The sequence below is a fragment of the Hemitrygon akajei genome, chromosome 5 (assembly GCF_048418815.1).
Source record: "Hemitrygon akajei chromosome 5, sHemAka1.3, whole genome shotgun sequence".
Classification (NCBI taxonomy): domain Eukaryota; kingdom Metazoa; phylum Chordata; class Chondrichthyes; order Myliobatiformes; family Dasyatidae; genus Hemitrygon; species Hemitrygon akajei.
The window spans coordinates 177,155,331-178,308,763 of NC_133128.1; the positions used below are offsets into that span (position 1 = coordinate 177,155,331).

Below are 1,153,433 nucleotides of genomic sequence, written 5' to 3' on the forward strand. Positions count from 1 at the left end.
TTTATCAGTAATAGTGACACCCTTGGAACTGATGTCTAACCAGTACTAAAGCGCCGGCATTGATTAAATCTGCAATCGCTTGACTGAGATGTAAGTATTACCACAGATCCAAGAATAATACAAAAAAAACTGTGAACATTTTCATTTAAAATGTATTTTTTAGAATATGTACTTAGTTTGCTTAGTGGCTTTCATGCTAAGTTGATAGTGTAAACCGCAGTGAGCCTGATAGCATTGACTGGTGGAAAATATCTTTGTTCTAAATATATTCCCTTTGTTTAATATGCCAGGAAAAGGAAACAATTTGACTTGACCAGCTCCAGTGTACACATACACCCACTCATTATTTGTGGAGTTTCACAAAAGTTCAAGCAACTAATCATAATTAATGAAATGTAGGTGACATTTTAATTGCACTAATCAACACTCTTGTAGACACAATTGCCCAAAGGTCTGTTCATTAATAATTAAAGTTAATGTCATTCTGTAGGAAAAACAGAACCTTTTATTACTGCTTCCCATACATGATGTTTTTGATGGTTTTTTAACTTGAAATGAAAACATGGAAACTATTATGACTGATGCAAGATTATGTTGGATGCAGTTTAAGATCTGGCCTGCATCTCCAGACATGAATCAGTTGAGGGTTCCCTGGAGTGTGGCAACATTTAATACCCCCTGCAGCCACACCATGCAGCACAACATTGTTCCCTTGCAGATATCTTCTTTAAAACTATCCACTCAAAAACCAATATAACCCTGTGGGATAGATTTATGATTTGTGTCAAGCATTCATGTAGGGTGCACAAAAAAATTTGGAGGAATTCAGCAGGTCAGGCGGCACCCATGGAAAAGAGTAACCAGTCGACATTTCAGACTCAGACCCTTCTTCGGAGCTGAGAAGGAAGGGAGAAGATGTCTGAATAAAAAGTGGGGTGGGGGAAGGGAAGAGGCTAGCTGGAAGGTGATAGGTGAATCTAGGTGGATGGGAAAAGTCAAGGGCTGGAGAAGAAAGAATCTGACAGGAGAGTGGAGTGGACAACAGGAGAAAGGGAAGGGGTCAAGGGACCCAGGAGGAAGTAATAGGCAGGTGAAAAGAAGTGAAAGGTCAGAGTGGGGAATAGAGGGTCTATCATTGTGGGTGAGAGATCCCTTATTACATGTATAATAAAGAGAAATTGATGAGAATGCCTTGGTATCACTTGCTTTCCATTTCTCCCTCAAAATATCAGTTTAAATTTCCAGATGAAAGAAATATTCTCAACAAGTTAACATTCAACAATATCAACATTTATGACTTAAAACAGAGCATGTTATCATAACTTTCACTGAAAATTGGAGCGAGATGGTCAAGCTTCCACCATTACTCTTCCTGAGCAGAAGCATTTCAATGTTTTTATCTGACGGTATAATTGTTTGGAGAGTTGAGTGCAGATGATAGCGTGCTCCATTCACAACACTCCTTATTTTCCAATTACAGAAAGATGACAAATTTGAATAAGTGTGGCAATAAAGGATGCTGTTGAGCATCTGAAGGAAACTTTCCACTGGTGGCTATCATATTTGCCACCAAGAAAGATGGTTATAGTTGTTAGAAGTCAATTACCTTCAAAGACAGATAAGGAAATGATTGCTAGTAATATTCTTGAACATTTTGGAGCAGTTCTCTTGATACACACGCACTCCACCATCAGCCGACTATGAACAAGTTACAGACCTCTGGCTAGGGTTCTTCAATAATTCCTTCCAAATGTCCAGTCCCTTCAACATGAAAGAGGCAGATGAAAACATCACTATCCTCGTGTTTGCTTCAAATTACACACCACCTTGAATGAGAAGTGCATCCTTATCATTTGTTCAAAACTCTGGAGCTCCCTCCCCTTCAGCATTGTGATATCTACATCACACCGGCCAAATGCATGAGGGCATTTGGGAAAATTATGTTGGACTTCAAAGAACACAAACTATTCATGAACATCCAAAAGATATTGTAGTACTGAACTCTGCACTGATTATCTGATCAGCTCTCTCATCAAACCAGTTATCCATGCCAGGAATGTGATGGTGCTCTTAAATGATAGAAACACAGAATGTTTTGCAGTGATGGTGACCTCCTCTAGGCCACAACCCCTCCCCCCCAAATCACACTGCCAAGTGAAGATGGAATATGTGTGTTCAGATATTTTTTCCTGTTCTTAAGGTTGGGTATCATTATATGTTTGTTAACTTTTTTTGCTTCTCTATTTTTCCTAAATGCTTTTCTTTCTCACAGCTGTTACTTTCCAGTAGCTGTGTATGTGGTATCCATCCATCTATCCCTCCCTACCTCCCTCCCAGAGCAGGCCCTTTTGGCTCTTTGAACCTCTGATTTAACTCCAGCCTAATCACAGGACAATTTACAATGACCAATTAATCTACCAATTGGTACGTCTTTGGACTGTGGGAGGAAACCGAAGCACTCGGAGGAAACCCTCACGGTCATGGGGAGAACATGTCAACTTCTTGGAGGTAGTGGCAGAAACCGCTTACCGTTTGCAGAGTCACAGAAGAATTACAACACAGAATATTCCTACCTGAAATCAATACTAGCTCTGTGGAAGAGCGCTCCCTTTCCCCTGCCTGTTCTCCTTAGCTTGTGAAGCTTTCAGTTTACCTGTTAGGCATAAACTGTTTGCTTTTGGTTTCAGTGAGAAACAAAAGAGCAGCTGTAACAATTTTGAAAAATTAATTCAGCTGTCTGTTTGCCATTTATTCCAGCCTTTCAAAATATTTCTTTCTATTGGCCCCAACTGCAACATGAAGTGAGTCAAATATTTAACTTTAAATAAGAGATAAGTGATTGCCTGATTTTGCTGTTATACCTCGTTTGATTGTGGTGGTTATCCCTATAAATATACAGAAGAATTTTATTTTCTGTTGACTGAGAGAATAGTCGATATTATGGCTTAAAATAAAATGGGAAAATCAATCTGTTGTCTATTCATTCCTACTCAAATCAATGGAACTGAAAATCTGAATTAAATTTAATGGCTGGTCTGATTGTGTCAGTTTACACTGCTATCCAAGGACAAAATTACCCTCCAAGAAATCAAAGATGAGGTTGGCACTGTGCCATATATATTCAGGTACATGTTTAGGAGCTATGACTGTGTGGCCAGGTATAGGTCTAATGCCATCTATAGATTTGCTGATGATACAACCATTGTATTCAGAATTTCAGATGGTGACAAGAGGGTGTACAGGAGCGAGATATATCAGCTAGTTAAGTGGTGTCGTAGCGGTAACCTTGCACTCAACGTCAGTAAGACCGAGGAACTGATTGACTTTTGAAAGGGTAAGACAAGTAAACACACACCAGTCCACATAATTAGAAGTGGAGAGAGGGAGCAATTTCAAGTTCCTGAGTGTCAGGAACTAACTTATCAATGCAGCTACAAAAAAAGGCGTGACAGTGGCTATATTTCATTAGGAGTTTGAGAAGATTTGTTATGTCTCCAAAAACTTTTGAAAGTGTACCGTGGAGAGCATTCTAACTGAGGAATCAGCATCCAGTATGGGGTGGGGGCTACTGCACAGGATGAAAGTAAGCTGCAGAGACTTCTAAACTTAGTGTGCTCCATCATGAGCATCAGCCTCCGTAGTATCCAGGACATCTTCAAGGAGTGATGCCTCAAAAAGGTGACGTCCATCATTAAGGATCCCCATCACCCATGCCTTGTTCTCATTGCTTCCTTCAGGAATAAGGTACAGAAGCCTGAAGGCACACACTCAATGATTTAAGAACAGCTTCTGCTCCTCTGCCATCCAATTTCTATATGGACATTCAATCCATGAACTACTTTTTTATTTCTATTTTTGCACTATTTAATTTAACTATTTTATATACTGTATACTTACTGTAATCCACAGTTTTCTCTATTATTATGAATTGCATTGTACTGCTGCTGCAGAGTCAACAAATTTCACAACAATTTCTTCCTGAAAATAGAAGACAACTAAATATTTGCTGAGGATTGTCGCTACCTTTTGCTTTCAGTCACTTCATATCAGTGATGACAATCCTTTAACAGAACCCACACCGACGAAGGGTCTTGGCTCAAAATGTCGACTGTTTATTTCCCTCCATAGGTGCTGCCTGATTTGCTGAGTTCCTCTGGCATTTTGTCTGTTACTCACACAGCTAACATAATTTTGAGGCTTACAGGAATCCAGGTCTAAACACAGTGGATATTCAGCCTGTTGAATGCTTGCTGTAAATTGCAAAGAGATATTGTCCCACTTTGCAACTATGGATATTGGACCATATGGTTTGTGTTAAGTAGACAGTTATTTCTGTTGAGATTGTCAGTATTTGAGCAAACCTTTAAAGCACAAGGATATTAAATATTGAAAATGATGAATTGGTTATAATTTAACAAATGACTCATTTATTTGTAAAGAGGTACTGCTGTATGCTTTTTATTATCCAGATAAGATCGCTGCTCAAATACTAACAAAGCGTATAGTCATTTAATAGCAAAACAGTAAAAGAGTAAAGCAACCAGCAATTCCAAGATAGTAAATCATTTTGATGACCATGAAGGTTGTAAAAATGCCCAAACTGAAGGCATAGTGACCACGAGCTGCTGAGGTGAAACTGAAAAAGCTGGACATAAGTCTTATATTGACATATTTTCTTGCAGCAAAGGCAGCTGCTGTATGTAGCACTCCATCAAAAATACACACATCTGAGGAATGAATAAATAAATTTTCCTTGCAATACAAGGTCATTTTCAATCAGCTTCTCATTGAGAATGAGTTCCGGGTGTCTATTTTTGACAGAATGTATGGATTGAAAAGGTGTCTTTGCTGCTAGAAGATGCTGCAGTAATTTTACAAGGTCAAGGTTTTGACAGATCCTTTCCATTTGGAGCACATGGAGTGAAAGTATGTGCTTCTATACCTATTAATAGAATCCTTTCTAGAACTTAGGCTGCTTGAGGTTGTTAAATATGGATCTCGCCAACCAGTGGGGATTCAGTTTGTTAGGTTTGTTTGTGGGACCACAAGGACCATTAGTGCGAAGTTGACAACAATTCATCTCTACATGGATATCTGAAAAATTGCCCGTGGACGTGCAGTACGCAGTCACATCATACACAGAAGATTTAGGTCAGACCCTGAGCCAATTTCTGGCCTTGTTGTCGTGGAAGCTCTGCCTGGTTCTGATAGCTGTGTTTGATAAACTGCTGATGTTCACTGCCTAAATGCTTGTACAGAAGGGCTCTTGGACTGGTAAAACCACAGCTCAGTATAAACCAAGACAGTTAAGAAATAGTGGAGGTAAATTAACTTTGTTCACAACAATAGTCATTCTAGATTGGGACATCTTTTTCCTTCCATAATACAGTATGCAAATGTCTTAGGTACATATATATAGTTAAGGTCCTAGTATTTTGGCAGAGTACTGTATTTGTCAACGTGGAATGGAGAGTGAGTTTTTAAATTTGGCTGGAGTAAAGGATGCTGAGAATGGTGAGGATTAAGTGCTGAGGATGGCACAGGTGTTGACACCAGGGCAAAGGTTACTTGATTCCAAACAATTGGTTTTTTGATCATTAGAGAATGTGTAATCATAAACAAGAGAAAATCTGCAGATGCTGAAAATCAAAGCAACACACACACACAATATGCTGGAGGAACTCAGTAGGTCAGGCAGCGTCTATGGAAAAGAACGGACAGTCCGGATGAAGGGTCTCGTCCTGAAACATTGACTAATTACTCATTTCCATGAATGCTGCCTGGCCTGATAAGCTCTTCCAGCATTTTGTGTGATGGGTGAATTACAGAATGTCTCTTCGGTGCTTCCCGTCCCTACCCTCTCTCTTTCTCTTTTCCCAACCATGATTCCCCTCTGCCTACCCCCTTCCCACTCTCAATTCACAATAGATACCCAGTTCAGAATCAGATTTATCATTACGTGTCATGAAATCTGTTTTGTTTTTGTGGCAGCAGTGCAATGTAATACATAAAATTACTACAGTATGTGCAAAAGTCTTAGGCACCCAGCTATATAGATATGACTAAGACTTTTGCAAGGACTGCTCAGCTTGCTCTGCCATTCTGTCAGATCGTGATTGACCTGGCCATAAACTCATCTTCACCCTTTTCTCCATAACATTTAATCCCATACTATGCAAAAAAAATTATCTAATTGTATCTTAAGCATATTTTATGAAGTAACATCTCATGTTTCCCTGAGCAAAAACATTCCACAGATTTACTACTCTCTGGGTAGTATAATCTATTCCCCCAAACCTTGAGGTGATGTTTCTTTTGGTGACCTTTTAGTTTGTTGCCTTCCTTTATTTCCATAATTATCCAAGGTTGACTCTCCCTACCTTTAATGTCCTTGCTTTTAACTATGTTGAGTACGGTAAAAAAAAAATCTCTTTGAATGTCGTCCTCTGTTCCTCAACTCTCCCGCTCTATAGCCTGTGTTCCTGATATCCTTGGATATTCCGTTCCCAATAATCTCCACCCTCCAACCATGTTTTTGCAATGGACACTAAATCATGCTTTTTCGTACTGATTTGTGCCACAAGCACACTAACTTTGTCTAAAGTACTGCAGATATTGAGCTGAAGTTCCATTACACTCATTGGTCTTTTAGAATCTAGTAACTTTGTCTCATTTATATTTGACTTAGTAAATAGCAAAACTTGTTGTTACTTTAAGCTCATTATATTAAAACAATCTGTGTTACTCCATAAATAAGAAAATAATTAACCTCAGCACTGAAACTGGTGTTTGTGGGGTCACATGCACCAAATACGGACCCCCATCTTATCCAGTTTATTGCAAAATAAATATGATAGTAATCCACAATTATTAAATATCATTCTATATTTTAAACTAGTCATTTATACTAGAGATGGGCTTTTTGAAATATTTAAAATATAACATTTTGAAGTGTTCTGGGATCTTTAAGTTCTCACTTGGCTGCTACACAGCTAAGCCCCACCCTGTGTACATGCGCCCAGCCCTGCCTACAACCTCCAGCTTTCCTGTATTTCCTAGTAAACAATAAATGCACACATTGCAATTCTGAAACAAAGACAAAAACACACCAAATTTATGTATTACTAAAATGTGTACCCTTTTTCCCATAGTCTATTAAAATTGCTTCTTTAAGATCCCAGTTAAGATGAAGGGTTGGATGTTGGTAGAATTTTCTGTAAATTTTCTTTCAAACCTGTGGCAAATGTACCTCAGCTGTGGCGATCTGCAAAAGGACAGCTCCGGTGTCATTCCAGATTCAGTTTCACATTAACCCTCGCACTCATTGAGCCTCTTTAAATGTATTTTCTAGCTTCTCATCTGCTTGTTGTTCTCCCTGCTTTTGTCACTCTGCTTATGTTTTCTGTCTGTCCTTCCTCCCATAACTCTCGATTCTGGTTTTAATGTTATGTGTATTACTAATGTGAACCATAAAGCACATCAGCGAACCCTACTCTTCTGTATTAGTGGCTATGGCAGAGCCTTGTACAATGTTTATGGGCAGCACATAAAATGCAATATATGAAACAAAATTTTGCAAAGGAAAGTTAATCAGAATGGGTTAGTAGGTTCAGGGGCAAAAAGTTATGGTAAAGATACCCCAACTCCTTTGCCCTAAAGTTTGCATATCAGCTATGTACAAAGATTTAACGAAGAACATTAATTATCAATGTATGTATCCTGAGATTTGTCTTCCCCACAGACAGCAATGAAACAAAGAAAAACCATGAAACCCATTCAGAGGAAAACACCCCCCCCCCCCCAATGTGCTACAAAAAAATGCACAAACAGCAACCAAAAAAAAGGAGTATAATTACACAAAAATGAGAGACCAGGCATGTTCAGCTCAGCTCAGCGCTCGTTATCTGCAGGTCACCCTGAACCAAAATCACCCAAAATAGCAACAAAAAAAGAGCAACCAGTGTTGTGTGTGTACAACTACATGTGAAATAAATAAAAGCACGCACCATGGAGATGGCTGTAACTGGTGTATTCACATTGCAGAGAGAGAGAGAGCGCATGTGTAGAGAACAGATCAATGTGCATGCACAGTTATCAGCGCTAAGGGGAGTCATTGCTCTGAAAGAAATAGATCCATACATTAGATTTCCTCCCCATTTAAATTAATATAACATAAAACTGTATATGTAACAAAACATTCAATTTCCCTTTAACAAACCAAATTCAAACAAACATGCTTTCACAATAACAGTCCATAACTAACTTCACTACCCTAAAGATTCAATCTATTGAATGGCACTCTGTTTCTTTCAGGATAGCGCCTCTGAACCTGTGGAGAGACATCAGGTTTGGTAGGAGTCTTGTCAAAGACAACTTTTTTATTGCAGGTGTCATGTTGCTGTTAGTGACATGGTTATCACTGAGAGGTAAGTCCGGTGACTGCAATGTGTCCTATTTGTTGGATGCAGTCAACTCAGGTGTGTTCTTTGGCTGTGCATCCACTGTCTGGTCCATATAATGTCTCCATGTCTTAAGTCCAACATCCACTGTGTACATTGATGGTCCAGTTCTTATAGTTATCTGACCAGATGTCCATTTCTTCTCCTGGTAATCACACTCTAGGACTTTCTGTCCAACCTCGCAGCTCCTTGCTGATTTACTTGGCAACTGGCTGAACTGTTTATTCTGCACTTCCCTCTGTGGATCTGATTTCAGGGGGTCTATGTGAGATTCCTGCACATGAACATCATTGCAGGTGTTTGATGTGTCATTGCATGAACAGAGTTCCGATACACAAAAAGAAAATTGTCCACCTTGTGCTGTAGAGAAATGTCCTCCTTGTCTATCATTGTAATGGACTTGTTGAAGGTTTGGATAAACCTTACAGCTAACCCATTCATTACTGGGTGGTGAGGAGCTGACTTGAAATGGTTGATGCCATTTTTCTTCGTGAATTCTCTGAACTCTTCTGATGTGTATTGTGGTGCGTCGTCGCTCACAATTTGTTCAGGCAAGTCATTTCTGGTGAAGATAATCCTGAGAGCAGAAACAGTCTTTTCTGATATTCTTCTGATGTGTATTGTGGTGCGTTGTCACTCACCATTTGTTCAGACGAGTCATTTCCGGTGAAGGTAATCCTGAAAGCAGAAACAGTCTTTTCTAATGTGGTTGACTTCATTGGTATGACCCCAGGCCACTTCAAATGAGCATCTGCATCTATCAGAACCACAAAGTCCATAACAGGCCCAGCAAAGTCATTATGCACTTATTGCCCTGGTGAAGACGGCCATTCCCATGAGTATAATGGTGCCTGTTGGGGTGCATTTTGAACGTTTTGGCATCCAAACAGCTTTTGGTCAAGTCTTCAATCTGTTTATCTACTCCTGCCCACCACACATAGCTCTTCATCTTGACTATACCCAGGTGTCCTCCATGCAAATTCTCTAACATTCTGGTGCGCAGGTTAGAAGGAACCACAGTACAAGATCCGCAGCGTTCTTTGACACTGCAGTTAGTCTGGTATCACTAAGAACTCAGAAAGCATAGGATTACCATGAGCTGGCCATCCTTGCCGGTGATTTCATAGACTTTTGACAATGTCAGGTCATTTCTTGTTTCCCTTTCTGTTTCAGAATTTGTTACTGGCAACGGGTCCACTAGTGCTGTGTTAAACACCTCTGTTGAGTCACAGTGTAAAGACCTTTCTTCTTCAGTTGCCAACAGTTGAAGGTGTGATGACCCATCAGCATTGTTGTATTGTTTGATACCCTTGAAATCTATGTCATAAGAGTGGGCCCCTCAGAAAAGTGCCCAACGTTTTAACCAGGTAACAGTCACCACAGATTTCCTTCTTGGGATTGAAAATGGACACAAGTGGCTGGAGGTCTGTCACTAGAGTAAACTTTAGTCCGTAGAGGTAGTGGTGGAATTTCTTTATTCCCCATACTAGACTAAGGACCTCTCAGTCAATCTGTGCATTGTTGTGTTCTGTGTTTATCAGTGATCTTGAAGCAAATCCAGTCAGACGTTCAGATTCATCTTTCATAGTGTGTGACTAAATACCGCAAGAGGATGCATCATGCACCTGTCTGATGGGCAGAGATAGGCCATAATGGGGGAGCAGTTCATCTGATGTTGTTTATCTTATTGTTTCCTTGAATGCTCTTTGACAGACAGACAGACAGACATACTTTATTGATCCCGAGGGAAATTGGGTTTCGTTACAGCCGCACCAACCAAGAATAGTGTAGAAATATAGCAATATAAAACCATAAATAATTAAATAAAAATAAGTTAATCATGCCAAGATGCTTTCACATCTTTCTGACGATTCCCACTTTGCTCTTATCTGCAACAGTGCTTTCAATGGGTGCAGTACTGTAGAAGTGTTTGGGAGAAACCAGTGGTAGTAGTTTACTAGGACTAAGTATGACTTGAGTTGTGACGCATTTTCCAGTTTGGATGCCCGCAGCACTGCTTCAATCTTCTCATGTGACTTATGTAAGCCCTGCTTGTCAATAACATGTCCACAATATCAGATTTCATTCTTGCAAAACTCATATTCCTCTCTCTTTGCACGCAGACCATACGTACTCAGCCTGGTAATCACTTTACCAAGGTTCTGGAGGTGCTCTTCATCGTTCTTGCCAGTCACAACGATGTCTTCAAGGTAATCTTGTATTCCTAGGATATCTTGGAGCATCTTGGCTTTTTCTCAACTATTCACATCCGAAAAGTGTTGGCCCTCCACGTTTCAACATATTAAGCTCTAACTGCTGTGTTTGGCCTCCATATGTCACACTTACTTTCATTTTGCCTTTGGGAGACATGTTTTTGCCTGTGTAGTTCTTCAGCATCACCAAGGTCTTTTCTAATGGTAGCTCACAAAATAATCTTTTGGAGTCAGCCTCTGAAATTACAGTATAGACAAAGCTGACACTGTATCCAGCTGCATTTTCAATTTTACACCAGACATATCTATTGTGATCCATATGATCTGCTTCAGTAAAGCTATGCCATTCCAGGCATGACAGATCACCTTTGTCAGACTCTGTGTTGTCTGATTCTGTTTCACATTTAGTCACTTTATGCATTTCTTTAGTGTTGCGTTTGAAACTTTTCACTCCGTGTGGTTTTTCTCATTGGTTGTGCTTTTTGTCTGACTTTCACACTCTCTATGTGACTCTGTCTGTGACACTTCCTGCAAACTTTTTCTTTGAAGCAACAGTCATTTGCATCATTGGAGGTCTTGTAACAGAAGATGTTGGCCAGAGGAAACTTCAGTCTTATCAAGGACAGACAAGCCAGTTGTCTTTGCTCCCCCCACCCCCCCCCATTTTGTGGACACCGAACAGTTTCTTTTGGCCAACGGAGGACTTGCCATACCAATAACATCTTTGGCTTTTTGCACCATTCAGGGACATATTATGTCTGTTCATATTCTAAGCTCCTTTTTCTGCAGTTCTGCTGCATCCTATGCTGCAGTCTCTAACAATATTACAATGGTCAATGCTTGTTCTAAGGTCAGGTCTCTTTTGAGTTCTTTGACTATGTATGGCACATACAAGCCTGTCCCTTAATGTGTCAGAGAGTCCATCTCTAAAGTCACAGAATTGGGAAAGTTGGTGCAGGTCTGCAATATATTCAGAAATCATTTCATCTTTTGACTTGTTCCTTTTGTAAAATCTAAATATCTCAGCTATTACCAGCAGTTTAGGGCTCAAGTGATTCTGTAAAATTGTAACAATTTCGTCGAATATCTTGCTTGCTCATCCACATTGTTTGCATTACAATACAGTTCAACCCTCTCGTTATACGATTCCCAGTCCTCATTAGAGCTATCAAATTGTTCAACTTTTCCGACTATGGCCATCGTCACGTTATTTTCACTTTAACTTTGCTAGTTGTTCATCTTTCACCATGTACGATGCAGTTAGTCACACGTCCCTTTGTTCACCAGGTCTTGATAACTTAGTATCAAATTTCTCTGCTTTGAAATGTTCCTTAAGTTAATTCTCAATTTTGTTACAGAAGCTTATGAAAAACAAGGGAAAAATCTTGCAGGAATATTTTTTGTTACATCTATATAAGTACTCTGGGTATTTAGTATAAATTGTTGAATTTTTCTTACGTATTTTGCATTAATCGAACCTAATTATGAATTGAAATTCACCTTAAAACCTGACAGCTGGATCATGAGCAAGAGCGATGACTTTTGCATGGATGAAGTAAAGCAGAATCTAATAGCTGTAATTTAATCTGACAGATGTACACTTTAAGAAAGCAACAGTAACACTGATCTGACATTTAGAAACTGCAATCATTCAGACAGCTGTTCTTGAGCTGACAGAATATCAGAAACATGTTTTCCTTATGGGTGGGGTGCTCCGCATCATCTTCTGTAACAAGGTGCTCCCTACACCGTCTTTATTTGGTTAGAGTGCTCTCCAATTCCTCCTGAGCTACACTGACAACTGTATTGGTGCTGCTTTATGCATCCATGCCGAGTTTGTCAATTTCATCAACTTTGCCTCCAACTTCGACCCACAAGGAGAAAATAATGTATCAACAAAGTTAAACTGAAACCCAACAATAATTAGATGAAAAAGTACTATAGTCAGATCACAAAAAGACTGTCAGGGAATAACAATATAACACATTTTTAAAATGTCAATTAAACATTCTTATGATCTCTCTGTCAGAAATAAAGATCTGGTATCGGCCACAAAATGCTCTCTCTAATTGCTGATTAGTTAAATTCTAACATCTTAAGGGAATAATGCTTTGCAATTGTAAATAATCTGCAAGGAAGTAAGAAATAATTTTACCTTCCTTAGTTTTTAGAAAGAAGTATTTCTAATTAGGGCTCTAAGGATTGATTAGGACAGTTTTTATAAATTTTACATAAAATCTGCAGTTTATCTGGCTGACAAATTTCATAACTTTAAAATTGAACATTACATTCTGGCAAGAATGGAAAACATATGTGACAAGGTTTCGCTTCCAGACGAGCCCAATGCCTTTTATGCTCGCTTTGACCATGAAAGCTTGGAGGCACTTCCAAGAACTCCCGCAGTCTCCTTCAGGAAGGTGAATTCATGGAAAACATCTGGCTACATGGGGTACCTGGCTGAATACTAAAGACCTGTGCTGAACAACTGGCTGGAGAATATTTGGAGTATTGTCTGATATCTTTATCCTCTTGATTTGTTGGTCTGAGGTGCCCACCTGCTTCAATCATACCAGTGCCCAAGAAGAACGTGGCAACCTGCCTCAATGACTATCACCCAGTAGCACTTGCCTCCACTGCGATGAAGTGCTTTGAGAGGTTGATGATGAAACTTGTCAACTTCTGCCTGAGGAGTGACTTGGATCCACTCCGATTTGCCTACTGTCACAACAGGTCCACAGCAGATGCCATCTTCACACAACCCTGAAACATCAGGAGAGTGAAGATGCATACATCAGGATGCTCCTCATTGACTATAGCTCTGCATTTAATACTATCATTCCCTCAAAACTAATCGATAAGCTCCAAGATTTTGGCCTCAATACCTCCTTGAACAACTGGATCCTCAATTTCCTCAGTCAGTTTGGATTAGAAACAACATCTCCTCCACAATCTCCATCAGCACAGGTGCACCACAAGGCTATGTGCTTAGCCCCCTGCTCTACTTGCTTTATATTAATGATTGTGAGGCTAAGCACAGCTCCAATGCCATTCTTGAGTTTGCTGATGATACCACAGTCATAAGCAGAATCAAAGGTGGGGATGAATCAGCATATAAGAGGGAAAGTGAACATTTAGCTGAGTGGTGCCTCTCACTCAATGTCAGCAAGACCAAAGAGCTGATTATTGACCATTTGGAGAAAACTGGGAGGTCCATGAGCCAGTACTCATCAGGGGATCAGTGATGGAGAGGGTCAGCAACTTTAAATTCCTTGGCGTTATTATTTTAGAGACTTTGTGCTGGGTCCAGCATGTAATTGCCATTACAAAGAAAGCACAGCAGCGCCTTCACTTTCTTAGATGTTTGTGAAGATTCAACATGTTGTCTAAAACTTTGATAAACTTCTATAAATGTACATTGGAGAGTATATTGGCTGGTTGTATTATGCCCTGGTATGAAAACACGAATGCCCTTGAATTAAAAAGCATACAAAAAATAGTGGATACATCACGAGTAAAGCCTGCCGCACCATGCAGCACATCCACACAGATCACCATCACAGGAAAGTAGCATCGATCATCAAGGATGCCTAGCATGCAGCCCAAGCTCTCTTTTCACTGTTGCCATCAGGAAAGAGGTACAGGAGCCTCAGGTTCCCCATCACCAGGTTCAAGAACAGACATTACCCCTCAAAACTTCATTCAGCTTCACTCACCCTAACACTGAAATGTTCTCACAACCAATGGACTCATTTTCAAGGACTCTTCAACTCATGTTTTCGATATTTATTGCTTATTTATTTATTCTTATTATTTTGTCTGGTTTTTTTTGCTTAATTTCTTCATAAATTTAATGAGACTTAGCAATTGTTATTGATTTTGAAAAATATGTTTAGTACATTAAAATAAAAAGAAATCAGACAAAGAATTGACAAGGAGACCAATTAACCCTAAGAGTCCATAGATTGGCAAAGTTTTGGTAAAGAAATTATAAATATATTAATAATAAGAGAATTATTTTGACACTGTTTTCTCATAACTACTTTATGTTTTAATCTCTGATTTGTAGTGGTAGAAGTTCCCCACTTTATTTTTGTTTCTGGTTGTGTAGTATTATCTTCTGTTTTTGTTGCCTTCTTCCCTGTGTGTTACTCTCAGATGAAGGTTTTAAGGGACTGTTGTTCCTCTGTTCTTTCTGCATTATTGCGCTTCATGGAACATTTCCACTGCTGTGTCATGAGCTCCGCTGCTCAAGATTGAATGAAAGTTCTTCTGCTACTAATGAACAACAATACCCTGCAGCATAGTCATTACGTTGTGTCAAACAGTCACGAAATACACTTATGAATGCAGGGCATTTCTATTCAATCCAGATTATCCAATAATTTTCTTGATGGCTGGAGGTTACAAGATTTCAGAGTCCATTATTACAGATGAGATCTTGAGGTTCCAGTAAGATGGCTGTGCGTTTGATTGCTGTGGTTTCTATGGATTAACCAAGAGTGTTATTGCCTTTTCTAATTGTATTTTTTCTAATTGCAAGATCCTACTGGACATGAAGTACCTCAGGATTACCCCATCAGTGAGTTGCTCGTTGGCAGAGAAACTGAAGGAGGTGGACTTGGTGTAGATTGTGCTGCTGCCTGCACCGGGGGAGTCGGTGCGAGAAGGAGGTGCGCAGCCTGTAACAGCGAGTGATCATCTTAGTTGCTTTTCTTATGATTGCAAGACCCTGTTTGACATTGTTCATGTGGAAATCTGTAAGTCTGATTCACTGACTTATTGGCAGACAGCAGGGGGAGCTTCATGGCCTCAGTCTTAGCCAGGACTAGGCCTCAAGCTGCAGTGTCACCTCTCACCCAGGTGAGAGGTGTCAGAGCTGGTGCTCCACCGGAGGCGGTGTCCAGTCTGGAGACGGTGCAGTCCCTGTGTTCGCTCAGCGGAAGATGAGCTGTATTGTGGTTGACTGCAGATTTCCATAACATTCGTGGATTCAGGGTCCTGGATTTTTTGTCTGTTTTGGTGTGATTGTATTTTACTGTTATCTTACGTGTCCTTGTTGTGTTATATGTGCTTTGTGCTGTGTGTGACTGTAGGTACTGTGTTTTGTATGTTGCTCCAGAGTAACACTGTTTTGTTTGGCTGTATTCATGAGTACTCATGTGTGGTTAAATGATAAACTTGAGGCTGAACTTGAAAAGAGAACTTTTATTGCAACAGTGACATTATAGTGCAAAATGGAAATTAAGAAAAACCTGAAAGATACAAATTTCATTGTCTTGTGGAAGACAGGGATTCCTTGCTGTAACCGGAATTAGAATTTATTTCTTACATCCCTCTCATAACATGAAGGAGTAAAAATCTTTGTGTAACGTCTCTGTCAATATGTACAAGCAATAAGGAAGGGAATTACGGGAGGATATTGCCCAAACACTAAGTTGTATACATAATTGTTTTGTACACATGCATGTACAGTCAGATACACAATCAGATCAATGTGTATTGATCAGTCTGATGGCCTGGTGGAAGAAGCTGTCCCAGAGACTGCTGGTTCTGTCCTTAATACTGTGGTACCATTTGCCAGATGGAAGCAGCTGAAACAGTTTGTGGCTGGGGAGGCTGGAGTCCCTGATCCTCCAGGCCATTTATACACACCTGCTGCTGTGTCCTGAATCCACAGATGCACTGGGCTGTCCGCACCACTCTCTGCAGTGTCCTGCTATTAAGGGTAATACAGTTCTCGTACCAGGCAATGACACAGCCAGCCAGGATGCTCTTGATGGTCATGAGGATCTGAAGACTCATGCCAAACATCTTCAGCCATCCGAGGTGAAAGAGGCATGCTTGTGCTTTTCTTCACCATACACCTGGTATGTACAGTCCAGAAGAGATCCTTGGTGATGTGTATACTGAGGGACTTGAAACTACTCACCCACTGAAATACAGTCCCAATGATGTCAATAGGGGCTAGCCTGCCTCTGTTCCTCCTGTAATCCACAATCAACCCCTTCGTTTTTTCCACATTGAGGGAGAGGTTGTTTCCTTGGCACCACTCCGTCCGGGCGTTGACTTCTCCTCTGTAGGCAAAAGAGTTATTGTGAGATTCACTACCTACTTTTGTTTCATAAATAATAGTAACAGTGTGGTGAAGAGGAAAAATTTGCTTTGCAGTTAATTGTCACAAGTGAAGATTAGTGACAAGCATTTGCATGCTCAGGTTAGAATAGCATACCAAAATCATTTTATTCAGATAATTCACAATATAATTTTCTTGATGCCTTTTCCAAGGCAATTTTATTATCATGATTTTAATAAATTAAATTAATTAGTGAAATAATGTTTGATAGCTCATGTGGATTATATTGAATACTATACAAATAAAATTTTGACAAGTATTAAAATTACTATGGCTGATTTATGCTACTGTTGCAAATATGAATGCATCTTTATTGAGTAAAACCAATAATATAAAAGAGGATACCAAAAGTTTTTTCATACTTATAAAGAATAAAAGAGAGGCAAGAGTAGATATTGGACTGCTGGAAAATAGGGAACAAAGAAATAGTGGGTGGATTAAATAAGAAGTTTACATCAGTCTTCACTGTGAAAGGCACCGGCAACATGCCAGAAATTTGGAGAGTCAGGGGATAGACGTGAGTGTAGTCACCATTATTAAAGAAAAAGTATTTAATTGGGAAACAGAAAGGTCTAAAGGTGGTTGAGTCACCTGAGTGGATGTACTACACACCAGGGTAATGAAGGAGGTAGCCAAAGCGATTATAGAAGCATTAGTAGTGATCCTTCAAGAATCACTAAAATTAAATGACAGGAAATTTCAGGCTGGTTAGCCTAACTTAAGTGGTTGGTAAGATTTCCAAGTCCATTTTTACAGATGAGGTTTTCAGATACTTGGAGGCACCTGATAAAATAGGTCAAAGTCAGCATGGTTTCCTTAAGTGTGAATCTTGCTTCACATACTTATTAGAATTCGATGAGGGAGTAACAGGCAGGAGGGACAAAGGAGAGTCAGTGGATGTCGCTAACTTGGATTTTCAGAAGGACTTTGAAAAGCTGCTGCACATGAGGTTGCTAAATAAAGCAGAGCAGTAAAGGTTGTTTCCAGCTCAAACAGGAAAGATTGGATGACTGGCAGAACACAAGGAATTGGAATAAAAAAGGCCTTTTCTGGTCGGTTGTTGGTGACTATTGGTGTTCTTGTGTTCAGTGTTGGGTTTACTGCTCCTCACATTATATGTTAATGATCTGGATTATAGAATTGATGGCTTTGTGGCAAGGCTTGTAGAAAAAGCAACGTAATGGACTTTTAACGTCGTAAACCAGCGAGTTGTTTGCTATGTCTCCCCTCTTGCTAGTGAAAAATGGAGACACCTCCTTCTCCCTTATTAGGGAGAGAGAGAATCTGTGGTATATTGAATTCCAGATGAAATGCAAAGTCTTTGGGGTAATTGCAAGTCTGTATCTTTGCTATTGCCTTGCTCACACTGGGTGCTCAGTGGTGGTACTGATGCTTTTTTTTTGCCTGTGGGGGGAAGGGGGATTGTTGCTTGCTGCCGCTTACGCGCGGGTGGAAGTGGAGCAGGAGGGGGCGGGACTTTGGGGTTCTTGTGTTTATCCGCCGTTCATTCTTTGAGCCATTTCTCTGTTTTCGTGGGTGTTTACAAAGAACAAGCATTTCAGAATGTATATTGTATACATTTCTCTGACATTAAATTGGACCTTTGATACAAAGATGGGTGGAGGTGCAGCTAGTATTGATGAAGCAGGGAGGCTGCAGAAAAACTTGGATAGGTTGAGAGAATGGCAAAGAAATGGCAAATGAAATATATTTTATGGAAATATAAGGTTATGCATTTTTGTAGAAAGAATAAGGGCAGAGACCATTTTTGAATGGGAAAAGCGTTCAGAATCAGAGGTGATAAGATACTTGGGCGGTCCAGTGAAGCATTTCCAAAAGGTTAACTTGCAGTCTGAGTTGGGAGTAAGGAAAGCAACTCCAATGTTAGCGTTTATTTCAAGAGGACTAGAATATAAAAGCAAAGCTGTAATGCTGAGGCTTTATAAGATGTTGATCAGACAACATTTGGAGCTTTGTATTTGGGCTCCATGTTTTAGAAAGGATGTGCTGGTGTTGGAGACGAAGAGGTTTACAAGAACGATCCCAGTATTAAAGGGGTTAGTTTATGAGGAACATTTGATGGCTCTTGGCCTGTATTCGCTGGAGCTTTGAAGAATGAGGGGAGATTTTGGAATGAGGAACCAAATATTGAATGCCTGGATAGAACAGACATGGAGCGGTCATTTCTGTACATGGGAGAGTCTAGGACCAGAGATTTAAAGTACATTTGTGCAGCACAACTGGCAGGCATTTTTAATCTCTCTCTCTCCCAGTGTAGTGTGCCCTCCTGCTTCAAATTATCCACCATTGTCCCTGTACCAAAAACGACCAAGATAACATGTCTGAAAGACTGGTGTCCTGTCATACTCACCTCAATAATAAGCAAATGCTTTCAGAGGCTGGTCAAGAATTACATCTGCAGCTTGCTACCACCCAATCTGGACCCCCTACAATTCGCCTACCGACACAAACAATTGACAGATGACACAATAGCCACTGCTCTACATACAGTCCTTATGCATCTGGAGAAGAAGAAAGCTTATGTGAGAATGCTGTTCTTGGACCACAGGTTAGCATTCAACACCATAATTCCATCCAGGCTCAACAGGAAGTTCAGAGACCTTGGCCTTGACCCTGCCTTGTGCAGCTGGATCCTGGACTTCCTGTCAGAACGCCGGCAGGTGATAAGAGTGGGCTTCCTAACCTCTACGCGTCTGACTCTCAGCACAGGAGCCCCTCAGGGCTGTGTACTAAGTCCTCTCCTTTACTCCCTGTATACCCATTACTGGGTTGCCACCCACAGCTCTAATCTGCTAATTAAATTTGCTGACAACACTACATTGATTGGCCTAATCTCAAACAATAATGAGGTGGCCTACAGGGAAGAAGTAATCTCTCTGACACAGTGCTGTCAAGAACACAACCTCTCCCTCAAAGTTGCAAAAATAAAGGAGCTGGTTGTGGATTACAGGAGGAATGGAGACAGGCTAACCCCTATTAACATCAATGGATCTGGGGTTGAGAGGGTAAACAGCATTAAGTTCCTTGATATCCACATCACCGAGGACCTCACATGGTCTGTACACACCAGCTGTGTGGTGAAAAAGGCACAACAGCACCTCTTTCACCTCAGACAGTTGAGAAAATTTGATATGGGCAACCAAATCCTAAGGACTTTCTACAGAGAGACAATTGAGACTGTCCTGACTGGCTGCATCACTGCCTGGTATGGGAACTGTACCTCCCTTAATCACAGGACTCTGCAAGGTGTGGTGCGGACAGCCCGGCACATCTGTAGTTGTGAACGTGCCATGATTCAGGATATTTACAAAGACAGGTGTGAAAAAGGGCCTGTAGGATTATTGGGGACCCAAGTCACCCCAACCAGAATCAATTCCCACTGCTACCATCTGGGAAATGATACCACAGCATAAAAGCTGGTACCAACAGGCACTGGAACAGCTTCTCCACCAGGCCATTAGACTGATTAACTCACACTGATTTGAGTGTATTTCTATCTTACATTGACTGTTCTATTTATTATAAATTATTATAAATGACTATGATTTCATATTGCACATTCAGATGGAGACGTAATGTAAAGATTTTTGCTCCTCATGTATGTGAAGGATGCAAGAAATAAAGTCAATTCAATTCATTTATTATCAAAGTATGTATGCAGAATACAAACTGGAGATTTGCCTTCTTCACAGACAGTCACAAAACAAGGAAAACCATGGAACCTCTTCAAAGAAAAACATCAAACAGCCACAGATCCGCAAAAAGAAAACAAATCATGCAAAAGCCAACAAAATAATCCTGAGAAACACAGAATTTAAAACATAAAATCAAAAGAGACCAGGCATATTCAGTTCGGTTTTGTGTTTGTCATCTGCAGGCCAGCCAGATTTAAAATCTTCCAAATAACAACAGAAGAATGAGTGACCTAAAACCAGAAACACGTTATAATGTGAACTACGGAGTCCAATCCACCAACCACATCAACTAAACCTTGCCCCAGACCCAGGACTCCGGCACCATCTTCTGACGACATTGAGGAAGAGAGACCATTTGAATGCAGGGACTTTCCTCTGACAGCAGTAAGTGAGAGGTGGAAGAGAGAGACTGTCTCACACACAGACACCTTCCTCTGGCAGCAGCGAGTGAGAGGCTGGTAGCTGGTGCTAAACACCCACTCGCCTTCTGCACTTGCCTCAGTGATTTCAATCTTCTTTGGCGCTTTAATTGGTGAGACCAGCGAGAAATGATTATAAGAGTATTAAGGGATTGGACAAGATAGAGGCAGGAAATATGTTCCAGATGCTGGGAGAATCCAGTACCAGAGGGCATGGTTTGAGAATAAGGGGTAGGTCATTTAGGACAGAGTTAAGGAAAAACTTCTTCTCCCAGAGAGTTGTGGGGGTCTGGAATGCACTGCCTCGGAAGGCAGTGGAGGCCAATTCTCTGGATGCTTTCAAGAAGGAGCTAGATAGGTATCTTATGGATAGGGGAATCAAGGGATATGGGGACAAGGCAGGAACCGGGTATTGATAGTAGATGATCAGCCATGATCTCAGAATGGCAGTGCAGGCTCGAAGGGCCGAATGGTCTACTTCTGCACCTATTGCCTATTGTCTATTGTCTAAATGCAGTCGATCATGGGCTCGGACACTGTCTCCAGGCTGCACACTTTGCCCAGAACCTCACTAAACTCCCTTGGAGACAGCAAAGCGTCAGGTTGCTCATTCTGCCCAAAAACACACCACCAAAGTATAGATCACAGGCTCCAACAGTAGCAGAACCATATTGGGAAAAGAAGATGTAAAAGAAGTGAAAGAAGTAGTTTCGTGAACTGTCCGGTGGATGTTGCTCTTGGTTGCATTGTTCAGTGGCACCATCTCAGAATAAAAGGGAAACCTTTGAGACAATAAGGCTATAAGATATAGGAGCAGAATTAGGCCATTTGGCCCATCGAGCCTGTTCCACCATTTCATCACAGTTGATCCATTTTCCTTTCAGCTGCCATCTCCCCATGTCCTGTCATGCCCTGACTAATCAAGAATCTATCAACCTCTGCTGTAAATATACAGTACCAATAAATAACTTGGCCTCCACAGCCGCCTATGGCAACAAATTCCACAGATTCACCACATTCCACAGATTTAGAACAGAGATGAGGAAGAGCTTCTTTAGCCAGAGGGCTGTGAACCTGTGAAATTCATTGCCACCAGCAGCTGTGGCGGCCAAGTGATTGGGTGGATTGAAAGTGGAAGTTGATGGGTTCTCTTATCAATAGGGGTGTCAAAGGTTACAGGGAGAAAACAGGAGATTGGGGTTGAGGGAAAAATAAATCAGCCTTGAATTGATGGGCAGACTTGAGGGGATGAATGGTCTGTTTTCGCTTCTGTATCTTATGGTCTGATAATCATTATGATAAGAGGATCAATGTTCATGCAGCATTTCCATCAGATGCGAATGAACCTGAGTATTCTGCAGTAATCTACAGTATTTTCCATTTCCTATTGAACATGGAACTGCACAGACAGAAAATTATTAATAACTAGACAACTGGGTGACCCGTTGGGGCACCCTTTGAGAGAAAGGTAGTGCAGTCTGATGTGACCAGAATGAACATTAAATTTTCCCGAATGCTTTTGCTATTGCTTTGCTTTGGAAATTGAAGAAGAAAAACTCAATTTATTAAAGAAGAAAGACCATATAACCATATAACAATTACAGCACGGAAACAGGCCATCTCGGCCCTTCTAGCTCGTGCTGAACGCTTACTCTCACCTAGTCCCACTGATCCACACTCAGCCCATAACCCTCCATTCCTTTCCTGTCCATATACCTATCCAATTTTACTTTAAATGACAATACCAAACCTGCCTCTACCACTTCTACTGGAAGCTCGTTCCACGCAGGTACCACTCTCTGAGTAAACGTGTAGCAAGGGAAATATAGCTCCTCCTCGTTTAACGAAGGACACTTTTGATGGCAACATTTCTGGTTGATCTGCCACCCTCTATGCCTTTCGTTGTCATCTGGAGACGTGCAGTCCTTTCACCCCCCCCCCCCCCCCCACCGTCTCTTCACCTCTTCTACCATTTGTTCTTTCTCTTTGATCCTGGAGTCGTGTGGCCCTGGCCTCATCCGATTTTTGTTCTCTTCTCCTTCCATGCCGATTGTTGTCATTTTGGAGACGTGGGTGCCTCTCCTCCTCTGTCTCTTCTTCTCTCATCTTTTTTGTCCTGACTCTTTGATCCTGGAGTCTTGCGGCCCTGGCCTCATCTGATTCTTGTTCTCTCCCTCTCCTTGCCGCTTCCCGATGACCTTTGGCATCATCTCTTGACCATAAAGTCTCCCTTCTCTTTCCATGCAGCTGACCATATTTTTTTACCTTAATGCTGGATAGAAGATACGAACCAGTAACACCAAAGCTTCCAGGATGCTGATTATTCTTGATGATGTGGTTGGCGCTCTCCTAAATGGACGTGATATAGTCACCGCTGTCCTTTGACTGCAGCAAAGGGTTTGATGAGTGTTTTGAAGTACGTCATTACAGTAAGATTTAATTATCTCTTATTGAGGGGTGGCAGTTTGATCTGTCCCAATGCTGCACATGCTGATGGTGATTAGCGGAATGTGACTGCTCGAAATAGAGCTGCCCTGCCCTTTTGCTCTGCTTGATGTGGCTGCTGTGAGCATCGTGAGGTGCTGCTGAAGCTGGCCGTGCACGTGCGTTGTGATGTCGCGTCGCAGTTTCCATTAAAGCTGGAATCGGCTCGGGTTGTGGAAAGCGGGGCCTGTTGATGGACAAGTGAGCAATTTTATACGAATATATAACCCTGAACTTTGTATGTATTCTGTGAGCTAGCACATTTTAAGTCGATTTAGTCAAAAAAAAAGTGCCACTGTAATGCACAATTTGGGCTAATTGGAGGTCACAAACAGACAGAATGAGAGTTTTAGTAGTATATAGATTAATTGCATCAACCTAAAGCATGCTTCCGTTTCTTTGTGTCCATCCACTCAATAAGGTTTTCGAGTTCTGCTACCTGTCCTATTGCAGAAATGTCTGGTGAACCAGATAATGTGATTAATGAAAGCTTTGTAAAGTCATTACAGCTACATTATTGTCTCTGCAGTGGTCTTTTTACACATACTTAATCTGTGAGCAACACTCACAGCTCAGGCATTAAAACTTGCTTTGAAATCATTGCAATATCAGCAAGCATCACAAAAAAACATACGAAAAATATTAAAATCTAAAATATTTGTACATCATTGATTTAAGTAAATTAGCTGGTTTTGTGCTAGTTCAAAGATTTAGAGATTAGTAGTTCATTTGCAATGTCATAAAGATTGACTGTCCTCCTTCAAACCTTATCTTAAGTTCCAGGCATTCCTGCAAACAATGGGAACATTTTCTCCTCTGCTTCTGCATAAGTCAATATAAAATCGTCAATAAATGATTCATTTCTGTCGACCACAGATAGACAGTTACCAATCAAAATTCCAGAATTAAATTGAAAATATATTTTATGTATGGTTTACAATCCACTGGAATATAGTTTAGGAATTAATCAGAATTAAAATTGCTTTTTCCATGTTAGTTGTTGTTTGTGGCTGGAGATACAGATGCACTGATTTCAGAACGTAGCTGAACCAGGAACATGCCATAAAATTATCTGCAAAGGGCAGTTGTGTTAACTGTTTCCTATTGATCATTGAGCCCCCATGTTTCACTGATAGTTTACATAGTGATGCCGAGTTTGAACTGGTAAGCTTAGGCAGGTGTTACTGAAAGCCAACATGCATAGAAGGCAAATGGTATATTATCCCAGTAACATACACAAAATGCTAGATGGACCCAGCAGGCCAGGCAGCATCTATGACAAAGAGTAAACAGGCGATGTTTCGAACTGAGACCCTTCAAAAAAAGAAATGAGAAGTCGGAGTAAGAAGGTGGGGGAGGGGAGGTTGTAGGTGGTTGGTGAAACCGAGAGAAAGGGAGGGGTGGAGTAAAAAGCTGGGACATCGACTGGTGAAAGGGGAATCTGATAGGAGAGGACAGAAGGCCATGGAAGAAAAGGAATGGAGGGAGGCAGTGGGCAGATGAGGAGATACGGTGAGAGAGGGGAATGAAGAATGAGAGAGAGGGGGTTCCAGTAACTGACAGAAATGTTCATGCCATCAGGTTGGAGGCTACCCAGACAGAATGTAAGGTGTTGCTCCGCCAACCTGTGTTTGGCCTCATCACGGCAGTAGAGGAGGCCATGGACTGACATGTCGGAATGGGAATGGGAAGTAGAATTGAAATGGTGGCCACAGGGAGATCACGCTTCTTCTGGCCTGGTGCTCGGTGAAGCAGCCTCCCAATCTGCATCTGGTCTCACTGATATACAGGAGGCCACGCCCAATAACACCGGATACAGTAGATGACTCCAACAGACTCACAGGTGAAGTGTCGCCTCACCTGGAAAGTGTTTGCGGCCTTGAATGGTAGTGAGGAAGGAGGGGTAGGGGCAGGTGTAGCACTTGTTCTGCTTGCAAGGATAAGTATCAGTGAGGAGGGTAGAATGGACAAGGGAGTCGCATAGGGAGTGATCCCTGTGGAAAATGGGAAGTGGGGGGAGGGAAAGATGTGCTTGGCGATGGGATCTCATTGCAGATGGTAGAAGTTACAGAAAATTATGTGCTGGATGCAGAGGCTGGTGGAGCAGTAGGTGAGAACAAGAGGAACCCTATCCTTGGTGGGATGGTGAGTGGATGGGGTGAGGACAGGCATGCATGTAATGGAAGAGGTGCTGCTGAGGACAGTGTTGACGGTGGAGGAAGGAAAGCCCTTTTCTTTGATGAAGGAGGACACCTCATTAGTTCTGGAATGAAAAGCATTATCCTGAGAGCAGATGTGGTGGAGACGGAGTTATTTAGAGAAGGGGATGGCATTTTTTCAAGTGACAGGGTGGGAAGAGGTATAGGCCAGGTAGCTGTGAGAATCAGTGGGCTTATAAAATATATCTGTGGATAAATTGTCTTCAGAGATAGAGACAGAGAGATTGAGAAAGGTGGGGAGTTGTCAGAAACAGACCAGGTAAATTTGAGGGCAGGGTGGAAGTTGGAGTGATGAAGTCAACAAGCTTGGCATGGGTGCAGGAAGCAGCACCAATGCGGTCGTCGATGTAGCACAGGAGAAGTTGGGGAGTGGCTCAGAGTGGTATAGGCTCAGAACATGGACTGTTCCACTTAGCCAACAAACAGCAGGCATAGCTGGGACCCATGCAAATGCCCACGGTTCCCCCTTTTGTTTGAAGGAAGTGGGAGGAGCCAAAGGAAAAATTATTGAGGGTAAGGACAAGTTCCACCAGGTGGAGGAGAATGGTGGTGGAGGGAATTCACTGGGTCTGGTGTCCAGAAAGAAGTAGAGGGCTTTGAGGCCTTCCTGATGGGGGATGGAGATGTATAGGGACCAGAGTGAAAATAAGATGACCAGGGCCAGGGAACTTGAAGTCTAATTATCCTTTTCTTTGAGAAGATTTGGGTGCACCAATAAATATGTCTTTCAGAGAATGGAAAATCCTACCAGAAGTCATGAGCATGGCCCAGTCCATCACATCCTCCTCTCCATTGAGTACATCTGCATGGAACGCTTTTGCAGGAAAGCAGCATCCATCATCAGGGACCCCCACCATCCAGGCCATGCTCTCTTCTTGCTGTGCCATCAGGAAGAACACATGCTAGATTTAGGGTTCATACCACCAGGTTCAGAAACAGTTATTACCCCTCAACCATCAGGCTCTTGAACCAGTGGTGATAACTTTATACAACTTCATTCACTCCATCACAGAACTGTTCCCTTAACCTGTGGACCTACTTTCAAGGACTCTTCATCTCATGTTCTCGACATTTATTGCTTATTTATTTATTATTATTTTTTCTCTTTTGTATTTGCAGTTTGATGTCTTTTGCACACGAGTTTGTCCACAATGATGGGTGAAGTCTTTCATTGATTCTATTATGGTTCTTGGATTTACTGAGTATGCGCCCGCAAGAAAATTAATCTCAGGATTGTATATGGTGACATATATGTACTTTGTTAATAAATTTACTTTGAACTTTGATAGCACCGGGCCTTGGTGAGAGTGCACCATGAATATTGTGTACATTTGTGGTCTTGCCCAAATATGATAAATTTGCTAAATAGAATAAAGAAGGATATTTTTCATCGAGAGTTTGAGGAGATGTGATAAATCACTAAAGACTAGCAAATTTCTACAGCTATACTGTCTGGTGGAGATCATTCTGACTCGTTGCATCACTGCCTTGCATGGAGGATCCAATGTGCAGGATTGAAATAGGCTGCAGAGTGTTGTAGACTCAGACTGTTCCATGGGCACAAGCCCCACTTGCCCCCCATTGAGGACATCTTCAAAGAGCGATGCCTCGTAAGGCCACATCTTTATTAATGTCCCTCATCATCCAGGACATGCCCTCTTCTTCATTAATACTATCAGAGAGGAGATACAGGAGCTTGAAGGTACACACTTAATAATAGGCACAAGAGATTCTGCAAGTACTGGGAATCCGGAGTAACACACACAAAATGCTGGAGGAACTCAGCAGGTCAGGTAGCATCTGTGGAAAAGAATAAACAGTCTATATTTTGGGTTGAAACCCTTCATCAGGAAGGGTCTCCGCCTGTAATGTCAACTGTTTATTCCTTTCCATAGATGCTACCTGACCTGCTGAGTTCCTCCAGCATCTTGTGTGTGTTTCCCACACTTACTGTTTAAGAAACAGCTTCTTCCTCTCTGCCATCAGATTTCTGACTGGTCCATGAACCCAAAAACCATTCAGAAATCTGATGGCAGAGGGATAGGTATGTCATTATTTATGCATTATTAGTGATTTATAGTAATTTTTATGCACTATTTATTTATTTATTGTAATTTATAGTGATTTTTCTGTCTTGCACTGTACTGCTGCAACAAAACAACAGATTTCACAACATGTGTCCATGATAATAAACCCAATTGATTCTGCTATTGGAGTACAACAAAGGTCCATGGATTGTGAGTGGCCTTAGGAGATGAGATGAATCGTCTCAACTTGTATTCTCTGGACTTCACAAGAATGAGAGATGATCGTATTCAAGACTGACATTTCTGACAGGGCTCAACTACATGGATATAGGGAGGATATTGTACAATGCTGAGGAGTACAGGATTAAGAGTTACAATCAAAAATAAGAGGAATGCCATTCTGGGCTGTAAAGAGGAGAAATTTCTTCATGCAGGCATGGTGTGTCTTTGGAATTCTCTACCCTGGAAAATTAGTCACTGAGTACATTCTAAACATGGATTGCTAGACATGGATTGAGACAGCCACTATCTTGATCAGTGGCAAAGGAGACTCAAATGATGAGATGCTGCACCTCTAATTCTAATTCTTATGTTCCAATGCAAAAAAAAAACAACATTCTACTTTTCTGGACATTCAGAAAGATCATGGCTGATATTTTACCACAGTGACATTCTCTTCTATCTCCCCAACATCCCTTGCTTCCTTTAATATTCAAAAGTCTGTTCATCTCTGTCTTGGATGTTCTCAGTCATCAGGCTGCCACAAGTATCTTTGGGAGACAGTTCCAAAGATTTACTACTGTCTGTGGAAATAAATTTCTTCTTGTCTCAATATGCCGCCCTTATTAGGAGATTACACAGAATATAAAACAATATAGCACAGGAACAGACCCCTTGGCCCTTCATGTAGTGCCAAACTAATTAACCAAATCAACCAAACTATTTAATGAGTTGCTTCTGCTTACACAAATCCATATCTCTCTACTCTCTGCATATCCATCTGCCTAAGAACCTCTTAAATCCCTCTATCATATTTACCTCCACCTGGCAGCACATTTCAGGCACTCTGTGTAAAAACATTGTCCTGCACATTTCCTTTGAATATACCTCCTCTCAACTTAAATACATGCCTTCCAACGTTAGATATTTCGAACCTGGAAAAAAATTACTGGCTCTTTATTTTAGGCCTTTTACAATCTTCTATCAGTCCTTTCTCCTTTCAGTCTTCGACACTTCAGCAAAAACAATCCAAGCTTGTCTCACCTCTCCTTACAGCACATGCTCTCTAATCCAGGCAGCATTCTGGTAATGCACTCTGCACCCTCTCTGAAGCTTCCACATCCTTCCCATAATGAGGCGACCAGAACTGAGGACACAAAGTTGTCATAGTAAGAATTGAGTGTTATACTCCAAATGAGGCCTAACTAGAGTTTTATAAAGTTTCAATGTAACTCCTGTGAACTCAGTGCTTCAAGTAAAAGGCACGCATGCACCTCTTTACTCCCCTTTTAACAAGTGCAACCACTTTCGGGGACCCATGGACTTGGACAACAAGATACCTTAGTATATCACCACTGTTAAGTGCCCTGCCATTAACTATGTACTCTTCCTTTATATTGAAGGATATTGCAGGAAACCGAGCAAATTGTCATCTTCCCCTGTGCTCCCTACCCATGGCCTCGGTGATAGAATTTGGGCACTTTAAATATCTTGTTGGAGAGGACTGGGCAAGTAGGAACAACACATTTTGTATACTATAGAGAAGTCAGACGCAATTGCTAACGCACAGAGGGAACAGATGTTTAAGGTGGTGGAGGGGATCTCATTTAAGCAGGGTGCTTTGTTTTAGATGATGTTGAACATCTGGAGTGCTGTTGAATCTCCACTCATCCAGAAAAGTGGAGAGAGGTCCAGCACGCTCCTGTCTGTGCAAATATTGTTGAGGGTTTGAGATGTTAGGACAGGGGTTCCCAACCTTTTTTTATGCAATGAGCCAATGAGGAGTCCATGGATCCCAGATCGGAAACCCCTATACAATTAAGAGGTGATTCATTAGTTACAGGACTACCAGCTTTGACTTGCTCACCAGCCATTGTATTTATGAATCAGGTCAATGGGGACCACCCCATAGTCGTTGATGCTAGCAGACCAGGTCTTCCAACATCAATAAAGTGAAATATGCTTTACTGGAGAGGGCAACTGCTGGGCACTAGTATGACACACTTGTAATTTGCGAAGGCCTAAATGTTGTCAAGGTCTTTCTGCCTGCAGACATGACCTGCTTTTTTTTCCTGAGGAGTTGTGTTTGAAATCGAACATTGTGCAATCACCAAAGAACATTCCCATTTCTAACCTTAAGATGGAATGTAGGTTATTGATGATGATAATTCTGAGATATATAGCACAAAAAAGTTCTATTTAAATCTGTATGAAAGTTTTGGCATACATTCTCGATATCATTACATTCCCAGTGTTTTTTACAGCATATCTGAATACTTCATAAGTGATGTAAAACACTAAATCGATGTGTTCTGTCTCCATAGCAACACTCCATTCTACTCTGGTAAATTGACCTCAAGGATCCATTATTTAAATGAAAGACGTCCCCCGTAGCCTAGGCAGTATTTTGCCACGGGGAATCCCTTACATTGCAGACTGGAGAGAATTGCTGATTGCAAATCTTCAAAGTTTCACTTCACTGAGTTACATAATTAGACCATGATTGTGACCAATGATCTGACATAAAAGAAGTCACTAACAGCCCATACTCTATATCCCAGTGCCTTGCAATCATTTCTCAATAATGCAGAAGAACGGAGATTACCGGTAATTAATATAAAATAAGATGATAAATATCTTGTGTTTTTTTTTCCTGTGGGCTTTCTGCTATATTGTGACATATTGTTGACACTGCCCAGAAGAAGGCAATGGCAAACCAGTTCTGTAGAAAAAATTGCCAAGAGCAATCATGCTCATGGAAAGACCATGATCACCCACATCATACGACATGGCACATAACAAACGATTGAACAATTGTTGATTTTATTTTATTTTATTGAGATATTGGCCCTTTGAACCTTGCCGCCCAGCAACCCCCCCCCCCCCCACCACCCCCGATTTAATCCTAGCCTAATCATAGGGCAATTTTCAATGACCAATTCACCTACCAACTGGTATGTTTTGGACTGTGGAAGGAAACTGGAGCACCTGGAGGAAACCCATGTTTTCACAAGGAGAACGTACAAACTCCTTCCAGGCAATGGTGGGAATTGAACCTGAGTTGCTGTTACAGAAAAGTGTTGTGGTTACCTCTACGCTGCCATGCCGTCGTATTGACAACATGCTCTATACTATCACAGCCATTCAGTGTAATTTTTTGAAGACTAAAGCACTGTATATTAGAAGAATAAATTACAGTCTTTATCAAAATAGAATAACAAAGCTTGGCCAATGTCTTCTCTTAATCAATTGGAAGCACTCTGCTCATCTTTATCTTATTGAATATTATTGACACCACAAACACAACTTAATCATTGTAAAGAAAATAAAACAAAAGTATTTTTAATGTTAATTTATTTATAAATTTTCTTAAAGGTGAGTTAAGGCCAATGCGATGTTAGCATTTATTTCAAGAGGACTAGAATATGAAAGGAAGGATGTAATGTTAAGACTTTATATATCACTGTGAGATCTCACCTGGAGTATTGTGAACAGTTTTGGGCCACTTATCTTATAAAGGATGTGCTGAAACTGGAGAAGGTTCAGAGGAGGTTGACGAAAATGATTCCAGGATTGAATGGCTTGTCATATGAAGAGCATTTGATGGCTTTGGGCCTGTATTCACTGAAATTCAGAAGAATTAGGGGTGGCCTAATTGTAATGTATTGAATGGTGAAAGGCTTTGATAGAGTGTGTGTGGAGAGGATGTTTCCAATGGTGGAAGTCTAAGACCAGAGGGCACACCCTCAGAATAGAGGGGTGTCCTTTTAGAAAGGAGATGAGGAGGAATTTCGTCAGCCAGAGAGTAGAGAATCTGTTGAATATTTTGCCACAGGCAGCTGTGGAGGCCAAGTCTTTATGTATATTTAAGGCAAAAGTTGATAAATTCTTGATTGGTCAGGGCATGAAGGGATACAGGGAGAAGGCAGGAGATGGGGGCTGAGAGGAAAAATGGATCAGCCATGATGAAATGGTGGAGTAGATGATGGGCCAAATGGCCTAATTCTGCTCCTATATTTTATGGAGTTATGGTCTCAAATATTATTTGAAAGTGGAACATTTTGGTCACCTACCTTCAGGAAAGATGTAAATAAGGTTCAAAGATTAGAGAGAAAATTTAAAAGGATGTGCTGGAACTGAAGGACATGAGTTTTTAGAAAGGATTGAATAGGTTAGGACTTTACCCCTTGGAATGCAGAAGATTGAGCTGAGATTTATACAAAATTATAAATAAAAATTATAAATATTATAATTATAATAATTATTAAAATTATAATTATTATTAAAATTATAATTTATAATTTATATTATAAATAAAAGAGAGGTATACAAAATTATGAAGGGTATAGATAGGGTAAATGCAAACAAGCTTTTTCCACTGAAATTGGGTAGGACCACAACTACAGATCATGGGCTAAGGGTGAAAGGTGAAAAGTTTAAGGGGAACATGAGGGAAAACTTCTTCACTCAGAGGGTCATGAGAGTGTGGAACGAGCTGCCAGTGCAAGGGGAGCATGTGAGTTTGATTTCAACATTTCAGAGAACTTTGGATAGGTGGACATTAGGATTATGGAGGGTTATGGTCCCGGTGCAGGTGATGAGAGTAGTCTGTTTCAATGGTTCAGCATGGATTAGATGGCCCGAAAGCCCTGTTTCTGTGCTGTACTTCCTATGACTCATTGCTTTCTCAGGTACATCACTGGAAGAGGCATTATTTATCTTTGCTTCAGTTCCTGTGAGCCTCCTTTACCAACTGAAATTAACTATTTTTAGACATAGATTGCAGAAAAATGCAACTGAATATTATGGTAAAAAGAAAAAACAACACACACAAAATGCTGGTGGAACACAGCAGGCCAGGCAGCATCTATAGGGAGAAGTGCTGTCAACGTTTCGGGCCGAGACCCTTCGCATGGTAAAAAGAAATATAGTTTGTAAGTCACAGCTCATACTCAAACAGTAATATAAATGTAACAAAAGGAAATACCGGTAGTCACTCTGGCCCTTTGCCCCACCAAGTCTGTGTCAATTATTTAGTAACCATTTACACTAATTCTACACTAATCCTGTTTTAATCTCTGCTCAACTGCTATCAGAGTCTCCTTCCATTCACTCCGCTATACACCAAGGCACTTTACAGTAATTAATTAACCTTCTAGCCTGCACAGAAAAGAACCCAGCTATGACTGAGTCACGGAGCAGATTGGATAGATCGATCAGCCCAATTCTGCTCCTAAATCTTACGATCACATGATCTTTTGAATACAAGATAAAGCCCAGACAGTAACACGGAGTTTGGGAAAATTCTGCAGAGATGAGGATTGAGTTTGGACTTGAGCTGTGAGTCTGACGAAGGTATATTCTACTATAAAAAACAGGATGGATTGAGACTTGAAATTGCATTATGTGGAATGCACACTATGTTTTCACTTCTATTTTAATGCAAATAGTGAAGAAAGTAGTGGGTGACATCCTGGCCAAAGAGCTGAAAGAATGGTTACAGAATGCACGTAATTTTATATCCTGCAGTGCCTTGGATGTGTAGCATTGCAATGGACAGCAAACGACAGATAGAATGGGGTCAAGATGCTGGATTTTAAGGGGAGCAAGGCAAAGACCAGAAAGGGCATTGAGACTGAATTCCAGGGTGACGGGCTGAGAAAAATAAGGCATAGCTGTTGATGATGGAGCAAAAGGAAGAGAAGTGCGGCAGAGTAACAGAGTTAAATGGGATATCCTGCTGTTGGCGAGAGAGGATTACAGATCTATGACTCAAAATTAATCGCTAGATGTAGCACTAAATGATCTGTCTGATAGTGCATGTGCATTCAATTCCACTTCCAAAATTTGATTGAAGGGATTTTCATACAATGATGGAACTTTTGGAGGGTTTAGTGGATCAGAACAATTAGGGTTTACTTTGGAATGAGATGCGTCCAGCAGCATATGAGAACAACCGAAGGTATCACCAGAAGGTGGACAGTTACGGAACGATAATATATATGACTCTCTTAGAATTCAATAATGCAAGGTTGAACCTGGGTGACCAGGTTGGGATTCATATCTGTGTCTAAGACAGAGTTAGTGATGGGGTTTCAGAATTTAATTGAACTTCAGGCTCTGTTTTCCATCACATATGTAATGCTATTGATTAATGCACACTGTAAGTTCAATACTTTATAGCAAAAATCTTATATTATTGAATTGGAATCTGTGATAAAGTGAACAAGCAAACTAAATAGATATAGAAACTAATAATTCCATCTAGTTGTAAGAAAAATTTTTCTTGTACAGTGCTGTGCAAAAATCTTAGGCACGTATCAAAGCTAGGGTGCCTAGTGCTTTTGCCCAGTACTGTATTTGTTGATGTGGAGCAGAGAGCGAGTTTGTAAATCTGGTGACGGTAAAGGATGTTGGGAATGGCGAGGGTGCAGTGCTGTGGGAGAATTTTGGGACAGGCAGCAGAGAAGGAGTGCTGGGGCCAGGGGAGTGGGGGGTGTTGGCAGTGGGGGCAGATACACATGGCCCTGAGGCACTGGGCAAAGCCATTTGATTGCAAACAGTTGGTTTATTGATCATTACAGAATGTCTCTGGTGCTTCCCGCTTCCTCCTCTCTCCCTTCCCCTTTTCCCAGATATGATTCCCCTCTCCATGCCCCCTTCCCACTCTCAGTCCACAACACAGACCTATATCAGAATCAAGCTTTTCACCATTCACCTGTCATGAAATTTGTTTTTTCTTGTGACAGCAGTACAGTGCAAAACATAAAATTACTACAGTATTGTGCAAAAATCTTAGGCACCCCAGCTCTATGTGCCAAAGACTTTTGCACAGTAATGTAGATCCGACAAGTGAATTCACTTGTCTCAAAGTATTATAATCCTTGTCTTAATGAAGAAAATAATTAAGAATGAATGCAGTAATATTCACAGTGAAGTTCACACGAGCTTCCAATTCTATATACAGTACTTAGCAAAATCTTTTTGTGGTATGATCACTACAGTTCTCATTAAAAGCAAGGTTGTTTCTAAACAAATAACACTTCGATGCAAAACTGGTAAAAGATACAACATCTAAGTTTTTATCATCATTTATCTTGAAAGCAGATGCTTGAAGCATGTGTCACTAGGTTGGCATATGTATGGCAGGATTTTTCCGTTATTTGACAGTTATTTGTTATGATTGTTTATCGTAGTATTAACACAGGGTAAATTTGTGACAAGCCAATACAATGCGGTATTCTTCCTAATAAACGTGAATGATCTTGACAGTAAAATTAAATTACTTGCACTAATGACTGATTAAATTATAGATGACACTGCAAAGATAAGATTATACTTAATCTTTTTTTTCCTTGAGGATTTGTTTAAGAAATATTTAGAATACCCAAAAGGTTAAATTGAGAAGCGTCCAGTGCATCCTTAGGACTTAGAACACTACAGCACAGTAAAGGCCCTTCAGCCCACTATGTTGTACTGACCTTTTAACGTACTGTAAGGTCGATCTAACCCTTCCCTCCTATATAACCCTTGGTTTTTGTATTATCCATGTGCCTATCTGGTCGTATCTAACGATGATAGGAAACTTGCACAAGAGAGTTTTTAAAGTAGAAAGGCAGTTGCACTGGGACAGGTCCACTCTCTTGACCTTGAAGGTCCAGGTTCAATGGTACGAGTAGACATCACAACTAAGGTCTTCCTTGGTTTCAGTGGATGACCATGACGTCTTCTGTGCCTTGTCATGCCCTTTGCTCTCCACGGAGTGTTGCCGAACCAGTTTCCTGGCTTTTGGGTCTCACTGTAGATTTAACCTTCCCAGTCCGCCGGAGCTGACTTCACGTGCTAGGTCGGGAGTGGCCTTACCTCGCCAGGACACGAGGCCCGCCGGCTACCCTCACCCATCGAAGCGGTGTGCCGGGATGTGCTGCTGTCACATGCAAAAGGCTACTTCTAGCCACAAATGAGAGCAGTGCGTCCAGTAGGGATGAAAGATGAATGAGCTGTCCCAGAATCGACATGACAAGCTGCTTCACCAGAGGTATTACCACTCCCTTGACACCCCATACATCCCATGACAGAACCAAAAGGTTCTTAAATGCTACTAATGTATCTGCCACACCACTACCCCTGACAGGGCATTCCACACATCCACCACTCTGTGTGCCCAATTCAGGTAGGACACAAACTTTGTGTTACGTGACACTTTCTAAAATTAAAATATGGACAGTATCTGAGATTAGCTGCACCAGTCATTGATGGCTTGTCCCAGTAAGAGCTCAATTTTCTCCATGGCTAGAAGCATTTGAAATTAGAGTGCAGAAACTTTGTGGTTATCGTGGGCACACAGGAAAATATAAAATGACGAAATATGGGAACGAGCAATCCAAAACTTTCCAGTGCCGGATTGGAGGTCTTTTGCAGAAGGGGAGCGATGCATAGTCATGAGGCCATTCAGCAAACACTCATTTCAGTGAGATTGGAGAGCTTAGGTGGTCACTGGCAGGAGACAAACCCAGAAGACCAAAGTGCAACTATCACAATATTTCAATGACCTCACGGATGCAAGGCATCTCAGTTTTCCATAACCCTTCAGCTGTACCTTTGGCCCCTAGACTCATGGACAACCACTGTGTTTAACATGCACAGGTTACCTCAGCCTCACTCAGTTGGTACTATTGCAAGCCTCACAACGGTGTTTGTTCAGACAGCGTGCCCATAGATTACTCATCCAAGACACATTCCTGCAGGCAAAGCCTAGCTGAAGGCTATAACTCTAAAATGGTTGGTGGTATGCACAGAAACCCATTATTACCCTGCAGGACTATTTGGTTCTCAACATCACTGAAGCAGCCCTAGCTCAGACAGTGGATAAAAGAATTTCTAAAGTGATAGGTGAATCTTAATTTTTCTTCTCAGATCCCATCCGCCCACATCAGCTCACAAACCGCTCTGACTTACAAGTTGCAGATGATGTAACTATTCAGGTTTTGCTTTCCACCCTCACTGCTACCATTCAGTTTTTCTTTCCGGTTTCATTTCAGATGCCTAAGGAAACGAATAGCAACGGGGGGAAAATTAAAGGGACGATGAGATCAAAAGTGAGGCATCGGCACAACACATAGATTAGTAGTGCTCAAAAGCAGGACCTGCACATGATGAGATAAGTGATCTTTAGACATTGCTGGGAGACTCGAAAAGGGCCACAACCTTGTCGTCGTTTGGACGCTTAGAGACTCAGAGAGCTGTGTTGGCTGGAGTCAGAGCTTTATGCTTTGGCTCTTGGTATGGCCACACATGCCAAACAGGTCAAAAAGAAGAGGCCAGACTAAGAGAGGTCCACTGGTTCTCCAGGTTTGGAGGTTCAGCTCAGGGCTAACAACCCTGACTAGTCTAACAAAACTGTTATGGAAACAGGAATATCATAACACTCAGATGTAGAAGGATTACTGAGGCCCCACCCAGGACTTGCATGACTGACAGTCCTGAAAACCGAACTACTGACATGACGAAGGAAGCCCTGAACACTGGCAGAGCCGGAGGACCCTCATTGCTGCCCGAAATGCCAGCGGCGTAAAGGGCAGTTAGTAAGATTTTGCTGGGAGCAGGTGAGCACATGCCTTCAAAGGGTCAGAACCCCCATATGAATTCTGCTGAGGAAGACTCGCTTAAGGATTTCCACAGAACACCGAGGATGACCTTTGGTTTGTGCAGTTTGGACAACATTCCTGCCAACATAATACTGATGGACAACTCCATTTGTCTAATGGCTAACATCTCAGCCTCCATTGCAGAATTCAGCCAACCATTTTGATGTGGAGGTCAGGTCATATTGCTGGCTTTGAAGCTCTGCCAATATCCTTCAGGAAGTGAGAGTGTAGAGTAAGTGGCAGGGCAATATAGAAGACCGATAACTCTCCTGCCAATAAATTACCAGGATTGCAGAGACACCACTCTGATGGAGAAGGAGTGTCTCTGTGGTACATGAACCAGGTTTTATTTTATTTTTATGACATATGGGGCTTGGGTAATGTCATGCTACTTCGAATCAATTCAAATCGAGTTTAATCAACACACACAAAATGCTGGAAGAACTCAGCAGGCCAGGCAGATCTATTGAAGAGAGTACAGTTGACGTTTCAGGCCGTGACCCTTTCGGTCGACTGTAGTCTTTTCCATAGATGCTGCCTGGCCTGCTGAGTTCCTCCAGCATTGTGTGTGTGTGTGTGTGTGTTGCTTGGATTTCCAGCATTTGCAAATTTTCTCTTGTTTGAAATCAAGTTTAATTATTATTCACAGACACAGTCGAACAAGACGGTGTTCCTCTGGGCCCCAGGTGCATAAGATACATTCAAAATACTGAGAGAGAAAAAAAAAACATGCACACATTGTTATGCTAGAAAACACACATATAGTCCAAGTCTCAGAGCGACATGCAAATTGATAATACAGCTCCCGGCAATCTGGTCTGTGCTGCGACCCATCGAACACTGACTCCATGCTACACCACCTCCAACATCGTCTCACCTGGACTGCAGTAGCAGGTAAACACACTTGAGGCCTGGTCCTGGCTACAGCCAAGGCCATGCTGCAGCCTCGACATCTGTCTCAAGAAATGGCCAAAACAGTTACTCACAGTTACACTGGCTCGCTGCTTTCATGCACCAACTCTGATGTCTTCAAGTAGCAGACAGCACCCAGGTCACCTCCTCTGAACCTTCTCCGGCCCGTCTCCCGGCTTCACCTCCTCTGGCCTGTCTCCCGGCTTCACCTCCTCTGGCCTGTCTGCCGGCTTCACCTTCTCTGGCCCGTCTGCCGGCTTCACCTTCTCCGGCCTGTCTCCCGGCTTCACCTTCTCCGGCCTGTCTCCCGGCTTCACCTCCTCCGGCCTGTCTCCCAGCTTCACCTCCTCCGGCCTGTCTGCCGACTTCACCTTCTCCGGCCTGTCTGTCGGCTTCACCTTCTCCAGCCAGTCTGTCGGCTTCACCTTCTCCGGCCCGTCTCCCGGCTTCACCTCCTCCGGCCTGTCTGCCGGCTTCACCTTCTCCAGCCCGTCTGCCGGCTTCACGTTCTCCGGCCCGTCTGCTGGCTTCACCTTCTCCGACTTTGACCCGCCAGCCAGTGGCTCAAAACAGCAAACAAATCACTGATGTGGTAGACCTGCTGTACGCGTTGTTCTTGGAGTACAGTACAGTCTTATAATCATAAAAAACACTTTTAAAAAAGAAAAGTGCACCTTTGGTTGGCCCCCGAAAGGTCACTGTGTTCAAGTCCGCCACCATCCTACCAGAAGTTATCACATGATTTATGATAGCTCAGACTGATGGTGTTCTCTGTTACTGAGTCCTTTCTCTGCAATACGTGTCCAGATTCCTGGTGGGCTGCTGTGCTGCAAAAATTCACACTCCTGAGAGTGCAACAGCTGCTATTGGCAGGGAACAAACAGCTCAGGAGCAGGAGAAGGAGAAGGTACCGATGACGTGTTCTCTTTAATACCGTTGGCCATGATGACTATATGCCCCCTTTTTGTCCTCCTAACTGTTCCTTATGATCTATATTCTTTATAAACTTTCAAGGACTCATTTGATAGCAATTTCCTATATCTGACATGTGTTTCCTTTTTCCTGATCAAACCTTCAAATCCCAAGGTTCCCAAATCTTACTAATTTTGCTTCTTGCTCTGACAGGGACATACTGACCCTTACCTTTTCACTTTTATACACGTCTCACTCATCAGACATCGTTTATCCTTCTTACAGCTGCTCCCGATCTACATTTGACAAATCCTATCTTGCAGTAATGGATTCAGCCCTCCCTCAATTTAAGAATTTAACTCTAGATCCAAACTTATCCTTTTCTAGGATACCCTAAAGCTTACCAAATTCTGATCGCTGCTCACGAAGGGTTCATCAACAGACACTTCTACCACCTCATTATCATTATGTGCCATGTTGTATGACATGGGTGATTAAGGTATTTGATCATGATTGCTCTTGGCAATTTTTCTACAGAAGTGGTTTGCCATTGCCTTCTTCTGGACAGTGTCTTTACAAGTCAGTGAGAACAGCGAGAAGAGTTTAAAGGGAGACGGTTATTTCTTCAGCAGTTTGATCGGTGCACAACTGCGCAAGTGCGTGGACATCAGCCAGTGAGAAATGCGAGAAGAGTTTAAAAGGAGACAGCTTTATAGAGTGGGCATCAGAGTAGAGGGAGACAGAGTAAGAAGGCTTTGGCTCAACAGGGCTTCGGCGATAACGGGTCGAGGTGAGGTAGGTTACCTGTGTAGAATACAGACAGGAAAACTGTGTGTGAGGCCGGTGTTCTGTGCTCAGTGCCAGATGTGGGAAGTCTGGGAGACTCCCAGCCTCCCCGACGGCCAAATCTGCACCAGGTGTGTCGAGCTGCAGCTCCTTAGGGACCGTGTTAGGGAACTGGAGATGCAGCTCGATGACCTTCATCTGGTCAGGGAGAGTGAGGAGGTGATAGAGAGGAGCTATAGGCAGGTAGACACACTGGGGCCTGGGGAGACAGATAGGTAGGTAACAGTCAGGAGAGAGAAGGGCAGGAGTCAGAGGCTAGAGAGTACCCCTGTGGCTGTCCCCCTTGACAATAAGTACTCCTGCTTGAGTACTGTTGGGGGACGGCCTATCTGGAGGAAGCAACAGTGACCGTGCCTCTGGCACAGAGTCTGGCCCTGTGGTTCAGAAGGGTAGGGAAAGGAAGAGGATGGCAGCAGTGATAGGGGACTCTATAGTTAGGGTGTCAGACAGGTGATTCTGTGGACGCAGGAAAGAAACACGGATGGTAGTTTGCCTCCCAGGTTCCAGGGTCCAGGATGTTTCTGATCTCGTCCACAATATCCTGAAGTGGGAAGGAGAACAGTCAGAAGTCGTTGTACATATTGGTACCAATGATATAGGCAGGAAAAGGGAGGAGGTTCTGAAAGCAGACTACAGGGAGTTCAGAAGGAAGTTGAGAAGTGGGACCACAAAGGTAGTCATCTCGGGATTACTACCTGTGCCACGTGATAGTGAGTATAGGAATAGAGTGAGGTGGAGGATAAATGCGTGGCTGAGGGATTGGAACAGGGGGCAGGGATTCAGATTTCTGGATCATTGGGACCTCTTTTGGGGCAAGAGTGACCTGTGCAAAAAGGATGAGTTGCACTTGAATCCCAGAGGGACCAATATCCTGGCGGGGAGGTTTGCTGAGGCTATTGGGGAGAGTTTAAACTAGGATTAAACTGAAGAGACAGAGAAAGAGGTGGTTGGCTCACAAATAGAGAAAGCTTGGAGAGGGAGGATAGGCAGGTGATAGAGAAATGACGAGCTCAGACCGATGGTTTGAGATGGGTCTATTTTAATGCAAGATGTATTATCAACAAAGTGGATGAGCTTAGAGCGTGGAATAGTACTTGGAGCTATGATGTTGTGACCATTACAGAGACTTGGATGGTTCAGGGGCAGGAATGGTTACTTTGAGTGCCAGGTTTTAGATGTTTCAGAAAGGACAGGGAAAGAGGCAAAGGACACTATTGATCAGAGATAGTGTCATGGTGGCAGAAAAGGAGGGTCATGGAAGGATTGTCTATGGAGTCTCTGTGTGTGGAAGTTAGAAACAGGAAGGGGTCGATAACTCTACTGGGTGTTTTTTATAGACCACCCAATAGTAATAGGGACGTCAAGGAGCAGATAGGGAGACAGATTCTGGAAAGGTGTAATAATAACAGGGTTGTTGTGGTGGGAGATTTTAATTTCCCAAATATCGATTGGCATGTCCCGAGAGCGAGGGGTTTAGATGGGATGGAGTTTGTTAGGGGTGTTCAAGAGGTTTCTTGACACAATATTTAGATAAGTCTACAAGAGGAGAGGCTGTGCTTGATCTGGTATTGGGAAATGAACCTGGTCAGGTGTCAGATCTCTCAGTGGGAAAGCATTTTGGAGATAGTGATCACAATTCTATCTCCTTTACCATAGCATTGTAGAGAGATAGGAACAAACAAGTTAGGAAAGCATTTAATTGGAGTAAGGAGAAGTATGTGGCTATCAGGCAGGAACTTGGATGCATAAATTGGGAACTCATGTTCTCAGGGAAATGTATGGAAGAAATGAGGCAAATGGTAAGGGGATATTTGCATGGAGTTCTGCATAGGTACATTCCAGTGAGACGGGGAAAGGATGGTAGGATACAGGAACCATGATGTACAAAGGCTGTTGTAAATCTAGTCAAGAAGAAAAGAAGAGCTTATGAAAGGTTCAAAAAACTAGGTAATGATATAGATCTAGAAGATTATAAAGCTAGCAGGAAGGAGCTTAAGAAAGAAATTAGGAGAAGCAGAATGGGCCATGAGAAGGCCTTGGAGAACAGGATTAAGGAAAACCCCCAAGGCATTCTACAAGTATGTGAAGAACAAGAGGATAAAATGTGAGAGAATAGGACCAATCAAGTGTGACAGTGAAAAAGTGTGTATGGAACCGGAGGACATAGCAGAGGTACTTAATGAATACTTTGCTTCAGTATTCACTACGGAAAAGGATCTTGGTGATTGTAGGGATGACTTACAGTGGACTGAAAAGCTTGAGCACGTAGATATTAAGAAAGAGGATGTGTTGAAGCTTTTGGAAAGCATCCAGTTGGATATGTCGCCAGGACCGGACGAGATGTGCCACAGGCTACTGTAGGAGGCCACGGAGGAGATTGCTTAACCCCTGGCGATGATCTTTACATCATCAATGGGGACAGGAGAGGTTCTGGAGGATTGGAGAGTTGCAGATCTTGTTCCATTATTCAAAAAAGGGAGTAGATATAGCCCAGGAAATTATAGACTAGTAATTCTTACTTCAGTGGTTGGTAAGTTGATGGAGAAGATCCAGAGAGGCAGGATTTATGAACATTTGGAGAGGCATAATATGATTAGGAATAGTCAGTATGGCCTTGTCAAAGGCAGGTCATGCCTTACGAGCCTGATTGAATTTTTTGAGGATGTGACTAAACACTTTGATGAAGGTAGCGCAATAGATGTAGTATATATGGATTTCAGCAAGGCATTTGATAAGGTACCCCATGCAAGGCTTGTTGAGAAAGTAAGGAGGCATGGGATCCAAGGGGACATTGCTTTGTGGATCCAGAATTGGCTTGCCCACAGAAGGCAAAGTGTGGTTGCAGACAGGTCATATTCTGCATGGAGGTCAGTGACTGCTGGTGTGCCTCAGAGATCTGTTCTGGGAACCCTATTCTTTGCGATTTTTATAAATGACCTGGATGAGGAAGTGGAGGGATGGCTTAGTAAATTTACTGATGACACAAAGGTTGGTGGTGTTGTGGAGGGCTGTCAGAGGTTACAACAGGACATTGATAGGATGTAAAACTGGGCTGAGAAGTGGCAGATAGAGTTCAACCCAGGTAAGTGTGAGGTGGTTGCTTTTGGTAGGTCAAATATGATGACAGAATATAGCATTAATGGTAAGACTCTTAGCAGTGTAGAGGATCAGAGGGATCTTGGGGTCTGAGTCCACAGGACATTCAAAGCTGCTGCACAGGTTGACTGTGTGGTTAAGAAAGCATGTGGTGCATTAGTCATCATCAATCGTGGGAATGAGTTTAGGAGCCTTGAGGTAATGTTGCAGTTCATGGAGTACTGTGCTCAGTTCTGGTTGCGTCAATATAGGAAGGATGTGGAAACCATAGAAAGCGTGCAGAGGACATTGCCTGGATTGGGGAGCATGTCTTATGAGAATAGGTTGAGTGAACTTGGCCTTCTTTCCTTGGATGAGAGGTGACCTGATTGAGCTGTATAAAATGATGAGAGGTGTTGAATGTGTGTATAGTCAGAGGCTTTTTCTCAGGGCTGAAATGGCTAGCACAAGAGGGCACTGTTTTAAGATGCTTGGAAGTAGGTACAGAGGAGATGTCAGGGGTAAGTTTTTTACACAGAGAGTGGTGAGTGCAATAGGCTGCCAGCGACGATGGTACAGGTGAATACGAAAGGGTCTTTTATGGCTCTCCAAATGTTCATAAATCCTGCCTCTCAGGATCTTCTCCATCAAATTACCAACCACTGAAGTAAGACTCTCTGGTCTGTAATTTCCTGCGCTATCTCTACTCCCTTTCTTGAATAAGGGAACAGCATTTGCAACCCTCCAGTCCTCCGGAACTTCTCCATTGATGATACAAAGATCATTGCCAGAGGCTCAGCTATCTCCTCCCTCACCTCCCACAGTAGCCTGGGGTATATCTCTTCCAGTCCCGGTGACTTAGCCAACTAGATGCTTTCTGAAAGCTCCAGCACATCCTCTTTCTTAATATCTACACGCTCAGGCTTTTCAGTCTGCTGTAAGTCAAACCTACAATCGTCAAGGTCCTTTTCCGTGGTGAATACTGAATCAAAATATTAATTACGTACCTCCGCTATCTCCTAGAGTTCCATACACACTTTTCCACTGTCATACTTGATTGGTCCAATTCTCTCACGTCCTAACTTCTTGCTCTTCACATTCTTGTAGAATGCATTGGGGTATTTCTTAATCCTGCTCACCAAGACCTTCTCATGGCCCCTTCTGGCTCTCAATTCTTAAGCTCCTTTCTGCTAGCTGTATAATTTTCTAGATCTCTGTCATTACCTAGTTTTGTTGAACCTTTCCTAAGCTTTTCTTTTCTTCTTGACTTGATTTTCTACAGCCTTTGTACACCATGGTTCCTGTACCCTCCCATCTTTTCCCTGTCTTATGCTTCCCTACGTTACCTCCACTTTTAGAAATGCTATATCTTAAAATCCTTTCGTAGCCCTATTCCTCTGAACTTTTGTTGTTTACTCCAGCTCCACAACCCCACTGATATGATTCTAGTTCCTGCCTTTTAAGCATTAGCAGCCATGAATTTAGCTACTAAGGGCCTAAGCACTTGACTTCTCATTATCTGTGCATTTCACTTGTCTCTAATGAGACTCCCTTGAATCTACACATTAGGCCAAACCTTTGGTTATCTCTCATAAAACCTTTTGTGACTCACTGTCAAACTTCATTTGATAATTCTCTCAAGAGTTGCCTTGGGGTGCTTGGTTATATGAAATCTCTTGTATAAAAATAGATGATCAGTGTTTTTATTTCCCAGATGGGTAGAGACTGAAAATTGGACAGAGAGCCTTAAAGCTTAGCAAAAAAATCTTTGTAGGAAACACCATTTAGATGGTGCAATCCTTTCCTGGGAGTCACTTTAACTTATGAAAAATGAATTTAAAATATACCTTTTCCTTTCTTTTCTTCCTGTACAATGATGTAAAGCATATACTGTATATATAATGAAAGGACTAAATTCCATTACTTAGACCATAAGACCATAAGATATAGGAGCAAAATTAGGCCATTTGGCCCATTGAGTCTGCTCTGCCATTCCATCATGGTCGATTCATTCTCCCTCTTAGTCCTAATCTCCTCCTATCTCCCCGTATCCCTTCATGCCCTGACTCACCAAGAATCTATCAAGCTCTGCCTTAAGTACACTTAATGGCTTGGCCTATTAAGGTGAACTGCAAATAGATATCATCCTCCAATTTGACGCAGGTAGTTGGTGGTTTGACTGCATAAAAGGTCATTGGATGACATAATCGAGGACAAGGATGATGACTACCTGCAATTTAGATTTCAAAGAAAAGATTTGGAAATGTGAGCTTTGGATAAATTGTTCAATATCTACTTTTCTGCAGCAGAAATCACTGTTGCTCTCTATTCAACAGAACTTGGGGTCATGGGGTTATAGAACACTACTGCTCAGAAACAGGCCCTTTGGCCCATCTAGTCATGCTGACCCAATCTTCTGCCTCATCCTATCTATCTGCATCAGACCATAGCGTTCCATGCCTCTCTCATCTATATACCTGTACGAAGTTCAACTTAACCAGATGCCTTTTTCTCTGACCGGAGAACATCAGGCAAAGTGAACACGCAGTTATGTAATGATTCCCTTTAGTTCAGGCTTACCACCTTGTGTACATCCTATGTGAACTCTGAGCAAAATTACTCGTGAAAGGGATTTCATTCTCAGTGTTCAACTGGTAATGGTCAGCAGAGAAGGTCGGTAAGTTTTGGGACTGTTTGTGAATCTGGAGTTACATTTGCATTAGTTACTATCACAGTCAGGCATTCAGCTGGGAAGGAGACTTCTAGGTGTGTCGGCAATGAGATGCCCTTGGCTTTCCAATATATAATTTGAAGAAAATACTGTTCATCCCATATAGCCTTATTATGACGAAAAGAGACTTTGGATACCACAGGTGGATCGGTATTTGATTGCACCTCTCCCAACTGGTTTGGACTTTCAGACTCATTGTTCATCACTCTCATTCTACTGGTACAGAGCTTGCATTGCATATGGAATGAGATCAGTGACTTTCCCTTCCTGAACAGAATCCTCTCTGGATCTTTTCCATTTAGTGCACAAACTCTCGCTAGCTTTATGTTTCCATCATTTCCATCGGGCATTGACTGGAGCAGCAGCTTTCTTCCAGAGTTGTTAATACTAAGGCTAGTTTCACAGCAATCTTACGTTTAACTGCTGCTTTTTACATGGCGGATGCTATACATTCCACCCGCCCACCCACTCCCATGTCATCTCAGCTAGAACTTATCCTTGAGAATTGTTATATATAACCCACCCTTTCCGCATCGTCTAAGTTAGCAATAAACATTTCATATCCTCCGCCTATATCTGGTTACACATTTAACTGGAGTAAGTAAAATGTAATGCATTGTGTGATGTAATGACTTTTGTGATGCCATGCAGTGTGCATGATGTAATGCACAGTGTGTAACTGCACAGTAATGAAGAAATATGTTTAACTTGCAGATGAAATCACCAAACAGTAGCACATCAGCCATGATCAAATGGGGGAAGCAGACTTGATGGGCTAAATGACCCAATTCTGCTCCTGTGTCATGATCTTATAATAGATGAGGAGAAGAAAGTGGAGAGGTGGGGGTTGTTGGTGGATACCTGTCTTGAGCTGCAGGAGGAGGAAGAAAACCCTTGAGGTGACTCTCTGGTTACCAATGGATGGGAAGGAATGGAACAAGGCAGGAGAAGTCTTACCATCTGGGCAACAGTGAGAGGAACACTGGAGGAAAACAGTATAGTTGGCTTTGTAAAAGGCTGCTGACAAGTTGAGAAAGATGAAGAATAAATTTCCATTGTCTTTCTTTCAGACAATACTCTGCGATTTGAATAAGATCCCTTTCATTACTGTGGCAGGGTTGAAAGACGCAGTGAAGAAGAGGAAGTAACATCATATTTGAAGAGGAGCAGGAATAGAGTTCAATGTTGGTTCTTTGAAAACAGGGATGTTAAGGACAAATTCCAGGGGGAGCCCTACCTTTGTTATGCCATGCACCAATACCATTAAGCAAGGGGTCCATGGGCCCCAGGTTGGGAATCCCTGGATTAGAGGAAAGAAGAATTAAATTATAAGCTAATATGATGGAGGATATGAATTTATGTGGCCAACACTTAATAGTGTTAAAATTGGGAAGGTAGAGGTGACATCTTAGGGACACAATAGTTTTGGCATGTTCATGAGTAATAGGAGAGAAATGCCTAGGAATTCGGAGGTCATTGCAGCCAGTGATCTAGAAGAGAAGGACATAGCAAGGCAGCTGAGCAGGTGGCAAAGTTATTATTAGTTAGTTGGCAAACTAACTGTTACCGGTAAAATGGTGGCACGCTCGGTCACAGTGTCCTCTCTGGATCCAAACGAAGATGTGATAATTCATCCTTTATGTCTTTGTTATGATCACAAGAAGCTGCTGGATGCGAAGAGCATCAAGTACTGCAGGTCCACCCCATCAGCGAGTTGCTCATTGGCATAGAGCTGAACTTCTTGTGTATTGTGTTGCTGTTTGCAACAGTCACCCAATCGGAAAGGCACTAGGGACAGTGCGTGGTCCAACAAGTGGTGCGTTGATTGTCTTGGACATGTTTCTAGTGACCGCGAGACCCTGTTAGACATTGGTAATGTTGACTACTGCTAGTCTGGTTCACTGGCTCACTGGCGAGAACAACGGTGGGGGAGCTGCATGGCCTTGTTTGTTGCACGAACCAGGCCCTTGCGCCATGGAGTCACCTGCGCCGTGGCATGGTGGGCATATTGGCAGAGCCCTCACTGTACCCTCCCCACCCCCCAGAGTTCACTTGGTGGAAGAGAAGCTGGATTAGTTCTTCTGCGGCTGCACTAGCATGCGATGAGAATAGCTACGCGCTTGTTCTTGACTCAAGGACAGCATCCCATGCAACATCAATCTACACGCCATGACTATGTGCGCCTTGTGCTGTGTGTGACCGTTGGTGCTGTGCTTTGCACCTTGGCCTCGACTGTTCTGCTTGGCTGTATTCATGGGTACAGTTGAGTGACAATTAAACTTGAACTTGAAATGCCACCTGAAGCAAGATGTGCCACAGTTATTAATGGTGAATTTTAGTTTCATATATTCTCACTCCCAGTAGCTAGCTCTCTCATTTCTCACAATCACAATGATGACATTCATCTCATGTGGACACACACAATTATGTTTTCACTGCACCAAATAACCCAGGGTAATGCAATCTTTCTTTCGCAGCAATTCATTACACTGTTACATCTTGTTTTTCCTGCATGCCCCATCGTGTTGCATTACTGCTGAGATTTTGCCACTGCTGCATCACTGAGGCTGCTATATCTTATAATGCAGGGGCTCCCAACCTGGGGTTCCCGGACTCCTTGCGGTCCAAGGCTTAAACACCAGTTACTGCATTCCACGAGGTTTGCAAGACTCCTTTCTCTTTTTTCTTACTGGGAAAAGCATCCAGAATGATACTGTACAACTATGGCCTACAAAATGCTGGAGGAACTCAGTAGGTCAGGCAGTATCTGTGTACAGAAGGAAACAGTCGACGTTTCCACCTGATGAAGGGTCTCGGCCTGAAACATCAACTGTTTACTCTTTTCCATAGAAGCTGCCTGGCCTGCTGAGATCCTCCAGCATTTTGTGTGTATTACTTTGATTTCCAGCATCTCCAGATTTTCTTTTGTTTATGGTACAACTATTCATTAACTTTATTCCAGTCAGAGTCAATCATTCCTATCCCAGTGTGCAGTGAGACTAACACTTTCCTAATTTTAAAATGACGAGTTCTGGGAATAATTTAAAAAAAACGTGCCAGCCACTTTGTTTCTAAATTAACCTCTATGCTAGGGTTTAGCTGAAATAGTTGAACTGCATTATCTTATCTTTTCCTTTGGATGCTGATGAACTACAGTGTGACTCCAGCATTTTTATTGTCTTTGAATCATATCTTGTTTCAAAAGAGGCTGCAGAGCTTGTGGACACAGCCAGCTCCATCATGAGCACAACCTCCCCCCCCCCCCCCCCCCACTATCGAAGACATCTTCAAGAGGTAGTGCCTCAAGATGGTGGGGTCAATCATTAAGGTTCCTCACGATCCAGGACATGCCCTTGAGAAGGAGGTACAGGAGCTTAAAGACCACACTCAGTATTTTGAGAACAACTTCTTCCTCTGGTGTGGGAAAGCAGGTTCATGGTGTTGTGTTTTGTAACTCCTGAACATAAAACTAAATGAAAGAAAAACACAAGTCCAGGATGCATGTGCTTAGTTTTGTTTTTATTTTAGTGAGGTGTGCACTTATGATGTGGTGCTGTAATGCCTTGTATCACTCCCGTACTTCTTCCATATAGCCCACAATGAACCATGTAAGCAAACTAGGAATGCTTAATGAAACAATATTTTACTGAAATATTAAATACACAACACTCCTCCAAATCAATATACAATGCATCTATAATATAACTACTATATAGCCATCCACAGCATAGTAAATTTTAAATTGTCCCATTCAGACTTAAGGATTTAATATCTGAAGAGGATTTCTTATTTTTGTGGGATAACGTCCTTCCTGACACTTCATTTGACAGGTGAAACTTGTGGCTGTGAAACAGTCTGAGGTTCTGGGACCTCCTCCATGATGGCTTTAGGAGTTGACTCTGGGACTCAGAAAATGGTTCTGACTGCTCTGAATACCTTTCTTCTAGGTATGTTGGCATCCCGAACAGCACCTGGCAAGCTGCTTGATCTGATGATCTATCCCAGGGCGACAGACAAAGCTTTGAGCCAATGCTTTCATCTTGACCATGCTTGGAAGACTGGCATGTAGCTCCTCCAACACTTTGGCCCTCAACTTGGATGGTGCAACAATTCTCAATCCCAACATAAGGCAACCCCTGTCAAGGGCAAGTTCATCCCAGTGCTGGTAAAAATGGGGGAACTGGAGATTCTGCTGCATGTTCAAGCCATTTTAGGTGGTAATGTAGACATGACACAGTGTGGGGTCTTTACCGGTTTCTTTTTGGATTATCCCTGCCATAATAGAGACTTTAGATTTGCATTTAGGGAGACTATGTCAAGAGGAGTGTCAGGTATTTCATTTTCCAAGAGTAAACAGGATAATCCATCAGCATTTCCATGATTAATTATCCTCTTGAATTTGATCTTCTACTTGACTTCTCCAAGAAACAAAGGCCATCTCTGCATTCATGCAGCTGCTGTTGGTGGAACAGCCTTCTGTAGATTGAGGACATGGTAACATGATGGTTAGTACAACAGGTGACCTGAGCTCAATTCCTACTGCTGCCTGTAAGGAGTTTGTAGTTTGTCCTCAAACCGCATGAGTTTCCTTCAGGTGTTTCAGTTTCCTCCCACGGTCCAAAGATGTAGCAGTTGATACGTTAATTGGTCCCATGATTAAGTTAGGATTAAATAGGGGGATTGTCGGGTGGCATGGGTCAAAGTGCCGGAAAGGCCCATTCCACACTGCATCTCAATGAATAAAGGAGAATCTCACCTGATCCCTCAACAGCAGCTCCATAGCAAAGAAAGCCCAGCAGCGTCTCTACTTTCTGCGAAGGCTGAGGAAACTCCATCTCCCACCCGCAATCCTCATCACATTCTACAGGGGTTGCATTGAGAGCATCCTGAGCAGCTGCATCACTGCCTGGTTCGGAAATTGCACCATCTCGGATTGCAAGACCCTGCAGCGGATAGTGAGGTCAGCTGAGAAGATCATCGGTGTCTCTCTTCCTCCCATTACGGATATTTACACTTCACGCTGCATCAGCAAAGCAAACAGCATTATGAAGGACCCCACACACCCCTCATACAAACTCTTCTCCCTCCTGCCATCTGGGAAAAGGCACCAAACATTTGGGCTCTCACGACCAGACTATGTAACAGTTTCTTCCCCCAAGCTATCAGACTCCTCAATACCCAGAGCCTGGACTGACACTAACTTACTGCCCTTTACTGTGCCTATTGTCTTGTTTATTATTTATTGTAATGCCTGCACTGTTTTGTGCACTTCATGCAGTGCTGGGTAGGTCTGTAGTCTAGTGTAGTTTTTTTTTCTGAGTTGATTTTTACATAGTTCAGTCTAGTTTTTGTACTGTGTCATGTAACACCATGGTCCTGAAAAAAGTCCCATTTTTACTATGTACTGTACCAGCAGTTATGGTCGAAATGACAATAAAAGTGACTTGACTTGAAATAATGGACACTAGTGGTAGACAGTCAGTAATGAGGGTAAACTCTCTCCCATACAAGTACTGATTGAAACATTCCCAGACTCAAGTAATTTCTGTCAACCTCTGTGAAAGTTTTCTCTGCAGCAGTGAAGGGAAAGTGATGGAAATGCTATGGGTTGTTCACTTCCATCATTCATAACATGTGACATGAATGCACCTTCTTTCAGATGATTCCCAAAACTTACATCGTTGACCAACCCTTTAGTCATCTGCCCTAATTACTTGCTTCTTTATCAATTTCTTGCTCCCGTGCTTCACCGTGGAACATTTTTTTCTAAGTTATGAGCACTGGATAATGGTTCTAGAAAACAATATTTCTAGCTTAGGCTCAGCATATTTTGCTAACTTCTTTCTATTCAACTGTAGCAGAAAAAGATTGTATGATTAAATATATCATAATATCATCATTTATATAACTATTAATGTTATCATTAGCAAACTTGGACCATATATTTAAACAATTACATTCTTAAAAAGTTTTTTTTTTGATCATGTTATAAGTTAATATTGTCACTGAATTTCTAAAAGAACTATAGTTTGTACTTGCAAATCACCTTTAACATCAGACACCAGTAATAACTCCTTCGCCCCTCTTCAATATAAATCAACGGGAAATGTTTACAACTACCTGAAAAAGCCGTTAAAACTGACTTAATATCACCTTTCAAAGAGATCACCCATGAGTGTATAACACGCAGTGAGTGCTGCTGACTGGATTGTCAGCTTGAATTTGTCTGCTCAAGTTAGTCTTCTTTTCTCTTAGGCAATCTCTTAGGACTAAGAGTGACCTGTTTTCATTCCAGTTTTAAGGAGGCTGCCAAAAACAGTGCGGGAACCAGATGTGAAGGAGGTGCCTGAACGAGAAGATGGGTAGTGTGTCAGGAGGTGTGTGGCTTCTGCCAATGACACTGGGTTTCTGTGTACTTTTAATACACAGATGCAAGGTTCTTCATACCACTCCGAATGCTGCTTCTGCAATTAGGTCGGAAATTCCCAGTGGGATATTGGTATTTTTCAAGGAGGCCTTAAGTACATTCTTGAAGCGTTTCCTTGTCTGCTGGTAACTTCTATTTTCCTTGACACTGAAGGATTTCCTTTGTCTGCAGGTAACTTCTATTTTCCTTGACATCTTGGAGTGGAGTGTCCACTTTGGGAGTCTGGTTATGGGCATGTAAGCAACATCAGTGAGTGTGTGTCATTTGGCCTTATTACTAGGGGGAGAACACTGACATTCGTTTGCAAGCCCTACCAGTGTATCTGGAGGATATAGGGACAATCATGTTGGAGATTCCTCTCCAGCACCCTGAGGCCCAAGTTAGTGCAGTGTGACGAGCACTCTGCTCTAGCCTACTGCCGGATCATGGGGCGGCTTGCTAGCATAGTAGTCAGCACAACACAGTACAGGCGACCTGGGTTCAATTCCCGCTGCTGCCTCTAAGGAGTTTGTCTGTTCTCCCTGTGACTGCAGGTTTCCTCCGGGTGCTCCGGTTTCCTCCCACAGTCCAAAGACATACCGGTTGGTAGGTTAATTGCTCATTGTAAATTGTCCGTGGTTAGACTGGGGGTTGCTGAATGGTGCAGCTTGAAGGGCCCGTTCCACACTGTATCCCTGAGCAAACAAACAAACAAGAGCCTGGCTTAGAGCTAGGAGAACTTGCCATTGAATTACTATTAACCCTCCAATTATTATCACTTACATAGGAAAAACAGAAGATTAAAAAGAAAATGAATTTAATTTTAATTGCAGCACTGACAGGTGTAATAATCATTCACTTAATATTAATACCCATTTCTGCGATCGCAGTTTTCACAAATCTTTATTCTTTGTTCTATCTGCTGTTGAACTGCTTACAAAATCCACCAACACAGTTCCAGTGGTTAGTGTTCTGTTTCAGCAATTAACTGATGGTCTGAGGTTAGCAGACTAATTGGAGCCTGCAGTCAGTTTGTAAGTACCCTTGTTATTAGATTTATGTGCTTAGCAAAACTTGGCATTTACAATTCAACTCAGTTTTATATGTCTTCTCCCTGTATGGAAAAAATATATATACTTATCTTTAATGATCATAAGTCACCGAAGAAATCAAAACATGAAATACCACTGTTACTTTATTATCCTAATTTGATGTCTGTAGTTGGCTTTTGAGAGGGGAAAGCATAAGTGGTAAGTGGAAATATACAGTGCATCTGTAAGTAGATGACACAAGCAAGTTTTCCAAGAGTTGTCACTTTATTTTTGATTTAGAGTTTCATCTACAGAGCTGCAAGTTGTCACCAGCAAAATCATCCTGTGTACAGTTATGGTGTCTATTTAATTGAAATTATTTGCAATTGTTGCCTAAGTGAAAGCACCCAATTTACCTTTTTGTGAGTTTCAATTGATCAAATTAAGCCATTAAATGTAACAATATATGCAATCACTCTAACAGCAGGAAAACAAGCCACCCAACTTTTCGTAATGTGTCTGAATTTATTTATTCAGCATTGGCTAAAGCATCATGACACGAAAAAGAAAGAACCATCAGGTTGGCTTGTTTATAGAAATTCAATTCATCTGGATAGGCCTTGGACTCATTATTGGCTTGGCTTGTTTACAGAAACTCAGTTTGTATAGACAAGCCTTGATTTCAAATTGCAACCTGGAATCCATTAGATTACAGGTTGCGATGTACAATATGATAGATCCGCCTGTTCATGAATGGAGAGTTACAATGTAAGGTCATAGTGCAGATGCATTAGGAAAAGATATTTTGAAGTGACCATATTATTCCAATCACTTTGATAATAAACTTACTTTGAACTTTGGAGCAACCAGTGATTAGAGGAAATCAACTGAGTTATCCAGTCCTCTTGCTCTGCAAAGTATTTTCAATTTGTTATTTTCCATTATGCACGACTTTAAAATATTCATATGGATCCTTCTATAGCTTGTAACATAGTCATGTCACATGTCACACGACTACAAGAATTAATTTCTAATCTTTCTCTCTTTCAAAAGCTTCCTACAAGTTTTCTAAAAATATGCAGTGCAGTGAATTGACCATAAAGTTTTAGCTGTGCTTTATATATTGTTAAAATTTGATCAGTGAAGACATCAGTTTCTCTACTCCAGAGGCAGATATGATTAAAACTAGGCAGAACAGGTAATGCCACATAGTTCCATTTTATTTGTTATTTAGCTTCAGTACATTTGGGTTCTAGAGGGGAAAATCATTTACAACTTGTGCCTAGAAAGTCATGAGGGGTGTACGTGTGATTCTCCACTTTGTATTGGCAGGAGCTGAGGCTCCACTTACTAATGAACATACAGAACGCAAACTCTTCAGAACCCTCCGGAAGTTAGCTTGAAATGCTCTAAGCTGAAGGAGTTCATAACACACTCTTAATGGAGCGTCTCCTACACACCATGTTATCGCCAGCATGATGGATTGTAGATATGAATTGAATTCATGAGCAGCTGAGTAATGACCTGACAGAGGTCCTCAAAACTGTGAAGGATTTTGATAATGTTTCCATTGGTTGGTGAGAAGGTCAAAACAGGAGATAACCATAAAAAACAAAAAGAAAAGATTAGAAAATTTATTTGAATACAAAAAGTAATTGGAATGTTAAATGCTTTGTCCCAAGAGTCCATAACATTTAATAATGGGAATTATTAAACTTGAACTTGAATTATTTAAGTTCAAGTTTAATTGTCATGCAACCACATATGAGCACCCATGAATGCAACCATGAGTTTAAGGTGCAAAACACAGTACCAACAATCACACACAGCACAAGGCACCGATAGCACACTTCAGACAGCAAGCACATATAAGATAACAGTAAAATGCAGTCACACAGAAAAATACAGTTCAAGACCCTGAGACTATGAATGTTACAGCAGCTTGTCTTCTGCTGAGTGAACACTAGGGGCAGCACTGACTCCAGCTTGGATGACATCCGCATCACCTCCTGTGGAGCACACATTTCTGATGCCTAGGTGGCTGTAAAAAGCTGTCACCACAGCTTGAGGCCTAGTCTTTGCCATCACTGAGGCCATACTGCTCCCTATCTATCCACCCCTACTGCCCACCAATACATCAGTGAATCGGAGTTTCAGCATTCTACAGTAACAATATCCAACAAGAAGTGGCAGATGGAGTTCAACCCGGAGAAGTGTGAGGTGGTACACTTTGGAAGGACAAACTCCAAGGCAGAGTACAAAGTAAATGGCAGGATACTTGGGAGTGTGGAGGAGCAGAGAGATCTTGGGGGTACACGTCCACAGATCCCTGAAAGTTGCCTCACAGGTAGTTAGGGTAGTTAAGAAAGCTTATGGAGTGTTAGCTTTCATAAGTTGAGGGATAGAGTTTAAGAGTCGTGAGGTAATGATGCAGCTCTATAAAACTCTGGTTAGGCTACACTTGGTGTATTGTGTCTAGTTCTGGTCGCCTCACTATAGGAAGGATGTGGAAGTATTGGAAAGGGTACAGAGGAAATTTACCAGGGTGCTGCCTGGTTTAGAGAGTATGCATTTTGATCAGAGATTAAGGGAGCTCGGGCTTTACTCTTCAGAGAGAAGGAGGATGAGAGGACACATGGTAGAGGTATACAAGATATTAAGAGGAATAGACAGAGTGGACAGCCAGCGCCTCTTCCCCAGGGCACCACTGCTCAATACAAGAGGACATGGCTTTAAGGTAAGGGGTGGGAAGTTCAAGGGGGATATTAGAGGAAGGTTTTTTACTCAGAGAGTGGTTGGTGCATGGAATGCACTGCCTGAGTCAGTGGTGGAGGCAGATACACTAGTGAAGATTAAGAGACTACTAGACAGGTATATGGAGGAATTTAAGGTGGGGGGGTGTTATATGGGAGGCAGGGTTTAAGAGTCGGCACAACATTGTGGGCCGAATGGCCTGTACTGTGCTGTACTATTCTATGTTCTATGTTCTAATATAGTTAAATATTAAAGGCAAGGTAATCACATAAACATAAGATTCTCCAGTCCTGCTGAAGGGTTTCAACCGAAACAGTGATTGTACTTTTTTCCATAGATGCTGCCTGACCTGCTGAGTTCCTCCAGCATTTTGTGTGTATTGCTCAGATTTCCAGCATCTGCATATTTTCTCTTGTTCGTAACATATGATTATGGTTAATTGCAGTGGGATAATGTAGAGGGTACAATGGTAATGTAGAGGGTGGCACAATAGCATGAGCAGCATGGTTGTGTAGTGGTTAGTGTAAGACTTTACAGTACCAGTAATTACCTTTACAAAGAAAGCAGCACCTCCACTTTCTTAAAAGTTTGTGAAGATTAGGTATATCATTTTAAACTTACACAACCTCATATGGAGGTGTGGAAAAGAGTATATTTACAAATTGCATCATAGCCTGGTATGGAACCACCAATGCACTTGTATGGGAAATCCTATAAGAAGTAGTAGATACAGCCCAGTTCATCACGGGTAAAGCTCTCTACGAGGAAAGCTGTTGCAGGAAAGCAGCATCCATTATCAAGGACCTTCACCATCCAGGTCATGCTGTTTTCTCGCTGGTGCCATCAGGAAGAAGGTATAGGATCCCCAGCACTCGCACCACCAGGTTGAGGAACAGTTATTACCTCTCAATCATCAGGCTTGTGAATTGGAGAGGATAACTTCCCTCAGCTTCACTCACCCTATCACTGAACCGGACTCTCTTTCAAGGTCTCTTCACCTCCTGTTCTTTGTACTTATTGCCTATTCATTTCTTCTTATTATTATTCTTATTTTTTTCTCTCTTATTTTGTATTTGCAGAGTTTGTTGTTTTTTTTTGCCTCAATGATTGTCATTATTTTTCGTTTTCTCTTTGCTTAAGAGTTAGCTTTATTAAAGATTAACTGTGTTTGTCACATGTACATCGCAACATTGAAATATGCAGTAAAATGCGCCGCTTGCTAACTGTAAGTTAGCATCCCTGGAGAAGTGCTGAAACTGCAGAGAGTTCAAAGGAGGTTCACAAAAATTATTCCAGCATTGAATGGCTTGTCATATGAAGAGTGTTTGATGGTGCTGGGCCTGTATTCACCAGAATTCAGAAGAATGAAGGGTGACCTCATTGAAACCTATCGAATGGTGAAAGGCCTTGATAGAGTGGATGTGGAGAGGATGTTTCCTATGCTGTGAGAGTCTAAGACCAGAGGACACAGCCTCAGACACAGAACTGGAGATGAGGAGGAATTTCTTTAGCCAGAGTGTGGTGAATCTGTGGAATTCTTTGCCACGAACAGTTGTGGAGGCCAAGTATTTATGTATATTTAAGACAGAAATTGATAGGTTCTTGATTGGTCAGGTCATGAATGGCTACGGGGAGAAAGCAGAGAATTGGGGCTGAGAAGGAAATTGGATCATCCATGATGAAATGGCAAAGCAGACTGGAGGGTCAAATGGCCTAATTCTGCTTCTATATCTTATAGTCCTATGGTAACCTGTATTTTATTGAAATGTGGGAGGAAACCCATACAGTCATGGGCAGAATGTGCAAACTCCTTACAGACAGCAGTGCAAACTCAAGTACCCAGTTGAAGGTAAATTTATTATGTAACCCCCTGGGTCACCTCAGGCTCGCTCAGCTCGTTCTCGTCTAGGGGGAGCAGCCTTCGGCCCCGCCAAACTGGGTAATCAGCTGGTGTGGATGCTGTGTGATGTCCCCGCCTCGCCCAAAAACAGACAGTACACCATATGCGATTAAATGAGTACAATTTATAAAGGTTACTATAACTTAGTGATTAATAACGATTCAGTATATATGAAGGAAAAACAATAAAGAAAAGGCGCCAAACTTATCAAAGTCCAAACCACTTCGTGCACAACCGTTGGAGCTCAATTACTGAAGTCTTCTGGCCATCATTCGATCCCCTCCGAACTCCTCAACTCGCAGCTCAGGACCACCCGAAGTGGTCAACCAAGCACATCTATCATTGTCTCCTCCCCTCAGGGTACCTCCTGGCCTTGGACCCCCCCCCCCCCCCCGGGTCCGTTCCTCGCCCAGTTTACAGCATCGCGTCCACTCTCTCTCACCCCCTCGCGCCAATCTGCCCAAAAGCCTGCCAACAATAGCTTACAGACTCAGAAGAAAGAACAACATTAATCCCAATTGGTTTACAAAGGAATACAATTCTCGTTATCAGTAAATTTTAACCCAAACAAGCTTCCAGCACTCTCTCGCAACAAAGAAGCATTCCTACTTTTAACAAAACGAAGCCATTTTGATTACATACACAGTAACAAAGAAAAAGAAGAAATCCCCTTTACAATTATCAAAGTACATATAAGTCATCATATACAACCCCAAAATTCGTATTCTTGTGGGCATACTCAATAAATCCAATAATCAGAATAGAATCAATGAAAGACCACACCAACAGGGCGGACAGCCAGTGTGAAATTGACAACAAACTGTGTAAATGGAAAAGAAAAAAAAGGAAATAATAAAAAATAAATAAGCAATAAATATTGAGAACAACAACTTCACTTGTCCCATCATGGAACTATTCCCACAACCTATGGACTCACTTTCACAGACTCTTCATCTGAAGTTGCGTGAAAGTATCCCCTCTGGTTCAAGAGCCTGATGGTTGAGGGGTAACAACTGTTCCTGAACCTTCTTCCTGATGGCAGCAGAAAGAAGAGAGCATGACCCCTGGGTGGTGGGTGTCCCTGATGATGGATGCAAAGTGACGCTGTGTTGTCTCCCAAGATGGACAATAAGAGCAATTTTTTGAGCATTAGCATATGTCAGTAGCAGATTAAGAACGTGTGACATGAGTCATTGCAGATCCTTATGGATCTACAGTGTATCCTGATTGTATAATGTCAGAACAAACGTGGAGGTTTCTAGAATTGAGTGTGTTTATATCCTCAAATGAATAGTTATGGTGCCCTTGTTATTGACGTGTGCATCAAAGTCTTAAACACCAACTTGTGTTTTGTTGTGCTTCTATTCTCGGGTCTATGACTAATGGAGTTAAGACCCAAAACAGATGGACAGAAGTTTCAGAAGTACTTACACACAAGAATATATTTCATGCCCAGCAAAACACAGCAAACTAGAGGTGGGGTTTTTTAGATTAAGGTTCACCCGGACATTAGAGTTTGTCTTCATGTCGGAAAGACTGTGCACCAACATCCTGAGATAGAAGGTAATTACAATTTGGACCACATAGCAATGGTTTCTTCTGGTGGTACTCAATTGAAGATTGTTCTTACCTGGAGTAGATCACAACGCAATAACTTCTGGATTGCATTATATCACTTGGAAACCTGGCAAGAGACTGTGACTTAACCTTATGTCCCTGGCATGATTTCTGTGTCAGTGGCACACAAGATTGCTTCATTCCATAAGTAATGTTTCTCTTGGAGCTGTGAAGAGGAACTTGGAGTGTGTTCTCCGAGACGAGCCTTGTATCTGTGCACATAGGGATAGCGTGATTTATTTGCACACATGCTGAATGCATTCTCCCCCACCCCTAACTCCCTCCTCCAATCTGTGAGCCCCTGAATGCAATGAGCACTCTAATAGCTTGCACGCTATGCCCATATCTCTTGGATAGCTAGGTAGAGGCGGCACAGTATCAGTACAGGTATAGCAGCTCTCTCACACCTTGAGTCAGGGGCTCCCAACCTGCGGTCCACGGACCCTCTGCTTAATGGTGTTGGTCCTTGGCACAAAAAAGAGTTGGGAATGCCTGGCCTAAGTGTTTGATTCTGACCACCACTGCCACTGGCGTGGAATACTCATGTTAACTCTATGACTGCGAAAGTACCACACATCTGTTCCGGTCTCTTGACAAAAATATGATGGTTCTTAGGTTAATTTGCAGATTTGCAGAGTGTTAAATCTGTGCCTCCCATCCTTCAGCATGCGCCAATGGGAAGAGTTTTCCGGTATTTACTTTTAGTCACCTCAATCAAATCTCCTCGCAGCATTCTTTGTCCGAGAGAGAACAGCTCATTCTAATATTGCAGCTCAGATATTAAATGTTTTTCATAACTATGGGAGGCAGGCGAGAGAATTGTGTCTGGGGGCAGGGAGGGTTTTGTTAATAGGCCGAGAAGAGAGATTAGGTTGTGTGCCCCCCAATAGTCCGATGTCGGTTCTCAATGACAGCAGTTCTGCTGTGGCGGGTGAAGTCAAGAGTTGTCCCTTCCATGCCGGCATACACCCTAAGGCGATGAGCCTGTAATGGTCGCAGTAAGTGTAGGTTCCCCGTGATCTGCAAGAATAGAATTTCCAGGGAAGCTCCAGAGCAGTGTGCCTCAGATTGATTTTTAACATTAGGAAGAACACCCACGGGACTTGCTTTTTTCCCTAAATTATATTCGTTTATTAGCTTTGTAAACAAATGTAAATCCCACCAGCTTCAATTTGTGCTGCAATAATTAAGTTTTGCCTCCATGCTGTGAACTGTACCCTCTGAATTATATGTGAACATAAAACAGATATGTAATGCATTACACATCTTTCATATGGGCACAGTGTACACATGGTCTATATTTAAAATCTCTTTTCATGTTGCTGGATGACTTGATTTTCTTTTAGTGTTTGGCTACTTCCAGAACAGATTATTTTTCTAATTGGGTAAATCTGTCAATTTAAATTTTCCATTATCAGCCTGAAAATTACATCACTGTTTAAATAGGTCAATGTGATGAAACCACTGTTTAGTCTCCTGTTTAACCTAATTTGGATTCTTTTTGGAGAAAACCAGGGACTCAATTAAATTATTTACTTCCAAAACAGAAAATGAGAGGAAGCACAACAAAAGCTTTCTTTTGATTCCCAATAATAATTTAAAACCCTGAAATAAAGGAGTTAAATGATAAATGATGAGGTAAAGTGAAAAAAGTGAATGAAGCAAAATAAAACTAGAAGATCTTTGTACAGAATTTTAATCTTCACTGTTCTTAGATTCATATCACAGTTATGAAAAAGTTTTAATATCTGAGCAACAATATTAGAGTGAGCTAGTCTCGCTTGAACAAAGAAGGCTGTGGGAGATTTGACTGAGGTGTGCTACAGGTAAAGTCAAAAGTGAGATCTTCCCATCAGTGCGTGGTTGAAAGACAGATACAACATTCTGGATAAAAAAAAATAAGAGCAAACAGGAGGAGATACTCTTCTTTTACTTAGTGAGTAGATAGGCTCCAGAATTAATTCTCTACAACTGCCTTCAACAAAGGCACGTGAGAGAAAATAATTTAGTTGCCCATAGGGAAAAAGTTGGAGAATGGAATTGATGGGACTGTTCTGATAGAAATCACAATCGGCATATTTTCATATTTCTTCACTTTTCTAAAATTTCCTTCTGATAGAAGGAGGCTGTTGGCCTACACTTAGAACAATTCCATCAATCCAAATTCCAACCCAGGGTCCACAGGCCCTTTGATTAATGGTGAGAGTCCATGGCATAAAAGATCATAAGAACATAAGGCAGAAAAGCAAAATTATGCCACTTGATCCATCGAGTCTGCTCCGCCATTTCATCATGGCTAATCCAATGTTCCTCTCAGCCCCAAAATCTCCTGCCTTCTCCCCATGTCCCTTCATGCCCTGACCAATCAAGGATCTAACAACCTCTGCCTTAAATATATATAAAGACTTGCCCTCAACAGGTGCCTGTGGCAAAGAATTCTACAGATTCACTACTCTCTGGCTAAAGAAATTCCTCCTCATCTCCATTCTAAAAGAATGCCACTCTATTCTGAGGCTGTGTCCTCTAGTCTTAGACTCAACTGCCATTGGAAACATCCTGTCTACATCTGCTTTATCAACTTTCAATGAGGTCACCCCTCATTCTTCAGAATTCAAGTGAGTTCTGGTCCAGAGCTGTCAAACGCTCTTCATATGACAAGCCATTCAATCCTGGAATCATTTTCATAAACCTCCTTTGAACCCGCTCCAGTGTCAGTACATCCTTTCTAAGATAAGGGGACCAAACGTGCTCACAACACTCCAAGTGAGGCCTCACCAGTGTTTTATAAAATTTCAACATTACATCTTTGCTTTTAACAGTATATTCTAGTCCTCTTGAAATGAATTTTCATTTCACTAACACTGAATTTTCCTTCCTCACCACAGACTTGACCTGAAAATTAACCTTGATTCATGTCATAAAAAGTAACTAGTAAATACAAGGTATATCAATTGCAAATTTGCTCCAAAACTCTTTGAGACCTCTGTGATGTATAATAAAAGTGTGGTTTGGTAATATGAAGCGAATACAAGACCAGAAATTATACCCAGTCTGATTATTCATGATGATCATATTTTAAAATAATGTGGGCCTTGCCACAACTTAAATCAGCTAGTGTCTCCTTTCTCAGAACAAACTAGAATTCTTAAGGGGTAACAGCCGTAGAAGCTATAGTGTATTCATACCTTTCAGTAGTTTACTTCAAACAAAATTAAATCTCAATTTTAAACTGTTTATTTTCCGCCATGTATGATTTATCTTCCAGCTTTCAAAATTTTACGCTGAACCTTGGTCATACAACTTTGCCTAACGTTGACTTATCTTGTATCATTAAAATAACTTTAATGTGTATTTTTAAAATGTACAACTTGAGTATTTTTCTCTTTGGGAGGAAAATAACAGAAGCAAACTTGCCACGTTTTACTCTTAACATCCCCGTCAACAACAATATATCACTTTGGATACAGTTGGGGGAATGACCTAAGTGAGGAAAGTCACAGTGGTCCGGTCTCTGGCACTGAGTTTGCCTCTGTGGTTCAGAAGGGACAGGGTGGGGGGGGGGGGTAGAAGAGGCATGCTGTGGTGCTAGGGGATTCGTTAGTTAGTGGAATGGATGGGAAGCTCTGGGCAGAAATGAGCTCATGGTGGTATCGGTGATTTCACTTGATAATTTAGCTCATTTCTCACAAGATCTAGCATTTTTATTGATTGTCTCTTGAGGCCGCAAGAATAACGATTAAAAATAAAGTCCATTCTTTCAGTCAGATCTTTCCTGGCAGTTCATCATCTTTCTCTCTTCCTCTATGATATTTAAATAGTTAAATGTCTTAATGTACGTAGAAAATAATCCAAACTGAGCTATTCTGAGCTTGTTTGTTCAATTAACATTTGTAATCCAAATTTCACTCTTCAGATTCAGAATCAGGTTTACTATCACTGACATATATCATGAAATGTGTTGTTATATGGCAACAGTGAGATGGTAACAATGAGAGGAGGGCATATTCTGGGTGCTGGGGGTCATTAACGATGGCCTCTCCCCCACAGACGGGATGGTGATACAACCAGTTTGAATGCTTTCCACGGTATATCTGTGGGAATTAGCAAGTCTCTTGGTTGCATTTTTTTTATTGTGTCCTGCTACTTGTGGTACTATATTTAAACAGTTGTGTATGTACTTTGTATCCAAGCCAGCAGGAGTTCAGAGGGATTTTGAAGATAATTTTATATCTTTGTTTTGTTATTTGCAACTTTGGTTAATCTCCATTGTCGACATATGCTTTCAAAGATTCAAAGTGCATTAATTATCAAAGAATGTGTAAATTATACACCCTTGAGATTTGTTTGCTCACGGGTAGCCACAAAGCAAGAAACCTGAATGAACCCAATTAAAGAAAAGAATAGAAATAAAAATGAAAGACCAACACCTGATGAGCAAGAGAAAGAAAAAAAACACAAATCATGCAAATAATGGAAGTGAACGACAACATTCCGAACCTAAATTGAGCCCTCAGATCCGAATCCCGGAGCAGCCCAGAGTAGGCCCAAAGCCTCAATTATCTGTTTAGCATATTAACAGGCACGGCACATAGCAGCCGGGGCAGCCTTCATAGTCTCAGTGCCATGGAGAGAGGAGTAACCATTGTGGAGAACGAGTGAAATCGGCTCTTTCCCTGGATCCCAACACCTTGTCTTTGCACAAACAATAGATTCATAAAGTTGTAGCCATGGGTACTCGCAGTTCTGCCTGCCTGTTTGTCAGCTACATGGAACAGATTATGATCCAAGCCTGCACTGGTACCTGTCCCCCGCTTTTCCTACACGACACTGACGAGTGCATTGGTGTTGCTTCCTGCAACCACGTGGAGTTCTTCTGACTTCATCAACTTGGCCTCCAGCTTCTACAATGCCAACAAATTTACCTGGCCCATTTCCGACACCTCCCTCCCCTTTCTCAACCTCTCCGTCTCTGTCTCTGGAGACAGCTTATCTACCAATGTCTATTATAAAACCACTGACTCTCACAGCTACCTGGACCATAACTCTTCCCATCCTGTTATGCTATCTCCTTCTCGCAATCCTTCTGCCTCCGCCGCATCTGCCCTCAGGATGGGGGTTTTAATTTTAGAATGAAGGAGATGTCTTCCTTCTTCAAAGAAAGGGGTTTCCCTTCCTCCGCTATCAATACTGCCCTCAACTGTATCTCTTTTATTTCACGCACATCTGCCCACACCCCATTTTCCCGCCACCTCACAGGGGTAGAGTTCCTCTTGTCTTCACCTACCACCCCACTAGCCTCCTTGTCCAGCACATAATTCTCTGGAAATTCTGCCATCTCCAACAGGATCCCACCACCAAGCACATTTTCCCTCCCCTCCCCACTTTCTGCTTTCCACAGGGATCGCTCCCTAGGCGACTCTCTTGTCCATTTATCCCTCCCTACTGATCTCCCTCCTTACAAGCAGTACAAGTTCTACACCTCCTCTGTCACTACCATTCACGACCTGAACCAGCCCTTCACTGGTGAATCTGTTGGGGTCATCTACTTTATCCGGGGTACTCACCGTGTGGCCTTCTGTATATTGGTGAGACCCAACACAGATTGGGAGACTGCTTTGCCGAGCATTTACGCTCCACCCCGCCCCCAGAAAAAGCAGCATCTCCCAGTGGCCACATATTATAACTCCACTTCCCATTCCTATCCCAACACGTCAGTCCATGGCCTCCTCCACTGTCGTGATGAGGCCACACTCAGGTTGGAGGAGGAACACCTTATATTATCTGGGTAGCTTCCAACCTGATGGCATGAACATCGTTTTCTCGAACTTTCAGTAATGCCCCCCCTTTACAATTACCCTCTCACCTTAACTCCTTACCTGCCTATCACCTCCCGCTGGTGTTCCTCCCCCTTTTCTTTCTTCCATGTCCTTCTGCCCTCTCCTATCAGATTTCCCCTTCTCCAGTCCTGTATCTCTTTCGCCAATCAACTTCCCAGTTCTTTACTTCATCTGCACCCTCCACTTCCCAGTTTCACCTATCACCTTGTAGTTCTCCCTCCCCTCCCCCACTTTCTTCCTCTGACTCTTTGTCTGTTTTTCCAGTCTTGATGAAGGGTCTCAGCCCAAAATGTTGACTGTGCTCTTTTCCATAGATGCTGCCTGGCCTGCTGAGTTCCTCCAGCACGTTGTACGTGCTGCCCTGGCTTCTCAGTCAATCTCGGTCAGTGTTTAAATTGACCAGACAATGGAACAGCGGAAGTCTCCGGCACCCTGGTGAGAGAAGTGAGCATCGTGGAGAGTGAGTGAAATTAGCTCTCACCTCCGATCTGCGCTGGCATTTAAATTGTCTGAACAGCGGATTGTACCTGGCACTGGGACACAGCCACTGCGAAAGTCTCCGGGCCTAGACCATACCACCCCGTCACTTGCTCCAGACCCAGATTTTGCCGCCCAGCCTGAAGCCACTCTGCAGCTCTTGAGATGAGCTCGGTACCTAGAGTGATCCAATCTCACACCTGGGCAGATGTTCTCTGCCCCGACTTCGCTTCTCAGTATCCACTTAAAATAAGACACAGCAGTAGTAGGAATTATAATTATTTTGAAATTCTGCATTTTCTTTGTTAATATCCTGATTTGTTAAAGGAATGAATTAAGAGTTTAAAACATTTGGGCAATTTGCAATTAAATTGATTCACTGTAAGCATCAACATAAGCGGATTTAGAAATCAGGTTGTTTGATACTTCTGAATGCTTTTTGAGACATTCATAATTCACTTTCCACACCTCACTAATAATAATGAACTAATGCATATTAGCTCAGTTTAGATTACTTTCTATGCACAGTAATAGCATTTCTAGTTTGTTCAAAATCGCAATGCAAATATATAATTCAATAAGGTTTCACTAACTCTTTTGTTACATTATATAATCACCAGGATATTAAAATGCTGATGAGATTTAAATTCTTTGATGCATTATGGAATGGAGTTTTCTTTTGAAAACATAAAATTGTTTAATTTTGATGGGGTATTTTTAAATACCTTCTATCTCAGGTCATTAAAAAGGAATGCAAATTTCTGCAATAACAAATCATGCTAACATTTATCCTAATGTTCATTACCACAGGGCAGTTATTAAAGTCTCTGGACATAGCTTATGATACACAGAACACGGTGCTGGTCTGTTTTTATTTTGAATCCACAGGATAAAGTCTGCAGGGCAATCTTTATCATTGTGTCATAATCAAAATAAGATTGTTCTGAATTTACATTTCAGGGTATTTTTATCATTCTGTACATGACTTGCCTGATAATTTTGTCACGCCTACTGCAGTTCATGTATTTGAGATAGGTCGGGGGGGGGGAGGGGAATGGATGAACCTGCTTGTGTCGTCTTTTTTGTAAAGGGATGGATGGGAAGGTGGAGGAGAGGACTCTTCTGAGGATCTGCAAGTCACCTACTTGTTCTCTTTCAATTTTTCCAATAATTTATGACATTTTCAGGATTCCAGCAAGTTGCATTTGAACTGGGATCACTGCAACATTTCAGGCAGAGGTTGATTGATTCTTGATTGGTCAGGGCATGAAGGGATACAGGGAGAAGGCAGGAGATTTGGGCCGAGAGGGAAGATGGATCAGCCAATGTGAAATGGTGGAGCAGACTTGATGGGCCAAATGGCCTAATTCTGCTCCTATATCTTATGGCCTTTTGGTTTTATATATACATATATTGTGTGTGTTTGTTTACTTTTAAGGTGTTACTTGGAAAGCAAGTGTCAAAAGTGAGTGAATGGTGAGATGAAGTGGTGCTTTACCACAGAATGAATATACCCTTAGTTTTGATTTGATTTGCCATCTGTACAATCACCCAGCACAGTGCAGTGGCCCTGCGCCACCTTCATCTCCTGTACTATCCGATCCTTCGTCCTCTGCGATCAAATTCCCCCTTCTCCAGCCCTTTATCTCTTCAGCAATCAACTTCACAGCTCTTTACTTCTCCCATTCCTCTCTCCCAGTTTCACCTAACACCTACCACCTTGTACTTCTTCCTCCCCTCTTCTCCCCCACCTTCTTACTCTGACCTCTCCTCTTTCTTTCCAGTCCTGATGAAGGGTCGCAGCCCGGAACATCGACTGTTTACTCTTCTCCATAGATGCTGTCTGACCTGCTGAGTTCCTCCAGCATTTTGTGTCTGTTGCTTCTATTTCCAGCATCTGCAGAATTTCTTGTGTTTGTGATACCACCTTCACCCATCACCGATACACTGGGAGTTTGGGCCCTGTGACCAAGTGGTACACCCACAACATGGCAGATACTCTGGTTCAGTGACCAATGTTAGTTATCTTAAAGTTGTATCAGACATTGGTGAGGCTGGATTGTGTGCAGTTTTGGTCACCTACCTACAGAAAGACTATCAATAAGATTGAAACAGTACAGAGAAAATTTATAAGGATATTGCTGGAGCTGGAGGACCTGAGTTATAAGGAAAGATTGAGTAGGTTAGGATTTTATTCCTTAGAATGTTGAAGATTGAGGGGAGATTTGACAGAGGCATACAACATTTTGAGGGGTATAGATAGGGTAAATGAAAGCAGGCTTTCATTGAGGTTAGTGGGACTACTAATAGAGGTCATGGGTTAAGGGTGAAAGTTTAAGGGGAACATGAGAGGAGACTTCTTCACTTAGAGGTTCATGAGAGGGTGGAATGAACTGCCAGCACAAATGGTGTATGCAAGCTTGATTTCAACATTTAAGAGCCATTTAGATAGGTACATGGATGGTAGGGGTTGTCATGGTCCCTCCTGGCAATCGCCCACCTGGGTACTTACCTCAGGAATTGGGCCTCAATCACCTCGTTTAGTGAGTAACCTTGTTTCATAGTTCTTAGGATTACCAGTTCTGGGTCAAGCATCAGTCCTGGGTATCGACTCCATGCTCCCTATGTTAATAATGCCTCCTGACTCTGCCTCCACGCCTGTGTTCTGCACTTGGGTTTGTTCCACCGCCACGTCCTTGCAACAGGGGTATGAGGGGCTATGGTCCTCATGCCGGTCAATGGGAGGAAGCATTTTAAATAACTAAGCATGGACTAGATGGGCTGAAGGGCCAGTTTCTGTGCAGTACTTTCCTCTGTTTCTATGACTATTGGGAGCCTCTGTGTGTGCTCATGTCCAGGTGAGTTAAACCTGAAAATTCCTAAGTATGTTGAGCTGAGCTGGCATTTATTATCAACCATTTTACAAAACTAAAGCTTTTTCAAATGGTTAGAAATTAAACTAAACAAATCAAGCATACCAGTGTGTGACATAAAAGTCCATTCCTGCATCCAGTTACCATTGAATTATTTCTTATAAATCTGAGCTGTGTTCATGACACAATAAATATTAAGAGTGCTTAATGAGTTTACATTTAAATTCATTTGATTTTAAATTCATTATTATCTAAGTTGTGTCCAAAATTACGATAGCATTGCATCAAATGGATTTGTAATGCAATAAATTTTATTGAACACTTAAAGTGGCCAATTATAATTTCTTTTATATAAGCAATGGAAGGAAAGTAGAACCAAGGGAAATCAACAGTGTAGTACAAATATCTGTGGTGCAGCAACATAATGGCTAATGGTAATGAACTTTTAGTTTTGGAATCTGGGATGAATAGGATAGTGTTGTAAAGCCCAGAAGTTTATCGTAAGCCAGTCCTTGTCAGTCTTAACCTAAGGTATAAAAATTCAAAAAGAAAATATTCAAGCAACATGTATAGAGACAGAAATAATATTTCCACTAATAAGTGACAGATCACTGGCCTGAAATGTTAATTTTATTTCTCTTTTCACAGATGGTGTCTCATCTGTGGGGTTTTTTAAAAAATATTTTGTTTTTTTAAAAACGAAAAATTGTATTTGTGTTATTGGGATACAGCATGGTGTAGGCCCTTCTGGCCCTTTGAGCTGTGGCGCACAGCAACCCACCAAATTTAACGCCAGCCTAAGCATGGGACAATTTACAATGACCAATTAGTGATATGTCTTTGGACTGTGGAGGGAAACCGGAGGAAACCCATATGGTCACAGGGTGAACGTACAAACTTCTTACAGGTAGCACCCGGAACTGAACCTGGGTCGCCTGTACTGTAAAGTGTTGTGCTAACCACTACACTGCCATGCTGCCCCATACTTTGCTTATGTATAGATTAAGTCTTACAATCTCACCTAAAGATGATAGGTGGAGTTGAGCTTTGATTTTAATAAAAAGTCTGTTCTGGATAAAACTGGAAGTCCATTTAATTGACAATCAGTTCAGCTGACCAGCGTTTTTTTTTTTGCTTTGATGCACTCATTTCATGAGACTAGCAACATATACGATACTCCAGCACTTGTGTCCAACAGTCATGAAGAGATTAGATATATGATTTTCCATTTGCACCTCTGTCTTATCACTCAAATCCACTCACACTTAGCTCCTCTATGATTGAATCAGCTCACCAATGCACTTCTTACTCTGGATGCCTTTATTATGCCGCAGATGGCTAGCAGCCTTCTCCCTGTTCTCTAAATCCATCATCCAAATTTCTGTGGCCCAACTCACACCTCATACTAAATTCTCTTCACCAATCACTAATGGGTTTGTTGACTTACACAGGCATCTAGTTACGTAGCACCTCAGTTCTAAAATTTTTACCAAGTTATTCTGTGCTATTGCCCCTCCAGCCCTATAAGTTACCAAGATCTCTAAGTTCCATTTTGATTCTGGTCTCAGAGCTACCCCAGATTTAATGACTCCACCACTAGTAACTGTATTTCGATCTGCAAAGACCAAAAATATGAAATCTCCACCTCCTTATTTATTTCTTGCTTTGATGAGTGTGACGGTTAGTGCAACACTGTTACATCTCGGGGTGTCGGAGTTTGGAGTTCAGATCTGGCCTCCTTTGTAAGCAAGTTTGTACTTTCCTTCCCATGTGCACGTGCATTTCCTCCCAGTTCCCTCCCACAGTCCAAAGATCTATTGGTTAGTAGTTAGCCCTTGTGGCTAAAGGGATCGGGGGTATGGAGAGAAAGCAGGTACAGGGTTCTGAGTTGGATGATCAGCCATGATCATACTGAATGGTGGTGCAGGCTCAAAGGGCCAAATGGCCTACTCCTGCACCTATTTTCTATGTTTCTATGTTTAGTAGGTCATTGTAAATTATGATGTGATTAGGCTGGTTTAAATCGGTGGGTTGCTGGGCAGTGTATCTTGAAGGGCTGGGAAGGCCTATTCCACACTGTATTTTTAAATAAATTAAACAAATATATTTAACATTCAACTGTTTGACTAAGCTGCTGTGCCTGAGAACACATATTGTCAGTCTCAAGCACAGCTTTTATCCTGCTGTTATCAGACTCTTACACTAAAATACGAACTCTTGATCTCCCCATTTACCTTGTTGAAGCTCTTGCTCTTCATCTTTCAGCCTGCATTGCACTTTCTCTGTAATGCAACTCTATTCTGCATTCACTTTTTCCCTTTACTGCTCCAGCATATCTGGTTGATTCATTACTGTCACATGCAGCAAGAGAAAGTGAAAAGATTGTCTTGGATACTGATCATACTGGCCAAATCATTACACAGTGCATTCAGCTAGAGTTAGGTAAAACAATGACAATGCAGAATAAAGAGTAAAAACTACCAAAAAAGTGCAGTGCATGTAAATGACGGAGTGTAAGATCGTAATGAGGAAGATTGTGAGGTCAAGAGTCCATCTTATTGTACAAGACGACCGTTTAACAGAAGTTTGTGTGGACAGTGCCTTGTCAAGAAGCATTTGAAAAATTGAAAACAATGATATGTCAACAACCTGTGCTTAAGGCACCTGACTTTGAAAAACCTTTTTCATTAGCTGTAGATGCTAGTGATGAGGCTGCGGGAGCAGTATTAATGCAAAGGAATGAGGGTGATGAGGTTGATCATCCAGTAGCTTACTTTTCTAAGAAATTTAATAAGCATCAAAGAAATTATTCGACAATAGAGAAAGAATTGTTATCTCTTGTTTTAGCTTTAGAATATTTTGAGGTATATGTTGGTACAACTCAAAAACCACTTATTGTTTACACTGATCATAATCCATTAGTTTTTCTGAGTAAGATGTAAAACAAAAACAGAAGATTATTAAATTCGAGTTTGATGTTACAAGAGTACAATATTGTGATAACTCACGTTAAAGGTAAAGATAATGTGATTGCTGATTGTCTATCTCGATGTTGAATGTACAATGTAATTTTTTTTATGGAGTGGTTTTTTTAAATTGTAACATTCCTACTGTATTGTGAGTTGTAAGATGTTATATGATGGTATTGTATATTGTGTATGTTATATAATTTATACATTTGTTTTTCTTGTAAGTAATTGTTAAAATTTTTGTTCTTGTCAGACCAAAAATGTTTTTTTGGAGGGAGGTGTTACATGCTCGTGACATGTGACAGTGGTACCCTTGTCACGTGACTGGGGTTGAAGCTATACTGGACTTGAGGTAATGGTCTTGTGATGGTGGAGTGACATCATTTTCCCACCAGTAGAGGTCATGTGACAGTTTTTTTTTTACAGGGTATAAGAGGAGGACCCCACCCTATGGGGAGGGGCAGTTCGTGGCTGGATTTGCCAAGCTGACTTCATGCCACTGCGTGATTTAATGTGATGACGCAGTTTAGTTGAAAAATGATGTTTTATCTAATGCCTATAGTTTAAAAGGTCATTGCCAGCAGTTTCTTTACTGTGGAGAGTGAAGATAAAAGTTCGGGAGTTAAAGATTGAGGAGAATCGAATTTCGACGGTGGAATGGGTTTGACCTTGTGTGATCCTCATTCGGAAGGATTTTGTTGACTGTTCTCGTGTTAATCTCTGCGGGATAGCAGAAGGTTGAGGACAGTGTGGAAGAAAAGGTCAGTGCCTTTAAGCCGTTACGTTTCATAAAAATTCTTCGTGGGAAGAGTTTGACGCCGGGGATCGAAGGAAAATGACGTGGAAGAGAATTTAAATCACCTTAAAAAGTCTCTCCTTTTAAATGGACTGAACATTTTGAACTTTTGGCAATATCACTTTAAACAACTGTTTTTGCAACATCGCTTTAAGAACTATTAGAGCTGCATCGCTTTAAGGACTGTTTAAGCTGCCGCACAGCAGCTGTTTTCCGGTTACGTTAGTGTTTGTTTACTTTTGGGGGGTTTGTTTTCAGTGTTTAATAAACGTGTTATTTGTTATAAAAACCCTTGCCTAAGTCACATATATTTATTGTTGCCTGAATACGTAACAGTGCGGTCTCACCAAGGCCTTGTACAACTGCAGTAGAACTTCCCTGCTCCTGTACTCAAATCCTTTTGCTATGAATGCCAACATACCATTTGGCTATTTCACCGCCTGCTGTACCTGCATGCTCACCTTCAATGACTGGTGTACATTGGTGTACATTGTACATGTAAACTAAAGCTTTTTGCTGTATCTTCTGTTATGATACCAGCCCCCTCCTTTGTGAGAATTGCAAGAGCCCTAGTGAAAGGGGGGTCAATGACCCGAGAGAGAGAGAGCAAGAGAGAGAGAGAGACAGGCTGAATGGACACAGGAAATGGAAAGACAGCGACGTGCTGGATACCGCATTCCACTGGGACAAAAGCTGGTGACTGTGGCATTGTTCTCAGGAGACACCTGGGAACTGCAGACGTGCCAACTCGCAGGGACATTGTAAAGCCCTCGGGCAAAGTGGGCTGGTTGAGAGAGATTGCATCACCTGCAACCTGATTGACACCTGAGATCCCGTGAGGCAGTATAAAGAAGGGTCTGAAAGAGGACGACCCTCAGACGCACCAAGGAGACACCGAGAAGCACGATACCGCTTCCCGTGGGAACGGGAAGCCATTTTGAAGTAAGCCACGTGCGTTAAATTCCGAATGCGGGGTTTGTGGCTGGAACCAACGGAAGATCGCTTTTAACTAACAACGGGGAAGATCGCTCCCCTGATTCCATGGATGTTTTGGGCAAGTTTTTCCGTTTATCTCTCTCTCTCTCCAACACGTGAAACCAAAAGGGAAAAGCCTGCAGACTTCAGAGTGACTCTTTATATTTCCAATTGGACTCAGTATTATACCCTAGACAACGAAAGAGCTTATTTCTGAGTGATTATTAATGTACCTGCGTTTTAGATTGAGTATTGACGCATGTTATCTGAATGTTTGTATTAACCTTAATTTTTGTGCCCCTTTATTAATAAAACTTTTGAAAATAGTACCATTGGACTTCAACTGACATATCTATCTTTGCTGGTAAGTGAAACCAGTTACAGGTTTCATAACACTTCATACATATGACAATAGTAAACCAAATCAATTCCACTTCAATCTGCCGAGAAGTCAAGCTTTGTTTGGTAATTCTCCAATGAGGCAGTTTGGGACATCCTGATCTGCTGGAGTTGGTTAGCACTTTATTGTCCTTGCAGAGGACAATTAGATTGCAGTGCCACTCTATTCAGTGCAAAGCAGTGTCCTGGAAATTCCTTAAAAGCAATTGAAACATAAGTTCTTCTATTGGATCAGAAATTCCACACTTAATGCTAGGATTTATCTAGATGTGCCATGGAAGCCTTGGTTCCCAGTACTGGTGTCAGACTAACACAGCCTTGGCATCACGCAGCCCCCAGCTTTTCCTGTGTTGAATAGCACAGCCTTGGCATCACCCAAGCCCCCAGCTACTCCTGTGTTGATCCACTGGACCTCAATTTGGATGGAGTAGAACTAACAGGAGTTTTTGCATGTGCTGCGTCAGTGGGGCACCTGATCAAAGACATTCACAAACATCTCTGACTGAAGTGATACCTTTGACAGCCAGTGGGCCTGGGGATGACTTACCTACTGTCAACGTCATCCTGGGAATGCTGTGGGCTGCTGTTCTCAAACAGTTGCTGCGCATATTGGGTCACATTAAAATGGTGGGGGCTGGGATCTCAGTGGAAGACTACATGAGAAGCCATGCTGGAACAAAGAACTTTGCCTTGGAGAAAATGGACAGCCACTCTGGCACAGTGGATGACTTGTGCTTAAAACTTAGGTGATACATTAATGTCAGATACTAAAAACAAATGGCCAGCTGACTTCAAAAATCATTTTCTGAGCAATTTCAAAACAATTTTATGTAATTCACCAGAAGTTAAAAGGTCAAGGGGTGGTCTGCAGATGACGAACAACATAGTGCTACATTGAACTAGAACTGAGCTGAACTGAATAAGCCTGGACTCTTTTGATTTTGTGTTTTCCCTTGTGTTTCCTGCTCATTTTTTTATTGCCGTTTGTGTGATTATTCCTTTTGCGTTGTGGGTTGGGGTTTTGGTGTTTTTCTTTGAACAGGTTCCATGGTTTTCTTTGTTTCATGGCTGTCAGCAGGAAGCCGAATCACAGAGTTGTATACTGCATACATACTTTGGTAATAAATACACTTTGAATCTTTGAAGGTGACTTATCGCCAACATAAAAACAGTGGCTTACCACCATCATCTCCCAAGCAGAATTAGGGATGGGCAGTAAATGCTGGATTAGCAAGAGGTGCCCAGATATTTAAAAAATAAATTAATTTAAAGTATACTTCCATTTTGTGGGCCCTATACTGTATGGCAGGAAATGGAGAAGGTGTGCTCCAGAAATTTGTCTGCTTCTAGACTGTTGCAGGAAATGAGCGGCATTAACCACCACATAGAATATAAGTGGAGAGGGGAGGCAAGCCAATCATGAGAACAGAAAACCCAGTGGAAAAGTGGGAGAAATTACACACATCTATGCTGTACACTCAGATTAACTCAATGGTCATAAGGCTGAAGCACCACAATATTTAAAATCATTTTCCATGACAGAGGGTTCTGAAGTAGATATGGGGATTGAGTTCTACTTGTCCTTACCACCCCATGAGCCTCCGCACATCACTCTCTGTAACTTCTGCCATCATCGTCGGGATCCCACCACGAGACACACCTTAGCCTCCACCCCCACTCTCCACTTTCCACAAGGATGACTCTCTTCATGACTCCTTTGTCTACTCATCCCTCCCTTCTGATCTCCCTCCTGGCACCTCCCCCTGCCAGTGGGACAAGTGCTACTCCTGCACCTACACCTCCTCACTCACCATCATTCAGTGCCACAAATAGTCCTTCTAGGTGAAGTGACACTTCACCCACAAGTCTATTGTGGCATCTACTGTATCTGGTTCTCCCAGTGTGGTCTTCTCTGCATCGGTGAGACCCGACATAGATCGGAGAAATGCCCTTGCTCTGTATGTCACAAAAGGCTGGCTTTTCTGGTGGCCACCCACTTTAATTCTACTTCTTATTCCCATTCTAACATTTGGTTCATAGCCTCTTCTACTGGCACATTGAAACATAGAAAAACCACCAGCACAATGCAGACCCTTCGGCCCACATTGAGGCTACTCTCAGGTTGGAGAAGCATCTCCTCATAATCCATCTGGCTGGCTTCCACCATGATGATGTGAACATTGATGTCTCTAACTTCCAGTAATTTCTCCTCTCCCCATTCTCTCCTTTTCCATTCTGCATTATGACTCCCCTCTTACCCATTCTCTTCTCCAAGATTTCCCTCTGGTGTCCCCCCCCCCCTTCCCTTTCTCCTGGTAATTTCTCCCCCCCCCCCCTTCTCTCCTTTTATATTCCCTATTCTGTCTCCCCTCCAGCCTCTTCTCCTCACCTGCCCATCACCTCCCTCTGGTGCCCCTTCTCGTTCCCTTTCTCCCATGGTCTACTCTCCAGTCCTATCAGATTCCTCCTTCTTCAGTACTTTACCTTTTCCACCTATAATCTCCTAGCTTCTTAATTCATCATCACTCTCTCACACACCTACCTTCCCCCTCACCTGGTTTCACTGTCCACTTCCGGCATGCACTCCTTCCCCTCCTTCCACCTTCTCACTTTGTCTCCTTCCCCCCCTCCTCTTCAGTCCTGATATACCGCCAAAGATATGTACTGCCTGACTTACTGACTTCCACCAGCATTTTATGTTCGCTCCACTGAAGTATTATGATAATTTCTATTAAGTGATTAAATTTCTTTGTCAGATTTTATTAGTTTTGAAAGAAACAGAATATATTTTTACTCTGTGTTTTTAGTGTTGGATTTTATCTGGTTATACTTCCTTTGATGCGAGGGACAGCTTTTGTTTCTCAATTATTGAATTATCAGGGAATAATGTTTGACATATTTTGTATTTTGAGAAGTATGTGTGCCCCATGGTGTGTTTATTAGCATCTTCCATCTCTGTGACCGAAGGTCGCCCATTTCTCTGATATCACCTGATTCCTCTTGACAGCACACAGTATACACAGGCAGGAAGAACATCAAAAGGTTGACAGGCATGTTCAATCTGTCAAGAATAAATTCAAGAACTTGGGTTACTCAGTGAAAATAATTGCCAGGAGGGACATAGATTCAATGTGTATGCAAATTATTGCAATCTTCTGAATAGATCCCAAAGAACATATGAGACCATTTATCAAAAATAACCCCTTTCATTTGGTCAATACGTGTGCCTTTCTTCTTCACATTTTATGCAGCCATTTTAATTTGCAGCTTTCAGCATTCCCTGTGAATTATTTTCTCTGCATGCTATCTGTAATGAACTGCTAATTAGTGATAGTAAAGAAGATCTTTGCAGTTTCAATTATAAATAACAAACAGAAAATAACTCCCATCTTCTGAGTTACAGCCTTCTAGAAATACATAATATTAGGGTTAAAGTAGGAACAATAAAGTGGAAAAATTGCAACTAATTGGAGATTTTGCAAGATACCTTCTGCAAAAATAGGCCAGAAGCAACACAGACATGGTAAGAACTGACACTGCTCAACTATGAACTGAAGGGCATAGAATCACAGTAAGAAAGTCACCATTAAGTTGAAGGTGAAGAAGTATTAACTCCATCAGAGGCTTGCAGATCTTCAGAATTTCTCAGACTGTTCTGTCGTGGAAGCTGAGCCTTGAGTACTTTCAAAGTTGAGAGGGCTAGATCTTGGAACTGAATGGGTGCCAAAAGTTACGGGGATCAGGCAGGAGAATGGATTCAGATCAGATCAACTATGATCTTTTTGGTTTCCACTCATTCCGATTTCCTATATTCCTGGGTGCTGCACATTCTTGCTGCCTATCCTCACGTTATCTCACTGAGCCTGTTAATGACTGTTTTAATATGCAAATTTGAACATCTGAGAGCTATTGATTCTCAATTTATGTTTGGGAATAGGATTGGACAGCACATGAAATGTGCCTGCTGAGATACTTTTGATAGCTGCACAGCCAAAGTGAATCCAGGCAGGTAAGTTTTAAATTTTTTATTGTTGGCTTTAAGGGACAGTCTCCACAGAATCACCTTGGGCCACATCAAGTCACTCTTACTCAACAAATCATATCCTGATCCCAGATCTTGGGGCTAACTGGTACTCCTTGTAGTCTGCAGCCTGTTGGTATTTTTCTATCCTGACCCAAACTTCAAAGTGGAACTGATTTGTCACTGTGATTGTGTTTTGCCAACAGCCCACAATTCCCAGTCAAAATCTACTTCAGGTTAATCCAGTCCTTGTGATGGGATATTGTTCACAAGCTAATTTGGATATGACTCATTTTTGGCCCAAAACTGCACATACAGTTCTCGAATGAGGAGTTAAGCATTCAAGTAGTACCTTGCATGCATTTGATGACAGAGCGAAGACTATGTGTTCTTAGCCTGCAGTGATGGAGTACAACAATCGAGTTTCTTCTCTCCACCAAGGTGAAGTATTCTTGGGGTCCCGTCGCGTCCAGTCTAATGGTACCACTGAATACCCTACCTCCTTTTACTGTTAAGGTTCATGCCTTGCTCCCTCCTGATGCAAATCCTTTGGGATAAGAAATCATTAAAGCGCTTGCTTTAAAGGCTCTTTTTTTTCTTCTAGGATGCACATGTCCTCTGTGGATATGCACACCCAAAACATGTGTAATATTGCGCTGAATTGCTTCACCGAGCACCAAAATGCTCAAAAAATATAGTATTTCATTTTGGATGAGAATGAAGTGCTCCTGTTATTTTCACAAGTAAACACACTTGGGAAAAAAAGGAAAAATGATTCATTTCTGGACCATAAGATTTAGGAGCAGAATTAGGCCATTCAGCCTTTTGAGTCAAATTCACCATTTCCCTGTCAGCCCCAATCTCCTTCCTTTTCCCATATCCCTTCATCCCCTGACCAACCAAAAATCAATGAACCTTCGCCTTAAATTTAATCAAATTTATATCCAGATACCCAAATTCTAAATCTGTATTAGAATATAATATTTTGTGTGGTATTTTAAAATGCACATTAAATAATTATAATGAAATATGAATTGAAGAGTAGCACATGCAAGTGTCTGGCATCGGAGCCTTGGACAGCCACAATCTTAATAAATGGTGGAATACACTCAGTGGGTCAGCCTCTGCTGCTGAATTCACACAGATTTTTCGGTTGCTTGTTGTTTTCATCCACTCTTTGCCCACTGCCTGAATCTCTCATAGTTCCTCCTGTCTCCACCTCCCATTAATTACATCCATCAGCCTCCTTTACTACTTTTCTCTTCTCTCCCCTCCTGGCCTTGTCTTCCCTGAAATTTTCTTGCTCCTTTTCCTTTCTCCTCTCTTTACTTCTTGTCCTTTCTACCTCTTTCCTTCTCTCTTCTCCAACCCTGACATCATTAGAAACATTGAAAGCATGTTTAAGATTTTGCAGCTGTTAATATACTTGGGATATATTTTCCATTTCGAGGATAGTTTACCACGGGTGATTAGATATACATTTTGCAGTGACGTCTGTGGAAGAGCACAATTCAGATGAAATTTTCCAAAGCCGTCTCATTAATCATTGTAATCCAAATCCCAGGAGTAGCTTTAAATGTGTACAGAGTACATTTATGGTGAAAATACAAAATGACATAAGTAAAGCAAGTCGAAGATAATTTTAGAGAAGATACCTAAAATAATGCAGGAAAAGATTGTTGAAGTCTTTGGAACAGCTCAAATTGCAACACATCACATAAACAAATGTAGGCAAGGGATTAGGAGGAGACAGACAAGGGGACTAGCAACCCTCCAGCGAAAGATGTTAATCTTTAGGGAAGTCACAGAGCAATCCAACACCTGATCACCTGCTCACTGGAGTAAATAGTGGCAGTACAACATATGCTGCTTATGTCTAAGTAGCACTCACTGCCTTCAGATCCATGACTTAGCATTTCTACCTATCACGAGGGAAATGAACCCCAGTTTCAGACCACAGCTGGGTGCTACTATCACTTTATGTTCCAGTTCTAATCCCATAACAACTTTCTCATGTTCATATCCAATACGTAGCTTGATGCCTGACTAATATTATTCTTCCAGTGATAAAAATAACAATTGAATAGCTGTTAAGTGTAGGCATAATCTCAAGGGTCTGGAGACAAGTATCGACCAAACCAAGTAAAGATAGCGACATTGTTGATATCTTTTTAAAAAATCTCAGATTATTTATGACTGATTTCAATTTTTTTAACTGCTGTTGTGAGATAATCATATTATATGTTTAAACATATGAGGAGCATTTGATGGCCCTGGGCCTGTACTCGCTGGAATTTAGAAGAATGATGGAGGGATCTCTTTGAAATCTATCAAATGTTGGAAGACCCAGATAGAGTGGATGTGGACAGGATATAGTGAGGAGTCTAGGATTGGAGGGTGCAACCTCGGAATCGAGGAACATCCATTTAGAATGGAGATGAGGAGGAATTTCTTTAGGCAGAAGGTGGTGAATCTATGGAATTACAGAAACTTGGACAGGAATGGTTACTTCAAGCGCCAGGCTTTAGATGTTTCAGAAAGGACAGGGAAGGAGGCAAAAGAGGTGGGGCATGGCACTGTGGATCAGAGATAGTGTCACGGCGGCAGAAAAGGAGGGTCATAGAAGGATAGTCTATGGAGTCTCTGTGGGTGGAAGTTAGAAACAGGAAGGGGTCGATAACTCTACTGGGTGTTTTTTATAGACCACGCAATACTAACAGGGACATCAAGGAGCAGATAGGGAGACAGATTCTGGAAAGGTGTAATAATAACAGGGTTGTTGTGGTGGGAGATTTTCATTTCCCAAATATCGATTGGCATGTCCTGAGAGTGAGGGGTTTAGATGGGGTCGAGTTTGTTAGGTGGGTTCAGGAAGGTTTCTTGACATAATATGTAGATAAGCCTACAAGAGGAGAGGCTGTACTTGATCTAGTATTGGGAAATGAACCTGGTCAGGTGCCAGATCTCTCAGTGGGAAAGCATTTTGAAGATAGTGATCACAATTCTATTTCCTTTACCATAGCATTGGAGAGAGATAGGAACAGACAAGTTAGGAAAGCGTTTAATTGGAGTAAGGGGAAATATGAGGCTATTAGACAGGAACTTGGAAGCATAAATTGGAAACAGATGTTCTCAGGGAAATGTATGGAAGAAATGTAGCAAATGTTCAGGGGATACTTGCATGGAGTTCTGCATAGGTACATTCCAATGAGTCAGGGGAAAGATGGTAGGATACAGGAACCATGGTGTGCAAAGGCTGTTGTAAATCTAGTCAAGAAGAAAAGAAGAGCTTATGAAAGGTTCAAAAAACTAGGTAATGATAGAGATCTATAAAATTATAAGGCTAGCAGGAAGGAGCTTAAGAAAGAATTTAGGAGAGCCAGAAGGGGCCATGAGAAGGCCTTGGCGGACAGGATTAAGGAAAACCCCAAGGCATTCTACAAATATGTGAAGAGCGAGAAGAAAAAATGTGAGAGAATAGGACCAATCAAGTGTGACTGTGGAAAAGTGTGTATGGAACCGGAGGAGATAGCAGAGGTACTTAGATGAATACTTTGCTTTAGTATTCACTACAGAAAAGGACCTTGGCGATTGTAGGGATGACTTACAGTGGACTGAAAAGCGTGAGCATATAGATATTAAGAAAGAGGATGTGCTGAAGATTTTGGAAAGCATCCAGCTGGACAAGTCACTGGGACTGGATGAGATGTAACCCAGGCTACTTTGGGAGGCGAGGGAAGAGATTGCTGAGCCTCTGGCGATGATCTTTGCATCATCAATGAGGATGGGAGAGGATCCAGAGGATTGGAGGGTTGCGGATGTTGTTCCCTTATTCAAGAAAGGGAGTAGAGATAGCCCAGGAAATTATAGACCAGTGATTCTTACTTCAGTGGTTGGTAAATTGATGGAGATGATACTGAGAGGCAGGATTTATGAACATTTGGAGAGGCACAATATCATAAGGAAAAGTCAGCATGGCTTTGTCAAAGGCAGGTCGTGCCTTATGAATCTGATTTAATTTTTTGAGGATGTAACTAAACACATTGATGAAAGTAGAGCAGTAGATGTAGTGTATATGGATTTCAGCAAGGCATCTGATAAGGTACCCCATGCAAGGCTTATTGAGAAAGTAAGGAGGCATGGGATCCAAGGGGACATTGCTTTGTGGATCCAGAACTGGCTTGCCCACAGGCAAAGAGTGTTCGTAGACGGGTTATATTCAGCATGGAGGTCGGTGACATGGAGGTGCCTCAGACATCAGTTCTGGGACCCCTTCTCTTCGTGATTTTTATAAATGATCTGGATGAGGAAGTAGAGGGATGAGTTAGTAAATTTGCTGATGACACAAAGGTTGGGGGTGTTGTGGATAGTGTGGAGGGCTGTCAGAGTTTACAGCGGGACATTGATAGGATGCAAAACTGGGCTGAGAAGGGGCAGATGGGGTTCAACCCAGATAAGTGTGAGGTGGTTCATTTTGGTAGGTCAAATATGATGGCAGAATATAGTATTAATGGTAAGACACTTGGCAGTGTGGAGGATCAGAGGGATCTTGAGGTCCGAGTCCATAGGACACTCAAAGCTGCTGCGTAGGTTGACTCTGTGGTTAAGAAAGCATACGGTGCATTCGTCTTCATCAATCGTGGGATTGAGTTTAGGAGCCGAGAGGTAATGTTGCAGCTATATAGGACCCTGGTCAGACCCCACTTGGAGTACTGTGCTCAGTTCTGGTCACCTCACTACAGGAAGGATATGGAAATGATAGAAAGGGTGCAGAGGAGATTTACAAAGATGTTGCCTGGATTGGAGAGCATGCCTTATGAGAATAGGTTGAGTGAACTTGGCCTTTTTTTCCTTGGAGCGACGGAGGATGAGCGGTGACCTGAGGTGCATAAGATGATGAGATGCATTGATCATGTGGATAGTCAGAGGCTTTTTCCCAGGGCTGAAATGGCTAACGTGAGAGGGCACAGTTTTAAGTAGGTACAGAGGAGGTGTTTTTTACACAGAGAGTGGTGAGTGCATGGAATATTCTACCGGCGATGGTGGTGGAGGTGGATACAATAGAGTTTTTTAAGAGACTCATGGACAGGTACATGGACCTCAGAAAAATAGAGGGCTCTGGGTAACCCTAGGTAATTTCCAAGGTAAGTACATGTTTGGCACAGTTTTGTGGGCCGAAGGGCCTGTGTTGCGCTGTAGGTTTTCTGTGTTTCTTTATTTCTTGCCACAGGTGGCTGTGGAGGCCAGATCATTGAGCGTATTTAAGGTGAAGGTTCATAGATTCTTGATATGTCAGGGCATGAAAAGTTAGGGGAGAATGCAGGAGAATGGGGTTGAGAGAGAAATGGATCAGCTATGACCAAATGGCAAAGAAGACTCAATGGGCTGAATGGCCTAATTCAGCTCCAATGTCTGAAGGTCTTATGGTCTTATAGTTGTTAATTTAGGCCTCTATGACCCTATCCTGGAATGTCTCCATTTCCACTTCGGTTTCTATTTCAGATTCACAGTGTTTGCTGTAGCTTCTTGTTTTACTTTGTAATATCTAATTAGAAACCTGATAAAATGAAAAATCCTACAGCTGCCCAGTAATTGTTTTGAAGCTACGCATTCTTGATCCTGATCTGGCCTGGCGGTGAAGGCAGGAACCTGGCTGGTAAGTGCCAGTCATCGGTTTTGAACTATGTTGGGGACCACTGCATGAAGCCCAGCTACAAAGCTCCATCGTGCTGATGTTCCCAGAACTGGCATTTTCATATTCTGTGCTGGTTTAGACCTGGCACAGAATCCATGGATTCCTTGGCGGTTGATGGCCTCTGGAAAGAAAGACAGGGAGACAAGATGTTATAAAAAATCCTAGAGTTTCAACAAACAGTGAAATGGAGGGAGGGGATCTGCCAAAGTCTTGCAGAAGAGTTACAGGGGAGAGGCTTCTCACATTCACGACTGGAAATGTTACTGTTGCTCTGGTCTTGTCACTGGATCAGAAACCAGGCACATCTAGATTCAGTGTGAGGAGACCAGGGTGCGAAAGGAGGTGTTGAGACGGTGGGTGTTGATGACTGCAAGTAACAAATCGGACCCACCGAATATCAGATTTGTTTCTGCATTTATTATGAGTCATACCCAAATGTTTGTAATTTTCACACCAAATGCAGAATTCAAAAAGAGAGGCTAGACCCTCTGTTCGTACTCTGTTAATTGTTTGTGATTAGTAGGTCCAACTTGATGACAGGTGGGATATTTGAGTACAGTTGGAAACTTTCAATGAGATTTCTACCTTAAAATATATGATTAAGTAGTCAGTCTATTCACCCTTTTCTTTATGTCTCCATTTGAATTTATTCTCACATCTGCTACACATGTGATAGCAGTGAAACCTGTTGACTGTTGTCCCAAAGGTACCTGTGTTTCTTTAATACTTTATAATCTTATCCTAACAGAATGTCAGGTTGATGCTAGCAATAATTCACTAATACTTCTCTACATGACCATTCTTTACCTGTAACATCAAACAGTACTCCATTGATGTGTACATGCTAACACAATTTATAGTAATTTTATAAATGTAAAATCGTATAAATAAAAGATACATAGACAAATAGATGGATAGATAGAGATATCGATAAACAGATAGAAAGATAGATAGCTAGATAGATGGATAGATAGACAGACAGATAGATGATAAATAAATAGATAAATAAACCGACTGGTTAGTAAATAGATACATAAATAAAAATAAAATGATTCATAAAGATCATTCATTTTTGGCCAATACTTCTGTGTTCGCATTTTTTAAAAAGTTGATGCTCTGAGAAGCTGTCTACTGAAACTACATTGACAAAGTACAAGCCTGTGTTTGGCCAAGTTTAGCAGATACCTGTATCTGGCTGAGGTAAACTGAGCATGTTCTGAGAGTACAGGTCTTGCCAACACATCAGGTGAGACTGAATCTATTTCCACTCTCCATTAAAATAAAATAAACAGCTGAGATTTCGGGCAGAGACCCTTCATCCTGACATACTGAGTTCCTCCAGCATTTTGTGTGTGTTGCTCAAGATTACCAGTATCTACAGCATCTCTTATGACTACATGGAGGAAGATAACTCTCATATTCTACGCCAGCTCGGATCTAGTGCAGACACAAGTAACTGGAGATGCTGGAATCTGGAGCAACAAAAATAAACCTCTGGAAGATCTCAACTGGTCGATTAGCCTCTGGAAGCAAAAAGATAGTTGACATTTTGTGCGTGGAGACAGTGGCTGTTAGGTCACCTCTGTTTCATTTTATTCTTGGTCTAAAAGTTCAGAACGAGGCAGGTAGGATGTTTGAAAGGTATTTGTATTTTTTTATCCTGGACGTGGATGTTCCCAAATTTGCACCCATAATCTTTGTATGCCTATCTTCACAGTCTCCTCACCATGGGACACGAAGTGGGGGACGTTGATCCCACTGCTCCTCTGCACACCTTGTCCCTTGGCGATGACTGCGAAGTGACCAGAGCCCAGGAAGGGCACTTCTGAGACCCTTCTGCAGCACAGGATCAGAGTGAAAATGCTGGCAATCTCAGCAGGTAGTTTGGAGCTCTGCACTTGGTCTTCATGCAGCCTTCTGAATTTGTGATGGTACTGGAATGGTACCTCCTCCCTCACTAACGTCCAGAGACCTAATCAGTCCTTCCAGGTGAAGCATGTATTCACCTTAAACCTCGTCCGCTGCATTCAGTGCTCAGTGTAGCCTCCTCAACATCTGTGAGACTGAGCGTAGAACAGGAGATGATTGAGCAGGCCACATGCACTTGGTCCACATGTAGCCACCCTGATCCGCTGGCTTCATAGCAACCCTACACTACTCTGCCTCCAATTCACATATGTCAGTGTTTGGCCCGATCCCTTGCCATGGTCAAGCCGAGTATAAACTGGAAGAACAGTACCTTACATTCAACTCGGGTACCCTACAGCTGAATGGTATGGACACTAAATTTTACAATTTCAATTAGCTCACTCCATGTGTTTGTTCCCCCCCCCCACCACCCCAGTACACGTTTGTTTACTTACTCTATCCCTTTCCCCATGTTAGTGAGACTCATCACCCTCCTTAATTGGTCCATTTGCCCATCACACTAATAGCTGCCACATGGTTTTCTTCTGCCCTCTGGCGGGGTTTTCAGGGGTACACTTCTTGAGGTCTGATCCTCGCTATGGGCCACGGGGCTACCGAGTGGCATCATGATCAGCCCCCCCCAGTATCTGCCACGTGGGTGCGCGGGAACCCGAGGGTGAACTTGGCCGTAGCCATGACCAAATCCAGGTCAAAATATAAAAATACTCTGTCTTCTTCTAAGAGAGAAAATGAAATAGCAAAGCAGCTCTGTGGAACTCAGCGACTGAAGGGTGAGCGAGTATAGACATGGCAGGGGGTACTTTTCAAGTGGTAGCTGAAATTTGCCAAAGTCATTGGAGCATGAATTCCTCCTTCTAAACTATAAGAGCAAAGCTTGAGCTTTTAGCGCATTCCTGGCACTGAGTGGGATTCTTTTCTTAGCCATCAATACACCAGGTCAGCTAGCAAGGCCGGCACTGATCAAAATCAAAGTAAATTTATTTTCAAAGTATCTGATTGTTAACCTTGAGATTTATTTGCATGCAGATATTTACAGGAGAATAAAGAAATACAATAGAATTTATTTAAATAAAGACTGACAAACAACCGATGTGCGAAAGAAGGAAAAAAATGTGCAAATAAAAATGAGAATAATAATACAAAGCTGTAGAGCCCTCGAAAGTGAGTCTGTATGTTGTGGAATAAATTCAGAGTTGTGATGAGTGAAGTTATCCACACCAGTTCAAGAGCCTGATGGTATTGTCCACCCCTAATTAATATGGTGGTGAATCACCTTCTCGAACCATTGCAGTCCTCCTGCGAAGGTACCCACAGTCTTGAAGATCAGGAGTCCTATGATTCAGACCCAGTGATGCTGCAGAACCAGTGATACATTTCTGCACCAGGGTGGTGCAAGACATGGTGGTGACTTGCAGGTAGTGACACTCCCATATCACTGCTGTCCTTCTCCTTCTTGGTGGCAGAGGTAATAGATTTTCTGTTTGCTGGCGATACTGCTAAGCAGCCCACTTGAATAACTATCCTGCATATTGTAGATGGTATACACTATAGCCATTTGTAGGCTAGAATAATGAATGGGTACCAGTTAACCTCCTAAATGTCCTAAATGATATTGAGATTCTTGGGAGTTTTGAAACTAGACCCATCTAAGTAAGTAGTGGATATTCACCATACTCCAGACTAAATAGTGGTAAGATCCTATACAATCAGGAGATGAGTCACTTGTCTTAAGATGGCAGTCTCTGATCTGATTTTTACATGACAGAGTCCAGATGAGTTTCTGGATAATAATGGCCCCACCCCAGGTAACGGATGGTGATGTCCCAGCCGTGGAAGCCTAGATGTTTGGACTTGGTGTTGCATGAAGGTCAATTGCCACTTGTCAACCCATACTTCCAGGAATGGGTTGATGTGTAGGCTGAGGAGTTGCAAATGGTGCTGAACATTGCACAGTCATCAGCAGACTTCTGTCCATGTGACGGAAGGAAGGTCAGAAATGTAGCAGTGTAGGACGTTGTCGTGAGAAACTCGCACAGTGAGATTGGGGCCTGGGATGAATGACCTTCAACAACCACAATCATCACTTTTTTGTGTGAGGCAGGGGTTCCCAACATTGTTAATGCCATGGACCAATACCATTGAGCAAGGAGTCTGTGGAACCCAGGTTGGGAAATCCTGCTGTGATGTATGTTTACAATGCTGGAGTTTTTTCCACCAACTTCAGTTTGATCTTTATGTCAAGGGTAGCCATGCTTACTGCTTTGATATTTAGGTATATGGTCAAGATTTTAATTGGTCTTGAGCTGGGTGGTCCTCAAGAAGTGTAAACTGGGCATGAATACAGTTACTGATGAGTGGATGCCACTTGATAGTATTGTCGACAACACTTAGGAGTGAATGGTAGATGCCAGTGTTGGACGAGGGCCAGAGATGCAGCTGGTCCCACAGCATGAGATTTCAGTACTGCAGCAATGTGCTCCACTAGCCTTTGCTGTCTCATGGTATTGCTTGGACTTAATCAAGTTCAATAAATAGCAAGTCCCTGAAATGAGCAGTTGGAAGGAGGATGGGAGAAGTGAGAGCAGAAAAGGGTGTGAAAATGGGCAGAAGATAATCTCTGGGTGTGGAGAAATCACTTGAGCTAATAATCATTTTGGGACTTCTACAAACATCTGAAAAATTTTTGACTCTGTAGTAAGTAGGATCAGATTTTGATAAACAAGGCAATCTCCCTACTTCAGGCAGCTGAATCTTTGACCACTTCCAGCGCACCTTTAGTCATTAGTGCCTGCTTTCAATGCTGGTTGTTAGTGCGTATTCTAGAGTCGGGGAATAAAGTAAATATTGAGTTCAATAGCAGCCATTCTTCAGATTTGAATGTGGATTGCAGATGGAATTTAAAATGCTGCTCAGAACAATGGGTTTCCTGGAGCTGCAGGCTGAGGTCAATCACCAGCAAACAAACACTCCAATTAGACCTCAGATGGCCTTGAGTCAGTGGGCATTTTGGGTTCTGGAGTGTGGGTGCGAAGAAGAAGGTGTATGTAAACTATATGTAATTCAAAGGAAGAATTTTAGATACATTGTAACTATAGAATTGTCCTGCTGTTACCTTTGATCATTAGCATATAAAAATCTCATGTGATGTTGGATCTCTTCTTACAAGAATGTCTCAACATGATAGATAGATAGATAGATAGATAGATAGATAGATAGATAGATACTTTATTCATCCCCATGGGGAAATTCAACTTTTTTTCCAATGTCCCATACACTTGTTGTAGCAAAACTGATTACATACAATACTTAACTCAGTAAAAAAAAAGATATGCATCTAAATCACTATCTCAAAAAGCATTAATAATAGCTTTTAAAAAGTTCTTAAGTCCTGGCGGTAGAATTGTAAAGCCTAATGGCATTGGGGAGTTGCTCATTGGTAATGGATGCTCGTTGCTCATTTTTTTGCTAAATGACGTATTTCTATATCCACTAGCTTCAGTGTCTCTGTGGTGACTTTGTTCATAGTTACAACACTGGTCACTCACTTTCCAGAAAATGCACTGTAATGTGTGCAGTGGATAGAGGGGAACTGATGGAAGTTATTTACTTGGATTTCCAGAAGGTGTTCGATAAGGTGCTGCATAAAAGATTTATCTATAACATAAGGATGCATTGAGTTGGGGTGATGTCTTAGCATGGATAGAAGATTGGTTAGCTAATAGAAAGTAGAGAGTTGAGATACATGGGTGTTACTCTAGTTGGCAATCAGTGGTGAGTGGTGTGCCACAGGGGTCGGTGCTGGGCCCACAACTATTCACAATATACATTCAAGATCTGGAAGAGGGGACCGAGTGTAGTGTATCTAAGTTTGTTGATGATACTAAATTGAGTGGAAAAACAAATTGTGCAGAAGATATGGAGAGCCTGCAGAGAGATATAGATAGGTTAAATGAGTGGGCAAGGGACTGGCAGATGGAATACAATGTTGGTAAATGCTAGGTCATCCACTTTGGAAGGAAAAATGGAAGAGCAGATTATTATTTAAATGGTAAAAAATTGCAGCATGCTGCTGTGCAGAGGGATTTGGGAGAGCTTATGAATGAATTGCAAAAGGTTGGTTTGCAGGTGCAGCAGGCAATCGAGAAGGCAAATGGGATCTTGGCCTTCATTGCTAGAGGGATTAACGTTAAGAGCAGGGAGGTTATGCTGCAACTGTACAGGGTACTGCTGAGGCTGCACCTGGAGTACTGTGAACAGTTCCGATCTCCTTACTTGAAGAAGGATATACTGGCTTTGGAAGCAGTGTAGAGAAGTTCACCAGGTTGATTTCAGAGATGAGGGGGTTAGGCTATGAGGAGTGATCGAGTCACCTGGGACTGTACTCACTGGAATTCAGAAGAATGAGAGGAAATCTTATAGATACATATAAAATTATGAAAGTGATAGATAAGTTAGAGGCAGGAAAGTTGTTTCCACTGATAGGTGAGACTGAAACTTAGGGACATAGCCTCAAGATTCAGGGGAGTAGATTTAGGATGGAGATGAGGAGGAACTGCTTTTCCCAGAGAGTGGTGAATCTGTGAAATTCTCTGCCCAATGAAGCAGTGGAAGCTACCTCAGTAGATATATTTAAGACAAGGTTGGATAGATTTTTGCATAGTAGGGGAGTTATAAGTTATGGGGAAAAGGCAGGTAGGTGGAGGTGAGTCCATGGCCAGATCAGCCATGATCTTATTGAATAGCGAAGCAGGCTTGACCTGCCAGATAGCCGACTCCTGCTCCTATTTCTTATGTAACAAGTCAGTAGTTTCTTTCTTTCTGAGGTTTCCTACCTGCAATCACATTGTGTGAAATGAGATAATCACAGCACAAAGTTTTTTCCCAAAGTTTAGACAAAAATGTTGTCCACATTTTTCCCCTGAAAATAGTCATCTATTTGTGGAAGTATCTATGTAGCTCCTGTTGTTAGTTCATTGGCTGTTGTTCTTGAATGAAGATTAACTTCCTAAATAGCCTCTTACATCTATAATTGCCATTGTCCCACCAAAATATCTTAAGACCCCTCACAAGTTAAAAGGGGCTGGAATTCTATAGTACAAATAAGAATTTTGTTATTAAGTGCTTCAAAACTCCAACCGCCTGTGTTTGATCTTGACCTTTGAAATGTCTGCATGAAGCTTGCATGTTCTGCATGAGTTCTCCCTGTTGCTCCAGTTTCCTCCCATCACAGAGATGTTCTGGCTGCTCTGTGAATTAGCACCCTCTAGGTGGATGTGCATATGAAAGAAAATTGGTTTTAAGGATATATGGGGGTGAATGGAATCGATGGGATAGCTTTGCAATCTGGCATAAATATGATTAGTCAAATTGCCTCTATATATCTTGTAAGAAAATAAGAGGAGTTTCACTTCCTAGCTTGTCACACCAGTCAGCCATTCTTGCCTGGTGCGTGGTGTCAGGATTGGTCTCCTTTCAGATTAACTGGTGGGAACGTTCTTGACTCGACCCTTTTTTTTTACAAGGCCGAGTGGCTAGCTCACCGCACAACCCGGTACGGGTGGGAAGCGGAATAAGTAAATAAATAAATAAGAGGAATAAATATAAATGAGAAATCCTGTTTTATTTTGATTTTTCTTAAATTATTTGTATTATTTCAAAGTAACACTGAGTGAAAATGCCTTAATCTGAGGACTAAACACATATTCTTTAAAATCTTTTATAATATTTCACCGACTCATTTAAACAGCAAATCATTTTTATACTGCCTCCCTAATGTGCTCCAGGACAGCAAGATTAAAGCCTAGTCTGTTATACATTACAACGTACTGTGCAATGTGTGTCATAGCTTGATAAGAAATGACAGCCTGGTGACAGCACTAATGAACGCAGCAACAGAGAGGAGGTTCATGAAGGTCAGTGCACAATCTGTTCTTCAGAGAAACTAATTTAGAACAGTGGAGAGGGATTATAGGAAATAGAATACATCTGTAAGGACACACTCTGATTGTTGTGCTCAATTGACTGTGAGATGTACATCAAAGGATTTGTGGCAGTTACTTGTGATTTTTTAACAACATGTAAAAATGCAGTGCAAATCTGTTTGTTTCATGTTGCCATTTAAGTAAGTTAATTTAAGCAAATCAAAATGGGGCATTTGGGCAGATCAGTGCTTTGTTCCTCTAAAGATGTGGTTGTCATGACTTCATGCTTTAAACTCAAAGAAAGGGAGTCAAAGCAATTGCTTTGTCACAGGATAAGAAAATTAAATAGATGTTTTATGTTGACCGTTTCACAAGCATCCTTCAAATCATTTCCTTAACAGTTTTGTTGCATGTTAGTAGCAGTTTTACCGTCTCACTGTAATGAGATTTTCACACCTGCATGGGGCGCCAGAGAGCATTGGGCTCTGATGTTTTCTTGAGCACCTAATTGGTTAATTGTTGTTTAATGAGTGTCATTAATCATTCATTGTGTGCTTCTTGAGAGCCTCCCTGTTTGTAATATAGTCTTCTGGTGCTTTCCACTTAAACTTGTTAAGTGTTTCTTGATAGGCTTTAAGATTTCATGTTGCTTGTATTATTTAAGCAGACTCCTGATTAGCACTAATTGCAGGGTCCTAATTTTGAGAATATGACATCTTACGGTGTCGCTCGGCCGAGCCGCTGACGTTTTGTTAGAATCCTTATGAATAAACTCTGGTTTGCTATTTCTACACTGGTATCTGCCTTTCCTCTGCACTTGGGTTCCATCACGGCCAGCGCTCGTCGTGACACTGACATACATGCATGAAGAAGTCTCAACTTAGTGAGATCTGCTTATTGGGAGTTTATTGAGGTGAACGATGTAGCAACTTGTGCATTATACAGGTCGTCCCAGGAAACCAACTGAAAATAAAACTGGGGCACAAATAAAATGAGCAGATTAAACCCCGCCTCTTTAAAATTATTCCCAAATTCTTCACCTTATTCAACATTTGCATCAGTGGGAGGGAGGAAGTGGGTTGCTTGCTGTGCTCTGTGTTGTTCTGCCTTAGGCTTGTGGTCATGCTATACTGATGCCAGAATGTGTGCTGATAAGTGCAGGCCATGCCCAGTACATCCTTAGGTGTACAAACAAGCTGGAGGAACTCAGCAGGTCGGGCAGCATCCGTTGAAAGGAGCAGTCAACGTTTCGGGCCGAGACCCTTCGTCAGGACTGAAGAAGGAGGGGGCAGGGGCCCTGTAAAGAAAGTGGGGGGGGGGAGGGGGGAAGGTGCCAGGTGAAAAATCAATCAGAGGAAAGATCAAGGGGTGGGGGAGGGGAAGCAGGGAGGGGATAGGCTGGAGAGGTGAAGAAGGAATGAAAGGGGAAAGCACTATGGGTAGTAGAAGAAGGCAGAATCATGAGAGAAGTGATAGGCAGCTAGAAGAGGAGGCAGAGTGAAACTGGAATGGTGGAAGGAAGAGGGAGGGAATTACCGGAAATTGGAGAATTCGATGTTCATGGGGTTGGAGGCTACCCAGACGGTAGATGAGGTGTTGCTCCTCCAACCTGAGTTTGGCCTCTTCATGGCAGTAGAGGCCATGTATAGAAATATCTGAATGGGAATGTGAAGCAGAGCTGAAGTGGGTGGCAACCAGGAGATCCTGTCTGTTGTGGCGGAGGTGCTCGACGAAGCGGTCCCCTAATCTACGTCGGGTCTCACCGGTGTAGAGGAGGCCGCACCGGGAGCACCGGATGCAATAGATTACCCCAACAGACTCTCAAGTGAAGTGTTGCCTCACCTGGAAGGACTGTTTGGGGCCCTGAATGGTGGTAAGAGAGGAGATGTAGGGACAGGTGTAGCACTTATGCTTGCAGGGATAAGTACCAGCTGGGAGATCTGTGGGGAGGGACATGTGGACGTCTTGATTTGACCACAGCATCTGCAGTATACTTTGTGTTTACATCCTTGGGTGTGTTGGTTGTTAACCCAATGACACATATCAGTACAATTTCAATGTGCATGTGATAAGTAAACCTGAATTTGGCTCTGACATTGTGTCCAAGCCATCAAGCTCCTGCCGGTTTCACGTGGGAGGAACATCCTTCACAGGATGGGTGGAAATCTACTAAATAAACGCCGGAGGGACTCGGTAGGTCAGGCAGCATCGATGAAAATAAATAAACAGGTGGCATTTCCGTCAGAGACCCTTAAGCGGGATTGGAAAGGAAAGTGGAAGATGCCAGAATGAAAAGGTGGGGGTGGGAGGGGGAGGGGAGAGGGGAGGGGAAGCTGGAAGGGGATGGGTGAAGCCAGATGGGTGGAAAAGGGAAAGGGTTGGAATAAAAGGAGTCTGATAGGAGAAGAGAGTGAACCACAGGGAAAAGGGAAAAAGGAGGGGCTCCAGGAAGAGGTGATAGGCAGGTTCGGAGGAGAGTGGGGAATAGAAGAAGAGGGAAAGGGGGAGGGGAAGACAAAAAATTAGCAGAAGGAGAAATCAATGTTCATGCCACCAGTTTGGAGGCCACCTAGATGGAATATGATGCACTTCCTCTTGACTCTGAGAGTGGCCTCAGCATGGCAGAAGAGGAGTCCAAGGAGGCCGAAACATCGACTGTTTATTCGATTTCATAGATAATGCCTGACCTGCTGAGTTCCTCCAGCATTTTGTACATATTGCTCAGGATTTTCAGCATCCTCAGGGTCTCCTGTGTTCATTATTACATATCTCTGCCCCTTTATTCTGAAATATAATACACACAGAGGCCGAAGCAAACATGAAATTTGTCCCTAATGTATCTCAGCTGTCCTTTGAGAATCTGCTGTATAGCACATTACATTGTAGCTGGCTATTTGCTTGCAGAACTGGAGAGTGAAATACTAAACAGCAGAATTGACTTAAGTAGATGGAGTCAAAGCAGCAGATCAATTTATTCAGTGATTCAGTTGACATATTAGTAATTTCCAGTAAAACTTTACTTTCCTTGCTGGGCCCTTGTACTTCAGGGAGGACCAGAAGCATTACAACTGTCACCAGTAAGAGAACTAACATTTCTCTGAAACAGAATTGTACTGTTAAATTTGTCAATTACTGTAAATGATACAGTGGAGCACGTTACTGAAACCAAGTAGAACTTAGACGAAGAGTTTTACATAATCAGTTAGTTTTGTACTTCATTTGATTCTGCCAATTTTAATCAACAGTGTTTTTGAATGTGAAATCTCCAGCAAATCAAATCAAAATCTGAAATCAAATTCAAGTTTAATTATCATTCAACCGCATTTGGATGTAGCTGAACGAGACAGCGTTCCTCTGGGGCTAAGGTGCAAAACATACACAGCACATTCAAAATAGTAAGAGAGCCCAACACCCTGAGTGACGTGTCCCGCAAATTGCTGGTACAGTGCCTGGCAATCTAGCCCGTGATTCCGCCAATCGAACACTGGAGGGCAGCACTGATGGGAGAGGCCAGCCCCCAATGCTGCACTACACTGCTTCCGGCATCTCCTCACCTGGACTGCGGAAACGGGCAAGCCCACGGTTTGAGTTCTAGTCCTCACTACAACCGAAGCCACGCTGCTGCCTCACCATCTGTCACACCACCAAACAAGGGAAACAAGCCTGCTGCACCTTGTATTATCAACGTCCAACGAGGACTTGCGATTGCAAGAGAGAAACATCCAAGAAAGTTACTCTTGTTACACAGCACACCGCTTTCACGCACCAACTCTGACACATTCGAGTAACAGGCAGTAACACGGTCTGCACCGAGGTGAGTTCATCTGAACCCAATTCGGCACTTCTGACCTGCTGGTTTCTCCTTCTCTGACCCAACAGCCGGTTCCACCTTCTCCAGGCTGCCGGCTGGCTTGTCCTTCCCTGACCGGCCGGCTGGCTCCTATGACACCCCAGCCAGTGACTCTGAACACCGATGGACAGACCTGTTGTTCCCATAGTTCTCAGAGTTGTATGGTTGTACGAGACAAATCCACCCATCACATGCTCTGACTTATTCTTGCTGGTAATATTGTTATTTCCAAATAATGGGAACCTCCTGGAGGGATCCTGTCACTAGAGGTGATATCCTGAGGGAATTGATGGGATGACTGCATCCCAATGATCAGAAACAGTGTCACAGAGGCAGGAAAAATAAATTTCATGCCAAAGATCTTCAGCTGCTAAGGTTTAATCTTCAGCTGTTCAGAGCGAGCCTCTTCGAAAACACTCTTGCACCATGAGGGGGCTTTGGCTACACTTTGTCTTTCTTTAGACTTTTCCCAGGCCTTTGCAAGGCAACTGTGAGTTGTCGAGGTCAGGGCAATGGGAGTGGGATGACTTTCTGATGGACCTTCAGGTGCAGAGTAAGAAAGAAGTCAGCAGCCTTGGCTGGAGTAGAGGAAAACAAATCAAGGCTGCCTTCATTTAGGGTGGCATCGTCAGGGGAAGTTCAATGCTCACTGTCACCTCAGAATATTCCTAGCTGAGATGGTTCCCAAAATAAATACAAAGGAATCATTTCAGTCAGTTCTAATTGCCAGACTATCTCTCATACAGAAGGATTTGTTCTACTTGAAACACCTTTGGCATCAATTTCATGAAGGGTTCTCTTTCAGCTTGGTTAGGTGTCTCTGCTTCTGAATTGAAAACCTGTATTTTAGGCTAATAGCGTATCTATTGCAGGTACAAGACCTCCTAAGTGTAGTGCATTCCTTTAAAAAACAAAAGCGGTTTTGTTTCTTAACTGAGAAAATATTTCCATAGAGTCATAGAAAAATACAGCACGGAAGCATGTCTTTGTCCCATTTAATCTGTGCCAAGTTATTGAAACTGCCTACTTCCATTGACCTGCATCAGGACCATAGACCTCCATAGCTCTACCCTCCATATACCTATCCAAACTTCTTTCTTATGTTGAAATCCAGCTCACATGCACCTCTTGTGCTGGCATCTCGTTCCACACTCTCACAACCGTCTGAGTGAAGAAGTTTCCCCTCATGTTTTCCTTAAACATTTCACCTTTCACCCATAACCCATGACCTCTAGGTGTAGACCCACCCAACCTCAGTGGAAAAAAGCCTTCTTGTATTTACCGTGTCTATACCCCCCATAATTTGTATGCCTCTATCAAATCTCCCCTCAAACAGAATCAGAATCAGGTTTATTATCATCGGCATGTGTTGTGAAATTTGTTAACATAGCAGCAGCAGTACAGTTCAATACATGATAATATAGAAAGTTAAAAATAAATAAGTAAATCAATTGCAGTAAGTATGTATATTACATTAAGTAGTTAAATTAAAACTAGTGCGAAAATGAAAATAATATAAAATAGTGAGGCAGTGTTCATGGGTTCAATGTCTATTTTGGAATCGGATAGCGGAGGGGAAGAAGCCATTTCTGAGTTGCTGCGTGTCTGTCTTCAGGCTTCTGTACCTTCTGACAGTAACAACGAGAAGACGGCATGTCCTGGGTGCTGGGGGTCCTTAAAAATAGATGCTGTCTTTCTGAGGCACCGCTCCTTGAAGATGTCTTGGGTACTACGGAGGCTTGTGCCCAAGACGGAGCTGATTAATTTAGCAACTTCTGTAGCTTTAAATGTCCAATATAAATATGAAAATAAAAGAGAATACAATATTAAAATTGATGTCAGAAAATATTTCACCTGCTATTGTTTTGTGTAAGAATGCAGTTTTTGAGGTAGATTTAGTCACCCAATTGGTGGATATCAGATTGATCGATTTAAAAAAAAATAAAGTAAGTCTCTCTAGGTTATTTTTTGATTATTTAAAGTGCTCCAAAAAGCTCCACTGTTTATTGAAATATTGACGTTTTCAGGAGATTGTAGCAGATGAAACCGATATAACATCATTATCTAAACGTGTAGCATATTATGTCCCACTTTCATTCATCTGCCACAATTGCAAACTTGTAACGATTCAACACTCTCTCTCCTATGTTGTCTGTTGCAGTAGCCATCAATCATTTGCTATGTATCTGATATCTTGTACTCTGGAGCAACCAATGCTTGGTTTTCTGAATAACTATGATAACTATTATTAAATCAGAGCCAAGTATTAAAGTTGCCTTGACTCAGTCTGTTGATAATGATCACTCAATGTTAATTTGTCACCCTTACCTTTTACTCATCTCTGTGAGGAGGATTGACCGTGGTGATGATTTGAGGTAGTAGGGATGACAAGTGTCCCAGAGAAAGCCTGTGCAGACCATGGAGGTGGAACCTCTGTCACAGTTAGCAGCCGGATCAAATTACAAATCTTTTTTTCCCTATTTCCTGCACGGCAGCTGAGCGAGTGAGCAGACCAGTCAGCCGCCAGATGGCAAAGCAGCATCAGGAGCCCTGGGGATAGGATGTGATAGAGAGGAACGGTTAGAGAGATGGGGATGGATCTATGACTGATGGGAAAAAGGGAATAAGAGCAGGGTCCTGGTGCAAGTTGGCGAACAGAGCGAACAGAAGTGAGTTTGGAAGGGTTATGTTGAGGGCAGAGAGTGATAGTGCAGGGATATGTAACTATAACTAATGGAAATGAAAGGCTCCAAAAGAAAGAGGAGGTGCCAAAATCTTCTCTTAGGCATCAGGGGAAATACACCTGGCTAATGTGCATGCAATAAAAAACAATCTTCTATATACATGGAAAAGTCTGCAGATGCTAGAAATCCAAAGCAACGCACACAAGATACTGGAGGAACTCTGCAGGTCAGGCAGCATCTATGGAAATGAATAGATAGTCAACGTTTCGGGCTGAGACCCTTCTTCAGGACTGAGAAGGAAGGGAGACAATGACAGAAAAAAAGGTGGGGGAGGGGAAGGAGGCTAGCTGGAAGGTGATAGGTGAATCCAGGTGGGCGGGAAAGGTCAAGGTTGGAGAGGAAAGAACCTGATAGGAGAGGAGAGTGGACCATAGGAGATAAGGAAGGAGGGGGGGTGGGGACCCAGTGGGAAGTAATAGACAGGTGAGAAAAGGTAAGAGGCTAGAGTGGGGAATGGAGGAAAGGGAGGGAGGGCAAAATTTGTTTACCGGAAGAAGAAATCGATAGCTGTACCATCAGGTTGTAGTGTATCCAGAGGGAATAAAAGGTGTTGCTCCTGAACCCTGAAGGTGACTCCATCTTGACACACCAAAAGGCCATGGACCAACATGGTGGAACTGGGAATAGCCTTTTCTACCACTAAAATACCAAGGCTTAGTGAAACACACATGAAAGCAATTTCGAATCAGACTCCAGCTTGCAATGCGTGGCTCAGATTTAAGCATATTAATGAAATGTTCTGCCACTTCATGATGTGACGGCCATACGGTTGGCAACATATTCCCAATTTAACAACTACAACTCCTCCTCCACTTATATCTTATTGTATCTTATTTCAACATGACTTTGACAAGGCATTGACTTCAGCTGCACTCCCCTGACTTTACATGGACAGATGATAGGTATCTGTTTTTCAACTGTCTTGCCTGATGGAAATTCTTCACTTGATATCTCCTGAACTTCTGCCATGACTAAAATGAGTCCATCCCTAGCCACACACCAGCTTGCTCTTAACAAGTATTTCCATTTCCTTATAATATTAATCGTGTTGTCATGAAATATGAACCGAAACGACCATCACAAACTCAGCTAAGATAAGCTGATCTGAGTAAAGTTTCTTGACATTGATAAAAGATTCAAATTCAAAGCACATTTATTATCAAAGAATGTATAAATTATACACCTTGAAATTTCTCTGCTTGCAGGCAGCCACTAAGCAAGAAACTCAAAATCACCCAATATACAAAAAAAGACCAATGCCTAACGCGCAGAGAAATAGAAAAAACCCCAGCAGAAACCATGCAAACAATAGAAGCGAAGAACAGCATTCCAAATCAAATTGAGTCCTTAGATCTGAATCCCTCGAGCAGCCCAGAGTAGGCCCAAGCCCGCGGTCTCACTTCACCATATTAGCAGGGCAAATATTTGTTTTAATGAAGCTGAGAAATTAAAGTAAAAATGACAGAAAAAATGTTTTTGAAACTGTTGCTTTATAAGCATTATTTTTAAAGAAAGCAGTGTAGCTTTTCAATTTGAACGGCTGATGTGAAAAATGAAGCAATGCTACAGTTTATGATGTTATTAAATTCTCATTAACCTGGAAACAACATTTCTCCGAATACAGTGATGCAGTCAATAGATTATCCAGTTACACGTTGCCAATCGCCTTTAACTCTCTCTGTGAAAATTGTCATCTAATGCAAGCAATACATGTTTTTGTGTTCTTTCTAGATTCACTGATGATAACATACTAAGATTGCCAATGGGATAAAGTAAATAAATACTTCTGTTATAAAGATGTTGCCTTGAAGTTCATAACTTACTTACTGCCTGTTATGCCGCTGGTGTTTAGGGCAGCAATGGAGGTTCTCCATCTCTGTCTGTCCTTGGCTAAATTCTCTACAGGTGTGCTTCAGGGTCCTCATTTTTGCCTCTATGGTTTCGCGCCAAGTTGTGTTTGGTCTCCCACACTTCCTCTGCCCTTCAGGGGTCCAATGAAGTGTTGTCTTGATGATGGAGTTGGCCTCCCTTTTCATCACGTCCCAATCCACCTGCAATGTTTCCTTATGATGATTGTGCTCATGTCCTCTTGATGGCACTGGAGGAGAAGGGCGTGATTGGAGATCCAGAGGACCTCTTGGAGGCTCATGGTGTGGAATTATGGCATCTTGGCAAGGCCATTCTCTGTCATGTGCCAGCATTCCAACCTGTACAGGAACGTGGACAGAGCACAACTCTGGAACAGCTTCACCTTGGTGTGGATGCTGTACTTGGTTGATATGTTGCCTATTGATCTGATGGTGTTTCTAGCTTTGCTGAATCTGCACTGGATGTCATTCTTGGTCCCACCACCCTGCCAAATGACACTGCCCGGGGTAGGTGAATCTGCTGGTGCTTGGTCAGCCGTTGCTGTATGCCTTGACGGGAAGGTGAGACTCTATATTGAGGGTCATGGTCTCAGACTCTCTCTGGCTGTCTCTTATACCAACATGTCCACCAAAGATACACAGGCACTGAGTTTTCTAAGACTGGTAGAATTCTGTGTCTTCAACAATCTGGTCATAAGAGGGACTCTCTTTCCATACTGTGAAATCCACAAACTGACATGGTGCTCACCCAATGGAAGCAACAAGATCTAGATCGCCCATTTGTTGATCAATGGTATGTGGAGAGGATACTTGCAGGTGTGAAGGTGAAGAGAGAAGTGGATAGAGGAAGTGATCACCACCTTGTTGTAGTAGTGATGAAACTCGAGCTGAGAAGCACTGGGACCAGAAGACATGAACAAAGACGTTTTGATGTTGAGAAGCTCAAGGACACCAGTGTGTGAAGATCATAAGGAGGGACTAAATTAAATACCATTACTCATGTTTCAGAAATTTAAAATAGAAGCAGCAGTGATAAATGTAATGGTGGTAAGTCCTGGCCTAATTTGGGCAATGCTTGGACACTGATTATGAGGTCAACATCAATGACAGAATAATAGCTGAGATTTTATACTGGATGGATCCCACACTTATGCGAAATATCATAAAGCTCAAATGAAGCCTATCAAAATCTGTTTTACTTAACATTATGCCAGAGAAATGCAAGATATTAAGTTGCTTTTTATTCAGCCAGATGTTATTCCTTAATGCAGTGATTTGATCAATGAACTCTTCAGAATCTTCCTACCCCTTCAGAAAACCCTTAATCACATTGTAAGCACCTATTGATGTAAAGGGTAAATTTACGAAGAAATCCGCTGAGCATGCAGTTAAGATTTAAAAATGACACTCAGTTTGACTAGAACAAGAAGCTGTTAAAGGAATTCAAAGCTTCTTGTGACACCCTATCCCCCAATTTTGCTGAACTTTGTAGTTTCACATGATAATGTTGAAGGAAATGCTAACAAATCACTTCTGCATGAAGCTTGTAGTTTGCAAAAAGTTCATAGAGCTTGCCGTAAATGTCATAAATAAAAAATGTGTGGTGGCACTGGAAAGTGAAACTATCACCACAACAGCAGGAAGGTGACAGCAACTGCTGAGAAGGGAGTTACCCTTTCCCAAGAGTGCAACAAGGCCAATTTTGGCAAGTGACAGCCAAACTTACCTTCTCTGAAGGGCTTTGGTGTATGAATTGAATGTGATGGTCACTATATGCATTAGCTGCAATCACTAATGGAATTAGTAAGGACATGTTCAGCAGAGCTTTGTGGGCTGAAGGGCCTGTATTGCGCTGTATGTTTTCTATGTTTCTAATTGGAATTGGTTTATTATTGTCACATGTACTGAAGTACAGTGAAGAATGTGTCTTGCATCCAAAGGCACAATTGAGTTTGAAGCATGCTCCACTTACTGTATATTATTTTTGTCAAAGCTTTAGTGTTATACATGTAAAAATATATTATTTCTGTTATATAGCTAAGATCATATTTTCCTTTTTCTCACAAAGAACAAACTTGTCTATGGTTTGCACTTTCTGTTATTACCAATGGTTTGTTTCTAAATTGATCATTCATTTTCTTGGGAGATGATTATATGAATAACTGAAGCAGTGATAACTGATGTATCAATGCCAGCAGTAATGTGTTTTCCTACTCTGGTCAAGAAATAAGCAATTTTATCAAGCATTCAGTCCAGCTGTGCAGATTTGGTAAAGTACGGTAACGGACCGAGAGTTTGAAATCAGCTTCTAGAGCTGATACCAAAATTAGAATGTATAGGTATGTACAGATATCTCAGCAGTGCTCTGGCATTTCTCCTGTTAAAATGACCATTGGCATACGAGAGAAAGTGAGGGAACGTGAATCAAAGACTGAGAAATTACAGCCATTACAGGAGTTGAACTTTTTTTAAAGAAAGTTTGATATTTAGAGGTGACCTGATTGTGGTTTTTAAAATGGTAAATGAGTTTGATTGTACAAATATAATGAGATTGTTTTCATTCGTACAGGAACCCAAAAACAGGGAACTATATTACCAGTTACTAATACCTTCTGCAAAGAAGCAAGATTTAGAAACTTTGGTTGAGAACGACAATAATGTGGCTTGCTTTATCGTGTCATCGTTGAGATACTTTTGAAAGGAAATTGAGCAAGTAGATGTGAGAAAAGGAAAGGAGATATGGTGGCAGGCTGAGATAAATGGAAAAAGGCAGAGATTTATGTACATAGAACATGGATTAGTAGGCCAGGTGATTTATTTTATAGTGTACATTTCTATTCATTCATTAGTTTGCTGTGTTGTAAAACTTGGGGTGATCATGATTGTACTTGGGCAAATTTTTCTACAGTTGTTTGCCATTGTCTTCTTCTAGGCAGTGCTTTTACAAGACAGGTGACCCCAGCCATTATCAATACTCTTTACAGATTGTCTGCCTGGCATCAGTGGTCGCATAACCAGGACTTGTGATATGCACCAGCTGCTCATAAGACCATCCACTGCCTGCTCCCATGGCTTCACATGACCCTAATTGGGGGTGGAGGGGGGGGGGTGCTAAGAAGGTGCTACACTGTGCCCAAGGGTGACCTGCAGGTTAGTAGAGGAAATGCCTGCCCTACCCCTCCTTTGGTATCTCCAACCCGCCAACCAACATTTCTATTGGCTTCCCCAAACAACATGGAAGTCTTCCAAAAGACTTTCATGCTTTGAGGGCATTTTTGGGGTGGCATGCTATCGTAGTGGTTAGCACAACGCTTTAGAGTACCAGTGAACTGGGTTCAATTCCTGCCACTGCTTCCTGTAAGGAGTTTGTATGTTCTCCCCAGGGTTTCCTCTGGGGGCTTCAATTTCCTCCCACAGTCCAAAGATGCACTGGCTGGTAGGTTAATTGGTCATTGTAAATTGTCCTGTGATCAGGCTAAGATTAAATTGGGAGTTGCTGGGTGGAACAGCTGGAGAGGCCTATTCTGTGCTGTACCTCAGTAAAATAAAAAAATGTTCAGCTAAAAAGTAGAAGGAGAATTTTACTGGAACAATAAGAATACTGCTTCTCAATATTAAGAAAGTGGTAAGTAATAACATATATATGCAGCATTACAAATTGGCGTGCACAGTAAGGAATATATATGCCAGAGTATAACAAGTGACAAAGTGTCTCCAGAAAGCTTTCAATGACATTGGTAAACCTTTAACATCTGTTGTAAAATAATCCCTATTATTTGAATCAATCAATATGTAGACCAGCTGGTTAATATTATAATACACATGGGGTAAATTGAACTTAATTGATAATATTTTATGTAACTATATAGTCTAGGGCATAACAGCTAAAATATTCATGAGACTGGATGGTGGGAAGGAAATAGTTCAGGAAGTAATATCAGAATTTGCTTGTTTCAACTTCTTGTCAATCTTCCTCACCTGCTTAAACCCGGGGGATATACAGCCAGCACTGCCAACCTACACTAGGTCATGAGCTGTTGCTATGCAAATGTTGCTACGTCATTGTGGCTAATTGCTCCCTTAAGATATTCTGATGTATTCTTAAGAACAAACAACATTTAGTAGAAATGTTTTAGCATTCAATTGCTCTGTGTGGTGTAATGGACCCACGAAGATATATAATGGTTGAAGGCATATTTTGTCAATCTTTTATAACCCCAAAGCTATGCAAGGTCATGGTTAATGTTTAATTTATTTTCTTATTACAATTGAACCCTATCCTCCACCTAATATTCTCCTGAAGGAATTGAGTTTTTATTTATATATAACACCACTTGGGATTTGTAGATCTTCCAGCACCTTGCCATTATCCAGATGGGAGCTTTAACAGAGTGCTCCAGCAGGTTATTTAGTCGAGAAATTGTAAGTCAGCCCATTTTTGCCTCACCGGATACCCGTACATCAAAACATGCAGCAATCAAAGGATTACAAGAACTTGATTTTTTTCTCTAAACCCAGTACGCCAAAGTTATTCCAGGTGTTGTTGCTGCTTCTCTGATATCGGAGAAGTGTACAGAAACCGAGGAGCCTGAACTCTTTTTTTAATTGTCATTTTCCCTCCCTGTTCTGAAAATGATAATGAAATGGAACCCAGTGTATGAAATATGAACAGTTGTTGGTAGGATGGGGATCAGATATGGTTATACACAGACTATTATTATCAGTTAACAATGAGGTCTGATTACACTTCACTATTAGCAATTAAGACTGGCATCTCAGCTGATTTTGGTTTCTCTCTCCAGCTAAGTAGTTAAACCCGAACAGATTTAATGTTGGACTTAGTGTAACTAAGCCAAGAAATATGTGTTGCATTTGATTAGGAATTGTCTTTAGGTCTATATAGATTATTATGTCAGAAACCAAAGTTAACCCCATTTACGTGACAAGACCATTCCACTGACATAATGCGATCTATCAGAAAGTTCAATAAAATGATAATTAAAATCATCCTCATTATACAGACGAAATAGAATCTGAAAATGCATCTGACAGTGCAAAATAAATGAATATGCAACTTATTCAATAAATATACAAGCTGGAAGGAAAATTTTAAGGTTAGTTATATATTAGCTGTCAAAGAAACACATCCTTAAGTTAAATCATTAATTTCCAAGATAATTTTTCTACATTCTGCGTGCTCTACACATCATTTTTTATGCCCATGGAGGCTTACGCCACTAAACAAAAGCCGCTGTGTGGGAGAAGAATGAAATAATAAAGAAATGTTTTATTGACAGCTGAAGAATAAATGTAAAATGTGCGAATCTGTTGGCTGATTTCACAGCACAATGAACGCATCAGGCTCTGCAGAAGCATTCATTGGAAACGACAGTGATTTATGTTGTTCTCCCCAGCCCTCCAGGGAATGTGTTTATTGCACCGATATCTCAGACGAGTAGAAGAAGTAGCAAAAGCAAATATTACCAAACTGACACTGTAGGATATAAATTACATTTGGCTTGATAAATTGTCTTTATATTAAAATCTTACATTACCACTAACAAGCCTGAAGTTTGCAAATTATATTTTCTGTCTAATGATTGATAAGCTTGAACATCAGACAAGCCTTAGTGAATAGGCGAGAGTGCCACATGGAACGGCAGCAATATGAGGCTTGTACAAGTCCAATATAAAAACATTGCAGCTCTATGCTGCTTTTGAATCACTCAAAGAGCTTCTCAGCTTGCCCCCAAAATGTAAACACCAGTATAGATTTTGACTTTGTTTGATCAGTTTTTCTTCAAGCTTGCATGTTTTTATTGATTTCAATAAAACTAAAACTTTACATCTGACATAAAAGCTCAGGCCAATTAATATGTTTTACTTCTTGCTATATTGGGAACATAACAAATCATAGAGCCTAAATTATAGCCCTTAAGTTCCATGGCTTAAATTGCTTTGCATTTGGATTATTTGAAGACTTGTCTCAGGCATCAGTCTGGAGAGCGGTATGCAGCAGATTTGAGTGGGCGAGTTTACCTGCTTACTGATTAAATACAAATCCCATAAAGAATAAACTCGAGATTCTGCAAATGCTGGAAATCCAGAACAACACGCACAGAAGCATGGTGGCATTTTCGATCTGCCCCCAGCACACCTTCAGGCTAAGGTGATCATTGATGCAAATGACACATTTCACAATCTCCCTCAAAAGATAATTGGCAGGTCAGGGTTTTTGAACGACAATCCTCAACTGTGGGATTCAAGGAGTAAAATACAAGGGATGCAGACTCAATTACCAGCTCAAGAACCTATTTATTTGACCTTGCTTTTAACTGACACCTTTTTGTATTTTATTTTCATGTTTGCACTTTATCCCACTGTTAAGCACTTTGAACTTTGAACTTTTAGAGCTTTGACCAGCAGCCAATCGGACATCAGAAGTTTGGAGAGGAGGGGACTTCAAACAGGTTCACCACCCGAGGATAAAAGGTAGGAGCAGATTGTGGCAGCGTAATAGAACTTTGACCAGCAGTCCATCGACGTTTGGTTGGGATTGACTAGTAAGAGCAAACTAAAGGGAGGCAGGGGCCGTTGACTGAGTGGACAGAGTCAGAACGGTGATCTTGAAGCTTTAGCTTTGAAGGATTCATCAAAGAGTGGCTTCACTCAGAGAAAGCAAAGGAAAGAAAAGCTCAAGTTTTTTCCTTCTCTCCTTTATATCTGCTCAGCTAGGACAGTAGAGATGCCCGGCAGGTTAGTGAAATGCTCCTCTTGTGGGATGTGGGAAGGCAGGGAGACCTCCCAGTGTCCCAAACGACAACACCTGTGAGAAGTGCATCCAGCTGCAGCTTCTAACAAACTGCATGAAGGAGTCGGAGCTGGAACTGGATGAACTCTGGGTCATTTGGGAGGCAGAAGGGGTGATAGATAAGACATAGAGAGAGGTAGTTATACCCAAGGTGCAGGACACAAGAAATTGGGAGACATTCAGGAAGGGGAAAGGGGTTAAGGAGCCAGTGCGGAGTACCCCTGTAGCCATTGCTGTCAGCAACAGATGTATCACATAGGATACTGACGGGAGAGATGACCTAACAGAGGGAAGTCACAGTGGTCCGATCTCTGGCACTGAGTTTGCCTCTGTGACTCAAATGGGAAGGGGGTAGAAGAGGCACACTGTGGTGCAGGGGACTCATTAGTTAGGGGAACAGTCAGGAGGCTCTATGGGTGAGAACAAGATCCCTGGATGATATGTTACCTCCCGGGTGCCTGGGTCTGGGATATCTCAGACAGAGTCCTCTACATTCTTAAGTGGGAGGGGGAACAGCCAGAAGTTGTATTCCTTGTAGGGACCAATGACACGGGTAGGATGAGTGATGAGGTTCTGCTTAGGGAATTCAGGGTGTTAGGTGCGAAGTTAAAGGGCAGGACACCCAGGGCTGTGATCTGAGGATTGTTACCCGTGCCACGTGCCAGTGAGGCTAGAACTAGGAAGATTATACAGTTCAATAAGTGGCTAAGGAGCTGGTGTAGGAGGGAGAGCATAAAATTTTTGGGCTCTCTTCCAGGGAAGGTGGGTCCTATACAAAATGGACAGTCTGCACATGAACTATAGGGGGACTAAATTCTTAGTGGGAAGGTTTGTTAATGCTGCCTGGTGGGGTTTAAACTAGAGTTGCAGGGAATGGGAGCCAGAGTGCCAGAACAGTTAGTGCAGAGACTGTAGGGACAGGTGTTGGTAAGACCTCTGACAAAGTTAGAAATCAAAAAATTGAGCATGGTTGAAATTTGAGCAAAATTGAACAAAAATCGAAAAAGGTGAATACAGGACTGAAGGTGTTGTAGTTGAATGCACGCAGAATACAGAATAAGGTAGATGAATTTGCAGCGCAGTTTTGCAGATTGGCACGTATCATGTTCTAGGTATCACTGAATCATGGCTGAAAGATTATAGCTGGGAGCTTAATGTCCAAGGATACACATTGTATCAGAAGGATAGGCAGGAAGGCAGAGGAAGCGGCATTGCTCTGTTGGTAAAAAATGAAATCAGATCATTAGAAAGGGGAGACATAGGATCGGAAGGTGTTGAATCATTGTGGATAGAGATAAGGAACTGCAAGGGTAAAAAGACCGTGATGGGAGTTGTATACAGACCCCCAAACAATGGTAAGGATGTGACCTACAAATTAAAGGGGAAATAGAAAGTGCATGCCAAAAGGGCAATGTTACAATGGTCATGGGGGCCTTCAATATGCTGGCAGATTGGGACAAGCATGTTGGTGTGGATTACAGCAGGAGGAGTTTCTAGAGTGGCTACAAGATAGCTTTTTAGAGCAGTTTGTGGTTGAGCTCACTAGAGGATCAACTACTCTGGATTGAGTATAGTACAATGAAGCAGAATTGATTAGAGAGCTGAAGGGAAAAGAACCCAGAGGGGACGTGATCACAATATGATCAAATGCACCCAGAAATTTGAGATGGAGAAGCTAAAGTCAGATGTATCAGTATTACAGTGGAGTAAATTACAGAGGCATGAGAGAGGAGTTGGCCAGAACTGATTGGAAAAGAACACTGGCAGGGACGACGGCAGAGCAGCAATGGCTGAAATTTCTGGAAGTAATTTGGAAGGCACAGGATATATATCTCCTAAAGAGGAAGAAGTATTCTAAAGGAATGATAACACAACTGTGGCTAAAACCAAAATAAAAGTCAAACATAGGGCATATAACAGAGCAAAAATTAGTGGGAAGATAGAGAGTTGGGAAACTTTTAAAATCCAACAGGCAACAAAAAAAAGTCATTAAGAAGGTAAAGATAGAATACAAGAGTAAGCTAGCCAATAATATTAAAGATGTTATTGAATTTCTTCAGTTACATAAAGTGTAAAAGAGAGACAAACTGGAAAATGATGCTGAAGAGGTAGTAATGGGGGACAATGAAATGGCAGATGAACTGAATAAGTATTTTGCATCAGTGTTCACTGTGGAAGACACTGGCAGTATGGTGGAAGTTCCAGGTGTTGGGGGCATGAAGTGTGTGTAGTTACAATTATTAGAGAGAAGCTCTTGGGAAACTGGAAGGCCTGAAGGTAGGTAAGTCACCTTGACCAGATGGTGTTCACCCCAGAGTTCTGAAAGACGTGGCTGAAGAGTTTTCAGAAACATTAGTAATGATCTTCGAAGAATTACTAGATACTGGAATGATTCCAGAAGACTGGAAAATTGCAAATGTCATTCCACTCTTCAAAAAGGGCAGAAGAAACAAAACTGTAGGCCAGTTAGTCTGACCTCAGTGGTTGGGAAGATGTTAGAGTCGATTATTGAGGATGTGGCCTCATGGTACTTGGAGGCACCTGATAAAATAGGCTGTAGTCAGCATTTCTTCCTCAAGAGAAAATCTGCCCTAACAAATCTGTTGGAATTCTTTGAAGAAATAACAAGCAGGATAGACAAAGGCGAATCGGTTGATATGAACTTGGATTTTCAGAAAGCATTTGACAAGGTGCCACTCAAGAGGCTGCTTAACAAGTTACGAGCCCATGGTATTACAGGAAAGATTCTAGTACGGATAAAGCAGTGGCTGATTGGCAGGAGGCAAAGAGTGGGATGAAGGGAGATGTTTCTGTCTGGTTTCTGGTGATTAATGGTGTTTTGCAGAGGTCTGTGTTGGGACCGATTCTTTTTACATTATTTGCTAATGATTTGGATGATGGAATTGCTGGCTTTGTTGCAACGTTTGCAGACAGTACAAAGATAGGTGGAGCAGCAGGTAGTTTTTGAGGAAGTAGAGAGGCTACAGAAGGATTTAGACAGATTAGGAAATTGGGCAAAGAAATGACGGATTGAATAAAGTGTATGGTTGTGTATGGGATGTGTATGGTTTTGCACTTTGGTAGAAGAAGTGAAAGGGTTGACTGTTTTCTAAATGGAGAGAAAATACAAAAAAAGCTGAAGTGCAGTGGGACTTGGGAGCCCTTGTGCAGGATTCCCTAAAGTTTATTGTAGGTTGAGTTTGTGGTGAGGAAGGCAAATGCGATGTTAGCATTTATTTCAAGAAGACTGGAATATAAAAGCAAGGATGTAGTGTTGAAACATTATAAAGCATTGGTGAGGTCTCACTTGGAATACAGGTGTCCCCCACTTTATGAATGTTTGCTTTATGCCACTTCACTTTTACAAAAGACCTACATTAGTAACCTGTTTTCGCATTACAAAGAGAATTTTTGCTTTTACGAAAATTTTTCCTATATGTATTAATGGTTCTTCGCTTTACGCCATTTTGGCTTAAGAAAGGTTTCATAGGAACACTCTACCTTTGTAATGGGGGGGGGGGTGGTACACCTGTACCGTGAGCAGATTTCAGCCCCTTATCTTAGAACGGATATGCCAAAACTGGAGAGAGTTCAAAGGAGATACATGAAAATGATTCCTTGATTGAATGGCTTGTCATATGAAGACCGTTTGATGGTTCTGGGCCTGTATTCACTAGAATGAGGGGAGCTCTCATTGAAAGCTATGGAATGGTGAATGGCCTTGACAGAGTAAATGTGGAGAGCATGTTTTCTGCGATCAGAGAGTCTAAGACCAGAGGACACTGCCTCAGAATAGAAGGGTGTCCTTTTAGAACAGAGATGAGGAAGAATTTCTTTAGCCAGAGTATGGTGAATCTGTGGAATGCTTTGCCATAGGCAGCTGTGGAGGCCACCTTTGTGTATATTTAAGGTAGAGGTTGATAGATTCTTGATTGGTCAGGGCATGAAGGGATACAGGGAGAAGGCAGAAGATTGGGGCTGAGAGGAAAATTAGATCAGTCCTGATGAAATGCTGGTGCAGACTTGATTGGCCAAATGGTCTAATTCTGCTTCTCTATCTTATGGTATGAAAGGTGCTCTATAAAAACATTATTATTACTACTGCATGTTTCAATATTTCAATATATGGGTGACAAAGCTAATCTTTAATAATGATTGATGACCACCGGGCAGTAGTCATTAAGACATGTTGCCTTGCTTTTCTTAGATACTGGGTTGATCTTTCTGAAGCACCATCAATAACTCTCGGAGATGTGAGACGAGAGATAGGCTTTTATTAGCTGGAAGAAAGCACTGTCAGCAGCAAGAGACCACCACACAACATCCTGGAGATTGAGGGAGGAGCAGTGCCTTCAATTGCCTTTATACAGGGGTCTGTGGGAGGAGCCACAGGAGCAGTCAGCGGGGGGGGGGGGGGGGGCGTGTCCAGTTCCACACCAGTTTCACTCTCCGCAGGACTGACCTCAGACCCCAGATTAATGCTTCAGATAATCTGTTAGGAAGACAAATATCCAAATGGAAAGCAGAAAGATAGGTGGCATTATAAGTATTGTATAAGGAAGTGGAGAAATATAATTAACCTCTGAAATTAATCGAATAACCAATGAATTTCAGTGTATGCAATTGTGAGGGTGTTCACTGGATCTATGCAAAAAAAACCCAAAAGTAATAATACATAATGAGAACTTTGAATCTACGAGGAACAAAAGATATTAAAGGCTTGTGCATGTAGATCGTTACAATGTGATGTAGGGACAGAATATAATCAAAAAGATGAATAGAATGCTGCTCTTTTATCTGTAAGATTGGTAAACAAGGCCACGGAAGTTACACAGCAGCTACACAAATCCCTGATTAAATCACTCCGAAGTATTATGAGCTGATCTGGGCAGCATAATTTAGGAATGACAATGAAGGGAGATGGAAGCAAGCTGTACCTGAGGGTTAAGTTGAAAGGAGAAATTAATTGGAATTGGTTTATTTTTGTCACATGTGCTGAAGCGCAGGGAAGAGCTTGTCTTGCGTCCTGTACAAACTGATCAGATCATTACACTGCTGAACAACGTAAACCAATAACACGGGTACCACGGTAGTGTAGAGGTTAGTGCGACACCATTACTGCTTAGGGTGTCAGAGTTCAGAGTTCAGTTCCGGTGCCATCAGTAAGGAGTTTGTATGCTTTCCCTGTGTCCACGTGGGCTTCCTCCAGCTGTTCCGGTTTCCTCCCACAGTTCTAAAACGTACCAGTTAGTAGTTTAGTTGGTCATTGTAAATTGTCCCATGTTTAGGCTAATGCTTGCTGGGTGTTATGGCTCATTGGGCAAGAAGGACCTATTCTGACCTGTATCCCTAAATACAATCCCCATTATCAGAAAAGTTGGGATATTTTCCAAAATGCAATAAAAACAAAAATCTGTGGTATGTTAATTCACGTGAACCTTTATTTAACTGACAAAAGTACAAAGAAAAGATTTTCAATAGTGTTACTGACCAACTTAATTGTATTTTGTAAATATACACAAATTTAGAATTTGATGGCTGCAACACACTCAACAAAAGTTGGGACAGAGGCATGTTTACCATTGTGTTACATCACCTTTCCTTTTAATAACACTTTTTAATCATTTTGGAACTGAGGATACTAATTGTAGTAGATTTGGAATTGGAAATTTTGTCCATTCTTGCTTGATATAAGACTTCAGCTGCTCAACAGTCCGTGGTCTCCATTGTCGGATTCTCCTCTTCATGATGCGTCAGACATTTTCAATAGGAGATAGATCTGGACTGGCAGCAGGCCAGTCAAGCACACGCACTCTGTGTCTACAAAGCCACTTTGTTGTAACCCGTGCAGAATGTGGTCTGGCATTGTCCTGCTGAAATAAGCATGGATGTCCCGGGAAGAGACGTCGCCTTGATGGCAACATATGTCTCTCTAAAATCCTAATATACGCCTCAGAGTCAATGGTACCTTCACATACATGCAACTCACCCATGCCGTGGGCACTGATGCACCCTCATACCATCACAGATGCTGGCTTTTGCACCTTTCGCTGATAACAATCAGGATGGTCGTTTTCATCTTTGGCATGGAGAACTCGACGCCCATTTTTTCCGAAAACTAGCTGAAATGTGGACTCATCTGACCACAGCACACGATTCACAGTCTTTCGGTCCATCTGAGATGAGCTCGGGCCCAGAGAACTCGCCAGCATTTCTGCATAGAGTTGATGCATGGCTTCCTCCTTGCATAATACAGTTTCAAGTTGCATTTCTGGATGCAGCGACAGACTGTGTTAAGTGACAATGGTTTTCCGAAGTACTCCCGAGCCCAGGTGGCTATAATTGTCACAGTAGCATGACGGTTTCTTAGGCAGTGCCGCCTGAGGGCAAGAAGATCACGCGCTTTCAACAGTGGTTTCCGACCTTGCCCTTTACGCACTGAGATGTCTCTGAATTCTCTGAATCTTTTCACAATATTATGTACTGTAGATGTTGAAAGACCTAAATTCTCTGCAATCCTGCGTTGAGAAATGTTCCTTTTGAACTGACTAACAATTCTCTCACGAATTTTGGCACAAAGGGGTGAGCCATGACCCATCCTTGCTTGCAAAGACTGAGCCTTTGATGGACGCTACTTTTATACCCAGTCATGATACCTCACCTGCTACCAATTAGCCTGCTTAATGTGGAGTCTTCCAAACCGGTGTTACTTGAATATTTTGTGCACTTTTCAATCTTATTTTAACTCTGTCCCAACTTTTGTTGAGTGTGTTGCAGCCATCAAATTTTAAATTTGTGTATATTTACAAAATACAATTAAATTGGTCAGTAAAACTATTGAAAATCTTTTCTTTGTACTTTTGTCAGTTAAGTAAAGGTTCACGTGAATTAGCATATCACAGATTTTTGTTTTTATTGCATTTTGGAAAATATCCCAACTTTTCTGGAAATGGGGTTTGTAAATAAATAAATAAAAATACAGAATCAAGTGTGACAGCTACGGTGGAGTGCAGGTAAGCAAGATCATACTGAGGAAGATGCTGAGGTCAAGAGCCCATATTATTTTACTAGGGAACCAGTTATGCATGTAGAACGTATACGAGTGAACCTTGTGTAGAAACTGTCCTTGAGCCTGGTGGTACGAGTAATCACACTTTTGTATCTCTAATTTCAGTCAAAAGCTGGAAGGGATGTCTGACCATTTTTAAGCATTGGAGTTGGGCAATCTGCTTTGAAATATTAGCTAACGTTTATTCAGTTGTAGGTAGAGCTAAAAGCCATTAGGGATTTGGGGGGGATTAATTTTGAGGGGAATTGGCATAAATGGCTTTGAAAACATACTACTTGTTCCACTTGTAAACTGAATCAATGCCAAATATGGTATGGAATTTTGTATCTGTCTACCAAAAGCATTTCAAAGCCAGCTGCCTGTAACAGATGGAGAAGGTTTTCTGATCTGGCAAGTTACCAGAGGCTGTATAGGCCTTGACATTCTGCAAAGTTTCCAACCCATATTTTTTACGAGCAGGGAAATTCCACTGAATTTCAGAAAAATGCTGAATTGGACTTGGAACTTGCTAGTGTGAATAACCTGCATACTTTGAGTGTAAAGCTGGCAGTATGCTAACTAGGTAGTGATTGCATGTTTGATAGATTTCTGCATCTAGCCAAAGATAGTTGTGCCATTCATTCATCCGACACATCAGCTGGACTTCAGTGTTGTTTCTGGTTAAAAATGATCTATATCTCTTGAAGTGCATTGAGACCAGTGCACACGTTCCCTGATGGTGGCAACCTTACTGGAATGAAGAATTTCTTTGAGATGATGTACTGAAGACCTTGGTGGAAGAAATGGAAAATAGAGCAGTAGTAGTCACAAAAGAGAGGATGTTCTCCAGGCAAGGGCAAGAGATAGCCATGGAGTTCAACACCAGGAATCAAGCCACAACACGCTGAATGCAGTACCTCAAGCTGTTCAGTGATTGCCATGAGTGATCAAGGCAATAAACGGTAGCCTGCAGCACTAGCCCCAGAGACTTTGCTGTGCAGAGCACCACTATTACTAACGAGACAATGGGAGAGAAACACTCAGTGGCCACTTCATTAGGTACACCTACAGACCTATTCATTAATATTCAGTTATATGGTTATTCATACAAATATCGAATCAGCCAATCATGTGGCAGCATCTGAATGCATTAAGGCAGGTAGACATGGTCAAGAGGTTCACTTATTGTTTAGACCAGGCATCCGAATGGGGAAGAAATGTGACCTGTGTGGAATGATTTTTGTTTACAGGTGGGGTGGTTTTGAGTATCTCAGAAACTGTTGATCTCCTGGGATTTTCATGCACAACAATCTCTAGAGTTCACAGAGAATGCTGCAAAAATGAAAATGATCCAGTGAGCGGCAGCTGTGTGAGCGAAAATGCCTTGTTAATGTGAAAGGCCAGAGGAGAATGACTAGACTTGTTCAAGCAGACAGACGGGTGACAGTAGCTCAAATAACCACACATTACAGCAATGGTGTGCAGAAGAGCACCTCTGGATGCACAATGACAGCTATCCAATAAAGTGGCCACTGAGCCTAACAGTTACCGTAATCCTTCAGCATTGCTGAAAATCTCACATTCTTGTGCTGTATCTTGCAAGCACTGCCCACAACCCATGATTGACAGATACGTCAACCAGTTGTGTGGTACTGAGCAATTCTTCCTCTCCTCTGAAGGGTGATGTGGCACTGATCTGGAGATGATTAAAGGGGGATGATTGGTAAACGTCAATAGAAAGGACAGTGTTGACTATCAATAGAATATTACTTGTTAAACCTGGGGCCTGTGGCAGGACTAAAACCATTAATGATGGTGGTATTGTGTCTGATTCATTTCCTCATCTTTCATTTCTTGCTCATCCCACAGTCTGCTCTGACTTACAAGCTACAGAAGTTCAACATTCACTGTAGGCAGCTCAGGCTGAATAATTCTGAGGTGAGTACAGAGACAGGGCCTTCACAGAGTGAGCAGCAAGGCATGAATGGCCCATAGCTAGAGTGGAAACATCAATGCCTTTGATTGGAAAATCCTACAAAAGGAAGTAGATTTGGCCCAGCACATCACGTAAAGCCCTTCCAACCATTGAGCACATCTACCTGAAATGCTGTTGTAGGAAAGCAGCATCATCTTTAGAGTTCCCCATTGCGCAGGCCATGCCCTTTTCTTGCTGCTCCCATCAGGTGAATGGTACAAGAGCCTCAGGATTTACACCACCAGGTTCAAGAACAGTTTCTAGCCCTCAACCATCAGCTTCTTGAACAAAGGGGATAACTACACTCACTTGCCCATTCATTGAGATGTTCCACAACCAATGATCTCACTTTAAGTATCTTTAAATCATCATCTAATGTTCTTGTTATTTATTGCTATTTATTTGCATTCACACAGTCTGTTGCCTTCTACGCTCTTCTTTCATTGATCCTGTCATAGTTCTATCCTATGGATTTGCTGAGTATGCCCACCAGGAAAATGAACCTCAGGGCTGTGTATGGTGACATGTGTGTACTTTGGTAACATGGAAGAAATAGGTACCAGGTCACTGGAAACAGAGTCACACACGAGTTCTATTCAGTGACTCGGATGAGGACAGTAGGGCAGGGTAGAAGAGGCTAAAGGTCAAGAAGGCTATCAGAAAGCCTGAGTTTATTGTCAAGAAGTGCAGTGTAGTCAATGCACCAGATTTCATGTGCAGCAGTTGGAACTTACACTTTGTAGCTTGCCTGATTAACTGCATTGGCACGACATTGAAAAGTGCCAGATGATCAGTGTCATAGCTTCCACACTTGAAATCTAAAGCTGCCATGGAGGCTTAGACTGCTTTTGTGTAGGATTAGTTTGGTACTCATACAGCATTAAAAAAAAGATCCATTTGGCTGGTCACAATGCCTAATGATTCTAGTCCCCCTTGCCTGCATTAACTCCAGATTTTACAATATCAAGTACCAGTCCTGTTGCCTCTCAAATGTTGTATACTCCTGCTTCCACCTCCTCCTCTTGCAAATCATTCTAGGTTCCATCCATTCCTGGTTGGAAGATTTGTCCCTCATACCACTTTCAAAGGATTCAAAGTACATTTATTTTCAAAGTTTGTTGCAGTATACAACCCTGAGGTTCATCTTTTCTGTGACCAGTCACGAAACAAAGGAAGCCAAGAATGAAAACCATGGAACCCGTTCAATTAAAAACTATCAATCCCACCCCCCCCCGGTACAAAAAAACAAATCGCTCAAACAACAACGTGGGCATCAACTCCTCCGCACGAAGAAAACAAATTGCATAAACAGTACCAAGAAAGAACGAGTGAAAACACAGAATATAAAACTCAAAATTGAAGAGCCCATATCCAGTTCAGCTCAGTGTTCATCATCGGGAGGCTGTCCTGATTCAAAGTCACTTAAAAGTAGCAACAGAAAAGGAAATGACTATAAACCAGAAAGCACGTTATAATGTGAATTACAATTCAATCCACAAACCGCTTCAATTAAACCTTGCTCCAGCACCATCTTCCAACACTGGTTTATTCCTCTTAAACACTGTACCTCTTACAACTCTATATACTGTGTCACTTCACCTCTCAGCCCCCTGAGCTCAAAAGAAAATAGACCAGGTCTATCCAATCTCTGCTAGAAACTCAAGCCTTCCAGTCCAGACAGCTTCCTTGTGAAGGCATAGTCAGTACGAAGAATGGATATAGAAAGAACGATGGTTTGGTATGAATGGAATTTTGGAAAATTTGAATGATCTGCATTTGCCTAAACCTTTTGCTAGAAGAATTATGGGAAGAGATTGATGAGTACTTCCTGAAGGTGGATAATCAATGCCCTTGACTCTGGATGGCTTGGTGAAGGAAATGCTCGGGAAGGGGTGGCAGAAATTGAATAAGTCTGAAATGCTTTTATTGATTAAATTGTCCTTTATTCATTGGAAGCACAGAACTGCAGATTGGTCCCTTTGTTCTCTATTTTTTTTATTCCAGTACATTCTTATGAGATGTCCTAATAGCATTGTATATCTGCGCCTCCTTGATTGCACCGCCACTTTCTCAAGGTAAGAGCAATTAAATAGCAGCCTAGCATGCAAAACCCATATCCCCAGAATGAATAAAAGAAGGCTAAAAATTCTTCTGTTCTGAAATAACATTTAACATATAAAACTAATTTGCCTCACCTGAGAAAATCGGAACATTCTTCACATTGAACTGACTTCAAATGTTAAATGTTTTCTTCACCCAGTGTGCAGCTTCAAACTTTGTGAATGTGCTGTTCCCATGGAAACATTGTCAATCTTTACCATGCCTTCATTCTCTCAATTAGACATATCAAAAGCTTTCAGCGAAATTTATCTTCATTTTGTTCTATAAGCAATCAGCAAAGTATTGCATCAAGTTGGATCCTGTCTGTCCATGTAGAAAGAATCATTTGTAAATTACCCTCTGTGGTTGCTATTTGAGGCACTAAGCTTCTCTGACACACAATTATATGATGAAAGATACATTAATCATACTTTTATTAGAGCTTGCATCATTTATCTAGTTTTATTGTGAAGGTGGCTGTGTTTGGGTCCATTCCTCCCTTTTTGAACATAGAAATATACAATTGTGAAGAAAAAAAATCACAAAGGATGTAAATGTTGGCTTGCCATGACAATATTGAATGCATCCTGGTTAAAGCAGTGAGAGTTCCTGTCAGAAATAAGCAGGAATTAAATTAATATCTGAGAATCAGAGCCATGTGATTTTTATCTATGCATGTACTTAGTTCTTTATATCTTCCTTCCGTTCCTCAACAAAGATACAGGAGGATAGTCATTTAAACTGACAATAGTGTCTTATTTATGACATTAGTTACATTGTGCAAAGCATCATTCCCTTGAGATTATCTGTACTCAGACAGACTTTCTCTATACTGAAACTTGGAACCAACAACACACAGCCAGGTTGGCCATCTGCTGCAGTTCTGAAGCTGGGCCTAACATTACATATGTTACATTAAACACAAGATCCCCCCCCCCCCCCCGCCCCCCCCCCCCGCCCCCTGCCTAGAAATGAAATTTTGGAAGTAACCAATTCCAGGGATATGTAAGATTTTAAGCTGCTCTTTGGCAACATTACAGAAAGAGTCATCCAGGATTCATTAGCTAGTAATTAATTTTTACTCCTAAAATCATTTCAAGGTGCATATAGTTGCTATTGGTCCTGAAACAATGAGGATGTTTTTACAGAGGCTAAGTTTTAGTGTCTTGCTGGAATTCCAGAACAACAAGAAAAGGAAGAGTACCTGCAGAAAGAAAGCAGCAGCAGATAACGGGAGAACAAGAATTAGGATCTATCCTCATTTTAAGATGGCTCTGGGCCTGTCTTCACTAGAATTCAGAAGAATGAGGGGTGACCTCATTGAAACCTGTCGAATGGTGAAAGATCTTGATAGAGTGAATGTGGAGAGGATGTTTTTGATGTTGGCAGAGCCCAGGACCAGAGGACACAGCCTCAGAATAGAGGGGTATGCTTTTAAAATGAAGATGAGGAGAAATTTCTTTAGCCAGAGAATGGTAAATCTGTGGAATTCTTTGCCACAGCAACCTGTAGAGGCTGAGTCTTTATGTATATTTAAGGCAGAGTTTAATAGATCCTTGGTTGGTCAGGGGATGAAGGGATATAGGGAGAAGGTAGGAGATTGGGGCTGAGAGGAAAACTGGATCAGAAATGGTGGAGCAGGCTCGATGGGCTGAATGGCCTAATTCTGCTTCTATATCTTATAGTCTTATGGTTATTCTTATGCTTGTCCCTCATAACAGTCTGAAACCTGCTAAGTGAATGCTGGCATAACAAATTGTAGCTATATGACTCTGCAATATGCATAGCAGCATTCGTAGTGTTTGGGGTTTTTAGGCAGCTTCTAATATCTTGATCAGTTAAGATGGCGCTGGTGAACCTCAGCGACTTCTTGCTAGTGGCTGTTGAAACAGGGAAAACATCTAAATATTTTGTTCATCACTTTGTTTCTGCTAAATGAACATCACAAACTAGTCTATAACTTCCCTTTGGACTTGGAGCCAATTCAATGCGGCAGAACTGAGGCGAGGTGAGGCAGTGGACCCATCGCCAAGAGCAAGGAAGACAGGAGGTTTGACTGCTTTTGTGTCGTGCTGGATTGGAAAGATCGAGTATAGGCTGAATCAAGGCAGCAGTGTCCAGGCCCCAAAGCCTCTGAACACAGTGTTTGGATGATGATATAGATGCTGGGCCCAATTGAAAAGGTTAGGGTGTCCGAGGCAAGGGCCAGGCCGGTTTAGCTCACTGGTCTGATCTAACTGTCTGGGGACGGATTCTCTGATGGGATAGCAAGTTGGAGAGACAATTGTCATCACAGGATCGTGTAGATCCTGCAGCTAATGAACAACTCGGTGCTAGGCTGACCTGAACTGAGCAGAACTGAGTAAGCCTGGACCTTCTTGACGATTTTGTGGTGTTTTATTTTCCGTGTTTTTTGCTCTTTTTTGCTGTTTGCGCTATTTGTTCTTTGTTTGCGTTTTGAGGATTTGAAATTTTCCCTTTAATGGGTTCCATGGTTTTCTTTGTTTCATGTCTGTCTGTGGGAAAGAAGAATCTCAAGGTTGTATACTACATTCATACATTGATAATAAATGTAATTTGAATTTTTGAATCTTTGAGTGTAGCGCAAATGTTAGTAAAGGATAATTTTGCAATGTGGGAAACTCCATAACCACTTTCATCAGAGCCATTCTGTCAGTCCCTTTTAGTGCAATCTCACCAATCCCTTGACCCTTTTTCTTATTTCCTTGTTGACCTTCAATCTATTCTCCCTTTAAAATCCTTTATTGAATCTCTTGCCATTTACCTACACTAGAGTAATTTGCAGTAGCCAATGAATGCACCAGCATGTCTTTTAGATGTGGGAAGGAACTACACCAGGCATTCACAGCTAGCAAGTGCAATCTCTACACGGACAACATCCAAGGTTCAGGATCTGCTGCAATTCCACACCAAACAGATGGTAAAACACTCAGCAGGTCAGGTGTATTCATGGAGGGTGTTCTGCAGAGAAACCCCAGCATTAACTTATAGCAGATTTCCAGCAATTGGGATTATTTTGATTTTTAATGGAATAACATTCAAATATTCATATAACCAAAATAATCCATTACTTTTGAAGCAACCATCTATCAGTAAGCAGTAATAATTTTTTTTCAGTAAATTGAAGATAACGTGTTGAAAACTTAGGATTCTTACTAGGTATTTATATACATTTCATAGTAGTGGATATTTAAATCAACGTCTGATAAAATTCAGGTTATTAACTTTAGTTAAGCATATATTCAAGCCCTTTTGTAATAGCAATAGGTATGTAGAAAATAAACTGCTGCTTGAATTACCAATAATATTGGCAATGCATTGATTTAAAATTAAGAATGATCAAAATCAGCAATAAGCATAATTGTAACTTCACATAGTTTTCAATTAATTTCATGGCTCTGTCTCCTTTCATCTTGTTTATACATTAAACTTTAGCACTTTCTGAAAAAACAGAAAAGAAAAATAAAAAAAATAAAAAATAGAAAAAGGGCAAAATTGCTGGAAAGCAGCATCCATCATCAGGGATCCCTACTACCCAGGCCATGCTCTCTTCTCATTGCTGCCATCAGGAACAAGGTACAGGGGCCTCAGAACTCACACCACCAGGTTCAGGAGCTGTTATTACTCCTCAGCCATCCAGCTCCTGAACCAAAAGGGATAACTTCTCTCAACATCACTTGCCCCATCACTGAACTGTCCCGACAACCTATGGACTCACTTTCAAGGCCTCTTCGTCTCACATTCTGGATATTCAATGCTTATTTATATATATTATTGTTTCTTTTTTCTTTTGTATTTTCTGTTTATTGTCTTTTACACGTAGTTTGTCAATCCTGTTGAGTGTGGTCTCTCATTGATTCTATTCTGGTTCTTGGATTCACTGAGTATCTCTTCAGGAAACTGAATCTCAGGGTTGTATATGGTGACATATATATGTACTTTGATAATAAATTTACTTTGAACTTTGAACTAGTGAATGAGTAGAGTGGATTCAAGTGAGAGTGTTCCTATTAGAATTTGCATTCAGTGCGGACGGCATGCCCTGAGTGTGTACTATCAATTCAATTGTCATAGTAAAACTCGTGATTTAATTCGTGATAAATGTGATATTAACCACAATGTGTATCCTGGCACAGCTCCAGGTCTTAAATGCACAGGGTTAGCTTACGTAAATTTATCATGTTTGCTCTGTTTTTCATCAGTTATGGCTTATTTTAAAATGGTTCAGTCTTAAAACAATTCCACCCGTTAACTTCTGTGGTATGTACAGCTGTAAAATGCAGCAGAATATATTGACCTCGTAACTTGGAGCCGTCTTTTGTTGTAAATATTATGTTTCCTGCTTTAACTGGTAGTCTGCGGAGTGCATCCAATATTGAATCAGGGAGAGCAATACTTCCTTCTGCTGCTCTGTCTGAGTTAAAGCCTTGAAGAAATCTAAAACAAGTATAAAACGGTGTCATCAAAATTCTAGTCAAGTGCCTTCCTTTCTGAGCATTTTATTTCATTTCAAACAGTTTTTTTGCAACTGGAAACTACTTGCATGTAGCATGTTACATATGCTATGTAACCTATGTTAAAAGTTCTTTTGATATCACAGTCTGCTGTTTCCTGAACTACACAGGTTAAAATACTTACTCTGAAATTGAAATTTGCTAATTGAAAACAGAAAATTTCAGGTCAATAGACTGCCTGTTTAACAGTCCTTCCACAGACACCTTCTTTCAAGCTATTGCTGGTCACAATTTACAATCTTCAATGCATTGAATTTTTAGACTAATATTTTATACGATTTCATTTCGTTTTTTGCTAAACCTCCTGTGTCTTTTCTTGTATTAAAGCCTACATCTCAGCTTTTTCACTACAATATTTTTCACCAAGCACAAACCCAATTTGCACTGCTCAATTTATATTTGGAAATGTTCTGAATATGATATCCTATCTTTAAAAATGGAGTCATACTGGTCACTGTGAGTTGCTATTCTATTAGCAAGTCATTAGCACAGTATCCCGTTACATTTCAAAGTATCCCATCTGCTCCCTATTGTGTAATTCAATTATCTGATTTGTTTCAAAGAAGTCAAACATTGCACTGAATTCCAGCTAGCCTCCTTCCCCTCCCCACATCTTTTTATTCAGGCATTGTCCCCATTCCTTCTCAGTCCTAAAGAAGGTTCTCAGCCCGAAATGTCAGCTACCTTGTTCATTTCCATAGATGCTGCTGTGTTACTGAGTTCATAGCTAACTTCTGATCATCATAAAAACTGAATGTTTTGCCCCAATTAGAACAGAAGACTGCAATATCTTCTGGCTTTCAACCAGGTGATAAGAGCTCCATTTAAACCAATTTCCTCCAATACAGAAAACTTTCACAGAGAAGCAAGCATTTTTCTCAAATTTTAAAAAAACGGCAATAAAGAACATGCTTTAAGATAGATTTTTCTCACATAATGAGACAAATGAGAGAGAACAGAGATACACAAACATAAGACTAAAGCAGGAGGTAATTAAAACAAACTAATTCCCTGTGTACATCCAGTGCAGGCAAAGAATTAATGCAATTACTGCTTTCACATTACAGAGCACAATACAGCTGAAATAATTAAGATTATTAGAATAGAAGCAAAATTAATCATACAGTTAAAATAATAATATTAAGCCACCTCAAATAGTGCAGAACAAAGTAAACTAAACTAACTGCATTTTGCTCTACCTTGCTTTGATGTGAAAGATCTCCATAGATTAATTACATTTATGTATAAATTTTGTTAAAAATGCAGTTTTGCACACAACAATAATAATATATCTGCTGCTAGTTTTCTAGTCAACAGGGCTTTTGGCCCAAGAGTAACAGAATGTCCAAAATAACCCAGTAGATCATCTTGTGTAGAGCACATGTAGAAAGAATATATGTCAAAACTCTGAAGAACACTATATGCCTTTTGAGCAAAGAGTTTGAATACCTTCTGTTCATTTGGTGCTTCTGTCTACTTTTATTCACACAGTTATCTACTTTCACCTTCATGCATTGATGAAGACTATTAACCTCAAGTGTTAACTCTGCTCTGTTCACTCTACATCTGCAGTCTGGTCTGCACCATACCATCAAATCATAAGGCCATTAGAAAGAGGAGCAGAATTAGGTCATTCGGCACATTGAGTCTGCTCCAGTATTTCTGATCCATTTTTCCTCTCAGCCCCAATCTTCTGCCTTCTCCCCATATCCCTAATTCTAATCAAGAATTTGTCAGCCTCTGCCTTAAATATACATCAAAACTTGGCTTCTATGGCTGCCTGTGGCAAAGATTTATACAGATTCACTACCGTGTGGTTAAAGAAATTTCTCCTCATCTCTGTTCTAAAAGGACGTCCCTGTGCTCTGATGCTGTGTCCTCTGGTTTGAGACTCTCCCACCATAGGAAACATCCCTCTTCACATCCACTCTATTGTGGCCTTTCAACATTTGATAGGTTTCAATGAGGCCACCCTCGTTCTTCAGAATTCTAGTGAGTAGAGGCCCAGAGCCGTCAAACGCTCTTCATATGACAAGCTGTTCAATCCTGGAATCTTTTTTGTGAACCTCCTTTGCACCCTCTCCAATATCAGTACATCCTTTCTAAGATGAGGGGCCCAAAACAGCTCACAACACTCCCTGAGGCCTCACCGGTGCTTTATAAAGCCTCAATATTACATCCTTCCTCATGAGTGAAGAGCTGGAGTACCTTCCATTCATTTGTTGCTTCATCCACATTCTAATCTCACCTTTATAGTGTGATGAAGACCATTAACCTCAAGAGTTAGCACTGCTTTGTTCACTCTACAGCTTCAGTCCAGCCTGCAGCATACCTGCAATATTTTCCATTTTCATTTAAAACATGTAGAATCCACAGATTTTGCTTTTCCAATCTCAGATATTGACAGAAGCCTCTTCTTAAGGAAAAGGCAGGTGGGCATGTGGTTCAAATCACCACTGGCACTGACCTAACGATGTTCCACGTTCGACCCGGAGCTGTAGTTGTGATGAGAAGATGGTGGGTGTTCAGAATGATGCAGGGCACATTTTTGAGCATCACCTTTTGAAGCTAGCCTTGATAGTGAGGAAGCCAGTGCCCATGATGGAGCTGGCAGAGTTTACGACTTTCTGCAACTTTTTCTGATCCTGATACCAGATGGTGATGCAACCAGTCAGAATGCTCTCCATGGTACATCTGTAGAAATTTGCAAAAGTCTTTGATGACATACCAATTCTCCTCAAGCTCCGAATGACATATAGCCTTCTTTGTAATTGCATCAAGTACGAATCAATAAGCGTTAAAACCTGGGCCTCTGTACCTCTCTCTGCAACTGGATCCTTGACTTCCGCTTTGTGAGACCACAAACAGTGCAGATCAGCACCAGTGCGCCTCTAAGATGTGTATTTAGTTTGCTGCTCTACTCTCTCTACAAACAGCATCTAAAAATTCACCAATGATAGTGATGAAGGACGTGTACTGGAGGGAGATGGATAGGCTGGTTGCAGGGTGTCACAACAACCATTGTGTATTCAGCATCAGTAAGACCAAGGAATTGATTGTGGACTTCAGAAAGGGGAAGTCGAGAGAACACACACTAGTGCTTATCGAGGGATTAGCAGTGGAAAGGGTGAGCTGCTTCAAGTTCTTGGGTGTCTGAAGACCTATCTTTGGCCCAACACATCAGTATTTACATTTCTTTAGGAGCTTGAGGAAATTTAGTACTTCACCAATGACTGCAGTGAATTTGCACAGATGTACCGTGGAGAGCATTCTAACAGATTGAATCACTGTCTGCACAGAATCGGAAGAAGTTGTAAACTCAACCAGCTCCATCATGGGGACTAGCCACTCCACCACCAAGGACATGTTCAAAGGCAATGCCTACCAAAAGGTGGCATCCAGCATTGAGGACCCCACCACCTAGGGCATGCATTCGTCTCATCACTACCAGGTACAGGAAGAAACACACTCAGTGTTTTAGGAACAGCTTTTTCTCCTTCACCGTCAGATTTCTGAATAGAAAATGAAGCAATGAACCCAAGGACACAACCTCACAATTTTCGCTCCCCTTTTGCACTCTGCATTTAATTTTTATATACTGTAAATTTTTATTATAAATTATAGTATTTTTATGTACTGCACTGCATTGCTGCCACAAAACAAACAAATTCATGACATATGTCAGTGATAATCAACCTGATACTAACTCTGATTCTGTCCTTTTTTGGCCATTATTTCAGGCCAAAGTGAGGCTATTTATGCAGGCTGTATCTGCTGAATACATAGAGGGATCAGAAGTGGAGAGAGGTTGAGTAGTTTCAAGTGCCTGGGTGTCAAGATCGCTGAGGACCAAATCTGGTCCCAACATATCGATGCAGCTACGAAGAAGGCAAGACAGCGTCTTCATCAGGAGTTTGAAGAGATTTTGTATGTCAACAAAAACACTCAAAAACTTCTGTGGATATACCGTGGAGAGCATTCTGGCAGGCTGCATCACTATCTGGTATGGGGGGTGGGGCGGGGTGGGGGCTACTGCATAGGACTGAAAAAAGCTGCAGACGGTCATAATTTTAGTTGGCTCCATCTTGAGTACTAGCCTACAAAGTACCCAGGAGATCTTCAAAGAGCGGTGTCTCAGACAGTTAGTGTCCATTACTAAGGTCCCCCAGCACTCAGGACATGACCTTTTCTCATTGCTACCATCAGGAAGGAGATACAGAAGCCTGAAGGCACACACTTAGCAATTCAGGAACAGCTTCTTCCCCTCTGCCATCTGATTCATTCAACCCACGAACACTACCTGGCTTTTTAAAATATATATTATTTATGTTTTGGCACGATTTTAATCTATTCGATATGTGTATACTGTAATTGACTGATTTATTTACTTATTTCTTCCATATTATGTATTGTATTGAACTGCTGCTGCTAAGTTAACAAGTTTCACGGCACATGCCTGTGACAATAAACCTGATTCTGATTTGAAGTTTGTACACAACATATAATGAGACCCATACTTTCAGCAGCAGTATCATAGATTATACAGTTTATGTACACATATAGGTTGAACGGCACCGTAGCTGATTAGCAATACATTGCAGGACAGGTGACCCTGGAGTAGCATTATTCCTATGCCACTCAGTTGGCGTCTCACACTTGGGAGGTGTTCACACACTGTACAAGCAGTGTTATCAATAAAGTTTAGTTGAATATCCTGTATGCTGGCTTCCTTGTGTGCTCTGCTCTTGCCCTCATAATGAACACAACAAGTTGTAGATATACGCAGAGCTGTTGGGGAGAGTTTATACTAATTTGGCAGGGGGGTGGGAATCAGAGTGATAGGGCTGAGAATGGGGTAGTTGGTATACAAGTAGTTGCAGTGTGCATTGTGATTGCAATGAAAGATAGGCAGATGATAGAGCATAATTGCAGACGGACGTGTGTTGAATTGTGACATGGGGGCAAAATTGAACAAGGGTGATGAATGCATTACTGAAGTGCTATATTTGAATGCATGCAGTATACAGAACAAGGTAGGTGATCTTGGAGCAGAGTTAGAGACTGGCAGGTATGACACTGTGGACATCACTGAGTCGTGGCTGGAAGAAGATCACAGTTGAGAGCTTAACATCCAAGGATACACATTCTATCCAAAATACAGGCAGGTACGGACAGGAGAGCAGGGTGGCTCTGTTGGTAAAAAAAATGAAATCAAATCCTTAAAAAGAGGTGACATAGGATCAGAAGATGTAGAAACCTTGTGGGTAGAGTTAAGAAACAGCAGGGTTAGAAGACCCTGATGGGACTTACACACAGGCCTCCAAACAGTGGCAATGATGTGGGCTACAAGTTACAATGGGAAATAGAAAAGGCATGTAAAAAAGGGAAATGTTACAATGTTTATGGGGCATTCCTACATGCAGGTAGATTGGGAAAATCAAGTTGGTGCTAGATCCCAAGGGATGTAATTTGTAGAAAGCCTATCAAATGGCTTTTAAGAGCAGCTTGTGGTTGACTCCACGATGGGAAAGGCAACTCTAGATTGGGTGTTGTGTAATGCACCAGATTTGATTAGGGAGCTTAATATGAAGGAACCCTTGGGAGGCAGTGATCACAATATGATAGAATTCAACCTGCAGTTGGAGAGAGAGGAAGTAAAGTCAGATGTATCAATATTACAGTGGAGTAAAGAGAATTACAGAGGCCTGAGAGAGGAACTGGCCAATCCTGATAGGAAGGGGACACTAGCAGAACAAGATGATGGCAGAACAGCAATGGCTGGAGTTTCTGGGAGTAACTCAGAGGGCACAGGATAGATACATCCCAAAGTTGAAAGAAGTATTCTAAAGGGAGGATGAGGCAACCGTGGCTGTCAAGGGAAGTCAAAGGCAACATAAGAGGAAAAGAGAGGGCATATAATATTACAAAAAATATTGGGAAGTTAAGAGGATTGGGAATATTTTCAAAAACCAATAAAAGATACACAAGAAGCCAAAAGGAGAGAAAAGATTAAATATGAAGGTAACCTAGCCAATAATATAAAAGAGGAGACCAAAAGCTTTTTCAGGTATATACAGGGTAAAAGGGAGGTGAGAGTGGACATTGGGCCATTGGAGCTGGAAAATGACACTGAAGTGGTAGTATTGGGGGACAAAGAACGGATGGATGAACTTAATAAGTATTTTGTGTCAGTCTTCACTGTGGAATATATAGCGGAATGCCAGAAATTCAAGAGTATCATGGACAGAAGATTGTGTAGTTGTTATTTCAAAGGAGAAGCTGCTCGGGAGGCTGAAAGATCTGAAGGTAGATAACTCACCTGGACCAGATGGACTACACTCCAGGGTTTTGAAAGAGGTAGCTGAAGAGGTTGTGGAGGCATTAGTAATGGTCGTTCAAGAATCACTAGATCCTGGTATGGTTCTGGAGGATTTGAAAATTGCAAATGTCACTCCAAATTTTAAGAAGGGGTGAAGCAGGATAATAGAGTTGAGAGAGATAATAAAGTTTGCTGACAGCATCATTGTTGTAGGCCAAATCAAAGGTGATGATGAATCAGCATATAGGAGGGAGGTACAGGAGCCTTATGACTCACATCACTAGGTTCAGCATCAGTTATTTTCCTCAATCATCAGGCTCTTGAACCAAAGGGGATAACTTCACTCAACTTTATATCCCATCATTGAAATGTTCCCACAACCTATGGACTCATCTTCAAGGACTCTTCTTCTTATGTTCTGGATATTTAATGCTTATTTATTTATTATAATTATTTATTTCTTTTGTCTTTGCACTGTTTCTTGTCTTTTGCACACTGGTTGAATGCCCAGTTGGTGCAGTCTTTCATTGAGTCTATCAAGGTTATTATTCCATTATGGATTTATAGAGTATGCCCATAAGGAAATTAGTCTCAGGCTATGCAGTTTGATAATAAACTTATTTTGAACACTGAGCTTTAAATCAGCCATGATGGAATGGTGTAGCAGATCCGAAGGGCTGAATGACCTAAGTTTGCTCCTCTGTTTTATGATCATATGGTCTAATTTACAAGGTTTTAACCACTTCAATGAGTTTCTTTTCATTGCCTGTATACCTTTCACAAAGATCAATTTGTTCCTAAATTGCTCAAAGTTAAACAGAACTTGGAAGTGTGTTTAGGAATTCAGCAACTTAATTATTTAAACAAAGCATTTTTTACAACCCCAAAAATGTTCTACTTCATGAGAATGCCTTGAATAAAAGACATTTTCCTGGACTTATTTTCTTCTTTAAATGCTCTAGCTGAATAGTGAATATGAGAATGTTACCACATGTTAGCGCAGTGAAAAGTTTTGATCTTCTTCAGCTTGATGATATGCTGTGTCAAAGACACTGGATGAAGATTTAGTCACCTCGTACGACAAAAGAAAATTGTTAATGTCATCATTGGTAAATTACCAGACCATATCTTTATTTCTTTACATGATAAATACCAAAATTTGGGTATAGGTTGGCATATCATAAACATGAACAGATGTGATTTTGGTATATTCAGTTCAGTTTTCAGTAAAAGTGTTATGATTTCAAAATTTTCTACATGTTCGCACTGCTTCCTGCTCCTGTGCAGATTTCTTAGATGTCTATTTAGGTTATGAAACTTTCTAGGCCTTTCTTGTAAATTTTAAGTAGTGAAGTAGATCTATGCAGTGTCCTTATCTATCCTTGACATGAATGGTGCAGAGATGCATCTTAGGATGTGCTGGGACACATCATTAATCATGCAATCTGGGGTCATTGGGTGTTTCTGGTCTTTTAACATCAGATACCCTTGACCAGCTTGACCAGTGGCATTGGTCCATGGATCACACCTCTTGATCCATTGCTGTCTTGAAGCATGCTTAGTAGCCTCTTTGACAGACCTGATGGCTCTTCTCTTTGCAGCTCTGTAATGCCAAGGGGAGAGTAGGTTCTGTAGAGCGAGCAGCCAGCAAAATCTCTACACCACACCTCTGTAAGCTGGCAATGTGCCCTCCATCCCTGTCTCTGGCTCTGCTGTACCAACTCCTGGTACTTGGCCTTCTTACGCTCGAACACCTTCTCAATCTGGTCTTCCCAAGCCATGATCAGTTTTATAATGAGCACCTGCTTCAAGGTTTATGACTGAATGTCCACGTCATGCCTCAGGGATGATGTTGTGATGACAAAGATACTGATAAAAGTTCTTTAACTCGAAATATTAATTCTGTGTATCCACGGGTGTTGACTGTCCTGCTGGGTATTTATAGCATTTTCAGAAGAGTATCCTGCTGATTTTAGCAGGAGCTTCATTTTCTCTCGATCAGAATACTATCTGTGGGGAGCTACCATTGAGCTTGAGGATTATTACATTTTGTTCTTACTGATCGTCAGCCGGACGTTTTCTCCTGCTAGAGCCTGTGACAGCTCCTTGGCATGTCCTGATGAAAGCATAATGCATTCTTGTCCTTGACAATCATTGCCCAAGGAAGCAATGGGGAGGATTTGGTCCAGAGAAGGAACCCTGTTTCAAAGGTGACCTAGGCAAGACAGCACAGAGTGTACTTATGCAAATAATCTGCAATTTGCTGCTTGCATTACTCACAATAAACATGCTATTGTTGAAGCAAGAATGAATCATTTTCAGTGATTCCAGTTATTTGGGACACATCAGGATCAGTACAATTTGCCCTACTTAAGTGGCTGCCCCAATTAGCTAAAATTTCAATGAAATAGTTAAAAAAGTATTAAAAAAAAGACAAACTTTCATTTAACTGAGAAATAAATGATGTATTTAAATGAAAAACAGAACATAGTAGAACACTACTGAAACTACTACAGTAGTATAAAACTGTGAACTAAGTCCAAATAGTTAATGATGGAGGAATTCATCCAGGGTACACGGACATGTTCTTTTGATTGTAACTGAACAAAATCAGATAATGGACTGCCTTCAGACAATACTTTCAATGATTGCATCCGCCAAATCTTCATTTTTATTTTGTAACATTTAAGATGATTGTTGATACCTTCAAACTTTTTGTAGTTCCAAACTTGTTGAAGTAGTAAAATTGTACCTTTTTCACTCCTGGCTGTTTCTGGCTTCTCCAAGCCTGAATGCTTGAAACAGCAGTGAGCAAAACTGTTCTGTACTGTCTTATTGCTTATTTCTTGTGAACTATCAATGACAAATATCACTGCTTTTTGAAATACAAACATAGCAACTGACAGTATCAAAAAAACTGTTCACTCTAAGCATGGTGAAGTGTCTAAATGCCAGATGTCCATGCGGCTGACGGTAGTTTAAAACTGTTCAGCAACAGTCTCCTGTCCCATTTAACTGGCATAGTGTCCCAAAAAATGAAGAGAATCCCAACTATTTTCCTATTTGTGTTTGCTCTTTAAGAGTTGTTCCCTATAAGTGGTTGGCCAGATTAACCGATAGCCCAATTATCAGTATTGAATTGATTTTATTTGAATTGAATTGAAATGACTTTTTTTCTTACATCCTTCACATACATGAGAAGTAAAAATCTTTATGTTACAACTCCGTCTAAATGTGCAATCATAGTAATTTATAATAATTTATGATAAATAGAACAGTCAATGTAACATAGAAATACACTCAAATCAGTGTGAGTTAATCAGTCTGATGGCCTGGTGGAAGAAGTTGTCTTGGAGCCTGTTGGTCCTGGCTTTTATGCTGCGGTACTGTTTCCTGGATGGTAGCAGCTGGAATAGATTGTGGTTGGGGTGACTCAGGTCCCCAATGATCCTGCGGGCCCTTTTCTCACACCTGTCTTTGTAAGTTTCCTGAATAGTGGGAAGTTCACGACTACAGATGCTCTGGACTATCCGCATTACTCTCTGCAGAATCCTGTGATTAAGGGAGGTACAGTTCCCATACCAGGCAGTGATGCAGCCAGTCAGGATGCTCTCAATTGTGCCCCTGTAGGAAGTTCTTTGGATTTGGGGGCCCATACCAAACTTGCTCAACTGTCTGGGGTGAAAGAGGCACTGTTGTGCCTTTCTCACCACACAGCTAGTGTGTACAGACCACGTGAAGTCCTCGGTGATGTAGATGCTGAGGAACTTAAAGCTGTTTACCCTCTCAGCCCCAGATCCATTGATGTCAATAGGGATTAGCCTGTCTGCATTCCTCTTGTAATCCATGAACAGCTCCTTTGTTTTTTCGACATTGAGGGAGAGGCTGTTTTCTTGACACCACTGTGTCAGAGAGATGACTTCTTCCCTGTAGGCCACCTTGTTATTGTTTGAGATTAGGCCAATCAATCTAATGTCGTCGGCAAATTTAATTAGCAGATTAGAGCTTTGGGTGGAGATACAGTCATGGGTATACAGGGAGTAAAGGAGGGGACTCAGTACACAGCCCTGAGGGGCTCCTGTATTGAGAGGCAGAGGGGTGGAGGTGAGGGAGCCCACTCTTACCACCTGCTGACGATCTGACAGGAAGTCCAGGACCCAGCTGCACAAGGCAGGGTGAAGGCAGAGGTCTCTGAACTTCCTGTCAAGCCTGGATGGAATTATGGTGTTGAATGCTAAACTGTAGTCCAAGAACAGCATTCTCACAGAAGCATCCTTCTTCTCCAGATGTGTAAGGACAGCATGTAGAGCAGTGGCTATTGTGTCGTTTGTTGATTGTTTGTGTTGGTAGTCAAATTGTAGGGGGTCCAGTTTGGGTGGTAGCAAGCTGCAGATGTAATCCTTGACCAGCGTCTCAAAGCATTTGCTTATTATTGAGGTGAGTGCAACAGGACGCCACTCGTTCAGACATGTTGCCTTGGTCCTTTTTGGTACAGGGACAATGGTGGATAATTTGAAGCAGGAGGGCACTCCACACTGGCAGTGAGAGAGATTAAAAATATCTATAAACACACCTGCCATTTGTGCTGCGCACATCCTGATTACCCGCCCTGGGTATATTGCACTGTATACACCTTTTGCAAAAAAAGCTTCATATTAAATACAGTTTTTAATAAATTATTTTAGTTTGTGGGAAACTTAACAATATTTATTTTTCAATTAAAACATTGTTTTCCTTTAATTAAATATAAAATCAAGTTGATTTTTTGTTTCTGTTTATTCTATGTTTTATCTGTTTTTAGAATGTAAATAAATAACCTATACAACCCTGAGATTTATTTTCTTGTGTGTAACGTTCCCCAGTAACCGGGTGACTTATCAGCAAAGATAGATAGGTCCGCTGAAGCCTGATGCTACTATTTTCAAACGTTTTATTTATAAAGGGGCACAAACGTATGGTTAATACAAAACTTTCAGATCATATACGTCGTCACAACTCAATCTAAAGCATAGGTATAGTAATAATCAATCAGAAATAAGCTCTATCGTTGTCTAGGGGTAATGTAGATATATATTGTTTACTGGATATCTAAAAGTCTTTTGCGGTCACTGCAGTTCCATCAGTTGCCGTCGTTGTGGTGTCGCGTTGGTGCACTTTTGTTAGAAAGAGAGAGAGAGGTGGGATGAAAGAGTTACCCGACCGGTTTTCCAACCTGGAGGAGTTCGGTTTGTCGGAGCCTCGTTGGGAGAATGAACGCTCATCTGTGGCCTCCCCTGTAGCTAAGCCATTCTTCCGTTGTGGGGTCGCCAATCCCAGGCAAGGAAAAGACGCACACGAACCCCACCACCGGCTGTCGCTATCAAAACGCTGTCACAGGATCTCTAGCGTGTCTTCTGGTGCGTCTGAAGGGGTCCTCCCCCCCAGACCCTCCTTTATCCTTCCTCACGGGATCGCCGGTGTCAATCTCTCTCTCAACCAGCCCACTTTGCCCGAGGGCTTTACACGTGGTCTTCATGAGACAATAGTCAAAGAGTCGCTTTATTCGGCTTCCCGGGGGAACGTGGTCTTCAGCACGTCTCCCTCTCTCTCTTGGGTCATTTGACCCCCCCTTGACTAGGGCTCTTGCGAATCTCACAAAGGAGGGGTCATAACAGTGGGCATACTCAATCAATCCAATAACCATTATAGGATCAATGAAAGAACGCACCAACAGGTGGATGACCAGTGTGCAAAAGACAACAAACTTTGCAATACAATAATAATAATAATAAATAGTTAAGCAATAAATATTGAGATGAGATGAAGAGTCCTTAAAAGTGAGTCGATAGCTTGAGGGGACAGTTCAGTGATGGACAGGTAAAGTTGAGTGAAGTCATCCTCTCTGGTTCAAAAGCCTGATAGCTGAGGTAATAACTGTTCCTGAACCTGGTGCAGTGGGTCCTGAGGCTCCTGCACCTTCCTCCGAATGATAGCAGTGGGTCGAGGGAATGACCTGGATGGTGGGGATCCTCGGTAATGAATTCTGCTACCTGCGACAGTTCTTCGTATAGATGGTTGCTGTGCTCAGTGGTTGGAGGGCTTTATCTGTGATGGACTGGGCTGTATCTAATACTTTTTGTAGGATTCACCATACAGGAGCACTGTTTCCATACCAGCCTATGATGCAACCAGTCAATATACTCCCCACCACACATCTATAGAAATCTGTTAAATTTTGGATGTCATGTCTTCACTAAGAACTTCACTTAAGTTGAAGATTTGTTTGCCAGAACTGAATACTTCAATGTCCTGAACAGACAGTTCTGCAGGTACTCCAAAAACTACACAGGTATTGCAAGCAAATCACGTTGCTCAAAACAAGATCATATAGCTAGGAGCAGAATTAGGCTATTTGGTCCATCAAGACTCTCTACCATTCTATCTTTGGGAGACTTCGGCGTAGAGTCTTTCAGAACTGGAGCCTTCATCCCTCCACAAAGGTTGTTGTATACCAAGCAGTCTGTGTCACCACCCTCCTATATAGCCGTGAAGCTTGGGTAACCTATAGCCATCACATCAAGTCCTTGGAGAACTTCCACATAAGCTGCCTTCAGGGCATCCTGGGAATTACGTGGTACGAGCGGTTGCCTCACACTGAAATAATTGTAAAGACCAACTGCAGAAGTATTGAGGCCATGATCACCCAGCGTCAGCTGCAGTGGCTGGGGCAGATGATAAGGATGCCCCCATGTTGGCTACCCCGCAGAGTGTTATACGGCCAGCTACATCATGGTCAACACTCAGCTGGAGGGCTGAAGAAACGCTATAAGGATCAGATGAAGAATGCTTCAAGGAAGTGCAAGATCAGACCCGAGGACCTGGAGGATGTTGCTGCTGACCGTAGCACTTGGTGACAGATGTGTAGGGACGGGGCTCATATTCTGGAGATGGAAAGAATAACCAGAAGACAGCAGACGAGAGCCAGGAGAAATGCAGCCATGGTTGCCATCACTACCACCACTACCACATATACATGTCCCACCTGCAGTAGAACTTGTGGGTCCAGGATAGGACTGTATAGTCATCAAAGATCTCACTGTTAAAGGAGTGGACGTCATCATCGGATTCCGATGGACAACTGAAGAAGAAGACCATTCTATCATGGCTGATTTATTATCCCTCTGAACCCATTCTCCTACCTTCTCCCCATAACCTTTGACACACTGTCTAAAAAGAGTACATCAACCTCTGCTTTAAATAGACCCAATGACTTAACCCCACAGCTGTCTGTGGCAATGAATTCTGAAGATTCATCCCTCCCTGGCTGAAGAAATTCCTCTCAGGACTGTGTCCTAAGCCCCTTTCTTTACACCCTGTATACCTATGACTGTGTCAGCACCCACACTCCAATCTGCTAATTAAATTTGCTGACAATACCATATTGATTGGTCTGATCTCAAATAATATTGAGGCAGCTTACAGAGAAGAAATCATCACCCTGACACAGAGGTGTCAAGAAAACAAACTCTCCCTCAGTGTCGCAAAAACAAAGGAGTTGGTTGTGGACTACAGGATGAATGGAGACAGGCTAACCCGATTGACATCAATGGATCTGGGGTTGAGAAGGTGAACAGTTTAAAATTCTCTGGCATACACATCACCGAGGATCTCACATGGTCTGTACTTTCCAGTTGTGTGGTGAGAAAAGCACAACAGCATCTCTTACACCTCAGATGGTTGAAGAAGTTTGGCATGGGCCCCCAAATCCTAAGAACTTTCTGCAAGGACACAATTGAGAGCATCCTGACTGGCTGTATCACTGCCTGGTATGGGAACTGTCCTTTTCTCAATTGCAGGACTCTGCAGAGAGTGGTGCAAACAGTCCAGTGCACTTGTAGATGTGAACTTCCCACTATTCAGGACATTTACGGAGGCAGGTGTGTAAAAAGGACCCGAAGGATCACTGGGGATCCGAGTCACCCCAACCACAAACTGTGCACTGGGTTTTTGACCATCAGGAGAGTGGAGGGTGGAGGCAGTGGATCAGATACTACACCTGCATCAAGGCTAACACATGCTGCTGAATTGCACTGTGGAATTCAGGGCTTTTGCAGCACTGAGTGACTGGAATGTAGAAACACTGCAGCCCAATTAACATCGTGGTCCCTTGGAGTGCTTGAAAGATGAGCTGACTACAGAGGAGATACCCACCGACCTTGAAAGCCTTGTCTCTCTGGCCCTCTGTATTGACAAGCATCTTATGGAATGGCCTTCCAGGTCACCAGCTAGACCCCCAGTCTACAGGACCCTCCCTCATTATGCAGAAGGGAGAGTTCCCTTAATCCCTAAGAGCTTGAGAGACATCTTGTGTGCTTACTACAGCCCAGCTGATCACCCACACATAGACACCCGCTGTGTCCAGGAAATGGCACCTCTGGGTGAAGACGTGGGATATTCTTTCTGGTAAGCTCCCCCCCGACCCCTCGTTCCAGATAGTGCCATTCACTCACTCTGTCCTGTTCCACACCCCAGCCATTCTACGTGCACAAGAAGCTCTGGTGGATTCCAGTGTAACAGACAGTTTTTGGGCAGGATTCTGTGAGTACAGCTTGGCCTCCCTAATGAGCCCATCTCTCACCCCTTCTGCATCACAGCCATTGGTGGATCTCCTTTGGAGTCCGGGATGGCCTGTGCCCATAAGCAGTGGAGAACACTGCAAGTCCATCCATTTCCTCCAGCTCAACTCACCCAACACTTCTCTCATCTTGGGCTCTCAACTCATAACCCTCACTTCACCTAGTTTGCTGTTGAGTTGGGGACCCACCTGATGGGCCACCTAACTGCAACCTTAGTTGACTTCGCCCCATAAATCAGTGGAGACCAAGAAATCCCTCAATCTCATCAAACTTCTACAGGAATACCATGACTTATCTATTGCCTTCAGTAAAATGGAAGCCAGCTCCCTGCTGCCTCTCAGACCACACAACTGCGCAGTTGACCTCCTTCCAAGCACCCCCACTATCTGAGGTAATCTGTTCTCCCTCTTTCCTCCTGAGACCTAAGCATGAATTACTACATCACCAAAGTCCTTCAGCACCATTTCTTTTGACCATCCCAGTCCCCAGCTGTTGCAAGATTCTTCTTTGTCAAAATGAAAGATGGGGTCTTCATCCCCGCATTGACTACTGTGGACTCAACAGAATTGCCTCTAAGAACCACAGCCTTGTCCCCTTGATGGATAGCATGTTTGAAACATTCGATGGGGCTCAGATTTTCACTAAATTGTACAGGTATCTACAGAGTATGGACAATCTGGTCTGTATTGACTGGGGGGGGGGGGGATGAGTGGAAGACTATGTTAACAACTCCCACTGGCTGATGCCTTTGGACTTGACAGCTGTCCAGCCATTTTCCAAGCCTTCTCTCTTGTTCTGTAGCTCCTCATGATTTGTTATTATTAAAATCATCGTTCATTGCTGAATCCTGTCTGCTGTTCTGCTTTTGGGTCAAGCCTCCTCTACATTTCTTCACATCATATCAGACCCAGGAATATTATTGAGAACCTCCTTTGGGCCCTTTCCAAAGGCAGCAGGTTCTCTCTTAGATAAAGGGCCCAAAACTGTTCACAATCCTTCAAGTGCAGTCTGGCCAGTGCCTCATTATACCTCAACATTACATCCTTGCTTTCATATTCTAATCCTCTCAAAATGAACGCTAACATTGCATTTGTCTTCCTTACCACTGACTCAACCTACAAGTTAACCTATAGGGAATCCTACACAAGGATGCCCAAATCCTTTTGCATCTCTGATTTCTTAATTTCTCCCTGTATAGTAAATAGTCTATGCCTTTCTTCCTTCTACCAAATTGCATAAGCATACAATTCCCTACACTATAGTCCATCTGCTACTTGATTGCCCGTTTTCCTAATCTCCCTAAGGCTTTCTGCAGACTCCCTGCTTGCCTAACTCCTAACTTTGTTTCATCTGCAAACCTGGCCACAAAGCCACCAATTCTGTCATCCAAATCATTGATATATAACGTGAAAAGAAGCGGACTCAACACCAACCTTTGCGGAACACCACTAGTCATTGGCAGCCAACCAGAAAAAGTTGCCTTTATTCCCCACTTCTTCTACTTTTCTTGATTGTCAGACCTGAACACAATAAATCTTAGCAGATTGCAAATCTCTTGGTTTATCCAGGGCTTCTGGTTTGAGAAGATCCTGAATGATTTTGGGGGCACATACTTGCGCTCAAGTATCTTTGTAAAGTCCGTGACAACCATGGCATGTTTATCAGGTCCTCTGAGTCCTTGAACATGAGTCTAAGAAATTCCATAGCCGCTCCTGTACCTCCCATGACCACCTCTTTGTTTTCTTACCTCTCAAGCCTTATTCTTCAGGCTCTGCCTGTATGCAGACAGGAGGCAGATAGACTGATGATTCGGTGTGTGTCTGTATGCTCCTTCTCCACTTCGAAGAGTTGTGATCCTGTGATTCCTATCAGTTGATGGATGTGTTCCACAATTCCAAGGATGTTTTGAGCATATCCTTGGATTATTTCCTTTATCTACCAGATAACCTGCTCCAGTGACAGAGCTGAGAATAGTGAGTCAGTTTCAGCAGTCTATGTCAGATATACAAACAGCATAGCCTGCAGATCAGAGTCAACGGAATATAATTAGTCCTCAGAGTGTGGATTCTCAGGGGGCAGTGCTGTACTGCAATAGAGACTTCTATTTATTCGCTGTTCAAGATATGTGTACAACTGGCAAGGCCAGGTTTTATTGTCTATCTTTAATTCCTTTTAACAAATGACTTGTTGGACCATTTCAGAATCATCTCTGGAATAACATATAGGGCAGGGGGCAGATTCTCACCCTTAAGGCAGCATTTACAATGATCAGCTACTAAGGTTAACAGTACTTTTGTATATTTCCAGATTATTGATGTGAATGTAACTATTTGAATTCAATGCTGGAATGAAATTTGGGAAGATGACAGATTACATTCCATATTCCTTCTTCCCTGCCCTTCCCTTATAGGAAACCAAAGAGGAAATCGAGAAGGCCCTTGCTTCAACCCAATGTTTCTAACCCAACGTTTCCACTTTTCATTAGAAAAAGCCATTACGGCTGCAAAGGGTAACTCTCATTTTATTTATCTCTTTAGTGCTACAGTGTGAAGTAGCCACGCCATATTAGCAACCCCTGACAAACCCAATTAACCCTAACTTAATCACGGGACAAGTTACAATGACCAATTAACATACCTGGTATGTTTTTGGACTGTGGAAGAAAGCTGGTGGACCCAGAGAAAACTCATGCATTCCTACGGGAAGAAGGTACGGATACTCCTTGCAGAATAGCCCAGGAATTGAACTCCAAACTCCAGACCACCCCGAGCTGGAATAGTGTCACGCTAAACATTATGGTACCATGGTGCCCTTATTGGAGTCTTTACAAAATGGCGCTACGAATCACTGCTGAAATCTTGTCTGTTTTCCTCATCCATAAGCCTATATGTCAGTTATCAGATCCTATGAATAATTGAGTTGATGATTCATCATCAAAGGTAAAATTCGATATCATTGTCCTTGACATACAACAGCCTGGAAACTAGTGTAATTGGCAGGCTTCTTGATTGCTAATGAACATGCAGAAGATCAGATGACCTGAGAACTGTGTGTGTTTCTGGACATGGGTGGTGACATCAGTGGTTGGTGGCAGGGGTTCCCAACCATGGACCAATATCATTAAGCAAGGGGTCCATGGACCCCAGTTTTGGGAGCCCCTCGTGTAGGGTTTGGGGAGGGTAGATATGGTATGAAAGATAGAATATAATTGTAGTACCCACCTTAGTATCTGGCCAGTGGAGTGGTTGTAAAATCTAATCAAGAGCATAAAGAAACAGGAGAATGGATAATGATCCAACCTATGAACCTCTTTATTTTTGTTCTCTCTTTGCACAACTTACTTCTTATTGGAATTTATAGCCTTTTTATGTAATGCTGCTGCAAAACAATAAATTTCATGACATACGTCAGTGATATTAATTCTGAAACGAGTGAAATACGCAGATCCTTAGCCCTCCTCCTGTATTTGATAAGATCGTGGCTGATTTTGGTCTCTGTTTCACTGACCTGTCTGTTTTCCATTGGCCATAAATCTGCCTATCTTGGCTTTGAAATATGCTCAGTAATGCAGACACCACAAGTAAGAGAATTCTAAAGATTCATGACCCTCCCCCCAAGAGAAGATGGTCCCCTTAAATACTGAGATTCTGCAGATGCTGAAAATATTGAGCAACGCATACAAAATGCTGGGGGATCATAGCAGATCAGGCAGCATCTATGGAGGGAAATAAACAGTCAACTCTTCACGTCAAGACTCTTTTCAAAACATTGAATGTTTATTCCCTTCCATAGATGCTACCTCACTCGCTGAGTTTAGGTTTTTTTTACAAACGTTTGTACAACACAAGCCAAATGAAAAAAAACATTTCTAGGCTATAAACTAGTTTTACGTCATTTCAGCTATCATTAACAGCGGATCATCCACTTTGCCTAGCTCCACCAACTATAGTTGATTGGAAAGAGGCTCTTTTTCTCTTTGTGTTGATAGGAAAAAGGGTAATTTAGTGAGGCAATTAACAAGTCAAAACGCATTTCCAAACCTCCCAAATAGTTGCTCTCCTCCCTGCTAACATTTGTCACGTCCAAAATACGATATTTTTAATTCGTATAGATATGATAATAATTTATGTAAAGATTCAAGCTTCTTTAACTTTTTATATATTTAGAGACTAAGCAGGATCTGTATTGGTCTAACCATGTAATACCCGACGTGTGAGGATATTGTAAGTGTCGACACTTTCAGGAACACTTCCTGTCCAACCATTTCTGAGAGAGAGAAATGGTACGAGGCAGAGTTTCCAACTTACCGCTTTTGATACTAATATTCAGCAATATTTGTGGCTTTAGCAATAGTTTATTAGACGTTCTTTTTTCACACTTGATTACTTGGTTTCAATTTAGGTGGCTAGAAGTGTAAAAAGCTTATTTGCTTTATTTCTGTTATTTTTATACCTGCTTAGGAACACTGCTAAGTGCTGCGGGCCCTGCTGTCTGCTCTGACTCAGTCGTATTAGTAAAGCTACATCTGTGGTGGTCCGTGGATTACTCACTAATACAAAAGTAAATTTTTCTCACTAACAACCCTATGGCTTCTAAGCAAACAATGTTAACTTCTTTCTTTCGTAAACTAACTGAGGAGTGTAACAAGAATAACGAACAAGAGATTGATAACAGTAACAGTGACAAAAGCTGGGTTTCACCTGCTTCTAGTTCAAATTTCCTAACGGGTCCAAATGCAGTTCTGAAAGTAATGGTCCTTCCAAGTCAGGCTTGTATCCTTGTTCAGGTGTTCGGACTGAAGAAATGTGGAAGATAAAGAAGGAAACTTATCCCTGGTTTGACTTCAAGGATGATAAACTCGGGTGTAAAGTCTGTGCAACTACAAACAAAACCAGTCTGACACTTTTCACTTTGAAGGTTTGAGGCTGTCAAATGAATGGCAGATGTACCAAGTATCCTATTATGGAGCCGATCGAAGTACACGCTTAAAGTCTCTCAGAAAAAGAATTGTTGATCACAAACTATCAAAAGCTACTGCTCTGAGTGTTGAAAATATAGCTAGTGAAGATGCTGTCTTTTTCTTTACTTGCTTGATAATTATATTTTATGATAATTAGTGAGTGCAACCGTGCAATACTTTGTCATATTATTAAATTAAATATTATATGATTTATTGTACCAGTTATACACTGTAATGTAGTGATAGGCTATAATCTTGTTAATGTCTTAACTATCACTATATTTCTGTGGTGCTCTGGAATTCATATACTTCTTTCATCTTGGTTTAGTGCTACACATTATAAGAAGCTCTAAGTTTGTGGCCTAAGGTGGAAGGAGTCAATTTTAGAAAACCTAGCAATTATCTGAAACAGAAATACCACAGAAGTTATTAACTTCAAACTTCCTGCATAATCACTCAAAGAGTTGAACTGCGCATGCATGTAATGATAACTGTATAGCCTTTGGCCTTCTACCTTAGGCCACAAACTTATCAATCACCCCTCGTACAGCCCCGGCACCTAAAAAAATTGGCACTGCACCCCTGAGTAAAACGACACAGAAATATTTGTTACTGATCTTCACTCCAGGGCACAAATTTTGAATTGTGCGATAATGAAGGAAATGGTATTTTTAAATCAATTTTGGACAATTTCCTGGCATGAGACATGTCACCATGAACTTGGAAGGAGCTGTTACTGGAAAAAATATTATGTTCTGTTAACCTTCAGATCTTCGGGAACAGCTATTAATTTTGTATGGGTAGTCTGCATATCATCCCACAGCAGATGGCATTACTTTATTACAACACTGGCCAAATCACTGGCAAGGACACATTTAACTCATGATACACCAATTATGATTAAAGTTTTCCCTAGTTCTATGTTCCACCCTGCTGTGAAGAACCTCGAGGCTTTTAAATGAAATTTCAAAACTGGTGATGAACTCCCATTTTTCTTGGCTCTTTATAAGACTTACAAATCTTTTAGAATCAGAATCAAGTTTAGGATCACATGCAGATGTCGCAAAATTTCTGGTTTTGTGGCAGCAGTACAGTGCAATACATTAAAAACTATAAGTAAAAAAAAGTAAGAAATACATGTATGTACATTTAGTTTCATGCAAAAAGAGACCAAAAATACAGCGACAAACAAGAGAAAAGCTGCAGATGCTGGAAATCTGAGCAACACACACAAAATGCTACAGGAACTCTGCAGGCCAGGCAGCATCAATGGAAAAGAATACAATCGACATTTCGGCCGAGACCCTTCAGCAGAAATATATTGAGTCAGTGTTCATGAGTTGGTTCATTGACCATTGATACATCTGATGACGGCAAGGAAGAAGCTGTCCCTCAAACATTGAGTGTGTGTCCTCAGGCTCCTGTACCTCCACCCTAACGGTAGCAATGAGAAGAGGGCATGTCCTGGGCGATGGGGGTCTTTAATGATGGATGCTGCCTTTCTGAGGCATCAGCTTTTGAAGATGTCCTTGATGCTGGAGATGCTAGTGCCTATGATGGAACTGGCTGAATGTGCAGCCCTCTGCAGTTTTTTACTGATCTTGTACAGGTGGCTCCTCCATATCAGATGGTGATGCAACCAGTTACAATGCTCTTCATGAAACATCTGGTGAAATACCAAATCTGCTCAAACTCAAAGGTTTCAAAGGTACACTTAATGTCAGAGAAATGTATACAATATACATCTTGAAATTATTTTTCTTCATTCTCCAAATGAAATATAGCCGCGGTCCTGCCTTCTTTGTAATTGCATTAATATGTCGGGCCCAGGATAGATGGCCAGAGATTGACACTCAGGAACTTGAAACTGCTCATCCTTTCCACTGCTGATCCCTCAATGATGACTGGTGTGTGTTCCCTTGACTTCACTTTCCTGAAGTCCACCATCAATTCCTTGGTCTTACTAACACTGACAGCAAGGCTGCTGTTGTGACATGACTCAACCGGTTGATCTTTCTAACTCCTGTACACCTCCTTGTCACCACCTCAGATTTTGCCAGCAACCGTTGTGTAATCAGCAGATTTATACATGGTGGTCGAGCTGCGCCTACCCACACAGCCGTGGGTGTAGAAAGTAGAGCCATGGGCTAAGCACACATCCTTCAAGAAGAGGTGATATTTCTGATCCCCATTGACTATGGTTTCCTGATAAGGAAGTCAAGGAAATAGTTGCAGAAGGAGATACAGAGGCCCAGGCTTTGAAGCTTGTTGATTAGTACTGAGCGTATGATGGTATTGAATGCTGAGCTGTAATCAATAAACAGTAGGCTGATGTAGGTATTGCTGTTGTCTAGGTGATCCAAAGCCAAGTGGAGAGCCAGTGAGTTTGCATTTGCTGTTGACCTATTGTGGCAATAGGCAAATTGCAGCTAGTCATAATCTATAGCAAATTAGTAACATGGTTCCTCCAAGTCTAGATTCAACCTTTGTAAATGTTGATATGGCGAGAAGGAACATTTTCGCTGACTTATTGCACAGATAAGATGGTCCAATCAAAAAAGGAGGCTGTTTAGGGGATTGGATGAAGTTGTATTATTCAAATTGTCACAGATATGATTTTTCTATGATAAAATAAGAAAAATTCCGGGTAAGTTTTGGCAACCTACAAGAAACTGTGGAGTGGTCAGTTCCCCGATACTCATGGGAACGGACACAATGGGACAGTGATCAATGGACCTGGTTATATTTGAAATTGTCCTGTGCTAAACAAACCAATCCATGTAAATAATGCTTAAAATTAAAGGATATCTTGAAAGGGAATGGCAAATCTGTACAGATGGAAACAAGCTCCTATGAGTAATCACTGGAGTGATTTGCATTCAGAATCAGAGAGAGAGAGCGGGAATCTGTGATTTGAAGCTACACTTATGGTTAAAAGTTAAAGTTGCGTAATGTTATTAGAGCACAGATATCATATATTCCATGCTATTTTGTAGCAATTTATATCAAATAATCGTTGGAAGTTTCTTCTGGTATTTTATGTTGCATTATTTGTAGTGCTTGTGTTTATTTTGTTTCATCTGTAGAGTTTGTTTAGTTTCAATAAACTTTTGAAGGAGTTCTAGTTTGAGCTGCTCTGTGAACCTTGACTAAGTTTAAACCAGTTATGGCTGTAAGAGACAAAGATGCACACAACCTACCATGTAAAGTAAAGCCAATATGGTTGGGTTGGGTCCAATGTGTTCATGTATTTTATATATGAAAAAGTCTGCAACTACTATTCCATCAATTGTAGGTGAAGCCAAAGTTCTTCTAATATTAATCCATTAAGGTATTAATTGACTTTCAAAAGTTCTCCTCACTACCTCAGTAAGTGCATTTGAAATTCTCAATGGAATTTCTGTTGTTATCTCTTTACATAATGTGAGAGCCAAGAACAATAATGGAATTCACAGCTCAGGTCAGCTGGAAGTACATAGAAATGAATAAAGAATAGATATTACTTACATATAATCAGGTTAGCTACTCAGATCATACAGGAGGCTGACTGACAAAGTAGAAAGAGCAAAAAAATCATAATAATACCAAGAAGAGGTATGATTTTCCCTTCCTTCTGCTGACCACAAGATCAAGAAGGAACAGCATATTAAGCTCTAGAGAATATGTCATTTTTTTATAGTGGGAAGAAGCAAGGATGAGTGGAAAACATTCAGTTGCATTTTCTTTCCATATAAGTTCAAAGTTCAAAGTAAATTTATTATCAAAGTACATATACAGTATGTCACCAGGTACAACCTGGAGACACAGTTCCTTTTGTTGAGGGCATACTCAATAAATCCGTAACAGAATAGTAACCATGATCCAATTAAAGAATGACCACATCAACGTGAGTGGCTGATCCGTTTTCCCTCTCACTCCAATCTCCTGCCTTCTCCCCATATCCCTTCATGCCTGACTAATCAAGAATCTATTAACCTCTGCCAGTGACTTGGCCTCCACAGCCACCTGTGGCAGTGACTTCCACAGGTTCACCACTCTCTGGCTAAAGAAATCCCTCCTCATCTCCATTCTAAAAGGATGCCTCTCTATTCTGAGGCTGCGTCCTCTGGTCTTAGACTCCCCCACCAAAGGACATATCCTCTCGACATCCACTCTAGCGATCCACTCTTGAGTTACTGGCTGCAAGATACCAAAACTTTGATCACCTCTTGTAGCCATAGTATTGCTGATTTGATCAATAAAGTTTCAGGTCACTGCTTCTCCCAAGATGTTGATGATGGAGGGTATGGTGACCCATTGAAAGTTAGGGGAAGTGGTGCTCTGCGACTAAAACTATTACATCTCCATATGATATAAAGTGCAATTCCAGCAGTTTCATTAATAAGAAAATAATTCTGCAAATTCTTTTCTATGGGATGATATATGCCACTTCACCTATTACTGAAATGTAACATGGCTTTCAGCAAGAAAACATTAATTTTAAAAATATATTTTAATAAATAACAACATCAAAACACAAGGAAAACATATGTTGGGAAGTTAAAATAAATTAAGAAAATATTCAGCAGATCTGTATCGAGAGAATCAAGAGGTAATGTTTTTGGTTGCTGGTAGGCAAGATCTGATCAAACTGATCTGTTAACTGTGTTTTTCCCTCTCCACTGCTCCCTGATCATTTTCTGTTTTTATCACACCAAAGGAAAATTATTGTCTTCTCTGTGCACAGTGAAAACCTTTCAGCAGATGGTGCTTAATGGAACTTACATGATTTCAGGTCTGCAAAGCTGATTTAGTATTTATAGGGTTAACAAGGAAGCACACTTCATTTCAACATTTTAATTTGTTTCTTCAGATGAACCTCCAGCAGTTTAATCAAGTGAAAACTATTAGATTATTTGGATTAAGTATTTAATTTGCGCTCCCTGCAGTGAAATAACGCAAGACTTATTTTGGGGAAGTACTTACGTCTGAGCTTATATGAAGTACAATTCTGGGGTCTTTGATTGTGGAGTAAGTTGACAGGTATACATTTTGCATATCTACTTTGGATTTATAAAGACCATAACACATAGGAGCAGAATTAGGCCATTTGGTCTTTCCAGTCTGCTTCACTATTCTGTCATGGCTGATTCATTATCCCTCTCAACTCAATTCTCCTGCCTTCTCTCTGTAACTTTTGGCACCCTGACTAATGAAGGACCTAACAACCTCAGTGTCTTGGACTCCACAGCCATCTGTGGCAATGAATTCCACAGATTCACTAACCTCTGGCTGAAGTAATTCCTCCTGATATCAGCTCTAAATGGACATCCCTCTATTTTGAGGCTGTGCCCTCTGGTCCTAGCCACACCCACTATAGGAAACTTACTCTCCACGTTCACTTTATATAGCCTATTCAATACTCAATAGGTTTCAATGAGATCCCCCATCATTCTTCTACACTCCAGCGAGTTCAGGCCCAGAGCCATCAAAAGCTCCTTATACATTAACACTTTCATTCCCAAGATTATTGTCATGAGCCTCCTCTGGATCCTATCCAATGCTAACACATCTTTTTTTAAATAAGGGATCCAAAACTACTGATAATACTCCAAGAGCAGTCTGACCAATGCCTTATGAAGCCTCAGAATTACATCCTTGCTCCTATAATCTAGACTTCTCAAAATAAATGATAACATTGCCTTCCTTACCACTGACTCAACCTGCAAGTTAATTTTTAGGGAATCCTGTGCAAGGACTCCCAAGTCCCCTTGCACCTCTGATTTTTAAAAAAAATTTCTTCCAGTTTAGAAAATAGTCTATGCCTTTATTCCTTTCACCAAAGTGCATGGCCATACACTTCCCTACACTATATTCCATCTGCTATTTCTTTGCCCATTCTCCCAATCTGCCCAAATTCTTCTGTAGACTCCCTGCTTCCTCAAAGCTACCTGCTCCTCCACCTATCTCCATATTGTCTGCAAATTTTACAAAGCCGTCAATTCCATCATCCAAATCATTGATATATCATAGGAAGAAAACAATCCCGACACCAGCCCTTGCCGGAACACAACTAGTTGCCAGCATTCAACCAGAAGAGGCTCCCTTTATTCCCTCTCTTTGCTTCTTGCAGTCAGCCAATCTTCTATCATACTACTATCTTTCCTGTTATACCATGGACTCTCAGGTTAGTTTAAGCTCTCCCATCAGCTCTAGAGAACCTGCCTGCAGGGATATTGGTCTTCCTCATGTTCAAGTGTAACTGCTCTCTTTGTACAGGTCATACCTTCCCCAGAAGAGATCCCAGTGCTCGACCAACATGAAACCCTGCCCCCTTGAATCAGTTCCTCATTAAAATATATTATCATTCTATTCCTGCCCTGACTAGCAGATGTCACAGGACCTCTTCCCCCTTTCTATCTATGTTATTGGTGCCAATGGCTGCTCAGCCTCTCTCTTGAGAATATTTTTCAGCCACTCTGAGATATCCTTGATCCTAGCACCTGGCAGGAAACACATCATTCTGGTGTTTCTTTAATGGCCACAGAATTTCCTGTCTCCCTCACTATCAAGTCTCCTATCACTATCACTCTGCCTGACTTCACCCTTCTCTGCTGAGCTTCAGAACCGGTCGCTGTGTCACTGGCCTGGCTGCTGTTGCTGATAGGTCAGCCCCACCCGGCAGTATCCAATGGGGTATACTCCTAGCTGAGGTAAGTGGCCACAGAGGAATCCTGCACCAACTGCTCACTCCTCTTCCACCTGCTGTGGTCACCCATCTACTATCTGAAGCTGCTCTCTGCATGTGAACACTTCAGCAGAAGTCTCATCTAGAAGGTTTCTTTCTCCAAAACGGTCCTGAGTACATCCAGCTCCATTCCAGTTCCAGGGGCTGACGTTGGGTGCACTTCCTGCAGATGTAGTCTTCAGGGAGACCGTTAGGTACCCTGACATCCCACATCTTACAGGAGGAGTATTCCACTGACTTAGCTACCATTCTGCCCACACTTGTTATACCTTTGGCTCTAACTTTTTAAGTTTTACAGTCAACTAACTGATACCAAACGACCCAGCACCCTTTGGTCTGTTCTCACCAAAGCCTGTTGAGCCAGAGTCAGACAATTCTAACGCTTTACCCCACTCCAACAATGGCCACTCTGCTTACACCTGACTTCTTTTTATTGGCCCTTGCTAAATTCATCTTAATCCAAGCAATATCCCACTTAACAGACAAGTCCTGACAGGCTGTGGTTGCTTTTTTAACCTTGCATGTAAAGTCCACGAGGAACTGTCTTCAACTCAAGTCACGATCTCCTGCTCTGCAGACAAATCCTGACAGGCTTATGTAAGTAACAGCCACACAAGCACATGCAACTGATGCTAGTTAGAAACTGTCTGGCAGCAGGCTCCTGACCCAGTTAAATGCCACAGTGTCCCAAAGGGAATTCCGGCTGTTTTCTCAATTAGTCTTTGCTCTTTAAGAGTTGTCCCAAATAAGCGGCAGCTCTGATTAACCGATAGCCTGACTAACCAGAATCCTCTGTATTTCCAATATTCTGACTGCAGAGTGATGGGAAGTGGCTTGAGAAACATGAAGGGTAATGATGCAGCACTCTGGGTAAGAGGAAGCATGAAGGGAGAGCAAAGTGAGGTGAAGCGGGTTGCAAGGAGAAGCAAGAAGGCAGCCGGTTGATTTGGATTGGATCTCGTAAACCTGGTGCAGCAGTGGTCAGATGTAGGGTAACAAGGTGATTGGAAGTGATCTGTAAAAAGTTAAGAGGGAGCAGATGAGGGCAACATAGACACAATGGGCCAAAAGGCCTGTTTCTGGCTGCATAATTCTGTGTGTAAAAAATAAATATATTCCAAAATTCGGACAAAACAATATCGTTGATGCTTGAAGTAAGAAATCTCTCTGTCTGACCTAAGTTCTGAATTCAGTAAAAGCTGTGATATTTCCAACATTGACCCTAACTTTAATTTCTACACCCACTGGAGTGTGCAGTGCAGACAAGTTGAGTGGGCTTCTGATAAGGAGTAGAAAGCACTGACACAGATTATCCTACCTGTCCATATCAGTTGGCACAGTAGTGCTGTGGTTAGTGAAAGATTTGCAGCAGCAGTCACCAGGATTTGATTTTGGAAGGAGTTTGTATATTTTCCCCCGTGGTAGCAAATTGGATTAGACATTGGCTGCTCAGGAGAGGCCAGAAAGTGATAGGAGATGGTTGCCTCTCTGACTGGAGGCCTGTGACTATCGATGTGCTGCCAGCCAGGTCCGTTGTTGTTTGTCATCTATATCAATGATCTGGATGATAATTGGAGCGTAGAAGGTTGAGGGGGGACTTGATAGAGGTATTTAAAATTATGAGGGGGATAGATAGAGTTAACGTGGATAGGCTTTTTCCTTTGAGAGTAGGGGAGATTCAAACAAGGGGACATGAGTTGAGAGTTAAGGGGCAAAAGTTTAGGGGTAACACGAGGGGGAACTTCTTTACTCAGAGAGTGGTAGCTGTATGGAACGAGCTTCCAGTAGAAGTGGTAGAGGCAGGTTTGATATTGTCATTAAAAAAAAATTGGATAGGTATATGGACAGGAAAGGAATGGAAGGTTATGGGCTGAGTGCAGGTCGGTGGGACTAGGTGAGAGTAACCGTTCGGCACAGACTAGAAGGGCCGAGATGGCCTGTTTCCATGCTGTAATTGTTATATGGTTTATATAATTTTGTGAAGTGGATCAGCAAATTTGCAGATGACGCCAAGATTGGGGATGTGGTGGACAGTGAGGAAGACTATCATGGCTTGCAGTGGAATCTGGACCAGCTGGAAAACTGGGCAGGTAAGTGGCACATGGAATTTAATGCAGATAGGTGTGGGGTGAGAGGACAAATCTGGGTAGGACTTACATGGTAAGCAGTAGGGCAGTGAGGAGCACGGTGATCTGGGAATACAGATCAATAAGTCCTTGAAAGTGGCACCACAGATAGATAGTGTCATAAAGAAAGCTTTTGGCACGTTGGTCTTCATAAGTCAAAGTAATGAGCACAGGAGTTGGGACGTTATATTAAAGTTGTATAAAGCATTGGTGAGGCCTAGTTTGGAGTATTGTGTCCAGTTCTGATCATCTATCAACAAGAAAGATATCAGTAAGATTGAAAGTGTGCAGGAAAAAAATGACATAGTGTTGCCAAGACTAGAGGACCTGAGTTATAGGGAAAAGTTGGAAAAGTTGAATAGGTTGGGAGTTTATTTCCTTGAACATAGGAGAACATAGGGGAGATTTGATAGAAATGAGAAAAGTCTGAGAGGTATAGATAGGATAAATGCAAGCAGACTTTTTCCATTGAAGTTGGGCGAGACCACAACTCGAGTTGAGGGTGAAATGTTAAAAGGGAACATGAGCGGGATCTTCTTCACTCAGAGACTGGTGAAATTGTGGAATGAGCTGCCAGTGTAAATGGTGAATTGGGGCTTGATTTTAACATTTAAGTGCAGTTTGGATAGGTACTGTACATCAATGGAAGGGTTATGGGCAGCTGTGATCCAAGTGTAAGTCAATGGGACTGGGCAGCTAAATAGTTTGGCATGGATGAGATGGGCCAAAGGGCCAGTTTCTGTGCTGTAGTGTTCTACGATTCTATTACTCCATGACGTCTTAATTTATTTGCTCTGTTTTGATTTTCAAAGTGCATTTCCTATCCTATCCATTGCAAAGGTTCAGCCACAGTTCTCTGGTAATACTGCAGGAGTGAAAGGAAATGTGGTGGTGACAGAGTTAGTCAAGTTGTTCCTCTCTTGGCATGGATGCCAGTACACTGCTGGCTGGCCGTTACTCAAATTGTAGGGATATTTAATGTTCCCTATAGCCACAAATGTGTGAAGTGAACCTTGTTTTGTCTGCTTAGGTACAGTGCATATCCTTGCATGGAAAGAAGTCTCTGGACCTGGATGTTGAAGATCCAGTTGACACATTGAGCTATAACAAAAGTAGAAAGAGGAATGAACAATTTCTGGGGAGGGTTCCAAGTTAAAATTGAAATACAGTACCTTATAGGTAATTATCCTTGGAGGTTTACCTGACCGGTGTCCAAACTGGTTTGGGACCGAACAGATTAAAATCCTGAAAACATTGTCCAAAAAATGACATACAAGAAAATAAGTTTGATTCATTAGTGCTGCCACCTGTACAGGGCAAATAGGGAACACCTTTTTAAAGAATATTTCCACATAAGTTTGATTGAGGCCAGTGGACTGTTGACCAAGGATTAAGCAAAGGAATTTAAATTAAGTCAAAATAATGGCTGTGGATTTTGGCACATGAGTTTGATGGCAGGTTTGGGAAGATGGGTTGGAGATGGCAGAGCATTCTATTTTAGGTGAGGTGAAATTATTAACTTTTTTTAAAATACTTTTGAGAAAAGTTAGAATCTGGGCAATGATAAGCAGAAGAACCTGCCTCCATTTAACAGTAACATTGGATAACCAAACTGGATCAAATTAAGGAAAACTGGCACATCTGAGTACATACATGGAGTCTGTGTAGCAGATTAGATGGAAAGATGACACAGGGATAAATTAATTTAATTTAACCCCCATTAATGGTAAATGATTATCTGGTAACAGATCTGGAACTAAATATTCAACGGTACTTGATATTTCAAAAAATACAGATTTAGGGTTAGGAATGAGAGTGGATATCCTAGATCAGGGGTTCCCCATCTTTAACTGAGGGGGCCATGGATCCCAGGTTGGGAACCCTATCTAAGATCAAGAAAAAAGGTATAACAAATTAGATAGAATTGATCTTGTTTGGGTAGAATCAGTATGGATGATGGTCAGACATCCCTTCTGTAAATTATTACAAGACAGAGTGTTCATTTCTGAAATAATCATGGAGGACTTTTATTATCAACCTATTGAAACAAAACAGATATAGAAAAATAATCTAGATGGCCAATAAATAATCTGATATCTTGCTCTGTATAACACCATGAGACATTGGAACAAAATTAAATCATTCGGCCCACTGAGTCTGCTCCACTATTTGATCATGGCTGATCTATTTCCCTCTCAACCCCACTCTCCTGCCTTCTCCCCATAACCTTTCATGCCCTGACTTATCAACAATCTCTCAACCTCCTTTTTGAATACACCCAGTGACCTAGCCTCTACAACCGCATGTGGCAACCAATTCTACAGATTCACTAAACTCTGTCTAAAGAAATTCTTCCTGATCTCATTTTTAGATGAATCATCTGAGTCTGTACAAAATATATAAATAGAACCAATTGAAACAAATACAAATATTTTAAGAATGAGTTATCTGAGGAAGATTGGGGAATTAGATTAAAGTAGTGGATAAATAGTGAGAAGCATTTGAAGTAAAATTCCATAACTCGTAAAAGATATACTGTCCATTGGAAGATAAAGAAAAAAAGACACCTCTGGGCTTGGTATCAGGTTTGGTAGGTGTCTTGTCTAAGACAACACTTACAGTTTCTGGAGTCACGTTGCTGTCAATGTCATCATCACTGAGAGGTAAGTTCAATGACTGTAATGTATCCGTCTTGTTGGATGCAACCAACACAGGTGTGTTCTTTGATTGAGCATCCAGTATCTGATCTACATGACGAGTCGATGTCTGATCTCAAACATCCACTGTATTCACCAGTGGTCCAGTTCTTGTAGCTATTCTACCAGGTGTCCACTTGTCTTCTCGTTAAGCGCACGTTAGGAATTCCTGTCCGATCTCAAAGCTCCTTGCTTCTTCACTTGGCAACTGGTTGAACTGTTTATTCTGTCCTTCCCTCCGTAGGTCTGGTTTTAGGAGGTCTATGTGAGATCTGATTCCTGCTCATGAACAGCATTGCCGGTGTTTGATTTGTTGTCACATGAATAGAATTCTGATACACAAAAAGGAAGTTATCCACTTCATGCTATTGAGAAACGTCCTCTTTGTCCATCACTTTAACGGACTTCTCAAAGGTTTGGAGAAACCTTTCAAATAACCCATTCATTGCTAGGTGGTGAGGAGCTGACTTGAAATGTTTGATGCCATTTTCATTCATGACCAGTCTGAATACTTCTGATGTGAATTGTGGTCCATTGTCACTCACAATTTGTTCCGGTAACTTATTTCTGGTGAAGATAATCATCAGAGCGGAGACAGTCTTTGCTGTGGTGGTTGACTCCATTGGTATAAACTCCAGCCTCTTTGAATGAGCAATCAGAAAGATGGAGTCCATGAATGGCCCAACAAAGTCAAAAGTGTGCTCTGTGCCATGGTGAAGTCTACCACTCCCAGGGGGTAATGGTGCCGGTTGGTACGTGGTTTTCCTCAGTAAATAGATAAAAACTGCAGATGCTGTAAATCTGAAATTAAATTGGTGAGAAAGAGAACTGAAAAAATGCACATGTTTCTAACTGATTTCTATTTTTCCCTCTCAGTTTTCTCTGCCTTTCTGCTGAGGTGCCTGTTTCTGGCTTTCCTCCTCCCATCTTTTACCTAACCTCCAGTTGCTACTTTCTCCACTTTCCACCTGCTTTCTTCTGAAATGCTGGTCTGGCCACTTTCTACTGAGCAATTGGTCCATTAGATAGTTCTACCTCCTCTGGATGTTGTCCCCATCTTCCTAGCTCCATTTCTTCCAGACTTCTTCCTGTCATAAATTCCCCCACCCTTCCAAGTTGCCTTTCTCACAGCTTCTTCCTTCCACCTAAATTGCTTGTCTTCAAATTCTTTTTCCCTTTTTTTCAAAGTTACAGGCATAATTTGCCTTTTAATCTAAATTGTAGGTCACCTCTTTTAGTCAGGAAGAGAAAGAAAGTGTTTGTAAGGTTTAGGAAGCTGAAATCAGACAGGGCATACACAGAGCTGTCTTAGGCATGTATATATATATATATATAGCTAAGGTGCCTAAGACTTTTGTACAGTACTATATTTGTCAATGTGAAGTGGAGAGCGGGTTTATAAATCTGGCGAGAGTAAAAGCTGTCAGGAACAGCAAGGGTGGCGTGTCGTGGGAGAGATGTGGGTAGGTGACAGAGAAGGAGTGCTAGGGCCAGGGGTGACATGGGTGCAGACATACCCAGTCCTAAGACTCCGGGCAAGATAATTTGATATGAAACAATTAGTTATCTGATCATTACAGAATGTGTCTCTAGTGCTTCCACTCCCTCCCCTCTCCCCATTTTCCCAACCATGATTTTCCTCTTCCTGCCCCCTTCCCACTCTCAGTCCACAATAGAGACCCATATCAGAATCAGGTTTATCATCACTCACGTACTGTATATAATTAAATCTGGGTTTTTTTTGCAGAGCAGTACAGTGCATTACAAAAAATTACTACAGTACTGTGCAAAAGTCTTAGGCTCACTAGCTATTTTCAGTAAGTGCCCAAGACGTTTACACAGTACTGTAGATGGGATGATTAGTAAGTTTGCAGATGACACAAAAATTGCTGGTGTTGTGGTCATGAGGTAGATTGTCAAGGGATTCCGTGGGATATAAACTAGTTGGAAATAAATAGGGGCAAAGAAATGGAAGACAGAGTTTAATCTGGACATCCGTGAGGCATTGCATTTTGGTAAGTCAAATGTAAAAGGGAAGTATGCAGTAAATGGCAATATGCTTAGGAACATTCCTGGGTGTCAATATCTCTGAGGATCTGTCCTGGCCCCAGCAAAATCAGAAAAACACAGGATAAGATGTTAATATCCATCATGCCAATGGGTCGTGAGCACTTGCTCGAGACTGCCTTGATGTTGGGAGTGGCACAGGATTGACATGCTGGGGTTGTTAAGTGGGCACCCTCCTTCCTTGATGTTTCATCCATTAGCCCTCTACATCTCCGGAGGGCTCGATGACAACTTCTGGCATCCCAGAGTCACCCCCTGTTGTGTCTTCCCACCCTCTAGTTGCTATCTCAGAGGCTAGGAGAAATCTTTCTGCTTGGTCCAAAGCCAGTGACTGCTTCTTTCCACCACCTCCACTGGTTTGCCGTAGAGTCTGACCATGGCTCGTTCAACAATTTGATGGTGGATGTGGCTATAGATCCCCTACAACCCACTTCCACAGGACAAACGTTGGTTTTCCAGCCCTGTCGCTGAGCTGCAGCTGCTAGATATCTACAGTGTAGCCTCTTACGCTCATATGCTTCAGCCACTGAATCCTCCCACGGGACGGTGAGTTCCACAATGTAGTCGATCTGTAATGAATTGAACCAGAGGACTAAGATTGGCCTGAGGTTGGTGGTAGCAATTTCTGGTGGAAAGATGTTGTTTATTGACATCCACCAGCATTTTCCAGTCACGGACAATGTTCATCTGCCCTGATTCTAGTTTAGGAGGGAGATTAGTTGGTCCTTTCCCTTCCTCCCAGATGAATGTCAGAGCGTTAGTCATTCTAGGGGGCCAGGAGTTGGTTGCTATCCTTTTGGTCATGATTGCCGCTGCCAGATTCTTCAAGACCTGGTTGTGACGCCACGTGTATCTGCCTCGTGTGAGGCTGGTTTTGCAGCTTGGCAGGATGTGTTTGAGGGTTGCCAGAATCGGGCACAGTGCACAAGTTGGGTCCTCACCGAACCACTGGTGGAGATTATTTTGTGAGGGAAGCGTATCATATGTAGCTCTGATGAGAAAGCCAAGTCTGTTTGCTTCCATCTTCCATATGTCCTTCCAGCTGATTCCAGCAAAATAGCCTATAGCCAGATCTGAGTAACAGTAACAATCAAAATGACAAATCACAAACTAATTAATGGACACAAGTGATACTGCATATGCCAGAAATCCAGAGCAATACCAACAAAATGCTGGAGGAACTCAGCAGGTCAAACAGCATCTATGGAGGGAAATAAACAGTCCACATTTGGGCATAGACCCTTCATCAGGTTTCACTGAAACAAGTTAGCTATCATTTCAACAAGTGATTCTACAGCCACTGATCTACTAGCATTTAAAATGATCATTATCAACATCTTGAACAACAGACTGAAAATGCTGGCAAAACTCAGCAAACCAGGCAGCAAAAATGGAGGGGAACAGTCAATGTTTCAGGCAGAGAACTTTTATTCAGGACTGGTAAGGAAGGGGGCAGAAGCCAGAATGAGGAGGTGATTTGGGGGAAGGGGAATATTGTTTTCTCCAATTTCTGGTCATTTCTACCCTTCCTTCCATCTCTCTTTTTCCATTCCCCATTCAGGTTACTCACTCAGCCATTCTCTTATCCTGACCTGCCCAGCACCTCCCACTGGTTCCCCTGCTCCTTCCCTTTCCTCCATGCCCACTGCCTTCTCCTATTTGACTCCTTCTTCTTCAGCTCTTTACTTCTCCACCTATCACCTCCCAGGTTCTCACCATCCCCGCCTCACACACCCACATCCCTCAGCCACTCCCCCCACCTTCTTACTCTGCCTTCTGCCCTCTTCCTTTCCAGTCTCGATGACAGGTCTCAGCCAAAATGTTGACTGTTTATTTCCTTCTGTCGATGCTGCCTGACTTGCTGAGTTCCTCCAGCGGGTTGTCTGGGTTGCTCAAAATTTCCAGCACCTGCAGAATCTCTTGTGTTTATGACCATCAACATCTTGGGATTTTCACTGATGAGAATATTAACCAAGCCAATTGTATTAAATGTATTCATATTTTTGGGGCAGAGGATGGTTACTTTGTAAATATTAATATGCTTGTCTAAAAATATCTATGCCATTAATGATGCCGAAATTATAAAATGTGTTAGTATGTATGGAAATCATACAGAACAGTTGCTTTTCTCTCATGAGTATATGAAACAAAACAAACCAGTCATTTAAAAGTCATTTTGGAATCTGAACCTATGTAGCAGACTGAAACTGTTCACCTATTCATAGGAGCAAAAGGAATATAACATGAAATGGCTGCAGATTATCTTTATCCTCTCTATTCAGAGTATTTTTTTCAGTTTAAAATGTGGTCGATTTAAGAGTTTATTATATAAAGCCTTTCCCTCACTAAAATCTCCAATTCTTATCGATCATGTAACACTTCAGTGCCTTTGAGCAGAAAATCCTACAAAAGGTAACGTATTTGTCTCAGTACATCACGGGTAAAGCCCTCCCAACCATTGAGAACATGTACATGAAACACTGTTGCAGAAAAGCGAAGTCCATCATCAGAGATCCTCACTACCCAGGCCATGCTCTTTTCTCACTGCTGCCAGGAGGTGGAAGGTACACCTACCTCAGGAATCGCACCACCAGGTTCAAGAGCAGCTACTGCCACTCAGCCAACAGGCTCTTCAACAAAAGAGGATAACTACACTCATTTCATTTCTGGTGTTCCCACAACCAAAGATCTCACTTTAAGGACTCTTTATCTTGTTGTTCCGTGCTCTTGTTATTTATTGCTATTTATTTATATTTGCATTTGCACAGTTTGTTCTCTTCTGCACTCGGGCTGATCTCTCATTGATCCTGTTACAGTTACAATTCTGTAGACTTGCTGAGTCTGCTCACAGGAACAAGAATCTCAGGGATGTATGTGGTGACGTGTATGTACTCTGTTGATAAAATTTTACTTTCAAATTTAAAATCGAAATGCATGTATCACATTTTGGTTTCAACCTGCTGTTGTTTTGTAATGCCAGTATTCAAATCAGTGTTTGCAGGATAACTGGTTTGCTTACTTCAGTCATCAAATCAATGCTGAGCGGTGTCGCCAGGCTGCATCTTCAGCAGCTGCAACTCTCCTTTCTTTTCCTGAACCTATTTTACAGTGATGCGCCCAGCATCTCCTCTAAGAGGACCACAAGCATGTCATAGGGTTTGGAGGCTTGAGTGCCTCAATGACCTGGAGAGCTATGTTGGCCTTGTGCTTTGGCTCTTGGTAGGTTCAGCCATGCCAAACAGGTCAAAGGGTAGAGGCCAGATTAAGAGTGGTCCACCAGTCCTCCACGTTCAGGGGTTCAGCTCAGGGCCAACAACCCTGACTGGTTAAAAGAATGTTACATAAATGAAGAATCCTTCTATATTCATGTAACCCTCTCACCGGCCTTGTATACAAACTTGGCGCATTAGCTATCTCCGCTAACAGCCACATGACTCAGTGTCAATCGTTTCAGCTACTCCATCATCTGCTTCCGAAAACTCTAGTTTCAACAACAGGTAACCATTGTATGGGTACTCATAAGTACTCAGCCCCAAATCTCAAGGGCACTAAGTGGCATCACTCACGTATGGCTTTCAAAATGTTCCAGAACAATTTACAGGCTGTAAGATATTTTTGAAATCACTTGTTAGGTCCTGCTGTTCCAATATGCACAGAATCTGCCCTTGACATCACTAAGTCAGGAGCTTAAGGAAAGCATCAAGTTGGATAACTCAAGAGCTTTCAGAAAGAATCAAGTTGGATAAGTCACTGGGAGCAGACAAGATACACCCCAGGCTACTGCAGTGAGGGAGGAGATTGCTGAGCCTCTGGCAATGATCTTTGCATCATCAATGGAGACAGGAGATGTTCTGGAGGATTGGAGGGTTGCAGATGTTGTTCCCTTATTCAAAAAAGGAGTAGAAATAGCCCAGGAAATTATAGATCAGTGAGTCTTACTTCAGTGCTTGGTAAGTTGTTGGAGAAGATCCTGAGAGGCAGGATTTATGGACATTTGGAGAGGTATAAAATGATTAGAAATAGTCAGTGTGGCTTCTTCAAAGGCAGGTTGTGCCTTACGAACCTGACTGCATTTTTTGAGGATGTAATTAAACACATTGATGAAGGAAGAGCAGTAGATGCAGTGTATATGGATTTTAGCAAGACATTTGATAAGGTACCCCATGCAAGGCTTATTGAGAAAGTAAGGAGGCATGGGATCCAATGGGTCCTTGCTTTGTGGATCCAGAATTGGCTTGCCTACTGAAGGCCAAGAGTGGTTGTAGATGGGTCATATTCTGCATGGAGGTTGGTGACCAGTGGTATGCCGCAGGGATCTGTTCTGGGACCCTTTCTCTTCGTGATGTTTATAAATGACCTGAATGAAGAAGTGGAGGGATGGGTTAGTAAATTTTCTGATGACACAAAGGTTGGGGATGTTGTGGATAGTGTGGAGGGCTGCCAGAAGTTACAGCGGGATATTGATAAGATGCAAAACTGGGCTGAGAAGTGACAGATGGAGTTCAACCCAGAGAAGTGCGAGGTGGTTCATTTTGGTAGGTCAAATACGATGGCAGAATATAGTATTAATGGTAAGACTCTTGGCAGTGTGGAGGATCAGAGGGATCTTGGGATCCAAGTCCATATGACACTCAAAGCTGCTATGCAGTTTGACTGTGTGGTTAAGAAGGCATATGGTGTATTGGCTTCGTCAATCATGGGATTGAGCAGAGAGGTAATGTTACAGCTATTTACGACCCTGGTTAGACTCCACTTGGAGTACTGTGCTCATTTCTGGTCACCTCACTACAGGAAAAATGTGGAAACTGTAGAAAGTGTACAAAGAATATTTACAGGGATGTTGCCTGGATTGGGGAGCATGCCTTATGAGAATAGGTTGAGTGAACTTGGCCTTTTCTTCTTGGAGCGACGGAGGTTGAGAGGTGACCTGATAGAGGTGTATGAGATGATGAGAGGCATTAATCGTGTGGATAGTCAGAGGCTTTTTCCCAAGGCTAAAATGGCTAACATGAGATGGTACAGTTTTAAGGTGCTTGGAAGTAGGTACAGAGGAGATGTCAGGGGTAAGTTTTTTACTCAGAGAGTGGTGAGTGCGTGGAATGGGCTGCCGGCAACAGTGGTGGAGGCGGATATGATAGGGTCTTTTAATAGACTCCTGACTCCTGGTTAGGTCCATGGAGCTTAGAAAAATAGAGGGCTATGGGTAACCCTAGGTAATTTCTAAGGTAAGGACATGTTCAACACAGCATTGTGGGCTGAAGGGCCTGTATTGTGTTGTAGGTTTTCTATGTTTCTAAGTGAACATTGTATTAATAGAGACTTGGGCTTGAGGAATAAAAATATTAAAGTTCTTTTTGCTGTTAGTATAAAAAAGATGCATAAAATTAAAAATGATACATTTTACATAATGGAAATGCTCTAACATTTCCAACTCTGTGAGTGTCAATAGAGTATTCCCCCCGCCCCCCCCCCCCCCCCAGACAGACACAATATAAATGTAATTGATTAAAGAAGCACATGATTGAAATCCCACAGAGACGTCTGCTAGAGCATGGTCTGGACCAGTGTCCGAAGGACCATGAAAAATTCTCAATTAATAACTTAGATAGATCCGACTGGAATCTGACAGCTCGACAGCTGTGGCAGGGCTTGAATGCTATTACCTCTTACAAAGTGAAACCAAGTGACATAGGTGAGATCAAGGCTTTGCTCCCAGATCAGCTAAATACCTTCTATGCTCACGACTCCCACAGCTCCCAATGACCCTGTGACTTCTGTCTCTGAGGCTGATGTCAGAGCAGCCTTCAGGAGGGTGAACCACGGAAAGCATCTGGTCCAGACAGGGTACCTTGCCAAGTACTAAAGACCCGTGCTGATCAGCTGGCTGGAGATATCTCTAAACTCTCGCTTCCCTGGTCTGAATTACCCACTTACTTCAAGCAGGTTTCAATTATACTGGTGCGTAAGAAGACCGTGGCAACCTGCCTCAATGAGTATTGTCCGGTTGCTTTTACATCTACTGTGATGAAGTGCTTTGTGAGGTTGGTGATGAACCATATTAACTCCTGCCATCGAGATGAAGGTGCAGGAGCCTCAGGACCCACACCACCAGGTAAAGGAACAATTATTACCCTTCAAGTATCAAGCTCTTGAACCAATGGAAATAAGTTCACTCAACTACACTCACCCCATCACTGAAATGTTACCACGACCTACAGTATGGACTCACTTTCAAAGACTCTTCATCTCATGTCCTTGATATTTGTTTATTTATTATTATTGTTCTTTTTTCTTCTGTATTTGCACAGTTTGCTGTCCTCTGCGTATCGTTTGTTTGTCCATCCTTTTAGATGTGGTCTTTCATCCATTCTCTTGTGTTTCTTGGACTTCCTGTGCACATAAGCAAGAAAATGACATTCGATGACACCTATCTGTATTTTGGTAATAAATTTACTTTGAACTTTCACTGGAGTGTTTAAAAAGATCACTTTTCACCCTGTATTTCTCCCAGTAACTGACTGTATAGATAAATGGGCTAAAGCCTAAAAATAAGTGTCTTGCACTTCTTGCTCAAACCTCATTCCTCTGCAGGTACTGGCAACAATGAAGTATTTCACTGTGAACAGATCTACTGGGAAGGATAGGTTCCTTTCTGGAGGTGTTCATGGCAAATTTCTATCCCAGAAATAGGCTGAATTTCAAATTCGGTTTTCTTGACATTTAAAAATGATCCATTGGACCTTAGAAAGAACTCTTTGCAATCTGATTTACTGATCTGAGATCACTGTAGCTCCTTCCATCTACCATTCCACCAGTTAATTCCAGCCCTGTCAATGCCAGTCCCACTGCATGTATATACAGCCGACGTCCAAAGATTGATCAAAATCAAGTATACTAATCCATACTAGTCTTTGCACCACTCCACACCGCCACACTCAGCAGCAAATAGGTTTCAGCTCAACATTGCAATGCAGCCTGTTCTTCAGTAATGAGTTCCCATTTCTCCACATACCTGATGGCCTATCCAGAGCCCTCAAGCACAATAAATTCATTCTTGCCTTCAGTGAAGATTTATTCTTCCTCTGTAAACAGACCAATGATTACAGAGTCCTTCCGCCAACACTTCCTCACTGCTAAACAGAAGCTCTGTCTTTCCCTTTCTCCCACTCAGAACAATCCCCATCCCTGAAATAAAGCTCACTTTAACCCCACTCCAGGCCACAGAACTAATCAACGTGTGTCTCCCAAGAGCAGCAGCTCACTTCCAAGCAAGTAAATAAATATGCTTCCAATGTACAAGAAACAATGCATGGTTCCTCGTCATCCAGAAGTAACTGAGCACTTTCACCACAGCTGATACATAATCTGACCAGCTATAACTTACATGTTGCAAAATAAAAGAAAAAAATCTCACCCTATCATAGAGAGAGAGAGAGAGAGGGTTAGCTTCAGCCTTGTGTTTCTACCAAGGTCCAGTGTTGCCCTTCACTTACGCCAAACTGGTCCCTCTACTCTTCCCCCTCCATAGTCTAGACCTCAGTAATGCACCCAATATCAAAATGTTTACTTCCTTTCCCTTCTTTACCTTCTGTACCCAAATAATCTTTTACAGCTCTCTCCACTCTATAGTCTTCCTCTTATCCATGCTCTTCTGTTCATCTATTTTGTTCAGACCAATCATTGTTCCTTTTCTCCTTTCCTGTATTCATTCTTTCTCTTTCACTCTCTTCATCTATAGCACTTTCTTGCCATCTTACCAGTTATCAATCCTCTAACCTAATCAGAACAACTTGCTTTTGACTCTCCACATGCGATCTCCTGCCTGGCACGTGTAATAATTTTAAATGCTTAAAATTACTCGGAATCCGTCACTGACTGTTTTCCATTATATTTTGCATGGTCTCCTCTAATGAAGGTCATTGCCTGCACAAATCATGAACTAGAAATCACTCCTGGCCATGTTAGCAGATGGGTGTTTCAGCTTTCATATGACAATCTTCGGTCCACTAGTTCAGCACATTAACCCAATTATGCTTAAATTTCTTTGTTTAAATAACTATCGATTGAATTCTGTTGGAACACATCAAATATTGTCATAGAGTCATAAAGTAATGCAGGTTGGAAATAGGCCTTTCTACCCATCATTTCCCTACTAGTCCTAGTTGCCCATGTTTGGGTCATAATTAAATTTCTCACTTTTTATTTCTCCTGGTAGAAAAAAACTTTTCCCTCCACCCCCCCTTCCATTCCCCACTCTAACCTCTTACCTCTTCTCACCTACCTATCACCTCCCCCCTGAGTTCCCTCCTCCAATCCTTTCTCCTGTGATCCACTCTCCTCTGCTGTCAGATTCCAAATGAGTCCTCACTACTGACTTACATGCTGTAACTGCAACATAATGTCCCCACTCCTAAACTTGATTCCCTACTGATGGACAACATGCTAAACACCTTCTTCACCACCCTGTCTACCTGTGCACCCACTTTTAGGACTAACTGTCCACTTATGCTCCGAAGGAACCTCTGTTCAACGTCACTGGTCAATGATCTTCCATTCACTCTACAGGTCCTACCAATGCTTGAATGTCCAAAATGCATCACCTCATGCTCCCCACCTTCTTATTCTGGCTTCCTCCAACTTCCTTTCCGGTCCTAATGAAAGGCCTCAGCCCAAAACATTGACTGTTTATTCATTTCCATAGATGCTGCTTGACCTGCTGAGTTCCTCCAGCATTTTGTGTGTGTGTTGCTCTGGATATACAGCATCTGCAGAATCCCTGGTGTTTATTTCTATTGTGGCCTCTGCAATTTCACCTTTGACCTCCCTTAGTTCCCAGGGGTGCTCTTTATCAGGCTCTGGAGATTTGCCCATCTTAATGTGCTTTAAGGTTACAAATACCTCCTTCCTGTGATCCAAGACCTCACTACTTTTTACCCTAATTTCTTCGGCACCTATGACATTCTCCATGATAAACGCCAAGGAGAGATAGACATTAAAGATCACAGCTATCTCCTATCACTCCACATATAGGCAGCCCCTAAGAGGACCTAGTCTCAATTGTTTAAAATATTTAAGAACAATTTTCACTTACTGTTTTTAAAATGTGGACTTCAAATAGAATTCAATAAAATCTTTTAAAACAAAAAATAAAAATATTATTTACAGTAATGAATATGTTTTAGGACAAGTCAAGGTTTGTTTTAAGGATCTTTAAGAACTATAAAGGCAGATGTCAAATTTTATGTGTGCTCTTTTTAAAATCTTAAGAGATCATGGCATAATTTCCAATTAGAGTTTTAAATCCAATGAAACCCAATATTTTTAATAAGACAAAAGTTTTTCAGTAAATGTATTTATTCCTGAAAATAAAGTAAGGAGTAAATGGCAGAAATTTGAAAAAAACAACATGCAGGATTACCTAATAAATCATGAAATATTGGCAAAGTAAATATGCAAGTTAATTTGTCAGGTGTGGGTCTCATGCCATAAATAGTATGTTTTCTATTTCCTTTCCAGTCCTGGCAAAACTAATAATAGTCTTTCAAAAAGCAAAAGACCAGTACAGGCACTAGAATTAAGAAAGAAAATTACATGCCATAGAACACTGCTCAAATCAGATTTAGGACCTGAAATCAGATTAAATATTCTATACAAAATGTTATTTTGAGCCCAACCGTGGCAACTGCCTCAAGGAGAGATAATTGTATTCTGATTGCTTTGGCTGATGTGCAAGGTTTAAAATCTTTATTTGATGAAGTCAGAGGATATCTGTGTGATTAAGGCAGAGATCTTGAGTTTTAAACTTTAGCAATTAGTTCTTCCTATACAAGTCAAAATCAGCAAGGGCGGGAGGTTTGAGAAAGCTTGAAGTTTGGTTGCAAAAATTAAAAGGAGGGTCAGGCACAGCAACTAAACAAATCAGTAATATTATGGACCTGGAGAGGCAATATCCATGGGACGTTTTGACAGCATTGATTAAACCTCAGGTTGAAATCTATCTGTTTTGCTTCCCCATAAATATTCCATCCATTTTATACCGGCAGGGTCGTGCTGACAAATGTAGTATACATGGACCTGAGCACGGCCTTGTGCCTACATGAAAGAACCAGCTCAGCGTGGTCCTTTTTAATCTAATTCCTGGTCTCTGGTCAAGGCCAAGATGCAACTATATTCTCAGGGTAATTTAGGCTCCAGGTGTTGGGTGGATCCCAAATCCTGGCACCCTGTGTCAGGTAGACCCCAAAGCCTAGGACCGGCATCAAGAGAGCTGAGGTCCAATATTAAGATGACTTGCTGCCCAGCACCACGAGTGACATGTCTGGCAGCAGGAGGACTGGAAGTCCTCGGTCCAGTGTTAGGAAGTAGGGCTGACTTCAGGGCTAGCATCAGGAGCAGCCATGACCAAGATAACCAAGAATGGGAATAAATGAGGATTTGTTAGGCTGGCATGCTACAGCTAGTGAGGTACTCCAAGCAGTGAGCTTTAGACCCCGGCTAGTCATAATCTGTATCAATGATTTGGTTGAACAGACTAAATATTTTCAAGTTTTCTGATAATAGAAGGATGTGAAGAGGCTTTCAGGAGATGAGTTAGAGGAGTAGGCAAGAACATGACACATAGAATATAATGCAGAAAACATATATGGCCATCTTTTACTACTCTGTTTTTCATTTAGCTATGGGCTGTGTCCAGAAAATGACTACTCCCTCTGCCCACAAGTTGATACTCCTCTCACCTGGAATGTACACTATGTGATTCCACCATATTTAACCAAAAAAAAGACCCTAAGTAGGAACCCACCACAAATCGTCTGTTATTTTTCTGCAGAAGAAACTGGCTTACACCAACAGGTAACTGATAACCTGCAAGAGGATCACCTCTGGACCAGGTGTATGAGGGACCTTGATCTTTAAGTTATGTTCATCGGTGTATTTGTTTATTGATTACATCTCTTCCCTTTCTCATGCAACACAACAGATGGCTCTCTGATGTTGCATAGGGCCATTTACATTCTATAGAAGACCGTCTCCAATATTAGACTATATCTCAAGATATAGTCCACAAAATGAGGGAAAAATCCTGCTAGACCACCAAAATCTTGGTCCATGATGTTTAAACACTGACACGCAAGTTGGCAGAATAAGTTGTGCAGGTGGTGAGGTTTGGAGATTGGAATTTTCTTCAAGAAACAATATGGCTGAGCATATGGTATGGCAGTTAGTCACCAATTATTGGTAGTTTGTGCTTTATTGTGAAGAGTGTGGTCATATCCATGGATAATGCAGGTTGGTCCTCACTAGGGAAGTCAATGCTGTCAGTCTTCTAGAAGTACAAATTAGTGTTAATGAGGTTTTGAGCTCTGTGACCTCCATAACCTTTTGCATTGCAGAGGGAATATGGATAGAATTTCCAATTATATTATAATGTATTCACCACAGAAAAAAAGAAGTGAGCTACCGTCCCCTGGGAACGGTAATAGAGCAGCAGGTGTGGCATATGTTTTCTCTCACAGGAGTATAGCTCTCTTTTGGTTCCAGTCTGTCAGCGTATATTTAGGCCTCATTGCATTCTATAGTTGAGATTTTGTTGTCTGCAGGCAAGGAATTCTGAGGCCCCTAGCTCCTTGGGATTGGCAGCTACCTATTTCACAGGTCCTGATTGGAGCACTTATAGCCTTCTGTCATCAGCAAGGTGTATCTTACAGCAGGTAGTAATTGAAAGAAGTAGTCACACGATAAATGAAATGTTGATTTAATGCATGGGTGAGATATTAAGAACAGAGCACGTAGAACAATACAGCGCTAGTCAGGCTATTCAGCACACAATCTTGTGCTAATCTTGATGCCAATTTACATTAAATGTCCTCCTGCAAATCTTCCATATCCCTCCATTCCCTGCATATTCAGGTGTCTGTCGAAATGATCCATCTTCTAAATTTACCACATATGTTGAAATCTGTTGTTACACTGTACCACTGCTACAAAATAACAAATTTCAAGACATCCCAAGGCCCTCCATTGGTCAAGGTCGGCTGTGGACATTGCATCCTAGCTGTCTACATGATATGCAAGGCGGGGCAGTACGATATGGGCAGTAAGCTGTTCCTCATGCATTCGGCTCCCCTTATCCATGCAACCGATGAATCCAAAGGAATGGCGGAGACCAATGCAGTTTGGCACCAGTGACGTTGCAGGAGTTGTTGGTCAGTGTTGAACTCAATGTTGGACTGCCTTAGGGACTCTTGTTCTGGATTTTTCTTCTGGGATTACTCTTGAAGTCTTCCTCATGTGTGGATTTAGCTGCGAGGCAGCAGAAGTTTGAGATCAGAGCTTCCTTCTCCTAGATGAGCTGCCAACCATGGCTGACAAGCCCCATCTGCCCAAAGTGATTGGTTTTAAAGCACTAGTAATCCACCTTTGCCACTTCTCCTGTCAGAAATGGTTCTGCTGGGCTTAGTTGCTAAGCCACGTGTGAAGGCCAGGATCTGGACTTGGAGGTAATTGTCAGAAGCTATTTGGGAGCATTCAATAGCTGAAGGGAACTTATTCCCACCACCTCCACCAGCTATGACAACCTCAAGGAACCATTTCATGATATATGTCAGAATTAATGAACCAGATTCTAATTCTGATTCTGTTAAACAGCATGAATCTGCCCCCACTTTACCCCTGGTAAATTATTCCAGGCATAGCAAAAAACTTGTGCCTGCAATACAAACACGAGAAAGTTTGCAGATGCTGGAAATCTTGTCCTGATGAAGGGTCCAAAGTGTCGACTGTTTACTCTTTATCCACGGATGCTGCCTGGCCTGCTGAGTTCCTCCGGCATTGTGTGTGGCTTGCACCAGCAATATGGTGCAGTTGTTTCTGCTAATAAAGTGAAACCAGCTTTGTCTGCTTGACCTTGCAGCATGCTTTGTGCAAGACAATCTTTTTTTAACGAGTGGAAGGGGTTTTGGAGGTGGCTATGTATGGGTGAGAGAAGGTAGATTATTTTGTTTTAAGGTAGATCATTCAGCTGCAGAGTTAAGTGAATATTTTTGCACTTGCAAATCTCATTTTAAATGGGATCAAGAAGGGGCTTCTGTAGATCGTTGGATCTTAATATTAGATAGAAGGAATTAGGTTGATGTATTCAGTAACAGTTTTGGTTTTTCATTTCTCCAAAGTCATTACTGTAACATTTTGAAATACCAGTAAATTGATATCATAGCTTAACTGATCCGTTTATTATCATTCAGTATATTTAGAAATATCTTAACGCCTGTGTAGTTTGTCAAAATTCTATGACTGAAATGAATTATAAATGCTTTTGAAAAGAAAATTGAAGAGTATCATGGTGAAAATAAAACCTTGTTTTGTTGTCAAGAAAGCAGTATTTGGGCCTAAACAATATCCAAAAGAAGCCAAATTTAGAAATCCTCATGGTAGTGAAAGATGCCACCTCTGCCTTATAAATTTAATTTCTTTTAAATATATTGAGGCTTGTTTAGTCTCCTCTTTGCAGACATTAATTTATGTGTTAACCCAGGTATTTATTGGTAATGTTGTAAACTGTCACCATTAGCTGTCAATTCTTTACGCATTGATGGCCACATTGGGACTGCAGTCTTGATGCTGAAAATTGCTGCCACCATTGATTCAGCACAGTTTGCAGCCTTTCCGGACAATTTGAAAGGAAGTTACTTGAGTTGACATGAACTGAAGATCTGCATAAACTGTTCTTGCTGAAAAAAGTAAATCTAATGCTTTATTGCAAAAGATTTAAGTGACTGACAACTGGTAAAAAAAAAGTACTCCATTGCAACAGAGTGCAGAAGAGATTCGCTAGGACTTCTGCCTGGAAAGGAAGGTTGAAACTACCAGGAGAGAGATTGGAGAGGCTGGGCTTATTCTCACTGGATGCAAAAGGCTGAAGGGTGTATGAGGGGAACAGGGTTCTTTCTCCCAGAGCAGGGGGGTTTAGAACTAGAGGGCTCAGGTTAAAGCTGGGGGAAAAGCAGATCTGAGGGCTAAGTTTTTCACATAGAGGATAGTGAATATCTGGAAATGGGGGCAGATACAATGATAACGTTTAAAAGGCGTTTGACGGGTACTTAGTTTGGAGAGACGTGGCCCAAAGTGGGCAAATGGCACCAAAGTCGGCGCTATTGAGGGAAGCTGAAAGGGTTGGTTTCTGTCCGTGAATGTCCGTGATGCTACGATACTGCCAAGGCAAACGTCCTGGCCCTATAACATCGCAAATCCTAGGAACTCGACTTATACAACACACACATAAGCATTTCAAAATATTGCATTGAATTGGTGAATTATATTTTTGTTCTAAAAATAAATACCGTAACTAATTTGCGCACAGCGAACCGATGATAGAAAGGAACAAGTTCATCAATGTTATTTCGTGGCTTTGGTAGATTGGTGAACAGCAGTCAGCTCACCAGAAATAAAATCGTTTTTGTGTTCCTCAGAAGGTTGCTAACTGACTAAGCAGGCCTTCAACTTTTAAAAAAAATGATATTTAATGTCATCCTGAGCTAAAATAGATCGATTTTTCCCATTTGTGATCAACGTACTGTGCGTATGGGGTGAAAGCTGATATGTACTGAAGCAGTTTTTTTTTCCGTCTCTTGTCCTTGGAATTAATGCGATCGATCAAGGAATAACAAAGTTTACATTGAAGAAAACACTGCAATAACAAAACGTATCAAGTGTCTGGGTTTGGAACCCGAAACAACAAAATAACACAGCGCTGATATCAAATTCAAACAGACGCAGTAGACCAGAAAGAACTGTTTCGACAATTCAGTCAACCCATTTCCGACTAGAATCCAACACGACTTGGGAAGATCCCGATTAATTTTCGAAATAGATGCAATTGTACTCTAGCAACAATTTAAGCACAGTTAAGTACAACTTTCGCTGATCTTCGCGTAAGAATTGGCTGGAATACTTGTTCCCCATCTCTGTTATGTTGTAATTTCTATGCGTTAGTGATACATGCAAGTAATTATACGTACAAATTAAATGTATAGGTACACACGTACATTTCGGAGGGCGCCTGTGCATTTTTACATTCAAACTATTGAATGTACTTTTCAAATTAATAGCTCAGATATTGTTAATGGGCTTTAGAGGTCGAGGTCTCTGCTGTCAGATCTCCCTTCTCTCCCCCTTCCCCTCCACTCCTCCCTTTCCGCGGGGAAGACAACAAAAATCGTCAGCGGTGCGCAGCACAAGGCGAAGCAACAGCTGCGGAAGAAAGTGCTTTTCTCAGAGATCCCGGTTCTTCATTGACTTTCCGTCCAATGAGGGAGATTATCGAGGGTCCTGTTTTACGGGTGGCAGCGTCCCCCACAGCTACCATACTCGTTTGTTTATTCACAGTTCCCAGGGCGAAGGATTATTGCTAACTCGTCCCCCTCTTCAGAATTACAGTTTCACCCGATTTCTAGAAAGCTGGTGTAAATCCACAGGGGGTTAAATCCCAGGAATTCTCACTCAATTGCTCAATTTCGCTGTCGAGCCTTGAATCAATTTTAACGGGTTAATACAGACGGATTTTCTTCAGAGTGCTGGAGAAAGGCTTCAGGGATCAGCGAGCGATCTGTATCCCTCTAGGGAGCACTGATAGTTACGTCTCTCCTTTGCAGCAGCTGACATAACTTTCTAAATCAATTCGCGATAAACTCCTCATCGCAAAATCCTCTAAAGCTAACTTTTTACTCGCTATTCAGAGAAATATCAATCCCCAAGATAAATGTATATATTTTAATAATATTTTGCAATACAAAACTCCGTGGACTTCTTATAACACGTTTGTTACCCGTGCGATTATACGTTAAAGGCTCAGTGGACCGTAATGACAACCCGCCATTCTGAAATAGAGAATCTATTAAATCGCAATTTATACAATTAACATTAAAAACGTATTTGACATTTAAACAGTTTTGCCAAAAGGAAGGATTGAAATGTTTTGTAGTAAAATTGTAAGCGACGGACGTCAAGACGTACTGGACATTTCCGATAAAAGGATAACTACTTTACAAAAATATCAGAGCGCAATAAAGAAGGCGATTATATTTACAACTCAGTAGTCAGGAAAGTCCTTCTCTTAGCAAGTTTTGAACCACTCTTTTTGACTTGTGCAATGATACCTATACATTCTTTATCTTTCTACTTTGGCCATGGAAAGGAATTGGCAAACGGCTTCAGTCAGGGTATATAGTCAGTGCCTGGTTCAGTGCCAGAAGATCCAACGTATCGCCGTTACGTTTCTGAGCAAAGTCCGCTGTCAGCCTGACACTTCCCAAGTGCTTGGTTTCCTCTTTTTGTGCTTGAAATACTGATCTGCACAAAAGTCCCTTGATTCCTCTGGGCTGATGTCTACCGGGGTTCATGGCAAAGGTGTTATCTGGAATCTGAAACGCTGTCATCATTTTTGTCTTGGTGGCCGCTGTTAATATGGACCGACAATTATAGCTTCTACCTCTTTGGAGGGTCTCCTGTCCTTGACTAGAAAGTTAATCATACCTTCCGATTTGATCAGCAAATTACAGCCAAGAAAAAATATCCCGAAAACGACAGTGAGAGATAGGACACACATCACTGCGATCTGGACAATTCTCATGATGTAAAGGTTTCTCTCGTCGGGAGCGGTCAGTACGAAGCCCTCGTCGGTCACCACCGAGGAGTAGTTCCCACTGCAGCACCTAAGGATCGAGTCCAGTGAATCGGTGCGGTTAGAGTACAGAAGACTGGCAGTTTGATTCACCAGCGTCGAATTCATTGCCGCCAACTTCTCGCACCCCAACTTGAAACGGAACAGGTGGCTTCAGCGAGCGGCATTCACGAATGTTCACTCAGTCCAAATGCCCCAAGTGCCAATTCCCCCGGACTCCTGACTGCTCGCCCGCAGAGATCGGTTTTCACTCAGATAGCGCGCCGAGTTCTGCACTTCGATGTTTGCACATCCCAAGTAAGGCAGTGAAAACGTCGTTCGCTTTGCTCCGGTTATTATACCTGTTCCGGATGAAACCATTTTTTTAGAACGAGGAGGGAATCTGTCTCCAGCAGTATCGTCAAATAAGAGAACGCCCCTATCTTGGTTGGAGAGATCTGCTGAACCTAGGGAACGGGGAGGAGGTGGAAAAGACGTCGGGAATTGGTACCGGAACAAGTCAGGAGGATTGTGCCATATTTCAGTTTTAAAGCTTTTAGAATCTGTCCTTAATAATGAGAATGACGGGAGTAATTGTGAAACCAGTCAGCTGTAGCTTTCGAATTGCAAAACAAGTGAAGACTCTTGCAGAGCAGTTTCCTAATTAAGAAAACAATCTAGGGGAGGCAATGTTAACTGGAGAGAAAATTGAAATGACAATATATCCAATTATTGCCTTTTATTAAACTGAACCCCCAGCCGCTTAAAGCTGGAAATGCTCTTTGGTTCCATGGTGATATTAATAATATGCAATGTCCATGCTGTGTTATGAGGTAATATTCAGGCCTACGTTTGGTTGAAAACAGTTGGGACACTAGCATCACCCATCTCTGATGATAGGCCCTTCACCTAAAATGTCAGATCAGTTGCTCCATACATAGACACTTGGCTGAACACAAAGTTTATTGTTCAAAAGCTAAAAGTACCTGAGATTCATACTCTATAAATTCATCGTAGAATTATCACCATTATAGAATCAATGAAAGACTGCACTAACTTTGGCGTTCGTCCAGTGTGCAAAAGACACAAACTGTGCAAATTCAAAAAGAAATAAATAATACTAATGAATAAGCAATAAACATGGAGAACATGAGATGAAGAGTCCTTGAAAGTGAGTCCATGGGTTGTGGGAACAATTCAATGATGAAGTGAAGTCGAGTGAACCTTTTGGCTCAAGAGCCCGGTGAATGAGGGATAATAACTATTTGTGAACCTGTTGGTGTGAGCCATAAGAACATAAGAGATAGGAGCAGGAGTAGGCCAATCGGCCCCTCAAGCCTGCTCCGCCATTCAACAAGATCATGGCTGATCCAATCTTAACTCCAGTTTTCACCGAATCCCACAAGGCAACAATGCCAACCAACAGGGCACCATGCCGCCCATTTTATTTTATTATTCATCCTGCCCAAACCCATGTGATCACCTGGGGAAAAAAAAACGAGTTGCCAATTGAGGAGAAAAAATCTGGAAAATTCCTCTCCGACCCATCCAGGCTATCGAAAACTGGTCCAGGAGATCACATGGCTGATCTAAACCTAGCCTCATGTCCACTTACCTGCTCGTTCACCGTATCCCCTAATGCCATTTTTATCCAGGAAAATGTCTATCTCCGTTTTGAATTTATTGAGTGTAGTAGCTTCCACAGCTCTCTGGGGCAGTAAATTCCACAGCCCCACTACCCTCTGAGTGAAGAAATTTCTCCGCATCTCAGTCCTGGAACGGCATCCCCTTATTTTAAGATTATGCCCCCTAGTCCTAGTTTCACCCATCATTGGGAACATTCTCCCCGCATCCACCCGATCAAGCCCCTTCACAATCTTATATGTCTCAGTAAGATCGCCTCTCATTCTTCGGAACTCCAATGAGTAGAGTCCCAATCTACTCAACCTCTCATCATACATCAACCCACCCATCCCCGGAATTAACCTAGTGAACTTTCTCTGCACTGCCTCGAGAGCCAGTATGTCCTTTCTTAAATATGGACACCAGAACACCATCCAGCCCAAGATCTTAAGGCACAAACTAACGGAGATGGGAGTAGACTCTCACATGGTGGATTGGATAGTGGACTACTTGACAGATAGACCTCAGTATGTGCGGTTGGGAGACTGTAGGTCTGACACGGTGGTCAGCAGCACAGGGGTGCCGCAGGGAACCGTACTCTCTCCGGTCCTGTTCACCCTGTACACATCAGACTTCCAATATAACTCGGAGTCCTGCCATGTGCAGAATTTCGCTGATGACACGGCCATAGTGGGATGTGTCAGGAATGGACAGGAGGAGGAGTATAGGAAACTGATACAGGACTTTGTGATATGGTGCAACTCAAACTACCTGCGTCTCAATATCACCAAGACCAAGGAGATGGTGGTGGACTTTAGGAGATCTAGGCCTCATATGGAGCCAGTGATCATTAATGGAGAATGTGTGGAGCAGGTTAAGACCTACAAGTATCTGGGAGTACAGTTAGATGAGAAGCTAGACTGGACTGCCAACACAGATGCCTTGTGCAGGAAGGCACAGAGTCGACTGTACTTCCTAAGAAGGTTGGCGTCATTCAATGTCTGTAGTGAGATGCTGAAGATGTTCTATAGGTCAGTTGTGGAGAGCGCCCTCTTCTTTGTGGTAGCGTGTTGGGGAGGAAGCATTAAGAAGAGGGACGCCTCACGTCTTAATAAGCTGGTAAGGAAGGCGGGCTCTGTCGTGGGCAAAGTACTGGAGAGTTTAACATCGGTAGCTGAGCGAAGGGCGCTGAGTAGGCTACGGTCAATTATGGATAACTCTGAACATCCTCTACATAGCACCATCCAGAGACAGAGAAGCAGTTTCAGCGACAGGTTACTATCGATGCAATGCTCCTCAGACAGGATGAAGAGGTCAATACTCCCCAATGCCATTAGGCTTTCCAATTCTACCACCAGGACTTAAGAACTTTTTAAAAGCTATTATTAATGCTTTTTGAGATAGTGATTTAGATGCATATCATATTTTTTACTGAGTTAAGTATTGTATGTAATTAGTTTTGCTACAACAAGTGTATGGGACATTGGAAAAAAAGTTGAATTTCCCCATGGGGATGAATAAAGTATCTATCTATCTATCTATCTATCTATCAGAACTGCACGCAGTACTCCAGGTGTGGTCTCACCAATACCCGGTACAACTGCAGTAAGACCTCCCTGTTCTTATACTCCATCCCCCTAGCAATAAAAGCCAGCATTCCATTGGCCTTCTTGACCACCTGCTGCATTGCATACTAACTTTTTGTGTTTCCTGCACCAGGACCCCCAGATCCCTTTGCACAGAAGCACTTTCCAGTTTCTCTCCATTTAGATAATAACTTGCTCTATTATTTTTCCTGCCAAAGTGCAAGACCTCACACTTGTCAGTATTATATTTCATCTGCCAAATGTCTGCCCAATCACTCAGCCTATCTATGTCCCCCTGCAGGGTTTCAATGTCCTCTGCACTCATTACACTCCCTCCCATCTTTGTGTCATTAGCAAACTTCGATACGTTGCACTTAGTCCCTTTCTCCAAATCATTAATATAGATTGTAAAGAGTTGGGGTCCCAACACTGACCCCTGCGGAACACCACTAGTCACCAACTGCCAGTCTGAGAATAAACCATTTATCCCAACTCTCTGTTTTCTGTTAGAAAGCCAATCCTCCACCCATGCCAGAATATTATCCCCAATCCCATGATTTTTTACTTTAAGTAATAATCTTTGGTGTGGCACCTTGTCAAATGCCTTTTGGAAGTCCAAATACACCACATCCACTGGTTCCCCTTTATCTACCCTATATGTTATGTCCTCAAAGAACTCCAACAAATTTGTCAAACATGACTTCCCTTTTGTAAAGCCATGCTGACTTTGTCCTATTAAGCTATGTTTATCCAAATGCCCTGTTACTGTTTCCTTAATTATCGATTCCAACATTTTGCCAACCACAGATGTTAGGCCCTGCATTTTCTGCTGTTATTCCAGGTTTTCAGCACTGATAATAATGTGTTTTTATCCAGGAATGAAGTGTCCGATGTTGAGAATAGTTCATGCACTTCTTTGGCTGTTTACTTCCTTTTGTTCCTCATCTTGCACGCAAGGACCAACCATGCAATTTATTTTTGGCAATGGGATGGAGAGAAAGTCAGCTCAGAATGGCCAGAGAATCAACATGTATGAACATAATGACATTTTTAACCTTAATCTGTGCTGCTGAACACATAGCACTTCAGCCTGCTTTCACTTCCCTCCCAATGACTACTTAGTGAAGGAGCAGCATTTGGAAGCCATCATCTGTATTGATGTGGCCCTGACAAAATGAATTTGCTGGGGTCAATATTCAGGCAAGGGTGTGGAATAGTTTGCTACACTTCTGAGCAGTTAAAACACACAAGTAGTGTCATGCTTAAAAAAGAAAGTTCGTCATTGCTAATGTTCTGGGAAATTTGTCTAACAAAATTATCTTCTGATTGACTTCTAAAATTGCAATGCAAAAAAAATTGTAATTTTAAAGCTCTCGGATGCCTAATTGAAATAAGGAGCTGGCTGGAGACACACAGCCTGGAGATGAATTGAAAAGTAACAGCATTGCATCAGATGGCTTCAATAAGATCTAATACGTAAATTTCACTTTACTAATCAACTAATACTTTTGGGATAATTGTGAATGAGCCCTGCTGGCCTTGCATCCTATCTGTTTATTGTTCTAGAGTGTTAAGCCCTTGTACTTTCTGTTTAATTTTGACTGGCACGGGTTTTCCGTGGACCCTGCTCGTTCGAAGCGGACTCCGAATTAGCACAGATCCTTGTATTTAGAGAATAATTTGGCTGGGGGTGTTCTTGTTTCTTATTGCAAAGTGACAATCTGTTGTTCCTCCACACTTCGGTTTATTCATTTGTCAATACACACTGACAGATTGCCTTACCTGCTTCTAGGCAAATATGCACTGATGACATGAAGAAACTGAATATCTAAACTCCTCTAACTTTGAGGCCTCTTTAATTCTTGATAATAGTTTCAAACTCACTGGAAAGAGAAGGGAAGACATTAGAGCTTCTGGTCCATGAACGTTGGCAATAGGCTCTTGGTGTGTACCCACCTACCCTTCGTCACTTATCAGGTCAGCGTCTAACAAAGGGGCTACTGAAGGCCGCTTCTGGAAAAAGGGCAGTGACCTATACAAAAGAGTTAAGTGATGTGTATGTTGATGCTCTGCCAGGTTGCACAAAAATGAAACCCTGCTCCACCATTCTCAGCTATTAATGTCTGTCTATCTGTAGGCCTTCCTCAGGCTTGCTTCCTTAATCCTTGTAAATTATTTGGATTGACTGGGTTCCTTTGAGCCGATTATGCCACACATAATATAACTTCTTTGGCCTTATAAAGTAGTTGAGATTCAAAATTATCCGTAAATATTATGTGCAAATCTGCAGTTATAGTTAAAGAAAGACTAAATGCGTCCATCAGTACGAGATGAAACACAGCCACCAATTGTCTTAATTTTTATTTTGTCCTCATAGATGATGCAGTTTGCTGTAGTTTTTGTAGATAGCGTTATGTTTTGCTAATAAGAGTGCACTTCGACATTCCTGTGATATCGCATACTCATTTAAGGACCCAAAAGCTGGTGGAGCTGGATGTCTAGCAGCCACTGCAATATTGCTCTAACTGTTACCCCTTTTGCTAAGTAGTGCCTCATCGTATATGAATGGCAAAAGCCCAAACATAGCCCTATCACTAAGAAAGAAACGGCTTTTGCACTCAAGACACATGGGATAGATTAAAGTATTTGAAAATGCTGGTAATTTCATCCAGACATTGCAAGCATTTAAATTCTTCCCTCAAGGATTGGAATTCCATGACTGTCTATAACTATGTCGTACAAGTTGCTGTCTATACAGAGGATCTGCAGGTATGCAGTATAAAAGTGGTATAGGATAAATGTTGTGTGCCTGGTCCATTAGTCAATAGAACATTTGGAATTATGACAGAGAATGACCTTGCCAAGCTGTCGTCATTCCACACCATGAGCTTCCAGAAGTTCCTCTGTACTTTCTGGCCCAGAAAGATCTCCAACCATGCCCGACTCCTTCAGTGGAATCAAAAGGACATGGCCACAATTATCATGAGGAAATGCTGGAGATGGATAAGGCATGTGATGAGAAGAGAGGCCAACTCCATCATCAAGAAAGCACTTCATTGGATCCCTGAAGGGTGGAGGAAATGCGGGAGACCATAGACACTTGGCACCCTAAAGGCAGAAATGATGACCCTGAACCATACCTGAAGCACAATAGAGAAGATGGCCTAGGACAGGCAGAGATAGAGAACCTTCATTGCTACCCTAAATGCCAGTGGCGCAACAGGCAGTCATAATGATGACTGTCCACTTGGAGGAAATGAGGATAAGAATCAGGGAGCTCACAGTACAGGTTAATTAATTAGAGAGAAATGTTACAACTTCAGATGTGGATGAGATATCAAAATGAGGATCTATTACACACATAGAATAAGGCAGAACATAGCAAAACAGAAATGGGAAAAGTATGCATGAGAAAATATATAGAATAACAGAAAAAAATGCTTAGGTTGTTTACAGGGATGGTCAATCAGCCTTGATTGATATTGTTACCATAAGACAATAGAAGACCCAATAAAGAAAATCTAATAAGTATAGGCATTAAACACAATGTGAACAACAGAAAAAGCTGGGATGAGGAAAGTAACAAAAAAAACACATTAAATTAGGGAAATATTCGAAGATCCCCGCAGGAAAGAAATACCATGGATGCAGTTTATCTTGTCAGAATGTATTCTGACACAAATTTTCCCTACTCTGTAAGCATCACTCTAATCATCACAGACCTTCAGAAATATTCACTTGTCTATTGTTCTAGTTTGACAAATGTGGGTCCAAAACTGACACATTTGCCTGGAGTCTACAATTATAATGATAACAAATTGACATAATTTACGCTCACTTCTGTGTAAGCTGACAGTATCTGTCTCCAATCTGCTGAGCATTTCTAATATTGTTTTGATTTGATGTTTCCAGCAGTTGTGGTTTTGTTACCATTGTATACCTGCTGTTCACTAAGGTGTTGCTAAACCAAGTCTGGAAGCTGAAGCGAGTGATATGTCATTGTATTTTTTCATAATTGATATTTCAACTATTTTCCTAATTTGATGTAACTTACAATTTTTCTGTTCTAATGGGCTGAAATGTTGACTTTCTCCTTTCTCACAGATGTGACCTGACATGCTGCGCTCTCCCAGCATTTTCTGCTTTTAGTTTAGATTTCCAGATTCTGCAAGTCTTTTTATTCTCATTCAGTGTTCCAATTTTTGTTTCATTTACTGTAGAACGACTAATCTATGAATATATTTATTGCTTTTTACTTTGCACTTTGCCAGCAACTGAAGTCCTTCAGTCTTCTGATTGGTTATCCAGCACAATGCTGCCTGCACTGTTGCCTCTGATTGTGCTCTACTCAGTCGGTTTGGCTGAATGGAATCCAAGGTGAGATTTTGCAGTCAGTGGGGAGAACTACTGATTCAGCTCACATAAAATGCTGGAGGAACTCAGCAAGTCAGGCAACATCTCTAAGTGGGAAATATTTCCTGACTAGCTGGGTTCCTCCATCATTTTGTGTATGTTGCTGAAGATCTCCAGCATCTACAGAATCTACTGTGTCTTTCACCTCTGGTTGCAATAATAGAAATCAATGCAGAAGGACACAACAGCCTCATTGATCTTTGGGAATTCCTGGTTCATGACTCTGCAAAGTGGAGAAGGAGCAATTGGGATGGTATTGAAAAACTTAGGTCGTTGCATAATGAGCACACAGAAGCCAAGTATAAACAGCATGCTCAATGGTTCTGTGGTGTTCTGTCATGTTTAAATTTAGAGAAGATTTGTTGTTCGATTTCTGATTCTAACCAAGATTTTCAAACGTTATGGGGATCCTTTCTGAACTATTTTAAAAATCTTGGAATTGTTATTAAAATATAGATCTGGGCTACTATTATAAAACACTATATGGTAAAGTACTCTTTTTTTTCTTTCTTGTTTTTTTAACCAACCAGCTTTGTCTTGGGAGGGAGGGGGGTGTAGATTTTTTTAATAATATAATTAACCATACTATTGTATTTCATCATTCAATTTATTTTATTTGACTGATCATCAATATGAGATACTGTGATTGTATCAGTGTGATTTATATATAGTGCATTTTGTGCTACCTTATTTTGATTTATAATAAGTATCCTTATGAATTCTGTATTTGTGTATGTGAAATTTAATAAAAATATTGGAAAAAGAAAAGAAAACCTCAGGTCCTTGCATAATGAACACACAGAAGCCAAGTATAAACAGCGACAAGAGCGCATCACCCCACAACCTGCCCACCAGCCCAGACCCATGTGTGGAAAATTCCACTATTTACCTCAGAAAGCCAGAAGGAAGCAAGTCACTCCTGATCCAGACTGTCTGCTTCTGAAGAAGGAAGATGCATGATTCTGTGGATTTACAAATCTATTACTCCGCCTACTGGCCAAATCATGAATTGGAATTGGCTAATTTTGTCACATGTACCATGAGACAGTGAAAACTTGTCTTGCATACTGTTTATCAGATCTGATCATTACACATTGCATTGAGGTAGAACAAAACAAATGTAGAATAAAGTGTAACAACTACAGAGAAAGTACAGGTAAATTTCATAACATAGACTGTGAAGTCAAGAGACCATTTTATCATACCAGGACATTGTTTAATAGTCTTATAACAGTGGAGTAGAAACTGTCCTTCAGTCTGGAGTATGTGCTTTCTGCCTTTCTGCTTGATGAGAAAGGGGAGAAAATAGAATGCCTGGGTTGGGTGGGGTCTTTATGCTGGCTGCTTTACTGAGGCAGCAAGAAGTGTGCATAGACATAGTTCAGAAGCCAGGCTAATTTCTGTGATGAACACGTAGTGGTTAGTGTAATGCTTTACAGCATCAACAATCAGCAATCGGGATTCAATTCCTGCCGCTGACTGTAGGGAGTTTGCACACTCTCTCTGTTACCGCATGGATTTTCTTCAGGTGTTCCAGTTTCCTCCCAGACTGCAAAAGATGCAGGAGTGCTGGTGCCTAAGAAGGACATGATAACCTACCTCACTGACTATCGTCCAGTGACACTTACATCCACAGTGATGACGTACTTTCAGAAGTTGGTGATGAAACACATCAACTTCTGCCTGGAAAGTGACTTGAATCTGCTCTAGTTTGCCTAACAACAAATGCCATCTCGTTTGCTCTTCACTCAGCCCTGTAATATCAGGATGGCAGAGATGCATACATCAGAGTGCTCTTTATCGACTGTAGCTCGGCATTCAGTATTATCTTCCCCTGAAACCTAATCAATAAGCTTCAAGACCTTGCCCTCAATATCTCCTTGTGCAATTGAATCCTCAATTTCCTCACTTGCCGATACCAGTCAGCTTGGATTGACAACAACATCTCCTCCTCGATCTCCAACAGCACAGAAGCAACACAGGACGGTGTGCTTATCCCCCTTCTCTACTCACTTTACACTTATGACTGTGTGGCTAAGTGATACCATACTCAAGTTTGGTGATGACAACGCTATTGTAGGCCAAATCACATGTGGTGACAAATCTGCATATAGAAGGGAGATTGAAAATTTGGCTGAGTAGTGCCACAATAGTAACATCTTACTCAATGTCACCAAGAACAAGGGGCTGATTACTGACTTCAGGAGGAGGAAAGCAGAGGTCCATGAGCCAGTCCTCATCGGGGGATCAAAAGTGGAGCGGATCAGCAACTTTAAGCTCCTGGGTGTTATTATTTCAGAGGACCTGTCCTGGGTCCAGCACGTAAGTGTAATTATGAAGAAATCACACAGTGTCTATTTCCTTAGGAGTTTGCGAAGTTTCAGCATGCCATCTAAAACTTCGTCAAACTTCTAGAGATGCATAGTAGAGAGTACATTGACTGGCTATTTCACAGCCTGGCATGGAAACATTAATGCCCTTGAACAGAAAACCCACAAGAAGTAGTGGATACAGCCAAGTCCATCACAGTAAAGCCCTCCCCACCAATGAGCACCATTGAGTGTTGTTCCAGGGAAACAGCATCCATAATCAGCGTCCCCCCAGTACCCAGGTCATGCTCTCTTCTCACTGCTGCCATCAGGAAGCAAATAAAGAAGCTTCAGTACTCGCACCACCAGGTTCAGGAACAGTTATTACCCCTCAACCATCAGGCTCTTGAACCAAAGGGTATTATTCATTCAATTTCACTTGCTCCATCACTGAAATGTTCCCACAACCTATGAACACATTTTGAAGTACTCTTCATCTCATGTTTTCGATATTTATTGCCAATTTCTTCTTATTATTATTAAGGCAGTTCATTACCACCTTCTCAAGGGCAACTAGGGAAGGGCAATAAATGCTGGCTTAGCCAGCGATGCCCACATCCCGTAAAGGAATAAATAAATATTTCTTTCTTTTTTTATTTCCACAGTTTTTGTATTTTGCTCATTGGTTGCATGCCCAGTTGGTGCAGCCTTTCATTTTATTCTGGTTATTGGATTTATTGAGTAATCCTGCAAGAAAATGAATTTCAGGGAGGTATATGGTGAAATATATGTACTTTGATAATAAATTTACTTTGAATTTTAAATTAGGGGTAATGAGTTGTAGTATTTTAAAGTTGGTGCCAGGAGCACAGCAACACAAGGGAGTTGCCCCAACACATTTTTGGACTGTATTGGTTGATGACCTGAAAACAACGTGCTTAACTGTATGTTTCGATATTTTGATGTACATGAGACAAATAAAGCTAATGTTTGAAAGAGCAACTGATGCTTCAGATTAGAGATCCTTATCTGAACTGGTAAGGAGTCTCTGACGGTGGTGGCTGAAAAGAGGATGCTGTCCAAGTTGCATGCCATCTTGGACAATGACTCCCATCCACTCCATAATGTACTGGTTAGGCACAGGAGTACATTCAGCCAGAGACTCATTCCACTGAGATGTAACACTGAGCGTCATAGGAAGTCATTCCTACCTGTGGCCATCAAACTTTACAACTCCTCCCTCGGAGTGTCAGACACCCTGAGCCAATAGGCTGGTCCTGGACTTATTTCCACTTGGCATAATTAACTTCTTATTATTTAATTATTTATGGTTTTATATTGCTTTATTTCTTCACTATTCTTGGTTGGTGCAGCTGTAACGAAACCCAATTTCCCTCAGGATCAATAAAGTATGTCTGTCTGTCTGAGAGAAAGCAAGTTAGTTTTAAGTTGTAGAGGAACTGGAGGAGGATGGATAAACAAAGAGAATATCTCTCATTGAGTTTGGGCAGAGTTTGTCATGGGGGGGGGGCGTTGGGAATGGACCCAAATGCAGTTACCCAGACACTGAAGTACTAGGAACAGGACGGGACAGGTCGCAGACTAAGCTAGGGAAGCAGGACCAGGACGAGGGACTGGGAACAAGGAGCCCGAGCGTGAACTCTGAGCCCGAGACTGTACCAGGACCCAGAACCTGGGTCTTGACTTGGGCTTGGACCCCAAACCAGGCGAAGACATGACGAGTTCTGAGTTCTTGGAGCTGGAGGCTGGGGTCCTGAGGCTGGAGCTTGGAGGCAGACTAGGAACCGTACATCAACATAGAGCCGGGACTTCTCCTTCAACAAGCTCGGATTCAACTTTCGCTCCACACCAAGGTGGGGCAGGTCCATCTGTCAGGTAACAGCAGAACAGCCTGACTTACCCCACAGGGCAACGACAGGAAGAGACAAATACCAAAGAACGACAGACAGTTCCATCTCTGCATCGGGGTTGCTCCGAGTCACAGTTACGGCCAGCACCCTAGGGTGGCCACAGAAACAACCAGATCCCTACCTAGCTCAGAGTGGCTGTCGGCTACCCAGCTGGCCCAGGAAGCAGCTGAATCCATACCGCAATGACAGCCCCGACTAGGGACAGCAAAGCTCCAAGAAGCAATGGTTCTTCAACACAGCCTAAAGATGGCAAGTGGCCATTCTAGCCTTCCACCAGCCATTTGCTCCCAGGGAATCTTGACAAGACACCTCCCAACCACACTCAATCCCAGGGCCACTTATATTCCCAGCCCCAAGATGAGCATCAGGTGCTTATGGTTAAGTCCAACTGAAACAAGGGAAAGCTGGAGGACCCGGAGTCTGGAGTCTGCGGACCAGACCATGAACCGGAATGCGGACTTCGGACCGGACCATGACAGAGTTACTGTGAGGATAAAGGATGAATTGTTGGGATCATCTGATCAACAAGGTAAAAAGAGTAATCAGAAGAAGGAAAAAAAGAACTAAAGAACAGAATTAATAATGCTGATGGATGATTACAGCAGACTTGATCAGTTCTATCTGTTATGAGTGATGAACAGACCTGATGGACAATGGGGTACAGAGTTAACCATCCCCCCCGAGAAACACGAACTATTACTGTTGCTATGCTGACCATGAGAAAGAGATAAAGCCCAGGCAAGAACATTTGCTACAGATAAGAGGGGGAGAGAGACTGTTGATGTTACTGTATTATGACTTCTGCAAGGGTTATTTATCTTCTACTATTTCGCTCATAAACATTCCCCAGTGGACTGAAGGAGTGGCCTTATTTGATGGACACAGTCATTCAGAATTGATGGATAGCTGAGTCCCCGTGAGTAGGGATAAAAGACAGGTCTGGAGAGACACCCTCCAGACACGCCAGTGGACACTGATTCAGTGTTGGAACCCACAAGAAAGGTGGGGGCTTCGAAGACCAAACCAGGAGGTCGGTCAGTAAGGCAATCAGTGTAAAAGCAGGGCCGGTGGGGGCTTGTGTGCGTGTCCACTCATGCCAGAGTGACGAGTCCACCGCAGAAGAACGGTCTAGCAGAAGGACGGAGAGGTCATAACTGAATGACCACACTGATATGACAGATTAAGAAAGCAAAGGAAGGTTTGCCTGACTGTAGCTGTTACATCTCGCTCGCTCTCTCTCTCTCCAATGATTACAATACAACAACCATAACTACATCAACACTCATGAACTGAACTTCATACTTTTCTATGACAATTCATTTACCCCTAGACATCGATAGAGCTTGTTTATTATTGATTATTATTATTCCTACACTTTTAGGTTTATTACTGCTAACTGGTTTTATATGTATATTTGCATTATTGATATGGCTTTGTTTATTTTTATTAATAAACACCTTTAGTTGGGTACCACCAGACTCCATTGAATTCTTCTTTCTCTGCTGGTTAGACACCCAGTTACGGGGTACGTAACATGTCAAAGACAGAGAAAGGAGTTGCCTGAATTCATGATCGAGTCCAGAAGGCTGCAATCTGCCCAGGTGGAAGATCAGGTGCTATGTCGGCCAGGAAGAACTACAGTCTACAAATCAATGAATTTGAATGAATCAAGGATAATGGAAGCTGACTAACTAATCGTCTTTGTTCTTGCCATGAGGTCAAAGGAGATGGAAACTGCCATCCTCCATTTTGTGAACGGAAGTTGCTTGGTTTAAGTAATGTTTTAAAGTAGACACAATAATGCTCCAGGTAATCTCCTGGACAAGAGATTATTTCCAAATAACTAATTATCTGTGAGGTATTCTTTGATTAAACATAACATTCAGGTTATGAATATTGGAGTCTGTGTATGCCCCGAGTGATTTAAGCTGGTTACTGGTTTGGTGACTGATTAAGAACAAGGAGCCATAAATTACCACTTGTCACTTGCAGTAGAAGGACAATAAATGGATACTGGCCTGGACCAGAGCCAATAAACAGTTGTTAATATCAGTCAGATTACCCACAGTCAATGATGCTGAAATGCAACATTTGAACTGATGAAGAATGAATATAAAGCAGAGGGTTTCAAAGGCAAAGACAGCAATAACTTCAAAGATTAACCATTGCAGATACAAGGTGGGTGACCCTGTGTGGAACATGTGGAGATAGAATCGACCCCTTTGACCAGGTATTACCTTTTCTATTCTTTGACTATTTCAGAGTCTGGGAAACCTAGCGAATGTGCATACAGGTATTCAGTTTATGAGTTTACATGTTTGATAGTTCAGCCAAGAAAGGTAATTGTCAATAATTACAGATTCTCTCTGTGCCTCTCAGATCATTATTATAAGGGCTGATCCTTGTAACAGCTGTTATCTACCTTATGTTGGACCTCCTTGTAATAATGCAGGAGGCATTGGACAGTTAGTTAAGAGTAGGAGTGGGATGGATAATTAAAGTATCAGGCAACAGAAAGCTCTCAGTTAATTCCTAAGACCTCGATAGCCAGAGCTCTGTGAAGTAGTCACCCAATCTTCATTTGGTTTCTCAGTTATAGGGGAGACCACATTGTGGTCATCAAATGTAGTACAGTATATTAGAAGTACAAGAGAATCATTGCTTCAGTTGGAAGCACTGTTAGGGTTCCTGAATTACAGGAAGGGGAGAGTGAAGAGTGCCTTAAGAAAGTGGTTGTTGGGGATGAAAAGAATGGGCCTGCAAGGGTCACCTAAAGTAACAGCCCCTTCAAAATACTGAGAAGAAAGATGAGGGGAAATGTTTTTGGTGATGAATTCATGATAAAATTGTGAATGATGATGTTTTGAAATCAAGGATTGGTGGTTTGGTAGTGAGGACCAGGGGAAGTATTTCCTTGCTCTGTCCAAGAAGAGTGAGACTGAGCACAAAGATGGAAGAACCAGATGAAACGTGTCAAGGACTCTGTAGTTTATGATGGAGAGGATGCAATGGCTCAAGAAGAAGGAAGACTCCTCAGAGGCATTTCTGTGGAGACTCATCATTGGTTCAAATGTGATGGAGGTGGAGAATCTGGGAAAAGTGAATGATGTCATTTCAGAAGACAGCGCAAGAGGAATTATAGTCAAAATAACTGTGGGATTCTAGCCTTGTAATGGCAATGTCTAGCCCATATCCTGAATTGTAGGCAGATAGATTTAGAAAGGCAAGGGAAGAGTCTGAGAAGTAACATATCAAGGCAAAAGCATACATATAGTCATTACTAGTCTCGTAAAAAAGTTGAGCGAGAGAAACAAGAATACAAGTCTGCTACAAAAAGATTGGCATAATATGTGCCCATGCAGGTATTGATAGTTACAGCTTGGATCTAAAGAAAGTGATAATGTTAAAGAAAACTATATTCAATGTGAGAATAAGACCATAGACATAGGAGCAGAACTAGGCCATTCGGACCATCAAATATGCTCTGCCATTTGATCATGGCTTAGTTATTTCCCCCTTAACATCTATTTCCTGCCTACTTTCCATAACCTTTGAACCTACTTATTAAACAAAAGGCTATTGACCTCTGCTTTAGCTGTACCCAATAACATGGCCTCCGCAGCCAAATGAGGCAATAAATTCTATTTCCTTTGGTCAAAGAAATTCATCCTCATCTGTGTTCTAAAGGAACACCCAGAACCTCTGGTTCTAGACTCTCTCATGATTGGCAACATCTCCTCCAGATCCACTCTGTCTTGGCCTTTCAACATTCCACAGGTTTCAATGAGATCCCCGCTCATTCTTCTAAACTTCAGGGAGTACAGGCCCAGAGCAATCAAAAGCTCCTTATAAGTTAAACCCTTTCATTCCCAGGATTATTCTCATGAACCTCCTCTGGACCCTCACCAATGCCAGCACATATTTTCTTAGATAAGGAGTCAAAACTGCTCAAGTACTCCAAGAATGATCTGAGCAATGCCTTATAAAGCATCAGAATTACATTCTTTCTCTTACAATCTAGTCCTTTTGAAATGAATGCTAACATCACATTTATCTTCCTCAACACCCGCTCAAACATCAAGTTAACCCTTAGGAAATCCCGCACAAGGACTCCCAAATCCCTTTGCATCTATAGTGGTCGCCTCACTATAGGAAGGACGTGGAAGCATTGGAAAGGATACAGAGGAGATTTACCAGGATGCTGCTTGGTTTAGAGAGTATGCATTATGATCCGAGATTAAGGGAGCTAGGGCTTCACTCTCTGGAGAGAAGGAGGATGAGAGGAGACACGATAGAGGTATACAAGATATTAAGAAGAATAGATATAGTGGACAGCTAGTGCCTCTTCCCCAGGGCACCACTGCTCAGTACAAGAGGACATGGCTTTAAGGTAAGGGGAGGGAAGTTCAAGGGGGATATTAGAGGAAGGTTTTTCACTCAGAGAGTGGTTGGTGCGTGGAATGCACTGCCTGAGTTAGTGGTGGAGGCAGATACACTAGTGAAGTTTAAGAGACTACTAGACAGGTATATGGAGGAATTTAAGGTGGGGGGGTTATTTGGGAGGCAGGTTTTGAGGGTCGGTACAACATTGTGGGGTGAAGGGCCTGTAATGTGCTGTACTATTCTATGTTCTATATCCTTGGACATTAAGCTCCCAGCTATAATCTTCTTCTTGTACATCCACTGCAAAGGAGAACTTGTCAGAACTAGGACTTCACAAGTGTTGGGGAAGGAGGGACTGTACCCGGGGTGAAGGAATCAGAATCAGGTTTAATATCACTGGCATATGTCGTAAAATTTGTTAACTCTGTGCCAGCAGTACAATGTTATACATGATAATAGAGAGAAAAAGACCCGAATTACAGTAAAAATATATATCCATAAAGTGGTTAAATAAGTAGTACAAAAAGTAGGAAATAAAGAAGTAGTGAGGTAGTGTTCATGGTTTCAAATCGGATGACAGAGAGGAAGAAGCTGTTCCTGAATAGCTGAGTGTGTGCCTTCAGGCTTCTGTACCTCCTTCCTGATGGTGTCAATGAAAAGGGGGTACGTCCTGGGTTGTGGGGGTCCTTAATGATGGGCAGCATTTTTCTGAGGCACCACTCCTTGAAGATGTCTTGGATACTACTGAGGCTCAGTGCCCATGATGGAACTGACTAATTCTGGATGAAATCAATGCAGGAAGAAATAAGTTCTGGTGTTCTCTGTTCTGTCAAATATGACTTAGATTGTGAGAACTAATTAAATCTTACTGCTTTGGGCTGTTCAGGCAATTGAAGTAACATTTATATTGTAGTCCACTACCTCTATTCCCAATATAGTGTTTATGTTAAGTATGATTTCTCTATTTTATTACATTTTATATTCCCTTTCTGTGTTCTTTTATTTTACCATTGCTCCTCTTTGTGCCTTTCATCTGTCATCTGTAGCAATTCTGTCTTTTTGCGTAGTTTTTAGTTTTACCTTGTTCTGTCTTAAGTTGTCTAGAACTGTTAATTTTTGTCAGTTAGACTTCTTGATTGCTGGGGATAAAACTTATCCCTGTATTGCAGGAAGTTAATTTTTGAACATCCCCCCCCCCCCCACTCTATTGCGACTTCACTCATTTACAGATATGTCTGATATGTGGACATTTTCTGTATTGTTCACATGAAAAGCAGCCTTTCTCAAATCTAGTATCTTGAAGTGAGAAGATGGAACGTAGAACTATGCAGTACAGGAACAGGCCCTTCAGCCCACAATGCTGTACTGAACCAATTAAATTAGTAATCGAATGGCCATCTGTACCAATCCCTCTGCCTACACAATGTCCATGTCCTTCCATTTTCCAAACATTCGTATGCCCATCTAAGTGTCTCTTAAAATTCCCTAATGTATCTGCCTCTACCGCCATCCCAGGCAGCCATCACTCTCAATGTAAAAAAACTTGCCCCTCACATCTCCTTTGAACTTACCCCCCTCACCTTAAACGTATGCCCTCTGGTATTAGATATTTCAACACAGTGAGAAAGATAGTCTGTGTACTCGATATATACCTCTTATATTTTATAAAGCTCTATCAGCTCTCCCTTCAGCCTCTGCCACTCCAGAGAAAACAACCTAAATTTGTTTAACCTCTTGTTATACCATAGTTTTTAGGTCTACAGCTTCTAGGATTACCCTTGGTTCCTTTCTTGAACAATGGAGCAACATTAGCTGCTCACCAATCCTCCAGGACCTCACCTGGGGCTAAAGAGGACCCAAGCATATTTGTCAAGGCCCCAGGAATCTCTTGGCTTGCCTTTCTCAACAACTTGGAGTAGATCTCATCAGGATCTAGGGACTTATCCACCCTAATGCTCTTTAAGAGACCTAACACCACCTCCTCCTTTTCTTCGAAGTACCCAAGCATATTACTAAGCAGTTTCAAACTTCAGCGTGTAGAACATCATATTTAACTTAGTGATATGATTTGGTTCAGTGCATGTCGCTGATTCAGTATAAGTTGCCTCAGAATGCTTAGGATATTGCTGGACCTCGGTGGCAGAAATCAAATCACTTTGCTGCGCACCACTGATCGAGCTGGTGAGATGTACCCCAGTCTCGTGGGCACCATAATTTGTTTCTCATCCTATAAACCATGTGAAGCAGAGAGAGACTATTCAGTCAGCTTTCGCAGAGGAGCTGGATTTCAGAGTGTTGCTGATGGACCTGTGTGTTAATAAAGGCTCCATTCAACCACCCACTGATCCATATCAGTAGAAAGAGCTTTCACTTACTCAGGACTGTGCACAACACAATTCTTCGTTATTTAAGAAGCTGCTGCAAGGCTGTTTTTCAGTCTGCCTTTAGCTGGTTATTTTGTCCAGGGGATCAGCAGTACTCTGCACAGTGATAGTTAATTACAACATTCAATCAAGTGTGCGCAACATAGCAGAACATTATAATAAAGCGTACAACAAAGACCCACCTGGCCAGATCAACAGGATAATGGATTCCTGACAAGAGTAAATAGACTGGGGAAACCTTACCTTGCAGAAACACTAAGATTTTGAACATTATGCATCACAGATAATTTATCATTTGTCTGAGGAAGACAAAGGAGACTGGAGGCCTCACAGAGATCAGTGCTGGAAGCTCTGTGTTTATTATTTGTACAAATGACTTGAATGGTGACTACAAGGCATGATTCATAAGATGGCAATAAAATAGAGAGTGAATGAAGAAGGTTATCAAGCATTAGAGGGCCTTGATCGACCAGGATAGGGAAATGGCATGCAATTCACATAAAGGCAACGTTCTGCATTTTGGAATTCAAACCCAAGCAGACCGTCTGCAGTGAACAGTCAGGTTCTGGGGTGTGTTGTAGAACAGAGGGACTAGGAGCGCAAATACATAGTTCACTGAAATCACCATAAACAGGTATGCAGAGTGGTGGAGAAGACACTTGTCATGCAGGTCTTCATCAGTCAGGGCACTGAGTGTAGGAGCTGGGACGTTAACGTTGCACAAGATGTTGGTGAGACTGCACTTGAAGTATTGTGTACAGTTTTGGTCATTTTGTTGAGGGAAAGTCATCGTTAAACTGGAATGAGTGCAGGGAAGATTTATAAGGATGTTGCCAGGATTTGAGGGTCTGCGTTAAAGAGAGGTTGGGCATGCTAAGGTTTTATTCCTTTGAATATAGGAAATTGAGGTTTTATGTCGTAGAGGGGGAATAGAATCATAAGGGCTATAGAAATCGTGAATGTACATGGTCTTTTTTCCCCCCACAGACAACATTTAAAAGACATTTGGATAAGTACATGGTTAGGAGAGGTTTAGAGAGATATGGGCTAGACACTGGCAAATAGGACTAGCCCAGAGGGTCAGTGTGGATGGGTTGGGCTGATTCTCCTGTTTCATGCTGTATGAATCTACAGTACAGTGTAAAAGACTTAGGCACACGTATATATAGCCAGGGTCCTCATGACCATTGCACATTACTGTAGTAATTTTATGTATTGCACTGTACTGCACAAAAGAAAAGCACATTTCATGACCTATGTGAGTGATGATAAATCTGATTCTGATTTGGGCCTCTATTGTGGACTGAGAGTGGGAAGGGGTCAGGGAGAGGGGAATCATGTTTTGGAGAAGGGGGCAGGAAGCACCAGAGAGACATTCTGTAATGATCCATAAACCAAGTGCTGGGTGTCAAATGACCTTGCCTGGTGTTGCAGGGCTGCAGTTGTCTGCACCTGAGCCACCCCCCCCACCCCGGCACTCCTCCTCTGCCACCTGTCCCATGGCGCCCCACCCTCGCTATCCCTAACATCCTTTGCTCCCATCAGATTTACAAACTCGCTCACCACTCCACGTTGACAAATACGGTACTGTGCAAGTCTTAGGCTCCCTAGCTATGTATACGTGCCTAAGACTTTTGCACAGTATTGCATATATTATGTCAAGTACTGTATAATATACTCAGCTTTAGAATGAGAAATATAGGGATGCCATTGACACCTTTGTAACCTCTTCCTATTTTGCTGCACTACTTTCTTACAAGGTATTCAGCCCTCCTTCCTTTCTTGTCTTAATTGTGCCATCAAAACCTCCACAAAATCAGCAGGGAATTTCTGCTTTCAGTATTGAATCTAGAATTGATAGTCTTATGTGCAAGGGTTTCCTATAGATATTTATGAATTCCATTCTCTCAGTCACTTAGAAATGGGATATTGCTCTGAGCCATGAAATCAGAATCAGGTTTAACATCACCAGTATGTGTTGTGAAATTTGATATAATGGAATACGTGAGAATAGAGAGAAAAATAAATAAGTCAATTATAGTAAGTACATTTACATATATTAAATAGTTAAATAAAATATAGTGCAAAAAACAGAAATAATATAAAAAAAAAGTTGGGTAGTGTTCATGGGTTCAATGTCCATGGGTATCAAACTCACAAACACTACCTCACTTTTTTATATTTTTATATTATTTCAGTTTCTGCACAATTTTTAATATAACTATTTAACACACACACACGCACACACACGCACACACACGCACACACACACACACACACACACACACACACACACACACACACACACACACACACACACACACACACACACACACACACACACACACTCACACTCACACTCACACACACACACACTTACTGTAGTTGACTTACTTTTAAAAAAAAAGAAATCCTTGTTGCTAGTTAGTTGTTCAGGAGCTAGAAAATATTTAATTAACTTTGCCCTGGACAATGGAATGCATGTGTTGCAGGGCCAAACTCTCAGAGAGAAGAGATACACACTGTACCATGCCGGGCAAAGATAAATGAAGGGAACCACAGCACTGAATAGAATTATATCTGGGCTGTTTGTTTCATGTCAAGCTGGTATTATTTAACTATGTTAAGATGTGTTTCAATGGCACAGCGTGAAATTATAAGATGAAGGTTTTCTTTGTGGGTACTCATCCCACAGTGAAAGGCAACTTCAGGAGTTTATTGATATTCTTACTGATAGACTGAAGACATACCATAAAATGGTTTACATTTAAGTTAGTACGACAAAAAATATATTCCTTAAACCCCAAAGGAGGTTACTTTTTTTAAAAAAAATCGACCAATATTTAAAGCAAATATTTAGCCTATATTTTTAAAATTTCTTTCTCAGTGGAGCACAGAACAGCGTACTGATGTGAATTTATACAAAGTTTAATAAGCAAATTGTCGGTTATAAATTTAACTGGGAGGTACAGTTTGTGAATTGCATCTATTTTTCATTGACATCATTCGATGAATTTCTATGATTCATCCACACAATGTCTGGTACTTTATTTAAAATGCAATTTATTTCTGAATGTACAGCAGGGGGCATAAATACTGTAGCTGGTGTGAATAAATCGTATGTATTTCAAGCATATTCTAGAATTATAAAACATCAACTCGGTTTTTAGTTTATATTGTAAGTTTTAAAGCAATTTCTTATGAAAGTATGTAACATTGGATTAGATTAGATGAGTTAGTTGTCATACACCAAGTTAAAAAGAAATTCTTCACACATCTGAAGCTCTCAGAATATGCTGTGATTTGTTAAATTCTATTGTCTTGGTAAATCTTAAAGCTAATTTCAAACAACACTCGAGATATTGCTGTTCTTTTTCTTCTGATCATACTTCAAAGCTGAGGAATTATATCAATCAATATCAATATCTTTTTAAGTCTCGTCAGATTGGCAATATCAGCTGGATGAAACAGAATTTGAAGACATCTTTTCAGAATGCACCTGAAGTAAATGATTTTGCATTTGGAGCAAAATTTGGATCAAACTCTCCAGAGAGACACTCAGAAAACAAAATGAATAAATGGTTGTGACAGTCAATGGTTGGAATGCAACTCCAAGAATCTGTTATAAGACATTCAAACATTTTATGCCAGAGATCTGTGGATGAACTTTTAAGTTAAATATGCCACAACTATAGAAACTGTTCAATAGATAACTCCCACTTAGAACCATAGAACATTACAGCACAGAAACAGGCCTTTTGGCCCTTCTTTGCTGTGCCGAACCAAGTTTCTGCCTAGTCCCACTGACCTGCACCTGGACCATATCCCTCCAAACCCCTCTCATCCATGTACCTGTCCAAGTTTTTCTTAAATGTCAAAAGTGAGCCCGCATTCACCACTTCATCTAGCAGCTCATTCCACACTCCCACCACTCTGTGTGTGAAGAAGCCCCCCATAATGTTCCCTTTAAACTTTCCCCCCTTCACCCTTAACCCATGACCTCTGGTTTTTTTCTCCCCTGGCCTCAGTGGAAAAAGCCTGCTTGCATTCACTCTGTCTATACCCGTCATAATTTTATACACCTCTATCAAATCACCCCTCATTCTCCTACGCTCCAGGGAATAAAGTCCTAACCTATTCAACCTTTCTCTGTAACTCAGTTTCTCAAGTCCCGGCATCATCCTTGTAAACCTTCTCTGCACTCCTTCAACCTTGTTAATATCCTTCCTGTAATTAGGTGACCAAAACTGCACACAATACTCCAAATTCGGTCTCACCAATATCTTATACAATCTCACCATTACGTTCCAACTTGTTTCAAGTCTCTATCAGTCAACACGTTGTCTCAGGATTCAGATATTCTACTCCATCGATACACTTCATAGAGCTGCAAAGTGAAGCTTGTACACACATCCAGTTATGCAACCTTATCAGGCACACTATCACAACACATGTGCAGCGCACATCGTACACTTCCCCTCCTTTGCAATGATGAGGTGCCATGCAGTTGCAGGCATGAGTTACATGAGTACAGTATATGTATTGCTGTCCCGCTTGGCGGCACAATAATATCAGCGCCAGACTCCGGAGCCAAGGTTCCTGAGTTCGAATCCAAATCGGGTCGAGTGTCGAGCTAGCAACTCGACCTTGTAAAAACAAGAATAGCTTGCTATGGAAGCACCATCAAAAGGTGGTGCCCTGATAACTCCACTGCCGAGTTAAGGGCTATTCTTCTTCTTTATATGTATTGCTGCATCCCATTATCTGATGGAAGGCAATGCTTTCCACAAATGATGCCGTCATTACTCAGTTTATGGCTGGCAATAGGAGCAAACTCATGGAAGATAATTTAATTTTCATAAATAATCCTTCTGAAAGTTGAACTGCAAAATCATTCCTCTGACTTCAACTAATTCTTGTATTGACCAAGAATGATTTTCTAATTGTATTTGCATAGCACAGTTCAGCAGATATTGCATGAACTTATTTGGGTAAGTTCACAGAAAATGCAGAGAATACTCAGCAGATCGGGCTTCATCTGTGTAATAACCAGATGTTTAAGAACAGGTTATCAACCAACAGATCTTGAACCAAAGGGGATAACTGCACTCAACATCACTTGCCCATCATTGAAACCAATGGACTCACTTTCAAAAACTCTTCATCTCATGTTCTCGATAGCTATTGCTTACTTTTTGTTTCTTCGTTTTGCATTTGCATTGTTTGTTGTCTCCTGCACTCCGGTTGAAAGCCTAGTTTGGCAGTCGTTCATTGGTTCTGTTATAGCTAGTAATCTATAGATTCGTTGAGTATGCACGCAGAAAATGAATCTCAGGGTTGCATATGGTGAGATTTATATACTTTGGTAATAAAATTCACTTTGAGCCTTGAACTCTTGACCTGAAGTTTCAGGTCAGGAAGATAGGAATTTTAACATGGAGCAAGTTGTGGGCCACTCGGCCTAATTTACCTGTAATCTCACAATTCATAATTGATTCTTAGACTGACCACATGATCACACCAAGAATGGGCAGCTCATCACTTCTAGTCAGACTTCCAGCACACTTCCAGAAGCTTATTTAAAAGTAGAACTTTAAAAAATGCCAAATTTACGAAAGCTAAACAGTTACTGTTCTGCTGATTAAAAAAAAATATTAGCATGGCTTGACTAGAGCCCCCATTTCATTGTACTTCCAGAGGTCAATGCAGAGTACTGGATGAGCTGAGGTTTATGGACAAAGGGAGGTGGATGACGGCCAGTATTGCATTGTAATTGTCCGTTCCGGAGAGAGGGATTGGTTTTCAGCAGAAAAAGAGATGATCTGAGACCATCATGAAATATTACTTATAATCTGTTAGTCCTTCCATGACAGTACTAATAATTACCAGGTGATACACTGATTCTAATTTCTCATATCCTCATGTGTTGAGGGGTGACCTTTTAAGAACAGAAGTGAGGAGGAACTTTTTCAGCCAAAGTTTAATGAATCTGTGGAATGCTCTGCCACAGACTGCGGTGGAGTCAAAGTCCATGGGTATATTCAAAGCAGTGCTTGATAGATTCCTGACTGGTCGGGGCATCAAGGGAGGGCAGGTGTATGGGGTTGAATGGCATCTGGGATCAGCCTAAATCTGCTCCTATGTCTTCTGGTCTTATGTCACAGAAGAATGCCATCTGACCCACTGAGTCTATTGCCAGCCATCAGGGCAGTCCCACCTCCTCACTTATTTTCCTGTAACTTATTCCCCCTCATCTGTCTTTTAACTGCAGCCTATATCCGATTCAACTAATGCTTGACTACCTCAGGATAATCTATTGGTTATGTTTTTTATCTCCAAAACATGAAACTAATTGAAAGGGAACAAGGAAACTGGGAGATAAATTGTGTACACTCTGTTATGAGTGATGAACAGACCTGATGGACAATGGGGTACAGAGTTAACCATCCCCCCCCCGCCCCGAGGGGGGGATGTGATTGTGACTCCTTTTTGAATTATTTACTGTTTCGCTGCAAGGGCAATAGTTTGCTCATAAACATTCCTCAGTGGACTGAAGGAGTGGCCTTATTTGATGGGGTACGTAACAACTCATTTTCACTCTAAGTATTGTATATGTATATGACGTAGTGGCGTGATGATGTAAGCCATTCACGTACTATTGCATATACCCATAATGAATTATTTAAACAAAGAATGCTTAATCAAATAATATACTTACAGTATTACTCATGTATTACTGAAATATTTAATACACAACACTCCTCCCTGCTGAGCTATAAACTCCAATTCAATATAGAATGCAACTCAACTCAGATCTTTAATGTACGTACTGCTCTCTAGTTATCTATACACACACACACACAGTATATTATATAATACAACTACTATATAGATATCCAGATCATAGTAAATTTTAAATTGCTCTATTATTGTCCCATTCAATTTAATCACTGTGGGGGATTTCTTACTTTTATGTTATAACTCCTTTCCTGATAAAGGGGCTGGGGATTTACTCTGCTTGGCAGGTGCGACTTGTGGCTGTTAAACAACCTCAGGTTCTGGGGCCTTCTCCATGATGGTTGTTGGAGATGACTCAGGGACTGCAGGGAGTGGTTCTGACAGCTCTGGGCACCTTTCTTCTCAACATGTTGGCATTCCAGCTGCTTAATCTGCTGATCAATCCCAGGCCACCAGATAAAAACCTTAAGCCAAAGCTTTCATTTTGACCATGTCGAGACGCCCGGCATGTAGCTCCTCCAGCACCTTAGCTCTCATCTTGGATGGTACAACAACCCTCAATCCCCACACGAGGCAACCTCTGTCAAGAATAAGTTCATTCCAGCGCTCACAAAATGGGGGAACTGGGATTTCTGCTGCACATTCCAGGCATTTTGGGTTGCCATGTAGACCTGACGCAGTGTGGTGTCTTTTCTGGTTTCCCTTTACATAATCTCTGCTGATATCAAGAGACTTTCAATTTGTGTTAGGGAGAATACGTCAAAAGGAGGGTCCTCTTTTGTAACTGTTTCAAGTATTTCCTTTTCCAATGGTAAATGGGACAATCCATCTGCTTTTCCATGATTTCTTGTCCTTTTGAATTCAGTTTTGTAATTGTGTCCTCCAAGAAACAGAGCCTGTCTCTGCATTTGTGCTGCTCCTGTGAGGGGAAAATCTTCTGTGGATTGAAAATGAACACTAGTGGTTCATGGTAAGTAATGAGGGTAAACTCCCTCCCATATAAGTACTAGTTGAAATGTTTTACATCTCAGACCAGACTCAAGGCCCCTCTTTCAATCAGGACATAAATTTTCTCAGCAGTGGTAAGGGAATATGATTCAAACGTTACGGGGCATTCACTTCCATCACTCATAATAGGTGACATAACTGCACCTATTCAATAAAGCAAGCTTCACTGGATGATGTGGATAATTATGTGCATTACAATGTGTGAGCACAGTGTCTGATGTCACCATTTCCTTTCCCTTTTGGAAAGCTGCCTTACACAGCTTGGTCCATTGCCATTTCTTCCTGATCTGTAGTAATGTGTTCAAGAGGTGGAGCACATTGGCCAAGTTTGCAGGAACCTGTTATAGTAATTGACAAATCCCAAATAGGACTCCAACTGTGACACGTCCTTTGGCTTTGAGTCATCCACCACTGCTTGAATATTACCAGCACACTTGTGCATCAATAGTGTGACCACATTATGTGATACCTGGTTTAAAGAATTCACCCTTGTTACATTGTGCTCTGAGCCCCAACCTTCTAATCTTTTTAACTCTACCCTGAGAGTTTGGAGATGATCCTTATCATCCTTACCAGTAACAATGATGTCATCCGGATAAGACCGAGTGTCTGGACAGAATTACAGCAACTGGTTCACAGCTTTTGCCAGAATGCAGGTGCAGATGCTACTCCGAAAATAAACCTATAATGCAATAAAGCCCTTTGTAAGTGTTCTTAGTGAGGAACTCTGGACTCTTCTTCTATTTCTATCTGTAGGTAGACTCCAGCTAAGCCCACTTTGCTGAAGTGTTTTCCCTCCTGAAAGGTTTGCAAAGATGTCCGCTATCCTGGGCAGAGGGGGTTGATCTACTTTCAGTCCTGATTTTAAAATCACCCCAGATCCTGACAGACCCAGTCTTCCTGAATTCTGAGACCACTGGCATTGCCATGGGCTCCACTCAACTTTGGAAGGGATTCCTCGAAGCTCTACGTGATCTAGCTCACTGGCTACTTTATCATGGATGGTATAAGGGACCAGAAGGGCTTTGTAAAACTTGAGTGTGGCATTTTCATTTAACACTGCTTTACCTTTGATCTGATTGAGTTTTTCAAAGCCATCCTTGAACACTTCTGTGGCATAATCCAGTATCTTTCTTAATTCACTTTCATTCGACTCTCTTACTGGGGATCACCATGCAATTGGTGGATGGATTTCAAATCAAGTTATAATTATTTCCATCAATCATGCCCCCACAATGCTGGCCCTCCTTCTTCTACCATATACAAGCCCAATGAGTCTTGTTGGTTGCTGTATCTCACTGTTACAAATGTCATTCCCACAGAAGTTATCTTTTCTCTTGTGTAAATTCGTTGCTGGAAATCTGCAGGCTTCCATTTAGTATCTTTAAAATGCCATTCAAACACTTCTTGTGGAATGATTGAAAGAGCCAAGCAATGTACAATTCCATTTCAATGAATCTGCTTTTCACTTCTGGTGTAAGCCACATTGCTTGCCTTTTGTTAGTTTTCACAGCGTAAATCTCAAGGCTGTGTCACTCTCATCATTATCAGATTTTTAATCAACAGCGAGCAGATTAGTGCTCTTTTTGAAACTGCAACTTGACTTTTTTATCTTTTTCCCTTCCCTGTGCAGTTCGTTTAGTTTAGTCTGTCCGACATGCCTATTTTGTTGCATTTTCTGCAAGTTTCATCTTTAAACCTGCCATGGCCTCTTGAGCGTGAGCCCCTGCCACAATGGAAACATAATTTGATTAGCCAAGCCTGTTTCTCTTTAGACATTGCAATTTTGTTCACATTCATTCTATTTCCTGATTGTAACTCATTTTTGCCTCAGTCTGCAGTTTCAATTGAAACAGTAATATCAACTGCTCTTTTAAATGTAAGTTGTGCTTAAGTTAGGAATTGCTTTTGAATGCTTCCTTGCAAGATTCCACAAACTGAATGATCTCTCAGTGCATCATTTTTTTCATCATCGAACAGACAATGCCCAGACTACTTCCTCAATTCAGTAACGTATGCTGAAATGGACACCCCTTCCTTTTGATTCTGCTTATGAAGCCTAAAGCATTCTACAATCAACAATGGTTTCACTTCTAAATCTCCCTACATTACTTCCATGATACCAGCAAAGCTCATTTCGGCAGGTTTGGTTGGAACATTCAAACTTCTAAGCAATCTGTATGCCTTTGAACCCAATGCACTCAGCAAAACTGGAACTCGTTTCTCATTGCCTATTTCATTTGCTGTAAAATACAGCACTAGTCTCTCAGTATACAAAATCTAGTTTTCTGTTGCGCAATCAAACATGTCAATCTTTTCAATGTAGTCAGCCATTTCTACTTTTTAAAAAAAATTATGATTATTATCACCTGGTACTCACTGTTCATGAACCCAGGAATTCTCCCATTTTATGCCATTTTTGTTAAGTTGAGCTCATTCACCTCTTCCTTTTATTTAACTTGACCACTTTGCGTTGCGTTTTTTAAAAAAACTCGACCCTCTTGCTTCAAAAGGTAGGTAGTTGTCTCGTGTTCATTTAAAACTTCCTCATTGCTGCTGTTATGTTTTGTAACTCCTAAACATGAAACTAATTGAAAAGAAAACAAGGGAGCTGGGAGTTAACTGTCGTACATTCATTTTTACTTTAAGCAAGGTGCGCGCATATGACGTAGTGGCGTGATGACGTAAGCCTTTTACGCATATAACTCATAATGAATTATTTAAACAAACAAAGGATGCTTAATCAAACAAGATATTTACAATATTACTCAAATAATACTGAAAGATTAAATACACAGCTCTATTTTTCAATCAGTAGGTGTTTGGAATACAGTGAGTAATTGGAGCACACAGATAAACCACTCAGTCGCAAGGAGAACATACGAACCCTACAGACAGTAGTGGAGGTTAAAGCCAAACTCTGTTTGCTCACGTTGTACTGTCAACAGTGCCACTGGGCTACCAAACCATTATTTTGCCTAGTCCAATCAATCCACACCTGAACCACTGCCCACCCACCCATGCACTCTTTCCAATTTCTCTTAACTGCTGCAGTTGAACCTGCATCTACCACATTCCCCAGCAGCTCATTCCACACTTGCACCATCATCTGAGTGAAGAGGTTTCCCCTCATTTTCACCTCACTACAGGAAGGATATGGAAACCACAGAAAGGGTGCAGAAGATGCTGCCTGGACTGGGGAGCATGCCATATGAAAACAATTTGAGTGAACTTGGCCTTTTCTCCTTGGAACAACGGAAGATGAAAGGTGACCTGATAGAGGTGTATAAGATGATGAGAGGCACTGATCGTGTGGATAGTCAGAGGCTTTTTCCCAGGACTGAAATGGCTATTACGAGAGGGCACGGTTTTAAGGTGCTTGGAAGTAGGTACAGAGGAGATGTCAGGGGTAAGTTTTTTACACAGAGAGTGGTGTGTGCGTGGAATGGGCTGCCGGTGATGGTGGTGGAGGAGGATATGATAGGGTCTTTTAAGAGACTCCTGGATAGGTACATGGAGCTCAGAAAAATAGAGGGCTATGGTTAACTCTAGGTAATTTCTAAGGCAAGGACATGTTCTGCACAGCTTTGTGGACTGAAGGGCCTGTATTGTGCTGTAGACAGACAGACATACTTTATTTATCCTGAGGGAAATTGGGTTTCGTTACAGCTGCACCAACCAAGAATAGTGAAGAAATATAGCAATATAAAACCATAAATAATTAAATAATAATAAGTTAATCATCCCGTGGAAATAAAGTTCAGGACCAGCCTATTGGCTCAGGGTGTCTGACACTCCGAGGGAGGAGTTGTGAAGTTTGATGGCCACAGGTAGGAATGACTTCCTATGACGCTCAGTGTTACATCTCGGTGGAATGAGTCTCTGGCTGAATGTACTCCTGTGCCTAACCAGTACATTATGGAGCAGATGGGAGTCATTGTCCAAGATGGCATGCAACTTGGACAGCATCCTCTTTTCAGACACCACCGTCTGAGAGTCCAGTTCCACCCCCACAACATCACTGGCCTTCCGAATGAGTTTGTTGATTCTGTTGGTGTCTGCTACCCTCAGCCTGCTGCCCCAGCACACAACAGTAAACATGATAGCACTGGCCACCACAGCCTCATAGAACATCCTCAGCATCATCCGGCAGATGTTAAAGGACCTCAGTCTCCTCAGGAAATAGAGACGGCTCTGACCCTTCTTGTAGACAGCCTCAGTGTTCTTTGACCAGTCCAATTTATTGTCCATTCATATCCCCAGGTATTTGTAATCCTCCACTATGTCCACACTGACCCCTTGGATGGAAACAGGGGTCATTGGTGCCTTATTCCTCCTCAGGTCCACCACCAGCTCCCCAGTCATTTTCACATTAAGCTGCAGATGATTCTGCTCGCACCATGTGACAAAGTTTCCCACCGTAGCCCTGTACTCAGCCTCATCTCCCCTGCTGATGCATCCAACTATGGCAGAGTCATCAGAAAACTTCTGAAGATGGCAAGACTCTGTGCAGTAGTTGAAGTCTGAGGTGTAGATGGTGAAGAGAAAGGGAGACAGGACAGTCCCCTGTGGAGCCCCAGTGCTGCTGACCACTCTGTCTGACACCCAGTGTTGCAAGCACTCGTACTGTGGTCTGCCAGTCAGGTAATCAATAATCCATGACACCAGGGAAGCATCCACCTGCATCACTGTCAGCTTCTCACCCAGCAGAGCAGGGCGGATAGTGTTGAACGCACTGGAGAAGTCAAAAAACATGACCCTCACAGTGCTCGCCGGCTTGTCCAGGTGGGTGTAGATACAGTTCAGCAGGTAGATGATGGTATCCTCAACTCCTAGTCGGGGCTGGTAGGCGAACTGGAGGGGGTCTAAGTGTGGCCTAACCATAGGCCGGAGCTGCTCTAGAACAAGTCTCTCCAGGGTCTTCATGATGTGGGAGGTCAATGCCACCGGTCTGTAGTCATTGGAGCCACTGGGGCGCGGCGTCTTCGGTACAGGGACGAGGCAGGACGTCTTCCACATCACAGGAACCCTCTGGAGACTCAGGCTCAGGTTGAAGACATGGTGTAGTACTCCACATAGCTGGGGGGCACAGGCTTTGAGCACCCTGGGGCTGACACCATCCGGGCCTGCAGCCTTGCTCGGGTGGAGACGATTCAGCTGTCTTCTCACCTGTTCAGCCGTGAAGCCCACCGTGGTGGTTTCAGGTGGGGGAGGGGTGTAATCACGAGAGCAGGGTGGGGGGCTGTGAGGAAGGGTAGGAGGGGAGCGTGGAGTAGGTTTTCTATATTTCTAAATATTTCACCATTCACCCTTAACTTCTAATCCTAGTCTCACCAAACGTCAGTGGAATAAGCCTGCATGTATACCTCTGTCAAATCTTCCCACATTCTCCTACGCTCCAGGGAAAAAAGTCCGAACCTATTCAAACTTTCCCTATAACTCAGGTCCTGAAGTCTCAGCAACATGAATTTTAATTTTAATTCATGTCATTTGATGAGTAAGAGTCTGTAAGACGAATCACATTGTCAACGGTAAAACCAATGGAGATACTGCTTCACAGAGTATGTGACTGGGTTCAGTCAAGTGCTGTCTGTAGGCAAATCGTAAATCCTTCCTGTGACCACATGGACTTCCTCCAGTTGAAAAGATCCACAGGTTGATAGGTTAATTGGCTACTGTAAACTATCCCTAGTGTGCAGATGTGTGGTAGATTGGACAGAGTTGACAAGAGTAGGCAAAGAAAAACATGGGATTAGAGGAAATGGACGCTTGATAGTCTGTCCAGGCTGTGTGGGTCGAAGAGTTTGTTTCTGTTCTGCATGTCTCTATGTTGGCCTTGCCTGTGTCATAACAGGTTTTGACAATGCACTGGACTGACAATTATATAAACTGTTTCTTCAGTTCTACTAGACTGAACTCCAAAACCACAGTGACAACAAAAACACCATCACAAGATAAAAAAAATCTCTGCCCCTCTTGATTTTTTACAGCTCTATGAGATCACCCCTCAGCCTCCAATGCTCCCAGGAAAATTAACTCATTCTCCCTAATCTCTCCTTATAAATCAAGCCTGCCAAAACTGGTAACATCCTTGTGTATCTTTTCTGCACCCTTTCCAGTTTAATGACATTCTTTCTATAAGTAGATGACCTGAACTGTACACAATATTCCTTGTGGATCTCATTGCAATACCAGCCCAGGGATGGTGCCACCTCAACAGGCGAAAGATAACTACGAGTGAGTAGGAGGAAAATAAGTTTATGAAAGGTGGAACATAAATTATTATTCATTCAGTGTAATTAAAAATGAGAATATTTATAAAAATTGTGAAAGATGATAGAGGAAATAGAACTTTAAAATCAGAGTAGGATGAAACAAAGAAAGGAACTGAGCTCATCAGTGGAAAATTATTTGGAAAGGTTCTTTGACAGAGGTGGAGAATAAAGAGGAGAAATATGCAGACTTTAGGGAAAATCAGATAAAAAGGCCTTGATGATTATGAAATACAAATTAACTTACTCATTTGGAAGCTTTGGAGGAGGGTCGCCTAGTATGAATTGTTCACAGCTTTTTTTTAACCATTATAACTAAAATTGTTTTCAGTGTTATTAGTAGATAAGCGCTTATAGTGCCCACATAGTTTTATCTAACGGGTAATTCAATTGAGAACATGTTAATTTAAACTAAATGCATGAATACCTTTATTAAGTTACAGTACAATTTCAAATTAGCATAAACTATTCACAGCCATTGGCAATAAACAGCCTTTTCAGAACATATTACTTTCACTTTAATTTTCTGGATTAAACAATAGTATTGGGAAATAATTACATTAATGAATGAAATTAACAAAATGGTAAATATGCAGTTGAGCAAAAGCGTGAACCACATATTTTGATATTGTAAGTACTTGCACTGATTGAGAGTAAAGGAAGTAATTTCAGACTTTGTGTGGAAAAGCACTTCCATTGATAATAACAGAAAAAATACTAGATGAAAATCTTAATTTGAATAATTCTAATTCTTAAAACAATGAGTAAGCAATGGTTTTCCTTTCCACACAAAATCTGAACTATGTTCACTACTACTCTAATCAAACATAAGTTTGAAATGGTTTTCTGAACAGTAGTTTCTGATAGTTCATTGATGAAAACAGTAAATAATAAAGCCGGAAGCCAACAAGTGGGAAATGTATAACAAAGCTTTGCCAGATATGGAAACAGCTTACAGAGGAGTGCTTTTGGAACTTTTCTTTCTGATTCTTACTGAGAAGATTGCTTTTGTGTTGATTTGTATGCTGGGTACATGTTTTTTTCACCAGGATCCTCTTAGGAATATTAAGGGTGAGAACAGATTTTGGCAAGAAAACAAGCAGTTACAACAGAACATCAACATTTGCTGTTTTAATTCCTGCCAATCTCCAGTTTAATGCTGCTTTGGTTTGGGGTTCCATCTGGTTCATTAAATGCTTACTGAAATCGTAGGAAGTCAATTTTACAAAGAAAAAGCATGTTGATAGCTAGTGGGAAAGATGATTTGGTTTAACTTCAAGACTTCCCATGGTGAAGTCAAAAGAAGTTAGTGTGATGCCTATAAAAATAATGACAGACAGAAAGATGTAAATTGGAGTGTAGGACTGGTAGTGGCTGTAGCAGTAGCATTCATTGGCAAGGGTGTGAACAAATGAATAACTTGGACCAGGGAGGTCATTTAGAATGACTGGGATCTTACACAAGATGTAATGATGGTACATCAGCTAGAATATATTTATGATAATAATCCAAATGTCAGAAGGCAAAAACTGGAAAGCGACAAGATGTCTCAGTGGCAATAAAGACTGGAGGAATGTGGAGAAAGAAAACGCTTCTAGGTTGAAAATATAAAGCAGTGGTGATACTGTAGATGGGAAAATTGCTTTGATAAAATTAGCGCAAAGAAAACCATGAAGCGATGTGAATGTTAGTCTGATTATTTTCATTTTCAAGATTATGAAACAATTTAATTAAAAATATAAACAGGAATTTGCAATACAGATCCGGAAGAATAGAATGTGGATTAATAGAGATATCCAACATTTGTTTAATTTAGCTATATCAACATTCTGTGCTTATCTCTAACCACCACAAATCAAAGCACAAGTCCAAAGTAAATTTATTATCAAAGTACATATACATCACCACAACCAAGAGAATCATTTTCTTGTAGGCATACTCAATAAATTCGATAACCATTGTTCTACACTTTAGGCAATTGATTTGTGTTTTTCCATGTGATTAAGCACATCCAGCTTTTGTTTTGAAACGAGCAGTTGCAGATCTGTGTTAAGTCACTTCCTGTGCAGTCAAGTAATAGTAAGAGGGAAAGCACATCAGATGGCAGAAGGCTAGAGATTTATGTTAGGAGTTAAAGACGCGTCTATCTAAAGGCATCCTGTTGTTTCCCCAGCAGAAGCATTGCTTGTAAGTTGATGCTATATTGTTTAGAAGTTAATCTAAAGGCATCAATAAGATTTTGCTGGAATAGATTGTTATTTTTGAATTTAATTAGAAACTAATCTAGATGCTAATGGTTATACATACTATTTACCCTTAGTATTTGCTTGTTGGAATCTTATAATATTTACCTGCAGGAAATTTAACTAAGTTCTTACTTACCTGTACATACTTACTTATGTGAATGGAACAGTGTGGTAATTGCAGACTAATTTGTTGTTTTTTCAGCTTCACTCCTCATTCACTATGTCACGCCTATGAATTTCCAATAAGCCCGAGGAGCTGCATCATGACTCTCATGTCATTTTTGAAAGGAGTTTGGCTGACTGTCCAGTTGATGTTACAACACCTCAGTGGTGGCAGTACAACCATATCAGAATCAATGAAAGACCATACCCAACAGGGCAGACAACCAGTGTGCAAAAGACAATTAACTGTGCAAATACAAAATTAAAAAAAATAAAGAAGCAATAAATACTGAGAACATGAGACGAAGAATCCTTGAAAGTGAGTCCATAGGTTATGGGAACAGTTTAGTGATGGGACATAGGGATAAATTTTGAATGAAAAGGAAGAGCAAAGACAAAGCAACAAACAATGAAGTAAGATTAGAGAAGTTTATAACACTGGAATAAAGTTATTAAAGAGGATAATGTAGCTGAGCTAAAAGTATCAAATGATAGAGATGAAACTTAAAGATTCAAAGCACATTCATTACAAAATATACACCTTAAAATTTGTCTGCTTACAAGCAGCCACAAAACCAGATATTCAAATAACCCAATTAAAAAAAGACCAAAAACTGTTGCAGAGAGAGAGAGAGAGAGAGAGAGAGAGAGAGAGAAAAAACACAAATCATGCAAAAAATAGAAGCAATCAAACAACATTCTGAACCAGACTAAGTTCCCTGATTCACTCTCAGAACGGCCCAAGCCTTGTTCCCAATTCATCACACCAGCAGGGCAAAAAGGCACAGCAGCCAAATCAGTTGACAACTTCAGTGCTGAGGAGAGAGTGAGCGAAACTTGTCCGACATTCACGGGAGAGTGAGTGAAATCTGCCTGACACCGACTCTGTTCCCAACACTCAGACTTCTAGTCTACCTGCGCTGATGTTTAAATTATCCAAACATCAGGTAGTGCTTCACTCTAGGACCTGCACCCCGGCACCGCTAAAAGCTTTGGCCTCACAGCCTAAAGCCATTCTTGATCTCACCAAATCGGCTCAGCACGTGGAGCAATCCGACCTTGCACCCAGGTTAGGTAGATGTGCATTGAAACTCTTCTGAAGTCTGTGGCATCAGGTGTTCATTTATGATCTGGGGTAGTTAGATACCATTTATAGCATTAGTGTTAATGTCATTGCAAAGCAGTATCCAATAAAGGTAAATTCAGTGACTTCAGACACTTGATTGCTTTATTTTAAATATCCCCCAATTCATTCTATTTCACATAACCAAAGTTCAAAGTACACTTATTATCGAAGTACGTATATGTCACCATAAACACCCTGAGATTCATTCCTTGCTGGCATACTCAATATATCTATAATATAATAATAATCATAGGAGAATCAATGAAAGACTGCACCAATTTGGGCGTTCAACCAGTGTGCAAAAGGCAACAAACTGTGCAAATACAAAAAGAAAGAAATAAAATAGTAAATAAATAAGCAATAAATATCAAGAACATGAGATGAAGAGTCCTTGAAAGTGAGTCCTTGGGTTTTGGGAACATTTCAGCGATGGGGCAAGCGAAGTCAAGTGAAATTATATGCACTGGTTCAGGAGCCCGATGGTTGAAGGGTAATAACTGTTCCTGAACCTGTGGTTCCTGCCCTTCTTCCTGATGGCATCAGTGAGAAGAGAGCAGTACCTGGGTGGTGTGTGTGCTGACGAGGGATGCTGCTTTCCTGCACCAACATAACCAGCCATATCGCTGTTTTCCTCGCCTCTTTCTGGGATCTGGAGGGCAGATCTACAATGATGCTTAACAGCAACTCCTTCGAGCTCATTTGCAGAACCACCTTAGTTTCTACCCTTGACGTTTCTTTTTTTTCCTTTTCAGGGTGGATGGAGTTCTGTCGGAGAGGGTGTCCTTCAGTTGCACTCAGAGTTCTGATCTTTGTGGTGGTGGGAGCTGCTCCCAGGGGTCACATACAGCTGCTTTTTGAAATCCCAAGGATGCAGCCTAGAAGCTGAGCACGCCTCTGGGGTTCAGAGGCTTCATGGCCATGTAGATGAGCTGATTCTACGCTGGTGCCACTGACTGAAGTGTCAGGGGAGAAAACAAAACATCAGAAACAACGGATCAGCTGTCGGAGTCTGAGTACTCGGTGAATCATGAGCGCGCTCTCTCTCTCTTTCGTTGGTGTGGGAGAGTTTCTTGCCGATTTTTGAGTCAGAGAATTTGAAAAAAAGCTATGTGGCAGACATTATCATTGCAAATCAGTGAGTAGTTTTGTTATGCCTCCCTTCTCGCTGTAAAAGGGTGACACCTCTCTGTCCATTTATTGTGGAGGGAGAGAGGTATATTGAATTGTTGGGGTGAATGATTAGTTTTTGTTGTACTGCAGATCACAGACTTTTTTGGGCGCTTTGCGATTGCTTGCTTGGGGGGTGAAAAGTGCTGTTTCTTTTTTTCCCTGAGGTAAGTGGGGAGGTGGTGGGTTATCCTGTGTGTGGGAGGGGGGCTTTGGGATGCTAACATTTTTACTGTCACTCATTTTTTGGGGCACTGTTTTGTTTTCCTGGATGACTGTGAAGAACAAGGTTTTCAGGATGTGTATTATATACATTTCTCATATATTAAATGGAATGATTGAAATTATATAAAGATCTGGTTTCATTTAATTCATAATACTTTTGTCCACCATCAATTCTGTTTGTGTTGTACTTCCCCTTAATGACTGATTTGCATTAAATGGAAAAATTTCCCTTATTTATTCTTCTTGCTCCTTCATGATCTTGAATACCTCTAACAGATAGCTTTTTAAACTCTCTGCTTTTGGAAGATACGTCTAGCTTCTCAGGTCTTATTTTACCAAAGTGTAGGAGTACTCTAATTTTGTATCACAGTAATAAATCTCCACTGCAACTTTCAGAAACTTTGTAATCCTTCCTAAAATGTGAAACCTGGAATTATGCACAATATTGTATGCACACTGTGACGTGGTTTATTAAGGTTTAAATGATGTCCCCAGACTGTGAACTCCATAAATCTGTTACAAAGGCAGAAGAGTAAGAATATTCAGTCCTGCTTTTGTTCATCCATTCAATAAGTTTGAATGGCTGTTCTCTTAGCAGATCTTTCAAAGCATCCTCTCATTCCTTTTGTTTTCATTGGTCAAAGATGGATCATTTCAAGTTCTTGTCTTCCTATATTCTTACTGATTGCAATGAACCATTTCACAATGTTTTTATGTAAAAGCAAAATATACTGAATACTGGAATTCTGAAATGAAAGGAGTAGATGTTGATCTGCTATGCAATGAATGTTATAACAAAACATCTGGAAAGGAATGAAAGGAGCGAGCGGAGCCAGCATGGAATTATGACAATGATATCATGTTTGATTGATATTTTGGGGTCCCTTGTAAAATGGAACCTGTGCATGTGATCTATTTATTGCTGATGTTGGGAAGGTTTTTAAACAGACAGACAAACAGACATACTTTATTGATCCCGAGTGAAATTGGGTTTTGTTACAGCCGCACCAACCAAGAATAATGTAGAAATATAACAATATAAAACCATAAATAATGAAATAATAATAAGTTAATCATTCCAAGTGAAAATAAGTCCAGGACCAGTCTATTGGCTCAGGGTGTCTGACACTCTGAGGGAGGAGTTGTAAAGTTTGATGGCCACAGGCAGGAATGACTTCCTATGATGCTCAGTGTTATATCTCGGTGGAATGAGTCTCTGGCTGAATGTACTCCTGTGCCTAACCAGTACATTATGGAATGGATGGGAGTCATTGTCCAAGATGGCATGCAACTTGGACAGCATCCTCTTTTCAGACACCATCGTCTGAGAGTCCAGTTCCACCCCCACAACAACACTGGCCTTACAAATGAGTTTGTTGATTCTGTTGGTGTCTGCTACCCTCAGCCTGCTGCCCCAGCACACAACAGCAAACATGGTAGCACTGGCCCCCACAGACTTGTAGAACATCCTCAGCATCATCCGGCAGATGTTAAAGAACCTCAGACTCCTCAGGAAATAGAGACGGCTCTGACCCTTCTTGTAGACAGCCTCAGTGTTCTTTGACCAGTCCAGTTTATTGTCAATTCATATCCCCAGGTATTTGTAATCCTCCACCATGTCCACACTGACCCCTTGGATGGAAACAGGGGTCACCGGTGCCTTAGCCCTCCTCAGGTCCACCACCAGCTCCTTAGTCTCTTTCACATTAAGCTGCAGATGATTCTGCTCGCACCATGTGACAAAGTTTCCCACCGTAGCCCTGTACTCAGCCTCATCTCCCTTGCTGATGCATCCAACTATGGCAGAGTCATCAGAAAACTTCTGAAGATGGCAAGACTCTTTGCAGTAGTTGAAGTCTGAGGTGTAGATGGTGAAGAGAAAGGGAGACAGGACAGTCCCCTGTGGAGCCCCAGTGCTGCTGACCACTGTCTGACACATGGTGTTGGAAGCACACGTACTGTGGTCTGCCAGTCAGGTAATCAATAATCCATGACATCATACAGGAGAATAGTGACTAAGATTAAGCCAATGGAATTGAGGATAATACACTGACATTAACAGTGCATTATGTAACAGAAAAAAGCAAAGGGAGAAATCAAAACACAAAAATACAACTGCAGATGCTGTGGATCAAAGAATACGTACACAACGCTGGAAGAACTCAGCAGGTCAGGCAGCATCTGTGAGAAAAGAGTAGCCAACATTTCGGGTCGAAACCTTCATCAGGAATGGGGGTGGGGGAAGAGAGGGCCGAAGCCCAGTAATAGAGATAGGGGAGGGGGTAGGGCCTAGAGGCGCCAGGTGGAAAACCAATCAGAGGAAAGATAAAGGGGGGAGGGGGAGGGGATAAGCATGAAAGAACTAGAGATAAAGAAGCAGAAAGTTGAAAGGGGAGAGAGGCAGAGAGGGACCTGGGATAGGGGAAGGGGGGGGGGGAGGGGGAGGGAATTACTGGAGATTGGAGAATTCAATGTTCATACCACCAGTCTGGAGGCTACCCAGATGGTAGATGAGGTGTTGCTCCTCCAACCTGAGTTTGGCCTCATCATGGCAGTAGAGGAGGCCATGTATGGACATATCTAGATGGGAATGAGAGGCAGAGTTGAAGTGGGTGGCAACCGGGAGGTCCTGTCTATTGTGACGGACGGAGTGTAGGTGCTCGATGAAGCGGTCCCCCAATCTGCGTCGGGAGAAATCAAATGGCCCTTTTTTGTATTGGTTGTGACTGGTTAGAAACTACCAAGGATCAATGTTTGTCGCAATCAGGGACCAAATGTCATATTTTCAAGTTTGTCGACAATACTAGTGGGATTGTGAGTCAAGGAAAGAATGTAAAAAGGCTTCAAGGTAAGTATTAAAAGTCAATAGGAATGCGACAGATGGAATATACAGGAATAAGGAAAAATGTGAGATCATTCACTTCAGTGCACAGAGTAGAAAAGTGGAGTATTTTTACAACATTGACAGGATAGGACATTTTGACTTTCAAGGAACCTAGATTTTTTTTTCTTATGTGCAAGTCATCGAAAACCAACACACCAGTGCAGCAAAATATATATAGGTACCTAGCATAGCACTTCCCTTATATGATTCAAAGTACATTTATTATCAAAGTATGTATGCAGTACACAACCCTAGGATTTGTCTTCCCCACAGACTGCCACGAAACAATGAAACCAGTAGATATTGAGGAGACTGTGCCCGAATCTCTAGAGTTTAGAAGAATGAGAAGCAATCTAATTGAAACTTCACAATGCTTATTGAGTAGCAGACAGTGGATGCAGTTCATGTTTCCTCTGGCAGAAGAATCCGGAACATTCATATTCACGTTCAATATCACATTCGTAGTAGCATCGATGTAAGGAGAAATCTCTTCACTAGGTGGGCAGGAGATTGCAGTTCTTTATCCCAGGGAGCTTACTGAGTTCATTCAAGACAAGGATCGCTAGTGTTAAGGGAAGCAAAAGATATTGGGATAGTGCTGGAAAAAGACACGGAGGTAGATCAGGTCATGATCTTGATAAATGCTCGAGCAGGCTTGAAGGGCAAATTTCTCCCAATATGTCCCATTCCTATGCTTTTATTTAGTCTATGAAATGGTTCAATTCAAAGCAAAGTTTATCCTTCTCCTGGAAAGGAGTTTGTCGGCGAAATGGTGCGGTTTATCTATTCCGGAGCCAGGAATCCAGCACCTGGGACAGTTCCTGCGCCGCTCACACTGCGGCGCGCCCTCTCCAGGAACTGCAGCTCTTCGCTCCTCCTCCTCCTCACCCTCCGACGCCGGCGGCAAGGGCGAGCTCGGGGTCCAGCGCCGGCCATCGACGTCACCATGATTGACCTGCCCTCCGACCAATGGCAGCGGAGCCGAAGCGAAACGTTCTCTCGGGAGCCTATGAAGTCGCGTCAATTGAAGCGAAGGGAGGCAACCAATCGGATTGGTCTGGTGAAAGAGGCGGAACTTCCCGCGGCATTGTTGTGAATGACGGCTGCCGCGGAGTCGAGCTGCGGGCCGGCGAGAGCTGGGTGGTGCGCCCGGCAACTGGCACCTGGAGTCCGAGGCGGCGGTCGGTGACTCTTTCACTCGCCTGCAATCAACAGCAGCTCCCCCCCCATTAAACACACACACACTCACTCAACATGCATATGAGCAGCGAGGGTCCAGGTCAAACTAAAGAGGAAAGTGATGGCGGAGCCGCAGAATTGAGTTCCTAGTCGCGAAACCACAGCCGCGCAGTTGCAGCAGAATAACAGGAGCATCTCTGGTCACCTTAATTACTGTTACACTTTCGCAAGTCTGCACTGGGTTTATTTTTAAACTATAATTGTCTTATAAGTGCTTGTGACAAGCGATTCGTGTCCGCTTCAAGGGTCGAGAATGCAACAAGTTGATTGGAGCAAGGAGCCCAGCATTCGCCTTTATTATGTTATGTAAGTACAATACGTCCGTTGACTTCTGAACGTTATAATGTGCTCAATATTTTCTAGAAGATCGTATATGGGTCTTGCCTTTTCAGAGGTTTCATTAATACATTAAGAAAAAAAAGTATTGAGTTAAAATGGAAAAGAGATCATGCAATAATTCCTATTGAGCTCCAGCAAGTCGATGTTGAATTTAAATAGCAGTAAACAATACCATTCCACACTATCCTTCAACGTCGTCTTTTTCCCCCTAAGGCGAAATGCAAAGGTAATGCGACAGTGAATTCCCTCCGCTTTTAAACGACGGATGGAATCAAACAAACTTTCTCCATCATGTGATATTCGGGCAGGCAACTGTATTACATATTTAGAATTATGTTCGCGGGACTACGCGTGTTTAAGCCGACGGCTCTTGCTACCACGAGATGATTCTATCGGTGTAATCATGCATTCAGTCAAGAACTTAACTGGGGAAGTGCATGCTTACTGCGGTTTGATAGTCTGAGACACGTCTGTTTCATTGGTCAGTGCCTCCAGGCTGGTGGTGGTCGCTTCTACGAAAGCCCATCATCCTACAGCCCTCGACTGGAGACGCAGTGACGGCGCTGCTTCCTGCTCATAGTCATTTTTATTACTTTCGCAAATTTCATGGACATAAGATGCATTTAGAGCAGTGTACAACAACTCCATTATCTAACAGTCGTAAACTATTTCCGTTTTTATACCTACCGATGACGATGCGGTAAATTCTCTGTTGTAACATTTCGTGTTTCAGCCATCGCATTGAGTTTGAAGCACATCTGGAAGTATTTCTATCTGATGCAAACAGTCCAGTTTGTGAGAATGTTATTCGACCCAGAGCGAGAGATTTCAATTTTCCGTTTCTTGACGCGATTTAATTGGCATTTTGTTCCCCTGTATTTAAGCTTGGGTGCAGAATGCAAGTTAGTAAGCACCCAAATGTTAAACAGTATAGAGGAACTGGGTGCAAATGAAACTTTTAAATAATGAGGGTTGCAACATTTTTTTCATAAGCTCTTGATATCGGGTTGTCTAGACTCTTAAGAAACTGAGTTAGTGGTGAACGATAAATAATGCAGTGTTAGAATTTAAAATATTACATCACTACATAATTTGCATGATATTATCAAAAATCACAATTAGATTTCTCAGATAATTCTTGGCGAGATTCTGTAGTGCTGCGTGCCTGAGGCTGGAGTGTGGGAAACAGCTCCAGGATGACTTGCCAGGAAGAATACAGAGGATAAGCAAAGATCACTCAAAATTGAAGCTCATCTCTGCCCTTCACCCACCTTCATGGAAAAAAAAGCTACTTAAAATTGAGAAGGAACTTAAAATATTTTAAATTATAATGTACAGTTTATTGCAGTTTTCTAAATATTGAAAATTTGAGAAATGTGATGAACTGTGAAAGACTTGTATTTAGAAAGAGCATATAAGATCAGTACAGTATTGACCCTACATCCCACAGTGTTGTGTCGACGTACATAAATGCACTCCATGATCTATCTAACCTCTACCTGCTACAGAACCCACATGCCTCTGTTTTTCTTTCATCCCTGTGCCTTACTAATAGACTTTTAAATGTCTCCATTGTATCTGCCTCTACCAGCACCCCCAACAGAGCGTTCCAGACACTCCAGCTCCTTATCCCTTTTGCCAATCACCTTTCCAGCTCTCAGCTTCACCCCACCCCCTCCGGTCTTCTCCTATCATTTCTCATTTCCCCCTCCCCCCCCCCCCCCCACTTTCAAATCTCTTACTGTCTTTCCTTTCAGTTAGTCCTGACGAAGGGTCTCGGCCCGAAACATTGACCGTGCTTCTCCCTATAGATGCTGCCTGGCCTGCTGTGTTCCACCAGCATTTTGTGTGTGTTGCAGACACTTATCACTTGTGTGTTTTTTTTTTAAAAAAACACTCTGATATCTCCCTTAGCTGACCTTAAATGAATGCCTTGTGATATAGGCTATTGTTGCCCTGGGGGAAAAAGTGTTGGCTGTCTATTCTCTCATAATATTATACACCTCTTCCAAGTCACTTCTCATCCTCCTTCACTGCAAAGAGAAAAGCCCTGGCTCACTCAGCCTTTCCTCAAATAACATGTTCTCTAATCCAGACAGCATCTTAGTAAATCTCCTCTGCACTCTCTAAAACATCCTTTCTATAATGAGGTGACCAGAAATGAACACAACAATCCACGTGTGGTCTAATCAGATACAACATAAAGGTGGCTCTTGATCTCAATTCCTTAATTCATGAAGCCCAATATACTATAGGGTTCCTAATCACCTAACAACTTGTGCAGCAACTTTGAGGGGTCTATAGACTTGGACCCTAAGATCCCTGTTTGTCCACACTACTAAGAGTGTATTGTGGAATAGATTTCAATATTAATTCAGTGGAAAAGAGCATATTGATGTGAGAACACTTTTCAGCAAACCTTGAAGTATTATAATGTATTTCTCTAACTAGTTTCTAGTCACTGATAGCTTTATCATGTCTTTTGAGGTTTGAATCCTTCCTGTTGCCTCATGTCAGAAAAGGCTCTGTGACCCATCAAGCCTCTGCTGGGTCCTTGTTATCCCAGTTCACCTACTTATTTCCCTGTAACCTATTCTCTATTGCTGGCCATTGATCTACTGTCGGTCAATTTGCAGTAGCCAACGTGGGAGGACTGGAGGAAAATGGTGAGAGTGTGTAAGTTTAACACACATGACATCCGAGGTCAGGCTTCAGTCTGGGTCACTGGAACTTGGACAGCAGCACGAAGTGTGTCCCTCAACCAGCTGTTTCTTGTACAGTGGTGTCGTGGTTCCTGCAATGCAGCGCAGGTGACCCAGGTTCAATTCCCACTGCTGCTTGTAAGGAGTTCGTACGTTCACCCGGTGACCGTGTGGGTTTCCTTTGAGTGCTCTGGTTTCCTCCAAATGTCCAAAGATTGGCAGGTCAAGTAGAGGTTAGGCTCAGATTAAATCAGGGATTACTGGGCGGTTTGATTCAAAGGGCCAGAAGGGCCTGTTCCATTCTGTATCTCAATAAATAATAGAAAAAAATCTGACAGTTGCGTGTAATTTTGTTACAGTGTAAATCAAAAGATCCTAAGAGTTAAATCCTCAGGCTGATATTGCTCAATCTGCCACAGAAGCCCACAATAAAATGGTCAACCTGTAGTTCCTTTTTGGGGCCAATTTCCCTAGCATCCCCCATTTACATTTAGCCATGAGTTTCACTGAGTTTTCAATGCACTGGAACACAGATGGTATAATTTGTGATACATTTTTTAAAAAGTTTCAACAAAGCAACATAGGTAGTACATACACCAGCTGCTGTACCTCAGAGTCCAGGTGAAAGGTTGTACTTGATAGATCCTGTCTGATTTGCGAGCTCAGTTCACCCAGCTTTTTGTGTGTCACTGAAGTTTTCTCTTATTGGAGCACAGTGAAGCCAGTGATTGAGCACTGAGTAAATAAATGCTGAGGAATAAATGTTTTAACTGTACCATGTCAGACCTATGATTCTGCTCTCAAACCACCAACTCCAGAATAATGGAGGGGCAGGCTTGGGTCGAAGTGTGATTGTCCCATCCTGTTTTCCACCTATTAATTCCAGATACAATACTGTGCAAAAATCTTGGATGCATAAATACAGGTAGGGTGGCCCAGACTTTTGTATAGTACTGGATTTGTCAGTGGAGTGGAAAGTGATTTTGTAAATCTGGCAGGAGCAAAGGAATGGCGTGTGGAATGCGTGTGGGAGGGGTATGGGACAGGTGTCAGAGAAGCCCTGAGACACCAGACAAGGTCATTTGATTCCAAAAAACTGGTTTATTGACGATTACAGAATGTCTCTCTGGTGCTTTCTGCTCCCTCCCCTCTCCCCTTCTCCCAACCATGATTCCCTTCTCCCTGCCCCCTTTCCACTTCAGTCTACAGCAGAGACCCATAACAGAATCGGGTTTATCATCACTCTCGTATGTCATGAAATCTGTTTTTATGACAGCAGCACAGTGCAGTACATTGTATTGTGCAACGTCTTCTGTACTCTAGCTATATGTGGCTAAATCATTTGCACAGTACTGTAGGTTTCTGATTAAGGTTTTGGTAATGAAACCCTTTACTCCAAATGCTACATCCACGCATTTGAAGATTTCTAGCTTGGCTTGTGATATCTTGGTAAACCAATATGTTAAACCCTTGCAAATCTACTTGATGCTTTTGTGTCTTTAAATTTTTATTACAATTCTGTAAAGTCCAAGACTGTCCTCCTGTGCTATTAAATATGATAGCTTGAATTTGTTTCAAAATGGAATTGATCCAGTCTATCATATGATAGAAAAAGATTTGTTTTTGGGATGAGAACTTGTGGAAGAAATGATCTAAATCTCTTGGGATCTTTAACTGGAAGTTATGCGAAGTGGGTGCAGTCAGTGCTCAACTTGCTGCAGCTGGTCAAGAGGCGGTTGGAAAAGTATCCCTGAAATGTAGACTGGTTCTGAACTTGGTCTGTTTTATTTAGCTCTCTTGGGTAGAAAGAAAAAGATGACATATTGTCTCTCATTTAACACTGAAGGAGGACATGCAGCATATCAGACTCACAGTGCCTTCTATAGGAACAATCTTAATGGAACTATTTACTTAATTTCTCTGTACTTCAGCAACCTGTTCATTCTTGTTCATGCCTTCTCTTCAGCCTTTTCCCATTAACCTACATTAAGTGGCAATCACCAACATTTCTTTGGGGGGGGGGGGGAATCTGGAACACTCGGGGATGGGATGAAGGAACTGCATCTTGGACATTTCACATAAATTACCCAAGGTCACCAGCTATCACTGTCCTTGGTGATGTGAAGCAACAGCAATATCCTTTGTACCACTATGCCACCTAACTGAAAAGCACAAAATCTAAAGCAAGCACCCATTTATAACACACACAAAATGCTGGTGGAACACAGCAGGCCAGGCAGCATCTATAGGCAGAAGCGCTGTTGACGTTCCGGGCTGAGACCCTTCGTCAGGAAGTCCCGACGAAGGGTCTCGGCCTGAAACGTCGACAGCGCTTCTCCCTATAGATGCTGCCTGGCCTGCTGTGTTCCACCAGCATTTTGTGTGTGTTGTTGTTTGAATTTCCAGCATCTGCAGATTTCCTCGTGTTTACCCATTTATAATCTGTCACTTGGATTTTCCAATACAAGTGATTGGGTAGCTTATCCAGCAAGTATTTTCTCTGGGAGGTGGAGCAGGTGCTGTGGTGGGAAACTGAGGAAAAGGTATATTGGACCTCATTCATCTGGACTGTGAGTAGCAACCTGGAGCAAATGACATGTCAATGGCAGAGAAATTTGTAACACATTCTGTTAAAGGTTTCCACAGTTAGCACTTACAGGTATATTTTGCTGTGTTGTAAGGTTTATAATTGCAGAGCTTAAATAATGCTTTTTAAGAAAATTTAATATTCTAATATGCTTCATCAAAAACTCTTTAACAAGTTCCTTATACAAATATTGATCAAATTCTAATCCTTTACTCACTGTTCTCTATAAACTTCTGAAGTGTGTTGGGCTCAATGATTGGTTAAAATGTTGTGACACCAGGTGGTGCTATTTTTCCCCAAAGGACTCAACAAGAACAAACCAATTTGAATTTATTACACACCCTTTTAAATGGAGTAAATGTGTGCCTAAGCATCTCTTAGAACAGTTATCAGATGAATTTATACAAGGAGATATTACAGCAGATATCCAGAAGCTTTATTAAGATTAGGAAAGTGAGAGTATGCAGGGTGAAAATAATATTCGGGAGCAAGAATGAAAAGTTTAAAATTTGTTTTTCGGGTAGGAACCATTGTATGTGAAGTACGTGGTTGACTGGTTTATAGGACTCAGTTAAGATGCAAGTGAAGGATTTGAGGCTGTCAAGATAGCAATAGATTACACAAGTCTGCAAGTATGAAAGCCATTGAATGATTTGGTAGCGATAACCATCAGCTGATGTCTGTTTTTGAGGATAAATGTAATTTGCCTGGGTCAAGAAAGCTGAGATCCCTGTAACATGTAAACAATTCAGGTAGTAAGATTGCTTGGACATTTTGTGTTCTTTTATTAATTTTCTGGCTTATTTTACTTTATCCCTTGGGTGGTCTAAAAACGTTCCACTCTGTTTTTAAGTGCATTGTATCACAGTTCTAGTTCACTGCACATTCAAAAATAGGGAATGTTGTCCTTGATCATGTACATGAAGATGATCAATGCTAAATATTGGTCCAGCATTCCTTGTATCTCAAAGTTTTAAACATTTCTGATCGTGGAGCTTTGTTTTATGATAGAACATAGAAAAGCACAGTACAGGCTTTTCAGCCCATGATGTTGTGCTGACCTCTTGACCTATTCCAAGAGCAATCTAGCCCTCCATTTTGTCTTTCATCCACATGCCTATCTGTGCCTTTAAATGTCCCTAAAGTACCTGCCTCTACTATCACCCTAGCAGTGCGTCCACAACCCACCAGTAAGTGAGTGTGTGTGTGGATATAAAATTAAAAAAAAACCTCTGGCATGGCTAGATGTCGCTATTTATGCCCTGGCGATAGTCTCTGACTCTATGCCTCTTATTAGTGTATACACTTTTACCAAGTCACCACTCACCCTCTGCTCCAAAGAGAAAAGCCCTAGCTCACTTAATTTGTACTCATTAATCACGCTCTCTGATCCAGGCAGCATCCTGTTAATTCTCCTCTGCGCCCTCTCTAATGGCTTCCACATCCTTCTGATAATAAGGGGACCAGAACTGATCACAATATTCCAAGCACAAGAAAACCTGCAGATGCTGGAAATCCAAAGTGGTACACATGAAATGCTGGAGGACCTCAGCAGGCCAGGCAGCATCTATAGAAAAGAATAAACAGTCGACAGGAAGGCACAGAGTCGACTGTACTTCCTTAGAAGGTTGGCGTCATTCAATGTCTGTAGTGAGATGCTGAAGATGTTCTATAGGTCAGTTGTGGAGAGCGCCCTCTTCTTTGTGGTGGCGTGTTGGGGAGGAAGCATTAAGAAGAGGGACGCCTCACGTCGTAATAAGCTGGTAAGGAAGGCGGGCTCTGTCATGGGCAAAGTACTGGAGAGTTTAACATCGGTAGCTGAGCGAAGGGCGCTGAGTAGGCTACGGTCAATTATGGAAAACTCTGAACATCCTCTACATAGCACCATCCAGAGACAGAGAAGCAGTTTCAGCGACAGGTTACTATCGATGCAATGCTCCTCAGACAGGATGAAGAGGTCAATACTCCCCAATGCCATTAGGCTTTACAATTCAACCGCCAGGACTTTAAAAGCTATTATTAATGCTTTTTGAGATAGTGATTTAGATGCATATCATATTTTTTACTGAGTTAAGTATTGTATGTAATTAGTTTTGATACAACAAGTGTATGGGACATTGGAAAAAAAAGGTTGAATTTCCCCATGGGGATGAATAAAGTATCTATCTATCTATCTATGTTTTGGGCCTCGACCCTCCATCAGGGCTCTAAGTGTGGTCTAACTAGATTTATAGAGCTGCAACATTACATCAATGTCTTGAACTTAATTTCCCAAATAATAAAGGCCAAGTTACAATTTGCCTTTTTAACCATCCTAACAACTTGTGTGACAACTTCGAGGGATCTGTGGATATGAATCCCAAGAATCCTCTGTTCTCTACTATGCTAAGAATCCTGCCGTTAACCCCATGCTTTGCTTTCAAGCTCAACCTTCCACAGTGTGTCACTTCACACTTTTCTGTATTGAACTCCATCTGCCACTTCTCAGCCCAACTCTGCATTCTATCAGTGACCTATTGTAACCTTATGCACTATTCACACCACCACCAAACTTTGTATCATCTGCAAACTTACCGACCCACCCTTCCACTTCCTCATCAAAGTCATTCATAAAAATCCAACAGCAGGGTTGCCAGAACAGATCACAGTGGTACACTGCTGGTCACCAACCTTCATGAAGAATTTGCTCCATCTACTCCAATCTTCTGACTTCTGTGGGCAAACCAATTCTGAATCCAGACAGTCAAGTTTCTCTGGATCCTATGCCTCCTGACTTTCTCAAGAACCTACCATGGGGAACCCCATCGAATGCCTTTTACTAAAATCAATGTACACCACGTCCACTGCTCTACTTTCATCATTTTGTTTTGTTACTTCCTCAAAGAATTAAATTGGGCTTGATTGGTGGATAATTCCAGAATTAAACACCTATCTTTCTTGGTGATAAAGTGGCGGTTAGCATGATGCTATTACAGCTCAGGCCTTAAGACTCCGATTCCGGTGCTCCCTGTAAAGCGTGTGCATGTTCTCCCTGTGACTGTCCCTTTTTCCTCTGGGTGCTCCAGTTTCCTTCCACAATCCAAAGACCTGCCGCTCAGTAGGTTAACTGCCGATTGTAAGTTTTTCTGTCATTCAGTTAGTGGTAAATAAGTGGGTTTCTGAATAACGTGGCTTGTTGGCCAGAAGGGCCGTACTGCACTGTATCTGTAAATAATTAGCCACCGTCCCTCCCAGTTTAAAAAAAATAGCTTTTGACACCTACCAGTCTTCTGGATCTTCCATCAGTTTGATTAAGGTTGGTGAGATCTCATGACCAGGATGTTCAAAAAAAACATCACAATTCTGCTGAAGACAACTGCATGTAAGTGCATAGTTATAAACTTTATGCATTCTAATAATCTAACACTTTTTTTTCTGTTTCAGCAGCCTTCAGCATGTTCTGTCAGCTAATGGGATTCCTCATATGGCCACCTTCCATTTCACACTGTGATCTCTCTAGCTGAGGAAGCAAGGCTACACACTTCATGTTTGCTGCCATTCACAGACAAGAGACAATTAATTATGCGAAGATTACTTTGTTGCAAGGTGGTCTTGGCCACATCTTTGATCTGGGTGCTTCTGGATGTCATCTTACTGCTTTACTTCAGTGACTGCAATAAATGTGATGATAAGAAAGATCGATCTCTCTTGCCTGCCCTGAGAGGTAAGTGCTGTTGCCACCAAATGCAGAATAACTGATTTTAGAATATTAAAAATATATGACATGAGAGGGCTTTGTTTCCAATTTTACTCCTTTAGCCAGAATTTGCAGTATTAAACTTCAAATGTTGATCACATTCTAAAAAGAGAATAATCTTTGTGAATACATTGAACCGAATCAGAGATACTAACGTCACTTTAACATTGCTTGTTTGACCCTCTGGTGTTGGTGCCTCTTGAAGCATACACATTTTAAAACTGTTGTTTTTCTGACATCTGTAAACAAAATAGAAATTTGATTTGGATTGTGATTTGGGAAGTTATTAAACTGATTGCCAAAACTGAATTATTTACTACTTGCAGTTATAATGGAGAATTTTTAAAACTTTTTATAAAATACCAGGTTTGAGCTAAATCAATATAATGAAATTGTTTTGGTCTTCATTAATGTTATCTGTAAATCTGATTGAGCTTATTGCAAGTCTTTGAGCTTATCTTTGGAGCGTAGAAGGTTGAGAGGGGGCTTGATAGAGGTATTTAAAATAATGAGGGGGATAGATCGAGTTGATGTGGATAGGCTTTTTCCATTGAGAGTAGGGGGGATTCAAACAAGAGGACATGATTTGAGAGTTGGGGGCAAAAGTTTAAGGGTAACACGAGGGGGAATTTCTTTACTCAGGAGCTGTGTGGAATGAGCTTCCAGCAGAAGTGGTAGAGGCAGGTTCGGTATTGGCATTTAAAGTAAAATTGGATAGGTATATGGATAGGAAAGGAATGGAGGGTTATGGGCTGAGTGCGGGCCAGTGGGACTAGGTGAGTGTAAGCGTCGGCACGGAATAGAAGTGCCGAGATGGCCTGTTTCTGTGCTGTTATTGTTATACGGTTATATGGTTATAAGTGTATGAATTCCTGTGGATGTGGAATCTCTTGAACTCTTCCTGCTGTCCAGTTTACTGAAACAAATGAGAATGGTTTTCAGTAAACATTCATCTGGCCATTCAGGTGGGAGAATTTAATTTCAATTTGAAAGAAAGAATTCTGAGCTCAGCTTGATGAAATATGCAGACGAATCTGTTTCCTTTCTCAATCTTGTGTTCCTTCTTGGAGCAGGATATGATTGCCTCTTTTGGAGAACTCAGCTGGATTTGATATTGGAGAGGATTTGTTTGCAATTGCAAATTTGTTTTGTTAAAACACTCATCTTTTTAAAAAAAAAACAATTTCCATCATATCTTAGAGATTGGTCATGGCCGGAATCAACTCCTGCCGAAGTAAGGAACTGGAGACGCTACAATTTGCCTATATTGTCACAATAGGTTCACCGCAGATGCAATCTCATTAGCTCTTCGCTTGTCCTTGGATCACCTGGACAATAGCAATACCTACATCAGGCTGTTGTTTGTTGTTTACAGTTCAGTGTTCAACACAATCATACCCTCAGAGCTGACATAGAAGCCCCAAAACCTGGGCCTTTGGACCTCCCTCTGCAACTGGATTCTTGACTTCCTCACTGGGAGACCACAGTCAGTGTGGATTGGAAATAATATCTCCTCACTGGCAATCCTCAAGGATGTGTGCTCAGCCCATAGCTGTACTCTTTACCCCCATAACTGTGGGTCTAGACACAGCTCACATGCCATCTATCAATTTACCAATGGCACAACTATTGTAGGCAGAACTGCAGACAGCGTACAAGAGCGAAATAGATCAGCTGGTTGAGTGGTGTCGAAACAACAACATTGCACTCAACATCAATAAGACCAAGGAACTGATTGTGGGCTTCAGGAAGGGTAAGCTGAGGGAACACACACCAGTTCTCATTGAGGGATCGGCAGTGGAAAGGGTGAGCAGCTTCAAATTCCTGGGTGTCAAAATTTTTGAATATCTATTCTGGGTCCAACATATTGAGGCAATTACAAAGAAGTTGAAGATTAATTGTAATTCAACCATCTGTGAATACAGCCAAACAAAACAATGTTACTTTGGGGCCAAGGTGAACAACACAAGTTAACCCACACAGCACATGAGACAGCAGTAAAATACAATCTCACAAAAATGGTCTGAGTTCATGAATGTTGCCACAGTTTGCAGTTGAACATGTACCTTTTGAGCGTACACTGGAGAGCTGCACTGCCTCTAACATGGCTGCTGTGCCATACTGCCTCAGGTGCTCTGGTGGGCTCTGCCCCTGTCCTGGGTGGCTGCAAACGGGCAACATTGCCTTTCGATGCCTGGTTAATGCAATAACTGAGGCCTACAGCTCCCCCGCCATCTGCACCCACTGTTCACCGAATTAAACATTACGGCTTTCCACATGGCCAGTGTAGACGATCACTCGTTGTTAGACGGCACTTCACGCACTGACTCCTCTTCGTTACAGGCAGCGGTACGATCCACACCAAGTACAGGCCATTCAGGTTTCCTGTCAGTAAGCAACTTGCTGCTGGGGTAGACCTGCAGGACTTTAGGTCTTGATGTCCAGCAGGGTCTTGCAATCATAAAAATGCATATTTTTTTTTAAAAAAAAAGACAACACCTTTGTTTGGCCCCGTAAAAGTCATTCGGTCTGAACACGTTGCCATCTTGCAGGAGATGTGCAGTATGCCTTATGAAGGCACGGCAGTGACGATATTTGAGGAAGCCTGGAATGTCATCAAAGACTTGCAGATTTCTACAGATGTACCGTGGAGAGTGTCCTAACTGGTTGCATCATCGTCTGGTATGGAGGGGCCACTGCACAGGATTGGGGGCAAAAAGCTGCCACCATCATTAAGGTCATCCAGAACGTGCCCACTTCTCATTGCTACCATTGAGGAGGAGGTATACACTCAATGTTTCCAGAACAGCTTCTTCCCCTCTGCCATCAGATTCTAAAAGGACAAAGAACCTGTTAGTACTACCTCAATTTGTTTTGCTGTTGTTTGCACTACTCTTTGATACTTTTTGCCACAAATAAAACATTAATACAAAGTGGGTGCTTACATACTTTTTCCTGCACTTGCAGTTCTCCATCTAAACCAGTGGTTCCCAACCTTTTTTTTTGGCCATGCCCAACCTAATCACCTCTAAAATCCTGATGCCCCCTGTGGTGATATATAATTCTTATTATTCAAAAAGTGAACTCCTATTCACCTGGAGGAAGCCTAAAAGACCATTAACTTGGTTTAAACAAGCTTCCAAAGAACATGGCATTCATGAAAGAGAAAAATAAAAGAACCAAAGGACTGTTAAAGTTCTGAGGAAGAAATTACTAAGAAATTGTAAAAAAAAAGAACATTAAGTGATATTAAAATAATAATAATAATAATAAATAAATAAAACAATGCCGATTCATTTCTACAGCATACAAAGACAGATACACTGTTTAAAAGAGATGATGCAATGTACACACCTTCACACCACCAAGAACCGAAAGCTACTGCAAAAAGCAGCATTGGCGCGACCTCGTACGAGTTTCTTACGCGTTTGGACTTGTTCATTCGTTCCTTCCTACATCAGTCAATTCATTAATTTAATTATGAAAGCCATTTGATGGTTGTAATGATGGTGATACACTATATATACAGTACATGTGCAATTACACATGTACATACACACAAGTATTTTTATGTATGCATACTGTATATACACATATGTATTAACTCGCACACACACTCATACTCACACAGACTTACTAGAAAAAATTCACTGTTAATAACTCATTCTTGAATTGCCCCCCTTAAAAATCAAATTACCCCCCTGTGGGGCGTACGCCCCACGTTGGGAACCACTGATCTAAATGAATCTGTAACTGAAACAATGTTAAATAGGAGGCAAATATTAGTTGGATTTTGAAACATATGATTTAAAGTGCTACAGTGTAACAATGTGAAAAGCAGGAAGAGTTCAGATGAAGCATTTGAACTTAAAGGGTATCTATTCAATAAGGGTCAAATGCACAAATCTGCTTTGGTGTGTTGTATCTTTCTCCAATTCAGTGCTACACCACTGCTATTTGATATTCATTAATGATTTTGGTTAGTAACATTTCAAAATTTGGAGAAACTTTACCACACCAGGTTTGGTACTGTTGGAAGTATTGGAGGCATAGAATAACAAAGTGTTGCATACAACTTTTGGGAAGAGTCACTGTGACATTAAACGTCCCACAGGATGCAGCAATGGAGTTCCAATTTCCTGTATTTTCCTCACTCAATGCACTGCACAATCTGCCTGCCTCTTTGCAGATTCAACAACTCGAGAGAAACTCCCTCCAGTGGGAAAGAGTTAATTAAATCAGTTTGAATTAAATCAAATAAACTTCAAATTTGATGCAATTGTTTTGATGTGTATGGCTTTACTTCTAATATTGTGGAGGACAAATTCATGAAGGGTATCTGAAGTTTTCCAAACAGTAAATGAAAATAAATTTTGAACTATTGTGGAATCAAAAGCTTTATTTAATCTTGTAAATATGCATTTTTGTTATCATGTTACAATTTTATAAAGCACTATGACTTACTTCAAACTGCCTTAAATCTAAAACTATGAAGGTGGGAGTTGCCTATGTTGAATTGGGAAATGGCTATAAAGTTATTACTTTAAGTGACTAAAGGTGAACATTTGATAAATTAATGCACATCCCATTTTAAAGCACAAAAAATAGAATAAGTGCTTCACGCATGGTTAAAATTATCATGATAATTCTATTACGTCAAATAAAAAGGCTTAGTGTTATCAATAGGGACGGTAAGCCTGAAGATTCAGAAAATCTCACATTCAGGCAGATTAAGGAAAGGTTGTAATAATAGGGTTGTTGTTTTATGAAGGACTTCAACTTCCCTGATGTAAACTGGGATCTGCATAGGGCAAAAGGTTTAGATGGGGCAGAATTTGCTAGGTGCATCCAGAAGAGTTTCTTAAATCAATATGTAGACAGTTGAGTAAGAGGAGGAGCTGTACTGAAGCTGGTGTTGGGCATTGAGCTCGGCTAGGTGACTGACTTCTCAGTGGGTGAGTTGTTATGGAACAGAGACCACACAAATCACTGAGTTTTAAGATAGCTATAGATAAGGATAGTGGTGTGGAGATGTGTCTCTTCCAAAGGAGGTGTAAGGTGATCCTTCCCTCTGCTAGCCTCCAGGTCACCCTTGGGAAAAGGTGCAAGCTCTGCTTACCCATCATCAGGGTCATCTGAAGCCATGGGAGCAGGTGGTGGTTGGTTGTGTGAGCAGTTGGTGCGCATCAGAAGTCCTGGCTATGCAACCACTTGACACCAGTCGACAATCTCTGAAGAGTATTGATGATTGCTGGGGTCATTGTTCTTGTAAAGACGTTGCCTAGAAGAAGGCAATGGTAAACCACTTTTATGGAAACATTTGCCAAGAACAATCATGGTCATGGATAGCGAAAGACCATGATTGTCTGTTTCATACACATGGCACATGATGATGATGGATAAGAATCATGTATCATGAAGACTGATTGTGGGGGAGTATTAATTGGAGCAGAGCAAATTACGAGAACATTAGGTAGGAACTAAGGGTTAATTGGGAACAGTTGTTTTTAAGCAAATTTACATATGACATATGGAGAGCATTTAAAGACAAACTGCATGGGACAGGTATGTTCCAGTCATAAAGGAGGACAAGGATGGCAAGGTGAGTGAGCCTGGGATGTAGGAAGGGTAAGATGAAGAAACACATACCAATCCTCATTCAGGGATCAGAAGTGGAGAGGGTGAGCAGCTTCAAGTTCCTAGGTATCAAGATCTCTGAGGATCTAACCTGGTCCCAAAATATCGATGTAGTTATAAAGAAGGCAAGACAGTGGCTATACTTTATTAGGAGTTTGAAGAGATTTAGCATGTCGACAAATACACTCAAAAACTCATAGTTGTACTATGGAGAGCATTCTGACAGGCTGCATCACTGTCTGGTATGGAGGGGCTACTGCACAAGACTGAAAGAAGCTGCAGAACATTGTAAATCTAGTCAGCTCCATCTTGGGCACCAGCCTACAAAGTACCTAGGACATCTTCAGGGAGTGGTGTGTCAGAAAGGCAGCGTTCATTATTAAGGACCTCCAGCACCCAGTGCATGCCCTTTTCTCACTGTTACCATCAGGTAGGAGATACAGAAGCCTGAAGGCACACACTCAGCGATTCAGGAACAGCTTCTTCTCTCTGCCATCTGATTCCTAAATGGACATTGAACCTTTGGACCCTATCTCATTTTTTCTTTAATATACAGCATTTTGCATGTTTTTAATCTATTCAATAAATGCATTTGATTTACTTATTTATTATTTTTTTCTCTTCTAGATTATGTATTGCATTGAACTGCTGCTGCTAAGTTAACAAATTTCACATCACATGTTGGTGATATTAAACCTGATTCTGATGTTGAGAGAGAGGTGATGAATTTAGTCAGAAAGGAAAGTATGTTAAGCTTAGGATGCAAGAGTCAAACAGTCCTTGAAGATTACAAAGAAGCCAGAAAATAACTTGAGAAAGGTGAGAAAGGTATTAAGAAAGCTGGGGGGGGGGGGTGTCATGAAATGTCTTTAGGAGATTAAAGAGAATTTCAAGGCATTCTACACATGTCTTCTGGCTCTTGAGACAACTGGTGCAGGGGTAGGACCTCTCAAGGATAAAGTAGATTTGCTTGGATGTGGAGAATATGGCTGAGGTCCTTAATGAATACTTTACATTCACATTTACCAGCGAAAAGGATATGAAGGATAGTGTTGGGTCTCTTAAAGAGCATTAAAGTGAGTAAGTCCCTAGGGCCTGATGGGATATATCACAGGTAATTGAGAGAGGCAAGAAAAGAGATTGCTGGGGCCTTAACCAATATCTACTCTAGCTATAGGCAACGTCCCAATGTTTTCTTTGGTATTCACTAAGGAAAAGGATATTGAATTGTGTAAGGTAAGGGAAACAAGTAGGGTAGTTATGGAAACTATGATGATTAAAGAAGAGGAAGTACTGGCGCTTTTAAAGAATATAAAAGTGGATAAGTCTCCTGGTCTTGACAGCATATTCCCTAGGACCTTGAGAGAAGTTAGTGTAGAAATAGCAGGGGCTCTGACAGAAATATTTCAAATGTCATTAGAAACAGGGATGGTGCTGGATGATTGGTTATTGCTCATATGGTTCCATTGTTTAAAAAGAGTTCTAAGAGTAAACCTAGCAATTATCGGCTTGTAAGTTTGATGTCAGTGGTGGGTAAATTAATGGAAAGTATTCTTAGAGATGATATATATAATTATCTCGATAGACAGGGTCTGATTAGGAACAGTCAACATGGATTTGTGCATGGAAGGTCATGTTTGACAAATCTTATTGAATTTTTTGAAGAGGTTACTAGGAAAGTTGACGAGGGTAAAGCAGTGGATGTTGTCTATGTGGACTTCAGTAAGGCCTTTGACAAGGTTCCACATGGGAGATTAGTTAGGAAGGTTCAGTCGTTAGGTATTAATATTGAAGTAATAAAATGGATTCAACAGTGGCTGGATGGGAGATGCCAGAGAGTAGTGGTGGATAACTGTTTGTCAGGTTGGAGGCCAGTGACTAGTGGTGTGCCTCAGGGATCTGTACTGGGTTCAATGTTGTTTGTCATATACATTAATGATCTGGATGATGGGATGGTAAATTGGATTAGTAAGTATGCAGATGATACTAAGATAGGTGGCATTGTGGATATTGAAGTAGGTTTTCAAAGCTTGCAGAGAGATTTAGGCCAGTTGGAAGAGTGGGCTGAAAGATGTCGGATGGAGTTTAATGCTGATAATATGAGGTGCTACATTTTGGTAGGACTTATCAAAATAGGACATACATGGTAAATGGTAGGGCATTGAGGAATGCAGTAGAACAGAGTGATCTAGGAATAATGGTGCATAGTTCCCTGAAGGTGGAATCTCATGTGGATAGGGTGGTGAAGAAAGCTTTTGGTATGCTGGCTTTTATAAATCAGAGCATTGAGTATAGGAGTTGGAATGTAATGTTAAAATTGTACAAGGCATTGGTGAGGCCAAATTTGGAGTATTGTGTACAGTTCTGGTTACCGAATTATAGGAAAGATGTCAACAAAATAGAGAGAGTACAGAGATTTACTAGAATGTTACCTGGGTTTCAGCACCTAAGTTACAGAGAAAGGTTAAACAAGTTAGGTCTTTATTCTTTGGAGCATAGAAGGTTGAGGGGGGACTTGATAGAGGTATTTAAAATTATGAGGGGTTAGATAGAGTTGGCATGGCTTTTTCCATTGAGAGTAGGGGAGATTCAAACAAGAGGACATGAGTTGAGAGTTAAGGGGCAAAAGTTTAGGGGTAACACGAGGGGAAATTTCTTTACTCAGAGTGGTAGTTGTGTGGAACGAGCTTCCAGAAGAAGTGGTAGAAGCAGGTTCGATATTGTCATTTAAAGTAAAATTGGATAGGTATATGGACAGGAAAGGAATGGAGGGTTATGGGCTGAGTGCAGGTCGGTGGGACTAGGTGAGAGTAAGTGTTTGCTGTGGACTAGAAGGACCAAGGTGGCCTGTTTTTGTGCTGTAATTGTTATATGGTTATATAGTCCTGGAGGACTTGAAGTTACTAATTATGTCCCAGAAAGGAACCAGAGATAACACTGGACTCTGGATCATTGAGTCTTGCGTAAGTGTAGGGAAGTTGCTGGAGACAGTTCTTTGGGATAGGATTTATGAGCTTTTGGAAAACCATAGTCTATTTAGGGAGAGCTGGCATGGCTTTGTGTGGGGCAAGCTGTCTTTTATTAACTTGATTGTTTTGACAAGCTGACAAGGGCAATTGACGAAGGTGGATCTGTGGATGTTCTGTACAAGGTGTTTGGAAAAAGTCCCTCATGGGAGGCTTGTCCAGAAGATGAAGATGCATGGGATCCATGGTGAATCAGCCAATCATGTGGCAGCAACTCAATGTGTGAAAACATGCAGACACAGTGAAGAGGTTCAGTAGTCATTCAGACCAAACATCAGAATGGGGGGAAGAAAAAGTGACCTTGACTGTGGAATAATTGTCAGTGTGGTTTGAATATCTCAGAAACTGCTAACCTCCTGGGAATTTCACACACAAATCTAGTGCTTAGAGAATGGAGCAAAAAAAAAATGCCCAGTGAGAGACAGTTCTGTGGGTGAACATGCCTTGTTAGAGAACAATGATTCAAGCTGACGGGAAGGTGACAGTAACTCAACTGACCGCTCTTCACAGTAGTGCTGTGCAGAAGAGCATCTCTGAGCACATGTGGAACTTTGAAGTGGATGGGCTACAGCTGCAGAAGACCATGAACGTGCTCGGTGGCCGTTTTATTAGATACAGGAAGTAGCTGATGAAGTGGCCATTGGGTGTACGTGCCATGTTTTTATTTGGAAGCAATGCCACATGAGTGCAGGTCGGTGGGACTAGGTGAGAGTAAGTGTTTGGTGTGGACTAGAAGGGCCAAGGTGGCCTGTTTTTGTGCTGTAATTGTTATATGGTCTTGGAGGACTTGAGTGAGTGGGCCAGTGAAGGAGTGGAGATTTGAGGCTTTGACTTGAGAGATTCTGGCAGTTTTGCCAGTTGGACTGTGCAATCAAGTCAACCAAGATTTGAATAGCTCAGCAGAAAGCTGTTGATTAGACAATCAAGGTTTGAATAGCTCAGACTCAGCAGAAAGCAGCTGATTGGGCAATTGAGGTCGGGTGACCAAGCAGTTTGAAAAGCTCAAACAAATAAATAGAGGGTTACCTCAAGCGGAGCGGCCTGTGGAAAGCAGCCAGTGAGTGAGCGGGCCAGTGAAGGAGTGGAGATATGAGGCTTTGACTCAAGAGGTTTTGATGAGAAGAGGCTGAGGACTAGCTTCACTCCAAGTGAGGTAAGGCCGGGTAAGTTCCTTTCAAAGGAGAAAGTTTCAGAAGTTGAGGCAAGTATTAGGTAGGTCATGGCAGCTGAGATCGGCCCTGTGGTTTGTTCATCCTGCAGCATGTGGGAAATCAGGGATACTTCCAGTGTCCCTGACGACTATGTGTGCGGGAAGTGTGTCCAACTGCAGCTTCTGGCAGACCGCATTGAGCGACTGGAGCTGCGATTGGATTCATACTGGAGCATCCGCGATGCCGAGAAAGTCGTGAATAGCACGTTCAGTGAGTTGGCCACACCGCAGGTAAAGGCTACACAAGCAGAAAGGGAAGGGGTGGCCACTAGACAGTGTAGCAGTAGGCAGATAGTGCAGGACTCCCCTGGGGTCTCCATCCTAAACAGATATACTGTTTTGGATACTGTTGGGGGAGATGTCTCATCAGGGGAAGGCAGCAGCAGCCAAGTTTATTGCACCATGGGTGGCTCTGCGGCACAGGAGGGAAGGAAAAGGAGTGGGAGAGCTATAGTGATAGGGGATTCGATTGTAAGGGGAATAGATAGGAGTTTCTGTGGCCAGAAATGAGACTCCAGGATGGTATGTTGCCTCCCTGATGCAAGGGTCAAGGATGTCTCTGAGCGGCTGCAGGACATTCTAGAATGGGAGGGTGAACAGCCAGTGGTTGTGGTGCACATAGGTACCAACGATATAGGTAAAAAACGGGATGAGGTCCTACAAGGTGCATTTAGGGAGTTAGGAGATAAACTAAAAAGTAGGACCACAAAGGTAATAATCTCTGGATTACTACCAGTGCCACGTGCTAGTCAGAGTAGAAATAGAAGGATATTTCAGATGAATACGTGGCTTGAAAAATGGTGCAAGGGGGAGGGATACAAATTTCTGGGGCATTGGAACCAGTTCTGGGGGAGGTGGGATCGGTATAAACAGGACGGTCTGCACCTGGGCTGGACTGGAACCAATGTCCTAGGGGGAGCATTTGCTCCTGCTGTTCAGGAGGCTTTAAACTAATGTGGCCGGGGGTTGGGAACAAGTGCAGAGAGACAGGGGTGTAAAATGAGGGTAGAAGCATAAAGTAGTAAGGTGAAAAGTAAAAGTGGCAGGCAGGCAAATCCAGGGCAAAAAGCGAAAAGAGCCACTTTTCAACATAATTGTATAAGGGCTAAAAGTGTTGTAAAAACAAGCCTGAAGGCTTTGTGTGTCAATGCGAGGAGCATTCGTAACAAGGTGGATGAATTGAATGTGCAGATAGTTATGAATGAATATGATATAGTTGGGATCACAGAGACATGGCTCCAGGGTGACCAAGGATGGGAGCTCAACATCCAGGGATATTCAATATTCAGGAGGGATAGACAGGAAAGAAAAGGAGGTGGGGTAGCATTGCTGGTTAGAGAGGAGATTAACGCAATAGAAAGGAAGGACATTAGCCTGGAGGATGGGGAATCGATATGAGTAGAGCTGCATAACACTAAGGGGCAGAAAACGCTGGTGGGAGTTGTGTTCAGGCCACCTAACAGTAGTAGTGAGGTTGGGGATGCATTAAACAGGAAATTAGAAATGCGTGCAATAAAGGAACGGTAGTTATAATGGGTGACTTCAATCTACATATAGATTGGGTGAACCAAATTGGTAAGGGTGCTGAGGAAGAGGATTTCTTGGATGTATGCGGGATGGTTTTCTGAACCAACATGTCGAGGAACCAACTAGAGAGCAGGCCATTCTAGATTGGGTACTGAGCAATGAGGAAGGGTTAGTTCGCAATCTTGTCGTGCGAGGCCCCTTGGGTAAGAGTGACCATAATATGGTGGAGTTCTTCATTAAGATGGAGAGTGACATAGTTAATTCAGAAACAAAGGTTCTGAACTTAAAGAAGGGTAACTTTGAAGGTATGAGACGTGAATTAGCTAAGATAGACTGGCAAATGATACTTCAAGGGTTGACGGTGGATATGCAATGGCAAGCATTTAAAGATTGCATGGATGAACTACACCAATTGTTCATCCCAGTTTGGCAAAAGAATAAACCAGGGAAGGTAGTGCACCCGTGGCTGACAAGGGAAATTAGGGATAGTATCAAGTCCAAAGAAGAAACATATAAAGTAGCAAAAAAAAGTGGCACACCTGAGGACTGGGAGAAATTCAGAGACCAGCAGAGGAGGACAAAGGGCTTAATTAGGAAAGGGAAAAAAGATTATGAGAGAAAGCTGGCAGGGATCATAAAAACTGACTGTAAAAGCTTTTATAGATATGTGAAAAGAAAAAGATTGGTCAAGACAAATGTAGGTCCTTTACAGTCAGAAACAGCTGAATTAATCATAGGGAACAAAGACATGGCAGACCAATTGAATAACTACTTTGGTTCTGTCTTCACTAAGGAGGACATAAATAATCTTCCGGAAATAGTAAGGGACCGAGGGTCTAGTGAGATGGAGGAACTGAGGGAAATACATGTTAGTAGGGAAGTGGTGTTGGGTAAATTGAAGGGATTAAAGGCAGATAAATCCCCAGGGTCAGATGGTCTGCATCCCAGAGTGCTTAAGGAAGTAGACCAAGAAATAGTGGATGTATTAGTGATAATTTTTCAAAACTCCTTAGATTCTGGATTAGTTCCTGAGGATTGGAGTGTGGCTAATGTAGCCCCACTTTTTAAAAAAGGAGGGAGAGAGAAACCGGGGAATTATAGACCGGTGAGTCTGACATCGGTGGTGGGGAAAATGCTAGAGTCGGTTATCAAAGATGTGATAACAGCACATTTGGAAAGAGGTGAAATCATCGGACAAAGTCAGCATGGATTTGTGAAAGGAAAATCATGTCTGATGAATCTTATAGAATTTTTTGAAGATGTAACTAGTAGAGTGGATGGGGGAGAGCCAGTGGATGTGGTATATTTAGATTTTCAAAAGGCTTTTGACAAGGTCCCACACAGGAGATTAGTGTGCAAACTTAAAGCACATGGTATTGGGGGTATGGTATTGATGTGGATAGAGAATTGGTTGTCAGACAGGAAGCAAAGAGTGGGAGTAAATGGGACCTTTTCAGAATGGCAGGCAGTGACTAGTGGGGTACCGCAAGGCTCAGTGCTGGGACCCCAGTTGTTTACAATATATATTAATGATTTAGACGAGGGAATTAAATGCAGCATCTCCAAGTTTGCGGATGACACAAAGCTGGGCGGCGGTGTTAGCTGTGAGGTGGATGCTAAAAGGATGCAGGGTGACTTGGATAGGTTAGGTGAGTGGGCAAATTCATGGCAGATGCAATTTAATGTGGATAAATGTGAGGTTATCCACTTTGGTTGCAAGAACAGGAAAACAGATTATTATCTGAACGGTGGCCAATTAGGAAAAGGGGAGGTGCAACGAGACCCGGGTGTCATTGTACACCAGTCATTGAAGGTGGGCATACAGGTACAGCATGCAGTGAAAAAGGCAAATGGTATTTTGGCATTCATAGCAAAAGGATTTGAGTACAGGAGCAGGGAGAATCTACTGCAGTTGTACAAGGCCTTGGTGAGACCGCACCTAGAGTATTGTGTGCAGTTTTGGTCCCCTAATCTGAGGAAAGATATTCTTGCCATAGAGGGAGTACAGAGAAGGTTCACCAGATTGATTCCTGGGATGGCAGGACTTTCATATGAAGAAAGACTGGATCAACTAGGCTTATACTCACTGGAATTTAGAAGATTGAGGGGGGATCTTATTGAAACGTATAAAATTCTAAAGGGATTGGACAGGCTAGATGCAGGAAGATTGTTTCTGATGTTGGGGAAGTCCAGAACGAGGGGTCACAGTTGAAGGATAAAGGGGAAGCCTTTTAGGACCGAGATGAGGAAAAACTTCTTCACACAGAGAGTTGTGAATCTGTGGAATTCTCTGCCACAGGAAACAGTTGAGGCCGGTTCATTGGCTATATTTAAGAGGAAGTTAGATATGGCCCTTGTGGCTAAAGGGATCAGGGGGTATGGAGAGAAAGCAGGTACAGGGTTCTGAGTTGGATGATCAGCCATGATCATACTGAATGGTGGTGCAGGCTCGTAGGTGCAGGCTCCTGTACTCAAATCCTTTTGCTATGAATGCCAAAATACCATTTGCCTTTTTCACTGCATGCTGTACCTGTATGCCCACCTTCAATGACTGGTGTACAATGACACCCGGGTCTCGTTGCACCTCCCCTTTTCTATGTTTCTATGAATTGTTGCGGGGAATAATGCTGAGTCTTCCATCTGTAGTCAATGTGATCAAGTATAATCTGTGATTATTGATGCAGATTTGGACGGCAGATGTGGAAAGGATGCAGAAAACTAAGAATATGGACCTGTACTGCACAGGAACAAGCTTCTTGACCCATAATTTTGAGTAAACTAAGTACATTTAGTAATTATGCCTAGCAAAACTAATCCCTTCAGCCAACACAATGTCCATATCCTTTCATTTCCTAAAGATGTGCCTAACTAGTGACCCCTTGAATGCCTTTATCTTATTTTGCTCCCATCACCAATCCTGGCACCTACCATTTTGAAACAAAAACCTGTTCTGTACAGCTCCTTTGGACTTGCCCCCTCTCTCCTTAAATCCACATCCTCTGGTGTTTGACATTTTAACCTGGGTGAAGAAAGAAGCTGGCAGTCTGATTGAGAGGCATCGATGAACATTTGTCAGTTCTCTTCTCTGCCTCTGCTGCTCCAGAGAAAATAACCTAAGTTTGTCTAATCTCTCTTTGCAGCACATGCCTTCTCATGTAGGCAGCATCCTGGTACGCCTCACCTGCATCCCCTCCTAAGTCCCCACATCCTACCTTTAATGGGGCAGTCAGAACTGAATGCAAAACTCCAGATATGGTCTTAATCGTGTTTTAGAAAGCTGCAACATATTTTCCTGACCTGAACTTAGTTTCTTGACTAATAAATGCAAGCCCACCATATGCCTTCTTTGCCACCCTATCAACCTGAGTGGCCACTTCGTTGATTTCTGCATGTCAACACCGTTCAGGGTCTTTTCATAAATAGTGTGCTCGCTTTTTTAACATTTGATCCCCCGAGTCAGATTAAGTCCCACTGATCAGTACACTCTTGTCGTCTTTGGGCAAGCCAATTCTGAGTCCAAATGACCACTTGACATTTAGCCAGGTTGAGCTCCACCTCCCACTTTCTGTCCTCATCTATAACTGATCTATATCCTACTGTATCCTTTGCCACTATTCTTCACTATCCATAACAACATCAATCTTCATATCTGCAAACTTTTCAGCCAGGTTATTTATACATCACAAGCAATTGAAGTGCCAGGATAGATGCCTGTGGTACACCATTAGTCACAGATTAAGTCCTGTTGGTCACTACACTCTCTCGTCTTTGGGTAAGCCAATGCTGAATCCAGTTATCCAATTTGTTTTGGATCCTTTTGGAGTGATTTTTGGGTTTAGGACATGTGCATTTAGCAATTGACATTGGCTACCAGTCTTCACCTCTGAAAATGTATTGTACATTTAATTTGGCGTTCAGCTCTGAACAATGGGTTCCTAAAAGCTGTGAATCCCAGTCCAGACAATGCTGATGAAAATTCATTTGGATGTCCGTGGTGTGGATGCGAATCGGGAGGTGTGAAGGTTGTATGTGCTTTCAAAGAAAGCGTTGTCCATATGTTGTAAATATGGATTTGTCCTTGAACGTTTAGCACATAAAATATTGAGACCCACATTGGGCCAGTGAGACATTACGACCAAAAGCATCTCCATATGATGCCTGCTTTTCCTTGTTTGGTTGAATGAAGAAGCTGCTTTGTATCTACTAGTTATTTCTCCGGTGATCTCATTCAAGCAACAAATCCTATGTATCTTAATATTCTTGATGAGCCTCCCATGATGGTCCTTGTCAAATGCCTTAAGCTATAAATGTTTTTTTTGAGGGGGGGGGAGAAGCAGGTAGAATATGACCCCTCTACATACATTTAATACAGGGGTTTCCAACTTGGGTTCTACAGACCCCTCGGTTAATGGTAGGGGTCCATGGCATAATAAAGGTTGGGAACCCCTGATTTAATAGGTGAAAAGCTGTCCCTGTTAGCAGATGGCTGCAGGAGTAGTGAACAGATGTTGAGAAATGAATGAAAGATAGTCCAAAGAGCATGGAAATAGTCTGCATAATCTCCCTTTATAGGGCAAGTCATCCATTTCAGGAAGCAATCAGAATGCAGTGAAGCTTCAGTCCATGGGAAGTGTATCCTACCTGATGTGGAACCAAATCTGTAAACAATATTTAAAGCGTGGTCTTATTGGGATGTAACAGAAACTTCATGACCAGGGTTTCATCATTTGGAACTGAGTCAATCAAGGCTTCCCAAAAGGAGTCGGGTTGACATTTCAGATTCAGATTCAGTTTATTGTCATTTAGAAACCACAAATGCAATGCAGTTAAAAAATGAGACAACGTTCCCCCAGAATGATATCACAAAAGCACATGACAAAACAGACTACACCAGAAAATCCATGTAACGTTTGGCAATCCCCAATCCAGAGTCCAGAGAGGCTGCTGCGTATTAATATCGCGCTACCATCTTAGCGCGTTCCCCAGAAAGGAGCTCCAAATCCACCAGACAAAAACAAGACCAAAAACTAAAGCTACAAAACCTGCACAAAACCACATAACTACAACAGTGCAAACAATAGCATAATTGATAAAAAAAAACAGACTATGGGCACAGTAAAAATAGTTCAAGATGTTAAAGGACTGCAAGTTCAAAAGAAATCCCCACAGTTTCCGCAAGTCCTCAGGGTCCCGACAGACTCGCCATCCCATGCCGGCGGCAGAAGGGAGTACCCCCGCTATGGACTTCCAAGGCGCCGCCCAACTCAGCCTCGCAGACGAAATAGTTTGTCAGATTACAGGGAAAATGTGAGAGTTAGTTGCTGCACTGAAACTTTGTATTGACAATGGGAAAACTGATTCTCTGTGCTTTATGGAGTCTGATTCTTCCATGATGCATTTTCAAAACTACATGCTGATTGAGGAATGTGGGTGTTGCTGACAATATTGGCATGTAGTTGTATCGATAATTGCTCCTGAACTGAGGTGCCAGTTCGGAATTGAACGCAGTGGTTGATATGGAGTCACAATATCAGTCAGAATGAGTAAGGGCAGTAGTTTTCCATCCTTGAAGGGTAATGGTGAAGCAGATGTGCTTTTATGACAGTTTTGTGCTTTCATGTTATTACCACTGGAAAAACTACTTAAATTCCAGATTTATTTAATGTCTTGAATTTAAATTTGCTGCGTAACAAATATATGCATAAGAAATTTAATCTCCTTTACTTTTGAATTCAATATTAAAATATGTAGTTTTCAGTCCTCCAGATTCTTGGATTCTCTTCTGACTTCCTCTAATATTATAAGCTAATCCCTTTATTGGTAACGGGTATGCTTTACATAAATTATCATTCAAACCATGCCTATTGTGCACAGAATAAAACATACTCTTTAAACAGATGGTTAATGTAATGCTTTTATTATAAGACATAAAATTTCAGTTATATTATTTGCATAAATATAAAGAAGTTCCAAGAGGTTTAACACTGCTAAATCCTATACTTCTGAGCTGTGAGGGGTACCTTAATTTTGAAAGCTTGGCTTTGTTTTTCATCATGCATGGGTCTAACAATTATGGCAAAAGTTTTCAAATGCCAGAGGTGTATTTAAGTAAGTACCTGATTTATTTGGATGCAGGCATTGCAACTGAATTTTCAAAATCCCAACTAGGCACTCTTAAATATTTTATGTCTAGATGCTTGACATGTGGTAAAGAACTGTGTCCGAGATAATCGGATTTCAAGGTTATAAAAGGCTAAGGCTCTAAACTCTATTTGAATTGTATCAAGTATGACAGTTGTTACACTTTGCAGTATTCTCACATGCGAATAATTCCTTGGTTTAACTTGAGTGAATGCATAGTATTTTGGGACTAAATGTATGCAGAAACCAGATGTCTTTTTTTTTTGCATTTTCCCCCCATTGGTTTTTCAAGTCTTAATGATTTTGAATTTGAGAGTACTGTAATCTACTTCTAAATGTAAGTTCTAAATATTTGCTGTCAGAATGTTTCATTGTTAAGTGAAATTAGTTCTGTGGATGATAAAGCTTAGGATATATGAAGGTAGTTAAACATCCTGTTTACCATGCTTGCTACAAAGGGGGCCCAAAATTGCCTTGATTGATTAGGTGTTTTACATTAGTAACTTCACTTTCAAATGGGTAGATGACTGGATTTTCAGAGAAGCTTGTCACATTTTGGATTATTTATATAAGTTGCCATGTATTATATAAATTCAGCATCATTTAAGATTTATGCGTTGCAGACCAAGGGGGAACATTTTGCTTGTTAAGACTATATTTAAGAGTCTCGTCAGTTGAAAAATGTTTGGTGCTGACTGTTTGAATATTATGTTAGCTTTAGATGGTGTAAAATTATAATTGGGATGGAAAGGTTTGAGTATTGCTGATTGTATTTTCTGCATTTGTGTAATGTTGAGCAAGAGCCAATACGAATTTGACCAGTTTACAAATTCTGCCAGGTTAATGAAGGTAAAATGCAGTCCCACTAAAAGGCATAACTTGCCTTTGGTATAAGCCATTTCATGATTTTGAGATCCCAAAGCTCTTCACACCCAGCAAAAGTATTCCTCTACACCTCACCAAAGTTGATTGCGCTTCTAATGAAGACTGTTCTCATTGAGGGTAATTGTTGGTAATAAACTTAAGAAGGCTCCTTAGTTCATCTTTAAAAATGGGCTATGGGATTTTTAATGTCCAATTAAACAGTTAAATGCTCTCATGGCAGCATTCCCTTTAATACTGTGTCAGTAGATTATTTCCATTTGGAAATAGGCTTGAGCCCACATCAAAAAGAAGTGCTCACAAAGTTGGGTAGCATTTCTGGGGTTGACCTAACAGGTCCATGTCTTTTCATCAGAATTGGGAATACTTAAATATATATTTGATCTTGTTTTAAGATGCAGTTAAGAGAAGGCGCAGGCAAACCTAGGGATAGGGTGCTAGCTAGGGAAATTTAAAAGGTAGCAGTGTATGGATTTTTTACAGTTAAAGCTTTGAGTTGAAAATGAAGTACGGTTATCTGAATTAATTTGTAATTTCAGAAGAAATTCTGAAAATCTGTAAGATTAATGCTGCAAGCACTTATCTGAAATTTTGGAAGGCAGTTATGGATCTCATCAGAAGGTGTGATGTTTTTAGCTGAGCTTCAGTTGCTGGGTCAATGTTAGAGGTTGAGGATAAGTCTCAGCTGCAAGTTGGAGACTCTGCCTTTTCTCCTTGGAGCGACGGAGGATGAGAGGTGTCCTGATAGAAGTGTATAAGATGATGAGAGGCATTGATCGTGTGGATAGTCAGAGGCTTTTTTCCCAGGACTGAAGTGACTAACACGAGAGGGCACAGTTTTAAGGTGCTTGGAAGTAAGTACAGAGATGTTAAGGGTAAGTTTTTCACACAGATAGTGGTGAGTGTGTGGAATGGGCTGCCGGTGACGGTAGTGGAGGCGGATATGATAGGGTCTTTTAAGAGACTCTTGGATAGGTACATGGAGCTTAGAAAAATAGTGGGCTATGGTAATGCTAGGTTATTTCTGAAGTAATTACATGTTCAGCACAGCGTTGTGAGCAGAAGGGCCAGCATTGTGCCGTAGGTTTACTACATTTCTAAGTCAGTGAGAATGAGGTGAGGAATTGAAGTGAAGGGTCACTGGAAGCCAATGGTCATTTTTGCAGATTGGCAGCAAATTAGGCACCTAATCTGCTTTTGTCCCAGTGAAGAAGTGATCACATTAGGAGCATCAGATTTGGTATTCCAAATTGGAAAGAAGTAAGTCATTACTTAACATCGAAGTATGTCTGTTGCCTTGAATGAGGGAATGGAGGATATGAAATGGCAGTGTTTTATCTCCTGTGATTGCAGAAGGTACTATGATAAGGTCATAGAATAACACGGCACAGAAACGCATCCTTCGTCTACCATGTTGATGTACTTATCCCATTTACCAGCAATGTTGGCCCATATCCTGTGCTTTGACAATCCAGGTGCTCATCGGATTGTATTTTTAAAGTTGTAACAGACTTCTCAGGCAGTGCATTCCAGACTGCAACTATCTTCCAGAAATTTTCTGCCCCAGGGCCCTCTAGACTTGATCCTTGTCTGAAAGTGGGGAATAGAGGAAGAGGAAAGGGGGAGGGAGAACACTTTAACTGGAAGGAGAAATCGATGTTCATGCCACCAAGTTGGAGGCTACCTAGATGGAATATGAGGTGTTGCTGCTGCATCTGAGAGTAGCCTCATTGTGGCAAAGGAGGTGGCCGTGAACCGACATGTCGGAATGGGGATAGGTGTTAAAACGGTTGGCCACTGGGGGATTCTGCTCTTGAGGATGGAGTGGAGGTGCTTGACAACGCGGTCCCCCAATTTACGTCTGGTTTCTTCAGTGCAGAGGAGGCAGCATCGGTGTCACCAGATACAGTAGATGTCCCCAACAGATTTGCAGGTGAAGTGTTGCCTCACCCGGAGGGACTGTTTTGGGTTCTGAATGGAGGTGAGGGAGGAGGTGAACGTGGAAGTGTAGCACGTCAGCTGCTTGCAGAGATGTGAGCCAGGAGGGAGATTACTGAGGAGAGATGAACGGAAAAAGGAGCAATCCCCCGCAAAAAGAGAGTGAAGAGGCAGCTAAAGATATGTTTGGTGGTGGGATTCCATTGAAGATGGTGAGAGTTGCAGAGAATGATGTGTTGAATGTGCAGGCTCGTGGGGTGGTAGGTGAGGATGAGGACCTCTATCACTGTTAAGGTGGCGGGAAGATGGGAAAGCACATATGTCCAGGAAATGGAGATGTGGGTGAGGGCAGCATCAATGGTGGAGGAGGAAATTCTTTGTAAAATAAATGAATGAATGAATGGGGGGGGGGACATCTGTCTCATCTTGGGAACAGATGTGGCTGAGATGAAGGAACTGAGAAAAGGGAACAGCATCTTTGCAGGAGAAGCGTGTGAAGAGGTATGGTCATGAAGCCCTCGGTTTTGTTGCTTTTGGGGTGGCACGATCATGTAGTGATTAACACAGCGCTATACCGTACCAGCAACCCAGATTCAATTCCTGCCACTGCCTTTCAGGAGTTCGTACGTTCTCCCTGTGACCGCGTGGGTTTCCTCCAGGTGCTCCAGTTTCCTCTCTCAGCACAAAAATGTACCGGTCAGTAGGTCAATTGGTCATTGTAATTTGCCCCTTGATTAGGCTAGGGTTAAATTAGGGGTTTGCTGGGTGGTGCAGCTTGAAGTGCTGCAAGGACCTATTCCGCGCTGTATCCTAATAAATAAATAAACTCTGGGAGATTATTTTCTGCTATAACTCAGGCTATTTGGATCAGGTTCCCTTCCCAGCAACTTCAGATGTTCATCTTCAAGCAGATTTCTCCTTTCTGTCCTTGCAAATGAAATGTTCCATCAGGCAATGATCTCAAATTTTGTTTGCATCCTCTCCAGTGCGATCATGTGTACATGAATTCACGATTCATGTATAGAAGCCAGTGAGAACTGTATATAATATGCCAACCGTAGCTTACAGTTTTCTAAAACAGTAATAAAACCCTACTGCTGTAGTTTTCGACATCCCAGCTCCTGACGGCAAGCATCCTGTATGCCAACTGTATCAGACAACTTGTTCAGGCACCTTCAGGCATCCTTGATCTTCAACACCAGGTTTTGCTTGCTGACAGTTTTCCATGTGCCTTTGTCCTCCCACAACTACTCTGCCTCATTTCACCTTCCCAACAGGGTTGGTGAAATGAACAGGCAATGGAGAGCGGATTTCGCGCGGTTAAAATATCCAGATTATAAACCTGTGGTGTAAAAGTTGAATGTACATACGATGGAACAAAAATTGCAGAATAGATTAATTGGAGCAAATGATCAATGTTTGTATTTATACACCATATGTTTTCGTCCACCTTGCATCCTCCAGGTCTATAAACCACTCCTATTATTTGTTTTTCATAGTTTTGTACTCAGTGGTAACACTCCAATTTAATTATTTATATAAATTAGTTTATTTGAGAATAATTAAATGGAAGTCCAATTTGCATTCTTGGGAAGCCCCGCAGAATTGACAATAACTTGTTTCCATTCTAGTTGTTTCATCCGGCTGGTGGTGTAGTGGCATCAGTGCTGGACTTTGGAGTGAAGGCTCCCAAGTTCGATTCCAGCTGGCTCCCTTGCATGCTTTCCATCTGTGCTGGGTTGAGCGTCGAGCTAGCAACTTGGCCTTGTAAAAACAAGAAAGCCTGCTAAAAGAACGCCATCATGACGGCGTCCCAATGACTCCACTCGGAGTTAAGGGCTTTCTTCAAAAAATTCTAATAGTTCTGAGTGTTACGTACCCTGTAACTGGGTCACTTACCAGCAAAGATAGAGAGGTCCGTTGAAGTCTGATGGTACTATTTTTTAAAGTCTTTATTTATAAAGGGGCACAAAAATAAGGTTAATACAAACATTCAGATACTATACATCGTCAATACTCAATCTAAAAGCGCGGGTATAGTAATAATCAATAAGAAATCGCTCTATCATTTGTCTAGGGGATAATATATTGTCCGATGGAAATATAAAAGTCACTCAGTTCCTGCAGGCTTCAGCCTTTGGGGACCGCTGGGTTTTCACTAGTTGGAGAGAGAGAGATTTGTGAGAAAAGAAACTTGCCCAGGTCTTTCGATGAGGCCAAACCTTTGAGTCGGGGGAGTTGGTTCCCCGTTGTTAGTTCAAGAAAATTGTTTCTGTGGTACCCGCCACCGGCTCCCAGGCAAGGGAACCGAACGCACGTGGCTTCCTTCAAATGGCTGCCCGCTACTACGGGATCGCTAGCGTGTCTTCTGGTGCATCTGAGGGGCCGTCTCTACAGCCCCTCTTTTATCTTGACTCGCAGGGTAGTAGATTCCATCAGGTTGGGGGTGATGCAATCTCTCTCTCAACCAGCCCACTTTGCCCGAGAGCTTGCACGTAGCCCAGTCCCCAATCCACAAATGTGTCTCCAAGATACAATGGCTAATGTCGCGTTATTTTGCATCGCCGGGGAACGAGGCATCCGGCACGTCTCTCTCCCATTTCCTGGGTCCACTGACCCACCCCCCCCCCCCTTTAGTGCTCTTGCGATTCTCACAAAGGAGGGGGCTGCGGGCATAACACCTCCCCTCTTCACAGCGTTTTTACCAGCGGTTAAAACGAAATAGTACAGAGTCTTACAGGATTGGGGAAACTAACACAATACAAAAGCTTTTCTTTTCACTACAGAGCAATACAGTTATACATTTAATTCAGCATCTAGATAAACAATCCACTAGCACATTATCACTCCCCTTAATATGCTGTATCTTAATATCGAATTCTTGCAGCATCAGACTCCAACTCAATAACCTCCTGTTTTTATTTTTCATATTAGCCAGGAATACCAACGGGTTGTGATCGGTATAGACCACTAGGGGTTTTTGCGCTGGACAAATGTACACTTCGAAATGTTGTATCGCCAACACAAGTGCCAACAATTCTTTTTCCACGGTAGAGTAATTCCTCTGGTGTACATTGAACTTCCGAGAGAAATATGCTACCGGGTGCTCCACTCGATCCCCTGCTTGCTGTAAGAGGACTGCTCCTGCAGCCTCATCACTGGCGTCTGTCGCCAAGGAGAAGGGTGCTAACAAATTGGGTGCTTTTAACACAGGGTGATGGCACAATATGGCTTTTAACTTTTCAAAAGCATTCTGACAAGAATGACCCCACTCAAATTTTTCCTCCTTCCGTAGGAGTTTTGTAAGAGGGAGAGCAATATCCGCGAAATTTTTACAGAATTTCCGATAGTATCCCACCATGCCCAAAAACCTCCTCAGGGCCCTTTTATTGTAGGGTACAGGGACCTCAGAAATAGCCTGTACCTTCGCCTGCACAGGAGCCAACTGCCCCTCTCCCACCACATACCCCAAATAGGTGATCGTGGCATGACCAAATTCACTCTTTGCGAGGTTTACTGTAAGTTGGGCTGCCGACATTTGGGTAAACAGATTTTCTACAGCCTCCAGGTGCTCCCCCCAGGTGTCATTCCAAACTACCACATCGTCAAGATAAGCCTTGGTGTGGGTTAACCCCTTTATCACAGCGTCTATCATCCGCTGAAATGTCCCTGGTGCATTTTTCATCCCAAACGGCATAACGTTGTACTCGTACAACCCGGACGGGGTGACAAAGGCTGAAATCTCTTGAGCCCTGTCCGTTAAAGGAACGCACCAGTACCCCTTTAACAAGTCAATTTTTGTGATGTACCTCGCCTTCCCCACTTTATCAATGCAATCATCCACCCTGGGGATAGGGTAAGCATCTATCTGGGTGACAGCGTTGACCTTCCGGTAATCAGTACAGAATCTTATGGTACCGTCCGGTTTTGGGACAACCACGCAAGGGGAAGCCCACGCAGAAGAGGATTCGCGGATTATCCCAGCAGCTAGCATATGTTCAATCTCCTTTTCTACTAGCTGGCTCTTTTCGGAATTCATCCGATAAGGGGCCTGTTTTATAGGTTGGGTTGAGGTAACTATCACATTATGTTTCGTCCCACTACACCTTCTGGGGACATCTGGACATAAGTCTGTTTGCCGGTTAATGAGCTGTATTACCTGCTCCCGCTGTTCAGGCTTTAAGTGGCTAACTTTATCCGCAATGCTTGCCAATACGACAGAGTTCTCCAATCTGGTGGGGACTATACCTATCTTTTCAAACCGCTCTGGTCCCTCCTTACCACCCCCCTCTACCTCATCGGTTTTCATGGCCGCACCGACCACCGCCGGGGGTGGTTTCATGGTACCTTTTCATCATGTTCACGTGAACTAACTGGGTCGGCTTTCGCCGATCGGGGGTTTCAATCACGTAATTCAGCGAGTCTATTTTCTTACGCACTGTATATGGTCCTTGAAACCTCGCCTGAAGAGGGTGGGTAACTACCGGAAATAGGTCCAAAACCTGGTCGCCTACATGAAACTCTCGTTCTCTCGCTCTCGGGTTATACCACTGGCTCATTTTTTCCTGGGAGTCTTTAAGGTTTTCTTTTGCCAAGGCGCATACTTTATGCAGCCTTTCCCGGAATTTCAGCACATAGTCGATCACACTGACTTGGGCGGTCGGGCTAGACCACTTTTCTTTCAGTAGGGTTAGAGGTCCCCTGGGCCTGTGGCCGAAAACCAGCTCGAACGGACTGAACCCTGGTGAGCACTGGACTGTATCCCTTACGGCAAATAACAGAAGGGGTAAAGCCTCATCCCAGTCTCGAACGTTCTCCTGACAATAAGTTTTAAGCATGGTCTTTAGTGTAGCGTGGAATCTTTCCAACGCTCCTTGGGATTCCGGGTGGTACGCAGAGGCAAGAATTTGTTTGACCCCTAGCTGGGTCATCATCTGCCGAAATGCGCTAGACGTGAATGTTCTCCCCTGATCTGACTGTATCTCCTTAGGCAGCCCCACTGTGGTAAAGAATTTAATGAGGGCCTTCAGCACCACAGAGGTCCTAATATTACCCAGAGGCACAGCCTCTGGAAATCGTGTAGCGGCACACATCAGGGTCATGATATACTGCCACCCACTCGCAGTTTTAGGTAAGGGACCCACAAAATCCACAATGATTCGGGAGAAAGGCTCCTCACATGCGGGGATGGGTCGGAGGGGTGCCTTAGGGATAACTTGGTTCAGCTTACCCACCACTTGACATGTATGACACCTTTTACAATACTCAGTAATATCTTTTCTCAGGTTTGGTCAATAGAACTCTCTCTGAACCCGATCCACTGTCTTCGTTATTCCCAAATGCTCACCCAAGGGTCCCTTATGAGCTAAGTTCAAAATTTCGTCCTGATACACTTTCAGAACTACTATCTGATGTACCACCGCCCAGTCCTCATCGACCGGCACCGCGGGGGGCCTCCATTTTCTCATCAACACACCCTCCTTCAGGTAGTAACCCTCGGGCTCTGTCTCAATCTCGGTCTCAGAAAGAACCAACTCTCTCAAGGCTACCAGCTCCTCGTCACCTTCCTGTTCCCGTACAAACTCTCTTCTTGCTAAGGGCAGGTCTACCTCCCCCCGTTTACTCTCTCTTCCCTCCCTACTCTCCGGTTTACCTTCCTCTGACCCTCGCTGGTACAGAGTCGGTAAAAACGTCTCAGCCAACTCGACACTGGCCGGACTTAAACGGCTCTCTGTCTCGGCTGCCTTTTTCGACATGCTGCGAGTGACCGCGCATGCGGGATAGATCTTGGAATCTGGGGGAGGGGCCTCAACCCTCGCAGGCTGGGATGTCAGCTTCAAGGCTGCACCCATCTTCCCACCCGCTAGGTCGTTACCCAGAAGGACGTCCATGCCTTCCCCCGGCAACTCCGGCAGGACCCCCAATTCCACTGGTCCTGACACCAACTCACAATCTAGAATGACCCTATGCAAAGGTACCACTTCGGTCCATTTTCCTATGCCTCTCAGGGCTACCTCTCCCGTCTGAGGTCCGAACTCTAGCACTTTACTGCTAATCAATGACAGCTCAGCCCCCGTGTCTCTCCAGATCCGTACTGGAATTTGTGGGCCTCCCTCCTCCACAGATACGGTTCCTTCGGAACTAAACGTCTCACGCCCCTCCTGTATTCCATCTACCGGGGGCCCTCTCGTCGATTTTCTGATCGACGCAATACAGTCTATAGGGATAGCTGCTTTCCCTTTTTCTGGCTCCTTCCTCGGAGCGGGGCATTTAAATGCAATATGTCCCACCTTTCCACAATTAAAACAGGTCAAACCAGGAAATCTCCTGGCTTCTGGCCTCTCATACTCAATTTTTCTGCTAGCTCCCGGCTGAGTTTCTCCCTTAGCCGGCGGGCTTTCCCTACTGTTCCTATGGTTTCTCGGGTAACTTTTTGTCGAGGAAAACTTTGTCTTGTGGGTTAGGGCATATTCATCTGCGAACCTAGCAAATTCTGAGATGGACTTATTCGGCCTCTCATTCAAATACATCCGGATCTCCTCCGGAACACAACCTTTAAATTCCTCAATCAAAATTAACTCCCTGAGACGCCCATAATCCTCGTCCACTATTTCTGCGGTGCACCAACAGTCCAAGAGCACCCCCTTCTCATGGGCAAACTCGGTATACATCTGATTCCACCCTTTCCGTAAATTTCTGAACTTTTGTCTATATGCTTCAGGTACTAGCTCGTAACCCAGGAGAATGGCCACCTTTACTTGGTCATAATTCTCTTCCCCTTCCTCTTCCATGGACAACGCCGCATATGCCCGTTGTGCCTTCCCTCTTAACACACTTTGTAACAACGCCACCCACTGTGTTCTGGGCCACTTCTGATTCACTGCCACCTTTTCAAAAAGCAAGAAATATCTATCAACATCTGTCTCCTCGAACGGGGGTACTAACCTCAACTCCCGACTAACATCAAACCGCTCCTCTCGGTCCGACCCCTGACTTTGTTGCTCTTGCTTTAACTTCTCCATCTCCAAGTCATGTTTCCTCCGTCTCTCTGCCTCCCTCTCCTTCACGGCCCTTTCCTTCTCCTTCTCAGCTGCTTCCAGCTCTTTTAGCTGAAGTTCATGCTCTCTTTGCTTCTCAGCTCTTTCCTGCTCCCTTTTCACCTCTAACTCCTTTAGCTGGCGCGCATGCTCCCTTTCTTTCTCTCTCTCGGCTGCTTCCAGCTGCTTTAACTTAATTTCATGTTCCCACCTTAATTTCTCCAACTCTAACTGAGCTGTCCCACTAGCTGGTACCTTTTCAGGGATATTTTCCAATACCTCAGCTGTAAAAACATTCTTCTCAATGTAATACTGAGTTATGGCCCTTCGCACCTCCCGCTTTTTCATTGATGACCTCACCTCTGCGAGGTTTAACCCCTTCGCCAAATTTACCAAGTCTGATTTGGTGGCCGCCTCTAGCGCCCCCAGAGTCTGGTTTCCCATAAATTCATCCACGTCCATCTTTGCTGGTTTCCCAACTGGCTACCCGCGTACCAGATCCAAGTTTGGACTTACAATCCCGATTCACTGGCCCTCAATTTTGGTATCAAATCCTGAGACGAGATCCCCAAGTTGTTACGTACCCTGTAACTGGGTCACTTACCAGCAAAGATAGAGGGGTCCGTTGAAGTCTGATGGTACTATTTTTTAAAGTCTTTATTTATAAAGGGGCACAAAAATAAGGTTAATACAAACATTCAGATACTATACATCGTCAATACTCAATCTAAAAGCGCGGGTATAGTAATAATCATCAATAAGAAATCGCTCTATCATTTGTCTAGGGGATAATATATTGTCCGATGGAAATATAAAAGTCACTCAGTTCCTGCAGGCTTCAGCCTTTGGGGACCGCTGGGTTTTCACTAGTTGGAGAGAGAGAGATTTGAGAGAAAAGAAACTTGCTCGGGTCTTTCGATGAGGCCAAACCGTTGAGTCGGGGGAGTTGGCTCCCCGTTGTTAGTTCAAGAAAATTGTTTCTGTGGTACCCGCCACCGGCTCCCAGGCAAGGGAACCGAACGCACGTGGCTTCCTTCAAATGGCTGCCCGCTACTACGGGATCGCTAGCGTGTCTTCTGGTGCGTCTGAGGGGCCGTCTCTACAGCCCCTCTTTTATCTTGACTCGCAGGGTAGTAGATGTCCATCAGGTTGGGGGTGATGCAATCTCTCTCTCAACCAGCCCACTTTGCCCGAGGGCTTGCACGTAGCCCAGTCCCCAATCCACAAATGTGTCTCCAAGAGACAATGGCTAATGTTGTGTTATTTTGCATCGCCGGGGAGCGAGGCATCCGGCACGTCTCTCTCCCATTTCCTGGGTCCACTGACCCCCCCCCCTTTAGTGCTCTTGCGATTCTCACAAAGGAGGGGGCTGCGGGCATAACATGAGCTTTCAGAGTGAAGTTTATTATCAGAGTACTTGCACGTCACCGTATACAACCCTGAGATTCTTTTTCTGAGGGCATAATTAGCAAATCCATATAACAGTAATCTTTGATGGATGCTGCTTTCCTTCTGCAACGTTTTTTGTAGACTTGTGCAAAGGTTGGGAGGGTTTTACCCATGACGTACTGGGCCGAGTCCACTCCCTATTGTAGGATTTTCTGCTCAGAGGCATTAGTGTTCCCATACCAGGCCATAATGTAGCCAGTCAGCACACTTTCCACCACACATCTATAGAAGTTTGCCAGGATTTTTGATGACATTTCAAATGTTTGCAGGCTCCTGAGGAAGTAGAGGTGCTGTGTGCTTTCTTCACTATTGTATTTATATGACTGGACCAGGACAGGTCCTCTGAGATAGTGACATCCAGGAATTTAAAGTTATTAACCCTCTGTATCTCTGATCCTCCAATGATTACTGGCTCGCAGACCCCTGGTTTTCCTCTCCTGAAGTCTACTATCAATTCCTTGGTCTTATTGACATTGAATGAGAGGTTGTTGTTATTACACCACTCAGCTAAACTCTCAATCTCCATCCTGTTTGCTGATTCATCACCACCTTTGAAACAGTCCACCACAATGGTGTCATCAGCAAACTTGTATGTAGTGTTGGAGCTGTACTTAGCCGCGCAGTCATAGGCGTAAAGCGAGCGGAGTTTTGCTGTTGAAGCAAATGTGGGAGCGACAAACTCTTTGGAAAAACAAGGCAGTTCATGGCAGCTGGTGTGGGTAGTCTGCAAGGTAGTAAGCCCTGGTTCTGCTTACACAAGGGTTTTATGTGCTCCAAAGATTTCATCTTCGGCTTTTCTATTCCATCCTACGTGTTCTATCCTTCTCCACTTTGGGCGACTATAAGCCAGAGATTCCCAGAGCCATTTGGGCATATTGTCTTTAAGGAGCCTGTAAGTACATCTTTAAACCTTTCCCTTCTTCATGATCTCTTTTCATGAGAGAGATTGAAACACAATGACTGCTTTTGAATTTCCGGGCGTGTGAACACTAAGGCCTGCCTAACATGGCCAACTGGTCACTAAACAGACATTCAGTAGTGTTGAATTTACACATGGATTGATTGATGTTTAAAAACTTGCATTCCTCTTTGTGCAAGGTAAAACATGTCATTTACCCCTGTTCAAGAGCCCAAGCAGTCCTTCCAGACGAGGCAACATTTCACATGCGTATCTGTGTTTACTGTACATTGGTGAGCCCAGGCATAGATTGGGGGATCACTTACTTGGTCAACCAGCTGAGTGGAGAGTGTATTGACTGGCTGCATCATGGCCTGGTATGGAATCACCAGTGCCTTTGAATGGAGAATTTTACAAAAGGTAGTGGATTTAGCCCTCTCCATCGTAGGTAGAGCCCTCCCAACTATTAAGCACATTCACATGAAATGCTGTTGTCGGAAAGCAGCATCATTCATCAGAGATCCCCATCACCCAGGCTATCCATTCTTCTCACTGCTGCCATCAGGTAGAAAGTACAAGAGCCTCAGGACTCTCACCAATGGGTTCAAGAACAGTGACTACCCCTCAACCAGCAAGCTCTTGAATAAAAGGGATAAATACACTCATTTGCTCCATCATTGAGACATTTCCACAACCAATGATCACACTTTGAGGGCTCTATCTCATTATCTCATGTTCTTGGTATTTATTGCTATTTATTTATATTTGCATCTGCACAGTCTGTCTTCTGCACTCTGGTAGATCTTTCATTGATCCTGTTACTATTCTATAGATTCGCTGAGTGTGCCCAGAGGAAAAGCAATCCCAGGGTTGTATATAGTGACTTAGACGTACTTTGATAATATTTATTTAGACCTTTGAGTTCACTTGAATTGGACAATGGTAAATAATGATTATTAGAATATAGCAGCATAGGAGATGGGCTTATTCCTGGGAAAATAGCAAAATGCATTCTGCATCTTATTGAATACAATTCTCTTAAAACGAAAATACCTGCAAATATGATGTAGTATGGCACTATCTGGTTTTCAGTATGTTTATTGCCTAGTTTTGGAGCTGCCTTTCATGCAACTGCAAAATGCAAGACTTTGGAATTGGATGCAAGTTGGAAATTCTGCACCCGCTAGGTTTGATCACTGAATAACCCATTCAATGAAGTGAAGTGCATCATATGTTGCAACCCGACAAATGTTCTTGGCCATGAAAAAATGCTGGCTGCTTTTGCAGAAAGAAGGGCTTCAGATTCTTGCTGATTTGAAACAGAGAGAAACGAACATTTTACCATGACAACAAATGGCTTTGTTTCACTGTTTTACAAGAAAGCAAGGCTGCTTTCCCCCATGGAAAACAAAGCAATTTTCTAGCTTTTTATTTTGTCGGAACAATGCATAGTTACCAAAATAACTAGTTGTAAATGCCTCATTTTAATGCTGTTACATAAGTTTGTCAAATAATTGCCAACTTTTAAATCTGTGCATTGTAGTTTCTGTTTAAATGTATATCCAGTTAAACTGAAATGTCATAAAGAATTTCTATCCTGTTGTCTAGTCTTCATGTTGTTTGGTCCCAAAATAACACACAGCTTTACAAGTTACATAAGTGCTGTTTTCCTTGGAAGTGCTTGTGGCTCTACACATAATGTCTACTTTGGTCTTTGAGAGCCCTATTCTGTTCCTTTTACACTTCTGTTACACTTCCATAAAAAAAATTATAGATACATCTGTGTACTCCTTGGTCTTTGCCAAAGCTGTCTCATGTCTCCTTGTCCTTATTTCCGCTAGTGTACTGCCTTGCTCCAATCAACTGTTGCAAGTTCCTATCTAATACAGTCCCAGTGTGCCTTGCACTGATTTAGAACTTCAGAATGCTAATTAGTTGTCTTTTATAGCTTTTGTATCAAGTACAGTTGCTAGTAAGCCAGTGCTTGGCTTTCAGTCATTTGTAGCAACGTGCACAAAATGCTGGAGGAACTCAGCAGGTTTGGCAACATCTATGTGGGGAAATAAACATTTGACGTTTCGGACCTCTTCACTGGCTGATACTAATTCAATGTGAATCCTCTTAGTTGTGTGATTGAGAATATGAAATCAAGTAATGGTGTGATCTTACTGTCTTCCTGTACTGGTCAGATTACACTGATTATTGAAAGAACAATGACATCATGGTAACGTTGTGAGTCAATTCGATAAATATTTAAGGGATTAAAAGGATGGATGTAGCGTAGTAAATTTAGCATTGGAATGTCACCACCAATGTTCTTGGTGTGGCCCACTGCATCTCTTCAGGGTTGTCATTTTTCCCTTTTCTCTTCCCCCTCTTCCACTTCAGGTGACCTGTACAGCCTTTGCTTGAGAGAACATTTGTTCAAGACTGCTAAGTGTTTCGTTTCAGTCTTGTTTGATTATTAGCTAGTGAAGAAAATGTGGCTGGAAATTAAATGAAGATGCATCTGTTGATCTTTCTTGGGGATAGATTTTTACTATTAATCTTTAGGGTCTGCCCATCCAGATATTTTCCTCCCACAGACAAACTTCAAGTACAGTATCTACAAGCTAAATTCTCGTGCCTTTCACTGTATTCCTGTGCCATTCATTGTATCCTAAGGGGTCAACTTCCTTCAAGATTGCTTGTATCTGCTTTATAATGTGCCTTTCTAGGAGGCTCAGGCTAGCTTTTTGCAGTGTTAGCTTCCTTTAACTGGTGCATATCAGCTGTGCAGCTAGTGTTTACGGAATCTGGAAGACATTCAGATATTGGAGTATTTCCAGCATTTTCTGTTTTTAATTTAAATCAAACGATCAGACAGCAGAAAGTTGGCACATTGACCACACTGCAGTCAACTGGTTCACGTAAATTGCACACTGTATTCTCTGAGTCTGTTTTTGGGGGTTGTTCAATTTGTCTCCCTTTCCTTTTAAATTTAAGATGCACAATGATGCAGGTTAGCTTCTCCTGCTGCATTTTCTGAATATTAATGGAGAGACAAGGCTATGAAACAGCTGGCAATGAAGTACAAAGCTGTGATCAAATTGATATATTTAGATAATTTCATAAGCCAAAGAAATGAAATTCAAGCTGTTAGTTCTACATCTGGCTTCTGTAACTATGACTTGGAAAAAATCCTTGTGGAAAAAGTGATTCTACTTAATTGTTTAGACAGAATTGCAATGATACTTGGCCCACACAGTGTCTTGTTTAGTTAAGGATTCAATAGCACCACTAAGTTGTGCAGGATGTCAAAAAAGTTCTGACTGGATACTGGACTATTGGTAGAAAAATCAATATGCCTCATATTAAACATTGGCAGTCTTTGCAGAATAAAGGATTTTAATGTTGATCCTATATGACAATATTGATCCCTAAACCAATAGTACAATTCTTCTTCCTGCTAAGCCATATTGTTTGAATAATTTGTCTTTAAAATCCATCTTTACCTGGAATTGGAGTTCAAATTTATTTTCATGGCAAGAGATCACTTCCTGTAAACATGCTGAACTGCACTCATTACCTTTCTAGATTACTTGATCTTCAAATTATTAAATTGGATGTGCCTTGTGTACTAATTCAATCATGAATTGTTCTGCTGGTAATTAATATCTAAGACACAAGTTAATCAGAAGCTATTCCATGGAGAAGCTTGTAAATGGAGTTTGAATATAAAGTTCAAAGTAAATTTATTATTGAAGTGCATGTTTGTTGCCACGAACAACCCTGAGCATTTTCTTGTGGGTGTACTGTTACGCCTGTGGCCCCCTCCTTTTTGAGAATCACAGGATCGCTATTGATTCGGGTCAGGAGACCCAGGAAATGAGAGAGAGACACGCAGATTCCTCAATGTTTGGAATGTGTCCTGGGCCTCCGAGAGACAAAGCCAAGGATAACGGCCATTATCTCTTGGAGACGGAATTGTGTATTGAGTGCTGTACGATTCATCAAAGCCCCCAGGCAATGAACCGAGGGGGGGTGGTGGAGGGCTGGCATCATCCCAACCTGATTGACATCTGAGACCCTGTGAGTCAGGATAAAAGAGGGTCTGGGGAACAGCCCCTCAGACGCACCAGAAGAAATGCTAGAACTCCTGTAACAGCGTAATAGCGAAAGCCGGTGGAAAAGCCCATGTGCGTCCTTTTCCATTTGCCTCGGAATTGGTGGGTCTTGCCACGGAAGGATGGCTTTAGCTAACAACAAAGGAGAAATCAGCCCCCAACGACTCTCGAAGGATTGACATCATAAAAGGAATGGGCAAGTTTTAATCCGTCTCTCTCTCCAACCAAAAGCTGCAGCTTGAATGAACTTGAGTGACTTTTATATTTCCATCGGACAATACATTATCCCCTAGACAATGATAGAGTTATTTCTTATTGATTATTATTATACCCGTGCTTTTAGATTTAGTATTGACGACGTATATTATATGTATGTTTGATATTATTTTTGTGTATTTTTATCAATAAATACCATTAAAAATAGTACCATCAGACTTCAACGGACCTCTGTATCTTTGCTGGTAAGTGACCCAGTTACGGGGTATGTAACAATTGGGGGCTCGTCCGGGATTTGACACCATATTGGGAGGCCAGTGAATCGGGCTTGTAAGTCCAAACTTGGATCTGGTTACGCGAGTAGGCAGACGGGAAACCAGCAAAGATGGACGTGGATGAATTTATAGAAAACCTGACTCTGGAGGCGCTAGAGGCAGCCACCAAATCGGACGATAAATCTGGCGAAAGGGCTAAACCTCATAGAGGTGAGGTTGTCCATGAAAAAGCGGGAGGTGCGAAGGGCAATAACTCAGTATTATATTGGGAAGAATGTGTTTGCAGCTGAGGTATTGGAAAATATCCCTGAAAAGGAACCAGCTAGTGGGACGGCTCAGTTAGAGTTGGAGAAATTAAGGTTGGAACATGCAATTAAGTTAAAGCAGCTGGAAGCAGTTGAGAGAGAGAAAGAAAGAGCTGAGAGAGAGAAAGAAAGAGCTGAGAGAGAGAAAGAAAGAGCTGAGAGAGAGAGAGAAAGAGCCGAGAGAGAGAGAAAGAAAGGGCCGACAAACAAAGGGATCATGAGCTCCAGCTAAAGGCGTTAGAGGTGAAAAGGGAGCAGGACAGGGCTGAGAAACAAAGGAAGCATGAAATTCAGTTAAAACAGCTGGAAGCAGCCGAGAAGGAGAGAGAGAGAGCCGAGAAAGAAAAGGAAAGAGCCGAGAAGGAGAGGGAGGCAGAGAAACAGAGGAAACATGACTTGGAGATGGAGAAGTTAAGGCAAGAGTGAAGAGATCAAGGGTCAGACCGAGAGGAGCGGTTTAATGTTGGTCGGGAGTTGAGGTTAGTACCTCCATTCGAGGAGACGGATGTTGATTGTTATTTCTTGCTTTTTGAGAAGGTGGCAGTGAATCAGAAGTGGCCCAGAGATCAGTGCGTGGCGCTGTTACAAAGTGTGTTAAAAGGGAAGGCACAATGAGCATATATGGCGTTGTCCATGGAGCAGGAAGAGGCGGAGAGTTATGACAAAGTAAAAGCGGCCATTCTCCGGAGTTGTGAATTAGTACCTGAAGCGTATAGACAAAAGTTCAGAAATTTAAAGAAAGGGTAGAATCAGATGTATACCGAGTTTGCCTATGAGAAGGGTGTGCTCTTGGACCGTTGGTGCACAGCAGAGATAGTGGAAGAGGATTTTTGGCGTCTCGGGGAGTTAATTCTGATTGAGGAATTTAAAAGTGGTGTTTCGGAAGATATCCGGATGTATTTGAATGAGAAGCCGAATAAGTCCATCTCCGAATTTGCGAGGTTTGCAGATGAATATGCCCTAACCCACAAGACAAAGTTTTCCTCGAATAAAAGTTCCCAGAGAGACCGTGGGAACGATAGAGAAAGCCCACCGGCTGAGGCAGAGGTCCCGCTAGGAGCTAGTGGTAAGAGTGAGGAGAAGAGGCAAGACGGCCAGAGATTTCCGGGCTTGACCTGTTTTAATTGTGGAAAGGGGGGACATATTGCATCTAGATGCTTTGCTTCGAGGAAGGAGACAGGAAAAGGGAAAGCAACGGTCCCTATCGGATGTGCCGTGGTAATCAGTAAATCGACAAGAGAGCCCCGGGTAGACAGAGTACGAGAAGGGTCTGAGACTTGTATGTCAAACGGAACCATGTCTGTGAGGGAGGGAGACCCACCAGTTCCCGTATGGATCTGGAGAGACACGGGGGCTGAACTATCATTGATTAGCAGTAAGGTACTAGATTTTGGTCGCAAGACGGGAATGGTAGCTGTGAAAGGAATAGGAAAAGGGATGGAAATGGTGCCCTTGCATAGGGTCATTATGAATTGTGAGCTAGTCTCTGGACCAGTTGAAATGGGGGTGCGATCAGAATTCCCGAGAACTGACGCGGACGTCCTTCTGGGTAATGATTTAGCCGGTGGTAAGGTTTGGGCAGCAATGACGCTGACAAGACAGCCTGTGAGTGTTGAGGCTCTGCCCCTAGATTCCAAGATCTATCCCGCATGCGCGGTCACTCGCAGCATGTCGAGAAAGGCAGCTGAGACAGAGAGCAGTTTAAATCAGGCCAGTATCGATTTGGCCGAGATGTTTTTACCGACCCTGTACCAGGAGGGTGGGAAAACGGAGAATAGGAAAGTGAAAGAGAGTAAGGGAGAGGGGTAGACCTACCCTTAGCGAGGAGAAAAGTTCTAGAGGCACGAAATAAAGATGAGAAACAGATAGAGCTGTTAAAAGGTCCAGAGTTGGACATGGATGATCTGTCTGGTTTGGCAGAACTGTTTGAAGAAGTTGAAAATTCTAAATGTGTCCCCGATAATGAAATGAGGGCAGTCCTAGATGAAAAGGGTGCCCTTACCTTGAAGAAGTCTGCTGGGTTGGCAGATGAGGTTGTTTCAGCCCGCGGGGTTGAGTTTACTCCGGAAGGCAGTTGCCCAGAGAGTAGCTGGGAGAATCAGGGGAATTTAGAATTTGGAATGGGTACGGGTATTGAAAGCCTGGAAGAGGCAGCTGTCCCGTTTGAGTGTGTCCAAGATGTGGATGCATGTGGTACTGAACCTAGTAATGGAGCTCAGAAAAAGTCTGAGATATTTGATTCAGTTAAAAAGGAATGCAGTCCTTGTGGGTCAGAAAGACTTGGTTCAGTGAAGAAAGGGTTAACCTTGGTAATAGTGGGAAGTGAGAGTTCCCAGGTGTTTGTGCTCGAAGGTGTGTTAAAAGTTAGTGGGGAGATGAATATTATTATTGTAGGAGAAGGGAAATATGTAGTTCCCAAACTGAATGAAGAAAATTTAAAGGCTGGATTGATATCAAAAGCAGCAATCAGGCTACAGAGACAATGGCGTGGTACCACCAAGCCTGTGAATCAATTACAGGTTGAGTTGGAAGGTAACGGGGCCCCACACGCTATTGTTATTCCAGAGTGTGGGGTGAAAAGGCAGAATTTGAAATGCTGTTTGAACAAAGAGTTTGAACTGAAAACTAATAGCCTGAAGGGTCCTGAAGAGAAAACTAGCAACTTGCGTAAAATTAAAGAATTGGGTGGAAATTCAGAAGATTGTCTAAGTTTGGGACACATTGTTGATAAAATAACTCCTATGGAAGGAGCGGACGAAAACCTATTTCGTCAGGGTGCACAAGCTCCCCACGTGGGAATTAACCGGAAAAGAGGCGAGGGTTAATGGGGACACCATTTTAAATAGCAGAAGCCGGTTTTAAGGGATTTTGACAAAGCATGTGAATAATAAAAGACAACCCCCATGGAAGCCTGCCTGTTAAGTTTAAAAGCAACATAAAGATTAGTATTTGCATGAACTTTTGTAGTATATCCGTATGCTAAGATCACAACTCTTTAGTTTTTGTTGGCTAAAGAAAAATAAGACCTAAAAATAGGTGGTTATTAAATTGGAGTCTGATGCTACAAGACTTTAGTAAGGTACAAGATGTTAAGATATTAAAGGAAGTGGCAATGTAATCGGTAACCATCTAGATACTGAATTGAATGTATAACTGTATTACCCTGTAGAAAAAAAAACTTTTGTATGGTGTTAGATTCTAAAATCCTGTAAAACTCAGTATTACTTCGTTTTTACCGATGGTAAAAACGCGTTGAAGAAAGGGGGTGTTACGCCTGTGGCCCCCTCCTTTTTGAGAATCGCAGGATCGCTATTGATTTGGGTCAGGAGACCCAGGAAATGATAGAGAGACACACAGATTCCTCAATGTTTGGAATGTATCCTGGGCCTCCGAGAGACAAAGCCAAGGATAACGGCCATTATCTCTTGGAGACGGAATTGTGTATTGAGTACTGTACGATTCATCGAAGCCCCCAGGCAATGAACCGAGGGGGGGTTGGTGGAGGGATTGCATCATTCCACCCTGATTGACATCTGAGACCCTGTGAGTCAGGATAAAAGAGGGTCTGTGGGAACAGCCCCTCAGACGCACCAGAAGAAACGCTAGAACTCCTGTAACAGCGTAATAGCAAAAGCCGGTGGAAAAGCCCACGTGCGTCCTTTTCCATTTGCCTCAGAATTGGTGGGTCTTGCCACGGACGGACGGCTTTAGCTAACAACAAAGGAGAAATCAGCCCCCAACGACTCTCGAAGGAGTGACATCATAAAAGGAATGGGCAAGTTAAACCTCCGTCTTTCTCTCCAACCAAAAAGCTGCAGCTTGAATGAACTTGAGTGACTTTTATATTTCCATCGGACAATACATTATCCCCTAGACAATGATAGAGTTATTTCTTATTGATTATTATTATACCCGTGCTTTTAGATTTAGTATTGACGACGTATATTATATGTATGTTTGCTTTGATATTATTTTTGTGTATTTTTATCAATAAATACCATTAAAAATAGTACCATCAGACTTCAACGGACCTCTCTATCTTTGCTGGTAAGTGACCCAGTTACGGGGTACGTAACAGTACAGTACTCAATATATCCATCATAGAATAGTAACTATAACGTAATCAATGAAAGACGGCTCCAACTTAAGGTGTACAACTGGTGTACAAAAGATGAACTGTGAAAATACAAAAAAAATAAGAAATAACTGTTGAGAACATGAGATGACGAGTTCTTGAAAGGGATTCCATAAATTGTGGCAGTATTTCAACGATGGGGCAAGTGAAATTGACTGAATTAACCCCTTTGGTTTAAGAACCTGATGGGTGAGTGCTGCCTCTCCTGTGTGCTCTTTCTAACAACTTCCTTCAGTGTTGTGGGGACCGGCAAAATAAATCTGTTTGTTTTAAAAGGTCCATATTGAAGGTTCAAGTCAAGTTTATTGTCATTTCGACCACAAACTGCTGGTATAGTACACAGTAAAAACGAAACAACGTTCCTCCAGGACCCTGGTGCTACATGAAACACAAAACTACACTAGACAGCACAAGGCAGCTTGGAAAGCATAGAATACAGACTAAATAAGAATCCACTGTACATCAATGAACCAAATTATTTTCCCAGTTTCAGTTTTGTTTATCCCTTAAGCAGTTAAGACATTTGCACTTCACCGCTGCTGCAAAACAGATTTCACAACATATGTCAGTGATAATAAATCTGATTCTGGCATAGTGGAGAATTACTTCTGAGGAATAAGATCCCATTATAAGCTGTTAAGAGCTTTCCTGAGCATTGAGATTGCATGGGCTTTGTAGTGGTTTCTCGTTCAAGGCTTTGAAATGATCTATATTTTAGATACGTTGTTATGAGTGTTGAAAAGCATTGATGTTATTTTCAGAATTTTCAAAGTTTCCTGGTATTTCTGGTATTTTTGTAGTGTTTGCTAATATGATCCGAGATGTGATGTAGTGCTTTGAGAGGGTGGAAGGAACTGGACCTGCTGCAGTTCACTATAAATCATCTGGCCAATAGCAATACCTATGTTCAGGCTGCTGTTTGTTGAATACAGCTCAGCATTCAACACAATCATTCCCTCGGGTCTAGTCAAAAAGCCCCAAAACCTGGGCCTCCGTACCACTCTGCAACTGGATCCTTGATGTCTGCACCAATAGACCACAGTCAGTGCATCTGAGAGTCAGCAATGGCATACTAAAAGGATGTTGCTTTGCCCACTGCTCCACTCTTTACACCCATGACTGTGTGGTTAGGCACAGCTCAAATGCCATCTATAAATTTGCTGATGACACGGATAATTGTTGGCAGAAATTCAGATGGTGACAAGGAGGCGTACATGAGTGAGATAGATCAGCTAAATAAGTGGTGTTGCAAAAACAAGCTTGCACTCATGTTGGTAAGATCAAGGAGTTGATTGTAGGCTTCAGTTGAGGGAGCACACATCGGTCTTCGTCGCAGGAGTTTCAAGTTCCTGGGTGTCCCTCCCTCCGGAGGATCTCTGCTGGGCTAACATATTGATGCAGTTGCAAAGAAGGCACACTAGTGCTTGTATTTCATTGAGAGTTTGAGGAGAATCTGTGTGTCACTAAAGACATTTGCAAGTTTCCACAGATGTACTGTGGAGGCTGTTATAATTGCATCACCATCTGGTATGGAGGGGCTACTGCACAGGATTGGAAAAAGCTGCAGAGAGTTGTAAACTCATCCAGTTCTATTGTGGACACCAGCCTCTGCCGCTTCAAGGATATTTTCAAAAGCGATGCCTGGAAAAGGATGTATCCGTTATGAAGGATCCCCATCACCCCAATGCATGCCCTCTTCTCCTTGCTGCTGTTAAGGAGGTATAGCAGCCTAAAGAGACACACTTAATGTTTCAGGAACAGCTTTTCCCCCTCTACCATCAGATTTCTGAATAGACTATGAACCCATGAGCACTTCCTCCATGTCTTCCCCTCTCTGTTTGCACTACTCATTTAGTTATTTGAATATTGTGTAATTTATAGTTTCATTATGTATTGCAATGTACTGCTGCCACAAAACAAAAAAAAAAACGACACGCCAGTGATAATAAACCTGATTCTAATATTAAGTCTTCTGGTAATCAGCAGACCAAATATAGTATTCCTGATGAGCAACATTGAAGAGGTAATTGGATAATTTGGGGGTTTCCATCCTGGTGTTCTTGGACCCCTTGGTTAATAGTGGGGGTCCATAGAATTAAAAAGAACCTGGAAAAATTGGATCCTGATCGAAGGGAGGACTGCACAGGGATATGGATGTCACTGCAGAAAGATGGGGGTAGAACAGGATGAAGAGTCTGAGAAATGTGCAGCAGGGAAGGGGGTGGGAGTTGATTAGAGGATTTCTTCAGTGTCTTTAAATAATGGCAATTTGCCCCAAGATAATTAGAGCTTCCTCTGTGAGAATCAGAGTCAGGTTTAATATCACCGGCATAGGTCATGAAATTTGTTGCAATGCAGCAGCAGTACTTTACAATTCCTAATAAAACAGTAAATTGCGGTTAGAAGTATATGTAGTGTTGTGTATGATGCACGCACATATCCAGTCTGTCAGCCGTAGATGCATCTACTTAAGAAATAAGAGCAGCAAGTTGGAATTGAGCAAGGATCGTGGCAAAAGGCAAGTTAATACTTCAGCCAGTGACCTTTGATGTGAAGCAAAACAATGAACAATTTAGTGAAATGCTATTGAATTGAAAAGTAATTCTGTTTCCCTCCCTGAAGGTTTTTCCCCCTGACCTGCTTCGGTATAAAAACAACAGGAACAGCAGTTGGCCTTTTATCCCTTTGAGCATGTTTTCCATCCTTTAAAATAAAAAGACAATCATCCACCTTGGCTATTTTCCAGCATTACCCTTTGAGTCCTCAATTCTGTTAATATTCAGTGTTTTGAATGAACACCAATGAGCTCTCACAGCTGCATTCCAAAGGTTCACCTCCCACTGAGTTAAGACAACTCTGTTCACTTCAGTTGAAAAGCCTACCCCTCACTTTGAGCCTGTGCTTCCTTCTCTTGGACCCCTCAACCAGCATCCTACGTCAAACATCATCCCTATGTCTAGGTGGTCACGTCCTACAGGAATTTTTTAAGTGTCAGTGAGTCCTCCTCATACTGGTAAAGTAAATGAGGAGGAGGTTCTGCAAGAGTGTGGGCACATTGAGTGATGGTCAAAAATGGATGTAATTTGGACACTTGGGTATGCTGAAGAGAAAAGCAGATTTATTTTTTTGAGTGAATTTTGCAGAGGGGCGCTGAACAATAAGAGGAAACAAGTGGTCTTCGGTCAAGCCTTAAATGAAAAGCTGCAAACATTTGAAATCTGAAATAAGAAATGAAATGCCAGAAACCTTTGGCAGGTTACACGTAGAAAGAGAAACGTAATATTAATAAGATCATGTGTGATATGATGGGCAAAGGTAAAAATAGATAGGATTAAATCCTGAAAAATGAAAAATGTTAGATTTTGGAAGAACTGATAAGGCTAGGATGTGTCCCAGGAATGGTAGGGTCCCTGAATTGCTGAGGAACAGAGGATTCTTGGTATACTTGTTACAGAATGTTTCAGGATAGTAGCACAGCTAGATAAGGTGTTTAAGAAGGCATGTGGGATGATTGTCTTCATTAGCCAGGTATGGAATATTATAATAGGAAGATTATGATAAAACTATTAAAGCAATATCTAGACCACCACTGGAGTAATTTTGTGATGTTCTGATTTATATTGTAATGATGTGATTACATTGAAAAGGGTGCAGAGGAAGCTAACCATGCTGTTGTCCGGGTGGGAGCATTTTTAAAGAAACTGAATGGGATAGGTCTGCTTTCTTTGGAGGATAGAAGGCTGAGGAGTGAATGGATATAGAGCAATAGATGAGATACAAAGATTATCCTCTTAGCAGGCATGTCAATGACTGAATGGTGCATTACAGGAAAGGGTTGTACATCTGGAGTGGCTTTGAGGAAGTAATCTTTTCACAAGAGGATTGTTGGAACTGGGAATATACTGCATGATAGGTTAGGTAGGTAGGTACACACATAGTGTTTTTAGATATGTATTTGAAACATTCTGGCATCTAAGCTGAGTGAGAAATAAAGATTAGTATAGATGTGCATGTAGTGGTTACTTGAAAACAAATCAAAACTGTTGAGAGACTGAGTATGATGCGGTTCAAAATAACTGAGTTCCAAGTCGACCAAAGTATGTTTGATCCTTCATTGTGAAACCAGCAAAGATGAATGGTTTTAAGGCAATAAAATCTAGCAAAACTAAATTAGCAATATAATGAAGGTTGTAAATAAAATAAGTGAAGTTGGTGCAACTAAACAGTTAACAAAAAAAACTTAACTGTCTGTAACTTACAACTAGATGAAACTGAGCTCACTAAGTCAAAGTGTAAATATGTGACTATACACATTTGCTTCTACCACACCCCAACCTACATGACAAATTACACAAACGTGCAACATAAAATACAAAACAGACAGTCAGAAAAAGGAGCGTGACTTCTACGGGGTGTTTGATAGTTGGAGATGTCATGGCGGTCTGTAGGGCCTATTTGTGCATTCTGAAACTGATTCTTCATTAGAATTGGAAATCAGAAAACTAGTTGCAGAAAGGGTGGGGTAGGAATGGATAGAACAAAGGGAATATGTCTGAAGGGGGTGAGGGCTATTTTTTGGTTGATAGCTAAATTTGGTGAAAGGGGTGGTGGGGAAAATAATGGAACAAAGATTTGAAATGCAGATCAGAGCTGTAGATCGAAGTGTCAGTGGAGAGACCAAAACACAGCTAATATTACAAATGGATTTTGAACGTAACTAATATAAACAATGTGAGTTACCTTAAAATATTGAATTTGATTTGAAGCCTATAAGGCTGTATGCTACCCTTTAGTGCAAAGGGATCGGTGTACAAATTTGAAGATTTACTGCAATGATGTATGACCTTGGTCAATGGCACCTGGATGATTGTGTGCATACTCTGTCTTGCTTAAGGAGAGAAAGTGCATCAGGTTTGATTGTTTTTTTTGGAATTAAGACTTTGTTCGGAGAGTGGGGCTTGTTTTCGTGAAGGCACATCACATTAAAATACACAAGATTAGTAAATATTTTTCTGAAAAAGCTTGTAATATTGTAATAAAGAGCAACTAGCTGGAACAGTAGATCACCTTCATTGAAAGGTTTGGAAATCTATTGAATTCTCCATCATCTAGAGATGTGCTTGCATAGTTAGTTAATTTAGGACAGAGTCTTTGGTACCATGGGAGCTGAAGCAAATGGGATAGTGTAAGGAGTTGTGAGTTAAGCTATGAATGATGGATTAGATTTGAAGGGATGAGCATTTTTTTTTCGCTGCTTGTGAATACCTGCTGAGTTAATGCAAGGGCATCAGCTTCTGCTCTGTCTTCCTGCACCAGTACTCTCTGCCACTTACAATTCAGTCTTCATTTAACAGATTTAACAGCGCTTAGCTGCTTAATGTCAGGTTTCTTCCTAGCTTTTCCAGACTAAAATCTGCTGCCATATTAATAAACAACACAGTGTCACATCAGTAGTTATCTGCAGGACCTCATGTTCACAGCACATTGAACGGAACAGTAATTCTAGTCTTTGCACAAAATTTGCATGAGCTTCCAACTGGTAACAGCAAATATCAAGTATTTCTGGGTTTCAGTGCCTGTCCAGAGAGCTGGTGACCTAATTAGAATGTTGGGTGAAGAGATGTTTCTGAAATGTCAATAACTGCCATTTTTTTTTTACTAGTACAAATACTAGGAATTAAATTGGCTTGTGATTAGATGCTGGACTCCAAAGTCCAACTGCTGGAGCAACTCATTTGTGAAGGTGGAGGGACGGTCACTATTTTGGGTCAAGGTTCAGTCTCAGGATAGTCTAGGGGAGAGCTATGCAGTCCAAAGGGGGGGTGTTGGCAGGCATAGGTGGAACCAGGTGAGGTGGGAGCTGATGGGCACTGATGGTAAAGCTGAGAGAATGCATTCTTCTGGTTGTCCAATCATTTGAGGGCATAACATGTTGCGATCAAAATAAAAGCATCTCTGCAACTATGTGAAAAGGGTTTTGCACCTGGAAAGAAGGTAAGTTTATCCATTAATTTCATGATATGAATCCAGTGCAGAACTGAGCAGAAGTATTATTCTGGTCTGTCAATTTGCTGAGGCTGTGATTTTCAAATAATCCTGGTTAATAACACCAAAAACAAATGGATTACTGCTATAGTACTGCAAATATCGACTTTTTGAGAGTTAGCTTTTACGTTAAATCTGTCTTGGATAGAAAAATGGATCAAATAAATGCAGTGTTAGTATTCATTTCGAGAGGACTAGAATATAAAAACAAGGATGTAATGCTGAGGCTTTGCAAGGCACAAGAGAGGCTTCACTTGAATTACCACGAGCTGTTTCAGGCTCCTCGTCTAAGAGAGGATGTGCTGACATCGAAGAGGGTTCAAGGAAGGTTCCCGAAAATTATTCCAGTATTGAAAGACTTGTCATGTGAGGAGCACTTGGTGGTTCTGGGCCTATATTTGCTGGTATTTGAAAGAATAAGGGCTGGGTGATCTCATTGAAATATATTGAATGTTGAAAGGCCTCATTTGAGTGGATGTGGAGAGGATGTTTCGTATGGTGGGTTAGTCCGGGACCAGAGGGCACAACCTCAGATTAGAGGGATGCCCATTTAGAATGGAGGTGAGAAATTTCCTTAGCCAGAAGGTGGTGAATCTGTGGAGTCATGGGTAGCTGTGGAAACCAGGTCATTGAGTATGTTTAAAATGGAGGTTGATGGATTCTTGGTAAGTCAGTGTGTGAAAGGTTAAGGAGAAGGCAGGAGAATTGGTTTGAGAGGAAAATGGATCAGTCATTTGGTGGAGCAGACTTGATGGGCAAAATGACCTAATTCTGCTCCAAAGTCTTAGTCTAGAACAGTGGTTCCCAACCTTTTTTTGGCCATGCCCCACCTAATCACCTCTAAAATCCTGATGCCTCCTGTGGTGATATATAATTCTTATTATGCAAAAAGTGAGCTCCTATTCACCTGGAGGAAGCCTAAAAGACCATTAACTTGGTTTAAGCAAGCTTCCAAAGAACATGGCATTCATGAAAGAGAAAAATAAAAGAAATAACCAAAGGACTGTTAAAGTTCTGAGGAAGAAATTACTAAGAAATTGTAAAAAAAAGAACATTAAGTGATATTAAAATAATAATAATAATAAATAAATAAATCAATGCCGATTTGTTTCTACGGCATACAAGGACAGATACACCGTTTAAAAGAGATGACGCAATGTACACACCTTCACACCACCAAGAACCGAAAGCTACTGCAAAAAGCAGCATTGGCGCGACCTCGTACGAGTTTCTTACGCGTTTGGACTTGTTCATTCGTTCCTTCCTACATCAGTCAATTCATTAATTTAATTATGAAAGCCATTTGATGGTTGTAATGATGGTGATACACTATATATACAGTACATACGCAATTACACATGTACATACACACAAGTATTTTTATGTATGCATACTGTATATACACATATGTATTAACTTGCACACACACTCATACTCACACAGACTTACTAGAAAAAAATTCACTGTTAATAACTCATTCTCGAATTGCCCCCCTTAAAAATCAAATTACCCCCCTGTGGGGCGTACGCCCCACGTTGGGAACCACTGGTCTAGAATAAATTTAGAACACATTGAGGGTTTTTAGAAGTAAGGTGGCCAGAGTATGAAGTGCTAAGTTTATATGCTCTTAACTGATTTGAGCTTGAGAATAGAAAGATCAAGCAAGTTTTCAATTCAGAGTTAGGCCTTTTGGACTAACGAATGAAGAAGATAATTGGATAACAAAGGTAAGTTAGTAATATAGATAAATATTTGAAGGAAAAGGTTCATAAAATGTATCTTAACCAAATGAACACAGTTGTACTTTGAGTATAATTGTGATTGAAAAGAAAGGTCAGATGAGATTGGGGTTTGTACATAAGGGCACTGAATTGACAGCGGAATTGCTGACCAATCTGCAGGATGTTCAGTGTTAGTTGCAATGAAGTGTATGCATTTATCGAAAAGTTGAGATCAAGGTGGCCGTGCAATCTGAATTAATTAGCATAACAGAATCAAGCTTGGTTCTGAAGATGGTTTTGTATTTTCTGGAGGTTTACCTCTTCAAGTTTTGTTGTTGTATGGGAATGTTGAATGGCCCTGAATGCACTAAAGGCTGATGTTAATGAATTTCTAGCCTCGACTTGGCTCTGGCCTTTGTCAGGTGGCCTGCTCCTCCTTCCTGCACAGGCTTCTGTGTGCTCGCGAGGTAACTGCTTCAGGTCCTCAATGTCATTCAGAGTGTTCCTCCTTCACCTTGTGTTATGGGCTGGGGATTCCCAGGAGTCAGCAGGGAGGTGTGTTTCTTTTTAAGAAAGCTTTAAGCAGATCCTTAACCCTCATCTGCCAGCTAGTCTCTTCCAGTAATAATTAGAGCAGAGCATCTATTTTGGTCATCTGAAGCATGTGCTACCCAACACTGCTGATAGCAAGTAACCAGTGTGTTATTCTAGGGTTTTTTTTGGGCTGGGAGATTACCCTGACAGTGGTTTGCTCATCTTTCTGGATCATCTAGAGGATTTTGTGGAAAATGCAGGTAACATTTTTCCGGTACCTTTATGCAGTAGGTAGGCTAGGTCTCAGAGCATGTTTGAAGGCTGCCTAATATACAATTTTGTTAGACCTGAGATCTTGACCTGAATATTCTTCCTCAATAGAACAAAGACTATGCTGGCACATTTGTTAATTTTATTATCAGTATTGATGTTGGTGACCGTTTGGCTGAAGAAGTGTGTCCTTGGGTTGAATTTGGTGACTCACTCTTGTGATGGAGCCAGTTGCCACGAAGTGGTGAAAGTTGTGCGGCTGTTGCTTCTCTTTGTCTCCTGATTTTCTTCCATTCAGCAAAACACAGTTAAGATAAAAATTGATGATATAGTGGACAATCAAGAAATTTTTTTAACGATGCATTGGGAAATAAACTGAGATAGTGGGCAAAGGAATGGCAGATAAAAGTTAACTTGTATGAGTGTGAAGTATTGCATTTTGGAAAATTAAGCCAGGGCAATTGAATATCAGGGCCCTGAGGGGTGGTGTTGAATAGCAACTTGTACAATTTTATAGTTCCCTGAAAGTGGCATGCTAGTGGAAAGGATAGTAAAGAAGACTTGCTTACGTTGTGTGTGACACTGACTACAGGTGTTCGGGCATCATGCTACACTTGTTTTTTTAAACAAAAAGAAATAAGCACTGGTGAGACTGCAGTTGGGTGTAATGTGTGTAGGAAACACTTAATTCTGCTATTAGGAGAGAAGAAGCCATGGAGAGCGTGAGTTGTGAGGAGTGACTGTATATACTGGAACCATTTCCCTGAGTGTAGGAAGTTTATAAAGTCATGAGGGCATAGTTAGGGCAGAGATTCACTATCTGAGGGTAGGGCAGTGGAATATGAGAGGGCATGGGTTTAAGGTCAGAGGGAAAGAGAGGCGAGTTTGTGCAGAGTGGAAATGAGCTGCCGGGTGGTGACGATGGGTAGGATTATAATGCTTAAAAGACAATTGACCAGGTACAAATGGGCCAAACACAGGCGATTGGCACAAGCTCAGGTAGACACCTTGGTTGGCATGGAAACAGGCCAGAGAGCCCATTGTTTAACTGTGTCTTGTGAGTTTCAAAGTTTCAAAGTACAATTATTATCAAAGAATGCATAACTTCGAGAACTTTGAGATTTGCCTGCTTACAGGCAGCCACAAAGCAAGAAACCCGAAAGAACCCAATTAAAAAAAAAAGTTGGAACACCCGATGCGCGGAGAAAGCGGGGAAACTCAAATCATACAAACAATAGAAGCAAGCCACACCATTCTGAACCAAAATGAGTCCTTGGATCCGACGCCTGGAATAGCATGGAGTTGGGGCCAAAGGGTCAGGCTCAGTCCATCCAATTAGAGGGCACAGAGCACAGCAGCCAAAGCAGTGTTCATTGCCTCAGTGCCATGGAGAGAGGAATAAACATCGCGAGCAGGAAAGCGACCGATATCTGCTCTCCCCTCCAATCCTGACATCCTGTCTTTGCGGGCCATCTCGGCTGGTGTTTAAATTGTCTAATCAGTGTATCGTACCTCACACTGGGACCCGGGCCCTGGTGCACAAGGCCAAAAACATGCTGCCCAGTGACTCACTCTGGGCACAGATTTGCCATCCAGCCTGAAGCCACTCTGGATTTCTCCAAATTGGTTTAGTGCCCAGAGCGATCCAACTAGGCCAATTCTGTGGGCATCAGAACACCTCTGTCTTGACTTCTCTTCTTGGTAGCACCATCTTAAACCAGAAAATTTAATCCTCCTTAATTCTGAAGATTCGACAGTTCTAAGCCAACATATCCAATGTGATTGACTATACAAATGAAATTCAAGATCTAATGATTGAGCACAGGACAACTGAACTTGTGGCTGCTAGTTCTGCAGCAAATATCCCCACTTACACAATACGAGTTAGATGCCACACCTTGCTTAAAATGACCATTTTGCACGACTAGCCTTCTGCCTGTAGTGGCTGGCATACCTGACTTGAGATCTGAAGTTAAACTATCTTTTCTCTGAATGCAGTGGCCTTGAACCAGTATAATTATGCTGGATTGTAACCTGTTCTTTTAGTTCTCAATTGATAGTGGAAGTATTAAAACTCTCTTCCATGAATTTTGCTAAATTGACCATTTCCAATACATACCAAAAATGTGATGTTTTAGAAAAAGTTATTTAAGGACAGACTATCCAATTTGATTGTTCAGTTTGTAGATATGTTGGAGAAGGTAAAGGAACCAGTATTCCACAATATTTCAAAGGTAAATGAGCGTTTTACTTCACATCCAAATCTGTAAATGAGACAGTCAAATTGAACATTATTGAAGTTAAACTACAGGACCATAGACAGCTTATGAAAATAAAAAAAGTTGCATCTCCTGGGAATATGAAATATAAACAATACTGAGAATACTATATGATCAGTATCTATGGAAAGAGAAATAGATATAACATTTAAGATCTGAGATCTTGTGTCAGAACTGGGAGTTCAAAGTCTATTTATCAGCAAGACCAAATGCTCTGGATCCTGAAATGTTAACTGAATATTTTTCCACAGATGCTGCTTGATCTGCTGAGTATTTCCAGCGTTTTGTTTTGTTTTTCTTAGTGCAGCTAATACTAATGGAATCCTTGAAAAATCTACAAAGCTGTTCTAGGAACTTCATGTTAGAATTAATTTCTAAATAACAGCTCTGCATTTCAGTGAACCTCTACTGAAAACAACTATACTAATAAATTTGCATAATTGACACAATTGTCCTGTAAAATAAACTGTGGTAATGAATGGCACATCATTATATTTGAGAGAGTGTTTGGCATTACCTTTAAACAAAAAAAACCCAAATATGACAGCTCAGTTTCCAAATTCCCAGGTCAACAATATTGAGTGTAGTCTTTTATGATCATTGAATACCAATGACCTTGATTAGAGATTGCTGTCAGAGATGCTGTTGAATCAGATTTCTGAAAGTATGTATAATTCATATTTTTTGGATCCTTTAGTGGGAGTATTTCAAAATAACCTCGCCACAAATCTTAATTAATTTTAGTACATTTGCGGATGCCAAGCTCACTAGTAAAGTTTAAAAAGTTATTTTGCCTTGATTTTAATTACCTTTTTTGTGGTTTCTTTCAGACACGTTAATTAAGTTAGATTTTTTAAAATGCTGTTGTCATATTTGGTGTATATCATCAGAACCTTCTAGTTAAGGTGTCAGGCAGAGGAAGAAAATATTTTTATTAAATGTCATTCATTGTTGCATCATTACAGGTGGAGGTATTGCTTTTTCGAAAGAAAATCCAGTAAAAACAAGAATTTTAGTCCGCATTGCTAGTTAGGATTCTGTTTATTTGTTGGAATGTTTCAGGCTAGAAATTGGCCATTTGTGAAAAGTTTAAAATTTTAGCTTTCCATCTACATAGAGCTATTGATTTTTATTTGGGAAAGTAGAACATTGTAGCTCTCAGTTTGACAGATCACTTGGGGCCGCACTCTCATTGCAGTCTTTGAAAATGAAAGTAACCATTATTTATATTTATAAGAGAGTATGTATGAATGTACTTTAAAAGCTTTTGGCAGGTTTTTTCCACTGAGGGAGCAATTTTTTTTTGTCTACTTGACACAGAAGATGACATGCATGCATATGTTGAAAATGCAAATCCTCTGCGGAACTGAAGGCAATATCAGAGGTCACCTGTGAAGTGCTATCTTACCACTTTGTTCTTTTGTTGTAGAAGTTCTGTGGCAGTTCCTTTGATTGGAAAACCACAGTTTCCAGTCATCTGTGTGGAGTAGTGTCAGTAGGAGCGTCAGAATGAGCACTCGAGTGGCCAATCTGCTTCTCTGTAAATGATGTCTTGGATATCAGGTTGTTGGAGGATTTAAGTGTCTTCCCTCTTCCCTCATTCCAATGGTCTGGATGCGTCCCTTGTTCTATCAGAGAAAGTCCCATTGTTGAGTTCAGTGGTCAAGTAAACATTTGTCTTCTGCTTTTCCAATTAGTACTTTATACAATTTTTTAAGCCATGCATTCACTATGCAAGGCTGTAGGAATGCCAAAAACATATTTTGCTCACAGGAATGCTGGAGTTGAATTTCACTTTATATGCCTAGGTACCATTGATTTTCAATTTTCATTTGGTTTTTTGGTGATTGAGAAAAGTACTTGACCAATTGGAGGAGGAATTTTTCTGTTTTAGAATTATTGAGGAAAAATAACCAGATAGGAAAACTACTAAATCCTTAATGAAGCTGAAGAAAACGTGCCCTCCCCCCCCCAGTTCTTGTTTCCCGAATGTTGTTGAACAACGTTTACAAAATAATTTTGTTTGCTGGATGCTTGTCCCTTCTGAAATTAAGCCAATCTATCTCTTTTCGGTTTTGTGTCACTATTAACCATTTAGGGTAATATGAAGAAAATAAATCTAATCATTAATTTTAATGTCAATTGCCAGCGGTAAGTATTTGTCACATAATTTTGCCTCTGCAAACTTGACCACCTACAGGTGTGCAGAAGGTGATGGTGAAGAACTTGGATTTGCTTTAACAAATACAATCTGCCCCAACGTTTTCAGGGTGAGGGGAGATGCATGTGTATGCACCAAGGAAATTATCTCTATTTCCGGTTTCTGGAACACAAACCTGTTATATGTGCATACATGAAGAAATACCAGTTGGGGAAGTTTACTTTTCCCATAAACTTGATAAGAACAATTGTTTATTTTGTACCCCAGATTATTTCGTAGTGATTTGTGAATTCCATATGGGTGGGTTGTTGTAATCAGGTAAGAAAGATATTGGAGTCCATGATTAAAGATGAGGCTTCAGGGTACTCGGAGGTGCGTGATAAAGTAGGCCAAAGTCAGCATGGTTTCTTTAAGGGGATCTCTTGCATATCAAATCTTTTAGATTTATTTGTGGAAAAAGCAGGCAGGATAGACAAAGGAGAGTCTGTGGATGGTGTTTACTTGGATTTTTAGAAGGCATTTGGTGAGGTGCTGCACATGAGGCAGTTATGGTGTCAAAGATCTATGTATAAAAATTGTTCACTTTCTAATTTCCCTTGCAGCTTGAAGTTAGCATCTATCTGACCAGTAGAGATGACTTTGACTAAATTTCTGTTTCATCAAAAGTGGGATGACTTTCTACTAAACAAATGGAGCATAGCAGTAGATATTCCTTCATGAAATCTTCTTGTTCTTACCATGTTTGGTTTCAAGAATAAACTCTTCCATCAAAATCAGAACTGTGGGTGATGCATTTCATCAGTAACGTTGTAACTGATGCCAGTCTGTAGATGGACTATGATAGCAATTTGATAAGTTTAAAGAACTTCATTAAATAATGGAAAACTTATTACTGGGAGCAAAGTCAGTAACAGGAGACCAAATACTTGGTTACTGACAAAACAATAATAAAGAATCGAGAGTTCTTTTTAACATAAAAGCTAACTATCCATACCCAACTGTGTTAAGGAATGGATGAAGTCCATTCAAAGTATAATTTTGGCAGGGTGGAGGAAGAAATTATAAAGTTCAGATATTAAATTTACTTTAAGTACATATATGGCACCTTATGCCACCTAAGGTTCATTTTATTGTGGGCATTCACAGTAAATATAGAAACACAATAGAATCATTGCAAAAAGCACTAACAAAAATGGACAAAAACCAAAGTGCAAATATAAAAAGGAAAAAAAAGTGTATAAATAATATTGATAATGAGTTGAGTCAGTTCAGTGTCGGGGTGTGTGAAATTGTCCACTCTGGTTTGGAAGCCTGATGGTTAAAGGATATTAACTGTTCCTTAACCCGGTGGTGTGAGCCCTGAGGCTTCTGAACCTCCTCCCTGATGGACGCAGTGAGAAGAGAGCATGGCTGAGATGGTGGGGGTCATTGAAGATGGATGCTGCTTTCCAGCGACAGCAGTCATTGTCGATTGTTCTACAGGGCTTTACCTGTGATGAACTGGGCTGTATCCACTACTCTTTGTAGACTTTTAGTTCAAGGTCATTCTGTACCAGACCGTGATGCAACCAGTCAATATGCTCTCCGCCGTGCATCGATAGAAACCTGTCAGATTTTCAGATGACATGCCCAATCTTTGCAAACTTCTAAGAAATTAGAGGCACTACCACCCCTTCTTTGTAATCGCACTTGAATGCTGGACCCAGAACAGATCTAGTGCTGTGAGTGAAGGAAGAGTTAACCAGATGAACTGAGTTTCTCTTGTGAAGAATTGGCAGAGATGCTATAATCTATATAAATTCCCCATCATTGTTGAAAACTTCTGATTTGATGTTTAATATGCAAACTGAAAATCAGCCAAATGCCACAAGGTTTTAAGTTGGCAATCAGATCTAGAAGTTCTTTAGTAGAAGCTATATTTTATTTGTAAGGTTGCCAGGTTAAACACTTAGGTTTTCCTTTACTGAAGACTTTATTTCTGCTGCCCAGTTGTTCAGAGACTGTGCTTAAATAGGGACTGATAATGTTTGTATTATTAAATGATATGGGCACAGATCCAGGGATATTATACATTGCCAGTGGATGAGTTAGGTCTCAGGCGCTTTCATGTAAATGGATTCATTTTGTTGTTCAGCAGCAATAATAGGATATGCAAATCAATTCTCCGTTACAAAATACCATTTGGTTTTGGCACAGTTTTATCAGCAGTGCAGATGGTTGTTCAGTTATTTATGCTTTAGAAAACTGATATCATATACAGTAAGTGCTGCAAAGCAACAGACCAGCAGTTAACAGAGATTATGGTGGTATTGTTGTGAGAATTTCCATATGAGATGAACACATTTTCAATGTGAGTACAAAGTCATGATCTGGATTTTGTTCCAGATATAGAAACAAGCATTATAATGTAATGCTGCATGTTATGAAGGCATTCATCTTTTTAAATTTCCCTCTATGGAGGCTTCCCTTTCTCCTCACCCACCCCAGCTCTTATACCATCTTCCTTTACTCTCAGTCAGAGCTCCCTAACTGCTGCATGCATCTTTTTATTCAATCAGATGCTTGTTTTTATTTATTGCTCTGCTATCTGTATCGTTTTTTTCCACGCCAGTGAGTGCCTTGTGCATTTATATTTTGAGTGTATTTCATTTGTGGAATAAGTGAAAATTGTCATATGCTAAAAGGTAAATAGTTTTTTTTTTGCTGTTTTAACCTCATTCTGTTTTAATTAAGTTTAAAATTTTGTGTTGTATTGTAGTAGGAAAGTGATTTTGCAAGTCTTTGCCAATATGTGAAAGAAAACGATAGCAAGCACACGCCAGATTTCTCAAGATGAAATTTAAAAATCAGGCAGCAATTTGCAGGCATTAACTGACAGGATCTTCCGTGGACCTTTCACAGATCATTATGATTGGGGCATTAACTTGCAACAGAAATCCTATCCTTGTTCGCAGTGAAATGATAGTTATATATAAATTGTACTTTGTTCATTTGCTATACAATAGTTTTTGTCAAATGTTAGAAAGAATACAAGCGGGCAGTAAGTGAAGTACAGGGAAACATGTATGTGAAACATGATTTCAGATTATTTTCTAGAAATTCTTATTTTTGAATTTTGCACTTTTGACATTCTTGACCACACTTAAAAATGACTGCTTTAATGCATTATCAGGTAATATTGCACACATTTTAATATTAATTTGCCTCAACGCATATAATATTATAACCATGATTGGATGGCTCTGGGTGGGTTCATGTAATGTGCAAAAATTAAGTTGGACCAAAAACATCAAGATTTGCTGTAATGTCTCAGCCAATAATTCATAAAATGAGACTGCATTTCTTTCATTGATTTTGGTCTGTATACCAGTCGTACTATTCGATATTCTGTTGGTACCAGAAGATTATAAAGTATTTGAGCTCAACAATGAACAAGCAGTGCGGTACATTTAGCTAAGTAACACAAACTTGCTCCTGCTAGAATAGTGCATCGTTGACAATAGCTGAAGTAGTTTACTTTCAAACCAACATTTTTCCCTTCTGTACTTTATTCAGGATATAGGTTGATGTCATGTTATTGAAGTATGTATTAGAGTTTCCACTGTTCAATACTCTAGAACAAAAACATGGAATTATTCATTGCTGCTTACAAAATATTAAATAACAATTTTGCTCATTCCCAATGTAATGATGAATTCCGTATGAGTCATGTATTTGCTTTGTATTCTGTGTGTTTATTACGGTAACTAGTCACAATAGACAATAGACAGTAGGTGCAGGAGTAGGCCCTTCAGCCCTTCTAGCCAGCACCACCATTCACTGTGATCATGGCTGATCATACGCAATCAGTACCCTGTTCCTGCCCTCTCCCCATGTCCCTTGACCCCACTATCTATAAGAGCTCTATCTAACTCTCTCTTGAAAGCATCCAGAGACTTGGCCTCCACTGTCTTCTGGGGCAGAGCATTCCACATATCCACCACTCTCTGGGTGAAAAAGTTTTTCCGCATCTCTGTTCTAAATGGCCTACCCCTTATTCTTAAACTGTGGCATCTAGTTCTGGACTCACCCATCAGCGGGAACATGCTTCTTGCCTCCAGCGTGTCCAATCCCTTAATAATCTTATAGGTTTCAATCAGATCCCCTCTCATCCTTCTAAATTCCAGTGTAAACAAGCCCAGTCACTTAAGTAGGGGTGTGTGGTAGAAGTGAAGTGAATAGATTGTGTATTCTTGCTTTATTTCATGACAGCAGAGGTCATATCTTTTGCTGACCGCTGAGAAATGGGTACCTTATGTGGTACACTGAAGTTCATCGGTTCAAGATTGTATGTTTGCTCATTGCTAATAAAGGATTAGGCCCTTTGGAGCGAGCGTTTTACTGGAGCTCAAGGCATGTTGTACAAATATAACAACTCCTTAGCGGTCGCATGCTAGCAGTAGTTGTTTTTGCTTTGATTTAGTTTTGCCGAATAAGGTAATGTAGGAAATACATTGATTTGCCAAAGGTTGCGGGTACAGCAATGCTGATATTAAATATTTCTAGGAAACTGGTATTGTTTGGACCTGTTTTGGGGAGCCAAGTCCTATTGGAGTTCCAATACATGCATTTGTGTAGTGAGGTGCATGGCCGCTAAGAGAATGCAGAATGCACGGATCATGACATTAGTGAGCATGATGCCATCTTGGAGTGCAGTGCCTTAGCAGAAGGAAAGGCCGGTGCTATTTTTTAAGGACCAGAATTATTCACTGCACACACCTAGGCTGATAGTTGATTTCATATGATTGTGTGAATCCACAAGTATTTAGCATTTTCTAAAATTGTTTCAAATTTAAATCTACTTACTAGCTGTAGGAAGGAATAGCCTCAGGTTAAAGTTAGTGCACCCCCAGCCTGTGAGTTACCAATGAGAAGTTAAAAGCATTGACAACCACTTTCATGCAGCAGTTGACATCTTGGCCTTCTGAGGTGTCTGCCACAAAAGTGATTTGGCGATATGGAGGAGTGCTGTTGAACTTAGTCGTTGCATATACATTTGAACAGTATCTGCAGTTTCTAAATGGGACGACCAATGGTTGAGGGGAAGATGTGATGTTTTTAAAAAAAAAATTAGATATGAAGGGAAAGGATTTTCTTTGAAGGAAATCTTCCGAAGATCAAATACTTGGTGATTGATGGCCAAATAAGTTAAAATGTTTCAGATACCGTAAAGCCTATTCCCACTACCCCTCTAATCATCTAAGATTATAGACGAGTATCGTTATTCAGACCACTCGATTCTCTTAAGGCTCAAGTAATTTATTGTTCTTTATCACTCATTGAGTGTACTTTATGGATGTATATTCGGAAGCTTCTGAAGTAGTGAATTGCAAATATTCTGTCTCCTGGATCAAAGATACCTGTAATCTTCCCCCTTCTTGATGCATTGCAGATTAGACTCCAGTGGTTCAAGTAAGCTAATTGGGCTTGGGTTGTATATGCTTCAGATGTTGTTGATAGAGTGGCTGCTGGTCTCCAACTCAAACGCTTTACTAGAAGATGTAACCTTTTTACCATCCTAATATAATATTTATTAGCTAATGATTTCCTTTACTTGATTATTAGTTTTTAAAAATTGGTTTGTCTGTTAACTCCAGATAAAAGAAGGTTCCAATTTCCAGCTTTAGATTAGCCCAGTGTTGCTTTCAAATAAACTGTTTTTGTCTTCTCAACATTGAAACATCAGTTGGGAATTGTAAGACCATTCCTTATTGCTGCACAGTTACTTTGTGAAACTATCATTTGTTATACAAAACAAAAACAGACCCTTTGACCCACTCTGTCCATGGAGACCACTAAGTATGCATTCAGGCTAATTCCATTTACCAGTACTTTCCCAATTCCTGCTCATGTGGATTCTGAAATATGTTGACAATCCCTTCCTCCACCAATCTCTTGAGCAGTGCCTTCCAAACTTCAAACATTCTACAAGGATATAGATGTAGATTATAATGGACTAGCTTATAACTTTTCCCTTCTCCTTAGACACTCCTACCTTAGGGAAAATGTTGTGACCATAAGATATAGGAGTGGAATTAGGCCTATTTGGCCCATAGCGTCTGCTCCACAATTTCATCATGGCTGATCCATTTTCTCCCCAGCCCCAATCTCTTGCCTTCTCCCTGTATTCTTTTGTGCCCCAACTGATCAAGAATTTATCAACCTCTGCCTTAAATATACTTGAAGACTTGGCCTCCACAGCTGCTGGTGCTAACAAGTTCCACAGATTCACCACTTCCTGGCTTTAAAAAATCCTCCTGATTTGTATTTTAAAACAATGACCCTCTATTCTTGGGCTATCCTCTGGTCTTAGACACCACCATAGAAAACATTCTCTCCACATCCACTCTATTGAGGCCTTTCAACATTCAATAGGTTTCAATGAGGGCACTCCTCATCCACCTCATTTACTCTCATGTTTTTATATACCCTTAAGTTCACTACTCAAACTCCATTGCTCCGGAGGGTAAGGGGGTTGGCAGAGAGGCTGCCAGTTAAGCCTTTCCTTATAACTCAAGCCCGCCATTCCTGGTAATATCTTTGTGAATCTTTGCTCCCTTTCCAACTTCCTCAAGCATCTCCATGTGCTTCATCATCCCAACCCCCATTAATCCTATTTTTCCACATAAGGATCATATCAGCCTAAGATAAAGGCTTACGTCAGCCAGATTTTTATGTACTGAAGCTAAGATCTTGTTCAAATGTATAAAATTTTTATTGGCTTTGACAGGCTGGTTGCAGGAAGAATCTCTGCCTTGGTTGTGGACTTGAGAAACAGTTCAAGACATGAGTTTAAAATTGTTTGGACTGAGATGAAAGGATATTCCTCCTTTTGACCTCCATTATTTCTACACTATATTGAATGAGATAGATCTCTGGACACAAGGCATCAATGGGTATGGAGAAAGCACGGTAATATTGTTCTTGATGTAGAAGATTGGACATGATTGCATTGAATGGTAGAGCAAGTGCAAAGAGCAGATTAGCTTACATCTATTTTCTTGCTTACTATTTATTTTTAATATTTAATATTTAATATATTAATAGTTTAAAATATTTAATAGTTATTTTCTTGCAAAATAAAACATTTTCTAACTTTCAGACAATATTTGAACCAAATATTTCCTAGTCAATAATAGTATTGTGTACTGCAGAACATAACCTTCTTGCTGTAAATCGAATACATTAGCTGCTATTTTGTTCTAAATTCACAGTAATCTTGTGACAAAGCAGTCATTTTGTACATAGCCAGTAAAAGTTGGACAAAAATGTTTCCATTAATTCAGTAAGTGATTACTGGTGCACTTCTCATCTTAAAGATGTAACTGATGCACATTAGATGAAAATGGGAATGGCTTAAGAAATCTTTTAGTATTTATCTTATGGTATGGGAAGCCATAAACTGTACTTTATGTATCAGCATTTTGCTTTTAAGATTCCAGAGGTTAAATGCTGACGGTGCAAGAAAAGCAAAATAAGGTAGAAAGTGCTGGAAATACTGAGTCAGTTATGCTACGTCAATAGAGAGAGAGAGAGAGAGGGAGAGAGAGACTGTTGTTCCTGTCCGTTACAATGACAGTTTTTGATGAACATGAATACTCCACAGCTACTGCTGAACCTAATGAATGTTAACAGAATATGAAAAGCTGGAGGTCAGGTAGTATCTATGGATAGCTAACATTTTGGGATGAGACCTTACAAAAGAATTGGAAAGAAAAAGGGAAAATAGATGGTATTTGTCAAAGAAATTTGGAGGGAACAAGTGAAGCAAGGCCTGGTAGGTGATGCATCAATCCATCTGAGTGTGTGATAGGCAAATGAGGAATGGGAATGAACATAGAACATAGAATAGTACAGCACATTACAGGCCCTTCAGTCCACAATGTTGTGCCGAACCTCAAACCCTGCCTCCCATATAACCCCCCACCTTAAATTCCTCCATATACCTGTCCAGTAGTCTCTTAAATTTCACTAGTGTATCTGCCTCCACCACTGACTCAGGCAGTGCATTCCACGCACCAACCACTCTCTGAGTGAAAAACCTTCCTCTAATATCCCCCTTGAACTTCCCTCCCCCTACCTTAAAGCCATGTCCTCTTGTACTGAGCAGTGGTGCTCTGGGGAAGAGACGCTGGCTGTCCACTCTGAAAATTCCTCTTAATATCTTGTACACCTCTATCATGTCTCCTCTCATCCTCCTCCTCTCCAAAGAGTAAAGCCCTAGCTCCCTTAATCTCTGATCATATTCCATACTCTCTAAACCAGGCAGCATCCTGGTATCCTGAATGATTTTAGAAACTTGGAGATCATAGGTGTGAGTGACAAAGGGCTAAAGTGGGTACCTGAAACGAGAAGGAATGGGGTTGGAGGGGAAGAAAAGGAGTGTGTGGATGATGGACATGGAGAGGCTGGGGATGGGGGAAAGATAGGATGATGGGGCCAGTGGAATGTGGGGGAGGGTGGGGAAAGTTTGTCTGTGGCTTCAGTTTGGAGATGACCAAGACTGAAAATGAGGTGCTGTTCCTTTGATCAGTGTTTAGCCTCAACCTGGAGTAAAGGAGGCCGAGGACAGAAATACTGGTGAGGGGATGGGAAAAGGAATTGGAGTTGCTGGCAGTTGGGAAATCCTGACTGGGCAGAACAAAGATGTTCAATTAAGCAATTCTTCCCCCCCCCCCACCCCCAATGTGTACCAGATCTCCATGAGGTAGAGGAGGCTGCATGGTGTGCAATAAATGATACTGATGGATTTATGTGAAGAACTGCCCTTCCTGGAAGGATTGTTTAGAGCTTCCAGTTGAGACAGCATTTTGTTCAGAGCATTTTCTGTTTTTATTCTTAAATTTGATTACTTCATTTACAACCATGCCATCAGGTGACAAGGCCTTAAGCTTTGGATCTCCCTCTTTAAATCTAAATCCTACCTTTATTTCATTGTTTATTAAGTGACATTAGACCCATGTTCTACCAAAGCTTTTGGCCTCAAACCTTTCTCAAACGAATCTTGTTGACTTTAGATCCCCCTCCTAGCATCCTTCTGGCCAATCTCCAATTGCTGGAGAATAAGATAGGGAAAGAGAGATGAGGGACTGCTTCTTCTACCAGAAGCCCAGCATGAACAAAATATTTGTTTCTGTCGAGGACTAGATCTATAGCACTTGGAGTTGGCAAACCAAAGTTACACAAGAAGGCCAGGTTGGACATCTGGAAGGCCATTGTGAGGATAAAGAAGGAATTTTGCACTCAGTTGGAATCTCAACAGGTGTGGCTTGCACAGTAATTCTTACAAGGTGAAGTTGGTTAATGTAAGACACAATGGCTCATCATGATGAGTTCAATACTGTTTATGCTTGCTTTGATAAGGGAAACTCTGACACAGCCACACAACCCTACACCTCCAGATAAACTGGTATTCTCAATCTCTGAGTCTGAGAGCTGGGCATCCTTCAAGAGGGTGAGCCCATTTCCTACACTATGTCACCTGCCACTTACTTGCCCATTCTCCTAATCTGACCTAATTCTTTCTGCAGACTCCCTGGCCACAAGGTCATCAATTCCTTCATCCATGTCATTGACATATAATTTGAAAAGAAGAGTTCCCGACACAGAGCCCTGTGGAACACCGGCAGCCAACAAGAAAAGGTCCTCTTTATTTCCGCTCTGCCTCCTGCCAGTCAGCCAGCATCTATTCCTGCCAATATCTTTCCTGTAAAATTCAACCACTTCTGAAGGCTGTTGTGCCTCCTCCCACCCCAGCTTTAAGAAGGCGTCTGTCATACCAGTGCACAAGAAAAGTATAGTGACCTGCCTCGATGCCTACCATCAGGAAGTGCTTACACCAACTGTAAAGAAGTACTTTGACGATGGTTATGGGGTGAAATTAACCCCTACTTCTGGATCTACTTCAGTCTTCCTACTGCCACAACAGGTCAACAGCAGATGAGATTTCCCTTTGTTCAATGGCTCTTCATTCTGCACTGCTCCATCAGGAGACCAGGAACAGACATTTCAGGCTGCGGTTCAACTTGGCATTGAACAGAATTATCCCATGCAACCAAATCATCAATCTTCAAGACCTGTGCTTCTGTGTACTTCCTTCTGAAGCTGGATCCTCAATTTGCTCATCAGCAGACCTTAATCAGTGAGGAATGGTAACATCATCCTTTCCTTGCTGACCATGGACCACAGAGCTAAGTTTTTAGCCCACTGCTCTATTCTCTATACATACAGTTGTGTGACTAAGCACATTTCTAATGCTTGATTTAAAATCACTGATGGCACCACTATTGTTGGTTGAATTACAGGTGATGATGACTCATTGGAGCAAGGAATGGCAGTGAAGTGCCACATGTCATGAAGTCTTTTGTGGCAACAGTTTATTGCAACACATAACAAAAAAAACTGAGTTGTAATAAGTATGCATTAAAAATAAGAAAATTAATTTAAATGAGTAGTGCAAAAAGGAAAGAAATACTGAAGTGTTCATGGGTTCTTCATCCATTCAGAAATCTGATAGTGAAAGGGAAGAAATTGTTCCTGTGATATTGAGTATATAATCTTCAGGCTCCTATACCACCATGTTGATAGCAATGAGAAGAGAGCACATCCTTGGTGATGGGGGTCCTTAATGATGCTGCCTTTTGAAGGTGTCCAGGATCCTGGGGAGGCCATTGATCATGATGGAGCTGACTGAGTTTATAATCATCTTCAGCTTTTTCCAATCCTGTACAGTGCTTCCTCTCCCCACCACCACCCCATATCAGACAGTGATGCCACCAGTTTGAATGCTCTCCATAGTACATCTCTATGAGGACTGTTGTGTGTTCCCTTAGCTCGCCTTGCCTGAATTCCACAATCAATTTATTGGTCTTACTGATGTTGAGTACAAGGTTTTTACTGCAACACCTCTCAACCAGCTAGTCTATCTTGCTCCTGTACACCACCTCGTCACCATCTGAAATTCTGTCAACAATAGTTGTTCTGTCAGCAAGTTTATGGATGGCATTTGAGATGTGCCTTGCCACCTATTCGTGGGTGGAGAGAGTAGAGCAGTGGGCCAAGCACACATCCTTAATGGGCACCAGTGTAGATCCTCAGTGAGGAGAAGTTATTTCCAAACTGCGCAGACTGTGGTCTCCTGCTGAGCAAGTCAATAATCTGGTTTCAGAGGGAGGTACAGGAGCCAGGTGTTTGGAGGTCATTGATTAGAACTGAGGGTGTGATTATGTTGAATGCTATTGCCAATAAATAGCAGCTTGACTTGTCCAGCTGATCCAAGGCTGAGTGGAGATCCAAGTGAATAAAGTGTGTTTGGTGGGAGGATCCCATTGAAGGTGGCGGATTTCTTCTTTGGATTCTCCCACTTTCTCCAGACAATAGGCCCTAGCCATGCCTGTCTCTTCATTGGCTACATGGAACAGTCCATATTCCAAGCCTTCCCTGGAAAAGCTCCCCAACACTCTCTGCACCACATTGATGACTGCATTGATGCTGCTTCATGCACCCTTGTTGAATTTATCCATTTTATTAACTGTGCCTCCAACTTCCACCTTGCCCATAAATTCACTTGGTTCATATCTGACACCTCTCCCCTCTCCCTCGATCACTCTGTCTCCATCTCTGGGGACAAACTATCTACCAGCATCTTTTCTAAGCCTACTGGTTCCCACGGCTATCTTGACTCTACCTCTTCCTACCCTGCCAGCTATAAAAATGCCATTTCCTTGGCTCGGTTCCACTGCATCTCCACTGCATCTGTTCCAAAGATGAGGCTTTCCTTTTCAGGACATCAGAGGTGTCTAGTGATGCTGACCAAACTTGCATCCCTCTACTGCCATACTGTGACTGAAGGTCTTCCCAAAGACCACCACGTGTCCCAGTCATGAGAGATTTGGAAACCCTGAGCCTGAGTACATTGTCCACTGGAAGTGTCCAGGCATAAGTTGCCAACCACCAGATAATAACCTTCTTGGAAATGGAGTGTTGCTGGCTTGAGGCTCAGAGATGGAATAAATATCATATCTAGTAAATCTTGTAAGGAATATTTTGGCAGAGACAATGTGGACGCACGATGGAGTCAGTTCTGCATAAGTGTTCTCGAGGTAGCAAAAACATCATTGTATAAATAGTGACATCTATGTACACTGGAAGCCAGGTGTACCAACGTGGATTGTGCTTTGTAGTCAGACACCTTGATATGTATTCTCACTGTTGGCATGAAGTGCTAACATTGGTTGTAACTATAAGCCAGGCCTGCTGTATTATTGTGACTGGAAAACACACACAAAATGCTGGAGGAACTCAGCAGGTCAGGCAGTTTCTATAGAAATGAATAAGCAGTCGATGTTTTGGGCCAAGACCCTTCATCAGGACTGGAAGACACCAGAATAAAAAGGTTGGGGGAGGGAAAGGAGGTCGAGCTTGGAAGGTGATGGGTGAAGCCAGATGGGTGGGATAGGTAAAGGGCTGGAGAGGGAAGGAATCTAATGGGGCAGGAGAGTGAACCAGAGGAGAAGGGGAATCCGATTCAGGTTCAGCGTCACTGACGTATGATGTGAATTTTGTTATTTTGTTGCAGCAGTATATTACATACATAGTAATAAAAATTATAAATTACAATAAATATATATAAAAATAAGTGCAAATGAGGGGGGAAATACTGAGGTAGCGTTCATGAGTTCACTGTACGTTCAGAAATCTGAGGGTGCAGAGGAAGAAGCTGTTCCTGAAATGTCAACTGTGTGTCTTCAGGTTCTTGTACCTCCTTGATGGTAGCAATGCGAAAAGGGTCCTTGGTGAAGGGGCCCTTAATGATCGATGCCGTGTCCTGGATCCTGGGGAGGCTAGTGCCCATGATGGAGCTGACTGAGTTTACAAACTTCTGTAGCTTTTTGCAATCCTCTGCAATGCTTTCCCCCTCTCTCAAACCCCATACCAGATGATGATGCAACCGGTAAGAATACTTTCCACGGTACATCTGTAGAAATGTGCAAATGTTTTGGTGACATACCAATTCTCCTCCCTCACACTTCCAATGAATATAGTTGCTGTCGTGCCTTCATTTTAATTACATCAATATGTTGGGCCCTGGGTCGAACCTCAGATGTTGACACCCAGGGGTTTGAAACTGCTCACCCTTTCTACTTCTCATCCATCCATGAGGACTGGTGTGTGTTCCTTCAACTTTCCCTTAATGAAGTCCTCAATTAGCTTCTTGGTCTTAATGGCATTGCGTGCATGATTGTTGCTGCGACGCCATTCAATTAGGTGATCTAACATGCTCATGCATGCCTCCTGGTTTCAATCTGAAATTCTGCCAGTTGATTGGCACAGGTTTTCAGAGCCCTACCAGGGCAGTCTCAGAGAGTCGGCCCTCTGTGAAAGAGGTTCTGACGTAGGCCTCTGAGACTGAGATTACAGGGTCATCCCAGACTCTGCAGGGATTTGCACAGGTGTCGTTTTTGTTTTTCGCTTTCACGGTCCCACACGGTAGGCTTATTCAGAAAGTCAGAAGGCATGGGATCCAGGGAAGTTTGGCCAGGTGGATTCAGAATTGGCTTGCCTGCAGAAGGCAGAGGGTCATGGTGGAGGAGGGAGTACATTCAGATTGGAGGGTTGTGATTAGTGGTGTCCCACAAGGATCTGTTCTGGGACCTCTACTTTTTGTGATTGTTATTAACGACCTGGATGTGGGGGTAGAAGGTTGGGTTGGCAAGTTTGCAGACGACACAAAGGTTGGTGGTGTTGTAGATAGTGTAGAGGATTGTGGAAGATTGCAGAGAGACATTGATAGGATGCAGAAGTGGGCTGAGAAGTGGCAGATGAGTTCAACCCAGAGAAGTGTGAGGTGGTACACTTTGGAAGGACAAACTCCAAGGCAGAGTACAAAGTAAATGGCAGGATACTTGGTAGTGTGGAGGAGCAGAGGGATCTGGGGGTACATGTCCACAGATCCCTGAAAGTTGCCTCACAGGTAGGATAGGGTAGTTAAGAAAGCTTATGGGGTGTTAGCTTTCATAAGTCGAGGGATAGAGTTTAAGAGTCGCGAGGTAATGATGCGGCTCTATAAAACTCTAGTTAGGCCACACTTGGAGTACTGTGTCCAGTTCTGGTCGCCTCAGTATAGGAAGGATGTGGAAGCATTGGAAAGGGTACAGAGGAGATTTACCAGGATGCTGCCTGGTTTAGAGAGTATGGATTATGATCAGAGATTAAGGGAGCTAGGGCTTTACTCTTTGGAGAGAAGGAGGATGAGAGGAATCATGATAGAGGTGTACAAGATATTAAGAGGAATAGACAGAGTGGACAGCCAGCGCCTCTTCCCCAGGGCATCACTGCTCAGTACAAGAGGACATGGCTTTAAGGTAAGGGGAGAGAAGTTCAAGGGGGATATTAGAGGAAGGTTTTTCACTCAGAGAGTGGTTGGTGCGTGGAATGCACTGCCTGATTCAGTGGTGGAGGCAGATACACTAGTGAAGTTTAAGAGACTACTAGACAGGTATATGGAGGAATTTAAGGTGGGGGGGGTTATATGGGAGGCAGGGTTTAAGGGTCGGCACAACATTGTGGCCGAAGGGCCTGTATTGTGCTGTACTATTCTATGTCTATGTTCTATTTAAGCTGTGCATTAAAGGTATTGAGCTCATCTGGGAGTAAAGCATCACAGCTAATCATGATGTAAGGGTTCACTTTGTAGGAAATAATGGCCTGCAAACCCTGCCAGAGCTGACGTGTATCCGATTCAGGTTAAAGACGGAATTGTTCTTACACCTTTAAAGTAGCCTTCCATGGGTCACCTTGTAGGTTTCTGGGTCACTGGTCTAGAATGTCACAAATCTAGCCCTCAGCAGACTACAAAACTCCTGGTTTATCCACGGCTTTTTAGTGGTACGGCAGCAACAAAGTCTTACTGTCAGTGAGGGGGGAATAATTGTTGGCTTCAGGAGGTGAAAATAGGGTGAACATAGGCTTGTGTGCATTTGGGGATTGGTGGTAGAGTGAGTCAGCCCCCTTAAATTTTTGGGTGGTGACATTTTGGGTGACATCTTCCAGGCCCAGTACATAAATGCAATCACAAAGAGAAGGTGCACATGTCTCTCTACTTTCTTAGAAGATTAAGGAATTTCACATACCACTGAACACTAACAAACCTCTACAGATGTGCTGTGGGAAGTATCATGATCTGGTGTGGCAATTTGAATCCCAGCAACGTAGGAAGCTGTGGGAGGAATGAGCACATTTCTCCCCATCATTGCTGCCTCAAGAAAAGAGCTTTTGCCATCCAGGTCATGCCATCTTCTTGCACCTGCCATCAGGTAGGAGGTATAGAAGCCTGAGGTCTTACTCCACGAGGTTTGAGAGCAGGCTGTTCTCTCATCTATTTGTTTCTTGAACCAACCTGCATAACCAGAACCTCAATTTAATACTATGACCACTACACTACAATGGAAATTGTATTTTTTGTTATAATTGTTTTATTTTATAATGTTGTATTATGTATTGCTTTTTTTAACATTGTGCCTTTTATGTGGCTCTGTTGCAAGGGAGTTTTTCATTGCACTTCTACACAACAATAAATTAGATTTTTTAAAAATTTTGCCAGGTGACCTGTTTCTTCAAAATGCGACACTTTAATGTGAATTACCATGTGCATCTTTAATCATTCATGTGCCCTAGTATGTTCTTTTCCAGTGCTCTGAAATTCTGCATGGAAAGCAATGAATTTCAGATCCCAGCTTTCCTTCAGCTTGGAGGGATTATGTGATCACCCTTTGATCTCAATGAGATGTAGCTTAAAATTGCATTTTGATTCTGTTATTTTCCTTTTGCTCAGAGTTTCAATTCAGAGCTTTTGTCATCATTATTAGCCCTCTCCAAAACTCTATTAGTCGCTTCTTAAGGGACCTGCTTTAAAGAACATTTTGTATGACTAAAAAATTCTATTGCCTTTTACAGGGGAAAAGAAGATGAAAGATTTGCTTAGCGAGTGTTCGAACTGGTTTAATGGCCAGCGGAATACTTCAGTAATCACTTGTGTGTTTTTTTTTGTGCCATTCACCTTGGCTGCGGGAGACTTCTGTATGGTGTTTTAGCTTTGCCTTCAGCCGAATCAGAATAGGTTTAATATCACTGGCATATGTCATGAAATTTGGATTGCAGCTGCAGTACATTGAATACATAATAAAAACTAATTTACAGTAAGCAGTGAAGAAGCAGAAAAAGTAGTGAGGCACTGTTGAAGGATTCAAAATCCATTCAGAAAACTGGCAGAGGGGAAGATTTTCTGCAATGCTGAGTGAGTGAATGTCTCTCGCCCTCTTGCCCCTGTATCACAGCCTTGATGGTGGCAATGAGGAGTGGGTAATGGGGGTCTTTGTCTATTGCCCATGTCGGAGCTGGCAGAGTTTGCAACTTCCTGAAGTTTATTCTGATCCTGTGCAGTGACCTCTCCGTACCAGATGAGTGATGCAACCGATTAGGAGGCCCTTCACGGTACATCTGTAAAGATTTGAAAGAGTCTTCGGTGACGTACCACATCTCCTCAAAGTCCAAATGAATCCAGCTGCTGTTTTCCCTTTGTAGTTGTATCAATGTTTTGGGCCTCTTCAAGATCCTCAGATGCTAATGTTCAGGAACTTGAAACTGCTCGCCCTTTCCACTGCTGATCCCTCGATATGGACTTCAGGAAGGGGAAGTAGAGGGGAACACACACCAGTCCTCAATCAGTCCCTGGGTCTTACTGATGCTGAGTGCGGGTTTGTTTGTTGTGACACCACTCAAACAGCTGATCTCGCTTGCTCCTGTAAGCTGCCTCATTCACATTCTGTCAACGGCAGTTGTCAGTGATAAATGTGGCGTCTGAGCTGTGCCTTGCCACTCAACCATGGGTGTAGAGTGACTATTGCAGAGTACTAATCACTCATCCTTGGGGTACGTCAGTGTTTGGCAATGAGGAGGAGATGCTATTTCTGATCTGCACAGACTGTGGTCTCCCCGTGTGGAGGACGAGGATCCAGTTGCAAAATGAAGTACAGAGGCCCCATTTCTGGAGCTTGTTGATTAGAACCGAGGGTATAATTGTATCAAACACTGAGCTGCTGTCAATAAGCAGCCTGCTCATAGGTATTGCTATTGTCCAAGCTACCCAAGACTGACTGGAGAGCCAGTGAGATTTCATCTGCTGTAGACCTATTGTGGCAGTAGGCAAATTCCAGCGGGTTCAGTTAAGAGTTGATTCTACCCGTGACCAACCTCCCAAAGCACCACATCAGATTAGATGCCACTGGGCAGTAGGCAGCTCACCCTGATCTTCTTGGGCACTGCTGTGATTGTCACCCTCTTGAAGCAGATGGGGACGTCTGACTGCAGCCGTGAGAGACTGATGAAATCCTCGACACTCCTGTCAATTGGTTGGTGCACATTTTTCAGAAGCAGCAAGGAGAGCTTCTTGGCCAGGTTGCACATCGTTCCGCTTTAGAAATGTATCCCATTCCTTTAGTGTCCTGGATGTTAATCCTGGAACTGTCTTTCTTGTAACGTAATAGAAATAACTTCAGAAGGATGGCAGTACTCCAAGACGCAGTTGTTTAAGCAAGGTTTTATGCACAATAAATGCAGGTCTTATCACCATGTCCAAATGCATTGAGAAAACATGACAGAATATACAGGGGAGAGATAACCTCCCTTATTGAGAGAAACATTGTCCAGGTTATCAAGTATCTTTTCTGTTTGATGGATCTTTACTTAAATATCCTATTTGAAAGTGTGACTCCTTTGGGTGGTTCTCATGTCGACCTAGATTTCTGTGCTCATCTTTGAAGAGGGAATTGAACTCAAAACTTTCTGATTTAATCAGTCTAGCCAACTTAGCCAAAAGTGATAGAGACTTTAGCATGAAGTATTGAGTATATGAATAAAACAGATCTGAATATTTAGATTTTGTGTTCTGGTTTATGTGATTCCTGCTGTTTTGAGTCTTTTTTTTATCCTGAGGGGTGAATTATTTAGGTTTTCAAAGATCCACTTCCCTTATCTTTTCCAGGACTATATCATTGAAGTGAGCTGTTCTCATCTGTTCCTGTCCACTTAAAATTAGTAGTTGAATTTCAGACTCTATTAAGGTCATCTCATTCTGAAGACTTTTGCATCAAAGATGATGGAAAATTTTGGGAGTTGATTACGGGCTTTCTGTATGTTCTGGTTTTTGAATTAGAAGGCCATTCAAATGCTAGCTGAAGTCCAACCACCAAAGGAGAAAGTCCACTGCAGTTTGCATTGTCTAAAACGGCGATTCACAAACTGGGATCCAAGGACACTTTGCTTAATAGTATTGGTCCATCACTTAAAGCTTGGGAGCCCCTGGTCTAAAAGTATCTCATAGCAAATGGTACCAGTCAATATCTAAGGAAGTTAGAAAAAATGTAAAATCTAAGCCATCTCTTTTACAAAGGGATTGCCTTTGATTTTTAGCTAGTGCTGTGCAGTGTTTTTTTTTGAAGGAGTATGTAGGTCGGGGTTTCTCAACCAGGGTTCCACAGGAGATAGTGATTTAGGAGAAAAAAAATCGTTTTTTGAACTTCGCACGACACATGACGCTTGTGCTCACGGTGGTGGGCAGTGACCAAGCAGCCCTATTAGCAATCTTGTTAGTTCTCTTAGCTCAGTATGGCAGTGCACAGTAGGACTGTGTTTATTTGGTTGCGTCCGTTCTCAGTTTTTGATGTGTGATAGGGGAGGCCATTTACGATTTATGATTTACGATTGCACGGGGGAGGACAGTAGGCTAATGAGCATGAAGTGTGTTTTCAGAGCCTTGAATGGACTCACCCAACTGGGGCTGTAATGTCATGTTGTGAAAGGAAATCTTGAAATGTTTACACTGTTGCGTGGGGTTGAGAGTGAGCTGGGATATCAGAAAGTCTTGAGTGTTATTGAAAACCACCTGGAAGAATTGCAGAACAACATTGAAGAGTATTTTACCTCCCTTTCAACACAAGGGTATGACTGGATGAGGGACCCTTTCTCTGAATCTTTTGCTCAGACTGTGAACTTGACGCAGAGAGAAGAGGAAGAACTTTGTGAGCCGCACTCTGATCATGCCCTCAAGATGAGATTTACTGACCACTACCTGAGCAAGATCCGGATTTCTGTGAAAGAAGAGTACCCTGCCATACAGAGGAAAGCAATGAACATTTTGCTGCAGTTTTCAACTTCTTACGTGTGTGAGCAAGCTTTTTCTTGTTTAACAGCTATCGGGAGCAAGGAGAGAAATCGTCTCATTTCAGTTGAAGGTGAAATCTGTGTGCTTATCTCATGTTCAGCCCAGAATTGAGTATTTGTGCAGCAAAAAACAAGCACAGGTTTTAAATGCTAGGCTTATATTTGAGCCTGATCATGTCACTTAGTAAGAAAAAGTCTGATATAAAATTGTGTCTTGGGCTATATTTTTATTCATATTGCTTTGGCTTATGGTTTTTTTTACAACTTTACTATTCCACATTGTCAATAAATTTTCATGTTGAAAATAGCATTAATTAAAATGAATTTACAACCTTTATTTACGGTAAGTTAAATTTACCGAGCCTACCTTTAGAAAAATTAAATCCCATTTTGGCTTAAGCCAGTTATTTGACAGAATTTATTATGTTTGCCTTTTGAGTTTTAAAAATTAATGGAAGGGAAAGAGATTAATTTCAAGAAAGGCAAGCTGAGGTTAACTACCTGTTTTTTTTCCCCCAAGAAAGGTTGGCTTAAAAATTCATTTAGTACTCAAAAGAGCATTGACAATTATTTTTGGATTATTATTATTTCTACAACTTGCTGATCATGCTAACGTATCATGAGCTGCAGATATAATAATTTTTACGTAGGGGTTCCCTGAGACGTGAATTTTTTTTTGAGGGTTCCTCCAGGGCCAAAAGTTTGAGAAAGGTTGATGTAGATGATGCCTGGATCTAACCAAAGTAGGGAAGAGTTCCCAATTTTTAATCCAAGGATTTTTAAAATCCAAGCATATTGTTTTACTGTGCATCCCAAGTGCAACCAATTACCGGTAACTGGCAGGCACTGACAGTGACTAATTGTTCCATGAATTATAGTTGCAAACTAAATCATTTTAATATTGTACCAATTCATTAATGCATGGTTATGAACAATATTTTAGTTGGGATTTGTTAAAATCCACACCTGCTGGTTTCCTAGAGTGATGAGTCTCATTGAAACCTACTGAATGTTGAAAGGACTAGATAGGGTAGATGTGGAGAGGATATTACCTATGGTGGGTTATCCAGAGCTAGAGGGCACAGCCTCAAAATTGAGGGGTGATCTTTTAGAACAGGGGTAAGGAGGAATTTTCTTTTTAAGCCAGAGAGTAGTGAATCTGCGGAATGCTCTGCCACAGACTATGATGGAGGTGAAGTCTGTGGGTATATTTAAGTCAGAAGTTGATCGTTCCCTTATCAGTCAGGACATCAAAGGATATGCGTGAAAAGGCAGGTATATGGGGTTGGGTGAGATCTGGGATCAGCCATGATGGAATGGCAGAGCAGACTCGATGGGCTGAATAGCCTTAATTCAGCTCTTCCATCTTATGGTCTGCTGTATGCTATTAAATGCACTGTTTATGAATTACTGGCAAGTACTGTTGGGTGGAAACATCTGACATTTGTTATTCAACACATCTGTCTGCAAAATGTCAATAGTGGAGTACAGTGTGAGTGCATATTTCCATATCCTTGTAATCCTTATTCTAATCTAATAAGAAGTTTATTGATCTTTTTCAGTATTAAAGCAGTTGAATCATGTCATCTTCAATCCTGTAGTATCTTGAAATAAATTTAACTTTCTCTGTTAATTATACTTCAGAAGTTTAGTAGGTGTGAACATTCCAGTTTCTGAATTCTGTCTATTTGTAAATAGAGAACAAAATTGGATCCACAAGTTAATTCTGTTTTTCTAAATAATATTCATTTGCGATCGTCACCTTGTCATGGTGGAGAGGCATGTGAGTTCCTGTGAGCCCAAGAGCGATACACTCTGGAGTCTAGCTTCTGGTAGTCGTCCAGAACAGTAAGGTCAAAGGGCAAATTCCAGACAAAGGGTGATCTAACCATGTTCTCAGTGTGGACCTGGCAAAAGCTGATGACACATCACAGTGGCAGTGAAGACAGAGGAAGGATGCAGCAGTGAAGAGTCACCAGTCATCTTGCATTCCATGCCAATGAACTGACCCCGATCTGTCAAGTACCATGTGGTGGCTGCCCATGCATCATCAACCAGACATTGGACTTCTGGTGAAGATGGCGCTACCGAATGCATGCAACAGCTTTCTGGTAGTTAAAAGTTAAGAAGTCCGACTTCAAACATCACTAAAAAATACCCTTTTCTGAGGTAAATTGTGTTATATTATTGTGAAGTATCGAGCGATTGTGAGGTGAGTTCAGGGTATGAGATGTTGTGTTGTAGCATTGTTGCAGATAGTTCAGATGCCTATGCAACCGGTCTGGGTGCAGGGTTGGATTGTCCTGGACACCGAGCTGAGAGCAGCTTTGGGGTGGGCGGTGAAATCTGGGCTTGGACTGAGGTGCTAGCCAGCGTGGTCTTGGCCCAGAGTCTTTAGCTGTAACCAGGTCATAGAGCGAGGTACAATTTGTTTTTCAGACTATTTAAGTGCCAGCTCATATCAGAGGCAAGAGCCTATTTTCACTTGCTCTCTGAAATATTCTCTCCTCCCTCCAGGGCGTCAGAGCCTCTGTCTTTTCCATTTCTTTCTTTTTCAACTTAAATGCTGGCCCAGGTAGACTGAAAAGGCGTGTGTTGGGATCTGGGGTGAGAGCAGATTTTGCTCATTTTGTATGATGGTTACTCCTCTCTCCATAGTGCTGAGCCTATGAAGACAGCCCTGGCTGCTGTGCACCGTGCCTGTTATTATGATGAACTTATAAATGAGGCTTTGGGCCTACTCTTTGGAGATGAGTCCGTGGCCAGATCAACCATGATCTTATTGAATGGTGGAACAGGCCCGACGGGCCAGATGGCCTATTTCTGCTCCTATTTCTTGTGTTTTTGTGTTCTCTGGGCTGCCCCGGGGCTCAGGTCTGAGGACTCAATTTTGGTATGGAATGTAAACACGAGGAAATCTGCAGATGCTGGAAATCCAAGCAACACACACAAAATGCTGGTGGAACGCAGCAGGCCAGGCAGCATCTACAGGAAGAAGCACTGTCGACGTTTCCGGCCGAGACCCTTCGTCAGGACTAACTGAAACGCGATTCCACGTCCCATTCCCATTCTGATATGTCTATCCATGGCCTCCTCCACTGTCAAGATGAAGCCACACTCAGGTTGGAGGAAAAACACCTTATATACTGTCTGGGTAGCCTCCAACCTGATGGCATGAACATTGACTTCTTTATTTTCCGTTAATGCCCCCCACCCCTTCTTACCCCATCCCTGATATATTTAGTTTCCCCCCTTTTTTCTCTCTCTGCCCATCACTCTGCCTGCTCTCCATCTCCCTCTGGTGCTCCCCCCCCTCCCCCTTTCTTTCTCCCGAGGCCTCCCGTCCCATGATCCTTTCCCTTCTCCAGCTCTGTATCCCTTTTGCCAATCACCTTTCCAGCTCACAGCTTCACCCCACCCCCTCCGGTCTTCTCCTATCATTTTGCATTTCCCCTTCCCCCTCCTACTTTCAAATCTCTTACTATCTTTCCTTTCAGTTAGCCCTGACGAAGAGTCTCAGCCCGAAACATTGACAGCGCTTCTTCCTATAGATGCTGCCTGGCCTGCTGCGTTCCACCAGCATTTTGTGTGTGTTGCTTAGTATGGAATGTTGTTGTTTGTTTCAATTGTTTGTGTGATTTAACTATTGTTTTCTTTTTCTTGCACGTTGACTTTATTTTAACTTTTCTTCTTGAGTTCTTTTGGGTTTTTGCTTTGTGGCTGCCTGTGAACAAACAAATTTCAAGGTTGTACTTATTTGATAATTCTTATTATCAGAGAATTTGTACATTCTTTGATAATGTTCTTGAATCTTGAAGTATCCTCGTGTTAAACAGTCATCTATACTTGTTCCCTAATAAGGCAATAACCCCTTAGAACATCATACTCAACTCGATTGCACTACTACAGAAGTGCAGTATTTTGGGGAATAAATTTGCTCATCAGTTCTTGGATGTGGTTAAATTAAATGAATGATTTATATTTTACTGAGGTGGGAGGAGCAAAATCAATGCACAGGGCAAAAACTTCAAAAGGAATAAAACCTCTTGTCGATCCTGATCATGATATTGAAAGAAGTTTTTTTTTGTAATTCAGAATTTTATTATTATTTATTCTTATTTTACAAAGCAGCACAGCATATCATAGAGCAGATACAGTACAGTATATTTACACAGCCATCCCATGACAGGAAAACATAAAACTAAGAAACAGAAAAAACTTCTAATTTAAGTTTAAATTAACATACAACCAAAATTGATCCCACGCATCTTGCACTTTTCCCTCACTGTTAATTCTTCCCAACATGTGTTCGTATGATGAAATCTTAACCATTTTCTCAGTCCATTCCCTCACAGTGGGACATCTGGGTTTTTTCCAGTTTTGCAATATAATTCTTGCAGCTGTGATGAGACCCACCTTTAAAATACTATATTTGTCATTGTTTACATTAGGTATTGTTGTCCTATCACCCAGGAGACAAAGCCATGGGCACAAGGACAGTGTAGGACCCGACCAATTCCCCAACAAATCAGAACTTTACACCAAAATGGATGAACCATGGAACACTCCCAAATCATGTGAAAATACGTGCCCACCTCATTTTTACATTTCCAGCATAAATGATTATCAACATTCCCCATTTTGTAGAGTCTAGTTGGTGTCCAATAATATCTGTGTACAATCTTATACTGAATAAATTTCCCTCTCACTTCCCTAATGTCTACCCACATTTGATAAAATATTTGATCACTCATTATCTTCAATATCACTTCCAAGATCCTCCTGCCATACTGCTTTGAGATTGTTGCACGGTTCACCCACAGAGTGCTTCAACATTTCATAAAACACTGATGCTTTATGAACTTCCTGTGGTAGTGTGAAGTATTCAGTTAAAGGGTTACTTTGTAGGCCACCATTCTTGAATATGCTACTAACACAATGTTTTATTTGTAAATACTTCCAGAAATTCCCTTTGTCTACAAAGTTATATTTCCTCTGCAAATCCACATGACATAAAAATCTCATTCTCATAGAGATCACGAAAGAAGTTTAAAAATTTTTTTATTGTACTTCACTAAGATTTTTGTGGTTTCTTGTGTCCTTGTGCTTGGAAAATTATTGCAGTACATGTGCGAGTATGGTACAGCATGTGAGGAAAAATCAGAATAGATAAATTGCAGCAAGTCAAGGTGAAGAGGAAGGGTTTTTGAAAGGAAAGAGGCGGTGGGGGAGACTCTTTGTTTTCATTATGAATAATAAAACTGTGCGAAGGCTTTTGCACAGCAGTAGAAGGGAAAAGGCAAGTGAACTCATTATCAGCAAGGTGATGTGCAATTCACACGTCGTTCTGACCTGTAGCAAATATATCATTGTTAATTTGTTGTAATTTCTAGAGCTGCTACAGAGTAATATTGGAGTTCCTTCACAGGTCACTGCTGCAGTTGAGGGAGCTGGCTCCTCTCCATCTTCAAGATATTTTGGCCGCTCACCAGCGTGTATAAGGAAACATTTAGATTACTGTGCACTTCACGAGTGAACAATTTATAGGCAGTAGGTTTTAAAATCCAGTTACTTGTTTCATCGGGGGTCCTAGTTGATTAATGTCTCTTCAAAAATGTGCTATATTTCCTGATCTCTGATCTTAGTCCTGGTATGGAGTTTCAACCCGAAAGATGAACAATTTATTTCCTCCCACAGTGCTGTGTACTGAGTTCCTGCAGTATCTACAATCTCTTGTGTCTCACCTGAGATCTGAGGCCATTGGAGAAGATCTTCCAAAGATTGGAGTACCCTATTTCTGTGTTAGCACATAAGCACACCCTGTGTATAGTGTCCTGAGGGAAGGTGAGGCCTACATCATACAGGATCTCTGTGATTATAAGTGGCTGATTCTGCCCCAAAGCATACAAGCTGGTTGTTCCCATTGGGTTTGAGTTACACCCAAATGTCTTTCACAAAATCACTTGCTAAACTTGAGTTTTTAATCCTAATTCTTCTCTTTGCAAGCTCTCAGTAAGCCCTGAAGGATTGGGCCCACGAGGCCTGGTCTCCAATGTCCTGTGCTACTGCAACTTGTATTCATTCGCAGAATCTAGAAATAGCTGGTACTGCTTGCATTTATTGCCCATTCTGAAACTCCTTGCTCCTGTTTAATTTTGTCTAGTAGCCCCCTGAGCTTGGAGTTAAGAGCATTCTGAAGATTGAAGTTGGGTGCGAGGGGCAAATGAGGGGAGGATTTGAGATTTTCTCCTAATTCTCTCCCCACCCTCTTGACAACCAGCCTGCTGCGCTGAGTGAGCAGTCTGTCAGAGTTGAGCCCTTGGATTTTTACCATGCGGATGAGGGAATGGATGGTTAATCCTGGGCACTTTCTCAATCAGGTACAGAAGGTAAGCATAGTCGTAGAGAGATTAGGAATGAGCACAATCCGCTGGCCCACTTACACCCTTCCTGGCCTGCAGGTGCAAGTGTGCTTCTTGAGACTCTGGCAGTCCTGACTTTTTCTTTCTCTCATTTAATTTATTTTTTAATATACTTATTGCAACTTGATTCTTTATTATTATGTACTGCTGCCAGCAAACAACGAATTTCACGACATATACTGGTGATATTGAACCCAGTTCTAATGCAAGACATCCTGTTGGTTCTACCTTTGGCTGGTAGAAAGTACGTTCAGGGAGCTTTGCATCACAGCAGAGGTCCTTTCTGAATTGAGAGCAGGTAGGTCAAAGGTTAGTGTCATTGAAAAGAAAAGCTGTCAAATGCCTCCAGTTGCAGAAGCATGTCCCAGTAGGCCTTTGTAGGAAATGACCTGTGGATGTGCCTCCTGAGCCTGAAACTGAGAGTTTGGATGTGAGGTAAATTGCTTGCAGTAAGTGGAAGCTGTTCTAAACTCTGGGGGAGAAATGGATTTCATGAACATCTGGTTTTTAATTGCAGAGTCTTATTTTTGCTTTTCCTGATGGGGGTTCCTGCCCAAAGGTGCTTGATAGAAAGTCAGCAGGTTGCCAAGCAAGGAAGGAAGGTCAGTTCCGATAGGTGGATATTGAAAGATGGTTGGGAGAATGATAGTTGGTCACAAACTTGTCATGGTGTGCTGCCTCATTTTTCTCATCCTCCTGTGACCTTCTCTCTCCCCCTCCTCCCACGCTGAATTCCGTCATCTCAGTCTGCTGCTGAAGTGGTGGGAAGTGTAAGAGCAAGGTTTGATGTACTGAGAATTGTGCCTTGTGCCTCAGGCACTTCATTTTAAGGCTCTTTAAAATTTCTAGATCGGTGGTGTTAATTTTCATTCAGGTGAAGATTGATAAATATTTTTTCATTGTTCCTGAGGACATTGAAGTGCCACAAGACTTGAAGCATCTACCCCTGTGCTACCAGTTTCTATGCGACCATTGTTCTGTATGGTATTATTTTCATGTTGAAAGCTTTGACCTCCATGAGTAATACCAAAGAATGTCAATTGGTCTTTGACTGAAATGCAAAGTGAGTTCATTGGAAACACTTTGTGTATTTTATGAAGTTAAAGATATTGCAGCAGAATGAATGCACTCTTTACAACACAATGCCGGAGGAGCTAGCAGGTCGATATTTCAGGCAGAGATCCTTGCTCAGGACTGGAAAGGAAGGGGGAAGATGTCAGAATAAAAAGATAGGTAGAGGGGGAAAGAGGACTAGCTAGAAGATGATGGGTAAAGCCAGGTGGGAAAGAAAGGTAAAGGGCTGGAGAGGAAGGAACCTGATGGAAGAGGAGAGTGGCCCACAAGGGAAAGGAGTGGAGGGGCACCAGATGAGCTGATGGGCAGGTGAGAACAATTAAGGGGCCAGAGTGGGAAAGAGGGGAGGGGATGGGATTTTTTTTTAAATGGAAGGAGAAATCCTATATTCATGTCGTCGGGTTGGAGACTACCCAGATGGAATACAAGGTGTTGCTCCTCCACACTGAGTGGGTACAAGAGGAAGTCATGGACTGACGTGTTGGAGTGGGCATGGGAATTCGAATTGTCATGTTTGGTCACTGGAAAGTTCCACTTTTGATGGATGGAGCCCCAAATCTATATTGCAATGTGTTGTTGCATTCATTTTAATGTTGCTGTGAGATATCCATCCATTAACGAAGTCATACTTAACTAAAAGTAAAACCTTCTATGTGGAAAGATTGGTCACTTTTAATTTGGTTAAATTCATTTGTTGTAAACCTTTCAGCTTTTTGTCTGATAAAGCTGAAGTAAAATGAATTGCGTGTTTGTGTAATAGTTATTCTATTAAAAATATTTAAAGATTACTTATTTTACAATGCAGAGATTTCTATTAATTCTTTACAGGTGTCATAACTTCAGCTTCTAGTGACTCCCAGCAAGATAGTGTTGTAGAACCTCGCAATTCATTTTCATTATGCCTATCGCTGTTCACTCTTGGCCTAACACTGTTTAGTGGTTGGTGAAAGTAAGGAGGTGGGAATGCAAATATTGCTCTTTGCTTCCTTGTTTCTTTTAGATGTAGTGAAGTGTACGGTTAGTGGGTGGTTCTGGGTCAGTGGGACCATGGAGGTTGGAAGTGATGGCTCACTTTGGTGATAGAGATTTGGGTATTATTATTCTACACTTAAAATTACCTTTTGCATTGCATTAGTCATCTTACTAAAACAGCAAAACGGCTTTAGAAGGATGAATTTCCACTTGATTAGTAACATTTCTGTAATCCCAAAAAATTGGCAATGGGCCATTCTCTTATTTTTTTGAAACAATGCTACTATAGCATAGTGATTTCTCTTCTAGAAGAACCTACGGCCTTTCTAGCTTGTCAGCATAATGTGTCAACTGGTATAATTAGTCCATGTGTGAAATTTAAACATTGTTATGCATATTTTAGTTTTTTAATCAAATGACAAAGGTAAGTTTGTCTTTACTTTTTGAAAAGCTTTATCTCAGACCTAAAGACTATTATGTGCAAAGTTAAATCTTTGAAATTCAGTTTGCTGTACTTGGAAGTAGCCTCTACAAAAACTACAAGTTTGATTACTTTTGATAATTTCTCAAATTCCAGAAATACTTGAATTAAAATTGTGTATTTATAACTGGACTGTCATTAATAGGATTAATTTCAATCAACTCTTAAAAATTATTCACAGAGCTTCAGGGACCATGGACTGTTTATGTTAGTACAGTAACTGCACTGTTAGCAATGTTCACTTTTAAACTCAAAGGAAGAATTTCTTTCTTTTTGCCAAAGGGATATTTAAAAAAATGCAGTACATGTGCTGAGCAGCATAAAGGGAATATACCACTTCCTCCTTGCTACTTTTTAGACATAATAAATGCTGTTGTTTCAGAAATGTTCCCTCCAGCCCACTGAACCATAAATCATTTTTATAGTGCTCCAACAATTTTAAGGCTATAGGAAAAAGTTTGTCCCTGAAATATAATCATTCATAAAAATATGCTAAATTGTACCCTACAGGCAGCGTATGGCATTTGTACCATTGCCATTTACTACGCAATTTGTCACACTTGAATCTTCTGCAGGAACTTGGAAGGCTGGAAAGCTCCATTTCTGTTTAGCTGAGGAATTTTAGGAGTCTTGTATAGCAGCTGAATATAATGAATTAACGTCATGCTTGTTTGACTTAAATGGGAGGTCTGTTCTTTTTCTATCCACAGTTGGACGAGGTTATGCAGCTTGGGTACACTGTAGATCCAAGGAATTGGGCATCAAATTTCATTGATATTGGTGAAATGAGTACACCTGAAGAGAATTTGCATGCTAGGGGTCCCAGAGAATAACCTCGATGGAATAGAAGTAGGAAGAAATGGATTCAAAGTACGTTTATTATCAAAGTATGTATGTGTTATACAACCCTGTGATTCATCTTCTCACAGCCACAAACCGAAGAAACAAGACCTGTTCAAAGAAAAACATCAAGCTCCCAACACACCTTTTGCATGAACAAATCATGCAAATGACAAACCCCCCAAAAAACACTGAATATAAAGGACCAAATCTGAAATCATTGAACCAGGCCAGTTATATTCAGTTTAGCTCAATCTATCGCCGTATTGTTTGTTAACTTGAGGCTGCAGAGCTGGTCCACCCCGATCAAAATCACACAAAATAGCAACAAGAAATGAGTGACCCAATAATTTTACTGATGCCAGTATTTTAAAAAAAAGTTATGACTTTGCCTGTTCAAACTTAATCTGTACATATAACTATGCCTCTGTGAATGCTAGATTGCATTAGATTAGATTAGATTCAACTTTGTCGTCATTGTGCCGAGTACAGATACAAAGCCATTGAAATGCAGTTAGCATCTAACCAGAAATGCAAAGAATAGTGTTAGTTACAAAATAACTGCGAATAGAAAGTAAGTGCTACAGCACACAAATATAAAAGTACTGAGACAGTACAATATGGGTGCAATACTGCTTAGCACTGTGATGTGAGGTTCAGCAGGGTCACAGCCTCAGGGAAGAAGCTCTTCCTGTGCCTGCTGGTACGGGAGCGGAGGCTCCTGAAGCGCCTACTGGATGGGAGGAGAGTAAAAAGTCCATGGTTAGGGTGAGATGCATGCTTGATAATGCTCTTCACCCTGCCCAGGCAGCGTTTATGGTAGATGTTCTCAATGGTGGGCAATTGGGTGCCGATAATCCGCTGGGCAGTTTTCACCACATGCTGGAGTGCTTTGTGGTCCAATACGGGACGATTGCCATACCACACTGAGATGCAGTTGGTGAGTATGCTCTCAATGGTACAGTGGTAAAAGTCCGTCAGTATCCTGGGACCGAGGTGAGCTTTCTTGATGCTCCGCAGGAAATAAAGGCACTGTTGCACCATTTTGATCAGGATGGAGGAGTTCAGGGACCAGGTGAGATCCTTGGAAATGTGGACACCAAGGAATCTGAAACTTGATACACGCTCCACTACAGCTCCGTTGATGTAGATGGGGACGTGAGTTTGGCTCCTAGCACGCCTGAAGTCCACACTGATCTCTTTGGCCTTCTGGGGTTAAGGGCCAGGTTGTTGTCAGCATACCACGTGGCCAGGTGCTGGACTTCGTCCCTGTAGGCCGTCTCGTCATCCCCTCTGATCAGGCCAGCCACCGTGGTGTTGTCTGTGAACTTGATTATGGAGTTAGAACCTGTACAGGAATGCAGACATAGGTGAAAAGGGAGTACAGAAGAGGACTCAGCACACAGCCTTGAGGCATGCTGGTGTTCAGGGTGAGAGTGAAGAGGGAGAGGTTGTTTAACTTAACAGATTGGGGTCTGTTAGTCAGAAAGTCCAAGGTCCAGTTGCAGAGGAATGAGTTGATACCAAGCTGATGAAGTTTGGCGATCAGTTTGGAGAGAATCACAGTATTGAATGCCAAACTAAAGTCAATGAACAGCATTCTAACGTAAGAGTTGGGGCTGTCCAGGTGGGTCAGGGCAGAGTGAAGTGCCGTGGAGATGGCATCCTCTGTTGACCTGTTGGTGCGAGAGGCAAATTGATGGGGGCCCAGGGTAGTGGGCAGACAGGATTTCAGATGTGATAGAACCAGTCTCTCAAAGCACTTTGCAATGATGGGGGTGAGTGCAACTGGGCGGAAGTCATTCAGGCCCATGGCAGTGGAATGCTTCGGCACTGGCACAATGGTGGCAATCTTGAAGCTTGTGGGGACAACTGCCTGGGCTAGGGACAGAGTGAAAATGTCCGTGAAGACCCCGGCCAACTGCCCTGCACAGACACTGAGCACATGGCCAGGTATTCCATCCGGACCAGCTGCCTTCCGTACATTCACCCTGCTCAGGGTGGCGCAAGCATCGGAGGTGGAAAGTGAGAGAGGCAGTTCACCAGGTGGGAGATCGGCTTTGAGGGTGACCTCCTTGTTCTCTCGGTCAAAGTGAGCGTAGAAGTAACTGAGCTCATCAGGGAGGGAAGCAGAGCTGGAAGGTGGTTTGAGACCTATAATGACCTGTATGCCATGCCACGTGCGCCGGGGGCCCGAGGAGTCTCGATTCTCTGTTTGTATGTGTGTTTAGCCTGAGAGATTCCCCTCTCGGGGGAGCTTCATTATAGCTTGCAGCCAAGAATAAAAAGTGAACCTTCTGGAGTGTACTGCGAGGCGGCCCCTAAATGGTACAGGTGTGCAAGTTGCATGAAGGCAAGGGTTAATATAACATCCATCTACTGCCCTTGCAGTGCAGATATGCAAAACTACTCAGTGATTTAAACACCTTTTCAACAGAAGCTTCATTCAGGGCTTTTAATGAAATCTTATTTGTGAAACTGCAGAAAGTTAAGCAAAATGCATACAAATTGATACAGAATCTACACACACTTCAATATACTAATACTGCCAATTGTTCTTACAACTGGTTTTAACCAAGGTAATGCACACATGAAACACAGCACAACAATGCCATGTTAAGTCTGCCTAGAGAGGTTGGTCCTGGCTCACCTCCGACCCCCGGTCAGATCAGCCTTTGATCCCCTGCAGTTTGCCTACCAGGAGCACATTGGAGTTGTCTATGCTGTCATCTACCTGCTGAGCAGAACCCACTCCCATTTGGATAGCAGGACAGCACCATGAGGATCATGTTTTTTGATTTCTCAAATGCCTTCAATACCACGCAGTCCTCATTGCTGGGGGAAAAGCTCCGTTCAATGCAGGTTGGCTTTTCCATGATATTCTGGATAATGTACACTCTGACTGCCAGAACACAGTTTGTGCGGCTTCAGAACTTTGTATCAGCCAAGGCTATATGCAGCACTGGGGTCCCACTGTACTGGTTCCCTTCCTGCTTACCTTGTATGCCTCAGACTTCAGACACAACAGTGAGTCATGTCGTCTGCAGAAAGTTTCTGATGACTCAGCAATGTTTGGGTGTATAAAGGGAGGACAGGAGGATGAATAAAGGGCCCTGGTGAGGGACTTTTTCAAATGATGCAAGCTGAATCATCTGCAGCTCGAAGTAGTAAGACAGGGGAGATTGTGATGGACTTTAGGAAGACTAAGCCTGCATTGCTCCCCGTTACTATTGATGGTGAGGACCTGCAAGTATTTGGGGGTGCACCTAGATGACATACCTGAGTAGAGCACCAACACAGAGGCTGTGTACAAGAAGGACCATAGTTGCCTCTTCTTGAGGAGACTGAGGTCCTTAGGGGTATGCAGACCTCTCTTGTTCTACTGGTCTGTTGTCACCGGTACCACGATACCACCGGTAACACCCAGTAGTGTGCTGGGGCAGTGGCATCAGCATTGGGTTATGCCAACAGGCTCAATAGAACATAGAAATCTACAGCCCACAATGTACTGCTGATGATGTAACCTACTCTAGAAACTGCATAGAATTGCCCTACTGTAGAGCTCTCTCTTTTTTTAAGTTCCATGTACCTATCTAAGGGATTCTTAAACAACTCTCCACCACCTTCATTGGCAGTGTATTCCGTGGACCCACAACTCTTTGGGTGGAAAAAATTACCCCTGACATCCCTTCTATACATACTTCCAAACACCTTAAAGCTATGCCCCCTCGTGTTAGCCATTTCAACCCTGTGAAAATGCGTCTGGCTATCCGTACGATCAATGCCTCTCATCATCTTGTATACCTCTATCAGGTCACCCCTCATTCTCTGTTGCTCCAAGGAGAAAAAGCCAAATTCAGTTGAGCTATCCTCATAAGGCATTCTCTTCAATCCAGGCAACATCCTCGTAAGTCTCTTCTGCACTCTCTCTATAGTATTCCCTTCCTTCTTGTAGTGAGGTGAACAGAACTGAACACAGGACTCCAAGTGGGGTCTGACCAAGCTCTTGTATAGCTGTAAGATTACCTTATGGCTCTTGAGTTTAATCCCACGGTTGAAGAATGCCAACATACCCTATGCCTTCTTAACCGCACTGCTAACGTGCACAGGAGCTTTGAGTGTCCAATGGACATGGACCCCAAGATCTCTCTGATCCTCCACACTACCAAGACTATATTCTGTCTTCAAATTTGACCTACCAAAATGAACCACTTCACACTTAGCTGGGTTGAACACCATCTACCATTTCTCAGCCCAGTTCTGCATCCTATCGATGTCCCACTGTAATCTCCGACAACCCTCCAGACTATCCACAACAACCCGAACCTTTGTGTCCGTCTACTTCTTCACCCAGTCATTTAGGAAGCGGTGTCTCAGAACGGCAGTGTCCATTATTAAACTCCTCCAGCACCCAGGGCATGCACTTTTCTCACAGTTACCATCAGGTAGGAGGTACAGAAGCCTGAAGGCACACACTCAGCGGTTCAGGAACAGCTTCTTCCCCTCTGCCACCCGATGCCTAAATGGACTTACTGAAGTCCATGTATACTACCTCCACTGCTCCACCTTCATCGGTGTGCTTTGTTACATCATCAAAGAACTCAGTCAGGTTTGTGAGGCATGACCTGCTCTTATCAAAGCCATGTTGACTATCCCTAATCAGATTGTCTCTCTCCAAATGCTCAAATCCTCCCTCTCAGGATCTTCTGCCCACCACTGAAGTAAACTTACTGGTCTATAATTTCCTGGGCTATCTCTACTCCCTTTCTTGAACAAGGGAACAACATTTGCAACCCTCCAATCCTCCAGTATTCTTCTGTCCCTATTGATGATGCAGAGAACATCACCAGAGGCTCAGAAATCTCCTCACTTACTTCCTGCAGTTGCTTGGGGTATATCTCAAACAGTCCCAGTGACTTATCTAACTTAATGTTTTTCAAAAATCCAGCACACCCTCTTTCTTAATCTCTATATGCTCAAGCGGTTTCAGTTCACTAAGTCATCCCCGCAATTGCCAAGGTCCTTTTCACTGGTAAATTCTAAAGCAAAGTATTCATTAAGTCCCTCCGCTGCCTCCTCAGGCTCCATGCATATGTTCCTACTATTGCATCTGATTGGTCCTATTTTCACACGGCTCATCCTCTTGCTCTTCACATATTTGTAGAATGCCTTGGGGCTTTCCTTAATCCTGCTCACCAAGGCCTTCTCATGGCCCCTTCTAGTTCTCCTAATTTTATTATTAAGCTCCTTAATAGTAATTTGTAATTTTTGTAATTTTGTAATCCTTGTAATTTTCTAGAATTCTATCAGTATCTAGTTTCTTGAACCTTATGTAAGCATTTTGTTTTCTCCTTCACTAGATTTTCCACATCCTTTGTAAACTATGGTTCTTTTACCCTACCATCCTTTCCCTGGCTCAATGGAACATCCCTATGCAGAACACCAAGCAAATGTTCCCTGAACATTTGCCACACTTCTGCTGTGCCTTTCCCTGAGAACATCTCTCAGTTTGTGTTCCCAAGATCTTTCCTTATAGAATCATATTTCCCCTACCCCAATTAAATGTTTTCCCAAATTGTCTGCTCTATCCCTCTCCAGCACTATGGTAAAGGAGATAGAGTTGTGATCACTACCCCCAAAATGCTGTCCAGTTGACAGATCTGACACCTGACCAGGTTCATTTCCCAAAACCAGATCAAGTACAGCTTCTCCTCTTCTTAGCTTATCTACAGATTGCATCAGGAAACCTTGAACACACCTTAAAAACAACTCTACCCCATCTAAACCTCTTGCTCTAAAGAGATGTGAATCAATATTAGGAAAGTTAAAACCTCCCATCACAACAAACTTGTTATTATTGCACAGTTCCAGAATCTGCCTCCCTATCTGCTCCTTGATGTCTCTGTTACTATTGGTGGGGGGTGGTCTATAAAACACCCAGTAAAGTTATTGTCTCCTTTCTGTGTCTGACTCGCACCCACACTGACTCAGTAGATAATCCCTTCATGACTTCCTCCTTTTCTGCAGCCATGACACTATTCCTGATTAGCAATGCCAGGCCACACCTCTTTTGCCTCCCTCCCTGGCCTTTTTGAAACATCTAAAACCCGGCACACTCAGCAGCCATTCCTGCCCCTGAGACATCCAAGATATCTGCATTGGCCACAACATCATAGTTCCATGTATTGAACCACGCTCTAAATTTATCTGCTTTGTTTATGATAGTCAAGTCAAGTTGCTTTTTATTGTCATTTCGACCATAACTGCTGGTACAGTACACAGTGAAAATGAGACAGCATTTTTCAGGACCATGGTGCTACATGAACAATACAAGAACTACACTGAACTATGTAAACCAACAGAAAAACTACACTAGACTACAGACCTATCCTTGATTAGAAAGACTGGCTCTGATACAGGAGTCATACTGGCCACATTGGAGACTATGGTAGAGCACAGGACCCTCTGAAAAATGCTGGCAATTCTGGACAATGTTTTTCACCCTCTGTGAAAACAGAGGAGCACTTTTAGGAATAGACTAAGACAATTGCAGTGCTCCAGAGAGTGCCGTATGAGCTCATTCTTACCCTCTGCCATTAGGCTCTATAATAAGTAACCTATGTCTGAGGAAGTGATGAACCTCTTCTGTTAGACTGTTTGAGGTAACTTATATTTTTCATCCTTTCTACTTTGCTTCTGATATTTATTTCTGTGCACTTGTAATGCTACTGTGTCATTAATTTCCTTTGGGATCAATGAAATATCTATCAGAGCTTGTGGTGCAGTGATATCTTAATAATAAGTGATTAAACACATTTCCTTCAAAATATATTGACTAGATGTTTACCAATCTTAACAAAAGACTCTTGGATTTTGCTGTTTCAAAGGCAAATAAGAGTGGATGGCGATAGATATCTTTCCACTGCTTCAAGTTGAAATCCAAATTAGCTCACACAGGAAATGATATAAACAAAATATCTTATGTACAGGAAGTGATGTTCATGAAAAGAAACTACATACAAAGTGAACTCCGCTCCACAGTCCAAGATGGGATGGAGAGGGGAGAAATGGGAGAGGAGGAGATTGATCATCAGCTGTCATCTTGTACTAGTTTCTGTTGACTTTTAACACTTCTATTGTGAATGGTGAGTGATCTTATAAGTGAGGAATTCAAACATACAGAGTTTACCAAATGGTCAGTATCTATAACTGCTAGGCAGTTCTCTTTAAAAGTTGCATTTCTATGTTCAGACTTCAGAACAGTGTGGTGATAGGGGCAATGCTGTTCTCCTTGGGCTCAAGTAAAATAAAGTATGTTTGAGGAATAAGTATGTATGTTCAGAGTCCCCTTAATTTGTGACAACATAGGTAGCACAATAGTTGTGAGTACCCTAGTCCCGATTGCTCCTGAACCCCTCACAAGAAGTTAACCACCAGAAATTCTGCAGATGCTGGAAATCCAAAACAGCGCACGCAGAGTGCTGGGGCATCTCAGCAAGTCTGGCAGCATCTGTGGAAAAGATGATGTTTCTGGCTGAAGCCCTTCTGATTCCATGGTTATAATGGTGCTCTCTCCAGCATGATGCATGCCAACTGGGGTGAGTAATAGCAACAGATGAGGGAGGCTTTGTTCTCCAACAGATTGAATAAAGTATGGCACGTACAATGAATCTGGATGGGAGTCTTTGTCCATGAATGCGTGCTGGCTGTCACCCACAAAAATGATGTTAAGGAAGTAATAGTCTTTGTCAGTCTGAGGAAATTCTGAATTGATTAGTGAAACCAGCAGTGCCACATGGCACAGTCCATTATGTCTTGAACCTTAATCTGTGCAAATTGCTGCTCCAAAGCTAGATTCATTTTAGATGTTCCTGTAATAAACAATGTTCTATATGTTATTGGAGAATCAATGTTCCAGTTTTATGAAGGTGAAGTACTGAAGAAAATCTTGTTTTATTTATTGAGATACAGTGTGGAATAGGGCCTTCTGGCCCTTTGAGCTACGCTGCCCAGCAGTTCCCCAATTTAACCCGAGCCTAATCTCGGGATGATTTACAATGACCAATGAACCTAACAAATGGATGTCTCTGGATTGTGGGTGGAAACTGAGCTCCTTACAGGATGCAGCAGGAATTGAACCCTGGTCTCTGGTACTGTAAGCTGTTGTGGTAACAAACATGGTACTGTGCCACCTCTGGAATAATGGAAATAATTTGAGTTGTTTTAAAAAGTGTTTGTGGAAAATAGTGCACCGTAAAGTAGTAACCTGGACTAAAATGGAGCAGCCTAAATTATGATGATAGATGAAAGCAATGGAAGAGTGTTATTCCGTAGTATCAAGAGTATTGAAAATGATGAATTTAAGAACTTGATCATGAGCAGTTATGGTTTCATCACAGTTTCTGAAATATCTCTGGTTCTTAATTCTCAACATTTCCAACAGCCCATTTCTCATTTATCTGATCTCCCCAACAAAGATCTCTTCCTCTGGAATCTGCTAAATTTCTCTTTCCCTTTGTGATTGTGCCTTATGATCCAAGTTCTTTGATCCATTGGAATATCAAATCTTTCGCTTGCTTCTCCTCCCAATTTCTATTAAAGATCTCTGATTTCTACCTCCCCTCTGTCTGTTCCCGGGCCACTAAGGTCTTTATTGCTAGGTCAGTCTACCTCTCAGTTAAGTGGCTTTAATGTTGTCTTCCAAATTATATAAGAGTGATAGACATCTGGGAACAGCAACTACAAGTGAAATTAAAGGCACACTGAGCTTGATTCTTTTTGAATGTCATTCTCCCTTCTGTGACTCTGGCTCAAGTTCTCCACAGTAGGAAGGTGGGAATACTTTCACTTCAGAGATTGCTGTGGCTGCAGATGTACAGCAAGTACTGGCCCTTCCAACATCATGCACGACCCATGAGTTAAAGATAAGTGTCTCAAAAAAGTTGAAGCTATGCAAACAAAAGTAATTTTTAAACAATGCTCATTCTTAAATACTTCTAACACTGAATTCTGCATTTATAGATCATGGGGTAACTTATGTAATTCAAAATTTTGTATTTTACAAAGCAAAAAGGCTTCATACTGAGTCACTTGTCTAAGGTAAATGATACAATGTTTGAAAATTTAATGCAATTCTATACTTTGGAGATCAAAAGTTATATGACCAAACATCACTCAAGATAATTGGACTTGACGAGACCTTAAGGAGTATGCTCATTGTTGGCAAACCAGTTGGGAAAATGAGCCAAATGTAAATGAACATTTTTCCTTCACCTACAACATGAGGGAAGCATTCTCTGCACTAATCAAAGGTACCCTTGAAATTATTTGATGTATTCTCTCAGCTTTCCTCGTCGTAATAGATGATTCTTTCTAGATGATTCTGGCAACCACCACCCCTTCATTGTTATTGCCTTCTGAATGACAGAATAGAGAATAAATCTATATGGAGAATTATTTTCACAGTATTTTGTGTTTTTAAAAACTAGGTTTTTCCAGGTGAATCAAGTTTTCATTTGCCATTCACATGCCTCGCAAGTACAGTGTTGGTTGGGATTCTTGTCCAGCTAAGTTACAAGCTTCATCCATGTTTATCCAGCATTAAAGAGAGATGTGTAGTAGGTATTAATGTGATGAAATTCATTCTCCCTACTTTCTCACAGTGAGGACTTTTCTGGAGTGATTAGGCTGGCCAAAACAATAATAGTCATGCTGGCACATGCCAATAAGTTGTGAGCTATTATGATAACGTGGTGAAGCACCTTCCAAATTATTGGGAGTTTAGGAATAAGGTGGTTGTCATCAAACAGCTGTTACTTAATTAATTAAACAGAAATTCTGAAAATTATCAAATTGAGTAGGGTGTAGAAATAGTTTCAGAATGCATTGGAAAAATTAAAGATCTAACCTTCTGTCTCCACTGATTATCTGTCATTGATGACAGCTCCTTGAGTACTGAAGTGAATTACACACACAGAATGCCAGCCTCAAGCCTGCTTTGTATGGATACTGTGTCACAATGGTTGACATACTGAATGTTCTGGTTAGTCACATTGTTGTACCTGGCATAGCTATTTCAGACTTGGAGATCTAGTGAGTGGTCTTAGATCTATAGAGTCTCTCAAAAAAGCAGATGTGGAGGAGCATGCCTCACGATCAATTCTTCTTGGTACACAAATATCAGTGCTGTCCCAATTCTGCTTACCAGGCCTGGAGTATTTAGCAGTAAAGTGCCGTTCTTTTTACCTATCACAAGGAATTCTCTGGGGTCATTCTGGTAGCAGTTTACATTCCACTTCAGGCCAATGTCAAGCAGCTTCAGATGATCTGAGCAATGGGATCAACATGCATGAAACAGTGCACCCTAACGCCTTCACCATCGTTTAACCAGGCCAGTCTGAAAAAGTCATTAAGCAATTACCATCAACAGATCACTTGCAATACCAGAGAAAACAGCACACTGGACCATTGTTACACCACCATCAGGAATGCCTACCGTGCTATTCCACGCCCTCACTTCGGGAAGTCTGATCACCTGGCTGTACTTCTACTCCCTGAGTATAGGCAGAGACTGAAGACTGCAGCACCAGTAGTGAGGACCAAGAAGGTATGGACAAGGGAAGCACAGGAGCACCTACAGGACTGCTTTGAATCAGTGGACTGGACTGTATTCAGGGATTCATCTTCGAACCTGGATGAGTATGCAGCAGTTGTTACCGACTTCATTAAAACCTGTGTGGATGAGTGTGTGTCCACAAAGACTTGCTGTACATTCCCAAACCAAAAGCCATGGATAAACCAGGAGGTTAGTCGTCTGCTGAAGGCTAGACCTGTGGCATTCAAGTCTGGCAACCCAGGCCTGTACCAGAAAACCAGGTATGATTTGCGGGGTGCTATTTCAAGGGCGAAGAGACAATTTCGAACAAGGTTGGAGCTGACTTCGGAAGCACGGCAACTCTGGCAGGGTGTGCAAGACATTACTTCCTCCAAAGCAAAACCCAATAGCATGAATGGCAGCGATGCTTCATCACCAGATGAACTCAACGCCTTCTATGCCCGCTTTGAAAGGGAGAACACAAGTACAGCTGTGAAGATCCCTGCTGCACCTGATGACCCTGTGATCTCTGACTCAGAGGCCGATGTTAGGCTGTCTTCAAAGAGAGTGAACCCTCACAAGGCCGAAGGTCCAAATGGAGTACCTGGTAAGGCTCTGAAAACCTGTGTCAACCAACTGGTGGGAGTATTCAAGGACATTTTCAACCTCTCACTGCCATGGGTGGAAGTTCCCACTTGCTTCAAAAAGGCACCAATTATAGCACTGCCTAAGAAGAATAATGTGGGCTGCCTTAACGACTATTGCCTGGTAGCACTCACATCGACAGTGATGAAATGTTTTGAGAAGTTGGTTATGACAAGACTGAACTCCTGCCTCAGCAAGGACCTGGACCCATTGCAATTTGCCTAATACTGCAATCTCAATGGTTCTCCACACGGCTTTAGACCACCAGGACAACACAAACACCTACGTCAGGATGCTGTTCATCGACTATAGCTCAGCATCTAATACCATCATTCCAGCAATTCAGATTGAGAAGTTGCAGAAACTGGGCCTCTGTATCTCCCTCTGCAATTGGATCCTCGACTTCCTAACTGGAAGACCACAATCTGTGCGGATCGGTGATAGCATCTCCTCCTCGCTGACAATCAACACTGGCGCACCTCAGGGGTGTGCTTAGCCCAATGCTGTACTCTGTACCCATGACTGTGCGGCTAAGCATGGCTCAAATACCATCTACAAATTTGCTGACGATACAACCATTGTTGGTAGAATCTCAGGTGGTGATGAGAGGGCATACAGGAGTGAGATATGCCAACCAGTGGAATGGTGCCACAGCAACAACCTGGCACTCAACATCAGTAAGACGAAAGAGCTGATTGTGGATTTCAGGAAGGGTAAGACGTAAGACGAAGGAACACATACCAATCCTCAGAGGCATCAGAAGTGGAGAGAGTGAGCAGTTTCAAGTTCCTTGGTGTCAAGATCTCTGAGGGTCTAACCTGGACCCAACATATCGATGTAGTTATAAAGAGGGCAAGACAGTGGCTGTACTTTATTAGGAGTTTGAGGAGATTTGGTATGTCAACAAATCACTCAAAAACTTCTATGGTTGTACTGTGGGGAGCATTCTGACAGGCTGCATCACTGTCTGGTATTGAAGGGCTACTGCACAGGACCGAAAGAAGCTGCAGAAGGTTGTAAATCTAGTCAGCTCCATCTTGGGTACTAGCCTACAAAGTACCCAGGACATCTTCAGGGAGCAGTGTCTCAGAAAGGCAGCATTCATTATTAAGGACCTCCAGCACCCAGGGCATGCATTTTTCCTCACTGATACTATCGGGTAGGAGGTACAAAAGCCTGAAGGCACACACTCAGCGATTCAGGAACAGCTTCTTCCCCTCTGCCATCCGATTCCTAAATGGACATTGAAGTTTTGGACACAACCTCACTTTTTTTAATATACAGTATTTCTGTTTTTACACAATTTTTAATCTATTCAATGTATGTAAATGATTTACTTGTTTATTTTTTTTTATTATTATTACTTTTTTTGCTCTGCTGGATTGTGTATTGCTTTGAACTGTTGCTGCTAAGTTAACAAATTTCAAGTCACATGGTGGTGATAATAAACCTGATTCTGATTCAATTGTGATGATTATTATAAAGCACTTGTACATCATGACTGTTAACTGCCACTTATCAATCCAAGCTTTTACCAGTGAAGTGCTAATATTGTCAGTAAAGTGATATAAACTGCATTTTCTGCTGTTTCATATTTCTGGTCTTTCAATTATCAATTTTAGCAAGAAGTTAAAATAGATTTTTTATGCATATCAACCGATTAAAAAATTTCAAAATGGGGTTTAATATCACTGACGTATGTCGTGAAATTTGTTGTTTTGAGGCAGCACTTGCAGTACAAAGCATCTTAAGCTTTCATGCTGGTAATAGTGTTAAACAAGCACTATAGCTTGATCTTTGCTGTGTTACATCCCAGGTGTAGTGTTCTCTTGAATATAATTTTATCAGATTCTCATATCACATGCATTATAAATTCTTTGATGTTTCACAATGCAAATTGTCCATAGAAAGTGAATGGAGAACTAAGCTGCATGAAAAACTCAGGTTTTCTCTTTTGCAGAGAAATTGTCTGTGTCAGTCGAGTGCTAGCCTTGTAACAAATTAAAAATATCCAGCGTGCTGTAGAATGATTATTATTCAAATGGAAACTTGTCTTCAGTACTTCGTTTGAAATGTAAATAATGAAAAATGCATTTATCAAAGTAGATGTGTTGGCACAAGTCGATTTTCTTGTAAACACTGACCATATGACTTGCATTTATTGTGTTTTTTTTTGTCCTTTAGCTCCTAGCATCTTTTTAGTCAGAGAATTATCACAATTCTAATGAGATGTTGGATGTGTCTCCTGTTACACTGGCTTTATAAAAGAAGACATAGAAATTTGCCTAAAGCACTGGAGAACCAAGGATCTCTATTAGAATGGGGAAGGAAATCACCAAAGTTTCTTTTTTAAAAAAAAAGAGAAATCAGTGCGACTAAAAGCCAATTAAACCCTTTCCTTCTACAATCTAGAGATAGTGAATGGACTCTGGTTACCATCTCCAAATATTCTGTAGATTCTGGATTTGTTCCTCGAAGTTGCTGTGGGTAGTAAATAAGATCCTATTATTTAAGCTAGGAAAGAGAGAGAATGGGTAGCCGCTGACCAGTTATGAGCAGTAGAGAAAGTGCTGGTAGCTGTAATGAATGTAAAATTAGAATACCTGAAAGAATAACAGGATGGATGAAAAGAAAATGTTTAATTCATTGGAATTAAGTTCAAGTTTAATTGTCATTCAACCACGCACGTGAATGTAGCCAAGCAAAATAGCGTTCCTTCTGTGCCAAGCTACAAAATACGGTTGCAGCAGTCACACTCAGTGCAAGACGCATACAGCTCATATAATTGTGAAAGCAGTAAAACATAGAGTCACAAAAATATATAGCCCAAGTCCCTGAGTGGATCGATGGTGCATGGGATGTTATCCTGGAGCCATGGTGCTGCAAGAGCAAGCACACAGCAGTTCTTCATGCTCTGGTGTAGCTGAGGTGAACACAATCCAACTTATCATCCACTGAGTGAACACTGGAGGGTGACTGATGGGGAGGGGCCAACCTGCAAACCCAGCCCTCCACAGTCTCTGGTATCTCCTCCCGTAGGTGGCTGCATCATGCAGTGAACTGGACTTGTGGTATTCAACATCGCCAATGTCCAATAGGACCTTGCAGTTCCAATAAAAGCATCCGAGACAATAATTTGCACAGTTTGTCGGACCACGCACCATCTCTGCTGACCTCTTCCTTGGGTAGCCGTAGCAGGTGACGCGGTATGCAATGAGTCCAGCTCTGCTGTTATTGAGCGACTCGCTGATGGAGTCAGCCTGTAGTACTTGGTGTTCTTAATATCCAGCAGTGTGCTGTAATCGTTTCAAAAAAAGTGTAATTGTGCATCCTCTGCCTTTGTTTGGACCCAGAGAGCCCGCTGCGACCGAGCAGGAGTTACCTTACCGGCTGGATGTGAAACAATATAAGTTGTTCAGCAAAGGTAGAGCACATCGCATTAAGGGTATTACACTGATGTGGAACGAGAATTGGTTATTGAACTTCTAGCCAGTGTTGGGAGCTCAAAGTGAGAGCGACAAGCACTCCCCACCACACTACCACACTAGATGCATCACAGCAACCACTGGACACACGACATATGCCGGTGATATTAAACCTGATTCTGATTCTTGACTTCAGTCTGCCTTATAACGATCTTGCAACTCATTGTCTGGTTGCTCTGCCCTTTCTCTGTTGCAGTTGTTCTTTATTTTGCAATTTGTTGATTTACCTCATACTATCAAAATGCACTGTATAATGAATAATATGCAAGGCAAGCTTTTCACTGTAGCTCGGTATATGAGACAGCAGTAAACCAATTCCAGTTAGATAAGTAACAGGCAGCTTAGTCTTTACTGCAAGAAGTATTGAGTACAGGATTGAAGAGGTTTTGTTGCAATTATGAACTGTACTGTTGAGACAGGTCAGAATGTTGCACATCGTTTTGGTTTCCTTAAGAAGAAGGTGTGTGTTTGCTGTGGAGGTAAGACAGTGAAGATTCACCAGACTGATATCAGGGGTCAATATGGTGTATGGTGTAAGAAAGGCAACTGAGTAGATAAGGCTTGCATTCTTCAGAAATGAGAAAGTGATCCCATTAAAACTTTGAAAATTCTTGCTGGGTCTGACAGTGTGAATGAGAATGTTTCCCCTAGTCGATGGGGTTATAGTCTCAGAAAGAGAGATCAGTTATTGGAAACTGAGGTAATACATTTCTTCAATCAGGTGGCAACTCTTTTGGAATTCTTCATTCCCCACCTGTGGAGGCTGTCTGTTGAGTTGATTCAAAGCAGTGTTCATTAGATACACAAACACGAGGAAATCTGCAGATGCTGGAAATTCAAGCAACACACACAAAATGCTGGTAGAACGCAGCAGGCCAGGCAGCATCTATAGGAAGGAGCACTGTTGATGTTTTGGGCTGAGACCCTTTGTCAGGACATTAGATAACTGAATGTCGAGGGAATAGAAAGATAGCAAGGCATTGCAGGAAATTGGTGTTGAGGTATTTGACCGTGATCTTAATGACATACCAAATCTCCTCATGAAACATAGCCACTGTTTTGCTGTCTTTATAGCTGGATCGATATGATGCATCCAGGTTAGGTCCTCAGAGATAGTGACACCCAGGAACTTGAAATTGCTCTCCATTCTGATCACTCTGAGGATTGGTATGTGTTGCCTCATCTTACCCTTTCTGAAGTCCACAATCAGTTCTTTGGTCTTAGTGACATTGAGTGCAAGATTGTTGCTGCAACACCACTCATCTAGCTGGTATATCTCCCTCATGTACTCCCTCTCGTTTGAGATCCTGCCAACAATAGTTGTATCATAGCAAATTTATAGATAGCATTTGAGCTGTGCCTAGCCACACAGTCATGGGCTAGTTATAATGTATGTATTAGGTATTCATGATTTATAAGAGTAGTTGAGAATGTAATGAATTGAACAGTGGCTAAGTGTAGTGCTATATAGGTGTCCCCCGCTTTACAAATGTTCGCTTCACGCCATTTCGCTTTTACAAAAGACCTACATTAGTAACCTGTTTTCGCATCACAAAGAGGATTTTCGCTTTTACGAAAAATTTTCCCTTATAAATTAATGGTTCTTCGCTTTACGCCATTTCGGCTTAAGAAAGGTTTCATAGGAATGCTCTACCTTTGTAAAGAGGGGTGAGGGACACCTGTACTTGGTGACATTAAGTATTTAATGATCCATTCTTTTACTCTGGTTATTTGCAGTTTTGAAAGAAATTAAATTTGTATCCATGTTTTTGGAATTTCACTGCTTGATAGAAATGTGTCTCTTTTCTATGTCTTCAACCAAAACCTCAAATGCAGTGTTCAAGTATTATGGTACATGCTATCTCCAATGGACGGCTGTTGTTAATTGTTACAGTACCTTGATCCAATGATTTCAGCACCTTCCTCTTCAACTGTAGATTAGCTTTCACTTGTCCACTTCAGAGGATGTAAGTGTGTAGTACAGGAATTATGTAGATAAAGCTAGGGAGGGTGAGTACTTTCTGTTTAGTTATCAGCAATTCAAATGTCATTTTACTCGAATATCTTGGATACTCTGTGCAGGAACTGCTACTCTGCAAGGAGTTTTAAGTCTTTTTATTCTGAAATGCTTTGAGCAAAGTCTGAATTGAATTAATTTGCAGCACTTGCTGAACAAAGGTATTTAAACGGAATCCAAATTCAAATTATTCATGTAAGTGACATTTGCTGTTCACTTCATAGCTGAGTAATTTTCCATAATGAGGCAAAATGATATTAATTGCATGGATGATTATTTTCAACTCAAATACATTGCAAAATTATGACTAAACTGACAACTATACATTATGTAACAGCATGAAAATGCACCGAGTAGTCCGTCGTGATTTCATGCATGAATTAACAAAAAACTGTTAAAAATTTTGCACATTATTATGAAAGTTTGGTTTAGTGGGTGGAATAAATACATAATTGATTAGCTAGCAACATTCTGGCTACATCAAAATCTAAAATCCATACAATATTTTAATCCCTTGAGAGTCTGTAGAAAATGCCTATTCATTGTGCTAAACATTCAGTATAAGATCTATGTACTTATTAACTGTGAAATAGATGCACTGAAATTTCATTTTGCTTAAAACTGACTACTGCTGAGGACATGGAAGAATAACATATCTTGATTTTTACTTTAAGTACACATTTGCAAAACGGAAGTGGATTTCTATTCCGTGTCTTGGTGTTGTTTTGCTAAGGAGAAGTATGGCCCTGGATATATGATCTGCCCTTACTCAGGTTTCTTGGCCGAGAGCAAAATATGGCAAGCCCAGAATCTGATAGTTCCTCCTTCTGAATCCTGTGGCAGTCCATTGTGCTTATGACACCAGTATTGAAGGCATATTTCTGGAATCATATTCTTCAAATTGGAAGGCAATTCATGACATCCATATTGATTATAAAGAGTTAAAATGTTAAATCCTCCCTGGGGTTTTAACATTTCAATATTTCAAGTTCATTTATTATCAAAGTATACAACTCTGAAATTCTTCTTCTCCAGATAGCCACGAAGAGACAAAAAAGGCAGGAAGATCATCAACCCCCAAATCTGCTCCCCGCTGCACAAATTAATGAGCAAAAACCGAACAGGTACACCAACCCCCATATCCCCCTCCCTGCACACAAATAAAATCAGAAGGATTGAGTGAAAAACACAGAATCCAAAAAAAACCTATAAGACTGGGGGGGGAAAAGTCCACAGTCCAAGACCACATTCAAAATGCAGAGATCCTGGGCAACGTTATTCCTGTCCATAGTAGAGCAATCTCATCAATGCTATACAGGCAGTTTCCCCTCTCTGCAGCAGAGCGATCAAGAAAATATGTTTAAAAGTTACATCATAATCTTCTTACAAGAAATACAACTCTGTGGTATTAAAAGGCTAAACCTCATTTTCATCTTAATTCACGTTCTAATTGTGATGAAGCTGGAATGCATTGGTTAAGCAGAATTTGCTGTGGCAGCTCGTATTTGTTGATGGCATTAATCTGTTCATTTGTGGCAGTTGATTATTCTGTTTAGAATGAATCTAGTGTTTGTTTAGCTGTACATCACAACTAGTCTACAGATTTAAAATCCCTATTGAGTGTTACTGCACAATGAATCCAATAAACAGAAACAAAGGTTAGGCAAGGTGACCACCGGTACTCAACGTTTCAGGAAAGCTTCTTTCCCTCTGCCATCAGATTTCTGAATGGACTATGAACCCATGAACAACTTCCTCAGTTTTTCCCCCCTTTCTTATTTGAGTTTTCTGTATACAATTATTATATTTTATAGTTTTTATACTATGTATTGCAGTATACTGTTGCCACAAAACAAATTTCATGGCATTTGCAGGTGATATTAAACTTGATTCTGAGATTATATCCTTTCAGCCAATTAAATGTTAAAAGTAAAATTTATTATCAGAGTACATGCATATCACCACATACGACTGTGAAATTCTCTTTCCTGCTCAGCAATCTATAGAATAATAACTGTAAACAGGTTCAATGAACAGCAAAATATGCAAATGCAGATATAAATAAACAGCAATAAATAATTAATATGTAATACTGTAACAAGATGGTCCTTAAAGTGAGACCATTGGTTGTGGGAACACCAGAAGTAGAAGGAATGTAGTTATCCCCTGTTGTTCAAGAGCCTGATGGTTGAGGGGTAGTAACCATTCCTGAAGCTGGTGATGCAAATCCAGTGGCACTTGTGCCTTCTACTTGATGGTGGCAATGAGAGTAGAGCATGGCCTGGGCGGTGAGGATCTTTGATGGATGCTGCTTTTCTCCGGCAATGTTTCGTGCTGGTGGTTGGGAGGGCTTTACCTGTGATGTATTGGGCCAAATACACTGCCTTTTGTAGGATTTTCCACTCAAAGACATTGGTGTTTCTGTACCAGGCTGCAATGCGGTCAGTCAGCACACTTTTCACCGCACATCTATAGAAGTTTTCTTGAATATAAAAATTGTAGGTATGGGAAATCTGAAAGAAGAATGGAACATGCAGGGTACACTTAGCTGACCAGGTAGCATATGTGGAAAGAAACGGTTAATATTTCAGTTCAAAGAGCTTTCACTTGACCTGAGAAAAAAATTGTTTCCCTCTCCTCACCCTGAATTTAATTCAATGGACAATAATGGGCTTAAGGCTATGTTGTAATTTATTTCCTGTAGTTAGAGAACAAATTTAAACAACAAGTTACATCTTTAGTACTCCAGACATGTACTTCAGTTGTGAAATCTTGGCTAGCACAGTTGTACTTTTCCTGCGGAGGAAGTTAGCAATCTATCATTTAAATCACAAGTTAGAGGTTTAGGCAGTAACCTCAATGCATTCAAAGCAAAAGCCTCACATAACCAAACTTTAATGACTTGAGTTCATCATGTTGCACAATATACAGGAAATGGAAGATATTCTAGAAATTAATTATCTTGGAAATATAGTATTTGAAATGTTTAAAATTCCATAAAGATGCCTCTTTAGGGAATGAGAGTTCCATTATGTAATCTTGAAATGTTAACCAGCTGTCTGTCGGTGATTGTTTGGTAGCTGGAAAGACAAAGTTGGTAATTAATAAATTTTGTTTTTTGTTGCATGATTATAAAATGGTTATTTAATATATTCTTAAGTTATTACAGTCCATTGGTCATTGGCTTTTTTGTAAAGATCATGGTAAATTTTACCTTGCTAACAGCAAATTTCTGAACTCAGATAAAGACCTTAGGCCCAATGGATATAAAGAGCCATGAGTATTCTCACTAAAGGAAGTTTGTACTGTAACTATCCAGCCTTCAAAGACTAGTTCACTTATTGTTTTTTTTTGTCCATGGTATGTTTACCTGCCAGCAGCCACTATTCGAGTGGTGGGTTCCCTCTCTCTACCGAGGAGAAGATACTTCCAGCTGACAAAGTATTTTAATGCAGTTTGTTTATTTTAGTGATAGATATTTAAATCCACGCAAAATTCTTGAAGCATATTTAAAACTCAGAGGATTTCTATCTTAAACACTTACAAACCATTTCTAAAACACTAAGCTTTTCTATCACACAAAGGAGCAAGGATTTCCAAAACACATTGGAAACTAAAAAGACCGACCCATGAGTTGCAGACAAACGAATCGTCTGTTGCAGAAATTGAAGCCAGAGGAATGGATTGTAGTTCACCCCATGTTTCTTACATAGTTTTTTGATATTGCTTACCCCGTTCCACCTAATAAGCATAAACTGCTCTTTACATTTTATTTATATTTTTAATTGAGATACAGTGCATTAGGCACTTCTGGACCTTTGAGCCACACTGCCCAGCAATGCCCGATTTAACCCTGGCACAACTTCCCCCTAATCACAGGACAATTGACAATGACCAATTAACCTACCAACCTGTATGTCTTTGCGCTGTGGGAGGAAATCCATGAGGTCACGGCCATACATAGCTGCTTACGGACAAAGGCGGGAATTAAACCTGGGTTGCTGGAACTGTAAAGGGATATGCTAACCACTATGCTACTGTGCCTCCCCATTTATACTGTTTCTCTCCACTTGGGTGACCACACATACATGATATTTCCTCAGATATCCTTTTTACACAAATTGTATAAAAGCATCTTGGAGATAGATGCCTACTAATGCTGTAAAACTTCCTTCCTTGAGTACATAAACCTTCCAGCCATACACACATCAGTTATTGACATGCTAAATTATATTATCTATCTGGTCTGCAAGCTTCCTTGAACTAAGCCACTTGGTCAGTGTACTCTGTATGAAATAACCCAAATTAAGCCCTTATACTGCACTCTCAAGCGGTTATTAACTAGGTGTTGTGAGCTAGCATTTGGTTCTATAGACAAACTCTCTGCAAAGCTGTTACCCTGAAGACACTTACAGGAATATCGACCCTAAAGTTTAAATCTTCCCTTCAGAGATTCAGTTAAACTCTCTCTCACTGCTGCCCCTCTGTGAGCTCTGTTGCCCTCCGACTCATTGACCATGTGCTCATTTAGATCTGCTATCACAGTCATGTATCCTTCCTTGGAGCTTGTCTTCACTGCCATCTTGTGATATTGTCCACTCTCCTCTCCTATCAGATTCTTTCTTCTCCAGCCTTGACCTTTCCCACCCACCCAGCTTCACCTATCACCTCCTAGCTAGCCTCCTTCCCCTCCCCCCACCTTTTTATTCGGGCCTCTTCCCCTTTCATTCTCAATCCTGACGGATGTTCTCAGCCCGAAACAACACAACTGTTTCCTCTTTTCCGTGACGCTGCCTGACCTGCTGAGTTCCTCCAGCATTTTGTGTGTGTTTGCTTTCGATTTCCAGCATCTGCAGACTTACTCGTGTTGGCCTGTAGATAATAATTTGTTTTAACTTCAAACTGGTTACTGCCATTTTACTTTTTAAGACTGAAGATGAACTCCTGAATTTATGACCAGAACCTAACAAAGGTTGGAAGTTGAATTGCGACTGTTTGTGATCTTACAAGTGGCTACTGCCATGTCCAGAAAGCAGGCTGAACAGAATATCCTTCAGAACCTGAAACCTATTTCAATGATGGAGGTAAAAAAATAAAACTGAAATAAAAACTCAAAATGCTGGGAATGCTTAGCACGTGGCAAGAGAAATTGATTTAAAGTTTCACATCCATAGGAAAAGATAGAACTGAAACAAGTTTCGAATTGGAGAAAGCAGAAAGAACGAAAGAGAAAATCTGTGATATAGTTGAGTTCAGGATATTGAATTGCACAAGTGGCGGTGGCTGAATAACAGAAGAGTGCCTGCGGGAATGGAAATTCAGGAGAAAATAAAGTCACTGCGTCTTTGAACTGAAACATTTAAATTCTAATTCTCTTTTCACAGTCATTTCCTGATTGAGTGTAGAACCTGAAGAAATTTCTGTCTAGTGTCTTCACCGATATCCAATATTTAACTGACTTCATTAAAATAGACCTACTGAGGTTGTAAACGTTGGCCATTATTTCCTACATTAGCACTGACTGTATTTTTTTGCTGTAAAGTCTTTTGGGATACCTCTGAGGCTATGAAAAGCCCTATGTAAATGTAGTCATTAAAACACCATTGCCTATTTTGTATACAAAGTGAACTTGCCTCATTGTCTGGGAGGGGAGTGATAACGTTCTCTCACCAATGCTATGGCAATATGTAGTACTCACTCACTGATGGTACTGTTGTTCACAAGCATTTTCTTGTCTGACTGCACTGTGTAGATGATGTTGGAACTTGTGCACAGTGTATTTGAGTTTGGTTTATTGGTATTAAAATGTTGTCATGTGCCACCGTGGATTAGTTTGTATGGTATGCACAGAACTAATGTGTTAGTACAGTAATTGGTCTTCCTTGAATTTGCCTAATTTTAATTCACTTAATTCATTTTAATTATTTTATAATTTGCATATTAAAGGACCATAAATCACTTATGAAAAGCTTAGTGGGCTAACGGAGAGGGCAATGCAAATCTGAATCACTTACTGAAAGAATTGGTTAAAAATTCCAGTTTAAATTGGGCAGATTGGGTAAGCTATGTAAAATATATATTTTTATAAATGATATTTCTATGGTGATAGTTTGTTTTGGGAGAATGCTTCAGATTTATAGTGTAACCGGTTTGTCGTAGCAGCAATGATTTAGAAAACATTGTGATTCCCATTTCCATTCAGATGTGTCGATCCATGGCTGCCTCTTGTACCAAGATGAGGTCACTCTCTGTGTGGAGGAATAACATCTTGTATTCCGTCTGGGTACCATCCAACCTGATGACATGAATATCAATTTTTCTTTCTGGTTGTACTAATTCCACCCCTCCCCTTCCTCCATTCCCCACTTCGACATTTCACCTCTTCCCACCTGCCTATTACTTCCCCCTGGGTGTCCTCCCGCCCCTCCCTTTTTCCTATTGTCCACTCTCCTCTCCTATCAAATTCTTTCTTCAGCCCTTGTTCTTTCCCACCCACTTGGTTTTTCCTTTCACCTCCCAGCTAGCCTCTTTCCCCCTCCCTCCACCTTTTCATTTTGACATCTTTCCCCTTCCTTCTCATTCCTGAGGAAGGGTCTCGGCCTGAAGTGTCGGCTGTTTATTCTTTTCCTTAGATGCTGCCTGACCTGCTGAGTTTCCCCCAGTGTTCTCTGTGTGTAGTATTGTGATTAAATTCCCAAGGTTTATCTGAGTCACTCAGAGATATTAGGAAAGACAACCATAAGGTTAATCAGTAGGTTCTGAAGAGCCGAGAAATAAAGTGAGGTTAAAGAGGCTAACATGTGTGGGGTTAGGGTGCTGATAGTTGAAGACATGGTTGTGATTGAGAGAATGACTTAAATTGGGAATGTGTGAGAATTGGAATGCAGAGATTTTTCAGTTGTTTAAGTAGGACAAGGAGGGTTGGAAGTGGGTGAAGAGAAAGTGGGGCTATGCCATTAAACGATCTGACAACAAAATTAAATATTGTATATTGAACTGTTAGCAGATAGGAACTGAGGAAGATTAGTAAGCGTTGTAATGATGGTGAAATTTGGTTTAATTCAGATTTCTGCCAGTTAGGCAGTTGTATAGCATGGAAGCAGGTTCTTCAGCCAAACTGGTTCCCATGTAAGGCAGTCCCTTTTGCTAATGTATGGCCCATATCTCTCTAAACTTTACTATCCAGATGCCTGCCCAATTTATCCTCTTAAACGTTGTTAATATCCCTGCCTCAACCAGTCTCTCCTCCGGTGTATGGATTGAGCTGAACACTCCCTGGAGAGCATGTCCCTCTCTCCTTAACTGAATGTCTTTTAGTTCTTGATTCCACAGCTACAGAGAAAAGACTCTGCTTTCTCCTTGTCTCTGCCCCTCTAGAAGATCACATTCTCCTCTGCTCCAAATGAATATCCAACCTGCTCAGCAGCCCTGCATAAATTGGTTCCTTGGGTCTCAGCAACATCCTTGTAGGTGTCTTCTGCACTCTCAAGTTTAATGGCATTGTTTCTGTAGCATGGTGGTTAAAACTGAACAAACTATTTCCAATGCAGTCACGCCTACCTCTTACCAACCGCAAGGTAGCATCCCAACTTTTATCTCACTGATGAAGGCCAGTGTGCCAAAAGCCTCCTTCACCACCCTATCTACTTGCAATGCCATGTACAGCGACCCATGTACTCCAAGCTCCCTCTGTTCCACAATACACCCCAGGGGCCCCACTGTGAATATCCTACCAAAATGGCTCTGATAGGGCGAGGTCATGGTTGCCATGAGGATAAGTTAAAGAAATCATCCAGTTGAATTGGTTAATGGCTGCAACTAGATTGGCAAAATGAATGAAAGATTAAAGGTATACAAAGAGAGGGCTAGGCGATTGCCAGGAGGCATCCAGGTCTGTATGATACGCTCAGCAAATCAGCTGTCCTCTTGGGCGATTGAGAGTAATTGACTCCTTACCTGAAGTATTGAGCTGTTGTGTCTACCTGGAGTGTTCGAATGTAGTCATAAGAATATAAGAACGTAAGAAATAGGAGCAGGAGTAGGCCCTCTGGCCCATTGACCCTGCTGCGCCATTCAATAAGATCATGGATGATCTGTCTGTAAACTCAGCTCCATCTCCCTGCCTTTCCTCTATAACCCTTAATTCCCCTACTATGGAAAAATCTATCTGTTTCTTAAATATATTTAGTGAGGAAGCCTCAACAGCTTCCCTGGGCAGAGAATTCCAGATTCACCACTCTCTGGGAGAAACAGTTTCTCCTCGTCTCCATCCTAAATCTTCTCCCCTGAATCTTGAGGCAATGTCCCCTAGTACTAGTCTCACCTACCAATGGAAACAACTTTTCTACTTCTATCTTATCTATCCCTTTCAAAATTTTGTATGTTTCTATAAGATCCCCTCTTCTTCTGAACTCCAGAGAGTGTAGTCCTAGGCAACTCAATCGCTCCTCATAGGTTAACCCCTTCATCCCTGGAATCATCCTGGTGAACCTCCCGTGCACTGCCTCCAAAGCCACGATATCTTTCCTCAAGTATGGAAACTAGAACTGCACACAGTACTCCAGATGCAGCCTCACCAGTACCCTGTATAGCTGCAGCATTACCTCCTTGCTCTTGAATTCAATCCCTCTAGCAATGAAGGCCAACATTCCATTTGCCTTCTTAATAACCTGTTGTACCTACAAGCTAACTTCTTGTGATTCACGAACAAGCACCCCCAAGTCCCTCTGCACAACAGCATGCTGCAATCTTTCACCATTTAATTAATAATCTGCTCTTCTATTATTCCTTCCAAAGTGCATGATCTCGCATTTACCAACATTGTATTCTATCTGCCAGACCCTGGCCCACTCACTTAACCTATCTGTATCCCTCTGCAGACTCTCCACATCCTCTGTACAATTTGCTTTTCCACTCAGTTTTGTGTCATTAGCAAATTTTGCTACACTACACTCAGTCCCCTCTTCCAAATTATCAGTGTAAATGGTAAACAGCTGCGGGCCCAGCACCGACCCCTGCGGCACCACACTCACCATTGACTGCCAACCGGAGAGACACCCATTTATACCAACACTCTGCCTTCTATTGGTTAACCAATCCACTATCCATGCCAATACACTTCCTCTGACTCCATGCATCCGTATCTTATAAGTCTCTTGTGCGGCACCTTACTGAATGCCTTCTGGAAATCCAAGTATACGACATCCACCTGTTCCCCTCTATTCACTGCACTCATTATGTCCTCAAAGAACTTCAGTAAGTTTGTCAAACAGGACCTGCCCTTTCTGAGTCCATGCTGCGTCTGTCTAATGGAGCCACGCCTTTCTAAATGTTTTGCTATTTCTTACTTAATGACAGCTTCAGGCATTTTTTCGACTACAGATGTTAAGCTAACTGGCCTATAGTTGTCCATCTTTTGCCTACATAGTTTTTTAAAAAAGTGGCGTGACATTTGCTGTCTTCCAATCCGCCAGGACCTGCCCAGAGTCTAGAAAGTTTTGATGAATGATTACCAACGTGTCTACTATAACCTCCACCAATTCCTTCAGCACCCTGGGATGCATCCCATCAGGACCAGGGGACATCTACCTTCAGGCCCTCTAGTTTGCTCATCACTATCTCTTTAGTGACGGCGATTTTATCGAGGTCCTCACCTCCAAATTCGTCCATAATATCCTTCTTTGGCAAATGAGACGTGTCCTGCACAGTGAAGACCGAGACAAAATAGTCGTTCAATGCCTCAGCCATTTCCTTATCACCCAATATCAATTTCCCCTTCCAGTTTTCCAAGGAACCTATGTTGACTTTAGCCGCCCTCTTCTGCTTTATATATTTACAAAATCTTTGCTATCTGTTTTTATATTTTGTGCTAATTTACTTTCATATTCTATCTTCCCTTTCCTTATTTCTTGTTTAGTTGTTCTCTGTTGCTTTTTAAAGTTTCTCCAATCCTCTACTCTCCCACTACTCTTTGTGACTTTGTACACTTGAGCTTTTAATTTGATACTATCTTTTATTTCCTTGCACTTACTGTCCTTTTGACCGGAATATACTTTTGTTGAGCACTGTGAAAAATCTTTCTGAAAGTATTCCACTGTTCCTCAACTGTCCTACCACTGTGCTCCCAATCCACATTAGCCAAGTCCTCCCTCATCCCATTGTAGTCTGCCTTGTTCAAGCATAGTACACTAGTTTTAGATTTAACTATTTCATCCTCCATCTCAATGCAAAATTCAATCATACTAGTTGGTCGGTAAAGTAAACTGGTTGACATTACTACTTGCTCCTGAAGGGTCCTGACGAAGGGTCTCGGCCCAAAACGTCGACAGTGCTTCTCCTTCTAGATGCTGCCTTGCCTGCTGTGTTCCACCAGCATTTTGTGTGTGTTGTTTGAATTTCCAGCATCTGCAGATTTCCTCGTGTTTGCTCCTGAATTTGCTGCTCTGCCAACATAATTCCTATTGAATGTATGGGAAAATTGGTATTCAATATCAATTTTGCATGGAAAAAGTAGAGATGCACCATGACCTGTTCAATACAGGACATTTGGTAAGCCAATTCACCACATGCCGATGCTTCATCTGGCTTGCTGTCTTTTGCAGGGGGATTGTAGCATCTGTGTACAGAGGAAGCTACAGGAAGACGCTTAAACAAGTTAGATTGTGAAATCCTCAGATTTGCAGAGTCCAACTAGCAAGTAAAATGCTAAAAATATTCAATTGTATTGAATACACCTTAATACACGATTGTACCAATGGAAAATCATTTATCCTTATGATTTTATTTGATTCATGAAACAACATGTTTGATTATGTTTTGTAGTGTTTTAGGATTTATGGTTGGGAAAATAAACAGCCTTCTATTAATATTGGTGGCCCTCTTTGTAGCAAATACAAAGTGAAAGGACATGATTTAATTCAAAAGATATACTTAAATATTCATTGCCGTTCTGATCCTGTTCACTGATTTGGCGCAGTATAGTGAATGTATTCATTTTGTACCATATGGTGCATTCCATCAATCTGTTTGTTAAATGCCATCTGACTGCACTTGCATTGAATTTAGGTGAAGTGAACTGCAGTCCTTGGTAACTGAAACCATTTGTTAGGTTTTTATATGATTATTACATTTAAAGGAACCAACACTTCAAATTTGACTAACTATACAAAGCACGTGATCATCCACTTTTGCATTCTGAGACCATCCTGATGTGGTTACACCAAAATTTACCACCTGCGTAAGCCTGTGAAAATAGATTTCCAGCAATTTCTTTTCAATTTGTGAGAAGAAATTTGTGAGATAACACTGGATAACAAAGGTTTTGCTTCCTGAATACTTTTGGGTGTATCTTATGGAGGTTGGGCTGCTGATCATGAAAATGACAATGAAATTTCCCTATCACACACCATTTAAAAAAAACCTCTTCGTTATTTCAATGCATGATTCAAGTCGGTTAAGAAGTTGGTTGCCCACAACGTAAGCTGAGAATTTTTCTATCTTGTTCAGGCGTGCTTAGGCAGGGTGGATGTTGCATGGCAGGACAGGTTTTAGAAGGGTTTTGATTTTTGAGACAGATATTTCCTAGGATAATTGATGCTAAGATTAAGGAAAGCATTTTTGTTGGTCAAACAGGACGTCAATGACAGGCAATTTGACGAACTTTTAGTGGGATCAGAGAAAATCACGTGGATGGCATTCAAAGATGTTGAAAATTTTCTTGGCAACTACGGAGAATCAAACTACGTGCAGCTGGTTGACAACATGCTTCAAGCATATAAAATCATGAAGTGTAACATGTCGCAAAAGATTAATTTTCTGCATTCCCATTCATACTTCTTTCCTGCAAATCTTGGCACTGTCAGTAATGAGCATGGTGAATGATTTCACCAGGACATTGCGGTCATCGAGAAATGTATCGGATCAAATGGAATCCATCACTGCTGGCTGATTATATTTAGACACTTAAGCAAGAAGCTTCAGTCAATGAGTACAAAAGTTAATTTCTTGTTTCTCCAAATTTCTACTTGATACAAGTAGTTTGAAACTATATTTGTGTTCAGCTTCAAGCCGTCTATCATAAATAAGGAAAAAATGCTGAGGAAGCAACACTTCCAAAAAATTTGTCGAGTGTAATTGCTTGTTTTCCGGATGGGAATTGATGACACATTCTATCCTAAGGAGATATCAGTAGCCCTTCTCTGAAATGGTGGCTCAGTTGAATTCTCCCCTCTGAATTAGAAGATTAGAAGGTCAAATCTGAGAAAAATCTGACTCAGATAATTCTGGGCTGTGAGCCTTGTGACACTTATGAGGAAGTGTTGTATACTTGGAAGCAATATCCTTAGAATTGCTGTTTAAGGTCTGACCTACCTTATTAGGTAGAATGTAAAGATTCCATAGCGGTACTGTATTTTGATCATTTAGCCAGTATTAATCCCACAAGATAAATTATTTGTTTGCTATAACCTTGCTGTACAAGGGGACTTGCTGTAGGTAAATTTGTGACCTTGCTCCTTTTATTACTAATAATCCTGCTAGGGGTTCAGTTACTGAACAGAGAACATAGAATAGTACAGCACATTACAGGCCCTTTGGCCCACAATGTTGTGCCGACCCTCAAACCCTGCCTCCCATATAACCCCCCCACCTTAAATTCCTCCATATACCTGTCTAGTAGTCTCTTAAACTTCACTAGTGTATCTGCCTCCACCACTGAATCAGGCAGTGCATTCCACGCACCAACCACTCTCTGAGTGAAAAACCTTCCTCTAATATCCCCCTTGAACTTCTCTCCCCTTACCTTAAAGCCATGTCCTCTTGTACTGAGCAGTGATGCCCTGGGGAAGAGGCGCTGGCTGTCCACTCTGTCTATTCCTCTTAATATCTTGTACACCTCTATCATGATTCCTCTCATCCTCCTTCTCTCCAAAGAGTAAAGCCCTAGCTCCCTTAATCTCTGATCATAATCCATACTCTCTAAACCAGGCAGCATCCTGGTAAATCTCCTCTGTACCCTTTCCAATGCTTCCACATCCTTCCTATACTGAGGCGACCAGAACTGGACACAGTACTCCAAGTGTGGCCTAACTAGAGTTTTATAGAGCTGCATCATTACATCGCGTCTCTTAAACTCTGTCCCTCGGCTTATGAAAGCTAACACCCCATAAGCTTTCTTAACTACCCTATCTACCTGTGAGGCAACTTTCAGGAATCTGTGGACATGTACCCCCAGATCCCTCTGCTCTTCCACACTACCAAGTATCCTGCCATTTACTTTGTACTCTGCCTTGGAGTTTGTCCTTCCAAAGTGTACCACCTCACACTTCTCTGGGTTGAAATCCATCTGCCACTGCTCAGCCCACTTCTGCATCCTATCAATGTCTCTCTGCAATCTTCAACAATCCTCTACACTATCTACAACACCACCAACCTTTGTGTCGTCTGCAAACTTGCCAACCCACCCTTCTACCCCCACATCCAGGTCGTTAATAAAAATCACAAAAAGTAGAGGTCCCAGAACAGATCCTTGTGGGACACCACTAGTCACAACCCTCAAATCTGAATGTACTCCCTCCACCACAGCCCTCTGCCTTCTGCAAGCAAGCCAATTCTGAATCTACCTGGCCAAACTTCCCTGGATCCCATGCCTTCTGACTTTCTGAATAAGCCTACCGTGTGGAACCTTGTCAAATGCCTTACTAAAATCCATGTAGATCACATCCACTGCACTACCCTCATCTATATGCTTGGTCACCTCCTCAAAGAACTCTATCAGGCTTGTTAGGCACGATTTGCCCTTCACAAAGCCATGTTGACTGTCCCTGATCAGACCATGATTCTCTAAATGCCCATAGATCCTATCTCTAAGAATCTTTTCCAACAGCTTTCCCACCACAGACGTAAGGCTCACTGGTCTATAATTACCTGGACTGTCCCTACTACCTTTTTTGAACAAGGGGCCAACATACGCCTCCCTCCAATCCTCCGGTACCATTCCCGTGGACAACGAGGACATAAAGATCCTAGCTAGAGGTTCAGCAATCTCTTCCCTTGCCTCATGGAGCAGCCTGGGGAATATTCCGTCAGGCCCCGGGGACTTATCCGTCCTAATGTATTTTAACAACTCCAACACCTCCTCTCCCTTAATATCAACATGCTCCAGAACATCAACCTCACTCATATTGTCCTCACCGTCATCAAGTTCCCTCTCAGTGGTGAATACCGAAGAGAAGTATTCATTGAGGACCTCGCTCACTTCCACAGCCTCCAGGCACATCTTCCCACTTTTATCTGTAATCGGTCCTACCTTTACACCTGTCATCCTTTTGTTCTTCACATAATTGAAGAATGCCTTGGGGTTTTCCTTTACCCTACTCGCCAAGGCCTTCTCATGCCCCCTTCTTGCTCTTCTCAGCCCCTTCCTAAGCTCCTTTCTTCCTACCCTATATTCCTCAATAGACCCATCTGATCCTTGCTTCCTAAACCTCATGTATGTTGCCTTCTTCCACCTGACTAGATTTTCCACCTCACTTGTCACCCATGGTTCCTTCACCCTACCATTCTTTATCTTCCTCACCGGGACAAATTTATCCCTAACATCCTGCAAGAGATCCCTAAACATCGACCACATGCCCATAGTACATTTCCCTGCAAAAACATCATCCCAATTCACACCCTGCTTTGGGTTTGGTATTATTTGCATAATACGGGTTTAATAATCCAGACAATCTGAGGAATTTGAAATATCTGTTGAATTATCTGGATTTTAAACAAATCTGGGTAGCTGTTTCAGTGAAGGAAATGTGCTGTCCTTAACTGGTCTCATTTGTATGTGATTTCTGCCTGTACTAGTCCAGCAAAGAATTCGGTTGTATCCGTCAGTGTGTTGCGATGCAGTGAAAATAAAACAATGAACCACCAGCCATCAAATCCCACCACTGCATTCTGACATGGCAACAATGCTTCCAGTCCACTTGAGCTGGCAAAGTTCACTTCATAAATATCTGTGGACAGGTGACTAAATTGGAAACATGTCACAAAGTATTAAAGCAGCAGTAAAAAGCAGAAAATTCTGGAAGCTGTTGTTCTGTCCTTGGGTATTGCTTGAGATGCAGACTGCTTCCAGCAGTTTGTTTTTCTGTCAAATTTACATCTGCATGTTTTTTTCCCCCTCATCAACAGCCCATCATTGTTATCTGCAAATAACAATCTAGGCCTCTCCATTAGTTTCTGAATTTGTCTTGCCCTTTTAGTGGGCAACACCCATCTGTGGCAGCATTGTGGTATGCAGACTGAAGGATGTAGTTTTGTGAGTTCCAGTGTCACATGACAATATAGTCAAGGAAATTTGATTTTCTCTGAGTATCCTTACTTTACCAAAATCGCTGCTTCTGCACATTGAACAATACCAGGAAGAGGTCCTGAGGCCTCTTCGGGGGAAAAGCATGTCCAGCAGTTGGTCACGGTCCAAAATGGCTAAATCCTGATGACTTAAAAGTCAATCATTACAGTAGTTACAATACATTGTGAATTAAATGATAATATTGATTTTTTTAAAGTTGCATTTTTAATGAGCATTTACATGCAGTGGCCTCTTTATTAGGTACACTTGTACACTTGCTTGTTAATGTACATATCTGATTAGACAAGCATGTGGCAGCAACTCATTGCATTAAAGTATGCAGACATGGTCAAGCGGTTCAGTTGCTTTCAGACCTGGCATCGGAATGGGGATGAAATGTGAAACTTCTGACTGCCTGGGATTTTCACGCACAAGTCCATAAGACCATAATAACAGTCTCTGGAGTTTACAGAGAAGGGTGTGAGAAACAAAACCATCCAGTGAGCAGCAGTTCTGTGGGCAAAAATGCCTTGTTAATGAGAGAGGTCAGAGGAGGATGGCCGGACTGGTTCAGGCTGACAGGAAAGTGATAGTAACTCGAATAATCTTGCGATACAACAGTGCTGTGCAGAAGAGCATCTTTGAACGCACAACACATTGATGGGCTGTAACAGCAGAAGACTGTGAATATTCGATCAGTGGTCGCCTTATTAGGAACAGGAGGTCTCAAATAAAGTATCCACTGAGTATATTTGTACGAAATATAAATTCAGGTGGCCCCCGTTTTTCGAACGTTTGCTTTGCGACAGCTCGCTGTTACGAAAGACCTACATTAGTACCTGTTTTCGCTAACCAAAGAGGATTTTTGTTTTTATGAAAAAAAGATGCCTGCTTTATACGTGTTTACCCCGAGAAAGACTACCATGACTATAAAGCCTTGTGCAAGCAGTTGTGTGCGTGTATGTGTGTAGGCGTGTACATGCACATGCGTGTATGTACCGATTCTTTTTTTCTCTCCAAATCGATAAGTGAAACTACACCGTACATACAATATTTCTTCTTTATATAGGCTGTATATTTATCATATCATTCCTGCTTTTACTATACTTTAGTGTTATTTTAGGTTTTATGTGTTATTTGGTATGTTTTGGTAGGTTATTTTTTGGGTCTGGGAACGCTCAAAACTCTTTCCCATAGAAATTAATGGTAATTGCTACTTCGCTTTACGACATTTCGGCTTACAAACGGTTTCATAGGAACGCTCTACCTTTGGATAGCGGGGGAAACCTGTTATAGCATGCAAAAACTGACATCCCATCTTGCAAAAACATGGTATGCAGGAGATTGTAGAAAAGATTTCTTTGAGCAAGGTTTAGTAGTAAATCTATAGAGATCCATTTATATTGCCACAAGAAAAGTCGGAAGCTCTCAGCAGGTAAAACAGCATAGTAGAAAGACATAGCTATTGCTACAGATTTCCACCATCTGCTCATTTAAAAAAAATTGTAACTATGGTCAATAAGCTTAGTTTGGCGAATGGAGCACCTTCGCTCCGTCTGCCAGAAACAGAACTGCCCAGTGGCCAAATATTTTACAAACCCCATTTCCAGAAAATGGATATTTTCCAAAATGCAATAAAAACAAAAATCTGTGATATGTTAATTCACGTGAACCCTTATTTAACTGACAAAAGTACAAAGAAAAGATTTTCAATAGTTTTACTGACCAACTTAATTATATTGTGTAAATATATACAAATTTAGAATTTGATGGCTGCAACACACTCAACAAAAGTTGGGACAGAGTTAAAATAAGATTGAAAAGTGCACAGAATATTCAAGTAACACCGGTTTGGAAGACTCCACATTAAGCAGGCTAATTGTTAGCAGGTGAGGTATCATGACTGGGTATAAAAGTAGCGTCCATTAAAGGCTCAGTCTTTGCAAGCAAGGATGGGTTGTGGCTCACCCCTTTGTGGCAAAATTCGTGAGAGAATTGTTAGTCAGTTCAAAAGGAACATTTTTCAACGCAAGATTGCAGAGAATTTAGGTCTTTCAACATCTACAGTACATAATATTATGAAAAGATTCAGAGAATTCAGAGACATCTCAGTGCGTAAAGGGCAAGGTTGGAAACCATTGTTGAATGCGCGTGATCTTTGAGCCCTCAGGCGGCACTGCCTAAGAAACCGTCATGCTACTGTGACAATTATAGCCATCTGGGCTCGGGAGTACTTTGGAAAACCATTGTCACTTAATGTAGTCCGTCGCTGCATCCAGAAATGCAACTTGAAACTGTATTACGCAAGGAGGAAGCCATACATCAACTCTATGCAGAAACGCCGCCGAGTTCTCTGGGCCCGAGCTCATCTCAGATGGACCGAAAGACTGTGGAACCGTGTGCTGTGGTCAGATGAGTCCACATTTCAGCTAGTTTTCGGAAAAAAACGGGCGTCGAGTTCTCTGTGCCAGAGATGAAAACGACCATCCTGATTGTTATCAGTGAAAGGTGCAAAAGCCAGCATCTGTGATGGTATGGGGGTGCATCAGTGCCCACGGCATGGGTGAGTTGCATGTATGTGAAGGTACCATTGACTCTGAGGCGTATATTAGGATTTTAGAGAGACATATGTTGCCATCAAGGCGACGTCTCTTCCCGGGACGTCCATGCTTATTTCAGCAGGACAATGCCAGACCACATTCTGCACGGGCCACAACAGAGTGGCTTTGTAGACACAGAGTGCGTGTGCTTGACTGGCCTGCTGCCAGTCCAGATCTATCTCCTATTGAAAATGTATGGCGCATCATGAAGAGGAGAATCAGACAACGGAGACCACGGACTGCTGAGCAGCTGAAGTCTTATATCAAGTACAAATGGACAAAATTTCCAATTGCAAATATACTACAATTAGTATCCTCAGTTCCAAAATGATTAAAAAGTGTTATTAAAAGGAAAGGTGATGTAACACAATGGTAAACATGCCTCTGTCCCAACTTTTGTTGAGTGTGTTGCAGCCATCAAATTCTAAATTTGTGTATATTTACAAAATACAATTAAGTTGGTCAGTAAAACTATTGAAAATCTTTTCTTTGTACTTTTGTCAGTTAAATAAAGGTTCACGTGAATTAACATATCACAGATTTTTGTTTTTATTGCATTTTGGAAAATATCCCAACTTTTCTGGAAATGGGGTTTGTAATTCTCATCTCCCATCAGATTCCTTTCTCTTCAGCCCTTGACATTTCTCATGCTCCTGGCTTCGTCTATGACCTTCTAGATATCCTCCTTCCCCTCTCCCCACCTTTTTATTCAGTTATCTCCCCCCTTCCTTTTCAGTCCCAAAGAAGGGTCTCTGCCCGAAACGTGGATTGTTTATTTATTTCCGTAGATGCTGCCTGAGCTGCTGAGTGCCCCCAGCATTTTCTCTGTTGCTCTGGATTTCCAGCAGCTACAGAATTTCTTGTGTTTAAGCTTAGTTAATTGTTTTAATGGTAATAAATAGTCAGAATGTGGACCAGTATTTTATGATTTTTCAACTGTTAATGAAAAACTTATAATTGGTAGTGGGTGTGGAGAAGACAAATTAGTTGAATTGTTACCGAATTATTTTGATCACCAAATTTAGCAGCTTATTAGTAATTAAATTCTGTGCTTTTTTAAAGTATGGTAATAGAAAAGATGCATTTAACCACATCTTTTTCGGAGTTGGCTTACATTAAAATCTATTTATAATCAATTAAGCATTTCAAAATTCTATATTTCTAAATATAGAAAGCATTTCTATATATTGGCGAGACCCGTTGCCGGCTTGGAGACCATTTCGCTGAACACCTACGCTCTGTCCGCCAGAGAAAGCAGGATCTCCCAGTGGCCACACATTTTAATTCCACGTTCCATTCCCATTCCGATATGTCAATCCATGGCCGCCTCTACTCTCAAGATGAAGCCACACTCAGGTTGTAGGAACAACACCTTATATTCCGTCTGAGTAGCCTGCAACCTGATGGAAAGAAACTATATTAATGCCCCTCCTCCCCTTTTTGCCCTATCCCCTATCTATCTATCTATTATTTTTTCCCTTTTTCTCCTTTTTTTTCTCTCTCTGCCCCTCTCACAATCACTCCTTACCTGCTGTCCATCTTCCTCTGGTGCTCCCCTCCGCTTTTCTTTCTCCCTAGGCTTCCTGTCCCATGATCCTTTCCCTTCTCCAGCTCTGTATCCCTTTTGCCAATCAACTTTCCAGCTCTCAGCTTCATCCCTCCCCCTCCTGTCTTCTATCATTTTGGATCTCGCCCTCCCCCCCCCCCCCTCACTTTCAAATCTCTTACTATCTCTTCTTTCAGTTAGTCCTTCCTGACGAAGGGTCTCGGCCTGAGATGTCGACTGTACTACTTCTCCCTATAGATGCTGCCTGGCCTGCTACGTTCCACCAGCATTTTGTGTGTGTTGCTTCAAAAATCCATTCATGTTTTTATAGTTTGAGTATTTTTGAATGTACAATATTTCCTTTATACATTTGAATGTGAAAATAATCCTTTAAATGTCATCACTTTTGTTATATGGCATGTACTGTTACCTTCATCTTAAGTTATTAGGGCTTTCTGAATCGACTGACACCCCATCATCACAAGACCCCTGTAGTAAGCATGGAATTGCAAAAATGATGACTAACTTCATAGCTGTGGCATAGTTTGATGATTCAAATCTTTGACCCTGTAATCCAACATAAGCCCTAATTTAGTCAGTTTATTCTAGCCAGATTCTCCCCATCTTCAAAGAAGATATAGGAATCATGAAAGCAGACAATTCCCCGATAAATTTGCATTGTTACTGATGGGATGTATTCTGGAGGAGGATATACAGCAAAATATTAACATCAGCAAACAATCTTTCGACCTGAACATGGAGTGTAGATTACATTTAAATTGCAGCCCTGGACAATAGTTTCCTCAAGCTGTGGGCTCCAATTAATGAAAAACCAGACAATCCTGATTAATTACTCATTTTGGGTGTCTGGAGTGTGGGTGTGAAGAAGGAAGTGTGAAAGTTGTATGCAATTCAAAGGAAGCATTCTAGATACATTGTAACCATAGAACTATCCTTTGATCTTTAGCATATAAAATGTCATGTAATACTGGGTCGAACAGGCCTCTTACTCCAAAGGGGTCTCAATGTGATGGCTGCTGTTCGTTTTTGTTGAATAAAACACTTCTCTATCTACTAGCTTCAGTGGCTCTCTGGTGATTTTGTTTACAGCACAACACTGTTACATCACCTCTTTCCTATTTGATGTTTTCACAGCAGATAAACTCAGCAGGACAACGGGATCACTTACATTTCAGGTCTTCAGACTCTATCAGAACTGAGGGCTGTCTATTCTACTTTTCAGTATATTGCTTTTCTCAGTTCTGGAGAAGGATTCTGGATCTGAACTGTTCAGAATTTGTACATTATATGTATAAAATTAAAAATTAACTAAGTGCACAAATAAAAATAATGAAGTTGTGAGGTAGTGTGCGGGACCGGATGGAGTTTCCCCACGATTACTGAGGGCCTGTGCGACTGAGCTGGGAGAACCACTACAGCGCATCTTCAACATGAGCCTGGAGCAGAGAAGAGTACCCAGACAGTGGAAGACATCCTGTATTGTCCCGGTACCGAAGAAACCACAACCAAAGGAGTTGAATGACTTCAGACCTGTTGCCTTGACGTCGCATGTGATGAAGACCATGGAGCGGCTGATAATACAGAATCTGAGGCCACAAACCAGGCACGCCCGGGATCCTCTTCAGTTTGCGTATAAGGAGAAGGTGGGAGTGGAAGATGCTATCACGTCTTTGCTGCACAAATCCCTCTCTCACCTAGATGGGGTCAGTGGTGCTGTGAGGATTACATTCCTGGACTTCTCTAGTGCCTTTAACACCATCCAGCCCAAGATCTTAAGGCACAAACTAACGGAGATGGGAGTAGACTCTCACATGGTGGATTGGATAGTGGACTACTTGACAGAGAGACCTCAGTATGTGCGGTTGGGAGACTGCAGGTCTGACACGGTGGTCAGCAGCACAGGAGCGCCGCAGGGAACCGTACTCTCTCCGGTCCTGTTCACCCTGTACACATCAGACTTCCAATATAACTCGGAGTCCTGCCATGTGCAGAAGTTCGCTGATGACACGGCCATAGTGGGGTGTGTCAGGAATGGACAGGAGGAGGAGTATAGGAAACTGATACAGGACTTTGTGATATGGTGCAACTCAAACTACCTGCGTCTCAATATCACCAAGACCAAGGAGATGGTGGTGGACTTTAGGAGACCTAGGCCTCATATGGAGCCAGTGATCATTAATGGAGAATGTGTGGAGCAGGTTAAGACCTACAAGTATCTGGGAGTACAGTTAGACGAGAAGCTAGACTGGACTGCCAACACAGATGCCTTGTGCAGGAAGGCACAGAGTCGACTGTACTTCCTTAGAAGGTTGGCGTCATTCAATGTCTGTAGTGAGATGCTGAAGATGTTCTATAGGTCAGTTGTGGAGAGCGCCCTCTTCTTTGTGGTGGTGTGTTGGGGAGGCAGCATTAAGAAGAGGGACGCCTCATGTCTTAATAAGCTGGTAAGGAAGGCGGGCTCTGTCGTGGGCAAAGTACTGGAGAGTATAACATCGGTAGCTGAGCGAAGGGTGCTGAGTAGGCTACGGTCAATTATGGAAAACCCTGAACATCCTCTACATAGCACCATCCAGAGACAGAGAAGCAGTTTCAGCGACAGGTTGCTATTGATGCAATGCTCCTCAGACAGGATGAAGAGGTCAATACTCCCCAATGCCATTAGGCTTTACAATTCAACCGCCAGGATTAAGATATGTTAAAGTGCCGGGGTTGATTGTATTTAATGTATCTAAGTAAACTACTTAAGAACTTTTTAAAAGCTATTATTAATGCTTTTTGAGAGAGTGATTTAGATGCATATCATATTTTTACTGAGTTAAGTATTGTATGTAATTAGTTTTGCTAAAACAAGTGTATGGGACATTGGAAAAATGTTGAATTTCCCCATGGGGATGAATAAAGTATCTATCTATCTATCTAAATCAGATGGCGGAGAGGAAGATGTTGTTCCTGTATCATTGAGTGTGTCTCATCAGGCTCCTGTACCTCCTTTCTGATGGAAGCATTCGAAGGAGGGCATGTCCTGAGTGATGTTAATTTTCTCTTTCCAGTGATGCTGTCTGATTTCCAGAGGTTTCTTCCAGCATTCTGTTTTAATTTCAGAATTTTTGTGTCTGCCATTTATTAATGTTTTTTCTCCGTTCTTTCTTCTAGTATATTACTACCTAGACATCTGTTTCCAAAGAACCTCTAGCTCTTGACACCCTCTTGCTCGCAATGGTCTTGCAAATCGAGCAAATTGTATGACCTGGAGTGGAACACTTTACTGAAATCTTATCTCCAAATTTGTACTCTGTTATGCATTACAATTGACATGAAATATATTCTTGTTTAGTGTGAAAAATATGTATGTTTGTAAATATATATGTGTGTTCTGTATTTCATGCTCTGACTTTCATTATGTGTTCCAGCTGTCATTTCCAGAGCACAAGAAGGTCCAGGTGAAATGGGAAAGGCTGTCCATATTCCTAAAGAAGATCAGGAGAAAATGAGGGATTTGTTCAAAATCAATCAGTTTAATCTCATGGCTAGTGACATGATTGCACTGAATAGAACTCTTCCAGATGTGAGATTGGAAGGGTAAGTCTACTTTGCATTTGACTGTATTGGTTTTCTGTTATAAGTGATGTACAAATGACAGCACAAGTAATAATTCCCTTAAAATGTGGACTCACTTATAATCTAAGCTGTTCATACTTGCATCGAGATCAGATTTCCTTGGCAGAACAGTTCTGTGATTTCAAGTTGTGTGCAGAGTAAGTTAATTAGTGAGCATTGTTCCTTTTCGCATTTTATGGTGCATCAGGCGGCCTATTTTACTGTTTTCTCAGCATTTGTCTTTTTTTTATGAGGGTGAGTTTCTAGCTCGGCACTCAACCTAGCATGGATGGAAAGCATGCAAGTAGCTGGTTGGGTTCGAACCCAGGACCATTGGCCTTGAGCCCTGTGCCAATGCCACTACACCACTGGCTAGCTAAAAATTAAGGAGAATAGGATTAATAATAAACGCAAAGTACACTGCAGATGCTGTGGTCGAATCAGGACGTACAAAAAGGCCGGATGAACTCAGCAGGTCGGGCAGCATCCATTGAAAGGAGCAGTCAATGTTTCGGGCTGAGACCCTTCGTCAGGACGGGACTGCTCCTTTCAACGGATGCTGCCCGACCTGCTGAGTTCATCCAGCCTTTTTGTATGTATAGGATTAATAAGTTTTGCTGCCTTTAACTAAGCTGTTAATTGGCCATGTTTCACATGGGAAGACTTTCATGTGCTCATGTCCTTTTCGATAAGTAAATAATCATAATGTAGTCAGATCATATAAATGGGTTTAATCTGCTATTCAGCCAGAAGTTAAAACTATGGAATTTACCCATACCAGGATATTGTGTGAATGAAAAGAAGAGGGCTAGAATAGAGTTGTGTCGTTCTGTACTTTAAAAATATTTAAGCTATACTTAAAAACACTTTTCCCTGGAAAGTCATTTTGTTGTTTGGGCAAGAATTTTCCTTATGACGGTGATGAATATTTAGCACAGACTTGCCTTTCTTTGATTATCTCTGTGAATCTTAGAACACAACAGCACGAGGAATCATGTGCGTGTGTGCATATACACATTCCCCCCCACCCCGGTTGGCAGGCTAGCTGCCAGCTAATCAACTTGGTGATTTCAACTATGCTGATGTCTATAATTACAAGTTGCGGAAAGGCTCTTGGAGTGGTGAGGCACATGCCAAAGGAATTTGTTCCTGAGATTATGGCATCCGAATAAAGAAATTGTTTTCAGGCATGAGTGTACGAATTATAATTTCATAATGAATATTGAAATACTGGAAGGATGGGTAAAAGCCACCAAGAACAGGCAGGCTGCTCGACCATAGAGAAGGATGAAGGATCTCAGCAGAAGAATGTGTCAGCCCAGAGTGTTCAGAATGCATTGATTCTCTTTGAATTTCACCAGATCTTGATGAAACTGAAATAAGTGAACTTCAAGAGAGAACGTTTGTATCACTGGAATTGTACCTGGCTCAGAAGAAAATGACAGCGGCTGTTTGAGTTCAATCACCCCAGCCGATTCTACAGGGTCTTAGCCAAATCCATCTTCTTCATTGACCCTTTACAGAGAAAAATAAATTCCCTGAAAAGGAAAAGAAAAATGCTGACATTTTCACAATGGTCCGATCCATTATCACTTTTGTGACAGAAGTAGTGCTTACCTGCAGATGGCAAGACCTGGCATTTGGAGGTTGAGCTAAGGTGTCAGGTAACTTTAGCATATTAGAAGTGTGAAACAATAATTGCCTTTATCAAAGGGGTCCATTGTGCTGGTCTTTAAAATGGTTCAATTATTCTTCAGTAGTTTGCTTTGTGAAGCTTGAAACGTGATCAAACAGACTTTGTGTGTGTAAAAAAAACCTTAGCAATGTATTTCAACTTCCATTGCAACACAAGCAGAAATCACTGAATATTGACTGCCACAATCATGGCTGTGAATTGCTCTGACAAACTGGGATGGATGGGAAGATGACAAACAAGAGAAAGTCTGCAGATGCCGGAAACTTGGCTCTCTACCTGAAAGGTCGACTGTACTTTTTTTCCATAGATGCTGCCTGGCCTGCTGAGTTCCTCCAGCATTTTGTGTTTTTATTTTATTTATTTGTTTTACGGGATGTGGGCGTCTCCAGCTAAACCAGCATTTATTGCTCATCCCTAGTTGCCCTTGAGAAGGTGCAGCCTTGAACCGCTGTAGTCCCAGAGGTGTAGGTACACCCAGAGTGCTGTTAGGGAGAGAATTCCATGATTTTGACGCAGTGACAATGAAGGAATGACGATATATTCCCAAGTCAGGATGTTGAGTGACTTGGAAGGGGATTTCCAAGTGATGGTGTTCCCAGGTATCTGCTGTTCTCGTCCTTCTAGATGGTAGTGGTTGTGGTGCTGCCTTTGGAACTTCGACGCGTCATTACAGTGCATCCTGTAGATAGCACACACTGCTGCAACTTTTCGTGTGTGTTGCTTGGATGGGAGGATGAATGTTTATGTACCATAGACCTGTTGAGCTCGGAATTGCTTCACGATCATTCAGTTCTCTTGAATATTGCAATTCGCGGCTATGATGGCCCCCGGACATTCAGTGATTTCTGCTTGTACTTCACTGCAAACTGCAACATCCAGCTACTAGATGCTGTATTTTGATTGGGTCAGCAAATTTGTAGATGGAGTTGGCCACTACTATCAAGCTGGACTCCAAGCTGTATGCACAACCCTGTGTCAGACCCTGTAGGTGTTTGAAGTTGTCCTTGTGTTTTCTGGTAAACTATCCAATGACATTTAGCTTTGTGAGGAGTTTGCTTTTTAGCTGCTCTCTAACCTGCGACACTGAATTCCTCTGCAAAAGGACTTTCTTGCCTATGCTTTCTGAGCTGGCACCTGCAATATTCTTGATAGTGGTGTTGTTCTGTGGCATCCAGGACTATCTCACTTTGCAGCTATCTGTTCTGTGCACAATCATATCTTCCGTTGGGTGATTTAGCACTTGAGCGAATGAATGTGTCTTTGCTAGGATGAGAGGGGATCTGATTGAAACATATAAGATTATTAAGGGATTGGCCACGCTAGAGGCAGGAAACATGTTCCTGATGTTAGGGGAGTCCAGAACCAGAGGCCACAGTTTAAGAATAAGGGGTAGGCCATTTAGAACGGAGCTGAGGAAAAACTTTTTCACCCAGAGAGTTGTGGATCTACGGAATGCTCTGCCTCAGAAGGCAGTGGAGGCCAATTCTCTGGATGCTTCCAAGAAAGAGTTAGATAGAGCTCTTAAAGATAGCAGAGTCGAGGGATATGGGGAGAAGGCAGGAACGGGGTACTGATTGTGGATGATCAGCCATGATCACAGTGAATGGTGGTGTTGGCTTGAAGAGCCGAATGGCCTACTTCTGCATCTATTGTCTGTTGTCTATCTGGTCCACCCATGACTGGGTATCCAAATCAGAATCACATTTAATATCAGTGGCATATGACGTGAAATTTGTTTTGCAGCATCAGTACGTCGCAATACATAATTAAAAAATGATTATGTATCAAAGGAGATGTGAGTGCATCTAGCTGACCTGCTCTCCTTGGATACGATTGTCATCCTTTTGAAGCAGGAGGGAACCTCTGTCTGCAGCAGTGAGAAATTGAATATGTCCTCAAACAATCCTGCCAGTTGGTTGGCACAGGTTTTCACTGCCCTGCCAGGTACAGCATTGGGCTTGGTGCCTTGTGAGGGTTCACCCTCTTGAAAGATGTTCTGCTGTCGGCCTCCAAGCCAGAGATCACAGGATCAACAGATTCTGCAGGGTATCGCACAGGTGTAGTTTTATTCTCCCTTTCAAAGCATGCGTAAAAGGCATTGAGCTCACCTGGGAGTGAAGTACGGCAGCCAATCGTGATGTTAAATTCCATCTTGTAGGAAGTAATTGCCTGCAAACCTTGCTAGAGCTAACCTGCATCCGATTCTGTCTCGAACTTCAGTCGGAATTGCTTTCTTGCCTTTAAAATAGTCTTCTGTAGGTTGTACAGGGACTTCTTGCATCGTTCTGGATCACTGGTCTTGAACACCGCAGATCTAGCCCTCAAAAGACTCAATCTCCTGCTTCATCCAGAGCTTGTAGTTTGGGTGTGTCTGGTATGTTCTTGAAGGCACACACTATCCACACAGGTATTGATGAAGTCGCTGACAACTATGGCATATTCATTTAGATTTGAAGATGAGTCCCTGAATATCGTCCAGTCTATCGACCCAAAGCAGTCCTGCAAGCGCTGCTCCATCTTTCTTGACCATGCCTTGTTGGTCCTCAGTACTGGTGCTTCGTTCTTTAGCCTCTACCTGTACGCCTGGAGTAGAAGTACAACCAATTGATTGGAATTAATCTTACACTTGAATCTTCCACATGCTATATGATGGTGAGATGAGGGATATGAATGAGCGTAGTGAACCGAGACCCAAAATTTATAGTTTCAGAATAAGGTTCTACTCATCTAAGATGGAGATTAGAAATTTGTTCTGAGGCTGTGCAACTTGGAGCTATGGAGGCTAAGCCATTGAAGGATGACATAAATTCCTGCAATATTGAGCATTATTGGAAACAAATGAGAAAATGGTGCGGAGACCAAAGTCAAATTAGCAATCTGAATGTTGATTAGCAGAGCACGCTCGAGAGGTGGTGTGACATATCTCTGGTCATGCTTGCTCTTCAGAGACAGACTATATTAGGCCTCTACTTGTATCTCCGAGCTTTCATACACTATCAGCTATTCAGCCCAGTCAGGCAATATACCCTTCAGCTACAGGCTAGTTTTAAGAAGTGCAAGCTGGCTGTAAGTGTTGCCAATTATTTGGCATTGTTTTAAATATGTAATTTAATATGAATATCTAATTAACAGTCTAGACACAGAAATCATTCACAAGCAAGCAGCACTAAACTGATGTGCAGCTTTCATAATAATAGCTGCAGGTTCATTGCATCACAGGCTCTCGGCTATTTTTGGTTATCCAATTTAGTTCCTATGTGCTTAGCTTAGTATTTCAAAATGTAGAGCTACTGTCTGCTTATTTATTGTTACCTTAAAATAAAAAAAATAATTTTAGCATGTAAGAATTTGGCCTCTTGATCAAATTAATATATACTGTATTTGTAAAGGTGTCAAAGCCCACTTGTTTACTGTACAATCAAGGCAAAGACCTCCGTTCAGAAAATAAATATCCTCAAATCTTGGCTTTGGTATTTATTGCCTATATACTGGCTAGCTATGGGAAAAATTAGGGGTAGGAAATCAATCATTGCACATTATCATATGCCTTGTTTTATTAGTTTATATATATTCTTTTCTGATGCTGATAAGTGAACTGAAAGTCAGGACAGGAGATGGTTCTGACTACATCTGTAAAGAAAACTGCAGATGAGAATAAAAAAAAACACATACGAAGTTGGGGTACATGGATCATACAGGATCTGTGGAGGGAGAAATGGTTATTCTTTTTAGCCTGTTGTGATATTGATTGAAGTCGCCAGGAGACACTGAAGCTGTGAATATAGAAGTGTTTGTTCAGCAGAACAAGCAGGCATCATACTGGAGACACTGTTAGAAGAGGCTCCCTGATCCAATATTACGTGACATTCTTATATGCTGAAGATCAAAGGTAACAGCAGGACAATTCTATAATTGCAATGTATCTACAATGCTTCCTTTGAATTGCATATAATTTTCAAACAATTAGATATTCATACCAACACTTTAAACACCCAAAATAAACGTTAATCACCTTTGCTTTTGAGCTGCATTCATGCAAATGCAGACATGGGTCAGTGGTGTGTTTCTTGATTTGCAGTCGACCTCATTCTGCAGCTCCAGAACACTGAGATGCATTTTAAACTCCACCTACAATCCACATTCAGATCTGAAGACTGGTTGCTGTTGAAATTATTATTTGCTATATTCCATAACTCCAGAACATACCCTAACATAACCCAGGTCATGGAACATAGGATAGCACAGGCCCTTTGGCCCATAATGTCATGACAAGCTTTTAATTAACTAAGATCAATCTATCCCTTCCCTCCCCATAGACCTCCATTTTTTTCTTTCCTTTGTCAGATTCTTCATCTGATGCTATCTATTTTTCCATATAAGATAATTACACAAAGTTCATATAATTTTGCTCTTTGTGCTGAGGTGGTTGATCAGGAATGGTGGGGCATGGATCTGCAAAATATTTGGTGTGATTTTTTTTCAAGATTTAAGGCCACCTTGGCACTGAGCACTTAAGCCAATGCTTTCTCTGTCCATTTTATTCCTCTCCGACTTTGGTCTGGTGAACTGTTTTAAAAAATATGGACAAAAATGTATTTCTGAAAAAATAATGGCCGAACTGCTTGTCCTGGTTCCATAACACTGTCTGAGGACTGGCATTCCAATATAACTTCTCTCAGCATGCAGCCTCCACCCCCGTTCTTAATCCACCCAGCCCTCCAGTTATTACCTGAAACTTACTGTCATGAGGCATGGTTTAAATTACAACACAAAAATATGAGACAATTCTTGGGAATTAAATATTGCCAATACAGACAACCGATCACGATTCTCTTTTATAATTTCTAAAGTTTTCCATAATTAATTTTCAATTCTGACGTATATGTAACTTGTTTACTTTATATTTAACCTATTAAACATTAGTGCATTAGGAGTGGCATAAAGCCAATTTCCACAGAGCACTGCTTCTAAAGACGTACAAACAGGCTGGATGAACTCAGCAGGTCGGGCAGCATCCGTTGAAAGGAGCAGTCAATGTTTCAGGTCGAGACCCTTCGTCAGGACCCAAACATGGTACATACATTCTGGTAAATTTAGGGTCTCAACCCGAAATGTTGATTGCTCCTTTCAACGGATGCTGCCCGACCTGCTGAGTTCATCCAGCTTTTTTGTACGTCTTGATCTGCAGTGTACTTTGTGTTTACTGCTTCTAAAGAGTTTGTGATGTGATTTTGGTAAATGGATGGATTTTTGTGGGCTTTGGAGATTCATTTATTAAAGTTTAGTTCTGGTTTGATGTTGATATTTTACTTGTTTTGCTTTGTTAATTGATTATAAAATTACCTGCTTGTCCAGCTAATTCGGTGGCAAGTTAGAACTGATTACCAGGTAATTACTGTCAATAGGAGCTGACATAGGTCTTTGGATTTCAGCTATTAAAACCTCAGGAGGATGTTGCTAATGCGTGTCAGTATGTTACAGATTTCAGTTCCATGGTGTATGTTTAGTTTAGCGGGGAGAAGAGTTACTGTTCAGACTTTAACTTGGACTAATATAATAGAGGAATGACAGGACACTCCAAACATAAGACATACATTCTGGGAAATTTAGGATGCTTCCTGATTTTATTTTATTTTGTAAATCTGGCCAGGAATGGAAAAGTTGACATTTATCCATTCCTAATTATGCTTGAACTCAAGACCTCAATGAACATGCCAACTCTGTGTACTTGCCCATACCCACTGCCACAGCCACTTCCCCCCTCTTCCGGTTTCACCTATAACCTACCAGCTTGCGCTTGTTCCCCTCCCCCACCTTCTTACACGGACTTTTCCTGCTTCCTTTCCAGTCCTGCTGGAAGCATCCACGGTTTACACTTTTCCACGGATACTGCCAGGCCTGTTGAGTCCCTCCAGCATTTTGTGCATGTTTCTTTCGATTTCCAGCATCTGCAGATTTTCTTGTGTTTATAAGACCACGACTACTGCGAAGTCACTTCGAGGGACGTCTATCCTGAACAAGTTTAAATCTTCTCTTCAATGGGAGTTCAGTGAAACCCTCTCTCACTGCTCCCTCTGTAATCTCTACTGCTCTTTGACTCTTCAACCATGTACTCACCCAGGCCCGCTACCACAGCCATGAATCCCACTCTTCCAGTTTCATCTATCACCTACCACCTTAAAACTTGTTCCTCCCCTCCCTCCATCTTCTTATTCTGACTTCTCCTCCTTTCCAGTCCTGATGAAGGGTCTCAGCCTGAAACATCAACTGTTTACTCTTTTTCAAAGATGCTGCCTGGCCTGCTAAGTTCCTCCAGCATTTTGTGCTTGTTGATTTAAAAATTAACCTCATTTTTGGATCTACATTTGGATAAGGTGTAAGACCAAGTAAGGACAACAGATGTCTTCTCTGGAAGAACATTGGTGAATCAGATAAGATTTGTAAGGGGAATAAAATTAGAGGGGTGATATGTGATTAAACAAGCAATTATAACTAAGTAGAGATGTAATGTTAGATAGCTGATCAAATGAGGCTGTGTGAGTTGAACTAAAAACACTGGATTCTGTGGATTCTGGACATCCATAGTAACACATAAAAATGCTGGAAGAACTCAGCAGGTCAGGCAGCATCCATGCAAATGAATAAGCAGTCAATGTTTCAGACCGAAACCATCTTGCCATTTGTATTGGATTTCCAGCATCTGCAGAATCTCTTGCATTTGTGATTTGCTGCTTCTCTGTGAAGTCTCTTTGAGCTATGCCAACCGTGAAGAAATTTTAAATCTTCTCTTCAGTCCTGATGCAGAGATCTGAGGTGACAAACAATCTGCTGGAAGAACTCAGCTGTCAAGTAGCATCCGTTGGTTGAAAGGAGTTGTCAATATTTTGGGTCAAAACTCTACATTAAGGAGATTTGAAATGGTAGATACTGATGTGCTTTCAGAGCGTAAGAGTTGCAAACAAGGGGACGTAGCTGGAAAATAAGGGGACAGTCATTTAAAACAGAGGTGCTTACAAGTTTCTTCTCTCAGAAGATCTTGAATAGCTGGAATTTCTCTGCTCCTGAGAGTGGTGGATGTCAGCTCATCAGGTGTATTTAAGGCACAGATGGATAGATATTTGAAAGGTGTTTGAATTTCAGAGTTATGCAGAACTGGCACACAAAAGGATTTGAGGCCATAGGTCGGCCATGATCATATAAGTGGAGATACAGACTTGAGCGACCTGTTGGTCCAATCCTATTTTCCAGTCTCTTCACAAATGAGAGGAACGATAAGGTGAATGAGTGTGAAATGTTGGATGAGACAAATATAGTAATAGTTACAATATTAAGGAATTGAGCATCGTCGAAAAGAAAGCAAGGGAGAAAGTTAACAGCTCTGCCTGGTTTCAGAACTAGTGCCAGAAAATTAGGCTACAATTAAATATGTGCATTTCTGGGTGCTGTGGCTCATTGTGTTTTTTTCTCTCTTTTTGCAGTAATTTACTTTTAATCTATTGTAATTTATAGTTTTATTATGTATTGCAGTGTTTTGCTGCTGTGAAACAATGTATTTCATGACATATGCCAGTGATATTAAACCTGATTCTGATTTTGGAAGGGCTTGTTCCGTACTCAATCTCTAAATATAAAAAACGTTCTGTTACTGTTTAAAGCAGGAATTGGTGATAAAGCAAGTCATTTTAAGCCTCTCAGTTTAACTGCAGTTGGAGGCAAATTGTAGAGTCCAGTATAAGAAAAGGCACAGATTGATTCTGGGGAATTAGGGTGGATTTTTAAGAAAAGATTGTGCCTGAGTAACTTGATTTGAAAATTTTTAAAGATGTAACAAGGGATTTGGTGAAGGCAGTGCACTTAATGGAGCCTTTATGAATTTTTTGCAAGTATGACATTTTTACATGGAAGGCAGGTTTTCAGAAAAGTTAAAGCCCATAGGGTCCAAGGGAGCAGTAAATTAAATCTAAAATTTGCTTGAGGTGGAAACCTTTCGATTACCACAAGATCTAGTCAGTTAGGCAGAACAATGGGGAAATCAAATGAGTTGTGTAGTTACGCATTTGGTTATCTGCAAGGTGGCAAAGACTATACAAAGAATGGGATGATGTTAAACGTGAAATAAAAGGACCTTGTCACTGACACCCACAAATTCTTAAAGCTAGTCCCTAAACTAATTTGAAAAAAATATACTGGATGTGTTCCTTTATTAACTGAGGCATTGAATGTAAGAGCATGGAGCTAGGCCACAAATTGGGTACCGTGTACGGTCTAGGTCATCTTTTTGCACCGAAGATGTGAATCCATTGGAGATGATATTGAAGAGATTAACAAAGATGTTGCCAAAACTGGAAGCAGGGATATTTTCATGACAACAGGGATGGGTAAGAGAGACGATCTGTGGTAAATAAAATGTTTGGGCGGCCTTGAAAATGTAGATGGAAGCAATAACTTCTTCCTACAGTAGTGGTCAAAAACCAAAGGGCAAGGATTTAAAGTAATTGATATAAAGATTATGAAGGAGGTGGGGGATATCTTTTCTACCAAGTGTGGTAAGAATCTGGGGTATGCTGTCTGTAAAGCTGGTAAAGACAGAAACCTGAATCATCCAAGCTGTTGGATTGTTAGCTTCAAATTTTCTGATTACTGTAAGTATTTCAGAGCCGGAGTGCTTAACATTGCATGTCAGAATGCTGTGAGTAGATGATCTGTGGTATTTTTGGGAAGGAATGAGTCTCCCAAGGAGAAATGCAGAGTAATGCATTGAGAGGTGAAGAACTACCTGAGAAACTACATTCTGGACACTTATCCATACGTCATAAGTTCAGGAGAAAGGGGAGCTGCAGTACGTCACCCATTCAAACCTTCTCCATCATTCATTACAACCAGAGATGGTCTTCCACCTCAGTGCCATTATCTAGCACTTTCCCCATGCTCCCTGTTCCCTGAAATTTCCATACGTGTATTGATTTGTGTGTTGACTGAACACAACTACTGAGCCTCTGCAGTGTTCTGATTTAAAAAGCTCCAAAAATTCACAACCCTAAGCACTTGTCCACATCTCAACCATTAGCGTATGACCAGCGACCCGGGTTCAGTTCCCGCTGCTTTTAGGAAGGAGTTGTATGTTCTCACTGTGACTACGTGTGTTTCCTCCGGATGCTCCGGTTTCCTTCCACGGTCCGAGTATGTAGCAGTTGGAAGGGCAATTGTTTACTGTAAATTCTCCCATGATTATGCTAGGTTTAAATTGGAAGATTGCTGGACAGCACAGCTTGAAGGTCCGGAAAGACCTAAACTGTGGTGGATACACATGTACACATATGTACCTACACACGTAGACACACACATGTACACGTACGTATGCACGTGGTCACGCACGAACATACCTCTTGCTCTGAAATTGTGCTGCTTGTCCTGGACTTCTCAGTCATATGAGCTGTTGGCATCGAGCTCGTCAGTACTTTAAGAATGTTCCACGCTTTGATGAGATTTCCTCTAGTTCTCATGCACTCCAGACAAATCTCTCATTTGGCAATCCTGCCAGCCATTGAACCAGTGCAGCAAGAATCTTTGCTGGGTTCTCCTTTTAGCATGTCCATTCTTTCTTGGGTAAAGTGGGAAGACTACACATAGAAACATAGAAAATAGGTGCAGTAGTAGGCCATTCGGCCCTTCGAGACTGCACCGCCATTCAGTATGATCATGGCTGATCATCCAACTCAAAACCCTGTACCTGCTTTCTGTCCATACCCCCTGATCCCTTTAGCCACAAGGGCCATATCTAACTTCCTCCTAAATATAGCCAATGAACCGGCCTCAACTGTTTCCTGTGGCAGAGAATTCCACAGATTCACCACTCTCTGTGTGAAGAAGTTTTTCCTCATCTCGGTCCTAAAAGGCTTCCCCTTTATCCTTAAACTGTGACCCCTCGTTCTGGAGTACCCCAGCATCAGAAACAATCTTCCTGCATCTAGCCTGTCCAATTTCTTTAGAATTTCAATAAGATCCCCCCTCAATCTTCTAAATTCTAGTGAGTATAAGCTTAGTTGATCCAGTCTTTCTTCATTTGAAAGTCCTGCCATCCCAGGAATCAATCTGGTGAACCTTCTCTGTACTCCCTCTATGGCAAGAATGTCTCTCCTCAGATTAGGGGACCAAAACTGCACACAATACTCTAGGTGCGGTCTCACCAAGGCCTTGTACAACTGCAGTAGAATCTCCCTGCTCCTGTACTCAAATCCTTTTGCTATGAATGCCAACATACCATTTGCCTTTTTCACTACATGCTGTATCTGCATGCCCACCTTCAATGACTGGTGTATAATGACACCCAGGTCTCGTTGCACCTCCCCTTTTCCTAATCGGCCACCGTTCAGATAATAATCTGTTTTCCTGTTCTTGCAACCAAAGTGGATAACCTCACATTTATCCACATTAAATTGCATCTGCCATGAATTTGCCCACTCACCTAACCTATCCAAGTCACCCTGCATCATCTTAGCATCGTCCTCACAGCTAACACCGCCGCCCAGCTTCGTGTCATCTGCAAACTTGGAGATGCTGCATTTAATTCCCTCATCTAAATCATTAATATATATTGTAAACAACTGGGGTCCCAGCACTGAGCCTTGCGGTACCCCACTAGTCACTGTCTGCCATTCTGAAAAGGTCCCGTTTACTCCCACTCTTTGCTTCCTGTCTGCCAACCAATTCTCTATCCACATCAATACCATACCCCCAATACCGTGTGCTTTAAGTTTGCACACTAATCTCCTGTGTGGGACCTTGTCAAAAGCCTTTTGAAAATCTAAATATACCACATCCACTGGCTCTCGACTATCCACTCTACTAGTTACATCTTCAAAAAATTCTGTAAGATTCGTCAGACATGATTTTCCTTTCACAAATCCATGCTGAATTTGTCCGATGATTTCACCTCTTTCCAAATGTGCTGTTATCACATCTTTGATAACCGATTCTAGCATTTTCCCCACCACCGATGTCAGACTAACTGGTCTATAATTCCCCAGTTTTTCTCTCCCTCCTTTTTTAAAAAGTGGGGTTACGTTAGCCACCCTCCAATCCTCAGGAACTAATCCAGAATCTAAGGAGTTTTGAAAAATTATCACTAATACATCCATCATTTCTTGGGCTACTTCCTTAAGCACTCTGGGATGCAAACCATCTGACCCTGGGGATTTATCTGTCTTTAATCCTTTCAATTTACCTAACACCACTTCGCTACTAACATGTATTTCCCTCAGTTCCTCCATCTCACTAGACCCTCGATCCCTTACTATTTCCGGAAGATTATTTATGTCCTCCTTAGTGAAGACAGAACCAAAGTAGTTATTCAATTGGTCTGCCATGTCTTTGTTCCCTATGATCAATTCACCTGTTTCTGACTGTAAGGGACCTACATTTGTCTTGACCAATCTTTTTCTTTTCACATATGTATAAAAGCTTTTACAGTCAGTTTTTATGTTCCTTGCCAGCTTTCTCTGATAATCTTTTTTCCCTTTCCTAATTAAGCCCTTTGTCCTCCTCTGCTGGTCTCTGAATTTCTCCCAGTCCTCAGGTGTGCTGCTTTCTCTGGCTAATTTGTATGTTTCTTCTTTGGACATGATACTATCCCTAATTTCCCTTGTCAGCCACGGGTGCACTACCTTCCCTGGTTTATTCTTTTGCCAAACTGGGATGAACAATTGTTGTAGTTCATCCATGCGATCTTTAAATGCTTGCCATTGCATATCCACCGTCACCCCTTGAAGTATAATTTGCCAGTCTATCTTAGCTAATTCACGTCTCATACCTTCAAAGTTACCCTTCTTTAAGTTCAGAACCTTTGTTTCTGAATTAACTATGTCACTCTCCATCTTAATGAAGAATTCCACCATATTATGGTCACTCTTACCCAAGGGGCCTCGCACAACAAGATTGCTAACTAACCCTTCCTCATTGCTCAATACCCAATCTAGAATGGCCTGCTCTCTAGTTGGTTCCTTGACATGTTGGTTCAGAAAACCATCCCGCATACATTCCAAGAAATCCTCTTCCTCAGCACCCTTACCAATTTAGTTCACCCAATCTATATGTAGATTGAAGTCACCCATTATAACTACCATTCCTTTATTGCACGCATTTCTAATTTCCTGTTTATTGCCATCCCCAACCTCACTACTACTGTTAGGTGGCCTGTACACAACTCCCACCAACGTTTTCTGCCCCTTAGTGTTATGCAGCTCTACCCATATCGATTCCACATCCTCCAGGCTAATGTCCTTCCTTTCTATTGCGTTAATCTCCTCTCTAACCGGCAATGCTACCCCACCTCCTTTTCTTTCCTGTCTATCCCTCCTGAATATTGAAAATCCCTGGATGTTGAGCTCCCATCTTTGGTCACCCTGGAGCCATGTCTCTGTGATCCCAACTATATCATATTCATTCATAACTATCTGCACATTCAATTCATCCACCTTGTTACGAATGCTCCTCGCATTGACACACAAAGCCTTCAGGCTTGTTCTTACAACACTCTTAGCCCTTATACAATTATGTTGAAAAATGGCCCTTTTTGCTTTTTGCCCTGGATTTGCCTGCCTGCCACTTTTACTTTTCAGCTTACTACTTTTTGCTTCTACCCTCACTTTACACCCCTCTGTCTCTCTGCACTTGTTCCCAACCCCCTGCCACATTAGTTTAAAGCCTCCTGACCAGCAGTAGCAAACGCTCCCCCTAGGACATTGGTTCTAGTCCAGCCCAGGTGCAGACCGTCCTGTTTATACCAGTCCCGCCTCCCTAGAACTGGTTCCAATGCTCCAGAAATTTGAATCCCTCCCCCAGCACCAATTTTCAAGCCACGTATTCAACTGAAATATCCTCCTATTTCTACTCTGACTAGCACGTGGCACTGGTAGTAATCCAGAGATTATTACCTCTGTGGTCCTACTCTTTAGTTTATCTCCTAACTCCCTAAATTCACCTTGTAGGACCTCATCCCGTTTTTACCTATATTGTTGGTACCTATGTGCACCACGACCACTGGCTGTTCACCCTCCCATTCCAGAATGTCCTGCAGCTGCTCAGAGACATCCTTGACCCTTGCACCAGGGAGGCAACATACCATCCTGAAGTCTCGTTTGCGGCCACAGAAACGCCTATCTATTCCCCTTACAATCGAATCCCCTATCACTATAGCTCTCCCACTCCTTTTCCTTCCCTCCTGTGCCGCAGAGCCACCCATGGTGCAATGAACTCAGCTGCTGCTGCCTTCCCCTGATGAGAGATCTCCCCCAACAGTATCCAAAACAGTATATCTGTTTAGGAGTGTATCTGTTTACGTATGGCACTAGGTTCAGACTAACCCAGATTCTATCCAAAAATAATAAGACTTCCTTATTCAAATAAGTTTTCTAGAAGTTAGTCTTGCAGCTTGTGATTCGCCTTCCAATGTAGTATGTGAAATCATTAGACTCACTTAAATTGTTCTAGCTCTGTGGTTTAGTAGAAGAACATTGAGGTTACTTTTTACGAACGCTGCCTGTCTTACACTTGCTGAGCCCCACATTTTCCTTATTACTTTTTGAACTAGTGGTGACACATATTAGGTAATCAGTTTGCCAGGGAATATCGTGCTTGCCTCAGGATTTTAATAATCTCCTGATAAAAATAAACTATTTCCAGTCTTGGATCTATGGCTTGTTTAATCATTCTTTCAACAATTTAATCTTGACAAAGTAAAGATGAAACTGGTTTGCCAGAAGCATTTCTATGGAGTTAACTTTAATGTGCTACTGACTCACAGAGAAATCTGGCAGTGGGCTTGAACTTTTTCAGCAACTAATCTTGAAAATATTTTGCTTGAAATAGTATTGGTTTTAAATGTACAATCCTACAATTAGGTTTTCCATATGTTGTGACTTAATGGAAAGCAGTTTGCAGGCACTGCAATTCTGTGCTCTCTCATCAGCATGATTTTTTTTGTGTGGTCAGCCATGGTAGGCTTTTAAGGTAATTGAGTTAGAGGGAATATGTAGTTTGTCTTTTATATACATCAGAATTAAAAATAATTAACTGCACAAAGGTAGGAATGAGCAGTTTATTTTAAGTTCTTGAGTAATGAAGTGCAGAAAATTTGGACATTGCACATTTATCACTGAAATCTCTAGGATGCATCAGTGCTAGCTAGCTGCCTTTTGATCCCTCTGCTGCTGGAGGAGCCTGTGTGGTCTATTGCTGTGCCTGGAGGGTAGGCCTGTGCACTGAAGCCTCGTCTCTTTTTCCATGATATTGGAGGATGTTGTCAAGGTTCTGTGCTTATGATTTGGACTATGGACTTTCTCAGTCTTACGGTTTTTATATTTTATATTTTCACCCATTCTTTGTGCCGGGAGTGGGGCTTTTGAGTGGCACTGATCTTGTTGCTTTTCACGTGGGGGAGGGGGTTGATGATTGTGTGGCCGTTCTATTTTGTGGGGGGGCGGGGTTGGGTTTCCTGATTCTCTTTGAGCTTCCTTCCATGTTATTCTTTGTTTCTTTGCTACCTGGAGAAGAGGAATCACAGTTGTATATTACATAGATACTTTGATAATAAATGAATCTTTGAATCTTCCGCCTCCCACCCCAAGATCCAGCAGGTTTCATTTAAATATTTAAATGAGGCTATCTTCAGCTGCTCTAGTTTTTGCATGAAGTGTGACGAGCTGGCTGCAGAGCACTGGGTAATGTGAATGCTCGCTGATTTGCACTGTGAATTCCCCCTTGGTAAGACTTGCCAGTGAGTTCTAGTATTTTGTTTACACTACTGCTTGCCAGCATGGCTCCAGTATACACAGCCACTGGATTTCCCAGATTTTGGTAGGTCTTGTGAGAAAATTGCATGAATCATGCTGAGCCTCGAACCAAGAATCAATTGTGCTTCTTAACACCGAGATTGGGGAAGTGCATTATTATGGTGACTCTGCTGACGTTAGGAATTCTGAACTTTAAAGATTAACAGGGGTCCTCTTTGAAACCTTATAAGATCATAGTTTGACCATAGCTAACGTGTCTTACTTGTTCTAATCACCATACATTAAAAAGGATGTGAAATTCTTAGAAGTTCATGATAGTGTTCCTGGAATAATATTTGGGGCAAGAGATTTCAGTTGCGTATATAAGTATGATGGACTGGGGCTGTGTGATAATGAGAAGAGATTTGACTGAAGAAGTGAAATTATTATCGATCGAAGGTAAATGAAGAAAAAAAGACTATTTCTCTGAATAGATGGCCCAAGTGGCTTTGAAAAAGGAATTGGACAAATAGATGAATTATTGATTAGAACCAATTGAATTGCTCTACTAAGAGCTAGTAAAGGATAGATGAACCAAAAGGCCTCTTGTTTTGTAATAACAGTGATTGTTTAGGATTAACAACCTGAGTGGCGAAGTTGGAAAAGAATGATGAATAATTCTGCTTTTGATTGCTATGATTCCTCTGATCCTTGAATATGATATTTGCTTGTTAATTGTTTTAATGTGAAAATTTAACTCATTGTTTTTGTTTGTAGTTCGACCAATAAAGGAAATCTATCCGTTCTCCCAGCAATACTATTGCCTGGCTCATTAGCCTGTTCCATACAAAACTTGTGATTTAGATGTGAGTTGTAAAACCATTTGGCATTTTTGCTAAAGAAAAACAGCCTCTTTCTGCTGCTCAAAAAAATTACTTAGCTTCAAAAACCATCAGTAGAAATAGTTTAGCTATTTATCCAGTTACTTTTAATGAATTCATAAATGCAATGGATTGCAGGGCACTCTGCTCAGTGCAGCTTGATGGTGGAGAGGGGGAGAAATGGCCCTCAAATTAAGTCTATGATTGTCATTGACAGAGAGAGGAGAAGGAGGGCTCCTAAGGAAAAGTCTGGCTCATGGAATTGGTTTGGTTTATTTGGTTTATGCTGGCACTTTTCTGCATGGTTCATGGTGGGGATTTCAAAGTTCCAAGTAAAATGTAAATGGTGTATAAGATGACGAGGGGCATTGATTGTGTGGAGAGCCAGAGGCTTTTTCCCAGGGCTGAGGTGGCTAACACGAGGGGACATAGTTTTAAGTGCTTGGAAGTAGGTACTAAGGGGATGTCAGGGGTAAGTTTTACACACAGAGAGTGGTGGGTGCGTGGAATGCTCTGCCAGCAGCGATGGTGGAAGTGGATCCAATAGGGTCTTTTAAGAGCCTCTTAGGTGGGTACATGGAGCTTAGAAAAATGGAGGGCTATGCACTAGGGAAATTGGCAGTTTCTAGAGGAGGTTACATGGTTGACACAACATTGTGGGCCGAAGGACCTGTGATGTGCTGTAGATTCTATGTTCTATGTATTATCAGAGTTCATATGGCACCACATACAAATCTGAGATTCTCTGTCTGTGGGCATACTTGGCAAATCTATAGAACAGTAACTGTAAACAATGGACAATAGACTGTGCAAATGCAGATATAAATAAATAGCAAAGATGAAATAACAAGACAAGAGTCCTTAAATAAGTGTAGTTATCCCCTTTTGTTCAAGAGCCTGATGGTTGAGGGGTAGTAACTGTTCTTGAACCTGGTGGTGCGAGTCCTGAAGCTCTTGCACCTTCTGCCTGATGGCAGCAGTGAGACTCGAGCAGGCCTGGGTGGTGAGGGTCTTTGATGATGATGGTGGGTTTGTTGCACAAGCGTCCTGTTATTGATAATATTGAACACGAGTGCTTGCAACTGAATTTAGATCAAGCTTTTCAGTTTAGAACCATTTGCTTTCATTCTTTTCAAATCAGCTACTCAGCCACTTCCTGTTGTCCTGCGGAGGGTGCAAAAACCTGTGTCACTCAAAATCCCACTTACTTCCTCATGACTATGATGCTGAAGTTGTAGTGTTGCTGTGTGTGCTGTACAAGTTGGAGATGTGGAAATGTCAGAAGCAAAGTCAGTCAGCTGGTGCTTGTCTGCTCTGCAGGTGTCTGAATTTTGACACCAGTTTCCAGGTGATTGTGAGGAGGATGTCATAAGCTTAACAAGGCTGAGAGGCATTGTTCCAGGTCTACCACCCTACAGCCTAGGTCATTGTACCTATTTGGTATTATTTTTACAATTACAATTTTGGTACAATTGACTACCTGTTTAAAGAGAAAAATAAACCGAAATATTAGAAGAACTTAGTGGGTTAGAAAGAAAGGGGGCTAGTTAACATTTTGGGTCAAGATCCTGCATCAGGGCTGAGGGCTAAGAGGGAGATACCTGGTATAAAGAGGTGTGGGGGAGATTGAAGCAGGGCTGGCAGGTAATGGATGGAACGAGGTGAGGAGGTCGATGACGGACAGATGGAACCAGGTGGGGACGTACGCTAGGGGTAGAAGATTATATGTACAGACAATAAAAGGTTGCAAAATCTGTGTAAGGAAGGTGATTTTAAAAAAACCTGTTGATGGAAGGAAGATGGGGAAATGGTAGCAGTGGGGCAGGGGATAAGTGAGTTAATGCTAAGTGCGTGAGTGATGTGTGGATGGAAACTCATGGAGAAGGGGATGGAAACTGGGTAATAGATGCTGAGAGAATGTGGAAATCAGCAAGAGAGAGAAATATGTTTATCTGAAATTGGGAAGTGTGTTGGCAGCTGTAGACTGCAAAGATGGATTGTGAGATACCATCTTCTAGGTTGCATTTGACTTTTCCCTGCCATGGCAAAGAATGAAGACAGACGAGTTGGGGAGTTGAAATGACATGCCAATAGGAGCTTAAGGCGGTCATTGTGGACAGAGTGCAGGTGCTGAGCAAAGTAATCGTCACCTAGTCCACGCTTCGTCTCATTAATATTGAGGGAGCCACATTATGAGCATTAAATGCAGTAGAAGAGGTGACTATAAATCTCTGCCTCATATGGAAGAACTTGAAGGGTGGTGAGGGAGGTAGGAATTATATGCAGAAGTGTTACACTTCCAGTGCTTATAGTCAAGTGCCTGGAACAAATGGAGAGGACAAGATGTGACAGATGGTGCCATCATATAACATTCGGTAGAAATATTGAATAATGTACAAAATGCAAAGGAAAGAATTGGGAAGAGGTGCCAGAGTCAGTTTGGTGCCAAAGTGCCTACAGTTAAACCTTTGATTTGTAGCAAGTGAGAGGAATAAAAAGAAGTTGTTCAGAGTATTTGCATCACGGACTGGTATGGAAACATCTAAGCCCTGGAACGGAAAATCATACAAAATGCGGTGGATATGGCCTAGTCCTTCACAGGTAAGTCCTTCCCTACCATTGGGCATATCTACATGGAACACTGTTGCAGGAAAGCAGCATCCATCATCAGGGACCCCACCATCCAGGCCATGCTCTGTCCTCACTGCTGCCATCAGGAAGAAGGTACAGGAGCCTCAGGACCTACACCAGCAGATTTAGGAACAGTTATTAACCCTGAACCTCTTGAACCAGAGGGGATAACTTCACTCGCCCCCTTCACTGAACTGTCCCCACAGCCTGTGGACTTACTTTCAAGGACCCTGAATCTCATATTCTAGATATTTATTTCTTATTGTTAGTTTCTCATTTGTATTTGCACAGTCTGTTGTCTTTTGCACATTGGCAGTTTGTCCGTCCTGTTGGGTGCAGTCTTTCATTGATTCTATTGTGTTTCTTGGATTTATTGTAATGCCCGCAAGAAAAAATGAATGTCAGATTGGATAAAGTGACAAATATGTACTTTGATAAAATTACTTTGAAGTTTCCTGCTCAACTTACTGATTTCCTCCAGCAGATTGTTTGTACCTCATTGGCTTGACATCTTAACTTCCAATTCAGACGAAGTTTTCTTTAAATTAGAATAATGCTCTAAAAAGTAACCATTCTGATTGTGTGCTGAATTAGTTAAACATTTAACTTTCCAAAAGAAGTAGCATTTGACAGAATTGTCTGAATTTGTGTGAACAAAGGAGATATTAATTGGGGGGGGGGGGGGTGGATTCTTCATTTGAAGTTCTCCAGGGTAACTGTTGCACTCTTTTTGAGTTTGCTGGCCTGTTGTTGATGCTCAGTTTGAAAATCTAATTAAGACAATCTGGAAATCACAAGAAAAGTATTGATTATCTGTCCATTTAAGTCAGGCCTTGATGTAAGCAATACTGAGAGATTCTTTCCCCCCCCCATTATTATTCCCTTATTGTTGACTCCTGTTAGTGCAGAATAATCCAGTCCAGTAAGATGTTGGAAAACAAAAGCTACAGTGTTTTATTTAGGGATTTCAGCATTGCTCAGCAAATCTGCATTTGTGTGTTTCTGTGATCATTAGCTAGTTATCATTAGTATCACAAAAACGATCATCATTTTGAATTTTTCCATGTACAGCTCATAATCATGTTACTTATGCTTATAAATACTTTGTGTTTAAAATCTAAAGTTTCCGAAGATTACATCTGTGATGCACCATCAATAACTCTCGGAGACATGAGTTAAGGAAGGCTTTTATTGGCTGGAAGAAAGCACAAGCAGCAAGTGACCATCACACAACATCCTGGAGACTGAGGAAGGGTCTGTGCCTCCAATCGCCTTTATACCGGGGTCTGTGGGAGGAGCCACAGGAGCAGTCAGCGGGGGGGGGGGGGGGGGCGTGTCCAGACAGGTATATGTAGTTCACCACAATCTGGATTCAATCTAGCAAGTTAATTGAATGAGGGAAAACTGATGCAGCTGAGAACAAAACGGAATTCACCATAAGAAGTCAATGGGTCAAGCACAAGTCAATATTTTGTGTTGAGCCCCTACTTCAGGCCTGGATAGAACACATGAGGGAGCGATGGCGTAGAAGGTGGTAGGTGATTGGTGGAACCAGATGGATAGAATATGATAGGCAAATGGAACCAGGTGGGGAGAGGATAGGACAGGCGAACAAGGGGAGTTGAAAACCAGGTGGACAGTTGAGTGTGGAAGGGAGGAGAACACTGGGGCATTTGCAGTGTATTTAATATTTCAGTAACATTGTAAATACTCTTTGATTTGGCATTCTTTATTTACATAATTCAATATGGGTTAGATATAAGAAGTACGTGAATGGCCTGCATTATTACACCACCATGTCATATATGCACACCTCACTAAAGAAAGAAAACTAAGTACACGACTTAAACCCCGGACTCCTGTCTTTTACTTTCAATTAGTTTTTGGAGTTGCAAAACATAACAATGGTGATGAGGCCATTTTCAAACTAACTCGAGATGACTGAAGTGCAGCAAGATGTTTGGGTTAATAGAACAAAGTGCAGGATATGTTTCTTCGGAAGAGGAAAAAGATGGTCGAGTTTTTTTTTTAAAAAGGTAGCAAGCAGAGAAATTCATGGGTTCGTAAACAGTGAGTACTATGGGATAACAATAAATAAATAAAAACTAAAATGGCTGGATACATCAGAAATATCGAAGCATTTGATTGTACAACAGATAACTGGATGATGAATACTGAACAAATTGAGCAGGATATTGTAGCGAATGAGGTATCAATGAAAAGAATTAGAATTAAATATTATTTAAATCTTACCTCCATCTCACAACATGAGGGAGTAAAAATCATTGTGTTATGACTCTGTTGGAATGTCAGTCGTGAACTTAACACTCTAAAGGTTAGTAGAAAGAAGCTGTCCTGTAGCCTGTTGGTCCTGGCTTTAATGCTGCAGGAACATTTGCCAGACGGAAGCAGCTGAAACAGTTTATGGTTGGTGTGATTGGTGTCCCTGATGATTTCCCGGGTCTTCTTTCTGCACCTGCTGCGATAAGTGTCCTCAGTGGAGAGAAGTTCACATCCAGATGCGCTGGGCTGTCCGTACCCCTCTCTTGCAGTTTCCATACCAGGCAGTGATACAGCCGATCAGTCTGCGTTCAATGCCAGTTTTGCAACTGCAATAGATGGAAACACATACAGCCTGCATAGACCTTAACTGTTTCAGCCAAAGCAGTCGAAATGAGCTTTGCTGATATCATGAACATAATGTAGGAATGTTTAGAACCTAAACTATTGTTGATTGCAGAACGCCTTAGGTTTCATAAGCTGAATTTAAAAGAAGGGGAGTCCATTTCAACATATGTAGCTGAATTGAAAAGATTGTCCAAACATTGTCAGTTCAGTGATGAGCTTCATGGTGTGCTGAGAGATTGTTTAAATTTTTAAAGAATGTTTTCAAAAATGGCTCGTAACTGAAGCACAATTCACACTTAAAAGAAATCACTGTATCAATGGAAATAGCAGCCAGAGATGCAAGTGAATTGCAGTCAGGCTTGAAAGTGAACAAGAACAAAATTGCAATGTCTAAACAGAAACCTGCCTGGCCAAACAAAGTCTCTGACCATTGTGATGGGCTCCCATATACCAGACCATGCATGTTTAAAGGTGAAACTTGTAGAAAATGCAACAAAGTAGGCCGCACATAAAGAGCATGTTGGGCAGACAAAAAATAAATGAACTGCATAGGAAAGAGAAAAAGATGAAATGTCAAGTTGCAGTTTCAAAAAGAGCACTAATCTCCATGTTGTTGATGAATCTAATAATGATGAGTTGATGAATCTAATAATGATGAGAGTGACATGGAAGTAGGTAACCAGTAGCCTTGAGATTTACAGTGTGAGAGCTACCAAGAGGCAAGTTGTGTTTTACTTTTGATTAGTGAGGTGTGCACATACAACAGCATTGGTTAGCCGAATTTGGAAATTTGAAACTATAGCACAGTACCTGTGCTGACAAACAAATGCTGCATTTTTTCTTTTGAAAGTATGCAGTAAATCCTTCACTTTCCACTGTTTATTCTACCGCTAAGATCACAGCTTAGATGTATGATGTCAAAGCTTTTTGATAGTTTTGACAAAGATTCATCTGATAAAATTGCCACTTTACTTAACCTTCTGAATTGTGTTTTTAAATACAGCATATGCTTAAAAATACAATTATAAAAATATTTTTTGTCTCTTGTTAGACCATAGAACAGTACAACAGAAACAGGGCCTTTGGCCCACAATGTTGTGCAAAACCAATTAAATTAAATCTGTCTACACAATATCCATATCCTTCCATTTCCTTCACATTCATGTGTCAATCTCAACCTCTCTTAAAAGTCCCTAATATATCTGCCTCTTCCACCATCCCAGGTACCACATTACAGCCACCCACCGTTCTGTTTTTTTTATATAAAAAGAAACCTTGCCCTTCACATCTCCTTTGAATTTGCCCCTCTTAACCTTGAATGCATACCCTCAGACATTGTAACCCTGGGGAAAAGGTGGTGTATCTATTCTATTTCTCTCATAATCTTATAAACCTCCATCAAATTTCCTCTCAGCCTGCACTGCTCCAGAGAAAACAACCGGAGTTTGCCCAACCTTTTGTGATAGCACATACCCCCTAATCCAGAGTGGCATCCTCCTAAACTTCTTCTGCACCCTCTACAAAGCTTTGATATCCTTCCTGTAACTGGGAAACCAGAACTTAAGCGATACTCCAGATCTTGCCTAAATGGAGTTTTATAAAGCTGCAGCATAACTTCCTGAATTTGAACTCAGTGACTTGACTAATAAAAGCAAGCATGTCATATGCCTCCTTTAAATACTCTTGTCAACCTGTGCAGCCGCTTTCAGGGAGTTAGGAATTTGGACCCCAAGTTCCCTCTGCTCATCAGCACTTGAGGGAGGCTGAGGAGTGGCACAAAGGCATAGTGGTTAGTGTAGCACTGTTACAGCTCAGGGAGTTCCAGAGCTGGGAGTTAAATTCTGGCACCATCTGCAAGGAGTATATATGTTCTTTCATGAACAGTGTGGGTTTCCTCTGGGTGCTGTGATTTCTTCCCACAGTCTAAAGACAAACCAGTTAGTAGGTTAATTAGTCATCTGTAACTAGGCTAGTGTTAAATAGGTGGGTTGCTGGGTGATGTGGCTTGCTGGGATGGAACGGCCTATACTTCAAATAAAATAAATTAGTTTGGCATCATAAATAAGTGTGATAAAACTCTTTCCTGTGCTTTATATAAATAGTGCTTTGAAGATCTCTCATTTCCATTCTGAAATGAATCCATTTTGTTTTCAATTCACTCTAAAACTCAGTTGGACTGTACTAGACTAACCAGGAGCCAACGATTTCTAATGGCTTAATATGCATTTTAACTTGAAGATATTTGGAGAACTGTGGGTGATCAGGAACAACTGAAAAACATACTGCATTTTAGAAAAAAGTTAATATGAAGAAAAGTTCAGAACTTTTGTTCAAAATTTGATAATTTAAGATGGAGTTAAAATGACCCGAAATGCAAATAAATGAAATTAATATTGTTTGCTCATTTACAATATATTTGTTTGTTTTTACAATTGAATGTTGTCCTTGTAAAGACCATGTGGTTAATTAGAGAAGCACATACAGAAATAAGATTGTTATGAAGTACTTTTTTCTTACAGGAATGTGGTCTATAATGGACACCAGATGATGAAATAGTATTAATAACTGAACCTAATTGGAAGTTTCATACAAAGTTTGACATACATTTCCAAGTCAGATGCATTTTAATTAGGCTTCATGCTAAATGACAGCTGATCACAACAAAGCATCTCCAATGAGAAACTATTCAAATGTTCCACAAAAATAGTTTGAAGTAATGATAATTGAGAGACAAAGAATATTAGAATGGAAATAATGATTTATGTTCATAATATTGAAAGGACCATGTAGGGAAAATAAAAAATCGTAGAACAGTATTTCAAAAATTTTATGGAAAATATAGGATAAAAGTTTGAAATTAGAAAATATCAGAAAATAAGCCACCAAATCATATGCTTAGTTATTATGCATGTAAAAACACATTAATGAAGTAGAGCTGATTTTAGCATTATGATCCACAAATTGGACTTAAAGGGTATTTTATCAGTGATGCCATTGAAGGGTTAAAAACTCATTATTTCGGTAATTACACTAAGGTAAATGACTTTTTTATTTACTAATTAAAGGTAATTTGAACATAATTGATATTGAACCTATCCAATTTTCTAGGAGCAAAGCAGTGCAATGCCAGCGAGACTGTCTTTTATACGTTTGGATCTAGTCTTGAATCAGATATAATTGTTTCTTCCAGCTGTAGTTTGAGATAAACTGACAATGAGAATAAATATACAAAATAAAAATGTCTGCATTTGATCTTGATTGGAATTGAATAGCTTCGGTTGGTAATGGATGGCTGATTTGGAAAATGAAATAAAATGTTATAGTAATAATGTTTGTCACACGACAGGTGAAATGCTATCATTGACCCAAGATAGCAAGGAGAAACATTTTATTTAACATCAAACAATCTACGTTAAATCAAAACATTTAAAAAATGTTTTTTAAAAATTTACTCCTATTAACTTGTGTGATAATTTATTACAATTGCTATTTTTAAGTTGTTAAGTGGGGAATTCTATCATCTCCCATTCAGACATTTACTGATCACTGGTTTATAAAGCAAAAGTTGCCCAACAAATTTGAGGGAAAGCTTTATGTCCTGATCATTTAAGGGATTGGCTGTTGGAGAGGGTCATGAATTGAATTATTTTCTAATTTTTTTTTAACTGACAGCGAGCAGTTTAACAAAGACCAATTTGCAGCATTTGACAAACTACTTTTTCACTAAAGGCTGATTTATACTTGTGCATACAGGCTACACTGCAGCCTATGCCGTAACCCTGATTTTCACTTCTGCATCGCTGTACGCCGTAGTGAGCATGCATTGGTGTGCGCCAAAATGCTAGTTGGCGGTGGGGTTTCTGGGCCACTGTGTTGAGTTCCTTCGTGAGAGACGTGGACGAGGAAATGCATTTCAAACATTTTCGCATGTCGGCAGGTAGATTTGACGATTTGGTTCGTCTGTTTCGTATCAGCGTACACACAGCCTACAGACATGGCGGAGAAGAAGCAACCAGAAATGCATAGGAGGAAATGCGTTGCTACCAAGCGGACTAATCACAGTTGTTGCAGTCTGTGTCGCTGCGACGTGTGAGTAACTTTTCTGGAGAGGTGCTTGTCACCCTTCAACGTAGGGTATGCGATACCTACGGCGTAGATGCGACGCAGAAGTATAAATCAGCCTGTTATCTATCTGCACAAATCAACTGGTTAGACGGCAGGACTAAACGTTTTTAGAGCCTCTTCCTTGGATGCTGTTTTGACTTGATTGTAATTTTGCTTGAATTGAAGATGCATCTTCTAGTAGAGGAATATTATTTGTCTAATTAAACTTGCTGAAAATAAGAAATGCTGGGGATATTCAGCAGGTCTGGTTATCATCTGTGAAGATGATTAGTATATCATGTTAATGCATCTTCACGCTGTCACATTCCACCGTGGGGTGGAGGAAGAGGACAGACCAAACAAAAGGACCAACTCTGTTCTGTGATTACGGATGAGCTGGTGGATCAACCAGGTTCAATGATGAATGCAGAATAACATGGGACGTGGCATATCTATTTTGAAGAATACATCTTGCGATGCTCTGAATTGCGTCATCAGTGATCAGTGATGTGACCTGGAGTCATGGGTGTTTTTCATCATCAGCCACCCTCACCCAGGTGGCTCAGCTTTGGTTGATCAAGCCGTGACTTGTGTTCAGGTAGCATGTTCTGCAGATCTTTAAGGCAGCAGAGGTTTGAGATCAGAATTTTCCTTCTCCTAGGTGAGTTGCCACCCATGGCTGATGAGACTCAACTGCCTGATAGTTTTATGGTGCCAGTAACCCACCTTTTCTCCTTCTCCTGTCAGCAGAAACAGTTCTGCCGTGCTTAGTGGCTAAGCCAGAAGTGAAAGCCAGGAGCTGGACGTGGTTGTCACAAGCTGTTAGAGACACATTTCCCCTGGCTGTGACAACCTTAAAGGAGTCACAATGCAAGACATAGAAAGAAATATTATAAGTTACATTATAAAGTATATAGTGCAAAGGAGGAATGTAGGTCCTGGATGGTGAGAATCCATAATGATGGATGCTGCCTTAAGGTACCGCCTTTTGAAGATGTCGTCGATGTGGACAGGCTTGTCCTTGTGATGGTGCTGGTAGAGTCTACAACACGCTGCAGCCTTTTTTTAATCCTGTGCATTGAAGGCTCCACACCAAGCTGTCATATAACCAGTCAGAAATATCTCCACAGTACATCTGTGGAAATTTGCTAGTCTCTGGTAATGTACCAAATCTCCTGATGAAGTAGAGCTGCTGGGATGCCTTCTTTGTGATTGCATCAATGTGTTTTGCTCAGGTTAGATTCTCTGAGATGTTGCCACCCAGGGTCTTGAAGCTCTTCACCATTTCCACTCACTGAGGACTGGTGCGTGTTCTTCTAGCTTCTGCTTTCTGAAGTTCACAATCAGTTCCTCGGTCTTGCTGGCATTAAGTGCAAGGTTGTTGCGACATAGCTGGTGAATCTCTCTCATTCTTGTACGCCTTCACATTGTCATCTGAGATTCTGTCAACAGTGGTGTACTTGATGAATTTATAGATGGCATTTGGGCTGTGCCTAGCCACACAGTCATCAGAGTAGAGACTGGGCTAAGCACACATCCCTTTGAGGTGTGTCTGTCTTGATTTGTCCATGAGGAGGAAGTGTTATTGCTGGTCTGCACTGTCTGTGGTCTCCCAGTGTGGAAGTAAAGGATCCAGTTACAGAGGGAAGTACAGAGGCCTGTTTTGAAGCTTGATAATTAGTGATGAGGGTGTGATTGTATTGAGTCAGTAATCAATAATCAGAGCCTGATGTAGGTGTTGATTTTGCTCAGGTGGTCCAAGGCTGGGTGGAAAGCCATTGTGCACCTCTTGTGGCAGCAGGCAAATTGCAACACGTCCAGGTCATTGACGAGATGGTGTATATAGACATGCAATGTGACAGGTAAAATTAGCAATCTCATAGTTAGGGATCCTCTTGGAAAGAGTGATCACAGTATGATTGAATTTCTCATACAAATGGAGGCTGCAAATGTTTGATCTAAAGCCAGTGTATTATGCCTAAACAAGGGAGATTACAACGGGATAAAGGAGGAGTTGGATAGGGTAGACTGGGAACACAGGCTCTACAGTGGGACAATTGGGGAACAGTGGAAGACTTTCAAAGAGATTTTTCACCGTGCTCAACAAAAAGATATTCCGTTTAAAAGCAAGGACAGTAAGGATGGGGTGAGCCAGTCATAGGTAACTAAAGAAGTAAAGGAAGGCATCAAACTAAAAGTCGCCAAGAGTAGTGGGAAACTGGAAGATTGGGAAAACTTTAAAAAGGATCAAAGAATCACTAAGTGAGCAATAAAGAAAGTGAAGATAGGAATGTGAAAATAAACTAGCACAAAATATAAAAGTTTAAGCAGAAAAGGGTGACTAAAGTGAACATAGGTCCCTTGGAGGATGAGAAGGGGAATTGATATGGGATAATGAGGAAATGGCAAAGGCTTTGAATGACTATTTTGTGTCGGTCTTCACTATGGCGGACATGTCTAACATAACGAAGAGAGATGATATGGATGTGATGGGAGGTGAGGACCTCAATACAATAGCTATCACTAAAGAGGTAGTGCTGAGCAAACTTGTGGGCCTAGAGGTAGATAAGTCCCCTGGTCTTGATGGAATGCATCCCAGGGTACTGTAAGAAATGGCAGAGATTATAGTTGAGACTTTGGTGATAATTTACCAAAATTCTCTGGACTCTGGTCAGGTCCCAGCAGATTGGAAGATGGTGAGTGTTCAAAAAAGGATGTAGGCAAAAGGCAGGTAATTATAGGCCAGTTAGTTTAACATCTATAGTTGGGACAATGCTTGAAGCTGTCATTAAAGAAGAACTAGCAAGGCATCTGGAAAGCAATAGATCCATCAGGCAGACACAGCATGGATTCAGCAAAGGCAAGTCCTGTTTGACAAGCTTACTGGAGCTCTTTAAGGATATAATGAGCACAGTGGACAGAGGGGATGGATGTTATTTACTTGGATTTCCAGAAGGCTTTTGATAAGGTGCCATATAAAAGACTTATGCATAAGATAAGGATGCATAGAGTTGGGGCTGATGTATTAGCATGGATACAGGATTGATTAACTAATAGAAAGCAGAGAGTTATACATGGGTGCTTCTCTATTGGGCAGTCAGTGGTGAGCAACGGGCCGCAGGCGTTGGTGCAGGGCCCACAACTGTTCATGATATACAAACCCCATTTCCAGAAAAGTTGGAATATTTTCCAAAATGCAATAAAAACAAAATTCTGTGATATGTTAATTCACGTGAACCTTTATTTAACTGATAAAAGTACAAAGAAAAGATTTTCAATAGTTTTACTGACCAACTTAATTGTATTTTGTAAATATACACAAATTTAGAATTTGATGGCTGCAACACACTCAACAAAAGTTGGGACAGAGTTAAAATAAGATTGAAAAGTGCACAGAATATTCAAGTAACACCGGTTTGGAAGACTCCACATTAAGCAGGCTAATTGGTAGCAGGTGAGGTATCATGACTGGGTATAAAAGTAGCGTCCATTAAAGGCTCAGTCTTTGCAAGCAAGGATGGGTCGTGGCTCACCCCTTTGTGGCAAAATTCGTGAGAGAATTGTTAGTCAGTTCAAAAGGAACATTTCTCAATGCAAGATTGCAGAGAATTTAGGTCTTTCAACATCTACAGTACATAATATTGTGAAAAGATTCAGAGAATTCAGAGACATCTCAGTGCGTAAAGGGCAAGGTCAGAAACCACTGTTGAATGCGCGTGATCTTCTTGCCCTCAGGCGGCACTGCCTAAGAAACCGTCATGCTACTGTGACAATTATAGCCACCTGGGCTCAGGAGTACTTCGGAAAACCATTGTCACTTAACACAGTCCGTCGCTGCATCCAGAAATGCAACTTGAAACTGTATTACGCAAGGAGGAAGCCATGCATCAACTCTATGCAGAAATGCCGGCGAGTTCTCTGGGCCCGAGCTCATCTCAGATGGACCAAAAGACTGTGGAACCGTGTGCTGTGGTCAGATGAGTCCACATTTCAGCTAATTTTCGGAAAAAACGGGCGTCGAGTTCTCCGTGCCAGAGATGAAAACGACCATCCTGATTGTTATCAGCGAAAGGTGCAAAAGCCAGCATCTGTGATGGTATGGGGGTGCATCAGTGCCCATGGCATGGGTGAGTTGCATGTATGTGAAGGTACCATTGACTCTCAGGTGCATATGAGGATTTTAGAGAGACATATGTTGCCATCAAAGCGACGTCTCTTCCCGGGACATTCATGCTTATTTCAGCAGGACAATGCCAGACCACATTCTGCACGGGTTACAACAGCGTGGCTTTGTAGCCTGCTGCCAGTCCAGATCTATCTCCTATTGAAAATGTATGGCGCATCATGAAGAGGAGAATCAGACAACGGAGACCACGGACTGTTGAGCAGCTGAAGTCTTATATCAAGCAAGAATGGACAAAATTTCCAATTGCAAATCTACTACAATTAGTATCCTCAGTTCCAAAATGATTAACAAGTGTTATTAAAAGGAAAGGTGATGTAACAAAATGGTAAACATGCCTCTGTCCCAACTTCTGTTGAGTGTGTTGCAGCCATCAAATTCTAAATTTGTGTATATTTACAAAATACAATTAAGTTGGTCAGTAAAACTATTGAAAATCTTTTCTTTGTACTTTTGTCAGTTAAATAAAGGTTCACGTGAATTAACATATCACAGATTTTTGTTTTTATTGCATTTTCGAAAATATCCCAACTTTTCTGGAAATGGGGTTTATACAGTAATGATCTGGAGAGGGGACCGAGTGTAGTATATCTAAATTTGCAGATGGCACTAAATTGAGTGGAAAAGCAAATTGTGCAGAGGATATAGAGAGTCTGCAGAGAGATAGATAGGTTAAATGGATGTGCAATGGTCTGGCAGATGAAGTACAATGTTGGTAAATGTGAGATCAGCCACTTTGGAAGGAAAAATGGAAGAGCAGATTATTATTTAAATGGTAAAAGATTGCAGCATGCTGCTGTGCAGAGGGACTTGGGAGTGCTTGTGGATGAATTGCAAAAGATTGGTTTGCAGGTGCAGCAGGCAATCAAGAAGGCAAATGGGATATTGGCCTTTGTTGCTAGAGGGATTAACGTTAAGAGCAGGGAGGTTATGCTGCAAATATACAGGGTACTGCTGAGGCCAGACCTGGAGTACTGTGTGCAGTTCTGGTCTCCTTATTTGAGGAAGGATATACTGGCTTTGGTGGTGATTTAGAGGAAGTTCATCAGGTTGATTCCAGAGTTGAAAAGGTTAGACTATGAGGAAAAATTGAGTCACCTGGGTCTGTACTCACTGGAATTTAGAAGGGTGAGAATCTAGAATTTAGAAGGCCCATCTTATAGAAACATATAAAATTATGAAAGGAATAGATAAGATAGAGGCCAGGAGAGTTGTTTCAATTGTTTGGTGAGACTAGAACTAGGGGGCATAGCCTCAAAATTCGGAGGAGTAAATGTAGGATGGAGCTGAGGAGAAACTGCTTTTCCCAAAGAGTGGTGAATCTGTGGATTTCTCTGCCCAATGAAACAGAGGAGGCTACCTCAGTAAATATATTTGAGATGAGGTTGGATAGATTTTTGCATAGTAGGGAAATTAAAGGTTATGGGGAAAAGGCAGCTAGGTGGAGGTGAGTCCATGGCCAGATCAGCCATGATATTATTGATATTATTGAATATCAAGGCTCGATGGGCCGGATGGCCTACTCCTGCTCCTAGTTCTTATATAGATTAAATGGAGTGGCTGGTGGATTGGTGTGAGAAGAACAACCTGAGCCTGAATGTGGAGAAGACAAAGGATATCATTGTGGAAGGTGCAGAAGAACCTGTGAATACATGGCTCCTCTGCAGAGAGAGTTAAGTCCACCAAGTTCCTGGGAGTTCACACTATGGATGACCTCACCTGGTCCCTTAATATCACCTCCCTGAACAGGAAGGCACGGCAGTGCTTCCACTTTCTAAGAAGATTTAAGCCAGCAAGGCTCTCTCCCTCCCCCCCCCAACCCCCTCACCATCTAACTGCAGAAGTACCATTGAGAGCGTCCAGACAAGTAGCATCTCCACCTAGTATGGGAGCAGTCGAGTATTGGACCAGAACTCCCTGAAAAGGACCTTGAGAACAGCTGAGAAGATCATAGGGGTCTTGCTACCATTCATCAGGGACGTTTATTGGGAGCGCTGCGTATACATACGCTGTATTATTAAGGGTCCCACCCATCCATCCAACATCCTCTTTGACTTTCTACCATCAGGCAGGAGACTATGATACATACAAATAAGAACAGTCAGGATGAGAAACAGTTTCTTCCCCCAGGCCATTAGTCTTTTGAACTCCCTTCCGTATCGTATTCAAAGTGTTACTGCTTAATCTGTTCCATACCTTACAATATTTAATATTAATGCACTTTAGTTTGTTATTTATGTGTGATTCATCTGTAAATTTTATCCTGACCTAAGTTATCGGGTGTTATGTACTACTGTGCTTTACACCCAGGTTCAGAGAAATGTGGTCACGCTTCTATATACATTATATGGTTATATATTATAGTTAAATGACAAACTCAGGCAGGTTAATTTTTGTTTATTTTTAATTTTTTTAAATTAAAATACAGTGCAGAGTAGGCCCTTCGAGCCACATGGCCCAGCATTCCCCAGATTTAATCCTCACCTAATCTTGGGGCAATTTACAATGACCAAATAATCTACTAACTGGCAAACATGAGGAAATCTGCAGATGTTGGAAATTCAAGCAACGCACACAAAATGCTGGCGGAACGCAGCAGGTCAGGCAGCATCTATAGGGAGAAGCGCTGTCAATGTTTCCAGCCGACACGAAGGGTCTCGGCCCGAAACGTCGACAGCGCTTCTCCCTATAGATGCTGCCTGACCTGCTACGAATCTACTAACCGGTATGTTTTTAGACTGTGGGAGGAAACGGTTCAAAGGAGAACATACAAACTCCTTACAGCCGATGACAGGAACTGGATCTGGGTCACGTCTACTGTAAAGTGTTGTGCTAACCACTACGCTACCGTACCGCCCCTAGCATTGAGCAACCCTGAAAGCTCTTCATCACTGTAGATAGGTGGGCTACCAGATGATGATTGTTGAGGTAGCTCACCCTGACCTTCTTGGGTGCCAGTATGCTTGATGCCCTTTTGAAGCAGATGGGCATTAACTGCAGCACTGAGAGGTTTCAGATGTCCTTGAATATTCTAGCCATTTTTCAGTGCCCTGCCATGTATACCATTGGGACTCGATGCCTTGTGCAGCCTAATCCTCTTGAAGGATGTTCTGATATCAGCCTCTGAGATGGATTGCAAATTCCCATTGACCAGAAACTGAAATGTTGGGAATCCTGTGACATGTGCTTGTTCTGCAGGGCAAAAATCGGGAGTATGAAGGAATACTGTCCACTTACTTGGCTGAATATGGTGCCAATAACTCAAGAATCACAATACTGCCCTAGACAAAGCAGCCTGCTTAATTGGTTTCTGTCAACCACCTAAAATATTATGCCCTTTGTTACCAGTATCCAGTGGCTGTAGTTTATACTATCTACAACATATATGTCAAACTCAAGGCCTGCGGGCCAAATCCGGCCCACGGTGGAATTATGTTTGGCCCGCGAGATAATATCTAATTAAAATTAAAGCTGGCCCCAGTAATCGAAGCGCCTATGGCGTATGATATGGCTAATGCTTAGTTTATTCAGGTACCAGGTTTTCAGGGTTTTTAGTGTTTATTCGGCAGTCTTGCTCGGCAGTCTTCTTTATAAGAAATGGAATTTGTAAAGTGAAACACTTTGTAGTTATAGCAGAGACTGAGACACATGAGAGCAGGCTGAAAAAACGGAGGCAACGAAAGCTGCGTTCGCACGTGTCCGACTGATCCGGCCCGCATGAAGCTGCATTTTGCTCAATCCGGCCCGTGACCTAAAATGAGTTTGACACCCCTGATCTACAAGATGTATTCCAGTCACCTACCTAGGCTATTCTGATGAAAGCTACTAAACCCACAACCTGTCCCACCACGAACGAGAAGAGCAATGGATACAAGATAACTGCTTTGTGCACCTACCCACACCTCGAGGACTGCAGCTATTCAAAAAGGCAGATTATGATGATCTTCTTAGGGGCAGGTAATTAAATGCAGGCAGCCTCTGAAGCCCACATCCCTTGAATAAATAATATCAAAGAAAGCACCATCTTCTGTCATCTCCACCTCCACTTCTGCAACCTCACGTTGCACAAGATCCTGACGTAGAAATGTGTCCCAATCTTTTTAACAAGCTCTAAATCCAACTGTGGGAGTAGCTTCAGATAAAGGATTGCAGCAGATCAAGTAGGCAGTTCATTACATCTTAAAGGCCATCAGCATGAGTAGTAAGTATTGTGCCTGCAATGCACAATTCCTGAATTTTGTTTTAAAGCTGCCCTGCATGAAGTTTTACAACTTGGTTCACTTCTGAGGATCTTGTCCCTTCATTTAAGCATTAATATGCTATATGGAGGCATCAGACTTTTGGAGTAAGTTGAGCAACATTGCAGTGGAAAAGTTTTATTGAACGTACAAAACTTAATCACGTTTTTCAACTGTAGCGGTGAAATCTAACCAAACCAATTGCCACTGCTGGCGACCCCCACTGATTTCTTATACTTGTATGATGAACCCACAGCTCCAATAATGATTGTTCCAAAAGATGAAGATGTGTATTTGATTGTTTCTTACCAATTAGAAAACGTACAATCTTGGAGATGAAAGTTAAACAAAATTGAGTGGCCAACAAAAGCTACGACATCTGCCAACCCGCAGCAACAAACTTCCATGAACAAAGCACAAATACACAACTTACTCCCTTCATGCTTACCACACCCCTGCACTTATGTGACTAGTTACCATAATAAAGATAAGAACCATTCAAAACAGAATACAGTGCAAATAAAGAACAGATACATGGCTCCTACACCAACCACCCTCTCTTAATGGATGATTATGGACTGCATTTATATTTTAGAAATCTGAGATAGTTTTTAGTTTGCTTACATACCCAGTGGCCACACATTTTAATTCCACGTGCCATTCCCATTCTGATATGTCTATCCATGGCCCCCTCTACCGTCAAGATGAAGCCACACTCAGGTTGGAGGAACAACACCTTATATTCCATCTAGGTAGCCTGCAACCTGATGGCATGAACATTGATTTCTCTAACTTCCGTTAATGCCCCCCTCCCCTTCTTAACCCACCCTTTATTTACTTACTTATTTATCTATCTATCTATCTATCTATTTCCCCTTTTTTCTCTTTTCTCTCTTTACTCTCTCTGCCCCTCTCACTTTCACTCCTTCCTTGCTCTCCATCTCCCTCTGGTGCTCCCCTCCCCCTTTCTTTCTCCCCTATGCCACCTATCCCATGATCCTCTCCCTCTCCAGCTGTGTATCCCTTTTGTTAATCAACTTTCCAGCTTCATCCCTCCCCCTCCTTTCTTCTCCTATCATTTCGGATCTCCCCCTCCCTCTCCCACTTTTCAATCTCTTACTATCTATTCTTTCAGTTAGTCCTGACGAAGGATCTCGGGCCAAAACATCGACTGTACTTCTCCCTATAGATGCTGCCTGGCCTGCTGCATTCCACCACCATTTTGTGTGTGTTGCTTAATTTCCAGCATCTGCAGATTTCCTCGTGTTACCGATTGAAGAGATACCTTTGTCACTCTGCAACTACTTGATAGAGTTCACTACTACAGTCAACACCAACAGACAAATGAGTGGAGAGACATTAACAGTGAGAAGTAATATTCTGCTTCAAACTGGAGATAACAGTAAGGCTTACATGAGCGCAGAAATCATGCGATCAGCTTCAGGTGTTTGGTGTTTTTTTAAAAAAGTAATTCTACTTCCTTATTAAGTCCAGGCACTCAGTTTCAACCCTTTTGTGCAAGTTGTCATGGTGTCCTCTCCCCACATTGAACAATTCTCTTGTTATTTCCAGTTAATACCTCAGAAAGCTTCCAGCGTCCTTTCTGTTCTGCTAGAATCCTGTATCCCTCTCCTCTTTATTGCTGCCTAGTTCTTCCTTTGTCATTGTCTATTTCACATCTCTGCCTTAGTGTTTTCTTCTTCATTGAAATGGTGTGCAACTTCCCTGGCTCTCCACAAATTTATGATTTTCTTCCTTAGTATTATCTTCCTTTTCTCCCTACAGCTCCCGCTACCAAGAGACCAGTGCTGGTCGCGCTGATAATCGCTGACAAATTATCTAAAACTGAAGTCACTTTCAATCACACGACCATTGTCACTGGAGCGGCTTAGCATATGCTGAATTTTATTTGAAGATACCGATAAGCTTGACTTGGCACGAAAATAGTGATTGTCAGTGTGAAACATAGATATTTTGTATGTATGTGATTAACATGCAGCTGTAAGCACGTGCTTTGGAATCCATTTGATAACTGTTGTTAATGTCAGAACATTAATAACACAGGTAGAAAAGAGCTATTTTATATTTTCTGAATTACGTTCTCGTACTTGTACAAGTGGGTTATTGATGCTCCAGTAGTTTGGCATTCCTCGTTTGTTGTGCACGTACACAGTTCAAGGTTGTTTAAATCTTGTGTTGCATTTCAGATTCTGGAGCTTCAATCTTCTGATTATTGGATGATGGTATTTAATATCCCAGTTGATTTGTAAGTACTTCCAATCGATTATCAGAGGTGTGCAATGTAGGCAAACCGCTCCACACAGGACTCATTGAAGCCAATTTAAAATCAGCTATGTGAACAGTGACTAGAGGCTTAAAATCAATGGAGACGTTGACTCACTAGCAGCTTGTTCTGAGCAGAGCATTCTGGAAGAATGCCATTGATTAATAGTTTCTTGTAGGCAGAGTATGGGAAAGTTATGGGAACGATAGCTGGCGAAAGTGCCAAACTACAGACATTTGCTGTTGAATGTAATGGCAGCACAACATATTTCATGACATATGTCAGTGATAATAAATCTGATTCTGAGAGCATTATTATAATCTCTTGATCGCCCATCCAAATCCTTGGCCAAATTGACAGGCTGCTCATTTGGCAGGATGGAAAAGCAGCCATCCAAGTCCACAATTCTAAGATGGCCACCAGCAGTTTGAAAGAGCGAAAGCCAAAAAATGCAACCAAGTGATATGGATAGGGTTTGGACGAGACTGGTACGATCAAGAGAAGAAAGACAACCTTTTTGTTTTGGAGAAGTGCAACAGTGAGATTAGGTTGACCATAGTCAGTGAATCACAAGCTGGGGTCTTCCTTTTGTACTATAATGAGATTTGTGGAAGATCCTCACTTAATTCAGACATACTTAAATAATTAAAAAGCCTGTTGGCTCATAAACGGAGAAGCTGTTCCCATCAGTGAATTATTTGAGGCTCAGGGAAAATAGAATCAAAGTGAGGAAAGAACAGAAAGTGAGGTATTCGGGGGAGGTGTTTGGGAAAATTGCCTTCAGAAAGGGGTCTGACCTGGAGCTCATAGCCTGTATGCCTGGTACGAGTGAATTCATTTCGGGATTTTGTAAGGAAATCACATCAGCATTAGCAGGTGTGTAAAAGGGCCCGAGGGATCACTGGGGACCCGAGTCACCCCAACCACAAACTTTTCCAGCTGCTACTATCCGGGAAATGGTATTGCAGCATAAAAGCCAGGACCAACAGGCTCCAGGACTGCATTACAGTTGTATTTCTATGTTATATTGACTGTCCTGTTGTACATACTATTTATTACAAATGACTATAAATTGCACATTTAGACGGAGAGGTAACGTAAAGATTTTTACTCATGTATATGAAGGATGTAAGAAATAAAGTCAATTTAATTCAGAGCTCTGGAGCAATGGGGAAAAAACTCAACTGCAGAAGCCATGTATATAGATTTAAAGAGCAAGTCAGAGCTGGGAATTTGCATCAATAGCTCATGTCCAACAGCAAGTAACGTTTCCATAACTTAGAAGATATAAGTGCAAAGTCTGGTGGCATTGCTCTCGCCTTCTTGGATGAATGCATTTGAAAACAGAAAGATGACTGCTGGGAGATGTGGGAGAGGAATGACAATTTTTTATTTTGAAAGTGACGAATTTGATTTTCACTACTGAAGTGTGCAGTCTGTCATATTGCAAAGTGGGATGCTGTTCTTCAAGCTTACTGTGAGCTTTGTAGCAGTGTAGGCAACCAAAGGTGAAGATCAGAGTGACAGGGAGATGGAAAATTAAAGTAACAGGCATTTGGAAACTCAGGTCACCAGTGAGTTATTCTGCAAAACAGTCACTCCCTTGGTTTCTCCATCATAGAGGATGGAGATGATAATGAATGCAATGTACTGTATTGGAAAAAGAGCAAGTCTGGTGCCTGTGAACAATGTAATACCACCACCTCTCACATTTTCCTGCTCCCCAGCCTGTCCGGCTCTCTGAGTGTACTGCTCTGGTTTAGTGTTCCAAATTCAGCAATAGCCACTTCCTTCCCTTGCAATGTGACAGCTGTGATGGGGGAGGGGGGTGGTGAGGCGGCACGGTAGCGTAGTGGGTAGCACAATGCTTTGTGGTACCAGTGACCCGGGTTCAGTTCCCACTACTGCCTGTAAGGAGTTTGTATGTTCTTCAAGTGACTGCACGGGTTTCCTCCCGCAGTCCGAAGACATTCCGGCTAGTAGGCTAATTGGTCATTGTAAATTGTCCCGTGTTTAGACTAGGGTTAAATTGGGGATTGCTGGAGGCATTGGCTGAAGGGTCAGAAGGGCTTAGACTGCGCTATATCTCAATAAATAATATTTCCAGGTGAAGAAGGAATTTATTTGCAGTATACTGCGTATACTTGCATAGTGTATAAATCTCAGATCTCCAATTACCAATTTGTGCCTATTTTCAGTTGTATCTTGATGTTACTGTCTATACCAACAATTACTGAAGTGAATCTTTGACCTCTCAATTGCGTAGCTAGTTACATGATAAGTGAGCTAAGATATCAGAGCTGGATCTCCTGACTTAATCTTTGATTTGTGTTGACATGACTTGACTCAGCAAAGCAGCAGGAATTGAATTGAATTGAATTTCGGTTTATTGTTATTTAGAAACCACAACTGCATTGCAGTTAAAAAATGAAACAATGTTCCTCCAGAATGATATCACAAAAGCACACGACAAAACAGACTACACCAGAAAATCCACAGAACGTTTGGTAATCCCCAAATCCAGAGTCCGGAGAAGCTGCTGCGTATTAATATCGCGCTAACATCTTAGCGCGTTCCCCGGAAAGGAGCTCCAAACCACCAGACACACCAAGTCAAGAGACCAACGTTACCACCCAACAAGCCAAAAGCTAAAGCTACAAGACCTACACAAAACCACATAGTTACATATAGTTATAGTTAACATATAGTTACAACAGTGCAGACAATACCTTAATTGATAAAAAACAGACCATGGGCACAGTAAAAATAGTCCAAAGATGTTAAAAGACTATAAGTTCAAAAGAAACCACCACACAGTTTCCACACGTCCTCAGGGTCCCGATAGACTCGTCATCCCACGCAGGCGGCAGAAGGGAATACCCCCGCTATGGACTTCCATGGCGCAGGACTCAGTCCCGCAGACGCAGCACACAGTGTGTTTCTTATATTTACTGTGATTGCCTGCAAGAAAGTGAATCTCAGGGTCATATATGGTGATATATATGTACTTTGTTAATAAATTTACTTTGAAATTTGATCTTTGCGATTTGCCGGCTTTACACTCTGAGACTGAGTATTCAGCCAATACTCACGATGTAGCCTGTCATGGAAAATGATCAAAGACTTACCTAACGTTCCTGGAATCGTACTACTGCAAAACATGAGAGAAATGCTGAGGGGGAGAAAAAGTGCAAAACCCATTTTTCAAATAAGGATTATTTTCAGTAACTACTTTTTCATGTAAACAAATTAATTTAACTGGATTTAAAATTAAATAAAATACAAATTCGGAGCTGAAGGTGACCACTTGGTCCCTTGAGCTTGTTCCACCATTTTTACTTTACCATCACTTGCCTCCTTTAACCCTTAACCCTTTGATTCTGCATTTCCATCTGTCCACAGTAACCAATATGTAAATATGAAAAATCTATCTAGCTCTGCTTTTTGGGAAAAAAAATTAACATTGCTGCTTCCACTGCAAGGAAGATTATTTCAAGAGTCACAATTATCACAAAAAGATTCATCTCAGCTTTTCTCAAATGGGTGACTTATTTTTAAATGCCATAATCCTGGATTATCCCACAAGAGGAAACATCCTTCACGTATCCATCCTAAGATTTCCACTCATGATTTTTGTTTTAATAAGTCTGCTGTTACTGCTGTAAATCTCAGCAGATACAAGCCCAGTTTGCCCAACTTTTTCTGGCCTGACTATCTGCCTGACCTGCTGTGTCTCCAGCAGCTTTTTTTTCTTTTGCTGCATGTTCCCAACTGTGAGCTGTTTCCCAACCTCCTCAATTGTATAAGAAGGTACACTGCGATAGTATGTGATGTCTGCTGCTCCTTACATTAAAGAGATCTATGTACAGGTAACTTTTGCTGCACAACATTATTTAGGACCTGGAATGTCAGGATCTTCATAGCGAGAAATCTTAACTACCTGCTACCATAGCTCAGGAAGGCTTGAGCATTGTCAAACTGAGTGAGACACATCAGACAGGACATGGCCTGTTTGAAGAATGTGCAAAAGGATAACCTTATGATCAAACAATTCAGAAGAGGCACACCTACTCAAAATGAGAATTACCATTTAAAAATCAATGAGCTAATTAAGTGCCTCAATGCCAGCTCACCCAGGGCCACTGAAGGTCTTGTGACTCTAGCTGATTCTAACATTCAATTCTTTGAGCCAACCTTGAAAATCATGGTCTGCATCCCAAAAAGAGGCTGTTCCTTCTAGATAAGCTAAATGCCAGCGTGGGACGAGCTCCAATCCTCTGACGAGTTGTGATTGGCAAGACGGGGTGGGAAGGCTTAACTGCAGCAGGTCCCTTCTGCTGAAATGCTTGGGGCAAGAGCTTGTGATAACGAACGTGCTTCTTTATCAGAGTAACAAGCGGAAGATGTTTTGGTAACATTCCTTGCGGGGATCTGTGGAGATTGTTATCATCTTGCAAGTGAGGAAACACAAAAGATGCCTGTGAAACTGTGTCATAAGTATGGATGGATGACTATCATTTATTCCAATTTATTTTCCTCTGCAATGTGGGCCATAAATCATATGTGTCAACAGAAGTAGAACTGCAGAAGATCAATGTTGAATCTTTCAGGATCCCACAAACAGAACTCTTCTAAGACTTCTCACTGGCAACCTGTCAATTCCCTGCCCATCAGAGCAGCCGATTGCTTACAGCTTATGGGCCTTGGAAGCTTTCCATAATTGGCATCTGTAAATAAACTCTGGGTTTCTCTCTGAAGAGGAACCAAGACTGGATGGGGAATGATTAGAAGATTAAGAAGGCAATTAACTCCTCAGCAAGTGGCAGGAGGAACATACCACTCCACAAACCAACCACCTTGCCCAGTTTAATAAACACCACCTGCTCCAACTGCGAAAGAGTTAATGGTACCTGCATTGGCCCCAAAAGCCACTTCAGAACCCACAAAATTTGAGTGGAATCAAGTCATCCTCAATGCTAAATGACTGCAGAGAATATCAGAAGTTTGTATGCTATTGTTAGACCTCATTAATGCTTCATTCCATGCTAATAGACCATAAGACATAGGAGCAGAATTAGGCAATTTGGCCCATCGAGTCCACCATTAAACGATGGCTGATCTTTTTGTCTTTCCACCTTCTCAAACCCATTTCCTGGCCTGCTTCCCATAACCGTTGATGCTGTGTCTAATCAGGAACTTGTCAATTTCTGTCTTAAATACACACAATGGCCTGGCCTCCACAGCTGCCTGTGGGAACAAATTCCACAAATTCACCACCTTCTGGCTAAAGAAATTTATCCACATTTTAATGGACGCCTCTCTATCCTGAGGCTGTGTCCTCTTGTCCTGGACTCTCCCACCATGGGAAACATCCTTTCAACATCTACTCTGTCTAGGCTTTTCAACATTTAAAACCATTCAATGAAATCCCCCCCCCCCCCGCCCAATCCTTCTAAATTCCAGTGAGTACAGACACAGAACCATCAAATGCTCCTCCTACGATAACCCTTTCATTCCTGGAATCATCCTTGTGAACATCCTCTGGACTCTCCCCAATTCCTGTTCTTGTATTCTAGACCTCTTGAATTGAATGCTAACACTGTATTCGCCTTCCTCACCACAGACTCTACCTGCAAGTTGACCTTCAGGCTGTTCTGGACAAGGACTCCTAAGTCCCTTTGCATCTCAGATTTTTGGATTTTCTCCCCATTTAGAAAATTGTATGCACATTTATTTCTACTTCCAAAGTGCATGACTTGCATTTTCCAACATTATATTTCATTTCCACTTTCTTGCCCATTATCCTAAACTGTCTGCATCCTACCTGTTTCCTCAACACTACCTGGCTTTCCGTCAGTCTTTGCATCATCTGCAAACTTAGCAACTATGCCATCTATTTCATCATCTAAATCATTGATATACAGCATAAAAAGCTGTGGAACACCACTAGTCACTGGCAGCCAACCAGAAAGGGAACCTTTTATTCCCACTCGCTGCCTCCTTCCAATCAGCCAATCCTCTAATCATGTTAGTAACTTTCCTGTAATATCACCTGCTCTTAAATTATTAAGCAGCCTCATGTGTGGTACCTTGTTAAAGGCCTTCTGAAAGTCCAATAATACAACATGCACAGCATCCCCTTTATCTATCCCACTTGTAATCTCCTCAAAGAATTCCAACAGGTTCGTCAGGCAGGATTTTCCCTGAAGGAAACCATGCTGACTTTGTCCTACCTTGTCCTGTGTCGCCAAATACTCCATTACCTCATCCTTAACAATTGACTCCAACATCTTCCCAACCACTGAGGTCAGGCTAACTGGTCTATAATTTCCTTTCTGCTGCCTTCCTCCTTTCGTAAAGAGTGGAGTGACATTTGCAATTTTCCAGTCCTCTGGCACCATGGCAGAGTCCAATGATTTTTGAAAGATCATTGCTAATGCCGCCACAATCTCTAATGGTACCTCTTTCAGAACCCTAGGGTGCAGTACATCTGGTCTGGGTGACTTATGTACTTTTATGTCTTTCAGCTTTTTGAGCACCTTCTCCCTTGTGATAGTAACTGCACCCATTTCTCTTCCTTCACACACTGCTTGTATCTTCCACAGTGAAGACTGATGCAAAATGCACATTTAGTTCATCTGCCATCTCCTTGTTGCCTCTTATTAGTTTCCTGCCTCATTTTCTAGTGGTCCTATATCTACTCACAGCTTTTATTTTTTACATACCTGAAAAAGCTTTTACTATCCAATTTGATATTATTTGCTAGGTTGCTTTCAGATTTCATCTTTTCGCTTCTAATGATTCTTTTAGTTGCTCTCTGTAGGTTTATAAAACTTCCCAATCCTCTCTCTTCCCACTAGTTTTTGCTTTGTTGTATGCCCTCTCATTTGTTTCTACATTAGCTTTGACCTCCCTTGTCAGCCACAGTTGTACTATTTTGCCATTTGAATGTTTCTTCATTTTTGGAATACACATGTACTGCACCTTCCCCAGTTTTTCCCAGAAACGCACACCATTGCCGCTCTGCTGACATCCCTGCTCGTAGCTCGTTCCAACTTACTTTGGCCAACTCCTCTCTCATACCACTGTAATTTCCCTTAGTCCACTGTAATACTGCTACATCAGACTTCCCTTTCTCCCTATCAGATTTCAAGTTGAACTCAATCACATTGTGATCACTGGTTCCTAAGGGTTCTTTTAAGCTCCCTAATTGCCTCTGGTTTATTACATAAACACCCAATCCAGTATTGCTGATCCCGAAGTAGGCTCAATGACAAACTGCTCTAAAAAGCCATCTCTTAGGCATTCAACAAACTCACTCTCTTGAGATCCATTACCAACCTGATTTTCCCAATCAAAGTACATGTTCAAATCTCCCATTACTAACATAACATCGCCCTTTTGACACGCCGTCTCTATTTCCTGTTGTAATCTGTGGTCCATCTCCCAGTCACTGTTGGGAGGCCTCTATATATCTGCCATCGGGGTCCTTTTTACCCTTGTTTCTTAGTTCAACCCACAAGGATTCAACATCTTCCGATCCTATGTCACAGCCTTCTACTGATTTGGTGCCATTCTTTACAAGTAGAGCCACGCTACCCCCTCTCTCTACATTCCTATCCCTATCCAAAAGGTTATATTTTGCATGTAACCTTGGGCATTCAGTTCCCATCTACAACCATCCTTCAGCCATGATTCGGCGATGGCCACAACATCATACCTGGCAATCTGTAATAGTGCAACAAGATCATCCATCTCATTTCCTATACTCTGCACATTTGAGATACAACACCTTGAGTGCTGCATTTGCTGCCCTTTTTGATTTTTCATCCCAAAACCCTGTTGGCTGTGACTTTGTCCCAACACCCGCCTGCCTTTCCTGACAGTTCGACTGCACACCATCTTTACTTTTTTACCACCTGTCCTATCCTGAGTCCTGTCACTCCAGTTCCCACCCCCCTGCCAGTTTAAACCCTCCCAGCAGTTCTAACAAACCTACCTGTGAGAATATTGGTCCCCCTCCGGTTCAGGTGCAACCTGTAATTTTTGAACAGGTCATACCTCCCCCAGAAGAGATCCCAATGATCCAAGAACCTGAAGCCTTTCCCCCTGCACCAGCTTTTAGGCTAGTGGTCACCAACCTTTTTAAGCCCAAGATCCCCTACCTCAGCCTTAGTGAAGGCAAGATCGACTCCAAATCTATTAGTTACATGCATGCGCACCGGGGCAGGAAAGACCGGAAGCAAAACCCCGCAACCTGGAAGTAGAAATAACGTATAAACACTAGGGCGCTGAGTAGGCTACGGTCAATTATGGATAACTCTGAACATCCTCTACATAGCACCATCCAGAGACAGAGAAGCAGTTTCAGCGACAGGTTACTATCGATGCAATGCTCCTCAGACAGGATGAAGAGGTCAATACTCCCCAATGCCATTAGGCTTTACAATTCTACCGCCAGGACTTAAGAACTTTTTAAAAGCTATTATTAATGCTTTTTGAGATAGTGATTTAGATGCATATCATATTTTTTACTGAGTTAAGTATTGTATGTAATTAGTTTTTGCTACAACAAGTGTATGGGACATTGGAAAAAAGTTGAATTTCCCCATGGGGATGAATAAAGTATCTATCTATCTATCTATCTATCTATCTACCCTTTTTTTCTGTACTGCAGACCGTTTTAATATTGACAATATTCTTGCCAACTGGCTGATGGGGGGTGTGGGTGTTAAATGCAATGGGAATATAGCGATACTCGAAGGGGGTTCCTTATGTCCAGTCTATTCCGCAATTTAGTTGACGTGGCTCTCATCTGCTGTTGCATTTGCTCACGTTTTTTTCCGCTGGAAAAAAATCAACAGGTTTGTCTTTCAGTGCGGGGTGCTTGGACTCAGGGTACCGAAGCAGTTTTGAGGACGTCATTGCCTCATTAGACAGCCTCCCACCCGCCCACCCGCCGCCTTGGCCAGGTGTGTCTATTCCCGTACCGGGGCCACGGCGGTCGCAGTCCGGAGAGAGAGCGACCGACCGAGTGAGGAGTGCATCAGGACACGTGCCTGCCCCCCTTGTAGGATCTATCGGCCGACAAAAGTTTGTTTCAGTAGATCGCAGTGAGGTAGCTACTCTGCTGTATATGAAACCCTGAGCCCGAATGAGGTCTCTGAATTTTTTAGCACCGGTTTCCCCATGAACATTTGGAGTGCTAAACAGGTTCAGAGGTGGCGCCCGTCTGTTGGCGCTACGGGCCAGTGATTCCTGGCGCGCTTGGGTAATGACCTCGCGTGTATTCAAGTTCAACAGTGGGCGTGATAGGGAATGAGGAAAGGTGCAGCTGACTCATATTGTTTCCTCCGGCCTGGTGGTCGGGGACCACTGAAGTACACTGTGTAGTGCAGGGGTGGGGGGGGGGGGGGGGAGCTACACGCATACGCACTGTACAGAAAGAACGGAGCTAAAACCCTGCAACCTGGAAGCAGTCTCTCAACAGTATTTGTGTATTTTCTTTTCTTTTTTGGGATCTACTGGGAAAGTCTCCAAGATCAACTAGTCGATCGCGATCGACGGGTTGGCGACCACTATTCTAGGGCATGCATTTATCTGCCGAATTATTCAATTTCTTCCCTCACTGGCGCGTGGCACAGGCACCAATCCAGAAATTACCACCCTGGAGGTCCTGCTTCTCAGCTTTCTACCTAGCTCTCTAAAATCTCTTTTCATGACCTCTGTTTTTCCTTCCGATGTCATTGGTACCAATATGTAGCAAGACATCTGGCTGCTCTCCCTCCCTCTCCAAAATACTGTGGATGTGATCTGAGGCATCCCTGACCCTGGCACCTGGGAGACAACATACCATCCGAGTGTCCTGTTTACATCCACAGTCTGGTGCAGTAGATAGTGTGACCAATATTTTAGCTACTCTCTGCAAGTGAGCATTCTGTTCCCTTCTCTGAAGGGATTAATATAGTTGTTTAAGTTATTCAGTACAAGATGCACTTCATTAATATAATAAGCATTTAATATTAATTTTGCACTTAGATGATATTTCATTAAACTTTTATGAAAGTCGTTTGCTTACTGATGGGGTTCAGGTTTATTTATAGCGTGAAAATCCTATTAAAGGGTTATACATAGTAAAATATAGTATTTCTGTAAATACCAATGAGAAATCATCTGAATGAAAATTAGTTTATGTTCACTGCAAATAAATGGCACTTAATTTCTCATTTGCTTTCATCTGAGTAGCAGTGTGTGATAAAGTAATACATTACTACAAAGTCATGTTGCAGATTTTGTAAGGAATTTATGGCCTCATTACTTCAGTTTAGAGATAAAAAGTAATGAAGATCCACAATTCTAAATATCCTACGTATTAACACTGGTTTAGGTTCAAAATTTAAAAAAAAGGATAATTAAATTTGAATAAGCCTCTCAAAGTCCAGCCCCATGTTCTCATCGAGAGAGGTGGAATTGGGTAAGGCCAGCCAGTAGGGCTCTGGTGAAGCTGCATAGGATAATCCTCTTTGCAGTGGAATTACAGAAACATTGATGAAACTATTAACTTTGGTTGATGGCGACAGGAGGCCATCAACGGCCTATGCTCCACTGGGAATAAGTTTGAATAAACTTAACACAAGTCAGTCCTAGTTATTTGGACTAGTAACATTATGATTTATTTGATTCCCTACAGCCAAGTTGCTACTATCTCTATATCTACAAGTTAGCCAAGCTAAACATTGCTCGTTAATGGTACCCATAATACCTTGCATTCCAGAGCAGCTCTAACAACCCAGTTCCTTGACTGCTGAGTGCTTTGAGCATGAGTGTGAGAGCATTGTGCTGTCACTGCTTCATCTGTGAGCAGCGCCCAAACAAACCACCAAGTTAGCTGGCAAATAGGGGTGTTCTGGGTAAAATAACAAACAGGGGTTTAAAAGAGTAAATGTGAAGAGATCAAAACTCTCGATTTACTTACAGGTAATACACTGAAATAGTGAACCTTGCAACAGAAAGCTAAATGTTTCAGCTCCTTTAACGTAACAACTTATATTTCACAGAATCGTATGGAATAGGAGCACCGAGTGAAGAAGGAGAAACTAAGAGAGTCAACTAGTAGTTTGTTTAAGCAGCAAGTTTTAAAAAGTTAAACTAAATAGTTTAGGGAGGACATTCTACTATTTGATGTTGCACGTATGACCACCAGTGGTGAAAGAAGAAAGACAATAGAGGCAAGAGTAGGCCATTCAGCCCTTCAAGCCAGCACCGCCATTCAATGTGATCATGGCTGATCATCCACAATCAGTACCCCGTTCCTGCCTTCTCCTCATATCCCTTGACTCCACTATCTTTAAGAGCTCTATCTAACTCTTTCTTGAAAGCATCCAGAGAATTGGCCTCCACTGCCTTCTGAGGCGGAGTATTCCATAGATCCACAACTCTCTGGGTGAAAAAGTTTTTCCTCAACTCTGTTCTAAATGGCCTACCCCTTATTCTTAAACTGTGGCCTCAGGTTCTGGACTCCCCCAACATCAGGAGCATTTTTCCTGCCTCTAGCGTGTCCAATCCCTTAATAATCTTACATGTTTCAATCAGATCCCCTCTCATCCTTCTAAATTCCAGTGTATACAAGGCCAGGCACTCCAATCTTTCAACATACGACAGTCCCGCCATCCTGGGAATTAACCTCGTGAACCTACGCTGCACTCCCTTAATAGCAAGAATGTGTTTCCTCAAATTTGGAGACTAATGCTGAACACAATACTCCAGGTGTGGTCTCACCAGGGCCCTGTACAACTGCGGAAGGACCTCTTTGCTCCTATACTCAACTCCCCTTGTTATGAAGGCCAATATGCCATTAGATTTCTTCACTGCCTGCTGTACCTGTATGCTTACTTTCAGTGACTGATGAACAAGGACCCCTAGATCTTGTTGTACTTCCCCTTTTCATAACTTGGCACCATTCAGATAGTAGTCTGCTTTCCTGTTCTTTGCCACCAAAGTGGATAACCTCACATTTATCCACATTAAACTGCATCTGCCATGCATCTGCCCACTCACCCAACCTGTCCAAGTCAACCTGCATTCTCTTAACATCCTCATATTTCACACTGCCACCCAGCAAATTTGCTAATGTTACTTTTAATCCCTTCATCTAAATCATTAATGTATATTGTAAGTAGCTGCGGTACCCCACTAGTCACTGCCTGCCATTCTGAAAAGGACCTATTAATCCCTACTCTTTGTTTCCTGTCTGTCAACCAATTTTCTATCCATGTGAGTACCCTACCCCCAATACCATGTGCTTTAATTTTGCCCACTAATCTCTTATGTGGGACCTTATCAAAGGCTTTCTGAAAGTCCAGGTACACTGGCTCTCCCTTGTCCATTTTCATAGCTACATCCTCAAAAAATTCCAGAAGATTAGTCAAGCATGATTTCCCCTTCGTAAATCCATGCTGACTGGGACCGATCCTGTTACTGCTAACCAGATGTGCCATTATTTCATCTTTTATAATTGACTCCAGCATCTTCCCCACCACTGATGTCAGGCTAACTGGTCTATAATTCCCTGTTTTCTCTCTCCCTCCTTTCTTAAAAAGTGGGATAACATTAGCTATCCTCCAATCCTCAGGAACTGATCCTGAATCTATAGAACATTGGAAAATGATTACCAATGCATCCACAATTTCTAGAGCCACCTCCTTAAGTACCCTGGGATGCAGACCATCAGGCCCTGGGGATTTATCAGTCTTCAGTCCCATCACTCTACCCAACACCATTTTCTGCCTAATGTGAATTTCCTTCAGTTCCTCCATTACCCTAGGTCCTCTGGCCATTATTATATCTGGGAGATTATCTGTGTCCTCCCTAGTGAAGACAGATCCAAAGTACCTGTTCAACTCATCTGCCATTTCCTTGTTCCCCATAATAAATTCACCTGTTTCTGCCTTCAAGGGCCCAACTTTGGTCTTAACTAATTTTTTCCTCTTCACATACCTAAAGAAGCTTTTACTATCCTCCTTTATATTCTTGGCTAGCTTACCTTCATACCTCATCTTTTCTGCCTGTATTGCCTTTTTAGTTATCTTCTGTTGCTCTTTAAAAGTTTCCCAATCCTCTGGCTTCCTGCTCATCTTTGCTATGTTATACTTCTCTTTAATTTTTATACTGTCCTTGACTTCCCTTGTCAGCCACGGTAACATCCTACTCCCCTTAGAATCTTTCTTCCTCTTTGGAATGAACTGATCCTGCACCTTCTGAATTATTCCCAGAAATACCTGCCATTGATGTTCCACTGTCATCCCTGCGAGGGTATCCTTCCAGTCAGCTTTGGCTGGCTCCTCCCTCATAGCTCCATAGTTCCCTTTGTTCAACTATAATACTGACACTTCTATTTTCCATTCTCCCTCTCAAATTGTAGATTAAAACTTATCATATTATGGTCACTACCTCCTAATGGCTCCTTTATCTTGAGTTCCCTTATCAAATCTGGTCCATTACATAATACTAGATCTAGAATTGCCTTCTCCCTGGTAGGCTCCAGTACAAGCTGCTCTAAGAATCCATCTCGGAGGCACTCCACAAACTCCCTTTCTTGGAGTCCAGTACCAACCTGATTTTCCCAGTCTACCTGCATGTTGAAATCTCCCATTACAACCGTAGTATTACCTTTGCGACATGCTAACTTTAGCTCTTGATTCAACTTGCACCCTATATCCAGGCTACTATTTGGGGGCCTCTAGATAACTCCCATTAGGGTCTTTTTGCCCTTACAATTTCTCAGTTCTATCCATACTGACTCTACATCTCCTGATTCTATGTCACCCCTCGCAAGGGACTGAATTTCATTCCTCACCAGCAGAGCCACCCCACCCCCTCTGCCCAACTGTCTGTCCTTTCAATAGGATGTATATCCTTGAATATTCATTTCCCAGCCCTGGTCCTTTTGCAGTCATGTCTGTGTTATTCCTACAACATCATACTTACCAATTTCCAACTTCCAAAAGAGGCTGTTGGAGAGTAGTTTTGAAGGAGTTCGCTTAGAGGTTTTAGGCTAATGAGTGATTTGCATACATGTACTCACTGGAACTTAAAATTTGAGATGCTTGAATGAATCCCATTGCTTCATAGACCGGAATAATGGATAAATGGACTTCATATGGGAGAGAATAGTAATACACAAGTTTTGTGTGACCAAACGAACTGGCATGGATGATCATGTGACGTTTAAATCATACTTGCAGAATTTGATAATTAAAACATTGGAATTCAGTGGCATTTTTTCCCTGCAAATGTTTCTCTTTAATGGTGAAACAGTCAAAAACAAATTTTGTTTTTCAGTTGTCACTTGTATTTTACCAAAAATATTGCAACTGTCGTACCCTGCTTGGTGTTGGTAATGAATAAATCAGATATGATGTCAACCAAGATGGCCGGTTCTCCTTAATGGTGCTGATGGGTCTGGCATATCAGTCAGCATCAATGAAGGAGGAATTGTATTCCTTTACAACTATCGGTGATCAACACTTAGAAACACTTTGGTGAATATAAATTAATTTGGCATGCTCAAAAGTTGTGAAAGACACAGCGTAAACACACTTTTCTTTTAACTAAACATAAAATTCCACATTGAAAAAGATACATAAAAATTTCCCCTATTTTCTCACATGGCAGTCTGCTTGGCATTCTTGCCCGCTGCCCTTGCTCTTCAAGTTGATGGGTGTCATACATTTTGGACGTGTGATTCACAAGGTTTTGCTGAGTTGCTGTACTTCATCTGGCAGATGGGGCACATCTCAGCTTCTCTGCACTTGTGAGGAAGGGAATAAATGTCTAGTCAGATCGATGAGGTTCCAGCCAAGTAGACTCTTTTGCCGTGGATGGTTGGTTCAGTGGTTCCATTTAATAGCAGAGAATGTATACAGTGCACACCTGAAGTTTTTACTCTTTGCAGACATCCATGAAACAGAAGAAAATTCCAAAGAATAAATGACAGAAAAACATGAAAACCCCGAAATCCCCCACCCCCTCCCATGCACAAGCAGTGGAAAAACTTCGATGCTCCCATCTTCTTGGCCCCCCCTCCTCCCACTTGTTCCAGCAGGAAGCATCAGTGACTACCACCCACCAAGCAACTAACAGCCCCAAATAGCCCACGATCTACACTCCAACAAAATTACAGTCCATAACCCAGCACTTCGACATGCCACAGGCTCTCTGCCTCTCACTAACAAGGGACAGTGAGGTGTTACCCTTTCACAGCGAGAAGTAGACCAACAGATCTCTGTTTCGATGTGTTACAATCTAAAGGGACGCTTACTTGAGTTCACCCAACTTAAGAGCTAGCTGACTCATCCTCCCCCCACATTCAATGAGCGAGAGAGAAAGAGCAATTGCTCGAGTGCAGAGGCCTCCGACAGCCGCACCTGCTGTCTCGATGCTCTGATCTCCATAATGTTCCAGTTGGCTACGCCATTGAGGAATTGAGTTATCCATAGGGGCCGCCTGAGGCAGCACCCTGAAGGGACACATCTTCCAGGCCCCTCCTGGAGATAATGAAAACGCTAGGCCGCTGGGTGATCTCCGGAAGCAGGAACTCATCGCCGTATAGAACTGCAGTTTGAGTGCAGCTGTAGATCACAGACTCGGACTGGACCCCAGTGACCTTGAAAAGGAAAAAAGAGACATTAAAGAGAAGTTTCACAGTTGAGCTTGAAGAAGTCATTTTCTGGCACCATCTTAGCTCCTCCCTGTGCTTTTCCAGTCAAGTGTGTTGTATTCCTCATATCTGCTTAATGGCTGAAAGAAAAATCTCGCAAGTTAGCAAATGATGAACGAGTTGCACAGTACCTACACCCTGACCTGCTAATAGTCACTCTACTTGCATCATTTGTCCATTAAAAATTCCAGTGATTCATAGCAATTACAAAAAAGGAGTTCAAAAATTGAAGGGAAGGTATTGATAGAATGGTTCAGGTTGTTGGGTTGAAGTTACCGAGTTCCTGCAATGATTTTGGGGGCTGAAACGTTGGCATCCAAGTGCCTTGTTTGTACTATATATAATTCTATCCACCTGGCTGTATAGAATAAGAATCAGGTAGCCTTTTGGAATGTCTTCTTAGGGATATCTCTATCATCATAGGAAATAATAAAACTATAGCAACCTTTTTGTTGGTGTACTGAGAGGTAAAATAGTGCTAGTTCTGCATTTGCCTCAGTGGCATTTATAAATAGGCGCAACATTTAAATGGTCAGAATCTTGGGGAGAAGCCTAAATGGTCCCAGGATTCTGACCAGTTAAAGCCAGTCTCCAATTAATTAGTTTAACTCCATATATTAGGAAATCGATGAGATCAGCTGCAGTATTGAAGACCTGCACTTCAGACCAAGCACACACCTCTATCCAAGCTGTTCCAGTACAGTTACATTGCTGACATCTACCTGACAGCAGGAAACTGCCCAGTTGCATCCTATTCACAAAAAGGACAAATATAATCAGTGCCTACTCACACTGATCAGCAAAGTGACGGAAGCCTTCACTGACAACAGCACCGGCACATGACTGGCATGGGTTTTACTCCAGTCTTACTTCAGATATGGATCAAAGAGCTAAGTTATAGAAGTAATCAGGAGTCATACCTCACCAAAAATGTTGGATGTGGTTGGTGAAGGGCAATTGTCTTGGCCACACAACATCAGTGACTGTAAGTATTCTTAGTGTTGAAAACAGAAAAGCTAACCCTTTTTCTCTGTCTGCAGGCTATGTTTGAGTTGGTGAGTGTTTCCATTGATTTCTATCTGAACAGAGATTATTGGGTTATTGTTTTAACTCTATTGTTCTCATGCTGCTTATTTTATTGAAGCTGGTGTGCTTTATAAAGGATGCATATCATAACCACTATTAATGTGTGTGTGTGTATGTGAGTGTGTGTCTGTGTGTGTGTGTATATATATGTATGTACACATATATATAACAGTGCATAGTTCCTGAAGGTGGAGTCTCATGTAGATAGGGTGGTGAAGAAGGCTTTTGGAACGCTGGCCTTTATAAATCAGAGCATTGAGTACAGAAGTTGGGATGTAATGTTAAAATTGTACAAGGCATTGGTAAGGCCAAATTTGGAATATTGTGTACAGTTCTGGTCACCGAATTATAGGAAAGATATCAATAAATTAGAGAGAGTGCAGAGACGATTTACTAGGATGTTACCTGGGTTTCAGCACTTAAGTTACAGAGAAAGGTTGAACAAGTTAGGTCTCTATTCATTGGAGCGTAGAAGGTTGAGGGGGGATTTGATCGAGGTATTTAAAATGTTGAGAGGGATAGATAGAGTTGACGTGAGTAGGCTGTTTCCATTGAGAGTAGGGGAGATTCAAACGAGAGGACATGATTTGAGAGTTAGGGGGCAAAAGTTTAAGGGAAACACGAGGCGGTATTTCTTTACTCAGAGAGTGATAGCTGTGTGGAATGAGCTTCCTGTAGAAGTAGTAGAGGCCAGTTCAGTTGTGTCATTTAAGGCAAAATTGGATAGGTATATGGACAGGAAAGGAGTGGAGGGTTATGGGTTGAGTGCGGGTAGGTGGGACTAGGTGAGATTAAGAGTTTGGCACGGACTAGGAGGGCCGGAATGGCCTGTTTCCGTGCTGTGATTGTTATATGGTTATATGGTTATATATGTACACATACATACACACACAGTTGATCACAAAGGAAATAATAGTGTTACACTTGCATTACAAGATCACAGATATACAAATATTAGAAAAGAAAGGAAGAGTAAAAAAATAAGTTACATTAAAAATAAGATGTAGAAGATTTATGTCAAAGATGACAAGATTTACAAGATCTCCAAGTTCACACTGATAAAATAGTAGTGCAAGATGTGTTTGTGTGTATTTATATATATTTTTATATAAATACCTGCTATAATGTGCTTCCATCACACAAAGTGGTTATATTGATGGAATAGGGAAGAATGTTTGGATTATGCATGCTGGATTGTTGTGGAGGATCTCATTTGGAGAAAACCTGTATAAATCCGTGCTTTGAAGGCTACTGCAGCCTGTTCTATTCTAATATGACTTTATAATGTAAGGCTCTTAGAGAAAGTAACTATCGTGTTAGAGCAGCTTTTTCTGTTTCAGCAACTTGCTCTATACTCTATCTCCAAATATTGTAATACGGAAGGTATTTGCATTTGAATTATACTTAAACTAAATTAAGACCAAATAGACATGGTTTAATTTAAAGGAAATTTATAGCAAATCTTAAATAATGGAAGAGAATTTCTGAAATCAAGAATATTGAATGGAGTAAGCATTGTAGTATTTATTCTGTCCAATGTTAATCCACTTCAGTTCAGTTGCCCGAGTTAGAGTCATCGAGGTTTATTTGAGTAGAGAATTAGAGCTATATTTTGTGATTACCTTGTCCCTGAGCTGGATGGTGTAAGCGTAAATGCTAACTGTCGGACTTTGTTTCATAATTTATACCAGTACATTAGTAAGGTACTCAGACTTGGGACATTTTAATATTTTAAAGGCTTAAAGGGGTTGATGAAAAAATGCTGTTTCTCTGAGGTGTTTTCTGTTCGCTTGTCTGGGGCGCTTTCTGTCTGTCTGGGGTGCTTTCTGTATGTTTGTCTTGTGCACTTTCTGTATGTCTGTCTGGGGTTCTTGCTGTCTGTCTGGGGTGTTTTGGGTCCGCTTGTCCGGGGTGTTTTCTGTCTATTTGCATGCTGTAAATTTCCAAAGGCCCCATTGGAATAATAGCTACTTCAGACTCCCGTTTGAGCAGTATGGATATAAAAAGCATTGTTTGGTTAGACAGTACACACACCATGCTGGAGGAACTCACCAGGTTATGGAAGGAAGGAACAGTTAATATTTCCAACCGAGACCTTTAATCAGAACTGGAAAGACAGGATCAGAAGCCTGAATAGAAAGGTAGGAGGATCTTGAATCCTGGGGAGATGTTGGGCAGATCATGAGGATGCGGGAGGGGAAGATGGGGAGAGAGATGGCCACTGGAATGAGGGAAAACAGACTGGAGTGGTTACCATAAGTTAGAGAAATTGATTTCAATGCCAATAGGTTGGCAATGACTAAGATGGAATATGACCTGTTGTTCCTCCAACCTGCGCCTGACCTCTTCATGAAGGTAGAGAGATTGTGGGAAGAAATGTTGGTATGGGAATGAGAAGTGGAGTTGAAATGGGTGGTTGGAGAGGACAAAGAAAACCTATCTCTGTTATGTCGGAGGAATGGAATGAGGGTAGATGTGAGGGAAGTGGAGGAGATATGGGTGAGGGCAGCATTGATTGTGATGGAAGGGAAAATCCACTTTCTGAAAGAGAAGGATACTTTGAGTTTATTGAAATGGAATGCCTCATCCTGAGAACAGATATGATGGAGGTGGAGGAACTGAGAGGAGAGAATAACATTCCTACAAGTGACAGGGAGAGCAGAGGTAAAGTCAGTGGAGTCAGTGGAATTGTAAAAGGTATTGGTTGGTAATCTTTCTTGGGAGGTAAAGACAGAGAGATCATCCCTCATCCTTGCAACTTTGCTAAGATGGACACCTGTGTCAACATCTCCTCCCTTACAATCATACACGGCCATATGCAGTCCTTCCAATTGAGGTGGCACTTCACCTGCAAGCCTGTCGTTTATTGTATCTGGTTCTCCCAGTGTGGCCTTCTCTACATCGGTAAAACCCAGCACAGATTTAGTGACTTTTCATTTCATTTCATTTTTAATCTTTTTTATTGATTTAAAAATATATAAAGACAAATACAAATCAGAGGAGAAGTTATATCAAATACATATTCCAATGGAAGTACAAATAACAAAAAAGGAGTGTACACTGTCAAAATCATATATAGTATAATATTGAGCTCCTCAATATCCACAACTCTTCTTAACAATTCAAAAAAAAGATCAAAAATTGCCATTATTAAGAAAAAGAAAAAAGAAACCACTGAACTAACCTAGAACAAAAATAAAGAAGACTGGGCATTCCATTTGAGGATATAATTACAAAAAAAGGAGAAAAGTCCTTCTGGTCAAATCTGAAAAGTCAAGGAGAAGAAGAAAAAAGATTACCCAAAAAAGTGAAAAAAAGTTAAAAAAAAAAAGAAGAAAATTTAAATCATATGAAAATATTGAATGAAAGGTCGCCAGGTTTGGTCAAGTTCTAAAGATGTATCAAACGTCCGACTTCTAATTTTCTCCAAGCTTAAACACGGCATAATGGAGGAGAGTCAAAAAAAAACAGCAGGTGGATTGGAATCCTTCCAATGCAACAAAACAGCTCTCCAGCCAATAAAGTTGAAAAAGCTATTTATTTAATGTTATACAAAACCAAATCGTATGAGTTAAGGTAGCCACCTCAGCATTACATCTATCACAGGTGGGATTTATATTAAAAAAATACACTAGTTTATCTTTTGACATATGTGTCCTGTGCACTACCTGGAACTGAATCAAGGAGTGATGGGCGCAAATGGATGAATTGTTGACTAAATGATAAATTTTATTCCATTGATCATCTGAAAGTGACTCCCGAAGTTCCAATTCCCAAGCACGTTTAACCTTGTCATTAGACATCATTCGTAAATTCATAAGCGGTTTATATATAATGGCTGTCAATCCTTTTTGAGATGGTTTAAGCTGAAAAATAACATCTATCATATTTAGTAAATGAGCAAGTGGATAGTTCAGTAATAAATCTCGTAAGAAATTCCTAACTTGTAAATATCTAAAAAATTGTGCGTTAGATATATCATATTTATCCACTAACTGTGAAAAAGACATTAAACTGTTCTCTAAAAACAAATCTAAAATAGTTTTTATTCCCTGTTTTCCATATTAAAAAGGCCTTATCCAGAATTGATGGTTTAAAAAATAGTTAAGATGGATATTACTAGAGAGAACAAAGTTATTCAAATCAAAAAATTCGTGAAACTGAAACCAAATTTTTAATGTATGTCTAACAATGGGACTAAAATCTTGTCTACCATTCCTAGAAAACAAAAAAGGAAGAGGAGCTCCCAGTAAGGAAGCCAAAAAAAACCCCCTTACTGAGCTCTCCTCCAAGTCCAACCATGAAGGACAATCCTGATTATCTGTACTGTAAATCCAAAAAGTAATATAACGAACATTAATTGCCCAATAGTAAAATCTAAAGTTTGGTAACACCAATCCTCCATCTTATTTTGATTTTTGCAATAAAAGTTTACTCTATCTAGAACTCTTATTATTCCAGATATATGACAGGATCATAGAATCTATTCTATCAAAGAACGTTTTCGGGACAAAGAATGGAACAGCTTGAAACGTATATAGAAATTTCGGTAAAAGGTGACTTTTCATTGAGCACCTTCTCTCTGTATACTGCAGGAGCCAGGATAATCTGGTGGGCACCCATTTAAATTCCACTTCCCATTACCTTACTGACATGTCCATGGCCATAATGAGGGCAGGTACAGGTTGGAAGAACAACAGCTCATATTCTGTCTTGGTTAGCTTTAACCTGAGAGCATCAACGTTGATTTCTTGAACTTCTAGTAACCACTCCTCTCTTTTTCCTCATTCCAGTGGCCCTCTCTCCTTCTCTTCCCCTTCCCTGTCCCAGTGACCTGCATCATTTTCCCCTACCTCTGATTCCCCATTTCCTTCCAAGGTCTACTGCCCTCACCTATCAGATTCCTTCGTCAGTCCTTTGCGTCATCCACCTATCATCTCCTAGCTTCTTGCATCACCCCCTTTCACCATTCCTCCGCACCCAACTTTGTCCCTCTCACCTGGACTCACCTATTTCCTGCCAGCTTGTGCTTCTCACTGGCCCCCCCGCCCCACCTCTGGCTTTTGACCTCTTCCTATCTAGTTGTACTCAAAGGTCTTAGCCCAATGCATTGACTGTTCAATTTCCTCCACAGTCCTCCTGACTTGCTGAGATCCTCCAACATCTTGTGCGTGTTGCTTAAGATTTCCAGCATCTGCAAAATCTCCTCTGTTTCATTAGAGTTGTGCACAAAGTGTCTGTTGCACTTCTGTTTGTAACAATAAGCACTAAAGCACCAAAGGAAGCATCCATCATTAAGGACTCCCATCACCCAAGACATGCCCTCTTATTGCTGCCATCAGGAAGGAGGTACAGGAGTCTGAAGGCACATACACAACTTCCCCTCTGCCATCAGATTTCTGAATGGACATTGAATCCTGAAACACTACCTCATACTTTGTTTTTCTCTTTTTTTGCATTACTTAATGCATCGTGTGTGGTTTGTGTATGTGTGTGTGACTGTTCATTTTATGTGTGTGGGTATGTGTGTGTATATAAATGTATTTACATGTATTTTTTTACTATAATTCACAATTTTTATTATTACGTATTGCTTTGTACTACTGCTGCATAACAACAAATTTCATGACATATCCTGGTGATATTAAACCTGATTTTGACAAATGTGGAGGAACTAATTTTTCTAGAAAGCTTCCGGGCAGGTGTTTTTTTTTGAGTCCTGTCCATTACATCACCCTTTGACGGGGCATGTTAAATAAGGCAATCAATTTTATATTCAACCAGATTTGTTATATCCAATTTTCGCAGTTTTATTTTTTTCCAGAAGAATGGAATGATGCAATGCTGTAAAGGAAAATTTTATATGAATTGTATAATATTACATAGTTCCCCATTTGTGGTTTGCCTCCAGCTTGTGTCTGCTAGTTGCAATTCCCTATTCCGGCGTATATAACAAGTGACAATTGATAAACTAATAGTTTCCTTTCAAGGTGAAATATTGTTTTACTAAATAACTCTTCAGCAGAATAATACGTGGACATATAAGGTAATGCAAGTTATAATTTCTGGCTCAAATATTAGAAGTGTCACCAAGTGATTTATTTGGTAAATTTCTAGTGATTTTGCTAGGTTTCATTTTCTAATGGGATAATGGTTTCCCAGTCGCAACTGAAAATTATATGTGAGTTATGTTCCTTCAGGCCTCTGTTTTACAAAGTGGAACAGGAGAGCAACCACGAAGAGTTATTGAAAATAATCATCTGTTTTTTGCATTTGTTGCTGGTGAAATTTTAAATATGTTTAAAGAAAGTTGGTATAAATGGGTGTTGCTCCGGTTGGCAGTCAGTGGTGAGTGGGGTGCCGCAGGGGTCAGTGCTGGGCCCACAGCTGTTTACCATTTACACTGATTATTTGGTATAGGAGATTGAGTGTATCGTAGCAAAATTTGCTGATGACACTAAACTGAGTGGAAAAGCAAATTGTACAGAGGATGCGGAGAGTCTGCAGAGGGATACAGATAGGTTAAGTGAGTGGGCCAAGGTCTGGCGATAGAATACAACGTTGGTAAATGCGAGGTCGTTTACTTTGGAAGGAATAGTAGAAGAGCAGATTATTATTTAAATGGTGAAAGATTGCAGCATGCTGTTGTGCAGAGGGACTTGGGAGTGCTTGTGCATGAATTGGAAAAAAGTTGGCTTGCAGGTACAACAGGTTATTAAGAAGGCAAACGGAATGTTGGCCTTCATTGCTAGAGGAATTTAATTCAAGAGCCGTGAAGTCATGCTGCAACTATACAGGGTACTGGTGAGGCCTCACCAGAGAGTGGTGAATCTGTGAAATTCTCTGCACAGGAAAGCAGTTGAGGCTTCCTCACTAAATATATTTAAGAAACAGATAGGTTTTTACATAGTAGGGGAATTAAGGGTTATATGGAAAAGGCAGGTAGATGGAGCTGAGTTTACGGACAGATCAGCCATGATCTTCCTGAATGGTGGGGCAGGCTCGATGGGCTGGATGGCCTACTCCTGCTCCTATTTCTTATGTTCTTATTTTTTGCAGCTGTTCTGTTGAATATTATGGGGTGGGGAGGGAGGAGATTGTTTGCAGAAGAGGGAGACAGTGATAGCATAGACTGTATCTGTGATTCAAGGCTCTTTACAAAAGTCTAATTGAATAAAATTGACAAGACAAGTAGATACTGGATAAGTGATCAGTAGCTTAGGTAGGCTGGTAGGCTTTGAATACTTTAAGGAAGAAAAGTTTAAGAGAGGGAACTGGAATTCCAAAGTTTGCTGAGGGAATAGATTGACATAAAATTCCTTCATTCATTATGTACTGTGTTGTATGACGTAGGTGATCTTGGTCTTTCCATGATCCTGATTGTTCTTGGAAAACTTTCCTGCAGAAGTGCCTTGCCATTGCCTTTTTCTCGGCAGTGTCTTTACAAGATCAAGTCAAGTCAAGTCAACTTTTATTGTCATTTTGACCATAACTGCTGGTACAGTGCATAGTAAAAATGAGACAGCGTTTTTCAGGACCATGGTTTACATGACACAGTACAAAAAACTAGACTGAACTACGTAATAAAAAAAAACACAGAGAAAGCTACACTACAGACCTACACTAGACTGCATAAAGTGCACAAAAACAGTGCAGGCATTACAATAAATAATAAACAGGACAGTAGGGCAAGGTGTCAGTCCAGGCTTTGGGTATTGAGGAGTCTGATAGCTTGGGGGAAGAAACCGTTATATAGTCTGGTCGTAAGAGCCCGAATGCTTCGGGGCCTTTTCCCAGATGACAGGAGGGAGAAGAGATTGTATGAGGGCTGCATGGGGTCCTTCATAATGCTGTTTCCTTTGCGGATGCAGCATGTAGTGTAAATGTCCGTGATGGCGAGAAGAGAGACCCCGATGATCTTCTCAGCTGACCTCACTATCCGCTGCAGGGTCTTGCGATCCGAGATGGTGCAATTTCCGAACCAGGCAGTGATGCAGTTGCTCAGGATGCTCTCAAGATGGGTGACCCCAGTCATTATTAATAGTCTTCAGAGATTGTCTGCCTGCGTCATTGGTCACATAACTAGGAAATGCGATATGCACCATCCACCACCTGTTCCCATGGCTTCATGTGACCTTGATCGGTGGGGGGGGGGGGAGGGGGAGTGGGACTGGCTAAGCAAGTGCTACACCTTGGCCAAGAGTGACCTACAGGCTAGCAGAAGGAAGGAGTGCTTTATACCTGCCTTGGTAGAGACACATCTCCATCCCATCACGCAGACTTAAAATTAGGGTGTGCAAATGACTGTCTTTAGTATATGTCACCTGGTTGTATCTTGTTACATTACTTGTATTATTGCTTGTTGTTCAATTGAAGATGGCCTACTGCATATAAAGGATTTTTTTGCTTAAGGCACTGAGTCACAATGAGTTTACTTCAATGTCGGTGTAGAATAAGTTGTCTCACAGGGCAAGTTGTGAGACTTGTGTTTGCAAGTTTTCAGAAGAGTGCCAGTAGACATTGCTAAAAACTGAAGCAGGATTCGTATACTCAAAAGAGCTTGGGGGAAAGTGGTAGAAATTATGTAATTGGGGTATCAAGTCATGGAGTTCCACAGCATGAAAGCAGACTTTTTGCCCAGCTTGTTCACGCTGTTCTCTACCTGATTTTGTCCCATTTGCCTGCATTTACCCATATCCTTCTGGGAAATTTCTGTCCATGTGCCGGTTTAAAAGTCTTTTCAACATTGTAATTGTACCCACCTCCTATACAGTAGCTTCTTCTGGCAGTTTGATCCAAAAATCATCAGTGTGGAAAAAGTTGACCCTCAGGTCATTTTTAAATCATTTCACTCTCACCTTAAACCTATGCCTTCTAATTTTAGACTCCCTTGCCCGAGGAAGAAGACTGTTAGAATCTGTGGAATTCTCTGCCCAGGGAAGCAGTTGAGGCTTCCTCACTAAATATATTTAAGAAACAGATAGATAGGTTTTAGCATAGTCGGGGAATTAAGGGTTCTGAGGAAAAGGCAGGTAGATGGAGCTGAGTTTATGGACAGATCAGCCATGATCTTAGTGAATAGTGGGGCGGGCTCAGTGGGCCGGATGGCCTACTCCTGCTCCTATTTCTTATATTTTTATGCTCTTATTAATATTTGGGGAAGTAAAATCTGGCACCACGACAACCCTGTTATTATTACACTTTTGCAGAATCTGTCTCCCTATCTGCTCCTCGATATCCCTGTTACTATTAGGTGGTCTATAAAAAAAAACACCCAGTAGAGTTATTGACCCCTTCCTGTTTCTAACTTCCACCGGCAGAGACTCAGTAGACAATCCCTCCATGACTTCCTTCTTTTCTGCAGCCGTGAAACTATCTCTGATCAACAGTGCCACGTCCCCACCTCTTTTGCCTCCCTCCCTGACTACCCTGTTATCTAAATACTCCTCACTTTTCCTCTTTTCCACTATTTATTTCTAATTGTAACTATAGTAATTTTTCTATGTCTTACACTGTCTTGCTGCCAGAAAATAACAAATTTCATTGCATATATCAGAGATAATGAAACTACTTCTGATTCTGATTCATGATTTCTTTAAGATGAATGTTACTGGCAGTATGATAGAGCAGTATATAGTGACCTTTGTGCAGGGCAAAGCTCATATTCTTGACATGGTTGGACTGTAGCACTTAGGTGACATTGGTCATTGGCACCGAGGAGTGTACTGGATGTTCCTGGTGAGATTGTGAGATGGTGAGAAACTAAAAACATATCTCAACTCAGTGGTATTCAAAACGTTTCGGAATCAGAGTCAGTTTTAATATCACTGAACTATGTCAGGACTTTCGTTGTTTTGTGCTAGCAGAATAGTGCAATACATAAAAATATGAAAAATTACAATAAGAAGTATAAAGAAAAAATAAATGAAATTTGAAGTGCAAAAAGAGAGCAAAAGTAGTGAGGTCGTGTTCGTGAGCTGGTACAGTGTCTGTTCAGAAATCTGATGGAGGGGTAGAAGCTGATCCTAAAACATTGAGTGTGTGTCGTTACAAATTTAGTGTTAAAAGAGGTAATTAAGGATTATGTTGTTAGTCTAAAGGTCTTTAAGAAGATGGTGTAGTTTCAGCTTACTGGGAATGTTGAATGTATGATTTAAGGGATGACAGGTCAGCCTCTCGTAAGAATACACAAGCAAGAATTTTCTAGAAGGTAATCTCATGTATAGTTCTTGAAGAAAGTGGCAACAAATATATGAAGCAGTTCTATCAGTACAAAGTGTAGATTACTCAAAATTTCAGGTGGCACCTTCTCTTCCAGGACCTTGTCATGTGGCGCTGAGTTGTTTCAGCAGGGAACCAGCTCACAATGAGAGTCTGAGAGGTGGAAGCACCACAGGGTGTGTGGTTGGTGAAGATGGGAGCCCAAGTTACATGTCATGGAGAGCACATAATCGCTGGCCTACTTTTATCTTTGTAATATAATATGTCATTTCTTTGAAATAAACAAGATGTTGCTGACACAAAATTGCAGTCCAAGGAAATATTCCTTCTGAGTACTGTGAGAAGTTCTCTGAATGCAATTAAAGATGCTAATTTTGAGGAAAACATGTTGAATGTACCAAATGTTTTGATAAGTTCACTGCTGCCATTGAGATAATGCTTAAATGTTGTAATGTGGATGAACACTACAGCAAATTCAGCAATGGGGCAAGGTACACAGAGATGTAACATCTGGATGCATACTGCTAACAGAGTTAGGTTCTGTTATATACTGGAGGGACATTGCAAACCCTGGAAGAAATGAGGTGTGCCTGCTTGAAGGTGATTGGAGAGTAGTGCTTCCCATAGTTGTAGAAGAAAGTGCCCTGAGGTGGACAATGTTTAACATTAGATTGAATAAGGCAACTTAGATTTGGAGAATAGGTGTTGGATGTGCAAATTAGAACAGAACAGACAGTTTGCCCTCGCCTTGACAATTAATATCCTCACTGATGACCCCCTCAATCCAATGAGAAAGCAAAGTATTTTAGATAATATTGCAGCGAGCAAAATCTGGGCCTCTATTCTTTGGCTCCACGGTAAATCAAGTTGATGCATTTTGGTGCCAGTAGGATTTTAGAACCGGCTTCTGAATGACTGAGGCCTTATTTGGAACAACCTGATTTGGACAATGAGAGCATGGACAACTGCATTAAACTGACCAAAGAATGTAATCTTAAAAACTGAGACCAAGGTGCAATAAGAACAAAACCATCAAATGGCAATCCAGAGATTGGGACAGAGACGGGGCTAAATCATCTCCGTAGTGATCAAGCAACTTCTGAATTTCTTGCCCGTACTGGTAGAGAGCTGTTCATCAGAAGAATCTGTCATACATTTTTCAAGTGTAGTGAGGCATCAGCAACTCGACAGTCCTGTAGAACAAAGAAGTCTCAGCTTTGATGACAATCAAGCAGCATAAATGAATGTTGACAGTGCAAGTAGAGCCAAATAGCACATTCTTTTACTGAATTTTACAGAGGTCCATGAGCCAGTAATCATCAGAGGTGGAGAGGGTCAGTAAATTTAAATTCATGGATGTCACTATCTCAGAGGACCTGTCCTGGACCCATCATATAAATATAATTGTGAAGAAAGCAGGACAACACCTCTACTTCCTCAGAAGTCTGTGGAGATTTGGCATGTCATCAAACTCCTTGGCAAACTTCTATAGACGTGCAGTGGAAAGTGTGCTGACTGGCTGCATTACGGCCTGGTATGGGAACACCATGCCTTTGAGTGGAAAGTCCGACAACAGATAGTGAATTTGGCCCAGAATATTACAGGTAAAGCCCTCCCAACTATTGAGCATATCTACGTGAAACATTGCCATAGAAGAGCAGCATGCATCATCGAAGACCCTCACCACCCAGGCCATGCTCTATTATCGCTGCTGCCATCAGGTAGAAGGTACAGGTGCATCAGGACTTGCACCACTGGTTTCAAGAACAGTTATTACCATCAGGCTCTTGAACAAAAGGGGATAACTACACTCATTTTAAGGACTGTTATTTATCTTCTTATTTCATGCTGATTATTTATTATCTGCATTTGCACAGTTTGTTTACACTTTACAGTTCCTACTTACAGTTCTGTAGATTTCTATAGATTTGCTAAGTATGCTCGCAGAAACAGAATCTCGGGCTTTTATATGGTGACATGTGTGTACTCCGATTATAAAATTTACTTTGAACCCCTCAGTGAGGACTGGTATCTGTTCTCCTGACTTCCCCTTCCTGTCTATGTGATGCACCATCAATGACACTCAGAGATGTGAGGCGAGATATAGGCTTTTATTGGCTGGAAGAAAGAACAAGCAGCAATTGACCACCACACTGCATCCTGGAGACTGAGGCCGGGGCGGTATCTCCAATCGCCTTTATACCGGGGTCCGTGGGAGGAGCCACAGGAGCAGTCAGCAGGGGGGGTGTGTCCAGACAGGTATATGTAGTTCACCACACTATGGTCTGTAAAATTTGTATTCAGTGTATCTGCCAATACGAAGATGCCCTCTTTTTTCCCCAACAACAGCTTTTACTCCATTTGACAGGACTTTCAACTGTCTCTTCCATTTCTCATACTCCTGCTCTCTCTTGCTCTTCTCCCAAAGAGGACAGTGGTTAGTTTCTCTTTATTCGCAACTTTTCAAGGTTAGTGGATTATAATTTCTGTTATCTCCAACAGGACTCCAGCAACAGTCACGTTGCTCATTTAAAAGATTCATTATCTCGACCACACACTCCTCACAGCAGTGACCATGACAATACAGGTGATGCAATGTTCTCCTTTGACCTCTTCCCTTATCATCATCCTGAGACAAGAAAAGGCCTTCTAGGTGAAAGAGCAGTTCAATTAAATTTAGTACTGTAGCCTTCAGTGCTCATAATGTAGCAATGTCTGCACTGGAAAAAAACAAGGTGAAATTGGGTGCCCACCTCTGAATTATCTTTCTCCATTTTGCAATTTTTGGCCCTGAGCTCCCACTCACCTATCAGTTTAATTCCTTGCCCCCTTGCATTCTAACCGCTATCTTTGATATCTTGCATTCTGTCTGTCCTGCTGAGTCCTTTCAGCATTTTGTGCATTATGTTGGTTATAGATTTTCTACCTTTTTCTGGACAGGGCTAGTTTTAGCTCTCCCAGCTGTCATTGCAAAGCCTAGCATGACCGAAGATTCAAAGTACATATATTATGTAGTATATGATGCTCCATCAATAACTCTGAGACGTGGGTTAAGGTAGGCTTTTATTGGCTGGAAGAAAGCACAAGCAGCAAGTGACCATCACACAACATCCTGGAGACTGAGGAAGGGTCTGTGCCTCCAACCGCCTTTATACTGGGGTCTGTGGGAGGAGCCACAGGAGCAGTCAGCAGGGGGGGGGGGGCGTGTCCAGACAGGTATATGTAGTTCACCACAGTATATAACGCTGAGATTTGTCTTCCCCAGAAACAGCCATGCAACAAAGAAAACCATGGAACTCGTTCAAAGAAAAGCATCAACCCCCCCCCCCCCCCCCCACCCGTGGAAAAAATAAAGCGAATTGTGCAAACACAGAATATAAAACACAAATTTGAAAGAGTCCAGGCATGTAGAGGGCATTGTTTTTTTGACTGAGCTAGTTCTAAGGAGCAAGTTCATATCACTGAATCCTGAAGAGAGAAATCCATACTCATCACTTGGTTCAGTAGGGATATCATTGATCACTGCCAATGAGAACTGGCTTTGTTTTACTTGAAAACAAAAATTGGATAGATATTTGTGGCAGGGAGACTTAGAGAAGAGGACCATTAGAGCAATTTTCTGTATCGCTCAAATTGAGCAAGGGGCTAATTACGTGAAACAATGCAAATTTTGGCTAACACGAAGTATCTTAATTTCGCAGATGATATACTGGAAGATGCAGTACATTTTTAACAGGAGAAGGAAATTACAAATAGATATTTGTTGATGAATTGTTTTTTAGATTCGGTGTAATGTAACGGTACGATGCATTATATTTGGTGTTAAAATTGAAAGTTGGAATATAAATTAAACAGAAATTTGTAGGAAATGCTTTGAGTGCAGGGATGTTGTAGTCTGGATATTTCAAAAAATAACAGTTGAAAGATGTAAGAAGAGCAATCAAAATGGCTTGTATTTGAGACATTTTGATATTTGAACACTGGTACTACCTTTTCTTTAAAACAGTACTATATTAAAAAATATAATGGAAAAACTTCATTAGCAGTGTGAGGTTAGGCTTCAATTACACTCTGCCTTTAATAGTGTACTAACCTTGGAACAAGTTCCTCAGTTTTTAACTAAAGGGAATATTTGGGGACATAGGTTTACTGTAAAGATGATTAAGCTGAGGATATTTTTAGATCAATTAGATGCAAAGAGCGCAGTAGAATTATGAAAAAATTAAATCAATATCACTTCAGATGAACGGTCTTGGCTTGAAACATTGACTGTTCATTTTCCTTCTTAGATGCTGCCTGACCTGCTGAGTTTCTCCAGCATTTTGGGTGTTGCTCAGGTTTTTCAGCATCTGCAGAATGTCTTGCGTCAATCAATATCCCATCATGTGGGAAAATATCAATCATTTTTTGTGAAATTAAGATAATTCAGTTTATATTCTTTTACCTAGATGAAAGCCAATGAAAAGAACTAGCAGCTGGAGAATATTTCTTTCTTGTATAGAAGGAATGCCAAATATAAATGTGAAATTACATTGAATCACAGGAAACGTACTACCTCCACTATCTATTAGATGTTAATTTGGTTGCAAAAGAAGGAGATCAGATCAATTTCATTAAATGTGAACCTTTCATTTTCAATGCTTAATGATACATCACTTTTTCCTGCAAAATCTGGTGACTTTCCACTGATGGCTACCTGTTGGTTGTTAGGAATGTTGTGTGCCTCAAGGCACACACTCAGCAATTCAGGAACAGCTTCTTTCCCTCTGCCATCCAATTCCTAAATGGACACAGAATCTTTGGATACTACCTCACTTTTAAAAAGAATACAGTATTTCTGTGTTTGCACATTTTAAAAAATCTATTCAATATACGTAATTGATTACTTGTTTATTATTCTTTTTAAATTTTATTATTATTATTTTTTTCTCTCTCTGTTAGAATTATATATTGTATTGAACTGCTGCTGCTCAGTTAACAAATTTCACGTCACATGCCGGTGTTAATAAACCTGATTCTGATTCTGCTCACAAATCTCATTCTCTATACCTCCCTCTGTAACTCGATCTTTGATTTCCTCATCGGGAGACCACAGTCAGTGTGAATTGGAATTAATGTCTCCTCCTTGCTGACAATTAACACTGGTGCACCTCAAGGATGTGTGCTTAGCCCATTGCTCTACTCTAGCTATACCCACGATTGCGTGACTAGGCACAGCTCAAACACCATCTATAAATTTGCCGATGGCACAACTAATGTTGGCAGAATTGCAGTTTGTGATGAGGAGGCATATAGAAGCAAGATAGTTCAGCTGATTGAGTGGTGTTGCAACTCAATTGATTGTGGACTTCAGGAAGGGGAAGTTTAGAGAACATTGACCAGTCCTTACTGAGGGATCAGCAGCAGAAAGTGTGAGCAGTTTCAGCTTCGTGGGGGTCAACATCTTGGAACCAGCAGCAGTCTGCGATACACACCTGCTTCAACCAGGCTTCAAATATACCAGTGCCTCAGAAGAACCTGGTAACCTGCCTCAATGACTATCATCCAGTAACACTTCTATCCATTGTGATAAAATGCTTTGAGAGGTTGGTGAGAAACATATCGGCTCCTGCCTGACCAGTGACTTGAATCCACTCCCAATTTGTCTACCATCACAACAGGTCAAAAGCAGATGCCATTGTATTTGCTCTTCACTCAATCTTGGAACTTTAGGACAGTGAAGAAAACTACAGCTTGGCATTTACTATCACCATCCCAGCCATGATCTCTTCTTCCTTATGACAGCAGCAAGAAAAGGTACAGGAGCCTCAGAACCTGCACCACCATGTTCAGGAACAGTTATTACTCCTCATCCATCAGGCTCTTGTACCAGCGGGGATAACTTCCCTCAACTTCACTCGCCTCATCACTGATCTGTTCCCACAACCTATGGACATACTTTCATGGAATCTTCATCTCATATTTCATAATATTCATTGCTTATTAATTAATATTACTCGTCCTTTTGTGTTTGCACAGGTTGTTGGCTTTTGGACATTGTCCAGTCTGTTGGAGGTGTTTGTTCTATTGTGTTTCTTATTGTGAATGCCCACAAAAAGTGAATTTCAGGGTTGTATATGGTGACATATATGTACTTTGATGATAAAATCACTTTGACCTTGACCATCTCTGAAGATCTATCCTGGGCCCATTATCTTGATGCATGATGGCATGACAGAGGCAATATTTCATTAGAAGTTTGAGGAGAATTGGTATGTCGCTAAAGACACACAAATTTCTACAGATGTACCATGGCAAGCATTCTGATTGGTTGCGTCACTGGCTTGGGGGGGGGGGGGGGGAGAGCCATTGCACAGGATTGGAAGAAGCTGCAGAAAATTGTAAGCTCAGCCAGTTCTATCATGGGCATGCCTCCCCATCTTGAAAAGACGATGTCTCAAAAATGTGGCATCCATTATCAAGGACCCCCATCATGCAGGGCATGCCCTTTTCTCATTGCTACTATCAACGAGGAGGTGCCGGAGCCTGAGGACACACTCAACATTTCAGGATCAGCTTCTTCCTCTCGACCTTCAGATTTCTGAATGGACAGTGGACCCATTCAATGAACTCACTATCTTTTTTTTCGCTCTTTTTGCACTACTTATTTAATATCTTGTATACAGTACTGTATATTTCTGATTATAATTTAGCATTTTTTAAATATTATGTGTTGCAATGTACTGTTGCCATAAAACAACAAATTTCATGACATATGCCGGTGATATTAAAAGTCCAAAATAAATTTTATTATCAGGGTTCATATATGCCACACCTCAGATTCATTTTTCTGTGGGCACACTAAGCAAATATATATAGAATAGTAACTATAACAAAATCAATGCAAATCAAATAGAGTGCAAAAGACAACAAACTGTGCAAATGCAAATATAAATAAATAGCAATAAATAAGGAGACCATGAAATAAGAAGACAGAGTCCTTAAAGTGAGATCATCGCTTGTGGGAACATCTCGTTGGATGGGCAACAAGTGTAGTTAGCCCTTTGTGTTCAGTGGTTGAGTGGTGGTACCTGCTTCTGGTTTTGATTCTGATTTGTCTACTGTACTATTAAAAGCTGAAAAGTGTCCCACTTAAACTAAACAAAGGGATGTTGATCTCAACATTTAAACCTTGTTCAGCAAATAGCACAGCATAAGAAAAAGCTCAGCAAAGAGTACAGGGTAAGATTTGACAATAATTATAAAAGGTATATTGGAGGAAGGTGCAAATAATGCCCGGAACATGGGGGTGGGGGGTGTGAGGTGCAAAATGCAGGAAAAAAGTGAGTGATCCAACATGATCTGGTATGTTGGAGAGGAGACCAATAGCTTAAGGGCACAGCCTCGGCTCATTGCAAGGAATCGGCTCTGTCAAGTGTAGGTTCCCTATCTTTCCCACCCCCACAACCCAAGACTAAATTGACAGACATTTCTCTGCTTTGATTACATGGATGTGTGATCCAAGATATTAGTTTAACCTTTGTTCAGTGATTCAAACCGTACTGAACAACTAGCAATTAAACTTATAAAAATATAAAAAGTATTTAAAATGGCAAAAGCAACACTTCATCATTAGAGACTTGACAGTGTGAAGGTTGTCCTGAAGTTGCTAGAGGAGGACCAGCTTAAAAAAAAACAACTTTCAGACTAGCAACAAGGTGATGGTACCCTTTGGTAACCTTGAAGAAAACTGCCAGCTAAATCTAATAATTTCTGTGGTGTGGATTTCACCTTTCCCAACTTGAATTCTTGTGTGTGTCAGCAAAAAGGAATTTGTCGCGTTTAGCTGAGCAGCTCGTTGCACTGAAGCATTCCAACACCAGTCTCTGAAGTAGGTTTCACCATTTTTTTTAACAAATGTCTGATAAAACAATCAAAATTTTGTATTATATCTTTGGAAGACTTTCTGTGGAATGGACCAAAATAATTCTTGACAGATATAAAATTAGGTTTTTTTTTCTAGCTAGATGGGTTATTCAGTGACTTTTGAAAGTGTTTTATAATTTGATGTTCATATCATTCCAGTGATCTTGTCTGCAAGGACTTCAACAATACACCCTTGGAGGAACAGGGCACCTGTGATGTATTAATGCAGTTAACTACATGGGCAGACCCCAGAGGTTTATGTTAGTGGGGTTAGAGGTTTATGATTAAAGTCTGGTTACCCTTGCAAAATCTGGCAAGCACTTATTTCCTTGCTTGCAGGTTTGCTAGAGCTGTTGGGAGAGTTTGAGCTAACGGTAGGGAGATGGGAACTGGAGTGATAACGCTGAGAATGGGGTAGCTGTTTCACAAACATAGGTAGTGTGCAGTGAGACTGCTAGCAAGGAAAGGCTGATGATAGGGCAAAATTGCAGTCAATGGGATGAGTTGCAATGTAAAAGGGGGACAGAACTGAAAAGGGTGATGAGTACAGAACTGAAGTTGAATGCATGGAGTATATGCAATAAGGTATTAGCACAGTTACAGATTGCCATGTGTGATGTTGTGGGCATCACTGAAATGTGGCTGAAAAAAGATTATAGTTGGGAGCCAAACATCCAAGGATACACATTGTATCGAAAGGACAGGCACATAGGCACGGGGTGGCGTGGCTGTCTTGGTAAAAAATGAAATCAAAGTATTAGAAAGTAATGAAATAGGATCAGAAGGTGTAGAATCGTTGTGGGTAGAGCTAAGAAACTGCAAGGGTAAAAAGACCCTGATGGGAGTTATATTCAGACCCCCAAGCAGTAGTAAATATGTAGTCAACAAATTGCAACAGGAGATAGAAAAAACAAGTCAAAAAAAGCAATGTTACGATAGTCATGAGGGATTTCATATGCAGGTAGATTGGGAAAATCATGTTGTGCTAGATTCCAAGAGGGGGAATTTCGAGAATCCGTATGAGATGACTTTTTAGAGCAGCTCATGGTTGAGCCCACTAGAGGATCAGTTTTTCTGGACTGGGTGATATGCAATGGACCAGAACTTTAAATAAAGGAACCTTTTGGGGACAGTGATCATAATATGATAGAATTCACCCTGCAATTTGAGGAGGAGAAGCTAAAGTCAGATGTATCAGCATTACAGTGGAGTAAATAGAATTACAGAGGTATAAGAGAGGAGCTGGCCAAGTTGATTGGAAGGAAACACTAGCAGGGATGATGGCACAGCAGCAATAGCTGAAGTTTCTGGGAGCAAATTGGAAAGCACAGGATATATACATCCTGATGAAGAAGTATTCTAGAGGTAGGATGACAGAACCATGGCTGACAAAAGAAGGCAAAGCCAACATAAAAGCATGGTTTCCTTGAGGGAAAATCTTGCCTGACAAATCTGGAGGAATTCTTCAAAGAAATAACAAGCAGGATAGGCAAAGGAGAATCAATGGATGTTGTGTAATTGGACTTTCAGAGGGTTTTGACAAGGTGCCAGAGATGAGGCTGTTCAGCAAGTTAAGAGCCTATGGTATTACAGTAAATACACTAGCTGTAAAGAGCATTGACTGACAGGATGCAAAGAGTGGGAATGAAGGGACTTTTTTCTGGTTAGCTGTGGTGACTAGTGGTGTTCCACACAGTTCTGTGTTGGGACCGCTTTTTACATTATAAAATGTCAGTGATTTGGACGACGGAATTAGTGGTTTTGTGGCGAAGTCTGAGGACGTGACAAAGACAGATCGAGGGACTGGTAAGGAAGCAGAAAGGCTACAGAAGGACTTAAATTAGGAGAATGAGCAAAGAAGTGGCACATGGAAAACAGTGTTGGGAAGTGTATGATCATGCAGTTTGGTAGAAGAAATAAAAGTGTAGTCTATTTTCTAAATAGAGAGATAATTCAAAAATCTGATGTGTAATTGGACCTGGGAGTCCTTTTGCAGAACTCACTAAATGTTAACTTGCAGGCTGAGACAGTGGTGAGGGAGGCCAATGAGATGTTACTATTCATTTCAAGATGACTAGAATATAAAAGCAAGGATGTAACGTTGAGGCTTTGTAAGGCACAGGTGAGATCTCACTTGAGTTATTTTGAGCCCCTTAGAAAGGATGTGCTGACATTGGAGAGATTTCAAAGGCGATTCATGAAAATCATTTCAGGATATGAGGAGCGTTTGATGGCTCTGGGCCTGGTGCTCACTGGAATTCAAAGTAATGAAGGGGAATCTCATTGAAACTTATTGAATGTTAAAAGGCCTGGACAGAGTGGATGTGGAGAGGATGTTTCCTATGGTGGGGAAGTGTAAGACCACAGGACGCAGCCTCAAAATAGAGGGATGTCCTGTTAGAATGGAGATGAGGGGGAATTTCTTTAGCCAGAGAGTGGTGAATCTGTGGAATTCGTTAGCACAGGCAGCTGTGCAGGCCAAGTCTTTGGGTATATTTAAGGCAGAGGTTGATGGGTTCTTGATTAGTCAGGGCATGAAGGGATACGGGGAGAAGGCAGGAGATTGGGACAGAGAGGGGATTGCATCAGCCATGATGAAATGGCAGAGCAGACTCAATGGGCCAATGGCCTGTTTCTGCTCCTATATCTTATGGTCTTGTTCAGTATATCTACTATACATATTGAGAGAGGAGAAATAATTCTAGTTAGAAATAGAAAATGTGAATTAAAAATAAAATTCTTACATGGTAAGCTAACATAACGGCTGTCAAAACTGAGACTGAAGTTGAGTATCTTCCCTTGACATTCACAAGCGTTCAAATACACTGGAAATACTGCTAAAACTGATTAACAAAAATCAAATTATTTAAACCTAAAAAGCTAAAATGCAATACATGATGGTATGCAACCAAATAGTTTTGCAAGAACTGAATCTTTTAATTGAAAGTGTCAAGTAAGCATTTATGTTCATCATTTTAGCAGAGGTGCTAAGTCAGTTCCCTTTGCACTAACCCTGCAGCAACAGCACAATTGCAGCTTGGTGGAGAAATTATATTCCTGTATCACGCTCGGTTGGTTTGTAGCTTCACATCCAATTTACGCCAAGTTCAACATGGTTGTGAAACAGTTTTGCTGTGCTCTGATAACAGATAAACTTGTGACACAGCAAAAATTGAAAGGACTTCACAGTTCATGTAAGTAAAAATTCCCTGGAATAGTTTGTAAATTAAATTGGTTTACATTGGCTTTAGTGTAGATGCACATTGAAAACAATTACCTGTCATGCAACACGGGTAAAGCATAAACACAAGAGATTCTACAGATGCTAGAAATCTTGAGTAATGTACTGAAAGAAAGCTGGAGGAATTCAGCAATTCAGAAAGTGTCTCTGGTGAGGAAGAAACATTTGATGATTTGGGCAAAGACCCTTCATCAGGACTGGGAACAAAGGCAGCAAATGCCGGAACAAGAAGGTTGGGTGTATGGAAAGGAGGATATACTGTTAAGTGACAAATGAGGGGGAAGGTGAATGGCTAGCAGAGAGGTAATGATGTAAGATGCTGAGAGGGGTTAAGTAGAAGAAATGAAGAGCGAAAGAAGGAGGAATCTAAAAGGAAAGGGCAGTGGACCATGGAAGAAAGGGAAGAAGAGGACCCAGATGGAGGTGAGGAGAATAGAAGTGGTGAGAGGGTAACCACAATGAGAAATAGAATAAAGGAGGGAGCTGGAAGAAATTACCACAAGTTACATCAGCGTCAATTTCTCTAACTTCTAGGCCCACAAAGTCAACTGTTTATTCCCTTCCGTAGATGCTGTTTGACTTGCTGAGTTCCTCCAACATTTTGTGTGCGTGGGGTAAAGCAAATTCATTTTGGTAGCATTTTCTTCCCAATTCTTTCATTAGGTGCCGATCTGGCAGAGGGACAGCAGGCAGATTATCCAGCCCAAGTGCTGGGATATCAGAGGATATGCACTGCACTAATGAACTCCATGAGGAGTCTATTGTTGCAGAGTGGCTACCCTGTGGCTAGTATTTACTTCTGAGAGTCCCAAACCTCCCCCCAATTAAGTGGGTAAAAACCTGCATATCCTAATGGATCTTCCAATTCTTTAGCTTGAAGTACTGTCTCAATAGTTCAGAATAAGTTGATTAAACATAATTAAAAAGTTTTGTATGCTGATTGGAAATAGCTAAACAAATGCTGCATGTACCAAATGTCATAATATATGCTGAATATTAATCTTATTTCATATTTTGGAAAGTCAAATGCAATATCGTCTGCAGATGATCGCGCAGCAGAAATGTGATTATTCTTAATGGAAACGCAGTTCTGTTTGCAAAATGTAGAGCAACTTATTCATTTTTTCTGGTAATACCTACACACTGTAGAGTTTGCACATACACATTCATCATCATGCTAAGATGTCAGTATTGTAAGGAGGAGGAATGGAAATTGGAGGAAGGTTTTCAAATACATTTAGGGGCCATAGCGCAGCAAATTTGGCTTCTTCATGTGGGAAGCGTCCACAGTAATTATACAGTGCTCAGCTATTCTTTCAGCCTACTCAACAATATTTCAAAATTATGAAAAAACGTAGAACGGTGAGCACTTTTTAATGATGTGATTTAATGGGAAAATGAAGAGGGAAGATAATAGTGCGGAAAACCACAAAAACTGAAAAGTTAACAAGCGCTGTAGTAAATCTGGAAGTAATAAATTATGGTATAACTCAAATAGAAATGCAAAATCGGGGAAGATGTGTTGAAGTTTTGCAAAAGCTGGTTTGGCTGTATCTATAATAATTCTGGTCACTACAACATAGGAAGGATGTGAAGTTCCCAGAGAGAGTTCAGAATTACTAGAGTGGGTCCAAGGTTGAGGAATTTCTGTCACCAGATCAGAAGGAAATTATTGTTGTGTTTTTTGGAGCAAAGGATGTTAAGAGGACACCTGATTTAAATGGTACAAGGTTGTAAGTGTTTTTTTTATGTAATTGGAGAGAAGGTCTCACCAACACAGAAATTTTGGGCAATGGGGAGAAGATGTGAGACATAGATCTTAGGTAGAATGTACTAGTTAGGATACTGACTTCAGTTCCAGTAAGGGTTGTGGAAATGATGTTAAACTGTGCTTTCAAAAGGGAATTGCAAAGACACTTGAGAGAGAATAATTTACAGAGCTTAAAGGAAGAGGGAATGGTACTGGAAAAATTATATATAGGAAGCTGACATAGATTCAATAGGCTGAATGTTTTTCTGTGATTTAATAATTATATGATTTTATGGTTGATTCTAGCCTCATTTTGCAGTAAAAATGAATAGAAAGGTTGGTGTTCATTTTCTGTCCTCTCCCAAGTGTCATTTGCACTTCACTGAAGCAATGAGTTGCACCTTTACAAAAATACCATACTCTTCCCTTTCCTCCCCTGGAGCAGCTTCCCTCCTTTAGGGAAGCTGATCTTGCCAGTCATTTGCTTCCCCCTATGACAGATGAGACGCATCTGATTTCTTTTTGATGCTCACTGCTTCCTGATAACATTGAACTGGTATTCAATATTTCAAACTTTCTGATTCTGCACAGCTTTATTGCAGTGTAATTAACACTGGTCGTGCAGACACAATTCTTCCTCTTTGAGGTCTTTTCATTTTGAAAAACTTGGCAGCGGGAGGAATAAACTTAAGGATCTTGGCATTTATTCCTTCCTGAATTACTGCAGCACTTTTACTTCAGCCTTCTTATTATGTATTTATAAGCTTTAGGCACTGCTTTTTTCACATTATTTATCTGCGTTTTTATTTTTAAAAAAACCAAGATTTTCTATTTTTTAATTTTGAGTAATTGCTGAGTGGTGTGGAATGGGCAGGGAACCTTGCATTATCTGAAGCTCCTTGAAGGATATGATTGGTTCATGTTCCATCATTTGATAATGACCTCATGAGGGTTATCTTACTTCTTGGCAGATTTTTGACATATTGTTTTCAGTCAAATATTGATCAAATCAAAGCTGCCTGTCAAAAGATATTTTGTATTCAAATTCAGTATTGCAATTAATATGTTTTATGGATTTTGACATCTGAAGCTTAAGTTAGTGAACAGATTTATATTTCAACAAGGAAATGTAAAAGTCATACCAATAGCTATTTCATAATTTTAAATTATGACATTAAATGGATTTGACTGTAGATTGTTGAGCTTTCACCTACTGTTTGACCCTGACAGGTCTAGAATTTTTGTAGGAACATAAATATGCAGCTCTGGGATACAGTTCCATCAGCCAATTAGACCATAGCTGATAAATATTAAAGTATAAAGTTGTTACAGCACTAACGAAAGCATTCAACCCAGCTTTAGTCGTGACAGGTTTTTTGAAAAGCAATCTGTATAGAGTCTTTTTCTTATTATGTTCCCAGTCGCCCTGCAATTCTTTTTCTCTCGCTGATCAACGTAATCCTTTTTGCAAATTTGTGATTAAACATAAGCTCCAGGATTAGGCCACACAACTTCTTGAGCTGGCTTTGCCATTCATTGAGGTCATGGCTGATGTGACCTTGGCCTTAGCCCCATGTTCCTACCCAGTCCTGATAGTCCTTTATCACCCCTATTACCTGTCTATCTGTGCTTAGAATACATTCAATAGCTCAGTTTTCACACCATGGGGGGAGAGAATTACATACACTCACAATCCCAAGAACGTAATTAGTTAACTGATTCCTTATTCTGAGGCTCTTGCAGCCATTCTACGGTGTATGCTTTCTGGAGGGCAAACGTTGTCCAAAGACCTGTCTTGACAATACACCTAATAATCTTATATTCAAGTGTGATCGCTTTTCTTCCTTCCTATCTCCAATGTGGAGTACAGGCCCATTTTGATCAATTTTCCTTCATTCCAAAAATCTACAGAATAAGCGCTTCTGTAAACTGGTTTCAGTGCACGTCTGCTCCTTTCCAAATGTGGAGACCAGAACTATCCACTTGTGCATTAGTCATGCTTAAAGTCATGTATAGATGTAGGGACATTCCTTTATCATTGCCCTCAACACAACTAGAGCAAAGTAGTGACGTTCTACTTTATTTGGGGATTACCTGCTGCCAACAACATTCTTTACCTCTGGACACTGGGAGCTTTCGGTTCGAGGTCGATCTCCATTGAAGCAATATTTTGTTTTTCTGTGTCTTACATCAATGTGGATAACCATATATTTCCCCATATTATAAAATCAAAGTCAAGTTTATTATCATCGGCACAAGTACCTGATTGCACAGCAGCAATGAAAAGTTCAAAGTAAAATTATTATCGAAGTACATATATGTCACCATATATACAAGCCTGAGATTCATTTTCCGGTGGGCGTACTCCATAAATCTATAGAATAGTATCTATAACAGCATCAATGAAAGACCAACCAGAATGCAAAAGGCAACAAACTGTGCAAATACAAATGTAAATAAATAGCAATAAATAATGAGAACATAAGATAAAGTGTCCTTAAAGTGAGATTATTGATTGTGGGGACATTTCAATGATGGGGCAAGTAAGTGTGGTTATCCCCTTTACTTCACAAGCCTGATGCTGAGGGGTAGTAACTGTTCTTGACCCTGGTGCTGCGAGTCCTGAGGCTCTTGTACCTTCTCCCTGATGGCAGCAGTGAGAAGAGGGCATGACCTGGGTGGTGAGGGTCTTTGGTGCTGCTTTCTTACAACAGTGTTTCATATAGATGTGTCAATGATTGGGAGAGCGTTACCTGTGATGTACTGGGCTGAATCCACTACCTTTTGTAGTATCTTCTGTTCAGCAGCATTGATGTTTCCATACCAGGCCTGTCAGACACTGTCCACTACACATCGATAGAAGTTTGTCAGAGTTTCAGCTGTCACGCCGAATGTTTGCAGACTCCTGAGGAAGTTGGGGCACTGCTGTGCTTTCTTCATAATTGCCCATGCACGCTGGGCCCAGGACAGGTCCTCTGAAATAGTAACACCCAGGAATTTAAAAGTGCTGGCCCTTTCTAATTCTGATCCTCTGATGAGGACTGGCTCATGGACCTCTGGTTTCCCTCTCCTAGAGTCTATAATCAGTTCCTTGGTCTTACAGCAACATCATAAACATTAGGTTTCAAAGGTACATTTAATGTCAGAGAAATGTATACAATATACATGCTGAAATGCTTCTTCTTCGCAGCCATCATGAAAACAGAGGAATGCCTCCAAAGAATGAATGACAGTTAAATGTTAGAACCCCAAAGACCCCCCCAGCTCCCCTCCCATCTGTAAGCGGCAGCAAGCAATGATCCCCCACCCCCCGCTCCCAGCAGCAAATAAAAAGCATCGACACCCGCCATTGAGCACTCAAGCATGTGCAAAGCAACAGCAAAGACACAACTTATAGCACTCCAAAGACTACTTGCTCACCCAGTATTTGACATACCACAGGCTCTCTCTCTCCCTAATGAGGGAGAAAGAGATGTCCGCGTTTCACAGCGAGAGGGGAGACATAACAAACAACTCACTGGTTTACCATGTTAAAAGTCCATTGCGTCACTTTTTCTGAGCTCTGTGCCCAACGATCTGGGGTCTCTGGACACACAGCCTTAGATCTCCCACGATACACCGAAGTGCCTGGACACCGACCGTCGATCCGCCCATCTCCAGAGCCACGAGATCTCGGCTCTCCGAAGGCGAGCTGAGCTCTTAGGCCCAGCCCTTGGCATGCTGAATAATGGCCAGTCATGAAACCCTGAGAGCGGGTCCCATTCCCGCAAAGAACTGTAGTCAGCGTGGAACTCCAGGTCAGGGTCTTCAAAAGAACCCTGAAAGGAAAAAATAGAGATATTAAAGATGGAAATAGAGCTGTTTCTGAAAATGCAAGCAAAGGAGTCACCTTCAGGTGCCATTAATCCTCCTAAACTCCTCCTAGAAATAGAACATTTAGAAAGAAACATACAAAGTAAGCCTAAATTATACATTAGTTTTCCAAGGAAGAACAAAATTAAAGCAATAGGAGAAACAAAGTCAGTGTTGCTGTACTGAGGAAGTGATTAGGGCTTTGCCAGTTGGTTGAAGAGAAGTCACTGTTCTTAAACTCAGCAATGTGAATTTCCAAGCTTCTGCACATCAAGGGCGATTGGAGAAGATGGTACGTTTTGCATGGTGGGGATCTTCGATGGTAGACGTTGGTCGTGACACAGTGCAGATATCACTGATGGTAAGGAGGGATGTGTCCATGATGTATTGAGCTGTTTTCGCTACTCTCCGTGGTTTCTTGCATTTTGGCACGTTCAGGTTGCTGTTCCTCACCATGCTGTAGATAGTCGGTACATCTGTAGAAGTTTGTTAGACATTCGCAAACTCCTTAATCTTTTAAGAAAGTAAAGATGCTGTGATGCCTTCCTCAGGATTACATTGTTTTTAACTTTATCTAACAAGGTTTTATTATCTTAAGCTTCATTATCCCTTTTGCAAGCTATACTCACCTTCCTTTCCCACCCGTCTTTGTGTCATCAGTAAGTTTGGTAGCAGTGCAGTCCGCCTTTTCAGTTAAGTTATTAATGTGGATTGTAAATCATAAACTCAAGTTGCCTAAGTGCGCTGCTTAATGTGTCATCATTGATTCTTTTACCAATAAAGTGTCTCCTCCTGTCTTTGACACATTTTCAAATGAAAGCAACATTTGTGTTATTTTCCAGACCCGTAATATTCTATAACATTTCTCAATCTCCATTACTGTTAGAAGAGCAAACCAACTTATCACTGGGCACATTCTAGTATTTTTTATCTGCAGTCATTTCATGCCTTTGAATTTTTACCTAGTTGTCCAGACAGCTAAGCTAATGTAATGAAAGTTTAATAGACCATCTTTGAAAGTAATAGAAGCTTTTGGTTTTTGCCGTTGTCTTTGAAGTAACCATGGGAAAGAGAACAGAAATGGAAGGACTGGAAGTGGATAAGGAGAGGGGGGGGGGGATCGCAGAAGGAAAAGGTTAGCTGAAATGGCTAAGCAGCCTGAATTGTGTAGTAAGAATCCTAAAATGTCAGCCAGAGAGCGCAAGGGGCAATTGCTGTGACCTGTAGCGGGAGGGTGACCTTCGTGCTAGGTGACCAAGGTGTTGACTCAGCAGATCTGAACCTGAGGTGCCTGAGGCAACAGTCACGTGATGGGTCAACTTGGACAAAGGATCAACCCAGGTCGGGGTGGAGAGCAGAGACCAGGTATAAAAGAATGAGGACTCTGGTGGTGAGGTCTCTTGGATCTGGGCTCACCACAGGTTAGGTCATGACTGACGCTGCAGACTGATTGGAACTGGAGCTGCAGTTAAATGAGCTCTGGTGCCATTTGACTAAGATCATGCAACAGAGGAGCAGAATTAGGCTATTTGTCCCAACGAGTCTGCTTCGTCATTTCATCATGGCTGATCCATTTTTCCTCTGAGCCCCAACCTCTCGTCCTCGTATCCCTTCATGTCCTGATCAATCAAGAATCTATAAAACTTTGCCTTAAATAAGCATACAGACTTGACCTCCACAGCTCTCTGTCGCAATGAATTCCACAGATTCACTACTCTCTGGTTAAAGAAATTCCTCCTCATCTCCATTCTAAAAGGACACTCCTTTATTCTGAGGCTGTGTCCACTGGTCTTGGACTCTCCACATAGTAAACATCCTCCCCACATCCACTCTACCAAGGCCTTTCACCATTCAATAGGTTTCAATGAGGTCACACCTCATTCTTCTGACTTCCAGTGAATAGAGGCCCAGGGCCATCAAACACACTTCATATAACAAGCCTTTCAAACCCTGGAATCATTTTCATGAGCCTCCTTTGAACCCTCTCCAGTTTCAGCACATCCTTTCTAAGATGAAGGGCCCAAAACTACTCTCAGTACTCCAAGTGAGGCCTCACCAGTGCTTTGTAAAGTCTCAACGTTACATCTTTGCTTTTATATTCTAGTCCTATTGAAATGAATGCTGACATTGTATTTGCCTTCCTCACTACAGACTTGACCTGTAAATTAACCTTTAGGAAGTCCTGCACAAGGACTCCGAAGTCCCTTTCTGCCTCTACTTTATGTATTTTCTGTCCGTTTAGAAGATAGTCAGCCCTTTTATTTCTTCTCTCAAAGTGCATGTCCATATACTTCCTGATACTATATTCCATCTGCCACTTTTTTGCCCATTCTCCTAATGTGTCAAAGTCCTTCTGTGACTTCTCTACTTCCTCAAAGCTATCTGTCCCTCCACCTATCTTTATATTGTCTGCAATTGTTTCAGTACAACCATCAATTCCATCGTTAGAATCATTGACATATAATGTAAAAAGAATTGGTCTGAATACAGACCCCTGTGGAACACCACTAGTCACCTGCAGCCAATCAGAAAAGGCTCCCTTTATTCCAATTGTTAGCCATGGTTGTGTCATCTTGCCTTTAGAGCACTTCTTCCTCGTTGGGATGTATATATCCTGGGCCTTCTGAATTGCTTCCAGAAATTCCAGACATTGCTGATCTGCTGTCATCTCTTCTAGTGTCCTTTTCCAGTCATTTCTGGCCAACTCCTCTCTCATGTCTCTCAATTCCCTTTATTCCACTATAATACGGATACACCTGATTTTAGCTTCTCCTCAAATTTCAGGGTGAATTTGATCATATTATGATCACTTTTCCCTAATGTTTCTTTACCTTAAGCTCTCTAATCAATTCTAGTTAATTGAACACTATCCAATCCAGAATAGCTGATCTTCTAGTGGGCTCAACCAGAAGCTACTCTAAAAAGCCATTTTGTGGGCATTCTTGAAATTCCCTCTCTTGGAGTTGAGCACTACCCTGATTTTCCCAATCTACCTGTATATTAAAATTCCCTATCACTATTGCAGTGCGAGGGGTGATTGATAGATTTGTGGCCTAAAGTAGAAGGAGTCAATTTTAGAAAACCTAGCACATTTATTTTTCAACATAGTCCCCTCCTACATTTTGAAGTAATAACTCATCTCCTTCTACCTTAGGCCACGAACTTATCAATCACCCCTGATGTGGACACTTTCTGGACCAAGATCTGTATGCTCCACGACCACTGGACTAAATGTGTAAATGTAGGAAGGGACTATGTTGAAAAATAAATGTGCTAGGATTTCTAAAACTGAATCCTTCTACCTTAGGACACAAACTTATCTATCACCCCTCGTTTTGCCCATTTGACATGCATTTTTAATCTCCCGTTGTAATTTGTAGGCCACATCCTTACTGCTGTTTGGGGGTCTGTATACAACTCCCATCAAGGTCTTTTTGCCCTTGCAGTTCCTTAGCTCTATCCACAATGATTCAACACCTTCTGACCCAGTGTCACCTCTTTCTCATGATTTGGTTTCATTTTTTTTTACCAACAGAGCAACACCACCTCCTCTGCCTTCCTGCCTCTCCTTTTGATTTCCCTCACTAAAATGTATAACCCCTTGGATCCTGTTGAGGGGGATGTTCTTTCAAGATCTAGCAAAAGTAGTCAGGTATCTGACATTGTGAATGGTTCTGAGATTCAGAGAAGAAGGGTAGAGTTGGACAGGGTAATAGTGATAGGGCACTTGATAGGGATTTTGTGGCTGTATTTTTTCCCATGTGCCAAGGTCAAAGATATCTTTTAGCAGCTGCAGAAAATACTTAAAGGCAAGGGTGAACAGTCAGATTGTTATACATATTAATTCAAATGACATACTTAGAATGAGGGATCAGATCCTACAGAATGAGTATGGGCTATTAGGTCAGAAGCTAAGAAGTCGGTTCTTGAGGGTAGTGATCTCTGGATATTTGGTGCCACGTGTTGGAGAGGTCAGAAATAGAAGGGTAGGCTAGATGAATACGTGGCTGAAGAGCTGGTGAAGGGAGCAGGGATTCATTAGGATCTCTTCTGAGGGGGAGGCAGCCTGTACTTGAGGAGCCAGTGAGGGGCCAATATCCTTGCAGGAAAACTTGCTAGTGCTACATGGAAGGGTTTGAGAGGGGAATCAGGACCACGAGAGTGTATGGGATGGATTGGGCAGGGAAACTTAAGGAAAATCCCAGGAGGTTCTACAGCTATATCAAGAGTAAAAGGGTGGCAAGGGAGAGAATAGGTCTCCTAAGAGATCAGCCTATGTCTTGAGCCTCACAAAAAGGTGGGATTTTTAATGTATGTCTCTTCTGTGTTTACTGAGGAGAAAATTCATGGCTGCTAAAGATTTAAGGGAAGCAGGTGGAGATGTTTTAAGGGTCGTAAATGTTACCAGGGTTGAGGTTTAAAACCCTGGCAGCCTTAAAGCCCATTAAGACGGATACATCCCCAGGCCCTGACAGAGTACACCCTTGGACTTTGTGGGAGGCTAGAAAGGAAATTGTGGAGGCCCTTTCAGAAGAATTTTATTCGCTGTTAGCCACCGGTAAAGTACCGAAAGAGTGGAGGGTAGTTAATGTTGTACTGTTGCTTAAGAGGATAGCAAAGACTAGCTTAGGAACTGGAGGCCTGTCATCAGTAGTGGGGAAGTTACTGAAAGGAGTTCTGAGGGATAGGATCTACTCGCATTTGGATAGGCACAACCTGATTCGAAGGAGTCAACCTGAATTTGTGTGTGGAAAGTTGTGTTTGAGAAAATTTTTAGAAGAAGGAACCAAAAATGCAGATGAGTGTAGGGCAGTGGATTTTTTGTTTAAGCTTTAGCAAAACCTTCAACAAGGCCCTGCATGGTAGGCTGGTCTGAAAGTTTAGGTCCCGTAGAATCCAGGGAGAGCTCGTTCAGTTGGATTCAAAATGGCTCAGAGATATAAAACTAAGGGTGATGGATAAAGATTGTTTCTTGGAATAGAGGCTAGTAACAAGTGGTGTACTTCAGGATCAATGTAAGGACCCTTGTTTGTTATTTGTATAAATTGTATGTAAACATACAAGGCTTGATCAGTAGGTTTCTGAATTTCATGACAGTAGGTTTATCATCGACTACAAGGAGATCATGATCAGTTAGGGAAGTGAGCCAAATATGAAGTGTTTAATTGTGCAAGTCACATCTCGCTGCTCTTTATTCTTCCTGTCAGTGATAATGCAGAAATCCCATGTCCTGCATTTTATTGTCTGGACTGAATTTTGAAAGTTGACTTAATCCCATGCATCTCATACCCCAGCGTTCATCCAATGCTGAAGACTTTTCACATCAACCTAATGCAATATCTCTGGGAAGAAGAGCCTGAAAGATCTTGAACGTATCAAGACCGAGGTTCGTTGAGGTTACTTCTGCCTTTGTGGTAATGGTGTGTGACAATATAGGTGTAAAATATATAAAATTATAAGAAGCATAAATAAGGTAGGTAGTTTTTCCCCCCAGGGTGAAAGTGTCTAGTACTTGAGGGCATGGGTTTAAGGAGAGAGGGAGAAAATTTAAAGAAAATTGTGAGGCAAGTGGTTTAAACAAAATGTTAGGTGCCTGAAAGGTAATCCCAGGAGAACTGGTAGAAGCAAATATGATGGAAAGGTTTAAAAGACAGGAGGAGGGGATGTTGTGACCAGTCACATGTCAACAGCAGATGCCATTTAATTGGCTCTGCTTTCAGCTCTGGATCGTCTCTGAACAGTGAAGACAGTGAAGATATATATATGTATCAGGATGCTCTTCTTTGACTGCAGCTCAGCGTCTGACACAATCATCCCTGCAAAACTAATCAATAAGCTCTAAGACTCCTTGTGTAACTGGATCCTCGATTATTTCACTTGCAGACCCCAGTCAGTATGGATTGACAACATCTCCTCCGCCATCACCGTCAGCACAGGTGCACCTCAAGGCTGTGTGCTTAGCCCCCTGCTCTACTCGCATTATACTTATGACTGTGAGGCTAAGTACAGCTTTAATGCTATGTTCAAGTTTGCTGATGACACCACTGTTGTTGGCTGAATCCAAGGCAGTGACAAATCGCCATGTAGGAGGGAGATTGAAAATCTGGTTGAGTGGTGCCACAATAGTAATCTCTTACTTCATGTCAGCAAAATTAAAGAGCTGATTATTGGCTTCAAGAGAAAGAATATTAGGTGTCCAGGAGCCAGTGCTCATTAGGGGATTAGAGGTGGAGAGGGTAAGTAATTTTCAATTCCTGGGCATTATCGGATCAGAGGATCGGTCCTGAAGCTAGCATGCTGTCATTCATTTCAGAGAAATCACAGCAGCATTTTCAGAAGTTTTTGCAGATTCAGCATATCATCTGAAATTCTGACAAACTTCTAGATGCACAGTGGAGAGTATCCTGACCAGTTACATCACAGTCTGGTGTTGAAAGACCAATACACAAGAACAGAAAAATTCAGCCAGTTCATCACAGGAAAGGCCCTCCCTACCACTGAACACATCTATGAAGAGTGCTGCATAAGAAAGCAGCATCCATCGTCAAGGGCCCCCACCATCCACCCATGCTCTCTTCTCGTTGCTACCATTATGGAGAAAGTACAAGAGCCTTCGGTCCCATACTACGTGGTTCGGGAATAGTCATTACCCTTCAGCTAACAGGCTCCTGAACCAGTGTGGATAGCTTGACTCACCATTACACTGAACTGGTCATTGAGCTCAACCTTTGGACTTTCAAGGACTCTAACTCATGTTCTCAGATCTGTCTGTTGATCGATCTGCCCTTTTTGTATTTGCCAGTCTTTGTGTGTATTTTTTTGTACTTTTAGTTGATTCTATTGGACTTCTTAGTTCTACTATAAATGCCTGAAAAGATGAATCTCAGAGTATTTGGTGATATGTATATAATTCGATAATAAACTTTGAATTTTGAAAAGAGGACTACAGACCAGGTGCAGATGAGATTAAGTAGATTGATATCATGGTTTGCATTTACATGATGGGCTGAGAGGGGCCTATTCTTGTTCTGAAATGTTCTGTAACTAAAAAATAGAGATTAATTTCTGCTGCTTATTCCAAAGTAATCATAGACATGACATGAGCAAAACACCAAAGTTGGGATTTTTTTTGGGAACCAATGATCCAAAGTACCCTTTCCTTCTCAAGCATACAATAGACACCCCAAATTATTTAGCCTTGGATTTTGCTGGCATTTATAAAATAAGTGATAGCTTTTCAGACTCATGTTTGAACATAGAAATCTTGAGCATACAAGCTGATTGATCTGGGAATGCTCTCCCACTGAAATCTGCACAGTCAAACTGCTGGGCAGGAGCTGATAGAGATTCCCTCAGCGGTTGGAGGATCTGTTCTCCAATCCAGCGCCAGGTTAGATCTGCTGCTGCATGAGCCCATTTATGGTGATAGCAAATATACAATTGTGAAGTAGAGAAGAAAGAGAAGGGTAAGTTGCATTACTTTAGTAACTTGTGTTTGCTTTAATGGTTGTGATTATTTTGTGATAGAACAGAACAATACAGGCCCTTTGGCCCACAAAGTTGTGCCAACCCTTTAGCCTATGCCAAGATCTATCTAATCTTTCCCTCCCACATAGCTGTCCATTTGTCTTTCATCTAATTTTGCCCGTCTCTCCATTTTGACTGTCCAAGAGTCTCTTTGATGTTCCTAATGTACCTGCCTGTACCACTACCCCTGGCAGTGCATAACATACACCTACACTCTCTGTAAAACAAAATGCCTCTGACATCTCCTGATACTTTCCTCCCACCAACTTTAAGTTATGCCCCCTTGTTCTGAAATGTTTTATTATTATAAGTTTGTTGTTCTATTGGTTTAATATCTTTTAATCGCCAGAATGTCAGATTTGCCAGATTAAGCTGGTCTGGAGCTTTCTGGCTGTCAAACATGGGAATTTCAGTGGGTGGGTCTGTTTATGGCCTGCCTACACTACCCATTAAAATCACTGAAATCCCTGGCCTCACTGCTTGGCCTTAGTACCCGCAGACCCAGCAAGATTATTCCAGTGGATTCAGGGTAATGCGCTTTTGGAGATTGGTAAATGTGGGCAGCAGTCCCTTAGGGTGTTTAGGCCATTGTCACTGAAAATGTTATCTTGTGAAAGAAATCTATCTAATTTACATTTGAATCAATCAATACTAATTGCTTCCATTAATCTCTGGGGGTCTTGTTCTATAGGTTGATTGCTCACTCAATTTAATATTATTTCCACTAATTAGTTTTGAATTGATCTCCTTCAAGTGTAGGTCATATCCTCTGCAAGGCATATTGCTCAGCTAAATCATTCCTTCGCACAATGTCAGTGAGGGTAGTCTAGTTGCAACTTCTTGAACCGATGTAATTTGTCTGTTCTGCTTATTTGTTCACAGACATCTTAATGAACATTCAATCCAGAATACATAACATTCATAAAGTTATGACCCCATGACCCCCCTGGGGCTTTTTTTTTAATTAAGGCCATTGAGAGAAGTATTCTGAGCAATTGAGCCTCAGTCACTACTGCCACAAAATGCGTTGTCTATTGATAAATCTGATGCCTTCACCTGAACTGCTTTGTAAAACAACTCCAGAACCCAGTATTGATTGGAGAGAACTTTAATCTCGGTAATGGTAGAAGTGAACAATAATTTTTCATTTTAAACTTGACATTTATGTGTTTTGAGCTATTGACATTGCACTCCAGAGAGAAATGCTGAATGACAAGTGAGTGTACTGTATACATGATGTAATATAAAACTGTAAGATATCGGAGCAGAATTAGGCCATTTGCCCCATCGATTCTGCTCAGTCATTTCATCATGGCTGATCCAATTTCACCCTCAGTCCCAGTCTCCTGCCTTCTCCCTGTATCCCTTCATGCTTTGACTAATCAAGAATCAACCTCTGCCTTAAATACATAAAATGACTTGGCGTCCACAGCCGCCTGTGGCAACAGATTCCTTAGATTCACCACTCTCTGGCTAAAAAAATTCCTCCTCATCTCCATTCTAAAAGGATGCCCCTCTATTCAGAGGCTGTATCCTCTAGTCTTGTACTCCCCCATCATAGGAAACATTCTCTCCACATCCACCCTATTGAGGCCTTTCAACATTTGATAGGTTTCAGTAAGTTCACCCCCCATTCTTCTGAATTCCAATGAGTAGGGAGAGGCCCAGAGCCATCAAATCTTTTAAAAAGTGAATTGAATGATAGAAGTATGTTTCACATGGAACAAAAGTATTACCATATTATAGCACATCCACAAATTTATTTGAAAGAACTTGTAGTTTTCTAATTAATTCCTGTACAGTATATAAAGATTTGAGTTTGGTGTGGTCTGCTTGGCTTTGTTCCTGCCAAAAATGAATTAAGACATTATTATTCACCTTTACTTTCACTCTTGTTGGCAACCATCCAAGGTAGTCCCAAGAATTCTGGCAATTAAAGATTAATCGTGTTTGGATAAATCTTGTCTTTTAAGGAAATAGAAAATCTGTACTTTGCTTTGGGTATTACTGAGAATACTTCATGTAGTTCAGGTACTTGATCTTTTGTACTTGTCATCATCTGCACTTTTATGAGCCACGCACACATAAAGCGTTATGCATCTTTTGAACTTACATGTTCACTTTCATTTTCGAGACCATCAGTGTTTGTGTTCTGTTCACTGATTATTTCAATACCTTGGCTCCTCCAGTGACTTGATGCAATTTGTTTATTTTTATTCTTCATTTATCGGGTTCGGACCATTAGCAAGTACTGCAGTCTTGCCCATTCCTAAATGAATGAGAGAGTGTAGTCATGGGCCATCACCTTTAACTGGGCTGTGCTTCTGCTGTAGGTCGTCATATAGTGATGCTCTAGACCAGGGGTGTCAAACTCAAATACACAGTGGGCCAAAATTAAAAAATCGGTACAAGTCGAGGGCCAGACTGGTTCAGCGTTTATTGCAAAACTTATTGAAATGAATTTATTACACATATTAACCTGGAACTAACAAAGCTTAGGTTATTGCCTACAAAAACAACATTGAACATTAAATAAATAAAAAATCAGTTGCATTTATTTCTTATGGCTTTATCTGCAGCTTTTCCGGAGTAATTTCTAATGAAAACATTTTTCCACAGGCCAACACTCTGTGATTCACACTAGTCTTAAGCCAGATACTTGGCATCTCATCTTGGATGCAAGTTCATCAATGTTTGGAGTCAGGCTCTGAGCTGAGGAAATCCTCAGAATTGAGTGAAGGTGTTCATCAGAAAGACGACTCCTGTGTGATGTTTTGTTTATCTTCATCAAAGAGAACAGTTGTTCACACAGATATGTGCTGCCAAACATAGAGAGCATTTGAGCAGCTTGGGTACGCAGCTGGGGCATTGTGTCGGGAATGAAACATAGAAACTGTGTAGCGCCCACCGAGTCATACTTTGCCTTGAGTGTGTCACTACATTGGAGTTCAATCAGCTCCATTTGTATGTTGGTTGGTGCGCTTTCCACGTCAGCTGCAAATGGATTACTGAGCAGTTCAAACCTGCTTTTTTGGGCTTCAAAGTCGACAAATCGCTGTGTGAAGTCGGCACCAAGTATGCTAAGTTTTTCAGCAAACTTTGCACGTGGGAACACTGTGGTAGAAACCTGCTCTTTCATAGTTTGGCAACACGGAAAATGGCTCAAGTTTTCTTGCTGCATCTGCGTCTCCCACAGGCGCAGCTTGGTTTTAAAAGCCCTCACTGCAGCGTACATGTCTGTGATCACACGACCCCGCCCCTGAAGCTGCAGGCTGAGCGCATTGAGATGGCTCATGATGTCACACAGAAACGCCATTTCACAAAGCAACTTTTTATCCTGGAGCTCTGTTGTGTCTTTCCCTTTGCTTTCCATGAACTGACAGATCTCCTCACGCAACTCGAAACATCTTTTCAGCACTTTTCCTTGGCTTAACCATCGCACCTCTGTGTGATAGGGCAAATCATTATATTCTGAACCCAACTCCTCCAGAAACGACTTGAACTCGCGGTGATTCAAACCTTTGGCTCTTATGAAGTTAACTGCTCGTGTTATGGTGCTCATTATATGTTCCATTTTCAAGGCTTTGCCACACAACGATTCCTGGTGTATGATGCAGTGATAAGCTGTCAGCTCACCTGCGCCGTTTTCCTCCCGCATCTTCTCCCGGATCCTGCCCACCAATCCACTCTTTTGACCGCACATCGCGGGCGCTCCATCTGTCGTCAGTCCCACAAGTTTATCCCAAGGCAGCCTCATTATATTTACACATCTGGATACATCTTCAAAGAGATCTTTTCCAGTAGTTGTGCCATGCATTGATCTTAATCCTAAAAGTTCCTCTGTAACACACAGACTTGAGTCCACTCCATGAATGAAAATTGACAATTGGGCAGTATCAGAAGTGTCCCTGCTCTCATCCACAGCAAGGGAATATGCGATGAAATCTCTTCCCTTCCCCACCAGCTGTTGTTGTAGATTGGTGGCAAGCTCACATACACGGTCAGCAACGGTGTTTCTGCTCAGGCTCACATTTGAAAATGCTTGCCTTTTATCTGGGCACACGACGTCGCAAACTTTCATCATGCAGTTCTTAACAAATTCTCCCTCGGTAAAGGGCCGGGCTGATTTAGCGATCTCTGCTGCCACAATAAAACTAGCCTTTACAGCAGCCTCACTTTGTGTTTTGGCTTTTGTGAACATAGCCTGCTGTGACGCCAGACTTCTTTTCAACTCTTCAGTGCGAGCAATGCACTGGCAGTGCATTGTGGGATTTGTAGTATTAGTGGTGTATGCAATATACCGGCGGGCCAGCTCTAATAGAAAAAAAAATGTATTCATTAATGATATTCAGGAAATAAACCAGGGAAACCGAATAAACACTAAAAACCCTGAAAACCTGGTACCTGAATAAACTCAGCATTAGCCATATCATACGCCATAGGCGCTTCGATTACTGGGGCCAGCTTTAATAGTAATTAGATATTATCTCGCGGGCCAAAGATAATTCCACCGCGGGCCGGATTTGGCTCGCGGGCCTTGAGTTTGACATATATGCTCTAGACAATTCCAATATTTCAATGGGAGGGATAATGATGTGTTTCTAAGTCAGAATGATATGCGGCAAGTACACCCTTTAAGTAGTGATATTTCTATCTTGATCTGCTTTTGTTCTTGGTGTTTGAGACTTTTTTTGGAGGGTGTTGGAGTAACTTCGGTGAGTAACTGCGGTATATTTTATAGAGGGCACATATGATGTGCAGTCTGTCAAGGGATTTAATGCTTAAGGAGTTTGTTAGCGTGCCAATCATACAGACTGCCTCCTCTTAGGTGGCACTGAGGCTCTTGAAACTGTTGGATTGGCACTCAGCTAAATCAGTGCAAGGCATTTTGTTCTAGACCTGACTTGTGTTCTAGCTGGTGAAAGGACTTGAGTGGTAGGAAGTGATTCATTTGCCGACAGGGATCCAGTTTCCAAACGATCTTGTAAGCTCAGATGTACTTGGGTCGTTCAGTTGAGTTTCTGGTTAGGATGTCAATAATGATATTACCATTATACGGTACTGTGCAAAATTCTGAGGCACATATATGTAGCTAGGGTGCCTAAGATTATTGCACAGTACTGTATTTGTCAATGTGGAGTGGAGAGAGAGTTTGTAAATATGGCGGGAGCAAAGATGTTGGGAACGGCTTGGGTGGAGCACCACGGAGGGGGATGTGGGACAGGTGGCAGAGGGAAAGGTGCAGACATACCCAGCCCTGAGACACCAGGCAATGCCAAATGATTGGTTTATTGATCATTACAGAACATTTCTGGTGTTTCCTGCCCCCTTCTCACTCCCTTCCCTTTTCCCAACCATGATTCCCCCCTTCCTGTCCCATTTCCCTCTCTCAGTCCACAATAGAGAACCATATCAGAATCAGGTCTATCATCACCCTAGTGCATGTGTTCTCTCTTATCTCTATCTATCTATCTATCTATCTATCTATCTATCTATCTATCTATCTATCTATCTCAATCTATCTCTATCTCTGTTTATCTATATATAGTCATGATATGTATGTGATATATATAATACCTAAGCCTTCTGCACAATACTGTATATCAGGTATATATTGTTCGGCTCTCCTTTGTTGGAGGTGGTTACCTGATATATTGCACACATATTATCTGTCAGCTGCTTGAATTGTGTCTAGATCTTATGGGATGCTGATATGGGGCTGCTTCATTTTCTGAGGAGGTTTAGGTGGAACTGACGAATATGTAACCGCCAATGAACTTCTGACCTCATGATGCTGAGTCTGTAGCTCTTATAACTTTTAAATTCCTTGTTGATGTTCCTTTAGACATCCGGTCCTGGCTTGTTAATGGGTCTATCAGATCTTTTCCATGCTCATGTTGTCTCATCCAGTGCCCTTTCAATATTTATTTTGTAAATAGAAAAGACAAACTCTGCCTGCTTGCCAGCTCAAAACAATGTTACTCAAACACGTGCAAGAGCAAGCCAAAAGCAGAGGAGAATGTTGAATAGAGAAATACATAAGAAAATAAGTAGAAATCCATCTTTCATTCTCTTTCAGAATGCTCTGAATCACGATGTGAACAAATACAGTTTTGAAGTCTATTGACTCCTTGGAATGCTGTAAATGTGACTGCCAGTTTATGTAACCTCCCACGGACTGCAGTGTGACGAACCAATTTAGTAACCTTTAAAGAGTGATGTTTATTGGTAAGAACACTGACCACTCAATTGCTCTTCAAAGAAGTGCCACAGCATGTTTTATGCTCACCTGGGACAACAGACTGACGATGCTTTAATGCCGTTGTCAAAAGAGGGTGCAGTATTTCTGGGTATGTGTCTCTGTAATGAACTAGAACACACAGCCACAAAATATCAGGAAGAAAGGTGAATTTAGAGGAAGACAGGAGAGACTGTCTTTTGCTGATAGTCTGATCGGTCCTCTTGTTACCAGAATTAACTATATATATTTTTGGAAGTCTTGAACTCTATGTCCATGGATATTGGACTGGATGAGAGATGAGATCGAGGTGAACATAAGATGAGTTTCTTTATCTCTGTCTTTGGTCTGCTGGTGTGTCCACCAAGATGTTGGGTTTGTCAGTCCAATTCTCCTGCTCAGGTGTCTGTCTTTAGTCTCTCGCAATGTTGTAAGCTTGAGAAACAGCATATCTTCTGACCAGGCTAGTTCTGATGAAAAGTCATTAACTGGTAATAAATGGTTTTCATGGTGTTTGCTTAATGTTTTCTCTCTTCTCAGTTGCTGCTGAGTATTTCTTCCATTCTCTTACACCTCTAACAACCATAATCTCGTACATGCCATTGTTCTGGCCTCATTTTTCTGCTCTATCAGATCCGTAAGACGTAACAGCAGAATTAGGCCACTCGGCCGATCAAGTCTGCTCCACCATTCCATCATGGTTAATTTATTATCCCTCTCAACTCCATTCTCTTGTCTTCTCCTCGTAACCTTTGACACCCTGACTGACCAAGAATCTATCAACCTCTGCTTTAAATATACTCAATACTGGCCAACAAAGACATCCATGGCAATGAATCCCACAGATTTACTACCCTCTGGCTAAGGAAATTCTTTCAAATTGCTGTACTAAATGGACATTGCTCTATTCTGAGATGTGCCCTGTGGTAATAGACTCACTCACAATAGGAAGCATCCTCTCCACATCCACTCTGACTAGGCCTTTCAATATTCGATAGGCTTCAGTGAGATCCCCCCCCCCCACCAATTCTTCTAAATAGCCGGGAGTACAAGCCCAGAGGCATCAAATGCTCCAGATACATTAGTCCTTTCATTCCCAGAATTATTCTTGTGAACCTCCTCTTGACTCTTTCCAATGTCAGCACACCTTTTCTCTTTTTCTTTTCTTTTTAAATCTTTTTATTAATTTTAAACAAACATAAATGAAACATGGATACAGTGAGTTTGAAAGTACATAATTAATAGGTTAAGTATACATTCATATAGATGATAAACCATATATTAAAAACCTCCCAAACTCATAGTAATTACGAAAAAAGGGAGTAAATAAGAAGAAAAAAAAACCTAACCAACATGGGCCATTGCGTTATGTCAAATATACACAGTAGCTTCAATAACTCCGCACCTCCATCCAAATAATTAAGGATAATAGCAGCAGGGTTTAGGAAAAGTCAGTTTAACTGATATGAAAATGTTGGATAAATGGTCTCCAAGTTTCTTCAAATTTAACTGAAGAATCAAAGACAACACTTCTAATTTTTTCTAAGCTCAAACAAGAAATAGTTTGAGAAAACCACTGAAATATAGTTGGAGGATTAATTTCTTTCCAGTTCAATAGGATAGATCTTCTAGCCATTAATGTAACAAATGCAATCATCTGTCGAGCTGAGGGGGATAAACAAATATTGTCCATCATTGGTAAACGGAAAATTGCAGTAATAGGATGCGGTTGCAATTTGATATTCAGAACTGTTGAAATAATACCGAAAATATCTTTACAATAATTTTGCAAACAAGGGCAAGACCAAAACGTGGGTCAATGAAGCTACTTCAGAATGACATCTGTAACTATTATCTAAAAATAGATCACGAAAACATGTTATACCTTTTGTTTTCCATAATACAAAGGCTTGATCCATAAAAGAGGGTAATCTTTTCTCAGTTAAGGGGACCAAAACTGCTCTCAATATTCTAAGCGTAGTATGACAAATGCCTTATAAAACCTCAGCATCACATCCTTGCTCTTGTATTCTAGTCTTCTCAAAATGAATGTTAACATTGCACTTCCCTTCTTTACCTGCAAGTTAATCTTAGGGAATCCTGCACAAGGACTCCCAACTTCCTTTGCACCTGTGAGTTTTGAAATTTTTCCCCATTTAAAAAATAATCTACGCCTTTATTCTTTCCTACAAAAGTGCATGACCACACACTTCCTGACACTATATACCATCTGCCACTTATTTGCCCAGTTTGCCAGTCTGTCCTAGTCCTTCTGCAGACACCCTGCTTCTTTAACATTACTTGTCCCTCCACCTATATTTGTATTGTCTGCAAACTTGGCCATAAAGCCATCAATTCCATCATCCAAATCATTGAGATATATTTGATAAAAAGAAGTGGCCCCAATAATGATCCCTGTGGAATACCCTTGGGAATAAAGGGAGCCTTTTCTGGTTGGCTGTTGGTCACTAGTGTTGTTCCACAAGGGTCTGAGTTGGGAACAATTCTTTTTACGTTTTATGCTAATGATTCTGATGATGGAATTGGTGACTTTGTTGCAATGTTTACTGATGATATGAAGATAGTTAGAGGGGCGGGTAGTCTTGAGGAAGTAGAGAGGCTACAGAAGGATTTAGACAGATTAGGAGAAGGTGTAAAGAATTGGCAGATGGAATAACAGTGTCAGGAAATGTATGGTCATACACTTTGGCAGAAGAAATGAAAGGGTTGAATATTTTTTAAAGGGAGAGAAAATATGAAAAGACTGAGACCTAAAGGGATTTGGGAGTCCTTGTGCAGGATTCCCCATAAGGTTAATTTGCAGTTTGCAACATTGGTGAGAAGGCAAGTGTGATGTCAGCATTCATTTCAAGAGGACTGGAAAATAAAAGCAAGGATGTACTGTTGAGTCTTTGTAAAGCACTGATGAGGCCTCACTTGGCGTATTATGAGCAGTTCTGAGCCGCTCATCTTTGAAAGGTGTACTGAAACTGGAGAGGGTTCAAAGGAGGTTCATGAAAATGGTTCCAGGATTGAATGGCCTGTCATATGAAGAGCATCTGATGGCTCTGGGCCTGTATTCACTGGAATTTAGAAGAATGAGTGGTGACCTCATTGAAACCTATTGAATGGTGAAAGGCCTTGATAGAGGAAATGTGGAGGATATTTCCGATGGTGGGAAAATCTAAGACAGGGGACATAGTCTCAGAGTCGAGGGGTGTCCTTTTAGAACAGAAATGGGGAGGAATTCCTTTAGCCAGAGAGTGGTGAATCTGTGGAATTCTTTTCCACAGGCAGCTGCGAAGACCAAGTCTTTATGATGCATTCTTGATCAGTCAGGGCATGAAGGAATATGGGGAGAAGGCAGGAAATTGGGGCTGAGAGGAAAATTGGATCAGCCATGGTGGCAGAGCATACTCAATGGGCCAAAATGGCCTAACTCTACTCCTATACCTTATGGTCTTAATACAATTAGTCACCGGCAGCCAATCAGAAAATGTTCCCTTTATTCAAAATTTTGCCTCTTGCCAGTCAGCCAATCTTCTGTCCATGCTAGTATTTTTTTCTGTAATACCATGAGCTCTTCTCTTGTTAAGCAGCATCATGTGCAGCATCTTGTCAAAGACCTTCTGAAAATCTAAAGAACCAGCATCGACTGATTCACCTTTGTCTATTCTGCCTATTATTTCCTCACAGAATTCCAAAAGATTTGTCAGGCAAGTTTTCCCCTTGAGGTAATCATACTTCCTTTGGCCTATTTTATCTACCTTCAGACCTTTCAGCAGCTTCTTCTTAGTAATAGCTACAATCATTTTGGCATACTGTTCAAATCTTCTATACTGAAGACTGACGCAAAAAACTTTAGAAGTTCACCCGCTGTTTCTTTTCTCCCATTACTACCTCTCCAGTGTCATTTGTCAGTAGTCCGATATCCACTTCCTCCTCTCATTTACTCTTTATATATTTGGAAGATCTTTTGGTACCCTCTTTTATATTATTGACTAGCTTTCCTTCATATTTCATCTTTTCTCTCCTTATGTTTTTTTTGTTATCTTCTGTTGGCTTTTAAATGCTTACCAATCCTCTAACTTCCCAATAATTTTTGCTACATTTTATGGCATCTCTTTGCTTTTATGCTGTCTTTGACTTCCCTTGTCTGCCACAGTTGCTTCATCCTCCCTTTAGGATACTTTTTCATCTTTGGGATATATGGTATCTATCCTACGCCTTCTGAATTGTTGCAGAAACCCCAGCCATTGCTACTGTGCTGGAACCCCTTTCCAACAATTTTGGCCAGCTGCTCTTTCATGCTTCTGTAATTCCTTTACTCCACTGTAATACTGATACATCTGACTTTGTCTTCTCCTTCCAAATTGCAGGGTGAATTCTATCATATTATGATCACTGTCTCCTAAAGGTTCCTTTATCTTAATTTTCCTAATCAAATGTGGTTCATTACACAACACCCAATTTCCAAGTGGGCTCAAGCACAAGCTGATCTTAAAAAGCCATCTTGTTGACATTCTACAAATTTCCTCTCTCGGGATCCAGCAACAACCTAATTTTCCCAATTTATTTTATTACATGCTTTTTTAATCTCCTGCTGTAATTTGTAGCATACATCCCGGCTGCTGTCTGGGGGCCGGTATGTAATCCCATCAGTGTCTTTTTACCCTTACAGATTTTTTTCTTACTCTACCCACAAATATTCTGAACCTATGTCACCTCTTTATTAGGATTTGATTTAATCTTTTACCAATAGAGCCACCCCACCCATTCTGCCTGTCCTACCTGTTCTTTCAATACAATGTGTATCCCTGGATGTTAAGCTCCCTACTATAATCTTCATTCAGCCATGATTCATTGGCAACTACAACAACATACCTGCCATTCTCTAACTTCACTTCAAGATCATCTACCATATTCCATATGCTTCATGCATTCAAATATAACACCTGTATACAGTCCTCTATTCATCACCCCTTTTAATTTTGCCACCTTATTACATTTTATCTCATCCCACTGACTGCAGTTTTGCCCTATCAGCTGCCTTTCCTTCCTCAGTCTCAAAACTTTAATCAATGAGAAGGATCTCCTGAACATGAACTGTTTCTCTTTCTTAAAGATAAAGAGGTGACCACAAAGGCATTGCTTTTCAGTTTGTTGGTACAAATTGTGAGGAATGACATTGCTGCTGGCTGTCTCACAAATGGGTCAGAACTTTGGGTTGTTCCTGCTCGAGGAACTCCAGCACGTGTATGCAGATTACCACTTTGGCAAGTATCTCCGAATTAAAATAATAAAGAGAGAAGAACTCAAAATATGAACATGTTGTGTATTTTTGTCATTGGTGTTTCTTGCCCATGTACACTTGTAAAGTGTGATATTTCTACATATCTTAATTCTCTAATGAAGTAGCAGATAAAATCAGGACTACAGCAACTTGTCTGCCATCAGAAATGGGCAATACATTTTGTTGGAGCTTTTGCTGCACCAGGTAGTTGAGACATTCTAGAAGGGTAAAACTATTAACCAAACCAAGAAAACCTCGAGGGGCTTAACCTTCCATTCAGAGTGACTAAAACCTGAGAAGGAAGTAACTTCTGCTGTATTTATCCAGTCTTGGGGTTGGTCACCTGGAGGAGTGGAATCTCCCACCTTCCATGGTGGTCTGACAGCAGCACTTGCAACAGGTACATTCAGGGTTTTCTACATGTGTTATAGAAAATGACGCTGGAGATATTGTAATGAGAGACACAGGGATAGCAGAGGAACTGAATGCGTATTTTGCATTATTTTTTACAGTGGAAAACATCTGCAGTATACCAGATATTCTGGGTGGCTGCTGGTTACCAGTAGAGTTCCACAGGGTCATTGTGGGGACTGCTGCTTTTTAAGATGTATGTCAATGATTTGGACTATGGAATTAATGGATTTGTGGCTACGTTTGCCGAAGATACTAAGACAGGTGGAGGAGTGGGTAGTGTTGAGGAAATAGAGAACCTGCAGGGAGACTTAGTCAGTTTAGGGGAATGGACAAAGATGTGGCAAATGAAATACAATGTTGGAAAGTATACGGTCATGCACTTTGGTAGAAGAAATAAATGGGCAGACTATTACTTAGATGGGGAGAGAATTCAAAATGCAGAGATGCAAAGGAACTTGGGAATCCTTGTGCAGGATTCTCTGAAGGTTAACCTGCAGGTTGAGTCGGTGGTGAAGAAAGTGGATGCAATGTTGGCATTCATTTCTGGAGGTATAGAATATAAGAGCAGGGATGTGATGTTGAGGCTCTATAAGGCACTCGTGAGACCACATTTGGAGTACTGTGTGCAGCTTTGGGCTCCTTATTTTAGAAAGGATATACTGACATTGGAGAGGATTCAGAGAAGATTCCTGAGAATGATTCTAGGAATGAAAGGGTTACCGTATGGGGAACATTTGGCAGCTCTTGGGCTGTATTCCCTGGAGTTCAGGAGAATGAGGGGGGATCTCATAGAAACATTCCAGATGTTAGGAGGCCTGAACAGATTAGATATGGCAAAGTTATTTCCCATGGTAGGGGAGTCTAGAACAAGAGGGCACGACTTCAGGATTGAAGGATGTCCATTTAGAACATGAACCTGCAAATTTGATCTCTCAAGAGAATCAAATGTGATGCTGAAGTCACGTTTGGATTTTGACAAGCAGCTTTGCCTCAACAGTTATATGTTTAAAATGGATAATCTATCCAAGCATCATACAGAAAACATTAAATCTCTATCCCTAGATTGATACTGTAGTAGTTTTTGGACAATTTTCCTGTCAGAAAGGTGTTTGAAAACTTTTGGAAAGGAAGGCCTTTGGAGATAGCAGGCTGCATTTGGTCTAACTTGGATTTTCCATTGGCCTCATTCTGCCATTCTGTTACTTTGAGAGAGGAGGTTAATTCACAATGAATGAATAGCGTTCATACTGCTAGACAGCTGTGCAGAATTCAGTTCTGCAGTGTTGATGCATTCCTTATGTTCAAGTATTTCTGAGCTGTCTGGCATTATTAATACAAAGAATACTAATAGTGCAATTATAATGAAAATGTTAAGCAATTTAATTGAATTTTACAGTGATTATCTATGCATCAGCAGAATATTATAAAATTATTTTATCCTTCAGGTTTTTTGCTTTGTTACAAATTGTTTAGCTACATTGTCTTTGTGCTAAGTGAATTTAAATAATTTGTAAAACATTTGCATATTTTAATATATGAAATAGTGTTTTTTCAAATATAACCTTGAAAATATTCAGTTATAACCAATCTAATTATGGGGACTTCTAAGTCAATAAATTGATTGAATGACTTGGGTGGACTGCTTGATGTTATATTGCAATTGAGTTCATCTTTGTAAATGATATGCAGTAAAAATGTATTGAGCAATTTATTCTGTAATTCTGTAAAAATGAGTTCAATAATTATTTTCCTAAAATATTTAACATGCTGGCTTTATTCATTAACCTTACAATTAATTAAATGATCTTGAAAAGCATCATCTGAAGCACATTTTCATTATCAAATGGAAAATATCGTGTAAAATAAAATGCTGAACAGAATTTGTTGATATGTTATGCTGGTATTTTAAATTAGTCCCTCTTTTATTTCTAGCACAGTTTGCTTTATTTATTTTGTTGTTTGCAAAGACAACAAGACTGTTTTGTTGAGGACCTCCGCTCCATCGCCAAAAGCAGAATAGGCCTGATGACCAACGATTTTAACTCCTATCCCCATTCCCGTTTTGACATGTCAAGAATTTCTATCTTTTGATACAATGAGGCCATTCACAGGGTGGAAGAGCAACACCTCATATTCCGTCTAGGTTGCATTCAACCCGATGGCATGAACATCATTTCTCCTTCTGGTCATGTTTTCCAACCCCCCCCGTTCCCTCCTCTTCTATTCCTCACTCTATCTTCTTACCTCTTCTCACCAGCTGATCACTCCCTCTGGTGCCCTTCCTTCTTCCCTTTCTCCCATAGTCCATTCTCCTATCCTGTCAGACTCCTTCTTCTCAAGCCCTTTCCCTTTCTTACCCACCTGGCTTCACCTATCACCTACTTGCTAATCCTCCTTTTACTCTCCCCACCTTTTTATTTTGGCTTATATCCCTTTCCTCTTCAGTCCTGAAGAAGAGTGTCGGCCTGAAACATCAGCTGTTTATTCACTTCCATAGATGCTGCCTGATCTGCTGAGTTGGTCCTGCATTTTGTGTCTGTTGCTCTGGATATCCAGCATCTGCAGGCTCTCTTATATTGATTCAGGTTAATGTGAGCCATAATGCCTCCATTCAACAAGGACCAGAAGCAAAGTAATGTTTACTGCTGAGCTCTATTAATTATGCTAATAACTTCAGTCCAAGCAAAGAGCAAGCAGGTGGATACCAACTGTGACCAAAGTTAAAAGATTGGCAAAATACGCTCTATTAATTTGTGATATCAAAGGTTGCTCTTATCATCTAACTTCTATAATCGGGATGGGGTGACTCTGGATGTGCACTCTCAATTAAGAGGCAATAGATAGCAGGATTTGGGAACCTTGATTTTCAAGAGATAGTGAGGCCCTGTTAAGAAGAAGGAGGTGCATAGCAGGTATAGGCAGGGAGAAGCAAATGAGGTACTTGAGTATAATAAATGCAAGGGAACACTTAAGAAAGAAATCAGGAGAATCCCAAAAGCTTCTAAAGCTATATTAGAGCAAAAGGATAGCAAGGGACAAAATTGGCCCACCTGAAGATCAATGTGGTTATCTACGCATGGAACCAAAAGAGATGGTGGAGATCTTAATTGTATTTTTTCACCTGTATTTACTCGGGAGAGGAACAATCCATAGAAGTGAGGCAAGGCATTAGTGAGGTCAAGGACGGTATGCAGATTATAGAAGAGGTCCGTGCTGTTTTGAAGCAAATTATGTTGGATAAATCTCCAGGGCCTGGCAAGATGTTCCCTTGGACCTGTGGGAGGCTAGTGCATAAATTGATAGGACCCTAGCAGAGATACTTAAAATATTCTAGCCACAGGTGAGATGAAGATAGCTAACATTGTTCCATTGTTTATGAATGGTTCTTAGAATAAGCTGGGAAATTATAGGCTGGTGAGCCTGACATCAGTTGTAGGTAAGTTATTAGAAGGTATACTAAGGGACTGGATACATGTGTACTTAGATAGGCAGGTACTGTTTTGGGATAGTCAAAATGACTTTGTGAATGGTAGTCTTGCCTAACCAATCATATAGAGTTTTTCAAGGAAGTTATCAGGGAAGCTGTTAAAGGTAAGACAGTAGATGTTGTCTACATAGACTTAGCAAGGCCTTTGACTCAGTCCCATTGGTCAAGAAGGTTCAAGATGAGGTAGTAAATTAGATTTGACATTGGCTTCGCAGAAGAAACTGGAGAGTCGTTGTCGATGGTTGACTCTCTGATTGGAGGCCTGTGACCAATGGTGTGCTACAGGGATTGGAAATGGATTTGTTGTTATTTGTCATCTGTACAAACAATCCGGATGATAATGTGTAGTAATCTGGATCAGCAAGTTTGTGGATGACACCAAGATTGGGCGTAGTAGACAGTCGTGAACAGTGAAGAAGTCCATCAGGTGTGAGGTATTGTACTTCAGGTAGGACTTGTACGGTGAGGATAGGGCACCAAGGACTGAGGTAGAACAAAGGGGTCTGGGAATACAGATCCATAATACTTTAAAAGTGGCTTTACAGGTAACTAAGGTCATAAAGGAAACTTTTGGCACATTGGCCTTCATAAATCAAAGTATTAAGTTCAGGAGTTGGGATGTTGTGTTATACTTGATTAAGATGCTGGTCTGGCCTAATTTGGAGAAATGCAAGCAGTTTTGGTCACCTATATATATGAAAAATGTAAATAGGTTTGAAAGAATGCCGAGAAAATTTACAAGAATGTTCCCAGGACTTGAGTATCTGATTTATAGGGGAAGGCGGAATAGGTTAGGACTTCACTCCCTTGAGTTTAGGAGAATGAGGGGAGATTTCATAGAGATATACAAAATTATGAGGGTTATACATGGGGTAAGTGCATAGAGGCTTTTTCCATGGAGGTTGGTTGAGACTACAATTAGAGGCCATGGGTTAATTATGAAAGGTAAAATGTTTAAGGGGAACATAAGCGGACCTTCACTCAGAGGGTGGTGAGAGTGTAGAACAAGCTGGCAGTAGAAGTGGTTTGATTTAAACATGTAAGATAAATTCGGATAGGTACATGGACGTGAGGGATATGGAGGGTAATGGTCTGGGTGCAGGTTGATGGTACTAGGCAGATTAATAGTTGGGCATGGCCCAGTTGGCCCAAAGTGCCTGTTTCTCTGCTGTTGTGTTCTATGACTTATGACTCTAAGCAAAAGGTTATAACTGTTTTATTATGCATTTTCCATTCAGATGCAAGACAAAGGTCTATCAAGATGATCTTCCAGACACAAGTGTTGTCATTGTTTTTCATAATGAAGCCTGGAGTACTCTGCTTCGTACGGTTCACAGTGTAATTATTCGTTCCCCAAAGAATGTCCTTGCGGAGGTTATTCTCGTGGATGATGACAGTGAGAGAGGTAACAGCAATTCCCTTTACTTGTCTGTAAGTGTTGTTCACAGAATATCATTGTAAATTTCAAAGAAATTGTAATTAAAAAAAAAATTGATCCTGAAGTAAACTTAAAATGTGAAGATGAGCTTTTTCTGACAACATTAAATATGGTATTTGCAGTGTATATTATACAAAAATAAGCATTTTTTTTTCTCCCCAAACCTTAAACTAAAGCAGTTAGGATCAACACTAATTAACCTTACAATGTGACCAACCCTCTTTAGGATAAAAGATTTAGTTAGTTTTCATTTGTAGGTTTCACAGTTAGACTGAAGTGGCATATTGGCAGTTTTTAAAAAGTAACTAATGGGTTTATTACAGCTAACTGTACAATAATTTAAGTAGATGTCCGGTAGTTCTGTGTCAGTGCCCACTTTAGCATTGACCCACATTCTATTGTTCCTTTCGAAGTTCCACAGAAACATTGGTTTAATGTTGTATACAAATTATTAAACAGGAACTTTCTAAAAAAACAGTCCTACTCCTCCAGTATTTGCTCTGATTCTTTTCATGCTGACTGTATATTGGTATCCAAAGTTGCTAAGCATAATGGAGAGGGTAGAAGTGAAGTTAGAAAGGATCTGGATTTCATCAATGCATGTATGATTGAATGGAAATATAATTTTCTTGTGTTGTCTTTTGGTTGTCTTATCTTCTAATAGGCTCTCCGAGCTTGATGTTCCACATTCGCACCATCATTGGAGTGAAGAAGTTTCCTCCTCATGTTCCCCTTAAGTATTTCACAATTTACATCTAACCTATGACTTCTGGTTCTTGTCTCACCTAACCTCAATGAAAAATCCTGCTTGCATTTACCTATCTGTGCCTCTCATAATTTTGTCTACTTCTATCAAATCTCCCCTCATTCTCCTATGCCACAGGAGAAAAGCTCCTAACCTATTAAAAGTTTACGATGTACAAGTCATGTTGACTATACCTAATAATGTCCTGAATATCCAAATGCTTATCCAGTCCCTTCGAATACTTTACAAAAACTTGTCCACTACTGACTTCAGGCTCAGTGGTTGATAATTTTCCATCTGATTCTTAGGCATTTCTTAAACAATGAATCGTTTGCTATCCTCCGGTACCACACCCTTGGCTAGTGATGTTTTGAAAATTGTGCACAAGCCTCCCACAGATCTGAGGAAACACCTTATCAGGCCCAGGGATTTATCCACCATAATCTGCCTGAAAACAGCAAGCACCGCTTCCTCTGTAATCTGTATACCATCCTTGATCTCACTGCTGTTTTTCTTCAGTTTTATAGACTGTGTTTGTCTCTTGACTAAATACAGATACAAACGATCCATTTAAGATCTCTGCCGTGTCCTTCGTCTCCATACATTGATGATCATGCTGATCTTTAAGAGGATCAACTTTGTCCCTTGCTATCTTTTGCTCTTAATATATAAGACTATAAGACTTAAGAGCAGAATTAGGCCATTTGGCCCATCGAGTCTGCTCCATCATTCTGTTATGGCTGATATATTATCCTTCTCAACCACATTCTCCTGCCCCCTTCCAGTAAACTTAGATGTCTTTACAAAACAAGAATCTCTTCACATCTGTTTTAAATATGCCCAATGGCTTGGCCTCTACAGCCACCTGTGGCTATGAGTTCCACAGGTTCAGCACCCTCTAGCCAAAGAAATTCCTCCTCATCTCTGTTCGAAAGGGATGCCTTTGTATTCTGGTCCCAGACTGCCCTACTATTGGAAACATCCTCTCCCCATCCACTCTATCTAGGCCTTTCAATGTTTGATATATTTCAATGAGATCCCACTCATTCTTTTAAACTCCAGCCAATATATTCTCCTAAACTACTCCTCTGGACCCTCTCCAATGGCAGCACTTAGATGGAGGCTGAAAACTGCTCACAATATTCTAAGTGTAGTCTGACCAATGCCATTATAAAACCTCTGTATTACATCCTTGCTTTTTATATTCCCGTCCTCTGGAAATGAATTAACATTGCATTTTCCATCGTTACCACCAACTCAACCTGTAAGTTATCCTTGATGGAATCCTGCATGAGAACTCCCAAAAGTCTGCTTACATCCCTGATTTCTAAATTTGCTCCCTGTTTATACTCTATGAAAATAGTCTATGCTGTTATTCCTTCTTCCAAAATACATGACTATAGACTTCCCTAAGTTGTAGATACCCTTGGGATTCTCCTTCACTTTGTCTGCTAGAGCAACCTCAGGCCTTCTTTTAGCCCTCCTGATTTCCCTCAAGTATTCTCTTTCATTTCTTGTACTCAAGAACCGTATTTGTTCCTTGCTGTCTTTATCTGCTATGCATTTCCCTATTCTTCTGGGAGAGCCTCTATAGCTCAAAAACCAAGCTTCCCTAAATCTGTTAGCCTTGCCTTTTATTCTGACAGGAATATTCAAACTCTGTAATCTCAAAATTTCACTTTTGAAGTCCTCCCTTTTGCCAAGCGCATTGTTGTTAGAAAACAACCTCTCCCAGTCCACCCTTACTAAATTGTTTCTGATCCAATCAAAGTTGACCTTTCTTCAATTTAGAATTTTCACTCTCACAGTCTCTGTAGTTAGAACTTTCCTTTATACATTTGAGAAACTCTATCCCACCCAGCCCTTTTATAGTACTGAAGTCCCAGTCAACATGTGGAAACTGTCTGCTATCTCTCTACAAATTTGGTCCTCAAAATCCTGCTGACTATTTGGTGTTCTGTAATATAATCCCATCAATGTGGTCATACCTTTCTTATTCCTCGTTCCACACATATAGCTTCAGTCGACGAGTTCTCCAGTCTGTCCTTCCCAAGCGCTGCCATGACTTTTTCCCTGATGGGTAAAGTCACCCCTCTCCTTTTAATCCCTCCTGCTTTACCACGTCTTAAGCAATGGAGCCCCAGAACATAGAGGTGCCAGTCCTGCCCCTCCTGCAACGAAGTCTCATTGATGGTTACAATGTCTTAATTCAATGTTTTGATCCATGCTCCAAGCTCTTCTCCTTTACCTACAATGCTACTTACATTGAAATAGACATGCTAGGGCATTATTCCCATATTTCAATTGCTGTCTTTGTATGTAGGCTTAACAACATCTTTCTCTGTAACCACTCCACTCTCTGTCATGACTTTCTGGTTCCCAGCCCAGTGGTTTAAACCCCCTGGAGTTGCACTAGCAAACCTGTCCACAAGGTTATTAATCCCCCTCCTGTTCAAATGCAAATCTCTCTGTCTGTATCGGTCCCATCTTCCCTGGAAGGGAGCCCAAGGATCCAAAAATCTATAGCCCTCCCTCCTGCACTCTAGCCTTATACACAAGTAAAGCTGTATTATCTTCCTTTTCTGGGCTCACTATCATATGGTACAGGTCCTGAGATCACATCCCTGGAGGATCTGTCCTTTAAGTTATTCTCTTAACTCCCTGAACGTCTGCATGGCCTCGCATCCTTCTTGCCAATGTTATTGGTGCCCTCATGGACCACTACCTCTGGCTGCTTAGCCTCCCACTGAAGAACGCTACAGACCTGATGTGAGGTGTCCCTGACCCCGGCACCTGGGATACGACATGCCATCCTGGAATCTCATTTGTAACCACAGAACCTCCTGCCTGCTCCCCTAATCAAAGTATCTTCTATCACTACAGTTTGCCTCTTCTCCTGCTTCCCTTCTGAGCCATTGAATGCCTATCCTCTTTCCCCCTCCTGATGGTCACGCAGTTACCTGTGTCCTGCACTTTAGGTGTAACTACTTCCCCGTGTTGCTTATCAATCAACACCTCAGCCTCTTGTATGGTTATTGAGTTCACCCAGCTCCAGCTTCAGTTCCTTAAAGGAGTCTGTAAGAAGCTGCAGCTGGATGCACTTCTTGCAGGTGTAAGCGTCAAGGGATAGTAGAGGTCTTTGTCTCCTCACATCTTCCAAGTGGAGCATTCCACTATCCTGCTCTAACTGGACCAAAAATTACTGAAAAATTTGTCTACAGCCCCCGCCTTTCTTTGCCGATGCCTCTTTGAGCCAAAGCTTTAAGCTCCCCACTCTAACACTGTCCAACTTTCACAATGGCCGCTCCAATTAAACCTAACTTCTTTTCATTGATCCTTTTCCCACATTCTCAGACGCACAGAATGACCCAACAGGCCCCGCTCGCTTTTTCAAATCTCATTCACGAGAATGTACAATTCAATGGCTTCTCGTGATCTCTGGTGCACAGAACGTCCTGGCTGGGCACGCTGGCGTTTTCCTTATTTGACAAAGATATGACTTCAGACTTCAGATTTATTCTCTCCTTGATGCCCATTGACCAGAGTTACCAATACTTGATGTCGTCATGCCTCTCAAGCACAGTTACTGTTGTCTAAACACCGGAGTTCAATTCCTTGTCCTTCTTTGAACATTTCATACTACATCCAGGAAGCTGCTATATTGCTGGTCCTGTAGTCACAAATGGTCCAATAATGTAAAATATAAAGTACATAAAAAAGGTGAATTGTTACTACTTTTTAAATTCTGATCATTAATTTGAATTGAATATCTTCTTTGGTGGGATTTGAATTGGATTTTTTTGGTTGGTGGTCCAAGCCTTTGGGTTAATAGACCGGTAAATTATCTTTTTGTTAAGTGATTTGCTAGACTTTAATTAGAGTATTACAAACAAAACCAAGAGCATGCTAAGATGTAGAGGATTTTCTGTTACATTCTAGACACTGTTGGCAAATAAGGACACTTAAAATGCATTTGAGGTCAGAAGCTGTTGGGAAAATAACCTGAAAAATGCTTTGAAATCTAAACAAGTGAGTGTAAAGCATTGCAAGAAGCATCTCTATGTGTATCAAGGTTGTGACCAGACTTAAATCTGAATCTTTGTTTCTTAGCATAAACAGAAAATAAACTTGTTTTTTGAGGGATTGTTGCAGGAAGAAAGATGTGTTCTGTTCCCCTTGCTTTACCTAACTTGAGAAAAATTGCAAATATTTTTTTCTGGCAGGTTTAGCACAAATGGGATCTTGTCTTTGGCTTTGATTGACCTTTGTACTTCTTGTGCATGAATTCCTTGCAATCTAATCTGTCTTATTCACATTCTTCCTCCTGGGGACATTCCATGACAGCACTATGGCAGAGGCATCAGCCAGTGGACCAAAAGTTTCTCTGTCCTCTTACAGACTAGATGAGTTTTGCTTGGATCCATAATGCTGAACTTCGAAATCACTGCTTTGGAAGATTCCAATTTCCAGCGAATGGAGATTTATAATAATACTTTAACATGATAAACTATTCCCTCTTTGACAAACTCCTAATCTGACCTGTCTCTAGCAACTGAAAGCCCACCTTGATTTTTTTAGATTAGGGTGAATTCTAAATGATATTACTGTCAGCCCATTCCATATGAATAAGCACAATTTGAGCATTGCCTTAACTTTTGTCAAGACTTCAATCAAAGTGGAAAATCTAGGCTTTTTAAAAATTTATTTCAAAAGTTAAATCTACTTCCCATGTAGTACTATTAAACTAGGAGTATCATTTTATTTGGATGAAAACAGATATTTACCTGTCTGTATAAACTGTAAACTGAGTTAGACAAGGCAACTAATCTACTTTTACTCTTCAAACTAGGCTTAAATTAAAGTTTTCTGTGCTTGAGATCTATATGCTATTTATGCCATCTGATTTTGCAGTGCCATGAGTTTCTGTAGGTGCTAACATATTTAAAGACATACAGTATATTTCTATTTTCTCTTCATGAAGAAAACATACCAGAAAACGCACCCAGAAGATATTAATGAAATCATGAACAAGATCAACTCATAAAATGCAACAATTTCCTCATCAGTACTGTTATGTTAATGAATACTGTTCTAGACTTAACTTCTATTCAAGTTGAATGCATAGGTGCAATGCAAGCAATTTTCCTTTTTAAGTTCCGTGTATTTTTCCAGTAGGGAAGGAAATGCTTTATTTGCCAGTAATGGCATATGCCAAGGGCAAATACAAAAGGGCAAATGAAAATAGTTCTGTTCAGTTTATGTTTTGATATCATGGCTGTAACTTGTATCTTTATATTTTAACAATCCTAAGTGTTAATTTTTAAAGTTATGGATGTACAACTAAGGGTTTCAGCCTAAGATGTCGACTGCTTATCCCCTTCCATAGATACTGCCTGCCCTGCAGAGTCACTCCAGCATTTTGTGTGTATGTGTTGCTCATAAAAACTATTATTCTAGCAGTAGTTTTCTTCCTCAGAGGAGGTAATTTCTCTCTGAATACCAACAGTAGGATAAAATAATCTAAAATCAAGAAAAAATAGGCAAATCTTTCAAATGCATCACAACACTGATGTTATGTATCTTATTCCATGACTTCAGTTACAATGAGTCTCTGAAACACTGGACCATTTGACACCGCCAGTATCCCAAAAGGATTGGGCTTCTTATTTTGTCATAGGGGGTGCTATGTCTAGGATCTTATTTCTGACCTTATCCATAATTATCCTATCGTCCTTCGTCCATTGTATTCCCAGAAAATGAACAGTCATAGATGGGCTCTGTAATTTATTGGGGTTAATTTCCCCATCCTCTCGATCGCATGTGATCAACTCAGGTATTAAGGGCTTCAGAAACCTCCTCTTCAGAGGGGATCCCCGCAATAGCACATCATCTATATAGGGGGCTTTTGTAACGCTAGGAGATAGGACATATTCACACACATCCTGTGCCACCACACAATGGCAAATAGTAGGTAGGACTATGAACGTATCCATGTGGAAGCTTTGTAAAGGTGTAGTAAACACCCTTCCATGTCAATGCAAACTGATCTATGAGCAATAGGCATGGAGAAGAAAGCATGAGGCAAATCAATAACAGCATAATAACTGTCAGTCCCACTAGAAAAGTCCTCAATCAGTGTCACAACTTCCGGACCAGCTGTGGCTAGTGGACAAGCAATCTGATTTAATTTGCAATAACCAGTGGTCATATGCCACGAACCATCCAGTTTCTGAACTGGCCAAACAGGGCTATTATAAGGGATGAGGGAGGATGAAGAACCCCCACGTTTAAAAGGGACTCGACTGGTTCATAGATTTCCTTATACCCTCCTGGAATGTGATACTGCTTGGCAAGTACTGTTTACGATGGCAAGTATAAACACAGGTTCCCATTTTGACTTCCCAACCAGAATAGATATCTTCCTAATACCAAAAGCAAATTTTCCCAAGGGTATCATGATAGAAGTTCCCATTGACAAATCAATTCCCAAAAAGTTTTCAGGAGCCTGGGAGATGAGCATGGGGACTGTGAATAACAAGGCAGACCTTTGTTTGCACACCATCCATAAAAACTATCCCATATACACGCACTCCCCTGTATACCGCTACGGATGACTATGTATGTAATAAGGTAACCTCAGCCCCAGTGTCCACCAGGTCGATTCACCACTGCTTATTGCCGTGTGACCACCAAAGGGTAATCGGTACGTATGGCCTCATGTCTCCTTCTGGAACGCAGGAAATGTGAGTTGCCACAGCAACAGCGGTAGTCCTGGAGGCCTGGCCCTACACCTAAGTGACACATTGAGTAAACCACCATCTAGGGCCCAATTCATCCAAATCCGGATACAGCCAGGGAATGTCCTCCCTTTTGGGATAACGATACAGTTTGATGTAAGGGCCAGAAAGGCGACCGGTCCCTTTGTCTTGGCTATTGAATGCGATCCATCAGGGTCAGAATGCTCACAGTGTAAAACATAAAGAACACCAGTAGGTACACTGTCAATTATCATTTAGCAGGGACAGAAGCATTTCCGTTTTGCCAAGATGGGAAGAGGAGCTCTTTGATACTGATTGCTGAGGCACAGCCTTCGGCTGCTTTGGAGCATTCTTAGTTCCATTCATCATGCGCTCAGATTGCCCTTGCTGCTGCCAGCATTAGAAAATCAGCCTTAGCCCCCACCTGCTCCAAATGTACCTCTGACCCTTCAAGTTGGGATATTAGACTTCTCGTCTCTGCAAGAGCCCAACCCTCAGCTGGCCTTAACAGCAAAATGCCTCTCCACCGTGAGGGTCCCATCCCCTCAGTTGGGTGCATGTGCCAAGGGGAAAGGGGCCGTTAAAGACATTGTTATTATAAATGACAGATTGCGCTGCCATATCATGGAGGTGGGAAAAGGCCTCCAGAGGAGTTTTCCAGGGACGGGGAGATGCATCCCACTCCAAAGAGGCAGGGTAGCGAGCATGAGCAGCTGGTACAACCACTGCCCACGGGGAGCATTCAGGTGTGTCAGCCTGACCAGCCTGCAACTCCGCCGAGACCAAGGGAGCATTGTTAACGACCCTAACTGACTTAATTCATGCACATTAAAAAACTCTTGGGAGGCTCCTAAATCCCATAGGCAGGTGAGCCAGCTGGGCAAGGATTTTGCCTTTGGGCCAAATCCTGTGGCTGAGCGATAGTGAAGTTGCAAATGGTGGTTTCAGTGGTGACACAGATGGCTGCTGGAGCTTGATGTTGTTCATTAGCATTCCAGTGTTCCTCTTCAACTTTTGCATGTCTGTGGGGGCGCACCTCGATTACACTGTTCTTGTCCCCATCTGAATTATCATCATATCAGATATTCCTGCCCCAGGTGTCTGGATGCCAGTCATTCTGCAGGACCATAGATCGGATCTGGGCAGGATCCCCTGTCATACAACTCTACTGAATATGATTCTTTTGCATTACGTTAGCCAATCTACATGCCTCAGCAACTTGTTTGACTCCAGAAAGTGCGTTCTTCGTTGTATTTGCTGTTTCTTTTAAGAAAGTGTTCTGAGAATTCAAGTACACCAACTCACACTGCAATTGTGAAACTTCCTCAAAGAGTTCAGCTTTCTCAGCATTTAATTGTTGTAATGCAGTCATAAAAATCCACCCTACTTAAGGCAAACAATCCCTGCAAGAGAGAAGAGCTATATGCTTAAGGCATTATAATATTGCACATGGAAGCTTAACATTAGATAATTCAGCAAATGCCTTCTCCCAAAATCAGGGAGGACCCAATTTGCATAGAAATTTAACCTGTGATCCAAAACCCTCAGGGTTATCTGTCCACCTGGATACTTGGTAAGACTCGGCTATGGTATCGTTCGACTTGCTTGTCCACCACCACATTTTCCTGGACCATGCTTGCAGTGCCTAATGGGCTAGGTTGATCAGACCCAAAATACCCAAACAATTCAAGTGTCCAGGAATCATGGTAATTTGCTTACAAGCACAACAATGTTGCCTAAGCCTGATTTATCACTATAAAACAGCACAAGTAAACCACACGAAATACTACATAGGAAGTTACAAAGATTTCAGAGATCAAGTCTCCAGTTGATTGCTGCTGTCATTGGGAGACTTGATTTTTGGTATTGTTGGAGGAAATCCGAATTCCAACTCGTGAAATCCCCCTGGGTCCATCCTAAGCAACGATGTTCGTGATCCCTAGGTCTAGCTTGAAGTCCCAAGATCCGAACTAAAGGTGCCTCAATAAATAGGGGTTCAATCCATAAGCATTGCGAGACATAGAGACAAACTATTTGAACTTTTGTTCTCATGGCACTAACTCAGCATAGTCTCTTTCATTCAAACAACTTGTGTTCATCAACAGACATCCTGATGCCACTGTGTCTGAGACCAGAAGGAATCTAGCCACTATCAGCAAACATTTAACTAACCCTACAGTGTTGAACTTGTATAGATATCTTGACATCTTGCATGCTGCAAGCTCATAAAGAGAGTCTGAACAGCTCCAACTGACAACCATTCAATATTTTATAAAATTTAATACAGCATAACACAAGGGTCAATCTTGGGAGTAGCCGATGTCACTCCAGTGCAGACTGGAAAGGTGAACTGTGTCTGAAACAGTGACTGGTAAACTTCATGGAGTTAATGTTGACTCCCAGGAAATTCTGGAGAATTGCAGAATTTGGCAGTGAGTCAGGTCCAGAGGTTTCAATTGGAGGTTTTGGTTGAGATGGAATGGACAAGATGGGGATTAGGATACCCATCAGAAAACCACTCCATGATGAAGGCATTGAGAACAGATAGTCAGCAGACTGGTCTTCTGGTCTTGAATATATTGTCATGTAAAGTTCAATAACCTTATGTGGAAAAAGTCAATGAATCCTCAAATGCTCTATCACATCAAGTATATACCTCATCTCAAAAACACCTCCTGACACCAAACCTCATGACTTGCTTATATAAAAAAAATCTGCAGTTTGGAGTTTATATTTGAGCTTCACTTCAGCTTGCATACCATACCTGACACTGCTAAATGACGAAGACTCAAGCCACGTGTTGGCAGATACTCCTAACATCTCCAAACACAATGTACGGCGTTTACTCTTGCACAGGACAAGGTGGTGCAAGATTGGAGGCAGCAGTAGCTACCCCGTGACTGTTCTTAACTGCAGGGTTTATATGATTGAAGTGCTGCTGCTGAGTCTGTGCGTGGAGGGATTTCCAAAACCATGGAGAATAACTACATCTTGTCCTATGCCTATCATACCTAGTTTATTAGCTGCAGTTGGCATAAGCTTCTACCTCTTACTTTTCCCTATCCTCTAGCCATAATGCTAAACTTGCAAATTTCTCCTTTTAAGAGTGTCAACAAAAGTGATTTTGGGATTGAAAGGCTTAGCAAATGAGGAGCATTTGATGGTTCTAGGCCTGTACTCACTGGAATTCAGAAGAATGAGGGGACATCTTAGATCCAAGATGGCGGCGCGATGCAGCTTGCAGCGGCCACTCCAGAACTGATTATCTGTTATTTGTGAAGTGGGGTGCCGTGCGCAATCATAATCGATTGAAAACGGATGTGGAAGCACAGAGAAACATTGGGAAATTCCAGGAAGACCTTCTTCGTTGCTGTTGCTGCTGTGAGGTCCGGGACTCTGCTGGGAAGAACAGGCCCCCAGTCCTCGGGGTCGCGTTGCTGATGGCTGTTGGTGGGGCCGTTTTAATACGCTTGGCAGAGAATGGAGCTCGGAGAAGCTGTGCCGGAGGGGATGGTTGTCGGCTTGGAAGTTCAACGGACTCGGAGTCCTTTCAACGGACTCAGGTCGCTTTTGGTGTGTGCTGCGCCTGCGAGGCTGGTTTCGACGGAGCATCCATTGTGTGTTGCGTCTGTGAGGCTGAGTCGGGCGCCGCCGTGGAAGTCCATAGCGGGGGTATTCCCTTTTGCCGCCGGCGTGGGATGGTGAGTCTGTCACGACCCTGGGGACTTGTGGAAACTGTGGTGATTTCTTTTGAACTTACAATCCTTTAACATCTTGGACTATTTTTACTGTGCCCATAGTCTTTTTTTTTATCAATTATGCTATTGTTTGCACTGTTGTAACTATATGTTGTAATTATGTGGTTTTGTGCAGGTCTTGTAGCTTTAGTTTTTGGTCTTGTTTGTCTGGTGGATTTGGAGCTCCTTTCCGGGGAACGCGCTAAGACGGTAGTGCGATATTAATATGCAGCAGCCTCTCCGGACTCTGGATTGGGGATTGCCAAACGTTACCTGGATTTTCTGGTGTAGTCTGTTTTGTCATATGCTTTTGTGATATCATTCTGGAGGAATGTTGTCTCATTTTTTAACTGCATTGCATTTGTGGTTTCTAAATGACAATAAACTGAATCTGAATCTGATCTTATTAAAACCTATCGAATATTGTCTATTTAGAATGGAGATGTGCAAGAATTTCTTTAGCCAGAGAGTGATGAATCTGTGGAATTTGTTGCCACAGGTGGCTCTGGAGACAAGTCATTGGGTATATTTAAGACACAGGTTGATAGATTCTTGATTAGTCAGGGCATGAAGGGTTACAGAGAGAAGGCAGGAGATTGGAGCTGAGAGGGGAAATGGATCTGCCATGATGAAATGGCAGAGAACACTCAATGGGCAAAATGGCCTAATCCTGCTCTTATATTGCATGGTCTAATGGTTAAGAACTGAAACCTGTCCAGTTCACTGTATTTCATACATAAAACCACAAGTTCTGATGTTAGCAATGCACATAATTTTGTGCTGAATTAATGATGAGACAGAGGCAACGAGCAGCAGAAATATGAAGTCACTTCCTGTTTTATAGCTCATATCTCAGGCTGTGGGCTTCTTTGGCAAGGCCAGTATTTCTTGCCCTTTCCCTATTGCCCTTGAGGTGCCACCGTGAATTGCTGAAGCCCTTCTGGTGAGGGTACGCTCAACATGGAGAGGTCCAGGATTGAGATTCATTGATGGTGAAGGAGCGGTGTTATACTTCTAAGCCATGAAATATTTATTTGCAAGGGAATTTGCAGGTGGTGCTGTTTTCCCTGCAACTATTGCTCTTAGCTTGCTCATTGTTAGAGGCTGTGGTTTAGGAGGTACTGCCAGAGTAGCCCAGGCTGTTATCATGTTGTTTTTAATCCATATACTGCAGTAAGAATGGAAACAAATATCTAGAATGGTGGGGAGTTTCCAGTCAATTGGGATTTTTTTAGTCCCAAATAATGTTCCTCTTTTCTCTCGTGATATTGAAGTTTCTGTTACCCAGACATCTGGAAAGAATAATTTGCATTGCAGACTTGTGTCTTACAGTTGGTAGAAAGTATTTAGTGTAACTCAATTTAGCGTAACTCACAACAGTATTCCTAGCTTCTGGCCTGCTTTATAGCTATGGTACTTAAGTTGATTTTCTGGTCACTAGTAACCTTTGGGATGTTGTGATTGTTCCCTTCCGCACCCTGTGGTGCATCGGGAGGCAAACTTTGCCGCTTCTTTAGCATTTTTGTTTTATGTGAGGCCAAGTTGCTAGCTCGACACTCAACTCAGTGTGGATGGAGAATTGTAAGGAGCCGGCTGGGTTCAAACTCAGAACCACTCACCTCGAGGTCGGTGTGCGTGCCTCTACGGTAACGGCCGGCAACTTTCAGGATATTAGTGGTGAAATAGTGATGGTAATGTCATTGAGAGGTAGTATTTACATTCTCACTTGTTGGAGCTGTTGTTTTTCTGTCAGCTGCTTGTTGTGAATATGACTTGCCATGTATCAGTTCATGCATTCATGTAGTGTAGGTCCAGACTTGTGTGGGCATGGATGACCTCATTTGCTGATGTGTTGAAAGTGGAAGAGTCTTGTGTTGTGCTTCACCAGGCTGTCACCTTTATTTTCTGCTACAGCTGGTTAACAAGATTATGCCCTTCTACACTTTGAACCAGGTTTGATCCAGAATGTGTTTATAATTGTAGAGTGGGCTGTACTGATAGTTGTGGACATCTTTGCTGCTGCCTTTGGTCAACTATGCCTCAAGCATTTTCAGTTTTGAGCTGACAGATCTGTTTTGGTTCTAAGTTATTTAACACATTTGTACTGCCACAGTAAACACGATCCCTTGGCGCAAAAAGGGTACTTCATCTCCACAAATATTGAGCGTTGTTACTTCTACCAACACTGCTATGGACACATTCATCTACAATGAGTAAATGAGTGAGGAGGAGGCCAAATTGATTAAGACCATAATGCAAAGGATCAAAACTAGGCATTTGGCCCATCGATTCTGCTCTGCCATTCAATCATGTTTAATCCTTTTTCCCCTCCTCAGACCCACTCCCCAGCCTTCTCTCCGTAACCTTTGATGCCGTGTCCAATCAAGAACCTATCAAGCTCTGCCTAAAATGCACCCAACCACCTGGCCTCCACAGCTGCCTGTGGTAATAAATTCCACAAATTCACCACCCTCTGGCTAAAGAAATTTCTCTGCGTCTCTGTTTTAAATGGATGCCCCTCTATCCTGAAGCTCTGCCTTTTTGTCCTTGACTCCCCCACCATGGGAAACATCCTTTCCACATCTACTCTGTCCAGGCCTTTCAACATTCGAAAGGTTTCAGCGAGATCCCTCGTCATCCTTCTAAATTCGAGTGAGTACAGACACAGAGCCATCAAACATTCCTCATATGATTCTCCTTTCATTCCTGGAATCATCCTTGTGAATCTTCTCTGAACCCTCTCCAATGCCAGCACATCTTTTCTTAAATGAGGAACCCAAAACTGTTCACAATACTCAAGGTGAGTCCTCACCAGAGCCTTATAAAGCCTCAGCATCACATCCTTGCTCTTGTATTCTAGACCTCTTGAAATGAATGCTAACATGGTATTTGCCTTCCTCACCACTGACTGAACCTGCAAGTTACCCTTTTGGGTGTTCTGCACAAAGACTAACAAATCCCTTTGCATCTCAGAGTTTTGGATTTTCTCCCTGTTTACAGAATAGTCTGCACATTTATTTCTGCTACCAAAGTGCATGACCATGCATTTTCCAACACTGTATTTCATTTACCACTTACTTGCCCATTCTCCTAATCCTTCTGCAGCCTATTTGTTTCCTCAACATTATCTGCCCCTCCACCATTCTTCATATCATCTGAAAACTCGGCAACAAAGCCAACTATTCCATCATCTAAATCATTGATAGACAGCATAAAAAGAAGTGGTCCCAACACCGATCCCTGCGTAACACCAACTAGTCACTGGCAGTCAACCTCCTTGTATTGATTGATTTATTTTCTGCCACAGCGTCAGTCTAGCAGTGACGTCCTTCCACATGCAGCTAGCTCAGTTAGTGGTGGTTGGCTTTGGGTATTGAAGTAATTTCCACTTGGGGCACACTCCGATTCTGTGCTCCGAGTACTCTCAATGCTTCACAGTGGAAGTGGAGGTATGGTGGATTCCGGTTCATTGGGACACTTCGGGATGAATATATTTTAGCCCAATTAAGCTGTTCTCCCATTTAGCTGAAGTTCAATGGACATTAGTTAAAAAGTTATAAAAAAAGATAAACTGAGAAACAGATTATTTATTTAAATGAAATATGGAACAAATTAGAACACTACCAATAGTACTACAGTACTATAAAACTGTATTAGTTCCTAATAGCAATCTAGTGAGGAATTCATCCAGTTGTGTAATGAACAAAATTAGCACAAACGCTTAGTGCCAATAGCTTTCACACAATGCTATCGATGATTGCATCCTCCAAATCTTCATTTTCATTGTAATATGCAAGATGATTCTCAATGCCTTCAAATTCTTCATAGTCCTAACTTGTTGAAGTAATGAAATCGTTTAATCTTCATGCTCAGCTCGTTTGAACTCGATTGGCAACAGCCTCCTGTCCCAATTAGCAGCATAGGATCCCAAATAAAGGAAGGGAATCCCAGCTATTTTCTTGTTTAATTTCTGTTCTTTAAGATTTGACCCAGATAAGCGACTGCCCCAATTAATGAGAATCCAGCATTTCTTGATTCATCAGCTGAGGAAACTGGTTGGTAGCAATCACAAGAAAATGTTGCCCATGTCTGACCTGAGGCCATGAGACTTAATGGGGCCTCATGTCAATCTGAAGACTCCTAGCAAGCACCATCCTGCTTGTAAATCACTGCTCTGTTACCTCTAGGTTATCTGTCTGCTGGTGGTACAGAACATGCTCAGAGATTTTGATGGAGGCATCAGGCACACGTGATTCAGTGAGTATAGGCAGACCAGCAGTGGTCTTAGAATTTAGATTTCAAACCACTTATATTTGTGAGGAAGACTTTTCAGTGTCAGCTGGGCTGAGAATAATGTTGAATCTGAAACAGTTGTGTAAGGTCACTGCTAGTTTGGTATTTTATTTTCTGTTTCAATGCAGCAGTTAAAGTTAGCTTATTCAGCTTTTTCTGAGGGAAACTGGGACTTATTTTGTTTTCAAAACTTCAGTGTTATTAATGAACTGTTAGAACAGATCAGGGCCCACTGCTGTTCTTAATCATCTTTGGTTAATTTTTTTACTTTGGCATGGGGAGCATGATGTCAAAACATATCAAGCATTTACACAAATATTAAAAAGGATCATAAAAGACTGCAAAAAAAGAAGACCTCCTGGGCAGTTTATAACTACAAATAAAAAACGAGCAGGTAACTGGGGAGCGTTGGAATCACCCAAGAATGAAAGAGGGGATTTACCCCTAGAGAAGGGGTCGGCAACCTTTTCGCCTCTGTGGGCCAGATCGCATATTAATGAGTGGATGGTGGGCCAGATAAATGCCATAACAAACTTGAAATATGGGAATTATCCATTTAAATACATCTAGTTATGTATTGCCTCAAATTAATGAATAACGCATGCCAGAAAATCATTTGTCCTTAAGGTTGCCTACCCCTGGCCTAGAGCCAGAAGTGTGGGTACTAAATGAGGACTTTGCTTTAGTATCCACTAAGGAGAAGGATATTGAGGATGGTGGTGAAATCTCTGTGGAGTATGGCAGCATTCATGGGCATATTAATATCAAGAAGGAGGGGGTGTTTTGTCTAGTGAAGAACATTAAGGTGGATGAGTTACAAGTGCCTGATGGGGCTCTTTCCTGTTATTGATGGAAACGAGGAGAAAATGCTGGGGCCTTGATGGAGATATTCATATCCTATTTAGCCCCAACTGAGATCCCAGAAGAATGGAGAGCAGCTAATGTTTAGAAGTTCAAATTCAAAATAAATCTAATATTAAAGTACATATATGTCACCATCTGCAACCCAGAGATTCATTTTCTTGTGGGCATACTCAGCAATTCCATAGGATAGTAAGCATAACAGAATTATTGAAAGACTGCCCAGTATGGGTGTTCGACTCAAGCGCAGAAAGCAATGAACTCTGCAAATAATAATAAATAAATTAGGAATAAATATTGAGAACACAAGATGAAGAATCCTTGAAAGTGAGTCCATTGGTTGTGGGAAAAATTCAATGATGGGGCAAGTAGAGTTGAGTAAAGTTCTCCTCTTTAGTTGAAGAGCCTGATGGATGAGGGATCATAACTGTTCCTGAACTTTTATAAGAAGGATAACAGGTATAATCCAGCAAATTGTATGCCCTGAATCTGTGGTGGGAATGTTATGGGAGAGGATTCTTAGGGATAGGCTATTTTTGCATTTGGAGAAGTATAGGTTTGTTAAGGATAGTCTGCATGGCTTTGTGTGGAGCAGGCCATGTCTTAAGAACTTAATTGGACTCTTTTGAAGAGATAATGAAGATGATTGATGAAGGTAGGGCAGTGTATGTTGCTGACATGACCTTTAGTAAAGCATTAGACATAATCCCTCATTGTGGTCTGATCCAGAAGATTAAGGAACATGGGATTCATGGGGATTTGGTAGATTATACTCAAAATTGAGTTGGCTATTGAAGACGTAGTTTATTGAAGGAGGGGTGTTTAATTAGCGTGTTTCCCTGACTGGAGGTCTGTAACTAGTAGTGTCCTAATGAAGAAGGTTGTTAAAGGATACAGCGGGATTGAAATCTGTTGGAGATATGGGCAGAGAAATTACAGATAGAGCTTAACCCTGACAATTGTGAGGTGTTGCACTCTTGGAGGCCAAAAGTAAGAGGAAACCATACATTAAATGGCGAGACCCTTTGGAGCATCCTATTCAATATACACTCAGTGGTCACTTTATTAAATATACACGTATACCTGCTCGTTAATGCAAATATCTAATCAAAATTGTGACAAAATCTTTAAATTCTGCTCTCCACATCCCAATTGGAACAGTCCTGACATGAAGGCAGGTGCAGAAGTGCTGTAAAAAAAAAGTAACTAGTCAACAAAAGCAGAGGCATATACTGCAGACGTACGTAATGGAGGGGTTGAACAAACTTAGGTTGTTTTCTCTGGAGCCTGATGGGAGATCTGAGTAGATTTATAGAATAATGAGAGCCATAGATATGTATGTTTTCCAAGAAGGGAGTTAGAAAGGGTACCAGATCAACATCTTATGCTCTATTTTTTCGGAACGTATAATATTTAGACAAAGGAATCAACTGAAGTGGAGAATATTACATTCTTGAAATGTTTTTCCAATTTTGCTTGGCAGTAAAGAAACATGTTGGTATGGGTTAGAGTGGAACAGTTGTGGTAAGCAAGTGGCCAGAACTAGTATTGTGAGCATAGCAACTTTAGCAATTTTGTTCTTAAAACTTGTATTGCACTAACTCCAAAAAACAGAAAATATGATTGAGTATGCTATTGAGCGACAGCTAATTAAGTAAGAACATTACTATTGAGTAAAAATTGCATAAAAATGTTACTGTCCTTTGTTTAAGTAATGAATCTTTTTTTTAAAAAAAAGTCTAAAAGTAGAATGAAAACCTTAGATCTCATACGTTGGTGTTGAAAATGAATTCTTAACCAATCGCGCAAAGAAGTCTCAATTACGGTCTTATATCATGATCATTATAATTAGAAAGGAAATATATTTTTCCTTATATTAATGTCTATTATTCTTCAACTTATAGGCTGTTATAGATCAAATTTGGTATTATGTATAATCTTGTTGTAGTTCATTTTCTTTCTTGTTTTCTCAATGCTTTTGTTGCCCTCCATTATTGGCCTTAAACTTTGCCCTTTTTTTGTTACTTTACAAAGGAAACTAATGTAGATTCATAGCAAACATTTGGAATGCAAGGTGTGCTGATAGGTCTTTCAAAATACAGTGGATTTCAGTTAATTGGGCCTTGGTTAATCAGGAGAGTTACTTATTTGGGATAACTTTTAAAGAACAAAAACTAATCAAGAACATCGTCAGCATTCCCTTCATTTATTTATGACACTATGCCACTTAATTGGGACAGGAAACTGCTAGTGTAATTTGTGTGCATTTGTGTGGCCATGCTTAGAACGAATAGTTTTCAAATAGCATCAGTTGTGCATGCTTGTGTTTAAAGCACAGTGATATGTGTCACTGAAGTCTGGCAAGAAATAAGCAGAACTGCTCTGCGTACTATGGTTTCAAGCATTCAAACTTGGAGATGACAGAAATGCCTGGGACTGAAGATGTAGCAATTTCACTACTTCAACAAGTTGGGACTATGAAAAATTTGAAGGTATTGTCAATCATCTTGAATGTTACAAATGAAAATGAAGAGTTGGAGCACGCAATCATCGACAGCATTGTATGAAGGCAGTCCATTATCTACACTAGGTGTCTATGACAATTTCATTCATTTATAGTCAATCAAAATAACGTGACAGGTGAATTCCTCCCTCAATAACTATTAGGAACTAATGCACAATTTTATTCTACCATAGTAGTATTGATGGTTTTCTAATTTCTTAGGTATTTCATTGGAATATATAATTTGTTTCTAAGTTCAATGGTAGTTTGTTTTTTTAATACCTTTTTAACTATTACTGTGAAACTTTGGCTAATTAGGACAGCTGCTTAATTGCATCAAAATGTATTAGTCCCAGTGTTTCCTAATTAACCAAAATCCACAGTATTGCAACTTTCCACAAAGTGCCATTCTATCCATTGTTTTACACAGATGACAACACATCACTTAATCCACCTGATGCCACAATATGTTTCAGCTCCCGTTTTCAAAAGAAGCTGTGTTTTTAGGCAAAAGTTTCACGAAATAAGCTTTATTTTTCAGATTTTTTTTATTGTTGATTAAATTAGCTATGAATCACTTTTCTGCAGATTTTTTGAAGAAACCTTTGGAGAGTTACGTTAAGAATTTGCAAGTTCCAGTGAAGATCATTAGGATGGAACAACGATCGGGATTGATTCGTGCCAGGCTTCGGGGTGCAGCTGCTTCCAAAGGCCAGGTCATCACTTTTCTGGATGCACACTGTGAATGCACTGTTGGTTGGCTTGAGCCCCTACTAGCAAGAATAAAAGAAAACAGGTATGTTATATTGATATCTCTATTATAAATTGATAATACATATGCCACTTGTGTGATTATTTAACTCCAAAGCATTTCTGAATCTGATCTCATGTTATTACCCCACAGGTCAGAAAAATTGATTTTATTTTTACAAAGTCATAAAGGTGTCAGGTGTGCTTGCAATTACAGAATGATCTCAGGTCCTGATATAGGTCACTTGTAGCATTATGATTGAACTATGAATAAATTTTGTTTACAGCCTTAGTCATTTTTCTAAGTTTACAAACACTTGAAATGTACCATCGCACTTATCGGAAGCCTCTTGCAATCTCTCCATTTCATGGAATTCTATCTTAGTTCCTGTGATAAGCCTCAGTCATTGCACAATACCTGAAGGATTTTGCCATGTTAGCATTATACGGTTTGAACAGGTTGCATAAAGGGCAATATTGTACTTCAGAGTAGAGTTCTGTAAGTTAAAATTCTAGACAGGCTGATAATCATATAGTTGACATCAATATGTGTGTCTAGTCAATTGTCATTTCGACCATAACTGCTGGTACAGTACACAGTAAAAACGAGACAACGTTTTTCAGGACCATGGTGTTACATGACACAGTACAAAAACTAGACTGAACTACGTAAAAAAACAACACAGAAAAAATAACTACACTATGCTACAGACCTACCCAGGACTGCATAAAATGCACAAAACAGTGCAGGCATTACAATAAATAATAAACAAGACAGTGTCAGTCCAGGCTCTGGGTATTGAGGAGTCTGATAGCTTGGGGGAAGAAACTGTTACATAGTCTGGTCGTGAGAGCCTGAATGCTTCGGTGCCTTTTCCCAGATGGCAGGAGGGAGAAGAGTTTGTATGAGGGGTGCGTGGGGTCCTTCATAATGCTGGTTGCTTTGCGGATGCAGCGTATAGTGTAAATGTCCGTAATGGCAGGAAGAGAGACCCCGATGGTCTTCTCAGCTGACCTCACTATCCGCTGCAGGGTCTTGAGATCCGAGATGGTGTAATTTCCGAACCAGACAATGATGCAGCTGCTCAGGATACTCTCAATACAACCCCTGTAGAATGTGATGAGGATAGGGGTTGGGAGACGGACTTTCCTCAGCTTTCGCAGAAAGTAGAGACACTGCTGGGTTTTCTTTGCTATGGAGCTGATGTTGAGGGACCAAGTGAGATTCTCCAACAGGTGAACACCAAGAAATTTGGTGCTCTTAATGATCTCTACCGAGGAGCCGTCGATGTTTAGCGGGGAGTGAAGTAGGCAGAAACTGAAAAATACAAGTCTAATGCACGATTGAAGTCCTTGAAATAATAGTGCGTGTTTGACAGAACATATTTGATAAATGGTACAGCAAAATAAAGCTATAAATGTAGAATATTAACCTTACTCTTCATATTGTTATAGTGTCATTAATTTGCCCTCTCAGCAGAACTAAATTATTATTTAGATTTTTCGATTTTGAAATTCAAGGCTCTCAGGATAAAATTACATAAATGGAAGCACAGTGAAGATGTCTTGGAACATATAACAAGCAGTGGAACAGTGCAGGCCCTTTGGTGATGATGCTAATCAAATTTCCCACTCCTACATTACCCTCTACTTTTCTTTCATGTATGTGCATATCTAAGAGTTTCTTAAATGTCCCTATATGTATCTGCCCTACCACCATCCCAAGTTGTCCATTCTATGCACCCACCACTCTCTGTGCAAAGAGCTCACCTCTGACATCCCCTCTATACTTTACTCCAATCACCTTAAAAATATGCCTCCTTATATTAGACATTTTCACCCTGGGTAAAAGACTCTGACTATCCACTCTATCTATGTTGTTTATCATTTTGTACATATCTATCAAGTCATCTGCCACTCCCCATCACTGCAAAGCCCTAGCTCACACAACCTGTCTTCATAAGACATGTCCTCTAATTCAGGTAGCATCCTTGTAAATCTCCTCTGCACCCTCGCTAAAGTTTCCACATCCTTCCTACAATGAGACAACCAGAACTGAACACAATGTTCTGAGTGTGGTCAAATCGTGGTTTTATAGAGTTGTAATACTATCTCGTGGCCTGTGAACTCAAGCCCTTGACTTATGAAAGCTAAGGCACCATACGTTTTCTTAATAACTTGCATGGCCACTTTGATGGATCTGTAGATGTCGACACCAAGATCCCTCTGTTCCTCCACACTGCTAAGAACCCTCTTTTCTGTCTTTAAATTTGACCTTCCAAAATGAATCTCGTCCCACTTTTCACTACTCAGCCATCTCATCTTGTCAATATCCCATTGCAACCTACAACTCTCCACACTATCCACAGCTCCACTAATCTCTGCATCATTTGCAAACTTACTAACCTATCCTTCCACTTACTCATCTAAGTCATTTATACAAATCAGATAGAACAGGTATCCAGAACAGATCCCTGCAGGACACCACTGGTCACCAACCTCCAGACAGAATATGCTCCCTCTAATACCACCCTCTGACTTCTATGGGCAGACCAATTCTGTATCCACACAGCCACGTTGGATCCCTTGCCTCCTGACTTTCTGAATGGGCATACCTTATCAAATCACTGACTACAATCCACTTACACCACATCCACCTTCATCACCAACTAGAACTAGGGGATATAGCCTCATGATTCAGTGGAGTAGATTTAAGATGGAGATGAGGAAGAACTGCATTTCCTAGAGAGCGTTGAATCTATGGAATTCTCTGTCCAATGAAGTAGTAGAGGCTACCTATATCTAAGACAAGGTTGGATAGACTTTTGCATAGTAGGGGAATTAAGGGTTATGGGGAAAAACCGGGTAGGTGGAAATGAGGGAAATGTGTCCATGGCCAGATCAGCCATGATCGTATTGAATGACGGAGCAGGCTCGACAGGCCAGATGGCCGACTCCTGCTCCTGTTTCTTGTGTGCTTATGTTCCTACCGATGTGCTTTGTCACATCCTCAGTGTGGCTCGTGAAGCATGACTTGCCCCTCACAAAGCTATGCTGAATATCCCTAATTAGACTAGTCTTTTCAAAATACTCATAAGTCCAAAGCAACACACACACAATGCTGGAGCAACTCCTGACAGGCAGCATCTATGGAAATGAATAAACAGTCGACATTTTGGGACGAGACCCTTCTTCAGGACTGGGAAGTAATAATATTGCTTCATTGTCCTCAGATGAATTTGAAGCAGAATAGGTGCTGGATAGCAGAGAATAGGTACTGGGTAAGAATGGCGAGTTCTGGCAGGAGGAAATGTGTCTTTTGTGTGTGTTACTTTGGATTTCCAGCTTCTGCAGACTTGCTCATGTTTCTGATTATACTCGCAAACCCTGTTTCTAAGAATCCTTTCTAATAACTTGCCCACCTCTGAAGTCAGAATTCCTAATTCGCTACTCCCTTTCTTGAATGAATAACATTTGCCATCCTCCAATCATCTGATAGTACTCCTTGGCCAGTGAAGGTGCAGAGATCATCACTAAGGGCACAGAGATATCTTCCGTCATTTTCCGTAGTATCCTGGAATATATCCTGTCTGGCCCCAGGGACTTATCCATCTTTTTTGCAGTATTACTGTGGAGAACAATTAAGTCTTCATTGAACATTATCTGATCAGTGGATAATAGGTAGCTAATAATGAAGAAAATTTATTAGATGTTCTAGTAAAGGGAAATGACAATTAAATACTGGTATAGTTTTCAAGAGCTGCTGTGATTATAGATTAGAAAATGTTTGATACAGTGATAGATTCAAACATGACCATAATATGTACTGACTTCAAGCTTGATTTAATAAAAGATTTATTGCTAGTTTTGGGTTAAATTTTAGGATTTTTTTTTCTTTTTCGTTTTTCATGTGGCTCCAAATACTTTTCGCTTTGTTTAAGGTTGCAGTATCTAGTCAAAGAATTGATTGCTGTGAATCTGCTTTCACTGACAATACCAATTATCAATATGCATTTCGGGTTGGGATTCCTATTCACTGCATTCACTATGCAACTGAAATTTCCTTGCGATGGTCTTGATCATTATTTAAATTTGGAATAACTTGGGAATTCTAGAAAAGTGGCTATTTTTTAGGTTTATGTTTTTTTTTATATATCACGGACAAGAAGTTGTATTTGTTGAAGATGGAATTTATCAGACCTTATCCAATTCCTCAGGGAAAAAACAAGAACAAATTTTATTATGGGAGATCTGGCACAGTGTTCCCATCATCTACCTATTGAAAGTATGTGAAGTCTTAACCATTAAAAAGAAGAGCTTCTCATTCAGCATAATAACCATTGTCGTTGCTTACCACGCCTTGTGGCATAGTGGGCAAAACTCCTTGCCATTTCTTGAACATTTTTGTCTGTTTTATAATGAGGCAAATTTGCTAGCTCGGCTCTTAACCCAGCACAGATTGTAAATGTGCAAGGAATTGAATTGAATTGAATTGAATTATTGTCATTATACATAGGTACAATGAAACTGTTTGGCTTCCTCTCAGCAATTAAATAAAGCGGTAGATAAAAACAAGACAGTAGTAGAAAAACAGTATTAAATAGATAATTAGCAGAAAATAAGTTGCAGCAGCACCAGAACATCACAGAAATGCACAAAGTGCCATTAGTGCGAGTATTTGAGTCCTTGTGTGTGCTCACAGTTTCAGTCATTGTTCTGTGGGAGTGGTGTGATGGAGGCCACAGCTCTGGGGTAGAAGCTGCTCCTCAGTCTATTTGTTCTGGATTTTAGTGTCCTGAACCTTTTGCTGGACAGCAGCGGGTCAAACAGGGAGTGGGCAGGATGTGTGGAGTAGGCCGGATACGAACCGGAGACCACTTGCTTGAAGACTGGTGCAGATGCCACTACACTACTGGCTGGCATAAAAAGAATAGTTATATTTAAAAATGTTTTGAATACTTTGTTTCTTTCTGATTTTATTTCTCTCTTTTCCTTAGATACATTAATTTCTTAATAAATTAAAACTCTATTAACAATGCCAGTAGGTCAGCATGGTCTTTGAGATTGACTTTCTACTATGAGCGCAATTGGTGATCTTGGTTCATATTATGCCATAAATTTCTGCCTTTATTGCTGAATACAAATTCTGCTTTATATCAATGTAATTGGACAGTGATTTTTTTTTAATAAGAGCTTAGCTAATGCAGCTGAAAAGTCAGTGATAGTTCATCAATTATAACCTAATTTTAAATTATATTCACTAAAAAAAACTTCTAATGTATTCAAATGCCAAAATGAAACAATGTTTTAGATCCTCATTGACCAATAAATGCATGGGATTAATCAATTATACATTAAATGTTGGAAATTGTCAGCAGGTCTGACTGCATCCTTGGGAAGAGAAACAGTTGGTGATTCGAGTCGAAGACCTTTCATCAGAATTAGTTCTGACTCCATTTCTACAAGGATCTTTGATTGGAAGTGTTAACTTTGTTTCTCATCCCACAGATGAGGCCTGACTTGCTGAGTTTTTCCAGTAGGTTATGTTTTTAGTTTTGATGTTCAGGTATCTGCAGTTCTTCTTTGATTTTCACTTACCTTTTGGAATGAGTAGATATCTGATCTGCACTGTAGGGAATGGTGCCAGTTTTCTTGTAGGACCGGGCTCTATCAGGATGTTCTGTAAGTGACTCAAAGGAGACTTCATTTATAGTAGACATAATTTGAACTTAAATTTTGTTGGTACTTCATCCCGGTTATGTACTTTGGGAAATTAGGTTGTCGAAACTAGTTCAGCCATGCAGAAACTACATGCCATTGTTCAATTGGCAAAGTTAGAATTGAAAAGGGAGCTTGCTGCTTGCAGCTTTGCCTTGTTTATGTTTTGCCCTTACTTCAGTAATACTGTAGTTAGCATTTTAAAAAGTTGTAGTTAGTTGAATATTTGAAAGCTTAATTTTTGGCTGAACTGTTTCATATGATCTATTAAGATGGAATAGAATTCCAGTATATTTGGAAAGTCCCCAAATAGTCCTTTGCTTTTAAAACCTCTAGTCATATACATTTAAATTCATCCCTGTGTTTCAACCACTTTACTGTGTGTGTTCTTCTCCAATCCTCTGGACCTCTGGGCTTTGCAATTTTTCAATTCTAGTGTCTCATGCATTCCAATGTCATTCATCCCACGACTGCTAGGCGTCACGTACTATAACTTCGCAGCATCTGTTGCTGAACTTCAACATTGTGGATTTTTGTTCATGTGAGGTACAGCAACGGGATAGGAGCAGGAGCCCTAAGGGAGAAGAGGAGCTAGTATTGCATTCTGTCCTTTTTCCTCACTTTATCTTTATGTATTGTTATTGGAGAAGCAACTTCCTGGACCTGAAATGTTAACTGTTTCTTTTTCTGCAGATGTCTGACCTGATCTGAATTTCTGGCAATTTGTGAGATGAACTGGAGTCAGTTTCAGTGCAAAGTAAAAGATGTGAGCTGATTCCAGTCCAGATCTGTACCCAGGGACAAAGCCATTTCCATCCTACCTGGTGCTAGAGTAGCAATCGCAAAATCAGCATGATGTTCAATCTGTGGTTGGAGTGGGAGGTCTGATTCACACCAAACCCTGGATTGAGCCCAGATGTTTGACTTGGACTCCACTTGTTCTCGCTCTCATGGAGGTGGGAGGGGGTGGTAGTGAAGACAAGAGGCACAGCTGAGGGCTGGATCTTGTTTCTGTCCACCTCTCCACTTCTGCCTGTTGCCAGTTCTGTCAAACCCGCTGCGGCTTGTTCTTGTTGTCACTCTCACTCTCTACCACATTGCCTTGTTTCTCTAGTGTTAAGCGTGTTGACTCTTGGATCATTGTAGTTGTCCAGAGTGACTATGGTGACAGTACAGAAAATGCAATTGCAATCGAGAGGCACAGCAGATAAAAGGATCATCATGTTTCTGGAAATCCTTACATGAAGTAATGTGATTGATTTTTGTATGTGTGAGTTGCCACCGCAGCTGTCTAAAGTCTAAATATCCACTGTGATGCTGACACTCCTGTAGCTGCTCACCAAAGGCAGGTGGTCAAGAAGATGAAGATGAGGTTATCTAGCTGTTAGCAAGCACAAGCTAAGGAGGATCTGTACCAGTGACACAGAGATCAGTAATCGTTTTAGTCTATATTCCATGCCAGGCAGAGGAAGGCTGAACTCAGTAAACTATACTCCGTGGTCAGTGGGCTTGAAACAGGATTTCCGGAGGCCCTCTTCATCTCTGCCGATGACTTCAACCAAGCCAAGAATGTGTTCCAAAATGCGTTCAAGAGTGTGTTCCAAAAATGCTACCAGCATTTTTCCTGTCCCATCAGAGGCTCAAACATACTTGACCCTTTCTAAACAACCATCAAAGACGCCTACTGAGCTACTCTACCACAGCCCCCACCCCACCCGCACTTTGGAGGTTCAGACCACCAGGCTGTGCTCCTTTTCCCTGATAACCAACAGAAGCTGAAATGTGCAGATCCAGTACAGAATGTCATTCAGTGCTGGTCTAGACTGGACCATGTTCACGGACTCACGCTCAGCCTGGATGAGACTGTCACCACCGTCATGGACCTTATCAGCTAGTATGTTTGGACCACAGAAGATAACCTGGGTCCTTCCAAATCAGAAACAATGGATGAACTGAGATCCTTTCCCTATTGAAGTCTTGGTCTGCAACATTCAGATCAGGTGATGCTGACCTTCACAAGATATCAAGGTGCAACCTTTGCAGAACTATCAGGGATTCAAAGAGACAATGGTAGTCCTAACTAGAGTCCTAGAGTAACCATCATTTGTGGCAGGGTTATAATGGACTACAAAAAGAAGTTGGCTGCATTGCTGACAACAGTACATCCCTACCCAATGGGCTTCACACATTTTATACATATTTTAAACAAAAGAGGATTGGAAAGTCACCATCCATGCATCTCAAATAACAATGAACTGGAGTGCAAGAAAGAAGTCGAGAGCCTACTGATAGAGTTTTATGACAAATATCATTCCTTTAATGCCAGTAAAACAAAAGGGCTGGCCATTGACTTCAGGAAAAGAGGAGGTTTACATGCTCCTGTCTACATCAACGGTGTTGAGGTTGAGAGCTTCAACTTTCTAGGTATGAATGTCACCAATAGCTTGTCGAGGTCCAACCACATATATGCCATGGCCAGGAAAACACACCAGCACCTTCCTTGGGAGGCTAAAGAAATTTGACATGTCCTCTTTGGCCCTCAGCAATTTTTATCAATGCACCATGTAACGCATCCTAATTGGATGTATCATGGTTTGGTATGACAACTGGTCTGTCCGTGAAACTGCAGAGACTTGTGCACACAGCCCAGCACATCACCCAAACTCATTTCCTTTCCAAGGACTCCCTTCCTCTCAGACATGCTGTCTTCTCCCACTTCCCTATTGGGCAGAAGATACGGAAGTCTGAAAGCATGTACCACAAGGCTCAAGGACAGCTTCTGTTATAATACTATCGATGTTGATAGACTTGATCTCACACTCTATCTCATAACCTTGCACCTTAATGTCTACCTGCGCTGCACTTTCTCCGTACTGTGACACTTTGCACTTAATTCTGTTATTGCTTTACCTTGTAATGAAATGGCCTGATGGATGGTATATAGCACAGGTATTTTCATTGTTGCTTGGCAATAATAAACTAACTTACAAGTGTAATGGCCAGAGTACTGAGAGGCTGCATACTGTGCACCACTATGAACTAGGTGATAGGATGTAGCAATGTCTGACTTTGAAGGCGAAAGGAACAGAGAATTGTAGTGTATTACTGAAATGATCGGTCCATTCCATGACTTGTCCATTTAATATTGCTCTTTCATATTTCTGTCATAGTACTGCCACCTTCTTTTAAAAAAAAATCCCATGAATGGAGGAGAAAAAGCATATCTTTGTTGTTATCCTTCCCAGTTGTTTGAAACAGCTGGATTGCTTCTGGAGCCATGTGCTTGATCTTCAGCAACACCATTAAAGCTTAGAGAACTGAATGTGACTTGTAAGCAATCTGAAATATCTCATGAAAGATGCATTCCCAAAAGCTTTGATCTTCCAGGTTTTGGTCTTTGGATTGTATTCACAAGGACTGTAGATTTGAATATGGGCATTTGGAAAACTGCAGGTAATAGAAACAGTTTAATAACTCATTGTCTGATTCACAAACATGAATGTTCATTAAAAGACACAACTTTTTGCCATTGGTAGCAAAGTCTGTGTCTTTGAATGATACTTTAATCTTATTTTAAATTAGAGTTATTGGCATATTGTTATACATTTGGATTATGTGGAGGCAGTCGGACTGCTACTTGATACTAGTGTAGGCACACAAGCTGGAGAAGATTTTCATGAGATGGAAACAGTGCCTTTAAAATGTCCAGTTCCTGCTGCTGCTTGTAAGGAGTTCTACATTCTCCCTGTGACCATGTGGGTTTCCTCCGGGTGCTCCAGTTTTCTCCCACAGTCCAAAGACATAGTGGTTACTAGATTAATTGATCATTGTAAATTTTCCCATGATTAAGCTAGGATTAAGTTGGGGGTTGCTGGATGTCATGACTCGAAGGGCCTATTCTTTGCTGTTTCTCAATAAATAAAAGCCTAACGAGAGACCTGCATTGGCTTTGCTCAAGGCCTTAGAGGACTGATGTTCTATTGCTTACACTGTGCAAAGCATAATGTGCATTAAAGTCTACAATCTAAAATCTGAATAAATTCAGAGGACTGTGGACCCCAAGAATGAGGGTCAGTGATCTCTGATATCATCAAGTCCTAGGGCCGGAAGCTGAAGGTCATTGAATTCTGGGATTGAAGGCCCGAGGTTGATCGGCAGGTCTTGAGGCTAGGGGTCCATGATCAGTGAGCCCTGAGTGTGAAGCTCAAAGATTGGCGAACCCAGAGGTCAAAGCCCCTAAATTGGTGAGTCTGGTGGCCAGAGCCCCAATGTGTGCCAGTCCAGGGACACGGACTGGAGGTCAGAGGCCTGGAGATGGCCTGAACTAGGCTTGTTTTGCTGTTGTCGCTTGTATGTTGACTGTATGTTCTTCTACTGAACGTCGTGTGCATGCTCAGTTGGCATCGGAATGTGAGATGACCCTTGTGGGCTGCTCCCGACATACCTTCAGGTTGTGCTGGTTGATAGAGCAAATGACAAAATTCCCTGTAAGTGTTTATGTACATATGATTAATAATAAAAAAACTAAGTCTCAGTAAAGTGGTGTAACGCACTATTGACAGTTGACCACGATATCTCTATCATTTTGTCAAAGCAAGTCAGTCAATTTGAAACACGATCTGTCTTGTGCTTTTCTCAGTACTCAAACAAAATGTTTGTATATTATTACCCTTGGGTAGATCACAGGATCTTCTACATACCATGGAAAATATTGAATTAGATAATTGCAAGAGATACAAATTTCAGGTGATGAAAAATGAACTTTTGCTGACTTAATACATTACCTGCATATGGTTGTATTTACGTTCTATGCAAAGTTTAGCTCCTTTTTTTCCATTTCACTGGTAGCCTCATGAATGTTGTATAAGCCATGGTTTGCTTTAAAGCTAACAAGGTGTATTATAAGATGCTTTAAAGCTATGGTGTATTATAATCAGCTGAATCAAAATAGATTGAGAGATAAGATTGGATTGTGGCAAAGTTTCATTATTGAGTATAAAATTTGATTGCTGAAATTTTTTTTACATTTTTCTAAAATTACTTTTGCTTATGTTTTTCAGTTCATAAAAATATTATTAGGAAATAAATTGTGTTTATAAAACAATGTTCACAACCGAAGGACACTCCATTCGATTTTGTGGTCTTTGAAACACTTCCAAATGATATCAGTTTTTTAACACAGGAAGTGGGTCAGCCAATTTTAAATCGTCCACCCCCTGCAGGAAACATGCAAGTGTGGTTGCTTGAGGGATAAATATTGGCTGAGGCACAGGAAAACATTTCCTACACTTTGAAATAGTGCTACAGAATCTTCACTTATTCGACAGAGCAGATCTGACTGCAGATTCACAGTTCATCTGAAGATAGAAATTTATGACCTTACATCTGACCAAAAGGCAAAAGTGCTACCTATTGAGGCATGAACAAGAGTATTTTGAGTGGACTAAGCTGTAAAGGGTATTGAATAAAATGGTGGTTTTCAAAATCTTTGCCTTTAATTGCAGCTTCTTTTCCTATGCAGAAAAACCGTGGTATGCCCAATTATCGACGTAATTAGTGATGATACCTTTGAATACATGGCTGGTTCTGATATGACCTATGGTGGATTTAACTGGAAATTGAACTTCCGCTGGTATCCTGTCCCTCAGAGAGAAATGGACCGCAGAAAAGGGGACAGAACAATTTCTGTTCGGTGAGTACTGGAGGAAGATAACACAATAATAAATTAAATTGAAAATATATTAATCTTTGAAGTTCGAAGTGCGGAGGTGGGTGATTGAATCTTTTCAGAGAAGATGTTTCACTGAGTATGCAATAAAACAGTATCCATTATTAATCATTTTTTGAGAGAATCTGCACACATTTCTGGCATGCAGACTTGATATTTAGATAAAGTTTTGGTATATTTCTTGACTATTGAATGAAGTCAGTGTTGAATTTATCAAGTACTTGCAATATTTATTCTGAGTACAGCACTTTAATACATGCAATTTTTGAATAGATGGCAGGTGTTTTGTTTTGTGGGATAAGAACGAACATCTACTGAAGCAGCCAGTACTATTAAGGAGCAAGGAACAACTGAATGAGCATCTAGGCCAAGTTGTTTCTGTGCTTCAGGGGTCATTTTCTTCCATTAACTATCGATCTTAATGAGCTGAGAAACTTCTGACAGTTCTTCATGCCGCATTCTATATCGCATCCTGATTCAACATCATTAGACATAATTATGACTATTATTCTTGGATACTAATGAAACAAAGCAAAAGTAATTTCAGATATTCCTGGTCTCCAGGTCTAAACCAGAGCTCCTGAGGACAGAGGTTCAACGTGACGATGCTTAACGTTATGATTGAGGCCTGTGGCTTTAATTTATGGGAGGTCATCAGAATCAGAATTAAGTTTATTGTCACTGACGTGCATTGTGAATTTTTTTGCTTCATAGGAGCACTGCAGTGCAAGACATAAAAACTACCATAAATTACAAAAATAAATATCTGCATGTAATGCAAATGAGGAATAATGAAGGAGTGTTTGTGGGTTCATGGGCCATTAAGAAATCTGATGGCAGAGCTGAAGAAGCTGCTTTTAAAATGTTGTAAGTTGTTTTCAGGCACTTGTACCTCTTCCCTAATGGTAGAAATGTGAAGAGGACATGTCTCAGACTGGATTGAGTGAGGCTCCTTAATGATGTATGCCGCTTTCTTGAAGCACCACCTCTTGAAGATGGACTTGATGTTGGGTCGGGTTGTTTCCATATTGGAGCTGGCTGAGTCTACAAATCTCTGCAGCTCCCTTTGGTCCTGCACATCAGAGACTCTGTACCAGGCTGTAATATAACCGATCAGAATGCCCTGCAGACATTAGCAAGAATCTTTGCTGACATGCCAAACCTATTCAGACCCCAGATGAAGTACGGCCACTGGTTTGCCACCTTTGTGGTTGCATTAGTGTTTTGGGCCTAGGGTAGATCCTCAGATATTGACATCTAGGAACTTGAATCTGCTCTGGGTAGATTAGGAACAAGAGAAAATCTGCAGATGCTGGAAATCCAAAGCAACGCACACAGAATGCTGGAGGAACTCAGCAGGCCAGGCAGTATCTATGGAGAAGAGTACAGTGGAGTTTTGGGCTGAGACCCTTCAGCAGGTCCTGCTGAAGCACAGAGCAGTTCTTCATTTGGCTCTGGATCTGCCGCAGACAAAAGGCAATCCAGCTTGTCTTCCAGGGAGGGAATACTGGAGAGTAGGCCAATGGGAGAGCCCCCCCTCCTTGCAAGGGGCAGCCCTCAACCCAACAGGGATACCTGCATGACCATCACAGCCCTGGTCTTCCCCACACCGCCTCAGATGACTCCACACAGCTCTCCTGCTATTGGTCTCACCGGTGATGAACCGGGCCTGCAGTATTTTATATTACCAGTGTCCAACAAGGTCCTGTGATTGCAAGAAAAAAACACTAAAGGCACATTGCACCTTCTGTTGGTCCTGGAGAGGCCTCAGCGACCAAGCAAATTGCCATCTTATCAGAAGTTGTTCTTTTATTGCTCCAGATTCCAATCGCTGTAGTGTCTTGTGTCCCCTATGGTTCTTGTTCCTATAGGATCTATTCTGATTCTGTCAAGAGCCATGGCATTTTCCACCAAACCAATAAAAGGAAACAATTACCTTTCTTGACTTCTGGATGGACCAATGTAATAGCTTGAAAGTGCACTTTTTGTTGTAGTAAGAACTTCAGTGAATGTTCATCACTGGATACAAATCATAGCCATACAATGTAACATGTTAAAAGAGGATTGAAGGACATTTGACCCATGAACCTATTTTGTTTCATTCTGAGTTTTGCATTTATTCAGCTTCAAACTTTTATTTAATTCCCCTTAGAAAATTATTGTGTAGGATATTACTCGATAGTAGAGGCAGAGCTGACCAGGATAGTCGGCATTTGTTTGGAACTTTCCTGTGTATGCGTTGATTTGGATACAATTGGTACTAATAAAACCACTCAATATTTTTACATCTGAAAAAGCTTTCATTGGCAGCTTTGGGGCAAAGCTTCTTGCTGGAGGCCTTGCTGTTGCTCAGACCATGTTGCAAGATTTAATGTTTCTTCAGGCCAGCAAAGTGTGTCTTCAGCACCTGGATTTGTTGAGAGTCGGAGACTTGGAGGACCAAGGGTATCCACTCTGGTTGAGACACCTGCACAAGATCAGGCCTGTTGCTCGTTAGACTTCCTCCACTCTTGGACAACACATGCATGATACATGAGCACACTCTCTGAAACACTTCCTCCACATATCTGATCAGCTTCTTGCTCATTGTCTTAAATCTGGGGCCTTTAATTACTGAGTTCCCTACCACTAGGAGATTCAATTTGCTCTTGAAAGCTATTTGTGATTCCGAATGCACGAATAAAACCCTTCACCTCCCTGGCTTTTCCTGTTCCTGAAGTACTACATCCCTGACACAACTCTGATGCTTCTCACCAGCAGCCTGCCTGAGATGTCAGCATCTTCTTAAAATTCAATGCTCAAAATTAATCTCAGCCACATTATTAATGTGTAGATAGTAACTGGGAACAATCTTATTTTCCTGGTTTCTCCTTTTTCTAGTAAAGGTTAGGACTCAATTACAAAACCATATAACAGTTGTATTTAACAAGTTTTTCTCTTGAAAGGGTAAGCTGTCATTTTACATGAAATGCCATCTGCTGAGTCAATCTGTGATGAGAGAAATAGAATTTGTGGCATGTAACTCCTAAAAGAAATGTCCAGCGTTTTGCTGCACAAATATTGGAGATTTCTAGACTCTGGTGCAAAATGTAACTCCTCTTTGGGCCAGCAACAGTTTATGAGTCTCCTCCTGTCCCCCATCACTGACAAACAGGGGATGTCAACCCAGCTTGTAGCATATCTGTGAACCAACTACACAAGAAAGCCTTTCTTCATTTAAACACTGTTTAATCTAAGCTACAAAATGCAACAACTAAGTAGCATCCATTACAGTTTGGAGAAGTAAGCTATAGATTTTTATTACCGCTCTATGTAGAAATGATTTTTTTGGGCTTCCTCTTAGTCCATGCTGGTAACCAGGTGAAATAAAAACGCAAAATGCTGGCAGAACTCAGCAGGCCAGACAGCATCTATGGGAGGAGGTAGTGACGACGTTTCGGCTTCATCATTTTGTGTTTTTATTTATTTCCAGCATCTGCAGATTCACTCATGTTACCAGGTGAGATAGTTTATTATTGATTTGCCCAATTAATTCCCTTAATAAGCTGAGAATTTTAATCAGGTGATTCCAGAACATGCTATCCTTAAATATGCCTTGTTTCTGACTCCATGTTTATGCAGAGCAGAACAAGAGCAGTCAGTCAAGAATTTTCATGCGTAGAAATGACAAGATGAATTAAGGATGCACTTGCAAATGAGCTAAAATTGGTGCAGAGTTGGGCTATGATACAAAAGGGTAAATGGGTAATTTTGGGTGTGCTGTGTACATTAAAGTTCTAATGTGACATTTTAATTGACATAATTTACAGTCATGCCTAGGAAAGGGATGAGTTGGTGGGGAAGTAAACCACATACGTTTCAGGTTTATTTCCCAGTGTCCACTTGGAGAAAATACCCACTTCTAAGGATATGGAAGATGCTGGTCGGTCACAAGGAAAGCAATGCTCTGTTTTTGTTACGACGGTGTCAAGATGAAGAATGTAGCAGAGAACAATTCCTTGTGCTGAGATCAGATGGAAGGCATGGATGTGTAGGAAATGGAGGTGATTATATCACGATTGCCTGTTTGCACCTTACCACAGCCAGCTAGAATGACAGTGGATAGCCATTAGAGGAGATTAACTCCCTCAAAGGCTTTGGATGGGTCAAAGAAAAAAGATGAGGAGGGATGTATTAATTCAGTCCTAGGTAGACAGGTTGTTATTAGCGACTTTGATAACGTTTGCAACTTCATTCTTAGGCTTGATACTGAATTCTGTCATATTTTGATTGTTCCAATTCTAGATTACCTTTCAATTAATAATTAACTTTATTTCACGTAACGGAATGTAAAATATTTGATTTCCTGTCTGTTCCATGGATTCTGATGGGAAAACAATCTGAAATGTATTTTTTTTTTAATCATGCATCCTGCACTAGATCACCAAAAACTTTACACAGCTGTGGATTTAAGTTGCTTAATATTGGTGCAATATACAGTAGTTACTACAAAGTCCTCTTACCCATGTCATTATCCTCTATTATTAGTACCAGAAACCCACTCCTATTTCTGCACCCACTCCACAGTCCAGCTTCCTGTTTTACTTATTGTTTTGAGACTGCAAGGCCCTGGGGCATAAGACCATAAGATATCGGAGCAGAATTAGACCATTTGGCCTATTGAGTCAGCTCAGCCATTCATCATGGCTGATTCAATTTTCCTCTCAGTCCCAAACCCCTACCTTCTCCCCGTACCCTTTCATGTCCTGACCAATCAAGAATCTATCAACCTCTGCCTTAAGTATAGATAAAGGCTTTTGGTTCACCATGTAGCCATGACTTTATAATAGTGATTAGATCAAATTCGTGTTTGTTCCTTTACTTTGGCTGTCTTTTATTATTTGCTTTTGTATATTTCTAAGATCTGGGTGCCGCTGGCAAGCTAGAATTTATTGCTTATCCCTGAATTCCTGTGAGAAAGATATTATGAACCATTTTATTGAGCTGCTTCAGTCATTGTGCTGCAGGGGCCTGATAGTTCTGAGTTAACACTTCCAAACTATTGGTACAGTGATGATGAAAGAATAGCAATGTATTCCCAAGTGTGGAAGGATGTGACTTGTAGGAGTACAGTACTTCTGGTACTGTTCTCTTGCACCTGCTGATTTTTCCTTTTGCAGAGAGAATTTGTGGCCTTGAATGTCACTGGAGGAGACTGTAGTACATATATAGTTGGTCCACATTGCCCTCAATGGAAGAGGGAGTGAATGTTTTGCAGGGTAATATAATTGTGGAAATGTATATAAATCACAGCCATTGACATTGAGGGTCTGACGTAATGACATAATTATCTATTACTGTGCTTTGTGTTCAGTGTTTGGAGTAAATTAAATGAGCTGTTATGGTTCTTATTAAACTTAAAATGCCTCACGCCACTTTATTTGCACAAACCTATATTGGTGACCCCGCTGATTTCCAGGGTTATTGAACATGTCAACCAACTCAGTCGCTTTGAAGCTGCTGAGCAAAATGCCTTTGCTTGGTTTGTATAGGCCGAGGCCCATTTTGTGCTGTGAGAAATCACCACGGACGACAACAGCTTTTAAAAAGTGGCAGGGTTGCTCTGCACCTCCACGGCTGTGAGAGTGGTGAGTCTACTAGAACACCCACCTGATCATGATAAATACCGATTGCTGAAGCTCACCTTTTACAGATTTTCAGACTATCGGAATCTAAGCTCACCAAACAGTTGTGCTCCTTGCACAGCCTCAGGACACTAAGCTGTTGGAGCTAATGGACCACATACTGTCTCTCCTGGGAAATCACCATCCTTGTTTAATTTTCAAAGAACTCTTCAAGCAGCAAATGCCTGATCAAGTTCACATAGCCCTCGCTAATGCACCCATGAAGCATTCTACGGAGTTTACAAAAGTGGCCTACTCAGCCATTACTCAGTCAGGCTGAGGTGCATCGTTCCTCTTCCTTCCACTGCCTCGATGTGCCAGGTCAGAAAGTGCAACAGCATGAGCATGTCCGCAGCTGAGAAACAGACAACGCAGAGTCTGTGTTTTCACCATGCTCGCTTTGGTATGTCCGCTAGGAAGTGCAGGCCACCTTGCAGTTTCGACCGTGCCAGCGCACTAGGGCATCAGATGTCTGTGAATACCGTGGGTTCCAGTTGTCAGGGACATCTGCTGTTCATTATGAACACCCTGTCAGGGCAGCACTTCCTGTGTGACATAGGTGCTCAAGTGAGTGTGCTGCCAGCATTGCCTGTTGATAAGAAGGCAAAAAGCGATGAAGCCTCACTGGAGGCTGCCAACGGCAGCAGGATCCAGACTTACTGGACACGACGGGTGATACTCTGCTTCAGAGGGTGAACGTTACACATCGGACTTTGTCCTGCCCAAAGTGGCTAGACCTCTGCTTGGTGCAGATTTTCTGTATGCCCAAGGACTGTTAGTCAATCTTAAGAACTTCTGGCTTTGGCTCGTTATCTTGTTCCCTGAGTAAGTTCCCCACAATGACTCTGTCAAGCACATGCACCTCTGCATATGAGTTTACTCGACTGCTGGGCGAGCTCCCAAACTTCACTAACCCCACATTCCCCACTACAGTCACTAAACATGGGTCAAGCACTACATTTCTGCAACTGGCCTGCCAGTCCATGCCTGTGCACATAGATTGGACCCAGAAAAGTTGGCAACTGCAAAGGCTGGGTTTTCCGATATGAGAAGACTTGGCATTGTATGGCAGTTGAATAATCCCTGGGCTTTGCCGCTCCATATGCTCCCTAAGTCCGATGGTGGTTGCCACCCATGTGTCGATCACCAACGCCTTAACAAGGTCACCATCCCCGATCGCTACCCAGTCCAAAAAATCCAAGACTTCTCTGCACATTTAGCTGAGAAGTTAATTTTGTTTTGGAAGTCAACTTAGGGGCTACCATCAAGTACCTGTGTGATCGGAGGACATTCCCAAAACAGCTGTGAAAACCCCATTTGGCCTCTTTGAATTTCTGCACATGCTGTTTGGGCTGAAAAATGCAGCACAGACGTTCCAACGGCTGATGAACTCTATTAAAAGACTTCAACTTTCATTATGTTTCCCTGGATGACATACTTGTCACCAGTGCATCAAAATCTGAACAATCATCTCCTCTCCACACACTTTCGAGTGCTTAAGCCAACACGGGTGGATTATTAACCCAGCTAAATGCCAGTATGGGCTGTCAACTATTGATTTTCTTGGCCTTCGTATCTCCGTGGAAGGTGCAGAACCTCTCCCCATCAAAAGTAGCCACTATTATGGATTTCCCACCGCCTTGCATTACTAAAAATCTACAGGAGCTTTTAGGCATGGTGAATTTCTTTCACCACTTCATTCTGCAAGCTGCTGAAATTATGCTCCCCCTGTATAGTGCAATTAAATGCAATACCCCGATCACATGCTTGACTGCTCAGCGGACATGACCAGGGCATTTGATGATACCAAGCAAGCTCTTTCCAATGTGGCCCTTCTGGTGCACCTACTCACCAATGCACCTAAAGCCATTAGTGCTGACACTTCAGACTGTGCTGTGGGTGCTGTGCACAAATGTTGGTTAGAGGCGTCTGGCAGCTGCCCACCTTCTTCAGCCACCAGCTCTATCCTCCCCAAAACGAACAACGTGCATGACCTTGAGGTCCTCGGTCTTTATCTGGCCATCCGCTATTTTCATTGCCTTCTAGAGGATTGTTATTTCACAGCGTTGACCCCAAACATCTTGTGTACATGATGGCCAGAATATCTGACCCTTGTTCCGCATGACAACTACTCCATCTGGCCTACATGTCGAAGTTCACAACTTTCATACAACACATCAAGAGGAAAAATAATGCTGTGGTTGATTGCCTCTCACGGCCAGCCATTGAGGCCATACACATAGGGGCATTGCGGCTGACCCAGAGATTCAGGCTTACTGAACAGCAGTCAAAGGCCTGCGGTTGGCTGACATTTCAAGTTCAGGGGAGCTGACGTTTCTCTCCTGTGCAATTTCTCAACCAGTTGCCCTCGGCCCATCATGCCCCCAAACTGGATGCAACCTGTTTTTAACTCCGTACATGGCCTCTTGTATCCAGGCCGGAAGGACTCAGAGAGACTGGTTGTAATAGTTTGTCTGGAGCGGCTTTAGAAAGGACGTGTGCGATTGGAGTGCAGCCTGTGTGGAGTGCCAGTGGGCTAAATCTACCCATCATGCTCATGCGCCGTTTGCACTTTTTGAGATGTCTGAGTGACGGTTTGAGCGTGTCAATGTGAACCACGTCAGTGTGGACATGGTCGGTCGTCTTCTCCCCCACCCTGTGGTTTCATACATCTCCTTACCATGGCTGGCTGTACCATCAGGTGGCCATAGGTCATCCCTCTAGCATTGATGATGGCCACAGATGTTCTTTCGTCCATGACTGAGTGGGTATACAGGCAGCCATTATGACTTGTCAGGTGATTTTATTCCTGATGCCATGACTACCTGGTCAGCCTCTCAGCGGCACTCCACCCTCCTTTGTAGATTCAATTCCTTTAAACCTATTCACTACCGCTCATCATGGCGGTTCATTTGTTTTCCTCCACCTTGGTGCACACCGACATCCTCTTGGGCCCCTTTTAAGATGTCCCGTTCCACATTTTGGAATGGAGACAAAAGATTTTTATCTTAGATAAGAGGGATAAACCTGAATGTATTTCAGTAGATCACTATAAACCGGCCCACCAAGATTTTGGAGGATTCCACTACCGTGCCCCTGCTGTCATGACACGACCACGAGCCTGTCCACGTGCCTCTGGATGAGCCAAAGGCACCTGCTGTCCCTCCACCCATGGAACCGAGGACCCATGCCAGGCGACTCGACTGAGATCTGGACGGACTCACAATGCAGCCTTTAGTGAATTCCGGGGAGGGGGGCAGGTATGAGCCTGTGTAGGGTAATGTAATCAGTGAAAACGGACATAAGTCACAACCATCATATTGAGTTGGGGTTCACTTCAAGAGGCTGGTCTGACGTGAAGATGTAATTATGTGAGTTTCTGTTACTGCGCTTTGTGTTCAGTGTTTGCAGTACAGTAAATGAGTTGTTGTGGGTTTCTTTAAACATGAAAAGTCTCACGCCATTTTATTTGCAAAAACCTGCTGTTTAAACAAGTGGGCTATTAGCTGCCTTGATCCTTGAGATTTGTAGACACACTCCTGCAGGCAAGTGAAGAGTATTCTATCACATTTCTGACTTGTGCCTTCTCGTACCACGGGAAGCACTGAGGTGAGTTACTTGTTTGAAGTTATACGGCGTCTGACCTGCTCTAGCAGCCATTGTACTTGTGTATTTGCGCAATGTTGCTGTTGTGGATATCTGTAACAGTTGTGCTATTGAATCCCACCACCATTACAGATGGCTAGATTCCCTTTAGTTGGAAGTTATTTATCATGCTTTCTGATAAATTTCCTTCCAATTTAATGTCTTATGCACTTCCTCTGATTTGATCTTTTTAGCTGATGCACTATCAAGATGAATCCCACAACTAGAAGATTGGTATTTGGTTGCCATTGCTGAAAGTGTGTCAGGTTGTATTCCATGTATTTGGTCCATTGATTCCATTGGAACATCTACTTTTAGATCAATAATTCAGGCCTCCAGAATTCAAGACTAATGATAATGACTATGCAAGAATAACCATTGTCTCAGAACTTGTTTAACTACTTTAACTTTGGCTCATATGGTCACCTTTCCATATACAGTAAAGTTGTTTCAAGCTGCCCTTGAATTCTTGCATTGTTTTCATCAAACTAAACCTGATGCAGACAAGTGATGTTGGGATTGTATTCAGCGTGTGCCAAATGTATAATGATATACCTTTCCTGCCTCTCCGTATTATCAAGTGTATGGCTGAAAGTTTTACTTCTTGTGAGCTTCTGGGTCTTGGAGAGTTCTTATAATAAGTCACCGATGATGCTTCCAAGTGGGCGGAACATTCATGAGATCACAGTGGAAGACTTGTTTTACATTTATCAACTTTCTACAAAATTTTTTGATGGGAATAGGGAGGGTACTACCAGTGATCATTTGGAAAATTCTTTCCATTTAGATGGAAGACATTGGCTAGTATCAGTTGCAATTGTGGCAATGGTCCTTAGATTTTAACTCCGCTGGCTGCATAACAGACACTGTTTTCTACTCCCTGTACAAGTTTTATAATTCCAATTAATTTTAAGCCAGAAATCACTTGCTGATCAAAAGGCATCTCCTTCTTTGGAGGATAGACACTAACCAATCTTGATGCCAAATCCTCCAAACAGGATCTCACTTCCAATATCTCAAAATGGAGAGTGTAGGTGAAAACTTTTCATATGTGAAGTTCTTCATACAGTAGAAATAATCATGGGAGTTTTAATTGAGATTTCCCTGGAATTTAATGTCACCTGATGTGATTTTTTTTTAAACAGGTGAATATTTCATTATTTGATTTGTAGAAACATATATACTTCTCCATTGCACTTTCTAAGCTGAAATAAATTTCAAGGATCACACTAGAACGTGCAGATCAATTTTGTCTGCAACTAAACCTCTTTATCAGTCGTCTGTTCCAACAAACCAGGATGTTGGAAATCCAAATCCTTTCTGGCATCTCCCCCCTTCCTTTCCAGTCCTGAAGGAGGGTCTCAGCCTGAAGTGTCACTGGTTCTTGATTTCCGTAGAAGCTGCTTGATCTGCAGAGTTCCTTCAGCAATTTGTGTTTGTTGCAAATGATATGAGAATCTTATCTGCTATGCTTCTACTTGGAGAATATACAAATCAAAAAAAGTACCTGAAATACATTGTTTAAAGGCCTTGCTTATTTAGATAGAATATTTTGCTTGTTCCTTGTGGGGGTGGGGAGGGGGGTTAGCATAAGTATTCTCGCTCTTTCAAGATGGAAGCCGGTGAATCATGGCAATGTGTTGCAGGCTTCTTACAAACTTCTAATCAGTGTCACTGTGATTTTTTAGTACATTAGGTCCACCAGTCTCCCATCCCCACTCTGAAATAAGTTTAAGCAGTTACATATTTTATTTATGATATGTAGTATTTATTTTTAAGATTATGGAAAATAGATATGATTTAAATAAGTATTTCAATACCAGTGAAATAAGTAAGAAACTGAAACGTATATGCTAATAATCCTCAAACTGCTCACTCTCTGTACCAGACACACACATTCAACCAATATTTCCAGTTCAGGAAGTAGAAAATTCTTGCTGTAAAGTTGGATTTCTAAGCATTAGTAAACTTAAAAAATGTAAAAAAAACCTTCAGAAGTTTAAATTATTAATATTAAGTGACTCACAATTACTTTGATCATAAGTCTTATATATTCACCATGAATTGCTGTTGTCTGTATTGGAATTAAATATGACTCCTTATCTTTCCATTAGGACACCAACCATGGCAGGAGGCTTGTTTGCAATAGACAGGAACTACTTTGAAGAAATTGGAACTTATGATGCGGGAATGGATATATGGGGTGGAGAGAATCTGGAGATGTCATTTAGGGTGAGTGAACTGTCCATGTTATTTCAGATGTTTGCATTAATATAATGCATAATTTTACATATATGAATATTAATAAGTATTGTGTCTCCATGTTGTCACTGGCTGCCCTTTACACAGTTGGCAATTGGGTTTGTGCAGGAGGAAAATAGCAGAATGAAAGCATTGTGACAGGAAACTGGGCTTTGACCTGCGTGATTCACCGCCCTTAGTCATTCATCAGCTGGATGGAAAGGGAATAAAATCTTCTGTCGTTCTGGTATTGAAAAGATCTGACAGGTGGCATTTGCTGAGCTATAAGTGTGCTGTAACTGGCACTTCAAATAATGAAGAAACCTATTATCTTGATGAAGCTTTAATACTGCTGCATTGTTTCTGGAAGTGAGATAACATTGCCACAAAAGAGACTATTAATAATTATCCTCCAAAAACTTGATAATACCCACTGTTGCCTGAAAGCCGTGCTTTCTCCAGTTAAGTAAGTCAGTCATGACCACTCTCTGATGTATTTTTCTCAACATTTGCACCTCATTTACATTTGTCAAAGTTGTGTAAGTGGGAGCTTGATCAGGAGTAAGACACTGAATTCAGGAAGATCATTTGTGTGAATCAAATGAACTTTGGTGTTTAGAATGAATGAAAGAGTGGCAGATGGGCAAACATTATAGTACAGGGTATATTTGTGTAATTCACCTGCCAATGCAGATGGAAAATACCATCAAACCATCATGGTACTTAATATATGTGATATTAGAAACCTGGCAAAATGAAAATAAGCAGCTCCGGTTTTGTTTTCAGGGTAGTTAAGTTTTCTGTAGGACGAGAAGCAGCATTGCAAAACGTTGATAGAAATGTAAATGGCTATCAGAAGAGACCTGAAAGCTGGAGGAATGTGATACCTGCGTCTTCCCCTCCTCTCTCACCAGTGTTCAGGGCCCCGAACAGTCCTTTGAGGTGAGGCAACTCTTCACCTGCTGTACATGGTGCTCCTGTGCGGCCTGCTCTACAGTGGTGAGACCCAACAAAGATTGGGGACTGCCTCAATGAGCAGCTTCACGAAGGGTAGAATTTTCCAGTGGCCACCCATTTAAATTCTGCTTCCTATTGACATTCTGACATGTTGATACCTGGCCTCTTCTACTTCCATGATGAAGCAACTCTGAGGTTGGAGGAGCAAAACCTCATATTCCATCTGGGTAGCCATCAACCTGATGGCATGAACATTGATTTCTTTAACATAGGATAATTTCTCCCTCTTCCCTTTCTTTCTTCTTCCATTCGCCATTCTAGTTTCTCTCTTACCCTTTCTCTTCTCCTCATCTGCTCAACACCTCTGGTGCACCTCCTCCTTCCTTTTCTCCCATGATCCACTCCTCTGTCCAGTCAGACCCCCTCTTCTTCAGACCTTTATCTCTTCCACCTATCATCTCCCAGCTTCTCACTTCAACCACCCAGCTTCCCACTCACAAGGTTTCACCAATCACCTGCTAGCTGGCACACTTTTCCTTCCCCACTATCTTCGGATTCTGGCTTCTTCCTCCTTCCTTTCCAGTCCTGATGAAGGCTCTTGGCCCAAAATGTTGACTGCTTAATCCCCTCCGTAGCATTGTGTCAGTTGTTCTGTTGGGCTGATGTATGCTCTGACTCACTGAAACAAAGCTTACACCTGTTACATCTGACTGCACCATACAGTTCATTAGATGAACCGTACTGCATCCTCAGGAAAAGTCCAATATGAAAGGGTCTGCTTCCTGATCAACACCTCGTGATGCTCAGATGAGATAGTCCTGGTGAGTTCCTGCTCCCGCAGCTTGGAATATCTGATGGTTGCCTCTAATACCTTTCATGGGAGTTCACTTAAGTTACCCTGATGGCGGTCTACAATTCACAACGGATAGATGTGTAGCCTGAACTCAATGAACTTGAAATGGGATACCCCGAGGCTCCCTTCACCATTGTTGGTGATGTTAACGAGGCCAACTTCAAGGGTATATTACCAAAATAGTACCATAGCATGTCTCCTGTCACACCAGGGGTTCAAACATCCTTGACCATTGCTGTACAGCCGTAAAAAAAAAAAAAAAAACCCAACATACTGACCCACCTCCTGCCAACACAGAAAAGTCAGGGCCCCGTTCAGAAAGTCGTGCAGTCAGCCTGGTGAAATAGTTGAGTCGGTGAAATGCTCCATGTTCTAAGACTCAGGTGCATGCCTAGATAAGTATGTCACCACTGTCACAAACTTTATAAGTAAGTGTGTTGGAATGTGTACTGAAGAGGGCAATCATGTTCCCATGGATAAACTGAGAAATCCACTGCCTGCTGGAGTCTGGGACTACGGCGTTCAACTCGGGTGTAGTGGCAAAAATTGATCCAATATCAAAACAAAACAACTTGTGCCAGCCTACAACCCCACAGAGTTGTTTTGCCTGCATGACGTTCCCACAGCTCCAATGATTCTTATAAAGAGTCGAATTCCCTATTTCGATCTTTTATTAGCAATTAGCAAACATGTTAGCACTATTGAACGTTATTCCTGTAGGTCTGCAAAGATAAGATCTCCGTGGTCCCAAGCTACAAAATGCCATGAAGTAAGGAAGAATACATGAGTTATTCCCTTCACTTTTAACACACCCCCACTCCTGTGACTAGTTACCATAATAAACACATTACACAGAATACATGGCTCCTAGATCAGGTGACCCCCGATGTACAAAAAATTGGGTTTCGCTTTTCAGGATATTCAGCTACCAGGTCTGTCAAGGCCATACCAGTCCAAAATAGAGTCTAAGACTAGTGCTTAGTTGTGGCAGGGCCTACCTGCTGTAAGAGAGGAGCAAATTAAATACTGGGCAGCATCGCTGACAATTGTGCATTCCTTCCGATGAGCTAACTGCGTTCTCTGCGCGCTTTCAACAGACGGGGTTTGGAACAGCACCACCACACAAACAGCCTCCAATACACCTGAACCCACAGTCACCAGTCTGGATCAGTCTTTTGGAGAGTGAACCCATGGAAAACATCTGCCCAGATAGTGTCCATTGCTGTGTTATTAGATCCTGTGCAGAACCACTGGTGGAGGTATTTGCCGACATTTTGAACCTTTTCTTGTTTTAATCTGAGGATCTTATCTACCCTGAACAATTACCATCAACATATCACCTGTGGGACCAATGTTCCATCTAATTTGTAATAAATAGTGTGCGCAAGAATCTTGTACAGTGCAATTATTTTGCCCAGTGACAACAACGTACTTGAACTGAATTTTATATATTGAGGTATTCATTTTAACAGCTAGAAAAATATTGTCAGTAAGAACTTTGATCTCCTCTGCGTTTGACTGTTTTTGCTCTTGAACGTGTGCACCCTCAAAAATCATACATAGCAGGCCTGCAGCAGGTAAGGAAGGCCTGTAGCATTTGTGCAGCATCTATATATGATTTGCTTGCAAAATGATGCTTTAAAAAGTTACATTTCCAAATATCATTCCACTTCTTCTCACTTGCAAATTCTCCAGCAACTTTTGCATCGTGACAATACACACAGGTAACACCAGTTTCTGGATTGTACATAAATATTTCTCGTAGCTGCATGTTGACTTCATGAGCTCTCAGTGGAGCAGTTTCTACTGTTTCATTAAGCCATTCCACTTTAAGTGAGCTAGCAGTTCTTTTGCACTTCATGTTCTTTGCTTCTTTGGTATTCAACATAGTGAATCAATAATTTCTTCAATAAAAACATAAGCCAGTTCTAAAATCTGCAGACAAATCATCGCAAGCTCCATGTTGTCAGCACTGTCTGCATCAGAAGCTGGAAAAGGAGATTTGATTGTATATGATTGTGAAATATACTTAACATGATGATGAGGTGGAGGGTAACAACCTTGTGTATGCGGTTTAACTTCCTTTGTGCGCTTAGAAGTAAAAGATAAGTTTGCGCGCAAAGGCACACACCTTAGAGGGAACATTATGTGGAACCATAGGAGCCAACAGACTTGACCACTATTATGCCACCATCAAGAATGCTAACTATGGCATCTTGCATCCATACATTGGAAAGGCCGATCACCCAGCTGTGCTGCTATTCCTGGCATCCAGGCAGAGACTAAAGACCACAGCAACAGTGGTGAAGACTAAGAGGTTATGGTCAAGGGAAGTGGAGGAGCTTTTCAGGACTGCTTAGAGTCAATGGATTGGAGAATTTTCAACGACTCATCTTCAAATCTGAATGAATACACCTCCTTTATCACCAGCTTCTTCAAGACCTGTGTGGATGAGTGTGTGCCTTCAAGAACATACCAGACTTACACAAACCAAAAGCCATGGATGAACCAAGAGATTAGTAGCCTGCTGAGCGCTTGATCAGCAGATTTCAAGTTTGGTGATCCAGAACTATATATGAAGTCCGGGTATGACATAAGCAAGGCTGTTTTAAGAGCAAAAAAAAACAATTGTGGTTCACATTAGAGATGGAATTGGATGCCATCAGCTCTGGCAAGGTGTGCAGGCCACTACTTTCTAAAAGGCGAACTTAACATCATGAATGGCTGTGATGCTTCACTCCCAGGTGAGTTTGATGTCTTTTATGAACTCTTTGGGAGAATGAAACTAAACTAAAACCACTGCGTTCACTTTCCAACAAAACAGATCTATGGTGGACATCATCTCCCTGGCCTTACACTTATCTATGTAGCACTTTTGGACAGTAGAGACACCTAAGTTAGACTATTGTTTATTGACTACAGCTCAGCCTTCAATCCGTGTTATTCCAAGCAAGCTTATCCAATAGACATGGTACTCAGCACCTCCCATGCAACTGGATTGGATCCGTGAATTCCTGAACACAGAATGCAAGCAGTAGGAATAAGCAGTAACACCTCTTCCATGATTATTTTTTAGCACTAATTCCATAAGACATAGGAGCAGAATTCGGCTATTTGGTGCATTGAGTCTGCTCTGCCATTCAATCACAGCTGATCTTTTGTCCCCTCTTCAGCCCTCCTCCACGGCCTTCTCCATGTAACCTTTGACCCATAATCAATCAAGAGCCTACCAATTTCTATCTTAAATACACCCAATGACCTGACATCCACAGCTGCCTGTGGGAACAAATTTCACCAATTCACCACCTTCTGGCTAAAGAAATTTATCTGTATCTTTATTTTAAATGGATGCCTCTCTATCCTGAGGCTGTGCCATCTTGTCCTAGACTCCTCCACATGGGAAACAGCCTTTCCACATAAACTCTGTCTCGGCCTTTCAACATTTGAAAGGATTCAATGAGATCCCCCCTCATCCTTCTAAATTCCAGCGAGTAAAGATCCAGAGCATTCAAGCGTTCCTCGTATGATAACCCTTTCATTCCTGGAATCATCCCTGTGAACCTCCTTTGAAGTGTCCCCAATGCCAGCACGTTTCTTCTTCGATGAGGAGCCCAAAACTGTTCACAATGCTCAAGGTGAGGTCTCACCAGTGCCTTATAAAGCCTCAGCTTCACATCCTTGCTCTTGTATTCTAGACCTCTTGAAATGAATGTTAATATTGCATTTGCCTTTCTCACCACCGATTAAATCTGCAGGTTAAGGTTTAGGGTGTTCTGCCCAAGGACTCCCAGGTCCCTTTGCATCTCAGATTTTTGGATTTTCTCCCCATTTAGAAAATAGTCTACACATTTATTTCTACTACCAAAGTGCATGATCATGCATTTTCCAATTCTCTTGCCCATTCTTGAATTTGTCTAAGTCCTTTTGCAGCCTTCCTATTTCCTCAACACTACCTGCCCCTCCACCAATTTTCAATTCATCTACAACAAAGCCGTCTATTCCATCATCTAGATCATTCATATAAAGCTGTAAAAGAAGCTGTCCCAACACCGCCCCCGCTAACACCACTAGTCACTGACAGCCAACCAGAAAAGAATCCTTTTATTCCCACTTGCTGCATCCTACCATTCAGCCAAAGCTCTAACCGTGCCAATAACTTTCCTGTAATACCATGGGCTCTTAACTTGGTAAGCAGCCTCGTGCGGCAGCTAGTTAAAGTCCAAATTTACAACATCCACTGCATCCCCTTTACCTATCCTACTTGTAATCTCCTCAAAGAATTCCAATAGGTTCATCAGGCAAGATTTTCCCTTAAGGAATCCATGCTGACTTTGTCTTATCTTGTCCTGTGTCACCAAGTACTCCATAAGCTCATCCTTAAGAATTCTCACAAGGCTGTGGCATTAGTTGCCCATCTCTACTTCCTGTACACTGGTGACTGTGTGGCAGTATTCTGCTGTGACTCTCCTTCCATCTTTGCAGATGATGCACCATTGAGGGCTGTTTCTCAAATAGTAATGAGTCAGAATACATAAAGATGATAGAAAGGTCAATAAAACAAAAGAGCTGACTATTGACTTCAGGAAGGGGGTTGTTTAAGAAAGGACAGTTCATAAAATAAGGAACAGCCATGCATGACATTGTAATAACACTCAAGGCTAACCACAAGTATTCTGATTTCCATGGTTGCTCCAGTTGACCACAGTTATCTAAAAAGTGAAAGTTATTTGGTGAAAATGCATACATAAGTATGTTATAATGAAATATATTTAAATATTTAAATCCCTATCTAGTCAATAACTTGGGACCTGTACCATTTTAGAACATTAGAAGTACTGTCTGGAAAAAAAAGCATGAAAGAATCTTAGAAATGTATAAATCTTTGAAACCATTGTTTTCTCACAGTAACAGCTTCTTGATGGTTTCTAGATTGTTGTCATTTTTCTAAAGATTTTCATCACAATTAATATAGAAACATAGAAAACCTACCGCACAATACAGGCCCTTCAGCCTACAGAGCTGTGCTGAACATGTTCTTCCCTTAAAAATTACCTAGGGTTACCTATAGCCCTCTATTTTTCTAAGCTCCATGTACCTATCCAGGAGTCTCATAAAAGACCCTATTGTATCCGCCTCCACCACCGTTGCCGGCAGCCCATTCCACGCACTCACCACTCTCTGCGTAAAAAAAACTTACCCCTGACACCTCCTCTGTACCTACCTCCAAGTACCTTAAAACTATGCCCTCTTGTGTTAGCCCTTTAAAAAGCCTCTGACTATCCACATGATCAATGCCTCTCATCATCTTATACACCTCTATCAGGTCACCTCTCATCGTCCGTCCCTCCAAGGAGAAAAGGCCGAGTTCACTCCACCTATTCTCATAAGGTGTGCCCCTCAATCCAGGTAACATCCTTGTAAATCTCCTCTGCACTCGCTATAGTATCCACGTCCTTCCTGTAGTGAAGTGACCAGAACTGAGCACAGTACTCCAAGTGGGGTCTGACCAGGGTCCCGTATAGCTGCAACATTACCTCTCGGCTCCTAAACTTAATTCCACGATTGATGAAGGCCAATGCACTGTATGCTTTCTTAACCACAGAGTCAACCTGCGCAGCAGCTTTGAGTGTCCTATGGACTCGGACCCCAAGATCCCACCGACCCTCCACACTGCCAAGAGTCTTACCATTAATACTATATTCTACCATCATATTTGACCTACCAGAATGAACCACCTCAAACTTATCTGGGTTGAACTCCATCTGCCACTTCTCAGCCCTGTTTTACATCCTATTAATGTTCTGCTGTAACTTCTGACAACCCTCCACACTATGCACAACACCCCCATCCTTTGTATCATCAGCAAATTTACTAACCCATTCCTCCACTTCCTCATCCAGGTCATTTATAAATATCATGAAGAGAAGAGGTCCCAGAACAGATCCCTGAAGCACTCCACTGGTGACCGACCTCCATGCAGCATAGTTCAGCACAGTCTAGATGGGCCAAAGGGCCTGTATCTGTGCTGTACTTTTCTATGACTATGACATCTTAGTGTGGAAGAAGAGTGAGGTCATGCAGTTCTTTAAAGGAATCAAAAGGCATTCTGTCATCTAGGTGGAGAAAGGTTGCAGGTGGGTTGAAAGGGATCTTAGTATTCTTGTAAACAATTCACAAAAAAATTAACAAGCAGGTGCAACAAGTGGTTAGGAAGGCAAAATGCCATTATTGGCCTTGATTGCAATAATGTTAGAATCTAAAATTAGGAATTATTGTTGCAATTCTATACGGTATTGGTGAGGATACACCTTAGAACTGTGCACAAATTTGCACCTGTTTTTTTATGAAAAGATATGCTAACTTTAGAGTCAGTCCAAAAGGGATTCACTAGGCTAATTCTGGGATGAGATAATGTCCTATACAAGAACTGAAGAAATAGGATTTGTATTTATTTCAAATATAGAAGAATGAGGGGTGATCTGACTGAACTATATTAGATTTTAATGGGGGTTGTGTTTGACAGTTAATGTGAAGAAATTTCCATTAATGGGAAATTCTTGAACAAGAGGACCTCATTGCAAGACTAGAGAATAATAATATTAAACTGAATTGCATTGGAGCATCCTGCATATGGTGGTGAATCTCTAGAATTCTCTATCCTTGGAATGTAGAGAAGATTTCAAAGTTCAAAGTCCACTTATTATCAATATATATATACATTATACAACCTTGAGACCCATCTCCTTACAGGCAGCAATGAAGCAATGAAACCCAAAAGAACCCATTACAAATAAAGAAGACAGTCAAACGTCCAATGAACGGAGAGGAAAAAATAAATAGCGCAAACAATAAAAATAAGCAAGTACATTCAGGACTCAAGTTAACGAAAGACAGTTGGTCATATTTTAATATTTAATATTTGTAGAGGAAGTGGGCACGTTTTTGACACATCAGGGGATTGAGGACTATGAGGAACTGGCATGAATCAGATGAGGCCCGGAACAGATCTGCCGTGATCATATTGATTGACGGGGCAGGCTTGTGAGGTTACTGGCCGATTCCTCCTCCTGTTGTCTTGTACTCTGTGGACAGTGGAGTAAACATGAGCTGCCCAATTGATGTTGACTGGAAAATATCGTTTATGTTCATGGGAAGTAGCCCCAGGCCAGTTTCTGGTAGGTGCTAAGTGATCTGGAAATGACTTCCCTAATATGCAGAAAAATGATTTAATGTGTTGTTTGTTGTCTGTGGGTGAAGTTTCTGAGCAGTAATGCTTTCAGTCATAATTTGAGTCACATTATTTAAATGATTATTTTAATAATAAATGGACAATAAATAAGAGCTCAAATGGGCTTTTTGAAAAATTCATGCTTTTAGAAGACAAGTTGATATAAAGCAGGTTGACGTCTAACATTTAGAGCACTCTAGAGGGAAGGGATAGCCTTACTTACTTGTCAAATTCATTGACTGAATACACAAATTTATAATGGGCTGGATCATGTAGAAACTGGCCCATGCCTCATTCACTTCAGAGTTTTATCAGCCTTTTGGAATAGTTTTGTTCCAACACCTATTCCATGAGATAGTGTGGGCCATGGTGGTGACTAGGACTTTGGATCACAGCTTGAGCCGACACTGACCGACTGTCTTGATGGACCTATGGATCAGACACATGAGAATTAGTTGAAAAATTAAACAATTAAGAAATTATTAATTAAAAAAAATTTAACTGAAGTAATTCAAAATAGTAATAAAGAATAAGCAACTTTCATTTTCTTATTATTTTAATGATGGTCACAGGAGATGTACAAGGTATCGCTGGCATAAAAGTATATGTGCAAAATGCATCAATTCTCACAGGTCATGTTGTTCAAAAGTGCCCTGAACTCAATGCAGTGCCCAGGTTCAATGTGGCTACACTCAGCATAATACAGCCCTGTGTATTGGATATTGATAAATTGTTAACTGCTGCAGTGAACACTGGATACCTCAGTGTTAATCTTTTGCCTCCACTCCAGTTTCTGAAGTTGATTAACGGCAAACAAAAGAAAGCATGAAAATTGTATTGATGCTTTGAGGAGGTAGAGATAAAAATATTACAAAGATTGAGGGAAGGTCTGGCAAGGTTCTAAAAATGTGTTGAAGGTGCTTTTATACAACTAAATGGCAATCTTTGTTTTTATCTATTTGTGCTCAATTTTCTTCCTCTTAGATTCTGGGAAAACGTGATAGATCACACTACATCCTTACAATTGCAAAAATATTGAGTCAGTTTGTACAGTTATTGTAATACCTAGAGCTGAAAGGTTGGCTGGCTATGGATAAACCAAAAATCTAATAAGGCTCTAAGCATCAATGTAAATGCTTTTAATAATAAATATGGATCATAATCAGTACAGTCTTTTAAAAGAATGAATTCATAATTCTACCCATGGAGCTGGGAGAATCAGATATTTAAAATGTTCATTGAAGACATTGACCCAGAAGGCTCTACCATGCAGTAAAATTTGTTGCATATTAAGAAACCTTCTGTTTCTCTTTTTAAGGAGAGGCTCTAAATTAACAGAATTGTTGATATTGATAATAACCTGATAATATCTAGATTATTTTCCTAAAGGGCTAGGCAAGTAATCTTTTGAGATGTAGAGGTTAAAATCAGCATATTAACTCTGTCTTCAATGGTATGGAAATCAGGTTTATTATCGCTATAATAGGATGACCATGCAATTACTGCACATCATCAAGCCCTGCCTCATTCACTGATGTCCTTTAAGGAGGGACATCTTCACCTCTGGGATCATAATCAGCACAGGCTGATAAAAGAATGAATTCATTCTTTTTGATTTTCTAGGCACACATAAGTGGAATGATGAAAATTGAGGGAAATTCTAGATGGAAAGATTAAAAAGTACTTACATTCTATTCATCCACACCTGCCTCCCTCCAACCCTCCCTCCCTCCTACCCTCCTCCTCTTACTCTCCTTCCACCCCTCCTATCCTCCCTTCTACCTGCCCTCCTACCCTCCCTCTCCTCCCTTCCTCCTTCCCCTCACCTTCCAGTCTTCCATGCTGCGCAGTTAACCATAGCTTAATCACGAGCCAATTAACCTACCGACGGCTACATCTTTGGACTGTGGGAAGAAACCTGAGCACCTGGAGGAAATCTACACGATCTTGGGGAGAATGTACATACTCCTTACACACAGTGGTGGTAAATGAACCCAGACCCTGCTATGCTAAAGTGTTGTGCTAACGACTATGCTACATTAGCAACATTAGAATTTTATTTTTACCATTTTTGTACTTAGCTAGTAATTGTAGCTTACTATTACTAGAATAGGTAGAAAAATGCAATAGATTAGCTTCCAAGCCTGCTGTAATCAGTTGTATCAGACTGCTACACAAAGCAATAATATAATCAGACAGATGACTTAGCATTAACTTAGGTACTGGCTAAGTTACAGCAAAGGCACATAGCGTTCTGCCAACCCTACTCAACATCTGTGGTTCCTGCTGTAATTGAGAGAGGTATGGCATGCATCTTAAGCAAGCAGCTTGACACAATCTGTTCCAACCTTTCAACCTGAGTCCCAGATTCCTCACGTATCAATGGATTTGCCAAGCAGGGAAGAACTCCACAGAAATAATGGCACTTGATGTGTGGTTGGAAGTAATTGACTCTGAGAACCTTGGCTTGTGCAATAAGGAATTAAAAGCATAGAAATTAGCAACAGCTGTAGGGCATATGGTCCCTCAATCCTGCCCAGTCTTTCAGTGTGATGACTGATCTGATTTTGGTCCCTCATTTTCCTCTTCCCATTCGCTCCAGATTCAACCAAAAACACCATCCTCGTTTGAATGTATTCAGTGATTCAGCGTTCACGGTTCTGTGGACCTCTCCAGAGTAGACAATTCCAAAGCTTTATAATCCTGTGGGAAAAGACATTCCTCTTCATCTCTAAAGCTCTTTCTGCCATCTGTGCAAGAATTGGTGATGCTCACAGGTGATTGTACACAGAGTTCAGTTCCTTTTATAATAATACATTCTGTTCACATGTAATGCACTATCTGAATAACATCCAAACCTTGGCTGATGTGGCAATTAGTATTTGTGCCGCACGCATACATATCTTTAATAACAAGACAGTTTCTAACCAGCTGCCTTTGCCAGTTGGTAGCATTACCGCCGCAGAGTCCTCCACTATTGACATACACAGTTCACTATTGTTGCTGCAAGAGAAGGTCTGAAATAATGTCCTCACTATCCACTAACCTCTGTACCATCTGCTGGATAGAAGTCAAGAAAGGGACAGATTACTCCTAAGTTGGTGGATGTGTCAATAACTTTTAAGAAGCTTGGCTCCTTCCAGGAATCTTAAGCAAGCAGCTTGACACAATCTGTTCCAACCTTTCAACCTGAGTCCCAGATTCCTCATGTATCAATGGATTTGCCAAGCAGGGAAGAACTCCACAGAGATAACGGCACTTGATGTGTGGTTGGAAGTAATTGACTCTGAGAACCTTGGCTTGTGCAATAAGGAATCAAAACAATTCAGTTACCTAACAATTTTGTGTATATCTCAGAACCTGCTGCAGTTACTGTACATTTTCAGGGCATGTAGTGTTCACCAATAAATGTTGGTCTTTCTAGCAATGCTCAAATCCTTTGAATAAATAAGAGATATGAAAGGTAAGTGATGAAAGTAAAATTACAGGTTACAGAAAACTGCTATTTTTTTTCTCATTGATTTCTAAAATCTAACCTTTGTCGGCATAGCCAACATTTATTGCCCATTTCCAAATGCCTTCAGCAAGTTATTACCTGCAAGAGAAGGTAGTAATACAATTCTGAGGAGACAATTCTAGGATTTAGACAAAACAGCAATGAAGGAACAGTGATATGTCTCCAAGCCAGGAATGGTGTGCGACTTGGAAGGAAATGTTCAAGGGTTGGTTTTGTCGTGTACCTGAAGGCCTAATCTTTCAAGGTATGCACATGGATATGTTGCTATAATAGACTAGTAGAATAATTGATAGAATTTTGAAAATAGTATACACTGCAGCCATTTGGGTGGTGCCTGGTGGAACTTCAGCACAAATTTTTGCTAGCCTGATTTAATACCTCCTAACATGGCTTGCTGTGAGATTTTGTCTGAACAAAGCTTTACAATATCCTGTGCCATTTTACCATGATAACTACTGTATAAGTGAAAACACAATAGACTAAAGATGTGGGAATCTGGAGCTAAATAATCAACATGCGGGAGGAACTCGGGTCAGACGGCATCTGTGGAGGCAGAGGGTTTCAGGTCAAGACCCTGCGTCTAGGCTGAGAGTGTAGTGGAGCGATAACCTGTATAAAGGGCTGAGGCAGATGGGGCAGGGCTGGCAGGCAATATGTGAAATCAGAAGAGAAGGGGGTTGGGGAGCAGAGGGTGGGGAAAGAGATAAAAGCTGGAATGAGATCAGGGAGACAGCAAAGGGCTGCAGATTCTGGAATCTGGTAAATAAGGAAAGTGATGAATCGAACTAAATACATGCCAACACCCACTGGTTCCTTTATCCCTTCAGAAGCTGGTTGTATCTGTCCTTCACCCTACCCTTATCCCTTTCTCTAATGTGCACCAGATACAACCTGGTTTACTCAGTTCCAGTGTAACAATATATTGTGATTATTGGCATATAGGCTTTATATTTCCCATCATTTAGTTATTCTTCTCTTCTGGATTTTCTTTTATTGTATTATCTTTGCCATGGTTTAAAGCACCGATCGAGTATGTGGGCTGGGTTAAAAAGCAAATTTTGAAGCTATTTTTCTGCTGGGGATTTCCAGGCAGATTTAAAGTGGCGAGTGATTGGACATATCCCTGTCACTAACAGCCAAGTATCTCTTGACCGTCAAAAAATTAAACCTTTAAACTAGTAAAATGGGGTGTTGGAATGGGAATGGACATTGAAGTGGGGTGAAGAGGAAGCGAGGGGGGATTCTGGAAGAAACCGTGCTGGTGGAAGATGGACATGTTGGTATTTGTGAAGTTGGAACCAAGCATTGGCAGAAACTGATAGATAGTGAAGCAGCTGATCTGCAAAGTATATTTATATAAAGAGATTTGAACTATAGGTCTTTATATCTTAATGGTAGTATAGAACAAGACTCAATAAAGCAATAGGCTGAGGTTTGTTCTGTGATGCAGCTATAATACTTGAGCATAGAACAAAATACTTGCTCCTGTTTGGTAGAGTTATCCAATTATTTATACCGCTTGTTTATCCCCTCAGGAAATTAGATTTTAGTTACACATATATTACCCAGATTTAAAAGTTATTATTAAATCTGCTTCCAGCACTTTGTCAAGCAGAGTATTTTAGACCTTGAACTCATAAATTCATTTCATTCCGATTCTTCTGCTGGGCACCTTAGATCTTTGACTGTAGGATATCGATTCCTCTACCTGAGGAACAGTCCTTTTCACTTACTCTATCAAAACTCTTCAAGATTATGAAATATATTATTGATTTACACTTGCGCCGATGTAAGGGGAATGACCGCTGCTTCCTTAGTTCGATGAATAACTGAAGTCCTTCAGCCCTGGTCATATTTGCATAAATCTTTTGAGCAGCCTGTCTGAACTTCGACTCTGAGACCTAAACTATGTTCTGTAAGGTCCACGGAGAGAGGTTCTACTATGTTTCAATAACAATTACCAGTTATCAGAGCTACAGGGAGGTAGTCACCCCTAGGTTGCAAGGGGCAGCTACTGGGGTGACTGTCAAGAAAGGGAAAGGGAATAGGTAGCTGGTGCAGAGTACCCCTGTGGCTGTTCCGTCAATAATAAGTATACTGCTTTGGATATTATTGGGGGGGGGAAGCGCCCCATCTAGGGAAAGCCACTGTGACCTTGTCTCTGGCACTGAGCCTGGCTCTGTGGCTCAGAAGGGAAGTGGGTGGGGGGGGGGGGGGGGAGAAGAGGACTGCAGTAGTGATTGAGGATTCCATAAACCGAGGCGCAGAAAGCAGAATCTGTGGACACAATGTTGCGCCTCAGATGCCAGGGTCAGGGATGTCTCAGATCAGGTCCACAGCACTCTAAAGGTAGAGGGCCAACAGCAGGATGTCATGGTACATGGTTGGTACCAACTGCATAGGTGGGAAATGGGAGGAGTTTTTGAAGAGAGTATATAGGGAGCTGGGAAGTAAGCTGAAATTCCTGATCTCCAGGGTAGTAATCTCTGGGTTGCTTCTTGTATCACATGACTATGGTGATAAGAATAGGCTGATTTGGCAGATGAATATGGGGTTGAGAAATTGGTGCAAGGGGCAAGGTTTCAGATTTTTGGATCATTGGGGACTCTTCTGGAGAAGGTATGATCTATAGAAAAACAACTGGTTACATTTGAACCCAAAGGGACTGATATCCTTGCATGCAGCTTTGCTAGAGCAGTTGGGGAGGGTTTAAACTAATTTGGCAGGGGGTTGTGAACTGGAGTGATGGGGCTGAGGAGGGAGCATTTGGTATAGAACTAGATGAAGTGGGTATTTGAGGCACACACCATTGGGAGCATTTATTAGGTAGTGGGAGCTTGTCCCCGTTACCACCCCTGGCTATAACACCTTAAATAATCAACTGATGGAAAAAGCATGTAAGAAGGGCAAAGTTGTGATAACCATGGGGGATTTCAATACGCTGGTAGATTAGGAAAATCTGATTGGTGCTGGATCCCAAGAGAGAGAATTTGAGGAATGCCTATGAGAAAGCTTTTTAGAATCGCTTGCGGTTAAGCCCATTATGGTAATGGCAATTTTGGATTACATGTTATGTGATGACCCAGACTTGATTATGAAACTCGAGGTAAAGGAAACTTTAGGGTGCACTGACTGTAACATGATAAAATCCATCCTGCAGTTTCAGATGGAGAATATAAAGACAGTTGTATCAGTGTTACAGTGGAGTAAAGGGAATTATAGAGGTATTGAAAGAGGAGCTGGCTAAAGTTGATTGAAAGGGGACACTAGCGTGGCAGAACAGCAATGGTTGGTATTTATGGAGGAAATTTGGAAGATGCAGGAAAGATGCATCCCAAAGATGAAGACGTTATTCTAAAGGGAGGCTGAGATAACTGTGGCTGACAAGGGAAGTCAAACACAGTGTAAAAGCATATAGCAAAAATAAGTGGGAAGGTAAAGGATTGGGAAGCTTTTGAAAACAAACAGAAGGCAACTTAAAAAAAAGCCATAAAAAGAGAAAAGATGAAATATGAACGTAAGCTAGCCAATAATATAAAAGAGGGCGCAAAACGTTTTTCAGATATGTAAAAAGAGATGAGAGTCGATACTGGACCACTAGGAAATGACTCTGGAGAGGTAGTAATGGGGGACAAAGAAATGGTGGAGGAACTTAAGGAACTTATTTTGTGTCAGACTTCAGAGTGGAAGACGCTAGCAGAATGCCAGAAATGCAAGATTGTCTGGGCAGAAGTGTCATTCTCTTACTAAGGAGAAGGTGCATGGGAAGCTGAAAAGACTGAAATTACACAAGTCACCTGGACCAGGTGGACTACACTCCAGGGTTCCAAAACAGGTAGCTGAAGAGATTGTGGAGGCATTAGTAATGATCATTCAAGAGTCACCAGTTTCTGGAATGGTTCCTGAGGACTGGAAAATTGCAAATGTCACTCCACTCTTCAAGAAGTGTGGGAGGCAGAAGAAAGGAAATTATTGGCCAGTTAGCCCGACTTCATGTTGGCGCGTGGCCTAGTGGATAAGGCATCAGGTCTAGTGATCTGAAGGTCACTGGTTCGAGCCTCAGCTGAGGCAACGCGTTGTGTCCTTGAGCAAGGCACTTAACAACACAATGCTTTGCGATGATACTGGTGCCAAGCTGCTTGGTGTCCTAGTGCCCTTCCCTTGGACAACATTGGTGGTGTGGAGAGGGAAAGGCTTGCAGCATGGGCAACTGCAGGTCTCCCATACAACCCTGCCCAGGCCTGCACCCTGGAAACCTTCCAAGGCGCAAATCCATGGTCTCACGAGACCAACGGATGCCTATAGCCCGACTTCAGTGGTTGGAAAGATGTTGGAGTCTAATAATAAAGATGAGGTTTTGGGGTATTTAGAGGCACATGATAAAGTAGGCCAAAGTCAATATTGCTTCCTTGTGGGGAAACCTTACATGAAAAACTGTCAGAATACCTTGAAGAAGTAACAGGCCGCATGGAAAAAGAAGGGTCAATGCATGTTGTTTATTTGGATTATCAGAAGGCCTTTGACAAGAGGGTGTTTAACAAAATAAGAGCCCTTGGTATTACATGAAAGATGCTAGAATATTGGCTGACAGACAGGAAGCAAAGTTTGAGAATAAAAGTAGGAGCCTTTTCTGGTTGGCTGCTGGTGACTAGTGATGTTCTGCAGGGGTTGGTGTTGGGACCACTTCTTTTCAAGTTGAATGTCAGTGATTTAGATGAAGGAATCGATGACATTTGGCTAGGTTTGCAGATGATATGGAAATAGGTGGAGGGGCAGGGTGTCTGCAAAAGGACTTGGGTAGATTGGGGGAATGTGCCAAGAGGTGGCAGATGGAATGTAGTGTAGGGAAGTGTATCGTCATGCATTTTTCTGGAAAGAATAAAGGCGTAGCACCACAAACATGAGAAAATCAGGTCCTGTTATAGGGTCTCAGCCCAAAACATTGACTATTTATTCATTTCCATAGATGCTGCATGGCCTGCTGAGTTCCTCTAGCATTTTAAATGAGGAGAAAATTCAGCAGTGCAGAAGGTCTTGGGAGTCCTCGTGCAGGATTCCCTAAAAGTTAACTTGCAGGCTGAGTCAGTGATTATCAAGTCAAATGCAATGTTAGCATTCATTTCGAGAGGACTAGAATACAAAAGCAAGGATGCAATACAGGGGCTTTATAGGGCATTAGTCAGATTGCCCTTGGAGTATTGTGAGCAGTTTTGGATGACAAAGCTAAGAAAAGATGTGCTGGCATTGGAGAGGATCAGAGGAGGTTCACTAGAATGAGCCCATGAATGAAAAGATTAACCTGTCAGGAGCATTTGATAGCTCTGGGTCTGTACTCGTTGGAGTTTAGAAGAACAAGGGGAGAGGATCTTATTGCAACTTATCGAATATTGAAAGGTCTGGATGAAGTGGATGTGGAGAGGATGTTTCCTATAGTGGGGGAGACTTAGAACTGAGGGACATTCATTTAGAACAGAGATAGGAAAAGTTTCTTCAGCCAGAGAGTGGTGACTTTGTGTGACTAATTGCCACAGGCAGCTGTGGAGGCCAAGTCATTGGGTATATTTAAGGCAGAGGTTGATATGTTCTTCATTAACCAGGGAGTCAAAGGTTATGAGGAGAAGGAAAGAGGATGGTATTGAGAGAGGTAATAAATCAGCTATGATGGAATGGCAGAGTATATTCATGGGGGGGGGGGGAGGGTGAATGCCCTATTTCTGCTCCTATGTCTTATGGTCTTAGGCACAGTCCTGATAGCTGGGAGGTTAGAATAGTATGTCAGCAGCTGGGAATTTGCTGAGAGTAAAAAGAAGAAAATTTTGGCACTTCTGAGATGCTGTGGAAAAGGAGTCATGTTGATTAAAGGGGAAGAGATTTGAGATCGAGACTGTTGGAAGTTAAGTCTGTTATGGCCATGCGGTAAGTCTATGCAGTTGTAATAGGCGTGTTGGGTAGCACTCATGTTAAGAGCATAAGACAAAGGAACAGAATTAGGCCTTTCAGCCCATTGAGTCTGCTCTGCCATTCCATCATGGTTGATCACAGTTCCCACCCAACCCTATACATCTGCCTTTTTGCCATATCCTTTGATGCCCTGACTGATCAGGAAATGATCAACTTCTGCCTTAAATATATACATGGACTATGCCTCCATCACAGTTTTTGGCAGAGCATTCCACAGATTCACTACTCTGGGGCTTAAAAAAATTTCCTCCTTTCCTCTGTTCTTAAATGCCACCCCTCAAATTTGAGGCTGTGCTCTCTGGTTCTGGATACCCCCACCATAAGAGACATCCTCTCCACATCCACCGTATCTAGTCCTTTCAACATTTGGTAGGTTTCAATGAGATTCCCCATGTTCTAAATTCAGTAAGTACAGGACCAAAGCTGCCAAACACTCATCATACATTAACCCCTTCATTCACGGGATCATCCTTCTGAACCTCCTCTGGACTCTCTCCAATGACAGCACATCATTTCTGAGATATGGGGCCAAAGACTGTTGGCAATACTCCAAGTGTGGCCTGCCAAGTTTCTAATAAAACCTCAGCATTATCTCCTTGCTTTTATATTCTATTCCCCTTGAAATAACTGCCAACATTACATTTGCCTTCTTTACCACAGACTCAACCTGTAAATTAACCTTTTGAGAGTCTTGCATAACTCCCAAGTCCCTCTGCACGTTTAATGTTTGAATCTTCTCCCTATGTAGTAATAGTCCGCATCATTGTTTCTTTTACCAAAATGCATTCTCATGCGTTTCCCAATGAAGGCATTGTGTAATACATGTGCAGCATGGATCCAAAAGAAGTCAGTCTTGTGGTAGAAGGAAATTACAATGTGTATTTCTCTAGTAAGCCATTCTAATTATAAATGGTTTACTTCATTACTTTACAGTTATATAGTAAATATTTCAAAAGTGTGAGATAATTATTGTTGTTATTTCATAATGAACTCAAAATCAAAGTTAAGTTTATTGTCATATGCAGAAGTCCATGCATGCACAGGTGCAATAAAAACCTTACTTGCAACAGCATCACATGCACGGAGTAGAGACACAATATTCACAAGGAAAAGATATAAATTAAACATGAATTATACAAGAAAAAAATACAATTAGACATAAGAGTTCGTGTTTGATGAAAATGTTTGATAAGCAGGATGATGTTTGGAAAATCTTTTGCTTACTATTGTAAGAGCTGCAAACGTGTTGAAGAAAAAAGGGGGAAAAAGTTGCTGAATGGAAGTATATTTCATAAAGTAGCTGAGTTCATTTATAGATTTGGAACGAAAACAGAACATCTTAATTTCAATTGACACATTTATATTTGTGTGTGAAGAAAATAGTATTTTCCCTAAACTGTGTGCCAGAACATTCATATCTGTCAAATTGGCTTTCCTTCCTGGTGCAGTGCTGAATAATCTGATCGAAGTCATAAATATGATACAATGTGACTGTGAAAAAGGGAAGCAATCATCCTTTTACCTGGTTATAGTCTCGAGCATAGTTGATCACAGCATTCTCCTTATACAAATGTCTGTAGATTGATACATTATTGATCCCAAAGGAAATTACAGTGTCACAGTAGCATTACAAGTGCACAGGTATACAAATGTACAAATATTTGAAGGCAAGTATGAAAGAATAAAAAATATCTTAGCATTCTTAGAGCATTACTAGTCAAAGCTCACTTCCTCCTTCTACGTACATTTATCTGCTCTGTATTGTCCCATGAGAATCTAGGCTTTGTTTCTTATTGGCTTCGTCAACATCATCAGGAAACAGAGCTTCAAGTCCATATGTTCGTTGATTCTCACTTCATCAACTCCATCTCCTTATTATATTGTTACTAATAGCAGAGCAGGCATTCCCAACACTTTGTGAATATTGTTTTACCTCCTACTTTGCTTGTCATTTGCATCTGCCTGAGGCAAAATTGGACTGTGCCCCATCTTGACTGTGCACTTAATGCTGAGATGAGTTTTGGAGCACATTTTAAAGTTTCTTTCTTTGTACCTCAGCAATGTCACTCACCTCTACCTTGGCACTTGCACTGCTCAAAACCTCAAGTTTGCCATTGTTACCTAGATGATTCCACCCATACCTGGCTTTCAATGCTCAACCCCCAGTAAACGCCATCCAAGCCTTCATCTTTGTGTTCCAATTACTTTACAAATATCACAAAAATAAATGGGGTATATGATCCTGTATAGGATTTGAGAAGTGACAACTCACATTTGCACTGTGTAAAATCTCCCGACTGTACCCTGTCTCTTGTTCAGGAAATTTAGAATGGATTGTAGACTTCAGGAAAGGTAGAGAAGTCCATGAGCCAGTAATCATCAGTGGATGAGAGCTAGAGAGGGTCGGTAACTTTAAATTCCTGGGTGTCACCACTGCATTTCAGAGAACCTGTCCTGGACCCATCACATAAATATTATTGTGAAGAAAGCAAGATAGCGCCTCTACTTCCTCCAGGAGTCTGCGGAGGTCTGGCATATCATGATAAACCTTGGCAAACTTCTATGGATGTGTGGTGGAAAGTGAGCTGACTGGCTGCATTACAGCCTGGTATGGGAACACAGCACCTTTGAGCAGAAAATCCTACAAAATGTAATCGATTCAGCCAACTACATCACAGGTAAAACCCTCCCAACTATTGAGCACATTTACATGAAAGACTGCTGTAGAAAAGCAGCATCTATCATCAAAGATCCTCACCACCCAGGCCATGCTCATTTCTCGTTGCTGCCATCAGGTAGAAGGTACAGGTGCCTCAGGACTCGCATCACCAGGTTCAGGAATAATTACTACCTCTCAACCATCAGCGACTTGAAGGAAAGGGGATGGCTACACTCATTCAAGGTCTCTATTATATTGTTACTTCATGCTCATTATTTATTGCTATTTATTTGTATTTACATTTGTGCAGTTTGTTTACAGTTACTGTTCTATAGATTTGCTACTATGCCCGCAGAAAAAGGATGTCAGGGATGTATCTGGTGACATGTATGTGCTGTGATAATAAATTTTACTTTGAACTTTGGATCTTCATATTTGATGACACATGCTTAGAAGTGCTTGACTTCTTACAGTTTAAAGTTTAAATGTTGATCATTCCATTGAACATACCCATGTCTGAGCAAGGGGCCTGTATGTGTGTGTAAGTACATTCACAACTATACCGATCGTTTGCTTTGGCAGCATACCTTTATTCTAAATGTATTGGTAAAATTGCACCACGAGGCCCAGCCCCACTGATGTTCTGATCTGTATTTACATGGGTGATTTAAGTGAACTGATGGTGCTCAAATAAAACTTAAATCTCCTTTGTTCCTCAGATATGGCAGTGCGGTGGTTCCCTGGAAATTATTACGTGTTCTCATGTTGGGCACGTGTTCCGTAAGGCAACTCCATATACATTTCCCGGTGGTACGGGGCATGTAATTAACAAGAACAATCGACGACTGGCGGAGGTCTGGATGGATGACTTCAAAGACTTCTTTTACATTATATCTCCAGGTACTCTCACTCATTCTGGTTTGATATGGCCTTGCTTTAGATTTTAGAACTTTTTTTTGACAAGAACTGTTTCTGAAAGCTGGTTATATTGTATAAACCAACACTCGGACATGCCCTCTTCACACTGTTATTATCATCAGGAAGGAGGTACAGAAGCCTGAAGGCACAGCTTCAGTGATTCAGGAACAGTTTCTTTTCCTTTGCCATCTGATTTCTAAATGGACATTGAACCCATGAACACCACCTCACTACCGTTTTATTTCTGTTTTTTTTTGCACTACTTACTTAATTTTTTAAAAGACATATATATATCTAATGTAATGCAGCTTTTTTCTCTATAGTTATTTATCGTGTATTTCATTGTTCTGTTGCTGCAAAGTTCACAAAGTTCATGGCATGTGCCAGTGATATTGAATCTGATTCTGATGAGCAGGTTTCCTGCTTCACTTGCAATCACGGTTCCTTATGCACAGAATACATTTTGTATTTATTGTCAAGATCAGTAGAATAGAGCTGTATTTCTACAATGAACTGTATCAAGACTGTGCATTTCTCTTGCTCCAATATGTGTACTTTTAGAAGCATAGAAAAACCTACAGCACAATACAGGCCCTTCAGCCCACAATGCTGTACCAAACATGTACTTATTTTAGAAATTACCTAGGGTTACCCATATTCCTCTACTTTTCTAAGCTCCATGTACCTGTCCAGGAGTCTCTTAAAAGACCCTATCATATCTGCCTCCACCACCACCGTTGCAGGCAGCCCATTCCACACACTCACCACTCTCTGCGTAAAAAACTTACCCCTGACATCTCCTCTGTACCTACTTCCAGGCAGCTTAAAATTGTGCCCTCTCATGCTAGTCATTTCAGCCCTGGGAAAAAGCCACTGACTATTCACACGATCAAGAAGGGTTATTTCTTCAGCAGTTTGATCAGGGCACGACTGTGAGGACGTCAACCAGCGCGAACAACAAGAAGAGTTTAAAAGGAGAGAGCTTATAGAGTGGGCGTCAGAGGAGCAGTTGATGGAGTAGAGGGAAACACAGTAGGAAAGCTTTGGCTCAACGGGGCTTCGGCGATAACGGGTCGAGGCGAGGTAGGTTACCTGTGTAGAATACAGACAGGAAGAATGTGTGTGAGGCCGGTGTTCTGTGCTCAGTGTCAGTTGTGGGAATTCCGGGAGACTCCCAGCATTCCTGACGGCCACATCTGCACCAGGTGTGTCGAGCTGCAGCTCCTTAGGGACCATGTTGGGGAACTGGAGATGCAGCCCGATGACCTTCACCTGGTCAGGGAAAGTGAGGAGGTGATAGAGAGGAGCTATAGGCAGGTAGTCACACTGGGGCCTGGGGAGACAGATAAGTGGGTAACAGTCAGAGAGGGAAGGGCAGGAGTCAGAGGCTAGAGAGTACCCCTGTGGCTGTCCCCCTTGACAATAAGTACTCCTGTTTGAGTACTGTTGGGGGACGGCCTACCTGGGGAAGCAACAGTGGCCGTACCTCTGGCACAGAGTCTGGCCCTGTGGCTCAGAAGGGGAGGGAAAGGAGGAGGATGGCAGCAGTGATAGTGGACTCTATAGTTAGGGGGTCAGACAGGCTATTTTGTGGATGCAGGAAAGAAACACGGATGGTAGTTTGCCTCCCAGGTGTAAGGATCTAGAATGTTACTGATTGCGTCCACGATATCCTGAAGTGGGAAGGAGAACAGCCAGAGGTTGTGGTACATAATGGTACCAACGACATAGGTGGGAAAAGGGAAGGAAGTCCTGAAAACAGACTACAGGGAGTTAGGAAAGAAGTTGAGAAGCAGGACCACAAAGGTAGTAATCTTGGGATTACTACCTGTGCCACGTGATAGTGGGTATAGGAATAGAGTGAGGTGGAGGATAAATGTGTGGCTGAGGGATTGGAGCGGGGGGGGTGGGGGGGGGGGAGGGATTCAGATTTTTGGATCATTAGGACCTCTTTTGAGGCAGGAGTGACCTGTACAAAAAGGAGAAGTTGCACTTGAATCCGAGGGGGACCAATATCCTGGCGGGAAGGTTTGCTAAGGCTATTGGGGAGAGTTTAAACTAGAATTGCTGGGGGGTGGGAACTGAACCGAAGAGACAAGGGAAGGGGCGGTTGGTTCACAAATAGAGAAAGGTTGTAGGCAGTGCGAGAGGGAGGATAGGCAGCTGATAGAGAAGGGACACGCTCAGACCTATGGTTTGAGATGTGTCTATTTTAATGCAAGAAGCATCATGAACAAAGCGGATGAGCTTATAGCATGGATCAGTAGTTGGAGCTATGATGTTGAGGCCATTACAGAGACTTGGATGGCTCAGGGGCAGGAATGGTTACTTCAAGTGCTGTGTTTTGGATGTTTCAAAAAGGACAGGGAGGGAGGCAACAGAGGTGGGTGCTTTGCACTGTTGATCAGAGATAGTGTTATGGCTGCAAAAAAGGAGGAAGACTTGGAGGGATTGTCTACAGAGTCTCTGTGAGTGTAAGTTAGGAACAGGAAGGGGTCAATAAATCTGCCGGGTGTTCTTTATAGACCACCCAATAGTAACAGGGACATCAAGGAGCAGATAGGGAGACAGATTCTGGAAAGTATAATAATAACAGGGTTGTCATGGTGGGAGATTTCATTTTCCCAAATATCGATTGGCATGTCCCTAGAGTGAGGGGTTTAGATGGGGTGGAATTTGTTAGGTGGGCTCAGGAAGGTTTCTTGACACAATATGTAGATAAGCATACAAGAGGGGAGGCTGTACTTGATTTGGTATTGGGAAATGAACCTGGTCAGGTGTCAGATCTCTCAGTGGGAGAGCATTTTGGAGATAGTGATCTCAATTCTATCTCCTTTACCATAGCATTGGAGAGGGATAGGAACAGACAAGTTATGAAAGCGTTTATTTGGAGTAAGAGGAAATATGAGGCTATCAGGCAGGAACTTGGAAGCATAAATTGGGAACAGATGTTCTCTGGGAAATGTACAGAAGAAATGTGGCAATTGTTCAGGGGATATTTGTGTGAAGTTCTGCACAGGTACATTCCAATGAGACAGGGAAAAGACGGTAGGGTACAGGAACCGTGGTGTACAAAGACTGTTGTAAATCTAGTCAAAAAGAAAAGGAGAGCTTACAAAAGGTTCAAAAAAACTAGGTAATGATAGAGATTTAGAAGATTATAAGGCTAGCAGGAAGGAGCTCATGAAAGAAATTAGAAGAGCCAGAATGGGCCATGAGAATGCCGTAGTGAGCAGGATTAAGGAAAGCCCCAACACATTTTACAAATATGTGAAGAGCAAGGATGGGACAGCGGAAACCTGATTGGATAAGGACTAACCAACCAGGAGGGATGGATGACGAGTATATGTAACCCCTGGGTCGCCTCAGGCATTGCTCAAACTCGTTCTAGTCTAGGGGGAGCAACCTTCGGCCCCGCCAAACTGGGTAATCAGCTGGTGTGGATGCTGTGTGATGTCCCCGCCTTGCCCAAAAAACACAGACAGTACACCTTATGCGATTAAATGAGTACAATTTATAAAGATTACTATAACTAAGCGATTACTAACGATACAGTATATATGAATAAGAGAAAAAAAAGAAAAGGCGCCAAACTTATCAAAGTCCAAACCACTTCATGCATAATCGTTGGAGCTCAATTACTGAAGTCTCATGGCCACCATTCGATCCCCTCCGACTTCCTCGACCCGCCTCCTGGGACCCCCACGGTGGTCGACCAGACGCTCCACACTCCTCTGTCTCCATCTCCTCTCATCACCGAACACCTTGGGCCGGGGACCGTCGCCCAGCTTCCAGCATCCCGTCCTCTCTCTCTCACTCCATCGCCCCGACTCCCCAAAATCCCGCCAACAATCAGTTTACAGTCCCAAACAAGCTTCCAGCACTTATCATGACAAAGACACTAGCACTCCTACTATTAACACAGGCGCCAGCATTCCTACTTTTAACAAAACAAAGACGCCATTTTGATTACATACACAGTAACAAAGAAAAAGAAAAAAACCCCCGTTACATATATAAATATTGTTACGGATTCAGGCAACAATAAATATATGAGTTAGGCAGGGGTTTATATAACAAACAACACGTTTATTAAACACTGAAAACAAACCCCCCAAAAGTAAACAAATCACTGACGTAACCGGAAGTCAGCTGCTGTGTGGCAGCTTGAACAGTTCTTAAAGCATTGAAGCTTAAACAGTTCTTAAAGCGATGTTGCAAAAACAGTTCTTCAATGTAGTATTGCCAAAAGTTCAAAATGCTCAGAGTCCATTTAAGGGAGAGACTGTTTTTAAGACGATTTAAATTCTCTTTTCTGTCGTGTTGCTTCGGTTCCCAATATCGAACTTTTTCCCACGAAGAATTTACGAAACGAAATGGCTTAAAGGCACTGACCTTTCCTTTACAAAACTGTTCCCAATCCTTTCTGCTATTTCGCAGGGATTAACACGAGAACAGTCAATGAATTTCTTCCGAATAAGGATCAAACAAGGTCGAACCTGTTTCACCGTCGAAATCAATTCTCCTCGATCTTTAACTCCGGAACTCCGATCTTCACTCTCCACTGATTCTCAACTAGCAGTATTGTAAAGAAACTGCTGGCAATGACCTTTTAAACTTTAGGCATTAGATAAAACTTCATCTTTCAACTAAACTGTGTCATAACATTAAATCACGCAGTGGCATGAAGTCAGCATGGCAAATCCAGCCACGAACTGCCTCTCCTCACAGAGAGGGGTCCTCCTTTTATACGCTGTAAAAAAAAACTGTCTCATGACCTCTACTGGTGGGAAAATGACGTCACTCCACCATCACAAGACCATTACCTCAAGACCAGTATAGCTTCAATCCCTGTCACGTGTCACGAGTACGTAACAATATTACCAGTCTAGACATGGCCAGGCCTCATCTCTGATGAGGATGGCAGAGTTTGTCATTGAAATATTGGTTATAATCAATACCTGTAGCGAGCTGGAAGCCCAAAAATGTTTATTCATTGCCATTCTATTTGGGAATGTATACAAATGACCTTTGGGTGCAAAATATGTTGTCCCCAATACAGTTCCTCCAGCTCCTATTCTTTGTACTTAGCCTTCCCCTTCATTCTCCAGCATCCCTTCCCCCCACTCAGTTTAGATCTTTAACCCAGGGCACAGAGGCATAACCTGATTGGCAGGAGGCAAAGAGTGCGAATAAAGGGTGGCTGCCGTTGACTGGTAGTTTTCCACAGAGTCTGTGTTGAGACCGATGTATTTTACAATAATGATTTGGATGTTGGAATTGACGGATTTCTGCAAATTTTGAGGAAGTAAGGAGGCTACAGAAGGAATTAGAAAGATTAGGAGAATGGGCAAAGAAATGACAGATGGAATACAGTATCGGGAAGGGTTTGGTCATGCACTTTGGTGGAAGAGATGAAAGGGTAGACTATTATTTAAATGGAGAGAAGACACAACAATCTGAGGCACAAAGGGACTTGGGAGTCCTTGTGCGAAGTTTTGAGAGGAGCGAAGTAAAGCAGTGTGTAAAGTGAGAAAATCAATCCCACAGTAATCCCATGGTAAAGGATTTGTGGGATCAATATGATCACAATGTGTTAGAACTTTAAATTTAATTTTTTTGGAAAAAATAAATCTGTTCAAGCTTTGAATCTTCACATAAGAAAGAGGAGTGAATTTTGCTCAGATAAAATGGACAATGAATGAATATATTTGTTAATGTTTAAAGAAATCTTTCATGATTCTGAATGGGATTGTACGTGTTTCTGCCCAGTGGGAGGGAGTGAAGAAAGAATGAGCAAGTTGGGGTCCTTGATCACGCTGGCTGTTTTACTGAGACAGTGAAAGTTATAGACACGTGCTCATGGAGGAGGCGCAGGTTTCTGTGATGTACTGAGCTGCGTTGCATGCCCCATCGTAATGGTTGCAATTTTCTTATTCCTGAGTTATACCTATCCAGTCGTGGTGGATGAGCCCTCCAAGTTGTCCTGTCTTAGTGCAATCTCCATAATCTGTAATACATCTTCCTCCAAACCCCTCCCTGTATTTGTCAGTATTTTAAACTAAACTAAAATAGCACAACGGCCTTTTGCAGCAGGGTGGGCGACCACATTCCTGCTTTACATATTGCCAAAGGCAGGTATTAAGCAAGCACTTGATGTATTGAGTACTGCAATTAGCAAACAAGAAGCAGCCTATCCCGACACCTTTCAGATAATTACCAGCAATTTCAGTAAAGCTTGCCTGAAGAAATCTCTGCCCGTATATCATCAAAGAGGTAGTTGCGAGAGGCAGAGGAGCAGCTGTGGGACTGCTTCGAGTCAGTGGACAGAGCCATGTTCAGAGGTTCAAAGGTCCAATTTGATGTCAGAGAAATGTATACAATATACATCCTGAAATGCTTTTCTTTGCAAACATCCTTTGAAAACTGAGAAGTGCCCCAAAGAATGAACGACAGTTAAACATGAGAATCCCAAAGTCCCCCCAGTTCCCCCCTCCCACGCGTTAAGTGGCAACAAGCAACTACCCCTTTCCCCCCACCAGCAAAAAAAAAGAGCTTTGGTACCATCACCGAGCCCAAGCATGTGCTAAACAACGGCGAAGGCACAGACCAAAGTTACCCCAAAGGCTTTGTATTTTATCCAACATTCGACAACCCAGAGGTTTTCTCCCTGGCAAGGGAGAGGGAGGTGTCCCCATTTTCACAGCGAGCGGGAGACATAACAGTAACTCGCTGGTTTACGTTGTTATAAATCCGTTTTGTCACTTTTTTCGAGCTCTATGTCTGAAGATCGCAAAGACCTTGGGTCTTCGGGCCCACAGTGAATGATTTTCTGGCCTCCCGGACGACACACGAGTGCACGGGGACCCCCCAGGGCAGTTTGCTCAGTCCACTGCTGTTCACTCTGCTGACCCACAACTGTGCTGCAACACACAGCTCGAGCCACATCATCAAGTTTGCCAATGACACCACCATGGTGGGTCTCATCAGCAAGAACGATGAGTCAGCTTACAGAGAGGAGATTTAGTGGCTAACGGACAGGTGCAGAGTCAACAACCTGTCTCTGAATGTGAACAAAGCAAAAGAGATGGTTGTTGACTTCAGGAGGGCACAGAGCGACCACTCCCCGCTGAACATCGATGGCTCCTCGGTAGAGATTGTTAAGAGCACTAAATTTCTTGGTGTTCACCTGGTGGAGAATCTCACCTGGTCCCTCAACACCAGCTCCATAGCAAAGAAAGCCCAGCAGTGTCTCTACTTTCTGCGAAGGCTGAGGAAAGTCCATCTCCGACCCCCCATCCTCATCATATTCTACAGGGGTTGTATTGAGAGCATCCTGAACAGCTGCATCATTGTCTGGTACGGAATTTGCACCATCTTGGATCGCAAAACCCTGCAGCAGATAGTGAGGTCAGCTGAGAAGGTCATCGGGGTCTCTCTTCCCGCCATGACGGACATTTACACTATACGCTGCATCCACAAAGCAAGCAACATTATGAAGGAGCCCACGCACCCCTCATACAATCTCCTCTCCCTCCTGCCGTCTGGGAAAAGACACCGAAGCATTCGGACTCTCACAACCAGACTATGTAACAATTTCTCCCCCCAAGCTATCAGACTCCTCAATACCCAGACCCTGGACTGACACCAATTTACTGCCCTCTACTGTGCCTATTGTCCTGTTTATTACTTATTGTAATGCCTGCACTGCACTGGATAGAAAATTGGTTGGCAGACAGGAAACAAAGAGTAGGGATTAACAGGTCCTTTTCAGAATGGCAGGCAGTGACTAGTGGGGTACCGCAAGGTTCAGTGCTGGGACCGCAGCTATTTACAATATACATTAATGATTTAGATAAAGGGATTAAAAGTAACATTAGCAAATTTGCAGATGACACAAAGCCGGGTGGCAGTATGAAATATGAGGATGTTAGGAGAATGCAGGATGACTTGGACAGGTTGGGTGAGTGGGCAGATGCAAGGCAGATGCAGTTTAATGTGGATAAATGTGAGGTTATCCACTTTGGTGACAAGAACAGGAAGGCAGATTACTATCTGAATGTTGTCAAGTTAGGAAAAGGGGAAGTACAACAAGATCTAGGTGTCCTTGTTCATCAGTCACTGAAAGTAAGCATGCTGGTACAGCAGGCAGTGAAGAAAGCTAATGGCATGTTGGCCTTCATAACAAGGGGAGTTGAGTATAAGAGTAAAGAGGTCCTTTTGCAGTTGTACAGGGCCCTGGTGAGACCACACCTGGAGAATTGTGTTCAGTTTTGGTCTCCAAATTTGAGGAAGGACATTCTTGCTATTGAGGGAGTTCTTGCTAGGCTCACGAGGTTAATTAATTAATTAATTCCCGGGATGGCAGGACTGTCATATGTTGAAAGATTGGAGTGGTTGGGCTTGTATACACTGGAATTTAGAAAGATGAGAGGGGATCTGATTGAAAAATATAAGGTTATTAAGGGATTGGCCATGCTAGAGGCAGGAAAAATGTTCCTGATGTTGGGGGAATCCAGAACCAGAGGCCACAGTTTAAGAATAAGGGGTAGGCCATTTAGAACAGAGTTGAGGAAAAACTTTTTCACCCAGAGAGTTGTGGAGCTATGGAATGCTCTGCCTCAGAAGGCAGTGGAGGCCAATTCTCTGGATACTTTCAAGAAAGAGTTAGATAGAGCTCTTAAAGATAGCAGATTCAAGGGATATGGGGAGAAGGCAGGAACGGGGTACTGATTGTGTATGATCAGCTATGATCACAGTGAATGGCGGTGCTAGCTAAAAGGGCCAAATGGCCTACTCCTGCAACTACTGTCTATTGTTTTTGTACTGTTTCATGTAGCACCATGGTCCTGAAAAACGTTGTCTCGTTTTTACTGTGCACTGTACCGGCAGTTATGGTCGAAATGACAATAAAAAAGTGACTTGACTTCTGCTGTGACACCGGCCCTCGTTCTGCCCGTCTCAGAGCCGGGAGCTATTCGGCTTTCAACCACGAGCGGGACTCTCAGGCCAAGCCCTTGGCATGTCAAATAACAGCCAGTAGTGGAACCCGGAGAACGGGTCCCATTCCCGCAAAGAACCGAAGCCTGTGTGTAACTCCAGGTCAGGGTCTTCAAGAGAACCCTGAAAAGAAAAAAATAAAGATATTAAAGGTGGAAATAGAGCTTTTCCAAAGATGTAAGCAAAGGAGTCACCGTTGGGCATCATTATTCCTCCTAAGTTCCGCTGAACGAACATGCCATGGTTGTCACAGGCTTTATAAAGTCAGTTGTGGATGAGTGTGTCCCACAAAATCATTTAGTATTTCCCCAAACCAGAAGCCCTGGACAAGCCAAGAGATCTGCAATCTGCTGACAGCCAGGTCAGCGGCGTTCAGGTCAGGTGACCAAGTAAAACACGAGAGGTCCAGGTACAACCTCAAGAAAGCCGTCTTAAGTGCAAAGTAGCAATTCCAGACCAAACTAGAATCATTGAAGGATGCTTGATAGCTGTGGCTTGGCTTGAATGCTATCACCTCCTACAACATAAAACCAAGTGACATATGTGACAACAAGATTTCTGTGATGTAGTGATTTGAGTGGTTGGTGATGAAACATCTCAACTCCTGCCTGAGGAGTGACTTGGATCTGCTCCAATTTGCCTAATGGCACAACAGGTCACCAGGAGACGCCATTTCATTGGTTCTTCACTTAACCTTGGAACATCTGGATTGAGAAGAGGCATACATCAGGATGCTTTTCAGTTCTACCTTCAATACTATCATCTTCTCATATAACCATATAACAATTACAGCACGGAAACAGGCCATCTCGGCCCTTCTAGTCCATGCCGAACGCTTACTTTCACCTAGTCCCACCAACCTGCACTCAGCCCATAACCCTCCCTTCCTTTCCTGTCCATATACCTATCCAATTTTACTTTAAATGACAATATTGAACCGACCTTTACCATTTCTACTGGAAGCTCATTCCACATAGCTACCACTCTCTGAGTAAAGAAATTCCCCCTCATGTTACCCTTAAACTTTTGCCCCCAACTCTCAATTCATGTCCTCTTGTTTGAATCTCCCCTACTCTCAATGGAAAAAGCCTATCAACATCAACTCTATCTATCCCCCTCATAATTTTAAAAACCTCTATCAAGTCCTCCCTCAACCTTCTATGCTCCGAAGATTAAAGACCTAACTTGTTCAACCTTTCTCTGTAATTTAGGTGCTGAAACCCAGGTAACATTCTAGTAAATCTCTGTACTCTCTCTACTTTGTTGACAGCTTTCCTATAATTCGGTGACCAGAACTGTACACATTACTCCAAATTTGTCTTTACCAATGCCTTGTACCATTTTAACATTACATCCCAACTCTTATACTCAGTGCTCTGATTTATAAAGGCCAGCATACCAAAAGCTTTCTTCAGTATCCTATCCACATGAGATTCCACCTTCAGGGAACTATGCACCATTATTCCTAGATCACTCTGTTCTACTGCATTCCTCAATGCCCTACCATTTACCATGTATGTCCTATTTTGATTATTCCTACCAAAATGTAGCACCTCACACTTATCAGCATTAAACTCCATCTGCCATCTTTCAGCCCACTCTTCTAACTGGCCTAAATCTCTCTGCAAGCTTTGAAAACCTACTTCGTTATCCACAACGCCACCTATCTTAGTATCACCTGCATACTTACTAATCCAATTTACCACCCCATCATTCAGATCATTAATGTATATGACAAACAACATTGGACCCAGTACAGATCCCTGAGGCACACCACTAGTCACCAGCATCCAACCTGACAAACAGTTATCCACCACTACTCTCTGGCATCTCCCATCCAGCCACATTTGAATCCATTTTATTACTTCAATATTAATACCTAACAATTGAACCTTCATTACTAACCTTCTGTGTGGAACCTTGTCAAAGGCCTTACTGGAGTCTGTATAGACAACATCCACTGCTCAATCAATCACAGCTCATTCACTTCTCAATCAATAAGCTCCAAGACCTAGGCTTTTAGACTTCCTTGGACATCTGGGTCCTCAATTTCCTAATTTCAGACCCCAGTCAGTTTAGATTAGCAACAACATCTCCCCAATCACCATCAGCACAGTTGCATCACAAAGCTGTGTGCTTAGCCCCCTGCTCTACTCGATTTATAATTACAACTGTGAGAGTAAGCACAGCTTCAGTGGCACATCTAAGTTTGCTGATGATGCCACTGTCTTTGGCCAAATGAAAAGTGGCGATGTATCAGCATATTAATAGGTTTCAAAGGTACATTTAATGTCAGAGAAATGTATACAATATACATCCTGAAATTCTTTATCTTTGCAAACATCCATGAAAACAGAGGAGTGCCCCAAAGAATGAATGACAGTTAAACGTTAGAACCCCAAAGCCCCCCCACTAGCTCCCCCCTCCCATGCAGAAGCAGCAGCATAGCAACAACTCCCGTCCCCCCCCCCACTCCAGCATAAAAAGCATCAGCACCCTCCACCGAGCACTCAAGCGTGCAGCAAAGCATCAATAAAGATACAGACTTGCAGTACCCCAAAGTCTACTCGTTCACCCGGTAATTCGACATACCACAGGCTCTCTCTCTCTCTCTCCCTAATAAGGGAAAAAGAGGTGTCCCTGTTTCACAACTAGAGGGGAGGCATAACAAGCAACTCACTGATTTATGATGTTATAAGTTTGTTGTATTGCTTTATCTGAGCTCTGCACCCAGAGAGTCGGCCCCAGGGCTCAGGTCTCTGGACACACAGCCCACGGCAGCTAACCCGCTGCTCCTGATGTTCTGTGTTCTCCTGTGACGCCTCAGCCAGGGGCACCGGCCTTGAATCAGCCCATCTTCAGAGCCATGAAGATTAGGCGCCCTGAAGGCGCACTAGTCTTCCAGGCTGCGTTCTTGGGATATCAAAAAGCGGCCGGTCGTGAGGCCCATTTCCGCAAAGAACCAAAGTCAGAGTGTAACTCCAGGTCAGGGTCTTCAAAAGAATCTTGAAAAGGAAAAAAAAAGTGATATCAAAGATAGAAATAGAGCTGCTTCCGAAGATGCAAGCAAAGGAGTCTCCGTCTAGCGCCATCTTGACTTATAAGAAGGATTGAAAATCTGGTCGAGAGGTGCTCACAACAACCCCTCAGCTCAATGTCAGCAAAAGCAAGGAGCTGATTACTGACTGTCGGGGGACGAAGCCGAACGGTCAAGAGCCAGTCCTTATCAGGTGATCGGAGGTGGAGAGGCTCAGCAGAAGTTCCTTGGTGGAATCATTTTAGAGAATCTGTCCCTTCAAAACTAATCAACAAGCTTTAACACCTTGGCCTCAATATCTCCTTGTGCAATTGGATCCTTGATTTCTTCAGCTGCAGACCCCAGTCACATTGAATTGGCAACATCTCCTCCACAAACTCCGTCAGCACAGGATGTATGCTTAGCCCCCTGCTCTACTCGCTTTACACTTAAGACTGTGTAGCTAATCAATGCCGTATTCAAGTTTGCTGATGATACCACCATCATAGGCTGCATCAGCAGTGGTGATGAATCAGCATAAGAAGGAGGTTGAAAATCTAATTCAGTGGTGCTGTCAGTTTAAGGAGCTGATTATTGGCTTCCGGTGGAAGAAACTAGAAGACCTCATTGGAGGATCAGAGGTGGAGAGAGTCAGCAACTTTAAATTCCTTGGTATTATATTTTTGAGGGTTTTTCCTGGTCCCAGCAGGTCAGTGACAATACAAAGGAATCATGGCAGCACCTCTACTTCCTTGGGAGTTTGTGAAGATTCAGCACGACATCTCAAACTTTCTCAAACTTCCATAGATGAAATGAATCTCAGGGTTGTGTGAAGTGACATATATGTTCTTTGATAATAAATTTACTTTGAACTTTAAATTGCAAAGAAAGCACAGCAGCACCTCTACTTTTCCAGAGGATTTAGCATGACATCTAAAACTTTGACAGCCTTCTCTCGATGTGTGGCGAAGAGTGTACTGACTGGTCGTATCACGGCCTGGTATGGGAAAGCCCGCAAAACATAGTGGACACAGCCCAACCCATCACAAGTAAATCCCTCCCACAATGAGCACATCTACAAAAGTGCGGCCACAGGAAAGCAGCATCCATCATCGTGGACGCCCACCATCCAGGCCACGCCCGCTCTTTGCTGCTGTCATCAGGAAGAAGATGCAGGAGCCTCAGGACTTGCAGCACCAGGTTCAGAACAGATAATGCCCCTCAACCATCAGGCTCTTGAACCAGAAGGGATAACTTCATTCAGCTTCATTCAGCCCAACACTGAACTGTTCCAATAACCTCCAGACTCACTTTCAAGGACTCTTCATCTCACGTTCTCGATATTTATTGCTTATTTCTTATTGATTATTTATTGGAGTAGTGAATGTTAATTTAGGCTTAGCGACCTGGAGGAGCTGTTTGGAGGCCTCGATAGTGTGAAGAAAGTTTCTAATTTGTAGAAATAAAGTTAATTCCTAAATGTTCCAATATATTTTAACAAATAATGTAATCACAGAAGATTAATAATGTAGTCACAGAAGATTAAACAAGTTACACTTTCTACATTTGTGCTCTTTCTTTTCACAAAGACTACTGAAAATGTGGAATTCTAATTTCAAGTTGCTTGGGAGTGCTGGCTCAGTTAAATTTATTTTTAGACCTGTAAACTTTTATCAAGCTGTGGGATCATATCAATAAAACAACGGCAAAGGGAAGTGAGTGCTACTGTAGAATTGCTGGGAGAAAACGTCTTTTAGTTTCCAGATATATGGGGGGGAGGGGTAGTGAATTCAAAATCAAAATCAGATTTATCATCACTGACGTATGTTGTGAAATATTGTTGGTTTTGCGTTTCCTCTACAGTGCAGGGCATAAAGATGAATATAGTTACAAAAGTCAATAAATAAAGCAAAATCTGAGAGAGGGGGGAAGAAGTTTGCCTTAAAACAGACCAAGTTTAGGTCTTCAGGCTCTTATACCTGCTCCCTGATGGTAGTAACGAGAAATAGGCGTGTCTTGGGTGTTGAAGGTCTTTAAGAATGGATGCCAATTTCTTGATGCATCACCGCTTGAAGACGTCCTCAGTGCTGCAGAAGGTTGTGTTCATGATGGAACTGGCTAAGCCTGTAATCCTCTGTGATCCTGTGCAGTATTTATAATAGTATGTAATAGTTGGAAACTGCTTAACCTGAATGTAATTAGCTGTGTTTATTTTACCCTAAAAAGGCCTCATGTTCAGGTCTATCGTCATGTGAGTGTACATATATAAAGCCAAATGAAACAATGTTCCTCCGGACCACAGTGCTCCCACAATACATACATCACGCACAGCACATAAAACAAATATCACCATAAATAAGTTGATGAAATATTCTAAATACATGTAGTGTGCAGCAGAGGTAAACAGCTCTCTGTGCTAGTGACGAGACCTCGGTGGTGGCTGGTATTCATTGGTCTCACAGCCTGGGGGAAGAAGCTGTTACCCAGTCTGACAATCGTAGTCCCTGATGCTCTTGTATCTCCTTCCTACCAGTGGTAGGTCAAAGAGATTGTGGGATAGGGGTAAGGATCCTTAACGATGTTTCGGGCCCTTTGTATCAACATCTATATAATTGAATTTTTCTCTTCAGTTCTTATGGTTTTATTTTAGTATATACTCATGGACATAACTTCTTAAATCAGTGGATTGGGCTTTGCCTCCATTCATACTATTGATGTCAGTAAAATCTTACTCATCTACTTTGTAACAAAAAATATTGCTTTTTATTTTAAATTGATGCTTGCTTATTTTTGTTTGGCTATCTAGGAACGTGGACAGTCTTTTCACACTTTGGGTATAGTAGTTGTGGGAAGTTTGCAGATTTCATCAGAAGTACAACAAATGCTAATGTGGCGGCAGTCAATCTGAACAAGGACTTGGATAGATTAGGAGAGTGGGCAAAAAGTGGCAGATGTGGAACTGCATAGGGAAGGGTGGAGTCTGCAGTTTGATAAGAATGTGTAGACTGCACGCATGAGATGCCTATTAAATGGCCACTGATCCATAGCCCATCTACTTCAAGGTTCAACATGTTATGCATTCAGAAATACTCATCTGCACAACACTGACTGTTGTAATGCATGATTGTTTAAGTTACTGTAGGCTTCTTCACAGCTGGAACCAGTCTGGCCAAAATTCAAGCCAAAGAATATTTATTATCAAAGTATATTTACTTTATGCAACCTTGAGATTTGTCTCCTTAGAGGCGGCTACAAAACAAAGAAACCCAATAGAACCCATTATAGAAAACAAGACCGTCAAACACCCAAGAGATCGAAAAAAGGACAAAAAAACTGTGCAAACGATAACAGTAAGCAAATAGCATTCTGAACTGGTTCACAAAAGTGAGTTCACATGGATACTTGCAGGCCACAGCCACAATTCAATGCAGAGATGAGTGTGTCTCGCACACGTTGAAGTTCAACAAGGAGATGAGTAAACTTTGCAGAGTAGTGATTTGAACCAACCCATCCCTTGCCTCTAGTCCAGTCACACTGTCCTTTTTAATCTGGCCTGGCATCATCCAGACCTTGCTGTCGGCCTGAACCCTGCTGACTCGATACGCTCTTGGGCCAGTGCTCCACCATCTCAATTTGGTTTGTACCCAACTTTTCCAATTCAGCTCAGGTCTTTCGATAATCGATCAAACCTTGTGTCTTTCCTCACTCTCAGCCCAGGCCCGGGTCCAGGCCCTGCTGCCTCTGACTGTATATCACTTCTGCCAGCATTGCCTCAGTTCTGCTGAATCGAATTGTCTCCAAGTTCGCTCTAGGAATGGTCAAAAATTAGCTCATTCCCTGCTCTCCAGCCTGGACCACACTGCCTCGATTCGGCCCATACACACCACGCCACAGTCATCCTGCATCTTCGAGACTTCAGTTTCCACTGGAAAAATGCCAGTTCATACGGGAGGTTCAAAAGCTGAACTCCGACAGAGAAGTTACAGTCTTTTGTTTGCAGTGATTGTTTAGCAGAAAAAGTGTTATTAATGAAGTACTTAGTTGTTTTTTTTATTTGTCACCAGCAAGCAGTGGCTGAGCTTCACCAGCGATGTCTTAAACTGGAAGGTCGTTCTTTGACCCTTCTCTTCAGCCAGGTGTTTTTGCCCACAGAATTGGATTTTTTTTTGCATTTTGCTCTATTCTTTGTAAATTCTAGAGACCATCATGAGTTTCTAGGAAACTGATCTGTGATTTTCACACTCGACAGTCTCTAGCGTTTACAGAGAGTGGGGTAGAAAGCAAAAAAAAAACATCCAGTGTGGAGCAGCTCTGTGGGCAAAAACACCCTGTTAATGAGAGAGATCAGAGGAGAATGGCCAGACGGGTTGAAGGTGACAGTAACACAAATAACCATGTGTGGCAACAGTAGTGTGCAGAAAAGCACCTCTGAATGCATAACATGTCAAACCTTGCAGTGTATTGACTACAGCAGCAGAGACTACACTGGGTTCCATTTCTGTACCTAATAAAATGGGTTTAAGGTTGACCACTGTTCCGGTCGGCTGGTGGCGCAGTGAGATCAGCGCTGGGCTCAAGAACGGAGGTTCCCGAGTTCGATCCAGTGAAAGAACACTCCCGTGCCGGGTTGATGTCGATCCAGTGACTCCCGTACCATCCATGCCAGGTTGATGTTGAGCTCGCAACTCGACTTGGTAAAAAAAAAACACTGCCACCTCCAGTTTAAATTCCCACGCGGAATATTGTGGAGGATCAAATACCCATACCCAGCACAGCCCCCACTTGTCCCATTTAACCTGGCTCAGTGCAGTGAACTTTAGGACCCGGGGAATTCGGTGCGGTGGTCCTTAGGAGCCGGCAGACCTCGGGAGCCGGCGAAGATCAGAGTCTGCTGCCCGCAGTGTTTCTGTTCCGCTGACGGGAAGCGATCGCGATTGAAAATAAAGTGGAAATAATAAAGCGTTTGGAAAGAAATGAAACGCCATCGGTCATTGGAAAGGCATTAGGCTACAGTCGATCAATGATTGGAACAATTTTAAAGGATAAAGTGAGAATAATGGAACATGTGAAAGGCTCTGCCCCAATGAAAGCTACAATTATTACTAAGCAACGCAGTGGTTTATTTGTTGGAAAACATATGTTTCTTAAGTGTTTTATATGCATAGAAAGGTAAAATACATAATATATACTAAGACAAATGTTTGACTAACTGACACTAAATAATACCGGATGTACTTGTTCCAACTTACGTACAAATCCGACCTAAAGATGGGACTCAGGAATGGAACTTGTTCGTAACCCAGGGACGAGGGGAGAGAGAATGTTTTTTTTTTATCCAGAAGGAGAAAACAATATTTATGCCATTAGGCTGGAGGCTACCCAGATGGAATATAAGGTGTTGCTCCTCCACCCTGAGGGTGGCCCCATCTTGGTACAAGATGAGGCCATGTACCGACATGTTGGTATGGGAATGGGAATTGAAATGTATAGCCACTGGGAGGTTCTGCTTTTGGCAGATGGTGTGGAGCAGATACATGATGTTAATTGGATTTAGCTGAATAAAAGCCAAGCATTCCCTTGGTAGTTACTGCTACCCCAGGGTCCAGGCTTTGAGAGAATGGCTGTAAAAATTCCATTGATGCAGGCAGACATCAGTTCCAATTTAACTTTGGCAAAGTTACCTTAGAAGATTAGTCCTAGCATCTCTGAGGAAATCTATGGTCTGTGAAACCTGCAAACATATAATATGATGTCCTTTATCATTGTGCTATCAAGGGACCAGCTAAGGTCATCCATGATGTGAACTCCCAGGAACCTGGTGCACTTAACTCTCTCTACAATGGAGCCACGTATTCACAGACGGGGATGGCCCATCTGAACCTTCCTGAAGTCCACAATGTCTTCTTTGTCTTCTCCATGTTCTTGCTTAGCCTGTTCTCACTCTTAATCCACCTGCCTCTCCACTTCCTCTCTATACTCTGTCTCGTTATCATTCTTGATAAGGCCAACCACTGGTTTGTCACCCGCTAGTTTGAGCTGGACCCTGTAACGTAGTCATGCGTCAGCAGTGTGAACAGCAGCGGACTGAGCACACAGCCCTGGGGAGTGCCAGGACTCGTTAAGGACTTATAAAGTTTTTAGTTAAGAATGGGGCCATGAAAAAATTGATGCCAGTTATTTTTGGGCAAAATAGCTCAATCTGTACAATATCATTGCTGAAACCTAGGAAAATTAGTTTTAGACCTGATGAAAAACACGAATATCTATTAAAGATCATTCTTCGACTTCAAATGAAGCTGTGATGTGCGAGTTTGATAAAAGTTCTTCATTTCCATCTAGTGAAAGCTGGTGGTAATGCAGGTAAAATGGATGTTGCTTCATATTAGAAATACTGTGCTCGTTGTTGGTGTTAATGCAATCAGTCAAGTGTGTATTGTCCCAGAGGCAGATTTGCTGTGAAATAAATTTCTTATGATTTTGCCTTCACCCCATATATCAGTTTTGAAATTCTGAGTCAACAGGATGTAGACTCATGTGCCACTCAAAAGGTTAAATATAATCGAAGTTCCTGCTCTGGTTAAAAACAAAACAAGTGAATGCTGCATTGTTAAAGAAATGGTCGTTTTCATCTGTAAGGTTTGGGCCTTGTAGAAACAGTCAGGTTTTCATTTCACTCATGACTGCTTATGTGGGGAGTGGAATAAGCTGTACTTGGCCCAGTGGTTTTCAGTAATTTCTTTTCTGGATTATGGAATTTAAGGTTACAAAGACAAATTGTATTCTGAAGACCTTACAACCCATTGCTGTCGAGCAGCTAAGAATTTAGGCTGATGTTTCGTAACAGCAGTTTGATACGCAGTGATAATCAAATGGTTACATTTGCTAGATATCAGTCTATTGGTTAATGAATGTAGCTTCTCGCATTTGGAACTAAAAGTGACACTACTGAATATTCTGTACTTAAATAAGACTGGCATAAATGCCATACATCTGTACACAGTGGCCCAGGGGTGAATAGCTTGACCTTTGGCCTGCAGTCATGAAGTCACGCTACTTCCCGTGTACTTGTACCCTTCTTTTGTAACTTTTGAAAATTGTTCAGCAAAAGTCAAATTATGAGCAGATTATGACAAAATATGGTGTATAATCAAACTGTCATTGGTAATGACTTGATTACAGTAAGGGCTAGCCAAAAAATTTTCTGTATTGAATCTTGATTTCCAATATTTTTAAGCTAATTGTATTTTTCTGAAATCCACCTTGCATGTTAAGAAATCATATTATCTAGCTTGTACTAGAAACACTTGTGATTTCCATTAAGGAGAATGAAATAATTACAGAAGATTTGCATATATCCAGCTCATTAGTTAAGTTGATTTGAGCTTGGAGAAAAGGGACAAGTGCTTTAAAATATGCGAAACATAAACATATAGAGTATGTTGTTCCTCAAAACACTAGATCCTTTATTATTTCAAAGGGGTGTTATAAATTAAACATCCATTTTATGTTTCACACTTTGTAAAACTGAAAATTGCTCTTTTTTAAGTTAAGGAGACCGGGATTCTAAAATGAGATAGATAATTAGTTTACTGGAAAGACTATTGACAATCACATCTGTGATAGATCATGAAGGCAAGTTACAAATAGATGGAAATTGGTGCCTGTTTTGCTCATTTTGACAAACCAATATCAAGTACATTTGTGATACACCTTTTCAAGACAACCAGCAAATGAGCCTTTGCAACAGCTGCATTCCAGTGAGTCCATAAATTGATTGCTGGATCTTGTTTGCTTCCCCTTAAAGACTATCTCTCCTGTATGATTGCCTCTAACATTGCTGGTTGGAGCTATAGTAGACTATTATGGAAAGTTAAATCACATGAGATCCAGTAAGAATTGGCTTGCTGGTATAAAGCAGAGGGCGATCGTGGAGGGTGTTTTTTTCAGGTTGGAGGACCATAACTAATAGCATTCCCCAGGGCTTGGTGCAGGGACAATTGCTGTTTATGATCTATATCAATGGTTCGGATGAAAATGTGAAAGGCACGGTAAGTAAGATTGCGGGTAAAATTAAGTAGGTGGTGTTGTTGATAGTGAAGATGATTTTTTTGCGTTTACATGAATTCTTGATCAGGTGAGGAATGGCAAATGGAGTTTAATTTGAATAGGTGCAGGGTGTTGCATTTTTGGACAATAATTGAAGCTCAGACAGTAGTTGAGCCCAGGGAAATGTTGTAGGTAATAGGGACATGGAGAGTTTAAGTACATGGTTCCTTGAAAATGGCATCAGAGGAAGACCAGGTGATGATGAAAAAAATCTGACAATGATGAGAGTGACGCAGGACTGGGTTGTCTTGAGATTTACAATGCAAAAACTAACAGGAGCAAGCAATATTGTTTACAGCAGAAGTGAAGAGCAAATGAATTAAAATGCAATTGGACACCTGCTTTGCGGTTTCAGTCATCCTACTAAATGAGTTTCAATGCCATTTCAAAGATACTGAACTGAAGCCTGAAGATATCCAATTAAGAAGTTATACTGGAGAAAAAATAACTCCTGTGGGAATAAGATTTGTAACAGTGAAATGCAGCCACCAGCAAGCTGCATTGAGCTTGTATGTGACAAAAACAAGAGGGCCAGCAATGTGGGGATGTGATTGGTGGAGACATTTACAATTACAACTTGACTAAAGATCCATGAGCATGTCACATCCTCTACAATAAAACCAACTGGATGATGCCACAGCAGTATTCAAAGATGGCATTGGAGAACTCAAATGTATCAAGGGTAAAATAGTGTTAAATGAAAATGCCACATCCAAATTTTACAAAATCTGTCCGGTTCCTTATACATCCATGTTGAAGAACCTAGTGAGCTAGATCGCATGGAGGCTGAAGGAATTCTTTCTGAGTTTGAGTGGAACCCATGGGTAATGTTAGAGGTTCCAGTAGTCAAAAAGGGTGAACATGTCAGCAACTGTAATAATTCTAAAGTCACTATCAATCCAGTACTGAAAAAAGATCAATGCCCTCTGCGCATGATAGAGGATATCTTTGCAACAAAGTGGACTTAGCTGAGTCCTAACTACAAATGGAGATGGAAGAAGATTCCAAAGTGTTTCTGACTATAACCACTCACAAAGGGCTTTATTGCTGTAATCAATTTTTTGGAGCAGCATCAGCACCCGTGCTCTTGCAGAAAGCTATGGGCCAGGGGCTGCAAGGCTGCACAAGCACTCAGTGTTACGCAGATGACATAATTTTACCAGTAAGGATGACAAAGAACACTCCAAAATCTCAAGACAGTTTTAAAAAGATTAGAAGATAATGGGCTCAGAGCACGACCACAGGAAGTGTGAAATCTTTAAACCAAGCATCACTTACTGCAGTCTCACCATTGATGAACAAGGATTATACAACTGTGCTGAGAAAACTCAAGCGATGTTGGATGCAACAAGGTCTAAGGAAATATCACAGTTGCATCCTTTTTGGGATTTGTCATTTAATATAACAGGTTTCTGTCAAACCTGGCTAATGTGCTTCACCCCTTGAATTCATTACTACAGATTGGGAAGAAATGGCAATGGACAAAGCAGTGTGAGATGACTTTCTAAAAGGTAAAAGAAGAGGCGATTATCAAACATGGTAGTTACACATTGTGATTAGCCTCGTCCAGTGAAGCTTGCTGGTGATGCTTTAGTGTAGATGCAGTCATGTCACATGGTACAGATGCAGTCATGTCACATGGTACAGATGCAGTCATGTCACATGGTATAGATGCAGTCATGTCACATGTTATAGATGCAGTCATGTCACATGGTACAGATGCAGTCATGTCACATGGTACAGATGCAGTCATGTCACATGGTATAGATGCAGTCATGTCACATGGTACAGATGCAGTCATGTCACATGTTACAGATGCAGTCATGTCACATGGTACAGATGCAGTCATGTCACATGTTACAGATGCAGTCATGTCACATGGTATAGATGCAGTCATGTCACATGTTATGAGTGATGGAAGTGAACGCCCCACAGCCTTTGCATCATGTTCTCTGACCACTGCAGGGAAAAATTATGCACAGATTGACAGAGAAGCCTTGAGCCTCATGTGGGGTGTGAAACATCTCAACTAGAACTTGAATGGGAGTGATTCTGCCCTCATTACTGATCATCAACTGCTAGTGTCCATTTTCAATCCACAGAAGGGTGCTCCACTTACAGCAGCGGCATGGATGTTGGAATGTGCAGCAGAAATCCCAGTTCCCCCCTTTTTACCAGCAACGTAGTGAACTTGCCCTTGACAGAGGTGGCCTAACATGGGGACTGAGAGCTGTTGTACCATTCTAGCTGAGAGCTGAAGTGTTGGAGGTCATACAGGTCATCCAGTTGTAGTCAAAATGAAAGTGCTGGCTCATGAATGAAAGTTTGTCTGATTCCCTGAGACAGTTCAGCAGCTCGAGCAGCTTACTTGCCAAGAGCATTGCCTCTCAGCGTCTGGGAACGGCCTGCATTGCCCTGGCAGAGGATTCATGTGAACTTGGACAGACCGTTCATGGATGCAAATTTCTTGGTAGTAGTGATGTAGCTACAGAGTAGCCAGAAGTGTTCCCAAGAACCTCCACTACAGCTTCCCCGCTGTTTATGTGTTGAGAAGCCTCTCCTCAAGGACTGGTGTTCCGGAGGACTTAAGTCGGTGACAATGGACCACAGTTTGTTGCAGAACAGTTTCAGTCATTCCTGAAAATTAGTGGAGTAAGACATATTACATCCGTACTGTGACTTGGTGGAAACACTTGTCTAGAATCCGAAGAATGCACTGTGAGCAATGTCAGCATAACACGGTACACCACTCTGAATTAGAAGCGTGGCAATTTCCTCCTTGTAAATCACTGTGCAGCACATTGCACAACCAGCAGCTTGCCATTCAACAGTTCATTTGGTGCAGCGTTTGTTATGTGTCAAGCACTGACGGTGACCTCAAATAAATGGGCGATGCCTCGCAGTTACATATGATTGCATAAAATGACAGATGCTTCCCAGTTGCATAAAGATGTTTGGTGCTGTCATGCATTATTTGTTAGATTTCTCTTACTTTAATATTGGGAGTAGGGAGCTTGACCCTTAAGTGGCTTTATCATTCTGGATGTAAGGGAAGGATTACTGATAAGCAGCTGGTTGTAAAATCTAATGTAGCATTGATTGTTAGCTCCGCTAGGTAGGAATTCAGTGAGGAAGTGTTACACAAAGTTTTGGTCAGAGCTCGGGGGATGCTGCTGTTTTCAGACTTGGCAACGTTGAGGTAATTGTGGAGTGGTTACAGCTCAGAATCACCAGCCTGATACTGAGGATTAAAGAATTAAATTATTAGGTCAGGTTGATCCTAAACAGTCATCTTTAATCAGAAAGGTCTACTGTGACATCATTTCTTCTGATGGAGAAATCCTGAGAAAGAACAATAACCACAAAATTAAAGCAAATCTGTCAAGGTAAAAATTACTGTTTAAAATACCAATGGAAATATAAACTCCTGCTTCCTCAAAAGCCTGAGGATGTTATGTTATTTGAAATGTGTAATATTGAGATTATCAGAATTCTCGTAGGTAAGGGCTTTGAGAGATATGGGGAAAAGGTGGGAATGAAAATTTAAAAAAAAACTGCAATCTGAAATAAAAGCAGAAAACACTGGAAACACTCAGCAATTCAGGTAGCACCCATGGAAAGAAAATCAGATTTAAGTATTCAGGTTGAATACCCTGTAGGCTAACAGAATGACATTGCAGTGGACCGAGTGCTGAGAAACGGGATAGGCATCTCACAACGATCTGCTTCCATGGTGGATGATTCTGTGTGTTATGCCTTGAATTGTAGATCGGGCTGGAGGGCCTCTAGGATTTAATTTTCTAAAATGCTAAAACAAATCAGGACTGAAATTTCTATATTTAGCAGATTGCAATGGTGGCCAAGGGAATGTCATTGTGTTTCGATGCTCCTTACTGATGTACATTCTACTCCCCTGATGATAATTGACTGTGGTAAACTTTATGGCTGTAGCATCACAATATTCATTTCTTGTTTTGATGCCTTTTAGCTGACATCAGTCATTTTACCTTCACTCCTGGTCTGCAATTCAGCATGCTTTGCTCTGTTGATGTAGTCCTAAATTTAAATTATCTGTTAGCTCAAATTGATTAGCATAAATAAAATAACCCACTGAAAGTGCACTGCTGAATTTGAACCTCTTAATTATCATTAACTGTCTTGATTTAGCACTCTAATTTAGCCATAGATGTTCATTTAGAGCAGCATATACTGTTGAGGTATCCAATTAAATCTCGCTGGAAAAGAGTAAAAGTAATTCATTAAGTAGAAGCTGGAACTTTGGAGATTAATAGTTCCCAGTCGGACTTCACTTATCGTTGCTTTGTTTGAGAGGGAAGTGGGGAATGGGTGTGGAATGTGGGCTCAGATACTCTGGAGAACTAGATAGATAGATAATTTATTGGCTCCAAAGGAAGTTATTATGCTCCTCGGTGACTAAACTAATGGGATTTCTCCCCCTCCACCCCATGTCATGGAAATGAAATTCAATATTTACTTTGAAAGCTGTAATTCTTCAATGTGAACCCATGCAAAACTTTTTTTTAGCACATAGGATGCCACATGGGTGGGATCACTATGCTGACGGGGCTGGTGGTTGAGAACCACTGGTCAATATCATCCTTCAAAGCATACCCACTCACCCTTGTGCACTTCTCTAGAAGCTGTCTCTTGTAGATTTTGCCCTTCCTTCTGTTTCTATCCAGAGCTCCTCCAGCATGGAAGAGGAGAGTTGGTTGTGGTTGCAGTAGACATGCCCGCTCCTTGGAGCACTGCCTCACCAGTTCATTAGAAGTCTGCTGAGGCATACTCAGAACCTCTTTCAGTGCTGGTGCCCAGAACAGAGGTCTGAGCGTCTGTTCCAACACTCAGATACTGGTTGTCTTGTGCTTGTGCTGCAGTGGGAGCTGTAACATTGACCTTGTGTGATAGGCCTCCTAGCGTTCCTGTAGAGCTGACAATGATCCACAGGTCCAGACTGCACAAAGCCTCGTGCAGGACTGAAGATGAGCTGTTCTACTACTCTTTGATGGATATCACACGTTCACAGACAGGCTAAATATTACACCTTGCTCTACATTTCCACCTGTCATCTATAGCCCGCTGCATTGCCAGTGTCTTTATCTGAACTTTCAACCATTGAAACCATCTATAACTTTACCAGCTGAGGAGCTTAACACCCTGGATGTTTTCCTCCCCTGCTTATGCTGATTACCCTTAAATGTGCACATCCTACTTCTCAGCAATATATACAAAAGGGCAGATCTGAGCTCATCCCTGTAAACCACTCAAGGACAGAGAAGTTTATTTTGCTTCTCCTAGCCAAGTCTTTTGGGAGAAGTGTTATTTAGATCCTTGTGGACTCTAGGGTAGTTAAGAGGAATATTCCTGCACCTGCAGCTTGCAAATCAAAAGCAGCCGTGTGTTGACGGAGAAAAATGTGTTAGAGGAATGGGATTAGGCATCAGCTTGTCATAGTATCCTCATGTAGTTGTTTCGCTGTCAGCCCCTGCCCCGATTATTGCCGATGCATGTTCCACGAGGGGCTTCTGGCATTGGTTCTGTGTCACCTTGCCCTCTTGGTGAGAGAAAAGTGAGTTCGTTAGTATTGCACAATGTGTCGGAATGACACGCCTGCCATAACTGAGCATCTGGCATTGTGTGCATGCTGTGGGCGGTGTGCGTGAGGCCGCTCGTTTAGAATCTTCACTGATATATAGATGATTGGCATTTGAATGGGTGGGAATGGAATTGTACAGGACTTGGAGCTTGCAGTGCGTTTTCTGAGCAGTGGCATTTGGAAAGGTATTATTGAATTGACCACTCAAGTGAAGACAAAATTTAATTTGCCTGCATCCGTGGGCTTGGGCCTGACTCCTCACACTATCACAAATGCTGCCTGTTCCCATTATAACTTGGCAATATGCCTTGACGGTTCCTTGCCTCTTGAAGATAGAGAAGCTCTCCTTCATCTTCCTTTCCAGTTTGTTCACAAAAGCCACGAAAACTATGTCAAAAAATGAAGAGAGACTGCCCCTTAACACCCATCATCTGTAGCAGTTTGTTTCCAGCTGTGAAATGAACTCCACTATCTCGGACAAAGCAGATTCTTCCCCTCTGCCATCCAATTTCTAAATGGGCATTGAACCCATGGACACTACCTCACAACTTTTTATTTCTGTTGTTGCACTATTTATTTAACTATTTAATATACTTTTGTATTCAACTGTAATTCAGTTTTTTTTCAATATTTATCATGTTGCATTGAGCTGGTGACGCAAAGTTAACAAATGTCACAACATATGCTGGTGATATTAAATCTGATTCTGAAGATGTGTTGTATGAATTTGTAGAATTTGATATTGAATCCTGAAGCACAGCTGGAAGATGAGATGCTATTCCTCGATCTGTGGCCATCAACAGGAAGCTCAGGGTTACGCCCGTAGATTGCAGTCACCATTCTGTGTTTGGTTTCCTCAGTGTGGAGACTGTACTTTGAAAAAATCAAGTGCATTAGATCAGTAGAAATGCAAGTGAATTGCAGCCTCATTTGGAAAGGCTGTCTGTGTCCCTGGGTGGTGGGAAAGGAAGAGGTAAAAGGTCAAGTGTTGAGTCTCCTGTTTTCCATGTTCTGTTACTTGTTTGCTTTGTGAACTCACACATTTTAACCCAAGTTTCCACCTTGTTTCCACAACTTGACTGATCTTGTGTATTTCTTCCAGATTACATGATATGGTTGTGGGACAGAGATATGCCCATAATGAGAGTAACGATTTTAAGCCAATTCCTGTAGCTTGATGCAACCCGTATCTTTACAATTCCAGGTGTTGTTAAAGTGGATTACGGAGACGTGTCGGCCAGAAAACAACTAAGAGAAAGACTGAAGTGTAAATCTTTCTCGTGGTACTTGGAAAATATTTATCCTGATTCCCAGATCCCAAGGCATTACTACCTACTTGGTGAGGTAAGAATCTGAAGAAACCTCCTTTCCCTTTAATAATCTATATTAGCCTATTTCAAGTAATAATTAAGCAGATTGTAAAGAAAAGTAATAAATTTTTTAAAATGCTGGCAATCCAGAGTAACATACAAAATGCTGGAGGAATTTAACAAACAGGCAGCACCTATGAAGAGGAATAAAGAGTTGATGTTTCGGGCTGAGACCCTTCATTAGGACTGGAAAGGAAGGGGAAGACACCAGAATAAGAAGGTGGAGGGAGGGGAAGGAGTACAATCTAGGAGGTGATAGGTGAAGCCAGGTGAGGGAGAAGGTAGGTGGTTGGGGGAGGGGGGAATGAAGTGAGAAACTGGGAGAAGATAGGTGGAGCAAGTAAAGAGCTGAAGAAGGAGGAGAGGAGAGTGGATCATGGGAGAAAGGGAAGGAGGAGGGGCACCAGAGGGAGGTGATAAGCAAGTGAGAAACGAGTGGGTTAGAACAGAGGCAGAATATGGAATGCAAAAAGAAGAGTGGTGGGGGGGGGGGGGGGAGGTGGAATTGTGGATATTGTAGCAAGTTAGAGAAATCAATGTTCATGCTGTAAGGTTGGAGGCCACCTAGATAGAATATGAAGTGTTGTTCCTCCAACCTGAGCGTGGCCTCACCTATGGACTGACATGTTGGAATGGGAATGCATAGTGGAGTTAAAGCAGTTGGCTACCAGGAAATCATGCTTACTGCAGGCAGAGTGAAGGTACTCAACAGTCTCTGTTGGGTCTCACTGATGTAGAGGAGGTTGCACTGGGATCACCGGATGCAGTCGGTGACACTGACAGACTTGCTGGTGGAGTATTGTCTCAACTGCAAGAACTTTTTGGGGTCCCGACTGCTGATGAAGGAGAAGGAGAATCCGATTGGAAGGATAAGTGCCAGGATCGGTGGGGAGGAACAGATGGAGAGTGAAATCATGGAGGGAGCAATGCCTCTGCAGAAATTGGAGAGTGGGGAGAGGTACAATGTGTTAGGTGGTAGGATCCCAATGAAGATGGCAGCTGTTGAAGAGAATAAGGTGCTGGATGTGTAGGCTCATGGGATGGTGTTCCAGACATCCAGCCTTAACAGGGGTAGAGTACCTCTTGTTCTTACCTGCCATCACCATTCTGAGATAACTCAAACCACCCAGTCTGGCACCAACAATCATTTTATAATCACAGCCATTTAGATCATTTATTCCTCAGTCTGATACTTGGTCAGAACAACAGAACCACTTAACCGTGTCTGCATGCATTGAGTTGCAGTCACATGATCTGAGAAACCGCTGATCTCCTGGGATTTTTTGCATACAGCAGTCTCTAGAGTTGACAGATAATTGAATGAAAAAAAAATAAATTAGTGAATGGTAGTTCTGTGGGGAAAAGTGCCTTGTGAATGAGAGAGGTCAGAGGAGAATGGTCAGACTGGTTCAAGCTAACAGGAAGGTGACAGTAGCTCAAATAATCACGAGTCACACCAGTGGTGTGCAGAAGGTATCTCTGAATGCACGTGACATTGAGCCTTGAAGTGGATGGTCTACAGCAGCAGAAGACCACACCAAGTTCCACTCCTGTACCTAATAAAATAGCCATTGAGTGTAATTTCTAGTTCTATAGGGAATCAGGGGTGAAGAATTGCTGTACTGGGAGCCAGCATTAATTAAGTTGGCTAAGTAGTCATCGCTGGTATTACAATAACTCTATGAATTTATTCTTGTGGTTAAAGAATGAAGTAAAACACAGTCCATGTAAATTCCAAGGTCTAAAAGTGAATTCAGAAGCCAAAGCACCCCACATAATATATCATTTTACAACAATTATCCTTGATTTACTAAATTGTAACCTTTATCATTATATTTGTACTGTAATAAATGTATCAATTGCTTTAGATTGGGATTTAATTCATACATCAATGACTCAGTGAGAAGAAATTCATATGTTTATTCCTGTATATTGCAATTATATACCTGGGTATACAAAATATGAATTTCACTTTTAGATAGTGTGAAGTTCCGGTGTTGGCAAATACACGTTCTTGTTATAACTCATATTATCTGGTTATTCCCAGATTAGGAATGTCGTTACAAACCAGTGCCTCGATAACATGGGACGGAAGGAGAATGAAAAGGTTGGCATCTTCAATTGCCACGGCATGGGGGGAAACCAGGTGAGATACAATATATCTGTTGTATTTGCAGGGAGCGTGCAAGCAAACGGGCAAGAGGTTTGCATATGCTTTCAAAATCAATGGCACAATATTGTTCGACATTTATCGTTTGGTTTACTCTTCAGCTGTCCGACAAATTAACAAGCTGAAATAAAAATGAGAAAATGTGGTAAAGAAAATAAAATTGTGTTAACTCTTCAGGGTAATGACCTTTCATCAGTATTGATCCAAAACATAATCAGGTGGTAGGGTTGCAAGCAGACTGGGAACTAGACTTGAAGATCCAAAGGGGACCTACAGAAAGGGGAAATGCATTTCAAAAATAGACATATACTTGTGAGTTTTTGGACCAGCAATTGGAATCTTAGACACAGGCTCCAATCCCACCTCAGCAGCTGTGAAATTTAAATTTATTTATTTTGACCATGAATCTATTGGATTGTTTGCAGTTGCCTAGCACAAGTCATCCAAAACTTATGCAGTTAAACAGATGGTATTAACTGTTATTTAAATTTACATTGGTTTCATGGTTTCTACTATCATTGAAATAGATATGTCGACTGTTTATTCTTTTTCATAGATGCTGCCTGACCTGCTGAGTTTCTCCAGCATTTTGTGTGCATTGCTTCAAATTTACAGCATTTTCTGTAGAGTTCCTTGTGTTTATGAATGGAAAATAAGGTTAACATTTCAGATCAAAGATTTTTTACCAGACCTGCAGCATTATCTCTGTTTCTCTTTCCGCAGTTGCTGTCTGACTCTCTAGGTAGCTGGGCTTTGGATATTGGACTAAGTTCCCCCTGCCCCTTCCTAGATAGTGTCTACACACTCACCTGCCCCCTCCCAGATAGTGTCTACACACTCACACTTCCAAGAGTGGACACAGGGGGCTAACCTTGCTGGCTTTCGGCTCTTTTGATTGTGTGATATCCAGCTAGACCCCCGACAGCAAGCGATGCCAGAGATGGTGCTCTACCAGTTGGGAAAGCCGGAGGTGGTTTGAACGTCTCTGATGTTCAAAGATTAAATTTGAACCAGGCCGTTAATGAAAAGAATGAAATTAAAATTTAGAGACAAACCAAAGAAAATTTGAAAGAAGTAATTTGTAAATTTTCCACCTTACATTTTTTCCCTCGACTTCTTGTTGAAATTGTCAGGATCTCAGCTCAGATCTTGCATCAGTCTGTGAGTAATTCCTGGACTTCTGAACACTGTAAGCAGAAGTCAGAGATTTTCCATAATGTCTGGCAACAACAGAGAGAGTGAGAGATGAACTGAGTTCAGTAGAATAGTTGAAGAGTAATCCATTATGCTGATTTGTTTTGTAACATCATCAGCCAGCTTGATTTATCAAGGCAATTTGGTTGTTACATCTCTCTTAACGGACTGAAAATGTTTGCACTGGGCTGCAGATAATGCTGCTAATATTAAGAGCTAAGATGTGAGGATCTGAAAATAGGATGCTTATCAAACCTTCATGCTGATAAGATGCATAGTGTTGGACACTGACACCCTTAATTTTAGAGCCTACTCTGGGATGTTGCCAAGTCTAAATTCTCTCTGCAATAAGTGGAATGTACTTGGTAACAATTGTAAAATTGATTTGATTACAGATTCATATGCATCATGCCATTTTCTGTTGGACAAACTTTTGTGACCAATACAAAAGCATCTCAGAGTTTCTCTTATTTAGTAGGATCTTTAAGGAGTGTTAAGTATCTGGTAAGAACAGATTTTGATAAACCGGGACTTTATTACAGTGCAAAATATAAATTTTTAGATTTCCTATTTAATATTTAGGGCCGTTGAAAAGTACAGCACAGAAACAGGCCTTTTGGCCCATCTAACCAATGCTGACAAATTTGAACTGCCTACTCCCATAGATCTGCACTCGGACCATAGCCTTCCACATCCCTACCATCCAAGTACCTATCGAAACCTCTCTTAAACATTGAAATCAGGCTTGCCTGCACCCCTCGAACCGGCAACTCATTAAATATTCTCTCGACCCTCTGAGTGAAGAAGTTTCTCCTCATGTTCCCCTTAAACTTTTCACCTTTCACCCTTAACTCATGACCTCGATTTGTCGTTCCACCTAACTTCTGTGGAAAAAGCCTGCTTGCATTTACCCAGTTTATTCTATATCCCTCATAATTTTTTTTTCCATTTATCAAATCTCTCCTTAATCTTCTAGGTCCCAAGGAATAAAGTCCTAACCTATTTAATCTTTCCTTATAACTGGGTCCTCCAGTCCCAGCAACATCTTTGTAAATTTTCTCTGCAGTCTTTCAACCTTATTTACAACTTTCCTGAAGATAGGTGACCAAAACTGCACACAATACTCCAAATTAGACCTCACTGATGTCCTATACAACTTCAACAAAACATCCCATCTCCTGTACTCAATATTTTGATTTATGAAGGCCAATGTGCCAAAAGCTTGAATTGCAAAAATTCCAGAATGCATGTGGCTTTACAAGCAGCATGATATACAATACATATTGTACTAAAATAGCATATTTCATACATGGTTTATTTTTCCTATTTGTAGTTACAGGAATTTTTAGCTTAAATATTTTCTCAAAAGTATAACTTCTAGAAAATGGAATCCTGATATCCAGTTAGCTAGTCTTTCAAATAATAATTAAACTTTATGAAGAATGAATAATCTTCAACATGCTAGTCTGATTGCATGTCGTAGAAACAATTCATATTCACTTCAATGTTCAAAGTAAATTTATTATCAAAGTACTCAGATGTCTCCATCCATCTTTTCTTTTGGGCATAATAAATAAATCCATAAAAGAATAATAGCTATAATAGAATTAATGAATAATCACACCAACTTGTGCAAATACAAACATAAATTATAATAAATAAATAAACAATAAATAATACTGTCAACATGAGATGAAGAGTCCTTGAAAGTGAGTCCATCGGTTGTGGGAACAGTTTATTGATGGGGCAAGTGAGGTTGAGTGGTGAACCCGTTTGGTTGAAGGGCCTGATGGTTGAGGGCTAAGAACTGTTCCGGAATTTGGTGGTGTGTGTCCTGAGGCTCCTGCATCACCTTTCCCCACGGCAACATTGAGAAGAGAGCATGACCTGGGTGCTGAGGGTCCCTGATGGTGGACGTTGCTTTCCTGCGACAGCACTTTCTTGTAGGTGTGCTCGGTGGTGAGGATGGCCACAATGGACTGGGCTATATTCACTACTTATTAGGAATTTCTGTTCAGGGCATTGGTAGCAAGGCAGCAGAGGTTTGAAATCCGAGTCTGCTGCGCTCTTGTAAAACACTAGGCATTTGGGGTAATGTTAAAAATGCTATGTAAGTGGAGTTGCTGACGTTCCACAAGGAACATCTGGCAAAATTTCTGCTTCACAGTTAGGCTGTTGGTCTGTTCTGATGAGCTGCCCTCACTTTATCATGTGAAGGCAGTTGAATTAAGAGGAGTTTCAAAACCAGTGCAAAGTATCAAGAATCAACTGGGTTATTGAGGGCAAAATAACATTTTGCTGATTTTATGCCATTGAATTAGGTGACCTGCATAAATAACATAAAAGCATGTGTACTGTCAGGCCTATTCATTAATAGTTCTATACCGTCTCAAATTAGGCTGCAGCTGTTGAAAATAAATAGCAGTACATAATTTTGGCACCGAATGACACTTGGCTTGATGTACACAATTTAATATTTAAGAAATATATTTGCATTTTTAAAGGTGTTTATTTCTTGAAAGTAAAATATCACAAACCATCTGTTATGTTAGTGGAAACAATTCCAGCACCTGTCATAAACTAGGTGCAGGGTGTGATACAGATTAAAACCTGGACTTTGGCTTTTATTTACAATAATTCTGGTGATAAATGATTCCTACCCCACAGCAGCCAGGTTTTCAATAGGTCAATTTATTTGGTCTTGGGTAGAGGAAGAGGGGATTAGAATGAGAACAAGTATGGGGCAATGGAGGCCTTAAACCATAGAACATTACATTACAGCACAGAAACAGGCCTTTTGGCTCTTCTTGGCTGTGCAAAACCATTTTTCTCCCTAGTCCCACTGACTTGCACCTGGACCATATCCCTCCAAACCCCTCTCATCCATATACCTGTCCAAGTTTTTCTTAAATGTCAAAAGTGAGCCCGCATTCACCACTTCATCTGGCAGCTCATTCCACACTCCCACAACTCTCTGCGTGAAGAAGCCCCCCCAATGTTCCCTTTAAACTTTTCCCCCTTCACCCTTAACCCATCACCTCTTTTTTTTTTCCCCTGGCCTCAGTGGAAAAAGCCTGCTTGCATTCACTCTATACCCATCATAATTTTATACACCTCTATCAAATCACCCCTCATTCTCCTACGCTCCAGGGAATATTGGAGTACTGTGGACTATTAAGGAATACTGTGGACTATTGCAGAAGTGCTGTTACTCTTCTAGGGTGCACCAAGTTATTTAGGTCGGATAAAAACTCCTCCTTGTTTGAAATTTCCTATAGTGGCAAAATACCAGCTACCCACAACCATTCCATTTTTCCTGCAGGGGATCTGTCACATCTGTTTGATCTACACGCACAAAAATTGCTGCAGGAACTCAGCAGGTCAAGCAGCATCTGAAGAGGGAAGTGAACGGTCAACATTTTGGGTTGAGACACTTCATCAGGACTTGAAAGGAAGGGAGCAGAAACCAGAATAGGAAGGTGATGGGAGGGGAAGGAGCACAAGCTGGTGATAGATGAGTGTGGGTGAGAAGGAAGATGGTTGGGTGGGGGATGGCATTATGGAAGGAAATAATGTGAGCAGCTAGGAGGTGATAGACCTTACAACATGGGAACAGAATTTAGGCCACTCGGCCCATCGAGGTGAGGAATCGGAGCGAGGTGTTGGGCAGGTCATTAGGGGAAGTGATGGGCAATAGAGGGAAAACAAGGGGGGGGGGGAACAGATGGGAGTGTTTACTTGACAGGGAAATTTATTTTCTTGCCATCAGGTTGAAGACCACCGAGACAGATTAGGAGGTGTTGATTGTCACATCTGTTTGACCCCTCATTGCACCTTTGGAACTGTACTTCAAAGTGGAGCGGAAAGAGTCTTTGCATTTGTGGTTACAGTCAATCGTATTGAAAAATCTCAGGAAGTTATAGCACTCACTTTTTTCACACTTTGTATGCTCCTGTGTATTATTTATACAATTTCTCCTTTCCCTCCAGGTATTCTCCTATACAGCAGATAAAGAGATCAGGACGGACGATCTGTGTCTGGATGTGTCCAGGCTTAATGGCCCAGTTGTAATGCTTAAGTGTCATCACATGAGAGGGAACCAGTTGTGGGAATATGATATACAGGTAGGTTTATTGATTAATTAGCCATGGTTTATAAAGTGTGCTCAAGAGATCACATTTATCATCTTAAAGCATTAGTCACTCAATGCAGAGAAAAGGAAAACTTCAAGATTACACAGGCTAAGGAAGTAGGTGCAACAAAGAGATCTCTGGAAATGGATCCCCAGCCATTACGAGAGAACACAGTACAAGAGCAGCAATTTGTGCTGTATCTCAATACCCTTCAATTAAACTGAGCTTTAGCGGCTGTTAAGCTGTGTTTTTAGTGTTACTCGAAGAATTTCTCAGAAGAACGTTTTATAGGGTTTACTGTCAAACCAAAGAAATTATTGCACAAAGTAATGTATTTTTGCTCTATGGAACACACATGCAAAATGCTGGAGGAACTGAGCAGGTCAGGCGGCATCCCTGGAAATGAGCGAACAGTTGACGTTTCAGGCCAGGTCCCGTCTTCAGGACTGGAAGGGGGAAGATGACAGAATGAAAAGGCTGGGGGAAGGGAGTGAACCTAATGAGAAGGTGAGAGGTGAAGCCAGGTGTGTTGGAAAGGTAAAGGGCTAGAGAGGCAGCAGTCTGATGGGACTGGAGCGTGGACCATGGGAGAAAGGAAGGAGGAGGTGGGAGGGGGCCTGGGAGGAGGTGATAGACAGGTGAGGAGAAGAGGTGTAAGGAGCCAGAGTGGGAAATAGAAGAAGAGGGGAGGGGGAAGGGATTTTTTCCCTAGTAGGAGAGATCGATATTCATGCCATAAGGTTGGAGGCACCCCTATGCTTGGTTTCATATGGAAATTAAACAGAAACTTAACTGCAAAATCTCCACTTGATTGCCTATTTTTTTCTCCTTCCTGTCCAATTTTCTGCATAGAAGTCCCCTTTCTTTTGATTGGCTTTTCTATGAAATGATCCATCCAGGGAATGTCAGCATGGCTGCCGAGATTAGAGCTTTATAGCTAATTGCCCTAATTCCCCTTGAGAAAGTGATGGTAAGGTGTGGCTTTGTACCGTGGTGCAGCTGGTAGTGAAGGCATTCTCGCAGACTTGTTGGATAGAGAGTTCAAAGATTTTGGCTGAACAATGAAAGTCAAGATATGCCTTGTAGGGGCTGCCAGCTGCTACTGATGTTTCATAAATTTTCTACTGTTAAAATTCTGCAGGCTTGGTGGGTCTTGTCAAAGAGATGTTGCTGTTTCTATTTTAGACGGTGCTTGCTGCAATCGTCGTCATTGCTGATGGCAGGGTGCTAGCTTTTTTGCACTAGATGCTGTTGAGCTTCTTGAGTGTAGTTGGAAACATCTTGAGAAGTCAGGGGTATTCTGTGTTTGACCAGAAATGTGCTCGGCACAAAGTGGTCTATGTTTGGAGAGTCAACAAGTGAGAAATGGGACGTGTAGACTCTCAACTGCAGCATTTCTGTGACAGGCTAAGGTTCTGGCCAATGCTAGCTTGCTCTTTTGTTGAAAATAGGGATGTTGGTAATGGTAATGTTGTGAGGGCCAGACATGGGTGTCTATGAAGATGGTGAATCAAACCTAGGTTTTTATGTACTCCTGTTGAAGATAGCGATTGGCTGTTACCCCGTCAAAGGTTAATGACAAACTCTTAGCACCCAGCAGAGATGCTGTTACTGCAGGCTGCCTTCGGTGTGTTTTGTTGCACAACAATTTCTTGATATCATGAGGGGTTTTATATGACTGACAATTAGGCTTCGTGGTTGTGAGGATCATTGAGAGGAACTCAAAATGGATCACATTCTTGGAAATCTCAGCTGAAGGTCGCGGTTCCCTGTAAGCTGGGCAGTAACAGAAATGCTCCCGTGCACCGCCCTTGTTGCTGCGCAGCTGGAATTGGATGCAGCCGGTAAAGGGTTGTAAAATGTGAAGAATTTTCTTTGTTCATTGGCCAGCCGGTAGTGTGGTGGCATCAACACTGGACATCGAGGCGAATGGTCCAGTGTTTGAATCCAGTTGGCCCCCTGCACACTTTCCATCTGTGTTGGGTTGAGCGTTGAGCTAGCAACTCAGCCCTGTAAAAAAACAGTCAACGCTACAGAAACAGCAAAAGTGTCACCTGATGCACCACAAGGTGCGTAAAGGAACGACAGTGATTTTTCAGTTTCATTCGAAATATTCAAAGAATGCATATTGCAAACAAAGACATTTGAAGTGCCGAGCAGTTTTCAGGCCGTGTGAAAATTTCCTGCTTAGAGCAATGGCTGGTCTTTGCAGCTGTGAAAGATAGAGAGACCATTGCTGAAGATAACGATAGTTACATAAGCCATGACCTTCAGAGTTAGATATAGGGTTTCTGAGGAAGCAAATGTGTCTTGCTGCAAGTTATTTGCTTATTTGATTCATTTATTTAGAAATACAGCGAGGAACAGACCCTTCTAGCCCGAGAAGCCACAGTCCCCAGGCCCCCTTCCCCACCCTCATTTAACACTAGCCAAGTCACAGGACAATTTGCAATGATCATTTAACTTACTAAGCAGTGCGCCTTTTGATTGTGGGAGGAAGGAAAAGCACCTGGAGGATCCCCGCCTGCTCACAGCGAGGAGGTGCAAACTCCATATAGACGTTGCCAGGTTTGAACTCCAAATTCAGGAGCGCCGTGAGATGGAACCACTGTGTTACCATGGCGCCCCTTACAGTGAATCTTAATGCAATTCTCATTGAGATATGGTAAACCTGCACTGCATTCATCCGATCAGCTGAATGTGAAAAAGCTTGGATGTTTCTGTCGTTGCTTTGCGCTTCTGTAGTTTGTATCCTCGTTATTATCATATTGACACTTCCTTTAGGTACTCTTCGTGCAGTTCTTTCTACAGATCTCACTGAACCATATTTAATCCTCTGATTTACTTCCTCTCTTCATGCGAAAAATTTGAGTGAGACTCATACAACGGAGCAGGTGGGGGGCAGGTTATAAGTGATAAATACACAAGCTACTTTTAAGAAGTTCAAGATGTTAAGGCAGTGGGAAAATCAGACTGAAAATAGAAGTGTATAAATATCATTTCTTTAAATATGAATTAGATATTAGCTAATGTCCTAAGTTACAGAACATTGGGAATTCAATTACACTGACCTTTCAGAACAAATTGAATCAGAGTCGGCTCACTGAAGCAAATTATGAACAGAAGAAGAAAGAGAGTGAGGATTAGATAGAGGGAAAAGACAGAAGAGAGGAACAGAGTGAAAAGCATTGTAAGAGATGAAAAAGGCATTTGAGCAGATAACAGGGTGGAAAGGGGCAAAATGTAGGGGGGAAAGAAGGGGTAATTAAAATAGCGAGCAAAGGGAAAGAGCACAATGGAATTGGAGTAAGTGCTAGGAAGGACAAGGGGAAAGAGAAAAGATGAAGTCAGAGTTCTTGGTAACAGTCCATTCGTTCATGGGGCATCGGAGTTAAATGGGTGAATTAGGTTCAGTGAGTCGGGATAGAATGTAAAAGGTTCTTGGCAGAAGGAGGTGGAGATGGATTACAATTTTGGATTGTAACTGTTAATGTTGCAGGTATAGAAAGAAAAGATTAAGCAGATGTTGCAAGGGTAATACTGCAGTCCATTAGCAGATGTGAGCATGGAGAATCTGCAGTAGGAGTTGTGGAAAGTTGGAGGAAGAGCATGGGAATTGGAAGATGTGGAACATGGACCTGTGATTGATGGTAGGAGGTGAGGGATCTTGGAAAGATGAGTAAGTGACCATGAGAAATCAAGAAGAAATGAAGGACAGTGATCCTATGGAAAATGAGATCATCTTATTTAAAGGCCATTGAAATAGTTATAAACAATCAGTGAAAGAGAAGATTGTAATACTATCTCTGGAAATGAAGGCTGAACGATTGATGAAATGTATCAATAAGATCAGATTGGTGAATTATTAGCGGACTTAAAATTACAAAGGCATCAATTGTGTTACGATGGAGAAAATTTTAATGTAGATACATTTGAAATCCCTTTTTACTGGGCGTTTCCAGAGGTGCGGCTCGTTAGCCCCTTGCTAACAGCTACTGGACTCAGCAGTGAGAAAACCACCTTTCTCAAACTCCGTACATCTAGGGCTGATATGGGCCCACCAAACCCGGGAGGTTGGGATATTTCACCCACCCAAACCCCGGTCTGTGTGAATACTGTGTAAATACTGCCCACTTGCAATTAGCCGTCAGCAAGAAATAACAGTCCGTACACTGCATACAATTATAAAGAAGTGTATTTACAAATTTCAGCTTTATTGAACAGTTAGTAGGAAAAGAAAAAAAGTAAAAAGGGCCCATTACAGTTAATATGAACATAAGTTGGACTTTATCTCATGTGCTGGACCCACGGTCTGTGTGAAAGCACACACCACCTTCGGAATGTCGCTGGAAATCCATCCTGAACAACCAGACTCCCCCACGGGAGTTTTGGTCCATCCTCCTCGAAGCTCTTCATCGGCACAAAGCACCTGTGCGGCAGGGATGACATCCTCAACCATCTTCCCTCCTGTCTTCTCCCAGCTCCTGCCAAAAAGACCACAACCCACACCAGTGACTGTCACAAAAACCTCTCCGCCTAGCATTCTCTAGAACCTTCTCCCAATTCCACCATCCTGACTGGAAGACACTACATTCCTAAGCATGAACATCACAACCCCTTATCTTTAGCTCAAACCCAAACACACTGAAAGCAGAACAGACTGCTCTTATAGATTGCTAAAATGAAATACCTACGGCATAGCAGTCGAAATCTTAACCAGTGCTTACACGTGTAAGACACAAGGGCAGAACTAGGCCATTTGGCCCTTTGGGTCTGCTCCGTCATTCTATCATGGCTGACTTATTATTCCCCTCAACTCCATTCTCCTGTCTTCTTTCAGTAACCTGTGACACCATGGCTAATTAACAGCATATCAACCTTCGTTTTAAATATATCCAATAACTTGGCCTCCACAGCCATATGTGGTAATGAATTCCATAGGTTCACTACCCTCTGGCTAAGTAAATTCCTTCTCATCTCTGTTTTGAATGGGTATATCTGTGGCTGCGCTTTCTGGTCCTAGATTGCCCCCACTATACGAAATATCCTCTCCACACCCACTATGTCTAAGATTTTTTAATATTTGATAGGTTTCAAAGAGCTCCTCCCTCATTCTTCTAAACTTCAATGAGTACAGGCCTAGACCTATGAAATACTCCCCAAACATTAACCCTTTCAATCTCAGAACCATTCTTGTTAACCTCCTCTATATCCTCTCCAAAGCCAGCACATCTTTTCTTAGATCAGGGGCCTAGAACTGCTCGCAATTCTCCCAAGAGCAGTCTGACCAACTCCTTATAAAGCCTCAGCATTGTATCCTTGCTTTTATATTCTCATCCTCTTGAAACGGATGCCAACACTGCATTGCCTTCCTTCCCACTGACTCAAACTGCAAGATAACTGTTTTGGAATCCTCTACGAGGAGTCCCAGGTCCCTTTGCACCTCTGATTTTTGAATTCTGTCTCCATTTAGAAAATAGTCTATGCCTTTATTCCTTTTACCAAAGTGCATGACCATACAGTTCCCTATGCTATATTCCATCGACTCCTTCTTTACCCATTCTCTCAAAGTGAGTCTCTCTGCAGACTCCCTGCTTCCTCAACACTACCTACCCCTCTACTTATCTCTGTATTGTCTGCAAACCTGGCCACAAAGCCATCAGCTCTATCATCCAAATCACTGACATATAATGTGAAAAGAATCAGTCCCAATACAGATCCCAGCGGAACAACACTAGCCACCAGCAGCCAACCCAGAAAGGCTTTCTTTACCTTCTTTCTTTATCGGCCTCCTGCCAGCCAACCATTCTGCTATCCATGCGAGCATCTTTCCTGTAATACCATGGACTCTTACCTTGTTAAGCAGCTTCATGTGTGGCACCTTGTCGAAGTCTTTCTAAAAGAGCAAGTATGCAAAATTCACTTTGTCTATCTTGCCTGTTATTTCCTCATAAAAAAGCAACAGATTGGGACCAGAAAGAGTGACAACCTGGTGGAGCATCGAGGGTGAACCAGGAGTAGGGACAATAGACCGAATGTGCAACAGTAGTCGGTCGCAGGTTGAAGCAGTGAGAGCCAGCTGATCGGGAGTGGAGTGAGCAATGTGAAGATAGGCTGAGCAATGAGCCCGCATTCCAGGTAGGGTGAAGTATGAAAATCTGAGAAGGCAGTGGAAGTGAAGACAAACTACGAGGGCACAGAAGTAGTGAGCAGCAGGAAGAGGCACAGAGGCAACAGGCTGACCCGGTAAATTGGGTGTGCACCCGGCTGGTTGGAGTCCAGAGTGAAAGGGTGGGGTGGAAGCCTGAGTGGAAGGCACCAGGGTGGTTGCAGATTTTGAAAAGTTGACGGCCTAGTGGATTGAGTAAGGTGAACCAGCAGAAGGGATGGACTGAATGAATGAAGGGACAACTAACCAGGGAGTGAGTAACTGTTCCTGTCCATGGAAATGTAGTGGATGCGTTCAAGGGTGGCATGGGGGGGGGGCCTGTTTCTGAGCTGAATGGCACTGTCACTGTGGCTCGTGTCTTGTGGCATGATGTAACATTGGAGATCATGAACATTTGCAAAAAGGAATTGAGGAGAAACCTATTTCCAAAGGACACTAAAAATGTGGATTTTATTAATAGAAAATGTTGAGATTTATAACGTAAATACACTTAACCTCACTTGTCCCATCATTGAAATGTTACCACAACCAATGGACTCACTTTCAAGGACTCGTCATCTCATGTTCTTGATATTTATTGCTAATTTATTATTACTATTATTATTTCTTTCTGTATTTGCACAGTTTGTCTTCTGCACTTTTGGTGTATACCCAAATTGGGTGATCTTTCATTGATTCTGTTATGGTTACTATTCAATTGATTTATTGAGTATGTCCAGAAGAAAATGAATCTCAGGGTTGTATATGGCGACATATATGTTTTGATAAGAAATTTACTTTGAACTTTGGAATTTTAATATTAAACAGGAGTTCCCAACCATTTTTATGCCATGGGCACCTACCATTAACTGAGGGTTCAATGGACCCCAGGTTTGTAACCCCTCATTTGAAGGAAGGATGGAATAGAACCGTAAATTGGTGGGTGAACTGAAGAGGATAGAGAAAGGATTATTATGAGCATAGAGTGGGAGCCAAAAAGCTATTTCAGTGCTTTTATATCTATGAAAAATTTGAGTGGAGAAATCCAGCAAACTAAAGATTCATCCAAGTACGATGGTCAAATATGATGGCAGAATATAGTATTAATGGTAAGACTCTTGGCAGTGTGGATCAGAGGGATCTTGGGGTCCAGGTCCATAGGACACTCAAAGCAGCTGCGCAGGTTGACTCTGTGGCTAAGAAGGTATACGGTGCATTGGCCTTCATCAATTGTGGAATTGAATTTAGGAGCTGAGAGATAATGTTGCAGCTATTTAGGACCCTGGCCAGACCCTACTTGGAGTACTGTGCTCAGTTCTGGTCACCTCACTACAGTAAGGAAGCCATAGAAAGGGTGCAGAGGAGATTTACAAGGATTTTACCTGGATTGGGGAGCATGCCTTATGAAAACAGGTAGAGTGAACTCAGCCTTTTCTCCTTGGAGCAACGGAGGATGAGAGGTGACCTGATAGAGGTGTACAAGATGATGAGAGGCATTGATCGTGTGGATAGTCAGAGGCTTTTTCCCAGGGCTGAAATGGTTGCCACAAGAGGACACAGGTTTAAGGTGCTGGGCAGTTGGTACAGAGAGATGTCAGGGGTAAGTTTTTTATACAGAGAGTGGTGAGTGCGTGGAATGGGCTGCCAGCAATGGTGGTGGAGGCAGATACGACTGGGTCTTTTAAAAGACTTTTGGATAGGTACGTGGAGCTTAGAAAAATAGAGGGCTATGGGTAAGCCTAGTAATTCTAAGTTAAGGACATGTTTGGCACATCTTTGCGAGATGAAGAGCCTGTATTATGCCGTAGGTTTTCTATATTTCTATGTTTCAAAAAAATTAAAAGAGGGTGATAGGTTTACTTTTGCAACTGATGAAATAATTAATTTAGAGTGAATGGAGAAAGGAAATTTAGTAAGTAAGTGGGAAAATACACATTGCCAGAGAGAAGGTGGAAGAAGGATGCATAAATGACATGCATTGCTCCCCGCCTCTCATCAGGTGAGCCCAGTGACTGAATGCGGTAGTTGTGTGTTTGTATTTTGTGAGGCTGCGCTGCTGTGTCGCCCTTCACTTCACAGAATAAGTGTTTAGAATTCATAGACAAGTGTTAGACATTCATAACTTTACAACTGTTGAGATGTAATTGTTCATTTTAATTAAGAATTTTAAGATGACTTTTGCTAATTTTGTCTTAATTATTTTTCCAAAATTAGCAAAAATAATATTAAACTCTTAATTTAAAAATCAAGTGCTTCATCAAAAAGGAATAGTTTGTTTTCTTATTCTCCGAATGATTCCCATTAAAACTGATGGCAGTAATGATCACGTGCTGGGTCTAAGTTGGCATAGGATCCAGGGGTTAATTTTCCCTCGTCTAAATATTGCAGAAACTCCATGGGATTCAGCACTACAAGTGTTCCATGTGGAATGCAATTGGGATGATTCTGTTTGTTAGTTTAGAACCTCAACAATCCAGTCTCTTGGCCTTAGTTAATTCATTCGGAATTACCAACTTTTTTTCCCATCAAAATTCGGGCCTCTATTGCATTCCTTGAATTTATTTTGTAACAGTCAATAATGCATTTAGAGTTCCAATCAAAGCGAAATATTTTAGTCAACCAGCAGATGGCGCTAGATATACATCATTAAATATATTCAGTTTTGGGCTCGTCATCTAGTAAATACTGACAGGGTAATCTACGGTTCATATTAACGTGCTGAAATTTTAATTAAGTTATTGTTTTACTTACTTGTATCACTAGATATCTGAACATAATGTTGCCTCCAAGATTCAGTCTGGATTTAAAAATTATTTTCTCTTGTATAGTGCTATACATCAGTTGCAACAAATATACCTAATTTGTAAGCTGCCCTCTGGTGGTGCTAATTTCTTTACTTTTTTTTTCTTAGTGATGTAGTGTGCAGTCGTTTTGTATGGAAAGCAACTGAATTGTTGCACATATGAAGTAAACATATCAATTAACACTTCTGTAAATGCTACTGGTCATTCTAGAGCACATCTCACAGTTCAAAGTAAATTTATTATCAAAGTACATGTATGTCGCCATATAAACCCAGAGATATCTCTTCTTGCGACCATGCTTAGTAAATCAAAGAACCATAATAGAATCAATGAAAGACTGCACCCAACTGGGCGGACAAACAACCAAAGTGCAAAAGACACCAAAGAGAAATTATAATAAGCAATAAATATTGAGAAAATGAGATGAGGGATGAGGAGATGAGGATGAGAAAAATGAGTCTATAGGTAATGGGGATAGTTCAGTGATGGGACGTGTGAAGTTATCCCCTCTGCTTCAAGAGATTGATGGTTGAGGGGTAATAATTATTCTTGAACGGGGCGGTGTGCGTCCTGAGGCTCCTGTACCTCCTTCCTGACATCAGCAACAAAGGAGAGCTCGGTGGTGGCAGGGTACTCATTAGCCTCACAGCCTGGGGGGAAGAAGTTGTTATTCAGACAGGCAGTCCTGTTCCTGATGCTCCTGTACCTCTATCCTGATGTTAGTGGGTCAGAGAGATTGTGGGGTGGGTGGTGGTGATCCTCAACAATGCTCTGGGCCCTTCGTATACAGCGGTTCTGGTAAATGTCACAAACAGGGGAAGGGAGACCCCAGTGATCCTCTTAGTGGTTTTTACTGTCCTCTGTACTGTCTTGTGATCCAAGGCCATGCAGCTTCTGTGTCATATAATGATGCAGCCAGACAGGACACTGCCGATGGTGCTCCTGCAGAAAGCTGTTAGACTGAGAGCAGGGGAGCTTGTATGCCTCAATCTCTTCAGAAAGTGGAGACACTCCTTTCTGTGCCTTCTTGACTAATGAGGAGGTACTGTTGGCCGAGGTTAGATATTTGGCTCGTTCTCTTCTTGTCTTTATTTCATAAAAGCAATAAATGCTTGCGAATTATGGACAAAATTAAGTGAATGTCTTTGACTACTCATTGCATCTATGTGCTCTGAAATTATTGTAAACTAGTAAAAATGTAAAATTTTAAAATATCAAATAATAAAGCTGATAGCTAAAAAAAACAATTTCCACAAAAGCACAGAGGAATTCAGAAAAGCAGAGGAACAGGGAATGGGCCTATTTCCTTACACATTGAAGTTTGTCAAAATATTAGATGTCGTGCTGAATCTTCATAAATTCCTAAGAAAGTAGAGGTGCTGCCTGTCCTTGTCTTATTTCCCAATGAGGACTGGCTCATGGACGTCTGGGCTCCTCATCAGTTCCTTGGTGTTGTTGATGCTGTGTGAGAGATTGTTGTTATGGCACCATTCAGCCAGATTTTCAATCAGAACCCCCTCCTGTATGCGGATTCATCACCACCTTTGATTCAGCCAATGACAGCGATGTTGTCAGCAAACTTAAATATGGCATTGGAGCTGAGCTTAGCCTCTCGGTCATAAATGTGAAGTGAGTAGAGCGGGGGGTGGGGGTGGGGGTGAAGCACACAGCCTTGTGGTGCACCTGTGTCGATGAAATCCTCCAAAATTGCTGAAGCCTCTTTCAAAGAAGCATTCCTGGCATACCGCAATGCATTTCCGCCACAGTCTGCAGCTCGAGTCAGCATTTATTGATAGCTCAATACAAGACACCTGATGGCCTTTGGACAGGAGTCCTATTGCTGACCTGCTTAGATCACAATTGAAAATTGTGATTCATTGAAATTTTTATTTCACTCTGCACTGCCTGGACCTTTCAATCAGTACACAGTGGTATTGCATAGGGCATAAGACATAGGAACAGAATTGGGCCATTCAGCCCATCGAGACTGCTCCACCATTCTATCATGGCTGATCCCAGATCCTACTCAACCCCATACACCTGCCCTCTCGCCATATCCTTTGATGCCTTGACCGATCAGGAAATTGTCAACTTCCATCTTTAAACATACCCACGGACTTGGCCTGAGCCGCAGTCTGTGGCAGTGCATTCCACAGATTCACTACTCTCTGGCTGAAAAAGTTTTCCCAACCATTGAGGTCAGGCTAACTGGCCTATAATTTCCTCTCTTTTGCCTTCCTCCCTTCTTAAATACTGGAGTGACATTTGCAATCTTTCAGTCCTCCAGGACCATGCCAGAATCAAGTGATTCTTTGAAGATCATGACCAATGCATCTGTTATCTCTTCAGCAACCTCTCTCAGGACTCTGGGATACAGTCCATCTGGTCCAGGTGACTTATCCACCTTAAGACCTTTCAGTTTGCCTAGCACTTTTTTTCTTTGTAATAGCAATGATGCTCACTCCTGCTCCCTGAGCATGGACCTCTAGCACACTACTAGATTCTTCCACAGTGAAGAATAATGCAAAGAACCTATCTAGTTCATCTGCCATTCCTTTGAACCCCAGTTACTACCTCACCAGCATCATTTTCCAGTTGTCAACTCTCACCTGCCTGTTACTCTTTATATAACTGAAAAAACTTCTAGTATCCTGCTTTATGTTATTGGCTAGTTTGCACTCATACTTCATCTTTTCCCTTTTTATAGCTTTTATTTTAGTTGCCTTTTGTTGAATTTTAAAAGCTTCCCAATCATCCACAGTTGCCTAGCCCTGCCATTTGAGAACAGCTTCTTCTGTGGGGCACATGATTATTGTCTCCTAAGGGTTCCTTTACATTAAGCTCCCTAATAAGACCTGGGTTATTACATCGAGTTCTGGTGAAGGCTCTTGGCCCAAAATGTTGACTGTACTCTTTTCCATTGATATGGCCTGGCCTGCTGAGTTCCTCCAACATTTTGAGTGTGTTGCTTGGATTTCCAGCATCTGCAGATTTTCTCTTGCTTGCTTCTGAGGGCTAGGATTATTCTACACTTTAGAGTTTAAACAAAGATAGTCAGCATTGCTTTCTTAAGAGGAAATCCTGTCCGACCAATGGAATGACTGTTGCAAAATGGTGACAAAATGTGTCATCGTTCATTGCAGTTACCAGGACTTGTGAAAGGCCTTTGACGGAGTACTGTTTGGTACCTTGGTCCAGAGTATATGAGATTCAGGGCCAGTTGGCAAACTGGATCCAAAATTGGTTTGGTTTTAGGAGGCAGAAAGTGATGGTGGATTTTTTTAATTAATTTGTTTTTATATCAAGGTTCGATTGCATCATACACAGAAATGTGAAGAGCAATGAAAGTTATGTCATTTTCTTTTGCTTTACCTAGTTTGAAAAAGGCATTTTCAGGTCATTAAAACTGTTCAATGTTTGCCAAAATTAACACAGAGAAATTGGGAACTAATTCAACTAAAGTAGTAAAGAAAACATGGGAGTAGGACCGATAATTGTGCTAAATTTTAAGGCTAAAATTTGTGTAAATGTGGAGGTTGAGTTCCAACTCACATTGATAGTTAAGCTGGAAATGTCTGAAAAACAGTGGGTTGGATAGGAAAAGTTCCATTCTCCAGCATTCACTTCCTTTTTTTTTGATGAACACAAAGCAGTTCATCCAGGTAAGTATTGAAAACAAGCTTAAGCCCTGGAAACAAGTTTAGATCCTTTGCAGGCCCGGTGTTACTATGGAAACTAAAAATTATTTTGTCATGAATATCTCTTCCAGAAATCTTACCATTTCTCTCTGACTTGGAGCAGACTCTCATCTTGCTGCTTTATGTCAGAAGTGTTTATGGCTTGAGTAAGTTTTCATTATTAAATATCTCTGAGGTTGTGCTCCAGTAAATGATAGTTACTTCAGGAAGCATCTCAAATGGGTGATTGGTTCATGATATATTTAGTTCTGAACAAAATAAAAAGAAATCCACCCAAATTTTTATTTGGAAGTATGCGTGTGGCATCAAATAGAAATCGGATTGCTCTTCAAAAGAAAGGGGAGTTTAAATTATAGGTTATTGAACTAAATGTTCTTGCAACAAGAAATAATATAGCATTAGTTGCTGAAGGAGGGCAATGTAAAGGGCACTTGATTAATAAAAGGCAAAATAACATTCAAATGAAAGAGCATGACCCTTTGCAGGTTTATACTATTAAGATCCTAGGTGGAAAAAAAAAGAAGTATTTTGTGATAATCATTTTATACTGATCAAGTTCAAATTCAAGCTTATTGTCATCTGACAGGACATACATACAACCAAATGAAACAATGTTCCTCCAGACCACAGTTAACCCACATTACTCATGGCACATAAAACAAAATATTACCATAAATAAGTTAATAAGGTATAATTCAAAATGCAAGTGAACTATGCAGCACAGGTAAACAGTTTAGTCTACAGCAAGCACCTTGCTGTCCGAGTGACAAGAGCTCGGTGGTGGCATTAGTCTCACAGCCTGGGGGGAAAGAAGTTGTTACTCAGACAGGCAGTCCTGTTCCTGATGCTCCTGTACCTCTATCCTGATGTTAGTGGGTCAGAGAGATTGTGGGGTGGGTGGTGGTGATCCTCAACAATGCTCCGGGCCCTTCGTATACAGCGGTTCTGGTAAATGTCACAAACAGGGGAAGGGAGACCCCAGTGATCCTCTTAGTGGTTTTTACTGTCCTCTGTACTGTCTTGTGACCCAAGGCCATGCAGCTTCTGTGTCATATAATGATGCAGCCAGACAGGACACTCCCGATGGTGCTCCTGCAGAAAGCTGTTAGACTGAGAGCAGGGAGCTTGTATGCCTCAAACTCTTCAGAAAGTGGAGACACTCCTTTCTGTGCCTTATTGACTAATAAGAAGGTGTTCTTGGCCTAGGTTGGATATTTGGCTTGTTCTCTTATCTTTATTTCATAAAAGCAAGAAATGCTTGTGAATTTTGGACAAAATTAAGTAAGTATCTTTACTTACTGCAGCTATTGTATATGCTCTGAAATTATTGTAAACTATTAAAAATGTAAAGTTTTTAAATATCAAATAATAAAACTGTTAAATATGCAATTTCTACAAAAGCAGAGGGGAATTTTAACAATGTGTAAAGAAATAGGCCCATTCCCTGTTCCTCAGAGCACACTGCTTTGGTTTCCAACCGACTATTGTACTGTAAGGTAAACCCACCAACTGCCAAAGAAGCACTGTATTTCTCTGTGTGACCACAGGCACAGGGGTGAGTAATTACTGTCAAATATTGAGTTTTATAGCATCAATATGTTTAAAGAAATCTTACAAATACAGTGGATTCTGGTGTACTGGGTTATCAGTTAATTGGAACAGCTGCTTGTTTGGGATAATTCTTAAAGAGCAAAAACTAATTGGAAAAAGTAGTCAGGATTCCCTTCATTTATTTGAGACTTAATGGCACTCAATTGAGACAGGAGACCATTGCCAAACAGTCTCTAACTCACATCAGTTGTATGCATTTGTGGGCCGTTCAACTCTACAGCATGCTTGGAGTGATCAGTTTGGAAATAGTGTCAGTTACGTGTCTTTATGTTCAAAAAGCAGTGATTTTTGTCACTCTTAGTTGGCAAGAAATAAGCAGTAGGACAATTCAGTATTGTTTTGCTTGCTGTGATTTCAAGCAATCAGGATTGGGGATGGCAAAAACTGCCGGGAGTGAAAATAAAAATGATTTCACTACTTCAACAAGTTAGGAACTACGAAAAAGTTGAATGTATCAACAATCATCTTGAATGTTCTAATGGAAGTGAAAATTTGTTGGATGCAATTGTTAAAGTGTTGTATAAAGTCTGTATTATCTACATTAGGTGTCAGTGCTAATATTGTTTATTTACAGTCAATCAAAGGAACACAACAGTGTACAGTGGATGAATTCCTCCAATAACTATTAGAAACTAATACACAGTTTTATAGCACTGTAGTAGTATTGACAATGCTTTATTTTGTTCTGTATTTCATTTACATACATAATTTGTTACTCATTTAAATAGTAATTTATCTTTTTTGTACCCTTTTTACTATTTCCATGAAACTTTGGCTAATTGGGGCAGCTGCTTAATTGTGCCAAAATGTACTGGTCCCGATGTGTCCCATTTAACCAAATCCACCGTATACAGACAAATATAAGGGAATTAAATCATGGTCAATGGAGCTGCTGTTAATATGAGATTTTCGTTTAGTTAATCTTCCAATCCTGGGCAGTGGGGTGGAGATACATCTCCTGCAAAGGAAGTGTAAGGTGCCTCTTCCCTCTGTCAGCCTCCAGGTCACCACCGGACAAGGTATAGCACCTGCTCAGGTTGGTGTCATGTGAAGCCATGGGGGCAGGTGGTGGATGCTCATATGAGCAGCTGGTGCATATCACAAGTCCTGGTTATGTGACCACAGACAATCTCTAAAGAACATTGATAATGACTGGGGTTACTTGTCTTGTAAAGGCACTACCCAGAAGAAGGCAATGGCAAACCGCTTCAGTAGAAAAAATTTGCCGAGAACAATAATAGTCATGGAAAGACCATGATTACCCATATCACAAGGCACGGCACATCTACCAATAATTATAATTTATTCTTTAGTTAACAATTGCAATGTTTTATTTTTAGTTTATAACATGGATTAAGTTTTAAAATAGCTGCAGAGTATAGTGGTGCAAGTGTGAAATTCGGATCAGATTCAAGTAGATCAATTTTAATGTCAGGGAATGTATACAGTATACAACCTGAAATTCTTGCTCTTCGCAGACATCCAGAAAGCAAGAAACCTCATGGAATGAATGATAGAAACATCAGAACCCCGAAGGCCCACCTCCCATACACAAGCATCGACACTCCCCTTCCCCCCTATTTGTACCGGCAGAAACACTAATCACCCCCCCCCCCCACCATGCAAGCAATAGCAATAGCCCTGATAATTAATAAGGTCTGCTTAAGGTTTGTAGCAAGGATGGTCTCTGACCAGAAGAGTGACGACCATTGAGATGATTAAATCTTTATGCTTCCTTATGAATAGAGCACAGGGACATGGGAATACGATTTTGAGGTAAGTTTATTGTGAAATCATCCCTAATACCCAAATGATTTTGCAATGTTCCACAATACCTTTAATTTTGCACAACAGTTAGCACACTTTTCCATCAATTGTTAATTTTTAAATGTGCTGATAATTTTATTCAGATCCATTTCTAGTTGACCTCTAGGTAATTTATTCAAAATCATAAATAATTTGTCCAGAAGCAAGAATGCAGCATAATTAAGCATATTTATACTGTCTAACTGTATTTGGTCATAAGCTTCTATATTGATCAATATTACTTACTATATTTTTCTCTACCATGCTCTATCAAAGCTGCATTCAGGACCATAAAAGGAATTACAAAAATAAACACTTACAGTGGTGCTAGGTAGTTTGGGAACCCTGTAGAATCTTCTCTATTTTTGTATAAATATGACCTAAAATGTGATCAAATCTTCATGTGTCCTAAAACTAGATAAAGAGGACCCAGTTAAATAAATAACACAAAAAAAATTATACTTGTTCACTTATACCATTTTATGCAGAAGAGCTATGAGGCATTATGCAAGTGGCAAAACCAACTTGTCAGAAATGGCTCTTTTGATAATAGAATCTATTTATGGGCAGTTGGTTTTATTGTTTTATTGCAGCAATGGTACTAGTTTTGTAGTTATCTTACATGCTCAATGCTAAAAATATTTTGTTTACTACCATTTCTTTGCTGTTTGTGAGTGATATGCAGAAGTCTTAAATATATATATTAATTATACATGCACATATATGTATGTATGTCTATATATTTAGGTAGAGTGCCTAAGACTTTTGCACAGTAATGTATGTTTATTACAATAATAGTTTTGAAAACAATAATAAATATATTTTACACATGCAGTTTCTGCATTTTAGTGATTCTGCTTATCCATACAAAATATCACTGTAGTTCCTTCTAGCCAAAAACTTCATGCTTTTTTACAATAGTTGTTGAATATCCAACTGAACGTCTTAAATTCAACTTTTCTTACATTGTTTAAATTTGTTGAACACTTTCAATTCTGACCAGTGTAAAGTCCATATTATGTTAGTTCAGAATCTGTTTCTAAAAGTCTGTTAGAGGTTATTCATCTAAGCCTGTTTTGTTGTGAAATGGTGAAAATATTCTGCTGGTGAGGTATTTTCCGTGGAGAGGGAGACAGAAGTGATATTTCAGATCATTAACTTTCCATTAGAGCAGAGAGCAAAGACCTGAATGTGCTCAGCCTTTTCAGAATTTCCTTTCAGCTTCTGTGGTTTTGATTTTTTTACTGGGCACGTTTAGAGCATAAAGTGATAAGACACGGGAGCAGACTAAGTCCATTTGGCCAATCAAGTCTCCTCTGCCATTCCATCATGTCTGATTTATTATTCCCCTCAACCCTGTTCTCCTGCCTTCTTGTAACCTTTCACACGTTGACTAATAAAGAAACTATTAACAGCCGCTTTAACTACACCTATAGATTTGGCTTTGCAGCAGTCTGTGGCAGTGAATTCTACATTGCCAGAGACAGCTGTTAAGAGGTTATTCTTATCCCAGATTCACCACATTCCTCTTCATCTCTGTTCCAAAGGGACGTCCTTCTATTCTGAGATTGTGCCCTCTGGTCCTAAACTCTCCATCAATTGGAAACATCCCCTCCATGTCCAATCTAACTGTGTCTTTCTATATTCAATAGGTTTCAATGACATCCCCCTTACTCTTCTCAATTCCAGTGAGTACAGGCCCAGAGCCATCAAACCTTTCTTATATGTTAACCTTTTCATTTTCTGGATCATTCTTGTTAACTTCCTTTGGACCCTCTTCAATGCCAGCACATTGATAAAGGGCTCAAAACTGTTCATGATACTCCCAAATGTGGTCTGACCAATGTCTTATAAAGCCTCTTACATGCTTGCTTTTATATTCCAGTATTCTGGAAATGAACCCTAATATTACATTTGCCATCCTTACTACTGACCGAACCTGTAAGCTGACCTTTAGAGAATTCTGCGTAAGTTCCCTTTTACCTTTGACTTTGGAATGTTCACCCCATTTAGAAAATAGGCTATGCCTTTATTCCTTCTACCAAAGTGCATGACCAATGCATTCCATCTGCCACTTTCTTGGCCTTACTCATAATCTGTTTAAGTTCTACTGCACACTACCTGTTTCCTCAACACTACCTGCCCCTCCACAAATCTTCATATCATCTGCAAAGCCATCTATTCCATCATCTAAATCATTGATATACAGCATAAAAAGAAGTGGTCCCAACACCGAACCCTGCGGAACACTACTAGTCACTGGCAGCCAGCCAGAAAAGGATCCTTTTATTCCCACTCGCTACCTCTTACCTTTCAGCCAATGCTCTAACCATGTTAGTAACTTTCCTGTTATACTATGAGCTCTTAACTTGGTAAGCAGCCTCATGTGTGGTACTTTGTCAAATGCTTTCTGAAAGTCCAAATATACATTTACTCCATCCCCTTTATCTATACTACTTGTAATCTCCTCAAAGAATTCTAACAGGTTCATCAGGCAAGATTTTCCTTTAAGGAAGCCATACTGACTTTGTCTTATCATGTCTCCTGATGAAGGGTTTTGGCCCGAAACGTCGTCACTACCTCCTCCCATAGATGCTGTCTGGCCTGCTGAGTTCTGCCAGCATTTTGTGTTTGTATTTTTGTCTTATCATGTCCTGTGTTACCAAATACACAGTAATCTATTCCTTAGCAATTGACTCCAACATCTTCCCAACCACTTAGGTCAGGCTGCTTTTTGCTGCCTTCCTGCTTTGCTTAAAGAATGGAGTGATACTTTCAATTTTCCAGTCCTTAGGCACCATGTCAGAGTCCGATGATTTCTGAAAGATCATTACTAATGCCCCCACAATCTCTACTGCACCTGTGTTCAGAACCGTGGGGTGCAGTTCATCTTGTCCGGGTGATTTGTGTACCCTTAGGTCTTTCAGCTTTCTGAGCAGCTTCTCTCTTGTAATAGTAACTGCACTCGCTTCTCTTTCCTCACACCCTTCAACATCTGGCACACTGCTAGATTCTTCCACGGTGAAGACTGATGCAAAATAACTCACTTAGTTCATCTGCCATTTCCTTGTTCCCTGTTTTTATTTCTCCGGCTTCACTTTCTATTGGTCCTATATCCACTCTCATCTCTCTTTTAATTTTTACATACTTGAAAAAGTTTTTACAATCCATTTTGATATTGTTTGCTAGGTTGCTTTTATATTTCATCTTTTCCCTCATAATGATTCTTTTAGTTGCTCTCTGTAGGTTTATATAAGCTTCCCAGTCCTCTGTCTCCCCACGAATTTTTGCATTGTTGTATGCCCTCTCCTACATTCGCCTTGACTTGTCTTGTCCGCTGCGGTTGTACTGTTTTGCCATTTGAGTATTTCTTCATTTTTGGAATATATCTACCCAGCACTTTCCTTATTTTTTCCCGAAACTCTCACCACTGCAGCTCTGCTGTCAGCCCTGCCAGCATTTCCTTCCAATTTACTTTGGCCAACTCCTCTCCCATACCACTATAGTTTCCTTTACTCCAATGAAATACTGCTATGTCAGACCTTATTTCTCCCTATCAAATTTCAAGTTGAAATCAATCATATTGTATTCACTGCCTCTTAAAGGTTCTTTTACCTTAAGCTCCCTAATCACCTCCGGTTCATTACATAACACACAATCCAGCATAGCTGACCCCCTAGTAGGCCCAATGACAAAGTGCTGTAAAAAGTCATCTCACTGGAATTCAACAAACTCACTGTCTTGAGATCCAATACCAACCTGATTTTTCCAATTGACCTGCATTTTAAAATGCCTATCATAATGTTGTCCTTTTGACACACCTTTTCTATTTCCTGTTTTAATCTATGGTCCACATCCCAGCGACTTTTGGGAGGCCTGTATATAACTGCCATCAGGGTCCTTTTACCCTTGCAGTTTCTTAGCTCAGCCCACAAGGATTCAACATCTTCCAATCCTATGTCACATCTTCCTACTGATTTGATGCCATTCTTTACTGAGAACCATGCCACCCTCTCTGCCGACCTTCCTATCCCTCTGATACAATGTGTATCCTTGGACATTCAGCTCCCAACTACAACCATCCTTCAGCCATGATTCAGTGATGGCCACAACATCATACCTGGCAATCTGTAATAGTGCAACAATATCATCCACCTTATTTCTTATACTCCGTGCATTGAGATATAACACTTTGAGTACTGTATTTCTACCATTTTTTGATTCTGCATCCCTTATGCACTGATACTCACCCTGCTGGCTGCAATTTTGTCCTGTCATCTGCCTGCCCTTCCTGACAGTCTGACTGCACACTATCTTTTCATTTTACCTTCCATCCTATCCTGAGTTCATTCCAATTCCCATGCCCCCTGCCTGATTAGTTTAAACCCTCCCCAACAGCTCTAACAAACCTGTCCATGAGAATATCAGTCCCCCTCGGGTTCAGGTGCAACCCGTCACTTTTGTACAGGTCGTACCTTCCCTAGAAGAGATCCCGATGATCCAAGAACCTGAAGCCCAGCCCTTTGCACCAGCTTCTCAACCACACATGAATCTGCCAAATTATCCTGTTTCTACCCTCAATGGTGCATGGCTCAGGCAGCAATCCAGAAATTACAGTCCTGGGGATCCTGCTTCTCAGCTTTCTACCTAGCTCTCTAAATTCTCTCTTTTGTTTCCTATGTCACTGGTACCAGTATGTACCAAGACATCTGGCTGCTGTCCCACCCCGCCAAAATGCTGTGGATGCAATCTGAGATGTCCCTGACCCTGGCACCTGGGAGGCAACATACCACTCGGGTGTCCCGTTCACTTCCACAGAATCTGACTACTGAGTCCCCTATCACTACTACTTCTCTCTTCTCCCTCTTCCCTTCTGCACCATGGCCTACGCTCAGTGGCAAAAACCTGGTCTCCGTGGCATTTCCCTGGGAGGTCATCCCCCAACAGTATCCAAAGTAGTATACTTATTATTGAGGGGAATGGCCACAGGGGTGCTCGGAGCGAACTGCCTACTCACATTTCCATTTCTCCTGACAGTCACCCAGCTACCCGCCTCCTGCAACTTAGGGGTGACTCCTTCCCTGTAACTCTAATAGATAATCTCCTCACTCTCCCGTACAAGCCTAAGCTCATCCAGCTGCTGCTCCAGATTCCTAACACGGTCTTGAAGGAGTTGCAGCTGGATGCACTTCACGGGTGTCCCAGGACTCCAACATCTGGCATGAAGAATATACATTGGCCATTTACTCAACTAGGTACAAAGAAAAAAAGGGGATCTTAACAGAACCTTACCCAGAGCCAACGCCTCTTTTGAGCCAAAGCTTGACACTCCTACACTCACCACTGGCCTGCTCACAATAGCTGCCCTACACTCCTACACTCACCACTGGCCTGCTCACAATAGCTGCCCTACACTCACCACTGGCCTGCTCACAATAGCTGCCCTACACTCCTACACTCACCACTGGCCTGCTCACAATAGCTGCCCTACACTCACCACTGGCCTGCTCACAATAGCTACCCTACACTCCTACACTCACCACTGGCCTGCTCACAATAGCTGCCCTACACTCACCACTGGCCTGCTCACAATAGCTACCCTACACTCCTACACTCACCACTGGCCTGCTCACAATAGCTGCCCTACACTCACCACTGGCCTGCTCACAATAGCTACCCTACACTCCTACACTCACCACTGGCCTGCTCACAATAGCTGCCCTGCACTCCTACACTCACCACTGGCCTGCTCATAATAGCTGCCCTGCACTCCTACACTCACCACTGGCCTGCTCACAATAGCTGCCCTGCACTCCTACACTCACCACTGGCCTGCTCACAATAGCTGCCCTGCTTGTCGCTTCCGTATTTTTAGACAAACATCACTGACCTGCGAGAAACCTCCTCGCTTCTGCCACTCACTGGGCCATCGAAATCACTTCACTGGGTGGGTGGAATATTCATTGCCATGTAGAAACCATGGGAATTTTTTTTTTCTTGGATGGTGTAGTATAATGGACATTGTACATTCAACCAAATTTTCTTTACCAATGAATCATATTACAGAGCACTGATTCATTCATGCTTGTTTCTGTTAGTACCCAAGAAAGGTTGGGGGATCACTTCATGTTACTCCTTTGTTTGGTCTTTAAGGTTAACTCTGACCTTTCAGTTATCAGTTACTTTGATTTTCTATTCTACTCCCTATTTGACCTTCCTGCACTGTTCCATCAAGGCCAAAGCTCCTTTTCCATCAAGCCATGCCGTCTTTTAAGGACTTTGATTATCTATTTGTTACCACCTGAATATTAATTGAGTTTATCTGTCTCTCTATAGTCAGTGGCAGATCTTTAGGGCATTTCCCACTTTTTCAGTTTGATTTGAGTCTCTGCTTCAGGTTTGACCTGCATTTTACAACTTTATATGGCTCTTGGTTTTCTCTCTCACGCTCTCTCCCTCTCTCTCATTTACCTCACTGATCAACCAGACAGTTTCAAAAACCCTGACCTCATCTTATCACAGATCCCCTTTGTCCTACACAAAATGCTGTAAGAATTCAGCCACTCAGGCAACATCCATAGATGCTGCCTGATTTGCTGATTTCCTTTAGCAGTTTCTGTGTGTGCTCTGGATTTCCAGAAACTAAAAAGACAATACAGGGAGAAAAATGAGGTACGAACGCAAGCTAGCCAGGAATATAAAGGAAGATAGCAAAAGCTTTTTTAGGTATGTGAAGAGAAAGAAGATAGTTAAGAACAATGTTGAGCCCTTGAAGAATGAATTGGGTGAAATTGTTATGGGAAACAGAGAAATGGCAGAAGAATTTAATGAGTACTTTAGATCTGTTTTCACTAAGGAAGACACAAGCAATCTCCCAGATGTATGGATGGGCCATGGACATAGGGTAACAGAGGAAATGAAACAGATTGACATTAGGAAGGAAACGGTGGTGAGAAGACTGATGGGACTGAAGGCTGACAAATCCCCAGGTCCAGATGGTCTGCATCCTAGGGTACTAAAGGAGGTGGCCCTGGAAATTGCGGATGCATTGGTAATCATTTTCCAATGTTCCTTAGATTCAGGATCAGTTCCTGAGGATTGGAGAATGGCTAATGTTATCCCACTTTTTAGGAAAGGAGGGAGGGAGAAAACAGAGAACTATCGACCTGTCAGCCTGACATCGGTGGTGGGGAAGATGCTAGAGTCCATTATTAAGGATGAAATAGTGGCATATCTAGATAGCAGTGATAGGATTGGGCCGAGCCAGCATGGATTTACCAAGGGTAAATCATGCTTGACTAATCTGTTGGAGTTTTTCGAGGATGTAACCAGGAAGTTAGACGGGGGAGATCCAGTGGATGTAGTGTACCTCGATTTTCAGAATGCATTTGATAAGGTCCCACTTAGGAGATTGGTGGGTAAAATCAAAGCTCAGGGCATCGGGGGGAAGACATTGACATGGATAGAAAACTGGTTGGCAGATAGAAAGCAAAGGGTAGCGGTGAATGGGTGTTTCTCGGAATGGCAGGTGGTGACTAGTGGGGTGCCACAGGGCTCGGTATTGGGACCACAGTTGTTTACAATTTACGTCAACGATTTGGATGAAGACATTGAAAATAGCATCAGCAAATTTGCTGATGATACTAAGCTGGGTGGCAGTGTGACGTGATGAGGATGTTAGGAGAATTCAGGGTGACTTGGATAGGCTGGGTGAGTGGGCAGATACTTGGCAGATGATGTTTAATGTGAATAAGTGTGAGGTTATCCACTTTGGGAGTAAGAACAGGAAGGCAGATTATTATCTGAACGGTGTAGAGTTAGGTAAGGGAGAAATACAAAGAGATCTAGGAGTCCTTGTTCATCAGTCACTGAAGGTGAATGAGCAAGTGCAGCAGGCAGTGAAGAAGGCTAATGGAATGTTGGCCTTTATTACAAAGGGAATTGAGTACAAGAGCAAGGAAATCCTCTTGCATTTGTACAGAGCCCTGGTGAGACCACACCTGGAGTATTGTGTACAGTTTTGGTCTCCAGGGTTAAGGAAGGACATCCTGGCTGTAGAGGAAGTGCAGCGTAGATTCACGAGGTTAATTCCTGGGATGTCTGGACTGTCTTACGCGGAGAGGTTAGAGAGACTGGGCTTGTACACGCTAGAATTAAGGAGATTGAGAGGGGATCTGATTGAAACATATAAGATTATTAAGGGATTGGACAAGATAGAGGCAGGAAATATGTTCCAGATGCTGGGAGAGTCCAGTACCAGAGGGCATGGTTTGAGAATAAAGGGTAGGTCATTTAGGACAGAGTTAAGGAAAAACTTCTTCTCCCAGAGAGTTGTGGGGGTCTGGAATGCACTGCCTCGGAAGGTAGTGGAGGCCAATTCTCTGGATGCTTTCAAGAAGGAGCTAGATAGGTATGTTATGGATAGGGGAATCAAGGGATATGGGGACAAGGCAGGAACCGGGTATTGATAGTAGTTGATCAGCCATGATCTCAAAATGGCAGTGCAGGCTCGAAGGGCCGAATGGTCTACTTCTGCACCTATTGTCTATTGTCTTGCATTTTCCCATTGTCCAGTTCATTCCTACCACACCCTCTCTGCAGATTGAAACTGACTTCTCACTTTTACCATTCTAAAGAAGGGACTTTGACTCTTTCAATAGACTATGCTCCATTTACTGAGTGTTTTCTAGCATTTTATGTTGTTATTTCATTAAGTATTAGATTGAAGAGGTTTTGTTTTAAATGTTTTACAACACAACTCATTTAAATTATTTTCTGTGAGATTGTTAGCTTATTTTTCATAATGTAAATTCTCTTGATTGAATGTGCATGTCTATGGCTAAAAGAATAATCCTCAGTTCGCAGTTACACCTGCAAAACTCATTTCCACGTAGAAACCATGGGAAAATACTTTTTTTCTTGTATGGTATAGTATAATTGACATTGTACATTCAACCATATTTTCTTTACCAATGAATTGTCTTGCAGAGCACTGATTTATTCATGCCTGTTTTTGTAAGTACCAAAGAAAGATTTAACCTTCTATGTATTCTGTCAACTGTAGTGAACACGTTTTGAAGTAGAGTAACTTTAAACGAAACTTGATGCTGATATGGAACAGATCCTTGCAAACATATATTGATATCTAGTTAGAACAAAATAAAACCAAAATATTCTACACTGATGAGTGTGCTATGAAATATCATCCCAGTACAAATCCTCTGCAGCAAAATATCGTTCTTTTAACTACTTGTGAGTTATGTGCAGTAAGGCAATTATGAGAATTATTACATGGGCTTTGATTATTTTGACTATATTTTAATGCATTGCACATATATTCATTGCGAAAATGGGAATATTTCCAGAAATTAATGATCAGTTTTAAATCATTATGTATTTAGGGAGTTTTGCTTGTAATTGCTTTATGTGGAAAGTACCTGGTACCCTGTCTGGTGCAGATGGGATGGCAGTAAATGAGCTGTCAGAAATATCACAATTACTAAATTAGTAATGGGATGCCGCAAATCCAGTGGTACTGTGGAAATATAATTGTATAGTTAACACAAGTTTTTGCTATTAAATGCTAACCACATACTTGGTAAAGGATTTTGTATGGTTTTGTGATATCCTTTATCTACTTCATGGAAAATTGGTTCTAAGTACAACTGCATTCCTAAGATCAATGTTATCTGTAAATGCATATCCTCCCTCACTTACGTAATTTTGTTGTTTTTACTAGGTGTTCTTCCACTATTTCCAAAACTTTGCATGCTAACTGCTGTGCAAAACCTGTTTTTTTTTTCCAGTGTTAAGATCTTGTCTACTGGCTCACACCCACTCCTCAATTCAACCTGGGATTCATATAGCAAATATTGCGCACCATGTTTAAAAGTGTAATGGCCTCCGGAAAGGGAATTGTCTCTCAGTAGACAAATAGTCTGTAAACATGTGAGGAAGTTTTTTTATCCCAAGATACTGGGTTTATGTTTTACCTGTGGTACATGGAGAGACACAGGATGGGGCAGTGAAGGAAATGGATCAATTCTGTACAAACCAGTCCCTCTGTTTTTCACCAAAGCACAAGCAAAAACCAGGAATCACCCAGCATGGTTTCACAGACACCTGGTGTTGCAAGGCCATTCCGAGAGGGAACAGCTATGAAAAATTGATTGGCTTAGCAATATCGGGCCTAAATATATGGTGGCACAGTAGAGTAGTGGTTAGCACAGCTATGACACAGTCCAGGCAACCAGGGTTCAATTCCTGTCGCTGTCTGTAAGGAGTTTGTACGTTCTCCCGTTACGTGAGGGTTTCTTCTGGGTGCTCTGGTTTCCATTCACAATCCAAAGGGGTACTGGCTCATATACTGTATTGTAAATTACCTCGTGATTAGGCTCAAAGAGACTGTAGGGCCTACTCCATTCTGTAGCTCAATAAAGTAAAAAAATTATAAAAAATTAAACAAGATCACTTATCAACTTGGTTCTCTACACTTCTAAAGCTGTTGTTGTGCTTATTCATTCTGTTCGTTATAATTGGTTTAGAGTTGCATCATATTTCTGCATCCTCTAGCTTTTCACTTTCTCTCTTGTTACACAGAAGCACCTGTTTGTTCATGTAGCTAGCCACTTATGCTTAGCAGCTAGGAAACTGGACAATGGAATGTATGTTCCAGCTGCAGAGAGCTGTACTGACAGCCCTTCGTACATGTGGATTCTAAGGAACTACAGTCGGCAAGAAGTATTCAGGAATGTTTATTACAGCCCAACTGATTATTTTCCTTAACATTTCATAAGCTGCAGAGGTCAGTAATTTAATAATCTCTTGTAAAGTTGTGTTGTAGCTGATTAGCAAGTGTGGTTGTAGTACTAAATAGAATTATTGTGTGCTTTGTTTGTAGTGATATTTTGCTGTTTGGGCAGAAAGGATTCACATTAGGAACTGTTGGTTGGCAGAAACTAAATCGCTGAGTGACTCTGGCTCCATTCTTAAATGCTTGCTTTCCATAAACCTCCAATTCCTAATGTTCGACAAGTTTTATTCCATTAAATGGGACTTCAAATCGCCATTTATCAAATGACACATTGTTTTTATTGAAAGCACTTAGAATTGACATATATTAAGGCAGCATTCCTGCAGCTATACAGATCATTAGTTACAGAGAATAAAGGATGTTCTGTTTCAAATTACATTTCCAGTTTGTGTGTTTGCTATGGCCTACGTTCCACAGCAGGCTCTTGTTGTACACTGTTCTTGATGCTGAAAGATTAGCAAAGTAAAAACTTCCTTTGTAACTTTCTGTGAAGGTAAAACAGAAGAACATTGAAACAAGAGAGGGCTATTTAGCCCTATTGTGTTACAGTTCAGTGAGATGGTGGCTAGTCGCTGAATAAACCCTTATACCTACCTTTCTCCCCAAGTAAATAGAACATAGAACTCAATAGCCCTTTGACCTTTGTGCTGACCTTTTAACCCACTCCAAGACTAAGCTCAGAAGCAGAATCAGAATTAGATTTAATATCACCAACATGTGAAATTTGCTGTTATGTGGCAGCAGTACATTACAACACATAATTAAAAAGTGAAATTACAGTCAATATACTGTTAAATTAAATAAGTTATGCAAAAAAAGAGAAAGAAAGTAGTGAGGTAGTGTTCATGGGTTCATTTTCCACTCAGAAATCTGATGGCGGAGGGGAAGAAGCTATTCTTGAATCATTGAGCATGTGTCTGTAGGCTCCTGTACATCTTCCCTGATGGCAGCAATAAGAAGACGGTATGTCCTGGGTGATGGGTCTTTAATGATACACGCTGCCTTTGTGAGCCATCGCTCCTTGAAGACGTAATGGATCCTGGGAAGGCTATTGCCCATGATGGAGCCAACTGAGTTTACAATTTTCTGCAGTTTGTTTTGATCCTGTACAGTGCACCCCCCTCCCACCCTGTACCATGTGGTGATGCAGCCAGTTAAAATGCTCTCCGCACATATCCCACATGGCCTTCCATTTGTTAACATCCATGTGCCATCAAAGAGACTCAAAGTATTTATATCTAAGAGTGTGTAACAGAAATTAATCAAAATGAGTTTAACATTGCACTAGTTTCAATTTGTGGGAAACTTCCAAATTCCCACCGTGCTCTTTCTATCACAGTGTTTCTTCATTTTACTCTAAATAGGCCAGGCTCTAAATTTATGTCACCTTGACTGTATTTGCCAAACAGCAGAAATAAATTCTCTCCAAGCACCTCCCCCCTTCTCTAATACACTAAAACTCTGATAATCAGCAATATAGTTGATGCAAGATCCAGAGGGTTTGGCACCTAGCTTGTTGGCTGCTAACGTCAGGCTCTCTTTAACTTATAGGGTCTGCCATTCCCCCACTCCCTTTAATCCACTGTGTTTACTGAGAATTTATTATGCTTCTGTGTAACAACTAAAAAAACGTGAGTTGTATGTCAGAAGAACTTCAGAATTATAGAAAGTATAGGAAGATAAAGGTTTGTATGTTAAGGGCAAGAGCGTAACTACAGAAAGAGTAGAGCCCATTACCAACCAATTTATCAATTCGTTTTAGTAGCCAAAGGGTTTAAGTAAGGTTTTCAATAAATACTTCTCATCTGTATTCACTAAAAAGGACATTGTAGCTAGAGAGTCGTACTAGGCTTTAATGAGAATCAAGATCCCAGGGCCTGACAATATGTCCCAGATTGCTGGCATCCTGATGGTTTTTTCATCTTTACTGGCAATGGATGAGTGAAGAAGAACTGCAGAAATAACCCCGTTAACCACAGGTGTATAAGCCTAATATCACTGGTAGGGAAAAGATTAGAGAAAAAAGCTCTGAGGGGTTTTTCCCTCCAGTCTGCCAAAGGGTTTCACCCCAAAACGTCGAGTGTTCTTTTTTCCATTGATATGGCCTGGCCTGCTGAGTTCCTCCAGCATTTTGTGTGTGTTTCTTGGATTTCCAGCATCTGCAGATTTTCTCTTGCTTGCTTCTGAGGGCTAGGATTATTCTACACTTAGAAAGGCTGAAATTAATCAAAGATGGTCAGCATTGCTTTCTTAATGAGGAAATCCAGTCTGACCAATTTGATTAAATATTGCAAAAAGGTAACAAAATATGTTAGTAGTTCAATGCAGTTGATATAGTCAGCAAGAACTTGTGAAAGGCCTTTGACGGAGTACCATTTGGTAGATTGGTCCAGAGTATATGAGATCCGGGGCCAGTTGGCAAACTGGATCTAAAATTACAAGCAACACACACAAAATGCTGGTGGAACGCAGCAGGCCAGGCAGCACCTATAGGGAGAAGCACTGTCGACATTTCGGGCCGAGACCCTTCGCCTGCTGCGTTCCACCAGCATTTTGTGTGTGTTGCTTGAATTTCCAGCATCTGCAGATTTCCTCATGTTGGATCTAAAATTAGTTTGGTTTTAGGAGGCAGAAAGTGATGATGGAGGCTTTTTTTTTGAAAGACTGTTAACAGTGATGTGGCACAGGGACTGATGCATCTACATTAATGGTTTGGATATAAGTAGAGGTATGATAAATAAGACAAGATTTGGTTTTGGTATAGATAGCAAAGAGGATAATCTTAGGTTACTGGAAGATATTGACCAGTTGATAAAATGGGTAGAACAAATGGCAGATGGAATGATGAGTGCATTTTGGCCCAAGGATTTCTGAAGATGCTAACACAACCAGATGGTGTGGTGAAGGGAGCATATAATAGCTGAGTCATAAAACTTGAGACTATGGAGGTTATAATACAGATTTATAAACCACTGGAATTTGGCATATAGTTCTGGTCACCTCACTATAGGAAGGATGTGATTATGATGGAGAGAGTGCAGAGGAGATTCACCAGGATATTGCCTGACATGGAGTGATGGAGGATTTGATAGAGTTTGGGAACTGGAACACAATCCCTGAGGAGATGGCGGAAGCACGTGGCCTCACAATATTTGAGTACCTGAATGGGCACTTGAATTGCCAAAGTTATGGATCAAGTACTGGTAAGTAGAATCAAGTGAGCAGTAAGACATGTTTCTGTACTTTGGGTGGCTGGGTGAAGATACATTCCTACTAAAGGATAGTAAGGCACTCCTTTCCTCTGCTAGCCTGCAGGTCATCCTTGGGCAAGGTGTAACAGCTGCTTAGCCCACTCTCTTACCCTCCCCCCGCACCCGATCAGGGTAACGTGAAGCCATGAGAGTAGGTGGTGGATGGTTGTATGAGCAGCTGGTGCATATCACATGTCCCGGTTATTAAAGTCGTAGATAAGACCATGATCACCCACGTCATACGACATGGCACGTAGTGATCTGCACCATGAAATTCAGTTTGTGTTTCAGGAAAAGGTCTTTTCTTTGAGTGTGGAATATGAAACTCTTGATCATATGGTGTCATGAAGTTGATCATGTTGATAAAGTATATTAAATAGGAAGCCAGATTTACAAGTATGGAGAGAAAGAATGGAAGGATATACTAAAAGTATAAATGAAATAAACTGGGACAAGACTCTTGGTGGACCTAAATATTGGTACAGGTACTTTGGTAATTCTTTGTTTAAAATGCATTGTAAAACAATCATGTCTTCCATTAAAGCAGGGGTTCCCAACCTTTTTTTATACTATCGACAATACCATTAAGCAAGGGATCCATGGACCCCAAATTGGGAACCAGTGCCTTAAAATATACATTTACAAAATGTTGTCATCACTCCAGTATCTCATAAGGTACATAAATAGAAACTATTATTTTCTGGTTCTCTAGGTTTCTGCCTCTTTACGTTAGTCCTTTGGTTAAACAGATTGGGGGAAAGGCTTATTATTTTGCATTCAATGCTGCATGTATTATCCTTTAGGATTTCTATAATTCAGTATCCAAATACTGGATGTTTTTCTCACTGGGCTTCTGTGGAATCCAGTTCTGCTCCTGAAGTCTGCAGTTCCCAACTCCACTTGCTTGATTTCCTATTGGCTCCACATTTGTTTACATCATGTTATTTGGTCTTGCATCTTCATGGTTATGTTTTTGAGTAACATTGCATTTGCAGCTCATGTTATTGATGATTTACCTCTACATGCCTTCTGGGATCCTTGAAGCATCATTATCAGCCTGATCACAATCCTTCAGTAATATTTACTCAAAGGAAAATTAATCAAAACTTAACTGCTGAATTACCTTTTTTATTTTCTCTCTTTATTAAGTAATTGACCTTCAAAGGAAATGATTCCTCCACCAAATTAAAACTGTAACAAAATAAGGAGAGACAGTGCCATTGAAAGAGTTAGATAGAGCTCTTAGAGATATGGGGAGAAGGCAGGAACGGGGTACTGATTGTGGATGACCAGCCACGATCACATTGAATGGCGGTGCTGGCTCGAAGGGCCAAATTACCTACTCCTACACCTATTGTCTATTAGGATTGCAAGTTCCAGGGCTTGGGCTGAATGGAAATCTCTGCAGTACTTCCATCCTCAGATCCTTATACAGAACTAAAACTGCTGTTGAATATATTTCCACTCTTATTTAAGTCGTGCAATTCTTGTCATAACTTTCTTCAAAACTGTAAACTAATTCCAATCCCACTCTTCTCCCAACTAGCTTAAATCTCAAACGTTACTGACCATTCTTCGTAGTGGAAGTAGTTTCTTCTTGTATACTCAATTAAACCCCATCAAACCTGCTCAACGACTAGTTTATTTTCTCTAATCTAAAGAGAACACACCAGCCTTTCATGGCAGTCACATAACAAAAACCCTTTTCATCTTTAGTACCATTCTAGTAAATACCTTCTGCACTGACACTAGAACTTTGACATTCTCCCCAACTTGTTCTGCTCAGAGTTGTACACAGTGTTTCAGTTGGGGCCTATCTAGTGACTTGTAAGTTGCAGCATATTTTCCTTGTATTTTTATAAAGCCAAATATTCCACATTTGTTTCCCGTGATCTTTTCGCTATTTTGCCTTCTTCAAAGATTTATGTATATATTTATTAATTTCATTTATTTCCTTCCCCCCCCCCCTTTTAAAACTATCACTTTTGAATTACTTCTCATTTGTTCTTTTGAAATGCATATTACATTTTCTGCTGGAAGTTTCACCTGTTATGCCTACTTGCTTTATGTTACTAGAGTATGGCTGAGATGATTAAAGCATTGGATCTGTCAAAATCTGGTACACATCTGAGATAACAGAGCTGACAAAAAATGGGAAATATGGTGTTAACAGAAAGCACATTGAAAGATGTCGAAGATTCTTTGTTGCATCTTTCTATTGATTGTCCTAATCGTGCTTAAATACATAACAGATTTAAGGTTACATATGCATGGAATTGTACCTTGAATTACATCCAGTTTCTAAGCATATTTCCCTAAAATTGACTTTGAAATGGCACAAACCTAATACATGCTAATGTAAATCAATACATAGCTAGCTGTTAACAACACTTATTCTTAGAAATTGACATTTTAAAGATTCTAGAATTAGAATGTTGCTTCAGAAAGTCACGGGGTTATTTAAAGAGGGGTTCCAAACATTTTTTAATGCTGTGGGCCTAGGTTAGGAATCCCTGATTTAAAATGACTTGAAACTTACTCAGTGTCATTAGTGTGTGCTTTACACCTGTGAGCCTTGTGCAAGCAGTTTTGGCCTTTCACAGGGTAGGTTGCAATTGTAATGTTGCCCATGAGTGCAAAGTGTTGCATTTTGGTGGAATTGTGCGCTCCCTTTCCAATTCCATACTGTTATGGTCAAAATGGCAAATTTCACTTTGTATTTGATGTTAGTGATAGTTGCAACGCCAATAATTTTTGTTTCTGGGTCTCTGAAGAGTTATTTACAAATCTCCAAAATACATAATGTAATTTGCTTATTCATGTTTTGGGGATTCAAAATGTCATTGACTCAGCATTTTCAGCCTCAGATTGATGTTCTAGTTAGCAACATAGGAATTCAAATGACTTTTTTTAAATATAAATACCTCCTGATTGATTTTAAACAACTCATCTTAGACTTCATCTGCAGGAGATGACCAAGGATCTGCAGATTTCCATAACTTTCTACAAATTTTATAACATTTTACAAGCTTAAATAACATAAATATCAGGAGTCTTCACTAACAAGTTTCCTCGTTAGTATAGTGGTTAGTATCCCCGCCTGTCACGCGGGAGACCGGGGTTCAATTCCCCGACGGGGAGCCACTCCCGATAAAGGGTTTCGGCCTAAAACATCGTCACTATCTCCTCCCATAGATGCTGTCTGGCCTGCTGAGTTCTGCCAGCATTTTGTGTTTTTATTTATCTCCAGCATCTGCAGATTCACTCGTGTTGCCAATAAATTAAAAATGATGCTCAGATACTTAACATTAACAAATTGCGAAGTGTTAATATACAAGTGGTAATGTCCACTAGCAGTCTTCTCCCAGAGCTGGATAGTAGGCATTAAATGTTATTAAAGGAGCAACAAAAGATCTTTCCTTAGAATTCATCTTAATCCAAAATCTAGGCAAACTTTGCAACTAAAATTTATCTACCAGAAAGTGTCGTATCTTGGTCTGTACAGAAATATCTCAATACCACCAGTGTATCCACGTTTGACTATCACTTCTGATAAACCAAAGGTAAGAAAGCACATGATCAATAGTTTCTAAAACCACCTGCCCTGTATGATTGTCTTACTCCCAGACCTCTTGTCTAGTTGTCTCATGCCAGAAAAATCTATTTGTTTAGTGAATGCTTTAATTACTATTGGAATGGCCCTGTATTTCTAATTACTACTTGCTTCTCTGGGTCCTAGTAGTCTTATCTTGTACTTCTGTTACCAGACCAGATTTACTTAGTGGGGTGTTGCTTCAAAAGTAAAGTTTAAGGAGCATGAAAGAAAATTAGTTAAGGGAAAGATAAATTGCTTTTTTCTGCAAATTTCCCTCCATTACAAAAGTTGTTAGGTCTTGGTAAACAGATTATTAAATATTTTCTGTACAGCTAAACTTTCTGGAATTTTTGGGAGACAATTTGATCACAGTATCACTGCATTCTGAGAAGGGATTAAAAATATTCAGGTATTTGTTGATAGAAATGATTGTCTTTCTCAAGATGCGCATGGATTTGTAGTACAGGCGTTCCTTTGGTGTTCAGGCATATTTGATATATTTTGTACTCTTTAAAAACATATTAGTGGATTAGATTCTGGTCAGTGGATTTGACCTGAAGCCAAGCCTCAGAGCCTGTGATGCCAGACTAAGACCGACCGGACCCTGCATGTGGAAGTGTGCAGCCTGTGGAATAACTGCTTTTGATGTCTTGGAAGGATATTCGAAAATATTTATACACAGAAACATTGAACTTAACATTTTTTGTATTATGAACCTTTCATCAGAACTGACCAGTTCTTTCTCTCTTGACAGTTGCTTCCTGGCATATAGAGTATGGACTGGATTTTCTTAGCTCAAATTTTGATTAATTGCAAAATTTTGTATTTCACTGTTCCAGTATTATTTCACTTCTCAAACTATCTTCGTCTTTTCCAAACAGATCATTTGTAGTTAAAATTCTGCCTCGCTCTCACTGAGCCAGCATCTCTACCACTTGCATCAATCATTTTGTCCTTTCTCCCCACTCTAACATGGGCATCCGTTTTATTGACGTCTGCTGCTTAAAATGTGGATTTATATGTTTTCCTAGTTCTGATCTGACATATTAATTAACTGTTTCTCTTTAAACAGATGTTATGGGAATGACTGACTGTTCCCAGTGTTTTTGTTTTAGTTTAAGTTTTGGATTTCCAGCATTTGCAGTTTTTATTCTTTTTCCTCAAGGGGATGGTCTATATTCAGGAATTTGTCCTGGCCGCAAGCCAGGTGTCTAAAAAAGAAACAGAGGTATGGATTCTCAGTAGTAGATGGGGGTCACAGTTTAATAATCCATTCTTGAAGACAGCGCTTCCAGCCATGCAGCGCTCACTCAGTGTCGCACTGGTGTATCGGTGTAAATTTTTCTGTTCTGAATTTCTCAACGTTTTTAAACCACAAACTTCAGTTTTAAGTTCCCAGTGATCCATATCAGGATAGTTCCATGAATGTATGCTTTGGGCTCACAGCTTTGTTTTCCAATCATTTCACATCTGGTAAGATAAATGTAGAGAAAAATGGGATTTGAGGCATATTAATTAACACACTTCTTAAGCTCCTTTGAGACGTGTAGACAGAGAAAAAACAAATATTGACATATCATCCATTCAGAATTACAGTGCACTTGACACAAATCAAAGCAGTTCTAATGTGCATCTAAAAATTGCTTAAATTTTTTTATGGTCTAGCTACCTTGATTCTGAAACATATTAGAAATATTGGAAATCCTTGCTCGTGCTGTGTTAGAACAATAATCATTAAATATTAGTATTTTGAAATTGTTGTATATATAAATTTTACCTGGTACTTGTATACATTTCAGGTAAGTGTATCATCTTTATATTTGATTGTATATGGATGATGAATGAATGACTCGGACATTACACTTCAAGCTTCAGATTGATTTTCTTGGCTCAAGGGTTGTGTGGATTAGGTAGCAAAATTGAGTTCATGACCATGTTTTTACTTGAAGAGTCTGAGGGTCTTGCACTCGTGTGGACTCCCCTAATTGCAGTGATATTTCGATACTTTCTGAAAAATCTGAGATCACTTTTTGGAGGGGAAAACTAAAATAAGAAAACAAATTCAGTTCAGAATGCAGTTAGGTGTTATTGCTGTAGCATAGCAGATGAAGCTTTCTGCTGCAGTTAAAAAGGCTCCAAATATAACCTTTAACTTGCCATTTCAAGTATTGTAACGCTGAGATTAAAAATTCTGCTGCTACTTCCTCTGTCAGCCTGATATTAGAATATTGAACAGTACATGTCCTTCGGTGCAGAACTTTGAGCTGAACTCTTAACCTACTCCAATATCAGTCGAAAACTTTCCTCCCATATAGTGCTTCAATTTTCTTTCATCCATGTGCCTATGTAAGAATCTTTTAAATGTCGCTAGTGTTTCTGTCTGTGTTAAAAGAAACCTTACTATACCTTTGATATCCCCACCTATATGTACCTTCAATCACCTAAAACGCATGTCCTGGTGTATTAGCCATTGCCACCCTAGGAAAGTAGCACTGGCTGTCCACTCTACCTATGCTTCTTATCTTATCCACATCTATTAAGCCTCCTCCCATCATCCTATGCTTCCAAGAGAAAAGTCCCAGCTTGCTCAATCTTCCCTCATAAGACGTGTTCCAATCAAGGCAGCAGCATCTTCTGCATCCTCTAGAAAACTTCCACATCCTTCCTATAATGAGGTGACCAGAACTGAACACAATACTTAGAGTGTGGTCTAACCAGAGTTCTACTGAGCTGTGATATTACCTTGTGACTCTTGAACTCAGTCGCCCAGCTAAAAAAGGCCAACACACCACATGCCTACTGAGCCATCCTATCAACACTTGGCAACCTTGAAGGATCCCTGGATTGAACTCCATCTGCCAGTTTTCAGCCCAGCTCTGCATCCTGTCAAAGTCCAGATGCCTTCTACACCATTCACAGCACCACTAACCTTCGTGTCATCTGCAAACTTGCTAACTCACACTTCCACTTTGTCATCTAAATTGTTCCCAGAGCAGATCCCTGTGGAATACCACTAGTCATGCAGGCAGAATATGCTTGATCTGCTACCACCCTCTGTCTTCCGTTTGCAAGCCAATTCTGAATCCAAGCAGCCAAGTTTCCCTAAATCCCCTGCCTCCTGAATGGGCCTACCACAAGGAACCTTGTTGACTGCCTTAAACACCACGTCCACCTTCATCAATTTGTTTTATTACTTTCTCAAAAAAATCAATCGGGCTCGTGAGGCATGACCTGCCTCTCATAAAGTCATGCTAATATTTCTAATGTGGCCTAGTGGGCAAGGCATCAAACTAGTAACCTGAAGGTCACTGGTTCGAGCCTCAGCTGAGGCAGCGTGTTTGTGTCCTTGAGCAAGGCACTTAACAACACATTGCTCTGCGACAGCACCGGTGCCAAGCTGCATGGGTCCTAGTGCCCTTCCCTTGGACAACATCGGTGGCGTGGAGAGGGGAAGGCCTGCAGCTTGAGCTGCTGGTCTCCCATACAACCCTGCCCAGGCCTGCACCCTGGAAACTCCAGGCGCAAATCCATGGTCTCTCGAGACCGACGGATGCCACCACCAATATTTCTAATTAGATGATGCTCCCCAAATGCTTGTATGTCCCATCTCTAAGAACCCTCTCTCACATTTTATCCATCACTGATGTAAGACTCACTGGATTATTCATTTTATCTTTCTTGAAGAGAGCTAAAAGGAAATCCCTCATTTGAAATCCCTCATGTTTCTGTTGCTACTCCTGTGGCTCATGAGGATGCAAAGATATCTGCCTATGGTGCAACGATTTCTTCCCTCGCTTTCAGTAGTAACTTGGGGTATATCCTGTATGGTGCTGTATTTAGTGACAGAGTGTGGTAACTGGACCTTCCAGCCCAGAGTTTGTGCCACCAAGTACACCCCTGTGACTACTGGAGCATAGAACATTGACCAGTACAGGCCCTTAGGCTCATGATGTTGTGCCAACATTTTAACCTGCTCCAAGATCAATCTAACCCTTCCCTCCCACAGAGCCCTCCACTTTTCTTTGATTCATGTGCCTATCTAAGAGTCTCTGAAATGATCCTAATGGATCTGCCTCTACCACCATCCCTGGCAGCACATTTCACACACCCACCAATCCCTGTGTTAAAATAAAACTACCTCTCATACTTACAATTACCTTAAAATTATGCCCCCTCGCATTTGCCATTTTTGCCTCAGGAAAAAGTCTCTGGCTGTCCACTCTATGTCTCTTATCAGCTTATATACTTCAAGTATATCACCTAACCCGTACGTCTTTGGAGAGTGGGAGGAAATCTCACATTCACAGGGAGAATGGACAAACACCTTACAGACTGCAGAAGTGAAACCACGTTGTTGATACTGTAATAGCTTTACGCTATAGCATGTACACTGCCGTACCACCTGCAATATATCTTATTTATTCTAATCTTCTCCAAATGTTACAACACTGTCTTTTTCTCAACCTCGTCATGCTGCAGCACATTAGCCTGTAAGAATACTTGCTTCTTTTTCCTGACTAAATGTTCTACCTTTCTTGTTAAGTATGATTCCTTCACCTACTGTCTTTCCCCTGCCTCAATGGGACCAACCCCACATAAGTGTTTCCTAAACAACTTCCACATTTTTTAGTTAAGAGTTAGAGTGCCAAACAGGTCCTTCCAGCACAATGAGCGGCGGCAATCAGCAACCCACCTATTTAACCCTCGCCTCACCACAGAGACAGTTTGCAATGACCAATTAACCTACTAACTGGTACGTCTTTGGGCTGTGAGAGGAAACCCAGCAGAAACCCATGTGCTCACGGGAAGGATGTACAAACTTCTTAAAGAGGACACTGGGACTGAACTCTGTACTCTGATGCTCCGCCCTGTAATAGTGTCAAGCTTACAGCTACCTTTGCGCCCCAAACCCTATTTCTTTTGTACATTTCTCAGAGTACATCTGTTCCTAGTTTACATTCCCAAGCACTTGCTTTATGCCATCATAATTAGCCCTTCCCCCAATTAAATACTTCCCTATACTATGTGCTCCTATCCTTATCTAAGGCTATGCTAAAGGTCAGGGAGTTGTAGTTATTTGTCTCTGAAATGATAGCCCACCATGAGGTCTGTCACCTGACCAGGTTCATTGCTTAGTATGGCTTATCTTCTAGTTCGCTTGTCCACATACTGTGTCAGGAATCCTTTCTGGTCACACCTAAATCCTCATGGCCCATCTAATCCTCTTGCACTAAGGAGGTGCTAATGAACATCATCAAAATTGAAGTCACCCATGGCAACAAAGCTGTTATTGTTGCACTTCTCCAAAATCTTGCCTACTGATTTGCTTATCTGTGACCTGTTGCTATTGGAAGGCCTATAGAATACTCCCAATACAGTGATTGCTTCCTTCCTGTTTCTGACTTCCACTTCCATTCAGTAGACAATGATACCTTCCCTGATTATTAATCTCATTCCTACCTCTTTCAGCACTTTCCCTGACCCTTTTGAAACCTCTAAACCCCAGAACATGCAGCAGACATTCCAACACTATTTGCTGATCTGTCTTGGCTCCTAGGCTAACAACAGACAATTTTAAAATCTAACTTTTCAATTTTATCCAGGATTTTTGACCAACGTCATCCAGCCCTTCACTCAGATCTATACTCATTAATATACACATTCCTTTTTGAATAGCTCCACCACCGATGCCATTCCTTCAGCTTTCTGGACTAAAAATTACGGAATTTCCTCCTTAACCATTTTGACACTTGCTGAAATTTCCCTGTTTAATCAGGCATTTGGCCATGTATCAGTCAATCTTTTTTTTTGTTCAGTACCAAATGTCACCCCTCCTTTCAAGTTCCTTGTGACTTTGTTAAATGCATTGTAATGAATTTAGTTAGTTTAATGTAGATTCTGCATCTTGTCAGCTCATTGGTTTCTTCTTTTTATTTCCGTCCACCAGAGACTTGCACTACGGCATGTAAATAGTAACCAGTGTCTGGATGAGCCATCTGAGGAAGATAAAATGGTTCCTACCATGAGGGACTGCAGTGGAATCCGATCCCAACAGTGGCTGCTCCACAACATGACCCTGAGTGCTTGAGGATGGAAGAAGCTCCGTGGATCAATTTCATTGGCGTTCCAGCTTGTAATACAAAATCCACAATGAACTCCTGACTGTTGATGGTCCTGAGTGACTAAAACAAATTTTGAAAGCTTTTTGACTGAGTGGTTGAAAGCCTATTAGGCATTGCTCATATCTCAATATGGCATGTCATGTGCCCACACTTAATTTGCATTTACTTTGGGAGAAAGCACATTGCAGTCTATAAATAGCATGATGCGTGCTGTTGCTAATACTATAAAACACTTGAAATGAATCAGTTGACTTAAATCCTCGGTCTTCTAAGGAAATGCACTGAAAATCAGATTACCCAATAATGTCATTACAGATTCACCCGGGAAAGACTATGTGGTCAGATGCCTTAAAAATAATAGTTCAAATAAATTAAACATATTTTTGAGAGCAAAACTGAAATCTAATTACTGTTAAAATGTTTGAATCAATCCTTAAATTAAGTCAACATCTTGTTTGCTACCTTGCTTACACTACTGATTTATTGTGACAATACATTATCAAGAAATATAACAATATCATGGTGATTTAACAAAAGGGAGAGTTGTTACAATTCACAGTCCATTGCTGAACTTATCAAATATTCAAAGTAGTGTAGAAAACAGTTCAAATTGCATCTCAATATCAATTAAATATCAGAAACTACTTACTGAGAATATTCAAACATCAGAGCATAGATTATTGGATGAGAAAATATCAGAATATATTGTTGACGGTTTTATATTTTTAAGCGAGATCCCTATTTGGAGGTGTAAATGTTAGCATTTACCAACAATTTTTAACATTTAATTTTCAAATAACGTAAGAATTTTAGATGAATAAAATGTTATAAAAGTGAATACTGATGGGTCGACATACTGCAGATATTTTAAGTGACATTATTAGCAATAGATATTAAGTGAAATAATCCTTATTTTGTTTGATGCTACTTTAAGTCTAAATTTGGGATGTTTATGATGTAACCGGCTTCATCTTTGTTTAGAGTTGGTTGAAAACAAAGGGCATAATGCTGCTTCAAGCTATAAAGCATGAGTAAAACCACTTAGTACCACACCACAACTAGGAAAACCTGGCCAGTATTCATAACACTTTTACTTGGTTGCTTCTTCGGGAATATGCTCAAGATGCTGTTGCATACTTTGCTGTAAATTAAGCTATTTGTACATTTTTTTGTAGAAATTAAATTATATGAAAAATCAAAATGGTTTTAATCTTTAACATGTAACAAATTATATAGAATGCTTATAGAACACAGCTACTTCTGATCTCTTGCATTTCATTCTGCGTCCCTCTTCCCATCCTCTCCCTCTTCCTCCCCCTCAATTTCACTGATCACCCCTGATAGGAGGAGTGATTGATAAGTTTGTGGCCTAAGGTAGAAGGAGTCAATATTAGAAAATCTAGCACATTTATTTTTCAACATAGTTCCCTCCTACGTGTACACACTTAGTCCAGTGGTCGTGGAGCATACGGATCCCTTCTTTGTAGAAGTCGGCATCTTGGACCTCCGGAAGTGGTCCACAGCATGGGGTGATAAGTTTGTGGCCTAAGGTAGAAAGAGATGAGTTATTAACTTCAAACTTACTGCATTTTCATTTGGAGTTGAACTGCACATTCATGTAACGAGAGCTGTATAACTCATCTCCTTCTACCTTAGGCCACAAACTTATCAATCACCCCTCGTACTTCTGCAGGCTCACCTGTCAGTCCTCATGGAACAAGACACTCACCCCAGTAACGTTGCAAATATGTGCCACACCACTGGTTGGAAACACATATCAAACCAATTTGCACATGATACTTTAGGTGTGCCTCGCCAAACTCCAGTTAAATTGGAGCACTGCATATTACCTTTATTCTACAACCCAAAGGACAACATAACATTCACCTTATAAATTGCTTCTTTTAATTGCATCCTTAATGCAATTAGTCACCAGATCACACCATACATAATCATTTACTATATACCATTTATTTCTCTCAACAAAGGGAACAGTTCATCTTTTTGCACAGATTATGCACAGGTACCATCAGGGATGTCTTGGAGTGGGTTCACAGCATTCTAAATGGAGTGCGTGAGCAGCCACAAGTCTTTGTCTTTGCTGACAATATGTACATCGGTAGGAAAAGGGAGGAGATCTTGAAAAGAGAATTTAGGGAGCTAGTTAGAACCTCCATGAAAAGCAGAATCTCGATGGTGGTAATCTCTGGATTGCTGTGCCATGTGGCATACAAGGGTAAAAACAGGTGGATCTGGAAGATGAATACACGGCCAAGGATCTGGTGCGGGGCCAAGGGTTCAAATTGCTGAATCATTGGGATCTCTTCTGGGGAAGGCTTGACATGTACAAAAGGAATGGATTACACCTGAACCCAAGGGAGACCAATATCCTTGCTGGCAGGTTTGCTAGAACTGTTGAAGAGGGTTTAAACTAATTTGGCCGGGGGATGGAACTGGAGTGATAGGGCAAAATTGCAGTCGGTGGCAGTGTATCAGGAACAAAAACAAAAAGGGTAATGAATACAGGACTGAAGGGACTATATTTGAATGCATGGAGTATACAGAATGAGATAGTTGATCTTGTAGCATAGTTAGAGATTGGCAGGTGTGATGTTGTGGGCATCACTGAGTCGTGGCTGAAAGAAGTTTATAGTTGGGAACTTAACGTACAAGGATAAATATTGTATCAAAAGGACAGGCAGGTAGCAGAGGGGTTGGTGAAATGAAATCAAATCCTTAAAAATACATAAGATTGGAAGATGTAGAATCATTGTGGGTATAGTTAAGAAACTGCAATTGTAACAAGTCCCTGATGGGAGTTATATACAGACGTCTGAATGGTAGCCAGAAGTGCTAGAGTGCCAGAGGACAAGTGAGGTGCAGCTGTTATTACTAGGGAGGAGGTGCTTGGGAAGCTGAAAGGTCTGAATGCAGATAAGAAACCTGGACCAGGTGGACTACGCCACAGGGTTCTGAAAGAGGCTGTGAAGGCATTTCAAAGATCACTAGATTCTGGCAAATTTCTGTAGGACTGAAAAACTGCAAATGTCACACCACTCATCAAGAAGGGAGAGAGGCAGATGAAAAGAAATTACAGGCTAGTTAGCCTAACTTTAGTGGTTGGGAAGATGTTGAGGTCAATTGTTAAGGATGAGGCTTTGGGGTACTTGGATGAACATGGTAAAATGGGCCAAAGTCAGCATGGTTTCCTGAAGAGAAAATCTTGCCTGCCAAATCTTGCAATTCTCTGAGGAAATAACAAGCAGGACAAAGGAGAATTGGTGGGCATTGTGTATCTGGATGTTCAGAAAGCCTTTGACTAGGTGCCAAATGAGGCTGCTTAGCAAGATAAAAGCCAATGATATTACGGGAAAGATAGTATGGTTAGAGCATTGGCTGATTGGCATGAGGCAAAGAGTGGTAATAAAGGGATCCTTTTCTGATTTGCTGCTGGTGATTAGTGGGGTTTTGCAGGGTTCTGATTTGTATGCATTTTTTTAACATCATATATCAATGATTTTGATAACAGAATTGATGGCTTTGTGGCCAAATTTGTGGGCGATACATAGATAGATGGACAGCCAGATAGTGTTGAGGAAACAAGGAGGTTGAAAAAGGACCTGCACAGATTAGGAGAATGGGCAAAGAAACAGCAAATGGAATACAGTGTCGTGAAGTGTATAGTCATGCACTTTGATAAAAGGAACAAAAGTGTAGACTATTTTCTAAATGGGAGAAAATTCAAAAATCCGAGGTGCAAAGGGACTTGGGAGTCCTTGTGCAGGCTTCCCTAAAGATTAATTTACAGGTTGAGTCAGTGGTGAGGAAGGCAAATGCATTATTAGCATTCATTTTGAGAGGCCTAGCATATAAAAATAATGCTAAGGCTTTATAAGGCACCAGTTAGGTCTCACTTGGTGTACTGTGAGTAATATTGGGCCCCTTATCTAAGAAAGGATGTGCTGACATTGGAAAGGGTTCAAAGGAGGTCGTTCTGGGTCCATACTCATTGGAATTTAGATGAATGAGGGGGATCTCATTGAAACCTATTAAATGTTGAAAGGATTAGATAGAGTGAATGTGGAGAGAACATTTCCTATAGAGGGGGAGTCTAGGACTAGAGGGTACATCCTCAGTATAGAGGGACATCCATTTAGAACTGAGATGAGGAGGCATTTCCTTAGCCAGAGGGTGGTGAATTTGTGGAATTTGCTGCCACTGGCAGCCGTGGAAGCCAGTTCATGGAGTGTATTTATGGCAGAGGTTGATAGGTCAGGGCATGCAGAATGGGATTGAGAGGGAAATGGATTACATATGAACAAATGGCAGAGCAGGCTTAAAGGCCCGAATGTTCTAATTCTGCTCCTATCTTATTTTCTTTACGTTTTAATGTTTACCTACCAGCAATTTACCCTCTTCCCTTGCCATTTTCTTTTTGTTACTGAATGTAAAATGAACTGGCCTGCACGTGTTACTATCTCCAGTTTAATAGTTAACACCAATTAGCCACTTCCCTCTCTCCTGTTACATAGCCAATACATCGCTGAAATGCGATTCACTTTTAACACTTTCACCTAGCCCCATCAACACCTCTCAGAAATGGGGCACAAGGACTAAAATAGAAGCAAGATTGTGAAATCAGGTCTTCTTGTTCTCTGGATAGTGCTGTGAGCAGGAACAACGAAAGGTTTTCCCACAAGCAATCACTTACCAGATCTAAATCTTCTTTCATTTTCACTTTGTTAATTGTCTATTTATCTTGTGCAGCATTGATGCAGCTCATCTGACTGGTTGCACTGCATATGACAGGCACACACTGGTAGTTTAACTTCAAGAATGAATTAAAAAGCAGGAGCATACAATCAAATATGACCGGAGGTGAGAATTAAATCCCATTGCAATGTAAATGTACAAATTTTACTTTTACTAAATCCAGTTAATCTTGTGTCAATTGGCTCTTTAGAAAAAAAGTAGCTTGATAAATATCAAGTGATGGGGATCGACTTAAAGTGATATGGTTAGAAATGATCACGAACTCTGGAAAATAATTATTCTTACATAGAGATTATTCCTACCTAGAAATAACACAAGTTTTTTTTTAAAAAGCTGAACAAACAGCAGCTGTGAAAGGAAAGAACAACCAAACGATCCAACCAATAACCATAGCTAGCACTGTAGTTGTGTGCACACTGCACCAGAATATGTGGATCCCAGATTGACCTCTACAGCCACCTAAGGACCCACCAATAGACAGAACATCATAATCAACTCAGGTGATCACACTCCTACTAAAAAAAGTCATACCTAGGATAATGATGAATTAGCAGGTTTCATGCATGGTTAATATTCTGCCGACTCACTCAGTCTTTCAATGCAGGTTCAGTCTTGGGAGAAATAAGGAAGAGAAATTCAGCAGGGCTAAAGATTTCCTCATTCTGACAGATTCTCATATTTACATTCTTCTTGGTTGCATAAGGACAGACCAGTCTTCAAAATGGAGGGTACTTCATGTATCTGCAAGATAATATGTAGATTGGTCAATTACAAATAACATGGAGGAACATTTAAAGATCCTAACCATGGGATAAAGTTTTAGAGAAACACATAGGGCTAAAGATGAAAACAAGTAACTGGGACCTGATGGCCTGCAACTAAGGAATGGCTGCCGAAATAATGGACTCAATCATTGAAAATTTTTCAATGCCCATTGGATTCTGGAAAGATACCAGAATGCGGCCAAGGTGATTCCCTTGTCCAAAAATGAAGAAAGATATTGGTTAACATATATTACGTAGATCCTGAAACTGGAGTCGTAAGTAGACAAGGTGGCGAATAAGATTTTTTGGCACACAGTAACCGGGATGCTATGTTGCAAACGTACAAGGCACAAGTGAGTCAACACTTGGATAAGTGTTCCATTTAATATCAGAGAATATATAGAGTATATAACCTGAAATCCTTAGTCTCTGCAGACATCCACAAAACAGAAAAACCACAAAGAACGAATGACAGCAAAATGTTAGAACCCCAAAGCCCTCTACTCCCCCCATCACAAACAGCAGCAAAGTATCAACATTCCCCCCCCCCCAACAAAAACATCAGCCCCCACCATCCGGCATGCAAGCAATAGCAAAGCCCTCAAAGAGACCATGATCTGGAGTCCATCAAAAACCACCATTCATCGCAACAGATCAACGTGCCATGGGCTCTCTCCCACTAATGAGGGAGTGAGAGGAATTGCTTCTGCTACAGCGAGAGAGGAGACCAACAGTTCACTGTTTCAGTCTGCAGAGTCGCTTATTTCAACAGCAGCGTACACTGCCATCTTGATGTTCAGATCTCCTGCGATGTTTCGGGTCATCCACAGGGCTACAGCCTGAAGGTGCACATCTTCCAGGCTGCTCCTTGAAGTAGGGTATGGTATTTCCCTTGGAGTATAGAGACTGAAAGGTGACCTTACTGAGATATAATAATCACAAGGAACATTAATAGGGTGAATGCAGTCTTTTCCCCCAGGATTGGGGAATCAAAAACTAGAGAGCATGGGTTTAAAAGCTACTTAAGTGGCAACCCTTATTTAAGGTAGATTGCTGTGTGTCTGTGGAATAAGCTGCTTGAGGAAGTGGTGGAAGCAGGTACAATAACAAATGTTAAAAGTTAATTGGACAGGTACACAGAGGGGAAAGAAGCTAAATACCAGCTTTGATGAGTACATTAGTCAGCATGGATAGCGAAAGGAACTTTTTCCATGTTGTATGACTAAGATATTAGGGTCAGTAATCAACGAGGAAATAATTAATTAGGGAAGCCAAATACAATCAGTTATTGAGCTTCACATTCCTTCTGCATCAAATTTCATTATCTGCTGCCCTTTATTAACTCCATCTACCATCTCCCAGCCTATTGCTAAATTCACTTTTCCCTCCTTCATCTGCCTATTCACTTATCTACCTAACCTGGACACACCAATCACTTGCCAACTCTTGTACCATCCCATCCCTTCCCCTCCCTATAGATTAAAGTTTTCAACCCAAATGTCAACTGTCCAATGCCTGACCCATTGGGTGCCTCCAGCAGTTTTTTTTTTGGCTAACAATATCCTGACCTTGAAATGTTAGATTTCCTTTCTTTAAGGGATGTTGGGAAAGCTGATGTTTGTTTTTATGACATCTGGGGCATTTTATGTTCAGATATATTTGAGCATGGCTTTGTAATCCATAAATGTGTTACTTGTTTTAAATTTGAATTCAAACTTGTGATTCATCCAGGTTTATGGATAACTGCAGAAAATACTCTATATTTAATGAGTATTTTCAGCATTTCTGTTTTTTTGTTCACTTTAAATATCACTGTGCTATGCAATATCAATTCTTTCCATTTGGTTCTCCAATGCCTGGAGGTGTAAAACAACATCTATGTTCATGGGGCCAAGTCAAGACTGCAAACCTTATTTTTTACTGTTATGTGCAGCAGATGGTGCACAACCAAAGCAAATGTTCTGATCAATATCGTTGCAACGATTTTCAGGAAGCTGCTGTGTCGAAGTAGAATGGCTAATGCTGATGAGTACTCACACCATCTTCACCTCTCTGATCACAGATTCTTCATTAAAGCAGGAATTCTGTAGGAAAGCAATCAAACGTTCCTTGAGATTATGGAAAGCAAGCAAGCAAAATCCAGATGGAATTTCTGCCTTGATGTTAATTTTCTCATTGGCTGAGCCATTATCAAGTATGACATTGTGCTTTTCTATTTTAATGTACAATAATTAACTCCCCATCTGAAAGGCAAGCAGTCAGATACATCACTCAGATATATATTGACAAAAATCACACACAGAATGTTGGAGGAACTTTGGAGGCCAGGCAGTATCTATGGAAAAGAGGAAACATTCGACATTTCAAACCAAGACCTTTCACCAGGACAGACATAGTCCATCATTTTCAGTGTTTATGAAACTAGCTCAGTATCTGGAGTGTGAAAATAATATCGCATATCTACTCTTATGGAAAACACAGTATTAATGTGAAACCTAGTGTAATTGCTATTCTAGTTTGAATAGTTGTGCACCTCAGTTAGAAAAGAAATACTCCATGTTACAGTTTATTTATTTATTTACTTGCTTACTTTCCAATAATAAGTCAAGATAAAAATTGTGTCCTTGAATAAGTTTATGACTCATGCAGTATAGCTGCTGTTAAGCAGCCGTTTAGAAATTTGCTGCAATTAGAACATAGAACATTACAGTACAGTACAGACTCTTCAGCCCACAAGGCTAGGCCAACCACTTAACCTGCTCGGAGAAAATGAGCAAAGTTTACAACCTGCGATTCTTAATCTTCACAGACATCCATGAAACTTAACAGCATAAATCACAGTGATCCTTCACTCCCCAGTGAGCTCAACACCTTTTACGCACTTCTTGAAAGGGAGAATAACTCTACTCTTGTGCAAACCCCACAACATCTGATAAGACCCTTTGATTTCTATCTTGGAGGCCAACATAAGAGTTTCCAGTTTCCTTCAAGCTGGCGAATCGTCACAAGGCATCAGGCCCTGATGGTGTACCTGGCAAGATTCTGAAAATGTGTGTCAACCAACTAGCTGAAGTATACAAGGATGTCTTCGACATCTCATTGCTGCAGTTGGAGATTCCCACCTGTTACAAAAGGCCAGGAAGGGTACCCCAATGATGCACCATCAATAACTCTCAGAGACGTGAGGCGAGATATAGGCTTTTATTGGCTGGAAGAAAGAACAACCAGCAAGTGACCGCCACACAACATCCTGGAGACTGAGACCGGGGCTGTGCCTCCAATCGCCTTTATACTGGAGTCCATGGGAGGAGCCACAGGAGCAGTCAGCAGGGGGGGGGGGGGGGGCGTGTCCAGACAGGTGTATGTAGTTCACCACACCCAATGACTATGGCTTGGTAGCATTCACATCTACTGTGATGAAGTGCTTTGAATGTTTGACCATGGCTAGAATTAACTCTTGCCTGAGCAAAGACCTGGATCCACAACAGTGGATGCAATCTCACTGCCTCTTCACTCGGCTTTGGGGCACCTAGACGACAGTAATTCATTCCTCAAACTGATGTTTATCAATTACAGTTTGTTATCAACATAATCATCCTCTCAGAATGATCTTCAAAACCTGTGCCTCTGCACCTCACTCTGCAACTGTATCCTTCACTTTCTCATAGGGAGACCTCAGTCAGTGCGGATCAGAAATAACATCTACTCCTCACGGACAATCAACACCACTCCACCTCAAGGAGCTGTGTTTAGCCTAATGCTCTACTCTCTTTACATCTATGACTGTGTGGTTAGGCACAGCTCAAACACCATCTATAAATTTGCTGATCATTCAACTCTTGACACAATTTCAGATGGCAACAAGGAAGTGTACAGCAGAGAGAGATTTTGGCTGCTTGAGTGGTGTCACAACAACAATCTTGTACTCAACATCATTAGGACCAAGGAATTGATTGTGAACTATAGGAAGGGGACGTCAGGAGAGCATACACCAGTCCTCACTGAGGGTGCAGTAGTGGAAAGGGGGAGTTTTAATTTGCATCAATATTTCAGGGGATCATTCTTGGGCCTAAATCATTGATGCAATCATGAAGGTGACAAGCAAGTGGTTTTACTCCATTAGGAGTTTGAAGGTACTTGGTATGTAACCAAACACTCTAGCCGATTTCCAGATAGATGGAAAGTATTCTGACTGGTTGCATCACTTCTTGTTATGGAGCCTTCAATGCCCAGAAACAAGCAAGGCTGCAGAGGGCTGTAAGCTGAGCTAGCTCCAACACAGACAGAACCCTCACCACATGGAGGACATCTTCAACAAGCAGCATCAAACACCCTCACTGACCTCTTCTCATTACTACCATCAGGGGGCAGGGACAAGAGCCTTAAGACTGCCATTCAACATTTTAGGATCAGCTTCTTCCTCTTTGCCAACTGATGTCTGAACAGCCCATCAACTCAAATACTATCTCACTATTCCTCTTTGGCAGTATTTATTTAATATTTACAGTAATTTTGTGTCCTGTGTTATGTTTTGTAACTTCAAAATGTTACACTAATTCAAAGGAATGCACTGGAGTCCAAAATGTGGGTCCAACTTCCTGTTTACTTAGAGCGAGGCACACACATATCACATGCTAGAATCATGATATGTACACTAACTTAGAGACATGTCATAATTAATTATTTAAGTGAACAAGAATGTTTAATCAATATATATACACACACACACACACACACAAGATTACTCAAATATTACTTAAACATTAAATACAAATCTTGCTCTGTACTACTGTTGTAAAATAACTAACATTATGACTTACAGTATGTTAATGATAGTTTATTCTGAATCATCTTTAATTACCCCAAGGTCAATTGTTTGTGTATAACGTCAGCTTTGGATTGCCAGTTGTGTATTACTATTTGATTCTCCTTTGTATGTTGAATTTCTTTCTTAATATAATTGAATCAGTGATACAATTAAAAATACATTAAAAATAAACTAGGGTTTCAATTTGTCTTGTAAAGCCATCCACATCTACAGACCACAGTCAAACGATTTTATTCTTATCAATCTAGTTATAGCTGTAAAATTGTCTGCAATATATTCTCCCCATAATCTCAATGTGTTACTTCTGGTATATTGCAAGCTCTGGCAAGCTTTGACAGTAATGGATGACTGGTTAATCAGAGTCTGGTTTATTATCACTGTCATACAGTAACATTTGTGGTGAAACTTGTTCTATAGCAGCAGTACAGTGCAAAATCATGAAATTACTCTAACTTACCAAAAAACAATGGTGCCAGAAGGAATGATGAGTAGTGTTCATGGCTCATGGACCATTCAGAAATGTGATGGCAGAGAGGAAGAAGCTGTTTTTAAGTCATTGAGTGTGGGTCTTCAAGTTTCTGTGCTTCCTCCCTGATGGTAGTAACAAGAAGAGGGCATGTTCAGAATGGTGTGAACCCTTAGTGATGAATGTCACCATCCTGAGACAATATTAATAAATTTCCTAATTATCTGCCTTGCTGCTATTTCAACCTATTAAACATGCATAATTTTAATAGCTGCATTCAGTAGTATGTCTTCAGTTTGCAAGTTTTCCAACCTCCCAAAATTTAAAACCTTGATGCATCTTTCTTCCTTCAAGAACTTGATTATCACAAGACAGATTCTGGAAATCTGGTGGTTTTTTCTCCCGATACTGCCTGATTTGTTGAGTATTTTCAGCATTTTAAAAGATTTACTTGTATAAAACACTGCATATATTCATGAAAACTTAATACATTTTCTAGTGTAGCAATATCTGCAAATAGTTAATTAAATCTCACAGCCCAGCAAAAAGATGAAAATACTTTGACAAAGTTTTAAGACAAAACGGTTGCAGGATGGAGACACATTGCTCAAAGGAGGTTGTTACGTACCAGCAGCAGTAGATACAGTGGCGTGCAAAAGTTTGGGCACCCCGGTCAAAACTTCTGTTACCGTGAATAGCTAAGCAAGTAAAAGATAACCTGATTTCCAAAAGGCATAAAGTTAAAGATGACACATTTCTATAATATTTTAAACAAGATTACTTTTATTTTTATTTCCATCTTTTACAGTTTCAAAATAACAAAAAAGGAAAAGGGCCCGAAGCAAAAGTTTGTGACCCTGCATGGTCAGTACTTAGTAACACCCCCTTTGGCAAGTATCACAGCTTGTAAACACTATCTGTATTTGAGGTCTATCCACAGATTTTCAATGATGTTTAGGTCAGGGGACTGTGAGGGCCATGGCAAAACCTTCGGCTTGTGCCTCTTGAGGTAGTCCATTGTGGACTTTGAGGTGTCTTTAGGATCATTATCCTGTTGTAGAATCCATCCTCTTTTCATCTTCAGCTTTTTTACAGATGGTGTGATGTTTGCTTCCAAAATTTGCTGGTATTTAATTGAATTCATTCTTCCCTCTACCAGTGAAATGTTCCCCATGCCACTGGCTGCAACACAAGCCCAAAGCATAATCAATCCACCCCTGTGCTTAACAGTTGGAGAGGTGTTCTTTTCATGAAATTCTGCACCCTTTTTTCTCCAAACATACCTTTGTTCATTGCAACCAAAAAGTTCTATTTTAACTTCATCAGTCCACAGGACTTGTTTCCAAAATGAATCAGGCTTGTTTAGATGTTCCTTTGCAAACTTCTGACGCTGAATTTTGTGGTGAGGATGCAGGAAAGGTTTTCTTCTGATGACTCTTCCATGAAGGTCATATTTGTGCAGGTGTCGCTGCACAGTAGAACAGTGGTCCCCAACCATGGGGCCGCAAAGCACGTGCTACCAGGCTGCGAGGAAATGATATGATTTGGCAATATGAAATGATATGAGTCAGTTGCACCTTTCCTCAGTCCTTGTCACGCCCACTGTTGAAGTTGAATGCACGCTAGGTCATTACGCACGTGAAGTCATTACCCACGCAAGGTCATCAGTCGCCTAAACACAGTGATACCCTCGCACCAGGGAACACTGGTTGGCCTCGGGCAGCCAGCGAGAAGTGTCGTTGCTGCTGGCCTGGAGTGCGGACAGATGGGTGCTGCCTCTGAACCTGTTTAGCACACCGAATGTTCGTGAGAACCCAGCGCTAAAATATTTGCAGACAACCTAATTCAGGCTTAGGGTTTTGTAAGTAGCAGAGCAGCTACCTCGCTGCGATCTACTGAAAGTCATCCCTCCAGCCAAACTTTTGTCGGCCAATAGATCCTACCTTCCTACAAGGGGGGGGCAGACTTCTCCTCGCTCTCCGGACTGCGACTGCTGTGGCCCCGACACGGGGACCTCCGGCCCTTACCTTGTCCTCTCACCCCACTCACGACCAGCCGCACCTGGCCAAGGAATCTGGTGGCGGGCGGGCGGGCAAGAGGCTGGAGTTTGGGCCCAGAGGCTGTCTAATGAGGCAATGAAGCCCTCAAAACTGTTTTGGCACCTTGAGTCCAAGCACCCTGCACTTAAAGACAAACCCATTGAGTTTTTTTGAGTGAAAAAAACGTGAGCAAGCGGGACAGAAGCAAGTGCTGAGAGCCACGAAAACTAAATTGCGGAATAGACTGGACATAAGGAACCCCCTTCAAGTATCGTTGTCTCCCATCACCCCTCGATGGGACCGTCTTGTTGCAGGGAAACAAGTCCAGGACTCCCACTGATTCCATGATATTGGTGTGTTGCAATGATTTTATATGTTCATACGAGGAAAATATGCGCTGTGTGTTTAATATCCAAACGTTACTTAAAACGCTATAATGCGATTGACTTATAAGTGAGTTATAATTGACTTATCACTATATTCATGCGAGGAAAATATGCGCTGTGTGTTTAATATTAAATTCGTTAGATAAACCCTTTTAGTAATGAAATTGAGTGTATTAACCACTTATAAATGACTTATCACCTATATTCCGGTCGTGATTAACACCCTCACCACCTAACCCACAGCCCCCCCTCCACCGACGGCCGGTCCGCAAGAATACTGTCAATATTAAACCAGTCCGCGGTGCAAAAAAGGTTGATGACCCCTGTAGTTGAACAGTGCACCACCACTCCAGAGTCTGCTAAATCTACCTGAAAGTCTTTTGCAGTCAAATGGGGGTTTTGATTTGCCTTTCTAGCAATCCTACGAGCAGTTCTCTGAAAGTTTTCTTGGTCTTCCAGATCTCAACTTGACCTCCACCGTTCCTGTTAACTGCCATTTCTTAATTACATTACGAACTGAGGAAATGGCTACCTGAACTCGCTTTGCTATCTTCTTATGGCCTTCTCCTGCTTTGTGGTCATCAATTTTCAGAATGCTAGGCAGCTGCTTAGAGGATCCCCTGGCTGCTGATTGTTGGGACAAGGTTTGAGGAGTCAGGGTATTTATAAAGCTTTGAAATTTGCATCACCTGGCCTTTCCTAACAATGATTGTGAACAAGCCATAGCCCTAACAATCTAATTAAGGTCTAAGACCTTGGTAAAAGTTACCTAAGGGCTAAAATCTCTTGGGATGCCCAAACTTTTGCATGGTGCTCCGTTCCTTTGTTTCACTCTAAAATTATACAAAACAAAAATAATACACTAATCTTGCACAAAATGTTGAAAAGAATGTTTCATCTTTAACTTTATGACTTTTGGAGATCAGTTCATCTTCTACTCACTTAACTATTCACAGTAACAGAAACTTTGACCCGGGTGCCCAAACTTTTGCATACCACTGTATGAAATTGAGTCAGATTTTTATAAATAAACAACAAAATTTATTAACCCCTACTCAAAAACATCGAAAAGTAAACAAATGACTAACTTAAATGGAAGTTAACAATGTTATGCGTCTATAGTTATCAAACAGTCGAACTTAAAGATAATTCTTAACAGATCTTACTCAAGAACAGTCTTAAAGTGGTAGTTGGATAAGTCCATATGATTTATAAAGTAAGTGAGAAGAGAGACTTCCCGAGCCAGTGATGAGCGATTCTTGAATAAAAGATGAAACTTTCGACACAGATCCCAGCTGAGAAATGCCTTTTCCAAAGAGATCCCGAAGAATAAGATTTCTTAAAGTAACTGACCTTTCACCGGAGGTGGTCACCACACACCTGAGACCATTCAGGGGTTAACCAAAAGTGTTTGCCACAATCCACGTCAATCACTTCGCGACACACAGAACGCCATTGATTTCTACCCAACTCTTTGGGTTTGCATGAAGCTGGTATTTCTTCACTCTCTCTCTCTCCTTCTACGATTATGTAACCACCACCTGTGACTTCCCAACAAAACTATGCAACAAACTACAGTCTCCCCTTTTATACCAGCTGGAACATGCCATCACGTGACATCACATCACCGCACTATCATGAGACAATTACATCATACCAATATCACGAGACAATTACATCATGCTCACAAGAAATTCACAGGACAGGTAACAAGGTACAAAGCTCTCCTTCCCTCCGCTAACCTGTGGGTCACCCTCGGGCAAAGTTTAGCACCTGCTTAGCCTCCTGATCAGCGTCCTGTGAAGCCACGGGAGCTGGTGGTGGATGGCCATATGAACAGCTGGTGCATATCACAACTATTAGTTATGCGATCACTGATGCTAGGCCGACAATCTCTGAAGAATATTGATAATGAGTGGGGTCGTTCATCTTGTAAAGACACTGCCCAGGCAATGGCGAATTACTAGAAAAATTTGCCAAAAACAATCATGGTCATGGAAATACCGTGATTGCCCACATCATACGACATGGCACATAATGACATTAATGATTAAGACAAAGATGCACTTCAGGTCAAATATTGTGATACTACTGAGAAAACAGAAACCTCATTAAGTAATGACATTTGTTTCAGAACATTATATAATTAATAATGATTTTGTAATTTTGTCAATGCTTGTGTTCTGCTTTCCTTAAAGTTTGTGCAGTTTCTTTCAAGATGATAGTAAGGAAACAACACGAAGTTTTATTTCTCACATTAAATCATTAAAAGAAATTCATTGTAACCAAGTTCAGTTTATTATATCCTGTAGTATAATGTGTATTATTTTAAATAATAAAACATGCTACAGTAAATCACATTCTTACTGCTTCTAAATTCTACTATAGCTATGATGATTCTGCAGACCCCCCACCCCACCCCCCACCCAAGATTTCTAGAAGTATAGATGTAAAATTGTCAGCAATGTTTAGGATCAACTTCCAAAGACAGATCAACATCAATGTTTCATGACTTGGTTACATAAATGGTGAAAGTTGAGGAGAAGTTCTGCTTTTCAATCTTTTGCTAGCCTTATTTCAGAAAACAGGTTCAGGGAGGTTCAATCCCAGGCCCAGCACAGATGCAATCATGAAGAAGTCACTTCGTTAGGAACTTTAAGTGATATGTATGTAACCAAAGACTCTGGTAAATTTCTATAGATGTACTGCTTCAAAAGGATCAACCATCACACCACTGACCAACGGGAACAGTGTAAACTGCTTTAACAACTATCGACCAGTATCACTCACATCTATGGTGATGAAGTGCTTTGAGGGGTTGGTTATGCCTAAAAACAACTCCTGCCTAAGCAAGGACCTGGACCCACTGCAATTTGCCTATCACGACAATAGGACTACAGCAAACGTGATCTCATTGGCTCATACCGTGGCCTTGGATCACCTGGATAATACCAACACTTCCGTCAGACTGCCGTTTATTAACTACAGCACATAGCTTAACACAATCATTCCAAGAGTCTGATGGGGGGGGGGGGGGAGTGGTGGAGATCAAAGGTGTCAAAGGTACCTTTAATGTCAGAGAAACGTATACAATGTACATCCTGAAATTCCTTTTCTTTGTAACCATTCACAAAAACAAGAGTACCCCAAAGAATGAATGACAATTAAAAGTTAGAACCCCAAAGCCCCCCAGCTTGCCCCCAGACGTAAACAGTAGCAAAGCAACAATCCCCCCTTCCCTACCAGCAAAAAAAGCATCGGTGCCCCCCACTGAGCACTCAAGCGTGCGGCAAAGCATCAATAAAGACACAGACTGCAGTACCCCAGAGACTACTCGTTCAACATGTACATCCTGAAATTCCTGGGTGTCAGTAACTTTAAATTCCTGGGTGTCACAATCTCAGAGGACCTACCCTGAACCCATCATAAGACATGATTGCAAACAAAGCATGACAGTGCCTCTACTTCCTCAGGAGTCTGTAGAGATTAGGTATGTCATCAAAGTTCTTGGCAAACTTTTATAGACGTGTGGTGGCAAGTGTGCTGGTTGGCTGCATTATGGCCATGTACGGGAATGCCAATGGCTTTGAGCAGAAAATCCTACAGAAGGTAGTGGATTTGGTTCAGTACATCACAGGTAAAACCCTCCCAACTGCTGATACATCTACATGAAATGCTGCCTTAGAAAAGCAGCGTCCAACATCACCCAGGCCATGCTCTTTTCTCGCTGTTGCCATCAAGTAAAAGGCAGAGGAGCCTCAGGACTTGCACCAACAGGTTCAAGAACAGTTACTACCCCCTCAACCATCAGGCTCTTGAACAAAAATGGGATACTACACACATTCTACTTCAGATGCTCCCATAATTGATGGTCTCAGTTTAAGGAAGGTTATTCCTGCTTGCTATTAATTGCTATTTATTTATATTTGCATTTTCACAGTTTCTTGTCCTTTGATACTATTTACAGTTACTGTTCTATAGATTTGTTAATTAAGCTAGCAGAAAAAGAATCTCAGGGTTATATGTGGTGACATGCATGTACTCTGACAATAAATTTTACTTTGAACTTTGATCAAAAAGAACCAAAAACTGGGCCTCTGTACCTCCCTCTGCAACTGAAGCCTTGACTTTCTCACTGGAAGACCACAGCCTGTGAAGATTGGAAATAATATTTCCACCTCACTGATAATTAACACTGGCACACCTCAGGGATGTGTGCCTAGCCCACTGTTCTACCCTCTCTACACTCATGACTGTGTGGCTAGGCACAGCTCAGCTGCCATCTATAAATCTGCTGACAATACTACCGTTGGCAGAATTTCAGATGGTGATGAGAAGGCCCACAGGAGTGAGAGATCAGCTGGTTGACTGGTGTCACAGCAACAACTTTGCACTCAGTGTCAGTAAGCATTAATTGTGGACTTCAGAAAGGCTAAGACAAGGGAACACACACCAGTCCTCATTGAGGGATCAGAAGTGGAAAGGGTGAGCAGTTTCAAGTTTCTGGATATCAACATATCTGAGGATCTATCCTGGGCCCAACATATTGATGCAGTTACAAAGAAGGCACAATGGGAGTTATCTATTTCTTTAGGAGTTTGAGCAGATTTGGTATGTCACCAAAGACACTCACAGATTTCTACTGATGTACCGTGGAGAGCACTCTAATTGCCTGCATCACTGACTAGCATGGGAGGGGCACCTCACAGGATGAAGAGCTGTAGGAAGTTGTAAACCCACTCAGCTCCATCATGGTCACTAGTCACCCCAACATCCAGGACATCTTCAATAAACGATGCTTCAAAAAACAATGCAGTATCCATCATGAAGGACCTCCATCATGCAGGGCATGCCCTCTTCTCTTTGCTACCATCAGGGAGGAGGAACAGGAGCCTGAAGGCACGCACTGAATGTTTCAAGAACAGCTTCTTCCACTCTGACATCAGATTTCCCAATGGACACTGAACCCATGAACGCTATCTCACTATTTATCTCTCATTTTGCATTACTTATTTAATTAAAATTTTCCATTTATACTTACTGTAAGTTACAGTTTTATGTACTGCCACTGCAATAAATGTCAAGACACATGCCTGATCCTGATTCTCAGGAAAGCATTCTGACTAGCTGCATCACAGCTTGTTATGGAACTTCCAACGCACACAAATGCCAAGAGGATGCACAGGGTTGTAGAATCAGTCAGCTCCATCACGGGCACATCCATCAAAGGTAATAGCAAGAGGCATACCCTCTTCTTCTTACTACCATTGGGCTACTGGTACAGGAGCCTGAAGACCCACATCAAATAATTTAACAACAGCTTCTTCCTCTCTGCCATTAGATTTCTGGATGGTGAACCATGAAAACTGTCTCATTATTATTTTTTGCATTAATTTATTTTGTAACTTAAAACAACTTTATAACTTTGCACTGCATGTGCAGAAGAACAAATCCCACATTTGACAGTGGCTTGACATATCTGACTTCTCATCAAGATGGCACTTACGTAATACGTTCCTTCGGTCAACATCTTCTGGATAGATAATGAAACCATATTTTTCACTTCTTTTATGTCTTTTAAGTCTGTTTTTCACGTTGGATGTGATTCTGGAACTGTTTGAAGATCATTTGGGTATCCTAGCGCTTTGAGTGGATTCCAGAAGGCAGAGGCAGCGTGCGTGAATCTCATGGCGGGCAGGTTGCGAGCCAATGTTCGACTCCGTTTCGCCAGTTAAAGCGATGGGGAAGATTGAAACATGGAGTCAAATGCAGAAGCTTGGAGATTGTTTTGGTGCTTCAGCACTCTGCAGTCTCTGAGAGGAGTCTGGGAGACGGAGGCAGAGTGTGTGAACTCCGCGTCAGGAGGCTGTGGGGCGGGGTGCAAGCTCTTGTTTGACTCCATTTTGTCGATTTAAGCAATAAGACAGAATGAAGCATCAAGGCGAGTGCCGGTTGCCTGCCTTTTGATCAATCTGGAAAAGTCTGCTGCAGGGGCCAGAGAGTGTTCCCCAGGTTTTCTGTCTATTGCATGCGGACTTGGACTATATACTTCTTATTTTAGTTTTTATTTTATTCTGTGTTTTTCACCTGATCTTTCTTTTTTTTGTGTGTTGAGGAAGGTTTGGGGGTCAATGTGCCTGTTCCATTTATTTTTTTTTGTATGGGAGGAAGGATTTGGGGTCTAAGGTGTCTGTTCTGTTTTTGTTTGTTTTTTTTTGTGCGGGGAGGAGGTATTTGGGAGTTGATAATCATGTTGCCTTTCTTTTATTTTCTTGGTGTCATGTCCTCCTTGGAGAAGAAGAATTTCAAGTTGTATACTTTGATAGTAAATGAACCTTTGATAATAAACCTGATTAGTCAATCACTTTACTATTAGAACTGATGGCATAAGGCTTAGAATGCAGTCAAACAGGAGTAAAAGACAGCCAACAATAGTGTATGGATTTCCAAGAAATTCTTGCTTCTGGTAAGATGATAAAATACAGTCACACACACAAAAAAGTACAGTCTAAGTCCCTGAGTCCTTTAATGTTGCCGCAGTCTGCAGCTGAACACCATACATCCTGTCTTCTCTTGAACAAACATTGGAGGGAAGCACTGACTGAGTCAACCACCCAGACACAGTGGCTTCTACAGAGCCAAACAAAGATGTTATTGTCTTTCTTTTTTTTTTGTCTTTAGAGGGCCCCTGCCCCCTCCCTCTTCAGTCCTGATGAAGGGTCTCAGTCCGAAACATTGACTGCTCATTTCCACGGATGCTGCCCGACCTGCTGAGTTCCTCCAGCTTGTTGTACGTGTTGGTTTGCTCCCAGCATCTGCAGTGTACTTTGTGTTGATGTTATTGTCTTTTTTGTTATGATTGCAAGACCCCATTGGATATTTAAAAAAAAAATTAAAGTACTGCTGGTCTACCCCATCAGTGAGTTGCTCGTTGGCAAAGAAACCGAAGAATCTGGACCTGATGCAGATCACGCTGCTGCCCGAGAGGCAGTGCACAACCTAACAGCCAGTGATTGTCTTAGTTGCTTTTCTTGTGATCACATGACCCTGTTGGATATTGTTAATGTGGAATGCTGCAAGTCTAATTCACTGTTTAATTGGCAAATGGCACGGAACTGAGTGGGCTCAGTCGTAGCAAGAACTAGGTCTCAAACAGCAGTGCCCTGTTTGCAGCCACCCAGCAGAGTGGCATGGGAGTCGGTGTGCTCCATTGGAGGCAATGTGGTGTGGTGTCCTTGCTGGAGTTGGTGCTGCTCTCCAGTGTTTGCTCGGCAGAAGACAGGATGTATTGTGTTCGACTGCAGACTGCTGCAACATTAATGGACTCAGGGACTTGGACTATATACTATTTTGTGTGCGGCTGTATTTTACTGATGTCCTACACGTCCCATGTGCGCCTTCTGCTGTGATTGACTGTTGGTACTGTGTTTCCCACCTTGGCTCCTGAGTAACTCTGTTTCATTTGGCAGTATTCATAATGGTTGAATGGCTACTAAATTTGAACTTGTTATTTCAAAAAAAGAAAAAAAAAATTCCACGTGATTATACTATTCAGAGAGATGATAATGTGTAGCAGTATTTCATGCATGCACCAAAAACCTCTGGTTTACTAGCACATTTAACTTCTTCCAGCGAGAAGATGCAAGATTTAAATAACCCTCGATTTAGTGTCAGCAGAGATGTGGCTCTATATTCTGTGTGGATGTGCTGCTGAGTATCTTGTTCTGGTCAATGTTATGTGCCATCCTCATCTTGTGAGTTGTAGATATATATTCCAGTATTGTGTAGACTAACCACTATCAGCTAAAACATAATAGATAAAGAAAAATTTTCCACATTGCAGTCTATCAGAAATTAATCCCCTCACTATGTCACCTTTTTCTCTGAGAGGACTGCATAGATTGAAAAAACAGGCACAGAACAAGGGATAGAAGAGATTCTGCAGATGCCGGAAATCTTGAGCAACACACACAACATATCGAATGAAATTAGCCTGCTGAGTATCTCTAGTATTTTATGTGTGTTGCACAACATTAGGAAATATTCAAAGGTCAGGTTGCTGGACTCAAAGACCCAATTATCCTGAAAGGCATCTTGCATTTTCCTTCTTCTTCGGAGAGTGCTATCAGCTCTGTTGTTGCTACCATCTCTCCTTTATAGCCAATCCATTCTTCCCTTGGGGGTCCCTCATATTAACATCCGTTCTAACATTATTTTGAGGGAAAGCATCCTAAGAAATTGATGACTGACTGATTTCTGAAACTAAAGCAGTTCTTCAAAAGACAGGAATAGAAATTCTATTTCTGTGCTTTTAAAGGATCCAGCAGAAGAATTTCAATGACATAAAGATATAGATGATTTTGGCAAAACAATATTGCCCAGGGAGATTAAGAGTTTATAGTTTAGGGCTGGCAAATACTCGGAAAGGGAGTTAAAGTGACCAGTGGGGTTGTTAAATGAGTTTCCACTGTTTTAGAATTACTGTGCTGGGAATTGACATCCTTACGTTGGAATTGATATTATAAGGCTGTAAGATATAGGAGCAGAATTAGGCCATTTGGCCCATTGAACCTGGTCTGCAATCTCATAGCATTTCCAATTTTCCTCTCAGCCTCAATCAAATGCCTTCTCCCCATATCCTTTCATACCCTGACCAATCAACAATCTATCCAGCTCTGCCTTAAATATGCATAAAGACTTGGCCTCCACAGCTGTCTGTGGCAACACATTGCACAGATTCATCAGTGTCTGGCTAAAGAAATTCCTCCTCATCTCCATTCTAAAAGGATGCCCCTTTATTCTGAGACGGTGTCCTCTGGTCTTAGACTCTTTCTCCACTCCCAAAGGAAACATCCTCTCTACCAAGGTGTTTCAATTAGGGCAGCCCTCATTCTTCTGAATTCCGGTGAATAGTGGCCCAGAGCTACCAAACACACTTCATATGACAAGTCATTCAATCCTAGAATTATTTTTTGTGAACCTCCTTTGAACCTTCTCCAGTTTCAGCACATCCTTTCTAAAATAAGGGGCACCAGAACTACTCTCAATACTCCAAGTGAGGCCTCACCAGTGCTTTATAAAGCTTCAACATTTCATCCTTGCTTTTATAGTCTAGTTCCCTTGAAATGTATGCTAATATTGCATTTGCTTTCCTCACCACAGCCTGAAAGGTTCAAAGGTCCAATTTAATGTCAGAGAAATGTATACAATATACATCCTGAAATGCTTTTTCTTTGCAAACATCCAAGAAAGCAGAGGAATGCCCCAAAGAATGAACGACAGTTAAACGTGAGAACCCCAAAGTCCCCCCAGCTCCCCTCCCTCCCACGCGTAAGTGGCAGGAAGCAAAAATCCCCCCTCCCCCCACCAGCAAGCACTCAAGCTTGAGCAAAGCAATAGCAAAGTGACAGACTAGCAGTTACCCCAAAGACTTTGTGTTTCACCCGGCATTCAACATACCACAGGTTCCCTCTCCCTAATAAAGTAGAAGGAGGTGCACCACAGTGAGCGGGGAGACATAACAAACGACTCGCTGGTTTACCATGTTAAAAGTCCATTACGTCGCTTTTTCCGAGTTCTGTTCCCAAAGATTTCAAAGATCCCGGGGTCTTTGGGAACACAGCAGTAGATTTTCCAACTCCCCCGACGGCAACCGGGTCTTCTGCCGTGACCCAGACCTTCGAGCCGCCCACCTCCAGAGCTCCGAGATCTCAGACTTCCAAATCCAAGCCAGGCTCTCAGGCCAAACCCTTGGCGTGCCGAACAACGGCCAGTCCGGAAACCTAAGAATGGGTCCCTTTCCCAAAAAGAACCAAAGTCACCATGTACCTTCAGGTCAGGGTCTTCAAAAGAACCCTGAAAGGGAAAAATAAAGATACTAAAGATGGATGTAGAGCTCTTTCCGAAGATGCAAGCAAAGGAGTCGCTGTCTAGGGCCATCTTGACTTCGCTCCGCTCCCATCTTGACCTTGCTCAACCTGCAAATTAACCTTTAGGGAATCCTGCACAAGGACACTGTAATCTCTTTGCACCTCAGTTTCCTTTCCTTTGCCTCTCTTCCTTCTTGAAGAGTGGAGTAACATTTACAATTTTCCAGTCTTCCAGAACCGTACCAGAATTTAGTGATTCTTGAAGGATTATTACTAATGTCTTCACAATCTCTTCAACCACCTCTTTCAGAACTCTGAACATAAAACATACAAAATGTACAGCACATTACAGGCCTTCGGCCCACAATGTTGTGCCGACCATGTAACCTACTCTAGAAACTGCCTAGAATTTCCCTACCGCATAGCCCTCTATTTTTCTAAGCTCCATGTATAAAGTACTTATTTAAGAGGCTCTTAAAAGACCCTATTGTATCCACTTCCACCACCACCGCTGGAGATGCATTCCACGCACCCAGCACTCTCCGTGAAATTACCTAGGGTTAACCATGGTCCTCAATTTTTCTAAGCTCCATGTACCTATCCAGGAGTCTCCACCACTGTTGCCGGCAGCGCATTCTACGCACTCACCACTCTGCATAAAAACCTTACCCCTCATATCCCCTCAGTACCTAGTTCCAAGCACCTTAAAACTATGCCCCCTTGCATTAGTCATTTCAGCCCTGGAAAAAGGCCTCTGGCTATCCACACAATCAATGCCCCTCATCATCTTACACACCTCTATCAGGTCACCTCTCATCCTCCGTCCCTCCAAGGAGAAAAGGCCAAGTACACTCAACCTATTCTCATAAGGTACACCCTCCAGTCTAGGCAACATCCTTGTAAATCTCATTTGCACTCTCTCTATAGTATCCACATCCTTCCTGACCAGAACTGAACACAGTACACCAAGTGGGGTCTGACTAAGGTCTTATATAGTTGCAACATTACCTCGTGGCTCTGAACTCAATCCCATGGTTGATGAATGCCAACACTTAACATCTTCTTAACAACACTGTCAATCTGCACAGCAGCTTTGAGTGTCCTATTGACGTGGACCCCAAGATCTCTCAGATTCCCCACACTGCCAAGAGTCTTACCATTTATATTATATTTTGTCTTCAAATTGAACCTACCAAAATGAACCACTTCACATTTATCTAGGCTGAAGTCCATCTGCTACTTCTCAACCCAGTTCTGTATTCTATTGATGTCCCTCTGTAACCACTGACAAGCCTCCAGACTATCCACAACATCCCCAACCTTTGTGTCATCAGCAAACTTACTAATGCATCTCTCCACTTCCTCATCCTGGTCACTTATAAAAATCACAAAGAGGAGGGGTCCCAGAGCAGATCCCTGTGGATCTCCACTGGTCACCGACCTCCATGCAGAACATGAATCATCTACAACAACCCTTTGCCTTCTGTGGGCAAGCCAATTCTGAATCCACAAAGCAATGTCTTTTTGGATCCCATGCCTTCTTACATTCTGAAGGAGCCTCGCATGAGGAACCTTATCAAATACCTTACTGAAATCCATATACACTACATCCACTGCTCTACCTTCATCAATGTGTTTTGTTACTCTGTGGTATATCCATCTGGCTCAGGTCTTTCAGTTTCCAAAGAATCTTCTCTCTAGTAATGGTAACTTCACGCTCCCTGACACCTGGAACTTTCATCATACTGCATATGTTTTCCACTGTGAAGACTATTGCAAAATACTTATTCAGTTCATCCGCTATTTCATTGTCCACCATTACTATCTCTCCAGCATTATTTTCCAGTGGTCCAATATACACTCTCAACTCTCTTCTTCATTTTATATATTTGAAGGAGCTTTTGGTATACTCTTTAATATTATTGGCTAGCTTACTTTTGTATTCCATCTTTACCTTCTTAATTACTTTTTTTAAGTGGCCTTCTGTTGGTTTTTAAAAGCTTCCCAATCCTCTAATCTTCCCACTAATTTTTGTTCTAAGATATGCCCTCTCTTTGGCTTTTAATGTTGGCTTTGACTTATCTTGTTAACAATGGCTGTGTCACCTTTCCTTTAGAATACTTCTTCCTCTTTGGGATGTATTTGCTGTGCCTTCCAAATTGCATCCAGAAATTCCAGCCATTGCTGATCTGCTGTCATCCCTGCCAGTGTTCTTTTCCAATAAATTCTTGCCAAATCCTCTCTCATGCCTCTGTAATTCCCTTTACTTCACTGTAATACTGATACATCTGACTTTAGCTTCTCCTTGCAGTACTCTACCTGATAACTCCTGCCATGCACTTCCAATAACCTTTTTGGTAAATTTCTATCTTGTAGACCAGGATTTTTATGACTTTTTGTGAACATCATAAGCTCTTTACTGTCCTCCTGCATGGTATTTATAATATTTATTATTTGAGATAGTGTGGAATAGGCCCTTCGAGCCACACTGCCCACCAATCCTCAGATTTAAAACTCACCTAATCATGAGACAATTTACAATGGTCAATTAATCTTCCAACCAGTACATCTATGGACTATGGGAGGAAGGCAAAACACACAGGGGAAACCTATGTGATCACAGGGAGAGCATACAAACTCCTTACAGGCAGTGGTGGGAATTGAACCTGGGTTGCTGGTAACGTAAAGCATTGTGCTAACCACTACACTATATAAAGCTGGTGTCTATCTACATTGAATAGTGTAAATTTAAAGGTTAGCAATCTTTTCTGATTGCTATTCAGAAGGACTTGCATTTCTCATGCTCATTTTGATGAAGTGTTGCTCGGGTTTCAGGTGGTGATTGATCTGTTGTGTATTCTCAGATGTCCCGACTTCACACTTACAGTATACTTTCCTAGAAAACACTGTTATGCAGGCAGTCCATCTCAATGACAAATGGATGAATTAGGGTGTATGTCAATACAAGTAGGTATCATGATTAATAACCTTGCAGGTGACACCTAAACTGGTGATGTGGTGGACAGCAAAGATTGTTGTCCAAGGTTGCAACAGCATACAGATCAAACAGGATAATGGGAAAGGGAATGACAGATGGAATTTAAAGTAACAAGTGTGAGTGATGCATTTTGAGAAACTAAACCAGGTGAATACATACACATTGACTAGCACAGCCTCGGGGAGTATTGTGGAACTGAAAGACCCTGCGGTAGAAGTACATAGTTCCCTGAAAATCAGAATATAGGTATTGTGGGTAGACAGGATTGTAAAGGAGGTGCATCTTATGCTTGCTTTCATCATCTGAGGCACCAAGTACAAAAAAAATTCAGACATTACAGTTGTACAAAATGTTTTTTTAGGCTGCACATGGGGTATTGGTGCAGTTAAGATCACCACTCTCCAGAAAGGTGTGACTAGGCTGGGGGGGGGGGGGGGTACAGAAAAGATTCACAAGGATGTTGCGTGGATTGCACAGCTTAGTTATCAGGAGAGAGTGGGCAGTTTATTACTGTTTTCTCTGGAGAAAAGGAGGCTAAGAAGTGACATACTAGAGATATATGAAAATATGAGAGGTGTAGATGAGGTAAATAATCACTTTCCCATGAGCAGGGGTTTCTTAAACTGGAGTGTATAGGTTTAAGGTGAGAGTGAGAGGGTTTAACGGGGATCTGGGAAGAGTGCTGAAAGGGTGGCCCATATCCATTTCCCCAAAGAATTTAGCTGTGCATGTGAAGGCCATGACACCATAAGATAAAGGAGCAGAATTAGGCCATTTGCCCCATTGAGTCCACTTTGCCATTTCATCATGGCTGATCCATTTCCCTCTCAGCCTCGGACTAATCTAGAGTCTGTCAACCTCTGCCTTAATATTATGAGCCGCCTGTGACAACTAATTCCACAGATACACCAGACTCTGGCTAAAGCAATTCCTCCTCATCGCCATTCTAAATAGATGCATCCCCCTATTCTGAGGCAGTGTCCTCTGATCCTGGACTCTTCCACCATAGAAAACCATTTCCACATCTACTCTATTGAGGCCTTTCAACTTTCGATAGGTTTCAATGAGACCCCACCCCCCACCTTATTCTTCTAAACTCCAGCGAGTACAGGCCTGGAGCCATCAAATGCTCCTGATATGGTAAGTCTTTCAATTCCAGAATTATTTTCACAAATCTTCTTCGAACTCTCCCTAATGTCAACCATTCCTTTCTTAGAAAAGGGGCTTCAAATTGCGTAATACTCCATGTGCGGCCTCACCAGGACAATATAAAGCCTCAACGTTACATTACATTCAAAAGACGGAGAGGCAGAGCGAAGTCAAGATGGTCCTAAACAGTGACTCCTTTGCTTACAAAGGAAACAGCTCTATTTCTATCTTTGATATCTCTTTTTCCCTTTTCAAGGTTCTTTTGAAGAACCTGACCTGGAGTTACATTCTGACTTTGGTTCTCTGTGGGAGTGGGACCCACTCTCAGGACCTCATAACCGGCCGCTTTTTGATATCCCAAGAACGTGGTCTGGAAGGCGAGCGTGCCTTCAGGTTTTCGGATTTTCGTGGCTCTGGAGACATGCTGATTCCAGGCCGGTGCCCCTGACTGAAGTGTTGCGGGAGAACACGGAACATCGGGAGCTGCCAGGGGGTTGTGTGTCCGCAGAGCTGCACCATTACAGTGCCAACTCTCTGGGCGAAGAACTCTGAAAAGGCGATGCAACATATTTTTGACATCATAAATCAGCAACTTGTTTATTATGTCTCCCCTCTCACTGTGAAACGGGGATGCCTCTTTTTCCCTTACTCTGAAGGAGGGGAGAGGGGGAGAGGGCACCTGTGGTATGTCAAATTGCTGGATGAACAAGTAGATTTTGGAGGACTGCAAGTCTGTGTCTTTATTGATGCTTGCTGCACGCTTGAGTGCTCGGTGGAGTGTACTAATCCTTTTTGCTGGTGGGTGTAGGGGGATTCATTGCCTTGCCGCTGTGTGGGTGGGGGGAGCTTTGGGGTTCAAATGTTTTAACTGTCATTCATCCTTTGGGGCACTCCTGTTTTCATGGATGTTTGCGAAGAAAAAGAATTTCAGTATGTATATTGTATACATTTCTCTCACATTAAATGCACCTATTGAAACCTATTGCTTTTATAATCTAGTCCTATTGGTCTGTCCCACCTCTTTGGAGGAAGAACCACTCTCATCTAGCTTTTTTTTCCTCATTTTTGTTCTGATCAAGAAATTATGTTGTTTTTGACTTATATTCTCAATGGGTCACAGCCATCAATTTCCTCCCATTTGCATGATACTAGTTGTATTAAAAGCAGGGACTGCTAAAGATCTATTTGAAACATCCTAGTTTCCTGTCTTTACCATATCCAGCTTTGTTTCGTGTGGACACAAGATATAGACCTTGTATGGAGTTCAAGAAGCATCAAACTGTCAAATGGACACTGACTATTACCAGGCTACGTTCCTTGATCATTGAGCATCTTGCACTCATGCTGCTGACGTTATCACTCTATTTCATGCCCAAGCCCCAAGCAAATTTGTGGCCACATGCTTCTCAGATAATGCTGTTCCTGAGAAGCAATGTAAAAAGTTTCCTTGTACTTCAACCAGCTCCTGGGACCAGATTAATACTTGTTCTAAAATATTTCTATTTTTTAATAATAATGGAGAAACATCCTTCTAGATAGCATCATGTTCATGATATCCAGTTTCTCCTATGGTTTCATGAACTATATTAATTGGGAAGACTTTCCCCCATATTTTCACATGTTGTACCTTCAATTCCTCAAAGTTTCTTGATAATTATGTCAGAGTGAATGTGAATAAATCTTGCTGGTGACAAACTGCAGCATCATATTGCATACGACTATTTAGAACAAAGAGGTTGCATGGCCATTACAAGATTTCCTACCCAGATTGGTGTACCACACTGAATATCTAACTAATGCTTCACTTTAAAAATGCTGGAAAAGGCTTTGATAATTTGCTGTGGCTATTGTACCTTGCAGCCAGAGAAGAAAGAGACCATCTGAAACAATGGAGAGCCTTTACTATGTGGGTTGCTTGGTACTGAACTGTGATAGACCATATGTGTTGTGGCAGCTGCATCCATTCAGACAAGTGGAGGACATTCAAAGAGAGCTCTTGCAAGTGGTGGAGACTCCTTTATCAATTGAGAAACAAGTGACAAGAGGATGCCCAGCTTCTAGTCCAAGGAGCTTGCTGGGGTGGAGTTTGCAATGCTAATCTCTATTGCAACTTCCCCAGAGCAAAGATTGAAGGTTCACTGGAAAACAGTTGTCCCATTCATCAGAGAATAGAAGAATGGACTGTGCATGCAGCCTGAAAAGACAACTAGAGGTGACTGCACAGTTAATGGCTGTAAAGCTCTCTGAGAATATTAAGGGATTGATAATGGATTCAACTGAAGAAGTGAATTGTCTAGAATTGGTGATGGAACTTTGATTCAGGAATTGATTTCAAAAAAGCTACATTTGTTAATTAAAACTGTAGAATAAACATATCAGGCAGGGATTCAATTAAAATAATGAAGATGATACACATTTGTAAAATTGATAGACAGCGTCACCGTGGCAAACAATTGTTATGGGGCAAGGATACCTACATAAAACATAGACAACCTACAGCACAATACAGGCCCTTGGCCCACAATGTACTTACTTTAGAAATTACCTAGGGCTAACCATAGTCCTCTATTTCTCTAAGCTCCAGGTACTTATCCAGGAGTCTCTCAAACGAGCCTATCGTTTCCACCTCCACCACCATCACCAGCAGCCCATTCCATGAATTCATCACTCGCTGCGTAAAAAAATTACCCCTGAAATCTCCTCTGTACCTGCTTCCAAGCACCTTAAAGCTCTGCCCTCTCGTGTTAGCCATTTCAGCCCTGGGAAAAGCCTCTGACTATCCACATGATCAATGCCTCTCATCACCTTATACACCTCTATCAGGTCACATCTCATCTTCCATTGCTACAAGGAAAAAAGGCCAAGTTCACTCAAACTATTCTCATAAGGCATGCTCCCCAATCCAGGCAACATGCTTGTAAATCTCCTCTTTCGATGGTTTCCACATCCTTCCTATAGTGAGGCGATCAGAACTGAGCACCGTACTCCAAGTTGCAACATTACCTCTTGGCTCCTAAACTCAATTCCATGACTGATGAAGGCCAATGCACCATATTCTTTCTTAACCACAGAGTCAACCTGCTGACTATTCTTAATCATATTATGCCTCTCCAAATGTTCATAAATCCTGCCTCTCAGATTCGTCATCAACTTGCTAACCACTGAAGTAAGATTCGCTGGTCTATAATTTTCTACTCCCTTTCTTGAATAAGGGAATAACATCTGCAACCCTCCAACCCTCTGGAACCTCTCTTGTCCCCAATGATGATGCAAAGATCATTGCCAGATGCTCAGCAATCTCTTCTCTCACTTCCCACAGCACCCTGGGGTATAGCTCGTCTGGTCCCGGTGACTTATCCAACTTTGTGCTTTCCAAAAGCTGCAGCACATCCTCTTTCTTAATTTACTCAAGCTTTTCAGTCCACTGCAAGTCATCCCTACAATCGCCAAGGTCCTTTTCCATAGTAAATACTGAAGCAAATTATGCAATAAGTACCTCTGCTATCTCCTACGTCTGCATACACACTTTTCCCCTATCACACTTGATTGGTCCTATTCTCTCACATCTTATCCTCTTGCTCTTCACATACTTGTAGGATGCCTTGGGGTTTTCTTTAATCCTGCTTGATAAGGTCTTCTCATGGCCCCTCCTGGCTCTCCTAATTTCATTCTTAAGCTCCTTCCTGCTAGCCTTATAATTTTCTAGATCTCTAACATTAACTAGTTTTTTGAACCTTTTGTAAGCTTTTCTTTTCTTCTTGATTAGATTTTCAACAGCCTTTGTACATCATGGTTCCTGTACCCTACCATCCTTTCCTCATCTCATTGGAATGTATCTATGCAGAACTCCACACAAATATCCTCTGAACATTTGCCACATTTCTGCCATACATTTCCGAGAAGATCTGTTCCCAATTTATGCTTCCAAGTTCCTGTCTGATAGCTTCGTATTTCCCCTTACTCCAATTAAATGTTTTCCTAACTTGTCTGTTCCTATTCCTCTCCAATGCTATGGTAAAAGAGATAGAATTGTGATCACTATCTCCAAAATGCTCTTCCACTGAGAGACCTGACACCTGACCAGATTCATTTCCCAGTACTAGATCAAGTAGCCTCTCCTCTTGTAGGCTTATCTACATAGTGGGTCAGGAAACCTTCTTCTACACACCTAACAAACTCCTCCCCATCTAAACCCCTTACTCTAGGGAGATGCCAATCAATATTAGGAAATTAAATTCTCCCATCACAACAGCCCTGTTATTATTGCACCTTTCTAGAATCCGTCTCCTGATCTCATTGAAACCTTTCGAATATTGAAAGGCATAGACAAAATAGATACGGAAAGGATGTTTCCCATGGTGGGGTAGTCTAGGACAAGAGGGCACAGCGTCAGGAGAGAGAGGCGTCCTTTTTAAAACAGAAAATGGTGAATTTGTTACCATAGGCAGCTGTGGAGGCCAGATCAATGGGTGTATTTAAGGCAAAGCTTGATAGGATCTTGATTGAACATGGTATCAAAGGTTACAGGGAGAAGTCCGGGGATTGGGGCTGAGGAGGGGGAGAAGGGATCGGCCATGATTGAATGGTGCAGCTGCTCAATGGTCCAGGAGGCCTAATTCTGCTGCTATGTCTTATCGAAACAATTAAAAGAACTAAAGTATGTTTTTAAAAAACTATTGGATATTTATAATGTAGGGCACATTGATTATAGTGCAGAGAAAATACACAATCTTAGTTCTTGTGATCTGGAATTTTTGCAGCACACAAGCAGCCAATTAGCCCAGCTAGTTAGTGTGATTTGAGTCTTATCATAACTTACCTGATCTTATCAGCACTTTTCCTCCAAAGTCTTTTTAAGCAACTCTCACTTAAATTCATTCATGCTATTTTCCTTTGAGACTTTATCAAATAGCAAGTTCCACATTCCAACTGTTCTTCAGTTCATGTTGCAAGTCCTGAATTACTTACTGCATTTAGTAGGGTTTTTTTCTCATTGATATTGAAACTTGAGCTTTGTAAACTGGCACAGATTACAATCAGTCACAATAAATCATAACAAGATAACCTAAGCCAATCAATATTGGGGAAATTAAAATCTCCCATCATGACAACCCTGTTATTATTGCACCATTCCAGAATCTGTCCCCGATCTTTTCCTCGATGTCCCTATTACTATTGGGTGGTCTATAAAAAAAACACCCAGTAGAGTTATTGACCCCTTCCTGTTTCTAACTTCCACCCACAGAGACTCCATAGACAATCCTTCCATGACTTCCTCCTTTTCTGCCACCATGACATTATCTCTGATCAGTAGTGCCACACCCCCACCTCTTTTGCCTCCTTCCCTGTCCTTTCTGAAACATCTAAACCTGACTCTCAAAGTAACCATTCCTGCCTCTGAGCCATCGAAGTCTCTGTAATGGCCACAAGATCATAGCTCTGTACTGATCCACGTTCTAAGCTCATCCACTTTGTTCATGATACTCCTTGTGTTAAATAGACACATTGCAAATCATGTCCAAGCACACGCCTTCTCTAGCACCTGCCCATCCTCCCTCTCACACTGCCTACAAACTTTCTCTATTTATGAGCCAACCTCCCCTTCCTCCATCTCTTTAGTTTAGTTCCCACCCCCCAGCAATTCTAACACCTGAAGTAGATCAGACCAAATAAGACTGATAATGTAGGATGGTCCTGTAAAAACATGGGATACAGGGAGATGGGTCCTGGAATGCTGTATGCACCTCTTTACAGAAATGTGGGGTAGTACAAATTCTGATACTTCCAAGGAGAGACTCTTCAGTTTGGGATTCAAAGAACACTGGGTACCCAAGCCGGTCTGTGACATCTGGCAGGTAGCATACTTCAGAATAAGAACACATACTGTACTCTCCTAGCATTACCATGGGATTGTTCACTTCCTGACTCTTCCATTCTTGTCTATCATGCAGTGTCATATGGCACTTCACCATACAAATGTCATTTTACTTCTTTCCCACCAGTGATGCAGGGGGTATATCTAGGTAAAGCACTGATATACTTCCACTCCTGAACTCGCATACCCCATTCATTGTGAACAATGCGGGTTCCTCTATAATCGCAGAAAAATAATAGATTGTTTGATCACTTTACCCAGTCTGAAGGAGTGAACTTTTGCTTCTGTTTACCTATTACTTTAAATCTGCACTCGATTCTCACCCTGATCCTTCTGCCCATGGCCTATTGCACTGTTACAATTAGACCAAATTAAAGCTGAGGAACAATACGTCAAAACATGCTGCAGGCATCAGGACTCCACATTGAGTTCCCCAACTTTTAATAATTTGTTTTTTCTTACTGTTTGTATCTGAATTGGCCTTGTTTACTTGCCATTCATCTCATCCTTTTTTCTTGCATTCATTTATTTTGGCCGGTGGATCTTCCCCCACATTCACAGCTACTTAGACTAATCTACTGTCTCTCTATTATATACAGGGCTCCCAACAGTAACTGGGATGTAAACCACAGACTACAATAGGAAATAGGAAAGGCATGTTAAAAGGGCAATATTATCATAGTCAAGGGAAATTTCAACATGCAGGTCATTTGGAAAAAATATCAGGTTGGAAATGGATCTCAAGAGAGTGAGTTTATTGGATGCCTATGAAGTGGCTTTTTGGAGCAGTTTGTCATTGAGCCACTAGGGAATCAGCTATACTGGATTGCGTGTTATGTTTCAAACAAGAGGTGATTAGGGAACTTAAGTTAAAAGAACTCTTTGGAGGCAGTGATCGCAATATGAAAGTTGATAGGGAGAAAGTAAAGTCTGATGTAGCAGTATTTCAGAATCAGAATCAGGTTTATTATTTCTGGCATGTGTCGTGAAATTTTGTTAACTTAGCAGCAACAGTTCAATGCAATACATAATTTAGCAGAGAAAAAAAGATAATAATGAATAAAATTTAAAAGGAATAATAGATAAACAAGTAAATAGATTACAGTATACATATATTGAATAGATTAAAAATCATACAGAAGCCATAAATAATATATATTAAGAAAGTGAGGTAGTGCTCACGGGTTCAATGTCCATTTAGGAATCGGATGGCAGAGGGGAGGAAGCTGTTCCTGAATCGCTGAGTGTCTGCTTTCAGGCTTCTGTACCTCCTACCTGATGGTAACAGTGATAAAAAAGCATGCCCTGGGTGCTAGAGGTGCTTAATAATGGACGCTGCCTTTCTGAGACACCACTCCCTGAAGATGTCCTGGGTACTTTGTAGGCTAGTATCCAAGATGGAGCCGACTAAATTTACAACCCTCTGCAGCTTCTTTCGGTCCTGTGCAGTGCACCCCCCACCCCCCCATACCAGACAGTGATGCAGCCTGTCAGAATGCACTCCACAGTACATATATAGAGGTTTTTGAGTATATTGGTTGACATACCAAAATCTCTTCAAGCTCCTAATGAAGTATAGTCGCTGTCTTACCTTCTTTATAACTTCATCGATATGTTGGGACCAGGTTAAGTTCTCAGAGATATTGACACCCAGGAACTTGAAACTGCTCACTCTCTCCACTTCTGATCCCTCTATGACAATTACTATGTGCTCCTTCATCTTACCCTTCCTGAAATCCACAATCAGCTGTGTCATCTTACTGACATTGAGTGCCAGGTTGTTGCTGTGGCACCATTCCACTAGTTGGTGTATCTCACTCCTGTACACCCTCTCATCACCATCTGAGATTCTACAAACAATGGCTGTATCATCAGCACATTTATAGATGGTATTTGAGCTATGCCTAGCCACACAGTCATGAGTATAGAGAAAGTAGAGCAGTGGGCTAAGCACACACCCCTGGGGTGCACCAGTGTTGATCGTCAGCAAAGAGGAGATGTTATCACCAATCCGCACAGATTGTGGTCTTCCAGTTAGGAAGCTGAGGATCCAATTGCAGAGGGAGGTACAGAGGCCCAGGCTCTGTAACTTCTCAATCAGGATTGTGGGAAAGATGGTATTAAATGCTGAGCTATAATTGATGAACAGCATCCTGACATGGGTGTTTGCATTGTCCAGGTGGTCTAAAGCTATGTGAAGAGCCATGGAGATTGCGTCTGTCGTTGACCTATTGTGGTGATAGGCAAATTGCAATGGGCCCAGGTCCTTGTTGAGGCATGACCAACCTGTAGATGTGAGTGCTACCGGGCGATAGTCACTTAGGCAGCTCACATCATTCTTATTAGGCACTGGTATAATTGTTGCCTTTTTGAAGCAAGTGGGAATTTCGGTCCATAGCAGTGAGAGGTTGATAATGTCCCCGAATACTCCCACCAGTTGGTTGGCACAGGTTTTCAGAGCCTTACCAGGTACTCCATCGGGAATTTCCGCCTTGCGAGGGTTCACTCTCTTTAAAGACAGCCTAACATCGGCCTCTGAGACAGAGATCACAGTGTCACCGTGTGCAGCTGTAGTTGTGTTCTCCCTTTCAAAGTGGGCATAGGAGGCATTGAGTTCATCTGGTAGTGAAGGATCACTGCCATTCATGCTATTGGGTTCCGCTCTGTAGGAAGTAATGTCTCGCAAACCCTGCCAGAGTCGCCGTGCATCCGATGTTGCCTCCAACCTCGTTTGAAATTGTCGCTTTGCCCTTGAAATAGCCAGTGGAGTAAAGGAAATTATAGTGGTATGAGAGAGGAGCTGGCCAAAGTAAATTGGAAGGAGATACCTGCAGGGATGACAGCAGAGCACCAATGGGGGGGGGGGGGGGGAGTTTCTAGGAAAAATGAGGAAGGTGCAGGGTAAATGTGTTTTAAAAACGAAAAAATAATCAAGTGGCAAAATAGCACAACCGTGGCTGATAAGGTAGGTCAAAGCTAATGTGAAAGTAAATAAGAGGGCAGACAGCAAAGCAAAAATTAGTGGGAAGTCAGAGGATTGGGAAGCTTTTAAAACCCTACAGAGAGCAACTAAAAGAATCATTAGGAGGGAAAAAAATGAAATATGAAAGCAAGCTAGCAAACAATACCAAAGTGAATAGTAAAACCTTTTTCAATTATGTAAAAAATAAAAGAGAAGTGAGAGTGGATATAGGGCCAGTAGAAAATGAGGCCAGAGAAATTATAACAGGGGTCAAGGAGATGGCAGATGAACTGAATGAGCTCACTGTGGAAGACACCAGCAGTGTGCCAGATGTTGTAGTGTGTGAGGGAAGAGAAGTGCATGCAGTTACTGTCACAAGGGAGAAGGTGCACTCACGACAGGAAGGATGTGGACACTATAGAAAGGGTGCAGAGGAGATTTACAAGGATGTTGCCTGGATTGGGGAGCATGCCTTATGAGAATACGTTGAGTGAACTCGGCCTTTTTTCCCTTGCAGCGACGGAGGATGAGAGGTGACCTGAGGGAGGTATACAAGATGATGAGAGGCATGGATTGTGTGGATAGTCAGAGGCTTTTTCCCCAAGGCTGAAATTGCTAGCATGAGAGGGCACAGTTTTAAGGTGCTTGGAAGTAGGTACAGAGGAGATATCAGGGGCAAGTTTAAAAAAAAAAATGCAGAGTGTAATGAGTGCGTGGAATGGGCTGCTGGCAATAGCGGTGGAGATGGATACGATAGGGTCTTTTAAGAGACTCCTGGACAGGTACACGGAGCTCAGGAAAATAGAGGGCTATGGGTAACCCTAGGTAATTTCTAAGGTAAGGACATGTTCGGCACAGCTTTGTGGGCCTAACGGCCTGTATAGTGCTGTAGGTTTTCTAATATGTTGATGATAGAATGGTTGTTGTGGTTTACTTGGATTTCTACAAGCCCTTTGTCATGGTTCCATATGGAAGACTGGTGTGGAAGATTAGAGCTCATGGGTTCAATCTAGATTGACAAATAGGATTTAAAAGTAGCTTGGTAATAGGAGGCAGAGGATCATGGCAGAATGTTACTTTTTATAGCCCAAGACAGTGTATAAAAGAGATGAATTACATTAATTAACAACTGAGACGTGTACAGTGTGTGTAATTGGTAAGTTAACCGATGACTTAAAAATTTGAAGCATGGTTGATAGGAAGGCAGTCCAATAAGTTATTGATTGTTGGGTACAATGGGGAGGGTAATGATAGATGCAATTTAACCCTGAAGGTATGAACTAATGGATTTTGGTATGTCTAGTGTAAATAGGATATATACAATAAATGACAGGGCTCTAGATCAGGGGTTCCCAGCCTGCAGTTCATGGACCCCTTGCTTAATGATATTGATCCCTGGCATAAATAAACATGGTTGTGACCCTGTCCTCTAGAGTGTATTGATGAACAAATGGCCATGGTGTACATTCTGTTACATACCCGTGACACGTGACAGTGGTACCCTTGTCACGTGACTGGGGTTGAAGCTATACTGGACTTGAGGTAATGATCTTGTGATGGTGGAGTGACATCATTTTCCCGCCAGTAGAGATCATGTGACAGTTTTTTTTTCAGGGTATAAAAGGAGGACCCCTCCCTGTGAGGAGGGGCAGTTCGTGGCTGAATTTGCCATGTTGACTTCATGCCACTGCGTGATTTAATGTGATGACGCAGTTTAGTTGAAAGATGAAGTTTTATCTAATGCCTAAAGTTTAAAAGGTCATTGCCAGCAGTTTCTTTACAATACTGCTAGTTGAGAATCAGTGGAGAGTGAAGATCGGAGTTCGGGAGTTAAAGATCGAGGAGAATCGATTTTCGACGGCGAAACAGGTTCGACCTTGTTTGATCCTTATTCAGAAGGATTTCGTTGACTATTCTCGTGTTAATCCCTGGGATGACCAGAAAGGATTTGAGAATGGTGATAAAGGAAAGGTCAGTGCCTTTAAGCCTTTACGTTTCATAAAATTCTTCGTGGGAAGAGTTCGACTTTGGAAACCGAAGAAAAACGACGTGAAAGAGAATTTAAATCGTCTTAAAAAGTCTCTCCTTTTAAATGGACTGTGAGCATTTTGAACTTTTGGCAATACCACTTTAAAGAACTGTTTTTGCAACATCGCTGTTTGAGCTGCATCGCTTTAAGAGCTGTTTAAGCTGCCGCTCAGCAGCTGATTTCCGGTTACGTTAGTGTTTGTTTACTTTTGGGGGGTTTGTTTTCAGTGTTTAATAAGCGTGTTATTTGTTATGAAAACCCTTGCCTAACTCACATATATTTATTGTTGCCTGAATACGTAACAATTCACAGGTTCCAAAAAGGAGGATACTTTCCTTCTATAACTAGGGCAAAATATATTCGAGCAAATTGGTACAAATTTATAAAACATTGTTTCAGCTATAGCTGGAATATTGTGTGCATTTCTAGTTGACATGCCAAGAGAAGAACATAATTACTTTGTAGAGAATACAGAGAAGATAGCCTGGGATGGAATATTTCTTAAATGATGACTGATTGGATAGGCAGGATATGATTTTTTTCTTGAAGCACAGAAGGTCAAGTTGGGCCTTGATAGACGTATGTACATAGAAAATTATCTACTTAGTGTAGATAATAGAAACTCTCCTCTCAGATGTATCCAAGACCAGCAAGCATAGTTTATGTTGAGGAGGAGGAAATTTAGAGGTATCTGAAGAAGCACTTTTTTGCAACCTTGCACAGACTGATAATTTGGTGCAGGCAGGTACTCTCACAACCTTTATGAGGCATCTGGACTAAAACACAGTGAGCTACTGACCAAGTATTGGTAAATGGATCAAGTACTACTACAGATAGGATCAGATAGTCAGCATGAACATAGAAGGCGAAAGAGCCTGCTTCTGTGCTCTATCATACCTCATATTTATTATCCAGTCCTAAAACCTACATTGATTCTATCTTTAGAAATAACTTGATCAGCATGCATAAATATACTAATCATTAAGAAACTCTAAATTGCTCAGTACAATTGATCTTACAATCCAAGTAAATTAGGAGCTTTGATTTGTGTTCGGTGGAGAAGGAATAACATGCACTATTCTTTTTATTGACAGTTGTCCAAGTTTTCAGTAGCTTTGTAGCTAAAATGTGTTCTGATCCAGTACTTACACAAGTGCTGCACCCAATGTGTAGCATGCATTTACAAGGGAGGAGACAGGCATGGAAATGAATGACAAGTCAATACCCAAGTGAATGGTTACAGAGCCATAAAGTTCTGGCTGAAATGCATGGCATATTGCACGTAGGACAGCCTTGCTGAATTGCAAATACCTCGAGTATTGTTCTTTGCGAGCAGTCAGACCACTGTCATGAGAAACCTTTTGCCTCCTCCTATTCCTCATCCTAAGTAGTGTATCTACTGCTTTTTCTGTGAGATACTCTATATCAAGAGGAGGTGGTTACTAAAGCACTCCAAGTCATATTAAACTATCTGGTCTTTGCAGACATCGATACCTCATTTATTCTCTGCTCTAAAGCTGGCATTAAATGCTAGAGGCAACAAATACTAGTCAATAGAAACAAAATTCAGAAACCATTTGGCATCAACATGAAAAAATACTAAGGTTTGTCCTTCCTCTTGCTAAACTCTATTTTTTTTTTGTGCACCAAATTCAGAGGTGCATTTTTGAGCTGCAAGTTGGCATCCTTGACATTAAGTTAGTATACCAGTTTGACTGAGATCTGCTCAAAGTGACAGGATCACACAGACCTGCAGCTTTTTCAATATTAGAGGAGAAGGAAGAATTAATATTAAGTTTACCTTAAAAATAAGATGCACGAGATTTACAAGTCCAAGATGACACGATTCACAAATTCATACTGATAAGATGGTAGTGCGAGAATTACTGTAATATTATACAGTAATGGATGCACATTCACACCGTGCAGATAAGAAGTGATGGTAGCATTGCACTGTATTGTGCATGGTGTCTGCGATAGCAAGGTGTGGTAAACAAAGCTGACCAGAGTGTAAACAGTGCTGTGGTAAACAGAGGTTAACAACAGACTAACAGGAGAGGGTCACCAATTCCCCATAGTCTGACTCATAGAGCCTAATGGCGGAGGACAAGAATGGCCTCACAGTTGTAAGTCTATTACTGAAATTGCTCCTCTATTCACCCAAAGTGGCATGCAGAGTGTAAGAATCATTGGCCAGAATTGCCAGGATTTTCCAGAGGGTCCTTTGTTCTACTACAGCCACTAGTATGTCCAGTTTGACTCTTATAACAGAGCCAGCCTTTCTAATTGGTTTATTGAGCCTGTAGGCATCATCCCTGTGGATCCCACTGCCCCAGCACATCATCACATAGAAGACTGTACAGGTGACAACGGACTGGTAGAACATGTGAAGGAGAGGCCTGCACACTCCAAGGACCTGAGTCTCCTCAGGAAGTAGAGGTGACTCTGGCCCTTCTTGTACAAAGCCTCTGTGTTGGTGCTCCACTCAAGTACGTTGTCAGGATGCCTGTAGGTCCTCACCACATCAACGTCTTCACCATCAGTAGTAACAGGGAGCAGTGCAGGCTTGACCTTCCTAAAATACATCACCATCGTCTTTGTCTTACTGATGTTGAACTGCAGATGATTCAGCTTCTGCTATTTGACAAAGTCCTCCCTGGGTTCATCGTCCTGCCCTCCCTTTATACACCCAACTATTGCTGAGTCATCAGAGAATTTCTGCAGATGACTTAACTCAGTATAAAGCATGAAATAAAAATTGGTTTAAAATAAAATACAGAAAGGCAAATAAAGATTGGAAAAGAGACTGGATGAATTAAATACAAGATAAAATTGAGCAAAACTCTTGAAGAAATGTAGCTCCAAGCTTGCAATTTGTCTTGGCCAAAGATGTTGATTGATCAATTAGCATAATGTCATGCAGGTTGTGACTAGAGCAGCCCTAAATTATTTTGTCAATATTAACAGGAAACTGTTTTAATCTGTTCCCAAGAGGACCACAACATTGTCACAGTTTGGAAGCTTCTGTGCCTCAATCACCCAGAAAGCTATGCTGGCTGGAGTCAGGGCTTTGTGCTTCGGCTTTTGGTAGGGTCACCCATGCCAAACAGGTCAAAGGGTAGAGGTCAGACTAAGGGTGGTCCACCGATTCTCCAGACTTGGGATTTCAGCTCATGACCGACAACCCTGACTAGTCAAACAAAACCGTTATGGAAACAGCAATGAAGTTTCCTTCTACGTTTCTGTGTAATGGTATTCCTGAGTCCCCACCTGCAGCTCGCATGTGACAGTAAATAGAGAGGAAGCTGTGAAAGCCACCAGAGATGCAGGAGCTTCATTGCTGCCCTAAACGCCACGCAAAAGAAGAAGAAAAAAGAGGTTTTAATATGCCAAATCTATCTCCGAATACTTTGTGGACAAAAACTTTATGGAAGGATGGCAACTTCTTAATTTCCAGGTTTGCATGCACAAGCAATAAAATGCACAAAAAATGGAAAATCTGTAATACAAAATATTGGAGCGAAGAGTACAATTAGAAAGAAAGTTTATTAAATAAGATCACAAGATTAGTTCAAATATTGCAGATGTGACCAAAATATTTATCAAGCAAATAAACTTGAACACAAAAATATAGGTGGCATAGCATTGTAGCACGAATGGGATGTTACTTAGTCTGAGAGTAATTTTTTTAAAAATGAGACATTATCCTCAGCTCTAACCTGGCAGCAGTCCCATCTTCAAATAAACTTAAAAATCTATAGCTCTCTTTGGAAAAGTGATTCTTAGCCAATACAGATCCATATCACTAAGAAATGATTATTATTTCATTAAAATATTGATTCTTGAGCAATTTTCCTCTGGGTAAATTAGCTTCATGTTCTGTATTTTGAAAATGATCTCATGTTAATGGGTCTCACAGGCTGTGAATTGTTTTAGGGCATCTCAGGTTATGAGAGTTCCTACATAAATGCCAAAATGATTTTGTTTTCTTTGATGGATTACAAACAAATTTCCACCAATCAACTCAACTGGAATTGAAAAAATATTTAACCATGTAATGAACAAAGACACATTTCACATGGAAGACTTGATCAATTATTCACAATACTAACTGTACAATTTATTACTGAATTCTAGCTTTGCCAATTCAAAGCCCAAAATGTTTTTTACAATAAAATTTGACAATGACCTTTTGTATAATTGGTGGGAGGGGGAATATTTTATAAAGTTACCCTCAATCGATTCAAACTGGAAATCAGACCCAACCACTTACCCTCCACCACCATCCTCCTCCATCTGGCAGAACTGCTCCTCACCCACAACAAATTCTCCTTCTGCTTCTCCCACTTTCTTCAAACTCAAGGGATAACCATAGGCACGACCATGGGCCCCAGCTATGCCTGCCTTTTCATTGACTACATGGAACAATTCATGTTCCAGGCCTTGTCTGGTAATGATCCCCAATTCTTTCTGCGCTACATTGACAACTGCACTGGTGCTGTTTTATGCACTCAAACTGAACTCATCAATTTCATCAACCTTGACCTCAATTTCTACCCTGCCCTTAAATTCACTTAGTCCATTTCTGACACCTCTCTTCCTTTTACTGATCTCTCTGTCTTCCTCCTTCAAAGAATGGGGTTTCCCTTCCTGCACCACTGATGCTGCCCTCACCCCGCCTCTCTTCCATTTCCCGCATATCAGCACTCATCCCATTTTCCTGTCATCTTGATAGAGTTCCTCTTGTCCTTACCTATCAGCCCATAAGCATCTGCATCCAAAACATCATTCTCTGCAACTTCCACCATCTTTAATGGGATCCTACAATCAGACACATCTTTACCTCTATTCTGCCCGGGTAGCCTCCAAACTGATGGCATGAACAATGAGTTCTCCTTCTGGTAACTTTTTTCTCCCCCTTCCTCCTCCTCCCCCCCCCCCCCACCTCCCCCGGTCTCTTACATCTTCTCCTCACCTGCCTATCATCTCTTCCTAGTGCACTTCTGTTTCTCTTTTGTCTGTGGTACACTTTCCTCTCCCATCAGATTCCTTCTTTTCCAGCCCTTTACCTTTCCCACCTATCATCCGTCCGAGCTTCTCATTTCATCCCAACCCCTCCCAACCACCTACATTTTAGCTTGTCCTCTTCCCCTGCCACCCCCCCCCCCCCATTTTTATGCTGGTGTCTTTCTCCTTCCTTTCCAGTCCTGAAGAAAGGACTCCGCCTGGAATGTCAATTATTTATTTGTTTCCATAGATGCCGACTGACCTGATGAGTTTCTCAAGAATTTTGTTTGCGTTGCTCTAATAATTTCACTGTTAATTATCAAGAGTAATTAAACTCATGGAATTACAGGTTCTTAAAAATTTCAAAAGATATTGTTCAATATTTCAAATGCAATATACAATAAATAATGTGTCAATGAGGATACCTGACAAATTTTCTTTACAATTTAGAAAAGCAAAATGAATCTCATTTGTAGCTTTTGGATATATCTGTCTAAAGTTCATCTCTGGTATTTTGATTTTATATTCAAATTACAATAAGTAACAGTTATCTCTCTGCTAAATATGTTTTTAGAATTATTCTGATTATCTCTTAATTTACAGGGGTCTAGGCTGTAATAGCATTCTGCATGTTCCATATTACAGAATAGCTTAAGGATTTTTTTCCTTATTTATTAGAATTTCATCTGAATATTCAAACATGATCTCTGCAAATGTCCAGCTGTCTCTTTCTTGGTCTTGGTTTTCAGTAGCGAGACATTTACCTTGTGGTTGAAAACTGTTTAATTTGTTTATCTGTAGTTGCAAAACCACAACATTCTAATTGGCTGCTGCCTATCTTCATTTGGACCTATTCATTTATTTATCAGTGCTGCAGTAAACTATACAAACCAAATCCATTTTGCTTCCACATAAAAGTAATTCAGGACAATGAGTGAATCATCGATACAAAACAAACTGAAATGGAAGCATTTACATTTAGTTAATTACATTCATTTTTGAGAATTTGGTTTACTTTCACTAATACTTCCTTCGATTCAGTGCCATCAGCTTGTTACTGTATGCTCTATTATGATTCATTAAATTCTTGAGCTGTCTTGAATAATCCAGCCTCTGTGGTATACTCCTGAACCTTTGTATTATTTTCTAATTTTGTTTAAATGCATCCTCCCAACTAATTATAAACTAACAATGCAGCAAATAGAATAACTGGCTGCATTCAATTTTCTGTCTAATCAAAAAAAATTGCTGCAACATGTAGCCAACATTCTGTGTAGTGGAATTTCTCTTCAGCATTTTCACATACCTTATTAAAGATCTTTACACAGCAACATCTCCTGAGTTAACATTGGTCCTTTAATATTAAAACTTGAGGCCTATAGATAGTTGCTTAGCTAACGTCCTCACGCAATACCCACTGGAGTTCTAAATGGAGTCTAATATCCTCTGGTGTTGCCAAGAATAATTATCCCACAGACAGAATATTAAAAAAAACCTGCCTTTGTATTATTAATTAACAATGCAAACCACAATGTCCTTTTAAATTGAGGTTTTCAAATTCCAAAGCACTCATTTTTCTTCTTGTTTTTTTACCCCCTGCTCTACCCTGATCTGCAACTCTTACTTGCTGCCCATTACGCCACTGGCATTTAGGGTAACAATGAAGGTCCTCCATCTCTGGCAGTGTTCAGGGCTTCCTTCATCATGTCAGTGGCTTCCTCTTGGTTTTCCCTACGGTTAGTCATGCAGGTCCCAGGTGGAGACTCAGGAATACCGTTGCACTCAGATGTAGAGGGCACCTTCATTGCTGTTTCCATAATGATTTTGTTTTACCCGTCAGGGTTGTTAGTCCTGAGCTGAGCCCCTGAACCTGGAGGACCGGTGGACCACTCTCAGTCTGGCCTCTACCCTTTGACCTGCTTGGCATGGGTGACCCTACCAAGAGCCAAAACATAAAGCCCTGATTCCAGCCAGCATAGCTCTCTGGGTTATTGAGGCATGCAAGCCTCCAAACCAGAACAAGGTTTTGGTCCTCTTGCAGCTCTGCTGGAACTTTATGTTCTTATATTTTTATTATCTTATTTTAATCTTATGATGACAAGGTTAGGAATCCATGGGCTAACCACCCCACTACTGAACTCAGAGTCTGTGACAGGATCACTTAGAATTGAACCACAGTACATTTGTTTAAAATCATTACAAGACTGAGCAATGCACAAGATCAATTGCTGACCATGGTAGAACAGTTCAATCATGTTTTTCTATATCCCCACTAAGCGTATGCATACCTGCACTAATCAGGACCAGATGCAAAAGGTATACTGGCACTCCACAGTCCAGTACCATGATCTAGACAAGTGATACAGTGCAGAGGATCTGTCATCAAAATATCTCGGAGCTGACTTTCAGCACTTAACTCATAATAAACCAACACTGGTTAAAGTTTGATCAAAATTTTCATCCCAGCATGTTGTAAGTAATCAAGACGGCTCAATGGGATGTTGGAATGAGGAGACCATGCTAAAAATTAGGCTACTTGCAAAGGATCTGCAGACTGGAATAATCCCCTATAAACATGTGAACACGTACCTTTGAGTAAAGCAGGGCTCAGTTACATAGAACAACTTAGCACAGGAATAAACCCTCCAGATCATGTTATGCCTAACTAATTAAATGCCTAATAAAATCAATCAATGTTGCCTGTACAATTTCCATGCACAGTTTAAATGGTTTGGCACAGACTAGATAAGACGAAGGGCCTGTTTTTGTGCTGTACAATTCTATGACTCTATTTATGTGCCCAATAGCCTATTAAATGCCCCAACATATTTGTCCTCACTACTACCCCTGAACACTTGGAGTACTGACCATTCTCTGTATTAAAAAAAAAGTCCTAAAATATCTTTTGAACTTGCCCCCCTCAATGCCCTCTGGTATCTTTGTCATTTTGACCCTGGGATAAAGATTACAGCTATCTACTCTTGCTTTGCATCTCATTGTTTTTATAAACTTCAATCAGGTCTCTCCTTAGCTTTCGCCACTCAAGAAATAAAGAGAACCCAAGTTTGTCTAACTTCTCCTTATAGCTCATGGTTTCTACAGTCCAGGCAGCATCCTGGTAAAGCTCTTCTGTGCCCTCTCTAATGTCTTATATCCTTCCTATAAGGGGGACACCTGAACTGAATGCAATATTTCAGATGCAGCCCAATTAGACTATCATAAAATCTCCCGGCTCTTAAATTCAGCACCTTCACTAATAAAGGCGAGGATGTTACATACCTTCTTTACCACCCTATCAACCTGTGCGGTCACTTGCAGAGAGATATATAGAGACTTGGGATCCCAAAATCACTCTGTACACTAATGTCGTTAAGGGTCCAACCATTAAATGTGTATCATCCCTTTGCATCTGATCTCCCAAAGTGCATCAATAGTTTTGAGTTATATTCAAAATTGTTAGAGTTAAAGAGAACCATACAAGAGATTAGCAACAGATAAGGTAACAACTTGTATCGATGGCCATATCTAATTGACGATCAGAATGAATTGGATTCAGAGTTAGAGCCAAGTCCATGCAAACTCAAGTTAAAAATACAGCCAAGGATAATGCTGCTCAAGGTTGTTGGATTTAAGTCTTATTAAAAAGAAATTAATAACTATGAAGTCTTATTAAAAAGTCCCTGATCTAAAGTCATACTTTTCTTTCTAGAGTTGTTACCTGACCTACTGAATATTTCTAGCATTTTCTATTCTTCATTTCAGATTTCCTCCATCTGCAGTATTTCAATACTTCTGTATGCATGCACAATGTTTTGTGTACTTTATATAATCTTCAGTAAGTTCTCATAACATTGGATATAGAATAGTACAGCACATTACAGGTCCTTCAGCTCACAATATTGTGCCGATCTATATGAATCTATTCCATGCTCAATCACCCTTATATAGCCCATAACATTTTCTCCCCCTTTATGTTGATGTGCCCAAGAGTGTCTTAAATTTCCCTATTGTTTTGGTCTTTACCACCATCTCTGGCAGTACTTCCCAGGCACCGATAGCTCTTTGGATAAGAAACTTAGCTGACATCTCCCTTAAACTTTCCTCAACTTATTTTAAGAGGATGTCCTGGGGTATTGACCATTGCTGCCCTGGGGGGAAAAAAAACATACTCTGGCTGTCCACACTAGCTATGCATCTCAATCTTACACATCTTTACCAAGTCACCACTCATCCTCCTTCACTCCAAAGAGAAAACCCTAAGCTCACTCAACCTTTCCTCACAAGACATGCTCTCTAATCCAGGCAGTATCCTGGTTAATATCTTCTGCATTCTCTCTAAAGCTTCCACATCCTTCCTATAATGAGGCAACCAGAACTGACCACAATACTCCAAATGTGGTCTAACAAAGTTCTACAGAGCTGCAACATTACTTTGTGGCTCTTGAACTCAATCCCCTGACTACCGAAGGCCAACACACCGTACAACTTCTTAACCACCCTGTCTGGCCATTTTGAGGGATCTACGGACTCATTGTTCCTCCACATTGTGAACAATCCTGCCATTAACTTTATACTCTGCCTTCAAGTTTGAGCTTCCAAAGCGCACACTTGTCCAGATTGAACTCCATCTGCCACTTCAAGGTTCAAGATTGTTTAATGTCATTTCCAGTACACAGGTGTAAAGGAGAACAAAACAATTGTTATTCTAGATCTGATAGAGCACAAAAAAACAATAACGAACACAATAAATACATAAGATAGTTATAATCATAGAATGATTGTATGTATGAAAGTGATGCTGGACATAGGTGTGTCTGTACACAAGGTAACTGACTGGAAATGATAAAGTAGTAGTGGCTGGGGTTGTGGAGGGGTGGGTTAGTGGATGGGGGTGTTGATTCTTCTTATTACTTGGAGAAAGTAACTGCTTTTGAGCCTGGTGGTCCTGGCATGGATGCTCTGTAGTCTGCTCCCTGATGGGAATGGGACAAAGGGTCCAGGAGCAAGGTGGATGGGACCTTTCACGATGTTACTGGCCCTCTTCTGACACCTTACTGTCTGGATATCCTCAATGATGGGTAGGCTGGTACCGGTGATACTCCGGGCTGTTTGAACTACCGGTTGTAGAGTGCTCTACAACTGGTCGTAGTGGTGCAGTGATGCAGCTTGCTTGGATGCACTCCACTGTACACCTGAAGAACAATGAGAGCACAGATATGCATAGCCTAGCTCTATTCATCTTCTCAGAAAGTAGAGGCATTGGCGAGCTTTCTATTTGTGTAGGATGTATTCTGGGACCATGAGAGTTAGTGCAAGATGTGCACTCCCAGGAGTTTGAAACTGCTCACAGTTTCCATTGCAGTACCACTCGTAGGGAATGTGAGCGGTGCAAGTTCTTCAGAAGTCAATATTAAGGAAGAGGTTACTTGCCTAGCACCAGACATTGAGTTCTTCCACCTCCTCTCTGTAGGCCATCTCATTGATGAGCCCCACCACTGTCTTTTTCTAGCTCTGCGTTCTGTTAATATCTATTGGAACCCATGATAACCTTCTATACTATCTACACAGACCTTCATGTTCTGTGTAAACTTACTAACCTGCACTTCCACTTCATTATCCAAAGCTTTATAAAAAGCACACAGAGCAGGGGTCTCAGAACCGATTACTGAGGAGTACCACATGTCACTGATGTCCAGACAGTATATGCTCTATCTACTAGTTCCTTACCTCCACTATGGATGATCCCAAACTTGGCTGCAAAAGGAGGAGGGTTAGACATGGGGCTAGCAACCTCTTCCCATAAAAACTCAGAGCTACTGAGACACCACCCTGGAAGAGCAAGGATCTTCACCTAGTCATATGGTGAAAGTGAAAGCCACTGGGCTGATCAAACTTCGGCCCAGGACTGAGAACTTTGGCAAAGTTCTGTCAGCAGCTGATGCCACAGTAGAGGCGGTGGGCTTAAGAACAACTAGCACCCACTAGAAGAGGGCAGCTAGGCAAATCTGAATCCACCCATTTATGTTTCCATGGATCCTATGCCTCATGGCTTTCTCGATGAGCCTACACGTGGAAGCTGTTAAATAACTTACTAAAATCTGCATATCCCACATCCATTGTTCTACCTCCATCAATTTATTTTGTCCTTTCCTTGAAAAGCTCAATCAGGCTTGAGGGGCACAACCTGCCCCTTACAAAGCCATGCTGACAGTCCCCAATAAGACAATGTTTCTCTAAATATTCATAAATCTCTATTGGTTTACTCACCACAGGTATAAGATTCACTAGTTCTTATTTCCCAGGATATTGCCATTACCTTTCTTGAACATTGGAACAATATTTGCCATTCTCCATTCCTCAGCTAACATTCCTGTGATGAGGAAGGACACAAAGACCATGGTTAATGCCCCAGCAATCTCTTCCCTCGCTTCCACTAATAATTTGGGCTATATCCAGTCTAGCCCAGAGGACCTATCTATCCTACTGTATATTAGACACTGCCCCTTTCTTAATCTCAATATGCTCCAGCACATCAAAATGTTCGCTGCTGCCTTCACATATGTCAAAGTCCTTCTGCCTTGTGAACAATGGAACGAAGTATTCATTAAGGACCTCTGCTACTTTCTCTGCCTCTAGAATTGTTTCCCTCTTTATCCTAGATTGGTCCTACCCTCATTCTAGGCATTCTCCTGCTCTTCATAGATGTGTTGACTGCCTCAGGTTTGCTTTAATCCTACCTACCAAAGCTTCCTCATGCCCTCTTCTAGCTCTTCCAAGTCCTTTCTTAAGTTCTTTCCTGGTTATGAAGAACACTGTCTGATTTTGCTTCCTAAACTTTAAGTTTGTATCCTTCTTCCTCTTGACTAAGTGTTTCACACTTTTTGTCCCATTGAGACAGGGAAAGGAGGGTAGGATGAAGGAACTATGTTGACAAGCCTATCTAGAACTCCATGCTAGTGCTCCCTAAAGAACCTCCATATTTACTTGGCTAAAACTCATCTGTTTGCTGGGATAAATCATCCTGAATCTCCAAACCTTCAATCATTTCAAGCAGTGGCAAGTGACAGATGCAACACACCACTAGAAAAGATAAGGTGTGGATAGTTTCTACTCAACTAGTCCAGAATTTATTTACTTCTCCTGAAGGATGGAGTATCAAGCAGTGCAGGTGCAGATTGTTGGTTTCCCCAGAGATTCAGGGAGATAGATACTGTACTCATCTTAATTAAGCATTACACAGAATGTACCTGCTGAAGATTTCCACAAATGTTGTACTATCAGTAAGTACATTTCCTAGTAAATATTAGCTCAGTGTTAAGAATATGAATGCTAGATGCAGGAACTAGTCAAAAACTCAAGTCTTTATTTGGCAACTATTAAGATAATTAATTACATAATCTTTCATATCTAACATTATTTATTCTTACTCTGAATCAGCATCAGATTTATCATCACTGACCTGTGTCATGAAATTTGCCATTTTATGGCAGCACTTCAGTCTTTGGTGACATACCAAATCTCCACAAACCCCTGGCTATTGGTGTTCCTTCTTCAGATCGCATCAATGTGTTAAGCACAAGATAGATCTTCTGAGATGGGAACACCCAGCACCTTGAAGCTGCTCACCCATTCCACTGCTGGCCCTGTGTTCCCCCAACTCGCCCTTCCTGAAGTCTGCAATTAATTCCTTGGTCTCCCTGATGTTGAGTGCAAGATTATCGATGTGACACCACTCAACCAGTTGATCTATCTCAGTCCCGAATGCCTCCTCATTGCCACCTGAGACTCTGCCAACAACAGTGATGTCACTGGCAATTTTATGGGTGGCATTTGAGCTGTGCCTAGCCACACCATCATAAATATAGAACATTTGTAGAGCAGTGGGCTAAGCACACATTCTCATTGAATTAGATAAATGAATTTTCTGTTGCATTCTGGACTAAGTTGGGAGAGCAAATTGTCTCTATTTAAAAGAAAAACTCATGCATGCAAATAATATGTGAACATTGGTTTACTGGTGGTGAAGATGAAACCCATGACACAACACTGAAGATCTGTCTAAATATGATTGGACTCAGTTAACATTACAGATTCTTGCCATCAGCTGTGTTGAACAATACAACAGAATAGTTTCTGAATTCAGTTTTAAAGATTTAAATTGAATAGACTTTAAAAAATCACAGTACCACAATCAGTGTCATAGGGTCTTCTGGATTATTTTGGGAGGAAAAGAATGGGCATCTCTTGAGTTGGTTTATGAAGTAGCAGAGGAATGAGAACACATCTGCAGGTAGAAGAGGATTGTAGGTAGTTATCCCTTGCTGGCGGCAGCCTTTCTTCCAGATGTAATCCTATTTTATATAACCGTGCACTCCAAACGTCTTGGGTGCTTGTGGATCCTATTACATCTCACTTTCATAACGACTTTGTTAAAAACCTCGTTGGTACCAAAATTCCATACAATCTATTACAATTAATTGAACACAGTGAGGTAGGATCCTGCCTTTCAATGGTTCGGGACGTAACTCCCGCCTTAATTCACGTTAAAATATCCATTTTAATCTTACTCTTTCTAAAAATAAAAGTGTCGTGGAAGAAAAGGGCAGTATTTCAAAGAAATAAATTTGCAAACCCTTGTGGGACTGATTAAAGGAGAAAGAGAAACCATTGTGTTTCTGAAAAGAAACGATAAAGAAAATCCTCACGTGAGGTGGATAAAGCTGACACCAGCACTAGGTGCTACTTTTACCCATAAGCAGTTCAGGAAGGATAACTCATCAGCCATTCTATATTCCTTTCCCTAGCAGTTGCATTGATTGAAACCTTCAACTCAAAACACTGCATAACAGCATTACCTATCAACGTTCCTTCAAAGGTGTGCACATGCACACATTTTGTGGTACTAGCACACAAAGTAATTTAAACTGCACACTAAAGGTTGTCACCCTCCAACTTGTTGGCGTGTTAAGTACATTTCATGATTGAACACAATCGCATTTCCTTTTCCGGTTTCTGATGTGGACGATGTTGACAATGTGGAGTTTGCAATGTGGAGTCTACAGATTTTAGAACTGACTTATCTATACTGTTTATACAGAAGAAATTATTTAGTGCACACATGTTGCTGTCACTGGGCAAAAAAAATTGCACAGTACAAGATTTTTTGCACACACTGGTCATTACAGATTAGAGGGAACTCATTGTATGAGAAATACATATTTACACGTATTTTTTGTTGCGTTCTTTTGTTGCACTTGCACCCTCTTGTAATTGCACTTATTGAGCCTGTTCCAAAAATCCTTCAACTATTTTCTAATTTAACCATTCAATCTAACTTGTCATATGAAGAGCATTTGATGGCTCTGGGCCTGCATTCACTAGAATTCAGAAGAATGAGTGCTGACCTCATTGAAACCTATCGAATGGTGAAAGGCCTTGATAGAGCGGATGTGGAGGGGATGTTTCTTATGGTAGCAGTGTCTAGGACCAGAGGTCACAGCCTCAGAATAGAAGGGCGTATTTTTAGAACGGAGATGAGGAGGAATTTTTTAGCCTGAGAGTGGCGAATCTGTGGAATACTTTACCACAGGCAGCTGTTGAGGCCAAGTCTTTTGCATATTTAAGGCAGAGGTTGATACTTTTGATTTGTTAGGACATGAAGGGATACAGCGAGAAGCCAGGAGATTGGGGCCAAGAGGGAAATTGGATCAGGCATGTTGAATTGGCGGAGCAGACTCGATGGGCCAAGTAGCCTAATTCTGCTCCTATATCTATGGTTTTATGATCTTAACTGGGCAGATTGTTCACAATCTACACTTCATATGGGCCCATGGGTCCAAATGTAACTTCAAGTTTGACTGCTGTGGAAGTGAGTACAAGCAGCAATGGCCTCAGATCTCCAACTTGTTCTGACTTCCACAAAGCAAGGCACACATGCAGAAGTTTGGATTGAGCTGACCTATTGATACATTTAGCTGGGGATTCTCAGTTGAACATGCAAGGTAATCAGGAACACAATCAGACTCAACATTTTCCTCCTAGTTAAGTCTTTTAAAAAATGGCTTTTCCTCTATTCAAAAGCTTTATCTTCTTACTGATTCCCGTCTTTCGATAATTTTATAATTACTTTCCTGATTCATGCTGTTCGAACAAACAAAAATCAGATTTGGAATAGGATCTGGATTTATGTTTGTTCATAATACGGGGTTGCAAGTGAACATTTATTGCATGCTAAAGAAAGCCGCAATAGTCTTGCAGCTCAAAATTGCAGCCAGGCCCGATTAAGATTTTAAATGGGCTCCGTTTGAATATTTTCATTCCATATATTTGAAATAAAAACCTTCAATTGCATTAGCTCTTTGAAGTCGATATAAGCTTGAAGTGATGCCTATAATGTTCTCTGTCCCAAAGGCCTCTGCACTTTCACAGTACCAAGATTACTTACTTTCAAAATATAACTACTTTCACTTTGCTAATCCTACTCTTGTCACCAATTCCATTCTCTATCTTGTCACCATGCCAATGTAGCTTCCTTTTCCTACATAATAATAATAATAATAAAAAACACTGGCTTTATCTGATACCATTCCCTAAAGACCAGGAGTTCCCAACCTGGGGTCCACGGACCCCTTGTTTAATGGTATTGGTTCATGCTATAAAGAAAAAGATTGGGAACCACTGCACAAATGTGATCCCAGAACCGAACTAGCCAGTTCTCGTTGCACTATAAACATACCTACTCTTTAGCTCTGTAAACTAACCTATAACAGAGCTGCAAACTCCACAGTTCCCATGTACCAGATATAGAATGTGTCTTGAAACTCAGCCAGCTTGGCAAAACTCAGGGCTACATGTCTGCTAACTAGCGTAAGCCAGCGTGCAACTGACAGAACTAAATGATCCTACTCTATTTCATCAGATCAAAGCCATCATTTTGCCACAACTACTTCCTGATAGTGATGAAACAATTTAAACAGATAACAGAGTCCAACAACATCCCCATCCTCAGCAATAGTGGGTCCCAGAGTGCTATGGCACAGCTGAAATATTCAAAACCACCTATAGCTAAAATTGCTAAACCAGTGAGAGGAGACATTCAACATCCCGAAAGGCAGTCTTAAACCATGGTATTAACTACATGAATATAAAGACACTGCTGAATGCATTAAATAGACCAAAATCTATATGACCAGACAACTTCCTGGCAAAAGTGCTGAAGGCTCCTCCAGAACTAGCTATACCTATTCCAAAATATCCGGTGGTATTAAACCTGATTCCGATTTAATTATAACACCAGATTCAGTGTGAAATATGTTGTACTAACAAAATATCAGGAAAACCTGATACAGGGCATTACCGTCCGATGCCCAGTTTGAGGTTTGCCAAAACACTCTACTCTAGGTCTTAATCACAGTCTTGCATCAAAGAACTGAATTCCAGAGACAAGAGACTGCTATTGATATTGAGGCAACATCTGACTGAGGGTTACATCAAGGAGGCTTGGTGAAATTGGTCAATGAACATCCAGGGAAAATACTCCGGTCATCCAATCATATCCTGCGCCAAATGATTGCGGACTGTGGTGAACTACAGATACCTGTCTGGACACGCCCCCCCCCCCCTCCGGCTGACGGCTCCTGTGGCTCCTCCCACTGACCGTGGCTCCTCCCACAGACCCCGGTATAAAGGTGATTGGGGCCTGAGCCCTGGCCTCAGTCTCCAGGATGTAGTATGGTGGTCAATTGCTGCTTGTTCTTTCTTCCAGTCAATAAAAGCCAATATCTCGCCTATCGTCTCAGAGAGTTATTGATGGTGCATCGCGGACTTTGGAAGTCAATCACCCCATTCCAAAGATTTCACTGCAGGACATCTTCAACCTAGTATCCTTGGCCTAGCAATTTTTAAGCTAATTGATCAATGATCTTCCTTCCCTCACAAGATCAGAAGAGTAACTTTTTTTTTGGTGATTACTTCATGTCGCTTCAATTTGTCATTCCTCAGACAGCATTTACTATCCACCCCCAAACACCTTTGAGAACACATTCAAGTATCCAAGAAAGAGGAATAACTCTTAATTGCAAAGTGCATCTGCAAAGATCCAGTAAGACATTGAAAAACAATTCTGAGTTAGCAAAAATGCTCTGTCCACAACTCTGAATGAGTAAACTTAAATTGATCCGCTTAAATCTGCCATTTCTCAAGACAAAAGCAGATAAAGGCGCATTCTTTTTCCATCTGACTACCAAACAAATGTCACACAAGGTGATAATGTTATACTGTAAATCAGAATTAGCGAAGCATCATGAGGAGGAGGAGAAACAGGTCATAAAGTCAGGAGATTCTGCGGATGCTGGAAATCCAGAGTAATATACAAAATGGAGGAACATAGCAGGGCAGCAGCATCAATAGGAAAGAAAAGGAAGTTGTCGTTTTGGAGTTGTGATGAAGGATCTTGGCCTGAAATGCCAACTCTTTATTCCTTTTCACAGATGCTGCCTGATCTGCTGAGATCCTCCAGCACTCTGTGGAGGAGACCCAGATTTGCCTGGTTAGCATTTTATACAGGAACCAAAAGCCTGAAGACCCAGTGAACCCAAAGAAATTGCTTTATTTTAATTTCCTATTACTCTCCAACTTCTGCTTTCCTCTACTGAACATATTCTGCTCCTGTCACATCTTCTAGGAATCTCTACCAACTCTACATTTCCATCATAGTGCTAAAATGTAGAGTACACTGTTTTCTGCTAAAAAGCAAAGGAATCTGTACAAATTTCTGCTGCGGTGTCCTTGGGTTCCTTGCTCATTGGAAATGCACAGGAGTGGAAGTACAAGATCTCTGGGGACCCTGTAAAACCAAATACATGTGGAATTTCCATGCAACTTAGAGCATAGCATGGTACAGCATAGGAGTGAATCCTTCAGCAAACAATGTATAGCCACTCCATAGTAATCCCATATGCTTACACATGATCTCTATCCCTCCAACCCTGCCTGCTCACGTGCCTGATTAAATGCTTCTAAAATGGTGCTGTTGTATATACTGCAGCTACTTCCCCTGGCAGCATTTTCTAGGCACTCACAACAATGTGTGAATAAACTTGGTTTGTCCATTTATAATAGTTCCCTCGCAACTTAAAGCTGTGCTCTTGGCATTTGACCCTAGGAAAAAGATTGACTATCTACCCACTCATAGTGCCTGTAGAAAAAAAAAATCAACCCCTTGGAAGTTTTCATGTTTTGTTGCTTTACAGCATTAGATCAACTGTGATTAATTTGACTTTTTTGACACTGATCAATAGAAAAACTCTCCTGTGTCAAAGAGAAAACAATTTGATTACAATTATTGAGCACAAAAAATTGATGGCATAATTACTCACACCCTTCAAGTCAGTATTTAGTAGATGCACCTTTGGCAGCAATGACAGCTTTGAGTCTGTGTGGATAGGTCTCTACCGGCTTTGCACATCTGGACACTGCAATTTTTCCTCATTCTTCTTCACAAAACTGCTCAAGATCAGTCAGATTACATGGGGATCATGAGTGAACAGCTCTTTTCAAGTCCAGCCACAAATTCTCAATTGGATTGAGATCTGGACTCTGACTTGGGCACTCCAGGACATTAACTTTGTTGTTTTGAAGCCATTCCTGTGAAGCTTTGGCTTTATGCTTGGGGTCATTGTCTTGCTGGAAAACAAATCTTCTCCCAAGTCGCAGTTCTCTTTCATACAGCATTAGGTTTTCCTCCAGGATTTCCCTGTATTTTGGGGCATTCATTTTACCCTCGACCTTCACAAGCCTTTCAGGGCCTGCTGCAGTGAAGCATCCCCACAGCATGATGCAGCCACCATCATGCTTCACGGTAGGGATAATGTGTTTTTTTTATCATGTGTGGTGCTTGGTTTACGTCAAACTTAGCATTTAGTCTGATGGCCAAAAAGCTCAACTTTGGTTTCATCAGACCATAGAAACTTCTTCCAGCTGACTTCAACATCTCCCACATGCCTTCTGGCAAACTCTAGCTGAGATTTCATGTGAGATTTTTTCCCCAACAGTGGCTTTCTCTTTGCCACTCTCCCATAAATCTGCGACTGGTGAAGCACTCGGGCAGCAGTTGTTGTATGCGCAGTCTCTCCTATCCCAGCCACTGAAGCTTGTAATTCCTCCAGAGTTGTTATAGGTCTCTTGGTGGCCTCCCTCAGCAGTCACCATCTTGCACAGTCTTCTCAGCTTTTGAAGACGGTCTGCTCTAGGTAGATTTATAGCTGTGCCATATTCTTTCAATTTCTTGATGATTGGCTTAACTGTACTCCAAGGGATATTCAGTGACTTGGAAATTTTCTTGTATCCATCTCCTGACTTGTGCTTTTCAATAAACTTTTCCCAGAGTTACTTAGAGTGTTCTTTTGTTTTCATGGTGTACTGACTCACCAGCAGTTAGACCTTCCACAGGTACAGATGTGTTTTTACTACAATCAATTGAAACACCTTGACTACACACAGGTGATCTCCATTTAATTAATTATGCAACTTCTAAAACTAATTGGCTGCACCAGTGATGATGTGGTGCATGATATTAAAGGGGGTGAATACCTGTGCAATAGATTATTTTGTGTTTTATATTTGCATTAATTTAGATCACTTTATAGAGATGTGTTTTCACTTTGACACAATAAGAGTTTTGTTGTTTCAAAAAAGCCAAATTAAGTCCACTGTGATTCAATGTTGTATAATAATATATGAAAACTTCCAAGGGGGTTGAATACCCTTTACAGGAACTGTACTTTGTTCAATATACTTATATCAGGTTATCCCACTGACTCCATTCTGCTGAGAAAACATGAGCAACACATCCAAAATGCTGGAGGAACTATGTAGGTTGGGCAGTATCTGTGGAAGGAAATATACAACCAATGTTTCAGGCTGAGACACTTCCTCAGGACTGGAAAGGGGACAGAATGAGTTGGTGGGGAGGTGGGAGAGTTCACCCTGGCAGGTGGTGTTACGTAACCTCGTAACCAGGTAACTTACCAGCAAAGATAGCGGGATTAGCTGAGTCGGATGCTACTATTCTCAAACGTTTTATTCAAAAAGGGCACAAACGTATGGTTAATACAAAACATTCAGATCATGTACATCGTCACAACTCAATCTAAAACACCGGTGTAATAATAGTCAATCAGAAATAAGCTCTATAGTTGTCTAGGGGTAATACTGAGTCCAATTGAAATATAAAGAGTCACTCAGAAGTTCGCAGGCTTTTCCCTTTTGGGAACCGCTGGGGTTTTCACGTTGTAGAGAGAGAGAGATGATTTAGAAAAGATAAACACTTGCCCGTTGTCTTTACAGAGCAAATCCTTGGAATCAGGGGAGCAGGCTTCCCCATTGTTATTTAAAAGCAGTCTTCCGTTGGTTCTAGCCACAGATTCAACATTTGGAATCTAACGCACGTGGCTTCCTTCAAAATAGCTTCCCGCTCCCATGGGAATCGGTATCGTGCTTCCTTGGTGTCTCCTTGGTGCGTCTGAGGGTTTTCCCCCCTCAGACCCTCCTTTATACTTCTTCACGGGATCGCAGGTGTCAATCAAGGTTGCAGGTAATGCGATCTCTCTCTCAACCAGCCCACTTTGCCCGAGGGCTTTTCACGTGGTCTCCATGAGACAATAGTCAATGTCGCCTTTATTCTGCTTCTTGGGAGAACGTGGTCTTCCGCACGTCTCCCTCTCTCTCTCACCCATTTTCCTGTGTCTATTCAGCACGTCTCTTTCTCTCTTGGGTCAGTTGACTCCCCCTCGACTAGGGCTCTTGCGATTCTCACAAAGGAGGGGGCCGAGGGCATAACACCTCCCCCCATAGCAGATTTTTAACCAGCGGTTAAAAACAGGTTGGTACAGGACTTTTTTTTTTAATCTACATACTACACAAGCTTTTCTCTTCACAGAGTACTACTGTTATACTCCATTCTGCTGAGAAAACATGAGCAACACATCCAAAATGCTGGAGGAACTATGTAGGTTGGGCAGCATCTGTGGAAGGAAATATACAACCAATGTTTCAGGCTGAGACACTTCCTCAGGACTGGAAAGGGGACAGAATGAGTTGGTGGGGAGGTGGGAGAGTTCACCCTGGCAGGTGGTAACTGAGAACAGATGGGGGAGGAGTGTAGTTTCTTTCAATGGTCTCCTTTATATCACGATGAGGTCAAATGCAGGTTAGAGGAACAACACCTCATATTCCATCCGGGTACTCTGCTGATGATAGGACTGGAAGAAGATGGGTGCCAGCAAACAATGCGACCAAAGGTTACTTTTTCCCAGATGGTTCATTAAACTACTTCTTTCACGTCTCCTTTTCTCTTTAAAATGTGGTTCTGCTACTGTTGAAGCCTGTGATCTACATTTTAGTGGTGTGCTTTTGAGCCGATTGAGTGATCTGGTGCTTTGCTATCTCCAAGTGAGTTTGGTGAAGTGTGCGGCCTGGATACCAATAAGCCTGGAGACAGTGTACAGGCTCATAATTGAATCCATTTCCCACCAATTAAAGCATCAAAGAAAACTGAAACCAACAAGGACGAGAGTGGAATGTGGGCGGGTGTTCAGCACCGACTACCTGCAGGTGACAGGTCCCTCTCGCTCACTGCTGACAGAGGAAGGTGTCTGAGTTCTGACAGTTTCTCTTTCCCTCACACTCGACGCTGCCGGAAGATGGCACTGAAGACCTGAGTCTTGGGCCAGGTTTAATTTATGCGGTTTGTTGTTTGGACTCAGCAGTTCACATTATTATGTGTTTCTAGCCGCTCCTTTTTTTGGTTGCTATTTTTGAGCAATTTTGATTGGGATGGACTGGACCTGTGGCCTGCAGGTAAAGAAGACACAGCGCTGGGTTAGGCTGAACTGAACAGGACTGAATATGCCTAGACTCTTGATAACTTTATGGTCTGGTGTTTCATATTCTATGTTTCTCACTTTTTTTGTCATTTGCACAATTTGCTCTTTTGTTTGGAATCTGGAGGTTGATGTTTTTCTTTGTATGGGTTCCATGGTTTTCTTTGTTTTGTGGCTGTCTGTGTGAAGACGAATCTCAGGGTTGTATACTGCATACACATTTTGATAATAAATGTATTTTGAATCTTTGAACACAATTTCTCTAACTTACAGTAATCCTTCCCCCTTTCCATGCCACCCACCCCTTTTTGTGTTTTCTCCATTTTAGAACTCTCACCTCTTCTCTTCCTCCTCTGCCCTCATAACCTCTGTATCACCTCTCTCCAATTCCCTAGCCCCTTCCCTTTACCACACTGTCCTCTTCTATCAGAATCCTTCTTTCTCAATCTCTTCCATCTATCACCAGCTTCTCATATCGTGCCCTTCCCCCACCTTCTCCACCACCTGGTAAAATTGAACAAGATAATGGAGGAGAACCAGTCTAGAGGTAATGAGGAATTCAAAGGAAGTAGCAGTAATTAAACAAACACATTGGAGAAATTAATGGACTTGAAGCCCCCAAAACTGATGACCTGTATCTTAAGCTTTTGAAAGAGGTAGTTTTGGACTTGGTGGATGTGCTGGTTGTCACCTTCCAGAATTCTGTAGATTCCTGAATGGTTCCTGCAGAAGGAAAGGTAGTAAATATAACCCCAACGTGTAAGGAAGAGCAGATCAAAGCAGGAAACAATGAACTTAAGAGACTGATACTGGTTGTAGGAAAATTGATGAGATCTATTACTGTTGGTTGTCTGCTGTGTCAACGATGACAGGAGACGTGTGCAGGAGAGTTTTAAGTGAAAAAGCTACTGCACTGAGGCAGTTGCATCTCAGAGAAGTCTGTGTCTGATGGTTCAAACAAGTGTCAGAAACTGGGTTCTTCCTTGGTTGCATTGGATGTCCATGACTTCCTCTGAGCCTTGTCACAGCCTTCGCTCTCCACAGAGAGTTGCAGACACACCAGTCTACTACTAAAGAGGTGTTAATAGGAGACAAATAGTGGCCAGAGGACCTAGGGTAATGGAGGAACATTAGGCAAAAAATGGTTTTGGGTAGACTGATGGGACTGAAGGCTGATAAATCCCCAGGGCCTGATGGTCTGCATCCCAGGGTACTTAAGGAGGAGGCTCTAGAAATCGTGGATGCATTGGTAATCATTTTCCAATGTTCTATAGATTCAGGATCAGTTCCTGAGGATTGGAGGGTAGCTAATGTTATCCCACTTTTTAAGAAAGGAGGGAGAGAGAAAACAGGGAATTACAGACCAGTTAGCCTGACATCAGTGGTGGGGAAGATGCTGGAGTCAATTAAAAAAGATGAAATAACGGCACATTTGGATAGCAATAACAGGATCGGTCCAAGTCAGCATGGATTTACAAAGGGGAAATCATGTTTGACTAATCTTCTGGAATTTTTTGAGGATGTAACTATGAAAATGGACAAGGGAGAACCTGTGGATGCAGTGTACTTGGACATTCAGAAAGCCTTTGATAAGGTCCCACATAGGTGATTAGTGGGCAAAATTAGAGCACATGGTATTGAGGGTAGGGTACTGACATGGATAGAAAATTGGCTGGCAGACAGGAAACAAAGAGTAAGGATTAACGGGTCCTTTTCAGAATGGCAGGCAGTGACTAGTGAGGTACCGCAAGGCTCGGTGCTGGGACTGCAGCTATTTACAATATACATTAATGATTTAGATGAAGGGATTAAAAGTAACATTAGCAATTTTGCAGATGACACAAAGCTGGGTGGCAGTGTGAAATAGGAGGAGGATGTTAGGAGAATTCAGGGTGACTTGGACAGGTTGGGTGAGTGGGCAGATGCATGGCAGATGCAGTTTAATATGGATAAATGTGAGGTTATCCACTTTGGTGGCAAGAACAGGAAGGCAGGTTACTACCTAAATGGAGTCAAGTTAGAAAAAGGGGAAGTACAATGAGATCTAGGTGTCCTTGTTCATCAGTCACTGAAAGTAAGCATGCAGGTACAGCAGGCAGGAAGCTAATGGCATGTTGGCCTTCATAACAAGGGGAGTTGAGTATAGGAGCAAAGAGGTCCTTCTGCAGTTGTACAGGGCCCTGGTGAGACCACACCTGGAATATTGTGTTCAGTTTTGGTCTCCAAATTTGAGGAAGGACATTCTTGCTATTGAGGGAGTGCAGCGAGGTTAATTCCCGGGATGGCGGGACTGTCATATGTTGAAAGATTGGAGTGACTGGGCTTGTATACACTGGAATTTAGAAGGATGAGAGGGGATCTGATTGAAACATATAAGATTATTAAGGGATTGGACATCAACCTTTTTTGCACTGCGGACCGGTTTAATATTGACAATACTCTTGCGGATGGGGGGGGGGAGAAGGGTGGTAATCATGACTGGAATACAGCGATACTCAAAGGGGGTTCCGTATGTCTAGTCTATTCCACAAATTAGTTTACGTGGTTCTCAGCACTTGCTTCTGTCCCGCTTGCTCACGTTTTTTCCACTCAAAAAACTCAACAGGTTTGTCTTTAAGTGCCGGTACTTGGACTCAAGGTACCAAAGCAGTTTTGAGAGCTTCATTGCCTCATTAGACAGCTTCCGGGCCCAAACTCCAGCCTCCCGCTGCCAGATGCCTTGGCCAGGTGCTGGGGCCGCGGCGGTCGCAGTCCAGAGAGAGCGACCGACTGAGCGAGGAGTGCAACAGAACACATGCCCGCCCCCTTTGTAGGATCTATTGGCCAACAAAAGTTTGGCTCGAGGGATGACTTTCAGTAGATCGCAGCGAGGTAGCTGCTCTGCTAATTATGAAACCCTGAGCTCGAATTAGGTCATCTGCAAATATTTTAGCACTGGGTTCCCCACGAACATTCGGTGTGCTAAACAGGTTTAGAGGCGTCGCCCATCCGTCCGCACTCCAGGCCAGCAGCAACGACACTTCCCGCCAGCCGCGCGAGGCCGCCAGTTACCCAAAGCCAACCAGTGATCCCTGGTGCGAGGGTATCACTGCATTTAAGCGACTGATGACCTTGTGTGCGTTAAAGTTCAACAGTGGGCGTGACAGTGAATGAGGAAATGTGCAGCTGACTCATATCATTTCCTCGTGGCCAGGTAGCACATGCTTTGCGGCCCGGTGGTTGGGAACCACTGTATTAAGGGATTGTACACGCTAGAGGCAGTAAACATGTTCCCGATGTTGGGGGAGTCCAGAACCACAGTTTAAGAATAAGGGGTAGGCCATTTAGAACAGAGTTGAGGAAAAACTTTTTCACCCAGAGGGTTGTGGATCTATGGAATGCTCTGCCTCAGAAGGCAGTGGAGGCCAATTCTCTGGATGCTTTCAAGAAAGAGTTAGATAGAGCTCTTAAAGATAGCGGAGTCAAGGGATATGGGGAGAAGGCAGGATCGGGGTACTGATTGTGTATGATCAGCCATGATCCCATTGAATGGTGGTGCTGGCTTGAAGGGCCAAATGGCCTACTCCTGCACCTATTGTCAAATGCAAATAACACAGATTTTAGGAAAATTACACTTGGTAAATCTATGTGATCTCTTCCAAGATATAACAAGCAGAATAGCTAAAGTACAACCAGTTGACATAGCATATTTGGGCTTTCAGAAGACCTTCAATTCAGTGCCACACATGGTGTTAATAAAAGAATTAGGGAGTCAGAGTTTGGAATGGATTAAACATTGGTTAATGGACAGAAACACTAGAAGTAAATGAATTACTTTCAGATTGGAAAATGTAATTAATGGGTGCTGTCTATATTGGAATTAGGGCCTCATTGGTTATGATCTATATCAATATGTTAGAGGAAGGAACCAAGTTTAATACATCCAGGTTTTTCCAGATTTGAATGGATAGACTCTATTGAGACCACATCTGCAATATTGTAAAGAATTTACAATAGGGGGAATGTAATAATAGGTCATCAGATTGATACCAAAGATGGAGGAGTCTGTCTTTTGATAGTGAATAAGCAATCTAAGCCAGTATTCACTGGAGTTTTGAGGAAATAAAAGATTATTCCATTGTAACATGGAAGAATATTTACTGGGAGAGGCAAAGTGAATGCAAGAACAATAGTTTTTCCTGGACTGGGGTGACCAGATCCAGGGGGCATAGTTTCCAAAATAGGGTTGATCATTCAGTACTGAGATGAGAAGACATCACTCAGAATTAATCACCAAGCTTCTAAACATGGGCCTCTGAGCCTCCTACTGCAACTGGATCCTTGATTTCCTTATTGGGAGATTGCAGTCATGCAGCATCAGTAGTGCCATCTCTTCACTGACCATCAACACAGGAACACCTCAAGGATGTATGCTTAGCCCACTGCTCTACTTTCTCTACGCCCTTAACTATCTGGGTCAGCACAGCCAAGCACAGCTCAAATGGCATCTATAAGTTCATCGATTACACCACTGCTGTTGAACAAGTCTCGGATGGTGATGAGCAGCAAGATGGATCAGTTGGTTAATGGTGTTGCAATAAAATATGTTGAATTTTGTTTGTTTGGACTATGTAAGTATTTAGTAGACATGCACATGTGAACATGGGATGAGTGAGTGGAAATGTGGAATGTAAAGGTGGTGGCCACGAGGTATTGAACAGACACATTGAAAGTAAAGTTATATAAACAAAAGAAAACAGTGTCGTTGTTGTTTGGGTATTAACAGTAGTAGCAGAGGATGGCTTCCAATTATGGGACCCCGCCAGCATTTGAAGAGTGCAAGCCTTATGAAAGCTGGAAAACTGAAATTGGAATATGGACTTGTGTTATGCAACTGGAGAAGATGAAGCAAGCTTTGGCTGTTGCGTTGATCCTTTGGGAAGAATGAGAGAGACTGAAATGGGAATTTCAGTGGAAGACCTGAACAAAGATAATGGTATGAATACACTAAGAAATACACTTAACTGTTTTTTTGAAGGAAGATTCCATGAAATCAGCACCAAAATAGTTTTGGAGAAGAGGCTGCTAAGATAACAGTTGGAATTAGTTTCAGTCAGGAAACTGCATACTTCACTGAGCAAAACCAAGTGTTTAGGAGGTGTAGATCCCAGAGGGATCAGGCAAGGATACCATTACCTGACATAAATCCAATAGTGAAGTATGGTACGAGATTGAAATGTACAGTATATCCAAGTATTTAAAACTGAGCAAGAAACTGTCCACACAACCCAAACTAGTTTGGTTAACTGAAGAGATTAACAAATCTGAAGATGTAGAGGAGTGCCATATCACATTATTTGCAAAGGAATCACTTACTAATGCAGAGACATCTGAGGCAGAGATTTTGATGATAGAATCACTAAGATCTGCTGTTATTGATACAGCATGCACAGTGTGTGGAGAAAAATGGCTAGAAAGCTATGCAAGTGAACTAAACCAGAGTGAAGTGCAGAAACTGGTGAACACCAGGTAACAAAGCTTTCAAATTTGGGAATGGAAAGATTGTGCACTTCACCAAAAGAGTGAAAACTCCTGGAAAAACAGTGCAGACAAAATGTTACACAGAAATAGAGATGGTACCAGTGAACATCTATTACTCTTGAGTAAATCTTCCCTAAAGAAAGCGGGAGCAGTATTGGATATGGAGAATGACCAGGCAAAGATGTTTCAAAATACAGTGTTCCTTGAGCTCTCCAGCTCTGGGCATGACTGTGTGAACATTCTAGATAAAGACATTACTGAGAGCCAATGTGAGAATGAAGTACTAACTGCCACACAAAACATGACCATAGATGTGAGGTGCAATGTGTTGCTCAACCTTCACAAGCAGTTTGGACGTGCTTCAATTGATAGACTTCAGAAGCTACTCAGGAGTTCAGGAAACAAAGATGCAGATTAGTTTCCCATTCCAAAGCAGATAATTGACGGCTGTGAGACACGTCCAAAGTTTGGAAAGCCCAAGCCCAAGCCTGCAGTTGGTCTGCCACTAGCATCTGAACACAATGAAACAGTAGCCGTAGATCTACATGAACTGGAACAAAGAGTGTGCTATCTCCCCATCATTGATGAGTTCGCAGGTTTCAGTGCTGGTAGCATTGTAAATACAAAGCGAACCTCAGAGATAGTGAAAAACTTCATCCATTCCTGGATAAGTGTGCATGGCCCACCTTGGAAAGTATTCAGTGATAATGGTGGTGAATTTACTAATGATGAATTCAGAGATATGGCAGAGAACTTTCACATTGAAACAAAGACAACAGTGGCATATAGTCCTTGGAGTGATGGACTTCTGGAGTGACACAATCAAACACTTACTGAAATAATGCTGAAGGTATAGAAAAACACCAGCCGTGATTGAAACACAGCCCTGGATTGGGCCCTAATGCTGAAGAATACCATGCATAATGTACATGGCTACAGCCCATATCAATTGGTGTTGGGCCAGAATCCAAACCTTCCTTCTGTACTAGTTGACAGACCACCTGCTCTGGTGGGCACTACAAGGAGTGAGTGGGATGGGAAACATATTTCAGCACTGCATGCATCAAGGAAGGCCTTCACTGAAACACTGTGTTCAGAGAGAATTTGAAAAGCACTGAGGGCACAGGACCCTCCTACAAATGACAAATATGACACGGGACAAAGTGTATAACAAAAGAGTAGACCATACTGAGTGGATGAGCAAAGAAAGACACTGGGAGAAATAAAAGATGGTACAACTTAAATTACCAAGAACCAGTCACTGTTACTGGCACTGCAGAATCAGTCGTCATGTCATTTGTAGACAGACTTCATATTGATTCAAGTATAGATCAGGCTAGACCATCTGAGAAATGTCAAGATGAAGATGTCCTAGTAACTAAAGAAGTGTAGCTTGAATCTGCAAAACTAAATGAAATGAGAAGTTGGAGAAATAATAGAGTGTTTGAGGAATCCATAGATATTGGCCAAAAGATAGTGTCTGCATGATGGGTGTGCACCCTGAAAGAAACCCCAACGGGGATTATACCTAAAGCACATCTGTGGCTAGAGGTTTTGAGGAACTGAACACAATAGACAGGTGCAGGAGTAGGCCATTCGGCCCTTCTAACCAGCACCACCATTCACTGTGATCATAGCTGATCATTCACAATCAGTACCCCGTTCCTGCCCTCTCCCCATATCCCTTGACCCTGCTATCTATAAGAGCTCTATCTAACTCTCTCTTGAATGCATCCAGAGACTTGGCCTCCACTGCCTTCTGGGGCAGAGCATTCCACATATCCATCTAGGTGAACAATTTTTTCTGTATCTCTGTTCTAAATGGCCTACCCCTTATTCTTAAACTGTGGCCTCTAGTTCTGGACTCACCCATCAGCGGGAACATGCTTCCTGCCTCCAGCGTGTCCAATCCCTTAATAATCTTATATGTTTCAATCAGATCCCCTCTCATCCTTCTAAATTCCAGTGTATACAAGCCCAGTCGCTCCAATCTTTCAACATATGACAGTCCCGCCATTCCGGGAATTAACCTTGTGAACCTACGCTGCACTCCCTCAATAGCAAGAATGTCCTTCCTCAAATTTGGAGACCAAAACTGCACACAATACTCCAGGTGGGGTCTCACCAGGGCCCTGTACAGCTGCAGAAGGACCTCTTTACCCCTATACTCAATTCCTCTTGTTATAAAGGCCAGCATGCCATTACCTTTCTTCACTGCCTGCTGTACCTGCATGCTTGCTTTCATTGACTGATGTACAAGAACACCTAGATCTCGTTGTACTTCCCCTTTTCCTAACTTGACTCCATTTAGATAGTAATCTGCCTTCCTGTTCTTGCCACCAAAGTGGATAACCTCACATTTATCCACATTAAACTGCATCTGCCATACATTTGCCCACTCACCCAACTTGTCCAAGTCACCCTGCATTCTCATAACATCCTCCTGACATTTTACACTGCCACCCAGCTTTGTGTCATCAGCAAATTTGCTAATGTTACTTTTAATCCCTTCATCTAAATCATTAATGTATATTGTAAACAGCTGCGGTCCCAGCACCAAACCTTGTGGTACCCCACTGATCACAGCCTGCCATTCCAAAAGGGACCTATTAATCGCTACTCTGTTTCCTGTCAGCCAGCCAATTTTCAATCATGTCAGTACTCTGCGCCCAATACCATGTGCCCTAATTTTGCCCACTAATCTCCTATGTGGGACTTTATCAAAAGCTTTCTGGAAGTCCAGGTACACAACACCCACTGGCTCTCCCTTGTCCATTTTCATAGTTACATCCTCAAAAAACTCCAGAAGATTAGTCAAGCATGATTTTCCCTTCATAAATCCATGCTGACTCGGACTGATCCTTCTACTGCTATCCAAATGTGTCATTATTTCCTCTTTTATAATTGACTCCAGCATCTTTCCCACCACTGACATCAGGCTAACCGGTCTATAATTCCCTGTTTTCTGTCTACTTCCTTTCTTGAAAAGTGGGACAACATAAGCCACCCTCCAATCAGCAGGAACTGTTCCAGCACCTATAGAACATTGGAAAATGATTACCAATGCGTCCACGATTTCTAGAGCCACCTCTTTAAGTACCCTGGGATGCAGACCATCAGGTCCCGGGGACTTATCAACCTTCGGACTCAACAGTCTATCCAACACCATTTCTTGCCTAATATAAATTTCCTTCAGTTCATCCTTTACCCTAGTTCCTTTGGCCACTATTACATCTGGCGATTGTTTGTGAGTTCCCTAGTGAAGACAGATCCCGAAAATTCTTTTGAACACACAAGAATCCCGAAAAGACTCACCAACATGTGCATCAAAGACTCTCCGACTACTTCTCTCAGTTTTCCCTACGTCAAAACCATTGGCAACACCATTGTATGGGCATAAAAATCTGCATTTTTACAAGGAATGGAACTGTCATGTGACATTTACAGTAAAATCTTCCCTGAAGCCAGAACCGAGGGAACATTGTGGAAACTCAAAAAGTGTGTATATGGTCTAGCAGATGCATCACTCTATTGGTATAAAAAGGTCAAGGAAATAATGTTGAAAGCAGGTGGAAAGATGTCTCCAGCTGTTTTTTACCAGTAAGATTCAGGATATCATGTGAATGGAACACTTGCCTGTCATGTAGATGACTTCATATGGGGAAGCTCACAAAACTTTGCCACAAGTTATCCCTCAGTTAAATCAGGCTTTCAGGTTGGACAGGAGGAACATGATAGATTCTGCTACGTAGAGGTTAGCATCCATGCTGCTGATGGAACAGTATAACTGTACCAAGAAAGCTACATCAGGAATCTTCAGAGAATCTCCACAGAATCCTCTAGTGCCTCACAACACCCTTCAGTGAAGCTGAAGCTGAGCAACTTAGGTCAAAGATAGGTCAGATCGTATGGGGGCAAGGCAGAACAGACCTGATGTCATGTTTGATGGCTGCAACTTGGCATCCAGCACAAAAAATGCTACAGTACAAATGTTACATGAGACAAACAAGATTGTGTGCAGGATTCAATCTGAAAAAGTAGTCTTAAATTTCAACAGCTTGGAAAAGATAGGTCATTGAGGTTCGTTGACTTCAGTGATGCCTCACTTGGAAATCTTCCTGATGGAGGTACTCAGTGGGGACATGTTATTGTACTGATGGGAGAAGAGGGAAGATTTTCACCTCTCTATTGGCAATCAAAAAGAATCCAAAGAGTTGTACGGAGTACGCTGGCAGGAAAAATCCTCTCAATGTCTGAAGGTATTGACAGTGCTGCTTTTCTGGCTACACTCTATTCTGAGCTTGTCCATGGTTACCCAACGAAGAACAATTTACAAATTGCTTGTGTCACTACTCTTTGGTTCATGCCATCAAATCCGCTAAGTCTGTTACAGAGAAGAGGCTGCATCTAGGGATAAGCAGCATCAAAGAACTTGTCCAAGCACAGAAGATTCATCACGTGCTAGGAACAACTAGCTGACTGTCTCAGAAAGAAGGGAACTCCAGCTCTTGTGCTAGTGAAGGCATTTTGGTACCTTAAAAATTGTATTCAGTTCATGGGTTAGAACTCATTAATGTATAATATTACGGTAATTCTTACACTACCATCTTATCAGTGTGAACTTGGAAATCTTGTAATCTTTGACTTATTAAATGTATATCTCATTTTAAGGTAATTTCAAAAATATTCTTTCTTACTTCTCTTCTAATATTTGTGTATCTGTGCACCTGTAATGCTACGGTGACACTAATTTCCTTTGGGACCAATAAAGTATCTATCTGTCAATCTTTCTATTATTAAGTGTGATCTTACTTAATGGCAAACTAGGCATGGGGGAAGCAAATATTTATATCTTCTCCAATGTTATTTGTGAATTCCTGCCCTGCCTTCAACAGCCCAACAGCTCTGAACCAATCTAACTACTCTCCATACCATACATGACTACAGAATATGCCTTCATTCATAGATATCCTATACATTGGATTCCCTCGATGCCTCTCCTTCCCCTAGCCACAATCATAATTCTCTATTTGCCTTTAAGGCTCTCCTTAAACCCCATCAACTCAACTAGGCTTTGGGTATTTTTCCTCATCTCACTTTGATATTTTAACATACAATTGCTTTTGGGTATGGTGGATATGTTGCTCCAATTAAAAAAGTATGTGTACAAACTATTGCTGTTGAGAGAATGAACTGGATCCTATACTTTGTTTTCTATTGCAATTTAGTATACGATTTGCCATTTTTTTCAGATTAGAGTACGCAAGTAATGTTTAAACAGAACCAAGTCAAATATATGCATAATCACGGCACAGCCAACTTTAATTGAAGCATCTACAAAATTTCTGAGGGAAAAGAAGAGCAGAAAAATAGATCACCCTTAATTAAACCGTTCCATTGTAGTTCATGGAAAAGAAAGGCAACTAATTACAAACTAGAATCCAGCCAGTTAGCAAGCCAACAAAAAAAGTGTTATGTTTAAAATGTCCCAATATAGTAGTTTATATTTAGGAAAATAGATTAGTTACCTTTTCCAAGAATATTAGTTTAAAGGATCAGTCAATTAAAATCCAGTTGCACAGAATGCTGAGTTACTTCCTAGGGTGCACTAAGTCATATCAACAGTGATGTAACCTGTGGTCATCGGGTGTTTTGGATCTTTCAACATCGAACAGTCTCGCCAAGACCACCCCCCCACCCCCGCCAGGATTGATCAGGCCCTGGCTTGTGTACCAGAAGCGTTGGTCCATGCGTCACACCTCTTGATCCATAGCCATCTAGAGGCTCGCTCAGCAGCCTCTGTAATGGTCCTGATGGCTCTTTTCTTTGCAGCTCCCACAATGCCAAGGAGAAAGTAGGTTCTACACAATCATCTGTCAGCAAAACCTCTACACCCCACTTCTATAGGCTCATATCGTGCCCTCCACCCCATCTCTGGCACTGGTCTACCAGCTCCTTGTATTTGGCTTTCTTACATTCAAACAACTCTTCCATCCGGTCTTCCCAATGAGCTGTCAGTTCTACCATGACAACCTGCTTCAAGGTTTCTGACAGAAGAACCATACTAGGCCTCAGGGATGATGATGTGATGAAGTCAGGGAACTTTAATTGAGGACCACGATCAACTTTCAGTTTCTAGTCAGGTACCGTGACGAGCAAGCCTGCTGGTGATCTGGGCTGAGGCAGCGGTTGGTCTCCAGCTTTGACAAAGGCTTTCTGGGTTGGCATTCAGAGTGTAAGGGAACTTTTCAGAGAACACAGAGGAAGAGGAAGAGCAAATAGAAATACTTACCACTTGTAGTTAATCACAAAAGCTAAAGATAGCATCCAAGTTAAAGATAATAATATAAACGCATGAAGATAGACAGTAGATCAAAAGATTTGACAGTATACAACAGAAAATGGAAAAAAGATTAATGAAAAATTAGGATACAAGTTTAATCCAGCCAGAGATATGAGAACAGTTGGCAAGAGGTTCTAAAATATTTAAACTATAAAAGAATTGATCCAGTGACCCTGTGATCTGTCTTGGAGGCCAATGTCAGGCGTGTGAACCCTCGGAAGGTAGCAGGCCCCGCTGGAGTACCTGTAAAGGTCTTGAAAACTTGTGCCAACCAACTGGCGAGCATATTCAATGAGATTCTCAACCTCTTACTGCTACCGTTGGAAGTTCCGACCTGCTTCAAAAGGGCAACAATGTGAGCCAGTGCCCAAGTAGAGTAATGTGAGCTGCCTTAATGACTATCGTCCAGTAGCACTCACATCTACAGTGCTGAAATACTTTGAGAGGTTGGTCATGGTTAGAGTCAACTCCTGCCTCAGCAAGGACCTGGTCCCACTGTATTTTGTCTACCTCCACAACAGGTCTTCGGCAGACGCAATCTCACTGGCTCTTCACATGGTTTTAGATCACCTGGATAATACAAACACCTATGTCACAACACTGTCAGTTGAATATAGCTCAGCATTTAACACCATCATTCCTACAGTCCTGATTGATAAGCTGCAGAAACTGGGCCTCTGTTCCTCCCTCTGCCATTGGATCCTTGACTTCCTAACAGGAAGACCACAATCTGTGTGGTAATAATATCTCCTCCTCGCTGAAGATCAACACTGGCACACTTCAGGGATTTGTGCTTAGCCCACTGCTCTGCTCTCTCTATACCCATGCTGTTGGCTAGATATAGCTCAAATGCCATCTATAAATTTGCTGATATACAACTATTGTTGTCAGAATCTCAAATGGAGATGAGAGGGTGTACAGGAGCAAGATATGCCAGCAAGTTGAGTGGTTTCACAGTAACAACCTTACACCCAGTGTCAGTATGACCAAAGAGCTGATTGTGGACTTCAGAAAGGGTAGGACAGGGGAACATGAACCAATCCTCAGAGGGATCAAAAGTGGAGAGAGTGAGCAATTTCAAGTTCCTGGGTGTCAAGGTCTCTGAGATCTACTTGGCTCCAACATATCGATGCAGCTATAAAGAAGACAAGACAGTGGCTATATTTCATTAAGAGTTGGAGGAGATTTGGTTTATCACTCAAAAATTTCTATGGTTATGTTGTGGAGAGCATTTGACAGGCTGCCTGGTATGGGTGGGGGGGGGGGGTGGGATACTACTACAAATGACTGAAAGCTTCAGAAAGTTATAAAATTCGTCATCTCCATCTTGGGTACTAGCCTTCATGATATTCAAGACATCTCAAAGGAGCGGTGCCTCAAAAAGGCTGCGTTCATTTTTAAGGACCCCCAACACCCAGGAAATGCCCTGTTCTCATTGCTACCATCAGGAAGTAAAACCTTGAAGGAACACACACAGATTCTTCCCATTTGCTATCTGATTCTTAAATGGACATTGGACCCATGAACACTACCTTATTTTTTAATTATTTCTGTTTTGCAGTATTTATAATTTATCTATTTAATATGCATATATACTTACGGTAATTGATTTACTTATTTTTTTCTGTATTATAATGTGTTGCATTGTACTGCTGCTGCTAAGTTAACAAATTTCATGACATATGCCGGTGGCAAAAAACCTGATTGTGAATTGAAGCAAGCATTGCTCCAGCTCCCAAAGAAAACAAGTCTGGAGAACTAATGATGGAAAATAAGGCAGTGGCAGACAAAGTAAACTGATATCTTAAATCAGTCTTCACTTTTGAGAATATAAATAACATCCCAAAACTGGATGCAAATCGGAAACTGGAATGAAGTGAGGAAATCAGAACAAAATTACAAACACCAGGGATGTGGTATTGAGCAAAGTCTCTAGGTCATAATGCTTGTTATTCTACAGTCTTAAAAAATGTGGCTACTGAGATGACTTGTACGTTAGTTTTAATTAACCAAAGTTCACTACATTTCCCAAGATTGGAAAATAAGCAAATGTAACAACTCTGTTCAAAGCAGGAGATGGAGAGAGAAAGAAAACTGTGTCCCAATTAGCACTTGTCACTGAGAAAATTCTAGAAGCTAACATAAAGTATGTCATATGATATTGCAGGACACTAAGAAAATTAAAGAGATATGTTTTTCTGTGTAAAGAAAAACACGTTTGACCAAATATTTGAAGATTGGCATGTGTCATGTTTAAAGTAGACTGTTGGATATAAATATTCAGAGGGATTTAATAAAGTGCCACTTCAAAGGTTATTACAAAACAATAAAAGCATATTAATTAAATAGTGAGAGATGTGGCACTGTGAAGCAGAGGGATCAGTACTCCAGTGCACAATTGACAAAATATTAGCATATCAGCATATTATAATTAAAAAAAAACTAACAGTGTTGTCATTTTCACAAACTGACTTGATTATAACATATAAACCCCCGAAAGGTTTTGACATGGTGGATGTGGAGAGGAAATTTCCCCATGGAAATTGTGTGCCACTGCTTAAAAAGAAAGCATTTCCAAATTATGGCAGAGTTGAGATGATTTTTTAAATTCTCTTTCAGCTAGTCAAAAGTCTCAAAACACTGGAGTCAGAGCCTTTCAATGTGTTTAAGGCAGTTAGATAAGAAAGGGGGTGAAGGGTTAGCAGTAGATGGGCAGGAATGAAGAAAATAATATATCAGATCACCCATAATCTTAGTGAATAGCAAAACAAGCCAGAGAGGCAGAGTGGCTTATTTCTGCTCTTTATCTGGACCTCGTGTACAAATAAACAACAAATTGGGCTGATTTTAGGCCCTGCCTCTCATTTGAAACAATATGCTACCTGATCAATTGAAAGAATAGAATTATGAGTGAATTCTAATAACGAGTGGAATTTCCATTGGAATTAGCAGCCATTTATCCTTAGGATACTGCAGTTACCTAAAATCTGTCTTGACATTCATTCAGGTTTATTAAATAATATACACACTGCAGGCTGCAGAGTATCCTGAATGACAAATACAATCTTGCAGTTTTCTACGCCTTCAGTCTGAAACCATCTTAACAACTTAACCCTTAACAACTTAACAACTTAAGACAAGCATCTGCCATTACTGAGGTCCCACACTGTGGGCAACGCTCACAAAATACTCTTAAAATAGTTTTGTAATTGGTCAATGATGTAACCATGAAAGGTATTTTTGAGAGATACTCTCAACATTTATCTTTATAGGACTCGGCTTGAGTTGTAGCACTACAAAAATAAACGAAAGGACTAATTCTACCAATGTATGCAATTTATTTTAGAAAATAACGCCACGGTTTTCGAAATGACGAGGTACGGTGGGGTTTTATTCTACTCCTGTGTAGCAACTCCGTTCTCCCTCAGCTTTAAGTGCTGCCTTTTGCCTCTTAAAGCTGCAGGTTCAAACTCCAAGAGTACAGGAGGAAGAAGGGGTTACTCACTACCTTGCTGCAATGCCTACGAAACTCTTCCCCGGTTTCCGCACTCGGGATTTCGGCGCACCCCAAGAGCACGCGTTCCCCCCTGTCCGCACGGCGTTGCGCCCCTAGGTGGGGTGACCATCAATGCAACTTGGAGCACCGGCTCCCCCTCCCCTGCCCGTCGGCTGGCGCGCGGGCACGGCCGGGACGGGTGCGCGCGCCCCGCGCGGGCGCGACGCGGGCTGTGGGCGCGCTCCCCCTCCCCCGGGGACCCCGGCGCATTCTCTCATTTCTCACCTGCAGCCCGAGGAAGCGGTCAGCCCGGAGCCCGCAGCGGCGTTCGCCCCGCTCTCCTCCCGCCCCCTCGCACAGTCCAGCCGCAACCCGGCACCTGAAAGCGCGCTTAACAGCCCCGGGGTGGGGGGGGAAAGAGGGAGGTGCTGGTTCGCTGCTCGCCTTCTGCGGCGGGAAAAAAAAAGCACCATTAAATAAATATTCATCTAGAACAAGAGCAGGACCAAAACCGGAGGGAGGGAGGAGGGAGGCAAAATATTAAAAGAGAGAGTGCGGATCCTGCAGCCTCTGTCAGAGATAGCGAATGCCTGCTTCCAGTCGCTTCAGCGTCAGGCACTTGAAATCTGGGCTCAAGCAGGAAAACAAAAACTGAGAAGTAAGATGGTACGGAAGTGAAAATGCTGGATGTGGGTGAACTTTTCGAGAGACCGGAGGCTGTGTCAGTTTAGCAGACCCCCCACCCCCCGCCTCCTTCCCCTCCAGGGCTGGGACGCTGAAATCCCACGAGGACCTGCAGGTTCGGTTCGGAAGGCGAAACCGCAGAGGAGGGAAATCGAGGACGGTTGCCTGTGGACTGGTTTGGCTGCGGAGACCGAGAGCTGGAAGCAATGTTCTTTTGCGCATTTTCGAACGAGCAGCAGATTGGGATTTCACTGTTTGGCTCAGAAGGCTAATTCTCTGCTTTCTCCCGTTCTCTTGGTCAGCTAGCAGTTGGGAACTGAACCGTCAAAGTACCACGCGAGGAGAGAGAAAGCAAGTTAAAATTGTCAGAATAGTAATCTGGCCAGTTACCCATATTATGTCCGCACTTCGAAGAAAATTTGGTGACGATTACCAGGTAGTAACCACCTTGTCCAGTAGTTCTGGGTTCAACCAGCCACCCAAGAAAAAGAGGCAAAGATTTGTGGACAAGAACGGGCGTTGCAACGTGCAGCATGGGAACCTTAGTGGCGAGACGAGCCGTTATCTTTCGGATCTATTCACTACTTTAGTTGATTTGAAATGGCGCTGGAATCTGTTTATTTTCATCCTCACATACACTGTGGCTTGGCTTTTTATGGCATCGATGTGGTGGCTAATTGCTTATATCCGTGGCGATCTCAATAAAGCTCATGATGACAATTACACTCCTTGTGTTGCCAACGTCTACAACTTTCCCTCTGCCTTCTTATTCTTTATTGAGACGGAGGCCACCATCGGGTACGGATATAGGTACATCACTGACAAGTGTCCAGAAGGCATTATCCTCTTTCTCCTGCAATCCATTCTGGGTTCCATTGTGGATGCATTCTTAATCGGGTGTATGTTTATCAAAATGTCTCAGCCCAAGAAGCGAGCGGAGACGTTAATGTTCAGTGAACACGCCGTTATTTCCATGAGAGATGGCAAACTGACTCTGATGTTCAGAGTGGGAAATCTCCGCAATAGCCACATGGTGTCCGCGCAGATACGCTGCAAATTGCTCAAAGTAAGTGATACTGCAACACGGCAAAGATGTCCACGTATTCATAAGAATGTCATCTTAATGCATTGTTATGTTCTGCGAGTGGGAAATAGGAGGAATTATTAGATTGTGTATGCGTGTCTCTGTGTGTTTTAGGTCATTTTGAAATCCTAACACTTAATCTTGTCGAAACTGTTTTAATCTGGACCGAGACTTTGGTACAAATTTTCTTAAAATGTAGTGATTGGGTTATGATTTAGTGCAGGGACGGACGGTCCAGAAAAGAAATTATGGGACTGTGGAGTGATACCACCTCAAATTTAGATTACCTGCAACTCATAAATCCTTATTTGCCAAAGCTTTTCACTTCCTCCCCCCCCCCCCATTATTGCCACCTGATCTTTGGGTTATAATTTCCTTCTTCAAAACATTAGTCACTTGCCTGGCGATCCGTTCCTCTCCTTGTTGGAGGAATCAAAAATTAGGTTTGCCTGGGAAACATCCAGTTAAAATTCTATCCCGTCTTCCACCCCCAACCATACTCAATGAAGCTTGGAATTGCCGGATGATTTGGAAGGTGGCTGGTGAATCGGCAACTATAATCCCCAAGATACATCCTGTATCCCGATATCCCGACATACACACACATAATATACACATACACGCACGTGTTCCATGTGATTTGTACACGCACATCAAAATCCACTGACTAGGTAACTATACTGACGCACGAACTAGATCCGGATATTCATGTAATGCACTGAAAAACGTGAATATCCACATTGAAAACCATGTCTTCAGTTTACTTAAATACCAACCGCGATTCTACTTGAGGAACAAATATATTTCTGACTTTAGACACTGTGGCCACTCTAAAATGTTATTTTCTATTTAATTTGTCGCGAAGCTAATACAGTCGTGACTGTTTGGCATCCAGCTTGTTGGGTGTAAGGAGGGAAACCCAGATTTCTAAAACAAAACCTAAACTGATGCAAGACTCCATTGTTTAAACTGTAGAGTAAGTTAAATTTCGACTGTTAAATTTCACAAATCGTAAAATATAAGAATATATTTATTAATGTCCCTTCTTTAAATGGTGGAGTGGATTCGCCATCAACCAGACGTTACTGGTGAAAATATGGAAATTTGGCAGTTTAGAGAATGTAATTTACGAAGCTCATAAACTGAGCAGCAACACTACTGAAATGATGCTAAATAGTGTGACCATTCAACCGACTATTTTCTCGAGGCAGCATTTTAACAAGTTGGATTTAAGCAATGATTTGGCAAAACGATTAATTGCCCCAAACCATTTCTTCTAAAGGACCAAAGTGTTCAGTTTTAAATGTAAATAACCAGAGAGTGTAACACGGAGCTCATTTCTTCCTGTTTTGATATACTGTTATCAGTTGCTGGTATGTCTGAAAACTTTTACTGACCGGCTGGGTAGTGTGATACAGATACTGTAACATACATTCTAACTTCTGATCCAACCGCACTGATTGATTTAACTGAGAAATACTAGCTTTGTTTGAAATCCGGTAGCATTTCGGAAACAAAAACAATGAGTGAATTAAATGATTCAGATCGTAAAGTTTAAGAAATTAATTTTAATAGCTCTGTAAATATGTTACACACTCCAATATAAGCTATCGTTATTTTTCCCCATGGGAGTGTATAATGAACGGTACAAGGGAATCAACTGCGAGTTAACGCTGTTAAAATGTAGAACTTGACTGCTATTCGGAAATTTCTATGTGAATCAGATGTAAATGCTATGATTTGTAATACACAAGCCCTCTCTTTAATCGGCATCATTGAACTTGAATACAAAGTCTTTTCGCTCAAGTTATTAATTGTGCAGCCGGTTGGCAGAGATGTAAAGCGCTTTCTAGATATCTTGACGAGTCGCTGGTAGCCCAATGTTGATGTCTTCTCTCCACGCTTGTCTAGTCTCGGCAGACGCCCGAGGGTGAATTCTTGCCCCTCGATCAACTAGAACTGGACGTGGGATTTAGCACAGGGGCAGATCAGCTTTTCCTCGTCTCCCCACTCACTATCTGCCATGTGATTGATTCCAAGAGCCCTTTCTACGACCTCTCTCAGCGATCAATGCAAACGGAGCAATTCGAGATAGTTGTTATCCTGGAGGGAATCGTGGAAACGACTGGTGAGTGGAACGACCTGCACGTTTGGCGAAGCGCGAGTGCTACCGAGTCCCTTTGGGAACAGCACTGTGATCAAGTATCTGTTGAGGGCGGAAATATGTTGTGGTAGAAGCGTCTTCACCTTAGTTGGCTGTTGTCTAAATATATGAAACTACTCATTTGATCATTTGTTTAAAAAAATAACAAATACATTTTCATCATTGTGAATAATGGGAAACGTTTGGGGCGCGTCATAAAATCGAACATTCTGAAAACAACTAATGAATTTTGTTGCTAGCCAAAAATCAACTAACTATACAAACCCAAATGGAGCGTAATCTTCCTGCAGTTTCACTAGCAATTATTATACTTTAATATTGCTAAAATATGAAACTAGCGCAACCTCACCAGTGCATATGTCAATTCATTGCTTTTACAGAAAATTAGTTTTTATTTTGCTTCAAGAGGTCCTTAGAAATGAACATAAGTTGTATAAAAATGCTGACAATGGGAGATCAATCTTGTCAAACTTGTGCTGTCTAGTTCTGAGTGAACCTTTGAGTTTTACTGATCGATCAAACTTCTTTGAACAAAGGCTCAGCAGAGTTCTATATGCGGTCTTGTTTCATGTAGAAAACAACTGAATTGACCAGATAGTATGTATTTTAACCCATATTAATTATTATTGCAAAAACATTTAGGAATTGTATCAGTTTAATTGCTTGCTAGTTAATAAAAGTGCAAGTTAGCACTACTGCATCATTTGTAGATATTTTTAAATACAATGCAGTTTTGTAAATAAAGAGCAGAATGATACATATAAGGAATGCAATAAGATAGGTACACAACTTCAAATTAAATTTATCTCGAGTTTGCTGTAATTCAGTAATTTTATTAACTCTTAACAACTGTAGTGATTAACCCAGTTATTTCTCAATAGGTATCACTCTCCATAATTCGAGTGGAAGATATATTTCAGACATTCTTGTAAGAAATACACTCATTCATAATATAATCACATTTTTTTCAGCAATGTTTCATACTTTTCATATTGTGTAACATTGCAACAACGTGTTCAAGGGCAAGCAATGTAAGACTTAATGCAGTATTTTGGTCTAAATTATGTCTTATCGAGACATAGCACCTTTAAAGCAATACTGTTATCTAATAAAGTATTTTGTGAAATACACTGACATTTAAACAGAATGGTGATGCAGCATGATTGATGACACGTTCTGTTGTTACCATGTTGCTATTAAACTTAGATATCTTTACAAAATAGCATATTCTGCATCCCAAACTTCAGAGCAGGTGTAGATGTACTTCAGATGTACCTGAAAACACTAGAAGCGCAGAGGCAATGCTGCTATTATGAATTGTTGCCTTTGGAATTAAAAAGGTAGTTAACCCCACATCAATTTTGACTTCTGGAGTCTGTAGTATAGGGTGACTGTTATTGCCTATGGTGTGTCCTGTTATGTCTCTTTAATCTTGGATGCTAAGCAACATCCTCCTGCTCAAAATTCCATTGAGACTGTTTGTTTATTTCTGCATATCTGGCATTCATTTCTTCATGTGAACTATTAACTTATGCATATGATCTTGCAGCTGAGAAAATAATTTTGTAATCCTGCCACATAATTCTTAAGATAATTTGCATAGTACACATTCACATACTATTTAAAAAAATTTAAATACCTTGATACAACTTGTTGAATAATGTGTTCTTTCATGTTAGATGTACTTTTTCCAATAATCCTCCCAATAAGCCAATAAATTTAGTTTGTAAATGAATTCTGAATTGAAAAACAATGTACAGTTTACATATTTTTTCATTTTATTGGTTACAATTGAATTCTGGAAAGGGGTGAGAGGTTATATTGGAATATAAATGAAATGTATCAAGAAACTGCAGAACAAGGGATTGTGCTTATCTTCAATAGATTCAAATGAGTAATCAAGTTCCTTGTTGATATTGAGCAGATGTATGGCTTATCATACTTTTTTAATGTTGCCCAATAATGATACTTATTAAATTTAATTAGATGGCAAGTGAGACTGTTCAGTGCCCTGATATTCTGAAGTAATCGAAGTGTACAATTTTCAATATAGAAGTGAAATTAATATTAGATATAACGACTATGGCTATTGGTCAAGTGTTAGTTCTGGGCCATGGAATTTATACAAGGGATGAATATTGAAGAGATCATTTCCAGAATAATAAAAAATAAAATGTGTTTTTGGATAATATACAGGCTAGAGATGTGTGTATTTCATAAAGATCAATTGTATGTTAGCTTGAAACTCAGTAGCCACTCATTGCTAATCAAAAAATGAGAATGCATGACTGCTTAACTCTTCACCAAATCCATGCGTGGATAGTGCTGACAGAATGATCATTCTCCTGTGTATGTGAATCCTGTCAATTTATTTGGATTTAAAGAGATGACAAATGTTTGGTTAGTATATAAATGAATTTGCTACTTATTGATTGTGATTTTCAAATGTCAGAAGTTATGTTTGTCTCAGTCATGGATATAGATAGATAGATAGATAGATAGATAGATACTTTATTCATCCCCATGGGGAAATTCAGCATTTTTTCCAATGTCCCGTACACTTGTTGTAGCAAAAACTCATTACATACAATACAATACTTAACTCAGTAATAATATGATATGCATCTAAATCACTAGCTCAAAAAGCATTAATAATAGCTTTAAAAAGTTCTTAAGTCCTGGCAGTTGAATTGTAAAGCCTAATGGCATTGGGGAGTATTGACCTCTTCATCCTGTCTGAGGAGCATTAACAGTTGATGTTAAATTGACATTTGCCTTGTCCGTACCTTGGCTTGTTTGCGCAACAGAGACTTCTCCAAGAAAATTTGTTTTATTCTTTAAACAGTTATTGCAATTATTATCCCTCATCAACAGTTATTACCCCTTACCTTGAACCTTCAGGCTTTTGAACAAGTGGGAATTACTTCATTCAAGGTCATTTGCTCCATCACTGAGCTGTTCCATAGAACACTACGGCACAGTACAGGCCCTTCAGCCCTCCATGTTGTGCCGAAAACCCATGAACTCCATTTCAAGGACTCTTCATCTTATGTAGTTGATAGTTAGTGCATATTTATGTATGTATTTGTTTATTTTTTTTATATATTTGCATAATTTGTTGCCTTTTGCACATTGGTCATTTGTCTGCCCTGTTGGGTACTGTCTCATTGATTCTACTGTGGTTCTTTGATTTACTAAGTATGGCCACTATAAAATGAATCTGAGGGTTCTATACGGTGACATTTCTGTACATTGATAATAAATATACTTTGAACTTTCTTTTTCACCCATTGTGCTTTATTTCCCTATACAGGTGTCCCCCCCCCCTCACCTTTTACAAAGGTAGAGCGTTCCTATGAAACCTTTCTTAAGCCGTAATGGCATAGAGCCAAGAACCATTAATTTATATGGGAAACATTTTCATAAAAGTGAAAATCCTCTTTGTAATGCGAAAACAGGTCACTAATGTAGGTCTTTTGTAAAAGCAAAGTGGGGTAAAGCGAACATTCGTAAAGTGGGAGACACCTGTATATTAATGTATTTTATTTGCAAACTTTCCTACTGTGGCTTGGCACTAGTTAAGGACATGTGGCAATATTGATATTAAATTTATGTCAATAAAGTCTGTATGCCATGCAGATTGATTCATTACAGGGAATCGATACATGTTAGCAATTCATCACAATATTGTTAACACCAGTACATAGCAACCAATATCACTGTATGAATTACCAATAGCAATAAATTGTTATTTAATAACACAATTCAAATAACTACTGGAACCTGCAAGAGTTTTCAGGTGTATGTACCATTGGAACTAGTATCTATAGATGATACTCAAATCATATAACATGTTCAGAGCAGGACTTGAGGTTGTGTAAAAGGTTTTGGAGCTGTAGTTTTGCTTGTGATTCAACCCAATAGGAAATTACAATAGTCATGTCAAAATGAGTAGCATTATGTTTGCTGCTTTCCTTTTTATAAGTTTGTGTTTGTAGGAACCCATATTAATTTGAAAGTAATTCCGCTATTCTAGGTGTTTGCTTTAATTAAAATCTCTATGGTAATTTGTAGCAGTGATGTATACATGTTGTATGAAATAGAAATTTGGGGTACTGCGACCATTATTCAGTAGATCTACTCTCTGCTCGATTAATATGCCTAGCAGCCTCCACTGGTACCACATTTACAGCTATAGGAAACAATCTTGTACTGTATCTTCTATTGAATTAGTCAGCGATGGAAATTTTTTTTCCACCATCAGCTGTGCTTTGAAGGGTGCTTAAATCTGTTCAAGCCAATTGGCGCAGTAGAATATCTTTTGCGTCATAGGGCGGATCGAGATGACATTATTCTCCAGTTCAATACCTTCATGATTCCCTGTGTCATCTGGGGAATGCTGAGTGAAGCTGAAATGCCTCCTTAATCAGGGAGAAGAATGAATCACTATAAACCACACTTGCACATCTCACAGCAGTTGATTTGAATGTAACATCGAGGCAACAGCCTAGAAACATTTCCATTCTATTTGAGAATTACATAAAATTATATGAAGCAGAGGGAGATTAAGAAACAGTTTATAAACTGAAATGGAAAAATAAATATAACACAAAATATTGATAATATAATTGAAAACTATCTACATCTGTATTTAATTATTAGTTAATCACTACATCAAATACCTTCAAACAATTAATTTACCTTAGTGGTGTATTAATGACAAAGGAATATTGAATTATCTAAAAATGCCACTTTTCTGCAATGAAATTATTAATATAATTGAATGTTTTAATTTCTGAAGACTTATTTACTACTTGGTTATTATAGTTTCCTCTTGGAATCATAAAATGAAGTGAACCTTTGTGAATTGACAATCAATCAGTACTGTTGTATGCATCGTCATATAGACTATACATAGTGTAAATTATTGAGGTTTATCTATTCTCTTGCACTATTTGGTCTACTTATTAAGCCAAGTTGGTAAACTGAACATGTGAATTATCGTAGAAATAAATGTGCATCTTTTCATTTTTACAATCTTTTTATTGATACGTAAACTTCCACAGCTAAAAAATGATTCAAGACTTCAACAAGTTGATATATATATACAATTAATAAAGCTGAAGAAAAAACTTATCAAAAAGAATAATATATGATAATGGAAAAAATTATAATGCGCATCTTTTTAAGGCTTACCATTGGCTAAGAAGATTTTATAATTTTATAGAGTGTTCTTGATTAGAATTACTTTTTGGTCAAGATGGAAAACACAAACATAAGAAATTCTGCAGAAGCTGGAAATCCAAAACATCATACACAAAACGCTGGGGGAACTCAGCAGGTCAGGCAGGATCCATGGAAATCTATTAACAGTCAATATTTCAGGGGTTCAGCCTGAAACGTCAACTGTTTGTTCATTTACATGGATGCTGCCTGACCTGCTGAGTTCCTCCAGCATTTTGCATATGTTGCATTGAATATTAATGGAAAAAGCCTGAAAATCTTCCACAGCTGGGGCCATTGATTTTACAGTGACAATTTTACCACTGAACTTTTCAAATCTTACAATTGAGCTTTCTGTCAACATTGTATATATTTCCCATCCAAAAAGGTTTTATTCCTGTGTATTAAACATGTGATCCAGTTTGTGTATCAAATCAAATCAAGATTTTTGAGATTATCCTGGGGGACAATGGCAATCTCTACTGAAGATGGAATGATTTCTGTTAATACCACTACATTGTACACCTTTCGATATTTAATATAAGCAACATACAAGTTTACCACAAACTGTTTGGTCAACTTTCCACCTGGACTCCTGATTTGTTTGTCTTTACAAGGATTAAACTTATTATTTTTTCTATCTACACATTAATACTCATTTTCCCTGTGCTATCTGTGACTGTTTTCTCAATGTCTTTCCAACTCAACCTCTTGCCAATGTTGCTCAAGCTCACAGGCTTTCCTTTTAAAAAGGGTATTATTACGACCATCACCACTTCAAAGAAAAAAAGCAGCTTCCTGTCAATTTATGTGTGGTCTTGTGTTGGAATTCATTTTCCATTTTCCCATCCTTTTTTTTAGGCTATCAGTGTATCACTTTGAGAGTTGTGATGGGAGTGAATTTCCATAATAGAACCATACACACAATTTGCTTTTTGTGAACCTCCTGTTGTGTGACAACCTGCATTTGTCTCTTTTCACTTGACATGGAAATCATATTTAATATCACCGGCATATGTCATGAAATCCTCCTTCCCCTCCCCCCACCTTCATATTCTAGCATCTTCCTCCTTCCTTTCTAGTCCTGAAGAAGGGTCTCGGCTGGAAATGTCCATTGTTTATTGAGCCTGACCTGCCGAACTCCTCTGGCACCTTGTGTGTGTATGCTCTGGATTTCCAGCACCTGCAGAATTTCTCATGTTTATGTCACGAAATTTGTTGTTTTGTGACAACAGCACATTGTAATCATAAAAACCTATAAATTACAATAAAAAGTTTTGCATATATAAAAAATAAATAGTGCAAAAAGAGAGGAGAAAAATGTGAGGTAGTATTCATGCGTTCATTGTTCATCAGAAATCTGATGGCAGAGGGGAAGAAGCTGTTTCTGATAAGTTGATTGTGTGCCTTCAGCCTGTACCTACTCCTGATAGTAGCAATGAGAAGAGGGCATGTCCTGGGTGATGGGGGTCCTTAATGATGAATGCTTTTTGAAGGTGTCCTCGATGCTGGGTATGCTGGAGCCCATGATGAAGCTTGCTGAGTCTACAACATCCTGCAGCTTTTTCCGATCCTGTGCAGTGGCCCCTCCATACCAGACGGTGATGCAACCGGTTAGAATGCCCTCTTTTGGTTAGAATACCAATTCTCCTCAAAGTCCTAATGAAATATAGCCACTGTTGTGTCTCCTTTGTAATTGCATCAATATGTTGGGCTGAAGATAGATCTTCAGAGACATTGTTCCCCTGGAATTTGAAATGGCTCCCCCTTACCACTGCTGATCCCTGGACGAGGAATGGTGTGTGTTTGCTCGACTTCCCCTTCCAGAAGTGCACAATCAATTCCATGGTCCTACTGAGACCACGCTTGTTGCTGTGAAACCACTCAACCAGCTGATCAGTCTCGCTCCTGTTTGACTCCTCACCACCATCTGAAATTCTGCCAGTAGTTGTGTCATCGTCAAGTGTATTTATAGGTTTGAGCTATGCTTAGCCACACAGTTGTGGGTGTAGTGAGAGTGGAGCAGTGGGCTAAGCACACATTCTTGAGTGTTGATTATCAGCGAGGAGAAAATGTTATTTCCATTCCGCACAGATTATGGTGTCCTGGTGAGGAAGTCAAGGATCCAGTTGCAGAAGGAGGCACAGAGGTCCAGGTTTTTGCAGCTTGTTGATTTAGAATTGAGATTAGGATCGTGTTAAACTTGGAGCTGAAATCAACTAACAGCAGCCTGACATGGGTACTGGTATTTTACAAGAGATCCAAGTCTGAGTGGAGAGACAGTGAGATTGCATCTGCTGTAGACCTATTATGGTGATAGGTAAATTGCAGTAGGTCCAGGTCATTGCTTGGCAGGCGTTGATTCCATGGTCAACTCCTTGCTTTGGCAGGAGCTGATTCTAGCCATAATCAACCTCTCGAAGCACCTCATTGCATTAGACGTAAGGGCAACTGGGTAATAGTTTTTGAGACAGCTCACCCTCCTCTTCTTGGGCACTGATATGATTGTCACTTTTTGGAAGAAGGTGAAAACCTCAGACTGCAGTGGTGAGAGATGGAAGGTGTCCTTGAAGACTTTCACCAGTTGGTTGACATAGGTTTTCACTGCACAGTCAGGTACACCATCAGGGCCTTGTGAGGGTTCACCATCATGAAAGATGGTCTGACATCAGTCGCCAAGACAGAGGTCACAGGGTCATTAGATGCTGCAGGGACTCACAAAGGTGTACTTTTATGCTCCAAAGCGATCTTTAAATTTATTCAGTATGTTTCTCAAGATAACAAATAGCAGCAATTTCATCCTCATTGTGTCATAAGACTGCATTAATAACTCCTGTATTTCATATTTGAGTGCTCCTGTCAGTGGCAGGATGTTGGAATGAATGCTGATGAAACTGTCCTCCCCATCCCCACCCCCACCCCTTTGTTTTCACAATTGTTGATATATACAAGTGAGCCAGAAGTTTTAGTTCAGCACTTGTACCCTGTTAAAAATTTCAAACATGGTGTCTGTCACCCTTCTTCCTCATTCAGTGCGAATTCATAAGCACACCCTTTAGGTGGTGTGATATTCAAATTGAGATTATTTCCAGTTCCAGAATGTTGCTAGTTTACAACCCTATGTTCACATTTTGGCTCAACAGTTCACGGACAGAATGCTTCTTCAACATTTGTTATATTGTATTCATTCAGTACTCTTTAGGTCTTATCCTACTTCATACCAAGCCCTAATTATTTATGCCCTCTCCAACTTACGGTAGCTTTTTCTTTATCTTTAATGATTTTTGTTATGATTTTTAATATTAAATTCTTCTGCAAATTTTTTTTTACATTATTATATCTCTCCCCTGCCTCCATAATCTTTTTCTTCTAGGCACCTAAAATATTTTGAACCATTACATAGTTATTTGGATGACGGGATGGAGGTGTGTCTCTACCGAAGGAAGTATAAGGTGTTCCTTTGCTCCGCCAGTGTGCAGGTTGCCCTTAGGCAAGGTGTAGCACCTGCTTAGTTCCTCGATCAGAGTCACATGAAGCCATGGGAGCAGGTGGTGGATGGTCATATGGTCAGCTGGTGCATATCACAAGTCCTGGTTATGCAACCACTGACACCAGGCAGACAATCTCTGAAGAGCATTGATAATGTCTGAGGGTCACCCATCTTGTAAAGACACTGCCCATGAGGCAAGGGAAAATCACTTCTGTAGAAAAATCTGGTAAGAACAATTTTGGACAAGACCATGATTGTCTATATCATATGACTTGGCACATAATGATGACATAGTTATTGGTACCTAACTCATTCACCCTCAAATACCACAGGGCATGTTTTTATTCAGAATGTACTATTTAAATATTATTGAGCATATTTTTGACAGATAATATTTCAAGATATTATAATAGTTCAGTTATTAAAAAATACTGTACTTCCAAGCATACACCAGTTGGGGTCACTAGTTCTGAAGAAGATGAAAGATTACCTTGACATGTGTTATTCTTTCCAAGGTCTTTAATCTTGTTTGAAGCACCAGATTTCGTACTTCAACCTGGCTCTTTATACCATTTTCTAATTTTCATTCCTAATAGGAGGGACATCCATGCATTTTTTATGAAGAAGTAATCCAAATTACAGTAATGCAATTTCTCCACAAGATAGTCATTTTAATTTATCACATGTTTTCCGTTCAATAGATCTTTCATAGATTAACAATAAGCAAATTGCACTTGTCACCATGCAGAACAAGACTGCATTTAAATAAAAGTTTTCAGATTGCAGTAATCAAAGGGGATCTCTTCCTCGTGCATTTGATTGGTTTTAAAAACAAAATAGCTACTTATGTATAAGCTTATTCACAAACTTTCCTAAAGCATTTGTTCAAATGTATATACTTTGTCGCAATTTGCACCGGTGAATAGTATTATTGAATGATAAGATTACATATGGAATATTGTAAACAGTGGTTCAGGATCATGTAAAATTTTGACAGCTAGTGTAGCTATGCATTTTCTGAAAATATGTCCTTCTAATCTTGCACTTGGAATTATTGTGTTAAACTTTCAAATCAACTTTTGTGTCCCCCTCTCACTAAAAGAGCAGACGCATTCTAATGGGCAACGACAATTTTCATAATGATCTGAAAAATGTTAGCGTTCTACTTAGTCACAGAGGCACTCCACACAAGCTTCTTTTTATTCCAGTAAGTAGCCACACTTGTGCTTTCCAGCATTGTTTGTGATTAGCTGCTGATATATCTCAGTGGTGCATATGCCTCAGTTTTCCATTAATTACTCTTTCAGGACTTTTAAGCTAATTAGTATTCTTAGTGGTAAATATAGGAAACAAAAAGAAAATAAGCTTATCAAATATTTACAGATTTTATATATATTTTGCCTGTTCATGAATGAGAGCAAAAAATGCTCAGCAGGTCAGACAAAATTGGAGACGAGGGAAATAATGTTAAGGTTTTTGGCCGATGACCCTTCATTAAATTCTTTTCAGGCTAAGCCTATTAATTTTCCCTACATATGTTTATCTAGCTTTATTTTCTGTATGCGCCTGAACTACTCTATTAGATTCACTTAAAACATTTTTATTAATTAGGATAAAGATCTTTCCATTTAACTCCTTATTGGTGACAACTTGTATTTTAGGATAGAAAATTAAAACAAACAGGAACAGCCTGAACTACTAACAGTTTCTCTCTCCACAGATACCGCCTGATTTGAGACTCTCCCAGCAATTTCTGTTTTATTTCAGGTTTGCTGGAAAATCAATATTCTGGTGTATTTCAGATAAGCTTAGATGTTCTTTAATGGTAATGATATTCTAAATAAACTCGCAATTTGATGAACAATTAGGAAATCAGAGTAACACACACAAAATGCTGGAGGAACTCAGCAGGGTAGGCAATGTTGTGCTGAATCAATTAAATTAGTAATCAAATGGCTAACTAAACTAATTTCTTCTGCCTACACAATGTCCAGATACTTCCATTTCCCTCACATTCATGTGCCTATCTAATCGTCTCTTGAAAGTCCCTGATTTATTTGCCTCTACCACTACACCAGGCAACAAATAATAGGCACCCACCACTACCTGTGCTTTTTTAAAAAAAAAGTGCCCCTCATATATCCTTTGAAATTACCCCCTCTCACCTTAAATGCATACCCTGTGGTATTAGATATTTGCACCTTGGGAAAAAGGTATTGTCTGTCTACTCTATGCCACTGATAATCTAATACATCTTTATCATATCTCCCCCTCAGCCTCCTTCTTGAATAATGGAACAACATTAGCTGCTTGTCAGTCCTCCGGGATCTCACCTGTGGCTAGAAAGACCCAAACACTTTAGTCAAGGCTGCAGCAATCTTTTTTCTTATCTCTCTCAGTGATCTGGGATATATGCTATCAGGGTGTGGGGACTTACCCTCTTTAATACCCAACCTCAATATGCCCAAGCATATCAATATGCTCAGCACTGATCTCCCTAACCTCCACGACCTTCTCCTTGGTAAATACAGATGTAAAGCTCTCATTAAGGACCTCACCCACATCCTCTGCATGCCAGTAAATATTCCCCTCTTTATCCTTGAGTGATCCTACCCTCTCCTAGTTATCCTCTTGCTCTTGACGAATGTATGGAGTGCTTTGAGTTTCTTTTTAATTCTACTTGCTTGCAACTTCTTATGGCCCGTCCTACCTTTCCCAATTCCCTTTTTGAGTTCTTTTCTGGCTTCTATATAATCTTCAAGGTCCCTATTTGATTCTAGCTTCCTAAGCTTTACATTCTTCTCCTTTTTCTTCTTGACTAAATTCATCTCCGTCGATATCCATCGCTCTCTTACCTTGTCCTTCCACCTTACTGGAACATACCTCACCCTGACTCTGTGCAGTTGTTCCTTTAACACCCTCCACATGTTAAATCTGGCATTGCTCAAAAACGTCTGTTTGCAATGAACTCTCCCTAGTTCCTGCCCAGTGGTCTCGTAATTTACCCTACTCCCATTTAATATTCTCCCACAAGGCTCATACTTATCCTATCTATATTTATCTTAAAACTTAAGGAGCTTTGTGGTCACTGTTCCTTTATTGCTCACCCACTGAAAGGTCAATCATGTGGCCAGGCTCATTATACCCAACTCCAGATTCAGTATAGCCCTTCTTCTTGTTGGATTATCTACCTAGTCTATCTAGAAAGAGTGTATAAATGAGATTAGGGCCAAATACTAATATTAAAGCTAAATACTAATTGCTAAACTAATGGGTGCAAAATTCACTGTAGCCTTTCCTGCATTGTTTGAGTGACCTTCAGATACAGTTCTTTCACTGACATTTTTAAAAGGCTGTATATGGTATACATACTTTGTGAATAAATTTACTTTGAACTGATAGGGGACAGTAGACGAATGTACTTCCTAAGAAGGTTGGCGTCATTCAATGTCTGTAGTGAGATGCTGAAGATGTTCTATAGGTCAGTTGTGGAGAGTGCCCTCTTCTTTGTGGTGGCGTGTTGGGGAGGAAGCATTAAGAAGAGGGACGCCTCACGTCTTAATAAGCTGGTAAGGAAGGCGGGCTCTGTCATGGGCAAAGTACTGGAGAGTTTAACATCGGTAGCTGAGCGAAGGGCGCTGAGTAGGCTACGGTCAATTATGGATAACTCTGAACATCCTCTACATAGCACCATCCAGAGACAGAGAAGCAGTTTCAGTGACAGGTTACTATCGATGCAATGCTCCTCAGACAGGATGAAGAGGTCAATACTCCCCAATGCCATTAGGCTTTACAATTCTACCGCCAGGACTTAAGAACTTTTTAAAAGCTATTATTAATGCTTTTTGAGACGGTGATTTAGATGCATATCATATTTTTTTACTGAGTTAAGTATTGTATGTAATTAGTTTTGCTACAACAAGTGTATGGGACATTGGAAAAAAAGTTGAATTTCCCCATGGGGATGAATAAAGTATCTATCTATCTATCTATCTATCTAGACTGTGTGAGAAAGGAAGGAGGAGGGGCACCAAAGAGAGGTGATGGGCAAGTGAGGAGAAGAGAAGGGGTAAGAGGGAAGCCTGAATGGGGAATGTAAAAAGAGAGAAGGGGCAGGAAGGAAGTTAGGGAAATCGGTGTTCATGCCTTCAGGTTGGAGGGTATCCAATGGAATATGAGGTGCCAATCCTCCAACCTGAGGATAGCCTCATTGTGACTACAGAAGGCCATGGACCCACATATCAGAATGGATTTTAAATTGTAAGTTTAATTATGTCCACTTGTTTCATGGACTTCACGAACAAGGAAATGACTGCATAAAAGCATTGAAAAGGGCTAATGAATTGCCTGTCATATTTTTCAGAAGGTACTACAAGATCTCATCAGAAGGCTACTGCTTGTTAAAATGTGCATTTACATGAGAGGGAAGTGCAGCTTGGGTAGTGTGATATCTACCATCAAGAATGTACAGATAGAGAGTGACATTCCTTAACATTTCTGTGTGTCAGTATTTCAGAAAGCATGGTCACATTTCAGGTCATTGCAGGCATTAATAGTTTGCCCGAAGAGGACCTGCTGTCTTGTGGATTTGCTAGGTATGCTTTCCCACTGGCCAATCAAATGAACATTGTTCTCAGTGTCTTCGCTGCAGTGATATTCCAGGTTCTGACAGATGCATTTGCAAGATCTTACACATAGGGCGCTCTACACAGGGACATTCTGACTGACTTGCTTGCTCTGAGGCATGACATTTTATCAATTTTAATAGAAATGAAACTGGACAGTATGAATGGGCACTTGGAGTTTCAGATGATTTTTGTTTGCATGAATATGTTGTCAGGGTTTCTGCTACGTCAATGTCAAACTTGCTCGTTATTGAGGTTCTCTTAGACTCTATCATTCCACTCATATGATACCTTAATTCCAAACCCTTTTTTTTTGTTCTCATCCACCTGCAAGCGGGCACACACCCCCCACTTCAAAAACCTCTATTCCACTCTCCTCACTACAATGGATTGTTTTCAATTTATGTCTAGCATCTCAGACAAGTGAAAATAACACTTTATTAGGCATTAAGCAAAAAGAGTGGTGCAAAAACAAATTTTGTGGGGCCACATTAAAATTCTTTTGAGAAAAAATATAAATGTACAAATTACTTCATGACTGCAAGAATGGATTTGACAGAAAATCTTGGCTGCACTGATCCTGACTTTTGACATCTGAGCCACCCAGCTGATGTTCACTGGGTTGTGAAACCAGACACTTTTCAATGTGTGCAAAGTGATATTTGGCTTTTGGGGAATTGGATAGTGTGGGTATTTGGTAGTGAGAAATCAAAGAGCTTTGACCTAAGCTGAGCTTCCATGTGTACTATCATCACTGTACCTACAAAGGTCTACTCTCTCTTCCCAGTTTATGACATCATTTACTTATTAAGGTGGTTTTTATAATGTGCAAATAAAAACTTGCATCTACCTGTACATGTTTGATCGTTACATTTAATACTTCATTTGGATGGCCACTCTTCATGAAATAATCACAGTAGCATCTTACACAAAATGCTGGTGGAACGCAGCAGGCCAGGCAGCATCTATAGGAAGAAGCACTGTTGACGTTTCTTCTCCCTTTAGATGCTGCCTGGCCTGCTGCGTTCCACCAGCATTTTGTGTGTGTTGCTTGAATTTCCTCATGTTTACAGTAGCATCTTACTATGTTCGAGTTGCAATCTGACCAGCAAGCATTATGTGCTTGTGACACAGTGTCTCTGACATTCTTTGTTACACTTCCATATGTGCGCTGTTGTATAAAGTTCACAAGATAGATAGATAGATACTTTATTCATCCCCATGGGGAAATTCAACTTTTTTCCAATGTCCCATACACTTGTTGTAGCAAAACTAATTACATACAATACTTAACTCAGTAAAAAAATATGAAATGCATCTAAATCACTATCTCAAAAAGCATTAATAATAGCTTTTAAAAAGTTCTTAAGTCCTGGCGGTAGACTTGTAAAGCCTAATGGCATTGGGGAGTATTGACCTCTTCATCCTGTCTGAGGAGCATTGCATCGATAGTAACCTGTTGCTGAAACTGCTTCTCTGTCTCTGGATGGTGCTATGTAGAGGATGTTCAGAGTTATCCATAATTGACCGTAGCCTACTCAGCGCCCTTCGCTCAGCTACCGATGTTAAACTCTCCAGTACTTTGCCCACGACAGAGCCCGCCTTCCTTACCAGCTTATTAAGACGTGAGGCGTCCCTCTTCTTAATGCTTCCTCCCCAACACGCCACCACAAAGAAGAGGGTGCTCTCCACAACTGACCTATAGAACATCTTCAGCATCTCACTACAGACATTGAATGACGCCAACCTTCTTAGGAAGTACAGTCGACTCTGTGCCTTCCTGCACAAGGCACCGTATTTGTTGTAGTTGAACAGAGTTTGGAACTTCCCATGTACTTTAATGTGGTCATTTGATTGGCGACACCCCCCCACCCCCATCCAAACATCACCATCTACTCCTGCTAACCTGTGGTATGCAAATAACTGAGTGAAAACTGGAAAAACACCTCTCCTGATGGACACATCCAAGTATGAGTTTACACCATGTGAAGGAATGGAGTCACTCATGAGTACTAAGGGTTTGCTACCATTGCTGTATTGAAAATGGAGTTGTTGAGGTTCCCATAGTGGCTTGAAGACCTGATTTAGAACTGAGAAAGTTTTAGGTCATCCTTATGTACATGATAGGTTAGCGTTTCCCATGTTGCTGACTTCCAGCACAAACCTGTGTGATATAAACAGCATGGATGACATTAAATCCTGTCATCAAAATGTTTGGAGGTCCTCACTTTTCTAAGTTGTTGTGTACTCCAACATAACTGTTATTTCTTCTCTAAGTGTTGTCTGACAGAAGTATTTCCTGAAAAGTAGAGACCTCTGCATCTTCATCTTCCAGTGAAAGAAGGAAAGGAGAAGATCAAGGTGCTATGGCATGCACTGGATAAATAGTTGGCATGCTTTTATTGAGTAGAAGCAGTACACATGACATTGCAACTGATAGTCATTGGTAATAGATATATATTTGGTCTGATGATGCAATCAGTGCTGAGTCCTGCAGGGTGGCACCATGCTCCTGCCTTTACTTCTATAGATACCTCTAGCTAATGAGTTCTTGGTGCCATCTCTTAAGCAACTGGGGTAATCTTCTAATGTTCCCTTTACAGTTCTGGCATGATGTTGTATGAAAACAGTACTCTGCAAAACTCTTAGGCGCATATTTATAGCTAGTGTGCCTAAGACTTTTGCACAGTACTGCTGCCACACACAAAAAAAAACAACAAATTTCATTCATGACCCATGTGAGTGATGATAAACCTGATTCTATATGGGTCTCTGTTGTGGACTGAGAGTGGGAAGGGGGCAGGGAGAGGGGAATCATGGTTGGGAAAAGGGAAAAGGCAAATGGAGGGAGATGGAAGCACCAGAGGGACATTCTGTAATGACCAATAAACCAATTGTCTGGAATCAAATGACCTTGGTGTTTCAGGTCTGGGTGTACCTATACCCATGCCAGCCCCCACCCCCCCCCCCCCCGGCACTTCTCTGCCTCCCTTCCTATGGTGCTTGACCCTCGCCACTCCCAACATCCTTTGCTCCCGCCAGGTTTACAAACTCACTCCCTGCTCCATGTTGACAAATACAGGACTGTGCAAAAAGCAAGGCAACTTAGATATATACAGTATACCCAAGACTTTTGCATGGGACTGTAAGTGGCAAGCTTTAATTGCCTTCATTGTCGGGTCTACCCTTTCCAAAAATTGGCATATTTCCCTTTAAAATATGCAGTTGAAATTGATTCATGTCCGCTGTTTTGCCTGCTGCAACTTGATGAGTAAAACCAAATGTAATAGTACTGTGATTGGCTTAATAAGATACTAAAGGGAAATGCTGCAGGATTTAATAGGTTTCCTGTGTACATCCAGAACTTGTCCCCTCCCACACCCTCCTCCTATGCCAAAATAAATGTTTGCCTTACTTCCTCCCTCACTTTCCTTCCTCACTTCTGTATTAATACTGACAACAAACTATCTGGATGTAGGTAGCAATGTGATTTGAGACTGTTTACGTTTGTTTGTGACTGGATCTTTAATTTTTGTATCTCTTCTGGCATTAGGTCGAAGAAAATATTACCCTTATTTTTGGATGGGAGCTGAAATATTAGAAACTGAAAGACATCTGTATTCTTAAAAAGTTAGGTCTGTTAACTCGTTTTATGCATTACAGAGGGTAAGTTATGATTAAAATATTATTTCTGAATAAGATGCTTCAGCATTTGCAGTATCAAAGCAAGATTTCTAAACACTGTGCTGTTATCAGCCCAGTGGCTCAGAAGTACAAGTCAGGGTCTGAAAGTGTGTAGCTTGAGATGCACTCTTATTTTGAGGCCTTAGAGTGAGAAATGAGCATTGGTGAAGAAAGATGATAAGTCATATGATTGCCATTGTTACAATATCTCCATTTAAGTGGCTGGGATCTGGAGTTCATGTTTAGACTTAAGTTTCAGACGGAGAGAGAGAGATTAGAGATCAGAACAGGGATGTAGGAGGGGGAGGGTTGTAGTGGTTGTTTGAGATAAATGGTGATGATTAGTTTTTTTTAATGTTACGTTAGGAAGAGTACATTGAAATGGGAGTGTGATTAGATTTAATGTGTGGTTAGGGAAAATGGGAAATTAATAATTGACTACTTATAGCATCCAGTTTGTGAGTCAAGTGAAAACTGAGAATGCAGAGCGAAGATGCAAGAAAGACTATAGCCGCTCAAAATCGGGAGCAATACGCAAAACGCCGAAGGAACTCAATGGGTCAGGCAGCATCTGTGGAGAAAATCAGTTCGCATTTTGTGTTGAGACTGTTGTGATTGTGGAGTTCTTTAATTCAGTCAAACTTGATGAGGAATGAAAATTCTTCTACATAATGCCTGAAAAGATCCAAGCTTAAGCAAGTTTAGGTTAGTCTCAGGCCATCTTGGTCCCAGGTCAGAATTAGCATGCAAAACAGGATGGAATGAAAGGTAGTAGTGCTTAGCAGAATGCTTTACAGTACAGATGACCAGGGTTCAATTCCCACTGCTGCCTGTAAGGAGCTTGTGTGTTCTCCCCATCATTGTATGTATTTCCTCGGGGTGCTGTGGTTTCCTCCCATTGTCCAAAGCTGTACTGGTTGGCAGGCTATTTAGTCATTGTAAATTATCCTGTGACTAGACTGATTAAATCGGGATTGCTGGGTGGCACAGCTTGGGAGGGTCTATTCTGCACTGTATCTCAATAATTAAATAAAAATAATTTTTAAAAAGGTATTAAATGATTCAGTGCAAACAGTAATTTTGGCAGTAAGCTGGGCAAGTGGAATGGAACAGAAAATGAACAAAAATACGCAGAGATCTTCGGCATTAACTACTCTGAAGCCAGGAATGACGTGGCCTTGTCACTCTCTCATCTCTCAGCAGCCAAGTCTGTCTCTTTATGGGTTAAACTGTGCAGCTTTGCTTCTGCAGCTGCCTTTTGTTCATTCCAACAACGCAAAAGACAAAATTGTATTAACGAATGCGCAACACTATATCTGAGTGATGTGGGTGTCGTGTTTGAACCGCTTCAAGTGTGTGCAAGCTGTGATTTGTGGGTGTGAGAGTGAGGTGAAGCATACCATTTGAAGTGCTGAGTACTGATTGATAAGCGGTTGTAGGTGGGTGGGTGATCTGGGGGTTTTGAATTGAGAAGATGATGAAGCTGTTACAATATGCCATTTGAAGATTACTGTTGCATTGACCACTCATGTCAAATCATTAAACTTCTTCCCACACTGCATCCCTGTTCACAGAGCTATACTCCTGGCATTGACCTTTTCAACTGTTTCCTCCCACTGCCTCTCCATCAAATTTCTTGTATCTTCTGCCCCCCTTCCATCAGTACTGCATTGGAGAACCTGCTCCAGGGTTTAGCCATTCTTTGAACTATTAGACTGCAGATCTGCAAAGGACTGGGTCATTCCAGCAGAAACTGAATGTCTCCCATGGTAGAAGTTTTTACTTGGTGCTACTATTCATAATTTCTGGTGTCACTTAACCTGCATTGATAACAATCAGAAGGAACTATAAAAGTTTTCTAAAGAGATATTTTAAAGATACTTGACTCATGGGTTTACCATGATCCCTTATGTTTGCTTTTGAGAATTACCCCAATTGACCACCAAAGGTCATACTGAGTATTTTTCAACCACTCTTGTTATGATTTATAAAATAACTTGATTTTTATTTCTGTTGATAGGGAGATGATTTGATAGCTGTTCATTTGTTCGTTATGTGCCGTGTCATATGATGTGGTGATCATGGTCTTCCCATGACCATGATTGTTCTTGACAAATTTTTCTACTGAAATGGTTGCCATTGCCACCTTCTGGACAGAGTCGTGACAAGATGGGTGACCCCAGCCATTATCAATACTTGTCAGAGATTGACTGCCTGGTGTCAGTGGTCGCGTAACCATGACTTATGATGTGCACCAGCTGTGCATACGAGCAACACACAATTGTTTCCATGGCTTCATGTGACCCTGATTGGAGGGTGGGGGGGGGGGGGCTAAGCAGGTGCCACACCTTGCCCAAGGGCGACCTGCAGGCTGGTGGACAGAAAGAGCGCCTTGCACCTCCTTAGGTAGAGTTTCATCTTATTTATATCATGGACTTGCCTCTATTTTTGTGAAGTTATATAACACTCTAATTTCCTGCGCAAGTTATTTCTACATTCTAAGTAAGCAACAGGCAATTCACATAAGTTATTTTGTATAAATAGGAATATAGTTTGGTTGTGAGATGTATGCTAAGTGTGAACAACTTGCATTGCTATTATGTCAAGAAGTAATAATTTAATCAGTGATATTAGTCAAGCTGAAATACATGCTGTAATCTATTTGAGAGATTGGGTTTTATGAACTGAATGTAGTTTTAACTCATCAAAATGAATAAATGAACAATAAGAAATTGATTGTAGCATTGACATTGCAATAAAACTATCCCTGAAAAGATAATGTGAGAAACATGGTGCATGCACTATATTTATTTGATGGGAGGGAGTATTGCCCACTCAGCCACGTAGTTCAACATTATCTGCTGATGCATTTGCTGTGTGTGACATTTGCAGGATATTTTAGAACTGTAATATAAAATCTGTGATTATTTTTACTTTTGAAATTATTCATGTACTTTATCTTTCTGGTTAGCAGAATATGTTTGTTACATATTCTACAGCATCCATAATTTTATGATGAATTTTCCTGAATATTGTAGAAATTGTTACTAATTTGCCATACAGTACAAAAATGTTGTGAAATATGGTGACATAATATATAGTTAGGCTGTGAAATAAGTGTGTTTTTGGTGCATACTGTAAAATTCTGAACTCAGAACTTGAAGTTAACAAGGAGCATTCTGCAACATAATTCATCATTACAGTTCAATGGCACAACAGCACAAATGACCAGAAATCAATAAGTACATAGCCATTCAATTAGTGCAACGTGAGGTACGTGTAACTTATCCTATCCCAATCTATCTACTGTTTTCAATATACAAAGAAAAGAAATTGCATGTTCTGTTTCATATAGAGAATCTGGAAAAGTTATTTATACAATGTGGTTTATTTTATCATCTATTATTGTTACTTATAGTTTCATTACAATTCTATTTTGCTTTTTTATGCTTTATTGAGTTAGTATACTGTAGGAGCTGCAGCTCTATTATGGAGGAATTGAGAACTGGCATGATTTTGTTTCGCTGGCTCTGCTGGCACATATCAGGCTTCCCCTGATTTCCTACATCTTCTTACTTTAACACAACTACTCAATTCCTGGTGCAATCTACTACCATTTGTTATCAGAAGCATGTTTTATCAGACTGTCAAAGGTGTGCAGAGTTGAAGGAAAACAATAGCAGTTTTAGACAGTGAGGGCATTCAAATATATTTGATTGAGGAAAAATATTTATTATAAGTTCCTAAGCTGGTTTAAATTTCTCACATTATGACTTATTCCATAGAGCAGCTTGGAAATAGTGCAAGATTTGAAGGATGGATAGTTATCCATAAAATGTACAGCAAAATTGTAGAATTTTGATCTACAGAACCATCATTATATTACCAGATTCATGCGTCAATTTTTCCCATTGGTACTCAAATGCCATTCTGTAATTTTCCATAGACACTGATAATTAAAATAAGTTTAAATTAAAAACAATAATGGTTGTTTACTTAACTGCCCATTATGCCGTTGGCATTTGGGGCAGCAATGAGGGTCTTTCATCTCTGTCTGGTCAGTAAAGCAATTATAAGATGTTATAATATGTGGAAGGTATTTATATCATATTAGGTATCACTGTATTTTTTAATGAATACTGCTTTGATTATTAACAGAGCTAAGAGAATGTTTTACTTTATGTTGCAAGCTAGTGAGAGCGAATATACTGATATATGATAGTCTATGCCCACCTACCATTGCACTAATTGGATGCCTAGAATTTTATTGATTTCAGGTAAGTGGTGCTGTTTCACCATAGAATCAACTTTTTAATTGCTACAGTTCATACTAAATGCCCTCAGAAAGTAGATGGTATAGCTGTTTTGCAGAAGAGAACTGATGGCAGAATAAATAAAGTCATAGCTGTTTCATACATATTATTTTTTTTATGTGAGTCCCTAAGGCAGTCCGACATTGTTTTCAACCTCGTTCTGGCAACTCCTGTGGTGACACTGGTGCTAAGCTGTATCGGCCCTGGCCCTTCCCTTGGACAACGTCGGTGTCGTGGAGAGGGGAGACTTGCTGCATGGGCAACAGCCAGTCTTCCATACAACCTTGCCCAGGCCTGCACCCTGGAGAAGATTTTCCAGGCGCAGATCCATGGTCTCATGAGACTAACGAATGCCGTACATTTTTTAAACTGTGCTTTCTCATGAAACGATTAATTTTACTTAATTTTAATAATTGTGTATTATATTTTCAGATACTTTAAAGAAAATATGATTTTTGATTATATATTCCTTAAATTTTTTGCTCTTGCATAGTTTGAATTAGCTGGAAACAATTAAAAAACAGCAAAACTAAAAGGTGCAGTAAACAGGTGAAGTTCTAAGAAAGGGGTCTTTGTTTTAAAATGAAACTGGAAAGGGAAGAGATTTCATTGGATGCATATGATGTAGAGTTTATATTTAGCACATTATCTCAAGTGACTCATGTACAAATATTTTGACATGTTTGTGCATTTGAGGAAGTATACACTCACACCACTCACACCCCACGTTACAGCAGTGAAAATTGCAAACAGTTTCAAACTCCTGGGAGTGCACATCACACACAGCCTCTCATGGTCCTAGAACACATCCTACACAGTCAAGAAAGCTTACCAATACATCTACTTTCTGAGGGTATTGAAGTGAGCTGGCCTTTGCATATCCATACTTGCATCATTATACAGATGTGTGGTAGAGAACATCTAAAGTGCTGAATCACTGCGTGGTATAGAAACTGCATTGTGGGGGAGAGGTAGGCCCTAAACCAGGTAGCCACATCTGCCCAATACATCATCGACACCAGCCTGCCTGCCATCAAGGACACATATACAGAATAGTAACACGAAGGATCCCATACGTCCTGTTTATCTCATTCCCGTCAGGGAGAAGGCTACGTAACATCCACTTCAGGACCACCAAATTAAATACAGTTACTTTCCCCAAGCAGTAAGACAGTAGCCCTATCAATTCCACTACTTTGTTATTTCCTGTCAGTCACCTTATGTACAGCTTAGCATCACTTTATGGACATATAATCAATATGTATATACTGTAAGCTATCTCATATAGTTATATTTATTGTGTGTTTTAATATTATTATTTTGTTTTTTATCTTTTGTGTTTTCTTTGTGCTGCTTTGGATCCAGAGTAACAATTATTTTATTCTCCTTACACTTGTGTACAGGAAATGACATTAAACAAAGTTAATCGTGTATTCCACATTGTTATCATAAGGGGAATTCTGGTACTGGTTCCCATATTTCACCATTTTGGGAATGTTACCTGGAAATTAAGAGTCTGTACTGAAATTCCTGGAAAAAAGTTTGCTACCTTGGATAAGTTTTAAAGGATAGAAAGAAGCCTTTGCTTTAACCCATCTTGTTTTCTGATGGATTTCCTGATTTCCTCAGGGAAACCACCAGATGGAGTAAGGCAAGGACCACTTCTGGTGGGTGGGGAAGGGAAAGAGTGCTTTCTCAGGCTGTCTTTGTCACCAGGGATTGACACTTTATCACCTTACACTCTGTGACAGGGATCAAGTACTAAGCACCCAATCCCAAACCATTCCAGCATGAGGAATGAACTTTATGGGACTGGGAATGGGAAGACTCAACACACTCCCCCCACCCCCACCTCCCCCCATGCACAGGTGGCCGGGGCCATTAGATTTTGTATCCTGCTTCCTGCCCGATCAGAAGTGAAATCTGTCAAGCTGGCCAACTTCTAGTCAGGGAATCTACCGATAACAAAACAAAACTCAGTGGGTGAAGGTTACACAGTGAGTGCTGGAATGCCACCTGCTCTGTTTTCTGCCGGGATACTGTCACTTCCCACACTCCTCAGCGTACACCTTCTCCTGGTGTAGATATTGGTTTCAAAACTTTGAGACAGCTAAACTAGAAAGAAAATGGCCTAGTCAGAATATTACACCATCCTATAAGAAGTTGTTGAATTCATATATACAAAGAAAGTAATTCCAGTGTGGAATTAACTAATGTAGCAAGAAGATTTTCCCACTGACAATGTATATTAATATGAAGTGTCAGTTTTATCAAATATTATTGATCGTTTGACTGAGTTTTTGAATACAAAAGTAAGTAAGCTACATAAAATATTTCAGATCACTGCTTGGATTGCAACTGAAGCTCCATGGCAAGTTCCAGATACCAGATGTCAGGAAAGGTGTGAAGTTCTTTGAGAAGATGTAAACTTAATTTACTGGAGATTCATGGAAAGTTTGATGGCCTCTTTAGAGCAGAGAACGTTAAGGGTATTTGATGTGTTCAAAATCCCAAAGGACCTGATAAATATAAAGAAGTTGCTTCCAAGCAGAAGAGTTTTACATAAAGAATAGAACCAGGTGTAGTTTGCCTCCTTGTATCTGTTACCATTCCATTAGACCAAGGCTAATCCTTTCACAGTACCAATTTACCTGCATTAACTCCACTTCTCTATCCCTAATATCTGATAATCTGTCTTGAATATACATAGTGTCAGAGTGTTCACAACCTTCTTTCAAGTTCAAGTTTAATAGTCATTCAAACATCCATGACTACCCATAAACACAGCCAAGCAAAACGGCGTTACTCTGGGGCTAAGGAGCAAGACACAATAACAACAGTCTTGTCTTTTGCTTTGAGGCTGTAACTGTCAAGTTGCTTTAAGTTTCTTTTTGCATATCAATGAAAATACCTCTCCTAATCTTGTGATAGCATTTGCCCCATCTCCTCAATACAAACTCTCCATCTCAGAATCAAGCTGGTGAAAATTTGTTGCACTTCCTCTGTCAAAAGGATATATAATCGATTCTGGTTTATTGGGATCAGTATATTTTGGCATTATTTAGTGGCTGTCCAAATTAGTTGAAGTTTCATGGAAATAGTTAAAAATAATAATAATAATAATAGTAACTTTATTTATATAGCACCTTTCATACATTTAGATGCAGGTTCAAAGTGATTTGCATAGATTGTAAAGATATATCAATATAGTCATAAAATACGAGACAAAATTAAAAGTCATATTTAAAGACAAACATTGTATAGAATAAAATGCACTCAGGTATACCGAATTATATAAATGCAATAATTATCAACAGGCATTAAGTAATCCTATATGTAGGCTAAATTTAAAAAAATAGGTTTTTAGAGGAGTTTTGAAACATTTCACAATATTAGCCTGGTGTATCTCAGTTGGTAGGGTATTCCAGATTTTTGGTGCATAAGAGTAGAAGGCCACATCACCAGTTCTGTCGGAACACTAAGCAAACCAGTATTTGTGGATCTAAGATTATGATTAGGCATGTAAGGGGATAGACACTCCAAAATATACAGAGAAGCTAGATTATTCAGCTCCTTAGATACAATTAAGATTATTTTAAGATTGATCCTAAAGGACACAGGCAGTGCAATGATACCAGAACGGATGAAATGTGCTCAGATTTTCTTTTTTTTGTGGTTAAGATTCTTGCTGCAGTTTGAGCAAGCTGTAGCTGATTTATAGCTTTCTCAGGCAGTCCTGAAAAGAGCGCATTTCAGTAGTCTAACCGGCTAAAAAAAAAAGTGTGTATAAATTTTTCTGCATCTTGAGATATTATAAGCAATTGAGTTCTTGCAATGTTCCTAAATGAAAGAATGCAGTCTTAGTACTATGATTAATATGTAATTTGAGATTTAGCTCAGAGTCAAAAATATCACCTAAATTCTTTACTTCTGGCTTGGTTTGGAAGGTCAAATGTTCAAACTTATTTCACACTTTTTTGATTGCTACCCCAGTAACCAAAAAATCAGTATTTTCCTTATTTAGAAATTCAAACTCATCCACGTAATGCTAATAAGATGCCACACCAGAGGCTTTAGAGCCTCAGGGTCATCTGGCATGATAGACAAACCCAGTTGTGTGTCATCTGCATAGCTGTGGTTATTTGCCTTGTGTTTTGAAATAATCTGACCTAATGGGAACAAGTCGAGTGGGAATAACAACGGGCCAATAATTGATCCTTGCGGTACACCAAGCACAGTATCATGGATTTTGGATGCACAATCACTACAGCTAACCAAGAATTTTCTTCCTGTTATATAAGATTGAAACCAGCTTAAGAAAGTGCCAGAAAGACAGACTTATTGACTAAGGTGGCTTATGAGTATGCTGCGATTTACGGTATCAGATGCTGCACTCTAATCAATCTAGGAATGAGAGATTAAAAATATCTGATTGAAGTGTAACATTGGTCGTGTGTTGGGATTCCTGGTGCTGCAGATGATGTGATATGTTGATATGCTCGGGGTGTTCCGGAGTTTGGTGTTCAATTCCAGTGCCGTCATTGTGTTCTCCCTGTGACCGCGTGGGTTTCCTCCGGGTGTGCGAGTTCCCTCCCATAGTCTAAATTGAATTGACTTTATTTCTTACATCCTGCACATACTGGGTAGTAGGTTTATTGTTCATTGCATATTGTCCTCTAATTAGGCGTGTTAAATAGTTGAGTTGCTGGGCAAGCAGTCTGTTGGGCCAGAAGTGCCTGTTTCACACACTATCTCAAAATAAATAAATACAACATTGCCGTGTATCGTCAGTGCCAACTTGAACTTTGGATATGTCACTTCTATCAGCACTGGTCAATTCTCATGTCAGTTTATCTAAACATTCATTCAGTTCTTCTCTTTCCATGGTCAATGGACATAAGATATTGTATAATCAAATTGCTTAAGTAGGTAGAGGGTTAATATAATGGGAAAAAGTGAATTGACAATATATACTGTGGGGTGCTGATTTATGTTTCTTCCTATATTGTGAGAAGTAATTCAAGAATTGGTCACAGTAGCCACAAGCAGTGGCGTCAGCTCATGATGTAAATCGTGGTGGGCGACTAAGGAAAGAGATGTGTAATAAGTAATCAAGTGTAACTGTTGGTATGTGTAAGGATAACTAGGATCAGTTCTGTAATGGGTAGGGATAAATTCTGCGATGGTGAGGTTTCAAATTCAGCAGAAAGTAAATTAGAAACCATATATATGAATATCCTTTTAGGCAGGTGGGCCACTGGTAATATTGTGGACGGCTTTATATGGCTTTCCATAATGAATTCCCATAGATGTAATTTTCCTAATATGTATTCTCAATGAAGAAAGCTTCCTATCAATAAATTCCTATAGCTACAGTTAATAATGGAAATTATATTTGGAACTATAGGAATACCTGAAAACATTACTGTAGATATTATCTTTCTACTCCTGACCATTTTACTCAAATAATACTATAATGTAGAAGTAAGTAGAAAACTCATGATTTCAGATTTCTGGTATTTGCTGTATTTTGATTTTCATTTACAGTTGAAGAAAAGAAAATGTTGCATCCAGATTCAGCATCCTGAATTGCTAGCATCTATTTTTAGTGTGGTCGGAAAGAATATGCTGTTATAATGGCCATGTCAGCATTTATATGTATGATTGACACTAATAACTGGAGAGCAAGTGTACTTTTGAACCAGACTATCTTGACACAATGTGATATGCATGCTGATGGGCTTTAGATCTCCAATTGTATTCATTAGTGTTGCATGTAGTTGGAGACTGCTCAACCTGAAAACACTGCCCACTACTCTCTGTATACTAATCCCAGTCTCATCATCAAACCCACAGATAAAGTGGTGATCTTGTAGTCTGACAGACTGACCTCCTCCTTGCTGAGGCCAGATGACAGCTCACTGACAGCTCCTCCTAGTTACCCTTTAACTAGCATCCAACTGAGAAGCATCAAGCCACAATCTCTCACACCATCACTGACCTAATCACCTCTGGAGATCTCCCATCTATTGCCCCCAACCTCCTGTTCCCCCCACCCCCACTGCTTGTTTCTACTTCCTACCTAAGATCAGCAAATCTAACTTCCCCAGTAGGCCCACTGCTTCTGCTTGCTCCACTGAACTTGTGGCCATATATCTTGACTGTATTTTGCTCTCCTTGGTTCAATCCCCTTCTACTTAAAATTGAGGCACTTAGTATGCTGTCTACCACTTAAAGAAATGTCAGTTCCCCATCCCTGATCGACTCCCTTTTGCCATGGAATTCCAGTGCTTGTCTATCTGATGTCAGGAAGGCCTCAAGGCTCTCTGCTTTTTCTTTTTTAACAACAGATCCAACCAGTTCCCCTCTACCACCACCTTCCTTTATCTGGAAGAACTGATATACTTAACAATTTTTCTTTCGGTTCCACCCGGTTTCTTCAGAACAAAGATGTAGCTATCGGCCCCAGCTATGTCTGTCTTTTGTCCCATGTATGTACTGGAAACACTCCCCATCTCCTCCTCGGCTACATTGACAACCACGTTGGTACTGTTTCCTGTACCCTTGTGGAGCTTATCAATTTTATCAACTTTACCTCCAATTTCCACCCTGCCCTCAGATTTACTTGGTCCATTTCTGACACCTTTCTCTCCTTTCCTGTTCTTTCTATTTCCATCTCTGGAGATACCTTATCTGCCAATATGTTTTACAAACCCACTGACTCCCACAGTTACCTTTATTACACCTTTTACCAACCTGTCACTTCCAAGGATATCCCTCAATTCTTCCATCTCCACTGCATCTGTTCTCATGGTGAGTCTCTCTATTGCAGGTGCAGCCCTCAACTACATCACTTTGATTTCACACTCATCTGCCTTTATTCCATTTCCCTGACATAACAAAGATTGTGTTTCCCTTGTCCTTCAGATCCCACTTCTCAGTGCCCTACCACTCACCATATGTCCTGCCCTTGTTTGTCCTACCAAAGTACACTTGTCTGCATTAAATTCCTTCTGCCATATTTCAGTCCATTTTTCCAGCTGGGCCAGAGCAAGCTTTGACAGTCTTCCTCATTGTCCACTGCACCCTCAATCTTGATGTAAACCACAAGTTTTTTGATTAAGTTTATGACATTATCATCCAGATTATTGACATTGATGACAAACAATGGACTCAGCACCAAGTCCTGCGGCACACCACTAGTCACAGGCCTCCAGTCAGAGAGGCAACCATTTACTACGACTCTTTGGTTTCTTCCACAATGTCTAATCCAATTTACTATGTCCTCTTGAATGCCAAGCGAATGAACCTTCTTGAGTAGCCTCCCATGCGGTTTCCTTAAGTGTTCTTTGTAATTCCTATACTCCTTCAGTACCTCGCTTGCTCCTTCCTAACTATATCTGCTATGAACCTCTGCCTTTTCCTTAACTAGGGCCTCAATAACTTTTAGAAACCAAAATTCCCTAAGCCTGACGAAGGGTCTCAGCCCGAAACATTGACAGCGCTTCTCACTATAGATGCTGCCTGGCCTGCTGTGTTCCACCAGCATTTTGTGTGTGTTGTTCCCTAAGCCTTGCTTTTTATTCTGACATGAATATACGAACTCTGTGCTCTCAATTTCACTTTTGAAGGCCTCCAACATACCAAGTACACGTTTGCCAGAAAACAACTTATCCCAATCCAAACTTGCCTGATTTTTTCTAATTCCATCAAAAAAATTGGCCTTCCTGCAATTTAGAGTCTCAACCCGAGGACCAGAACTATCCTTCTCCATAATGATCTTAAAACTACTGGCATTATGATCACTAGATGCAAAGTGTCCCCCTACACAAACTTCCATCACCTACCCTGAGTCATTCCTGACTAGGAGATCTGGTATCACACTCTCTCTAGGTGGGACTTCTATGTACTGATTAAGGAAACTTTACTGAACACATTTGAAAAGCTCTATCCCATGCAGACCTTTTACAGTACGGGATCCCCAGTCAGTATGTGGAAAGTCAGCAACTATCACAACTTTATGTTTGTTGTAATAGTCTGAGAGTTCTCTACAAATTTGCTCCTCTAAATCCTGCACACTGTTGAGTGCTCTATATGATAATCCCATTAACATTGTCATCCCTTTCTTACCCTTCAGTTCCACCCATATAGCTTCAGTAGGTGAGTTCTTGAGTCTGTCCTACCTGAGCATTGCCGTGACATTTCCCCTGACTAGTATGCCACCCCTCCCACTCAGTCATGTCTAAAATAACAGTCCTGCCCCTTCTGCAACCATCTCATTAATGGCTACAGTGTCATTATTTCATGGGCTGATTCTCCTTTCTATGATACCTTGCACACAACTCAGAACATTTGCCTCACTATGCTCAACCTTTCGATTGCTGGCTTTGTATTTGGGGTTAATAACAGCTTTCCCCACAACCACTTCACGATCTGCTTTGGGGTTCTGTTTCCCTTGCGCCATATACAATCCTGAAATTCATTTTCTTGTGGGAATTCACAATAAATACAAAGAAACTCAATGGAATCAATGAGAAATCACACCCAACAGGATGGACAAACAACCACCATGCAAAATACAATAAACTGTACAAATACAAAAAGAAAACAAATAATTATGAACAAATAGCAATAAATATTTACAACATGAAATGAAGAGGCCTTGTAAATGAGTCCATAGGTTGTGGGAACAGTTCAGTGTTAGGGTGAGTGATGTTATCCCCTCTGGTTCAAGAGCCTGATGGTTGACTAGCAATACTTGTTTCTTAACCTGGTCGTGTGGGTCCTGAAGCTCCTGTAGCTCCTTCATGATCAGCAAACGATTAATGAGAGGAAAGGAGAGCATGGTCTGGATGGTGAGGGTCCTTGATGATGGATGCTCCTTTCCTGTGACATCGCTGTGTGTAGATGTACTTAGTGGTAGGAAGGGCTTTACCTGTGATGGACTGGGCTGTACCTACCACTTTTTTGTAGGCTTTTCCATTCAAGGGCTCTGGTGATTTGATACTAAGCCACGATGCAACTAGTATACTCTCCACCACACTTCATGAAAGCACGGAAAAACAACCCATATGTTTTCAAAGCTGGATAATACATTCGTGGCTATTAAATTATTTTCTTCAAAAACGTTATTTTAAAATTTATTTTTCTCTTTGAATAATTAATAATGATTTGCATTCATAAAGTGATGCTCATGTAGTGGTGTGCCTTGGAACGGTTGAGTATTAAATGAGACAGATTGTTCAGAGGATGAAAAGAAGGTTGTTTTATGTGTTCCTGGGAAGCTTTGCAAACTGAATAATCAATAGTGAGGCCAATGATTTTATGTAAATTGACTTGGAGAATAGAATTGAGGAAGAAGGAATAAGTGATGTTCTGGATTACAGAACAGAGGTGGCATCTGTGAGCAGCAAGGAAAAATATCTCAAACTGATGAAAATACCGTTAGGGAACAGGTACTAGAATAGATAATTAATTAGGTTCAATACAGACTCGAATAGAAGGGAAAACTTGATTTGAAAAATGCAGACTGAGTACCCCTTCTTTGAAATTCCAAAATCCGATACCTCTGAAATCCGAAATTTTTTTGAGCTCTGACATGGCGTCACAAATGGAAAATTCCACAAGTGGCTGGAAAGGTTCCCAGGCAATGTGTAAGTCTCTACGCATCACAGACAGTTCTGAGAAGTGACCTCACATGCTAGGTAATGAACAGATGTTAATGAAAAATAGGGAAGCACTGCCTAAAGTGAAAAATAAAGGTCTGGATCATGTATTGAAAGAGTGGATTCATTAGCGTTAGAGTGAACATGTGCCGCTTAACAATATGCTAATCGTGAAACAATCGAAGATCTATCATGAACTGAAAATTGAAGGTAATTGTGAATATTCAGCAGGCTGGTTACAGAAATTTAAGAAAAGGCACATCATTAAATTTTTAACGATTTGTGGTGACAAATCATTTGCTGATTATGAAGCAGCAGAAAAATTCATTGATAAGGTTGCGAAGATAGTCACTGGTGAAAATCTAACATGCTGTATGGCTTCACCAGTACAAATATGTAACAAACAATTATAAGAAAATGACTGTTTATTGGTAGTAAATAAATTTCAGTCAGAAATGATGGTGATATCAAGCTATCCCATTATATGTTACAAAATCTAAAATCTGAAGCACTTCCAGCCCTAACCATTTTGGATAAGCAGTATTCAACTTGGAGTGGCTAAAAGCATTGTGCAGGTGTCTCAACCGGAATTATGATCGCTGAAGTGACACCAAGTTGATGGATATAGATAAATCAAATGGAAAACTACAACAAAATACAGGAAGATGTTTGTAAATATAGTTTCAATATAGGCAGCAATTAGACAGTTAAATAAGGGAGAAGTGTATAATTTGGTTGGAGTATCAGAAGGCCTTCCACCCTTTAGAAAGTGGCGGAGTAAACTGAACTATGGGGGTACGGATGCTAAGTCGCTAGAAGTAATGCAAATTGGTTTATTATTGTCACAGTTGGGAGTAGTTGTTATTAGGTAGATCTGCACCTGACACTTGGCAATCGTTTAAAGACCATTAGATCACAATTAAGGACCAACATGTCCCGATGGGGAAAGAAACCCATAATATCAATGTTTGGAACCTTGGAGGATGAGAATACTGTCGATTTAGTCAAAAGGGAAAAAGAAGCTTATGTGAGGTTTAGCAAGCTGAAGATAGACAGGGTCCTTGAGGAATATAAAGGAAGCAGGAAAGATCTTAAATGGAAAAGAAAGGGTCCAGAAGTGACCATGAAATGCCCTTTGCAAGTAGGATTAAGGAGAATCCCAAGGTATTTTATAGATACATTAAAAGAAGTGGTAGCAAGGAAGAAAGTAGGATCATTCAAGTACAAACGAAGAAATTTATGCCTGAAGCCAGAGGAAGTGGAAGAGGTACTGAATGTGCACTTTGTATCAGTATTCAATAAGGAGAGGAAGTGGAGGATAGTGAGATCACAGAGGGCTGTGTTGACAGTCCAGGGAGCTTGATATCAAGAAGTGATTGTGTTGTGCCTTTTCAAGAACATTATAATAAGTCCCCAGAGTCTGATGAGATCTATCCCAGGTTATTGAGGGAAGCAAAAGAGATTACTGGGGCCTAGGAAGAGATATTTGAATCCACATTATCCACAGGAAAAGTCTCAGAGGATTTGAGAATATCCAGAGTTGTTCCTTTTCTTAAGAAGGACAAATGTGGAAATTGGAAGATGGTAATTTTGTAGTAGGGAAATTATTGGAGAAAGTCCTTAGGGATGGAATATATTCACATCTGGAAAAGCACAGACTCATTCAGCAAGGCTTTGTTTGGTAGGAGGTAACGAACATGATTGATGAGGGTAGGGCAGTGGATCTTGTATTTAGTCAGTGAACTTTAGTAAAGCATCTGTATTTACTCAGGAGATGGACACACAGACTATGGATGTGAGGCAAAGTGGCATCAACTTCATGGGCCCTTTACAGAGGAGGAGGTGCTTGTTGTCCTGAGGCAAATCAGGGTTGATAAATCCCCAGGGCTTGACAAGGTGTTCCCTTGGATCCTATGGGCGGCAAGTGCAGAAATTGGTGGGGCCCTAGCAGAGATAGTTAGATCATCCTTAGTGACAAGGGAGGTACCAGATGATTGGATTATAGCCAATGTTATTCCGCTGTTTTAGAAAAGCTTTAAAAATAAACCAAGAAATTATAGGCTGGTGTGTCTGACATCAGTAGTGGGAAAGTTATTGGAAGGTATTCTAAGGGACTGGATATATAAGTATTTGGATAAACATGGACTGATTAATGATAGTCAGCATGGCTTCATACATGGTAGGTCATGTCTAACCAATCTTATAACATTTTTTGAGGAAGTTACCAGGAAATTTAATGAAAGCAAGTCAGTAGATATTGTCTACATGGACTTTAGCAAGGCATTTGACAAGGTCCTACATAGGAGGTTGGTCCTGAAGTTTCAATTACTCGGTATTCAAGATATGATAGAAAATTGGATTAGGCATTGGCTTTGTGGGAGAGCCAGAGAGCGGTAGTAGATTGTTGCTTCTCTGACTGGAGGCCTGTGACTAGTGGAGTGTCACAGGGATCGGTGTTGGGTCCATGGTTGTTTGTCATGTATATCAACAACCTGAAATCCTGCTGTTGGTAGGACCTGGCATAGATTGGGAGATCGCTTAGTTGAGCACCTTCACTCTGTCCACCACAAAAAGCAGGGATTCCCAGTGACCACCGATTTCAGTTCTACTTCCTATTCCCATTCTGACATGTCAATCCATGGCCTCCTCTACCGTGATGATGAGGCTACACTCAGGTTGGAGGAGCAAAGATTTCTCAAACTTCTGGTAATTGTCCCCCTTCCTTGCTTTAACCATTCCCTATTTCGGATTCCTGCTCACACTTTCTTACCTGTCCATTACCCACCTCCCTCTGGTTCTCCTGCTTCTTCTATTTCTTCCATGGACTTCTGCCCTCCCCTATTAGATTCCCCCTTCTCCAGCCCTTTATCTCTTTCACCAACTTCCCAGCTTTTTATTTCACGCCTCCCCCCTCTCCCAGTTTCACCTAGCACCTGCCACCTTGTACTTCTTACTCCCCCATCCCACTTTCTTAGCCTGACTCATTGTCCCTTTCTTTCTAGTTCTGAAGAAGGGTCTCAGCCAAAAACACCAACTGTTTACTCTTTTCCATGGATGCTGCCTGGCCTGTTGAGTTCCACCAGAATTTTGGGTGTGTTGCTCAGGAGATTTGCAAAGAGAAAATTTACAAGGATGTTCACAAGTCTGGAGGACCTGAGTTACAAGGAAAGATGAATTGGTTAGGACTTAATTCCTTAGGACATAGAAGAGAGAGAGGAAATTTGATAGAGATATACAAAATCATAAGGGATATAGATAGGGTAAATTCAAGCAGGCTTTTTCCACTGAGGTTGGGGTGGGGACTACAACCAGAGTTCATGAACTAAGGGTAAAAGATTAAAAGTTTAAAGGGAACATGAGGGGTAACCTCTTCACTTGGAGGGCTGTGAGAGTGTGAAATGAGCTATCAATACAAGTGGTGCATGCAAGCTCGAATTCAACATTTAAGCGAAGTTTAGATAGGCACATGGATGGTAGGGGTAGGAGGGTTATGGTCCCAATACAGGTTGGCGGGACTAGACAGTTTAAATGGCTTTGGCATGGACCAAAGGGCCTGTTTCTCTACCGAACTTTTCTATGACTCTATGATTGTTTGACAAGGCCCCTCATAAATTTTGCAAAGATTAAGACACATAGGTTACATGAAAACTTGTTAGATTGTATTCAAAATTGACTTGCTCTTGGAGACAGAGAAGTGGAGAGTTGTTATTTGAATTGAATTAACTTTATTTCTTATATCCTTCATATACATGAGGAGGAAAATCTTTATGTCTCCATCTAAATGAGCAATTTATACTAATTTATAATAAATAGTATGTACAACAGGACAGTCAATATAACATAGAAATACAATTGCATCAGCATGAATTAATCAGTCTGATGGCCTGGTGGAAGAAGCTGTTCCGGAGCCTGTTGGTTTTGGCTTTTATGCTGCGGTGCCATTTCCCAGATGGTAGCAGCTGGAACAGTTTGTAGTTGGGGTGACTCGGGTCCCCAATGAACCTTCAGGCCCTTTTTCCACACCTGTCTTTGTAAATGTCTGAATAGTGGGAAGTTCACATCTACAGATGATTGAGGGAAGTACAGTTCCCATACCAGGCAGTGATGCAGCCAGTCAGGATGCTCTCAATTGTGCTGCTGTCGAAAGTTCTTAGGATTTGGGGGCCCATACCAAACTTCTTTATCCATCTGAGGTGAAAGAGGTGCTGTTGTGCCTTTTTCACAACATATCTGGTGTGCACAGACCATGTGAGTTCCTCAGTGATGTGGATGCCAAGGAACTTGAAGGTGTTCACCCTCTCAACCCCAGATCCATTAATGTCAATAGGGGTTAGCCTGTCTCCATTCCTCCTGTAATCCACAACCAGCTCCTTTGTTTTTGCGACATTGAGGGAGAGGTTGTTTTCTTGACACCACTGTGTCAAAGAGATGACTTTTTCCCTGTAGGCCACCTCGTTATTGTTTGAGATTAGGCCAATCAGTGTAGTGTCATCCGCAAATTTAATTAGCAGATTAGATTGGAGGTGTGGGTGGCAGTCATGGGTATACAGAGAGTAAAGGAGGAGGCGTAGGGCACAGCCTTGAGGGGCACCTGTGTTGAGGGGCAGAGGGGCAGAAGTGAGGGCCAGCCAGGAGGTCTTGTTGACCTGTGGCATTCTGCAATGATCAGTGCTAGAACCTCTGTTGTTTTATGCATTAAGAAATGGATGAAAATGTAGGCAGGATGACACATGAAATTAAATTTGGTATTTTTCTGGATATTGAAGAAGATTGTCAAAGGATATGGCAGGACATGGATTGGTTTGAAGAGAAATACCAGATGGAGTTTGATCCTAACAAGTATGCCGAGATGCACTTTGGGAGATCAAATGTAAGAGAGGTATATAGTAAATGAAAGGACCCTTTGAAAACAGAGGGATCTTGGGTTGCAAGTCCATAACTCCCTGATAGTGGCAACATCAGTAGGTCTGCGGTAAAGCAGGTTTTATTGGTTGTGGCATTGAGTATTAAAGTTGTGAAGGGCTGTTGCAACTGTACAAGGCTGGTTTGACCTTATTTGGAATATTGTGTGCAATTGTGGGTGTCACAATACAGAAAGAAAATGGAGGCTTTGGAGATGATGCAGAAGAGATTCACCAGGATGCTCATATTTTTGCTCTTGCTAGGTGTCCAGAAGAACAAAGGAATGTGAGAATACTGACTGTGAACTGATTTTTAAATCAGTTAAGCAAGCTTCACTTGAGAACTGTAGTCATGTGTGGTATTTAGTGTCACTGATGACTCTTCCATTTGTCGTTACCAGGGTGTCCTTTTTACAGCTCTGTGTATTTTAACAGGGGAACCGTTTGCTTCTTGTTACTAATTGCTTAATAAAACGTTTCTCAGACATGTTGATTGCATCATAACCCTGTTGTGATGAACCAGAATTTTACAACATAAATGCTCATTCATTTCCCAAGTGATTCACAGGTGATGCCTTGGTTGTGTCCTTTATTTTGGTGTAGGGAATGGCCTCATACCCACTCCCACCCGAAGCAAGGATGCACATGAAAAACTGTAAAATATCTTCCATGATGCAGAATAATATAAAATACCTTGTCAGCATTAAAAAAAATCAGGATCAGTTTCATTTAATGGTCTAATATGCTCCTGTTGGCTAATGCTTATGGACAAACTATTACAAGAGTCAATTGCGAGTGCTTGCTTTATCTTGGTGGAAAACTCCAGAATCAGGCATGGATTCCAGATGTAATTTGCTATTTAAAAGTGAGATTAGGGGAAATTACTTCAGTGGCAAGTTTTGAATCTTTTAAATTTCCTAACTTAAAAGGCAGTCAGAACTCTGTGTGGTCTATACCATAATTTTTAGGCTTTTGAATATTTAAAGGGATTAGGGATATGGGGATCAGAGAGAGAAGTGGATTTGTGGTGAAGCATCAGCATATGTTATTGAATGCAGAGCAGACTAAAACGGGATAGGATAATATTTCTTATGTTTCGTCACTTTTAATACTGCTTTTACATTTTGAAACACATGAACTAAGAAATGGAAATAAGGAGATCAACTTTAAGGACGAAGTGTGGAAGTTACTTTAAGTGGTGTACGTGCTTAAATTTTACCCATTTTGTGATGATTGAAAGCTGAACAATGTGGAACAGGGCTTGCTGTGAGCTGGCATGTGTAAAGATTATTCCTGTTTCTTTCAGATCAGCCTTCTGGATATCCTGCCGTTTAGCATCTGAAGACTACATAACCTATTACTATTTGTAGCTCGTGGTGTATTGATGCTCTGGAACTGCATCAAGGTTTTGTAAACTCTGAGATTACATGGTGCAGCCAAAGAAAACTTGTCACAATCATCCAAATGTGCCAACTGCTTAGGGAATTCTTCATCACAAGAAACCTGCATAAGATCGCTCAAAATTTATGCAATCAAAATCATGTTTTGTATTGGGTTGTAATCCGCATCACCTGCACCTTTTAAGTAGATATTTATGTGATTTTAGGCATCATTGGGGATTAATTTTGGAACGTGCACATTATACTCAGTTTGTTTGAAGGATGCTGCCACAATTATTTAGATTTTGCTGAAGGTTGACGAGAAGTGGCCTTATTTTAACAAATATATGGATGATGTCCAAATGGACCTTAAAATGACAGAAGTAAAGATCAAGGCTTTTCTTTTGCCAGATAGGATTTAAGGAGGGTCAATAAGATAAAGACTTCCACAAGTCTTTGGGAAGGTATGTAACTTCTGCTTCTTGGGACTTTCCAAGGTACTTGCTGCATGCTGCAGGTAGAGCTCTTTCCTATGAAGCCAGGGCTGTATTTGTCCTCTGATGGCAAAAGTGTCCCTGAACTACTTAGTCACTTGAAGATGCTTACTGCGAAGCCTATTTTTTGCATTAAGGACTTTACAATGGGTTTTAAGAGAGGAGTTCCTCTTCTTTTGATGTAGATGATGAAATAGCTGAATGCTGTATTTGAATGTGACATCATCGAAGGATAACGATAAATATTAGTCACCTAGAAAGGTTGCATTACTCCTTCAATCAGAGATAATTCTGTTTGCCCAACATTATTCAGATCTGATATTGGACCAATAGGTGGCTCTTTGAGGCTACACACTCTGTTATTGGTTCTTGTTAGTCCTGGTGAGCATGCATGCAGTGTGAGTTTTGAAGTTATAAGCATGAAATGGAAATAACTATTGACCATGAGCTGCACTTTCAATGCCTGGGACAGTCTTGATTTGCTCTTCAGAAACTGCAGAGAGAAAGGGTCTTCTCCTTTTTGTTTCCTATAATAGGGCAACTGTGAAGGCTTGGCTCTTACCTAATTGTTTGCCACAAGAGGATGTAGAAGAGGCAAAGTAAGGCAAAAATTAACAAAATATTTATGTGGTTAATTGTTCTTTAGAAGGCTGAGACAACGGGGAAGTCTATGCCGTTGTATAAAAGACCAACAAAATTTCATAGTGAGATGGAATAGATGAGATGAAAAGTTACTTGGGTCTCACAGCTGCTGGGTAATGATAATGTCCAGCAAGCATAGGCTAATAATGTCTCCTTGGCAATCAATACTTTATTAATAGCTGATTTGTCACCTTCAACATGGTGGAACACACTTTGAAAATGAGTGTGGTTGATATAGTATATTGACAATTGGAAGTTCTACAACAAGTGTTGGAAACTAGCCTTTCCATCACCAGAAAAGGCTGGATTACATAAGAATGTTCTCTACTTGCCTGATTGTATCCAGCTCTAACACCATTAAGAATGCTTATTCCTAGCCTGAATGATTGCAAATGCAAACACCTCAAAGAATGAATTAAACTCTCCTTGGGCTTCCAGCCGGGTACAAGTATTGATTCTAACCAACATTTCAGTGACAAACTCTGCCATCTTCATCAGGTTTGATGCCTGAGTATTCATGCCCCTGTCGTTCATCCCTCCTGATTGGTTAGTCCTCATCCAATCAGGTTTCTGCTGTCCCACCTTGTTTACAATCAAATTCCAGTTCTTTCTTAAAGCGAGACCTCTGTCTTTGTTAAAATTCTTTTTCTCTAGTCAATGGCTTCCTTCACCAGGTGGTTCCAAAAGACATGCCAACGTGCTATCGCTGATTTCTCCAGGTAACCCAAAGAGATACATTTTCTGTACTCCTTGTTGCAGGTTTCCACCATATTCCCACCTAGCTATTATTAACTCATCTGGATGAGTGTAAACCAGTTATTGGGGAGGTTTGACTTCATTAAAGAGAAAGACTGCTAATTTCCTGCACGTCTCATTTGTTTCCTTGATCTTAGCCTTAAGTATACTCAACATCCAAACGTCTGAATTGCTTTGGAAGTGCAGTGTTTTCTACCTCTAAAGCAATTCTTCCTCATTTTGGAGATGCAAGAGACTACAGATTCTGGAATCTGGAGCAGCAAACAGTCTGTTAGAGGAACACAGTAGCATCTATGGAGGGGGAGGAATTGTTGCAGTTTTGGGATGAGTGCTATTTCCTCACCAATCACAATTATTCATGTTTTTCCAACACCAGCACTGAAGTGGCCAAGACATTTTGATCTATAATAGATTTGGACAGAAGGTAGGAATGTGGAATTAGGTTAGTGATCAGCTATGATTTAACTGAATAGAAAAGTAATACATTTCCATTCATATGTCTTTATGATTCTCTTTTCCCATTTGGTGTTGTAGGCTTTTGGTAGGTTTATTAATACCCCTTGTGTTGTAAGATGGATGCCCCTAAAATTCTTCTATAATCTGATCCTCCAGATCAGAGCCAGTTTGAGACCTTACAATTCTCGAGTCAGCATGGGCTATCCTTCATATTCATCATGTGCAAATACTACCTTTTATCTGTAAACCACAAATACTTGAGTTTGTGGCTGCAAGAGCCTAGCTGAGTGATGAAATATCATGTTCTTCAATTTCTGTTCATTAGCCAAAGCCTGCTAATTGTAAGTTCTTGAACAACTGAAGAGAAAGTACAAACATATTACCATAGTGAAGAAGTGGGTTGGCTGTGCTAGCCTAATAGTACCTGCGTCCTGTAAATCAAAACAGATTTTGGGATTTGATTGGCGAGATATGAGAAGGGGGAGTGGGTGTACCTTGATTCTTTTAATTAGCTCTGTATTTATGTTGGTCATAGATTCTGAAGCACTGCCCTAGTACTGTAAACTATTTATTCACCACTGAGCACTATCCCTGTTCAATTGGTGTTGTAAACTTTGGCTATGTTCCACCTTCTCCTCCAAGAGAGAATGGTGTTTAAGAGATATACTAAACCCTGTGCACTGGAATTTTGATATACTTGCTAACTTTTTACTACCCTATCTTTCTTGAAGTAGATCCTTGAATTTTTAATTTGAACTGAATTATAATTATTTCCTATAACAGCAAACACACCCGTGAAATGCCTTGGAACATTTTTACTGTGTTAAATGGTATATGAATAACATAAAATATTTACACTGCTGTTGAACAAAATCTTTAGTTTAACTCATGGATGTGAAAGAGGCATTGATAAGCCAGTAATGGTTTGGGTAATTTTATAATTCAAATGAATACATTCCCTGACCTATGGCCCTTTTGATAAGTAAGGAACTTTAGTGTAAATTGTATTAGTTTTTTGATATAAAATATAAGACTGTATTTGTTACTGACATTTATAACTGAGTATGTCTATATTTTTTGCTATTGTATCTCTGCTTCCAAATGGTTAACTGTCAGATGTATGTAATAGTTTTGCACTAGATGAGCATAAATTTTTCATGAATTTAACTGGTACAAACATATTGTCTATAAAATAACTTCTGGTTTCTATACTTCAAATTGCTACGTAAAGGGCAAAAAGGAGTTCCTATATTGACATTGGCCCAGCATTTGCACCTAGCAGCAAACAAATTGAGCTGATTGCTGGGGGTCGGGGGAATCTAGGAAAAAAGAAGTTCATCTGGTGTGGTCAGGCAAGAGCCTGCATGCCGTGTTTATACTCTTTAGTAACAGGACTTTCTGAGTGGCAACTGGCACTTAATTAAAAAAAAATACACCACACTGATCTTACAGAGCTGCTTAAAAGTAAATGACAGCCAGTGTAGTGTTTCCTGCCTTAGCTAGCTGTCAGGAGAGTACATGTTACCTCTACATTTGATTTACATGGAGTGATACAGTGACTTATCACCCAGAGGATGCTGATTTCTGGGCTAGTAGTTGTTAGTGTAGATTATTATTGTTAGCTTCTCTGACAGAAGGTCTTCTCCCGTCTTCTCACTGACAGATTGACTCCAAAAGAGAGGAGAGAAGCATGGTTTGTATATGACAATTACCATACCAGTTTGCTACTAAGGAATAATTTGCAATGGCATTTTTCTCACCAGTGCAATTGAGGGATGTCTCAATATTAAGATCACCATTGCACTCATACTAACACTCCTTGCTGGGTGATCATAATCTTAGTAGCCACTTTATTAGGTTCCTCTTTTACCTAAAAAAGTATATTGGTATAAAAAAAAGTTTGGAATCCCTGCTCTAGAATCTGGAATCCCAGGGGATTGGCAGTTTCTGAGAGACTCAAACCACCCCTTCTGGCATCTACAATCATTTAGATCACATTTCTTCTCGTACTCTGATGTTTGGTCTGAACAACAATTGAGGCACTTGGCCATGTATGTGTGCTTTTATGCAATGAGCTGCTACCACATACTTGGCTGATTAGATATTTGATTAATGAGCAGGTTTACAGGTATACCTAATAAAGTGGACACTGACTGTATACATTTTCTCTGAATTTATTGACAAATCATCCTTTAATTACCTCTTCAAAATGTTTACATCTGAAAATTGACAAAAAATCTAAAGCTCCTTCCTTTCCTCCTTTTGTGTGTGTGTGTGTGTGAGAGAAAAAAAAGAATGAATGTAAGTGTGGTGAACTACATATACCTGTCTGGACACGCCCCCCCTGCTGACTGCTCCTGTGGCTCCTCCCACTGACCCCGGTATAAAGGCGATTGGAGACACAGCCCCGGCCTCAGTCTCCAGGATGTAGTGTGGTGGTCATTTGCTGCGTGTTCTTTCATCCAGCCAATTAAAGCCTATATCTTGCCTCACATCTCCGAGAGTTATTGATGGTGCATCAGTAAGTCTATTGTCTGATCTACACTCCGGAGCAGAAGGTGGTGGTGATGCACCATCAAGTTGAGTGCCAACTGCCGTAAAACAAGAAGAAGAAGAACCAGGGAACCAAACATTCCTTCCAGTGACACAGATTTTGTACTACAAATGTAGTGTTCCTCTTTTGCTTCTCATGAATTTGTTTCCTATTGACTTGGAAACCACTTTGAAGAATGTCTCTAAATTTCTGGATGCCCGTGCCTTTTCCATCCCATTTCCATTTTGTCCTCTCTATCCTTGATCTCCCGCACTGTCCCAGTGAAGTTTGTTGTAAGGAGTAGCTCAGTTTCATTTGGCAAAAACAGGTTTTCGAGATCCTTGTAGAAATGTAGCAATTTCAGTTGCTCAGCCAATAATGACTTGTACATTGGAGTGCCAGAGGATGATAAGGAGACCTGACAGAGATTTATAAGATTATGAGAGGCATAGATAGAGTGAACAGAGAGTACCTGTTTCTGTCTAATATCAGAGGGCATATATTTAAGATGAGAGTGGGTGGGTTCAAAGGGGATGTGAGGGTAAGTTTTTTACTCAGAGAGTCGTGGATGCCTAGAATGTATTGCCTGGCATGGTGGTAGAGGCAAATACATTAAAGGCTTTTAAATAGGTACATGAATGTAAGGAAGATGGAGGAATATGGACATGGCATAGATAGGAGGGATGAGTGTTAGTGTGTTTTTGATTTGTTTTTTAGCTGGTTAGGCACAACATTGTGGGCTGAATAGCCTGTTCCTGTGGTGTACCATTCTATATTCTATTTCTAGTATCCTGTTGTTTTCCCTCTTCTGTGCTGGAGTTTCAGATTTTAATTTGTTGCCTTCAGTTTAGACCTGTTTTGGATATACAGGTATGCTTTCATTTATCAATACGCAATTTATTGAGTTTTCAGAATAACACCACTGTTGCTTCAGATTATGTGTCTTTGATTTCATAGAGTCATAGAATCAAAGGGCCACACAAAACAGAAAGAGGCCCTTCTGCCCAAATTGTCTGTACTGACCGGGTTGCTTAACTGATCATTTTTGTTTTGCCTTTTAAACTTTCCCGATGCATGTATTGTCCATTGTACTGTCCAAATTGTTATACCTGCCTCTATCACTTCCTCTAGCAGTGTACTCCATATACTCTCTACACCCTGCGTGGAGAAAATTGCCCCGCAGGTCCTATTTAAGTCCTTGTCCTCTCACTTTAAAATTAAGCTCTCTGTTTATGAACGACTCTACCCTGGGGAAATACCCTGAGCTACATAGGTCAGACCCCACTTGGAGTACTGTGCTCAGTTCTGGTTGCCTCACTACAGGAAGGATGTGGAAGCCATAGAAAGGGTGCAGAGGAGATTTACAAGGATGTTGCCTGGATTGGGGAGCATGCCTTATGAAAACAGGTTGAGTGAACTCGGCCTTTTCTCCTTGGAGCGATGGAGGATGAGAGGTGACCTGATAGAGGTGTATAAGATGATGAGAGGCATTGATCATGTGGATAGTCAGAGGCTTTTCCCCCAGGGCTGAAATGATTGCCACAAGAGGACACAGGTTTAAGGTGCTGGGGAGTAGGTACAGAGGAGATGTCAGGGATAAGTTTTTTACTTAGAGAGTGGTGAGCGTGTGGAATGGGCTGCTGGCAACCGTGGTGGAGCCGGATACAATAGGGCCTTTTAAGAGACTTTTGGATATGTACATGGAGCTTAGAAAAATAGAGGCCTATGGGTAAGCCTAGTAATTTCTAAGGTAGGGACATGTTTGGCACAACTTTGTGTGCAGAAGGGCCTGTATTGTGCTGTAGTTTTCTATATTTCTAAAGGATTTTTTCTATGTTCCTCATGACTTTATGAACATCCATAAGGTCACCCCTCAGCCTCTTATGCTCCAGGCAAAATAAATTCTAGCCTCTCCAGGCTCTTCTTATAAGCCAAAACCTACACAGCTGACAACATCCTTGTAAAATTTTTATGCCCTTTTACTAGTTTAATGACAGCCTTCCCATAGCAGGGTGACCAGTACTCCAAGCGTGGCCTTATCAATGTCTTGTACAGCTGTAACATGATGTCCCAGCTCCAGTACTCAATACTGTGAGTGATGAAGGCAAGACTGTAAAATACTGCCTTCACTACCCTGTCCACTTGAGTTGCCATTTCCAAGTAAGTGTGTAGCTACTCCTCTAGGTTTCTCTGTTCTACAACACTCCCCTCCCACCCCAGAGCTCTTCCATTTCACTGTGCAGGTCCTGCTCTGATTTGTGTTACCAAAATACAACACCTTGCATTTGTGTGATTTGCGGATCTATCTCTTGCTATAATGAATAGCATGCCACTTGTTGCTTATAGCAATTATTTCAAATGAAATACCCATTATACTCTTCACTCGGCCTTTCCAATTTGCAAAATTCTGCCTTACAAAACATTTTCTGGGAATGCACGCCTATAGTAATTTAGGGTGGTAATGTCTTTTGTTACTCACAAGCCTTTGCCACTCTCATTCCATCATCATCACTTGTGTCACTCAGTTTCTCCTGGTCTCCATTCTAACACTGTTCTGTCTGTCCAACATCTTAACATCCACCCCACCCTGTCCTCTGTACAACCTAAAACTCATTTCCAACTTTTCTGAGTTTTGATGAAAGGTTATTTATCTGAGACATTAAATCTGTTTTCTTTCCATTGATGCTGCCTGACTGGGAGAGCAATTCCAGTATTTTCTGTTTTTATTTCAGATTTTTAACATCTGTAGTATCTTATCCATGAAATACAAACAAATTGATTAAAGTGCTTAGAATTTGCTCTGTGTTTATAAGGGATGGGTGAATATTGAAATAACTTTTATATTTACCAATATATTAAACAGTTATTCTTAATAATACAGTTATATAAAACAGTTAATGCATAGAAAACATTAAGATAGCTGATTAATCTCAAAACAAGTTAAATGTATGTCTTTATCTGCATAGTGACTTTGTTTCTAATGAGAAAAACCTGTAAAGTGGAATTCACCAGGATTGGTGAATATGACTTGATTAAATAAGTTATTTCTATTGGGGTGTTCTAAAGGGCATAGCTCTGAGACAGCAAGCAGATGGTTCACACAGCTTTTCGCTAATGAACAAGTATTTGTTTGTGCCAGTACTGGAAGACGTAACCACAATGTGTTAGGATGCTGTTACTTATTGGCTATAGGAACAAATTAATGCTCCCTATCTTTAATGATTGCAATAAAAAATCTGCACCCTTAAATGTATCTATATTTTAAAACCATAAACAATAATGACCATATTAATTGATAATGGTCAGTGTCATAACTAATGCACAGCATATATAGAGGACTGTCCGGTCCCTGAAATGTATCATACTGGATAATGCAATTGTGATGCTAAGAGCTGGTGTGTCTGCTTTATTAAAGCTGTCCAAATAATGAACCCTCAGTGCTGAAAATGGGCCTGGAACTTGTGGTGGTAATGTTGCAGAAATTACTGTGTAATTCCAACATTGTTTTCTGTTGGTTATCTATATTCTGTTAACCAGAGGAATTCAGATCATATACTGCTTCTATGTGGGGCATAGTTTCTATCAACCCAGAATTGATTTTATATCAACTTCATTTTTAATGCATTGTTGCTTTATCATGTTACTGAACCATTTTTGAATGTTTTCTTGTAGCATTCCTCAAACTAAATGATCGCTCATTGCATCGTTAAGCTCATTACTGAATTGGCAATCCTCAGACAATTTCTTCAATTCAGCCATATAAGCTGAAATGGGCTCACCTGCCTTTTGATTCCACTTATGACGCCTAAAGCTTCCTGTAGTCAGTAGTGGTTTTGGTGCTACGTGTACCTGAGCTATATTCATGAAATCAGCAAAGCTCATTTTGGTTGATTTGGTTGGAAAGGTTAAACTTCTAAGCTGATTGTGTGCCTTTCCACCAACTGCACTCAGCAATATTGGCATTCGTTACTTATTCACTATTCCATTTGCTTTAAAATACTGCTCGATTTGTTCAGTATACAACAGCCAGTTATCTGTTGTGCAGTCAGATGCTTCTATTTTAACAATGTAGTCAACCATTTCTGCTTTTTGAAATGTATCATTATTTTTGTCCACTACTCACTGTTTTTGAATGCATGGATTTCATACATTTTCTGCCTATTTTTTAACTTGAATGTCTCTGCCCCTTCCCAAAGAAACATGAGTTGTGCTTTTTTAAAAAAATACTTGAACATCTCTCTCCCCTTGCAAAAAGAAAGAAAGGTGTTACACTTCAAGAGTTAGGTAGATGTCTCAGGTTTGTTTTAAAGCTTCCTTGTCACCATTGTTATGACTTGTAACTTCTAGAAACTGATTCGGTGAGGTGCACACATACAATGTGGTAGCGTGATGACATATGCTATTCATGTAATTTTACATTTAATTCATAATTAATTATGCAATCAAAGAATGCAGAATCACAAGACTGTAAGATATAGGTGAAGAATTAGGTCTTTTGGCCCATCGAGTCTGCTCCACCAATTCATTATGGCTGATCGAATTTTCCTCTCAGCCCCGGTCTCCTGCCTTCTCCCCCGTATTCCTTCTTGCCCCGACCAACCAAGAATTTATCAAGTTCTGCCTTAAATATACATAAATATTTGACCTCCACGGCTGCCTGTGGCAAAGAGTTCCACAGATTCTCCACTCTCTAGCTAAAGAAATTCTTTCTCATCTCTGTTTTAAAAAGATGTGCTTCTATTCTGAGGCTGTGGCCTCTAGTCTTAGACTCCCCACCAAGGGAAACATCCTCTCCACATCCACACAATCAAGGGTTTTCACCATTTGATAGGTTTCATTGAGGTCACCCCTCATTCTTCTGAATTGTAGTGAATACAGCCCCAGAACCATCAGACACTCTTCATCTGACTGGCCATTCAATCCTGGAATTATTTTCCTGAAACTCCTTTGAACCCTCTTCATTTTCAGCACATCCTTTCTATGATAAGGGGCCTAAAACTGCTCTCAGTACTCCAAATGATGCTTCACCAGTACTTTGTAAAGTGTCAACATTACATCCTAGCTTTTATATTCTAGTCCTCTTGAAATGAATGTTAATGTTGCATTTGCTTTCCTCACCACTGACTCAACCTGCAAATTAATCTTTAGGGAATCCTACTCAAGGATTACCAAGTCCTTTGCACCTAAATTTTTTGCAGTTTCTCTCCATTTAGAAAATAGTCTTTCATTCATTTCTTCTACCAAAATGCAACAACCTGGTTGTGGGGGTAGAAGGGTGGGTTGGCAAGTTTGAAGACGACACAAAGATTGGTGGTGTTCTGGATAGTGTAGAGGACTGTCGAAGATTGCAGAGAGACATTGATAGGATGCAAAAGTGGGCTGAGAGGTGGCAGATGGTGTTCAACCCGGAGAAGTGTGAGGTGGTACACTTTGGAAGGACAAACTCCAAGGCAGAGTACAAAGTAAATGGCAGGATACTTGGTAGTGTGGAGGAGGAGAGGGATCTGGGGTACATGTCCACAGATCCCTGAAAGTTGCCTCGCAGGTAGATAGGGTAGTTAAGAATGCTTATGGGGTGTTAGCTTCATAAGTCGAGGGATAGAGTTTTAAGAGATGCGAGGTAATGATGCAGCTCTCTAAAACTCTGCTTAGGCCACACTTGGAGTACTGTGTCCAGTTCTGGTTGCCTCACTATAGGAAGGATGTGGAAGCATCAGAAAGGGTACAAAGGAGATTTACCAGGATGCTGCCTGGTTTAGAGAGTATGGATTATGATCAGAGATTAAGGGAGCTAGGGCTTTACTCTTTGGAGAGAAGGAGGATGAGAGGAGACATGATAGAGGTGTACAAGATATTAAGAGGAATAGATAGAGTGGACAGCCAGCGCCTCTTCCCCAGGGCACCACTGCTCAATATAAGAGGACATAGATTTAAGGTAAAGGGTGGGAAGTTCAAGGGGGATATTAGAGGAAGGTTTTTCACTCCTAGAGTGGTTGGTGCATGGAATGCACTGCCTGAGTCAGTGGTGGAGGCAGATACGCTGGTGAAATTTAAGAGACTACTAGACAGGTATATGGAGGAATTTAAGATGGGGGGGGGCTATGTGTGAGGCAGGGTTTAAGGATCGGCACAACATTGTGGGCTGAAGAGCCTGTACTGTGCTGTACTATTCTATGTTCTATGTTCATATACTTCCTGACACTGTATTCCATCTTCCACATACTTCACACACTCCATGCCCCTGACACCCAGAGCTTCCATCATACTGCTAGTGTCTTCCATAGTGAAGACTAGCGCAAAATATTTATTCAGTTCGTCCACTGTTTTGTTGTCCCCCATTAGTAGCTCACCAGCATGGATTTCCAGTGGACTGATATCCACTCTCGCCATCACTTTCACTTTATGTAGATGAAAAAACTTTTGGTATCCTCTTTGACAATATATTTATCACACAATATATTTACAAAATCACTCAAATATTGCTAAAATGCTAAATGCACAACAAACCACATCCCAAATAAAGATGAGTAAGGGAAAGGAAATAGAGAGCCTAGTGACATAGTGTCATGACAACAACCTTACCCTAAGTGTCAGCACAATAAAAGAGCTGCCGTTGACTTTGGGAAGTTGGGTGGGGGGGGGGGGTGTGGGTGGGTGGAGTGCACATGCTCCTGTTTGCATCAGTGGTCCTGAGGTTGAGAAGGTTAAGACCATAAGGCATCGGAGCAGAATTAGGCCATACAGCCCGTCAAGTCTCCTCTGCCATTCCATCATGGCTGATCCCGGATCCCACTCAATCCCATACACCTGCCTTCTCACCATATCCTTCCATGCCCTGACCGATAGGGAAATGTTCAACTTCCGCCTTAAATACACCTACGGACTTGGCCTCCATCGCAGTCTGTGTCAGAGCATTCCATAGATTTGCTACTTTCTGGCTAAAAAAAAAAATCCTCCTGACCTCTGTACTAAAGGGTCGTCCCTCAATTTTGAGGCTGTGTCCACTAGTTCTGGATACCCACACCACAGGAAACATCCTCTCCACATTCACCCTATCTAGTCCTTTCAACGTTTGGTAGGTTTCAATGAGATCCCCCTGCATTCTTCTAAATTCTGTTGAATGCAGGCCCAAGATGCCAAGTGTTCCTCATATGTTAACCCCTTCATTCCTGGAATCATCCTTGTGAACCTCCTCTGGATTCTCACCAATGAAAACACATCGTTTCTGAGATTTGGGGCCCCATATGGGGTTAGGAGCTTCAAGCTCCTAGGTGTGAACATCTCCAGTCGCCTGCCCTGGTCCAACCACATCAAGCTCACCAATGCCTCTACTTCTCAGGAGGCTGAAGAAATTTGACACATCCCCTTTGACTCTCACTAATTTTTATCAGTGTTCCGTGGAAAACTTCCTATCTGAATGCACCACGACTTGGTAACTGCTCTGCCTGTAACAGCAAGAAACTGCAGAGAGCTGTGGACACAGTTCAGCCAACCTGCTCTCCATGAGCTCTGTCTACACTTCTCACTGCTTCACATGATCAACAATCCCACCCACCCTAGACCTTTTCTTCCCCCTCCCTGGAGGAAGAAGATGCAAAAGCCCATACCACTTGGCTCGAGGGAGCTTTTAACCCTTTGTTATAGTACTGTACCCTATAACGTTGTTATAAGGACTGTACTCTAGAACGATATAATTTGACTCAACCTCTCATTATACCTCATTGTGACCTTGCATCCTATTGTCCATCTGCAGTGCATTTTCACTTACAGTGTAACACTTTATTCTGCACTCCTGCTATTGCTTTAGCTTAATGATCTGTTGTAGTGACTGGATCTGTAAGGGTGGTGTGCAATCCACCACACCTTGGTACACGTGACAATAATAAACCAATTTACCAAAATGCTGGAAATGGTCAACAGGTCAGGCAGCATCTGTGGAAGGAGGACAGCGTTAGTTTCAAACCAATATCCTTTTCTGGGGCTGCCCAACAAAATCCTTGCTGTGTTGATTTGACACAAACGACGCCTTTCACTGTCTGTTTCGATGTACGTGTGACAGAAAAGGCTAATCCCGAAAATATTCTTCTCCCCAGGCTTCCACAGCCCTCTCAGGTAGAATGTTGATAGCCCAAGGGGTGAAGAGCCAGAGAGCAGCAGGTTGGAGTGTTATCAGAAGGCTAAGTAGGCTACCTCTTGTTTTGAGACAGATCTCCAGTTCAAGCCCAGGAAATATATGTACTTCAATATTAAGAACATGGAATAATATGAAAACATCTGGAATAATATTGAATCTTCTTTTGAACACATCTTAACTAAGATAATGTCTAGTTGTTTCAGACCTGGGACAATCCATCCTCAGGTTGTGCAAAGAGCACTTGGTGTTCTAATTTCCATTGTGATCATGGAGATGCTTCAGTAATTCCATCAGTGGTCAAAGTTGAAAATAAACTTATTATCAAAGGAAATGTCTTCACTAAATCTTCAGGAGGAACATTGATTTTCACTGTTACAGTTAAAGATACCCTGTTGGTTTTGATTCAAAGTCCTCTGAATTGGAAAATAGATATTATTTTCTGAGGCAAACCTGTATCCAGTTGACTTTAGCTGAAAACCTGCTGTCTCCAGGGTGGGATATGAATTTTTCTTTCCTGGGGCAACTGCCACATTGATCATATGGTATCCCTTAGTTACCATGAGGTATCTGATGCCAAAGTATTTTGTGTACCTTTTGCTCAACACACAGATGTGACTAAGTATTGATATAAATATTTACCTGAATTTGATGCTTGGTGTAGAAAGGGTTCTTTGCTCACAGCAATTAGCAAGAAATATTTTTCCAATAGCAGAGTATGCAAACTGATGGATAGATGACATACAGTTGGAATTGTTCAGCACATCAGACAAAACTCATGGAAAGGAAAATAGAATTAATGTTTCGGGATGATTTCACAGTTGCTGCCTGAGCAACAGGAATTAGAATCGGAATCGGGTTTAATATCGTAGGTATATGTTGTGAAATTTGTTGTCTTCACAGCAGCAGTATGATGCATTACATAATAATAGAAAATAATGTACAAAAATTTAAAAAAAGCACAAGTAGTGGGGTAGTGTTCATGAGTTCAATGTCCATTCAGAAACTGGATGGCAGAGGGAAGAGGCTGTTCGTGATTTGTTGAGTGTGTGCCTTTAGGCTCATGTACCTCCTTGCTGATGGTAGCCATGAGAAGAGGGCATGTCTTGGTGATGGGTCCTTAATGATGAATGCTGTCTTTTTGAGGCATTGCTCTTTGAAGATGACCTGGACACTACAGAGGCTAGTGCCCATGATGGACATGACTAAGTTTACACGTCTCTGCAATTTATTTCGATCCTGTGCAGTTGCCCTACCATGTCAGACGGTGATGCCACCAGTCAGAAAATCCGTAGAAATTTGTGAGTGTCTTTGGTGACATTCTCAGACTCTTAATGAAATTGATATAAGTTGTCGTGCCTTCTTTGTAGCTGTGTTGAGATACTGGGCCCAGGATAGATCCTCACAGGTGTTGGCATCCAGGAATTTGAAACCCATGCAACTGGGAGAACATGCAAACCTCATGTAGATATCGCTAAAATTCTTGGATCCCTGACACTGGAGGCAGCAGGTTTTTGAGTTTTGCTGTTGTGCCTTTGCCAACCTGATGACTATCTACAGCATTGTTTTATTTTTATCAATTTATTATTATAGATCAAATAATGTTGGTCAGTATTATTTTGGTGAATATTCTGGAAAAATCGCAATGCATCTTAGAGAAAACAGGAAGATGGAAAATATTGTGTGCTGCTTTGTTAGTCCAAGTTTTCCCTTGAAGTATAATTCATTTATAAACATTAATAAAAAGTAAATAAAATCGTCGCTCAATTTAGGTTTGAGATAATTCTTTGAATAGATTTACCTTTGATGTGGTCACCTTGAAGGGTTTTTGGGTCTTGAAATTACTTAAAATGAGTTTTTCTTCTTTGATGGAAAGAAATAAAAATATGGTGTCACTTCTATGTAAATTTAGTAAATTGTTATTCAAATTATACTTCACGATTTAAAAAGTCAGTGAGAGGATCAAAGCCGCTACATCAGAGGATTTGTGCCTCAAACTTTGTCAGATCTAAACTGTTTATATTTATTCATCTGAATTGTAGAGCAATTGTCATTTTAATAACAAGGTGCACAATTAGAATTTTTAAAATAGATTTTGCATTAAAGCATCAAGCTCTTTTGTTCTGTTAATCTGTAGATATTGTAATTTATAATGATACAGTGTCTACTTTATTGCTAAAACATTTGGAGTCATTCGGCCTGAACAAATCGAAAGCTGGAAGCAAGATTCAGATTCATAGAGCGCATTGTTGTTAGGAAAACAGTTTTGTTTGGTCATGGCAATGCACTATAAATGGACATCTGTAACATGTGTCACGCTGAAAGCTTGATGAAAGCTGAGGAGATAAGCAGTTAATGCCCACTGGACGTACACAGATGATATGTCGAACTGTAGTATGCCGCCCCTTTTGGAGCTCAACTCCCAAGCTAATCCTTTCCCTTTACACAGCTGGGCATGCTTTGAAAACTGGAGAAAAATACTGAAGATTTAGGTTCTAAATCTAGTGGCAGTAACAGCAGAAATCCATTGTTTGATAATATTTTTCTAGATTTCTGAAAAGTGTATAAAGTTAAGAAGAGTAATGAACCAACAGATAGGGGACATTGCACCGACAAAGACTTCTGCACAAAGTAATTGCTTTCTGACATTGTTTTATTAGGAAAGAGCACATTAGTGAAAATGAACAAAGGGATGCTGAACAGCATAGTCTACTGAAGGAGAGAGTCGTCTCTCAGAAGGTCCTCCATATCTAGTTAGTATTAAAGAGCACCAACCTAACTGAACTTGAAAAGGAGACCCAGCAGCAGAGCATATCCTGGGAGAGCATCAAAGGCATTTGCTTTGGAATAAGGAAATCCTCTCTGCAACCTGTCTTTTACTGAAACTACAATTGTAACCTCAGGAAACTTACTGCTAGTAGCCGTGGTCATGTATTTTTTGAACTTGGGCTCCTGCTAGGCTCCAGTTTCACAAAGATTGCAATGTTTCTTACAGCTCAGGATGGAATTTATTATGTGTATGTTCAGCGATTTGGAACCTCTACTCGTTAGACATTCCAGTGCCTCAACATCCAGCGGTATCTGTTCATGGGCCGAGAATCATGAATGTCAATACCTGATCATTTCCATCTACATCAGAAGTCCAGTAGCAAAGCTAAGAGTGCCTTTTGGATCATGAGTATTATCAACTATGGCTTCAATGTGCATGCAAGCATAAAGAGATAGTCTGAAAACAAGCCTGCTTCGTACTGATAGGAGAAGGGGCAAAAGCAGTTACTGGCACCTTAAAACCAGCCACTTAGGGCAAATGGATCTCGTCACCCATGGTTGGCAGCTTATCTAGTAGGAAGAAAACTCTGATGTCAAACCTCCACTCCCTTGCACTCATGGGGAAGGCTTCAGGAGTAAACCCCAAAGGAAAGATCTGGAGCTGGAGTCCTTAAGACAGTCCCACATTGAGTTCAACACTGACTGGCGATTCCTGCAATGCTGCTGGTGCCAAAATGTATCAGTCTCTGTTGTTCCTTTGGGTTCATCAGATGTGTAGAGATGGAGAGCTCGCTGTACAGGTAACAGCTTTCTCTCCATGTTGTGCTGCCTTGGGTTCTGTATCTAGATGCAATCGCTGTGGCCGACCCTGACTGACGGAGGCCATATCATCATCACTGTTTACGTGTGCTGTGCACTACATGCATTTACAATTATATTTTATTAACTTATTTGTGGTAATAATTTATTTTATGTGCTGTGTCTGATATATGTTTTGTGGGTGCATTGTGGTCTGGAATAACATTTCATTTGATTGTATATATGTACAGTCAGATGACAATAAACTTGAACTTGAAATAATGATCCTTGATTCTAGATTCTCCCGCCTATGTTTTAGTCAAATTGCTTTTCAGTCTTCTAAACTCCAGTGGCCACAGGCCTTGTATGTCAAACCACAGAAGACAAACTGCCTATTCATGATACTAATCTTTTCTCAACTGCTTTCAATATACTTACATCCTTTCTTAATAAAGAGGTTGGAGTTGCATACATTACCTCAGCTGTGGTCTCACCGGTGGCCTATATAACTCAAACATAATCTCTTGCATTCACATCTCTTATTCTGAGAGCTTTACTTCATATAAGTCTTTTGAAAATAATGTTCACTGTCACAATGGATAATTTCACATATTATTTGCTCTATCTTTGCTCGTTGATAAGAGAAATAGATAGTGGAGGAGCTGAGTGTTTCTTTTAATCTTTCTGCTACAGAGGTCAGTAAAGCTCTCCAAACATTAGCAAGAAAGAAAATGTAGGGTGAGAATAGAGTAGAAAAAGAAAGGTGAAGCTGTGCATCTTAAAGGAAGAGACTTGATTGTCTTTAGGGGGCTGTGGTGAACTACATATACCTGTCTGGACTGCTCCTGTGGCCCCTCCCACAGACCCCTGCTGACAGCTCCTGTGGCTCCTCCCACAGACCCCTGCTGACAGCTCCTGTGGCTCCTCCCACAGACCCCTGCTGACAGCTCCTGTGGCTCCTCCCACAGACCCCTGTATAAAGGCGATTGAGGCCTGTTGTCCAGCCTCATTCCCCAGGATGTAGTGTTGTTCATTCTTCCAGTCAATAAAAGCCGATATCTCGCTTCTTACGTCTCAGAGTGAGTTATTGATGGTGCATCAGGGGCAAAGGAATATTTGTTCAAACTTTGCTGTTGTGTTGTTTGCCCATCGATAAAGTAAATGAGTTTTGAAGAAGTCAGCAATAAATAATTGATATATACTGTATATAATAATAACCAGATCTTAGATTCACATGAGCAGGGGAATATTTGTTCAACCCCTTAAGCCTACTCCACTATCCATTCCCAAACTTTTTTATACCATCGACCCCCTACCAGCAACCAAGGGTCTACAGACTACAGGGTGTGAACCCCTGATTCACAAGCTGGTAAACAATGCTGAGTTACATCAGTCATCATGACTGATAGATCTCAGCATTGTTTACTGCCTTGTGATCCATATTTCTTGATACCCCTAGCAAAACAATTTAGTTTAATTATTATTGCTGATGTCGTTAATGGGATTAGAAACATAATTAATTTGTTGCAGAAGTGATAATCAAGGAACATGGCAACTGTAATGAGAAGAACAAGAATATGGTAATAAAACTTTAATAATACATATTTATTTGTGTTTAATTAAACCTATTGACAGATTAGTTTATCTAATGCTGTAGACTAGCAGCATCATGGAGCATTCTTTTAAAGGGTTTATCAGTGGATGGAAAATGATTATTAGAACTAAAAATAGCAGTCTTAAAACACTGTTGTCAGTGATGCGCTGGTTGACTTTATAATGTGACACTTGGATTGATATAAGAATTATGCACTTACCATTTACGAGGAATTCTGATAAATGAAACTGGCAACATGACTGTCACAAGTTAGCTTTTGATCATTGAACAGAACTAAAGATAGCATTGTATGATTAAAATACTGTTTTGATATGGTTAGCATTATATTGTAAAACAATCTCTACGGTTACAAAGTGGATTGTAAATTATCTTTAATATTTGGACGCTTTAAATGCTCAAGGAAATCTTCAATTGGGTTGTTGTAAGTGCCCACAAAATTATTGGCTTTGCAAAGGTTGTAAATGGGCAATTGTTTTTTTCTCGCTGATGATGGTGGATTTTGCCTGGGGTAACACACTAACATATTCTGCCAAAACACCACTAATAAATATTTTTAGTTTTAAAGTGTACTAAAAGAAAACCCCCACCTACCCCTAGCAATCAAGTGCATATAATAGGTTTAGGACAGGATGTTTCCATTAATTCTGTGTACTTTAGTGTACATCTCCCCAAGTGTTCACAAGAATGTTTATCATTGTTTCCGAGGGACAGCTTGCCAGAGCAGAGAGATAAGAGCATCTGAAATCTTTTTTTTCTCTCTGTCTTTTACTTTGTGTAAGATTTGTACTTCAAATCCAGTTATCTGAGTGCACTTAACAAACAAAAATCAGACGATGCATCTGAGTATGCAGGACTGCCAAATATCGCACTGATACATTGATCAAGGCTGCTTTAAGGATCTATTGGAGAGCTCCTCAATAGTAAACATCCCTTTAAGTGCATGTATATCATTGCGTACTCCATTAATACTGGGAAAAGAATCCTAGTCACCACCAGTTATCTGTAGATTGCACATGAACCATGTTCCCATAACCTATGGACTCACTTTCAAAGACTCTTTGTCTCATATTCTTAATAATTGTTGCTTATTTATTATTATTATTTGTTTTTTCTTCTTTCTATATTTGCAGAGTTTGTTATATTTTGCATACTGGTTGGTGTGGTCTTTCATTTATTCTATTATGGTTATTGAATTTAGTGAATACACCCACAAGAAAATGAATACAGATTGAAGAGGAGGAGGTGCTTGCTATCTTGACGCAAATCAGAGTAGATAAATCCCCAGGATATGACAGGGAATTCCCTCGGACCTTGAAGGAGACTAGTGTTGAAATTGCAGGGGCACTAGCAGATATATTTAAAATGTCAGTATCTACGGATGAGGTGCCAGAGGATTGGAGGATAGCTCTTGTTGATCCGTTGTTTAAAAGTAATCTGGGAAATTATAGGCCGGTAGCTTTGACATCGGTAGTAGGTAAATTAATGGAAGGAGTACTAAGAGATAGGATCTACAAGTATTTAGATAGACAGGGACTTATTAGGGAGAGTCAACACGGCTTTGTGCGTGGTAGGTCATGTTTAACAAATCTATTAGAGTTTTTCAAGGAGGTTACAAGAAAAGTGGATGAAGGGAAGGCAGTGGATGTTGTCTACATGGACTTCAGTAAGGCCTTTGACAAGGTTCCGCATGGGAGGTTAGTTCGGAAGATTCATTCGCTAGGTATACATGGTGAGGTAGTAAATTCGATTAGACATTGGCTCAATGGGAGAAGTCGGAGAGTGGTAGTGGGGGATAACTTCTCTGAGTGGAGGCCTGTGACTAGTGATGTGCCACAGGGATCAGTGCTGGGTCCATTGTTATTTGTCATCTATATCAATGATCTGGATGATAATGTGGTAAATTGGATCAGCAAATTTGCTGATGATACAAAGGTTGGAAGTGGACAGTGAGGAAGGTTTTCAAAGCTTGCAGAGGGATTTGGACCAGCTGGAAAAATGGGCTGAAAAATTGCATATGGAGTTTAATACAGACAAGTGTGAAGTGTTGCACTTTGGAAGGACAAACCAAGGTAGAACATACAAGGTAAATGGTAGGACACTGAGGAGTGCAGTAGAACAGAGGGATCTGGGGGTACAGATACAAAATTCCCTGAAAGTGGCATCACAGGTAGATAGGGTAGTAAAGAGAGCTTTTGATACATTGGCCTTTATAAATCAAAGTATTGAGTATAAGAATTGGAATGTTATGGTGAGGTTGTATAAAGCATTGGTGAGGCCGAATTTGGAGTATTATGTGCCGTTTTGGTCACCGAATTACAGGAAGGATATTAATAAGGTTGAAAGAATGCAGAGAAGGTTTACAAGGATGTTGCCGGGACTTGAGAAACTCAGCCAAACAGTCATAAGCATAAAGCAAGTAGAGCAGGGGCTAAGCACACAGGCTTGTTGTGCACCTGTGCAGATGGAGATTGTGGTGGAGATGTTGTTGCCAATCCAAACTGACTCGCATCTGGAAATGAGAAAATAAGGGATCCAATTGCACACTGAGATATTGAGGCCAAGGTCTTGAAACGTATCAATTAGTTTTGAGGGGATGATATTATTGAATGCCAAGTTGCAGTTCATAAAGAACATCCTGATATATGCATCTTTGCTGCCCAGAAGCTCCAGTTCTGAGTGAAGAGCCAATGAGATGGCATCTACTATGGACCTGTTGTGACAGTAGGCAAATTGGAGTGGATCCAAGTCAGTGCTCAGGCAGGAATGGATATGTTTAATCACCAGCCTCTCAAAACACTTCATCCCTGTGCATATAAGTGTGACTGGGTGATAGTCATTGAGGCAGGTTACCACGTTCTTCTTTGACACCAGTATAATTGAAGCTTGTTGAAATATCTGGGTACCTCAGACTGTCAAAGCGGATGGTCACGATCTCAGTGAACACTCCAGCCAGTTGATCAAGCACAGGTCTTCAGTACATGGTCAGGTACCCCATCTGGGATGGATGTTTTTCGTGGGTTCACCCTCCTGAAAACTGCATGCATGTCGGCCTCAGAGACTGAAATCACAAGATCATCGGGGCTTTGGGAGTTCTTGATGTTTTCTCTATGTTTTGAATGTCAAAAGCTACCATAGAAGGCATTGAGCCCCTCTGGAGCAAAACCCTGTTGTTGCCTATGTCACTTAATTTTACTTTATAAGATAGAATTGAAGCCCTGTCACAATTGTTGAGAATTCTTCATAGTTTCAAGTTTAATTCAGAATTGTCACTTCACCTGTGAGATGACTTTCCGGAGATTGTACCTGCACATCTTATAACTTTCTTGGTCAGCACAATTCAATGCCTTTGATATGGCCCTCAGCAGACTGCAGATATCATGGTTCATTCAGGGCTTATGGTTGGAGAAGACTCTGAATGATTTTGTGGGGACACACTTGTCTACAACTGTTTTTATAAAATCTGTCACAGCCATGGTGTATTCATTTAGATCCAGAAACGAGTCCTTGAACATGGCCCAGTTCATCAACTTGAAGCAATCCCATATCTGCTGCTTTGCCTCTTGCGACCACCTCTTTGTTGTCCTACTATCTGCAGCCTTGCTTTTTAGCCTCTGCCTGTATGCAGGTAGGTGAAGGAAAGCCATTTATTCAGATGTCCTGAAATGCAGTCGGGGCATGCAATGGTAGATGTTCCTCATTTTCCTATAACAGTGGCCTAGTGTGTTGGGACCTCTGGTGCTCCAGGTTATACACTGGTGTTAATGATGTTTTTTAAATTAAAAAAAAAGTTAGCTGCGATTCACTATGAAGATAGAAGAACTTGCTTTCACTTGCTTCAAAACTTTTAGTATATGTACAGATCTCTCGTACATGATAAAGAATAATCAGTGCATGCCATTACCTTGGATAACTCTCTCAAAGTTGTAAGGTAAACTTTGGTCCTTTGTCTGTTAGCTCTTCAGCCATTGAATAATCTGTAAAGACACACCTCAACCTGGTGTTCTAATAAATATCTTTATGTATGATGTCCATATACTTTGTACATCAGTGAGAACAGGAAAATTGACATTTCCCATCGAATGGAAGAGTGAAGTTGGACAATTACATAAGTGTAGTGACATTTTGGGTGGTGGTGTTCCTCATTCATAGTAGATTGTGCATCTAGATACTAATCCTTCCAATCTTTATTGAAATTTTGCCAACATCCTAATTTCCTGGCAATGGCTTTCATGCTGACAGTGTGCAGTTTACAGAGTGGAGCACCAACGCAGAGGCTGCGTACAAGAAGGGCCAGAGTCATGTTTACTTCCTGAGGAGACTGAGGTCCTTTGGAGTATGCAGGCCTCTCCTTCACATGTTCTACCAGTCTGCTGTTGCCAGTGCAATCTTCTTTGTGGTGGTGTGCTGTGGCAGTGACGTCGATACAGCCAATGCCAACTAGATCAATAAACTGATTAGAAAGGCTGGCTCTGTTGTAGGAATCAAACTGGACACTCTAGAGTCTATGCTAGAACAAAAGACCCTATGGAAAATCCTGGAAATTCTTGACAATGTGTCTCACCCTCTGTATGCCATCTTGGCTGAACATAGGAGCACGTTTAATGATAGATTAAGACAACTGCACTGCTCCAAAAAGTGCTATATGAGGTCATTCTTACCCTCAGCCATTAGGCTCTATAATGAGTCAACCTATAGCTGGGGAAGTGATGACATTTCCCCCCCCCCCCCCCCCATTAGACTGTTTGAGGTAACTTATTTTTTTTACTTCTCCCAATATTTGTATATCTGTGTACTTGTAATGCTACTGTGACACTGTCATTTCCTTTGGGATTAATAATGTATACTAGGTCAGTCTTCTGAACACAGCTCAATATCCCCATTTCAAGCAGATTTTTGCCTGTTGACAATCAAACTTTCCAATTCATAAGGATGCAAGTCTTTATTTGCAGACACACACACACTGCTTCACCCACTCAGACTGCATTCATGCATTCACTTCAGAATTACATTTGCTGAGTTGAGTAAGGAACCTCTGCTTGTGACTGGGAAATTTTGACTACATGTTGCAGTGTGTTAAGTTTTCACTACCTACATCAGATTATACCTGCTATAATCTGGATAGAGTATCAGCAGTTACATTTCTCTAATCATATTATCATAATTTGATAGCAAAACAGCCCACCCCTGCATTCTGAAAGCCACCACTGCTAGAATCGCTGCTTCAGGATTGTCAATAACAGTTTGTGATGTGTAATGAGTGGAGTAGGAACTGATGATATTTCTTCACACCAAAGATAATTACTTGTTATTCCTTCTCAATTTGTGCATAGATTTGTTTGCTCTTATCAAGCATATGTGAAGTAATTGCTGCCGGCTTTCCTTGGCCATCATCCATAATGTGGCTGATAATAGCATCCACGCAGTAAAGGTTTTGCAGGTGAGCTCTAATGTTCTTTATCTGTCATTGCGAGCCGATAGAAATTCACAGCTCGAACCACACTTACATTGATCAAATGTTTTCTGGTGCAGGTCTATTCTGTTCCTCTGACATTCAGGAAAAAACATTGGTGCAACTGTATCAGTAGCATCATAGGTGAGCCAAGCCCTGAATAAATAGAATATAAATACAGATATTGAGGATATGAAATAAAATGAAAACATCTGGAATAATATTTAATTTTCTCTAGAACATATCTTAATGATGATATTACCTGAGTGCATCGGGTCTGAGACAAACCATCTCTGGTTGTACAAAGCAGCACGTAGTGCTTCTATTCCAGTTGTGATCATAGAGACACTAAAGTATTTCCATCAAAGTTCAAAGTGAATTTATTATCAAAGTACATGTATGTCACCTTATACAATCTTGAGGTTAATTTTTTTGTGGAATACTCAATAAATCAATAACCATAACAGAATCAATGAAAGACCGTACCAACAGGCCAATGGGGGGGAAAAACAGTGTGCAAAAGACAACAAATTGTCCAAATACAAAAAGAAAGATAAAAACTAACAATAACAATGAATAAATAAATAAGCAATAAATATTGAGAACATCAGATGAAGAATCCTTGAAAGTGAGTCCATAGGTTGTGGGAACAGTTCAGTGATGGGGCAAGTGAAATTGATTGAAGTTATTTTCTCTGATTCAAGAGCTTGATGGTTGAGGGGTAATAACGGTTTCTGAACCTGGTGATGTGAATCCTGAGGCTCCAATACCTTCTTCCTGATGGCAACAGTGAGAAGAGAGCATGAGCTGGATGGCTGGAGTTCCCGATGATCGATGCTGCTTTCCTGTGACAATGCTCCATGTCGATGTGCTCAGTGGTGGGGAAGGTTTTACCCATGATGAATTGGGCCATATCTACCATATTTTGTAGGATTTTCCATTCAAGGGTATTGATGTTTCCATACCAGGCTGTGATGCAACCAGTAAATATACTCTCCTTCACACATCTATAGATGTTTGGCAAAGTTTTAGATGCCATGCCTCATTTTTGCAAACTCCAAAGGAAGTAAAGGCACTGCTATGCTTTCTTTGTAACTGCACTTATGTGCTGAGCCCAGGCCTTTAGTATTCGGCCAGGTAGCTCATCTGGGCCAGATGCTTTCCGTGATTTCACCCTCCCATTCCCATCCAACCTGTCAGTCCGTGATCTCCTCTACTGTCATGATGAGGCCACATTCAGGTCAGAGGAGCAATACCTTATATTCGTCTGGATAGACTCCAACCTGATGGCATGATCATTGATTTCTCAAACTTCCAGTAATGCCTCCCACCCCAACCCCAACTTCAAAATTCCCCATTCCCATTTCCCTCTCTCACTTTATCTCCTTGCCTGCCCATTGCCTCCTTTAGTGCACCCCCCCCTTTTCTTTCTTCCATGGCCTTCTGTCCTCTCCTATCAGATGCCCCTTTCTCCAGTCCTGAAACTCTTTCACCAATCAACTTTCCAGCTTTTTACTTCACCCCTCTCCCCCACCTCCCAGTTTCACCTATCACCTAGTCATTCTTCCTTCCCCCACCTTCCAACTCTGACTCCTCATCTTCTTTTTCTCCAGTCCTGATGAAGGGTCTCGGCCTGAAATGTCAACTATACTCTTTTCCATAGATGCTGCCTGGCCTGCTGAGTTCCTCCAGCATTTTGTGTGTGTTGCTTGGATTTCCAGTGTCTGCAGATTTCCTCATGTTTCTCCTGAAGGCTGCTGCTTCATCAGCCTCAGAGACGGAAATCACAGGATCACTGGGGACCGTGGGATTCTGTAATGATTCCTCCATATTTTAATGGTCAAAGTGAGCATGGAAGGCAATGAGCTTATCTGGAAGTGAGGTCCTGTTGTCACTTGGTTTCACTTTGTTAGAAATGACAGTAATCAAGCCTGCTGCATCTGTCAAGCATCCTTCACTGATTCAAGTTTAGTCCAGAATTGCCACTTTGCCAAAAAGATGGTTTATTGGAGATTGTACCTGGACCTCTTGTAACTTGGTCACCAAACTTGAATGCCTCACTTGAACACCTCTGATCTGGCTCCATTGGACTAACCATATATTATAGTATGGTTGTGTAGATTGTTGTTTAAAATGTTATCCAGGATTGACTGAGATTTTTGGTGAAACAACTTATTGGTACATATGCCTTTAATAGTAGGGTATTTTGAATTGCTGTTAGCTAAGTCCAACTGAGCAAATACATGTGAAAAACACACACAGAATGCTGGAAGAACTCAGCTGGCCAGGCAATATCTATGGAAAAGAGCATAGTATTGCTCGGATTTCCAGCATCTGCAGATTTTTTCTTGTTTATGAAATACATATGAAAAGTATGCTCAAATTCTTAGCTCTTACCAATTGTGTGTTCAGGTTTGAAATGTCATCAAATCAATTAATTGTCTCTTGTCTGATTTCAAAGCCATGTAATCAGACTGTCTTATTTGTTGCAAATTCAATTATTATCAGATACCCAGTCACTGAGTCATTTTGACCAAGGCTCAATTTCCTTCTGGAGTTATGAGCTTTTTTTGGTCTCAACTTTTCAAGGAGTACTGTACCGGCCTTGATTTTCAATAAACTAATTTGATAGTTTTACCATATTTATGTTTTGTGTTAGAAATAGGCATCTTTGGAGGTGTCTTCATATTTGTAAATATCTTCGTAAAAACAGCATTTATAAATATAACCTTAGAGAGTGCAAATGCATCTTTCCAGATGAATTCCAATCACCTGAGCCAAGCCTTGCCCGAAACTATAGAATGCAGAATATAATCACTTGCAACTGCTCATAAAGTATTGTGAAGACACAGGAGATAGCAGATGCTGGGATCTTGAGCAATCAAAGGACACAATTTGCTGGAGGAAGTCAAAGGGTCAGGCAACATATGTGGTGACAAAGGGGTAGTCGATGTTTTGGATTGCGATGCTACATTAGGACTGAGGGTTAAAGGGGAGATGGCCAGCATAAAGAGGTGAGGGGAAGGGTGAGGTAAGGGCAGGTGATTAGGTGATTCAAAGCGATGAAGGGCTGATGGTGAAATGGAGCAAGGTGGGGGAGGGATAATGGCTGGGGTGTGACAAATGGTGACAAGGGCTACAATTAATGGTCATTGTGGTAAGGCATGTGTTGTATTTATCCTCATGAAGGGTCCTCATTGTATCAGTCCTGATGAAGGGAACTGTTTATTCCCCTCCATAGATACAGCCCGCCCTGCTCAGTTTCTCCAGCATTTTGAGTGTGATGAATTGTATTTGTTCCAAAACCTTCAAAACCCGTCCAGAATCAATTCTGAGAATGACCAGGCTCCTTGCTAAAGGTTAGGTGAGCAAATTTCTTTTGGTGGGTGTCCTTGCCCATAATGGAACAATCTGCTGAGGTATCAAACTGCATTGTCAGTGGGTTGTTATTCATCTGGACTTGTAACCTTAAAATCCTATTGTCCCACACAACAGCTATTTACAATATAGATTTTCTGCAGATTACGTTTTGAACACCAGCAGCTGATGTAGTGTGAATATTCTCATTTTGTGTATTTTTAACAAAATTTAATTCAGGGTGTGATAGAGTAATCACTTTAGCAATTTGACTGGTCCCCCTCTCGCTCTTGTCAGTAACTCTGTGGTTTGATGTTTTATATTCTGTGTTTTTTGCCATTCATGTGATTTTTTTTGTGTGTGTTGGCTGTTTGATATTTTCTTTGAACAGGTTCCATGGTGCTTCTTTTCTTCATGGTTGTATGAGGGGAAGACTAACCTTAGGGTCGTCTATGAAGGTTCTCAGTCATCCAGGTCATTGTCTTTCAGGCAATGGTAAATCAAGGCAACTAGACTTGCAGTGTTGTCTAGAAGACATTCTGCCACTCATCCGAGAGGCTTCTTCAGTTCTAATCTATGCCATCTTTGTCAGACCTGGAAACCTATCCCTGAACAGCAGGGGTGCGGTACAACACCACCTATCAGCTACATACAATGTAGTCCTAACATCTTTACCCCAGCATCTCCACAGCCGTTTACACCTCGATTCATGCAAAGATAAGACTAATGACCCTCTTATTACCTCTATGACTCTTAACAACCCTTATGTGATTGCTATACCTTTAAACGACTCACAGAGTTTATAAACTGGAAAACTACACACCATAGATTAGAACCGAAGAAGCCTGTTGGACGAGTGGTGAAACATCTTCTAGACAACACAGCAAGTTCAGTTGCCTTGATTTACTACTGCTTAATATACAACCTTGGGATTCTATACTGTGTACGTACTTAATAAATGTACTTTCAATTTTGAATAATCATAGTCAACTCTTAGGTGACATGGTGTTATATCGACATCAAATTGTGTGTAAGGACACATCGTTTTTCTAAATCCTTATCAATATTTGGGCAGTTTGTGCAAAAATGTGGACATATTGTGCTGTAAACAACATTCCTATCTGTTGCTCTGAGCTTAGATTTGCTGTGATGTATCCTTTTTTTTGGCATTTTGAAGTACTTGGGCTCTTTGAATGAACAATTACATTGTGAACGACTGCCAGTACAGCACAAACACAGATTTCTGCCACATGGGTCAGTGGTACAATTGCTGCCTCTGTACTGAAGCTCTAAGTGTCACTTTTTAACTGTAGACTATTGTTCTGTTTATGGCTTGCAAAGAACAGAATCCCTAACTACCAAATCAAATGCTTGACTCTTCCTTCCCAATGGCTCAGACTGGATTATTTCATATCTCTTTGTTCCTCAGTGCATGATCTAAAAACTCTTGTTTTTATTAAATCTTGATGAGTTTCTCAGCATAACAATATTATCACGCTGTTTTTTTTTTCAGATTTTCATGGTGGCTTGTGCTGAATTCATAACCCTAGAGTATCTTAATCTGTGGTTGAAGGATTTTCTAGTTTCTGTAATATATCATCAAATGGGGTATGTTTAGCTTTCAGTAGAGTTAAACATTGTGGGAATGTGTGATGTAATTTAGTGCTGATTTCTGAGCAATATTGCATCTTTCATTTTCTTGCTGTAGAATCATGATGTGTTTACCAATCTCTAGAATGTTATTTGCAATGAGGAGCATATCTGTCACTTCCATCTAAGGGACAAAAGACCCACTAGCTTTATTGAATGCTTCCACACTGCTTGCACTTGAACTGTTTCCTTGTCATTTTTCTCACCAAAATGTGCCACTATGCCATGGTCTTAGAAACATAGAAACATAGAAAATAGGTGCAGGAGTAGGCCATTCGGCCCTTCGAGCCTGCACCACCATTCAGTATGATCATGGCTGATCATCCAACTCGGAACCCTATACCTGCTTTCTCTCCATACCCCCGATCCCTTTAGCCACAAAGGCCATATCTAACTTCTCAGTCTTCTCAGTCACTGTTACTTTTAAAGGAAATCACTGATTGCAGTTCAAAGAGAAGTTGCTGTGACATGTAATTGCTTGATGATGATAACAGTTATCATCTCTTCGTCTTTTACTAAACTAACTTGCAAGTACTTGGGCAAATCCAATGATTTTGCTGGTCTTGCCTCATATTCACAGAGTTTGCTCAGTCCTTCTGATAACTTCAGAGGAAGGAGACCATTTGGTGATGCAACATTTCCCACTGGTGCCAACTTACATTAGGAACTGGTAAACTTTGTTGTCAGTGGTTACACATTTGAGACTGGACAGCGAGCAGAAAAGGAAGTGCTGACAAGTCCTCAAAACTTCTCCTTAGGTAGTCTACAGAATTTTAGATGACTTGCGCTCTTTTTTTCCTTTGGTCTCTGAGATGACTGATGAGGTCAATGTGGGAACTGTAGATTCTTCCGCAGACAGGGCAGTGGGTACTTGGAGAAGATCAAGTCAAGTCAAGTTTATTGTCATTTCGACCATAAACTGCTGGTACAGTACACAGTAAAAACGAAACAATGTTCCTCCTGGACCCTGGTGCCACATGAAACAACACAAAACTACACTAGACTATATGAGACAGCACAAGGCTACACTAGACTACGTAAAACAACATAAAAACTGCACTAGACTACAGACCTGCACAGGACTACATAAAGTGCACAAAACAGTGCAGGGCAGTACAATAATTAATATTCTAGACAATAGGCACAGTAGAGGACAAATTACAATATAATAACAAATGATGTAAATGTCAGTCTGGACTCTGAGTATTCTGATGGCTTGGGGGAAGAAACTGTTACACAATCTGGTCGTGAGAGCCCAAATGCATCAGTACCTTTTGCCAGATGGCAGGAGGGAGAAGAGTTTGTGTGAGGGGTGCGTGGGGTCCTTCACAATATTGTTAATGTTGTGGGTGCAGCGTGTGGTGTAAGTGTCTGTACTGGTGGGAAGAGAGACCCTGATCATCTTCTCAGCTGACCTCACTATCCGCTGCAGGGTCTTGTGATCCGAGACGGTGCAATTTCCAAGCCAGGCAGTGATGCAGCTCTTCCTTCTGCTACATCCACTGTTCTTGATGCATGGATTCCAGGTTCTCACTACCAGTCAGAATGCTTCTTCCCCCATTTTAAGCAGTCATGCATTAGGGATTCCCAGAAATACTGGGGAAGTTGCATTTTTCCAAGGAGGTTTTTAGTGCAGAATTTTTATTTTTCATCTTCTATCCTGGTAATTACTTTTCCTGAAGAGCTCAGAACAGAATGGCTATTTTGTAAGTAAAATGTTAAGATTGTGAGGAACTTCATATACCACTGGAACTAGCTGATTGTAAGTAAAGTCTCTGTGCTGGGATACTGACCTTGCTTCTCCTGCCAGGGCATTGGAGAATTTTATACAAACAGCATTGATGATATCTGGAGGCACTTGCTGTAGGTATCCCAACTTTCAAAGGTGCATAGGAGATCAGCATAACTGTTATCTGGTAGGTCATGGGTTATTGTATCCTGTGCTGCCAGTGTTGTCTTCTCTACATTAGTAAGGCCCGATGTAGATTGGGGATCGCTTTGTTGAGTGCCTTAGCTCCATCCACAAAAAGCGGAGCTTCCTGGCAGCGAAGCATTTCAATTCCTATCCCCATTCCCGTTCCGACATGTCGGTCTATGGCCATCTCTTCTGCCATAATGAAGCCACCCTCAGGTTGGAGGAGCAACACCTTATATTCCATCTAGGTAGCTTCCAACCTGATGACAAGAAACATCAATTTTGTCAATGTCTGGTAATTTTTTTTCCCCTTCCTGTCTGCTCCTTTTCACTTCACCTCTCTGGTTTCTTACTTCTCATCACCTGCCTATCACCTCCCCACTGGTGCCCCTCTTCCTTTCCTTTCATCCCATGATCCACTCTTCTCTCCTATCAGATTCATTCTTCTCCAGCCCTTTACCTTTCCCACACACATGGTTACACCTATCACCTTCTAGCTTGTCCTCGTTCGCCTTCCCCTTCCCCTATCTTCTCATTCTGGCTTCTTCCCCCTTCCTTTTCAGTTCTGATGGATGGTTTTGGGCCGAAGCATCAACTGCTTATTCGTTTTCAAAGATGCTGCCTGACCTGCTGAGTTCTGCCAGAATTTGCGTGTATTGCTCTGGATTTCCAGCAACTGCAGGAGCTCTTGTGTTTAAGTCATGAGTTTGCATGATTTGAATCTTGATCTTTCAACCCCCATTTGCAATTGACAGAGGTTCTGTTCCTGAGTTGAACTCAATGGTGAATTTCATAATCGATGTCCGCTTTCACTGAGGGTGAGTACCCAAAGATATGAGAATTGGAACACACATCCTCCAGGACTTTGCTCTGTGTTTCTGGAGGCTGAATTTTACCTTGATTGGACCTTAGAATGTTGAGTTTCAAAAGAAAAGTATGAAATTTATTGTCGTGTAACACCAATAGAGAGCAAGTGGTGCATATTTCATATATACTCACATAAGTTTGTTATAATTTATTTACATATCCTAAATATATAAATCACAGTCTGTGCTCGTATCACCCACACGTTGCATGTCGTTGGATAATACTACTGAAACCAGAGCTTCTTCATGCTTTTGCATATGAAGCATATGTTGGACCCAGAAATTAGATCACAGGCTTCATGGGACTCAAATGTGACTTTCCTTAAGGAATAATTCCATTCCTTAGATCGTGTGTACATAGAAGCATGGTGTTGCAAATTTGAGTTTTTGTGCAACAAACATTCCTGTGAAGCCTCTCTGTTCAGTTATTTCAGGAACTTCAAACAATGCATTAGATGAATTGAAAGGAAAGAAAACATTTGTTGTTACATGGCGCTTTCAAACTTTTTAAACAAAAAAAATGTTTTAAGTATCCACACTCATTTGTATTTACAATATAGTTCAAGATTTAAAAAAAATCTGTACTTCACCTTTGTGTAGATATTTATCAACATAATAAAACAATAAAATACCTTTTCAAGAGAAGCAAAAGTGGATATTAGACTGCTGGAAAATAACTCTGGAGAGGTAATAGTGGAGGACACCGGCAGTATGCCAGAAATTCAAGAACTCTGGGAGCAGATGTGAGGGTAGTTGCTATACTAAGGGGAAGATACTTGGCATGCTGAAGGGTTTGAAGGTAGAGAAGTCACCTGTATCAGACGGACTATACCTCAAGGTTCTGATAGAGGTAGCTGAAGAGATTGTGGACTCATTAGTAATGATCTTTAAAAAATCACTGTGTCTTTTAAGTCCACTGAAATAGTTTCAGAGGACTGGAAAATTGCAAATGTGACTCCACTCTTGAAGCAGAGAGGGAAGCAGAAGAAAGGAAATATTGGCCAGTTAGTCTGACTTCAGCAGTTAAGAAGATGTTACGAGTCCATTAGTAAGGATGAGGTTTTGGGTATTTGAAAGCACATGACAAATCAAATCATTATCATATTTTTTGGGACTGCCTTGTTATCAAAAACTATTGGAGGGGGATACATAATGCCCCACAAGAAATCTTTAAATGTGAAATACCCTTAGCGAGTAAGACCATATATTTTGGATATATACCTCAAGAATGGTTGAAAAGAGATAAATATTTAATGAATATACTGTTAGTGGCTGGTAAAAAGATTCTTACTAGGAAATGGTTATCACAGGAGAGCCCAACTTTAAATACATGGATGGAAATTACAATGGACATTTACAAAATGGAGACGATAACAGCATCTGTTAATCATAAGCTGGAACAATTTGATACATACTGGGAAAAATGGTTTAACTACATTATGCCTCATAGGCCTGATTTTATTCTCACAAATCAATGAATATATTTTAAAAATAGATCACTCCCTACTTGTACATAGTTCTTTCCTTTTGCTTGTTTTTTCTTTCCACTCTTTTCTATAAGTGTATAGCTCGGATAAGTACTTTGTGGAAATTTGTGATATATATGATTACATGATATATATGTACAATGCCTGAAATACATCTTATGGAAATGTTTGTTTGATGATGAACTTCAATAAAAAAAATAAATTACAAAAAAAAGCACGTGATAAAATAGGCCAAAGTGAGCATGGTTTGCTTAAAGGAGAATCTTGCCTGACAACTCTTTTGGAATTCTTCAAGGAAATAACAGACAAGATGCACAAAGGAGAGTCAGTGGATATTGTGTACCTGGAATTTAAGAAGGCCTTTGTCAAGGTACCACATGTAAGGCTGATAAGCAAGATAAGAGCCCATGGTATTACAGGAAAGATACTGGCATGGATAGAGGATTGGCTAGAGGCAAAGAGTGGGAATAAAGGGGACCTTTTCTGGTTGGCTGCTAGTGACTAGTCGTTTTCTGCAGAGGAAGGTATTGGGACTGCTTCTTTTCACGTATTATATCAATGATTTGGATGAAGGAAAATTGATGGCTTTGTGTCCATGTTTGTGGACAATACAAAGGTAGGTGGAGGGGCAGGTAGAGTTGAGAACACATCCTCATCAAGGTCTTGTAAGGCCTGAAATTTATCCTTAAGCTGAATTGTGAAGGCAGATCTCATGCTGGTGTCCTTGAGCTCTCAATATCAAAATGTCTTTGTACATGCATTATGGTCCCAGTGCTTCTCAGTTTGAGTTTTATCACTGCCACAACAAGGTGATGACTTCCTATATCCCATTCTCTTTTCACCTTTACGTCCTGCCGGTATCGTCTCCACGTACCATTGATCATCAAACGGTCAGTCTGGTACTGGTTGTGTCCAATGCATGAGCATCATGTCAGTTTGTGGACTTCACGGTGTGGAAAGATGGTTCCTCCTATGACCAGATTGTCATGGTACAGAACTCCACCAGTCTTTCACCATTGTTTCTTCATCTTTCACATCCATGTGTGCCCATGACCCTAGTGAAGTGTAAATTGTTATTTCCCACTTTGGTGTTTAGATGTCCCATGTTGATGATTGCGTCATGGTGTGGGGTTAACTCTACCTCAGATTGCAGCTGTTCATAGAAGGTGTCCTTTTCTTCAATGTCACTGTCGTTAGTTGAAGCATAGCACTGGATCACAATCACGTTCACTTGCTTCCCTTTCAGCCTGAATCTCATCAACCTACTGTTGATTGGTTTCTACTCCAGCAAGCACTTCTCAAGGCCTTTCTTTGGAATGACAGCCACACCATCATGATCTTGACTATCAAAAACTCCAGAACCTGGGCCTTCTGATCAAAAAGATCAAGAATCTGGGCCCCTGTACCCCCTAAAGCAACTGGATCATTGACTTACTAATCATAAGACCACAATCTATGTGCATTTGGAAATAACATCGTCTCCTCACTGGTAATCAAACTGACACAAATCAGTTTTACTCTTCACCCATGACTGTGTGGCCCGGCATAGCTCAAATGCCATCTATAAATTTGCCATGATACGACCATTGTTGGCAGAATCTCAGATGGTGACAAGAGGGCATACAGGAGCGAGATGTACCAGCTAGTTGAGTGGTGTCACAGCAACAACCCTGCACTCAATGTCAGTGAGACCAAAGAGCTGATTGTGAACTTCAGAAAGTTTAAGACAAGGGAACACACCCCAATCCTCATAGAGGGATAAGAAGTAGAGAGAATGTAAAATTTCAACTTCCTGAATGTCAATATTTCTGAGGACCTAACCTGGTCCTAACATATTGATGTAGCTGGAAAGAAGGGAATACAGCAGCTATATTTCAGTAGGAGTTGTTGGGGATTTTGTATGTCACCAAAAACACTCACGGATTTCTACATATGTACGGTGGAGTGCATTCTAACCGGCTGCATCCCTGGCTTGAGGTGGCTGCTGCACAGGGTTGAAGTAAGCTGCGGAGAGTTATAAAATTAGTCACCCCACCACCCAGGTGTTGCCTTGCTCTCATTGTTACCATCAGGAAGGAGTTCCAGAAGCCTGAAGGAACACACTCAACAATTGAGGAATGAGTTCTTCCCCTCTGCCATCCAATTTCTGAATGGACATTGAACCCTTGAATACTACCTCACTACTTATTTTTATTTTTATTTCTTTTTTTTGCCATACTCATTTGTACTGCTGCTGCTGCACAGATAACAAATTTCATGGCACATGCTGATTCTGATTTCTTTTTTTTGCCATACTCATTTGTACTGCTGCTGCACAGATAACAAATTTCATGGCACATGCTGATTCTGATTCTGATCCTCCCTTCCTAAGTATAAAACTGTTTCCCCAGTTGCTGCCTTCAGTCTGCCAGACCCTGTCCATCTTCTTTCTCTGATGTTGGGAATATGTAGGTTGTAACAGTAATTCTCCGTAACTTCTGCCATCTCCATCAGGATCCCACCACCAAGCACGTCTGTCCTTCCCCACCACTTTCTGCTTTCCACACGGATTGCTCCCTACATGGTCCCTTGTCCATTTATCCCTCCCCACTGATCTCCCTCCTGGCGCTTATCCTTGCAAGCGGAACAAGTGCTACGCCTCCTCCCTCACCGCCATTCAAGGCCCCCAGCAGTGCTCCCAGGTGAGGCAATACTTCACCTGTGTGACTGTTGGGGTCATCTACTGTATCTTGGGCTCCCGGTGTGGCCTCCTGTGTACAATGAGACCCAACATAGATTGGGAGACTGCTTTGCCGAGCACCTATGCTCCATCTGCCGGGAAAAGCAGGATCTCCCAGTGGACACCCATTTTAATACCGCTTCCCATTCCTATTCTGATATGTCAGTCCATGGCATTTATGGTCAATTATGGATAACTCTGAACATCCTCTACATAGCACCATCCAGAGACAGAGAAGCAGTTTCAGCGACAGGTTACTATCGATGCAATGCTCCTCAGACAGGATGAAGAGGTCAATACTCCCCAATGCCATTAGGCTTTACAATTCAACTGCCAGGACTTAAGAACTTTTTAAAAGCTATTATTAATGCTTTTTGAGATAGTGATTTAGATGCATATCATATTTTTTACTGAGTTAAGTATTGTATATAATTAGTTTTGCTACAACAAGTGTATGGGACATTGGAAAAAAAGTTGAATTTCCCCATGGGGATGAATAAAGTATCTATCTATCTATCTATCTATCTATCCTCTACTGCCGTGATGAGGCCACATTCAGGTTGGTAGAGCAACACCTTATATTCTGTCTAGGTAGCCTCTGAACAGATGGCATGAACATCAATTTCTTGATCTTCCAGTAATGCCATTCATCATTCCCATTCCCATTTACCCCTCTCAGCTTATCTCCTTACTTGTCCATCACCTCCCTCTGGTGTTCCTCTTTCTGTGGCCTTCTGTTCTCTCCTATCAGCTTTCCCCTTCTCCAGCCCTTTACCTCTTTCACCAATCGACTTCCTAGCTCTTCACTTCACCCCCCTCCCAGTTTCACCTATCAACTACTACCTTGTACTTCTTCCTCCCCTAACCCCTAACTTCTTACTCTGACATTTCATCTTGTTTTTCTCTCTCGTCCTGATGGAGGTTTTTGGACCAAAATGTGGACTGTTTACTCTTTTCCATAGATCCTGTCTGGCCTGCTGAGTTCCCCCAGCACCTTGTGTGTGTAGCTTGGATTTCCAGCATCTTTGTCTGTAGCAGTTTTGTTTGACCAAACAGGGTTGTTACCCCTGAACTGAACCTCCAAACCTGGAGGACCAGTGGACCACTCTTAGTCTGGCCTTTACCCTTTGATCTGTTTGGCATGGGTGATCCTACCTAGAGCCAATGCACATGACCCTGACTAAAGCCAGTGTAGCTCTCTGGATCGCTGAGGCACACAAGCGTCTGAATCATGACAAGATTGTGGTCCTCCTGGAGGACTGTTTTGTAAGCAGATATCAGACTTGGGAGTCCTTATGCAGAGTTCCCTAAAGGTTAATGTGCAGGTTAAGTTGGTGTTAGGAAAGGTAAATGCAATGATAGCATTCATTTTGAGAGGTTTAGAGTATCAAAGCAAGGGTATAATGCTAGGCTTTATGAGACATTGGTCAGATCGGACTTGGAGTAATGTGAGCAGTTTTTGAGCCTCTTACCAAAGAAATGATGTGCTGGCATTGGGTTTATTCCCAATGATTCTGGGAATGAAAGAGTTAATGTATGAGGAGCATTTGATCACTCTGGCCTGTACTCACTGGAGTTTAGAAGAATGATGGGGGATATGTTTAAAACCTATCGATTATTGAAAGGCCTAAATAGAGTGGATGTGGAGAGGATGTTTCCTACAGAGGAGGAGTCTAGGACCAAGAGGCACAGCCTCAGAACAGAAGTACACCCCTTTAGAACCGAGATGAGGAGGAACTTCTTTAGACAGAAGGTGGTGAATCTGTGGAATTCATTGCCACAGACAGCTGTGGAGGCCACATTTGAAATGGAGGTTGATATCTTCTTAGTAAGGGCATCAAAGGTTATGGGGAGATGGCAGGAGAATAGGGTTGAGAGGAATAACAAATTGGCCATGATTGAACGGCAGAGTAGTCTCAGTGGGCTGAATGGCCTAATTCTGCTGTTATGTCTTGTGGTCTTAAATAATCAGTAAATGTTTTGCAAGTTCTATTTGTAAAGAGTGTTTAGTGCTCCCAGAATACTTAAATCTTCAAAGTGTGGATTCCAATGAAGGTTAAGTTCACTGCAGGAATAGCTCTGAAATGCATTGCATGAGAATTAATGGCACATCAGAATGATACTAATTCAGATATAATAGCTATGATGCCTATTACTACCGTGAACTTAACCTTTATTGGAATATTCTGGAAGCACTAAACTCTCTTTACAAATAGATCTTGCAGACTATTCACTGATATTTTAGACCACAAGACCATATACATAATTTGGTAACTTATTAAAGCAATTTAGCAAAATAAAGCCTATTCAGTTGCTTGAAGCTAAAAGCTGGCAAAAAAGAAACATTGCAGTTATTTTTTTCTGTTATAATGGGATATGTATTTTTATACTTACTTCAAAGCATAATTAAATGTCAAACATTACGAGTAATTAAGAGCAGTTAGAAATTTTAAAAGAATTCCTCAAAGTCTATAATACTTTTATTAACAATTACGATCTAAAGATAACTTTTTTATAATTCAGGATATGATGCGTTTAGTAATGTATAAGGGCAACATTGCTTTTAGCTATTTGAACATCAATCAGTTATAAAAAGAGTGTATCTTCTGTGTAACAAAAATGATTATTTCTATCCAAACATTTGAAAGTAAATTCTGCAAAGAGGGTTAAGGGCATTATCATTATCTGCAGTGTCTCTTGCTGGAATGAATAATAAAGATCACCGTGCCAATCAGGAGGTGATAGGATAGTGTTTGGCAGTATTACTCCAATATTCACACAAGGCCAATGGTTGACTTACTGATAAGTAAGTTCATGAAAGGTAGAGTAAAGCAAGTATCTACTTCATAACGGATGGGAGAAATTTGGTAGGGAAGTGTTTGGAGAAACAAAATATTTGAGAATATTTTCAGTGGCTTTTTTTTAATCAAAAGTTGTAATCTGAGGTGGATAAGTGGTTTGGTACAGCTTGATATCGCACAGCAAATACTGTGAATTTCAAAGAGTGAACATATGCTGCGGTATTTGCTGCCCAAGTCATGTAGCTTTGCATGAAAGATGCTGGAGGCAGTGAAAATATCAGTTTCCTGGTGGGTTCGACTGGTATCAAGTCGCAAAAGCTACTGATGTAATGCAGAAAAGATGTAACTCTGATTTCCTTTCTAAATGGTCTGATTTAAATTTGAGCATTGTAGCTCCTTTTCTGATTTGTTTTTGTTCCTGGGTACTGGTTTTGATGTAATGATTGCTCTTCAATATTTATTTTCCAAGAATTCTCCAAAGTCCTTAAAAAAATAAAGCATTCTATCTGTCTTGGGTCCAGACTGTTTCATATTGAAATATAATACACCCCTCTGTGCTGCCTTCTTCTCCCAAAGGTTGTTAGTAGTGGGGGAATTTTAATTTTTCTGGTATTAACTGGGGTCAATTGGGGAAGGGCTGATTTCAATAACACAACACAGGACTTGGCAAACATAGATTGGGAGCAGTTTTTAGAGGGAAAATAACATTAGATAACCAAGAAGCATTTAAAAGTCAGATATAAGAGCTCAGAGTAAGTGTGATGGTCAAAGAGTAGGAAAAAAAGATGGTAAGGTTATGAAAGTTGGGGTTAACCACAGAAAATAGGAAAATAATTAAGCAATTGGTATCAAGTGAGGCCTTTGGCGGTTGTGGGAGAAAACTTAAGAAAAAAGTTAGAGCAAAAAAAGGAAAATGAACAGGCCTCGGCAAGCAGGATTAAAGAGAATTGTAAAGCTTGTTGAAAGTATATTAGAAGTAAGCAATAGCTAGACTATTCTGAGGCTGTGCACTCTGGTCGAGATTCTCCTACTATTGGAAACATCCTCTGCACTAGGGACAAGGCTGAGGAGGCTGGAGGGTTTAGGGAGCAGCATGCTGATATTCTGGAACATATTTCTATCGGGAAGGAAGTGTTTTAAGATTTTGGCATATATTAAAGTGGATAAATCGCCAAGCCTGAAGCGACCAGTTCCAAGAGAAACAAGGGAAAAGTTGCTCAGGCTCTGATGGAGATTTGTGCATCTTTGTCAGTCTTAGGTGATGTACTAGAAGACTGAAAGATAGTAAATGGTGCTTTGTTATTCAAAAAGGGCCGGAGGGATATTCCAGGAACATACAAGATCAGTAAACCATACATTAATGGTAGGAAAATTATTAGAAACAAAATCTGATGGAACGGGATTTGTGTTCAATTGGAACAGAAGTGTCTGATTACAGTGTCAGCATGATTTTCTGTAAGGGAAATCTTGTCTCACAAAGTTCATTAAATTTGAGGAGGTAACAAATAAAGTTGTGAAAGTAAAGACCATAAAATATAGGAATCAAAATAGGCCATTTGGCCCATTGAGCATGGCCTCCATAGTTGCCTGTGGCAAGAAATTGCCCAGATTCACCAGTCTCTAGCTAAAGAAATTTGTCCTTTATCTCCGTTTTTGAAAGGATTCTCCTCCATTCTTAGGCTATGCCCTCTGGTCTAGACTCTACCACCATAGGACACATCCTCTCCACATTCATCCTACTAAGGCCTTTCTACATTCGATAGGTTTCAATAAGGTCACCCCTCATTCTTCTGAATCTAATGAGCAGAGACCCGATGCCATCAAACACTCCTCATTTGACAAGCTTTTCAATCAGGGAATTTTTTTTTAGAACCTTCTTCAAACCCTCTCCAATGTTAGCAAATACTTCATTAGATAAGGGGCCCAAAACTGCTCAAAATATTCTGTGATGCCTCACCAGTGCTTTATAAAGCCTCAACATTACATCCTTGCTTTTATATTCTAGTTCTTTCAAAATGAATGCAAACATCACGCACATCACATTTGCCTTCTTTACCATCCATTCAACCTGCAAACCAATCTTTAGGGAATCCTGCACAAGGACTCCCAAGTCCCCTTGTAACTCTGCTTTCTGAATTTTCTCCCTGCTTATAAAATAGTCGATACTTTTATTCCTTCTACTAAAGTGCGTGATCATACACTTCCTGACACTTTATTCCATCTGCCATTTTTTGCCCATTCTCCTAATCTGTTGAGGTCCTTCTGTAGCCTCTCTGCTTCCGCAAAGCTACCTGTCCCTCCACGTATCATTGTATCGTCCGCAAACCTGGCAACAAAGTTCTCAATTTTGTCATCCATGTCACTGATATATAATAAAAAGAAGCAGTCCCAACACAGACCCTTGTGGAATACCACTAGTCACCGCAGCCAACCAAAAAATGCTCCCTTTACCCCTACTCTTTGCCTCCTGCCATTCAGCCACCGCTTTATCTTCGCAAGTATCTTTCCTGTCATACCACGGGCTCTTAGCTTGTTAAGCAGCCTCCTGTGTAGCATCTTGTAAAAGGTCTTCTGAAGATCCAAGTACACAACAACCTCCAATTCTCCTTTGTCTAAACTGATAATTTCTTTAAAGAATTTCAACAAATCTGTTAGAATCTTGAAGGAAACCATGCTCACTCAAGAAGTTTAAAATACATGGGATCCGAAGTGCTGGTGAAATGAATTTAGAATAGTTTGGTTGTAGGAGGCCAGAAGGTATAAGTGGATGGTTATTTTGCTGCTTGGAAGTGAACATGCAAAGGTTTTTCAAGTTGAGAGTTCAAAAAATGAAGAAATACTCAAGTGGCAAAATAGTACAACAGTGGCTGACAAGGGAAGTCAAAGCTAATGTAAAAAAGAATGTATACAACAAAGCAAAAATTAGCAGGAAGATAGAGGATTAGGAAGCTTTTAAAAACCTACAGAGAGCAACTAATAGAATCATTAGGAGGGAAAGGATGAAATATGAAAGCAAGTTAGCAAACAATATCAAAAAGGATAGCAAAAGCTTTTTCAAGTGTGTAAAAGAATAAGAGAGATAAGAGTAGATAAAAGACCACTAGAAAATGATGCAGGAAAATAATAACAGGGGACAAGGAGATGGCAGATGGACTAAATGAGTATCTTGCATCAGTCTTTATTGTGCAAAACAGTAGCAGTGTGCCAGGTGTTGAAGAGTGTGTGGGAAGAGAAGTGAGTGCAGTTACTATTACAAGAGAGATAGTGCTCAAAAAGCTGAAAGACCTATGTGTACATCAATCACCTGGACCAGATGAACTGCACCTCAGGTTTCTGAAAAAGGTAGTGGTAGATATTCTGGAAGCATTAGTAATGATTTTCCAAAAATCATTGGACTCTGGCATGGTGCCAAAGGACTAGAAAATTGCAAATGTCACTCCACTCTTTAAGAAAGGGGGAAGGCAGCAGAAAGGAAATTATAGACCAGTTAGCCTCCCTCCATGGTTCAGAAGATGTTGAAGTCAATTATTAGGGATGAGGTCATGGAGTACTTGGTGACACAGGGCAAGATAGGACAAAATCAGCATGGTTTCCTTGAAGGAAAAGCTTGCCTGATGAATCTGTTGGGATTCTTTGAGGGGATTACAAGTAGGATAGATAAAAGGGATGCAGTACATCAGAAGACCTTTGACAAGGTGCCGCACATGAGGCTGCTTACTAAGTTAAGAGCCCATTGTATTACATGAAAGTTACTAACATCATTAGAGCATTGGCTGATTGGTAGGAGGCAGCGGGTGCGAATAAAAGGATCCTTTTCTGGTCGGCTGCCAGTGGCTAGTGGTGTTCCGCAGGGGTCAGTGTTGGAATCACTTCTTTTTATGCTATAAATCAATGATTTAGATGATGGGATAAATGGCTTTGTTGGCAAGATTGCAAATGATATAAAGATTGGTTGAGGGGCAGGAAGGCTGCAGAAAGACTTAGACAGATTAGGAGAATGGTCAAGAAAGTGACAAATGAAGTACAATGCTGGAAAATGCATGGTCATGCACTTTAATAGAATAAATAAATGTGTCATCTATTTTCTAAATGGGGAGAATATTCAAAAATCTGATATGCAAATTGACTTGAGTCCTAGAGCAGAACATGCTAAATTTTAACCTACAGGTAGAGTCAGTGGTGTGAAAGGCAAATGCCATGTTAGCATTCATTACAAGAGGCCTAGAATACAAGAGCAGCGATGTGATGCTGAGGCTTTATAAGGCACTGATGAGGCCTTACCTTGAGTATTGTGAACTGTTTTGGGTTCCTCATCTAAGAAAAGATATGCTGACATTGGAGAGGGTCCAGAGGAACTTCATAAAGATGATTCTGGGAATAAAAGGGTTATATGAGGAACGTTTGATGGCTCTGGGTCTGTACTCACTGGAATTCAGAAGGATGAGGGGAGATCTCATTGAAACCTTTTGAATGTTTCTAGAAAGGCCTAGACAACGTAAATGAGGAAAGGATGTTTCCTATGGTAGGAGAGTCTAGGACAAGAGGACACAGCCTCAGGATAAAGGGGCCCCTATTTAAAACAGAGATGCGGAGAAATTTCTTTCGCCAGAGGGTGGTGCATTTGTGGAATTTGCCAGGTCATTGGGCAAATTTAAGGTGGAGCTTGATAGGTTCCTGATTGGGCACAGCATTAAAATTACGGGGAGAAGACTGGGGAGTGGGGCTGAGAAGAGGAAAAAAGGATCGGCCATGATTGAATGGTGGAGCAGATGGGCTAAATGGCCTAAATCTATGGTATTATGGTCTGTGTTCTTATGGTGTTTTAAGAGGCAGAGATAGGGTAGATAGAGTCTTTTTCCCCGGATAGGAGAATTTAAAACTTGAGGGCTCAGGTTTAAGATGAGAGGCGGGGAAATTTAAAGGAGACCTGAGGAGTATGCCCTTCACACACATGGTGGTAGTTATTTGAAATGAACTGCCAGAAGAGATAACAGAAGTAGATCCAATTACAATTTTTAAAAGGCATTTGGATATGTATGTAGATAGGAATAGAGGGATATATGTCAAGACAAAAAAGTGAGATTAGCATAGTTAGGCACCATGGTCAGTATGAGTAAGTGCCACCAAAAGTCAAGCAACACACAGAGATTGCTGGTCCTGATGAAGGGTCTCATTCTGAAACATCGACTGTTTACTTTTTTCCATAGATGCTGCCTGGCCTGCTGAGTTGCTCCAATATTTTGTGTGTGTTTCTTGGATTTGCAGATTTTTGCTTATTTGCACCAAACGTCCTGTTTTTTTGTGCTTTACACAGAGGCTTAAAGAGTGAGGTAGATTAAATAGTTAATAGGACTATGAAAAACAACCTCACGTTTAATGTCAACATGGCTAAGGAATTGAATGTGGACTTCCGGAAGGGGAAGTTGGGAGAACACACATCAGTCCTCAATGAGTGGTCAACTGTGGAAAGGGTGAAAAGCCTTAAGTTGCTGGGTACAACATCTCAGAGGATCTATCCTGATGCTGTCATAGAGAAAGCACACCATGGTTCTACTTCATCAGGAGTTTGAGGAGATTTGGTATGTCATCAAAGTCTCTTGCAGATTTCTCTTGATGTAGAGCAGAAGGTATTCTGACTGGTTTTATCACTGCCTGGTATCAAGACTCCAATGTAAAGGATCAAAGGAGTCTGCAGGTGATTGCAGACTCAACCATCTTTATCATAGACATAATCTTCCCCACCATCAAAGACATATTCAAGAGCTCAATAGATCTTAATTCTCAAGTCATTGATATTAGTAGTATACCATCTTGCTGATGGCCCTCAGGTTGAGATCCTGACTTGGAAAAAGGTCAGCTTTCATGGCATCAGAAGGAATCTGGCAGGCATGAATTGTTCAAAGTTTAAAGTAAGTTTATTATCAAAGTACATAATACAACCCTGAGATTCATTGTCTTGTGGGCATTCACAGTCAGTTGGAGGAACTCATTGCAATCATTGAAAGACTATACACAAGACAAACAACCAATGTGCAAAAGACAACAAACTGTGCAAATACAGAAATAATTAATAATAATAATAAATAAGCAATAAGGATCAAGAATATGAGATGAAGAGTACTTGGAAGTAAGGTAATAGGTTATGGGAACAGTTCAGTTAGGTTGAGCGAAGTTGAGTGAAGTTATCCCATCTGGTTCATGAGCCTGATGGTCAAGAGGAAATAACTTCCTGAAACTGGTCATGCGGGTCCTGTTGCTCTGTGCCTTCTTCTTGATGGCAACAGAGAGAAGGGAGCATGGCATGGCTGGTAGGGTTCCTTAATTATGAATGCTGCTTGCCTGTGACAGCATTCCATGTAGATATAAACATTGGCTTTACCTATAATGTACTGGGCTCTATCCAGTACATTTTATAGGCTTTTCCATGCAAGAGCATTGGTGTTTCCCTACTAGGACTTACTGCCTGTAGGCAGAAACTGAAACAAGAAGCGGCCATGGTGAAAACTATCCACTGCTGGTCCAACCAATCAGACTCAATGTTACGAGACTGCTTTGATAGTGCCACCTGGACCTCGAGCAGAGAACATCGCTGAATACACGGAGGGGGTCACTAGCTTCAATCGGAAGTGCATTGAAGATATTGTTCACCAAAAATCAGTTCTGGTCTACCCAAACCAGAAGCCTTGGATAAATAGTTCAGTGCATGTTGCTCTCAGTACGAAGGATAATGCCTTCACCTCCAGAGACCAACAGGAGCTGAAAAGATGCCACTAAATTTTACGTAGAGCCATCAAGGTGGAAAAATGGCAACATAGGGACAAAATCTAGTCACAACTATGTGGCAATGACACATGCAACGTATGGCAAGGACTGCACACCGTTGCAGACATTAAAAGGAAATGCAGCAGTACAGCCAATATTGCCACCTTGCTCCCGGACGAGCTCAATGTTTTTTAGGCTTGATTGGAAATCGATAAGACTGAACCCCCAAGGAGAGCCACTGACAAGACCTACACCTTGGTCATCTCCGAGTTTGAGGTACGCAGAGCATTCCAGTGTGTCAACAGCCACGAGGTAGCATGCCTGGACGGCACTCCAAGGCGGGTCCTCAAAGTGTGTGCTGAACAGCTGGCTGGTGTGTTTATGGATACTTTTAATTTCTGCCTCACAGATAACATGACTTTGATCGGCCTTATACCTAGCGGTAATGAGACAGCCTACAGAGGTGAGGTTGACACCCTGACACAATAGTGCCAGGATAACTACCTCTCCCTCAATGTCCAGAACACGAAAGAGCTGATTGTGGATTACAAGAGGAACGGAGACAGGTTCGCTCGATCAACGTCAATAGGTCTGCAGTTGAGAGGGTGAGTAGTTTCAAGTTCACATCACTGATGATCTCACCTGGACTGTACACACTGGCTTTGTGGCAAAAAAAGCACAACAGTGTCTTTATCACCTCAGGTCACTGAAGAAGTCTGGCATGGGCCCCAAATCCTCAAAACCTTCTATACGGTCACCATTGAGAGCATCCTGACTGGCTCTATCACTGCCTGGTATGGGAACTGCACTAACCTTGACTGCTGGGCACTGCAGAGAGTGTTATGGACTGCCCAGCGCATCTGTGGATGTGAATTTCCCTCCAATGATGACACTTATAGCGGCAGGTACAGAAAGAAGGCCTGGAAGATCATCGGCGACACCAGTCACCCCAGCAATAAACTGTTCCAGCTGCTTCCATTTGGCAAACAGTACCGCTGCATTAAAGTCAGGACCAGCAGGCTATGGGACAGCTTCTTTCTACAAGCCATTACACACGTCTGTACTTTGCGATGGAGTCATAACACAGAGATTTTCACTCCTTCATGTTGTGGGATGGACGTAAGATTTAAGTAAATTCCAAATTCTAATATATTTTCCACTGCAGTATATCAGTGTTTTAGATGACATGTCAAATCTTCGCAAACTTTTAAAGAAGTAGGGGCACTGCCATTCTTTCTTTGTATTGGCACTTGTATGCTGGACCCAGGAGAGATCCTCTGAAATGGTAAGACTGAGGAATTTAAAATTGGTAAACCTCTCTGTTTTTGATTCCTTGACGAGGACTGGTTCAAGGTCCTCTGGTTTCCTCCCTTGACTGTGCTGGGCTGTTTTCTGGCAAAGAGATGCTTTCAAAAGTGAAATACTGAGAGTACAAACCAGTATTATTATTGATATAATACCATTGGAATAAAGGCAAGGCTAATGGGTATAGGGAACCTTGGTTATTGAGGTATATAGAGGCCCCTGGTAAAGAAAAGGTAGGAAGCACATATCCAGTATAGGTGTTTGGGATCAAATGAGGTTTTAGAGGAAATTGGGAGGGCTTAAAGAGGACTGGAGGTTGCTTTGGCAGACAAGGTGAAGGAGAATCCCAAGGACTATACCTATAGGAAGAGCAAAAGAACAGCAAAGACAAAAACCTTCTCTTGAAGATCAGCATGGTCATCTCTGCATGGAGTCGAGAGAGGTGTGGGAGATCCTAAATGATGTTTTCCTGTACTTACTCAGGAGGCACACAGGGAACTGATGATAAAGAGAATTTTATTTCAAGATACAGGGCTGAACAGGCAGGACTGGCCTGCAAACCACCTGTTAACACATGCCTAAGCATAGGACAATTTATAGTGGCCAATTAACTTATTAACCAGTGTGATTTCAGACTGTAGGAGGAAACTGGAAGAAACCCACATTGTTCTCAGGAATAACGTACAAACTCCTTACATACAGCAGCGGAACTGAACTCGGGAACACACCAAGTACTAATTATGTCGCCTGGTGTCCCAAGTGTAGTGAGATTATGGACTGTATCCAGATTATGGAATAGGAGGTGCTGGCATAACTGAGGCAAATAACAGTGAATAAATCCCCAGGACCTGACAAGATGTCCCCTCAGAACTTGAGGGAAGCTGGTACAACAATTACAGGGGGCCTGGTGGAGATACTAGAAACGCAGGAGGACTGGAAATTGGCCACTGATCAAGTAACACTCTAAAGATCAGTCGAGAAATTATAGGCCAGTGAGTCTGATATGAGTTATGGGTAAATTATTGGAAGATATTCTAAGGAACAGAGATATAAGCATTTGGATAGACAAATTTCTTTCTTGGAAAGAAAGGGGCTTTCCTTCCTCCACTATCAACACTATCTTCACCTGCATCTCTTCCATTTTGCAATACATCTGCCTTCACCCCACTCTCCTGCCTTTGCACCAGGGATAGGGTACCTCCTCACATAGCATCCCACTAGCCTCCATGTCCAGCACATTATTCTCTGTAAATTCTGAGACCTCCATCGGGATCACACCACCAAGCACATCTTTTGCTCCCACACACTTCTGTTTTCCACGGGGATTGCTCCCTATGTGCCTCCCTTGTCCGTTTACCCCTCCTGGTACTGAACCCTGCAAGCAGAACAAGTGCCATACCTGTCCCTACACATCCTCCCTTACTACCAATCAGGGCCCCAAACAGTCCTTCCGGGTAAAGCAACACTTCACCTGTGAGTCTGTTGGGGTCACATACTGTGCTCCTGGTGTGGCCTCCTGTATATTGGTGAGGCCAGATACAGATTGGAAGACCGCTTCACTGAGCATCTACGCTCCATTTGCCAGTAAAAATGGGATCTCCTGGTGGCCAGCCACTTCAATTCTACTTCCCATTACCACGCCAACATGGAATATACGGTGCTGCTTCTCCAATCTGAATGTGGCCTCATAGACCATAAGACATAGAAGCAGAATTAGGCCATCAGGCACATGGAGTCTGCTCTGCCATTCAATCATGGCTGATCTTTTTTTCTATGTCCTCCTCAACTCTAGATCCGGCCTTCTCCCCGTAACCTTTGATGCCATATCCAGTCAAGAACCTATCAATCTCAGCCTTAAATTTGTTCAACAACCTGGCCTCCACAGCTGCATGTGGCAAAAATTCCACAAATTCACCACCCTTTGGCTAAAGAAATTTTTCTGCATCTCTCTTTTGAAAGGGCACTCCTCTATCCTGAGGCTATGCCCTCTTGTCCAAGAGTCTTCCACCATGATAAACATGCTTTCCACATCTGCTCTGTCTCAGCCTTTCAACATTCGAATAAGATCCCCCCCTCATCCTTCTGAATTCCAGTGAGTACAGACCCAGAGCCATCAAACGTTCCTCATATAACCCTTTTATATAGGGCCCAAAACTGTTCACAATACTCAAGCATCACATCCTTGCTCTTGTATTCTAGGCTTCTTGAAATGAATGCTAACAGGGCATTTTCCTTCCTCACCAACAACCCAACCTGCAAGTTAACCTTCAAGGTGTTCTGCAAAGGTCTCCCAAGTCCCTTTGCATCTCAGATTTTTAGATTTTCTCCCCATCTAGAAAATAGTCTGCACATTTATTTCTACTACCAAAGTGCATGACCATGTGTTTATCAGCATTGTATTTTATTTGCCACTTTCTAGCCCATTCTCCTAATCTGTCTAAGTCTGTCTGCATCCTGTTTCTTCAACACTACCTGCCCCTCCACCAATCTTTGTATCTTCTGCAAACTTTGCAGCAAAGCCATCTATTCCATCATCTAAATAATTTATATGCAGCATAAGAAGAAGTGGTCCCAACAGTGACCTCTGCGGAACACCACTAGTCACTGGCAGCCAACCAGAAATGGATCCTTTGATTCCCACCCGCTGTTTCCTACCAATCAGCCAATGCTCTAACCATATTCGTAACTTTCCTGTAATACCATGGGCTCTTAAGTTGGTAAGCTGCCTCATGTGTGGCACCTTGTCAAAGGCCTTCTGAAAGTCCAAATATACAACATCCACTGCATCCCCTTTATCTATCTTACTTGTAATCTCCTCAAAGAATTCCAACAGGTTCATCAGGCAGGATGTCCCCTGAAGGAAACCATGCTGACTTTGTACTATCTTGTCCTGTGTTGTCAGGTAATCCTTAAGAATTGACTCTAACATCTTCCCAACCACTGAGGTCAGGCTAACTGGTCTATAATTTCCTTTCTGTTGCATTCCTCCTTTCTTAAAGAGTGGAGTAACATTTGCAATTTTCCGGTCCTCTAGCACCATGCCAGAGTCCAATGATTTTTGAAAGATCATTTCTAATGCCACCACAATCTCTAATGCTACCTCTTTCAGAACCCTAGGGTGCAGTTCATCTGGTCCAGGTGACTTATGTACCTTTAAGTCTTTCAGCTTTTTGAGAACCTTTTCTGTTGTATCAGTAACTGCACCCACTTCTCTTCCTTCACACACTACAACATCAGGCACACTGCTGGGACTTAAGGGCCTGAGTTATAGGGAAAGATTGAATAGGTTAGGATTGTAATTTCCAGAGTGCGGGAGAATGAGGCAGAGACATGAAAAATTATGAGGGGTGTAAATAGTTTGAATGCACTGAATCCTGTCAGAGACTGGAACTAATTGTTCGAGGTTTAGGATGAAAGGCGAGCTATTTAAAGGGATTCTAAGGAGGTACTCTTCACTCAGAGGGAGGTGCGAGTGTGGAACGAATCGCCAGCTGAGGTGGTGGACAGAGGTTCAATTGTAACATTTAGGAGGCGTTTGAATTGGTACATGGATAGAGGGCTATGGTCTGGGTCCAGGTCGGCATGGATTCAATAGTTCAAAGAGCTTGTTTCTGTGCAGTAACACACTAGTACTCTATGACACTCTCATTGGTGATCTGTGTGGTTCATTTTGAGTTCTGGGCTGCAGTACTATCTTGCCTTCTTAGTTGCTGGGCCAGGCATAAGCCCAGCTATGTCTCACTGGCTCCAGGCCAGGGGAATTTTTCAGAGACATAAAGGCCAACCCAACTGATATCTAAACAAGTTAAAGGGAGCAGTACAATTCTGGAAGAAAACAGCCCAGGACTACTGCTCTTAGATCCAGACAATTAATTATGTAGGTACGCTGTTGGTTATCTTCTCCTTTGGAGAAACTACACTGTGCAATAATGTGAATCAATCCATCCAGCTGTTTATTAAAGTGGCAACTAGTATAAAATTCATAAAACTCTAATGTTAAAATGTGTTTAATAAGAAGATGCCTTGTATCACCAAGCTATAGGCCACATTCAGAAAATCAGTTTGCCCATCCGAATACAATGGCAGGTTTTCCTCTCTGGTGCCTGGGTGTTTTATCCCTCTTTTTATGAGCCTGCTGTACAATTCATTATGGGCATTGTTGATTCTCCATCTCTCCATACCCCTCAATGCCTTTTATTGTTTAGAAATCTCTCTCATTCTTAAATATGTTTGGAGATTTGAATTTCACAGTCTTCTGTGGTAGAGAATTACACAGATTCACCACCTCTTGCAGAAATTCTCCTCACCTCAGTCTAAAATGACTTTCCCCTAAACTCTGACTGTGATTGTGACTCTGGTTTTGGATGTCACCTCTCCTGGCCCTTGTTGCACCAGCTCACTAGCCACTGCTCCTCCCTACCCCCAACCCAGATAAGGAAAACTTCCTCCATACAGCAAGCCTCTTCAGGCTGCTCAGAATTTTGAATGTTTCATTGATCTGTTTTATTTTTCTAACAATGGTGTTGCATTTATGTCCTTTATTAAATACATTCTTGTCTTCATTTTTGAAACCATGGGCACTAGCCCCCCCTATCATCAAGAACATCTTCAAGGAGCAATGCCTCAAAAAGGCAGTATTCATCATTATGGACCTCCATTACACAGGACGTGCCCTCTTCTCATCACTACCATCAGGATGGAGGTAGAAGAACCTGAAGGCACACATTCAATGATTCAACAACAGCTTCTTCCCCACTGCAATCAGATTTCTGAGTGGACATTGAACCCATGAATGCTACCTCACTTCTTTTCTCTTGTTGCACTACTTATAATATGCTTAATATTATATATTTTCTGTAACTTAAAGATTTATTATTCTGTATTGCATTACATTGCTGCCTCAGTACAACAGATTCCATGGCGTATGCTGGTGATATTAAACCTAATTCTGATTCAGTTTCTGAAATACCAAATACCAAAAAAAATCACATAAACTAAGCAGCATATATGAGAATATTTGAGTTTTGTGATACTTTCCATAAGTCTGAAACTTCAGCATCGCCTTCCTGAATTGCTATATGCTTCTGGCATTTCCTGGATACAATTTGGACTCTATAAATTTTCAATTTTTATGGTAATTGGTTAGAAAGGTTCAGGTCCAAATGATACAGGTGATTTTTTGTATATATTCTATCACTGTCACTACTTCAAATTATTGTTTAGAGCAGGTGTTCCCAACTTGGAGCCCATAGACCCCTGGCTTAATAGTATTGGTCCATGGAATTAAAAATGTTGGGAACCCCAGTCAAGAACCTAAGTGAACAGAACAGACCAATCTGATTTCAGTAAATTGGTAGAGTGACCATGATTGATAACAAGAACAGATGGATACTTGAGAATTATTTCAGAAAAATAATGAATTCATTTAAAAAACTAATATATTCAAATGTCAAGGAAATACAGGTACTGTGTGCACTTTCTAACAGACCTATTTATGAAATAAAATTTACTTGATGTGCGATGAGAAGGTTTTATAAAGAACTCAAAATTTACTTTTCTTTACTTTATTGTCACCAAACAATTGATACTGGAGCGTACAATCATCACAGCGATATTTGATTCTGTGCTTCGCGCTCCCTGGAGTACAAATCGAAGTAAATATAATAAAAATTTAAATTATAAATCATAAATAGAAAATAGAAAAGGGAAAGTAAGGGAGTGCAAAAAAAACAACCGAGAGACAGGTCCAGATATTTGGAAGGTAGGCCCAGATCCGGGTCAGGATCCGTTCAGCAGTCTTATCACAGTTGGAAAGAAGCTGTTCCCAAATCTAGCCGTATGAATCTTCAAGCTCCTGAACCCTCTCCCGGAGGGAAGAGGGACAAAAAGTGTGTTGGCTGGGTGGGTTGTGTCCTTGATTATCCTGGCAGCACTGCTCCGACAGCGTGCGGTGTAAAGTGAGTCCAAGGATGGAAGATTGGTTTGTGTGATGTGCTGGGCTATGTTCATGATCTTCTGCAGCTTCTTCTGGTCTTGGATAGGACAACTTCCATACCAGGTCGTGATGCACCCTAGAAGAATGCTTTCTACGGTGCATCTATAAAAATTAGTGAGGGTTTTAGGGGACAGGCCAAATTTCTTCAGCTTTCTCAGGAAGTAAAGGCGCTGGTGGGCCTTCTTGGCAGTGGACTCTGCTTGGTTAGACCAAGTCAGGTCATTTGTGATATTGCCCCGGAGGAACTTAAAGCTTTTGACCTGTTCCACCTGCGCACCACCGATGTAGATGGGGTCGTGCGGTCCACTACTCCTTCTGAAGTCAACAACCAATTCTTTCGTCTTGCTGACGTTGAGGGATAGGTTATTGTCTTTGCACCATGCCACTAGGTTCTTAATTTCCTCTCTGTACTTAAACACATCATTACCCAAGATATGGCCTACAGTTGTGGTGTCATCAGCAAACTTATATATTGAGTTTGATGGAAACTCGGCTACAGTGAGTACAGCAGCGGTGTACTTGGCTACAGTGAGTACAGCAGGGGGCTGAGTACACAGCCTTGTGGGGCACTGGTGCTCAGAGTGATTGTGGAGGAGAGCTTGTCCCCTATTTTTACAGCCTGGGTCCTGTCTGTGAGGAAGTTGAAGATCCAGCTGCAGATCTGAGTGCTAAGACCCAGGTTCCAGAGCTTAGGAATCAGTTTATTTGGAATGATGGTGTTAAATGCAGAGCTATAGTCAATGAAAAGGAGCCTAAATCAATGGAGACTAAAAGAATTTTGAATCCAGATCACATTCATTCGTCTTTCTTGTTGATGGGAACGGTGTGCTTCATTTCAAGATGAGTTATGATATTGAACTGGAACTACAAAATTAGGAATTAGTCCTTGTTAAGCAGTAGCTTTGTACTTAGTGGTAGTGTAAAGGCTGTTAACTTACACACAAATAATGTTGCAGTGGCTTAGGTGTGAATTTTGCTCCTACTGTCCAGAGAGCTTTGCTAATGATGATATGTGATGAAATGCCAGGTGCACTGGCTAGTCTGCCAGAAAGCCAACAGACAATGTCAAGGAATATGGAGAGTCCAACCACTGCAACTAAATAGCAGTAGAAGCTGGAAGGGATGCAGGCAAGATCCATGAGGATATTATCAGGACTGAAGAACTTGAGTTATAAGGAGAGGCTTGATAGGCTGGGTTATTTTTCCCTGGAACGAAGGAGAGGCATAGGTAAACTGAATGGTTATAGTCTTTTTACCACAGTAGAGGAGTAAAACTGAAGGACATGTACTTAGTGGTCACTTTATTAGGTACAACTGTACACCTGCTCATTAATTTAAAAATCTGATCAGCCAAGCAAGTGATAGCAACTCAGTGCATAAAAGCATGCTGACATGGTCAGGAGATAGAGTTGCCATTCATATCAAACATCAGAATGGGGAAGAAATGTGATCTGAGTGACCTTGACAGTGGAATGTTTGTTGGTGCCAGATGGGGTGGTTTGAGTATCTCAGAAACTGCTCATCTTTTGGGATTTTCATGCACAACAGGTTCTATAGTTTACAAAGAATGTTGCAAAATACAAAGACATCTAAGGAGCAGCAAAAACTCCTTGTCTTTGAGGGAGGTCAGAGGAGAATTGCCAGATTGGTTCAATCTGACAGGAGGGTGACATAACTCAAATTATGTAAACTCAGTAAGCACTTTATGAGGTACAGGAGAAACCTAAATAAAGTGGCCACTAAGGCTAAATTTAATGTAGAAGGAAATGATTTTAAAGAGATCTGTTAGGCAACTTTATCACACACATGGCTGCTACAGCAAGTGATAAACGCGGATATAATTGTAACACTTGGCGTGATAGAATACTATAGTATAGAAACGGGACCTTCAGCTCATCTAAGTGGTGTTGAACTATTAATCTGCCTCATCCCAGTGTCCTGCACCCAAACCATGGCCCTCCATTCCCCTCCCGTCCATGTACTTGGCCACATTTTCTGTTAAGTGTCAAAAGTAAACCCACATCAGCCACTTCCGCTGGCAGCTCATTCCACTCTCTTCACCCTCCGAATGAAGAAGTGCCCCTTATGTACTGCTGCCGCAAAACAACAATTTTCACAATGTATACAAGTGACATACGAGCCTATCTACCTGTGAGGGATATGAAACTAGCTAAGATATCTTGGTCAGCGTGGATGATTTGAGTAACCTGCTCTGAACCTATAAGTGAATTAGTTCTTCTACTGAACCGGCTTGTATTGTACCCAAAACAAAGCAAACTTACGTCTGAGGGCTGCTCTAAGAATTCTGACCGTTGATGTTATTTCAATATGTACATGGATTTTTTTAAGTACCCTGCAGAAGGTGAAAATATGAAACAAAAAGAGAAGATATTGAAAAATCATAGCTGGTCAGCCAGCATCTGTGGCAAGAAAAACATTCAACGTTTGTGGCTGTGGCCGTCCATTAAATACTGCCTGATGTGCTGAGTTTTCCAGCGAATCCTGATTTTACCATGGCTTCAGGTACCATTGTTGTGTGAGGTATTGAACCGATTGCAGCAGGTAAACAATCTGCCGGGGATCACAATCTTTCCTCAGATTCTTCTCCAGTCCCTGCAAATGTATCAGCTGTCCAGAAACCATGTTCCTACTCATGGTCGTATGGTTTTGTGAAAAGCCGGACCTTCTAGGCTTAGAACTCATTGAGCTCATCCTGTATACTTGAATCCTGCCACCTTCACTGCAAGAATATACGTCGATAATGATGAATTTGTACTGACGTGGATTACATTTCTCTGCCATCTAAATGGTAGGAAAAAGCAAGGTTAACAGCCATAAGGAGCACCTCTTCCTCTGAATTGTGCATTAGCACTGCAGTGGCTCTAGAAGGTATCTCAGTTTCGTCATCAAAATTTTTTAAAAAAGCAAAATTAGGTTGCATGATTTTGTTATTGATTCTGCCTTGTTGATTTCTATGCACCTTGCAATGTGGTAATGCTGAACCCTGTACTAAGTCTGTCACATTTGAATATTTTATTGAAATGTTACTGCAGATGGTACACATCAAAGGAAATGAATTGTTTTTTTTACATCATTATTTATAACAAAGGATGGAGAAACTGCTTCATTGGAGAGTGAGTGGGAGGTTTACTGTGCTCAACATCACATGCTGTTATATCTGCTCCATTAGTTCAATAAAAGGGGAAAAATTTGTGTCAGCTATAATGTATGTTTCTCAATAATACCATAATGTGGATTGGTGCCATGGAAACATTTTTTTTTTGTTTTCCTGAGATTCATTGGTTGTAATTGTTTGACATAAGAGGGCATGTTTTCTGTTTTAATTATAGCCAAGCATATGTTACTAAAATATTGATGTGTATTGTAATAAATCCTAGCAGCTACCTATTTTGATTTTTAAAAAAAATATGGCAGTGACAATAAGACTATCATTTCATAAAGTCATTGCTTGAAAGAAGAAAATACAATCTTAAAGTTGGCTATCAAAGAAGACGAGTCAATTGCAAAGAATCAAACATCATGATTATTCTCGCATATGACAAGCACGTTGCAGATCTCAGCATGGGGGGAAAACATGTTGTCATGGAAACAAGTGCATTAAGTGGTCCCTCCTGCAACAATTTTAACATGAGATAACTTCAGTTGGTAAAATGTGCACCACTCTATATTAGCAGAGCCAGAAATAGGATCTTTTAATTTAGCCTTTGTCATTTCACATTTTTCAAAATGGATTAATGAAGCATCTTGACTTCACAGGGGTTAATGTGATGTAGAAAGTGGAATCTTGATTTTTTAATGTAAGTAGTTTTAATAATTAAACAATATATATGCCAAATTATCCCTGAAAAATGTACAAGTGTAAACTATATTTCTCTCTTACTGGACAGAAGTGATACTGTTTTCTCTATATTATTGGGCATTCAAAGAAATTTCTGGCGTATTTGAAAATACAATGTTGGTACTGGAAATCTTAACTACAATGCAGGATAGTGAAAATATTCAGCTAGTCAAGTGGCATCATAGAGAAGCGAACAGTTAATATTTCAGGTTGGTGACCATTTTCCACAGTAAAAGTAAATTAGAAATCCAAAATGATTAAGGATCTAGTGCCTTCCTGCCATATATGACAAATAAACACTTCTTGGGCCTCCAGCCGGGTACAGGTATCAACTATAACCGATGTTTCAATGACAAACTCTGCCCTCTTCATCAGATACAATGCCTGGCCATGTCCATCTTCAGCCCTGATGAAGATGGCAGAGTGTGTCATCGGAACGTTGGTTATGATTAATACCTGTACCCGGCTGGAAGCCCAAGACGAGTTTATTCGTTAAAAATGATTCAGGTGCACAGAGGGAAAAGGGAATATCTCTGATAGAGTAGAGATCCCAAGAAAAAGAACCGAATGACACAAATAGTGGTTCTGGCTGGGAAAGGTGGGGAAGACTTACTAATCACAACGGATGTGTCAGGTAGAGGAATAAGTAGGAGATGAGTTGGAACAGGAAGCAGAATAAAAAGTGTTGGAATAGTAATGTGCAAGAAATCTGATAAAAATATGTTGGAAATATTCAGGCTAGGCAGAATTGGTGGAGAGTTAAGTTAATATTACAAATGACATTTCATCAGAACTGACTTCTGATGCACTCTGAAAATTCTGGTTATCTGAAATTGTTGAATGCAATATCTTGGCTATTTGGAAGAAGGGATCACTGATTATTAAACTTGCACTGTTCTAACAAAGCCTAGTGTAAGAGACTAAAGATAGAGAGATCAGAATGAAGTGGAATGGAGAATTAAAGTGACAGGCAAGGTCAGAGTCAACCATGCAAACTGAATGGAGATGCTACATAAAGCCATCACCTACTCTGATATCTCTGTTCTAGGCCACTTATGCTATTCCAGTAAAGCCCAATTTAATTTTGAAACTTATTGAATTTTCCAGTTTGCATCAGAGCTAGTCAATTCTAAAGAAAGGCTGCTAGCATTCTTGTTTCTAGATCTGTAGTATTTGCAATGTTTTGTATCTCAGAGATCTCAGTGTTTCTTAAGTTTGTCCTTCCTCTGATTTATGTCTTACCGATATCTTCTTCACACAGATTAGCTGTGATGGTCAAGCCTTCTACCATCTTTTCTCAGCTAGGTTCCCATCCAATCACTATATTCTCTTTGTTTTCTCCACCTCTCCTCCTTTGCAATATAGCAGGTTCTGGTTAATTGGGACACATCAGGACCAGTACATTTTGGCCCAATTAAGTGGCTCCCCAATTAGTTAAAGTTTCATGGAAATGGTTAAAAGGTATATTAAAAAAAAGACAAACTACCGTTTAACTGAGTAACGAATTAGAACACCACTAGTACTACTATGGTACTATAAAACTGCTCCTAATAGTTACCGTCAGAGGAATTCACCCAGTTTACACTGCCATGTTCTTTTGATTGACTAAATGCATACAAACAGTGAAGACATCTAGTGCAGATAATGCCTTTCTGCATGAAGTCAAAACGAAAAACAAAAGTATCAAAAATCACTGCTTTTTGAATTGTCATCCAACAGCCCAAATGGAGAACATAATGCATGCACACACAACTGATATTAATTAAAAACTGTTCACTACATTACTTGTCCAACAGCCACGCAGGTGGAAACTGTTAACAACAGCAGTCTGTCCTAATTAAGCAGCAGTGTCCAAAATAATCGAAGAGAATCCCGGCTATTTTCTCAATTAGCTTTTGTTCTTTAAGAGTTGTCCCAAATAAGCTGCTGCTCGGATGAACTGTCAGCCCAGTTAACCAGAATCTACTGTATTTGATTTCTGCATAGGACAAAGAGCACTCATGTATTTGTGAAGTTGAGGGGGATCAAAGGTGCATGTGGAAGTGAGAACCTATGGCGTAACAAAGTCTTTCAAATTGAAAAGTGAGACTTGATTTTCCAGACACAAAGCCATGCTGACTATCCTTAATCGGTCCTTCTCTTTCCATTTGCAAATAAAATCTGTCCTTTAGAATCCCCTGCAGTAACTTTCCTACCACTGTTTTAAGGCTCACTGACTTTTAGTTCCTTGCCTTATCCCTGCTGCTCTTAAATAAAAACACTTTAAGTATCAGAAACATATGGGCATGCAGTGTTCACTGCACCTGGAAGACTGCGAGATACTGTACATGCAAGATCTGAGATTTTGATCTTTAATTAACCTTGTTCTCAATTAGGTTTAGTAGGTCTGATGGGAGAGTTCTACCAAAGCTTTGTACAGGCATTGTTGTATAAATTTTTGCCTGTGCCCTTCAATATTGGGAAAATTTTGCCTCATCTTTTATTCCCAGAGAATGAAGAGAAAACTGCCTTACAATAAGAAAAAAATAAAGCAAACAAAGAAATTCTGTTGCAGGAAATCTGAACTGAAAACAGGAAGTGCATGAAATACTAAAAGTGTTCCCAACACTTTTTGTCTTTCTTCAAACACTCAAGGTTTTTGACAATATCCCATGTAGTAGGCTGCCTTAGAGATGAGAACACATGGAATCCAGGAAGAGTTAACGATTCTTTTTCATATATATAGCTCTGAGAAACTAAGCCAGTTTGAACAGACATGTTGTATACCGTGTTTGTTAATTTTGTCTTCTGAGCCCTGTCCCAGGATATAATCCAACTAACACTGCTAATGCTTGCTGCCTTTAAAGTTATGATTCACTCATGGCCCATCTTTCTGCTTGTCTAAAAGGCAAATCAAGTTCAAGTTTACAGTCATTCAAACAGAGACATGTGTACAGCTGATCAAAGCTTCATCCCTCAGTGACCAAGGTGAAAATCTCAGTACATACAGTCACACACAGCACAGCACATATAGTTGAAAGTTGAAAGTACGTTTACTATCAAAGAATATACATGTCACCATTTACTACCCTGGTTTCCTTTTCTAGTGGCATTGACAGTAAATACAAAGAAACGCAATGAAAATCCACACACAACTAAGATGGCAAACAACCAATATGCAAAGAACAAACTCTTCAAATACACAAAAAAAAGAAAACAAATTAGTAACAAATAAAGAAGCCATAAATATTGGGGACATGATTTGCGGACTCTTTGAAAATGAGTCTATTGGTTGAGGTAACATTTCAGTGTGGGCTGAGTGAAGTTATCCCCTCTGCTTCAAGAGCCTGTTGGTTGAGAGTGTCATGACCTCAGCCCCCTCCTTTGTGAGAATCGCAAGAGAGAGAGCCTTACGGTTTGGAATGTGGGCTGGCCACACAGCAAGACAAAAGCCTTGGACATAGCCATTGTGGAATAAGGAACTGGACTACGTGCAAACCCTAAGGACAATGTGAGATGGGTGATGGGGGAAAGATTGCCTCACCCCCACCCTGATTGACATCTACAACCCTGCCAGTCCAGATAAAAGGTGGGCTGACGAGGCGGGGCCTCAGACGCACCAAGGAGACACACGAAGAAGACATGATAGTGCTTCCTGTCAGAGCGGGAAGCCATTCTGAAGGAAGCCACGTGCATTAGATTCCGGATCGGGAGTCTGTGGCTGGACCCAAAAGGAAAAACCGCTTTAACTAACAGCAGGGATTTGCTTCGCAAGGATGACGGGCAAGTGTTCATTTTCTCTCTCTCCAACACGTGAAATGCCAGCGGTTCCCGAAACGGGGAAGCCTGCAGACTTTGAGTGACTCTTATATCCAATTGGACTCAGTATCCCCTAGACAACGATAGAGCTCATTTTTGATTGATTATTACTACACCTGTGCTTTAGATTGAGTTTTGACGATGTATATGATCTGAATGTTTTGTATTAACCATACGTTTGTGCCCCTTTATAAATAAAACGTTTGAAAATAGTAGCACCAGGCTTCAGCGGACCTCTCTATCTTTGCTGGTAAGTCACCCGGTTACTGGGGAACGTAACAAGAGGTAATAATTTTTCCTGAACCTGGTGGTGTGGGTCCTAAGGCTCCTGTAGCTTCTTCCTGATGGCAGCAGTGAGAGGAGAGCATAGCCTTGACTGTGGCAGTCCTTGATGATGGATCCCACTTTCTTGCAGCTGCACTCCTTTAGATATGCTCAATGGTGGGGAGGGCTTTACCCATGATGGAGTGAGCTGTATCCACTACATTTTGTAGGCTGTTCCATTCAAAGGCATTGGTGTTTCCATACCAGGCTGTGATGCAAACAGTCAATGTACTCTCTACCGCACACATCTATAGAAGTCTGTCAAATTTTTAGATGATGTACCGAATCTTCACAATCTCCTAAGAAAGTAGAGATCCTGGCTTGCTGACATTATATTTACCATTACAAGGTGGACCCAGGACAGATCCTCTGAAATGATAATAGCGAGGAGTTTAAAGTTGCTAATCCTATCCAGCTTTGATCCCCTTGTGTTACGATAAAGCAATACCATCAAAAAATATTATTAGGACAAGTCACTGAGTGGTATGGACTGAAGATTGATGAAGGATGTTGTCTTGGAGCCACATTTCTGTACGAATAGCACACACCAATTCCTAATCCAACACTGGGTAAGTTGCAGAGTGAGGTAATCCATTTTGTTTTCAAGGGGGAGTATATTGGAGAGCAGTATTGATGGGAGAGACAGCCTGTGGGGGTTAGCCTGTTAACCTAGCACAGATTCCAGTGTGCTTTCTCACTCTGCTTCTGCCACCTCCTCCCTGGGTGGCTGTAACCGGTGTTGCCCTGCTATGAGGACCTAGAGGGCCTGGTCTGTACAATAACTCAAGGCTACCCAGCTCCCCAGCTGTTGGTCTCGCTCATGAACCGGACTTACAGCATCTTATATTATTAATGTTCAACAGTGTCTTGCGATCACAAGAAAAACATGTAAGCAAACATTTGCACCATTGCTGGACATATGCTGGGCCCATATGCTGGTATTAGCTGTCATCGGAATAAATATCAACAACCTGCAGTTTTAACAGGAAATTTTACCTCTATTTACTTGCTTTCTGATGAAAGATACTTGATCTGAAGTGTTAAGCTTGTCCCACTCCCCACTGATGCTGCCTGACCTTCTGAGTATTTCCAGTACTTCTGCTTGTCTCTATAAAATGAATATTTTACAATATATGTCCTTCTATTTATAATAACATTACAGTACTGACTTTGTATATGGCATTTTCATTGTAAATAAGTATAATTACAGTATTTCTTTTCAAAGCGTGGAGTAGGCTGCTATACATCTCTGTGTAATGTTAGAAACATAGAAAACCTACAGCACAGTACAGGCCCTTTGGCCCACAAAGCTGTGCCGAACATATCCTTACCTTAGAACTATCTAGGCTTACCCATAGCCCTCTATTTTTCCAAGCTCCGTTGTTATTGTTATAATTGTGACATTACTGGTCTACTTATGGAAAACTCTGAACATCCTCTACATAGCACCATCCAGAGACAGAGAAGCAGTTTCAGCGACAGGTTACTATCGATGCAATGCTCCTCAGACAGGATGAAGCAATACTCCCCAATGCCATTAGGCTTTACAATTCAACCGCCAGGACTTAAGAACTTTTTAAAAGCTATTATTAATGCTTTTTGAGATAGTGATTTAGATGCATATCATATTTTTTTACTGAGTTAAGTATTGTATGTAATTAGTTTTGCTACAACAAGTGTATGGGACATTGGAAAAAAAGTTGAATTTCCCCATGGGGATGAATAAAGTATCTATCTATCTATCTATCTATCTATCTACTTGATAGCTTGTCTTTAAAAACGTGCCAGGCCAGGTTCAATATTGCTCAAATCTGAGTTGGAAAACCTAATTGGCTGGCAAGGTGATAGGCTGGGAAATTTGGATCCAATAACTACATTCTGTTTTATTATGCAGGTACCCAATTATCATACAAAGGGGATAAGCTTGGTTGCTTACATTATGAATTTGTTGTTGCAATGCTGATGTGATGCCATTATGGAGCTCAGAGATCCAGTCAAATCTCATACAAATAAGCAATAGAAAGTACTTCCCAAAATTTAAAGGGGTTATTAGTTACTTGTAGTTTAACTTCTGACTGGTTTCTACTGGGTGCTTGTATATGTGCTGGAGTTTTTCCAGAGTTTAGTATGTCATGTCTTTGGTGCTAAGCAATTATTACTAACTTCGCTAACTTTTCGTGTCCTAATTATTTCCAGATTGTCCACTCTTTTGTTATGTGCTGTAAGCGATCAAGTTCTTTCCATGACTGTGATTATTCTTGGCAAACTTTTCAACAGAAATTGTTTGCTGTTGCCTTCTTCTGGGCAGTGTCTTTGTAAGGTTGGTGATCCCAGCCGTTATCCATACTCTTCAGAGATTGTCTGCCTGGTGTCAGCGATCACACAACCAGGATTTGTGATGTGCACCAGCTGCTCATACGACTGTTCACAACCTGCTCCCAAGGCTTCACATGACTCTGATCAGGGGTACTAAGCAGGTACTACACTTCGCCCAAGGGTGACCTGCAGGCTAGTGGAGGGAAGGAGCGCCTTACACTTCCCTTGGTAGAGATGTATCGCCACCCCACCACCCGACTGCCGGACATGCTCTCTTTAGCCTGGAAATCCATGGCTGAAGCAATGGGCAGAGCATATGGATTGCAGGCAAACTGTTAGGAAAAAAGACAGTAAGAGTGGGGCTTGCATCTAAGGGTTATGTTGATACATGTATGGAGTTCAAAGTACAATCCCAGCAATCTCTTGGAGAGGTTGATGTGAGTCTTTGCATGCCCCTATGAATTCTTGGTTTCAAAGGTGCTATAGCAACACTTTTGAACTAGCAGCGTTAAACATGAATGAATGAAACGTGAATGAATAGGAAAGAAACAGCACCTGAGGTAATGCTGACTTATGTTGCGGTTGTTGCTGAGAGATCAGCCATCACAGGGTGAATTTTTGTTGGGTCCACACTACAACAACAGCATTGGCCATTGGTTCCTTGCTGGAAGGAATGAACTCTAATTCTGCAAGAAACCTGCCAATGTTAGTTCTGGGTTCTTCCATTTTCCTTAGCACTGTGTGCTGGCTCTCTGCCATGTCTACCAATGTACTAAACCTTCTCTTTTGGCTTCTTATATAGAGTAACTGATTAAATCCTCTGACTCCATTCCTGTAGAAATTATGTGCAATGTTGCCCTCTGTGAAAGTTTTACCTGAAAATACTTCCCTTGCCTTGGCTCTGATATGCAGCCTTAGACTATAGGAACAGAATTAGGCCATTTGGCCATCGAGTTTTCTCCGCCATTTCATCATGGCTGATCTATTTTCCCTCTTAGCCTCAGTCACCTTCTCCCTGTATTCCTTCATGTCCTGACTAATCAAGAATTTATCAATGGCTTAGCCTCTACAGCTGCCTGTGGCAACACATTCCACAGATTTACCGCTCTCTGGCTAAAGAAATTCCTCCTCATCTCCATTCTAGAATGAATGTCCCACTCTTCTGAGGCCACATTCACACTATCAAGGCCTTTCAACAGTTGATAGATTTCAGTGAGGTCTCCCCTCATTCTTCCGAATTCCAGTGAGTGGCTGCCCAGAGCCATCAAACGCTCCTGATAAGACAAGCCAATTAAAATTAGGCTCAGTGTCATTACATGAAAGTTCAAGGAACATTAAAACAGATGACAGTAACTGCCTTTATTCATTCAGTTCTTGCCCTTCTACCAGGTTGGTACACAGCATTTGGGTATGTGAAATGAAAAATGACACAAAGTAAGGCTATAGAACATAGAAAACCTACAGCACAATACAGGCCCTTCAGCCCACAATGCTGTACCGAACATGTACTTACTTTAGAAATTACCTATAGTTACCTCTATTTTTCTAAGCTCTATGTACCCATCCAAGACTCTCTTAAAAGACCCTATCGTAATGAAGAGAAGAAATACAAAAAGTGAATTTATAGTTGCACCTTACAGGTCGAAAGAAATTTTTGAGATGATGGGTAAGTGGGATGTGAGAAGAAAGAGTTTGTATTGCAATACCATCACAATTAACCTTATCACTGCCTATGAGTTAGAGAAAACTCTCAAACTCACTCCATGTCCCTATTGTCAAGCAGCCACTGCTGAGCTAGTTAGCTGCTATTGCTTCAATTCTACAACACCATCTAATATAAGATAAAGAAAGTAGAGATGTGTGTCACACATTATGCAGAAATGTGTATAATGTTCAACAAGATAATTCCATTAAAAAGAAACAATGTCATCTTCCATTGTAACACTTACAGAGCAATTACACCACTGCAGTGAGTAATCACTGCAGGCGCAGTAAATCTCCCAACCAGAGATGCCATCAGAAAGCTGCAGAGAAAATTGTACAATACTAATCTTAGTCTTACACTCTAATGAATCATTTAGATCAGTTCATTGTAATATAGAGGAGTAGCTCAGTTTGGACAATATAAGCAGAATTAGGCCATTTGGCCCATTGAGTCTGTTCTGCAATTTGATCAGGGCTGATTTATTTTCCTGCATTCTCCTGCCTTCTCCCACAGCCTTTGATTCCCTTACAAATCACGGAACTATCAATTTCATCTTTAAATATACCCAAGTTCTTGGCCAACACAGTAGCTTATGGCAATGAATTCTAAAGATTCACCGCAGTCAATCTAAATAAGTTCCTCCTCATCTCTGTTCTATAAGGATGCCCTTCTTTTCTGAGGCTATACACTCAGTCTGAGATACTCCCACAAAAGAAGATATCCTCTCCACATCCGCTCTATCAAGGTCTTTAAATACATGATGGGCTTCAATGAGATCCACCCCTCTTCTAAACTCCAATGAGTACAGACCCAGAGCCATCAAAAACTCTTCATATATTAACTCTTTCATTCCCAGGATCATTCTTGTGAATCTCCTCTGGACCCTCTCCCATGTCAGTAGAGCTAGAGCTATTCTTGGACAATTTAAACACTGGCACAGATAGTCTGGAAGTCTGAGTGTCAGGAACGGAGATGAGGATTGGGCTGATTTCATTAACCCCCCCTCCCCCCGTAACTGTTCATTCCTTTTCTGTGGCACTGAGGCTGTGAACTGATCCCGCTGCTCTGCGTTTTTGCCCCGCTGATGTCAGGAGTTGGGAGCGAAGATTGGGCCTACTCCTGCTGTCTGGTACGGAATGTTATTGGCTTGCTTCTAGAGTTGGCATGATTCGTGTTCTTCTTTCTCTCTTTCTCTGTGCAATGATTTCTGTTTTTTTTTAAATTGTGTTATGCAGTTTTCTTGCTTTGTGGCTGCCCGTAAGCAGACAAATTTCAAGGTGTATAATTTGTACATTCTTTAATACAGTAATATGCTTTGAATCTTTGAATATTTAAGACTGCTCACAATACTCCAAATGCAGTTCATCTAGTGTTTTTATAAAGCCTCATCATTAGATTCTAGTCCTCTCAAAAAAAATGCTAACATTGCATCTGCCTTCCTTATTATCAACTCAACCTACAAATTAACCTTTAGGGAATCATGCAAAGGGACATTCAAGTCCTTTTGTACCTCTGATTTCTGAATTCACTCCTGATTTAGAAATTAATTTCTGCCTTTATTCCTTCTACCAGCACACATGACCATACACTTCCTTGCGTTGCATTCTGTCTGTCCCTTCTTTGCCCATTTTTTCTGATCTGTCCAAGTCCTTCTGCATCTTCTTGCTTTCTCAATACTACCTGCCCCTCCTTCTATCTTTGTATTGTCTACAAATCTGTCAATTCCATCATCCATAACATAAACATGTGATGAGAAAAGTAGTGGGCCCAGCACCGAACCCTGCAGAACAGTGGGTTTATTTCCACTCTTTGCCTTCTGCCAGTCTGCTAATCTTCTGCCGTAGTTTACTGAGACCAAATACACGTTTAAAGGCAACGCTATTATTTTTACCAAAGATTCAGAAAGCAAGGAAAAAGATAGTTGACTTAGGAAGGGAAAAAATAAATGCATAATGCAGACTTAAATTTTAATGATCAAGGTGTGAACAGATGCTCTTCGGTAAATGGAATGAAAAAGCAAAATAAATGATCCAATTTTAAAAGAGTAATGCAAAAGAATGGGATGGCGCGATAACTTTAGAAAGCTATTTATGGAAGGGTAATGAGTTCTTAACTTCATTAATATATGCATTCATATACTTATACAGCATAGAAATAGGCATTTTGGCCCACCACCATAATACCCATCTATATTTATCCCACTTGCTTGCTTTAATTCCATATCTCTATGCCTTTGTCATTCATGTTCCTCTTCAGATTTCAGATGTCTCTTAAACGTTCATCTTCCTACTTCCACTGCATTCTCTGGCTGCTCGTTTCTGGATAACAACCACTATTTGTGTATAATATTTATCTTTCAGCTCCCTTTTAAATCTCCTCTTATTCACCTTAAACCTATGGCCTCTAGTTGTACCCCTGCAATGGAAAACAATCATTAGCCATCTGCCCTAACTATGCCCCTCATAATTTGATGTATCACTACCATGTCAGTATTTTGTATTGTTGTTTCATATCAAATCTCCTTATGCTTTAACAGTAATAAAATGTGATTGTTATGGTTTGTAATGTCAGAACATTAAACTAATTCAAGGGAAAACACAGGAGTCCGGGAATGCAGATTTAACTTTGAGTTTGCTTTAAACAAGTGCGCCTGTATCACATGATAGTGGGATGACATGTACAATTAACATATTTTTACATATAACCTGCAATTAATTATTTAAACGAACAAAAATGTTTACTCAGCCAATATATATTCAAGAATACTCAAATATCTTTGAAGTACAGGTGGCCCCCGTTTTTCAATTGTTCGCTTCACAACAGCTCGCTGCTACAAAAGGCTTACATTAGAACCTGTTTTCGCTAACCAAAGAGGATTTTCGCTTTTACGAAAAATATTCGCCTGCTTTATACGTGTGTTTACCCTGAGAAAAACTACCATGACCGTGAAGCCTTATGCGGGCAGTTGTGTGCATATGCATGTATGTGCCAATTTTTTTTCTCCAAATTGATTTTGGCTCGCTGTCTCCCAATTCTGATAAGTGAAACTACACCATACATACAATATTTCTACTTTATATAGGCTGTATATTTATCATATCAATCCTGCTTTTACTATATGTTAGTGTCATTTTAGGTTTTATGTGTTTTTTGCTATGATTTGGTAGATTATTTTTTGGGTCTGGGAACGCTCAAAAATTTTTCCCATATAAATTAATGGTAACTGCTTCTTCACTTTACGACATTTCGGCTTACAAATGGTTTCACAGGAACGCTGTACCTTTGGATAACGGGGAAAACCTGTATTAAATACACAACGGTGATCACCAATAAAAATTGTCATTTTCTCATCAGGAATTTAAGAAGAAGTGGTGTTGGCTTGAGTTATCTTGAATGACTGCTTTCTTGAGTGGTCTGAAACTAAGGGATACTCTTTCAGAACAAGATGTTAGCTATCTGATGCTATGAGATAAGGTGTTCTTTTTTACTGCAAATGGGTGTGGAATTCTGTCCCTCAAAACTGAATGCTCAGTAACTGAATATATTCAAGGATGAGCTTGGTAGACTTCTCAATACCTATGGAATCAGAAAATGTAGGGAATGTGATAGGAAAATGGGATTTCCAGTGGTTTTATTGAATAGAATTTTGGGCTGTGTGGCTGACTCCTTGTTCTATTTCTTTGTTCTTCTGCTCTTAAAACGGGATAAGTCTGTGTCGATTCTTTATTATTTATAGTTAAATAATCTCATTATATGCTCTACTTAAAGTAATCGTTTATATTAATCCTGCATATTTAGGCACATTACAAAACAGGTAAAATTATAATGTCATCACTTATTAATTAAATTATGAAGCAAACATTGTTTTAAAATTGCATATTGTCACTCCTACACATTTAATATTAAAACCATTAAATGTTTCATTTTTTTCACATCCTGGCATGAAATATGCTAGTTGGATCAACTTTCTTTATTTTATTCTTTTATATCATCAAGACTGAATATTAACATTAGTGAACCCTGCAATATTCTCTCTGTAGATGCTATTCCGGTGTATAGAACCCAGATTTTGGCCAAGTGATCCAGCTTTGGCCGAGCCAGAGATGTGCTATTTTTTATTGTGACTAATTGTAATCTGTGCCAGTTTACAAAGCTCGAGTTTCAATATCAATGAGAAAAAACCCCTACTAAATGCAGTAAGTAATTCAGGACTTGCATCATGAACTGAAGAACAGTTGGAATGTGGAACTTGCTACTTGACAAAGTCTCAAAGGAGAATAGAATGAATGAATTTAAGTGAGAGTTGCTTAAAAAGACTTGGGAGGAAAAGTGCTGATAAGATCAGATAAATTATGATAAGAGGAAGTAAATAAGACTCAAATCACACTAACTAACTGGTACTAGCTGGGCTGATTGGCCTGGTTGTGTGCTGCAAAAATTCCAGAACACAAGAACTAAGTTTGTGTATTTTCTCTGCACTATAATCAATGTGTCCTACATTATAAATATCCAATTGTTTTTTTTTTAATATACTTTAGTTCTTTTAATTGTTTCGATAAGACATAGGAGCAGAATTAGGCCTCCTGGACCATTGAGCAGCTGCACCATTCAATCATGGCCGATCCCTTCTCCCCCTCCTCAGCCCCAATCCCCAGACTGCTCCCTGTAACCTTTGACAAGTCAAGTCACTTTTATTGTCATTTCCACCATAACTGCTGGTACAGTACATAGTAAAAATGAGACAACGTTTTTCAGGACCATGGTGTTACATGACACAGTACAAAAACTAGACTGAACTACGTAAAAAACAACACAGAGAAAAAAAAAACACACAACAACTACACTAGACTACTGACCTACCCAGGACTGCATAAAGTGCACAAAACAGTGCAGGCATTACAATAAATAATAAACAGAACAATAGGGCAGTAAGGTGTCAGTCCAGGCTCTGGGTATTGAGGAGTCTGATAGCTTGGGGGAAGAAACTGTTACATAGTCTTTGACGCCGTGCCCAATCAGAAACCTATCAAGCTTTGCCTTAAATACACCCAACGACCTGGCCTCCACATTTGCCTGTGGTAACAAGTTCACCACCCTCTGGCTAAAGAAATTTCTCTGCATCTCTGTTTTAAAAAGGACACCCCTCTCTCCCGAGGCGGTGCTCTCTTGTCCTAGACTACTCCACCATGGGAAACATCCTTTGCGCATCTACTCTGTCTGGGCCTTTAAGTATTTGAAAGATTTCAATGAGATCCCCTCTCATCCTTCCAAATTCCAGTGAGTACAGACCGAGAGCATTCAAACGTTCCTTGTATGATAACCCTTTCGTTCATGGAATCATCCTTGTGAACCTCCTCTGGTGTTCTGCACAAGAACTCCGAAGTCCCTTTGCATTTCAGATTTTTTGGATTTTCTCCCCAATTAGGAAATAGTCTGCACATTTATTTCTACTAACAAAGTGCATGACCATGCATTTTCCAGCATTGTATTTCATTTGCCACTCTCTTGCCCAGTCTCCTAATCTCTCTAAGTCCTTCTGCAGGCTATCTGTTTCTTCAATACTACCTGCCCCTCCACCAATCTTGTATCAACTGCAAACTTGGCAAGAAATCCATCTATTCCATCATCTAAATTATTGATATACAGCACAAAAAAGCGGTTCTAACACTGACTGCTGCGGAACACCACTGGTCACTGGCAGCCAACCAGATACTTTTATTCCCTCTTGCTGCCTCCTACCAATCAGCCAATGCTCAAACTATGCCAGTAACTTTCCTGTAAAAACATGGGCTCTTAACCTGCTAAGCAGCCTCTGGTGTGGCACCTTGTCAAAGGCCTTCTGAAAGTCTAATTACACAACATTCACTGCATCACCTTTATCTATCCTACTTGTAATTTCAATTTGCAATTTTCCAGTCCTCTAGCATCATGCCAGAGTCCAATGATTTTTGAAAGTTCATTACTAATGCCTCCACAATCTCTACCACTACCTCTTCTCCTTTGAAATAGTAACTGTACCCACTTCTCTTCCCTCACACCCTTCAACATCTGGCACACTGCTAGTGTCTTCCACAGTGAAGACTGATGCAAAATACTCATTAGGTTCATCTGCCATCTACTTGTCCCATGAGATGAGGAGAAATTTCTTTAGCCTGAGGCTGGTGAATTTGTTACCACGGGCAGATGTGGAGGCCAGGTTGTTATTTCTATATAAATCTTATTTCTCCAGCCTCATTTTCTAGTGGTCCTATATCCACTCTGATCTCTCTTTTATTTTTAACATACTTGAAGAAGCTTTTACTATCCAATTTGATATTGTTTGCTAGCTTATTTTCATATTTCATCTTCTCCCTCCTAATGATTTTTTTAGTTGCTTTCTGTAGATTTTTAAAAGCTTCCCAATCCTTTATTTTCTCACTATTTTTTGCTTTGTTGCATGACTTCTCTTTTGTTTTTACATTAGCTTTGAATTCCCTTGTCAGCCACGGTTGTACTATCTTTGCCATTTGAATATTTATTCGTTCTTGGAATACATCTATCTTATACTTTCCTCATTTGTCTCAGAAACTCACGCCATTGTTGCTCTGATGTCAGCCCTGCCAGCCTCTCCTTGCAATTTACTTTGGCCAACTCTACCATTGTAATTTCCTTTTATTCATCAAAATATTGCTACATTATACTTTACTTTCTCCCTATCAAATTAAGCTTGAACTAAATCATATTGTTTTCACTGTCTGCTACGGGATCTTTTACCTTGAGCTCCGTAATCATGGCCGGTTCATTACATAACACTCATTCCAGTATAGCTAATCTCCTATTAGTTCAAAGACAAACTGCTCTAAAAAGCCATCTCGAAGGCATTCAACAAACTCACTCTCTTGAGATTCTTTACCAACTTTACTTTCTCAATCGACCTGAATGTTAAAATCTCCCATGACTACCATAACATTGCCATTTTGACTCACCTTTTCTATTTCCTGTTGGAATCTATGGTCCACATTCCAGCTGCTGTTGGGAGGCCTGTATATAACTACCGTCAGGGTCTTTTGTCCTTGCAATTTCTTATCACAACCCACAAGGATTCAACATCTTCCAATTCTATGTCACATCTTTCAACTTATTTGATGCCATTCTTTACCTGCAGAACCACCCAATCCCCCTTTTCTTACCTTCCTATCACTCTGATACTGCATGTAACCTTAAGGATTCAGCCTCCAACTACAGCCGTCCTTCAGCCATGAATCAGTGATGGCCACAACATCATTGCTGACAATCTGTAAGAGTGCAACAAGATCATCCACCTTATTTCTTATACTCCATGAATTAGCACTTAACACTTTGAGTGCTGCATTTGCTACCCTTTTTGATTCTGCAACCTGTTACTTTTGTACAGGTCATACCTCCCCCAGAAAAGATCCTAATTAACTTCTCAGCCACACATTTATCTGCCAAAACATCCTATATCTGCCCTCGCTGGTGTGCGGCACAGGCAGCAATCCAGAAGTTACTACCCTGGAGGTCCTGCTTCTCAGCTTTCTGCCTAGCTCTCTAAATTCTCTTTTCATGACCTCTGTTTTTCCTTTCTACGTCATAGGTACCAATGTGTACCAAGACATTTGGCTGCTCTGCCTCCTTCTCCAAAATGCTGTGGACACAATCCAAGACGTCCTTGATCCTGGCACCTGGGAGGCAACATGCCATTGGATTGTCCCATTCATGTCCACAGAACTTCCTGTTTGTTCCCCTTGTCTTTAGTGGAGACAAACATAAAAGCTGTAAGAAGGGAAAAGGTGAAATTTGAAGGTAAGCTAGCTCCTAATATAAAGCAAATACTGAAAGTTTCTCAGTTATATAAAGACTAAAAGGGAGGTGAGAGTTGATACTGGACCACTGGAAAATGATGCTGGTGAGGTAGTAATGGGGGACAAAGAAATGGCAGATGAACTTAATAAGTACTTTGCCTCAACCTTTACTGTGGAAGACACTAGCTGTATTCCAGAGGTCCGCAAGTGTCAGGGAGCAGAAGTGATTGTCATTGCTATTACAAAGAAAAAAGTGCTAGGAAAACTGAAAGGTCTTAAGGTGGATAAGTCATCTTGACCAGATGGACTACATCCCAGAGTCCTGAGAGAAGTTGTTGAAGAGACAACGAATGCATTGATCATGATCTTTCAAGAATCACTTGATTCTGGCATGGTCCTGGAGGACTGGAAAATTGTAAATGTCACTCCACTCTTTTAAGAAGGGAGGAAGACAAAAGAGAGGAAATTATAGGCCAGTTAGCCTAACCTCAGTGGTTGGGAAAGTATTGGAATTAAGGATGAGGTTGGAGACTAATGATAAAATGATTTAAAGTCAGCATGATTTCTGTGAAGGGAAATCTTGCCTGATAAATCTGTCAGAATTCTTCGAGGAACTAACAAGCAGGGTGGACAAAGGAGATGCAGTGAATGTCATTTACTTAGATTTTCAGAAGGCATTTGATGAAATGCCTCTCACCAGGCTGCTTAACAAGATAAAATCCTATGGTGTAACAGGAAATATACTGGCATGGATAGAGGAATGGCTGACAGGCAGGAGGCAATGAGTGGGAACAAAAAGAGCCTTTTCTGGTTAGCTTCCAGTGACTAGTGTTCCGCAGAGTTCAATATTGTGACTGCCACTTTTAACATTGTTTGTCAATGATTTGGATAGTGGAATTGATGGCTTTGTGGCAAAGTTTGTGGATGATACGAAGATAGGAGGAGAGATAGGTAGTGCTAAGGAAACAATGTGATTGCAGCAGAACTTAGACAAATTGGAAGAAAAGGCAAAAACATTGCAGATAGAATACAGCATTGGGAAATGTATGATAATGAATTTTGATAAAAGGAACAATAGTGCAGAATATTATCTAAATGGGGAAAAAAAATCAAACATCAGAGGTACAAAGGGACTTGGGAGTCCTTGTGCAAGACTCCCAGATGATTAATTCATAGGTTGAGTCTGTGGTAAAGAAGGCAAATGCAATGTTGGCATTTATTTCAAGAGGAATAGAACATAAAAACAAGGAGATAATGCTGAAGCTTTATAAGACACTAGTCAAGCCGCACTTGAAGTATTGTCAACAGTTTTGGGCCCCTTATCTCAGAAAGGGTGAGTTGTCATTGGAGAGAGTCCATAGGAGGTTAAGTAGGATGATTCCAGGAATGAAAGGGTTAACATATGAGGAGCATTTGGCAGCTTTGGGCTTGTATTCACTGGAATTTAGGGGATCTCCTTGAAACCTTCTGAATGTTGAAAGGACTAGATAGGGTGGATGTGGTAAGGATGATTCCTCTTTTGGGGGTATCCAGAACTAGAGGACACAGCTTCAAAATTGAGGGGCAACCTTTTGGAACAGAAGTAAGGAGGAATGTTTTTAGCCAAAGAGTGCTGAATCTGTGGAGTGTTTTGCCACAGACTGCGGTGGAGGCCAGGTCTGTGGGAATGTTAAAGTGGAAGTTGATAGATTCCCGATTGGTCGACCTATCAAGGGATACGGTGAGAGGGCTGGTGTATAGGGTTGGATGAGATCCAGGATCACCCATGATGTACTGGCAAAGCGGACTCGATGGGCTGAATGGCCTAACTCTGCTCTTATGCTTTATGGTCTTATGGATTATTCAGTCCCCTATCACTACCACTCCCTTCTTCTCCATCTTTCCCTTTTGCACCATGCTCAGTGCCAGTAACCTGGTTTCCAAGCATTCCACTGGGAGATCACACCCCAACAGTATCCAAAACAGTCAACTTATTATTGAGGAGACTGGCCGGGGGTGGGGTGGGGGGGGGGGTGCTTTGCACTAGCTGCCTACTCACATTTCCATTTCTTCTGACAGTCGCCCTGCTACTCGCCTCCTGCAACTCAGGGCTGACTACTTCCCTGTAACACTGATCAGTTATCTCCTCCCTCTCCCAACCACGTCCATGTTTCATTCTGTGGTATAGCCATTTGTATTGCCATAAGCAGTTGGGCTAACAGAACCTGCAGTCTCAGTTGTGAGAAGAGAATAAGATTTATTTTCCTGTCTGTACTTCTTCTACAGATTCAACGCATTAATAAAACCCATGATGGTACAGCAGAAAGTCTGTGATTAGAAAAATAAGAGCATAAGACATAGGAGCGGAATTAGACCATTTGGCCCATCAAGTCTGTTCTGCCATTCAATCATGGCTGATCTTTTTCCCCTCCTCAGCCTCACTCCCCGACTTTCTCCCCATAACCTTTAACCCATAGCCAATAAAGAACCTCCACCTTAAATACATCCTACGACCTAGCTCAATAGCTGCCTGTGGTAACAAATTCCACAAATTCATCACCTTCTGGCTAAAAAAAAAATTCTCAGCATCTCTGTTTTAAATGGTCGCCGCTTCATCCTGAGGCTGTGCCCGCTTGTCCCAGTCTCCACCACCATGAGAAACATCCTTTCCACATTACTCTGTCTAGGCCTTACAACATTCAAAAAATTTCCGTGAAATCCCCCCCTCATTCTTTTAAATTTCTGCAAGTACAGACCCAGAGCCATCAAACTTTCCTCGTATGATAACCCTTTCATTCCTGGAATCATTCTTGTGTATCTCCTATGAACCCATTGGGGACAATGCCGGCACATATTTTCTTAGATAAGGAATCCAAAACTGTTTACAATACTCAAGGTGAGGCATCACTGGTGCTTTATAAAACCTCAGCATTACATCATTGCTCTTATTTCTAGGCCTCTTGAAATGAGTGCTAGCATTGCATTTGCCTTCCTCACCACTGACTCGACCTAGAAGCTAACCATTAGGGTGTTCTGCACAAGGACTTCCAAGTCCCTTTGCATCTCAGATTTTTGGACTTTTTCCCCTTTTAGAAAATAGTTTGCACATTTATTTCTACTACCAAAGTGCATGACCTTGAATTTTCTAATATTGTATTTCATTTGCCACTTATCTAATCTGTCAAAGTTCCTCTTCCTCCACCATCTTCATATCAACTGCAAACTTGGCAACAAAGCCATCTATTCCTTCTTCTAGTTCATTGATGTACAGCATAAAAAGAGGTGTTCTCCATGCCAGCCCCTGCAGAACAGCACTAGTCACTGGCTGCCAACCAGAAAAGGATCCTTTTATTTCCTACCAATCAGCCAATGTTCTAATGATGCTACTAACTTCCCCAGCTCGTGGCACAGGTAGTAATCCAGAAATTACTATGCTGGATGTCCCGCTGTTGTGGTAATCCCCACAACAGTATCCAAAATGGTATATTCATTATAGAAGGGAATGGCCATAGTGGTGCTCTGTGGTAACTGCCTATTCACTGGCCCATTCCTTCTGACAATCACCCACACCACCTGCCTCCTGTAACTCCGCTGATGACCTCCTCACTCTCCCATACAAATCGAAGGTCATCCAGCTGCTGCTCCAGATTCCTATCACAGTCTTTGAGAAGCTGCAGCTGAATGCACTTCACGCAGATGTAGTTTCCTGGGAGACTCTGAATCTCCCAGGACTCCAACATCTGACATAAAGAACACACAATGACCATTTAAACTACATTAAGTACCCCTGACATAATAAGGCATTGCATGCTTTATGCTAGCCACAAAGCAGAAAAAAATGTTATTTCCTGGAAATAACTTTGGCTGTGTTATTGCTTTTAACATTGAATTGGCACTGCATTTTTCTTAGGAGATGTGTTACTATGACAACAATTCTAAAGTGCTGTATGATTGCAGTATCTAATATTTTAAAGGAATTGAATTTATGGTCAAAGAACTGGATATCAGAAAATTCACGGTTTGAAATTATGCAGCTCACACGATGCTTCAAAAGATTACCTAACTCAGCTTTTTAAGTATTTCCTTGCTATTCCAATCAATATGTTGAGATTCTATTCTCTGCTGAAAATGTTTGACAGTTGAGTCTCCTATTGAAACCAGTTTGAACTCTTGTTTCAAATCCCAGATCTAAATAAATTATGATTTTTAAATTGAAATATAATGCAATAAATAATTTCACACTATTTGTTCTCAACCACAAGAGTACAATTTTGCTATGAACAGACAATCTGTGAAAATCACTTCCATAATTCAATAGCTCTTCGTCTGCTGTTTAATAATGTTTTCTTAAATAGCATTTTTCCATTTGAGAATTTTAGCTGAGACCTCAAAGGACAAGGAAACATGTCGAATGTGCTAGTATTTTATAAATATTGTATATTAAATGATTTACTATTTTGCTAATATAACTTACCATTTAGGAATTGTTTTGTCATGCTCAATGTGTTGTGAAGATGAATCAGAATCAGGTTTAATATCATTGGCATAAGTTGTGAAATATGTTATAAGAGAGAGGAAAAATAGTGAGGTAGTGTTGATGGATCCACTGTTCATTCAGAAATCTGATGGCAGAAGGGAAGAAGTTGTTTTGAAGACTCAAAGTACAATTATTGTCAAAGTACATATGTAGTGTATAGTCCTGAGATTCTTCTTCCTGCAGACAGCCATGAAACAGAGAAACAGCCTGAAACTCATTCAAAAAATCATCAAGCACTCAATGCACAAAAAAAGAACAAATCGTGCAAATGACAATAAAAGTGAGCAAATAAAACACCGAATAAACATGAAACAGCAGAATCCTGGAAACAGTCTAGGAACATTCAGTTTTGTTTAGTTCATTTCAATTTAGCACTCTGTTGTTCATTGACTGCAGGCTGCAGAGTCAAGCGCCCCCGATCAAAAACCGGGCAAAATAGCAATTTAAAAAAAAGGAATAACCAGAGGCACAGGTAACATGAACTGCAGAGTTCTCTAAAAAATCGGTTCAATCCACAAAACACATCAAGCAAACCTTTCCCAAGACCCCGGACTCCTGTACCTTCCTCCAGCAGCAGCGTGTCAGAGGGAGAGGGCGACCGGTCAAATGCAGGCAGAAGGCACTGAACACCCAATCACCTTCAGCTCTCATCCTCCTTGATTTCAATCTTGTTAGATGCTTTAATCGGCGAGTTGGTGGAAAATTGGATCCAATCATGTGTTTGTGCTCCACCGTTAAGCTGCACACTCCATTCCCAACCTCATCCTCAACCGTGGCGAGCTGTTGGTGAAATGTTGAGTGTGTCTCCTCCTTGACTGTAGCAATGAGAAGAAGGCATGTCCTGGGTGATTGGGTCCTTGATGATGGATGCTGCCTTTTTGAAGCGTCGCCTTTTGAAGGTGTCCTTGATGCTGGGGGAGCTAGTGTCCATGATGGAGCTGGGTGAGTTTACAACTTTCTGCAGCTCTTTCCAATCCTGTGCTGTGCCCTCACCCCCCCCCCCATACCAGATGTTGCTGCAACCAGTTAGAATGCTCTCCACAGTACATCTGTAGAAAATCGCTTGTATCGTTGGAGATACACAAAGTTTCCCGAAACTCCTAATGAAATATAACTGCTGTCACACCACCTTTGTAATTGCATCAATATATTGGGCTCAGGATAGATCTTTAGAGATGTTTTCACCCAGGAACTTGAAATTGCTCACCCTTTCCACCGCTGATCCATCGATGAGGACTGTGTGTGTTTCCTCGACTACTGCTTCCTGAAGTCCACAATCAATTCCGTGGTCTTACTGACATTGACTGCTAGGTTGTTGTGACATCACTCGACCAGCTGATCTATCTCACTCCTGTAGGCTTCTTCATCACCATCATGTGTTGTGTTATTTGTTTTACTTCGTAAATTGCTGCAATCAGCGTTGTGTAGAAAATATTCCTGATAAAATTATGTTAATAACATGAATGATTTATAACAAAAAGAGTTCTCAATACCTGAGTCATTAGAATATGGAATATTCCACTTGGAACAAATATTCGTTAACTGTAAATTGCAAAAAGTATGTTTGGCATGTTATATGTCGGGGAGCTGGAGTGGGGATTAACAAGAGCATCTAAAAACTGTGAAATAGAAACAGAAATCTTTTTAACACAATCTTCCATTGTTGAAGAGCAACAAAAAAATCAAATGTCCCGGTGGCCAAACATTTTAATTCCAATTCCCTCTCCCATTCCAACATGTCAGTCCATGACTTCTTGTGCCAAGGTGTGGCCACCTCAGGGTGAAAGAGCAACACCTTATATTCTGTCTTGGTATCCTTCAACCAGATGGCATGAATATCGATTTCTCCTTCTAGTAAACAAATTCTACCACCTCTCCCTTCTCTATTTGCCACTCACCTGCCTGTTATTTCCCCTTGGGTCTTTGACTGCTTCTTCTTCCCTTTCTCCTATGGTTTACTCTTAACTCCAATCAGATTCCTTCTTCTCCAGCCCTTGACTTTACCTACCCACCTGGCTTCACCTGTCATCTTCCAGCTAGCCTCTTTCCTCTCCCCCACCTTTTTATTCAGGTATATTTTTCCTTCCATCATAGTCCTGAGGAAGTGGCTTGGCCCAAAATGTCAGCTGTTTATTCGTTTCCATAGATGCTGCCTGACCTGCTGATTTCCTCCAGCATTTTGTGTATGTTGCATCAAATGTCAACTATCACAAAAGCAACCAACCAATGTTTGAATAAAAGACTGAGAGCACATATTATATCTTACAATATACTAGAGCATGTAATGACACAGCAAATATGTCCATTTCCTCCGTATGGCTAATACTCAGTAATCCAGCAAACATCCTAAAGATAATATTCTGCACTGCCTCCAAAGCCTCCACATTTATTGTGAACTGTGGTGACCAGAACTGTAGACAATACTCCACATGTGACCAATTAAAATTTTACACAGCTGTAATATGACTGCCTGACGGTCCCCTGACCAATGAAGGCATGCTGAACATTTTCCTTACCTCCTTATCCAATTGTGTTGCCACTTTCAGGGAGCCAGCAATTTGCACCCATGATTATTTCATAACATACAGTAATTACAAATAATACAATTAAATGGAATTTAAGCTTTACACATGATAAATTTCATGAATTTTTCCATTCACTACATTCTCAAACTGTCACTGTTTAATTTCTGTTCTTCCTATTTCAATAGACATTATTTCTACAAACTGGCTGTAGTAGGGCTCCTTGATGTTTAACTTTCAGCAGTTGTACCTTGGAACGGAAGTTGGTGCACGGTTGAGCATTGTGTCTTGTCATTCTTTTGGTTCCCTCAAAAATGGCAAAACAATAATTATTGACATTGTCCTAATTTTGAAAGCAATCATTTTTGAGTTTTATGTAGCAAGTTGTGCTGGTCTCAAAAATCATTCTAACAATTTGAGCTCCAAAAATCTGGCTGACAGTCCAGTGTAGCACTATGGGTGTGAACAGAAACACAGATAACATTAGATCTGAGGCACTATTTCAAAGGAAGGGTGGATTACCTACCTGTTAAAGCTTCTTGTATGGTACTATGTGAAACAGAGCATAATGATTCATAATGGTCCATATGTTAACCTTGTTGCCAAGAATATTCCACCCAAATCCAGGCTAACCAATATTCCAAACATATTGAATGCCCATCGGCTTTGTTTCTACACTTCCTCTTTAATAACCTGAGTCCTCGAAGGAGTTAGGATCTGGGCTCCTCGCTTGTCCTGGCTGTTTGGGACTGCCAGAGCTAAGCTGCTCACCATAGTAAATTATATGATAGTATCTGAGCTGGTGATTGCAAGTGTTGGATGATATAACAGAAAGCCTTCTCATTTGGCTGCTGCTCAAAGGCTTTGTGGTGACTGAGTCGGTAATTTCAGGTACACCCTTCTCCTAAGCTGCTCTTTCAATGAACATCATCTTGTCTCCCACCAGGTTTCTCTTACTGTCATGAATTGCATGCCACTTCCTTCTGGAAGAAAGTCAGGCACGTCACATTCAGTTATTACTACCATCAAGGAGGTGGTACAGGAGCTGAAATACCCACCATCAATGTTTTAACAACAGCTTCTTCCTCTCTACCATCAGATTTCCGAACGGTCCATGAATACTACTACGTTATTCGTCTTTTGAACTATTTATTTATTTTTTCATATTTTTATGCATTTCACTCTGCTGTTGCCATAAAACACCGAATTTCACAACATATGCCTATAATAAAAAAACTTGTTTCTGATTCTTAGTCCATTCAACCACACATTTCTTTCAGTGGCATATGTACAAGATGATGATACCCCAATCAGAGTATTATGTACAGGTTTGGTCATCTTGTTAAAGGAACAACATAATTAAACTGAACAGAGTGTGGAAAAGATTCTTAAGGACGTTGCCAGGGTTCAAGGGGCTGGATTATGAGGAATGGTTGGGCAGATTGCAACTTTATTCCTTGACAGACAATTGAGGGATGACTTTAGAAGTGTATAAAATCATGACAGCTATAGGTAGGTTGAATACAGAACTAAAAACTAGAGCACATAGGTTTAAGGTCAAAGAAGTAGGATCTATAAAGGAACTGAGATGTAATTTCTTCCTGAAGAGGTAGCAAATAATTGTAGTAAGTTGAGAGACAGTGATCAATGCAGGTACAATAAAGTAAAGGCTTTGTTATCAAAGTACCTATGATGGTACCCATTAGTCTTGCACGACCATGGGTCTGTGCCTGGAAAGACTCTGAAATGTCCTGTCTAGGGCACAGGCCTGGGCAAGGTTGTATGGAAGACCGGCAGTTGCCCAAGCAGCAAGTCTCACCTCTCCATGCCACCGATGTTGTCCAAGGGAAGGGCAAGGCCAGAACTTGGCACCAGTGACGTCGCAGGAGTTGCCAGAGCGAGGTTGAAGTCGACGTCGGACTGCCTTAGGGACTCCAGCTCCGGATTTGTCCTCAGGGTTTACTCCCGAAGCCTTTCCCGTGAATGGGTTTGGCCGCAAGGCAGCGGAGGTTTGAAATCAGAGTTTTCCCTCTCTTAGATGGACTTCCTTCCCAGGCTGACGAGCTCCATCTACCAAAACAAAGTACCTATATGTCACGATATACAACCCTGAGATTCATTTTCCTGTGGCATACTCAGCAAATTTATAGAATAGCAACTATAACAGGATCAATGAAAGATCAGCTAGAGTGTAGAAGACAACAAACTGTACAAATGCAAATATAAATAACAAGGACATGAGATAATGAGATAAAGAGTCCTTGAAAGTGAGATCATTGGTTGTGGGAACATCTCAATGATGGGGCAAGTGAAGCAGAGTGTAGTTACCCTCTTTATTTCAAGAGCCTGATGCTTGAGGGGTAATAACTGTTCTTGAACCTGGTAGTGCAAGTCCTGAGACTCTTATACCCTCTACCGATGGTAGCGGAAAGAAGCGAGAGGGGAGGTATGATAACAACATTTAAAAGACATTGGATAACCACGTGAATAGGAGGAGTTTAGAGCGATATGGGCCAAACGCAGGCAAATGGGACCAACTTGGTGGCCCCCATGGTCAGCTTGGAGGAGTTGAGCTGAAAGGCCTATTTCTCAGCTGGATTACTCTGTGACTATAATTTCATGTGACCTGTCAAGACCTACCACCCCTCCTCTCATTTAAAAGTGTAGGTGCGGCTTCAATCAACACCAGCTATCTTCAACTGGTGCTTGTCATGCAAGAGAAGGGGAAAGCAGATTGTTACTCCATATGTTTTGTAGAATGTCCATTCTTTATTTAAAAGTGCTGAAACAGATGATCTGCCTATTATGACAATGCTGTTTGTGAAGTAGTGCTCTGTGCAAATTTTGTTCTAAGTCTTGTTCTAAGGTTTAAAGCTGATTTTTTTTTTCAGCATCATTCTAGCCCCACAAGATAATGAAAGTAAATCATACTTTCCACTGGGTTAACTTCACAGGTGACAGATTGTATCATTGTTTAAATATTGCTTGTGCTTACAAATTTCTTGGTGTGTTGTAAAATATATTGCATGATGATCAAGTTTCAAACTCATTCTTTCTACTTTCAATGGATACTTCAGGAAGACAGCTGAACAGTATAGTTCATAATTACAGTTAATGAAGATTACAGTGTGAATGAGGAGCAAAAAGGATTTCGCAAATATTTCTACGTTGACTTCAGCAGATGTGAAATAACAGTTGAGCAGCAACTGTGAAAAACACAACACGTTTAGCGTTGGCACTATTTTTCATTACTGAAAAAACACTGGGAAGATGTTTCAAAGCCTGGTATTTTTAAGAATATTTTAAATAGATAGCATGAGTATAAAATTAACATTCCATAGGAAAGACAATTTGTTTATAGAGTAGGTACTGTGCACGCAGACTATATTATTTCAATTGAAATTATGCAGCATTATAAAAATAGATATAAAGTTCAAAGTAAAATTTATTATCAGAGTACATACATGTCACCATATACAACCCTGAGATTCTTTATCTGCAGGCATACTTAGCAAATCTATAGAACAGTAACTGTAAACAATGGGCAACAAACAGTGCAAATGCAGATATAAATAAATAGCAATAAATAACGAGCATCAAATAACAAGATAGGAGTCCTTAAATTAGTGTAATTATCCCATTTTGTTCAAGAGTCTGATGTTTGAGGGCTAGTAACTGTTCTCAATCCTGGTCATGTGAGTCCTGAGGCTCCTATACCTTCTACCTAATGACAGCAGCAAGAAAAGAGCACGGCCTGTGTGGTGGGGATCTTTGATGATGGATGCTGTTTTTCTACGGGAACGTTTCATGTAGATGTGCTCAATGGTTGGGAGGGTTTTACCCATGAGGTACTGGACCGAATCCACTATATTTTGTCGGATTTTCCGCTCAAAGGCATTGGTGTTCCCATACCAGGCTGTAATGCAGCCAGTCAGCACACTTTCCACCACACATCTATAGATGTTTGCCAAGGTTTTTGATGACATGCTGAACCTCCGCAGACTCCTAAGTAAGTAGAGGCACTGTCATGCTTTCTTTGCAATCATGTTTATACGATGGGTCCACGACAGGTCCTCTGAGTTAGTGACACCCAGGAATTTAGAGTTACTGACCCTTTCCACCTCTGATCCTGTGATGATTACTGGCTCATGGAACTCTGGTTTCTCTCTCCTGAAGTCTACAGTCAGTTTCCTGGTCTTATTGCTATTGAGTGAGAGGTTGTTGTTATTACACCTCTCAACATATAAACAATAGCCCTGGATTTCCTTGGAACAGTGGGATAATTTGACTGCTCCTAAACTGGTGTCCCCTTCCAAATTCGATAGGAAGGGGACACTGGCAGGGATAATGGTAGAGCATCAATAGTTGAAGTTTCTGGGAGTGATTTGGAAGACGCAGGATTGGTTCATCCCAATATAGTAGTTGTTCAAAGTAAATTTATTAGCAAAGTACAGATATATCACCAGATATATCTGGTGATCACAAGATATATTCAAGATATATCTTGAATTTTATTTTCATAAACTCATTTACAGGAAAATGAAGAAATAGAATAGAATTTTTGGAAAAACTATTAACAAACAAAGATTGACAAACAACCAATGTGCAAAAGAGGATAAGTAGAGGTGCTGTCATGTCTTTTTTGTGATGGTGCTTACGTGCTGGTCCAAGGACAGATCTTCCAAGGAAATTAAAATTATTGACTCCTTCCACCTCTGATCCATAATGAGGACTGGTTCATGGGCCACCAGCTTCTTCCTTTTGTAGTGAATAATCAGCTCTTTGGTTTTGCTGACATTGAGTGAAAGGTTGGCGTTGTGGCACCATTCAGCCAGATTTTCAATCTTCCTCCTATATGTCAAATTGTCATCTTTGATTTGACCTAATAACAGTGGTGTCATCAGCAAATGTAAATATCCTCCGTGATTCTGACAACAGTTTACATACCACCAAAGGTCGATGTATTCAGTGCCATGATTAACAAACAAGAAACAGCTTAACCTGAGGCCTTTCACATCCTTGCCAGGGACTTCAGTCAGGCTAACATGAAGAAATCTCTGCCCGGTTACCATCAGCATATCACCTGCAGCACCAGACAACCAGTACGCTTTACAACTGCTCTACAACCATTAAGAATGCCTACCTTTCCATCCCTCAACTTCATTTCAGGAAGTCTGATCATCTGGCAGCCCTTCTCCTATCTGCATATAGGCAGAGGCTAAAGTACCAGAGGTAAGGACAACAAAAGAGGTTGCCACAATAGGCATTGCAGAGGCTAGGGGATTGATTGAGTCATGGACTGGGTTATGTTCAAGGACTTATCAGAGGATCAGAATGAGTACACCATGGTTAGAAGCAGGATGAGGCAACAGTGTTTGACAAGGGAAATCAAAGACAGCAGAGAAGCAAAACAGAAGACATCAAATATAGCAAGAATTAGCGGGAAACTAGAGGACTAGGAAGCTTTTGAAAATGCACAGATATATAAAGAGTAAATGAAGCAAATGTGTTCATTAGATCGCTGGAAAATGATGATGGAACAAAGAGATGTAGGATGAACTGAATAAGTATTTTTGTACCAGTCTTCACTGTGGAAGATGCCAGCAACATGTCAGAAATTCAAAGGTGTCGGGGCAGAAGTGAGAATAATCTCTACTACTAAGGAAAAGGTGTTTGGGAAGATGAAAAGTGTGAAGATAGGTAAGTCACCTGGACCAGATGAACTACCCCTAGAGTACTAAAGAGGTAGCTAAGGAGATTGCGGAGGCATTAGTAGTGACCTTTTAAAAATTGCTAGATTCTAGAATGGTTCTGGAGGACTGGAAAATCACAAATGTCAATCCATACTTTAGGAATTTATTATTAAGTCATTATTAGCTGCATTTGTTATATGTACATAGCAACATCAAGACATCAAATAAGTCATTTTTATAAGATCGATCTAGGCATGGTGTTCAGGAAAGATACTAGCATGGACAGAAGATTGGCTGACTGGCAGGAGACAAAGAGTGGGAATGAAAGGGGCATCTTCTGTAGTTGCCTATTAGAGTTCCATAGGGGTTGGTGTTGGGTCCGCTACTTTTTTATGTTAAATGTTAATGATATGGCTGACGCAATTGATGGCTTTATGACTAAGTTTGTAGATTATACAAAGAGAGGTGAAGGAACGGGTAGTGTTCAGGAAGCAGGGAGTCTGCAGAAAGACTTGGACAGATTAGGAGACTGGGAAAGTAAGCGGTAGTTGGAATACAATGTAAGGAAGTATATCGTCATGCACTCTGGTAGAAGGAATAAAGACATGGCTTTATTTCTAAGTGAGGAGAAAATTCATAAATTGGAGGTGCAAAAGGACTTGAGAATCCTACTGCAGGATTTCTTAAAGGTTAACTTGCAGATTGAGTTGGTGGTAAGGAAGGCAAACGCAATATTAGCATTAATTTCGAGATGATTAGAACCTAAAAGCAAGGATGTTAATGCTGTGGCTTTCTAAGGCATTGGTCAGATTGCATTTGTAGTATTGTGAGCTGTTTTGGGCCTCACATCTAAGAATGAATGTGCTAACAGAGGAGAGGGCACAGAGGAGATTCACAGGAATAATCCTAGAAGTGAAGAGGTTAACATATGAGGAGTGTTTGAAGACTCTGGGCCTGTACTCATGGAAGTTTAGAAGCATGAGGTGAGATCTCATTAAAATATATCGAATATTGAAAGGCCTTAATAGAGTGGAGAGGATGTTTTCTATAGTGGGTGACTAGAACCAGAGGGTACAACATCAGAATAGAGGGACATCCATTTAGAACAGAGATGAGAAGGAATTTCTTTAAAATTCATTACCACAGACTGCTACGGAGGTCAAGTCATTGGGTATATTTAAAACAGAGGTTGATAGGTTTTTGATTTTGGAGAGTGTCAAAGATTATGGGGAGAGGCAAGAGAATAGGATAAAGAAGGAAAATAAATTAGCTATGATTGTTTGGTAGACTCAGCTGGCCAAATGGCCTAAGTCTGCAGCTATGTCTATGCCCTAATAACTACCAAAACTTACAAATTATCTTAAAGCTCATAAAATTGGAAAATTAAATAACACGCACATCAAAAATCTGTTAAATAGACAACATAATTCAATAAAAAATGTGACTCACCTGTAATTTGTTTCTCTCCCTTTTTGTTTACTGTAAAATTGATATTCATCCTGTGCCAGATCCAGTCTGACATAGGTTCACTGGGCTGATTTCTCAGTGGTATTCATGGAAAATTGCAAGAAGGTAATGTTCTGTCAGTATTGCACTCTTGTCACACTGTACTGCAGTGGACAATTCACCAAGAAGCAACTTCCTGAGAATGTCACCTTCGTCTGGATAAAGAACACTAAAGCATAAGAAATTCTCACTTCCCCACCCCAAGTTTTGTGGCAAATATATCCTTTCTTAGGTAAGAAAACCAAAAACTATACACAACAATCTAAATATTGCCTAACCAAAGCCCTATATGCAATAAGTTCAACAAGACCTATTCATGAAATCAAATCCTCATCATAAAAGCGAAACTACCATCAGTTTTACTAATCACTTATTACATCTGCATGTTCAGTTTTGTTGACTTATGTTTAAGAATTCCTGTGTCTCTTTGAATATCAACGAAAGCCAATCTTTTGCATTTAAAAAGAACATCTTTTCTCTTTTGTGAAGCAGAATGGATGACCTCATACCTTTCCACATTGTATTCCACACGTCAGTGTCTCATCAATTTGATCAGCTGGCTATATTCCCTTAAAGTATACTTGCATCTTCTCTGTCCAAACAATCCCAGACTTTGAAGTTTGACATTTGGTCTTCTTGACCAAATTATTGAAATAGATTGGGTATAGCTGGGGCTCATCATCAAACCACATGCCACCTCACTAGCCATTGCCGTCAACCTAAAAAGGATCTGTTTGTTCACACCTGTCGCTTTCTATCCAATATTAATTTGCAATCCATGTCAACATATTTAAACCTCAAGTACATATGCGCTAACCTTCTTGAATATCCTTCCATATGATATTCTGTCACAAGTTTTCTGAAAATCCAGGTACACCATATCCATTGGTTCCACCTTATTTATTCTGATAGTCACACTGTCAAAGGACTCAAGCATTTTAGCCGGTCATGATTTTCCATCCATTCCATAAATCTGATTCTGCTCAATTCCATTATTTTTTGTTATTACATCTTCCCAGCCTTTTCCTAGTATTGACATGAGGCAATTATATTGATAGTTTATGGTATTTCTCTCTCTTCTTTCTTATAAAGTGGCATTCTATTTCCAATCATCAAATTCACACAAAGTCCATGATCACTAGAATGTTGGAAAATGATAAGCGGAGATTAATGGTTTTGTTTGAACATTCAGGACAGGATTAGAAAATAGACTTTTTCTAACTGTGGTGAAAATTCACCAATCAGAGGAGCACGTGCAAGTTAAATTGGCAGTAAAGAAGGCAAGTGCAAAGTTAGTGTTTGTTTCATGAGGAGTAGAATATAAAAGCAAGGACGTACTGCTGAGGTGTTAAAAAACATTGGTCAAACCACATTTGGAATATTGCGAGCAAATTTGTGTCTTGTATTTAAGGAAGATGTGCAGTCCCAGGAGAGGACTAAAGGCTTTAACAAATGAGGAGTATTTCATTTCTCTGCACCTATACTCAACGAGAGTTCAGAAGGATGAGGAGGGAAGTCACTGAAAGCTACCAGATATTGAAAGGCCTGAATAAAGTGGATATGGTGAGGAGGTTTTCATCAACAGGAGAGTTAGGATCCAAGAGCACAGGCTAAGAATAAAGGAACACCCCTTTAAAACTGAGATGAAGATGAATTTCTTCAGCCAGACAGTTGTGAAACTGGAACTTGTTGCTATTGAGTGCTATGAAGGCCAAGACATTGGGCATACTTCAGGTAGAGAGTGATAAGGGAATTAGGGGTTATGGGAAGAAGGTGAGAGAATGGGGATTGTAGGAGCCGTACATTTGATCTCTATCTGCATTGTATTTTGTGTGCACTATTATTATGAGTGAGGGGCATGGTAAAAGCAAAGGGCGTAATTCACATCTTTATGCTTTGTTCATTACAGTTTGTTAGTAGCTGAAGACCAGTGAATGCTGTATCTTTTGCTGACCACTCAATAATGCACAATTACACTTAGCTTACACTTGAGTACAATTAAGTTTCATCTCTTCCAGATTGTATGTTTGCTAATTGCTAATAAAGGATCGATACATATCCTTGACTTTTGGAGCAAGCATTATTGGAGTGAGGTGCACCATGCAAGTATAACAAATCTCTAGGGTTGCCGGCAGCAGCAGTTGTTATGACTTCAGTTTGGTTTGGCCGTTAGAGGGTTGAAAAAAGAATCAGTCATGATTGAATAGCGGAGCAGAATGTTGAATTCTGCTCCCCTTGTCTTATAATCCTATGAACATGATTTCAAAGCAGATTGATGGAGTTCTCCTAGCATTCTGGCTAATATTTATCCTGAAGCCAAAACCACAAACACAGGTTGTTTGTTAATTATTGCAAGGTTATTGGTGAGAGCTCCCCATTTCTTCTAAAGTATTTCAGTAACTTCAGCGAGTGTCAACATTTCTTTTGATTATGAATGGCACTATATAAAAACAATCTTACATCTGTAGCTTCCTAATTCCACATTTAGTAGATAACAAACTTGTGATACTTCTGACTTTTACTGCTCAGTTGCCCATTGTATGAGTCATTTTAAAATATAGTAACATACTGTCAGGGTAAAAGTTTGTAATTCATACTATATAATCATGACAATTTTTAAATTCTCAAATGTGGAAACTGAATTTAATATTTAAATGGTATACTTGTGTGGGCATAAATTTATTTAATTCAAGAGATTATATTCCATATGCAAATTTTAAAAGGAGTTCAAACTGAAAAGTATGAAATGTAACAATTTGCATTTTCTTTGAAAATGGATTGGGATATTCAGAATTTTTTTTAAAAAATGCATTAAGTTTGTCAAAGGCGACTGAATTAAAAAACAGTTTGCTATATCAAGTTAAAATCTAAACATTATGAACTGAGTAAAAGTAATATAAATCCTTATCCAACATAAAAATATGCTATTTTTATACTGTTGTTTATTTGAATAAATTTTGACTAATTCTTTAGAAATAATCTTTAGTAATAGCAATATGAAATCTTAGAATCAGAATCAGGTTTAATATCACCAGCATATGTCATGAGATTTGTTATTTTAAAAAAGTAGTGAGCTAGTGTTCATGGGTTCAGTGTCCATTCAGAAATCAGATGGCGGGGAGAAGAAGCTGTTCCTGAATCATTGAGTGTGTGTCTTTAGGGTATCTTGGTCTTTAAACTAATTAGCAGAGAGTATGCGAAAGTCACTAGATGCTTGCTATACACGAATGCTGCGGATGCTTCTTGACGTGAGTTGGCAACAGCACATGACGAATGTCGAGCTCTATGACGACCTACCGATGCTCACCACTAAAATCGAGGCGAGAAGACTGCAACTAGTGGGGCACTGTCTACGCCACCCTGAGCTACCTGCCAGCCCAGTCATCACATGGGAGCCCAAGCATGGGAGGATGAACCCTGGGCACCCTCCCAAGACTATGGTCAACACGCTCCTAGAAGTTAGTGGAACAGCTAATGTAGATGAACTGGACACACTGATGAGGGGGAGGGAGGAGTGGAGAGTCCGTCATTGTGCCCGACGCGAGCCCCCTTGGCCTGAGTCGACGTAGTAGTAGAAGTAGTGAGTAATTAGATACTGTATTTTATGATAATTTTTGGTATCCATTTATAATTAAAGATCTGAAAAAGTAATATTTATCACAACCTTCTAATGACTTATAATACTAAACAATTTTCCTTAATCATGTTTTGTTAAGATCTTTTCTGAAAAGTTATGTTTTTGCTGCTATTTATCATAATATTTTTCATTCACCTTAAAAAGGGTAGAAAATCTCAAGTTATTCCTAGGAATGTGCATGTGAGCTTAGAAATTCAGTCACAAGTGTTTTACATCCAAACATTTTTATCGTAAAAATGGAGCCTAATTTTGACCACATCATTATCAAATTCTACCACTCTATTTTATTTGTAGACTTTCAATAACATACCTTTAATCTTTAGCACTAATGAAGCAGAATGCTAGTTTCTCCAAGCTTAAAACTTTACAGTCAGCCTCTAAGTTATGTTGTGAAGATAAGCATTTAGTCAGGTGTAGTCTTTATGTACAAACATGAACTTTTTGTATTACTGAATTTAGCTGAGGGCCAATGGTTTTACACTACACCTGTTTTATTCTTTCCAATGACAAACCACCTACTTCATTTTTCCACCATACATGCAAGTTTGCTCTGTCTCCTTCATGTCATAAGGTGAACTGAGTTAAATTATACATGAACCAAAGCTGAGTTGCACTCCTAATGGGAAAATGGACATTGATCATGGTACTTAATGCACCATACTTCAACTAATTCAAATCAATTTTCATAAATAGATTCAATTTAAATATAGTTCTGCAATTATTAGGAATGCAATACAGCTTTGATTCATGTATAATTTAACTCTGTTCACCTTAGTGACATGAAAGACTGAACAGGATACTGTTGATGCACAGTCATTCTCTTTTACCAGTCGTGGGAATGTCACTGGCAAGAATACCATTCTAATTCTAATTAGCTCATTCTAATTGCCACTGAGATTACCGTTTAGCTCCCTTCTTGAACTGCAGCACTCCATGTGAAGCTCCAATTCTATTGCATGAGAATTCCCAAAAGGTTGATTTACATTTGCATTTACAAATGTTGATTATCAACACTGAAGGAAGGGCAGTATATTTCAAAGGCCAAGTTTGCAGGATAGATATAGAGCAATGACCCTGCTGCCCTTAATCTTCTGACAGCAGAGATCCTGGGTTGGGACTTATTGATCTGGTGGTAAATGGAATTCTAATCAAGCTTTTTGCTTTGCCTTGAGTGCTGTTGAACCTTTGTCAGAACTGTGCTTATCCAGGTGTACTTCATGACACTTGGACATTGTAAATGGTGGAAAGCCCTTGAGGAGTTAGGAAGTGAGGCGCATGCTATGGGATACCTGGGTGTAGAGACCTTATCATTTGGTTAGGATTCAGTTATGAAAGGATTAAATGTTGTCACAATATAATTGAAAATTTTATGATTTCCTAACTGGTGAACACTCGATTTGAGACTGCAGGAGAAAGTCTCATCCTGAAGCCCTGTCTTGCTTTTTCAAATTCGAAAACTGAGTTTATTGTCATTTGCACAAGTGCATTTAAAAAGAAAACTTGCTTGCAAGCAGCATCATGGGCACGTGGCATCAGATAAGCAGCATTCACAAGAAAGGCATTAATTATTCACAAGAAAGTGCAGAATCAGAACAAAATAGCAAAGTCCATTGTACCGCAAAGTGCTCAAAGTGTTGCTATACAGAGATAGTATTTAGGGTTTAGCAGGGTGATTCAACAACGAGGTGGTTGAAATAGGTGCTTTTGAACCTTTGTGACTTCAGACTTCTCTGCAATAGGTGATCCTGACTATTTCATAGGTTATTCTTGACACTGGAATGTTCTTGTTTTTAGCTAGTTTTTAGTGTTAGACAACCAAGAATGTTTTTTGTGGTCTATTTTGTTGTTCTTCACTCTCATAACACTAAATAAGTAGCTGTAACCACAAATTTTAATGCTTCATTCTTGACTTATGAAGAACCTTTGGATCACAATGTCACCAGGATTCAACATCCTAGGTGATGTGTTGAAAACAGTTAGGTGGAGACTTCTTCAAGCAAGCTTAATTAAAATCTCCTGCCACAGTGTGACAGGCTTTGGGATATACTGCTTTGCTCTTGTTGATGACAGCATTTAGTTCCTCAAGGGCTAGGATGAAGCCTGCCTACGGTAAAATGTAGATTACAGATGTGATGCTGGTGGGAAACTCCTGTGTAGGAAGAATGATTGGCACTTCACTGCTAGATGTTGCAGGTTGGGGGTGCAGCAATGGGATAAGTCTGTCATATCTGTGCACTGCAATGTGTTTGGCATGAAGCAGATGCTGCCTTTTCCCTTTCCCGACACTACAGCCCAATCCATGTGGTGGATTGAAGAACTTGGGCTGGAGTGCCGTGCAAGGAGAATTGGGAGTGGGCCATGTATCTGTGAAACAGGGCACACAGCAGTTCCTCATATCATTCCAATAAAAATAATTTTGCTCTGAGGAGCTCAATCTTCTTTTCTAATGACTGCACATTAGCCAGGAGACTGGTAGGGCGAGGCTATCTTTACACCCTGTGCTTCAGTCTTATCTAAAGTCCTCCCCAGTGACCATGTTTTCTGTGACAATGGAGGCCTCCCTGATTGTTTCCAGCTGCTGTGCTTATCTTCTGGGTGGTCTGTTCTGTGGAGTTTGTTGGTTCTGTCTGAGGTTGGTAAGATCACTGATTAATTTAAGTGACTTTTAAAAGCATGCTATTTACTGCAGAAGTTTCCACTGCAGTTTTCAGATTTAAAAGGTCAGATCTTGAGTATGTATTTTGCTGTTAGCTGTCAGCAAAATGTTGCTTCTCCTGGGCAACATCATTCAAATCGTCTGTAATACCTTTTACATAGGAGTCCAACAGTGAAGCAAATTCATTCCCTTCATAACGTTACTTATGTCTTACTTCTGCCTTCTGTGTATGCTCGAAACTCCACAATATCTGCCCTAAGTTTACCTCTGACAGGTTCTATTGTTATCTTATCAGAGAATTCAACAGTTAGTATCACTGAAGTTTTAAAGATATGGCGTTTTATGATGTTGGCCTTTAACTTCCATGGTGTTAATTTCTCAAGTTTTATATGCTGCAGGTGGTGATGGAAGAAGACGTGATAATGACATTTAAGAGGCATTTTGATAGTGACATGAAATGCAGGGAATGAAAGTATGTGGATGATGTGCAGGTAGATAGACTTAATTTGTTATCATGATTAACAGACATCTACTGTATGACTGAAGGACTTCATTTTGAGCTGCATTGTTCAGTGTTGTATTTTTACCACTCTAGACAATCACAATCTATTCTGAAATTAATTCCATCCAGCCCAGAAAAGGGAAACTGCTCCCTGGCCAGGGGTTCAAGGATAAGCTATAACTCGGACTATACTTGGAGTATGGTAAGTAGTTTTGGGTGCCTTATCTAAGAAAGGATGTGCTGGTATTGGAGAGGTCCAAAGGAGGTTCATGAGAATGATCCCAGGAATGAAAGAGGTTAATATATGAGAAGTGCTTGATGACTCCAGGTCTGTTCTCTCTGGAGTTTAGAAGAATGAGGAGGGATCACATTGAAACCTATCGAATATTGAAGGGAGTAAATAGAATTGACATCAAAAGGATGTTTCCTATAGCAGGGGAGTTGAAGACCAGAGGGAGCAGTCTCCGAATACATAGATATCCCTTTAGGACAGAGATGAGGAGGAATTTCTTTGGGTAGAAGTTACTGTAGCTCAGGAATTCATTGCCACAGGTGGATGTGGAGTCCAAGATATCAAGTATATTTAATGTGGAGATTGACATATTCTTGATTAGTTAAAATGTCAAAGGTTATGGGGTGAAGGAAGGAGAATGGGGTTGAGAGGGATAATAAGTCACCCATGGTAGAATGGCAGAGCAGACTTGATGGGCTGAATGGCCTAATTCTGCTCCTATGTTTTATGGTCCTATGCTTTTTTGAATGGTCCACCTTCTGGCAACGCATTTTAAATGCACAAGAGAAATATATGGTGAAATCTGTGACTGTCAATTATTGTGTCATTAATGCATTATGATAATCAGATATAAAATTTGAAAATAACTATATTAAGGTTGTAACTGAAAAAATGTCTATTAACTACTTTGGTATTAATACAGTTAAATGCTTGCAAAATATAATGATGTTTCTGGGAATTTGCCTTCTCTGTGGAGTGTTAATGAAGTGTTAATACTATGTCTGATACTGTGGCCACAGTTGTATGATTTTGTTTTGCATAGTTTATGGATAGTACTCATTAGTGATTGTGAGGTAAATTAAAATGTAGGCTTTATACATTCACTCTCGACAGCCTACATCCAAAACTTGCTGATAAATGTTGACTATTCCTCCAGCATACTCGTCCAGCCCACACAAATCCTAGCAAATTCATGACACCTGTACAAATGTCCTTTCTTTTGTGCTTAAGCTCTGCTGGCAGTTTCTTCACAGCTTGCTTCTGCTGAACTCCCCATGCAGCTTAATGGCAGAGCACAAACTTGCTAGGCTCCTCAGCTCTTACACTGGAGAATCTGTCTGCAGAAACTGATCTTGCACACAAACAATTAGTTGGAATGGAAATTTTATGACTGCGCGGGTATAAATTGGCTAAGTTGCTTGTTTTATTAGTTGTATTTCTTTAATATAATTATTTAAGATTGTTTAAATGTTTTGGATGATTTAATTTTCTGTATTTTAATGTATCTTTACAGATTGTAAATAGTTTACTTGATCTTTAATAGCTTGCGATGCTTCTGAACGTAAGACATATTGAGAAGAATTAAATAAATTGACAATATTTGGACATAGCTTTGTTGTGTCAGACTGTATTATGGAACCAGTTTGCTCATTTCACTGGATTAAGTTATGCAAGACCCTGACACTTCACCAAAAGATCATCAATACTGTAAAATACAGGTAGTTTATATTTTTTATATTTTGCCCTGGATAATTAGCACAACCATTATTCTAGATGATATCATGTTGCAGTAAGTGTACATCTTACCTGTTCATTGAAAGTTGCTCCCCCATTCTCACCAGGGATTGACTCATTATTGGAGCATTGCAGCCCTTCCACTGGTTTCTGTTTGCCGGCATTGCCGACTGATGACAGCGCCATGGCAATGGAGAATAAATCCAGCACACTGAAAGCACCTGGTCTCATTTGCTTCAGGCGCTCACCGTAGACCAGGTCGCGACTTGTGCCACAAGAACACTGGAAGCGTACTGCAGTGAGACAGGGCCTAAGTGCACACTTTGGACAAGTATTTGTAATTGGGAGTAACTTGAATGGTTTACTGAATGTTTAATGTTTGTCTTGTCCTGTAAACTTAACTTTTCAGTAGTGAGTGACTTCTGTTCCTTCTCATCGAACCCACAAACCTGATTTCACACAATATATCATGAACTTGGCCGAAGTAGTTCAAATCCGATTTCACGTTTACATGGCTGCCTTCTATTCACAATTCACATTGTCCTTTCTAATTCCTGGCCATGATCCACATTAGCATGCATGGCATTTTGTTGTTATATATGCTGACTTTTCATTGGCTACATGGAACAGTCCATTTCCAAGCATTACCTGGTCATGTTCCCCAATTCTGTCTGTGCTACAATTCTTAAGTAGTTTTTCCTCTCTTTTCTAATACTTATTTATTTTTTTCACATACACTTTTCTAATTGATAGTTTTTTTTTTACTATGTATTGTAATGCCCTGCCCTGCATTGAGAGGCATACAAATCTCTCAATGTATGCCAGTGGTATTAAATCTGATTCTGCTTCCGATTTCCTTTCTCCCATGGTTCACTCTCCTCTCCTCTTCTTCAGCCCATTACCTTTCCCGCCCATCTGGCTTCACCTATCACTTTCCAGCTTGTCCTCCTTCCCTTCCCCCCTTTTTATTCTGGTGTCTTACCCTTCCCCTTTCCTTTCTCGTCCCGATGAAGGGTCAAGGCCTGAAATGTCAACTGTTTATTAATTTCCATAGATACCGTAGGCCTGGCTTACAGTTACAATTAATGTTAGTGTTTCATGCCCACAGTGGGAATATCTATCAGGATACCTAACTACCAATCACAGTCCAGGCTGGTACAGCTGGCTTCCAGTATACCTAATGATGTCACTATTCACGCAATGTTTTTGTTACCTTGGGAACACTGATGTAGAACTGACTCCATCATGCACAAGTACCTTCCACATAGCTTCTGCTAAAATACTGTTTGGAACATTTAATATGTATGATGTTCATTCCATCCCAGAGTCTCAATAGTGAGACAGCCGGCCATGCTCCATTTCCAGGGAGGAGACAATAATGTGTCCACCTTCTCCCACCGTCTCCTCAAGGAGATTGCAATTTGCCTGGACTTTTCCAATGGACAATGTACTCACAGACCCAGGTTTTCCAAATCTGTTATGACTGGGACACGTGGGAGTCTGTGGGAAGACCTTCAGTCATGGTGTGGCAGTGGCACAGGCAGCAGCTGTCATCAATTCACAGCCTGCTATGCAGAGATTGCTAATGTTACGCTTGTCGTCTCGCCCAGAAGAAACCTCAATTGCAACTAATTATTAATGATTCCTTCCCCTTTAAAAATTCTACCATCAAGGCAACATACCACATTGACAGATATTTAGAAATAGGCTATAGCTTTTCCAACAATGTTTGCATTTTATACCCCTCCCCCCACCCCACCCAAACCCATCCTTGCGAAGTTGATTTATCTATTCTGTTAAGCATGGATAATAATAATGATCTACCCTCAGGGTCTCTATTCCAGCCAACATCCTGGTGAATTTCTTCTGCACAATCTCTATTGCTATCATGTTGTTCCTGTAGTGTTGGATCAGAACTGTACACAACACTTCAAGTCTGCTTTAACCAATGTTCTGGTTCTGTAACGCTGCAATATGACACACAACGTATACACACAATAATCCAGCCTATGCAGGCACTAAATGCCTTCTCATTACCCTGTCCACTTCTCTTGTCACTTTCAGGTAGCAGTGGACTTCCACTGAATGTCTTTCAGTACATCTTAAGATCTCTGCCATTCACTATGTGTTTTACCAGAATTTTATCTCCCAAAATGCATTACCTCACTTTTGTCTGGATTATATGCCATCTATCCCAACATTCCAGATTATTTACATCATGCTTAAACAACTTGTTTCAATAGCTCTGAGTCCACCAATCCTTGTGTTGTCTGCAGATTTGCAAATCAGACCAACAGACCAGCTACATTCTCAACCAGGCTATTTATGTATATTACGAGTATCTGGGTCCCAGTACGGTAACTACTTGTTGCAGACTTGGTTATGAAAAGTCACCCATTGCTACCCTCTGCCTCCTTTTACCAAGAGCTTATTGCAAATGTCAGTGAAGGGATGGAGGGTCAGAGCTGGAAGTATATAAAAATTTAAGTTGATCTTTAATTGTTGATGATTGTTGTGACTGTGAACAAAGTCACCTGAGAGACACTGAAGCTAGTGGATATAGAAGTATTTATTCAGCAAAATGAGCAACAATTTGAGACACTCTTAGAAGAAGAGGCCTGCCTGATCCAATATTACAGGATATTTTTATATGCTAAAGATCACAGGTAACAGCAGGATAATTCTATAGTTACAATGTATCTACAGTGCTTCCTGTGAATTACATATAGTTTTCACACTCCTAACTTCTTCACACTTACAATCCAGACACCTAAAATGAATGTTAATCTGCATTGTCTCTCTCTCTCTCTCTGATTTCATGCATATGCTAACATCAAGTGAATGGATGTTTCCTAGTTTGCAATCAACTCCAATATGCAGCACCAGGAAGACTACTGTTCAGAGATGCATTTTAAATTCAATCTACAATCCACATTCTTTGAAGATTGGTTGCTGTTGAAATTAATATTTTCTATATTCCCTAACTCCAGAATATGCCCTAACAATGATCTTGAAAGGAAAATCCATTTTAATCTCTGGATAACATGAAAGGTTAGAGATTCGAAATCATGGCTTTTAACTTGAGCCTGATTTGCATCTACGATCTAAATGCTCCCAAATGCAAAGTGCCCAAAAGTCTGGCTATCAATGCGAGTGAGTCTCCTAATACTTTAGTGTTAGCTGATTGTGTAATTCAACCATGTCAGTTTATGCAATACCAATAAATTTGCTGTGGGAACACTGTGAATGTTTTAACAGTGCACTCCAGGTTCCAGAGTACCTGTGAATAATACTACAGGGGATTCACTAATAAATTATAAAAATAAAACTGTCTGTGTTTCTCTAAAATTATGCAAAGCATGCCACCATGGATTTGCATTCAAATTAGTTTAAGCATGGAGTGATTTGTTTCCCTTATATTTACAATTCTATTCGGGATTATTATTTCCAACTAACAATTTAATATTTTGGATTATAATTCTGTAAATAAGTAGAGCTATAAAGCATTTTGGATGGAATTTGTACTAAAACAGATAATTGAGTGAAAAGAGAAACATAAGACCGTCTCGGTAATTTAGGCAACAGAAAAGGTGGTTTGAACACAAGAGCCTGAATTAAATCCTTGCAGAAACCCCAGGATGTGAGCTGTATCTCTGTGGAGCCCACCATTTCTATGGTATTCTGAAAGCTATAATTAGCATGTCTTTATGTAGCCTTGGTAGCAATGTCACAGCATTACAACCTACTATGCAAAATTTCACAGAAGCCTTCAAATAAAAAAAACACGTTTTCAAATCGACAGTATGCTTCATAAAGCAAAATTGAAATTTGTGATAAAATGGGATTCTGTAAAGTGGGAATAAAATTATCTTATATTCTAAACTCCTTGAGGTTATTCATAGTAGTTAACAATGAAATAATGCAAAGAGAAATTAATGGCCAGATGGTCAATCAGCCTACTGCTACATGCTACAGAAATTAATTGCAAATACCCAAATTTGGCATAGTTTTGATGCTGTTTTGCCTACTTCATACTGACATTCCACGTATAAAAGCTACTTTTAGGCAGCCAATTATTTTCATTATCACCATGTTTGGCTAGTTGAGTATTCTCTAAATAGAAGCTTTTTTTTGAGCTTGCACTGGTAGCCTCTACCTTTGTATTGCTCATGTAGAGCTAGTTGATGTTGATTTGTATAGGATGCTGATATGTAAGTTATAAGGTAGTGTGTACTACTATATGACTGAAATATAGCTATGTTTAATGTCCTCTTGTAAGTATTTAATTTCTTGTAGTATATTGTAAAAGTTACTAATAACTAATTGACGCTGAATCCTGAAATTTGCAAATTAGGAGGATTGGTTCAAAACCAGAAGAAATTAAAGAGAGGAAGAAGTGGATTTACAGTAGGTCATGCCTTTCTTGCCAACTAAGCTTTTAAGCCAGTGAAGTACTTTTGAAGTTTAGTAATTGGCGTACTATAGGAAACAAAGGGAAATCCAAGCATCCTGCTTGGAAATCAAAAGGACAAAAAAAGCCTGCAGTTGCTGAAAATTTGAAATAAATACAAAAATGATGGAGAAGAGCTCAGCAGGTTTAGCAGCAACCACAGAACAAATCATAGCTTCTCTTTCCATGGATGCAGTGTGACCTGCTGAGCTTAAACCTTATGTAACCATATCAGGTTGACACTGAGCGGACTGTGCCACAGCTCCATGTTAGAGTGATCCAAATAGTCACGGGATCTACACTAATGCAATAAGAGGAGTCGATGAGGTGATCGATAGATGTGTTTCTCTTCCAGTTCATTCCTGCAGAAGGTTTCCTCAGCCTTAATCTTAGGGCTGGTTCTCCCTTTTCAACTGTTCCTCACTCATGGTTTCAATATCAATGTCAAAGTCCTGAGTGATTTTTCTATGACATTGAAGTGGCATTTAGATCTCTCACTGTTGATGTTGAACATGAAGTCCTAGTATTCCAGATGTCAAACTTTTACAGTATGGAGTGCAAGTTGTCTGTGTTTGATCACAAGGGGTAGTAGGCATTTCACACTTTTAAAAGCAGGATCGGATGGCGAGCCCTATCTGGCCAGAGCAACTGGTTTTAAGGCACCAGCAGCCAGCCTTTGCCCCTTCTCCTCTCAGTAGAAAAGGTTCCTTCGGGCTTTGTAGCTAAGCCACATGTGAAGGCCAGGAGCTGGACTTGCTTGTTAAATGGTATTTGAGTCACACACCATTGGGAGCACTTAATAGGTAGTGGGTGCTTGTCCCATTAAGAGACCTGACTCTGACAACTTTAAGGAGAGTAGGAATAAAGGAGGCCTTTTCTGGTGAGGTGACAGGTGGTGTTCCACAGGGGTTGGTATTGGGTCTGCTTCTTGTCACATTATATGTCAACAATGTAGATGACGGAATTGATGGCATTGTGGTCATGTTTGCAGATGAGCCAAAGATAGGTGGAGGGGCAGGTAGTGTTGAGGAAACAGAGAGTCTGCAGAAGAACCTAGATAGATTGGGAGAATGGCCAAAGAAGTAGCAGATGGAATATAGTGTAGGGAAGTGTATGGTCATACACTTTGGTAGAAAGAATAAAGGCATAGACTATTTCCTAAATGGATGGAAATTCAAAAATCAGACCTGCGTAGGGACCTGACAGTCCCTAAATGTTAACTTGCAGGTTAAGTTAGTGGTAAGGAAGGTAAGTTAGCATTCATTTTGAGAGGAATAGAATATAAGAGCAAAGATGTAATGCTGAGGCTTTGTAAGGCATAGGTCAAACCACACGTAGTATTGTGAGCAGTTTTGTTGGCCTTCTAGCTAAGAAAAAATGTGCTGGCATTGGAGATGGTGCAGAGGAAGTTCATAAGAACGATCCTAAGAATGAAAGGGTTAACAAATGAGGAGCATTTCATGGCTCTTGGCCTGTACTTACTGGAGTTTAGAAGAAGGAGAGGGGATCTCATTGAAACCCATCAAGATGCTTAGATAGAGTGCATCTTGAGATGACGTTTCCTGTAGTGGATGAATTTAAAACCAGAGGGACATTGCTTTGGAACAGAGATGAGGATGAACTCCTTTAGCCAGGGGGTAGTGAATCTGTGGAAGTCATTGCCGCAGATGGCTGTAGAGGCCAAGCCACTGAGTATATTTAAAGCGGAGGTTGATAGGTTCTTGATTAATCAACACATCGAAGGTTATATAGAGAAAGGGGTTGAGAGGGTTAATAAATCAGCCATGATGCAATGCAGACTCAATGGGCCTAACGTCTAACTTTGCTCCAATGTCTTATGGCCCTATGAACTGTGACAACACACTTAAAATGTTCTCGGCCATGCTCCTGCCCCACATCTTGCCTGCCTCTAACCAAGCACCATCCACATATCTGTTTATGATTCTGGTTACACATCTGGCTGCTCTTCCTGGCCACACAATGGTTGCACATCTAAACCATATTTCTGAGTTGCACCTTCCAGCTCCTTTCCTAGCAATCCACTGAGCTGTAGTTCTCAGCTATGGGTGGAAAGAGCTCATATATTTAATCTGCACTAGCCGAGTTCACCTTTCTCTTTTGTGGGACCTTTTTGAAACCCTTCATAATATCAAAGTACACTACATCCACTGGACATTAGTCTACTAGATATATACTGAAAATACTCCAATGATTAGTCAAATATGATCTCACTTGCATAGAATTATTATTATTTTATGTCCATTTCAATTAGATGTCTTAAACTGTGGTCCTCTGGTATTTTTCTATACTCTAATCTTGATTGCCATTGTCTTTGTTCTCACTGCCCATCCATTTTGTTTGCTATAATTTTAACTTTTGTATCCATTTGTATTATACTCCTCTGGGGTTCGAGTGGATATTGATGAGAATTCATGAACTGTGGTTCAATACGCTGTGAACAGTTTATCAATAAAAGATTCTGATTAGCTCGCTTCGAGAGAAATCCGCTGGAAGTGTTTGCTATGCTGTCTAGATCCCAAGATTACTGACAATTCTCTCAGTTCCCATTACCTTGTCAAGCTAATATAAAGCATCCCTGGGAACAGTAGCAACCTCCCACTGTCACCAACTTTGCTCAGATTGTTGTGAGTGTAATCCATCCTGTTCTACAGTTTTCTCTTGTCTCAAGAACTGCCCTGCAAAAATAATTAATGCCGTCGTTACTGTGCCATCTCTTCAACTGCACAGTCATTTATTCTGCCCTCCTATTTCTGTACTGGTTAGCACAAGAGAATCCCACCCCACCACTGAGTGCATCTACTTGGAGTGCTGTTGCAGGAAAGCAGCATGCATCATCAAGGACCACCACCATCCATGTCATGCTCTCTTCTTGCTGGAAGAACGTACAAGAGCCTCAGGACCCATACTGCCAGGTTCAGGAACTGCTATTACACCTCAGCCATCAGGCTCTTGAATCAGTGGGACAAATTCACTCAACCTTACATGCTGTATCACTAAAATGTTCCCAGAATCTACAGACTCACTTTCAAGGATTCTTCATCTCGTGTTCTCTATATAAGAACGTAAGATATAGGAGCAAAATCAGGCCGTTTGCCCCTTTGAGTCTGCTCCAGCATTTCATCATGGCTGATCCATTTTCTCTTTCATCCCCAATCTCTTACCTTCTCCCCATATCCCTTCATGCCCTGACCAAAGAGGAACTTATCAGTCTCTGCCTTAAACATATGTAAAGACTAGACCTCCACAGTACTTATTGCTTGCCTGCTTATTTATTTATTTATTTGTTTGTTTGTTTGTTTGTTTATTTATTATCTATCTATCTATCTATTTATTTTCCTTTTGTGTTTGGACAATTTGTTGACTTTTGAACATTGGTTGCTCGTCTGTCCTGTTGTGGTCTTTCGTTGATTCTATTTGGGTTCTTGGATTTACTGACTATGCCCAGAAGAAAATGAATCTCAGGGTTACATACGGTGACATATATGTACTTTGATAATAACTTTACATTGAACTTTGAACATGGCAATATTTATCCGGAGATTATGCCATCTATTTCTAAACTCCCAAAGTGTCAGGAAGCCGTCCTTTAGAATTCACTCTTTTGGTTCCCTTTAGATAGAGGACGATGGATTTACTGAGGCAATCGTAGAATAATTGGATGTATCTGATATTAACACTGAAAACAATCTTTCCACAAACAATTGGTAAAAGTATGCTGTTGTCATGATGTAATTTTTCAGCATATTCTTTACCTCTAGTATATGAAGAGTTAACATCTGAGGTATTTCAAAGATTTTTCTCAAGGGAAAGCAGTTTAAATAAGCTCATGACTAGCTGACTACTGTATTCTTCATGTGGGAATTGATAAGGTTGAGGACAATAGTTAGTTCACGATACCAATTAGCTGGAGCCTTCACGTTCAGTGACAAGCATCTTAGCAAGTGTCAAGAATTGCCTAAATTCTTATTAGAGCTCAAGAAATTATGAGGAAAATGTGGCTATTGCTTTAGCTTCAGCCACAAGGCATTCAAAGATATCTGAATGGTAATCAGATAAGTAGAGCCTGAAATAGAGGCTTTGATTGACAACTGGTGGACACTGGTTGAGAAGTGGGTAGAACCATTAATGGGATAGAATCTCTACAACTTGGGATTTCATGACCTCTCATTATAGATTTACTCTGCAATGTTGACAATTGCAGAGTAGTTTAGACTTTCACTCAGAAGTTATTAAAGGGGGGGGGGGGGGGGGGGGGGGGGGGGGGGGGGGGTGTGTGTGTGTGTGTGTGGGGGGGGGGGGGGGGGTGTGTGTGTGTGTGTGTGTGTGTGTGTGTGTGTGTGTGTGTGTGTGTGTGTGTGTGTGTGTGTGTGTGTGTGTGTGTGTGTGTGTGTGTGTGTGTGTGTGTGTGTGTGTGTGTGTTTTGAGGGGTGGGTTTAGAAAAAGGAAAAGGCATTAAAAAAAACTTAATGAGGAAACACTGTTGTAGGAAAGCAGTATCCATCATCAGAGATCCACATCACCTAGGTCATGCTCTGTTCTCACTGCTGCCATCGGAAAAAGGTACAGATGCCTTAGGCTCACACCACCAGGTTCGAGACCCGTTACTACCCCTCAACTATCAGGCTCTTGAACAAAGGGGATAACTATGCTCACTTGCCCCATCGTTGAAATGTTCCCACAACCAATGATCTCACTTTAAGGACTCTTTATCTCATTAACTCCTGTTCTAGTTATTTATTGCTATTTGTTTATATTTGTATTTGCACAGTTTGTTGTCTTCCGCACTCTGTTATAGTTACTATTCTATAGATTTGCTGATTATACCCTCAGGAAATTGAATCTCAGGATTGTATATGGTGTTTCATTTCTCTCTCTCTGCGCAGTGGTTCTTTTTAAAAATTGGGTTATTTGGGTCTCTTGCTTTGTGGCTGCCTGTAAGCAGACAAATTTCAAGGTGTATAATTAATGCATACTTTGATAATAAATGCACTTTGAAGTTGAACTTGAGCTGTTTCCTGAACGGCAGTGGAGTAATAACAGCTAGCTTCGTTAATCTTTTTAGAAAGCAAGTAATCTGAAGTACTATTGGGATATGATGTTAATTTTAGTTTCCACAAATTGCTATTAACTTCATTAAAGCTAGTGAAAGGACATTCCTGCCATAGGGTTGCTCATGGAACTTACTGAAGATTCTGAAATCATTAGATTTTCATGTTAAGAGGTATCATTCCTGCCAGAGCTATTTGAGTGGGTAATTAATGGTGTAGATGATTTATGAAGGGGCTTGCCATTGAGACTCCACAGTGCTCAGTATTTGTTCCCTTACTTTTTTGTGGTATATATTAATTAATGAATTAGAAATATGGAGTAAGTTTGCAGACGATACAGAAATTGGCTCTGGGGCTAACAACAGAAAAATTTTAAATCACAGGAAGATATAGATGGTCTAATCAATTAGACAGAAAATTTACAATTAGAATATGCATCTGACAGAAAAGTGTGAGAGGAGGTTGTAGGTCAAAAGATAAAGCATTCAGGGGGAACTTCTACACTCAGAGGGTGCTGTCGGTGTGGAATGAGCTGCCAACGTAACTAGTGAATGTGGGTTTGATTTCAACATTTAAGAGGAGTTTGGATAAATACATGAACTAGAGGTGTACGGAGAGCGATGGTCCAGGTACTGGTCAATGGGACCAGGCAGAGCAACTGTTTAGCATGGGTTGGATGGGCTAAGACTGCTGTGCTGGAGCGCTCTATCAGTTTAAAAGTGCACGGACAGCTGTATGGAGAAGTGCAGGCAAGGAATCATAAGAGCCAGGCATTTTGAGGAATAGATGGACCATACAGCATGTGTCAAGTAATCCCTGAAAAAAATTGACAAGTTAATGAGGTAGTCAAAAAGCTTAGGCAATTCTGTCCTTACTCATTAGCAGTGACAGAATGTAAGAGAAGGGAGTTTATGCTGTAATTGTATACACTAGTTAGACACTAGCTTAGCACTTTGTTCCGTTCAGATCACTGCATCACAGAAAAAAAATGAGACTGAAATGAAGAGGAACCAGAGGAGATTAACAATGATGGTGACAGACCTGGGACTGTGAGTCAAGTCAAAGGTTATTGTCATTTAACTATGTACATGTATATAATGTTATAACTATATAAGAAACGAGACAACGCTCTCTGAACCAGGGTGTAAAGCACAGTAGTACACATAACACACGATAACTTATGAAGGTAAGGATAAAATCTACAGATGAATCACACAAAAATAACAAGCTAAAGTACATTAATATTAAATATTGTAAGGTCCGGAACTGATTAGCCATTGACATTTTGAACATGATGCATGCAGCAGAGAGTTCAGAAGCCTAATGACCTGGGGGAAGAAACTGTTTCCCATCCTAACTGTTCTTGTTTTTATGTAGTCTCCTGTCTGATGGTAGAAAGTCAAAGAGAATGCTGGATGGATGGGTGGAAACCTTAATAACACCAGGGCCCTGCGTACATGGCACTCCTAATGAATGTCCCCGCTGGATGGTAGGGAGATCCCTACGATCCTCACAGCTGTTCTCACAGTCCTTTGTAGGGACTTAGTAGAAATTGTAAATGTTCTCTTTGGAAAGGCTGAAGGAAAAAATAATTGAGCTGAATTAAATTGAAGGGCTAAGAGCGAGTAAACAAAAAGAACTTTTATTTCTTTTACAAAAAAGTAAAATGCCATTGTACTTTGGTAAGAGGATTGGAGGGAATAGAAGAAAAGATAGGGTTCTAGAACTTGGATTGAAAGAGTGAGAAAGGCAGAAACTCTCATGATATTTAACATGTACTTGGATGTATACTAAAAGAACTCCAACCCGAAGGGCAACTGATCTAGTGCTGGGAAGTGGAATTAGATTTGGAGCTCTTTATTGATCAGCATAAACACAATGAGGTATTTAGTATTCTGTATATATCTTTGATTTTGTGTAAATTATGGTCTTTGCATGGCATTTTAACTTGGTAGTCCATAAAGGAATAAATTTAACTTTTGAATCTCACACTGGCAGTAGCATATTATTCAAAAGATGTTTAAGTTGTGTCTGTATAATGATTTTTGTTCTGCTCTTGACATGTATGATTTTGAAAGTATCAGGCATCTGTCATTTTTCTGGATGGGAATCTGTTTTGACATTCAGAAATGGAACCAGATAGAATTGTTTTTGAAAATAACTTTGAATTACAGTAAATGAATAATGTGAGGTACAGACCAGTAGATCACAAAGCATATTTCTTTCAAAATGATAAGTAATGTAAGACCATAAGACAGAGGAGCAGAATGGCCATTCAGCCCATCGAGCCTCTGCAACACCATTTAATCATGGTGAATTATTTTTCTCTTAACTGCATTCTCCTTCTTTCTGTCCATAACTTTTGATGCCATTACTAATCAAAAAAACTATCAACCTCCACAATAAATATGTGTGTCCAGTGACTTGGCTTCCACAGCCATTTCATCATGGTTGATCTATTTTCCCTCTCAGCCCCAATCTGCCTTCTCTAAATATCCCTTCAGACCCTGAGTAATCAAGAATCTATCAATTCTGCATTAAATATACCCACTGACTTGGCTCCACAGCCTCCCGTGGCAATGAATTCCACAGACTCATCACTCTCCGGTTAAAAAAACTTCCTCCTCATTTCTGTTCTAAAGGAACATCCCTGTATTCCTCGGCTGTGCCCTCTAATCTGAGGTTCCCTATACTGGAAACATTTTCTCCTCATCCACTCTATCTATTTGGTAAATTTCAATGAGATTCTACCCCCCCCCCCACAATTCTTCTAACCTCCAGTGAGTTCAGGTCCAATCAGCCAACCTGTCTGACAATGCTATTATCTTTTTTGTAATACTATGGGCTGTTATCTTGTTTAACAACCTCATGTGCATCATCTTGTTAAAGGCTTTTTGAAAATCTACTTTGTGAATAAACAACATCAACTGACTCTCCTTTGTCTATCCTGCCTGTCATTTGCCAGGCAAAATTTCCCCTTGAAGAAACCATGTTGACTTCAACCTAATTATCGTATGCCTCCAAATGCTCCAAACCTCATCTTTAATAATGGACACTAACATTTTGCCAACACTGAAATAAGGCTAACTCACCTCTAATTACCTGTCTTGTTGCTTCCTCTCCCCCCGCCCCTACTTTTTAAAGAGTGGAGTGACAAGAGTAGTATGCTAGGGAAGGAAAAAGGTGACTTGTAAATATGTCTCCAGAGCACTCCATATCTGAAATATAACTTGCTTCATCTCTGGTTTTCTTTGATTAATTGATTGAGATTAATCCCTATTATTAGGTAACTTCATTTTATTGGGTAATTTCACTTCAAGGTCAGTAAATGTTAAATATGATGGAACTTGGTCTTTTATTTTTCTTACATTTGCAGATGTATTAGATCTATTACTCATGATAATGAATAATTAGTTCAATATTTAAGAAGGGAAAGATGTTTGTTTACTTTATACATGTTGTCTGTAATTCATTCATTAACCATTCAAGAATGAATATTTCCCAAATATAACTAGCTTTCAGCTGATCTACTTGCATTTTTTCCACTTAGCATTTTTCTCCAGTCATTTTTTGATCCTTGTAATTTCATTCTTAATTTAGCTTCTTCCTAATTAAATTAGTTTCCTGCCATGTTTTATTCATTGCGTCTTTTCTACATACTTATTTTCATTGTTTAAAGAATTAGATGATTGGGCACATTGTTTGTGAGGTTCTGGATGTCATACTGACTTCCACAAAGTACATAGTAACTGTAGTGCAATCTCAATGGTGAGCATAGCAGAAAAGTCAATAATCTTATTTGATTTAAGATCTTCCAGGATAGGATTCTGTGACTTAATGGATCTATTGTCTTGAAGTGCGACTTAAACTCCTGCCCTTGGCATATCTTAATGAAGAAAGAATATTTGTTTACATACTCTTTATACATTGCCTGTCATGAATTTAGTGTGATATAGTTATTACAGGCTCCTTGCATATTTGTGTGGGTGATTTAAGCAAAAAAAAGATTATATTCACTTTTTCATCTTGCATGTAATTTTGCTTAGTGTCAGTGCTTCACTTCATTACCTCTCCAGCAACCCTGTCACTTTGAGACAACAGAGTTTTGGAGAAGTACAACACAGAAACAGACCCTTTGGCCCATCCAGTAAATGTTGAAGTATTATTCTGTCTAGTTCAATCGTCCTGTACCTGAACCATGGCCCTTCACACCCTTCCCATCCACGCACCTATCCAAATTTCGCTTAAAAGTTGAAATCATACCCGCATCCACTACTTCCACTAGCAGCTCGTTCCACACTCTCACCACCCTCGGAGTGAAGACATGCCCCTCATATTCCTCTTAAACATTTCACGCCTCACCCTTAACCTATGACCACAAGTTGTAATCTCAGCCAGCCTCTGTTGGAAAAGCTTGCTTGTATTTGCCCTATTTATACCCCTCAAAATTTTGTATCCCTCTATGAAATCCTTTGGGTAGGCTTCAGTCATCGCCAGCCGATAGTACGAAATTTAAATAGAGAGTGGGGCCTTTCAGAACGTTTCAGTGGGCTTCTGTCATTGTGAGCAATCACTTGTTTTGGTGAGGGAGCCCACTCTTATGGAGCAGGGGTTCCTAATCTGGGGCCATGGACCCCTGGGTTAATGGTAGGGGTCTGTGGCATAAAACAGGTCTGGAACACCTGTTATAGAGTGTTTTAAGATGGTTAGCAATAAGGTTGATGAATGGAAATCGTTGAACATTGCCTGCATTGACTTTAGTAGGGCTTTGGACAAAGTCCTGCATAGAGACAGGTCTAGAGAATTAAATTGCTTGCTATTCAGGATTAAGTAGTAAATTGGATTCAATGATGGCTTAGCGGCTGGAGCCAGTGAGTGGCAATAGATGACTGTCCTTAATGATTTAGAAAATATGGTCAATTGGATGAGGAAATTTGCAGACGACACCAAGATTGGAGGTGTAGTAGACAGTGAGGAGGCTTATCAAAGCTTGCAAAATGATCTGGAAAGGTGGGCTGAAAAATGGCAGACGGAACTTAATACTGACAAGTGTGAGGTGTTGCACTTTGGGAGGATGAACCAGGGTAAGATTTACACAGAAAATGGTAGCACACTCAGATGTGCAGTAGAACAAAGCAACCTAGGAATGTAGAATGATAATTCCTTGAAAGTGGTAACATAGGTAGATCGGGTCATTACAAGAGCTTTCGTCATATTGGCCTTCTAAATCAGGACATTGAGTACAAAACTTGGGATGCTATGTTGTAGTCGTATAAGATGTTGGTGAGGCCATCAATGGAGTATTATGTTCAGTTCTGGTCACCTATATGCAGGAAAGATATCAGTATACGTAAAAGAGTGCAGAGAAAATTTACACACATGTTGCCAGGACCTTTGATTTACAGGGGAAGTCTGAATAGATTAGGGCTTGATTATCTAGACTGCAGGAACATGAGGGGAGATGTTATAGAGATATTAAAAATTATGAAGGGTATAGATAGGCTGACGGATTGCAGGCCTTTTCCCTTCAGTATGGGTGAGACTAGAACTAGAGGTCAAAGGTTTAGGATGAAAAGTAAAATATTTAAGGGGAAATCAGAGGGGTATCTTCTTCAGTCAGAAGCTGGTATGGGTGTGGAATGAGCTGGCAATGGAAGTGGTAGATACAGGTTTAGTTGTAACAATTCAGAGATGTTTGGGTAGGCACAAAGAAAAGTGAGGTATGGAAAGCTCTGGTCCAAGTCCAGACAGAGAACCAGGCCATGCAGACTAGATGGGCTGAAAAACCTGATTCTGTGTTGTAGTGCTCTTTAATTCTCTTTGTGAGTACAGCTATTTATAATGGAGAATTCAAAGATTTCCATCCATCTGACTGACATCCTAAGGGGTGATGCAACAAGGTACAGGTCTTTGTGGAGGGTAGGACAAGACCTATTTCTACAGTTATATTAAAAGCAAGAGGATAGTGAGGGATAAAATTGGTCCCTTAGAGAATCAGGGTGGTCAGCTATGTGTGGAGCCGAGGGAGATGGGAGAGATTTTGAACGATTTCTTCTCTTCGGTATTCACTAAGGAGAAGGATATTGAATTGTGTAAGGTGTGGGAAACAAGTAAGGAAGTTATGGAACCTATGACAATTAAAGAGGTGGAAGTACTGGCGCTTTAAAGAAATTTAAAAGTGGATAAATCTCCGGGTCCTGACAGGATATTCCCCAGGACCTTGAGGGAAGTTTGTGTAGAGATAGCAGGAGCTCTGACGGAGATCTTTCAGATGTCATTAGAAACGGGGATTGTGCCGGAGGATTGGCGTATTGCTCATGTGGTTCCATTGTTTAAAAAGGGTTCTAGAAGTAAGCCTAGCAATTATAGACCTGTCAGTTTGACATCAGTGGTGGGTAAATTAATGGAAAGTATTCTTAGAGATAGTATTTATAATTATCTGGATAGACAGGATCTGATTAGGAGTAGCCAGCATGGATTTGTGCGTGGAAGGTCATGTTTGACAAACCTTATTGAACTTTTTGAAGAAGTTACGAGGAATGTTGACGATGGTAAGGCAGTGGATGTAGTCTATATGGACTTCAGCAAGGCCTTTGACAAAGTTCCACATGGAAGGTTAGTTAAGAAGGTTCAGTCGTTAGGTATTAATGCTGGAGTAATAAAATGGATTCAACAGTGGCTAGATGGGAGATGCCAGAGAGTAGTGGTGGATAATTGTTTATCGGGATGGAGGCCGGTGACTAGCGGGGTGCCTCAGGGATCTGTTTTGGGCCCAATGTTGTTTGTAATATACATAAATGATCTGGATGATGGGGTGGTAAATTGGATTAGTAAGTATGCTGATGATACTAAGGTAGGAGGTGTTGTGGATAATGAGGTGGGTTTTCAAAGCTTGCAGGGAGATTTATGCCGGTTAGAAGAATGGGCTGAATGTTGGCAGATGGAGTTTAATGCTGAGAAGTGTGAGGTTCTACATTTTGGCAGGAATAATCCAAATAGAACATACAGGGTAAATGGTAGGGCATTGAGGAATGCAGTGGAACAGAGAGATCTAGGAATAACAGTGCATAGTTCCCTGAAGGTGGAGTCTCATGTAGATAGGGTGGTGAAGAAGGCTTTTGGAACGCTGGCCTTTATAAATCAGAGCATTGAGTACAGAAGTTGGGATGTAATGTTAAAATTGTACAAGGCATTGGTAAGGCCAAATTTGGAATATTGTGTACAGTTCTGGTCACCGAATTATAGGAAAGATATCAATAAATTAGAGAGAGTGCAGAGACGATTTACTAGGATGTTACCTGGGTTTCAGCACTTAAGTTACAGAGAAAGGTTGAACAAGTTAGGTCTCTATTCATTGGAGTGTAGAAGGTTGAGGGGGGATTTGATCGAGGTATTTAAAATTTTGAGAGGGATAGATAGAGTTGACGTGAATAGGCTGTTTCCATTGAGAGTAGGGGAGATTCAAACGAGAGGACATGATTTGAGAGTTAGGGGGCAAAAGTTTAAGGGAAACACGAGGGGGTATTTCTTTACTCAGAGAGTGATAGCTTTCTGGAATGAGCTTCCTGTAGAAGTAGTAGAGGCCAGTTCAGTTGTGTCATTTAAGGTAAAATTGGATAGGTATATGGACAGGAAAGGAGTGGAGGGTTATGGGCTGAGTGCGGGTAGGTGGGACTAGGTGAGATTAAGAGTTCGGCACGGACTAGGAGGGCCGAGATGGCCTGTTTCCGTGCTGTGATTGTTATATGATTGTTATATATAGGACACATCAATAAAATGATTACAAACTAATTGAGATGCTTTCTTTTATTATTTGAAGTATAAGATATAAGTGCAAGGATAATGCTAGAAATGTATACAACATTGGTTAAATCTCTATGTGAATATTGCATCTAGTTCTGGAGGTCACATATGAATGATCCATGTGAAAGGGCCAAATATACTATGACTATACTTGTGGGTGATACAGAGATTAGTGGCTTGGCAAATTGTTTAGAAGACACAAAGAGCCTGTAAAGGCACTTAGTTGGGGTGAGTGAGTGGGCAAGAGTTGACAGTTGGAATATCATACAGGAAAATGAGAGATTATGCATTTTGGAAGAAAGAATGAAAAAGCAATTTGTTGTTTAAATGGATTAGGAACAGAAAAATGCTGCAGTACAAAGAAATCTAGAAGTCTAGCTAATATGAACCATAAAATATTAGCATGCCATTATTGGTACCACTAATGCCAAATGTAGTGTCTGCTGTTCCCTCTTCTTGTATCTTTGCTCAAATGATATTACATTTACTATTATATTTGCTATTTTTCATTCCACTGGACTATATCACACATCAATTTGAGCATCTTTAGCTGAAAGCCATTCACCTCATAGACTGGTTGACTTTTAGCCTCAATTTCTCTAGGACTTTCTTTACTCTAGTATCAAATACTTTAAGTTTCCTGTATTTTCCTTACTGATATCGTTTTTATTAGTCCCTTAATTGCCTATTATTTCCACAGTATTTTTGTACCTTTCATATTAAATTCAGACTGCTGTGAAGTATTAGTTTAATACAACGACTCATTATCATTTTCATTGCTTCTGCCTCTGCCCAGGATTTATCTTTGCTGTTCTTTATATCTCCTTGCGTGAAAGTGTGAGCTCTTGAAATTTTTAATATACTCATCTGTTTATTTTAATTTCTTTCATCTGTTGTTTTAATCAATATTTTTGCCCTCATAGAAACAATAATGAACTTTGCAGCTACTGGATAGGCTGTTGCTGTTCTGCACACATTTAGCTATCCCCTTTCAAAAGGATGTTAGAGAACTGGAAATAGCACAGTGAAGATTTGCCAAAATATTAAAGAGAATGAAGTTTTATTGTTTTGAATCTGGTTTTAGAGACTGTGGCCTTTTTCAAAGAGCTATTATTGATATAGGAGCAATTAAATTATTTTAAGGGCAAGTGGTGAAAGATTATTTCTACAAATACACATATTGATAAAGGGTCATAGACTCAGTATCATCATTAGAACAAAGGAGATCAATAATTTTTCATGCAGTGGATTACTAGAATATGGGATGCTTTATTGTGTGACCAATTTAGCATGGCCTATATTACAATGATTAAGAAAATGCATTATTATTTCTAGAGAACACTGGGAAAGGTCATGTAAGAGTGATTCAATATACACCTCCAGTTGGAGACAAGCATTGATGTGGACTATGAACTTAAGATGAAATTCTGAATTGTAAGATGTGCCCACGATGACTGATTCAAAAAGTATCACCCACTTATAACTATGCCCATTATCTGAAAGTCTTAAACAGTTGCGAGGGCTTTTCTTTCTTTCATTCAACTAGATTTGTTAAAAACTTAAATGTGTATTTTTTTCTCAAAGTTTTACATTAGAACATATAAACCTCCTTAGTTAGGACAGATTTATATCAGGAACTAAATACTATATTAATATAAATGCATTAAAAACTAATTGCTTCACAAGGCTAATTATACTCAATATATACAAATTTTGTCATATACAATACTAAAAACCCAAGTACTGGCTTTTTTGAACTTGTTAATAGTCTATAAGGACGAAAAGAGAGAGAGCAGAGAGGAAGATTTAAACCCCTCCCATTACCTCACATTGACACTAATATTTCTCCCATTAGGTCATTAAAGGAAAAAATGCCACCTTTCCTGATGACATGGGAGCCAATAACATAGATATACGGAAAAACAACCAAGTAGCTTCTGAGAGCCATCTGTACCTCGATGATACAAGGACAAGATCTTATCAAGGTATGGTTGAGCTACTTTCTTTAGCTACCCATCCTACAAAAGCAATGGACCATTCCGTGAAACATACATTTCCTCAAACAGGATTTCCACAAATACCTCGCTGAGCAGTTGCTTTTTAGTCAAACTTTCCATGAGCTTTATAATTGTAACCTAGCTTTGGAATTTTAAAGATATTGAAGTCTTAATTCCCATGTGATTCATTACATTCAGAATAAAAATCTAAAGTGCCAAACATCTTCCTACTCGGTGGCCCAAAACAGGCTTTACATTAATTGTCTGTCATAATAAAAAGATTTGAAAAGCTATCCCTTTTGTAAATTTCCAATTAAAATTTATTATGACATGAAAGCATTTTTTCTTTCATGATAGATAGCTCATTTCGATCCATTAGTGTAAGCACAATTGCTAATCATAATGAGATAAGGTTATTTACATTTTCAACTACCTCCTGGACAGAAATTACTAATCAGCTTCATCTGTTACTGCACTTAGACTATTTTTGCCTACAATATAAAACCAATTTAACTATTACATATCATTTAATTTTCCCTTGGTTTCTTACGAGGTTAATGATGTATAATAAATCTGATATTTGTCAATAATTTTATATGGGTAATGCAGCTGCTTATTTGATTATGTTTCTTTTGCTCAATGGGATAGTAAACTGCTGCAGAACAGATGGCAGAGATTAAATATATTTTATGCAGATGGTCAAAATTGTGGGAAAGCAGGTTCCACAAAAACACCGGTAGGAACATTTTTGTTCCTATCTGCAGAAAACAAACTGGGCTAGGGAAATGGAAGTAGAATGTCAAAATTTGTGAATGAGACCTAATTTGTTAATTGGTTGGGATACCCATTACACCGCTGGCGTTTAGGCCAGCAATGAAGGTCCTCCATCTCTTGAGGTGTTCAGGGCTTCCTTCATCATGTCAGTAGCTTCTTTTCAAGTCAAGTCAAGTCACTTTTTATTGTCATTTCAACCATAACTGCTGGTACAGTTCACAGTAAAAATGAGACAACGTTTTTCAGGACCATGGTGCTACATGAAACAGTACAAAAACTACACTGAACTACGTGAAAACAACACAGAAAAAAAAAACTACACTAGACTACAGACCTACCCAGGACTGCATAAAGTGCACAAAACAGTGCAGGCATTACAATAAATAATAAACAAGACAATAGGCACAGTAGAGGGCAGTAAGTTGGTGTCAGTCCAGGCTCTGGGTATTGAGGTGTCTGATAGCTTGGAGGAAGAAACTGTTACATAGCCTGGTCGTGAGAGCCCAAATGCTTCAGTGCCTTTTCCCAGATGACAGGAGGGAGAAGAGTTTGTATGAGGGGTGCGTGGGTTCCTTTACAATGCTGTTTGCTTTGCGGATGCAGCGTGTAGTGTAAATGTCCATGATGGTGGGAAGAGAGACCCTGATGATCTTCTCAGCTGACCTCACTATCCACTGCAGGGTCTTGCGATCCAAGATGATGCAATTTCTGAACCAGGCAGTGATGCAGCTGCTCAGGATGCTTTCAATACAACCCCTGTAGAATGTGATGCGGATGGGGGGAGGGAGATGGACTTTCCTCAGCCTTCGCAGAAAGTAGAGACGCTGTTGGGCTTTCTTTACTATGGAGCTGATGTTGAGGGACCAGGTGAGATTCTGCGCCAGAACAGTGAAATGAAGCCTGTGTACAATACAGTGGTAACTATGAAGTGAAAAAGTAGTTGGTTTCCACAGTCCAACTGTTATCCCAGAGTTTATGTATGTTTAAAATATTTGTCCATATTCTTTCATGAATTCTTTCTATTTTAATAACTACATTTATCATCTTAACCTCAGCATTGTGCGCGTTGTCAGGATTTCTGCATCACTGAACTCAGTACTTTATCATTTGTTTTGTGTTGTCTGCTCTCTGTATTCCTCCATCTGAGGGTATCTAGATCTGGTCTTCTCTTCTTTTCTTGTGCGTTTTACTTGGTTTAAGCCTTTAAAATATCTCCAGTATGCTCTTATGCCTATTGAGAACACATCTGTCCCCCATTTTCTGCACCCAATCAAACTGAATTATGATCCCAGAGTTAATATTAAATGCTACCAAAACCACACAAGCAATTACCAACCATCATTTAAAACAAACCCTTTCAGTAGCATAGGTGGTAATGTTGGGTCAGGTAGATGTGGCACCAGACAGAGTTTGTGTTTGTTTTTAACGTGAGATTCACAGGGAATGATTAATACAGAGGTGTTGACTGTAAAGTCATTGCTCAATCTGTCATTAGGGGTGTTGAATCACCGTTGCTGGGGTGTGATTCCACAATGAGATCTTCCCCTTTCTCAAACTCTGACTTTGAGTACTGTGCCAGGACTGTAATTCACGTTACTAATAGCATCTTGTACAACATTAATTACCAGCCTAAACAGGTGCAGCAGGAATACTAATTATCATTGCTAAGTTTGTTGGGCAATCTTTTAAAATGAAGGAACCTTTACATAAGACTAAAAGCAGATTTTGGAGAACTGTATCTTGTGCTACTTAAACAATTCAAATTACTTATTTTTGTAATGAATCAACAATTGCTGTCCATTAATATTCTAGCATTTTTTAGCTTTGTACCATTCAAATGAGAGATTAAACTGAGGGTTGTCTGTCTTCTTAGGTCAGATAAACAACATAAAGAATATTTTATGGTTAAAAAATGTAAAACAAATAGCTATCACCAGATTAAAATGTTCTCTTACATCATTAGTTGTGGGACCAATTTAGACTCAAGTAAATGATTAGAATTTCCACCAATGATTGGCTATAGTATTGGTAATGGGAAATGCTATGGTAAGCATTAGAGATGCTTTTTGGCCTTTTCATAAACACACTCACTCATCTTACATGCACTTCCATTCTTTTTATTGTGTTTGGCCATGCCTGAAATTTTCTGCATTTGAATGCAGACTGCAAAATAATCCCGTAAAGAGAACTGATAAAAGTCTAAACAATCCATCTTAGAATCTCTAACTAATCAATGGCTCAGCCAACTTCTTGAAAAGTGAATCTAATCAAAGGCAGGATGCTGCACTGTAGTTTATCTTTTTCATCTATATCCAGGTGCTATTGATTACTCCACTGCTGATAATAAAGTAGGAAACATCTATTCTTTTAATAGTTTCATTAGAACTAATAAGAAGTTTGTCACCAAATGTCAAGCCTTTAGACAAATGAGTTAATGAACTTACTATTATCCTCAGGATTATCAATACTCACTTGAAATATATATTAGTCAGCTCATCTGGAGCCAAGATACACTATTTTGCTTGGAGGTAGTAACTCCATGCAGTCTGGAATTGTGAGTAGGAAGGAGGCTTTAATGGGGCTTTGGTAAGGTGAGTGAATAGGTAAAGGGATGGAGGATGTATTACTAATGTAGAGAACTGTGAGGTTATCCACTTTGGTACAAAAAAAACAGGAAATGATGTTTATTTTAATAGTCAGCAAATTGATTTTGTTAACGTTCAAAAGGATTTGGGCATCTTCTTGCACAAATCACCACAAACCAATGTTGAGGTGTAGTAAATATTTAGGAATGGGGAATATTTTGGCCCTTATTGCAAGAAGATTTGAGTACAGGCATACAATTATCCTATTCACATAAGCCTTGGAGAAACTACACTTGAATAATAGTGTACAGTTTTCTCTCCTCAACTCTAAAGAATACAATTGTTATTGATAAGAGTGGAGTGGAGTTTATCTGGTCCCAGGGATTTCAAGTTTGCCATCATAAAAATGGATTGAATAGACTTGGCCTATTTAGAAGAACGAGAGAAATCACAGCAAAACTTAAAAAGTTATTGGAGGTCTCTATGTGGCGGTGAAGGAGGATCCTTACCCTGACTTAAGAAGCTAAGGTGTGGGCCATATATGCCTGAGATGAAATTTCTTCCATGCAGACTGTAACAAATCTTCTAAATTCTAGTTAAGCTGTGGAAATTTACTCATTGAGTACATTCTGTAATGAGGAGATTAGAGACTTGCTGTGTTTTGAGAAAAGTTAGATGGTCCCCTGTTGCTCTTGTTAAGGATATGGTGAAAGCTAAAGTATTGGCAGAAATTAATGTTTCCCGGCATTGTATATGGAAAATATCTCTCAGTGGGAAGGTCAAATTCATCTAATTATTTGCAGTTTGCTTCCCTGTTGGGACCTGAAACCCACTGGAAGGTGAATTTAAGATATTGTTCTTCAGTAATACATCCATGAAGAAATCAAGCAGGCTATACTGAAGTAACACAGAGATGTGAGAATGTGAAACTAACTTCCAGTCTGCATTGAACTAAAAGCATTATTTTGAGTCTAACTTTTTTTAAAAAAAATTGTCACGAAATGTAATAATTGCTTCCAAGATCCAAATCTAATAACTGCTCTTAATTTCTCTTTGATAAATGATGGTGAACAAAGTTGAATCGATGATGAAGGTATTTCTATAGTACTATTTTATAAATTTCACCCAGTAACAATTCAAAAATCATAATATATTTCCAGGTTAGGAATGTGACTCTGAGGGAAACTCACATCTGTTGTCTTTTCCCCTGTAGGTAGCAGAGGTTAGCAGGTTTGTTATCGGGGTAGACAGCAAACATGAGTGAGTAAAGGGATTGAATGTTCCATGTTCTAGAGGCAGTGACAATCCTGGCAGTTGCTTTGCTTTGCTTGTCATTGAATTTCTTGAGTATGGCTGGAGCAACATTCAACAAAAGAAATGGAAAATATTCCATTAGACTTCTGATTCGTGCCATCCAGATACTGAGAAAGGCTTTAATGAGAGTTGCAAATCAAAAACATGAGATGCTGGAAATCTAAAGCAATGCACACAAAATGCTGGAAAAGCACGCCACCTGAAGAAGGGTCTTGGCCCAAAACATCAACTATCTATTCATTTCCACAGATGCTGCCTGAACTGCTGAGTTCTTCCAGCATTTTGTGTGTGTTACTTAATAAGAGCAGGGCCACTTAGAACAGCTGTGATTCTGAATATGTCCAACCCTGGACAGGCTCGTAACTCAGAGTATTGATGTGGCTGGTCCATTGAGCTTTCAGATTATTTCCAGAATGTTCATGGTGATGGCTTTCATGTTGGTAATGTTGCTCAATGTAAAGGGAAGACGATTTCTCCCTACAATTGGAGATAGAGTTGGTTCAATTGAATGGATTTTTAATGTGTAGTTAATTCCAGGGAATAACCAGTTCCACATTGTTATTCAAAGGACCAAAACATTCTGGAATAAAAACGACTGTTGCTCTGTGTGGCCATAAAATCTTCCTTATTCCAGCATTTCCTTCTCAACTTCCCTTTGCTGTGAAAACTTTCTCACTGTGTATGATCCAGCTTAGCTTTTTTTCTTAAACCATTTCTTTCCAGCCATGTTCTTTTGCTTGAAAGCAGCTGCCCATTGATTCCATTGAGTGAAAAGTGGTTTATGAAAAGATGTTGATGCGTTGATTCAAAAATGCCAACTAGTTATAAGCATTGTAGCAGTGGTCATGGGCAGCTCTCTTGTGCATTTACCTCTCTCACAGCTCCAGCAATTTGTGTTAATCCTGACCTGGGTACTGTATGCCTAGAGTTTGCATGTTCTCCCTATGATGTTGTGAGCTGAGGATTTCATTGGGGAAAAAGGGAAGGATGTCCAAGATTGTAGATAAGATTGAAGGTATCAAGCAGAAGATATAAGGTTCAAGTCTTAGGTAAATGTGATATAAGCTTTTTCCTAGGTCCTCTGGTTTTCTCCCATTATTCCAAAGACATACGGTTTAGTGCATGCAGTATATTAACCATTGTAAATTGCACAAGTGTGTAGTTGAGATGGAGTCGGTGGGGATGGTCAGCAGAGATATAGTGGGCCAACAGACCTATTTCTGCACTATGTCACTCAATGAAAGGTGTCATTTTCCATATTGTTACCAAGATAGTTCTGATGAAACATGGTGATGTTTTGCAGGCAGTTTGCCAAACTTCAAAATATAGTTATTCTGAACTACTATTTCTGCAATCTGCAGCCTGCAATTTCACTTTAAGTAACATACTTTTGAACCATCTAAGCCAGTGGTTCTGAAACTTTTTTGGGTTACCATTCTCTGGGCTCCCCTCTCCCTTTCCTGCCGTTACAGTACATAAAAAAAATAAAGAATTTTAATTTAGAATGTATAGTGAAAGAAAATAAGAACTTCAGAATCAAACCACTGACAAATAATTGAAAAAAATCAAATCTATTTAAAACTACAAATAAAATTATTTCTTTAATTGCAGTAAAAATAATTTTCATCAACAATTTTGGAGTGTACATTAGTAGTCCAACTATTCACTACTTTATTGGTTTTTCACCTTTCAGTGAGATGGATGGGCTTGATGCAGTGACATCAGCTTCTCAACATCAGGCTGAGTGTCACACAGGAGGAGTCTCAGATCCCACATTCAGTAATCTGCAGTCTGCTTCATTGCTTTGAAAGAAGTTAGGCGACTGCACTGAAACTGAAACCACTAAATATAATGTTGGAAAGGCTATAAAGAACATTTTGACCTTTTGCCAATGTGCAGGATAGTGCTCAGAGATTTCTTTCTGCAAGAAAAACTCTTGATATGATTTGTTTTGTACCGAGGTCATATTCCAGCGAGATCAGTTCTTCCTCCATCCTTCCTGTTAATTCCTCATTGCAAGTATTCAAGAATGGATTTATTACCCAATCTGGAATTTGGATCAAGAAAAGATCCTGAAGTCTCTCTGATGTGTCTTTATGCAGCTCACCCAGGTGGGCACGGTGTGCTTGAAGATCATCATCACGATTCTTTTTTCTTTTTCTTCAACTCAAAGGCAGATTAATGTGTAAGACCATAAGATACAAGAGTAGAATTAGGCCATTTGGCCCATTGAGTCTGCTCCACCATTTCATCATGGCTCATCCAGTTTTCCTCTCAGCCTCAGTCTCCTACCTTCTCCCCATATCACTTCATGCCCTGACCAAATCAAGAATCTATCAACCTCTCTCTCAAAATATACATAAAGACTTGGCCTCCACAGCTGCCTGTAGCAATGAGTTGCATAGATTCATCACTCTCTGGCTACAGACGATTCTCCTCATCTCCTTTCTAAAAGGACACACTCTATTCTGAGGCTGTGTCCTCTAGTTTTAACCACTCCCACCACAGAAGACATCCTCTTCACACCCACTCTATCAAAGCCTTTCACCATTCGATAGGTTTCAATGCGGTCACCCCTAATTTTTCTGAGCTCCAGACCATCAAATGGTCTTCAAATGACAAGTCGTTTAATCCAGGAATCATTTTCCTGAACCTCTTTTGAACCCTCTCCAGTTTCAGCTCATCCGTTCTAAGATAAGGGGCCAAAACCTGCTCACAATACTCCAAATGAGGTCTCACTAGTGCTTTATAAAGTTTCAAAATTCCATCCTTGTTTTTATATTCTAGTTCTCTTGAAATTATTGCACTTCTATCTGCCATTTCTTCACCCATTTCCTAATCTGTCTAAACTTCCATCTGCCATCTCTTTACCCATTCTCCCAATCATTTGCAAACTTTGAAAGAAAGCCATCATCCAAAACATTGACATAAAATGTAAAAAGAATCGGTTCCAACACAAGCCCCTGTGGAGTGTCACTAGTCACTGGCAGCCAACCAGAAAAGGCTCCCTTTATTCCCATTCTTTACCTTCTGCCAATCAGCCACTGCTTTATCCGTGCTAGAATCTTTCCTGGAATACCATGGGCTTGTAGCTTATGGAGCAGCTTGATGTGTGGCACTTTGTCAAAGGCCTTCTGAAAATCCTAGTACACAACAACAACCAGAGCGATCGGTCTGAGGATTGTCAGTTGGTATACACGTAGATGCAATGTGTAGTAAAGCTGTGAGGAAGGACCAGCAAATGATAGAGCAAAATTGCAGTCAGTAGGATGAGTTAAAGAGTAATGGGGGCAATATCATAAAGAGTGATGAATACAAGACCAAACATGTTACATTTGAATGCATGCAGTAGACAAAATAAGATGGATGATCTTGTAGCACATTTAGAGATTGGCGGGTACGATGCTGTGGGCATCTCTGAGTCATGGCTGCGGGAAGATCATAGCTGGGAGCTTAATATCTAAGGACACCCATTGTATTGAAAGGACAGACAGGTAAGCAGAGGGGGTGGAGTGGCTCTATCGGTAAAACATGAAATCAAATCCTTAGAAGGAGGTGACATCGGACCAGAAGGTGGCGAATCCTGCAAGGGTAAAAAGATGCTGATGAGACACCTGTGACCAGTAGCCAGGATGTAGGTTACAAATTACAATGGGAGGTAGAAAAGGCATGTACAAAGGACAATGTTCAATGATTATGGGAGAAATTCAAAATGCAGGTAGATTGGGAAAATCCAGTTGGCGCTAGATCCCAAGGAATCGAGGAATGTCTATGAGATGGCTTTTTAGAGCAGCTAGCGGTTGAGCCCAATAGGGGATCAGTAATTCTGGATTGGATTTCATGTAATGAAACTATGGATCCTATGAATGTAATAACCCAGATTTAATTAGAAAGCTTAAGGTAAAGGAACCCTGAGGAGTCAGTGATCATAATATGATAGAATTCACCCTGCAATTTGAGAGGGAGAGGATATAGTCAGATGTATCAGTATTACAGTGGAGTAAAGGGAATTGCAAAGGCAAGAGAGAGGAGCTGGCCAGAATTGATTGGAAGGGGACACTATCAGGGATGAAGGCAGAACATCCCAAAGAAGAGGAAGTATTCTAGAGGGAAGATGAGGCCTTCCTTTGTGCTGACAAAGGAAGTCAAAGGCAGCATTAAAGCAAAAGATATGGCATTTAATATAGCAAAAATTAGTGGGAAGTTAGAGGATTTGGAAGCTTTTAAAAGCTAACAGAAGGCAATTAAAATAACCATAAGGAGAGAACAGATGAAATATTAAGGTCAGCTAGCCAACAATATAAACGAGAATTCCAAAAGATTTTTTCAGATATATAAAAAGTAAGACACAGCTGAGAGTTGATATTGGAATGCTGGAAGGTGATGCTGGAGAGGTAGTAATGGGGGACAAAGAAATGAAAGTTGAACTTAATTATTTTGCGTCAGTTTTCAATGTGGAAAGCACTAGCAATATGCCAGAAATTCAAGGGTGTCAGGGCAGATTTGAGTATTGTTGCTATTACTAAAGAGAAGATGCTCGGGAGGTTGAAAAGCCTAAAACCTGATGTCACCTGGACCAGATGGACTGCACCTCAGGGTTCTGAAAGAATTAGCTGAAGAGATTGTGGAGAAATTAAGAATCACAAGATTCTAGAATGCTTCCTGAGCACTGGAGAATTGTAAATGCCATTCTACTCTTTAAGAAGGAAGAGAGGTAAAAGAAAAGAAATTATCAGCCAGTTAGCCAGACTTCAGTGGCTGAAAATATGTTGGAGTCTATTATTAAGCGTGAGGTTTCCGAGGACTTCGAGGCACATGATAAAACAGGCTAAAGTCAGCATGGTTTCCATAATGGCAAATCACACCTGACAAATCTGTTGTAATTCTTTGAGGAAATAGCAGACACGTTTGACAAAGCAGAGTCAGTAGATATTGTTTATTTAGATTTTCAGAAGTCCTTTGACAAGGTGCTGCACATGATGCTGCTTAACAAGCTAAGATCCCATAATATTGTAGGAAACATACTAGCATGGATAGAAAATTGGCGGACTGGCAGGAGGCAAAAAGTTGGAATAAACTATTTCTAGTTGGCTGGCAGTGACTAGTGGTGTTCCACAGAGGTCAGGATTGAGACTGCTGCTTTTCACTTTATATGGCAATGATTTGGAAGAAGAATTCAGCTTTTGGCCAAATTTGTGGATGATATGAAGATAGGTGGAGAGAGAGGCAGTATTGAGGAAACAGGGTGGCTGCAGAAGGGCCCAGACAGATTGCGAGAATGGGCAAAGAAGTGACAGATGGGATATAATGTAGGGAAGTGTATGGTCATGCACTTTGGCAGGGGAATAAAGGCATGTTTTCTAAATCGGGAGAAATCAGAGGTGCAAAGTAACTTGGGAGTCCTTGTGCAGGATTCGCTGAAGGTTATCTTGCAGATTAATTTGAGTCAGTGGTAAAGAAGGTTAATGCAATGTTAGCATTCATTTCAAGGTGACTAGAATACAGAAGCAAGGATGTAATACTTAGGCTTTATAAGTGTAACCCTCGGGTTTGGCTGGCGGCATTAGTCAAGGGAAGACAGTCTCTGGCCCCACCAAACATGTAGAACCTGAAGTGCAAAACCTCTTCTTTGTGTGGACGCTTCGTGATCGGTTCCCCCGTTACAGGTCAGTACCACGAAATAACAAACAGTACACAATATGCAATTAGATGATTTAGTTTTATAATTCTTAATTTAACTAAAGGGTTAGTAAAGAAAACAAAAAGAAAAGGGCCTATTATAATGAAACAGTCTAATCCGCACACGTTGGTGCTCACGGTTTCCCTTCCGTTGACCCTCTGTCGATTTTCCCGGGCTTCGTCGACTCTCAGCCTCACTCCAAGTCCCCTATGTCCTGCTGGCTACGACCTCTCATTGCAGGTGGCTGTTCTCTTCATCTCTCACTGAACCAAAGACTGAGGTCACCTCATTCTCAGGCACACAACAAGAAAAAAACACTCCCTTCCTTGGATGGTGTACATTCCAAAGCCCCCTTTATCTCTAGTCGTAACCCAATTACTGCTGTTATAGAAAAACCATTACATTAGCAGTGAAACCTTTCTCAGGGCGTTACGTAAGGTATTGGTCAGACCACACTTGGAATATTGTCAGTAGAATTGGGCCCCTTATCTAAGAAAGGGGAGGGTCCAGAGGAGGTTCACTAGAATGATCCCAGGAATGAAAGGTTTAACACATGAGGAGTGTTTGATGGCTCTGGACCTGCACTCTCTGGGGTTTAGAAGAATGAGAGGGGATCTCACTAAAACCTATTAAATTTTGAAAGATCTGGTTAGAATGGATGTGGGGAGGATGTATCCTATAGTGGGGGGGGGGGGTCTAGGACCAGAAGGCACAACCTTAGAATGGAGAGACGTTCACTTAGAACAGAGATAAGGAAAATTGTCTTTAGCAGAGATTTTTGAAAGTGTGAAATTCATTGCCACAGACAGCTGTGCAGACCAAGTCATTGGGTAAATTTAAGGCTGAGGTTGATAAGTTCTTGATTAATTGGTTGTCAAAGGTGACAGGGAGAAGACAGGAGAATGGACTTGAGAGGGATAATGGATTAACCATGATGGAATGGTGGAGGAGCTTCAATGGACCGAATGGCCTAAATTGCCCCCATGTCTTATAGGTCAACGTCTCTAATTCAGAGCATGGGACTTCATTTTATTCACTGTTGTGATAATAGTGCTTAATGATTTCTACAGCCTATCACTTGGGTTTTTTTGTGACAAGATGTTTTTTTTGAATTACACTTTACCTACTAAGCATTTTGCCATTGTGTTTAGGGCAGCGATAAGTGTAGATTTATACCACAACCAAGCAAACTGCAGCAGCCAATGTCTGTTGTGTGAAAACATTTTTAAATGAGGCAATGAAACGGTCCAGGTTCCTTGAACTTTTGAAGAGAATACACTCTGACAAAAAGCAAACAAGAACTGAATTTATTTTCAATCACTTCATAAAATCTTTTAGAAACAGAAAACACTTCAAAATGTGCTGACTGGCACTTCACAACAAAATAGTGATGGCTTGTGTGCATTGTACAACATTTCCTTGCTCATTGCTAAATCTGGAAAGCCCCATTCAATTGGTGAAGAACTGAATCTGCCAGCATTAATGGAGATTCTGAGTACGGTGTTGCATAGCCTCAAGATTCGGGGGAGTAGATTTAGGATGGAGATGAGGAGGAACTGCTTTTCTCAGAGAGTGTTAAATCTGGAGAATTCTCTGCCCAGTGAAGCAGTGGAGGCTACCTCAATAAATATATTTAATATGTACATAAGAAACAGAAGCAGGAGTAGGCCATCTGGCCCATCGAGCCTGCTCCACCATTCAATAAGATCATGGCTGATCTGGCCATGGACTCATCTCCACCTACCTGCCTTTTCTCCATAACCCTTAATTCCCTACTGTGCAAATATTCTATCTAACCTTGCCTTAAATATATTTACTGAGGTAGCCACCACTGTTTCATTGGGCAGGGAATTCCACAGATTCGGCATTCTCTGGGACAAGCAGTTCTACCTCATCTCTGTCCTAAATCAACTCCCCTGAATCTTGAGGCTATGCCCCGTGGTTCTAGTCTCACCTAGCAGTGAAAACCACTTTCCTGCCTCTATCTTATCTATCCTTTTCATAATTTTATATGGCCCTATAAGGTCTCCTCTCATTCTTCTGAATTCCAGTGAGTACAGTCCCAGGCGACTCAATCTCTCCTCATAGTCTAACCCCCTCATCCCTGGAATCAATCTGGTGAACCTCCTCTGCATCGCTTCCAAAGCCAGTATATCTTTCCTCAAGTAAGGAGACCAGAACTGCACACAGTATTCCTGGTGCAGCCTCACCAGCACGCTCAACAGTTGCAGCATAACCTCCCTGCTCTTAAATACATTTAAGACAAGGTTGGATAGATTTTTGCATAGTAAGGGAATTAAGAGTTATGCAGAAAAGGCAGGTAGGTGGAGATGAGTCTGTGGCCAGATCAGCCATGATCTTATTGAATAGCGAAGCAGGCTTGATGGGCCAAATGGCCTCCTCTTGCTCCTATTTCTTATGTTCTTATAATTCACCAGAAAAAAATAATTAAAGCAATTCTGCTCAGTGACAACTCTGTTGAAAGTTGAATAAATGAAATGTCTCAGAATTTCACAGCCAAGAAGGGCCGAAGGACCTGTTTCTGTGCTGTAATATTCTATGGTTTTATGCGGAAGAAATATTGTGCAGCATATTAGGACAACAGTAATGAACGACAATAGTTTTTGGACCAGATCCAGAAATAATACAACAATTTCTTCAGTCCAGATTTTTCATGATATGGCAAATACATAAAAGTTCCATCACTTTTCAACAATTATAACCACTTCAAGCAAAGTCTAAGAGAATGGTGGGTTAGCAAGAGATGAGGTGATTACATGATCATTGTAATTATTATGAGACACTGAGGAATCAAATGCTTACTTTGGGATCCACTGGTCTAAATGAACTAATGATTTCACAATCTTCTGAAGGGCTTGCAGACTTAACTCTCAAGAATGCAGATACGGCAGCTTTAAGTGGATGAAAGTCCATTGCTATGGCTGGAAAAGAGGTTGGTGGGGTGGACTTAAAGCCACAATAGAATGTTGGGGTGTAAAACTTCCCCTACCTGATATCTTGTTGGCAAACACACAGTCATTGGAGAACAAAATAGAGGACCTAAGGGCAAGGTTACTGCTCGGAGGGAAATGAGAGATTGCTGCATTTCCAGTTTCACTGAGACATGGTTTCTGCAAGACATGCCAGATACAGTGGTTCTCAATCCACCACATGGTTTGTTCTGGAGAAGATTCAGGGAAGGCAAAAGGTAGAGGTTTGTACTTCATGATAAACTCTTTCTGGTCCAGAGATGGTACTGGTTCACTGATATCTTTAACCCCTGGCTTCTCAGTCTGTGGTACCCACCTGCTTCAATTATACTGGTACCCAAGTATAGCGTAATAACCTGCCCCAATGATTATCGTCCACCAGCACTCACATCCACTGAGATTGAGTGCATTGGTGGTTGGATCTGCTCCACTTTGCTCACCATCACAGATGCTTTGAGAGCAATTGCCATTTCATTGGCTCTTCACTCAACCTTGTAACATGTGGACAGTGAAGATGCATACATCAGGATGCTCTTCATTAACTACAGTCTGAATACATCCTTGTGCAACTGGATCCTCGATTTCCTCATCTAAGACCCCACCTCCTCCACAATCAGCATCCTCACAGGTGCACCACAAGTCTCTGTGCTTAGCCCCTGCTCTATTCATTTTATCCTTATGACTGTGAGGCTAAGTACAGCTCCAATGCCTTATTTAAGTTTTCTGATGACACCACTGTTGAATCAAAGTTGGTGACTAATCAGCATGTTTTAAGGAGATTGAAAAACTAGCTGAATGGTGACACACCTTCTTGTTCAATATAAGTGTGTCAGCCATGTTCTCTATTTGCTTTGTATTCTGTGTTGTTCATTTATTATGGAAACTAGTCACACTAGTGGGCACATGATAATTAAGAGAAGGAAATAAGTTACGTATTTTTGCTTAAATCATGGCAGTTTGTAGCTTGGGACTGGCAGAGATCAAGTCTTTGCTGACCAATTAATATCACTGAATAATGCTCAGCTTGGATTTGGGTATGCTTTAAGTTTATCACTTCAGGATTGTATGTTTCCTAATTGCTAATAAAGGATCAAAATAAAGGATGTGACTCTTTGGAACAATCATTTTTATTGGAACTGAAGGTGCATCAAGCAAATATAACAACCCCACAGCGATCGTAGGATAGCGGCAATTCTTCCATTTTGATTTTGGATTAGTAGTGCCGACAACGAGCTGATTATTGACTACAGAAGGAGAAATCTAGAGATCCATGAGACAGTCCTCATCATGAGATCAGAGGTGGAGAAGATCAGCAACTTTAAATTCCTCAGTGTTATCATTTCAAAGGATCTGTCCTTGGTTCAGCCATTACAAAGAAGGCAAGGTAGCACCTCTACTTTCTTAGAAGTTTGCCAAGATTTGATACGTTAACTGAAATACTGACGAACTGCAATAAATGTGCGGTGGAGAGTCTACTGACCGGTTGCATCATGGCCTGGTAGGGAAACACCAATGTCCTTGAACAGAAAAGCCTATAAAAACAGTGGATGCAGCCCAGTCCATCACTGGTAAAACCCTCCCTACCACTGAACACACTTACAAGGAGCGCTGTCAAGGGAAAACAGCATCCATCATCAAGGACCCCCACTGCTGAGGTCATGCACTCTTCTAAGAACACTGCTGCCATTAGGAATGAGATACAGGAACCTCAGTTCCAACCAGTTTCATTTATTTCAACAGGATAACAGACCTGTTTCAAGCAGGCATTACTAACAGTTTCATTTATTTTCACTCACACCATTACATCGGTTTGTGGACAGCAGAACAGCCCCAAAAGACCCAAGGGGCAGTTTGGGGCATCCTAAAACGATGCTTGTGTTAGTGGGGACAGGTGCAGGACACCCTAAGCAGACAACACCAGGCGTGGTGAGGCATTATTCTTTAAAGTTTATCCCAGCACTTGGACACTGATCTATGGGTTTAACTAAGGCATTTGTTACGGAATAAAACAAACGGTAGGATGTCAGAATCTCCATTTAAAATGTTCCCATTCTGCATCTGAAATCATTATTATGGATGGGCCACATGATTATTCCCCCCCCCCACTCCCTCCACCCCGAAACCAACAGTAGAATTTCCTGGTCCTTCTATGCCAGGCAGAGGAAGATTTAAACCCTCAGTCTGACTTTGCAAGGGAGGTGTTGGAGTTGGTGATTGGTGAATAGTTATACTGGAAATGTAAAGACAAAGCATGTTATGGAGAAAGCCTCTGTACATCTGTGAATTTTTCTACATACATATTTGTTTTTTATTTATGTAGTTGTAAATATTTTCCTTTCTTCACAACTTTTGGGCTGCTTTTGCACTTTTTCCTCCTGGTACTAAATAAAACCTGTTTGCACTAACGTGTTGTTGCGGCTAACCATCTGTGTTTTTTCCAACTGGTGACCCTCATCAGGTGCACTTACCCGCACCTGATAGTCCAGGTGTAGTATACCACCTTGGTGCTGATGGAATAATGGGACAGAATTTATTACATGTATCCAGGACAATGTTCTGAAGCAATTTGTAGATAGCCTGAGATGAGATAGGGCTACACTCAATCTCCTCTCAGGAATTGGGTCAGGGTAAGTACTGTACATTGGAACATGCGATCGTAATTCTATATTTCAAGGTACTTAAGAGGAAAAAATGCAACTGGTCCTCGGGTTGAAGTTGAACTTGTTATGAGAAACAAGAGACAAGATTGCTGGGCCATGGTAAAGACTTGTGTATCTTCATTAACCCCAGGTGAGGTTCCAGAAGATAACACAAAAGCTAATTTGTGCCCTTATTTAAGAATTTAGGGGACCCTGTCCATGTGGATTTTAGAATTTAGCCAGGTCCTGTATGGTAAGTTGGTCCCAAAGGTTAGAGCACAAGGTGAGGTAGGAAATTAGCTTGGTGATAGGATAGCAGTGGAGAATTGCTTTTTTCAGATTGAAGGCTTGTGACTAGCCTGTGCTGCAAGGATCAGTGCTGGGTCCTTTGTTGTTTGTCATACAGTATGTATTAATAATTTGTGTGAGAATGCCCATGGCATGATTAGTAAGTTTGCAGATGACACTAAAATCCGTGGAAAAGTTGACAACTAAAAAGGTTGTCAAAGATTACAAGAAGCTATAGATTAGCTGGGAAAGCAGAGCAAGGGAGTAGCAGATGGAACCAGTGTAGGACTTCCATTGTGAATGGCAGTGCCCCTGTAGTGTAATTTAACAGACTGACCTTGGGATACATCTGAAAAATGGAAACATGCATAGATAAACCGATGAAGGAGTACGACATGCTTATTTCCATCAGCCAAGGCATTGGTTATATAATTTACTTTTGTACATAACGTTGCTAAGGCAGCACTTAGATTATAGTTTGCAATTCTAGTCACCACATTACAGGGAGGACATGGTTAAAATACAGAGAACCCAGAAAAGATTCACGGAGATCTTGCCTGGATTGGAGGGCTTAAGTTATCAGAAGAGATTGGACGGGCTAGGTTTGTCTGGAGAAAGGGAGACTGGAACATGACATGATATAGGTTCAGGCAGTCCTGAATGGCATAGACAGGGTATTTAGCAGTATCTGTTTCCCATGGTAGGGACGACTAGAACAGAACAGAGGCAGAGGCAGAACAGGGCAGAGGTTTAAGATGAGAGGAAATAAGTTGAAAGCAGATTTGAGAGGTAAATATTTCACGCCAAGTAGTTGGTATTTGGAAATGAGCAGATGGGGTGGTAGGAGCAATAACAATATTTCAGAGGCTTCCAAATCGTTACTTGATTGAGCATGGCAGAGGGGGATGCGGAATCATAAGAGATGGTATGGTAATCAGTATAGACACAGTGGCCCAAAGGGTCTGATACAATGTTGCACAACTTTATAACACCGTGTTTCTAATACTTTATTTCTGCCTCACCCTCACAAAGATTTTCATTACGAGGGGAAGGGTCGGTGTACAGCCTGATAAAAACTTTTAAGAGAAAGCTTGTGTCTTTAACTTGGTAAAATGTTCCAAGATCCTTCAATATCCTTAAAATATTAACACACAACAATTAGAATCAGAATAATTTTAATTGCCAGTATGTAAAACATACCAGAATTGATTGTAGATCAATGTCGAGCATAAAACGCAGGACAACATCTTAATTGACAACACAATAATAACCAGCAATTTACAAGACAATAATTATGCAAAAATATTGATTAAAAGAACAAGATAGTTATTACAAAGGAAGCTGAAGACATAACTGAATGATAGTCTGGCAAAAATGTAAGAGTTCTGCTCTCAGTTCTTGGGAATACAATCAGATTAAAATTTTTTTCCAAAGAACAGAGATGCTGCATCTAAATCAAGAAAGAGCAAAAATAAAATAGTGAAAGTAATGTTCTGTCAGTAATCTGTTCCCCAAATTGGATAATTCCTTGCGCTAAGCTCCAAGACCTTGGCCTCAGAGCCTCTTTGTGCAATTGGATCCTCGATTTCCTCACTTGCAGAACCTAGTCAGTGCAGATTGGCAACATTTCCTTCACAATCAACAGCAGCAAAAGGGTACCACAAATCTGTGTGTTAGCTCCCTGCTCTACTCTCTTTATGACTGTGTAGCTAAGCATAGCTTTAATGCTGTATTCAAGTTTGCTGTTGACACCACTGGCGTAGGCCGAATCAAAGGCGGTGATGAATCAGCATATAGGAAGGAGATTGAAAATCTGGCTGAGTGGTGCCATAACAACAACTTCTTACTCAATATTAGCAAGACCAAGGAGCTGATTATTGACTAGGAGAGGGAAACCAGAGGTCCGTGATCCAGTCCTCATCAGAGGGTTAGAGATGGAGATGGTCAGTAACTTACAAATCCTCAGTGTTATCATTTTAAAGGACATGTCCTGGGTCTAGAACTTAAGTGCAACTATGAAGAAAGTGTGGAAACACCACCATTTCCATAGGAGTTTGCGAAGATTTGGCATGACATTTGAAACTTTGACACACTTCCATAGATGTGTGGTGAAGAGTATATTGACTGGCTGTATCATAGCCTGGTATGGAAAACAAAATGCCCTTGAATGGAAGATCCTACAAAGTTATGGCTATGGCCCTGTCCATCACAGATAAAGCCCTCCCCACCATTGAGTACATTTATATGAAAAACTACCACAGAAAAGCAGCATCGATCATTATGAACCCCCAACACACAGGACAAGCTCTCTTCTCACTGCTGGCATCAGGAGGAAGGTACAGGAGCCTCAGGACTCACTCCACCAGGTTCAGCAGCAGTTACTACTGCTCAACCAGGAGGCTCTTGAGCAAAAGGGAATAACTTCACTGCTGCATCATTGAAATGCTCCCACAACGTATGGACTCACTTTCTAGTACTCTTCATCTCATGCTCTTAATATTTACTGCTAATTTATTAATTATTATTTCTATCTTTTTGTATTTTTATATTTTGTTGTCTTTTGCATACTGGTTGGATAGAGAAAACTGTAGCTGTATTTCTATTCCTCGTAAGACTAGAGAGTTCTGAAGACACCTGACTCTGCGTGGCAGGAAAGAAACTCCTCATTCTTTTTTTTTCTTTAAACGAATGATCTTTATATTTCTAAAAAGTGAAGCCAAGTTGTAGATTCTTCCACAAGACTAAACATACTTTCATATAGACTTTATCAAAGTTTCTCAGCATCTTATATAGGGTCATACTGCACACTACCTCTACACCAATCTCTTTGCATAGCTACACTAATCATATCTGATCATATTAGGATCATACATTGTCTTTCTACAGCTGTCCTACTTATGTAGCTACTAAATACCTCTTAAACATATAAATTTATTTATCTAGCTTTTCTTCATTAGCCAACCTGATCAATCAGTTTCAAGATTATTTAATGTCATTTCCAGTGGATTCCAGTTAATTGGACCATCGGTTAATTAGGGCAGATGCTTATTTGGGATAACTCTTAAAGAACAAAAACAAATCAAGAAAACAGCTGGGATTCCCTTAGCTTCTTTGGGACCCTATGCTGCTTAATTGGGTCAGGAGAGTCAGTCAAGTGCACTTGTGTGGCCATTAGAGACCACAATGTGTTTACAGTCAACAGTTGTGTCAGTTGCCCATTTAGACTGATGGGCGCCACTTCAAACACCAGTGAATTTTGATAATTTTTTAAAAAATGTTGACCCTTACCAAGATAGCACTTAAAGATTTGACCCTAGCCGGAATAAAATGACCCTACTGAACAAAATTAAAAGCCATTTGCCTAAACCACTCATTGCCAGCTGGCAGCATTAACTACAGTGCAGAGATCTACAATTGCACACCTGATGCTTCAGCCAGATAAAGTGCGAGAAGAATGGGAATCACGTGAGGGACAACAGGGAACATCACGAAAACAAAAACGTGAAGGTAAGCATCGAGATGTTGAGGAGGCCCTCAACAATGGTTTTCCATTCTAACCGGACGAGGTGTGCATGTCAGTGGACCAATGTTAAAAAAAAAGCACAACTCAGAGGAACTAGCTAAGAAGCTAAGTCATGAAGATTTTAAAGCAACAGATGGTTGATTGTCTCATTGGAAATGTAGGCACCACTTTAAATTCAAGACAGAAGACAGAAGAAGAAAGGTATGCAAGTACAGAAACTTGGAACTCTACAAAATTCCCTGAGTTGCATCAAAAATATTGTGCAGATGATCAGAATCAGGTTTAATATCGCCCGCATCTGTTGTGAAATGAATTACCTTAGAGGCAGTCGTACAGTGCAATACATGATAATATAGAAAAATCTGAATGTCAATTACAGTAAATATGTATGTATATTAAATAGTTAAAAATAGTGCAGAAACAGAAATGGTATTTAAAAAAGGGAGGTAATGTCCATTTTAGGAACTTTAATTTAGGAATTGGATAGCAGAGGGGAAGAAACTGTTCAGGAATTGCTGAGTGTGTGCAGACTTCTGTACCTCCTTACTATCGGTAACAATGAGAAGAGGACATGTCCTGGGTAATGGGGGTCCTTAATAATGGACACCACTGTTCTGAGTAACCTCTCCTTCAAGATGTCTTGGATAGTACTGAAGCCAATGTCCATAATGGAGCTGATTAATTTTACAAATTCCTGTAGCTTCTACAGGAAGGTCCCACACAGTAGGCTTATTCAGAAAGTCAGAAGGCATGGGATCCAGGGAAGTTTGGCCAGGTGGATTCAGAATTGGCTTGCCTGCAGAAGGCAGAGGGTCATGGTGGAGGAGGGAGTACATTCAGATTGGAGGGTTGTGATTAGTGGTGTCCCACAAGGATCTGTTCTGGGACCTCTACTTTTTGTGATTTTTATTAACGACCTGGATGTGGGGGTAGAAGGGTGGGTTGGCAAGTTTGCAGACAACACAAAGGTTGGTGGTGTTGTAGATAGTGTAGAGGATTGTCGAAGATTGCAGAGGGACATTGATAGGATGCAGAAGTGGGCTGAGAAGTGGCAGATGGGAGTTCAACCTGGAGAAGTGTGAGGTGGTACACTTTGGAAGGACAAACTCCAAGGCAGAGTACAAAGTAAATGGCAGGATACTTGGTAGTGTGGAGGAACAGAGGGATCTGGGGGTACATGTCCACAGATCCCTGAAAGTTGCCTCACAGGTAGATAGGGTAGTTAAGAAACCTTATGGGGTGTTAGCTTTCATAAATCGAGGGATAGAGCTTAAGAGACGCGATGTAATGATGCAGCTCTATAAAACTCTAGTTAGGCCACTCTTGGAGTACTGTGTCCAGTTCTGGTTGCCTCACTATAGGAAGGATGAGGAAGCATTTGAAAGGGTACAGAGGAGATTTACCAGGATGCTGCCTGGTTTAGAGAGTATGGATTATGATCAGAGATTAAGGGAGCTAGGGCTTTACTCTTTGGAGAGAAGGAGGATGAGAGGAGACATGATAGAGGTGTACAAGATATTAAGAGGAATAGACAGAGTGGACAGCCAGCACCTCTTCCCCAGGGCACCACTGCTCAGTACAAGAGGACATGGCTTTAAGGTAAGGGGTGGGAAGTTCAAGGGGGATATTAGAGGAAGGTTTTTTACTCAGAGAGTGGTTGGTGCATGGAATGCACTGCCTGAGTCAGTGGTGGAGGCAGATACACTAGTGAAATTTAAGAGACTACTAGACAGGTATAGGGAGGAATTTTAAGGTGGGGGGTTATATGGGAGGCAGGGTTTAGGGGTCGGCTCAACATTGTGGCCTGTAATGTGCTGTACTTTCGATCCTGTGTTGTAGCTGCCCCCCACCCCCACCCCCACGAGCCTGTCAGAATGCTCTCCATGATACATCTGTAGAAGTTTTATCTACAACACTGATGAAACAGTCCTTTTTTTTATTATTCCATGTCGGAAGGTTCCCTTTGCTACCAATATGCAACACTATCATGTTCAAAGAAAACAATGGATTGCAAAACTGTGTTACATTGTGCAAATACCCTTTACGTCAAGAAAGCATTAACGGGCTAAGAATGGATATCTTACCAATTAAGTATTATGCTAATCAGAAAGTGTGGATGATTTCCAAAAGTTTTAAGAAATGGTTGATGTGTTGGATATGAAGCTACAGTGGAAGTCAAGCAAAATTCTTCTGCTTGTTGACTATCGTGCAACACACCCTAATGTAGAATGTTTGAGAAATGTCCAGCTGGAACTTTTGCCTGCTGATATGGGAATCATAGAATATTTGAAGTCATTGTATCATGGAAAGTTGGTGAACCACATTCTCTAAGCAATTGACATCTTTTTCAACAGTCAAGGAAATGAGTACAAAAATTAACCTTTTATAGGCAGTGCAATATGTGAGTGATTGTGGGCAAGAAATAAGCAGTAAGACAATTCAGAATGGAGGATGAAATCACCTAAAGCATTGTGTCAAAACATCAAGGCAGAGAACATGAAGGCGAGGAATGTGATGAGGATGACAAAACTAAATTTGAACTAGTGACAGGATGCTAGGAAATCTATTGTTGGATTAAGACATTACTTCATGCAGGAAGGCAATGAAGGCAGTCCAGTATCTGCACCAGGAGTTTGTGCTGATTTTGTTCATTTACAGTCAATCGAAAGAGCATGCAGTGTATATTTGAAGAATTCTTCTGTCAGTAACCAGTACAAACTAATACACAGTTTTGTAATACTGTAGTAATATTGCAGACAGTACTCCAGATATGATCTCAGCAATATTCAAAGTAATCGAAAAATACTTTGCTCAATTTCTATATTGAAATACCCTCACAAAATGTTTCTTTACCAATCCCATTTACAGAGTGTTACCTGCATAATAGCTGTTTTGTGAATCATGCTCTGTATTTCTCTTCATGCGAGCTCTGCAATTTCTTATAATTTTAGATTTTTTTAAGCGTATTTCCTGAAAAACTGTGTAATTTCCTTTCTTTTTCACATTCCATCCTATTGTTTCTAGCTTATTGCCTACTCACTTAACCTATCTATATACAACTATAGCCTCTTTATGTCCTCTTCATGACTTATAATTGATCCATGCGTCATTGATAAATTTAGCAACTGCACTGATGATTCATTCATTTCAATCAATTGCATACCTGGTGGAAAGAATGAGGCCCCCAGCACTGACCTATATGCTACAGCAGTCATTACGTCTCACCGGCTATAAAGAGACCCACTTAAGCCCACTCTGTTACCTGTCAGCCTGCCAGTCTTCCATCTATGCTGTTACATTTTCTCCATAACCTTCTGTTTTCCACACAACCTTTGATGCAATAACTTAACAAATAGTTTCTGCAACTCTAAATAGCGGATATTCACCAGTTCTCCTTTATCCACAGCACATTATTTCTTAAAGGAACCCCAGTAAACAGTATACACCTTTCCAGTCATACACTTCACTTCTCTTATGTCACATCCATATCCAAGTCCCATCAGAATGCTTTAGCCAGAACTATGTTGATTTCCACTTCTACATTCCAAATAACCTTGGATGGCCTCATTAAAACAAAATAGCATTCTGCTTTTTAAACCTGGAAACAGAGACACTTAGCTTATAAGTTACTTACTGCTTTGTTTAAAATAAAAAGCAAGATCATTTATGTTGATATGAGTGAGTTTGAACAACAGTGGTATATTCAGTAGTGCTGCTTTTTGTGATAAAGAAACTTAGTTAACAGTATTCAACCTCCCTTTGTACGTAAATATGGTGGGGTAGACATACGTCTCTATCAAAGGAGGTATAAGATGTTCCTTTCCAATAGTAGCCTGCAGGTCACCCTTGGGCAAGATATAGCACCTGCTTAGCTTCCCAATCAGGATCATGAGAACCATGGAAGCAGGTGGTGGATGCCTATCACAAGTCCTGGTTATGTGACCACTGACACCAGGCAGACTATCTCTGAAGGGTACTGAAAATGGCTGGGGTCACACATCTCATAAAGATACTGCCCAGAAAAAAGCAATGACAAACCACTTTTGTAGAAAAAATTCCCAGGAGCAATCACAGTCATGGAAACACCATGATTGCCTATATCTATGACATGGCACTTAACGGATGAATGAATTGTAAATAGTTGCTTGTTTTCCCTTACTTTTAAAATTTGTTAGCAAATATTCATTTAAAAATCAGTTGATAATATCATTGCTGCAAGTCTATAATTATAATATCTATTTCCTTCCAGGATTAAATTCTAACAGGATTATTTATTTGTACATTTTTTTTTCTTTCTAGGCATGACATGCCAAGCTAGAACATCATATACAGAAGATGAAGTTCTTTGGGGTAATCGATTTTTCCCAGTTATTTCTCTGGAAGAAGGATTCTTTAAAGTAGACTACTCACAATTTCATGCAACATTTGAAATTCCAACACCACCATATAGCGTAAAAGAGCAAGAGGAAATGCTATTTATATCCTCTCCTTTGATGGCCCCAGCTAATAACAACAGCAGGGGCACCTTACCAGAAAGAAATGATTCAGTGGAGTGCTTTGATAGTATAGATGATCTATGTACCAAGATCCCACTGAAACTGCAGAGGATCACAGGGAGAGAAGAACTACCCAAAAAACTACTAAGAATGAGTTCTACCACCTCAGAAAAAGTCTACAGCATGAGTGATCTGCCAATGAAGCTCCAACGAATCAGCTCAGTTTCTGGAAATTCTGAGGAAAAACTGGTGCCAAAGACCAGTAAGGTGACCAGTGACCCAAAAAGCCAGCTTGTGACTGACCTGCCACTAAAGCTACAGAAATTAGCTGGTGGTTCAAGGATTGAGGGAAACCTTCCACCCAAACTGAGGAAAATGAATTCTGAACGTTTTACGTAACTTCAGGAATCTTTTGATGACTCTAAAATCTAATTTTTGATCAAAGACAATACTGTAATTTTCAAAGTTTAATGGGATACGTATACTGCATTTATTTACAAAACAGGGCAAAGTATCATTAGCACTACATGTATTATGAAATGTTCATTTAACAGCTGGAGTGAAAATGTATGATTATTGCTTTGATACGAGACCTCAGCCATTTTAAATTCATTGTAATATTAGCATCAATTAGCATGTAGTATCAAAAATAGCATGCAATACTGACGTGCAACTTTTGCATATAGTTTTATGGCATGATTCATAATAAATTTATATTTATTCAGTAGTAGCAAAATGTATAAAATTGAGACTTTGCAATGTCTCAACATGTATTACAGAATAGGATCTTAAAGTTCAGCAAGGTGTATTTCTAAGTGAGAGTGGATAACTTCTGAAGATTGATTTCATGCTTTAAATTAAAATTAAGATTATTATCTTAAATACATATATAACATTGTAATATGTTCTCTTTAAACTAGTCCTTTCAATGCATGTTTTACTTACAAAATTAGAGAAGGCTACAGGCAATAGAGAGCATAGAAGGCTCTTGACAAAGTTTCAGCCTTAAATAATCTGGTATCTTCCTGTTTTGTGTTTTATTAGCCTCACTTTTTTTTTGCTTTGTTTTAAAATATTGCTTTTATGGAGTGTATGTAAGCAAAGGATGTGGTGGTGCTGGAAGAAGTGAGAAAGAAGAAAATGGGAATGTTAAATTATGGTAACAAGACTGCACAGCAGGTCTGTGTTTCATCATCTCAAACAACACTCTTTTACTTCAGCCTGCGTCATACTCTGAAATGTATAAAATCAAATATGTTACCAAACTAGGAGCATCTTCAGGCATGCTGACTTTGTGTATAAACAGTTTATTCAAACTACTTAAGGAATATGGAATACTTGTATTTATTCCTATTGCAGCCTCAGTTTTTAGCTGAAAACTATATTAAACTTTTCAACTGTTTATGCTGTTTCATTTCAAAGACTACAGTGTTTTTTTGTTAATGATAGTTTTGCACCAGACCTTTGTTAAAATCTTTAGCAACTATTAAAACTAATTTCAACAATACTAATGTATATGAATGCTGTCATTCAAACATTTCTCTAATTATTTTTATCTGGAGAAGGAAAGACAATTGTTGTCAATTGTCTACCAGTAGTGCATTTCATAAACAAAATGAGTTTTTGCCTTCAATAACAATATCATTACAAATTCTTACAGATACTGTTCATAGAATGTAAGCATTTCTGGTTAGATGGTACAGCTTTTGTGGATTATGTGATTTGGGCAGCCACTGAAAGCAAATACAAGTTTAAAGATGTAGACACAAATTAATTGTTTATCTTATTGGAACACCTTATGTGCATTAAGTGGTAGAATTTTATAGGGAAGCCTGTCATTCAGATTGAGATTAGATAGTTACAGCATAAATAACTGAGTTCAATTTGTTTCTATCAAGTTTTTTTGTGCATTTGACACATTAATGAACCTAAGGTATTGATGCACCATCAATAACTCACTCTGAGATGTAAGAAGCGAGATATCGGCTTTTATTGACTGGAAGAATGAACAACACTACATCCTGGAGAATGAGGCTGGGCTCAGGCCTCAATCGCCTTTATACAGGGGTCTGTGGGAGGAGCCACAGGAGCAGTCAGCAGGGATCTGTGGGAAGAGCCACAGGAGCAGTCCAGACAGGTATATGTAGTTCACCACAGGTATACAATACATCTGCGTGCAGCTTCCACAAAACCCAATTACACATGTAGACTTTGCGGGCAAAAGCACACCTCATGACAATGTAGACAAATGCTGCTTCAGTGACAGTTAAAGGGCCAGAACAGGTTAGAAACAGTGAAATTAAGGCCAAGCAGGTAAGTACCACATAATTGTAATGCTAGACCACCCCTCCCGATCCAATTGTGATCTTACGTGACTCTTCTACAGCCCCACCATTTCCCAACTTTGCATCCATCCTCCTTTATTGACTTATCTATTGAAGTAGTTAATCAAGACTTTCAGCTCCCTTTAATACCCAGCCCAACCCAAAAGGTCTCTCCAGTCTCCCCTAACCTAGGCCTCACATCACCACCACTCTAACTGGGGAATGCATGCTCAAAGCGAATATTCAAGGCCTATTTATTGGTCCACATATACTGAGCCTCATATGCAACAGTGCTTTACAGCATCTGATTCGTGCATGGAATGTATTGACCCACCACACATTGCCCCAAAGACTACTTTATTCTGAAATGGAAGAATTTCTTGGCTTCTCTGCAGTGACCTGGTTACTTTACATGGGGTACTTATCAGTGGGAATTGAAACTACAATATGCTTATAAAGAAGATTAGGTTTCATTTACAAATAACGTTTGATCTCTACTTGGTTTATTCTATTGTTTTTCAAGGAGAAGAAGGGCAGATGCTGCAAAAAGCAGAAGACACTTTTGCTATACATGCACATGAGTAAGGACAACATACAAATGAAAAGTGGACAACTGAGAGAGACAGATGAATTGTAAAAAAACAATAATCTACATATCATATTCGGTTGTGAAATTTAAAATAAATATTGGAGAGTATAATTCCATTCTAGGTCTCCTGACAAAATATGTGATATGGTCATGTTTTTTAAATGCTGTATGCAGATTACAAATGTGGTACATAAAACTAAGGGTAGTTTCTACTCCCTTTTGAATGTCCTTCCTGTCAAATTCCGAGTTAAATCCTTAACTTCCTAAATAAAGTGAATCTGTAAAGTATTTATTTTCATTTGCAAGAAAAGACATTTTTGCTTATATTATTTGCATAAATTATGACCATACAATGATGCTGATCAAATGCAGATTTGTAATTTTTTTTCCTTTTAAGAATAAATCAGCGTTCATTCATTTCATTAAACCAAATATCACTGGTTTATAGAATTATGCTTTATTTTGATTTTTCCAAAGGTTTATCTCCCAAACCTCCCTTCAGATGTCAGTGGCCCATGATCCCAAAATGGCATTTCTTTTACAATAACTAGCTCTAATTGATAGCAACTACTGAGTGATAAGTAGTGTACATGTCCTCAAATTGCAGACATCTTTTAGTTTACGTTTCCATTGGTACCAGTGAAAATCAGAAAAAAGCTTTCATAGGGATTCTAGCTAATATAAACAATTCTAAAGGATTATCCAATCTCAAAATCAGCCACTTTGTGCTTGAAAATGGATGGTACGTAAGAGTAGCAGCATATTCAGACACCAAACTTTGTAACTGCAGCCAACTCCCTGACCAAACAATGCATCATGTTGTACTTCCTCTATACTCCTTAATGCACAATTTACATATTAGTGGTGTTTTGTAAATGTTGGAACATGCTACAGATCAATCCCTGTTTGGTTAACAATCTGGTAAATTGGTTTAGGAAATTTAAGGCTGAACAGTCCACCCCAGTGTGTGGTTGATAGTGGCAGTCAAAGCAAATTTGTTATCGAAGTATTATATGTCACTATCTACTACACTGAGGTTCATTTTCTTGCAGGCATTCACGACAGGTACAAAGAAACACTGAAAGCATGACAACTACACACAAAGACCAATGTGCAAAAAAGAAGACAAAATGAGTAAATACAAAAAAAGTAATAATAATAAACAAGTATTAAATAATATTGATAACATGAGTTGGCGAGTCCTTGAAAGTGAATCCATAGGTACTGGAATCAGTTTATTGTTGAGGTTGGTGAAGTTATCCATGCTGGTTCAGGAGTCTAATGGTTGAAAGGTAAAAACTATTCCTGAGCCCCTGGTGGTGTGGGACTTGATGCTCTTGTAACTCCTTCCTGAGGCAGCAGTGAGAAGAGAGCATAGATGGTGGAGGTCCTTGAAGATGTGTGCTGCTTTCTTGTAGATGTTCTCAATGGGGAGGAAAGTTTTCTTCCTGTAATGGAATGGGCTGTCTCCACTACCTTTCACTACCGAGTATCCAGTGACATCATCCTGCACCTAGTTCCAAATATAGCTCCTGTAAAGGCTGTTAGGTGAGTTATAACTGGCAACTTTCACTCGATTAAAATGACTAAGCAAGCTCTGCAGCCTGCGAATAAAGAGAAGACAGTAGAAAATTCCCCACAGAGTTACTGATGATGTGAGATCTTGCAGTAGGTATCAGCAGTAAGGAGGTGTCCAGACACACAGGACAGCCCTTCTGTTCACAATTATGAAAACTCTCAGGACTCTCAGTATTCTAGTTCTTTCATTTATATTGCATGCTCTGCATGTTTAAGTTCTGCTTCCTTAATCCTCAATCATTTCTGGGTCACAGCGGCCACTACAAAACTGTACAGCTTCTAGGGCTGCAATCTCATGCTTTCCAAAGTTGAGTTTGGTCTCTCTAAACCTCTGCTGTTTGTTACAGGCTCCAACTTCAAACTTGCCTTGTATTCTACCGTTTCAAGCCTTTTCACCTTCTCATGTCCTTAACAGTGAGTTTCTCCAGGAAGGATCAGAATATTAAAAAACATGAAGAGAAAAAGCTACACATGTCTTATTTTAATTAGCATCATATCAACTGCAGAGATCCTCCAAGCATGTTATTCTACCTGTGCTCTCTTTTCACATCATCTGAATTAATAATACATCCCAAGAAAGCTGGTCCTTTAAATTTCAAACAAAAATAATGAAAAAATCTACAGAAATTAAAAGAAATAGTTTTTGAAAAGTAATCTTAAAAGTAACTACCACTTTACTGCTACAATTGAAATACACATTTTTTTTGCAAAATGCTTAATGATGTTGTAAATGGGATTCAATATTGGCTTTGGGGTTGAAGCCAGAAAATAATAGTAGACATTGGTCTCTCTGACTGGAGGCCTGTGACAAGTGGTGCATTGCAGGGATCAGTGCTGGGTCTTTTGTTGTTTGTCATCTATATCAGTGATCTGGATGATAATGTAGTAAACTGAATTAGTAGATTTAAAGATGACACCAACATTTGGTGCATGATGGACAATGGGGAAGGCTATCAAAGCTAGCAGTGGGATCTGGACCAGACGGAAAAATTGAGCTGAAAAATGGCAGATGGAATTTAATGCAGATGGCTGTGAGGTGTTGCACTTTCGGAGGACCACACTTTGGGAGTGGTAGAATAGAGGGAGCTGGGAATACAGATCCATAATTCCTTGGAAGTGTGGTTACAGTTAAATAGGATCATGGAGAGCTTTTGGCACATAGGCCTTCATAAATCAAAGTTTTGCATACCGAGCTGGAACATTATGTTGAAGTTGTGTGAGAAATTGGTGAGGCCAATTTTGGAGTATTGTCTCCAGTTCTGATCACCTACCTACAGGAATGATGTCAATAAGATTGAAAGAGTGCTGAGGTAACTTACAAGGATGTTGCCAGGACTTGAGGATCTGGGTTATAGAGAAAGGTTTAATAGATCAGGACTTTATTCTCTAGAGCAGGGGTTTGCAACCTGGGGCTGTTTGACCCCTTGATTTGTGGCATTGGTCCATGACATAAAGAAGGTTGGAAACCCCTGCTCTGGAGTGTAGGGGAATGAAAGGAGATTTGATAGAGGTATATAAAATTATGAGGGGCATATATAGGGTAAGTGCAAGCAGGCTTTGACCATTGAGGTTGGGTGAGACAAAAACTAGAGGCCATGGTTAAGGGTGAAAGGTGAAATGTTTAAGAGGAATATGAGGGGGAACATTTTCACTCAGAGGGTGTTGAGAGTGTGGAACGGGCTGCCAGTGGAAGTTGTGGATGTGGGTTCAATTTCAACATTTATGAGAAATTTGGATAGGTACATGGATAGGAGGTGCATGGAGGGGTATAAACCATAAAACCATAAGATATAGGAGCAGAAGTAGACCATTCGGCCCATCAAGTCTGCTCCGCCATTCAGTAATGGCCTGATCCAATTCTCCCAGTCATTCCCACTCGCCTGCCTTCACCCCATATCCTTTGATGCCCTGGCTAATCAAGAACCTATTTATCTCTGGCTTAAATGCACCCAATGACTTGGCCTCCACAGCCATTTGTGGCAACAAATTCCACAGAATTTCCACCCTCTGACTAAAGTAATTTCTCGGCATCTCTGTTCTAAATGGACATCCTTCAATCCTGAAGTCGTGCCCCTTGTTCTGGACTCCCCTACCATGGGAAATAACTTTGCCATATCTAATCTGTTCAGGCTGTTTAACATTTGGAATGTTTCTATGAGATTCCCCCTTATAGTCCTGGTGCCGGTTGATGGGACTAGACAGAGTAACAGTTCAGTAAGAATTAGATGGGCCAAAAAGGCCTTTTTCTGTGGTGAAGTACTCTATGACTATGATTAATAAATTCCACCAACATTTCAAATGTAAGCACAAAAGATTCTTTCGAGGCTGGAGATCCAGAGCAACAGTATCAAGAAGTGTGTGTTCGTGCACTTTGGTAGAAGGAATAAAAGCATAGACTATTTTCTAAACAGGAAAAAAATTCAAAAATCTGAGGGACAAAGGGATCTCGGAATCCTTGTGCAGGATTCCCTAGATGTTAATTTGCAGGTTGAGTCGATGGCGAGGAGGGCAGCAGGGGCAGTCGATAGGCAGGTGAGGAGAAGAGGTAAGAGCGGTCCAGGGTGGGGAAATGAAGAAGAGGGGAATAGAATATAAAAGCAAATATGTAACGTGAGTCTAGGACCAGAGGGCACAGCCTCAGGAAAGAGGGACATCCATTTAGAAAGGAGATGAGAAGGAATTTCTTTAGCCAGATGGTGGTGAATCTGTGGAATTCATTGCTATGGGGGCTGTGAAGGCCAGGTCATTAGGTGTATTTAAGGTGGAGTTTGATAGGCATACCTTTCAGGCATGGAAGGTTACAGGATATGGCAGGAGAATAGGGTTGAGAGGGAAGTAGATCAGGAAAATGAGCAAAGAGAGACTTGGTGGGTGGAGGAGGGTGGTTGAAGTAAGATGCTGGGAGGTCATAAGTGGAAAAGGTAAATGACTACAGAAGAAGAACAGGAGAAGAGAGTGGACAATGGGAGAAAGGACACCAGGGGCTGTTGATAGGCAGGTGAGGAGAAGAGGTAAGGGGTTCCAGTGTTGGGAAATGAAGAAGGTGGAAGGAGGAGGGAGAAAAATTACCAGAAGTTGATGTTTATGCCATCAGATTGGAGACTAGCTAGATGGAATATGAGGTGTTTCTCCTCCAACCTGAGAGAGGCTCATCATGGTGGAAGAGGAGACTATAGACCAACATATCAGAATGGGAATGAAGATTGGATTTAAAATGGTTGGCCATCGGCAAATCCTGCTTTTTTGTGGATGGATTGAAGGTGCACGAAAAAGCGGCCCCCAATCTATGTTGGGACTCATCAATGCAATTGTCTGTACAACTTCTTTGGACAGTCCATTTCATATCATCACCAGCCTCTCCATGGAAAAAGTTACTTTTTGAATCCCTTTTAAATCTTTCCCCTCTTACTTTGAATCTATGATCCCTAATTTTAGAATTACCTTACTAAGGGAAAAAGGACTGCAACCATTCACGTTATCTGAGACTTTCATGATTTTATATGCTGCCTAAAATCATCCCTCAGCTGCCAGGAAAAGTAAACACATTTTATGCAGTCTCTTCTTATAACTCAAACTCCTAATCTCGGGATAATATTCTTGTGAGCCTCGAAACCTTATTGACATATTCTCTATAGCAAGGTGACAGGAAATGCTCGCAATATTCCAAGTGAAGTATGAATGTTGTGTATATTCCTAATCTCTTGGACCCTTATCAGGTTCCTAGTGGATGGCTACAAATTTCCAATTAGGATAGCAGATTAGGAAAATGTGTTGCTTTAGGTAGATGCAAAATGGTAATACATTTTAATCTGACAACTGGAAACTAATTGGCCACAATAAAATATTGCCTGACCTGATTTAAACTATGCATGCTTAATTTTGCTGCAATCAAATGAACAAGTAAATATAGATGACTCCTGATGAGATCACCATACTCAAATATTTGAAAAGTCAATTTTCTGATCAGCTAGGTAAAAGATAACATTACCAGTCAGTTCTTCTGAGCTAAGTGAAATATACGAGGAGTGATTGATAAGTTTGTGGCCTAAGGTAGAAGGAGTCAATTTTAGAAAATAGAAACATAGAAAAGTACAGTACAGTACAGGCCATTCAGTCCACAATGTTGTGCCGACCCTTAAACCCTGCCTTCCATATAACCCTCCACCTTAAATTCCTCCATATACCTATCTAGTAGTCTCTTAAGTTTCACCAGTGTATCTGCCTACCGTGAATAAGCCTACCGTGTGGAACCTTGTCAAATGCCTTACTAAAATCCATGTAGATCACATCCACTGTACTACCCTCATCTATATGCCTGGTCACCTCCTCAAAGAACTCTATCAGGCTTGTTAGACACAATCTGCCCTTCATAAAGTCATGCTGACTGTCCCTGATCAGACCATGATTCTGTAAATGCCCATAGATCCTATCCCTAAGAATCTTTTCCAACAGCTTTCCCACCACAGACGTGAGGCTTACTGGTCTATAATTAGCCAGACTATCCGTACTACATTTTTTGAATAAGGGGACAACATTTGCCTCCCTCCAATCCTCCGGTACCATTCCCGTGGACAACAAGGACATAAAGATCCTAGCCAGAGGCTCATCAATCTCTTCCCTCACCTTGTGGAGCAACCTGGGGAATATTCCGTCAGGCCCGGGGACTTATCCATCTGATGCACCATCAATAACTCTTGGAGATGTGAGGCGAGAGATAGGCTTTTATTAACTGGAAGAAAGCACTGTTAGCAGCAAGAGACCATCACACAACATCCTGGAGACTGAGGGAGGAGCAGTGCCTCCAACCACCTTTATACAGGGGTCTGTGGGAGGAGCCACAGGAGCAGTCAGCAGGGGGCGTGTCCAGACAGGTATATGTAGTTCACCACACCATCCTAATGTATTTTAACAACTCCAACACTTCTTCTCCCTTAATATCAACATGCTCCAGAATATCAGCCTCACTCATATTGTCCTCACCATCATCAAATTCCCTCTCATTGGTGAATACCGAAGAGAAGTATTCATTGAGGACCTCGCTCACTTCCACAGCCTCCAGGCACATCTTCCCACCTTTATCTCTAATCGGTCCTATCTTCACTCCTGTCAACCTTTTGTTCTTCACACAATTGAAGAATGCCTTGGGGTTTTCCTTTACCCTACTCGCCAAGGCCTTCTCCTGCCCCCTTCTTGCTCTCCTCAGCCCCTTCTTAAGCTCCTTTCTTGCTACCCCATATTCCTCAATAGACTCATCTGATCCTCGCTTCCTAAACCTTATGTATGCTGCCTTCTTCCATCTGACTAGATTCTCCACCTCACTTGTCACCCATGGTTCCTTCACCCTACCATTCTTTATCTTCCTCACCGGGACAGATTTATCCCTAACATCCTGCAAGAGATCCCTAAATATCGACCACATGTCCATAGTACATTTTGCTGCAAAAACATCATCCCAATTCACACCTGCGAATCTAGCACATTTATTTTTCAACATAGTCCCCTCCTACATTTACACACTTAGTCCAGCGGTCGTGGAGCATACGGATCTAGGACCTCCAGAAAGTGTCCACAGCAGCGGTGATTGATAAGTTCGTGGCCTAAGGTAGAAAGAGATGTGCTATAAAGCCGTCGTTACATGCACATGCAGTTCAACTCATTGAGTGAATATGAAGAAAATTTGAAGTTAATAACTTCTCAGTTAATAACATCAGGAGTGATTGATAAGTTCGTGGCCTATGGTAGAAGGAGTTGAGTAATTAACTTCAAACTTTCTGCATAATCACTCAAAGAGTTGAACTGCATGTGCATGTAACAAGAGCTGTATAACTCATCCCCTTCTAACTTAGGCCACGAACGTATCAATCACCGCTGCTGTGGACACTTTCTGGAGGTCCAAGATCCGCATGCTCCACGACCGCTGGACTAAGTGTGTAAATGTAGGAGGGGACAATGTTGAAAAATAAATGGACTAGGTTTTCTAAAATTGACTCCTTCTACCTTAGGCCACAAACTTATCAATCACCCCTCTTGCAACATTTCACAGAAGCCAAGTGGATAAATACATTGTAAATTATATTCAATTTTTAACCTTTGTTCTCTATGACAATATGTTCTATGATCGGACACTTTGAAAGTCACCATAGTGGAACAGCTGGTAGAGCTACCATCTCATAAGTCCAGCATCCCAGATACAATCCCAACCTCTGGTTCATTATTTGTGGAGTTCATCCCTTCGCTTTGGTGCCAATTACTTTTCCTTCTTCATCCCAAAGACATAACTGGGTGCTCTAAGTTACTTCCTGGTGTGTAGACGGGCAGTCGAACATTGGGAAACTGATGGGAGAATAAAACGGGTTAGGGTAGGATCAGTGTAAATGGGTATTGCATGCTTAGTTCACAGCAAGTAGGCTAAAGCCCCAATGTCCATGCTGTATCAGTTAATGCATCTATAATACTCCTATGCTGGACAAAACAGAAGAGTCAAAGCTATCATTGACATATTATTGATGTACCAAGAAGTACAGGCAGAAATTTCATTCCTCCTGAATATGCTGATTAATGCTGCTCATTAAAGCAATGGAGGTGGAGAGGGTCAGTAGCTTTAAATTCCTTGATGTTAACATACTCCTGGGACCAGCACATACTGTAGGCATCATCACGACAAAGGCATAACAGCACCTCTACTTTCTTAGAAGCTTACGTAGATTTGGCATGTCACCAAAAACTTTGCCAAACTTCTATAGATGCACAGTGGAAAGAATCCTAACCGGATCCATCACAGATTGGTATGGAACTACCACCACCCAGAAATGGAAAAGACAAATGAAAGTGGTGAATGCCCCCCCCCCCCAAGTCCATCACAGGCAAAATCCTCCCCACCATTGAGCAAACTTACATGGAATGTTCCCAAAAGAAAGTAGCTTCTATCATCAAAGGCTTCCACCACCCAGGCTGTGCCCTTTTCTCACTACAACCATCAGGCAGGAGGTACCACACCACCAGGTTCAGGGACAGTTAGCGCATTACAACCGCCAGGTTCTGGAACTCGCATAGATAAATTAATTCACCACTTCTCTGAACTGATTCTATGATCTACAGACTCACTTTCAAGAATGCTTTACAACTCATGTTCTCAATATTATTTTATTTGCTTATTTTGTCTTCTTTTGCATGTTGGTTGTTTGCCAGTCTTCATCTATTTTTCTACAATTTTTGTTGTGTTTGCTTGCCTATAACTACTGATGAGACCTGAAGCTAGGAGACAGAACAGGGACAGGAAATAAACCTTTACTCCATAAACCTGTGCAGCTACTAAAACCCTCAAAGAGTGCATCCCCAAATCACAACTACTTATTGGTTTACACAAGAACATTTGAGACATTGATAGGAACAATGACTGATCAGTGAAAGTTAGTCTGGGATTGGTTGTCAGCTGACCAATAGACATTGGTTGTTTCGACTCGGTGCAACACCTCCCTCTTGCAGATTACCTGTAGGATTTGAGCCGAGGGTCATTTTAGATTGGAACAACCGGCTTGATCAGGCCCACTTTGTGGTCACAGGCTGTCACTTTCTAGTCGCAATGTTGCTTGCAGGTGCAATGGTGCTGGTGGTTGGTTCAGTTGGGGTAAATTGAACATTTCCAGGAGGAGATTAAAGTCCAGCAAATGGTTGATGTGGCGATGCCAGTAATGTTCATTTATGGTAACTTCATGGAGCACTTTCTCCGTACATTTGACAATCTGACCTGGTGCCCAGCGATCTTGCCCATTGCAGTGCTGTCTGGCCCACACCGCAGCTCTGGGCTTGAATGACTTCACCTTGATCAAAGACCGTGTGACTGCCTTTATGCACCTGACCATCTGCTGTCTTGGATGTCGGATACTGTTGCAGCATTGCATCCAACACTGGGCATAGTTTTCTTCAGCTGGAGCCTTCCTCTCAAGGCCTGGTTGTGGTATAATTCGGTATGTCAGCATAAATCTGTTGAGAGCCTCAGTCGATGCTCCTTTCCCTTCTGATTTCCGAAGTGACCATTTGAGGGAACCACAAACAAGTCTGCCCTGACGCTGTATCAAGTTGTACCTTGACTAACTGATTATTGCTAAATATGTTGACATATCACCTGCTGGTGGTGAGCTCAACTTTGAATGTTGTCGTTAAACCTTGGTAGATTTTGGTGGCTTTTGAAACTTCTTGCCCTTGTGTTTCACTCACCTAGAAGACAGTGAAGAATGGCAAAAGCCTTCTTTGGGACAAAGAAGCCATTGGGACAGCATTGCCATTTGCTGCAAATGTGTTTCTTGTATTAGCAATTTCTTCCAGACAGCACTGCAATGGGCAAGATTGCCGGGTGCCAGGTCAGATTGTCAAACGTACAGGGAAAGTGCTCCATGGTTCTTGGCTCAAGGATGCCACTGTTCCAACAAGCTGTTTTTGGCCCCTTGGAGACATGCTGAGTGAAGATGTCTGGGGCATTGGACAGTGCTGTGACACGGTCCGGTTTGAACAGGTTGGAATGGTGTTTCAGGCTGATCAATGGCTAACACCTTGCAGAGTCCTATTCCAATCTGGCCAGGAGCTGTCAGCATCACCTGAAGTCTGCAAATAAAAATAAGACTTTCAGTCATGATACCGAGCTTGAACTTTTCACATTTACAACTGACGACTCCAGCATATGTAATGAAATCATCGGCCTCATGTTTAACAAGTCTTAGGGAATAATAGCGAGCACTGAAGAGAGATCACTGCTCTCAAAAAATGTTTGTTAACTGTTGGACAACTTTGTCACATGATAGGTCACGCAGGATGAAGCTGAATTAACACTCATGTTTCAACAGCAAAGTGTATATACCATCCTTGAGCTGTCTTGACTGGAAGATACTGTATCTTTGTAATGTTTGAACCAGGTTTCGAATGTAACTCCTGAAGTGGCATCAGACTGGAAGTTGGTAACGGATGCAACAACTGAATTACATGTGTTTTGTTCAGTGTTTGACACTGACGTCGTTGGACTCACTGATAACTTGGTCGTTGACGTTTCAACTAACTTCATCAGGGCCGCCTCAAATTGAGCTTGCTGCTATTGTAGAGTTATATGAAAGTCTTCTGCTGGAATTGCCATGTGAATAACATATGGCACCTCATTGCCAATTTGTTGGGCTCACTTGCCTATAACTACTGATGAGAACCAAAGCCAAGGTATGGAATATAACTGGCACACAAAAAAACTTTATTCAGTAAACTCACATGGCTATAAAAACCATCAATAGTGCACCCCCAAAGCACAATGATTTAAATAGTTTACCCAAGAACATTTGTGGCATTGTTAGGAACGACAACTAATCAGTGAAAGTCATCCTGGGATTTGTTATCAAATAACATATAGGGACATTGGTTGTTTTGGCTCGTCATAATGGTTTTTTTTTTACAAAATACAGCTGTTTCTTTTTTCCTGTAATGTCAGCAAGAAAATTAATCTCAAGGCAGCATTTAGTGAAATATATGTACTTCAATAATAAATTTACTTTGAACTTTGAAAACCATGTGCTATTTCCATACCAGAAGTCCAATTTTTCAGATAATTTTCAGAGCCACTTGAAGAAGATGAAGGAATCAGATATATTTGAGTAGGAGCAAATAGCGGAACAGAATTTCTGTCACAGGCATGAAATGCAGCTGATGGTTTGCTGAGTAACTCCCATAAACACAAGAAAATGAGCGGATGCTGGAAATCCAAGGCAACACTTACAAAATGCAGAAGGAACTCAGCAGGTCAGGCAGCATCTATAGAAAAGAGTAAACAGTCATTGTTTCGATTCGACACCCCTCATCAGGTCCTGATAAAGGGTCTCAGCCCCAGAAGTCAACTGTTTACTCTTTTCCAAAGATGCTGCCTGGCCTGCTGAGTTCCTCCAGTATTTTTTAGAATTCCTCCAATAATTATGGGCAAATTTGCTTGGTTCCTAACCAAAAGTCAGAATAGGAGGAATAGGTGTTTCCATAAGGAGAGAGGAAGTGCACACCTGGCCCACGGTCCTCTAAGGGCAGTCCTAAATTCTCTTGAACTAACATAATCCAGTAAAAGTTAAATAAAGTTTCATGTGTGGTTTGATGATTGCTTTAATTTCTAAATAGCTAGACTGCCTTATGGGTGCATATTTCCTGGCTGCCACCATACTATTTTTCTTAAACCTTGAAACAAGTGGCCTGGGTTATATTTAATACTATATTGACCTGGACCCAAGCTGAGCATCAGAGTCAGGTGTAATATCACTGGCATACATATATTGTGAAATATTGTCAGGAAGGGTCTTGGTCTGAAACGTCGACTGTACTTCTTCCTATAGATGCTTCTCAAATGTCCTCTTTTTTTCAGGATCGTGGTTTCCCTTCTGGCGTCATCAAAGATGCCCTCACCCGCATCTCCTCCAATTCCCGCACTTCAGCCCTCACCCCATCCTCCCATCACCACAACAGGGACAGGTTCCCCTTGTCCTCACCTACCACCCCACCAGCCTCCGGATCCAACATATTATCCCCCGCAACTTCCGCCGCCTTCAACAGGACCCCACCACCCAGCACATCTTTCCCTCCCTACCCCTCTCAGCTTTTCGCAGGGATCGTTCCCTCCGCGACTGCCTGGTCCACATGTTTCTCCCCACAGAACTCCCACCTGGCACTTATCCTTGCAAGCACAAATGCTACACCTGTCCCCACACCTCCCCCCTTACCACCATTCCAGGCCCCAGACAGTCCTTCCAGGTGAGGCAACACTTCACCTGCGAGTCTGCTGGAGTCGTCTATTGCATCCGGTGCTCCCAGTGCGGCCTTCTCTACGTCGGCGAGACCCAACGCAGATTGGGGGACCGCTTCGTCAAGCACCTACGCTCCGTCCATCACAATAGACAGGACTTCCCGGTTGCCACCCACTTCAACTCTGCCTCTCATTCCCATCTAGATATGTCCATACATGGCCTCCTCTACTGCCATGATGAGGCCAAACTCAGGTTGGAGGAGCAACACCTCATCTACCATCTGGGTAGCCTCCAGCCTGGTGGTATGAACATTGAATTCTCCAATTTCTGGTAATTCCCTCCCCCTTCCCCTATCCCAGGTCCCTCTCTGCCTCTCTCCCCTTTCAACTTTCTACTTCTTTATCTCTACAGTTCTTTCATGCTTATCCCCTCTCCCTCCCCCTTTATCTTTCCTCTGATTGGTTTTCCACCTGGCGCCTCTAGGCCTTACCCCGTCCCCTATCTCTATTACTGGGCTTCGGCCCTCTCTTCCCCCCCATTCCTGATGAAGGGACTCGGCCCGAAACGTTGGCTACTCTTTTCTCACGGATGCTGCCTGACCTGCTGAGTTCTTCCAATGTTGTGTACGTATTCTTTGATCCACAGCATCTGCAGTTGTATTTTTGTGTTCCCATAGATGCTGCCCGGCCTGCTGCGTTCCACCAGCATTTTGTGCGTGTTGCTTGAATTTCCAGCATCTGCAGATTTCCCCGTGTTTGCATTGTGAAATACTTATGTTGTTTTGTGGCAGCAGTGCATTGCAATGCACAATAATAAGAAACTATAAATTAAATTCCCATATATGAATTTATAGTTTTATATAAAATTAAATGACTAGTGCAAAAAGAGAGCAAAAAAAAATAAAAAAATAAAATGATGAGGTCGTGTACTTGGACTAGAACTCATGATGGAGCTGGCACCCGTTCGCACTGAGGTTTGTAAGAGTAAGACTGAAGTGAAAGGCTTCAGACAAGGAGAAAAGGCATTTCAAAATCTAATAAACCAAAATTGACAGTGCATTGCTAAATCCAGCTGCAGCATTGTGATTAGTGCTTGTGCGTTTTGGTGCTTGTTTAATTAATAACTTCCACCTTCATTGAGGTTCCTTATAAAGTTAATTTCCTAACTGTGTGCACAAAATCCACATTTGATGGGAAGCTGACTGGATCTAAATAAAAACCGAAGAATACATGAAGGGGAAAAAAAGCCTCAGAATTAAAATGCCATTTAGCTGCAGGATTCCATGAATTCCATGAACGAAACAATCAGTTTCTGCATATTCTGAAAAGCTAGCTCAGGTTTTAATTTTAAGCTGTTTCGGGGTTTATGCAATTTCCATCTTTCACACAGCAGTCTGAGGATTTTACTTTAAAAGGACTTGATCCACGACATTCCATAACTATACATACAATAGCACCATCCACAAGTAATGATCAGCACTTGCTTCTTCAGCCTTGAAACTTGTTCAATTTTCCGAGGATGCATTGTGTGAACATTTAGTGAACTGAACTTTGTAACTAATCATGAATTTGTTTTAATTTCCATCAGCACAACATACTGATTTAGTAAATCAGTGCAAATTATCTTCACAGAGAGTTGATAAACTTCTCTTTAAAGAAATAGTTATCATGATATTTCATATTTTATGTTCTCTACACCTCCAGAAGGAATAGAGAGCTTGCAGTTTAGAAAAGTTATGAAAATGCAAATCCTTGTCTGGCTGGAAAGTGAAGTTTAGAATCTGATGCAACATTATATTAACAGAATTCTAAATCCAATCTACTACTGTTATCCCTTTCATTTGAAAAGAGCTTCATGCAAAACTCAACAAGATAACAAATTCTGTCCATGAAGCTGTGTAATTGCTCCCCCATCTAAAACGTGCTTACTCCAAGTAATATAGCAAGATCAATGGTGCCTGTTTTGCTGAATACCACAATAATACCATAATGTGCAGACACATCCTGAAGAAGATCAGGATGTGGTGAGGATATTAGTACCCACATTGTATGCCAGGACTGAAGGAAAAATAGGACAGGGGCAAGGCAAGGATAAGGCCTGGTGTCAATATCAAACCTGGACAGGACCAGGGTTAGAACTTGTACCAGATTAGGGCTAAACCCAAGGAACAGACTCTCACATCCTGTGAGGCAAAGCAGAGACCCAGGGTGCCATCAAAGGCCTTTGAATGATAGACTAACTCATTTAAACATAGCACATTCTGATATGGGTCTCTATTGTGGACTGAGAACGGGAAGGAGGCAGGTTAAGGAAAAGAGGAAGGGAGAGGGGAGTGAGCAGGAAGCACCAGAGAGACATCCTGTAACGAATACGAGGAAGTCTGCAGATGCTGGAAATCCAAATTAACACACACAAACACTGGTGGAGCTCAGCAGGTCCTGGCAGCATCTATAGAGAAGAATAAACAGTAGTTGTCTTGGGCCAAGACCCTTCTTCAGGATTCTGTAATAATCAATAAACCTATAGTTAGGAATCAAATGACCTTACCTGGTGTCTCAGGACTTGATGTGTGTTTGCAATCATGTCACCCCCTGTCAACTGGCCCACACCCTTACCATGATGCTCCATCCTTTGCTCTCGCCAGATTTACAAACTTGCTCTCTGCTCCATGTTGACAAATACACTATTCTGCAAAAGTCTTAGGCACCCTGGCTATAGAATTGTGCCTAAGACTTTTGCACAGTATTGTACGTTCCAACATTTAGTAGGGTCTTGGCTGATCCGATTACAATTTCAATTACCCATTCCTACCTACAAGTATTAACCATTTTTTTTATCAACAGTTTAGCTACTTCTGCCTTAAACTTTTTCTGCATCCATGGCCTTTCGGAAAGAGTAGCAAAAACTCTGAATGGGAGAAGTAACTTCATCTAATTCTCTATTCCCATTGGGCAACTTGCTATTTTCCTCGTTTTCCAATGGTGAGCCAAGTTTTATATTCTCCTGCTAGTGAAACCATTCTCTCCACATTCAGTCTATCAATATCCATGCATATTTCAATCAAGTCTCATTTCCTTCTTTAAAATTCTATAGATGTTTTGATAGGCAGGCCTTGTATCCTCTGGAGACCTATCTCGCGATCCTTTCTTCATAAGGCATCCTGCTCGTTCCCTCTAAACTGAAGGAAAAAACTGGAACTCCGTTCCTACCTGAGGTAAGAAAGTCACACTAACTAAATGTCATTAGTTATCAACATTTATACCTGAGAAACCAATTAGATGTCTCAATAATAGTCCTAAAAGTTTTAATATTCTGTACATACTAAATTCAGATACATCTGAAATACTGTATGTATAGTTCATCAGCAGCAATCTACACTAATTTCAGAGTTACCATCAGAAAAGCATATACTTTGTACATTATTGTTACTGCACTGACAAGATTATTTTTAACCATTTTTCCTGTGTTTATAATATAGAAGAATTAATGAACACTGACTGCAAATCTGGAATTTCTTCCTTCAGCTCACTGCAGTTGAAGTTCAATCCCAACAGCATACACTTCATTATTCATCTTTGCAATTTTTACTCGTTCATTTTCCATTTGAAAGCTTTTTTCTAAGACTTGAAATGAACTCAAGTTGTACAAGCAAAGCTCCTCTAAAAATAGAAAGCAATGTTACCGTAACCTTGGCACAGTGTTTTCTTCAAATGCGTGCATTTCTCAGTTAATAGAACAAGAAATGATATAAAAGTTTTCAATTTAGCCATAGAGATAAATAATTAATAGATAAAATTATATAGATATTGCATTACCATTTGGTATGGGGGAGGCACCGCACAGGATTGAAATAAGCTGCAGAAAGTTGTGAAGTCTCTGCTCCATTATGGACAGTAGCATCCAGGGCATCTTCAAGGAGCAATGCCTCGAAAAGGACCCTTATCACTTAGGATGTACCATCTTCTCATTGCTAACATCAGGGGAAGGTACAAGAGCCTGAAGGCACACACTCAATGATTCAGAAATAGCTTCTTCCCCTCTGCTATCAGATTTCTGAATGGACATTGAACCCGTGTACACAACCTCACTATTTTTCATTTTTTCTCTTTTTGCACTACTTATTTAATCTAACCTTTTAAAAAATATATACACACTTACTTACTGTAATTTACAGTTTTATTATCATATATTGCAATGTACTGCTGCCACATAACAAAATATTTCATGACTTATGTGGGAATATTAAACTTGACTCTGATTCTGAGACAGTTAGCCCTGAAGTGGACCATTTGGATAACTGTGCTGGTATTTATGATCCACTAGAATCTCTTCTCATTCCTTTTTAACTCTAGCAACATAACCCTGTGATCCCTCTTCCCTCATATGCTTATCTAGTCACCTCTTAATCTATACTGCTTGTCTTGACTACATGTGAGATACTGGCTTCTACATGCTCACCATCATGTCTGAAAAGAGGTGTCTTCAGAATGCCTAGTATGATCTATGGCTACTTTATACAGATGTACTTTAATTGCATAAGACCATATGATATAGGAGCAGAAGTAGGCCATTTGGCCCATGGAGTCTGCTCTGCCATTCAATCATGGGCTGATCCAATTCTTCCGGTCATCCCCACTCCCTCGCTTTCACCCTATACCCTTTGATGCCCTGGCTAATCAAGACCCTATCTATGTCTGCCTTAAATGCACCCAATGACTTGACCTCCACAGTTGCTCATGGCAACAAATTCCACAAACTAATCACCCTCTGACTAAAGTAATTTCTCCGCATCTCTGTTCTAAATGAACGTTCTTCAATCCTGAAGTCATGCCCTCTTGTTTTAGAATTCCCTACCATGGGAAATAAATTTGCCATATCTAATCTGTTCTAGCCTTTTAACATTTGGAATGTTCTATGAGACCCCACCCCCTCTCACATTCTCCTGAACTCCAGGGAATACAGCCCAAGAGCTGCCAGGAGTTCCTTATATGGTAACCTTTTCATTCCTGGAATCATTCTCGTGAATTTTCTCTGAACCCTCTCCAATGTCAGTGTATCCTTTCTAAAATAAGGAGCCCAAAACAGCACACAATACCCCAAGTGTGGTCTCACGAGTGCCTTATAGAGTCTCAACATGACATTCCTGCTCTTATATTCTATACCTCTAGAAAAGAATTCACCTTCTTCACCACCAACTCAACCTGGAGGTTAACCTTTAGGGTATTCTGTACAAGGACTCACAAGTCCCTTTGAATCTCTGCATTTTGAATTTGCTCGCCATCTAAATAGTAGTCTGCCTGTTTATTTCTTCCATCAAAGTGTATGACCATACACTTTCCAACATTTTATTTCATTTGCCACTTCTTTGCCCATTCCCCTAAACTATCTAAGTTTCTCTGCAGGCTCTCTGTTTTCTCAATACTACTCGCTCCTGCACCTATCTTTGTATCGTCGGCAAATTTAGCCACAAATCCATTAATCCCATAGTCCAAATCATTGACATACTTTGTAAAAAGCAGTGGTCCCCACATCGACTCCTATGGAACTCCACTGGTAAGCAGCAGCCAGCAAGAATAGGATCCCTTTATTCCCACTCTCTGTTTTCTGCCAACCAGCCAATGCTCCACCCATGCTAGTAATTTCATGGGATCTTATCTTGCTAAGCAGCTTCATGTGCAGCACCCTTGTCAAAGGCCTTCTGAAAATCCAAGTACACCACATCTACTGCATCTCCTTTGTCTACCCTGCTTGTAATTTCCTCAAAGAATTGCAGTAGGTTAGTCAGGCAGGATTTTCCTTTCAGGAAACCACGCTGGCTTTGGCCTATCTTGTTATGTGCCTCCAGGTACTCCATAATCTCATCCCTAACAATAGATTCCAACAACTTCCCAACCATTGATGTCAGGCTAACAGGTCTATAGTTTCCTTTCTGCTGCCTCGCACCCTTTTTAAATAGCAGAGTTACATTTGCAATTTTCCAATTATCTGGTACAATGCCAGAATCCATCAGTTCTTGAAAGATCATTGTTAATGTCTCCACAATCTCTCCAGCTACTTCCTTCAGAACCCGAGGGTGCATTCCATTAGGTCCAGGAGATTTATCCACCCTCAGACTAAACTTCCTGAGCACCTTCTCAGACATAATTTTCACTGCACATACTTCACTTTCCTGACACTCTTGAATGTTCAATATACTGCAGATGTCTTCCACTGTGAAGACTGATGCAAAATACGCATTCAGTTCTTCTGTCATCTCTGTGTCTCTCATTACAATATCTCCAGTGTCATTTTCTATTGATCCTATATCTACCCTCAATTCTCTTTTACCCTTTATATATTTAAAAAAACTTTTAGTATCTTCTTTGATATTACTCACCAGCTTCCTTTCATAATTCATCTTTTCCTTCCTAATGACTTTCTTAGTTTCCTTCTGCAAGTTTTTATAAGCTTCCCAATCTTCTATCTTCCCACCAGCTTTGGCTTCCTTGTATGCCCTCTCTTTTACTTTTACTTTTGCTTGTCCTTCTTCCATTCAAAAATTTCTTCTTATTTGCAATATATCTGTCTTGAACTTCCCTCATTTTTTGCAGAAACACCAGCCATTGCTGCTCTGCTGTCCTTCCTGTCTCTTTCCAGTCAACCTTGGCCTGTTCCCCTCTCAAGCCATTGTAATTTCCTTTACTCCACTGAAAACATGACACATTGGAATTTAATTTCTCCTTCTCCAGTTTCAAATTGAACTTGATTATATTGTGATCACTATTCCCCAAGGGTTCTTTAAACTTAAGCTCTCTTATCACCGTTGGATCATTACACAACACCCAATCCAGCACAGCCGATCCCCTAATGGGCTCAACAACAAGCTGTTCTAAAAAGCCAAACCTTAGACATTCTACAAATTCACTCTCTTGCGGTCCGGTACTGGCCCGGTTTTTCCACTCCATTTTTTGTTAAAATCCCCAATGATTATCATGACATTGCCCTTCTGACATGCCTTTTCTATCTCCTACTTTAGTCTTACCTTTCCCCACAGATGTCTTTATTTCTGTTTGAAATAAATTTTAATCTAACTCTGGAGACATTTATAATTAGACATACTTTATGCTTGCTGTTTGCAGTCTGTTAGTTATTTATTCTGAGGAGACTGTACAGACACACAGAGAAGTTAGGAGCTGGGTTATGCCACTTGGCCCTTAAAGCCTAATCTGCTATTTACTAAAATCTGATTGTATTATCAACACTGCATTGCAATCAACCTACTGCAACATCTCCATTCTTTGCTTTTCAAGGCACAGCTACCTCCACCTTAAAGAATATTCAAGGACTCTTCTCGCTCCATCTTTTAAGGCAAAGACTCGTGATCCTTTGAAAACAAAAGATCTCATCTATTTTACATGGGTGTTCCCTTATTTTTAATAATGACTCACTAGTTATAAACTCACTAACTAGAGAAAGCATCCTCTCCATATTCATCCTGTCAGGATCTCTCCTATCACTCTTCTAAACTGGGGCAGTTACAAATCTCACCGGCAATTCCAAATATGAGACCAGCAAGCCTAGTCTGCATAACATTCCTAAAGTGGAGAGGGAAATGGATAATACGAAGGGCATAACTTTAAGGTGATTAGGGGAATGTATAGGGGAGATATCGGAGGTAGGTTTTGTTTACACAAAGAATAGTGCATGCATGGTACACACTGCCATGGGTGGTGCTGAACGCAGATACATTAGGGACATTTAAGAGCCTCTTAGGTGCGTGCATGTATGAAAGAAAATGGAGGGCTCTGTAGGAGGGAATGGTTAGACTGATCTTGACGTAGGTTAAAAGGTCAGCACAACATCCAGGTTGAAAGGACCTAGAGTGTTCTGTAATGTTTACCGTTCTAGAACTGTACATGGTTTTCCAGATTTAATGCAAAATTATGCAAACTATAGTGATGGTACTGCAACCCAGGGTTACCTAGTCTCGATGGTTGAAGAAGATGTAACTGAAGCATAACCCCTTTACTTCGGTTTTCAGCTCCCCTAACAATGAAGAGTAATTTCTAGTAAATCTTCTAAGTGTTGCATCTGCATATCAGAATATTGTGAATCATGCACAGGAACACTTACATGCTGCTGCATTTTTGATAGGTTTTTCCAAAAATTTCCTGCCATGATATGGAATCCCACCTTTTCCCAAATTTACCAGATTTTTTATACAAAATAGCTAACATGTGCATATGTCTTTAGTTTCCTTATGTCTTCTTCACCACTTAATTTTCCACATAACCTTATGTTGTCAGCAATATTAATATCCATGCCTTTGGCACTTCTTTCCAGGTCACATATATGAATAATAAAAGTAGTGAATTTCCTCTTGTAGGACCTCTTACATATTGAGTTATAATTAAAATCTGTAAATATTGTGAAAAATCCATTTCTTTAAACCTTTACCCCATTTATTCTGATCATTAATTTCAGAATAACTCAACTCCTCAATAATTATCATGCTTTGTTTTTATAAATTCCCTTCATTTACTCACATCTGTGGACATTGAATCTCAGGGTTGTACATGGTGACATGTACATACTTTGATCATAGACTTACCTTGAACTTTTAACTTTGTTTCTCCCTCTTCCACTTCCCTTCTCATGTTATATGCTTCATGGACTATTTTTATAATTGATATTGCATTTTATTTTACCTCCATTCAGTTGGTTTTACTTTTTATTTATGAAGAGCTACATTATTTTTTCCTCTTGCTGTTTTGTTCCTTAAGTATTGCAATCCTACCTCTTCTTTTCCCAGTATTTCTTTCCCAGAAATATTTTTATAGTGTTTGGTTCCCAATTTCTCCGATTTTCATTTCTCATTTTCATGTCTCAGAAATACAGTCTGATACCTTACAATGTGCTACACCCTCTAGTTCCTTTGTTTTATCTGGGACATTGTGTACATTGCTGTGTCTCTCACTTTACTTTTAACTATTCTACTTAACACTCCTGCTCTATAACTCTGCCTATTTAAGTTGTCACATTAGTTTGTCATATGCTCTCTTACACTTTTATTTTTATTTAGTTTTTATTTGTTTAATAGCCTGTAAATTTCTTTCATCTTATTAATTTAAAACCATTACCATCTCACTACTTGCCCCTTTTGTTAGGTTGCTGGTCTCAGGCCAACTCAAGTTCAAAGTTCAAAGTAAATTTATTATTGAACTCTTTCTGTTGGGTTTGTACCTAGAGAAACATAATTAATTACAGTAAAAATGAACAAGCATTTATAGATTTCAGCTTACTTCATGCTAAAAAATGTATTGCACAATTATGGAAAAGTACTCATAGATCAAGCATTCCTCAATGGATATGGCAGATGTTATCAAGTCTCCACTGGAAAGGATAACCTATATATTAAGGTCTAAACAGCAGATATTTGAGAATATATGGAGACACTTCATTAACTATGTCAAGGATTTGGACTAAACAGAAGATTAAAAGAATATTACCTTCTGTAGACAATGCAGCTTCCAAAATTTGTAGAAAATTTATATTATTTATTTAATGATTTTTGAATTGTATTATAAATACCTGTTAAATTTTACACATTTTTATATATAGATTACCACTTGTTGAAATAAGAGAAGCATTTTTTGTGCTTTTTTTTGTGTCTGTTGTTTATTGTGTTAATACAGCAACTTATGTATTTTCTGAATAATATAAGAAAGTATAGGAAGGTAAAAGCTGTATTTCGTAGTACTAAAATGCAAATAAACATATTTGTGGCAAAAAAATTATTATCAAAGTACTTATGTGTCACCATTTACAAGCCTGAGATGCATTTTCTTGTGGGCATACTCAATAAACCTATGAACAATAATAGAATCAATGAAAGACTGCACCCAACTGGACAAACAATCAACGCTCAAAAGACACCACTCTGTGAATAAAAAAAGAAAACAACAATAATAAATAAATACGCAATAAATATTGAGAACATGAATTATAGAACCCTTGTAAGTATGTCCTTAGACTGTGGGAACAGTTCAGTGATGGGATGAGTGAAGTTACCCCCACTGGTTCAAGAGCCAGATAACTGAGGGGCAATAACTATTTAAGAACATGGTACTGTGGGTCCTGAGGCTCCTGTACCTTCTTTCTGATGGGATCAACTAGATGAAAGCATGGCTAGGGTGGTAGGGGTCATTGATGGTGGATGCTGCTTTCCTGCAAAATGTCTCCGTGTAGATGCGCTCAAAGGTGGGGAAGGCTTCACCCGTGATGGATGGGGCCACCTTCACTACTTTTTGTAGGATTTTCCATTCAAGGGCATTGGTGTTTACATACTAGACTGTGATGCAATCAATACATCTATCATCAGAGTTTATCAAAGTTTTAGATGTCATGCCAAATCTTTGCAAACTTCTCAGGAAATAGAGGTGCTACTGTGCATTCTTCATAATTGCACTTATGTGCTGGGTCCAGGACAGATCCTCTGAAATGATAACATAAACAACTGCACTTCTCCCTATAGATGCTGCCTGGCCTGCTGTGTTCCACCAGCATTTTGTTTGTGTTGCTTGAATTTCCAGCATCTGCAGATTTCCTCGTGTTTGCATTTTTAAATTCACTACTGCGAAGCCTCTCCCAGTGATGCCTACACTGAAGAAGTTTAAATCTTCTCTTCGACGGGAGTTCAATGAAACCCTCTGTCACTGCTCCCCTTCTATAATTTCTTCGGCCTTCAACTTTTCGATCACATTTTGACCCAGTCCCAGTACTACAGCCATATATCCTTCCTTGGAACATGTCTCCGCCGCCAACTTACTCCAGTTGTCTTTAGGCTCCCTAGGCCTCCCATCCCATGACCCTTTCCCTTCTCCAGCTGTGTATCCCTTTTGCCAATCACCTTTCCAGCTCTTAGCTTTATCTCTCCCCCTCCTCTCTTCTCCTATCATTTTGGATTTCCCCCTCCCCCTCCTACTTTCAAATCTCTTAGTAGCTTTCCTTTCAATTAGTCCTGACGAAGGGTCTTGGCCCGAAACGTCAACTGCACTTCTTCCTATAGATGCTGCCTGGCCTGCTGTGTTCCACCAGCATTTTCTGTGTGTTGCTTGAATTTCCAGCATCTGCAGATTTCCTCGTGTTTACAAAAAGGAATTTAAAGTTGCTGACTTGCTCCATCTCTGATCCTCTGATGAGGACTGGCTCATGGATCACCTGATTCTTCCTCCTGAAGTCAATATTCGGCTCCTTGGACTTGCAGACATTGAGCGAGAGATTGTTGTTGTGGCAGCATTCCACCAGATTTTCAATTTCCTTCTCATATGCTGATATAACCATATATAACAATCATATAACAATCACAGCACGGAAACAGGCCATTCTAGTCCGTGCCGAACTCTTAATCTCACCTAGTCCCACCTACCCGCACTCAGCCCATAACCCTCCACTCCTTTCCTGTCCATATACCTATCCAATTTTACCTTAAATGACACAACTGAACTGGCCTCTACTACTTCTACAGGAAGCTCATTCCACACAGCTATCACTCTCTGAGTAAAGAAATACCCCCTCGTGTTTCCCTTAAACTTTTGCCCCCTAACTCTCAAATCATGTCCTCTCGTTTGAATCTCCCCTACTCTCAATGGAAACAGTCTATTCACGTCAAGTCTATCTATCCCTCTCAACATTTTAAATACAAAATGTATCTAGGCCTCATATGGAGCCAGTGATCATTAATGGAGAATGTGTGGAGCAGGTTAAGACCTACAAGTATCTGGGAGTACAGTTAGACGAGAAGCTAGACTGGACTGCCAACACAGATGCCTTGTGCAGGAAGGCACAGAGTCGACTGTACTTACTTAGAAGGTTGGCGTCATTCAATGTCTGTAGTGAGATGCTGAAGATGTTCTATAGGTCAGTTGTGGAGAGCGCCCTCTTCTTTGTGGTGGCGTGTTGGGGAGGAAGCATTAAGAAGAGGGACGCCTCACGTCTTAATAAGCTGGTAAGGAAGGCGGGCTCTGTTGTGGGCAAAGTACTGGAGAGTTTAACATCGGTAGCTGAGCGAAGGGCGCTGAGTAGGCTACGGTCAATTATGGATAACTCTGAACATCCTCTACATAGCACCATCCAGAGACAGAGAAGCAGTTTCAGCGACAGGTTACTATCGATGCAATGCTCCTCAGACAGGATGAAGAGGTCAATACTCCCCAATGCCATTAGGCTTTACAATTCTACCGCCAGGACTTAAGAACTTTTTAAAAGCTATTATTAATGCTTTTTGAGATAGTAATTTAGATGCATATCATATTTTTTTTTACTGACTTAAGTATTGTATGTAATTAGTTTTGCTACAACAAGTGTATGGGACATTGGAAAAAAGTTGAATTTCCCCATGGGGATGAACAAAGTATCTATCTATCTATCTATCTATCTATCTATCTAATGTAGTGATCTGTCACTATTTTGATTTGACCAACGACAGTGGTGTCATTAGCAAACTTAAATATGGCATTGGAGATGTGCTTAACCACACAGTCATAAGTGTAAAGCAAGTAGAGAAGGGGGTTAAGTACACAGATCTGTGGTGCATCTGTGTTAATAGAGATTGTGGAGGAGATGTTCTTGCCAATCCGAACCGACTGGGTTCCGCAATTGAGGTAATCGAGGATCCCCTTGCACAACAAGATACTGGGCTCAAGTGGAACTCACCATGTCAGTGCAACTGCTGCCTGCCCCAGCATTGATACACAATGCATGGAAAGGAACACCATATCCCTACACCCTTCCTTTAACCACTCCTGGACCACCTGCTCAAGCCCATTTGCATAGTTTTTTAATATAGTGCATAGATTATCTCCCTTGAAATTTGATTTTTAAAAATCTAGTTGCTAATCCCTGGTACTCCCATAAGACATCAGACGAAGACCATAAGACATGAGAGCAGAATTAGGCCATTCTGCCCATCAAGTCCCTTAAGACAATTTTTCAAGCACGGATGGCCACAATGGATTTTATCATTTCAATTTTAAAATTACTCTGCTGCCATTTTGCTATTATCTTTGTCTGGTGTAGGATGGATGCAAAAGTTTCAATCTATTCCTATATCTATAGAATTACTCGTAACGTGCCCGTTCCTCTTGTCTTTTATTCCTTACACAATTTTCTGAGCCATGGTTCCTTGGTCAGCATTGTAGATGGACCTCTGTGGTCTTTCAGATTTTAGGATCAATATGTTCCAGTGAGGAAGAAATACAAGGATCGCAAGGCTGAAGAACACTGGATGATAAGAAATCTTGCAAATTTTAATTGAAAAGTAAAAGGAAGCCTATGTACAAATTCAGAAAGCTGAATTTGGACAGGGCTTTTGAAGAAGTGTGAAGGAAAGTGAAGAGAACTTAAAAAGGGAATCAGGACCCATATCATCGTTTGCATATGACACAAGAATGGCTGGCCTCATCAACAACGATGATGAGTTGGAGTACAGAGAGGAAGTGGAGTGGCTGGTGGATTGATGTGAGAGCAACAACACTAGTATGAACATTTGGGATATTCGGTTATTGTCAATAACCAAAACTAAAATCAGTGCAATAGCTTTTGCTCTGGAAACACTGACCTTCTGCTCACATCTGATTTACTCATCCTTCTTGGTCTGTGAGTATTGCTCGGTGTTCCTTCCCTTTCTCAGATTTTCTTTTGTAAAAGACAGCAAGAGGCAAAATTGGTCCTCTTCAAGATCAAAGGCATTGATGCATGGAGCTGAAAGAGATGGGAAAGGTTTTTAATGGATTTTTTTTTGCATCTGTTTCTACTCAGGAGACTGATGCTGGATCTGTAGAAATAAGGCAAAACAGTAAAGATGTCATGGACTCTATACAGATTACAGAGGAGGAGGTGCTTACTACCTTGAGGCAAGTTAGGCTGGATGAATCCCCAGGGCATGTCAAGGTGGTCCCTTGGGCCTTGTGGGAGTCTAGTGCAGAAATTTTAGGGGTCCTAGCAGACAGATCCTTAGCCACGGGTGAGGTGCTGGAACATTAGAGGATAGCTAAATTTATTCTGTTGTTTAAGAAAGGCTTTAAGAATAAGCTGGAAAATTATAGGTCAGATAGCCTGATATTAGTACTGGATAAGTTATTAAAAGTAACTCTAAGTGACTGGATATATGAGTATTTAGACAGACAGGGACTGATTAGAGATTGTCAAAATGGCTTTGGTCATGGTAGATAAAACAGTAAATGTTGCCTACATAAACATTAACAAAGTCTTTGACAAAGTCCTCGCATGGGAGGTTGGTCAAGAAGGTTCAATAGCTTGGTATTCAAGGTTTAGAGGGAGAAGCGAGAGAGTGGTAGTAGATGGTTGCCTCCCTGACTGGAGGCCTGTGACTAGTGGGGTGCCGCAGCGTTTGGTGCTACATCCATTGTTGTTTATCATCTATAGCAATGATCTGGATGATAATGTGGTAAACTGGGTAGGCAAATTTGTGGATGACACCAAGATTTGGGGCATAGTGGAGAGCGAGGAGCCTGTCAAAGCTTGCAGAGGGATCTGGACTAGCTGGAAAAGTAGGCTGAAAAATAGCAGACGGAACTTAATGCATATAAGTGTTGGATATTGCATTTTGGGAGGACAAACCATAGCAGGACTTAAACAGTGAACAGTGAAAGATATCAATAGGATTGAAAGAGTGAAGAGAAAATTTATGATGATTTTGCCAGAACTTTATGATCTGAGTTATAGGGGCTAGGTCGAGTAGATTAGGACTTTATTCTCTAGAGAATAGATGAATAAGGGGAGATTTGATAGAGATATACAAAATTATGAAGAGTATAGATAGGGTAAGTGCAAGCAGGCTTTTTTTAGGTTGGATGTGGTGGAACTAAAGGTCATGGGTTAAGGGTGAAAAGTGAAATGTTTAAGGGGAACATGAGGGAGAAATTCTTCAGAGGTTGGTGAGAGTGTGGAACAAGTGGTGGATGTGGATTCGATTTCAACTTTTAAGAGAAATTTGGATAGGTACATGATTGGGAGGGATATGGAGGGCTATGGGCCTGGTGCAGGTCAATAGGATGAGGCAGATTAATAGTTTGGCTTTGACTCAACGGACTGAAGAGCCTGTTTCTGTGTAGTGTTCTATGACTATTATTTACTGCATTTTTTCTGTGAATTGTTTTTATTATCTATTAATTATTCTGATTACAAACATCCCTGCTAATTATTTTTAATAGCTGCACGGACCAACCCTTGCTCTAAGCAGGAAATTTTTACACGGTCTGAAAATGTTTTTATTTGTAATATACATTCAATGAATACTTAGAATGAAAATTGAAAAATAACATTTTTTGATTTTATTTATGAATTGAAGAGTATGATGAAACACAATGCAACAAAGAACAGCTTTCATGTATCGTAAACCTTTTCTCCAGCTGCACGGTACAAAGGCTACGTGCGTGGGAGCATTTCAATTACTGCGTGGCCACGCACCCGCGCAGATTAGAGAAAGCAGTGACGGTTACTTATGCAGCTCATTATTTTTAGTTAAAAGAGTGTGTGCAGTGAATTGAAATCTAGGAACAATTTCTTTTAGACCTATGACTGCTCTCTTGTATTGATCATGGCATCGCAGTGTTTAAATTCCTCACTGGATTTAACTGCTGGGTGTAGAAGTAATGACTCTGATTCAAAGATTTGCTCCTCTGGCAGTGTGGCACCAAACATCATTTGAGTTAGTTTGTGCTCTGAAACAAGGGCCTATAACTTTCTAACTCTGTTGGCAACTAACTAGCCCATGGCTTATGTGTATGAAAAAAGTTTCATATTCTGAAATACTTAGGATCATTGGGTTGATTAACAGGGAACCCACTAAAATTGTATTAGGCTTTCTTGTGCAACATTAAAAAATGGCTTTAAAAATTTAGTACTATTTGGATATTACTAGGTTTGGCAAAATGATTGTACATTTTCACCATGCAAATTTGGAGTTTTATCCCTAAACCTGTTGCCCAAGTTGGTGCAGTCTTTTACTGATTCTGTAATGGTTGTTATTCTATGGATTTATTAAGCATGCCCACAGGAAAATTTATCCCAGGTGGCATTAATGTATCTGATAATAAATTTTTTCTGAACTTTTAAAAAACTGATAATATTGTAAGATTCATCGATCAAGGTCAGAATTAATCCACAAATAGAATTGATTAACTGTAGGAAATCTATTGTAAACTATGGTTCCAGGCAGAATTCCATAACCTACAATGTGCACTTGAAAAATATATCACAAAAATGAAATACCCATATTTTGTTCATGCTGCCTTCAACCCCATGGTCATGTTTGTCCGGTGCATATTTCATAAAAGTGTTCAGGTTTGGTGCCTCTACATCTTAATGGACAAACTAGTTTCTGGGAACTGACATAGTGGCCTTCTGAATGCTGCCATTTCTTCATCACATCATTTATTTCTATAAGTGAAAAGGTTTGCTACACTGCTAAGAAGTTAATAATATAGTACTAGATGAAGGACTAGTTGGGACTGGGGGGGGGGGGGGGTGGGAGGAATCAATCACTCAGTTTCCTCTCATGCTAGAATTTCCAAAACCTTGACATGCTTTCTTTCTCCTGACAAGAAACTTCAATAATAGCATGGGGTTGTGGAATCTTCCTCCTTTTGTGATTAGTTCATCCCAATGCATTATTAAGCCAGGGCTAAATTAAATTTTGAGGAAGCTTAGACATTTGCAATCGCACCAGTTTCCTCCTCTTTACTCTCATAAATTATGGTTCATTCCATAATAAACCATAAGGCATAAGAGCAGAATTAGGTCATTTCAATAATTTAATGCAATATTTGATAATGTGTGAGATCTTTACTATTACATAGATGAAAGAACAGGTACCTAACATTAAAGGAGCCTTCGTATAAATTCTATCCAAATTTTAAGCTGTTAATATTCCATTTCCCAAACACCTTCCCTGTTCATAGAGTCATAGAAAAGTACAGCACAGAAACAGGCCTTTTGGCCCATCTAGTCCATGCTGAAGCATTTAAACTGCCTACTCCCATTGACCATACATCAGATCTTCCAAAACAATACACACAAAATACTAGTCAAGCAGTGTTTATGGAGTCGACATCTTGGTCAGAGACCCTTTGTCAACTCTGGAAAGGAAACGGGCAGAATCCAGAATAATGAGGGGGAAGGGGAAAGAGTACAAGCAGGCATGTGAAATCAGGGGAGGGGAAGGTGGGTGGGTGAGTGAAAGAGCTGTAGTAAGATGCTAGAAGGTGATAGGGTGGAAGAGGTAAAGGGCTGAAGAAGAAGTAATCTGATAGGAGAGGACAGTGGACCATAGAAGAAAGGGAAAGAGATGGAAGAGAGAAGAAGATGGAAAGAGAAATTATCAGAAGTTAGAGAAATCAATGTTCATACCTACATGTTGGAGGCTTCACAGTCAGAATATGAGGTGGATGGAGGCCGTATCGCTTGTTCTGAAGCAAAAAGTAGGACTGTGTACTAGAAATATAAAGTGGGAGAAGGCTTCTTCATAAAATGTCTTATTTGCCAAGGATGCATAGTTAGGGCATACCTCTTCCACTTTCTTAGTGACTCCCAGAAGGGATTTCTGTTTGTTATAATACAGTAAAGAAATCTAAAACAACATGCTGTGGTGTAAGAATAGATCTTCTGAACTGGTCACTGCAGCAGAATATCACTGTCTCTCAATTACACTTCAAGTAAAGATTGATGATGGGGTGGTAGTAGAGGTTGTATGGACTTTCATAAGGACTTTTGTCGAAGTCCTGCATGTTAGATTGATCCAGAAGATGAAGGCACACAAAATCCAGGCTGAGCTGGTAAATTGGCTTCAAAATTTGCTTGGTGATAGGGAGCAGAAAGGGGATGATAGAAGATTGCTTTTCTGATTGCAGGTTTGTGACCAGTTGTGTACCATGGGCTCAATGCCAGGATCATAGACATTTATGATATGCAGTGGATTCCGGTTAATTGGGACACATTTGCTCTAGTACATTTTGGCCCATTTAAGCAGCTTCCCCAGTTAGCTAAAGTTTCATGGAAATAGTTAAAAAAGGGTATATAAACAAACAAACTATGAGCTGATGCTAGTTAGATACTGTTCAGCAGAAGTCTCCTGACACAATTAAATGACACAGTATCCCAAATAAACAAAGTGAATCTCAGCTATTTTCTCTATTTGGCCTTTGTTTCTTAAGAGTTGTACCAAATAAATAGCAGCCCTGATTAACCAGTGGTCCAATTAACCGGGATCCACTGTATTGTCAGCCTGAAAATGAATGTAGGAGAAATAATGAATGGATGAATGGCAGTGCCTGTTTCTGCACTGTTTACTCTATGACTCTATGATGGCGTTGAAAATAGTGATCTATATCCTCAGCAAGATTTCAATCAGGTGAAAAGTTGGGTAGAGCATTAGCAGATGTAGCTAATGGATTTTGGGAAGACAAATAGAGGAATATTGTATACAGTAAACCATAGGACACAAGGAACATTAATGAAGTGGGGGAGTTAAGGGGTCAAGTATTACAGTTGAACAAAGGGAACTATGGAGCAATGAGGGAGGAGCTGGCCAAATTTCAATGGAACAATAACCTAGCAGGGAAGACAGTGGAACAAAAATGGCAGGTATTTCTGGGAATAATGCAGAAGGTGCAGGATTGGTTCATTCCAAAGAGGAAGAAAGATCCTAAGGGGAGTAAGGGGCAGCTGTGGTTGACGAGGGAAGTAAAGGGCAGTATAAAAATAAAAGAGAAGTATAACATAGCAAAGATGAGCGGGAGACCAGAGGACTGGGAAGTTTTTAAAGAGCAACAGAAGATAACAAAAAAAGCAATGAGGTACGAAGGTAAACTAGCCAAGAATATAAAGGAGGATAGTAAAAGCTTCTTTAGGTATGTGAATATCAAAAAAATAGTTAAGACCAAAATTGGGCCATTGAAGACAGAAACGGGTGAATTTATAATGGGGAACAAGGAAATGGCAGATGAGTTGAACAGGTACTTTGGATCTGTCTTCACTAGGGAAGACACAAACAATCTCCCAGATGTAATAGTGGCCAAAGGAACTAGGGTAAAGGATGAACTGAAGGAAATTTATATTAGGCAAGAAACGGTGTTGGATAGACTGTTGAGCCTGGAGGCTGATAAGTCCCCGGGACCTGATGGTCTGCATCCCAGGGTACTTAAAGAGGTGGCTCTAGAAATCGTGGATGCATTGGTAATCATTTTCCAATGTTCTATAGATTCAGGAACAGTTCCTGCTAATTGGAGGGTGGCTAATGTTGTCCCACTTTTCAAGAAAGGAGGGAGAGAGAAAACAGGGAATTATAGACCAGTTAGCCTGATGTCAGTGGTGGGAAAGATGCTGGAGTCAATTATAAAAGAGGAAATTAGTACACATTTGAATAGCAGTAGAAGGATCAGTCTGAGTCAGCATGGATTTATGAAGGGAAAATCATGCTTGACTAAACTTCTGGAGTTTTTTGAGGATGTAACTATGAAAATGGACAAGGGAGAGCCAGTGGATGTAGTGTACCTGGACTTCCAGAAAGCTTTTAATAAAGTCCCACATAGGAGATTAGTGGGCAAAATTAGGGCACATGGTATTGGGGGCAGAGTACTGACATGGATTGAAAATTGGCTGGCTGACAGGAAACAAAGAGTAGTGATTAACGGGTCCTTTTCGGAATGGCAGGCTGTGACCAGTGGGGTACCGCAAGGTTTGGTGCTGGGACTGCAGCTGTTTACAATATACATTAATGATTTAGATGAAGGGATTAAAAGTAACATTAGCAAATTTGCTGATGACACAAAGCTGGGTGGTAGTGTGAAATGTCAGGAGGATGTTATGAGAATGCAGGGTGACTTGGACAGGTTGGGTGAGTGGGCAAGTGTATGGCAGATGCAGTTTAATGTGGATAAATGTGAGGTTATCCACTTTGGTGGCAAGAACAGGAAGGCAGATTGCTATCTAAATGGAGTCAAGTTAAGAAAAGGGGAAGTACAACGAGATCTAGGTGTTCTTGTACATCAGTCAATGAAAGGAAGCATGCAGGTACAGCAGGCAGTGAAGAAAGCTAATGGCATGCTGGCCTTTATAACAAGAGGAATTGAGTATAGGAGTAAAGAGGTCCTTCTGCAGCTGTACAGGGCCCTGGTGAGACCCCACCTGGAGTATTGTGTGCAGTTTTGGTCTCCAAATTTGAGGAAGGACATTCTTGCTATTGAGGGAGTATAGCGTAGGTTCACAAGGTTAATTCCCGGAATGGCGGGACTGTCATATGTTGAAAGATTGGAGCTATTGGGCTTGTATACACTGGAATTTAGAAGGATGAGAGGGGATCTGATTGAAACATATAAGATTATTAAGGGATTGGACACACTGGAGGCAGGAAGCATGTTCCTGCTGATGGGTGAGTCCAGAACTAGAGGCCACAGTTTAAGAATAAGGGGTAGGCCATTTAGAACAGAGATGCGGAAAAACTTTTTCACCCAGAGAGTGGTGGATATGTGGAATGCTCTGCACCAGAAGGCAGTGGAGGCCAATTCTCTGGATGCATTCAAGAGAGAGTTAGATAGAGCTCTTATAGATAGCGGGGTCAAGGGATATGGGGAGAGGGCAGGAACGGGGTACTGATTGTGTATGATCAGCCATGATCACAGTGAATGGTGGTGCTGGCTAGAAGGGCCGAATGGCCTACTCCTGCACCTACTGTCTATTGTCTATTGTCTATTATTGTCAAACTCATAGATTTCTGCAGGCAGCAAAGCAGGTAGATAGGAGGGTGGTGAGGAAGGCCTATGGCATGCTTGCCTTCATAGATTTGGGCAAACAATATAAAATTTGGGATGTTAGGTTGCAGCATTACAAAATACTTCTTAAGCCACACTTGTGGCATTGTGTGCAGTTATAGTCATTATATGGAGGATGTGATTTGGCTGGAGAGAACATGGAGTTCAGAGTAGGATGTTGTCAGAGTTGCAGGACTTTTGTTCTGGGGAGAGATTGGAAAGGTTGGGCTTTCTTTTCCTGGAGAGAAAGCAGATTAAGAGTGAACTGATGAAGATTATAAAACTGGTAGTCAGAATTTTTCCCTCAAGGAAGGGGTGTCAAAAACAAGAGGGAATGGATTAATGATGAGAGTAAGGAATTTCAGAGGATTTGAGGTGATTTTTGTTTTACACACGGAGGCTTATTCATATCTGGAGAAAAAGGTGATGGAGACTTTTAGATTGGCACTTGAATAGGCAAGGCATGGAAAGATATGAACTTAATGCAGGAAATTGGCTTAGGGTGAAAAGGTTGACATAGACATGGTTGGCTAAAGGACCTGTTTTTGTGCTGTGCAACAACTATATGACTAAGTGCAAATTTTCTCTATGGTAGTCAGTCATTAATTGAACGATAGACATAGTAGAAACATGATACAAGATAACCGGGTGATTGTCTGTTAAGGGAGGACATTCTTTTGTATATTTCTTCATGATCATTGTTATTATGTGCTGGGTTGTATGATGTGGGCTATCATGTTCTCTATGACCATGATTGTCCCTAGTAAATTTTTCTACAGATTTGGTTTGCTATTGCCTTTTTCTGAACAGTGACTTTACAAGATGGGTAATCCTAGCCATCATCAATACTCTTCAGGCATTTTCTGCCTGGCATTAGTGATCGCATAACCAGAACTTGCGATATGCACCAGCTGCTGATATGACCATCCACCACCTGCACCCATGGCTTCATGTGACCCTGATCGGGGGCTGAGCAGATGCTACACCTTGCCCAAGGGTGACCTGCAGACTAACACCTTACACCTCCTTGGTAGAAACATATTTTCACCCCAACATCCATTGTATAAATACCATATCTACTTTTCAGGCTCTTCAAAATTCTAATCTCTAAATTGCTTCCAAACTGTGATGGTGGTAATTGGTGAGACAGAGTTGGGATGGGAATTTGGGCTTGTATGAAATTACAGCTATTTCTTGACTCACACTACATACAAATTGGTAGGGGCCTGGTGAAACATTATTAATGGGAAATCCTATTGGCTTTTGGGGTGATCAGATTAAATTTACAGATAGATGAAGTCTTGCAGTTTTAGGAATGCAAATAAATTGGTACGTTCTATTACTTAGTTACTGGTTTCTGCCAAGAATAGTTAGCTTAAAGTGTAAAAGTCTGAGTGTATTTGGGAACATGGTATGCTGATGTGATAAGGATTCCTTTTCAGATGCAGAAGAATCACAAACATGCACTGGTTAGGCTGAACAGCTTGATTTCCTTGTCTAATTTATATATAATTCCCTGGTAAATTCAGATACTCAGTATAAAGCAGAGCTTTGCGCAGAGCTGATGACAACTATCAGCAGGAATCCTAAGTGAACCCCGAAGCAGTAAAGAGATTAATGTGAAGGGATCGCAATGCCACACTTCTGTTCCACCTCGGAATGAAATATCCAGCTGGGATAATTTACCCACCATTCTTGACACACTTAAAAAAATGGTCATGATAATGTGGATAAGGTTGGGAGAGAAAGTTTACCAAGTGGTTATAGGGAGGCAGCCATAATCCTTCAAATCCATTTTAAAGAGTCTGATCAGACATTCACTCCATTGATCAAAAGCAACACATGCAAAATGCTGGAGGAACTCAGCAGGCCTGGCAGCATCTATGGAAAAGAGTTATCAGCTGACATTCCAGGCTGAGACCCTTTATCAGGACTAGAAAGGAAGAGGAGAATTCAGAGTACTAAGATTGGGGGAGGGGAGGAAGAAGTATAAGGTAGTAGGTGATAGGTGAAACTGGGAGACGGGGAGGGATGAAGTAAAGAGCTAGGAAGTCAATTGGTGAAAGAGATAAAGGGCTGGAGAAGGGGGAATCTGATAGGAGAGGACTGAAGACCATGCAATAAAGGGAAGATGGATGAGCATCAGAGGGAGGTGATGGGTAAGTAAGGAGATCGGGCAAGAGAGGGAAACAAGAATGGGGAATGGTGAAGGACACGATGGAGGGTAACTGCCGGAAGTTCAAGAAATCGATATTCATGTCATCAGGTTGGAGGCCATCCTGATGGAATATAAGGTGTTGCTCCTCCAACCTGAGTGCAGCCTCATCTCAGCAGTAGAGGAGGCCATGGACTGACATGTCAGAATGGGAATGGGAAGTAGTTCACTCCTTAACCAGTCCACAAAAAATAGTAATTCAAAGGAAAATATAAGGCCATGAGACACTGGAACACACACAAATACCTGGAGGTCAGGCAGCATCTATGGAAAAGAGTAAACAGTTGATGTCTTGGGCTGAGACCCTGGATTTTAAGTTTAGGATTTATTAAAGAACTACAATATATTTAGCTATTCTGAAGTCATTTTGAGATTACTTTGTTAGAATAACTGTAATTAACAGGACACAAGATGGTTTTGTATATAAAGGAAATCAGGATAGTGAAAGACTGCAATTGTGTAAATAGTGACATTTCACCTGTAGAAATTGCCTAGGATGGAAGATTCATTAAAATATTCCACTTACAATACAATAGAAAAGTTAGTTAGAGCTATCTACCAACTTAATTAAGTGCTACTACTAATTAAATTCCTGTTACTACCAAAAACAAATGAAACTATTTAAATTTAGCAACAATTTGATAAAAGGGTCACTATGATACAATAAATGTTATTTTCAATGTTACTGCCATGGCTAAGAGCATAACACATTTTAAAACGGGTGCACTATTGTACAAGGATCCCCTTAAGGATCACTGCCCTCAACATCCCCCTGAAGCAAACACTGGGAGAGTTTTAAAATACCATCAGCTCTCTATAAAACAAGTATCCGGACAGTCTCTTCATAAAGGAAGGAGACTTCAAACTTTGGAAGGACCTTTTACCCAAATACCAAATACCACTAACACGTTGCCATGGCCACTAGTGTAATGGACAGGCTGGACCATGTTCATACAGACAGTCGCAGTATTTACAAAGCTATGCCACACCCTCATCTTGGCCTCTCTGATCACATCTCTATAACATTAATCCCAGCATACCGACCAATGCTGAAAATGGAGAAACCAGTCAAAAGGGCCATCACTATATGGCCTAATGCTTTAGGACTGCTTTCAAAGGATTAACTGGCAGATATTCTAGAGGCCGCCACAAATGGAGAAAGCACAAACCTGGAAGAATTTGCCTCATCTGTCATTGGCTACATCTGTTGATGTGTAGAAGACATTTGTACCTCAAGAACAGTCATCTCACAGCCCAACTTGTCTGAATGCAGAGGTGCGCTCCTTACTAATTACCTGGAGCACAGCCTTCAAGACTGAAGACAGAACATCTCTCAGAGTAGTCAGCAGAAACCTCAACAGTAACAACTGTACCAGAGATGCCTCCCTTCCTGATGCTCTAAACAAGTTTTCTGCACACTTTGAGGAATGCAACAAAATGCCGGCCACAAAAGCTACCCCCCCCCCACCCCCCGCCTTCCAGGTGAGCAGCCACTGTCTGTAATAGGATCAGACAAGAGATGGGTATGCAGAGAATAAACCAAAACACCACCCACAGCTGGGCCAGACAACATCGCAGGCTGAGTACCAAGGCAGTATGCACACCAGCTCACTGACGTCTTCACGGACATCCTAAACACTTCACTCATCCAGGATGCTCTCCCCACATGCTTCAAATCCCTGAAACAGAGAACTACACACCTTCAGAACTAAACAACTACCACATGGCGGGATTGATGCCAATCAACATGAAACGCTTTGAACAGCTGGTAATGGCACATAACAAAAGCTCCATTCCTGCTACACATAACGCAATGCTTACCAACAGAACCACCCTACGACAGATCCTATGTATACTTGGCCCTGACGTACCTGGAAAACAAAGAGACGTGTCAGAATGCTGTTTCTGGATTTCAGTTCAGCATTCAACACTATTTCCCACAGACCTTGGTGAACAAACTCCTACTCCTCGGTCTAAATACACCACTGTGCAACAGGGTGTTGGTCTTCCTAACCAACAGACCTCAGATAGTCAGGATGGACAACCGCACCTCCCTCCCTATCATCCTCAACACGTGTGCCCCCCCCCCCCCAGGCTTGTGTTGAACCCACTGCTGTACATTCTACTCACACATAATTGTACAAGTCAAGTCAAGTTGCTTTTTATTGTCATTTCAACCATAATTGCTGGTAGAGTACGCAATAAAAACAAGACAACGTTCCTCCAGGACCATGGTGCTACATGAAACAACACAAAACTACACTAGACTATGTGAAACAACTCAAGGCTACACTCCAAACACCCAAGGAATCTAGTACACCCAAGGAATCAAGGCAAAATAGTATAACTCTGGCTAACAAGGCAAGTCAAATCTAATGTAAACGCAAAAGAGAGGGCATACACCAAAGCAAAAATTAGCAAGAAGACAGGGGATTGGGAAGTTTTAAAAAATTTACAGAGAACAACTAAAAGACGCATTAGGAGGGAAAAGAAGCAACATGAAAGTAAGCTAGCAAACAATATCAAAGAGGATGAGAGTGGATATAGGATGACTAGAAAATGATGCCGGAGAAATAATAACAGGGGACAAGGAGATGGCATAATACATTAAATGAATATTTTGCATCAGTTGTCACTGTGGAAGACACTAGCACTGTGCCAGAAGTTGAAGGGTTTGAGGGAAGAGAAGTGAGTGTGTTACTGTTAAAAGGGAGAAGGTGCTCAAAAAGCTGAAAGACTTAAGGTTACATAAATCACATGGACTAAATGAACTATACCCTAGGGTTCTGAAAGAGATAGTGGTAGAGATTGTGGAGGCATTAGTAATGATCATCCAAAAATCATTGGACTCTGGCATGATGCCAAAGCAATGAAAAATTATAGATGTCACTCCTCTCATTAAGAAAGGAGGAAGGTAGCAGAAAGGAAATTATAGACCTATTAGCCTGACCTCAGTGGTTGGGAAGATGTTGGAGTCAATTGTTAACGATGAGGTTATGGATTACATGGTAATACAGGACAAGAAATGACAGAGGCAGCATAGTTTCCTTAAGGGAAAATCTTGCCTAATGAACCTGTTGGATTTCTTTGAGGAGATTACAAATGGAATGCAGTGAAAGTTGTATTTTTGGACTTTCGGAGGGCCTTTGACAAGATGCCACCATGATGCTGCTTTCCAAGTTTTAGAGCTCATGGCATTACAGGAAAGTTATTGTCATGGTTAGAGCATCGGCTAATTGGTAGGAGGCAGTGTGGGAATAAATGCGCCCTTTTTAGGTTGGCCACCACTGACTAGTGGTGTTCCGCAGGGGTCGGTGTTGGAGCCACTTTTTTTTATGCTGTACATAAATAATTTAGATATTGAAATCAATGACTTTGTTGCCAAGTTTGAAGATGATATGAAAATTGGTGGAGGAGCAGGTGGTGTTGAGGAAGCATACGGGGTGTATTAGGACTTAGACAGATTAGAAGAATGGACAAGAAAGTGGTAAATGAAATACAATGTTGGAAAATGCATGGTCATGCACTCTGGTGGTAGAACTAAATGAGCAAGGATGTGATGCTGGTGAGGCCTCACCTTGAGTACTGTGAACAGTTTTGGGCCGCTCATCTTCAAAAAGATGTGCTGGCATTGGAGAGGGTCCAGAGGAGATTCACAAGGATGATTCCAGGAATGAAAGGGTTATCATATGAGGAACGTTTGATGGCTCTGGGTCTGTACTCGCTGGAATTCAGAAGGATGAGGGGGGAATCTCACTGAAATCTTTTCAATGTTGAAAGGCCTAGACAGAGTAGATGTGGAAAGGATGTTTTCCATAGCAGGAGAGTCTAGGACAAGAGGTCACAGCCTCAGGATAGAGGGGTGCCATTTCAAAACAGAGATGCGGAGAAATTTCTTTAGCCAAAGGATGGTGAATTTGTGGAATTTGTTGCCATGTGCAGCTGTGGAGGCCAGGTCGTTGGGTGTGTTTAAGGCAGAAATTGATAGGTTCGTGATTGGACATGGCATCAAAGGTTATGGGGAGAAGGCCAGAAACGGGTTAAAAAGGATCAGCTATGATTGAATGGCAGAGCAAACCCGATGGGCCAGATAGCGGAATTCTGCTCCTATGTCTTATGGTCTAAATGCAAAAATTTGAGACTCAAAGGGACATGGGAGTCCTTGTGCGGACACCCTAAATATTAAGTTTCAGGTAGAGTTGGTGATGAGGAAGGCAAGTACAATGTCAGCATTCATTTGAAGAGGTCTATAATACAAGAGTAGGGATGTGGTGAGACCTGGCTGATGGAGAAGATACCGGATCATGCCATCCAGCGCTCTGGGTTCTCCCTGTTCCGGGCAGACATGTCGAGAAACCACAGCGGGAAGAGTAAAGGAGGAGGGGTATGCTTCACGGACAACAGTGCTTGGTGCGACATGGGCATGCACTCAACTCCTTTCGTTCCCCAGACCTGGAATACCTGGTGCTGCTGTGCAGACCCTACTGGCTGCCTAGGGAGTTCACGGCTGTTATCATCACAGCGGTGTACATTCTGCCGCAGGCTGATACTGATCTGGCTCTAAAGGAACTGTACCAGACCATCACCACGCTGGAGACTGTATACACAGAGGCTGCCTTCATCGTCGCCGGTGACTTTAATGGAGCGTCGCTGACGGAAGTCTCTCCGAAGTTTTGTCAGCACATCCAGGTGAACACTCGTGGAGATAATGCACTTGACCCTCCCGCAATGCTTACAAAGCTCTCCTTCGCCCAGCTTTTGGAAAATCAGATCACCCTTCTATCCTGCTTTTGCCAACATATAGGCAGAAGCTGAAACAAGAGGCAGCCATAGTTAAAACTGATAACTGTTGGTTGGATGAATCAGCCTCCGTGCTGCAGGACTGCTTCGATGACGTTGACTAGAATGTCTTCCATGTTGGGGATGTCTCTGAGTTCACGGAGTTGTGTGCTTCATCTGGAAGTGCTTTGACGATGTTGTCCCCCAGAAGTCGTTCAGTGTCTTTCTGAACCAGAAACCCTGGATCAATAGTTCCATGTGAGCAGCACTTACCACACAACATAGAGCTTACATCTCTGGAGATCAACCAGAGCTCAGGAAAAACTACTATGATCTGCGCACAGCGATCAAGGCTGCGAAACAGCAATATAGGGACAAGATTGAGTCAGGATTCACAATGAATAGCACACGTGACTTGTGGTGAGGGCTGCAGACCATCGCAGACTTCAAAGCCAAATGTTGTGGTGCCGCCAACATCGTGACCTCTCTCCCAGATGAGCTCAATCACTTTTATGCTCGGTTCGATGTCGCTAACTCTGAGCCTCCGAGGAAAGCCACTGCTACAACCTGCAACCTGGTCATCTCTGAGGCTGAGGTACGCAGGTGTTTCCAACGAGTGGACAGTCACAAGGCTGCGGGACCGGTCAGCATCCCAGGGCGAGTACTCAGGATGTGCGCAGCACAACTGGCAGGTGTGTTTACTGACATTTTTAATCTCTCCCTCACCCAGTGTAGAGTGCCCTCCTGCTTCAAATTATCCACCATTGTCCCTGTACCTAAAAAGACCAAGGTAACATGCCTGAATGACTGGCGTCCTGTTGCATTCACCTCAATAATAAGCAAATGCTTTGAGAGGCTGGTCAAGGATTACATCTGTAGCATGCTACCACCGATATTGGACCCCCTACAACTTGCCTACCAACACAACCGATAACGCAATAGCTACTGCTCCACATACCATTCTCATACATCTGGAGAAGAAGGATGCTTCTGTGAGAATGCTGTTCTTGCTGTTCAGCCTTCAACACCATAGTTCCATCCAGGCTCAACAGGAAACTCAGAGACCTCGGCCTTGACCCTGCCATGTGCAGCTGGATCCTGGACTTCCTGTCAGATCGCCAGCAGGTTGTAAGAGTGGGCTCCCTCACCTCCAATCCTCTGACTCTCAACCCTCAGGGCTGTGTACTGAGTCCCCTCCTTTATTCCCTGTATACCATGACCACGTTGACAACCACAGCTCTAATCTGCTAATTAAATTTGCTGACGATACTACACTGATTGGCCTAATCTCAAACAATAATGAGGAGGCCTACAGGGAAGCAGTCATCTCTCTGACACAGTGCTGTCAAGAAAACAACCTCTCCCTCAATGTCGCAAGAGCAAAGGAGCTGTTCGTGGATTACAAGAGGAATGCAGACAGGCTAACCCCTATTGACATCAATGGATCTGGGGTTGAGAGGGTAAACAGCTTTAAGTTCCTCTGCATCCACATCACTGAGGACCTCACGTGGTCTGTACACAACAGCTGTGTAGTGAAAAAGGCACAACAGCACCTCTTTCATCTCAGATGGTTGAGGAAGTTTGGTATGGGCCCCCAAGTCCTAAGAACTTTCTATATGGGGCACAATTGAGAGCATCCTGACTGGCTGCATCACTGCCTGGTATGGAAATCGTACCTCCTTGAATTGCAGTATTCTGCAGAGAATGGTGTGGATAGCCCAGTGGATCTGTAGTTGTGAGTTTCCCTTGATTCAGGACATTTACAAAGACAGGTGTGTCAAAAGGGACTGTAGGGTCATTGGGGACCCAAGTCACCCCAACCACAATCTATTCCAGCTGTTACCACCTGGGAAGCGATACCGCAGCATAAAAGCCAGGACTAACAGTCTCTGGGATAGCATTTCCACCACGTCATCAGACTGATTTGAGTGTACACTGCATTACATTGACTGTTCTATTTATTATAAATTACTATATTGCACATTTAGATGGCGACATACTGTGAAGATTTTTATGTACGTGTAGGATGTAAGAAATAAAGTCAATTCAATTTAATGCTGGGGCTTTATAAGTCACTGGTGAGGCCTCACCTTGAGTATTGTGAACTGTTTCGGGCTCCTCATTGAAGAAAAGATGTGCTGGCATTGGAGAGGGTTCAGAGGAGGTTCACAAATATGATGCTGGGAATGCACGGGTTATCATATGAGGAATGATCGAAAGCTCTGGGTCTGTACTCACTAGAATTCAGAAGGATAAGAAACATAGAAACAGAAAGTCTACAGCACAATACAGGCCCTTTGGCCCACAAAACTGTGCCAAACATGTCTTTACCTTAGAAATGACCTAGGGTTACCCATAGCCCTCTATTTTTCTAAGCTCCATGTATCTATTCAGGAGTCTCTTAAAAGATTCTATCGTTTCTGCCTCCACCACCATCACTGGCTGCCCATTCCACGCACTCACCATTCTGCGTAAAAAAACGTACCCCTGACATTTCCTCTGTACCTACTTCCAAGCACCTTAAAACTATGCCCTCTCATGCTAGCCATTTCAGCCCTGGGAAAAAGCCTCTGACTATCCACATGATCAAAGCCTTTCATTATCTTGTACACCTCTATCAGGTCACCTCTCATCCTCCGTCACTCCAAGGAGAAAAGGCTGAGTTCACTCAACCTATTCTCATAAGGCGTGCTCCTCAATCCAGGCAACATCCTTGTAAATCTCCTCTATGGTTTCCTCTACCCTTTCTATGGTTTCCACGTCCTTCCTGTAGTGAGGCAACCAGAATTGAGCATAGCACTCCAAGTGGGGTCTGACCAGGGCCCTATATAGCTGTAACATTACCTCTCAGTTTTAAACTCAATCCCATGGTTGATGAAGGCCAATGCACTGTATACCTTTTTAACCACAGAGTCAGCATGAACAGCAGCTTTGAGTGTCGTATGGACTCAGACCCCAAGATTCCGCTGATCCTCCACACTGCCAAGAGTCTTGCCATTAATGCTATATTCTGTCATCATATTTGACCTACCAAAATGAACCACCTCACACTTAGCACACACAAAATGCTGGTGGAACACAGCAGGCCAGGCAGCATCTATAGCAAGAAGCACTGTTGACGGCTGAGACCCTTCTAGTCCCGACGAAGGGTCTCAGCCTGAAACGTCAACTGTGCTTTCTTCCTATAGATGCTGCCTGGCCTGCTGTGTTCCACCAGCATTTTGTGTGTGCTGCTTGAATTTCCAGCATCTGCAGATTTCCTCGTGCTCACCTCACACTTATCTGGATTGAACTCCATCTGCCACTTCTCAGCCCAGTTTTGTATTCTATCAATGTCCTAATCTCTGATAGCCCTCCACACTATCCACAATGGCCCCAACCTTTGTGTCATCAACAAATTTACTAACCCATCCCTCCACTTCGTCATCCAGATCATTTATAAAAATCACAAAGAGTAGGGGTCCCAGAACAGATCCCTGAGGCACACCACTGGTCACCAACCTCCATGCAAAATATGACCCATCTACAACCACTCTTTGCCTTCTGTGAGCAAGCCAATTCTGGATCCACAAAGCAAGGTCCCCTTGGATCCCATACCTCCTTACTTTTTCAGTAAGCTTTGCATGGGGTACCTTATCAAATGCCTTGCTGAAATCCATATACACTACTAGAGCCTATATACATATACATCTCTACCTTCATGAATGTGTTTATTCATATCCTCAAAAAATTCAATCAGGCTCATAAGGCATGACCTGCCTTAGACAAAGTCATATCATAATATGCCTCTCCAAATGTTCATAAATCCTGCCTCTCAGGATCTTCTCCATCAACTTATCAACCACTGAAGTAAGACTCACTGGTCTATAATTTCCTGGGCTGTCTCTACTCCCTTTCTTAAATAAGGGAACAACATCCACAACCCTCCAATCCTCCGGAACCGCTCCCATCCTCATTGATGATGCAAAGGTCATCGCCAGAGGCTCAGCAATCTCCTCTGGTGAGGAGGGTCAAAGAAGGTTCAGCGATGCGTAAATGTTGGAGGAGACTCAATGGGCCAAGAGGCCCAAATCTGCTCCTATGTCTGATGGTCTAAACACATTGTTAAGTTCGCTGATGACACGGCAGTGGTGGGACTCATCACCAACAGCAACGAGATGGCCAGAGGAGGTGGAAAGCTTGAGGTATGGTTTCAGTCAAATAACCTCTTCCTCCATGTCAATAAGACAAAATGGCTGGTGATCGACTTCAGGAGAACTTGCACCACTCACGCCACTCTATACATTGACAGCTCAGCATTTCAGTCTCCTGAAAGTGTACATCTCACACAAATTCTCGTGGTCCCAGAACGTATTCCACACAATCAGGAAAGCTCACCAATGCATCTTCTTTCTGAGGAGGCTGAAGAGAGCTGGACTATGAACATCCATACTCATAGCATTCTACAGATATGCAGTATAAAGCATCCTAGCAAGTTGATCACTGCTTGATATGGTAACTGCACTGCATGGACAGAAAGGCCCTACAATGAGTAGTCAAAACTGCCTAATACATTACCAGCACCAGGCTACCTGCCATCAAGGACAAATATATAGAAAGAGGCCATTAATGGGTTGGTAACACATGAAGGATCCCACCCATGATGTTCATGGATTTTTGTCCCACTCCCATCAGAGAGGAGGCTATGCAGCATCTATGCCAGAACCACCAGTACAAAATCAGGTGTAATCCAAAGCAGTAAAGTTGATCAACAACTCCACAGACTAACTCACCACTAACCGCCACCGCCAATACTTTATTATGTCCTATTAGAATCACCTTAAGAACAGACACTTTTACGCCTAGCGTCGCTTTATGGACATACAATCAATCGATGTATACAAGCTATGAATACAAGTATTAATATTTATAGTGTTCATTATTTTATTGTGTTTTTTTGAGTTGCACTGGGTCCAGGGTACCAAATATTTTGTTTTCCTTTACACTTGACTACTGAAAACAACATTAAACAATCTTGAATCAAATAGTCAGATCTGATGGTTAGCCTCCCTGATGGATTAGCCGAAATAATAGGCTGATAACTTTAAAATGAAATAGGTGTTTTTGCCATATTTTAATCCACATGTCTAATGGAAGAATTTACAGGGTCTTATCATGAGGCAGTGTCTATTTTAAGCAAGATTATGCTGAGGTTTTGAGCTTCAGCCTCCTAAGGTCTGAGAGAGTTTTGACCGTAGTGTTTTGAAGTAGATTGACGTCATTTGATTTTCCTATAGTGTGATCGCAGAACTCCTGGGAGAAACAGAAAATATAATGATCACAAATTAGTGCCAGTAGCAGGTCAGATCAGATCCACAAAGATTACTGTGCTAAAAATGACTTCATTTACAAAATATTTGTAGTTATAATAAAAAACTTACTGTGATGAGTGAAGCATGGCATTTAGTGACATAGACATGGTGTAGCATTATCCAATCAACAAATTGAAATTAGTTTTGGTTGATAACCTCCTCAAGCCTGCAGGAGTCTTTTGATTAATTTATGCAAGAATGGGTCATGTTGATAATTGAACAAAAACTATTCATGAAACTCTTAGATCCTTTTAACGGAAGAATAATTTAAATATCTGTAGAATGTAAATGAAACACTGTTCTCTTTGAATGAGGCCATGGAGTTCTTCACGTTGCCGGAACAAGGCATCAAAATGTCACTGCAGCTTCTCATCTGAGAGATGTTACGTTTGTTTTTAATAAATACAGACTTGGTGTGAGTTTACATTAAAACATCTTATTACTGAACTTCTGCACGACCCAGTGCACGTGCAACTCGGTCACCATTGAACTTTTCTTTTCTGGGTGAAACCCTCTCATTGCCCATTGGGAACTGAACTTCTTTATTATGTGTACACTAACCCAAGTATCATCAACAATGCAGTCTGCCTTCAGTATAACAATCCTTCGTCCTGTATTGCATGCTCTTCTGAGTAAATATAAAAGGCTAATATTGATTATCAAGAATATGATGTAGGCTATATTTATCAGAACCAAGAGGAAATCATGCCAGTGAAATTCATTACGTTTTCTAGATGCTGGTATAATCATTGGAGCAAATGTAAGTTTCACATTACACTTTCTCCAGTAATTCCAGACGAGCACAGTGTCACAGTTGGTAGAGTTTCAGACTCATGGCTCCAGTGACCTGAGTTGCATTCACACCTTAAGCAACATCCCTGTGAAGTTTTCACCTTCTCCCTGGGGCCTCATGGGTTTCCTAAGAGAGCTGTGGTTACAGCCCTTACTCCAAAAACAGACTGATTGCAGGGTTAAGTGGACACTGCAAATTGCCCCGTGTATGTAGATTGGTAGCTTCTGTTGGGGGAACTGATGGACATATGGGGAGAATGAAATATAATTAGTGCAGATGAGTGTTGTTTGTTCAGCCTAGTCTTGGATGGCCAAAGTGTTTGTTTTTGTAACAAAACACAAAGGAGCGGGATGAACTCAATGGGTCAGGCTGCATATATGGAGCAAAATGGATAGTCAATATTTCAGCTCGAAATCCTTTTTCTGGAAAGGAAACAAAGAACAGAGATAGAGAGTATAAAAAAGGGGCATTTGGAAGGGTGGAGCAAGAGCTGGTGTATGATAGGTGGATCCAGTTGACAGCGGATTGATAGGCAGGAGGAGGGGTAGAGACAAGTGGAAGTGGCAAAGGACTGAAGAAGGTGGAATCTGATAGGACAGCTGACATGGAATCTAATAGGTGATCTTGTAGTGTAATTAGAGATTGGGTGGAATGATGTAGTGGGCATTACTGGGTTGTGGCTGAGAGAAGTTCATAGTTGGAACCAAGGAAACACCTTGTATCAAAAGGATAGACAGATAGGCAGAGGGGGTGAGGTGGCTCTGTTTGTGAAAAATTGCACAAGTCATGGGGGATTTCCATAAGAAGGTAAATTAGGAAAATCAGCTTGTTGTTGGATCCCAAGAGAGGGAATTTCTAGAATGTCTATGAGATGGCTTTTTAAAGCAGATCACGGTTGATCCCTCTAGGGAAAACACAGGTTGGATTGGATATTGTGTAATGAACCGGGTTTGGTTAGGAAGCTTAAGTTAAAAGAGCCCCTAAGAAGCAAGATCACAATATAATAGAATTCACCCTGATGTCTGAGGGGGAGAAGATGAAGTCAGATACATCAATATTACAGTGGAGTAAAGAGAATTACAGAAGCATGAGAGAGGAGCTGCCTGAAGTTGATTGGAAGGGGACCCCAGCAGGGATGATAGCAGAACAACAATAGCAGGAGTTTCTGGGAGCAATTCAAAAGGCGCAGAATAGATACATCCCAAAATGAAGAAATATTCTAAAGGGAGGGTGAGAAAATCATGGCTGACAAGGGAAGTCAAGACAGTATAAAAGCAAAAGAGAAGGCAGATAATATAGCAAATATTAGTGGGAAGTTGAAGGACTGGGAAGCTTTTAAAAGTGCACAGAAGGCAATTACAAAAGCCATAGGGACAGAAAAGATGAAATATGAAGATAAGATGAAGCCAACAATATAAAAGAGGATATTTAAAGAGCAAACACGAGGAAATCTGCAGATGCTGGAAATTCAGACAACACACAGAAAATGCTGGTGGAACACAGCAGGCCAGGCAGCATCTATAGGAAGAAGCACTGTCGACATTTCAGGCCGAGACCCTTCGTCAGGATTAACTGAAAGGAAAGATAATAAGAGATTTGAAAGTAGTGGGGGGAGGGAGAAATGCGAAATGATAGGAGAAGACCGGAGGGGGTGGGTGAAGCTAAGAGCTCTCTCTGCCCATCATTCTTCCTGTTCTCCATCTCCCTCTGGTGCTCCCCTCCCCCTTTCTTTCTCCCGAGGCCTCCCGTCCCATGATCCTTTCCCTTCTCCAGCTCTGTATCACTTTCGCCAATCACCTTTCCAGCTCTTAGCTTCATCCCACCCCCTCCGGTCTTCTCCTATCATTTCACATTTTCCCCTCCCCCCACTACTTTCAAATCTCTTAGTATCTTTCCTTTCAGTTAGTCCTGACGAAGGGTCTCGGCCCAAAACGTCGACAGTGCTTCTCCCTATAGATGCTGCCTGGCCTGCTGTGTTCCACCAGCATTTTGTGTGTGTTGTTTAAAAGAGGATATGATTTTTTTTCAAGTTTATAATGAGTAAAAAAGAGGTGAGAATGGATATGGGAAAATGGTGCTGGAGATGTAGCAGCTAAATAAGTATTTTGCTCCAATCTTTGCAATGAAGCCGCGAAGAGTATTCCAGAAATTCAAGAATGTCAGTGGGCTAAGTGAGTGTAGCTGCTATTGCTAAGGAGAAGGTGCTTGGGAAGCTGAAAGGTCTGAAGATAGATGAGCCACATTCACTAAAAGGACTACAGCCCAAGGTTCTAAAAGAGGCAGCTGAAGAGATTGTAGAGGCACTAGTAATGAGTCATTAGATTCTGGAAAGCTTCCAAATGACTGGAAAATTGGAAATGTCACTCCACCTTTTAAGAAGGTAGGGAGGACGAAGAAAAGAAATTATAGGCCAGTTAATTTGACTTCAGTGGTTGGGAAGATTTTGGAGTCCATTAAAAATAATGAGATATTGGGGTTCTTGGAGGCACGTGATAAAATATGCTAAAGTAAACATGGGAAAATCTTGATTGACAAATCTGTTGGAATTCTTTGAGGAATTAGCGGGGAAGATAGGTAACAGAGATGTTGTCAGTGGATGTTGTTTTCTTGGTTCTTCAGAAGGCCTTTGAAGTAGCTGACACACATGAGGCTGCATAACCAGACAAGAGCCCATGGTATTACAGGAAAGACACAAGAATGGATAGAAGACTGGCTGACTGACAAGAGACAAAAAGTAGAAATAAATGTATTTGTCATGGTATGTGTCAATGGAATTGATGGCTTTGTGACAAGTTTGCAGGTGATACAAAGATAGGTAGAGGGGCAGGTCATGTTGAGGAAACAATATCTGCAAAAATAGGCAGCTTGGGAAAATGAGCAAAGAAATAGCAGATGGAATATAGTGTAGGGAAGTGTATGGCCATGCACTTTGGTAGAAGGAATAAAAGTGTAGACTATTTTCTAAATGGGGAGAAAATTCAAAAATCAGAGGTGCAAAGGACCACCCTAAAGGTTAACTTGCAGGTTGAATTGTTGGTAAGGAAGGCAAATATAATGTTAGCATTTATTTTCAGAGGTCTAGAATATAAGAGTAAGGATGTGATGCTGAGGATTTATAAGGCATTGCTCAAACTGCACTTGGATTATTGTGAGCAGTTTTAAGCCCCTGATTTAAGAAAAAAATGTGCTGGCTTTGGAGACGGGCCTGAGAAGCTTCACGAGAATTATTTTGGGAATGAAGGGGTTAATAGAAACATAGAAACATAGATAATAGGTGCAGGAGTAGGCCATTCAGCCCTTCAAGCCTGCACCACTATTCAGTATGATCATGGCTGATCATCCAACTCAGAACCCTGTACCTGCTTTCTTTCCATACCCCCTGATACCTTTAGCCACAAGGGCCATATCTAACTTCCTCTTAAATATAGCCAATGAACCGGCCTCAACTGTTTCCTGCGGTAGAGAATTCCACAGATTCACCACTCTCTGTGTGAAGAAGCTTTTCCTCATCTCGGTCCTAAAAGGCTTCCCTTTTATCCTTAAACTGTGACCCCTCGTTCTGGACTTCCCCAACATCGGAAACAATCTTCCTGCATCTAGCCTGTCTAATCCATTTAGAAGTTTATACGTTTCAATAAGATCCCCCCTCAATCTTCTAAATTCCAGTGAGGAAAGTGGGATGAGGAGAGTTTGATTGCTCTGGGTCTGTACTCGCTGGAGTTTACAAGAATGAGGGGAGAACTCATTGTAACATATCAAATATTAAAAGTTCTGGATAGAGTGGATGTGGAGAGGATAATTCTTATCATGTGGGACCAGAGGACATAGCCTCAAAATAGAGTGATGTCCACATTGATCAGAGACGAGGAGGGGTTTCTTTAGCCAGAGGTAGTGAATCTGTGGAATTCATTGTCGCAGTTGTCTATGGAGTCTATGTCACTGAGTATACTTAGTCTGGAGTTGAAAGGTTCTTGATTCGTCAGAGCATCAAATGTTACCTGGAGGAGGGGTTGAGAAAGGTAATAAATCAGCCATGATAGAATGGCCAGAGCAGACTCGATGGGGCAAATGGCCTAATTTGCTCTTATGTCTTAAATTCTTCTGGATTGAAATGCCTAATTAATAACAACCATGAACTTACCTTTTTACCAATTTCTACCTTATGCCAACAGAGCTATCAGCACTGGTTGATCCTAGCTCTTTTTTACAAGTTAATATATTGCACAAATGCTGCATTCATGATATCAATACAACATTTTTAATCTGGCTTAATTGCTTAATATTAATTTAAATTAGCATCCAGGAAGCAATGTGTCAACAGCTGTAACACGTAAATTGACTGAAACCTCTCTTCATCTTGTAAATTGGGAGGGCTGAAACCACGGATCGAATCAGAGCTAACAGTTGGTAGCTTTACTTAGAAAAGTACGTTTGCTCAGGGACAAATAGTTCACTCTTAATGATTATTTGTAATACCTTCTGTATCCAAGTAATAAGTTTATCTCTTATTTTAATTGATTTTAAACTTAATTGCTTATTGTGCTGTGTTTATTTGCAAAACTTTCTTCAGGCAGTGTTGTGCTGAAGGCCCTAATATTTAGCTACTGTTTGCTTCCTATTCATTCATGACAGCAGTATACGAGTAATAGTTTCATGTTATTAATTTCCCTTTTCAGCAATTATAGACCTGTCAGTTTGACATCAGTGGTGGGTAAATTAATGGAAAGTATTCTTAGAGATAGTATTTATAATTATCTGGATAGACAGGATCTGATTAGGAGTAGCCAGCATGGATTTGTGCGTGGAAGGTCATGTTTGACAAACCTTATTGAATTTTTTGAAGTAGTTACGAGGAATGTTGACGAGGGTAAGGCAGTGGATGTAGTCTATATGGACTTCAGCAAGGCCTTTGACAAAGTTCCACATGGAAGGTTAGTTAAGAAGGTTCAGTCGTTAGGTATTAATGCTGGAGTAATAAAATGGATTCAACAGTGGCTAGATGGGAGATGCCAGAGAGTAGTGGTGGATAATTGTTTATCGGGATGGAGGCCGGTGACTAGCGGGGTGCCTCAGGGATCTGTTTTGGGCCCAATGTTGTTTGTAATATACATAAATGATCTGGATGATGGGGTGGTAAATTGGATTAGTAAGTATGCTGATGATACTAAGGTAGGAGGTGTTGTGGATAATGAGGTGGGTTTTCAAAGCTTGCAGGGAGATTTATGCCGGTTAGAAGAATGGGCTGAACATTGGCAGATGGAGTTTAATGCTGAGAAGTGTGAGGTTCTACATTTTGGCAGGAATAATCCAAATAGAACATACAGGGTAAATGGTAGGGCATTGAGGAATGCAGTGGAACACAGAGATCTAGGAATAATAGTGCATAGTTCCCTGAAGGTGGAGTCTCATGTAGATAGGGTGGTGAAGAAGGCTTTTGGAACGCTGGCCTTTATAAATCAGAGCATTGAGTACAGAAGTTGGGATGTAATGTTAAAATTGTACAAGGCATTGGTAAGGCCAAATTTGGAATATTGTGTACAGTTCTGGTCACCGAATTATAGGAAAGATATCAATAAATTAGAGAGAGTGCAGAGAAGATTTACTAGGATGTTACCTGGGTTTCAGCACTTAAGTTACAGAGAAAGGTTGAACAAGTTAGGTCTCTATTCATTGGAGCGTAGAAGGTTGAGGGGGGATTTGATCGAGGTATTTAAAATGTTGAGAGGGATAGATAGAGTTGACGTGAATAGGCTGTTTCCATTGAGAGTAGGGGAGATTCAAACGAGAGGACATGATTTGAGAGTTAGGGGGCAAAAGTTTAAGGGAAACACGAGGGGGTATTTCTTTACTCAGAGAGTGATAGCTGTGTGGAATGAGCTTCCTGTAGAAGTAGTAGAGGCCAGTTCAGTTGTGTCATTTAAGGTAAAATTGGATAGGTATATGGATAGGAAAGGAGTGGAGGGTTATGGGCTGAGTGCGGGTAGGTGGGACTAGGTGAGATTAAGAGTTCGGCACGGACTAGGAGGGCCGGAATGGCCTGTTTCCGTGCTGTGATTGTTATATGGTTATATGGTTATATTCCAAAAGAGCTGATGTAAGACCTTCCTGTGTACCTCACAACTTCCTAATATTCCAAGTCCCAGTTATTATTTCCATGTATGAGAGCCATTTATTGGGATATTTTTCAATTGAGCACGTGGTAATTGTATATGTTTCCCTTGTGGGAGTTAGCAAGAACTAGGATGCAGAATTCTAGAATAAGGAATAAGGAATAAGGAATTATCCATTAATTTCTTCTCTCAGGGTAATGTCTCCTTGGAATCCTCTGTTCCAGAGAGCTGCGAGGAAAAATCATAGAATATATTGAAGGTGGAGAATGACTGATATTTGAACTACAGAAGAATGAATTAGAATCAAAATCAGGTTTATAAATGTTGAGAATGTGACATTAGGAGGCCTTGAAAGTGAACCCATAGGATATGGGAACAGTTTAGTCATGGGGTGAGTGAAGTTATCGCCTCTGGTTCAAGAGCCTGGGGTTGAGGAGTAATAACTGTTCCTGAACCTGGTGGTGTGAGTTCTGAGGCTCTTGTTCCTTCTTCCTGATGGCAGCAGTGAGAAGAGAGCATGGCATTGATGGTGGGGGTTCTTGATGTTGGATGCTGCTTTCTTGTGACAGCACTCCGTGTTGATGTGTTTAATGGTGGGGGATGGCTTTACCCAAGATGGTCTGGATTGCATCCACTACTTATTATAGGATTTTCTGTTCAAGGGCATTGGTGCTTCATACCAGGCCGTGATGCAACCAGTCAATACACTCTCCACCACTGTATATAAAAGTTTGTCGAAACTTTAAAAGGTTCAAAGGTTCATTTGTTATCAAAGTATGTATGCAGTATACACCCCTGAGATTTGTCTTCTCCAGATAGCTACAAGACAAAGAAAAAAATGGAAGTATTTCAAAGACAAACATCAATTTCCTGCACAAAAAGATTAAATCTCACAAACCCCAAAACCCCTGCTCTCGCACAAAATGCCTTCAGAATGCTCCACAAAGAAAACAGCAACTATAACATCAAACCACAATCCCCCAACCCCCTCTCTCACACAAAAAAACCCAACAGATCACTCCACATGGAAAACAGCAACTAAAACATCAAACTCCAAACCTTGACCTCTCCCTTACATAGAAAAGCTAACAGATGGCTCCAAGAAAGAATGGGCAAAAACATAGAATGCATAAAACCCACAGAAATGAAAGAGATGAATTTGAACTACAGTTAGTTTAAACTCCATCCCACAGTCCAATTCATAATGGCGTTTATGGGCTGGACACAGGAAAGATCCTTTAAAATGATAACACTGAGTTAGTTGTGCATGTTTGTGTTCAAAAATCAATAATTTTTTGTTGCAGATGGTCGGTGAGAAATAAGGAATAAGACAATTCAGAACCGCTTTGTTCACTGCAGTTTCAAGCACTTAGGTTTGCAGATGTCAGGTGTAAAAATGAAATGATCCCACTATTTCACCAAGCTAGGAATTATGAACAATTTTAAGCTATCAACAATCATCTCGAATGTTACAATGAAAATGAAGATTTAGAAGATGCAAATCATTGAAGGCTTTGTATGAAGGCAGTCCATTAGCTGCACTGATTTTAGACCACAAGACCATAAGACATAGGAGCAGAATTAGGCCATCTGGCCCATCAAGTCTGCTCCACCATTCAATTATGGCTGATCCTTTTTCCTTCTCCTCCTTAACCCCAGTTCCCAGATTTTTCCCTATAACCTTTGATGCCACATTCAATCAAGGACCTGTCCATCTCTGTCTTAAATACAGTGAGTACAGTCACTGTATTAATACAGTCAATACAGTCTCCAATGACCTGGCTGCCACAGCTTCATGTGGCAACAAATTCCACAAATTCACCACCCTTTGTTTAAAGAATATCTGTTTTGAAAGGGCACCCCTCTATCCTGAGGCTGTGTCCTCTTGTCCCAGACTCTCCCACCATGCTTTCCAGATCTACTCTGTCTAGGCTTTTCAACATTCGAAAGGTTTCAATGAGATCCCCCCTCATCCATCTGAATTCCAATAAGTACAGACCCAGAGCCATCAAACGTTCCTCGTATGATAACCCTTTCATTCCTGGAATCATCCTTGTGAATCTCCCCTGGACCCTCTCCAATGCCAGAACAACTTTTCTAAGATGAGGGGCCCAAAACTGTTTACAATACTCAAGGTGAGGCCTCACCAGTGCCTTATAACGCCTCAGCATCACATCCCTGCTCTTGTATTCTAGACCTCTTGAAATGAATGCTAACATTGCATTTGCCTTCCCCGCCACCAACTCAACCTTCAAGTTAATCTTCAGGGTGTCCTGCACAAGAACTCCCAAATCCCTCTCCATCTCAGATTCCTGCATTTTCTCCTGGTTTAGAAAATAGTCCTCACATTTATTACTACTACCAAAGTGCATGACCATGCATTTTCCAACATTGTATTACATTTGTCACTTCTTTGCCCATTCTCCTAATCTTCTGCATCCTACCTGTTTCCACAACACTACCTGCCCCTCCACCAATCTTTGAATCATCTGAAAACTTGGCACCATCATTTAACTCATTTGTATACAGCATATATAGAAGTGGTCCCGACACGGACCCCTGCAGAACACCACTAGTCACTGGCAGCCAACCAGAAAAGGATTCTTTTATTCCCACACACTGCTTACTACCAATCAGCCAATGCTCTATCCATGACAATAACTTTCCTGTAATACCATGGGCTCTTAACTTAGTAAGCAGTCTCATATGTGGCACCTTGTCAAAGGCCTTCTGAAAATCCAAATATACAACATGCTCTGCATTCCCTTTATCTATCTTACTTGTAACCTCCTCAAAGAGTTCCAACAGGTTCATCAGGCAGGACTTTCCCTGAAGGAAACCATGCTGACTTTATACTATCTTGTCCTGCGTCCCCAAATACTCCATCACTTCATCCTTAACAATTGACTCTAACATCTTCCCAACCACTGACGGCAGGCTAACTGGTCTATAATTTCCTTCCTGCTGCCTTCCTCCTTTCTTAAAGAGTGGAGTGACATTTGCAATTTTCCAGTCCTCTGGCATCATGCCAGAATCCGATGATTTTTGAAAGATAATTTCTAAATCCACCACAATCTGTAATGCTACCTCTTTCAGAACCCTAGGATCAGTTATGTACCTTTAGGTCTTTCAACTTTTTGAGCACCTTCTTTCTTGTAATAGTAACTGCACCCACTTCTCTTCCCTCACACCCTTCAACATCTGGCACACTGCTAGTGTCTTCCACAGTGAAGACTGATGCAAAATACTCATTTAGTTCATCTGCCATCTCCTTGTCTCCCGTTATTATTTCTCCTGCCTCATTTTCTAGAGGTCCTATATCCTCTTCATTTCTCTTTTTATTTTTAACATACGTGAGAAAACTTTTACTATCCACTTTGATATTTTTTGCTAACTTGCTTTCATATTTCATCTTTTCCCTGGTAATGATTCTTTTAGTTGCTCTCTGTAGGTTTTTAAAAACTTCCCAATCCTTGATCTTCCCACTTTGTTGTATGCCCTTTCTTTTTCTTTTACAATAGCTTTGACTTCCCTTGTCAGCCATGGTTGTACTGTTTTACCGTTTGAGTATTTCTTTGTTTTTGGAATACACATGTCCTGCATCTTCCTTATTATTCCCAGAAACGCTCACCATTGCTGCTCTGCTGACATTCCTGCCAGCAGTTTCTTCCAGTTTACTTTAGCCAACTCCTCTCTCATACCACTGTAATTTCCTTTACTCCACTGAAATAATTCTACATCAGACTTCTTTCTCCCTCTCAAATTTCAAGTTGAACTGAATCATATTGTGATCACTGGTTCCCAAGTTTTATTTTACCTTAAGCTCCCTAATTGCCTCCGGTTCATTACATAACACCCAATCCAGTATAGCTGATCCCCTATGTCCTCAATGACAAACTGCTCTAAAATGCCATCTCTTAGGAATTCAACAAACTCACTCTCTTGATATCCATTACCAACCTGATTTTCCCAATTGACTTGCATGTTAAAATCTCCCATGACTACCACAACATTGCCCTTTTCTATTTTCTGTTGTAATCTGTGGTCCACCTCCCAGTCACTGTTGGGAGGCCTGTATATAACTGCCATCAATGTCCTTTTACCCTTGTAGTTTCTTAACTCAACCCACAAGGACTCAGCATCTTCCAATCCTATGTCACATTTTTCTACTGATTCGATGCCATTCTTTACCAGTAGATCCACAACACCCCCTCTGCCTAGCTTCCTATCCCTCCGATATAACGTGTAACGCTGGACGTTCAGCTCCCAACTATAACCATCCCTCAGCCACGATTCAGTGATGGCCACAACATCCTGCCTGGCAATCTGTAATAGTGCAACAAGATCATTCATCCTATTTCTTATACTATGACATTTAGATACAACACCTTGAGTACAGTATTTGCTGTCCTTTCTGACTCTGCATCCCTAATGCTTTGATGCTCAGCCTGTTGGCTGCAACTACGTCCCATCACCTGCCTGCCCTTCCTGGCAGTCTGACTGTACACTATCTTTACTTTTTTACCGTCTGTCCTATCCTGAGTCCCTTCACTCCGGCTCCCATCGCCCTGCCAAATTAGTTTAAACCCTCCCCAACAGCTCTAACAAAACTGCCTGCAAGAATATTGGTCCCCCTTGGGTTCAGGTGCAACCTGTCACTTTTGAACAGGTTATACCTCCCCGAGAACAGATCCTAATGATCCAAGAACCTGAAGCCCTGCCTCCTGCACCAGCTTCTCAGTCACGTACTTACCTGCCAGATCATCCTGTTTCTACCCTCACTGGCGCGTGGTACAGGCAGAAATCACTACCCAGGAGGTTCTACTTCTCAGCTTTCTACCCAGCTCTCAAAATTCTCTTTTCAGGACCTCTTTGCTTTTCCTTCCTTTTGTTTATTTATTTGTTTTGTTTATTTACAGTCAATTAAAAGAACATGGCAGGTGAACTCCATCAATGAATATTAGGAACTAATAGATAGATAGATAGATACTTTATTCATCCCCATGGGGAAATTCAACATTTTTTCCAATGTCCCATACACTTGTTGTAGCAAAACTAATTACATACAATACTTAACTCAGTAAAAATATGATATGCATCTAAATCACTCTCTCAAAAAGCATTAATAATAGCTTTTAAAAAGTTCTTAAGTAGTTTACTTAAATACATTAATACAATCAACCACGGCACTTTAACATATCTTACTCCTGGCGGTTGAATTGTAAAGCCTAATGGCATTGGGGAGTATTGACCTCTTCATCCTGTCTAAGGAGCATTGCATCAATAGCAACCTGTCGCTATCACACAGTTTTAACACAGTTTTATCGTACTGTAGAAGTATTGGTAGTGTTCTGATTTGCTCTGCATTCATCTTCATACATAAATTGTTAGTCAGTTATAAGGTAGTATGTCTTTTTTATACTTAACTATTTCCATGAAGCTTTGGCTATTTGGGGCAGCTGCTTAATTGGGCCAAATTGTATTGGTCCTGATGAGTCCCAATGTATATTTATTAATTGGTAATGGAAAAGAGAGCAAAAAAGTGTTCATGGGTTGTTTCAATTTTCATTCATTAATCTGATGGCAGAGGGTGAGGAGTTGTTCCTAAAAGGTTGAGGGTATGTCTTCAGGCTCCTCTTCCCTGATATTAGTAATAAGAAGTGAGCACATCCCAGATGATGGGAGTCCCTAAAGATGGATGCCACCTTTTTCAGGCATCACCTTTTGAAGGTGACCTCAAAGCCTAGTGTTCATGAAGGAGCTGGCTAAGTCTGCAACCCTCTGCAGTTTTTCCAAATCCTGTGCAATGGCCCCCTCCATACCAGATGGTGATGCAATCAGTTACAATGTTCTCCATGGTACATCTGTAGAAATTTGCTGGAGTCTTATCTGATGTAACAAAACTCCTAATGAAATATAGCCAATGGTGTGTCTTCTTTGTAATTGCATCAAAATGATGGGCCCAGAAGAGATCTTCAGAGATACTGATGCTCAGGATCTTGAAACTGTTCACCTTTTCCACTGCTGACCCCTCAATGAAGAATGGTGTGCATTCCCTCGACTTCCCATTTCTGCCTTCCACAATCTGTTTCTCAAGGTTGTTGCAATGACACCACTCAACCAGTAGATCTATCTCACTCCTGTATGCCTCTTCATCACAATTTGAGATTTCGCCAACAACAGCAGATTTATAGATGGTGTTTGAGCTGTACCTAGCCACACAGTCATGGGTGTGGAGAGAGAGCAGCAGTCTAAGTAGGCATCTTGAAGGTACACAGATGTTGAATATCACCGAGGGGAGATGTTATTTCCAATCTGCACTGACAATGGCCTCCTGACGAGGAAGTCAAAAATCCAGTTGTAGAGGGTGACACATAGGCCCAGGTTTTGAAGCTTGTTGATTAATACTATTGTCCAGGTGATCCAAGTTTGAGTGGAGAGCTAGTGAGATTGTGGCAAATTACAGCAGTTCCAGGTTCTTACTTAGCCATGACCAACCTTTTGAAGCACTTCGTCATAGCAGATGTGAGTGCCACTGGGCAATAGTCCATTTTGTCCCTTGCTGTCCCTTAGCTTCTAATATAGCTATAGAAGTCCTTGTGATTCTCTTTCACCTTGATTGCCAGTGGAAACTCATGTCCTCTTTTAGCTCTCCTGCTATCACTGTCTTGCATTAATTATACTCCCCAAGAGTCTAATTTGATCGTAAATGATTATACCCAATATGAACCTCCTTCTTTTTCTTTACGAGGCTTAGTATTAAAAAAGATATATAATTTTCATATGATGTGTCAGGACATATTCTGGAGTTATGACACATAGAAAGTACCGATTTTAACAGTAGCCAGTCTTCAGACCTGAAGAATGATTGTAGGTTGATTTAAACAGCAGCTCTGAACAATGAGATCTGTGCAGCTGCATTTGGGGGTTGACTGCAAAGACAGAAACACTTTATTTGATCACAGAAGCATGCACATGCATGAATGCCACCCAGAATCAGAAGGAATTTACATTCATTTTGTAATTCAAAGGAAGCACTGTATTTACATTGTAACTATAGAATTTGATTTTTAGCATATAAAAATATCACATAATATTGGGTCAGGCAGAGCTCTTCTTCTAAGAGAGTCTCGAATCACTGCTCTTTGGGTCAGCCAGGCCTCATCTTACAAGAGTGTCTTGAACATGATGCCTGTATATTCTTTATGTTAGAATAAAGGCTTCTATATCCACTAGTTATAGTGTCTCTCTAGTTTTGTTCATGTCATAACATTATATACATCCAGCATTAAGAAATTAAGCATTCTTACTGCAAAATTTTACCTCAAATTGGGAGCACTAAACCTGCAAAGTAATTATGTTGTTGCTGTGCATTGTACTCTATTTTCAGTATGTGGTTCCATTGATGCAGCTGAATTTGGGAAATGCATGCAGTGAGCAAATAGAATCATGCAGATCACTGCTGATCTGAACTTTAAACATTCCACACACTGAGCTTAGATGTAGACTGCAAACACCTTTTAATGTTTGTATTAGCAGCGTGACCCAGTTATAAATCAAATATATTGGAATTAAGATATCAAATATTTAATATCACAAGACTTTAAAGCTACTCATAATATTGATTATACTGAGCACAAATTAGAATTGATTTCTTTTTACATGAGTCTTCCCCCCCCCCCCCCCCCACCCCCAGCTGCATTTGCTTTTATTTGTCTCCTTGTATCTCATCTCAAAACTGGTAGAAAGATCAGAGCCTGTGCGGGATGCTACTGAACACAAATGCTTTAACCAGCCCTCAAGCTGTATGAAGAAATTTGGAACATCTGTGCTTATGTGTGATCTCAGGGAGAAATGCTTATACCTTAGCTCTGTTACATTTCAGTTTCATCAGCTTGTATTTGTTTCTAGTTCCTGGAATAAATAAATTAACTGGACTGAACTTAGGACCAGCTTGCCCCTGGGAGACGAATACTCAGTTTTATTCAGAAAGCAGATGTAGCTAAACTAAGGGGAAAAACATGAGTGTTTTGAATTTTCAGTCAGAAGTGAAACATTTAAAAATTATACAGTATACAACATTCTTGAATGTGACCACTCAACAGAAATGTTAATGTTCCACACACAACTGCAGGAAGTCGGCAGGATCAGACAGCATCTATGGAAATGAATAAGCTGTTGACTAACGGGGCCGAGACCCTTCTTCAGGACTGAAAGGGAAGATGGAAGATGCCAGAAATATAAATGTATTCCACTATTTCCAAATGCTACTCAACTTGTGTATTGGACACCTGTATGTGCAAAATTAATGTCTAATGATTTAACCTGTCATAATGCAAACAAGTTGCCCTATAATGTAAAGATAACCAGCATACACTAACCAGAAGGTTCAGAATATTAAATGAATATGGCACTTTGGAGAAAAGACAAGATGTAACAGTACATAATAAATATTCATATCATAATTAGCAAATATAATGTGAAATTACACACACTAATACTGGGATAAAATCACATTGCCAACCAAAGTGCCATTTATGATTAAAGTGTTTGATTCAATTGCAGATGCAATATCACCCAAGCATCCATCAGTAAAGGAAAGTTATCAATTCCATTACCTTTGCAATTTGCATTTTGGAGCCCTCAGCAAAGGTGGAAGACTACCATTGCCTTTCTTGGAACATGGTTTCTGAGAGCAGCAGACTTCAATGGCCTGGCTCCTGACCACTATCTGGCCAATCCAGTCAGTTAACTTTAACACCATCATTGGAAAGTGTTAGAGTGTTGGATCATGCAGTGAAACTTGCACTGTTTTCCAGTGGAGCTATCACTATGGGAACGGGGCCTGGAGAACTTCTCATCCAATGACCTGCAGGGGACCAGACCATGGAGGACAAGTGAGTTTTTTAAAACTCTTTATCTCCTTGCCCCATCATTCTACCCCAGGTGGAGCACAGCATTCATAACACTGTAGGAGCTTCCAACAAAGATGAAAAATGAGAAGCTATTAACTCAGTTTGTGAGCACTCAGCTGTGTCCCTGATTAAAGTAGTAATGGCTTCTGAACTGAAGAATGTTTGGCAGTCGAGATAATACCACACAAACCTCTACACTGATGTAAACACAATGGGGCAAACCCTCGCCGCCTATAATAACTGTCAGATATAATCGTTCTACTTAAATTTTCTTTTCATTGCTGGAGACCAGAAGTCCACAGATAGGGTTACACTAGGTTTTTTACACATCACATGAAAGTTTTAATCAGAAAACTGTTCATTAAATGTATTCAGCCACTCAGTGTGGACATGGGAAATAGCGGCATGATTGTTCATGCATGAGAAGTGCTTGTACAAGGCAGTAATAAGCTCTTTAGGGTGCGTCTCACAATCACTGCACAGCAAGAATGATATTAAGTTCCAACTGCCATTTTTCAGCCCACTTTCCCAGCTGATGCAGATCCCTCTACAAACCATGATAGTCCTACTCGTTGTCCACTACACCCTCAATCATGGTGCCATCTGCAAATTTGCTGACCAGTTAATCACATTATCATCAAGATCAATGATACAGATGACAAACAACAAAGGACCCAGCACTGATCCCTGCGGCACACCACTAGTCACAGGCCTCCAGTCTGAGAGGCAACCATCTACTACCACTCTTTGGTCCCACCCACAAAGCCAATGTCTAATCCAAGTTATCACTTCAACTTGAATGCCAAGTGACTAAACCTTCTTGACCAATCTCCCATGCGACCATGTGGACTACTTCCACTACCTTGCCTTCAGCCATTTTCCTGGTGACTTTTTCGAAAACTCTGTAAGTTTGGTTAGACATGACCTACCATGCATGAAGCCATGCTGACTATCCATAATCAGTTTATATCGATCCATATACTTATATATCTGGTCCCTTAGAATACCATCCAATTACTTACCACAACTAACGTCAGACTTACCTATTTGTAATTTCCTGGTTTCTGATTAGGTCCTCTGGTACCTCGCCTGTCACTAAGGATGATTTCAATATTTCTGCTAAAGCCCTGGCAATTTCTGCACTTGCTTCTCTTCGGGTCTGAGGGCCCTAGGGATTTATCCACCCTGATTTGCCATAGGACAGCACCACCTTCTCTGTAATCTGCATAGGGTCCATGAAGTTGATGCCACTTTTCCTCACTTCTACAGACTCTGTGTCTGTCTTCTGAGTAAACAAAGATGCAAAAAATGTATTTAAGATTTCCCCCGTCTGCTTTGGCTCCACACATGGATTACCATTCTGATCTTTCAGAGGACCAGTTTTGTCCCTTGCAATCTTCATATCTGTAGAATCTCTTATGATCCTCCTTCATCTCATCTGGTAAAGCAACTTCATGCCTTCTTTTAGCCCTCCTTATTTTTTGCATTTCATATACTCCATAAGCACGCTATTTGTTCTTACTGCCAATATGTGCTATGCATCTCCCTTTTTCTCTTAACCAGGGCCTCAATATCTCTTGAAAACCAAGGTTCTCTACACTTTTTATCTTTACCTTTTATTCTAACAGGCACATACCAGCTTTGTACTCTCAACATTTCACTTTTGAAGGCCTCCCACTTACCAAGTACATGTTTGCCAGAAAACAGCCTGTCCCAATCCACACATGCCAGATAATTTCTGACACCATCAAATTCAGCCTTTCTCTGATTTAGAATCTCAACCTGCGGACCAGGCCTATCTTTTTACATATTTACTTTGAAATTAATGGTGTTGTGGTCACTGGATAGAAAGTGCTCCCCTACAGAAACTTCTATCACCTGCCTTGTCTCATTCCCTAATAGCAGATCCAGTATTGCATGGTCTTTCATTGGGACTTCAATGTACTGTTGATGGAAATTTTCCTGAATGAACACATTTGACAAACTCGATCCCATCTAGTCCTTTTACAGTATGGGATTCCCAGTCAGTATGTAGAAAGTTAAAATCACTTTCCATAACAACCTTATGTTTCTTGCAACAGTCTTTGATTTTTCTACAAATTTATTCCTCCAAATCCCACCGATTGTTGGGTGCTCTGTAATATCGCCCTATTAACATGCTTATACATTTTTTATTCCTCAGTTCCACCTATAATGCCTCACTAGATGACTTCTCCAGTCTGTACTGATGGAGCACTGCTGTGACAATTTTCCTCAGTATTAATGCCACCCCTCCATCTTTAATTCCCCCCCCCCCCCGTCACATCTAAAACAACAGAACCCCGGAATATTGAGCTGCCAGTCCTGCCCCTCCTGTGACCATTTCTCACTAATGGGTACAATATCCTAATTCCAGGTGTTGATCCAAGCTCTCAGCTCATCCACTTTGCCTCCACGTAGTCCAGGACACAAGTTGCACCATGCTCAACTTTTTGATTCCAGACTTTCTCTGAGGTCTTAACAACATCTGTCTCCAGAACTTCTCCACTAACTGTTCTGATACTTTGGTTTCCCTCCCCCACCCTCCATCTGTAAGAATAGGTTAGGATTTTATTGCTTAGAATGCAGAAGATTAAGAGGAGATTTGGTACAGGTATACAAAATTATGAGGGTGCAGAAAGGATAAATTCAAACAGGCTTTTTCCATTGAGGTTGTGTGAGACTACAACCGGAGTTCCTGAGTTAAGAGTAAAAGGAGAGACATTTCAGGGGAACATGAGGGGAAACCTCTTCCTTCAGAGGGTTATGAGGGAGTGGAATGAGCTGCCAGCTCAAGTGTGCATGTGAGCTTGCTTTTAATGTTAGGCGAAATTTGGATAGGGACAGGGACAGTTGGGGCATGTAGGGCTGTGGTCCTGGTGCAGGTCGATGGAGGAAGGCAGTTTAAATGGTTTCAGCTTGGACTGAAAGGCCTGTTTCTGTGCAGCTGCTCTGCTCACCAAACTCCCGATCTTAGCCATAGCTAGATAACATTGTTTTTTTTTGAGTTGTGGGCAGCCGAGAAGACCAGCATTTAATATCTGTCCTTAAATGCCATTGAAACGTGTCAATAAGTTAGCTTCATAAAATTTAAGTTCTTTTAGGAATACGTATCTACGTGTGTTGCTTTTGGAGAGGGAACTTCAGGACTCTCACCAAACTGGAAGCCTTGGATGAACTGTAAAATCTGCAATCTGGATCAGGGACATTCAAGTTTGGTAACCAAGAAAGTTACAAGAGGTCCAGCTATGAGCTTCAGAAAGCCATGCCACAGGCAAAGTGGCAATTCCGGACTAAACTTGAATCAATGAAGGATGCCCGACTGTCATGGCATGGCTTGAATGCTATGGCCTCTTATAAAGTTAAATCAAGAAACATAGGCAATAGCAGGGCTTTGTGTCCTGATGAGCTCAATGCCTCCTATGCTTGCTTTGACCATCAAAACATGGAGGAACCATCACAACTCCCACAGTGCTCGATGATCCTGTGATTTCAGTCTCTGAGGCCAATGTGAGGTTATCCTTCAGGAAGGTAAACCCATGAAAAGCATCTATCCCGGTTGGGATACCTGGCCAAGTATTAAAGAGCTGTGATGATCAACAGACTGGAGAGTTCACTGTGATTTTTAACCTCTTGCTTCTGCAACTTCAATTACACCTGTGCCTAAGAAATACCTCAACGACTATCATCCAATAGCACTTACATCTATGGTGATGGTGATGAAGTGTTTTGAGATGTTGATGTTCAGACATATTGACTCTTGCCAGAGAAGTGACATGATCCACTCCAATTTGCCTACTGGAGCAACAGGTCCATCAGGTGCCTTCTCATTGGCTCTTCACTCAAATCTGGAATATGTGGACAGCAAATATGCATCCATCAAGATGCTCTTTATTGACTACAGATCAATATTCAATACCATCATCCCATCAAACTAATCAATAAGCTTCAATACTTTGGCCTCAATAACTGCTTGTGCAACTGGATCCTTGATTTCCTCACTTGCAGCCTCCAGTCAGTTGCAACTACATCTCCTCCACAATCACCATCAGCATTGGTGCACCACAAGGCTTATTGCTTAGCCCACTTCTCTACTCACTTTACATTTATAACTGTTTGATTAAACACAGCTCCAATGCTGTATTCAAGTTTGCTGATGATGCCACTGTGTTCAGCTGAATCAAAGGTTCTGCAGAATCAGCATATAGGAGGGAGACTGATAATCTGGCTGAGTGGTGCCACAACAACATTTCACTCAATGTCAGCAAGACCAAGGAGCTGATTATTGACTACAGGAGGAGGAAACCAGAATTCCGTGAGTAAGTCCTCATCGAGGGATCAGAGGTAGAGAAGGTCGGCAAATTTAAATTGCTGAGTGTAATCATTCCAGAGGGCCTGTTCGGGGCCTAGCATGTAAGTGCAAACACAAAGAAAGCATGGCAGTGCCTTTACTTTCTTGAGGAGTTTGCAAAAATTCAGCATGACATCTAAACTTCTGACAAATTTCTGCAGATGTGAAGTAAAGAGTATATTGACTGGTTGCATCACAGCCTGGTATGGAAACACCAATGAACATGAATGGAAAATCCTACAAAAAAGTAGTGGATACAGCTCAGTCCATCATGGGTAAAGCCCTCCCTACCATCTACATGAGTGTTGTTGCAGAAAAGGAGCATCAATTATCAGGGACACCCACTACCTAGGTCATGCTCTCTTCTCACTGCTGCCATCAGGATGAAGATAAAAGAGCTTCAGGACTTACACCACCAAGTTCAGGAACAGTACTACCCCTCAACCATCAGGTTTTTGAACCAAAGGGGATAACTTCATTCAGCTTTGCTTGCCCCTTAACTGAAATGTTCCCACAACCTATAGACTCACTTTCAAGGATTTCTCATCTCATGTTCTCAATATTTATTGCTTATTTATTTATTACTGGTTTTTTCTTTCTTTTTGTATTTGCAAGTTTGTTGTCTTTTGCACAGTGATCAATCACCCAAGTTGGTGAACTCTTTCAATGATTCTTTTGTGGTTATTATTCTATTATGGTTTTATTGAGTGTGCCCATAGGTAAAAGAATCTCCGGATTGTATATAGTGACATATATATACTTTGATAATAAATTTGCTTTGAACTTTGAGGGTTTTGTGTCAGAAACAATATGTATCCAAGCAAAGAAAGCAAGAAAAGAACTTAACTGATGCTGGTGGTTCAGCTTGTGCTTCTCTTTCTAGATACAGGCAATCCCTCATTTTTAGAAGTTCTGTCAAAGAAGCCTTGACAAATAACTAGAATGGATTTTATCGATGGTATTCTTTGCTACCATAGTGATTCTAGAGTCAATGAATAGTGAATGAGATGACTGCAAAGTTGCAGTCATCCAGCCAATATAGAAGTTGAAGAGATTCACACATGTTATATTTGGGTAAAGGCATTGATGCACCATCAATAACTCTCGGAGACGGGAGGCGAACTATAGGCTTTTATTAGCTGCAAGAGACCACGATTAGTAGCAAGAGACCACCACACAACATCCTGGAGACTGAGGGAGGAGCAGTGCCTCCAACCGCCTTTATACAGGGGTCTGTGGGAGGAGCCACAGGAGCAGTCAGCAGAGGGGCGTGTCCAGACAGGTATATGTAGTTCACCACAGGCATAGTTGCAAAACAATGGAGGGGATGTATGTATATTTGTGTTTGTTGAATAGGATGAAGGACAGCTTGGAAGAGGTGACAGTGAGTTAAAAGATATGGTAAATGAGTGCCGTCAAGAATAGATAAAGATTCGGCAAAAGAAAAGACATGTGGTTTCGGAGTGAGAGAGGAGTTAGAATAGCTTTTCTTTGTTTGCTGAAGGATGTAAAGGAGTAATGGAAATTATAATTGAGTGGGGAGGAACAACACTTTATAACTGAATGGGCTGGGTGAAGTGTTGTTGGGAGTTATGGAGTCATTCGCTACAGAAATGAGCCTAACGGATCCATGCCAAACAAAGTATTTTCCTGAGTTGGGCCCATTTTTCTGCATTTGGCCCATATCCCTCTAAACTTTACTAATCAGTGCACGTATTCAAATGTGTTTTAATCTATTCAATTGTACCCTGCCACTACCATGGAGAAAACAGCGCTTCCCTTTCATAATGTTGAAATTATTAAAGCACGTTTTATATTAAGCTGGGTACTGGATATAATACAGCTGGCAGTGACATTGACATCTACTCTGTTCTGATCTCTTAGACAGTTAGTCCAGGCATTGCTGGGAAATCAGCCTTGCCCTAACCTCCAACACCCCGAACTGCACGAAGACATCTGAAAACCTTATGTTCCTAAAACCTATTTTTCTCAGAAACTTGTCCTTGAAATAGCATGAGAACAAAGTCTGAAAACAGGAATTACCACCTTACTTTAGGAAGTATTTCTCACATGGGGAAAAAAGAACTTGCGTTTATGCAGCACCTTTAGTATGGTAAGATGGCCCAAATTACTCCACAGGAAAAATGCAAAACATTATCCAGTTTTGTTTCGTGAATATCTTATTAGAACAGAAGCATATAAAAGAGCGAGAGAGAGAGAGGGATAGAAAGACAGGGAGCTGCATTGTAATTTATTGAGATATTTGCTTAATTTAGAGTATATACAGCAGAAGACATGACAAATAGTGGAACAATTAGAGCTGTTGGACAGCAAGACTAGAATTAGAGGGTTGTAGAAATCTCAATGCATAGCAGGGTTGGAGGACTTGAACATAAATGTTGATCTTACCTGCCCGTCAGGATTGTCTGTCTCTTAACCAACTCAGTCAACCATTCCAAATTAAAATGTATCTTTTCTACTCCAGTGAGGTAAGCAGTAAAATACCATATTCTAAACCATATATATATATATCTACAAAATCAAACAGCAATTATCCTTTCAAAAGCAATCTGTTTTAAATGCCCAAGGCCATTGAATTTGATTCGCATTCATTTTGCCCAAGGACATCAGATCTCCGTGTATGTTTAACAGTTGAAAACGCCTGTTTAATTTTAATACTTGGAAATAGCTCTCAAGTAAAGAAAAACAATTTAATTCTAAAAGGACTCATTGAATATGTTCTGTATATGAATTCACAGCCTATGTATTTTTCCATTTAATTTGAAATCAATTGCCTGGGAAGGCAATTCACTGTCCCAAAACTAAACACATTGAGATTATTTAGTGATAGTTGTATCAAAAACTGTGCCTGCATGTTTCATAAGCTACTTAACACTAAATAATATTCATTTTAGCTCTAACTAGAAGGTATCTAGCATCTTTCTCTGACAGTTTTATGAAAAAATACTTTTGAACGATAAATTGCTAAACTGAGCAGTCACTATTGTGGCTGTACTTAATAGAACATAGTACATAGGCACAGCACAAGAATAGTCCCTTGGGTCCTCAATGTTCTGACAAATCAATTAGTAATCAAAAGGGCAACTAAAATAATACCTTCTGCTTACAAAATGTCCATATCATTCCATTTTCCTCACGTTCATGTGTCTAAATGTCTGTGTAAGGGGTTTCTTCTTTATGTTACTGCGTATGTTAATCAAAATGGCTTCTTTGTTATGTTAAAAGTGAAAATGTTTCTTTGTTATGTTAACTGGTGAGAGTGCTTTCTCTCGCAGCTAGTTTGGGTTATAATTGCTGATAACGAGAATTGTATTCATTTGTTAACCAATGGGGATAGATGTTATTCTTTCTTGTGAGTCTGTAAGCTAATGTTGTGTGGACTTTTGGGGAGTTGGAGGGGAGATCGAGAGGAAGACAGACGTGTTGGGAGTGCTCTGGTCGATCACTTCGGGTGGTCGCGAGCTACGAGTCGTGGGGTGGGAGCGGATCGCAGGGGAAGAAGGAAGGTCCCGAGCTCCAACTGTGTGTGCACGAAGAAACTGAACTTTGATAAGTCTGGCACCTTTTTTTGTTTACATTCATTCCTTTTTGTATTGTATCTTTATTAATCCTACTTGGTCTGAGATTTATAAAGTGTAATTTGTAAAATGTACACTGTGTGCTGGCTGATGATTGATGTTTGAGGCCATATCAGGTGGCATTGCACAACAACCAATGCAACCGTGAGACAAGGTTAGGCAGGGGACGGGGTCTCCCTTAGATGCATACGAACTGATATAGCTGAGCGTGACGTCTGTTAAAAATCTCTAATGCATCTGCCTCTACCACCACCCCACACAGCACATTCTTGATGTATAACTCTCTGTGTAAAAACTTGCCCCTCACATCTCCTTTTGAAATTACCCCCTCTCATCTTAAATGCACGCCCGTTGACAAAATGCACATTTCAACAAAGGAGAAAAGATACTGTATGTTTATTCTATCTATGTCTCCCATAATATTATAAACTTCTATCAGATCTCTATTCAGCCTCTGCTGCTCCAAGTTTGTCTAACCTCTCATTATAGCACATACCTTCCAATCCAGGCAGCATCCTGGTAAACCTTTTCTATACCTTCTCCAAACCCTTGACATCTTTCCTATAATGGGGTGACCAGAACAATATGCAGTACTCCAGATTCTGCCTGACTAGCTTTTATAAAGCTGCAACATAACTTCCTTACTTTGAACTCAGTGCCTCGATTAATAAAAGCAACCATACCATACGCCTTCTTAACCACCTTATCAACCTGTGTAGCCACTTTCAGACAGTGATGAACTTTGATCCCAAAATCACTCTGCTCATCAACACTATTAAGTGTCTTGCCCGTAATAGTGTGTAATCTTTTTACATTTGTCCTAAGTGTGAACACTTCACATTTGGCTGGGTTAAACTCCATCTGCCATTTCTCTGCCCATATCTACAGTTGATCTGTATTCCACTACGCTATCCACAACACCACAAATCTTCACATCTTCTGCAAACTTACTAACCCACCAATCCACATTTTTATCCAGATCCTTTTCTATACATCACAAGCAGCCAAGTTCCCAATACAGATTCCTCCAGAACACCACTAATCAGCTAAAAAGAACTCCTTTTGAAAGAATAAGCCACTTGAAAGGAATATAAATTTTCTTGTGAATTCTTCATAGTTTTATTAGATCCCTAATTCTATTATTTACAATCTAAGGTTTTCAACAAAAATTGTTTTGTTACTCTTGTATCAATTCTATCTTTAGCACAAGATTTTCACACAGAACTCACATGTTTATACAGAACATTGTGCAAAAATATTACATTAATTTTTTTGGTTTTGTTCCTAAGAAAAGACATTTTGTTATATTATTTCCCAAATTTTGTTTAGTGGTTTAAAAAGCATGAGTAATTAAACTCAGTGAGTACATAATAGCACGAGCTGCTTACAATGCCTCAAGCATTTCCTATCCATTATTTTTACCTGTTTGTCACAATTACAGCTTATTGTTGGGTTTAGTTCATTTCATTAACCTTGCTACAGTTACTCACAGATTCTTATTTTAACTTGGCGGTATAATTCTTAAACTAGGGTAGCCAAAAATTAAGTAAGAGAAAGGTGAAAATACTCAGGTAATGCAGCATCCATAGAGAGAGAGAGAATGCATGTCAATTTTCTGATAACTCTAAATTTCAAAGATGAGACTGAGGTTATCTGATCTGTACAAGTTGGGTGGGCAAGTGATTCCAGGGGAAAAGCATTGGTAACATCTCATCTGCAAGTCAACATATTTCTCATGCATTAGAAGCTCATTGTTTTGCGAAGTCAAAGAAAAGCTGATGCACCTGATCTTCTGCTTCATCATCGGACTTAGTACCAAGTCCAGGGCAGGGCTCAGCCATAATGTCAAATGGCATCTTTACGTTCACAAAAGCCATGTTAGGTTTCTCTAATCCAAATCTTTCCAAGTGACCACTAATGATGTACCTGCTTATTCTCTCTGGTACTTTCCTCACTATCTAGATTCAATTGAGATGAACTATAGGTAATCATTTTATTCCTGAGCAATTTTTGAACAGTGGTGCAATTTTCCAGTCATATTGCTATGTACTTAGAAGATTGCAGGTTGGTGCAACCTTTGCTATTTCCTCCTGCAACCTAGCATACATCCCATCTGTCCCTGGTGATTTGTCCAGTTGAAATGAAGGTGGCCTTTCCAGTGACCCTTCTTTCGTCCGTCCAGAATCTCAGCATATCTTTCTTGGCTGAGGCTCCTGCAGCATGCTCTTTGGTGAAAGCTGAGGTAATATCATTGATTCATCATCTGCCATGTCATATGATGTACGCGATCACGGTCTTTCCATGACCATGATTATTCTTGGCAAATTTTTCTACAGAAGTGGTTTGCCATTGCCTTCTTCTGGACAGTGTCTTTACAAGACGGGTGACCACCACCATTATCAGTACTCCTCAGAGATTGCCTGCCTGGCATCAATGGTCACATAATCAGGACTTGTGATGTGCAACATCACCTACTCCCACAGCTTCACATGACCCTGATCAGAGGGCTAAACAGGTGCTCCACCTTGCTCAAGGGTGATCTGCAGGCTAATGGAGGGAAAAAGTTTCTTATACATCCTTTGGTAGAGACATATCTCCACTCTACCACCCGTAATAAATTCATTTCATAGATCAGCAATGCCCCCTGCTCCAAAGAAATAGAGGATTGACAGAGAATTCTAAATATGTGACCATCTTGGTGAACTCCTGGAGTAACTTGATTTCATCTGTAGTCCCGCCCTTACAAAGAAGGCAATTTTGGCACCTTTAACCCCTTTGGGGAAAGGTATTGGCGCATTCTGTCCAGAGTGTTCCTGCTATGCCATTGTGGTCTGTTGTTCTTACAACGATGTATACTGAGCACTCAGCTTGCTCCCTTTGTGGTGTGCATAGCTGTCGTTAGGAACTCAGACAAGAAATTCCTATCTTGTAAACAGCAAGGATATCTCAATCATTATGCCAGAATTATAGGGTCCAATTGTTTTAAATTAATCTATAATTCCTAAAGAGAATAAAATCAGAAATTGCTCATGTCAGACATTGTAATTAAATTAACACAGTGGAATTAGTTTTTTATTAAACAGTGGTTTGCCACGGTCTTGACTAATCCTGCTTTCCTCATAATAACTGAGTGGACAGATAATTTTATTTGCATCTTGTATTGAAAATTAACAGCCACCTAGTTATTATGCAATAAATAAAAGATTTCTCTGCACTCGTTTTAACTCTTCATTTGGGTGCATGCAGCGTACCTCCAAACGTTTACCTTCAAGTAAACGTTAAATTGGCCAGTTGTTAGCGTAGTGGCGTCAGCACTGGACTTTGAGGCCAGCGGTCCCGACTTTGAATCTGGCCGGCTCCTTTCATTTGTAAACCTCAGGTTCCGTAAGCTGTGTAAGTCTCGGGAAGACCAGCTCTGGCCCCACCAAACGCGTGAGATTGAGGTGCAAAACTGCTGCACGATCCGTTACCCTGTTACAAATCAGTCCCACGAAATAACAGACAGGTCACCATATGCAATTAAACCATTTAGCTTTATAATTCTTAATTTGTCTAAACGGTTAGTAAAGTAAAACAAAAAGAAATGGGCGCATTGTAATGAGACAGTCTAATTTGCACAAGTTGGAACTCACGGTTTTCCCTTCGCCGATCCTCCATCAAATCCCCCGGGCTTCATCGACTCCCGGCCCCACTCCAAGTCAGGCACACAGCACGAAAACACTCTCTCCTCATTGGACAGCTCACCTTCCAAAACACCCTATGTCTCTAACCATAACCCAAACACTGCTTCTACAGAAAGACCATTGCGTTAGCAGTGAAACCTTTCCCAGGGTGTTACACTCTTCCTCCACTAAATTTAGTCATGTTCTCATGACATTGAGATAATTTGCCAACCCTTCATGCAAAACTCAAAGTCCAACCCAGGTGGAAAAGGCAGTGACATAGCTCCCTAAGGCGATAGTTGCCACACTCTGTTCCCCAGGTGCTACAAAGGCCAGCCTATCCGGTGGTCTCCTGATTCTTTGAGCCCTCCGTACACCCTCATCTACTTCTTCAGGTTCAGACACTCCATGGGATACTTCAGGTCAAAATGGCAAGGTCTCCCCCGGTCTATCACTCATGCCCATCTACACATCTGACCCCTCTGTCCCTTGGTTGAGTCCCACTTCATCCCTTGCAGGGTCCTGCTGAAACCCAGGCTGTCCACAGATAGCATCCCCCACCCCGATTTCACCCGACTTAACGTGAGGTTGGGAATCTCTTCCTCAGTCAGTGGGGAGTTAACAAAAGGCAGCATATACCACACCCCCATTTCCTCATTCTCCGAATCAGTATCCCACTCAGAGGCGGGGTCAGGCCTAATCTCTCCTGTTGTTGGTCCTGCAGCCGCCCCACGTCAACACAGAGTTCTCTTACTAGGTGTAGGCTTCAGATAGGCTCGGGGTCAACCTGCACCTCTTGTCCCTGAGGTAGAAGGTGGTTCTGATGGAGTATCCTCACAGACCAATTCCCATCATCTGGCTTCACCCGGAAAACTGGTACGTCTGGCATTTGACTCTCCACTATATAGGGTGTAGCCGCCCGGCGGTCAGCCAACTTATGCTTGCCAGGTAGCTCCACATTCCTTATCAGGATTTGGTCTCCCAGCATGAGTTGCGAGAACCTAACCTTTTGATCATACCTCCTCTTATTTCCTTGATTCTGCTGGGCAACAGCAACCTCAGCTAATTCATAAGCCTTTTTCGGCTCCCTTCTCATATCAGACACTTACTTTAGATAAACCTTCATGGTAGGTCTTCTTCACCAGTCCCAAAACAAAGGTCGATGGGCAACCGCGCCTTGCGCCGGAACATCAGATAATATGGCAGGTACCCGGTAGCTTCATTTTGTGTACAGTTGTAGCAGTGGACCAGATGTCCAATATGTTGACTCCACTTGTTCTTCTTGCTGATTTTCAAGGTTCCGAACATGTCTAGCAAGGTCCGATTAAACCTCTCAGGCTGGGGATCACCCTGCGGGTGATAAGATGTAGTCCTTAACTGCGCGACTCTGAGCATGTCCAGTGATTCATGTCTGAGCCTACTCTCGAAATCCCGTCCCTGATCACTATGTATCCACCTGGGGAGGCCATAATAAATTAAATACTTCACCCATAACACTTTGGCCACCGTGGACACCCTCTGATCTTTATTAGGGAAAGCTTGCGCATATTTGGTGTAGTGATCCGTGATGATTAAGACATTCACCATGCTGCTGGCATCTGCCTCTATTGACAGGAAATCCATACACACCAGGTTCAGGGGCCCTGGACACTGCAAGTGGGATAATGGAGAGGCTCTCGTAGGCAGCGTCTTCCTCCACATGCATCTAATGCACGACTTGCAGTATTCTTTGACCTCTGGCTTCATTCAGAGCCAGTAAAACTGATCTCTGAGTAATCTACAGGTCTTTTCAACCCCTACATGTCCAGAATCATCATGAAGTGACTGCAACACAATCCCCCAGTACTTCTCAGGCAGAACCAGCTGGGAGCACTGAGGTCAGTCTGGAGGTAACATGACCCAGTGTAGGATCTGGTCCCTCAACTCCAATCTGGGCCATTCTCTCAGTAATGGAGGCACCGCAGTGTGTTTCATCTTCCCCACTTGGGCCATGTCTCCCATTTTGACCGCTGACCAGATAGTACCGATGCCCGGGTCATCTCGCTGAGCTGCTGCCATTTCCCCAGGACTCAATTCCAGTAACTGGTATGTCTTCAGAGCAGTCGGGTTACAGTAAACTTGTGGAAAGGCGTCATCAGAAGCTCCCAAATGATCTACTGCTCAACCCTACCCTTGCCTTCTGTCTGCCTTCAATGTGATGGCAAAACGGCACACGGCTTTCACTCCTGGGGCAGGAATGCTCTCCCACTCTTTGACCCTGTCCAGCTCTTCATGCACATGTTGGGACAAAGCATCAGCATCAATGTTCCTACTTCCCGGCCCATACTTCAGGCCTAAATCTTAGACAGACAATGCTGCCAACTACTGATGGCTTGTGCCATCCAATTTTGCCGAGGTCAGGGTAAAAGTTGTCCGTCCTCACCTCAAACTTGGAACCATAGAGGTTTCCCATATCTCTCGCTACTTCCCAGGCCGTAACATGATTGGCTTGGACTGGGTGAACCACACAGTCCCTTGTCTAAACTCCCAATCTGGCCCAATTCAGCCATGCACTTCCTCAAAAGCAGCTCGAAACACTGGGTGAACGGGCAATGATCTCAGGAAGCTCTCTCCATCTCTCTCCTTGTAGGCTCCCATGAGCTTCTTCACAAAGGTAGCGTTGGTCCCCACAGGAACTGAAACGGCGCCCGTCTCAACTGGGTCCAGACAAACCAGTGCTAATGTATCCAGGACCTCAGCCACTCCCACACCGTCCTCCGAAAAGCCCAGCTTCACTGACAAATAGCCATCATACGGATAATCACCCGCACTAAGACCCCAGATCTCTAGTGCACTGAGTGGTAGATGCATCACATGCTGGTTGTAAAATGAACGGTACAGCTAGTGACCTGCAACCCTGTGTCAGGTATGGCTCTAGCATAAATACTGTTTATCTGTAGCTATACACTGGAGCTTGGCCCCACTAAGCCTTCAGGAATATAGTTATTCGCTTTACGGTGTTCCTTGATATATTGCTGGGAATGTGTTCCCCCTAAGACGCCAGGCTGTCCCTTCACTGGGTCTCTTTTAAGTTTTCCCAACGACTCTCTCTGCTTAGGTATCCAGGGGCTTACTCTCCGAGGGTTTTCCCGTCGTTCAAACTCCCGTCTGAAGTGTCTCCCTTCACATCAGTTATAACAGACAATGCCGGTTGCTCCCCTTCTCGCGTGACACCAGCTACTAGCTGCTCTCCGCATAGTCCGTCCCCTTAGAGGATCTGCCTCCCTATCAGCTCCATCATACGGGGGTGGGTGGGTACACCCGCTGATAACAACCGGGACATCTCAGTTCTCTCTGGTGAATAAATGGAAAAATGTTCTCAACTTTGCCACAATCTCCTCTACCACTCCCCAAGGCAGACTATTCGTGGTCACTTCACCGCAGGTGATCACTACCGAGGACTGTTCCCTGCTGATGGAGGCCTCCCGAGCCTCCGACACATGCTCCTCCTCTCGTATTTCTCTGATCAGCACAAGAAACGAAGGAGTGGTGCACGTCTTACAAGACAGTCACAGACCCCAAACGATCAGGTTCTTAGACTGGGCGCCTTTCACTATTTGGTCCATTCTCAACTGATCTACCTCAGCCGTATGAATGGACCCTCTGCACTGCAAGCAATTTAGCTGCCTCTCTAGCTGAAAGATGTAGGCAGAAAGCTTCTCTCCCTTCTCCTGACACATGTTCTGAAACCCAGTCATGAGCTCCATTGGGCTCCCTGTTCCTTCAAACACCTTCTCTAGTGCTTGCATGTAGGCCGCAGAACTGGCAAGGGGATTCAAAACGCTAGTGGAACACAGTGTCCTGACGAAGGGTCTCGGCCCGAAACGTCGACAGCGCTTCTCCTTATAGATGCTGCCTGGCCTGCTGCGTTCCACCAGCATTTTGTGTGTGTTGCTTGAATTTCCAGCATCTGCAGATTTCCTCGAGTTGGCAAGGGGATTCTGTGTCTTTACAGCTCTTCCTACGTCAGCAGCCCGCCCGCTTGAACTTTCAACCAATTTTAATGAAAACTCTAATATGCACAAGTTGGAGCTATCACCAATCCTCCATTGATTTCCCTGGGCCTTGACAACTCCTGGCGCCACTGTGTCTACTCCTTTCTAGTGCATATAACCTCTCCATTCTGGCATCTTCTTTCTCCATCTTCCACTGAACCAAGGACCCAGGCACACAGCACGGAAACACACTTCCCTCATTGGACAGCTCACATTCCAAAGCACCCGTTACTCTAACCAGAACCCAAACAGAAAGACCATTACGTTAGCTGTGATCCTTTCCCAGGGTGTTACACGCATTTTCCATCTGTGCTCGACTGAGCTCTAGCTAGCAACTTGGCCTCATAAAAAAAACAGACAAAATGCTAAGGAAACGGCAAGGTTGCCACTGGATGCACCACAACATGTGGAGAGGAATAAAAAAAAAGTTAAATGTAATGCTTCTCAGGAATTTAAAATTAATAAAATAAAATACAATTAAACAAGTCTAATTTAGAATTAGCTGGTGGCTATATTGCTAAATAGTTATTTGTATGTTAGAATCTTTCTTGATTGCAGTGATATTTTTAGGGCTAGAATATCATTAACTTGTGGCATTTAAGTAACTATATCGTTCTTAAACTCTATTTTTTCGCAAAAGCCATGGTTAAGTACATTGGAAAGAAGAAGAAGAATAGCCTTTAACTCAGCAGTAGAATTATCGGGGCACCGTCATGACGGTGTTTCTGTAGCAAGCTCTTCTTGTTTTTATGAGGCTGAGTTGCTAATTCGACGCTCAACCTGACTTGGATTCGAACTCGGGAACCTTCGCTCCGGAGTCCAGCGCTGATATTATTGCACCACCAAGCCGGACAATATTGGAAAGAAACACTCAAAAAAATTGGATGGAGTACTCAGTTTGGCAACGTCTATGGGAAGAGAAAAAACTCTTGGGTCAGATCATACTTGCCAGAGCATCAGTTTACCTGCCAAGGAATGCGGGCAGCCACATTTGCAATTGGTGACAGTGTAGCTCCCAACATGTTTAAGACAATGCTGCTGTGGATTAATCTTGACTGATGTTTGACCTCAGTTAACAGAAACAGGCCCCAGTCCTGGACTGCCCTGCTTTCCTCCTGACAGCCTATGTTTCCAGAATAAATGTATATCTTTTCTCTCTCCAGTGATACTCTCTGATTACTGAGTACCCCAAGTATTTTCTGTTTTATTTCACCATTCCAGCATTAGCAGTATTTTCTTCTTAAGCTAAATATATCTGGCAAGATACTATGTTTTCCCCAGGCTATGTAACACCACAAAATTAGTTCCATGAGACCACAATCAGATTTACAAAGTCACTCCAGATTCAGAAACGGCAATAAATCATTGGCAATGACTAGAATTGAATAAAATTTAGCCGGTAAACTAAATTAAGAGATTATCAGTGATTTCAGGTAAATAGTGTCATTTTAGTTCTGCTTTTGGAGTTTTAGGTGGTTTGATGCTATTATTAACTTGATAAGACAGGAAAATGGTAATATTCTGGGGACTGTGAATTGTTTTATACTAGATATGTTGTTACATTGCTCCTCCTGATTTTGTTTCCACTACCTACATGGAAAAATTCATACCTCCATGCAACTCTGGAGAGAATTTTCATCTGGAAATGGCAATGATTCTGCCAAGTGAAAAACTTGGGATTATTCAGATATCGATGTCTATTTTACACCCACAGTTTGGGGGTTACCAGGAAGACAATCAATGGTATATTCTTACCACTCATTTAGGATCTCCTGCTAGAAATATAGAACTTCTCTTGTCATTGTGATTCTTGTCATTGAGGATAAGGAAACATGGAAAAGCTGCAGCATTTGTTCTTAGCCATTAAGCACATCAGTGAGCAGTAATAGTTAAAAATTTTTGATGTACCACCTCTAAGGGAGTTATCCACAGAGTAGTATTTATAGTAGTGTTTTGTTAATTCACATTTTGTATTCCCTTCAAATTTGTTGCCATAATAGATGAATATTACAATTCTCTCAGAAAGTGTGAAGTATGCTACCATGGTAACCGCATGCCTTCCAGTGGGTAAATCTATAAAGAAATATTGCACTGGTAGAAATTCTGCATTTTTCATTACTCTTTTTTTTGTTATTGGAATAAGAGATGCACTGAGACTAGTTCTGGATTAATATTCCGTTTAGTATCAGATTGCTTTCTGATTATATCTTTCATAAGAATGGATATTTTGAAAGAAGAAGTGGATTGGCCTTCATCACTTATACTTTGTAATATATTGGATTATTTAGATTGGGAGTCTTGTGACATAAAAATATGTTTAAATGATTTACCAAAATCACAGGCGAAAGGGACTGTCGGACAACATTGCGTAGATACGTTGGAGATACTCAGCAGGTCAGAGGGAGAATGGGGAGATGGAGGTAGAGGGGGATTATTTCCAGTAAGCACTCCTTTCTGCTCACATTTTTCCCCTTACCTCATTGGCCCCATCACCTTACCTTCCTCTCCCTCCACCCTCTTGATTTGTACATCGCATGCACATTCCTCCGTCTGGTTCCTCCCTCACTTCATTCCCTTGAAGTCATGGTCCACTATCCTCTCCTATCAGACTCCATCTTTTTCAGCCCTTTGTCACTTCCACCTGTCACCTCCAGTTTCTTACATCATTCGCACTCTCTCCCAAACCTCACCTGACTATCCCACCCTTACCTGAATTTATCACCTGCCAGCTTTTACTCCAACTTCATATACTAGATATCTCCTCATTTTCTTACCAGTTCTGATGAAGGGTCTTGACTATTTTCCTCCTTATTTGCTGCCTGCCCCACTGAGTTCCTCCAGCATGTTGTGTGTTGCTTTTTAAGAATTTTACATGTCCACCAGTTCCTCTAAGTAACTTGCAGCATTCCACGTTTAGCAAATTAACTGGTTCAGACATCCGCTTACAGAATCTTTTTATAAACGCTGCAGATGCTGTGGTCAAATCAAGACGTACAAACAAGCTAGATGAACTCAGCAGGTCGGGCAGCATCCGTTGAAAGGAGCAGTCAACGTTTCGGGCCGAGACCCTTGGTCAGGACCTTCGTATGTCTACCCTGAAGAAGTTTAAATCTTCTCTTTGACGGGAGTTCAGTGAGACCATTTCTCACTGCTATTTTTAGATCACTGGGATGGGGGGAGATCAAGGGTAAGAAGCAACAAGTCTGAGACAGTCTCTCTCCAGAATCTTTTTATACCCTTCCCACTCTCCTCCACTGTATTTTAAGCATTTGGTGCTTTCATTTCATACTTTTAATAACTGAAGTATTTGGTCTTTAAATAGATTTACAGATCTCAAGAACATACAGTATACAAATCACCACATACCATTCACACAGCAAATTTCCATTAACTATATCTGTGCAGCTAGATTAATTACCTTATATAAAGTTCAAAGTTTTTGAATAATGAAATATAGTATCTCAACAAGGCTTCCTAATGTGAATAAAACTGTTGTCAAAATTTATAAAATGTATTATGTTTGTGCAGGCTCAATTTAAGGTTCTCAGACTACTACCTAACAAATCAATGGTGTTACATTAAAGTATGCTTATGTTGTGTGAAAATGATTAAGCAAATCTATTTCCAGGGAGAGAGCTGAAGAAAACGTCTGTGGTATTATTAAATTGAATACTCATTCAACCCTAGTGTTTTATCCAATTATTTATGGATGACTGTACTTTGAACTCTTGCTATATTTTGGTAATATTCATCATTGTTTGGAAATAGTTCCTCATGCAGTAGTATTGGGTCTGTAACATAGTGCAGAGAGGTGACCTAGAGAAAGCTTTAAATAAATTGAGCAATGTCCTTAACATTATCCCAAAAATAGATTTTTCATCGTGCATTTATCTGGCTGCTGAAAAGAAAAGAATTGTAATCACTTGAAGATAGGTTGATACTGAGAGGACGATTTCAAAATGTATGTAGACCAGTTTCTAAAATCACAAGAGGGGAGTAAAGACCTTGAATGCCAATGGCCCATTCCTACTTATTGTGCCTTCTGTAACAGGAATTAGGAAATCATCATCTGTTACAAAGCTGTTATAAGGGGATCAATCATAATTTTATTAAATGCCAAAACAGATTTAAGGGCTAGAGTTGCCTGCTTCTGGTCTTAACTTGAATAATTTTAATCGATGGACTACGGTGAAAATAAACTATTCCTATGACATAATATCAAGCCAATCCAATAAGAAGTAAATTTGATTGTAAAGATCACTGAGCCTTGAAGATTCATGAGCAGGTGGCAGCTGTTACGGTTGTGCTGAAATGAGAGGCTTTAACAATGAGGTGTGCAAAACAGCAGCTCCCTTTCACCTCTTCTGCATCTGTATATAGTGCAGGTATGAAGTGAAACCACTGTACCTGGAGGATCTCCACACAGCCACGGGAAGACTGTATAAACTCCTTACTGACTCTGGCAGAATTGAACCTGGGTCGCACATAAGACCATATGATAGAGTACCAGAATTAGGCTATTTGGCCCACAAAGTCTGCTCCACCATTTCATCATGGCTGATCCATTTTTCTTCTCAGTCGCAATCTCCTGCCTTCTTCCCGTATCCCTTCATTCCCTGACCAATCAAAAATCTATCTACAAACAAGAGAATATCTGCAGATGCTGGAAATCCAAGTAACACTCACAAAATGCTAGAGGAACTCAGCAGGCCAGGCAGCCTATTCCCCTGCTCTACTCATTTTTTTTTCCTAGTCCTGTTGAAGGGTCTCGGCCTGAAACATCGACTGTACTCTTCTCCATAGATACTGCCTGGCCTGCTGATTTCCAGCATCTGCAGATTTTCTCCTGTTTGTGATAGGACTTTACTCATGACGGACTGGGCTGTATCTACTACATTTTTAAGGCATTTACATGAGAATGCATGAAGATATCATGAAACTAATTTATGCTCTATTGCTGCTAAGAGGAATCCCAAGAGGTCTCTTCGCATCTCCCCCCCCCCCCCCCAACTAATCCACTATTACACCCACTCAGGTCCGAGAGCCACCAGATTTCACTTCAAACTTTCTCCTCCTCCTCCCCCCCACCATATCTTGCATCTCCCACTAGAACAACATTTCGACCTTCTCATTCTTTGAGAATTTCTTATGTTGTGCATTATTCATTCTATAAAACAAATACTCGGCTGCCAAATGTTGGATTACTTGCAATAAAAACAAGCTCCTTTCATGCAGGATTATCAACATAGCAACATATCCAAAGCACTTTACAGGAATCATATCAAAGAAAACACAACTGGAAGACTCTTAAGGAGGTATAATGGCAGATGGCTAAAGCATGTTCAAAAGGTTTTATGGAGTGTAGATTGGAAAAGCAGTTAGGGAAACAAAGATTTAAGAAGGAATTACAAAGTTTATTGCTTCATCAGCTGTAAGCATGACTGAAACGATAGTATGTTTAAATTCAATATTGGAAGGCAACAGACATCTCAGGAAGTAATAAAAAAAAATTACAGGTGTTGGGAGGGGTGAAACAATGGGGAAATTTGACAATACAAAAAAATTATATTTGAGATATACAGCATGTGATTCAACGAACACAGAGCAAAATTGTTAACAGAGATTGTATTGTTTCGATTGTTATCAGATTCAGATTATTGGCTTTGGACCAAGAAGTAGCCAGTGGGCACAAGGATGGGACAATATCAATTGAATTAGGTATGTTGATGTGATGGATTCTTCTGAACATTTGGACACGGTAGCATAGTGGCTAGTGTAATGCTATAAGCGAAAATACAAAAATCTGAGGTGCAAAGGGACTTGGGAGTCCTTGTAGAGGATTCCCTCAAGGTTAATTTGCAGTTTTAGTCTTTAGTGAGGAAGGTAAATGCAATGCTAGCATTCATTTCAAGAGGACTAGAATATGAAAGCAGAGATATAATGTGAGGCTTTATAAAGCACTGGTGAGGCCTCACTTGGAGTGTTGTGAACAGTTTTGGACCCCTTATCTTGGAAAGGACATGCTGACACTGGAGAGGGTTCAAAAGAGGTTCACAAAAATGATTCCTCCATTGAACAGCTTGTTATATGAAGAACGCTTGATGACGCTGGAATTACCCCTCATAATCTTGCACACCTCTATCAAATCTCTTCTCTACATTCTAAGCAATAAAGTCTTAATCTACTCAATCTTTGCCTATAACTCAGGAGCAATATCTACAGGTCTTGCTGAAAGGTCTCGGCCCGAAACGTCAACTGTTCTCTTTTCCACAGATACTACCTGGCCTGCTGAGTTTCTCCAGCATTTTGTGTGTGTTGCTTGCAGCATCTGCAGATTTTCAATTGTTTGTGATTGGAGCCCTACACAAACTGTTGTTACCTGCCCTGTCTCAGTCTCTAACAGCAGGTCAAGTATCGCACACTCTCTCATTGGGACTTCTACATACTGATTCGGCAAACTGTCCTGAACACTATAACAACTTTATTTTTCTTGCAACAGTCTGTGATCTATGTACAAATTTGTTCCTCCTAATCCTGTGGATTGTTGGGTGGTCTGGAATATAGTTCCATTAACATGGATATACCTTTCTTATTTTTCAGTTCCACCTATAACGTCTCACTAGATGAGTTCTTCAGTCTGTCCTGACTGAACTCTGCTATGACATTTTCCCTGACTGGTAATGCCATCCTTCCTCCTTTAATCCATCCTGCTCTGTCGTGTCTAAAACAACAGAATCCTGGAACACTGAGCTGCCAGTCCTCTTGCAACAGAGTCTCGTTAATGGCTACAACATCATAATTCCAGGTGTTGTTTCATGTCCTGTGCTCGTCTGCCTTTCCCACCATTGAAGTACTCACAGCTCAGGATACTAGCTGCACCGTGCACAACCTTTTGATCCCTGACTTTGTCTGAGGGCTTACTAACATCTGTCTCCACAACCTCTCCGCTCAGGAGGAGAATATCACGTTGCTCTCTGCCAATCCTGCCTTCTAATAGCTATCGATTTGAAAGAAAAGCCATTTTAACACCCCAGGATGTTATATCCCCAACTATCAATACTTGAAGTGACACACACATTATAATTACCATCTACTTTATAAAGAGAAAAAAAAAAGTTGAATGTTGGAAATCTGGAATGAAATCAAAAAATGCTGAAAATCTCAATGTCTGTAACATTTATATATTTATATTTATATATAAAGAGAGTAAACATTTCAAATCAGTGACCCATCAACAGAAAGTTACTGTTACCATTTACTGTAAGCTGATTTTTAAATACTGCTTATTTACAATTTCCCACTCGGCCTTCCGTAAACCTCTGCTAGATCCAAGAAATGCTGATAGGTCTTTCATGTAATTGGAATGACAACATGGATTTGACTTGATTCTGTGAGGTAGGATCAGTGGACAAACAGATGATGAATTCACAATTCACAAATACCTGCTTGGAAAATCTTCCCTTTCAAGCTCTGTTTACATTTATTTCCATTTGATAATATTGCTCTAATAAACTCATTTTGGACTTTTTATAAAGACTTTGAGCAGCATCCAATCGGGAAGATCAGAAAGCTTTTCTTTCAAATCGATAATTATTAGAAGGCAGGATTGGCAGTCAGCGGTGTGATATGCTCCTCCTGTGAGATATGGAAGATCAAGCAGTGTTCCAGTATCTCTGATGTCAATGTCTGCAGGAAGTGTGTCCAGCTGCAGCTCTCCTCAGTCTGCAAGGATCAATTGGAATGAGAGCACAGAGAAAGCAGAGAACATTACAGACTGGATCTTCATTAATGTGGTCATTCAGTTGAATGGGTGATCATGAGGGAGGACAGGAAGGTAGTGCAGGAATCTCCTGTATGCTGTTTTGCATATTATTGGGGAGAGTGCTTTCAGGGAAAAAAATGACAACAGTAGTCAGATTAGTCATATCACAACTGCAGGGAAAGTCAAAATTCAAGTGAATGAGATCGAGGACGCTTTAGTTAGTAGTGCACAGAGACTATTCTGTAGCCACAAGCAAGACCCCAGGATAATGCATCCAGATCAAGAAATCATTTAACATGGCATAGAAGGTATTAAAAGTCGAGGGTGTGGAGCCAGTGGTCATGGTCCATGTTGCCACTAGCAACACAGGCAGAGATACAAGATCTTACAAAGGGAATTTAGGGAATTAGGTGGAAAGTTAAAAAGCAGTAACTCTGAGTTGTAACCTCAAAGTAACTTCTTTTACCATTTTAAGGCTTGAAATATGGAATTTAAAAAAATGATGTGTGGTTAAAGAAGAAGACTTCAGATACATAGATCACTGGGCTTTCTTCAATAGCAGATGGGGGTTGGAAGCCAGAGCAGTAGGTAAGCAAGTCGAGGGATTGGAGGAGCAAGTGGAGGTGAGGTCAAGTAAATTTTTAATTTATAGAAATACAGAGTGGAGTAGGCCCTTCCACCCTTCGAGCCGTGCCACCCAGCAACCCCAATATAACCCTAGCCTAATCACAGGACAATTTACAATGACCAATTAACCTACCAACCAGAATTCCCTTGGATGTTGGGAGGAAACTGGAGCACCCGAAGGAAATCCGCGCAGCCATGGGCAGAATGTACAGGTAGCTGCAGGAAATGAACCCGGGTCACTGGATACTGTAAAACATTGTACTAACTACCACAATACTGTGCCACCCTAATATTAAAATCAACACATAAATTTGTTTAAGAAAAAGGCACTGGCAGCTCAATATTCCAGGGTTTCAATGTTTCAGACATGATAGAAGAATGTGAAAGAAGTGAGGATGTTTTACCACTGATATCACAATTACACTTTTGGAGGACTCACCCAGTGGAATCAAATGCATGGAAAGATGCAATAACAACAGGGTTGAGGTAATGGGAGATTTTAATTTCTTTAATATTGATTGGTACTTGCAGCTTAGATGTTGCAGAATTTGTGTGCGGAGCAGAAATAAAATCTCCTATCAACACTGGCGCATCTCAACGATGCATACTCAACACACTGATCAATTCTCTCTACACCCATGACTGGCTAGGTACAGTTCAAAAGGCATCTATAGATTTGCTCATGACACAACTATTGTTGGTAGAATTTCAGATGGTGATGAGGAGGTGTACAGGACCAAGATAGATCAGCCGGTTGAGTGGTGTCACAACAACAATCTTGCAACTCAACGTCAGTAATAACAAGGAACCGATTGGCAACTTCAGGAAGAGGGTCAAGGGAACACCCAACAGTCTTCATTGAGGGATCAGCAGTGAAGAGGGTGAGCAGTTTCAAGTTCGACATCTCTGAAGGTGTATTGGGGCCCAACATAATGATGCAATTACAAAGAAAATATGCTAGTGGCTATATTTCATTTGGAGTTTGAGGAGATTTGGGACAGAATGTCACCAATGACATTCGTAAATTTCTACAGATGTACCATGGAGAGCATTCTAACTGGTTGCAACAGCATTTGGTATGGAAGGGCAACTGCACAGAATTATAGTAAGCTGCAGAAGGTTGTAAACTCAGCCAGCTCTATAATGGGCACTAGACATTAGCCTCCCCAGCATCCAGGACACCTTCAAAATGTGATGCCTTAAAAAGGCGACATACATCATTAAGGACCTCCATCACCCAGAACATGCCCTCTTCTCATTTCTACCATCAAGGAAGGGTTACAGGAGCCTAAGTTAAAACTCAGTGCTTCAGGAATAGCTTCTTCCCCTCTGCCATCGAATTTCTGAATGGACATTGAACGCATGAACAAAACCTCACTGTTTTTATCTTCTCATTTTGTGCACTGCTTATCAAATGAAATTTTTATTTTACGTTTCTTAAGTAATTTATAGTTTTTGTTACTATTATTTTTCTGTATTGTGATGTACTGTTGCCGCAAAACATATATTCGATAAGATATACCAGTGATATGAAACCTGATTCTGAAATGCAACCAGGAGCATTTCTTGACAGCTTGTAGTCCAACCAGGGAATACCTACTATTGTGAAATAAGCCTGGCTAAGTGATTGAACTATTAGTGGAAGAGCATTTTAGGAACAGCTTAACATAGCTCCATAGAAGTTTTATGATAGTTATGGATAGGGTTACAACTGGATTTCAAGGGGAAGCGATAGCTACGACATGATTATGCAGGAGCTGGAGAGTGAAGATTAGGAGGAGCTTTTATAGGGTAGATCCATATCTGACATGTGGAATCTTCTAAAGACCAACTAGTCAGAGTGCAGGACCAACATATTCGGATGAAATGCAAACAGAAATCAGACAAGGCTTATATGAATATAAAGGAAGCAGGGAAGTTAGGGAAGAACTTAATCAATGGTACAGGATGGTTAAAAGGGGTATGGAATGTTGCTGACAAGTATAATCAAGGAAAACCCCAATGCAGTTTGTACATATTATAAGTAAAGGACTATCTAGAGAAAGGGCTGGCCAATGGTGTAGTGGTATCAGCACTGGATTTCAAGGTGGATGGTTCTGAGTTCAAATCTGGATGGGTCCCAACCTGGGAAGCAGCAGTATCTGCACGGAAGAAATTTCTGGCAGCCTTCTACTGTATCATTTCCATGAAAAACATATGGACAACTACACTATACATAGGGTCACCATTTGTCAACAACTACTTGATGGTACTCAACAGCAACTGGACAACTCAAGGACAAAGGGCAGAATTTATGCTGGGAGCTAGAAGATGCGGTCAAGACACTAAATGAATATCTCATGTTGCTATTGCTCAAAATGAAGGATGTTGATGATAATGAAATCTAGATTCATATTGAGGAGGAGAAGGAAGAAATGTTTGGTCTCTTTAATGTGCACAAGTCCCTAGGAGTTGATGGCATTTATCCTGTAAATTGAGGATACAGAAGATACAGATCCTGTCTTTAAGTAACAAGGGAGATCCCAGAAGACAAGGGAATAGTTAATGTTTAAGGAATTTAGTTGGAATTATCAAGATAATTATAGAGTGGTGGGCCCTATGCTAGAGGTAGGGAAGGTACTGGAGAATGTTCTTTGAGACAAGACTTACTTGCATTTGGGAAGGTGTGTGGTTTTATTGAAGATACTCAGCATGGCTTTGTGTGGGGAAGATCGTGTCCAATGAACTTGAGTTTTATTTATAGGTAATAAAGGTGATTAATGAAATTAGGACATTGGATGTTGTCTACATGGACTTTAGTAAAGCACCTGACATAACCCCTCATGATAATCTTCTCTAGAAAATCAAGTCACGTGGGATCCAGAATGATTTGGTGCATTGGATTCAAAATTGGCTTGGTCATATTAGACAGAGGATATTGGTGAATGCTTTTTATTCTAAATGGAAATCTGCCACCAGTGTTGTGCTGTAGAAATAAATGTTGAGACCTCTGTCTGTAATCCAGTATACAGTATATTAATAACTTGGACAAAAGGGGCAAGGTTATGGACATTGAAGAAGCAATACCTGTACCCTAGGAAAACCATTGTGGTCACAGGCAGAACCGGCAAATACAATATACACTGTGTCAATGTTGAACTCAGATCACTGCAGCTGTGGGGAGGCATCTCTACTAGCAACACCACTGTGCAAAATATATGTCTGCTTAATACATGCTTAATTTCTCCTTCTAAATGAGATCAAATTTAGAATCTGAGGCATGAACTGGACTTCATTATCTTTCGATATTTGCACCAACTCAATAAAATATGAAAAAGCTAGATAAAACCTTATGCCGTTACAGTGGTATGACACTGGCAAAGACAACGTTGACCTCAGCCCGAAACATCGACTGTCTTCGTTTCCATAGTTGCTGTCCGACCTGCTGAGTTCTTCCAGCATTTATTGTGTGTTGACCTGTTTTGTCCTAATAGCACAATAAATACAGAAGTGTTGTCACAATGCCTGCTTGGAGACTTTTAAAGTGGCTGGCATCTGAGCCCTTTTCTTGCCTCAGTTGCGCGTTGTCCTCATAAAACTGCTCAGAGTGTGTGAAAGAACTACAGCTGAATTTACAGCTGCAAATGGAGAGTATCCAATGAAATTCCAGCTGTGCTTTGTAATGCTGTCTGAAGTAACTTTCTTGATGGCTTTTGTGACCAGAACTGGAACACGCTCTGTACACTCTGTTTTGAACTGTCATGGGAATTGATTTACCAGGTGGAAAGAGAAAAGATTCAACAATATGCTCAAAGCCTCCTTGAAGAAAAGTAACATTGCAACTAATGCTTGAGAAACTTTAGTCCATCACAGTTCAAAATGTATCATTCAATCTGATACTGAAATGCTTGAGAAAATGGACTGGAAGCATGCAGAAGTGGTAGAGGGAGTGCAGCAGCTCAGAAGCTACCCACTCAACCGCCCTACCAGGCAAATTCTGCATAAGTGTTGAAGAGATTGGATTTCACATGGAAGAGTCATAAGTCATCCCTTGAAGGCCAACAAGAGAGGAAGCATGCAAATCTGCATTTTACATAGGAGCTGCACAGGAAGGAGATCACCATTTTAAGCTTAATCTCAATGGTGATGGCAACAGCCTGAGTCAGATCAGAAATTAAAATTTAAAACTTTGGACCAGGAAACAAGCTACCATCTTTCTACTTTAATATAGATGGGACAAAGGACTAATTGATGAATAAGAGTTGGTGATGTAAAATATAAAAAATGAGTGCATGCCTTCATTTTAAAATTAAGTTACAATGGTTGAATTCCTCCACTCTTGGGAAAACCTGCTGAGAAGGTTTGACTCTTTACACAGTGACCTAAAATTTAAGTTCTTTCCTCTCCAGCAAACATTCAACCCAGTTTTTGCTTATGTGTTACCATTATGTTTTCTTCATCACCAACTCTGGATGTTCCAGCCACTATTGGACCTCTTCATCTTCTATTCATGCCACAAACATACTATCTAATTCCTCTGTTGTGCCAAGAACTGCAGCAGATTCCTGAAGACCCTGCAAGATTATTTGCCATCAGCTCCCCTGACCGTCATTGGACACCACAGTTCCCAGCCTCAATCACTGTTGTGCTCCCCAATCATCATTACTTTCCTATGGCCATCATTGTACTACCTCAACCACCAATGGGTATTTCAGTCATCACTAGAGGTCTGTAAGGTTTGGAGATTTCCCATTCACACATCTGATCCTGCATATTTTCAAGGGCTGTAGACTTGTGGTGCAGTCCTAATATGTCAATCAAGCCTTCTGTCTGAATGAAACTGACAGAACAACATTTAATGGAAGCCAAACTGTAAAATACTCTTGGATGTTGGGAACCTTGGGCAGGAGTCAGAGTGCAGAGAATCAGTGGACAAGTTTGTGGGGTGGTGCGGGAGGAATCACCTGCTCCTGAATGTGGCCAAAACCAGGGAGATGGTGATTGATTTTAGGAGGAAGAGGACTGTGACGAGTCCTGTATACGTTCTAGGAGAAGAAGTTGCGGTGGTGGAGGAGTACAAATACTTGGGTGTTCACCTCGACCATAGACTTGACTGGAAAACCAACACCAGGACTGTTTACAAGAAGGGGATGAGCAGACTCTATTTTGTAAGGAAGCTGAGATCCTTCAGTGTGTGTAGCAGGATGCTGGAGATCTTTTACCAGTCTGTTGTAGCGAGTTCAGTCTTCTTTGCTGCTTTACGGGGGGAGGTGGGGAGCAGCATCAGTGAAGGTGATGCAGAAAGACTAAATAAACTCAACAAAAAGGCTGGATCTGTCCTTGGCTGCAATCCGGACTCTTTTGAGTTAGTGGTGGAGAGGAGGTCGCTAAGCAAACTGTTATCTATTATGGACAACCTGGCACATCCTCTCCATGACCGACTGAATAAACAACGGAGTACTTTTCAAGCAGACTTATTCAGCTCTGCTGTCATAAAGATTGTTGCAGGAAATCTTTCCTACCAAATGCAATAGGGATATACAACAGTTCATCTCTGTGTGACAGGAGAGCACACATCATAGTACAATAGTCTCTGTTTTATTATTTTGTACATTATTATTACACATTGGTAAATTATTTTCATGTATATTATTATTCTGTATGTTATTATTAGTTAAGATTGCACCCGGCTAAGTGTGTTTTTAAATGTTGCTGGTGTAATGAAATAATTTCCCACTTAGGATCAATAAAGTAATTATTATTAAAATATTATTACTATTACAGCTTTCCTGACCTCAAAGAAGACTCTGGATACAACTTAGTCAGATTAACAGCTTAGTGAAGGAACTGTACCTCTGTGACTGACTGACCACTTAGATAGATAGATAGATACTTTATTCATCCCCATGGGGAAATTCAACTTTTTTTCCAAAGTCCCATACACTTGTTGTAGCAAAACTAATTACATACAATACTTAACTCAGTAAAAAAAATATGATATGCATCTAAATCACTATCTCAAAAAGCATTAATAATAGCTTTTAAAAAGTTCTTAAGTCCTGGCGGTAGAATTGTAAAGCCTAATGGCATTGGGGAGTATTGACCTCTTCATCCTGTCTGAGGAGCATTGCATCGATAGTAACCTGTCGCTGAAACTGCTTCTCCGTCTCTGGATGGTGCTATGTAGAGGATGTTCAGAGTTATCCATAATTGACCGTAGCCTACTCAGCACCCTTCGTTCAGCTACCCATGTTAAACCCTCCAGTACTTTGCCCACGACAGAGCCCGCCTTCCTTACCAGCTTATTAAGACGTGAGGCGTCCCTCTTCTTAATGCTTCCTCCCCAACATGCCACCACAAAGAAGAGGGCGCTCTCCACAACTGACCTATAGAACATCTTCAGCATCTCACTACAGACATTGAATGACGCCAACCTTCTTAGGAAGTACAGTCGACTCTGTGCCTTCCTGCACAAGGCATCTGTGTTGGCAGTCCAGTCTAGCTTCTCGTCTAACTGTACTCCCAGATACTTGTAGGTCTTAACCTGCTCCACACATTCTCCATTAATGATCACTGGCTCCATATGAGGCCTAGATCTCCTAAAGTCCACCACCATCTCCTTGGTCTTGGTGATATTGAGACGCAGGTAGTTTGAGTTGCACCATATCACAAAGTCCTGTATCAGTTTCCTATACTCCTCCTCCTGTCCATTCCTGACACATCCCACTATGGCCGTGTCATCAGCGAACTTCTGCACATGGCAGGACTCCGAGTTATATTGGAAGTCTGATGTGTACAGGGTGAACAGGACCGGAGAGAGTACGGTTCCCTGCGGCGCCCCTGTGCTGCTGACCACCGTGTCAGACCTACAGTCTCCCAACCGCACATACTGAGGTCTATCTGTCAAGTAGTCCACTATCCAATCCACCATGTGAGAGTCTACTTGGAAACATTTGCTACTTTCTTGTGTGCTCACACTGTTCCTATGCTCCATGTTTCTGTTCTGATTTAGCCAATGGTGCTGCTTCTTTTAACACTACTCCATACCTTCCTGTATGCTCATCAATTACTTGGACATATATGAGTGTGCATATAGGGGAGTGTATAGAAAGAGAGAGAGCAAGCCATGAACACAAGAGATTCTGCAGATGCTGTAAGTCCAGGGTAATTCAAACAAAATGCTAAAGGAACTCAGCAGGTTACGCAGCTCGATAGAGAGGAATAAACAGTCAACGTTTTGGGCTGGGACCCTTCATCATGGCTGAGGAGTCTCAGTCTGAAATGCCAACTGTTTATTCCTCTCCTGAACTGCTGGGTTTCTCCAGAAAGAGAGAGCGTGTGCCTACACTTGGTATCCAGTATGTACTGTAGCTGATCTGAGAGAAAATCATTTCATGCTCCAATAATTATATCCGTTGATGAACACAAAAAAAATGCAGTGGAAGGGATCACTGAAATGGCTGTGTTACTGGAAATGAACCAAATGTACAAATATGAGAAAATCTGCGGACACTGGAAAACCAAGCCACACACATAGACTCACTGCTGGAGGAACACAGCAGGCCAGGCAGCATTTATGAACTGTTGATGTTCCAGGCCAGGAGCCTTCATCAGTCCCTTCACATCCACCAAAGCCGCAATATGTTCATGTACAAAATGGCCCGCAGCAACTTCTCAGTGTTTCCTAGACTGCATTTACTAAAGTTATGAACAGAACAGAAATTGTAGTTAAAGAAAAGGACAGTGACTGCTGTTTGTCCTTCAAATTATGTATCACTCTGACTTAGAAATACTTGAGCCTACCTTCTTCATGGCTGAATCTAAATCCTGGCTCTGAGTGGCAGCACTGCAAGGACTGTAACTGTGCACGAAGGTGGCTCACCATGATATGAGGCCAATTAGGAAGGAGCAATAAATGTTAACCTTACTACATCTGTAAACAGATAATGGTTGTTATGTTACTGACCTACACTTTAACTTAATACTTAATGTGCAATGAGCTATACATCGACAGCACTTAGCTAGTGTAATGAGATACCATTAAAATAAAGAAGGCATATGCAAATCACCAGTACAAACGTTCATTTTGGGATCAATTTTCATTTGGACTATGCCACCAAGAGTCTGAGTGGTCTGTAGTAGTGGCCATGGCTAGCTCAGTTTGGGCTTTGTACCTGCCAAGAATGAACATATTAAGAACATAAGAAATAGGAGCAGGAGTCGGCCATCTGGCCTATTGAGCCTGCTCTATCATTCAACAAAATCATAGCTGATCTGACCATGGACTCAGCTCCAGCTACCTGCCTTTTCCCCATAGCCCTCAATTCCTCTATTATGCAAAGATCTAACTAACCTTGTCTTAAATATATTTACTGAGGTAACCTCAGTAAACTGTTCTCTTCATTGGGCAGAGAATTTCACAGATTCACCACTCTCTGGGAAAAGCAGTTCCTTTTCATCTCTGTCCTAAATCTACTCCTCTGAATCTTGAGGCTATGTCCCCTAGTTCTAGTCTCACCTACCAGTGGAAAGAACTTTCCTGCCTCTATCTTATCTATCCCTTTCATAATTTTATGTTTCTATAAGATCTCCTTTCATTCTTCTGAATTCCAACAAGTACAGTCCCAAGTGACTCAATCTCTCCTCATAGTCTAATCTCCTCATCTCTGGAATCATTATGGTGAACCTTCTCTACACTGCCTCCAAAGCCAGAATAACCGTCCTCAAGTAAGGAGACCAGAACTGCAGTAGTCCAGGTGTGGCCTCACCATTACCTTGTACAGTTCTTAAACTGCTCTTAAATTCAATCCCTCTAGCAACGAAGGCCAACATTCCATTTGCCTTCTTGATAGCCTGCTGCACCTGCAATCCAATCTTCCGTGATTCATGCACAAGCACTCCCAAGTCCCTCTGCACAGCAGCATGCTGCAATTTTTTACCATTTAAATAATAATCTGCTCTTCCATTTTTCCTTCCAAAGTGGATGACCTTGCATTTACCAACTTTGTATGCCGCTGTTATGAAAGGCACCGAGTGCGACTTTCTTTGCCTCCTCTGTGGATTAAACAGCCCCCCTGACAATCAAAACAATTTGGCACTCAGTCTAAAACTCATTTTTTCTGACTGCCGGATGGAATGCTTTCTGTCAGAAAGCATCTCTTATCATTGCTGCTCATGGTCCATGTATAAAGAGGATTTAAGCGTATCATCACAGATGAATACAACACAAAAACAGGCCTTTTGGTCCAGCTCTGGAGTTCACCACCATGGCCTAATATCATTAAACAAGGGGGTTCATGGATCCCAGGTTTGGAGTCCCTGGTTTAACTCATCCGTGGTGATCAAAATCCCTTCTTACGTGATCTCATGTTACTGTATTTGGCTCTTAGTTCTTGGAACCTCTCCCAGTCCTGATCATTCTTGCATCCTGGAAGACCTAGAAATTTTCTGAAGGATGAAAGGGATCTCATTGAAACTATTGAACACTACAAGATCTGAATAGGTTGGATGTGGAGAGGATGGTTCCATTTTGTTGGGTTGTCCAAGAGCCAAAAGCACTCTCTCAGACTACAGGAAAGTTCCTTTAAAACTGAGCTGAAAGGGAATTTCCTCAGCTAGAGGGTGGCAAATCTATTGAATTTGCTGCCATGGAGGGCTGTGGAGGTCAAGTCATTTTAGTTACTTAAGGCAGGAACTGATAGGTTCTCGATTAGTGTAGGGGGTTAAAGGTTATGAGGAGAAAACAAGAAAATGGGGTTTAAAAATAGCCATGATTGAGTGGTGGAGCAGAATTGATGGGCTGGATGGCCTAATTTTGCCCCAATAACTTAGGGTCAGAATTAGTCTAATCCAGGGGTTCCCAATGTTGTTTTATGCCACAGATCCCTACCATTAATTGAGGGGCTAGTGGGCCCTAGGTTGAGAATTGCTGGTCTAATCAAAAAAGAGTTTATTCTTTATCCTTGAAGTTCTTTTAATACCCTGATTTTGAAGCTACCTGCACAAAATTCAGCTGTGATTCTGTGGATCATGATAAGTCACTCACTTAGGAGCAGACCTTGACAAGAAAGTAGGGGCCTCCTCCTGCCATACTAAAAGTAGTATAACCTTACTTGGTCTGAAAGAGTTTATTCAGATGCATAAATGTTTGCCACATAGCTCTGCTTTAAATGTTCACTTACTGTTTGATCCCGCACTTTACAAACTGAATACAGAATCCGGTTTAGACTAGCTATTCATTATGTCCTTGCTTCCCAAATTTGATTGTGCCATTGATCTTATCCAGAGCTCCCCTCCAGAGTCCAAAACTCCTTATAGCGATCTAGTACCCCAGTTCCTCTTCCAGTAACACCGCACCACAGTCCCTATGCCATATGCACACCTGCCTGCAGACCGTCTGTAACCACAATGGTAGAGTGAGTGAAGGAATTGTCTGTGCACATAATGTTTTTGAATGCAGACATGGTGAGGTATTGTCATGGGTATGCTGCAAGGAAGTAGGATCTTGCTTCATCAACATTGTTTGGCACACCTTCTGAAGTACAGACTATTTTCAAAGCTGAGGAAATTCAGCAAGATGGTTGCCCCTGACAGCAGCTTCTATATCAGCGGATCCACATTCTACACCTGCTTACTGACATCAATTTGTACCAATGCATTCTTGATTTTAAAAAGATGAAAAGATTCATCCTGAAACCCATGTAGATATAAGAAATCCTAACATCCATTTTGATCCATTATGGCTACTGATTGTTCATAGCAAATATAGCCCCAGCCAGATTTTCAGAAAGGTTGCTAGGCACTAAAAATGAAAATATTTTAGTGATTATCCTAGTTTTTACCTGAGAATCATTAACCCAATACAGGAGGGCATCCTTGATTTGACTGTGTATTTTCAAATTGTGCTGATCACAGACCATGAATTGTTGCCATAAAATGGTGCAAGCTGTTTATGATGATAATGCAAATATTACATGAAGTAGTTTTACAAATAAGCGGCATGAAATTACAGCCAATTAGTTTAGTACGTACTGCAGGATATGCATTTTGATTTTGCAGTTGTAGACATATTACAACTGCTAGTATCATTATGGTGAGAATGCAATTATAGTAGAAAGAGTTCTTTGGTTAAAAGAGTCATTCCCTTCTTCCAGCATGGTATTTCTATAAAAGATTGAACTCAGTTAATAAAGGAAAAAAAATGATATGGAGAGGGAAATCTGTCTCCAACCTGTCAATCTGTTGTGATCACTACAAGTTTTAATGAGGTCCGTGTGAAAATGAGGAACAGTTTAAGTAACGTTGCCCCAAGAAGTGATGCTGGTGTGTGCTGAAGCCAGTTGAAATCTTCTTAATGAGGCCCAGCAAATGGCAGCTGACATATGCAGGGTGGGCAGCTTAACCCAGTATGTCAGCAGCCTGGGTTTATATAAGACTGCAGTAGGTTTGAGCCCGATACATGAAGAAATGTGAAAAAATCTCAGGGGCTTTCCCAAGACAACTAAAAATAGAATCCGTGCCAAAATCTCTCCATTATTCTGCGAAATGCAATGATTTTCTCATCATTGATTATTTCTCCGCAGAGTAATATTTTCTTTTTGCAGCCTGACTAACAACCTGCGAACATAAATCAGAACAGTACATCCTGACAAGATGTGGACCCAGAGGTATTTGTAGCCCATCACGAATCCTCTTTTGATCACTTCATATTTAATAAAAAAACAACTGACTGCATTCGCCAATCATTAAAGAAGCATTATGATAATGGCTAATAAGCTTTGGTGGAAATCCTGATATAAGAGATTGCTCACGATTAAACAGTTCTGGTTCTTCATTAAGTACAACAGTGTGGAAATGGAATCGCAATGTGATTGCTTGACAAGTCATTGAGGCTAAGTCAATCATTTTGGGGAAGCTAAAACATGGCAGCAAATAAAGTTGACGCATTATGCTCCAGTTCAAGAAAGCTTGCTTCCAACATAAACAAGCAGGAATAGCCCTCAGCATTGTGTGACTTCACAGTAATTTCTAGTGTTTATGCTTCACAGTAACAGTTTCTACCTGACGTTGTTGATTTAATTGCAGCCAAAGTATTAGGTTAACGCTCCCAGGTTACTTTTTCAGTTAAGTATTCATCAGTACACGATTATCAAATAAGTGTACCAAAACCCTTGCAATATGGGTAACTTAGAACTATAAAGGCACGGAAATAGACACAGAATTGAATTTCTTCTGTCACATTCCCGATTATTTTAATAACTCTATGTAATTTCCTTGAGAATTAATGACACCACCTTCTATGTAAGCCTCAGGCTTGTCCTTACTCCTAGCCCAACCATCACTATTTTTAATTATACACAAATCTAAGTGTATAGAATAGGATCTTGTGGGATTCTCTTCCCACATTCTAAAGCATTGTCCTTAATTTCATTTCAGCCCATCTAACTAGATTTTAATCCAATTTACTTTTCATCCCAAACATTTATCTCTTAATCTACTTCAGAGTCTTCCAGGTGGAAAGGTGTGTTCAATCATGACCTGTTAGGTCCCTGTGGAGATAGCTCCAACCGACAGAAGTTGTTGCCAATTTGCTACATAGCAATCTGACAAGGCACCATCCCTTAAAGGCACAATCCCCATGGAAGCCAGATGACAGTATAACATATCATTGTTATTAAGGAGGAAGGAGTGGAAGGTTATTTGAGAGAGGCAATAAGTGTTGGTGAACATACAACATACGATGAAGAAGAACCCAAGGATAAATATACTTATGTAAACACCAGAATAAAATATTATGACTGCATTAGGAATATTAAGGTGACATAAACTGCTCTACAGTATAACTTTTTATACTGACACTGACCCATATACCACTCCCACATCCTATGTCACGCACAGTCAGTTTACACAGCACAAGCCTCCCCTCTTCTTCATACACGTGGAACCTATAACTTCAGAACGAAAAGGATTTTTGCATTGTAACCTCAATTGTGGTATATACCACAAGGAAGAGGAGGGAGGGGGCTTAGAAGGGAAAGAAGTCCTCGTCGACAAAGTACTTTACATGACTGGAGGAGAGATGTCAAAGATATGACCTTCTCAGCAGTTCAATTTGCCAGTTTGAGCATAGTCTAGCCACTTTGAAGTGTGTGACTGATTTCCGCTGAGCTCTGGAGCTGCCTTGTGAAGTGCCCCATTGTAAACCAAGCAGCTCTGTAAATGGCATCTCGGTGTGGAACTAAGTATATGAGCTGGTGATCACAATCATTTTGCTGTTTTGTGATCACGATAATTGTCATTTTTCTGACTGGGAAGCACCAGTTTATTCTGGAATGGCTGCATTTTTCATGACAATACAAATCCTGGCTGAACATGATTTGTTCAATTTCACGATGGGTTCAATTTCAAACCCAGAAATGATAATGTGAGTAATTTTCTCCAGGATATATTGATAATGGATTACTTAGTGTTGTAAATTAATTTTTAGACAATATTACTGGTTCTCATTTAATTTTGAGAAAAGCACCAGTAACTGCATGATTGCAACAATCCTACAGTATCATGAAAGTAAAACAAAGGTTTCAAATCAGCTTTGCAAGGAAATTTCCTTGTTTAGATGACAAGACCATAAGATACAGGAGCAAAATTAGGCCATTTGGCCCATCGAGTCTGCTCCACCATTTCATCATAGCTTACCCATTTCCCCTCTCAGCCTCACTCTCCAGCCTTCTGCCTATATCTCTTCATGCACTGAATAATCACGAATCTATCAAACTCTGCCTTCAATATACCCAAAGAATTGACCTCCACAGCTGCCTGTGGCAACATATTCCTCAGATTCATCACTCTATGAAATTCCTCCTCATCTCCATTCTAAAAGAACGTCCCTCTATTCTGAGGCTGTGTTCTCTGGTCTAAGACTCCTGCACCATAGGAAACATCCACTCCATTGAAGCCTTACAACATTCAATAGGTTTCAATAAGGTCATGCTTCTAAATTCCAGTGAGCAGAGACCCAGAGCCATCAAATGTTCCTCATATGACAAGCCGTTTAATTTTGGAATCATTTTTATGAACGTCCTTTGAACCCTCTCCAATGTCAAGACATTCTTTCTTATACAAGGGACCCAAAACTGCTCACAATACTCCAAGTGAGGCCTCACCAGGTCTTTATAAAGCCTTAGCTAGACAGTTATATGACTGTAGCATGTGAGCTTCCAATCTAAGCAAATAAAATATCAATTCATATATATGTTCTCTTGCATTATTAGCAGGTGTGATGTATTGGTATTCTTGCTGGTGATGGCCTAGTTAAGTGAACATTCCGTCTTGTCAGTACTTGATATTATCAGATAGTCTCAGTAACATTGTTGCTCGGAGAAACAAATGCTCCAGTCAGTAGACAAGTTCAATAGGGATCTCTGAAACGGTGAATCAGTTTGCATATGCTTGAAAAATAAAAACAATATGGACATGCCCACTTACTCAAGGCCAAAACCTTCACATGCAAAAGCAATGGCGAGCGATTATCAATGATGCTGGAAATTAAAAGTGTATATCATACAAACACAAAGCACTGACACACATTGCATACCTGTGGATAATGGTATCAAATTCCATGATTAATTGCTGCTGTTTAGAAGGAACATCAATCCACACTGACAGGCTTGCTCTACCAAGTCTGAATAAAGAGCAAGCAACCATTATCATTGAAACATGAGACATCTACACAAAGCATTATTGCAGGAAAGCTGCATCCATCATCAGGGACTCCCACTGCACTCTTCTTACTGCTGCCTTCAAGAAGAAGGTACAGGAACCTCAGGAGTCACACCACTTGGTTCAGGAACAGTTATTTACCCCTGAACCAAAGTAGATAAATTCATTCAACTTCACTTGCCCCATCATTAAAATGTTCTGACAACCTATGAAGTCATTTCTAAGGACTCTTCATTTCATGTTCTTGATATTTATTGCTTATTGATTTATTATTATTTTTTCCTTTTATATCTGCACAACTTGTTGACTTTTTGCACACTGGTTAAACACCCAAGCTGTTGCAGTCTTTCATTGATTCTGTTATGGTTATTATTCTATTATAGATTTATGGAATTTGCCCTCAAAAAGTTGAATCTCAGGGTTGTACATGATGACATTTATATACTACAATAATAAATTTATTTGGAACTTTAGATTCTGGAATCTGAAGCAATAAAAAGCAAACTGCTTGAGGAACTCAGCAGGTAAAGCAATATCAGTGGATGTTGGATTTTTGCATAGTAGGGGAATTAAGGGTTATGTGGAAAAGGCAGGTAGGTGGAGATGAGTTCATGGCCAGATCAGCCATGATCTTACTGAATGGCGGAGCAGACTCGATGGGCCAGATGGCCTACTCCTGCTCCTATTACTTAAGTTTCTTGTTATGTGGAGCAGTAGTTAATATTACGGATCAAGATCCAAAATGTTGATTATCCTTCTGGCTCACAGATGCCACTTGGCCCTCTGATTTCCATCAGCAGTTTGATTTATGATCATGAACATTGATCCTTACCTGGGATGTGAACTGCTGTGCATGAACATTCAGGTAATGAGTGATTATCCTCCTGGCTGATCAATTTGCAATTGGCAATTGACTGAGCTTTTCACTTCTGTCATAATGCATGCCAACCTTTCACATTATTCAACAGATGGAGTAATGATGCTAAGCAGGAGCTGAATACAGTAGGTAATCGATACAAAGGTTAAAAGTTTTGCACATGGACAGAAAGGCAAAAATTGCAGTCAACCGGATGAGTTGCAATGTAAAAGGTGGACAAAATTGAGAATGGTGAATACAGGACTGAAGGTGTTATACTTGAATGTGCGCAGTATCCAGAATAAGGTAGATGAATTTGTAACACAGTTCCAGATTGGCACGTATAATGTTGTGGGGATCACTGAAACATGGCTGAAAAAAGATAATAGCTGGGAGGGTAATGTCGAAAGGACGGGCAGATAGGCAGAGGGGGTGGTGTGACTCTGTTGGTAAAACAATGAAATCAAATCATTAGAAAGAGGTGACATAGGGTCAGGAGGTGTTGAATCATTGTGGGTAGAGCTAAGGAACTGCAAGGGTAAAAAAAATCCCTGATGGGGAGTTATATACAGACCCCCCCCCCCAAACTGCAGCAAGCATGTGGTCTACAAATTACATTGGGAGATAAAAAATGCATGTCAAAAGGGCAATGTTACAATTGCAAACCTCTCTCCGGGGTTCGTACACCAACTTGGCACGTTTGCTAATTCTGCTAACAACCGTGTGATTCAGTGCAGAGAAGGTCGCCTTTCACGAGCAATACATGTCCAGGGTTGGTATGATTTGGGGTTAAACCAAACAGGAACGGAATGATGTTCCAATTAAAGGAGCCTTGATTTGAGTGAATGCTGTGTAAATATGGCTTACGCACAATTATCAGTAACCCAGAAATGACAGATCATACACCAGCATAAAATTATAAAGAAAGTATATTTACCAATTTTCAACTTTATCAAACCTCTAACAGAGAAATAAATAATATAAAAGGGCCAATTAAAGTTAAACCAGGATAAATGTGCATATAAATGTTGGAGCTGATTCCTGTATTAGCTGGGTGTATCATTTTACACATGGCGCTGAATTCTCATCACCAACCATAAGTTGAACTTCCCTTCTTAGAATCCTCTGCCTCGTGAAGCACTCCTTGCATTCAAGTCTCCCCTTTGGTTGGGATCCCCCTGTTGTCCTCCCTGGTGCTCTCCTCTCCACACTAAAAATCCCAAAACCAGACTACTCTTTAGATAACTCTTCTACCCAGTTTTCTAGAACCTTCTCTCACATTCCACAATCCTGATTGGCTAAACAAAATTCCCAAGTTGGCCAACATGGCTCCTTATCTTTAGCTGAAGCTAAAACTTCAATTTTCAGCAGGACACACTGCTTTTAATGAAAACTGCTGTAATAAAATACATCACAGCAGAGCAGTAGACATCTTAACCAGGGTATTACACAATAATTATGGAGGATTTCATTATGGAGGATTTCAATATGCAGGTAGATTGGGAAAATCAGGTTGGTGCTATGTCCCAATTGGGAAATTTCTAGAATGTCTAAGAGATGTTTTTTTTTAGAGCAGCTGGTGATCTTGTCCATTAGGGGATCAGCTATTCTGGATTGGGTACCGTGTGATGAATCAGAATTAACTAGAGAGTTTAAGGTAAACAAGCCTTAGGGGAAAGTGATCTTAATATGATCAAATTCACCTTGAAATTTAAGAAGGAGAAGCATCAGATGCATCAGTATTTCTGTGGAGTAAAGAAAATTACATAGGCGTGAGAAAGGAACTGGCCAGAAATGAGTGGAAAAGAACACTGGCAGGGATGATGGCAGAGCAGCAATGGCTGGAATTTCTAGAAGCAATTCGTAAAGCACAGGATATATACATCTCAAAGAGGAAGAAGTATTCTAATGGCAAGATGACACAACCATGGCTAACAAGAAAAGCCAAAGCCAACATAAAAGTCAAAGAGAGCAAAAATTAATGGGAAGTTCAAGGATTGGGAAGCTTTTAAAAACCAACAGAAGGCAACTAAAGATGTTATTAAGAAGGAAAGGATGGAACACCAAAGTAAACTAGCCAATAATATTAAAAAGGATACCAAAAGTTTCTTCAGATACATTAAATGTAAAAGAGAAGCAAGTGGATATTGGCAATTGGAAAATGATGCTGTAGAGGTAGTAATGGGGGACAAGGAAATGGCAGATCAGCTGAATAAGTATTTTCAATCAGTCTTTACTGTGGAACACGAGTAGAATGCTGAAAATTCAATAGTATCAGGGGTCAGAAACGTGTGAAGTTGCCTTTACTAGGGAGAAGGTTCTTGGGAAATTGAAAGGTCTAAAGGTAGACAACTACCTGGACTTAATGGTGTACACCCTGGGGTTCTGAAAGAAGTGACTGAAGAGACTGTGGAGGCATCAGTAATGATCTTTGAAGAATCATAGGATTCTGGAATGGTTCCAGAAGACTGGAAAATTACAAATATCACTCTACCCTTCAAAAAGAGAGAAAGACAGAACAAAGGAAACTATAGCCCAGTTAGTCTGAGCTCAGTGGTTGGGAAGATGGTGGAGTCGATTGGGAAGAATGTGGATTCAGGGTACTTGAGGGAGATGATAAAATAGGCCATAGTCAGCATGGCTTCCTCAAGGGAAAATCTGTTGGAATTCTTTGAAGAAATAACAAGGAAATTGGTGTACATGGATTTTTCAGAAGGCCTAGTGCCTACGGTATTGCAGGAAAGATGCCATCACGGATTAAGCAGTGGCTGTTTGGCAAGAGGCAAAGAGTGGGAATAAAGGGAGCCTTTTCAGAGGGGGAACCTTAGCATGATGGTGCCTAATGACAACTCCTTTGCTTGCATCTTCGGAAACAGCTCTATTTCTATTTTTAATATCTCTCTTTCTCCTTTTCAGGGTTCTTTCGAAGACCCTGACCTGGAGTTACACACTGACTTCGGTTCTTTGCGGAAAGGGGACCCGCTCTCAGGGCCTCATGACTGGCCGCTTTTTGATATACCAAGGACACGGCCCAGAAGACTAGTGCGCCTTCAGGGTGCTGGAATTTCACGGCTCTGGAGGCCGGGCAGATTTGAAGTTGGTGCCGCCGCCTGCTGTGTCGTGGGTGTATATGGAAGCACGAAATCAGCTAGCTGGCTGCTGGCTGCGTGCCCAGAGACCTAAGTTCTTTGGGTACAGAGCTCCGAAAAAGTGCTGCAACAGGCTTTTAACACCATAGATTTGTGAGTTATGTCTCCTGTTTTGCTGTGAAAGGGGGATACTTCTTTTTTCCTTATTAGGGAGAGAGAGAGAGAGAGCCTGTGGTATGATGAATAAGTGGTCTTTGGGTTCCTGCAAGCCTGTGTCTTTATTGATGCTTTGCTGCACATTTGAGTGCCTGGTGGAGGGTGCAGATGTTTTTTTGCTGGTGGGGGGGTCGTTGCTTTGCTGCTGCTTATGCATGGGGGGAGCTGGGGGGGGGCTTTGAGTTTCTGCCATTTAACTGCCATTCATTCTTTGGGGCACTCTGTTTTTGTGGATGATTGCAAAGAAGAAGAATTTCAGGATATATATTGTATAGATTTCTCTGACATTAAATGTACCTATTGATTGAAACCTTTTTCTGGTTGGCTGCTGGTGACTGGTGGTGTTCCACAGGGTTCTGTGTTGGAACCATTGCTTTTTATGTTCTATGTCAATGACTTGGGTGATGGAATTTGATGGCTTTGTTGCAAAGTTTGTAGATTATACGAGGATAGGTGAAGGGACTGGTAATATTAAAGAAGAAAGGCTATGGGAGGACTGAGGCAGATTAGGAGAAGTTGTAATAAATGCAACTCTGCTGATGCCTCTTTAATTCATATGTTTTCGTTTTGCCCTAAAATTGAAAAGTTTTGGCGGGAAATATTCCATACCTTCTCACAACTTTTTAGGGTCCAATTTGACCCAAATCCCCTTACTGCCTTGTTTGGTATTATTGCAAATGAAGATATAACTTTAAATACTCCTAACCAACAGGTTTTAGTTTTTACCTCTCTCTTAACAAGGAGAGCAATCTTGCTTAAATGGAAGGAGTCTACCCCTCCTACCCATCTTCAATGGCTACGTGATATTATGTCTTACTTAAATTTAGAAAAGATCCGCTGCTCAGTTTTAAATTTGAAACAATCTTTTTATGATATCTGGGGACCTTTCCTAAATTATTTTTCCAATGTATAAAGTTTAACAGTGCACAGACTTTTATGTATATTTTTATCTTCTCTTCTTAAGCAAATATGTTTTTTTTTCTAATTATCCATTATCATCCATCAGCTTTTTTCTTTGGTAGTTGGTAGGGGGTTGACTTTTTTTATATAAAAACTTTCTTTTATGATGTATGACCTACCTTTAAATTTTTGATTACAGAGTGGTATACCTTTATGTGATATGCTATAACATTTTGATCAATTTTATTACAATATATGAATGTACACAATTTATGTTGAGATGTATCTATGTGTTGCACTCTGTAAATCTTGTTTTTTCTTCTGAATAAAAATACTGTAAAAAGAAAGGAGAAGTGGAAAGAAGTGACAGATGGAATATAATGTCTGGAAGTGTTTGGTCATACACTTTAGTAGGAGAAATAAAAGGGTTGGAAATTTTCTAAGTGGAGCGAACATTCAAAATGCTGAGGTGCAAAGGGACTTGGGAGTCCTTGAGCAGAATACCCTGAAGGTTAATCTGCAGGTTGAATGTGGGGTTGGGAACGTAAATACAATGTTAGCATTCATTTCAAGAGGACTAGAATATAAAAGCAAGGATGTAATGTTGAGGCTTTATAAAGCACTGGTGAGACCTCACTTGGCATATTGTGAGCATGTTTGGACCCCTTATCTTAGAAAGCATATGCTGACTCTGGAGAGGGTTCAAAGGAGGTTCACAAAAATGATTGTAGGATTGATGGGCTTGTCGCATGAAGAGCATTTAATGGCTCTGGGTCTGGTTTCAATGAAATTCAGAAGAATAGGGGGTGACCTTATTGAAAGCTATCAAATGTTGAACGGCCTCAACAGAGTTGATGTGGAGAGAATGTTTGTTATGGTGTGAGAGTCTAGGACTGGAGGACACAACCTCAGAATAGAGGGGTGTCTTTTTAGAATGGAGATGAGGAGGAAGTCCCTTAGCCACAGAATGGTGAATCTGTGGAATTTGTTGCCACCGGTAGCCATGGAGGCCAAGTTATTGTGTATATTGAAGGCAGAGGTTGATAGTCAGGGCATAAAGAGATATAGGGAAAAGGCAGTAGGTTGGGGCTGAGACGGAAAATGGATCAGCCATGATGAGATGGCAGAGCAGACACAATAGACCAAATGGCCTAATTTTGCTCTTAAACTTTATGTCTCATAATTCTAGAAAGCAGGTGATTTGCCACTGAAACATTTGTCACAGTTATTATTAAAATAAGCTGTGAATTAGACTTACATCATAAGTAGAAAAAGCAAGGAGGTCCAGAAAAAAGAATACAGGTAGATAGGAAGGAAGCTGAGAACCAGGACCTCAAGGGTAGTAATCTCAGGATTGCTGCCGGTGCTACGGACAGTGAGGAGAAGAATAAAATGAATAAAATGAATAAAAGAAGAACAAATGCATAGCTGAGGAATTGCAGCGGGGGCAGGGATTCAGATTTCTGGATAATTGGGACCTCTTCTGGGGCAGCTAAGACCTGTACAGAAGGCATAGGTTGCACTTGAATCTGAGAGGGACCAATATTTTTGTGGGCAAGTTTACTAGAGCTGTTGGGAGTGGTTTGAACTAATATGGCAGGGGGATGGGAACCAGTATGATAGAGCTGAGGATGAGCAAGCAGGTTTACAAGTAGACGATGGCTGTAACATGAAGGGCAAGCCAATAATTGGGTATAAGTGCAGACAGAACAAACAGTTAAATTGTAGCACAGAGGTAAAATTCAAAAGGGTGAAGAATGCAGTACTGAAGATGCTGTATTTAAATGTGCATAGCATTCCGAATAAGGTGGACAAACTCATGGGGCACAATTGGAGATTGGTTGGCATGAGGTTGTGGGCATCACTGAGTCATGACTGAAAGAAGGCCATGGGGGCTTAACATCAAAGGATATACCTTGTGTCAAAAGGACAGGCAGGAAGGCACAGGCAGTGGTGTGGCTCTGTTAGTAAGAGATGGAATTACATCTTTAGAAAGAGATGAGATGGGGTCAGAAAATGTCGAATCTTTGTCGGTGGAGTTAAGAAACTACAAGTGTTAAAAACCTGTTATGGGAATGATATATAGGCCTCCAAATAGTAACCAAGTTGTGAGGCTGAGATTGCAGAGGGAGGTGGAAAAGACATGTAATAAGGGTAATTGTCACCCATCACAATTGTAATGGGTGACTTCAATATGCATGGAGATTGGGAAAAGCAAATTTGTGTCGAATCGCAAGAGAGAGGATTTGTTGAATGCCTTTAAGATGCCTTTTTAGAGCATCTTGTGCTTCAGGCTACTCAGGAATAGGCTGTCTTAGATTGGGTGTTATGTAAAAATCCAGATCTTATTAGGGAGCTTAACATAAAAGAATCCTTAGGAGGCAGTGATCAGAATGTGATTGAATTCATACTGCAGCTTGGGAGGGAGAAGTGTAAGTCACATATATCAGTATTACAAGGCATGAGAGAGGAGCTTGCCTAGGTGGATTGGAGGAGGATACTGGCCGGGATGACGGCAGAACAGAGGTTGACGAGGTTTCTGGGAATAGTTCACAAGGTGCAGGATAGATATGTCCCACAGAATAAGAAGCTCTCAAATGACAGGGGCAGGCATTGATGGCTGTCAAGGGAAGTTAAGGGCTGCATAAAAGCCAAGGAAAGGCCATATAATGTAGCAAAAGCGAGTGGGGAGTTGGGTGATTGGGAATATTTTAAAATTCAACAAAAGACAACTAAAAAAACTATAAGAAGGGAAAAGGTTATATATGAGGGCAAACTAGCCAATAATTTAAAGCAGAATACTAGAAGTTTTTTCAGTTATATAAAGAGTGAAAGGGAAGTGAGAATTGATACTGGACCACTGGAAAATGATGCTGGTGAGGTAGTAATGGGGGACAAAGAATTGCAGATGAACTTAATGGGTTTTTCCATCAGTCTTCACTGTGGAAGATGCTAGCAGTGTGCCAGAGGTCTGTGAGTGTCAGGGAGCAGGAGTGAGTGCTATTGTTATTACAAAGAAAAAAAGCACTAGGCAAACTGAAAGGTCTTTAGATAGGTCACCTGGACCAGATGGACTACATCCCAGAGTGCTGGAAGAAGTTGCTGAAGAGATAAAGCATAGATGGATTGGTCATGATCTTTCAAGAATCACTTGATTCTGGCATGGTTCCAGAGGACTGGAAAACTGCAAATGTCACTCCATTCTTTAAGAATGGAGGAAGGCAAAAGAAAGGAAATTATAGACCAGTTAATCTAACTTCAGTGGCTGGGAAAGTGTTGGAATCTATTATGAAGGATGAAGTTTCAGCGTACTTGGAGACTAGCGATAAAAGAAGTCAAAGTTAGCATGGTTTCTGTGAAGGGAAATCTTGCCTGACAAATCTGTTAGAGTTGTTTGAGGAAGTAACAAGCAGGGTGAACAAAGGAGAGGTAGTGGATGTCATTTATTTGGATTTTCAGAAGGCATTTGATTAGATGCCACACATGAAGCTGCTTAACTAGATAAAATCCTATGGCATTACGGGAAAGATACTGGCATGGATAGAGTAATGGCTGACAGGCAAGAGGCAGTGAGTAGGAATTAAGGGGTCCTTTTTGGTTGGCTGCTGGGGACTAGTGATGTTCCTTAGGGGCCAGTATTGGGACTACTACTTCTCACATTGCTTGTCAATGATTAGGAAAACGGAATTAATTGATGACTTTGTAGCAAAGTTTGTGGATGATACAAAGACAGGTGGAGGGTACATAGGGCTGAGGGTGCAATGTGATTGCAGCAGGACTTAGACACTGGAATTTAGAAGAATGCGGGATGGGGGGATGAATTGTAACCTACTAAATATTGTAAGGGCTAGATAGGGTGGATTTGGAGAGGATGTTTCCTATGGGGGGGTATTCAGAACTAGAGGGCACAGCCTCAAAATTGAAGTGGGACCTTTTAGAACAGAGGAACAGAAGTAAGGAGGGATTTTTTAAGCCAGATTGTAGTGAATCTGGGAATGCTCTGTCACAAACTGTGGTGCAGGCCAAGTCTATCGGTATATTTATGGTGAAAGTTGATAGTTTTCTGATCAGTCAGGGAATCGAAGGATATAGCAAGAAGGCTGGTGTATGGGGTTGAGTGGGATCTGGGATTAGCCATGATGGAATGGCCTAATTCTGTTCCTATGTTTTATGATCATTTAGTCTTTTATTTGGAGAATATTACTCAAGTGCAATAGGACAAGAAAATAAAATGATCTGAAAGACAGGGCAGTCATAGGAACTGTTGGAATAAATGCATAGAGTTGATCTTGGCATCCATTTGGAGGACATAAAGGAAACAGGGATCATTGCAATAAAGTGACAGAAGCGCATAATAATATTTCCAGAATTAACATGCAATTGAACTGTATGTAAATTGGTGCCAGGAATGATGAAAATAAACTGTGAAATTAATAATTTACATTGTGTTTAATTGACATTCTGTTAAGTTTGCAAGTAGTTTATTAAAATAAATTATTTTTCATGGAACACTAAATGCAGCGTGCTCTGGAACATTAACATGAAACACATGGTCATTTCAGGTACAAGGAGTACATTGAAGCAAATTGCAATTTATTTTTAAAGTGGAATAAATATAGGAGAATTCTGAAGATTCTGCTGTAATTATAAAACATAATTGAGGAATGTATTCAGTTTGTTATGCTCAATTAATTTTCTTGCTAATATGAGTTTCCCAATCAAACCAATTAATACAGGTATCAAGATAAGGGTACAGGCGATTATACAATAACAGGTAAAATTGGATTTATTTGCACAGTCATCAAAATACCAATTATCAGCACTTATAAAACTTAAGTAATGTGGTGAAATATATCATCCTCTTTTAATCTCAGCAAATTCAAATACCTAACTTGGAGAGGCAGGATGATAATCTTTTTCAAAGTTTTCAAAACAGCTCAGATGTATGGTATAATTCTGGAAAATTGGTTTGGGAAGGCCCTTTAGTTCTAATACCAGGGATATTAAAAATACATTTTGAAAGAGAGCCTGGGGTCTATACACATGGTAGTTAAAATAAAAGTTAAATCAAATTTTAATCCCAAATGAAAGGATTGTGGGTCATAGTCTTGTATCTTTGATGTGCAACATGTTCATGAATAGCCTAAAGACATGTTGTCTACTGGATTACTGAATTTAGCCAAAATGCATAGGTAATTCTTTGCAAAATAATTATGAAACATGTTAGCTGTTATGTGGGTACTCTGCATCATAGTAATTATTTCCCATGTTCAGCATTTCACTTCATCCAAAATATTTCATCTTAAAATCAAGCGCATCCTCATTAGACAGACAAATCAAGCAAGCAATTAGAAATTCTCTTTGATTTTAAACTTCAAGAATAAGTAAATAAGTATTTCTATCTGGAAAAAGGCTAACTCCAGTACAGCATCTGAAAAAAGGTTATTGATTAATAACTAATCTGATCATTAATCTGCTTGACTATTTAGGTTAAAAGCTGCTCTAGCACACAAAACTTAACAATAACTGAGACGATCTAAAGAGAAATCATAAGAAAAAAGGGAAACTTAACTCTAACCCTTTCCTTGCTTTAACAAATGCTTGGTCACATAAGCATATCTAACTCCTATACGCAATATGGTTTAAATTTGGATATGATTTTAAAGCATAGAATGATGAACAAGCATTGTGAGCAATATTTTAAAATCTAAATAGAAAATAATTTTATGATGGCATGCAATGTTCGCTGTATGTTGTGTGCGCATGTGTGCACACACATCTTTTGATACTAGTGCACAAAGGAATTTAAACTGCACACGAAATGTTATCACCCTCTACCTTGTTGGTATGTTATTTACATTTCATGATCATACACAATCACATTTCCTTTTCCGGTTTCTGATGCGGGCGGTGTGGTGAACTACATATACCTGTCTGGACACGCCCCTCTGCTGACTGCTCCTGTGGCTCCTCTCACAGACCCCTGTATAAAGGCAGTTGGAGGCACTGCTCCTCCCTCAGTCTCCAGGATGTTGTATGGTGGTCTCTTGCTGCTAATCGTGGTCTCTTGCAGCTAATAAAAGCCTATTGTTAGCCTCCTGTCTCTGAGAGTTATGGATGGTGCATCAGGCGGTGTTGACAACGTGTAGATTGCGCTGATTTGTCTGGAGATTTTAGAACTGGCTTATTAAAGAAATTTTTCAGTGTGCACATGTTGTTATCACTGTGCACAAGGTTTTTACACACACTGGTCATTACAAGTTAGAGGGAATGTTGATGGCATGGGAACTTGTTTACCACCTGAGCATGTATTCTCTGAATAGGGGCAGATTTCCAGAACACATCTTCTGTACTGTACACACTGTATCTGACTGTACATGCATGTATCCAGAACAATTATGTATACAATCTTAGTGTCTGGGCAATATGCTCCCACATTTCTCTTCCTTATTGCCTGTGCTTTGCAACAGAGACACAACTTAAGGATTTTTACTCCCTCATGTTGTGAAATGGATGCAAGAAATAAAATAAATTTGAATTCTAATTCTGTCCTTAAATAGTTTCAGGGTATGATCAATGGCATCAAAACTCAAAGAAAATTTTATTATCAAAGTACATATATTTAACCCTGAGATTCATTTTGTTGCATGCATACTCAAAAAAATCCAATAACCATGGGAGAATCAATGAAACACTGCACCAACTAGGATATAACCAGTGTGCAATAGGTTACAAACTGCACAAATAATAATATTAATAATAATAATAATAATAATAATAATAATAATAATAATAATAATAATAATAATAAAACAACTTATAAAATAAACCATACTTTACTAAAAATACATGCCTAATCCACTTTTAGAGTCAAAGTCCCACAAATTATATTACAACTAATTCATTAATAAAGATGCAACAATCCAAAATAACTGTCTGGATATAATAATACAGGATAAACAAGCCAAAACAACTTCTTTAATAGATACAGACATTCCAAACACACATAACATACAGAAATCAATAAATGATAAACACCAGAAATGTGCTGAATTAAAAGAGGAAATTGAAAGATTATGGAACATGAACAGGTCCCAATACTATTACTGGTATCATCCCAAAGTCACACCACAATTTCATTAAACAATTAGGCCTACACTGCAATATTTAAGCAAATCTCAGAAATACCACAATACTACACACCACTGGAATAGCCGAAAAGTTCCCAGCAAATGAGAAATGAGTTTGCTTGGCTATGTCTGTACCTCAGGTTTTACTGGCTTGAGCTAAGAAAAAATAAAAATATAATGAATAATAATTAATAAATAAATAAGCAATTAATGTTAAGAACATGAGATGAAGAGTTCTTGAAAGTGAGTCCATAGTTTGTGCAAACATTTCAGTGATGGGCAAGTGAAGTAGTCTGAAGTTCTTCCCTTTGGTTCAAGAGCACTTAGGTGCTTGGCCCAGAACAAGTCCTCTGAAATGATACCACCAAGGAACTAAAGTTGCTGACCCTATCCACCTCTGATACTCCAATGAGAACTGGCTCATGTAGCTCTGGTATAAAATCAGCTCCTTGGTCTTGCTGACATTGAGTAAGTGGTTGTTGCTGTTGTTGGCACCACTCAGCCAAATTTTCAATCTCCCTCCTATATGCTGATTCATCACCACCTTTGATTCAGCCTGCAACAGTAGAGTCATCAGCAAACTCGAGTATGGCATTGGAGCTGTGCTTAGCCACACAGTCACTAGCATAAAGTGAGTAGAGCAGGGGGCTAAGCACACAACCTTCGATGGAGGTTGTGGAGGAGATGTTGTTGCCAATCTGAACTGACTGGGGAAGTACAAGTGAGGAATTGAGGATCCAATTACACAAGGAGGAATTGAGACCAAGGTCTTGAAGTTTGTTGATTAGTTTTGAGGAGCTGAAAGCATTGAATGCTGAGCCATAGTCGATAAGAGCATCCTGATTTTCCAGGATGAGCGAAGAGCCAATGAGATGTCATCTGCTGTGGACCTGTTGTGTTGGTAGGCAAATTGGAGTGGATCCAAGTCACTTTTCATGCAGGAGTTGATGCGTTTCATCACCAATATCTCAAAACCTTTCAGGGAATGCTGTCTCAATTTGATTTGATTTGATCACTGTGGTTGTAAGTGTTACTTGATGATAGTCTTTCAGACAGGTTGCCACGTTCTTCTCAGGCACTGATATAATTAGACTGCTGAAGCGAGAGGTTAAAGATCTCAGTGAACACTCCGCCCAGTTGATCAGCCCAGTACCTGGCCAGATACCCCAGCTGGGCCAGACGCTTTACATGGGTTTATCCTGCTGAAGGATGCTCACACATCAGCCTCAGAGACTGAAAGCACAGGATCATTGGAAGCTGTGGAAGAACAATGTGGGGAAACATTGTTTCCTTTCACCATTCTTTGCCTTCCTCACCATTCACTTTTCTCAATCTGTGAGTCATTCTGATTATCTTTATCTATGCAACATACTTTTCTCTAGCTCCTTGAAATTCATCCACTTTACATCTTCCATCTGCCATGATATTTGGTTGATCTACCAAATACTCTCTTATCTCCAGTTCTGACATTTATGTCAGCATATTCTTCATGTTACATTTCTGTCTCACTGCTTACATTCTTCTACTTAAAGACTAATAATTCCAAAATCATTCTGGATGATTCTACTCCTCTATGACCATCTTTTAAACCCTAATTTTCTGATCCCACCAGCTTCATCCCAAAACCAAATTTAAATTGAACCATATGATATAAGAAACATGACTGATGAAAGGTCTCAGCCTGAAATGTCGACTGTTAACTTTTTTCATAGATGCTGTCTGACCTGCTGAGTTCCTCCTGCATTTTGTGTGTGTGTGTGTTGCTTTGCATTTCCAGCATCTGCTGAATATCTCATGTCAAGTGATATTAGTCATTTTGCATCTTCCTTTCTATCTTCACCTGTCCCATCCAGTAGCTTATTATCGTACCCTTCCCCTACTAGTTTAATTTCATTGCCCTATCCATGCAACTCAATAGCTGATCACCCAAGTAACTCTAACCATTTCCTCACATACCATATATCTTTACTTTAAGACCACGGTTGTTATTCTACATCTTTAAATACACATGCAATTCTTTCTTTCCTCATCTTGTTAATTAAAATGCTGCTATTCACCAGCATGTTCCTCTTTTCCAAAATTTTCTATTAGTATCCCAGCAATCACAACACTGAAGTCATTTATCCCCACTGAAGAAAGAAAATATTGAGTCTATATGTTGACTTTAATACATCTGAAAGGGATTTACAACAAGGAATTTAATACTTTTAAAGGGTATTTACTATTGCAATGAAGGAAATGCAACAGCCTAATTGATTGTGATCAGGTCTCATCATTACCAAGATTACAGTATTTAATATGATAGTATCTAAGTATTGTTGATGAATGGAAAAATATAGACCATGACCTTAGAAATGATAAGAATTGAAGAGCTGTATTCTCCAAAGAGAAATGACAGGGCCTTGATTTAATGCCTTATGTGAAAGACAGTACTTACTCTGTAACCATTTTGCACTGGAATGTTTGTCTGCATTTTCCAGAAAGGTGTCTGGATTGACAGTAAATTCATAACCTTCTCTCAGGTAAGTCAGTCCTTCTCCCTCCTCTGCTGATCATTAATTTGTATAGTTCTATTCATCTGTATTCATATAAAGTCAATATGTCACAGTGATCTCACTACTCTTTCCTATAAAATAAACTTTGGATATATCTTTGGCTGCCTTTAATTCCTAGTCTGCCTCCTTGATCTGGAAGTAATGTAGTGATCCCAGCAAATATGAACATGAAGTACCACAGCACTCAGTTCCTTAATCCTACCCTGCCATTCAATATGATCACAGCTGATCAGACTTTAACTTCAACTCTTTGTTCTGGTCTACCCACTAACCGTTAATCCCTAGTTTATGCAGAATCTGTTCACCCCTATCTTAAAAATATTCAAACACTCTGCTCCCATCTTTGTTTGAGGAAGAGATTAAATCAGAAATAAAAGATCACTTTAATTGGGCAATTACTTACTTTCGAAGAGTCACCTCTAATTCTAAAACACGTCCCACAGGTATGCGGTTGATTGTCACTTTGCTTAATTCTGGCCTGCCCACGTGTTAGACAATCTTGCCTGGCTTTGAGTCATAGATGCTTTGCAATCTCCTACATTGTACTGGTCACAAATTTTTAGATTACATGCCTGTCTCTCATTTAAGATCATAATGACAGTATAAAACCTCTTTGCACTTTGTGAAAACCTGGGCTGATATTTAAACTCTTCTCTTTAATGACCAACTCTAGTAAAGCTTCTATCCTAGTAAAACTGCTCACTCCTGCAGCCCTAATACTAAAGCCCTTACCCATTCCTTTGGGCCCCTAAATTCACAAGCATGCCAATGCCCTTTTTGTTCCTGCATTTGCTGTAATTGTTTTCAATGTAGTTTCCAGTATCCAGAGCTCCTCTCGGATCCCTATAGATCAGTATTATCATCAATTTGCATAGTGTAGAAATTCAAAGTTTTCACCATCTCTTACTTTAAAGTTGTACTCCACCGTGGCCCTGAGATCTCCAACTGCACACTTAGTTTTCTGGCCAGATTCCATTCCACTAATGAGACATCAGCTTTCATCGAACTTCTGCACTGTATCACTTCTCTAAACCTTCCTTTATTCGGTCTAAAAGTCTTTCCGAATTCTCTGTTTTCCCAACAATGGCGGATTCTGGTTAATTGGGACATATCAGGACAGGTACATTTTGTCCCAATTAAATGGCTGTCTCAATTAACCAAAATTTTATGTAAATAATTAAACAGGTATAAAAAGACTACCATTTAACTGAGGTATGAATTATGTATTTAAATGAAATACAGAACAAATTAGAACACTACTAATATTACTACACTGCTATAAAACTCCACATTAATTTGTAATGGTTACAAACAGAGGAATGCAAGGAGTGTTTTGATTGACTTTAAATGAATAAAATCAGTGCAGACACCGGGTGCAGATAATGGACTGCCTTCATTGCCTCGCTGCATGAAATAATGTCTTAATCCACCAATAGATTTTCTGGCATCCTGCGTAGTCACTAACTCAGTTTTGGTTGTGCTACCCTCGTTATTTTCCTCACCTTCACGAAGCTGTTTTCATACAAAACTTTCGATGATTGCGCCCTCCAAATCTTCATTTTCTTTGTACCATTTAAGATCATTGTCTATGCCTTTCATGGCTGCAAACTTCTTAACTTGTTGATGTAGTGAAATCGTTCCATATTTGCTCCCTACCATTTCCAGGATCTTCAAACCCGAATGCTTGAAACTGCAGCTAGCAAAACAACTCTGAATTGCCTTGCTGCTTATTTTCCACCCACATCACTGACAAGCTACTGCTTGTACAAAGGTTGCCCTCTCTTCCTTGGCTGTAGAAGATGTCAGTAGATTTTCTGCAATTACTTCATGAATGTGTTTCACCAAATTTCTGTGATACAATGTCTTTATATTTTTTATGATTTCCATATCCATTGGCTGCACCAAGGACATTTAGGAAGGCAGAAATTCCAACTGGATATTTCTCAAACATTCTACATTAGGGTATTCTACACAATTGTCAACAAGCAGAAGAATTTTATTTGATTTCTGCTGTAGCTTCATAGCCCAACTCATCAACCATTTCTTAAAAATTTCTGAAGTCATCCACACTTGATATGTACACCTCGTCCAGTTACAAAGGAAAACCACTGACTGAGGGCCTCTTCAACATCTGGATCCTTCCCTTCACACTTTAGTCATTTTTGGGATGTTCCTTGTTGTCCCTCACGTGTACATTCTTCTCACAGTTTATCTTGCTGACGAATCAAGCATTATATTGTAGATTTTGGCACTTCGGTTATCTCTGCCATCTGACGATGACTGGAGTTAGGCAGATGGCTTTTGATTTGGTCCATTTGGGTAATTTTTTTTGACTAGTGTCAAATCTTTCCCTGGCATCTTGGCAAGGGTCTCATTTTTCTTACAATCATAAATCACAGCTTTTTGTATCAGCATCAATTGGCCCAAATGGATAACATAACACAAGTACATGCAACTGACACTATTGTTTGCTTTTAGCTTGGTGTAATGTCTAACCACCATACAAGTGCACATGACGAACCATCTCCTGACCCAATTAAGCAGAATAGTGTCCCAAATAAATGAAGGGAATCCAGGCTATTTTCTCAATTTCTTTCATTCTTTAAGAATTGTCCCAAATATGCAGCTGGCCTAATTAACCAATGGCTCAATTAACCAGTATTAGCATTTTGTGGTCTTCATTTATGTATCCAAATCCAAAGTAAATGTATTGTCAATGTACGAATGTCACCATGTACTACCTAGTGATTGACTTTCTTTTAGACATTCATGGTAGAACAATAGAACCAATGAAAAACTACACACAAAGACTGCCAAACAATCAATGTGCAAAAGAAGACAAACTGTGCAAGTGCAAATAAAACAACTAATAATAATAATAAACATAAATATATCAGTTAATAAATAATACTGAGAACATGAGTTGTAGATAGAAAGTGAGTGCAGAGATTGTGGAAGCAGTTCAGTGTTGAGGTGAATGAAGTTATCACGTTGGTTCAGGAGACGGATGGCTGAAGGTTGATGATATTAATAATATTAATACAAGTTATTGTTGCGTAACAACAGAATTCCTGACATACATATAAAAACCCAGCAAATGGCAATGTGTTTTCTATTTGCAAAATATTCTATGCAAAAATATTAATGAAAACAAACACTTGCTAATAGCTTATCAACATCTAGAGTCATAAAAATGGAAGATAATTATTCAGCTCAGTTAATAATCCTAGCATGGCATCTGCTGGCGTAATCGAGTTTATTTATGTTTGTTGGTTTGGTGGTACCTTCAATAGAGAAAATCAAATCATGACTGAGATCAAATGGCTTTGATAGAAAACAGATTGGTGAATCCACAGAAGCATCTACCAGAGTGCATACGTGGCTGAGTACTGAATTTTTAATCTACTTTATTGCTTAGAATTTATGGAGTTACAGCTCAGAACAGGCTCTTCCAGCTTTTCGAGCTGTGCTGCCCAGCAACCCACAATTTGACCTTAGCCTAATCACTGGACAATTAAAAAAAACAATTTACCTACCAACTGGTATGGTCTTTAGACTGTGGGAGGAAACCGGAACACCCAGAGGAAACCCACATTGTCACAGGAAGAACATGCAAACTCCTTACAGACAGCAGTGGGAATTGAACCCAGGTGGCTGGTACTGCAAAGTGTTGTGCAAACTGCCAGGTTACTGTGCTGCCCCTGTGTAACTAACTGCCTGATTTAGAAGGCTGAAGATCTGTTCAGTGGCACCACAACATCCCACTCAACGTCAGCAAAACCAGAGAGCTGATTGTCGACTACAGGAGAAAGAAGCCTATGAGCCAGTCCTCATTAGGGGAACAGGGGCGAAGTGCATGATTAGCTTTAAATTCCTTGGCATTATCATGTCAAAGAATTGGTCCTGGATCTGGAACATATGTGCCATCATAAAGAAGGCATGGCAGTGTCTCTACTTTTCTAGAATTTGCATAGATTTGGCATGTCACCAAAAACCGTGATGAACTTCTATAGCGGCACAATGGAGAGTATCCTAACTGGTTGCATCACAGCCTGGTTTGGAAACACTGATGCTCAGAAATGGAAAAGACTGCAGAATGAGCTGGATACAGCCTAGTACATCACAGGCAAAGACCTCCCCATCACTGAGCATATTTACATGGAGCTCTATCACAGGAAACCAGCATGCATCATCAAGGACCACCACCATCCAGGCCATGTTCTCTTCTCCCTACTACCATTGGGCAGGAGGTTCAGAAGCCTTAGGTCCCACATCACCAGGTTTGGAACAGTTATTACCCTACAACCATCAGGCTCCTGAACCAGCATTGATAATTTCACTCACCGTAACTCTGAACTGAATCTGCAACCTAGAGATTCATCTTCAAGAACTCTTTACAACTCAGTATTATTTTCTGTTATTTTCAGAATATTGTTTACTTTTCAGTCTCATTTATGTTTATGTATAGTTTTTCATAAATTATATGGTATTTACTTTCCTCTAAATGTCTGCAAGAAAATTAATTTCAATGTAGTTTATGATAATATATACATACTTCGATAATAAATTTTACTTTAAACTTTAGTTCAGATGATGGATAATACTGGATGTCCTGTAGATGCTGGAAATCTTGAGCAACACACACAAAATGCTGGAGGGACTCAGCAAATCAGGCAAATTCTATGAAGGTGAATAAACAGCCCAGACTCTTCATCAGGTCTGAACAATAAAGTGAGCCAAAGCCAAAATAAGAAGGGGGGGGGTGGGTGAAGAGAAGGAGTACAAGATGGTAGGTGATAGTGAGACCAGCAGAGGTGGACGGTGGGCAGGTAGGGGAGGGGAATGACATAAGAAGCTGGGAGGGGATAGGTAAAGGAGTTAAAGGGATGAAGGAGAAGGAATCTAATATTAGAGGAGCTTGGGAGAAAGGGAAGGAGGAGGGGAACCAGAGGGTAATGATGACACTGCCCCCACACAGCTACCTTCCTCCTCACCTGGCACCAACTATCACTTACTACCTTGTGCTCCCACTTTCCTAATCTGGCTTCTGACCTCTTCCTGTTCAGTCCTGTTGAAGAATCTTGGTCTGAAACAGTGACTATTTATTCCCCTCCATAGATGCTACCTGACTTGTTGAGTTCCTTCAGGTTGTTCTCAAAGCCTCAGATACCACAGTGCAGTTCAGCGTTTAAAATAACTCTGAGGTAGGACAGCACAGTGGAGCAGTGGTTTGCACAGCACTTTACAGCACCAGCAGCCCGGGTTCAATTCCCGCTGCTGCCTGTAAGGAGTTTGTATGCTCTCCCTGTGTGGGTTTCCTCTGGGTGCTCTGGTTTCCTCCCACAGTCCAAAGGTGTACCTGCTGGTGGGTTAATTGGTCATTGTAAATTCTCCTGTGATTAGGCTAGGGTTAAGATCGGGGGATTGCTGGGCAGCACAGCTTGAAGGGCCAGAAGGGCCTATTCCACATTATATTTTAATTAATAAAAAAATTAGTAAGTGTGCTCACAGCAGAAATGTAGACAAACACCTGGTGGCAGACTTGAGAAGAATTATTATTGGACTGGTGGTATTTTAATGTAGATACCTAACAATTAGCTGACATGTGAGATTGATCATGAGTCCAAGGCATTGGACCCAGTGTGAACCCACATAATAAATCTCAGTTAGGGTATTAAAAGTCCAAACCATAGAAAGGACTGAACAGAGTTGGGAATCTGGGCATAAAGGGATACAGCTATCTTCCACTGAATGATACACTGCTTGGAATAGTATTACAGCAAGTGCTTGAAAGAGAAACTGGCTCCTTTGAAAGGCAAGGGGTGGTTGCTGAACACAATGGTGTTAACTGTAAATGAACAGTGGCAGTTCTTTAATTATACTCACAATACAGATTTACCAAAAAGTTACTCAAATTGAAAGGTATAAGTTACAAACTAAGATACTGTCCTTTTGAACTTAAAATGCTGAGAGATGAGATTGTAGGAAAGTACAATATAGAAAGAACTAATAGATTAAAAGTAATTTCGGGATTTGGGTAGTCAATGACTAATGGGTATAGTTTTGAAATTAGACCCTTCAAGAGCATAGTTAAAAAGTACTTTTAAGTGCAAGCCTGGCTGAAGTTTGGAACTCTTCCACAAACTCAAACACTAATGGAACATGATGCAGTCTCCAGTAGTTCTGGTCCCTTTCTTGTTTTATATTTTTTGACTAATGCACAAAGGTATTACATTGGATCCTTTACCATTTGGTAATATGTACACGGCAAAGTGTCTATTGCTGCCTCTGCTTCCACCCCATGAGCCTGTTACACACTTGTTATATTCTTCTACCTGTGCCGCTGCTAATTTGCCCAAACTAGATTCCGTAATCCACACCCTCCCATCCTGCTGTCCTGCGCAACAGTGCCCTGTTGATCATTGCCACAATAAATGTTTCACACGTATTTTGCTCTGCATACTAGTTCTGATAAAGGGTCCCCAACCTGAAACATTGGCTCTATGTTTTTCCTACAGATGCAGCCTGGGCAGATGAATATTTGCAGCATTTATCCTTTAATTTTCACTTTGCATACCCTTTGGCTGGATTCTAAGTAACCTTGTTCTTATTAACTTTTCTCAGTATGTGATGCACCATCAATAACTCTCTGAGATGTGAGGCGAGATATCGGCTTTTATTGACTGGAAGAAAGAACAAGCAGTAGTTGACCACCATACTACATCCTGGAGACTAAGGGCAGGGCTCAGGCCTCAATCACCTTTATACCAGGGTCTGTGGGAGGAGCCATGGTCAGTGGGAGGAGCCACAGGAGCAGTCAGTGGGGGTGGGGCGTGTCCAGACAGATATATGTAGTTCACCACAGTATGGCTTTAATTATTTAACAGCTTATTGCTTTCTTGCTCTCATGGCTGAATAAGGAGGCTGGTAATTCACATTTTATGCTAGGACAATGGTGTCTTAGAACAAAACAGGACTAACTCAATCAACCTCTAGTGGAGCCTGATGCACCATCAATAACTCACTCTGAGATGTAAAGGCGAGATATCGGCTTTTATTGACTGGAAGAATGAACAAGCAGTGGTTGACCACCATACTACATCCTGGAGACTGAGAGGCCGGGCCCAGGCCTCAATCGCCTTTATACCGGGGTCTGTGCCACAGGAGCAGTCAGCAGAGGGCGTGTCCAGACAGGTATACATAGTTTACCACAGAGCCATACAACTAAATCCACTTCTTTGTTCTATTTACAAAGTTCTGAAAATGTTTGAAGATCAAACAAATGTCTAACAGGTTTGTGGGGAGGGAGAGGAGACAGCAACAGAAAAGTTACAATTTACATGTTGGCAAATGGCCCTGAAGAAGGGTCTCAGCCCGAAACATCGACTGTCCATAGATGCTGCCGAACCTACTGAGTTCCTCCAGGATCTACAAAACCATTTTATTCCTCTCCCAGTTCCCATTTGAAATGCCATTATCAATCCCTTTGCTCGCATTTTTGTGCAGGACTTAAGAGAGCGCTGCTAAAATTGAGGCTTTGTTTTCTCTATCAAATGGCACAAGCCCATTTAAAGAGGAGTAGGAAAGTCATTCAGGTCAATATTAAATCTTAACAACATCGAACGCTACAGCACAGTTCAGGCCCTATGGTTCATGATGTTGTGCCGATCTTATAACCTACTCTCAGATCAATTTCAACCCTTCCCTCCAACATAGCTCTCCATTTTTCCATCATCCACATACCTATAATATTATGAAAAAGAAGTGACAGTAACTACCAGTAGTCAAATTATATAAAAATAAGAGGTACTTGCTTTTCTCTTAAATGCCCCTAATGTATCTGTTTCTACCACCACCCCTGGCAGGGCATTTCTCACACCCGACACTCTACTTAAAAAACCTACCTCTGATATCCCCCTGTACTTTCTTCCAATCACCTTAAAATTATAGCCCCTCATACTTGCACTCTGAAAAAAAAAACAAGCTCTTCCTTTTTGATGGAATCGGGATGCAGATACTGAATTTCACTCTTCACCACAGTGTGACATTATGAACAGACTACTCTTCAAATTAGTTTGCCTGGTAAGTATTTTCAGATGCCTTGAGGACACGGTAGGCATTCTCAAAAACCTAATTACTCCTTCATTATTTCTTGATGAAACGCAACATTTTAATTATTTTTCATTCACATGTTACATCATTATTAAATTTTGAAGGCTATAATCTGAGTCCTAACTTTAATTAATGTTGATGCATAACTCTCTTCTCAACTTATTAATGTCACATTGTTATTTGGAGATTTTTTGAATTATTTCCCAATTTATGTTATTGGTTTAGGGACAGGAATGTGGGGGAATTAGAGGACAGGCCAGAGTTTCAGTCTCCACTCAGCATTCAGTGGCCAGTGACTAGTTTACAGACTAGCAAGGACAAATACAGGTGCTTCTCCAGTGTTCTGTGCAGGCAGGTGTCACAAAGGTCAATGGCAACCCCCACCCCATGGGGATATTTAAGGCAGGGGTTAACAGAATCAAGAATCTATCAGAATCAGGTTTATTATTACTGGCATGTGTCATGAAATTTGTTAACTTAGCAGCAGCAGTTCAATGCAATACATAATATAGAAGAGAAAGAATAATAATGATAAATAAGTAAATCAATTACAGAGTATGTATATTGAATAGATTAAAACTCTTGTAAAAAACAGATATAATATATATTTAAAAAGTGAGGTAGTGTTCAAGGGTTAAATGTCCATTTAAGAATCGGATGGCAGAGGGGAAGAAGCTGTTCCTGATTCGCTGAGTGTGTGCCTTCAGGCTTCTGTACCTCCTTCCTGATGGTAACAGTGAGAAAAGGGCATGCCCTGGGTGCTGGAGGTCCTTAATAATGGACGCTGCCATTCTGAGACACTGCTCCTTGAAGATGTCCTAGGTACTTTGTAGGCTAGTACCCAAGACTGAGCCAACTAAACTTACAACTCTCTGCAGCTTGTTTTTGGTCCTGTGCAGTAGCCTACCCCCCCCCCCCTTACCAGACAGTGATACAGCCTGTCAGAATGCCCTCCACGGTACATCTATAGAAGTTTTTTAGTGTTTTTGCTGACGTACCAAATCTCTTCAATCTTCTAATGAAGTATAGTCAATGTCTTATCTTCTTTATAAATGCATTGATGTGTTGGGACCAGGTTAGGTCCTCAGAGATATTGACACCCAGGAACTTGAAACTACTCACTCTCTCCACTTCTGATCCCTCCATGAGGATTAGTATGTGTTCCTTCATCTTACCCTTCCTAAAGTCCACAATCAGCTCTTTCATCTTACTGACATTGTGCCAGGTTGTTGCTGTGGCACCATTCCACTAGTTGGTGTATCTCACTCCTGTACACCCTCTCATCACCATCTGAGATTCTACAAACAATGGCTGTTCCATCAGCAAATTTATAGATGGTATTTGAGCTATGCCTAGCCACACAGTCATGGGATAGAGAGAGTAGAGTAGTGAGTAGTGAGTGAGCAGAGAATAAGCACACACCCCTGAGCTGCATCAATGTTGATGTCAGTGGAGAGGAGATGTTATCACCAATCCACAGAGATTGTGGTATTCCAGTTAGAAGTTGAGGATCCAATTACAGAGGGAGATACAGAGGCCCAGGTTCCGCAACTTCTCAATCAGTATTGTGGGATTGATGGTATTAAGTGCTGAGCTGTAGTCCTCTCATGATGAATGCTAACATTGCATTTTCCCTTCTTACCACCAACTCAGCCTGGGAGTTAACCTGTAGGGAATCCTGCCTGAGGACCCCCAAGTCCCTTTGCACCGCTGATTTCTGAATTTTCTCCCCATTTGGAAAATAACCTATGCTTTTATTCCTTCTAGTAAAGTGCATGGCCATACACTTTGTGACACTGTATTCCATTTGCAGCTTCTTTGTCCATTCTCCTAATCTGTCTAAAAAATCTTCTGTAGCTTCCCGGCTTCCTCAACACTACCTGCCCCTCCATGATAGTATATCACATGAAATGTAGGACTGTGTTTGAATGTTCTTAATGGACGCAATTTTTATCTTAACTGTCCTGGTGGCTTCATTAGATCAGTTGTTAATTTTATACCATTCAATAGGTTTCTTCCAGGCAAGTTGACGAAAAGCAAGAGCAAGATTAAAATAATCTCGAGCAAAATTTGAACTTTGATAGTCATACATGTTATTTTTGTGACATACATCATATTATCATTTTTGTGAATTAATCATAAACAGTTGCACCTACTCAGTAAGAACACTTTTAAAAGTTATACTCCAGGAATTTTGAGCTACCACTATGGTCTCTTGCTTTGGTTGCTCACAACCCAATCTGTGAGGGTGCCAACAATATTGGCTTACGTATTTAAGAAATCTGCAAAGAGTCTTATGTTTAAAAGACTTTGAACAGATTGAAATAATTGATGCCATTGATTTTATGATATTAAAATGTCTGGGAGGAAAACACAAGCCCTTTCCTCCAGTCAGCACATCCACATGAAACATTTTCATGGGTAAAGCCCTCTCCCCCAGTCAGCACATCTACATGAAACATTGTCACGGGTAAAGCCCTCTCCCCCAGTCAGGAAAAGTCAATGATTTCTTCTAGAAATAAATGAGTGAGGAGCAATTCAAGGAATAAACTGAAAAAAAAAATCTGTGGAAGGAGCCATGACTTACTTTCAGCTTTCAAGACTTTCCAAAAATTCTTTTCAATCAAGTTGAAGACATGGATTTAACTTGAAAAGGTAAAAAAAGACCTTTGGTCATTGGTGCTAAACATATGCATGAGAGTAGTATTGCTGAAAGGAGTATTGCACATTTACCCTCATTGAGTTAACAAAACCATAACGAGAGGAGTGACTGGCAGGTGATCTTCATGGGCGCATTTAGTGACAGAATGAATGGCTGGTGAGGTGGAGATGGGTCTCTACCAAAGGAGGTGTAAGGCACTCCTTCCCTCTACCAGCCTGCAGGTCACCCTTGGGCAAGGTTTAGCGACTGCTTAGTCAGAGTCACACGAAGCTATGGAAGCAGGTATTGGATAGTTGTATGAGCATCTGGTGCAGATCACAAGTCCTGGTTATGTGACCACTGAAGCCAGGCCAATAATCTCTCAAGAGTATCGATAATGACTGGGGTCACCCATCTTGTAAAGACACTGCCCAGAAGAAGGAAATGGCAAACCACTTCTGTAGAAACATTTGCCAAGAACAATCATGCTCATGAGTCCATGATCGCCTCTGTCATACAACATAGCGCATAATGATGATGTTGATGATGATGATGATGGCAAAATGTATTTTTACCACATATGAGATGATAAACAGGCACGACTCGAGAACTTACTAAAACTTAATTACCAAGTGATAGACGCTGTATTGAAAGCATTTTGATTTACAAAGCTTCTGAGTGGAATATTCGTGCATTTGATTATTTTGCCTTAAGAATGCAATGTTTTATCATGGGTCAAAAAAATATCCATTTACCAGCATTTTGTCACTTCAGTGAGTGGATTGTAGATTAACCACTTCAGTGAGTGGATTTGGAGGTATAGATTTTGCACTGTACTGCTGTTAAATATGGACCCAGAAACTTTTTCAGGTTACAGAAGTTGTGCCACTGTATGCACACTTGTAGCTGCAACAGTCTGTAACTCCTAATTATACAAAGGAATAATTTTAATGTAAAAGAATGTTTTAAACTGCAGCTGGATTTCAATGGTCCATGGATGATATTGTAATAATATCTCCTTTTCCACCTATCGCCTCCTTCTGGTGTCCCTTCCACCCATTTTTACTACCATGTCTTCTGTCCATTTCACCAATCAACTTCTGAGCTCTTTACTTCATCCCCCTCCCCTTCTGGTTTCACCTATCACCTTGTATTTCTTTCTCCCCTTCCCTCCCATCTTTCAAATCCACCCCTCAGCTTTTTTTCTCCAGTCCTGCCGAAGGGTTTCGGCCTGAAATGTCGACCGTGTTCTTTTCCATAGATGCTGCCGGGTCTGCTGAGTTCCACCAGCCGTTTGTGTGTGTTGTTACAAAAATAGGTTTAAACGGAAACTTGAAGTACAACTTCATTTCAGAAAACTAACAACATCTTGAACATCATTTTCTTCTTGCACTCAAAATGGAATCAATCCAGTTTGCACTCTATATCACCTCAATACTTACTCACAGAACCAATTTTGGAAATGAGCCATTGAAGCAACAAGTTACCTGATGGAAGATAGGATGCAAGGAAAGGAGAAAAGAAATTTAACCCCTTCCATCATTTAATGAGTCTGATGCTGATCCAATGACAATTTCTTGTACCTTATTTCCTTATACATTTGACCATTAATCTCTGATTTAAAATGCTGAATTTTATGAGAGCAAATTCTACACTGTTATCATTATTAATATGAAATTGCACTTCCTCCTTTATCTCCTGATTGGCTAAGTCCTGGTTTTAAAACTATATCTGGGTCTAAATCTTTCCTGCTGGTCAGCTACTCTATCAATTCTTCCAAGATCCCAAAATCATCTTGATGATCCAAGTAACTTTTCTTTCAACTATTGGGGTCTTGGTAGCACTCTAGTGAATTTGTACTTCTGGTGAGTCTTTCGGGTACCAAAATGTTACTTTGAAACTGAAGTCTCAAATGTGCATACAGGATTCCAGTACCAATCGCATTCATGTGCTCAGTCCCAAGGTCATTGAAGATCATAGTATAACAAGAGTAATGAATGACAATATCAATGGACAGTCCTCTCACCCAATAGCTACTTTACAGTTTGCTAGCTACTTGGTGCAGTTGCAGGCGCATTTGCTCAAATAACAAATTTGGAAATCCATTCACAGATCTTCAATGCACTTGATAAATTATTCAAAACTCCTAATTTTGGGAAATCATTAAAGTTTCTGCTTGTAATGTCTACATATTAATATGTTTTAATAGGGAGAGTACAGAGGAGATTTACCAGAATGTTACCTGGGTTTCAGCACCTAAGTTACAGAGAAAGGTTGAACAAGTTAGGTCTTTATTCTTTGGAACGTAAAAGGTTGAGGGGAGACTTGATAGAGGTATTTAAAATTATGAGGGGGATAGACAGAGTTGACGTGGATAGGCTTTTTCCATTGAGAGTAGGGGAGATTCAAACAAGAGGACATGAGTTGAGAGTTAAGGGGCAAAAGTTTAAGGGTAACACGAGCAGGAACTTCTTTACTCAGAGAGTGGTAGCTGTGTGGAACGAGCTTCCAGTAGAAGTGGTAGAGGCAGGTTCGATTTTGTCATTTAAAAAAAAAATTGGATAGGTATATGGACAGGAAAGGAATGGAGGGTTATGGGCTGAGTGCAAGTAGGTGGGACTAGGTGAGAGTAAGCATTTGGCACGGACTAGAAGGGCCAAGATGGCCTGTTTCCATGCTGTAATTGTTATATGGTTATATGGTTTTCCTTCATCTAATCATGGCAATGCAAGGAGCATGAGGAACCATGAGGAAACATAGACTTGCTCGTGCACATGTTACTGGATTAGATAATGGAGTTACAGAGTTGAAAATGTGTCCACGTGCCATTCATTTACACATAACACATGCTAAATTTTTGAATTTCTGTTTGCGGCATCTCCCTTTTTTCAAGCATTTCAGCCACGTCTTCCAATGCAGGGACCAAAAATTTTTGTTTCATTCATCCATAGAATGGGGCTTCAGAAATCAAGGCCCATTCCTAACTGCTATTAGCTAGTTTATGGCAAATCATCTTCTAAGACATCCGTAGTCCCAGTGCTAGCTATTTCAAAGGATGTTATTAAAGATGTGGATTCAAATGTAAGCAAGGACGGCAGATATTATTCACTGGTATGGATAACAAATTTGGTTGGGTTTTTACAACACTGGTCATTCCATGGACATCATCATCATTTTGTTTTAATGGAACTTAAGTAATTAATTTAAATCTCTTAGCTACAGTAGAGGGTAGAACCAGATAATCATCATCTCATTTGCGTAGTGATATTATTATAGACTTCAAGGGAAGGAAACAAGAGTTCCACGAGCCAGTCCTTGATGGAAGATCAGAAGTGGAGAGTGTTAGTAACTTTAAGTTCCTGGGTGTTATTATTTTGGAGGATCTGTCCTGGGCCCAGGACATGAGTGCAATTATGGCAGCACCTCTACTTCCTAAGGAGTTTGCGGAGATTCAGCAGGACATCTAAAACTTTGGCTAACTTCTATAAATGAGTAGTGGGGAGTATATTGACTGACTGCATTACAGCCTGGCATGGAAACTCAATGTCCTTGAATGGGAAAAGTAGTGGATACAGCCCAGTCCATCACAGGTAAAGCCTCCCAAACATCGAGCACATCTGCAGGAACCACTGTCGCAGGAAAAACGCATCTGTCATCACAGATCCCCACCATTCAGGGCATGCTCTTTTCTCACTGCTGCCATCAGGAAGAACGTACAAGAACCTCAAGACTCACACCACCAGCTTCAGGAGCAGTTACTAATACCCAACCATCAGTCACTTGAACCAAAGTGTTTAACCACTCAGTTTCACTTGCCCCATCACAGAAATGTTCCCTCTACCAATGGACTCATTTTCAAGGACTCTTCGTCACTGTTTGTTGTCTTCGTTTTTTTTAGGTTAATAAAATATAATCCAAAATGCATGAGAGTTGTGCAACACAGATAAACGGTAAACCATGCAGTAGACAGCTTGTTGTCCTAGATATGGCAAAGTATTCATTAGTCTCACAGCCTGGGGGAAGAAGCTGTTACCCAGTCTGGCAGTCCTAGTCCTGATGCTCCTGTACCTCCCTCCTGACGGTAGTGGTTCAAAGAGATTTTGTGATGGGTGGTAGGGATCTCAACAATGCTTTGGGCCCTTCATATAAGAATGAAAATATGTTGCATGGTTTATTTTTGTAAATATTTTAAGTTATGAATAAAGGTTATTTTGATATAAAATATCTGTTTAGAAGATAAATAATATTTCCAATATCTGGCATGTTTTTACTCCCCTACTGTCACTAATAAGCAGATTGCTTATGAGAGCTTGCTGTATGTAAATTGAATAATGATGGCAGAATTTCAGATGGTGACGAGGAGTGGTTGTTGTAAAAAAACAATTTTGCAAATGACATCAGTAAGACCAAAGAATTGATTGTGAACTTCAGGAAGGAGAAGTCGAGGCAATGCTTTGAGTATCGGTAGTGGAAAGAATGAGCAGTTTCTATCTCTGAAGATCTGTCCTGGGCCCGGCATATTGATGTAATTATGAAGAAGGCACAACAGTGGCTATATTTCATTAAGAGTTTAAGGAGACTTGGTATGTTACCAAAGACACTCACTGGTGTACCGTGTGTTTGTTGTCTTCTGCACTCTGGTTAAATGCTCTAGTTGGGCGGTCTTTAATAGATTCGGTTATGGTTTTTACTTAATAGATTTATTGAGGAAAATGAATCTCAGAGTTGTATGTGGTCACATACATGTACTTTGATAATAAAATTTACTTTGAACTTTGATATCGTTCCTTTTGATTGTCACAAACAGCTCAGTTCTCAGAATTGTAGGCCCATTCCACATAGCGTTAGAAGGTAGCAATTTTGGGCCTCCTATGCAATATGGCTGAACAGATAGTACAAGGATAGGGCAGTCTGCTGTAACTGGTTGTGTGTGAATCATGCCTTATTATTTTGTTAGTCACTATCACCCTTGACAGTTTTCACCTCCAGAATAATAGTTGCTGAAATTGACCCAGAATTTCATTTACAGAATAAAACTGACCAGCTGAATTTCTAAACTATACTAACTTGATTTGGAGCCAGATGTAGTGACCTACTGGGCCCTTTAGTCTACAGTGTCGCATGATATATTAGGTCATGTGACTGGACCAGAACAGGTCCTGCCCACAAATTTGCTGACTGACAACACAGTCACACCCACGAGCTTTTTGTGGTCTGTCAGCACTATTCAAAAACTATTAAAACTGGAAAATGTGACCCAAAGCATATTTAAATAATTAACTAATTAACATCCTTACTGAAAACACAGAAAAAATGTCAAGAAGTATCATTAATCTTTATTTATTTATTGAGATACTGTGCGGAATAGTCGCTTCAAGCCCCTTGAGCCACGGTGCCTAGCAACCCACCTACTGAATCCTAAGCTAATCACGGGATAATTTACAATGACCAGTTAACTTATGAAGCAGTAAGTTTTTGGATTGTGGGAGGAAACCAGAGCACCTGGAGAACATACAAACTCCTTGTAGGCAGCATTCTTACCTTTACCCCTCACAGGTGTGAAAATCCTTATTGAAATGAATGGATGTGATTCTGGAATGTCTTAGCAAGTTCGTGGTCTGGCACTGGACAGCACAACACACTGACAGATTCACAGGCTGGAATTTATCAGTATTTTCAGGGTTTCCTGCTTTAGGATGCACATATGATAAGGTTCCACACTTAATTGGCAGTTACGCCAATAATTGTTGACATTTACCAGCAAAATTTCTTCCAATATGCACCAGCCGAGATAGAGAAATGACACAAAATTTGGCAGTGTATCGGGAGTGATCACATATGCTTTAGGCCATTAATTTTAGTTCACAGGGAATATTGGCTCAATGGTACTAGTTTAATTTCCCTATGAACACAGATGGCCAGTTCGAACTTATGAATTTAAATCTGCTGATGTTAGGCACTGTGATGCAGGGTGAAAAGTGCAAAGGTTTCCCTCTGTGCTTTTTAATTGAGAGCCCTGGAGCCTGCAGGAGATCTGCATCAAGTCTAAGCCATGTCACTTGACTATTGTGAAAGATGTCTGCATTTGAAATCTTTATCTGCTCTTGATGCAGAAGATTTAATACATAATTATAACTGGTACAAATCAGCTCGGTAACTGGAGCAGCAAAGTCGCTGACATCCTTTCTGAACACCATTTTTCTATTTCAGTATTCATGTGAAAACGCTTTCCAATGATGTAATACAGAAAAAAAAGCATGTTTAACCAGCTACATATAAATCAGGCAATGGAGCAATACAATTGAATCTTTCAATTAATCTATCTGATTTGGAAATATAAAACCAATCATCTGCTACAAACATGTATTTCACAATGCAAGCACGAGGAAATCTGCAGATGCTGGAAATTCAAACAACACACACAAAATGCTGGTAGAACACAGCAGGCCAGGCAGCATCTATAAGGAGAAGCACTGTCAACGTTTCGGGCCGAGACCCTTCGTCAGGACTCGCCCCGAAACGTCGACAGTGCTTCTCCTTATAGATGCTGCTTGGCCTGCTGTGTTCCACCAGCATTTTGTGTATATTATCTTCTATAAGTTTTCACCTAGTAAAAGATATGCTGAAAGCAAACAGATTCAGCAATTACTTCTTATTCTTGCTGAATGGTGTTTTGATTATGAGGACCTATGGGCCTGTCCCATCTAGAATTTAGTGCAGTTTCTTGCAGTTAAATAGTTTTTCTGTCAAAATGATCAATTAATTGACAGAAACATGAGGAAATCTACAGATGCTGGAAATTCAAGCAACACACACAAAATGCTGGTGGAACGCATCAGGCCAGGCAGCATCTATGGGAAGAAGTACAGTCAACATTTCAGGCCTTCATCAGGACTGACTGAAAGAAGAGATAGTAAGAGATTTTAAAGTTGAAAGGGAGGGGGAGATCTGAAATGATAGGAGAAGACAGGAGGAGGAAGGATAAACCTAAGAGCTGGAAAGTTGATTGGCAAGAGGAAAGTTGAGCTGGAGATGGGCAAGGATCTTGGGACAGGAGGCCTTGGGAGAAAGAAAGGGAAAGGGAGCACCAGAGGGAGATGGAGTGATAAAAAAGGAGAGAAAAAAAGGGGGGAAAAACTAAATATGTCAGGGATGGGGTAAGAAGGGGAGGAGGGGCATTAATGGAAGTTAGAGAAGTCAATGTTCATGTCATCAGATTGGAGGCTACCCAGCCTGTATTTAAGGTGTTGTTCCTCCAACCTGAGTGTGGCTTCATCTTGACAGTAGAGGAAGCCATGGAAAGACATATCAGAATGGGAATGGGATGTGGAATTAAAATATGTGGCCACTGGGAGATCCTGCTTTCTCTGGCGGACTGAGTGTAGGTGTTCAGCAAAACGGTCTCTCAGTCTGCATCAGGTCTCACCAATATATAAAAGGCCACACCGGGAGCACCGGACGCAGTATACCACACCAGCAGACTCACAGGTGAAGTGTCGTCTCACCTGGAAGGACTGTCTGGGGCCCTGAATGGTGGTGAGGAAGGAAGTGTAAGGGCAGGTGTAGTACTTGTTCACTTACCAGGATAAGTGCCAGGAGGGAGATCAGTGGGAAGGGATGGGGGGAATGAATAGATAAGGGAGTCATGTAGGGAGCAATCCCTGCAGAAAGCAGAAAGGTGGGAGGGAAAGATGTGCTTGGTAGGGAGATCCCATTGGAGGTAGCGGAAGTTACGGAGAATTATATGTTGGACCCGGAGGCTGGTGGGTTGGTAGGTGAGGACAAGGAGAACCCTATCCTGAGTGGGGTAGCGGGAGGATCCTGTCTGCCAGAGAAAGCAGGATCTCCCAGTGGCCACACATTTTAATTCCACGTTCCATTTCCATTCTGATATGTCTATCCATGGCCTCCTCTACTGTCAAGATGAAGCCACACTCAGGTTGGATGAACAACACCTTATATACCATCTGGGTAGCCTCCAACCTGATGACACGAACATTGACTTCTCTAAATTCCGCTAATGTCCCTCCTCCCCTTCTTACCCCATCCTTTTATTTATTTATTTGTTTGTTTGTTTATCTATCTATCTGTCTATCTATCTATCTATCTATCTATCTATCTATCTATCTATCTATCTATCTATTTATCAATCAATCAATTAATTATTTTCTCCCTTTTTTTTCTCTCTCTGCCCCTCTCACAATCACTCCTTGCCTGTTCTCCATCTCCCTCTGGTGATCCCCTCCCCCTTTCTTTCTCCCTAGGCTTCCTGTCCCATGATCCTTTCCCTTCTCCATCTGTGTATACCTTTTGCCAACCAACTTTCCAGCTCTTAGCTCCTCCTGTCTTCTCCTATCATTTTGGATCACCCCCTCCCCCTCCCACTTTCAAATTCCTTACTATCTCTTCTTTCAGTTAGTTCTGACTAACGGTCTTGGCCCGAAATGTCAACTGTACTTCTTCCTATAGATGCTGCCTGGCCTGCTGCATTCCACCAGCATTTCGTGTGTGTTGAATTAATTGACAGAAGCATTTCTGAGAGGATTTCTGAATATAATCAGTTATTCCCTTTCACTTTTACTAACGGGCATTTTTGATTCAAGCAAACAGTCAAACCATCAACTCTCTTGGGAAAAAGACACACCCGTAGCTGTCCCTACTTTTAACATCATTTATCCAGTTATCAATTTGTTTGGATCTTTAAATTATTGATTCTGGTCTTTGATCCATTTCTGTTGATCTTGAATGTGAAAAATGATTGTAACAATCAGGTTTATCACCCATGCTGTGTCACTGACTCATTACTAAAATTTCATAGGCACTGCTAATTCAATTATATAAACTGGAGTCATTTCTAATATTGAATCATGAGTACTAATTTATCAACAGCAATATGACTAATCAGCTATGAAAACAATCTGGGTATTTCTTTTGTTGAAGACAAAGATTAGAACATATAACTACAAAGTAATGACAAAATGGTTCAAAGAAACACCAAGAAAATACCAGAACTTAAGTTTTTTTTTACCTTTTAGTAGCTCCCCTTGACATTATAGCATTCAACCCCATAATTCTGTCCAGACTTGACAAAAAGCTCAGAGACATCAGCCTTCACACTGTCTTGTGCAGCTGGATCCCGGACTTCCTGTCAGATAGCCAGCCAGTGATATCAATGGGCTCCCTCACCTCTGCCCCTCTGACTCTCAACACAGGAGCCCCTCAGGGCTGTGTCCTAAGCCCCTTCCTTTACTCCCTGTATACCCATGATTGTATCACCACCCACAGCTCCAAGCTGCTAATTAAATTTCCTGACAATACTACATTGATTGGCTTCATCTCAAATAATAACAAGGCAGCGTATAGAGAGTAAGTCATCATCCTGACAAGAGAACAACCTCTCCCTCAATGTCGCAAAAACAAAGGAGCTGGTTGTGGACTATGGGAGGAATGGAGACAGGCTAGCCTCTATTGACAACAATGGATCTGGCGTTGAGAGGGTGAACAGCTTTAAGTTCCTCGGCATGCATGTCACTGAGGATCACATGTGGTCTGTACATACAGGCTGTATGGTGAAAAGAGCACAACAGCACCTCTTTCACCTCAGATAGTTGAAGAAGTTTGGCATGAGTCCCAAAATCCTAAGAACTTTCTATAGAGGCACAAATGAGAGCATCCTGACTGGCTGTATCACTGCCTGGTATGGGAACTGTACTTCCCTCAGTTGCAGGACTCTGCAGAGAGTGGTGCGGACAGCCCAGAGCATCTGTAGATGTGAACTTCCCACTATTGAGGACATCTACAGTGACAGGTGCATAAAAAGGGCCCAAAGAATCATTGGGGACCCAAGTCACCCCAACCACAAACTGTTCCAGCTGCTACCATCCAGGAAACGGTACTGCAGCATAAAAGCCAGGACCAAAAAGGCTCTGGGACAGCTTCTTCCACCAGACCAACAGACTGATTAATTCACGCTGATACAATTGTATTTCTATGCTACATTGACTGTTCTGTTGTAATACCATTTATTGCAAATTACTATAAGTTGCACATTGTGCATTTAGACAGTGACGTAATGTAAAGATTTTTAATCCTCATGTATGTGAAGGATGTAAGAAATAAAGTCAGTTCAATCTATTACATTTTTCTCCAAACCATTGTCAAATTGTTTTTTCTTCTGCCTCTTCTGTGTTTTTATTATTTAAAGTGAACAACTGTAATATTGGGTGATCAATTAAGTAACATCTGCCTCTAAGAATTTTCACTTTCTGAGTTCAAGCTGCTCATTGGATAATGCTGGACCAATCAGCCTCTGAAGATCGTTCAACAGTAGCAGGTTTTGAACTCTGGAGGTTCATGTGCGTCTTCCCATCTTAAACCAAAAGAAAGACAAGCATAAGACAGGAACAGGAGTAGGTATATCAGTCTCCCCACCAATCTCTGCCATTCATTATCATAGCTGATCCAATATTGGTCTCAATGACATTTTCCTGTCTTCATAATACCATTCTTTCACTCGTAGATTAAATTTCTGTGAATACCAAATACCTACAATAATTTTGTCTCTGCTGCAGGAGAATACCAAAGAATCTCAACACTTTAAGAGATGGAATTCTTATTTCATTTTTATCCATAATTTACTCTGAAACTATGTTTACTGGCTTAGAAAATACTTAAGTAAGGGGAATTTCCCCAACCTTTCATCTTTTGCCCAGTCAATCCCCCTAAAAATATTTCAATTCGATTAACTTCCATTTTTCTGAACTCTCACTTATAGGACCTGCTTGCATAACCTTTGTAAATCAATTATCTTGGAAACTAACTTAACAAACTCACTCTGCACTCTCTCCAGTGCAACTATATATTTTGTTAAAATTGTTCACATGGCCTTAAATGAACCCTGTAAAGATGCACCAAAACTTTCTTACTTTAATATTAACTATCCCTGCAGGAATAGCCACTATTTCATTAACTCATTAATAACGTTGTAACTGCATGTTGATATTTTCTGGTTTTATTCCCTTTAAATGGCAGTTTGACGTTCCATTCTTTCAAAGTGAAGAGCCTCACATTTTGACAAGTTTGTGCACAGTGACTTATCTTTATCCCTGTGATGAATCTTTGTAACTTCCTCATAGCTTTCTTCCACTCTCGTAACTTTTTGATGCTGCTCTCCAGTGTTCGCTCGGTGCTGCTCTCCAGTGTTTGCTTGGTGCTGCTCTCTTGTGTTCATTCAGAGGAAGAACCAGGGCAACTTACCATCAATCTAGAATCATGTCAAACTTAGGGAATAGGGCTACATATATATCTATATCTATATATATTTATAATATATATAATATATATAAAATATTATATATTATATAATAAAACCATATAACAATTACAGCACGGAAACAGGCCATCACGACTTTTCTATTCTGTGCCGAACGCTTACTCTCACCTAATCCCACCTACCTGCACTCAGCCCATAACCTTCCATTCCTTTCCTGTCCATATACCTATCCAATTTTTTTTTATTACAAAATCGAACCTGCCTCTACCACTTCTACTGGAAGCTCGTTCCACACAGCTACCACTCTCTGAGTAAAGAAGTTCCCCCTCGTGTTACCCCTAAACTTTTGCCCCTTAAATCTCAACTCATGTCCTCTTGTTTGAATCTCCCCTACTCTCAATGGAAAAAGCCTATCCGCGTCAACTGTATCTATTTCCCTCATAATTTTGAATATCTCTATCAAGTCCCCCCTCAACTTTCTTTGCTCCTAAGAATAAGGACCTAACTTGTTCAACCTTTCTCTGTGCTGAAACCCAGGTAACATTCTAGTAAATCTCCTCTGTACTCTCTCTAATTTGTTGACATCTTTCCTATAATTCGGTGACCAGAATATATATATTATCTATATCTATCTAGGTATATATATATATGTATATATATATATATATATATATATATATATATATATATATATATATATAGCAGGCTTTTCTGCAAACATAACCTTATGTGCTATTTGTGCGATCTACTATGTGCAGTATGATCTGTGCTGTTGGTGCTCAAAGCTAATGCAAAAGCAATAAAAGGGCATACAACAAAGCAAAAATTAGAAAGATAGAAGAAACTTTGAAAACCTACAGCACAATACAAGCCTTTCGGCCTACAAAGCTGTGCTAAAAATGTCCTTACCTTAAAACTACCTAGGCTTACCCATAGCCCTCTATGTTTCTAAGCTCCATGCATCCATCCAGGAGTCTCTTAAAAGACCCTATCATTTCCACCTCCGCCGGCAGCCCATTCCATGCACTCATCACTCTCTGCGTAAAAAACTTACCCCTGACATCTCCTCTGTGCCTACTTCCAAGCACCTTAAAACTATGTCCTCTTGTGCTAGCCATTTCAGCCCTGGGAAAAAGCCTCTGACTATCCACACGATCAATGCCTCTCATTATCTTGTACACCTCTATCAGGTCACCTCTCATCCTGTCAAAATCATGTCTGACGAATCTTATAGAATTTTTTGAAGATGTAACTAGTAGAGTGGATAGGGGAGAGCCAGTGGATGTGGTATATTTAGATTTTCAAAAGGCTTTTGACAAGGTCCCACACAGGAGATTAGTGTGCTAACTTAAAGCACACAGCATTGGGGGTATGGTATTGATATGGATAGAGAATTGGTTGGCAGACAGGAAGCAAAGAGTGGAGGTAAATGGGACCTTTTCAGAATGGCAGGCAGTGACTAGTGGGGTACCGCAAGGCTCAGTGCTGGGACCCCAGTTGTTTACAATATATATTAATGATTTAGACGAGGGAATTAAATGCAGCATCTCCAAGTTTGCGGATGACACGAAGCTGGGAGGCGGTGTTAGCTGTGAGGAGGATGCTAAGAGGATGCAGGGTGACTTGGATAGGTTAGGTGAGTGGGCAAATTCATGGCAGATGCAACTTAATGTGGATAAATGTGAGGTTATCCACTTTGGTTGCAAGAACAGGAAAACAGATTATTATCTGAACGGTGGCTGATTAGGAGAAAGGGAGATGCAACGAGACCTGGGTGTCATTGTACACCAGTTATTGAAGGTGGGCATGCAGGTACCGCAGGTGGTGAAAAAGGCAAATGGTATGTTGGCATTCATAGCAAAAGGATTTGAGTACAGGAGCAGGGAGGTTCTACTGCAGTTGTACAAGGCCTTGGTGAGACTGCACCTAGAATATTGTGTGAAGTTTTGGTCCCCTAATCTGAGGAAAGACATTCTTGCCATAGAGGGAGTACAGAGAAGGTTTACCAGATTGATTCCTGGGATGGCAGGACTTTCATATGAAGAAAGATTGGATCAACTAGGCTTATACTCACTGGAATTTAGAAGATTGAGGGGGGATCTTATTGAAACGTATAAAATTCTAAAGGGATTGGACAGGCTAGATGCAGGAAGATTGTTTCCGATGTTGGGGAAGTCCAGAACGAGGGTCACAGTTTAAGGATAAAGGGGAAGCCTTTTAGGACCGAGATGAGGAAAAACTTCTTCACACAGAGAGTGGTGAATCTGCGGAATTCTCTGCCACAGGAAACAGTTGAAGCCGGTTCATTGGCTATATTTAAGAGGAATTTAGATATGGCCCTTGTTGCTAAAGGGATCAGGGGGTATGGAGAGAAAGCAGGTACAGGGTTCTGAGTTGGATGTTCAGCCATGATCATACTGAATGGTGGTGCAGGCTCGAAGGGCCAAATGGCCTACTCCTGCACCTATTTTCTATGTTTCTATCCTCCATTGCTCCATGGAGAAAAGGCTGAGTTCACTCAACCTATTCTCATAAGGCATGCTTCCCAATCCAGGCAATATCCTTGTAAAAGTGGGAAGACAGAAGATTGGGATGCTTTTAAAACCCTACAGAGAGCAACTAAAAGAATCATTAGGAGGGAAAAGAGGAAATATGAAAACAAGTTAGCAAACAATATCAAAGTGGATAGGAAAAGCTTTTTCAAGTATGTAAAAAATAAAAGAGAGATGAGAATAGTTACAGGACCACTAGAAAAGAGGCCTCAGAAAAAGTAATAAAGAAGGAGATAGCAGATGGACTAAATGAGTATTTTACATCAGCCTTCACTGTGGAAGACACTAGCAGTGTGCCAGATGTTGAAGGGTGTGAGGGAACAGAAGTGAGTACAGTTACTATTACAAGGAAGAAGGTGCTCAAAAAGTTGAAAGACCTAAGGGTACATGTCACCCGGGCCAGATGAACTGCACCCTAAATCTTGCAGTCAATTAATGAGGTTATGGAGTACATGGTGACACAAGACAATATAGGACAAAGTCAGCATGGTTTCCTTAAAGGAAAATCTTGCCTGATGAATCTTTTGGAATTCTTTGAGGAGATTACAAGTAGGTTAGATAAAGGGGATGGAGTAAATGTTGTATATTCAGACTTTTAGAAAGCATTTGACAAGGTGTCACACCAGAGGCTGCTTGCCAAGTTAAGAGCCCATGGTATTACAGGAAAGTTACTGGCACAGTAGAGCAATGACTGATTGGTAGGAAGCAGTGAGTGGGAATAAAAGGATCCTTTTCTGGTGGGCTGCCAGTGACCAGTGGTGTTCCACAGGGGCTGGTATTGGGAACTCTTCTCTTTATGCTGTATATCAATGATGGAATAGATGGCTTTGTTGCCAAGTTTGCAGCTGATATGAAGATTGGTGGAGGGCAGGTAGTGTTGAGGAAACAGGTAGGATGCAGAAGGACTTAGACAGATTAGGAGAATGGGCAAGAGAGTGGCAAATGAAATACAAAGTTGTGAAATACATGGTCGTGCACTTTGGTAGTAGAAATAAATGTGCAGACTATTTTCTAAACAGAGGGAAAATCCAAAAATCCGAGATGCAAAGGGAATTGAGAGTCCTTGAGCAGAACACCCTAAAGGTTAACTTGCAGGTAGAGTCAGTGGTGAGGATGGCAAATGTAATGAACATAAGAACATACAAAATAGGAGCAGGAGTAGGCCATCTGCCCCATTGAGCCTGCCCTGCCATTCAATGAGATCATAGCTGATCTGGCCATGGACTCATTTCCACATACCTACATTTTCTCCATAACCTTTAACTCCCCTACTATGCAAAAATCTGTCCAACCCTGTCTTAAATATATTTACTGAGGTAGCCTCCACTGCTTGTTTGGGCAGAGAATACCACAGATTTACTACTCTCTGGGAAAAACAGTTCCTCTTCATCTGCATCCTAAATCTACTCCCCCAAATCTTGACATTATGTCCTCTAGTTCTAGTCTCACCTATCAGTGGAAACAACTTTCCTGTCTCTATCTTATCTGTACCTTTTATAATTTTATATGATTCTGTAAGATCTCCTCTCATTCTTCTGAATTCAAATGAATGCTAGCATTCAGTTCAAGAGTTCTAAAATACAAGAGAAGAGATGTGATGCTGAGGCTTTATAAGGCACTGGTGAGGCCTCACCTTGAGTATTGCGAACAGTTTTGGGCCCCTCATCTAAGAAAAGATGTGCTGGCAATGGAGAGGGTTCAGAGCAGGTTCACAAGGATGATTCCAGGAATGAAAGGGTTATCATACGAGGAATGTTTGATAGCTCTGAGTCTGTACTTGCTGTAATTTAGAAGAATGAAGAGGGATCTCATTGAAACCTTTCAAATGTTGAATGGCCTAGACATAGTAGATGTGGAAAGGATGTTTCCCATGGTGGGGAAGTCTAGGACAAGAGGGCACAGCCTCAGGATAGAGGGGTGTCCATTTATAACAGAGATGCTGGGAAATTTCTTTAGCCAGAAGGTGGTGAATTTGTGGAATTTATTACCACAGGCAGCTGTGGAGGCCAGCTCATTGGGCATATTTAGGGCAGAGCTTGATCCGTTCTTCATTGGACATGGCATCAAAGGTTAGGGAAAGAAGGCTGGGGAGTGGGACTGAGGAGAGAAAAAAAGTATCAGCCATGATTGAATGGAGGAGTAGACTCGATGGGCTAAATGGCCTAATTCTGCTCCTGTCTTAAGGACTTATGGCCTTAATGTGTTTTGCACCTTGGATCAAAAGGAACGCTGATTCACTGGACTATATTCATGTATGCTTGAATAATAATTAAACTTGAACTTGATCTTGAAACTGCTAACTCAATTATTTTTGAATTATCAGCAAATATGATGCAGTAAATTCAGCCCCCTCATTCATATCAATTATAAATATTGAGCAATACACACAAAATGCAGACTGAGCTCAGGTCCTGATGAAGGGTCACAGCTCAAAACATGAACTGTTTACTCTTTGCTGCTGCAAACTCTTTGCTGCCTGACCTGCTGAGTTCCTCCAGCACTTTCTGTGTGTTGCTTTGGATTTCCAGCATCTGCAGATTTCCTCACGTTTGTGATACATATTGAGGCTTCAGCACCACCACGAGGCACCCCATTAGTTGCTGATTGCAAATCCAACGTTGACCGATTTATCTACGTTATTTTCTGTTACTTACCCATCCACGTTCTATTCTCCCCACGTATAATACCCTGTTCTGAAAGAACCTCGTGTTCTTACTGAGAATAGCAATGTTATAAGAATAAAAGTTATGTTGCAGAAGCCATGTAGCGCAGGAGCATTGCACACAGCAAGGAAACAAGTAACTGTGAGAGTGTCGATAAATTAATGAATTAGTTCTTTTGTTTAGCAACTCTTTGCAAAAGTATTTGTAACCTCTCGATGGCAGAAATGCCTCGTTTATAAATAATTCTGTCAGAAGGTTTGAGGGAAACAGCATGCAAGATTTCAACCAGAATCATGCTGGCAGGGTGACCTGTGGCAATTAGCTGCACTAATGAGAAGTGGAGCCAAGTGTCTTCTTGATAGGCCAAGGCTCCACTGACTAGTTTAATACAGCTACTAAAATTAATGGAAAGATGGTAATTCATCATCTGCATAAACAGGACAACCCACGAGAACACTTGGAGCTAAAGCAGGTGATAGACCATGGATCCTGCTCTGTATTCAGTAAAATCATGGCGAAACATTTGTCTGAACTCCCTGTAACTTCCCTATCCCCAGGCTGAATTTTAACCTTCTGATATAATGGGAGCAGGTTGAAGAGGGTCAGGGATTCATGTAGCAAACCTAAAATTTTCTGCAGCAATTCAAAACCAGTTCATGAATCCATTATTCATACAGCACCAACCGGTTAGGTTGAGCCCAAAGGCAAAAATTATGCCAATAAGTTCATTGCAGCTTCGCCATTTAGAAAACGTGTGGAAATACAGTTGATATTTGGTATGGTGGCTTGTTTCTATAAGCTACCCTGACAGTTGTTGGGGCATATTGCAACCATCCCTGGTGAGATGCTCACTACCATTATATAAGACAATGTTTCTGGTGAGCAGTAGGAGTGTGGGCCCCTACTCTTGGATCCTGTGACATAAGCAACTTAATGAACACATTCGCATGTTCACCGTCATCCTGATGTTCACTTGACTGAGTCATCTCATTCCACAGACTTCAGTCCAGTCTAGCCCATTACATCATCACATCATCTTATCCTGAAAATGCGGCTATTTCTTTTTCCTCTGCACTTCCTCACATCTCCATTGTTGAGCCTTTTTCAACCATTTCAACTTTTTTCAACATATCTTCTCCAAGCTTCTATCGAGGACATTCCCTCCTTGTGGGTGAAGAGGGAGAGCACAAACAGCAGGACATGACTGAGAGATGGAGGACACAGCTCTCTCCTTACACCTGCAGAAGAGACAGTCCAGGAGATCAAGCAAGACAGAGCTCTTTCTGCTTGTTGGTGGAGTTCTCTATCATCTAACCTCATAGCACATGATATGGAAGTGAAATACGGAAGTGCTTTATAATAATCTGAAATACTCTCATGTTGGTGTTTCTAATTTATGCTTTTTTTCTTCCTCGAGTATTCCTTCTATTATGTTGGATAGTAATTACTCCTCTTCAAAGGAAATTGCTCACTTTGGCTAGCACGGTAGCATAACGGTTAGTGTAATGCCTTACAGCATCAGCAACCTGCAAATTGGTTTCTCCTTTGCAACACACACAAAATGCTGGAGGAACTCAGCAGGTTAGGTAGCATCTATGGAAGTGAATAAACAGTTAATGTTTTGTGCTGAGACCCTTCTTCAGGACTGGAGAAGAAGGGAGAAGACACCAGTGTAAATAGATGAGGTGGGGGAGGGGGAGGAGGATAGCTAGAATGTGATAGGTGAAGATAGGTGAAGAGAGGTGGGTTGGAAAGATAAAGGGCAGGAGATGAAGGAATCAGGTAGGAGAGGAGAGTGAACCACAGGACAAAAAGAAGGAGGAGAAGACCCGGGGGAAGGTGATAGGCTGGTGAGAAGAGGTAAGAGGCCAGAGTGGCGATTAGAAGAAGAAGGAAGGGGGAGGGAAAAGTTTTTCTACCCAAAGGAGAAATCAATATTCAAGGTGAATCGGCATGCCATTTAGGCCGCTTGCAATGATAGGTGCCAGAAGGGACGAATGGACAAAGGAATCATGGAAAAAGTGATCCCTGAGGAAAGCGGAAAGGGTGGTTGTTAAAGAAATATTTAGTGGTAGGATCCCTTTAGAGGTGGTGGAAATTGTAGAGAATGATGCGAAGGCTCATGGGGTGGTAGGTAAGGACAAGAGAAACTTTATCATTGTTAAGGGAAGATGGTGTGAGCATGGATATTCGGAACATGGAGGAGATATGGGAGAGGGCAGCATCAAAAATGGAGGAACGGAAACCCTGTTCTTTGAAGAAAGAGAATGTCTCTGATGTCTTAGAAAGGAAAGCCGCATCCTGGGAACTGAGAAAAGGGAATAGCATTTTTACAGGAGACATTGTGGGAAGATGTATTACAGGAGATAGAGTGAGAAGGGGTATTACAGGAGAGAGTGGGAAGAGGTATTACAGGAAATAGAGTGAGAAGAAGTATTACAGGAGAGTGGGAAGAGGTATTACAGGGATAGAGTGGGAAGAAGTCATACAAGAGATAAAGTGGGAAGAGGTATTACAGGAGAGAGTGGGAAGAGGTATTACAGGAGAGAGTGGGAAGAGGTATTACGGGGATAGAGTGGGAAGAAGTCATACAAGAGATAAAGTGAGAAGAGGTATTACAGGAGATAGAGTGGGAAGAAGTATTACAGGAGAGCAGGAAGAGGTATTACAAGAGATAGACTGGGAAGAGTTCTTACAGAAGACAAAGTGGGAAGAGATATTACAGGATTTTTCTTTTTTTCCTTCAAACCAAAACCAAAAATATTTCACAATAGGTGCTCTAAAGGAAATGTCATCCAAATAACGATGGGTGTTTTTTGCAGGTCTAATAAGGAGATGCAAATGTTTATAACTGTATCAAGAAAAAAAATAAAGTTTAGAATATCAACATCCTACACAGGCCAGAAAACATCTGTATCACAAAGGAAGAATTTGCATTTACAGACCACCTTTTCAAAAATCTCAGAGAAAGAAGTGTATTTGAAAGTCACTCCAACAATGTAGGAAAAGCTAGTTAATTTTGCACCCACAGGAGTTGCAATTAGTATAATTTAGCTTCGTTAACCTAGAATTGGGCCTAATCTCATTTATACACTCTTCCCAGATAGACTAGGTAGATAATCCAACAAGAACAAGGCTATCCTGGATCTGGTGTTGGGTATAATGAGCCTGGCCACGTGATTGACCTTTCAGTGGGTGAGCAATTCAGGAAGAGTGACCATAACTCCTTAAGTTTTAAGTTAGCTTTTGATAAGGATAAGCCTTTTGGGAGAATATTAAATGAGAGTAGGGTAAATTACGACAACATTGGGCAGGAATGAGGGAGAATTCATTGCAAACAGCTGTTATTGAGCAATGCCAGATTTAACATGTAGAGGGTGTTAAAGGAACAACTGCCCAGAGTCGGGGACAGGTACGTTCCAGTAAGGTGGAAGGACAAGTATGGCAAGGTAAGAGAACCTTGGATATTCAAGGGGATGAATTTAGCCAAGAAGAAAAAGGAGAAGTATGCAAAGCTTAGGAAGCTAGAATCAAACTGGGACCTTGAAGATTATACAGAAGCCAGAAAAAAAAACTCAATAAAAGAATTAGGAAAGCCAGGAGGGGCCATGAATAGTCCTTGGCAAGTTAGGATTAAAGAGAATCCAAAGACATTCTATACATACATGAAGAACAAGAAGATAAATAGGGAGAGGGTAGGACCACTCAAGGATAAAGGAGGAAAGATTTGCTTGGATGCAGAGAGCATGGGTGAGGCCCTTAATAAGTACTTTACATCAGTATTTATGAAGGAGATGGATGTGGAGTTTAGGGAGATCAGTGCCAAGAGAATTAATATGCTAGGACATTTCAAGGTAAAGGAGGAGATAGTACTGGGTTTCCTAAAGAGTATTAAGGTGGATAGGTCCCCAGAGCTTGATGGGATATACCCCAGGTTACTGAAAGAGGTAAGTGAAGAGATTTTGGGGCATTGACCAATATCTTTGTGTCCTCCCCAGAGACAGGTGAGGTCCCAGAGGACTGGCGAGTAGCTAATATTGTTCCATTATTCAAGAAGGAATCATGGATATTCCTGAAATTTATAAGTCAATCAGTTTCAAGTCAGTTACTGGAGAGAATCTTTAGGGATAGGATTTATGATAATTTGGAAAACCATGGCCTGATTAAGGAGAACCAGCATAGTTTTGTGTGGGGCAAGTCATGCTTTACTAACTTGATTGAGTGTTTTGATGAGGTGATGCAGGTAGATTGATGAAGGTAGAACTGATGGAGTATCTGTGCGGAAGACAGGTCTGGCAATCTACTTCTGTATCTTGCCAAGAAAACCCTACAGATAACTACACAATCCATAGGGTCGCAATGAGTCAATGACACCACAATGGCACTCAACAACAATACAGAGATTTATCAACAGTATCTTTTTCCCAGGGTTCAAGGGTCTCATACGTGCATTTAAGATGAGAGGTGTAATTCAAAAGAGATGTGAGAGGCAAATTTTTACACAAAGTGGTGGTAGCCTGGAATGTGCTGCCTGGTGGGATGGTAGAGGCAGATACATTAGGGCCCTTTAAGAGATGTTTAGAAAAACACATGAGCATGAGGAAAATGGAAGGATGTGGACATTGTGTGGGCATGAGGGAGTAGATTAGTTGGCCATTTGATTACTAATTTATTTGGTTTGTCGCAACCTTGTGGGCCAAAGGGCCAGTTCCTGTGGTGTACTGTTCTAAGCTCTATGTCTTGTGAGTGCATGGAATATCCATTGTGTTTCAGTTTTCTCCTATGTTTCAGGGACAAGCTGGTATGTTTATTAGCCAACGACCCTAGTATAGACACGTGACGTAAATTCTGAGAATTAATGGCCATGGTAGTGCAGCAGTTAGCGCAACGGTATTACAGCTTGAGGTGTTCTAAAGTTGGAGTCCAATTCTGGTGTCATTCTTACAGTCTCTGAACATCATCCCTATGGAATGTGTGGGTCTTCCCTAGGTGCTCCCATTTTCTCCCACTGTGCAAAGACGTAGCGGGTAGGTTAATTGATCACTGTAAATTGTCCTGTGATTTGAATTGGCTTTATTCCTTACATCCTTCACATACATCAGGAGTCACATTCCCATCTGAATACGCAATATGCAAATTATAGTAATTTGTAATAAATTGTATGTACGGTGAGAAATACAGCAGGACAGACAATATAGCTTAGAAACACAATAGTATCAGTGTGAATTAATCAGTCTGAAGTCCTGGTGGAAGAAGCTGTTCTGCAGCCTGTTTGTTGAGTTTGTTGGGGGTTGCTGGGGTGGCATGGCTCACAGGGCCAGAAGGGCCTACTCTGCATCACTCAATAAAAAAATAATTAGGTCAGAGAGAAATAAGTCAAGGAATTAAATTGATGGGATTATATGGAGAGGTAACATAGAAATGATAGTTTGAATGGCCTCCATCTAGGTTAGAAAGTATTACAAATTCCTAATCTGCAATCCAATCATCTTGAGAATATTTTGTTAATGAAATTGGTTGAAGATTAAATTTTGTCATGCAGACATTTCTTCAAAGTGGCAAAAAATATTTTTAAGGACGCCCTTAAGTATATTGGTGTAATATTTATTCCAAAAATTGTATTTTCAGCATTGCAGCTTTCCCTCTGTGTTTGACTGGGGTGTCAACCAAAAATTTGTGCTTGTGTATGTGGAATGGGAAGCGAACCATCAGCTAACTGCCTCAGAGGGACAGATTCCACCACAGAGACATAGCTTTCACCTTATGTAACCAAAGGGAATTTATGTAAAGTCAGACATCTCTATTTTGTGTCTACTCACTGCAGTTCCAAATGAACCAGATGGCAGATCATTTTCTCCAAACAGATGGTCACAGTTTTCGACTCTAAAAACTACTTGTCACTGGTCGTTGCCTTATGTCATCGTTGCAGTGGATCTCACACCTTCTCCAGAGGGTGGATACAGTTTTACACAGATATTGCAGTTCTATGCCTCAATAAAACAGAAGGTGAAAATAAATCATAGTAATTATTCTTTTGCTCACTGATAGTCTCTCAGTCTATTTCTTACTAGTCATCCCTTACGTTTTTGACAGTACAAAAAGAGTGGCGCAATTGTCAAATAGCTAATCACAGCTGATGAAATGTGCACATTTTTAAAAAATAATTTATAGAACATGGGATTCACTGACAAGTTATTTATTTCCTATCCATAACTCTGAGCAACTGGTAGTGAGTTATCTTCTACCTACATCTGATGTCTCCCCTAAACATTTCTTCACTCACCATAAAAACGTTTTCCACTATTAGCCATTGTTGCCTTGGGAAAAAGACATGGGCTATCCACTCTATCTATGTCTTTTTATAATACTTTACCTTGATCAAGTCACCTGTCATCCTCCTTTACTCCAAAGGGAAAATAACGCCACACCTTCTGCTGAAAGAATTCATTTGCTTTAGGATAAGGGATTTTCATGATGTGGTGTCAGATGATGAAGAAACAGTGATGTATTTCTCAGTTGGGATAGTGGGGAGGAAAGTGCAGGTGCTGATGTTACCTTGCACTTGAATCCCTCATTGTTCCTAGTAGTAGAAATCACATACAGTTGGCCACTGGTATAGTGACATCTGCATTGGATTTTGAGGCAAGTGGTTCTAAGTTCGAATCCGGCCGGCTGCCGGAACGTTTCCATCTGTGCTGGGTTGAGCATTGAGCTAGCAACTTGGCGTCATAAAAAGCTGGCAAATGCTCAAAGGAATGGCAAGGCTGTGGAAACAAGTAGAAAACACAGGTTTATTAGATATTGTTAGATTAATGTAAGCAAGTAACTGCAGGGCACATTATTGATTTACTACTGTCATGGTGTAGTGGAAAGAATACTTGTGAAATCAATTGACTGTTTTATTTTAGATGCTGATAAGTTTCATGAGCATTATTGAACCAGCACCAATCAGTTAAGTGGTAAGGTAACAGCCTCTCACCTACTCTCACAGCCAGAGTATTGACGTGGCTGACTAACTTAGCTTCTGGTCAATGACAAGCTCTGTCTATGGTGGGGACTTGATAAAAGTATTGACATTCAACACAATTTCATACTTAATGGAGAATGCCATTGCATGGCACTGCGTGACATGAAGGCTACGGTACATGAGAGTTCTCAACCCATACCTGAACGTTGTTTAGGTCTTGCTGCACATGGCTATGGCTTTGTTGAGGATAATTCCTCAACAAGGCCACAGGTATGTGTAGCAAGACCTAAACAATCATCCTCAACAAGACTACAATCATGAGTTAGGGAAGTATTGCGAGGATGGCTGGGCCTAGGATACCGCTCTGTGTTAGTTCTGCTATGATGTCTATGAAATGCAACTAGCAATGTTTTGTATGAGGCAGAGCTCCAACCATTTTCAAAATTCCCCTTGATGTTCACTGACTTCAGATTTACAAGACCCTTTGGTATGGCAGAGCCATCACGCTCACTTCAGAATTAGAATTCACCCCTCTGTCCATGATGGGACCAAGGTTATAAAAGGATCTAAATCCCTGTATTCCTGATAAACCCAAACTAATGTTATTCATGCACTGAATATCGATAGCACTGATACCAAATCTTCTATCGATTTTCTGATGATTGAGAGTATCCAGGGAAATAACTAACTGAATTGGATTTGTCCTGCTTTTTGTTCACAACATAGCTTTGTAATTTCCCACATTGTCATGTAACTGTGCTGAAACAGCAGCTGAAGGTGAGGTTGGTACTGGAGAACAAATCTTTGCTTCTTCCATTGCAGTGCTGTCTGCTCTCGTGTCCTTTGCTATATCCAGTGCTCACAGTGATTTTGGATATTGTGTGTACTGAATTTACATGACTATAGAATATTTGGTAAACAAAGACAATAGAGCACTGCAGTGAATACAGACCCTTCAACCTGTGATATTGTGCTGACTTTTTAACCTACTAAAGATCAATCTAACTCTTCCCTCCTACATTGCCCACAATCCTTACATCATGTGCCTATCTAAGAGTCTCTTAAATGTCCGTAACATATCCGCCTCTGTCACCAGCCCCTGCAGTGTGTTCCAGGCACTTAGCACTCCATGTAAAAAACCTACATCTGATGTCTCCCCTAAACATTTCTTCACTCACCATAAAAACATGTTTTCCACTATTAGCCATTGTTGCCTTGGGAAAAAGACATGGGCTATCCACTCTATCTATGTCTTTTTATAATACTTTACCTTAATCAAGTCACCTGTCATCCTCCTTCACTCCAAAGGGAAAATCATTAGCTCGCTCAACATATTCTCAGAAGAGATGCTCTCTAATCCAGGCAGTATCTTTGTAAATCTCCACTGCACCCTTTCTAAGCCCACATCCTTGCTCTAATGAAGCAACCAGAACAGAACACAAAGGTCTAACCAGAGTTTTATAACCCTGCAACATGACCTCATTGCTTTTCAACTTCAGTCTCCAGAGTAATGGAGGCCAACACACCACACACCTTTTTAACCACCCTATCAGCTTACACATGAACTTTGAGGGATCTATGAACCTGGACCTGGATCTATAAATGTGTGTATCACTTCACACATTTCCAGACTGAATTATCTGCATCTTTCCAGCCCAGCTCTGCACCCTGTCTATGTCCCATTTTAACCTACGACAACCTTCTACACTATTCACAACACTACAAACCTTCATAGAAACATTATTATAAACCAAAACGAAGAAAAATCACAGATGGAAGAAGTGGAGTCTTTCTCCCAAATGTAAGCTTAACCATATGTTACGAATGTGCCACAACTCTGAGGGGCCGAAGGGTACAAAGTCGCCCCCTCCTTTTTGAGAATCGCAAGATCGCTATTAATTCGGGTCTGGGACCCAGGAAATGAGAGAGATACACATCATGGCAATAATGAGGGAGAGCGAGATGCCGGATCACAGCCCCGGCAGTTGCCATAGACAACGCAGAATATACAAGGTAGGGGGAATGCCTCCTAACAAAAGCCGGACGGAACCATTGATTACTGCCATTGTCTCTTGGAGACGGAATTGTGTATTGAGTACTGTACTATTCATTGGAGCCCTCAGGGGACGACCAGAGTGGGCTGGTTGAGGGATTGCATCATCCCAATCTGATTGACATTCGAGACCCCGTGAGTAAGGATAAAAGAGGGTCTGGGGAACAACCCCTTGAGACACACCAGGAGAAACGTATGAGACTGGTGGGGGCTTGTGTGTGTGTCCATCCTTGCCTGGATGACAAGTCCTCCACGGAACGGCCTCGCTAAAGGACGAATATGGATCAAGATCGGATAAAGGAAAGCCGGCAAGTTTCTTTTCTCAAAATCTCTCTCTCTCTCCAACAATTGCGAACCCAGTGGTCCCCAAAGGCTGAAGCCTGTATGAACTGAATGAACTTTATACTTCCATTGGACAATTCATTATCCCCTAGACAACTATAGAGCTTATTTCTTATTGATTATTACTATACCCGCACTTTTAGATTTAGTATTGACGATGTATATTATCTGTATGTTTGCATTGATATTATTTTTGTGTCTTTTTAATAATAAATACGATTAAAAATAGTATCATCAGACTTCAACGGACATCCCTATCTTTGCTGGTAAGTCACCCGGTTACGGGGTTCGTAACACATATTTTCAGGAAGTATTTATTATTTATAATATATACTCGCTTGCCAGTGCAAGTGCATTAAGGCAAAGACATTTTTGCTCATGACCAGAATTTTCTAACAATTTTAGATATCTAACTTTAAAAGAAAACTTACTAGCTCTGTAAAATGGTTAGCATTGACAACCATTTTACAATTAGGTGTAGTTAAGGTAGTGGTTGATGGATTCTTGGTTAGTCAGGGCATGAGGGGTTATGGCGAAAAGGCAGGAGAATGGGCTGAGAGGGAAATGGATCGCCATGACAAAATGGTGGAGCAGATTTGATGGGCAAAGTGGCCTAATTCTAACAAGTGTTACCAGAGATTTAAAAAAAGACTTGCACTTATGCAGTACATGTCACGCCCTCAGGATGTGGCAATATATTTTGTGGCTAATGAAGGTTTTTATTAATGTGATGTAGACAAATGCAGCAGCTGGTGCTGTATGCAGCAAGCTCCAACAGGTAGCGATAATGAGATACTTTACAAGTTATGTTAGTTACTAGCATTGATCTATCTGGGCAAGGACACTGAAACATTTCTCCTTTCACAGCACTTTTTTGATGTCAATCTGAGGGGAAGATGGTGCCTATTTTTACCTCTCATCCACAAAATGGGAGATCCAACAGTGCTTCTGTGTCATCCGAGGTTATGTTCTCAGCTGTCACGACAGAGGCAAGACTAACACCTTCATTTAGAGGTAAGCACAGTCTGATATGAATACCTTAAGCATCTTTTTGGCAATAACGTCATTGGTGTTAATTTCCAGGATTTTGTGTAAATGATTTAAAGCTGAAATAAGATGATTTGCCTGTTGCCTCAGAGGAACTTACAAATTATAAGCGGATCTTGCTAAGGAAATAAAAAGCAAAAATAGATTTTAACATGGAAGGCATGCTACAAAGAGTTTTCAGAACCAAGTTCTGAAAAACTTACTGGAACTTATAATTCAAAAAGATACAAAAATGCAGCAATTTTCAGTCTGTGGAGCACATAATAATAGATAGATAGATAGATAGATAGATAGATAGATAGATAGATAGATACTTTATTCATCCCCATGGGGAAATTCAACTTTTTTTCCAATGTCCCATACACTTGTTGTAGCAAAACTAATTACAAACAATACTTAACTCAGTAAAAAAATATGATATGCATCTAAATCACCATCTCAAAAAGCATTAATAATAGCTTTTAAAAAGTTCTTAAGTCCTGGCGGTAGAATTGTAAAGCCTAATGGCATTGGGGAGTATTGACCTCTTCATCCTGTCTGAGGAGCATTGCATCGATAGTAACCTGTCACTGAAACTGCTTCTCTGTCTCTGGATGGTGCTATGTAGAGGATGTTCAGAGTTATCCATAATTGACCGTAGCCTACTCAGCGCCCTTCGCTCAGCTACCGATGTTAAACTCTCCAGTACTTTGCCCACGACAGAGCCCGCCTTCCTTACCAGCTTATTAAGACGTGAGGCGTCCCTCTTCTTAATGCTTCCTCCCCAACACGCCACCACAAAGAAGAGGGCGCTCTCCACAACTGACCTATAGACCCAGAAGATTTGTAAAGCTGATCCAGTCTTGGTGTACTGTACCCACTAGTGGATATACAAATGCCCAATTGAAGAGACAAAATATCTTCAATTCTACATCCCAGATTGGATTGGTGGAAAAGATTTAGAGCTGTTTTATATTCATGTTGCCTTTGAGCCCTTCCAAAATCTGATGGGAGATAAAGCTCCAGACCAACTTCTCCCAAGCAGATGATTAGGTCCAAGCCTAATGCTATGATCTTTGATCTATGATCTTTGAATCCTCTTTGGCTACAGGGGAAGTGCCAGAGGACTGGAGAATGGCAAATGTAGTTCCCTTGTTTAAAAAAGGTAATAGGGAGAAACCTGGGAACTATAGACCGGTGAGTCTTACATCGGTGGTCTGCAAACTATTGGAAAGGATTCTTAAGGATAGGATCTACGAGCATTTGGAGAAGTACAGTTTACTCATGGATAGTCAACATGGCTTTGTGAAGGGAAGATCGTGGCTCAAGAGCCTGATTGAGTTTTTTGAAGTGGTAACAAAAGAAATTGATGAGGATAGGGCAGTGGATGTGGTCTACATGGACTTTAGCAAAGCATTTGACAAGGTCCCTCATGAGAGACTCATCCAGAAAGTCATGAGGCATGGGATAAGTGGAACCTTGGCTGTTTGGATAAAAAATTGGTTTAAAGGAAGAAAGCAGAGGGTAGTTGTGGAAGGAAAGTATTCTGCCTGGGGGTCGGTGACTAGTGGAGTGCCATAGGGATCTGTCCTGGGACCACTGCTATTTGTGATTTTTATAAATGACCTGGATGTAGAGGCGGAAGGAGGGGTGAGTAAGTTTGCGGATGACACGAAGATTGGAGGAGTTGTGGATGGAGCTGTAGGTTGTCGAAGGTTACAAGAGGATATAGACAGGCTGCAGAGTTGGGCAGAAAAATGGCAGATGGAGTTCAATCCAGACAAGTGTGAGGTGATGCATTTTGGAAGGACAAACCAGAAGACTGAGTACAGGATTAATGGTCAGTTACTTAAGAGTGTGGATGAACAAAGGGACCTTGGGGTTCAAATCCATACATCCCTCAAGGTCACTGCACAGGTTGATAAGGTAGTTAAGAAGGCCTATGGGATGCTAGGCTTCATTAACAGGGGGATTGAGTTCAAGAGTAGAGAGGTCATGTTGCAACTCTACAAATCTCTGGTGAGACCGCACTTAGAGCATTGTGTTCAATTCTGGTTACTTCATTATAGGAAGGATGTGGAAGCTATGGAGAGGGTGCAGAGGAGATTTACCAGGATGTTGCCTGGTTTGGAGAACAAGTCATATGAAGCAAGGTTAGCAGAGCTGGGACTTATCTCTTTGGAGCGTAGAAGAATGAGAGGGGACTTGATAGAGGTCTACAAGATTATGAGAGGCATAGATAGGGTGGATAGTCAGTACCTGTTTCCCAGGGAACCAATAGCAAACACCAGAGGGCATATGTACAAAATTAAGGGAGGGAAGTTTAGGGGAGACATCAGGGGTAAGTTTTTTACACAAAGGGTTGTGAGTGCCTGGAATGACTTGCCAGGGATGGTGGTGGAGGCTAAAACATTAGGGGTATTTAAGAGCCTCTTGGACAGGCACATGGATGAAAGAAAAATGGAGGGTTATGAGGTAGTGTGGGTTTAGTACTTTTTTTTAAAGGATTATATGGGTCGGCACAACATGGAGGGCTGAAGGGCCAGTACTGTGCTGTAGTGTTCTATGGTTCTATGGTTAAGCCATTGTCAAAGTCACCAGTCATCAACATTGACTTCTATTTCTCTCCTTTGATTGTTATTCAGGCTGCTACTGCTTTAAGGAGACTGAGCTGGAAGCACATTTAAGAAGATGAGAAGTGTGTTCATATGTGATGTCAAAGAATTCCCATTGTTTGCTTGACTTGGTAAAGGACTGGTTGTCACCATAATCATACTTGCTGGACTAAGCATACCTATGAGATTAGATACATCAGCTTTTTCAGTGCTATGAGGACCAAGTTCTCAAGTTCTCAAAGATTGTTTAAAATCCCTTTAATCCAGTTTAAAAATGGTTTATTGTCCTCTCAAGTCTTCTATTCAATGATATCTATGATCCTGATCCTACATCTGGACTATAGTCTATTTATGTATATTAACTATCTTATGTAGTTATATTTATTTTGAGTTTATTAATATTCTTATTTTATTCATTACCTTTTGAGGTTTTTTGTTTGCACTGTATCAGATCTGGAGTAATAATTATTGCATTTTCCTTACAGGAAGCTACATGAGACAATCTTGAGTCTTGAACCTCCCACTACTGAAGTGGCTACTTGAAGAGCCCCTCTCCTTCAAGCCTGCAGCTACCACATCAGCTTTGGTTTGCTATTAGCTGTCTCAAATGGGCATTTGGGCAATTTGAGCCAAGCTTGCAGTTTGAGGTGTCTCGAATGATGCTGGCCTTTGATATGATACTTCAGCTCGGAACATCCATCACATCAGACATGAATGACTTTGGAACCTTCCTTCAGTGAACCAAGATCCTAATGGCACTGACCACATTCTCATCACTGATACACTGGCCCTCATATAATACCTCCTCTGTATGAGTCTGGTAATTCATCACCATTTAAAGTCTAACATATAGATTTGTGAATTTGTAATTTATAATCTGTGATCATTATTCAACCACATTATTCCATAAAGTGAGAACTAAAAAGAAATTCAAACTAAAATATGGTAATGATTATTAGCCTAACATCTGAAACAGTTTAAGGAATTATCCAAAACTGTTCCATTGTATATCTTACATATTTTATTTCAGAATCAGAATCAGGTTTAATATCACTGGCACATGTCATGTGTTGTTGTGGAAGCAGTACAGAGCAATACATAATAATAGAAGCAATTACAGTGAATTACAGTAAGAATACATTTGAATATTTGAGTTAAATAAGTAGTGCATAACTAAAAATAAAGAAGTAGTGAGGGACTGCCCATGGGTTTAATGTCCATTTAGAAATTGGGTGGCAGTGGGGAAGAAGCTGTTCCTGAATTGCTCAGTGTGTGCCTTTAGGCTTCTGTACCTCCTTCCTGATGCTAGCAATGGTAACAAGGCTGACCTTGTTCTTACAAAAGCCTCTTGTATATTTTCTTTCTGGTTTCTTCCATCAAAATTGACAGATATGAAAGTTACTGCTTGATTGCATTGTTATGGTGCCAATCTTATAAACCAGCTGTGTTTCAGTCATACTTGTGTACTTGGATCAAAGGTTTTTAGGTTAAAAATTCAATCCAGAGAATTGAGCACAAAACCTTACATGTAAGGTTCAAGTGCAGTATTATTCAAGTGCAATATTGAAGAGTGAAAACAACAGAGTTGTTAATGTTGGGATTTGGGATCTGGGACAACAAGCTGTAAACCCATTGAGTTCTTCCAACAGATTCTTTATTGCTCTGTATTAAGGAATGATAACAATGTTTTGGATGGAATATTTTAACAAAGGCCTGTCTTCTCTCTTGTGAGTATAAAAGATTCATAGACGTTATTTTGAAGAGTAGGGGAGATATAATGAATGGATATTTTTATACACTTTTATTACAAGGAGACAGAGAAGACAGTGTTATTCCAGGTGGGGAAGTATCAAAGTTCAAAATAAATGCATTCTCAAAGTATATATATGTCAACACTGAGATTCACCTTCTTGCATTCTCAATAAATCCATAATAGAAGAATAACCATAATAGAATCAATGTAAGACTGCACCAACTTGGGCATTCAACCAGTATGCAAAAGACAATACAAAAAGAAAGAAATAATAATAAATAAATAAGCAATAAATATTGAGAACATGAGATGAAGAGTCCTTGAAAGTGAGTGCATTGGTTGTGGGAACATTTCAAAGATGGGTTAAGTGAAGTTGAGTGAAGTTGTCCACTTTGGTTCAAGAGCCTGATGGTTGAGAGGTAATAGTTGTTCCTGAACCTGGTGGTGTGAGTCCTGAGGCTCCTTACTTTCTTCCTGATGGCAGTAATGAGAAGAGAGTACGTCCTGGGTGGTGGGGTCACAGTGGATGGATGCTGCTTTCCTACGACAGCACTTTGTGTAGATACGCTCACTGGTGGGGAGCACTTTACCTTTGATGGACTGGGCTTCTACTTTTTGTGGGATTTTCTGTTCAAAGGCATTGGTGTTTCGATGCCCTTGAACTGTCTAACATTTCTCGACACAATCAATTCTCTACACAACACGTCTATAGAAGTTTATTAAAGTTTTAGATGTCATGGCAAATCTCCACGAACTCCTATGGAAGTAGAGACACTGTGTGCTTTCTTCTTAATTGCACTTACATGGTTGGCCCAGGGCAGGTCCTCTGAAATAATGATACCTAGGAATTTAAAGTTGCAGACCCACATCGCACATCATATATCAGGTCAATATTACACTGTACTCAGATCTAAAAGACTGGATAGAAGGAATCCGAAATACAAACATAACTAATGGCCCAGTCAAAGATTTTGATTTGTTAAATAATTTCAATGAGTTGCATTCTTGGCCAATCTATCAGCCAAGTTACCACGTAGACCAGAGTCCCAGGTTCTGAAAAGGCAAATGGGCTATCACTACCAGTCTCAGTGCTCTTCAATTTGAGAAGCAAAATCAGTGTTCATACTTCACAAAGACATTCACTTCATTACAAACCATCCTCAAGAATGAAAGTTGCTGGCTGTCCATAGTGCAACAGCCAAAAAAAGCTTATGTTTTAAAACAGAATAGAAATATAATAGAGGAAAAGCCTGAATAAGAAGACATATCCAAAGAGAGTTAATTTTCAGATAACCGATATTATTGGATTACATTTTAAGCATATTTCTGATGAAATATGAATTATGATGTTATGAGTACAAAACATTATTTTATTCTATTCAAGATCTTTCACATTAATTTGAAATGAGAAAGATATGCATATAATTTCCTTTTCTGATATTTTGGTGTGTTTCTGAAAAGAAACCAATAGCAAAAGTAAGTTGTTTCATTTTTTTCTCTGCCAGTAATGATCTGTTTATGGTCAGGAGACTTAAAAATTAAAATTGTTCTGCAGGCAATGAAATGGAAAAATAAATTCTTGCATGGTGTATTGTTCTTTAATCAATTCATCTATTAAGGTGAGGTTCAGTTTTCTTCAGACATTCAATGAATACTCTTATAATTATTGGGATCCTAAGGATATTTCCTTATTAAATGTTGCTTACTGATCAACACCAAGGTACTGACAGAATGAGTGCAGGACCGCTGGAACATCTATGAAGCACCAGGAAAGTGAAATCTGCACGTACTGTACATACGGAATAACGATTCCTGTTGAGTTCTCCCAGTAGACTGTCTGTTGATCTGCTGAGGCAGAATGTTCTACAATGTATCAGTTATTAGGATTCTGACATTTATGCATTAACTTTAAGAGTAAGTTCTTAAGTAATGAAGCACATCTATTAGTTGAAGGAAATGCTTCAATTGATAAATAAGTACTGAGTGGAGAGGAAAGGTGGAATGAGGGGAATGGGAATGGTGAGAAAGGTTTCTGAGACAAGAGGTGGCCTGAAGAGAGATGTAAGATGACAGGTAGGTAGTGTCTGGTAGGGGAGTGGAGCAGGGATAGATTTAGAAGACTGTGACAAGTAAAGGGTAGATGGAAGCAGATAGCGAAAGAGACGGAAAAAGGAGAATAACATCTCAGATTGAGATGTTTTCAGGATGAGAGGTGACTTTTACATCAGCATTGTTTTCCCTTGTCAGTCACGGTTGTACCATTTTGTCATTTGAGTATTACTTTGTTTTTGGAATCCATCCATCCTGCACCTTCCTGATTTTTCCCAGAAACTCACACTCTGTTGAGATCCCTGCCAGCATCTCCTTCCAATTTACTTTGGCCAACTTCTCTCTCATAGCACTGTAATTTCCTTTAATCCACTGAGCTACTGCTACATAAAATGCATGCTTTGAAGATTATAATGCATTTTCTGAGTTTTGTTTTCTCATCTTGCTGCTGTCATCAGAAAGAAGGAGCAGGAGCCTCAGGACTCACACCACCAGGTTCTGGAACAGTTATTATGCCTCAACCAGCAGGTTCATGAACGAAAGGGATAACTTCACTCAACATTTACTTGCCCTGCCATTGAAACATTTCCACAAGCTGTGGACTCACTTTCAAGGACTCTTCATCTCATGTTCTCGATATTTATTGTTTAATTATTATTATTATTATTATTATTATTATTATTATTATTATTACTACTGTTTTTGTACGTGCACAGAGCATCAAACATAGCAAATCAAATACATCCAAACACTAATCCCTCCGACATACATTATGTCCATATTGAAATGTCCCTTAAAAGCCTCTAATGTATTTGCCTCTGCCACCTTACCAGGCAGCACATTCCAGGTATCCACAACTCTGAGTAAAACACGTACCCCTCACATACCCCTAAAGCCTACTCTGGGAAACAGATTCTCTCTGTCCACTCTATCCATGCCTCTCATAATCTTCTAGATCTCCCCTTACCTTCTGACACTCTGACACTCCGGAGAAAACAACCTAAGTTTATCCAGACTCTGATGATAGTACATTCCCTGTAAACCAGGCAGCATCCTGGTGAACCTCTTCTGCACCCTCTCCAAAGCCTCAATATCCTTCCTATAGTGCGGTAACCAGAACTATACATGATACTCCAGATGTAGCCTAACCAGAATTTTATAAAGTTGCAATATAATCTCACGACTTTTGAACTCAACGCTTAACTAATAAAAGCAAGCATTCCATAAACCTTCTTTAGCATTTTATCGACCTGTGTAGCCACTTCCAAGGAGCTATGAACTTGGATCACAGGATCTCTCTACTCAGCAACACTGTCAAGGACCTTTCCTTTAACAGTGTACCATCTCCTTGTATTTGCTTTTCCGAGGTACAACACCTCACATTTATCTGGGTTAAACTCCATCTGCCATTTCTCACCCCATATCTACAACTGATCTATATTGTGCTACATTCTTTGCCAGTCTTCTACACTATCCATAACTCCACTAATCTTAGTATTACCTGCAAATTTACTAACCTACCCATCTACATTTGTATCCAGGTCATTTATAGACATCACAAACAGCAGAAGTCCGGCCACAGATCCCTGTGGATCTCCACTAATTACATTAAAAAGTCCCTTCAACCACTACCCTCTGTCTTCTATGTGCATGCCAGTTCTGAATTCAAAGAACCAATTTGCCACAGACTTCACGCATCTTAATCTTCTTCATTAGCTTTCCATGAGGGACTTTGTCAAATGCCTTACTAAAATCCATGTAGACAGCATCCACTGCCATAGCCTCATCAATCTCTCGTCACCTTTTTAAAATCTCAGTCAGGCCGGTAAGACATGACCTACCATGCACAAAGCCATGCTGGCTCTCCCTAATTAGGCCATGGGTTTCCAAATACTCGTGTATCCTATCCCTAATAATTGTTCTTGTTTGTCTTTTGCACACTAGTTAAATGCCCAAGTTGGTGCAGTCTTCCATCGTTTTTATTATTGTTATTATTCTGTAATTAACTTATTGAGTATACCTGCAAGAAAAGTGAATCTCAGGATTGTACGTGGTGATATATATGCACTTTGATAATATGTACATTTACTTTGAACCTTATGAAAGAAAGAAACCTTTTGAAATGTTTAACACCTCCAATCACATGTAAGCTGAATATAGTTCCCAGCACTAATGGTGAGAGTGACCTTTGTATTAGCGAGCAACTATGTCAGGAAATAATCTATTTTCATCATCATAGATGCCAATTATAATAGAACAGCTTACTATATATGAAATATGCTATTTATTTTGTCTAGTTCAGAGAGCCCTTCAACATCATTACTGATGGATAACATCTGAAAGCTCTAAACAACACTTACAATATAGCGGAATAAATGAATTAAACAATGCAAAAAGCTGTATGTTTCTCCTTGGGCCAAATGGTCATAAATTCAGTTGTAGGTGCCAGCTCTGCATGGTAATCAGCAGTACTAGTTTCTTTCCAGAACCTGTTCCTGGGACTAAGTCATTGGTGGCACGGAAGAAGGGAGGGACAGGAAGCCTCAGTACAAATGCAGCAAAAATCATTTTGGTGCTTATTTTCCTAATAAATAGAAATTTGTTTTCTAATAATTGCTACTGATGCCTAATTTCTTCAATATGAGCTGCTTCATACCAATGTATTGGAAACTCTGCTGCTGTCTTTCAAATATTACCAGAAATTTTGTTTGCTGAGACGGTTATCAGATTTTTTTTTAATATTAAGAAGCTGGCCCTGTTCTGTGTGTGTTATCTGATTTAACCTCCATTATCTGTCACATATGACTGCCTTTAACAGACTTGGATTTACTGTTGTGTTAATTTTTAATACTCTCTGAACTCCCTGTAGAATATCTGCATTTAATAATGGTTTTAATGTTCAGTGCTTTCCTAGTGGGCGAATTACATTATTGTTGGATCTGCAATAAAATGGTGTTGATTGCATACTCATTTGTGGGTCGGACAATTGTTGGCTTGTGCCCCCTCCCCCCCCCCCCCCCCCCCCGCTAGGACTTGAGTACATAATCTACCAATGAAAAAAAAATGCTATATTGTATGAGATGTTATCTTTGGGTAACAGAATAAACCAACACTTTGCTTGTCTGTTCAACCTGCTCTTTCAATTCTATGTGCTTTATGCTCAGAGAAATATTGGGCTGGTCAAGGTTGATCTGACCCATTCCCACACTACTCCCTTGGACGCACCTGCTGAGTAGGAGCTGCTGGAGCTACCACCCCATGAACCTTTGTCAAAACCATCTTCTACTATTCCAAATTTCTTGCACCGCCATGAACATGTTAAAGCAGCTGAATGGATTACCATATGTTAAAAAGTGATTAATTACTGTTAAATTAAAAAGAAGCTTTGGATGAAATTACATTTTCAGGGAAGGTTGTTGAGGGCTCATAAAACTAATGAGTTAGGTACAAGGTGCATTTGAGTGAAACAGAAGGTCAGATATACTAGCATCTGACCTTTACCTCCATTTGTACTTCCATGCTGTTGTGTACAGTACAGAATATGAAGCAAGCCCGTTGTCCCAGTGTGTCGTGCACACAGGGATGCTGGTCTAAACTAATCTTCTCTGCTGCACGTGGTCCATACCCTTCTATTCTCCGCCTGTTCATGGGTTTGTACAAATGCCACTTAAGCATTGCTTTCTTATTTACTTTCACCAGCAGTGTGTTCCGGACACCCATCAATCTTAGTGTAGTTAAAACACAATGCCTTACAAATCTCCTTTAAACTTACCCTCCTCACCTTAAAGATGTGCTCTGTAGCTTTTAACTGTTCACCTTGGGGAAATAAAATCTACCTTTTCTATGCCTCCTTTACATCTTCATAATCTTACTTAGTTCCATCAGGTTGCTCTTCAACTTCCAACACTTTAGAGAAAACAGTCCGAGTTTGTCCCGCCTCCCCTTTAAACGGTTCGAAGTACATTAATGATCAAAGTATATTTGCAGTATACAACCCTGAAATTCATTTTCCCCACTGACAGCCACGGAGCAAAGAATACCATGAAACCCATTCAAAGAAAGACATCGAACCCTCCCCACCAAGTGCAAAAAAAAACAAATTGTGGAAACAGCAACAGAAAAACGAGTGATAAACACAGAATATAAAACACAAAATTGAAGGAGTATGGACACGCTCAGTTCAGCTCAGTGCTCATTTTCTGCAGGCCACCCTGACTCAAAGCCGCTCAAAGTTGCAACAGTGACCAGAAACACATCAGAACTTGAGCAACAGATACCAATCCACAAACCGTGTCGATTAAATCTTGCCCAAGGCCCCCGGCTCTAGCAGCAACCTCTGACAGCACTGAGGAAGAAAGAGATTATTCAAACACAGGGACCTTCCGTCAGGAGCTGCAAGTGAGGAGGAGAGAGAGAGAGATTGTCATACGCAGATGCCTTCCATTGGCAGCAGTGAGCAAGAGTCTGATAGTGTTCAACACCCACTGGCCTCCCACACTCAACTCACTCATCTTTCTCAGTGCTTTAGTCAGCAAGATCATGGGCTTCTTAGTCTCAAGACTGCACCTTTCACTTCAAGCCTCATGGAACACTCTCGGAAACAGCAAAGCACCAGATTGTTCAATCCTTAAAGCAAATTTGTTTGGTAAACTTCTTCCACACCCTCTTCAAAGCCTCTACATTCTTGCTATCATGTGGAAGCCAGAACTGCACACAATATTCCAAACCCAGCCTAACTATAGTTTTAGGCAGCTGAAACATGACTTTCTAACTTATACACTCAATGCCCAACAGAAGTGAAAGATAAGCTGAACAGTGGAAGTGGATGGTCAGCAGTTCCTTATAGAGCTATTGCTCATAGTATAGCTGGCATCACAGCTAAAATCCTCCAATTATTTGGGGAGGCATGGTAGTGTAGTGGTTAGCTCTATGGTTTACAGTACCAGCAACCAGGGTTCAATTGCCACCACTGCTTGTAAGGAGATTATACATTCTTCCCATTACTGCATGGGTTTTCTCCATGTACTCCGGTTTCTTTTCACAGTCCAATGATGTACCAGTTGGTCCCATGATTAGGTTAGAGTTAAAACCAGGGGATTGTTGGGTGATGTGCTTGAAGGGCTGAAATTGTCCTGTTCTGGGCTGTATCTCAATAAGACCCAAAAGATATAGGAGCAGTATTAGACCATTTGACCAATTGAGTTTGCTCCACCATTTCATCATGGCTGATCCAATTTTTCTTTCAGTCCCAATCTCCTGTCTTCTCCCCATATGCCTTTATACCCTGACCAATCAAGAATCTATCAACTTCTGCCTTTAATATACATAGAGATTTGATCTCTACAGCTGCCTGTGGCAAAGAATTCACAGATTCACCACACTTTGGCTAAAGAAATTCCTCCTCTTCTCCATTCTAAAAGGACAGTCATCTATTCTGAGGCTGTGTCCTTTGGTCTTAGATTCTCCCACCATACAGAACATCTTCTCCACATTCACTCTATCAAGGACTTTCACCATTCAATAGGTTTCAATGAGGTCTTTTAAATCCTAGTGAATTCTAGAAGCCCAGAGTTATCAAATGCTCTTTATATGATAAACCATTCAATCTTGGAATTATTTTCATGAATCTCCTTTCAACCTTCTCCAGTTTCACTACATCCTTCAAAGATAAGGAGCGCAATACTGCTCACAATACATCAAGTGAAGTCTCACCACACCAGTGCTTTATAAAGTTTCAACATTCCATCCTTGCTTTTATATTTTGGTTGCCTTGAAATGAATGCTAGCCTTCCTCACCACAGCCTCAACCTCCAACTTAACCTTTAGGGAATCCAGCACAAGGACTCCCAAATCCCTTTGCATCTCAGTTTTTTGTATTTTCTCTCTGCTTAGAAAATAGTCAATCCTTTCATTACTTCTACCAAATTGCATGACCATACACTTTCTGGCATTGTATTCCATCTGCCATTTAAATTAATTAATTAATCAATACTAAATTGATTTACTTTTTTGATAAATTTGCAATCTGTTGACATATTTGAATTCTGGTTTTAAATTAGATGGTAACTGTAGCCATACCTCAAGACTAGTTTATTGGAGAGAATGAATTTTGGAACATCTTGAGATCTTAACATTGTGCTATCACATATTCGTTGTAGTGTTCACCTAAGGTAGATATTTTCAATTTCGCATCTAAAATGGAAATGGTGTAAACTTGGTAATGAAAAATAAATCAGATTATTCTCCTAAATTGGCTTTACAAAAATCCAAAACAAAATAATCCTCAGTCAAATATTCTTGAAACATTTTTTGTTAGATTGTTCAAAATCCATTAACTTAACCTTTGTTGTTCAATCCCTTACATTGACTGCATTCAGACCTTCAATTAATTCAGCTTTTAAAAGGGGCACTTTTCTGTTGGTCTTCAGAGATCATTGTATCTGCATTTCAATGTATTACCTTGGTTAGAAAAGCTTTCAATGTGTTTGTCCCTGTTGCTATGGTTTCCATGAAACTGTGCAACGTGACTCTGTGTTCTCATGCATTTTCAGGTTTCGTGGTTCAAAAATGTTTCTGTCATCTGCAAGTGCTGCAACATTAGTAAGATGTATTCTCTTGCAACACAGGACTTAATGTGCTGTATATTGATTGCACATTTTTGAACATTCAGCCATTTTAAAAAGTTCCTATTAATTTAATGTTATCTCATATTGTTTTAAAGATTGGAAATTTGGAAAAAGCAACATCAAGTTTGTTGCTTTTCCCAGTATTACACCACCATTATTTTCAGAAATACATTGATCTGATGTCTGCATAATATTTGAAACAGTCTCCAAACATCTTGTAATATTGCAGTACTGGCACACTATTCCAACACTTTTATATAGACAATAAAAATGCTGATTATGAAATGTAAGTTTTATATATAAGGATATCTTAAAAATTAAATTAATAAGATCCTTCATTCTTGTCACATTTATCAATGGGGATTGAGTAAACTATTGGCATAACATATGTTCATCCAAGAGTTCTTATAACCAAGTTTTCCACTGATATCTAACTTTTCAGTTATCCACCAGTCTCACATTCATGCATCTGAGCAAGACACTGAGAAATAGTTAAATATGATTTATCATTAAATTTAGATTACTTGGAAGAATAAATATCTGAGCATAATGTATGCATAATCAAAACCACTGAACTCTAATCAACTTTTGCATCCTTATAGCTTAATGTATCAAAATCATTTAAATTACATTAGTTTTTCTGTACGCAATACTAAAAAAAAGCTCTTCACATGCCAATACCATTCATTGAGCAGATCAGCATTTACATATAATTGTGGATTAAAATACTTTTCCTTCAAACCCATCTTATTGATATGGTTGGGCTTGGGAGTGAGAGGCATCGAATGGACCTCTCTCTACTCATCACAGTTTGTTAAATATTTTGACACTACAACCAGATATTCTTTCAAGAACAAGCCCATCTTTATAAGCCATGAGAGGACAAGAATCTGAGAACTTTTGTTTTAATACTTCTCACTGAATATTTCTCTTGGTTTTAAATCTGCTTATAGGCTTTCACTTATCTCCCACTCAGTTTACATATGCCACTCAAACTTTGGGGGAAAAGATCTGGAGACTTTTAAGATAAGTTGTATCAGGCTTAACATCCACTTCTGATAATTCGATGAGGACCGGTGTGTGTTTCCTTGATTTCCCCTTCCTGACGTTCACAGTTCCTTGGCTGTTCGGACATTGAGTGCAAAGTTGCAACACAACTTAACCAGCTGATCTATCTCACTCCTGTACGCCTTCTTTTCACCATCAGAAATTCTGCCAACAATGATTATATCGTCAGCAAGTTTATGTTTGTGTGTTTGTGCTGTGCTTAACCACACTGTCATATGTAGAGAGAGAGAGAGAGCAGAGTCATGGGCTAAGTATGCATCCTTGAGTCACACCAGAGTCGATTGGCAGTGAGGATGAGATGCACAGACAGTGAACTCACAGTGAGGAAGTCAAGGATCCAGTTACAGAGGGAGATACAGAGACCCAGATGTTGGAGGCTATCAATTAGAACTGAGGGGAAGATGATGTTAAATGCTGAGCTGTAATTAATTAACAGCAGTTTGACGTAGGTATTAATATTGTCCAGGTGATCCAAGGACAAGTGGAGAACATCCGCTGTGGACCTATTGTGATGATAGGCAAATGCAGAGGGTCTTAATTTCTACAGTTATTTCAAGGATTCACATGACCTACTTCCTCCGTTGTCAAAACTCTTACAGCTGATCAGGAGAATCTCATAAAATTCACCCTTGTAAGATCAAATCATTTCCAAAGCTGAGGGAAAAATCTTAACATCCTATAAAACAATGCAGGTGTTGTTAAAATGAAGGAACTGGAGCATATGATTAATGAAACTGTACTACACAAAATCCAAGTTATTTTCTTAGGAAGTGGACACTTACAGAAATGTATTCTCAGTTCTATGATCTTTTTTAGTTATTGCATATTATTCTCATAATTCACCTTCACAAGAAAAGTGCTGATTCATAACAGGAGATGAGCACATTCTGAAAGTGCAGAAGACACACTTAGCACTTGTGAATGTGAAGAAGAAACTTTGTCGACTGCAGGTGTTTTTCTTTGCTCTTTCTTCAGTTCTTTGCATTTTAAGGATTTTTTTTAGATTAAATTATTCTGCATTGAATTCACATTTAGAGGTGAATATAGGCCAATAAATAGGGAGCTGGCTTGATGGCTTAGGGTTGATCTTTACATTGTGTTATTTTTCAAGAAAAAATTATCCCTCTTCAGATTAGAAGCAAAAAACAAGATAAAGTTGAAATTTGGATACCAAGTCTGGTTCATATATTAAATAGCTTATCTAACTTACTTCAAGAAAAAAAGATGCAAAATATTATCTTGTAGAAATTTCCCAGAATTGTTACCTTGTTCAGGAGAGAGCACTAAGCTTCAGCTAAATACATTGAACCATTTGTCTAATGGACCTTCATATCTCCTTGGGGGCTACATATAGAAGTTAAAACTATGGAAACTCATTACCACAGTTCAAGAAAAACAAAAAAAAAAGATAATGAAAAGAACCAGAGCTACTTTAGGGGTGGAAAATATGCCCTTTTGGATATGTCATTATTAAAAATGTGGTTACAGGTGCACAATGATAGGATTCTCCAGTGCTCTTTGTTCACCCTTCCACAAATCTAACTGTCCCAAGATGCCCATTGTTTCTGATTGCTCCTGCTCCACCAAACTCGTGTCTGCAGACCCCAATTCCATCTTGTCTCACTTGATTCAATCCTTCCCACCTACATTTGTCACACTTCACATGTCCTCCACCACGTTGACAACTTTCAGTTCCCTGGCCCTAACTCCCTTATTTTCACTATGGACAACCAGTCCCTATACACATCCATCGCCTGTGAGTAACATCTTAAGGCTTTCCAGTTCTTTCTGGACAACAGACCTAGCCAGATGCCCTCTACCACAACCTTTCTCTATCTAGCAGAACTGTTCTCACCTTTAACAATTTCTTTTTTGGATCCTCCTACTTTCTCTAAACCAAAGACGTAGCCATGGGCATTCACATGGGCCCCAGCTATGCCTGCATTTTCATCCATTATGTGGATCAATCCTTGTACACAGGCAATGCTCTTTAACTCTTTCTTCACTCATTGGTGCTGCCTCCTGCATCTATACTGAGTTCATTAATTTCATAAACATTGCCTTCAGCTTCTACCCTGTCTGCAAATTTACTTGGTTCATCTCTTTCTTGATCTCTCTGTCTCCATCTCCAGAGGCAGATTATCTATGGACATCGTTTAGAAACCATATGACTTTCACAGTTATCTTGACTATACCTCTCCCCATCCTGTCATTTCCAAAAAAACCTCATTCCTTTTTCTCAGTACCTTCGACCCCGTTGCATCTGTTCTCACAATGAGGCTTTCCATTCCTGAAAATCCGAGGTCTTCCCTTTCAGCACTATGATGCTGCTCTCACCAGAATCTCCTGCCTTTCCCAGGTCTGCCCTTACCCTACTTCAGCAACACCCACACAGTTTGTGTGCTCTGCTTTGGATTTCCAGCACCTGCAGATTCTCTCATGTTTCTTTTGCCCCCTTTTCACCTTGTCATAACAGAGATAGAGCTTTCTTGTCCTCACATACTATCCCACGATCAGGGGTCGTGCAGGGCTGCTGGAGCACGCCGGAGCTCAGCTCTGGCACCTCTGTTAAAAAAAAAATCAAAATAAACAAGCAGGGAATTTAACAATGGCCGCATATTAAACAGAGGGAATTTTACAGAGGCAGGTGTTGGGGAGCGGGGTTGGTGGCTGGTGGGGAAAAGACCACTAATAACATTAAGATAGGATATTTGATCGTTTTTGGTGAAATCCTGGAGCAGTGACTGCTTTTATTTAGGTATTTGTGAAATACGTCCTCACTCGACTCGTTGTTTTCCCAGCATACCCTGCTGTAGCCTCCCACCATTTCACAGATCCTTAGTCTCTCTCTAGCCGAGGGACGACTGTGAGCATTTTCCTGCTCTTTCCAATGGGTACCATTGGATTCCAGGTAGGAGCTATATTAAGTAAGGAATGAACATTGACACCTAAGGTTAAAAGGTGAAAATAATGAAAGAAAAATTCACTGCTCACTTATCTTTGGCCTGATTTTGATGAAATACTCAAGGTAATCATCCAACATCCTCTTCTACACCTGGATAAAGTGAATTTAGCTTTTTTTTACAAGCCAAATGAAGAAAAAAATTCTAGACTATAGGCTAGTTTTACGTCATTTCAACTATCATTAATAGCGGATCATCCACTTTGCCTAGCTCCACCAACTATAGTTGATTGGAAAGAGGCTCTTCTTCTCTTTGTGTTGATAGGAAAAAGGGTAATTTAGTGAGGCAATTAACGAGTCAAAACGCATTTCCAAACCTCCCAAATAGTTGCTCTCCTCCCTGCTAACATTTGTCACGTCCAAAATACGATATTTTTAATTCGTATAGATATGATAATAATTTATGTAAAGATTCAAGCTTCTTTAACTTTTTATATATTTAGAGACTAAACAGGATCTGTATTGGTCTAACCATGTAATACCCGACGTATGAGGATATTGTGGGTATCAGCACTCACAGGTACACTTCCTGTCCAACCATTTCTGAGAGAGAAACAGTACAAGGCAGAGTTGCCAACCTACCGCTTTTGATACTAATATTCAGCAATATTTGTGGCTTTAGCAATAGTTCATTAGACGTTCTTTTTTCACACTTGATTACTTGGTTCCAATTTAGGTGGCTAGAAGTGTAAAAAGCTTTTTTGCTTTATTTCTGTTATTTTTATACCTGCTTAGGAACACTGCTAAGTGCTGCGGGCCCTGCTGTCTGCTCTGACACAGTCGTATTAGTAAAGCTACATCTGTGGTGGTCCGTGGATTACTCGCTAATACAAAATTAAATTTTTCTCACTAACAACCCTATGGCTTCTAAGCAAACAACGTTAATTTCTTTCTTTCGTAAACAAACTGAGGAGTGTATCAAGAATAACGAACAAGAGACTGATAACACTAACAGTGACAAAAGCTGGGTTTCGCCTGCTTCGAGTTCAAATTTTCTAACGGGTCCAAATGCAGTTCTGAAAGTAATGGTCCTTCCAAGTCAGGCTTGTATCCCTGTTCAGGTGCTTGGACTGAAGAAGTGTGGAAGGAAAAGAAGGAAACTTATCCCTGGTTTGACTTCAAGGATGATAAACTCGGGTGTAAAGTCTGTGCAAACAAAACCAATCTGACACTTCTCACTTCTGGGGGTCTGAGGCTGTCAAGCGAACGGCAGATGTACCAAGTATCCTATTATGGAGCCGATCGAATTACACGCTTGAAGTCTCTCAGAAAAAGAATTGTTGATCACAAACTATCAAAAGCTCAAACTGCTGCTCTAGCTGCTGAAAATATAGCTATTGAAGATGCTCTTGGAAAGTTATGTGACACCATGAATGCTTCGCATCTAAAGGCAACTTGTTCAATTTTTCATTCTGCATATTATTAGGCTCAGAATGACAGACCGTACTCTGATCACTTTGGCTTATTGGAACTTCAAAAAATTAATGGTATTGACATTAGAATGGGACTGCATTCCTGCACTAGTGCTACAGAGATAATTAATCACATAGACATTAATATGAAAAATAAAATTTGCCAGCATATCAAGCAATAAATGGCAAATTTTCTGTTCTCATTGATTTTAACCATTTAGCCATTTAACAATTACAGCACAGAAACAGGCCATCTCGGCCCTTCTAGTCCATGCCAAACAGTTACTCTCACCTAGTCCCACTGACCTGCACTCAGCCCATAACCCTCCATTCCTTTCCTGTTCATATACCTATCCAATTTTTTTAAATGACAAAATCGAACCTGCCTCTACCACTTCTCGTTCCCCACTCTTTGAGTAAAGAAGTTCCCCCTTGTGTTACCCCTAAACTTTTGCCCCTTAACTTTCCACTCATGTCCTCTTGTTTGAATCTCCCCTACTCTCAATGGAAAAACTCTCAATGAATCAACAAGCCTGAGCATTAAGACTGTCCTAATAGTTTATTTGAAATGTGAAAGTGATAAGGAAGATGATCCCATTTTATGTTTTTAGATCTAATTGAACTGCCTGATTAGAAAACTGCAACTATTGCTAAGCATCTATTGAACTGTCTCAATAACCATGGGTTTGATGACTCTTACATGTAACAGAACCTTGTAGCATTTGCTAGTGACGTGGCAATCGTAATGCTTGGTGTCAAATCTGGTGTTGCTACAATTCTCAAGGAACATTACACTGATGTGATAATTTGGCACTATCTTAATCACAGATTAGAACTTACAGTAGGTAACTCGGTGAGAGAAGTTCATGGAATAAATCATTTTCAGTCACTTATGGACAAATTGTATTCTGTTTACGGTAGATCACCTCTAAATCAAAAGGAACTGTCTGAATGTGCCTCTCAACTAAAACACCAGATTTGCAAAATAGGCCGTGTTCTGGGCACCTGGTGGGTAGCTAGCTGGTTTCGAACAGTTTCAGCAGCGTGGCTAAATTATGAAGCACTGTGTTTTCATTTTGAAAAAGCAATGAAGGGTGAAACCAGATCTGGGAGTGACAGAAAAGCCTGTGAAGGTCTGTTGAAAAGACTCTTCAGAACAGTTTCTATTGGACTTAGCTCTAACGTATGACATGTTGCATGAACTTGGTTTACTGTCAGAGGGTTTACAGTAACACACTACTATGATTGTTTATGCAGACAAACTGATCCAACGGAGCATAAGATCACTGCATGGACTAAAAGATCAACCTGGTATAAAAACTCTAGAAGCTCAAGAGGCAGTTGAAAAGGGGAAGTTTGGAGAAATTACCCTAGCAAGCAACAATAAAATTGTCGACATTAATTATCTCCAGTTTCTTACTAGTCTTATAAACAATTTGCAGCACCGTATGTTCATGGTAACATCCTTGAAAGGTTCTCAAACTTCTAAACCTCAAAGTATGTATAAATCCCTGCTGAATGAAATGTGTGTCCTTGATAAAGATAACTGGCCTGCTGAAATACCACCTAATTATGGAGAAGCTGCAATATCATCTCTCTGTAAGAGGTTGAAGCTTTCTTCCTCCTCTGTAATAAATGCCTGCAGAGATTATGTGGAGGATTGTGGATGCCACATCCCCCAAGATTTATGCCCATTACTGAGCTGTTCACAAGTTATTCCTATTATTACTGCTGAGTGTGAGAGAGGATTCACACTTGATAATAATCAGAATCAGAATCAGAATCAGACTTTAATCGCCAAGTACCTATGCACATACAAGGAATTTACTTCTGGCAGATGTTGTCTCTCTGCTCATAACAATAATAATGATAAATATAAATGAAAATATAGATTATACATACAGGTAGTGCAATCCAAGTAATAGTTAGCCGACAGTTAACCGGCAGTTAACTGTTCAGCAAAGTGACCGCAGTAGGAAAAAAACTTCTCCAGTGCCTATTAGTCTTAGTCTGGAGGGATCTGAAGCGCCTACCAGACGGAAGCAGATCAAACAGTCCGTGCGCAGGATGGGAGGAGTCCTTTATGATGTTCCCCGCCCTCTTCTTCAACCTGGAAGAGTACAGGTCCACAATAGAGGGCAGGGAGGCTCCAATGATGCGCTCGGCAGTCCTCACTGTGCGCTGTAGTCTGGTTCTATCCTGCTTGGTGGCGGCTCCAAACCACACAATGATGGAGGTGCACAGGACAGACTCAATGACTGCAGTGTAGAACTGCAGCAGCAATTCCTGAGGCAGACCATATTTCCTCAAGAGCCACAGGAAATACATCCGCTGCTGGGCCTTCTTCAGGATAGAGCTGATGTTCTGCTCTCACTTCAGATCCTGAGAGATGGTGGTTCCCAGGAACCTGAAGTTCTCCACGGTGGACACAGGGCTGCTGAGGACTGTGAGGGGAGACATAGCAGGGGGATAACAACACGCTCAAAGATTCTCATAGAACATGTATCAGCACTTATGTTTGTTAAACTACATGGACCTCCTCTAGTTCAGTGGAATCCTGCGCCGTATGTCACATCATGGCTGCGGTACCACAGATCAGCAGATGACACCAGGACAAGAGTTGCTTAAGACCCCCAAACACATATTACGCCTGACCCTTTGTGGAAATTATTGTGAAACTTCTCATTGGTGGCATTTGGTAAGTAGATAATTACTCTTAAATTGGTAAAATACATGTTTACCATCTTTTTCTTTACTTGCTTGACAATTTTATGATAATTAGTGAGTGCAACCGTGCAATACTTTGTCATATTATTAAATAAAGTATTAGATGTTTTATTGTACCAGTTATACACTGAAGTGTAGTGATAGACTATAATCTTGTTAATGTTTTAACTATCACTCTATTTCTGTGGAGCTCTAGAATTCATACAACAACACACACAAAATGCTGGTAGAACACAGCAGGCCAGGCAGCATCTATAGGGAGAAGCGATGTCAACGTTTTGGGCCGAGACCCTTCGTCAGGACTAGACTAGAATTCATATATTTCTTTCATCTTGGTTTAATGCTTGGCATTATAAGAAGCCCTATTCATATATATATGTTACACCCAATTTGTGTACCTGCTCATTACATGAATGGGGCAAGGAAGTTGCCCAGTACATGTAATGAGCAAGTACACAAATTGGGTGTAAAATACAAGGGGTGATTGATAAATTTGTGGCTTAAGGTGGAAGGAATCAATTTTAGAGAACCTAGCAATTTTCAATTACCTGAAACAGAAATACCACAAAAGTTATTAACTTCAAACTTTCTGCATAATCACTCAAAGAGTTGAACTGCACATACATGTAACAAGGGCTGTATGACCTTAGGCCACAAACTTATCAATCACCCCTCGTACAGTTCCGGCACCTAAAAAATTAGCACTGTACCCCTGCCCACAATTCTCCATAGCCAGCACATCATTCTCCACAACTTCTGCCATCTCTAACCACCACCAGCCACATCTTTCCCTCAAACCCTCTCTACCCCCCCTTCCACTAGAATCACTCTCCTTGTGACTCCCTTGTCCACTTGTCCTTCCCTTCAGATATCTTTCCTGGCTCTTATCCCAGCAATCATATCAACGGCTACTCATGCCCTAAACTACCCTAGGCAGCATTTTACCTGTGAGTCTGTTGGGGTCATTTATTGTATCGTGTGCTCCTGGTGCAGCCTCTTCTACATCGTTGAGATCCAAAGTAGATTGTGGGACTGTTTCATTGAACAGCTTCGCTCTGTCCACCATAAAAGGTAGGATCTCCTGGGAGCCAACCCCATTCTAATTCAACTTTCCATTCCCACACTGTCATGTCTGTCCATGGCCTCTCTGGGTAGTCTCCAACCTAATGGTATGAACATAGTTCATACCTACTTTTGGTAACCACTGTCCTCTTTTTCCCCACCCATTTTATTCCTAATTTTGGTTGTCACCTCATCTCTTCTCTTCCCCTCACCCACCCTCATGTCTTGCCAATCTCTTCCCTCCAGTCCCACAAGTTCTTCCCTTTACTTCCCAGTCCTGATGAATGGTATTGGCCCAAAGCATTGACTGTTAATCCCACTCCATAGAAGCTGCCTGGCCTGCTGAGTTCCTGCAGAATTGTTGTAAATTAGTATTTCTGTTTAAATATTAACTTGGAAATAACTTTTGACTTAAGTCAGCCAGAAATTGGTCTTTGTCATATTGTTTCCTTCTGGACTAATAGTGCTTCCTTAATTTCTGTTTTGATTGTAAGACACGAATAAATATTTTTTGTACAACTTGGGCCACTCGGCCAAATGAGTAACATATGTTTTATATCTATGCAGAGAAGGCAGCGCAAGACCTATGCAACATTATTTAACACAGGGGTTCCAAACCTGGGGTCTACGGACCCCTTGCTTTATGGTATTGGTCCATGGCATAAAAAAAAGGTTGGGAACCTGGATTTAACCCTTTCCACGCTAATCTGATCCATGTTGATCTGGCAATTGTCACGAGTCTGCTACACATGCAAAACTTGGCGGAAGAATCTTTATCTGCATTTCTAACTCAAACTAAAGTTTGTTGGTCATGAAATTAGAGGTCCATGACTCTAGTGAGGAAAATCCTAGAAGAGGTAAAGCACACTTGCCTGAATGTGGTGCCTGCTGTGCTGAAAATCTCCTTTGCTCAGATAAAGGGGAAACAAATGACTGTCCTGCTGATATTGAGCCTCCAGGGAGGAGGGTAGAGGAAAAGATGTAGCCCAGGCTACTGTGGGAGGTGAGGGAGGAGACTGCTGTGCCTCTGGTGATGATCTTTGCATCATCAATGGGGACGGAGAGGTTCCGGAGGATTGGAGTGTTGCGGATGTTGTTCCCTTATTCAAGAAAGGGAGTAGATATAGACCAGGAAATGGAGACCACTGAGTCTTACTTCAGTGGTTGGTAAATCCATGAAGAAGATCCTGAGAACATTTGGAGAGGCATAATATGATAAGGAATAGTCAGCATGGCTTTGTTAAAGGCAGGTCGTGCCTTACGAACCTCATTGAATTTTTTTTGAGGATGTGACTAAACACATTGATGAAGGTAGAGCAGTAGATGTAGTGTATATGGATTTCAGCAAGGCATTTCAGAAGATACCCCATGCAAGACATTGAGAAAGTAAGGAGGCATTGGATCCAAGGGCACATTGCTTTGTAGATCCAGAACTGGCTTGCCCACAGAAGGCAAAGAGTGGTTGTAGACAGGTCATGTTCTGCATGGAGGCTGGTGACCAGTGGTGTGCCTCAGAGATCTGTTCTGGGACCCCATTTCTTCGTGATTTTTTAAATGACCTGGATGAGGAAGTGGAAGGATAGGTTAGTAAATTTGCTGGTGACACAAAGGTTGGGGTGTTGTGGATAATGTGGAGGGCTGTCAGAGGTTACAGTGGGATATCGATAAGATGCAAAACTGGGCTGAGAAGTCGCATGTGGAGTTCAACCCAGATAAGTGTGAGGTGCAAACATGAGGAAATCTGTAGATACTGGAAATTCAAAGAACACACACAAAATGCTGGTGGAACACAGCAGGCCAGGCAGCATCTATAGGGAGAAGCACTGTCGACGTTTTGGGCCGAGACTCTTTGTCAGGACTAACTGAAAGGAAAGATAGTAAGAGATTTGAAAGTAGTGGGGGGAGGGGGAAATGCAAAATGATAGGAAAAGACCGGAGGGGGTGGGATGAAGCTAAGAGCTGGAAAGGTGATTGGCGAAAGTGATACAGAGCTGGAGAAGGGAAAGGATCATGGGATGGGAGGCCTCGGGAGAAAGAAAGGGGGAGGGGGGGAGCACCAGCGAGAGATGGAGAACAGGCAGTGTGATGGGCAGAGAGAGAGTAGAAAACAAACAACTAAGTATGTCAGGGATGGGGTAAGAAGGGGAGGAGGGGCATTAATGGAAGTTAGAGAAGTCAATGTTCATGCCATCAGGTTGGAGGCTACCCAGCCTGTATATAAGGTGTTGTTCCTCCAACCTGAGTGTGGCTTCATCTTGACAGTAGAGGAAGCCATGGATAGACATATCAGAATGGGAATGGGACGTGGAATTAAAATGTGTGGCCACTGGGAGATCCTGCTTTCTCTAGCGGACCGAGTGTAGTTGTTCAGCCAAACGGTCTCCCAGTCTGCGTCGGGTCTCACCAATATATAAAAGGCCACACCGGGAGCACCGGACGCAGTATACCACACCAGCCGACTCACAGGTGAAGTGTCGCCTCACCTGGAAGGACTGTCTGGGGCCCTGAATGGTGGTGAGGGAGGAAGTGTAAGGGCAGGTGTAGCACTTGTTCGGCTTACAAGGATAAGTGCCAGGAGGGAGATCAGTGGGAAGGGATGGGGGAGACGAGTGGACAAGGGAGTCGTGTAGGGAGCGATCCCTGTGGAAAGCAGAAAGAGGGGGGGAGGGAAAGATGTGCTTGGTAGTGGGATCCTGTTGGAGGTGGCGGAAGTTACGGAGAATTATACGTTGGACCTGGAGGCTGGTGGGGTGGTAGGTAAGGACAAGGGGAACCCTATCCCGAGCGGGGTGGCGGGTGGATGGGGTGAGGGCAGATGTGCGGGAAATGGGAGAGATGTGTTTGAGAGCAGAGTTGATGGTGGAAGAAGGGAAGCCCCTTTGTTTAAAAAAGGAAGACATCTCCTTCGTCCCGGAATGAAAAGCCTCATCCTGAGAGCAGATGCGGCGGAGACGGATGAATTGCGAGAAGGGGATAGCATTTTTGCAAGAGACAGGGTGGGAAGAGGAATAGTCCAGGTAGCTGTGAGTGTCTGTAGGCTTATAGTAGATATCAGTAGATAGGCCATCTCCAGAGATGGAGACAGAAAGATCAAGAAAGGGGAAGGAGGTGTCGGAAATGGACCAGGTAAATTTGAGGGCAGGGTGAAAGTTGGAGGCAAAGTTAATGAAGTCAACGAGCTCAGCATGCGTGCAGGAGGCGGCGCCAATGCAGTTGTCGATGTAGCGAAGGAAAAGAGGGGGGATGGATACCCGTATAGACTTGGAACATGGACTGTTCCACAAAGCCAACAAAAAGGCAGGCATAACTGGGACCCATATGGGTGCCCATGGCTACACCCTTGGTTTGGAGGAAGTGGGAGGAGCCAAAGGAGAAATTATTGAGAGTAAGAACTAATTCCGCTAGACGGAGGAGAGTGGTGGTAGAGGGGAATTGGTTAGGTCTGGAATCCAAAAAGAAGCGAAGAGCTTTGAGACCATCCGGGTGGGGGATGGAGGTATATAGGGACTGGACATCCATTGCGAAAATAAGGCAGTGAGGGCCAGGGAACATAAAATCATTGAAAAAATTCAAAGCGTGAGAAGTGTCACGAACATAGGTGGGAAGAGATTGAACAAGGGGGGATAAAACAGTGTCAAGGTATGCAGAAATGAGTGTGAGGTGGTTCATTTTGGTAGGTCAAATATGATAGCAGAATATAATATTAATGGTAAGGCTCTTGGCAGTGTGGAGGATCAGAGGGGTTTTGGGTTCCGAGTTCATAGGACACTCAAAGCTGCTGTGCAGGTTGACTATGTGGTTAAGAAAGCAGACGGTGCATCGGCCTTCATCAACCAGGGATTGAGTTCAAGAGCTGAAAGGTAATATTATAGCTATATAGGACCCTGGTCAGACCCCACTTGGAGTACTGTGCTCAGTTCTGGTTGCCTCACTATAGGAAGAATGTGGAAACCATAGAAAGGGGGCAGAGGAGATTTACAAGGATGTTGCCTGGATTGGGGAGCATGCCTTATGAGAATAGGTTGAGTGAACTTGGCATTTTCTCCTTGGAGTGATGGAGGATGAGAGGTGACCTGATAGAAGTATATAAGTTGATGAGAGGCATTGATTGTGTGGATAGTCAGAGGCTTTTTCCCAGAACTGAAATGGCTAACCTAAGAGAACACAGTTTTAAGGTGCTTGGAAGTAGGTACAGGGGGGATGTCAGGGGTAAGTTTTTTTACGCAGAGAGTGGTGAGTGCGTGGAATGGGCTGCCAGCGATGGTGGTGGAGGCGGATACAATAGGGTCTTTTATGAAACTCCTGAATAGATACATGGAGCTTAGAAAAGCAGAGGAAAATGGGTAACCCTAGGTAATTTCTAAACTAAGTACATGTTTGGTACAGCATTGTGGGCTGAAGGGCCTGTATTGTGCTGTAGGTTTTCTATGTTTCTAAAAGGAGAGGTTGTAAAGCAAAGCTAAAACTGTTGGAGAGACATGGTAGGGGGAAAATGTCAGACGAGAAAGTCCATTTTTCCAGATTATTACCCAGTTTTTGAGAAACAATGTCTGTGGGGGGGTGAAGGTAAATCTGTTATCCCTGGGCAGAGATGCAGAGAAACACCTGAACTCTCTGCATCTCATCCGTACCAGTGATCCTGAATTTATGGCACCCATTTCTTGCCAGGCAAGTGTCAGTACCATTTCCAAACTTCCAGCATGAGGAAGTGAAGAGAAGCTCTCCAGTCAATTCACTTCCTGCTTGATTGTGCTGCAAGAGGGGTTTGCACACGTGGCCAGCTTCCACATACTGCAGTTGGTGTTAGGTTGCACACATGTAACATTAAGTGATCCATTAAGTAATCAGTTGACAGCTACCAGCTGGTTAGTACCACACACGCTGTCACTGGTCCACTGAGGCTGCAGTATACTGCAGAACTCATAGTAGGAGGATGGCACGTTTTCTTCATTGGCACCTTGGAACCCCACCCCCCAGGTTACTCTCTTTACTCCTTCAGACTGAAACCACCTACAAGTTTGTCTCAAAGTGTAACGACAGACCTATGGATTGTGGTGAAGCCAAGCGCAGAGTAAGGTCTCAAATTAACTCAGAGTAAACAACACCGCACTAGAAAATCGAGAATCAAAATCAGCCACCAGCACGAGAAATGGAACTCTGACAATTGAGCACTGAGTCTTCTGCATGAGGCCTCTCGGTATAGTTTTCCAAGGAGAAATGTGGCAGGCATTAATTGGCAGCCTGAGTTGTAAAGGGACACTGGCAACTCATCATGCTACGGGGAATTGGATTACCTAAAATTGGATGCCTGCCACTGTTTAGTTGGGATCATGACACAGAGTGCAGAAAAGTGGTGACATGGAGATTTATCTGTGGTTGTCTTTATTGCTTGTTTAACAAGCTTGGAAGTTCCAGCCTAGTATTCCTCTGGGAATATATTATTAGCTTGTGAACATAGCAGTGGAGCAAGAATGTGTCTCCCCGTGACGTCCACTCAAATGGAATTAGGGATAATTAATAAATTCTGGCCTGCACATAGTGACCACATTCAAGAAAAGTTGTTGCAGCAACTCAATTTCTGTGTAACAAACAAGACGCTGGAGGAACTTAGTGCGCCAAGCATCTGGAGTGGGAAATGGACAATGAATGTTGCAGGTCAAGACCTTTCACTTGGACTCCTAACTTCTGTGAAACCTTTCCTTTCTTGCTGAGCATCTTAAACCCAATATATCCTGCAGATGCTGGACATCTTGAGCAACACATAGAAAATGCAGGAGGAGGTCAGGTAGCATCTGTGGAGGAGAATAAACCATCAACATTGCAAACGGAGACACTTCCTCAGGACTCGGCCAAAAACATGAACTATTTATTTCTCTCAATTGATGCTGCCAGACTTGCTGAGATCCTCCAGCATTTTGTGTCTGTTGCCAAATAATTTACTGCCTACATGACCACAATATCTGACAAAAATAAACAGAATGGTTTCCTTCATGGAAAATCCTGCCTGACAATCCTATTGGAATTCTTTGAGGAGATTAGGGGTAAAGGGGATGCCGTGGATGTTGTATATTTGGAACTTCGAAAGGTCTTTAACAAGCTGCTGCACATGAGGCTGCTTACAAAGTTAAGAGCCCATGGTATTACAGGGAAGTTCCTAACATGGTTAGAGCATTGGCTGATTGGTAGGAGGCAGCAAGTGGGAATAAAAGGATCCTTTTCTGCTTGGCTGCCACCCACCAGTGACTAGTGGTGTTCCGCAGGGGTCGGTGTTGGGACCACTTCTGTTTATGCTGTATATTAATGATTTAGATGATGGAATAGATGACTTTGTTGCCAAGTTTGCAGATAATTAAGAATATTGGTGGAAGGGCAGGTCGTTTTGAGAGAACTGGTAGGATGCAAAAGGACTTAGATTAGAATGGGCCAGATAGTGACTAATGAAATACAGTGTTGGAAAATGCATGGTCATGCACTTTGGTAGTAGAAATAAATGTTTGGATTATTTTCTAAATGGGAAGAAAATCCAGGAATCAGACATGATGAGGGGTTTGGGTATCCTTGTGAAGAATTCCCTAAAGGTTTACTTGCAGGTTGAGCTGATGGCGAGGAAGGCAAATGCCATATTAGCATTCATTTCAAGAGGTCTGGGATACAAGAGCAAGGGGGTGATGCTGAGGCTTTATAAGGCACTTGTGAAGCCTCGCCTTGAGTATTGTGAACAGCTTTGGGCCACTCATCCTAGAAAAGATCTGCTGATGTTGGAGAGGGTTCAGACGAGATTTACAAGGATGATTCCAAGAATGAAAGGGCTATCATATGAGGAATGTTTGACAGCTCTGAGTCTGTACTCACTGGAATTCAGAAGGATGAGGGGGGATCTCACTGAAACCTTTCAACTGTTGAAAGGCCTGGACAGAGTAGATATAGGAAGAATATTTCCCATGGTGACAGAGTCTAGGGCACAGCCTCAGGGTAGAGGGCGCCCTTTCAAAACAGAGATGCAGAGACATTTCTTTAGTCAAAGTGTGGTGAATTTGTGGAAGTTGTTGCCACGTGCAGCTGTGGAGGCCAGGTTATTGGGTGTATTAAAGGCAGAGATTGATAGGCTCTTGATTGGAAACAGCATCAAAAGGTTAAGGGGAGAAGACTGGGAACTGGGGTTGAGGAGGAGATTAAAAAAAAGGATCAGCCATGATTGAATGGCGGACCAGACTTGATGGGCCAAATGGCCTAATTCTGCTCCTATGTCTTATGATCTTATGGTCTAAGTATTCTAAAGGAAGGATGAGGTAGCTGTGACTGACAAGGGAAGTCAATGACAGCATAAAAGCAAAAGAGAGGGAATATAATATAACAAACATTAGTTGTATGTATGAGGATTTGGAAGCTTTTAAAAACCAAGGCAAATAAAATGCATTATGGAGAGAAAAGATGAAATATGAAGGGAAGCTAGCCAATAATATGAAAGTGGATACCAAAAGTACTTTCATCTATATATATATATAAAAAAAGGAGAGATATATAAAGAGAGTCAAGAGCGGATATCAGATTGTCAAATTAGCTTGATGGATTCCTTTTTTGCATTCATAATTATTGCTTACATGGAATATTAATTATCTTTTATAACTAGAGGAATGTTAAGTCCAAAACATTGGTGGACTGATGAATAAGGAGTGAAAATTAAAGTGTCTAATTGATTTATAAGGGTATGATGAACAGTGTGTTAATGAACACATGTATTGTTGGAATGAAAGAAACCAGGCTGAGCTAATGGCATGAGAACAAAAGATCAAAGAGTTTGTCTGTCTCTGTCTCACTATGATGTGGAACAGAGATACCTTTATTGAGATACCTTTCCCTGAATTCTTTGGACTTCACCTAGACCGGAAATTGTGATCGATGTCTAGAACCCAGGGGTGGTTTCATGAGTGAGAGGGAATTCGAAGTTCCCTCAACAACAGCGACAATCAAGTGGTGAATAAGAATCATGATCTCTGAAATTTTTGTGACTTACTATGCAGTATTTTGTGTGGTTTATTTCTGCTTTCTATTTTATGATAATAAATTAAGCTCAAGTGACTTTGTTGTGCTTGTGCGCTTATTACCTCATTTCCTGGACACTTGAATTGCTTGGGTCAGATCAATCCAGCCCATTACAAAGGACCAAATGGACTAATTCTGTTCCTGTCTTTTGGGCTTATTGTCTTATTAAACTCAGAAGATATAGTACAGGTTTTTAAGACCAGAAAAGCAATAAGCAGAGATGTTTAAGGGAACATGTTGTAATGGTGTTCAAAATTATGTGACCTTTTAACAGAATAATTAAGGAGACTGTCTTCATTAGCAGGAAGGTTTTCCACGGCTGCAGTCAGCCAGGAATACCAATAAGAGATCAGAAAGATGAATAATTTCACAAGGATGATGAACTAGTTAATAGGATGACTAACTATCCTCTTTAGGGTGGAGAATTTTAGGAAGATAAACAAGCAAATTTTGGTTTAATAAATATTCACCAATAAATATAGTTTACCAGAATTTCGGTTCTTATTCATCTTTATATGTATGGTTCTCAAATTTGAAAACAGAGCCAGTGAAGATCAGGATAAAAGGCTTTTTGTCAGTCTCCAGTTGAAATCTGTCTTTTTGTGTGTTTCTCCTTAGCTGTCAGTCTGTGGTTTTGTATTGCCATGTGCTCCTGTCCCCGTTCCTGCTCTACTCCGGCCCCTGTATCACTGAGTACTCCGTCTCTCACCTGTTTCTCATTATTACCTGTATTGCTGCCACCTGTGTCTCATTGTGCTCCACCTATCATCTGCCTCTCTGCTTATTGCTCAGTGTATTTCAGTCCTGTTTTCACCTGTTTATTACTAGATTGTGCCAGTGAATTTTGCTGAGCCTTTCCAGCATTTAAATCTGTACTCTGTCCATCTGAATATTGACTATGCCTGTTGCCCGATTCTGGCTTTTGGATTTCTCTGGATGTTTTGATCTCTGCCTGAACTTTGATGCCGACTTTGCTTGTACTTTGGGATTTGTTGCTCGATTATATCACTGAGTGCACAGTACTGGGTCTGCGATTGGATCCCTGCTCCAGCGTCCTGACAGTACAATCTAGCCAGAATGGATCCAGCAAACCCCGTTTGTCTGAGAGCTGCCCTGGAACAACAGGGAGTGACGCTGGGGAGACATCAGAACCTGCTGGACTCCACGTGCAGGGCAGTGGAGTCGCTTTCTGCCAGTGTAGCTGATCTTGTGGCCCAGACTCAGTCACTCCAGCTGTCCCAGAGCCCCGTCAACATTGAACATTCTGTGACTGAATCTTCCGCCCTGCCCTCTGCATTCTCGCTCACTCCTCCTGTCCAAGAGCCCCGTCTGCCTCCTCCAGAAAAGTACTTGGGTAAGCCCAGTACTTGCCATTCTTTTCTTTCCCAGTGCACCCTCATTTTTGAATTATAACCAACAACATTTCTGACTGATCGTGCCAAGGTAGTCTACATTATCACCCAACTGTTTGGTCGAGTGAGAGAATGGGGAACAGCCATCTGGGAGGCAGGCTCCCCTTTCTGCAGTGGTTTTCAGTTATTTTCTGAGGAGATGAGGAAAGTGTTTGATCGCTCCAAACATGGGAGAGAGGCTGCCTGTGAAATGCTGCACATGCACCAGGGACGCAGATCTGTGTCAGATTATGCCATGGAATTACGGACCCTAACCACCTCCAGTGGCTGAAACTCGGAGGCACGGTACGACACCTTCCTGAACGGCCTCTCTGAAGTCATCAAAGATGAGCTGGTCACCTAGGACCTTCCTGCCATCTTTGAAGCCCTGTTGGATTTGGCCATCCGTATTGATGTTTGCCTTCAGCAGTGGTGCAGAGGGAGGGGTTCCAGAGGGTCCCTGGAGGCACTGGGTGAGTTCCAAGCTCATCAGTCTATATTGCCCTGCTGTTTGCCCCCATCTACAATTCCTATTCCAGAGCCTGAGGCTGTGCTGTTGACTCTACCTGCCTGATGCTGACTGAAAGACAAAGGAGAATCAGCACCTGCTCTTGTCTGTTCTATGGTCAACCAGGCCATTTCATCTCCACCTAGTAAAAGCCAAGTGCTCACCAGTAGGACAAGGAGTATTGGTGAGTGTGACCCCTGTCCAGCCCTCCTCGATGCCAGTCACTCTCATACCTGCTTCTCCGGAGTGGGGCGTCCAACGGCGAGCAATCTCCATCTTGGTCGATTCTGGTGCGGAGGGTGTTTTATCGATTCGGGCTTGGCTGCTCGGTGGGGATTACCCACGTCTACTCTCCAGTCACCATTGATGGCCAACGCCTTGAACGGTCAGAGACTAGCTAACATCACTCATGTCACGGCCCTGGTCAGTCTCAGTTTATCCAGCAACCGTCATGAACAGTTAACCCTTTATGTTATTGACTCTCCTCAAGCTCCCATTGTCCTCGGCCATCCCTGGTTAGTCAGACACAACCCCCACATTGACTGGCTCAGTCACAAGATTGTAGGCTGGAGGCAATTCTGTCACTCCCACTGCCTCTGCTATGCTCAGATTCCCTTGTCTCCAAGCTCAGATCCCCCTGAGGAATTTCCAGACCTTAGTGCCATCCCTCCTAAATGCGTGGACCTCAAGGCTGTGTTCAGCAAATCCCAGGCTACTTCCCCACCACCTCATTGTCCATATGATTGTGCCATTGATCTCTTGCCTGGCACATCTCCCCCAAGGGGCCGTCTGTATTCCCTGTCCGCATCTGAAACAGAAGCCATGAATAAGTACATTGAAGAGTCTCTGGCTGCAGGCATCATTCAGCTATCTTCGTCCCCTGCTGGTGGTGTTTTTTTCTTTGTTGAAAAGAAGGACAGCTCCTTGCATCATGCATTGATTACTGAGGACTGAATGAAGTCACTATTAAGAACTGTTACTCTCTTCCGCTCATGGCCTGGGCATTTGAACTACTGCAAGGAGCCTCAGTTTTCACCAGGCTTGATCTCTGTAATGCCTACTATCTTGTCCACATCCGGAAGGGGGTGATTGAAAGACGGCCTTCAACCCCACCGCAGGCCATTACGAGTATCTGGCCATGCCATTTGGTCTGACCAATGCCCCCTCCATCTTCCAAGCCCTGGTTAATAACGTTCTCAGAGACATGCTGAACAACTTTGTTTTTGTGTATCTCAATGACATTTTGATTTTTTTTCTAAGTCCTTTGCTGAACACACAGGTCACGTACGCGGAGTTTTCCAGTGCCTTCTGGAGAACCAGCTCTTTGTGAAGGCTGAGAAATGTGAATTTCATCGCAATACTGTTTCCTTCCTGGGGTATGTAATTTCAGCCAGTTCCATTCAGATGGACCAACAGAAGGTCAAGGTGGTGGTCGAATGGCCCCAACCCTCGACTCGTAGGGAGTTGCAACGCTTCTTGGGCTTCAGTAACTTCTATCGCCGCTTCATCAGAAATTACAGTACACTGGCTGCACAGTCACTGCTCTTATCTCATCGGATGTCAGATTCTCCTGGTCCCCTGGTGCTGAAAAAGCATTCTCTGACCTGCAGGAAGGTTTCACCTCTGCCCCCATCCTGAATCAACCCAACACCAACCAGCAGTTTATTGTGGAGGTGACATCGGTGTAGTATCTGTTCCCTCTCAGTGCTCGCCCAAGGATGAGAAGATACACCCCGTGACTTCTTCTCTCATCACCTCACTCCCCCAAAGCGGAATTACAATGTCGGAAACCGGGAGCTGCTGGCTGTGAAGCTAGCTTGGGGGAATGGAAGCATTAGCTGAAGGGAGCAAAAGTGCCATTTTTAGTCTGGACTCATCACAAGAATCATGAATATATCCGTATGGCCAAGTGTCTCAACTCCCAACAAGCTCGTTGGTCCCTGTTTTTCTCAAGATTCAATTTTACTCTGTCCTTCCACCCTGGTTCCAAGAATGGAAAGCCTGATGCCCTCTCCTGAAGATTTCCCTCCTCTGAGACCCCTGAGGTACCCGATGTCATCCCCCCTGCTCACTGTCTCGTGGGGGCAGCGCAATGGGACATTGAAGCCATGGTGCAAGCCGCTCAACAGAGCGAGACAGCCCTAGTCAATACCTCACTAATCGTGTTCATGTTCCCGCTCTGTCCGCTCACAGTGATTTCAATGGCGTCATTCTTCCTTGTTATCCTGTCACCCCAGAACCAGGCGTACTCAGGCCTTCATCAGCTGGCGGTTCTGGTGCCCTCCATGGGAGATGATATCCGCAAATTTGTCTCAGTCTGGTCAGTCTGTGCTCAAGGCAAGAAATCTAACCAGTCACCTGCTGGTCTGTTACAACCCATATCTATCCCCAAGAGACCCTGGTCCCACTTTGCCCTGGATTTTGTCGCCAGTCTTCCTCGTCAGATAGTAACACCACCATTCTCACAGTAGTTGATCGTTTCTCCAAGTCTGTAACTTCATTCCTTTACCTAAACTCCCCTCTGCCAAAGAAACAGCCAAACTACTAGTATTGCATGTTTTTAAGTTACATGGTTTACCTGTAGATGTTGTGTCGGACAGGGGCTCTCAATTCACATCCAACTTCTGGAGGGTATTCTGTAATCTTATGGGTACCTCTGTGAGTTTGTCTTCAGGATTCCACCCACAGACCAATGGCCAGACTGAGCAGGTCAACCAACAGTTAGAGACTGTATTGTGGTGTCTGGTCTCCCAGAACCCCTCTGTGTGGAGTCAGCAGCCATCCTGGGCCGAGTACACCATAAACTCTCATCTGTCCTCATCCACTGTTCTGTCCCCTTTTGAGTGCTGCCTTGGCTACCAATCTCCACTGTTTCCTGCCCAGGAGGAGGTAGTTGGCATTCCACCTGCCGAGGCACTCATCCGCCATTGTCAGCGGACGTGGAGGTGCACTCACTCTGTCCTTCTCCATGCCTCTGCTAGGATCAAGCATCAAGCTGACCGCCATCATTCCAAGGCCCCACGTTAATGCCAGGGACAGCGTGTGTGGCTTTGAACCCGACACCTACCCCTCAGGTGGATTCCTGCAAGCTCCCCCCTCGCTTCATCGGCCCCTTTCCCATTGCTGAACTCATCAGCCCTGCTGCCATCTGTCTCAAGCTCCCCTCCACTCTCTGCCGCATTCATCCCACCTTCCATGTGTCCCGCATCAAGCCCTTCATATCCCCAAACCCCTCCTCCCCCATGGCTCATCGATGGGTCAGAGGCCTTCAAGGTGCGTCAACTGCTGGACGTTTGTCGCCGGGGCTGTGGCCTCCAGTACCTTGTGGACTGAGAGGACTACGGTCCTGAGGAGAGGTGTTGGGTCCTTGCCCATAACATCCTGGACCCCTCTTTCATCAGGGACTTGCATCGCCAGCACCCAGTCCTACCTGCTGTGACATCAGGAGGCATCAGTGGGGGGGGGGGGGGGAAGGAGAGGTACTGTCAGTACCTCCATTTGAACTCTGTCTTTTTGTGTGTTTTCCCCCTAGCTGTCAGTCTGTGGTTTTGTATTCCATGTGCTCCTGTCCCCACTCCTCTACTCCAGCCTCTGTATTACTGAGTACCCCGTCTCTCACCTGTTTCTCATTATTACCTGTATTGCTGCCACCTGTGTCTCATTGTGCTCCACCTTTCATCTGCCTCTCTGTTTATTGCTCAGTGTATTTTGGTCCTGTGTTTTCAGCCCTTCGATGCCAGATTGTGCGAATGAATTTTCCTGAGCCTTTCCAGCATTTGTACCTGTACTCTGTCTGTCTGAATATCAACTCTGTCTGTTTCCTAGTTCTGGGTTTTGGATTTCTCTGGATGTTTTGATCTCTGCCTGAACTTTGTTTGCACCTTGGGATTTGTTGCTCAATTAATATCACTGTGTGCACAGTACCGGGTCTGTGATTGGATCCCTGCTCCAGCATCCTGACACTTTTACACTTTCTTTTTTCTAAAAGGTCCACACATATACTGTTGGATGAGTGAAGGATCCCTTTGCAGAAATACATTCAATGTGCCAGGAGTCCTATCTCACTGGAAACCAAGTGAAGATGAGTTTTAAAAAAAAAATGACTGTTTAATTCTTAGATTAAACTGTTTAATTGTTATTTTCTTTGCCGTTTAATAATGCTTGTATTTTAAGTATTTCTTATATACGTATATTCTAATGCCTTTGGACAACAACGGAGAGGGGAGACTTGCAGCTTGGGCAACTGCCGGTCATCCATTTAAAAGAAAAACCTAGCCCAGGCTTGCGCCCTGGAAACTTTCCAAGGCGCAGATCCATGGTCTATCGAGACGAACAGAGGCCTACACTACATATACAGTTTAATATGCCTCTAGTGGTTATATTGGTATAATTCTGGAACTTTTTCTTGGTACTGCAGTATTTGAAAAAGTGCTTTTGCATTGCTTAACTTATCTATAAATTTGAATGGAATTTTGCTTATTTATCAATACAAAAATAGCTACTCCAGGCTGAGCACCATCTTAGGTTTTGTCTTCTTTTTAGCAGACCTCTATCATAGTCCAATTGAATTTTCCTATGTTAATACTTAATAAAATAATCATGAAGTAACAAATATTGTACCTCTTTCCTGACTTCTGAAATAATCTCGGATTTAAAACAACAGAATCCAACAATTGGCATAGTCGGCAGCATGGTTGCAGAGTTTAAGAATTTCAAGTAATCATAAACAGAGTGGATTTTTGTTTTTGGCTAAACAAAAGCAGTAAGAAATTCCCCTTCTGTTCCAAGTTGTCTGAGAGTGAAATCTAGTTTTGGCTTCATCATCATCAGATGGGAGTTAGGAGTGAGGATCTGTTATGTTGCTTTTTGAAGAAAAACAGTTCTGTGAAAAGAGCCAAGCCAGTTGAACAACCCACTAGCCAGCAGAGCGCTGATTAAATATGCAAACCAGTAGAGCATTGAAGCAAAATGAGTGCAAGCTGAGGAGCGTGGATAAAAAAAATTAAACTTATGAAGCCTGCAGAGTGCATGAGAAAAGTTAAATAGGTGGAAGCTAGCAGAGTGTTGAATTAGGTAAAGGCATACAAACAGTGACATGATATGTACACTTGTGGAATACGGAGAAAACTTTAAATTCCAGTTGCAATCTATTAATACTTTACGATTGCGGTCAAAGAAATACAATGTAAGTATGAATTAAGATTGTTTCAAAACAATGGCCGAAGTTGTGAACCTACTAAGAGCACTTACCCAAATTAAACATCTCATTTTGATAGAATTATTGAAAAAGTCCAGGCAAAATATACCAACAATGTTAAGTTTATAAAGATCCAGAAAATGCCTGAGGGAAAGGAAATGACTGCTACTGATTTAGAGATAAGACTACATGGTCAGTTTGATCAGATGTGCAAGCAATAGAAATAGTTACTCAGATGAGCAAAGACTTTACTGATCGAAAGAAATGCGAAACTTGCAATAAACTAGAAAAACTGCATGATAGAGACAGTAAAAAGTCTAAAGAGCAAATCTTTGCATTAAGTGACTGAGCAAAAAAAAACCAAGCTAAAATTGGTGTATTGTACAGGACTAGAAAGTAAAATGAAACAAAATTAAAAAGTGCATCTACAACTTTGAGTGGGTGATCCTGCCAATGATGCTTCGAGTGATGCTGCCAGAGATGTTACTGCTGGCACTCCACCCTGGGAAACACATCCACATCAAACAGACTCTGGAGACAACTACACCATCTGAGCTCCAATGAATTACTGGCTACATTGAATAGTCTCCTGATATAGCACCACCATCTGAACTACAGGATGAACATGACATAGACTCTACAGGGGCCCCTAGCAACTCAAGTGAGGATGTCATTGATGAAACAATAAGATTGACAGCTATGTCACAGTTTGCTCCAATTAGTGAAGATTTTCAACAGGGTTGAAAATAAAACCATTTTTTAATCAATGTGTTCACAAGTTAGGGGCATGTTTATCAACCATTGCTCAACCATTCAATGATCTGATGAAAGGCACTAAGTGGTCAGATGATCTTGTGACTCTTAATGAAGAACAACAAAGTGTTTCAAACTTTAAAGGTGATATAATATACTGTATTAAGAATCCCTGATACAGGTAAACTATTTACCCTGTATGTAAACAAGAAACACATGATGAGTCTTAACTCAACATCATGGAGACTGAGAGCGCCCTATCACAAACAAGAGAAAATCTGTAGATGCAGATGAACCAACAGTGTCTGTATACAGATGGCTTCTCAGTGACTGAGAGAGGAATTCGAATGGTTGCTTCTGAAACTGAAATAGTGTCATCAGGAAGCATACTCCTTTTACCTTTGCACACTAAAAGTCCTGATGAAGCCTGTAAGTTAGTGGAAGAAAGATCAGCTGATATCTACACTCATTCTTGATATGCTTTTGGAGTTATTCATGATTTTGGAAACTGGTGGAGACAGAGGATTTATTAAGGAACCCCAATCAAGAAAGGCCAACTGGTATAAAAACTTATGGATGTCATACATTTGCCATTAGAAGTTGCTGTATTGAAATGTAAAAGCCAATCCAAAATAATTACAATGGAAAGCTGTGGAAATGCGTTGATGGATGAAATTACAAAATGGGCAGCATGGGAAGAAGCAAAAGAAGTAACAAGAACATATGCAGTGAACCCAACAACTGGAATTATGGAATAGAATTTTAATTCTGTAACACAGAAGAACATACAAGATTACCTGACAGCAGATATCCTCCCTAGGATACATTAGAGTGCAGACAGAGTGACAGATTCTCACAATGGTGGTAGAATCCAAAGTTCAGGGAAACAAGCTCGAAAAATTTTGGAAAAAGAATGCTAGAAAAAGAATCCTGAAGCAACAGGAGATCTATGACAATGAAATGCTCCTGCCCCACCTGGTCCATTTCAAGTGGACTACCTGACTTTGCCAAAGTGTCAAGGATGCTCTGATGCATTGGTAATAATGGACACAATTTCAAGATGAGTGGAGGCTATCCCAGCAAGGAAAGCCACAGCCATTCTCACAGCAAAAACTCTGATCACAGACTACATTCCCGTTGGGGATTGCCATGAAATGCCAACTCTGACCAAGGAAAACATTTCACTAGTAGTGTTTGTGAGGAATTAGGTCAACTGATGAACATTGGATGCTCTTTTCATTGTCCTCATCACCCAGAGTCATCAGAACAAATGAATGAACCATCAAATATCAATGATCACGAGGAAGGTATACCATGGCTTACAGCTCTTTCTATGGTCTTGTGTAGCATCATAGCAAACCCAAACAATAACACTAAACTAAGTCCGTTCAAAGTGGTAACAGGACATCCTATTTCACTGGAGCTCTTGATCTCAGAGGATGACATACACATTATGGTAGACAGTTCAGTTAGCTCTTATGTGAAATTAACTAAAGCTGTACAGTGTGTTTCTCAACAGGTTTCTGCTGCTTGGAGTGATCCAACAGAAGGAGGACACACCCTGATTTGTGGTGAATGGCTCTTGATTGAGAAATTGCAAGAGGCTGCACTGGGGGCTCAGTAGGAAGACCCCTATCAAGAGCTGTTAATTACCAACTCAGCAGTGAAAGTACAAGCAAATTAAATGGATACACGCCAGCCACTGCAAGTGAGCTAAAATGTAATCTGACGAGAATGGCGTGCATTTTGGTTAACATACTAGTAGCATCTTGACCCAGTGCCTACATTGCTAGGCCACAGCAAGCCAATCACTAACTAGCCAGAAGTCTTTAAGCAAGTCGTCAGTTACAGGACATTGTGAAGTTTATTATTATTCATTGTTGCTGTACTTTTGCCAATGTTTTCCTCTCATAATGTGCCAGTTAAGATGTCTCATAATGCATACTTGCAAGTATCACGTGAATTTACTGATGTTGTTAATGACTCAAGCTGTTAGGTATGTCTATATATACTGCACACTTCAAAATATTCACCAATGCTTAGCATTTGCACAGATCCAGAACATGCATGCACCCTCTTTATTAAACATTCCAGCAATGGTGATGTTGACATTGTGCCTATGATTGATTATTCTCAAAGGAGACATAAATATGCAAAGGTCATGTCCCCCCATATACCATCTTAAACTGGGTCATTATGTAAATATAATCAGCATAATTAAGGGAATGTCATAGCTGACCCTATTCATGTCTTATCCTGGGATTTATTCACATCTAATCTTCATGACCATGTTATTAAATCTTTTCATACCTTCACTATAAAAGTTAACTTTTGCCTGAGTTGAAAAGGTACCATTCCAGCAGGCATAGCTCAACCAATTGCATACTATATTGTCATAAATGGGGTAGTGACTCTGGAATTTTCATTGATGATCAGAAAAATACTACAATTCAACAAAGCACTAAAATCTCAAGTAATATGAAATGGTATAAGTTTTTGGGGGGCCACACATACTTCGTGTGAAAAAAGAACCTACACCTCTCTTCCATGTAATTAGTTAAGATCTTGTCACTCAGGTATGTTTTCCCTACCCTGAGACATGCACACACACCCTACCTTTACTTCCAGAGTCTAGAATTAAACGTGAGGGAATACAATATAGTCAAATTTAGAGCAAAGTTAGAGGATTAAGAAGCTTTGAAAAACCAACAGAAGGCAACTAAAAATGAAATGAGAGAAAAGATGAAATATGAAGGTATATAGCCAATAATATAAAAGAATATACAAATAGATTTGAAAAAATGTAGGCCAGTTAGCCTGACTTCAGTAGTTGGGAAGAAGTTGGAGTTCATTATTAAGGATGAGGTTTCGGGGTACTTGGAGGCAAATGATAAAATAAGCCCAAGTTGTTTCCTTAAGGGGATATCTTGTCTGACAAATCTATTGGAATTCTTTGAAGAAATACCAGGCAGGATAGACAAAGGAGAGGTAGTGCATGTTATTAACTTGTATTTTCAGAAGGCCTTTGATTAGGTGCCTGACATGAGGCTACTTAACAAAATAGGAACCCATGGTATCGCAGGAAAAATAATAGTATGGATACAAAATTAGCTGATTGGCAGGAGCCAAGAGTGGGGCCTTTTCTGGTTCACTGACAGCGACTAATGAGGGTCCACAAGGGTCCGCTTCTTTTCACATTATATGTCAATGATTTGAATAACAAAATTGATGGGTTTGTGGCCATGTTTGCAGATGATATAGAGATGGGTGGAGGGGCAGGTAATGTTTTTATTTATCTATCTATCTATCTATCAATCAATTAATTAATTAATTAATTAATTAAATTTTAGAAATTACAAAGAATAAATGTGATGATAAAATAGTAAGAAAAATAATATTAACCCTCCCCCCTCCCCTTAACCCTCCCCCCCTTAACCCTTATCTAAAGAAAGAAAAAAAGGAAAGAAGAGAAAGATTGCCTGGATATCGGAGGATCCCCACATGCTCCATGGAGTTCAAAATAATTTTGATATTTATTTTTACTTTCCCCAATTACTTTATAATTTTATCTTCAAAGGACCTATGTATTTAATCCTATCTTTTGTAAGTATGGGAACCAAATTTTCAAAAATATATCATATTCATTTCTTAGATTATACGTAATTTTTTCAAGTGGAATACAACTATGTATTTCATTATTCCAACGATCTATAGTTAAATATAAATCAGATTTCCAAGTAACTGCGATAACTTTATTGGCTACTGCCAATGCAATTTTTATAATTTTTTTCTGGTACTTATTCAATTTAAGTTTCGGTATTGTCCCTTCAATGTCTCCTAATAAAAATAATAGTGGACTATGTGGGAGTTGTACTCCAGCAATTTGTTCCAATAAAGGTCTTAAATTTATCCAAAATGGTTGAACTTTAAAACAAGACCAAGTAGAATGTAAAGGGGCAGGTCGTGTTGAGGAAGCAGGGAGCCTGCAGAAGCACTTAGACATTAGGAGAATGGGCAAAGAAAAAATGACAGTTGGAATATAGTGTAGAGAAGTGTACGGTTATGTCCTTTGGTAGAAGGAATAAAGGAGTCGACTGTTTTCTAAATGGGGAGAAAATTTAGATATCAGAGGTGTAAAAAGAGTTGGAAGTACTTGTGCAGGATTCCCTAAAGTTTAATTTGCAGGTTGGTTTGGTGTTAAGAAAGGCAAATGCAATGTGAGAGTATTAGAATTTAAATGATTCATGTATTGCTAAAGCTTTAAGAGGCATTGGTCAGACTGCATTGGGAGTATTGGGAGCATTTTTGGGCTTATTGTCTAAGAAAAGATGTGCTGGCATTGGAGACAGTACAGAGAAGGTTCATAAGATTTATTCCGGCAATGAAAGGGTTAACATACGAGGAGTGTTTGATGGTTTTTGCACTTGTTGGAGTTTAGAAGAATGAGGGGGCAGCTCATTGAAAGCTATTGAATGCTGAAAGGCCAAGATTGAGTGGAATCAGAGAGGATGTTTCCTGTGGTGGGTGAGTCTAGGACCAGAGGGGGTAGCCTCAGAATAAAGGGACAGCAATTCAGCAAGAAGTCAAGGAGGACTTTTCTTAGCCAGAGGGTGATGAATCTGTGTAATACATTGCCATGGATGGCCAAGTTATTAGGTGTATTTAAAATGGAGTTTGATAATTCTTAGCTTGTTAGAGCATCACAGTTACGGATAGAAGGCAGAGAATGGAGTTGAGAGGGATAATACTTTGTATATCAGCCATAGTGGAATGGCAGAGCAGACTTGATGGGCTGAATGGCCTAATTCTGCTCCTGTGTCTTATGTATGGTAAAGATTGATGATGAAAGAATAAAGACCACCAAGAAAAAAAATAATCGCTCGAGCACCTTTTGGACGGTTTATAAATAAAATCCCTAAGAATGTTTTGAAAAAAAAATCATGTTGTGCTGCTCCTTAAAAGAAGCTTTGGAGCGATAACAGTGTTCTAGAAAGCCTTGTATTTACACATACAGCATTCTGGCCAGGTGGCTGCTCACAGTGCTCATTAAGAGAGATTACCATAGCAACCTAGCTGTGAGGGACTGTGGCGGATCGTCTGCTCAGCGGTTGGTAAGGCTGTAGGATTGTTCAAACTTGCAAAGTGGTTGCATGGAAACATGGGGCCTTATCGTTATACAACAAAAAGTCTTAAATCTATTTCTGTTTCACAAGAGTACAAAGGCAATATTGTATATTATCTCCAAATGCCTACTTGCATCTTTTCTCCAAAATATAATATTCAAAATAACATACTATTTTGTATAATAGTCTTCCATAAGTTAATGCTTTGTTAAAAACTGAAAATTGGTACAGGAAAAGCAAATAAGTGATCATTAAGATTACACTTGTTACTGTTTGAATAGCTTTGAGCCACTTGTGGAAAACCTCTTTGAAAATCAGGCGCGTACAGTTCTATGGCCTATTTCTTCGGTTTTCTTTCTCTTTCCCCTGGGTGTGATAACTGGCATTGCATTAACTTTAAAAGGAAATGAGGTTCTTTTCAACACGTACACACAAGCTGGAGGAACTCAGCAGGTCGGGCAGCATCCGTGGAAATGAGCAGTCAACATTTCGGGCCGAAACCCTTTCTCAGGACCAAAGCCCGAAACGTTGACTGCTCGTTTCCACAGATGCTGCCCGACCTGCTGAGTTCCTCCAGCTTGTTTGTACATGTTGATTTGACCACAGCATCTGCAGTGTACTTTGTGTTTCATAAGGTTCTTTTGCTGGTCTGTTTAGAGGGAGATTTTGGTGGGATCATGGTTTTGAGTGCCATTAAATCCAAACTGAGAGACTGACTCAAAATTCACTCAATGAGATAACATTACATCCAATGTGAAAGGCAGAGAATCGCTTAGTCCTTGTATTGTCATGTTCATTTTGCCTAACTTTAGATTGATAGCAGTCCTCTCTGAATTAATATACTTTGATTGTTTTATTCTGCATTAAAGAATAGTTTAAGTATCCAGGCAATGTCTTCATCAGTGATAAACAAATTAGCTCTAATAAAACTGGACCAAGCACTAGGTATGTATTGGGAAAAATCTGATGAATTAGCTTATATATGGATAATTAAAATGATTTTCCTCAAAGCACAGGTGTTCAGCCTTGTTTTTTTTTCCTTAACAGGTTTCTTAAAGATAGCCTAAGGAATTCCTAAAGTTATTCCTTGAATTTTATCATTTGATAATCCTGATGGTACCAGTGTCAATGCTATGGGAAGCTTAGGAAGTTTCCTTCAGTTTGGGCTAGGTGTTTCACTGGTGTGACCCTAGTAGGTGTTAAATGAGGAGCACTAGCTGGGAGATATGTTTGATAAGATCAAAGAGCCAGAGCTAATCTTCATCCTTTCAAATACAATTAAGGGGTTGTGAGTGAATGTTAACCCTTTCTGATGAACTCCTTGTCCTGGGTTATGATGACTGCTATCAAACAACCAAAACCACCACCTTTTATGCAAGCTATGGCCCTAAGGAGTTCCTCATTTAACATCACACCAGTGAAACAGGACAGCGAAGCACTAAGCTACCCAATGTGTTGACACTGGCAGTCTCACATCATCACACAGATTAGCTATCCAGGTGAAAGGCCATGATGTGGTCTGCACCTGGAAAATTTGATGAAACACAACATGGGATTTTCAGATGGTTATTTATAAATAACATCCTCTTGGTTACAATATCAAAAATACTTTACAAAGTTTTGCAAATGATTGACATTAAACTCATGGGGTGGTAATTAGGAAAATTCGGCCTATTTTGCTATTCAGGGGCTACTTTCCTGCACAAGCTACATATCCCTAATTCCCTAAATATCAACTCAATACCTAACAGAGGTTTGTTAATGCTGCACGGTGGGGTTTAAACTAAATTTGCAGGGGGGGGATGGGAACCAGAATGCCAGAACGTTTAGTGGAGAGGTTGTGGAGGCAGATGTTGGTAAGACCTCAAAGTTAGGAAACAAAAGGTTGAGCATAGTGTGACAAAATCAAAAAGGTTGAATACAGGACTGAAGGTGTTGTATTTTAATGTGTTCGGTATAAGGAATAAGGTTGATGAACTTGCAGCACAGTTGCACATTGGCAGGTTTGATACTGTAGGCATCACGGAATCATGGCTGAAAGATTATAGCTGGGAGCTTAATGTCCAAGGATACACATTGTATCGAAAGGACAGGCAGGAAGGCAGAGGAGGCGGTGTTGCTCTGTTGGGAAAAATTGAAATCAAATGATCAGAAAGGGATGACAGGGTTGGAAGTTGTGGATAGAGCTAAGGAACTGGAAGGGTAAAAAGACTCTGATGAGAGTTGTATACAGATCCCCAAGTTGTATAAGAATGTTGCCTACAAATTACAGTGGGAGATAGAAAATGCATGGCAAAAGGGTAATGTTACAATACTCATGGGGGACTTCAATATTCAGGTAGATTGGGAAAACCATGTTGGTGCTGGATTATAGGAGGGTGAATTTCTAGAGTGCCTATGAGATGGCTTTTTAGAGCAACTCATGGTTGAGCCCACTGGGGGATCAGATATTCTGTATTGGGTGTTGTGCAATGAGCCAGAATTGATTACAGAGCTTAAGGTAAAAGAACCTTTAGGGACTAGTGATCATAATATGATCAAATTCACCCTGAAATTTGAGAAGGAGAAGCTAAAGTCAGATGTACCACTATTAAAGTGAAGTAAAGGGAATTAAAGAGACTTGAGAGAGGAGTTGACCAAAATTAATAGGAAAGGAACACTGACAGGGAGGACAGCAGAGCAGCAGTGACTGGAATTTCCGGAAGCAATTTAGAAGGTACAGGATATAGACATCCTAAAAAGGGAGAATTATTCTAAAGGAAATAGGACACAACCAAGGCTAACAAAAGAAGTCAAAGCCAGCATAAAAGCCAAAGATAGAGCATATAGTGGAGCAAAGATTAATGGGAAGTTAGAAGATTGGGAGGTTTTTAAAATCCAACAGAAGGCTACTAAAAACATCATTAAGAAAGTAAAGATGGAATACAAAAGTAAGTTAGCCAATAATAATGAAGAGAATACCAAAAGTTTGTTCAGATACATGAAGTGTAAAAGAGAGGATATTGGACTGCTGGAAAACAATGCTGCGGAGTTAGTAATGGGGGACAACAAAACAGCGGATGAACTGAAGAAGTATTTTGCATCAGTTTTCACTGTGGATGACACTAGCAGTGTGGGGGAAGTTCCAGGTGTCAGGAGATAAGAAGTATGTTACCATAACTAGAGAGAAGATTCTTGGGAAACTGAAAGGTCAAAAGCAAGATTAGTCACCTGGTCCAGATGGTGTACATGCCACAGTTCTAAAAGAGGTGGCTAAAGAGATTGTGGAGGCATTAGTAATGATCTTTCAAGAATTACTAGATTCTGGAATGGTTCTGGAAGAGTGGCAAATTACAAATGTTTCACTTCACTCTTCAAAAAGGGAGAGAGGCAGAAGAAAGGAAACTATAGGCCAGTTAGTCTGATCCCAGTGGTTGGGAAGATATTGGAGTTGATTATGGAGGATGACGTCGCAGGGTATTTGAAGGCACATGATAAAGTAGGCTGTAGTCAGCATGGTTTGCTCAAGGGAAAATCTTGCCTGACAAATCAGTTGGAATTCTTTGGAAAAAATACAGTAACAAGCAGGATAGACAAACGAGAATTGGTTGATGTTGTGTACTTAGATTTTCAGAAGGCCTTTAACAAGGTGCCACAGTTGAGGCTGCTTAACAAGCAATGATCCCAGGAACAATATTCTAGTATGGATAAAGCAGTGGCCGAAGGATGGGAATAAAGAGAGCCTTTTCTGACTGGCTGCCAGTGACTAGTGGTGTTCCACAGGGGTCTGTGTTGGAACTGGTTCTTTTTATGTTTTATATCAATGATTTGGATGATTGAATTAATGGTTTTTTTTTGCTAAGCCTGCAGGTTTTATGAAGGTAGGTGGAGGGGCAGGTAGTTTTGAGGAAGTAGAGAGGCTACAGAAGGTTTTAGACAGTTTAGGAGAAAGGGCAAAGAAATGGCAAATGGAATACAGTGTCGGGAAATGTATGGTCATGTAGTTTGCTAGAAGAAATGAAGGGGTTGACTATTTTCTAAATGGAGAGAAAACACAAGAAACTGAGATGCAATGGGACTTGGGAGTACTTGTGCAGGATTCCCTAAAGGTTAATTTGCAGGTTGAGACTGTGGAGAGGAAGGCAAATGCAATGTTAGCATTAGTTTCAAGAGGACTAGAATATAAAAGCAAGGATATAAAGTTGAAACTTTATAAAGCACTGGTGAGGCTCACTTGCAGTATTGTGAGCAGGTTTGGGCTCCTTATCTAAGAAAGGATAACCTGATATTGGAAAGGGTTCAAAGGAGTTTCAAGAAAATGATTCCAGGATTGAATGGCTTGTTATATGAAGCACATCTGATGGCTCTGTGTTTGTATTCACTACAGTTCAGAAAAATGAGGGGTGACTACACTGAAGCCTATCAAATGGTGAAAGGCCTTAATAGAGTGGATGTGGAGAGGATGTTTCCGATGGTGGGAGAGTCTTAGACCAAAGGACACAAGCTCAGAATAGAGGGGCATCCTTTAGGGGCATATTTTTGCCAGAGTGTAGTGAATCTGTGGAATTCCTTGCCAAGGGCAGCAATGGAGGTCAAGTCTTTATATATATTTAAGGCGGAAGTTGATAGACTCTTGATTGGTCAGGGTATGAAGAGATATGGGATAAGGCAGAGCTTAAGGCTGAGAGGAAAATTGGATCAGCCATGGTGAAATGGTGGAGCAGACTCGATGGGGCAAATAGCCTAATTCAGCTCCTATATCTTATGGTGTGAGGTCTTATAAGCCATTGAAATCCCATAGACTTTATAACCAGTGAATTTCAAAGACATGCCACCATTTGTCTCACAAAATTTCTTTTCTCTTCCCTGAATGATGTTTCCCTTTATCTTGAGACTATCATGTTGGGTTCTAGACAACCAGGCCATGTGAAATAGAAAATCCTCTCAGAGCCTTTTAAAATTTTGGGCAACTTTATAATACATTCTGAGACTGGTAGACATTGTTGAGTAGATGCCAGTGACTTAGAAGGGCAGGAGCAGCCTGGACAGTTCTGTGGTTAATTCTGTAGGTCTTCAATACCACTGCAGAATATTGTCAGGTCCAAGCGTTCGCTGAATCCAACACTCACAACTGTTTCTCCATTTTTCATGGAGTTGATTAAATTGGCCAGAGACCGGCTTCAATGATTTTAGGAAGACAGAAGGTAGCAATCAGCAGCAGGCTTCCTTGCCCAATGAGCTGTTACAGTGTTCAGGCTCAATACTAAGGACTCCCATGGATGAACTCTCCTCAATATTAGAGTGGCTCCAACTCTCCTATGTTTGTTTTGTCATTAAGACAGGGCATACTTGGGATTTTGATGAAAGCTTCCTATAGTTTCTCTGAGAGATGCATGTGTGTGGTCTTCTTAATCAGTGTGCCTGAACTTTAGGAATGATTCATCAGTTTTAATGCCTAACATCGTTTGTGGGAGTCATCCAGAAATATCAGGCAAACCAGTCTAGTTAGGGGCCATATTTCTTTCAAAGATCCTTGGGCACAGAACATTATTCTGACAAATTGCATTTTTCCATATAAAGATCAAAATGGTACAACTTCTCTTCCTAAATGTCTATATTTATTAAATATGATTTGGTTTTGGAAATACTTTAAGGAGTTCTAATTAAAGTCACTTCATCAGCATTTAACTTCAATTGGAGATGTGTTGCCACCAAGCCTGAAGCATGAACTTGTAAGCTGAATAAGTCTGAGACATATGAGTTGCAGTTGAAAAATCAGTGAGTTGTGGTAGATGGTTAGACATATTGACTTAAAAAGAATCTACTGATGTATCTGATCTGGTTCTTTTGGGTCTGAATGGAGATGGTTTCCAAAATGGAAACCGGTTTTCAGTTGGAAGTACACTTGCTGGGTAAACTAAAAGGTAAATACTTGTTTTTATTATGGGCCATACAAGAGGCAAATGTTAATAATTCCCTCAAAATGCTTATGACACATACAAATTACATGCTCTGGAGCCAACACATAATGATCTACATCACTTACAAGCTCCACTTTAATTCTGCACAAATTACTAGTTGTGCTTTCCACCTCTTTTTCTCTTTAAAGTATATAGAGTATTGCATTCACAAAATAGATAATAAGGATAAACATACTAATGAGATGACTTGTAGGGCCCTTCAGTTCACACTTATAGAAAGAAAATATTACAGTGAGGTGTTAAAAGGAAATTGCTTTCACTCCTTATTAAAATGCACCTTTGATTACTGTATGATGTGCTCCATCAGTAAATTAATTGGTTAGATGGAAAAATTGTGATTGCTGCAGTATTTTCTCTCTCATTCTTTAAATAAAACTAATCAACGAGGTATCAGAATCCAAAGCAGCATGAAGATATCTTTAAATAGAAATATAAAAATACTGGAAGTGAGTTGTTGAACCAACAAACTACATCCTCAAGGATTCCAGCAATATTTTGTGATGATCTTGATTTAGTTTTCTTGTTGTTTGTAGGACCTGTTGTTAGTTATTTTTGAAATGAGTTTAGCTGCATGGTGAAGCAGGTTAAAAAATTAATGCTGTTTAGCAGAAACCATTTCAAATACTAAGCTGAACTCTCAATAATCAGGAATGATTTGCCTTTTCTCAAAAAGGTCACTACCATCAGATGAGGTTTAAGTTGACAGACCATATGCAAGGAATTGTATGTCAGTTGGAAGAGCTTTGTATATTTGTATGTAATTAATAGCATGCTGTTTTATTCTACCCTGTAGTATTTAGGAAAAATAGTGTAATGACATCCAGCAAGGACACATAATTTATCTTTTATTCTTCACCAATTCATCTGTCAGTACTAACCAAATGAAAAAAAATGTGTGAAAAATGCTCTTGTAGAAGAAAACTGACATATTCCTTAGTAACTATGCTTCCCTGTTACATGTGCAACCTTTTAATTCATCCTTGATAAAGTTTTAAGACCCTATGAACGTCCAACCACTGGAGACAAACACACAATTGTCATCAATGATTTATGGTCTTCAAAAACTTGGATGAGGCCTGTGAACTAGTTGTACCTTACAATTACTTGTTGTTCTTTGCCTGTCAAGCCCAATGAAAATGGAACAAGCAATAAAATGCCCTTTTGTCGTTCACGAATAGATGTATACAATTGCAAACCATAAATATACCAGTAATGAGGTTCTGCATGCAATACATTAATACTTACTGTATTTAAGAAAAATATTATTTATGGGGTTCATTGAAAACATTTAAAATCTTATGTATCCACCACATCATGGTTGAATAAAAATTTTAAAATATGCTGCTGAAAACTCTCAGTTTACAGCTCTCAATATCGACTGATGCTTCCAAATATAATCTCCACAGGTCAGCACTATTACATCTCCATGCACATATGTAAGCCAATGTCCAAATGTGGTGAGTCAAAGTTTCCATTGAGAATGTTATAGTATCATGACGTGATACTCAATGAGGAAACCATTGATAGAGATAATGGGCAATGGAAATAGGTAGGGTATACTGTAGGTTTGGGACAGAGTATGGTAGGTAATAGCTGGAATCAGATTAGAGTGGTTAGCGAGAAGATGTAACTTATTTACGTATACACAGATGTATATATAAAACCAAAAAAAACTATATTCCTGCGGACCACAGTGCATGCATAAAACATATATCATTGGCTGAATCAAAGGTGGTGATGAATCAGCGTAAAGGAGGGAGATTGAAAATCTGGCTGAATGATGCCACAAGAACCTCCCATTCAATGTCACCAAGACCAAGGAGCTGATAATTGATTTCAGGAAAAGGGAACTAGAGGTCCATGGTTCAAAACCAGGCAGAATCGTTCTGAAATCCTTCGAGGATGGCAGAGTAGTGTAGCAGTTAGAGTAACATTATTACAATGACAGTGACTTGGGATCAGTTCCGCTGCAGTCTGTAAGGCATTTGTACATTCTTCCATGACCACATGAGGTTCCTCCGGGTGCTCTGGTTTCCTTCCACATTCCAAAGATGTACAGGTTAGGGTTAGTAAGCTGGGGGCATGCTGTGTTGGTGTCAGAAGCATAGCGACTCTAATGGGCTGCCCCAGAACATCCTTGGACTGTGTTGATCTTTGATACAAACGACGCGTTTCACAGTATATTTCGATATTTTGTATATGTGACAAATAAAGCATATCTTTAGCCTTTATCTTTCTAAAAGAACATTAGTAAATAATTTGAATTGTAAAGAGATCTGAACATAGAAGCATAGAAACATAGAAAACCTACATCACAATACAGGCCCTTTGGCCCACAAAGCTGTGCCGAATATGTCCTTACCTTAGAAATTACCTAGGGTTACCCATAGCCCTCTATTTTTCTAAGCTCCACGTACCTGTCCAGGAGTCTCTTAAAAGACCCTATTGTATCCGCCTTCACCACTGTCGCTGGCAGCCCATTCCACACACTCACCACTCTCTGCGTAAAAAACTTACCCCTGCAATCTCCTCTGTACCTTCTCCCAAGCACCTTAAAACTATGCCCTCTTGTGCTAGCCATTTCAGCCCTGGGAAGAAGCCTCTAACTATCCACATGATCAATGCCTCTCATCATCTTATACACCTCTATCAGGTCACCTCTCATCCTCCGTTGCTCCGAGGGAAAAAGGCCAAATTCATTCAATCTATTCTCATAATGCATGCATCCTATCAAAGTCCCGCTGTAACCTCTGACCCTAATAGTGAATAGACCTCCACCTCTAATAGTGAATAGACCTCCACACTATTCACAACACCACCAACCTTTGTGTCATCAACAAATTTACTAACCCATCCCTCCTCTTCATCATCCAGGTCATTTATAAAAATCACGAAGATCAGGGGTCCCAGAACAGATCCCTGAGGCACACCACTGGTGACTGACCTCCATGCAGAATATGACCCGTCTACAACCACTCTTTGCCTTCTGTGGGGAAGCCAGTTCTAGATCCACAATGCAATGTCCCCTTGGATCCCATGCCTCCTTACTTTCTCAATAAGCCTTGCATGGGGTATCTTGTCAAATGCCTACACTACATCTACCACTCTACCTTCATCAATGTGTTTAGTCACATCCTCAAAAAATTCAATCAGGCTTGTAAGGCATAACCTGCCTTTCATAAAGCCATGCTGACTACTATTAATCATATTATGCCTCTCCAAATGTTCATAAATCCTGCCTCTCAGGATTTTCACCAACTTACTGACCACTAAAGTAAGACTCACTGGTCTATAATTTCCTGGGCTATCTCTACTCCTTTTCTTGAATAATAGAACAATATCCACAACCCTCCAATCCTCCGGAACCTCTCCTATCCCCATTGATGATGCAAAGATCATTAGCAGAGGCTCAGCAATCTCCTCCCTCACCTCCCACAGTAGCCTGGGGTACATCTTGTCCTGTCCTGGTGACTTATCCAACTTGATGCTTTCCAAAAGCTCCAGCACATTCTCTTTCTTAATATCTACATGCTCAAGCTTTTCAGTCCACTGTAAGTCATCCCTACAATCGCCAAGATCCTCTTCTGTAGTGAATACTGAAGCAAAGTACTCATTGAGGTCGTCTGCTATCTCCTCCAGTTCCAAACACACTTTTCCACTCTCACACTTAATTGGTTCTATTCTCTCATGTCTTATCCAAACATTTCATAATTACAGTATATTCGCTGATACTAGTTATGAAAAACCATTTCAAATTCTTAAACTCTGGTGATCAGGTTCGGTGCATTGGCCTGTATTTACTGATGACTGCAAAAGTTAATTACCCTCAGTTGCAAATCCTTAGCAAGTGAAACAGTCTATATTTTCATGCAGTACTATCTGCACAACATTCAGGCATGAAGCATGAAGCTGATAAGTGGCAAGAAGCATTCATAAATACACAATTCCCAGACAATTACTACTAGACCATAAGACATAGGATCATAATGAGGACATTTGGTCCATCGACTTTCTTCTGCCAATCGTTCATGGCTGATTTATTTTCCCTTTCAATCCTATTCTCCTGCCTCCTACCCATAACCTTTGTTGCCCTTACTTCCGGTGATGCTGATTTAAAAGGAGAGCTTTGTGGGCATTCGGGCTCATCCCAGTGGCCTAATCAGCAGTGGGAGCAGAACACTGCAAATTAAAGTACAGAATGGACCAGTGGGGCACCCCTGTTATCACAGTTAGTGCAGAGCACTTCTGTGGCCATTCCCCTTAATAATATGTATACCGTTTTGGCTCTGCTGTGGGGGATGGCCTCCCGGGAGAATGCCACGGAGACCAGGTTACTGGCACTGAACATGGGTCTATGGTGCAGAAGGAGAAGAGGGGGGCAGTAGTGACAGAGGACTCAATAGTCAAAGGAACAGACAGGAGCTTCTGTGGCTGTGAAAGGTATCTTATGTCCTGACGAAGGGTCTCGGCCCGAGACGTCGACAGTGCTTCTCCTGATAGATGCTGCCTGGCCTGCTGTGTTCCACCAGCATTTTGTGTGTGTTGTTAGAATTTCCAGCATCTGCAGATTTCCTCGTGTTTGATATCTTACCTCCCAGGTTTCAGGGTCAGGGACATCTCAGATCGCATCCACAGCATTGTGGATGGGGGTGATAGAGCAGCTAGATATCTTGGTATATATTCATGCCAATGACAAAGGAAGGAAAAGCAAAGAGGTCCTGAAGAGAGAACTTAGAGAACTAGGCAGAAAGCTGAGAAGCAGGATCACCAGGGTGGTCATTTTAGCCGTGCCACAAGCCAGTAAGGGTAGAAACAGGATAATTTGGCAGATAAATGTGGGATGAGAAGCTGGTGCAGGTTCTTGGATTATTGGGATCTCTTCTGGGAGAGGTATGACCTGTACAAAACTGAAGGCTTGCATCTGAACCCAAGGGGGACCAATACTCTCACAGCCAGGTTTGCTAGAGCTGTTGGGGAGGGTTTAAACTAATTTAGCAAGGGGGTGGGAAATGGAGTGAAATAACTCAGGATAGGATGGGTAGGCAGATGATAGAACATAATTGTTGCCAGCAGTGTGAGTTTCAGTGCATTAGGGATGCAGAATCAAAAAGGGTAGTCAATATAGACTGAAAGTGTTATATCTCAATGCACGGAGTATAAGAAATAAGGTGGGTGATCTTGTTGTACTATGACAGATTATCAGGTATGATGTTGTGGCCATCACTGAATTATGGCTGATGGATGGTTATGGTTGGGAGCTAAATGTTCAAGGTTACACATAGTATTGGTGGAATAGGTAGGTAGGCAGAGAGGGTGGCATGACTCTGCTGGTAAAGAAAGGTGTGACATAAGATCGGAAGATGTTGAATCCTTGTGGGTTAAGTTAAGAAACTGCAAGGGAAAGAGGACCCTAATGGCAGTTATATACATGTCTCTCAACAGCAGCTGGGATGTGAACTACAGAATACAACAGGAAATAGAAAAGGCATGTCAAAAGAGGAATGTTATGATAGTCATGGGAGATTTTAACATGTAGGTCAATTGGGAAAATTTGGTTAATAATGGATCTCAATGTCTATAAGATGGCTTTTTTGGGAAGTTTGTCATTGCCTACCAGGCAATCAGCTATACTGGATTGGGTGTTATTAATGAACCAGAGGTGATTAGGGAGCTTAAGGTAAAAGAAGCTTTAAGAGGCAGTAATCACAATATGATTGAGTTCAACTTGCAATTTGAAAGGGAGAAAGTAAAGTTTGACATAGCAGTATTTCAGTGGAGTAAAGGAAATTTCAGTGGCATAAGAGAGGAGTTGGCCAAAGCAAATTGGAAGGAGATGCTGGCAGGGATGACAGAAGCAATGGCATGACTTTCTGGGAAAAATGAGGAAAGTGCAGGATATATGTATTCCTAAAATGAATAAAAACTCAAATGGCTGTATAGTACAACCATGGCTTCCAAGGGAAGTCAGAGCTACTGTAAAAGCAAAAGAGAGGGCATACAACAAAGTAAAATTTGGTAGGGAGACAGATTACTGGGAACCTCCTTAAAACCTACGGAGAAAAACTAGAAGAGTCATTAGGAGGAAAAACATGAAATATGAAAGCAAGTTAGCAGACAACATCAAAGTGGATAGTAAAAACTTTTACAAATACATAAAAAAATAAAAGAGAGATGAGAGTGGATATAGGACTGTTAGAAAATGAGGCTGGAGAAATAATAAGGGGGGCCCAGGGGATGGCTGATGAACTAAATGAATATTTTGTATCAGTCCTCACTGGGGAAAACACAAGCAATGTACCAGATGTTGAAGGGTTTGAGGGAAGAGAAGTGAGTGTAGTTACTATTACAAGGGAGAAGGTGCCCATAAAGCTGAAAGATTTAAGGGTGCATAAGGCACCCGGACCAGAGGAACTGTACACTAGGCTTCTGAAAGAGGTAGTGGTAGAGTTCGTGGAGGCATTAGTAATGATCTTTCAAAAATCATTGAACTCTAGCATAGTGCCAGAGGACTGGAAAATTGAAAATGTTACTCTGCTCTTTAAGACAGAAGGGAGGAAGCAGAAAGAAAAATATAGACCAGCTAGCCTGACCTCAGTGGTTGGGAAGATGTTGGAGTCAATTGATAAGAATGAGGTTATGGAGTACTTGGTGACACGAGACAAGATAGGACAATATCAGCATGGTTTCCTAAAGGGAAAATCTTGCCTGACAAACCTTTTGGAATTCTTTGAGGAGATTACAATAGGATAGATTAAGGGGGTGTGGTAGATGTTGTATATTTGGACTTTCGGAAGGCCTTTGACAAGGTACCACACATGAGGCTGCTTTCCAAGTTAAGAACCCATGGTATTACAGGAAAATTACTAGCATGATTAGAGTATTGGTTGATTGGTAGGAGGTAGCAAGTGGGAATAAAATGATTCTATTTTGGTTGGCTGCCACTGACTAGTTGTGTTCTGCAGGGGTCGGTGTTGGGTCACTTCTTTTTATGCTATATATTAATGATTTAGATGATGGAATAGATAGCTTTGTTGCCAAGTTTGCAGATAATACAAAGATTCGTGGAGGAGCAGGTAGCAGAGGATTTAGACAGATTAGGAGAATGGGCAAGAAAGTGGCAAATGAATTACAATGTTGGAAAATACACTGACAGGCAATTTGATAGTAGAAATATTTGTGCAGATTATTTTCTAAATGGGGAAAAAAATCCAAAAATCTGTGATGCAAAGGGACTTGGAAGTCCTTGTGCAGAACAAGCTAATAGTTAATTTGCAAGCTGAATTGGTGGTGAGGAAGGCAAATGCAATGCCAGCATTCATTTCAGGAGGTATAGAATACAAGAGCAGTAATATGATGCTGAAGTTTTATAAGGGACTTGTATGGTCTCACCTTGAGTTGGTGAACAGTTTTGTGCTCTTCATATAAGAAAAGATATGTTGGCATTGGAGAGGGTTCAGAGGATGTTCACAAAGATAAATCTGGGAATGAAAGGGTTGTTTTACAAGAAATGTTTGATAACTCTGTGTCTGTACTCACTGGAATGTAGAAGGGTGAGGGGGGACGTCATTGAAACATTTCGAATGTTGAAAGGCCTAGACAGAGTAGTTGTGGAAAGGATGTTTCCTATGGTGGGGGAGCCAATAGCAAGAGGGCACAGCCGCAGGATAGAGGAGTGTCTATTTAAAACAGATGTGGAGAAATTTCTTTAACTAGAAGCTGGTAAATGTGTGGAATTTGTTCCTTCAGACAGCTGTGGGGGCCAGGATGTTGGGTGTACCTAAGGCAGAGATTGACTGGTTTTTGATTGGACAGAACATCAAAGGTTACAGGGAGTTTGGCTGAGGAAAGGAAAGGATAGATAAAGGAGATGTGATAGATGTGGTATATTTGGACTTTCAGAAGGCCTTTGACAAGATGCCACAGATGAGGCTGCTTAACATGTTAAGAGCCCATGATATTACTGGAAAGTTACTATCATGTTATAGTATTGGTTGATTGGTAGGAGGCAGCGAGCGGGAATAAAGCAATTCTTTTTTGGTTGGCCGCCACTGACTAGTTGTGTTTAGCCATGATTGAATGGTAGAACAGACTTGATGGGCCAAATGGCCTAATTCTGCTCCTATACCTTATGGTCTATGGTCCAACCAAGAACCTAAGTTCATTTTAAGTCTACACAATGACTTTTCCTCCAAACCTGTCTGTGGCAATGAATTCCACCAATTTACCACCCTCTGGCTAAAGAAATTTTTCCTCATCCTTGCTCTAAAGCAGTGTTTCCCAACCTGAGATCCATGGACTGTTCGCTTAATGATATTGGTCCATGGCATAAAAAAGGTTGGGAACCCCTGTATTAATGGGACGTCCTGCAGGCTATCTCAAAATAGAAGAGTCTAGCAACCTTCCTTTGATATTTATTGGCATCAACGTTACTGAATTACTCACCATAAACATCTTGGACTTCATCACTGATGAGCAGCGAATATCCATTTCGGACTGGGTATCCTGCAACACCATTCCATTATCCATAAGTCTGAAGTGTGATGGAATACTCTCCACTTGCCTGGCTGAGTGCAAACACAACACCATTTTGAAGGTTGGTCACTAGCTTAGACAAAGGAACTTACTTATTTGATATCCCATCCACCTCATAAAGAATAACTTAATGCAACATTTCTACACTGTATACACTTTAGTTTCAGTATGTACTATCTTTCTCCCAGAGGGTACCCGCATGATCTACCACCAAGGTAGGCATGGGTAGTAGGTAATACTGCCATCTGCAGGCATCACTTCAGGCCATGTGACATGCTGATTTGGAAGTATATTGTCATTCCTTCGGTTAATTCCTAGAACTTCCTACAACAGCATTGTGAAAATTAGATGGACAGTGATAGCTCAGGAGGCTTTTCTTCACCATTTTCTCAAGACCAGTTATGGACTGATAGGAAATTCTGACCTTGTCAGAGATGCCCATCTCCCCAAAGATTCATGAAATTGAAAAAAATGGATCAATCAGTATTGTTTTCAAGAGCTACAGTATGTGAATAAAAATGTTTTTTTGTGAAAAGTAATTTCTGTCTGAGAATGATAATAATCAGTAAATTGCTGATGTGTAATTATAACCTGCTACCTTGTGCCCTTCCCCCTTTCCTTATCCTTTTATTCTGACTTCTGCGGCTTTCCTTTGCAGTCCTGATGAAGAACCTCAGCCCAAAATGTTGCCGTTCATTTTCTTCCATAGATACCACCTGACCTGCTGAGCTCCTCCAGCATTTTGTGTGTGTCGAACTGGTAATATGTATTTTTATAATGAAAGTATGTTGAACAGCACTATTTTAGCAAATGAAACTTATTTTTTAAATAGAGAATATTTCAAAATAATAATGAGATGGTGCTTAGATTGAAAAACTACACTATTATTCATTATCCAAGACTGATGAGGGCTTTAAGATTAGTTCAAGTAAATTATGCTGTCAAATGAAGAGATACACTTACCATAATCCATGCATGTTAAATAAGAAAACCATTATTAACTATTCTTTATATCAACCTGAACAGAAATAGGAACTGAATTATAAACATTTCATACATGAGAAAAAATATCTGTTTTTCTGTGATTAAAATAATTTGCATATGAGAAGCAGTCATATGTAATTTAACTTTTGAGGTTCCACTCTCCACAAAAAAGTCGTGTATCACTTACGTCATTGTCTGAATGGTTCAATTGCTCTTCATTGCAGAATGTAAGGAGTCATGATGAATGGTCAAAGATAGTTATGCAGAGGGCAGTGTTCAGGAATCTCAAGCGATGAGCTGATCCCTCATGTCCCTGCTTTTCACTATTGCTACTTTCTCTCCTTGCATTTACTACCACTTGCCCCCCCCATCCCACTGATACTCTCCACAACATAAATTTCTGCTACAGTCAGAAACCAGAACAGTTCCTGACACACTGTGCAAATTGCAGGAATTTGTCCTGAGCAGTAAAATCAATCAAAGCACATTTATTATCAAAGAATGAATACATTATACACCTTGAGATTTGTTTGCTTATAGGCAGCCACAAAGCAAGAAACCTGAAGAAACCAATAAAAAAAAAGACTGCAAATCATAGATGCCAACATTGGCATTCTGAACCAGATTGAGTCCTTACATCTGCTCCCCAGAGCAGCCTGAACAGTAGGCCCAAGCCTCAATCTCAAGTTCAGCATATTAGCGGGGGGAAAATGCTGTAAAACTCGCAGAGATGACAGCAGCTGGAGAGAGTAATTAACATTGTGAGAGAACAAGCAAAATCAACCTGACTCTCACCTCTGCACTCAGGCTTTCCAATCTATTTGGTTTTGGCTGCATTTAAATTAAATTGTCCAAGCACTGAGCCGTGCCTTGCTCTAGGACCCGGGCTCTGGTGCAGCCATGTACCTGGATCACACAGTCCGAAATCATTCTCGATATCACCAAATCGGCTCAGTGCCTCTTCTGTGGTTCTACCTCCTATACTTGGCAGGTTTGGAAGGAGAATAGCTTGTTCAGACACAACACCCTGCCACGTCCTTCACTGAATCAGATTGCATTGGGAATGTTGAACTACTTGAATTGAAAACCATAATAGCACATATGCGTGATATTGTTTCTATCAATTTCTCTCCTTTGACACTGTTGTAGTGTGAACAAAGCCACTGGAGAGACACTGAAGCTGATGGATATAGAAGTGTTTTATTCAACGGAATGAGACTGCCTCTAAGGATGAGGCCTCCTTGACCCAATACTACATGACATTTTATATGCTAAGGATTAAAGACAGCAGTAGGACAGTTCCATAGTTACAATATACCTACAATGCTTCCTTTGAATTACATATAATTTCATTCTTCCTTTTGCACTCACACTCCAAACACCCAAAATGAATGTTAATTAGCATGGCCTGGTTTTCAATTAACTGGAGTCCACAGCTCCAGGAAATTATTGTCCTGGGCTATATTTTAAATTTAATCTGCAATCCACGTTCAGGATGAAATAATGGTTGCTGAAGTTAATATTTTCTATATACCCTAACTCTAGAGTATGTCCTAACAATATCATAAAATCTTTTTCTATTGTGAATGTTACAGGCTAGTCTTTCTGTACTCTAAGGGCTGAATGCATCCAATTAAATCTTGTGTACTAGGAAAGCTATAAACAAATTGAAAGTCATCAGCTCTATCCTCTTGATGGCAGAGCCCTGTGGGATACTGTTCAACTCTAGCTCTGTGGGTCTGCTCACTTTTCATGCCTCTGTAATTTGCAGCCCAATGTTGAAATCTGAAGGGAGCCTCCAACTTAATTCAGTGATGAGATTAACATGCAGGAAGCATATTTAGATGCAGTAGTGCATTGACAATTATCTGGAGAAATATTTGGGTTAGACCTAAGAGATGCTGATTGGCTTGTACTGTAGATCCTGTATGCTGCTGTTATTTACTTATTTAGAGATACAGGGCAGAACAGGTTCTTCTGGCCCAACGGGTCACATAGCCCAGCGACCCACCTATTTAACCCTAGCAATTGTCAATACTAAAGGGTACATCTCTTGAATATAGGAGGAAACAGGAGCACTTGGACGAAACACACGCACTCACAGGGAGAAAATACTAAATCACTACAGTCGGCACTGAAATTGAACTCCAAACTTGGGAATGCCCCGAGCTATAAAAGCATCATGCTAACTGAGACCGCACTTGGAGTATTGTGTGCAGTTTTGGGCTCCTTATTTTAGAAAGGATATCTGACTTTGGAGAGGGTTCAGAGAAAATTCACGAGAATGATTCCAGGATGAAAGGGTAAACATACGAGGAACATCTGGCAGCTCTTGGGCTGTATTTCCTGGAGTTCAGGAGAATGAGGAGGGATCTTTCTGAACCAATCTGAATGTTAAAAGGCCTGAACAGATTAGATATGGCAAAGTTATTTCCTATGGTAGGGGAGTCTAGGACAAAAGGGCACTACTTCAGGATTGAAGGACGTCCACTTAGAACAGAGATGCGAAGAAATTACTTTAGTCAGAGGGTGGAAAATGCGTGGAATTTGTTGCCACGAGTGTCTGTGGAGGCCAAGTCATTGGGTGCACTTAAGGTAGAGATTGATAGGTTCTTGATTAGCCAGAGCACAAAGGGTATGGGGAGAAAGCAGGGAAGTGGGGATGACTGGAAGAATTGGATCAGCCCATGACTGAATGGTGGAGCAGACTAGATGGGCTGAATGGCCTTATGTGCACCACTCTCCTCAGTGTTGCCTCATTTGTTTACGAATTGATTTACTTATAGAATATCAAACATAGAATAGTACAACACAATATAGGCCCTTTGAGCCATGATGTTGTGCTGACATTTAACTTATTCGAAGAGAAATCCAACCTAAGCGTTCCTTTCCACACAGCCATCCAGTTTTCTATCTAACAGTCTCTTAAATTGCCCTAATATACCTGCCTCTACTACCACCCCGGCAGAGTGTTCGATGCACCACTCTCTGTGTAAAGCACGAGCTCTGACATCCCTTTATGCTTTCTTCTGATCACCTTAAAATCAGAATCACAATTAAAGTCAGGTTTATGTCGACTGGCAATTAGACTGGCATATGTTGTGAAATTTCACTTAGCACCACCAGTACAATGCAATAGATGACAACACAGAAAAAAATAACCAAGTAAATCAATTACAGTAAGCATGTATATGCATATTAAATAGTTAAATTTAAAAAAGTGCAAAAACAGAAATAATAAAAAAATGAAGTAGTGTTCATGGGTTCGATGTCCATTTAGGAATTGTTTGGCAGAGGGGAAGAAGCTGTTGTTGAAATGCTGAGTGTGTCCTTTCAGGCTCCTTTACCTCAGTGAGAAAAGGGCATGTCCTGGGTGAAGGTAAGTAAAAAGGCAACATGGGGAAAAAAGCTTCTTTAGGTATGTGAAGATGAAAAATTAGTTAAGACCGAAGTTGGGCCCTTGAAGGCAGAAACGGGTGAATTTATTATGGGGAACAAGGAAATGGCAGATGAGTTGAACAGGTACTTTGGATCTGTCTTCACTAGGGAGGACACAGACAATCTCCCAGATGTAATAGTGGCCAGAGGACCTAGGGTGACAGAGGAACTGAAGGAAATTCACATTAGGCAGAAAATGGTGTTGGTTAGAGTGATGGATTAGAGGCTGATAAATCCCAAAGGCCTGATGGTCTGCATCCCAGGGTACTTAAGGAGGTGGCTCTAGAAATCGTGGACGCATTGGTAATCATTTTCCAATGTTCTATAGATTCAGGATCAGTTCCTGAGTATTGGACGGTAGCTAATATTATCCCACTTTTTAAGAAAGGAGGGAGAGAGAAAACAGGGAATTATAGACCAGTTAGCCTGACATCAGTGGTGGGGAAGATGCTGGAGTCAATTATAAAAGATGAAATAACGGCACATTTGGATAGCAGTAACAGGATCGGTCCCAGTCAGCATGGATTTACGAAGGGGAAATCATGTTTGACTAATCTTCTGGAATTTTTTGAGGATGTAACTATGAAAATGGACAAGGGAGAGCCAGTGGATGTAGTGTACCTGGACTTTCAGAAAGCCTTTGATAAGGTCCCACATAAGAGAGTAGTGGGCAAAATTAGAGCACATGGTATTGGGGGTAGGGTACTAACATGTATAGAAAATTGGTTGGTAGACAGGAAACAAAGAATAGGGATTAACGGGTCCTTTTCAGAATGGCAGGCAGTGACTAGTGGGGTACCGCAAGGCTTGGTGCTGGGACCACAGCTATTTACAATATACATTAATGATTTAGATGAAGGGATTAAAAGTAACATTAGCAAATTTGCAGATGATGCAAAGCTAGGTGGCAGTGTGAAATATGAAGAGGATGTTAGGAGAATTCAGGGTGACTTGGACAGGTTGGGTGAGTGGGCAGATGCAGTTTAATGTGGATAAATGTGAGGTTATCCACTTTGGTGGCAAGAACAGGAAGGCAGATTACTATCTAAATGGAGTCAAGTTAGGAAAAGGGGAAGTACAACGAGATCTAGGTGTTCTTGTTCATCAGTCACTGAAAGATGTTGGAGTCGATTGTTAAGGATGTGGTTTCAAGGTACTTGGAAGCATATGATAAAATATGCTATAGTCAGAATATTTTCCTCAAGTGAAAATCTTGCTTAACAAATTTGTTGGAATTCTCTGAAGAAATAACAAGCAGAATAGACAAAGAAGTATCGGTTGATTCCTAAAGTGAGACCACTGGTTATGGGAACACCAGTAATGAGTGTAGTTGTCCCCATTTATTCAGGAGCCTGATGCTTGAGAGGTATTAACTGTTCTTGAACCATGTGGTTCTACCTGATGGCAGCAGTGAGAAAACAGCTCAGCCTGGGGGTGTGAGGATCTTTGATGACGGATGCTGCTGATGGAATGTTGTGGCTTTATAAAGCACTGATGAGACCTCACTTTGAGTTTTGTGAGCAGTTTTGGGCCTCTTATCTAAGAAAGGATGGGCTGACATGGGAGAGGGTTCAAAGGAAGTTCATGAAAATGATTCCAGGATTGAATAGCTTGTCATATGAAGAGCATTTGATGGCTCTCTACACTAGAATTCGGAAGAATGAGGGGTGATTTCTTTGCAACCTATAGATTGTTCAAAGATCTGATAGAGTCAAAGTGTAGAGGATGCTTCCTATGGTAGGAGAGGACACAGCCTCACAATAGATGAGTGTCCTTTTACAACTGAGATGAGGAGGAGTTTCTTTAGCCAGAGAATGATAAATGTGTGGATTTCCTTGCCACATGTGGCTGTGGAAGCTAAGTCTTTATGCATATTTAAGGCAGAGATTGATATATTCTTGATTGGTTAGGGCATGGAGGAACATGGGGAGAAGGCAGGAGATTGGGGCAGATGGGAAAAGTGGATCAGCCAAGAAGTGGTGCAGCAGAGTTGATGGGCCAAATGGCCTAATTCTGCTCCTATATTTTATGTTCTTATGGCTTTATGGTCAAATCAGGTTTTATATCACTGGCATATATCGTGAGTTTTGTTGTTTTGTGGCAGCGATACAATGCAATACTTGATAATAAAAATAAGCTATAAATTACAATAAAAATACATACAGTTGACTCTGGTTAATTGAAAAACATTGGCACCAGTAGATTTTGATCTAAGTTAAGTGACTGCCTTAATTAATTGAAGTTTCATGGAAATAGTTAAAAGATATAGAGAAGACAAATTACACATTAATTGAGTAAACATGTATGTATTTAAATTAAATACAGAACAAATTAGAACACTGGCTGGGGACTAAAGACCTGTGCTAATCAACTGGCTGGAGTGTTTTCTGATATCTTTAACATCTCCCTTTGGCAATCAGAGTACCCACCTGCTTTAAGTAGGTTTCAATTGCACTGGTGCCCACCAAGAACATGGTAACCTGCCAAGTAGTACTTATTTCCACTGTGGTTTGAGAGTTTGGTGATGAAACATATCAACTCCTGCCTGAGAAGTGATGTGGATCTCCTACAATTTGCCTACCATCACAACTGGACAACAGCAGATGCCATTTCATTGGCTCTTCACTCAAGTGTGGGAATCTGGAGAGTGAAGATGCAGACATCAGGATGCTCTTCATTGACTGCAGCTCAGCAATCAATACTACCATCCCCACAAAACTAACCAATAAGTTTCAAGACTTAGGCCTCAATACCTCCTTGTGAAACTGGATCCTTGATTTCCTCATTTACAGAGCCAGTCACTTCGGATTGGCAACAACGTCTCCTGCACAATCTCCATCAGCGCAGGTGCACCACAAGGCTGCCTGTTTAGCCCCCTGCTCTACACTCTTTATACTTACGAATGTGATGCTAAGCAGAGTTCCAATGCCATAGTTAAGTCTGCTGAAGACATCACTACTGTTGGCCAGACCAAAGGTGGTGATGAATGAAAACACAGGAGGGAGATTGATAATTTGGCTGAGTGGTTCCACAACAACAACCTGTTGCTCAATGTCAACAAAATCTAAGAGCTGATTGTTGACTTCAGGAGGAGGAAACAGGATATCTGTGGACAAGTCCTCATCAGGGGATCAGTGGTGGACAGGATATGCAACTTTAAATTCCTCGGCGTTAGCTTTTCTGAGAATCCTGGGCCCAGCATGTAAGTGCATTACAAAGAAGGCACGACAGTGCCTTTACTTTCTTAGACGTTTGCAAAGATTCGACATGTCATCGAAAACTTAGACAAACTGCTCAATGGAGACTATACTAATTGGTTGCATCACAGCCTGTTAAGGAAACACCAATGCCTTTGAATAGAAAAGCTTACAAAAAGTAATGGATACAACCCAGTTCAACACAGGTAAAGCCCACCCCACCATTGAGCACATCTACAAGGAGCGCTGTCACAGGAAAGCAGTGTTCATCATCAGGGACTCTCACCATTAGGGTCATGCTCTCTTCTTGCTGCTGTCATCAGGAAGAAGGTAAAAGAGCCTTAGGTCCCACACCATCATGTTCAGGAACAGTTATTACCCCTCAACCGTCAGGCTCTTGAACCAGAGTGGATAACTTCACTCACGCCAACACTGAACTGATCCTATAGCTTGTGGACTCTGCCATTCATGTTCTTGATATTTATTATTTATTTATTTATTATTATGTTTTTGTATTTGCACAATTTGCTGTCTTATGCACATGGGTTGTTTGTCCATGTTGCTACTTGCAGATTTTCACTGATTCTAATGAGCTTCTTTGTATTTTCAGTGAATGCCGACAAGAAAATAAGTCTTGCAATAGTATATAGTGACATATACGTACTTCGATAATAAATCTTACTTTGAACTTTGAAAAAAGCATTAGCTTTCAACTCTACTTATGCTTCTTATTATCTAATACACCTTTAGAAAGTCACTTCTCATCCGCCTTAGCAATAAAGAGAAAAACCCTAGCTTTTAACCTTTAATCATAAGACATGATGCCTAATTGAGGCAGTATCCTAACAAACTCCTCTGTACCCTCTCTAGAGCTCCTACACCCTTTCTATAACGAGCTGATCAGGACAGTGCATAACATTGCAAGTGTGGTCCAACCAGAGTTTAACAGAGTTGCAGCATTACTTTGCTGTTCTTGAACTCAGTCCCCTAACTAATGAAGGCCAACAGGTCAGACACCTTCTTAACTACCCTATAAACCTGCTTGGCAACTTTGAAAGATCTATGGATGTGGGCCCTAAGATTTTTCCTTTCCTTCACATGGGTGAGAATCCTGCCATTAACCTTGTACTCTGCCTGCAAATTCAACTTTCCAAAGTATATTACTTTGCGCCTTTATGGATTGAACAGCACAGCTCTGCAGCATCCTGCTGGAACCTCTGAAAGCTATCCACTGACCTATGACAACTATTAACATCATCACCAACCTTCATGTCATCATGAGTGGAGGAAAGGAATGATAGGATTGCTGTGATTAAACATAAACTTGGTGGACTGATTGGCTTTCTTGCATATCATGCAACAATATGAGAAACAAATTTCTTGTTGCACTCTGAATCTCTGAGAAACATTTTCAAGGATAGATCTTATCCTCTTTAGAGCAGCAGTTATGAATTTGTTGCTGTACTGGCCTTATATTCTCTTGAGCCCTTTGGAACTTTGAAAATTACTAGCATAGGGCTGGTGAGTGTCTCACCCTTTCTCATTTTACAGTGGGCAAATCTTGAATTACTGACTGTTGGGTTAAAAAAAATATCTGTTTCAGGGTGGTCATAAACGATGAGAACTCATTCACAGTTCAAAGTACATTTATTATCAAAATATGTATACTATATATTGTATAACCTTGAGATCTGTCTCCTTACAGGCAGCCACAAAGCAAAGGAACTGAATAAAGCCCATTAAGAAAGACCAAAAAGCACCCAATGTGTAGAGAGAGGGGAAAAAAAACTAATTATGCAAATAATAAAAGTAAGTAAATAACATTCAGAAGTGAAGTTCACAGCCAAGAAGCAAGTCACAGACATGAAGTCAGTCACAGCTGATCCAGGTGCCCATTAGCTGCAGGTCGCAGCTTTATTTAGTGCAGAGGCAAGTAAACTTCGTGAGCAGTGAGCTTCTCTTCTAGCCCTGACACCCCGACCTTTTCAATCTGGCCCGACACTTAAATTGGCCAAACCTGGGTTCATTCCTTGCTACTGGGCGCAGGCCCCGCTACCTTGAATCGGCTCATACGCACTACACCTCAACCATCCGGCACCTTCGAGACTTCAGTTCACACGGCAAAATGGCCAGGTTGTACAAGCACTTCAAAAGCACAACACCGAAAGGGAACTTACAGGCTATTGATTAAAGTGATCATTTACCAGAAAAAGCGTGATTAATAGAGAAGTTAGTAGATTTGTTTGCTGCCAGTAAGGCATCACTGTGTCTCACCAGTGCCAGGGTGTCTGCAGTGAAATTGCTCAAGTTGAGAGACTAAGGTGACCATAACGTGGTAGCTGCTGCCATGGTGTGAATGACATGAGTGAAGCCCTGTGCACTCATTCAGCTGACTGACCTTTGGTCTGATGGTTATGTGGTTGTACCTTTCAGAAAGAACAATATTAGCTTCCCTTTGATGCAAGGCTATGTTTCACCCCTTTGCCCCCACCTCCACCCCCTGTGCCTGAGCATACAGGGCTTCAGCTCTCTCGGCTCCTGCCTGGTACCTGTGTCACAAACACAAGGAAATCTGCAGATGCTGGAAATCCAAAGCAACACACACAAGATGCTGGAGGAACTCAGCAGGCCTGGCAGCACCTATGGGAAAGAGTAAACAGTCGACGTTTCGGGCTGAAGCCCTTCATCAGGATGTGCAGAGAAAAACTAATTGTGCAACCAATAAAAGTCAGCAAATAATACTGAGAAGTGAAATTCACCAAAGTGAGTCCACAGCCACGAAGCCAGTCATATCTGACCCAGGTGCCTGTCAGCTGCAGGTCACAACCTTAGTTCAGCCCAGAGATGAGTAAAACTCGTGAGCAGTGAGCAGAATGCTGGTCTGTCCCTCTCCTCCGGCCCCAGCACCCTGACCAGTCTCGAAATGTTGTGTTTACTCTTTTACATAAGAACTAGGAGCAGGAGTTGGCCATCTGGCCCATCGAGCCTGCTCCACCATTCAATAATATCATGACTGATCTGGCCATGGACTCAGCTCCACCTTCCTGCCTTTTCCCCATAACCTTATGTCCCTTACTTTGCAAAAATCTATCCAACCTTGTCCATAGATACTGCCTGGCCTGCTGAGTTTCTTCAGCAATTTGAGTGTGTTGTGTTGGGATTTGTGTCTGTTCTTTGATACAATTCTATTATATTACATTACTGATCTAATTACCTTCAAAGTAACCAGACATCATTTCAATGTTTAAAATTGAGATATCTTACAATAAGGTTTCAATTCAACAGGATAGACAATGTCATTGAAGTTACGTATTTCCAATGGAGTTACCTTTGGGAAGGAACAAAACTCCCCTCCCTCTGTTCCCCTGTTGAAACAGATTCACTACATAGAGAAATGAAATGCCATTTGTGAACAAACTAATTCTTGAACACTTTGAGGTTTCATTAACAGCATCTTTTTGCTTAGACAGTTCATCTATTGGTATTTAATTGTCTCTAACTATTTGTATTTCCAAGGCTGTGGGCACTGGACCCAGACATTTAGACCCCTAGTTAGTCTATTATGACTTGTGTGTATTCTCAATAACCAGGAGGAGTGGAGTGCGTATCTGAGAAAAAAAAGCATGACTGAACAATAACTTCATCTCTCTCCCGTCAGTTTCCTCATGGTTTGTACATTGGCAGAGACACGCTGCAGTACTAAAGCTATGGGCTACAAATTACTTTTGCAGAGTCATCTGGCTAATGCATGTAGTTAACCACACTCTTCTTACTTATGTGATTACTGGAATTGAAAGAGAATGATTACAGAAAAAGAGACTTCTGAACTTAAGTTAGCCTTATGGATCCTTTGGTATTTAACATGCTCATCAATACTATCTGGGCACATCAGAAGTGTTTACCAGAGAATCCTATATTTCCAGGTGGGGATTACATTCTTTAGATGTTTGAATTGTGACGTAAATGCAGAAAAATAGTCTCAAAGTCTACAATGACGGACAGTCAGGTGATTTTTAGACCAAACCTGGTTTCAGTAAATGTCTGGGCATCACTTTGTTGAAATGTGTCACAAACTCTGAGGTGTGAAATTCTTGGAAGATATGACTGAAACTTTGTTTATACATTGATTTTGCAAATAACCTTTTTGAACAAATGGCTATATAAATGCTAATTCTGTAAGTTTTTGTGAGGTCTTGACTCAGCAATAAGTAAATCTGGAATGGGCTGACAAGTAATAGTTTTTTAATGATTCTAATAGGTTATTTCATTGCACAAGCAAATGTGCAAATATAAATTAGTGGGGAGGGATGAATAGACAAGGGAATTGTGGGGGGACCAATCCCCACAGAAAGCGGAGGTGGGGGAGATAAGAATACATTTAGTGGTAGGGACCCTTTGGAGATGGCGGAAGTTGTGCAGTTATTATATGTATTATTACTAACTAAGTAAACATGAGGCAATATGTATATATAAGATTGGTGGTGTTGTTGACAATGGGAAGAGCAGTTTTATGTTACAGATTGATGTCAACTGGTAAAATGAGCAGGGGAATGAGAGACAAAATTTAATCCTGATAAGTGTAAGGTGATGGGGAGGGTGGAGATTGGGAGTCTAATAATGGTGGAATATTTACCATGAATGGTAGGGCCTTCTCTAAAGTTAGCAGTATACATAAACAGGTGGTGAGAAAGGCATATGGGATAGTTGCATTCATTAGCCAGATCATAAGGCATAAAAGCAGAAAGGTCTTGGTTAAATTTCATTTTTTATTGGTTAGGCTGGAAATTGTGTGCAGTTCCGATTGCCATTTTATTGGACAATGTGATTGTATAAAAGATTCATCAGAACATTGCTGGCATGCTTCAGCAACTGGGAGAAACTGGATAGACTGGCTGTGTTTTGCTTGGAGAAGAAAAAGCTGAAGGAGACCCTGATAGGGGTATTCAAACTTTTGAGAGGCATGGATAGTTCAGATAGAAAAAAAAGTTACCCCATTGTAGAAATAATTAGAAAGTATAGGATTAATCAGAGAAGTTGGAGATTTAGAGGGTATCTGAGGAATTCTTTTCACCTAGAGGGTGGTTTCAATCTAGAAAGCATTGCCTGAGAAACTAGCGAAGGTAGTTATTTTCACAGCATTTAATGGCATTTGGATATCACTTCAATTGTCAAGGCATGATAGGCTATGGAATCAATCTTACAATGCTTTGGGATGATATAGAGGATATTTGATAGTCAGAATGGACATGATGGGCTGAAGGGCCTGTTCCTCTATTGAACCCCTCTATGACCATATTTAGTGAATGATATGTATCTACTTTGAATTTTGTCTGCATTGCGTCATATGCTTCTTTATACATAACCAGAATACGATATAGATAACTACCTAATGATTACATTCTGTGTTTAGTTTAATTTTGTAATTTGCATTGGATCTTTCAACTTCTTACGTAAGCGTATCCGATTTTTAAATCGGATAAACATCAATTATTGACAATATCAGAGTCACCAAGCTCTGAATACACAAAAGAATGACTGACAAAATCTGTTTTTATTATGAGGTAACTACGTTCAAGTTGTTAATTGTTGCCGGTCTATTGAAGTTGCTTCTAAAATGTTCTAGTCAAGTGCTATTCCTAGGGAGAAGTCTCTGCTTCTGCTGACAGTCACATCAAAGAGAGGTTGCTGGAGTTCTGCCAGCATGGTAAATCTACCGAAGTGATTTAAAATTTTAGTGATGAACATTTGAACCTTTTCAAAAGCCAGGGTAAACAATTGAAATTAGAAGTTACATAAATCTTATTTCAAAGGATTTTCATTAAATATATCAGCAAGTAATATAAAGTTTATTTTAGAAAAACGGTAATAATGCATTTTATTATTTAACTGTAGTTCATGTAATATATTAGCACATTTCTCAAAAGTATACTTTCACACTTATTATCCTACATTAATCCATGTAAGCACAAACTGCTGCTTTTCTTAGTGATGCTTTTGGTGGTTGGTAATGGGTTTGTCCCCAAATGATCACAGGAAGGCAATCTTTTCACAGATCTTCTGTTTACCACACCAGTAAAAGCATAGGATGCTACAGAAGAGACCTGTTAACTAACAGTCTATTTTCAATTCTTCTCATGCCTGTTTTTTTGCTGCACTTTTTGGGTTCTTTGTTGATAAAGAACATCTGTGCTTGGACATAAATGCACTTTACGTTCAGTAACAACCTGTTTGTTATTTAACCACTGAAATATCGGAAACCAAAGATCCATCTTCTCTGCCCCAAATCATAGCATTATCCTAACATTCAAAGAGCACTTCCTATTATATTGTTTTCCTTTCCATTTCCTTGACTCAAACTATTTGTGCTTGCTTATTCCAAATTCAGTGAGTAAAACTCATGTAATGTGGCATGAATCAAACTGTACAAATATGAGAAAACACACATACACCCATCATAAATTCTTCATCTGCCTCAATCTCTAAGAACAATTACTATCAAATCCCACTGCCAGATTAAACTAGCACTTCAATATCCATTTAATTTTGTACCAAGTGTTTCTTCTATTTTTGCAGCGTCATGAGCGAACACTTCAAAGTCAAAGACAAAGGTGAGTGAGTTCATTGTCATATTCACAATGACATGTATGCACAGGTGCAATGAAACACTTACTCAAAGTTTATAAGTTCAAAGTAAATTTATTTTCACAGTCCATATGTTACCATATACTACTTTTAGATATTTGCAAGACAAAAAGAAATGCATTACAAAAAATACATAAACAAATACTGACATGCAACCAACGTGCAAAACAAGACAAACTGTGCAAATAAAATTAATACTGAGAACAACAGTTGCTAGAATTCCTTGAAAATGAGCCTGCAGGTTGTAGAATCAGGATATAGTCCTGGTGAATGAAGATACTCATGCTGGTTCAGGAACCTGATGGTTGAAAGTGTTAGATCCTGATGTTTTAATCCACGTTTCTTTCAGAAGTCAGGAAGAAGCTGTGGCTTCACAGTCATTTTATTAAGAGTTAATAGAACAAAGGAAAGCTAAAACAGACAGTGATAAAAGTCTGCTAAGCAAAGAGTAGTCAAAAGAACTAAGAATAAGAAGTAAGCACTGCTTTGTATTTAGCTATTTTATACCCATAGATAAGGAAAAAATTCCATTCAAATTCAGATGCCTCAACTGTATCTCTTCCATTTTATGCACACCTTCTCTTACCCCATCCTCCCATCACCCTACGAGGGATAGGGTTCCTCCTGTGCTCACTTACCATCCCACCAGCCTCTACGTCCAGCACATAATTCTCTAAAACATCCACCACCTCCAACAGGATCCCCACTAAGGACATCTTTCCCACCACTTCACTTTCTGCTTTCTACAGCGATCGCTCCCTACACAACTCCCTTGTCCATTCGTTCCTCCCGGCACATCCTTGCAAGCAAAACAGGTACTACACCTGCCCCTAAACCTCCTCCCTCATTACCATCCAGAGCCTTAAGCAGTCTTTCCAGGTGAGGTGAACTGTTGAGGTCATTTACTATGTACAGTGCTCCCGGTATGGCCTCCAGTATATCAGTGAGATCCGCCGTAGATTGGGAGACCACTTCAATGGGCATCTGCGCTCCATCTGCCAGAACAAGTGGGATCTCCCAGTGGCCACCAATTTTAATTCCACTTCCCATTCCGATATGTCTATCCATGGCATCCTCCTCTGTCACGATGAGGCTACACTTTGGTTGGGGGAACAACACATTATATTCCATTTGGGTAACCTCCAACCTGATGGCATTAACATTGATTTCTCAAACTTCTGGTAATGCTCCCCACCACCCTCCTTCACCATTTCCATCCCCTTTTCCCTTTCTCACCTTAACTCCTTGCCTGCCTATCATCTCCCTCTAGTGCTCCTCCTCACTTTTTCTTTCTTCCGGTCTTCTGTCTCTTTCATCAATCAACTTCCCAGCTTTTAACTTCATCCTCCCCTCCAGGTTTCACCTATCACCTAGTGTTTCTCTCTCCCCTACTCCTTTCTTTTAAAATTTACAGCTCAGCCCTTTTTTCTCCAGTAGTGCCGAAGGTTTTCAGCCCAAAACGTCGACTGTACTTTTTTCCATAGATGCTGCCTGGCCTGCTGAGTTCCTCCAGCATTTTGTGTGTGTTATTCAATAGGTAAATCATTATTCAAATAATGCAGACCAAAGAAGCTTCCAGAGCTTTCCACAATTATACTTTTTAACCACAAGAGGCATATTAAACTTGCCTATGCATAGAAGAACTACTTAAGATACAAGTAGATAATTGTTAAACTGCAAATAAAGTAAAAATTAAATATTCTAATCAAAGAAGTAAACAGTGGGAGCCAACATAGGGTAATACCTGTTCCTGAGGCTCATGGTGTGGGTCCTAAGGGTTGTGTAATTGCATCGCAGCATCACAGGCACATATCATTACAGATACATTCATGAGAAAAACATAAACTAAACATAAATTATACGAGAAGGAACCCAATTACTGCAAAATTGTCCTTTGTAGTGCAAAGTGGCCATTTTAATTTTACATTCTGATCACTATGAAGTTGAGTACAAAACCACAGGAAAATAAAAGCACAGCTCGGCCACCTGTCCCTGCAGGTCTGTCCTACTGTTCAATATGTTCATAGCTGATCTGCTTCAAGTTTCATATTCTCCTCTCTGCCTGTTTCCCATAGCCCTGAATTGACTGATCTTCCAAAATTTATGTAACTCCTCTTCATATACCCTCAATGATCTCATTTTCACAATTTCCCAAGGTTGGGAATTACAACATCCAGGTTTTAAAGGATTTCTTAATTACCTTGCAACTAGTTTCCCTTGTTCAAGACTCTCCTACTAGTGGAAACTTCTCAACATCTGTCATGCTCCCAATAGGATTCAATTCATCGTTCTTCATGTTTCTGCTGTCTGAAGAATAAAGATCCAACTTCTAAACTGCTCATAATAGGACAACCATCTCATCACGGAAATTAGCCTAGTGAATCTCTGGATCTCTCCCCAAATCTCATATGCCGTTTCTTAACTGAGACCAATACTGTACTCTAGGTATAACCTTATCAATACCATAAGACCATAAGACAAAGGAGCAGAGGTTGGCCATTCGGCCCATCGAGTCTGCTCCGCCATTTCTTAATGAGCTGATCCAATCTCCCCTTTAGTCCCATTCCCCTGCCTTCTCGCCATAACCTTTGATGCCCTGACTACTCAAATACCTATCAACCTCTGCCTTAAATACACCCAATGACTTGGCCTCCACTGCTGCCCGTGGCAACAAATTCCACAGATTCACCAACCTCTGGCTAAAAAAATTTTTGCGCACCTCTGTTCTGAATGGGCGTCCTGCAATCCTCAAGTCATGTCCTCTCGTACTAGACTCCCCCACCATGGGAAACAACTTTGCTACATCCACTGTGTCTGTGCCTTTCAACATTCAAATTGTTTCTATGAGGTCCCCCCTTATTCTTCTAAACTCCAATGAGTACAGTCCAAGAGCGGTCAAACGTTCCTCATATGTTAACCCTCTCATTCCCAGAATCATTCTAGTGAATCTTCTCTGAACCCTTTCCAATGTCACCACATCCTTTCTTAAGTAAGGAGCCCAAAACTGCACACAGTATACTATACCCTGTATAGCTGTAATAATCCTTCTTTATTTCTAATCTCCTATTGCATTTACCTTCCTAAAAACTTGCTGCACCAGCCAGTTAACTTTTTGTGTTTCATGCACAGGAAGGCATTAATGCCTCTGTATTTCATTCAATTGCTAGGTATCTGGGGCTGGAATTTTTAACAGGTGACATTCCATGGGATGCTGACACCAGTTTTTATTTACAGGGTAACAGAGTATAATGCTCTCATGCATTTAACTTGCAAAGTTTCAGATATAGAAAAGGAGCATTTCCTGGACTTTTAGACAGGCAGAATATTGGGAAGGCATTTAAGAAGCACATTGTTAAATATGCAGTCCCTGGTTGTGGCAGGAGCTCTTAAAACAATATTTTACAACAGGAATAATTGCTTCAAGCCCTAAGCCAGAAATCAACAAACTTATATAGGAAAAGTTGGAACAAATTTGGAAGTCATTCTCAGAAGGACAGTTAGACATTGTGGATTTGGAGGTCATCACTTGTGGGGGTGGGGTAAGGGAGGCTGAAATCTCTGCACTCGTAGCCACCTAATACCACACCTGCCCCGCCTGCCCACTGCACCAGACACCAATGCTAAAGAAAGCAGAAGGCCTTAGCTGGAACATAGGACAGATGGAGTTAATTGGAAATGATTTCATGTTTGCTTTGGGGGTTGGGCACCATAGCAACAGCCCAGGGAAGGACTCCAATATTAATCTTCCCATTAAAATCAACTGGTGAAGCCCACATTCTATCTTCGATATGTATACACAATCCAAAGTTGTTTCAGTGGCATCAGATGTAAATTACATGCCAATGGACATCACAGCTGCCTGCCCAGCTGTCCCTATGAACGGATATATGTTTTACCAGTAATTGAATTTCATATTATGTTTTATGTGTGCATGGGAAGGCTGATTATAGTCACTGATAGATTTTAGAATTTGATTCAATTGACTGGCAGATATCTATTAAATAAATGCACAACCAAATTAATTTTTTAGCCCCGCTTTTTTATCAGTACTTTGTTTACTTTCAGTTTTAGCAATAATATAATATTGACTATCAAAAGAAACAAATATTACTTCATGGCATCAAAAGCTAATAAATAAGCACTCAAGTAAACAGAAATCTATTTCAGCAAGAAACACTAATTTTGTCTTTGGCACGTATCACAGAAGACTAGCTTAAAAATTATCTTCAAAATCTGAACGGTCTACTGCTTATTTACATGAAGAAGATAATTGATAAGGATGATGTCATTTGTCACTCAAGAATATTACAATGCTGGTTTTGCTAAGTGGCGTATAGCAGAGCAGTTATTTCTGTAGTTTTTTCTTTCTCTGGTAAATTTCATGCATATGTGCAAACTCCAAATGAAAGGACTTTTGGAGGCATTCAGTAGAATGCTGCTGTACTCTCTCTACACCCATGACTGTGCAGCTAGGCACAGCCCAAATGTCATCTATAAATTTGCTCACAATACAACCATTGTTGGCATAATTTTAGATGGTAATGAGGAGACGTACAGGAGCAAGATAGATCAGATGGTCGAGTGGTGTTGCAGCAACAACCTTACACTCAACTTCAGTGTGACCAAAGAGCTGATTGTGGACTTCAGAAAGGGTAAGGTGAGGGAACCCACACCAGTCCTAAAGAGGGCTCAGAAGTGGAAAAAGTGAGCAATTTCAAGTTCCTGGGTGTCAATATCTCTAAAGGTCTAACGTGGGCTCAACATATTGATGCAGCTACAAAGAAGCCTATCAGTGGCTACATTTCATTAGGAACTTGAGAAGACTTGGTATGTCATCGAAATCATTCAGAAATTTCTACAGATATACAGTGGAGAGCATTTTAGCTGGCTGCATCACCGTCTGGTATGGGGAGCACTACTGTACAGAATCAAAGTAAGTTACAGACACTTGTAAACTTAGTCAGCTCCATCATGAGCATTAGCCTCTACAGTAGCCAGGACAACTTCAAGGAGCCATGCCTTAAAAGGGTAGCATCAATCATTAAAGACCCCCATCATCCAGGATATGCCATCTTGTCTTTGCTACCATCAGGAAGGAGTTACAGAAGCTTGAAGGCACACACTCAAACATTCAGGAACAGTTTCTTCCACTCTACTAACCAATTTCTGAATGTACATTGAACCCATGAACACTACCTCACTATTTTTTAAAAATTCTCTTTTTGCATTACTTATTCAATTTCTACATACTTATTGTAATTCACTTTTTTATATTATTATGTATTGCGCTGTACTGTTGGTGCAAAGTCAACAAATTTCTCGACATATGCCGGTGATATTAAACCTGAGTCTGATTCTCATGTAAGTGGCAGAGTGGGACCGCAGTTAGTGCTGCTGCCACTTAACTCCATTTCATCCTGACCTTGGAAGCTTCCTGTGTGGACTATGCATGTTAATCAGTTGACACATCCTGAGTTTCCTCCAAGAGTTTTGGATTCCTCGCACATCTGAAAGACATGTTAGTAAGTTAATTGACTCGTGTAGGTTGTTGCTGTAGTTGAGTGGCAGTAGAATTTGATGAAGAAAATAGACAAGTTGGCGAGAAAAAGTCACAGTGCGGAAATGGAATTGATGATTTCTAAGGAAATTCCCACCAATTGTCCTGAATATTGGTGGAGAAGTATGGTCCATTATTTCTTCCTCCTGAGATGCATCCAACCTCTTTATGTTTATGGTGAAAAATTAATTTTTTTTTTGCACCAATATAAGACTTGAATTTTTTCTGTTATGACATTAAATGTGCCTTTCTGAAATGCTACTAGATGAACAAATTTCATAATGCATTTGGAGTTATTACACTTGTTATTCATTATACATTTGATTCCTTTAATTCAAGTAATAATCCTTGAAATAACTGTTTTTAAAGAATTAATTAACACTGCTTGGACCAGGTTCTAGAATATCTTCTGGCTCTGAAGATCACAACGCTAAAAATGGAAGAGTAACTGATAGTTACTTTTACAAATTAATTTCTTTTGATGTTTTATATCTTCCTGAAAGGAGGCTACATTCATGAATTGCAGCTTGCATTGTCATGAGCTATGCCAAAACACTTTGGTTGCTTTGCAATTTCATCTGCACACTATCTCCAATGGCCTTTGTTTTACCATTTTCATGTTGATAAGTAGCTGTTTCCTCTATGCAGTGATATAAAGCTGGCAATATAATTCCAGTCTCATATCTCACTTAAGACTGAATGCTTGTGTGGCTAACTCGATCTCTCATTCCCCTTGCTCTTCTGACTTTTTTATTATCCGTCCATTTTTAACTGTAATTTTATGGGACTTTTAAGTATTTGCTTTTGCGCTCTCAGCCTACTGTGGATGATTTCAGTAAGAAGTATCAGCTGTGTTAAGCAGAAATGAGAGGTATGAATAATAGGAAAGGAAGTGGGCATTTGCCCCATCTTCAGTTGGATCATCATTCAGATGTGCTTCAACTCTATTTATCTACCATTGATCCATATAATTTGAAAATTTGTTAACAAAGCATAACAACTTAAGATTTATTTAGACCATTTACAACCTAAATGGCACATATAAACTTGAGGTAACTCCATGACCAACATTCCCACGTTGTCAGTCTGATGTTGGATATATTATGCAGAATCCTATTAATAAGGCATGAGATGATACTCTGTGGATGAATTATCAAGAAAATCTCCAAAGAAATTCTCAATGTAGATTTTGTAATTTGCTACTAATGCTTTTGATTATATATCGATGTGATATTTGAATGATTGTCCATTGTGACACAACCCTACTTGCTGAGAATAACTTGAATAAGCAGTGACTGTATGAAAATAAGAATATTAATAGACTTTGAGATAATATCCATAATGTCCTGAAGTTGTTATATAGAATATGACAACCAGGCAGTATATTAATATGGAAACTGAATTGAACTAGTCTCAAATATCTTCCTATAGCTTAATCACAATGCCGTATTTTGTTAGATCAATGTTTCACAAAGGAGCTTAGGATTTTTGCCACATTGAAGATGCTACTTCAACACAAACAGTTTTTGTTGCTTTTTTTGGAAGAATCAAAAGGAAGCTTGAAGCAGCAAAAATTCTAAACGGTCTTGAGCTATGTATCCATTCAGCACAACTTTTTCGAGGTCAAAGACATGAGGACATGTAGATGTAAACAATAATGGATAGGAATCGGAATTGAAAGGTGTAAACCTCCACTATGAAGTTTAGTGAATAGAAAGGCATCCAGTTCTGTGTAAGTGTTTTAAGTACATTGGACTGGAAATGAACCAAAGTGGTCATGTGAGAATTACATTTTAAGAGTATATTCAAATTACAGTTTTTGTTAATTAGGCATGTGGGACTTTAGATTTCTGCTATGGAAAATAATTTGCTCTAAAATAATCTGAATATTTCAAAAGTAAGGATTGATACGTGCCCGTCACCATTCTTAATACATCATATCTATTTTAGGGCACGTTTGTTGGCATACCAGAAGTATACATCCACATACTAACTTTGAGAAATTTCATTTACTTCATGGTACAATTTCATTTTTTATTACAGGAATAAAGATAGAAAAGAAATCCATTTTTTTTTGACCTGCTGTCAAAGGTAGGTAAAACCTGTTAATGGTATACTTCTTGTTAATGGTCCTCCCAAGATAATTACCGCAATTATTCCTTTAACGCTGTCACCGCTTTAAGAATAGTTTTGTGTGACAAGATGCTGGCTCATATTGCAACAGAGTGTGGTGACAGAAGTTTCCAGAAGAAGGCTGTTTGAAAGAAAAGGATAAAACAGATGCTGGCTGATGGAAGCTGCTTCATGAGTTAAGTAGCTTTGTTGATAGTTTAAACTGCCAACTCTTACTGATAACTTAGAATGCAAATAAGGGTGATATTTAAACAGTGAAAATAAACAAGCATCTTCATATTATCGTCAAAAATTATAGAAAAACAAATATTGAATAAAAGAAGGAAACTATTGACTGGTATTGTATAGTGGGATCTGGGTGTTCTCATAAATGTAACAAAGTTAGCATGCAGCTACAACTCATAATTAGGAATGCAGATGGAATGTTGTACTTTATTCCTGCGGTGAGGCATGGGGGAAGGGGGGGGTGGGTAAAGTGCCAAAGTACCGTAGATTTCGCACTACAGAGCACACCTGATTAAAAGCCGCTGGCTCTAATTTTAGAAAGAAAATCAATTTTGTACTTGTACAGGCCGCACCGGATTTTAGGCCGCACCGGATTTTCAGCCGCAGGTGTCCCACGTTGTAATATGAGATATTTACACAGAAAGATATTACACGTGAGGATTTTTTAACTTTTAATTAAATCCATATGGTAACATAAACAAATACATATTGCAAATGCTTTTTTTTCGAACCATGCCTGTAACGCGGCTACTTTTAAATATACATACGTATCGGTAACACAAATTACGTTGCGTATACTTTTTTACTGAACAACATTCCAATATCTCCTAACGACTGGTAAAAAATATATATACTGCAGCCTACCAGGAAAAGTTATTGATCGCCTTTAACTTAAAAGCAGCGTTTTCGCTCAGATCTAATGCCGCTCGCTCCCCACCTTCCCGTTTATCGCAAACCGGTATTTCCCACAAGATGCGGCGAAACCGGGTGTGACGTCATAGCATCCCGGGATGTAGTACAGAAAACAAATATAGTTAAAACACTTCTAACTTTAACTAGAAATTACTAACAAATGAATTACTAAGCGAAAATATTATAAACTAAATAACTGCCATAAAGGCAGCACAATGCTTTTCTTCGAGTGTTTTCCATGTTGATGAGGGTGAGTACAAATGACTGCTTTACAATAATTTATTTGTGAAAGTGCGCTTGATTTATCGTACAATTTCATTGGACCTCTGTGAACTACTCATCAATTTTATTGGTCTACTGTTACGAGGCAAAATGTTTTTGGCGGCATGAAAAAAAATCATGCATTAGCCGCACCGTAGTAAAGGCCGCAGTGTTCAAAGCTGTTCAAAATGTGGGGAAAAAGTAGCGGCTTATAATCCGACATCTACGGTAGTAATTCTTAAACCAACTGGAGAGGGTGAAAACTGACCTGGAATATTGCATTAAAGTTTTTTGAAATTTTATTTTGTTTGTTTATTTATTTATTTATTTGTTTATTTATTGAGATACAGTTCCGGCCTTTCAAGCCATGCTGCCAAGCAACCCCTGATTTAACACTAGCCTAATAACAGGATCATTTACAATGACCAATTAACCTGTCAACTGGTATGTCTTTGGACTGTGGGTGGAAAGCCACGCTGTTGTGGGGAGAACGTACAAACTGCTTACAGACAGCAGTGTGAATTGAACTCGGATTGCAGGTGCTGTAAGGAATTGTGCTAACCTCTACCCTACTATACCATCATTGTGGGATATACCCGCATTGAGGACTGTTCAAGAAAACTTCTCCTGTTTGGTTTCTGGGATGAAGGGGTTCTCTAACGAAGAATTATTGAGCAGGTTCTGAGAAGTCATTGAGATTCAGAAGAAAGGGAGGTGAGGTTTATTAAAAGCTGAGGAAAATTGATAAGATACGTATATAGATGCTGAGATGATAGTATTTCCTCAGGAGGAATCTAGAACTAGAGGGCATAGTTTGAGAAGGACAGGTGGCTGACTTAGGCTGGATTTGAGGAGAAACTGCTCCCAGACAACTGTACAGGCTGACTGCTTGAATATATACTAAGCTAAGTAAACAGATTTTTAGATAATGATATGTAAAGTTCTTCCGGGCCACCTAGGCGTGACTCACGTAGGAGCAATACTTTCAATGGATACGATTAAATAGTCACGTTTCAGCCTGATACAGCAATAAAGCACAACTGCTTCCAAGTCCAGTGCAGTCAACAAAGATGTCTTAATGCATTTAACCGACTATCGCTGCTTAAAACTGATGGAAACAGCACCGATTGTGTTCGGAAGAGCCCATGTAGGATTCCACAGAGGAAGCGTGGGTGCAGAGCGGGGTTACAAGTGTGTTTAAGAAAATGGGGTTTTAAACTTCCTATACTGACTATCTTGCTGGCAAACGTGCAGTCCCTGGTGAATAAAATTGATGATCTCAGAGCTAGAGTGCCGAATCAGAGGGACATTAGGACCGCGTGTGTCCATTGTTTCATGGAATCCTGGTTAATCCCCTCCATACCGGATGCAGCGATTCAGATTGACAGGTGCACTATACATCGCCAGGATGGAACTTTAGAGGCTCTCAAAAGTAGAGAGACTCACGATCAACTCTTCTTGGTGCACAGATATATTAGTGCTGTCCCAATTCTGTTCACCAGACCAAGAATATCTAGCAGTTAAGTTCCATCCTTTGGTAGCAGTATTCATTCCAAATCAGGCCAACGTCAATCAGGCTTTAGATGATTTGAGCAATGGGATCAACATGCATGACACAGCTCACCCTAATGCCTTCACCATCGTTTTAGGGGATTATAACCCAGCCAGTCTGAAAAAATCACTAAGCATTTACCATCAACAGATCACTTGCCAGATGAAACAACACACTTGACTATAGCTATACCACCATCAAGAATACCTACCGTGCTATCCCATGCCCTCACATCGAGAAGTCTGATCACCTGGCTGTACTTCTACTCCCTGAGTATAGGCAGAGAGTGAAGACTGCAGCACCAGTAGTGTGGGCCAAGAAGGTATGGACAAGGGAAGCACAGGAGCACCTACAGGACTGCTTTGAATTGGTGGACTGGACTGTATTCAGGGATTCATCTTCGAACCTGGATGAGTATGCTGCAGTTGTTACCGACTTCATTAAAACCTGTGTGGATGAGTGTGTGCCCACAAAGACTTACTGTACATCCCAAACCAAAAACCAGGAGGTACATTGCCTGCTGAAGGCTAGATCTGTGGCATTCAAGTCTGGCGACCCAGGCCTGTACCAGATAACCAGGTATGATTTGTGGAGGGCTATTTCAAGGGTAAAGATACAATTTTGAATGAGGTTGGAGGTGACATCGGATGTATGACAACTCTGACAGGGTTTGCAAGACATTACTTCCTACAAAGTGAAACCCAATAGAATGAATGGCAGCGATGTTACACAACCAGATGAACTCAACACCTTCTATGCCCGCTTTGAAAGGGAGAATATAACTACAGCTGTGAAGATCCCTGCTGCACCTGATGACCCTGTGATCTCTGTCTCAGAGGCTGATGTTTGGCTGTCTTTAAAGAGAGTGAACCCTCGCAAGGTGCAAGGTCCCGACAAAGTACCTGGTAAGATTCTGAAAACCTGTGCTGACCAACTAGCGGAAGTATTCAAGGACATTTTTAACTCCTCACTGCTAGTGGCGGAAGTTCCCACTTGCTTCATAAATGCAACAATTATACTAGTACCTAAGAAGAATAATGTGAGCTGCCTTAATGATTATCGCCCAGTAACACTCACATCGACAGTGATGAAATGCTTTGAGAGGTTGGTCACGACTAGACTGAACTCCTGCCTCAGCAAGGACCTGGACCCATTGCAATTTGCCTATCGCCACAATAGGTCAATGGCAGATGCAATCTCAATGGCTCTCCACATGGCTTTAGACCACCAGGACAACACAAACACCTATGTCAAGATGCCATTCGTCAAATATAGCTCAGCATTTAATACCAGCATTCCCACAATCCTGATTGAGAAGTTGCAGAACCTGGGCCTCTGTACCGCTCTCTGCAATTGGATCCTCAACCACCTAACTGGAAGGTCACAATCTGTGCAGATTGGTGATAACATCTCCACCTCGCTGACGATCAACACTGGCACACCTCAGGGGTGTGTGCTTAGCCCACTACTCTACTCTCTATATACTCCTGACTCTGTGGCTAGGCATAGCTCAAATATCATCTATTAATTTGCTGGTGATACAAACATTGTTGGTAGAATCTTAGTTGGTGACGAGAGGGCGTACAGGAGTGAGATATGCCAACTAGTGGAGTGGTGCCGCAGCAACAACCTGGCACTCAACGTCAGTAAGACGAAAGAGCTGACTGTAGACTTCAGGAAGGGTAAGATAAAGGAACACATACCAATCCTCATAGAGGGATCAGAAGTGGAGAGAGTGAGCAGTTTCAAGTTCCTGGGTATCAAGATCACTGAGGATCTAGCCTTGTCACAACATATGAATGTAGGCAAGACAGCAACTATACTTCATAGGAGTTTGAAGAGATTTGGCATATCAACAAATACACTCAAAAATCTCTATAGATGTACCTTGGAGAGCATTCTGACAGACTGCATCACTGTCTGGTATGGAGGGGCTACTGCACAGGACCGAAAAGAAGCTGCAGAGGGTTGTAAATCTAGTCAGCTCCATCCTGGGTACTAGCCTACAAAGTACCCAGGACATCTTCAGGGAGCAGTGTCTCTGAAAGGCAGCATTCATTATTAAGGACCTCCAGCACCCAGGGCATGCTCCTTTCTCACTGTTACCATCAGGTAGGAGGTACAGAAGCCTGAAGGCACACATTCAGCGATTCAGGAACAGCTTCTTCCCCTCTGCCATCCGATTCCTAAATGGATATTGAACCCATAAACATCACCTCACTTTTTTAAAATACTGTATTTCTGGTTTTTGCACGTTGTTTAATCTGTTCAATACGTATACTGTAATTTATTTATTTATTATTATTTTTATTTTACTTTTTTTTCTCTGCTAGATTAGGTATTGCATTGAACTGCTGCTGCTAAGTTAACAAATTTCACGTCATATGCCGGTGATAATAAACGTGATTCTGAAAGTGAGGTTAAGACCAAGATTAGACCACTCATGAACGTGATGAAGAGTGAAGCAGATATGAAGGGCATAGCAATATTTTTGTTCCTATTTCCTATGTGCCTGTGTTTTTAAGGCATTTTGTAAGGTTTACTCAACCCTGTATTATCGTTACACAAAAGCATTTACAATATATTTGGACCTATGTCATTAAGTTGCCATAAGTGCCTGAGGAAATAGCAGTAGAAGCAGTAACTAATGTCATTATGCATGATTTATGCACCTTGACATAGTTGATAGCAATTTCTTCCACTGCATTATGTATTATCAATAGCAATTTTTCTGGCATTTTATTTGAGTTATATTAGACATGATTTCATCTCCTATTGCTTACAAAATGTCTTTGTGTGATTTTCATAATGGAAATTTTTTTAAATAACTTCACCAATAGTTAACCCAAAGGCTGACAATGATAGGATTGGGAGTTGTGTAGCCTATAATAGCAATTTTATTAACATCCATGCTTAAAAATATTTAGTTTTCAGACTGCAAAGAGCACGGTCAATTTTCTTAACTCTGTGCAAGCATGCAGTTAAATATCTTGCATTAATTTCTGAAGGTTAAATTGATCATAAAATAGGTTCAGCATAACATCGTGGGCCAAAAGGTCTGTAGTGAGCTGTAGTGAGCTATGTTCTATCGCAGTCACTCTATTTCTAGATAAAAGCTGCTGACCATGACTAACTGACTCTTTTTGCACTTCAGAATTCAGCACTGGCTTTCAGTGACAGACCTGAGTCCAGGTATGGTTTAAATGGTGCTCTGTTCAGTTTGACTAAGACGATTTTACATTCATGACTTTGGACAAGAACAAAGTACAGTGCAGCAAGCACACTGGAAAGCTGATATTTAGGCTTAATTACCCGTCATGGTCTGGTCCGTGAAATCCGTATTCCAGTTCACGGTCCGGTCCACGCTCCTTATTCCAGGTTTTCCGGTTTTCCCCAGTTTCCGTTGGGGCAGCTGATTCTCATTTGGACTGGCTTCATAAATAGCTTCAGGATTCAGCCTCTGGCTGCTGGATCATTCCTGTCCAAACCCCCTGTCTGTATCCCTTCCCTTCACCTTCCTCCTAGCGCCTCGCCTTCACTGCTGTCAAGTTCAACCACTGGAGCAAGAAAAGGAACTGTCTTTTGTTTTTTTGAACCACCTTTGTGTCCTTGCCTTTGATAGGTTGGTCCGGTTGTCTGCTGCTACCTTGTGTTGGGACCGCCTTGTCGTATTCTGCATTCTGTGTAATGAGTCCCGGCCCTATGTCCTGTACCCAAGGAGGGGTCCCGGCTCTGTGTTCCATGTTCCTGTCTCTCCCTCGACCAAGGCTCTGCATTCCTGTCTCTTCCTCGACCAAGTCAAGGCTTCAGGGTCTCATCCAGTCCTAGCCACATCCAAGAACCTTGTCCTGTCCAAGCCCAGGAGTACCTTGCCCAGCCTGGTGTTGGGGTTCCCTTGTCCCATCCAGGAGTCTCACATCCAGTCCTGTTGCCTCTCCTCGTCCTGTAGCCACGTCATGTCCTCGCCTGGTTCTGGGGTCCGAGCCCGAGTCAAGACCCAGGTTCTGGGTCCTTGCCCAGTCTCTGGCTCGGAGTCCAAGCCCAGGCTCCTAGTTCCCAGTTTCATGTCCTGGTTCCATTGTCCTAGTCAAGTCCTAGCCCAGGCCCGGAATCCTTGTTTCGTCCAGGGCCTGTGTCATATCCAGCGTTGTTTCTTCCCCACTTCCCTTGCTTCCTTCTCATGCCTAGTCCTGTTCGTGGTAGTTCAGTGTCTGTGTCTTGCATATGGGTCTGCTCCCAGGGCCCCCCCCCCCCATGACATTACCAGGATACTAAAAACAATGGCCTGAATGCAAATGTGTCATTGAATAAAATCAGATTGAAAAAACATACTTGTTATCTCTGTTTTTAATGCTTAGTCATACATAATTAAATTTCACCAAAGCAATGAAATTGTAAGTATTATTATTAAATAAACTCTCAAAGTTAAATATAGGTCAAAGTCAGTAAACGTGCCTGATAAAGACTCAGCATTACATTCATGCTTTTATATTTTAGTTCTCTTGAAATGAATCTTAATATTGCATTTGTCTTCCTTACAACCAATTCAACCTGCAAGTTAACTTTCAGGGAATCCTGCACTTGGACTCCAAAGTCCCTTTGCACCTCCAATTTCTGAATTATCTCCCCATTTAGAAAGCAGTCTAAATCTTTATTCCTTCTACCAAAGTGCATGAACATACACTTCCATACACTGTATTCCGTGTGTCATTTCTTTGCCCACTCTCCTAATCTATCCAAGTTTTTTTGCAGACTTCATGCTTTCTCAACATAACCTGCCCACCATCTTTCTTTGTATCATCGACAAATGTGGTCAAAAACAGTTCCATCATTCAGATCACTAATATACCATGTGAAAAGTATCAGACTCAAAACCAACCCCTGCAGTACACAACTAGTCAGTGCAGTCGACCAGAAAAGCCCCTCTTTATTTGCACTCTTTTCCTTCTGTCAGTCAGCCAGTCTCTATCTATGCTAGTATCCTTCCTGTAATACCATAGACTCTTAATTTGTTTAGTAGCCTCATGTACTACATTTTGTCAAAGGCTTTCTCAAAATCCAAGTAATCAATATCCTCTGACTTTCCTTTCTCGATCCTGTCTGTTATTTCCTCCAAGAGTTTCAACAGATTTGTCAGGTAAGATTTCCCCTTAAGCAAACCATGCTAACTTTAGCCTGTTTTATAATGTGTCTATTCTGCTATGAACCAAAGGGAATAACTTCATGCCCCAACATTGAAATATTCCCACACCTTAAGAACCCACTTTCCAAGACTCTTCATCTCATGTTTTCAATATTTATTGCTTATTTATTGATTATTATTTCTTTCTTTTGTATTTGAACAGTTTGTTGTCTTTTGCACATTGGTTAGACACGTGTGTTGGTGGGGTCTTTCCTTGATTCTATTATGGTTTTTATTCTATTGTGGATTTATTGAGTACAATGCCTTAAGAAAATGAATCTCAGTTGTATATGGTGGCCTACATGTACTTGGATAATAAATTTACTTTGAAGTATCTTGAAAACTCATCTTTAATAATGGACTACAATATCTTCCCAACCACTACGGTCAGGCTAACTGAGTTATAATTTATTTTCTTTTGCCTCACTCTTTTAAAGGGTGGAGTGACATTTACAACTTTTCAGTCCTCCGGAACCATTCCAGCAGTTAGTGATTCTTGAATGATTACCAATGCTGCCACAATCTCTTCAGTGACCTCTTTCAAAACCCAGGGGTATAGTCCATCTGATTCAGGTGATTTATCCACTTTCAGGCCTTTCAGCTTCCCAAACACCTTCTCCATAGTAACAGTGACTAAACTCACTTCTGCTTGCTGACACTCTTGAATTTCTGGCATACTGCTGTTATCTTCCTGAGTGAAGAGTGACGCATCATACTTATTCAGTTTGTCCACCATTCCTTTCTTCCCCATTACTAACTCTCTAATGTCACTTTCCAATGGTGCGATATCCAGTCTTTTCTTTCTTTTGCTCTTTATATATCTGATAAAGAATTCAGTTTCCTCTTTTATGCTATTGCTTAGTTTACCTTTGTAATCTCTTCTCTCCTTATTGCTTTTATTAGTTGCCTTCTGTTGTTTTTTAATGGCTTCCCAATCCACTAACTTCTCACTAAGTTTTGCTGTATTTATGGCTTCTCTTCTGCATTTATGCTGCTCTTGACTTTGCTTGTCAGTTTTGGTTGCTTCATCCTCCTTTTAGATTGCTTCTTCTTCTTTGAAACGAACCAGTCCTGCACTTCTGAATTATTTCCAGAAACTCCAGTCATTGCTGCTGTTCCATGATCTCTTCTAGAGTCCCATTCTAATCCACTTTGGCCAGCTCATCTTTCATGGTTCTGTAATTCCCTTTGCTCCACTATAATACTCATATATCCAACTTTAATTTCTCAATCTCAGACTGCAGAGTGAATTCCATGATATTGTGATCACTGCCTCCTATGGGTTCTTTCACCTATGCTTGCTAATCAAATCTGGCAACACCCAATCGAGAATTGCCTTTTTTCTAGTGGGGTCAAGCTGCTCCAAAAAGCCATCTTATAGGCATTCAACAAGTTCCTTCTACAAAATATGTGCAGATAAACAAACACAAGAAAACATGCAAATGCTAGAAATTGAAAACAACACACACAAGATGCTGGAGGAACATAGCAGGTCAGGCATCACCTATGGAAATGAGTAAACCGTCAACATTTTGGGCCGAGACCCTTCATCAGGGCTCCTAATGAAAAGTCTTGGCCTGAAACATCAGCTGTTTACTCTTCTCTACAGATGCTGCCTGACCTGCTCAGTTCCTCCAACATTTTGTGTGTGTGCAAGTACATACTTTTTTTTCTCTCCTTTTTAACACCATATTCCTAGCCTCAGTTAGTTGAGGAACCGCACATGAGGGTATGTTTTGATGGACAGATATATTCTGAGCCAGATTCAATTACTATTGCATGGCCACCACTCGTTTTCAGGGCACCTTGCTGCAAAATGCTGAACATACAAGAAATGAGCTGTCTTTAGGATCCGAGCTATCCTGCTTGTCCATCTCTTTAATATCTGATTGTCATTTTGAGCAGTTTGCAGTGCAGAAATTGGCTATTGTGCTGCTGAAATTATAACAGTGACTCCACTTTAGAAGTATTTGGTGTGAAGGGAGTAGGGATGGTCCGACATCGGGGAAAAAAATCTGCACCAAGAAAGCTTGAACAAAACATTTCAAAGTAATAAACATTTTGGTGCAGTTATGACTGAAAGTATGGAGCTGCTGACTAATTACTGTAGTGTACACCTGCCTGCAGCCTATCTCAGTTCTGGGATGAAGAGTCTCAGCCCGAAGTGTCAACTGTTGATCGCTTTTCCATTGATGCTGTCTGGCCTCCCAAAGTTCCTCCAGCATTTTGTATCTGTTGCTTTGGATTTGCAGCATCTGCAGACTTTCTCATTTGTGACAACATTATTAAGTTCAGCGCATATTGTAGGCCGAAAGTACTGCTCCAAAGTATGTTCTGTGTTCTATGCTTTCTCTGCCTGTAGCTGCATTAAGCAGATAGATGATTGAAGTCAAAGAGATTCTAGATGTGCATAAATGTGGTAGACTGCCCCTTCTCATCCTGAGAAGGAATAGTCTAGTTTGGCTAGCTAATGGCTGACCGGAGGACATCTGCTAGAACACCAACACCCCCTTGAAACCTCTGGTTATATTGCAAGCTGGAGTCTGCATTGGCAAGCTGGGTTCCCACTGCAGCATGGAGGTGTTGCTTGTATTATAATGGATGCTAAGCTCTCTGCTGACATATACTGTACCACAGTGCATCTAAATGTCTAACTATGATCAAAAAAAGCTTACTTTATGGCATCAAACAGCCAAAGGGTGTAGCCAGTCCTGATGAAGGGTCTTGGCCCAAAACATCAGCTGCTTACACTTTTCCATAGATGCTGCCTGACCTGCTAAGTTCCTCCAGCTCTGTGTGTGTGTTGCAAAGGATTTAGCAATCTGTAATTTTACATTTTGTTAATAGTGCTAGAGAAATATATTTTCTTCCAAGTCACAATATTATTGGATGTAGTATAGTTTTGAAAGAGCAAAATGGCTAGTTTCTAGTGAGGCTGATATTTCTGGGGTGATTCGTGGTAAACTAGATGTACAACTTCAAGAACAGTAGGAACAGCACAGGAAGGACAATGTGTCACAAGGGGACATGGAGACTGGACCCAAATGCAGGACACAGGCATTGAAGTACTAGGGACAGGACAGGAACAACTAAAGGATAGAACAAGATGGGGAGACCATGGCATGCAAAGGTGACCCTGGGGTTCAGAGGGTTCATGGCAAAGGCAGGGCCCTGGATAGGTCTATGGGACAAGGAACACCAGGAGGATAGCCCCCTGGGCAGGCCACATTACATTTGGGCAGGGCACAGCCTCCCAGGCAGGAACACAGGGGCCTGGGCAGGTCACAGGGCACCTGGGCAGGATGCAGGGCACAACCCATCAGAAGAGAGGGGTAGGAAAGGGTCAGAGTCCCCCACCAGGCAACAGCAGTTCAGCCTGCTTACCCAACAGAGGCAAGGGATCAGAAGGGAGCTCAGTCCAGGGTGACTACAAGAACAGACTTAGAGAACTAGATGATTAACATGGTTACCCCCAAGCCAGGGTCAAAACAGACAGATACAAAACACACCTAAAACCCCCACTAGACTCACTCCCAGAGCCCCTATATATACACCTGCCAGCCAATAGGTCTCAGGTGCACCTCCTTAAGCCAAGATGATCTTATTTGGGCTTAAGGGTGAAAGGAGGGACGGCTACAAGACCCGGAGTCCAGAGTCCGCGGACCGGATCAAGACCCGGAGTCCAGAGTCCGCGGACCGGATCAAGACCCGGAATGCGGGCTCTGGACCGGACCATAACACAGTGTGGGATTGAAACAGTGCATACACACAACACCAGAGCTTTTCTCTAAAATAGCTATCGATAACTAAGGAGCTAAGGGACAGCTTAAAATAATATCAAAAGCATACAACAGGACAAATTCCAAAATGGATTTTGATAAAGATCCTTTTTGCTGATTGTTATATCTCATGCAAGTTTTTCTTTTGCCACCTTCTTTTCCTTTCTTACAATTAGAAACCCCTCCAGTTGCCAATTTACACAAACAATCATTCCCATGACACAGAAGATGTGAAAAGCAAATTATAAATAACCAAGATCACGAAAAGTTGGAAATGACACGTGGCTTTATAAAGCATTACACACAAAATGCTAGAGGAGCTCTGCAAGTTGGGCAACATTTATGGGAAATAATAAACAGTCAACGTTTTGGGTCAAGTCCCCTTCTTCATGACTGGAAAGGAAGGGGGAAGATGCCAAAATAAAATGGTGGAGGAGGAAAGGGAAGGAGGATACCTAGAAGTTGAAGCCATATGGGTGGGAACGGTAAAGGGCTGGAGAGGAAGGAATCTGATAGGAGAGGAGAGAGGTCCATGGTAGAAAGGGAAGTAGGAGGGGACCCCGGAGAATGCGATAGGCGGGTGAGAAGAGATAAAAAAGACCAGAGTGGGGAATAGAAGAAGAGGGGAGTGGGAGGAACTTTTTTTTGCCAGAAGGAGAAACCGATATTCATGCCATCAGGAATATAAAATGTTTCTCCTCTGTGCTGAGGGTGGTCTCATTGTGGCACAAGATAGACCAACATTTCAGAACCGAAACACGATTTTACGTACATTTTTAAGAGCATATTGTAAAAATAAGTCTACCAATGCTAAATAAAGACAAAAGATATTTATATCATGAAGCTTCTCCAAGATACCAGAGGGAGGAACTGAGAGATCTGTGCCAAGGAAATCAATCAGCTGCCTCCCATCCAGAAGTGATGAAAACTAACACATTTGGGTATTAGGAGAGTGGATTTGAAATCAGTAGCTAATTTGGAGAAAGTATTAAAACAGATTCAATGAGCCAAATGTATTTGCTTTCCGAGAAATGACATTTAGTAGCATAATTTTCTATTTGTTGCTCCTGTATAACATGCAATCATTTTCTACTTTGCTGTATTGTATTCAACATCTATTAAAACATTGAACAGATCAGCATAGTACACGGACTTTGCCCCATGATGTTTTGCCACCCTTTTTTACCAGTTCTAATATCAATCTGCCCTACTCCTTCCCATTGCCCTCCATTTTTCTTTCATCCATGTGCCTAGCTAAGAGTCACTTAAATGTCCTGAATGTATCTGGCTCTACCACTAACCCCAGCAACATGTTCCACACACCTACATATGATATCCCTTCTATATTTTCCTTTAATCACCATAAAATTATGTTCCCTCCAGTTAGCCATTTCTCTGCTGGGAAAAGTCCTCTGACTGTCCACTCTTATCTGGGAGGACACTCTTATCTGAACTTCTTATCATCTTATACACCTTTATCAAGTCGCCTCTCATCCCCCTTCGCTCCAAAGAGAATAGCCATAGCTCGATCAACCTATCCTCATTAGACATGCTCCCTAGTCCAGTCAGCATCCTGGTAAATTTCCTCTGCACCTTCTCTAAAGCTTTCACGTCCTTCCTATAATGTGGTGACAAGAACTGAACACAATACTTCAAAGTGTGGCCTAATCCATGTTTTATAGAGTTGCAACATTACTTTGTAGCCTTTGGGCTCAATCCCCCAACTAATAAAGGCCAAAACACCATTAGCCTTTTTAACCATGCTATCAACTTGTATGGTGACATTGAAGTTCATTGTATGGACGTGAACCTCAAGATCCCACTGTTTCTCCACAATATTAAGAATCCTACCATTAACTTTAGATTCGGTCTTCAAGTTCAGACAGACAGACAGACAGACATACTTTATTCAACCTTGAAAAGTGTTTCACTTCACACTTTACTGGATTGAACTTCATTTCCCACTTCTCAGCCCAGATCTGCATTCTATCAATGTCCAATTGTAACCTACAGCACCCTTCTACACTACAAAATCTAACTATTTTTGTGTCATCTGAAAATTTTCTACCATACCCTTTCACTTTCTCATCCAAATCATTTATTTTAAAAAATCATACAAGAGCAGGTGTCACAGAACCGATTACTGAGGAATGTCGACCTCCAGGCAGAATAGACTCTATCTACTACCACATTCTGCCTCCTAAGGGCAAGCCAATTCTGAATCCACACAGCCAAGTTTCCCTGGGTCCCATGCCTCCTGACTTTCGGAATGAGCCTACTATGGGGAAACTTGTCAAATGTCTGACTAAAATCCATGAACACCACATCCACCATGTGACCTTCATCAATTTGTGTCGTCACTTCTTCAAGGAATTCAGTCAGGCTCATGAGGCATGATCTGGCCCTCACAAGGCCACGCTAACAATCCTTAATCAAATTACGCTTCACCAAATATTTGTAAATTTTGTCTCTAAGAATCCTCTCCAATGGTTTGCCCATCGCTGACATAAGGCTCACTGGTCTATAATCCCAGGGTTATTCCTAATAACTTTTTTGAGCAAAGAAATAACATTTGCCACCCTCCGATCTTCCTGTGGCTAGTGTGGGTGCAAAGATCATTGACAAAGGTACATCTACAGCAATCTCTTCCCTTGCTTCCCGCAGTAGCCTGAGGTACATCCTCTTTATCTCTGATCAATCCTACCCTCACTCTAGTTCTCACTAAACATGTTTTCAATGTTGTTTTGTTTCTGATTACCTTCTTTCCATGTTGAATCTTATGCATTTAATGGCAGAGGTGGTTCAACTCCAATAAATCATTGCAGTGGTTAAACTCCAATAAATCATTGCAGTGCTTCTAGTGAAAAAACTTACAAATGGGCTCAGCATTCTAGGATGTAGATCCGTGAATTCTACAGGATTGATTGGTGCTAGGAACATGGGAGGATGAACTGTTTGTGGGGGTGTTCCTGACTGCCTGTGGCCTTTGCTGTTCTTGGTGGTAGAATCACTTGTTTGGAAGGCATCTGCCTGGGCAGATAATTACATTGTGCTTTGTAGATGGTGCACACAACAGCTACAGTGTGTCAGCGATGGAGTGAATAACATGCTCAGTGCGGTTTATATGATATGAATCAAATAAGCCCCTTTGCATAGACATCGTTGAGTTTCTTTAGAGTTATTGACTTTGTATTTCTAAAGTATGCCTTGTAGCTAATGAAATGGCCTTGGGATACCTGGAGGTGAATAACTCACACAAGATTTGCAGGGATTGAGAGTTAGCACAGTGTCTGTGGCTGGTCTATTGGAGATTCTGGTCAATATTGACCCCTTTAATACTGACGGTGGGCTCTCAGCAATAGTAATGCCATTAAATATCAATGGTAAGTAGCTGAACTTGGCTAGTTCCTGGCCCTTCAGTGATGCAAATGTTACTTGTTATTTGTCAGCCCATGCTTGAATGTTGCATTTAAAATTCAACAGAACTTCAAATGCTGGAAGTCTAAAATTAAAAAAAATCATGCATGGAATTATCAGCAGGACAGGGGAAATCTTTGGAAAGAGAAGCAGAAATTGTTTCAGGTCAAAGACTGTTCATAGTCTTTGCTGCTAGCAGGCCTGGGTTACTTCATTAACTGAGAGGTTGCAAATGTAATGGAGCATGGTACTGTACATTAATAAGCGAATCATTCTGTAATCATTTTCTCTCAGTTGTAGAAGAGACGGCTTTAATAGTATTTTGTTGTTAAGTATATCTTTCATTCAGTTTTCTCTTGTCCTTTGACTTATTCCATGCAAACCCTCCCAGACCCTTCCTCTCTTCAGAAATGCTAGAACCGGAATTCTAAAATCTTTTCCACAAACCAACATAGTGGTCATTCCTCCAACTGGGAGTAGTGTAGAAACACATAATAATTTTGATGAGGAGAAAATTGTTCCACAACATTCCTGTACTCAAGCTTGTATGGATATACAAGCTCAAGCAATACAACAAACTACACTTTATTCAAAGCCGGTTGGCTAATACAAGAATAGTGAGCAAGAGATAGTCTTGTTACTGGATCTGTCGTTCATTCTTCTCTTACTCTCTGATTTGGAGAAGAGCCATGATCCTAGTCATATGTCATCACCAGACTGGGTACTAGTGCTACTAATTATGTGGGTGAAACCTGTGAGGTCATAAAACCAATTTTACCTCTTCTAGCAATTGGAGTTGGGGTAGGGAGGGATCTGGAGAGCGGTGAAGTTGCAAATAACTCCCTGACATTCCACCAGATTTTTTTCACACATTTAACTCACTACCTCCCATACTGTCTTCCCATCTTTGCCTTCTCTGTTTTATCCTTAACTTCAAATATTCATTTTCAGTCTTCCTACATTTTCATTTCACTTACTTCTCTACCTTTTGGAACTAATGTACCATAGCCATCGGCAGTGTCATTATGACTGTAGCAGCCTCCCCCAGATCCCTATTGTCCCAGCCATAGAGACCCCACATTCCCTTCAAAGCACCTGGCAAAATCCTAATCACTACAGTTTAGCAGAACGATGATCACTTCTATTGTCTTGCAGTAAGATGGACATTTTTGCTGTTCTAATTGTGCTTTCCTGTAAAAACAGTGTATAATTTATGCTTAATTTATGTTTTTTTCTTGTGGGCTTCAGGCAGGGGAAGTTGAGATAACACACAACAGTCCTCATTGGGTCAGTAGTGAAAAGTGTGAAAAGTTTCAAGTTCTTGAGTGTCAACATCTCTGAAGATCTATTTTGGACACAATATTTTGATGCAATTATGAAGAAGGCATGATAGTGGGTATATTTCATTAGGAGTTTGAGAAGAGTTGGTACGTCACCAAAGACTAGAAGATTTCTGGAGAGCATTCTGACTGGCTACATCACCATCTGATATGGATCAGCTTCTGCATAGTTTGGAAAAAGTTGCAAAGGATTGTAAAATCAGTTCCATCATGGGCACTAGTCTCCCCTCTATCAAGGACATTTTCAAAAGGCGATGCCTCATAAAGGCAACATACATAATTAAAGTCTCCGACCACATGCCCTCTTCTGATTCCTACTTTTATTTATTTATTGAGATAGAGCGTGGAATAAGCCTTTTTGGCTCTTCAAGCTGTGCCGCCCAGCAACCCCCCCCCCCCACCCCCCCACCGCCTCCCCATCTAATCCTACTAACCGTCTTTAGACTGTGGTGGGAAATTGGAGCAGCCAGAGGTTATGGGGCATTCAAACTCCTTCGAGGCAGTGGCAGGAAATGAACCTGGGCCGCTGCTGCTTTGAAGTGTTGTGCTGGCCACTGTGCTACCATGTCACCCCATCAGAGAGGAGGGAGAGGAGCCTGGAGACACATGCTCTATGTTTTAGGAACAACTTCTTTCATTCCACTATATGATTTCTGAATGGACAATGAACCCAGGAACACAAAATTCACTATTCTTGTTCTCATTTAATTTTTATAGTATATTTTATGTATTTCACTGTACTGCTACTGCAAAACAACAGATTTTATAATATACCATATGTCAGTGATAATAAATCCAATTTTGATTCTAGATACTATGTGTCTGTGATGCTGTTGCGAGTAAGTTTTTCATTGTGACAATGAACTCAAATTTGACTTTGGTGGCTAGTAGGTATGCTTTTAGATAGAGTGGAATGCCATCCTGTTATTTTGTTCCTTGTCAAGACATTCCAAGCTTCGCCCTATAGTACCATAACTCGACAGCAATTGGTTTCCCAATCAGTTTTCAACTTGTTCTCACACACTAATATTTAACCTTATAACAGGTATAGCCTAACAACATAGAATTGCTGTTCACTGTTTACTAACTAATTCAAAAGATCAACATGTACTACTTAACCAATTATTGGACTGAGTTCAATTTACTCAAACAATCAGAAAAGATGGTGTATAGGATTAGCAAAGGTGGATTGCTAAGTATTGGATTTAAACTCTGCTGTGTGGGTGTCTTTATTTAAATTAGAATTTACACTTACTCTATTAAGGTCATGTCCTGTTCCATTGGTGCTCTGATTAAAAGCCTACATATTTGCTGTTTGGAAACTGATATAATTAATTTTGTAGTCAATAACTATTTAACTTAATGCATCTGTTCAGGAAACTCCCACTCTATGTGACTCATTTGATGTACTGCTCATAAAGGCAACATTATTCTCACATCATGAGGAGTTTAAGAGTTCAATGCACTTTTTTTTGTAGCTTAAATATTTTAAAATACATCTTCAGGGATAGCTCTGGATATATTTCCACACACACAATCTTGGAGCTGTGTTTGTGTGGAGATCAGACTTCCAGTGTTACTTTGCTGGATCACATATATTCTTTGTGGGGTAGAAGGGAATGGTGAAACAGAATACGACAAGTGAAGGCTGGTTTGTGCTAAAACAATTCATTATCCTGACTTAATCATCAGCATCAGAATTAAGTTTAATATCACCAGCATACATCATGAAATTCGTTAACTTTACGGCAGCAGTAAAATGCAATACATGGTAAATGAATATGGAGAAGAAATAAGAAACTGAATTACTAGTAAGTATAGGTATGCCTACTGAATAGGTAAGTTAAAATAAGTAGTGCAAAAAAAAAAGAAATAATAAAAATTAGTGAGGTAATATTCATGGGTTCAATGTCCATTTTGAAATTGGATGGCAAAGTGGAAGAAGCTATTCCTGAACTGCTGAATGTGTTCTTCAAGCTTCTGTATCTCCTTCCCAATGGTAACAATGAGGAGACGGCCCATCCTGGGTGATGGGGGTCCTTAGTGATGGATGCCCACTGCTCCTTGAAGTGGTCTTGGATACTAAAGAGGCTAGTAACCATAATGGAACTGACTAATTTTACAAGTTCCTGTAACTTACTTTGATCTTGTGCAGTAGCCCCGCCCCCAACCTACACCAGACAGTGATGCAGCCAGTCAGAGTGCTCTCCATAGTACATTTGTAGATGTTTTTGAGTATGTTCATTGACAAACTGAATCTCCTCAATCTCTAAATGAAATATAGCTGCTTTCTTGCCTTCTTTAAAGCTGCATCAATGTATTGCATCCAGATTAGTTCCTCAGAGATATTGACACATAAGAACTTGAAACTGCCCACTCTTTCTACTTCTGATCAGTGGATCCAAGTCCTTGAAGACCCTACCCAACATCACCAGGAAGAGTTCAGCAGTTCAAGGTGGTGGCTCAGCATCACCTTTTCAAGGGGAATTAGGGAAAGGTCATAAGTTCTGGCTTTTCCAGTGATAATCAGGTCCCAAAAATGAATTAAAAATGGTGTGGTCAATGCAGAAAAGACACAGGCAGTGGAGACAATATCATTCCAAAATGCATACTGGACAATTTACTCCAAGAACAGTCTTGCGTTAGCTTCCTGAATAAGTGAGCAGCAGTGCAGGTTTACATCCCATTTCTTGCTCTATAAATGGTTGCTAGAACGTAATGTTAAATTTGAAGAATATGAGGTGCAAAGCAAAAAGGTTCAGCAGCCAGGGTGTACAAACACCATTCAGTGCAATCCTGATAACAAAAAACCTGCATACCAAAGTCTTGTAGAATATCACCAACTCAAACTCAGAACAGATCCAGAAATAAGACTACTCAAGGCACTTCTCCATTGATTTACAGAAGGAATCCACAAACCAATAAAGAAAGCAATACATTTAAAGAAAGTTAGGATTATGTTGTTTGATGCGGTATCATACTGAAGACTTAATGATAGTTCTCTGCTAATTGAAGTATATAGCATGGTTTCCTAATTAAGTAGAATTTTTCATTGTAGATTTCCTTTTTGCTGCATTGCCTGATCAAGTAGGTGCTATGAGCCGAATTCTTATGAATATTTTATTGCAGTAATCAATAATACATATGATGAGAATATTTTTCTAAGATCCATCTAAATTTACATAGATTTGTGTGCATTTAGAAAACTGCAGGTCTTGTCCCTCTCAGGCAGCAATTTGTTGTGCATTGTGACAGATCTTGCTTCAAGCCTCCAAAATCACAGTCATATACAATATTACAAAAATACTTAACCCATCATCCAAAATGTTTTTAAGGAAGTTATGAACCTAGAATTTCTATCCAGAGGCACAAAGTTTTCATGCACTATGGAATTTTATCAAATATCTAATCACTAAAGGCAATTGGGTCTGTCATGCATAGTAACTCACCAGCAACCCTTTAGGCTTCTAATATTAGCCCTTGTGTTCATGACATGTGAGAGAGCATGTTGCTTATTCAAAATTTTAATTTACTTAAAGTATCTGTGGAAGGCACAATCCTTTGAAGGTCTTTGCAATTAATTAAAGTATCTACCCTCTCTAAAGTTCCAGAATGGTATCTTCAATTTTTTTTGTTGGAGGGTAGCCTCCAACCTAATGGCATAAAAATCAATTCCTGGAACTTTTGTTAATTGCTCCCCTTACCCCTTCACTATTCCCTCATTCCTGTTTCCCTCTCTCAACTTGTCTCCATACCTGCCCATCACCTCTCTCTGGTGCTCCTTCCCCTTCCCTTTCTTCCACGGTCTGTTGTCCTCTCCTATCAGATTTCCTTTTCTCCAGCCTTTTGTCTCTTTTACCAGTCAAATTCTCAACTCTTTATTTCACACCCTGCCCTTCTCCTGGTTTCACCTATCACCTCCCACCTTGTAGTTCTTCCTCCCTTTCCCCCAACTTCTTACTCTGACTTCTCCTCTTCTTTTCCAGTCTGATTCAGGGTCTTGGCCCAAAACATTGACTTTACTTTTTTCCATAGATTCTGCCTGGTCTGCTGAGTGCCTCCAGCATTTTGTGTGTGCTGCTTTAATTTTTTGTTATTGCTTGTCATACTGCCAATGTCCTCAGATACACTTCTTGATAGAAATATTCCCTCATATCCATGGCCTGATGCTCCATCTTTTTGGGTCCTCTTGCTATTACCTTTTATCTGCTCTCATGTATGCCCTTTCTGAGATTTCTACTCTCTACAGAAGTCTGCAGAGCAAAACCTTTGGCTCATGTGCTATAAGATCATAAGACCGTAAGATATAGGAGCAGAGGTAGGCCATTCAACCCATCGAGTCTGCTCCGCCATTCAATCTTGGGCTGATCCAATTCTTCAGGTCATCCCCACTCCCCTGTTTTCTCCCCAAACCCTTTGATATCCTGGCTAATCAAGAACCTATCTATTTCTGCCTTAAATATCCCCAATGACTTGGCCTCCACAGCCACTTGTGGCAATAGATTTCACAGATTTACCATCCTCTGACTAAGGTAATTTCTCTGCATCTCAGTTCTAAATGGACGTCCTTCAATCCTGAAGTCGTGCCCTCTTGTCCTAGACTCCCCTACCATGGGAAATAACTTTGCCCTATCTAATCTGTTCAGGCCAGATGGATGGTGGGGTGCAGATATGTCTCTAGCAAAGGAGGTGTAAGTTCTCCTACCTTCCACTAGCCTGCAGGTCACCCTTTGATAAGGTGTAGCACCTTCTTAGCCTGCCAATCAGGGTCACCTGAAGCCATGGAAGCAGGTGGCTGATGGTCATATGAGCAGCTAGTTCATATCACAAGGCCTGGTTATGCAACCACTGGTGCCAGGCAGACAGTCCAAGGAGAGTATTGATAATGGCTGTGGTCACTCATCTTGTAAAGATGGCAAACCATTTCTGGTGAAAAATTTGCCAAGATAATCATGGTCATGGAAGGACCATGATCACCCACGTCATATGATATGGTACATAATGAACGAATGAGTATGTGACCTAATATAATCTTTTAGTTGTCCCATTTATAATGAAGATTCTTAAAATTGTCTACCATGACTTCTAGATGAAGAACTGTTTACATTATTGAATTAGGAGTATTCAGAATGGAAAAAAATATTGGACATTGCTAAACCAGAAAAAAAAAGTCAAGAACTGCTGCATATCTAATACAAATATTGCAATCTCCTTAGAAGTAGATAAGAAACACTCAGGTGCCAGCTCTCAAAAATGAAGATGATATATTATTCCTGCTGCCAGTTCAAAGGATGAATTTTTGAGGAAGGTACAGGAGAAGGATTATGGGTTTGTCCATTAAATACTCTGTGTACTAGCATGGATTTCAAAATGCCCATGTTCCATATCAAGGATCTTGATGTCTCCTAGCCCCATATTATAAACTGCTTTGCACAGAACTCGTATTCCAACTCCTCCAACATGGAAGTAGTGAGAAACTGCCTTCAACACTTGCAGAGCCAGCCTTCATTCAGTAATTGATGCTGATACTATTATGTTAGAGTGGATGGGTAATCAGCATCAGGTTTATTATCACTGACACATGCCGTATTGTAGGAGGAGTACGGTGCAATATATGGGAGCAGAAGTAGGCCATACTACAAATTACAATAATAAATAGTGGGAAAAGTGAACAAAATAGTGAGGTGGTATTTATGCATTCATTCAAGGACCATTTACCCCGTACCACTTCCTTGATGGCAATGAAGTGAAGAAGAACATGTCCTGGATGGTGAAGATCTTTCATGTTGGATGCCATTCATCACTGATGGTGTGATTAATGATTTTCAGTGCCTTTGAACAATGCTGTTGAAACCAAATATATTCCTTCATTTTTAACAGTCCTGGCAATGTTCCTATCAGGAGATAACACTTTTATTGGGCCTTAGGTTTCAATGTTCATAGCATCCTTGCTGATATATCTTTGTCATGACTTTTTATCTAGGGGCATGATTATATGTCATGGAATCATAAATTTGTTCTCCAGTTTCCTACAACCTTATCCTCCAAAGATGATAACTAGACCTGGTAACATTTCGATAACATGTTTGCAATATCTCTTTTAATAAAGCCAAGATGTTTATGATCAGCTTTATACTTCACAGTTAAAAACAGATGACAACCTCTTTTTCCTATATAGCAAAAAATTTCTCAACATAGATAGGGTGATAAAAACTCATGCCCCCCCCCCAAGATGTACTGCCATGGTAGTGTAGCGGTGAGCATGACACTATTACAGCTTAGGGTGTCAAAGAGTTTGGAGTTCAATACTGACGTCATCTGTAAGGAGCAAACACGAGGAAATCTGCAGATGCTGGACATTCAAACAACACACACAAAATGCTGGTGGAACACAACAGGCCAGGCAGCATCTATAGGAAGAAGATGCTGCCTGGCCTGCTGTGTTCCACCAGCACTTTGTGTGTGTCATCTGTAAGAAGTTTGCTCATCCTCCCCGTGAAAGTGTAGATTTCATCCGAATACTCCGGTTTCCTCCCACATTCCAAAAACGCACAGATTAGTAGGTTAGTTAATCATTGTAAATTGTTCTGTGATTAGGCTAGAGATTAATAGGTGGGCTGCTAGGCGATGCAACTCGTTAGGCCAGAAGAAGCTGTTACATGCTGTGTCTCTAAATAAGTAAATAAGTAACAAGTTAAAAAAGAACAAACTCCTGGAAGAACTCAGTCAGAATCTGTAGAAGGAAATCAATAGTTGATACTTCAGACATCTAGACTGTCTGAAAGCAGTTCTCTACACAAGGTTCTCAAGGAGTTCAAATTTTGATTGCTCTCTCATCAAAGGCATACCAAGGGGCTAATTATTGATAAAATTGGGCAATAAAGATTTTGCTTCCTGAATAATTTTGGGTGTATCGAATGGATTTTAGGCTGCTGACCATGAAAATCACTATGGCATTTCCCTATCAGGCACCAATTTTTAAAAATCAACTATATTTGTTATTTCAATTCCTAATTCAAGTCAACCAAAATGTTGCCCACAATGCAAGCTGCAAAGTTTTCTATCTTGTCCAGGCATGCTTAGGCAGGGCGGATGCTACATGGCAGGATAGGTTTTAGAAGTGCTATACATTTCTGTGAAGGATTTCAATATTTGAGACAGATGTTTCTCAAAATAACCAATACCAAGATTAAAGAAGACATTTTTGTTGGTCCACAAATCAAACAGATCATCAATGACAGGCAATTCAAAATAACTTCTGGTGGGACTAGCAAAAATCACATGGAAGGTATTTAAGGATGTTGTTAAAATTTTTCTTGGCAACTACAGAACACCAAACTAAGTGCAGGTGGTTGACAACATGCTTCAAGTATAGAAAACCATGAAATGCAACACGGTCACTAAAGAATCGTGTTCTGCATTCCCAGTTAAACTACTTCCCTGCAAGTCTTAGCATTGTCAGTGACGAGCTTGGTGAAATGTTTCACCACAATATTGCAGCAATGGAGAACTGGTGTCAGGACAACTGGAATCCATCAATACTGGCTGATTATTGTTGGATACTTAAGCGAGAAGCCCCAGACACCGAGTACAAACAAAAATAATCAACAAAGCATTTTTAGCTTAGTTGAACAATTGCAAAACATCACCACCATTATGCAATTAAACACAATTAAAGAATTTCTTGTTTCTCCAACATGTTGCAATTATATTTGTGTTCAGCTCCAAGCAGTCTATCATAAACAAAACATGTTCCTGACGACGCACCACTTTCAAAAATAATTGTGTCCTCTGTAGCCATTAATTTTACTATGTTTACATTTTTAGGCAACATAAAACATTGAAATGGCATACTACCTTAATAAAGAAGTGTTATAAAGACAAGTAATGTCATTTCTACATTCTATATTACCCAGAAGTAACATGAGGGTCCATTACAATTACGATACATTACATTACTGTAGCATCAGCGCAATCAAATTGATGTTTCATTTTTTCATGATTGTTCAATGTGAAAACAAATTCATAGTGGTGAATTTGAATGAGGATGAAAGTAGCTAATCCAGGAAAAGGCAGATGCCCCTCTGGGCGTGCTAATGATGGATGAAGATATAGAAGGATTGGACATGCATGGAGAAATGAGCCATTTAGGACCAGGAATCTGAGAAATATTAAAAATGTCAAAGGACATCCGAGGTGTCTGGGATGTAGGAGGTTAAGAATCTAAATGGAAGGGTGAGAGAATATGGTCATTTGCAGTCCTCGGTTGACTGAAAGAGGTACATTCACTACATGTTGGGTATGGATAAGATTGATTTTGCTTTTCCTCCTTTATTCTTAGCAGAAATTTTTAACCTTCCATGCCAAGAAAATAAACATCATTATCTTAAGAGAAAGTTCATAGAAAAACACCCACAAGGATTGGGAGTCACCTCAAGACAATGAACATTTCTGGAGTTCTGACACTGTCCTCCTCCACCACACCTCAGTCAGAGTTACTTGTATTATTTCAGGTTTACCATTACCTCCAGATCTTTTTAGCCTATTCCCCAAAAAAGTTGAAACTAATTATTAAATAATCATTTTAACTAAGTGAAATGCATTTCTCTACTTCAACATATATTCTTTCATGATCACACAAGACAACAACTCATAGAAATCTGCCCTATCCTAATTTAACAATCTGAGATATTAACCAGTTTGACCCCTGACAAACTCCTGCAACGCTATCCTGGACTGGAGAAGTTGAAAAGTATCACCTTTTCTGAAAGACTAACAATTAGAATATTTTTCACATGTTTTGCCTTTTTTTTTAGGTTTCCTGAAGCTACACCCAGTCAAATACTACTTTACCGCTGGTCACACTCACCTCACATCTAAAATTCAGATCTTCGGTCCATGTTGAATGTTGAACTGAGTGCGCTCATCTAAGCTCCAGCTTAGTATTATTGAGTAATAATGAGTAATGGGCACTTAGAAACTCTTGCCAATTCATTCCATCATGTTGCTGTAACTATTGATTTGTCAGTAACTACAATACAGTGCAAAAGTCTTAGGCACACTAGGCACACTAAATATGATAATAGGGACACAGATATAACACAATCTGTTGCCAATTCATTCTGTCATTTTGCTGATTGATTTACCAGTAACTAGCTGCATCTGATGATAGGTCATCAACCCTGAGTGCAAACTTTTTTTTCTCTCTTCGTAGATGCTGTTTCATTTGCTGAATAATTACGACATTTTCTGTTTCAGTTTAGAATTCTAGCATCCACACTTTGCTTTGCATTTCAATATCAGTTCAATTAGATTTATCCATCTTTTTGTGTACTGCATACAGTAGGACAATTTTCTTTCATGAGTTGGAAGTTAAAGTTGCCGCCATACAGGCAAAGCTAGGTTCTGCTGTGCCTGTGATCAAAGTCACCAGAGAGACACTGAAGTTGGGCATATACAAGTTTTTATTTGTCACAACAAGAAGAAATCATTCTGAAGACACTCTCAGTAGAGGTTCACAAACCCAAATGTACCCTTGAGATCATCTTTATACCCTTGAGATCAAATGCAACAGCAGATGATTCAATACAATTTCAATAGATATAATGACATTGTTTACTTCAATACTAGTTCCTTTGAGATGCACACTGGAAGTGCATTGTAATTGGCACCACCATAAGTCCAAACACCTAATTAACACAATTAATTAGAAGCTAATTAACAGAAATATTCTAAAACCTTTTGATGACAAAGAGCCAGATACCCAAAATTAATGTTGTCAGGGCTGACTCTGAGTGCACAAATACGGCAAGTACACAAAAACTATTGGTTGCCTATACCTGTGACTATGTTTGATATGCTAAGTTTCAACATCTGTCTGGTCTGCCAGTTTGAACTTATGACACAATGTTGCAAATAACTTATCAATTTTGATCCAGGTGAATTAACACAATCCCATTGTCTTAATGTTTGGCTGTTACATATGCAATCACTTTGTCTGGTTCAATTCTCAATAAGAACTGAAGGTTAATTGCAAGTATACTGAACTTACTTACATTTACAATAAGAACTGAAGACTGGTCTTGTTTGAATTAATATCTGCTGTATTCACATAACCCTAGAATAATTCCTAACAACGCAAGTATACCTCAGCCATTTCTTTATTCCATTTGGAACTGAATCAAATTTGCTGGAGATGGGACTCTGATGGTGGGATCAGAAGGGAATCATACACTTGGCTGAATATGATTATAAAAGCTCCAGTACTTTGGTTAAATGCTTTAACACTCACAGACTGATCCATTTCATCAATAAGAATAGCAGTGCTCTTGAAGACTCGTATTCTGTTTGCTATCTATTTAGCACAATGGATAATGTTCAGTGTGAAGACTATCCATTCTTTCTCAACATCTGTAATTTCTTATAGAGGTGAGAATTATATATCTTGTTGGTTCGCTCACCACATATCATAGACCCATAGTGACAACTTTCACCCAGTTCCATTAGGAGTCCTACCAAATCACTCTTTGTATTTGGCATTGAAGTCATTTGCAGAAGGTTCTGTGCTCTTTATATTTTCAGTGCTTCTTTCAACTGTTGTTCAAAATAGAGGAGCATTGAATCATTTTTTGTGACTATATTTTACTGCTATCTTATATGTGCCTTGTGCTGTGTGTGACTGTTGGTGATCTGTTTTGCACCTTGGTCCTGGAGAAATGCTTCATTTGGCTGTATTCATACTCAGCTGAGGAATGATTAATCAGGAAGATAGGTATAAACCACACACACAGCTTGTAGCAAATGTTATAAATAGATCCTAGTGAACCAGTGAAGTATGGTTTACTAATAAATTATACACGTCATAGTTGAGAGCGTACAAATTTATGTAATATTGCATTACAGACTAAATAATTTTCACTAAGTAAGCCATATCCAGAGCTATTCCTTCCTAAAGGAGTTTATGATTCTAAGTTCTTATGAAAGGAAATTGCCTATTTAGGATGGTGATTTCAATTGTTGATGAAAGATATTGAGTTCTTACTGTACCATCAATGATTGATTCAATGCATTATGATTCTGCATTTTATCAACCTATGCAGCTGCTGCAGTTGGTTACCTACCTACAGGTAGTTATATTCTAACCCTTGTTAGACAGTTCCTACTGAACGACTGTATTATTTTACTGTAGACTGCAAGCTCTGACTTCATAATTATTTAAAACATTTGACCTTATGTCAAGCATGGACCGTTTGCAAATCATTTCTAATATTTCAATTCATTAGTCTTTGATGATTCAATAACAGTCACTATGTCAATTGATATTTCTTCCTCTGTGGATTGAAATATAATCAATTACTGTCAGGAAGCATTCCCATCTTCCTTGCTGATCAAGAGCTTTCTGCACAGTCCACTGTTTCGTCAATTGTTAAAGGTGTGCACACGGGTTTTCTTTAGCATTACAGAAGCTTCAACCCTATTAGTTTTCATGCATGGGAAAACTGTATTTTCTCTACAAAGAATTCTATCCTTGGATAATGAAAGAGATCACTAAATGTTTATCATTCTTATTGAAATAATATTTGTGCTTTGAGTTGAATCTATATTATAATCTTGAGCTGTAAATAATCTGTGTTTGATTGAGAAAAATAGTACAGTGAGAATACAGAACCATTTTATAGCAATAACAATAATCTGCACTCGACAAATGTTTTCTTCCAAGTATGTAATGAAAAATCTCAAATTATTAGCTGCAGTATGTTACAATATCAGTGGTATTGAAATGAAAATGTTGAAACCAAACCTAAGAACAGGCACATTTTCAATATATTTTGCAAATATTTCTGTTTAGAGCACCACTACTCTCAGCTTTTTGATAATACATTCGATGTTAATACATTCTGTCTCTCAACAGCTAAATTTGATAGTCAAGGAAAATGCCCACAAAAATTGTGATTACCCCATGCCTGTTATGTTGGCTTATTTCAGTATGGCAATTTTAATTTGCATGCTTACTTCCAAGATTGCAGTGCCCAGCTGCTGATTGGTTGGCACATCAGTGCTCAGCACTGATTGGTTGGCACATCCAAACCCAGTGCTGATTGGCTGGCACATCATCAGGATTCTTGGATGATTGGCTTCAGTTAAGGAGAATGTGCATTGTCCAGAAGCATGGAAACACATTAGGGATGTGTGAGAATATCTGTGGAAATCTTTGCCTCAGGCAGCTGTGGAGGCCAAGTCTTTACATAGATTTAAAGCAGAGATTGATAGATTCTTGACTGGTCAGGGCATGAAGGGATTTTGGGAGAAGGCAAGAGATTGGAGCTGAGAGGAAAATTGATCAGCCATGATGAAATGGCTGAGCAGACTCAAAGGCCCAAATGGTCTAATTCTGTTCCTATATCTTATGGTCTTATGGAAAAAAATACCCTAAATGACCATGACCAACATGATCAAGCGGACTTATAGATTTTGTCACCCAAATCAACTTCAAGGTCAGGTTTATTGTCATGGACATATATATCAGGTATATACAATGCCATGGTATTTAGCTTTTTTTTGCAGCAGCAGATATGTTACAAACATGATAAATATAAATTACATAAACTTAATACAACATGAGTAAAAAAATTACATCATCATTCAACTTGAAGCAAGTACCAATGACATCTGGTCTTTAGCTAGGTTCTAAATAAAGTATTGAATCTTGATGCATTAACCTTCAATGAAATGACACAGCTCTAACTGACCCAAGCTTGAGGAATAATCTTTTTTGCCCAAGCACATCATATATAGTCATATTCAGTGGACTTAGCTGAGGTTTCTTTACTGCCTTGTGGCTGATGCAGGTGAGGGTTCTTGTTTTGCACTGTTCTAAGGTTTTGATCTTGGTAGAGGAGGTAGAAAGTGGACGAGATTGTGTGTATATGCAGGGGAACAGATGATCTTTCGGACACATGGTAGAATGACCACACTGTGCAGATACCATTGATGCCATTTTACACTAGTAAGATCATTTTCTGTTCCTAGCAAAGTTGGTAGTTTTGCTCTCTTGTGTTCTTGATGTAACCATATAACCATATAACAATCACTGCATGGAAACAGGCCATCTCGGCCCTCCTAGTCCGTGCCGAACTCTTAATCTCACCTAGTCCCACCTACCCGCACTCAGCCCATAGCCCTCCACTCCTTTCCTGTCCATATACCTATCCAATTTTACCTTAAATGACACAACTGAACTGGCCTCTACTACTTCTACAGGAAGCTCATTCCACACAGCTATCACTCTCTGAGTAAAGAAATACCCCCTCGTGTTTCCCTTAAACTTTTGCCCTCTAACTCTCAAATCATGTCCTCTCGTTTGAATCTCCCCTACTCTCAATGGAAACAGCCTATTCACGTCAACTTTTATTTTTGTTATTGTTACTACTTTTTCTAATCATGATAATAAATGTACTTTGACATTGACTTTGACTTTAATCTCTGCATTTTGTTCATTCTTGGTCATTTCAATCAACCATCAGACAGCTTCTATTATTCTCCCATTCAGGTGATGATTCAAGAACTACATGATATCTCTACAAAGCTCCTGCTGATTGATGTTTCAGTGAGACCAAATCTTGTTTAGCATACTATTATCCAAAGGTCCTTCTGTTCTTCAAGAACTATTATATAAAGTTAGTTCTGTTATGGTACAGTGATTTGCATGTGGTAAAGGATTTATTCAACATCAGTTAGGTGCTATTCTCTGAATACTGTTGATGTTCAAAACCCAGAAACTAAATCAGCTATTGATGTAAGTCAAAGTTCTTATCTCTGACAGTTCAAAAGCAATTTTGTCGAAACTTCTTTGATGTTCAATACATCAAGCACTTTTAATAGAATGTTACAAATTTGGCATTTAACCCTCTTCAAGAAATGTAAAATTAGTGTGTACTTCAACATAACAACAGATATTAAACTGTTTATATAAGATCTTTGCTGTGATGGTTACCATGGTGTACGGAAATAAATAAGTACAAGTCCCAGGAAATGCTCAGTCCTCTTTAATCAAGAATAAATTAAACAGCTTTGAAGAATACTGTATTAATTAGGACAGCTGGAGTGATCAAATATCTGAAATTGTTTTAAGTAAAGAAAGAGAAGTTAAATCTATTCTGATTTGGAATGTGTTTTGCAGCCTCTTGTATATAACACTTGGAATTAATGGCTCACGTTATCGGGAATAGCATTGGTAATGCAATCTGTTGTTTGTGACATTTCAGTATGAGCTTGAGATTACTTACAGGTTATTGCAGGGCAGAAATTCATGAACATTACTTCTTGCCAAAGAGAGAGGAATGTAAAAGCAATGCTCTAATGTTATTTGTAGTACAGCATAATGGGCTGGATACTGATAATGATTGCTAGCAGTTTGTAATGAGAATCACCAGCAATCAGCTGTTGGAATGAAAGCCAGTCCCAGACTTTTACACATGCTCTCTGAAATGCAGAGGTCTGAAAGAGTCAGAAAGTTGAATCTACTAATATTCCCCATTGTTGATGTCTGTCCGCATAGAGTAAAATAGTGGGATTCATTATTAATTTCAGCAAGAATTGTATGGCACAGGTTTAGGAGGCCAAAGAGGATGATAAGTTGCTTTCTTTACAAGTTAGTGTTAATATCTTTAGTTATACATTTAGTGGCCTCTTTATGAGGTAGAGGAGTGGAATCTGGGGTGGTCTTCTGCTACTGTAGCCCATTCACTTCAAGATTTGACATGTTGTGCATACAGAGATGCTCTTCTGCACAGCACTGTTGTAACACATTGTTATTAGTCGTCCTGTCAGCTTGAACCTTTCTGACCATTCTTCTATGACTTCTCACATTAATGAAGTATTTTCGCCCACAGAACCACCACTCACTGGATTTTCTTTTGTTTCTTGCACCATTCTCTATAAACTCTAGAGGCTATTATGCATGAACATCCCAGGAGATCAGCAGTTTCTGAGATACTCAAACCACCCCATCTGGCGCCGTCAAAGTCATGTAGATTGTATTTCTGATGTTTGCTCTGAACCACAAAGTAACCTTTTGACCATGTCTGCAAGTTTTTATGCATTAAGTTGCTACCACATACTTGGCTGATTAGATATTTGCATTGACAAGCTGGTATACAGGTGTACCTAATAAAGTGGCTACTGAGTGCATTTGTTCATATACTAGTACGATTTTGTTACATTTTTAATGTAATTATTTAATTCATAGAAACATAGAAAACGTACAGCACAATACAGGTCCTTCCGTCCACAAAGTTGTGCCAAACATGTCCCTACCTTAGAAATTACTAGGCTTACACATAGCCCTCTATTTTTCTAAGCTCCATGTACCTATCCAAAAGTCTCTTTAAAGACCCTATCATATCCGCCTCCACTACTGTTGTCGGCAGCCTATTCCACGCACTCACCACTCTCTAAGTAAAAAACTTAACCCTGACATCTCCTCTGTACCTACTCCCCAGCACCTTAAACCTGTGTCCTCTTGTGGCAACCATTTCAGCCCTGGGAAAAAGCCTCTGACTATCCACACTATCAATGCCTCTCATTATCTTACACGCCTCTATCAGGTCAACTCTCATCCTCCATCACTCCAAGGAGAAAAGGCTGAGTTCACTCAACCTATTCTGATAAGACATGCTCCCCAATCCAGGCAACATGCTTGTAAATCTCCTCTGTACCCTTTCTTTGGCTTCCACATCCTTTCTGTAGTGAGGCAACCAGAACTGAGCACAATACTCCAAGTGGGTTATTCAATTTCTATAGTTTCTAAATGTCTATTATATTCAGGTATATAAAATAATTAAAATGATTAAACTGTCTTGTTTGTTTATTTATTGGTGCAGAGTGTTACAGGCCTTCCCTTCATCCCAAAGAGCCACATCACTCAGCTTCCCACCTATTTAACCGTAGCCTAATCTCGGGACAATTGACATTGACCAGTTAGCCTAGTAACTGATACAACCGAGGAGTGTGGGAGGGAACTGGGGCACCCAGAGAAAATCCACACGCTCACAGAAAGGACATGCAAACGTTTCACATTGGATGCAGGAATGGAATTCTGAATTCCACAGCCCCGAGCTGTAACAGTGTCATGCTCTATAGCTGATAATGGCCCATGCCTGGTTTTCACCTGTTAATGCCTATGGGATGTGGGAGAAAATCTGAGCACCAAGAGAGACACATCCCATTACAGAAAGAACAAGGAAACTCAAAGAACTGAACACCAGAATTTTGGATTAAACCCCATCCCAGATTCTTGAAGCTCTGCTGCTCCACCATTTTTCTCCTTGCACTTTTTGACAAGTGCTCAAGAGAAATGATTGTGGAAATCCAAGTCTGTATAAGGATCTGAGTGTACAGGACCGGGAATTTCAAGGCTCATGTCCTCATTTGGAAGTTGGGGCTAGAGTTGCTGGGTGAGGGGGTTCATTGCTGGTTAAAACTAAAGGAAGGAGGGGAATCGATGATCAAGAATTTAATGATGGCATTCAGTTTAGTACGATGAAGGGGTGCTGGTAGCTGAACTTTGCTGGACAATGGAATGGGACTAGTTCTCTTCAATGTGCGCCAAAGACAAATATCAGCAGGGTCTCCCTCACCCCTGTTTGTGACATTTACCAGTACCGTTGAATACAAAGGGCCTGAAGAGCTGTTGCGGATCCCTACCACCCATTCCACAATCTCTTTGAGCCACTACCATCAGGAAAGAGATGCAGGAGCATCAGGTCTAGGATGGTCATACTAGGCAACAGTTTCTTCCCTCAGACTGTGACTAATGAGTGCCATACCACCATCGAGTTTTCATCACTAAGGCACTTCTTACTGTTTACCTGTGCTGTGCACAATATGTACTTAGAATTATATTTTATTAAATTATTTGTGGTAATATTTTGTTTCATGTGCTCTGTGATACATGTTTTGTGGATACACTGTGGTCAGGATGAACGTTGTTTCGTTTGGTTGTGTATATGTACAATCAGATGACAATAAACTTGAACTTGACTTGAAAATAAGTCGGAATACAGTGATACAATTTCTTAAGGAAAGCTCTACAGGGATCAGCATAGAGAATAGCTTCATTCCATGTCCACCTAGCAAGGAAATTGATTCATCCATGCTAGAGTACAGGGTTAATTTTCCTGAACAATACCATTCAACACAAAATCTGTTATCACTGAGCCCACTCTGATTCATTTTGTATTCCGCCTTTGGAATTTGCACCTGTAGTTTTGCTTTTATTCAACTTTCTTGTCTTTTGTTTGTATAATTATTAGCCCTCTTTTGTGTTTGTAGAATTGTTGCCTTTGTTTGAAAGACACAGCATTTATAGCTGTATATCTTCTCTTGATACTCCACCCTATTATCCACAAATTTGGCAAGCTGAAGTTAAGATTTCAGGTCTTCTTTTTGAATTAGTAATTACTTCAAAAGTGACTAAGTAGGAGTTTATGAAGGAAGTATATTTTATGTTGGACTTATAAGGAGAAACTGCACTTGAAATAAATTCTCCACTTTTTCCTCTCATTCTCATTCCATTTTTTAAGCTATAAAACAGTTGTAGATCTAGACACGGTGTTACGTGAAGTCAGGATCAGACAGTTCAGATTTAATTGAGGTCAGCCACGATGAACAAGCAGGGGCATCTGGAAATCAGAGTCTGGGATAGAGGGAGTAGGAGATTGGAGAAAATTCATCCACATCTACTCACCTCAAAATGCTAGCACGAGCAGTTCATTGCACTCTGCTTCAACACAATTAATTTCACTAAATTCAATGGAACCAAATGTATAAGTACTCCTGATGGCTGGCGCTCTTGCAACCAGTCTTTACTTAACAGGTTAGAATAGAATTTTGGTGTCAAAGGAGAGTAAGTGTATTGTGAAATGTTAGATAAGAGTAAGGAGATGTTGATGATGTGAGAAATGAATGTTAATCTATGTCATAAAGAATACCACAGCTTCTTGCAAGCTTGTTTTGCCTGTGCGTGCAGCGAAGAAGTTAAGCAGACTTGATGAGAAAGAATGATGCAGATGTTTGAGCAGGGCTTTTATAGTTTCAGAATTTGGTTACGGGAAGTTTTAGCTCATGCACGGCAGTCTGGGAGCTTAGAAATCATTGTAAAGTAAGGGAAAGTTAAAAGGATCGAGATGTGAAACTAATGATTGAAGCACCCGAAGTAATGATGCAAGAACCATAGCTGTGAATACATTGGCTATATTAAAGTACAAAAAAATAATTCTACTAAGATAGAAAATAGAAGATTGGAAATGGCCATCACAAATACCGGAGAGTGACAGGGTAAAATCAAATGAAAAGAATTCAGAGAAGAGTCATACTGGTTCAATTATTGTTGATAATTTCAATAGAGTGAAACAATGTAATATCAAACAAAGGTTTAATGAGGAACTATGAGAATCTTGACTGGAGATGTTAATATTTTCAGGTCTGGATAACTAAGCAATGTTCAGGTGATACTTCAAGGAATATAAACTACAAAGTGATACTTTGGAGAAGAGGAAAATAGATGTAGCATTCATGGACTTTATCTAAAAGAAATCCATGGTCAATGTTAGTTAGTGTTGAGGGCAGCATCTGAGGAAAAAGAAACATAATTAATATTTCAGGTTGAGTGAAAAGTTTTCATGAAGGTTTTTCAACCTGCTCAATGCCTCTGGCACTTCTTCTTTATGCTAGAGGTAGAACATTTTGCTCTCAGGGTGAAAGAACACATATTATCATAAAATATGAATAATCTAATACTCAGGTAATGAAGAAACACTTGAAAGTAGTGAAAGAGGAGCTTAAACAAATCCTCATGATGAATGTACATTGCTAGAGATAAAACTTTCAGTTTATAGCATGAAAAGTTTCCTCCTTAACATATCTTTTTTCCTCTTGTATGCTGATGGACTCATTCTATTTCCAATATTTGTTGGATTTTATACCTCACATGATTGTGTTTACTGAAACCCATTCTCAGTCCTCCCTGCCCACACAATAGCTGCCACTTTAGTAATTGTTGATGCATAGATTAATTTGTTGTATCTTGTTGGATATTAGCCTTAATGTCTCATTTTGTGCAATTAAGCAAATCAATTTGTTTTTTTAAATGTTGAGAATGACAAATTCTTAACAGTGTAAGGTACAGTTGGAACATTTCAGAGTTCATGTATAACCTTGACATCAAATTACTCTTCCTTTGCAGAACTGCAAAGCCAGTGATCATTTTATTGCCAACATAGCTGAAGTGATTGTCAAGCAAATGTATATTCACCAGAGCTGATGACAGTGCCTTGGGTCAATAATACTACATTCAGTGAATCTTGTAAATTAGTAATAAAGAGAATATTACATTGTCTGAGAAAACAAGCAATGGATGTTTGACTTAATGCCTGTAATTTAGTTGTATCTCGTGAAAGCACAAGATAATTGCTAAGGCTAGTCATGCTTATTTCTGTGGAAGAAATAAATTGCATCCCCAGTTTGAACACAATTTTAAATAGGCTGCCAGTATTTCAACTGAAGGGCCAGAGAAGGTCCTGCTTGGTTTCACATTTGCTGTGAGTTCATTAGAAAAGAAATACTGGTTCAATTTTGCCTCTGAGCATCGGGTAGCTGGATGAGCCAAAGAGCAGGAGACAATCTGGACCGGCCTTACAGGAAACTGCAGAAAACAGACTTAACATCTGTTCATGGCCACTGCAAATGTACAGGAAAACCCGATGCCTAGCAGTCAGATGTAATGTTTTGTTTGATTTGTGAGCATCATCTGACTGTCTGCACATTATGCAAATACATATATTTAAGCCAGTAATGAAATAATAAATAAATGCATTTATCCGAGAGGAGAAAATAATCTAAACTTGGAAACACTAAACGGTGAGGGCAAAGAGTAATGACTATTGTGAAGCTTTAAGTCAACACTAACAAAGCATATCTATTTCTTGACAGATTTAGTGCAGAAAACTCATTTTAATAAATAAAACTTCTGAGTGAATCAAGGATGGAAAAGCAATGTATAGCATACAATAAATAATAAGACAACTTTGGCAGCAATTTCTTGTTTCACTGTGTGACTACTAATTAGAGATGAGTAATCTCTTCACTTGTAGCTATGACTGTAAATTTTACCAACTTTATTCAAAGTAAGATAAACTCTAGAATAACTTCATAAATGCATGTTGCAATATTTTAAATATACTTCACAATCATTATTTTAAAATAATTTATTGGACCAAATTCTTTTCACCTCCGTTGCTGTTAATGACAAGAGTATGCATTACTTACTCTGAAAGGAGGAGCAACTTGCTGACCTTACTGATTACTCGTTGCTGGTATTTTACATCTATTCTTGTGGGTGACAGCAGGATTAGGGGTGTAGTGGACACCGAGGAAGACTATCAAAGCTTGTAGCAGGATCTGGACCAGCTAGAAAAATAGGGTTGAAAAATGGCAGATGGAATTTAATGCAAACAACCGATGTGTTGCACTTTAGAGGGCCAACCAGGGGAGGTATCTCACAGCGAGCAGTAGTGCACTGAGGAGTGCAGTAGAGCAAAGGATTTGGGAATACAAATATAACAATTCATTGAAATTGTCATCATAGGTAGATAGGGTCATATAGAAAGCTTTGACACTTTGGCCTTCATAGATGAAAGTACTGAGTACAGGAGTTGGGATGTTTTGTAGAAGTTGTTTCAGACATTGTGATGTCTAATTGAAGTATTGTGTGCAGTTTAGGTCACCAACCTACAGGAAAGATGCAAATAAGATTGAAAGAGAGCAGAGAAAATTTACAAGAATTTTGCCGGGACTGGAGGACCTGAATCATAAGGAAAGATTGAATAGGTTAGAACTTTATTCCCTAGAACATAGAAGATTGAGTGGAATTTTGATAGAGTTATGTAAAATTATGAGTGGCATAGATAGGGTAAATGCAAGTCGGCTTTTTCCACTGGGATTGGGTGAAACTACAACTAGAGGTCATGGGTTAAGGGTGAAAGGTGAAATGTTTAAGGGAAACATGAGGGGAAACTTCTTCACTCACAGAGTCATGAGAGTGTGCAATGAGCTGCCATTACAAGTGGTGGATGTGAACTCTTTTTCAATGTTTAAGAGAAGTTTGGATAGGTACATGGATAGTAAGGGTATGGAGGGCTATGGTCCATGTGCATGTTGTTGAGAGTAAGCATTTTAAATGGTTCAGCACATTCTGGATGGCCTGTTCTATGCTGTTGTTTTTTATGACTCTATGACTCTATTAACCTCCTGGTGTTGAAGACACCTAGATCTGTTTGTTGCCTGAGGCTGAATTGGAGGTCTAGAAGTCAAGGCCCGTTGGACCGAGCCCATGTCTGTGAATCTCTGCGTGTCCAGTAGGAAAGCTGAGGTCCCAATGTTGGTAAGTTCGAATCAAAATCTGATGATGGCCAGCCCTGTGGTTGGAGGACTCTGCAGGAGGGAGCAACACGGCTTGTTTTGCTGTTGTATTTTGTTTTGTTGTGTTCCGTGTTGTTCTGCTGAGCATTGTGGGCATGCTATGCTGGCACTGAAACGTGTTTTAACATTTCCGGGCTGCCCACAGCACACCCTTAGATCTTTTGGTTGTTAACACGAGCGGCAAATTTCACTTTATGTTTTAATGTATGTGAGATTAATACATTTGAACCTTGAAACTTGTCTCCCTCTGTGGTGCGGGTTTGGGTTTTGCTGTCACACTGGAGCACAAATCCTTCTTTACCTCATCTGTCATCATCATCATCTTTATATGTCGTGATGTACGGCGTGGGAGATAGTGGTTTTTCACCAGGGTTCTTCTTGGCAAATTTTTCTGCAGAAGTGGTTTGCCGTTGCCTTCTTCTGGACAGTGTCTTTACAAGATTGTCTGCCTGGCATCGGTGATCATACAAGCAGGCCTTGTGATGTGCACCAGCTGCTCAGCTGTGGCTTCCAGGATTGAGGTACATACTGTTACATCTGTGGCCCCCTCCTTTTTGAGAATCGCAAGATCACTATTAAGTCAGTTCAGGAGACCCAGGAAATGAGAGAAAGACATGCAGAATCCACAAAGAGTTTGGAATGTGTCCTGGCCTCTGAAAGGCGGGACCATTGATAACGGCTATTGTCTCTTGGAGACGGAATTGTGTATTGAATACTGTACAATGCATCGAAGCCCCCAGGCAATGAACCGAGGGGGGTTGGTGGAGGGATTGCATCATCCCATCCTGATTGACATCTGAGACCCTGTGAGTCAGGATAAAAGAGGGTCTGGGGAACAGCCCCTTCAGACACACCAGAAGAAATGCTAGAACTCCTGTAACAGCATAATAGCGAAAGCCGGTGGAAAAGCCCACGTGCGTCCTTTTCCATTTGCCTCAGAAATTGGTGGGCCTTTACCACGGAAGCATGGCTTTAGCTAACCACAAAGGGGAAATCCGCCCCCAACAACTCTCGAAGGATTGACATCATAAAAGGAATGGGCAAGTTAAACCTCCATCTTTCTCTCCAACCAAAAAGCTGCAGCTTGAATGAACTTGAGTGACTTTTATATTTCCATCGGACAATACATTATCCCCTAGACAATGATAGAGCTATTTCTTATTGATTATTATTATACCCGCGCTTTTAGATTTAGTATTGACGACGTATATTATCTGTATGTTTGCATTGATTTTTTTTGTGTATTTTTATCAATAAATACTGTTAAAAATAGTACCATCAGACTTCAACGGACCTCTCTATCTTTGCTGGTAAGTGACCCAGTTACGGGGTACGTAACAATACACTGATGAATATCGTGTGCTATTTCTGTGCTGGAGTGATCTAGCAGACCACAAGACGTTTATGTATTGCATAGGAGGAGACACTAAGGTGCCAGACTTATTCATTCTTGATGATGAACAGCCCTCCTCCAGAAGACTGCAATGGCCAGTACTCACAGGACCGGAATGGTAACAAGTCACCCCCATTCTTGTTAGAGTGTCCGAGAAGAAGAAGAAGGGTGTCCAGCATTAATTTTATTTTGTGGTAACAACATGAAAGATTTAGAGTATGCTGAGAGTCTTTTCAAGCACCTACACATCTGGTTTCACCCTGCAGAAATGTGTATGGTAACAGTGAAGGACAATGGAAAAATTCATATGAGTTTAAAGGAGTAGGTCCCAATCTTTTTTATGCCATGGACCAATACCATTAAACAACGGGTCTGCAGACCCCAGGTTGGGAAGCCCTGCTTTAAAGAGACAAGGAGCTGATGTAACATAGAAACATAGAGAAACTACAGCACACTACAGGCCCTTCGGCCCACAAAAGTTGTGCCAAACACGTCCCTACCTTAGAAATTACTAGGCTTACCTATAGCCCTCTATTTTACTAAGCTCCATGGACCTATCTAAAAGCCTCTTAAGAGACCCTATTGTTTCCGCCTCCACCATCGTTGCAGGCAGCCCATTCCATGCACTCACCCCTCTCTGAGTAAAAAAACTTACCCCTGACATCTCTTCTGTACCTTCTCCCCAGCACCTTAAACCTGTGTCCTCTTGTGGCAACCATTTCAGCCCTGGGAAAAAGCCTCTGACTATCCACATGATTGATATAGAGTTTTGAGCCAAACTGTCAACCGTCACTAAAGAAGTGTTCTTTAATTTTCTTTTTTTCTCTTCTGTTGCTTTGAAATACCAACTGTGGGAGCAGAAAGATGGTTAATATTTTGTGCCCAGACTGTATTCAGATTGACAGGGTAAAAGAGAGATAGCCAGTATAAGGAGGTGAGGGGGCAGAGGGGAAGCAAGAGCTGGCAACTGATAGGTGAATTCAGGTGAGGAGGAGTTGATGGGCAGTTGGAGTCAACTGGGGGAAGGAAGGGTAGAGATAGCAAGTGAGGCAGAAAGGTGATGTAGAGGCAATAGAGGGCTGCGGATTATGGAATCTGATAAGAAAGGGAGGTGATGAGTGGAACCAGATAACGGAGAGATGTTAGGAGGATGGGAAGTGGTGGTGGGGGATGGTGGATAGGGGAGCAAGTGGGTTGGGTGTGTAGGTGTAAGGCATATGGAACCAGGTGGAGGAGGGGAAGGAAATTGGGTAATGCAGGGCTGAAGTGTGGGTGACGGGAGGTTGCTTGGAAGGGAAAGGGTGTGTGTGAGGACTGGGTGCCCCAGAATACTCCCCAATGCCATTAGGCTTTACAATTCAACCGCCAGGACTTAAGAACTTTTAAAAAGCTATTATTAATGCTTTTTGAGATAGTGATTTAGATGCATATCATATTTTTTACTGAGTTAAGTATTGTATGTAATTAGTTTTGCTACAACAAGTGTATGGGACATTGGAAAAAAGTTGAATTTCCCCATGGGGATGAATAAAGTATCTATCTATCTATCTATCTATCTATCTAGGAAGAGATGTAAAGGAACAGAAAAGTTGCAGCTTACTTGAAATTGGAGAATTTGATGTCTATGCCATTGGACTGGGGACTACCCAGAGTATAGAGTGCTGTTTCTCTGGTTTGCTTTTAGTCTGGCCTGGCAGCGATAGAGGCTCAATGAGAGGATGTATAGGTTTGAATTGCATATCAGGATACTATGATATTAAGTTTTATAAGGATCTGAGCTATTTAAATGGTAAATTTTGATTATATGCAAAGATAGGTTACAATAGCAAATTTGTACAAATCTCACTCTTTCGCTCAGACTTCCTGTAAGTTCAGGGGGCTGAACTTCTTTTCTAAAGCATTGAGAATGTGGTGGCAGGATTTGTAAGCACATTAATAGTTGAACAGAATTGAAGTGTGCAAGAAATGTCATTGCACCAGAATCCTTTATACAGTTGATGCAACTAATATCAGTTGTCTCTTTAAGCCGGCAAATATCTGGGCTCTTTTTTTTTGCCATAATTGCCCAAACCTTCATCTTTTTAGATCTTTGCATTTTCAGCATTAATAGTGCTTTAAGCAAATGTAATTTGTCTCTTAAAGTAATTCAATTTGTAGGTGGAAACCATTCTTCAGAAATGTACTCTTAAACTGTGATGGTGCCAGAAAGATTCATACTGTCAGATTAATTGTAGGGTATCACATTCAAATCCCCATGCTGACGCCTGAATTCTGTGAATGGTCCTCCTCCTCATGTTTCTGTTTCTTTTTCTACTGAACTTATTCAATTTACTTCTGATTCTCTCTTTCCCACTCCAACTACCAATTTCAGTCCTTTCTCTTCACTCCATAATGATGCATTTGTGTTCCTGCAGGCCCTGCTTTATGAATCTCTCAGAATCAGAAGCAGAATCAGATTTATTATCACTGACAAATGACATGAAATTTGTTGTTTTGTTGCAGCAGGCATAAGAATCTATAAATTACAAAGCTAAATAAATCATGCACAAAATGGAATAACAAAGTGGTGTTCATTGAGCATTTAGAAATCTGATGAGGAGGGGAAGAAGCTGGTCAATAATCATTGACTGTAGGTCTTCAGCCTCCTATGCCATCCTTCTGGTGGTAGAAATGAGAAGAGGGCATGCCTCAGATGGTGAGCAAAACAATACTGTCACTTTCTTGAGGCACTGCCTCTTGAAGGTATGCTCGATGCTGGGGTGGAGTTATGCCTGTGATGGAGCTGGCTGTCTAAAATTCTGCAAGCTTTTGCAATCTTGTGTGGTGCAGACTCCATACCAGGCTGTGATACAACTACTCTGAAATGTTGTAGACTCTTTATTGGCATACCAAATCTCCTCAGATACATAACAAAGTAGAGCTTGTGTGCTGCCTTAGTGACTGCATCAATGTGCTCGGCCCTAGATAGATCTTTTGAAATGTTGATCTTGAAGCTGCTCACTGCCGACCCCTCAGTGAGGACATGAGAATGACATTCATTCTCCTAACTTCCTTCCTGAAGTTCATACTCAATTCTTTATTCTTGCGAGCACTGAGACAAAGTTGACACCACTCAACCTCTCAGTCCCTCTCCTGTAAACCTCCTGATCATCTTCAGAGATTCTGCCAACATTAGATGGCACTTATGCCTTTCATTAAATTGTGATGAGTCACAAAAGAGAGAGGAGAGACAAATTTTTTAAAAATTCAAACTCTACGCGAAGAAAGGAAACATAAACAGAAAATGAAAATGGATAAACAATCATGTCAATAATGTTGTGCCAACTTTACAAACTTTGAGACCTGACTCAAAAAAGGCTTGTATTTTGTTCTCAAAACAAATACAAGTTTCTTAAACAGACATTGAGGATGAAGATTAGCGTGAGACAAGCACGCTTGATACAGGTTTGGTTCAATCTCTACTATTCTGAGGCCCTAGTTAGATGCTGTAAGCTGCTTTAGGTAAGCCATGTTATTCACATTCCCAGCACAAAAGTTTTGGGCACCTTATTCTGAGCTTTGCAATAGGGAAGTGAATACCAGGAGGAAGGAGGACAAGATTCAAGGATGTGCTCAAACCCTCCTTAAAGAAGTGCAACATCCACACTTACTCCTGAGAATCGCTTGTCCATGATTACTGAATGTGGAGAAGCACTGGGATGTTATTGAGACCATGCATCGGCAGAACCCAGAGACTCCGCATTAGGAATGGAACTAACTGAACACTTCAACTATCTATGGATCACCACTTGTACCTTCTCTGGAATAGTCTGTAGTTCCCATATTGATCTCATGAGCTGCCTCTATGCCTGCAGAATGAGATAAATCATCCTCGATCCCAGGAGTCTACCTAATGAAGGAAGATGTACCTACTAGACATCAATTAGTTGACACCTGCCAGGCTCCCTGAATCACAATGTCTATTCTCACTGCACTTTCATGATGTTTCACAACTCCAGCTCTACCTCAGCTGTCAACTTGCTGAAACTTTTCTCCAACCCTTTGCAGACTCACGAGTTGCCAAATCCAATATTTCCCTGGTTGGCTTTCCACCTCCATGGGCTAGCAGCTTGAGGTTTTATATCTGGTGCCAATTCCCTATTAAACCATGTTCTGCTCACGTAAACTATTTCTCAGTCTTATACTCTGAGTTTTCTCACCCTACCTTCTCAGTTTTTGTGTGTGGGGAGGGGGATTTTGGGTCAATGTGCTTGATCCACTCTGTTTGTTATTTTTTGTGCAGGAGGAGGGATTTAGGGGTCTATGTGCCGATCCATTTTGCTCGTTTTTTGTGCGGGAGGGGATATTTGTTTTTGTTTTTTTTGTGGGGAGGTGGGATTTGGAGGTTGATGATTGTGCTGCCTTTTGTTTCTTTACTTTCTTGGTTTCATGGCAACCCAGAGAATTGAAAAATTTAAGGGTTGTATACTTTGATAATAACCTTTGAATCTTTGATCCTTTAATCTTCCTGGGTTTATTGACCTACAGCAACATTCAACCACGCAGCATCATAATTTTAAAACTATATATTTTATATCCCTATACCACTTCAATGTTCTGCTGTCATGCATAATCCCACACATTTTATTCAGTTAAAATAAGTGTTGACAAGGACCCATATATCCTGATGAAGGGTCTTGGTCTGAAACGTCGACCATACTCTTTTTCGTAGGTGCTGCCTGGCCTGCTGAGTTCCTCCAGCATTTTGAGTGCGTTGCGTGGATATCCATCTCTGTATTCTCCTGTCAGATGGGAATGGAATCACATTGCTAACTATCTCCTGTCATTTACTTAGGATTTTAATTTACATATACTTGTACAGGCATGGAGAAAGCAAAATTGCCTTGAAAAGCATTTGTGAGGTGATTAGTTGCCATTGTATTCGTAGCAAGAAGTAATGCTATTTACGTTCACCCACGTGATATTGGTTCTGTTTAGGCACTGCAGATCTGGCTGACACTTTCTGTCTGTTCTGTCATGTTTGTGCCAGCTGATGAATGAAGTTTGTAAGCATACTTCAATACCACTTCCATCGAGACTGCAAAATTGCAAGCCAGATCAAACTAAGGTTCTGTATGCTTTACCAATTGCTACTTCAAAGTTCAAAAATTCAAAGTAAAATTAATAAACGGAGTACATGCATGTCACCACATTCAGCTCTAAGTTTCTTTTCCTGCGGGCATACTTAGCAAATCTATAGAACAGTAACTGTAAACAGGACCAATGGACAACAAACTGTGCAAATGCAGGTAGAAATAAATAGCAATAAATAACAAGCATGAAATAACAAGATAAAAGAGTCCTTAAATGAGTGTAGTTATCCCTTTTAGTTCAAGAGCCTGATGGTTGAGGGGTAATACCTGTTCTTAAAGCTGATGGTGTGAGTTCTGACATACCTGTACCTTCTACCTGATGGCAACTGTGAGAAAAGATCATGGCCTGGGTGGTGAAGATCTTTGATGATGGAAGCTGCTTTTCTGCAGCAATGTTTCATGTAGATGTGCTCAGTGATTGGAAGGGCTTTACCCGTGATGTAGTGGGCCAAATCCACTACCTTTTATAGGATTTTCCGCTCAAAGGCATTCGTGTTTCCATACCAGGCTATCCTTGATACCAGTTGTAATGGAGATGGTTTGCATGCAGCTATTGTGAAGCTGGCAATATTGTATTAAATAAACTCTGGGAGAAACCTGGGCTTCAGAACATGTGGTAACTTTCTAATGGAAGCCAGTAAAAGATAATGCGGAGGAACAGAGGAATCTTGGGGTCCAAGTGCATGGATTCTCAAAGTTGCTGTGCAAGTTGATAGGGTTGAAGAAGGAGTATGGTGTGCTGGCCGTCATTAGTCAGGGGACTGAGTTCAAGAGCTGTGAGATAACGATGCCTCGTTAGTTAGACCACACTTGGAATATTGTGTTCCGGTTGGAACTCATTGTAGGAAAGATATTAAAACTTTAGAGAGAGTGCAGAGGAGTTGTACCATGGTGCTGCCTGGTCAAGAACATGTCTTATGAGTATAGGCTGAACAAGCTAGGACTTTTCAATCCACCAAGCAGGATAGAACCAGACTACAGCGCACTGTGAGGACTGCCGAGCGCATCATTGGAGCCTCCCTGCCCTCTATTGTGGACCTGTACTCTTCCAGGTTGAAGAAGAGGGCGGGGAACATCATAAAAGACTCCTCCCATCCTGCGCACGGACTGTTTGATCTGCTTCCATCTGGTAGGTGCTTCAGATCCCTCCAGACTAAGACTAATAGGCACTGGAGAAGTTTTTTCCCTACTGCGGTCACTTTGCTGAACAGTTAACTGCCGGTTAACTGTCGGCTAACTATTACTTGGATTGCACTACCTGTATGTATAATCTATATTTTCATTTATATTTATCATTATTATTGTTATGAGCAGAGAGACAACATCTGCCAGAAGTAAATTCCTTGTATGAGCATAGGTACTTGGCGATTAAAGTCTGATTTTGAGAGGTGGAGGATGAGAAGTGACTCGACAGGGGTGTACAAGACAATGAGGCGTAGACTGAATGGATAGCCAGAGACTTTTTTTCAGGATGGAAATGGCTAATACCATGGGTTATAATGTTAAAGTGATTGAAAATATAATGGGGATGTCAGAGATTAGTTGTTTTATTCAGAAAGGTGAGTGTGGTGAAATGCCCAGTCAGTGGTATTAAGCCAGTTAAGAAACTTAGATATTCACATGGATGGAAGAAAAATGAAGGACATGAGGACAGAAGGGTTAAATTGACCTCAGAGTTGGTTAAAAGGTTAGCATACCATCTTAGGCCTAATTGCCTTATCGTACTAGGGTGTTCCATGTTTGTAACTGTGAGTACGTATGTAACAAAATGGCTGGGATATTATGTCACATGCACAGCACTTCTCACAAGTATACCACATCAATGCTCCTGTGAAGGACCTTGCGGCCTTCTACTGTGTTAGAAATGTTTTGGGCCCAGAAATTCAATTGCATTATATTTCTTCTTTTCCAAAAATATTCAATTTAGATTTATAAGTAGTAATGTGAAACAGTGACCATTGCCGACTTGTTTCGTATTATCATGGAAGTTCAGTCGGGCATTTCCCAATGTGAGACACTTTTAAGCAGGTGACTTTGCATGGGGTTATGTCATTACTCATGCAATGCTGCTTTGGTGCATTGTAGGGAAGCAGCACTAAACTATGCGAGAATGACAATTATTATCAACACAGCATAATAATACTTTAGTAACATGATGCTGGACTGGTACCCCTTTTATGGTAAGCAACCCTCAAATCCCATAAACAATCGATGCAATCCCTTACGCCTCACCCCATAAAATGGCACATGGCCCAACACCTCCAATTACTGTAGGTTCCTTTAAATGGATTGACCCCCTAATTTCACACAGGCCACTTACCTGATTGCTTCTCTATTCCCGGGCCCTGAACCTTTCATATAACTGTCCCCTTCCGGTCATTTAGTTCTCTGGCAATCAAACCCTTCTTCAGCCATGGGCCCCTCTAACCACCACCCACTCTTAGTATCGATCTGTCCCAACCTCCCTCTGAACACAGTCCTGAGCCCAGATTGCATATCTGAACAACTGAAATTAGCTGAGGGTTCAATACTGAAACTGATATTATTTCTGGACAGTACACCAATTTGGGTGCACAGCAGCTGCTAGCTGTGTCCTTCAGGTAAGAAAATGAGTATGAAAACTGTCCTTATCAATTCTTCTCAAAGCTTTAATGAGACTGATGTTGTATACATGATCTGCCCTTTCCAGTCTGTGTGTCAACAGAGCACTGATCTGACTTGGAGAAGCTGGTATTTTCTTGCATATTTGTCATTCACTCTATGACACATTTCCTAACTAAAGGTTGCTCTGTATTACCCTTGCAATTATTTGAACTCAAATCTTAAAAAACACAAAGCTGTAAATTTGTTGATAGTTCAGTGACCATCCTACAGCTCTTTGGATGTTTTCTCATTTATGCATCAAGATTGGAGTTTAGGAGTATAATTAGCACAGTCTTTCAGTCTTAATGACCATCCCTTTTCAGGGCAAGATTTCTATTGATTTCTCTATAGTTACAAAGCAACTCATCTATAGGATGATCAATTTAACTTAAGCTTTATTCTTTAGAGCAATCAAGCATAAGTGATCAATCAAATTTGCTCCAATTTAAAAAAAGTTGCAACTTGCTTAAAATGTTAGCTTTTCAACTAAAACAGCAGTCTGATTAGAATAGTAGGCTAAAGAAGAGTAGGTCATCCAAAATGTCCTATTATTAATTTAAATTTTGCTTGCAATGTTTTAATGAGAGGGATGAAAACAGATTTTTTGGCTTGGAATGGAGTTGTCCATTCGCATAATGAGAATGCCTGTGAGTTAGAAAGCCAAGCACAGCTTACATTCTTGATTCATCCATGAGACCTTGATGTAATTCATTAAGCAAATGTGATATAACTTGTTTTATTTTTCAAAGCTGAGCATTTCAGTTGGCTAAGTAAAGCCTTGACTGATGAGATGTTTGGAAACAGGTGAAACTAGTTGTTTACTGGAAGTAGTTCAGTATATAACTAGCATTAAAAATAATTAATTTTAGAGTTTTAGCTGACTGGTATGTGTAAATTAGAAAAGAAGTGTATGCTTTCTTGATTATATAAGTGTGAACAGTGGGCAAGGTCATCAGACTTCTGTCCTCGGACCAGAACACGATTGTTGCTGAAGACTTCTAAGACTACAGTCTTTGTAATTTGGAGTCGTTGACAAGCAGAGGGGCACAAGGCATGCTGCTCCATTAATTATTCTGTACTCAGTTTTAGACTTGTTGTTTCATTAATCATTTGCATCACTTAGCAAAAGGGCATGGGATTCGTTCTTTTATCAATTATTTTACACATTGCTTTATTTATATATTTATTGATGATCAGCGCAGAGTAGGTCCTTCCAGCCCTTCAAGCCGTGCCACTCAGTAATACCCCGAATTAATCCTGGCCTAATCACAGGTCAATTTACAATGACCAATGAACTTGCCAAACCGGAACGTCTTTGGAATGTGGAAAGTAACCGGAGCACGGGGAGAAAGCCCAAGCGGTCACGGGGAAAACATAAAGCCTCATTACAGGCAGCAATGGGAATTGAACCCAGGTCACTGGTACTGTAAACTGTTGTGCTAACTACCATGTTGCTATGCCACCCAAGTTTTGACTTAGTGTTTTACATATCTTTAAGTTTCTTTCGCCTTATCACTTGTTAGATTCTAATAAAATACTTTGCAGTAAGTTTGATGTATCCCTATTCCCTCATTGATCCAATCCTTGAAACTGCTTATAATTCCCTGACAACTATAATCTAACTTTCTCTAATTACCATTGTTCCAAATTCCTTAATATCTTCAATCAAGAGAAACACTCAAGAATGTCAGTCAAGATAGTTGAATGTTCCACTTGCGGGATGTGGGAAGGCAGGGAGACCTCCAGTGTCTCTGACGATTACACCCGCGAGAAGAGCATCCAGCTGCAGCTTCTAACACTCCACGTTAAGGAGCTAGAGCTGGAACTGGATGAACTCTGGATCATTCGGAAGGCTGAGGGGATGCTAGATAGGACATATACATAGGTAGCATCCAAAGTGCAGGACACAGCAGAATGGGTGACAGTCAGGAAGGATGGCACCCCCCTGTGCCATCCCTGTCAAGAACAGGTTTATCCCTTTGGAACTTATGGGGGAGATAAGCTAGCAAAGGAAAGTCACAGTGGTTAGGTCTCTAGCTCTGTGATTCAGAAGAGAAGGGGGTAGATGAGGAGAGCTGTGGTGATAGGGGATCCGTTAGTTAGGGGAATTGGCAGGAGGTTCTTCGGACAAGAATTTGATTCTTGGATGGTATGCTGCCTACCAAGTGCCAGCCTGGGACATCTCAGATCGAGTCCTCAGTGTACTTAAGTGAAAGGTTGAGCATGGTGTGACTAATATCCTGAGCTGCATTTATTTCAATGCAGGAAGTATTGTAGCAAAATCTGATGAGCACAGGGCGTGGCTCAACACATGGAATTATGATATTTAAGCCATTAGTGAGACTTTGTTGCAGGAGAGGTAGGACTGGCAGTTCAATATTCCAGGTTTCTGTTGTTTTAGACATGACAGAGTGGGAGAGATTAATACAGGAGAGGTGGCATTACTAGTCAGGAAAAATGTCATGGCAGTGCTCCATCAGGACAGACTGGAGAACTTGTCTAGTGAGGCATTATGGGTGGAACTGAGGACTAAGAAAGTTATAGCCATGTTAATTGAACTATATTATAGACCACCCAACAATCCACAGGATTTATAGGAACAAATTTGTAGAGAAGTCACAGACTACTGCAAGAAAGATAAGGTAGTTATAGTAGGAGAGTTTAACCTTCCTCATTTTAGAAACATTGAAAAACTACAGCACAATACTGGCCCTTTGGCCCACAATGCTGTGCCAAATATGTACTTACTTTAGAACTTACCTAGTGTTACCCATAGCCCTCTAGTTTTCTAAGCTCCTGGACCTATCCAGGAGTCTCTTAAAAGACCCTATTGTATCCGCCTCCACCACCATCACCATCAGCCATTCCACGCACTCACTACTCTCTGTGTAAGAAACTTACCCCTGACATCTCCTCTGTACCTACTTCCAAGCACCTTAAAACTGTGCCCTCTAGTGACAGCCATTTCAGCCCTGGGAAAAAGCCTCTGACTATCCACGCGATCAATGCCTCCTTATACATTATTTTAGCTAGAACTTTCATACTGTAAAGGGCTAGATGTGATTGAGTTTGTCAAATGTGTTCAGGAAAGTATCCTTAATCAGTACATAGCAGTTCAAATGAGAGAATGGGCGACACTTGATCTGCTATGAGAGAATGAGACAGGGAAAGTGATAGAAGTTTGTGTCTGGGAACAGTTTAAATCTACTGACCATAATGTCATTAGATTGAAAGTAAATATGCAAAAAGATGAGTCTGGTCTGGGGGTTGAAATTTTAAACTGGAGAAAAGACAATTTTAATGGTATCAGAAAGGATGGTATCATGTATGGATTGGGATAGGCTGTTTTCTGGCAAAGGTGTGCTTGGTAAGTGTGAAGTCTTCAGAAGTGAAATTTTGAGAGTACAAAGCTTGTATGTGCCTGTCAGAATAAAAGGTAACAGTAACAAGTGTAGAGAACCTTGGTATTCTAGAGATATTGAGGCTCTGGTTAAAAACAAAATGGAGGTGAATAGTAGGTATAGAGAGTTAGGAACAAATGAGGTATTTATAGAGTATAGGAAATGCAAGAGGACAGTTAAGAAAGAAACCAAAGGACTAAAAGAATGCATGGAGTTGCCCTAGCAGACAAGGTGAAGGACAATCCCAAAGGAATCTACAGATATATTGAGAGCAAAAGGATAACAAGGGACAAAATTGGTTCTCTGGAACAGTAGTCTATGTGTGGAAGCATAAGAGATGGAGGAGATCTTAAATGGAGTTTTTGCATCTATATTTACTCAGGAGATGAACACAGAGTCTATAGAAGTGAGGCAAAGCAGCAGCAAGTTCAAGGTTGAAAGAGTTGAGAGAAAACTTTCAAGGATCGTGCCGGGATTGGAAGACCTGAGTTAGAAGGAAAGATTGAATAGATTAGAACTTTATTGTTCAGAACATAGAAGATTGAGGGGAGATTTAATGGAGGTATACAAAATTATGAGGAGTGTAGATGGGGTAATTGCAAGCAGTCTTTTTCCACTGAAGTTGGGTGGGACTGCAACTGGAGCACATGGGTTAAGGGTGAAAGGTGAAAAGTTTAAGGGGAAGATGAAGGCTACGGAGGGCTACGGTCCCAGTGCAGGTCAATGGGAGTAGGCAGTTTCAGTGGTTTAGCATGAACTAGATGGGCTGAAAGGCTGGTTTCAGTGCTCTGTGACTCTATGACTTGAAGTTCAAGTTCATAAAATAGGGACAATCATCCTTAGACAGATATTTTTCCGAGCGAGTTGCTCTGAATTATCAGAAAATTAACATTCACAAAACCTTGCAAAAAGAAATCATATTCTAACAGTTTTAGTTTGATTACAATAATTACAATTCACTGATCTTTCAGACTGAAATGTAAATGTGAAAAACTGTATTCAAAGTGTCAATTTTTAATAATACTGCTTATTATGGTTCATGTACTTGCTAAATTAATGGATCATCAAAGGGAGCACAAAGGATTTGTTAGGTTTGTCATTTACTGGAACATGTAAGTTAAGGAGCATGCCAGATATTCTCTCCAAAACCCTGGGGTGGATTCTCCTTTGACACAAATCTGTGTGTTCTGAGATCAGGATCATAATGTACTTCTGGCATCCCACCCAGAAGCTTAACCTGTGCATATTTTAACAGAATGAAGTTAATAGGAGTACTGCCTCAGCAAATGGTTTATTAAAGGCAGCAAACAAAACCTGAAATCTGTAGAAGATTTCCTGCAAACAAACACAAATAATAAGCTGCAGATGTTTGAGCCCTGAAATAAAAACTGATATCAGTGGAAGTGCTCAGCAGAATAGATACCAAATCTCCTTTGATGGATTTCAGCTGAAAACATGGCCATACAAAGCTGGATCAAAATGGAGGGAGATTGAATGGTGGATTCTCTCCCTTTACCAGGGCATTCATGAGAAATTCTGCAGATGTTTCTGCAAATTCTGCAGAAATCCAAAAGCAACAGACACAAAGTGCTGGAGAAACTCAATAGGTCAGGTACCATCCATGGAAATTACCAATCAGTTGATGTTTTGGGCACAGGCCCTTCAGGACTGGAAACGAAGGCAGAAGATGCTAGAATAAAAAGGTGGGGGAAGGGATAGGAGATGGTAGGAGAAGCCAGGTGGGTAGGAAAGGTAAAGGGTTGGAGAGGAAGGAATCTGATATGAGAAGTGAGTGGACCATAGGAAAAAGGGAAGAAAGCAGGGACCCGGGGGAGGCTGGTGAGAAGAGAAAAGAGGCCAGAGTGGAAAAAAGAAGAAGAGGGGAACTGAAAATTGCTTTTAATGGAAGGAGAAATCAATTTTATGCTATCATAAGGTGTTGCTCCTCCACCATGAGGATGACCTTATCATGGCACAAGAGGAGGTCCTGGATGAAATGGGAATGGGAATTAAGATGTTTGACCACCAGGAATTTCTGCTTTTGCATATGGAGTGGAGGTGCTCGACAAAGCAGTCCCCCAATTTATGACTTCATGTTTTTGTTTTAACATTTATTTGGAAGACCTGGTAGAGAAAGAATAGGAGTGGCAATTGGGAGAGAAATGATCTGTGAACTCATCCTTCATTTCCTCGTTGACAATTCTGATTGAATTTATTCTATAATTATGATTATTCTTTTTAATTCCCATCATTTTTAAGTTTATGTGGCAAAATCCTACAAAAAATTAACAGCAGGCAGTTTCAAGCAACAATTAAAATGCATATTGCTTAACAGAATCTCCACATACTAATTTATATTTATTTCATTAGCAGGAAAGATGCAATAATTCACTTTTTAATAGAAACTTATCCTAACTTTGCTCTTTTTGTTTCATTACTCACCATAATTAGTTGAGCAGATTTCTAATGTCTAGAAAAAACTCATTCTTGGATAGTCATAGCACAGAAACTAGCCCTTTGGCCATCCACGTCTATTCTAGAAAGTACTAATCAATAATTCCATTTACGAGTATTTGCTCCACGGCTATCTATGTCTCGACACTTAAGTGTTGTGAGAGCACCTGCACCCACAACCCATTCAGAGAGCTTTTTCCAGATTCCAACCACCAGCTAGGTGTAACAATTCTTCCTCAGGCAATTGAGTTCAAGAGCTGTGAGGTTATGTTTGAGCACTCTGAAACAAAGACCAGTTCACATTTATAGAGTTGTGTTCTTCAGCAGACCCTTCAGCCCACAACGTTGTGCCGACTATGTAACCTACTCTACAAACTGCCTAGAATTACCCTACTGCATAGCCTGCTATTTTTTTAAGCTCCATGTACCTATCTAAGAGTTTCTTAAAAGTCCTTATTGTAGCTGCCTCCACCTCCATCATCGACAGTGCATTCCACGCACCCACCACTCTCTGTGTGAAAAACTTACCTCTGACATCCTGCTTGTACCTACATCCAAGCACTTTTAAACTATGCCCCATTGAGTTAGCCATTTCAGGGCTGGGAAAAAGCCTCTGACTATCCACACAATCCACATCATCTTATATACCTCTATCAGGTCTCCTCTCATCCTCTGCCACTCCAAGGTTAAAAGGCCAAGTTCACTCAACCTATTCACATAAGGATGCTCTCCAATTCAGGCAACGTTCTTCTAACTCTCCTTTGCACTCTTCCTGTAGTATCCAAATCCTTCCTGTAGTGAGGTGACCAGAACTGAACACTGTACTCCAAGTGGGGTCAAACCAAGCTCTTGTATAGCTGTAACATTATCTCACATTCATTTCTGGTCATCTCATTATCAGGACGATATGGAAACTATGGACAGGGTGTAGAGGAGATTTAGCAGCATGCTGCCTGGATTAGAGAACATGTCTTATAGGGAAAAGTTTGAGCTTGAGTTTTTTTCTTGGGGATGGAGGAAGATGAGGGGTGACTTGATAGAGATGACTAAGTTTATAAATGGCACAGAAATAGTATGCATATAGTGCCTTGGTTTCCACGACTATAATGGCCAATACAGTACAAGACTGTTGTGAATTGAATATTTCAGTAGTATTTGAGTAAAATTGTAAATATATTCTTTGATTAAACATTCTTGTATGTTTGAATAATTCATTATAGGTTATGTGTGAAAGTATGTAAATGGAATATGTCATTAGGCTATTTTGAGATGCGTGCATGGCTCACTTAAACTAAAAACTAAATTAGACACTCATTTCAGACTCTCTGTCTTTCCCTTTAAATTAGTTTTATGTTTTGGAGATACAAAACAGAATAGTGGTGATGAGGAAATTTTAAATGAACCCAAGACTTACCAACCTACCTGTTGAAGTGTAGCAAGACTTTCAAGTTTTAAAAAAATGCAGCAAGGAATGATCGACTTAGAAACAAAAAGAAGCAATTTTTTTCTTCAGGGCAGCTTATTTTCTTTGCTTATCGAGTTAAAAAAAGGTGAAAAATGGACAAATTCACTGGTTCACTAGCCATGAGTACTGGCTGATAATACTCAAAAATTGTGCAATAAACAGAAATAATATATATTAAAAAAGTGAAGTAGTATCAAAGAGTTCAATGCCCATTTAGGAATTGGATGGCAGAGGGGAAGAAGCTGTTCCTGAATCACTGAGTGTGTGCCTTCAGTCTTCTGTACCTCCTACCTGATGGTAACAGTGAGAAAAGGGCATGCCCTGGGTGCTGGAGGTCCTTAATAATGGAAGCTGCCTTTCTGAGACACCGCTCCTTGAAGATGTCCCGGGTACTTTGTAGGCTACTACCCAAGATGGAGCCATCTGAATTTACAACCCTCTGTAGCTACTTTTGGTCCTGTGCAGTAGTCTCCCCCATACCAGACAGCGATGCAGCCAGTCAGAATGATCCCCACAGTACATCTGTAGAAGTTTTTGAGTGCATTTGTTGACATACCAAATCTCTTCAAACTCCTAATGAAGAATAGCCACTGACTTGCCTTCTTTATATCAATCTTGCCTTCTTTAACATCGATATGTTGGGACCAGGTTAGACCCTCAGAGATCTTGATACCCAGAAACTTGAAACTGCTCACTCTCTCCACTTCTAATCCCTCTATGAAGATTAGTATGTGTTCCTTTGTATTACCCTTGCGGAAATCCACAATCAGCTCTTTTGTCTTACTGACGTTGAGTGCAGGGTTGTTGCTACAACACCACTACACTAGTTGGCATATCTCGCTCCTCACCATCTGAGATTCTACCAACAATGGTTGTATCATCAGCAGAATTACAGATGGTATTTGAGCTATGCCTAGCCACAGAGTCATGTGTATGTAGAGTAGAGCAGTGGGCTAAGCACACACCCCTGAGGTGCACCAGTGTTGATCGTCAGTGAGGAGGAGATGTTATCACCAATCTGCACAGATTGTGGTCTTCCAGTTAGGAAATCAAGGTTCCAATTGCAGAGGGAGGTACAGAGGCCCAGGTTCTGCAACTTCTCAGTCAGGATTGTGAGAATGATAATATTAAATACTGAGCCATAGTCGATGAACATCATCCCGACTTAGGTGTTTGTGTTGTCCAGGTGGTCTAATGCTGTGTGAAGAGCCATTGAGATTGCATCTGCTGTTGACCTATTGTAGTGATAGGCAAATTGCAATGGGTCCAGGTCCCTTCTGAGGCAGGAGTTCAGTCTAGTCATGACCAACCTCTAAACGCGTTTCATCACTGTAGATGTGAGTGCTACCAGGCGATAGTCATTAAGGTAACTCACATTATTCTTCTTGGGGACTGGTATAATTTGTTACCTTTTTGAAGCAAGTGGGAACTTCTACCCATAGCAGTGGGAGGTTGAAAATGTCCTTTAATACTCCCACCAATTGGTTGGCACAGGTTTTCAGAGCCTTACCAGATATTCCATTGGGACCTTGCACCTTGCGAGGGTTCACTCTCTTTAAAGACAGCCTAGCATCAGCCTCTGAGACGGAGATCACAGGGTCATCAGGTGCAGCAGGAATCTTCACAGCCGTAGTTATATTCTCCCTTTCAAAGCAGAAATAGAATGTGTTGAGTTCATCTGGTTGTGTAACATCGCTGCCATTCATACTATTGGGTTTCGCTTTATAGGACGTAATGTGTTGCAAACCCTGTCAGAGTTGTTGTACATCCGATGTCACCTCCAACCTTATTCAAAGTTGTCTTTTCACCTTTGAAATAGCCCTCCACAAATCATACCTGGTTTTCTGGTACAGGCCTGGGTCACCAGACTTGAATGCTACAGGTCTAGCCTTCAGCAGACGATGTACCTCCTGGTTCATCCATGGCTTTTACTTTGGGATGTACAGTAAGTGTTTGTAGGCACACATTCATCCACACAGGTTTTAATGAAGTTGGTAACAACTGCAGCATACTCATCCAGGTTTGAAGATGAATCCTGAATACAGTCCATTCCATCGATTCAAAGCAGTCCTGTAGGCATTCCTGTGCTTCCCTTGTCCATACCTTCTTGGTCCTCACTACTAGTGTAGCAGTTTTCAGTCTCTGCCTATACTCAGGGAGTAGAAGTACAGCCAGGTGATCAGACTTCCAGAAATGAGGGCATGGAATACCATGGTAGGCATTCTTGATGGTGGTGTAACAATAGTCAAGTGTGTTATTTTATCTGGTACTGCAAGTGATCTGTTGATGGTAGTTGCTTAGTGATTTTTTCAGACTGGCCGGGTTAAAATCCCCTAAAACGATGGTGAAGGTATTAGGATGCGCTGTTTCATGCATATTGATCCCATTGCTCAGATCATCTGAAGCCTGATTGACATTGGCCTGAGGTGGAATGAATTCTGCTACTAAAGTGATCCTGGAGAACTCCCGCGGTAGGTAAAAATGACGGCACTTAACTGCTAGATATTCCAGGCCTGGAGAGCAGAATTGGGACAGCACTGATATATGTGAGCACCAAGAAGAGTTGAACATGAGGCATACTCCTGCACCTCTGCTTTTGAGAGACTCTGTAGATCTATCCTGATGATGAATAGTAAACCTGTCAATCTGAATCGCTGCATCTGGTATGGAAGGGGTTAACCAGGACTCTATTAAAACAAAGAACTCACGTAGTCCTAATGTCCCTCTGATTCAGCACTCTAGTTTTGAGATCATCAGCTTTATTCATCACAGACTGCACGTTTGCCAGCATTATAGTCAGTATTGGGAGTTTAAAACCTCGCTTCCTTAAACGCACTTGTATCTCTGATCTGCAACCATGCTTCCTCTGTGGAGTCCTACATAGATTCATCCGTCCACAATCAGTATTGTTTCCATCAGTTTTAAGCAGCGATTGTATGTTTAAATGCATTAAGACATCTTTGTTGACTGTACTGACCTTAGAAATAGTTGTGCTTTTTAGCTGCATTAGGCTGAAACAGGATTATTTAATCGTATCCATTGAGAGTTCTGCTGCTACTCAAGTCACCCCTAGGTGCCTAAACAGAAACTGGCCTGGCCAAACAAATCATATTACTGTTGTGGCTGGGGCACAGATACATCAGACAATTGCAGATTTAAAGGTGAGACCTGTAGAAAATGCAAAAAAGTAGGACACACACAAAGAGCATGTTGGGGAGACAAAATCAAATGGACCACACAGAGAAGAGAAAAAGATAGAAAGTAAAGTTGCAGTTTCAAAAAGAGCACTAATGTTGATGAAAAATCTGATAATGATGAGAATGACTCATGTCTGGATAGCCTTGAGATTTACAATATGAAAACTAACATGAGACAAACAATCTGGCTTACACTAGATATGAATGACAAGTTAATTATGATAGACTTGGACACTGGCTCGGCTGTTTCAGTCATTCACACTAATTGAGTTTGTACGGCATTTCAAAGATATTGAACTGAAGCCTGCAGATTTCCAGCTAAGAACTTATACTGGAGAAATGATTACGTCTGTGGGATTGACATCCGTAACAGTGAAATACAACAACCAACAGGCCACTTTGGGCATGTGTGAGGTAAAAACAGAAGTGCAAGCATTTTGGGGATGTGAGTGGCTGAGACAATTATAACTTGATTGGAGATCCACCCACCATCTGCATGCCACATCCCTGCAATATAGTCAAATGCAAGTTAATTAAGAAAGGTATTGGATGGTACCACAACTGTCACCATGCTGTACCTGTTGCCTAACAGAAGGTAAACTTCAGGACTGGTAAGACAAAGAACACATACAAATCCTCATAGAGGGATCAGAAATAGAGAGAGTGAGAAGCTTCAAGTTCCTGGGTGTCAAGATCTCTGAGGACCTCATCTGGTCCCAACATATCAATGCAGCTGTAAGGAAGGGAACATAGTGACTATACTTCTTTAGGAGTTTGAAGAGATTTGGTCTGTCAACAAATACACTCAAAATCTTCTATAGATGTACTGTGGAGAGGACTCTGACAGGCTGCATCACTGTCTGGTGTGGGGGGCGGGGCTACTGCACAGGACCGAAAGAAGCTGCAGAGGATCGTAAATTTAGTCGGCTCCAGCTTGGGTACTAGTCTACAAAGTACTCAGGCATTCTCAAAGAGCGGTGTCTCAGAAAGGCAAAGTCCATTTTTAAGGACCTCCATCACCTAGGGCATGCTCTTTTCTCATTGTTAACGTCAGGTAGGAGGTACAGAAGCCAGAAGGCACAGGCTCGGTGATTCAGGAACAGCTTCTACCCCTCTGCCATTCTATTCCTAAGTGGACATTGAACCTTTGGACACTACCTCACTTTTTAATATATATTATTTCTGTTTTTGCATGAATTTTAATCTATTCAATATATATGTATTGCTATTTATTTATTTATTTATTTATTTATACTGTTTTGCTTCCAGATTATGTATTGCATTCATTATACTTTATTGTCACCAAACAATTGATACTGGAGCATACAATCATTACAGCGATATTTGATTCTGCGCTTTGCGCTCCCTGAAGTACAAATCGAAGTAAATATAATAAAAATTTAAATTATAAATCATAATTTGAAAAATTAAAAAGGGGAAGTAAGATAGTGCAAGTCAGGTCCAGATATTTGGAAGGTACGGCCCAGATCCGGGTCAGGATCTGTTCAGCAGTCTTATCACAGTTGGAAAGAAACTGTTCCCAAATCTGGCCGTACGAGTCTTCAAGTTCCTGAGCCTTCTCCTGAAGGGAAGAGGGACAAAAAGTGTGTTGGCTGGGTGGGTCGTGTCCTTGATTATCTTGGCAGCACTGCTCCAACAGCGTGCGGTGTAAAGTGAGTCCAAGGATGGAAGATTGGTTTGTGTGATGTGCTGGGCTATGTTCACGATCTTCTGCAGCTTCTTCCGGTCTTGGACAGGACAACTTCCATACCAGGTTGTGATGCACCCTAGAAGAATGCTTTCTATGGTGCACCTATAAAAATTAGTGAGTGTTTTAGGGGCCAGGCCAAATTTCTTCAGCTTTCTCAGGAAGTAAAGGTGCTGATGGGCCTTCTTGACAGTGGACTCTGCTTGGTTAGACCAAGTCAGGTCATTTGTGATATTCACCCCGAGGAACTTAAGGCTTTTGACCTGTCCCACCTGCACACCACCAACGTAGATGGGGTTGTGTGGCCCGCTACTCCTTCTGAAGTCAACAACCAATTCCTTCGTCTTGCTGACATTGAGGGATAGGTTATTGTCTTTGCACCATGCCACCAGGTTCTTAATTTCCTCTCTGTACTCAGACTCATCATTACCCAAGATATGGCCTACAATTGTGGTGTCATCAGCAAACTTGTATATTGAGTGTGATGGAAATCATGGGTGTACAGTGAGTACAGCAGGGGGCTGAGTACACAGCCTTGTGGGGCACCGGTGCTCAGAGTGATTGTAGAGGAGAGCTTGTCCCCTATTTTTACAGCCTGGGTCCTGTCTGTGAGGAAGTTGAAGATCCAGCTGCAGATCTGAGTGCTAAGACCCAGGTTCCGGAGCTTAGGAATCAGGTTATTTGGAATGATGGTATTAAAGGCAGAGCTGTAGTCGATGAAAAGTCATTGAAGTGCCGCTGCTAAGTTAACAAATTTCACATCACATGCCAGTAATAGTAAACCTGATTCAGAACAGGTGTAGGTGCCAATCTCTGAGCTTCTAGTTGGAAAGCATATTGACCCTAAGAAGGACCATGCTGCTCCAAGCAGTCATGAGAGTGACAAAAGCAGTCATGTGACTATACAGTTTTTATAGGCAACATATCTGAGAAAGCCCTGATATGTTAATCAGGCAGTTACTTGCAAAATGGGGCTTGATTTTAAGCTGGGAGGGAGTTCAAGGAGCTTCAGGAAAGTTGCAAGCATTTGGCTTTCATGAGTATAAAGAACCAGAATCTACTCTGTGTGCATTAAGGTTATTACATTAACTTCAAGTGGGAGACAAAAAGCTGCTTGTAAAAGTAGATGCAAAGACCAAAGCCCAGCTGGATAAATGGAAGGTCAGAAAGAAATGAGTCAAGAGTTTATATAAAAACAGAGGATTCATCATATGATGTTGTGGATGAGGAAACCAAGAGGAGAGATCAGATCGTAAAAGGAGAAATAGAAAGATTGATAAAAGAATACTCCTTTTCTTGCTTTGTGGCTGCCTGTAAGCAGTCAATTCTCAAGGTGTATAACTTATACATCCTTGATAATAATTGTGCTTTGAATCTTTGCATCTTACTTTATATTTCAGCAGTATTTGAGCAATATTGTAAATATACTGTTTGATTAAGCAATCTTGTTTATTTAAATAGTTCATTACAGGTTATACATAAAAGTATGTAAATGGTGTGCGTGATTACGCTGCTACGTGATACATCCATGCCTGACTCAAAGTAAAATCTAAGTTAGAATTCCACTTTGGACTCTTCCTTTAAATCAGTTTTATGTTTTGGAGTTACAAAGCATAAACCAGATAACATCCATTTATTATGAGTGGAGAAAAGTTTAGGAGAGATGTCAGAGGTGTTTTTTTTACAGAGAGAAGTACGTATCTGATCTGCACTGCCATGTGTGGTGGTAGAGTCTGATATAATGGGGTATATATAGCCCATTATATATATATATATATATTTATAGGCACATGGATGTAAAAATGAAAGGCTGTGTAGTAGGGAAGGGTTAGGTTGATTATGGAGCATGTTTATATGGAGCAGCACAAGAATGTGGGCTGAAGAGCCTGTAGTGTGCAGTACTGTAATATGTTCTATGTTGTAATGTACTCCAAGACCATTGCCAGATGAATCTCCATCCATACTTTCTTCAAAGCTCTTGAAGTATGGCACGAAGCACAGATTATTATGAGTTAAGTTATTTCTTCGGTTGAGTTGGATTTGGTCAGATATAATCTGGACTTTAGTCTACAATCCAGACCTGAAAAGATTGGGATTCATATTTAATCCACTCTTTCAATACAAAACCTGTGAGCTGTGATGGAAAAAAATACAGGGCTTCGGAGAGAGTGCAGAATAGAACTAATTGGTCTGTATTTGCAGAGGGCCAGCATGAGGTCAGTGGTTTGAAAGTGCTCTCTGTGTGCTGCAACAATTCAATGCTTCTGTAATTTAGTATTGGCATAAAAACATAGAACAATTCTGTAATCAGAAAAATGTTATCAATAGTTCTTTAAAATTAAACCATTTTTGTAGTCTAAAAATGTTTTTTGAGAAAGATTCCCAAAAATTAATTTGTGATGATGATTACTTTCCAGATTTACAGAATTGTGTGTGTGTGTGTGTGTGTGTGTATTTGCACAGTATTGTAGTAATTTTATATATTGCATTGTACTTCTGCTGCTGCTCCAAAAAACAAATTTTATGACATATGCAAGTGGTGATAACCCGATTCTGATATCGGTCTGTATTATGGACTGAGAGTGGGAAGAGGGGTATCCTGTATGTGAAAAGGGGAGGGAGTGTGAAGCACCAGAGAAAGGTTTTGTAATGATCAAAAAAAAACAATTGCTTGGAATCAAAGGACCTTGCCTGGTGTCACCGGGCTGGGTGTGTCTGCACCCGTGCCACCACCCACCGCTGGCACTCCTTTGCTGCCACCTATCCCACACACCTCCCATGCACCCCACCCTTGCCATTCCCACCATCTTTTGCTCCTGCCATACTTTCAAGCTTGCTCTCTGCTCCACGTTGACAAATACAGTTCTGTGTAAAGGTCTTAGGCACCCTAGCTCAGACTTTTGCACAGTACTGTATTTTAAGGTATTTTTCAAGTAATTTGTATTCGTGCACTAGAGAAAGGATTGAGGAACAGGTATTGCCATTTAATTACAATAAATTGAATTATAGAGGATATAATGGGTAAATAAATGTACTGTGTTAGACCTTGAGTTCAGTATAGCATGACTCACAGACTTCCGATGCAGCTGAAGTTTGTAACTGTATTATTCCTTCATATGTTCAGTTAATTTCAGCCCCAGTGGGAACAGTTTACAGCTTATAAATGCAGCTTCAAATTTTCATGGTTCAATACATGACTCAGAAATATTGACCTAATCTGCAAAGGCATTCAGGAAAGATTTATACACAAGTGGCTGTTCATTGTTAAACATATATGTAGTGACAAAACCAAGCCAGTACAGCTGACCCTATGGATTTGTTATACTTGCTCGAGTTGCCCCCAGCTCCAACGCTCCAAAAGTTGAATCCTTTGTTTGACCCTTTATTAGCAATTAGCAAACATACAATCTTGAAACGATGATACTTAAACGTAGCCAAGTGTGAGCGAAGCGTAATTGAGCGTAATCTAGTAAAAGAAATGACATCCGCCAGTCCCAAGCTACAAGCTGCAATGAAATAAGAACACGTAACTTATTCCCTTAGCTTTTACCACGCCTCACTCATGTGACCATTTCCAATAATAAACATTATAAACATACAACACAGATACAGTGCAGATAGAGAACAGATGCATGGCTCCTACAATATAGAATACAAACAAAAATAACAATAAACATTAATACTTGAAATTTCTTGCAGATTTGTACAGTGTAATGCATAATTTGATCAAGAATGTAGAAGGCGATTTGTTCTAAGTTTTAAATAGAAGTGAAATAGAACAATGGTTTCAAGCATCAAGTTTAAGATTGAACATAAAACTGATTGGCTTTCAAGCAGGTTGCATTATTCAGTGGCATCGAAATCAGTGATGCTGATCTGCGACAAACATATTTGCCTTTGATCTATATCAATTAATACCTTTTAATTATTTTGCTCTCAGACTTAAAATTGATAATTACACTTGCATGACAATTAGTCAGCTGGGTAACTAGCCTTTCTGGGTTTTTGATTGGATGATTGTTGTTACTATTCCATAATGTTATTTTGTATCTGTTTCATCAATTTTCATTGAACACTTGAATTAACAGGTACTTTTTAATATTACCTTATTTGAGATAAATGAACAAATCTAATTAATTAATTGATTGATTGATTGATTGACATACAGGGTGGAATGGGCCCATCCATTGAGCCACGCCACCCAGCAATCTCCTGACTTAATCCTGGGCCAGTCACAGGACAATTTACAACGACCAATTAACCTACCAACCGGTATGTCTTTGGACTGTGCGGAAACCGGAGCACCTGAAGGAAACCCACATGGTCACAGGGAGAACGTACAAGCTCCTTACAGGCAGTGGCAGGAATTGAGCCTGTGTTGCTGGTACTCTAAAGCATTGTGCTAGCTACCGAGCTACCCCAATCTTTCATAAGGTTGATAAAAAATATTGTAAAGCACTTACAACATGCAAGGTGGAAGTGGAACAGAGTGCAATTAAAGGTACAAAGAGCTTGAACATTGATACATGCTCTAAGATGGGAGAAATACAGAAGGTGGTGGTGGATATGGGTGATATGGTACTTTCTACAAGTATCTGGAGTGAAATGATAAATAGGAATATAGAAACATAGAAAACCTACAGCACAATACAGGCCCTTCAGCCCACAAAGCTGTGCCGAACATGTCCTTAAATTAGAAATGACCTAGGGTTACCCATAGCCCTCTATTATTCTGAGCTCCATGTACCTGTCCGGGAGTCTCTTAAAAGACCCTATTGTATCTGCCTCCACCACCATTGCCGGCAGCCCATTCCACACACTCACCACTCTCTGCGTAAAAATACGTACCCCTGACATCTCCCCTGTACTACTTCCAGGCACCTTAAAACTGTGCCTTCTCATGCTAGCCATTCCAGCCCTGGGAAAAAGCCTCTCATTATCTTATACACTTCTATCTGATCACCTCTCATCCTCCGTTACTCCAAGGAAAAAAGTCCGAGTTCACTCAACCTATTCTCATAAGGCATGGTCCCCAATCCAGGCAACATCCTTGTAAACACAAAGTGCACTGCAGATGCTGTGGTCAAATCAAGACGTACAAAAAAGCTGGATGAACTCAGCAGGTTGGGCAGCATCCATTGAAAGAAGCAGTCAACGTTTTGGGTTGAAACCTATCGGGTCCCTGTCCCTTCCTTCTTTAGTCCTGACGAAGGGTTTCGACCCAAAACATTGACTGCTTCTTTCAACGGATGCTGCCTGACCTGCTGAGTTCATCCAGCTTTTTTGTACATCTTAACATCCTTGTAAATCTCCTCTGCACCCTTTCTATGGTTTCCACATCCTTCCTGTAGTGAGGCGACCAGAACTGAGCAGAGTACTCCAAGTGGGGTCTGACCAGGGTGCTATATAGCTGTAACTTTATCTCTCAGCTCCTAAAGGCCAATGCATCATATGCTTTCTTAACCAGAGAGTCAACCTGTGCAGCAGATTTGAGTGTTCTATGGAATCGGACCCCAAGATCCCTCTGATCCTCCACACTGCCAAGAGTCTTACCATTAATACTATATTCTGCCATCATATTTGACCTACCAAAATGAACCATCTCACACTTATCTGGGTTGAACTCCATCTGCCACTTCTCAGCCCAGTTTTGCATCCTATCAACGTCCCATTGTAACCTCTGACAGCCCTTCACACTATCCACAGCACCCCTAATATTTGTGTCATTAGCAAATTTACTAATCCATCCCTTCACTTCTCCATCCAGGTCCTTTATAAAAATTACGATGGGGGGGGGGTCCCAGAACAGACCCCTGAGCAACAACACTGGGTGTCTGACCTCCATCCAGAATTTGACCCTTCTATAACCACTCTTTGCCTTCTGTGGGCAAACCAGTTCTGGATCCACAAAGCAATGTCCCTTTGGATCCTATGCCTCCTTACTTTCTCAATTAGCCTTGCATGGGGTACTTTGTCAAATGCCTTGCTGAAATCCATATACACTACATCTACTGCTCTACCTTCAATGTGTTTAGTCACATCCTCAAAAAATTCAATCAGGCTCGTAAGGCAGGACCTGCCTTTCACAAAGCCATGCTGACTACTCCTACTCATATTATGCATCTTCAAATGTTCATAAATCCTGCCTCTCATGATCTTTTCCATCAACTTACCAACCCCTGAAGTAAGGCTCACTGGTCTATAATTTCTTAACTCCCTTTCTTGAATAATGAAACAACATCTGCAAACCTCCAATTCTCTGGAACCTCTTCTGTCCCCATTGATGATGCCAAGATCATTGCCAGAGGCTCAGCAATCTCATCCCTCGCCTTCCACAGTAGCCTGGGGTACATCTCGTCCAGTCCCGGTGACTTATCCAACTTGATGCTTTCCAAAATCTCCAGCACATCCTCCTTCTTAATATCTACATGCTCAAGCTTTTCAGTCCGCTGCAAGTCATCCCTACAATTGCCAAGATCCTTTTCCATAGTGAATACTGAAGCAAAGTATTCAGTAAGTACCTCTACTATCTCCTCCAGTTCCATACACACTTTTCCAGTGTCACACTTGATTGGTACTATTCTGTTACATCTTATCCTCTTGCTCTTCACATACTTGTAGAACGCCTTGGGGTTTTCCTTAATCTTGTCTGCCAAGGCCTTCTCATGGCCTCCTAATTTAGTTCTTAAGCTCCTTCCTGCTCGCCTTATAATCTTCTATATCTCTATCATTACCTAGTTTTTTTGAACCTTTCATAAGCTCTTCTTCTTGACTAGACTTAGAACAGCCTTTGTACAGCACAGTTCCTGTACCCTACCATCCTTTCCCTGTCTCATTGGAACGTACCTATGCAGAACTCCATGCAAACATCCCCTGAACATTTGCCTCATTTCTTTCATACATTTCCCTGAAAAAATCTACTCCCAATTTATGCATCCAAGTTCCTGCCTGATAGCCTCATATTTCTCCTTACTCCGATTAAACGCTTTCCTAACTTATCTGTTCCTATCTGTGGTAAAGGAGATAGAATTGTGATCACTATCTCTAAAATGTTCTCCCACTGAGAGATCAGACACCGGACCAGGTTCATTTCCCAATACCGGATCAAGTACAGCCTCTCCTATTGTAGGCTTATCTGCATATTGTGTTAAGAAACCTTCCTGAACACACCTAACAAACTCTACCCCATCTAAACCCCTCACTTTAGGGTCATGTCAATCAATACTTGGGAAATTAAAATCTCTCACCACAACAACCCTGTTATTATTACACCTTTCCAGAACCTGTCTCCCTATCTGCTCCTTGATGTCCCTGTTATTATTGGGTGGTGTATAAAAAACACCCAGTTGAGTTATTGACCCCTTCCTGTTCCTAACTTCTACCCACAAAGTCTCCATAGACAATCCCTCCATGTCTTCCTCCTTTTCTGCAGCCGTGACTCTATCTCTGATCCACAGTGCCACGCCCCCACCTCTTTTGCCTTCTTTCCTGTCCTTTCTGAAACATCTAAAGCCTGGCACTTGGAGTGACCATTCCTGCCCCTGAGCCATCCAAGTCTCTGTAATGGCCACAACATCATAGCTCCAAGTACTGATCCACGCTCTAAGCTCATCCGCTTTGTTCATAATACTTCTTGTATTAAAATAGACACATTTCAAACCACCTGTCTGAGTGCATCCCTTCTCGATCACCTGCCTACCCTCCCTCTCGCACTTTCTTCAAGCTTTCACTTTTTGTGAGCCAACCGCCTCTTCCTCCGTCTCTTCAGTTTGGTTCCCACCCTCCAGCAATCCTACTTTAAACTCTCCCCAGTAGCCTTAGCAAACCTCCCCGCCAGGATATTGATCCCCCTGGGATTCAGGTGCAACCCGTCCTTTTTGTACAGGTCATTCCTGCCCCAAATGAGGTCCCAATGATCCAGAAATCTGAATCCCTGTCCCCTGCTCCAATCCCTCAGCCATACATTTACCCTCCACCTCACTCTTTCCTATACTCACTGTCACATGCCACAGGAAATAATCCCGAGATGAATACCTTTGTGGCCCTGCTTCTCAACTTCCTTTTTAACACCTTGTAGTCTGCTTTCAGGACCTCCTCCCTTTTCCTGCCTATGTCATTGGTACCAATATGTACCACAACCTCTGGCTGTTCTCCTTCCCACTTCAGGATATTGTGGATGCAATCAGAAACATCCCGGACCCTGGCACCCGGAAGGTAAACTACTATCTGTGCTTCTTTCCTGCATCCACAGAATCGCCTGCCTGACCCCTAACTATAGCGTCCCCCATCATTGCTGCCATTCTCTTCCTTTCCCTACCCTTCTGAGCCACAGGGCCGGACTGTGTGCCAGAGGCACAGCCACTGTTGCTTCCCCCAAGTAGGCCATCCCCCCCAACAGTACTCAAACAGGAGTACTTATTGTCAAGGGGGAACAGCCACCGGGGTGCTCTCTAGTCCCTGACTCCTGCCCTTCCCTCTCCTGACTGTTACCCACTCATCTGTCTCCCAAGGCCCTGGTGTGCCTACCTGCCTATAGCTCCTCTCCTCACTTTCCCTGACCAGATGAAGGTCATCGAGCTGCATCTCCAGTTCCCTAACATGGTCCCTAAGGAACTGCAGCTCGACGCATCTGGAGCAGATGTGACTGTCGGGGATGCTGGGAGTCTCCCGGACCTCCCACATCTGACACCGAGCACAGAGCACTGGCCTCAGACACTAACCTCCTGTCTGTAATCTACACAGGTAACCTACCTCGCCTCGACCCACTGATCCAAAGCCTTCCTACTCTGACTCCCTCTACTCTGTCGCCTGCTCCTGGCACCCGCTCTATTAAGCTGTCTCCTTTTAAACTCTTCTCACTGTTCTCACCGGCTGATGTCCATGCACTTGCGCAGTCATGCCCTGATTAGAGCGCTGAAGGAATAAGGATACTGAACTGCTAATCTGAATGCACTGACTTAGCTTTGGCTTTTAAATACGTAAGATCCAAACTGGAAGCCACAGCTAAGTCAATGCTTTCAGATAGCCGTCCAGCAGTCATTGATGTGCACATTGCTGAAATCTCATTTAAGATGATGGTGAGAAACCCTCCAGATCCACAATGTGTGGTGAAGTTGCTCCAGAACTCCAGTTGAGTGACAATGATGAATCTCTCCACATCAAGGTGAGATATAACTTGGATCGGGAATCGAAAGTGATGGGATTCCCATAAACCTGCCTCTCATGTTTGTCCATATGGTAGAGGCCATAGTTTGGGAATGGTTACCAAGAAGCCTGTAATCCCTAAAATACCTGTGTTAGATTTTACAGTCACATTTTACTGGGATTGATAGGAATGAAGATTCAAGAAATATATGGTGACGATATTGTTAATTGTTTTAGCTTGGCGGTGTCATCTTTCTTAAGTAATCAGCTGCTTACTCTCTTGTAATTCATTAGCCAGTATTCTTTTGAAGATATGTGGTTGGGTTGTCAACCTGAGAGAAATATAATTTCAGATTGTCATGATTGATTGTATGTTATGCATGTAAATCGAGTTGCAGCAACTTAGCTTGTACTTATAGCTGTCTTTTGGAACATTTTTGAGAATCTTACAAGAAAGTTCTCATTCCTTTCATATAATCATGAACTCTTACTTTGGCACAGTACTTCATAAAACAAGGCTCATTTGTTCTATCCCACATGCTGTTATAAAATAAGTGCTTTCACAAGGAATGATCGATGCATGAATGCACTGTGAGTACTCTTTAGCTTGTCACTTGTCCTTATCCTGTTTTATTCTGCAAAGGTACATTTTGGGTAGCGGATATCATCTATGGGTAGTAAAGGAAGTGGTTCAAAAATATGTCTTACAGTGCCTGAAGATGATGTAGAAATTTTATTTATTGCCATCTGCATTGTACATGCACGTTGTGTCAAGAAGACAACCTCTCCCTCAATGTCGCAAAAACAAAGGAGCTGGTTGTGGACTTCAGGAGGAATGGAGACAAGCTAACCCCCATTGGTGTTAATGGATCTGGGGTTGAGAGGGTGAACAGCTTTAAGTTTCTCAGCATACACATCATTGAGGATCTCACTTGGTCTGTACATACTGGCTGTGTGGTGAAAAAAGCACAACAGCACATCTTTCACCTCAGATGGTTGAAGCAGTTTGGTATGGGCCCCAAATCCTTTCTTTCTTTTTAAATCTTTTTATTAATTTTAAACAAACATAATTGAAACATGAATACAGAGAGTTTGAAAGTACATAATTAATAGGTTAAGTATACATTCATATAAATGATAATCCATATATAATAACCTCCCAAACTCATAGTAATTACAAAAAAAGGGAGTAAATAAGAAGAAAAAAAAATCCTCAAAAAAGAAGAAAAGAAAAAAAAACCTAACCAACATGGGCCATTGCGTTATGTCAAATATACACAGTAGCATCAATAACTCCGCACCTCCATCCAAATAATTAAGGATAATAGAAGCAGGGTTTAGGAAAAGTCAGTTTAACTGATATGAAAATGTTGGATAAATGGTCTCCAAGTTTCTTCCAATTTAACTGAAGAATCAAAGACAACACTTCTAATTTTTTCTAAGCTCAAACAAGAAATAGTTTGAGAAAACCACTGAAATATAGTTGGAGGATTAATTTCTTTCCAGTTCAATAGGATAGATCTTCTAGCCATTGATGTGACAAATGCAATCATCCGTTGAGCTGAGGGGGATAAACAAATATTATCCACCATTGGTAAACCGAAAATTGCAGTAATAGGATGCAGTTGCAATTTGATATTCAGAACTGTTGAAATAATACCGAAAATATCTTTCCAATAATTTTGCAAACAAGGGCAAGACCAAAACATATGGGTCAATGAAGCTACTTCAGAATAACATCTATCACAGGTTGGATTAACATGAGAGTAAAATCGAGCAAGTTTATCCTTGGACATGTGAGCCCTATGTACAACCTTAAATTGTATTAGGGCATGTTTAGCACAAATAGAAGAGGAATTGACTAATTGTAAAATTTTCTCCCACTGCTCAGTGGGTATAAGACAATGAAGTTCTTTTTCCCATTCCTTCTTAATTTTTTCTGATACTTTTGGCTGTATTTTCATGATCATATTATAAATGGTGGCTACTAAACCCGTCTGGCAAGGATTCAGAGCTAAAAATTTTCCGTAATGTCCATTGGACATAATTTCGGAAAAGACTGTAACATATTATTGAAGAAATTTCTAACTTGCAAATACCTAAAAAAAAATGAGATTTAGGTAAATTATATTTATTAGATAGCTGTTCAAAGGACATAAAACTATTATCTAAAAATAGATCACAAAAACATGTTATACCTTTTGTTTTCTATAATACAAAGGCATGATCCATAAAAGAGGGTTGAAAAAAAAGTTAGATATAATAGGGCTTGATAAGATAAACTTATTCAAGCCAAAAAACTTACAAAATTGAAACCATATTCGCAATGTATGTTTAACTATGGGATTAGTTATTTGTTTATTCAATATAGATAAAGAAAAAGGAAGTGAAGATCCTAAAATTGAAAACAATGAAAAGTCTTGTACAGATTTACATTCCAAATTTACCCATTGTGGGCAAGATGCTATAATCGATTCTTGTGTCCAAAATATTAAATATCGAATATTGACTGCCCAATAGTAAAATCTCAGGTTTGGCAAAGCCAAACCACCCTCCTTCTTAGGCTTCTGTAAATATTTTTTGCTTAGTCTAGGATTTTTATTCTGTCACAGATACGAAGATATTTTAGAATCAATAATATCAAAAAAAGATTTAGGAATATAAATTGGTAATGCTTGGAATAAATATAAAATTTTGGGTAACACTATCATCTTAATAGCATTAATTCGACCAACCAATGACAAAGATAATGGGGACCACCTAGTAACAAGTTGCTTATTTTGGTCAATTAAAGGTAAAAAATTAACTTTAAATAAATCCTTATGTTTCTTGGTAATTTTAATACCCAAATGAGTAAAATGATCTGTGACAACTTTAAATGGTAAGCGTTTATAAATTGGAACTTGCATATTTAATGGAAATAATTCACTCTTATTAAAATTCAGTTTGTAACCAGAAAAGCTACTAAACTGAGCAAGCAAGGACGAAATAGCAGGAATAGATCTCTCAGGGTCAGATATGTATAGTAACAAATCATCAGCATATAATGATAACTTAAAAGTCCCTTCCCCACGGGTAATACCCACAATATTAGGTGATTCAAGAATGGCGATAGCTAAAGGTTCCAAAACAATACAAATAGTAAAGGACTTAAAGGACAGCCTTGCCTCGTACCACGGAATAACTGAGAAAAAGGAGATCTTTGATTATTGGTGAAAACCGAAGCCAAAGGTTTATAATATATTAACTTAATCCATGATATAAATTTTGAACTAAAATTAAAATGCTGCAATGTATTAAATAAATACGGCCAATCAAATGCTTTTTCAGCATCTAAATTTCAGCATCACATTCTGGTATTTTGGATGAAGAAGTATAAATAATATTAATCAATTTTCTGATGTTAAAAGATGAATAACGATTTTTAATAAATCCAGTCTGATCTTCAGAGATAATTGGGCCCCCAAATCCTAAGGACTTTTTACAGGGGCACAATTGAGAGCATCACTGCCTGGCATGGGAACTGTACCTCCCTTAATTGCAGGACCCTGCAGAGAGTGGTGCAGACAGCACAGCGTATCTGTAGATGTGAACTTCCCACTATTTACGACATTGACCAAGACAGGTGTGTAAATAGGGCCCAAACGATCATTGGGGACACGAGTCACCCCATCCGGAAACAGTTCCAGCTGCTACCATCCAGGAAACAGTACTGCAGCATAAAAGCCAGAATCAACAGGCTCTGGGATAGCTTCTTCCATTAGGCCATCAGATTGATTAATTCATGCTGAGACAATTGTATTTCTATGTTATATTGACTATCCTGTTGTACATACCATTTACTATAAATTGCACATTGCACATTTAGACAGAAACGTAATGATTTTTACTCCTCATGTACATGAAGGATGTAAGTAATTAAATCAATTCAATACAATTCAATTTATTTGTAAACATTTACTTTTTCTGAAATTAGTGTACATTTTGATTTCAATTTGTAGTTGCTGATGCCAAAATTGGCATTTATTGCAAATTCTTGGATATCCTAACTTAGAAGAATTGCAATGAAGATTCATTAGGTTCAGAAACAGATCAATCAATTTCAGTCAATTTCAACCCTGAAGCACATAAGTGACATGATTATATTGGTTTACAAAAGCCTTAAGGCTTCATTGTCACTTTTTTTTAACCCAGATACATTTTCAGATTTTAACTAATCTTGGCACATACTGAGAGCATAAACCAGGATTCTTTCATTTTCTTGTCCGTGAATAACAGTGGTCATTTCACAGCTCTGCCCAAAATCAATTCCATCTGATCTCAGTGCAAGTAGGATTTGAACCAAGGATAATCCAGATTCATAAATTTTGATTATTCACCACTTCAATGCTGGCTTAATTTAATTATTCTAATTAATTTAATATTGTTCTGTAATTGTGCTTTTACTCAAGGAACATGTAAGAACTGACAGCAATTAGGAATTAGTTTCACATGATCTAAATGACAAGGTGACCAGTCAGGATCTTGATGAATGGCAGATCAGACTCAAAGGGCCAGATGGCCAGCTTCTCATGGAGAAATCTTCTGAATGACCTAGTCTGAGCTTCTATGTCCTCAGATGATTCTTAAATATTTCTGTTCAGTGGCTTCTAATATTGGATTTGGTTTAATAAATATCTACCAATGTAAAGTAAAACTCCAAGGTTCCTAATGCTTAGATTTAAAACTGAGCTGTACTTTCTGGGAAGAAAATTTTGAAACCTCCCCCCCCCCCCACCCCGAAACAGATGCAGTCAACTCTTGGCACTGTGTGCCAAAACCACACTGGCAGAGGCTTGAGACCAGATTGTCTGTCCATCTGGTCAATTAAAACAGGACATTTTACAAGAGAAAAATGCATAAAAGAACCATACAAATAAATAACATTTATCAGCAATGTATGAGAAAGAGGCAGGAAATGTAGAGCAAAATATCAAGTTATTGTTCAGGGACTGCTACTCCAAAATAATATTCTAATGAAGAAAGACACTGAGCAACATTCTGTTTAAATCAAACACAAAATATGTGGTTAAAATCTAAACTAAGCACAAACAATGCTTGTGATTCACTGTTGAACAGGCTGACATATTAACCCTGTATTCAGATTCAAAGTTGTATATGAATATATTTGTAAGCCCTCACTTGGACACAGCTGAAACATACCCTTAGCAGTCACTTTATTAGGTAGATATGTACACCTGCTTGTTAATGCAGATGTCTAGTCAGCTAATCATGTAGCAGTGACTCAATGCATAAAAGCATGCAGACATGGTCAAGAGGTTCAGGCTGGGGAAGACAATAGACAATAGGTGCAGGAGTAGGCCGTTCGGCCCTTCAAGCCAGCACTG

At 41.0% G+C, this 1,153,433-nt stretch overlaps 3 protein-coding genes, 1 long non-coding RNA gene and 1 other non-coding gene across 15 annotated transcripts; 3 read left to right on the forward strand and 2 right to left on the reverse strand.

Annotated features, from left to right (window-relative positions):
* Positions 1–171,804: 171,804 nt before the first annotated feature.
* rprma (reprimo, TP53 dependent G2 arrest mediator candidate a) lies at positions 171,805–173,061 on the reverse strand. The gene has a single exon (XM_073044688.1). The coding sequence runs from the start codon at positions 172,834–172,836 to the stop codon at positions 172,507–172,509; it is 330 nt and encodes a 109-aa protein (XP_072900789.1). The 5' UTR covers positions 172,837–173,061; the 3' UTR covers positions 171,805–172,506.
* Positions 173,062–214,254: 41,193 nt separating this feature from the next.
* galnt13 (polypeptide N-acetylgalactosaminyltransferase 13) lies at positions 214,255–590,423 on the forward strand. Of its 3 annotated transcripts, none has more exons than XM_073047334.1 (13): positions 214,255–214,709; positions 223,455–223,734; positions 344,264–344,432; positions 449,834–450,000; positions 469,519–469,726; positions 480,920–481,090; positions 492,549–492,666; positions 514,570–514,750; positions 541,712–541,851; positions 543,925–544,023; positions 549,231–549,365; positions 576,041–576,245; positions 589,048–589,147. In XM_073047334.1, exons 2-12 carry the CDS (start codon positions 223,593–223,595, stop codon positions 576,224–576,226), a joined length of 1,716 nt encoding a protein of 571 aa, XP_072903435.1. In that variant the 5' UTR covers positions 214,255–214,709; positions 223,455–223,592; the 3' UTR covers positions 576,227–576,245; positions 589,048–589,147. The 3 variants fall into 3 exon arrangements, with proteins under 3 accessions (XP_072903435.1, XP_072903434.1, XP_072903436.1); XM_073047333.1 differs by having other exon boundaries at positions 223,458–223,734; XM_073047335.1 differs by lacking the exon at positions 576,041–576,245 and having other exon boundaries at positions 223,458–223,734; positions 589,048–590,423.
* On the forward strand, positions 582,575–582,646 carry trnad-guc (transfer RNA aspartic acid (anticodon GUC)). Its single transcript has one exon. It is a non-coding gene; the product is annotated as a tRNA-Asp (tRNA).
* Positions 582,656–665,003, reverse strand: LOC140728511 (uncharacterized). Of its 7 annotated transcripts, none has more exons than XR_012099093.1 (9): positions 664,892–665,003; positions 638,635–638,737; positions 600,045–600,178; positions 596,669–596,843; positions 594,583–594,736; positions 590,668–590,767; positions 589,122–589,230; positions 584,878–585,143; positions 582,656–584,570 (listed from the first exon to the last, which is right to left on the reverse strand). It is a non-coding gene; the product is annotated as an uncharacterized lncRNA (long non-coding RNA). The 7 variants fall into 7 exon arrangements; XR_012099094.1 differs by having other exon boundaries at positions 589,122–589,282; XR_012099090.1 differs by having other exon boundaries at positions 594,527–594,736.
* kcnj3a (potassium inwardly rectifying channel subfamily J member 3a) lies at positions 664,904–951,357 on the forward strand. 3 transcript variants are annotated; one of them, XM_073047337.1, is made up of 3 exons: positions 664,904–666,356; positions 668,286–668,502; positions 951,250–951,357. In XM_073047337.1, exons 1-3 carry the CDS (start codon positions 665,688–665,690, stop codon positions 951,267–951,269), a joined length of 906 nt encoding a protein of 301 aa, XP_072903438.1. In that variant the 5' UTR covers positions 664,904–665,687; the 3' UTR covers positions 951,270–951,357. The 3 variants fall into 3 exon arrangements, with proteins under 3 accessions (XP_072903438.1, XP_072903437.1, XP_072903439.1); XM_073047336.1 differs by lacking the exon at positions 951,250–951,357 and adding an exon at positions 844,313–846,014; XM_073047338.1 differs by lacking the exon at positions 951,250–951,357 and adding an exon at positions 820,079–820,191.
* Positions 951,358–1,153,433: the final 202,076 nt, after the last annotated feature.

Coding starts and splice junctions, on each gene's coding strand:
- kcnj3a (XM_073047336.1), top strand. CDS start 665,688: ATGTCCGCACTTCGAAGAAAATTTGGTGACGATTACCAGGTAGTAACC. Junction 666,357..668,285: donor TACGCTGCAAATTGCTCAAA/GTAAGTGATACT, acceptor ACGCTTGTCTAG/TCTCGGCAGACGCCCGAGGG. Junction 668,503..844,312: donor GGGAATCGTGGAAACGACTG/GTGAGTGGAACG, acceptor TTTTCTTTCTAG/GCATGACATGCCAAGCTAGA.
- galnt13 (XM_073047334.1), top strand. CDS start 223,593: ATGCGAAGATTACTTTGTTGCAAGGTGGTCTTGGCCACATCTTTGATC. Junction 492,667..514,569: donor ATCTGGAGATGTCATTTAGG/GTGAGTGAACTG, acceptor TTTGTTCCTCAG/ATATGGCAGTGCGGTGGTTC. Junction 514,751..541,711: donor CTTTTACATTATATCTCCAG/GTACTCTCACTC, acceptor TTACAATTCCAG/GTGTTGTTAAAGTGGATTAC.
- rprma (XM_073044688.1), bottom strand. CDS start 172,836: ATGAATTCGACGCTGGTGAATCAAACTGCCAGTCTTCTGTACTCTAAC.